Source organism: Felis catus, chromosome B1, assembly GCF_018350175.1.
Source record: "Felis catus isolate Fca126 chromosome B1, F.catus_Fca126_mat1.0, whole genome shotgun sequence".
Taxonomy (NCBI): domain Eukaryota; kingdom Metazoa; phylum Chordata; class Mammalia; order Carnivora; family Felidae; genus Felis; species Felis catus.
Genome location: NC_058371.1, coordinates 170,207,334 through 171,360,766, shown reverse-complemented (window position 1 = coordinate 171,360,766; position 1,153,433 = coordinate 170,207,334). Strand labels below are relative to the sequence as shown.

At 41.8% G+C, this 1,153,433-nt stretch overlaps 6 protein-coding genes across 42 annotated transcripts; 3 read left to right on the top strand and 3 right to left on the bottom strand.

Moving 5' to 3' along the window:
- Window positions 1–2,291: 2,291 nt before the first annotated feature.
- RBM47 (RNA binding motif protein 47) lies at window positions 2,292–164,483 on the bottom strand. 7 transcript variants are annotated; one of them, XM_045056445.1, is made up of 8 exons: window positions 164,326–164,483; window positions 164,020–164,178; window positions 163,511–163,643; window positions 40,009–40,134; window positions 14,146–15,302; window positions 13,072–13,278; window positions 10,000–10,196; window positions 2,292–5,048 (listed from the first exon to the last, which is right to left on the bottom strand). In XM_045056445.1, the coding sequence occupies exons 5-8, from the start codon at window positions 15,269–15,271 to the stop codon at window positions 4,809–4,811; spliced, it is 1,770 nt and encodes a 589-aa protein (XP_044912380.1). In that variant the 5' UTR covers window positions 15,272–15,302; window positions 40,009–40,134; window positions 163,511–163,643; window positions 164,020–164,178; window positions 164,326–164,483; the 3' UTR covers window positions 2,292–4,808. The 7 variants fall into 7 exon arrangements, with proteins under 7 accessions (XP_044912380.1, XP_019685164.1, XP_044912381.1 ...); XM_019829605.2 differs by lacking the exon at window positions 163,511–163,643; XM_045056446.1 differs by lacking the exons at window positions 40,009–40,134; window positions 163,511–163,643.
- A 70,816-nt stretch (window positions 164,484–235,299) lies between these two features.
- On the bottom strand, window positions 235,300–261,190 carry LOC102899373. The gene is made up of 5 exons (XM_045056754.1): window positions 261,176–261,190; window positions 260,260–260,908; window positions 258,739–258,826; window positions 243,990–244,072; window positions 235,300–235,546 (listed from the first exon to the last, which is right to left on the bottom strand). Exons 1-3 carry the CDS (start codon window positions 261,188–261,190, stop codon window positions 258,813–258,815), a joined length of 678 nt encoding a protein of 225 aa, XP_044912689.1. The 3' UTR covers window positions 235,300–235,546; window positions 243,990–244,072; window positions 258,739–258,812.
- Window positions 260,528–319,418, top strand: NSUN7 (NOP2/Sun RNA methyltransferase family member 7). 5 transcript variants are annotated; one of them, XR_006597129.1, is made up of 13 exons: window positions 260,528–260,666; window positions 261,148–261,552; window positions 271,463–271,521; window positions 272,128–272,258; window positions 284,051–284,203; window positions 285,194–285,377; window positions 286,925–287,135; window positions 292,955–293,098; window positions 298,508–298,609; window positions 303,823–303,940; window positions 311,246–311,369; window positions 312,205–314,652; window positions 315,033–319,418. XR_006597129.1 is itself a non-coding variant. In XM_006931157.4 (12 exons), exons 2-12 carry the CDS (start codon window positions 261,240–261,242, stop codon window positions 312,841–312,843), a joined length of 2,178 nt encoding a protein of 725 aa, XP_006931219.2. In that variant the 5' UTR covers window positions 260,556–260,694; window positions 261,148–261,239; the 3' UTR covers window positions 312,844–313,815. The 5 variants fall into 5 exon arrangements, 4 of the variants coding, with proteins under 4 accessions (XP_044912377.1, XP_006931219.2, XP_003985468.2 ...); XM_006931157.4 differs by lacking the exon at window positions 315,033–319,418 and having other exon boundaries at window positions 260,556–260,694; window positions 312,205–313,815; XM_003985419.5 differs by lacking the exons at window positions 260,528–260,666; window positions 315,033–319,418 and adding an exon at window positions 260,726–260,864 and having other exon boundaries at window positions 312,205–313,815.
- APBB2 (amyloid beta precursor protein binding family B member 2) lies at window positions 315,517–703,803 on the bottom strand. Of its 14 annotated transcripts, none has more exons than XM_045056437.1 (19): window positions 703,671–703,803; window positions 626,320–626,475; window positions 588,391–588,496; window positions 584,634–584,718; window positions 558,503–558,618; window positions 511,071–511,886; window positions 444,839–445,047; window positions 435,248–435,310; window positions 434,769–434,854; window positions 434,614–434,674; window positions 394,222–394,368; window positions 390,677–390,804; window positions 343,699–343,704; window positions 332,934–333,048; window positions 330,285–330,372; window positions 329,121–329,204; window positions 327,003–327,118; window positions 325,145–325,324; window positions 318,100–319,384 (listed from the first exon to the last, which is right to left on the bottom strand). In XM_045056437.1, exons 5-19 carry the CDS (start codon window positions 558,546–558,548, stop codon window positions 319,217–319,219), a joined length of 2,313 nt encoding a protein of 770 aa, XP_044912372.1. In that variant the 5' UTR covers window positions 558,549–558,618; window positions 584,634–584,718; window positions 588,391–588,496; window positions 626,320–626,475; window positions 703,671–703,803; the 3' UTR covers window positions 318,100–319,216. The 14 variants fall into 14 exon arrangements, with proteins under 14 accessions (XP_023108945.1, XP_023108951.1, XP_044912372.1 ...); XM_045056439.1 differs by lacking the exon at window positions 584,634–584,718 and adding an exon at window positions 522,688–522,756; XM_023253177.2 differs by lacking the exon at window positions 584,634–584,718 and having other exon boundaries at window positions 315,517–319,384; window positions 329,121–329,201.
- A 37,220-nt stretch (window positions 703,804–741,023) lies between these two features.
- UCHL1 (ubiquitin C-terminal hydrolase L1) lies at window positions 741,024–754,911 on the top strand. Its single transcript, XM_011281913.3, has 9 exons — window positions 741,024–741,171; window positions 741,289–741,300; window positions 741,776–741,904; window positions 744,662–744,812; window positions 746,902–746,987; window positions 747,066–747,113; window positions 747,989–748,055; window positions 749,204–749,262; window positions 754,473–754,911. Exons 1-9 carry the CDS (start codon window positions 741,139–741,141, stop codon window positions 754,557–754,559), a joined length of 672 nt encoding a protein of 223 aa, XP_011280215.1. The 5' UTR covers window positions 741,024–741,138; the 3' UTR covers window positions 754,560–754,911.
- Window positions 754,912–819,178: 64,267 nt separating this feature from the next.
- Window positions 819,179–1,151,038, top strand: LIMCH1 (LIM and calponin homology domains 1). 14 transcript variants are annotated; one of them, XM_023253162.2, is made up of 34 exons: window positions 819,179–819,367; window positions 946,880–946,950; window positions 970,485–970,554; window positions 1,042,004–1,042,110; window positions 1,047,659–1,047,689; window positions 1,049,922–1,050,032; window positions 1,057,244–1,057,439; window positions 1,063,548–1,063,800; window positions 1,064,888–1,065,154; window positions 1,073,225–1,073,527; window positions 1,076,020–1,076,262; window positions 1,077,038–1,077,367; window positions 1,078,734–1,078,849; window positions 1,078,959–1,079,070; window positions 1,079,513–1,079,773; window positions 1,085,008–1,085,043; window positions 1,090,120–1,090,246; window positions 1,091,667–1,091,824; window positions 1,092,035–1,092,443; window positions 1,096,309–1,096,524; window positions 1,111,643–1,111,733; window positions 1,113,392–1,113,555; window positions 1,117,837–1,117,942; window positions 1,122,908–1,122,948; window positions 1,127,416–1,127,496; window positions 1,130,664–1,130,756; window positions 1,131,623–1,131,727; window positions 1,133,096–1,133,226; window positions 1,134,998–1,135,119; window positions 1,135,390–1,135,513; window positions 1,137,850–1,137,927; window positions 1,139,772–1,139,880; window positions 1,142,328–1,142,430; window positions 1,148,119–1,151,038. In XM_023253162.2, exons 1-34 carry the CDS (start codon window positions 819,272–819,274, stop codon window positions 1,148,142–1,148,144), a joined length of 4,887 nt encoding a protein of 1,628 aa, XP_023108930.2. In that variant the 5' UTR covers window positions 819,179–819,271; the 3' UTR covers window positions 1,148,145–1,151,038. The 14 variants fall into 14 exon arrangements, with proteins under 14 accessions (XP_023108930.2, XP_023108933.2, XP_023108936.2 ...); XM_023253163.2 differs by lacking the exons at window positions 819,179–819,367; window positions 946,880–946,950; window positions 970,485–970,554; ... (1 more) ...; window positions 1,047,659–1,047,689; window positions 1,049,922–1,050,032 and adding exons at window positions 1,056,470–1,056,862; window positions 1,122,083–1,122,157 and having other exon boundaries at window positions 1,127,413–1,127,496; XM_023253165.2 differs by lacking the exons at window positions 1,064,888–1,065,154; window positions 1,073,225–1,073,527; window positions 1,076,020–1,076,262; ... (2 more) ...; window positions 1,078,959–1,079,070; window positions 1,079,513–1,079,773 and having other exon boundaries at window positions 819,182–819,367; window positions 1,127,413–1,127,496.
- The last annotated feature ends 2,395 nt before the right edge of the window (window positions 1,151,039–1,153,433 follow it).

The following is a 1,153,433-nucleotide window of genomic DNA, read 5'->3' as shown; positions in this document are numbered from 1 at the left end:
GACCTTGGGTGGTCAGAGATGGGGAATGTGTGAAGAAAGTGGTAGGGTAGGCATAAAGTGAATACATCTGTATCATCCTACCTAGTAGTTTTTTTTAAAGGCTGAAGATGGGGGCGCCTGGGTGGTGCAGTTGGTTAAGCGTCCGACTTCAGCCAGGTCACGATCTCGTGGTCCGTGAGTTCGAGCCCCGCGTCGGGCTCTGGGTTGATGGCTCAGAGCCTGGAGCCTGTTTCCGATTCTGTGTCTCCCTTTCTCTCTGCCCCTCCCCCGTTCATGCTCTGTCTCTCTCTGTCCCAAAAATAAATAAACGTTGAAAAAAAAAAATAAATAAATAAATAAAATAAAGGCTGAAGATGTATGTTTTTTTTAAGGGTCACGAGGTCAAAATGTCATTTCATCAAAACAGCCATGCCAAAATGTCACATTTCGTGTTTTAACTCTGAGAGAAGCCGAGTGCCCAGAAGGCTTTATAACAAAGATACTATCACATAATAACGGAGGTAATATACTATACATTTCTGTTAAATAGTCAAGCACCCTAATATCCTTAAGACAGAGTTCGGTAAGCCAGTAAGGTCAGTTATAGCTAACGAAACACACCCAGCACAGTGTGTGCCAGTAACAGCATCCAATGAACATTGGACTGTCATGGGGTTTTCCTTCACTAGAAAAGAAAAACCAGAACTTTGTTTTCTATTCTTTCAACTAAATAATACCTATGTATGTTGTCATGACAGATGTTTTTTTAGAATAAAAAATGGCACCTACCTAGTGAAGAATCGGAAGGGTATAGGCGACTTCCCGTGACAGTTCTTTAGCCTTCTCTATCATCTCTGGGACAGCCTTGCAGATAGAATTCCTTAAACCTCCCAGCGTGCATATTTCTAGCAGCTCCACTTAGAGACACTAGGTCTTCCAGGCTGAGAATAGGCATTTTCAGCCACTCTGCTTTCTCGTCCCCATCCGAGGAAAGAGGTCGCATAGGGAAACATACTAGAACCCAACCAAAAACTGCACTTGTAGAAAAGCTTTTCTTTTCTTATTCTAGGCTCTGAAGGTCGTCGCTGGATGACTGTTTTTACCCATTTCCAGGGTCAGTGTGCTATTAGAAAAAACCTGAGACTTGGGATCTGACCAAAGATTTCAGTCCAGGTTTTTACCAGCCCACGTGAGCTTGGCCAGTCACCTTGCCTGACCTGCCTACTTCACTGAGCTATTGTGAGGTTGACCCGAGATTATGAGAGCCAAAGAGCCTAACGAGTCATGTAATCATAGCATTTTCCCTACCCAACATGTTGTTTATCTGCTCAAACTGTGTTCTCCCACCAGAATGTAAGCTCTACTTGTGCAAGATTTTGTGGGTTTGTTCATGCTTGTAGCACCTACAACAGACCCTGGCACCTAGTGGCGGTATAATACCTATTTTGTACAATTGTTCTTTTTCTAATGAGATCAAACTCTGTGATTCTGCAGTTTGAAGGACATCTGTACTCTTCTCTTAGAAAAGGAATCAGCAGATCCTTGAAAATATTGCCTAATGATCTGTCATCTTGGTAAGTCTCCTGGCCCCTCTTGCGTCTAAAAAAGGCCTTTATCTTTTTAAGAGAAAGCAAGAAGTTACTGTTTCAAGAAAGGTGGGAAGTGACGCCACAACCCAGACTGCTCAAGACGAAGACGGTAAAATTCTTGATCAATGGCAAAGCCACGTGGGGAAAATTTTAAAAGTATTTCCATTGGCAGCCCATCACTTTCCCTTGAATCATTTGATTGGCTCTGCTGATGGATATTGTCTGAAGTTAGTGATGCTCTCCAGAGAAAAGGGAAGGAAGTGTTCTGCTAACCTTGCTGTGCGCTGTGAAAATGAGGAACACAAGACTTTGGTTTCCAGTGCAGTGACGGACATTCAGGTCATCCAGCGCTTTCACAAGACCACCGGAGAAACCCAACGTTGCCTCCATTTAGAGGTCTGAGTGTAAAGCTCTTGGGATCATAAACTTCAGTACTGACAGCAGTGACAGGCGTTGCCAAATCCTATTCCAGTCTAGATGTTGAGCAGAATTTGGGTGCTTAACCTTCAATCACCTAAGCCCAAGTTTGAAAATATTGATAATTCACCATTTTTACTATGTAACCCATCTTTGATGGTAATTCCAAGGCAAAGACAGGACAGTAACTTGCCTCCAGCTCAAAATACTAAACCAATTGCTTCCTTCTACACTGTAAAGCTCTTTCTAATTTTGTTAGGAAAAAATCAGTATAAAGAAAACACAATTTAAAATAAGGCCTGGAAATTGCTTTAAAGAAAGCTTTATTTACTACATACATCCTAAGAATGTATTGTATATGGAGCAAGATCTAAATAAATTTAAAAGCTTTTCAAATACAAAGCAACTAAAGATAACACCTAAATTGCTAGCATGTTTGAAACAGAGAACACTAAAGCTTTTTTTTTAAACATTTATATAGTTTGTTCTTAACCCTAAAAAAAAAAAAAAAGTTCACATTTCAAGTTATAAACTTACCTCAGTAGTGTATCTGAAATGGTTTTGAAACAGAAACAGACAGACCAGATAGGAGGCTCACCAACATTTGTTTTTAAGGTAGTTTGGTAGTTGCAATGTTAAGATATCAATTTTTTTTCTTTTCTTATTACTTTTTTTTTTTTCAAATAATTTACAGGCATATGTAAAATACAGTAAGACCGCTGGGCCAGAGTCTCATCCAGTGAACCTCTGTGACAGTTCTTCATTGGAAGGACAGTACTTCTTTCACACAAAGTCAAGGGATGAGGATCTGATCCAAATTGCATTTTGTTGGATTACTCATTCCAACAGATTTGAGTTTGGATGCAGCTTGCTGGGTACATCATCAGGAACATTGCACAATTATTTATGTCATTCAAGAATGGTGGGAAATAAATGTTAGAAATGTTTAAAGGCCTTTGCAGGCACTCAATAATTTTACAGAATAGTTAAATAAATATTGCTTATATATAAAAAAATTCATCCCACCCTAAAATGCGGGGGGAAAGAGGCATTTGGGAATGTCTTAATTTAAAACTGAAAACAAAACTACAATAGTTGCTAAAGGCATGATCTTATTATTAATCCATAAATACGAATTCAGCCATCAGCAAAAATTGAGTGGAAAGATTTTACAGATCTCTAATGTGACATAAAAACACAACTGTGAACTTGCTACCTATTGCACACCTCAATTCCTTGATGGAGCCTTTAAAAAAAGTTCCAAGTTGATGTATTTCCTAAAGCAGATGACAATCTTAACATTTTACTGTATTTTACATTCACTCTGATAAACACAAGCCTTGAAACAGGCACAACACTGCAACAATACATTTACTTCCTAATAAAACAACAATTTTTAATAACATTGAAATAAAATGGTTTCATTTTGCATTAAACTATACACCATGAACTTCTGCAACATGAAACAACTAAAAGCCAGCATTAGGAGATTATTTACAAACTATCTTTTAACCCCTCCAGGTCTCTCCTCCTCCTCCTGGGTGTGTAGGTCCCCATTCAGTACACCTGCCATGTGCGCAGCTCCGCAGCTCCGGAGGAAAGCCCTGCTCAATAAACATATTTCCAACACCCTTGCCGCCCAAGACGTTTCGCACTGAAACATGATAAAAGCAACTAGAAGCATTAACTTTCTGTGACTAGAGTCTTTGGGGGCCTTGTCTACAATGACATTCACTGTCTCTACAAACTCATACTTCAAAAAATGAATAAAATAAAAGCATTAGAAAAAGAATTAAGGTTTTATAGAAGACAATTAAATAGCTATGCAAAGATGTCTTATGGAAACTATGAAAACCTTGTGCTTATGCATACTCTGCTATTGAAAATACCTTCCCAACCAAAACAGAACAAAAAAACCCACAACAAAACACCCCCCACCCCCGACAAAAACCCAGGAAGAAGTATAAAAGCCATCAATGTTCTATCAGAGTAATTCATTTTGCCCTAGACTTGCCAGACTCACAGGTGGGGCTGGGGAAAGGAGGAAGGAAGGAGTAGGGGTGTGGGGAGGGAAAGACAAATGGAGAATGAACAGGGTCCAGGGTGATGGTGGCAGGTGAGAGCTTTCCAGTGTTTGGACTCAGATATGTGACAAGTCTTTTCAACATGGGCTTAAGGAGAAATCGAGTGTTTTAATTCCTTTAAAAAAAAAAAAAAAAAAGAACTGTCATAGAGGACAGATGGTAACACCGTCAACCCTTAATGCCAGCTAAAATAGAGATTTTACTCACTTTAAAATTGCACTTTCCAGTATAACTTTTAAAATAACATTTTATGTAGTATTTTAAAGCACTATTGTTTGTATCTTTAAATATTGAATATATTTTTCAAAATAGTTCCCTAGCTGCTCAAGTGTGCTTTTCAATATATAGTTGATATATTATTGAAGGTACTACAAAATAGAAATCTCTGGAGTGCAGAAGTTAAGAAAATAACCTTCATACTGAAAATATATCCTTAAAAATACAAAAAACAAAAACCTCTATACAAATGTACTACAGCGTACAAATTTTTTAGAGATGGTATTAAGGCACGAACCATTGCAAGTCTCTTAGAAATGTATGAACACAGGCTGCTAAATTGCAAATAGTCTTAAAAAAAAACTAGTGAAAACTTCATCATGAATATAAAATATTTCAGTATGACATTTGATAACATTCTTCACTTTCATAGGTGTGCTAATCCTGCACGTTCTTTCTTCATAAATAGTAAAGTGTTCCTTCAGGGGTAGTTTGTGGTCTGTCTCCACTCTCCTCACCAGTGTCAGTATGTCTGGTAGACGTCGTGGATGGGCACCTGGATAGCAGCGGCAGGGAAGGCCTGAGGTATGTAGCCCGCATATCCTCCATAGACGGCGGCAGCGGCAGCCGCGTTCTTCTGTAGTGTGGCGATCGTGGCCGTGGCCGGAGCAGCAAACGGAACGTAACTGGCCCCGTAGATCCCAGCAGTGGGAATTCTCTGAACGTTTGGAGCCACTGTATACACTGGAGTTATCGGGCGGCCCTGAGGAGGAGAGACAGAAAGGATCCTCACTGACTGCGCGTAGGTGCCTGTTCCATTTAGTCACCCATTCCTTCCAAGGCTCCGTTCGTTCTTTCAGTTCCCGGGGGTCGGGGGTAGGAGGAGGTAAAAGCGAAGGTTTTCATTCTCAGGGTGGGGTTGGGGGAGGGGGGCAGAGGGGTAAAGCACATAACTGCTGTAAGGGAAGGTGGAAAGAGCCATAAGGTAAGCTGGAAATTCATCCTCCAGGCGCATCCAAATTCGACTGGTCAAAGTGACAGAACCGTAGAGCTAAAAGTTAAATAGTCTGGAATCTTCTACCTGCCATTCCTCTCAATCAGCATGAGCAGGCTAGCAAAGGGAGTTGAGTAATCTACCCTTTGCTCAGATGATCTCGTTGTAATTAAAAAGATTTTCCCTAAAGTATATACCAGCTGCTTCAACTCTAATTTAACTGAAGGAACAAGATGCTTCAAAAACAGAGAGGAAAACAGACTGTGACAATGTTATGGAACCAAGTATATAGATCTCCGAAGACCTATATAGATCTCTGTGACCTAAAAAAACAAAAAAACAAAAAAACCTGCAACCCTCTACAATTTTCAGCAAATGCTACTGATGGTTTCAACTTAAGATATGACACCACTATATATACAGTTGACCCTTGAACGACATGGGTTTGAACTGAGTGGGTCCACTTATATGTGGATTTTTTCCAATATATTCAGCACAGTACTGTAAATGCATTTTCTCGTCCCTATGATTTTCTTAATAATATTTTCTTTTCTTTAGCTTACTTTATTGTGAGAATACAGAACATAATACATGTAACATACACAATATGTGTTTTACTGACACATATGTTTATGTTATCAGTAAGCCTTCTGGTCAAGCAGTAGCCTGCTAGTAGTAGTGATTTTGCGGAATCAAAGGCCAATTATGGATTTGCAACTGCGTGGGGGGTTGGCAGACCCAACCTTTGTGTTGTTCAAGGGCCAACTGTATCCAAGTGATTGTGGAAGCTTAGAAAAGGAACTGAGGAATTTGGGAAGTTGGAGAAAGCATCCCAGAAGTAGAGACACTTGAGCTGGGTTCTGAATGATAAGGAGGAGTTTCCACAGGAAGAAGTGGGGAAAGGCAAGCTAACTAAAGCCGCCTCACTGCCAATGCCACCACTAGCTCTATAAAAGCCCCTGCTACCTGCTCCTCTCTACTTGGAAGTGTAACACACTATTTTCACAACAGACAGGGGTAGAGAGTGAAGACTGTGGTTCAGTATTTCCCAAAGCGTTTGCTATCAAGCAAGTTCTGAGAGATGCTTTATGGAAAAGGGGATTTGTGGCCAAATAAAACACACATTTAATGAAATATCTAGTGCCCCTTATGTTCCTGAGAACGCCCTGGAGTCAATGCTGCTATGGCCTGTATGTTTTAGTGCATCTTCAAAATAAACAATTCAGGAGAGATGAAATGGAAGATTCTATTTTAAAAATTCTCTCTTTCTGGATTTCCATAAGGGAATTAGTTATCTTTCCTTTACAAAATCTCCAAATGAGAGTCGCAAAATTATGTTCAAAGGAAATTCACCATCTGAGAGCCATTTTGTCAACTGTAACCAAAATGATAATTATACCAATGATAATAATAACTGAGAGACTACGGTATGCTAGGCACTATTCTAAGTACCTTATTTGTATGATGTTATGGAATCATCACAACCACCAATGAAGCTGGTACTGTGACAGAGAGGATGTGTTAAATGACTTGCACAAGGTGACAAAGCTTTTAAGCAATGGAATGTAGGACTCTGGAGCCAGCACTTTTAGCCCTGTATTATCTGGTCTCCTACAACATGTTAACAATGACTATCTCACTGGCATTGCTTCATAACCACAGACAGAAACTTCAGAATTGGGAAGCCTGTGGTTTGCAGCAAGACACAAGCAAGTTTTTACAAACGTATGGACGTTTATTTAGTGACAAAGGGACACAACTGCAGGGAGGGAGAAATCCAAGAGAGACATTTTCATGTACTACCGTCCAGTCCCCAACACCTGGGTGTGGCTGGGGTGAGCAGCGGATGTTGGGGATGGGGAAAGAGAAGAAAAGGCCCCATCAAGAGGAATGGTTATCCTGGTTCTACTTATCCCAAAGATTTCTGAAGACTGGGGACACTTTGAGAAATAAATTTGAAAAAGTGACTGTCTATGCCAGCAAACATTTTTTTAAATTACTTATAAAGGCTATAAGAAATTTAGGATATAAAATGGCTAAACAGGAACATCCCTAAGCACGTGCAAGACAGAGGAGTATGAATGAAAGTGTTCCACGGGAAGGTTCTGGAAGTAATGCTGGGAACTGATTTCTAGTGTGGCTCCACTCAGAAAGGTGTTCTATTCACCAATCAGTAGTGCTTAAAACGCTCCTTCCTCTGCTGCAACTTGGCAGAGAATACGGGCGAGGCAGAGAGCTGAACATTTTGAGAACCCAGGTCAATGAACTCAGAGGGAGGTCCCCGAGTACCTAGATCAGTGGGTGAGCACCAAGAAGCACACACACTCAAAGAAGTCATTCCTGCGGTTCACAAGTAAGTAGCTACAAGCAATTTGCACGATATGTTGAAGGAAGGAAAAAATCTGCCCTGGGATCAACGGGTAACAACTGTACACTGAACCAAGTCATAAGCAAAGACTTTGAACAAAGAGCCTGATGGCGACATTCAGTGCAGACCGATAAAAGACAGAAACAGCCTGTGATCTAGAGCGTGAGTCCAAGAACTGGAATTTGGGACACTACGCACCAAGGACAAAAGTTCACGAGTTTCTTAGTAACGAGAAATTAGAAATGACCAGAATTCCACTAAGTGTCGTTTGTAGGTTACTCTAGATATTTATAGTGAGTCCACAAAAAGTAGCTACATTTAGCTGCCATCTTACAGTATGAGTCATTTACAACCTATTCCTTTTCTTGGCTTTAGTTAGTCCAGACTAGACGACTACTTGATGATACATTGGTAAATGAATAAATTTCAGCTGGAGTGACCCTTTCTGAATAACACAGCCCAGAATGGTGCACAGAGAGGGCAAAAGCAAATATATAGCACCATAGTGCAGTGGCTCACAAGCATGGCTCTATTTCAGCATTGCTGAGGAGCCTATACAAAACACGGATTCTAGAACTCCAGCCCAGTTCTGCTCATTGGGTATCTTCCGGGGTTTGAGTCTAAGAAATCTGTTTTTTGTTTTTAAGTTTATTTATTTATTTGGAGCACGAGAGAGAGTTTGCACACACTCCCGAGCAAGGGAGGAGCAGGGAAAGAGGGAGAGAGAGAATCCCAAGCAGAGAATCTTGCACTCACAGCACTGAGCCTGATGCAGGGCTTACTCCCATGAACTATGAGATCACGACTTGAGCCAAAACCAAGAGTCGGATGCTTAACCGACTGAGTGACCCAGGTGCTCCTAAGAATAAGCTTTTTAAACATACTCCCTGGATAATTCTTATCCAGTTAGGTAAGAGACCCCAGGTCTGAGTATATGTGCTTGTGGAATGATAAGGTATTTGAGATTCACTGCCTCACAAAAAGTAGCTTTAACACGATGTTTTTGTTGTTATTGTTTTGGATGAATGACATTATCACCTATAGGGATTCCCTAAGTGCTATGCACTGAAGATAAAAAGAAATGTAAGATGTAGCTCGCGGTCTAGAGGAGCTTCATCAGTTGGGGAGACAGAACATACTGCCAGTCATATGCCAAGTTACAATGTGGGTAATGAGAGACACAGGAGACATGATTTCCAAGCCTAGGTGGTTGGGAAAGATTCTACAGAAGACTCGGGGCTGAAAAGACCACAGAGAAGAGAAGCTACGAGCAAAGGTGGGGAAGGAGGCTGAAACAGGAAGACAGGACAGGGAGGAGGAATGGGGAGAGCTGGATCAGGTTGGAGAAGAGGATTAAGGGTGGATTTTGCAAAGTTTTGTTTTTTATTATTATTTTTAAAAATATTTTAATTTATTTTTGAGAGAGAGAGACAGAGAATGAGTGGGAGGGGCAGAGACAGAGGGAGACAGAATCCAAAGCAGGCTCCAGGCTCTGAGCTGTCAGCACAGAGCCCGAATTGGGGCTTGAACTCATGAACTGCGAGATTGTGACCTGAGCTGAAGTCAGACACTTAACTGACTGAGCCACCCAGGTGCCCCTGTAAAATTATTATATATCTACACTTCTACAGATATATATTTTTTAAGTTTATTTATTTGAGACAGAGAGACAGAGACAGAGAGAATATCCCAAGCAGGCTCCACGCTGCCAGTGAGGAACCCAGTGCAGGGCTTGAACCCATGAACCAGATCATGACCTGAGCTAAAATCGAGAGTCGGACACTTAACCGACTGAGCCACCCAGGTGCCCCTCCACAGATATTTCTCTCTCCATGCACACACACTTACACACTTACACACCTGTGTGTGGATACACAGGTGTAAATATTCATACCCGGCAGAAGGGGGACTGGGGGCGGGGGGAAGGGCAGGGAGAGAGAACTTAAAAAATCATCACTGAACTGCAATTTGGCAAGTGAAAATGTGAGCGATCTCCCTGGACTTTGCAAGTCAGCCCCTTAACAGTAAGAACATGAATTAAAAATTATCCAGCATCGTAATATTGAATGCACAACATTATATGCACAATATTATGACACTGTGAAGAATTACACGTGTCATTTCTGCACCCTGCCTCCCATCTTTAATACAGTGATAATATTAGGGTAGTATAATTATTCTTTCAAACTTTTCCGTCCTGTCATGATTTACAGTAAACATTTTTTCTTCACCCAATCCCATACTTCATCGGAGAGCTTGGCACACGGCAAACTCTCCTGCTGAATCGTCAGTGAATCTGTGATTAACAGAGGCCTCACACACAAATGACAATGATCACAGCAAGGGCTCTACCTGGAAAGGTGGCGGCGTTGACACAGCAGGAATGACGGCGGCGGCGGCGGCAGCAGCTGCGGCGCTGGCTGGGTCTGGCTGCACCGCGATGGGGCTGATCATGTGCTCCATTGTGTGGATTTTGCCATCTTCAATTATCTTAGGGGCTGGGGCGGCCTGAAATACGGAATACTGGGCCCCAATGGCAGGGATGGCCACTGTAAGAGAAAGGAAATGCACACGGCTTGAAAGTCCCGAGAAAGATGTGTCACTTCCTTGGTATTTTTCAAAACCAAGTTTAGTGGTCACGGGCCTCCCCTGCTAATTAATGTTGTCTTTCAGTATAGGTAACAAGGTGCTACCCAAGAGGAAGAAAGGGTTGCTGGCAGGCAAGCCCCCTGTTCATCTTGCAAAAGGATCCACGTGTGTACGGAGAGGTCTCCCAACAGATGCTCACGCAAGGGGAGTCCAGAGTTTGGTTCCACACCAACATTTTTCCTACCGTTTCTACAGAGAAATCTCATTTTGAATCTTACTCTTAATGTCCAGCAAAGGAAAGGGCCTTTTGACTGAGATAGCAGGTTCAAGGCGAGACGTGATCGCAGAGGCCTTCCAGCGTGGGAGAGTGAGCCTGTTGGTCCTCATCACTCACCTCGCTCATTACCAGACCCGCCACCCTTTCACTTGCACATTTTTAAAAAAATTTTTTTCTAAATTTATTGATTTTGAGAGAGAGAGAGAGAGAGAGAGAGAGAGAGAGAGAGAGAGAGAGAGAATGAGCAGGGGAGGAGGGCAGAGACAGCGAGCAAGAAAGGAATACCAAAGAGGCTCCTTACTGTCAGCGCAGAGCCCAATGTGGGGCTTGAATTTACAAACCATGATGTGAGATAGTGACCTGAACTGAAATCAAGAGTCAGACGCTTAACCGACTGAGCCACACAGGCACCCCTCATTTTCACATTTTAAGAAGCAGGCGCTGGAGAGAGTTTCCTTCTGAGAACTCAGAGGTCTGTGTACACTTCACTCTGTTATTTCAGATTTCAGCATTACTGATTCAAGGAAAAACACATAATAAAAAAAATGGCAAATTCCCTCATTCGCTAATGTCTGCTCATAGTAGTGAAGCAGTGAGTGACTGCTTTTATGATGAGCACTTCAAAGATGTGTTTCTGTGAGGAAAGTCCAAAGGACTCTATTTTAAGCAGGGGCTCAAACAGACAGCAGTTACTGAATGCCAACGTATGATAAAGAGAAGAAAGAAAAAATATTAGCCTTGGTTTTGGGGGAGTTAGTTTAAGCATGTGGTGTGTGTGTGTGTGTGTGTGTGTGTGTGTGTGTGTGTTGAAGGGTAAGCAAGAATATAAAATACATACACAAAGTATGCTTTCATTTATGTTTTTCCTACAACTGTAAGCATATTTATTCTAATGCAAACTGATCTGAAATAAGGTACAGAGACAAATGATTGCAGGCTAAACAACAGTGTGGCCTTTCAATATAATACATCTAAAACCTTAATGAAATCTTTCAATCATATGGTCTTGTGGCCACATACTCCACCATTGCCCTGATGCTTCTCCTAAAATATAAAGTTCTCATTTTCTGGATGAATCACAAAGAGAGCCCAGAAGATGGGGACCAGAGGTGATTGTGAGTTTAAACTACACTGGGGTTGTACTAAGTAATTCTGGATTGTTTAGGCTGTCCCGCTCACAGGAATTTCTACCTCAGGCTGCAGGACACGACTATACGCTTAAAATTGGTTTAAGAGTTCGTTTCTCCAGTTAAATCTTAAGCTGTAGCAACTTGCCAACAGGAGTCCAGTTTCCAACAAGTAGAAGTGACAACTATCGTATCCAGGCTCTGTTTTATGGCATTACAGAGAGCTTTGGGATCAGTTTTACATTGCTTATAGTGTCAATGGCATTTGTAAGGAAATCCAGACTAAGGAGTCATTTGACTGCGGAATCTGCAACATTTTTTTCCTAGGCAAAAAAATTATCCCTGGACTATTTCAAAAGGAAGCTCTGCTGGGAAAACGCGTTCTAAGCCCTATGTGGCAGTGCAAACCTATGCCCCAAACGCAGATTCGCTGACTCTCTTTTAGCTAGGGGGTGGAAGGTACAGTCCTCAACCAGAAGAAAATCAAGAGGAGCTGGGCTTCAAGGTGAGGATTCTCTCAAAGCGCTCTTCAGTCTACTCTCCACGAAGCCAGGAAGAGAGCTGGAGGAGGATGGCTCTGACTCTCCACGAATGAATTTTCCTTATGTGTGGATGTTTGTGTGGTGTGTGCTAATAGGGAGTTGGTGCTATGATGCGCTCACAATGGAATTCCTTAGAAGTGAGGATCAGAAAGATGTGACTCACGCCAGATGACCAATGGGCACTAATAACACTGGCAGAGTGGTTTGTAGGGCCTGGAGGTGAAAGCAAAGTTCAAGGTCTCTGGCTTGAATTACTTGAGTGTCCCTACCTGCAATCTATTGATCCAGCAAGAGGGGGAGATGAATGCTGGAAATGAGAATTCAGGAAATTAGCAGCTGCAAAAACTTTCACCACTGCCTTGTTCCCAGGTATTCTGGTTGGTTATAAAACCATGACAAGGGACAAGTTGTGTTTTTTGCTCCCAAAGGGGGATTTCCTACCCTTCCCACCAACTCTCAGAACCGGCAATAAGCTGTATCCTCTGGCTTTCTGACAGCTAGTGGAGCAATAGGCCTGAGTAAGAAAAAGACGGTTTGAGCTGGTAAAAGATACAGAAGAATCTCCTAATCTTCCATTTTCTTCCTCTGTCCCTCCCCACCACTCCAACTCTGCCTACTGGGTCACAGACTGAGAATAAGCCTAGCGACTAAATGGCACCCACTTGAAAAACCCACTACTGTAAAGTTTGATTTGAACATGGTCAGAGCTAGACCATCCCCTTAAGTCCCACATTAAGAAGGCTCAGGAGGCCACACTCTTGCCTAATCTCTGGCTGCCTATGAGAAAAGGAACCCTTGTGCAATGAAAGAGCCCAAGGAAAGCCTGGAGTCACTTCAAAGAGAGGGTGGGGGTTTAGGTTGATGCATTCTATCTCTGGTTCATACTGACCTGTACCAGGTTTAATGGCAACTGGATTGACGGCAGAGATTTCCAAATTCGGTACAAGTTCATATCCTTTTTCTTGCTGCTTTCCTTTCCCTTCATGATATCGGCTATATATACCACGGCCAGCCGAATATCCCCCGAGGTAGGAACCCCTGGGCCCTGGGGCTCTGTTGCCAGCCGCACCTCGACCCCGGCCTCTTACGCTGCCTGCTTATAATAACAACACAAAAAAATGATGAGCAACCAACAGTGACCGCACAGGAAGCAGATCTCAACTCAAGGTTCTTGGCCATTTAGTTGTTTGCCGTAAGTTGCAGGTGGTTACACCTTTGCTCTTCAATGAGCTGGTAAGATGCTTCAAACATGCTACTCCATCCTAGATTTGCATCCAAAGTATGCCTGCTCAACACAAGAGATGAACTTGCTGATGAGTTCCTAGGATTTCAAGTGCAACTTAATACAGGAAAACATTCACAGAATAGAAAGAAGTCAGATCTGGAAGGGGATCTGCTAGTTCACCTTCCTCATTTTATGCGTGAGAAAACTGGCCTAGGGAGGTGAAAGGGACTGATTAAAGTCACAGAGCCAGTTAATCTGATGACAGCAGGACCCAGAACCTAGGTATTGGTTTCCCAGTATAATGCTTGGTTGGTTTCATTACATGCTAGCCAATAATTTAAACGTCACCACCACCACAACATTGTCCTTCGTGTGCCAACATCCTAGAGATCTAATTTCACAAGGAGCTTTTAAACTAGGGACAGGTGGACTAGCCCCAAATTGGGGAGACCCTGGAAAGGTAGTATGCAAGAAGTGCCTCTATGCCCCTGTGATTTCACCGCTCGCCCCCATACACATGAACGACCCACATTTCCCAAAATGCTGTGGAAGTGAACACTCTAAGTGCCAGCAAAAAAACAAAAACAAAAACACCCAGAAGTGACACCCAAAAGAGGGTGGGTCGGTGGGGGGAGGAGCCTGTCTACCAGCCCAGCAAACTACAGCCACAACACCCCTGACTCTGTCCAGGGCCACACGGCTGTTGGGGGCCTCCCCAGAAGTACAGCCCCCACTAACCTTTCACAAAGTAGTCTCTGTTGGGCCCGATGAGCGCGTTGTAGGGGTAGCCGTAGTAGGCCAGCGTGTAGGGGTCGCAAGAGTACACGTAGCTGGGCTGCTGCACCGCCGCCTCGGCCGCGCCGCCGCCCTTGGCCGCCTTCTGGTAGCGGGAGTACTGCTCCTTGTCCACGGGCTTGGCCAGCGTCACCTCGAGGCACGAGCCCTCCAGCTCAGTGCCGTTGAGGTTGTTCATGGCATGCACGGCGTCCTCCCGGCTGACGAAGTGCACGAAGGCGTAGTCGCGGATCTTCTTGACGCGCTCCACGCAGCCCGGGTTGAACTGGCCGAAGCTCTTCTTGATGGTGTCCTCCGTGGTCTCGATCATGAGGTTGCGCACGTAGAGGATCTTCACGGTCTCCATCACATCCTCGTCCACGTCGATCTCAGGCTCGGCCCAGTCCACGGCGATCTGGTGGCCCCACAGCTGGATGCGGCCGGGCATGAGCTTGCGGCGCGCCATGGCGGCCGCGCGGTGGCTCTCGTACTCGACGAAGGCGAAGCCGCGGTTCTTCATCTTGTCGGCCGCGCTGGCGTAGACGATCACGTCCAGCACGCCCTCGGTGACCTTGGCGATCTCCTCCAGGATCTCCTCGCGCTTCTTCATCTTGGGGATGCCACCGATGAAGAGGCGGCAGTTGTCCACGCTGCAGCACACGCCGAGCAGGCGGCCCGGGCGGATCTCGTAGTTGTTGAGCTCGCGCACGGCGCGCTTGGCCTCGTTCTTGTGGCAGTACATGACGAAAGCGTAGCCGCGGTTCTTGCCGTCGAAGTCCATCATGAGGCGCAGCTCGTAGATGCGGCCCACCGCTTCGAACACGGGCACCAGCTCGTCCTCGTACACGTCTCGCGGGATCTTGCCCACGAAGACCTCGCAGCCGCGCTGCGGGTGCGGGCCCTCCCAGCCGGGCGGCGGGCCGCCGTACTTGCGCTGCCCGTTCTCCTGCACCATGCTGTAGCCCGTGCGCTCCATCAGCGCCAGCAGCGCCGCCTCGTTGGGCGCGCCGGCCACGCCCTCGGGCACCTTGGCCGAGGACGCGGCGGCGGAGTCGCTGCTCATGGCTGCGGTGGAATCCTCTGCGGTCATAATGTCAAAGGCATCCACGGCTGGAGGAGACCTGCGGGAGGCAGAAGGGAGGGTGAGTGTGGAGTCTGCACCGCGTTGAGCCAAAACTTGCCTACTTCATTCCTGTAAGACACACAAGACCCACGCTTCACTAGCAGGTGGTTAGATGGGGAATAAATACAGCAGCTCTAAGAAGCTAAATTAGTCAGGTTGTTTTGCAGGAAAAACCAGAAGTGACTCGGGGGAAAAAAAAATCAGAATGAGCAAGTACTTCCGCTTAATCAGTACCCCAACAGCTTTGAAGCACAGAGAACCTGTTGTAATTGTTAGTGAAAACCTCATCTTCTTGCAGCAAATGGCAACATCTTTTGCTCAATTCCTGCGCTGTCGACTCAGATTGATTTCCTCTTAGTTATAGCATTTTAACCCATTTATCTGGTAGACAAAGCCTCTTTGCTTTCTTTTTTTAAGACAGTCTTTTCCATTTAGAAGTAGAGCAGTGTACTTACATTGTTAAGGAAAACTTTGAGGAGGTATTATAAGAGACAGGTACAGAGCTGTGTATCTGAAGCTTTTTACAAGAAAGAAATGGAACATTCACATTGCCGAGGACTTGTCCTAGGTACTGTGGTAAGAGCTGGTAAGTCTGAATTTTACGGTGTCATTTAGGCAAAAGTCTTGGTAGGAACCATTAAAGGATTTGGAATCAGTCCACAAAGAGCTAGATTACGTTCAAACTGGGCAGGGTTGGGGGGGGGCGGTGATCTGTGAAGCAGCTACTACCTGGTAAGCCACACTGCACTTTTTGGAAAACGGTTACATGCATTATCTTATTTGACCTTCCTAATCTCCTTACATGGAAAATGATATTACTCCTAATTTGTCTATGGGGAAATAGGCTCAGAGAGGTTGAGTAAATTGCCCATTTCACACAGCAAGTGTCAGCTCCCAGAAGGACTTGATTCCAAGTCGCTTGGTTCCAGATTCCATGTTCTGTCTTCAGAAGCAGTGCTGTGCAATAGAACTTTCTGTGAGGATGGAAAAGCTGTTCCCTAGCCACTTTGGCTACTGAGCACTTAAAATGGGGCTAGTGTAACTGTTGAACTGAGTTTTAAATTTTATTTCATTTTAATTAAAATTAAATAGCCACATATGATAGTGCAAATCTAAACCATGCCACCTTTACCTATACAGCACAGGGCTCTGTGGAGATGATTTTAAATTATACAATAGGATTATCATTAGGAGCTTTGTACTGTGCTTTTGTAAAGAACGGTTCTGCTCGGCCTTTTAAAAAATGAAGTTTATTTCATTTTTTGGGCTATAAAAGTATTCGGGTAAATTTTGTGGAAAATTAAGAAAAGGAGGAAAAGAAATCATTCCTATTATTCCTACCCAATGATAGCCACAATTGAACTTTCCCATCTTTTTTTTTTTAATACTTTTATTTTCGGGGGGGGGGGTGGAACTTGGCTTCCAACAAATTTACATACCGCTGCTTTGCTTCATAAGCATTCCTCCCACATTTTTTTTTTAAGTTTATTTATTTTGAGAGAGAGAGAGAGAGAGCACGAGCAGGGGAGGGGCAGAGAGAGAGAGAGGGAGGGAGAGAGGGAGAAAGAAAGCCAAGCAGGCTTTGTGCTGTCAGTGCAGAGCCCGACTCAGGGCTTGAACTCATGAACCATGAGACTATGACCTGAGCCAAAATCAAGAGTCAGATGCTTAACCAACTGAGCCACCTAGGCGCCCCTCCTCCACATGTTTAACACTCTTTGCAAAAACACAATTTTTAATAGCTGCGTAAGGTTTCATCATTCAACTGGAATCAGGAGCATTAGTTTAAAAAATTTACCAATAGGAATTGTATACAAGAATATTAAGGGAAATTTCAAGAGTAATTAAGGTAAGTTTGATCTTCTAAAGAAAAAAAAATCAAAAGAAATTATAGGGACACAACAGAAATATGAGGTTTTTATTTGCTGGCCAGCTAAAGCATTTCTTCATTGGCTCATTTGCCATAACATCAAGGGGCAGTACAGTATAGTGGGTGAGTGAGTGGCCACGGGAGACAGACTGGGTGACTGTGTGTAAATCCCAGCTCTAACACTTTCTAGTTGTATGAACTGGAGCGAGGATACTTAGCTGCTCCATGCCTCAGTTTCTCTTTTTATAAAATGGGAATAATGAGGTTAGTACTAAGTTTAGAGGAATACGTGAGTTAATACAGGCAAAGCACTTTGAATTGTGCCTAGAACACTGTAAACGTTCAAGAAATGTCCATTGTTATTGTTGTCTTTAATCCAAACTTCTGGGTAAAACTTCAGACCAATTCTTTCCATTTTAGGGTAATTTTGACACTTTCTCAGTTCTTTAAAAACATGTTTCATATGGCTTCTATTCTTATTTTTTTATTTCTTTTGCCCTTTAATTGCTTAAGACTGGTTTGACAATATATCCACTTATCATGAAGTCTTTTTTGTTATCAACTTGAAAATGATACATTCGTTCCTGTAGTTTCACACTGAAACAGAAATTTCAATATCAGATTTGAACATGAAGCTCTTCCCTTCCTTCCAAAAGGAACATAAGGATATATTCTTAAGGAAACTATTTGTACAAATACATATGTATTTATAATTTGTGGCCTTTGAAAAGGAAACCCCAGGACATCTATAACACGTAAGTGGCAATTTAAATCTTACATGTTGTACTACATAAAATATTAACTAAAATCCAAAGGAAGAGACCTCATCGCTCTGCTGAGATATGCAGAGTTGACTTAGTGTTTTCCTAATTGTACTCTGAAATTATGATTTTACACCAAGAAAAGTCTTGTAGTGGTCAGGCTATGGGAGTCATTTCCAGGTGCAACTCCATTAATTTTATCAAAATTTTTGTTTGCTTTCAGTCTGAAATCTGCTGGTGTCAGTAATATAATTACTTCTTTTTTTAAAAAAACCACTTCTTTTAAAAGTTATAGCTTATTTCTTACATCTGCGAGCCAAGGAAAGTCTTTTTTCATAAGCTTTGATCATCTGGAAGAACTGAATTATGTTACTGGCCCTCTTTCCCTTCTTTCTTTGGCCACTAGGAAGTTCAGGATTAAGTCTGTCACTTCAATTTTAGTAATTGTCTAAGATACTAGACAAGTCTAGTCTAGTATCAAGTTTATCTAATTTTGGCTATAGTTTCATTTTTTTTAGTCTTCGATATTCTCAATGTCATGAATTTAGCTATTTATATTATTCATCTTCTTGTTTACACGTTTCTGGAAGGCATCTCACATAATTTTGGAGCTAGGAAAGGAATAAATGCATCTACACACACACACACACACACACACACACACACACATATACTGGAAGCCATCTCACATAATTTTGGAGGCAGGAAAGGAATAAATGCATCTATACGCACATCTAATTTGCACCAGACATTGATTAATGTAGTACCTAATAAATAAACTGTCTTTTACACTAACTACAAACATTGACATAAAAACAAATGAGAACCACAGTGAGATACTACTTCATGCTTACTAGCATGGCTATTATAAAAATAAAACAAAACACAAAATAAGCATTAGCAAGAATGTGAAGAAATTGGAACACTTCAGTATTGCTAGTAGGAATGTAAAATGGTGCAGCTACTGGGGAAACAGCATGGTACTTCCTCAGAAGCTTAAACATAGAATTGTCATATGACCCACCAATTCCACTACTGGTTACATACTCAAAAAACCTGAAAACAAGGACTCAAACAGCTCTTTGTACACCAGTGATCACGACAGTATTATTCACACAGTAGCCAAAAAGTGGAAACAACTCAGATGTCCATTGATGCATGAAAGGACAAACAAAATGTGATATGTATACTGAGTGGAATACTATTCATCCTTAAAAAGGAAGGAAATTCTAACACGTGTTACAACTTGGACGCACCAGGAAGACATTAGGTGAAGTAAAAGAACCCAGATACAAAAGGACAAATAGTGTATGATTACACTTACATGAAGTACCTAGAATAGGCAAATTCATAGAGATAGAAGAATCATGGTTGCTGGGAGATGGGGACAGGGAAAATGGAGCGTTAGTGTTTAGGGAATTTCAGTTAGGGATGATGCGAGAGTTCTGGAGATGGATGAATGTGATGGTTACACAACAGTATGAATGTACTTACTGCCGCTGACCTGTATACTTAAAAATAGTTAAAATGGCTAATTTTGTTGTGTATATTTTACCACAATTAAAAAAAAAAACCTGGAAAGTAAGAAAGCTCAGAGATACAAAAAGGACAAAAATAAGATCCATAAAATTGGGATTTCACACTAGAGGACATTTAAAAAAATGGTACAATGAGGTTTAACACATTCAAGAAAATCTTACCGTTTATAAACTCCATTCTCCTTATCTTCATGTCTGATATACTAGAGAGTTAAATAAATTATATGGTGTGTTGCTCAATGAATTTTCAAGACCAAAGGCTTAGAGATACAAAAGAGATATAGGATTTATTTAATGCCTTTAAAAAGGGCACCATATAGCTAATAATATGACCTTTCTGTCAGTAATGTAACAGAGTACCTAACTTATTACAATTAGACAAACTTTATTTTTTTTTAATTTAAAAAAAGTTTTTTTTTAACATTTATTTATTATTGAAAGACAGAGAGAGTCAGAGAGTGAGCAGGGGAGGGGCAGAGGGAGAGGGAGACACAGAATTTGAAGCAGGCTCCAGGCTCTGAGCTGTCAGCACAGAGCCGGACACGGGGCTCGAACTCACAAACCGTGAGATCATGACCTGAGCCGAAGTTGGACGCTTAACCGACTGAGCCACCCAGGTGCCCCACAATTAGACAAACTTCAGACCGAACTATTTCAAACTATGGCCACGGGCCAAATACAGCCTGCCATTTGTTTTTGTAAATAAAAGTTTTATCAGAACACAACCATTACCCTTAAAAAAAAATTATCTATGGTTGCTTTTGTGGTACAATGGCAGAATCAAATAGTTCAGAGATATATGGCCTGCAAAGCCTAAGATATTTACTGTCTGGCTTGGTACAGAAAAAGTTTGCCGGCCTCTGCTCTAGGAGATGTGCAGAGAACATCAATGTGACAAAGTGGCATAGATTGCTATTACTAAGTATAGTCACTTTTTCCTCAGTTTCCAATGCTGCACAATGACTTAATTTCAGGACCAGTTTTTAAGTTCTAACATTTTATTTTATTTTTTTTTTAAGTTTATTTATTTATTTTGGGAGAGACAGCACAGGTGGGGGAGGGACAGAAAGAGAGAGGGTGAGAGAGAATCCCAAGCAGGCTCCATGCTGCCAGCACAGAGCCCGATGCGGGGCTTGAACTCACAAAACCGCGAGATCATAACCTGAGCCGAAACCAGAGTCAGACGCTTAACTGCCTGAGCCACCCATGTGCCCCAAGTTCTAACATATTTTAAAGACAGTCTTCTTCACCTATCTTTCCCCCCTTCAGTCTAAGTTCTTTGCCATTTAAGTGCATGGTCAAATGTATGAGACCGAAGAAGAGATATCTGGTGAAGGTAGTTGGTTCAGCCTCTAACACTTAAATATGTGCACAATAATAACTTAAGAGACACCAACACAGAAGGGTTTGTGTTCATTTATTCATTCTACAAATATTTTTTGAGCACCTACTATGTGCCAGATATGGTGGACCTCATTCTCATGGAGCCTACCTCATAGTTAATGGAATTAGAGAATTGTCCTTCAAATCCTAAAAAGTTGAGAACGAAGGCATTTTGCATTCGTGCTCAGTGACCAGAGACTGCCTCAAAAGAGCTGTACCTTAATATTAACAACTTGTTCCTATTAAGGCTATACTTCCCCAAGTTAAAAGCTCGGCCACATCATTATTATGCTTTTAAAAATTAGTTTAGAATACTCTCTTTAGAAGGGTGGGAGTATATATATGCGTGTGTGTGTTTGGGATAGGGGTGTCTGAGTAGTGAGAAACACTATCTTCTGAATGACAAGATTCTTCTTGTAGTAGAGGTGTGGGCACAATAAGTAATAATACACTTCATAAGTTGAACCTTGTCTGTGAGTATAAAACAATAACAAAATATTGGAATAAATGGCACCCAATTATCCATTTAATAGAAGATAGGTTTAAAATAGATTGGATAGGGGTGCCTGAGTCGCTCAGCCGGGTAAGCGTCCGACTTTGGCTCAGGTCACCATCTTGTGGTTCGTGAATTCGAGCCCTTCGTTGGGCTCTGTGCTGAAAGCTCAGAGCCTGGAGCCTGCTTTGGATTCTGTGTCTCCCTCTCTCTCTGCCCTTCCCCTGTTCGTGCTCTCTCTCTGTCTCTCAAAAAATGAATAAACATTAAAAAATTTAAAAGAATAATAAAATAGATTGAATAGTCTTGATTTACTGAATAAATGCAGTCTCTGGAGTCAGAGACCTAGGGCCAAAACTTGGCTCCTCTGCTTACTAGTTGTGAACCCTGGGAAAGACCACTTAACCTCCTAAAGCCTCAATATTCTCATCTTTAAAATGGTGACAATAAGAGCTAATATTTATTGAATGCCCATTATGTACCAGGCAGTGTGCTAAACTCTATGTATGTATTAACTCACTCCAGTCCTCACAAAGTCTGTATGGGATATTATTAGGATCTCCACCTTACCGATAAGGAAACTGAGGCACAGAGAGATTAAGTAGATTCTCAGTTCGTGAGCATCAGAGCTGGTATTTGAACCCTGATAGTCTGGCTTAGAGTCTGTACCACAGCTGCCTGTAAGTGATCCTTATTGCAGGGCTGTGGTGAGGAGTGCATGAAATCCACACAAAGCTCCTAGTGCAGAACCTAGCACTAAGTGCTCAAAAAATGTTAGAAGAAATTTGAATGTTAAAAAAAAAAAAAGATATTTGAACTTGAGGGGAGAATCTTGCTCCTAGGTAGGATTCATTTGTTTACAGGGAAACAAGAGGTTATCCCAGCCAACCTCAAACCAGTCAGTATGAGAAGCCTAGCCTGTGAGTTCTGGCGTGGACTGGTGTACCGGGGTCTCCCAGATTCCATTCTTAGCAGGTAAGTTGTCTGGCAGTGTGATTCTGCATTGGCGATATGGCTCGGGCATCCAAGTGTAAGCCTGTTTTTCACCTAAACTTTGGCTATAGCAGTTTGCAGAGGCTTCTCCAGAAGGAACCTGAAGAGACTTGCTGCACTGGATGCAAAAGGTCCAGTCATCCTCGTGGATGCCAGGTCCCCGGAGGCAGAACCCCCCCCCCCAACACCACACCATCCTTGCACACACTAAAGATAGCTTCACCAAAGACTGCTAGCTTACTAATGTGGCAATATTTTTGAAATGTATTCACAGTTTGGCATATAAAACAGAGCAAAACATACTTTCAAATCCTGCTATTATTCTGAAGTATTAGCTGCAATTTTTGTTGCCTGTGTTTTAGGTCAAGTTTGAGCTTGTCAGGGTAAAATAAAATTTCAGGGCTAACTCAGACTACAGCAGACTTAAATCAGGATTTAAAATCTCTTCTTAGGAGTGGTTCAGAGTATCTTTCAGTAGGATTTTAACTTTGAACTGGGACATTTTAGAGGGCACGGAATACCACTGTACTGGGAAAAATTTCCAAAGTTTGCCAACCAGGCTTTACCTAGGATTAAAAACAGCATGAATATAATCTAGAATTATCCAGACTACCAGTTAACTTTGGTTCACAGCTGTAGGGATGCATGTGTGCATGTGTGTTTGTGTGCATGCATGTCAGGTACTTGAGATTAATGTGCAGTGTGGAATTCACAGGAGAGTTTTATTTGCAGATGAAAGGACACATTGCAATTTGAAGATAATATACAGGGGTAAGTAGTATCTTCCAGCACCAGCAGGAACTTAAGTCAGTGGAAGGTTTTAGAATGTATTTATCCAAGAGGTAATTCTATCTCTGTGGTAAGATTTCTGTTTTGATGTCCCTTATTTATACCAGAAAAATTTTTGTCTTTACTAATTGTCACTTCTTAGGTATGGCCTGGCACACAGGTATAATAAACGGTACAATATAGTAAAATATATACCAAACTAGAAGACTCTGGAGGAGGGAAGACTTTGGAGTCAAAGAAATAGAAGTTCAAATCATGAATGTGTCACTGTCACAGGAGGCAATTACCTCCGTTCCATGTCATGTCCATAGATTTCAGATGGTTCTAGCACCCGTTTCAGAGGACCGGTTCCAGGATTAAGTGACATTTAATGCCACAAATCAAGGGGGAAAAAACATCAAAGGCCAGCTTCTGCAAAAAGTTTCCAAGATTTGGCCTCACGCTGAGTGGTTATCTTACTGCCCCTGGCCAGGTTACCACCACCCATTAGAGTAAACAGCAGAGAATACTCCCACCACCAGGCAGGCCTCTGGCACTGGGACATTTCTGTTACCTCAGAGCTTGGAAAGTGGTAAAGGAACTCTACACAAAATGGAGGCAGAATACTTGGAATTTACCTGGAGGCCCAAACAGTAAGCTGAAGATTGAAGCTTGACTCTTTTTTTTTTTTCCTATCTCCCCCAGCAACCTCATGCTATTTGAAGGCATGGCTCTTGCAACACATAAAATCCTTCCAGGACTCTCTTTAGGTGAAATCCCAAAAGGATAAAGAGGCAGTGGCATAGTGATATTTTGGGCCATACCTCTGTCAGCTCCTGGCTAATCTGAGACGATGTTAACTCACAAAGGGTCTTAAACTGTGTTGATGCTTGTACAGATTTTGTTATGGCAAAGCACATCATTCAATGAATGATTGTGTCTGATAAACAGATACAAAGCCAAGAGACTCACTGTTCCCAGGCATTTCTATCAACACATGGCTGAAAATGAGGCATTTTGCTGTGGGTTCCCAGGGAAGCTGTCTGTACACCATGAGAGGGGTAAAGCCACCCGCCCAGTTGGGGTGGGGGTGGGTGAGTTTTCTATGGATGTTTGGCAACACACAATCCCTGTTAAGAATCTGTTATCTGGTTTCCTTTAAATAAGCGTTATATATACTTACATTTTTTTCTAAACAGGTTGATGGGGCAATGCTGAAAAAAAAAATGAATCCCACAAATTTGGCACACATCTGCCTCCTGGATTAATGTTTTCCCAAACTGTAAACAAGCGGTAGAAGGGACTTCTGGTTTCACCCATGATCTTGGCTCCTTTGATCCAAACCTTTGAGGGATCTGGCAAGGGACAGAAAGAGCTACCAGAAGATACAGAGAGAAGGAAGAAGGCAGTAATGGCTTGTATCATGTAATAGTAGCTTGAATTTATATAGTGTTTTGCAATTTATAAACTTCTTTAACATACATAATCTAATTTCATAAAATCCCAGACTCTGAGCTGCAGAGGGACCTTTGGTATCATTTAATCCAAAATTTCTCAACCTTGTTCCCTATTGACCTTTTGGATGTGATAATTCTTTGTCACGTGGCGCTGTCCTGTGTGCTGTACGATGATGTCATAGTTCCCCTGACCTCTACCGACTCGATGACCACCCCCTCCATGTGTATGACCCAAAATGTCTCCTGGATGCAGAACTGCTCCCTGTTGAGAATTACTGATGGAGTCTGACTATCCAGAGCTATAACCAGATTATATGCTTGCCCGTGGCAGGTATTAATTAAATAGTAAGGGAAGTTGCTATTTTTTTCAACATTTATTTTTGGCAGAAGAGAAAGAGAACGAGCAGGGGAGGGACAGAGAGAGAGAGAGAGAGAGACACACACACAGAATCTGAAGCAGGCTCCAGGCTCTGAGCTGGCAGCACAGAGCCCGAAGCAGGGCTCGAACCCACAAACTGTGAGATCATGACCTGAGCCGGAGTCAGTTGCTTAACTGACTGAGCCATCAGGTGCCCCAAAGAAGTTGTTATTTTATACCCGCCACTCCCGGCATGGGCTTGCCGTCTTCATCTGGCTCTTACTGTCACAGCTGTCAAGACTGAGAGATGGGCATCACCCTTCAAAAGTCCGGTGTATCTCTGATACCAAACTACTCATTTTAATATGTTTGAAATTCTGTCAATTTAATTTTTCAAACCAGACGATGACTACCATACAGCCCTCTTAGACGGATTCTGTTGTCAAACTGATTCATCATCACAGGCAGACCAACGGGTCTGGGTCACAGAAACACTACCTTTGAAATCAACCGGAGGCTCTGCCAAGCTCTAGAAGTGCCTCATTTAAATTCAGACCTCTCTACCACATGGGCACGTGCAAACTGCTGACATTCTGATTTTTAAGACGAGGGCCTTTCTGAAATGTCACTGCTGGTTTCCTTCATAATGTAGAAAGCTTAAGATTCAGAGTTTTGTACACACTGTATGTTAGCCAATTTGACAATAAATTATATTAAAAAATAAAAATAAAAGGCAAATTTTCATAAAAAAATAAGATTCAGAGTTTTGGTGTTTTGTTTTGTTTTTTTTATTAAGACATAAACAATCACTAAAAATGTTCTTCTGGAACACAGTCAATTCATTGGTACTACAATCAACATCTGTACCCCTTAGGCAAAAGGCAATGATCTGATGGAAGAGATGATGAAGCAATATTTACGTATGCATTCATTCATTCATTCATTCACTCATCCATCCAAACTATGATTGGATGCTCGTATGCCAGGCTGTGCTAGGTCTTGGGGATATAGTGGTCACTACTGCATAGCCATTGCAATTCCTAGCCTACCAAGGATAGACGAAGGAGGAAAGAGTCACTAACTATAATGGGTGGACAAGGATTGAAAATCTGCCTTTATCTGGTTTAATTATATTTAGAGACAGTGGGAAATTCTGCAAGAGGGAAGCTCTCCTTATCCTCCTACACTTAGAACTGATATATTATGTATCGCCTTATTGCAAATATAATACATATGCAATGATATTGTAATTGAATAAATTCACTAAAATCATAAAAATCAAAGTCCATTTTATTGAGCATCTCTGTGACACAGACACTCTACTGACTGCCATCATTTTGCACAGTGAGATGATTTCAGAGAAGGACACTGCTCTACAGCATGTGTAGTATTTCTGGACAAATGGCTGTAGAGTGAATTTCACTTACATGCTAAGAAGACAGCACTTAAAGAGAAAAATGCCTTAAATGTAGTCTTCTCTAGAGGGAAAGAGATGGACTAGAAATAATATCTCAGAGTTTCGCTAATGTTTAAAAACTTTTTTTTTTTTAAAGATCTTTGAAACAGGCACAAGGGGGAAAATCCTCAGTAATAGGTTGAACCTAAAGTTACAAATTATTTAAAAAATTTTTAATGTTTATTTATTTTTGAGAGAGAGACAGAGACAGAGCATGAGTGGTGAGGGGGCAGAGAGCAAGGGAGACACAGAATCTAAAGCAGGCTCCAGGCTCTGAGCTGTCAACACAGAGCCTGACACGGAGCTCGAACCCACAAATTGTGAGATCATGACCTGAGCCAAAGTCAGATGCTTAGCCGACTGAGCCACCCAGGCGCCCCTTAAAAACTCTTGAGTTAATGACAGCTTCAATTTTTTTGCATTTATTACGCGTATAATACACCTTAAGGAAGGTATTTGAATTTTCGTGACATTCCTATGAATTGAAATTCAAAATGTGGGCTGTAGAGCAGGTCTAGAGATCTAGAGAGAGGTCTACAGCAGGGAGGATCAGCAAAGTACAGCCCATGAGCCAAATTCAATCCTGTGGCTGTTCTTACCAAGTTTTGTTGGAACAAAGCCATGCCCATCTGTTAACATATTGTCTGTGGCTGCTTTCATGCAAAGTTGAGTTGCTGCCGTAGAGATAGTATGTATGGCCTGCAAAACCTAAAATATGTATTGTCTGCCTCTTTATAGCAAAAGTCCCCTGCTCTAGGGTCAGATTTCCTGGGTTTGACCCCCGGCTCTATACTTGTGTAGCTGTTATGATGGTGAGACATTTAAATGTTAGCTCTTACTGCCCCCTTTTAAAGATCAGGCACTTGATGGGCGCCTGGGTGGCTCAATCGGTTAAGCGTCCGACTTGGGCTCAAGTCATGATCTCAAGGTTTGTGACTTCTGAGTCCCATGTCGAGCTCTGCGCTGACAGCTCAGAGCCTGGAGCCTGCTTGGGATTCTGTGTCTCCCCCCCTCTCTGCCCCTCCCCTGCTCGCGCTCTCTCTCTCAAAAAATAGACATAAAATTTGTTTGAACTTAAAAAATAAATTTAAATTACTTAAAATAATTTTAATTAAAATTTTAAATTATTAATTTTAAATAAATAAATAAATAAATAAATAAATAAATAAATAAATAAATATCAGGTGCCAGAGGCTCAGATCATGTACCTCACCTAAGATCACTCAGAATTGAAGGGCACGTGGGTGGCTCAGTCAGTTAAGTGTTCAACTGTTGGTTTCAGGTCAGGTCATGATCTCATGGTTTCATGAGATCGAGCCCCACATCGGGCTGTATTCTGGCAGTGTGGAGCATGCTTGGAATTCTGTCTCTCTCTCTGCCCCTCTCCCCTGCTTGTTCTCTCCCTCTAAATGAATAAATACACATTAAAAATTGAAAAAGAGGGGCGCCTGGATGGCTCAGTTGTTTAAATATCTGATTTCGGCTCACGGTTTGTGAGTTCGAGCCCTGCGTCAGCCTCTGTGCTGACAGCTGGAGGCCTGGAGCCTGCTTTGGATTCTGTGTCTCCTCCTCTCTCTGCCCCTCCCCAACTTGTGCTCTGTCTCTCTATGTCTCTTAAAACATAAATAAATGTAAAAAAAAAAAAAAATTAAATAAAAAATAAAAAACATCACTTAGAACTGAAACTTAGCTGATGACAAACCCAAACTCTTTCTACCATTTTCTCTGCCTTTGCTTTCTCCTTAGTGATAGCAGGGTTAGCTATAGCCAGTGTTAACAGAGTAAACCCATGGCCAGTGCAAAATGGACATTGGTTAAAGGAGGCCCACGCACAGGCCCTTTCCACTGTATGCCTCAGCACACCTCACCACCCTGCCCGCCCCTTTCCTGAGCTCTAGTCCTGCAGTCTGTTCCATACCCTATTTCTGGCCCTTTGCGAAGTAGTTAACATGTTCAAATTGTATTTCTAGAATTAAGAATGTATTGAATTAGGGGGCTGGGGTGGCTCAGTCGGTTGAGCATCCGACTCTTTGATTTTGGCTCACATCGTGATCCCAGGGTCGTGGGATCGAGCCCCGTGTCAGGCTCCACGCTCAGCATGGGATTCCCTCTTTCTCTCTCTCTCCTCCCAACCCCCGCCCCTCTCCAAGCTCACTAAAAAAAAAAAAAAAAGTTAGAAAAGTTAGAAAAGAATATGGGCTGTGATGAGACTGTAGGGATGATGGTTACACTCCAGGCTCTGGAGCCAGACTGCCCGACTTCATATCTGGGCTCCACTTAGTTTTCCTGAGCCTCAGTCTCACCACCTAATAAATGGGGATAATATACCTCACGATGACGTGAGGATTAAAGAGATAAAACATACAAAGCACTTAGATACTTAGCTGGGCACCTAGGTGGCTCAGTCAGCTAAGCATCCATCCGACTCCTGATTTTGGCTCAGGTCATGATCTCACAGTTTGTGAGTTCAAGCCCCGCATTGGGCCCTGCACTGACAGTGCAGAGCCTGCATGGGATTCTCTGTCTCCCTCTCTCTCTGCCCCTCTCTTGTTCATGTTCTCTCAAAAACAAATTAAAAAAAAAAAAAAGATACTTAGCTCAGGTAAATGCTCAAATTTCATCATCATCACCATCATTGTTTTGGTTGAGCAAAACAGTACATGTTTTTCAAGGATGTTCTCTTTGTAGAGGACTATATAGCCATAGTTTATTTATTTTTTTTTTGTATTTATTTATTTATTTGGGAGAGAGAGCAGAGGAAGGGCAGAGAGAGAATCCCAAACAGGTTTTTGTGTTCTCAGCAAAGAGTCTGATGGCGGGGCTGGACCCCATGAACTGTGAGATCATGACCTGAGCCGAAATCAAGAGTTGGACACTTAGCTGACTGAGCCACTCAGGCGCCCCTACATAGCCACGGTTGAGAACCACACATTTTCTGCTCTACAATGTAATTTTTAAAGTTAAAGAATTTGAGGGACTTTATTCCTAAATTTTTGTGGACAAACTGGAAGGGAACCTATATATAGATATTGCCTTCTGTATTTATATGCAAAAGTGCTTTAAGACACTACACGTGAAATATGTGGTTACAATGATGCATTTTTAAAGCTAATGATAATGCAAAAGTAAATATTACGTTCTTTCTGATAGTTGTCCAGTTGTGTAAATATTAGATTCTTTTGATTACCAATGAGTATACCTATACTAACGCTTGTACTTACTCACTGAATGTAGTAGGCCCTATTAAGTATTGTTTGTTAGCTATGGGATATTAAAATTACGAACACAAGTTTAAGAAAGTAATCCAGGCACAATATTCTCAGAAAAACTTTATGTGCCAGTATTTGAATATATGAGCTGGTAATTTAAGGGATGATCATTTTCATTATAAAAATATTGTTTAATTCACAAAAGGATTAATAATAGAGTTCCTATAGAAAGGAAGTCCCTTATGTTATTTAGTATATGATTGAAGTTACTGAAAAATGATCTCTCTTTATATATCCTTTCTGTATCTATATATACCCACAACACTGTGCTAAAGGATCAGTCCCATTTTCTTGATGGAGAGACTGAGAACAAGGGTGATCATGTGCTTAACCTCAAAATCACAATAGGATAGTGGTAAATTTGGGATTATATATATTATATCTATTTTAAAAAAATATATAAAATTTTTAAAAAATTTAAAAAATATATATCTATCTTATCTTAAGCTTTATCTTTGGGATAGCCATCTCTAGTTTATCTTCTATTCAATAGTAGTCTGTTTACTTTTAATTTTTTTTAATGTTTTATTTTTCTTTAACTTTTTTTAAATTTTTTTTTTAACGTTTATTTATTTTTGAGACAGGGAGAGACAGAGCATGAACGGGGGAGGGTCAGAGAGAGGGAGACACAGAATCTGAAACAGGCTCCAGGCTCTGAGCTGTCAGCACAGAGCCCGACGTGGGGCTCGAACTCACGGAGCGCGAGATCATGACCTGAGCCGAAGTCGGCCACTTAACTGACCGAGCCACCCAGGCGCCCCTTATTTTTATTTTTGAGAGAGAGTGAGTGGGGGAGCGGCAGAGAGAGAGAGAGAGAGAGAGTGGGAGACACAGAATCCTAAGCAGGCTACAGCTCTGAGCTGTCAGCACAGAGCCCAATGTGGGACTCGAACCCATGGACTGTGAGATCACGACCTGAGCTGAAGCCAGACACTTAACCAACTAAGCCACCCAGGCGCCAACAGTCGTCTGTTTATATTTAAAACTAAAGCAAACCCTGACAGTCCAAATACAGTAGAGTTCCATATATATATATGGATATATATATATATTTAAGGCTGATTTATATATATAAAATATATATATATGGCTTTTAAAACATTCTAAAACTTGTGTGTAAAGGATATTTTTCATCTGTTTGGTTTCTTGAATTTCTCTCAAAACAGATTTAGAAAGTGAACTTTCCGAAATATAAACTTATGCAGTTTTTATAATGATATGTAAATGTTATTCTTTCCCCCGAACTGCAAACTGTATTGGTGGTTGCAAGTTGGAGTTACAGAGTAATAGTATGGTCTGTTATTGCTAGGTCCTATTATACAAGAGGACAGGTTCTGCAGGATATGTTCTTTTATTACCCCTGGTGGTCTGCCAAATGGTGGTATATACAGGAACATCATAGGTCTCTTTGTAAGGAAAGTGACACATGGCCTGTCCTGAAACAAAGGCTGTGAGACAGAGTGACATAGTCAAACATTAGCTTCAATTTTAGGTGTGACCTTCTGATTTATTTGGTTAACATTAGTCATTTCGGTTGTGACTACAAAACAGTATCTGCTCCCGTGGAAAAAAAATAGATCCTGTTTAATATTGATGTCCTTGCATTTCACTGACCCGTATTTTAAGGCATTAGTTACAGTGAACGAGCACCTGGCCAGGAATGCTCTCAACACTGAATAAGCCAGGGGTTACTATCTTCTCAAAGTTTAAATTGAATGCGGGGTATTTTTGAAGTTAAAAATATTGTCAGGGGCGCCTGTGTGGCTCAGTCGGTTAAGTGTCCGACTGCAGCTCAGGTCACAATCTCGCAGTTTGTGAGTTTGAGCCCCGTGTCAGGCTCTGTGCTGACAGCTGGGAGCCTGGAGTCTGCTTCAGATTCTGTGTCTCCCTCTCTCTCTGCTCCTCCCCGACTCGCGCGCTCTCTCTCTCTGTCAAAACTAAAGATTAAAAAAATATATATATTGTCAAATACCACAACGTTTCTTGACAATATGACTATAATAGGGTCTTTGTGAGAAAAAATATAAAAAGAAGTAAACTTTCTACTGGGAGACAAAGAAAATAGGCATTACAATGGGTCTTTAAAATATTTTTTTCTTTTTATTCATTAAATGTTTAATGTTATTCCCCCTTTACTCAGCTTTCTAGCTTCATTTTCCCTCTGGTGGTGTTTGAAATTATTATTATTTTTTAAAGTTTATTTATTTATTCTGAAAGAGAGAGAGAGACTGAGGTAGGGGCAGAGAGAGAGGGAGAGAGAGAATCCCAAGCAGGTTCCACGCTATCAGTGTAGAGCCCAATGTAAAGGCATGAATGAATGAAAGAACCAATGAATGAGCACTGCCTTTTATGAGAAACATGGTAAGACAAAGCTACAAAGAGAATTTTATTATATATAATCACCAGCAAATTGCTCTGGACATTTTTTCCATCTATATTTAACTTTTGTGATTTACCTACACCCAGAACTGTGTACAAACAGCCATACCAAGTATTGTGCAGTGGTCTATGTGACCAAAAGGAGCCCACTGAAGAATGGATAAGCCAACCTTGGCACATACAGGGGCTGGCATTTAAAAAAATAAATTTAAGTTTATTTATTTTGGGAGAGAGAGAGCCAGAGAGTGAGCACAAGGAGGGGAGAGAAGGAGAGGCAGAATCCCAAGCAGGCTCTGTGCCTTCAGTGCCGAGCCCAGTGTGGGGCTTGAACTCACAAACCGTGAGATCATGACCCGAGCCAAGCTCAAAGGTCGGACGCTTAACCAAATGAGTCACCCAGTTCCCCCGGGGCTGGCACTTCTAATACACAGCTTAGACAACAGTAGTGTCAAGGAGAAAAGCTACACCGACCACTGATTGACTACACCGGATGTAAATATTAACCTCCTTAGAAACTTCTTGGTCAGGCAGCTATAGACCTTAAGTGACTCTTTTTTTTTTTTTCTACATTAGTCGATATGCTTAGCTTCTACTACGTTGTTTCGGGGACTTGGTAGGGATTTTACACCACAAGGAAATAGGCACAAGACCACGCCTGGCCACGAAAGCAGTTTCCAAACGCTCCTTTATGTGCAGGTTTGCAGGTTTGAGAAGCTGGTTATTAAAGTGCTTGAGCTCATGAAGACTGGTTGAGGATACGGTCCTTTTCTCCCTGGTATTCCTCTGCTCCTGGGCAGTTCTCTGCCATACAGTAGTGGGTCTTGATGAATTGGAAAACAGATCACAAGTTCCCAAACGTCATATGTGAAATCCAAGTTTCTTGGCTCAATAATGTCACTCATTTATCTGCCTTTCTAATTTCCATGAGAGTGTGCCACACAGGGACACCTCTCACTGCAGAGGGGAAAAGGTGGGGAAGCAGCACGGGGGCCTCTAGTTTTAGTGGGGGAAGAAAAATGGCTACTGCCTGCTATTGTTCCTCCTTGGTCATACTTCCTTCACCTTTAAAATCATTTTTTCTCTCATTCTCAAATTCTCATTTAATGTCCCTGGTTTTCAACTATAATCACCTCGGTTAATAAATACCCCAGAGAAACATACAGGGATAGAGCAATGCTACTGTGTGATTAGCTGTCTGCTTTAATCCTTGTTTAAGTTAAACACACACACAGACACACATACACAAACACACACACACACACACCACTTTTTAATGAGTATTCACCATTTGAACAAAATATAGTAATATATGGTTTAAAACTAGGGAAGGGAAGAGAGTTTGTCAATTAGAAATTATTTAAATGCTAAAGTTATAATTTCTGAGGTAGAATTTGTAGATGTTTGAAAAGATAAAACGCTTCTCTATTCTGAGGAAAGATATTTATTAAGAGAAGGAAGAAAAGAAAGAGGGACAGGAAGGAGAACCAGTTTTCCCAGTCTCTATAATTTAACTAGGCAGTTAAGTTAGTTGGATATTTACATAAAAGTTCCATAGAAGCAGAACCAGATTAGTTAAAGAAACTCCTAAAATACAGACTTAAATTTTAAAAATAGAAATGAACAGAATATATCCAGAGTGTTACTGAACCTAGAGCATTTAGAATAAAACGTTCAAGTGTGAGGAAGCTTATGATTTTCCAGGTATATTAAACTCCTAGGATCCTTTTTGTAGACATAATTGCTACTCATGTTTCACATATTCCATAATTTCATTGTGTGCGCTTGGAAGTAATATATCAATTGAAAAACGAACACACTGGTAAAAACGCCCCTGATTTGAGCTGGTCATGTATTCCCAGTCTCAGGAGAAATACTGGATATTCTTTGAGTTAATAAAGTGTGAAATGACTTTAATGCTTCAAGGGAAAAACAGTATACCAGTCTTGCAAACTGTTTTAGAAAGCATGGCTTCTCTTATTCTACCCTACATCAGAAAATTCAATTAGTTTATTTCCTTTTTCTCCAAATCCCCTTTCACAGCAAAGAGAAAATGAGGTCCTACAGCAGCAAACTGTTCATCCCTCATAAATCAGTCTCCATGAAAACCAAGAGAGGGTGGTCCTGAAGCCAGATCCTTAGTAGATTTAACCTGAATTCATTTGTGATCTGGACACCCAACTATGTTCTAGTGCTAAGAATCTAACTGATGTGGAGAAACCTGCAACCATGAGTTCCATCAGTGTGGCACTCCTGTCTCCAAGCCCGTCAGAGAGCAGTGAGTCCAGCGCAGACTTTTGGTCCCGGTGATACTAGGTGAGGCAGCTTACACAGCCTAGCACTTTCTTCTTACTTCTCAAGAGTCTGCACGTGAAGGCTAGGCAGACCTTCACATTTTCTATTGTAAGCGCACCCAGGTTCCATCCACTAAAAAAGAGAACTAGGATAATGGTTTGGAACCAGAGTTTGCCCATGTAACTGTGCCTAGTTTTGTTTCTCTAAAGCGTCATGGAGAGAAATCTATTTTCGTACAAAAATAAATATTTACTGTAGCTCACAGTTCACAGCCACATTCAGTGTGGAGTGTCCCCTCTCTTTCCCTCTGCTGTCACACACACACACACACACACACACACACACACACACACACACACACCCCTATACATATACCTACATCCTTTTTGTCTTAGCCTAAAACTCTATCTAGCTCTGCTGTTCTTTTGTTGGGGATTTCATCAAGCATGTTTGTATCAACATGCTTGCTGATCCTAGCCACCATCTCACAGTTGTATCCTAGTTACGAGAGCTGAACCAGCTGAGCTATTAGTTCCCTAATTGCTTCAGCTTTCTCTCACCTGTCTGTTGGGAAACCACCTAAGCCTACACTAGGAAGAAAAATAAGTGAGGGTAAGTATCAGGTGTGAATATGTGTGTCGTTTGCTTAATGGGCTGACACACATCTTTACTGAGACTTGATGGGACTGAAAGTTACCTCCTTCAAAGAACCCTGGCCTTTCCCATATGCGATATACAAAAATTGATTCAAAATGGATCAAAGACCTAAATATTAGAGCCCAAACTATAAAACTCTTGGAAGAAAACTATATATAATATAGTTTTATATTTCTATAAAATAATAGAAAATCATGACATTAATTTGGCATTAATTTCTTGGATGTGACACGAAAAGCACAGGCAACAAAAGAAAAAATAGACAAATTAGACTACATCAAAATGGAAAACTTTTATGAATTAGCAGAGTGGAAAGGCAACCGATGGAATGGGGGAAAACAATCCCTTAAAATATTAAGGAATCAATACCCAGAGGACATAAAAAACTCCTACAAAGCAACAACAAAACCAACCAATTTTAAAATGGGCAAAGGGCTGAATAGGCATTTCTCCAAAGATGATACAAAAATAGCCAATAAGCATATAAAAAGATGCTCCCACATCAGTAATCATTAGGGAAATGCAAATCAAAACCACAAGATACACCACTTCATGCCCACTAAGATAGCTATTATAAAAAAAAAAAGCACCCAGAAAATAAATGTTTGCAAGAATGTGGAGAAATTGGAACCCTTGCACATTGCTGATGGGAATGTAAAATTATACAGCTGCTGTGGAAAGCAGTATGGTGGTTTCTCAGAAGCTTAAACATAGGATTAGCATATGACCCACCAATTCCACTACTGGGCATATACCCAAAAGAATTGAAAGAAGGGGTTCAAACAGAGAAAGGTACACCCATGATTAAGACAGTATTATTCACAAAGCTCAAAGGTGAAGATAACCCAAATGTTCACTGATGTATGAATGGGTAAACAAAATGTGGCATATACAGACAACAGAATATTATGAGCCATAAAAAGGAAGGAAATTCTGACACATCCAAAACATGGATGAACCATAATGACGTTATGCTAAGTGAAATAAGCCAGACCCAAAAGGACAAATATTATATAATGCTACTTACATGAGTTACCTAGAATAGTTAAATCCATAGAGACAGAAAGTAGAAAAGAACTGGTGGGGAGGGAGGAATGGGCGTTATTGTTTAAGGGGTACAAAGTTTCAGTTTGGAAAGATGAGAAAGTTCTGAAGATGGAGGACAGTGATATTTGTACAATAATGTGAATGTATTTGATGTCTCTGAAATGCACACCGAAAAATGGTTGTTATGCATATCTTACCACCATAAAAAAAAAAACAGAGAAGGAAAAAAAAAGGAGGAAGGAATGCAGATTTTTAAGAGAAAATGGGAAAATGATTAGAAAAATGTTCTAGGTTACACAGCTTTTTCTTCATGTTTACAATTCAAAATGCAAAGATAGATATATATATATACACACACACACACACATATATATATATATATATATAAATAAACTGATGATACTTTTAACTATGTGAAATTTAGTCAAAAAGTGTCTTTGTTCCAAGGTTAAGATTAGAGCTAGCCTGGGGCGCCTGGGTGGCTGTCGGTTAAGCATCCGACTTCGGCTCAGATCATGATCTCACGGTTTGAGTTTGAACCCCGCATCGGACTTTGTGCTGACTGCTCGGAGCCTGGAGCCTACTTCGGATTCTGTATCTTCCCCTCTCTCTCTGCCCCTCCCCTGCTTGTACTCTTTCTCTCTCTCTCAAAAATAAACATTAATAATAATAATAATAATAATAATAATAAAGATTAGAGGTAGCCTGAGGTACTATTATAATCTTTTCATGCTTTTAGATTTTGGAGTTTTGTTCCAACGTATATATATGTAAAAATAATTTTTTTTAGGTGCAAAACAAACCAGTATTTCAAAGTGGCACAAAATCTGAATAGAGTGGAACCCAACAAATATTTGTGAAGCGTCTGCTCTATATTGATATGCAAGGGACAGTCCACCTCAGAAAGCAAGATCGACTGGCCAGTGGCAGACTTCTTTGCCAAGCTTTGGCTCAGTCTCCTGAAATTGCTCAGTATCGGTGTCACACAATTTTAACATTTCCGGTAATGGTGAAAGATAGCCAAATATTCATGATGAGCTTAGTTACTCCGGAAACCTTTTTGGTGTGTTCCAAAGTTTGAAAAATCCAATAAAAATCCCTGAACAGCGCAAGTATAGACTTTTCCTGGCCAGGGGGTGGGGGGGTGGCAATTGGTGCCAGTGCGAGGATGAAGATTGGACAGAACTAATCAGTAGAATCTATCACTTTAAAATTCTAGTCATGATTCTGGAAAGCTCTCTGTGAGGTTCACTGACCATTCCTTTGCTTTTGGGGGGGGGGTCCTCAGCTTTTGGTATTTTATTCATTACTCACGAATTATAGATGTGAGAGCTGAAAGAAAATGTAGAGGCCATGTTGAAGGAGTTTCTCGTTATTTTACTTTCTTACATTAAAAAATGATTAACTTGAAAAATTTTTCCCTAGTATTTAAAATGCAGGGAAAGTTTTCTCTCCTAAAGAACAGATGTGCTTTCACTGTTAGATAATGGAAGTTATGCAACACATCGTGTTGTTCACAGTCAGATTTAGACTATCTACATACTGATCTTCAAAAAACCACCTCAGATGCTCGTTAGATAGATACAGAGAAGTTGAGCCCCTCACTTCAAAGAAGAAGAAAGAGGGGTGCCTGCGTGGCTCCGTTGGTTAGGCATCCACTTCAGCTCAGGTCATGATCTCACAGTTCATGGGGCTGAGCCCCGCGTCGGGCTCTGTGCTGTCAGCTTGGAGCCTGGAGCCTGCTTCAGATTCTGTCTCCCTCTCTCTCTCTGCCCCTCTCCAGCTCACGCTCTCTCTTTCTCAAAAATAAATAAACAATAAAAAAATTTTTTTTTAAATAAATAAGTAAAGAAAGAAAGGAAGAAAGAAAGAAAGACAAAGAAAGAAAGAAAGGGAAAGAAAGAAAGAAGAAACAGGCCTTGAGAAGTTAAGTGACCTGTCCATGGTTAAGTATTTTTGAGTTTGTTGTTTGTCTGGACTCATTGACTGAATTAGGCTTCATGTAGACAATGAAAAGATTTTCTTTCGTTCTCCTGAAGCACATAGTACAGAAATGAACAAAAGTGGTGACAAGACATACCAAGTGAGTGGATGTAAGCCTCAGAAATGCTATTCCCCCATCAACAGACCCAAGAGATTGAGGCTGGAGCACAGGGTCAGCTGGATAACATTATCTTCTACTTTAGACCTGATATTGGTTAGGACTTGGGGGGGGGGAGTGGAGGCTGGGAGGAGGGAAGAGGCTTTTATTTCCTGAGCTTCTATAGAAATAATTATGATTTTAAACCTTCTTAAAGTAACAGAGCTCAATCTTTACCCGTGTGCATGAAATGAACATTGTCATAATAATGGGTGAGGAGAGAGGGGAGGGCAAGTTAATTTGAGTCATTTCTGAAAGACAGTTTGACAATATCAAGAGCTTTGCAGTGTTCATTAAAAATAGTTCATTTTCATTAGCCCATGCTTCCATTTATAGAAATTTACCTCAAGAAAATAATCAGACACACAAATGAAATGTATAGGTAAGTATGTTCACTACAGTGGTATTTATTATGTAATGAACATAATAGCACCTATTTATACATGAATGCAGCAAACATAATGTACAATGGTATAGAAATGGCTAAATAAATTATGGCATAGTTGTAGGATAAAATATTTATCTCATGTTCTCAACTATGTGAACCTTGTTAAATAATATTTAGAAAATATCTGAGGGGCGCCTGGGTGGCGTAGTCGGTTAAGTGTCCGACTTCAGCCAGGTCACGATCTCGCGGTCTGTGAGTTCGAGCCCCGCGTCAGGCTCTGGGCTGATGGCTCAGAGCCTGGAGCCTGTTTCCGATTCTGTGTCTCCCTCTCTCTCTGCCCCTCCCCTGTTCATGCTCTGTCTCTCTCTGTCCCAAAAATAAATAAACGTTGAAAAAAAAAATTAAAAAAAAAAAAAGAAAATATCTGAAATATCTAAAAGAAACAAAAAAAGAATAAATATAATGTTAATTGTGGTTATCAGTGGATTCTGAGATTATAAGCAATTTCATAGGTTTCCTTTAATGAATATGCTTTTCTAAAAATATCATAATTTTAAAAAAAGTTAGCTCTCCAAGTCCCTGAATTCTGTAGACTAAGTCCAGAACCCAGCCTAGAGGACATGAAAACAAAGGATTTTGGCAGGGGCGGGGAGAAGGGTGTGGCGGGAGAGGGAGGGTGAGGGCTTGGAGGCTGTTGCTGGGTACATTGGTGTCACCAGCGGCTCCTCCCTGACATACAAGGATTGGAGCTTTGTGAGGGTTGTGGCTGTGGCTTCGGAGGGCCGTCTGTCCAAGGTTTAGCCTCTTTCATGCTCCCTGTCCCTGCTATAGCATACATAGGACTGTCACCCACATAATACTAATACCTTCTATCTGTAGAGAATTATGTCCTTGTCAGAGTGCATTTACATGGGTTGTAATTCACCACATTGCCAAGATTTGGAGAGTCTGACATGACAGTTATTTTTACCTTCTACGAAGGTAAAAAAAACAGCAATTAGAGACAGCGGGAGGATTGTCCAAGAACACACAAGTGTCTTTTCTAGCTTGTGCAAAGGACCCTTCCTTGTGTCCAACACTTTTGGAAGACAACTCTGATAAGATACCCTTCATCTCTTTTTTTGGGTGGTATAAGAGGCAATTTATAAGCAATACATAATTATTCCTTGTCTTTTAATGCCAAAGATGCTCACACATACAGATAGCAGTAGTAATTTTTCCTCCTTAGGTCACAAAGATGTAAACTAAACAAAGAAATAAGGACTTATATTGTGGGTTTAAAATGACTTACCATGTTATATAAACCACCAAGGTTGTTATATAAACCACCAAAGTTGTTATAACAAACACACACCGGGTACATATTGTCTAAGCAGCAGATACCTTGGTTGATAGGAATGAAAATTTAAGGTTTTATTTAAGTGAAGAAGAAAAGGACATTGGGAATGTACTCACCAAAACCCCACTAATTTGGTTTGTCTGGTCCTTTTATAGGATGTAGAACAAGAATATACAGGGAAATTCAGGCAGCTTGCTTGGGATTTTTCAGTTCAATTTTTGGCATGCCCTTTGAAGCAAATCCTAAGGGGTAAAAAAAAAAAAAATTTGCTACAAATGTCTTCTATTTAAATATCATTTTCATAAGTGGGTTAAAAATGTGAGGCCATTTTCTTTTTTTTATTTTTTCTTTTTAAAAAAAATGTTTATTTATTTTAGAGAGAGAGTGAGAGAAAGAGCACAGCAGAGGAGGGGCAGACAAAGAGAGGGAGACACAAGATCCAAAGCAGGCTCCAGGCTCTGAGCTGTCTGCATAGAACCCAATGTGGGGCTTGAACTCACGAACTGTGACATCATGTCCTGAGCCGAAGTTGGATGCTTAACCGACTGAGCCACCCAGGTGCCCCATGGGCCATTTTCTGAAAGAAAGAAAAGAAAAGAAAAGAAAAGAAAAGAAAAGAAAAGAAAAGAAAAGAAAAGAAAAGAAAAGAAAAGAAAAGAAAAGAAAAGAAAGAGAAAAGAAAAGAAAAGAAAAGAAGAAAGAAAGAACGAACGAACTACCATTACTCTGTCGTGTTCCCTACAAACCAAGAAACATAACCATTTATTCTTCCTCCTATTCTTGAAGAAACGGGGACCAGTAATAAGAATGGGTCATTACCCTCCTTCCTGCTGAATCCAGGCAGTGTCTCAAAAACCACTGAAACAAGAACTCTAGCCATTCACTACCAACTGATTAGAGTTGCTATGAAGGCAACTTGCTATTCTGCCCTAAGGGCGTAGTACAGGATTTGGGGTCCTAGGATAATCTTTAAAGTCATAATACAGAAAACATTCAAATTAAAGAGAGTTAAGTTCAAGATAAGGATATTTCAGATGAGACATCAAAATATATACTGAGCACAAAACTTTGACCTTACTTCACATCTAAAAATAGAAAGTTTGCTCCCCTGAAGAAAATTAAGGGAGTTGGATTACCAGTAGTTTGCTTTGTGTTTTCGTTTTTGTTTTAAGATGTAGCACCCTTTCTTCCACCAAAAATTTACCTGGATGCAAAAACAGAATTGATAAAACAGGAAGCTGGCTGAAGTGGAAATAATGGATGGTATAGGGAGAGATCCCCATCCATTCTGCTCTGTTGCCCACTAGGGCTGGGTGGGGACCCCATAGGACCTGTAGGACTACAGAGGGCACAGTTTGGAACCCGCCAACTAAATGGCCCCTAAAGTCAGTTACAGTTCCAAATTATTCTGCCTTGACTATATTGCATATTGTAAAGACTGGCAAAAAGCTTTTTGTGAGATCCATAACCTTATGGGAATACAAGTAATAAAACTAAGCCATGAGCTAGTTTTCATCCTTATTATCAATGATCTATGAAAGAAAAGAAAAGAAAAGAAAGGCCACACCCTCAAGTGAATCATAGAGTAATAGCTGTTAAAATATTTAGTTGTCAAAGCATATAATCCTTACCCAAATCTGTGAGGACAATTTTCTAGATGCTGTATCCTGGATAATACCTAATGATCAACATCACAGTATTGGATAAATAAGAATAAATGTGCAATTACAAAGTGTGTCCTGAAATTAATTCTACCGTGTTGCAGCAACAGAATAAATTCAGTCTCCTGAACTGTTCATGTCTTAGCTAAGTGATTCCGGACAAATTTATTCAACTTTTTTGAGCCTCAGTTTCCTTATTCATAAAGTGGAGATTTTATGGAGAACAAGAGATTGTATGAGAACAGAGGAAGGACTGCATGGAAAATACAGAATATAAAGTACCATTCCTAGCGCATATTATTTATGCAGAATTGTGAGTTTTCAGTCTATTACAGCAAAATTTCCTCCTTTAAAAAATAATGTCATGTTAACGGACATGTACACTCTGTGAATTGAAATCAAATTAACATATAAATGAAATTGTAGGCTTTATATAGTTTGTGTTATATATTAATGAGTAAAAGAAAAGAAGGATTTTTAATGTGCCTGTCAAGGCTATTCAAATAACAGAAAATGTCTCCAAAAGAAAATACTTAGGCTCAATTGTTTCTTTCCAGAAAAATCTGATTTTCCAGACTGACTCCAAACACAACCCATTTCATAAAAATTTTAATATTGGTTTACAAAACTCTTCAAGCAAAACCCACATGTCACTTTTGTTTTGTGGCTTCACGTTCCTCCTGACACAATACTGACTACCTTAGGGCATCCAGTTTGAAAAGTCCACCTCTGGTACAATTCCTGGATTGTATTTATTTATTTATTTATTGTTTGTTTGTTTGTTTATTTACTTTATTCATTAAATTTTTTTTTAATGTTTACTTAGTTTTGAGAGAGAGAGAGAGGGAGTGAGAATATGAGCGGGGCTCATATTCGAGCAGGGCTCGAATTCATGAACTGTGAGATCATGACCTGAGCAGAAGTCGGACACTTAACCGACTGAACCACCCAGGCACCCTATATTTTTTTAAATGCTTATTTTTTTTTTAATTTTTTTTTCAACGTTTTTATTTATTTTTGGGACAGAGAGAGACAGAGCATGAACGGGGGAGGGGTAGAGAGAGAGGGAGACACAGAATCGGAAACAGGCTCCAGGCTCCGAGCCATCAGCCCAGAGCCTGACACGGGGCTCGAACTCCCGGACCGCGAGATCGTGACCTGGCTGAAGTCGGACGCTTAACCGACTACGCCACCCAGGCGCCCCTAAATGCTTATTTTTGAGAGAGAGAAAGAGAGAGCGAGCGAGCACACGAGCAGGAGAGGTGCAGAGAGACAGGCAGAAGATAAGAAGCAGGCTCCATGCTGACAGTGGAGAGCCAGATGTGGGGCTCAAACTCATGAACTGTGAGATCATGATCTGAGCCGAAGTCAGACACTTAACCGAATGAGCCACCCAGACGTCCCCAGTTGCCGGATTTTAGTGTGGAGGCAACTATCTTACTGAAGGTCACATAATTACGTATATTAATAAGATTTGCGAGGCAGTTCCTAGAGAAAAGAAATGGTTTCCAGACATTAACTGGGTTAATTCACTTCAACCTCCTCACCCACTCCTCATTCTATGAAACAGCTATGGATACTGCTTTCTATATCATGGAGTTTTTGTGAAGACCTAATGGGGAAATCTTCCTAGATTCCGCAAAGGAAAGCTATTCTGAGCAGAACGCTTGTTTTGTTTTCATCTGGGTGGGGGTGGGGAGGCCTGTGAATCTTAGAGCTGCTGCTTCCTCTTCGACAATGGCGGGACTGAGGGCAAATGTTTGCTGGATTTATGATGCCTGTGGCACCATCTCTGTTCACACTGATTTTTACCCTTTCTTCTTTATCTTGTCATACCGTGGGCAGTTTTGAAAGCTTTTCCAAACCCACTTTCAGAATTATGAATACATAAAAGTAATAAATGTATTTTTCCCCCAAAAGACACCCCAGTCTAATATCAAGTGCCTTGTCACGTTCTGCTTCTCAACCCCATTAGAAACCTAGATTAAACAAAATTTCTCATCCTTTCTGAAGATAAACCAGTTGCCTATACTCAGGGGTGTCAGTACATGGGCTTAAAACTACCAGGAGACCACGAGGGCAAGAGTGAGGTAAGAGTTCAGATAACAGAATCCTCACTCTGACACTAGCAGGGTTTGACCACGGGCACGCCACTTAACTTTCTGGGCCTCAACATCCTCACCCGTGTACTGAAGCGGACACAAACACCTCACGTGAGAGTTGCTATAAGGTAAAATAAGACACTTCATGTGAAAGCATCTTGTAAACGGTCAACCGTCATCTCCTGCCTGGACATTATCCTTCCAACTGACTGTTTTATACACTCTGGACCACTGCAATCAACCTAGCTCTCACAGCAAGCAAAGTGATATTAAAAAAAAAAAAAAAAGAAAGGGGTGCCTGGGTGGCTCAGTCGGTTAAGCGGCCGACTTCGGCTCAGGTCATGATCTCGCCGTCCGCAAGTTCGAGCCCCGCGTCGGGCTCTGTGCTGACAGCTCAGAGCCTGGAGCCTGTTTCAGATTCTGTGTCTCCCTCTCTCTGACCCTCCCCCGTTCATGCTCTGTCTCTCTCTGTCTCAAAAATAAATAAACGTTAAAAAAAAAAAGAAAAAGAAAAAGGAAAGAAAGACAAAAAACCACAGGGGCACCTGGCTGGCTCAGGTGGAAGAGCAGGTGACTCGTGATCTCAGGGTCATGAGTTCAAGCCCCATGTTCGGTGTAGAGATTACTTAAATAAAAAAAATAAACCTCAACAAAACAAAACAAAACATAATTTGAGCATGTCTTGTCACCCTCCTGCTTGAACCTCTACCCTTTCTTAGAATATGCCCATAGAATAAAGTCAATATCCTTAGGAAGGCCTATAACGAAGACTTTGGCTCCTCTTCCAACCTCATCTTGGGTCGTTTTCCTCCTTATACGTGCTGTTCCTGATGCTTCAATCCCTCTTCACCAGTCCCCCTACCCAGCCAGCTTGTTCTCATCCTTAACTTTCACTCCTCAGAAGCCATCTTTAGATCCCAAGATATATTTCCACAACATCACACAATCTCTCACTGTAGTCCTCATAATACTAAATCATAGGAGGCTGCCATTTTGAAGGACACAAACAATAGAACCTTGGCAAATTTATATGCTTTTACCTTAAAACGATGGGTATAATAATGGCCTTCCCTGTCAGTTGTAAACTTTGTCAGGGCAGAATCCACCACTATAATCCCAGTGCCTCACAACTGATCTTGGCACACAGTAGGTGTTTAACTGTGTAATTAGTGTGTGAGATGTTGTTACTACCTTTTTAATGCCAAGCACATAATTTGTATCTTGTCATTGGTAGTAAAAACCATGCTTTTATTCAAATGCTACTTCTATGTTCTATAGGAATAAAATGAAGAAATGGAATGAAAAAAATTATTTTTTAAGATTGTCATTTCAGGCACACACGGATTCTAATATGTACAATATGCATCATGAGGGATAGAATTTAGCCCACTGGTGTGATGTCATTTATGGATTTGTGTTTTTTTCACTCAAATGTTTCTCACCAAAGGGCAGAATGAAAACAATTCTCAAAGGAAAGCAGATGATTTGGATTTATTTCTTTTTACAGCTTTTGCCACGTGATAGCAAACAGCTAGGGAGAAAAGGATAGCATCTAAAAGAGAGCTAGACTTGAAACTGAGGAATTTTAAAATACACTTCCCCACGATATTCAAAAGAAATGCATCCTACAATCTTCCCAGATCAACTTATCTAACTATATCATAGCTTACGTCTCTCATGAGATGAACAGAGCAAAGATCAACCTGAACCAAAGTTGGATGACGCATGGGGTAGGCGAGGCTTATTCACGAGCTATGCTACTTAACAATATTAATAATGTTAATAACAGTTAACATTCATTAAGTGCTTATTATGCACCAGGTACTGTGCTAAGCATTTTGTGTACACTGTCTTCTTTAATTACTACTGCAAGCCCATGAAACAAATTCTCTGGTTACAGTCATGTTGGAGATGAGGGAACTAAGACACAGGGAGACTGCCCATCGGTGAAGGTCCCTTAGCTGTAAGTGCTAAATCTGGAATTCAAACCCAAGAGGTCTGAGATCAGAATCTGCACTCTTAATTATTCTGCTCCATGGAAGAATCCAATTCCAACCGCATCCTAGTCTGGGAGAGTAGACAATTAACATTTGTGCTGTAACAAAAATGACATTATATGTATTTATATTGCAGCTTCAGAGTCATTTATGAGTCAAAACTGTGAAGGGAAAACCGTGATTTGTCAAAGCCAACTGTCTAAGAATTTTTTCAAGAGTTCCAATATTCCAATATTCAACTTTAAACAGTAAAAGATATATTCAACCTGGGTTAGAAATAAGGATAGAAGTGTAGAGTTTTTGGATGAAGAGGAGAGAATGCCAGATACTCATAAAGATCATGGGCTCAAAACACCTGGTTATCCAATGTGCTCCCTAGATTCTTGAAAGGCTGTTATGCTTTTTGAAAAGCATAACACGTTGGAAAGTTTTTGAGAAACCAGAGACTCCAGGAAAGGAATCAACAGCCTGCAATTTCACTTTCTCAGTGGACAATCTCTAATCTGACAGTTCTTTCTTGCTAACATTTAAAAAAATTATCTACCTCTTTTAGTAGCAAAGAAAATGAACACACTAACATTCACACCATGGAAATATGATTTTTAAAATAAATACAAATTACTAACTCTTTATGTATGATTCATGGGTGGTGGTTATTGAGATTTCACTCCCCATCCCCCTCCGTCTTTGTGCATTGACATTTGACCCTTTTTTATAATATGCACCTTGCACCAGTGAAACTTAAGGCACCAGCTAGTTACTCATTAAACTTGGGTGCCAAGGGCTGACTTGTACAAATTACGCTGTTAACTGCCCAGTCTGGCCTGTGTGTAGAAGTGGAAAAAAGCAATCATCATAGCTGTGAATTTCTGTCATATCGGCAGAATTGAACTACAAATTGCAGCAATTCGTGCCTGACCTCTGATCTGTGAAGTAAGTCTAAACCTTTGAACCTCAGCTTGGAACTGAGAAACAGCATTTACTTGTACTGGAGAAGATGGCTAGCAAGTATTCTCTGCTGTGAATAGTTAACTCTGTGACTGTGGGTTGACCCACATCCCATCGACCTCCCCTACAGAGTCAACCGGCGTAAGGGACTCGGAGGGAGATCTTGAGAGTAGACTTCTTATCCAATGGCATTTTGAACAAATCTAATAAAAGTAGAAAGTTTCAGGATGCAAATTTTGTGAATAAATACATAAAAAGAAAAAGGGAGGAATCTGAGATCACTTAAATTATCGGGCATTTATACTATGTACACTAAAAAAAAATTCTCTTTACAAAGGTTTTAATATTTAAAACTTTTTACCAAACAGTGCTATCTCTTGTATGTTAAATTTGAAAACAAATATATTATCAAATTTCTATATAAAATACAAACCCGTATTAAACTATCTCTGGGAAAAAGCAATCATGAGAAATCAGTTATACTTTTCTTTGAACCCAAACTTTGCTTCTGACACTAAACATTAGATGAAGAGGAATGAGTAAGTATAATAATGTACGTTTCTAATACATTTTGTCATAACACGATTCATCACATTTTATTCATTAAGAGGAAGGTTTTTCTTTTGAGAATTAGCTTCAAATGCTGTTCAAGTTGCTCCATTGCCAGGTAGAAAGCAGCAAATAAAGACTGTATTTCTCTAGTTTCTTTGAGTTCCTATTAGAACAAATCTCATATAGCACATAAAATATAACCAAACTCTTCTTTATAACGAAAGTGAAACTTATTTGTAGTTTTTAAAGCACACAACATCCACTTAACTAAGTCCATTTCACAACCGATACTATTGGTTTCAACAATGGTGCTGCAAGAGAAGTCTTCTTATACCAGACCTTTTTCCAAAGAGGAAACATCACTATTGCTGACTTTATGTAGCAATTATCATAATGCTAATCCCACCTATTTTTCTTATTTTTCATTATCACATACCTTAAAATCACAAATCTCTTCTCTAAAGACTTACTAAAATGACTCTGGAAAACAAAGGTGGACACTATTGATAAATTCCTGCTATTTGATCCCATAGTTTAACTAGCAGCAATCTAGGAAAATATCACTTTGTGAAGACCTTAGCTTTTTCAAGTGTGCAAAGTGAAGATCTACTGGAAGAACCGATTTTTAAAAATGTTTATAACTTAAGAATTTTGGGTTTGCTGCTGGTAAGGCAAACTGTGCACTATTTGAAACTACTACCAAGTTCTAATTTTTTTTTTTTTTTTTTTTTTTGCCTTCGATTAAAAAAAGGGAACATTTGTTTATTTGACCTGATCTAAATTACTGGAACCAAACACAACCATCTCATCCTCTCTTCCAATTAAAACAAATAAGGTGTCCCCTACCTTTCCAGTCTTGAAATCTGGATGCGACAGGCTAATAGTAACAAAAGCTTTGCTTAAGCAACCCCTGCTCCTGATCCGGGGAACTGCGTAACTCTGTTTTACATGGCACACGTCTCCTCATTGGTCAATGAGCTTTGGCCACTTAAATGCCTTGGGAGTCATTTGCTAAGGGCACCTGGAATGAGCTTTGAGTGGGTGGTACAGAAAGAAGGGAGGTGTAAAAATGGCCAGCTACAGAATGCTCAACAGCAGTCTGAAAACTTAATGAAAAACCCGCTGTCACAAATGGATTCGGGGAAGGCCCAAGAAGACAAAAGCTCCGGCATTTCAGAGAAAAGAAATTTAACTGAAACCTTTACTTACACGCCACTACTGACTGAAAGTAAACACGTGATCTTTGAAATCCACCTTCCTGGAATAAGAGAGGTGCCAGCTATTTGGTACTGCTTGATGCAGACGGGGGAAAAACAGTGATTGCTACTTCGTCCAGGTTGTTGTGGGATTTAATGAATGGATACTTGTAAGTGCTTAGATACAGGCAAAAGTTACACATGAATTAAACTCTCATTTGATTTTACTTCCAGTTGGGAGCTGGAAATGGATTTACTGGTAAGAAGCGGAGAAAAAATAGAAAGGGCCATAGAAAAAGAAGGGAGTGGTAAAACATGATTCATGGTAATGAAGACAGTTCGTACATAACAACGGGTCAGGGACCTAAAGCACCTAGGCAGAGTAAATACACTCCTTTTCAAGCAGGTCAGAGACGAACCTCATTGAAAGTCTCTCTGGAGGTTGAGTTTGTTAGTCCTGGTGGTTGGGAGAGATCAGGGGAGCAGGGAGCAGAAGGAGGACTGTGGGGAGGGTCCTGAAAGCAAGGTAACATCTGGGACCCAAGGTCTTTCGAACAAGGATTAAAATCAGCTCCACAGCATATAAACAGAGAAATGAATCTATAATTTCAAAACTGTGGTCTCCAGTTTTCCTTTAGTGGTCATGTTAACCTTACTGAATTCTATAAAACCTTAGCAATTTGACGTCACCAAGGTGGGAAGTAAAAAGACCAGACTGACAGGAAAGTTTGAAAATCTGTTTATCTACCTCTTTAAAAAAATAGAAACAGCATTATTACTCCTAAATAAAATAATCTAAAACTATCAATAGAGACTAGAAAATATCAGCAGGTTAGTAAAGAGCCAAAATCCAGAACAAGTCTTAGATCATAAAACTAAGTTGACAGGTTCTGAAATGGAGGAAAACTGAGGCAATGTCTCAACAACACTAAGGCAGTGTTTCCAAAAAACTACTGATTTTGGACTAATTCCTCTTGACTACAAGTAAGACCCAGGAAATGTGCCTTTCATATGAGTATTTTACTCAAGCATTTTGATAAATTCTGGGTGTGTGGTACACTTTTGGTTTGGAGGTTTGGGGTGTGTGTGTGTGTGTGCACGCGCGCGTGCGCACGCGTGTGTGTGCACATGCCTGTGTGTGCGCATGTGCGTGTATGCATTCTTACACCAAACATTATCAAGAACACAAAGACTTAGGAAACAATCCATCTCAAAGCGATACACTTATAAAGTAAGGCGGTAAGGACAGGGCAGCTGTTCACTGAATACCTGAATGTAATAATTACAATTACAGCCTGCCTTAAACAAAAAAATAAGCAAATTTTTCTTGCTTTTACTTTGAAAAAAGTTAATTTTAAAAAATTAGTCAAACATGCACACAGATATTTATGGTCTTTGTAAAAACAATGCACACTAGTTATAACACATTCAAACAATATAGGAAAGTACACAGAAAAAGTAAAAGTCACCAATTCTTCTACCGCCATTGACACTGACTGCTACTAGCATAGTTCTCCATGTAGGCAAATGTATAAAACTGTAAGTCAATGCCATCATGGTAGACACATTGTGCTACATTCACTGTGTTAACTTCTGATGTATCTGGCTTGCAACAAGCTTAAGTCATCCCTGGAGGAGTGATCTTTGTCTCAACCAAGTACCTTTGTTTTCAGAGTAGAGTGACAGCAGGCATATCTGAGGTCCAACACTGTAGAGAATAGAAGAAAAATACACATGCAAAATAGAAGCTTGAGACAAGGCAAGTTCTAAGGTAATTTGGAAAAAGGAACAAGAAACGAGACTCAGGTCTGAGAGAACAAGAACTAGAGCACAGGTGAAGACATGATATGAAACTAGGAACTATTATGTGGGGCTGTTTTAAATATGGGTAGTACCTATTACAGTCATCTTTACTTGTTACTAGCGCTTTAATTTATCTAGCTTTAACTTATCTAAAGCTGATACAAAGATCAAATGAATGCATATCGGTTTTGTATATCACAGTATATAGTTTTCCAGAAGTAGATTTTTACACTATTTAGAATTTTGAAATCTTTGCTGAAATTGTTCATTATATTAATGCATGGCTGAATCATAAAAAGAAATTGTCCACACACAGATGCATGCATTAAAGAACTAGCTTCCATCTTATAAGGTGTCAACCATTGGCATGGAAGCCATATAACTGCATTGGTGGTGTCAGCCATAACGACTGGCCATGAAGCTAATTAACCAGCGTTGAAAAGTAAGCACAGAGAGACAAGGGCATGCATGTACATATATGAGAGTCCTTCTAAAGAATGCATGTGACACACAGAACTCACTATAAGAAAGGCAGTATTACAGGAAGGACTGATTCCTTCAAGATGGCTCTTAGTCCCCCCCCCCCCCCCCCCCCCACACACACACACAACATCTACAAGGACTTGGCCTCAGTTATGCATTGTTAAAATCCCTTTACCTGCCCTATCCTACCACCACTGTAGACCAAAAAATCTTCCTCTATTTTTTTTAGAGTGGTTCCTACAAACGTGTATGATAAAAAGCACCATAGGGGCACCTTGGTGGCTCAGTTGGTTGAGCATCTGACTTCGGCTCAAGTCAAGATCTCATGGCTGGTGGGTTTGAGCCCTGGGCTCTGTGCTGACAGCTCTGAGCCTGGAGCCTGCTTCAAATTCTGTGTCTCCCTCTCTCTCTGCCCCTTCCCCGCTTGTGTGTGCTTGCTCACTCTCTCTCTCTCTCTCTCTCTCTCAAAAATAAATAAACAAAAAGAAAAATTTTTTAAGCCCCATAGTATTCCCTTTTGGTTAATTTGGCAAACAGTCTGTTATGGTATCAACAGGAAGAATTAAATAATAGACAATGCCATATTTGGAATAAAGAGTTTAACTTATCTAGACATTAGAAAAAGCTTTAAATTTAAAATGGTGTCCTCTCAGTACAATTGCTTTAAAGAGTAAAATTATAATAGTAACTAACATGTGTATATTTCTTTCACTCTACCAATATTTGTCAAGTACCTTCTAAGTGTCAGACACTGTTCTAGGTACTAAGGTATTGGCAGTTAACAAAACAGACAAAAATCCTTGCCCTCATGAGCCCTCTAGTCCTATGGGGGAAAAACATTTAACGAATAAATCAGTAAAATATATAGTACGTTAGATTGTTAAAGAGCTAAGGAGAAAAAGCAGGAGGGGAGGAGAATAGGAGTGTGTGCGTGTGTGTGTGTGTGTGCGCGCGCGTGTGTATGGGGGGTGTGTCCTGCATGGTTTCTGACTTACAAGTAAAATTTACTATTTATTACTTCTTATAAAATTTAAGCATGTTACTCTATTATATTTCTAGTGGGATACGCTTTAATCTAAGCATATATCTAAACTCATTTAAATTGTATGTCAAGTACTTCCTGTTCACATGGTAGTGACTATTTAATGTGGACACAGGAAAGGCAGCAGACATCTTAAATGTAGTAGCTAGGTGCCAGTACACGGTACTGTGGAAAGAAATCCAAGAGGGAATATAATGCTTTTGGAGGATTGTTTTGAAGTAAAACTAACTTTGCGCTACTTTCTCAGCTTAGTGGGGACTTCCAAGAGTTTAAATTGGCCAGGCTGGGCTGCTCGGAGATCTCCACACACCCTCACTCTGGCTCATTCCTACCCCCTTCACCCCCAGATTGCAGATGTGCACGACTGAGTCCCTAACCCTCAGAAATGTTCACTGTGACAGGAACAGTACTCAGAGAGAAGACGACAGAGGTAGGAGTGGATCAGGACTGCTCCCTTCTCTTCAGAGTCTAGGGTCCTGCATTGATTGAGTTCATTCAAGAGCCTGTGACGTCATACATCATTATGCCTGCCGTAGAGCCTCTAACTTCTCAGACAACTTGAATGACAGAATTATCCAATAAATTAAATCAAACAGCCCCACCTCATATCCAGCCAACTCCTTCCCTCCCAAGCTTTACTCAAGCAGAGGACATTTCTTTTATTACTTTTATTTTAAATTTGTCACAAAAGCACAGCCACTCTAGTGTTCTCTACTTCCCTGAATGGGCAGTGAACAGCCCACAGACTTCAAGCACCTGTGTTTATTACAGGCAAGAGGACATCTGGTGAGGCAGCCAATGAAGAGGTACAGCAAGGTATGTTGCATTTCCTGTCCAACTTTCACTCAAATTCATCACCTCCATCTGTAATAAAATAACCGTAGCTAACTCCTCTCTATAGCCCTTGCCATATACCAGGCACTGTTGTATGTGTTTCACGTGTACTAACATATATGGTCCTCATAAATACATTTTGAGGTTACAGATTAGTATTATCTACATTTTACAGATGAGGACACTAAGGCACAAGAACAAAGAAACTTGCCCAAGACAAACAGGTTGGCAACGGTGGAATGAGGATTTGAACCCAGACATTCTGACTTGCAGAGACTGAAATTTTCCACTTCTGGATAAACAGATAGTATTCCTTCCTCCCCTCGCTTTCTTCTTTCTTTCTTCCTACTCATCTGCCTCTCTACCTACCTATACATCCTTCACCTTGCCACTCTTACTCTGTCAGGGACAGGCATTTCTGTACTAACAGGAAAAGCTTTGGAATTTTAGAGATGCTATCTTTGAAGCCAGGCAGAGAAACCTTTAATACTTGGTGAGTGAAACCGAAACTTACAAAAAAGCCACAGAACCTCATTTAAATCTAAAGAAAATTCTCTTTGCATTTTCTGCCTCTGTCCTAGGCAGCATTCTTCATTAATTCATAAAACCTGTTAGATTTTATAGTGATCCCATTCTGCCCCCTCTCTGTGGTTTCTCATAAGCCAAGAAATTACCTGTCTTTACCCTATATTTCCTGTGGTCATTTTAACAGACTTTTTATTTTCAAAAGAGGAAGTTGAGAATGAATAGTGAATGCAGGTGGAAAAAAGATACCTGTTACAAAGTCATAAATAATGTGTAAAATCCAAGCCCTGTGTTTATCTTTTGCTAGGGAAAAGCCATATTAAGAGAAAAGCTGTATTAGGTTATAATGTAAAAAGTAGATTCCTCCCACCGCCCTTTTAGCATGTGCAGTCAGGTTAACAAGAACTCAGGAAGCACATGGTTTTGCCAAGTATTATGTGAGTTTTGCTCTTTAATAATTACATGCAGTTTTAATAATATCCTCATAATTACTGCAGAAATCCCCTACCACTCTGGATTTACGGAGTACTATGCTTTTCCATTTCAATAGGTGTTTCCGGAGCACCTTCAATAAAACTTCAGGATGTACTCAAGTACTGCTGGGGGAGAGGAGGGATTGCAGTCAAAGACCTGGACCCTAATGTGGTCTCTATTAAGTAGTAGCTAATGATCTTTTTTGGAGCGACAATTAAATGTCAAACAATTAGAACATATACAATGTAAGGCGAAACAAGGCACCATGTGCTGTTAGGCACTAAGAGCCATGTTGTAAGGTAGAGAGTCATTGTCAAGTTGATCAGAGTCCGTGGGGACGGCTTCCTGCGAGAGATGCCAGTCGCCTATAGTCTGATTTAGTCATATTAGGTTAGAAACATAGGCAATCACAAACCCCACAACTTTAAAATAGGGGGTGCCCGGCTGGCTTAGTTGGAAAAGCATGTGACACTTGATCTCCAGGTCGTGAGTTCAAGCCCCATGTTGGATGTCGAGATTACTAAAAATAATAATAATTAATTTTTAAAAACCTTTAAAATATGCACTTCTCTCCATCTCTTTACTTTGTGATTAAAAACAAAACAAAACAAAACAAAACCTCTTTCCTGAAGAATTTTTTTTATTTTAAGAATTGGGCACTATCATTATTGGTATTAACCTCAAACACAATATATTTTATAAGTATGATACCTTAATCGACCAGCAGGTTGAACTGATCAGGGGCTTGAAGAGCTGGAAAGATACTACATGCTGTCTTTAGAAGACTTATTCTTAAGACCTTTGGGTTCAGTTCGTATTTAAGCTTAATTATCTGTTCAACATATTCTTCTACACTTTCTAAAAGGAACTCTTACTTTTTGAGAGCATAAAAGTAAATATCCTAAAGAAATTTAAAATAATTATAGAAATAACAGAAACCATACAAAATAAAAATCTAACGTTAAAACTCTGGCTGTTGTGGATCTATAAACACTGGTTAAGTCATTAATTAGAAACATGGGGACGTCTTTAAAATATCAACTATAAGACTGACTAGTTTAGATAGGATGCTAAAATTAGCAAGGAGTGTATGTTCTAGAAAAAGAACATAAAATAGTACTGAAGCAAATAGTTTAGACATAATGAGCCTCATTTTCTATGATCAAATGGTTAACCTTGCAAGAACACTCAATTTTGAATTGGTTATATGAGTCACTGAATCATTCAACAAAGGGTTTCTGATCACCTATCTGGCTTTATTCTAGACCCTGGTGATAGACTGGTGATCAAGACAGACAACGTCTTTATTGGGGAATCATAATAAACTAGCAAACACACACACACACCTGAACCCTGATCTGATGTGGTCTCTATTAACTAAGAGCTAATAATCTTTTGTGTGTATGTGTGTGTGTGTGTGTGTGTGTGTGTGTGTGTGTGTGTGTGTGTGGTGTGTGTTTGGGGGAGAGGCCATAGATACATGCAATGAGGAAGAACAAAGCAGGGGAACGAAGCGGGGCTGTTGCTTAGGGTGGTAGGGGAAGTCCTTTCTCTCTTGAGCAGAGACCTGATGAAGTAAGGGAAAAATGGTTTGAAGGCCCAGAAAAAAAGCATTCCAGAAGAAAGAAGGAAAGGCTATAGCAGGCTAACAGGCTTGGGGTATCTGAAGAATACCAAGAGAGGGGCAATGCAGCTGACAAAGGGTGAGCAAAGCAGGTTAAGTGTCAGGTAAGGGCCTTTTAAACAAGGATTGTGGGTTCTATTGGGCTTAATAGAGGATTCTAAGCAGAGAAGTCACATGATATGATTTTCTTTTCCTTAAGATCACTCTGCTGTGGAGAAGAGATCACAGGCGAGCAAAGGAGGAAGCAGAGTGACAGGCTGGAGACTGTTCCAGTCCTCCAGGGATGGGATGATGGTGGCTTACACTAGACTGAGTGGTAATCCTGGTTAGAAGAGAGATGGACCTTGAGTTGTATCTGAAAGGCAGAGTTGACAGAACTGGCTAATGGATGATCTGTATGATGACAGTGTCCAGGATGACTAACACTTTTAGCTTGAGCAATTGAGAAAGGGGTGGCACCACGATGCCATGTCAGTAATATGGGGTAAAACCTTTTTTTTATGGCATGGCATTCAGTCGTAAACAGTAAAAATACAAATATATAGTGTGAGTGCTGTTAATCATCAAGCAGCATATTAGAATATTATTTTTAAAAATCTAGGTTTTAGCCAACCAACGCCCTCAGTCCTTAACTTCACTGCTAAATATATTGGGCATGGCCTTTACAGTCCTGTTTCTAGTTTTTTTCTGGCACTTTTATGGTTCTTTAAATCAAAATAATGTATGCACTATGGAAAACTGATCTCAGGACCAAGAAACAAAAAAAATACACAAAATGGTCTCAGTGACCTCCATGATTAAAAGCAATAAACCACAAATTTAAGAAGCATACTGGTTAGGGTGGGTGGTGAGAGGGAGTATACAAAAGGTCCATACTCTAGAAACTCTGCCAAACTTCAGAGAAACAAAGAATTGCATAAACAAGCACCTGCCTAGAAAACTCTTGGAAGCTCCCAAGGCCTCTTGGATGGTGGAGTTGGGGGACTAAAGAGTGGAGACACCCTCATTCTCCAGTTCCAAGACCTCTTTCCCCTGTGCCCACTGTCTCGCCTTCAACTCCACTTGAGCTGAAGTTGACTCTCTCTGACAATTCCATACTCTTTCCATCTTGGGTATCATGATCCTGTTGTTACTTAGTTCCACTCTTGACTACCATCTGCTTTTGTAGATTTTACATGATTGACCTCCCTTCTGTCCAACAGCACTGACTGCAACCTATGATCTTGCCCTTCTACATCCCCTCCTCACAATTACATCACTTAGCCCTTGCTTTCCATTCTTCTGTTTATAAAAACAAAACAAAACAAAACAAAAAACCCATCCTACTGGGGTGTCTGGATGTCTCAGTCAGTGGAGTGTCCAACTCTTGATTTTGGCTCAGGTCATGATTCCAGGGTCACGGGATTGAGCTCCACATCAGGCTCTGTGATGAGCACAGAGCCTGTGTAAGATTCTCTCTCTCTCTCTCTTCCTCTGCCCCTCTCCCCTGCTCATACATGTGCTTTCTCTCCCTCTCTCAAAATAAACAAACAAATAAATAACATCATATATCAGTTCAGATACCCTGTTTAGCTAATGTGAAGTATGCCAATTAACTTGTATGTCATATATGCAAGGTATATATATTTTCATGTCTCACTTCTAGGAATTACAAATGACTCTAAAACCCAACAAAATGTTCAGGCTCATTGGTAAGCAAATAAATTTAAATTAAAGAAAAAAATATGTAAACCATATCACTTTTAGCCAATGAAATCAGCAGATCTTTTTAGTGAGTAAGAGCTAAAATGTCATTCTTCAGTAAAACAAGTATAAATTGATCAAAACTTTTCCTTAAAGGGTTACCTGGGTGGCTCAGTCAGTTGGGTGTCTGACTTCAGCTCAGGTCATGATCTCATGGCTTATGAGTTCGAGCCCCATGTTGGACTCTGTGTTGACAGCTCAGAGCCTGAAGCCTGCTTCAGATTCTGTGTCCCTCTCTCACTCTGCCCCTCCCTCGCTCATGCTCTCTGTCTCTCTCTCTCTCAAGAATAAATAAAAACATTAAAACAAAGTTAAAAAAAATAGTTTATAATCTATATTAAAAGCCTTGAAAATGTACATTCTCTTCACGTAGCAATCTGTCATTAGGAATTTATCCTAAAGAAGTAAAAATGAAGTTTACACACAAAGATGTTTATCTCAGAATTCTTTATAATATATTTAGAAACTACCGAAATACTTGACCTTGAAGAAATGATTAAATAAAAATTATATTGTATTGTAGTTGTAACTAAAAATTATATTACTTGTACATCACTAAAAATATATTTATAAAGAATTTTACTGTCACAAATAAAGTTTTATGACATGTGAGATTACAAAAATAGATAGTGTGGAAATTATGAAAATAGACGGTATGGAAAATCATACATACAGCATGATCTCGACTGATACTATGGAAATAAAAGTTAGACACATGTAACAAAACACTGGTGATGGTTTGTCTCTGGGTAGTAAGAGTACTGAATAGAGGTTATTTTAAATTTCATTTTGAGATACTTCTGTATGTTAACATTATACACACATAGATTTATGTTATATATCTTTAACACATATAACTGATCATCAGGAAAATTTAAATGATTTTATCAAATAAATATCTTTGCTTCTAGCCCATTCTCCCCTTTTCAGTCCATCATTAAGTTCTGCCCATTTTTTTCCTTTCCTTTCTCACTGCTTTCATTCAGCACTAACCATGCATGACCTCCCACCTCCACCCCTTGGCTTCCCTCCCTGATAATCATGTTCCCTGCTAACCATCCTGAGAGCGGGAGTAAAAACGGTCTACCTTAAGTGGTTGGGATCATGTTACCCCTAATGAAGGGAATTTGATGTGATCCTTGGTCATCCATAACACTCCAAGCTTTTGATCATGAACTGCAAATCTTTGGTTAACTTCTGACTACAACCCACTGCATAATTTCCCTTTGTTCTGCTCAACCTCAACATAAACACACCCACATGCAAAATTCCCAAGACTACCATTTTACTTTCTGTAACATACCGTTGTTTTCTTTCCTAACTGTTCTCTAGAATCGTCTAGAAAGGCTTCTTATCCAAGTATCTACTTTTCTCCAAACGAGTTTACTACCACATTGTTTCAGCATCCCTTTTTTTAGTAGACATTGTGCAACTGTGTTTGTCATTTGCAATCAGACTTGCAAAATGCAAAGAAATTCCTGATTTAGCATAATATTGCCTAAATAGCAAATGCTTCTAGTGTACATAAACCATAATTCTACTTTTGAAAATGAACACTTATACACAAAACTTAAGACCATCTCTTATGAAAAATGAGATACACTAGTAGTCAGGTTGTTTGTTTATATCATCTACTTGCACAATAAGATGGTAGCTCCTTATAAAGTATATCTAAGGCATTTAAACAAAGAATTCACAGCTCAATCTCTTTAGCTGTTTGGTGAACAACTATGGAGACAGGAAGAATAAAAGTCATATGAATGGTTGTCGTCTCTGAGTAGCAAGAATATGCATGTGGTGCTGCCTCCGTCCTCCTACCATATTTATTTCACATGAGTCCCTGACACCTCAGTGCTTTGACAAACACCTCGTTTCTCCAGCTCTGTTTTACAGACAGGGAAACCAAAGAAATGGCCATGGAGTGGCTTAACACAACATGTTTTTAGAAATGCCAACACTGGGGCGCCTGGGTGGCGCAGTCAGTTAAGCGTCCGACTTCAACCAGGTCACGATCTCACGGTCCGTGAGTTCGAGCCCCGCGTCAGGCTCTGGGCTGATGGCTCGGAGCCTGGAGCCTGTTTCCGATTCTGTGTCTCCCTCTCTCTCTGCCCCTCCCCCATTCATGCTCTGTCTCTCTCTGTCCCCCAAAAAAATAAAAAACGTTGAAAAAAAAATTAAAAAAAATGTTAAAAAAAAAAAAAAGAAAGAAATGCCAACACTGAGGGGTGCCTGGGTGGCTCAGTCGGTTAAGCGTCCGACTTCGGCTCAGGTCACCATCTCAAAGTTTGTGGGTTCAAGCGCCGCATCAGGCTCTGTGCTGACAGCTCAGAGCCTGGAGCCTGCTTCAGATTCTGTGTCTCCCTCTCTCTCTCTCTGTCCCTCCCCTGCTCACACTCTGTCTCCCTCTCTCAAAAATAAATAAATATTTTTAAAAAAAATTTTTAAAGAAACACCAACACTGAAATGATCCTCAATTCTAAGTGAAACCATGATAAGAACTACATGAGAATCACTTTGACCTTAAGTCTTAATATAAATGATAGTGTCAGCCATGACTCCTGATAGTTACTCGAATGGACAAACTTTTTAATTGAGAAAACACATTACTGTGAAAAACTACTCTTGTGAAGAGAAAGTAGACAAATCCCTCAAACATATAAACACACGATTAACAGTAACATCTTATTAAATATCGTACGAGTGGTTGTCAATGCATTTATTGGAAGTAAAATTATAAAACAATAATAATGATTAAAAAAATAGAATACCATTAATGGCACTCCAGTTCTCTTTCATAAATGAACAAGGAAAAATTATGATGTAAGAAATCTCCATACCAGACTCCTTATATGCACATACATATGTACCAGCAGAAAAATCAGTTAATAATTGAAATTAGGTTGGCGAATTAAACAACTAAACATAATAGCTCAGGAGGAAACTGATAATTTATCTAAATTTCAAACTGAACTAAAAATTGGTCCCAGTCATTACTTTTCCTTCTACCAATAACTGAATATTAAATGGAATTTAGAAATATTTATTAAAATGAAATCAAAGACAGACTACAAATGGGGTGGATTACAATATATATAATGAAGCATTGATTTCCTTAATATGCAGGAGCCCTTACAAATCCCAATATAACCCAATAAATATTAGCAAATTTATGAACCAGTAGCTCACAGGAAAAAAAAATTCTATGGCCAATAAACATAAAAATATGTTTAACTTTATTCAAACTGAACTTTGTTCAATTAAATAGATGGAAATCTAAACAACAAATAGGGATTCGGGTCCATTTTGGATCCCAGAAATGCCAGTATTTCTTTAAGCACTCACTGGAGCGGAAGGGTCCTAAGATTTCAAGAGCCACCAAAAATTATTCTGTGTTTTCTCCCCAAAAGGGAAATATACCATGAGCAACCTTAGGATGGTCAAGACTCATCTGTTAGCTCTTTTACACCATAGTAGGCCTTTTATAAAGGACTGGCAGATGGAACTGAATAATACAAAAAAGAAAACAGAATAAATCAGTGTCTCAAGAACTGAGATGTGCCTGTGGTCTCTACCATCTGATGATGTGAGTGATTTCACCTCTATATCATCTATTTCCTTCCTATCAAAATTCCAGTGTCTAAATTTGATATATAATAAATACACTCACACACACACACACACACACACACACACACACACAGACCTTTACACGTGCCTCAGAGTGTGCATCTTGCCTTGATGACTGGCACTCTAAAAATTATTTAATGTCTACATCTTTTTTACTACTTAGTGGTGCTCTTGATAAAAAAAAAAAGATTAATAGGAAAAGAGAGAGAGACAGGGAAAGGGAGAGAGAGGGAGGGAGAATAATTAGGTAACTGAGTACTGGTTGTACTGATTCTACTAATTAGATCTTTGGAAAAATTCCTTTAGAATATTTTATTTCTTCTTCTTCTAGGTGAAGTGGAAATTATTTCTCCACAATAATGTCAGAGATGCTGTGAGGGGAAATATAGACAGCATGAATGAAAATGTTCTGCATTTTCAGGGAAATATATATTATTGAAATATTGCTTGCCTATTATTTTAAATATTAAATATTAACATTTATATTTAAATGGTAATGACCCAAAACTATTATCTACTATACTTAATAAAACATTTGCATTAAAATGTTTTACTTTTCTTAAAGGTTTTAGGATAATCTTTGCTAATACCATTCACAAATAGCTAGAGGTTAGCTATATTTTCATTTTCAAGGATGCTAACTGAAAGTTTCATAATGAGGATTGCTCCATACCTTTCTTCTTGTAAAACCAGTAGCCACTCTTTAACTGAAGAATTAGAATAACAATGTATTTTTTTTTTTTACCCCTGAGAAATGTTTGTTACTCACATAAACAGCAGCCACACTATGTGCCTTGGAGCTGTAAACTTGAACATGCTATCCCCATGGAGCCTCAGATAACAGGACTTAATATTAGCTCTTCTGTGGAATTCAGAGAAAGGCATTTCTATCCCCACCTCCAGAGGAGAACTTGAGGTACTATTAAACTTAAATTATAACTTTTTAGTAATACCATTTTCATAATTTATGGTACTCCCATCCTGAGCTTGTTTCAAATTTATTCAGAAAAATACATTTTCTGCCTTCGTTTTTATATCATCACTATGATATGGATGGATGGATGATCAAATAAGTAAGGTATGCCATCTTTCTGAGAAAGAAAGTTCTCTTGTTTGGAAGTCACATCTAGGGCTGCCACACCTCAGTAGGAAATGTGTCTCACTCAGCACCTGGTAGCAAACGCAAGTGAGGCTCATCCCAGGAGCACATGCAGGTGAGGTCATGGATGATTGGCAAAGACGTACAAACTAATGGAAACACGACTCCAAGCTCTGTAGCTACTTTACATGGCGCTGGCCCAGAATAGGCCCATCTGACCCAAAGACAACAATAACAAAGTGAGACCAGCCAACCTTTACTGAGCATCGGCCACGTACCAACTCTGAGCTAAGTACTTCTTCACATGTAGCTCATCTCATCCTCTCAACAACACTAAGCAGTAATAACTATCGTTATGCTTATTTTACGCATGTGGAACCTGAAGCTTACAGAACTGAAATAAGTTCCCCCAAATCTCACAGCCACTAACTGGGAGAGACAGAATTCATAACCAGGCAGCTAGACTCCAGAGCTCGTGTTTTGACCCCAGAACTACGATGCCAAACAGACCCCACCAGCGGAAAGGTCAGTGCTTCGTCAATCGTGCTGTGTACTTGCCTCATGGATTCAGCTGCCTTGTCACTCTGTCCCCAGAGGGGAAGTCTGAGCACACTGGCTCAGCTTCAGCATTGGTCACTCACACTTACAAACTAACTGTCTAGTGGGTTGAAGAATGAAGACAATAGCTAGAATGAAGTAAACAGGAGTGCCTGGATGGTTCAGATGGTTAAGCGTCAAGACTCTTGATTTCGGTTCAGGTCATGATCTCACTGTTCATAGAACTGAGCCCCGAGTCAGGCTCTGTGCTATCAGTGGGGAGCCTACTTGGGATTCTTTCTCTCCCTCCCTCTCTCTCTCTGCCCCACCCCCATGCACGCTCCTCTCTCTCTCTCTCTCTCAAAATAAACAAACTTAAAAAAAAAAAAGAAAGAAAGAAAGAATGCAGCAAACAACCTAACCTCCCAGTTTAAAAAAGAGCTAATGAAACCTGAAACAGCCTAAGGGAAGAATGGAGTTCAATAAGAGTAAAGAGTCAAATGGAAGTAAAAGAAATGGAGAACAGAAAACAATAAAGAAAATGAATGAAACCAAAAGTTGGTTCTTTGAAAAGATCAGCAACATTGACAAACCTGTAGTTAGAATGGCCAAGAAAATTAAAAAAAGACTCAACTTAGCAAACTCAGAAATAAAAGAGGGGACATCACTACAGGCACACCTCGGAGATACCATGGGCTCAGTTCATGACCACCACAACAAAGCAAATGTCACAATAAAGCAAGTCAAATGTATTTTTGTGTTCCTAGTGCATATAAAAATTGTGTTTACACTGTACTGTAGCCTATTAAGTGTGCAATAGCATTATGTCTAAAAAAACAATGTATGGGGCGCCTGGGCGGCTCAGTCGGTTGAGCGACCGACTTCGGCTCAGGTCATGATCTCACGGTCTGTGAGTTCGAGCCCCACGTCGGGCTCTGTGCTGCCGGCTCGGAGCCTGGAGCCTGCTTCGGATTCTGTGTCTCCCTCTCTCTCTGCCCCTCCCCCACTCATGCTCTGTCTCGCTCTGCCTCAGAAATAAATAAACGTTAAAAAAATTTTTTTTAATAAAAATAAAAAAAATTAAAAAAATAATTTATGTACCTTAATTAAGAAATACTTTCTTGCTAAAACATGCTAACCGTGATCTGAGTTATCATCGAGCCAAATCTTTTTGCGGGAGGAGGGTCTTGCCTCAATGCTGATGCCCACTGACTGAGCAGGGTGGTGGTTGCTGAAGGCTGGGGTGGCTCTGGCAATTTCTTAAAGTAAGACAACAATGAAGTTTGACAGATCGACTGCCTCCTCCTTTCTCAAGAACACCCAGAGGCCATTGTAGTATTATTTATTGGCCTAATTTCAATATAGTGTCTCAGGAAAAAGGGAGGCCCAAGGAGAGGGAGAGAGATGGGGGAATGGCCAGCCAGTGAAGCGGTCAGAATGTACACAGAATTTATTGATAAAGTTTGCCATCTTATATGGGTGTGCTTCATAATGCCCCCAAACAATTATAATAGTGATACCAATGACCACCAATAACAGATCACCATAACAAATATAATGAGAAAGTTTGAAATATTGTGAGAATTACCAAAATGTGACACAAAGAGCGTGAAGTGAGCAAATGGCTGTTGGAAAAACGGTGTTGACAAAACTCCTACAACTCAATAAAAAGACAAACAACCCAGTTAAAAAACAGGCAAAGGATCTGAACTAAACATTTCTTCAAAGAAGGTATACAAATGGCCAAAAAAAAAAAAAAATCACATGAAAAACATTCAACATAATTAGCCATCAGGAAATGCAAATTAAAACCACAAGGCTATACCACTTCACACCCACTAGAAAGGCTATAATAAAAAAAAAAAAGGTAACAAGGGTTGACATGCATATGAAAAAATTGGAACCCTCATATACTGCTGGTGGGACAGTAAAATGGTGCAGCCACTTTAGAAAACCGTCTGGCAGTTCCTCAGGTTGAACACAGACTTACCATACGACCCAGCAATTCTACTCCTAACTATATGCCCGAGAGAAATGAATACTTAGGACCACACAAAAATTTGCACATTAATAATCGTAGCAGTATTATAATAGCCCAAAAGTAGAGACAACACAGATATCATCAACTGATGAATAAATAAACAGATAAATAAAATGTGGCATATTCAGGGCACCTGGGTGGTTTAGTCAATTAAGCATCCAACTCTTGGTTTCGACTCAGGTCATGATCTCATGGTTCAGGAGCTTGAGTCCCATGTCAGGCTCCATGCTGACAATGTGGAGCCTGCTTGGGATTCTCTCTCTCTCTCTCTCTCTCTCTCTCTCTCTCTCTCTCTCTCTCAATCTCAATAAATACATAAATACATAAACATTTTTAAATACTATTAAAAATGTACTCAGCACTACTTTAGTGCTGAATACTGTTCTGTAGTATGAATATACTACATATATTCATGTGGTATATTCATACTACAGAACAATATTCAGCACTGAAAAGGAATGAAGTATTAATACTTTCTATAACATGGATGAATCTTGAAAACATTAAGTAGGTGAAAGAAGTCAGTCACAAAAGACCACATTTTGTATTGATTCCATTTATATGAAATGTTCATAATGGGCAAATCTATGAAGACAGAAAGTAGATTAGTGGTTGTATAGGGCTGGCAATGGGGGGTGGCAGGTGGGAAAGAAATGGAAGTGACTGGTAATGGGTACAGAGGATTTTTTTAGGGAGGTGATGAAAATGTTCTGTAACTGATTATAATGATGGTTATACAACTCTGTGAACATACTAAAAACTCAGTGGTGTGTATACTTTAAATAGGTGAATTGTACTATGTGAATTATATCCCAAATAAGCTATTATATCTATCTCTATCTCTATCTCTATAGTGTGTGTGTGTGTGTGTGTGTGTGTGTGTGTGTGTGTGTGTGTATCCAGTATGTCAGAGTGGAAGTCAGCAAAGGCTGACACTCACCATGCCCACTTCATAAGGATAGATTTCAAAGGCTTACCCCAGATTTCTCCCATTCCAACCATCATGCCTAAGTGGCAAAAGCTGGGTATGCAGCTGTGATAGCTGTGATGTTCATGTCACATGTTACCCCTAATTTCATTTCAGACTAGACTGTATAGGTAAAATCTCACCACAGAGAAACATTACAGAGAAGGTCAGGGCAATATTTTATGTCCTGGTGGATGGCTTAGTACTCCAGCTTCTTATTCACAGTGAATCGCTTTCCAAGAAAATGCTCTCTGGTCCCCACTCAATCGGCACTCCCCCTGTGACGAAAGTCCCCGATGGTATCTGTGTGTACACACGCATGTGCATACATGCTTTGCTGGAGATGGGAGTCTGTGGGCCAGAGCACTGCTAAACTGAGCAATGTGTAAGTAACCTCCCTTCCCAGCCCCAGCAAATGATGATTTTCCTTCCCCCTGTATCTTCCTCCTGAATCGTCTTTATTCCAGTCAACTTTGCTTTCCAACATCTCAGAATGGTTTAGCAGAAAGAAAACAAGCTTTAGAATCTGGTAGGCAAGAGCGCAAAAACTAACCTTATTCCTTTCCACTTAGTAACCCTGGGCAAGCCTCAGATGTCAAGTTTGTAAAATGCATATCACACAGTATCCAAACCGTTAAAAAATATTTCTAGAGTTTCCACTACGTGTTGGGTACTAAGAATACACACCTGAGTAAGACACAGACTCTTAGGTAAAAAAATTCATGGTCTAGTAGGAGACATAGAAATATACACAAACAATTATTACAATACAGTGTGATAAATGCCATGATAGATAGTATCATAAAGGAGGGAGGGATTGATTCTCTTAACAGTGGAAAAGAAGGAAGAAGGCTTCACGGCGTGGCTGTGAGACTTTGCTAAGACAATGTGTCCACAGAACCCTTGGCACGTAGCAAATGCTCAGAGAGTGTGAAGTTCTTGCCCCACCAAGGGCCCTAGGAATTTAGAAGAAGAAAAAAATAAGTTTGGGCAAGGGAGGTAAGAACCTGGAAAGGACTGTTCGCTGCTCTGGTCAGAGTTATTATTAAGAGCTAATTCAACTAAAGAAAACTGGGCATCACTTTTTTATTTCTTCCTGCCCATAAATATACTAACTAGAAAGATATAAATGCAGATGTCCTGGGTTTAATATTGTGTATTTTAACCTATAATTCTAACTTTGCCAAATTAGAATGTCAAGTAAAATGGCCCCCCCCGAAAATTCTTAACTCTTTCTTCAGCCAATACATATGCATTTACTGACCACCCCCCTCCCCATTATGTGGCACCAGGCAACAGAGACATAAAATTACTTATGACAAGCTTAGAAATGACTAGGGCAGATAAAACAAGACTTTAATAATTGTAACACAGGGCAGAACAACGTGTTGTTTTTATTCCCTCACAATAATTGATCAGGAGGTTTACTTGCTCTTGAAACAAAGCAGGGAGTTAATATTGATAATAATGGTTCCTTCCTGATCAGACCTGTACCTCTATTCTAATTTTGAGAAATAGATATTTGGAAATGGGCTTCCCCTTGGTGATAAAAAAGATATGATAAAGTTTCTCAGTAGACACAAGTCAAGTACTCAATGTTCTCAGAGCAAAATCTTGCTGAAATGATAAAACCTCCACCGGTTATCAAGAGGCTTAGCTGTGCAGATAAACAACCTTGAGAGTCAGTAAATCTACGGTAGTACAAGGCACGTGGTGGGTGTAACTCAACTTTGGAGTCTGTGGCCTACGATGTGGGGATTCCTAAACCAGAGATCAACGCAGCACCTGCACTAAGGATATAGCAGATCCCTACTTTCTCCTGCCCATCCACCTTCCCGTGTTCCCTGGTAAAGACCCCTCCCCCTTCCATAAATCAGAGATAGGTCCATGCAGGTAAATCACGTCCATCTGGGGATGAGAAAGCTGTGGGGTTTTCCTTAGGAATGAAAGTTGTAAGAACAACGTAAGCCTGAAGTTGCCAAAATAAAACCGACGCAGAGGACAACAGGCTGGGAGATAGGAAGAGAAAAACAATCCTGATGACCTGTTTTGACTCCTTTGATCCAGCCAATGTGTCACCCTTTGGAATTCCCAGTTACGTAAATATATATGTATACATGTAACTTCATGTATAGAATTAAATTTGATAGATTTGTTTGTTGATTGATTCCTTAAGCTACTTGGGATTGGAATTCTGACACTTACAACCAAAAGAGTCCTAATTAGAAAGGGTCTCACTGCACTGCTCTTCCTCAGTGTATATTATTATGGGGGTGGGGTAACCAAGAAGGTCACAGAGTAATCACACCTGACCCATCCCCTCTTTCCATTCCTTTTTCCAGTTCAGCAAACTTACTCTCCAGGTGCCAGAGAAAGCCACCATTTTCCCTCCTTAATTCCTTCAGTAAAATTTTACTCTATGCCTCTTCACCCTTATTGAAAGGGCATTTCATCATTTTTGGTATAATGGAAGAATGGTGTGAATCTAACGTATCTTTGAAGAGAAGTGCTAGAATTCAAACAGAAAATCAACAAAGAACATTCCGATGAAAGAGGGCTCCTCCTAGAAGTTTCTTATGTTTAACTTCTGAAAAGTGGTCAGATCTCTCTCTCTGTGTAGTAGAATCTTACAAAAAATTCTCTCATTCATGGAGAGAGCCTTTTTGCAATGATTACAACCGAATGCCATGAAGTGCAGCCCCCAATAAAAGGCCTGTCTATCCTATATCTGTGTCTGCTGTCCTGAGCAGTGTTAACTAGGATTGCTCAAAGAATTCAGAAACAATTGATCATCCTCATTTTTCTCTTTCCTTTTATTTTATCTGCCTTCTCCTACTTCCCTCTTAGAAAAAGAGTGTAGATTAAGAATAAAGAACAAAACCTACCGGGAGGCAACTTTTACAGGAAGCCATGGAAAATCCGTTAAGAGAATTTTTGACCAGGGCTGACCCAGATCAGTGCCTGTGTGGGCTAAGCAGTGGCTCACCCATAAATCTGTTTATGTACAGTGCAAAGCAGGGCTACCAGCAGGAAGGATGGATTCCAAACCATCATTCAGTCTAAACTATTATATACCAACCCTGCTTGTGGAACTAAAACAAATTAAAAACAAAGAAACAACAACAACAACAACAAACCCGCCATCACAACAACTAGAATTTTTGTAGGGTCCTGGGCCTTGGTAGTTTTTAAAGCTCCTCCAGGTAATTCTAGTATGTAGCCAAGGTCAAAATCCATTAATTTATACAGACATCCAGACAAAATCTTTCTCCAACCATTGCAATGTTCTGGGTTGTTTTGGCTGTAACCAAAATGGCTACCAACAAAGCCTAGGGTATTCTCATTCTTTCTCTTCCACAGATGATTAAGTTATCAGTTACGAAGGCTTTACAGAGTATCAGCCTGAACTAAGCACCTTACATACATCATCTCTAAGCTTTACAACCACCCTGGACAATGGTCCTCAGTAAATACTTGTTGAATGAATATATAAATAAGCAAGGACGATGGCAGTGCAAAACTCAGGGGGAAAGGCTACCTCACCTGGACTCATCTCTGTTCCAGATAGTTGCCCTTTCTCCAGCACCCCCATCTCTGAGGTTCCCACAATCTCACTGATGGATAGGACCCTCTACACACATCTTGACCCCATGGCAATCTAATCTGGTTTTTCTATAGCTCCAAGAGTTAAAAAATAATTATTTTTAAACTGAGTCTAACCCAGGACATGTTTTTGTTTAGTTCTAAAGAAAATGCCCATTTGTCAGGAGGGTGTATTGAGGTAAGTTAAGATTCAACAATTTTTTTAGTGCTCCTATACTAAAACTAATCTGAGGGTAAAGGCAAACTCCAGCATTTACTAAATGATGTGGCTTTGTTCAAGGCCCTGAGGGCTCAGTGCCTCAGTTTCCCCATTTGTAAAAGGTGTTAATGATCCCTAGCCAGTAGAGCCTTTGTAAGATTGTAAGCACCTGGTACAATGACTGATGCATAGTAAGTACCCAAATAGTATGACTTGAGAAGCCATCGTAGACCAAAGAGTGTTGTTGAAGAAGTGCTGTCTTTAATGGCTGCCACAGCTCACCAAACACTGTGTGGTTGGCAGTGTGGGCCAGTGGGAAGAACTGGGAACAGTGGAGGTAGAAAATCTGGATGTCAGCTCCTTCACTAACCAGGTGTATGATCTTGGCTTCTCTATTTCAGCTTTCTCACGTACAAAACGGGCATATTTTACAACTCAAAAATTTTCTATAAAAGGTAAACAAAATTCAGAAAGTATTTTAAGAAGTATACAAATGGGGGCACCTGAGTGGCTCAGGTGGTTAAGCATCCGATTTTTGATTTCAGCTCAGCTCATGATCTCACGGTTCATAAGATGGAGTCCTATGTTGGGCTCTGCACAGACAGTGTGGAACCTGCGAGGGATTCTCTTTCTCCCTCTCTGCTCCTCCCCCCACCCAAATAAATAATAAATATTTTAAAAACACAAATGTTTAAACAAGAAAAAAAAGGAAGTATACAAATCTAAGATATTCTTCCTGTGCTTGTTCATAAATTTAAAAAGAATCAAATCTTTGATGACTGTTCTCAAGCATCCCATAAGAAAGGGGCTGTCATTACCTGTGCAAATAATAAAGCAAAAAATCTTCGCATGTACTGGCTGCTGTTTCTAAAAGTGACTTAGAATTTCGACTGAGACACTATCCAGATGTTTCCTTGTCTTCCATTGGGCAAGGGTGCCTTGCTGAAATGACCTGACTGCACCAAAGAGCCCAGAATATTAATGCAAATTTAAAAACATAACCCCTTTCATCCACCACCATAAAGAAATTTAAAGGTCATATGCCTCCTTTTGTTATTCTAAGGGAAGGACATTCTGAGCAAGTCTCCAGTAACTTTTGAAGTTAGAATGGAATATTTGTGAATGCACATATTTGTAGGCTGGGAAGTTGAGGTAGGTAGTAGTGAGAAGGAAATTTAGAAACTTATTCATCTCTAAGATATTCAGTTGAGTCGGACTTTGACACCCATGGGATCAGCACCCAGAGCTCTGTGTGAGTTAGAATTTGAAGCTCTTCTAACCCCATTGTGAAAGACACGACCTTTGTCTCCCAGGAAATTTCACAGCAAGTCTGACTTGAAACTTACACCTACCTTTCTTATTGAATATTTCTTTACCCATAAATATTAAAACCTGATCTTAAAAAAGAACTCTCAAAACTTGCTATATATAGATGTTAGAATACCATGTGCATCTGAAAATAAAAACTATTCATAAGCAAAACTAATCATTCATAAGCAAAGGTTCAGTGAATGAAAACTACACAAGGGAGCCCGTTTTCATAATGAAACCAACTTCGAGGGGAAAGAGAGAAAATGGCCTCAGTGAAGTCAGGTCAACGGCCAGCTTTCCTGCACTGCTGCATGAAAGTGAAGTCTTCGGGGCGCCTGGGTGGCTCAGTCGGCTGAGCGTCCGACTTCGGCTCAGGTCATGATCTCGCGGTCCATGGGTTTGAGTCCCGCATCGGGCTCTGTGCTGACAGCTCAGAGCCTGGAGCCTGTTTCAGATTCTGTGCCTCCCTCTCTCTCTGCCTCTCCCCTGCTCATGCTCTCACTCTCTCTCTGTCTCAAAAATAAAAAATAAACGTCAAAAAAAAAAAAAAAAAAAGAAAGTGAAGTCTTCGATAAAAAAAAAAGAAAGTGAAGTGGCTTCTGGCATGGTCTTTGCCGGGACCAGCTTGCCCCTGGTGTAATCAACAGCTTGCGTGTTTAGGTCGGACCAACTGTAAAGTCATGAAACTTTTCTCAAGCTCAGTTTCCTCATCTGTAAAAAAGTGGCAGTCGCCTCCCAGGGGGATGGAGTCAGTTAAGTAAACACCTACACAGAGCACTTAGTAAATATACTCCCAGAAACAGACTTTTCTCTCTCCACCCCTCCGGGTGATAACACTTCCAACCACACCCTTTCTGAGATCACTTAACTTTAAAGCACTGGCACACACAGGGAATGATTTTCAGCCCATATAGCCATGTTTTTCAATCCCCCAAACATATTAAATGGTGGCTTATTCTTACAAAGGAACACTAGGCAGCAATGAAGGAATAAACTCCAGCTACATGACACAATGTGGACAAATGCCACAGACACAATATTGAATGAAAGATGCCAGATACAAAAAAGCACGTATGGTTTCATTTTTATGTTCAAGAACAGCCAAAGCTACTTATTCTACAAATACTGCTTCCATGATAGGAGAAATCAAAATAATGGTCATCTTGAGCCACGGGGTGACAGAGAGGAGAAGCACAGAGGAGCCTTCTGGGACACTGAAAATGTTCTGTACCTTGATCTGAGTGGTTGTTACACAGGTGTGTACGTATGTAAAAATTCATCAAGCTGTACACTTCAGAGTTGTGCACTTTATTGCCTTTGTTACACCTCAATAATGTTTAAAATAATATTTTAAATATTTTAAAATTATTTTAATTATTAAATATTATTATTAAATTATTTTAATTAAAATAATGTTTAAAATAGTATTTTTAAAAGATTTTATTTTTTAAGTAATCTCTACAGCCAACATGGGGCTCACACCCACAATCCCAAGATCAAGAGTTTGCACACTCCACCAACTGAGCCAGCCAAGGTGCCCTTAAAATAATATTTTTTTCAAAGCATTTATTGGACTTAGTCTTATTACATGGAAGTTTCTCTCTTGTGCATTCTTCCAGGCTCTTTTTACATTTACATATATATGTACATGATAAATGTGTTCATTGGTACCTCATAATTGTAGAAATAAAGAATTACTCATATATGAAATTTTCCAAATAATTGAATGTATCCACTTAAGTAAGCAAAGGTTACTTAAGTAAGGAAACCATTACTTTCTTCAATGAAAATCTTTATGAAATGATTTACAGTCTTCACTATCATTTTAAACAGACAATATTGAGTACATTCCTCTTGATGAACCAAGGTTATCCTTAGAAACTTATATCGTCAAGCTGGGCTGAGACTGAGCTATAACTTCAGGAGCTATTGCTTCTATACTGATGATGGTAGCTTTTGTCCCTTCTCTGTTATCTGTGGCTGCTGCTTTCTGTCACCTGCCTGTCTCTGAGGATCCCGGTCCTTCTCATTTGCTTTCTTCCATGCATTTATTTGTAGGGTTGGTGCCTATCTTTTGCATGCCTAGTATGTACTAAGCACTGGAGATAATTGTAGCAAAGAAGACACTCATTATCCATGACCTAAGGGGATCCAGATTTTAGCAGAGGAGTCAAGTATAAAATAAGTGTGGGGCGCCTGGGTGGCTCAGTCGATTAAGCGTCTGACTTCAGCTCAGGTCATGATCTCACAGTTTGTGGGTTCAAGCCCTGAGTAGGACTCTGTGCTGATAGCTTGGAGCCTAGAGTCTGCTTTGGATTCTGTGTCTCCCTCTCTCTCTGCCCCTCCCCTGCTTACACTCTTTCTCTCTCTCAAAATAAATTTTAAAAAATAATTTAAAAAAAACAGTGTGAAACAAATGTGATGACTATCATAAAGGGGAAAGCATAGGACCTAATTCAGGAGGTCACTTCAAAGAAGTGCCATTTAAGCAATGAGAAATGAAAACCAAGCCCAGAGTGAGACCTTAGTATTTGCTGAATGAGAATGAATGCATGAGTGATCATTAGCCAACAGAGTTCTGAATTATCGAAAGATGCCTAAATCAAGAGTCAACAGGCATTCAGTGAGGCCCTGATGAACTTAAATGACATTAATTTTGGTGGCGATGAGGACTATATTCTGCTTTAAGACACTGAGTTACTTGACAAATGAAGAATTTTTACTCATTGTTCGGCTAACTATATGTATTCAGTTTTCATTTCATGCTACCAACACAAAACCAGCCCCAAATTGCCCAAATCTTTATGATGATTCCTCTATCTTGCCTGCATAGTTCTGACCCCTAGCTCCTATGAATGTGACTTTCCTGGTATAGTTACCCAAAATTATCTGCAGAGGTAGCTGTCACCCACCCACGCTTCTGTGTGACAACTCTGTCCAAGCAAGCCAAAGCAGCCCCAACTTCTCGGGCAGTACTGAACGTTGCAAACTGCCACCTAATTTGGGGCCTATTATTGTCCCTGAAGCGTTCACCTTCATGACATATACAAATCAAGAACTTGCATTCTAAGGAAAAAGGGAACAGATGACAACAACCTTTGTGGAGAGACTATCCAATTATCTGCCTTTTAAAGCAAACCTGATATAGAAACATTATTATCATATCACATAGCAGCAAAGTTTAAAATGACAGAGCTAGGAGTCAATGTATTCAGGACTTAATCTGACCTACGAGTTGGCCCATCAACAAACTATCATGTAAGGAAGAGCAAGAGGTACAAACATAGCCTTTGGTGATCATAGCTTCTTACAATTCCGTGTAGATCTTTGGGACTCAATATCTGAAAAAGCTCAACAAAGGAGCTACACTGAATAAGATTTTCCCAATGACATAAAGGGAAACAAGGAATGACAAGCATCTGGAAAGGGTGTATTTTTAGACTTCTTCCCAGAGTCTTTCTGTTCATCTGTTAAGATTTCACACATAAAACTTCATCCCTCTAGTTCAGCTACAGTAGAATTAACCCATGAGCTCCTCCACTGGTTAAACTCTAGTTTGGATTTATGTGGCATCATACATGGTCAAAAGTTTCACAGACTATTCATCATCTAAGTGCAACCAAGGGACAGACCAGTAAAGAGCAAGCATTCTTCCCTCTCTTTCGAAATCTTCAGAGTGGTAAGAAAAAGTTAATCCGCTTGTCAAAAGTCACATAAACTTTCAGTAGTCAGCGTAGTGAAACTGCTGGCTGTTAAACCTGATTTTCTGACACACATATACAAATACCCAAATCTGCTATCCTTCAGGTGTGTCTTTTGACCTCCACGGCTGTTACTTTCAGTCCTATTTGCCTAAATACACAAAGCCACAGTGAAGTCTTCCCCATGAAGGAGGTTTCCTCTAATTTTGAAACAATCGTTTCTTCCAGCCATTTTGCAATGGACTGGGAACCTGTCAGGAGAAACACTCTTGGCTCCTTACTATCAGTGTCACGAGGCAAATCATGTTTTTCCAAAATCAATGGCCTCTTAACTTCAGTACTGTCTTTATACGTTCGTCTCCCACTAGAAGGGCAAACAGGCCAAAGATCCCGTGGTTATTATAGTGAATACATTACACTGCGATTCCTTTCCCTGAGAACTCGAGCATTACAGAAATCTTCTGAAGCTATTCTTTTCCTACATTTTTCCTATTTATTGTTTGGGTTTTAGCCACTATTAACATGTCCCCAGGTGTCTGCAATTGTTATTAAATTTGATCAAATGTAAACATTTGGCTAAGGCTCTAGTTTTATCATATATACTCGTATTTTTTTTACCAAAAAAAAAAAATTGATCAAATGTAAATATTTGGTTAAGGCTCTAGTTTTATCATATATACTCATATTTTTTTTTACCAAAAAAAAAGCTAGAATATAAATACTTAGTGTTTCCAAGAAGTATTCAGTCATTAGTTCTCCAAAATTAATGTATGAACTGCATATAGTCATTCCTAGAATGTTCTAAAAACACAGATTTGAGGATAAGAAGCAGTCTTTCAAGCTGACCTTTAATTTGCTATCTTGTCCAAACTTAACAGAAAAGGTGAGGAGGAAAGAAAGCTTCAAAGTATTTTCATGAAACCAGAACCACCATTTAACAAAAGCTTTTAATGGCATGAGTCACGGGGCACACCGAAGTGCAAATCACAAGGTTACACGTCGCCTCCTAGAAACACCACACCTGGTTCCAAATTCTTTACTAAAGCAAATGCTCACTAACATCTCGTTCAGATCACTGGAAAACCTCAAGCACAGGAAGATTTTACCTCACTCTCCATGACACTGAAGTCCCTCTAGTAAAACCGAAAACACCATTTGACCGAAAGTGAAGATTACAATTATCCGGGGCCTCCGAGGTACAGTTTGCGAAGCAATTATTTTTGCCCCTTCCTCCCCTCCCCGTTCCCGCCCGTTCAGCCGAAGGCAAACCAAATTGTATGTAATCTGAAAATTTAGATATTTATAAATAACAAAGTATGGAACAAGTACCTGCCAAACACCTGGAGCTCTCTTTCCTCGGCTTGCTCTCTCCTCCCACACTCTGGCAACGGAATGCCCTTCAAAACCATGGCTCAGTGCTTTTGGTAAATGTTTTACGAGACACTAAACAGCCCTGTGTCCCACCCTCAGAGCAAACACCATTGAGAGAACACAATATAATGGTTGCAAAGATATCGTGTGATGTACAATAATGCAAATGAATAGGCAGGCTCTATTTCTACACTTCCCCTTAAGGGGGAAAAAAAAAATTCCAAACCTGTGAGGGGTGGGGGTAGGCCGGCAGGAAGGGCTTGCAGAAATACACCTTGACACTAGAAGCATTACAAGTTGTGTGCGCGTGTACGTGTGTGTGTTAAAACGGCATTACGATACTGCGCTCATTGTTCTCATCTCCGAGCAAGTCTTGGCTTGCTAACCTGAAAAAGCGTCCAAGGCAAGAGCTAATAAAGGGTAGAGTTCACCAGTGAGTCTGTAGACACAGTAGCAACTGTACATTTACCACCTCTTTCTATTTATTAGAGAAAATACAACTCAAAAAAGCCTCTCTAACCCTTCTTGCACAGTCAACAAAATGTACTCCCCGTTTTCCATATCCCTCAAGTAACTCACAGTTAAAAGCCAACCTCTGCTCTGAACCAGAAGTTTTGCATTCCATTCAAGTTAACAATTACAACTGGAGGATAACAGAAACTTGCTGGCACTGAATTATTAGCATACCCAGAATGTCAGGTGCCTCTTGGTACCACCAGGGTTAACACGATAAAGAGAAGGTGCTCAGGGATCAGCTGCCTGGTTTTACAGAAACCACGTACGGAGATGGCTGGAGTCTGGAGCCCATGTGGGCAACACACATCTACCTGCTCTTGGAGCTCTGAGTGGGACATCTGAGAAACGAGAAAGTAGAATTATTTAGCCAGTGTCAAGCCTACTCGCTAAAAGGAACCCAAGGCCGTCTAGAGGAGAAGATAAAGAATCGACTTTCGCTCTGAAATCACACACACAGCCAGGTTAGGCAAATAAGAAAACCCATTCTCTTGTCCCCACCCCCTACCCCAGTCTCCAGGGATACTCAAAATTCTGTATTTCATATCTTTAGGATGTCTAGTGGAGTAGAAAGAAAATCAAACATAGGACTGAGATCATGGCTTTTCCACACACTAGCTGTGTGACCTTGAGCAAATCATTTAACCTCTCTGAGCCTATAAAATAAAAATGTCTCATCTATAAAATAAAATGTCTAGAACCAGGAAAGATAACCCAAAGAACTGAGAGCTCTCCCAATCTCAGAGCCTAGAAAATGGCACATTTTCAAAACTTAAGATTTCCAAATCTTAAGGGTTGTTGCAAATTGTTTTGTCCCCTTACGTTACAGTTATAGGCCCCATTTTATTTTCCATTTCCTCCTATTATAGATGCCTCAGGTTAGTGCTGTGACTAAAGACAAGTGACTTCACTTCTCTTTTGTCTTTTGTATCGCAGGGTGGGTGTCTGCCTCCCAAGGGGCACCGTGAGGGGCCTCCCAGCCAGCGGCCTGAGTCCTTCTGATTTTACATTTCTCCTCTTCATGAACCCACCCGCCCTTGAACACAACCTCACTTTCCCTTTCCTTCTCTCCTTTCTCATTTTTCTTTTTCCCTTCCTTTCCTCCTTCCCTTTCTGCCTGGCCTCCCTGAGAGAGAGATGATGGAAATGTGGCGGAGAGTAATTATCCTCCTCATCCCATTTCTTCCATTATTTCATGTGTCATATCAAACCCTCTGGGGAGGGAGGGAAGTCGGATGTTAGTCTATCATCCAGATTCTACTGGCGGGAGCCCGAGACGCAGAGATTCAGCTGGTCTCAGGGCAATTGCAGACGGCGTCCTGCACCTCGGCTTTCCTGACAGGCCAGGGTTGCCTCAGCTGCCACTCCAGCGTGGGCCAACGCCCGGGCCTAAAATGTGCCTCAGTGCCCCAATGTCCCCACCTGTTCTAGTCAATTCTACCTGCCAATTGTGGCATATTCTCCCCTGGGATCGCTCATCTCCTCATCTCCTTCCTTCTTCTGTCTTGGCTGGTCTTCCTCTTATTCTGTTTTTAGGATCTATCTCACTCAACCCCTATAACTCACTTTTGACGACCGCTATCCCTGTGTGCCTTTTTTTTTAAATGTTTATTTACTTTTTGAGAGAGAGAAAGAGAGAGAATGAAAGAGAGAGCGCACAAGGGGGTGGGGAGGGGCAGAGAGAGAGGGAGACACAGAACCCGAAGCAGGCTCCAGGCTCTGAGCTGTCAGCACAGAGCCTGACGCAGGGCTTGAACTTGAACAAGATCATGACCTGAACCACTCAGGTGCCCCATTGTGTGCCTTTCTTTAGGCAAACCCAACAGGAGCAAATCTCCACCAAATGACAAACCTGTATGTTTGGGGGAAAATTATCCAGTTCCTAGGAGGCTTTCTTTATCAGTGCCCCTCTTGGGTCACGTATCCCATGTCACCCGGCACCCCACTCTGTGTGTGTACGTCAACTGCTTTCTAGACCACCAGAGTACCCACTTCTGCACCCATGCATGGAGTCCAGGGCTTAGGACTAAGGAACATACTGGAATTTTGATGAAAAAAATGTGAGGACATAGTATCTGAATCTAAAGCAGTGCCCTGATGGAGTAAACTTCAGGTATAAGCAAAGGCCTGAGTTTGGGGTTTTGATGTAGCTGCTTTGCACTTTTATATATATATATATATATATATATATATATATATAATATATTATTATATATGTGTGTGTGTGCATATATATATATATAAAATATATTATTATATATGTGTGTGTGCATATATATATATAAAATATATTATTATATATATGTGTGTGTGTGTGCATATATATATATATATAAAATATATTATTATATATATGTGTGTGTGTGCATATATATATATATATATATATATATATATTCAAATAAGGATAAGAAAAGTGGGTTATAAAGACAAGGTAGCAAATAAGCTAACCATCAAATTGTGCCATGAAACAAGCATCATTTGCTAAATGTCTGCAATTACCCAGTACTTGATCCGTGTTACCTCATTTAATGTCATCGCACAGGAAGAGACAGACTCGGAGAGACTGCCCATGGGCAGGCAACTGATAAGGACAGAAGTGAAAATCAGAGGTCTCCATCCTTGCCCTTTGCCTGAGCTGTCCTCATGTGACACAAGCACACTGCAGCCTGCTCACTCCAGGGACGTGCCTGTTGCCCCAATCAAGAGCCACCTGCGGGTGTTTTCTGCCGCTCTGTGCTCTGCTCAGAACCTGCTTGACCCTGTTTTTCTACTCTACGCGCCTTTTCCTTGTCCTCTCCACCCTCCTCCGGCCACCTTTGCTTCTCATCCCAAAGACGATCTGTCCTGTTCACTTGGAAATCTATTGGCAAACTCGAATATAGGGGCCCTCGTTTGACCGCAAAACCAAATAGACAGTATGGATTGCCCCACTTAAGGAAGCCGTTTATAGTCATGTCTTCTGTGGCTGCAAATTTGATATTTGATTTTAAACACGGCAGGCTGTGTTAAAATTCCCTGTTCTATATAGATAGCACTTGGTGTGTGTGCTATTATATTCAAATACTATATTTCATGGTGCTCAGAGACTAAAACTCTGTGTCCCTGAGAAAGAACCATGCCTTCTGTACAAAATAAATGTTTATAATAAGATTTCCCCATTTCCAGCCATACACTTTTTTTTTATTTAAAAAAAATTTTTTTTATGTTTTTATTTATTTTTGAAACAGAGGGAGACAGAGCATGAGCAGGGGAGAGGCAGAGACAGAGGAAGACACAGAATCCAAAGCAGGTTCCAGGCTCTGAGCTGTCAGCACAGAGCCCGACGTGGGGCTCAAACTCACAGACCATGAGATCATGACCTGAGCCGAGGTCGGACGCTTAACCGACTGAGCCACCCAGGTGCCCCTCCAGCCATACACTTCTAAGTTGAGTTTTTGCTCTATTTTTTTACGTCATTGTGCAGGTATACCCCTGAAGTTTTGTGTTTTTTTTTTAATAAAAAAAATAATAAAGTTTATTTATTTATTTTTGAAAGAGAGAGATACAGTGAGGAAGGGGCAGAGAGAGAGGGAGACAGAAAATCCCAAGCAGGCTCCGCAGCTGTCAGTGCAAAGCCCAACGTGGGGCTCGAACTCATGAACAGTGAAATCATGACCTAAGCCAAAACCAAGAGTTGGACACTTAACCGACTGAGCCACCAGGCACCCCACCCCTGAAATTTTTAACTGCAAAGTTCCAATAGGGCGGAATAATCTAACTCTGGCAAGTGCTACTCTCTTGCCCTGGGCTGCTTGCAAAGCATCTGTCAGTTCTAGAGGCTCCCTTCCAGCTTGGATATATATCCTTGAGTCTAGCATATATTTGTTCTGCAGGATGGTTCCAGATTCTGGAAGGGATTTTGGGTTCCCTTGGATACTAGGTTATAGGAGAGGAGGAATCAGCAGAAGGTGGAGATTTTATTTGGAGCTGCTAAGTCGCTCAGACGTTGCCAAAGACCTGGCACTCCCCTGAATCACTCAAGCCTCTTCAGTTCTCTAGAAGGGGACTTCAAAGACCCTTGCAAGTGTGGCCTCAGCCAACTGCTCACCCCCCACTCCAGCTTAAACTCAGACACCCAAGGAAGGTGTCACAACGGCCCTGGGTGTTTTCCCAAGTTGCCCAAGGAAGGAGAGGTTGGAACAGGTGAGGAGAACACATGAGGAGTCTTCTCTGTCCAACACTGTCTTTCACTAGGACACCAACCACTAGACCAGCAGTTCTCAAATTGAGGTCTCTGAACACCCCGAAGAACCCTAAGGCTCTTGCAGAAGTCTGTAAGGCCATAACTATTTTCATAATAATTTTAATATTTGTGCCTCTTTCACTGAGTTAACATTTGCACTAACGGTGTAAAAGCAAAGGCGGGTAAGGCAGCACAAAATCAGGCAGAGGCAACAAAGTGTACTAGTAATCACATTTTTTACCGCTGGGCACTCAAAAGTTTGTTTTTAAGGCCCACTATCCTCAAGAATGTACCTGATGATGCAGGAAAAGATTAATTTCACTATATCTTGGCTCTCGAGTGTACATCTTTGTAATTTTCTGTGTGAGGAGATGGGAAATACGCACATGGCTCTCTTGCTGCATACCAATTATGATGACAGTCTCAAGGAAAATCACTCTTGTGGGGTACAGAGTGAGTGATAGCTGTTTTTGTTGTATAGAACACCATTTTCACCCGAACGAATGACCAATAGATAAAACCATGGTTGTTCCCACTTGTATATTTGGCACACTTTTTCTGGAAAATGAATGAAGTGTGCTTGTCACGTCAAAGAACATAACCGATAGTGTTTGTTTCCAACTTCAAGCTTTTGAACCAAAAGTTCAAATTTTGGAGAAGTGCACTTGCTGCTATGCACTTGACTGCTTACCAATAATGAAAGGTTTCTCTGATGAGATTATTTGTTATATTAACAAATGTGATTTTTTTAATGCCATATAATGAAAGGTGTCCATATTTAGAAGATCTTCACCACTCAGTACACCAGTATTTTCCAAATGACCAATTCATAATATTACAGAATCATGCATGGGTAAAAGAGCCATTCAAAGTACAAGATAACCCAGTGGGTTTTAATGTTATAGAGTATGAAAAGTTCATTCATTGATACTGTTTTTGATTCCATACTGCAACTAACTTTTTTTTTAACTTTTTTTTTTTAACGTGTATTTATTTTTGAGACAGAGAGAGACAGAGCATGAACGGGGGAGGGTCAGAGAGAGGGAGACACAGAATCGGAAACAGGCTCCAGGCTCCGAGCTGTCAGCACAGAGCCCGACGCGGGGCTCGAACCCACGGACTGCGAGATCATGACCTGAACCGAAGTCAGCCGCTCAACCGACTGAGCCACCCAGGCGCCCCTGCAACTAACTTTTAAGAAACCATCTGTTTTAAGAAATCTTTTTTTTTTTTTTTAGGTTTATTTATTTATTTTGAGAGAGAGAGTGCAAGCTGGGAAGAGGCAGAGAGAAAGGGAGAGAGAGAATCCCAAGCAGGCTCCTCACTGTCAGCGCAGAGCCTGATTCGGGGCTCGAACACACGAACCGTGAGATCACAACCTGAACTGAAACTAAGAAGTCAGACACTGAGCCACCCAGGTGCCCGTAAGAAACCATCTCTTAAGAGTTTGTATTTAGTATCAAAGAAGAATGTTTATGATGATCTGAAAAAAGCTACAAAAATACTCTTCCTTTTTCTAGCTACATATCTTTGTGAGGCTGAATTTTCTTTATATAATTTTATAAAAATAACATATATCAACAGAATGAGGGCAGAATATAGCTCATTTCTATCCAGATGGCCAACCAACACATGAAAAAATGTCCAACATCACTCATCATCAGGGAAATACAAATCAAAACCACAAGGAGACACCACCTCACCCTGTCAGAATGGCTAACATTAACAACTCAGGCAACAATAGATGTTGGCGAGGATGCAGAGAAAGAGGATCTCTTTTGCACCGCTGGTGTGAATGTAAACTGGTGCACCCACTCTGGAAAACAGTATGGAGGTTCCTCAAAAAACTAAAAATAGAACTACGCTACAACCCAGCAATTGTACTACTAGGCATTTATCCACGGGATACAGGTGTGCTGTTTCAAAGGGGCACATGCACCCCCATGTTTATAGCAGCCCTATTGACAATAGCCCAAGTATGGAAAGAGCCCAAATGTCCATCTATGGATGAATAGATAAAGAAGATGTGGTATATATATACAATGGAGTATTACTTGGCAATCAAAAAGAATGAAATCTTGCATTTGCAACTATGTGGATGGAACTAGAGGGAATTATGCTAAGTGAAATTAGAGAAAGACAAATATCATATGATTTCACTCATATATGAGGACTTTAAGAGACAAAGAGATGAACATAAGGGAAGAGAAACAAAAATAATATAAAAACAGGGAGGGGGACAAAACAGAAGAGACTCATAAATATGGAGAACAAACAGGGTTACTGAAGGGGGTGAGGGAGGGGGGATGGGCTAAATGGTAAGAGGCACTAAGGAATCTACTCTTGAAATCATTGTTGCACTATCTGCTAACTAATTTGGATGTAAATTAAAAAAAATTAAATTAAAAAAATAAAGAAAACCATAATATTTTGGGAGACAAAAAAAAAAAAAAAAGAATATAGCTCATTTCTGTCAAGCCAGTCATGAAAGATGTCTGCAAAAGTACACACAATGTACTTTTCTCACCATTTACTTGTTTTTGGAAATAACAGTTTTTTCCCATAAAAGTGTTATTGGTGTTTTTAACATAAGAGTTGACTATTGTTATCTTCGAAGGAATTAAATACATATTTTTAATTTCTCAGTTTGAATTTCTAGTGTGGTCAACAGGAACAGGTACAACCCACAAAAGAAGAGCACTTGGGGTTCCCCAATAATTTTTAAGAATGCAAAGGTAGGTCCGCCAGATTTAGCAAACAAAAAATGCAGGGTGCCCACTTAAGTTTGAGTTTCAGGTAAGTAACAGATGGTAATTTCGTAAAAGTATCCGTGAAATATTTGGGACATACTTATACTTTAAAAATCATTTATTGCTTACCTGGTGTTTATTTGAAGTTAATTGAGCATTTTAAAGTGTTCTTTGCCTGTTAAGACATACTGAGCCCCAGAAGTTTGAGCAACACTGCACCAGACCATGCCCCTCACATCTGTGCTAAAACATTAATACCAATATCAGGCACCCACTGTATACACGATCCAGTGGTAATCTCTTGACATACACTGTCTCTTCTGTTTCCCCCAAATCTTATGTGGCATGTACTCTTACAATCCCTGGTTTACAGTGAGGAAACAGAAACCCAAAAAAGTCCAGTGAAGCTAATTACTGGTGGAAGGTAAGACTGGAACCCACCCACTCAGCTTGTAACTATTGGGCTCACAGTGAACTCTGAATGAGAGATTCCCAAAGATGATGGTTTTTCTACATATTTGCAATTTTATTTCTGATACTTCTCTCTCTCTCCCTTACACACACACACACACACACACACAGCTGTGTGTTCTATCACAGCAATGGTGAAACCCAAGGCTGCAAGTCAGGAGTTCTATCCAGAATTGGCCATCAGCACTTTGACACAGAGCCAACTTTCCTAATGGTTGCTCCCCTTGGGCATGACAGCAGCATTGTCGGAGCTGGGAATTCTAGAATGGGGCAACAGCGCATAGGCACTGCTCATCACTCCATAATTGGAAGCCACTGGGAGATTGGTGCAGAGCTAGAATCATCCTTGAGAATAAATTGGGAATTTCTCCAAATGAATCTGTATTAACTGAAGCAAATGCAACCATTGTTGTAAGTAAGCCAAGGTCCTGTTTTCTGTACGATCATGACCCAGGCCACTGGATATATTTAATGAGCTCAGGCTCTACAGTAAACAAACTGGAAAGTAAATTTTCTTATGATCCAGCATGGGGGCAAGAGTATGCGCTAACTGTGCCACAGGATCTGTAAACACAAAATTGAATTTGCCTGCGGCCAACTAGGGGCCTTCCCCTAATCACCAATAGCTATGAAGTAATGGAGAAAGTGGTAAACATAAGAGAGGGAGAGAAATACCAGTCTTTCATATGGGGGAAATTTCTTTAACAAAGGGAAGGTTTACGTTTCAGATCTTTTTTGTTTTGCAAATTTTGTTTTGTAAATTTGGATTTTTATTAGATGTGAAGCCCACTGGATTATTCTAGGGGCCGCTGTGTAGACAGAAGCCAAGGGTGACAGAGCTCTGAAAATAAGCCTAGAGGAGAGAATGGGACAGGGGAGGAGAAAAATTGGGTAGATCAGAAATGAAAAAACGCCCCCAATGCAATGTTAGATAATTAAGAAGAGGCGCATTTTAGAAACCAAGACTTAGTGAAAGCCTAGAGAACAGGCCTAGGTGGAAAGGTTTTGGGAAACCAAAGGCCCCAACATCTGGCCGTGGGGTATCCAAAGGAAAGAGGTCACTAAAGGTCATTATTTTACTTTTAAAGCTGTCCACTCTGCAGTTCGCCTCAGGCCCACCTGCCAAGGCTGCTGTCTGAATTCAGACACTGGCCCAACCCTGCCCAAAGCCCTGCTGGCAAGATCTGCCTCCCCAGTTCAGTCCCTTTATCTGCTCACTCCATCTAGATCTCCAGCGCTGAAAGGAGCCGGGGAGGAGAGGCAAGCCTGGGCTCTCTCCTAGATAAGCTTAGGAGGTAGATTCTCGAAGCTTTCCCCTTTAAGGTGTCTTCAGAATTCATTCTTGTGAATGCTGACGGTCAAGGAGGACACAGCCAGAAACCATGACTCATCAAACTTCCAAACTCAGGACTGGAAGACTGCCTCTGAAGACTGGCTTTCCACCTTCAGGACAGTGTCCTGCCTGCTTCAGACACAAAAGAGGACAGAGCTGAGGGGCCTGCCTACTCTCCAGCAGCCTGGCTGCCTTTCCTCCTCTTCGGGGTTCTCTAAAGCACAGAGAACATGGAAGTTTTTTTCCCATTTTGTTTGAGACACAGGCTTTGAAAAGTGGTTGGATCTGTGTGTGAAGGTCACTGGTCGTGAGTGTGGCCAGATAGTAAATATTTTAGGCTCTGCAGGTCATACAGTTTTCTTTTATTATGTTTGTTTCTCTCTCTTTCACCCTTAAAATGTAAAAACCATTCTTAGTTACATACAAAACATAAAATCGGACGGTGGACTGGGCCACAGTTTGCTGGTTCCTCACTTAGAGCAATGGCAAAGGGCAGGCGGGGTCAACTGGTGACTTCTGCACACAGTTTGGTCGAGTACAGTGTCAAATGTTATGTCAAAATGTAGATGTCTGTCTGACATCTTGCTGACAAAGGCTATCTTATTCTCCGTCGCACTTGCCCATGTCTGACATTCTCTACTTGTGGGGTCATCTTGTCTTTGCTGTAATTCTCTTCAAAGAATTCAGCTGTAGATCTGGCAGGGAATTAAACCCTGAAATGCTAGTCTTCTGTATTTGCAAAATGAGATAAGCAAGTTTTAAAATAAGCTAGAATATTTTAAAAGTTTTCATTCTCAGTGTGTGTGTGTGTGTGTGTGTGTGTGTGTACATATATACATATGTATTATAAAATTGCAAGCCTGGAACAATCCTCCGGGATAGCCTAGTCTTTAACTGTTTATACTTGAGGAAACTATGACCTACTTCCATTAAATGAGATATTCCAAGTCACATACTAATTGGCAGAAGAACTGGGGACAGAAACTTTCCTGATTTCCAAATTAGTTCTCTTTTCACTACTCTACTCAGCACATTGCCAAATCAGTACTAAAAATTCAAGTCAACCAATACTTACAATGTATTTCCAATGTGCCCAGCACTAGCTACGTGCTCTAGAAAAACAAAAGAAGTAGATGAGAGGATTCCTGCCCATAAAAGGCTTTCGATATCATTGAGAAAACAAAGCACACACATGAAACAAATAATATTCTGTCTTACACTGTTATATAACTATATGGGTAAAACATTTGCTGCTCAGTATGATAGCCAGTAGTCACATGTGGCTATTGAGCACCTGAAATGTAGGTAATAGGACTAAGAAACTGAACTTTTAACTGTACTTAATTTTAATTAACCTAAAATTTAAACAGCCACGTGTGGCTAGGGGCCACTCAACTGGACATCACAGGTCTAAAAGAAAGGTTCTAGGTCTGGATGGAAAACCTGTAACATACATCCTGTCACTTTTCCCTCTTGTGTCTAGGACAAGAACCATGACTGATCACAGAGCTCTTTCCCTCTGAGTACAGATGGCCCCCCACATTCTATCTGCAACATATCTTCAACTGCCTGCACCTGGTAATGTATAATAAAACCTATTTGTCACTCCTGATACAGATAGGGTGACAAAGGTGAGCTGGAGGAGGAAGTACTTGGGCTGAGTCTAGAAAGATAGCACTGGGACACGTAAAGAGGAAAGGACACAGAGTGTGAGCTCCACAGAGAACAGCAAGACTAGAGGAACTGGACAGAGCTCTCCTGGTTCTAGGACAGGGAGGCTGCAGAAAGGACTGTGTTGGGTGTGGTGGGAGATAAGGGGACAGGGGACAGGGAGAGGGTGGGGCTAGACGAGGAGACCTTTGGATTCCAGGAGTTTGGACTTTCTCAAGAATAACAGGAGCACCTGATGGTTTAAGCAGGATAATAATGACTGGAGAAAAACATGTTTTAGGAAGGCAAATCTGACAGCAAGCCAGAGAATAGGTTGCATACTGGATATATGCATTCAGAGACTAGTGAGAAGGCTATCCCTCTAATGGTTTTGGTTTAGGAAATACTTGGTTTTGATCCTTCCATGGCCATTGCAAGAATTGTTGCATAACTAGTTATGCAGTATCTGGTTATGACTAGTACTAGGAAGGTGGTAGTGTGAGTGAAGAGGAAAGGCTACAGAAGAAAGGTTTTCTTTTTAATTTTGTTTTAATGTTTATTTTTGAGAGACAGAGAGAGAGAGAGAGAGAGAGAGAGAGAGAGAGAGAGAGAAGGCAGAAGAAAGAGGGAGACACAAAATCCAAAGCAGACTCCACAGAGCTGTAAGCACAGAGCCTGATGCGGGGCTCAAAGTCAGGGACCACGAGATCATGACCCGAGCCAAAGCTGGGAACCCAACCAATTGAGCCACCCAGATGCCCCTACAGAAGAAAGTTTTAAGTGAGGCAGCATGATGCCGAGGACAGACCATTAGCATCAAGGGACCTGAGTTCTAGGCCTGGCTATTTCAATGGGCCTCCTCTCTCTCAAACCCTAGACTGGATTTCCTCACTTTAGAATCAAGGTACTGGTCAAATCAACCTCTTAGTCCATTCTTATTCGTATCTCATTAAGGGTCAGATGAGATTTTTGAGAACCTTGCCCAGACATAAAATGGAACTAAAATATATATATGTTTGTTTGTGCGTATTTTAAGTGGCTATCACATATAGATGGTGGGAGTTGTCCTAAGACAAAAATGTTCCTTTGCTCTTTCAACTGTACCAACAGCAGGCAGCCTGCTGCAATCTATAAGATTTTAGGTGTAACGTTATTAAACATATATTCTGAGCAGTGTTGCAGGGAGGATGTACAGGTGTGGTTCACAGGACACGTAGGGGTGGTACAGACAGGGGATCAATTCGCAGGTAGGACTGCCCCAAGCAGCGACATCTGTCTTGCAAGGAACCAAAGGATTTTAAGGCCCCATCCATCATCACAGACCACAGGAAAAGTGAAAACAAAAACAGCTGCTAGAGAGCACAAATGGTTTTCTCTGGAAAAAGTAATATACCACCACTTGCCAGGTTAAGAAGCAAAGCCTAAACCAGAGCCTGACCACACAGGACATACATGAGAATCAACTGCAAATTTTTCCAAAAAAGTACTGGTGGCTGGGCTCTTCCTCAGAGCAACTGAATCAGAGTCTTGGTGAATGGGACCCGTGCACTGGTGTCTGGGTTTTGTTTTGTTTTTCTGAGTTCTCAAAACGACTGAAATGAAGGACATGCAGATGTCTCAGAGCAAAAAAAAAAAAAAAAAAAAAAAAAAAAAACAGTTCAAGGGGCACACAGGAACAGCCTGGAATCCAGATCTGACCGACTGTGCTCTTAACCCTGGTGAAGAATTACAGCCAGTTCCTTAATGAGGGGGGACATGGAGGCCATCAGAGTGGCCATAATTTGCATAGTAAACTCTACACAGTTTCTGTTTCAGAGTACACAATCTGTCATTCTGAATACATCCCTTTGTCATTTTCACTTCAGCACGTGTCAGAGAAGTCCCGGGGACTCTGGCTGCTCAATGACCTCTAGCCAACGAGATGCCTTTTTCCGCCGATCCCTCAGCCCTCCGATGAACTGCTAGACCACCTGGGTGTGTGTGCGAGCTCTGCCGTATGCTTAACCGTGTGATCCTGTGCAAGTTGCATATTCTCCCTCAAACCTCAGTTTGCCAAATAGGAATCCCGACACGTTCTTGATGGTATTTTTGTAAATTAAATGAGGCCATACAAGCAACAGACAATGTAAGTAGAAGACTTCTTTCGTGTGTGGAGCACACGTAAGCACTCGATAAATGTTAATTGTCATTATTTTCATCATCACCTCTAGGGTTCTTTCTAACTACAATGTCTTTCTTATGATCTTAAGAATCACTTGGGGGCGCCTGGGTGGCTCAGTCAGTTAAGCGTCCAACTTCGGCTCAGGTCATGATCTCGTGGTTCGCGAGGGCTTAGTTCAAGCCCTGGTTCGGGCTCTGTGCTGACAGCTCAGAGCCTGGAGCCTGCTTCAGATTCTGTGTCTTCCTCTCTCTGCCCATCCCCCACTTATGCTCTGTCTCTCTCTGTCTCAAAAATGAATATTTAAAAAAAAAATTTTTTAAAGAATCACTTGGTAACTGCACAAATGGAAATGAACAAAGATCAGTAGGTACCGACATACCTAGTTTTAAAGACTCGGTCTGTGTTAAGCCCCCTTTCATGCCAGCCTGACTTTGCTTGAGATGTCCCTTGTATTTTGCTGATCTTGATCTTAGTTTCAAAGAACCTCATTTATTTGGCAGACACAGAAATTTTGCCAGTCTCTTTTTTTTTAACTTTTTTTTTTTAAGTTTATTTTATTTTCAGAGAAGAGTATAGGCAGAGAGAGAGGGAAAGAGGGAGAATCCCAAGCAGGCTCCACACCATCAGAACAGAGCCCTGACACGGGGCTCACACCCACAAACCGTGAGATCATGGATCAGAGCTGAAATCGAGAGTCAGATGCTTAACCAACTGAGCCACACAGGCGCCCCGAAATTTTGCCGTTTCTGACGCAAGCAATGTAGTTGTTCCATTACTGTTATTTTTTTGGTACCACAGACACCCACGAGCGCAGCTGAAGTGAACGTCAGATCTTCTATAGGAAGATCTCCCTTCTATAGGAGGATCCCCCCGCCCTTGCTGTAGGAACTGTTGACACACCTGGGTAAAACCTGTTTGAGTCAGTGTGCAGCCTCTCACGAGCCTCCAACTCCACAGACCTGTGATGCGTGTCTAATGACTGGTTTGAAGACCTTGTTCTTGGAAACTCAGCGCTGACATTTGAGTGTCACCCATAAAATTTGCCTAAGGGTTCGATGCTGTCGTTAGCCACAGATGCCAGCCTCACAACCTTGGAGTATTCATTCTCTCTGCTTTCCAGAGCACCAAATACCCTCCTACAAAGCGTAATTGCCACCATTGATCTGTTATTCTGCCAAAAGACACACACATCTGGTTGAAGTCCACAGCTTTCTTTTTCCTTGTCGATGGTGGGAACGAACCTCTTCCCTTTAGGAAGACAGTCCTCCTTTTGTAGGCAGATGCCCGCTTGTCTGCTGTATGTTATTGGTTGAGTCACAGCCCACATCCCCTTTCTATCTTTTCGGTTTTGAAAACAGGTCACTTTGTTTTGCAAACAGCAAGTTTTCTAGGAGCAGGTTGCTAAAGGAGCACTGGCTCTATGAAACCTTGGCCTGTATGAATGAAATCATTTGAAAAGGGCAAATCTTCCAGTTTGGGATTAACCACAAACTCCCTGTGGAAACCAGTTTTCCCTTTGAAAACCAGTTTTTCCAAACATATGTTCATTTGGGTCCAGAAAACAGAACTAACTCGGTATCATTTTGCTTACAGGAATGCCTTGTTATGAAGTCCCTCACTGACTGTATCCACAACAGACTAAGCATGAGTTGGGCCCAATTAACTCTGACACCAAGTCTCAGAAAGGTCTTTAGCTTATAAGATCACAGTAACTACATACTGATCATTATAAACTATAGGACTTCAGGGCTACTTTTGCCTAAGTTCTCAACACCAGTGGGCCTCATACCTGAACTAGCACTAACGCTGAACTGGGTCAGATCAAACAAAAGGAAAAGAAAGTAAGAGGTCCAGACAAGAAGGTGGTGAGTTTACTCTGGTAAATCTGGATATAGGTGAGAAAAGAGAATCACTAAATTTCTACTGCATTTTCAAAAATACCATTAAATATTTGAGTTATGATGTTGCTTGTTCTAATTCACTCTTGTTTTATTGTTAATATTTCTTCTTCACTAAATGTTTACACTTTCATTTTTTTTTCTTCAGGAAGCTCTACACCCAAATGGGGCTTGAACTCATGACCATGAGACCGAGAGTTGCATGCTCTACTGAGCGAGCCAGCCAGCGCCCCTAAACTTTCATTCTTAAACTCTTCTGGAGCAAGGATCATGTCTGATCATGTTTTGTATCCCTCATGAACCTGCCCCGGTATCTTTCTTATGGGTGTCCTTTGTGGGTTTATTAATCAGAAGCAAATTAAATTACAGGTCTTTCCTCCCGCCCCCCCCCCCAACCCCGTGTAGTAGTAAGTCATATGGCACAAAGCAAATAGTAAGAAGCAATATCTTATAGGAAAACATCCCTTCTATTTTCAGTTGAGGAAGCAGAAAAGTTGTGTGTTAAGGATTGCCTTGAGCTGCACAGGGTCATTGTGTGACAGGTCCCTATCAGTAGCTGACTAGATAAAAGAGAATCTCTTTCAACTCACTTGTGGGACCTTTGTGTATATATGTTCTTCAGCAAGTTTCCTTCCTATGGATCACATGAGTTGTGCAACAGTTAGAAGCTTACCTACATTCTATTTGAGTTATAGCCTGTCTTTTGGGGGCTGGGGGGGGTGGAGATAGGAAGATCATTTTCCAAAAGGTACACCTTCTGGTCATTTTCAGGGACTTTGGAACAGTAGTTTCTAGGAAATCTGTAATCTAAAAGAGAGGTATCATTCAGAAACATGAACAACATGTTACTACAGAAAACACTGCCTGATGCTGCCTACCTCTTCCTCCTTTTGAAAAGCAACTTGCAATTTTCAAGTTGTAGGTTAAACAACACCCACTTTTCTTGAGAGAGAGAAAGAGAGAGGGAAAGTGCATGAGGGAGGGGCAGAGGAAAAGAAGAGAGAGAGAAGCTTAAGCAGGCTCCAACGCCCAGAGAGCCCACTCAGGGCTCCATCTCATGACCTGAGCCAAAATCAAGAGTCACATGTTTAACTGACTGAGCCACCCAGTCGCCCCAAACACTTCTTAATTTATTAACTTACTTGGAAGGGGAATCTAGGCCAAGATGTTCAGGAAAGGATCAGCACTCAAAATGTCTAACTACTCTTTTTAAGTTTCCATCAGGAGGGGTGCCTGGGTGGCTCAGTCGGTTAAGCATCCAACTTTGGCTCAAGTCATGATCTCACGGTTTGTGAATTCGAGCCCTGCATCGGGCCCACTGCTGTCAGCGTGGAGCCTACTTCGGATCCTCTGTCCACCCTCCCTCCCCGCCTTTTCTCTCAAACATAAATAAACATTTTTTAAAATTTAAAAAATAATAACATTTCCATCAGGAACTCCATAATTTTTTCCTCTTTGCCTTTCCTGGGGATCTCTGTCGCCTAACTTCTGGTGCCTGTATCTTGAGGGGGAAGCACAAACTTCCTGTGGCTTGAGAAAAATCAGGTAATGATCTAGACATTAACTTTTTAAGAGGTTTGGCCAAAGAGGTCAGCAAAAGTTCATACTGAAAGTCCAAATTTCTTCATATCAATCGTGGCCAGTGGTTCTCTTTCCTTCTGTATGGAGAAAAGAGGCCCATTTTATCTCAGACAGAGGTAAAAAACAAACAAACAAAAAAAATCTCCAAAAAAGATTATAAGCCTATTAAAAAGATCTGTCTAGCTCTAGTCACCCCCTATGCTAAGCGGACCTCTTAAAAATGACTACCTCGGGGCACCCAGGTGGCTCAGTCAGTTAAGCGGCCAACTTCAGCTCAGGTCATGATCTCGTGGTTCACGAGTTCAAGCCCCGCATCGGGCTCTGTGCTGATGGCTCGGAGCCTGGAGCCTACTTCAGATTCTGTGTCTCCCTCTCTGTCCCTCCCTCGCTCAGGCTCTGTCTCTCTCTGTCTCAAAAGTAAATAAACATTAAAAAAAAAAAATTAAAAAAAAAAATGACTACCTCAAATTCACCCTGATTAAGAAATGGGAGGGGCGCCTGGGTGGCGCAGTCGGTTAAGCGTCCGACTTCAGCCAGGTCACGATCTCGCGGTCCGTGAGTTCGAGCCCCGCATCGGGCTCTGGGCTGATGGCTCAGAGCCTGGAGCCTGTTTCCGATTCTGTGTCTCCCTCTCTCTCTGCCCCTCCCCCATTCATGCTCTGTCTCTCTCTGTCCCAAAAATAAAAATAAACGTTGAAGAAGAAATGGGACAAATTTGATATGGCCAATTCAGTGGAATTAGGGTTCTGTGTGTGTACATATGTGTGTGTGTGTACATATACATGTATGAGTTCCTGAATCTGCCATTTAGTTACTGGTCAAAGTACCTCAGCTCAGCAGTACTCTTGATAGAAAATGTCAACATGGAGCACTATGATTTGAAACCTGAGGATCTCATAATGGTCCAAAAGTGGAAGTAGGGTCAAGTAGCTGGCTTCTGTCTGCTCTATTTAAACTCTCTATCTCTCTCTCTTTTTTTTTTTTTTAATCTGGCCTTTGGGTGGGGGGAATCACACAGAATGCCAATGATCACCCTTCCTGACACCATCAAGGAAGCAGAGAAAAAGAGAAGAAGACACATTCGTTGAGAAAAACAAACTCTTACTAAAAGCGGATCACCTTCCTGTGGGAAGGTGGTGAGGGAAATTAAGAACATAGATTTGGAGAGAATTCAAAGGACTGGCAAGAAAACAGGACTTGGGATCCAGCTCTAGGAAATAATGCTGATAGAGAAGGAAGGATTTATGTCTGAACCACAAAAACAAAAAACCTGATCAGTTTGAAAGCAATCTCTAAGGGGTTTTAAAGATCCTTCCAGAAATTGAACTAAGTCCTTATTTTACAACAGACACCTAGTCATCTGAAACCACTCTCCCTCTACCTCTTGCCCCATCAGGTCATGCTTACTCCTTGAACCTGACACTCCCCTGTGTTGAGACCCTCACAAACATCGTTCCTCATTTGGTATAGTCGCTATCACCTGCCCCCAAGCTTCCTCCGCCAAACAAACCATTCTTTCTTCTTTGGGACTCAGTTACAACACCACTTAGATCCCAAGAAACCTTCCCTGATGGCCACACCTCCTACTGACAAGTTAGGTCCTCCCTGAACTTAACAGTCCTTCAACTCACTCACTCCTCTTTTTTCATTTAATGTTTTACTACGAGACCAGCTTCCTGGGAGCAGAAAGCTCATCTTTCTGTCTTAATCTCCTAATTACCCAATACCTAGCACAGAGCATGGCACATAGTAGGTGCCCAGAAAATGTTTGTTAACCAATTTACCTGTATCCTCCTGATTTCAGGATTAGTGTACTATCACTCATGGGGCCCAATAAGGTGGAGGTTCTACAAATCTTAAAGTCCATATAAGCCACATCCATGTGCTTGAGGAATCCTGCTCATTCTGTGACACCGACTCTATTTTCCCACGCATTTAACATGAATGTGAGTTTGGATTCATTCACAGATAAATGGATGCTGACAAATCATTCTGGGGCCCAGCAAGAAGTATTAGTTGCAAATCTTAGGATGTTGGATTGCTGGAGGAGACCCTGAGTGTCTAATTTAGGGACTGGCTGACTGGGGGGCTGTTCCATGAGCTCACTTGGGCTGTCCTGAGGGCCAACACCACTGCATATGAAGTCCCAGGGCTACTAATCTCAAAACAGTTAGCTTTTCTTTCAGGGTTAGAATCATAATCTTTCTCTTTGGGAAATACAAAGTTATCTTTTTATTTTTTTTAATTTTTTTAATGTCTATTTATTTTTGAGAGAGAGAGGGAGACAGAGTGTCAGTAGGGGAGGGGCAGAGAGAGAGGGAGACACAGAATCAGAAGCAGGCTCCAGGCTCTGAGCTGTCAGCACAGAGCCTGACGTGGGGCTCGAACCCGCAAACCGCAAGATGACGTATGACCTGAGCCAATATACTCAACCGACTGAGTCACCCAGGTGCCCCAAGAGATACAAAGTTCTTACTGATTTGCTCATTAACAGAAAAATATTCATTCCCTACCCTAAAAAACAAAAACAAAAACAAAACCAAAACCAAAAAAATGTGTATTCGATGAAAAATAGGAGGTAGAGAACACTTAATGTTGGCCAATTTGGGGATTATTCAGAGTAATGCTGTATTTCACTGAATCTAAGTCTCCATAAGATGCATCCCAATTTCAGACATGTTAAATTGTGAAGGAAAAATGCATTCTAGAGTGGATGAAATGCAGTCAAAACTACAGGAAAAAATGGGTATTAAAAGAGTTTCTCGACAAAGTCATTCAAATGTAGCTTCTGCCATTCTTTGCAATTGTGGGAGCCCTCTGGGATATTCGTGCTTGTACACATACAGAGCACTCTGACCTAGTTAAACTAAGCAAACCTCCAGAGGTGAAAACAGTATGTGCTGGTTTTAAAAATAATAATAAGGGACTAGCATTTGAATGTCACTATGCAATGTTCGCCTACTTTATCCCCACCCCTGGATTATGTTCATTTGAGCCAGGGTGAAAATGAAACCAGCCCGACTTACCAAACCTCTTCAGTGAGCCCCAGGAAGGGCTGATCTCCTTTGGGTGACCTGATGCAAGGTGTCCCCCAAATGCCTGTTACCTGAACTGTGAAATGGAAAGGGTAACACTCTTGCCCCAGAGATGGCTAATGAGGAGCATGCAACTAGTGGCCGCCAAGTGCAATGGAGGAAGAGCGGGTAAGAAGAAATACTGTGTTTTTTGTTTTTAATTTTTTTTTAACATTTATTTATTTTTGAGACAGAGAGAGAGAGCATGAACAGGGGAGGGTCAGAGAAAGAGGGAGACACAGAATCTGAAACAGGCTCCAGGCTCTGAGCTGTCAGCACAGAGCCCGACGCGGGGCTCGAACCCACGGACCGCGAGATCATGACCTGAGCCGAAGTAGGACGCTTAACCGACTGAGCCACCCAGGCGCCCCAGAAATACTGTGTTTTATTATCATCACATGACCTTTGTGTGTGCATGGTACAAGGAAAGCCACATAACTGGACCATACAGGAAATTTCCACTCACCCAAATACACAGAGAAAATAGGACATGTACTTTTGCCAATTTTGTAAGGCTATTCGGGTTCACATCAGCTAAAAAGACATTCAAGGAAGAAAATTGGACTCTGATGAGAAGGGGGAAATGCCCAGAGAGGGGGTGTAACAGGGAAGGGAAGCTCAAAGGTTTGCCCATGTGCTCAAATCTCAGATCCACTGCCTACCGGCTGGGTGGCCCTAAGCATTTTACTCAACCTCTCTGAGCTTTCCTTTGTTCATCTGATACGGGCCTAACATTACTCACCTATTAAGGACGTTGGGACAATAAATAAGACAATAGCTATGAAGCCCTTAGGGCCCCATATGAAAGAAAACACTCCGTGAAAGACAGCTATGATTACTAGCATTTGCAAGTTACTTTCTGCAGAGGCACACTAACTTGTGCTCTTTTAGGGTAAATCACCAAACACTCAAAAAATTTTAAAGCATAGTGAGCTGTTAGTATTTTAAAAGTTCGACTTCATCTTTAAGTAAATACATTCGATCACCTAAGCTCTGTACGGCAGGTTTTATTATGCTACCACTCCACCAAGAATGAATAAAACCCAACAGGTCTCACTCCTGTCCCCTCCAAGAAAGACCACGAGTCCACAGACGAGTGCTGTGAAACAAAATACTGAGTTCTGCTAACTCCTGCCATGCAACTCAGTAATCATTTGTTCCAAAGTTCTTCCCGACAAAATGGCCTAATTAACTAAGGTTGAGCTTTTGATTAACATACAGTGTTTGACAGAACTTTGACCCACAGAAACTTGGCGTTCGACTTGCTTCTCTGAGTGCAACCTGTGTCACGAGCGCTGGTTTCAAGGGTAATAAAGGGCCTGGCTGTTTGCTCACAGCAAACGGAGGCGGTGCTGTGACATTATACGGCTTTTACCTCTACTGTCCGTTGAACCCGCAGCAAAGACAAAGTTTGCAGCCTGGATGTCAGTTTGTGGAGTGAACAGAATGAAAGAACAGATATTTCCAAACTGAAAAGCACCTAAATTCTACTTGTTGTTTTCACTGAATATCAGTTGTTTAAGAAACATGAATACGGTCCCAAGGTCAAAGTGATCATAGTGGAGATCTGAGCAGGTGTGTGATACGTCCGTCCAGATTCTGCCTCGGTGAGCAAACTGTTCTCTGATGGTTCCTGCCTTTGCCTTTATCGACTTGTTATAAAACATGCCTCAGACACCAGGCAAAGACCACGGTACTTGACAGTTTGTGTTTCCATCTGCCTGTTATGACATGAATGGTGTCCCCCCACCCAAATTCATTTGAAGTCCTGACCCCCAGCCTTTCAGAATGTGACTGTATTTGGAGACAGGGCCCTTAAAGAGGTAATTAAGGTTAAGCGAGTTCATATGGGTAGACCCTAATGTCGTATGACGGGTGTCCTCATAAGAGCAGATTAGGATACATTCACATAGACCAAGGGGTGGCCATGTGAGGACACGGCAAGAAGGCAGCTGTCTACAGGCCAAGAAGAGAGACCTCAGAAGAAATCAAACATGTTGGCACCTTGATCTTGGACTTCCAGCCTCCACAATTCTAGAACTGTGAGAAAATAAATTTCTGTTGCTTGAGCCACCCAGTCCGTGGCGTTTTGTTATAACAGCCCTAGCAAACTAATCCACTGCTCCCCTTTCCACGCCCCTCAACCTTATGTCCCGGGACCAGGCAGGTAACAAATAAGGGAAGTAGACTACGAGCAAGAAATAGGTGTAGGGTGGACAGTAAACAGGGACCGCATGCTCTGTCTACAGGTATCAAAAATACTATGAGGCCACACAAAATAGGTCCATGGCTTGATTATGCTGGTGACCCTTCAGTTTGCAATCCCTGGGCTAACCCACTGCCATCTGACCTTTAAAAACACCCACTCTTCATGCCTGCAGTGAATTATTAGTTGAGCACCCACTACAGGTCAAGCTCTAGGCCAGACACCAGGCGTAGCAGCAGTGAATAAAATAGGTGTCTTCTCTGCCTGTACAGTACAGGGTGGTCTGGATGGGGAGTCTAGGTACTGAGCTAGGCTAGAAATGCACAGAGGTCAGGGGAGATCATTATCAAATAATGGGACACTGGCTATAATACGCAAGGGGCAAGGTAAGTGGAGAAGAAGACGATCCCAACTCTGTCAAGGTTAATTGAGGAAGGTGGCAGCCAAGTTCTGAAGGATGAATAACAGTTTGCCTGGCAGACAGGGATGATTGACGAGGAGAGGGCATTTTCCAGACAGAAGGAACAGCCAGTCCCTGGGTGTGGGGACATGAGAGAGCACAGCATCTTGGAAGAATGACAACTAGTTGGACTGAGGATGGGCCACGGAGAGCAGGAGGGCATACAGCTGAACAAGGCAAGGAACCAGGAGTTCACATTTTAGTGCACAGTGAACCACTGGAGAATTTTAATCAGGAATGTGACATTACCAGAACTGCATGTTAGAAAAGATCGCTCTGACCACAATGCCGAAGAGGCTCAAGGCAGGGTGACCCATCAAGGCAGGAACCAAGAAACAGACATAGGGATGCTTGGTGGTGAAGGTCAGGGATGCAAAATTGGAATCAACACAGTGTTCAATCGTGGCCATGGGTGACACTGTCCAGGGACATTATGTACATAAAGAAAAGCGCTGTTTTTTTTTTTTTTCCTCAAGCCAGGCACTGCTTTGATCAATGAGAACATGCATTTCATAAGACGTTTTGAATTTCATTTATCTTACAATTCACATCAGGAAATTAACTCCACTGTTTTTTTTTTTTTAATCCATCAAAGCCACACGTGGACTGTCCCTCAGTTTCCCATCTGTAAATATGGGTAATAATGGCACTTCCGTTATTGGGAGGTTTCCTTGAGCTCATTAATACAAGTAAGTATTTAAGTGCAGTTAAGTGTTAGCTATTATGAAAGCATAAATAAACTTTAGAGAACAAATGGATAATTAATGCCTGTGCAATTAATGACAGTCCTCCCTCTCAGTGAATATTAGCCACATTAAAACAACAACCACAACCGCAGAGTAAAAACTTATATAATTACCTTGGAAAGGAACTGCTTCTGGGACGCCTGGATGGTTCAGTTGATGGAGCGTCTGACTCTTGATTTCGGCTCAGGTCATGACCCAGGGTTGTGGGACTGAGCCCCGTGTTGGGCTTTGCCCTGAACATGGAACCTGCTAAAGATTCTCTCTCTCTCTCTTCCTCTCTCTCCCCTGCTCACACAAAAGAGAGAGAGAAAGACAGAAAGGAACTGCTTCTGATTCCCTTGGTCTCTCCAGAACTCTCACCTTAGAAAAGCCCTACTATTTGTACATGACCATTACTTTATTAACAAAATGATTTGTCTCAGGTAAAAATTTTTCAAACATTAAAGATTCAAGGGGATGTGAGGCCTGCAAAAGGAGACTGCAAAGTGGCACAAGAGAACTTTCTAGAGAGATTGGACATTTCTTTTCTTTTTCTTTTTTTTTTTTTTAGTTTATTTATTTTGAGAGAGAAGAGCACAGCAGGGGCGTGGCAGACAGAGAGAGAGAGAGAGAGAGAGAGAGAGAGGGAGAGAGAGAATCCCAAGCAGGCTCTGCACTGTCGGTGTGGAGCCTTATGTAGGGCTTGAACTCATGAACAGTGAGATCATGACCTAAGCCAAATCCAAGAGTGGGCGCTTAACCCACTGAACCACCCAGGTGCTCCTTAAATGTTTATTTTTGAGAGAGAGAGAGAAAGAGAGAGAGAGAGAGCAAGCGCACAAGCAGGGCAGGGGGGTGGGGGGAGAGAGGGAGAGGGAGTGGGAGAGGGAGGGAGGGAGGGGGAGAGAGAGAGAGACAGAGAGAGAGCAAGAGAGAGCGCGCACAAGCAGGGCAGGGGGGTGGGGGGGGAGAGGGGGGGAGAGAGAGAGAGAGAGAGAGAGAGAGAGAGAGAGAGAGAGAGAATCGGAAGCAGGCTCCAGGCTTTGCACTGTCAATGCAACCAACTGTGAGATCATGACTGGAGCTGAAGTCAGACGATTAACCCACTGAGCCACCCAGGTGCCCCGAGAAATGGAACTTCTTTATCTTAATTGGGACAGTGGTTCCAGGGATGTATATGTTCCACATATAACTAAAAATGTGTGAATTTTATTAAATGGAAATTATATTTCAGTAAAGACAGAGGACTGGAAGACCGGGAAAAGGGGCATTTGAGGGGAAAGAGATACTTATTCCGAAGAGGAGAAAACAGATTTGTGTGAAAGAACTTGCCTTAAATCTTTTAATTTCCAAAAACATTGTCCCTTTGAATAGATAAAGTTGGCTAGTAGTATAAAAAAGTTTCCCTATGCCAGAAACATTTTGAAAAATTCAGAAGTCTTCGCCCTTGTTATCCTAAGTCTACAGAGCAGCACTTTCTACCCCTAGATTCACTGCACAAGCTGCCCTCTTGTGGCTCTGATATGTATTTCCGGAGCACAAAGTGGACAGTTCTGAAGTATTCAGGTAGCAATCCCAGCCTGCCCACAGATATTTCTCAAGGGGGCTGAGGGTGCGTGTGTAGGCGGCTTCCACCACAAGCTTGTGTCACAGCCACGCTTTAAATAACTAAGAAAAGAGGGTTACCACAAAATGCATATATGGTTTGAGGCTGGCAAGTTCAAAAGATGGTTTATTGCCATTTAAATTGTTGCTTCATTTTAACATACTCTATCTAGTACTCGCTTTCACTTTTGCAACATGCAATCAGTGTACCAGAAGCAAGCATGTGTCTCAGACGTGATGGGTGTCAAGAAAACAGAACTGAAAATCTCAATTCCACCATCTTTGTGCAATGTTCCAAGGTATCTTTGCACAAAGAAAACCACCACCACCGCGGCCACCCCCAAGCAACCCGACCCAAACACTGGCTTTTATTAACAGTGGCATGTCGGGAATCTAGACGTCTTATGAAATGGTAAGCATTTGTTCAAAAGAAAGGAGGGAGAGAAGAAAGAAGTGGACAAGAAGGGAAGAAAGAAGAAAGCAAGGGAGGACTGAATAGCATACCTTTTCAAAAGTTGCACTAAAAAAGATAAAAGGGAGCACAAGCATTAACTCAAAAATGGCAACATTTTCCCTTTAGAAAGCAATCCATCTTCAAAGAAGACATTTTGTAAAAGGAATACAGAGAAAAAAGGTAAGGATATAGATGTTCTATTTCAATATCTACTTAAAAATCCATCTAGCCCACATACAGTAATATCAGGCTGGACTAAATTAACTTAAGGGTTTTACTAATTCCTGATAAATGACTGTTGAATCCATATTCCAGCAGAGTGATATTTCTTTTTAAATCATATATGTCACTTCCCTTCTCAAAACCTTCCAATGGCTTCTCCTTACATTTGGAATAAAATCCAAAGTCCTTCCCAGGACTTCTCTCCCCCAAGAAGTCTGCATGGCCCTCTCTACTTCCCTTCTGCCTTTCTCCCACTCCCTCACACCCCCTGGGGCACACCACCAGCCTCCTGGCTGTTCCTCCAACTTGCAACTCTTTCTCACCTCCCTGCCTCAGCACTCAGGGTCGCCCACACCTGGAATTTCCTTTCCCAGCCTTCCCTGTCTGGCTTTCTCTCTGACTGGATTCAGATATCTGCTCGAATATCACCTCTTCCTAGAAGTCTTCCCTGACCACTCTTAGAAAACAACCCTCCAATCACCAACCCTGCTCGCTCGCTCGCTCTCTCCTTTTTCCTATCTTTATTTCTTCTTCTTTGCACTTAAAATTATCTGAAATTACATTATGTATTCATTTCTATAATCATTTTTTATTATCTCTCTGCCTTAATGAAATATAAGCTCCATGAAAGAAAGGCTTTCCCTCCTAAAACAGAGTCTGGTAAACTTGTCAACACTCATTATTTGAGAAGTGAAATATCCCTGCTTGCGGAGATAATAAACCCCAACGAAACATGTTCCAACACTCTGTCACTTCAACAAATCCTTCTTAAGGTCTCCCTGAATGAAGCCTCTCTTATTGCAACAGAAGTCCATATCCTTCCCTTGAATCCCAGAGTGATGGGCAGTGGTTGACCAAGAAACCAGTTCAATAATTCTTTAGGACCACAGACTTTTGAAGGTAAAATGGAGCCTTAAAAAAAAACAAAAAACAAAAAACTTATAACCTACTCTAGCTTTTTTGTTTTGAAGGTAAGGAGACAGGGTCAGAGGGGTTGGCTGGCTTCTCCAGGCTCACACAGAGAGCGTGAACATCAGCAAACACCAGATCACTTAAAGGATGCACAGGGCGTGCCTTATCCGTTTCCATCATCTCAGGACCCAGCACGGTGCCAGACCCGTGGAATGAGCCCAGCAGAAGTGTCCCTGAGTAACGACTGCCCTTAATCCTGCCATCAGGGCTCATTCAACAGAACTATACTTCCGCTCATGGTGTCTCAACTATAATTTCCTGTCTGAGAATCATTTCCAGTTACTTGTGTCATATGTCACAATTTCCTATCCTCTCTCGTTTTAAAATGCAGTTTGAGGGGCACCTGGCTGGCTCACTTGGTGGAGCATGCAACTCTTGATCTCGGGGTTGTGAGTTTGAGCCCCACGTTGGGTGCAGAGATTACTTAAAAATAAAATCTATAATAAATAAATAAATAAGATGCCATGTGACAACATACCAAGCACAACAGTGTGTCTGGGGATGGTTTGATTCTAACAGAATTCAAATAGCCCAGCATGGAAAATACCTAAGAAAAAATGGGCTATGCAAGGCAATCATGGGGGGGAAAAAAAAAAGACAGAAAGCAGGCAGTGTATCTGGCCACAGGTGCCCTGACGGTAGTATAAAGCAAGGGCCCTCTCTGGTTCCCATTTGTTTTCCTGTAGCACCTACCAGTGTGCCTGTCATACAGTCAAGGCCCATTTGTTGGGAGGGAAAAGAGAAGAAAATGACACTGTAGACTGAGTTCATTCTCGGTCTACAATGGCTCTGTAATAACAAATGAATTTACTTTATAAAACATCTCACACTTGCATGGTGCCTTTTGTTCTCAGCACTTCACCTCTGTCTTCTCACTGAGTCCTCCAGAGGCAGACACCTCACCTGGAAGGAAGATACTACAACTCTGAAAACCGAGTACTTTTCAGAAGTCATTTAGCAACCAAACCTAGGCTCCCCAGACCCTAACGAGGCTCTGCAGACTTCCTTTCTTCCAATGTGTCCGAGTATCCACACGCTTTGCTGAAGAAATAGTGATGTGTTTGATCACACGATGTTGCCCCCGACCAGACCCAGCTGGCAGAATTAAGCAATGTAGAGTACGTGCAACACGTTACCTTTCTAAAATCTGAAATACTCTTGATGCCAAAACCACATCTAACCCAGTGCGTTTCAGGCAAGGATGGTTCAGACTTACACTAATGACGAGAAGTGAGCTGTCCACAGCCACACAGGTAGGCAGTGGCAAAGTCGGATTCCAACCCAGGCAGTCCCTGGCTTGCGGCCACCATATCATCCTGTCTCTAATCTGTGATGTCAGCGTGAGCTGAAAAGTAATTATTACCTCAACTATTTCCTGATATGGCTCCAGGAAACAGGTTTCGGCGAGGCAAATGGCCAAAGTGAGCTGGTGACGTCACCCATGAAGTCTGACTTGGACTAGCAAAGACCCCATCTAATGAGGGCTCGGGGACAGACAGTAACCGGAGCACAATGGACATCTTAGGAAGCCATGGCCACATTCAGGAAGAGAGCACTGAAAACTTCTGTCCATCAAAACTTTCACCTCTTTGGGAATGCAAGCTAATGCAGCCACTCTGGAAAACAGTATGGAGGTTCCTCAAAAAAGTAAAAATAGAGCTACCCTACGACCCAGCAATTGCACTACTAGGCATTTATCCACGGGATACAGATGTGCTATTTCGAAGGGACACATGCACCCCCATGTTTATAGCAGCACTATCAACAACAGCTAACGTATGGAAAGAGCCCAAATGTCCATCGATGGATGAATGGATAAAGAAGATGTGGTGTGTGTATATATATATATATATATATATATATATATATATATATATATACACACACACACACACACATATACGTATATATACATATATACATATATATGTATATATATGTCTATACACACACACACACACACACACACACACACACACACACACAATGGAGTATTACTCGGCAATCAAAAAGAATGAAATCTTGCCATTTGCAACGACGTGGATGGAACTGGAGGGTATGATGCTACGTGAAATTAGTCAGAGAAAGACAAAAATCATATGACTTCACTCACATGAGGACTTCAAGAGACAAAACAGATGAACATAAGGGAAGGGAAACAGGAATAATATAAAAACAGAGAGGGGTACAAAAAAAGAGACTCTTAAATATGGAGAACAAACTAAGGGTTACAGGAGGGGTTGTGGGAGGGAGGATGGGCTAAATGGGTAAGGGGCACTAAGGAATCCACTCCTGAAATCATGGTTGCACTATCTGCTAACCGATTTGGATGTAAATTTTTTAAAAAATAAAAAATTAAATTAAAAAACAAATTTCACCTCTCTAAAAGCCTCCCCAAGAGCTTCTGAGAAATGCTGAGGTAGACCTGGAGTGATTTTCCCACATTCTTTTATAAAATTATCCTGTGAAGTGGGATGGGAGAGCTGTGGGTGGGGTGTGAGCAGGACAGTGTGTAAGTAGACAGGGTGTGTGTGTTTGTGCAGGCATGGACACATACGCTCATTGCAAACTGACTTTATCCTGAAGTCCGCAACATGAAACAAGTATAAATTGTGTTTTGGCTTTTATTCCTCCCTGCAAAACTCATTATTTATGGAAATAAAAGATGCTACTTAATTTGGGCCAGCGGTATTCTTACTTCAACGAGTACTTGAGGTAAACTCCAGTCTTCAGAGCTCAGTTCAAATACTACTTCTTCAGGGGAGCTTTCCCCAACACGCCCAACTGGATTATTCTCCCCACCACCCAATTCACTTACTTGGTGTAAGCTTTCCCTTGTAGCCCTCATCGTGATCCGTACATAAATACTGGTGGGTTTATGTGTTCACCGTCTGGCTGTCCCCCACCAGACTGTGATCTCCATAAGGGCAGGACCCTTGCCTGTGTGCTCACTTACGTATCCCTAGCATGCAGCACGGCACCTGACACATCCCTGCAGCTCAATAAATATTTGCTGAATGAATGAATGAGTCTTGAATTTCACAACAGAAAACTAGGAATTGGCCAGCACCTCCCCAGCAGACATACGCAAGGCCTTCTCTCACCTGTGCATTGTGAATGCCTTATTGCCTGGGCAAATCTATTTGGCAATTCATCATACTCTGCCCTGTGACATGTTCTCTCTCTGGGTTTGAGCTGTTACCTCTCTTTTTTATTCTTATTGAACTTTTAAACTGTTTAAAAGGTTACACTGAAGCTCCAAAGTGCAGGAGAGAGTCAAGTAAGACTATCTAAAGCGAACATTGGAGACTTTATCTAACAAAACTTTTTCTTAATGTTTTTATTTTTGAGACAGAGAAAGAGAGTGAGAGAGAGAGAGCAAACAGGGGAGGGACAGAGAGAGCAGGAGAGAGAGAATCCCAAGCAGGTTCCATGCTGTCAGCACAGAGCCCGATGCAGGGTTTGAACCCACGAACTGTGAGATCATGACCTGATCTCTCAGTGAAATCGAGTCGGACATTTAACCGACCGAGCCACCCAGGTGCCCCTAAAAAAACTTTTTTAATGAGTCAAGAGTGCCCAGGAAGAAAGACTGAGTTGTTTAAATATAAAATACAGATTCTAACTTTGCTCATGCGAGTGACCGACACAAGGGCAGAGAAAATCTTAGCTCAGCAAAGTTCTTTTTAGTTTCGTGAAATATCCCCTCTGCCATCCTTCAGGTCCCACCCAAATTGGGAAGGCTCTTGGTGGCGCAAAAGTTGGATTTTTGTTGTTTTGCTAAGTCAGCCCTTCATTGCTGGGTAGAAAGAACACTTGTTCCTGATTTCTCAATTCCTCATTCCTGCTAGCAGCACAAATGAAATAGATAACTCAGTGTTCCTTCAGCTGACCCTTGAACGATGTGGGGGTTAGAGGTGCTGACCCCCTACACAGTCAAAAATCCACGTATAACTTTTAACTCCTGAAACTCACGGATACCATAAACAGTCAATTAGCACATATTTTGTATGTTATATACGTTATAGACTGTACTCTTACAATAAAGAAGGCTAGAGAGAAGAAGATGTTAAGATGATCGTAAGGAAAAGAAGAGATATTTACAGTTCTGCACTGTGTTATGGTAAAACTTAATGTACAAGCGGGTCCCTGCAGTTCAAACCTGTGTTGTTCCAGAGTCAACTAACTGTCTTTTAAGCATATTTTTTACTTTTAATGTTTACTTTTTTCTGGTCAAATTTATGATAGATGTTAGGTGGATTAGCAAGTGGGTCTGTGAATCATTCACCCATAGCCAGGCACTCACTTTCAGGCAGTAAGTACCTTGTTCTCATTTCCTACCCCCGACTCTCCTAGAAGCACACCAGTTAAGAACCAGACCAGTCAGCTGAAACGATGCTGTCAAAACATAGCCAACCACTCAGAATTTTCAGAGTTGCCAGCAATTTCCTACCATGGCCAGGGTCACTGACAGTGAAAAGTTTCACCAACATCCCCTGCAGAATCTGAATCGCCTCCATGAAAAGTGCAGAATTCCCCCCCTTTAAAATGTGTCAAGCGGTAAGGTCAGACTTGAAAATGAAAGGGCATGGAAATTCTGCACTGTGGCGGTCTCCACATTCCCAGGGCACAGGTGTTCCAGCAGAGGCATGAGATTTTGCATGGCCCAGCACTTTCTTCCCACCCTCGGGTGACCCACAGAGCTCAAAGCGTTCTTGCTGGGTTGAATTTTTAAATCGGATAGGAGCTTACAATTCCTCGAGTAGAACGACATGCGCCCTGCCTCTTCCTGCTCCCAGTGCAGCCTGGGGGTGGCCCCATCGCCTCCCCCCACCCCCAGCCACGCATCTCAAGTCTGAATACATTCTGTGCATTGTATTGATCTATGTCCTCTCTGCTGACCACCATAACAAATCAAAAGTTGACACAGTTCCCCTTTCTCTCATTATTTGCCATATTTTTAACACCTAGCGCTGGACGCTGCATTAAAAGAGACCATGTGTCTGGTTTTAACCCTCTCAACAACCAAGCGAGGTAGGAACTGTGAGGCCTAATTTCAGTGAAGGAAACTGAGGCTCATAGAGAGTATTTTGTTTAAAAAAGGCTTCCCAGGGGTAGGGTGAGCCTTAAAGCTTGGTCATTCTGGCATTATTTCATTGTCTTAAAATGAGAGATCCGCTAGGAGATCAGAAATCTCTGTCTTGCACCCATTCATTCATCCATCTAGTCAGTAACACTTATTAGAGGTCCACAGTGCATGACCTACTCAATAACTTGAAACCTGTTTCTTCCACTCTACCACACAGCAAATTTTACATTTTAACATCTCTCAAATAGCCAGTGTGTACATTTACTCCCTTTAAAACTATTATTAGGGTGCCTGGGTGGCGCAGTCGGTTAAGTGTCCAACTCTTGACCTCGACTCAGGTCATGATCTCACAGTCTGTAAGTTCAAGCCCCACATTAGGCTCTGTGCTGACAGCGTGAGGCCTACTTGGGATTCTGTCTCTCCTTCTCTCTGCCCTTCCCCAGCTTGTGCCCTCTCTCTCTCTCAAAATAAATAAATTTAAAAAAAAATTTTTAAGCTATTATTAAATCAATTTCATGTTTTACAATCTGTACAATCAGATTACAATGCAGGGAGCAAGCCCCCTGAGAGACAATCTTCAAAATCTACCAGGTTTAAAGACATGCAAAGTCTTTAAAGACATGGTCTGCCTGGCTCCACAGCTGTAAGATTAACATAATTAAAGAAAAATTGTGGCGATCAGAGGGAGGAGTGGTCCTCCTTTGGAAGCCCAGAAAAAGCTGGACAGGTAAAAGTTGACAGGGCTTACTGGCACACAGATCAGGAGAGGAACTTCTAAAGTCACTGGACTTTAGAAGGTCCCCAGTCCCAATGATAACATCAGCCAACTGTGAAACAGACTGAGGTTGCACCACATCAAGGAGGTGGGTGCCATTAAATTTTAGATCCCTCTCCTCCAGCTCTAATTCCATGCTCTTCTGACATGATCTGCCTCTCCTTGTACACCTCAGGTTGAGAGAGAACATGTTCATTTCCCAAAAGTAACTTTATTTTCATTACACTGGGAGAACTTCTCATCCCCATGGTAGCGCCCTCTCCTGAAAGGTGGGGGACCTGCCACAGTGTTTCTCAAGCTTGCCCGTCACAGGAAGAACTTGTCCAAATCAGATTCCTGGGGTTGCTTTGGACTTCCCGCATCTGCCCCACCAAAGGAAGGGTCTGGAAGTCGCTCATTTTTAACCACTGTTCGAGGAATTCTACTCACTGGGCAAGTTTGTTGACCACAGTTCTTTGGCAATTTATTTAGCCTATTGTGAGCATGGGCCCAATAAGAGGCAATATATTCAATGCAATGTGATATACTGGGGATTCAGAGTTTAAAAAAATGTCTCGAGAAATAATAGTACAACAGCTTTTATTATAACCAATGTCCCTTTTTCTTCATTCCTTTGCCCCAAATCCTACCCGGTATAGTCCCAGAAGCTTACATCCCGTCCCAATGAAACCCCACATGACATAATACTCAGATCAGCTAATGTCAGGTAGCCCAAGCTAATGGTAATGTTCTGAATGCTACCATGACTCTTAGACCATGGCTTTAAGCAAATGAACTCTCAATATTTTCAACAGCCGGGATGGCCCTTTCCAGGCCAGAGCGTACAGAAGTTTTCATGTGCACAATACGGTGTTCCGTACAATATGATGATTAACATATACACAGACATATAAATCACCCACAAAACACCTCCTTTCTACTTATGACTACTCCCTAGAAACTAACACTGGTTTCACTGATATGTTTTTTCCATATGGAATAGTATTGGCTCAACATACAGGACTGCTCAGAAGTGATATTATTTATAGACAAGACAACATCAATGAAGAATTCACTGCAAGGGGTGTGAGTCATATTTGGTGGGTGTGAATGTCCAAATGCCATATTCCAAAGAAGGTGAAGTTCAATGTTAAGGCAGCATAAGCAGGTAGTTTAAAATTATCCAGTGAATGGGTCCATGTGTTATATTAGACTGGCATTCTTTAGCCCTTTCTAAAATCAAAAGTACATTTTAATGTGACTGCTGACCTCTGAGCTGTTCACCACTCAGTGAGGCTGACTCCAAATAAATCCATTTGCTTCATAAACATTTAAGCATTCACAAGCATTTAAAGCTTCATAAGCTTTTAAACAACGACTGCTCTGATGATCTGTGGTACTTTCCTCTTCTTTGGCTTTTTTTTTCTTTTCATGACTGACTGGCTATAACAGCTATAAAATTCTGCCTCAACTTTGTGGCTTGCTGTAATTATTCTGCAGGATCTCCAGAGGCCAAATTCTTAGAATTATGCCATCTTAAACCAGTGAAATACCTCCGATATCTACTAGTCGATCTAGATAGGAAAACTGAGATTTAGGCAGGCGACTTGCCCAAAGTCACATGGCCAGTCAATGCTCCGCTGGGCACAGAACTGAGGCCTCACCCACTGCATGTATGATGGGACTCAGAGAAGATGGTGTCCAGCAGGCAGAACCCCAGGTGGACTTGCCCACGTGCTAACCTTCCACATGGTCCACTCTTTGGACTTGCTTAATCCCGAAAGGTAATAAACACGCCTCCCAGTGTGGCTTTGTTAACCAAGGCTACTTGGGTTTTTTACCTTTCCTTCTTGAAAACATTTATTAAGTTTTTATTTTAATTCCGGTATAGTTAGCACACGGTGTTATATTAGTTTCAGGTGTACAACACGGTGCTTCAACAATTCCATACACCGCCTACTGCTCATCACAAGTGCCCTCCTTAATCCCCATCATCTATTTCACCCATCCCACCACACCTCCCCTCTGGTAACCATCAGAATGGTCTCTATAGTTAAGAGTCTGTTTCTTGGTTTGCCTCTCTCTCTCTTTTTTCTTTTGTCCATTTGTTTTGTGTCTTAAATTCCACATATGAGTGAAATCACATGGTATTGGTCTTTCTCTGACGGACATGCATTGCATAACATTATCCTCTCTAGCCCGCCCCGAGGCTACTTCTTGAAGTTAAAACAAAAGAGGGATGGCATTGCAGGGGCACGTCCCCTACGCACATCCTCCAGGAGGGCACATTCACAATTGGAACTACCTGACATATTTGGACGCTATAAAAAATACAAGGTATGGAGGTCGCTCCCTTCTACGGACCACAGCAAGGCAGTTACAAGTGACCATCTGACCGAGCTCGAGCCAATGGATGGAGAGGAAATGATGCACACCATGGTGCCCGGCCCTCAAATCTACCACACCCTCTCTTCTAGGCTCCTTCCCCATCTGGCTGACTGGGCAGTGCCCAGGCAACTCTGGACATCACATGTTGGAAAACACAAAGCCACTCTCAGTCTGAATCTTCAACTGAGTTCATGGCGGTGAGCCACCCTGGCAACCTGCACACATACCACGACTGCAAGAAATGTATTTCTATTGAGTGAGCCACCGACGTTCGGGGTCTATATGCTACTGCTATTTAGACTATCCTAACGAGTATACAGGGAACCTCTGAAGATTGGAAACAGTGTGGCTTTAAAGGAGGAGAAATAAACAGCACAGGTAATACGTCTATGAGTTTACCATCAACCTCAAAACAACAGGAAGGAATCAACAGCACCTGGGGAAGAGTAAAGTATACCATACTTAGTTTCCTTCTAGAATGCAAGAAAAATCTCTCTCTTGCTTTTTAGAAAAGTTTGCTCATAAGTTGCTTTTTGAAACACAGAATGCCCGTTCCAAAGAAAGAATGTTAGGAATGATGTTCAAAAGCCCTACTAAAAAACCTTTTTTGCCCAAGTGCAACGGAAAGTATTCTAAAAGTAGCACCCGGCTTGTGGGCCTCTGAGGTCTGAGGATCCTCAGCAGGCAGAGGACGCTTGGGAAGGGGCAGAAGAGCTTCTAAGCAAGGGCCCCAGGGGCCGAATGCTTAGAAGAAGGACCCCGGCACGGGTGGCTTGGGTAGGTCGGGCACTGGGAGTGAGACTGGGCAGGGGCTGGAAACCCTTCCTCTAGAAACCTCAGTCTTCCATTTGTCCACAGAGGCAACATTCCTCATTCTGTACTTTGTCAAAGGGGGCAATGGATTGAGCTAAGCCTCCACAGTGTTTCTGATGTGATACCAAATGGCAGTTTCATTAATGAGCTGTGAAGTTATTTTCTCATTCATCCTGAGCGGCCTCTGTGATGGTAAGCAGTGCTCAGCATGATACTTGATCTACACGGTAGTGTGGTTCAGAGCAGGAGTACCTCAAGGGCACTGACACACATCTATCAGCCAGCTTGGTGCTGGAGCAGGCCCCTCGATGCCCCTGCTAGAGTAGGAATTAACCTTTTACTTGCTGGCTTATGGGCAGGTCCAGAGGGGCCGGGGGGGAGTCGCACAACAGGCTTGGAAAAGTAGCCATCCAAGAAGAGGCGCAGAGAGGGGCTCCTGGGTGGCTCTGTCGGTTAAGCGTCCGACTTCAGCTCAGGTCATGATCTCACGGTTTGAGCTCTTTGAAAGGTTAAGTATCTAGCCCAAGTTCACAAAGCTAGAGGATGCCCGGTCAAGACTTCAGGCCAGTTCAGTGACACATCACATCCTGCTGTCTTAAGCACTGTGCTCTATTGTCTCAGACTCCAAGACTGTAAGAGCATAGCAAGCATGCTTGTTGGGTAACACATAAAATTGCGAATAGCACAGCAAAGACATCTGAAGAAAGGATTGCAATCCAGTGTCTGACAAAATCAAAGAAATGCAGGCTAGCCTAACAGAATTAAGATAAAGTCAGAGATTTGGGTTGTCTAACATGACTCAGTATGGGGCAAGATGAGAGAGGTACGAAAAGAAAAGCTAATGCTAGAGAATCAAGAGGCCACAAGTCTAATATCGTAATATCAATTATAAAGTTATCATGCTTTATACATAAGGCAATCTAAAATGATTCTTTATATATTAAACCATACCTTAACACTGACTTCTGTTCCAATCTCAAAGAATAGTTCTAAAGTCCCCAAATGAATAAAATACCCAAAAATACCAACACCATTTTTTTAAGTGCTATCTCTACCTTATTCTCGGATGAGAATATGTAGCATTATAAGATGTCATTCTGAACCAATGCATAAATTTAACATGTTCCCCTTTAATGAGATAATAATGGAGTGTTTAAGGAGGGAAGGCTTGGAACTTAGTTGACAGGTTGATCCTAAGGTTCATAATCAGGAAAATTCTGACAGAAGGACAAATAGTACTATCAGATAGTGGAACACAGTATAAAGCCTTAATAAATAAAATAAATAAACAGTGTGATCAAGGAGGAACATAACTAATATGCTACACCTCAAACTATTTCTACAACTACGGTTTCAAATATAAGATCCAGCATCCAATCAAAAAGAAACAGGTGCATCAAGACAACATGAGTGAGAACCCGCAGAAAATACCGGAAACAAAACTAAACTCACACAGACTCCAGCTATGGAAGTTATCAGAACATCAACTATGCCTGTTTTACAAAATGCAGTTATCCTCAAAGGATTAATGCTTGAGACTGACAACTGCCTTCGTAGCATCCACAATGGAAGCCAGAAAACAGCAGAATGTCAGTGCACTGGAAAACAAACCAAAACTATAAACTGAGAATGCTATTTTCATTGAAAACACCTTTCAAAAATGAGTAATGACATGTTCAGTCAAATAAAGTCTGTTGCAAGTAGACGGCCACTAAAGGATGCCAAAACGAAAAGCCAGAGAATGCAGGTTAGAATGAAGAGCAAGAAAAACGGCAAATTTAAATAAACACTGTTTATATCAAACAATCATAATGTCTTCGGGGTTTCAATATTAAAAAAATATTTAAGAAATTTTAAATGCTATAAAGAGTAGCATAAAGTCAGAGAGGGGGTAATGGACTTACAGGCAGTCTAGTCATAAATAGGGTAAATGCAGGGTGCCTGGGTGGCTCAGTTGGTCAAGTGTCCAACTTCGGCCCAGGTCAGGATCTCATGGTTTGTGAGTTCGAGCCCCACATCTGCTGTCAGCACAGAGCCTGCTTCGGATCCTCTGTCCCCCTCCCTCTCTGCCCCACCTCCTCTGCTCTCTCTCTCTCTCTCAAAAATAAGCAGACATTTAAAATAAATAAATAGATAAAAACAGAATTGTAAATCAATAGAGGGATAAATGGAATGATAAAATAGAGACCTCTATGGAAAAATCAAATACTGGCACATAAGTAGTCAGAGTAATAGAATGGAACAGGTAATCCAGAAATATATCCAAGAACACATGGAAAATTAGGAGACAGTGGAAGAGGAATATCATGGCAGTAGAGCCAGGGAATATCCAGGGACATCTTGGTATTCATTTAGAAAAAACAAAGTTGAATATCCACCTCCTATCTCATACCAGGAAAATGTCAAATGGATCAAATATATAAATGTGAAACATTAAACCACAAAAGTTCTATGAGAAAACATGGGAAGATTCTTTCATAACCTTGAAATGAGAAAGATCTTTCTACTATGACTCATAAACCAAAGGCCATAAGAAAAGATTGATATATTCAACTACACACAAAAAATCTTTAAGCCACAAGCAAAATCAAAAGCTAAAGGAAAATATCCAAAATTTACATCACAAGGGGCTCATTTTGGTAATATATAAAGTGCTTATACAAATCAATCAAAAAATGATCAACATAGGTGCCTGGGTGGCTCAGGTCACCATCTCATGGTTCGTGAAATTGAGCCCTGCATGAGGCTCTTGCAAAATAAATAAATAAACAGTTTTTTAAAGTGCTCAATACAGCAATAGAAAAATGGGCATAGGAAATGATCAGTTGACAAAGTACAAATAATCTTTACTTTCAGAAAATATGCAAATTGAAAATACAATGAAATATTTCTCACTATCAGACTGGCAAAAATCCAAAAGTCTGAGACCAACATACTAACGTAATGTATTGGAAGGCTGTGGGGAAACTGGTACTTTCATACATTTCCAATACGAGTATATCTTGGTACAACCCCTATGGAGGACACTTATTCATATTATATTATATATCTGTTAATTACTGTATTATACATCCATTTATCTATTATAATTACTATTGTATACGCTCATTTATCTAGCAATTCTACTTTAGAGAATTTATCCTACAGATATATTTTATCCTTATGCAATGACATGTGTACATGATAATTTATTTCAGCACCATTTTTAATAGCAAAAAACTGGAAAACAACCAAATGTCCATCAACAGGGGACTAGTTAAATAAATTATGGTAAATCCATACAATGGAATACTATGTGGCTATTTCTTTTTTTTAATGTCAATGTGGAAGTCCTGGATGTACTGAGATGGAGAGATCTCCAAAATGTATTGCTAAGTGAAGAAAAACAAGTTGAAAACAATTCTCCTAATAGTCTACTTTTTGTGGGAAAAGGGAGAGGGGAATAGAAGCTATAAATATACTTACTTGCATAGAATAAAGAAATTCCTGAAGACACTAAGAAGGGCTGATATCCATACCTAGTTTATTTGGATAAAACAATTTAATAGTGAAAAAGTTCTGTCTTCATCATTATACATTCTGTGTCAGTTTAATTCTCCTACGAAACTCCTTGTTCATTCATTTAAAAGTACAATATATTAAAATTCACCACAAAATTGTGGAAGTGTTTTCTATCCCTAGTGAGAACTGAACAGGAGAAAAGTTAATGTGATACGCATGTATTACAAGCATTTTTTAAAGATGTGTAATTCCAAAAACATTATCTGCATTATCTCTGGGTTGTGGCTTTACACATGATTTTTATTCTCTCCTTTTGTGTTTTTCTCCTCTAGTGGCCTGTGTTATTTTTATAAGAGATTAAATTTTGTTCTAATAAAACACACATCATGAAGACGAAATTGTCTTCAATGGGGAAGAAAAGGAAGAAACTTTGAATTTGAGGGTAAGCAAAAACTGGAACAGTTTACTAATAAAGATAACTGAAATTTCCATTTCTGTAAAACTTCATAAATAGTATTAGACATCTTTGGTTTAATGTTTTATTTATTTTTGAGAGAGAGAGAGAGAGAGAGAGTGCGAGCAGGGGAAAGGCAGAGAGAGAGGAAACACAGAATCTGAAGCAGGCTCCAGGCTCTGAGCTGTCGGCACAGAGCCTGAGGCAGGGCTCAAACCCACAGACCACGAGATCATGACCTGAGCTGAAGTGGGACGCTTAACCGACTGAGCCATCCCGGCACCCCAAGACATCTTGGGTTTAAATATTCATTTTTTATTTTATTTATTTATTTATTTTTTTCAACGTTTATTTATTTTTGGGACAGAGAGAGACAGAGCATGAACGGGGGAGGGCAGAGAGAGAGGGAGACACAGAATCGGAAACAGGCTCCAGGCTCTGAGCCATCAGCCCAGAGCCTGACGCGGGGCTCGAACTCACAGACTGAGAGATCGTGACCTGGCTGAAGTCGGACGCTTAACCGACTGCGCCACCCAGGCGCCCCTAAATATTCATTTTTTAAAGGCCAAAAGGTGGATCAGATGATCTTTTGCCACAGACGTGTTATAGCAACTGGAGAACAGTGTTTGGAATATTTGTTCACTTAAGTAGTTAGAAAGAAAGGACCTGACTGGACAGGTGGAAAGTCTAGGCTGTGCAAACGGTCTTTAGTTTTGTAGCCTCTCTGTGGGTGTTCTGGGTCATTAGACTTAAAATTTAAATTTTTTTTCTCATTTTATTTATCTTAGAGAGAGAGAGAGAGAGAGCGCATGCACGCATGTGCATGTGTGAGTAGGGGAGGGTCGGGGCAGGGGTGGGGGGGAAGGGAGTAGGGGGAGAGAATCTCAAGCAGGCTCCACGCTGAATGCAGAGCCAGACGAGGGGCTTGATCCCATGACCCTGGGATCATGACCTGAGCTGAAATCCCAAGTCGGACACTCAACCGACCGAGTTACCCAGGCGCCCCAGGACTTTCAAGATTTTAAATTTTCTCCAAGACGGTAAGGAGCTCCTTTTAAAAATTTTTACACAGATTATACTTTCATTATTTCAGAAGCCACCTGAGCAAAGCTGGCACCATGAAAGGAAACAAGTTTTCCAGTAAGAAGATCAAATTTAATTATGGTTTTGCTAAGAAGACTTTTATTTGCTTGATGCCAGTGAACCTCAGAGGATACCGTTCCGAGACAAATGAAGAAGCTGAGGCAAGGAAGAATTTCCGATTCTAAAAAATCTTAACAAAATGACTTCTTCCAGACTATTAGACCAACTTGTGTTCTATAGGTATGTTTTAGAATTCCAGAAGTCATCACATGATCGTGACCGATAGGAGCAAGAAGAGTGAGGCAGCTTTCAAAATATTAGGAGGGGCAGGAGCACCTGGGTGGCTCAGTCAATTGTCTGACTTCGGCTCAGGTGGTATCTGGCAGTTCATGAGTTCGAGCTCCACAGAGGGCTCTGTGCTGACAGCTCAGAGCCTGGATTCTGCTTCAGATTCTGTCTCTCTCTCTCTCCCCCTCCCCCACTCACACTCTGTCTCTGTCTCTCTCAAAAATAAAAATAAACGGGCAAAACTGGGGGGAAAGAACAAAAAATGAAAAGACAGTTTACAAAGATAATCAGGTGGTCCCTTTCCTAATACACGGGAGCTATTATGAACCTTGGAGCAAAATGATTCTCGGCTGGCGCCACTGTGCCCCCCACCCCCACGCCAGAGGTTATCTGACGAAGCCTGAAGACATCTTTGGTGGCATCTAGTGGGTAGAGGCCAGGGACGCTGCTAAACATCCTACAACGCACAGGACAACATCCCACAATAATCCAAAATATCAATTGTGCCAAGGGTTGAGAAACCCTAACCTGGGGGCAGGCTACTGGCCTCACACAACCGCTCAACAAACGATATCATTCACAAAGGGAATATTATTACCATAGCTACCTATAAGGAAGTATCAGCTGAGTGGCTATCTACAAAGAAATCTCACCCAATTACCCGGCTTTGAAATTTGAGTTATAGCTTTGTCCTTAATCCCCCTTGGGCCACTTTGATCCAGGCCTACTGTGCACCAAGGGTGACCAACCCCTGCGGGTTTGCCCGGGACTGTCCTGGTTTTAGCACTCAGAAGACAAGTGAAGCTACCCTGTTGGCCAAGGGCACAGTGCCTTTTTGGCCATTTGGAATTTTTCTCTTTTGAGGAGAAAAAGCTGGTTTCTTCATGGTTTTCTCTGCGCCTTTTCTCACACATAACAAGCTTCCATGGCCTGGATCCAGGAAGAAAAGAAAGGGTGTGACCTCTCCGATGCTCTGTGTGCCTGGCGGCTGCCTCTTGGCAAACAAGCCCCAGTGGGAAGGAGAGAGCTTCTCAGAGTCTGTGGTTGTCAATAGTTCATCTCATTTTACCCCCACCCAGGTCAGTGGTCCAGGCTCTCCTCTGAATAGGAGTCTTAGGGAAACACCCTTATCCTGGAGGCCCACAGAGCTTGCTAAGAGGCAGGGTATGCAATCAGCACTGGTGGGGCCACCTTTCCTCAACTCCTCCTGGGGTGAACAGCAGGCAATGGAATGAATTCCTTTCTCCTTATCTTTCCTAGAGCATGCTCTCATCAGCCTCTTACTTACAAATGTGAAACATTTTAACTACTGTCCTCTGATGTCCTCTCTGATCAACGGACATAATATATACAAAGGCTTTTCACAAGGCTTTTGTATTTTGTAAAATACAAAATAAATGTAACATATCAACGTCACAATGAGAAATCATTTGTGTTTGAGGTTAGCAATTGCTGGTTGTGTCCCTTTCTTGCTAAACCTTTATAATTATCATGTGGCAGGCACTGCTATAAGCACTGTGTGTGTTATCTTACATAACATTCATAATCCGACGAAGTACCATTATGATGATGCCCATTTTACAGATGAAGAAACTGAGGTTGGATGATATTAAATGACTTTCCCAGGACCACAGAGCTGGTGGCACTGAGAGATCAGATTCAGACAGGCTGGCTCCAAAGTTCATGCTGGATGCTACCTGTCACTCAAGCCATTCCAGGAAACAGAAGGGAGTTGCTCAAATAAAGGGCTTTCCCCCTCCCACAACGAATCGTTAACTTTCAGCCCGCTCCAAGCATTTGATGGCCCGAAGGTCACATGCTGGTGTAGAAACCCTAAGTGAGTCACTCATGAACACATGACTGTGTTCTTAGTTCCTTCTGGGTTCGCTTCCTGAAATAGCCTTCCTCGAGTGCTGAGCCAACAAATGGATTGGGACCAGTTTCAGTTCTGGGAAAAAAGGCTAAATGCCATCTAGCCAATCACCGCGACCAAACTCCAGCTCTCTGCGTGCTAGTGACCTCCATCTCACACTGGCCACAGGGACTTCCTCAAACCGGGAAACGCCTACTCACAAGGGTCCTTGGCCAACAGCAGGTTTGCACATTAACCACCTTTGCCATCAGCTTCAGAAAGACCACAAAGTTAAGAGTTACATGAAGACAGTTCTGGAAACAGCTCAGGTGTCAGTCCAAACAAACGCAGACGGTATAATAGGCACCTGGTCAGCTTCCATGAAAAAATAAAGATGTTCCTCTCGACCATTTATTCTCTCTTTCTGCGTCCCAATTTTTTAAAAAAAAATCCTGTGTTCCCTTCCCTGGTCCTCTCTATGGTGTTTCACGCTTTAAAAAAAAGATGTATGGGATAACCTGATAGTTACAAAGAGACAGGAATGCAGCCAAACAAGAAACCAAAAGCCCCAGATCTCTGCCTTATCACAGACACCTTCAAACTTGGGGACGGGAGGTGGGGGGGACAGTTTTCTCCTACTTCAGCACAAATCTTATCATCAGAGGTAGGGCCACTGTGTTATTACCTGGTAAAGAAACCAACACACACACACACTAATTCTCTCCCTGATCAATAAATGACAGCTGTTCAACAAATGATCTCCCTGATACCATTTTCTACTTTTATTCATTTTCAGTTTCCTCAGCTTTTTCTTTCTATACCCTTACCTCGTGTCAGAGCTTACTTACATTTCATCGTTCTTACATCTGAGAGCTTACCTTTGTTGGCCTTTTCTAGAATTTTCTCTTTCACCTTAACTTCTCGAGTTATCACGTTATTTAGACTATATCAAGAGAACAAGAGACTGACTTCTCTGTGCTTCAGTTCCTCCATCCGGAAACAGCGCTAGAACAGTACGCACTGTGAGGATTGATGAAGGTAACGTTCATAAAGTACTTGGCACAATGCCTGGTACACAGTGGGCCCTCAAAACACAATCGCCGCAATCAATGAACAAAAACCCTCGATTAAACAAAATCTACTCGTTCAGATTGTCTACGTAGGTAAAGTTCTGTTTAAAACATAGAGGTAATTACAAAAACTAAGCTCTGACTTCAGGAAGAACTCAGGAATTCACTGGGCCACTCTGAGGAGGCCTTTCAGATCAGAGTACTTCACCACACATGTGTGTAGAGCCACATTAACAGGAAGCTCTGGGGAAAACCTCTGAAGCAATTTTCCCTGGGGATCCTTCTTTGCTGCCATATTCTCCAATGGTCTTGGAGTTAACTGTATTGGGAAAGTGGATGTTAGGGCAATTATTGACGAGCAGAAATACGGAGCATTTTCTCCCATACTGACCATTACAGAAAATCTTATGCAAATTCAATGTTTTCTTTTTTTTGAAACCAGAAATACTTTCAGAGCACTAGCAAATTCTAATTCTAATTCAAACTCTAAGACACCAAATATCACAGGCCTCTCTCTACTATGAAATCTTTCTCCAACTAAATTTAGTTAGTGAAATCAAATAATTCCACCTTAAGGATATTTTCGAAATGTGTTTACTTCCACTTAAAAAAAAAATCTTGTCACAGCAACTTCCCACTCCGGAGGCAAGGGAAACAAAAGGAAAAATGAACTATTAGGACCTCATCAAGATAAAAAGCTTCTGCACATCAAAAGAAACAATCAGCAAAACTAAAAGGCAACCAATGGAATGGGAGAAGATATTTGCAAGTGACATATCAGATAAAGGGTTAGTACCCAAAATCTATAAAGAATTTATCAAACTCAACACCCAAAAAACAAATAACCCAGTAAAGAAATGGGCAAAAGACATGAATAGACACTTCTCCAAAGAAGACATGCAGATGGCCAACAGACACATGAAAAAATGCTCAACATCACTCATCATCAGGGAAATACAAATCAAAACCACAATGAGATATCATCTCACATCAGTCAGAATGGCTAAAAGTAACTCAGGCAACAACAGATGTTGGCGAGGACGTGGAGAAGGGATCTCTTTTGCACTGTGGGTGGGAATGCAAACTGGTGCAACTACTCTGGAAAACAGTATGCAGTTTCCTCAAAAAACTAAAAACAGGGGCGCCTGGGTGGCTCAGTCGGTTAAGCGTCCGACTTCGGCTCAGGTCATGATTTCGCGGTTCGTTAGTTCAAGCCCCGCGTCGGGCTCTGTGCTGGTGGCTCAGAGCCTGGAGCCTGTTTCGGATTCTGTGTCTCCTTCTCTCTCTGACCCTCCCTCGTTCATGCTCTGTCTCTCTCTGTCTCAAAAATAAAGGTTAAAAAAATTAAAAAAAAAAAAAAAACTAAACTAAAAACAGAACTACCCTACGACCCAGCAATTGCACTACTAGGCATGTATCCACGGGATACAGGTGTGCTGTTTCAAAGGGGCACATGCACTCCCATGTTTATAGCAGCACTATTGACAACAGACAAAGTATGGAAAGAGCCCAAATGTACATCGACGGATGAGTGGATAAAGAAGACGTAGTATATATATACAATGGAGTATTACTCGGCAATCAAAAAGAATGAAATCTTGTCACTTGCAACTACGTGGATGGAACTAGATGGTATTATGATAAGTAAAATTAGTCAGAGAAACACAAATATTGTATGACTTCACTCATATGTGGTATTTAAGATACAAAACAGATGAACATGAGGCTTGAAGGAAAGCAAAAATAATATAAAAACAGGGAAGGGGACAAAACATGAGACTTAATTAAATACAGAAAACAAACTGAGATTTGCTGGAGGGGTTGTGGGTGGGGGATGGGCTAAATGGCCAAGGGGCATTAAGGAAGACACTTGTTGGGATGAGCATTGGGTGTTATACATAGGGGATGAATCACTGGAATCTATTCCTGAAATCATTATTGTGCTATATACTAACTAACTTAGATGTAAATTAAAAAAATAAATAAATTTAATTTAAAAAAATACATAAAATAAAATAAAATAAAATAAAATAAAATAAAATAAAATAAAATAAAATAAAATAAAATAAATCTTAGGATCCAGGTCACTTATCTGTGTGCCTGAATCCTTTCCTCTTCCTCATTTTCCTTCTTCAATTGTCTAATACAATCTCTTAGTTATTAAAGATAGTTAAACAGTGTAACATTTGAAATAGTTCCTCATCTGAAAGAGTTCCTCAGAACACTGCAGATTAACCTTTTGGATACCAAATGAGGAACCTCAGGCACATGGTGGGGGCCCTATGACCACAAGCAGAGTGACAGTTGATCTCCAGTTGGATGGAGAAGGGTCTTGAAATCATGGCAGCCAACATCCCCCAGTGAGTCACCAACTGGGGACTGCATTCACTGGCATTCCCTGATGGTGTCAGCTGCCATCGCTTGCCTTTTCCACATATTTCTCTCATCTTTCTCTGTAGTGGCTTACTTCCCATGGCACAGCCTAGCAGAATGACTCATGACTACCCTCAGTCCTATCCTCCCAGTTGACCAGCTCCACAGTCCCATGCTTACTTATTCCACTTCAAATGACAACCCCAACAGCCCAACTCTGAGGCTGTCTATCCATGCATGCAGCAAGAACCTGGCCCTTAGCTTCTTGATCTGACCTTTCTTGCTGATGACTTTAAGTCCATCTCAAATACAAAACTGCATTAATTATACCAACCCCATGAGACTGTTGATGTCATGTCAAATAGCCCAGTGCCTGATACACAGTAGGAGCTCAAAAGGGGCAGCAGCTATTATTTTTTGTTATATTTTGAGACTCGTGATCTACATTATAAGCTCTCAACAAATGGCAAAGGACAGATTATGTTAGAACTTCACTTTGCCTTTTTAATGCAAATTAAGTAACTTTTTTTTTTAATTTTGCTTCCAAAATATATTCCTTGGCAGGACAACATAGCATCACCATTGCTTTAGTCATATTATCAGCCCAGAACAGAGTAAGCTGAGATAAAGAAAGTGCTCTGGAAGATTCACCAATTGTCCCTTTCCCTACTTTTTCTGCCTGAGAAAGCAAATGTAGTCTTAGGACTGTGGCCATAAATGATGCACTAAAACAGGCAAACCAACACACAAAAGTGATCACATAGCATTGATGCCCACCAGGCACTGGGGTACTATGAAAATGCTACTATGGATGATTCAGTTTTTGCTTGTCATTCCTAAGATTTACCCAAAATATTCTGGTTTCAGAATGTACTCACTTAGCAAGTTTTCATATATCATTCAATTACACTCAAAGTTCACACATTGAGAATTAATCCCTTATCACATCACCCTAGGTTCTTAAAAGGAGTTGTAAGCATGTTCTCTGTTTTCCAATACTTTTCTCTCACTGGCATCATTGGAAGTGTATAAAATAATTAAGGAGAAGAACGAAACAGTGTTTGATTAAGTGACAAAGTAAATGGCAGGAACATATGATTTTTTGTTTTTGCCCCTCCACATGTACTTGGCACCCTTTTCCAACACCATTTTGTGTCCCCAGAGGCTGATCCATGTGGACCAGAGCCCCTTACCCTCTGCTACCCCACTGAATTAAGCCAATGGAGGCATAGGCAGAAGACGAGAGCCTGGGAATAGAGCAAGGTATTCATTCTCTCCCTTCTGGGTGACGAAAGGGTGGCTACAGCTCTTTACCACGGCTCCTGACAGGGCCTCCTTCATTTAACTATTTTCCTTGGGTTCTTGGCAGTACTTTACAATCTCTTGTTGGTTTCCCTAAGCCCTGATAATCCCTTTATTAATTTCTCCTCAATTATCCCGTTGAGTGTACATCTGTTTCCTACTGGGAATCTGACTGGGGTCGCTGTCTCCCCTTCCTCCCACAAAAGACGAAATCACTCTAGAAACTGGAGTGTGTTTCAAAACAACTTATTGGAAATGGCGGCCCCCCCAGGGGGCAATGGGGTGAAGGTGGAACACCTTAATTTAGGGATGTTCTGCCAAGATTTCAAGCTCTTGGAATGAATACCTAATAAGCACCTGCTATGTGGAAGCACAGTGCTAGGTGTTGGGAACAGCGGAAACCAAGAGCTTACATACTATCAGAAAGAGACGACTACATCTAAGTAATCAAATATTATCACTTCAGGCAGCGGAAGTGGTGTGAAGTCAAGAGAGCAGGGCAATGGATGGAGATGAACAGGGAGGAGTCTGAGAAGGTGAGTCTGAGATATCAGCACTGAGAGTTGAATGAAGAAAAGGAGGGGGACTAGTGGAGATCTGAGGAAAGAACATTCTAGGCACAAACAAGTGCGAATGTCCCGCAAAAGGAACAATTGCATTTGTTTTGTTTGTAAGTCCAGGAACAGGAGTCTGTAGCTGGAGTCTGGTGATGGAGGCGGGGAGCTGAGGCAGCCAAAATGGGGGAAGTGGTCAGGGATCCCACAGCAAAGGGCTCACGGGCCATGGTAGGGAGTTTGGGTTTTATTCTAAATACAAGAAGATGCCACTAGAGAGTGTTGAGCTTTGCAGAGGGATATTTGGGGAGATGAAGAATTAGAAAGCATCACATAGAGGTGGTTTGGTTCTGTCCTGGAGGAAGACTTCTCCCTAGTTGGTACAATCTGCTTGTGAGAGGATAAGGATGGGGTCAGCGAGATTAAGTTGTCCCCTGTCAGAAGAGAGCCCACAACCCTGACAGCAAGTTTTTAAGTTTATTTATTCATTTTGAGAGGAGAGAGAGAGAGAGAGCACGTGAGCAGGGGAGGGACAGAGAGAGGGGGGAGAGAGAATCCCAAACAGGCTCCCCACTGCCAGCACAGAGCCCGAACATGGCTCGAACTCACGAACCGTGAGATCATGACCTGAACCGAAACCAAGAGCTGGATGCTTAACCGACTGAGCCACCCGGGAGGTTCCCGAAAGAAAGTGCTTTAAAAGATAACCCTGAAGGCATGCCGAGTGTGTGTGCGGGTGGGGAGGGTTGCTGGTGGCATCAGTGGTAACGGTCTGGTCTCGCAAGAAGGAAAAGCACAAGAGGAAGCAGCAGCAGCTGCACCGGAGCCCTGGGCCCAGCCTCCCTCCCCAGCCCTGCTTTGCAGAGCAACTGCCCTCACTATACCCCACACGGACCTCATTCTTTATCCCCCAGGCCTGCTTCCCTCCCCCTGTGCCCACCTTAGCAAGTGGGTCGCCATCCCCCAAGCCACCGTGCAGGAATTCCAGCTGGCATCAGATTGCTATTCCCTCCCTGCCTTCTCCACCCAGTCAGTCACCAAAGCTTCTGAGCCCGCTCCCCACTCCCAGACATGGTCTTTTTTTTTTTTTTTTTTTTAGAGAAACTGATTAGTCAATATTTAAAAAAACAATTTTTTTTAACATTTATTTATTTTTGAGACAGAGAGAGACAGAGCATGAATGGGGGAGGGGCAGAGAGAGGGAGACACAGAATCGGAAGCAGGCTCCAGGCTCTGAGCTGTCAGCACAGAGCCCGACGCAGGGCTCGAACTCACGGACCGCGAGATCATGACCTGAGCCAAAGTCGGACCCTTAACCAACTGAGCCACCCAGCCGCCCCTAGTTAATATTTTTAAACTGAGAGACAGTTGACATAGAACATTCTATTAGTTTAAGGTGTACAGCACAGTGATTTGATATTTGCATATATTACGAAACGATCACCACCGTAAGTCTGGGTAACTTCCGCCACCACCGCAGCGTTACCCTGACTTTGCAGATCTGGACCCTCCTCTCCACCCGAAAGTCAACCTCTTGGCACTGGGTCTTCACTCGGACTCTCAGAGTAGCTTCCTGACAGGATTCCACCCCTGACTCCAGTCCCGCTTGCTGAGGTGATCTTTCCAAAACTGGGATCGCGGTTGTGTCATACTTAACACCAACTAGTTAGCAAAGCACAGCAAGTCCCCAGGGACCAGGTCTCCGCGCCTTCTCCAGGCTGATGTCTCAACCTCATCCTTCTGTGCGGTGACCCGACTATTCCTTCTAAGCTACTGACATCTCCAGAACGTACTGTTCTGACTGCAGGCTGTTTCGTGTGTCTATCCCAGGCCCTCTGCCTGATTCTCCTCCAACCTGAGGCCCTACTCTGCTCACTTACCGACAAATCGTATGTCACTTCAGTCTTTCCTAATCATCACCCTGGTAGCACCCATCTCATTACTGCCCCTGTGCACACAAGAAGCCTCTCTGTCGACTTCTATCAAGGTGCCTGTGACATCTGTTATCCTGATTTATAAACTCTCTCCCTGACTATTTAGTAAGTGCCTTGAAGGCAGGAGCCTTTGTATCCCCAGCACCTACCAGAGAACTTGGCACACAGGAAGTGCTCAATACATACTCTTTAATAAAACCTTAGTAGAGATGCGCAGTGTGCCAAGTACCGAATACACAAAGAGAAGAGAAGCTTCAGGATCAAAGGCTGATAGGGGGCAAAGAACAAAAAAGGAGAAAAGAACAAAGTAAGGTCAAGAATGAGCACAAGGGGGGGCGCCTGGGTGGCGCAGTCGGTTAAGCGCCCGACTTCAGCCAGGTCACGATCTCGCGGTCCGTGAGTTCGAGCCCCGCGTCGGGCTCTGGGCTGATGGCTCAGAGCCTGGAGCCTGTTTCTGATTCTGGGTCTCCCTCTCTCTCTGCCCCTCCCCCGTTCATGCTCTGTCTCTCTCTGTCGCAAAAATAAATAAACGTTGAAAAAAAAAAATTAAAAAAAAAAAAAAAAAAGAATGAGCACAAGGAAAGCAGGTAGAGCAAGTAATTTTCACAAAACACTGCTTGCAAGTGAACAGCAGGTGTGACACAGCCTTCCAGGCCCCAACAGCAAGATGGCAGGTAGGGTTCTTTGAGGACAATGGTGGCTACTTTATAAAGACAATAGTAACAACAACAACAACCATAACAGAACTTCATAATCAACAAGACTTAATCAAAAACTGAACACATCTCGGGGCGCCTGGGTGGCGCAGTCGGTTAAGCGTCCGACTTCAGCCAGGTCACGATCTCGTGGTCCGTGAGTTCGAGCCCCGCGTCGGGCTCTGGGCTGACGGCTCAGAGCCTGGAGCCTGTTTCCGATTCTGTGTCTCCCTCTCTCTCTGCCCCTCCCCCGTTCATGCTGTCTCTCTCTGTCCCAAAAATAAATGTTGGAAAAAAAAAAAAAAAAAAACTGAACACATCTCATGTGTCCGGCACTTTGCATGTGTTATATCTTTTAATCCTCATAACAATGCTCTCATGTAGGGGCCATTATTGTCTCATTTTAGAGATAAGGAAACCAAGGTTTAGCATTAAAATACTAGTCCAAGGTCACACAATTAGAAAATGCAGATCTAGAATTCAAGCCCAGGTCCGCCTGGAGCTTTCAACCACAATTACTATGCTGCTCATAGCATATTATTTAAATGCTTTATAGAGTTATCTGTAACTAGATTGATTAAACCATACTGTTGAGTGGCTCTCTTAACCAGTTGAGTTGTTTAAAATTTCAAAGTTTAGATTATGAGATTTCCCCCATAGCGAGTGCATGGAATTAAACATGTGATGGGGTTTTGCAGTCAAAAAGTACCAAAGACCACCTGGGTTTGACAAGCTTAAAAAAAAAAAAATACTAAATATATTTTGTGATTTGCTATGGCATAGAATTTGTTGTTCATGTTTTTAACCGAGCTCATTGTGATGTTCTCACAAAGTAAACTGGTAAGAGCCCTGTGGACCATGACATGGAACCTTTTGTTCCAATGCAACAGACCAATGCTGATCTGTATTAATATCTGCAAGACACTTATGTTTTAAATTTTATGGTAGCCACATTTAAGTTTTTAATGTTTATTTATTTTTGAGAGAGAGAGAGACAGAGCATGACCAGGGGAGGGGCAGAGACAGGGAGAAACAGATTCCAGAAGCAGGCTCCAGGCTCTGAACTGTCTGCATAGAGCCTGATATGGGGCTCGAACCCACGAGCTGTGAAATCATGACCTGAGCTGAAGTCGGATACTCAACCGACTGAGCCACCCAGGTGCCCCGATGGTAACCACATTTAAAAAGTGCAAAACCAGGCAACATCAATTTTAATATATTTTCTTCAACCCAACATATCCAAAACATTATCATTTCAACATATAATCAACATAAACAATTATTAAGGGGCACCTGGCTGACTCAGTCGGTGGAACATGTGGCTCTTGATCTCGGGGTCGTGAGTTCAAGCCCCATGTTGGGTATAGAGATCACTAAAAAAAAAAAAAACTTTAAAATATGTATGCATAAGTATTAATTACTAAATGATATATTTCACATTCACTTTTTCACAAAGTCTTCAAAATTTGGGTATTTTATGCTTATAGCACATCCCGCTTTGAATGCGAAATTTTCATGAGAAATAATCCCTACTAACCTAAAATTTACAGTTGAGAAAGTAGATCTACACACCGAAGCTGCTCCAAACATATTTACAAGCTTCCCAATAAAATCGCATTTAACAAAAAAATACTTTACATTGCTTCCGTTTTTAGTTTGAATGAAAATAAAAAATTCAGCTCAGTCACCCTAGCCCCTTTTCGGTAGCCACCAGGAGCTGTGTGTTGGACAGCACAGTTATCGATCATGGGGCTGGTTGGAGGTTTTTTTCCCCATGCTCAAAATGGAAAGGTCAGAAAGCTGAAAGGAGGGCTATCATGTGAAGTGACTATTCCCTACTTACACGGTGAATACCTTACCATTCACTACTTCTGTTCATGTCGTGCAACCTGTGGTTGAAAAATAAGGCAGACAAAATAACTGCGAGGCACATTATTAATTCATTACTTTGCTTTTCTAACAGGTCGTACTTGGGGTCATTAAATGAATACCTAGCCCATGTGACTGGACTACTTAAAGATTTTATCCCAACAAATCCTTGTTTGCAAAATCAAGAAAACTAAGAGGATTAGGTGTTTCCATGTCAGCTAAACTAGGAAAACAGAGTTGCTGCTGTTTATTTTAAAACTTTAATGTGCACAGACAAAAAAATAAAAAATAAAAAATTGTATGGAATGAAATTCATGTGCCAAATAAAAATGAAAGGGGGAAAACAAGATCAAGTTCCTTTGAGCCTAATTCTTACGTATCCTTCTCATTTCAGAGCCTCAGAGCAAGTCTGCAATCATCAGGAATTGTGACTTTTATTGCAGAAGTAAAGAAGCAATTAAATGACCCCATATATATACCTAATTGTTTCATTAGGCTCTAATAAACTGATCTTTAAAGGTCTTGGGTAAAGGAAAAGTGCATACATTACACAACTGCCTATTATTTCCTTGCCTCATCCTGGCATTCTTGGTTAACCGGAATAACCGCATCGGTGGGGCTTCTGGGGCAAAATCCATCTTAGCATTCATACTTCCCAATGAAATCCAAGCAAATCCAGGCATCTCCAGAAGACAGAGGTATCTCACCACATGACCAAGCGCAGTTTCTTAACTATGCTCCTACTGTAACTAATGAGATCGTGACCCATCAAGGTCACCCATCAAGCACTAGGCAAAAAAAAAACGTAGCTCTTTAGGGCAGACACAGAGGCTATTTTTATTCACTGCTGATCCCCAGCACCAACTATAATGGCTGGCAAATAGGAGGCACTCTAGAAATATTTGCTGAATGAGTGAATGAATGAATACATTCTGGGGAACAAAAGTGGAGGCATTCTTTGGTAGTCTGGAAGGTTGGTAAGCAGGATGGCATCCTTTATCCCTTCCCACGCGACCCACATCTCTGGCCTCTGGCCTCTTCACCCCCACGCCAAGCTCCTTCCCTAAAGTATACTTGATGTGTCAAATCCACTCAGTTCAACAAGGGTTCACTAAATGCCCAGCACTGTGCTAAATGCCACGAGACAGAAAGCTGTAAGAAAGAGAAGAGAAGGTATACGTCTTAGAGACTACACATGTTAGGGAAGTGCCATAAATGGCCGACCCCCACCTCCCACTCCTCTGCAGAATGTGCTGAATGTGAAGATAGCCATGTTGTAATCAGGCAGGTTGTCCTGTCGAGGTTTGGGGTAAAGAACCTTGCTGTGTAGTGGGGATGGTGGTCATCTTCCCTAAAGAATGTGACTATTCCTAATGTTACACACCCTGAAACATAAGAGGCTTCTCAAACCAGAAAAGAATCTGGAAGATGAGACTTTGATCACCAGGAACAGAACCTGCTATCTGAGGTTGTCTGTTGGGTGCAGAGTCAGGCTTTTGGAGGGTGCTCCTGGATAACTGGACTAATGGCAACCCCTATTTCATGGAAATGAGAGGGAAGGAGGCTGGGCGTAGAGGTCCAGCCATCAGCAACAGTGAAAAAGTCTTATCTCATTAACCAGAATACCTAGTTGCATGTAACTTTCTGCATTTATTCCTCAGGCATCCTATATCCAGCTTACACTCAAGTTTTAAAGTCAGAATGATGCTCCTGAGAAAAGCCGGGTGGAGGTAATGTCACTGATGAGCCAAGAAGGTGGTCCTTGGAAATAAAAGTCACAGCTAGGAGGCCCAGGCATTCCTCTTCACTGGTGACTCCCTCCATTGCCATCTTGGAAGATCTGTGTTCCCTCTTAAGGGTGCTTTGTGGGTTTCCTTATAGAAGACAGTGCATACACCCTCACTGCAGGTAAATACAAGATGATGGGGAGGGGAGCAGGTTTCAGAATGGCTGTGCATTAGGCAACGAATGAATATTTCAGATAAAGGCGTGACCTTGGCCATGTCACAAGGCTTCCTTGGGCTTCAGTGTCCTCATCCACAAAATGAGGGGTCTGGACTGAATATAACCAAAGGGAATTTCCTACTCTGACCTGAGCTCCCATCCTAAATACTAAAACGTGTGATATACACCAAGCACTTGAAGAGCTGAGAAGGGAGGCTTCTACCTGCACTGGGGAGGTTGGAAAGGGCTTTGTGGAGGGGGCAGGGCTTGAACTGGGACTGAGGATAAAGAGGATGCAGGCATCAGGACAGACAAGCAGTGGGAAAGGGGCAAAGGGAAGAGCAGAATGAATGGGAATACTCATGGCAAGTGGGGAAATCCTCACTGCTGAGTTAGGAAGAGGGTACTAAGGGGTTAGGGGCTGAGATGGAGGGGCCACAGGCAGTGCTCAAGGTGAGGGTGGGGTGGGGGTGACAAAATGGAAGAGACCAGGGGTCCTGACTTCCCTCACCTTTCTCCATGGTTCCAAACATTCACCCGCCAATAAACATGTATCAAGACCATATGCCAGGGGGTGCCTGAGTGGCTCAGTCAGTTGTTAAGCTTCCAACTCAGGATTTCAGCTCAGGTCATGATCTCACAATACGTGAGTTTGAGCCCCGTGTTGGGCTCTGTGCTGACAGCTCGGAGCCTGGAGCCCGCTTTGGATTCTGTGTCTCTCTCTCTTTCTGCCCCTCCCTTGCTTGCTCTCTGTTTCTCTCTTTCTCTCAAAAGTAGATAAACATTAAAAAAAAATAAAAGCAGCACTAAAACATAAAAAACCCAATGATTTTGTTCCTGAAATTCACCGGCTGGAACGAGAGCCTAGAAGCAGCTTTGTGACAACTGCCAGACTTTGATCAAAAAGGCAAAATTATTTTTGCTCCAACTATGTCTATTTTCTCGGCTGTTGGTCAGAGACAGCTGCCTGGGTTGGTCTTGGAATGCAGTGATGAGCTGCTTACAAGTATAAATTATTGTGCTACAATTACAACTCCAAAGAAAGATCCTGCATTCACTGGCCCAAGGGAGAAGATTGCATCATTAATTTACAAACAAAGAGTGAGCAGGGCAGAAACCAGGGCTTCCAGGTGACAAGGAGAAGCAAGAATGTAGTGCTATGATCTCTCAATACCTCTCTCTCTCTCTCTCTCTCTCTCTCTCTCTCTCTCTCTCTCATTGGCAATGAGAGACATCATCATACTCCAACAACCACCACATGCAACAGCAGTTGAGTCGGAATTCTGGCTGACATGTTTGGTGTTATGTTCCCTTCCAATCCCTTCTACGTGTGCCATCAAAAATTCTGGTATTTGGGGCGCCTGGGTGGCGCAGTCGGTTAAGCGTCCGACTTCAGCCAGGTCACGATCTCGCGGTCCGTGAGTTCGAGCCCCGCGTCGGGCTCTGGGCTGATGGCTCAGAGCCTGGAGCCTGTTTCCGATTCTGTGTCTCCCTCTCTCTCTGCCCCTCCCCAGTTCATGCTCTGTCTCTCTCTGTCCCAAAAATAAATAAACGTTGAAAAAAAAAAAATTCTGGTATTTGAGGGATGCCTGGGTGGCTCAGTTGGCTAAGTGTCCAATTCTTGATTTCAGTTCAGGTAATGATCTCACAGTTCATGAGATCGAGCCCACGTCAGGCTCTGCAATAACAACATGGAACCTGCTTGAGATTCTCTCTCTCTCTCTCTCTCTCTCTCTCTCCTTCTCTCACAAGCAGGTGCAGGCAAGCGTGTGCTCTATCTCTTTCTCAAAATAAATAAATAAACTTAAAAAATTTTTTTCTGATATTTGATTTGTGGTTGCTTAGGTCTGAGGGGAAGGGGGATAGAGGGGATAGCGGGGTAATAACCAAAGCGTTTCTTTTTTTGAGATGATGAACATGTTCTAAATTGACTGTGATAAAGTCACTATTTAATGTTAAATGACAGTTTTATTTAAATGTTCCAAAATTGTGACAATGGTTCTATGTATCCTGGATATACTAAAATCCGCTGAACTGCACACTTCAAATGGGTGAATTATACGGAACCATGAATTATATCTCAATAAAACAGGTTTTTAAAATTCTGTTATTTAGGAAGATGATGAACACTTGGTAAAATGGAGGACATGATTCTAAATACCTACAGGGTCAAGAAAGACAGTGGAGGGAGCAGCCACTTTTATTTTCTTTTCAAATGAATTGCATTTTTTGATAGAGACATGAGCCCATCTTTTTACATTCTTCCAACCCTGTTATTAGAGAAAAACAGCAACTCAAATGTCCTGACCTTTGGCCTCACTAAGGGCCGGGCCTGTGACAAACTAGAGACGACTTTCCCAAGTACAAGGGCACAAGGGGGTAGCCCACATCCAACTCCAGCTGGCAGTGGCCAGGTGGATAGAGTTCAGGTACTGACAAAGCTTTGTTTTGCTTTTGTTTTTCTAACAAGACAGACATTCAGGAGGTGCCTAACTGGCTCAGTCGGTGGAGCAGGCAATGCTTGATCTTGGGATTGTGAGTTTGGGCCCCACAATGGATGTAGAAATTGCTTAAAAAGAAAAAAAATCTAGGGGCACTCGGGTGGCTCAGTCGGTTAGGCATCTGATTTCAGCTTGGGTCACGATCTCGCAGTTCGTGAGTTAAAGCCCCATATCGAGTTCTGTGCCGACAGCTCAGAGCCTGGAGCCTGCTTTGGATTCTGTGTCTCCCTCTCTCTCTGCCCCTCCTCTGCTCGTGCTCTGCCTCTCTCAAAAATAAGTAACATTTAAAAAAAAATTTTTTTTTAAGAAAAAAATCTAAGAAAAAAAGAAATCTTCAGGTGTGTGTGTGAGAGAGAAAGAGAAAGAGAAAGAGGAAGGGAGAGGGAGGTGGGGGAGGGGTGGGAATCTTCTAAATGTAGTGTGGACAACTGATTCAAGGTTTCAATACAGAACAGGATAACAGTGCATGTGAAATCAAACACATCTTCGAGGCCGCATTTTGCCTGAGACCTGCCCATTTGCAACCTCTCATCTGGGGTCACTAAGCAGTCCTAGTAGAGGTCCCTCTTTTCTGGACAAGGGCCCTGGTTTCCAGACTAAAGATACACTGCCTCAGCTGGTGATTACCACTGAGCTTAGCTGTGATTACCTTAAAAAGCATCACCCCAGGGGCGTCTCATGGCTCAGTCAATTGAGTGTCCATCCAGCTTTGGCTCGGGTCATGATCTCATGGTTGGTGAGTTCAAGCCCTGCATCAGGCTCGCTGCTGTCAGTGCAGTGCCCGCTTCAGATCCTCTGTCCCCCTCTCTCTCTGCTTCTCTCTCTCTCTCTCTCTCAAAAAATAAACAAACATTAAAAAAAGAAAAAAAAAAAGCAATAATCCAAAGGGTAGAAACAACCCAAATGTCCATCAACAGATGAATGGACAAACAAAACGTGGTATAGCCATATAATGGAATATTATTCAGTCTTAAAAGGGAATGAAGGGCTCATACATGTTACAACATGGATAGACTTCAAATACACTGTGCTACCTGAAAAAAACCAGACACAAAAGGCCACTGTATATTCCACTGATAGGAAATATCCAGAATAGGTTAAATCCAGAGAGGCAGAAGGCAGATTAGTGGTTTGCAGAGACAAGAGGAGGAGGGAATGGGAGTGATTTCTTAAATGGATATGGGGTCTCTTTAGGGTGACGAAAATGTTTTGGAACTAGATAGAAGTAATGGTTGCATAACATTGCGAATGTACCAAATGCCACTGAATTGTGTCCTTTAAAAAGGTTAATTTTATGTTATATGAAAGTCACCTCAATTATAAAAAAAAAAAAAAAAGCAACAGCATCTGGGTAAGAAAATCAAGGAGTGGCAGATGTGGGAGGAAATTTCACAATTACCTCGGCAGGTGATGGGTTCTACCTGTGACACCACAAGGGCTCCCCAATGGAGAGACACTGGAGGGAGCTCTCTAGGTAGGAGACACATCCCATGTGAAGACATATGGCGGAAGGAGCACACAGTGTTCAGGGACTGGCAAGAATTTAGTGTTTAGTAAATGTGTGTGGAAACTGAATCTAAGTTTATATACATATATATTTTGAGGAGGAGGGGGATGCCTAGGAGAGATTCATTATGGTAATCCCAGGGAGAATCACTTCCAAAAATATGTTTCAACTCAGGAAAAGTGCCTGTTAATAAAAAGTCGTGCTATACTTGTTCTTAATAGTGCCTCCTCACCTCCATCATTTCCCACTCAGATTTCAAATGCAGAATCTTTGACCTTTGCTTTAAAAGTCCAGGGGCGCCTGGGTGGCTCAGTGGGTTGAGTGTCCAACTCTTAATTTCAGTTCAGACCATGGTCTCATGGTTCAGTTCATGGGATAGAGCCCCGTGTCAGCACCAAGCTTGCTTGGGATTCTCTCTCTCCCTCTCTCTCTGCCCCTCCCCTGCTCTCTCACTCTTTTTCTCTCTCAAAACAAATAAATATTTAAAAAATAAAAGTCCAATTCCCCCCCACACACACACACAAATACTTAATCTTCTTTTCTCCCTTTTCTTGACTCTCCCTCGGACTTAGATTTCAGGTGCAGGGACTCTGCAAAATATAGCATCAGTGTGGAATATGGGGAAGGCATGATTTCAATAACCAGTTTATTTTCCTCATCCATGATCTGTATCACTCAGTTTTAAGTAACCCCTTGGTAATGCACAGCTGGAATGTGTCCTTCAAGGTGGTTTTCTGATTGTTCATTGGTATTTGTGAGGTAATTTTTACAACTTTGTGAATTAATATTCTCTTACAGAACTTGGTACAAAAAAGAATAATCTCAATCAAATCACTTCACTTCCATGAGACCGGCTATTATTACAAAAAAAAAAAAATTAACAGGAAATAACAAGTGCTGGTGAGGATGTGGTGAAACTGGAACACGCACCTTTGGTGGGAATGTAAAATGGTGCCGTTGCTGGGGAAAACAATATGGCAGTTCCTCCAAAACTTCAATACACAGTATATAACCCAGCAATTCCAGTCCCAGGGATATACCCCCCCAAAAAAACTGAAAGCAGGGGTTCAATAGACATTTGCACACCAACATTCCTAGCAGCATTATTCACAATAGCCAAAAGGGTCATCAGGCCAAGTGTTCGTCGCCGATAAGTAGATAACCCAAACGTGGCCTATACAGGCAATGGAATATCACTCAGTCTTAAAAAGGAAGGAAATCCAGACACGTGCTACATGAATGAACCTTGAGGACATTATACTAAATGAAACAAGCCAGTCACAAAAACGACAAATAGCCTGCAATTCCATTTTTCTGAGGTACCCACGCGAGTCAAATTCACAGAGACAGAAAGTAAGACGGTGGTTGCCAGGCACTGAAGAAAGGAGAACGGGATGTTACGGTTTAATGAGTTTCAGTTTGGGGAAAAAACGAAAAAGTTCCAGAGACAGTAAAAGTGGTAAAGTTCACATTGTGAGTATTTTGCCACAATAAAAAAATTTTTTCAAACCATCTTTCTTTTCAGGTGGTGGTTAAAATGCAGATGCCCAGGTTCACACCCAGAGTGACTCTGGTACACGACTCGGGCTGCACACACTCGAGAGTCCTTGCCCCTTCACGTCAACATTGAAATGGCATTCTGAACTTCGGTTTGGTTCACTAACCTCGCTACCCAATTTAACTTCAATTAAAACAATGTGGGACACACTTTATTAGAAAAGCATTAAATAATTTTTTCATTCATGACCCATCTTCATGAACGGGAACCTTAAATAATATCTGACTAAAGCAAAGAGGCCCACGGAAGGCCACTTTGAGATGTACCTGAAACTCTGCTAAGTGTGCATTCCTACTGATCCAAAGGAATAGTTTAGAAAATCATTTTGCCTCTCCTCCCCTCCTCCACCCACTTCAAATATGAAAATTTCCACTCTGGCCTCTTTTCTCAGCAGACCGTGGAAGAGTCAGGAACACAAGAGACAGCATATTCTGCTATAGTCAGAGATATTTCTCCTGATTTGAGAGCGATAACGGAGAGATGAGGGCCATTGTGCAACGCTTCTCAGATTGGTTCTTTCAGAGATGTTTTATAAAACAACATGTTCCAGTGTCTTTCACATTTTTTGTACTGAGATAGCAAATATGCATGGAGTGACATTGGACCGAGATAGGAAAAGTCAAGGCCTTGTAGGACGGCAGTCTTCTTAGAGCTGAGACCGAGCTCGGACTCAAAAACTACCATTACACGGGCACACGTACAGGAGTATACCAGTTGTCACTACTGCCAACTCCTCTCCTTGGCATTCAAGGCCTTGCCTAGCCAGACCTTAATATTCACATCCATTCTCACCCCTCCTTCTCCCTCCCTTCATATGTGGGCAAACTGAACTAGTTCCCGTTCTCTATTTGTCACCTGATTATCTCTGCCTCAGTGCTTTTGTTCATGTTGTCCCTGTGGCCTAGAATATTCTTCCTCTAAACTCCATTGATCCAAATCCTTCTGTCCCTGCCACCTCCTTCAAGAAGCCCGTCAGACTGTCCCCAGAGGGAAACCACCTCTCCTGCCTTCCCATTCTAATCCCTTTTCTGTACTCTCTTATACAGCCTTTGTGATACTCTGGTTTGATTTTTTACCCTGTAGTATTTATCATTTTCTATCATTCATTTTTAATCCACTAACTCTCTTAAAAGCACCTGGAGACTGAAGTATCCTTACTCTTTGTATTTTACCCGTATTGACAGTCACCACAGATCACCATCCTCCTGTCCTTTGCAAAGAGAACTCCAAGGTCTCTCAACCAACAGACAGACTGCCTGACTTCAAAGCCTGTGAAACTCAGCACTGCACTATTGAGCACTATTCAGCTACTTCTAGAGAAAATCATCAGTTGGGACAATTATCTGCATAATTCTGGCTTGGGAAAGGGGAAGATCCACTATTAAAGAAACAGGGAAGAGGTATCGTTACTACCATTTTTCTTTCTACAAAAGAAGTGGAAACATCCTCATCAACTCTTCACATAGTTTATGTTTAAACGATCATTTGTGCAGTCACTCTTTGCTGACTTTCACCTATCTATCTGCAGCCAGTGTAGACGTGATCTCCTGGTGTGTGGTAAGCAGAATTCTAAGAGTCAGAAGACAAGGGAAGTGCAGGGGAACACAATGTGCCAAATCAGAGACACAGGCAAAGCGCATTGCTAAACTGAGAACTTCCAGGAGTGGGGGGAGGTAACTATCCTTGAAGCTGTTCTTTCTGTCACAGGACACATGGAATTTGCTGGTTTTGTAGGCATGAGAGTGGGAAAAGTGAGAGCGAGGGGAAAAGCTTAAAGCAAAGGAATAAGATATAATCATTCAGTGGGCTGGGAGGGGAAAGGTCAATCATTGCTGGTCTCCTGAGACAAGAGAAAAAAAAAATGTTCTAGGTTATTAAAAAAAATTTTTTTTAAGCCTTTTGTCCATTTTAGTCTGCTCCTGGCCAAGGCACATATACCTACATATCAATCTTTCCCCAGTCAGATTATTTACTCTGTGTTTGTGAATATAGCATCAGCAAACATTTTTTTAGGGTCAGCAAACATTTTTTTTGTAAAGGGCCAAATAGTAAATATTTTAGGCATTGTAGGCCATACAGTTTCAGTTCCAACTACTCAAATCTGCTACTTGGCCCAAAAGCAGCCATGGAGGATACATCTTTATGCTGAATGCCAATAAAACTATTTATGGACACCAAAATGTGAATTTTATATAATTCTCAAGTGTCACAAAAGATTGTTCTTCTTTTGACTTTTTTTCCCCAAATATTAAGAATGTCAGGGCACCTGGGTGGCTCAGTAGGTTAAGTGCCCGACTTGGGCTCAGGTCACGATCTCACGGTTGGTGAGTTCGAGCCCCTGCATCGGGCTAACGGCTGTCGGCGCTGAGACCACTTTGGATCCTCTGCCTCCCTCTCTCTCAAAACCAAATTAAAAACATTAAAAAAAAAAAAAAGAATGTAAAAGTCTAAGTATTATTTATGTGTATATACGATATACAGTAAAGGCAAGATAGTCATGCCAAGAAATGGTAATCCTGCATTTAGGGTAGAGGCCACTGCTGTGAAGAGAGGAAGAGGATGGGGTGAAGTTCACATGGGGGCTTCACGTATCTCTCTAATGTGGTCTTCCTTATGTTGGGTTGTGGACACAGGGGTATTTGGTATATCATTCCTTGTAACTTTCAGTAGGTCTGAAATGCTTCAATAAAACAAAGTAGACTCATCAAAAGTGTGTCCAAACTCATTTCTATTCCTGCAGTAACGATTACCTCAGTAAAAAAAGAAATTAACATTTGTCCACGAAAAGCCTATTATTTCAGTTTTTGAATCTTCATACAAGATTTTCCTTAGGATCTCAAGCAATAAAGAACAAGGCACCAGGAGACAAAAATTCCCATCTTTTATCCAAAGCATATTGATTTTCTTTCTGCATAAAGCATTTTCTGTGTTCTGTAACAGCACCTTTTGATCAAGTTAGCATACCAGCTGGTAGCACACTCTACAAACGGCATATTTTTTAGGCAGAGAGCTATGCTAGGTCCCCAGTTGCTTTCTGGAAATTCTTTAGTGTATTATTGCATAGCAGAGTAGTGTGACAAGGATCAAAAGATTAGAAACAATTTCAATTAATTCCTTCTGCTAATATAGGTAGAGGAACAACCATTTAATTTTGCCTCAATTTCCAACAGAGAACAAAGTATGCATGTCATTGACCAAAATTACGGAACTTTGAAATGCTGTTTCCGAGAATCAAAACATCACACAAATGCTCTGCAGAAATGAAAGACAGGAAATGATGTAATAGGATAAGAGTATAAATCGAGCCAGTTATGAAAACTCTTTAGATTGAGGATTTCTACATTCTTTTTCTACCCAATCTCTAGCAGCCTTCTGTCCTCTACTCACATATATTTAAACTGCAAATGAATTCTTTCAGAAAGTCCTTTGTCTGCCAGCCTGAAGGAGGGTCTGTCCTTGTAGTACTGGAATATTAATGGGCTCACCATCTTTAAGTTCAGCAAATAATTAGTACTGATAAAGACTATGCCATATAACTAAAATAATTATTAGAAAAAGAAGTGCTTAAAGTTCAAATGCCCCAAAATAGGGAAAATAGTAATTTCAGCAGGGGAACCTTCAAACCCAAACAGGCAGTACCACCTCCAACCCAGGAAAATGGGGATTGAATGCAGCTGATCCTCAGTATGGCAGATTAAAAATGGCTGCAAAACCTTTGACAACAGTCCTCCCATTGACAGGTGGAGTTTTCGTCCCTCCACTTGAACTTAGGTGGGCCCTGTGCTTGCTTTGACCTGAAAGTGAGACTTGTTCCAACTTCCAAACCCAGGCCTGAAAAGACTGGCAGCTTTGATGTCCTTTCTTGGAACATTCACCCTTGGAGTGCTTAGCTGACACGTAAGAAATCCAGCTAACTTGCAGGAGAGACTTGATGGAGAGGCTTGAGCCTGTCCCTGCCAAGGTGCCAGACCTGAGGGAAGCCATCTTGGATTCTAGGACCACACTAGGTACAAGCTGAATACCACCAACAGATCCCTGTTGATGCAGACACAGCAGAAGAATCTTCCAGCTGAGCCCTGCCCAAGTCATGCCCAATCATGAGAGATGACAGGTACTGGCTGGTGGTTATTTGACTTACTAAGATATGGGGGAGTTGGTTGTACACCAAGAGATAATTGGAGCCCTTTCATCATTCCAGAACTAGTGTAACCCCTCACGCCTTTAATTTCTGGAGGTATGGCTTTCTGGAAAGGAGGGATCTTAAATGGTTATTACTCTTGAGAGCAAAACTAGGGCCCATAGATGAAAGTTAACAGAAAGAAGACTCCACCTAAGTATAAGAAAGAACTCCCCAGTAGGGTTTTCCATTCCCAGCCTGCAGTGTCTCCCGGAAATAAGGATGCACTGATCACTGAAGGAATTCAAGGCAAAGAATGGAAGCAGTGAAGTAACACAGCAACAAAACCCTCCAAGTTTGGAATCAGGAAGACCTGCATCTGGACCTGTTTTGCTGTAATTACCTGTGTGTTTTAGGGCAAATTGCTTAACCTCCCTCAGTCTATTTGCTCATCTGTCAAACAGGGATATTAATAACAGCAACCTCAGAGAACCGTAATGGGTGCCTGGCGCATGGAAAGTTCTTGGTGCACACATTTATCAGATCACGATTATCACTAACGCTGCAGAAGCATTTCTGCATTGGATGGAATGTTGAACCAGAAAGCCCCTGTGGTCCTGTCCAACTGAAAACAAGCTAGAGGATTCCATGACCACTCTCGGAAAGTTTGTGTTTGCTGAAAGCTAAATGAAAGCAGCCAAAAACATTTTCAGTTACAACTCAATCAAGTCACCGGCATGCTCTTTTTGTTACCTTGAGGTCGTTTAATTTGTACTTAAGACCCCTAATTATTTAAGCAGAAAAGCAGCAAAAGAACAATGGATTGAACTCACATGTCAAAAAAGCTTTGCCTGCTTGTTTGTTGGCTTGACATAATTAATTACAAAGCTTCCATTGTGGATTTATCATGTAGATCGTTCACCACTCTCCCCTCATTTAGCATTCCTGGAGACTCAAAGTCCAAGTACAACTGCCAACCACAGGTGGCCCAAAGTCATGAACGGGACCCAGAGGAAATCGTTTCTGTTCAGTCACTTACCAACTCTGTGACTTAGGACAAATTACGAAATCTCTCTGGACCTCAGTTTTCCCCATCCGGAGAATGGAGATGATAATGAACCCTCATAAAGATGTTCTAAAGATGGAAAGGAATAATGACTCTACAGTATTCAAATGTTGTAAAACAAAACGCAATTGTTAATAGTTATTACTCTCCCAGTCACAACATGCCAATAATAAATCCTAAGGCAACTGAGCCAAATGAAAACTGAGAGAAGCCGCTCAGGATCCTAGATTTGCCACTAGTTTCTCTGCTTATTTTTCATAACTGCTGTTTATTTCTTTTTGGAAGAAGGCTTTTTATTTAAAAAAATTTTGGGGGCGCCTGGGTGGCTCAGTTGGTTAAGCGGCCGACTTCGGCTCAGGTCATGATCTCACGGTCCGTGAGTTCGAGCCCCGCGTCGGGCTCTGTGCTGACAGCTCAGAGCCTGGAGCCTGTTTCAGATTCTGTGTCTCCCTCTCTCTCTGACCCTCCCCCGTTCATGCTCTGTCTCTCTCTGTCTCAAAAAATAAATTTTTTTTTAATTTTTTTTTTGCTAATTGCTTTTATTTTCTTTCCATTTCTTAAAATATAGACTCTTGGTTGAAAAACAACACACTCCAAGGAAACGTACAGGTTAAGAGTACTTCTCAATGAACTTTCACACACCGAACACATACGTGTCACCAACACACCAGAAGTGCCCCTCGTGGCCCCTTCTGGTCATCATCCATCCCAGGCTGTACGGCCATCCTGACTTCTAACACCACAGATTAGTTTGTCTGTTCTTGAGCTTTATGTAAAAGGGGATCTTACAGTATACATTTTTGGGGGGTCTGGCGTCTTTCACCATTGTGTTTGTGAGCTTTCAGCATGTTCGTGCACGCAGTAACAGGTGTTCTTTCTCATTACATATAGTATCCCATTGAATGAATAGACCACAGTTTTTAAATTCATTCTGCTATGGATGGATATCTGGGTTGCTTCCAGTTTGGAAATATTTCTAATATGCTAAGGACATTGTTAAACTTATCTTTTGGTGCGCATACATACACTTTTCTGTTGGGAATATATCTGGGAGTAGAATCACTGGTTCATGAGGTATATATATTTTCAGATTTAGTGGATCCCTTTTTCGGCACCAAGTATTTTATATTTTATTTTAATTTATATTTCTCTCCCTGCTTCCAGGATCTCACCCCTTCGTTTGACTTCCACACACAACCAAACCCACTTAGCTTTGTTAAGAAGAGTACTGATCACACGGTTTGTTTCAAAACATTCTATGATTTAGGAATGCTGTAGTTCATGATACTATCACATTCAAGGTCTTTACTCCTTGGCCCTCACCAATCATTTATTCATTCAACAAGTAACATTCCCAACCTTGAGGCACTTACAATCTGGTAGGGACATACTAAACAAGTAATAGCAAATATTATACAAGACATCTCAGAGCCAAGTTCTGCAGGAACCCAGAGGACCTGAAAAGATTTAGAGAGGGGAATTATTTGAGCTAGTCCTAAGAAAGGAAGATGGAAGAAGACAGAGGAGAGCAAGGGAGACAAAGGAAGAATGTATTATAATGAAAAAGCATGATGAGTCCAGGGAGGAGGGAAGCATGGTTGATGTGACAGCCACATGGGGCATCAGTGCTAGATACGGGTCTGGAATGTTGGCTGAAACTGAGTTTTGAAGGCCCAGTACAGCCTTTGAACCTTATCCTACAAGCCCCGATTTCTCAATCAATATGAAACACCTGCTGGTGTGCATGTTGCTTTAGGTGCTAATGAGTTAAGGCATTTCATTTTATCTTTTTAATTAAAAAAATTGTTTTAACATTTATTTATTTGAGATAGAGAGAGAGAGAGAGGCAGAGAGGCAGAAAGAGAGAATCCCAAGCAGGCTCCGTGCTGTCAGCAAAGGGCAACTCGAACTCATGAACTGTGAGATCATGACCTGAGCCAAAATCAGGAGTTAGCTGACCGAGCCACCCAGGCACTCCAAGGCATTTCATTTTAGCGGTGTGGTTTACTTAAACGCACATTAGAAAAGTACCGGGTTTTCTTTTAAGGTAGTGAGATAATGTTCCACTTTAAGTAAATGCATTGAAGCAAAACAAAAGTGAGCTGGTTTAAAGAAGAACATTATTTAAACAATGATATAGGTGAAATATAGGCATGGGAAGAATTGCAAAGGTGGTAGGAAATGGTTGGTATTGGGAAACTAATATAGAAAGACGGAGAACAAGGAGCAGTTTTCAAATAGAAGAATGACACATCCGATGAGTCTCTCGCGAGGACACGGCTGGTGGAGGACACCCGGTCTGGCTCCATCTATCACTCTCTCCTGCACCCGCTTGCCCTTTAATCCCACCTGGACAGTTCCACAGACTGGGCTTGCTTTGCCCCGCCACCGTGCGCCTTTGTAGCATAGCTAGGTGGTGGTTGGGCAACGAACTCTGGAGCCAGAATGCCTGGATTTGGACCCCGGCTCGCCACTTACTGGCCGGTAATCTGGGTACACTGTTGTGCATCGTCGTTCCATATGCCAGCTCACCGGGTTACAACCCAGACAACTCAAAAAGTCCGTATTTGTAAAGGGTTCCAAACGTGCCTGTCAGCAAGTCCTGTGCTACATACGTACGTGTTCATGAAAATAATGGGTCTTATCCACCCTAAAATCCACGCTCCCTCGTGTGCCTTGCAAAACCTTTCTGTTCATTCAAAATTCAGTTGAAACCAAATGGCCATCAACTGATGAATATATAAAGAAAATGTGGTATGTCCACACAGTGAAATAGTTCCGGCCATAAACAGGAATGCAGAGCAGATACATGTTACGACACGGACGGACCTCGAAAACATATATGCTAAGTGAAACGAGCCGGATACAAAGGCCACATATTGTCTGATTCTGTTGATAAGAAATGTGCGGAATAACCAGACCCATGGAGACAGAAAGTCGGTTAGTGGTTGCCAGGAGCTAGGGGAGAGGGAAACGGGGAGTGACTGCTTATCTGCCATAGGATTTCTTTTTGGGGTAATGAAAATATTCTGGAATTAGATAGTGGTAATGGTTACACAACTTTGCAAATACACTAAAAACCACTGAATTACACTTCAAAATGGTGAAATTTATGGTACGTGAATTCTCTCCGAAACAAACAAACAATCCAGCTAGAAGACCATCTCTCCTCTCTGATTGCCCTCTTCCTCTGGGCTCCCCTGTTCAGATCACATGCCTTGTTATATAGCACAGTACTTTAGCGTAAGACAGTTATCCCCAGTGGGGTGTGAACAGGAGGAAAGGAAAAATGCCCTGCTCGCCTACAATGCCCCAGAATTTAGCAGAATGACCCAAACCCAGTAGTTGCTCCAGTAAACGCTCATCGATATAGTAAGCAGAACATTCATTACCACCTGAGGGAAGAGCAGGTTTGAAGAGTAATTAATTTCCTTAAGGGTGTAGGCTCTGAAGTTCCAACCCAGTAGCAAAAGGTCTCATGCCCCTGCACAGGGGCCCAACCCTGCCAAGTATTAAAGAGTTTGTACAAAATAGCATAAAAAGCCCTTTCTTTCGCCATCGAGATTGAAACAAGCTTAGACTTGGATTTCTTTCTCTCTCCTGTCAACTAGGCTTGTTTGTGCTGGGCAAACATGCAAATCCTGAATTTAGAGATTGTTGGAGCACTAAGAGTCTCTGCTCTGATAATCGCTGACCTGCCAAAGCCACTGTTAGCGAAACAGGTACAATCGAACCCTGGCATGGAAGCAACACTCTGGGCGCGCACATGTTATGCAGTAACTAGAAGTAGCAGAAATCCCACAACCGTGGCACTATCGAATGAAGGTGAGTGTCTTATCCGTACGTTCCTCAGAGTCAGCCTGCTAATCCCGCTGTCATCGCTGATTTGGAAAAACAAGATGACACGAAACGTGTGAGCTATCTGCAGTGTTTGGATATACTTCTATCCTTTTTATATCCACATTGTTTGGGGAGGCGGGTGTGAAACAGAAAGACACGAGAGAATGAGAACTTCAATTTACAATGCCTGGATTAAACTGTGGGTCCCACGTGAGCTCAGCAGTCCTCTCACGGAGCCTCGGTGCCCACCTCTGTAAGATGGGGACCACGGATAGCGCAGGGCTGGTGTGTAGATTACGTGAGCTAAAGTGAGGGACGGTCGTAGACAGAATTGCAGGGTGGTGTAGGACAACTACGTGAAAAAAAAAAAAAAAAAAAAAAGGCTCAAACACATTACAAAAGACCCTAAAGGAAAAGAGCACAAAATTTAAGTAGGAACTCTGGCGATTTTTCTTCCATTTTAGTTTCCTTTTTTTTTTTTTTTTTTAACTTTCTATGAAGTAAAGTACACGCTTTGCCCATGAGACAAAGTCCTTGTGATCTGTTTTCTTCCCACATCTTCGCCTCATGTCTTGCCAGGCTCAGGGATTCCCCCCTAAATGGCAACTACCTACCTGTTTCCATATCTCTGAGCCTCTATCAAGCCTCATTCAAGAATCACCTCTAATTCGGGAGCTGAACTTCCGGGTTTCAAACTCTGGCTCCGTCCTTACTAAGCTATGTAACCCGAGGCAAGTTACTTAACCTCTCTGTACTTCAGAAAGGTTCTGGTCTGTGGAATGAGGATAATAATTGTATGTACCTCATAGTGGCTTTATGCGGATTAAATGAGTTAATCTTTGTAAAGTGCTTAGAATAGGACTAGGCACTTAAGACATGTTATGTAAATGTTAGATATATTAAGGGTCTTATTTTTATGAGGACCCTAAAATCTCCCTTTTGCCTTGCTACTCCCCTTCAGGTTAAACTGATGCTATTGATTCCAGTAGCATCTAGAATATTTCATTTTTAACGTGTCTGTCTGTCTGTACCAGACCACAAACTCCTTTAAAGCAGATCTATTCTTATTCCTAGAAGATAAACGTAGGCACAAAATAAAGAGTTTTCAGCGAATCAATGAACAAATAAACAAACACCTCTATTCTAGAAAGAACAAAAGAACTTTTTTGTTTGTTGGTTTACATGTCTCACCTTGTCTGTGAGCTCCTGAAGAACCCAGACTATTTCTGGGGCGCCTGGGTGGCTCAGTCAGTTAAGCCTTCGACTTCAGCTTAGGTCATGATCTCACGGTCCATGGGTTCAAGCCCCACGTCGGGCTCTGTGCTGACAGCTCAGAGCCCGGAGCCTGCTTCGGATTCTGTGTCTCCCTCTTTCTCTCTGCCCCTCCCCTGTTCACGCTCTGTCTCTCTCTCTCTCTCTCTCAAATAAATAAACATTAAAAAATAAACAAATAAAAGAACCGAGAGTATTTCTAATCCATTTTGCATCTCCAGTGCCTGGTACAGAACCTACATGCACCCCATGAATAAATGGCTAGAGCTATTACTACCAAACAGGCCAACAAAACACATTGCATTTTCAAGAATAGTTTTGCAAGCCAAGTCAAAAGCATTATTCAAGACTTGAGAAAAACCATATGGCATCTTAGATTAATTTGTCCAACACAAAGATAATCGTGTGTGTGTGTGTGTGTGTGTGTGTGTGTGTGTGTGTGTATATATATATATAACAATCATGAGAGGAGCATCTAAAATAATCAAACTTTGGATATTAGTTCTCCATATAAGATGTATACCTTTTCAGAACAGAAAGATGAAGACTGAGATAAAAGAGAACTCAAATGTCAAAAGCATGAAGGGACAAGAGAGCCAGGGCTCAATTAAATTAGCTACAACTAGAAGCCTAAAAGTTAGCTTTACACAAGGGTAGTAAATGGTAGAACCAGTTGTCCCTAAAGATAGAAGGCAGGAGAATGGAGATAAGCTCCCCAGAATCTGAATGAATTCACTCATTCATCATGTAATTCACTCAACGGATCAGTAACGTGTGTGTGTGTGTGTGTGTATAGAGATAATGGTGTGTGTGTGTGTGTATGTGTGTGTGTGTGTGTGTGTGTAGAGATAATGGTATCTAGGGTCCTGAACCTAACTGACATTCAAACTGTAACTAGAAATTCCAGGAATTACCTTACATGACCTGACCTGGCATAATACAAAGGGTATTCCATGATTGTAAATAATTTCTTATAATAACTACATAAACCATAAACTAAGCTTCCCTCAGCTAAGAACAACTGCAAACCTAAATGCAGTTATCTTTCTTCCCCAAATCTCCAGGACATCAAATAGTAACACAAATGTTTCTTCAAAGGAAAATGTCAGCCTAGTACATGGAGTTCATTTCTAACCGTCCTTTAATGTTTGCTGTCTTTCTAAATGTGCCTGTATACCAGCATGTATTTATTTAACATAGATCTTCTCTCAGTTTAAAGCAATGTATAAGGATTTTTCATTTTAAATGAATTTAAAATACAGACTTGATAAAACATAGGATTTAATCTAAAGCTTTCAACTGAAGGCACCTTTCAGTCTGAAAAGATTCTAACAAACTTTCTCAAAACCCAGCTCTGTTTAGAAATTTATAAATGCCAAGACGCCTCTTAAAAAAAAAAAAAGAAAGAAAGAAAAGAAAGCATGACAAAATTTTGTGAGTGTTTTGGTGATGAGTAGGTACTAAGGAAAAATTCTCAGAACCTGAGAAGGGGGTGCAGTGACTGACATTAAGCACTGAACCTGTGGCAAAGAGAAAAATAAACTGTTAATTGGGGATTTTTTCAAACTTAATTGGGGTGCTGGCAAACACTTGCATCCTAAGAACGAAGTTCAGCTCTGGGGCACCTGGGTGGCTCAGTTGGTTGGGTGTCTGACTCTTGATGTTGGCGCAGGCTGTGATCTAGTGGTTGTGAGATCGAGCCCCGAGTTGGGCTCCTTGCTGAACCTGGAGCCTACTTGGGATTCTCTCTTTCCCTCTCTCTCTGCCCCTCCCCACTTGGGCTCGCTCTCTCTTTCTCTTTCTCTTTCTCTCTCAAAATAAATAAACTTAAGATTAAAAAATGTTTTTAAAGAACTGAGTTCAGTTCAACTTTGTCCTGACCTTGTCGCCCAAACTCCTTCTCTGACCCTGAATCTTCAGCAAAGAGATGGGTGTTAAAAACTAAAGGAAGAAACACTATTTGCTCAAGTTGTATAGGACTGCAGAGGTTGTGGAGAGCAAAGACTAGTCTACAATAGGGTTTCTCAACCTGGGCACCACTGACATTTGGGGACAGATAATTCTTTGTTGTGAGAGGCTGTCCAGTGCACTGCAGGTTGTTTAGCCCCATCCCTGGCCTCTGCCCATAGATGCCAATAGCACCCCATCCCTCCCAGACTGTGGCAACCCAATAATATCTCCAGACACTGCCAAAAGTCCCCTGGGAGGACAATCCTCCCCAGAAGAGAAGCACTGGTCTAGGATCACCCTATATGCCCACAATATTATCTATCCCAAATGGGATAGCAATCAAGAATCAAGTCTGTAAGAACTTTGCAAGATATGGACAAGCCATCCAACCTAGAAAACCTAGTTTTCTTCCTATGATTCAATGCCAAAGTAACTGCCCTTGTAATTCATCCCCCTTCCCCCCATTTACTCCTATCACCCTGATCTTCCCTTTAGATATCCTAGGAGAAACCTCTTACATATTTGAACTGTGAAAGTAAAAGGACTTAGAGAAATTTGGGGTGTGCAAAGCATGTCTAGTCCCAAATCCTCCCTCCTTTCTATCCAGTTTTTTAAAAATTTTATTTAATTTCAACCCTCTGTTCTCCATATTTAAGAATCTCTTATGTTTTTGTCCCCCTCCCTGTTTTTATATTATTTTTGCTTCCCTTCCTTTATGTTCATCTGTTTTGTATCTTAAGGTCCTCATATGAGTGAAGTCATATGATATTTGTCTTTCTCTGACTAATTTCGCTTAGCATAATACCCTCTAGTTCCATCCACGTAGTTGCAAATGGCAAGATTTCATTCTTTTGATTGCTGAGTAATACTCCATTGTGTATATGTGTGTATATATATATATATATATATATATATACACATACATATATATATACACACATACATATATATACACATACATATATATACACATACATTATATATATATATCACATTTTCTTTATCCATTCATCCATCGATGGACATCTGGGCTCTTTCCATACTTTGGCTACTGTTGATAGTGCTGCTATAAACATGGGGGAGGACACCCGTATCCCTTGGATAAATACCTAGTAGTGCAATTGCTGGGTTGTAGGGTAGTTCTATTTTTAATTTTTTGAGGAAACTCCACACTGTTTTCCAGAGTGGCCGCACCAGCTTGCATTGCCACCAACAATGCAAAAGAGAGGCTCTTTCTCTGCATCCTCGCCAACATCTGTTGTTGCCTGAGTTGTTAATGTTATCTATCCAGTCTTAAAGGCAAGGAAATGGAAAGCCAGTAAGGTGAAGTGCCATATCCAAGGTCACTTATCTGCTAAGTCAGTGGCAGATCTTGATAAAAAGACTGGGTCCTAGTGCAGGGATTTTCCCAAACCTGACCTCGTTTAGGAAGCTTTACAAGAATCTGGATCCTGACTGCTACTTACCAAGCAAGTTGCTTGACCCATCAGTGCCTCATTTTCACCTTTGCCAAATGAAGATAATAATAATAGTAGGATCTACTTCTCAGGGGTAGTTCCGTTAATCAAATGAGGTCATGCCTGGCATACGGTAAGTGCTCATTCAATGTCAGCCGTTATTAGCCACTATTACTTTCTGTTTTTAACTTTCAATTCCAAATAGTTCAGCAATTACTCAAACACAAGCCTCCCTCTTACTCTTTTGTTTTAATTTTTTTTTTTAATGTTTTTATTTATTTTTGAGACAGAGAGACAGAGCATGAGCAGGGGAGGGGCAGAGAGAGAGGGAGACACAGAATCTGAAGCAGTCTCCAGGCTCTGAGCTGTCAGCACACAGCCTGACGCCGGGCTCGAACTCACAGACTGTAAGATCATGACCTGAGCCGAAGTCGGACGCTCAACCGACTGAGCCACCCAGGCACCTCCTCCCTCTTACTCTTTGTGATTATTGAGGGTACACATTATAGCAGCTCCTCACCAGGGTAACTTTCTTATCAAAAACACAATTTATCAACATTTATTTATTTTTTGGGGACAGAGAGAGACAGAGCATGAACGGGGGAGGGGCAGAGAGAGAGGGAGACACAGAATCGGAGACAGGCTCCAGGCTCTGAGCCATCAGCCCAGAGCCCGACGCGGGGCTCGAACTCACGGACCGCGAGATCGTGACCTGGCTGAAGTCGGACGCTTAACCGACTGCGCCACCCAGGCGCCCCCAAAAACACAATTTAAATGAATGTGAAACCTTCAGGCACTACATATCCTTTTGGTAAGTGACCCATCTTATGCACAAATCCAAACCACACCACTTGGCCCAATTAAGCAATAATAAATTTGATTACGCCTCAGGGGCTCCACGGCTGTTGACACACCAGAATGCAAGGCTGCAGCCGTTGACAGTTTCTACGCCATGATTACAAAACACTGTCCATTGTAACCTCTTCTCCCACCTCCACCCACCACCCCTAATAGTTGATGACTTTTTAAAACATTACTTTTTTAAAACAGTTTTTTAAAACATGTTTTTTTTAAAACATTACTTTTAGACTGAAGTCTTCCAGTATTTTTAAATAGCATTCTATTCCTACAAATTTAAAAATATACAGTCTTTTTTTTTTTTTTTCTTTCTAGAGAAACCACTGGTGGGGGAGGAGGGCTTGCAGCGGTAGAACTAAAACAGATAAAGCGTCCATTCCTCTAAGCTCCAAAAGCTGTATGCCTTATTTGTAATCATACTCCTAGTGCTCGCTCTACAAATTCAAAACTCAGGTTTGCTAGATACAAATCAGCCTTTCACAATATACGTTCAAGTGTGTCTGGGGTAACTGGGTGGCTCAGTAGGTTAAGTGTCCAACTCTTGGTTTCAGCTCAGGTCATGACCTCACATTTCACAGGATCAAGGCCCATGTCAGGCTCCGCATGGACAGCCTGGAGCCTGCTTGGGATTCTCTCTCCGCGCCCCACACCCCCCCCCCGCCCCTCCTCCGCTCACTTTCTCCCTCCCTCTCTGTCTCTCAAAATAAAGAAATAAACTTTAAAAATGAATAAATAAAGTGTGTCTGTATTGGCTTCCAGTTTCCACTCACATAATAAGCAGAAGTACAGAGGACCCTTTGGAAAGTTAGGTAGAGAAAAACAAGAAATAATATTTGCATGTTCTAAATGGATCCATTAAAAAATTGTTTTTAATGTTTTTATTTTATTTTTGAGAGAGACAGAGAGACAAAGAGACAGAGACAGAGCATGAGCAGGGGAGGGGCAAAGAGAACAGGAGACACAGAACCTGAAGCAGGCTCCAGGCTCTGAGCTATCAGCACAGAGCCCAATGTGGGGCTCAAACCTACGAACCGTGAGATTGTGACCTGAGCTGAAGTTGGACCCTTAACCAACTGAGCCACCCAGGCGCGCCACCCCCTTTTTTTTAAACGTTTTTATTTCATTTTTGAGAGAGAGAGAGAGAGGATCCATTTTTTTAATGGATCCATTTTTATGTGTTGACATTTAGAGCACGAATTTGCATGCCCCTAAATGGTTGTAACTCACAAGGAAATCTAGTTACATCCTGTAATATTTTTATCTTCTATAATATGGGATGAGCTCTTTGTTCATGCACGATTTACACTTAGCTTTCAATATTAAATGTTATTAAATATAGACTAGTACATAATGCACATTAAATATCTTTTCTATATAGGGGCGCCTGGGTAGCGCAGTCGGTTAAGCGTCCGACTTCAGCCAGGTCACGATCTCGCGGTCCGTGAGTTCAAGCCCCGCGTCAGGCTCTGGGCTGATGGCTCGGAGCCTGGAGCCTGTTTCCGATTCTGTGTCTCCCTCTCTCTCTGCCCCTCCCCCGTTCATGCTCTGTCTCTCTCTGTCCCAAAAATAAGTAAACGTTGAAGAAAAAATTTTTTTTAAATAAATATCTTTTCTATATTAGGTATGTCATATTCAATTATATCGGCATTTATATTTATTATATATTAACATATAATGTTAAATATATAAAGCAAATGTCAAACGTATATTCAATATTGAAATATTAAATACATATAGGATTAATTTGAATTAGAAGATTTTTGATAGCTGAAACTATACTTAAGAATTTTTAATGTTTTTTAAAGATTTTTTTTAAGTAATCTCTATACTCAACATGGGGCTCAAACTCACAACCCAAGATTTGTTGGCCCTACCAACACAGCCAGCCAGGCACCCCTAGATTTTTTAATGTTAATCCATCCCTCCACCAGTTTTCCATACACAATAGATACTCAGTGTTAGAATATTATTCTGTCATTTGTAATATATAAATACAGGTCATACACCTAACCTGTATCTGCAAATCTGGCCATAGTGAGAAGGAGAGAACTAGTAAAATGCAAAACAGTTGCCTAGAAGAGGTGCCTCCTGCTTTGCTGGCGGCATCCTATACAAAGGGAAACTTTCAACATCTCCCTGGGCGGGTTTAACAGGCGTCTCAGTAAACATGCCCAAACCAGAATGCTTGATTCTCTCTGCCCCCCTCAAACCTGCTCTCCCTCAGTCTCCTCATCGACCTGGGAATTCACGCCAGAATCCTCATTCCTTCCCTCACCCCTACATCCAGGCCATCACCAAATACTGCTATTTCCGCCAGTTGGTGAACTCCTGCCACTGCCGAACACAGACTTCGAAAGGGCAGGAACAGGCACAGAGGAATCGCAGGCAGTCAACCCGCTTCCCTCCACCTCCAGGGCCAACCTTTCTTGCCTCCCTTCAATCCAGTCTTCTCCCAGCTGCCAGTTATCTTTTAACTAGCAAATTCTTTCACGGCTTCCTACTGGGCTCAAGAGTAACAAAGCGCAAACTCTTTTCCCATGGTCTTGAAGGGCCTACATACTCCAGGTCTCAGTAACCCCCAAACTACTTCATGATCCCCTGCCCTTCACTGCACCACTGCAGCAACATCGGCCTTCTTTATGACCCCCGACATGCCAAGCTTTCTGAAGCAACCTTAGGACTTTCATAAACGCTACTCCACCCAGCAAGGATCTTCCTGTCCGTCAGACGCCTTCCAGCATCCACCTCCCCGGAGGAGCCTTCTTTTGAACCACCCGGCTAGGAGAATCCCACCTATCATCTTTATAGTTCCTGGTAATTCCTTCAGAGTACTGAATCCCATCTCCATGCCCAAAGAAAGCCCTAAGAGGGCAGAGGACTATTATTCTCCACAGCATACCAGATACCCCGTGTCTGGCACATAGCAGCTACTCAATAAATAATAGCTGAGTCTGTGTCTACATAAGAAAAATTGGTCTTTCCATGGGGGAAGGGAAGGGGAAAAAATAGTTTACAGAGACGGAGGGAGGCAAACGATTAAGAGACTCTTAAATACAGAGAACAAACTGAGGGTTGATGGGGGGGTGGGGAGCAGGGGAGAGGAGAAAATGGGTGATGGGCATTGAGGAGGGAGGGCACTTGTTGGGATGAGCACTGGGGGTTGTATGTAAGTGATGAATCACGGGAATCTACCCCAAAACCAAGAGCACACTGTATACACTGTATGTTAGCCAAATTGACAATAAATTATATTAAAGAAAGAAAGAAAAGAAAAGAAAAGAAAAGAAAAGAAAAGAGAAGAAAAATTGCCTGGTTTAAACCAGTTTAATTCATATTCATCTTTTTTTCAAGTGTACCTACTTACTAGGTCTATATTTTGATAAATTTTTCTAACTCATAAATAATGACCAGCAGCTCTGTCTGCGTAGGCCATTGTTAAGAGAAGTCTAATGTAACATTTATGTGCTGTTCATTTTTAATGTCCCATTCAGTACATATAGTAAATAAAAAATGACTTTCAGAAAGTACTATAATTATTAGCTGTTTATTAGGTGTATTTAGTTTTTTGCAATCGCTCAACAAATTGCCCAGTCACTATCAATTGTGATGAGTGCTTCCAAATCAACTTGGAAGTTAAAAAAATCCAAATAATTCTAACTCAGCCACAAGCCAGGATCAACACCAGTCAAAAGCAACTAAATCCAGGATCTTCACATACCTTCAGCAGAATTTATATACTATTGTTTTGTTTTGTTTCTTTAATGCAAAGAACCTTGCTGGAGGGTGTACTCACCTTCAAGGGCCAGTTCTAATGTTTCCAAGCCTAGTAGCCACAGGATTCTATCAGCCATGGGATAAGCTCTTTCCGGTCCAAGTATAGCTCTAAAAAAGGCATGAGGACACACAGAGGGAGCAGTACCACCAAGGACCAAGAAATGCAGTTTTGCCAAACCAAGGTCACCGTGCAAAAGGAGACAGTGAAGCTGGGGCCAGCAAACAAGTACAACAGGTCAGAGAGTTGTTGTGCCACTCAGTAAAAGGCAAGACGGAGGTTTTGTGCAAAGGTTCTGGGGAAATATCAAAGACGCAAACAATGACACTACCACTCTTGTTGCAGGCCATGTCAAGGCAAAGTACCTCTGCAAGCTCTGCAACCAAGAAAAATCTAGATTGAATCCTGTAGCGGCAATTGGCATTTGGCAAAATTTCAAAGGTCAAAAGAGACAGTTAAAAAACAACAAACTTGACAGTTACTTTCAGAACAATCATTCATTATAATTAAATGACAATAGAAAAAGCAATAAACAGCATAGCAACATGAGTTAGACAAGTGTAATTATCTGTAGGGCATGCAATTCACAAGACTGGTTCAAAACAGGGCTGTAAGAATTAGATGGAAATCACAAAAAGATTGCCAAAGACGAGGCTTTGATTTGGAAACGGTGAAATGATTGCGCCATCCCCACACTCAGCCTTGCCTTGCTCTTTACTTAGTCATCAGCCTCCATCAAATGCTCCTGGTGACACAGAAAAGAATGAAACCAGAGAAAATATGGCAGCTTCACAGGGGAAATCTGGGAGAAAATTCATGTTTATTCAGAAAGATGTATTCAGGGTTGTATCTTGAGTAGAACTCTAACTCAAGTTATACTACACTTGCTGTCATACTTGTGCTGTGTAGAAGCCTGTGTGTTTTATTCACTCATTCAACAAATATTTACTGAGCACCTACTCTGTGGCAGACTCCACTCTAAGGTACTTGGGATACATCAATGAATGAAACAGACACTGTAGTGGGGAAGAGACAATGAACTAAAAAGTACCAAATAAAAAAATAGAGCAGGGTACGGAGATAGAGAGTGCCAACAGGAAGGAGGAAGTGCTTTTTTAGATAAAAGGAGGAAGAACAAAGAGCTGAAGAAGGTGAAAAAGTGAGTCATGCAGATATTTGGGAAAAATGGTTCAGGGAGAGGGAGCAGCCAGTGCAAAGGCCCTGAGGCATGAAACTGTGACTAAAACAGAGTAAGGAAGAGTGATAGGAGATGAAATTACAGAGGTAAAGAGGTATAGTGCCTCACTGGCTTTTAAGTGAGATGGACAGGGACATCTCAGCAGGAGACTGACATGATCTGACTTCTATTTTAAAATAATCCTTCTAGGCAATGTGTCAAGAACAGTGTATGGGTGAGGGCAAAGGTGAAAACAAGGAGAACAGATTCTGCAGTTCCAATGACTAGTTCACTGACTAGTTCTAGTCAGTGGAAAAAGGTTCAATCGAGGGATGCCTGGGTGGCTCAGTTGGTTAAGCGTCCAACTTCAGCTCAGGTCGATTTCATGGTTCATAGGTTCAAGGCCTGCGTCTGACAGCTCAGAGCCTGGCGCTTGGTTTGAATTCTGTGTCTACCTCTCTCTCTCTGCCCCTCCTCCACTCGCTCACGCGCGTGCTCTCTCTCTCAAAAATAAACAGAAAGAAAGAAAGAGAGAGAGAGAGGGAGGGAGGGAGGGAGGGAGGGAGGGAGGGAGGGAGGAAGGAAGGAAGGAAGGAAGGAAGGAAGGAAGGAAGGAAGGAAGGAAGAAAGAAAGAAAAGGGCAAGACCCATGACAAATTACTAGGGGAATGACCCCTGGGTTCCACTCTGGGAAGGGTGCTGGGAAAATATTCCAAGATCCCTGCCTTCCCAGGCTTGGTGTCCGCACTGAGAGTGCTGTCTACGCAGGCAGAGCAAATGCAAATGTAAGGCACAAATCCCAGGGCTCATTAGTACCATCTGAGCTGGTAGTTTCTGTTTACTCACTGGCAAATCTACATATAACTTGAAGGAGATCCCGGAACCCACAATGGAGGGCAAAGAGCAAAGGAGGTCCCTGAGCCAAACTATTGTTTGCACCAAGTGGGAAGAGTTTACTTGTTACTGGATTCCCTTTGCTCTGCAAATAGGATTTTCACTAGAGGCAATCTCTCAACACTTGGGGATCATCTGTCCTCCTTCCTCACCACTTTTCCTTAGCCAAGAGTATAGCACCAGCCCACTGACAAAACCATACCTTTGTGGTTCACAGATGTGTGTTCACCTGACATTATTTCCTCTCTCGGATCTCTTTGTTCACTTTCTCTAATTTGGGGAAAATGTGCTTTTTCCTAACGATGATTAATAAATTCCTCCTAATTTTAAGAAAATGCATTTTTTCCCCTTTTTCAGAGTTACCTAGTAACAAGTCTGAGCTTTTTAAAGGCTGTTAATTAAAGAGCAAGAGGGAAAAAAGAGGTGTAAACTTTAAACAATGCACTGTAAAACTTCACCCCCTGCCTACCCCTGGCCTCTCCCATCCTGCCATGCTTTCAGAGGCTGGGCTGTGAGGGGCACTTGGGTGGCTCAGTCGCTTCAGTGTCACTTTTGATCTCAGCTCAGGTCATGATCTCAGGGTTTGTGGGTTCGAGCCCCGTGAGGGGCTCTGCGCTAACAACATGAAGCCTGCCTGGGATTCTCTCTCTCTCTCTCTCTCTCAAAATAAATTTAAAAACTTAAAAAAAAAAAAAAAGGAGGCTGGGCTGTGGATGGGGCTTCTGTTCTTGCTCAGTCCTGCCTGAGTTCACTACAGCTCCACTATATTTCCTCTATGTAACAATTTTTGGTAAATTTGTGGGGGAAAAAAAAGTTACTCAAATAAATGTGTATAATACAGGGGTGTCTTGCTAGCTCAGTTGGTAGACCATGCAGCTCTTGATCTCAGGGTCGTGAGTTCAAGCCCCACACTGGGCCTAGAGTTTACCTTAAAAAAAATGCATAATACATACCCATGGAATGCAGAAATGTCATTATTTTAGATGGTAATATATTTGGGCAAAGAAATTCTTATTTATTGGGCTCTCAACTATAAACTAGAGACATTGAGGGATACAGACATTATTCAGACACAAATCCTATCTCCAAGGAACTTAATTTGGGTTTGGTAGAGAAAATAGTGAACGCACAAAAGTAAGAAATGATATAAAATGCCTTGTAAGGCAGATAAGCCATTATGGCAGTTCTAAGAAAGTCCCAGAGTATATATTATGATTATAATGAATTAATACTAACCAACAAAAGTTGCAACAGGAATTATTTAAGTTCGATGTACTTAAGGGTTTTTTTTTTACATAGAATATTCCTATTTTGCATTAGCCATCTCTAAGAACCTATATTGAGTTTTCAGCAGGGCACTCGGCAGTCTCTCACCAACAGATATAACAGTATTATCCCTTTTGTTCCCAATCAACATCTTATAGCTTACCAAAAGAGAGAGGGGAAAAAAAAAGTGTACCTTGGTGATTCTAAGTAACATTTTCTCCATACAACTAAGACACAAAAACCAAAAGAAACTTAGCCAAAAAGTGCCTATCTACAATGGCAATGGTCACTTGATCAAAGCCAAACAGTGAGGTTAGGAAGAGAATCCTGGATCCAACCAGCAAGAGGTCATGAAAGAAAACTCTTACATGGAGTAGGGTCATGAGATAAGAAGTCAAACACAAATGCACCCAAACATGACACATGTACATATCACTTTGACTACGGGCCATAGTATATTGACCATGCGCCCGGCGCTGTTCTAACCTCTGCTCATACAGTAATTAATTTATTTAATCCTTTATTAATTTATTTAATCCTTATAACAACCCTGTAGAGTAATCCTATAACAACAACAGTTGGGGATGTTGAATCATGGACAGTTTTGTTTTGTGTTTTTTGTGGTTTTTTTAGGTAACCTGCCTAACGTCCCCCGGTTCATAAGTGGCACAGCCAGGATTTGAACCAAGGCAGTCCACGCTTTTAGCCACTCTGCCAAGAAGGTTGAATTAGGCACAGTAGTCATTCCTTTCCCCCAAGCTGTCATTTTCACTCTGGCTAACCACCTTTTCTTTCTCTCCACGTGTGACCAAAATCTTGCTGACTACCCTGAGAACAAACTAGTCCACCCACAGAGGCGAGCTCCGCTCTGCACCAGCATGCTGCAGCTTTGCCCTTCTATAATCTAACTAAACTCCTGCGCACTAAATTCCCGCGCACTACATGCTCGCCTGGGAAGTCTAAAACAGTGAGATCATCTGCATGGAGAAACAGATCAGAGATATCAGCTGATAAACACACACACACACACACGCACGCACGCACACCAGGCCACTGAATTTTCTGTTAATAATAAGTTGCAGTGCCCCATTGAGTTTTCTGTGCCACCAAATCCTCCCAGTTCCAGTTACACAAAGGCAACTTTGTCTTGGGAAGGCTACTGAGAAGATGGGCCTAATCTTGGCAAGGGCTATGAGGACCATGTTATTATTTTTAAAAATAAATGACAACAAATATTAGTTAAGCTGTCTTTTCAGAACTCGTGGTGCTGTTATCGCCATTGACATGGATCCCTACTTTTAGAAACATGAATATTTGACTTGATCTTGAAAGGCCCAAATATACATTTTCAGAATGGCAATCAACTGATCTAAGAGAAGTAGCACCTGGGAAAAAAAAAAAATCTCCTTTGTTTTATTACTTTTTTTTTTTTTTCTTTTGGCATGATGTGAAATGCGTCACAAAAATGATTGAGCCAGGTCTCAGTGCTCTGAAAGGTAAATATTTTTATTATAATTCTCACAGGTTGGCATTTCCTTGGTCAGGTAGCGGCATCCTGTTCCTGTTTCAGTGCACAATGCACCACATTCATTGTTCCCCACCCACTGCCCATTGGCACATGGAGTTAACTCTTGCTCACCCACCTGTGGATTATCCATAGCTTCTGGGATCAAATTGTCTTTCTCCCCGCATGGTGGAAACTCAAGGAATATGAGCAAAATTGACTATTAGCCAAAGCAAAGCACAATCCGGAGGCTAAAAAATCGGAAACTCCTCTTTCACTCAACGTATACCCACCGAGCACCTCCCATGATCTGGGCACTGGGCCACCATGTTCCTAAGAACCACAAAACTACAGTATCCCCAAAGACAAATATCATGATTTGAGGAGACTGGGAGCTTATTTTCTTGATTAATGTGAATGGCTGTGACTTATAAATAAAATATATATATATATTGCACTACCAGGAATCTGCTGAGGCCAAAGGATTGACATTTTCCCCAAATCACAAAGGGTTTTCAGGGTTACACTAGCACTTTGCCTTCTCCTGACGTCATCTTTCTTAAATGGCCTTCAGAAAGGTAGAGATTGTACTTTTGATTTCTAAAACGACTCCACTCTTAAACATGACAGAGTTTACCAAGAGAGCAACTATAGACTACAGCCAATCATTTCTGGAAGAGTGAGTGTCAGTTTACCTAATGTTTTGTATTTTACAAACATATAAACTGTACACGTATGTCTAAACATACCTACAAATCATTTTACATAAATTAAGTTCCTCTGATGACAACAACGGGATATTCACAACAACAAAACAGAATGCTCATATTATACACATAAGTTCCATCAACTGAACTGTGATTTTTTTTTTTTTTCAGGAGGCTAAAAAATCAGGAGTCTTAAACCACCACAGAAAGTAGAGGAAGAGTGGAACACAGTTGAGAGTCTTCCTTTTGTAATCAGTTGACTTATGGTCCTACCCAGGGATGATATCTTGAACCCTTTCAAACTAGGCATCTATTGCAGTGTGCAAGGAACATTTGAATTACAAAAGGGGGTGGGGATGAGCCTCAAATCCCTACAGTTGCCAGTTCCCCTGCAATAGTTTGAGGGCATTGATAAATCTCCATGTGAGCTTTCTGGTGAGTTCTACGTTACTAACAGTATTGGAACTCACCTGTTTCTTGGCCATTTCCTCCACCAGACATCTTTCTCCTTCTACTGGAAAATTCCTCCCTCACCTTTTCCAGGGCAAAATATACAGAGTTTCTGAAAAGAAGGGGCACACTGACTTCAAGGGGAGAACATCTTGTCCCTCCCCTCTTCCCCATGCAGATGCTGACAGAATGGAGGGAGAGGCAACTACGAGAGAAGCAGAAACCATCAGAAATCAAGTGCAGACCACTTGAGGAGAGTTTTACTGACAAGATGATTCAGACCACACACAAAAAGTGGCAGGGTGCCATTTCCCCCTAAATCCTTCTAACCTGAGATGTTTCCCACAACCTGAGGATCCAGCTGAACAATTACTTATTGCCATTTCCACGACAGTTCTCTTCTGGAGGATCTAAAGGCCTCCCACCCCATAACCCAAGTCATTCCTGAGTTGCCCTTCTTGAAAATCCTTTTTCAGTTGTTCTTTGAAGCCATTACTCTGAGCGGGTGGTTGTTTGGACTAACACATACCTCTTACAACACTAAACCAGAAAATCGACACCATCATAAGACACAGAAACTGTGCCTAAGAGGTGAAATACATGTCTTCATCAGGCCAGTGGTTGAAACGTCCCAATATAACTTTTAACTTGGAATTATTCTGACAACCACTTTTTTTATTATTTATTTATGTATTGTTACTTTAGAGAGAGAAAGAGAGTGCATGGGGGAGGGGGACAAAGGGAGGGAGAGAGAATCCCAAGCAGGCTCCATGCTCAGTGCCGACATGGGGCTCAATCCCATGACCCTGGGATCATGACCTGAGCCAAAATCAAGTGTCAGACACTTAACCTACTGAGGCATCCAGGAGCCCCTGACAACCACTTTTTTTTTTAATTTTTTTAATGTTTATTTATTTTTGAGAGATAGAGCATGAGCAGGGGAGGGGCAGAGAGAGAGGGAAACACGGAATCCCAAGGAGGGTCCAGGCTCTCAGCTGTCAGCACAGAGCCTGACGCAGGGCTGGAACCCACAGACTGTGAGATCATGACAGGAGCTGAAGTCGGACGCTTAACCGACTGAGCCACCCAGGTGCCCCTCCTAACAACCATTTTTTAAGCTGCATTCATGTCTTCATCGTAACTTTAATGTTTAGCACACAAATTCTAGATTCAGGCAAAATATATCCTTTTCCTAAATCTAATGAATCCCAGACTTAAGCCCTCTTCAGAGTGAGTTTTTTCCTAGAATTATGCATCCTCTGGGAAAACCTGATCACAATTTCACTTGAACCCCAGTCCAGTTATAAGATCTCTGTCCTCCTACCAGCACCCCTACATCTATTCCTCTGCCTATTCCTAAACAATCAGAAGGCACTAGAAATGCAGAGGTGGAATCCTGTCTGAAACAAGCAAATACTTTCCTATAGCAGCCAAAACTCAATCATTTGCGACATGATTTACTTTTAATCTTCAGATCAAGAGTAGGATTTGGAAAGCAAAGGTATTTTGTAAAAAAAATAATAATAATGATTTCTTCTACTTTAACCTTCTAATCTTTGTTTAGATTACCTAGAGCAAGTTCCATTACTAATAACCCAAAGAGAACAGTCTAATCTAAATGTTCTTATCATGTGAGGTGAAAAAAATGTGAGTAGTCTTAAACATTAGTTAGAGCAAGTATCTAGGACATGTGTCCAGAAGCACAGTTTTGTTGCTTTCTATCTTGACTCTATCTTCAGTGTCACCAACTGTTTTGGGTGGAATCCTTTCAAAATTTAACCTAGAGCAGCAAGCGCAGGTGGGAATCAAAAACAAATATGTTGACTATTAAAACTATAGAGATTGGAATATAATGACGGTGCCAGGTTTTCAATCCTACAAGCTTCAGAAAACTCAGTAACCAAGAGGAAGCCAAAATATCCTCAAAATTTGATTATTTTCAGCATACGTTCAAAAAGACCCTCGAACAGATGAATTTAAGAGTAGCCTCGTCAGGTCAAGAAGTATGACAGTTAGGCTAGCTACGCTTTGTTTTTGTCAGGTTATTTCTTCATTTAACAAATACTGAACATTAATAATGAAGCTAGACTTTTGTGAAATTTCTGATTCCTCCTTCTCTCGGTACGCAGTTATTAAGACAGAGGCCAACGGTATGCGTATCAGAACAGGGTGAATGAAGGATAAGGTAGGCAAGAAAGGATACAAAAACCCCCATTTCTTTCTTTTCCTCCTCCTGTTTCCCTTTCAGACTGAGTTGGTTTTGGTTCCCTCTAAGATTTCAGATCATCAGTCTGACAAAGATTATTGTTTAAATTAATGGCAACACAAATTCCTACAAAGTGCTATCTCACTGCCTTGTCTAGAGATTGTGTTTTACGCCACTGACAACCTTTCACCTTTCAGAATCGGCACCTGCAGTTCTCAAACACTCTTGATCTAAGTGCAGTTGTGCTTAAAACTGCGGCAACTTCTTCATGTTTGTGTGGCCAACCCTTTGCTTTCTCTCCCCTGAAAAATGTGTGTGACTCCAGCATTAAAACTTTTAAAGAACTTTGAAAGAAACATTTCTAATCTGCATTCCTGCTAAAGACAACGGAGTGAGTCATTCGGATGCCACCAGAAAGAAATTGCTTGATTTTTCCGTACAAACCAGTATGGCCTGTAAGTACCTTGAAGACACTATCTTTCTATCATTTTGATAAGCCTCAGGAAAGAAGCCACATCCTCAAATGCCTTGGGACAGTACCCAAGAGTGGATGGACTCTTAACTAATTAAAAAATGAATCATTTATTTGCAAAATTCCACGTCATTTATTCTAACTGATTTCCTAAATATCCGGTGACTGGTGATTTGTCAGCTGTCATAATTCATCAGCCCTACACTTTTACGCAGAATGAATTTGTAACTTTAAACAACTAAGCCTCCACTCAGTGCTACCTTTGGAGGTAAACTACTGCAGGAAGGCATTCCCCCCCATCCCCGCCCCCCAACCTTAACACTTCAATGAGATAGATGCCTGTCATGAATATTTCCTCAATCGCAAGTTAAGAATCAGATTCTAAAAGTCACCTGTGCCACTGGATGGCCCAATAGTGTGTTTTCAAGGATGAAAAAAAAAAAAAAAACGTTTCTTGTATGAAAAAGGCTTCATCAAAGGTTCCATCAGAGGAAACATGATGGGGCTGTATAGGATTTTCTGCTTTTCCTGAAGCTGGCACTTTTAAAATCTTTTTATAAACCATTTCTTTCCCACTACATATACCAGGGTTGAAGGGAGAGTGGTACAATGAGAGAGATCAGGGCTGAAGAGAGAAGAAAAAGGGGAAAAAAAAATTCAAAATTGGGACCCAAATGTAAGATTAAGGGAAGGTAGTCTAGAAGGATTGCCAAAAAACCACCTTACCTTTGTTATGTATTTGGAGTCGCCCACTTCAGAAATTAACACCATTCACAGCCCGGTAGCAATTTACACAGCTAGGAAGTAACCTACAACATCTTCTCGGCCTCCCTCTTTTTAATGTAAAACCAAAATAAGGAGTGTCCAGCTACTCCCCACTGCGCCGCTTAAAGCAACAGATCGTTTTAGGCTCAACTCCCAGACTCTGGGAATTCCAGTTTGTCAGAATTTCTTAACCTTGGAAACCTGCGGAGAGAAACTCTCAACGAGGACAACTCCCTAAGCCCCGGCTTCTCACTGTCCCAAACTGCACATTCCAAAGTGGGAAGCAGGAGCGATAACCAGAAGGCAGCTCTCGGGGGCTAAATTCCTGGCGGGAGCGAGAGAACTTGAAAGCGCGGCGATTCCACTGGCCGAGCGGCGCCGGGTCCGCACCCGGGGGAGACGAGTGGCCCCGAGAGCCCGGCTGCGTCCGGCGCTGCGCACGGGGAGCGCTCCGTGTCTGCTCTCCGAGCTCTTCCCTGTTCCCTCCTCCCTCCTCCCGCAGCCCTCCCCCAGCCGAGGCCATTCGCCTCACAGTAGCAAGGTTGTCTCTCGTCTACTCCCTTCCCTTAAACTCACCAAACCAGATTTTTACTCCCGACACCGGCAACTTCCCGTAAATCTGCACTGAAATTTTATCCTGCTCGCTGAGCCACCGCTGGCTAAAGGCCAGTGCAACATTCCTGTTGTTTTAGGAGCGCAGATACCTTTGCTGAAGGTTAAAAAAAAAAAAAACAACAAAAAAAAAACTGCCTGGATGGGAGAGATTTGGGGACTCCACCAGACAGATTTCTCCCCGCGCTCAAAAAGTCACATCCAAGTCAGACACCCAGAAACGGCCCCACAAGTGGCACCTGCTCCACCTGAGGACATGTGTCCTCAGACGTCTGGCCCCCTTCGGGTTGTTCAGAGAAATCAAGCAGAACCATGTTTGAGGAATAAGGAACCTGCTGCTGAATCACGAGCCGAACAGTACCACCCCACCCCCGTTCTTCCCCCTGGTACAAAAAGTCGTTTAACCAGGTAGGATCACAGCGAGCCCCGCGGCGGGCCTAAAGGAAGGGGGGGACCTCCCAGAGTGTCCTTACCTGAGGCACAGCACCGCTTGGACGCGCGCAGGAAGGAACGTCACGCGGACGAAACCCTGACCTTTGCCGGGGCCTTCGCAGCAGGGCCTGGGGCCTGGGCGCTGCTCGTTCAGAAGTGGCTCATTTTAATGCGCTCTGACCTAAAGTTACAGCTGGTTTCTAGAAAGGGAACAAAAAACACTGCATTTAAAAACAGCAGCCAAGCCCTCCCTTAACCTTGCCTGATCTCTGGGGAGTTGGCTCTAACCCCCACCCCATCCCCATCCCAAAGAAACCCGCAATCTGTGCCCCACCCCTTCGCATTACCTGTTTATACAAGAGTTAAGGAGCCTCACGCATTTCAATAGAGCGCTAAGCCTGTTTGTAGGCGCGTAACCGGCCAACAGGAATCGAATTCTGTGACTAAACAAACTAGAAGAGGAAGCAGGCACCACCAGGAACCTAAAACGGAGTTGTGATTTCGGGTTGCAGTGTCACCAACTGAGAAAAAAAAAAAAAAAAAAAAAAAAAGGACTGTTTGTCATTGGGCTATTTTAGTGAAGACTAGTCCAAAAAAAGGGGGGGTTTTTGCTGGTTAAATGAGTTAATACATAGAAGAGCTTAGAACGGTGCCTGGCACATATTTAGCAGCTATTAGCAGTAGTACTGGTAGTAGTTTTTGTACTATGGATTTTTTCAAGGGCATGATCAGAGTTAGAAGTTGGCTCTAGACGCAGCCCTGCTATTCGCTAGCTGTAGGGCCATGAGCAGGGTTTTTTTAAACTTCTCCCAGCTTCTGGAAGATTCCAGTGACGAGATTTTTGCTCACAGTTTACATTGTAGACAGTCTTGCATACACTGGAAAGTAAAGTTCCTGTAAAGGAGTGTCCAACTGATTTTCATCTCACTTAAAAGTTGCAAGATTGACAAAACACATGGAGATACACTGGCCTGTGCATTCTGTGAAGTTCACTAGTAGAAAACTCAGGACCAGCAATCAACCCTAGATGTGTGCTTCATTCTAATTTGAATTTAGGCCCTTGATTTGCTGTCTGACCCTGGGAAAGTTACTTACCCTATTCAATTAGAAGCTGCTGCTGGCCAAATAATAGTCTTTGCTATTTGAAAAACAGTGTGAAATAGGGGGAAATAATTTTTAAACTCCTCATAAATATTAAAAGGGGATTACTGGAGGCTAAAAAATGTGATCAGTGCCAACAGGACACCCTTTTTCCTCCACTTAGCTTCACCTTGAAAGAAAGAAATCACAATCCCTTTTACATTCATGAGGCCCTTTGTACTTTACCAAACACTTTCACCCACTTCATCTTATCTGATCTTACAAATCAATCCTGTGAGCTACTTTAGCCCCATTTTGCAGATGAGGACACTCAGGTCAATTAGTTCCAGGTTTCACTGCCTAGTGAGGCGGGGACTCGTTCCCAGTTCTAGTTAAATCTAAAAGCAGCATTTGCCGCCTTTAGGAAAAATGATTCCAAAACCCAGCAAAGAATTCTGAAACATTTTAGATCCCTTTGGGATTTTTATCTTCCCTATGGGGTAAGATTTAACTCCGATCAATTAAACATTTTCTGGGTCATAGGGGAGCCTGTGTGGCTCAGTTGGTTAAGCGTCTGACTTCGGCTCAGGTCATGATCTCAGTTTGTGGTTCAAGCCCTGCATCGGGCTCTGTGCTGACAGCTCAGAGCCTGGAGCCTGCTTCGGATTCTGTGTCTCCCCCGTCGCTGTCGGCCCTTGTCCCGCTTTCTCTCTCTTCTTTCTCTCTCTCTCAAAAATAAATAAACATTAACAAATTTTTTTAACATTTTCTGGGTTTAGGTTTATTCCCTGTCAATACAGGTGAGAATGAACTATCAACAGCAGGCAGTGAGACTACTCCAGGGTTCTCTTACTGTATCTAAGGGTTGATGCGGCCAGGCATGAACAAGGGCTCCAAAACCTTAAGATAATATAAAAACTCCAGCTCTACATTAGCCTGGATTTTTTCTTTTCTTTTCCAGAAGTATCTGGAATGTGGTCTCAAGAACCTTTCACTCTTAGGGATGCTTTGAGTTAAAGGATTCAAGAGAGGATATTCTCAGGCTTACTGATTTTTCCACCTGAAAACAGGGTTTTCCATAGGAAACACTGGGCCAAAGCCTGGGGATTAAGACCAGGAAGAATACCAGTGAGTATGCAAGTGTAGAGATCACGGGCTCCAGGTGAACTGGGGCTGGGGTCAAAGAAGATGGCTCTTGAGGAGGCACAAGTCCCTGGAAGCAAGTCCTTATGGAGTTCTGAGTCCATTACTTTCTCTAAAATGTAGCCAGGCACTTCTGCTTCTTTCTCAGTTTTGCCCAGTGCCACCCATTAAGCGGTTATAATATTTGTTCCTAACTCCTTTGCACTGTCCTCCCCAGGAATATGTGAAAATAAACTAACTTTTTAAGCAGCAGGCCATAACAAAAGAAATAGCAACTTTCTCATCATTTCTTCTTTGTGGCTGAGCCTTGATGCCTGTTATTCTTATTCTTATTCTTATTCTTATTCTTATTCTTATTCTTATTATTTTAATTCTCAGGAAAATCCCATGATCTTAAGGCATTTTAAGTTTGCAGACCCCTGTGCTTTGCTTTCTGCTTCCTTCTTTGCCTTCTGCCTATAAGGCAGTGTGCTAGAGTGAGCACAACAGCATAGAGTTGGGTATCCCACAGATGTGAGTTCGAATCCCAGTTTTATCTCAGCTATGTGATGCTAGGCAAATTGCTTAACTGCTCTGAGCTTCACAGTATCTTCATTTATAAAATAACAGCACCTACCTCTCCAGATTTCTTTGAGAGTTAAATGAGAAATGAAATCTCAGCACAATTCCTGGCACATGGAGGGTACTCAAAAAATGGCATTTCCTTTTGTACCCCCAAAAAACTACTTCACAGCTCACAAGAATCTTCCTTCCCATATTTAAATCTTAGATCAAATAACACTATTCAAGACATCCTCGTCAACAGACGCAAACTGAAGGTGTAATAACAGCCACTCAATCCCATTGCCCCTCCAGTGATGCATTACCATCTTTGTCACAACCGCGTGAGATTAGTATGAGTAAAGTACAAATCATTTGTATTGCCCTATTGCTCAGATTAGGAAACTGGGGGTCTTTTTTTTCTTTTTTTAATGTTTATTTTTGAGAGAGAGAGAGAGAGAGACAGAGACAGAGACCGGGCAGGGGAAGGGCAGACACACACACACACACACACACACACACACACACACACACACAGAATCTGAAGCAGGCTCCAGGCTCTGAACTTTCAGCACAGAGCCTCACGTGGGGCTCGAACTCACCAACTACAAGATCATGACCTCAGCCGAAATCAGATGCCCAACCGACTGAGCCACCCAGGCGCCCCAGGAAACTGAGGTTCTTAAGAGTTGTTTCAAGCTCCTAGCAAGTAGCAGAGTTAGGATTTTTACTGCTTTTTACTATTCCCTACCACTAGAATGCTGATTAAATTATTCTTATACCCAGTTAGGGAGCAGAATCAAGAAGTTCCAGAAGACGGTTTTAGCTCACAGTTATGGGGAGAGGGCCAGGAGATTCTGACCAGAGGTCCTGGACACTTCCCATTTTGGAGGCATGGAAACCCATAATGAATCCCATCAAAGATCTGTGCCCTATGAAAGTGAAATATGCTGACCCTACAGACTCCAATTCTGTGAGACACCGAAGGGCAGCAACATGAACAGGTTGGACTTGAAGTCTGTGAGATCAAAGTTTGTGTCCTGGCAGTTATGTGCTCCTGGGCAAGTTACTTGTGTCCCTAAGCCTCAGGTTGCTGCTGATGGCAATACCTAACTATAGGGCCATCGTGAGGATTACATGAGATCATACACATAAAAGCACAGGGCTGAACAACACTCTTCAGTTTCCAATATGTGTTTCTTTTGTTTTATGTTTATTTATTCATTTTGAGAGAGAGGGCAAGCGAGTGGGAGAGAGAGAGAGAGAGAATCCCTAGCAGGCTCCCTAGCAGGCTGTGAGCCACAAAGCCCGAGGCGGGGCTCAATCTCACAAACTGTGAGATCACGACCTGAGTCAAAATCAAGAGTCAGTCGGACACTTAACCAACTGAGCTATCCAGGCGCCCCTCAATATGTGTTTCTTAAAGACTGAAGACTGTACTAACACAGTACAGGTGAGGCCTAAATAATGCATGGAATAAATAAATGCAAAGAGCTTAGAATAAGCATGTAGTGATTGCTGTTTAAGTCTTTGCTGTTATTGCTATTATTATTATTATTTCTTCACAAAGCAATTCCTTGGGACCATTGTGAGGTCGTAGTAAGGAATTGACTTTTTGGGAGAGAGAATCTTCTGTTATCTCTTTCTTGTAAGCGCTGACCTTCTAGGTACCCTCTTACAGTATGAAAAAGGGTAATATCTTCTCAATGGTTTTACTTTCTGTTTCCTTCATTTCCCCTAATTTTACCTGAAACAGAAAAATTATTGCCGGATGGGATAAAGTCACCAACCTGAATCCAAACTTTCTATGGGCTGCTGATAGTTTACCCAACAGAAATTATTCAGAAAATAAACCCTCTTTTGATCCAGAACATGCAACTCGACCCGGAGAGATCTCTCATGCCTGCGGTTTCCTTACCCTCTCCTTGCCTCGTGTGGTGGCCACTGGCTACCTCATAGACGACTGTTGAGTCTTTTCTTTGATTTTTATATCAAATCCACACTGGATCCTGGGCACTCTTCAATGCAAATGATTTGGCCTAGCCACTAAGTGTAGAGCACAGTCGTCAGCTTGCAGGTCAAAGGATGAGAGAGGGCCACTGAGAACTCGGTCAGAAGAGCATCTGGCTTCGTGGTTTCCATGCCACACTACGGGAGGGCCCCTAACTGAATTTTAAAAATGTACTGAGTTCACAAAAAAGGGAATTAAGTATAGCAGGGGTTCACTCCACACATTAATCTTGGAAGCCAAATCCTTCATTTTGAGAAAGACCTTCAATACAAGGAGCCCCTTGACCTTCGTCCTTCCTGCACAAATAGCTCTGCCAGAGCGGGGCCGCCTGCTTAGACGGAAGGTTTTCCCCACCCCCACCTGCCCGCTGTGATGGAAGGAACACTGATGTAAATTATAGGCCCTTAAAGGCCCACTCGAGACCAAGACATGATTTTGTTATGGCAACAGATGCTGTTAATTCCTTTATATCCCTTTAAGACGTATTCCCCACCAGAGACCTTTAGACTTCTTTTTATTTTATCATGGGAAACAGCCTCCCACAAGAAGCTCAGTCATTCAGCAATAACTTAGCAGAAAAGATTGTCAACATAAAATTACTAACAGTTAGTAAGTGCTTACAAGCGTATTTGCCAGCACTTTCCATGTATTAACTATTTAATCCTCACAAGAACTCCATGACATAAAGACGGTTGTTAGGCCCACTTCGTAGATGAAAGATGAAGAGACCAACCCACAAAGCAGGTATGAGATCCTGCTGAAATCCCACCACAAGACAGCGGCAGAGCCCGTGACTCTCACCATTACATTCTATGGCCTTGCAAAAGATTCTATATATGTCTATGATGATCATATTCTATATGCGTGCATTCTGGTAGTGGTAGTCCCAGCCTAAAGACAGTGCCTGGCACAAGGTAGGCACTCCAGAAGCGTTTCTTGAATGAATGGGTAAATGTGAATATACATTTGAAGGTTATCATCAATATTTAGAAGTCGATGTATGTCAAAAGAGGTAGGGTTTACCTCATCTAGAATCTGAGATTTAAGGTCATATTAGAGAGTGGATGCAAGGAAGTTTTCAAAAACATGATTAGGGACGCCTGGCTGCCTTAGTTGGTAGAGCGTGCAATTCTTGATGTCAGGATTGTGAGTTCAAGCCCCACATTGGGCATGGAGCCTACTTAAAAAAATAAATGTGTATATATATATATATGTAGTTATATATGCACTATATATAACTGTAATTATATATATACACATATATATACATATATATATAAAGTTTTAATTTGACATATACTGTAGGGGATGAGTATTTTATGGGACAGAATTAATTGCAGGTGTGGCTAAATTTACTGACCGTAAAAGCCACATAAAAATAAAATGAATATTCTTCCCTCTGTTTCTATTGTTTCTCTGCTTGGAATACCCCTATATATCCATCCATTCATCCACCCATCACCAGTATAAGCATGTAATTAAGAACACAGTCTGGGAGTGTGCCTGGGTGGTTCAGTCAGGTAAGCATCTGACTTGAACTCAGGTCATGATCTCATGGCTTCTTGAGGTCGAGCCCCGTGTCAGGCAAAATTAAAAAAAAAAAAGAACACAGTCTGAGGGTGCCTGTGTGGCTCAATCAATTAAGTGTCCGACTCTTGATTTTGGCTCAGGTTATGATCTCACAGTTTGTGAGATCAAGTCCCACATCAGGCTCTGTGCTGACAGTGTGGAGACTGCTGGGGATTCTCTTTCTCCCTCTTTCTCTGACCCTCCTCTGCTCTTGTGCTAAATAAATAAATAAATAAATAAATAAATAAATAAAAGAACACGGTCTGGAACCTGATGCCTGAGTCTGAATCCTGTTTCTGCCACTTACTTTGTGACTGTGGGCAAACAACTTGACTGTTCAGAGGCTTAATACCCCTCATCAGTGCTCACCTCATTAGAAGTGTTTGGAAGATTCCATATGTTACTGCAAATGGGGTGCTGGAAACAGCCCCATATCAGTATTCTGTTACAATTATTCATCCAACCATCCATCCATTGTTTTATCTAACAAATATTTATCAAGTATCTACTATGTGTCAGGTTCTGTGTGTCCAGCTAAATATAGAATAATAAATGAGATATGGTCCTTATCTTCAAGGAACTAATATTTCATAGCAACAGGTAAGGCCACCAGCTGATGGCCTTACCATGTGTGAGCCCAGGGAGTTAGTGGCAGTCTCACTTAGACTTGTTCAATGAGTATTTACTGAGCATCTACCAAGAGTCATGCACCTGAGACACATAGATGAATAAAAACATGGTCCACTCCCTTGCACTGGAAAGAGAGATATGTATATAACTATATGAAATACAAAGGGAAGAGGGCAATACAGGTGTATGCAAAATACCAGGAAGAACCCATTATTTCTGTGTGTGGAGGAGGAGAGTAAGGGCAACTTCCTAGACATGTTAACATTTGAATTAAAAATAAGAAAATGAAGGGGAACTTCATGAACAACGGTAAGACGGGGGAGGGGTGGTGAAAACATTTAGCATCTGGTGTGACGGAAGCCTGGAGGTGCAGTGAGGTGGCAGGAGTTACAGCTGGCAAGGAGGGTTGGGGCCAGATGGCTAAGAGACTTGAAAGGAAAGGAGGGGCACCTGGCTGGCTCAGTCAGTGGAGCATGGGACTCTTGATCTCAAGGTTGTGAGCTCAAGTCCCATTTGAATGCAAAGATTACTTAAAAAAGCAAATCTTTAAAAAAAAAAAAGAGAGAGAGAGAGAGACTCAACAGGAAAATGGCCTTTATTATGAGTGACAAGATTTTGAGCAGGAAATGGACATGATCACCATGTCCACAGAGGATGGATTGAAGGGGGGACAACTTGAAAACAGAGAGACTAGTAATGAGAAAATTGCAATAGTTCAGGTAGGAGACAACAAGGTCCGTAGGGCAATGGTTGTTCAAGAGATATTGGATGTGGTGTATACGGTGGATTATCTCATTTCACTCTCTTTCCAGTATATGCCTTCCTGTACTGAGAGGCTAGGAAACTAAAGTTGTATTTCCCAGACTCCTTTGCAGTTAAAGTTCCAAATGGAATGTGAGGTCTGACAAACAGATCCCTTTCTGCAAGATTTGAAAGGTGAAAGTGAGGAAGAGGCCAATTCATAGCAAGCACAGTCATAAACATGTGAAGTGTTCTTATGGCAACATCCCAGGGTGCTGTTCTAGCTTTGTAGCTAGAGCACACAGCACAGGGTACAGGCACTATTTTTGCTGGTGTGGAACTAGCAGACATAGCATGGCTCTGTTGCAAACATGGCAGTGGTAGCTTTCTGATCCCACATTGCAACAAAATTGGTGTGTCCCTGAACTCAACAGTGCCAGTGGTGGTCTTCTGATTCCCCACCTTCCTGATTGTGGCACATGCAGTAGCTTCCCTGGCAGGTCAGTTCTGCAGTGTTCCTGTGGAAGTCCTACCTCAAGGTCCAGCTGAGTGCCTACTCTTCCAACAATTGTGTAAGCACTTAATTGCATATATTAAATCCCTTTCTGCTTAAAACAGCCAGAGTGTTTTGACTGCCGTTGACCCTGCTGATACGTTGAGTAAATAGAACTGAAAGAATCTGATGACCTATTAAATGTGGTGAGGAAGAAGGGAGTGGATGGCAGTGAGAGGGAGACAGGAAGCAACAACTTCCAAGGTTTCTAGCTTCATGTTGCCATCAATCAAAATAGGGATTTGTGGGGAGAGTCGGAGATCTGCAGGTAGGAGAGTGGGCCATCTCACAAATTGACTAGAACAGATGCTCCACAGAATCCAGCTACAGGGCAGACAGTTGAAACCAGGTCATTACTGACTGCATTAATAGGGGAGTGGAAGGAGATTTAATTTCAGAACCTAAGTGGATGTTTACTACAATGCATCACTAACCCACACCTTCAAGTTCAATTCTTTTTTTTTTTTTCAAGTTCAATTCTTGAATGAAGAGTCATATAAAATACCAATGGTGGAGTTAGTGAAATTCATACACGTACCTGTCTGTCCCTAGCAGCATTTTCTCTCTTATGGTTTACTATTCAGAAAGCTCTCTTCTTGGCAATATCTCCTTTTTTAACTTTGGTAAGACAAGTAAACTTTTTCTTTCTAGAATGGTAAGTACCGATATAGTCTACCAATATCTTTCTTTCGGGGCCTAATTGACACAGTTTTGCTCAGATGAAATCACATTCTAACCTCAACCCATTACTTTGGCAATGACAACCAGCCCATGAGATAGTGACCCATATTATTCCTCCATTCATATTAAGTATTTCATTGTGGTTTTTTTTACAACAAATCTGGACAAGTAGTAAGATTTTTTTTAGCAGCTGATTCCATTTTTATTTATTTATTTATTTATTTATTTATTTATTTATTTTTATTATAGGTTTTTTTTTTTTAAGTTTATTTATTTTGAGAGAGAGAGAGAATGTGAGCAGGGGAGGGGCAGAGAAAGAAGGAGAGAGAGAATCCCAAGTAGGTTCCGTGCTGTCAGTGCAGAGCCTGATGCAGGACTCAAACTCACGAACCATGAAATCATGACCTGAGCCGAAATGGAGAGTCAGTGTCTTATCCATCTGAGCCACCCAGGCGCCCCTGATTCCATTCTCTTTAGCACAGTGGCCATGTTTCCAAGATTGTAGGTAGTAGAAATGTAAATGGACCTCAGCTCAGCTCCTTTGAACTCTTTGGAAAAATAACAGCATGACACTGCAAATTTGAGGTGGGAACATATGTGTTCTGTTTTTACAATAAAATTCAGGGATTTACACAATTGTCATTAATGCGAGCCTAAGTGAATATGTTTCTTAATGGACACAAGGTTTGGAAAGTAGAAACTTGAGCAATTTGTTATAAATATTAGCACCCACTTTTTTTTAATCAAAAAAAGACCCCTGGTAAGACTTCGAGATGCATTTGAACATGTCTTTATTTTAACATTTGTGACATTTAGTTATGGTTAATTAAATGCAAATATTTCTGTTCTTATTAGATTGGGAGTCCCCTCCTTGGGATGTAGAAACTATCTTGTTGAGCTGTGTTTTCCAGCTCTGAGTAGAGGTCCTCACAGTAGGCACTCAAGGAATACTTGATGAGGGATTGAAGGAAGTTTCCAAACTGGGAATCAAGGGACAATGTTTTAGTACTGGCTCTGCTTCAGTTTCCTCAGCTATGAAATGAGTTTTCAGGTCATAGGTTCTATTACTTGTTCGAAGGGCTTATTACCCATAAAATATTTTTGGGATCCTTAGTGGAAAAAGATACAGAATTTTCTTTCCTAAAATGTTTGAAGTACAGCCCTTTAATGAATGTATTTTGGTCATACAGCAAGGGGATGGACTGAATGTGACCTCTAGAGGTTCTTTGTGAATTCTGTGATGGTGGGATCCTATTAATTCTCCTCTACCTTAGGGGCGCCTGGGTGGTGCAGTCGGTTAAGCGTCCGACTTCAGCCAGGTCACGATCTCGCGGTCCGTGAGTTCGAGCCCCGCGTCGGGCTCTGGGCTGATGGCTCAGAGCCTGGAGCCTGTTTCCGATTCTGTGTCTCCCTCTCTCTCTGCCCCTCGCCTGTTCATGCTCTGTCTCTCTCTGTCCCAAAAATAAATAAATGTTGAAAAAAAAATTAAAAAAAAAAAATTCTCCTCTACCTTAAGATCTGGGTCAGAATCACTGGGTGCAGAGTGCCATTCCCGAAATGATTTTGGCTACTGAATTCTTTCTGTTTTCCTCTTGTTTACCATTAGGATACTTCCCTTTTCCGTGGGGATTTTCTGAAAAGGTCACACAGCCACTTCAGAAAACTATCCTCCTGTTGAATGACAATGATAGCCTCTTTCTCTGGTTGGCAACCAGAAGCCACTGCTGTCAGATGTAGGCAGAAAGCAGGGCCTACACCACTTAGTTGGCCAAAGTCAGAGGGAAAGTCCAGCCTCCTGTGATGATACTGGGACTGTGGCAAAATGTCTTCCGTGGAAGTGACAATTAGACAAAGTTCCACCAAGGCCTTGATGGAGCAGCAAAGATTAGAAGGAAGCATCTTCTGTGACCAGCTCTGGGTTTATAGGGAAGGAGTTCCAAAATACTCCAGAACACCACGTTAGCACCGCCTTTCTGGTCTACTTCCTGAATGCATGCAAGAGATAATCTGGCGCCTTTGGGACCCAAGACAGTCCTGCTACTAGCACAGTGAATGGCTCTGGTAGAGCTATGAATATAAAGCAACCTGGTCGTCCATCAATCAAATACTTTGAGTCTTTGCCATATAGACCTGCACTCGCTGTTGGGCTCAAGATAGTAATGAAATCACAACCCACAGGCCGAGGGTCTGGTTGTGTAAGCATAGACGTATACTGCTAGTCATTACAATAGCATAAGGACCCTGCTTTGCCTGGGAACACAGAAAAGGGAACAATTTATTCACATCCCTGTAAGTGCTGCAGACTCATCCGCCTATGTGCTGGCAGGGCTGTGTCTGTGTGACTCTGTCTTCTCATACCCAACCTGTCCTGCTGACAGGGCACGTGGCTCATCTGTCAGAGCTTCTGCTGCCCAGATCCCTCAGTGACTCCCATCCCCTATTAAAGAAAGATCCAGGGGCGTCTGGGTGGCTCAGTCGGTTAAGCGTCTAACTTGGACTCAGGTCATGATCTCATGGTTCGTGAGTTCGAGCCCCCCATCGGGCTCCGTGTTGTCAGTTCAGAGCCTGGAGCCCGCTTCAGAGTCTGTGTCTCCCTCTCTTTCTGCCTCTCCCATGCTCATGTTCTTTGTCTCTCAAAAATAAATAAACATTTAAAATATTAAAAAAAAGAAAAAGATCCACCCCCCCCCAGCAAGGTATGCAATTTGACTCCCACTTTCCTTTTCAGTTTTATCTCTTCACTGAATGGTCTATAACACATGATGCTCTTTCCATATGCCTTTGGTCTCCTATGGCAGACGCTATGGGGACCTCACCCACATCAGGCCATATTTACCTGTCGATAAAAAGTTGCTGCAAATACCAGCATCTCTCATTCTGTAGCTTTTCCTCGATTGTGGGAACACCCTAGACAGGGCAAGCAGGACCTGTTCCTGGAAACCGTTCCCTCCATCTGTTTCTTTGCCTTCCTTTTTTTTTTTTTAAGTTTCTTTATATATTTTTGAGAAAGAGAGTGTGTGTGTGAGTGGGGGGAGGGGCAGAGAGAGAGGGAGATAGAAAATCCCAAGCAGGCTCCAAGTTCTGAGCACAGAGCCCAACGTGGGGCTGAAACTCATGAACTGTGAGATCATGACCTGAGCTGAAATCAAGAGTCAGACGCTTAACCGACTGAGCCACCCAGTCGCCCCTCAGCTTCTTTGCCTTCTGTTGTGATAACTCTGCTTTACACTACGCTGAATTCCAGAGCTGCCTAAAAGGGATTGAGCTCTAGCTCTCCACAATGGCAACTGTCCTGATAACACACCTCCCTTCTATCCCTTGTTGCATTCCCCATTCCCCTATTGCTGTTTCCTGGAATCATCTCCCAGATTAGCTATTGTATTCAAGTCCTTGTCTGCAGGCCTACCTCTGAAAGGATGGATACCAAACAGTGTCTTCAGTCTCTCCCCGTCTCGGCCCTTAAGCCACACGTCTGCAGTTGGTTGAGCTCCTCGCTCTTCAAGGTTCTGCTGGACAGTCACCTTCTCTGTGGTGCCATTTCCTTCCACCACTTTCCACCACCTACAGGGTGAGGGCCTCCTTCCCCTGAGATCCTTGGTCCTTTACACAGACGTCTCTTATGATTTGCATCATGCGGCCTTGTAATTCTGTGTAGGCATATTTGACTTTGCTCACCAGGAACCACACTTCCTTCTTAGTCAACTCAGGCCCTAGCAGAGTGATTTATCCAGAGAAGATGCCCAACAAATATCTGATGAATGAATACATGACCCATGTGCTGTGGGCTCCTGGCTATAATCCTTGTGTACACAGCAAGAAGTTGGAAGCCATGTTCCTGACCCAGCACTCCTGGGTAAAGGGGAATAATTGCCTTGAGAAGAGGTTAGGAAACCTTTCCTTAACCCTCCCAGGTACTTACTCTGGTTATGATCTTATTGCAAAGAAGGGGCTCCCTGTCCATGCTGGGCAAGTCTCCAGGCAGACTTGCCCAGGGCATTAGGAACCTATGGAGCAAATTCCAAGGGTGTGAAAAACCAGTGACTGAGGGGCCTGAAGGCTGGTGCGATGGCCACATAAAAATTGCTGCAGATAAGCCCGGGGCAACTCAAAGATGCCATCAGTCCCTAAGAAAGCTGCTATCTTTGTAGTTTTTATCACAGGGTAAAAGCCAGCCCCGCAGTAAGCTGGGGGCTCCCAAAAGGAGATATAATCCCAGAGAGGAATCCCAAACTGTTGGATGAGCAGATAGCCGGTCTTTGGGGAAGGCTGGTTTCAGCTGATTTTTTATGCTTGGCCAGCAGTGTTATTTTAAAATCTCACTGCCAGGGAAGACCTGACCCCTCCGAAGAACCAGGCCTAGCAGGGATAGAAGGCGCAGGCTGATCCCCCATGATGTTAGACTTCAAACAAACAAACAGAAACACAAATTCCAGAGCCACGAGAAGGAAAGTTGGTCTTCCCTGCTGAGCAGAAATGGAAATGAACTAAGCATCCCGAAGTGTAAGAAATGGGAGTTGGCACAGGAAAATGAATCCATCCACCATGTTGTATGTGGAAATCAGGAAAGAACCAAGGAGGCTTTGAAGAGGAGGAGAAGGGGGCAATAATGAGCAAAGGGCTGTAGAGGACTCAGTAAGCAAGGAAGGAAGGGGTGTCAGCAGTGCTTAAGGGTTGTCATGTGCCAGGCAGGTAGCACATACTTATTTTTCACATCAGAGACATTTGACCTGTTATTATATTATGATGATGATTATTACAAACTTGAGCTCCATAGCTTTGAGCTATTACTGTTGCCAGTCTGCAGATGGACAAACAGAAGCTCAGAGAAGTTAAGTGACTTGCTCAAGGTCTCACAAACGGTAAGGAATGAAATCTAGGTTTAAACACCAAGAAGTGTTTAAAATAATTCCTACCCAGGGGCCCCCCAGTGGCTCAGTGGATTAAGCATCCGACTTCAGCTCAGGTCATGATCTCCCCGTTCTTGGGTTCGAGCCCTGTGTTGGGGTCCATGCTAATGGCTCAGAGCCTGGAGCCTGCTTCGGATTCTGTGTCTCCCTCTCTATCTGCCCCTCCCCCACTTGTGCTCTGTCTCTCTCTCCCTCTGTGTCTCTCAAAAATGAATAAATGTTTAAAAAATAATGAAAAATAATAATTTCTATCCAGTTCAAAACCCTGATGACCATTGCTGTTTGGTTTAGGTCATTGTGGTCAAAATTGTCAGGAACCATAACTCAAAGTTGTGTGCACATATCGTTTTTGCCTCGTTCGTGAATGTGTAAATTCACTGCCTCTGGGTGCATTGCGAGGTAGGCATTATGACTGTGGGAGAAAGAAGGGAGAGGATATTTTAGAGGATCGAGTTTAAAGAGGCCTAACTTCTGGAAACCCTCCAAATTTGGGTTTAGCAGTGTGCTTGGCTTAAAAAGAAAGGAAGGAAGGAAGGAAGGAAGAAGGAAGGGAAAGAGGGAGGGAGAGAGGGAGGGAGGGTGGGAGGGAAAGGAGGAGGGAAGGAGAGTGGGAGGGAGGGAGGGAAGGAGGCAGGCTACAAGTATAGGATTAATTTTCACGCTTCCTAACATTGGTCAGGACCATAGGGAGACAGAAACACCACAGGATTGGCAAGTGCTGTCCTACTTTCAATTCAGCCCCAAGCAGGAAGGCTTAGGTTTGTCACGAGAAAGCCTCTTGTTACACCCTAAGACCAGAACAAAACCTTTGGGAGGAGACTCTCATCTTGACAGCATGATTTCCAAAGAAACCTAGTTAGTCTTATGACTGTGATGTCTCAAGTGTCACAATTGTGTAACCTGTTGATTTTTAAAATGATCCTGGAGTCTATCATATGGGATTATGCAAATAACGTACATTAGTTGAGTAAAAGGTTAGAGGAGAGAGAACTCTCCTTGAAGAGCAAAATGAAGAAAGAAGAAAGGCGCCTGGGTAGCTCAGTCGGTTAAGCTTCCGACTTCAGCTCAGGTCGTGATCTCGCGGTTTGTGAGTTCGAGTCCCGCATGGGGCTCTGCGCTGGCAGTTCAGAGCCTGGAGCCTGCTTCAGAGTCTGTGTCTCCCTCTCTTTCTGCCCCTCCCCACTCGTACTCTGTCTCTGTCTCTGTCTCTCTCTGTCTCTCTCTGTCTCTCTCTCTCTCTGAAAAATAAATAAATGTAAAAAAAAAAAAAAAAGAAGAAAAGAAGAAGAAGGAAGAAACCTGGATTGGAATCCCGGACATGTGGGTTCTAGTTGTGGCTCCTTCACCAGTTTGAAATTCCTGCAGTGACTTTTCCTGGGTACTTGCCTCTCGGCATTCACGGAGGAGCTGTACTAAATGACACGGTAGAGAACTTCCAGCTCCAAAGATCTAAGGGAACATTCAGAGGCTTCAAAGAGGTAGGCCATTGAATGTAATTGGGAGCTGTTTGTGTAGAAGATGATGAGTCAGAAACCAACCCAAGGACTGTTTCTATTTGTTCTTCATTTCCAATTCCTTATTTGGGTTCTATGAAATGAAAGAGAAAGAGTGGCGGGGGCGGGGAACTATCAAATGGTAGTCAGAAAAAAAAGGGAAAAAACAAAACAAGGAAAAACCCAACAAATATCTTTCCAACAAGTTGAATAACTAAGCTATAGGCACTTTTAGCATAAGAGGAGAGTTTTGAGTGGCAATGTCACACTGTGGAGAGCACACAGATGGGTTTTGAATCTAGAAGACCTACGATTAAAACAGAGCTTTATCTTCCTGAGCCTCAATTTCCTTGTGCAGAAAAAAAGGACTACTTTAAACAACAGTAGGAACAGCTACCACTTATCGGGTACTTTAGGTGCCAGGCACTGAGCTGGGCTCTTTGTATTATGTCGCCGAATCCACCAACTTTATACCATATAAATTGGGTATGGCTCTCCCTGATTTATATATAGATACAGAGATGGAGTCTAATGAAATCTAAGAGCAGAGCCGGGATTCAAACCCAATTTGGTAAAACTCCGAAGCTTATTCTCTTATCTACCCTCCCAAACCTTCCCAAAGGATAATAATACAGACAAAATAAGGTAGTAGTTTAAATACACTTTGGGACCCCTGGGTGGCTCAGTCAGTTGAGCCTCTGACTTTGGCTCAGGTCTTGATCTTGTGGTTCCTATGTTCAAGCCCCACATCGGACTCACTGCTGTCAGCCTGTTGGCTCAGAGCCCGCTTCGGATTCTCTGTGCCCCTCTCTCTACCCCTTCCCCACTTGCTCTCTCTCCAAAATAAATCAATATAAAAAAAAAAAAATAAATAAACTTTGCAAATGACAATATACACATTCCTCTATAACATTCATTGTCAATACAATAATAATGGTAATAAGGCAATAGTAAAAACAGCAGTAATGGTGAGTTTTTACATGTTCCCAAAGTAAGTATACAAATAGAAATCTGTATAATCTTATTTGACTGTCTAGTCGAAAAGGGTCTAAATGATGACTCCAGGCTAATCAGACCCTGGGAGCCTCCCTTGTCAGTCTTCATTATTGAATGTGTAAGTTTCTGGGTTCAGAAACTGAGCAGAATGTTGATATCTGAGAAACAGTGCAGAGGACATCTAGAACGCAGCGAAACCTCTTTGTGCGACACAGTTTTATCACTGAAAGTGCCATCTGGCCAAGCATTCCAGAAAGTAACCACAGATTACCAGCTGGTAAATTTTACCTTTTAAAAAAAACAAGCAAAAGACTCAATACTCTACCAGGGCAGTAATTCTGGATCGTAGTCAGAATATAATAGGTGGCGAACCGTCCCTATGAGTCATCAAGGCCAACAAAGAATCCCTCGGGCCTTTTAAAAAGGGACCAAGGTAGCTTGAAATTTAACCTTAGTGTGGAGGGACAGCGCAGAGCTCCTTTAAAAGAGGATGTGGGAAACCAGATGACTCAAGCAGGTGGCACAGTTGACCCGGGAGTCTTGGTCCCACTGAGCTATCAATGCCTGTCTGAGAAACTCTTTTCCCCATCTATTAACTACTTCTTCAGCTCCCTGAGAGAGTGCTGGCACTATGCAAAACTTTTAGAGACAGATATAGAATGCTAAACATGCGAGGGACCTTAGAACTCATCTGGTAAAATGTTCTCATTTCACAGGTGAGGAAACAAAAGCCCAGAGAGGTAAAGTCTGAAGGCTTGGAAGCTGCTCAGCCCCACACGCAGTACACGAATTTCCTACCTTCCTTACAATGCTTTCCTGGTGGAAAATGCTGACTCACCCCACCCTTCACCCTTCAGTGCTCCCACACTGACTTTTGACCCATACACACTTGTACGTCACTCACATACGCACTAAGGTCTTTGGGAGGATAATAATGCCAGAGAATTATTCTTAGGAGTCAGTCGATTCTAAGCCCTTTAAATGTATGAATTCGTGAGTCCTTATAATAACGCCGGGAGGTAGGTACTATTAGTATCTCTATTTCATAGAGACACAGAGAGGTTAAATTATTTGCCCAAGGTCACACACACTGCTAGTCAGTGGTAAAGCTGGGATTTAAACCCAGGCCAGCTAGCTCTAACGTCCACGTTTTCATCTCATACAAAGATGTACAGAAATGGTTACTGGTTGCTTCTAGAGAGGAGAAATGGCGGGCAATGGGGTCTAGAGTGGGAAGACTTTCTTTGTCCTGCAAACTCTCACAGACTGTTTACATTTTTGTCATATGCATATGTTACTTGTTCAATAAACAAAGAAACAAAAAAGTAAAAACTATGGTGGATGTCTTTTTTAAATACTTCTAAAATGGATAACGGTGCAAGTTATACAGCATTATGGATGTACTTAATATCATTGAAGTGTACGTCTAAAAATGGTTAAAATGCTAAACTTCATAATATGTATATTTTAATACCAACAATTCTAAAAGCCTTTTTTTTTTTGGCAGTGACAGGAAATATGGAGGCAGTGTTTTCCAAGACTTCAAGCAGCATATTTGGGTCTGGAGCCTAAATCTCTCAATGTTGAAATTCAATAAACATGCATTGTGCACATATTGTACGGAAGGCTCTGTGCAAGGTACGGCGGGTATGTAAAAACGATAAAGCCATAAGACTTCAAGAAGTCTTTAAGTCTCAAGAACAAATGGAAGGCAGCTCGTGTGATGCAAACACCAAGTCAAAAGGAAGAAGCTGCTTTTTGGTGAACGATGATGCCAATGGTGCCACGGGGGCACTTCTGTATCATTTTTGTGCGGTTCAGATGACACGCCCTGTAGTGTATCTCACACAGCAGCTGGCAGACGGTGAGAGTTTAGTCAGCACCAGCTATTATTATTACTATTATGTGGCTCTTCTGAGACCTACCTTCCTCCTTTGTAAAATCAGATGCTTGGATTAGATAACCTATGGACACTGTAACCAAGAACGGAGGTGATCTTCTCTCTCTCTTTTGTCACTGAGTAAAGGGAGGCAAGGTGGGCTAGAATGACTGTTCTCCCCGAATGAGAAATAGCAGCCCCTGGATGAGAGTGGGCGAGTGACAGATCTATTAGAGCTCCTCTGCGCCCCACAGCGGCCCTGCCGCAGGGCTCAAAGTGGTGCTGGGGCCACTTTGCCCTGGCTCTCACAAAGGGTAAGCCAGTTGCTAAATACAGCCATTATTACAATTAAATGATACAAACTTAAATGAAATAAACTACATTTAAAATGAAATAACAAGTACTTGGGTGACTCAGTCGGTTGAGCATCCGACTTAGGCTCAGGTCATGATCTCATGCTTCGTGGGTTTGAGCCCCGCATCAGGCTCGCTGCTGTCAGCACAGAGCCTGCTTCGGATCCTCTATTTCCTTCTCTCTCTGCCCCTCCCCCACTCTTGCACACACGTGCTCTCTCGCGCTCTCTCGTGCGCTCTCTCTCTCTCAAAAATAAGCATTTCTTAAAAAAACTTTCAAAATAAATAAAATGAAGTAAATTCTCAAAATTTACTACTTCCTAATTATTTCATTACATTTTACTATCATCTCTTTTTAAGGCTATTTACATCAATTGCACTTGGATGGTGGAAAGAATACACAGTGGGGCGCTATACACATCTCTTCCCAACTCCTCATTCACTGATGTCAGATTAGTAGCTTGAAATCGCCAAGGTAGAAGTATTTACATTATAGAAATCGGCAAACACTACAAATCAGCCTTCAACGTGCCCCAAAACTGGATTTTAAACATTCACCCCGCCAACGCCGGCTCAAACGAGCATGTGCCGTCCAGGTCTCCTGGAAGGACCCTCCCATCGCTCTCAAACAGAAGAGTGCATAACTACCTTCTCATTACATGGAGCGCAGGGGCCCGTGAAGATACAGGCTATTAGACATGGCCCTCTTCTCTGTTTCCTTAAAGAAAAGAAAATAAGCAATTCTGAGTGCTTGGCACACCGCCTCGTGTTCGATTCTTCATCCCGTTGGCAAGAGCTAATTACAGTGAGGGGGCTGTGCAAAGCCACAGCTCTGGGTGTTCCCAGTGAAATAATGGCTTAGTCACCTCTGAGAGTATGAAGGCTCTGTACTTCTCCTCAGCGCAGGGAACACAAATCCCAATCTGGTGGCACGTGACTTTGTCTTTTTCTAAATGAATCAGACTTTATGAACAGAAATTTAGCTTTCTTCCACCCTCTCTGGCCCAACCATGCTAATTAGCATGTTTTCTGTTGTTCTAGTTGCATGGATCCACCAATTGTTTTAGGAACCTGTTGGCTTGCATGCTCAGTTCTGATAATATCAGAGAGAGATGGAATTCTTGCTTGGCACACTCATTCATTGTGCAGCATAAATTCGACTATGTTTTTGTGTAGACAAAATGAAACCCACGGCTAAAATGGAGAACTGAGCCCTGGGTTTGGGTAGAGAATTCTTTCTCTTCAGGTTTCTGGAGCAAAGCTAGATGAGCCAGAGACTGCTAGACTGCCTGAGACCTCGGTGCCCTCTCTGCCGACCCAGGACACTGGGTTTGAGCTGTCGTGATTGGACATGGTTTAGGGCCTAAGGGGTCCAGGCCTCAAGCCCCTGAACACTGACAGACATTGGTGCTCCTCAAATCACAGGTAATTCAAAATTAAACTTCCAATAGCACAAAATCTACACGGAGGGCAGTGTGGAATCTTGGGTAAGTACACGGACTCTAGAGCTAGGAAGCTTGGGTTTGAATTCTGGCTTTCCCATCTATTAGATTTGTAACCTTGGGCAAGTCGCTTAAAATCTGTCTCAATCTCATCATCTGTAGTCTAGGGACAAGTAACACTACCTAATGTCCTAGGGTTGGTATGAGGATTAAACATATTAAAATTTGCAACATGCTTACAGAACCTGATACATAGTAAGTGCCATATAAGTACTGGCTATTATCTGGATGCTGACATGTTTTCTAATTGTTCTGGGATTGAAAATTTGTGCATAGGTTAATTGAAGCTGAAATATGATTTATTCTTTTTCCTATTTATTTATTCTCTGGTACCCTCAACACAGGACCAGCCTCTGAGAGACCAGGCAGGTGTCTTGCAATGGAGGTCCAGAAGCCAAATATCAAACTATCCCTATACAGCTTGGAGCTAGAATTCTAAGTACATTCCACTGGTTAAGAGTCTGGGTTTTAAAGTCAGACACAGTTCTTTTGTTTGTCTAACTTTTCATTTTTAAAGAATTGAAGACTTAAAGAAAGGTAGCAAAACTGGTGGTACAGAGAGTTCATGGCTACCCTTCACCCAGCTTCCCATGACGTCATCTTTGACGTCTATAGTACAATTGTTAAAGCCAGAAAGTTAACATAGATACAAGTCTATGAACTAAACTGTAAACCTTATTTGAATTTCATTAGTTTCCCAGTAAACACAGGACCCAACATGGGCTCTTACATCAATTGCACTCAGTTGCTGTCTCTTTGGTTTCCTCCAACCCGCAATGGTTGGAGGAACAATTGCTCAGCTTTTGCTTTCTTTCTTTTTTTTTTTTTTTTTAATGTTTATTTATTTATTTTGAGAAAGAGAGAGAGTGTGCATGCGTGACAGAAAGGGAGAGAGAAAGAGAGACAGAGAGAGGATGCTAGGCAGGGGCAGAGAGAAAGGGAGAGAGAGAGAGTCCTGAGCAGGCTCTGCAAGGAGAGTACAGATGTGAGGCTTGATCTCACCAACCATGAGATCATGATCTGAGCCGAAATCAAGAGTCAGATGCTTAAATAACTGAGCCACCCAGGTGTCCCAGCATTTGCATTTCTTTCATGACCTTGATACTATTGATGAATACCAGCTAATTATTTCATAGAATGTCTCACAGTTGAGTTTGTCTGATGTTTACTCATGATTAGAGTAACATTTGCTCTTTTGGCAGGAGAATCACAGAAGTGATGTGTCCCTGGTGCATCACTTCAGGGGAAGGAGGATGCTGATATACCTTTTTAGTGATTATATTAACCTTGATTACATGGTTAAGTTTTCTCTATTGCAAAGTTATATGCCTATTTTTCAGAACAGAAGATAACTGTTAGTAACCTCAAAATAAAGGAAGATTTTTCTGACCTGCCAGAATCTATAATAGTGCTTTGCATTTGCATCTTTATCTATGAAAGATTTTATACATGTTACCCAACATCTCTATGCACTTGATTATTTGAAGTGAGAGAGACAGAACTACTTTAAATACCGTTTTGAGTAGCAGCTCATATGAAAAATTATTTTGGTTACTTCTCTGCAATGCTCATTCAAATAGAGTCTAAAACCTTTATCAGGAGTAGTAGACCAATGGAACAATGTTGTAAACTTAAGATAACATGCATAAAAAATTTATATTGTGATGAACATATGAGACAAGAAAAAAGATCGATAAGGCCCATGCTTTAGGTATGTGCCACATATATGCATTAAATGGTAATTCTTTGGGTGGAAAAAAAATTAAGCCAGTGAAAAAGTTTGAGAATCTATAAGGAAGAAGAGTTATCCTATAAATGCAAAAGGTTCAGAGCTTAATATTTTGGGTATATGAGGCAATATCATAGCTCCCCCCACTTAATACATAATCTAAGCCCATGCCATCTCCACATATGGCCTAGTTCATTTTCAGAATTTAAGAACTGAATTCTGCAGACCACACAATCCTGACTTGGCATCATTGCATTAAGACGACTTTTTTTCTAATGTTTATCGTTGAGAGAGAGAGACAGAGTGCAAGTGGGGAGGGGCAGAGAGAGAGGGAGGGAGACAGAGATTCTGACGCAGGCTCCAGGCTCGGAGCTGTCAGCATAGAGCCTGACACGGGGCTCAAACCCACGAACTGCAAGATCATGACTTGAGCCAAAGTCAGATGCTCAGCCGTCTGAGCCACCCAGGCACCACAAGACTACTCTTAAGGATGGTTGTGTTTTCTTTTGTTTTGTTTGCTACCGACATATTGTAAGTAACTCAAGCTAAAGAAACACATACTTAATATTGGAGTAAATAGTGGAAGAACCCACGTTTGGCACTTTAAACTATTCCTCTCTAGTGAAGACTTAAGGAGAAAAAGAAAAGAAACGTGGGATGATAGTAGCTGACACTTGGGTACTTGCCATCAATGCGAGGCAGTGTTCACAGTACTTTGCGTATGTTAATTAATCTCATTTTCATGAGAATCTTAGGACGTAGTTACTATTATCACCACCCCCATTTTACAAATGGGGAAACCGGCACAGAGAGATTAAATGACTTGACCAACATCACACAGCTGGTAAGGGTAGAGCTGGGAGCTGAACCAGGTTGTGTGACTCCAGAGAACCAAAGTTCTTGATGGCTACGATACATTGAGCCTCTATAGGCTAATAACCCTTGCAATTCATACATTTTTCTTCCTCTTAAATACATTATGAATCTAGGATATATATTTTAAGTATACTATATATAAAAAAATTTTTTAATATACCGCAAATCTAATAATATGTGTTTTTCTGCCTCTTAAACATACCACGAATCGGTATCTCTGGCACTGGCTTTTTTTTCCTTTTTTCCAACATCCTTATATCTTTACACAGTCTAACCCACACACATTAGTACTAGGTCTTATGTCCAGCCCTGGATTGTTTGCTAATTGACTCACGGGTTGGGAAGTTGTAGGGAGACGAGGATCAAGTCTTAGACGTATAGCCTATTCCTCGCAGAGCCCTAAGACAGAATTAATCTTAAGAATCCATATTTGGGGCACCTGGCCTGGATGACTCAGTCAGTTAAGCGTCCAACTCTTGGTTTCAGCTCAGGTCATAATCTCGCAGTTCATGAATTTGAGCCCCACATCGGGATTCGTGCTGACAGAGCCTGCTTGGGATTCTAAATAAACTTCAGAATTTTTAAAAAAATAGTTGAGGCACCCTGATGGCTCAGTTGCTTAGGCATCTGGCTCTTGATTTCTGCTCAGGTCATAATCTCACTGTTTGTGAGTTTTAGCCCTGTGTAGGACTCTGCACTGACAGTGTGGTGCCTGCTTGGGATTCTCTCTCCCTCTCCCTCTCTCTCTCTCTCTCCCTCTGCCCCTCTCCCATGCATGCTCTCTCTATAAAATAAAAATTTTAAAAAATATATATTTATTTATTAAAAAAAGAGTTAATAGCCATTTGCAACTACATGGATGGAACTAGATGGTATCATGCTAAGTGAAATTAGTCAGTTAGAGAAACACAAATATCATATGACTTCACTCATATGAGGACTTTAAGAGACAAAACAGATGAACATAAGGGAAAGGAAGCAAAAATAATATAAAAACAGGGAGGGGGACAAAACAGAAGAGACTCTTAAATATGGAGAACAAACAGAGGGTTACTGGAGGGAGTTGTGGGGGGGGGGGGAATGGGCTAAATGGGTAAGGGGCATTAAGGAGTCTACTCCTGAAATCATTTTGCATTGTATGCTAACTAACCCGGATGTAAATTAAAAAAATAAATTAAAGAAAAAAGAAAAAAAAAGTGTTCATAGTTATGACTGCTTCATTTGTATCTGACAATATTCTAAGTATTTCATACTCATTATTTCATTCATTTCTTAGAGCAGCCTCTGAGGCACCCACTCTCATCCTCCTCATTTCACAGCTGAGGAAACTGGTGCTGACCAACCAGCTAGTAGGAGGCAAAGGCAGGGTTTCCACCAAAGTCTGTCCAATCCCAACACTGTTGGCTCAACTGCTAGACTAGACTCTATGCCTGCTGGTGCTAAACATGTAGCAGATAGTAAATTCTTGTTGACTGGTCAGTTGGTTGGTAGCTCATTCATTTATTCTCCTATTCTTAGGGGAAGGGAAGATGGGGCAAGAGACAGTGAATTAGTGGAAATGGCTGGGAAAATAACCAAGCTGAGGGCTAGGGACCAAGTAGAGACTGATGCTGGGGAGTGGGAGGGAGAGACAGAAAGCACACATCGGAGTGAACCAAGGCAGTGACAGCCTTGCTGCTGTTGTGCCTGGACGTCACACCAGCACTGCGCAGGAGCCATGCTGCGACACCCATCCGATGTGACTTGAGACTAGAGACTGCCCCAACCCCCAACAACCTGACGTTTGGTTAAGCCTTGGTGCGGAAGTAAGTCTTGCTCACTCATCAATGAGGTGGTAGGGTATGTTCAAGGCCCCAGGGATACCTAAGTGAACAAAATGGATAAAAATGCCTGCCTTCGTGAACCTTACATTTTAACGAAGGGAATAGAAACAATAAATATCATAAACAAGGAAATTATATAATAGCTTTAAGGTGGCAAGTGCTGTGGTTTCAAAAAAGAGAGTAGATGTAAGTGAGACCATGAGGTTTGGGGGCTGGAGGGTGAGGGGTCAGAATAGGTCTCACCTACAGGGTGGCATTTGAGCAAATATTTAAAGGAGATGGGGTTAAAAGAAAGATAGTAATAAGAATGGTAAGAACCAAAAAAAAAAAAAAAAAAAAGAAGAAGAAGAAGAATGGTAAGAACCATATTCCTGGGTTACAGAAATTAAGAATGAATGTTTTGCAATAAAATTACTACTGAGAGGTTCAGTTTTTTTTTTTTGAGGTTATTATTTTTTTTTTTACTTTTTTTAATGTTTATTTTTATTTTTAAGAGAGAGAGAGAGTACAAGCAAGCAGGGAGGGGCAGAGAGAGAGGGAGACACAGAATCTGAAGCAGGCTCCGGGCTCTGAGCTGTCAGCACAGAGCTGGATGTGGGGCTTGAACTCATGAACAGTGAGATCATGACCTGAGCCGAAGTCGGATGCTTAACTGACTGAGCCATCCAGGTGCCCCGAGGTTGAGTATTTTTATAGAGGAAACGTTACTTGTAGCTTGTCCATTCTTTCCTGAGAGGTCTGACAGATAACAAAACATCTATAACTCAAATTTCATCTCAGTTGCTTAAAAATCTGATGTCCAGGGGTGCCTGCGTGGTTCAACTGGTTGAGTGATCTGGCTCTTGGTTTTGGCTGAAGTCATGGTCTTGCGGTTCACGGGATCCAGCCTTGTGTTGGGCTCTGTGTTGACAGTGTAGAGCCTACTTGGGATTCTCTCTCTTTCCCTCTCTCTCCCTCTCCCTCTGCTTCTCCCCAGAAACTAAACTAAAATAAAATTTAAAAATAATTTAAAGTCTGATTTTCATCCCTAAGTGGTGGTGGCATACTTTGGACTCTCAGTTTTGTTTGTTCTTACACACACTTTTCATGAGCGTGATTAAGTAGTTTGTTCTCATGACCACATAATTGTAATCCACAAGATGATAATGGGAATCACCACAGGCTAGCAAAGACTGCCTTTCTGTTCATGAGTCAACTGAAATATAAAATCAGTAAATACCTTTTCAATAATAGCTGAAGACTTGTTTTAATTTTTTTTCAGGTAGGATCTATGAACTCACCACCCAAACTCATGAGTCACATGCTCTACCCGCCGAGCCAGACAGGCATACCAACTTGTTTTTAATATCAGTACATAAAGAAGCACTGCTAAAACAGCTTCTTAGAGAAGGAATATATAAAAGTGAGTATGTTGCTCAATTCCTATTCTTTTTTTTTTTTTTAATATTTATTTATTTTGGGGAAAGCACAACCAGGGGAGGGGCAGAGAGAGGGAGACAGAGGATCTGAAGCGGGCTCCGTGCTGACGGGCTGGCAATAGCGAGCTCAACGTGGGGCTTAAACCCACAAACCACAAGTTCATGACCTGAGCCAAAGTCTGACTCTCAACTGATGGAGCCAACCAGGTGCTGCCTCAGTTCCTATGCTGATATAGTAACTGCTTAAGTTCCTACCATGTGTCCATATCATGTGCTATTTTATATGTATGATGTCACTTAATTTATTCACTCATTCAATAGATATTAGTGAACATTCACTTGTGCCAGGAATCATTCCAGACTCTGGGAATGTAGCAGGGGACAAGACAGACAAAATTGTTGACCTTATGGAAATGAATATATAATATAATATATTTCAGGTGGAAATAAGTACTATAAAGAGAAATCGAACCAGGCTAAAGGGGAGAGTGTATTTGGGTAGGGGACACTGCCAATTCATTATAGAGTGATCAGAGATGGTCTCTCCAATAGGATGACAGTTGGTTTTCTGGGCAAAATTGTTTCCAGACAGAGGATACAGCATAAAGTCAGAACATGTTTAATATTTGACTTGATAAATATTGTTTCACAGGAAACTGAAGGCTTGAGGATATTATTTAATGTATGTGGTCATGTCACACTAGTAATAAGTGGGGAAACCAAAACATGGCTCCAGGTCTGTTGACCTCAAAAATCCATGCCTTAGTCTTCCAAAATACCATTTGATATACTCATCCTAACCAAAAGAGTTACTCTTTGAAAGATTGGCAGAGCATTGGACTACCAGGAATTAATTGGTGCTGCTGTTAGTTCTATAATTTACTTTAGCCTTAGGCAAATTACAGACACTTGTGCTTCTGCAGAGCCTGTAAAATGGGGTTCAGGTAATTAACAACTCAGAACAACTGTTATGAGAACTAATTAGCTACTGCTTACAAAATGCTTTGGACATATAACAATCGGAGTGTCTTCACTCTGGCGTCACATTTTCCTCCCAACTGACCTCTACATACCCCAACTTCCACACCCGGTCTTTTTAGATCTCCCTCTGTTGGCAAAACTAGTCACCTGGTTACTACAACCAGAAGTCTGGGAGTCACCTCTAATTCCTTTTCCTTTACCACCTACAAGCCCAAGTCTGGTTGGTTCTACCTTCAGAGTGTGTCTTCTACCCACCCACATCTCTCCAGCCTCAATGCTGCCCGTCTACTTCGACCCACCATGCCCCCTCTCATGGAGGATTTCGATAACTGGCTAATTGACCTCCTCCTTTTCCATCTTGTTCCTCTCCAGCGCATTCACCACACAAAAGCCAAGAGTGACTTCTGAAAACAGAAATCAAGACATATCATTTCCCAATTCAAAAATTTTTAGGTTTTCCTTTCGGTGACTGCTTACTGCAGACAGGGTAAAGTATAACCCCCTACTGTGGCCAAGGTGACCAACTTATCCTCTCTTGCCTAAGACTTTCCTGATTTAAGCACTGAAAGTCCACATCCCAGGAAACTCCTCAGCTCTGGGCAAACAGGTACAATCGGTTACCCTAACTATGGCGTATATGGTCTCATGTCACGTTAAGGGCGTCTGCCTCACGGCCTCATCTCAAGCCACTGTCCCCACAAACACTACACCCTTTGCACAATGTCCTTTGTCAGGTTATAGAACATCATATCCCCTCCCATTCTCAGGCCTTGATGGCTGTGCTTGCCTTTCCCTTGGCCTAGATGTGACTGCATTTTTCTCATCCTTTAAGGCCCAGCTTAAATACTCCAGAAAGGTCTTCCCTGATCCAAGTTAACTCAATAGTTCCTAACTGCTACTCTCTTAGAGCATTCTTCTACCTCCTTCCTAGCATTCATCATGAGTCTTGATTCATTTTCCATTTATCTATTTATGTTTCTTACCATTAGAATGTAAGAGGGCAAGGACCTTGTCTGCAATGCTCCTGTGGTCTCCCGGAGCACGTAGTTCATGGCAAGCGCTCAGAAAATATTTGCTGAACCAAAATTTCTCGAGCCTCCCCCCTACCAAACAACAGGTGGACCAAGGCCCTGTAGGGACAGAGATTAAGATCTTGCAAACACCAGAACATCTGGTTGACCCAGCTCTTTCCCAGCCCCCACCGCTGCCAGTGACTGAGAGGTGACCTTAAAAGGACCTCAAAGAAATTTTGGTTTCGTGGAGGCCTAGAGAGGTTAAAGGACTTGCCCTAAGTTACACACTCAGTTTACATTTAATATTGGCAGGGTTAAAACTGGTATTTCCTGGGCGTCTGGGTGGCTCAGTTGGTTAAGTATCTGACTTCAGCTCAGGTCATGATCTCATAGTTCGTAAGTTTGAGTTCCCCATCGGGTGAGCGCAGACAACTCTGTTTCTAGTTTTATTCATCCATCCATCCATCCATCCATTCATTCAAAGATTTTATTTTTAGGTAATCTCTATACCTAACGTAGGACTGACATCAAGAGTCACATGCTGTACTGACTGAGCCAGCCTGGTGCCCCTTTGTCTCTAGGTTTTTATTCTGGTCTTTGTACAACCATACAATCAAATATTTTTTCCACACTGAACAGGTTAGCAAATGCTATAAAAAAAAGAGAAAAAAAATTGGATGCAGGGAAACTTCAGGAGTGACAAATTATTTAAACAAATGCACTGCTTTTGTTCCTGATTCATTAATTCATCCTACAAATATTTGAGCCCCCGCTACGTGCCATGAGTTGTTCTGGACACTGGGAATGCAACAAATAAAACAAAGTCTCTCTGCCCTCCTAGAGCGTATATTCTAGTGTGAAAGACAGATGATAGCAAAGAAAAATAAAGCAGGGGAAGGAACAAGTGACAAGCTGGGGGACATAGCTGCCTCATATAAGATGATCAGGTAAAGACACTCTAGTAAGATGCCATTCGAGCAGTGATCTGAGTGAATTAAGGGCAGTCACTAGAGGAAGAATGTTTTAGGCCAGGGGGAACAGAAGTGCAATGGCCCTGAGGCAGTGCGGGGTGTGGCACATTCAAGAGAATGCCCTGGGGCCTTGTGGTTGGAGTGGCGTAAACTGGAAAGAGGAAGGAAAGGTCACACAGGGAGCTGGGCCCAGATCCTGATGGTAACTGCTCTTCAAAAGTCCTCCTTTTTAAACGGACTTGCCTTTATAAAGCTAATATTTACAAAGCCAGGCCTTGGAGAGAGGGGTTTTATTGAAAGCGTTTGTGTATGTGTGTTTCAATATGTTAACAAGCGCCACAGGATTTGCTTTTTCTCCCCCTAACTGCTTCTTGCTTGTGAGAATGTTAATCTGTCTAAATCCATTCAGCTTCGGTTGTTTGGAAATCAGTCACCTAGTGCTTGTGGCTGAAACAGGAGACCCACCAATACATCTCAAGCAAGCAGGTAGTAGGGGCCACTCCCTTGGGTCCAGATTATTGCAGAAACCCAAGAGATTGTTCAAAGTTTCGTGTTGGTTTCTAAAAATAAGTAAGGATCTGACTCATCCTTTCCTCAGTCAGAGAGAGCTTTATTCCTTTTCCCCTGCGGCTCCTGGTTGGTTAACTCATTCCTTAGCAGCCCTTCTGGGTAGGTTGTCAGAGGTGGTTCTGCAGTGAGGGGAAAAAAGCGAATTGGCCCTCAAGTCAGGCCCAAGTTATCACATCCTGCCCTCGCCGCATACGTAAGGTAGTTTTAACCAATTTACTTAAAACTTCTTTAAGCTTCGGTTTCCTCCTGTAAAAGGGGGGCATTAATGTATTAGTTTTTCTGATGTATTAGGTTTTCCTACTGCTGTGTAACAAGTTAGCACACCTCTAGAGGATTGGGACAACACCCATTTATTCCCTCACAATTGTGCAGGTCAGAAGTCCCAGATGGTGTGACTGGGTCAGAGACTCACAGGCCGAAATCAGGTATTTCGACTGTGTTCTCACCCAGAGGTCAGGTTCCTCTTCTAAGTGCATTCCTGTTCTTGGCTCAGTTCCTTGCTGTTAGTTGTAAGGCTTGCGTCCCTGTTTCCTTGCTGGTTGTCAGCCCGGGGTCCCTCTCAGCTCTTTCAGACTGCCACATTCCTTTTCCCGTGGCCCTTCTGTCTTCAAACTAGGACTTTACACATCAAGCCCTTCTCACACCCCTTGGAGTGTCTGGGACTTCTATTCTTAGCCGTTTAAGGGTTATCTGCTTTTCAGAGCTCATGTTTTTTGACCAGGCTCGGTCAGATAATCTCCATTTCTTAAGGTCAACTGTGCCATAGAACCTAGTATAATCACCGGAGTAGAATCGCATCGTATCGACAGGTGCCAGGGATTAAGGTGAGGCACCTTTGGGGGCCATCTTAAAATTTTTGCCTACGACAAATGCCTTCCTCAGAAAACTTCCTTGAGAATTAGAGATAATGTATATGTGTAAAATACTAGACGATCTAGCCACTGTTAAGGAGCCCGTTGGAGGAAGGAAGAGATAAGTTTCTGAGCTACTGAGTGAACCAAGTATAAGACAAGACTCTAAATTGTCTATGGTAAATATTTATTATCTTTCTCATACTTATAAATGTTAAAATAGTATTTTGAACATAATGACTGATCTCTGTTTTAACTGGAGCATTGATTTGATGACTTGATTTGGAAGTTCTATTTGACCTAATTTAACGGGACAAAGATTTGAGTTCCTCACTACATCTCTCTGCCTTATCAACTCATTTTGGCAAAGCTGCCCATTCCTCTTCCTTCACGTGTAATTTGGTGAAGTTCATCACCATAGGACTTTAAGCTCAGGTTTTATAGTATAGACACCAGCTGAATGCTGGGAATTGGCTCAAGTCCTGTCACCTTAAAATGGGGGAAGGAATGGGCTCTGCACATTACACCCACTATGGGGCGGGGCTCTGAATTAATTCAGATATGACTATTTTTGTTGACTATATTAAAGATGATCAAGGCCACATTTTTCACATTTATGACATCACTTCGTTTTCACACCATGATATCATGATACACAAGAGCATCTTTATAGAGCCACACTGCTAGGGTTCAAATCCCATCTCTAGACACTTGCTTTCTGTGTGGCCTTAATCTCTCTATGCTTGGTTTCTGCATCTATTTCATAGGGTTGTTGTGAGGATTGAATTAAATGTTTGTAAAGTGCTCACAACAGGACCTGGTACAGAGAAGCACTATATTAAGTGTTTGGTAAGCAAAGAAAATTTCCCCATCTCCTCTTTCATCAGAGCTGCTAAGAAGTAGCAAAAGTGAGCCACTTAAGGCTCCTTTCTTCTTCCCTGGCTGAACCAACTCTCTCATAAGACAGTGGCATGGATTTTTCAAATTGTGTTTTTTTTTTAATTTACTGAATTAGCAATCCTACAAAACTTAAAAGGGTACAAAAAAATAAAAGATAAAAAGTGTTTTCCTCTCACGTTAGGCATCCAAATACTGAGCTCCCAGAAGCAATCCCTGATACTAGTCTCTTATATATCTTCTTGGATAGTCTATACAAAACTATAGTGTAAATACTTATATAATAATATGTCATATAAATATTTTTCACAGATATGTTTTTCACATAGATGATAATATTGTATTCTGTTCAGCACCTTGCTTTTCTTCCCTCAGCAATGTCTCTTGGAGAGCCTTCCATGTTAGCCCATAGAGAGCTGTCTCATTCTTTTTGATGGCTGTAGAGCATTCCACTGGGTGGAGGCACCACGTTTATTTAACCGGTTCTCTGTTGATGAACATTTAGTTTTCAAACTTTCCTATTACAAATAATACTGTGATTAATACCTTCATACACATGTCATTATACATGTCTATGAGGCTATCTGCAGGATGCTTTTCTTTAAAAAAAATTTTTTTAATGCTATATTTATTTTTGAGAGAGAGAGAGAGAGAGAGAGAGAAACTGAGCGCAAGCAGGGGAGGGGCAGAGAGAGAGACACACACAGAATCCGAAGCAGGCTCCAGGCTCTGAGCTGTCAGCACAGAGCCCGACGTGGGGCTTGAACTCATGAACCAGGAGATCACGACCTGAGCTGAAGTTGGTTGCTTAACTGACTGAGCCACCCAGGTGCCCCTGCAGGATACTTTTCTAGAAGTGGGATTGCTTGGCTAAAAAGTATGTGCCAAAAAAAAAAAAAAAAAAAAAGTAGGTGCAGTGTTGACACCTATTGCCAAGTTGTCTTCCGTGGAAGTTGTACATATTTACATTCCTTCCAACAGTATATGAGTGCCTGTTTTCCCACTCTTTCCCCAGAAGAGTACGTCATTCTAAACTTTTTATCTTTGTCAGATAAACAAAGAGAGAGATAACAAACATTCTCTTTGTTTACTTTAAGCTTGGCTTTGACACTCTGGTATCAATATGGTCATTCACATTTACTAACAACTGTAGCAGCAGACATAATTAGGGATGTTATTCTTAGTCATGGTAGTGAAGAGAGATGGACTTCTGGAAACCAGGATTCTTTAAGGCAAAGGCTAAATCTGGCTTCTGTCCCATTCTCTGTGGTAACAAGGTTAGCAGTCAATGCAAGGACTTTGTGAGGACATTCAGCTAAGAATGAAAAGATCTTCCATATTCAAACAATATACTTGCTGTTCTGGTTGCTTAATGTGGGTCCCCTGAGGTTCACATGATATTGGGACATGTAAATGGTAGAGCGCTTGCTATTTTCGATCATGGACTTTGGGCTCTCTCCTTCCAGAGATGGCTCTCAACAGATATGACAGAGCTCTTTGTGGTCAGAAGCCAGAGCAATGACAACACCAAATTGCTTGAGCATTGCCTATCAACAGTGTGCAGTCGACCAGGAAAATGCTGGGGTCAGTGAGTAACTATCTGTATTCAACAATATGGTACCTGGGGGACTGTTTCCTGCTGAGAAACAGCCTGTGTCTGTGTCCAGGAGGGGCCAGGGGCTGCCAATATATTTAGCTAGTGAAAGAGGTTTTCTTCCTTGGACTAAAACTTAAAGCCACTCAATCTGGTAATATTACACTCTATGATATTACTCATGTGATAATGAATAATAACAGCATATAATACTGCAAAAGTGGTTTTATATACAAGAATATGAACAATTTTGTTTATTTGGGCACACAATTAGAGGGGAGGGAAACAGCAAGCCTAAATGAAATGTAACCTTTTTTTTTTTTAAATAATACGGTTTGAATTAAAGAGCTTACATATTAGAATTACGTACAGCGATAATTTAGATCTTTTTGTACCTCAGCCTTGTCTGATAAGGACTTATTGATTTTTGGAAAATTTGTCTTTGAGCTTAGAGTTCGTATATTTGTTTTGAATCTTGGTCCAAGTTGGTTGGAAGTTTACTAGAACTCTGTCTGAAAGTTTTTTTTCTTTCTTTTCCTTTATTTTCCAGGAAAAATGTACTCATGTTAATAAGGAGATTCTATTAAAGAAAAGGTTGGGAACCACTGATCTAGAGCTTTCTGATAATATAATGGGCCTCTTTGTGAAGTCATGGCAATGAAATCTAAAGGATTGAGGGGCATGTATTTGAGGCAGAAAGTCACTGGTACCTGCTCAAAGTCTAGTGATCTAACCAGAGCAACTTTATTGGCTCAGGGAAAGCGTGGGGCGGATATTCTCGCAGACGCATTTATAAAACTGACCTCTCAATCTGACCCTACCGTCCAGGGTAAGCTTTGAGTGGAGGATTCAGATAAGCTGTTGCGGGGGTTGTTCAATCTACTTAAAAGGGTCTATGCACCAGCAGAGCACTTCCTAAGAGGGTTTACAGGTTCTGGGAGCTTATTCTGCCCACGCTTCCTTCTGATCGTGGTTACAGTGTGTGGTGGTAAAGTAGCCACTACTTTGAAAGCAGGCAGACTTTACCATCCCATAGAAAAGGACCACGGGATAGGTTGGCTATGTCCCTTTTGCTACTAACAAAGGTGGATACTTGGAAGAGAGAGCAGACATCCTTGTAGAGTAAGAATTGAGAGTGACTAGTGGTTGGATGGGAAGGTTTCAATTTTATCATTTCTCTTGAGGTTGTGGTTTTAAATGATTATAATTATTACGAATTGGGATCTATCAATTTAAAAGGCCTGCCCTGGATTCCTTCAAAAAAGTAGTCTAGAGGAGGGACCCCAATGGTTGTCATGCAACATGCGGTACATTTTAACCAACGCATCTGTTGAATCAACATAAAAATCTCACATCTTGGGGCGTCTGGGGGGGGCTCAGTCAGCTGAGCATCCAACTCCCGATTTCGGCTCAGGTCACGATTACACGGTTCACGGGATTGAGTCCTGCATTGGGCTCTGTGCTCATAGTGCGGAACCTGCTTGGGAGTCTCTCTCTCTCTCTCTCTCTCTCTCTCTCTCTCTGCCCCTCCCCTGCTCGTGTGCTCTCTCTCCCCTCTGTCAAAATAAATAAATATCTTTTTAAAAACTTACATCCTGCTTTAAGATTATTTTAAGTTTTATGACAAATTATGCATTATCATAAAAGTTTGTAAAGTCAACAATATTTTTGGAAGATGGTATTAACGGCCACATACCGCCCTCCTCATCCCTACCCCTACCCCTACACTGCCCTCTGCTCGACCCACACGAATCAGAGAAAAAATACACTCTGAATTCAGGAACATTACTAAGCAATCATAGAAACCATGCTGTATAGCTGTTAACCCTCAGTCTCACCAAACTGCTGACTCCTTATGTTGGCATGCTCTTAAGGCATAATGTTTTTCAAGTGTATTTTGAAGATGGATTTCCTTTATCTCTGGTCTTTTGTGCAAACAAAATTTCAACTCAGCCTAGTTCTCTGTCACAGAGGACTCCTAAATCCCAAACTAATCCAGTGGTTCCAGATTTTGGTGTTTCAGACATTCTCTGAAACAATTGGGGAATTCTTTGTTGTTGGAAAAAACTGCTATTTTCAAATACTACTACTCAAAATGAAGGCGGCCTTTTAACTCTTTCTAAAATTGAAAAAGTTGTTCAGGTTTTAACTTGAAAACGCAAAAATACTCAGCTGGAGAAATGGACGTCTAGACCAGACAAATATTTGATCTGTTTCTCAAGCTACCACAGAAGCAACTGCTAGAACAGTACCCATCACGGGGAGAGAACACTTCCAATCTCTGAAATCCTAACTTAATATCCGCAGACACTTCCGCAGAGACCATCATTTCTACTTTTGCTCATTTTTTATCTGAAATAATGTAGTAATCATATCCCCTGGTCTACTACCTGAAACAAGTTTAGAGAATGAAAGACCAGGGGCATGTGGGTGGCTCAGTCAGTTGAGCAACCGACTCTTGATTTCACCTTAGTCGTGATCCCAGGGTTGTGGGATCAAGCCCTGCATTGGGCTCTGGGCTGAGTGAGGAGTCTGCTTGGGATTCTCTCTCTGCTTCTGCTCCTCTCCCCCACTCACACTCTCTTTCTCTAAATAATAATAATAATAATAATAATAATAATTTTTAAAAAGAAAAAGAAAAAAGAATGGAAGACTGACAACTACTATATCAATCTGGACTGATCAACATTGGGAACACCTTGCTAATTAAGATTTAATTTTGTTATGTGATCTGATATGGCTTCTCTCTAAAGTACATTGCTAACAATAAACAATTCATATGTTCAGGGTTTGAGACACCATCCAAGAAAGAACTCACCTCAGGAACTATGTTCCTTTTGTTGTTCCTTTGTATATATTCAGTTTGTTTCTTCATAAAAATAAAAATGGACATTTCTGTTCATTGATCATGAAATGTTTAATGTACCAGTCCCTCTTTGCTGTGTGGCTAGACAGATTCTGCTAAAGGTATTATGCACTTGAAAGAGGTGCACAAGCCACCACAACTGAAAAACAGCCTATACTCCAGCCTTATTTTCAGCTGGGAGCATGTTTTCTTATAGACACAGAATACTGAACACTGGACAGGTCCCCTTGATAATGCCACAGACTATTTAAACCTAAAATGTCAGTGCGATTAGCACCTCACATGTTTGTCTTCCAAATAATGTTGACATGGCTGTGCTATTGCTCAAACTCTTTCTTTTGTGGAATTTTCAATTTCCTTTTTGGAAATCATCAACTATGGCTGAAGCCATTTTTGTCTTGGTGTATGAGAAGAGAGAATATTTTGGGAGATGTCCTTTTCCTTTCCCAGAACTAGGTTTCTGTTCTTCTCTTTCCTCCCCTCTGCTAAGTGCAGTCACCCTGCCTCGCAGATCTGAGGGCTAGCTCACGTGGGTGGTGCCACAGTTCTTTCTCAGAGTTTTAAAGTTGAGTCACGACTTTCCTTAACTGGGAGCTACACTTATCTTTTCATTAGCCATGTTTTCTTTTTTCTGAAGACTTAACCTGCACAGAGAATTTGGTGTGTGAATACCTTCTCCAAGTTACTCTGGGTCCCTGTACTCTACTCCACATGACGTACACAGGTCAGTTTATACCCAGATTTCAAGGTTCCTTTTCATGTTAATTATTGCATGCCCTTTTCCCCTCAGTCTCTGCTCCATCTGATCTTTATAAAGCTTTGAAAATATATTTCTTAGGATTTTAGAGTTCTCTTATTCAGACACCTTGCTATGGGATATGTCCACCTTGTAGAACCATGTTAGTTTGATAGCAGCGGGCAACATAAGGGTTCTGGAATTTATTTTGGTCCACAGACATCAAATCACGGACTTACAAAGGGAGAGCTCTGTTGGAAATATCTCAGTCTCTACCTTTCGCAATGGTTATGGACTTTACGGTAGAGGTAGAAGTAAAAGGTTCTGAAAACTCAACAGGAAAAGGCTACTGTTTGGGGCACTTGGGTGGCTCAGTTGGTTAAGCGTCTGACTTTGGCTCAGGTCATGATCTCATGGTTCAAGGGTTTGAGCCCCATGTCAGGTTCTGCAGTGACATTGTGAGCCTGCTTCAGATTCTCTGTATCCCTCTTTCTGCCCCTGCCCTGCTCTCTCTCGCTCACACACACACACACTCTCTCTCTCTCAAAAATAAATAAATAAACATTTAAAAAAAAAAAAGAAAGAAAGAAAAAGGCTACCATTCTCAGCAGGAGAGACAAAGAGCTTTCAGGAAAGCCGCGATTAAAAGAATAGTGCAAATATGCCATAGAAAGGGCAGCATTCCTTCCAGAAAAGTCACTGCAGATATTCAAGGCTATGAATGCCACAATCTGTAAAAGAAAGTACATCCAGAAAATACAAATAAGAGCTATATTCCTGAGATGTTTTATCCACTGATGATTCATTTTTTTTTGTTACATAAAAAATATTGTTGGGGTATCTGGCTGGCTTCGTGGGTAGAATATCCAACTCTTGATCTCAGGGTTGTGAATTCAAGCCCCATGTTGGGCCTACTTAAAATATATAGATATAGTCATATAAAGTATCTCAGGTAGTCAAAATGTCAAAAAAAATAAGCATTTTATGCAACAGTTATTAACTCTACTTATTATATTAGGCTACCACTTATGTGGCAATCACATTACTGAATTTGGGGATCAGTAGTGAAATCTTCATAATAAAAAGTATTGAATCGCAAATTAGTTTGCACTACTTTTATTTTAGAAACATTTTCTCTATTAAAAAAAAATTTTTTTATGTTTATTTATTTTTGAGAGAGAGGGAGACAGAGTGTGAGCAGGCGAGGGGCATAGAAGAGGGAGACACAGAATCCGAAGCAGGCTCCAGGCTCTGAGCTGTTAGCACAGAGCCCGACGCGGGGATCGAACCCATGAACCATGAGATCATGACCTGAGCTGAAGTCGGACACTTAACCGACTGAGCCACCCAGGTGCCCCTAAAAAAATTTTTTTAATCTTTATTTATTTTTGAGAAAGAGAGAGAGAGACAGAGTGTCAGCGGGGGAGGAACAAAGAGAGAGAGAGACACAGAATCCAAAGCAGGCTTCAGGCTCCAAGCTGTCAGCACAGATCCCAATACGGGGATCGAACCCACTCACTTTGAGATCATGACCTGAGCCGAAGTCGGACGCTTAACCGACTGAGCCACCCAGGCGTCCCACATTTTCTCTATTTAGATTCTGCCATATCTAAGAAGAAAAATTGGAAACTTTGCCCACCTTGGTATGTCCCAATGAATGAATTGTATTGGAAACAATTTCAATAAATATAATAAACATTCATCTATTCATTCTTTCAATAAAGAGGCATTAGGTACACACTTGGCTCATGCCAGACACAGTGCTAGTCACTGGGGCTACAACGATGAAGTGGACACAGTCTTTCCCATTGAGCGCCACAATCTAATGAAAATGGAGAAGCAAGGGGCACCTGGGGGCCTCAGCTGGTAAAGCATCTGACGCTTGATTTCGGCTCAGGTCATGATCTCATGGTTTGTGGGATTAATCCCCGAGTTGCACTCTGCACTGACAGTGCAAAGCCTGCTTGGCATTCTCTTTCTCTCTCTCTCTGCCTGCCCTCACATGCACACATAGTCTCGCTCTCAAAGTAGATAAACATTTTTTAAAAATTTAAATTAAAAAAGAAAATAGACAAGCAAATAATTATTGCACAATAGAGAACTGTAACTAATTCTTTCTGAGAGTATCAGGGTAGATTATTTTTGAGCTGTCTTAAATGATAAGCAGTTTGCCTGATGGGCAAGAGAAGGAAGGGTACTCCAGACAGAAAGAACAGTATTCGCAGTGATATGAATGTGAGAAAGAGAATAACAAGAACAGGCAACAATAGTTGCTTAATGTAGCTGGATCCCAAAGTGTCTTTGGGAGATTAGTGGGAGATGAGACTGAAGAGGCAGGCAGGGTCCAGGCCATGGAAGGTCCTGAGCCCTGCTAGGGAATTTAGGCTTTATCAAAGTCAGGAGACAGTGAAGGATTTTAAATAAGGGAGTGGAATGATCAGATTCGCACTTTAGGAAGATGGCTTTGGTGGCCATGCAGTTGGAGTAAACAGGGCAGGGTGGGAGACCAGGGGTCAAGACGTTACTCCAAGGGTTCGAGCAAGAATGGTGATCACTAACATATACTGGGTGTAACCACGTGTCAGGCACTTGAAATATGTTGTCTAATTTAATCCTCACAACGATCCTATAAAGGTAACGTATTAGTCAGGACGGGTTAGATTACGCTGCGATGAGAAACAGCCTCCAAATAATTAAACAAAATAAACCAACCAAAATACTTTGCTCATGCCATATGTCCCATGTAGGTTGGCCAGGGGGCAATGCTCCTCATAGTCACATAGAAACCCAGGATAATGGAGGTTTCATTTCAATATATACCTCAGAGCAGTGAGAAGAGATCTTCACAACTGTGAGAAGTGAATGTGACTCATTGTCTCTGGGCTCTGAAAGCTTCTGCCCAAGTGTTACACAGCGACAGCCAACTTCAGGGAGGCAAGGAAGCGCCATCCTTGAGCGCCATGTGCTCAAAAGGAGAACCAGGAATATTTAGACACTAGCACCAGTGACTACAATATCCTAGTTCTGAGTACAGAGTAAAATTGCACATATCTGACCTTCTTTTAATGTGACCGTGTGACCTAGTGCAGCCAATGAAATGGTGGAAGCTTCCAGAACTAGGGGTCTTTCAGAACTAAGAACTAGAATATAATTTGTCAGATTCTTGCTTTTCCTCTGCCATGGCAACTGGCAATATTCCCGATAGTGGCTGCTCCGTTAGTCTGGGTTCCAGGGCAAGAAAAACAGATAGCAGAGCCCCTATTGACTTCCAGTGGGCATACAGTGTGAGTTGCAGTTGTTGGTGACTGAGATTTGCAGGATGTTTATAACTGTAGCATTCTTTTTTTTTTTTTAGTTTATTTATTCTGAGAGAGAAAGAGAGAGAGCAGGTGCACAAGTGGGGAAGGGGCAGAGAGAGAGGGAGAAAATCCCAAGTAGGCTCTGTGTTGTCAGTGCAAAGCCTGACTCGGAGTTCAATCCCACAAATTGTGAGATCATGACCTGAGCCGAAATCAAGTCAGATGCTTAACCGACTGAGCTACCCAGATGCCCTGTAACTAGCATCCTTAAAAGTTTTCACAGAGATAGATTTATTATTATTATTATTATTATCATTATTATTCCTGTGTTACAGATCAAGAAAATGACACTCAGAAAAGTCAAAGGATGTGTCCAAAGTTGCACCTCACAGGTGATATAAAGCCAACATTCAAACCCGGGCAATCCGACTTCTGAAACTGAGCTTCAAACTATAGCTAGCAAGAACCTGATTTAGAGCAATGAAAGTGGGGATTAACAGGTGGGACTAGTGTAGTGACGTTTTTTTTTTTTTTTTAATTTTTAATCTTTATTCATTTTTGAGAGAGAAACAGAGTGTGAGCAGGGAAGGAGCAAAGACAGAGGGAGACAGAGAATCCAAAGCAGGCTCCAGGCCCCGAGCCATCGGCGCAGAGCCTGATGCGGGGCCCAAACCCACAAACCGTGAGATCATGACCTGAGCTGAAGTTGGATGCTCAACCCACTGAGCCACCCAGGCGCCCCTGTAGTGACGTTTTAAAAGCAGCGTCAAGATTGGCTGGATGATTATGTAAGGATGGGAAAGAAAAAGAGGTATCTAGAATGATTCCCAGTTTTCTGACTTGGAAAAGCAAATGGATGGTGACCAGTAATTCAAACGGAGAATAGAGATTGATGAACAAATTGAGGAGTGGGAGGGTATTAAATTTGGAATTACACTCCTTCAGCACTTTGAAGCTATGGTGCCATTGTCTTCTGTTCTCTTTGGTTTGTGACAGGAAGTTGGTCATCTCCACATAGTTATTGCCTTATATGTTATGCGTCCTTTTTCTCTGGCTGCTTTCATTTTTATTCTTTTATATTCTGGAGATCTGACAATGATGGACCTACGTATGTTTTTCTTTATATTTATATTGCCTGAGGCTCAATTTTTGGATTTGCTATCTTGACATTTTCATCAACTTTGGGATATTTTTGGCCATCATTTCTTTTTTTCAATGTTTTTTTTTTTTGTTTGTTTGTTTTATTTATTTATTTTTGGGACACAAGAGACAGAGCATGAACGGGGGAGGGGCAGAGAGAGAGGGAGACACAGAATCGGAAACAGGCTCCAGGCTCCGAGCCATCAGCCCAGAGCCCGACGCGGGGCTCGAACTCACGGACTGCGAGATCGTGACCTGGCTGAAGTCGGACGCTTAACTGACTGCGCCACCCAGGCGCCCCGTGGCCATCATTTCTTTAATTATTTTTCTGTCCCATCCTCACTGTCTTCTCCTTTGGGCCACCAATTACATAAATGTCTGATACTGTCCCACAGGTCTCTGATGATCTATTCATTTTCTTCAACTTTTTTTTCTGTTCTTCACATTGGATAATTTTTCTATCAATTGATCTTTCAGTTTACTGATTCTTCTGTCATCTTCGTTCTCCTTTCAAAACCTTTATTTATTTTATTTTTTATTTTTTGTATTTAAAAAATTTTTTTTAACATTTATTTATCTTTGAGAGAGATAGAGACAGTGCAAGTTGGGAAGGGGCAGGGAGAGAGAAGACACAAAATCTGAAGCAGGCTCCAGGCTCCAAGCTGTCAGCACAGAGCCCGATGCAGGGCTTGAACTCACAAACCACGATATCATGACCTGAGCCGAAGTCAGACGCTTAACCAACAGAACCCCCAGGCCCCCCATTTATTTATTTTTAATGTTTATTTATTTATTTATTTATTTATTTATTTATTTATTTATTTATTTTTGAGAAAGAGAGAGCACGTGCATGCAGCAGGGGAGGGGCAGGAGAGGGGGAGGATCCCAAGCAGGTTTTGTGCTGTCAGCACAGAGCCTGACATGGGGCTCAAACCCACCAACTGTGAGATCATGACCTGAACCAAAATCAAGAGTCAGATGCTCAACTGACTGACCCACCTAGGCATCCCTCCTGTTAAAAACTTTAGTAAATTTTGTAATTTTATTTTATTTTGAAAAGTTCTAGAATTTGCATTTGCTTATTATTATTTTTTTAAGTAGGTTCCACACCCAGTATGGAGCCCAACATGGGGCTTGAACTCACCACCTTGAGATCAAGACCTGAGCAGAGATCCAGAGTCAGATGTTTAACCAACTGAGCCATCCAGACACCTCTCATTTGTTTATTGTTTTAAAAAATGTTTATGTATTTTGAGAGAGAGAGAAAGTGAGAGTGGAGGAGGGGCGGAAAAGAGGGAGAGAGAGAATCCCAAGTAGGCTCAGCATGGAGCCTGATGCAAGGCTGGGTCCCAGGACCATGAGATGGTGACTTGAGCAGAAATCAAGAGTCGGGTGCTTAACCAACGGAGCCACCCAGGCACCCCTCATTGGCTTATTTTTTATAGTTTCTATTTCTCTGCTGAGATCCCCTATCCCCTATTTATTTACTCATTAAGATCACATTTTCCTTTATTTTGAACATATTTGCCTTTAATTCTTTGAACATTTCTATAATAGCTGCTTAATGTCTTTGTTTACTAAATCCAATATCTGAGTAATTTTAGGGTCAATTTCTATTTTCTATTTTTCTTATTTTTTGGGGTGTATAATAATTTTTTAATGGTAATACTGGAAGAAACAGGTGATAAATTGTAGAAATTTTAGACTCTGGATTCTGTTATCTTCCTTTGAAAAGTTTTAATTTTTGTTCTAGTAGGTAATTCAATTATTGACTGGCCACTTTGAACTTGTGTAGGTTTTTCTTTTTTTCTCCCCCCTCCCCCCACTTTGTTAGCGTAGATATTCAGAAAGTCCAAGATATCTTCCCAAGCTCCTCTAATTTAATGTGTTCAATCTTCAATCTGTTTCCCCTGTGGCTCTTGTGAAGGCTCAGTTTCAGGCATTGTCAGGGCAGGTCTAGTGCAGGTCTTCCTCTAGGGCAGTGATTCTTGAACTTTAGCATGTATCAGAATCATCTAAAGAGCTTGTTAAAACACAAATTTCTAGGCTTCTTCCCCTGAGTTTCTGATCCAGTAGATCAGAGGTGGGACCCAGAATGTGCATTTCCAACAGACTATCTAACAAACTTCTAGGTGCTGCTGTTGCTGCTGGTCAGGGGACAGCAATCTGAGAACTATTGCTCTAGAATATGGTCCTTATTTTTAAAATGTGTATTTTCTGGTATCTTAGCTGGATGCCTAAGGTGTTATTAAAAAAGTATTAATCTGGCTTTCCAGTTGGGCTAAGCCCAAACTCTGATGACCCCTATTAACTGCTCAAACTCTAATATCCCTGCTCAGCCTTCAACCTCACAGAAGCTGGAATCTGGTAATCCTAGGATTGTCTCACCCGACACATGTGCAAACAGCTGTTAGCCAAGTACTCACAGAAGATCCCCCTGCCAAGATTTATGGAGCCCTCCCTCTACAAAGCTCCCTCCTGTCCAGTGTTCTACCTTACAGATTCCAGCTGTGCAGCTGCCCCAAACTCTGATCTCTGCCTGCTCAACTCAGATAGTCCTCTACCTCACTGCTTCCTGGTTGGGAAATTGCCCTCAGATAAAGAGCCAGAGTGATTCTGGGCCTCGTGTCTTGAGTTTCTCTTCACTTAGGGACCACAGAGTTGTGCTGCCTGGAACAGTTGACTCATATATTTTGTCCAGTTTAGTATTTTTTAAACAACACTGGGTGGCTAACCTGGTACCAGTTTCTACTCCATCATAGACAGGGGTGGGAGTCCTGGTTTTAGATCTTTGGAATTTAAGGGTGTTGGACTATCCAGAGAGAGATATCAACAACAAAAAGTTACCCTAGAGATAAGGTTTTGCAAGGTATCCGCGTGTAGATAGTAACTGAGACCAAGGGCATGAATCACATAGGAGGTTATACAAAATCAGAAAAGTAGAGAGTCAGAGATAGAATCTTGGGGCACTGCCAATTTTTCATGGGTGAGTGGAAGAGGGTTGGAAAAGAGGCATAGAGGGAGTAGTACAAGAGGCAGAAGAAGTCAATGGAAGCCCTGGAAGTCAATGGAAAAGAGTTCTAAAAAAAAAAAAAATTAGGGGAGGGGGGCACCTGGGTGGCTCAGTTGGTTGAGCATCCGACTTTGGCTCAGGTCATGACCTCATGGTTCACGGGTTTGAGCCCCACATGGGGCTCTGTGCTGACAACTTGGAGACTGGAGCCTGCTTTGGATTCTGTGTCTCCCTCTCTCTCTGCTCCTCCCCCATCCATGCTCTGTTTCACTTTCTCTCAAAAATAAATAAATGTAAAAAAAAATTTTTTTAAGTATTTCAAATTCTTACTATTCTCCCCCATGTGCTAAGAGGTTTACCAAAAAAAAATGTTTTAAATATATTTCAAGCAACCCAGTAATACAGTACAATTATCAATCCCATTTTATAGATGAGGATGAGAACGAAGATGAAGAAACTGACCAGTGAAGTAACTTGCATAATGCCATCCAGCTGGTAAATGGCAGGGCAGGATTTGAATCCAGGACTTCTGTCTCCAATACTCAAAAACATCACAATGTTCTGCTTCATTCCAAAATAGGAGAGGATGACCAATGTTACCTACCGGGCTGCCCAGGAAGCTGGGGGTTGAAAAGTGCCTATCAGGTATGAGGGCCACTGGTGAGCTCAGCAGGTGTCTTCCCAGGCATCTGCTCAGAAGCCTTGCTCCTTAACTGCATTCAGGGAAGACAAGATCCATGCTCCAGCCTCCTAAGGGGGTGAAAAGTGTGAGGTGACTATAACTCACTAACTGTGCCCAAGCATAGATTTACATGCATTTGAACATATCATCAACTCAATTACCTATGCTCAGATTAGCCTCAGCAATTCTTTAAGCTCTCACAGCTGTCTTCAGGTGTTCAGGGGATTATTATGGGGAGATGTTGATCAGCTGTTCTCCAAGGCTCCTGTGGGCAGAACAAAAGAAAAGAGGCTTAGATGTCAGCAAGGGATTTAGATGTAAGTGAGAACTCTGTGAGGCAGGGAGGTCCTGTGTACCCAAGCAAGTGTTTCCAGCTTTTCTGTCTTATTTTGCCCTAAATATTCCCTCCCCACCAAATGAACTCTTTTTTTTTTTCTTTCCCACAAAAGAGACAAAAACAATAACAGCAAATTCTTACGTGGTTCTTACTTTACGGCAGGCACTGTCATTAAGGTTTTTACTCATGTTCACTCATCTGATGCAACATGTTGAGATAAATAGTATTGCTATCCCCATTTTACAGGTAAGAAAACTGAGATACAGGATGACTAACTTGCCAAAGATCACACAATCCATAAATGGCAGAGCCAACATTTGAAGCCTTATGCCAAAGCCCATCCTCTCAACCACTACCCCATCTGCGAATCTGTAGGTATCGCACTAGAAATGATAGCAATTTGGCATGGAGGCTGCCATAGATTGTTACAAAATGACCCTAAATGCTCCAAGCCTCCCTGAATCTATGCGTAGACGTAGTCTCCTTTCACGTTGAGTCTGTGCCATCCCAGGGACTTGCCTGACCAACAGCATGTGATGGAAACAACTTTCTGGGACTCCAAACCCGGGCCTGAAGAGGTCTGGAGCATCTGCTTTCTCTCTCACTTTACTGCTCTCTCTTTACTGCCTTGTAAAAAAGTACAGTCTGTCTTCCTGTAGAGAGGACACATGTAGAGAGAAGACTTGGAGGCTGAGGGGCCATGTGGAGAAGAACAGAGGCACCTCAGCTAAGAGCCAGCACCAAAGTGGTAAATGAAGCCATCCTGGATCCTTTAGTCCCAGCTGAACTATCCCAGGAGACACCACGTAGGGCAAAGATGGGCTGAACCTGTAGAGCCCGGCCTAAATCCTAACTCTAAAAGGGTGTGGTTTGGGGGCACCCCAGTGGCTCAATCGGTTGAGTGTCCGACTTCGGTTCAGGTCATGATCTCATGGTTTGTGAGTTCAAGCCCCGCATCAGGCTCTCTGCTGTCAGCACGGGGCCCACTTCAGATCCTCTGTCTCCCTCTCTCTCTGCCCCTCCCCTGTTCATGCTCTCTCTCTCAAAAATAAACAATTCAAAGTAAATAAATAAAGGACACTTTTTAAAAAAAAATTTTTTTTTCAACGTTTATTTATTTTTGGGACAGAGAGAGACAGAGCATGAGCGGGGGAGGGGCAGAGAGAGAGGGAGACACAGAATCGGAAACAGGCTCCAGGCTCTGAGCCATCAGCCCAGAGCCTGACGGGGGGCCTGAACTCACGGACTGCGAGATTGTGACCTGGCTGAAGTCGGACGCTTAACCGACTGCACCACCCAGGCGCCCCAGGACACTTTTTTTTTTTTAAAAAAGGTGTGGTTTTAAGTCACTGTTTCTTTTTTATTGTGGTGAAGTATATATAACATAAAATCTACCATTTTAACCATTTTAAGTGTATAATTCTGTGGTACGTAGTGAATTCGCACTGGCGTGCAACCATCAGCACCATCCACGCCCAGGACTTTTTCATCATATCAGACTGAAACTCTGTCCCCATGAAACACTATTCCTCCCTCCTTCCAGCCCCTGGTAACTGCTGTTCTACCTTCTGTCTCTAAGAATTTAAGTCAATAGGTTTTAAGGTAGCAACATATAACTTCAGGGAGATACGGACAGCTTTAATCATCTGCTTTTAGAATGTATTATTGTGTTTCTTAGTTTATTAAATATCAGAGTTGTAGAAGCATCAGGAACCCACCCAGAGCTTCGGTTTGTGTGTCATTTGTACATGTAATTCTAATGCGTCATGGCCTACAGTGTTATAGGTGAAATTATAATTATACCTAACATTTACTTTAAAGTTGAGAAGGCAGTTTCACACTTAATGTATCATTCACCTTTCACAACAGCCTTGTGAGGTAGAATTAGTTTTTTCCTTTTATGAATCAGGGGATTGAGGATCAAAGGGTTTAAGTGACTCGCCCAAGGTCACAGCATAGATAGAACAGGTTGGTGTGCAACCATTTTTTGATCGCTCCTGCTGGGTTAGGGAGATTGGCAGGGGGGATACACTCAAAAGACAATTAAACACCTTGAAAAAGGAGACAAAAGGTTGGTCCTCAAACAACATCTGCTCACTTGGGACACACCCATGGATATGCCCACAGGAGAATCCTTTGATCATGCTGACTACCAACCAAGATTACTCCCAATGAAATGTTTTATAGGGTGTGGCTGGGTCCCACATTAAGAAACAAATATGCTTGGCTGTATTTTGGGCAGGAATAACATGACGAGGCAAGCCAGGCACGTCCCCATTGAGTAAAGCCACAGAATCATGCCCATTCATAAAAAGCACATAAAAATCAATTCAGTGGGTCACAAACCATCTGTCTATATCTATATCTATAGCTATAGCTATAGCTATATCTATATCTATCTATTTAATGAATACAACATGATGCAATGAATTAGTAAGGGCAGGTGTTTTTCTGAGGAATTTATTTCAGGTGTATTTTATACACATACCTGCATCTTCATAGTCATATTATTTGGGACTTGGGCTACAATACGAAATGTACTTCTTACCATGGTGTGAATGCTTGAAGACCACTGCCCTATTCCACATCTTTCCTGGCCACAGCCTTCCTCAGAGTGCAGAAACAGAATGCAGTCTCCAGGGAAAGTATGGCTTGTCTACATGCACTGGCCTTGTGCAAGCAGTAGAAGAGAGACAGATGCTATTTTAGCACAAGGACAACACTCCAGAGGGTGGTTAGGAATGGCTACAATTGCTATATGTAAAATTTTGCCCATGTGCCCAAGGTGATTTTATGACACACAGATATGATGATTCTAAAAGCACTGGGTTAGTCAGGGAAACTGAGGTTTCATTCTTGGTTCTCCATAAAACACTTGTAACTCCTTGAGATTTTCTGGGCTTCATTCCCTCATCTCTAGCAAGGGGTGTGATCAGACTAAATTATCTTTAGGGAAAGTCTTCAACCAAGAGAAGAAATGCTGATAAGATTTAGGTCACTGCCTCCTCATTTCTCAAGGAGGGCCACTGGGATAGGGAATGCATAGGGAAAGTCAGACTAATACAAAATAATGAGTCCAATTTTTTTGTTTATATTTTTTCCAAGATTGATAAGGATAGACAGACACTATCTTTGAAAGGTAACTAACGTACGTTTCTGGTTTGAGACTGAAGACTTACCTTGAGTACCCCATCCAGACCCAGGTGTCTATGCTCATGAAACATATATCATTTTAGTTTCATGAATTAAACAATAAACTGTAATTGTCTAGGTCCAAGGTATAATGGTAAAGTCATAGCACCTCAATCACATATAAAATTTGTCCCTGTAAGCTGTGTATATAAGAAGATAGTTGGAATTCCTAAACAGTTAAAAGCACACGATCATGGTGATTGTTTACCATGAACTGAGGAAACATGAATTCTTTGGTGGCAAGATTCCAATCCTGGTGCCCATGCTAAGGGAGGGGGGCTGGGCCGGTGACCACTGGCAGTTCCAGGACGTTAAGAAAGTTTCCATGGCAGAAGAGAAAGAGCCTGGATATTGCCAACAGTCATTGTTTAAAAAGAAAGAAGATGGGGCACCTGAGTGGCTCAGTCAGTTCATCGTACAACTTCTGCTCAGGTCATGATTCCACGGTTCGTGAGTTCCAGCCCCGAGTTGGGCTCTGTGCTGACAGCTGGAGCCTGGAGCCTGCTTCAGATTCTGTGTCTCCTTCTCTCCCTGTCCCTCCCCCACTTGCTCTCTCTCTCTCTCTCTCTCTCTCTCTCTCAAAAACAAATCAACTTTGGGGCGCCTGGGTGGCTCAGTTGACTGAGCGTCTGTGGCTCAGGTCATGATCTCGCGGTCTGTGAGTTCAGGCCCCGCATCGGGCTCTGTGCTGACAGCTCAGAGCCTGGAGTCTGCTTTGGATTCTGCGTCCCCACTCTCTCTCCCAGTCCCCTGCTTGCGCGCTCTCTCTCTCTCTCTCTCTCTCTCTCAAAAATAAATAAATATTTAAAAAATAAATAAATAAAAATAAATCAACTTAAAAAAAAATAAAAAGAAAGAAGAGTTGTAGAGTGTCAGCAATAGTGGCTCTGCCTCTGTCAGTAGCAGCCAGGAGATAGGTGCAGAGAGTTCTGAAGAGCCCTTCTCGCCTTAGACGTGGCCCAAGAAATGTCCCAGAAGCCCGTGCTTCTTGACATGCTGGACTGAATTGAGAGTATTTCCAGGTATGCTCAACTGGGTCTGGGAATGACATGGGAACCTGCAGCTTTGTTTGCAACTTACGAGTAGAAATTGTTTTTCATCAAACAGAAAATATCCTTGTCTGTTTGAATTTCAAACAAAGTAATGTTATCTGGGGACTGATATAAGAAAATTCAGTCTCATTGGGGAAACTCCGCACCTTTGTACAATTTAGGGAGAGTATAAAGGAATTGTTTAAATTGCTTCATTTTCTCATGGTATAGAGAAGTTTGTGTGATTTAACGACTCATTTTTTGTTCATGGTAATTTTTCTTAGAACATATTCAAACAAGATGCCACTTAATACACTTGAATATTGCCTAACTGTCTGGAATGATAAAAAGCACAGATGGGCACAAATTGAAGAGGAAAGTAAGAAAAGATTTATTCAAGGGCAGTGAATTATATTATTAGGCCGGTGACTCCTTTCCTCCCCCCAGACTAACACCAAGCCCAGCTTATCTAAGTCAGCCAAAGGAAATTCTATCTTAGCCTTTACTATATATTCAGTACATTCTGGCTGACATTGTAGACCCTGTTAGAAATCTGGTTGGCTTCCAAGCACATGCAATACTAGAATGAAGAAATAGTATAGATAGCAATCTCATTTTTCTTTCTCTCTGAAACATTGACAATGATTCTTTGTAGAATGTCTCAGGACATTCGAGGAAGTTATCCACAAACATTTTGCAGAAATCTGTCAAGAGCTGATTATTGTCATTTATATTACGTGGATATTCCATTTCACGTGCTTCATGTGTTGCAAGATGAAAACATGCATGTTAGACAATGGGGTCTATAGGCTGCCAAACATAATGAACAACCAGGAGTCAAGGTGCAGGTTTGAAGTGTGATGTTTTCAGCTCCTGAGAGGACAGAATGACGACCTTAGGTGACACCACCTTAGGCAGAACCACCAGACACACCCGGATCCCTTCGGAAACAGAGCAAACATTAACTAGCAAAATAGGAGAAACCCAGGTAGTTGCTCAGAAACCCTTACAAATGTGCCAGTTTTTGCGGGATACGCCACATTAGCTTTCCATGCTATGCCAATAGGAATGTTACAGACACTTGAAATTCATAGATAAAATTCCAAACCCTTATTTCAACAATTTAGCACTGATCTGTCACCAAAGCACCATTGTAACCAAGGCCCACACCGTAGGCAGGATTCAGTGCTCTTCCCCATCCCCATCCTGCAGATGAACTACGGAATCATGAAGTGTGTGAATAAAGATGCCAAGGCTGGGGTCCACTCCCAAACTGGACGATAACCCTTTGGGAACTGACCACTGGAGTAGAGTAAGAAGGCCTCATCACGGCATCACACAGCACAGCAGATTTGCGTAATTCTCAGAATCAACCACCCAAGGCTGTTTCAGATTTTTTTCTTTGGCAAGTCTCAAGTCCTTTCACTGTATGGGAGAGACAGATATAGCTCATTTAATTCTACTTGCTATAGAGTTTTTTGGGGTTTTTTTTAGATTTTATTTATTTATTTATTTATTTATTTTGAGAGAGAGAGAGAGAGAGAGAGAGAGAGAGAGAGAGAGAGAGAGAACACACCCAGGCAGGGGAGGGACAGAGAGAAAGGGAGACAGAGAATCCCAAGCAGGCTCCATACTGTCAGCATGGAGCACAACAGGGGGCTCGAGTCCATGAACCACAAGATCATGACCTGAGCTGAAATCAAGAGTCGGACACTTAACAGACTGAGCCACCCAGGTGTCCCAAGATTCTGTTTGTAAGTAATCTCCACACCCAATGTAGGCTCAAACCTTCAACCTGGAGATCAAGAGTCATATGCTCTACCAACTAAGCCAGCCAGGTGCCCAGCTATAGAGTTTTCATTCGGGTTTTCACCTGTGCCTACCTACTCTTTCCTCCAGAAATAGTAGACCGGTCTTACCATGTCTCTTAACCTGCACAGAAGTCTTATGCTTGCAAACGACAAGCGAACACCAGGTTCAAGTCTCCCTCATACTCTTCAACAGATGATGACATTTTCTTTCATAACATTGAACTGTGTACATCAATCTTAATTAAGCTATTTGCTTGCTTGGGTTAAAAATATGTGAAGTACATTTAAAAGCATTTCTGGATGCACACGTTTAAAATAAGCATTATTTATATGCTTATACACACATACACACGTCTATACAAAACCAGAGCAAACAGTTTTTAAAAAGCAAATTTCTTTTGAGAGCCATAATTTAAACTAGTCACCACAACTGTGTGAATCCATCCTTCTTTGGCTAAGATAATTTAAATGACTAAAGGTAGTGAGTTTGTCATCCCATGAAAACACATCGATAATTGAGTATCTCTCTACAGACAATAGTGTGCTGATGGTTTCCATAGAAATGCAAAGTCCAAAAATGCATTGAAGTTCCTTTCCTCACCTCTGTTGAACTTTCCTTTCATTACTGGGTGAAGAGAGATCACTCTATCATTTTGTCAGGCATTTGAGAGATGCCGCCATTATGTTTCTGTTCATAACAATCTCTACGTGGGAAGAGTATTACATAGTCCGCGGAGTATGCACCTATTATTGTCTCCCGGTCCTCACAAGATCCTTGGGGTTGGGCAGAGCACAAATATTTATTTCTATTGACAGAAGGGAAGCTGAAGCCTGTGGAGTTTAAGTTACTTGCCTGAGGCTATGGGACTCGCCAAGTCACAACCTGGGATTCAAATCCAGACCTTCTGAGTCCTCATCCACACTCTTTTCTTTACTTTGTGCTAAAATAAATACATAAGTAAATAAATAAAAATTAAAAAAAAATACTGGTGCTTTTGAGACAGACTAAAAATCTTATTTGCTTGGTTCCTCCTTTAAAATCTAAAAACAAGAAAGAGCTCACCAGGTGAATTTGACACGTGACGCCTCTGTGTTACAACTAACGTAGGGACGCTTATCCAGAGGACTGGCAGTCTATGCATTGAACGGGCGGGATGAAGGATGTGGGGGACAATTTTATGGTGGCTGCCCTGTGCGCATGCTTGGAGGAGCTCCAAAGCTCTGCAGTGGGGCTGCAGCCACCAAATGCCGCCCCCACCCCACCCAATCTACCTCATGGCTCCCAGCCATCCTGTCGCCTCCCTCATCCTCGGCACAGCACGAGAGCAGGGGAGAAGGAGGTTGGCACTGGAAAGAGTTGGTACTGGGCAAAGGGTTGGCACAGTTCCTTGCAGATACTTGAGGTGGGGACAGAAACAGAAGATGGGAGAGATCGGCCACAATTCCTGAAACTTTCCTCAAGAGAAGGTGACAGGAAGCTTTTGCATAAAGTAGCAGAACATGGGGTGCCGCTCCTGGCTCCCCAAACTATAGTCAGTGAGTTAAGGAAGGAGTTGGAGAGACCTTCAAGTCCACGCCTCCCTCATTCATTCACCTGTTCATTCCACAAATAACCATTGAACACCTACAGTGCGGAGGATATAGTAGGCAACAAATCACAGTCCCTGCCCTCACAGAGCTCACGTTTTCGTGGGGAGAGAAACAGCAACCAAATAAATAAGCAGAGCATCAGCTGGTGATACATGCTGCGGAGAACAGGAAAACCAGCTAAGAGGAAGAGGGGCTCTCGTGGGGAACAGGAGATGCTATCTTATGTATGTTGGTCAGGGACTGATAATGACATTTAAACAGAGACTTGAAGAAAATGAGGGAAGAAGTCATGGGGATATCTGATGGAAAGAGAATTCCAGGCAGGGGAGACGGCGAGTGCAAAGGCTCTCCTACAGAGAATGGCTGGCATGTTTAAGGAACAGCTAGGATGCAAATGGGGTTGGAGTGGCATGAGGGTAGAAATTGGAGATGTGGTCAGAGAGATGGTGGGGCCCAGGCCATACGGGGTCTTGCAGGCCAGTGTTAAACGTGAGTGAGACCGGGACGCACGGGAGGGTTTTGAGCAGGGAAATGATAGGATCTGACTTTTTAAAGCATCCTTCTGGTTGTTCTGTTGGAACACATCTTAGGGCTATGCCATGGAACATGATGAAAATTTATTTCATTCTTAAAAGATCTTGTGTATTACTCAATTGCCTTCACGTTTCCAGATTGTTTTCTATGCTTCTCTCTAGACAGGTTTTCATCATTTATTTTATTTTCAATCATCGGATTCTTTATAATAGTCTGATCTTCTCATTATCCCTTTTCACCCCCCAACTTGAAACTTTCCGATGGCTTTCACTTGCACTCAGGGGAAAGTTCAAACTCCATCGGCTGGCACGAAAGGTCCGGTAAGATTGAGTACTCACCCACCTCTCTCCTCATGTGCTCTGCTCTGTCTTCCTCTTCCTCTGCAGTGGTCCTCTTTCAGTTCCTTCTAGTTCAAGGCCTTCCCCCAGATTTGTTCTTCTTCTTAATATGTTCTCCCTATCTCTGCGTAGTTCATCGTCACGTATCCTGTGCTCCAGAAATTTGTTGGATTAGTTCGTTCACCGATCAAATGTGGCACTAAAAAAAATGAAGTCACCTCTGAAGCCACTGTTTGGAGTTACTTCTGTTTTGGAAGTAAGCCCAGGATTCACTATTACAGAAATTTGATTCACTATTATTTTATCAAGTTTTATTTATTTAAGTAATCTCAACCCCTCCAATGTGGGGCTTGAACTCACAACCCTGAGATCAAGAGTTGCCTGTCCCCCCCCCCACCTGACTGAGCCAGCAGGGTGCCCCATTCAGTATTATTTAAGATTATATGAATATACTTGGGAGTAAATATATGGATATTAATAAATTACATGCTCACATTTTGGAATACCTTTCCTAGATGTTATCATTCTAATTCACCTTTCTACATCATTGCAGCACAGTAAATTACATGAAACATCTTGTTAAATAAAGACTTTTCATAAATTGTAGTGTGGCTCTTGATTTATTATGGATTTCCCCATTTGGGTATCTTATTAACAATCTGAGAGGCTCATCTTTCTATGTTACCAGAACTATTTTATTTTGCCTAATTCCTTGTTGATGCCTTTTTAAATTCTGCAGTTGTGCTGTTTAATATGTTACCCTACCGATACATGTGGCTTTAAATTTAAAAATTCTAAGGGGCACCTGGCTGGTAGAACATGTGACTTTTCATCTCAGGGTCATGAGTTGGAGCCCCATGCTGGGTGCAGAGATTACTTACAAATAAAATCTTGGGGCACCTGGGTGGCTCAGTCGGTTAGGCATTTGACTCTTAATTTCGGCTCAGGTCATAATCTCATGGTTCATGGAATTGAGCCCCGAGTTGGGCTCTGTGCTGGCAGTGTGGAGCCTGCTTGGGATTCTCTCTCTCTCCCTCTTTCTCTGTCCTTCCCCCTCCCCTGTGAACCCATACTCTCTCTCTCTTTCTGTCTCAAAAAAGGTATGTGTTAGGGGCACCTGAGTGGCTCAACTGGTTAAGCATCCAACTTCAGCTCAGGTCATGATCTCATGGTTCATGAGTTCAAGCCCAGTGTTGGGCTCTGTGCTAACAGCTCAGAGCCTGGAGCCTGCTTCGGATTCTGTGCTTCCTTCTCTCTCTGCCCCTACCCCACTTGTACGTGCTCTCTCTTTCTCTCAAAAATAAATAAACATTTAAAAATTTTTTAAGTATATTTAAGAATATATCTCTATATATTCTTATTTATTCTTCATAGGATTAAATCATGAGCCAGCTCAGGGAGGCTATTTTATAATATAACTGTAATAAACCAGAAATTTGATGCCCCTTGACTCAGGTTTCCACACTCGACTCTTGGATCAACAGGCAAAATGTAAATGAGTCCCAACCCCATTAGATCATGGAGACCTCTGGTGCAAATAAAAGACGATTCATGTCAGTGTGGATCTTTTCAGAGTCTAGAGTCTAGAGGGCTTACAAGTTCAGGTACCATGGGGCATGAACCTGAGAACTAGACAGCCAGGGGATGTTCAAAACGGGAACCAAACAATCTATGGGCATAGTGTTCTTTATGGAAAAACAGTAATTTACCCTTTATCATCTACATTATACAACTTATAATATGTCCCCCAGAGATAGTCTGCTTTAGAGAATTACATACACAAACATGCTATAGTGAGCACACAGACAAACAGAGATAGGAACAAGATGGGAGATTCTTTGCAAGTATAGAAAGCAGAAAACAAAGACCTTTAAAATGTATTTTGAATAGTACTTAATAGACCATGTAATTTAGCCTAAGGCTTGGTGGCTGAGAGTAACCAACAGTTTTAAGTGATGGAAAAACTGCAAAGTGAAAGGCAATTTCAAATAACTTAATGTAAGAAATCCTTTACATGGTCAAAAAACAGTGAGCAATTTATTTTTTCAATAGGAAATCAGTTTTTCTTCACTCCCACTAATAATTAGTAAACAACTACTTAAAGAATATTGGGTTGAAGCAAAGTCACCAAATTGGTGTCTTGGCTTAGCCCTTGAGCTAAAATATGTTTATTGCCATTTTACAGACGGGAAAACTAAGGCTCAAAGAAGTTAAGTGCTGTATTTCCTGGGTAATAAGTGGTGGAACCAAAATTGAAACCTGAGTCCCATCAGCTCAAGAATTCTACACTGACTCCCTTCCACGTAGAATTGACTATGACTCATTTTTCTTTGATTTTTGTGGTTAAATTCTGAATGAAACCAGAATGATAGAACATCATTTTTAAGAACCAAAATAATTGAAGGAGCATCCAGGACATTTTCTATGCAAGATCATCTTAGTTTTTAATTCAGAATATTCTCTTATCTTACCAAATTTACTTTAAAGATTATGCTTCAATCCATGGGAAATATCTGGAATTATGTTTATTTATTTAAAAGTCTAGGGGTGCATGGGTGGCTCAGTTGGTTAAGCGTCCGGCTTCTGCTCCGGTCATGATCTCATGGTTTGTGAGTTGGAGCCCCACGTCGGGCTCTGTGCTGACAGCTCAGAGCCTGCAGCCTGCTTCGGATTGTGTGTCTCCCTCTCTTTCTGCCCCTCCTCTGCTCTCTCTCTCTCTCTCTTTCTCAAAAATAAACATTTTTAAAAAGTCTACATGTATTTTCACTTCATATAGTTTAATGAAGTTCTTTATCCATTAAACAACTGAAAGCAGGGGTCAGCAAACTTTTTCTGTAAAAGGCTAGTTAGTATTTTAGGCTTTGAGGGCCATATGGTCTCTGTCACAACTACTGAAGTCTGCTATTGCAGCATGAAGGCAGCTCTAGAACATACATAAACAAATTAGTCTGGCTATGTTCCAATAAAATCTTGTTTGTGGACTCTGAAATGTAAATTTTATACATAATTTTTTATGCCATGAAGTATTCTTCTTTTGGTTTTCTTCAACTACGTGTAAATATAAAAACTACTGTCAGCTCATGGGCTATATAAAAATGCATGGTAGGCTGGATTTGGCTTATGGTTCATGGTTTGCCAACCCTTCATCCAGAACATGCATCGACACCTGTAGAAACGGAGAAACTCGTTTAAGAATATAGAAGAACTAGGGACTATGCTATATCTTTTTTTTTATCTTTACTCAGCTTAATGGACTGTATCTTATCATAAGGAAATAAAAATAATGAAAGCCACTAGAGAGTAATTTAATTGTATGTGAGGAAGGGGCATTTTAAGATCATTAGCCAGAGGTACTCTGAAATATTCTTTTTTTTTTTTTTTAATTTTTTTTCCAACGTTTTTTTTTATTTATTTTTGGGACAGAGAGAGACAGAGCATGAATGGGGGAGGGGCAGAGAGAGAGGGAGACACAGAGTCGGAAGCAGGCTCCAGGCTTCGAGCCATCAGCCCAGAGCCCGACGCGGGGCTCAAACTCACGGACCGCGAGATCGTGACCTGGCTGAAGTCGGACGCTTAACCGACTGCGCCACCCAGGTGCCCCTGAAATATTCTTAATAAAAGCAAAGTCAGAATGTTTGCCATTATTACTCCACATGCCTTATCTATAATGGCAAAAACACAATGCACTCCTTCTATTAGTAATGTTTCCTTCCCTGTGCCAAAAAATGGTATACTCTTATTAAATGTTGCACTAAGTATTACACTAAAGAACAAGGGGGCAGGAAGAGAAATGGGCTAAAAATTTTAATTATAGTATTTGTTCTCCCAATCTGGAATTAGTAAACTTAAAGGACACATCTGGGGGCACCTAGGTGGCTTCATTGGTTAAGCCTCCAACTCTTGATTTCAGCTCAGGTCATGATCTCAAGAACTGTGAGGTCCAGGCTCGTTGGCTCCTTGCTGTTTGTGAGATCCAGCTCCCACTGTCAGTGCAGACCCTGCTTGAGATTCTCTCTCTCCCTCTCTCTCTCTCTCCGCCCCTCTGCTGCTTGTGCATGTGCTCTCTTTTCTCTCTCTCAAAATAAATAAATAAACGTTAAGAAAATAAAGGAGGGGCGCCTGGGTGGCACAGTCGGTTAAGCGTCCGACTTCAGCCAGGTCACGATCTCGCGGTCCGTGGGTTCGAGCCCCGCGTCGGGCTCTGGGCTGATGGCTCAGAGCCGGGAGCCTGTTTCCGATTCTGTGTCTCCCTCTCTCTCTGCCCCTCCCCTGTTCATGCTCTGTCTCTCTCTGTCCCAAAAATAAATAAACGTTGAAAAAAAAAAAAGAAAAGAAAGGAAACATCTGCTTTAATCTTCTCCATTAATGGATAATTTATGTATAATCTCTATATAATTAACATATCATTACTTTGAAGATTTGCTTATCGGGCTCTTCTTTTACATCATTCAATATTTATTGAGGGTTTACTATGTACCAGACACTATTCTAAGCTCTGAGTATATTGTAGTGTATACAAATTCTCTTATATCTTCTTTCAGAGGAATGTACAATATAAGGTTCTCCACATTGACAAAAGTTAGCTATAGTCCCCTAGCATCATGCTTTTTATATGACAATCGACAAAATGAAAAAAAAAAGAACTGGTAAGTCACCTTATTAGTTCATTCTTTATTATAACGTGCTTTGAAACGTAAGGAATCAGTTTCTTTGCTCATCCATAAGGAGCAACTCCTCATTGTTAGTTTTATCACGAGATTGTAATAATTTAATCACATCTTCAGGTTCCACTTCTCATTCTAGTTCTTTTGCTTTTTCCACCGCATCTGCGGTCACTTCCTCCCCTGAAGTCTTAAAATTTTTTTTTCAACGTTTATTTATTTTTGGGACAGAGAGAGACAGAGCATGAACGGGGGAGGGGCAGAGAGAGAGGGAGACACAGAATCGGAAACAGGCTCCAGGCTCTGAGCCATCAGCACAGAGCCTGACGCGGGGCTCAAACTCACGGACCGCGAGATCGTGACCTGGCTGAAGTCGGACGCTTAACCGACTGCGCCACCCAGGCGCCCCATCCCCTGAAGTCTTAAATCCCTCAAAGTCATCCATGAGGGTTGGAGTCAACTTCTTCCAAACTCCTGTTCATGATGGTACTTTGACTCCTCCCGTGAATCGCGAATGTTCTTTAAGGCACCTAGAATGGTGAATCCTTTCCAGAAGGTTTTGAAATTCACTTTGCCCAGATCCATCAGAGGACTATCTATGGCAGCTATAGCCTTACAAAATATATTTTGAATAACAAGACTTGAAAGCCAAAACGACTCTTTGATCCATGGGCTGCAGAATGCTTGTTGTGTTAGCAAGCATGAAAACAACATTAATCTTGTACATCTCCCTCAGAGCTCTCGGCTGACCGGGTACACTGTCAGTGAGCAGTCATATTTTGAAAAGAATCTTTTTTTCTGAGCAGTTAGCCTCAACGGTGGGCTTAAAATATTCAGTAAACCGTGCTATAAGCGGATGTTCTGTCATCTAGACTTTGTTGTTCCATTTATAGGGCACAGAGTAGATGCAGCATACTTCTTAAGGGCCCTCGGATTTTCAGAATGGTAAGTGAGCACTGGCTTCCGCTTCCAATCACCAGCTGTATTAGCCCCTAATGAGAGAGTCAGCCTGCCCTTTGAAGCTTTGAAGCCAAGCATTGACTTCTCCTCTCTAGCCATGAAAGTCCTAGATGGCATCTTCTTCCAATAGAAGGCTGTTCGGTCCACATTGAAAATCTATTGTTTGGTGCAGCCACCTTCATTCCTTACCTGAGCTAGATCCCCTGGATAACTTGCTGGAGCTTCTTCCTCAGCACCTGCTGCCTCACCTTACCTTTTTCTCTATGGCTTCTTTCTGTAAATCTCACGAACAAAACTGTGCTAGCTTCAGATTTGCTTCTGCGGCTTCCTCACCTCTCTCAGCCTTCACAGACTTGAGGAGAGTTAGAGCCTTGCTCTGGTTTAGGGGAAGGTTGTGGCTACTTTGATCTTCTATCCAGACCACTAATATTTGCTCCGTAGTAGCAATGAGACTATTTCACTTTCTTCTCATTCACATGTTCACTGGAGTAGTATTTTCCTTCAAGAACTTTTCCTCTGCATTCACAACTTGACTAACTGTTGGCACAAGAGGTCTGACTTTTGGCCTGTCTCAGCTTTCAACAAGCCTTCCTAAACTGAATCATATTTCTAGCTTTTGATTTAAAGTGAGAGACGTGCAGCTCTTCCTTTCACTTGCACACTTAGAGGCCATTGTTGGGTTATTCATTGGCCCAATTTCAATACTGTCGTGTCTCAGGAGCTAGGGAAGCCCCAGGAGAGGGCGAGAGACCAGGGAGTGGCCAGGTGGCAGACCAGTCAGAACACACACAACCTCTATGGATTAAGTTCACTGTCTTACACAGGTGCTGTTCATGGTGCCCCCAAACAATTACAATAGCAATAGCAAAGGTGGCTGATCACAGATCACCGTAATGATTACACTAAGAGTGAAAAAGTTCGAAATGTGACGCAGAGACACAAAGTGAACAAATGATGTTGACCAAATGGTGCCGCTAGACTTGCTCGCTGCAGGGGGCCACAAACCTTCAACTTGGAAACACACACGTCTGTGAAGTACAATAAAGCAGAGGGCAATAAGATGAGGTATCTCTGTAGTAGAAATTTAAAAGACATTTTGCGACAATATGTCTGCTCAACTTTTTACTACACTCAAAGAACTTCACATCAACTTTGTCTTTCCCCCACCTCTTTTATTTCTCCCCCCAATTTCTATGTCAAATAGGACGAGAAAATCTGAGAATGGCAAAAGACAGGGTCGTGTACAGGAACATAACCAGGTGAAACAGAGGAAGTATCAAGGTTAAAACCTGGGGCTTCTATTTTTAAGAATCCTCCTTTACCCATCACAAATTTTTTTTTTAATTTTTTTTCAACGTTTATTTATTTTTGGGACAGAGACAGAGCATGAACGGGGGAGGGGCAGAGAGAGAGGGAGACACAGAATCGGAAACAGGCTCCAGGCTCTGAGCCATCAGCCCAGAGCCCAACGCGGGGCTCGAACTCACAGACCGCGAGATCGTGACCTGGCTGAAGTCGGACGCTTAACCGACTGCGCCACCCAGGCGCCCCTACCCATCACAAATTTAAAGAAACCATTAATCGGAAAGGTAGCTCCAGCTGTAGAGCAAACCCTGTTAGTCACACATAATATTTGTTTAAAGTGAGCGAAAAGAAGGGAACACTTTTTTTTCCTCTTCACTCTCACAATACAAACATAAAAAACTAGAAATACCAGATGGACCTGGAGGTAATTAATGCACAGTAAGCTGAACGTTTTTACCGGCAATGTCACTTTATTTGTGCAAGAAGCGGCTATAATTAAAATATAATGATTTAAGTAGGCCACTGGGTTAGACGGTAGACTTCTCCTTGAATAAGTTATCATTTTGTCTTTCCACTTTTTTGGTTCCCATCTCCTGGTCTCGCTGACATGACGTTGTTCATAAAACTCATGTCTTTATCAGTGTGTGTTTTTTTTTTAATTAAAAAAAATTTTTTTAATGTTATTTATTTTTGAGAGAGAGAGAGAGAGAGAGAGAGAAGAGACAGAGCATGAGTAGGGGAGGGGCAGAGAGAGAGGGAGACAGAATCCGAAGCAGGCTCCAGGCTCTGAGCTGTCAGCACAGAGCGCCATGCGGGGCTCGAACTCAAGGATTGTGAGATCATGACCTGGGCTGAAGTCAGACGCTTAACCGACTGTGCCACCCAGGCGCCCCTATCAGTATGTTTTTTCCACTTCTGATTTATGGTTTGGGTGGCCACTATTTTTATACTTTTGCCAAAACATTTAGTGGCCACTGAAGGGATAAATGCAGAGTGGCCTTTGGGGAGTCGGGGGCCCAGTCAGCATGTCCTAACTTGTCCAACAACACCAAGACTTACTCAAAAGTGAAAATCCGAAATTGAGATGATCCAGGGCTGGCCAAGGGCCACCCTTGTAGTTCGAATCTAGTTTAGGCAGACCTGGAGCTAACCAGGACCTGGCATGCTAATGGATACTGAAACTGGCATAGTTCCAGCCAAACACAGGAAGCAAAGAGATGGGGAATGTTCAATGACCATATATGGTCAGCCCCCTTCTCAGAACACATTTCAAGTCCCACTTCACCTAAGCCTACACTTGCTGGCTTCTTAATTTTTTTTTTTTTTTTTTTTTTTTTTGCACCACCAATGTCTTTACTTGTTCAAGAGTGATGTCTTTTTTTGTTTGTTTACTTTTTTAAAGTTTATTTATTTTGAGAGAGACAGAGTGGGGGAAGAATAGAGAGCAAGAGGGAGACAGAGAATCCCAAGCAGGCTCCATGCTGCCAGTGCAGAGCCCAATGCGGGGCTGGGACCCACGAAACCGTGAGATGATGACCTGAGCTGAAAGCAAGAGTTGGACGCTTAACCGACTGAGCCACTTAATGACTACATACATTTGAAGTAGCTTAAACAATATTTGCAAGATGTGCAGCAGTCATAGTGGGGTATGAAAAACTCTGATTTCTTTCAATGAAAAGGTCACAGGTACTAATACTAGCATAATGTACTACCCACATTCATTATTGAAGGAAATGCTGCCTTTTGTGTAGAGGTTAGTGAAAACAAAACTTTAATTTTTTCATCCAAAATCACGTTGAATGCAACCAATAGACCTCAGGCTAACAATCCCTGAAAAGTTTGAAAACAAACAAAAATCCAACTAACAGAGTTGAAACCCCAGCTGCTGCCTAATAAAACAATTTCCAGGTGACGGGGATGCTCCCTCTCCTCCAGCCATTTTATTTGCAAATCTCAGTCCTCGTTGCCGGGTGAAATATTATTCTTGTGCATTGTGTCTTCCAGTGATCCGTTGCTGTGGGTTCCAGGTGTGTGTTTCTGAGCATTAGAAGGCACACTCAGAGTAGATCCCTTTCTGAAAGAGACATGTCACACAAAGACAATTATTCAGATAACTTACTTCAAAGTCTCCAGAAAATTTTAGGAAAAATAGGATGCTTCTCTTACAGATTAACCCCTTCAATTATCCTGCATTCGGCTCCTTTAACTGAGGGGAAAACATCTCGGTTAAAAGCTCTTTGTACCCCAGTCAAATACTCTTTTGATGAACTTATAATTAGAGGTCAACAGATGAGGTTCTAGAAAAGCCTAGCTTTGAGGTGATTAAGATTAGGCAAAAAGGAAAAGTCCTGAGGATTACGATCTGGAGTCATCTTCAATATTCGTTTAAAAACAATTTTTAAATGCTTATTTATTTTTGAGAGAGAGATAGAGAGGGTGTGGGAGAGGGGCAGAGAGAGGGGGAGACAGAGAATCCCAAGCAGGTTCTGCACTATCAGTGCAGAGCTCAATGTGGGGCTAGAACTCATGAACTGTGAGATCATGACCTGAGCCAAAGTCAAGAGTCTGATGCTTAACCGACTGAGCCACCCATGCACCCTGTTGTTCGTTTTTAAAAATTTATCCTATTAGGAGAAATGAAACAAAGTGTGGTCAAGAAAACTGTTATTATTGCCAGAAATAATAGCAGCATTAAGAACAACAACATCAATTAAGTCACTACCTTCATACAATGAAAATACCACCACAAATGTTAGTGAGAGGGACTTTTAAGTTTTAAACTTAGGCAGTCATTTCTTCTTTTTTTTTTTTTTTGCATCAAAGTAAGTTCAAAAATCTCAATTAATGGATAAGGAAACATAATTTCATACATATTCCTGGTTTAAAAAGAGACACTACAATATACTAGTCAAAAGAAATAGTGATGTAAAAACATAATGTCTAAATACTTTTATAAATGATCGATACCGTTAGTGCTGCTAGCTGAATGACCTTTATATTTATATGAGTACATAATGCTGCAAAGAATGTGTAAATGATTTTAATAGTTTTCAAGGACACACTGCTTAGGTAGACAAGGAGAGTATTGTGCTTTATTCTAAAGCAAAGCACAAATCCGGAAAGTTAGCTCGTACCCAAAAAAATGCTTTCACGATAATTATCACACGTGCAAAGAAAGCTTTATTTTTTTAAGGTACTGATGTAAACTGGGGCCTTGTTCTTTGAAAATAATATTTTGCCTAACTTGAAAAGTTGAAGAAACTATTAAAAGTTGTACTTGATACAAACCTTGACATTTAGACTGGGGCAATCTGAATTCTAGGTATAACTGTCCAGAATCATAAGCAAACAAGTTACCAGATAGCCACAAGGTTCCTGACAAACCAAACCATTGAGAAACTGCTTATTTCATAAGTAATTTTCTAGTTAAGGGTAAAACTGTTGATTTCATTTAAATTTGCAGCAAAATATAAACTTTAAAAATTGTATTTTGCCTTTTAGTATTACTCTGTGTACTTGCTTGTCTTCAATTAATTGGAAAACCAATGAATTTCCCTGAAAAAAGTAACAGAACTAAAATTTGGCCTGAAAGCCACAACTCATAAACAAAAATTATATTAGTTCAATAGATGCAACACAATTCTATTAAAAATCCCATCTGGTTTCTTGGTAGAAATTGATGTTTATCCTAAAATTCACATGTAAACTCAGGGTACCAACAACAGCTAAAACAATCTTGAAAGAACAATAAATAAAATTGGAGGACTCACATTTCTCAATTTCAAAACTGACTACCAAGCAACAGTATTGAAGATAGTGTGGTACTGGCATAAGATATATGTGTAGATCATTGGCATGGAATGAAAGAATCCAGAAATAAACTCCCATTTCTATGTTCAATTGCGTTTTGATAAGGTTATCTAGACCAGAAAGGACAGTGTTTTTATTTTTTTTTCCAGATTCATAATATATTGTACAAATTGAGTATCACATTATGAGTTGTCACTAGCTTCTCCAGGCATGGGAATTTAACAGGTGAGGCACAGTTTAAGATCCATTTCTGTTGCTTTCACAGCTGGTGTTTTTTTGACCTTAACTTGAAGTATAAGAGTTGAAATATTTTTTGATACCAGTGAAATGGAGTTGGGCATCAGTTTCTGGACCTGCCATGATTTCAAACTTGCAAAAGGCAACAATTCCACTGGTTGTGTAGAAAGGACAGTGTTTTTAAACAAATAGTACTGGGACAACTGGGTGTCCACATTCAAAAGAATGAAACTGGACTCCTACCTCAAAACATATGTAATAATCAACACAAATGGATCAAAGTCCTAAATGTAAGAGCGTAAACTACAAAACTCATAGAAGAAAAAAGAGTAGTAAATATGTGTGACCTTGGATTAGGTAAATTTCTTAGGTATGACACCAAAAGCACAAGCAACAAAAGAAAAAAGAGATAGACTTCATCAAAAATCTAAATATGCATCGTCAAAAGCAAAACATTTAGTGATGCAAAGGACACTACCAAGGGAGTGAAAACACAACATATAGAATAGAAGAAAATATTTTCAAATCATTTATCTGATAAGGGACTTGTATCTGGAATATATAAAGAACTCAATAACAAGAAAAAAATTTTAAATGGGTACAGGATCTGGACATTCTCCAAATGGATGTTTTTCCAAAGAAGATACACAGATGGCTAATGGCCGCATGAAAAGGTGCTCAACATCACTCACTAATCATCAGGGAAATGCAAATTAAAATCCCAGTGAGATACCACTTTACACCCACTAGAATGGCTAGACTAAAAATAAACAAAAACAAACAAAACCAGAAAATAAGAAGTGTTGATGAGGATGTAGAGAAATTGGAACCATACACTGCTGGTGGGAATGTAGGATTGGTGCAGCCACCGTGGAAAACAGTCTGGCAGCTCCTGAAAAAGTTAAACGTATAGTTACCATTTGAACCTTCAATTCACTCACTTTTAGGTATACACTCCAGAGAAATGAAAATGTATGTCCACACAAAAACATATATGAATGTTCATGGCAGCATTTTTCATAATAACTTAAAAACAGAAACACCCCAACTATCCACAGACTGATGAATGGACAAAGTGTGATTTATCCATACAAGGCAATATTATTTGTCCAGAAAAAGGAATAAAATACTGATGATATATGCTACAGCATGGATGAACCCTGAAGACATCATGCTAGGTGAAAGAAGATAGTCACAAGAGATCACATATCATGGGATTCCATTTATGCGAAATGTCCATAATAGGCAAATCTAAGAGACATAAAGTAGATTTGTGGTTGCTTAAAGCTAGAGGAGATGTGGGGGTAATAGGTAAAAAACAAATAGTGTTTTTTAGAGGGAAGTGATGAAAATATTCCAAAGTTGATTATGGTAAAGATTGCACAACTTTGTGAATAAACTAAAAGCCGTGAATTGTATCCTTTAAATGGGTAAATTGTATGGTAGGTGAATTATATGCCAATAAAACCAATACAAAAAAACATTATTCAAATGACCCATTATCTTTTTTTTTTTTTTAATTTTTTTTTTTCAACGTTTATTTATTTTTGGGACAGAGAGAGACAGAGCATGAACGGGGGAGGGGCAGAGAGAGAGGGAGACACAGAATCGGAAACAGGCTCCAGGCTCCGAGCCATCAGCCCAGAGCCCGACGCGGGGCTCGAACTCACGGACCGCGAGATCGTGACCTGGCTGAAGTCGGACGCTTAACCGACTGCGCCACCCAGGCGCCCCGCAAATGACCCATTATCTTGATAGCAGACAGATTGTTAGGTTCCTATGAAAAAGATGCAAGGCGCATTCATCCATTTATTCATTCATCCACAGGCATGGAATAGGAAATAGGAGGATGAGCAGGTTTGTGGCTAAAATCACTCTGGGACATGCTGAGTTTGAAAAGCCAGTAGAATACAATCCAGCAAGAGAAGCCCAGCAGGAAATCAGAGATATAAATCATTATGTCAGGGGAGAAACTTATGTTGAAGTTATAGATTGGGGGTCATTTGCATATGCTTATAATAGTTAAAATTATGAATATGTAGAAAATGTGTGAGGCAGGAATTTTTTTGGGAATTGTAAAATATATGGAACATAAAATTTACCGTCTTAACTATTTTTAATTGTACAGTTCAGTGGTGTTAAGTAAATCCACACTGTTGTGCAACCAATCTCCAGATCTTTATCATCTTGCGACACTGAATCTCTGTACCCATTAAACCACTACTCCCTATTTCCCCTTCGCCTCAGTTCTTGGAAACCACCATTCTACTTTCTGTTTCTATGAATCTGACTAATGTAGATACGCATATTAGCATTTGTCTTTTTATTATCTATCTATCTATCTATCATCTACTACCTATTTGCTTATTTTTATATTTAATTTTAAGTAGGCTTCACACCCAGTGCAGAGCCCAACGCGGGGCTTGAACTCATGACCCTGAGACCAAGAACTGAGCTGAGATCAAGAGTCAGATGCTCAACTGACTAAGCAACCCAGGCGCCCCATCATATGAGCATTTGTCTTTTTGTGACTGATAGCATTTCACCTGGCAGACTGTCTTCAGGGCTTATCCATACTGCAGCGTGTCTCAGAGTTTCCTGCCTTAAGCTAAATGATATTGCATTGTATACATACACCACATTTTATTTATCCATTCATCCATTGAGGGACTCTTGGGCTGCTTCCCCTCTTGGCTATCGTGAATAACAAATATCCCTTTTCAATCCTTTTGGTATATATCCTGAAGTGGAATTGCTGGATCATATGGTCATTCCATTTTTAATTTTTTTTTATTTTAACGTAGTTTTTTTTTAATTTTTTTTTAAATTTGCATCCAAGTTAGTTAGCATATAGTGCAACAATGATTTCAGGAGTAGACTCCTTAGTGCCCCTTCCCCATTTGGCCCATCCCCCCTCCCACAACCCCTCCCGTAACCTTCAGTTTGTTCTCCATATCTATGAGTCTCTTCTGTTTTGTCCCCCTCCCTGTTTTTATATTATTTTTGTTTCCTTTCCCTTATGTTCATTTGTTTTGTCTCTTAAAGTCCACATATGAGTGAAGTCATATGATTTTTGCCTTTCTCTGACTAATTTCACTTAGCATAATACCCTCCACTTCCATCATGTAGTTGCAAATGGCAAGATTTCATTCTTTTTGATTGCTGAGTAATAGTCCATTGTGTATATATATACCACATTTTCTTTATCCATTCATCCATCGAGGAACATTTGGGTTCTTTCCATACTTTGGCTATTGTGGATAGTGTTGCTATAAACATGGGGTGCATGTCTCCCTTCGAAACAGCACACCTCTATCCCTTGGATAAATGCCTAGTAGTGCAATTTCTGGGTCGTAGGGTAGTTCTATTTTTAGTTTTTTGAGGAACCTCCATACTGTTTTCCAGAGTGGCTGCACCAGCTTGCATTCCCATAAAATAAAAAAAAATTTTAAATGCAAATTAAAACCATAATGAAATATCACCTCACATTTATTAGGGTGGTTACTATGAAAAAAAAAACAAGCATAAAATAACAAGTGTGGGCAAGGATATGGCAAAGTTAGAACCTTGTGCTCTGTTGGTGGAAATGTAAAATGGTATAGTTGCCATGGAAAGTAGCATGCCGGTTTCTTTAAAGGACCCGAAGTGGGCTCTGTGCCGACAGGGTGACAGCAACAAACCTGATGTGGGGCTTGAACTCACGAACTGCAAGATCACGACATGAGCCAAAGTTGGCTGTTCAATCACCTGAGCCATCCAGGCACCTGTTGTTGAGGGATTCTTAATTTAGGGTACGTGGACCACACCTAGTGTGAATGGGTGGGCTTTCAACAGTCATGAAGGCCCTCGTCCTGAAATTCTATGTGTGGGTGGGTTGTTTTTCCTCAGAGATTCTCTAGCTCTGACCACATTTGTTTCCCACAGAGAAAGTAGCCTCTTTTCTGCCGGATTGTGTAAATAATGCATCTAGGGAAAAAACCCCTAAAGAATAAAAGAATGATTCCAAGTCTTTTGTTTGCTTATCAGTTTATTTATATCTTCTGTCATGCAAAGACCATCACAGTTACATAGTCAACTGTATCTGTCTTTCCTTTTAGAGTTTCAGAGTTTTTCAGCCTTGGTTAGAAAAGGATATCCCCTCAGCCTTTAGACAGAGCATAGAGGAACCTAGATTTCTTTGTGTGATATCTTTATTCAGTTACATTTTTACATTTAAGTTTTTAATCTTTCTTGAATTTATTTTATATTAGTGTAAAATGGGGGGCCTTTAAATTTTCTTTCCTGGGTAAATGACAGCTATTTTAATCTCTCTGTCTGCCAAAACTTATAAGGTGATGTAAATAATATTGGTGCTGGTAGCTATCCTATTTTTTAGGGAAATGATTTTTTTTTTGATTTGCCACTGCATATTTGCTTGCTCAGTTTTGCTAATCTTAAGGATATTTAAATAGTTTCCTTCTATTCTTATTTTTCTAAGAGATTTTAGCAGGAATGGCTGCTGTATTCCATCAAATAAGTTTTTAGCATTTATTGAAATGCCTATATTTTTCTCTTTTATTGATGCATTTGATTATGTAACAGATTATATAATAATGAACCATTCTTGTATTTCTGAAATAAATCCTGTTTGGTCATAATATATTATCCTTTTGTTACATGGGTTTTGTTTGCTAATATTTTATTTTGAATTTTTGCGCTTTTATTCATAAGTGAGATTGTTCTATACTTTCCTTTATGTTGTTATATTTTCCAGGTTTTGGTATTAAAGTTTGCTGTTTTATACAATGAATTAGAAGAATATCATCTGGCATGGTAAATAACCTTGTAATTATCTCTTCTTTGAAAGTCAGATAAACTTAACCGGGAAGCTATCCGTATAGTTTCGGTGGCTTTGGTTTTGTTTTTGACAGAAGATGTTTTTCATCACCTGTTCAATTTCTTTTCTAGTGATTGATCTGTTCACATTTTCTATTTCTTTTGGGGGTCAATTTTACTTGCTTTTTTTTTAATGAGGAAATTAGTCATTTCCTCTAAATTTTCAAATTGCTGACATAGAATTGCAAGAAGTAATTTTCACCTATCCCTTTAGTCTCTCCTATATGTGGGGATATGACTTACTTCTCACTCCTCATTTTGCCTCTTCTGTGTCTTGCAGTATGTGTGAGGAGGGTGAGGTTTTGATTTCACTGGTCTTTTCAAAGAACTAGATTTTAGATTTAAAAGACTTAGTTCCTTTAAGGTAATGTTTTAATAATGGTTAAGTCTGATAAACTTTCATTATTTTCACTTTTATATATAAATTTTAAATTTTGTAAATTTATTTACATAATTTTATATCCTTACATGATGTTCTTCACCTTGTTTGGTGCTTTCAACTTAATTTCATTTGTCTAGTATTTTTTTTTTAATGTTTATTTATTTTTGAGACAGAGAGAGACAGAGTGCAAGTGGGGGAGGGGCAGAGAGAGAGGGAGACACGGAATCTGAAACAGGCTCCAGGCTCCGAGCTGTCAGCACAGAGCCCGCTGCGGGGCTCGAACCCACGACCGGTGAGATCGTGACCTGAGCCGAAGTTGGACGCTCAACTGACTGAGTCACCCAGGCGCTCCTCATTTGTCTAGTATTAATATCACCAACTCTACTTTATCTTTGTATATCCCTTCTTTTTTTTTTTTAATGTTTATTTATTTCTGAGACAGAGAGAGACAGAGCATGAGTGGGGGAGGGGCAGAGAGAGAGGGGGACACAGAATCTGAAGCAGGCTCCAGGCTCTGAGCTGTCAGCACAGAGCCTGATGCGGGGCTCAAACTCCCAGACCACAAGATCATGACCTGAGCCGAAGCCAGATGCTCAACCGACTGAGCCACCCAGGCGCCCCTGTATATCCCTTCTTTGATACTCTGTGTAGGCATGTTTCTAGTAATTATCATACAGCTGACTTTTGCTTTTTTAACCAAATCTGGCAGTTTCTCATTTAAAATTTTTTTTAATGTTTATTTTTGAGAGAGAGAGAGAAACAGACAGACAGAGCATGAGTGGGGGGAGGGGCAGAGAGAGAGGGACACACAGACTCCAAAGCAGGCTCCAGAATCTGAGCTGTCAGCACAGAACCGGACTTGGGACTTGAACCCAGGAACCGTGAGATCATGACCTGAGCTGAGATCAAGAGTCAGTCGCTTAACCACTTAACCGACTGAACCACCCAAGTGCCCCAGTTTCTGCTTTTTAATGGATACATTCAGGTCATCACATCCAATGTTCTTATCTTATTCTTTATTCATTAATTTAATTTAGATTTTGATTCCCTCTGTTTCTTTTTCTCTATTTTTGCTCATTTCAACAACTTAATATACGTTTCCTTTTCTCCTTTGTTAATTTGGAGTGTCTCCTGTATTTTTTTCCTATTCCATTAATGGTTACTTCCCTTTTCCTCCCCTCTGTATCAGAATATGTCTTTAGTATTATTTGTAAATAAGCCACCCCCCGAGATGCAGTATATTCCCCACCATGATGTTCTAATCTAGCCTTCCCTCCCCCACCCCACCTCCACCTCCCCTAGCTAAGATCTTTAGAACATTCTTAGTCACTTTCTTCCACTGTTCTCCCCGTCCCTCTGAGTATCTGGTACTCCTCCTCCTCCTTCACAGGCTTCACTAGCTAGAAGACCTTTCGCCTTCTGGCCTCATTTTTAAAAATCTTCTATATAAAGCAACTAATGAGGTCATCCTTACCTATTTCATGGAATGGTTGGAGGCTAAACTGGGAAATCTGTGAAAGCACTTTGTAGACTGTGAAATGGTGTACAAACACCAGGGAGAGAGGATTTGTAAAGAGGAACTGGCCTGTCTTGATTTCAACGGGCAACTGTAGACAAGGTGGGATTATAGTCTTCATGCTTCTGTGGCTTCCGTGCCATGAAGAAACGGTGCTCCAGCTCTCTTTTTGGGCACAAATTCTCCACTACTGGAGATTGACTTCTCTCAGCTAAGGCATTTTATTAAAGGGCACATGCATTTAATGGATGCGTCTTAAAGGATGATATCCTAAGCTATCAGAATCTATTAACATCTGAGAAAGCAGACTACTTTGCGGGAAAGGAACTCTGAGCAGAAGGGTTCTGATAGGATGGGCCAGTTTTGAAGCCTGGAAACTGCCTGCAAATGGCTCCAAAGAAGGTATCTGCAAGGAGGAACTCCAGACAGAAGACTCAGGGATCAGGCAGTACCTAAAAGAAGAGAAGGTAGGAGATGAAGTGGCACATTTTGACTTTTTGGCAGGGTTGTCTCCTACCTGCACTGAGAAGTTTGTGGTGTTACATCGACTCATGCCTGGACAGACACTCTATCAGCACTGACATACAGGAATATGAGAGCCACGTGTATAATAGTAAAACGTTCTAGTAGCCATACTTTTAAAAGTAAACACAAATGTGGTATTAATCTTAATAATGTATTTTATTTAACCTAATGTATTTATAGTATTTTTATTTCCACATGCCATCAATATGAAATTATTACTGAGATATTTTACATCCTGTTTTCCTACTAGGTCTTCCAAATCCAACGTGTATTTTATACTTTATACGTATCTTAATTTGGACTGGCCACAGTTCAAGTGCTCAATAGCCGCACGTGGCCGGTGGCTGTCTGATTGGACAGGAATGCTCTGTGGTGACATTGGTAGATTCAGCACAGTCCCGGCCTTGGTGGAAGTCACCAGTCAGATATAGCATTCTTTTTTAATGACTCCTGGTGTGGTCTCCCAGTTCTTGTTACCAGAGCCTGACAGATGAGTCCTCAATTAGGGCTGGCATCCTAACAGATGGTAAACCCCAGGAGAAGGTCAGTTTTATGAGGGTAGGGCTTTGTTCTATTTTACTCACTGCTATATCCCAACACCTCCAGTAGTACCTGGAACATAATCGGCATTCAATATACATTTATTCAATGGATTATATTAGTTTGTCTTCCTAGTTGTAAAGCTAGCATATACATCTCATTTCTAAAATTGTTTTTTAATGTTTATGTATTTTTGAGAGAGAGAGACAGAGTGTGAGCAGGGGAGGGGCAGAAAAGGAGGCACCCAGAATCTGAAGCAGGTTCCAGGCTCTGAGCTGTTGGCACAGTGCCCAATGTGGGGCTCGAACTTACAAGCCATGAGATCACAACCTGAGCTGAAGCCGAACGCTTAACCAACTGAGTCACCCAGGTGTCCCAACACAGCTCATTTCTAATAATTATGTGTGTGAATAACTTTATTTATTTTTTAAAAAAAATTTTTTTTCCAACGTTTTTTTATTTATTTTTGGGACAGAGAGAGACAGAGCATGAACGGGGGAGGGGCAGAGAGAGAGGGAGACACAGAATCGGAAACAGGCTCCAGGCTCCGAGCCATCAGCCCAGAGCCTGACGCGGGGCTCGAACTCACGGAGCGCGAGATCGTGACCTGGCTGAAGTCGGACGCTTAACCGACTGCGCCACCCAGGCGCCCCAAACTTTATTTATTTTTAAGAAACTTATCAAACTGTATACTTTATTATTTTATTTATTTCTTTTTTAAAGTAAGTTCTACCCTCAGTGTGGGGCTCGAACTCATGACCCCTAAGATCAAGAGTCGCATGCTCTACTGACTGACCCAGCCAGGAGCCTCTGTCTGAGAATAATTTTAAATTAAGCCCAAACATCATAGAGAGAATATTTTTACAACTTATGAACTAAAAGAAAATCCTAAATCAGTTTTAAAATTAAAAAGAGCCAATCACTCCATTTGTCACACTCTTAGTGTTACTACTGAATATGCATTTTAACCTTTAAAGATTTTCTAGTGGGCATTACACTATAACAAAAAGAGGAAATCAACCCATGATCGTATTTATTATAATGCCTATAACCCCATTTTTTGCTAAATATGTTATTATAGTATTATATAATAAATCTAAGTATTTTGCAAAGTTGTATAATTGCTGCCTGTTCCATAATTCCCTGAAGAAGGACAGATCTGATGAGTGGGTGTATTCATAACAATTGGTCACAACATTTCAGAGTGAAGTCATTGCCTTTTGGAGTTGTTTTTTTTTTTTTTTTTTAAGGCCCTAATAGAACTTTAATAATTAAGATCATTTTCATAATTATTATAATAACTATTCTTTGTTGAATGCTTATTATAAGAATGATGTGAAGGGTTTCATGTACATTATTTCACTAAAACCTTAAAATAATGCTAATAGTCACTTGCTTAAAGTGATCCAGCTAATACATGATATAGTCAGGATAAAACCCTGGTCTGCCTGGCTCCTGAGTCTGGAATCTTGTCCATTCCATTAGTCCACCCTCCCCAGTTTTGTAGCGAGAATACTTAAGCCCTGACAAAATTCTGTGATTTATCCCAGATTATATGGCTCAGAAGTGGCAAAGTCAGAATTAAAATCCACATCTCCTGTTCTCAGGGCCAGATCCTCTCCTCTATACAACACAGTCTGTCCATAAGCAAAGCTTGAGGCATGTAATTTATTCAAAACATATCTTTTAAATCATTGAAATAAAAATTTGATCTTCACTTGGAGAAAAACAGTGATTACTGATTTTTAATCTATTTTGCCATTAACAGCAAAGTAATATGTTTAACAGCTACGGTGGGGATTGGGAAAGCAGGATCAGGGCACTAAGTAGGGCACATAATCTTTGATTTTGGTCCCAAACTAAACGAATAAAATGAACCATTATCTGTGAAAGTGGTCAGTGATTAAATGTTACTAGCAGACAAACTCCACAGAAGGCCACAGAAAACCTTGGTGGAAGCTAAGAAGCATGAAATATGATTGAAAAGGGAGAAAGCTCTCCTGGGTTCACAGACTGGAAACAATCTCTCCAGATTCCTCTCGAGGGCTCTTCCCACACCTTCTACCTACATCTTTGAATCTCCACCACCTGGATGGCTAGGGGCCAGTTAGGGGCCAGCTGGGGGAATGTCCCAGCCCTGGGTGTTTTCAGGGCTGACCTGAGAACGGTCAGCTCTGGAAAGCAGCAGGTGCCTTGTCAATCTCTATAAACCCCAGGAGAACTTAGAACAATGGCCTTCTCAGTCCTGGCAGTCCTGGCGGCTCTCCTCAAGGCCACCTCCCTTCCATTTAAGTCTCTTTTTATTGAAGCCAGTTGAATGCTGTCTTATCCGCATTAAGGGGGCTAGGGCTGCTCCCGGCTACAATTAGATTTTTATGCCACCTGGGCATAGAAGCTCACTTCATTTCCAATGTCCCACCATTCCGGTAGAGTTTTTACTTTGAAGTTCACAATTAATTTGGGGCCAGCAAACTATTAGATGAAAGGGAAACTACACTGATACATAACAGTAAAATACTAGCTGGGTTACAGGGAAAGGCCAGTGCAAAAGACACGGGGACTAATCAGCTGTGGGAGGTATGTCCCCAAGCGTCTCAGCTCAAACAACTGAAATTGTTCCTATAACTCCCCTTGCTGGCCAAAACGAAGAGTGACACAAGAAAAAAAAAAATCTGCACACTTCCTGCTCTCCCTGATACCTCCCCTCTCTCTCACTGCATATCTGAATACCTCAAGGTTAGAAAAAAAAAATGGTAAGAAAAAAATCTAGCGTGAAGGGACTAAAATCGATAGCTTTATTTGCCATGTTTTTGATGGATCAGCTATTCAAGCAGGAAATGCACTTTCCCGCTCTGATGAAGAAGAAAGTATCCTCCCCAGTATGACAGTGTTCGTGGCATTCACCTTCACTCACCTCATAAGCAAGAACAGAAGTTACGTAGGCAAGGTTTACATCCATAGCACCAGGGAGTCTAGCTATTTCAAAGCCATGACATCCAGCTCATCTCACACATACTGTGTGAAAATGAATTGTATTTGCTGAATCTGGCACTAATTGTGATGAATTGCAAACACAAGAGTACCATCAATTCAATTATCTTACTGAAACGACATTTTTAATTCAGAAAGAAAATTCCTGCAGCATATACGTGTTAAGAAATGAAATACTGGCACTGTACTCAATTTACTTAATCTTAGGGAAAGGTGACATGGGGAAGACAGTCCACCGACTACACAGATTTCTGACAGTTCTATTGTTTAGAGGCTTTGGAAGGTATAAGCAGGTTTCAGCTATAAAAGCTCATTGTCCTTTGAAATTAAAGTGATAGTTCCTGTGCCCTAAAGTCTTTTCTTATAACAGCAGATTTGTCTTCTTGCTGTTCCGCCATCAGTAACAATCCCATCTCTAGGTGAGCTTCTAATGATATCCATAAACAAATTCTGTATAATCCAGAAAGAGTCTTCTTCTTGGTGGGAAACTACTCCAGAAATTACGTGTATTTGAAGGCCATTTTGAGATTTTACATTAACTCTCTGAAGTTACCCCTCTGTTATTTAGTACTTCTTTTTTCACGTTTATTTTTGAGAGACAGCGCAAATTGGGGAGGGGCAGAGAGAGAGAGAGACACAATCCAAAGCAGACGCCAGGCTCTGAGCTGTCAGCACAGAGCCCGATGTGGGACTCGAACCCATGAACCTGGAGATCATGACCTGAGCCGAAGTTGGACGCTTCATCAACTGAGCCACCCTGGCACACTGTGTTATTTAGTACTTCTATGTTCTAATAATTTGCAAAATGATGTTTTAATGGCAATTATATTTGCTATTGATGAACTACAGTTCATCAATGATATTCATTGGTGATGGTTCATCAGTTAGCTAATGCTAAGCAAAAGATTTTCAAATATCAGATCATTCCCACTAAAATGTTAAAAAACTGTCTGTTCCTGCTTCACCTCATTTATGCCGTGTGTTTAACAATGATGCTAAATTCTTCTGATGACACTGGGCATCGAATCTTTAACATAGGATGTCTAAAACAAGGACAACAATATAGTCTTTGATGGTCGGACCAAACTGGAGCATTGAATAAGACTGAGGGGCTTGGATCTCGATGATGCATTCCAAAAGTGGCATTGCCAAATAGGAGAGCTTACTTGCAAAAATGAGACCAGGACAATAAGGGCACTCGGAGCACATAATACCAGGAAAACATGACTCCTTCACCTTGTCCTTACCCACCACCTTCTCCTATCTTCACCTCTTTCCCTTTACAGTTTGAGGTGCCGTGGCCCATTACTGCAGCTACTTTCTTGCAAACAGCTTCATTATCCTTGCTCCATTTACTTCTTCCATCACAACTGCCAGGCAAGAGAATGGCTCTGAATCAAACCACCTCTCTACTTCTCTGCTGAGATCCCCAGGCTACTGAGCTCATGGGAGAAATCATACAACTGCATGCATCACATTGATTCTACCATAGACCAGTAGTCTCCAACCTCAGCACAGCCTGGTAATCATTCAGCATTTCCCTAAGTGGTTCTTTCTGCCATGCTCCACAGAATTCAACCTCTTTTCATTTTCCCTGAACCTCTGACACCGGCATTCAATCTTCCCTTCTACCCAAAAGACAGAACAGTGCTATTGGGTTAGGTACTCCTTCACTTTTATACCCTGGCCAGTGGTATACTAGTAAATGACCAATAACTGACTCTTTGAGGGTTTGGGGTGTGAGGAAGTTCTGATTTATAGTGTTTATCAGTTTCCATGGTGTAAATATTCCCACAGTGGCTGAATTCAAGCTTTTGATGTATACTAGCCAGCTCTCAAAATTTCTGAAAATTTAACTATTGGCTGCCATGAGCTAGTAGAAGCTGGGTCCTGCACACACTGCATGATGCCCAGAAATTTAAATAGGTACAGAACATCTCCTTCTTCACCCTCTGTTATAGGAGATGTCTCTCCTATTCTCCAATCTAAAGTGAAAGACTCCCTCCTGCCTTCTATAAGTATCTTTTTCTATCTATTAAAATCCTTCTCTTGGGGCTCCTGGGTGGCTCAGTTGGTTGAGCTCCAACTTCAGATCAGGTCATGATCTCATGGTTCATGGGTTCAAGCCCTGCATCGGGTTCTGTGCTGACAGCTCGAAGCCTGCAGCCTGCTTCAGATTCTGTGTCTCCCTCTCTCTCCGCCCCTCCCCGCTCATGCTCTGTCTCTCTCTGTCAAAAATAAATAAACATTAAAAAATTTTTTTAATCCCTCTCTTGTGCATTTTCAACTTCCCCCTCTTTATTGGCTAATTTCTTTTTTATCTTTTTGTCATTCAATTACCTAACTCTCTCCCATGCTTTTCATTTAAGGAAACTTCATTTGATTCCACATTTCTGTCCAGCGATGTTGCAGACCCACTTCTCCAAAGAATTGTTTCCATTGTCTTCTCTTCAGATCACTCATCTACTTACTGGAATCTGGGTTTCCACTGAAATCTCGAAGTTCCTTGTTACTAGATTCAATAGAGAATTCTCCGTCCTTCTTCTACTGACTTCTCTTTCAGCATCTGACACATTTGACCACTTCTTCCTCTCCTTGGCTTCTGGGACACAATGGTTCTCTGATTCTACTCCTTCCTCTTGGCTTCGGTCTCCTATGCAGGCTCCTCACTTTTGTCCTTTTCTTACTTGTTGGTGCTCCTAATTATTTTATTCTGAGATCCCTTCTCTTCTCATTCTACTTGCCCAGGACTTCATCTCCTCCCAGGCCTTCAATTACCATCCCTAAATTAATGATGACTCACTGATCCATGGCTCCAGGACATTCCTTCTCTTGAACTTTAGACATGTACTACCCACTGCCTGCTAGACATATTCTTTTGGATATCTCCAGAGGCACCTCAAGTTTTACATTTCTAACACGGAAATCTCCCCAGATCTCCTCCCCTTCTGTGCTCTCAGCTCAGTGAATGACTATAAGTTGCCCATGCCAGAATAATCCTTGAATCCCTCTAATATCTCATAGCCAGCAATCACAAAGTCCTGATGATTCCACTTCCAAAGTATCTCTTCCATCTCTCTACCTCTTATCATCCACAGGGCTACCAGCCTGGTTCAGTCACATTATCTCTCCAAACTAGTCTCCTTGCCTCCAGGCTTGCCTCATCCTAATCATTCTCCATTCTGCAGTGATCTCTTAAAAACAAATCTGATCGTGTCACTTGCTTCCCTAATCACTTCTGTTGCTTCTCCACTGTTTCTAGGACAGAGACCAAACTCTAATATGACCTATGAGTCTCTGTGTGGTCTGACCCCCGTTTCCAAGCCTCTCCTTGCCTCCTACCTTGTTCCCATTGATCTAAATATTTTTCAGTTCCTAAACATGTTATGAGCTGTTTCATCTCTGGGCCTCTGAATATATGGTTTACTTTGCTGGGAATACCATAATTTACTTCCTGCTGCTTCCCATCCCTCTACCTCTGACTCTTACTCATTGTTAGAAGTTGTTCCCTACATAAGTGCCACTGACCCAGTTCTCTTCACTTTTGCAACCATTGCATTTAACCGTTGCATTTAACCATTGCATTTAACACAATGATTGTTTTGTTGCCTTGTCTCCTTCATAGGTAAATAATCTCCATGAGGACAGGAACTATGTCTATGCTCTTCACCACTGTATTCCCACTGATTTTAATCAAGAAACCGCATGTCCTTAACATCACTCCACATCTCCCCCACCCCCAGCCCCTGGCAACCACTAATCTACTTTCTGTCTCTCAGGAATTCACCCCCCTAGGTAAGTTTGTGGTAAGAAATATTTAGCCTGGACCTATATAAGAATATTAAGTTAGTGATTCATGGCAAATTCATGGCACCCTCTTGTGCCTTATTTTCCTTAACTTTGAAAGGATGCCTACTTATTCAAGAACAAGGTCCATAAGATGGTGTGCAGTGTTTAATAAACCACCTATATATCACTTGATTTCCTGTGCAATTTTGTATTGCTCCATTTCCTATCTCTTGTTTTGGTTAATTCATAGAATTTTCAATTTCATGAGTGTTGGCTTCTGTTGCTAGAAGCAAAGCTTCTCATTATGCTTTGAAGAATCTCCCATTCTGCCAAGCTGGCTCCTTGGGTCCCTGCCTTCTGCTTAATTCCTCCTTGTGCTCTAAAATAGGAGTTTCATCCATTCTGATCTCAAGAAATTTGGATCCGTGCAAGTTAACATTTTGAAACTTGTCTTACATACAAAGTTGTATTGCTCTCATTCAAAACCTATCTTTTGGGGTGCTTGGGTGGTTCAGTCGGTTGAGCATCTGACTCTAGATTTCAGCTCAGGTCATGATCTCACTGTTCCTGGGATCCAGTCCTGCACCTGCTTGGGATTCTCTCTCTCCCTTTCTCTCCATCCTTCCTCTCATTTGCTTGTGAGTGCACACGAGTTCTCTCTCTCTCTCTCTCTCTCTCTCTCTCAAAATAAGTAAACATTTTTTAAAACCTATCTTTTAATTAAGACATTTTTAGGTTTTTAGTTTTTGTTTTCAGAAACAGGTAATTAAAAATCATAAAAAATAATAGATATTATTTTAAGGGAGAGATACATCTACCATCTCCAAGAACTTCATGGCTGCTTTATGAATTGTAAATGGAGAGAAAGGCTAATGAATCCAACTATTTCTCAAAGATCATATTTAACATTAATTGAGACTATGAGGTACCAGGGCCAATGCTAAAATTTTTTTTTTGCATTACTTCATTTAAACTCAGGTCAATCCAACAAAGTAGGAATATTGCTACTGTCCTTTTACAGGTAAAGGAAACAGAGATTAAATGACTCACCCAACGTCAGACAGCTAGTAACTAAAGATGAGGACCTTGGTGGTTCTCTGAGCTATAGAATCCAAAATCCAATATTGTTCTTCCTGGGAGAAAAAATTAATTGTAAAGTTAAATGGTAGTTTAATCTTATCCTGAAAAATAGCATTAACTTCTGATTTTAAATGTTTACAGCATTGAATTTGAATATATTCTTGATAATAGGAAAATGTAGATATCTATGTATGTTTTGTTTTGTTTTTATTTGAGAGAGAGAAAGCACAGCAAGGGAGAGGGGCAGAGGGAGAGAGAGAATCTTAAGCCGGCTCCGCTCTCAGCCCAGAGCCTGACACGGGTTTCATCCCACGACTCTGGGATCACAGTCTGAGTTGAAATCAAGAGTGGGATGCTCAACCGACTGAGCCACCTAGGTGCCCCTAAATATGTCTGTATGCTTAAACATGGGCTGTTTGAGAAACGCTTGTGCTTCCTAACCACCAATTTCATTGCTTCTCCATTTGGAGCGTTCACACGATATCACAGGATAGGACTGAACCCGGGAGGCAGAACAGTGAAAAAGACCAGCTCTTAAGATGACTAAAATCCCTCTTATTTCCTTCCCATACATAACACTAGATGCATATAGCTAAATTGTGTCTTATTTTCCTTTTTGTAATAATTTCAATGATCACAATTTGAATGCTTGGCCCATAGTCGGCACTCACTATCTACTGAATGAATTGATTTGCCCTTTTTTGGAACTCTATGGCATTTACTTCCTAAAGTCAGGACCTGCAAAAAGAGAAGCTTAACACTGAAGAATACTAAGAGACATTCAGCATTGTAATTTTAGGAGTTTGTACACTCCACTCAGTCTTAAATATATGCCACATTTGCTCTCTAACTGCTTTAGCTATGTTAGTCTTGTTTCCTTAACCACATTTTAAGCAAGGACTGTTATTCAATTCTTATCTGAGCCTCGTGGAGCCTAGCACAGTGCTGGCCTTAGATAGTCTATCAAAATGCACATCACATTCTCTTACAAATAGTAATGGCTTAACAAATATCCGTTAATATGGTTATGAAAATTATTTTCAAGGGACGCCTGGGTGGCTCAGCTGGTTGAGTGTGTGACTGTTGGTTTTGGCTCAGGTCATGATCTCACAGCTCTGTGGGTTTGAGCCCCATGTCCGGCTCTGCCCTGGCAGTGTGGAGCCTGCTTGGGATTCTCTCCCCCCCCCACTTGTGCTGTTGCTCTCTCTCTCTCTCTCTCAAAATAAATAAACTTAAAAAATTTATTTTCAAGTTGACAAATTTTGTTGGAACCAACAGCCTCTTTCCTTCTAATTTTCATAAATTGCAACTTCATTTTTTCCCCCAGGTTAACATAAGTGTAGCAAACAAATTATAATTTTGTAATTTATAAATTTTATAATTTATAAAATTTTAAGCCAAGTAAATATACAAAGTGTAATAGCATTATAAAGAATTTCTCTGCTGTCATCTATATGTTTATAAACCAGGCAAAATTAATTTGATTGCATGGTCTAAATGGGTTTGATCTTAGCCATATACTAGCATTTTTTTTCCATACAACTTTTGATTGAAATATAATTCAAATGCTTAAAATTCAACTTTTTAAAAGTATACAACTCAGTGGTTTTAGTTATTCACAAAGTTGTCAACCCATCACCACTATCTAATTCTAGAACATTTTCATCACCCCAGAAAGAAATCCCATATCCATTAGCTGTCATTCCTCCTTCCCCCCAACCCTTGGCAACCACTAATCTACTTTTTTTCTCTGTGGATTTGCCTATTTTGGACATTTTGTTTAAATGGAATTATACAATATGTGGCCTTTCTTTTTTTTTTTTTTTTAAGTTTTATTCATTTAAGTAATCTCTATACCCAAAATGCGGCTCAAACTCATGACCCCGAGATTACGAGTCACATGTTCTTCTGACTGAGTTAGCCATGCTCCCCCTATCGTGTCTGATTTCTTTTACTGGACTGATGCGTTTAAGGTTCATTATGTTGTATTATGTATCAGTTCTCCATTCTTTTTTGTGATCAAATAATATTCCATTGTACAGATAAACTACATTTGGCTTACCTAGTCATCAGCTGATGGACATTTGGGTTGTTTCCACCTTTTTAGTGTTGCTATGGACATTCATATACAAGTTTTTGTTTGAACACCTTTTTTTTCAGTTCTCTTGGGGTATATATACCTACAAAAGGAATTGCTGAGTAAAATGGTAATATTATGTTTAAGTTTTTGAGGAACTACTAATCCGTTTTCCAAAGCAACTGCACCATTTTACATTCCCACCAGCAGTGTTTAAGGATTCCAATTTCTCTATGTCCTCCCTAACACTTATTATTTTCTTTCTTTTTCTTTTTTCTTCTAATCACCCTAGTAGTGTGAAGTACTTTCTCATTATGGTTTTGATTTGCATTTCCCCATTGACTACTGATGTTGAGCATCTTTTCATGTGCTCTTTGGCCATTTGTATATTTTCTTTGGAGAAATGTCTGCAGATCCTTTGTCTATTTTTTAATTGGGTTATTTGTCTTTATTTTTGAGTTGTAAGAATTCTTTATAAATTCTGTATACAAGTCTCATATGAGACATATAATTGTAAATATTTTATGCTGTTCTATGGGTTGTCTTCATTTTCTTGATAGTGACCTTTTACAACACTAAAGTATTTACTCTTGACGTTGTATATTTAAATTTTTGGTGAACTCCAATTTATCTAATTTTTTGCTATCTATTTTAGTTGCTTATGCTTTTGGTGTCATACCTAAGAAATCATTACCAAATACAAGGCCACAAATGCTTACTCCTGTGTTTTCTTCTAAAAGTTTCATTGTTTTAGCTCTTACATTTAGGTTTTGATTCATTTTGTGTTAATTTTTTTTTTAAGAATTGCATTTTATTGAAATTTTTTAAATTTATTTTTGAGAGAGAGAGAGAGAGCAAGAGAAAGAGACAGCACATGAGTAGGGGAGTAGCAAAGACAGAGGGAGTCACAGAATCCGAAGCAGGCTCAGGCTCTGAGATGTCAGCACAGAGCCCCACACAGAGCTCAAACCCATGAACCATGGGATCATGACCTGAGCCAACATCGGACACTTGACCAACTGAGCCACCCAGGTGCCCCTGGGTTAATTTTTGTATGTGGAACATGCATTAACATGTGTGATCATATGCACTATCTATTGAAGTTCGTACAGAAGTAGTTCAAAGGATTACAGTATAAGTAGTGGGAAGTGACAGTTTTCAAGTAATCAGAACTCACAGCAAATATATTTAATCTTTAAAAAAATTAATCTGAAATTTTCCTGTCTTGAGGGTAATAAGTGAAAATATAATAACAAAACTTCCTTTGTATATTACATTAAACTCAGTAGCTTTTTCGTAGCATTTGCTTAATCTTTATCAACAGATATTCCTTCTGTAATATTTCTGGCAGGTAAGAGAAATTTTGATACATTCATCATACAATATCTTCTATTTTCAGAAACATAGCTAAATTTAAGTTGTTCTGTTCAAATGAAGTAGAAAGAAAGAATGAGCAAGATTAGAACTACTTCCCTATTCAGAAGCAGAGTAATGTCAGGTATCTATTCATCAGACCTCCTGAATACCTTTCCTGAACAGACATTTCAATTTGAAAGAATTTTAACAACAGTCTCAACTGCATGCCCAGAGAAATGGAACAGACAGCAGGAGTTTTCAAGAAAAGAACAAAGAGACAAAAATCAAGCAGGTTTGCCAACAGTAGGTCCCTTTGTTTGAAACAACACGAGGACTTTGTAGCAATTCCATCTTAGAAGTTTTCTATAAACCAGAGTTTGAAATTCATCTTGGGGATGAGGGCACTGTTAAATTACTGGGGTCAAATGTATCACAGTTACGTTAACATTGCTTATTTTCCAGAATCATAATTTATAGTAATTCTCCATTAAATTCAGGTTTCTGAGGAAACAAAATTGAAACGATTTTACAAAGTACATTCTCCTAAAGGAGAGATTGATTGCCTGATTGATTCATTGGTTGATTACTGCCCCCAAGGAGAGTTTGTTTTGAAAAATTAATTAAAAACTAGAGTTAGAGAGGTTTTCCCTAGAGATTGAAATGGAAGTTATTTTTAGTTTTTTAATAAAATTAGGAAGATCGGGTGTGGGACATTGGTGGCTCCTGAAATTTAATTCACTTCATGTTGTCAAATGCCCTTTCAGTAATTGTACCTTTCATCCTCAAAAGAAAATCTCTTTCAGCAACTACAGGTGAGAACGTTTTGATATGGCACATATGCAAAATCATATGTGGCGCTGAGATTGTTCTTTGGGGACAGTGGTGCCCAATCTTTTCTCACTCTCATTCTAGTTGAAATTTAAAATGCTTTGTTATCAGAAGGTTTTTCCATTTAAGATTGGCAGCAATTTGACAAGACTATAGACGCAAGCGTGCCTTTGCTGGGGAACAATCGCTGTGCGTTTTCTTGCATCGTGACAGTTGGTGAGTGTGCCTTTCCTTGGATTCTCTGAAATGATTTTCGGTGACACTGGCTTGTTTTTGACCTGAAGACGTACTATGGTCTTGCTTTTCAAACTGGGGTTCCAATGTAAGCTTTGTGACGGCAGAAACTGCCTTGTCACTGCTATGGCCCCAATGTCTAGAATACTGTCTGGCATGGTGCTCGAGAAATAGTTATTGAATAAAAGAGAAGAGGAAGAAGGAGGAGGGAGGGAAAGAGACTCAGAGACAAAGAAGGGAGGAAGAAGAGAAAAGAGGAAAGAAAAAAAGAAGCAGAAGTAAAAGAACTGGTAGCGGAAGGGGAAGGAATTGATAGCACATCACAAGGAATATGTGGGTGTGAGGTGGGGAGGAGGGAGGCAAAGCTAGAGGAAAAACATAGGGAAGATCAATTTTACCCAAGGAAGTGAGATGGGGAAGAGAAGGTTACATCAAAATAAATAAAGAGGCACCTGGGTGGCTCAGTCGGTTAAGCATCAGACTCTTGGTTTCTGCTCGGGTCATGATCCCGCGGTTCGTGAGTTCAAGCCCCACGTCAGGCTCTGTGCGACAGCATGGGGACTGCTTGGAGTCCTCGCTCTCCCCCTCTCTCTGCCCTTCTCTTGCTCGCTCACATGTGCGCTCTCTCTCTAAAAATAAGCAAAATAAACTTAAAAAGAATCTAAAATAAATACAGATATGTGGAGGAAGATGCAAAATTTGCATTAGGCAATAAATCGTATTCCCTGCTTCCACAGACTCACAGAATCTCAAGTTGGGAAGGCATCGAAGAAGCCATTTTGTCACATCAGCCATATCTGATCCCTCAATCCAAGATTGGTGAACTTTTTCTGAAGAAAGTAAGATATTTTAGGTTTTGAAGGGCATAGTCTCTATCACAACTGCTCCATTATGCCGTTGTAGCATGAAAAGACCATACACATACACAGTATGTTAGAAAAAAAAAATGTGTACAGCTTTGTGTCAACAAAAAACAGGTGGCGGGACAGATTTGGCCTGTGGGCTATATAGTTTGTTGACCATACCTGCATATTTTCTACAATATTCTGATAATGCTTATCATCTCTGTCTGCATCTACAGTGACAGGGAACACACTTCTTTTCAAGGAAAACTGTTCCATTTTTGTATGACTGTGGTTATAGAAAGGCATTCTTTATATTGAGTAAAAATATGCTTTTGGTGTTATTATGGACCGAATGTTTGTGTCTTCCTAAAATTTGTACATTGAAATTTAATCTCCAGTGTGATGGTATTTGGAGGAAAGACCTTTGGGAGATAAGGAGGTCATGAGAATAGGGTCCTCATGAATGGAATTAGTGCCTGTGTAAGAGGACAGAGGGCCAGCTTACTTTTACACAACAAGAAATCAGTAGTCTGCAACCCAGATGACAGCTTTCACCAGAACCTAACCATGCTGGCACTGTGATCTGGGATTTCCAGTCTCCAGACTGTGAGAAAGAAATTTCTAAGCCACCCAGTCCGTGGTACTTTGTTACAGTAACCTGAACTAAGCCAAGTACTATCTTCGTGTTTACTTGTTTGTCATTGTTGTTTAAGATACTCTAACCTAATGATTTAGTACACGATACCTTTTTTTTTTTAAGATAGCTTCTGCTTCTAGTTAACATGGAGTAACAAGAATGTGATTTACTCACCCGTCTGAAACAACTAAAAACACTGAACAAAATGTAGGAAACAAGATTCAAGGAAACAAGGATTCAAGATACTGACAGTAGGCAACAAAGGACAGGGATCTCTGCCGGATAGGAAACAAATGAGGGAAGACTATAGCTGCCTCCAGCTTATTGCCTAGAGTGAATTTCCAGGACTCAGCTAACTGGGAGCCGGAGGGGAGCCCAGCCATCTCTCTGAGTTGAGGAGATGGGGGTGCAAGTTTGAGGGAGCCAAGGCCAGTAGCACTCGCAAAGCACAGGATCAGAGAGCGTGGCCCAGAGGGACAACTCTGGAGATGAGCAGAGGGGCCCCTTTAGTATTCGGCTGAGTGCTGCTCAGTGAATGTGTTGTGAGGAAATTACCCAAGGTCAGGGAAAGAACCACCTAAAGAGATTACAGGGAAGAGTAAACAGTTCTTGGAGCTCGTCAAAGGCCAGAAATAGTTCCTGTTCCTAACAGCCAGATTGGAAAACCTCAGAATTCACAGATACGGTGTAGAATACTAAGATGAGTCTTGCCTCAGTAATGGGGGGAAATTATTCCCAGGCCAAATGCTGCTCTGGTCATGGATAAATGAACTTCAAAGTTAGATCTGAAAGGATCTAAGTGTTTCCAATATGTTTTTCTCTATTCATAACTACCTATGATAAATTTTAATTTATAAATCAGGCACAGTAAGAGATTAACAATAACTAAAAATTCAGTAGAACAATTATAAAATATACCGTAATAAAGGTTATTTGAACGTGGTCTCTTTCAAAACATCTTATTGTACTGTACTCACCTTTCTTACGATAATGTGAGATGATAAAATGCCTACGTGATGAGATGTAGTGAGGTGAATGACACAGACCCTGTGACATAGTAGTAGGCTATTATTGACCTTCTGACAGTATGTCAGAGTGTCATCTGCTTCTGGACCTTCGTTGACCAAAGGTAATTAGAACTGCAGAAAGGGTGGGGCTCTTGGGTGGCTCAGTTGGTTAAGTGTCCAACTCTTGATTTCAGCTCAGGTCATGCTCTCAAGGTTTGTAGGTTCGAGCCACACATCAGGCTCTGTGCTCTCTCTCCCTCTCTCTCTCTTTCTCTGCCCTTCCCTCACTCACACACTCTCTCTCTCTTTCAAAAATAAATAAACAAACGGGGGAAAAAAAACAAACCCTGCAGAAAGTGAAACAATGGAAAAGGGGAGACTTCTGTAAATAAATGGTGAGACTACCCAGCCATAGATCATCCTTGCATTCTGAGAGCACTCAATCCAGAGTGAACCCTGCTTCCTGGGACTCTACCACAAATCACAAACTACAGCCCCAATCCTATCACAGGTCTTTTTATACCCTGTTCCCCATGGTGTGCATTCCCCCTCACTGCAATGAGTGATAAACACAACCTCTTCAACTGTTAATGTGTTCTTGGTGGCTTTGACTAGAAGGCATTGCTATTTCAAATATATCATTTAATGTAATCTTCATAACAAGAGCATAAGCCTGAGTTTACAGAGGATCCTAAGGTGCCTGGAGGTTAATTTAATTAGAATTACAAGCATAAAGAGACAAATCAGGGATTTTAACACAGGCTTTTTGTATGTTCCTATGTTGAATGACTGAAGATGGGGAGCAAGATAAAGAAGAAAATAGGGGCACCTCGGTGGCTCAGTCGGTTAAGTGTGCAACTTCAGCTCAGGTAATGATTTTGCGGTTTATGGGTTTGTGCCCTGCATTGGGCTCTTGCTGACAGCTCAGAGCCTGGAGCCTGCTTCAGATTCTGTCTCTCTCTCTCTGCCCCTCCCCTGCTCACACATTGTCTCTCTCTTTCTCACAATTAAACATTAAACAACAACAAATTTTTTTAAGAAAAAATAAAGATATGGGGCGCCTGGGTGGTGCAGTCGGTTAAGCGTCCGACTTCAGCCAGGTCACAATCTCGCAGTCCGGGAGTTCGAGCCCCGCGTCAGGCTCTGGGCTGATGGCTCAGAGCCTGGAGCCTGTTTCCGATTCTGTGTCTCCCTCTCTCTCTGCCCCTCCCCCGTTCATGCTCTGTCTCTCTCTGTCCCAAAAATAAATAAACGTTGAAAAAAAAATTAAAAAAAAAAGAAAAAAGAAAGATATTCAAAAAGAGACAAAAGATTTTTTTTCTCCTGTTCTTTAACAGTCACTTTCATGGAGCAACATCTCCATCTTGTGATATGTTATAATGCAAGTTTGTAACTAATCGGATTTTACAACTATAGTCAATCATTCGATGCAACCAAGATTTAAAAGAATTATTTTGCTATTTGCACTATAGGCAAAATAAAATCAAGCCATTCAATTAAAAACCACAACTAATGAGAAAAGAAATTTTTTATTGTTATCTATGGTACTTTTTTTCCCCTGAGAGATTACCCTATTGTATGCTTTCACTTTAAAATAATGTCCTTGGGTTGCCTGGGTGGCTCAGTCAGTTAAGCAGGTGACTCTTGATTTCAGCTCAGGTCATGATTTCATGTGGGATCGAGCCCTGTGTTGGGCTCCACAATGAATGTGGAGCCTGCTTGGGATTCTCTCTCCTTCTCTCTATCTCTCTCTCTCTGTCCCTGCTCTGTCCCCTCTCTCTCTCTCAAACTAAATAAATAAACAATTTTTTAAATGTTAAATTTTGGGATGCCTGGGTGGCTCAGTTGGTTAAGCATCTGACTTCGGCTCAGGTCATGATCTCACAGCTTGTGGGTTCAAGCACCATGTCAGGCTCGGTGCTGACAGCTCAGAGCCTGAAGCCTGCTTCGAATTCTCCCACTCTCTGCCCCTCCCCTGGTTGCGCTCTGTGTTGTGTCTCTCTCTCTCTTGAAAATTAACATTAAAAAAAAATTTTTTTGTAAAAAAAAAATAAAATGTTAAATGTCAAAAATAACATATACAGATATATCCCTTTACTTTTTAAAAGATAAGTCGTATCAGGGTGCTTAGGTGGCTGTCAGTTAAGCATCTGACTCTTGATTTCAACTCTGGTCATGACTCACAGTCATGGGATGGAGTCCCATTGTTGGCTCCTGGATGAATGTGGAGCCTGCTTTGGATTCTCTCTCTGCCCCTGCCCCCTTCAAAATAAATAAATAAACATAAAAAAAAAAAGTAGTATCTGCAACTAAGGTACTACAGAAGATAAGATGAATTCTTCTGTTTTTCATTCATCAGTTGTAACTGACCTAGATTGCTTAAATATGAGACTGCAGCAGCAGGAAAGAAATAAAGTAGGAAGAACTCATTTAAAAATGATTAGGAGCCAGATAGAAGATAGAAGGGTGGAAGAAAAACACTTCATGCTGGAGCATGTGAATATAGTAACAAATATATTCCTAAAAAATCGTACTGTCTGAATTTTAAGAAAATGTTTTCTAAGTTGCTTGAAAGAGTATAACTGAAAGTTTAAGACAAAGTAGCATTGGCATATGGAGCAAGTATTGTACAGACATACTTACACTAAAAAAATTATTTGTTGATTTTCTAAAATTCAAATTTAACTGAACAGCCCGTATATATAATCTGGCAACCCTAACTGTACATCCATTAAAAAAATAAGAAAAAAAGCATAGACAACTCATCAGTTTACCAGCAGATGGCTCTCTGAATCTAGTTTAGAATAAGATAGTATACTTAAACCTAGTGATGAGTCCTTATTGTCTCAGAGTTTTTGTTGTTTTGAGTGTTTCATTGGTCTGGTGTGATTGGGTCTGGTGTGGTGGGGGAGTGGGAAATTTTTATTTAGTTATATAAAAACATAAAATATCTTTTTTCACCATTTCATATGACTCTTCATGATCCTTAACTTTAGAATATGAAAAGGAAATAATAATTTAATTTGCAATATTTTTTCTTTTATATTTGTGCAAGCATTTATTTTTTATTTAAAATTTTTTTAAGTAGGCTCCACACCCAGGGTAGAGCTCAACACAGGGCTCAAACTCACAACCTAATCTACCTGAGCTGAAATCAAGAGTCTGACATTTAACCAACTGAGCCACCCAGGTGCCCCTATTTGCTCAAGCATTTAAATGCTAAGGCAACATGTATAATTTCAGTGAAAAGTGACTCTGACATTTCACAAAGTAATTCTGTGCCTATTGTTTTATGTATTTTGAGCTTTGGGTCAGGGATCGCCATAAAACCATACCTTTACCTCTTTCATGCATTCTGATTTGCTAGGATATTCAAACATTGAGGCATGAGCGTTGTTTTAATTTAAAACACACATCCAGAGCTCCCAATGAAATCACTGATTCAGCAGAATTTTGACTTGCCACAATTTTACTAAGCTTTTGCCAATGCCAAAATGTCTTGATATGTTCAAGTCTATGACTTACTTTCTAAGAAAAAGTATTCTAGAAATAATTATTGTCTTCAAATCTATTTTGTCTGATAATGGCAGTCATTCAAGCCTGTCTTTTGGTTCTCTTTTGCATGGCTTTGATTTTTTTATCTTTTCACTTTCAACCTATTTGTATCTTTGAATCTAAAATATGTCTCTTGTAGCCAGGATATAGTTAGATTTTTAAATCCATTCTACTAACCTCTGCTTTTTAATTGAGTATTTAATCCATTTACATTTAATGCAATTACAGATTAGGTAGGATTTATATTCATCATTTTTCTATTTTTTTTCTGTATGTCTTATGTCTTTGTCCTTTTATTCCTCCATTTCTGCCTTCTTTTGCAAAAAAAAAACCTTTCAAATAGATATTAAAAATTTTTTTTAATGTTTATTTGTCTTAGATTGAGAGAGAGAGAGAGAGAGAGGGAGAGATGGAGCACAAGCAGGGGAGAGACAGAGAGAGAGGGAAACACAGAATCCAAAGCAGGGTCCAGGCTCTGAGCTGTCCACACAGAGCCCGATGTGGGGCTCCAACTCACAAACTGCAAGATCATGACCTGAGCCAAAGATGGACTCTTAACTGACTGAGCCACCCAGGTGCCCCTTGAATAGACATTTTAAATAGACATGGGTAAATAAATATTAAAATAGATATTTAAATATCTTTCCCCTATTGACTTTCTCAGTCTCTTCAAATCCTTCTCCACTTACTTTTTTCTTAGTAAATAAATCATAGACTTCAACATATCAAGAAACAAATACAAAAAAAAACAAAGAGACTTGCTTGGATAATGCAACTAATGACAACATTAGGACTAAAAAACAGGTCTTCTGATTCTATCTAGTTTCAAAGTTCCCACTACCACTGTGCCATGTAAGTAGACTGAGTTCATCTGTGACAAGATCCCTCTAATGTCTTTTTTGCCAGTTTTGAATTTCTTATAGTTTCTCCCTCTTGTTTCAGAGGAAGCATTGTTTCTCTAACTCTTTTTTTTTCATGTGTATTTATTTTTTTAAATAATTTATTAATTTTTTAGTTTACATCCAAGTTAGTTAGCATAGTGCAACAATGACTTCAGGAGTAGATTCCTTGATGCCCCTTACCCATTTAGCTCATCCCCCCTCCCACACCCCCTCCAGCAATCCTGTTTTCCATATTTAAGAATCCCTTATGTTTTGTACCCCTCTCTGCTTTTATATGATTTTTGCTTCCCTTCCCTTATGTTCATCTGTTTTGTATCTTAAAGTCTTCATATGAGTAAAGTCATATGATATTTGTCTCTGATTGACTTATTTCGCTTAGCATAATACCCTCTAGTTCCATCCACGTAGTTGCAAATGGCAAGATTTCATTCTTTTTGATTGCTGAGTAATACTTCATTATATATATATATATATATATATATATATATATGTGTGTGTGTGTGTGTGTGTGTGTGTGTGTGTGTGTATACCACATCTTCTTTATCCATTCATCTATTGATGGACATTTGGGCTCTTTCCATACTTTGGTTATTGTTAATAGTGCTGCTATAAACATTGGGGTGCATGTGCCCCTTCGAAACTGCACACCTGTATCCCTTGGAAAAATACCTAGTAGTGCAATTGCTGGGTCATAGGGTAGTTTTATTTTTAATTTTCTGAGGAACCTCCATACTATGTTCCAGAGTGGCTGCACCAGTTTGCATTCCCAACTATCTAACTCTTGAATTCAAATCTCTTAACACAGTGTTTCCACAAGTGCAGAGGCAGCACCATTAAAGGTATGGAAGATGGGGCACCTGGGTGGCTCAGTCGGTTGAGTGTCTGACTCTTGGTTTCGGCTCAGGTCGTGATCTCGTAGTTAGTGAGTTAGAGCCCCACGTCAGGCTCTGCACTAACAACGCAGAGCCTGTTTGGCATTCTCTCTCTCCCCCTCTTTCTCTGTACCTCCAGCTCTCTCTCTGTCTCTCAAAATAAATAAATAAACTTTAAAAACTAAATAAAAATGTATGGAAGAGGATTTGAAGTGATATGCTGAATTAGTATTGAATAACAAATACACACTGAGAAAGCTGCTTTATCCAAGGCTCTTTTGATCCTTCTGATGAGGAGAAAGTCTCATTTTTGTATTGGTGTTTAACACCTCTCTACCATTGCCCATTTTCCTTTTTAACTGAGGGAAGTCAACCTTTTTTTTTTAATTTTCTTTTATGTTTTTATTTTATTTTTGAGAGAGAGACACAGTGTGAGCCGTGGAGAGGCAGAGAGAGAGGCAGACAGAATCTGAAGCAGGCTCCAGGCTCCAGGCTCCAAGCTGTCAGCACAGAACCCTACACAGGGCTCAAACTCACTGTGAGATCATGACCTGAGCTGAACTCAGGAGCCCAACCAACTGAGCCACCCAGGTGCTCTGAGAGCAGTCAACCTTAAGCCTTGAGCCTTGATACCCAGCTTCTAACTAAAATTTAATAGTATTATTTTATTTTTGTTGTGATGATTTTCATTTATGGCAATGATACTGATTTTCCATTTATAATTTTCTATTGATGTAAAACTGTGATCCTGATTTAAAAGAAAATATTCAGTAGGGGCGCCTGGGTGGCTCAGTTGGTTGAGTGTCTGACTCTTGATTTCGGCTCAGGTCATGATCCCACAGTCATGGGATCGAGCTCTGCATCGGGCTCCGCACTGAGCATAGAGCCTGCTTAAGATTCTCTCTCTCTCCCTCTGCTCCTCTCCCCTTCTTATGCGTTCTCTCTCTCTAAAAAAAATAATAAAATAAAATAAAATATTGAGTAAATTGTATAAATGGTAGTATATGGATATGGAAAAATAATCCACTAAGGTGGTGCTTGAATGACCAGCTCTGGGAAAATACTGTGTTGGTGCAATCTATTATAACAGTTGTCTATCATAACCTTCCTTTCTCCTGGGCCACAAAAGACAGTCAAGGGCTGGGATGATAAGCCTCCTGAACCTCCATTCCCCATTGCATTCCAGGTAACTCAAACTCTTCCTTAGTGCTATGTCATATTTGGCTTCTAAATTTCAGAATGTTGTTTCTAATGGTTCTGTCTCTGAACTGCTAGGGTCTGGACTTTTATTCCTCTCCACTTGCCTCACCCTTCAGGACTCTGCTCTATCCTAGTTGTCTGCTGCTTCCAAATTAAGGAAGACTTTTTTCCCTCCTCTGCGAGTGGTTATGGCTCTTTTGGTTAATCTTTGATGGGCTTGTGCAATCATATTTTGATTTTTCCAAAGGCATCTTTACACTATCATCTTACCACTTCCTTTTCAAGTTGTTTGGGACAAATTTCCACAAGGAGCGGGGAAGAGGACACTTGAGTAATGCTACCCTCTATGATATGCAAAGTATTCCTTCACACCAAGCCTCACCCAGCATCAGAGGATGATGTTCACCCACATCAGAGTGAGTTTCCTGCCTTCTTGGCATCTACCATTCTCTTCTTCTCTGGGATGGGATATTTCAGTACCTGACCATCAGTCTCCAGATGTAGCTTACCCAGGGGGTCTTGGGGATCCTCAGACAAATAGGGCTCCTGATGCCTGCCCTAATGCCCCAAAGTTCCCAGTTGGATATGGCTTAGGTCCACAATGGAACACTAGGTAACTTTATAAAAGAATAATGAAAAGCATTGTTGCAAAAAAAAAAAAAAAAAAAAAGTCAACCATTATTTCTAAGTGGCAATAATTATAAATTGAGTTCTGATGTTTAAAAACACAATTTCATTTCTGTAGCAAGCTTCAGTGGAAATGAGCACAGTTTATATGTCCATATTAACTTGAAGCAAGTGAGAAAATGTATTTTGAATACCTACTTGGCTAATATGCACTGGCTGCTAGCTACCAGCTACTAGCAAGGAATGTTAATTTACAAATATTTCAAATACTCTACCCCCTGGGGAAAGAAAATCAGTCCTTTAAGTTCTTTTAGTAGAAAGCTCCAGGTAACTAACTTTTAATTTTCTACACCATCTCTGATTTGATGTTCTGATCATATTACAGAGAGCAACTTAAACAAAGACCACATTTTTTACTGCCTTGTTTTCACAGCAGTTGATCCACACACCTATCTCTATGGTGACTTTTGTACTGTCCTCTCTGAGATTTAAGTCCACAATGAGACCATTAACCAGATGTGAGAGGTAAGAAGGATTATACACATGATTAGAGTAAATAGTAACCATGAATTCACTCACCCACAACTGTTGGCTTAAGCTTTACTTTGGGGATGGAGACTCTCATTAAATCTTGTTTTCAGTACAGCGAACTGTCACTTACACTGACCTATCATGGAAAAATAAGAAGTTCCTGAAATTATATTTTAAAAGACAATAATATTTCAAAGTTTATAGCTAGCTATCGTCTCACATTTTCAGCAAATTTTACTGTGTACTGTGTGATGCATGGTAAAATGTATCATGACCCCTAAGGCATCTTCGTATTTGTAATCTTCTGTGCATGTGAAAGACAGTGATATTTTGCTAGTATCTGGGCATAAAATGATATTACATATAATAAAAATAAAAAGAGATAATAAAACTATTTAAGAGTGTGAGTTTTATGGGCTATGTGGTAGCGAGATGACAGAAGGAGGGGGAATACAGTATGTTCACAAATATTTATAATAAAAATTGAAGGGTGCTCAAGTATATCTATTCATTAATTTCTTGAGGGTTAAGGTCCCTGATCATTTCCACACATTCATTTTTACTTCCAGGGCCAAACATAATGCCAGATACATGGTAATGACTTAATATATATTTGTTACTTGACATTCTGGGAATAATGGAAATGAGACGACTAGCGGATGAAGGGGTCAGAGATAGAGGCTTATAGCAAAGACTGCTAATTGTTCCCCAGTATCCATTCTTCTTCCATAGCAATGGTTCCCTTGATTTCTAGTTGGACACAAATGCAAACCCCCTTTGCTGCTAGGTATACCATGTGACTAAGTTCTGGCCAATGGAATGTGAGCAAAAGTGATGTGTGTACTTTTCAGGTTATGTCCTTGAAAGGAATGGGCACGCCCTCCCTTTCCTCTTAGTTCCCCGAACCACTGCTATGGTATGCCAGGGTGGTAAGCCACACTGGACTAAGTTGAGAAGAGCAAAGCCCTTCCATGGAGCCTAAAATAGGAGTGTGGGCCCTGACAACTTTGTGGAGGACAGCCGCTGTGCCAACAGGACTTTATGTGAGAAATAAACTGGTTCCGTTGAGGCCAATGGTTAGTTTGGGTCTCTATCACAGTGGTTAAATTTATATCCTAATACAATCAGGATTTATAGAGGCAATGCTTGCACTGAGTTTCAAAGATTGAGTAGGAGCTCACCAGGTGGACTCAAAAATTAAAGTAGCCATATTAAAACCCTCTGGGGAGGCTTATATTTGTTCCCAGTTCCATGCTAGAATTTGGAGGGTGGGGCAAATTTGATCGTTTGTAGGTCCACTTCAGCAAAGTCTTTCTTTGCAAGCAACTCCTGGAAAGGAGGGATGCGGTTTTAAGTTGGCAAATACCTTTACCCAACTTGCCCTGGAAGAGTCCGTCTAATGTGATATCCATTGTTCTAAAAAGTATGAAAATAAAGGAGGCTCGTCTTTTCCCCCCTTTTCTTCAGTAGCTCTACACTCATCTGTTTTAACATTTCCTGCACCTCTGCCCAACGCGCCAAGGCGGGTGCTGTCAGCGACACAGAATTCTTGCTTTCAAGAAGACCGACCTGGAAGTGTCGGGAAAGAGGGGGCCACTTGTGGTTTTGGGGAAGTCGAGGACCCCCGGGACGAAGCGATCCAACTGCGCAAGGGGTCTGGGACTGGCGTCGCGGAACTCTGGAGGAAGAGCAACTGGCCGGGTGAGAGGCGGACCCGGCCAAGTCCCGCGGGAACGGCCCTCGGCTGCGTCAGGCCACGCTCCCGGTTGCCACGGAGACGGGGGGTCGCGGCCGGCCGGCCGGCCGACCGCGAGAGGTGGGAGAGGCCGACCCTTGCCCGGCCTGAGCCGTGGGTCCACCCGCGCCGCGCTCCACCCAGCTCCGCCGCGGCGTCCGCGAAGGGCCACTGAGCGTGACCTGGGGAGGCCAGAAGGCGCGCTCTGCTTTCGGGAACTGGAGCGAAGCGAGCGCCGGAGGTCGGGGCCCCCCCACACCCCGAACACGGTTGGTGGGAGAGGCTGCATTTAAGCCAGAACTGCCTTCCCGGGCCGCCGCCGGCGCCCCGCCGTCCCGGGCTCCCGAGGGCTCTGTTCAGACACCGGCCTTCGGTGCCCCAAGTGCAACGGCTGCCGCGTCTCCGTCCCCGAAGCCCCGGGAAACATCCGCCCTCCTGGGTAGGGGGCGCCCGTGGGGCCGCAGACGCGGCTCGTGGGGAGCGCTACCCCCAAAGGGGCCTAGGGAAAAGTCGCTTGGGAGAGGATTCCCGAAACACCTTCCCACCTCCCCTCTCTCTGAGTGTTGGGGACGTTTGGTTAGGTCTTGTACGGGCCCCAAGCATGGGACGCTCGGATCCGCCAGTAGATGCCACCTCTTAGTCTTTCAGGCCGCAACGAAATGGGCCACCAAGTGGGTCCCGCAGGAATAGTGATTTACCGAGATAACCTTTTATTTTCACAGAGACGATACTTAAGGTACAGGGAAAAACCATTTCCTGGCACATCTGAGTTGTAATTCGATCTTGAGTTACCGACGACAGTCAGGGGGCAAACATGCTTCGTGCCACGAGTGAACTGGAGTTTTCGAACGAAAAAAATACGGAGGAGATCTCCCAGCTCGCTTCCCTGGTGCTGTCAGGTGACACATCAACCGGCGAAAAAAACTCAACTGGTTTACCCGAAAAGACGGGCTATCCGGACTCCGTTTACATTATGGCAGCAAACATTTTTCAGGGTATTCGATTCGAAAAGTCGCCAGAGAAAGTCTTAATAAAGTATGGGAATGAACCCCTGCGGTCCTTGCCGGAGTCTGAGGATGAATCCTTTCAGCGTTCGTCCTATGAGCTGGCTTTCAGTGCTCTGAAGTGTGAGTAGTACCAGTCTCAACGATCGTCACTAAAATAAAATAATGAGAGAATTTGTGGAGCGCAGTCCCCTTCCCGCCCTCTGGTGCACACCAGGTTTTGTTTTCACATATTTGTGTAACTTTGGTCAGATGCATGTCAAGGAATTTGGAGAGTTCCAGTAAAACAAGCTCTTTCAGGCCAGAACTGTTTTTCACTGCAGATTCCCTGTGCCTAGGAGGGTGCCCGTCCTTAGATGGATGTAATGCACAGTCATTAAATTGAACAAGGAAACAATTCCATTAACAGGAAGAATAAGAGTCCACTGAAGGATCCAAGTACAGTTACCCCCCACCACCACCTTGGGTTATTTCTTGGCATTTTCTATGTTTACCTCTTGTATATTAGTGTATGAACTTTCACAATTATAAAAACCAGTAAGAGAGGAACAGAGATGGAGTAAGAAGCCAAGGTACAATATATTAAAAATGAATATCAAACTCAAATCAACCCGGATTAAGATGATCCCATTCATAGCCAATAGCCTAAATTTTGAGAGCTTATACATTTAGTCCTCCAAACTTCTGTAGAATTCCCTGTTCTAATTTGCCTCCAGGGTTTGAGATGCAGTGTTTCAGATTCGCTCAGTGGTGGTTAACTATCCACTTCTGTGTGTGGAGCTGACTCTAGGACAGAACCAAATACTGTTACTGTGAAAGCAAACAGTGGCAGGATCTGGAGATCTTTGTTTTTGTACTAGCAATAAGCTTTAAAATAAGTTTAGAATCTTCTGTTTCAGACACCACATTATCAATTGCTCGCCTGTCCCCTTTAAACTATAATGTTTATACTGGTTTGTAAAATGAGTGAATGTAGTTCCAAAAAGAAGTTCCAGAAATATTTGGAGTATTAACAGCATGGCTGAAATGATAAGCATATGGCTTCCTAAAGAGACACCTTGAAAGGGCAACACTAATTTGCATGCATTTCCTTAGTATTAGTACTTACTGGGCCTTCCACATTCTTGCACATAGGCACTTACCAGTTGTTTAGTTGAACTAAAATGCCCCGTTCATTACTTAGACATGAATATATATTTTTGGTAGTCTGCAGATACAAGGCAGCTCAACTCTGAAGCCAGAAATTTGTCAACATAGAGAAAAATTTGATGTCAAAAGGCATCTCTTTAATTTCCATTTCTTTGTTTTCTCCTGCTTGTGGATTTTTTTCTTTTTAAATGTTTTAACCATTTTTTCTTTTCCAGTGTAATCTTTCACATTATTTCATCCATTCCTTCTATCTGCTTTGAAAAAATGTAGTTTTAGAGACCAAAATGTTGCACTTTAGATAATGAGCCAAATGAACATTTTTACATTTTCTCCTTGTAACAATGAAAGGCAGACTGGGCATCTATGTTAATTAGTTGGTATTTAATGTTAATGCCAAAATTCTATTATAGACAATTTGTTTTCCTAATGGAATATTGCGTCTTAGATTTAGGAATCAATACTAAAAACCTGAAATTATTTTGTATACAATTAATGCATTGACTAGATGGTCACGCTATAGTGATATGTATACTTGATTCTCTTTTTCTTCCTCTCAGTCTTTATTTCTGTTTTATGAAAGGGCTTTGTGACTATTTTATGTTTTTTAATGACCCAGAAAAATCCCATTAAGATAAAGTATTGTCATAGACCTTTACAAACCTGCCTTTGCTCGAAATGTTTGTTTTTTTAAATTCTAATTCTAATGTAAGCTGGCTTTGGTTGTTTACTTGGTACAAATATTTTTTTTTCTTAAAATAATAATATATTGCTTAAATTATTATCTGAATAATTTCTGAATGTTCAAATAAAATCAAACCAGAATTTCTAAATGTATTAGATTTCCAAGATAATTAAGAGCCTGATAGTTTGCTTTAAGACAGTGGGGGCTCTGTGCATTTCCCTGGTAGCTTCTGTATAATCAGTGTTCTACCAGTACTTTCACATGATATTTTATAAACTCATATTTGGCTTGGACCTTATAGGTTCAGAAAAGAAAACTCAGGATTTCTTCCCTGCAGTTTTTTTATAGGAGCAGTAAAGCTAAAAATGTTAATGTATAAACTAAAGAGAGCTTGGGTAATGATCCCTTTTATTGGTGAAGTTGTGAATAGGTGGTGTGTGTGTGTGTGTGTGTGTGTGTGTGTGTGTGTGCGCGCGCGCGCGCGTGTGTAGAAGTATAAGGAGAAGGAAAAATGACAGAAAATTCCTTCATTATATAAATGTTAAGTATACTCCTTTGGCTGTGTTTTCAGTATTTCGGTTTTATTGTTTACTCTTTTGTTGATGTCCTTTGTGTATAAGCTCTTTCAAAGGAGAGAATGTATTTATATGTGATTAACCTTTTGAAGGTTTAAAGGGCTCAGTATGTTTTTTTGAGGTGAAGACAACCACGATTCCTGCTTTACTAAATAGCCCCAAAGTCAATTTTCTGTTAAAGAAGGTAATGAAGAGTAGCTGATTCCTTTTAAGTTTTATTTTTATCAAAGAAATAGAGTACTAGCAGCTAATTTGTTTTTTCAAAGAATCTCTGGATGTTTCAAGAATTCTAAATATTGGGGCGCCTGGGTGGCGCAGTCGGTTAAGCGTCCGACTTCAGCCAGGTCACGATCTCGCGGTCCGTGAGTTCGAGCCCCGCGTCAGGCTCTGGGCTGATGGCTTGGAGCCTGGAGCCTGTTTCCGATTCTGTGTCTCCTTCTCTCTCTGCCGCTCCCCCGTTCATGCTCTGTCTCTCTCTGTCCCAAAAATAAATAAACGTTGAAAAAAAAATTTTAAAAAAAAAGAATTCTAAATATTAAAAAAAAAAAGAAAAGAAACTCTGGAAAATGATTTCTTAAGAAATAAACTAATGAACCACAAATAAAGAAAACTTGAAGAAAAAGATGTCCCTGAAATTGTTGGTATTATTCCTGGCTTAATTTGTTCTCCAACCTAAGTATATATAGTAGTTGGTGAACTATCAGTCTCAGGAACTAACTGTGGCATTAGCCTGGCCATTTCAGAATCTTCTAACCTGTTAGTGAAAAACCTAGTAAATGCTTAACGTATGGTTTTATTATGACTTTGGTAATTAGTAATTGTAGGTGGGGTACGCAAGACCACCATCAGGGTCGGTGATTCACTGGAAGGACTTACAGAACTTATCACATCCGTTATGCTCATAGTTATAGTTTATTATAGTGAAAGGTTACTTAAAGTCAACACCAGAAAAAAGTGCATTGGACAGAGTCCAGGAGAGACCTGGTGCAAGTTTTCTACCGTTCTTTCCCAGCAGAGTCTGTGGACAATGCTTAATTCTCTTAGCAATGGTAGGACAACAGGAATGAAGTATTGTAGTATGTGAACGTAGTACTGAAGTATAGGAAAGCTCACCTAAGCCTTGCTGTCCAGGGTTTTTATTGGTGTCAGTCATGTAGACAAAGAGAGACCTTGTGGCTGACCTTACTCGGTCTCTAGCTCTTCCAGAGGTCAAGCTGACACCATGTTGCCCACCAACACCTGGTGTAAACACAGACACTGTCATCAGGCAAGCTATTCCAAAGGTTTATAGAAGTTATCTCCCCAGAGTGCCAAACCTTTCTTTGGAGTGTTCAGGGTTTGGCCATCCAGGCCTGCTTAGTTGATTTTTTTAAAGTTTATTTATTTATTCTGAGAGAGAGAGGGAGAGAGAATGAGCATGACTAGGGAAGGGGCAGAGAGGGAGGGAGAGCGAATCCCAAGCAGGCTCCGTGCTGACAGCTCAGAGCCTGATGAGGGCTAGATCTCATGAGATCCTGACCTAAGCTGAAATCAAGCTTAAGCAACTGAGCCACCCAGGTGCCCCGTGCTGAGTTAATTCTTGATTGTATAGTGATTCATTAGAAAAATAATCTAGATCAATAACCTCTTAAGCTCTGGTTGTCATGTAAGAGGTAAATGCAATTTTCTTGAATGAAAATAATAATAATACTTTATATTTACATAGCTCTTTGTAATTGACAAAACAAAGTATCATTTGCTACACCAGTTCTTTGAGACACAAGATTCTCATTTTGCAAATGGAAAAAATTGAGGGAAACTCAAGAAGAGATTAAATGATATACTAAGGAACCAAGCAGGAAGAAGGTTAAAAAGAGGAAGTATTTTATCTGATTGGAAAGGGTGGTAGAACAAGATACCCCATCCCTAATCCTAGTTTTTTATGGTTCCATGTTGTTGTTGTTTTCTTTTCAATTTTTATTTAAATTCTAACTAGTTAACATATATGGTACAGTTGGTTTCAGGTATAGAATTTAGTGATTCATCACTTACGTATAACACCTAGTGCTCATCACAAGTGCCCACCTTAATACCCATAACCCATTTAGCCCATCCCTTTACCCACCTTCCCTCCAGCAACCCTCAATTTGTTCTCTATAGTTAAGAATCTGTTTTATGGTTTGCTTCTCTCTCCTTTTTTTTGTTTTCTATGTTCATCTGTTTTGTTTCTTAAATTTCACATATGAGTGGAATCATGTGGTGTTTGTCTTTCTCTGACTGACTTATATTTTGCTTAGCATAATACCCTGTAGCTCCATTCATGTCATTGCAAATGGCAAGATTTAATTCTTTTTTATGGCTGAATAATATTCCATTGCATATACATATATACGCATGTATATGCATATATGCATCTATTTGCATATACAAATATATATATATATATATGTATGTATACACACACACACAAATATATATATATATATATATATATATATATCACTTCTTCTTTATCCATTCATCAGTCAATGGACATTTGGATTCTTTCCATAGTTTGGCTATTTTGATAATGCTGCTATAAACATGAGGGTACATGTACCCCTTAAAATCTGTATTCTCGTATTCTTTGGGTAAATACCTAGTAGTACAATTGCTGGATCCTAGGGTAGCTGTATTTTTAACTTTCTAAGGAACCTCCATACTGTTCTCCAGAATAGCTGCACCAGTTTGCATTAGCACCAGCAGTGCAGGAGGGTTCCCCTTTGTCCACATCCTTGCCAACATCTGTTGTTTCCTGTGTTGTTAATTTTAGCCATTTTGACAGGTGTGAGGTGGTATCTCATCATGGCTTTGATTTGTAATTCCCTGATGTTGAGTGATGTCAAACATCTTTTCGTGTGTCTGGTAGCCATCTGGATGTCTTCCTTGGAAAAAATGTCTATTCATATCTTCTGCCCATTTCTTAACTGGAGTATTTATTTTTGAGGTGTTGAGCTTGATAAATTCTTTATAGATTTTGGGTACTAATCCTTTATCAGATATGTCATTTGTCAATATCTTCTCCCATTCCATAGGCTGCCTTTTAGTTTTGTTGATTGTTTCCTTTGCTGTGCAGAAGCTTTTTTATCTTGATGAAGTACCAAAGTTTGTTTTTGCTTTTGTTTCCCTTGCTTCCAGCGATATATCTAATAAGAAGCTACTAAGGCTGAGGTCAATGAGGTTATTGCCTGTATTCTCTAGGATTTTGATGGTTTCATGTCTCACATTTAGGTGTTTCATCCATTTTGAATTTATTTTTGTGTATGGTAGAGAAAGTGGCCTGGTTTCTCTTGCATGTTGCTGTCCAGTTTTCCCAATGCCATTTACTGAAGAGATTTTTTTTCCATTGGCTATTCTTTCCTGCTTTGTCAAAGATTAGTTGACCATATAGTTGTGAGTCCATTTCTGGGTTTTCTATTCTGTTCCATTGATCTATGTACCTGTTTCTGTGCCAGTACCATACTGTTTTAATGACTACTGTCTTATGACTTTGTCATATAGCTTGAAGTCTAGAATTGTTCTGCCTCCAGCTTTGCTTTGCTTTTGCAGATTGCTTTGCTATTCAGGGTCTTTTGGGGTTCCCAACAAATTTTAGGATTTTTTTGTTCTAGCTCTGTGACAACTGCTGGTGCTATTTTGATAGGGATTGCATTAAATGTGTAGATTGCTTTGGGTAGTTATAGGCTTTTTAACAATATTTGTTCTTCCAATCCATGGGCATGGAATGTTTTTCCATTTCTTTGTGTCATTTTCAATTTCTTTCATAAATATTCTATATAGTGTACAAAGTACAGATCTTTTACCTCTTTGGTTAGGTTTATTCCTAGGTATCTTATGGTTTCTGATGCAATTATGGATGGGATCAATTCATTGATTTCTCTTTCTGCTACTTCATTATTGGCGTATAGAAATGCAACAGATTTCTGTACATTGATTTTATATCCTGCAACTTTGCTGAATTCACGTATAAGTTCTAGCAATATTTTGGTGGAGTCTTTTGGGTTTTCTACATAGAATATCATGTCATCTCCAAATAGTGAAAGTTTGACTACTTCCTTGCCAGTTTGGATGCCTTTTATTTCTTTTTGTTCTCTGATTGCTGAGGGTAGGACTTCTAGTACTATGTTAAATAACAACGGTGAGGGTGGACATCCCTGTCTTGTTCCTGACCATAGAGGGAAAGCTCTCAGTTTTTCCCCATTGAGGTTGATATTAGCTGTGAGTCTTCCATATATATTTTATTTTCATTACGTAATGATTATGTATTTGGTGATGCCAGCTTCCTTTCCCTGGCATTTACTTCTCTGAAATATTCTTCCAAAATGTTAGTGGCTAGTCTTACTAGTTTTGCCAAAAAAAGATTTAAATAATTTTATTGTTTCCCTCATTCTACACACACATAAACAGCATCTATCTATATTGTATAATTATAGGAGGGCCTTGATAGTCTTTTATTTTTTTTTATTTTTAGAGAGACAGAGCATGAGCAGGGGAGAGGCAGAGAGAGAGAGAGAGAGAGAGAGAGAGAGAGAGAGAGAGAGAACAGGCCCCAGGCTTCAAGCTGTCAGCACAGAGTCCAACGCGGGGCTCAAACTCCCAAACCGTGAGATCATGACCTGAGCCGAAATCAAGAGTCTGACACTTAACTGACTGAGCCACCCAGGGGCCCCAAGGCCTTGGCATGCTTGAAGTGAAGATTCTAGAGGCCCCTCACATGAAGGAAACTCTATGAAAACATAATAAAAATAGAGAGGAAGAACCTAGAGGAGAATCAAAAGAAGGGACATCTTACACCTTTCTTCCAGAATGGGAGGAATGACAAGATGGGCTCTGTGGATTTTGGGGGTCTAATAAATAGCACTCCTCCTTTACACTTGAATTTGGTCCCACTGAGAGAGGAAAAGATATATATGTTTGGGGACATAGTTTTAGATCTCTAGCCAAGTGGCTTGCAAATCCTTTACTATTGAGTTAGAGACTTCTCATCTAATCTATGACACAGCTGAAGAAGTGTAGACCTTTCTATTGCACTTCCTGCTGACACATGGCAGAAAATCTTTCCCTAGGGAAGGCCCTTCCTTATTGAAAACAAGAATGGAGGTTAAGAGTTCTCTTCAACAGACTAAAGAGAATAGGCTTTAATTAGTGGGGGACAAGGAATAGTTCAAGTTAGTGTGCTGAACTAGATAGGATAGGCAAGGTTTACAGTCTTCAAGTAAATCCTGGTAACTCAAATTAGGCATTAACAATGTGTTTTGTATAGCCGTTCTGGTTTGTTAGAAGAGGAAGATGAAGAAAGGCAGGCTAATGTTTTGGTAATGAGCATGCACTTTGGTGCCAAACTGTCTGGGTTTGAATCCCTGATTTGCTACTTGCTGTGTGACTGTGACATCCTACTTACCCATTCTTTGTCTCATTTCTTAATCTATAAAACAGGGATAATGATGACACCTAATTCATAGGGTTGTTATGAGAGTTAATTGAATACCAAATGGAGCACTTAGAGCAAGGTGTAGCACATAGAAAGCACTATCTAAAATATACAGTTACCACTAATGTTGATATTACTATACGAGAATGTTACGTAAATTGTCGATATACAAAAGTAATGCATTCTGCGTCATATCAAAGGCAGCCCAACGATGTTATCAGTTTTGACAAGACCCCCCAAAGGATAAATGCAATGTTGGCAAAATCATCATTATTTTTTACATTCTGCCTCTCCTATTTCTTAGGAGCTAAGCGTCTCCATTGCTCAAAATTCTATAGCCTGTTGAGGTCTGTAGTCTCAGAACTCCTTTATTCTTACGATGACCAGATTTTCTGTGACAAAAATTTGGACCCATGCTGAGAATCCCTGAAGTGGTTAGGAACTGGTTTGCTAGTACTTTAGGGTGCAAATGAAACCTTATTTTCCTTATAAGTGAAATGGGGATATTGCTTTGTATAATACAGCCATAATTGGTGGCTCAAATATGGATTAGGACTCTCAAAGGATTTCCTATGAAAATTGGAGTCTATGCTCCCATTAGTCACTTCTTTTTTAGTTTTCCCATCCCCCAAATAAAAACTGAAATTCAAAAGTGTAGTGTGCCTATATAGTAGGTTTTCCACGAATGTTGAATGAATTGAAGCTAGCTAGCCTAGCTTTCTGCTCAACTGATTAAAACATTTATGGGGCACCTGGGTGGCTCAGTCGGATGAGCGTTGAACTTTGGTTCAGGTCATGAACTCACGGTTTGTGAGTTTGAGCCCCGCGTTGGGCTCTATGCTGACAGCTTGGAGCCTGGGGCCTGCTTTGGATTCTGTGTCTCCCTCTCTGCCCCTCCCCTACTCACGCTCTGCCTCTCTCTCTCTCAAAAGTAAATAAACATTAAAAATTTAGAGAAAAATTGTTACATGGTCCATATATAGTTTTAAGTAGTCGTAACAAAAGGAACACTCATGCACACTGTGGAGGTTTTTCAATATGTCTACTTGTTTCCCTTTAGTACCTTTGCGGTTATCTCTCGGCCTGAATGTCTCTTCTCCCAGATCTTTCCATGGCTAACTCTTTATCATTTGGGTCTTAGATTAAATGTCATCAGTGTCTTCCCTAGTGAGTCCTACCAAATATTTCAGTAAGAAATAAGACCGATCTAACACAAACTCTTTGAAAGAGGAAGAGGGAACACTTCCCACCTGCTTTACAAGGCCAACATAACCTTGGTACCGACATTGACAAGGACATTATAAGAAAAGAAATGATAGACCAATATCCCTCATAAACATAAACATAGAATAAAACTAAATAAAATTTTAGCAAATTGAATCCAGCAACATATAAAAAGGATGCAATATTTAAAATAGATCCTCTTAAATGTTTCTCAAAAGACGTAAATTAAAGGTTGGAATTCCTTTATTACTACTTTAGGTATTCAGATAATGCTCCTTTGACTAGGATATCACGTGAAGCCTGGGTCCTAAGGGTCCTGGATTCATTTTTTTTTTTTTTAACGTTTTTATTTATTTTTGAGACAGAGAGAGACAGAGCATGAACAGGGGAGGGGCAGAGAGAGAGAGGGAGACACAGAATCTGAAACAGGCTCCAGGCTCTGAGCTGTCAGCACAGAGCCCGACGCGGGGCTCGAACTCACGGACCGTAAGATCATGACCTGAGCCGAAGTCAGACACTTAACCGACCAAGCCACCCAGGCGCCCCAGAGTCCTGGATTCATAAATACGACAAATATCATGTCATTATAATTTGGGTCTTTGTCAAGAATTGAGATATATTTTAATTATGAAAGTAAAAGTAGTTGGTGACACTGTATAAAGTGTATTTTTTAATGTTTATTTATTTTGAGAGAGAGAGCGCCTGCGTGCATGTGCATGCACGTGAGGGAGGGAGGGGTGGAGAGAGAGGAAGAGAGAGAATCCCAAGCAGGCTCTGTGCTGTCAGATGTGGAGCTTGATCTCACAAACTGTGAGATCATGACCTGAACCAAAATCAAGAGTCAGATGCTTCACCGACCAAGCCACCCAGGTGCCCCTAAAGTGTATTTTGATTCCAAAGTTTTCATTTTCAGTTTTGGTATTCTCAGTAACAGACATTTTCCTTGTCTTGCAGTTCAAGATATTTTGGAAGCTATATTAATAGACAGCTGTATCTTCCCAAGTACCACAATAGTAAGTAAACAACTTTTATATAATTAGCTGTCTCATGATTGTTATTTAGAAAGTATTAAAAAGCCTTTAGATTTAAATCCAACTAGTTTGCTTATTGCTGAAACCTTCAGAACACATCCTGAACTCTCTCCTACTTCTTTTTTTTTTTTTTTAATTTTTTAACGTTTATTTATTTTTGAGACAGAGAGAGACAGAGCATGAACGGGGGAGGGGCAGAGAGAGAGGGAGACATAGAATCGGAAACAGGCTCCAGGCTCTGAGCCATCAGCCCAGAGCCTGACGCGGGGCTCGAACTCAAGGACCGCGAGATCGTGACCTGAGCTGAAGTCGGACGCTTAACCGACTGAGCCACCCAGGCGCCCCACTCTCTCCTACTTCTAATACTGATCGTAGTCCTTTCATTGTGATGAACATACCAAATATTGTCTCTTTAAAATGGTTTATTTTTTTATTTTTATTTTTTCTATTTGCAAGTTCTCTACCAATACAAACAGGCTATGTAAAAATAGTCATATTTCTGTTCTCTCATGAAAACATAGTGGAATGGAAAATATTACTATAGATGTTGTTTGTATACTTTTCTTTATGTGTGTTTCCCCCTGGTAGCCAGATCATTTGAGCAGTCTTATTATTGTGATGCTGTATGATTTTCAAGATAGAAAATTTCAAGCTCGTTTCCTTTCTGATAATGAAGAACCCATAGCAGAAGTTCAAGAAGTAGAGAACCTTCTTAACAGGTAATTGTAAAAGTGCAAAGGATGTTTTCTATGAAATAATTATTAGCATTTTCATTGGTATACGGTATAACGTGTAGATAAGTTTCAGAAATTTATGGAGAAAATATATAAAAGTTCACGTGTCTTGAGTTCCTTTACAAACAGCCTTGAACAGGTTAAACATTCTGTTTAAAATCAAGTTGTTTTTGAAAGCTTGAACTGTAAGATCCAACTTGTAAGTATTTGGAAAATCATGAAAAATTCCTAGTAATGTTTTAGCACATACATAAATTAAACTTCATTTGAAACACCTATTATTTATTTACTTACCTTTGTTTACAGCTCTTTAAAAAAAATCTAACGTGTATCAAATGAGAAAATTCCACTACTTGGGCAAATTAAAAAAAAAAAAGCTTCAACATAGTTAAGAAAAACAAACATGTTTTAAATTTAAATTTGTTTTCTTTTTAGCCTAAATATTGGCAGAAACCTACCATGGGGATAATAATAGTACCTACCTAAAAAGGTCATCCGGAAAATTAATTAAACAAATGCATGCAAAATGCTTAGCTTAGAGCCACACACATGGTAGATGGTCAATAAATGTTAAGTGCTACTGTGGTTAGGGCTTTTGTTATCGTGTTGTTGAACCTTAATGGAAAGCAGAATATAGCAAAAACAACAATCTTGTAGGAAGATTTTTACCTAGTAAATAATCTGAAACAGTTATCAGTAGGATATCTGATTTTATATTGTTATGGGAAATCCAAGCAGTTTCATTTAAATTATTGAAGGCTGAGACCAGAGGATTAAGAACGGTGTAATAATAATAGCTTACATTTACTGAGCACTTAATATGTGTCAATCACTGTTGTAAGGAGCTCTTGTTAATAACAACATACGAGGAGGATACTGTTAGCAACCTGTATTTTGACACATGGAAAAACCGAGGCATAGACAGGTTACAGGAACCTACCTATTGCTATAGATCGGAGAAGGGAGTAGCCAGATTCAAATTCAGGAAGGTGGATTCCAGAGTCCAAGTGTTAACCATTTATATGCTACTACTCCTTCCACTTAGGATAGTGAGGTTTGGTTGATGTACTCTGGAAGATAAAAGATAAGACACAGTCATATCTCATGTCAGATGTAGCCATAAGAAATTTTAAGACGGCAAACAGCAAGAGCATTCTGTGTTAGATAAGTAAGATCTCACCCCTGTTTACTCTGTGGGGTTTTGGGTAACCACCTCACTGCCCATCCCACTAGTGGGTAACCTGCCTCCAACCACAGGTGTCCAAGATGGGTACAAGTACATCAGAGAAAAATTGGTGGGGCAATATGCCATGGGACAGGCTCAAAGTTTCAGGTTTGCTGAGCTTCTCTCAGTTTCTGTTTGACTTAGCAGGACTCGGGAGACATTGATGGAAGCCCCATCTTAGTCTCGGTGAACCTAATGAGAGCTGAGTTTAGCCTGGGTCAGCCAGGAAAGCCATAGGGCTCCAACCAAGTAAGAAAGACCAGACTATGCTTTCAGCAGCTGCAGACTTTTAGCTGAATGCTAGCAAGACAGGTATGAATAGGACAAAGACTGTGGCTCAGGAGGCCAGGGGAACCAGAAGATCCTACTGTCTAAGGATTCCTGATTCCCCAGACTTTTCCCTTTCCCCATCATACCATGCTACCTCCTGCCTTGACACATACCGGTTACATTCTTGTCAGTGCAATAGTGTTTCCCCTTACACAAACCAATAAAGGCTTATATAATGCAAATCTTACTCACAAATTGATCGGTTTACCAAATTAACCAATTCATAGTATATTTAATTCATAATATGCTATAGGAGAAATGCATGTATAGTGATTGAATTGCAGAGAATAGTAGAACAGTATATATGTATAAAGATACCACCAGAGTGTTTTAATCAAGAGTCTCAGCTTTCAAGTAACAGAAGCCATCTTCAGTTAGTTTGAGCAAAAATGATAAAGATACTGGGATGTATCATATAAGTCAAAGACTCAGAAAGAGAATGAAATCAGGAATTGGAAAGATTAGGACTTTCTTTATCTCTGCTTTTTAATCTTTTTATTATTGTTACTTTTTAATTTACATCCAAGTTAGTTAGCATATAGTGCAACAATGATTTCAGAGTAGATTCCTTGATGTCCCTTACCCCTTTAGCCCATCCCCCCTTCCACAACCCCTCCAGTAACCCTCTGTTTGTTCTCCATATTTAAGAGTCTCTTATGTTTTGTCCCCCTCCCTGTTTTTATATTATTTTTGTCTTCCTTCCTTTATGTTCATCTGTTTTGTTTCTTAAATTCCACATGAGTGAAGTCACATGATATTTGTCTTTCTCTAATTTCGCTTAGCATGATACCCTCTAGTTCCATCCAGGTAGTTGCAAATGGAAAGATTTCATTCTTTTTGATTGCCGAGTAATACTCCATTGTGTATATGTGTGTGTGTGTGTGTGTGTGTGTGTGTGTATTGTATATATATATATATATATATATATATATATATACAATATATATATACCACGTCTTCTTTATCCATTCATTCATCGATGGACATTTGGACTCTGTCCATACTTTGGCTATTGTTGATAGTGATGCTATAAACATGGGGGTGCATGTGTCCCTTTGAAACAGCATACTTGTATCCCTTGGATAAATACCTAATAGTGCAATTGCTGGGTCGTAGGGTAGTTCTGTTTTTAGTTTTTTGAGGAACCTCCATACTGTTTTCCAGAGTGGCTGCACCAGTTTGTATTTCCACCAGCAGTGCAAAAGAGTTCCTCTTTCTCCGCATCCTCGCCAACATTTGTCCTTGCCTGAGTTGTTAATGTTAGCCATTCTGACAGGGTGAGGTGGTGTCTCCTTGTGGTTTTGATTTATATTTCCCTGATGATGAGTGATGTTGAGCATTTTTTCATGTGTCGGTTGGCCATCTGGATGTCTTCATTGGAGAAGTGTCTATTCATGTCTTTTGCTTATTTCTTCACTAGATTATTTGTTTTTTGGGTGTGGAGTTTGATAAGTTCTTTATAGATTTTGGATACTAACCCTTTATCTGATACGTTATTTGCAAATATCTTCTCCCATTCTGTCGGTTGCCTTTTAGTTTTCCTTCTCTGTGCAGAAGTTTTTTATCTTGATGAGGTTCCAATAGTTCATTTTTGCTTTTGTTTCCTTTGCCTCTGGAGACATGTTGAGTAAGAAGTTGCTGCGGCCAAGGTCAAAGAGGTTTTTGCCTGCTTTCTCCTTGAGGATTTTGATGGTTTCCTGTCTTACCTTTAGGTCTTTCATCCATTTTGAGTTTATTTTTGTGTATGGTGTAAGAAAGTGGTCCAGGTTCATTTTTCTGCGTGTTGCTGTCCAGTTTTCCCAGCACCACTTGCTGAAGAGACTGTCTTTATTCCATTGGATATTCTTTCCTGCTTTGTCAAAGACTGGTTGGCCATACATTTGTGGGTCCATTTCTGGGTTTCTATTCTGTTCCGTTGATCTGAGTGTCTGTTTTTGTGCCAGTAGCAGACTGTCTTGATGAGTACAGTTTTGTAATACAGCTTGAAGTCCTTTTAATCTTTTTATCTCTGCTTCTCTCTTTGTATCTGCTTCATTCTCTTTTTCTCTTCCTATCTGCCTCTGTGCTTCTCTAGTCTACATGGAAAAAGCCCTACTCTTGCACCCCAGTTCCTGAGCTTACATGTTACAGCTGTCTTGTAGTATCTTCATGTAGACTAACTTATTTTATCATCTCCATACACCAATTCTAAATTCTAGCTCCCCCAGGAATTTGATTGGCTCCGTGTGGTTCAGGTGCCTTCCTTTGGGCCAATCCCCTGTAGCCAATAGAGTGGGATTCTGAACTCAGATAGGACATTGATCTGTAGCTCAACCTCTGTAGATCTTCTGGGGTTTAGGGCTGGGTGCTGTTTTCCCCAGGGAAGTAGAATCATTGTCAGCTTAAAATGTACCTTACTAAGTTTCTACTGAGGGGATAAAAACTAATTTTAGGAGTTGAGAGAGGAAGTAATTATTTAGCAAGAAACTGAATAAGAATGATTTCTTTCTTATGAAAAGTCTGCTTGATCTTTGTTGTTATTGTCTCTACCAGAGATCCTTGTGTTTTATATTCTACGTACCAACTTGTATCTTTTCCTTCATTTATTCATGGCTTTGGAGATATAATCCAAGATGACACGTATTATCATTTTTGACATATGCAAAGTCCTTATGAACTCCTTCCTTGTATAAAATCAATTATGTTTTTAATACTATGTGCACGGGTTAAATAAAAAGATACCACAACCTCTTCCTTTCTTACTTCCCATGCCCTCACACTAGCCCAAAAGTCTTCCTGCCAAATAATTTGTTGGACTTTTGTGAGGCAGAATTGGAGAATGAGCAGTGAAAGACTAGAGAGGCAGCAGCAGGGGAAAGAGTTAGTAGTCTATCCTCCCAAACCACCCAAAACTACTCATCCTGAAATCTTCCACATTACATTCAGGTGCCAACATCTGCCTAGACACATCCTTGATTCTTCTTTCCTCCCCATCCCTGTGCCCATACCATAGCTAATGCTGTAACTCCATTTGGAAAACATGCTTCATGATCTACTTCTTTCCTTTTCCACGACTACATTGCAATTTTCCAAGCCACCAGCTTACTACACTAGCTTCATCGTTGATTTCCCTGCCTATAACTCATTCCTTCCCACAATCTGTTCTCCATGGCAGGTAGAGTGATATTTTTTAAATATAAATTATTTGGTCATGAGAGAGTATCTTGGGTTAGACTTACTGTAAACAACTAGAAAACTGGACAAAATATATGAGGCAAAGATTTGGGGCATTAGACAAGAAGCAGCACAGAAACTTGATCCCTGAGAAAATGAGACCAAATGAGGTAAGCATTAGAACAGTCCTGGCTTTATGCCTCAAGGTACTTTCCAACTGAAGTACAGGAAGGGGGATCCCAAGAGGAAAACGGTAGTCTCACTAGGAAAACAGAGATCAGAATTTTGGAAGGTTGGATGATCATTTGTCTTTCCTTCTTTATTCTATTAAAGTGGTAAGGTAATTTATACTGAATGATTTATGAATGTTAAAACCAATCAGGCACTTAGGGGATAAATTACATTTGCTCAGATATATCCCTTTTCTTGTCTTCCCCAATTCTTTCATTCCCAGTTTCTCATTTGCCAAAATACTCCCTGAATACTTGTTCATGGGCTTGTTTAAAAAAAAATTTTTTTTAAGTTTTTTAAAATTTATTTAAGCAATCTCTACACCCCCTGTGGGACCCGAATTCACAACCCTGAGATCAAGAGTTGCATGCTCTTCTGACTGAGCCAGCCAGGCACCCCTGTTTACGGGTTTTTATATCTCATATTCTTTCCACACCTTCTTTGGAAATTCTTAGGCTATTTCACTTAATTAGTGAATATTCTGAAACAGTTGTCAGTATGATGTCTGATTTTATATTCATAGGGGAAATTCAGGCAATTGACTGAATTATTTTTGGCATTAAGACAATATTCAATTAATATTTAAAGGGAAACAGATAAACACAATACACAAAAATAAATTTGGAATGGATTAAAGACTTGAATGTAAGAACAGAAACCATAAAACTCCTAGAATAAAACATAGGCGGTAAGCTCTTTGGCTTATCAGCAATATTTGTTTGGACCAGTCTCCTCAGGCAAGGGTAACAAAAACTAAAACAAATAAACAAAAGCCAAAGTAAATAAAAGCTTTTGCACAGAGAAAGAAATCATCAATAAAAAGGCAAGCTACTAAATGGGAGAAGATATTTGCAAATCACACATCCAATAAGAGGTTAATGTCAAAAATATATAAAGAACTTACACAACTTAATATAAAAAAAATACAACTGATTTTAAAAAAGTGGAAAGAGCTTGAACAGACATTTTTCTGAAAGAAGGCAAACAGATGGCCAACAGGCACATGAAAAGATGTTCAACAGCCTACTCATCAGAGAAATGTAATTCAAAACCATCATGAGATGCCTGACACCTGTCAGATTGGGAATTATCAAAAAGACAAAAAATAACAAGTGTTGGCAAGGATGCGGAGAAAAGGGAATCCTTATATGCTCTTGGTGGGAATGTAAATTAGTGCAGCCACTATGTAAAACACTGTGAAGGGTCCTCAAAAAATAAAAATAGAACTACTATATGATCCAGCAATTCCAATTCTGGATCTTTACCCAAAGAAAATGAAAACACCAATTCAAAGAGACGTGCTCCCTTGTATTCATGGCAGCATTATTTACAGTAGCCAAGATATGGAAGCAATAGATGAATGAAGGTGTAAGATATATATATCTTACACACACATATATATAGATGAATGAAGGTGTAAGATATATATATCTTACACACACACATATATAATGTGAGCTCAGCCATATATATGATATATATATATATATATATATATATATATATATATATATATATAAACTCAGCCATAAAAAAGAATGAAGTCTTGGGGCATCTGGGTGGCTCAGTTGAACCACCCAGTTGAATCAAGTCCAACTTGATTTTGGCTCAGGTCATGATCCTAGGGTCATGGGATAGAGCCCCACGTAGGGCTCCACACTGAGCATGGAGCCTGCCTAAGATTCTCTTTGTCTCCCTCTGCCCCTCTCCCCTGCTTGTGTGCACTCTCTTTCTCAAATAAGTTAAAAAAAAGAATGAAGTATTGCCATTTGCAACTACATAAATGGACCTAGAGGGTATTACGCTGAGTGAAATAAATCAAAGACAAATACCATATGATTTCACTTATATGTGGAATCTAAAATTTAAAACAAGTGAACACACAAATAAAAAACAAAAATAGACTTATAGATACAGAAAACAAAATATCAGTTACCAGAGGAGGGATTGGGGTGAGCAAAATGGGTGAAGGGGATTAAGAAATATAAACTTCCAGTTATAAAATAAATAAGTCACGGGGATATAATATATAGCATAGGGAATATAGTCAATAATATTCTAATAACTTTGGTGACAGATAACTAGACTTAACAAGGGGATCATTTCATAATGTCAAATGATATATACCTGAAACTAATAGGATATTGTATGTCAAGTATACATCAATTAAAAAAGAATAAGTAAATAAATTGAAGGAAAATGGTGTATTAGGATTCTGTTCTGCCAACCGATAGTACCCCAACTCAAACAAGATTTGGCAAAAGAAAGAATTTATAATAAGGTATTTCATGAAGGATTGAACATTGAAATGGCAGAAAGGGCAGTGATGTGGCTATGCTTCTACTCAGTCCTGTGATTTAAATATCATCAGGATCCTCTTTGACTGTAGTCACTGCTCTGTGTGCTTTGGCTTCATTCTTTTCTCTTTCTTTGTTCCTGGATTGGGAAACTTGGCTGCTGACAACTCAGGAGCTTTACATCTTACAGCACCAAACACTAGAAAGACTGGCTTGATACTCTCTTGCTACATCCAAAAATTGCTTGACCCTGCCTTGAGTCAAATGCCCACCCTCTGCCAATCAGCTGTGGCCAAGGAGACTGAGTCACTTAGGGACACTTTCCAAGAAAATTGTATGACTAGAAGGAGGAAAGGAACATTTTCAGGAGAGGGGGATTTCTATTCCCAGAAGGAAAGCAGCAGCCCTTGGAGTGCAAATCAGTAGGTTTCTACTATAAAAGGAAACATTGATATGCTAAATGTGTCTGCTAAGGACAAGAACTTCCCATTAACTAGGTATAATCATAGCCCCACCATGATCAGCTGCTAGTCAGAATAACATTCCCTGACTTAGGAAAAGCAACACAAAAACATATAGGAAATATGCCTTTTCTCACCTGTGTGGTTGTGACAGAGACATGATATTCCTAAAATATAGGCTCTTCATTGTTATTTTATCCTTAGCAAATTGCATTTGTCCACTACATCATGAATCATCACTGACTTATTCAAAATAACCCACATGGTTTCTTATGAAAAATAAGAGAATAAAACCTATTATAAGCAAGTGATTTGGATATTTTCTTTTGTATTTATGTATTATCTAAATATATTAGAACATATTTCTGTTTACCTTCTATCCATTTTTTCTCTTAATTATGTTTTTCCAGTGGTCTCTAGGAATAAATATGAAAATGGTATACCCCCCTTTTTTTTCTGAAAAATACTGCAACTCCTTTATTATATTTAGAAATCCAATAAACCTCTAATTACATAAAATAATTAATGGAAGCATTGGGAATAATTCTTTTTGCCATTATTATTAGATTTAAAGTTTTTTGGGACATACTGTATTAGGTATAATTTGATATTGTATATGTTTATTTCATTTGAGACCTAGGATACTGTTATCTTCCTTTAGAGGCAGCATATACTTTTGCTACTGGAAGGCTGCAACTAGACCTGGGGCACTAACAAACCCAGGTGACTTAGTATTCTGGGGTTGAAATGATTGGAAGCTGGGCTTCATTCCTCGTGAAGGCCAGTTATTCCTTTTTACTTTATTCCTGGGGTTGTCTTTTGGTGACCCAGTTCAAAGCCTGAGGACATTATCAAAGCCCCCCTCCCATAAAGTTGGCATGCCTCAGATTTCCATTTTTGTTCCCTATGGCCAATGAGTTGTCTTTAGCTCTGCATGTCTCTCAACTTCTCAGGCACGTATTTCAGAATTGGCAGATACTTTTTCATATATGATGCTTCTTCTACTTGGAACACTGGACAGCTTGTTTCACATACCCCCTCATCCCTTATTCCTGGCTAACTCCTACTTCTACCCTTATGGCTTAGCCTAAATGTGATTCCTGGGAAACTTTCCTTGACTCCCCTTGAGTCACCATAGTATCCTGCCTTCCTTTGTCATAAATACTTATGACATTGAAAATTAGTTGCTTTGTCTCCCCTTACCAGACTCTACATTTTGTGATATCAGGAACAGTGTCTTCCTTGCTTATCCCTATGTTTCTGGGACATAAAACAGTACCTGGAATATAGTAAGGAAGAAAATATTTGTTCATGAATTAATTGATATTTCTCTATTCTTAAATGGCCTTCCATTTCCTACAGAAAACATTCCCACTTCCCATGCATGGGTATATAAGATTTTTGGTGATTTGAGGCCTGGATCTCTCACCACCCCATATTCTACAAGTATGCTTTGCCGTTTAACATCTCTGTATCTTTATTGTACTCTGCCTTCTGTGTGTCTTTTCTCCTTTTGTGGTCTGGAAAACTCTTGTTCCTCCTTTAATAGTTCAAGTTTCTCCTTCTCTTAGAAGTCACTCTGGGCTGATTTTTGTTCTTTTTCTGATACATTCAATTTGTTCTTTATCTGTGTATCTTACAACATTCATCACGTTGTGCTCTAATCGTTTATACGTCTATTATACCACCAAATTATAAGTTACATAAGGGTGGAAGCCCAGGTTTGATCACACTTCTTAGTTAACAATATTAAAAGAATAGGCATATTAATTATCACTTCTTGAATAGCTTGACTTGGAAGTACATTTTCAAAAGTATCTTGGCTACAATTCTGTAAGTTAGATATTAGTTCCTAATTCCTAGTGCTTAGAAAAGCTAAATAACCTATCTAATGTCATGTAGCTAGTAATTGGTGGAACCAGAATTTGAATCCAGGTAGTCTGATTGCAGAGTCCAAACCATACTGTCTGGAGAGACAGAGGGAGAGAATGGCAGAGGGAGAGGAAGAAGGGATGTGGTGTGCTATTAAGAGGGGCAAAAATAGTTCCATGTGTGGCCAGATTTGTGGATGGGAGTGGTTGGAATGTGGAAACTGAGGACTGAAGAGTTGGCTCAGGTTAAATTATTAATATCCTAGTGTATCATGATAAAGAGTTTAGATTCCGTCCTGTAGCTAATGAGTTCATTTTGGATGTAAGCTTAGAAATTACATGACTACAATTTAACATACAGAAAGACAGCTTTGGCTGTTTCCTGGCAAACAGAGGTAATTAGGCAACCCTCTGTGATAACGTTCAAATTATAGCAGGAGGTGGACTTCTGGATCCAGAATGTTGAGAATGGTTTTTGCTTCCATTTTCATCATTGCAGTCCACCTACACCTGTGGAAGAAGTTTTTTAGTAACCACAGGATGTTTCATTTATAAATATAATACATGTCTGGTTATCTTAATAGCATTTGGATTTGGTCTTTATCCTCAATCTGATATTGTGTATTTATACAAAAATCTTTATAACTGTATATATACTTTAAATTATTTTTGTGTGATTAAATTATATTAAAATTCACAGTCTGAGCTCCATCAGTTCAGTTTCTGACTCTTGGTTTCTGCTCAGGTCATGATCTCAGGGTCATAAGATTGGGCCCTGCATCAGTCTCTGCACTGGACATGGAGCCTTCTTAAGATTTTCTCTCTCTCTCTCCCTCCCTCCCTCCCTCTACCCCTCCCCTGCTTGTGTGCACACACACTCTCTCTCAAAAATAAACAAATAAACAAATATAAAAAAAATAGGGGCACCTGGGTGGCTCAGTTGGTTAAGCATCCACCTCTTGATTCTTGCTTGAGTCATGATCTCATGGTACATGAGATTGAGCCCTGTGTCTGGCTCTGCCCTGGTGGTGTGGAGCCTGCTTGGGATTCTTTCTCTCCCTCTCTCTCAGCCCCTCCCCTGTGCTCACCTATACACGCTCTCTCTCTCTCTCTCTCTCTCAAAATAAATAAATAAACATTAAAAAAACATAAAAATGGGTGCCTGGGTGGCTCAGACAGTTAAGTGTCTGACTTTGGCTCAGGTCATGATCTCACATTTTGTGAGTTTGAGCTGAGTTTGAGCCCCATATTGGGCTCTCTGCTGTCAGTGCAGAGCCTGCTTTGGATCCTCTCAGGGCACTTGGGTGGCTCACTGGGTTAAGTGGCAGACTCTTAATTTCTTCTCAGATTCACGAGTTCAAGCCCCACATCGGGCTCTGCTCTGTTTTTTGTTCTGGGATCATCGGAACTGGGAAGGACATGATACAGATTCATGACAGTTCCTTAATCTTATTAAGAATACACTGTTGGCGGGGCACCTGGGTGGCGCAGTCGGTTAAGCGTTGGACTTCAGCCAGGTCACGATCTCACGGTCCGTGAGTTCGAGCCCCGCGTCAGGCTCGGGCTGATGGCTCGGAGCCTGGAGCCTGTTTCTAATTCTGTGTCTCCCTCTCTCTCTGCCCCTCCCCCGCTCATGCTCTGTCTCTCTCTGTCCCAAAAATAAATAAAAACGTTGAAAAAAAATTAAAAAAAAAAAAAAGAATACACTGTTGGCAACTATGACAATAACTAGCTATAATGAGTATCTGCCATGTGCCAGGCACTGTGCTGAGTATTTTACACACATGGTTGGTAATCACCACATTAAGGTAATGTGACCACGTTCTGCAGATGAGAAAACAGGCTGAGAAAAGAGATTCATTAATAAACCTGAGGTCACACAGCTAGTAAGTGACAGAAACTGAATTTAACTTCAAATTTGTCTGACTAAATTCCACACCTCTTTCACTGTATAAAATTTCTTTCAATCAACAATTGAGATAAATATCTGAGGAGATTCATATCTGTACAGAAGCAGCAAAAACTGAAAAAAGGCAGCAGGATTATCGGATTTCTAATTTTAAATATTATTTTATACTATGAAAATTTAAAGTAGAATTACAGAAATAGTTGTTAGAATTCTAAGTCTAATTTGTGAATTTTTCTAGTGGAAAATTGATAGTCTTGTCTTCAATGCAGTAGTCACCAAAAATGGATTTTCTGTCTCTAGTTTTAAGATAAAATTGGCTGCAGCATTGGCAAGATGTCGAATCAAACACGATGCCCTTTCAATTTACCACATTCTTCCAGAAACAGTTAGGAACCAGGAACTAAGGGCCTCCACTTTGCCACTTTATGCTTGGATAAATACTTGTAAAATCAGGTAAGAGTTTTAATCAAATCCTTTATTTTTATTTCAAGTTGCTAGCCTTTCTAAATAATGTGATAAGAAATACTACCTTTCTCCTCGGTGGACATGTCTAGGGGAGTGACTGGGAAATCATGATTTAGTTCAGGATCTTATCAACAAATTCCCTGAAAACTGGTACAGTGTCTCTGAAAAACAGTATGGAGGTTCCCCAAAAAGTTAAAAATAGAACTACTCTATGATCCAGCAATTACATTACTAGGTATTTACCCAAAGGATACAAAAATTGGATTTGAAGGGGTACATACACCCCGATGTTTATAGCAGCATTATCAATAATAGCCAAACTATGGACAGAGCCTAAATGCCCATCAATTGATGAATGGATACAGATACAATGGAATATAACTTAGCCATCAAAAAGAATGAGATCTTGCCATTTGCAATGACATGAATAGAGCTAGAGGGTATTGTGCTAAGCAAAATGTCAGTCAGAGAAAGACAAATACCATACAATTCACTCATATGGGGAATTTAAACAAACAAAAAGATGAACGCATGGGAAGTGGGGAGAAAAAAAGAGGGAAACAAACCATAAGAGGCTCTTAATGATAGAGAACAAACAGAGTTGATCGAGGGAGGTGCATGGGGGATGGGCTAGATGGGTGATGGGTATTAAGGAGGGCACTTGTTATGATGAGCACTGGGTGTTATATGTAAATTATGAATCACTGAATTCTACTCCTGAAACCAATATTGCACTGTATGTTAACTAACTAGAATTTAAATAAAAATTAAAAAAAATCCACCAAATTCCTAAATGGTAATTACATAAATATGTTAACTTTTCTGTCTTTAATTATCTTTTAACTTATTGTTGGCTAAAATTATAAGTTCCATTAAATGCAATAAATGCAGTGATACTTTTTTTGGGGGGGGAAGATGGTAATGTTAAGTGCATTTTTAATATATTTTTAATTACAACCTAATATTGCATATTTACAGCCCTGAAGAAGTTTATTATAGTTTGAAGAAAAGAGGCTATAATAAAGTCAAATCTGTATTGCATATTGATGATAAAGTCTTTGCTGTGGACCAACATTGCTATGATGTCTTAATTTTTCCATCTCATCTTAAAAATAATCTTCTAAATATAGATCTTTTCAAAGATTATAAACTTATATTTCAGGTAAACATTTACTTTCATTGTGATTCTCAATAATCCTACTTATTCAAAGAATCTCTCTACTTAAAAATAAAACCTAACACGGGGCACCTGGGTGGCTCAGTGGGTTAAGTGTTGAACTCTTGATTTCGGCTCAGGTCATGATCTCATGGTTTGTAAGATCAAGCACTATTGGGTTCTGCTTACAGAGCCTGCTTGGAAATATCTCTCTCCCTCTCTTTTTGCCCCTCCCCCACTCTCTTTCTCTTTCTCTCTCAAAATAAACAAACAAAAAAAACACTTAAAAAAACCCTAACAAACTGATTATATTTTTATAGATGATCAAAAAGGTTAATAAAGCCTAATTTTCAACCTTGAATAAAATTAATACCCCTACAATCAGTGTTCCTATTGTACTCTAGCATCTTTGTCCCATGTAAAGTTATGAAGAACATGTTCTCCTTCTCAGACTCTATAGATGGGGATAATTGTATTGCTGGCAGCTGAAAGGCTGTAGTTTTCTCTTCCAAGGGAGGATTAAAAAAATGCAATGAGGGGTACCTGGTGGCTCAGTCAGTTAAGTGTCCAACTCTTGGTTTTGGCTCAGATCATGATCTCACAGTTTTCTGAGGTCAAGCCCCTCATTGGGCTCTGTGGTGGCAGCTTGGAGCCTGCTTGGGATAATCTCCCTTTCCCTCTCTCTGCCCCACCTCCCAATTGCACTATCTCTGATTCTCTCTCAAAATAAATAAATAAACTAAAAAAAAAAAAGTGCAATGATACCTTTTCTACCTTCCATTTCTGGGGAAGATGCTAGTACCATCCTGAATCTGAAAATGCAATATGTAATACCTTCCCATTATTTCCTTAATATGGCCTTAGAGCCTTGATTTGTAAGAGGTATATGATAACTATCAATGTGGGGAGAGAATATGAGGAATAATGTGGTTTCAACAGAATGAAAAACAATTAGATTCAATAGAATAAAAAAATCCTCAGATTCCAATTCTTGCCTCAGATTTACCTTGTTCTTCTAAGTTTTATCCCTTGACAGCATCCATACTCTTGGGTAGAATGTCTTGGCCTTTATTCAGTAGTGATACCCTGCTGAGCACTGAGATCAACTACGAAAACTCATCTGTCTAGCCCCCTTTTATGAGCTTGTCAACCATCTTGTAATATCTGTTAACTAGCAGCAATTTAAATGATAGTGTAATGGGGAAGAAAGAATGGAAGTAGCTGATGAGTTTTCATCAAGGGGTAAGAATGGGAGCTGTAGTAGGATATCACTAATCTATTAATTACATTTTGGGGATTTTGGCATTGTCTTAGTACTATATAAAAGTTAAATGATAACAAGGCTAAACAAAGTTCAGGTCTTTGTTTTAAATCTGTTTATATCAGTTATTTTTGTTAACTTTGTATTCTAACATATATTAAGGTGTTTTAAACTCAAAAGGATTAGGTATCTCAACACTCCTACCAAGTACTTATTTTACCTAAGCAAAAAGAAATCAGTTCATGCCTCTTGTCAAACCCTTTGAAGTTCTAATCATATCATTATCTTGTAGGACAAATCTCGAAGTCTCGCTGTCCATTCTGTAAAGGCTTTATTAAATATGGATGATGATATCTTAATGGTCAGTACAGGTTCATGGTACACAGTTGCCCATATGTCAATATTAACAAATAATAATACCTCAAAAATATTTGTGTGTGGAGTAAAATCTCAAGCTAAGGATCCTGACCTGAAGAACCTTTTTACAAAAATGGGATGTAAAAGTATGTATAAATATTTATTTGTTTGGTAATTCATGTTATATGAAATTTAGAAATGTCAAAAATATTTGAATTTGTTACCTTTTGTAACATAAAAACTCTTTATATACTATACTCTTAAAATCTTCACTAATTCATATTATACCAGGCTCTTCTCATTGTTTAATATTGGTTAAACAACTATAGTTGAAATGAATGAATATATTGGCACTTTGGTACGTTGCTTGGCATTAGCTACTGTATAATTTGAAGTTCAAACAATAGTTAAAGTAGGTGGTACAAATTATCATCCTTTAATATATAAGAGCACAAAGAAGTGCTTGACAGTGTTAATATCTAGGATTAGAAGCTAAGTCCCTTAGGCTTCTTATTTGCAAAATCTTTTTCATTGGATCATGCTGTGACCAAAGATAACATTTTATTATAGGTTCAGTGAGGCTGAAAAACTAAGCAAAACTTTTGACAGATTCACATCAGATTAAGGTGATCTGGGACTGTTAGTGCCAGATGTAGCTGCCTACCAGAAGCAAAAGTTAATTTCCTCTGGAAGAAAATAACATCATCCTAGGTCTCATATTATCTCCTAATTGTTTTCAAATACAATGTCTGGCACTCATTAAAAAACAAACAAACAGGGGCGCCTGGGTGGCGCAGTCGGTTAAGCGTCTGACTTCAGCCAGGTCACGATCTCGCGGTCCGTGAGTTCGAGCCCCGCGTCAGGCTCTGGGCTGATGGCTCAGAGCCTGGAGCCTGTTTCTGATTCTGTGTCTCCCTCTCTCTCTGCCCCTCCCCCGTTCATGCTCTGTCTCTCTCTGTCCCAAAAATAAATAAACGTTGAAAAAAAAAATTAAAAAAAAAACAACAAACAAACAAAAAAGACAAACAGGAAGAAAAGATATGACTGATATAAAGAGAAAAATACTACAATAGGAGCAAACCCACAAATGGTCCAGATACTAGAGATATCAGATGTGGACTTTAAAATAACTATGATACATATGCTAAAGAGACTAAATGGCAAGTTTCAGAATTTCAGTAGACAACTGGAAACCGTAATTTTTTTAAGTCAAAAGAAAATTCTAGAACTAGAAAATACAACATGTGAAATTAAGAAGTAAGTAGATTTAACAGTAGATTAGGCAGAGCTAAAGAAAGAATAAGCTAACTGACAAACCACAAAAATATCCAGACTGAAGCAAGGGGAAATAAAGGGTTAATAATATGGAAAAGATCATAAAACACACATGGGACCCAGTGATTCAGTGATCTTCCATATGCTGTGATGGGAACACAAAGAGGAGAAAATGAATTAAGAGATGATATTTGAAATTAAGGCTGGGAGTTTTTCTTTTTCTTTTTTTTTAATTAAAAAAAATGTTTATTTATTTTTGAGAGAGAGAGGCAGAGTGCAAGCTCTGTGAGCACAGAGCCTGATGCACAGCTCAAACTCGGGAACCATGAGGTCATGACCTGAGCTGAAGTCGACACTTAACCACCTGAATCACCCAGTGCCCCAAGGCTGGGAATTTTTCAAAATAGATGAAATGAAGCCACAGATTCAAGAAGCCCTATGAACTCCAGTAAGAATAAATATATAGAAAACATATTAGGTACATTGTGGCATAACTGCTGAAAACCAAAGACAAAGCAGTCCAGGTGGTAATATATATTACCTTTAATGGAAAAGCAATAAAACTAAAAACTTAACTTTTTAACAGAAATAACTGAAACCAGAAAACTATTAATGTATTCATAGTGCAGAAAGAAGCTACCAGTTAGATTTCTAAAGTCAGCAGAAAGTCAGTGGTATGTGTTATATCTGGGGCAGTCAATACACAAATAATTAAATAATGTTTAATAGCTAAGAAGGGGAAGAAAATGGAATATGGAGTTGAAATACCAATTAACATAAAAAAGGTAAGACAAAAAAAGGTAAGACAAATAGAAAACAGATTAAACTTTAAAAATATATGTATTTTTATACATATATATTTATAAGAGAATATATATGTATAAATATATTTTTGTTTATAAGAGAAACCCTTTACATAGAAGGATATAAAAAAAACTTAGAAGGACAGAAAAAGATATACATTACATATACCAACAAAAGAGCTATTGACAAAGTAGATTTAAATAAGAAACATTACTAGAAATATAATTATAACATGTTCATCAGGAAAATGAAAGAGTATGAAAGTAGTATGTGCTTAATAACATAATCTCAAAATGCATAAAGCAAAATTATCTAGAACCAGCAGAAAACATACTCTGTATATAGAAAATCCTTAAAAAAATTGTATGAAAAAAATATTAGAACTAATCAATGAATTGAAAGACACAAATATAAAAAATCAATTATTTCTATACACTCGTAATAGATAATCAAAAAGTGAAAGTAAGAAAACAGTCTTATTTATAAAAACATCAAAAACATCAAACTTCCTAATCAATGTTGTATTGTGAGTCATAGGCAATACGGTAAAAAAAGAAAGGAAGAAATAAAAGATATAAAAATTGGAAAGGAAGAAATAAAACTGTTTTTTATTAATAGGTTACATAGTTATATATGTGGAAAATCCAAAATAATCTACAACTAAACTATAGATTTCACAAATGATTTTTGTAAGGTTGATAGATACAAAGTCAGCATACAAATTCAATTTCTACCTACCAAAAATGAAAATTTGAAAATGAAGCAGGTGTCTTTTATAATAGTACCAAAAACCATAACACATTTAGGAGTACATCTAATAAAAGATGTGTAAGACCTCCTCGTAAAACTATAGACCATTACTGAAAGACCAAAGACCTAACCAAATCTAAGAATAAATCACGTTCATGAACTGAAAAATTCAATGTTATAAAGATAACCTTTCTCTCCAAGTTGATCTTCATGGATTCAGTTCAATCCACATGACACTGTAGATTACTGAGATTTTTTTTTTTCAGTAAATGGGGGTAGAAAAAATGAAACTGACCTGTACTTCACGCCATCAACACAAATCTAGAGTCTCCTAGAATTTATTATAGGAGAAACACTTAATGACTGGGATTGGCAGATTTCTTAAACAGGACACATAAAGCACTAATCATAAAAGAAAAGATTTATAAATTGGACTGTAGTAAACTTTTGAAAAATTTTAAATTTCTGTGCATTAAGATTAAGAGAGTGCAAAGGCAAACTGTAGAGAGGGAACATATAAACTAGTGAAGAGTTTTTATCCACAGTGTATAAAGAATTCTTACAAATTAACAATGAATAGACAACCTAACTGGAAAATGTGCAAGAGACATGACCAGGCATTTCACAAAAGAGGATATCCAAATGCCAAAAAAAAAAAAAAAAAAAAAAAAAGTGAAAGTCATCAATCCCATACTAATCAGGGAAATGCAATTAAAATCACAACTTACCGCCACATGTCCACAGAATGATTAAAATGAAAAATATTGGCAGTACCATGTACTGGCAAGGTAAAGAGCATTGGGAAGGCTCAAACACAGCTGGTGGGACTGTAAACTTGTGCAATCACTCTAGAAAGCTAGCATTAATCATTAAATTGAATATGTACATACCAATGACCCAACATTTCATTTCCAGTTACCCTCTGAATTTTTACCTAGTTACCAAGAAAGAATAGGAACCTCTAAGTAACCAAGCAGTGGAGGAAGGAAGTTTCTTCTTTTAGAAGTATTCTAGCTAATATGAAAAAGGTATGACAGAATTAAAATAGGTCACAGAATTAAAATCGGACTATTTTGCAACCTCTTTGCTGGTGCCAGAAAGATAACTTAGTGGATAAATAATGACATCACTTGTGAAGTAGTTTTGCTCCCCTCTCCACTCTCTCCACAACCCCCCCCACCACCAAAAAAAAGGAAAGAAAAAGAAAAAAAAAGCCAGAATCTAATTAAGCTTCTAAAGATACAACTAGTAAGTTATAAGAAGCACAGAACACGGGAACATGTTAGAGTACACTCTAGGGAAGCAATTAGCAAAATCCAGACTGTAGAAAAGCTGTCCGTAGTACAAATAACCATGTTTCATTAGGGAATAAGTTGTAAGAAAAAATGGAAAGGGAACCTATCAATAAGAAGAAATTTAAAATAAGGCTTATCAACTAATTGCAATGTATGTACTTTATTAAAATCCTGATTCAAACAAATTGTAAAAAACTTTTGTCATGTGTGAGACTATGGGGAAATTTGAGCCATGATTGGATTCCATTATTTTTTAATGATGATAAGGAATTCTTATTTTTTTAAATTTGTGTGGTTATATTTTTAAAGGAGTTCTTTTAGAGCTATGTGGTGAAATATTTATAGATTTAAAATAATATGGGTTGGGATGGAAGTGGGTACAGATGTAGATGAAACAGGATTGGGCATGAATGGTTCACTGTTGAATCCCCATGATGGGTACCTGAGAATTTATTATGTTTTTATGTGTGTTTTTGTATGTTTGAACTTTTCCAATCGAAAGTTTAAAATAGAAAGAAAAAAAAAGGCCCACTGATTAAAAAAAAAACAAACAAACAGTTTCAAAACAGACAGAATAGGAAGATGAACAGGGTGATCAGACAAGAGAAAGGGGGTGGGGGAACAATTTTAGTGATGACTCCTCAGCAGGTGAGGGGACTGGGAGTCATTGCAGAAGTGGAGGGGTGGCTTGAAGGTAGGGGCACAGATTATTATACTCAGTGAGGACAGACTTCCTTCCAACTAAACTAAAGTCCTTAAGGAACATTAGACTGCCTCATAAATGCTACTGATACCCATTTTTTTCTCTGAGGAAGATGGAATATAAAAGGAGATTACAATGGGAAAGGGAAATAGCCAACACTGAGCATTTACAATGTGCTAGGCACCATACTAAACTGCTTTATTTCAGTCTTCACCACAATTAGATGAGGCAGGCATTGTTATCCCATTTTATGAGTGAGAAAATGGGGGCTCAGAGAGATTAAGTCACGCAGCTAGTAAATACCGAAGTTGGGAGTCATATTTGGGTGTCTCTGCCCCCAAAGCCCATTTCCCTCCACTATGTCATAGTATTTTAAAAGAATCTGAAGTTCAGGGCACCTAGGTGGCTCAGTCGGTTAAGCATCTGATTTTGGCTCAGGTCATGATCTCATGGTTTGAGCTCTGTTTTGGGTGAGCTCAAGCCCTGCTTCGGGCGTATATGAGCCCTGCTTTGGGTAAGCCACGCTTCTCTATCGCTCTCTTTCCCTCTCTCTCTCCCTCTCTTTCTCTGCCCCTGATGGGATTCTCTCTCTCTGCCCCCCCCCGCCCCTCGCTCACTTGTGCCCTCTCTCTCTCTCTCTCTCAAAAAAAAAAAAAAAGTAATCTGAAGTTCAGAATGAAAAATTATATTTTATGTAGGAGATATTTAAATTTCAAAATTGTTCTCTCAAGTGAAGGAGAAAGAATTCATGTGTTAACTCTGATAAGTTATCAGAGAAGAATAGCTCTCTTTTCTGACTATATGAGATGACTTTTTGTGAGGCTGAGGATTTAAAAATGAAAAATGATAGGGGCGTCTGGGTGGCTCGCTCATTTGAGTGTTTGACTTCAGCTTCGGCTCAGGTCATGATCTCATGGTTGGTGAGTCTGAGCCCTGCATCTGGCTCTCTGCTGTTGGCACCAAGCCCGCTTCGGATCCTCTGTCCCCCCGTCTTTCTGCCCCTTTCCTGCTTGCTCTGTCTTTCAAAATAAATAAACAGTAAAAAAAATGAACAATGATAAATAGATCTAATTACATACTGTATTAAGATTTTTAATGAATATTTTTGCACTAATTGTTCTGTTTTTTTCCCTCCAAGATATTGAAATACTTCATGAGGCATTTCTGAACATTGAATCAAAGGATCATAGATTGCAGAAAGTTAAAGTGATTCTGCTGCTTCCTCGCTGCTCAGGACTGGGTGTTAGTAATCCAGTGGAGTTTATATTAAATGAGCATGAAGGTACTTTAAAAATTTTTCATTTATAAATTATTGAAATTTGTTGATAAATGTCAAAAATAAAATTATTTAAAATCACTAAAATGACATATCAAATATATCTTATTAATGAATAGCTACCATGTATAGAGCAATGTGTAAAGTACTTTACATTCATTGTTTCATTGAATACTTATGGCAATCCTTTGTGATATGGGCAAGGGGGAATATTAAAATTACTTATTTATTTATTAATATTTATTTATTTTTGAAAGAGCACAAGCGGGGGAGGGGGAAAGAGTGGGGAGAGGGTCTGAAGCAGGCTCTGTACTGACAGGCTGACCGTAGTAGTGAGCCCTATGTGGGGCTCCGACTCACAAAGTGTGAGATCATGACCTGAGCCAAAGTCAGACGCTCAGCTGACTGAGCCACCCAGGTGCCCTAAAAATATTTAATAATAGGGGGCGCCTGGGTGGCGCAGTCGGTTAAGCGTCCGACTTCAGCCAGGTCACAATCTCGCGGTCCGTGAGTTCGAGCCTTGCGTCGGGCTCTGGGCTGATGGCTCGGAGCCTGGAGCCTGTTTCCGATTCTGTGTCTCCCTCTCTCTCTGCCCCTCCCCCGTTCATGCTCTGTCTCTCTCTGTCCCAAAAATAAATTAAAAAAAAAATTAATAATAGCAATGATGTAGGTAATCAGAACACATGTTGGCCGGTATGCTCTTCTGGTATATACCAGTGCTCAAGATATAGGCATTAAAATTTATCAGCATTTTATAGATGAAAATACTGAGACTCAGAAAGATTAATTCATTTTTATAAGGTCACACAAGCTCTAGTTAGTAGCAGAGCTAGAATTCAAATTTAGATCAGCCAAACTCTACAGACTGTGCTCTAAAATGATCCTAATTAAATTATAATCACACTATTTCAAACTCAAGACTTCTATAATCCCTAGTATGTATGTTTTCTGATATTAATACTTCAGATTAAGTATTAATTCTAGAAATACTTTACTTCTTTAAGAAATTATAAAATATTAACATTACCATTTATTGAGCACTCATATATAAGGCACTGAGCTAAGCACTTTGCTTTATTTCACCAAATCCTCACAAGAACTCAATGAGTTAGTTACAGTAGTGTCCCCTTATCTGTGGGGATTTGTTGCAAGACCCCCAGTGGATGCCTGAAACCATAGATATCACTGAACCCTATGTATACTACGTTTTTCCCTGTACATATGCCCCTATGATAAAGTTCAGTTTATAAATCAGGCACAGTAAGATATTAATAACAACAATAATAAAATAGAGCAGTCATAACAATATTCTGAAATGAAAGTTATGTGAATGTGGTTTCTTTTTCAAAATATCGTACTGTACTGTACTTACCCTTCTTGTGATGATGTAAGATGACAAAATGCCTACCTCCATGATGAGATAAAGCCAAGTGAGTGACGTAGGCACTATGATGTAGCCTTAAGTTCCTAGTGATCTTCTGCTGATTCGGCAGAAAAAGGATTATCTGCTTCCAGGACTGTGGTTGACCTCCAGTAACTGAAACTGCAGAAAGCAAAACCACGGATACTGTACTCTTACTTCTACATTTTACAAGTTCAGAATCTGAGGCCCAGAGGTGTAGAAGTGTCCCAGGGCCATGTGACTAGCGTCAGAGCCCAGATTCAAACACAGCAGCTCTGACTCTGAGGCTGGCACTCTGAGCCACTTTTTAAACCACAGTGTATGGCCGTGCATTGACTGAAATGCATTCATACTGTAATCTGTTCCTACTGAAAGCCCTAGTTGAATGAGGTTAACTAGAATATTAGATAAGGAAGACATTTCACCAACATTCAGCAGATAGTGAATACTTGCTTTCTGTTTCTAGCAAGGTCAGGATCAAAAGTGAGAAAAAAAATGGAGGGAAAGAAATTCATATTTATTGTGCACAAGTATGTCCCAGTCACTATTCTAGGTGGCACCCATCACTATCACTTAATATTCACAATAACTTTTTGGGGATAGTGTTCTTTTGTTATCTCTGTTTCACAGTGGGGGAGGGGAACAAGACTCTGAGAAATCTCACAAGTTGCTTAAGGTCACGTTAGTAAATAGAGAAGCTGGGATTCAAATTCAGATTAGTTAGCACATTCCACGATACCGGACAGTCTGGAACTGGGTTTACACTGCACCCCGTGGAATTTTTGACTTGCTATGGAAAATGTCCTCGCAGTGAGAGTAAAACAGAATAACCAAGTCAAGTGGAGAATAGTGAGCTGAGAAACTTTCTATGTTAACTGGGAAATAATCAAATAAGAAGAATTAGTAGACATAGGAAAAGAGGGGAGGAGATAGCTGCAGCTATAATAGACATAGCAGTGAAGAGAGTTAGAGCTCCCAACTGAGAAACTCTGGCCTTATTCTGGGTCATTTTGAAGTGGGAATGCAGAAAAAAATAAACCATAGGTAAAAATGAACTCGGGGTTGGGAAAGGAGCTCAAAGGGAACCACAAGAGATGAAAAGGGAGAGAGTAAAAAGTTTCCTGGGGGCGCCTGGGTGGCTCAGTCGGGTAAGCATCCAACTCTTGATTTTGGGTCAGGTCATGATCTCACAGTTCATGGGATGGAGCCCGCATCGGGCTCTGTGCTGACAGTGTGGAGCCTGCTTGGGATTCTCTCTCTCCCTCTCTCTCTGGCCCTTCCCTGCTCTCACATGCACTCTTTCTCTCAAATAAACTTAAAAAAAAATTTTTTTTTTTAAAAGTTTCCTAGGGGGGCGCCTGGATGGCGCAGTCGATTAAGCGTCTGACTTCAGCCAGGTCACAATCTCGCGGTCCGTGAGTTCGAGCCCCGCGTCAGGCTCTGGGCTGATGGCTCGGAGCCTGGAGCCTGTTTCCGATTCTGTGTCTCCCTCTCTCTCTGCCCCTCCCCCGTTCATGCTCTGTCTCTCTCTGTCCCAAAAACTAAATAAAAACGTTGAAAAAAAAATTAAAAAAAAAAAAGTTTCCTAGGTATTAGCAATGTTCTGAAAGCTTTGCTAAGAGGCAAGAGGATAAGCCAAGAAGTCATCTTTGGCAAACCTGGAAAAAGGAGGGTTTCCTCTGAGGAAGTAATAGCCAGAGCAAATAAGAAGCTGTTGACCTAGTGCCAAGGGTAGAAATATGACTAATAAGTTTAGTGGGGATGAATTGAAAAGACTTGGATACTAGGTGGAAGGGAAAAGTCATGAATTAGTTTGAAAAACATTTTAACATTGAAAAATGTGAGAAACATTGAAGAATACATGAAATTGTTCCTTGCTAATAACTGGGAATTATTTTAAAATGGGATGAAGCAATAGCACTGCTAGGAATTTACCCAAAGAATACAGGAGGGCTGATTCGTAGGGGCACATGTGCCCCAAGTTTATAGCAGCACTTTCAACAATAGCCAAAGTTTGGGGGCACCTGGGTGGCTCAGTCGGGTAAGCGTCTGACTTTGGCTCAGGTCATGATCTCTAGGTTTGTGAGTTTGAGCCCCACATCGGGTTCTGTGCTGCCAGCTCGGAGCCTGGAGCCTGCTTTGGATTCTGTGTCTTCCTCTCTCTCCGCCCCTCCCCTGCTCACACTCTGTCTGTCTCTGTCTCTCAAAAATAAACATTAAAAAAAATTTTTGAAAATAGCCAAATTATGGAAAGAGCCCAGATATCCATTAACTGATGAATAGATAAAGAAGATGTGGCATATATATACAATAGAATACTACTTGGTGAAGAAAAAGAATGAAACCTTGCCATTTGCAACAACTTGGATGGAACTGGAGGGTATTATGCTACGTGAAACAAGCCAGTCAGAAAAAGACAGATATCATATGTTTTTTCATAACAAATGTGGAATTTGAGAAACTTAACAGAAGACCATGGGAGAAGGGAATGAAAAATAAGTTACAGAGAGGGAGGCAAACCATAAGAGACTCTTAAATATAGAAAACAAACTGAGGGTTGATGAGGGGGTTTGGGGGGCCGGGGAAAATGGGAGATGGGCATTGAGGAGGGTGCTTGTTGGGATGAGCACTGGGTATTGTGAGATGAATGTGATAACCACTATGCTACAGAAACATGGATGTTGTATGTAAGTGATGAATCACAGGAATCTACTCCTGAAGCCAAGACTACACTGTATACACTGTATGTTAGCTAATGTGACAATAAATTATTAAAAAATACATACAATAAAATGGGGTGAAAGAGGTAAATTGATGTGGTTTTATAGTATAATAATGTAGAAATAGTCCTTTTAAAAGTGGTGAAGAGAGAGAGAAAAATGTGAAGTGTAAAAATAAATTGGGAAGAAATGGAGTTTAATTAACCTTTACTGATATTACTAGAATGGGGAACAGCGAAATATATGGCATAAATAATTGGCTCTCCTACTCCAGGGACTTACCGAGAGGCAGAATAAAGAGAAGTTAGAAGTTTGGACTCTGGTCAGATTTCTGAGCTAAAATATGGCTCTTCACCTAGTAGCTATATGACCTCAGATAAGTGGTTTAATGTATGTTTGAACGGTTTTCTTAATGTTAAAAGGGATAATAATGTTTCAGGGGGTTGACAAATAAAATACTGTATACAAAGTAGTATTCAATACATCCTAGTTAATATTATCAAGAAGTATGTTTTGAAAATTTTTTAAGTTCCTTTAAGAGCTTCTTGATCTGTTTCTTAATCTATGTAGACTAGATTTACTTCTCTGAATTCTTTCCTTCCAAAATTTCTTTCGGTAAGTTAATGTTTTTAACTGTATCCTTTTGTGTTCTTTCCTACTCAGCTCTGATTATAGCTCATCAGTTTCTGCCTTGGAAATAAATCTTTTTTCTTTTCCTCTATTAGGCTCCACACTTACAGCATTCTCGCTTCTGTGCCTAAATGACAGAACCTAATCTAAGTTAGCTTGTAGGATGACTATCTCAGAAGAACTTAAAGAAGAAAGAAAAACAATACTAAAACCAAACTAAACAAAATTACCCTTATTTCGTTTTTTAATTTTGACTCAGCGTTTTTATAATACTCTTTATTTAGTTTTAATAAATATTATTATTTATTAAATATTAATATCAAATATTTATTAATATATTGATATTATTAATAGGGAAAATGGTTGGGGCGCCTGGGTGGCTCAGTTGGTTAACCATCTAACTTCGGCTTAGGTCATGATCTCCCTGTTCATGAGTTCAGGCCCCATGTCCAGCTCTGTGCTGACAGCTCAGAGCCTGGAACCTGCTTCAGATTCTGTGGTTCCCTCTCTCTTTTCCCTTCCCCTTACACTCTGTCTCTCTCAAAAATAAATGAACATTTAAAGAAAATAGGGGAAATGATTGAAAAATTAAACAATGTGATTATAGCAATACATGAAAAACACCTAATAGTGATATATTTAAAAGTATTTCTTTGCTTTTAGATACAGGTTTACTTAAAGATTTCTCTCAAGGAGGTACATCAGAAGATAAACTTCACATTCTTGTTCAACAGCAATATGAACAGCTAACACATGCAATGAAATGTAAGTTTATTATCAGTTCAATCTTAAAATACATTGTTAATCTTAGAAACATTAATACTTCATTTATCTATTATAATCAGGCAATGAAGTGTGAGCCATAAGTGAATTTTCCAGAACACTCAGCCTTAGCACCTTCCAATATCAAAGTATTTATTTTTACCAATTCAACCTGGCTTTTATTATTTTTTTAAATGTTTTTATTTATTTTTGAGACAGAGAGAGACAGAGCATGAGCAGGGGTGGGGCAGAGAGAGAGGAAGACACAGAATCCGAAGCAGGCTCCAGGCTCCGAGCTGTCAGCACAGAGCCTGACATGGGGCTCAAACTCACAGACTGTGAGATTATGACCTGAGCCGAAGTCAGATGCTCAACCGACTGAGCCACCCAGGCGCCCCTCAACCTGTCTTTTAAAAATAGATGTTGTACTATCATTTGTAGCATAGGTTAGCAAGAACAGTTGCTTAATGCTGGAGTAAAATAATTATGTATATCCATGATGGAACAGTTTTATTTTCTCTGTTTCTTTTCTTTGGCTTCTTATTTGATGTAATTTTTCTGTTGTCATTGTGCCTGGCCATATTCTACAATCCAAATTTTAATCAAACTCTTAAGTCTCTTAGTGCTAAATAGAGATTAATAGAGAAATACAATTATAAATAAAGCCTGAGTAAGTTGAAGTCTGAGTAAATGAGGTCTTTAGGTATTTATTTTATTGTTTCAATCACTCCATTTAGATTTGAGTACCATTTAGATTTTGAGGAGCATTGCCCTCAAATGGATATGGATATGGAAAATGGAGAAGTCTCTGAGAAATTACATAAACTATTATTAATTCAGTGCATGTTTATCAAGTGCCTACTCTGGGTCAGGCATTATGTTGGATGTTAGGGATATGAGTGTGAATAAATCCTGATCTCCAAAGGCTCAAAGATAAGTATACAGGTATAGATAATTCAGTACATGAAGATATAACATTATGAGGTAGAAATAAGGCAAATGGTAAGCACAGAGCAGGTCTGCTTTTTTAGTTGATGCTCTAATAAACATTAATTTAAATATGATAATATGTAGGGGCGCCTGGGTGGCTCAGTTGGTTGGGTGGCCAACTTCAGCTCACGTCACGATCTTGTGGTCCGTGAGTTCGAGCCCCATGTCAGGCTCTGTGATAATATGATAATACGAATATGTATATATATATAATATGTGAAATAAGTTAGTTGGAAGATTAGAAAGTTGGTAAATAATTTTTTGAATTTTTTGATGCTTTCTCTGACTACTTTGTTTAAAATTACGGTATTATCACCTACAACTATCCTCCATCCCTGCTTTTTCTCTACACTGTTTATCAACCCCTAAAGATACTATATGATTTTCCTATGTATCTGTGTCTTATCATATCAATAAAACATGGTGAAGAATCTCCCCAAGGGCAGAGATTTTTGTCTATGTATCTTAGATGCTAGAATAGTGCTTAGCTTATAGTAGGTGCTTGATATGGGTGAATAAACGAGTGAGTTGCAGGTAGTAGTATTATCTCACAGATGAAAAATCTGAGAGTTTTAAGTAATTTTCCCAGCATCATATAGCAGTAAGTAACATAATTGGGATTCACATCTAAGTCTGTTTCTACAGTCCTTTTAACTAGTTATGTGATATGACTTGTGGGAGAATGGCTGAAGTATCAAGCTCATGGTAATCTGCACTATTATTTGTTTGTGTTTGTAACTAGGTCAGTCACGTTGATTGTATTTTCAATTTCCAAACAGATCAATGAAACCAGGAACTGGTTCTTTGAAAAAAATTAATAAAATTGATACACCCCTAACCAAACTTATCAAGAAAAAAAGAGAAAGCACCCAAATAAACAAAATCACAAGTAAGACAGGAGAAGTAACAACCAACACCACAGAAATAATAAGAGAATATTATGAAAACTATATGCCAACAAATTGGACAATCTGGAAGAAATCAATAAATTCCTAGAAACATATAAACTACCAAAACTGACACAGGAAGAAATAGAAAACTTGAATAGACCAATAACCAGCAAAGAAATTGAATCAATAATCAAAAATCCCCCAATAAACAAAGTCCATGGCCAGCTGGCTCCATAGGAGGAATTCTACCAAACATTTAAAAAAGAGTTAATATATATTCTTCTCAAACTGCTCAAAAAAATAGAAATTGAAGGAAAACTTCCAAACCTTTTGTATGAGGCCAGCATTACCCTGATTCCAAAACCAGATAAAGGCTCCACTAAAAAAGAGAACTACAGGGCTACCCAAGTGGCTTAGTCAGTTAAGTGTCCAACTTCGGCTCAAGTCATGATCCTACAGTTCGTGGGTTTGGGCCCCTCATCAGGTTCTGTGCTGACAGTTCAGAGCCTGGAGACTGCTTTGGATTCTGTGTCTCCCTTTCTCTATGCCCCTCCTGTGCTTGTGCTCTGTCTCTCTCAAAAATAAATAAATGTTAAAAAAATAAAGAGAACTACAGGCCAATATCCCTGATGAATATGGATACCTACCTAAATTGTCAACAAAATGCTAGTGAATCGAATTCAACACTACATTAAAAGAATCATTCACCACGGTGAAGAGGGATTTACTCCTGGGCTGCAAGGGTGGTTTAACATTGGCAAATCAATCAACATGATATACTACATTAATAAAAGAAAGGATAAGAACCATATGATCCTCTCAATAGATGCAGAAAAAGCATTTGACAAAATACAACATTATTCATGATAAAAGCCTTCAATAACTAGATTTAGAGGGAACATACCTCAACAGAATAAAGGCCACATATATAAAACCCATAACTAATATCATCCTTAATGGGGAAAGACAGAGCTTTTCCTCTATGGTCAGGAACAAGACAAGGATGTCTACTCTCACCACTGCTATTTAACATAGTACTAGAAGTCCTAGCCTTAGCAATCAGACAACAAAAAGAAGTAAAAAGGCCATGTAAATCAGCAAGAAAGAAGTCAAACTTGCACTATTTGCAGATGACATGATAGTCTATGTAGAAGACCCAAAAGACTCACCAAAAAATTACTAGAAGTGATACATGAATTCACTAAAGTTTCAGGATACAAAACAAATGTACAGAATTCTGTTCCATTTCTAAACACCAATAATGAACAGCAGAAAGAGAAATTAAGGAAATGATTAAGGAATTGCACCAAAAGCCATAAGATACCTGGGAATAAACCTAACCAAAGATGTAAAATATATATACTCTGAAAACTATAAAACACTGATGAAAGAAATTGAAGATGACACAAATAAATGGAAAAACAATCCATGCTCATGGATTGGAAGAACAAATATTGTTAAAATGTCTATGATACCCAAAGCAAGCTACACATTTAATGCAATCCTTATCAAAATACCACCAGAAGTTTTCACAGAGCTAGAAGAATCCTAAAATTTACTTGGAACCACAAAAGACCCCGAATAGCCAAAGCAATCTTGAAAAAGCAAAGCAAAGCTGGAGACAGCAAAAATTCTGGACTTCAAGCTATATTATATTCAAGCTGTAGTAATCAAAACAGTATGGTACTGGCACAAAAATAGACACATAGATCAATAGAATAGAATAGAAACCCAGAAGTTGACCATGATAGGTCAACTAAACTTCAACAAAGCAGGAAAGAATGGGAAAAAGCCAATGGGAACAAGACAGTCTCTTCAACAAATGGTGTTGAGAAAACTAGACAGCAACATGCAAAAGAATGAAACTGGGCCACTTTCTTACACCACACATAAAAATAAATTGAAAATGGATGAAAGATGTAAATGTGAGACAGGAAACCATCAAAATCCTATTGGAGAACACAGGCAGTAACCTCTTTGACTTCAGACATAGCAACTTCTTATTAGATAGGTCGCCTGAGGCAAGGGACACAAACACAAAAATAAACTATTGGTACTTCATCAAGATAAAAAAGCTTCTGCACAGCAAAGGAAACCATCAACAAAACTAAAAGACAGCTTTCAGTATGGGAGAAGATATTTGCAAATGACATATCTAATAAAGGGTTAGTATCCAAAATCTATAAAGAACTTATCAAAATCAACACCCAAAAACCAAAGAAGAAATGGGTAAAAAAGGACACGAACAGACAGTTTTCCAAAGAAGATATCCAGATGGCTAACAGACACATGAAAAGATGCTCAACATCCCCACTATCAAGGAAATACAAATATGTCTAAATACTAAATCATTTAGTCAGAATGGCTAAAATGAACAACACAGGAAACAACAGGTGTTGGTGAGGATGTGGAGAAAGGGGAACCCTCTTGCACTGTTGGTAGAAATGCAAAGTGGTGCAGCCACTGTGGAAAACAGTATGGAGTTTCCTTGAAAAGTTAAAAATAGAACTACCCTATGATCCAGCCACTACACTATTTACCCAAAAGATACAAAAATACTGATTTGAAGGGATACGTGCACCCTGATGTTTATAGCAGCATTACCAACTATAGCTAAACTATGGAAAGAGCCCAAATGTCCATTGACTGATGAATGGATAAAGAAGATGTGGCATCTATATCTATATCTATATCTGTATCATCTATATCTATACATACACACACAATGGCATATTACTCAGCCATAAAAAATGAAGTCTTGCCATTTGCAATGATGTGGATGGAGCTAGAGAGTATAATGCTAAGTGAAATAAGTCAGTCAAAGAAAGACAAATACCATATGATTTCACTCGTGGAATTTAAGAAGCAAAACAAATGAATGGGGGGGGGGTGGGAAGAGAGAGACAAACCATAAAACAGATTCTTCACTATAGAGAACAAACTGATGGTTACTGGAGGGGAGGTGGGCAGGGGAATAGGATAAATGGGTGAGGGGGATTAAGGAATGCACTTGTGGTGAGCACTGAGTATTATATGTAAGTGATGAATCACTAAATTCTTCACCTGAAACTATTACACTGGAATTTATATAAAAACTTGAGAGAAAAAGAAAAAAAATTTCTATTTCCATACAATCCAGTTAGATTTACTTTATTTATTGGCCACAGACTACGTTACTAATACATGTTTTGAAGAGGGGAATAATGCAAGCATCTATGGAAATCATTCCCATCAAAACCATGTGGTATTAGTAGCAAATAGATGTTTGGAAACATAGGTCTGTTTAGGATTGTTAATGGGGCCATTATTATTAATTACCACCTTCTTTGCATATAGTTACTAAAGCTCAAGCAGTTGTTTATTGCACGTGTTCAGTTTATCCAGAAGAAAATGAAGGTGTTGTTAAGAAAGCACTGGAATTTCAAGACCATGGGATTAAAGTACAACCTTATAGGTAAGAAAGGAAAGGATTGCTCTGAACTCAAATATTCTGAGCATGAATGATTATAAGTTATTTAAAGACGTTCCACATCCTTCTTGTTATACTTTAACATGACCAAACAACCTAATTTCTTACAACTATAACAGATTCTGTAGTCTTTATGATGGATTGGCATGAGCATTCTTTTGTACTACTAAAAATTCTTTTTGTTGTTATCGTTGGTAAAGCTAAATGCATTTTGGCTTTGAGTTGATTGATTTCTGGATAATTGGGCCTGAACTTTATATCCCGAGTTATACATTTATGCCTCAGTGCAGTACAAGAAAAGTAAGTAAAATAAACTTAGAAAGGAGACAGAGGGGCATCTGGGTGCCTCAGTTGGTTAAGTGTCTGTCTCTTGATACTGGTTCAGGTCATGATCTTGTGGTCATGGACTCATGGTCATGAGATCGAGACCTGCATAATCTGTACTGAGCATGAAGTCTGCCTGGGATTCTCTCTCTCTCCCCCTCTCTCTGTTTCTCTTTCGCTTGCACACACACACACTCTCTGTCAAAATAAGTTTAACAACTTCAAAAAAAAGAGGAAAAGCAAAACTATTTAATTGGATATTTATTACCTGAAAACACATTTCTAAGCTGCTTGTAGCCTTTGTCCCTCACAAGGACTGAGGTAAAAATAGCCTAACAATTCAGGTAGCTTCTGGGTAAAATGCTGCAATAAAATAGAGGTAGAGAGGATAAGCAATAATATTCCATCTAAACTGTGGACATCAAAATAAGGAATAGATCTAAAAATATATGACACCTTGGGGCACCTGGGTGGCTCAGTTGTTTAAGCGTCCAACTCTTGGTTTTGGCTCAGGTCATGATGTCATGGTTGGTGACATTGAGACCCATATTGGGTTCTGTGGAGCCTGCTTGGGATTCTCTCTCTCTCTCTCTCTCTCTCTCTCTCTCTCTCCCTCTCCCTCTCTTTCTGCCCCTTCCCTATCTCTCTCTCTCTCTCCCTCAAAATAAATAAATAAACAAACTTAAAAAAATAAAAGGGGGCACCTGGGTGGCTCAGTCGGTTGACTTTGGCTCAGGTCATGATTTCACAGTTCGTGAGTTCGAGCCCTGCATCGGGCTCTGTGCTGACAGCTCAGAGCCTGGAGCCTGCTTTGGATTCTGTGTCTCCCTCTCTCTGCCCATCCCCCACTCACACTCTGTCTCTCTCAAAAAATAAACATTAAAAAAAAAAAATGTCCGGTACTATGTTGAATAAAAGTGGTGAGAGTGACATTCTTGTCCTCTTTCTGACCTTAGGGTTAAGGCTCTCAGTTCCCCGTTGAGGATGACATTAGCTATGGGTTTTTCATATATGGCCTTTATTATGTTGAGGTGTTTTCCCTTTAAATCTTTGTTGAGGGTTTTTATCATGCATGGATATTGTACTTTGTCAAATGCTTTTTCTGCATCTGTTGAAATGATCTTATGGTTCTTATCCTTTTTCTTATTGATGTAATGTATTATGTTGATTATTTGCAAATAGTGAACCACCCTGGCAACCAAGGAATAAATCCCACTTCATTGCGGTGAATGATATTTTAAATGTATTGCTGGATTCAGTTTGCTAGTATTTTGTTGAGAATTTTTGCATCTATGTTCCTTAGAGATTAGCTCCTTTAAGTTTGTTATTAACTGTTTTATGTATTTGGGTGCTTTCACGTTGGGTGCATAATGTTTACAATTGTTGTATCTTCTTGTTGGATTGCCCCCTCTATTATTATATGGTGTCCTTCTTTGCCTCTTGTTATAGTCTTTGTTTTAAAGTCAATTTTGTCTGATAAAAGTATTGCTACTCTGGCTTTCTTTTTTTAATTAATTTATTTTGAGAGACAGAGACAGAGACAGAAACAGAGTGAGCGGGAGACAGAGAATCCCAGGCAGGCTTTTTGCTGCCAGCTCAGATTCTGATGTGGGGCTCAAACCCACAAACCATGAGATCGTGACCTGTGCCGAAACCAAGAGTCTAATGCTTAACTGCTTAACCAACTGAGCCACCCAGGTGCCCTGCCCCTCTGGCTTTCTTTTGACATCTGTTTGCACCATAAATGTTTTTCTATCCCCTCACTTTCAATCTGTAGGTGTCTTTAGGTCTGAAATGGGTCTCTTGTAGGCAGCATATAGATGGGTCTGGTTTTTTATCCATTCTATCACCCTATGTCTTGTGATTGGAACGTTTTTTACATTCAAAGTAATTATTGATACATATGTCTTTACTGCCATTGTATTACTTGTTTTGTGGTTGTTTCTGAAGATTTTTTTGTTCTTGTCATTCTCTCTTTCATGGATTGCTGGTTTTCTTTAGTGATAATTTGGATTTCTATCTCTTTATTCTTTGCCTATTACTGGTTTTTGATACTGTTAGGTTTGTGTATAACATCTTCTGCATGTAGCAGTCTACAGTAGGTTGATGGTTGTTTCAGTTTGAACCCTTTCTTTACTCCTGTCTTCCCCATGTTTGAGGTTTATGGCATCATACTTTACATCCTATTTTGTGAGTTCCTTCACTGATTTTTTAAAGAAGTATTCATTTTTGCTGCTTGGTGTTCCCTACCTTCATACTGTCATTATTGGCCTTTCCTTTCCATTCCAAGAGTCCTCTTTAATATTTCTTGCAGGACTGGTTTAATTGTCACAAACTCCTTTAGTTTTTGTTTGGGAAACTCTATCTCTCCGTTGGTTCTGAATTGCAGCCTTGCTGGATAGAGTATTCTTGGCTGCAGGTTTTTCCCATTCAGCACTCTGAATATATCATGCCATTCCTTTCTGGCTTGGCAAGTTTCTGCAGAAAAAGCCATTAATAGCCTTACAGGGTTTCCTTTGTATGAAATTGTCTTGTCTTGCTGCTTTTAATATTGTTTTATCACTGTATTTTACCATTTTAATTACAGTGTGTTGGTGGAGTGCCTGGCTGGCTCAGTCAGTAGAGCATGCAACTCTTGATCTTGGGGTTGTAAGTTTGAGCCCTAGGTTGGGTGTAGAGCCTACTTAAAACAATATTAATGATAAACAACAGTATGCCTTGGTGTGATCCAGTGAGTATCCTTATGATCATTGCTTTAAATTCTCCATCAGGCTTGTTACTCTGTTTCACTTATATCTCCAGCTGTCACCTTCTCTTGTTCTTTCATTTGGGACAGATTCCTCTGTCTTCTCATTTTGTCTAAGTCTCTGTGTCTATTTCTCTGTGTTAGGAAAGTTAGCTACGTCTCCTGTTCTTGAGGGTAATAGCTTTATGAAGAAGAGGTCCTATAATGCCCTGCAGTGTAGGGTCCCCTTTTCCCCAGGGCCTGGCACTTCTGGGAGTGTCTCCAATGTGTTGTGTGTGCTCTGCTGTTGTATCCTGACTGCTTTATCCATCAGGCCAGTTATCTGCAGAGACTCTCCGTGCCTGTTGGGGGCAGTGTTTGGTTCCTGGCCTGAATACGGTGCATTTTAGTTAGGTGTGCTCTGATCTGCTTGGGAAATGAGACATATCTCCACTGTCACCAGAATTGAGGCCTCACCAAAACACCTGGGTCAGGAGATGCGGTGTCAGTAGGGGTTTGGGCCAGTCTTCTAGAGGAGGGGGCCTACCACACTGAGACGGAGGCGAGCATGACTGGAAAGGGCAGTTCTTCCAGATGGCAAGGGGGCAGGGCTTGGTTTAAGCAAGTCAGGTAGCAAGTGTCCGGTGTTGGTGCCGTACTGGTCCCTGCAGGTGGCCCTGTGCTTATGTTGAGGGGCTGCGGAGGGAAACGACACTGGCCAATGTCTTTGTTCCTGGAGGGGTCTCTCCATTGAATGCTGCCTCTCCGGGACAGGCTCCAAGATGAGCAAATAACCTCCTCGCTCTGTGGCCCAGGCGCTCTTCAGATTGCTGGTTTTGCCTGCTTTCTCTCCAAGAGCAGCCCCAGTGTCCTCCAAGCTCTCCTTTAAAACTCCTCTAAAACTCCAGGCTCTAAGCCTTGCTGGTTAAAAGAACTCACAAAATTTAGGCCCTTTCACTTTCCAAGTCCACTGCTATGGGGATTTGTCTCTCCTGTACATTTCCGTGGGCTAGTTTGTCCCTCACCCTTCTCTGAGATTACAGCTCCCAACCCACTGCAGCACCATGATCCATTTCTCTCCCAAGCCAAATCTCCGCACTTCCTACTTTGTAGCCTCTTCTCTGCCTTTGGTTGTGGAGTTTGTTCTGCCAGTTTTCAGATTGATTTCTGGAGTATTTAGGATGATTTGATAGGCATCTAATTGTATTCGTGGGACAAGGCAAGCCTAGGGGCCTCCTATTCCACTACCATCTTCCAAGAACCCCTATAGACCTGTATTTAAAGGGCTCATGTGATTAGGTCAGGTCCATCCTGATACCATGCATAGCTTAAGGTTAAGAGACCTTAATTACATCTGCAAAATTCCTTTTGCCATGTGTCTTATTTTCCTAGGCTCCCACAACAAACTATCCCAAACTTGGTGACTTATAGCAAGAGAAATTTATTCTCTCACGGTTCTGGAGACCAGAAGTCCGAATGAATGTCAGGTGTTGGCAGGGTTGGTTGGCTTCTGGGGCCTCTGAGGAAGAATCTGTTTTATGCCTCTCCCAGCTTCTGGTGTTCACTAGCAATCTTTAGTGCCCTTGGCCTGTAGCTGTGTCACTCTAACCTCTGTCTCTGTCTTCACATGGCCCTCTTCCCCTGTGTGTCTCTGTATCCTCTCTCCTTATAGGGACACCAATATTGGACTTAGGGTCTACTCTACTCCAGTATTACCTCCTCTTAAATATCTGCAAAGACGCTATTTCCAAATAAGGGCACCTTCTGGGTTTTGGGTGGACATGAATTTTGGGGAGGACACAATTCAGCCCCCAACAGTCCACTCTGCCCCCCCCCAATTGATGTCTGTCTCATGTGTGAAATACATTCAACTCACCCCAATATCCTCAAGTCCTCACCCATTCCAGGATCAATTCTAAATCCACAATCTCACCTAAATATCATCAACTGCATAAATCCCAAATGTCATCATCTAAGTCAGGTATCCACGAGACTGGATATGAACTTCCTTTATTATTCAGAGAAATGGCCTGTAACTTGGGAGTTTAGAAATAAATTTGTTATGTAGGGGTAATTGTAAGGTAACTTAACCAATCTTAATTAGGATTATTACCATTAGCAAAGACAGCATATATAGCTAAAATATATCATATTTATTAAACACTAACTGAATACTTACTGTGTACCAGACACTCTTCTAGGTGCAAAGAATATATTAATAAATTAAAATTGACAAAATCCCAACCTTCATATTTACATTTTGGAACTAAGTATGTCCAACTTGTTAAGAAATCATTTTTCGTAAGAATTTTTTTACCTTATGTGAACAAATTGTTTTTGATGATTTCTATTTATGTAGAGCACATAAATAGGCCTCAGAAATTCGGTTTGTTGGTTACAAGGTTGGTGAGAGGAGGGACTAGCTCTCTTGCCTTTAGTACCTGCACAGCTATTATGCTTCAGCTGAGTTCAGCATAAACACTTATTAAGCACCACCTTCTGTGCCACTTTTGGCATGTCATTTGAGGTCATGTGTCTGCCTGCATCCTAAGTGACCTCTGCATCCCTTTACTCACCTTATGTCCCAGCCACATGGAAATACTTGCTGCACCCTGAACATTTTTATGATACTTGTGTTTTTGTGTCCTTCTTTCTGCCTAGAAATACCTTCTTTACCTTATGGGAAACTTATCCTTCAAGACACAGTACCAGTGGTTCTTCCTCTGTGGAGTCTCCACGTGTGCTATCCTATGGCCAGAGTTAATTGGGCCTTATTCTGTATTACTACCTCATTTTGTCTCTCCTTGGCTCAGCATTCTTATTGGGTCTTCTTTATATTATTACAAACTGATTAGGGGGCGCCTGGGTGGCTCAGTCAGTTGGGCGTCTGACTTCGGCTCAGGTCATGTTCTCACGGTTCGTGGTTTGAGCCCCACGTCCAGCTCTGTGCTGACAGCTCGGAGCCTGGAGCCTGCTTCGGATTCCGTGTCTCCCTCTCTCTCTGCCCCTCCCCCATTCACGCTCTGTCTCTCTCTCTCTCAAAAATAAACATTAAAAAAAATTTAATAAACTGATTAGTTTCTCCAACCAAATTGTAAACTATTGAGAATTAATTGATCTTTATATGCCTTGCACATAGTAGGCAAATAGTGAATGAATGAATATAAATTTAAAATGATTTTAATTTTTTTTTTCAACGTTTATTTATTTTTGGGAGAGAGACAGAGCATGAACGGGGGAGGGGCAGAGAGAGAGGGAGACACAGAATCGGAAACAGGCTCCAGGCTCTGAGCCATCAGCCCAGAGCCCGACGTGGGGCTCGAACTCACGGACCGCGAGATCGTGACCTGGCTGAAGTTGGACGCTTAACCGACTGCGCCACCCAGGCGCCCCTAAAATGATTTTAAATCACTAAGTTCTGTACCTGAAACTAACATTACATTGTATGTTAACTGACTGGAATTTAAATAAAAACTTGAAAAAAATGGTTTTAAAAACTTTCAGAATATATCAAATTATTAATGAGTTCCTGATATTTTAACTTATATGGGAAAATATTTATTGCCTTGATTAAATATATTTTAATTGTAAAAGCATGGGAATATAAGAATTATTTATTATTTATTACTATTGAATGAGAAATTAAATAGTAAATATAAAAACCAAAATGTTACCTTACACATAATAGTGATTAGAGACCTTACACCAAGTCTTCTGTTATATGCTTTCTTGAGCACTACATAACTCATCCGTTAATACTCAAAAAGTAGTTGAGAAGAATAATGTAGTGAAAATGACGGGCCATGTTTTTATATTGTAATTGTGCAAAAAGTAACCAGAGGAAGGAAGTCATACTTTTTGTATTTTGACATGTGAAAGTAAAGGATTCTTTTCTGTTCCACCTTTGTGATTACTCTATGTATTTACCGGTTTTGATAGAAGTCTTTTTGTTAACATACTATTGAGTTGGAAAAGAGTTTTTAATTTGTGGAAAGGCTGGTATTCTTGGCATAGTTGTTTAGAGATGGAAGCCTTGGCAAGCATGATAAATTCTGAACATGAAATATTAGAGCTTTTAATTTATAATAATATTATGATGCTTCAGCATTTCAGGCTTATTGGGAACTTTTGTTTAAATGATTAGAAAACGTAACAGAAGAAAAATTGTTGCAATCTAGTGTCTCTCTCGATTGGCAAATGAGCCATTCTAACTATTTCCTGTTTGCTCCTATCTCCTGCAGGCTTAGTCCTCCTGTCCTTCCCCTGTGCTCCTTAAAGGAAATACATTTGTCTACTGATAAGTTTTTCAGAATGGAACCATCTGAAATTACCAATGGTTGTTTTCTTTCTGTTCTAACAAGGGAGGTAAGGGGGAAAATCCCAATCCATGTCATACTTTGTTAAGAATTAAGAAACAACAAAGCCTCATAAAGAGGAACCTAGGAATTTTGTGAACATTTTGTAATGGTGTGTTTATTTCATAAGTAGCTAAAAGACAGGAGAAAGAATTATTACTGTGTGACACAAAAATCCCTATTTTTTTTAAGTTTATGTTTTTAGTAAGCTCTACACCCAACGTGGAGCTCGAACGCACAACCCCGAGATCAAGAGTTGCACATTCTTCCGGCTGAGCTAGCCAGTGCCCCCCAGTCCCTTTTTCTGTCTTTCTATTCCCCCTGAGGTTTCCTCCCTTGCCTGCTCTCCACCCTCACTTCTCCAAGCACTTTGCCACATCTGGTTCATCTTAGCTCACATGGAAAAAATAAGTTCTGTAATTTTTTTTTTCTGTCAGATTTACAAATGGGGAAGTTTTGGGGCACCAGGGGACTCGGTTAAGCGTCTGCCTTCAGCTCAGATCATGATCTCATGGTTCATGAATTTGAGTCCCACATCGGGCTGTCTGCTGTCTGCAGAGCCTGCTTCAGATCCTGTCCCCCTCTCTCTTGCCCCTCCTCTGTTCTCTCTCTCTCAAAAATAAAAACTTAAAACAACAGCAACAAAAAAACAAAACAAATGGGGAAGTGTAAGTCTAAAAAAAAGTCATTGACTGAGGTTTATGGGCTATATTAGGGACTCAAGCCTAAAAACCATTTCTTTTATAGTAATAGATACACTTTTATTTTTACTGAAACACTGAGAAAATTTGTAATATACACAATAGTTAACTCCTACATTTAGTAACTGCTTCTTTTGATTGTAGCGGGACCCATCTGAGGCAGTGTCTGTGAAAGATGTTTTGGCCCGTGCTGCAGCAAAGGGTCTACTGGATGGAATTGAGTTGGGTAAAGCTTCAAAACGGGAGAAGAAGAAGAAGAAATCAAAAATACCATTGTCAAAAGCCCCCACCAATGATAGTAATGACATCCAAATGAAAATTGCTGAATTCCTGAATCGAGAAAGTAATGCAAATGCTGATCGGTCAGAGACATTAGCAACAAAAACATCTCTTCCACAGAAAAATACAACTACAGCTGGTTCTTCCTCGCATGTCAGAAAACCCAACAAGCCCACCAGCAATCCTTTAGTGCCTACATTTATGAAGAACACAGCTCAACCCAGACCGTATGAACGGCAGACAAACTTCGTAAGATCTCGCCCAGAAGACAGAGTGATGGCACTGAAACCTGTAGAGATTGTTTTGCCTCCAGTAATGTTGCCATTTTCAGGTTCCCAAGGGATCAAATCTCAGATACCAACTCAACATTTTTACTATCGTTGGGTTGGACCCAACACTGTCCTGCCCAACTACTTTCCCTCACCATCAACATCCAGAAGAGGGGAAAAGCCTAGAGAAAACTTACCTTCCTCCCTACTCAGGCATCCTCAACCATGGCTTTGACCATCTTGTGTTTTTTACAGGGGTCAAGAGCAGTTCATGTTTTTTCAAAGTCTGGTATTTCTCTGAGGTTAGCCATCCCTATACAAGATACTCATTCTTTTGGCCACTTAGTATCTTCTAAAGGTGCTATGAACTTCAAGAGAATTAAGACAAGTGAGAAATAACAATGTAGGCACTTCAACAAAAGCAGAATTCCTACATTTCAACAGCTCGGTGCTGATCTGTTCTAGAATGTCCAGCTTAGACTCAGGATCAGCTGTTAGAACTTGTATCCCTCTTGTTAACTTTCAGTCTGGAGTCAAGACACCAGTTTTAAGAGAAAGCTGCAACAATTTTTCCAGACGGGAAACACTGTCTGCCTTATAACAGACCTGAGGTGGTTTACTAGAGTGTAGATACGGAAAAGATGCTGGCCTCTCACACTGACTTTATGTTGCTTTTTCAGTATCCACCTGCGGTTTGACATTTTCAATCGCTGTGGAGGTTGATTTTTTTCTTAAATATCAAAATATTCTTTAAACGGGGGGGGGGGTGTCATGAGTTTTTGTGATGTGATTGAGATTGAGTAGGAAGAACAGGAGGTTCCGAAGTTCCAGGTGTGCATAGTTCAGAAGTACGTTAACAGAGCAAAAACGGTTTCTCATCGAAAGAGCTTCTGGGATCCTGAGCAGACTGAACACAAGCAGCTATCCCTTCTGCCAAATATGGTTGTAAAAAAGTGTACACAAATTTCCATCCAAATAGCAATAATTCTGAGGAAGAGGCAAAACTGTTGACTGCAAGTGACACCTGTTATTGAAGAAATCCATAAAAATGTCTGATTCTGTTCAAAGATCAGGTGAAATGCTAAAATCTACAAGTCATTTCAAATGGTATACGGTAATCAAACTGGTAAATCATCTCTGATGCACAACTAAAATATATTGTAGCACTATGTTAATTATATTAAAAGTCAATTCATCTTGAATGTATCATCCATTGCCTACCAAGAATTGGTATGATTATCATTTTGGGGTCTATTGATTTTTTTTTTTTTTCATCATGGAAACAGAAATTGTTTGACATTTAATCAAGTAAGTTACAACTATGAAACCTATTGTTTAAAAACATGTTCATAGACACAACGTTTGAATATAAAGTTCTATTTTCAGAATCTAGTCGTGTTGAACAGTGTTATGTAAATTCCTAAATGTTCAATTCAGGTGGCATGATTTCAGTAGAGTATTATCTTCCTCAAGATGAATTTTTAGGTCTATTTCAGCCTAATACCCTATCCTTTATTTTCTCACTTGAAGTGAGGCTAAACAAAATGGCGAATTTCATTTTATTGGTAATGAATCTTTATTTTAGCTAAAAATTTACATAGAATGTGTCAACGAAGAAAGGGAACAAGCCTTCGTATACTTGGAAATTTCAATCGTCAAAGATTTCTCAGTTACGACTCTCAGCAGGTCCAGAAGTGTTTTCAATGCTCAGCTTATTTTACTGACTGCAAAAGTAAAAAACGATAGGTTTCTTTGTTCCGGATATGGCGTCTCTCCTCTTGCTCCGGCTTGGAACACTCTGTGCCCCGAGGGCACTAGTGCAGCTGCAGCGAACTTTGTTGGGTGAAGAGCTGGAGTGTTTTCCAGGGAATCGCTCATTCCCCCTGTGCTCTGCCCCTGCCCCAAGCTGCAAAGGATGCCACGGTCCATGAGTAGCAGGTCTCAGACCCTGATTTTCTGTGATGTTCTGAAAAGGAAACTCTCACTGTGAAGGAATAGTTCAGGCTGTTTCCTGAGAAGCTTGTGATTCGTGTCGCATCACAAGGTAAGCCACTTATTTTCAGTATCTTACCTAACACGCTTGTCACTGTTCTCTTCAGAAATATATGGAGATTCTGAATGGTTCGTTACGCCTGTAGTTTTCTTCTTTGAGAGTCTTCCGAGAAGGGCGTGATCAATTATTTAAGTACTTTTGTGGAGTAAAAAGGGAAAAATGCTTTGGATAAAAAGACAACGTGAGGGATTGAGTGAAGGAGAATATTGATTACACGGACATTTTCCTTTCTTGAGCTTCTTACAGGGAAGTGCTGCAAAAATCTAAAATAGATTTGCTGGTATTTAGATTCTCCAATAGCATATGTTATCTGAAATTACTTACCACTAGTATAACACCTGAAACCGAAATGAAATTTCGTTCCTTCACAGTAACTGCCTCTAACAGAGTAAAAGAGAAACCATGGGGCGGAAACGCAAGAGGAACCAGAAAAATGGGTACATACTCTACATTCTGCTTCTCTTCCACGTCTGACGGTTGAACTAGGCCAGATTCAACTGGTTTTTCTGGCTACCTTTGCTTTTGGATTTAGTGCCTGTGCAACTTTATTCTTCGTTCTTTGACGTCACACTCTTAAAGGATACGAAAGATAGACTTTCTTAACACTAGACTGCTTACCCAGGCCTTGCGTTGGTGACTCAGGATGCCAGCGGTCCTTCCTGGTCACCAGATAAGAGCAGGGTGATGAATTAATTACTCAGAATTTAAAGTTACTTTCTAGTTCTTAACCAGGTGGAAACCTGCAATAGCAAAGCAGAATAATTTGAAAACAAAATGACTAGCGTGGCGACACTGAACTTGTTATTTCCATTCCTGGATCTATAGGACTGAGATGTCAGATAAATGAGCCAGACGTTTTATGCAGCTAAGTTTATTCTCACAACATATTACATTTAAATGTGTCAAAGTGGTCAACAGCAAACGGGGCCGAAAGCAAAACCAAACGTTCTTTCAGGATAAACAAGCCGCTTTGGGTGGCAGGGAGTGCTCTCACTGATCGGGTGTGAGTGGAATCTTTTCTCTGAAGCTGAAATAAATTGAACTTCATTTTACTGGCTGTATAACACACACGTCATCTGGGTATCAGGTTAAGGAAGCCTGGCAAACTAGAGAGCTAATGGTTTTACTGGCTACATTGTGCTCGTCTCAGAGAGATGTTTTTCATGTTTGTGAAACCTTGAATCTGTGTTGCAATGCTTAATGAAATGCGTGTGTCATACGAGAAAAGGAGGAAAGATTTAGGGCTTTCGAGTAGGTGACCTTGTGTGGAATCACCTTACCAATCTCTACTCCGTCCTGAGATCGGAGTGGCTCTTTGACAAAGTAGCGGTGCCAACAGTTTCTCACCAGGAACGAATTTTAGCGGAGATGGGTCTAATGTCCCCTCATGCAGTCAGACAGACACGAACGAACAACAGTGGTCCTAATTAGCTACGGGTGGTCTTCTATCCAGGTGAACAGAGGGCTTGTGGGCACGGGTCTGTCGCCTAGAGGAGATGACAGGTGTTGGGAAGGACATAAACACACAGCCCCAAGCGGTGCTTTAGGTTTGCCACAGGCGTGTTGGCTCTTCCCCTTGAGGCTGCCAAGAGGCGCATATATGAGGTGGCCGGTCTGCGTCTATCTAGCTGCTTTTAAAAAATAAAAGGAACTTTAAGCATGTTGCCATTTCTTCTACATAGTCCAATAAAAATGTGTCTACAAATCATTACAAAACCACCTTTTCGGCAACGTATAGTTCACTGAGATTACTTAGGCCTGGATACCTTGTGAGATACTATCCAGTAAAGAGAATACATTAACACGATAATGCAGTATATTTCAGTAAAAATAGAATAAATAAAATAAAAATATCTTAAGCTGTATTTAACAGGTTAATTAAAAAAATGATAAGACATACAAGGCATAGTGAACATGGCTGCCTGTTTACCGAGTCACAGATACAAAGAATGCATAGATAACTGAATGTCACCACAATATCAGGTAAAACACCGGCATCCGCACACAGGAAAATACACACATACTTTCATACATACTTTTTGGCCATGGCAGAAAGTGTCTGAACGTACTGTTTAACATAATCAATTTTACAAAATTAATTGCATTTAGTATGCAAAGCTATTTTCAAAACAAAATATCTGCAGTAAAGTTTTCAATATGTAAAGGCTATCGTTCGTCTTAATGCATCCTATAATTGCATATATAAATCAGTTTGCTACTTAAAGCTAGCTCAGTATTCTTGATCCTGAAAACAAACAAATGTATGCCTTAGAAAATGAACGGTGGGTTCGGGTAGAGATTTCCAATATAAAAGTGGATGACCTGTTCAGAATTTTTATCACACTAAAACCTTTCATTGTGGAGCTCGAGATGAAACATCATCATGATTGAATTTTGAACAGCTTTTCAAAGGGCACAGTAAGGACTTTCTTAATGCAATAATTTCTTATGATGGCACTGGTTACTTCAGATAGAATAGCATATAGGCTGGTGAGAAGTAGAATTCATTTCTAGAGTGGCATCATTTTGGTCATAACACCAGGGTGCTAGCAAACAGTTCCAGAGTTCTGAGGGAATAGCAGAAGGCCACCTGCTCCATCGTGTTCTCTGGTGGCTAAGTACCATGAGTTAGGAATGTGTCTATCACAAGTAACATCATCTCTGGAAAACCTTGTAAGTTGAACAGGCCGCACAGCGTGTAGAATCCTGTCCTCTACAACACACTTGAGGCACACTGCAGGAAAACAGTCCTGGACTGAGAGAGGGCGATGGTTTTATGATTAGTATCACTGCGTGAGTAATTGGGACGTATTTCCCGCCTTCTACAGGGAATTCTAAGATTTCCTGACAATAACTAGATATGCCCAGAGTAATTTTGGAAAGACTCTTCCTCACCGATGTAAAAGCAGTGTAACTTATAACAGAGTTGGGAAGCGTGGGCTCTTGTCCCGGCTCTCTCACAAACTTTCGAGAGATCTTAGGCAAGGTGACTGAGCCTCTTGGTACTTTATATTTTTATTTCTCAAATGTGTTTAGTACCTTTCCCTACCTTGTAAGGCTCAAATGTGGTAAGAATGTGGAAACCATTGACAAGTACACAGCAGTGGGTACATAAAGTGCTCCTTTTGAAACCGGATGTTCTTAACGCATTAATTTTGACATAAAGAAGCAAATAAGACTAATATTTAGATTGGTCTCCTTAGCAACTTCCTTTTAAAACAACAATGTCAACAAGAGTCTAAATCTGAGTATCTTTGTAAGTACGTGAGAAACGTGAAGCAGGAAACTGCTATTTTGGGGAAACTTGTTAAGCAGTCCGTTGTTGCTATGTTTATTTTGCTCTGATACGAAATTTTTAAATCTTGAAAAAATGGAAAAGATATAAATTTAAAAATATATCTAGTAAAGTCCAACAAATCCCAATATTAAATACACAAATTCAAAAGGTTCAAATTTAATGTAATTTGTTGCCATGGACAATACATGATGGACAGACAGCTTTCTGGGCAAAAAGCATTAGGGTGAGACTGAGCTAGATACAGAATCCTAGTGGGTTTCACTAGGAGGCGGACCAACAAAATAATGTGGTGGTGGAGATCCAAAATATAAATGACATTTCCTCAACTCCAAATTGCATATTGGCTAATTAACAAACTAAGGATAAAAGGCGTACGAGGAAGGTTTCATTTTAATGTTTATGTAGAGAATGGCCAGAGTGAACTATAATTCTCTAGCTGCACTGTACAATATAAGGCAGAAGTTTGAAACATGTCCTACCCGAAATGCATTAGGATTTTCTTAAATCTTTCTTGTTTTTAATCATCAGTTTGAAAACCGTCTAGAAAGAAAGGCTCTTTTTTGTTCAATTTTAATCTCTCAAATTTGGTTTGTTTTTCAATTCTCAAGTTTCACTTTTTCCCCAACATCCCACAAAACAGCTGCAGACATGAAATGGTGTCCATGTGTCAAAGGGCTTGTCAAGGAAAGCTGCCGGTTGGTTTCTGTACTGATGCCAACAGCCAATTCTGTCAACCCAAAGGTTCAATTTCATGAAAGACTGCAACTAAAACCCATCATCCTAGTTTTACAGCAGTTCAATGGTATCTGGTACGCAGTGGCTACTCCAGTGTTGGCAACAGGGCCAAGTGCTGCAGGACTTAAACATTGCTTGTGACAGATCCAGTCAAGAAGACAGTGAAACTAACTCAGGCGTCATTCACTCCAAGGACTCAGCGTTAGTTCACTAGGAGGGGTGTGGCCACATTCTTCTCCGTGTGTGTGAAGTTAATGTTCACGATATTTACAATAAGAAAAAGACCTTCCACTGCTCATGATGTATCTTACTGATAGCAAAAAAAATTAGTCATGCTTCTTTTCATATCACATGATGGTGGCAAGACGAGAGAACATGCTTGTCTAACACTGTTTGGTTAAGGATAAATTCTCTGAAGACAAAGCATCAGCAACTGAATGGAAGGCCAGATATCAGTTCATCTTCTTTAGTGTAGCTATTCAATCTTCAGGTAACTATTACAGAATCCTGTAGCATATGCAGCTATGGCGTTTCTGTGACAGGGCGTTTCTGTTTCAAAGTGTCAATGAGGGATAAGACCCCTCGTTTTACATTGGTTGTGACTCTTCTGGTCACTGAGTCTGCTGGCGGAGGAGGTGGTCGAACTTTCTGTGAAGGCGGCCTGGCTACCAAGCACTTCTGGTATCGTAACTGAAATAAAACAAAAATGTTTTATGGTCGTTAATGATGTATCATCCTTTCTTGTTTAATTTATGATTTGATGACTTAATGCATCACCAATACATTTACTTGCAAAACTTAACGACCTAGCTCCTACGCATTAATCCAAGAGTTTTTCTTTTTTTCCCCTTTTTAAAAAGTATTTATTTTGAGAGAATGTGTGCGTGAGAGCGCAGGAGGGGCAGAGAGGGAGAGAGAGAATCCCAAGCGGACTTGCGCTGCCAGTGCAGAGCCCAACGCAGAGCTCCATCTCATGAACCATGAGATCGTGACCTGAGCTGAAATCAAGGGTCGGACACTTAACCAACAGCCACCCAGGGGCCCTAAGTTTATTCTGTTTCCTTAATGTGGGTATCTTAAGGGTTCTTATGATCATTAGGCTCAGCAAAAGTGTTGTGGCTTTTGCCAATCTTTTCTTCCACCCATCTCCACCCTCTACTTGTTCTCTTTATGGATTGGCTGCAATTAATATGCCAAACAGTCGAAGAGCTAATGAAAAGGAAGAGGATTGGGAGAGACAGTATTAGGGTTTCGTCGGAGACACGTACATCTTTGTACATGAGGTAAGTGCTCATGGCTACCTGGGAGACAACATGGGAGAAAGGGCACAGTTTGAATGTAGGTTCTACCATTTATGGGAACCGTGTGACCCAAGCAAGTTAATCTCTGAGCCTTAGTTTCTTCAATGTAAAATGGCAGAAGACTGGGATCTTTACAGAGGGTGTTATGACTAGGGAAATACTTGCTGCATTCTGAAAATAGGCCTACCAATGCAGGAGGCGTTCACAAATGTTTGTTCCCCTTCCTGTTTCCTGCTTTAATAAAAAAGAATGATGTATAAAGAGTTTAGGATACATTTTATCCGCGAGTCTAAATCCTAATGGATTTAAAAATTTTAAGTAATCTCTACACCCCATGTGGGGCTCGAACTCACAACCCCAAGATCGAGAGTCACATGCTCCAACGACTGAGCCAGCCAGGCGCCCCTAAATCCGAATAGATTTTAAAGTATCCATTAGCACTGTTGGCACCGTAGATAGTTTCTCTCCTTCCGAGATGTAACACGATCCACCTAGTTTTCTATTAATGAAAAGTAATTCTTCAAAATTAGATAAGGTTAAAATTTACAAAGTATGTTTTTTCCTAATCTAAGCACTTTAAAATGATTCCATGGCTGATTTTTAAAAAGCTACTTAAATATTAATAGGTTCTTTGGTACAGTGTGAAACAGGTTGACGTTTCCCCATGGGAAGCATAAACTATCCACAGCAGAACTCCGAGTCACAAAGCCCAAAGGCCACAGAACTAGCCCCTTCAACCCCATCATACGAGAAACGATTTACCAAATCTCCTCTGCGTAAGGCATCTTGCCAGGTCTGCAACGCAACCCAAACCGCACACTTCCAAAGCACAGATTTATAAACGGGCAGGTGTGCAACACGGTACACTGGACCGGAAATCTCTAACGTTAGGCAAGTCCAGTGTGAATCAAAATCGCACCTGATGGGTTTCATTAAGGCTTCCTCTCTCATTCCAAATTTCACCAAAACATCTTCAGCTGGGCCTATGCCACTCAGCTGCAAAATATGCCTAAAAGTTAGGTGGATTCAAAAGAATGTGTTTACAATACAGATCTTTCAGGTGATAGAAATTCACGTGTAGAGATTTCGGATGGAGAATCATGCAGATTTAATTCAAGAGCAAAGCCATGGAGTTAGAAATGCTGGACTCTGAGCGTAAAGAAGAGGCCGATGTCATCAGCATGACTCATGCTGGATTGGCTGAGCCACTTGAGCTGGCTGCCCTGTTATAATTAAAATTATAAGCACATGAATAAAAATTGTTCCTAAGACAGAAAATAAGTCTGGGAGTCAGACAACAAACTGTAACCAGTGATAAAGCTAATTATTTAATTGTCACCAGCATTTAAAATGTACAATTACGGCTGACAGCCATTCATTTTATGACTAAAACCATCTGTTATGATCCCTTTTCAATTTCAGGAAATAACTAAATAGTCATCCTCCATTTTTGCTTGACTGAATGCTTTCATTTTCTATTGTCTCCTTCATCCCATCTCGGGCTCTTGTGCTGGGTCAGAGATTTGTCGTCGTGACTCCTCCACCAGCTCTGCCCCCACCACCCCCACCCTGCCCCTTCACATGCAGGCAGATCTGAATTAGCATCTGGCTCCGCAGGACTTGAGGGGAAAATGCACCTCTGACAAAGGACTGTGGGAAGAAGGATGCCAGATCATGAGCACACAGCACTAGCTCTTACCCTCCCTCTTCCCTCCGTCCCTCTCCATTCAAAGGTGCCTTTTAAGGGAAAAGTCAGCAGACTCCCTCTCCTCGTGACTCATCATTGCCAACTACAGCCCACCTCATCCTTTCCCTTCATTCTTAACCTTAGTGATGTACTGTATGTAGAAAAACAGAGAACTCTCCCAACCTCCATGCCACCTGTCACTCTTGGATTCTTAGCATCTGACTAGTCTCAAAGTCACTGCGACCCAATCAGGAGGCTAAACCCCAACCCTAGGTTCTTTATCTACCACCAAGACCTCGCCCCAACTCTTTATATGACCCTCATTTCAATCCACCTTCACCAGCTCATTTCCCTCAGCCGAAAAAATGTGCAAATCTCCCCCCGCCCCGCCCATCAAAAAACAAGCAGCAAACCCCACTTACTGTTGCGCTACCCCTTTCCTGTCAGACTTTGGTCTATTTTAAGGCCTCCACTTCTTTTTCCTCCAGGTCACTTTTCAGTCTAGTGTGGTCTTATACTTCTAGTTAGAGCATCTTTTACACTGCAACAGAATTTTGGCTTATGTGTCTCCTCATATACTTAAGCTCTGTAATGTAAGGCTCATCTCTCAGCCCTACTGGAACTTCCCAGAGTCCAGCCCACAAATGGTGGGTTGAATTAAATGAAGAACAGGTGCTTCAAGTTCACCATTCCTCATCCCCAGCCAGGCAATTCTCTACAACATCCCAAGTCATCTACTCCTGCTTGTTCTCCTGGTTTAGACCCTCTGACACCCTCAAGTGACCAGTAAAATGGCTTCTTGGCTGATCTCTCCACCTCAACCTTATCCTCTCAACCCATCCTCTACCTTTGGTGGGTTTTGTTTTTGTTTTGAGTTTGCTTTTAAAACCTAATACCAATTCATCTCTCTTGCTTAATAATCTTTGCTGAAGATAAATAAACACGTTGCCATGATATCACAGGCTTTTTATCATACAGACCTGACCTCCTTTACTTGACTCCAGCAACCGAACCTGCTGTTGCTACGAATCACCATCCACCTCAGGTTTTGGTGCCTACATTCATACTGTTCCCTCAAATTTTCTAGAACTTTTTCAGCATCCAGCACAATAGGTGCTCAAAGGATATTTGCAGAATGAATGATGTGGTGTTTTTGTTTGATATCATATACATGGTGCAAAGAGAACTGGCTGTGTCACCTCAAAAACTCGGGGTTGCGGGGCGCCTACTTGGCTCAGTCGGTTGAGCGGCCGACTTCGGCTCAGGTCATGATCTCCCAGTTGGTGTGTTCGAGCCCCGACTGTCTGTGCTGACAGCTCAGAGCCTGGAGCCTACTTTGGATTCTTTGTCTCCCTCTCTCTGTGCCCTTCCCTGCTTGCACTCTTTCTCTCAAAAATAAATAAACATTAAAAAACAAACAAAAAAACCCCCCAAAACTTGGGGTTGAACACAGGCTTTGTCTTGTCAACTCTGTGCCCTGAGGCCCGCTCTTTCTTCTGAGGCTCTGTTCTGTCATAAAGAAAACAGAACAACTACCTTACAAATGGCTGTTTTAAGGATTAAGTTCACAGATATAAATTAAATAAAATATGTAAGAACGGTGGGCTTAAACCAAATATCTGAAATAAAAATCATTCAATACACTGCAATTTTTTTAAGTACCAAGTTCGTTCTAAATAGCACCAATTCATACATGACCAACATTTCCTGATCACCTATTGAAATTAATTAGAGATCAAGAATTAAGAATTTGTGGTTTTTGGCACAAAAACAGACACATAGACCAATGGAATAGAATAGAAACCCCAGAACTAGACCCACAAACGTATGGCCAACTCATCTTTGACAAAGCAGGAAAGAACATCCAATGGAAAAAAGACAGCCTCTTTAACAAATGGTGCTGGGAGAACTGGACAGCAACACGCAGAAGGTTGAAACTAGACCACTTTCTCACACTATTCACAAAAATAAACTCAAAATGGATAAAGGACCTGAATGTGAGACAGGAAACCATCAAAACCCTAGAGGAGAAAGCAGGAAAAGACCTCTCTGACCTCAGCCGTAGCAATCTCTTACTCGACACATCCCCAAAGGCAAGGGAATTAAAAGCAAAAGTGAATTACTGGGACCTTATGAAGATAAAAAGCTTCTGCACAGCAAAGAAAACAACCAACAAAACTAAAAGGCAACCAACGGAATGGGAAAAGATATTCGCAAATGACATATCGGACAAAGGGCTAGTATCCAAAATTTATAAAGAGCTCACCGAACTCCACACCCGAAAAACAAATAACCCAGTGAAGAAATGGGCAGAAAACATGAATAGACACTTCTCTAAAGAAGACATCCGGATGGCCAACAGGCACATGAAAAGATGTTCAGCGTCGCTCCTTATCAGGGAAATACAAATCAAAACCACACTCAGGTATCACCTCACGCCAGTCAGAGTGGCCAAAATGAACAAATCAGGAGACTATAGATGCTGGAGAGGATGTGGAGAAACGGGAACCCTCTTGCACTGTTGGTGGGAATGCAAATTGGTGCAGCCGCTCTGGAAAGCAGTGTGGAGGTTCCTCAGAAAATTAAAAATAGACCTACCCTATGACCCAGCAATAGCACTGCTAGGAATTTATCCAAGGGATACAGGAGTACTGATGCATAGGGCCACTTGTACCCCAATGTTCATAGCAGCACTCTCAACAATAGCCAAATTATGGAAAGAGCCTAAATGTCCATCAACTGATGAATGGATAAAGAAATTGTGGTTTATATACACAATGGAATATTACGTGGCAATGAGAAAAAATGAAATATGGCCTTTTGTAGCAACGTGGATGGAACTGGAGAGTGTGATGCTAAGTGAAATAAGCCATACAGAGAAAGACAGATACCATATGGTTTCACTCTTATGTGGATCCTGAGAAACTTAACAGGAACCCATGGGGGAGGGGAAGGAAAAAAAAAAAAGAGGTTAGAGTGGGAGAGAGCCAAAGCATAAGAGACTCTTAAAAACTGAGAACAAGCTGAGGGTTGATGGGGGGTGGGAGGGAGGAGAGGGTGGGTGATGGGTATTGAGGAGGGCACCTTTTGGGATGAGCACTGGGTGTTGTATGGAAACCAATTTGTCAATAAATTTCATATATATAAAAAAAATATCCTAAAGGCAATAAAAAAAAAAAAAGAATTTGTGGTTTTGAAGATCACTGCTTTCAGTGATACTGGAAATCTCCACAGAACGTCGCTCCGCCCAGTCCCGCTTCTTGTAGGCGTCCTGGCCTCTTGAGATGGTAAACCGCTCATCGTGACTGTGTCCACAGGAATGAGGGTGTTGTACAGCAAAACATCACTTTAGAGATTAGACATATTTTCCCTTATATTAGTAACTCTGTGCTAATTTACCGCATACGAGACAAGAGCAGTGGTGCGGGAGGTCCAACAGCTCCCTGGCGTGTGACTACTCACCATGCAGGCGGCCTGTACCGCCTCAGACACGTTACCCGCATTAGGCTCGCACCAGAAAACGTGGCACTCGAAACGCTGGTTCCCGGTGTCCATGATGAAGGCAAATGTATGAACATCCTTCCCGACGCCCATGAAGGACAGGAATCGCACGCGGCACTCCACTAAGATTTCCTCTTCATTCTGCAAGACACATTGGTCAGCGCCCACTCTCTCTGTGAAGCCAGGCAAGAGTTATAAAATAAACATATTCATTTCTTAGATCATAGAATCAAGACTGGAGTGGCCGTGTAGAGACACTGGTGTTAAAAATACATAGCTTGACTGGATTTAGAAAGGACTGTTTTCCTAGAAAGGCGAGTTTCTAAATACGTCCGCAGCAGCCATCATTGCTATGTGGGCGTCTCACTGACATTTAATCCTGCTCTGAGCTACACTCTCAGTGGCAGGCGTGTTCTGTTGCTGTCGGTCCTCTAGGCTCCAAGCCTGCGTGTTCACTGTGGGTAGGAACCCTGCCATGTATACTATACTTCTTTGGTTTTGCCCATACAGGGCACCCAGTGGCTCAAAACCCATTTGCCCAAGTGAACTCGCTGGAAACCTCAGAGCAACCAAGAGAAAAGGAGCCATGGGATGGCTTTCCATCCAGTTCTCCTTCCCATGCTAAATACCACGTGGAATCATATTTCTATCTAAAACTGTGTACAAAAGCTGCCAAATCACTTTGTTCCCCACAAACCGGTCCCCATATGGTATCCATATGATGCAGTGTAAAGAAATGTTCGGAATTCATTCTTACGAACACCACATCCTTTGCAACAACCATATGTAGTTTGTGAATTAGTAAACACATCCAGAATGTTGACTTCTGGATCATTAACATCTTGACTTACTAAATATTCACTCAGGTGCTATGGAATTCCTTAACAGGCAAATGAAACTAGACTGAGACGCCATGAAGTTTTCTTGGGAGAGACGATGTTTAGGTTGAGATCCCGGTAAATGTTGGGTAGGCAAAGACGTGGAGCACAGAAGTGCTTGTAGATGCTGAGGCAGAAAAGGGTAGGACATGTTTCAAGACTTAAGGAAATCCAGCCTGGCAGGCTGGAGAGGCAGGCAGGGTCAGTGAGCATCTGACTCCTAACTCCTTTTGAGAAGGTGAATTGGGCTTGAAGGTGACCTCCTAGTGGACAGAATCAGGAGCAGGCCAACAACCTGCGGTCTTTCCGTGGCAGGTGCTTCACAGTGGTGGAACCGAAAAGTGGTAAAGAGTCTGGAGCAGACTGCCTGGATCAAGTCCTGAGCTTGCCACTTCTAGCTGTTGTGACCACGGGCAGTTATTTAACCTCGCCGTGCCTCAGTTTCATCAACCATAAAATTGGGATGATTTGGTTCGAGGCTAACGCTGGCCTCTCTGGATGACCACCGGCCTCTGCTACTATTGACAGAACAAACCAAAGACCCTCCACGACAGAAGCATCTCCTGTGCCCCAGCTCCAGACAAATAGCCCAGGTAATCCTGAAGCCTGGAGAGCAGCCAAAAAACCACTCCCCGTAATGAGTTACTGCTAGCGTCATAGTTACCTCTGTCAAATGATTTTAATCTCTTGGGCCCATGAGGAAGAAAGAATGGGGAACACCAGGACAGGAGCTTCTTGGTTCAGAGGAGAGCAAAGTTATGCAGAGATCCAGACACAAAGGACAAAAAATTGTTTTATAAATGCAGGCTATTTTAATTACAAGTAAGCATAACTCCCTGGAGGTGAAGCCTTGGCTATGTGTCTAAGTTTCATGGAAGATTACTGTATCCAGAGTTTCACTGTAACCCAGACAGACCAACTGCATCTACGATCCTTCTTACCTTTTCACTGATGACAGTCACAGTAGCATCGGCCACATTCATGTTCACTGACGGCCAATCCTCCTTGTTAGATGAGGTCATAAGACTTTCTATGGCATTGTTCAGGGTATCCATTCCTGTGGATGGAACAGATAATTGGAAAAGGTCCTAAAGCCACTTATCACTCTCCAATGTGGGCCCAAATCACCCAGTAACAGCTACACCCAAAGTGATCTTTTTTTTTTTTTAATTTTTTTTTTTAACATGTATTTATTTTTGGGACAGAGAGAGACAGAGCATGAACGGGGGAGGGGCAGAGAGAGAAGGAGACACAGAATCGGAAACAGGCTCCAGGCTCCGAGCCATCAGCCCAGAGCCTGACGCGGGGCTCGAACTCACGGACCGCGAGATCGTGACCTGAGCTGAAGTCGGACGCTTAACCGACTGCGCCACCCAGGCACCCCCTTTTTTTTTTTTTTTTTTAAGAGTTCCAGGAGACATTCTATTTGAGCATTTCATTGCTTGGGGGGGAAAAAAGCCAGCTTTTTCAATAGAAAGGAGGGTCATGAGAGCCTCCAGAGATGTGCAGTGTGTGATATCCTGTCTAACTGGACCATGGTACTACTTCCTCTCCAAAGATTCCCCAGCCCCAAGTATATAAATAACACTGAAGCAAATGCTACCTTTTCCTAAGCAAGGAGGCTGGGAAAAAGGAACTGAACAGAAGCCAGCAACGGCCAGAATACTCCGATCTTCCTCCACCTTACTCTGCTACTTGAACAAGGCCAAGCTGGGAAGGCCCTGTACGTGAATAGAATGCACTATACCAGGGGGCCCTTTTGCTGAGTGTTCCCACACCCGTTTTTTTGTGGCAGTGTGAGGGGGTAGGTCAGATAACAACTTTATTGAGATATAATTCATCTATAATTCAAAGTGTACAATGCACTACTTTTTAGTAAATTCACAGAGGTGTGTAATCATCACCACAATGAATTTTAGAACATGTTCATTTCCTCAAAAAGGAACCCTGTACATTTTTGGGGTCACCATCCATTTCTTTCCAGCCCCCTAGTTCTAGGCAATTACTTACTTAATTTAATTTCTATCCCAAGAGATTTGTCTCTTCTGGACATTTCATATACATGGAATCACACAGTATGTGTGATTTGTAACTGGCTTCTTTCATTTAGCATATGGTCTTCGTGGTTCATCCACGTTGTAGCATTTATCAGTACTTCATTCCTTTTTTTTAGTTTTTAGTACTTCATTCCTTTTTTTTTTAATTTATTTTTTAGTACTTCATTCCTTTTTTATTTATTTATTTATTTTTTTAGTACTTCATTCCTTTTTACTGCCAAATAAAATTCCACTGTATGGTAGCATCACATCTCATGAATCCATTTGTTAGTTGAGGGACATTTGTTTCTACTTTGTGACTATTACGAATGCTGCTACTGTGAATGTGTGTGTGGACAGATGTTTTCATTTCACTTGGGTATGTGCCCAGGAGCAGAACTGCTGAGTCAAATGGTAACTCTGTGAACTCTGGAGGAAGTGCCAGACTGTTTTCCCAAGTGGCTGTACCACCTTACTTAAGCAGTGCATGAGGGTTCAGGTTTCTCCACAGCCTTTTCCGCCCAGGAAAAGGGCACATCTCCCCGCCTCCTTTCAGCTCGGTATGGCTAAGCAACGAAGTTCTGCCCCCGGGGTGGGAGCTGACTGCCATGTGTGCTGCTCTTGGATCACACCTTGAAAGGAAAAAGCATGAGGGCTCCCTCAGCCCTTTCTCCCCGCCCAGGGGCCAACGAGGACTGAAGCAGAGATGGCCCCAGGGATGGAAGGCCCACTTGAGAAGGGCAGAGCCCTGGCTCATGCATCTCTGGCCTGCTGGGTGCACCAGAACTATGTGTCTGCCTTGTTGAAGTCCTTGTATTCTGGGGACCACAGGACGAGCAGCTTATTAGCCCCCCCTCTTTTGCTCTTTTGATTGGGACTGTTCATGTGCTGTGGCTGGTGACAGTGCAAGGGCCTAATTCAAGCCTAGGGCAGAACAGTAGATCGCACCCGTTGGGGAGGGTGGACACCTCCTCCGAGCTCCCCAACACTTGCACAGTGAAAGGACATAAATGTTTCACATACCGACGGGTTTGTCTACGGGTAACATGCCCAAGTACTGCACGTGGAACTTCTGGACCAGCTCAGTCTTTGGTGTTGGAAAATCTACTACAGGGAACAAAAGCAACAGATCTTTGTCAGTGGTTCCAACGTACACATAAAACACAGCCACCACCTGTGCCACAACAGCCTGTCTCTAGAGGGAGAAGCGGCGCACCTGCTCTGGGAGAACAGCGGGTCTTCCGCCTCACACAGGGGCTCTGTCAATCAAAACCCCATTCAACTTTCGTTTCTCAGCAGGGAGGCAGGAACAGTTAGTTCTTGGTGTCTTAAAGCTGCTACTGTCCTTTTCATGCTAAATAACAGTTGTTGATGTCCTATTTGTTAGGTGGTTGATGCCCAGAGAGAATTTACTCACAAGGGGCACAGAGACAGGAAAAATAACTAAACAGAATCCCCCCAAATATCAATATATATATTTTTATTTTATTGAGGTATAATTGACACACAACATTATGTTAGTTTCAGATGTCTAACACAGTAACTTGATACTTGTATACATTGCAAAACCGTAAGTCTACTTAACATTCATCATCACAGTTACAAAAAAAATTTTTTTCACATCAACCCATGTATTTTTAACCTAGCTGGTTCTTATTCCAGGCTGTACAGGAGCTATAAAATCACTAAACACAATATTCTTTTTTTTAAAAAAAAAATTTTTTTTTTAACGTTTATTTATTTTTGAGACAGAGAGAGACAGAGCATGAACGGGGGAGGGGCAGAGAGAGAGAGAGAGAGGGAGACACAGAATCCAAAACAGGCTCCAGGCTCTGAGCGGTCAGCACAGAGCCCGACGCGGGGCTCGAACTCACGGACCGCGAGATCATGACCTGAGCCAAAGTCGGACGCTCAGCCGACTGAGCCACCCAGGCACCCCAAGACAATATTCTTTAATCTTGTCCTTTTTTGTAGCAATGAAACTCATCCTGGCCTTTTGTGCCTAACCCTATTGACACAAAATGAACTCTGAGCACAGGAGGCTCCCTGGGGCTGGTTCAGTGTGCGTTTGTTGGGTTGAGCATGGTTTTTAAGCAGACTAGAAACGGCCGGGAGCCCTGTGAGACCTTCTGGCTCTTGACTAGGATGGACAGCACCATCGTGAAGCCAGCAGATGCACTGACCTACCTTGCAAGGGAACGTCGAGATTCACATTGGTTCTTTCCTGTAAGGAACTGCAGGCCAGGGCTTTGGCATTCTTCCGTTCGGCCATAATCTGAAGGGGGGAAAACACACTGTGGTTTGTGGTTACCGACGCCCTGCCTGCAGCTATTCCAGCCAGCAAAGGGTCTGAGTGGACTTCGCTTCCAAGCTAAGCTGGCTTTACATACAGTCTACTGCCTGACTTCCCACCCCCGTACTGCACACATGGAGAACTGTGCTCATTCTCCCCAGGGGTAACCGGTGAACGACTAGCCCTCAGAGCCCCCGGATTGTTTGGAACTCATTCCTCCACTCACCTGGCTCCCACCTCTAGTGAAACAACCCAAACAAATATCCTCTGCTGGCCCACTGAGGTCAGTGAGACACGCACAGTAACGGACTTTTCCCACTGCTTCTGAATGCTGGCTGTTAGGTACCCTCTTCCGGGCCCTGGGGATAGCGAATGAGTTCAAATCCCACCTTCGCTACTTACTAGTTGTGTGATCTTGGGCGAGTCACCTGGCCTCTTGTGTCCCATTTCCCCTTTGCACGTTTATGTCCCCAGTGATAAGGTTATGTCAGTTTTGTCAGTGCTCAGCAATATTAGCTGCTACCGATCGGGGTTGTTATTCCTAAACTGTTCAACCACACTGGTTCTCTTCTGCTGGGGGCACTGACATCTCCTTTACTGAAAAGTCATCACTTCTCACTTCTGTTTACACAGTGCTGGTGTGGCTTAGGAGCCCAAACTTCGATGACCCAAAAGGTGACTCACACCTTCATTCCCAGCCCAAGCTTTCTGAAAATTCCAGACAGAACGAAAGTCACTTCTTCCCCAGAGCTCCACTCCACCCTTGTCTCGGCCTGCGCCTGGGACAGCAGGCAAGGAGGCGGCTGAGTTTAACAACATCAAATTTTTACTGAGCACGTCCTCTGTGCCAGGCCGTGTTCTGGGGGCCTTACGCTCCCCAAGGACAAAGATTTTTCTTTTCTGTTTTAGTCTCTGCTGTGTTCTTAGAACAGTCCCTGGCACGTAAATAGTGTTCAGCGGTGCCTGTTGCAGAAATGGAGGAAGAAAATGGCACCTGGGGAGTGTGCTGTAATGCTGTAACAGGTGCAGCCGGGCCCAGGCTTGTTGATGCACCAGTGTGAATCTGGGCTGGGATAAACAGTGGTGTCAGGACCAGCACCCATCCTGTAAGTCCTGGTCACCTGCATCAGAGCAGCCGACTGGTCCCAGCTCCTACCCCTCCCTGAGGAAATGTGGCTGGCACCTGCTTTGTCCTCGCTGCCCAGCAGTGGCTACAGCCTGGGCGTGGCTAGCTCAGAGGAGCTGTAATGAGGCTGGGTCTTGACATCCGCCTCAAACCAGAAAGGTGACGTCCAGCAGAGGTGACGGTGAGGTCTGGTGTTTAGATTCAGTAAGTAAGTTTGGGGAGTAGAAAGGCCTGCCTGAAGGGCATCTGTGACAGTGTCCTGGGGACCTAGCTAATCACTATCTGAACACAAGACGGCAGGTGATATGGTTGCTAAAAATATCAATCACCCCAGTATTGCATCTTTGGAGGTCAAGGGACAGAGTGGCCCATGGTCTTTTCTCTACTGGCTCACCCTTAGAACACTGTGTTCATTCAGGGGGAACCAACTACAGTTTGCTCAGAAGTGGGTGAGGGGCCTGGTAACCACGTGACCCAAAAGAGATGGGGGTGGGGTTTCTGGAGACAGGAGAGAGACAGGACAGATACTTGTCCAGCACTTCTAAATGTACAGGTACAGTTCACAGCTTCAAATGTTTTAAGTAATAAAGGGCTGCCCAGCAAACAGACAAGATGGAGGCATCTTTCCCTGTTGCTACAGATTTCACATCTCAAGTAAATACGCGGAAGTTCTAGAGAAGAGGACTTCAGGTCTACACAAGAAAGAACTCTGTAACAGTCAGCGCTGCTCATTTTAATAGAACAGCCTCCTGAAAAGTAGAGTAGCCTCCTCCTGTGGATGGAGGTCAAAGGAGGCACCAGGCAGAGGATGGGGATGTTTCTAGCAGGACTGCTCTGCTGGAGGGAAGGCAGGCTAGTCCCGAGATGCCCGACTGTCTGTCCTCATTCTGAGGCTCTGTGACTCTGGTTACGGAAGCAGGACCTCCCCAGTGTGAGACACTGACCACAGCCCTGCCTCACAGCCGGTCAGTTTCCATGAGCAGCTATGTGTCCTCCTGGAGTCAGTGTGGGTTCACGGCAACTCCCAGCTGCCTGCATTTGCACAGACACCCTCCCTTCTCCCTGTGTTTACTCTCAGATCAGGGGGCCCTGTCTCTGGAAAATCTGCCCTGGCTCCTTTCCCCCTTTTCCCAGTAGGCTCTCTACCACCTGGCCCATCACTGTTCTGCCCACCTACCATCCTCCAAACTGTGGGGGGGTCAAAGGCTCTGCTCATTTTGTGGGTGGAGAGCCATTGAGAGCACCACCTGAAATGCAGGAGTACTTTTCCTGGGCTAAATACATGGTCTGCTCGCTTCTCCCTGAATGCAATGCACAGGTCGGCAAGCCCCCTGCCCCTGCCCTTTCACGGCCCCTTCCCTGCTCAGGCAGTGAGAAAAAAGAGGGGGACTGACCACAGTGTCCTGACCTGCCTTACCTTGGAACAGATTTCGTGGAGACTTGTGGCGATGGCTTTTGCTGGTGTGTCACATCGAAATACATGACATTTCAAAATTCGCGTATCTTTGTCTCTTGCTACGTAAGCAAAATCTCTGTGCAAACAAAATTTATCAGTATGTTAGAAAAGGAAACTTTACCAACACACCCTCTAGTGACGAATGTTAGCTGAGCAAGAAGCCGGTATGTCAGTGGTAAACAGAGTATGCGAGGGCTAAAAACAAAACATAAACTTCAATAGCTACCCCAAAATGGAGGAGCAGTTTCATGGATTTAAGAATTCATTTCTGGGGCGCTTGGGGGGCTCAGTCGGTTAAGCATCCGACTTCGGCTCAGGTCATGATCTCGCCATTTGTTGAGTTCGGGCCCCATGTCAGGCTCTGTGCTGACAGAGCCTGGAGCCTGCTTCGGATTCTGTGTTTCCCTCTCTCTTAAAAATAAACATTAAAAAAAAAAAAAAGTTTTTTAAAGAATTCATTTCTGAGTAAAAGAACTACAGTGTTTCCCAAAGTTAGTGTGCTGAACTCCTGGAAACTCTTACAGCCCTTAATGAAAAACCGAATTCTTGATGAACTTTCTCTCTAGTGTAACAACAAATACCATGATTATAAAAGAGAAAAGGGGCTTGAGAAGAGCATGAATGTGCATGAGCACTATTATGACAAACGCAGTGGTACGGCAGAGGCAGAACAATAGGGGCTGATGGGTAAACACGTGCACGGAGAATGCGTCGGACCCACAGCTGCAGGAGAAAGCGGACGGGCAGTCACGGGCTGGGCTGTGACACAAGGAGACACCGCAGACTGAAATCCCGTCAAAGGCGTTTGATTCTGTTAAGCGCGGCTCCCACTCCAGAGCTCGGGGTGACGGCGGCAGCATGGCACTCTATATCGTCAGCCCAGCCACCTCGGTGGGCGTGCAGCTGGTGCTGCGTGTTAGCATCTGTTCTGCTGATGAAAAGGATATCGACTGTGGCAAGACCTGGCTTCAAAAGAACCGGGCCGAACAACCAACCGTACAACTAAATTTCTTACTGTTCGTACTGGAGGACAGTGGTTTAAAGATCGAAGTGTTTAAGAACAATACACGCCCAGATTTACCCCATCTGGATCACAACACGTTCTTTGTGTTTGTTGCTTAAGCCAGGATACTGTCTGTAAATGTAACCACACATGGATTTATTTTTAATGGTTCCTCTTAATAAAAGAACTGGCGGTCTTTTCACAGACCATGACGGCCGCTTTCTTCTAGATATGCTTGGCTTCTTTGGGAAGGCACAGGGATCTACCCACTGGAGGCCACGGCCATCGTGCAGATGTGGCAGAAAAGCCTCCTCTGCATCGCACGCCATGTGCAGTGGGGGCTCTGGAACCCCGACCCCAGGTCAGGGCACTTCAGCCTCAGCCTGTCCACACCTGGCTTCAACACCTGCTCCCCCCAACCTTCTCCTTCCTCATGTTCTGTCTCAGCTGGTGTCCCCCATGCTAGAACCAGGAGGCCTTCCGGACTCCCCCTCACCCTCTGTACCCAACCCCTGTGTTTGTTTGGCCAGTTTTACCTCCCGAAAAATGTCCTGAACCCATCGCCCCTTGCCAGCCCTACGACCTCTCGGGCATTCTCAGCAGGTCTCTGCTCCCTGCCTTTGTGCACACGGTCTCCATGCCCTTGTCACCACGTGGGACCCGGAGATGAGCAGATCGCCCTTCCCAGTGCTGCGGTCACAACTTATGCACGTGGCTCTTAGCACCGGGTACCATCGGTGTCTGTGTAGGAGCGTGTATTCCCCACAAGTCATTAAAGCTCTGTGAAGACGATCTGTGCCTTATTCATCCCCAATAGCCAGTTGAGGCCTGGCCATATAGGTACCGAGTGTTCCTTTCTCTTTCCGGCATGGGGCCTGCAGCACGCATCCTGATCTCCTGAAGGGTGAGCCGGCCCTCAGTCAGAGGCGTCAGGCTACACGGCAGTGGGCTGAGGGGTGGGTCTGGGTGAGGCGCTGGGCCCAGACTGAGCGATGAGCACAGTCTTAAATTTTTTTTTTTTAACGTTTATTTATTTTTGAGACAGAGAGAGACAGAGCATGAACGGCGGAGGGTCAGAGAGAAAGAGGGAGACACAGAATCTGAAACAGGCTCCAGGCTCTCAGCTGTCAGCACAGAGCCTGACGTGGGGCTTAAGCTCACGAACCTCGAGATTATGACCTGAGCCGAAGTCAGACGCTCAACCAACTGAGCCACCCAGGCGCCCCGAGCACAGTCTTATTCTACACTGTGTTCCTGATGCCTTTCCATTCTGGTCTCAACCACCATCAAGACAACACGGTACAGTAAAACCTTGGTTTGCGAGCATGATTCGTTCTGGAAACATGCTTATGATCCAAAGCACTTGTCTATCAAAGTGAATTTCAAGAACCATTGGCTCAGTTGGGATCATGTGACATTCCGCGTCATGTACTACTTGTATGGCAAGACATCGCTCCTTTATCAAGTTAAAATTTATGAACAATGTTTGCTTGTCTTGTGGAACGGTTGCAGAGCAGGTTACTCGCAATCCAAGGTTTTATACTGTATTTAAAAAAGAAATGAGAGAGGGCCTCACTTTTGGGGACCATGCTCAAGGGAAGCCCTGTTTCTAGCTCCCAGCTCTCTGGCTTCTTTTCTTTCCTAAATGGACCCTAAAGGAATATACGTGGTGTCTTACCATGCACAACTGTTTCCCTTCAAAATTCCATGTTCAGGGGCACCTGGGTGGCTCAGTTGGTTAAGCGAACAGACTCCTGGTTTCAGCTCAGGTCATGATCTCATGGTTCGTGAGTTCGAGCCTCATGTTGGGCTCTGTGCTGACAGCCCAGGGCCTGCCCAAGATTCTCTGTCTCCCTCTCTCTCTGCCCCTCCCCCTGCATGCACGCTAAGTAAATAAATAAAGTTAAATAAATAAAGTTACGTTCAGCTGCGGTCAAATCTGTTTGGTTCTGTGGTCACCAACAACTCTGTGTGGATTTCTACAGTTCCAAAATTTGTCGCACCTACTCTCCCAGCATCCTTAATCCAGACAAGGAGCTCTTCTCTCTGCTCTGGAAACGCAGGTCTCCACTCATGGCATCTCTTCTCACTTGGCGACCGCTGGTGTCCCTGCACTGTCAGGGGGGCACTGCTCCCTCTACTGCACGGCCCATCCAGCTCAAGAGCCTGCTGGGTGCCAGGACCTTGCTGGTGTCTAAGTGCTTATTATAGCATATAAATTCTATAGCACAAAGGACAGGAGCTTGCCACACACTACCTTTTGTAGTTCTTGCACAGATCTCATGTGTCTGTTGTCTCTCAGAGATAGTAAGGCAATGTCAGAGAGCAGCGTATCGGGATTCAGGCAACCCCGATTCCAGTCTCATTCCTGAATCCACTGAGCTATACAACCTCGGGCATGGAGTCTAGCCTCATCTCTAAGTGAGAGAGTTGGGAAAAAAAAAAAAAAAGGTTTCCCAGGTTCCTGTCTGGCTCTGATATTCTATGGCATAGCTTCCAAGGTCCACCCTGCTCTTCAGGACTGCTGGCCGGCCGGCAAGGGCTGCAAGTGCAAGGTTACCACCAAGGAGGATGAAACAAGCCATTATCAATAAGCAATGGATCATCCTATCAAACTTCAGCTCCACGCCCTCTGTTCTTTAATATGCAACCCCTCAGGAGTAATTTTTTAAAAAAATTATTATTATTAATCTTCATTTTCTTCTGGCTTCAGGGAAAGTGATTAATGCCTAAGGCAACCATCTGGAACCCACATCTTCCCAGGAGAGGCTCAGCCGCCAAAGGCTTTGTTTGGGGGATTCTGACAATTTTTTCTTTTTTCTTTTTTTTTTTTACAGCTTTGTCTTTTCTTGTTCCCTCTCAGGTACCAGGCTGATAGATCAGGAAGGTAGGAATCTGTCAGTTTGTGATGGTGAGTGAATCCCATAACTAACCCCTCCAGGTTTTCTATCTGCTTCCAAGTAAAAAAACCAGCATTCTCTCCTCACTGTGGAGGTCAAGTGATCTGTGTGTCTCGAGTCACCCTAAATAGCCGCAAGCTATACACGGAGGTCTGTCAGAAGCAGGTAAGTCCTCTCTTTCAGACCTGGGGCACACACAAGGTGAACAGCTTCCCTTGTGTGCAACGAAGTGCGTGGCTCATCTAATTTCATTATTATGTAGAATGAAACCCAAACGTTGCTTAACTGGTGGTTTCAAAAGCTTGGCTTTCCATAGAGCACTTGGGTGGCCCAGTCGGTTAAATGTCCGACTTCGGCTCAGGTCATGATCTCACGGTTCATGGGTTTGAGCCCTGTGTCAGGCTCTGTGCTGACAGCTCAGAGCCTAGAGACTGGAGCCTGCTTGGGATTTTGTGTCTCTGTTTCTCTCTGTCCCTCCCCTACTTGTGTTCTGTCTGTCTCTCAAAAATAAACAAACATTAAAAGAATTTAAAAAAAAAAAAAAAGCTTGGCTTTCCAACATCTGATTTCTGAAAAGGCTGTTGTAATAGAACAATGACCCTTCTAGGATGCTCACCCTTAATCTCCAGAATCTGTGAATATGTCACCTCACATGGCCAAATTGTGATTAAATTAAAGATCTTGAGATGGGGCTGTTATCCTGAATTATCTGGTTGGGCCCAACACAATTACAAGGGAAAGGAGGAGGAATTTTGCTTATAAGTGAAAGAACAGAAGAAGGGGCCACCAGCCAAGGAAAGCAGGCAGCCTCTAAAGCTGGAAAGACTTCCTCTTGGAGTCTTTAACCACATGGACACCATGATTACAAGTGCGACACTCATTTTAGATTTCTGATCTCCAGAACTGTAGGGGGATAAATTCGTGTTGCTTTAAGCTACCGTTTGTGGTAATTTGTTAAAGCAGCAATTGGACTAATACGGCTGCCAGTTGGCTTTATGTTCTACCTAAACTATGACATGATTAAAGACTTCTGTTTTTAAAAAATATTCAATTCCCTCCACAAATAGCTTCTGAGGCACTATTATGTGTCAGAGATGCAAACACAGACAAGGTTCAGCCTCGGAAGCCCACTGTCTAATGATACGGACATCCAGTGAGATTTGAGCTGCATCTTTAAGTATAGTAAGAACCTCACCAGGGTAAGAAGGGTAGTGGACGGTTCACAGAAGATTCAATGTGAGCACAAGCAAAAGCATGGAAGTAAGAAAGTCCACAGAGTGGTGTGGTAAGGGGCCAAGGGTGACTGCAGGGAGGCTGTATGTGTGGCCAATCAGCAGTCTGGCCTTCTGAGCCTTGCAGTATGGCATGTGACCCCACATGACAGGAGTTTTGAAAACTTTCTTTGGGTGGAACAAAGTGGGTCAAGGGAGCACCCCCCTATGTCAACATAGTAGCAGAGGATGAGCCTGATGCGGGCTAAGTTAGCATCTGTGAGAACAGGGTGGAGGAGACAGATGGAAGGGAGGTGTTGGAAGGACGGCTGACACTGATGGGTGTGATGAGAGGAGAACCCAGAGTAACTCTAGGGTCCTTGCTGGACCAACTAAGTGCCCTCACATCGAGGTGGGGGGAGGGGAGGGATTTGGTGAAGGAAGCTCATGAGCTCCATGTTGGGCAGGAAGTGTGAGGTGTTTGAGGGTCTCCAGGTGGCCAGGGCCACCAAGCAGGTGGATGCTTAGTCCCTGAGCTCAGGCCTGTGGTCTGGACTAAAAACATGGACCTGTGGGCAGCAGTAGTCAGGAGAGCAGAAGAGAGTGTAGAGAATGAGAAAAGACAAAACGAAGCCTGGACCGAAAGAGAAAGGCATTAAAAGGCCCGGTTGAGGCAGGAGGGCCCAATGAAAGGGTGGAGAAAGTGTTGGGGAGGGGGCAAGCCCAGGACAAGCTGGTCCCAAAGGCATCCAAAAAAGAGGGTTTCAGGAGAAGTCTCCAGGGCTGCAGAGGCTGTGCAGCAGGAGACAGGCTATTCGGTCTTAGCAACCAACAAGAAGGGAGGGAGGTCTGTGGTGACCTTGGTGTCCTGGGCCTTTTCCCTGGAGAAGGGAGTGGGTCCCAGCTTTAGGAGACTGAGGAGTGTGGGACCTCCTGAGTACAAAAGAACATAGTACATCTGCCTATTTTTTTCTCCCTTAAACTTCTCATCCTGGAACCTCTCAAACAGGCACAGAAGTAGAAGAGATAGTCCATGAACTCCCCATGTCCCATCATCCAGTTTCAACAATGATCAAGACATCGTCCAACTTGGCCTTTCAGAGAGACATTTTCCAATCAGTGTTAGGGTTCTAAGAGACCTTATGCTCACATGTAAGAGCACTCCGACCTTTTCTAGAGATCTTCCTGTGTTCTGAGGGGAACAAGAAACCTCCACAGCTATAGTGTTCCTGACAGACTGCAAGCCTACACTGTTGTGATGGGCCTAGGGCCGCGTGGGAATTTGGGAGAAAAAGCACCAGGTGCCACCGGGGGTCACACAGCCAGGCAGGGCCCAAGGTGGCTCTGACACTGCATGAGGGGGAGGGTCAGCCCGCTGCTGGGGCATCTTAGGAACCTTTGCCTACAGAGCCCTCAATGGCTTTCCTGCCACCTCCCACCTTCCCCCCTTCTTTCCTCAGAGCCGCCAGTAGCCCTTGGGCTATATAGCTACCTGGCTTCCATGGCTCAGATGGGCTTCTATGCCTCCCCCAGGGACCGGGTACCCTGGTGGTCATGCACCCCCCCCCAGGGCTTTGGCGCGCTCATTTAAAACCACAAAGATGGTCCAAATGATCTCTGAGGTCCAGTCAGAACACAGCTCCTACTTTTTCCAACAGAGTCTTCCAGATGTCTGAGACATTCTGTCTGACACTCAGCAGCAAGAACCAGTTTTGTCCTTTGCTCCAGCTTGCTCCATTTACAGTGCTGGATGAGGAGCCATTTGCTAAAAGAGGCGCTGTTCCAGTCCCCTGCTCCCCACACATTTATTTTGTGCAGTCATGGGAATCACAGTGTTTCCTTTAAAAACCAGGAAGTGATGCCCCCCGCCCCCGCCACCCAGTATGGTAGAGCAAGTCTTGTGTTAAAAGCCCAGCGTGACAGTGTCATGATGTAGTGATGTCTTACTGGTTTTTTAATAAGTCCCTTTTGTATAAAACAAAAGCAAGAAAGCCCCCAGGAAGTGGAAGGCTTATAGTCGTAGCTATCTGTGCCCCTTCCTTAAACTTGAACAGAAGTGAGCACCTTTCATCTTTTGTTTACGGAGCCCTTGTGTTTCCAACTCTCTACTCCTTTTGCTGTTCTCGTTGGTAATTATTCCCCCAGAGGACCAGCCTCCAGTTCTGCCAGGGAAAAATGTCAGCGCTAAGAATCTTACATGACAGCCTCAAATTTCTTAATGGCAAGGAAAAAGGACAAAAGAATGCTTTTATTGTTCTCAGTTGAACAGCATTTTAATCACCCTGTAGGGGCTTAATCCATCTTTATGGAATGAATGAAGACATGATTCTTTATTCAAATGGGTTCTATTAAAAAAGAGCCAAGACAGAAGTATTCACCCTTTTCCTCCCTCTCTCCCCCACAACCCTCTTACATAAATGGAATTTGCTTCTGTGCTTCTCTCTCCTCAAAAGGAACTTACAAGGCACCTTCCGACCTCTTAGAGGTTAGCCAGGCTAACATAAAAACCCCCGTCTACAGATGCCCAGAGAGGTGGTACCTAGGATATTTCAGTGATATGAAATCTTATTTGCTTATTGAATCAGCCTGTTCCACTGCAGGAATGCTCCTGGTGAGCCAACATACATATTTTTTCCTAAATAACGACCTGAAATTTGCCTCCCTGCAACTCTGGCCTGTGGGACCGAACTTTGCCTTCTTTTCTTTTTTTTTTTTTTTAATTTTTTAACATTTATTTTTTTTTATTTTTTTTTAAAGTTTTTTTTTTTTCAACGTTTTTTATTTATTTTTGGAACACAGAGAGACAGAGCATGAACGGGGGAGGGGCAGAGAGAGAGGGAGACACAGAATCGGAAACAGGCTCCAGGCTCCAAGCCATCAGCCCAGAGCCTGGCGCGGGGCTCGAACTCACGGACCGCGAGATCGTGACCTGGCTGAAGTCGGACGCTTAACCGACTGCGCCACCCAGGCGCCCCAACGTTTATTTATTTTTGAGACAGAGAGAGACAGAGCATGAACGGGGGAGGGTCAGAGAGAGGGAGACACAGAATCTGAAACAGGCTCCAGGCTCTGAGCTGTCAGCACAGAGCCCAACGCGGGGCTCAAACTCAAGGACGTGAGATCATGATCTGAGCCGAAGTCGGCCCCTTAACCGACTGAGCCACCCAGGCGCCCCCCGAACTTTGCCTTCTGAAGCAGCCCCACACGAGCCGACCCTGTCAGCTGCAGTACAGCCCAGGCTTGTCTGGGAGTGACTTTCTCCCCTCTTTTCTAGGAGATTCCCTTCCATTCAGACTCTCACCAAATCTCCGCTGCTAGCAGTCCTTACCCAGTCTCCACAAAAAGATAACGCCTTCCATGTAATCTGTGTTTGCTCAGGTCAAAAACATGCTTGATGCTGGGAATTTGTGAAGGCTGGCATTCAATTAATGGGAGTTGTCATTATAAATGAGGAAAAAGAAGTCAAAGAAAAAGCCTCCTTTGAAATCCTGTCTCCTTATCCAAGAGTGATATTTTCATAATTATTTGCATTCATATGAATTATATTAAGACTTGCTGAAATATATAAAGACGCTTTCCTCCCTGCTTATCTTTCTGTAGAATCTTATAAGCCAGAGTTGCTTTAACTGCACAGGACAGGACCCACATGCAAATAAAGACAAATAGCAACAAAGAGATTTGATGCAAACATTACATGTCTAAGCCCTTTATGACCAAGGGCTTTATCCCCACTTTGTGTTACCTGCACAGGGCCCGGAGGGAGGAGGAGTCTTGTTTTCAAGACTGTTTGCACTTCTTTGCCTCAATGTACTTACTTTCTGACTGGACTTTGAAAATCTCATTTTGGGGGTGGGAGGAAGGGAGAGGAAGAAAGGGGATGAGAAAGCCATCCTCCTAGACGGCCAATCGGAATGTTACCCACACACGATTTTTTGTTTTTTTAATTTTACCCACTGGCACATCAGCAGGCATCACTAATTTCACAGAGCTCTCGCTCTAGCTTTGTAAACTCAACTTTCTTTCTCCTTCGCAAGCTTAAGCAGATGCTAAGTACAAATACGCTAGGTTCCTGGGATGCCCGTTCAGAGGGCATTCCAGTAACTCATCACCTGGGTAAACACACATTCTCCGCAGGGAATCCTTCACTAGGCACTTCCGTGAGACATATAAGCTGTGTCAACAGATTTGAAATTCTACCATCTGCAAATAATCAAGGTGGCTTTGGTGGACCAGAATTGGTATTCGTATTCAGAGCTTCCAGAGAGGAGACCTGAATAAATACAGAGGGGGCAGGAGCTAGTGAACATCTTGAGAATATCCTCACCATTGGTTCAGACAGGCCCTCTCATTACTTCAGATGAGGGAGCTCCCATGCCTCGTCCTCTGGAAGCTTCCACCACCTCCAGAAGTTACAGCCTCCTCAAAGATAATTAAAGATTCAGTCAAGTTTGCAGATTCTTGTAACCATACCCTCGGGAAGACTGATTCTGGAAGTGTTGCCCACTCAGTCGATGCTGTCTCCCTTCCCCTCCTCACCACTGAGCACTGACGGCTCGGCCCCAACCAGGCGGGAGCTCTCCTGAAATCGACTCCAATGCAAAGAGGCGACTGCCTACATCTCTTCACTTTGCCAAGCAGTAACCACAACCATTCTTTCAAAAAGAGAAATTTCAGAGGCACCTGGGTAGCTCTGTCGGTTAAGCGTCAGACTTCGACTCAAGTCATGATCTTGTGGTGCGTGAGTTCGAGCCCCATGTCGGCTTGCGGCCCGGAGCCTGCTTTGGATTCAGTGTCTCCCTCTCTCTCTCTGCCCCTCCCCTGCTCACACTCTGTCTCTGTCTCTCCCTCTCTTTCTCCAAAAAAATAAACATTAAAAAAAAATTTTTTTTTAAAAGAGAAATTTGAAAACTTTCTTCTTCCATCAAAAACGGAGCTTTAATGAAGTGCTAAAGTGTGGAGCTTAAAGTCCCCAGTCAGCCAAATGGGCAGGTTGACACTGAGCGCTGGAAACACACACACACCTGAGGTACAAACACCTGCTTTTCGCTTCAGAGTTATACCCTTTCCAGAGTCTGTTCATCTAGATGTGGGAAAGGAGAAGAATCCATATACTTTGACTAATAATCGAGATTGAAATGGAGTCAGTCCTTCTGGCCACCAGCCTGGAGTCAAACCTTCCCAATGAAACTCCAGACAATACGTAATTTAAGCCCTAATATTAATTCTTCAAGAAGCATGACAAGGCTGATACGACATGGGACCCAGCGTTAGTATTTCTCCTCACGTTTACTCCCCAGCATGCGGCTCCGACCCCTCCCAGCCATAACTGAAGTGACCACGTTCCCGTTACACCTTCATCACTTTTGCCCATCGACTTCCCCAAACAGGGCCAAATGCAACAGAGGGTCGGGGGCCCAGATGCAACTCCATACTCTGTTCTGCATGAGGACACATAAGAATGATGACGATAGAAGGTTAAACAGAACACAGTTCTGCTTTTCAAAGACAACGACGTCTGTGGGGGTGGCAATATGGCATGAAGAAAGCAAGTGAGCTGTGCCAAGCACTTAAAAGACACCACGAAGAGGGAGAAGTGAAAATCGGTTGGTTACCTCTCTCTGAATCCGGGAAGGCATGAGGGAACAGAGCAGAAACAACACGTTAGCATTCACACGGCATCCAGAAAATAAAACAGTCCCGTTAACGGCAACTCCAAGCGCTGACATCCCATCCCTTTTCCCAACTTTGCTGCAACAAATAGCCCTTCGGTGCTTATTTTAGCCGAGCTCTGTCGCACAGAAGTGTGTATTTCGAGCCATGTTACGATGAAGCCAAGAGATGCCAGCTGAGTTTAGAGGCAACATATCAACCGGGGGAGGTAATCAAGCTTAAAATATCACAGTCAAATACAAGAAACTGTTTGCGGTAAACACTGGCAAAGCACTTATCTTCATTTTCCAGCCCCACCTGCTCCCAATAAACAATGTACAGAAACAATGATGTGGATACAGCCTTACCTGTTTTACTAACTTCTGACATTCTGTTAATTGAACTACATTATAGTCTAGGTACGTGCACTCAAATGCATCATGAGAAGGCAACAGAGCGGGAGTGAGCAGAGACAGCAGAAGGTCAAGGGCAGAGGTGGGATGTGGGAGGGCCGGCAGGGGGAGGAATCATGTGTCAGGGAAGAGAGGACTGGAAGCGGAGAAGGGATGAGAACAACTTCGGGTTTGGGGCCGAATGCTCAGCTGCCCTGCGCTGCCAGGGTGACCCTAAAGAAGTCACTTAACTTCTTGACCTGGAGAGCCCACCATCCCCTTGGTCTTGTCACAGCCAATCTGAAAGGGCCTGAGGACCACAGACTTTCTAGATGGGTCACATGCATGCAGGTAAACACAGAGCAAGTGGACTGAAGAGGCAGGGGGCACCAGATAACCAGAAGGAAGGGGAGAAACTCAACCTTCGCAGAAACCTGCTGTTTCAGGTGCCCCGCGGCCAGGGTCACGGAGCGGCCAGCAGGACCCTGCAGACACGAGAGCTCAAATCATGGTGTGAAACAGCAAGTACGCAGGGTGGTGAACCACAGTCACGAAGCCGAAAGACAGACCTCTGCATCCTGACACAGAACCATGACCGTGACATATTATCTATCAAGTGGGAAATCAAACAAGCAAGCCGTCCAGACTGCAGATACACGGTCTCATACAAAAAACAAGAAAGTTGGAGTGTGTTTTTTAATATCCACATAGTAACATATCTGGAACATCATAACATGCAAATCGTCAACTGTTATCTGGAGGGAGGGCGTTACGGAGGATTTTCTTTAATACATTTGTTTCAATATTCTCCAATAAGCACATGTGACTTTTGTACTACAGATGTGTAAGTATCTACTTCACTATTTCAGGGACCCCACTGCGGTCAGTGCACCCCAAAGCACGGGTGACAGTACTGTAACATAGGCGACTGCCACACAGTGACACCCCAACAGCTACCCTTTCTTGAGTTCTGGCTCTGTGTTGCCCAAACAGCAACCCAATGAGGTAAGTTTTACCGTTCTCACTGATAAAAAGGTAAACAAGTTTAGAGAGGTTGAAGAACTTGACGAAGGTCACACGGCGAGTACACGATGAAGTTAGGGTTTGGTGTGGGTCGGCAGGACTCTCTGATCCTAGGCTTCTCACACTGCACCCATGACGGGCACCCCTTCCTCATTCACGGTCCTGTAGAACCACCTCACGGTTTGTCTCCCGTATGGCTCAGAGGGTTACCACGCACAGATGTTCAAGACAGGAGCAAAGGTTTTGGCAAAGAACCTGGGGCTTTACATGCACAGGGGAACCTCCTTCCTTTTCCTTGGCCTGTGAACTTTTGTTGGGGGAGAAGGTGGCTGAAAATTCACAAGAGAGGCCCTTTAGGCTGAGTACGTAGACAGAGCTGTGTTCAGACCCCTCCGGTAGCTGTGTTCCCCTGGGTACGTTACTCACCGTCTCTTTTTCCCGGGCTCCCTCTATGTGCCAGGCACACTGTGTTAGGTGGTGCCCCCCCTTCGAAACTGCTTCCTCATCAGTGCAAAGGGGAGAAGGACACGTGGCTCAGGGTAATCATGAGAATTAAATGAAATGAGACGGTGTGAGTATAAGAGTACCCGGCGTGTAACAAAGTACAATAAACTGCTTCCTTCCAGTTATCTTCACTGAGTCATCTGACGGTTTCATGTCTCAGCTGGGTCATGCTGGGCAGCACTGGAAGTGAAATGTCTCCCATTGGAAGGGAAATCACTGGGGACCCTCTCCTCAGATTGGCTGGGCACTGTTTACCACAGGTTGAGGGGAAGTCACCTGTTGCTCGTGTCCCTCTGTCAAGGTTAGTCTATGGACGTAATTATAGCTCATCACCAAAGGATCCGAAGACCTGGGTTCTAGTCCCACATTGAGCACTAGGTAAGTCTCTTAACCTCTCTGAGTCTCGGTTTCTCATTTCAGATGAGATGGTTTCGTGCTCAGATTTTTTTTTTTTTCTAATCAGAAAAGGGTCTGTTAGAAAGCTTGGACTCTTAAAAACAAAAAAAGAATGAGCCACTAGCATTTCCCTGGCTAGCTTTCGATTTACACCAAATGCTTTTAATTTTTTACTCTTAATAAAAAGCCTATGCCTACTGTATGGCAAAAGCTTTGCCTGATAATGTTCAATCTAGAGACTTTAGAATACACTCTGTTTCTTTTGGGTATAATTACCATGGAAGCCTTGGGTATTAGATTAGATCAGACCCATTATTAGCGATTCACTTAAGGAAACAGCATCTATATGTAGCCACTGAGTTTTTTTTCCCCTGAAGGAGGAACTTGGAAAAATGATACTGCAAACTCTTACCAAGGTCCATTCTTTTGGGGTCAATAGACACTGCTTGATTTGAGTATGGAAGTAAAAGCCTGCCACAAATAGGGACCTGAGAGCGATCTTTGAAATGTCTTTCAAAAAATGCAGAAGAGGGGCGCCTGGGTGGCGCAGTCGGTTAAGCGTCCGACTTCAGCCAGGTCACGATCTCGCGGTCTGTGAGTTTGAGCCCCGCGTCAGGCTCTGGGCTGATGGCTCGGAGCCTGGAGCCTGTTTCCGATGCTGTGTCTCCCTCTCTCTCTGCCCCTCCCCCGTTCATGCTCTGTCTCTCTCTGTCCCAAAAGTAAATAAAAACGTTGAAAAAAAATTAAAAAAAAAAATGCAGAAGAGTCAAAGCGGCAGCTGCTTCACTGATTTAACACCTTATAAATTTGCCGAGAAGGAAACATCAGCCCAAAGCTGGGCTCCTGCACGAGGAGCATCCTTCCAGGAGGCTAAGTGTAGACTCAGGCACAAGCTGACTCCCTTCTCACTGTACGAGATGCAGTGCGAAGAATTCAACTCCGGGATTAATTCCACACCAGCCACGCACCCAAGGCCGCCTGATCAGTATGCTCTCAGCAGCTACTTCTTGGGAAAATGAACGTGGGAGTAATTGGCAATGTTTTCATTAAAATAAGCCTGAAATAACAGAACTACTTGGCATGTGTAACTGGGCATCCAAATGAAGAGGAAATTCCTCAAAATAAACAGCACACCAGAATGACAATTCCTATTCCAGCTTTTGGAGGAGGACGCGCCTATCCCCCAGCACAGCGGCCTACTTCATACGTGACACACACCCTCTACTTTTCACAAACTGAGCACGTAAAGCAAAGACCTGCCAGCGTGCTTCTCGCTCCATTTTTACAGAAGTCTGTTTCATGCTACTATCTGACGCCGGTCTTTCATCACTGGGGGGTCCTTGGGTGCCTTTCGAGCACCAGCGCAGACCAGCACTGGCCACAGGACGATGAAGCAAAAACTGTGAAACTTTATGAAAACTTTCCTATCAACTCCTGAACCTGGCTGTCTTATTTTTTCTCCCAGCTTCAAGGTTTTTTGTTTTTGTTCTTCTTCCCTCCCTGACATTTACTGGCTGTTTGCCCTTGGTCAAGGCCCTTAGGCTCTTTGTTCTTCAGTTTATTCATCTGTAAAATGGGACTAATAGTGGCACTAACCCCCTAAGAGTGCTGTGAGGGTTATACTCCTTAATCCGCGTAAGGCTCACGGTGTGAGAACATCCAGTGTGGACTCGACATGCATACTAACCAGTGTACTAACCAGGAGGTCTGTGGAGAGGGTCTCCTAACCTGATTTGGATCTTGGAACCTTTTGGAATCTGATGAAAAAATTCCAGAAAGAAATGTGCATGGACCCACAATTTTACACACAACCTCAGGAGGATGGGGGAGAAGGTTCAATAACCCTTGAAACTCATTTACAGACCCCTTCAAATCCACATCCTGCAGGTAAAAGAGCTCTGAACCGAATTCTGGATTTATGCAAATTTACCATCTGGTGTCTGGAATTTCAGGGAATTCAGCTCCGGGAAGGGCTCTGTCCTTCCCAGGACCAAATGGTGCCAGAAGCACCTGTCTTTGTCGAGTGTGCCTTCGTCTGCCAGCTAGTTTGCTCCCCCCCCCCCCCCCCCCAGCACCGTGTAGGCTGTTAGCCTGCAGAACTTGCAGAAGCAGGGAGTCAGAGTTCCAACAGGACTAAGTGTGAAGAAGAGGATCTAAAGTGGTGTAAGGTTATTGAAATTCAAGGCACATTCTTCTAAACAAAGGACTTTCTCATGCCACTGGAGAGAAGATACAATAGTTACCAGCCAGCTTACTAATGAGGGAAAGAGGGATATTTGAGAGCAACAGGAAATGAGTTTTTGGTGGCTTTTTCGTTTTTTTTTTTTTTTTAAGTCCCTGTTTGAAGACAGCAAGAATTCACAAGGTCTGCTTTCATTTGGGCTGTGCTACAGTAAAACAACAACAAAACAACCTTGCTTCTCTGAGTATCTGTGAAGACAGAACACACGTACACATACAACTTATACTTACTTCTCAAGTGAGAAATAACTCATGCCATGTTACGGTTTCAAGGCTTAAAGTTTAGGGCAAAATCAAAGGGAAGAATTATGTAAATTATACCCAAACTGTGAAACCATGGTCTGGCTTCCTTCCTGAAAGCAGAGGGAGAGAAACAAAAAATACTCAGAAGGCTCCTCTCTGGCTTTGACACAGTAGAGGGAAGAAGACCAGTCTATACTAGGGAAGTGGTTTCCATGTGAGAAGTGTCACAAGGACATAAAGTACCAGGAAGATATAGACAAGACTCCCAGTTAACACCATGGTGAGTCTGTGGGTGGATTCTCTTCCATCGCACGCACCCAGCCGTGGGCAGGGTCTCGTTCGGGTAAGGCGCATTCCTAAATCTGTTTCTAAATTTCCAAGAGGATTTAGGGCTATCACTACACACAGCCAATCCTCCTTGCTTTGCGCACACAGAGTGCTAGCATAGCTAACACAAAGAGCCAAGACATTTGATCATTTGATTTTTGGAAACTTCCATCTAGATACAAGTACTCTTGATATTCTGTAAACTCAGCGATACCTCAACAAAAACAGACATCAACACTACGATGGCTGACTAATAACGAAATCACAACAGCAGCTCCCATTTTATTGAATGTGCTGCCCACCCAGGCTCTGTGCTTGGCACACGTTATCGCCAGGCTACACGGTTAACTCTGTGTGGGAGAACCAAGATTCCAGGACTTTCACTTTCAAACCCCCATCACTAAAGAGTGGTACATCTACAAATGGAACCCGAGGGTCTGCCTGCCAGGTCTCTCCTCCTTTGTTGTGTGGTTCTAGGGCACCAGGCACCCGAGCCTTCCTCCCTTCCAGCTAAGGGGCTCTCCTCAGGACCCCAGCCCTCGATGAAGACAGGTGGTCTCAGCTCTCCGCTCCTATCTCTATTCTGTTGGATTTTTGGTTACACCACTGCTGGACCTGGTGACAAAAAGTAAGTGTGCTCTATTTGGTTTAAATGATGTTCCCAGGCAAAGGCTGAGGGTTTCATCCTTTGCACAGCAGCCGATTATCCTGTTGCTGCCCTGCTTATGATCCCCTCCCAAACCCCCTGCCTCACCCACAACCCGCTGGGCTCCAGCCACACTCTGATCCTTCTGTTCTCTCATACACATGCCTTGACCTTCTGCCCTGGATGACTTATGCCCACAGGTCTCCCACGGGAAGGCTCCTCCTTATTGTCACCACTTCCAAAAAATCCTTCCAGGCCACCCAGTCATTGCCAACACCTGCAGCCATCTAACACTACCCTGCTTGGTCATTGTTCCTCCTTCCACCCCACAAAAAAGTAAAATCTGTGTGAGCAGGAACTTTCCTATTGTGTTCACTCACCACCGTGTAAGTGTTCACTCACCATTGCCTGGCACATTGTGCCACGTAATCAGTAAATGATTCTGAATGAATGAATAGAATGAATAACTAAACAGGGTGAACAAAGAACCCCCCGCCTCCTAACTCCTGATCATGTCCGTAAGAACCTAAGGCAATGATCCTGTGAATAACAGAGTTGGCTGAATTTCTTTTTCCCCTGTTCTGATCATCACAGATGGTACTTTAAAAATGACTTTAGTTCATATTCCGTTTTCATGTCATCTGAAACCACAATGTTAATGAAACATATATCTCATAGGAATGAGCATGGAGGAAAGTTGTGGAAAGATTATCAATCTCTTGTGACTCTATTTGAAAGTGAAACAAATCTATACTTTGATCATCGCCAGCAGAAACCACAATAATGCTTCCAGAGCCCCTAACTAGATTCCTCCTTCAGAACGTTTGTCTAAATGAAAAATGGCTTCTCTGCTCCTGAAGAAATCAATATATAAATTTCCATTGTATATTGATTTCTATCAAGACTTATCAGCTCCTCGGATAATTTTCTTTATATCTGTACTCTAAAAGAAATAAACCTTTGCTTATCACTTAGGGAAAAGACTCCAGACAACACATTTCCATATACACTAAGGCAGAGGACACATGAGGAGCTGGACCACAAAGCATCACAGAACATTCCCGACGACGAGGCTATCTTGGCAGGAGTTAACTTTTTGACACAATTTGAAAGAATACCCATCTTTCCCATTCAATAAGGTTACTTTCTATATGCGGCTAGTCTCCTTGTTCCAGACTCTTTTTTCTTCTCTGTCGAATATAAGAAATCTTTAAAACCCAAAAACCACAATCTCATCACCGTAGCATTCTATTTTCACTGTCTGAGTTTACCTTTATTGTCCATATTTGTTCATATTTGACAAATGCAATAACCGTACCACCTTGAAGAAGCTGAAGTGTGGGCTTGGGATGTTTGAATAATGGTTTGTCACAGAAGCACCCCAAACAGCCTGACCTTCTCCAGGAATTCTGTTTGGAGGCTGGTTTTCAGAATACCTCAAAGCTGGCCAAAAGCGACTGAACTTTCTAACTTCTGAAGGACAAGGTCCCTATTTCAGCTGTCACTGTGGGTTCCACTCTGGTCCTTTAAATCAGGGGTGGAAAACTATGGCCCCAGGATCAGAGACCATCCGCCTCCTGTCTGTTCTTATAAAGAGTCAGTGGAACACAGCCACACCCACTCATTTCCCCTTGTCTACAGCTGTTCTTGCGCTATGATAACAGAACTCGAGTGGCTGAGTTTACCCACAGAGCCCCAAATATTCAGTATCAGGCCTTTTCCAGAAAAAGCGTCCAACCCTGCTTAGATGACAACCTGATCCAGGGGTTGTAACATACAACGTAGCCCACACTGAGATTAGGACCAGCTAAATGATTTGTGAAGCCCAGTGCAAAATGAAAATGGGAGGCTCCTCGTGAAGAGATTAAGAAGTGCAAGATGGTTAGAGCAGAGCATTAACCTGAGCACGCACTAAACCTGCCCAGCAGCCTGAGATGCTGCAGTAATCCCAGTTGCGGGTGACCAAACTCCAAGGCCAGCTAGAAACTATTCTACCCACATGCGGAAATAAGAGTGTTTCCAATCTGTAGCTTCTTCAGAACCAAAAACACTTTTGCTCAACTGAAATCTTACATGTACATCCAACATGCGAATCAGAGTCAATATGGGGCTCTGCCTCAACCATTTCATTTCAAAAAGGTCACGTGCAGGCTATGAATGGTTTTTTTTTTTTTTTTGGGGGGGGGGCAGTGGTAGGGGGATGGAAATCACACCAGATCTCTTGCAAACAGCATTTTCATGTAACCTGCCAAACAGATGCATGCTTTGACGTGACAGAATCAGGCCAAATCAGCCCCGACTGTCAGCGGCTCTCTCTGCAGCTGCTTTCCATCATAATTATTTCAACTGTCATAATTTATTCATCCTCAGACAAGCTTACGTGTTCCAGGGTAACTAGGCCGGGCATCCAGGTCAGAAGGGCTGGCAGCCCCAGTCATTTCTGCCCCTCCACAAGCCTAAAATTCTGACTGTAGAGGGAATATTTTCCACATCAGTTATTTTTTTGCAAAACCAAACCAAAGTTGATTTCAAAACCAAAGTTAACTGACAAAGACACCATAAGCTTTCAAGTTGATAAATCTGAAGGGGGGGGGAAGGTGCAAAATAATCCCATCAGAAACCAAATACTTCATTTCTATATTTTACAGGTAACAAGGAGATGGCTTTTCTAGCCTCACAGAATGCTCAGTTATTTTCCCACAAAGTTACTCCTTCTGATTCAAGATACATATGGAACAACTTTCGTTTGGGACAAAATATCCAGGTGTCTGGACTCTGAAGAATGTCCCATGTGAAGTAAAGAACTTCAAGTGCAATTATCAATGGTTTCTTACAAAACTGGAGCAAAGGTAGAGTTAATTCCGTATGAATTAAAGCTTAAACCTGTCTTTTTTTCTTACTTTGATCCTTTTTCTTTCTTTCTTTCTTTCTTTCTTTCTTTCTTTCTTTCTTTCTTTCTTTCGAGAGTGCGTGCGCATGTCGTGCATGTGAGGGACAGAGAGAGAAGGGCAGAGAGAGGGAATCAAACTCAAACCTTCAATCACAGCCAAAAAGCCTCATAAAATCGTGTCCCCACAAACCTCTTCCACCCCAGCACATACCACTGGCCTCCTTGCTTCTGGCTCCAACCATGCTGGCCTCCTCTCTGATTCTGGAACATGCTGAGCACTTCTCTTCCTCCAAGCTTCCTACTTGCTCCCCACATGCCTGGCTTCTACTCAGCCTTCACATTCAGCTCAAATATCACCTCCTAGGATGGACTGCTTCTTGGTGGTTCTTTTCCCCACTGAACTACTCAGCTGCATTCTCTGTGTCCCTGACCATCTTCCTGGAACTTATAATCTATATTATCTTGCTTCCTAAATTGTTCTTCTGGCTTATCCTCCTGCTTCTTTGGATCTTGTCTGTCTCATTCCATCATGTACCTCACAAGATGCCTGTCACACAGAGGTTCTATATCTGCTGAACAGCAGGCCAATGTATGGATTATAAATATCAAGTACATGTGATGGCCAAAGTTAAACCCTCAAAATAGAAAATGAAGTCTTTTCATCTATACTAATTCATCTGCCCATTCAACATTTCAATTACTTGTGAAGAACATCCTATGCCAGGACCAGAGGAAACCAAAGGTCTAAGAATTTCTCAAAAATATTATATTCTGTGTTTAAAATAGGTGCTTAGAAAAGAACGAGTTACACTACTATTTAATTTATTTTCATGTAACCCGAGGGGTTTGTGGAAAACTCTGGAAACCCAGATGAGTAAGAAGTTACAGGTCATCAATATACTCCAACAAAACAAAACAAAACAAAACAAAAACCATGAAAAGTATAGAGAGAGTAAGGAGGGGTTTTCAAACCGTGTTCTAGGTCCTTAAATCTAGGAGTCATCTCTTCACACTTGGGAGACTGTGGACAGATGGAAAGCTATGCTCAGTCAGTGGTATAGAATGAAGTTCATTTCCCTGAGGGGGTTGTTAAAGATGAAAGCTGTTGAGGTGAGACCAGGAGATTGCATGACTGATAGACAGTTTTTGAAACACACTGGAAGGACCACATCCAAATTAACAACACCCCTGTTCAAACTCTTTCAGAACTCAGCTTCTGGCCCTCCTTGCAGTCCCAGAAGACCGACTCCAGTGCACGATGACCCACGGTCTGATTAATACCTACACCCCTGGCACGGAGGTGACCTTGGCCCTACTTGTGAACACCTACAGCCCTGGGCTCAGCTGGCCTCCAAGGCAACAGCCAGCAGCAACATCCTCTTGACTCACCTCAGGGTCATCCATACTACTTCTTAGGTGTGCTCCAGTTCAAAGGATCTAAAATGGATCCTGTGACAATATTATGTGAGCTCTAAGAAAGCAAGGAGGTACTTGGGCAGTTCCCATTTTAATCACTAGGGCCGAGGCCCAGCATATACCAGGTGTTCAGTCAATACTTATTAAATAAATAATCCCCATTGCTCAAAAGCTAGGACCCACTAGAATGATAGAGGAACTCAATGCAGCAGGTGTCAGAGAGGTAGGGTTCCTGACCCACCCAGCACACAGCCTGTGCCTTCATGCTGAGCCTCACTTACTGCTGAGCCAAGAACGATGGCACCTTCTTCGACAATAAGGGCTGATGCTTTGTGGAGAGTCTTCCCCCATCAGGCTTCTTATTTACACTTCATTTTGGACAACACAGCCACCAACAACTTTTACAAAATTATGGACAAGGGGCCCCTGCGTGGCTCAGTTAAGCATCTGACTCTTGATTTCAGCTCAGGTCATGATCTCACGGTTTGTGAGACTGAGCCCCACATCGGGCTCTGCACTGACAGTGTGGAGCCTGCTTGGGATTCTCTCTCTCCCTCTCTCTCTGCCGTCCCCTGTTCACTATCTCTCAAAAATAAATAAAGAAACATTAAAAAAAAAAACCCAAATTACGGACAAAATTTTCAAATAGGGATTTAAAGCTGCTTTCTTCATAATATGTTATGCTTCTAAGTCCCTGGGAAAGGCATCAGGACACCAAATAACTCCTATCACAAAGCAGTACCAACTAAAAGGCAGTGGCAAAGATCTGAACTTTAGGGAGAAAACTTGCAAACTGCTTTTGTGTCAGAGTGAGGATGGAGAAGAAACTGCCCAATGGTCTAAGGAACCCGAAAAACACAATACAAGGAAAGCGGGCATAACCCACCACTCAGGATTCAAGTCAAGCCAGGCTGCAGCTGCAGTTATAAAAAGAAAAAAAAAAAAAAAAGACTAATGGGATCGTCTGCTCCTCCGCCTTCTCCCACCCAAGGCAGTAATGAAGATTCACAACCACACATTAATTAGGGAATCAATAGATGTGCCTGGTTACAATACTGGTACAGGGAAACAGATAATGGAGAGAGAGAAGGCACAGATTCCCTGAGAATGCGATCAAATCTGTATGCACTATTTACATCATGTTTTTCTTTATATAAAAAACAAAAAACAAAAAACTCCTTTTTCAATGCCAAGAGCAAGGAGGTGATTTTCTACATTTTGGGAATTTGAAACATTTTGTCACATGGAAGTCACACAGATAGATATTCTAAACCATATAACTAAAATTGTTTGTAAATGCAGTCTTTTTACACCAAAGAATATTGCTTTTAATCCCAAAATTGGATTATCAAGATTCTCCTAATAGACAAGAAGACATACATGTGGATTCACCAGAGGGCATGTGAAATGAATACACTCATTTACTCAATCCTAACACTGGCCACAAGAGAAATGCCCAGAGCAGAGCCTCCAAACGGCTACTGCTGCGCTCGTCAATTGGGATCAAAAGCTTCCCGCATCCCACCCCACGCCTCCAATTCACACATTCTTCACCCTTCTCTCCAGCGAGGCAGAAAGGCTCCCCCTTAGCCCTCCAGCTGCCCACGACCAGGCACTTCGCTAAGCGCCGACTCTGGCGAAGGGAGGGTGCAGCCTTTGTCCCGCGAGTCCCCTGGGCCCGCCTCGCTGTCCCCGCGAGCCAGCTCGGGATCGGACCCCGCTCGTTACCTCTGCACGCACCTGCAGACAAAGGCCCGCCGCCCCTTCCCCACGTTTCTCACCTTGGCCTCCCGCGCGGCCCCGGCGCTGGGACGAGGACAGCGGTGACCACCCCAGCCAGCCGGCCGTGGCCGCTCGAACCAGCAGCGGCGCGCTCCTTCCGTCTTAAGTTGAAGCCAGTGCCTTCCGCGCCTCCCAGCGTCCGCGCCTCCCAGCGCCGGGCCTGCCCGCGCTCCCCGCCCGCCGCCGCCCGCCGCGGCCGCCCATTGGCTGCTGGGGAGGAGCCGCCCCTCCCCCCCACCCCCCCGCCAGGTGTGCCCAGCAGGTGTCCCCCGTAGGGGCTTCCAGCTGCCGGACACCAGGCCCGAGGCAAGCAAGTTGGTGGGGGGGGGGGGGGGGCGTGCGGATAGGTAAATACCTTCATCCCCAACGGGCCCACCCGTTCTAGGACGAACATTTCCCATTTTGGACACTCGGGACTTGGCAAGTTCATTCTGATCTCGCTGAACCGCTTTACAAAGTTGACGTCCTGGGCTTGGCTTTCTGGTTCCTAACAGACCCTGCCTGAACCCTGCCGCGGGGAGTCGGGGCGTAGGGGAGCAGGAGGCAGGAGTGGGAGGGGAGGGAGCACCGCAAGCCACAGCCAGAAAGCCTTTTCAATGTCAAGACAAAGCAGGTCCAAACTGTAGCTTGATAAATGAGGCAGCGAGTGCTGAACTGAGCTTAAAGGTATTTTTCAGATTCCCTGGCAATTTACAGGAAACACTTAACAGCAAGTCATTCACCCCTACACACCTCTCCAATCCCGGCATCTCTTATGGCACTTTTTGTTTACTGCTCCAAGATGACACTGGCATCCCAACGCTACCATCTCTAGTTGAGAATCCGCTCCCCCATACACAGAAGCAGGAAAGTGTCCAGTTGGCTAAGTGACAGCATTTTAAATGAATGCTGGCCAGTCATTGACTAAAACAGAGTTTGAAAGGGAAATCCAAGATCTCTTATTGTCTATATTCCGTGTGTACTCAAAGTACTTCTTCTAATTGATTCTGGGCAAGATGTTTGATTGGACAATTTAACCAAATGAAATAGGCAGGGGACATCAGCCATGTTTTCTGTTATATTCAAAGTACCATACACTTTTTTTTTTTTTTTAAAACAGGGAAAGGAATATAATCCACAAAACACACACAAGAAAATCAAGGGAGTGTGTAACTAGGAGTCTTGTCTGGGTTTAGTAAAACACACCACAGGTATACTGGTAATTCTTTTAGTGTTCGCGTTTTATTTTATTTATTTATTTTTTAATTTTTTTTTTTCAACGTTTATTCATTTTTGGGACAGAGAGAGACACAGCATGAACGGGGGAGGGGCAGAGAGAGAGGGAGACACAGAATCGGAAACAGGCTCCAGGCTCTGAGCCATCAGCCCAGAGCCCCGACGTGGGGCTCGAACTCACGGACCACGAGATCGTGACCTGAGCTGAAGTCGGACGCTTAACCGACTGTGCCACCCAGGCGCCCCTAGTGTTCGTGTTTTAAAAGCAGATTAAACATCTACTCATTTGTTCAACATTTATTAAGCTCTTCCTAAATGCTGGGCTCTGTGCTGACAATTCTATTGTAGGCTTTTCTGGTTATCAGCTGTTTTTCAAGGAGGACATGTTTTAACACATGGCATATCTGAATCTATGACCAATAATTCCTCAGCTATTTAGAAATGCTGTTTACAATGAGCTGCTCTGGCAACCACAACTGTGTGGAACACAGCCTCCACTGGAAGTGGGGGTGAGTCTTGGGCTTGGGGTTCAGCAGTCAGAACAGTCATCACCAAATCTGGAGATACGAGCTGATTTCACAGAATCCCACCTGTCACCCCTTCGAGGCTGCCCTTCTTTCCTTACGCATAATTCTAGGGAGTTTGGTTACTTGCCTATAGGAGGGTGGAAACAACAAATGAGAAGCAAAAGAGCTGCCAGATGCCCGAAGGTAGCAACACAGTATGACAGCTGAGCGTCCCCTGGCAGAGAAGTCGTGATTGACAAGTCCTGCCAACTCTACTGGCCACTGTCCTCTCAAACTCATTACCCTCCCTCCAACCCCATTGCCTCCACCCTATTTCCAGCCACCACCATCTCTCATCTAGATGGTTAGAACAGTCTTCCAACGGTCTCCCTGGTTCCACTCTCACCCCCGACGGGCTACTCTCACAGCTGCCACACGTGTGTCCCTTTAAACAAACAAACAAATCACAAACCTGAGCATCCATGCTCAGACTGTACAACCCTCCAATGGCTTCCCATTGACTGGAGAGATACAGTCCATAATCATTTCAAGGGTCACTGAGGCCTCCTGCGATCTGGTCCTTATTCTCCCTACAACCGATGTTGCAATCACATTCCCTCCTTCTTCTCTCTGCTCCAGCCTCATGCTCCAGTTTCTGGAACATTCCCAGCTACTTCCCACCTCAGAGGCTTTGCACCATCTGTTCCCTCCTCTGGAACGCTCTTCACTGCACCGCTCATCTGGCTAATCCCTTTCGTCCTTCATATCTCAGTCCACTTCCTTGGGAAAATCTTCCTAAGTGGCAGTTCGTACCCCTACCCTCTCCATTCCCCAGCGTCCCAGATATTTTCTTTACAGTCCTCTTCTCCCTCACTTTATGGTGAGTCTTATACACTTACTGTAGTGTCTGGTTTTGTTTCTGTGTAGTAAAGAATTCAACCTTGACCCAACAGAGGTCTGGCCTTGTCCCTCAGCTTCTGGAGGTAAGCTCTTAGACCATGGCATGTCATGCCTATTACTAGTGTTTCTGTCTGCCTGCAGGTCTTGGGTCACACTAGGTAGTCTAACAATGTGGTCTGAGGCAGGGGCTTTGGGTTATTCGGCATCAATTCCACTTCTGGAGGGGCTAGAGTCTGAGGTCAACCTCATGGGTCATCAACCATGCCTATGTGATGGAGCCTCAATAAAAATTCTGGACACCAAGGCTCAGATGAACTTCCCTGGTCAGCAATACTTTGTGCATACTATCACACACTGATGCTGGAAAAGCTATACTGTCCATGACCCCACAGAGAGAGGACAACCGAGGCTCTCTGGAAATTTCCTGAACTCTGCCCTATGCAACCCTTTCTTTGGCTGATTTAAAAAAAAAATTTTTTTTTTAATGTTTATTTTTGAGAGAGAGAGAAAGAGGGAGACAGAGCACAAGCAGGGAAGGGGCAGAGAAAGAGAGGGAAACAGAATCTGAAGCAGCTCCAGGGTTTGAGCTGTCAGCACAGAGCCCGACACGGGGCTCGAACCCACAAACCGTGAGATCGTGACCTGAGCCGAAGTTGGACGCTTAACCGACTGAGCCACCCAGGCGCCCCTTTCCTTGGCTGATTTTAATCTGTATCTTTTAGGTGTAACAAACCACAACTGTGAGTGTAATAGTTTGTAAGTCTTTCTAGTTAGTGAACCTAAGACTGGTCTTGTGGACTGTTCACCATTGTATTTTCAGCATCAAGCACATTTCCTGATACACAGTTAGTACTTAATACAGTTCATAATGATCAAATTTAATCAATTAATTTTTTCCTATAGGTACTTTTTTTTGTTTTAAAGTTTACTATTTATTTTGAGAGAGAGAGAAGTCGGGGAGGGGGGGCACAGAGATGCAGAGAGAGAATCCCAAGCAGGCTCCGCACTGTCAGTGCAGAGCCTGATGTGGGGCTCGATCTCACAAACCATGCAATCATGACCTGAGCCCAAATCAAGAGTGGGACGCTTAACCGACCGAGCCACTCAGGCGTCCCTTCTAAAATGAGCATGTAATGAACATGTAATGCCTTTACAATTTAAAGAATAAATTTTCATTTTGTCAACTCTTACTCCTGAGTCAAGGTCCAGATCAAAAGTCAGGTCTTCCATGAAGCCTTTTCCTACTCCCCAGGGCTCATCATTCTTGCCTTTGTGTTTCTGTGGCCCATGGCTCTGCTTTCCTAGCAGTCAGTGGTACTGAAACATTTGTTTCTGTGAAGGACTTGTGTTAGATCAATTCTGAATCCCTAGTGCCGGGCGTGGTGCTTACACAGAGCAGGTACACAAAAGGTATTTACAGAATGAAGGGAATTTTTAAAAAAGGGTTTAGTTTATAAAAAGATAGGTTCAGCCATCTACGAAATTCTGATACGTTTTGCAGTTCATTCCCTGAAAAGTAAGGTAGCTGTTACTGCAGTAACTGAGTGTTATCATGGCGTACAACTCCATTATTTGCTTTTTTAAAAATAAAAGTGTTCCTCGAAATTATTATCCACTTTAAAAACCTGACATGCTTTAAATAAAAGTATGGAAGCAGATCGCCAAGCCTTTAAAAGTCATCTGACTCCCTAATTAGAATGAAATATTACAGTTTATTTACATAATACATTTTAAAAATATAAAAAAAAAACAACTACTAATCTTTCTCTCCTCCATACTAACCTAATTGAAAATTCAACCAGCACACTAATAATCTATGATGTCCCCAAGTAGCATAGAAAAATCAATTTTATTTCCTTCAGACCTGCATTTAAACTGGATAATAACTGCTATAATGTGCAACGGCCATAATCCAATTTCAATTTGTTTGATTAGATGAGTATAAACATTAAACAAGAAAGTCACAGGATTGTCATAACAATGTTCACACTGTTAACTCATTATAGAACAAAGCATTTTCATTTGCTACTAGAAAATATGCTGCTAGAAAATATGTAAATATGAATTCAAACAATCCTTGAGTACTGCCCACAAAGATCTTTACATTGTCTCACCCAAGATAAAAGCAGCTTTGAACTTGGAGGCCACTAGCAACTCTCCCTGAATTTAGTATAAGGAAAACTCCAAATGATTCCTTAAATATTTGAAGTCGTATTTAAACATTCCTTGGGTGGTTCAGTCGGTTACGCGTCCGACTCTTGATTTCAGCTCAAACCATGATCTCGAGATGGGCTCTGTGCTGACAGTGCAGAGCCTGCTTAGGATTCTTTGTCTCCCTCTCTCTCTCTGCACCTCCCCTGGTCACTCGCGCTTGCTCTCTCTCTCTCTCTCTCTCTCTCTCTCTCTCTCTCTCTCAAAAATAAATAAATAAACATTCCTCTGTTACCACATTGCATAATTACAAAGGATATCAAAGCAGCACCCAGGTCAGTGGTTCTCGAATTATACCGTGCATACTAATCATTAAAATGAAGATGTCAGGGCTCACCCCAAGAGTATGATTCAGTAGGTCTGGGGTGACCCATGCTCTTCTCATATACGTACCTGAAGGACTCAGAGGCAGGTGGCCCGTGGACTACATGCACTGAGAAACTGTTTCCAGAGAAGGGGACTGGAATTGTGTGGAGGAAGGAAGTCAAACAACACAGATAAAGACAATGGACAATGTGATGTTGTGGCTTTTTCTGTGTCCCCCAACTAGACTCTGAGCTCCTGGAAACTCAACCACGCCTTATTTGGTTTTGGTATCTTTGGTGCCCATCTCAGCAGAGAACACTTACTAAATTAATTTCACTGTAGCAAAGTGGCACGCACCCACACTCACACTTGCACTGACATCAGGAAAATGCACCAACAGTACACTTCCGGGGGTCACACACAATCCCAACAAGGTTATCAATCAAGCAGGTGGGATGTTTGTGCAGGACCTCGACCTCGATCAGTGCCTTTCAGGCTGCCATGTGCAAATGCATCCTCTGGGGATTTGTTAAAATGCCAACACTGATTCAGCAGGTTTGGGGTGGGACCTGTATTTCTTAAAAGCTCCCAGGTGAGAGGCACCTGGGTGGCTCAGTCGGCTAAGCGTCTGACTTTGGCTCAGGTCATGATCTCACTGTTCATGGGTTCGAGCCCCACATCCGGCTCTGTGCTGACAGCTCAGAGCCTAGAGCCCACTTTGGATTCTGTGTCTCCCTCTCTCTCTGCTCCTTCTCCTGCTTGCACTCTGTTTCTCTCTCTTGCAAAAATAAACAAACATTAAAAAATTTCTTTTTAAAAGTTCCCAGGTGATGCTGATGCTCTAGTCCAGAGACTCTATTGTGAGTGGCGAGACACCAGACGCAAATGAGCCCAACAATGGCCACAAGGATAAATAAACAGCAAAAAGGAATGTAAACTCAGATCCACAATGAACTCAAACAATAAAAGCCAGGGAGTTGTGCACCAAGAGTAATCTTTCCCAACTTATTTTAAAGGACTGTGTACCTGACGGTTGCCCTCAGAGGAATCCATAACGTGAATTTTTGAAAGAAAACCTCCTCCACCCACAAAACACCAGACACAGCAGAAGTTTTCCTTGCACTCACATACGGATGCGACGTTTATTCTAAAAATCCTCCAGGTTTGACCACAGCATCTTGTAATGAAGATTTTGAAAAAAACAAAACAAGACAAAAACCCTATTCTCCTGTCCAATGACCTGAATTCTTCATGCTCTGCCCCATAACATGCAAGGGCTATTTATAATAGATGTGTACAACAAAAATCTTTGTAAGTGGAAGACATTTCCAAGCCCTAATCAGGGAGCATAGCTCGTTTTCTGAATGCAATATTCAGCAGACAGAACCTCCCACTAGACCAAAGACAGTGGGCATTTCCCTGGCATTCACTGTACTATAGAGAAATTGACTTATCCTTCCTCCCCCCACTTCACCCAATAGTTCTCTTGTTCCCATCTGCTAGGGGGTGGGAGGTGAACATCGATTGTTACCCTTTATGATTCAGAATCCTGTGAGAATCAGCTCAGCACTCAATTCTCAAAGTGCATCTGGCTCCATCATCTCCCTATGCAACCCCTTGGAAGGCAGAACTGCAGGGAGGTACAGGGGCCCTGAATGCATGAGGATGAAGAGGGCCAGGCTGTCTCCAGGTCTACTCAGGAATGAAAATGAGGGTCAAGGGAAATGGCTGCTGTCTGGCAATTTCCACAATTAAAATTAGAGAAAAATCACGTTTGTGTTTCTGTATTAGAAACTCAAGCTCAGGGGCACCTGCGTGGCTCAGATGGTTAAGTCTCCTACTCCTGATTTCGACTCAAGTCATGATCTCACCATCGAGCTCTGACGTGATTGAGTTTCAACGAGAAGGAGCCCCAGATGGGGCTCCGCGCTGACTGTAGCCTGCTTAAGATTCACTCTCTCCCTCTGCCCATTCCCCACTTGCACACATGTACTCTCTCTTTCAAAATAAAAGAAAGAGAAAAAAGAAAAGAGAAACTAAAGCCTAAACTCATATTAAACCTACGGTTGGGAAAGTGGAGGCAGGGGCAATCAACTCTGGTTTACCACTGGTCTGGTTTCTGTCCCTATAGTTTTGCCTTTGCTCAAATGTCATCCATGGAACCAAACTATATGTAGCTCCGGAATTTTGCTTCTCTTACTTAGCGTAATTGTTGAGCGTGTATCGGCGCTTCGTTCCTTTTTACTGCTGAGAAATTTCATTGCATGGATGTACCATGGTGTGTTTATCCATCTACCAGTGGTGGATATTTACGTTGTTTCCAGTTTGGGGCAATTATAAATAAAACCAATAATAAGAAAATCCACCCCATTTTTTAAAGGCACAAAAACATTTAAACAGATACCTCACCAAAGAAGATACATGGTTTTCGTAAGCACAGGAAAGATGCTCAACGTCCTTATTCATTAGGGAAATGCAGGTTCAGAGCACAACGGGTTACCACGTCACACATTTTAGAGTGCTGACATAACAGCGACAAAACCCCACGGAAACCGGGCAACACAAAGTGCTGCCGAGGACGCTGAGCACACGGGGCTCATCCACTGTCGCCGGGAAAGCAAAGGGGGAGTTACTTCACAGAGTGCGTTGGCAGTTTCTCCAGAAGCTAAACACCCCATTCCCACACAACCCAGCAGTCCCACTCCTGGGTGTTTACCCGGAAGAAGTGGAAACTTATGTTCACCCAAAAACCTACACGTGAATGCTTACAGAAACGTTATTCATGGCTCACGATTAACTTCCCCTTTTTTAAAAGTTTATTTATTTTGAGAGAGAGAGAAAGTAGGGGAGAGGCTGAGAGAGAGGGAGAGAGCCAGAATCCCAAGCAGGCTCTGTGCTGTCAGTGAGGAGCTGGATATGGGGCTTGACCTCAAGAATCGTGAGATCATGACCTGAGCCAAAAACGAGTCAGATGCTTAACCAACTGAGCCACCCAGACGACCCTTGTCTTCCCTTTTGAGATGAATAGGCAAACTGTCCTTTTGGTGGGTCCCCTGACTAAAACTTACTTCAGCTTTGCAATGTTCACAGACCCAATGATCACAGATCATACCAGTGATCTTTAAAAAGTAATTAGGAGGGGCGCCTGGGTGGCTCAGTTGGTTAAGCGTCCGACTTCGGCTCAGGTCACGATCTCGCGGTCCGTGAGTTCGAGCCCCGTGTCGGGCTCTGTGCTGACAGCTCAGAGCCTGGAGCCTGTTTCAGATTCTGTGTCTCCCTCTCTCTGACCCTCCCCCGTTCATGCTCTCTCTCTGTCTCAAAAATAAATAAACGTTTAAAAAATTAAAAAAAAAAAAGTAACTAGGAGAGGGGCGCCCGTGTGGCTCAGTTGGTTAAGCATGTGACTCGGCTCAGGTCATGATCTCACGGTTCGGGAGTTCCAGTCCTGCATCCCGGTGAGCTCGTGTCATGTTTCCGGTGAGCCTCTCTGTCTCTCCCTCCCTCTCTGCCCCTCGCTCACTTGTACGCTTTCTCTCTCTCTCTCAAAAAAAAAAAAAAAAAAAAAAAAAAAAGATTATAAAATAGAGCCACTTAATTTCTTGGTGGTCACAAAACTCCATTCTTAGAGTTTGCGGTTGAGGCTGAATCCCATAGGTAAGTTTAATTTTTAATTTTCTTAAGTGTTTATTTATTTTTGAGAGAGAGAGAAAGCACAAAAGTGGGGCAGGGGCAGAGAAAGGGGAACAGAGGATCCAAAGCGGGCTCACTGCTAAGAGCAGTGAGATCGTGAACTACAAGACCATGACCTGAGCTGAAGTTGGACGCTTAACTAACTGTACTTAACCTTGAACCACTCCTTTTCCACACTTTGCCTTCCCTCTTCTATTTATGTGCCCTCATCCCCCAAAGAGATGTCAGCCATGTCAGGAACTATGGAAAGTAAAGCAGATGAAATTTGCCAGCTTTTAGATCCTTTGGTGCTGGAGTTTACATTAAAACATTATTTATAACTGCTAGTATCTGTCCTATCTTCATGTTCAGCAGGAAGTTCCTAATTGTGAAGGACAATGGTATTTCAGAGGAATTTTGATATATTATCCAGCATAGCAACGCTTGTTTTCATAAATAAAGCTTTACTGGAACACAGCCACAGTGATTCATTTCTGTCTTGTCTATGGCTGCTTTTATCTAACGGTGGCAGAGTTGAGTAGTCAAGACAGAGACAGAATGACCCACAAACCCTAAAATATTTACAGTCTTTCCTTTTATAGAAAAATTTGCTGACCCTTGATCTAGCAGAATGGCCTTTTGGTCATTCAATTAATATGAACCATTAGTGTACTATTTGTGTAGACTTGTATAACTACTAATTTGCATAGCATTTTATGTCTTCACGTAAGAACAGTTTTGTATCTTCAAACATCAACAAATGTCTGTTCATATCTATCATTTCCTTATCCCATGAGCTGTAATAAGTTGGCAATTACTACCATTTCCTTTTCACAGGTAAAGGGGTTCAGAGAGTGAGTTTGTAAGAGGTGAGACCAGAACTTGAGCGCAACTCATTCTCCAAATCAGCTCTTGTCACAAAATAAATAAATAAATAGATAGATAAATAAAAAAATAAAATACGTAGAAAATAAACAAAACACACAGCACACACAGCAAGCTGATCATTTAGTGAGCCAGCTAAGATCAGCTTGGAGTTTCATCTGCCTTAATGCCCCACTGAGCTCATTCAATTAAATTCAGTGCCACACAAAGTTCACACGTGAGGCTCAAGTCCTGAGATGATGTCTTTCTTTTATCCTAATTTCTGGCACGTACAGACTGCTGAAAGGCTTCTCTTTCTTACAAACTGTATCCCTTTCATACACATGAGTTGACTATACGAGTTAATGATCAGACAGTTGATTCGGGTTTCAGGGAAGCTAGAGATCAGATCATTTCTGGGGCTCTTTATGAAAAGGAATACAAAAGTACCTTCCTTTTGCAAATTTTACAAAAACCAGGTGCACTCACTGCTAAACCTTAAAAGGGGCCCTAATTTTTTTAAATTTCTTTTAACGTTTATTTATTTTTGAGAGAGTGAGACAGAGCACCAGTGGGGGAGGGGCAGAGAGAGAGGGAGACACAGAATCGGAAGCAGGCTCCAGGCTCTGAGCTGTCAGCACAGAGCCCGACGCGGGGCTCAAACCCACAAACAGCGAGATGACCTGAGCTGAAGTCGGACACTTAATCGAATGAGCCACTCGGGCAAAGGGGCTCTAAATTTGAAGCTTCATGATCATACTAGTAAATCCTCTGTGAATTATCTTCCCCGCTCAACGAAAGGAAGCTCATATATTCCAGACAGAGCTCTTAGTAAGAAGCGGCCCTTTCTGACTAAACAGACTCATTACTCAATTCTGCCATCCCCACTGATTCCTCATAAAGTTGCAAGACTGAAAGCATTCATGCTTAATCTCAGCAAACTCTACAGTCTTCAGTCTAGAGCAGGGGTGTTCAAAGGGTGGCCCGCAGATAAAATTCGCCTCACTTGGGGATTTGGTAGGAATGCAAGTTCTCAGGCTCTACCCCAGACATCCTGAATCACAAACTGTGAGGACGGGACTCAGCCATCGTGCTTTTTGAACACCGACAGCGGATTCTGACGCGGCTCAAGGTGGAGCATCTCCGGTCCTCTAGATTGTAGATGCCACACTCTCTGCTCATGTAGAAAACATTTTGAGAAAAAGAGGGGGGGAAAACGACATCATTTAAGCAAGTTTTATAACTTGTCTTTAGGAACACAACAATCCAATGGCCAATTTCAACGGTAAGCAATCCCATTTTTAGGAGTTTCGGAAAACATGACGTGCAAGATGTGTGAGGATTAACCAGAAGGAGAGGAGCAAATGCTTACAGCTCAAAGTCTGCTTGGACGATTTCTGAGTGCACCGATGTCAATTAAATGAATTCATGACTTATTGAGTGAGTGAAAATGTATATTTAAACACTCCTGATACAGTCAGACTGAATCAGTATTCTGAACTCTGAATCATCTTAGAAGCTGAAGGAACTTCTCACAAAGAACCTAAATTACTTACTTCAGATAAAATTCCTTATTTTCAAAGACTGGGGGCTGGACCAAATCAATCCTTTTAACCATCAAAGGACCATTTTATTATTTTTAGCCACCAAGGATGTCTTATTTTAAAATGCATTTCTCATACAAATAATAAACGACTTTGATTTGCACCCACACTGCCTTTCTCTGTCAGTCAAAGGTATACTTAGCCACTACTCACAACTTCTGGTCAGCATGAGCTAACCAGCGTTGCCCTTCTGAGTTGATATATTTTAATTCCCACTAGAAGCAAAGACCTGTAATGTTTTGGTTGGCTTGCGGAGCTTTGTATTATACAAATGCAAAATTTTCCCTTTCGCCTTTCCTCATCTATAAAAGGCAAATAACACCTGTCTTCTAAGGCCTGTTCTAAGGATTAAAATAAAACAAACAAAACCCCCCAGATATAATGTAATTAGCATTGCATCTGGCACAAATATGGCCACTGCTATTCCCATGATGATCAAGCTGTTTGACATCTTGAAATGAGCTCTACAGTGGATACTTGTTCGCTTATCCGTGTTGGCCCCCCTTTCTGGGAAATACCACACCACCCAAACCCATGTGGAACAGCAGGTTCCTTGTTGACATCTTGCGTGAAATGAACCTGGCCAGTTAATTTAGACTAAGGTGGGTGACTGGTCTATGCCGGGTGAGAGTCTCTCCCCTCAGGAATTTGGAATTGAGAGACTACATTCTAAGACTGGCTAGAAAAGAAATCGTTATTTTTTACCGTATGAAGCCAAGAAGAGTACATCCTGACATTACTTCAGACTCTGGGTTCCAAAGGACAACCAAATTGTCCTTTGTTTAAGATCACTCGAATTGTTTTCTGTTGCTTGTAATCAATGGTCTTTAACTAACACCCACACCCCCAGTGTGGTAGAACCACATGAGGTGAGGTCAGTCCCGACCTGATAGTTTGTGACTGCAAAGTAGTCAATGGCAGTTAGGATGGCTGTGTCCTCAGCACATGTCCAGGTAGACATATCTTCCAATAGGTGGGAATCCAGAAAGGGAGTGAGTCCCTTGGCAAAACACTGAAAACTCAGACGAATTAGAGTTGAACATATCAGCCCATCCAAACCCTTGGGAGAAGGAGAGATTTAATGAAAAAGGTTTTATGCTGGGGTCTGTTACATGCCAACTGTGGGATTCTGGTTGATTCGCTTTACCTCCTGAGTTTCAGTTTCCCATGAGACCACAACAGCAGCACCAACGGCCATCACAATAATAATGGTGGTAGATGGGTGCCCAGTCCTTATCAGTCAGGGCACAACCAGGAAAACAAAACTGCTATAAACAGTGCAAACAGGGAGTTTCACAAAATTGGTGATTTGAGTAATGGAAGAGTTGAAAAGCCAACAGGTGACAGGTGGCTGGAGCCACGAAGTGACAACAGCCAGGAGGCCCAGAGAGGGGAGAGGAACCCTTGCTGGTTTTCACTCCTTCAGCGCCTCCCAGTGGCCAAATCCAGGCACAGCCTGGAAATACAGCCTGGTGGGGGGTGGGGCAGGGGGTCAGAGGCCAGCAGGGGAGGGCTAGGATGGAACAGGGGTTCAACCAGACAACTGCACTCACTATGGATGTGCCAGACGCCGTCCTCAGCTCTCAGCGAGAGCAACCCACTCACTCCTGGGAGGTAAGCAATGTTAGTTCCTGATGAGGAAACTGAGGTACAGAGAGGGTGATGTAACTTGCCCAAGAACACATACATAGTAAGTGGCAGACAGGGCTGCGGTTCAAATCTGGAGAACCCATTTGATTTCTTCCAGAGGTGTGGCAAACAAAAACAAAAGGCCCCATTGTCGTAAGTGCTGTGTGTCTGTTGTTAGTGCAAATGCTTTAAACACTTAATATTCAAACACTACATTTAGGCTGTTTATCCACAAACTAAACGTCCTGGGTGTTCTTGCTCGTTCTGAACACTGCATACGGCTCTGTGCCGGGAGCCGCTACAAATTCAGCCCTTCTGATTCACAGTCAGGTCCTCAAAACAAGTTCTCCCTTTGCAGCCATGGTCAGTTTTCCAGGCGAACAATTCTCTCCTTTCTTTTTCCCCTCATTTAGGTATTTATCAGTAAACTACTAAATTTCGGAGATGATGGTAGGTATGGAGAATAGCCACCATTCGAGCCTCTTCCTCCAAGTTTTTACTTTTCCTGTATATAGGTTACTGGTTGTTTTTTTGTTTTTCTTTTTATTTTTTTTTTAATCTGAATATAGTTGACACCCAGTGTTACATTACTTTCAGGTGTACAGGATAGTGATTCAAAAAGTTTATGCATTTTGTTATGCTCACCACATGTGCCATCTGTCCCCACAAAGTGCTGGTACAGTACCACTGACTATATTCCCTGTGCCCTACCTTTTATCCCCGTGACTTACTCATTCCACAATGGAAAGCGGGCCTCTCACACTCTCCTTCAACCCTCCCCGCGTCCTCTGGCAGCCATTAGTTTGTCCTCCATATTTATAGGTTTGATTCTGCTGCAAAGTTAGTTACACGAGGACTCGGGCCAATCTGTGCCCGCCTGCCCCACGTCCGTGGCAGGTGTTGACCAGCGGATGACAGACTCCTCAGCAAGCCGGTTGTGGTCTCCCGGCCCTTCTCACACTAGCAGTTCAGGTCTCTAACGTCATTAGGTCAAAGATGGCGTGGGGTGCCTGGGTGGCTCAGTCGGTTAAGCGTCTGACTCTTGGTTTTGGCTCAGGTTACGATCTCACGGTTCGTTGAGTTTGAGCTCCACATCAGGCTCTGCACTGACAGTGCAAAGCGTGCTTGGGATTCTCTCTCCCTCACTCTCTCAGAAATAAATAAACTTAAAAAAAAAAAAAAAAGATGGTGAGTAACCTCTATTTACTATTCTGGTAATAGGATAAACATTTCCTAAAAATAAGGCAAATGTCTGAAGGGACTGCCTTATAAACAAAATAGGGCAGAATTTTAGATTGTAGACAAGGAACGTATATGAAACCACAAAGGCTTTTGAGGGAAAAAAAATGGCTTTGATATTTCTTGGCTTACACCACTGTATTAGTTTCCTTGCCAGTTATACAACTGCTTATTTTTCTTCATAGGCTTAATGCTGTGAAGGCTTATTGCCTGTGGTATTTATCACTAAATACTTAGTAAAGGCTAAAACTTACTGGAACTCACGTGCATTGGCACGTCGGCTTCCGGATACTACTTTAGAAATGGAGGAATATGAGGTCACTCCACTATGCACCTGTGTGTCTCTTAAAACGAACAAAGTACAAATGAATATGCACCACACCACCTTCAAGCTTAAATGGCAGGGAGAGAAAACATTCTAGTGTCTAAAAACGTAGACACCAAAGCATGTTATACATCATTTCGGAGGAAGACATAGTTCTCTGGCAATAAACTGCTCACCCATGAAATGAAATAACCCTTCTAGGAAAGGATGATTAATTATTTAATAAACATCGTGTATTTTTAACTTCACTGTGAAAAATAAATGGGAGGAAGTGCTCTACGAATCTCAACGGGCAGCACTCTCGGCCTCCAGCCCACTTCGCCCCACATTGTAGGTGCACAGGAGGCGGGGCTCGAGTGAGGGACAGCGGGGGTGGGGGTGGCGGTTCTCTGCCAGGTGCCCATGGCAGGCCTGCTCTCCTGGACTATCTCACCCGAGCTGCATGTAGGTTCTAAAGCCCCCATCTCTACACAGGAGGACACCAAGGCTCAGAGTGAGTAACTTGCCCAGCGTCACAAAGCCAAGAAGAGGCCGATCCAGGATCTGCTGGGGCGTGCTGAACTCAAAAGGTCTTTCCAAGATATCATCATCTGGACCACCCAGAGGAGGGGAGAGCTGAGGAAGGAGAATGGAGGAGCAGAGCAGGGGAGAAGAGAGCTCCGGTAGCAGAGTCGACCTACCTGACTGTGGTAGGTTGAGAAATGGTCCCCAGAGTATCAGGTCCTAATCCCTGGAACCTGTAAATACTACCTTACAGGGGAAAAAAGATCTTTGCAGATACGATTAAGCTGGAGATTTTGAGGTGGGGATAGTCTGGGTGGGCTCTAAATCCAACAGCAAATGTCCCTATGAGGGAGAGGCAGAGAGATCACACACACAGAAGAGGATGTTATGTGAAGAGGATGCAGGGACTAGGGGAATGGCCACAGCCAAAGAACGGCCAGGAGCAACCAGAAACTGGAAGATGCTGGGAGCGGATTCTTCCCAGGGTCTCCGGAGGGAGTACGGTCTTGCTAACACCTTGATTTTGCCCACTGAAACGAATGTTAGACTTGCGACCTCCAGGCTGTGAGAGAATTCATTTCTGTTGCAAGCCAGCAAGTTTGTGGCAATATGTCATGACAGCCACAGGAAACGAATACACTGCCCCGCTGGGTACAAGCTGAGAGTTGCCGCTGTGCGTGCCTCAGCCTGGCTGGCACCCAAATACCAAGAGATATACCCCATCCTCGTCAGGGGCTTTCAACTCTTTTTCTAAAGCTTCCTTCCCCCGTCCCGTGTGATCCTCAACACGAGAAACAGCTGGTATGTCTGCATTAATGGCTAAAAGGAGTAGGAAAAAGCACTGGTCCAGAGTTTAGGATTCACGGTTTCAGACACAGCTCAATCGCTTTTTTGGGGGTGCAACACTAAGCAAGTCATGTGAAAGTTCTACGTCTCATTTTCCTGATCTGTAAAAGCCATCGTGATATGTCCTTCAGTCTCTGAAAAGATTCAAGGAGGTAGTGTACACAGACCCTCAGTAAACTATAAAGCGTTGTATTAAAACATGGAAAGAGTCCTGATCACTCCCCCTTCATTCTCTTCTTCATACAATCAAAAGCATTCTTAAGCATCTCGTATAACGAGAGTATCATGTTGAGTCACACACAAGGAAGTGTAAGGCACCAGAGCTGGCCGGATTTATCATCTTCCTGGGGAGACATACACACCCACAACATTAAGTAACAGCACAAGGTTGAAAAGATTCGGTGCCAATAATATCTACGTGACTACAGAGATAAAAGAGATTGTGGAGCACTGTAGTGGTGTGAATACCTGGTCCTCTTCTTAGGGCAGGAGTGTATTTCCCCACCCCCTGAAGTCAGGCTCGGTCACGTAACTTGCTTTGGTCAATGAAATGTGAGCAAGACGTTGTTTCCAGGCAGACCTTTTAAGAGTCAGTGCATCTTTTTTTTCTTGAGACCATGGCTGGCAATAGTCTAGTCTAGTTAGTGTCTGTATCATCAGCCTCAGACACAGCATGAGGGCAACAACTATAAAAAGCAGCGCCTCCAGTCAATCTGCCATGGACAGTTAGCAGAATGAGAGTTGTTTAAGCCACTGAGCCCTTTGGTTGCAGCATAAACTAGACAGTGCTGACTGATACAAAGGGTGACAGAAAGGCTAACAATACAGACGGAACCCAGGCTAAGCCACAGGGCCAGCAATGTCATATAATACTTGACAGGTATATTATAAAGTGACTCATGGGTCTCAAGGACTCATATAATTACTTACTATTCTACTTAATACAACCTTATGAGGATAGCGACCATGAAGCTTATTCATAACTACATCCTTGGCACCAACCACAGTGGCTGGTGCATAGTGGGGATATAATAAATGGGTGTCTAATAAATCCCCAGAGAGGTAGATGGGACCACATAACAGAGGAAGGAGGGAGGAAAGAAACCCCACAGATTGACACTTCAAGGTAGGAATGAGGATGATGTGGCCTTGGGCATGAAGAAGGCCAACACAGATCACCTAAAAATATACAGGTACAATTATGCTTAAGTTAGCACTGTAAAGCTTAAAAAAAAAGATGGTGTGCCTTCTGGATGATGACAGCCATTTCCATTCTCCTCCTGTCCTGATTAATACACTTCCTTGGTATCATCTGTTTTAATATCATGGTTTCAACGCCTAAAAGAATGATTAACAACATTATCATTAAAAGCCATCGAAGATTCAAAGACTTAAGATATATACCATTTTTTTAAAAAAAGAATCATTCTAATTTCTACAGCACAGACGTACTAAAACCTGATCTTTTAAAAAAAAATTTTCCCTCCTTTTTATTTTCAACCCTTGACTTAGTGAATTTAATGAACAGGATTAGGTTATATCTTCCTTAATAAATATCCTCCATAGCTTCTCTTATGTGAGTAAAAAAGACAAAGCAACTCTTTAGCTAGGAGCTATATGGAGATAAACCAAGACATTTCCTTTAGGCAAGAAAGGGGCACAATCACTGCTAGGCCCCCGAATGTGTGGGGAAAATATATTAAGAAATTCTACACCATCCATTAGATGCAATACTTTTAGTAATCGCTGCTTGTCTTTGTAACGGGATCCCTGGTGGTAATCAAACGGAGTCTGGCAAGCAAGTACCGTGAGGGCTGAGGTGGTTTCCGTGATACTATGATTCTCTAATTCATGAAGAAAGCCACAGATGTCATTTGGAGTGGTCAATAAATATTAATTAACTGTAGACATACATTTTTAACTTTGTCATTCTTTAAGCTGTTCTGGGATTTTACAGAGGGAAAAATACCCTCAAAATACTCCTGTTACAGAATGCATACCATTTGCCAATTACTGAAAACTTGGGAAACCAGGGGAAAATATCTGTATTTTAAACACCCTCTTGGTTAATGGGGCATTACGACTGGACTCTGTGATTATTAAAATTTACATCCCATGTGCTTCTGTTAAGTGGTTTACAAATAAAAGGCAAGCATTCTATCAGGTTCTTAAGTTAGAAAAATGAAATTTAAAACCAAATGGAAGAAGTAATTCTGTAAATCAATTAAGTTAAATGTTAATTTGAACCACATTCAACCATTTCTCATCCAAAAAAACCCAGCAGTCATATGGCTCAGTCTATTACTGAGGTTAGGAATTTAATTTAACTTAAACTGAGAATAAACTGAGGGTTGATGGGAGGTGGGAGGGAGGGGAAAATGGGTGATGGGCATTGAGGAGGGCACCTGTTGGGATGAGCACTGGGTGTTGTATGGAAACCAATTTGACAATAAATTTCATATTAAAAAAAAGAATTTAATTTAACTTGAAACTTTCTGGCAAAAAAGGAAACATGACAAATGATGCAATTTTCACCATTAACCAAATTCTTTTTATTTTTTTAAGTTTATTTATTTATTTTGAGAGAGAGAGAGGTGGAGAGAGAGAGAGAGAGAGAGAGAGAGAGAGAGAGAGGGAGGGAGAGAATCCCAAGCAGACTTTGCTCTGTCAGCGCAGAGCCTGATGTGAGGCTTGAACTCATGAACTGGTAGTTCATGACTCAAGCTGCAGTCAAGAGTTAGATGCTTAACTGGCTGAGCCAACGAGGTGCCCCCATTAACCAAATTCTTTAGGAGACACCATATTCACTGACTGCAAAGAAAGCTACACTCATAAGAATATAAATTTTCAGGGCACCTGGGTGGCTCAGTCAGTTAAGTGTCTGACTCTTGGTTTTGGCTTATGTCATCATCTCATGGTTTGTGGGTTTGAGCCCTGCTTCAGGCTCTGTGTTGACAACATGGAGCCTGCTCAGGATTCTTTCTCTCTCCCTCTCCCTAGCATGCATGCTCTCTCTCTCTCTCAAAATAAATAAATACACTTCACAAAAATATATATATAACTTTCCAGTGAGGTCATGGGAGGTGGCATGCTAAGCAAATACAGCTTTGTTATAACTGATATAGAGTTATCATTTAGAATCCCTACATCGGGGTACTTCAGTGTTTTCTAACCTGGTGAGCCCCAAACATGTTGATCCTCCGCCAAGTTCACTGATATAAAGCAAATAATGTGTTTTATGCTCACAAAGTATTAAGTTCAAGATAGCCTTCAACAGCTAAGCTGTGTATTCAGGCCTCTCTCTGAGAGGAGGACATTGCATATAGTATTTCTCAAAATGATTTGTCCATGGGATCTTTTAAAAATTAAACAGCAGTTATTAAGCTGGTAGAGTATTGTTCAGTTCAAATATTTTTTTGGAAAAGTTAACCAAGATCAGTGTTATTCCAATTATGATCAGCTAGTGGTCACAAACAGCATTTAAAATTTTTTTTTCAACATTTATTTATTTTTGGGACAGAGAGAGACAGAGCATGAACGGGGGAGGGGCAGAGAGAGAGGGAGACACAGAATCGGAAACAGGCTCCAGGCTCTGAGCCATCAGCCCAGAGCCCGACGCGGGGCTCGAACTCACGGACCGCGAGATCGTGACCTGGCTGAAGTCGGACGCTTAACCGACTGCGCCACCCAGGCGCCCCACAAACAGCATTTTAAAAGTTAAATAAACAGGGGAACCTGGGTGGCGCAGTCGGTTAAGTGTCCGAGTTTGGCTCAGGTCATGATCTCACGGTTTGTGGGTTCAAAGCCCACATCAGGCTCTGTGCTGAACGCCTGCTCAGAGCCTGGAGCCTGCTTCAGATTCTGTGTCTCCTTCTCTCTCTGCCCTTCCCATGCTCATGCTCTGTCTCACTCTGTCTCTCAAAACTAAATAAATGTAAAAAAAAAAAAAAATTAAACAAAAAAAGTTAAATAAATAGAGGTAGCAAAGGAAAAAATCCAAGAACAGAACACATAGGGAAGATAAATGTTGTCGTGTTGAAGCTTTGGTTAGTTAAATGTGAAGACTTTAAGAAGACAGGGGGGGAATTAGGTCATGCCACAAATTATATTTCTTATGGGTTACAGCAAATACTTTAAAAATCAATGTGCAGAAAAATTGGTGACTAAAAAATGTAGGGGTTCACAAAATAATTTTAAATAATTATTCACATAACAATTATTTACTTAGTTAATCTAACAACTGTCCTTACAAAATTTATTTTCCTGTGGGTAAATACACATGTAATCAGCAAGTTAAATAAAGCTTCCTTCAGAGGTGCTGGGGTGTAAGTCTCCATAGGTTCTGATTGTGAACCCAGAAGAGAGAATGGCTGCTTCAACAGAAGGAAACATAAAGGTTTCATGAAGAGGCTTTCTTTCTTTCTTTCTTTCAATGTTTTCATTTCAATTTTTTGAGAGACAGAGCGTGAGCGGGGGAGGGGCAGAGAGAGAGAGGGAGACACAGAATCCAAAGCAGGCTCCAGGCTCTGAGCTGTCAGTACAGAGCTGGATGCGGGGCTTGAACTGTTGAGTTGTGAGATCATGACCTGAGCCCAAATTGGACGCTTAACCAACTAAGCCACCCAGGTGCCCTTTTGTGATTCTTGAAAGCTCCTGTGCTTTCTGATGGCTTAATCAGCTGTTCCGCAGATTCTCAACATTTCGTATATTCCTTTGAACTGGCTTTGGCGTCCTGTGGGTTCCCTCAATCCTGAGCTAAATAAATCTTTGACCTGTTACTCACTATATATTTTTAAAATTATATTCAAAATAGCCTTAAGGTATAACTGACATACAATAAACTGCATATATTTGAAATAAATAATTTGATAAATTCTGACACAGATATACACTTGTGAAACTATCACCATAATCAAGATAGTGAATATATCTAGAACTCCCTAAGATTCTTCTTGCCTCTTTATAATCCCTGCTTTCTACCCTCTCCAGGTAACTGCCGACCTGCTGTCTGTCACTATAGATGAGCTGACCTTGCATTTTATAGAATTTTATATAAATGAAATCATACAACATATACTGTGTGTGTGTGTGTGTGTGTGTGTGTGTGTGTGTGTGTGTCGGCGGGGGCTGGGGGGGTCTGGCTTCTTTCACTCAGCACAATCGTTTTGAGATTCAACCATGTAGTTATGCATACAGTAGTTGATTCTTTTTTACTGCTGAGTGGATACTCGTTGTATGGATATACCACAATTTATCTTTTCACCTGCTGCTAGATATTTGAATTGTTTCCAGCTTCAGTTACTATGTACTGCACATGAGAGCCTTTTTTTTAACTTTCTGAAAATTATACTTGGGATCTAAGTACTAAGGAGATAGAATCATTAGGGCTTCACTACTCCCTGCAGGTGGGGAAGGTAAGAGGACCCCACGTTGTTTATTCGTGCAGCTGATGGCAGAGTCATAACCACAGTGGACTCGCAGGAGTTGAGTGAATGAATGCACGCATGGAAACAAGTGAATGAATGCATGAAGCTACAAAACAGGAGTATGAATAACTTTGAAAATGGGGTCAGGGGTGAGGCTGACATTCTCAGTTCTGACCACAGATTTGTTTTGGCATTTCAGCAGCAGCTGTGATTAAACCGACAGCAAGGGTGACCCAGCCCTAGGTTAGCTAACTAGGGGCCACCACACTACCTATGACCTTGTGGTACGTATGCAATTAGGAGAGAAGCTTCTTTCAAAGGGATGTGAAATGGACTGCTGAATTTTTCGAGTTCAGACACCTGTTTATGGATTTTGGAGCGACTTGTGCCCTCTTATTCTTATCTCTATTCCCATTCCAGTTATGTCTAAAGGAGGACAGGGCAGGAGGGCTGCTGAGGGGCCAGAGCCAGAGGGGAGGGGATACTTTTGATCTGAACTAAATACCTATTTCACAGGTTTGGTAATCAAAGAGGGCTTAATGCTTCTTAAAAAGTGGTATCCCTACCTCTGCTGGTGCTCTACGTAAAATTCCTGCAAGACGTATCCCACTGTCATTCCCTACTTAGTTCACCTCCTGGGCCAGACCTGGTTTCAGTGCCCACATAGAAATGTTTGGTTCTACTGAGCTTAAGATGGAGACTTAAATTTTTCTGGCTTTGTCTCCAGCAAATCTGCAGGTAGGGGTTCTCCCACAGGGGAGTGGCAGCAAAGGATTACGAGATCAAGAGGTGGGAGTCATGAATGATTTTCCAGTATCAAGGGGGCTCTCAACTCCAGCATGACCTGCTCCCTCCCGGGCTGCACAGCTCAGGGTACCGAGCAAGGGCCCAGGAGCTCTGCTGAAGAACGATCTCCAAGAGGCCAGAGAGCTCTGTGCAGAAACAACGAGCCCTTGCCAGTGTAGCTGGAGCCATTCAGACTTGGTAACACGGGGTGGTGACTAGGCCTAGAGACGCAACCAGAGGCAGGAGGCACCAGGCCCGGAGAAGTAATCTCCCGCACGGAGAAAGGCAGCCCAGGTCCAGCTGCTTTCTACTCATGGTTGCCTTCCTCCCCGTCCCTCGACTGGTCCGTTTGCCTGGTCCGTAAGCCCTGTCCTCGGCTCTCCCCACCAACCCCACTTTCCTTAGAGCCTATAATTGTGCACCCCTCCCCCAACCTACCCACCCCGGGGACTTTCATTTCTTTCCCTTTGACATGTTTTCAATGTAAAATATCAGACCAAACGACAAAATTTTCTAGGTTTTATTATTTTTCTTATTCCCTCTCTCTGCCACCCGGCTTCTCCAGATACGTGCATGGTGCAAGATCCAGTCTGTCACCCATTCTGTGTTCTTTTATTTATAGTCGAAACGATTATTCCTGCGTTTAGAGAGATTGAGCCTTTCTGTTCTGAACCAACTATGTGGCTCACTTATTTATATCCGGCCTAACGTCTGATTTAGTATTTCCACGCTCTGGCCGCCATGTCCTTCCCAGCCTGATTCTGCCCCGTGGACGTTTTTACCCTGAGAAACTGGGTCCTCGCTTCAGGGCCTGGAGTTTTTATCCCGTTTTTGATTCCCTTTTCTCTTCTCTTTTCTAAAGAGCAGGTCCTCGGGGTACTCTGGGAACCAGCCTAGAGGGAAAGAATTTCCAGCTGAAGGTCTAATAAAAAAGACACGGGACAGGTGCCTGCACGCAGGCTGTGGCCTGTAAGAGGGAGAGCAGGGTGACTAAAGGGAGAGGCTGGTGAGCAGGAGGAGAGCAGCACCTGGGCCCCAGGGAGAAGCTGGTACAGCTCATGCTGGCTGGTGTATATGACGGCGGTAAGAAGTATCTGAACCCAAGAGACTGGACTGAAAACTCGTTACAGGACAATTTTCACCCATTCTCACTTTTCTCTACTAACAAATAACTCTACCAAATGCAAGTTATTTCCAGGATTTAGTTCACAGCCTTGATGTTAAAACACCAAGTCTGGCTTAAAACAAGAGCTAGAAGAACATAAAGTCACTGGAGGGAGTGTCTAAACATCAACGGTAGCCTTTGAGGAAGTATCAGCTCATCAGTCAAGACTCACAGGGAACCAACAAGGGACAAATTTTAGATATTTAAAAACAAAGCGATGACAATTTCCCATGTGATTAAATTTCTCCTGAATTTCGTAGAATAGGTTACAGTTGACCCAGGGCTGTCTTTTAAGGAAATATTACTATCTTAATAAAAACAGTACTACTGGGGACAATGCATGACATGTCTATGAAGCCCTGCCATCCTGACAATGATCTGCACTGCAGGTGGACAGTCGGGGACACCAAGAGCCCCCGACATCAGTGCACAGGAAGACCCATGTTTAAATGGCAAGTGGTGGGATTCCTACTCCAGTCCTGCTTCTCTTGACCTACTGTCGCTCTCGAACACTTGACTGTACTGCACGAGGTGAGAACTCTTGAGTCCCACCTGACGTTCTCTAATTCTTCTCAGCAACTGACTGTGCTACTGTGATATTGTAATAGGAAGATGACGACCAAAAATTCAGTCCCAGTTCCTGCTACAAAACTCCTAAAACCCTTGTGACTTCCTGAATGACAGGAGCAGCTTTTGTTCTAATACTTGGACTCAGTCCCTGGTTCCTGACATGAGAACTTTTAAAACCTTCCTAATCTCCATGGTGCATGGCTTTCTATGCTACTGTTATGGGCTGCCTTTTCCCTCCCCGCAGATACCTTCAGGATGGGGGCTGGTCACCAGAAAGACTAAGGTATGATTAAAGGGCGGAACTTTCAGCCCCACTCCCAACTCCAGGGAGAGGAGAGGACTGGAGATTGAGTTAATCACCAATGGCTAGTGATTTCATCTATGATACCTACATAATGGAGTTTCCATAAAAAACCCGAAACAACAGGGTTTAGGCAGCACCTGGGTTGGTTAACGCATCCAGATGCCAGGAGGGTCATGTGTCCCAAACTCCACAGGGACAGAAGGTCAAAGTCCTGTGTTCACCACCCTTCTGGACCTTACTCTATATACCTCTTCATCTGGCTGTTCATTTACAGCTTTCATAACAGACTGGTAATAGTACATGAAGTGTTTCCCTGAGTTCTGTGAGCCATTCTAGCAAATTATCAAACCTGAGGAGGGGTTGTGGGGACCTCTGAATTGTAGACCGGTCAGGAATATGAGAGAGTAACACCCGGGCCCTGGATTTGTGACTGGCGTCTGAAGTCGGGGCAGTCTGGAGAGCCTAAGGGCTCAGCCCTTAACCTGGGGCGGGGTGGGGGGGGAGGTCTGTACTAACTCCAGGTAGTTAGTGTCAGAGTCGAATTAAATTGTAGGACACCCAGAATTAGTATCTGCAGTGAACTTGAGAACTGCTTGGTGTGAAAAACCCACACAATTGGTGCCAGAAGTGTTCTGTGACTAGTAATAGATCATAGGAGCCACGTTATGTTCTCAATCATTGGATCTGCCATGAAGTCAAAAATCTCTGATGATTACATCTGAGTAAAAGGGTTCAAAATGATAATCTGTGCATGAAAAGCAGTGGCTACCCATTCATCTGCAATGATAGTAGGCTTTTACAAATTCATCAACCACCTAATCCTTATGGAGCATATGCAACATGCTAGTAACCAAGCTAGGCTCTGGGTTACAACAGTTACAATCTTTTCTGCTCTCTAAAGCACTACTCTGGGGCGCCTGGGTGGTTCAGTCGGCTAAGCATCCGACTCTTGGTTTCAGCTCAGGTCATGATCGCATGGTTTATGGGTTTCTAGCCCTGCATCAGGCTCTATGTTGACAGTGCAGAGCCTGCTTGGGATTCTCTCTCTCTCCCTCTCCCCCTATCCTTCTTCCACTTGTGCTCTCTTTCTCTGAAATAAATACACTTAAAAAAAAACAACAACTTTGTTTAAAAAAAAAAAAAAGACACTAATCCATGTTTAAGTGGGTTGTTAGGCTATTTCTCCACTAAAATTACTCTTCCTTCTGTTCTCGGAATGGTCCAAGTATTCCAAAAAGATCGTGGTGCTTTGAGGACTGACACAGAGAATTTCTGAAGCCAAGCATGATGGATCACCTTTACGCTGCGACCAGAAAGGCCCATTCCTCATCTGGCTTGGGACTCAGGGCAAGTGTGAGATGAAAGTTGTTTAGGGACCATCACCAGAATTTTCTGCTCTCTCTTGACACGACAACCTCAAGCCCTCGCTCTGCTGGCTGGTGTCGAAACACGCTTATGAGAAATGCTGGATTATGCACCGAACCAGTTAGAAAAACGGATGACACGTTCCTGAGAAGAAACCGTTGTTTTCACACAGTCATCAACAGGGACGGCACCACCATGAACGATCTGCTTGGAAATGCCCTCGCGCACTCCTTGAGGGGCTTGTTCCTTGGACCATCATTTACAATGTCTTTTCTTAAAGGTGATTCGAAGCTGCAAGTATTAGCAAGCGTCCCAGCATGATTAATAGAAGGCAAGGAAGCCACTTGTAAAGAGATAAAATATAACTACAGTGTAAGCCAGCAAGATGGTCAAGTAAATCCTGATGCCTCCGCTTATCATGGGGCTGTATGAAAAAGAAATTAACTCTAGAGGTCAAGACAATACTGTGGCGCAGGCAGAGAATTATCGCTCTCCCTGAAGACTTTTCTCCCTGAGGCAAGACAGCACACACCCTAGATTAAACTTTCATCAGCACATCTGGAAATTCCATCAATCTTTCATTACGGTCTGGCTCAGAGAACCCTCTGCCTAGATGTCCCGTTAGGAAGCTCTCCATCCTCTATGTGGAGACCCTCCAACTACGCCTAGGGAAGGAGACAACGACAAAGGGGAAATAGAGGTAACTTCTGAAGTAACTCAAAAAAAAACCAAGGGGCCCACTATTTCTGAATCCCTGTCACCTAAAACAGAACCGCCCTTTGTCACTGGCAACTGCCACCAATGTAGAAGGGAAGTTTCCTTGGCACGAGCTGCACCCACCGCGTGATGCAGCTGAACAGAATGAACACTCGCGCTCACTCGCTTGCTCACAAAAGCTTCTCGAATGCCCTCCCCGCAGAAGTGCCCTCTGTACCGTGTGGAAGTGGCTGCCTCCTTTGGCCAGTTGCTAACTCGAGGGTCCACAAGGGAGGGTGTAGCCTGGAGACAGAAACCATCCCAGATATCTGAGCAAAGAAAATATCATACAAAGAACTGTATGCAGGTAATAAAAAGGCAAAAAAGGAAACAGAAAGAGGTTACCGTGGAGGCAACATTGCAAAGGGGGATGGAGGGGTGGTGACCTGTAGGGTTGAAGGAACAAAGCACAGAGGTTGGAATTATTAAAAGCTAGAGGCCTGGAGGGGCCCCACGGAGGAGAACACTGAGGAAGTGTTCCCTGGCTGTGCTGGCATCTCCAGGCTTGAAGGAGGGGCCCCGAGGCCCAGGGGCCCAGACCTTTAAAGAGGCACGGCAGCCAGCTGTGCTGGGGGCTCTGAAGAAGGGGCATGATGAAGCTCGTTCCGCATTTCTGCGAATGTTGGGAACACCTCGAAGTGGAGTTTGAACTGATGCAATGGGGTGAAGCAGCTTTTCTAGGGTGATGCTCACAGGAAGCGAAGGAAGGAGCAAGTCTCTTCCTCCTCCAGCCTTGCAGTCTTCTAGTCAGAGCCTAACAGGCAGCAAACCAGACAAGCACAGACGAATTCTGCAGAATCTCGGCCTCAGAAAGCTGAGCCACCTGCAAAGGGTGGGTTTGGAGCTGAGACACAGCAGCTTAATACCTGGCTCAGGAAGCAACAGGTCACGGGCTCGGGAAGCTGAGGTGACTGGTCTCCAGACCACGCCAGAATGCCGGTTGTGTCACCTCTTCTTTTTCAATAGTAGTTTCACTTGGCAAGTGTTGACCCAGCTCCATTTCCCAGAGTCCCTTGCAGCTGTGTGTGGCCAACAGGATGTGAACAGAATGTGAATATACGTGAGGTGTGCAAGTTCCAGGTCGTCTTGCAACTTAGAAGACAGTCAGTCCCTTGTCCTGGTCAGACTGGAGGGATGGCACGGCCACCACCTAGAAGGAGCATGAACCCGCATGGCACCGAGCCGCACTGAGATGGTACTGCATGTTGCAGACTGCTACAGATAACGTGTCCCTAGTGTTTCAGACAATGGACCTTAGAACACTTGATGCAGCAGCCCAAAACATACCCTAGTGAATACAAAAAGGGTTAGCTCTAGGACAGCAGCAGAGCTGGGCAATGCTTGCAGGTACCCTGAGGAATGCCGGTAGAACGGAGGTATGGGTAGGAGAGGAGAGACAGTCAAAAAGGACTTTGCCTTTCTTACAACGACCTCCTACAGCAGCCACAAAGATCCTAATTCTGCCCTGCAAGCATTACTATTCTAATGCTCTTTCTCTAAAGGGGAGGAGGGCATCCTAGGTCCCTTACGGCTGGGTCTCGATTCCTCTTTTTCTTTAAGCAACCCTCTAAAGATGTAAAAAATCATTCCTAGCTCAAAGCCCTACAAAAAGAGGTCTCAAGGCCCTACTTTGTCAACTTCCGCTTTCATTCTGCAACTGTGGTCTTATCTCTTCAATTAAGAAGCCAGATCTTTAAGGACAGGGACCAGGCCATAGACTTCAAGGGTCTCCCTCCCGATCCCCGCTTATTTTAGACCATCTGTCATCTCTTGTCAGGATGAACAGAGGAGCCTCCTATTCAGACAGATGAAAATCTCAGGAGTCTGGTCTCTGTGCTGTTGGAACCTGAAGGATCATCTAAGGTAAGTCACACCCTCTGTCCTGAGCCTCCTAATCTCTAAAAGAAGTTGGGAGATATTGTTACTAAACTACTTTTTCAATTTAAAAGGCTCTGAGTCAAAGTTTTATGTATTTTAATAATTAATCCCAGTATTTCTCAGGACCTTTCCTGTCCCCACCCCCAAATTAAGCAGTGTTTTTAAAAGAAATTAAAACAAGACAACAGTGGCAGGAAAACAAGAAGAAGAACTATGTGTAACAAGAGCCTTTTAAAACAACTTAAACCAGGCAGGGTCTTGCTGGCTAAAACCAGATGGGACCATCCTAAGAGATGAGAATATGAAAAAATATATATATTTGGTATACTTGAGACTCACTATATTCTTTAGATAAAAGTTTCCTGAGATCTTGACCAGATAAAACAATTATGTCAAGGTTAAATTCACTTGGAAATTTATGAATTATCTATTATTAGAAATTATTCATCAACTGCAACTTCTTACTCAACACGGCTCCAGAGGCAAGGGAAACAAAAGCAAAAATGAACTATTGGGATCTCATCAAAATAAAAAGCTTCTGCACAACGAAGGAAACAATCAGCAAAACTAAAAGGCAACCGACAGAATGGGAGAAGATATTTGCAAATGACATATCAGATAAAGGATTAGTATAAAAAATCTACAAAGAACTCACCAAACTCAACACCCAAAAAACAAATAATCCAATAAAGAAATGGGCAAAAGACATGAATAGACACTTCTCCAAAAAGGACATCCAGATGGCCAACCAACACATGAAAAAATGCTCAACATCACTCATCATCAGGGAAATACAAATCAAAACCACGAGATACCACCTTACACCTGTCAGAATGGCTAACATTAACAACAACAGGTGTTGGCGAGGATGTGGAGAGAGAGGATCTCTTTTGCATTGTGGGTGGGAATGCAAGCTGGTGCAGCCACTCTGGAAAACAGTATGGAGGTTCCTCAAAAACTTAAAAATATAACTAACCTATGACCCAGCAATTGCACTACTAGGTATTTATCCAAGGGATACAGGTATGCTGTTTCAAAGGGACACATGCACCCCCATGTTTATAGCAGCACTATCAATGATAGCCAAAGTATGGAAAGAGCCCACATGTCCATCGATGGATGAATGGATAAAGAAGATGTGGTATATATATACAATGGAGTATTACTCAGCAATCAAAAAGAATGAAATCTTGCCATTTGCAACTACGTGGATGGAGCTGGAGGGTATTATGCTAAACAAAGTAAGTCAGCCAGAGAAAGACAAATATCATATGACTTCACTCATATGAGGACTTTAAGATACAAAACAGATGAACATAAGGGAAGGGAAGCAAAAATAATACAAAAACAGGGAGGGGGACAAAACAGAAGAGACTCTTAAATATGGAAAACAAACAGAGGGTTACTGGAGGCGTTGTGGGAAGGGGGATGGGCTAAATGGGTAAATGGCATTAAGGAATCTACTCCTGAAATCATTATCGCACTATATGCTAATTTGGATGTAAATTAAAAAAAGAAAAAAAGAAAAAAAATAAATTATTCTTCAAAACTAGGAAAGAGATGTATAAAGCATCTTCTAGAAAGAGAGGTTTCATAATACAAACTCTAAGCATAAATAATATCACAGGATCAACATTTAACCTGAGAAAATACTTAAAAATTTTTTTTCAATGTTTATTTATTTTTGAGAGAGAGAAAGACAGAGTATGAGTGGGGGAGGACAGAGAGAGAGGAAGACAGAGAATCTGAAGCAGGCTCCAGGCTCTAAGCTCTCAGCACAGAGCCCGATGTGGGGCTTGAACTCACAAACCGTGATATCATGACCTGAGCTGAAGCTGGACACCTAACCAACTGAGCCACCCAGGCGCCCCATCCAAGAAAGTACTTTATAAAAAACATTTGTGGGGGCGCCTGGGTGGCGCAGTCGGTTAAGCGTCCGACTTCAGCCAGGTCACGATCTCGCGGTCCGTGAGTTCGAGCCCCGCGTCGGGCTCTGGGCTGATGGCTCAGAGCCTGGAGCCTGTTTCCGATTCTGTGTCTCCCTCTCTCTCTGCCCCTCCCCCGCTCATGCTCTGTCTCTCTCTGTCCCAAAAATAAATAAATGTTGGAGAAAAAAAAAAAAAAAAACATTTGTGCCCAATGGCTGTGGTCATTGCTATAAATTATGAAGGGATTTTATCTTCATTCTAGCAGGCCTGACAGAATCCCCATTTATGAATAGCTACTTGTTAAAACGAATTCCAATTTTTCTTAAAAACAAAGGCAGCAATCTAGTGTTGGCACTAATTTAAATGAATGAGTTGACTGACCAGAGGAGCATTTTCCAAAGTGTGTTCCATGTGACTGCATTTCCATGAAGAAAATTGTCCCAGTGAACATCAGCACAGGAAAACCTCCAGGAGGGTCCAGAGTAAAGGGGCTCTTTGCACTTTGTTTAACCCTGTTTCCTAACACACTCTAAAATCTTGTTTTTCCCTCTCTGGGACAGCATATGAACATCTTACCTCATTAGTTCCCCATAGACATGGCTACGGACGTCACTCCCAAACCCTCTGACTATCCCATCTACACAGTTCCCCTTCTCATGGGAAACAGACGGGATCGGCAGATACTACTGCATATTGGCAACATACACAGGGGCCTGTGTGTCGGATCCTTCCCAGAAGACGGATCCATATCTGCCACCACGGATATGGTGTTAAAGGCCCCCATGTTCAGAAACTATGTTTGCTTGCTTTGGATACCTGTATGACGGAAGAGGGAGAAAGCTGTTTCCCAGGGTCTGAATGAGTAAGAGAGCTGTGGCCAGCAATCAGCATGGGCGCCTGAAAAACAGGCTCCTGAAATCCTCCCACCCATCCTTGAATGACAGCTGGCAGGCTCACAGAGGCAAGAGAGGTGGCTCTCCAGTGGTCTGCCTCAGTCCCTGGGGGCAAGGTGCCAGCTCCAAAGCCCAGGGCCATTTGTACCTGTGAGGATGCCCTCCTTCCCACAGCAGGAGGCAGGAGGGCAGGTGAATTCGGATACTCCCCAGTACTGCCTCGCATTGGAAATACAAGGCTTATGAAACTCCTTTCGCCAGTCTGGAGGTCTGAGAGCCTTGATCTTTATCTTGCTGGGATCAAAAGGAACCAAAGTACAGGGGCGCCTGGATGGCTCGGTCAGTTAGGCACCCGGCTCTTGGTTTTGGCTCAGGTCATGATCTCGAGGTTTCATGAATTCAAGCCCCGTGTCAGAGAGCATGGAACCTGCTTGGGATTCTCTCTCTCTCCTCTCTCTCTCTCTCTCTGCCCCTCCCCTACTCATGCTGTCTCTGTCTCACTCAAAATAAACTTAAAAAAAAAAAAAAAAGAAGAAGCCAAAGTATAGACTAGCCAAGAGAGAGGAGGTAGCTCTCTCTTTGTTGGGCAGCAATGCAGAAGTGCTCTACAAAACACCACAATAAAGGCAGGCACAGCCCTCGAGAATAAGGCAAAAAGTTCAGCCCAGTCCAGCGATGACCCACACCCCACAGAGAGCCACCATCCGGTGTGACTGCAGCTTCTTCCATCACCCATGGTAAGAGGGTTCTCCAAATCAACCTTGGGGATCAGTGGGGGGTGTCACGGACAGATCACCTCCCCACCCAAAGTAAACTTACTCCCTAAGAAACTTCTCCAGAGGAAATCAAAAGCCTTGAGATAGTGCTAAACCCAAAATAACTTTAAATAAATTCTGAAATTCCATGGCTCAGTGAGGCACTCTGAATTTCAAGAAAGATTTTGTGCCCTTCGAGCCTCTGGAATGCATACTTTTCTTTTTCATTCGAACCTCAAGAGATCCCCTAGGAGCCCTTGCAAACGAATACACTGCCCTGGTTTGATTTTCTGTGTGTACCTGATCCCACTAACTGACAAGCAGATTATTACAGGGTTAGAGGGGAAGAAAGAGAATGGAATCGCAGGAGCTCGGGCTTGCAAAGCAGACGGCAGAGGGTCAGGTTTGTGGTAAGTTGTCCATAAATGTTAGGGACTGTCACTGGCATTACCATGGTTATCTTATTACTCACCAGAGAACACAGAGCCCAAGTTCCAAGGACTGTGCCTCTTCAGTTATAAGTCAAATCAACAAGTCTTTGCTGGGCACCTAGAGTGCTGAGCTGGGCATGTAAAGGGCTGCATTCACCATATCGTCTCTTCCTCACATTTCATTAAACATATCTTTTTAGAATTCAGAGACACGGGGGGGGGGGGGGGGGGGGGAGGAGAAGAAATCCCTTAAGAGATTCCATTTTCTCAGTAAGGAAAGTTACAAAGGAATGCAAAACGGGCTCATTTTTGCAAGCAAAATGAAACGCTTTTATGTTTTATTCATGCAAAATGAAAACCCCTTTCCTTTGCAGCATTACAAATTGAATTTGCTCGTGTAAATTGCTGTAAAAAAAAAAAAAGCAAGAAAGAATTAAAAGCAAAAGAAAGTTAAAAAAAAAAAAAAGCAGGAATACAAAGGCCCTTTCTTCTAGGGAATGAAAGCTCAAGGGACCAATGGGGAGAAATAGAACCTTTCACTGGCAAACATACTTTTTTATTTACTGCTTCCAAAAGCAATCCGACTCAAGGGGCCCCAACCCAGTGCAGAAGCTTGAAGTCCTGACAGCCAGTGTGGAACTTGAGGGAATTTCTAAATGACACTTATCTGTTAACACTGAGTAAGAATAAGAAGCGGTTTCAAAAACATGGTTAACCGAGCCCACCTTTCAAAAAACATAACCAAGGCAATGTAACCGAATTCATGCTGCTATCATTGGGGGGCTGCGGGTGGGGGGGGGCTCTTCTTGCCTTGGAAGTTGGAGGATAACTGAACTCATCGTGTCTGGAACAGCCCCTCATCCCCCTGTATCCAATGATAAGCTGTCCTTGAAACCTGAGGTCTGACTCCTCCCATATTCACCCTGTCTTTGAAAGGAAGCTGTGTAATTAGATGTATCTGCTGGTCTCTGTTCCCTTCACGAATTAAGAGCTAACCTTCATTAACCATTTACCACGTCTCCATCACTGTGCCAGTTAACAATACGGACACAACTGTATATATACACAATATATACAAATGCTTTGTGGCCCCTATTATGATCGCCATTTCACAGATGAGAGAAACTGGGATTCAGAGCTTGAATAATTTTGTCAACTGGATTTTTGAGTATTTTTTTTCTCCCTGAACATGTGGCGTTTGGCCTCAACTTCAAAAACTGGGTAGGCTGAAACCGTCATCAATGAAAATCTGCTTATGGTCTAATCTTAAGAAAGGTTAACAATCCCATCTAGTTGTACATGCATATAATGATCTTCACCGAGGCTCCTGCCTTTAAAACAACCTTGGGGGACAGGAACCAGGCAAGAATCGAGCATCCTACACCCTTCCATTAAGGCTAATGTTTTCAAAGATGAGCAAACCTCATCAGGTATTTTCCTTGTAAAATTAATCAATTCATATCAACTCATCCCTGTGGTGCTATAGCTCTGGCATGGTTAAGTGAATGACAGACAGGTGTATACGCACAAATTATCCACTCATTCCCCCCAGTGCACCTGGCCCAGCTGTCACCGTTCATCACTCCGCAAAAGCTCAAAGACACAACTCGGGGTGCCTGGGTGGTTCAGTCAGTTAAGTGTCCGACTTCAGCTCAGGTCATGATCTCGGGGTTGGTGGGTTCGAGCCCTGCCTCGGGCTTTGTGCTGACAGCTCAGAGCCTGGAGCCTGCTTCCGATTCTGTGTCTCCCTTGCCCTCAGCTCCTCCCCCACTCACACTCTGTCTCTCTCTCCCTCAAGAATAAATAAACATTAAAAAAAAATCCAAAAGCTCAAAGACACAACTGTGCTCTTAGGAAACTTTATCCAATCAGCAAGCACAAGACATTCCCGCTTTCTCTTGCAGACCGTTTATTCTTATGTCTGGTTATAGCAAAAATGCTTGTTCTTACACTGATGAGTGCATAACCATTTTTCTTTCTGCTTGGAACCTGAAACTGAATCAAAAGACTACCAAATCTACCCGGATAAACCAAGGCAGAGCCCCCAAGAGAGGACCACATGACCCAATAAACCAGAATGCCCAGGAATGGAACCAGAATGCCCAGGAATGGAGCCATAAGCCCAGAAGAGCATCTTTCTGTCATCTGGGCTTTTCACTTGCTTTTGTCCATTTTCAACAAAGAAACAACTAATCATCGTATGCCTGATCCCTAAATGCTAGGAGATCCTCGGATACTTTGAGAGTTGCCAAAGTTTAGCTATAATTTAAGAGCTGAATGCATTTCATGTAGCCCAGTTACTTAACAACGGTATCCAAGTATGAGGTCTGTGGTAACTGCCACTTTATTATTTAGAATATGTATTTGGATTTCCTTATTTCCAGCCATCCTAGAGAACAGACGATTCACAACACATCTAAGAAGTACTTGCTGTAAATAACAAACGTTCAGCAAAATTTCAGAAAAACACTGAATGGAATTTTGAGGTGACCAGACATATCAAATGTTAAAAAAGTTCGGGCAGCCCCAAACCCCAGAAGTTCCTGATCGGCATGATTTAATGATCTAAAACTCGTGGTACAACCTCTCCCTTCACGCAAGCCCTCTAAGAAGGAAACACCAACAGGAGGGCTTCTGAAATGGCTAAGACTAACCCAGACTGCAGAGAAGAGGGGGAAAAAAGGGCAGGGGTCCAGAGAGCCTGGGTGAGTCAGCAACTCAGATGAGGAGGACGTGCAGGAAGAGAAAGATGCAGAACTCGAAGACAGGATCCAGAGTTGACAAAAGGTGTGAGGGGCAGAAACCAGGAAGGGAAGTGGTTTGGAGGGTTTATGAGGCAGGGACAGAGATGTGCTTTTACTCTTTCACGTTTCTAAGGACAGTCTATTGACACCTTTCATGTTCAGTGAGGGACAACAACAGCGAGGCCACACTTTGGTGTGAAGGAAGGACTGGAGCGGGGGCGGGGGGGCGGGGAGAGGGGAGGCACCAGCACGGGGTACTCACCGGCCGTTGTCGCGGCCCACGCCCCACACACGGATGCTCGCGATGGGCTGGGAATGGAGCACGGTGCGGTCCATGGGGTCCACCAGGCTGAGTGTGTCATTCTCCAGGATCAGGTACATGTCTTTTCCCTGGGGTCCCAAAAGAAAACACGCTCTTTTTCTCGGGAAGCTATGGGTCATGATACCTGCAGCCATCTAGGGACATCATTTCAAGGGGCAGAAGAAACCACCCTTCAGGTCTGTTATTTGTTTTCCTAAGAGCAACATCCTCTCCTGACTAAGCATAAGTCTGGGGCACCGGGGTGGCTCAGTCAGTGAAGTGTCTGGCTCTTGATTTCAGCTCAGGTCATGATCTCACAGTTCGTGAGATCAAGCCCCATGTCAGGCTCTGTGTTGGCAGGACGGAGCCGGCTTCGGATTCTCCGTCTTCCTTTCTCTCTGTCCCTCTTCCACTCATGCACGCTCTCTCTCTCTCTCTCTCTCTCTCAAAAATAAAGAAACTTAAAAAAATATGCATGAATCTTTCAGATTCCCCCCACACCCAGCTTCTCTCTCCCTTTCCAAGTCCTCTCAAATGTATCCTTAGCCTGACTTCTACCCAGCTCTTGTTTTTCATTATTTACAATTCTGAATCTTGACTCGGGGAAAAAAGGCTAATGGAGGGGTTCCCTGGAGAATCTGGTCTTTCGCTAACTCCACGCCTGTCACTCTCATCACCTGTCTCTGTCCATCCCTTCCTCTCTGGTCAGACCCTAGCAGGCATGTCCCCGACGGCCTTCCCACAACCATTACCACCCCATCCCTTGGTACATACAGTACTTTGCATCTATGTGATCTGGTTGACAAACAGCAGGTGCATCTGTGGCATCTCTTGGTACCACAACAGCTAGTGTTTATAGGACTTTATCGCATTGCAGATATTAGGCCATGTGCTTCGGGCACATTGGTTCATGATCTTTCCGACTTGCCCTGAGAGCTTGGTGTGCTATTATCTCCAAATCACGGACAGGGAAATCAAGGCTTCAAGGTTAGGCAACATGCTCCAGGTCTGACCCAGAAACTGTGAGGCCTTTAGCGACACGGTGCTGCTGTAATGCCACCAGGAGAGGCCGAGGTTTCTCATTGCTTGCATGGCTCTTTAGGGCTTGGCCTCCTGTCTCCTCACATATGTTGGCTCTTTGGGGCCAAGAGCACTGGACTATTCAATTTTATTCCCCCTGCAATTCCTCAGGCACCATTTGAGAAATTACTAAACATTTGCTGCACACTAAAAGACGGTGTCCTTTCCCCCACCCTTAGCTGAGGGCAGCCCTCTGGTGGTTTTCAGGAGATGCAAGATGGCTGTGCCTCGGAGAGCTGGGAACGGAGGGGGGCAGGTCCCAGGTGGTGCCAACCAGGTGATGCACACTGGGATTACTGAGAGCTGTCTGGGCATGTCTGGTGCCTTCTCCTTCCTCTCCGTCCTTCCCCCAGGAATGAGGCACTGACTGTAGCCTAAGAGATCTTCAGCCAGACCTGCTAGTGAGTGGCCCCCAGTACAACTCCCACCTGGTAACGCCCACCCCACTTCTGTCCAGCTGCTGCATGGCAAACACCTTGCAGATACTAACACACTCTGAAAGCCTCTGTTTTAACGCTTTATGGGATGTGAGCCATGGTCCCCCTCACTGAGCAGGGTGATGCATTTCCTTTGAGCTAACTCAGCTTAGAAACCCCAACCGGCCCTCCCAAAGGTCCCAGAGGCTGTCTTTGTTGGTTAGTTCTACTGGCCATCTTTACACTGTTGGTCAGAACCGATGCCAACTTCCAGCTGGTCGTCTAAAGTGAGAATGGCTGGCTGAGTACGGAGTGTCCCTGAATGAAAATACAGCGTGGCTTCTGCTGGGTCATTCAGCACACTCGTAGCTTCCCATGCACATCCTATCGATTTTCTCATTAACACACAGCAGCTCTGGGCTGCCCAGTATAAAGTCTTGCTAATTGGTTTTTGTTACCCCAACAGCGATGTGTATGCAGCCGTCATCTAAAGATGAGACACTCATCCAGCACTCATGACTATATTTTCAGCCAGTCACTCAAACATGTAAGGAGTTGTGCTGTATGTGTGAGGCATGGCAAAAAGGCAGAGCTCATAACCCTAAGCGTTGAGCTATACTTCATATACTATGAACTAGAAACACTGCCTGAAGAGTTTATTATTCAGAAGAGGAAAGAACTGAGAAAAACAGGAATGGCATAGCAGGGTTAAGTAGCAGATTTCTGGCCTGGCTGCTCCCTCACCCTATATCCCCATCCAAACTTCTCTCTCTCTCTCTCTCCTGTAGGAATCCTGCCAAGTGGAGATTGCTTTAGAATTTTACTAAGCTCTTCTAAGTATCTAATGCTAAGTATGGTGGTATTCATCAGTCACTCACACATTAGTATAAATTACTTTCTTCTAAATCCTACCTGAGATTTGTTCTTTTGGTGGAATAGCATTTTTAACTGAAGGAGATGGCAGGTAGATAATTTGGTGGGAAAGACATGTCTGGGTATTTGGGTGGGAGGTGGGAAGTAATGCAGTTAAAGTATGGGAAAGCCAAATACCAAACAAATGTCCTTTTCTTGGACAGGAGAAAATTTTTCCCTCTTTTCCCCATGCTCGAGATCTGAAAGTCTGGACGGCAATGCAGCCCAGCCCCATTCTAAGGTACAGAGACTCCTCCACGGGAAGCCTTGGGAGCCCCACTCTCATTATGACACAGCTCCTAGGGTAACATGACGGGGGCTCCAAACAGCCCATCAAAGATGTCAGGGCTCTGGTGACCCTGGGCATGGTTTAAGGGTCATGGATTCATGCAGCGAGCACTGTTTCCAGGTGCTCCTAACATACCTGCTCCCCAGATCTCCAAGCATGGTAGGAATATGGATTTTCCCGTTTGATATGATTTTTATACAAATTTGGTATTTTTACCTATTACGTTCCTTTCTGAAATGATGTCAATTAACATTTCAAAAACAGAATTACCTTATTCAAAGTGAGAAAAGAATATATAGGCATCCATTCTAAAAGCTCAGGTATAATACTGATTTTCAGATTATAAATAAAGCAGAACGTGTTATAAAAGGATAATTTGTCAACTTTTAGAGTGCAGGGACATCAAACACTGCTGCGTGCATGTGTAGGGGTCACAGTACCCTTCGAGAACATACTTTCAGAGAGCTCTTCTCTCCTTCTTACATAAGGGTGCATCCGATATTGCATGCAAGTTTTGGGGTTTCGGGGCCCTAGCACCCATTCATACATCTCTGGAGCTCAGAGATACCAGGTCGGACCCTGTCATGTAGACACAGAGAACTGTTCTCTGCCAGGGCCCAGTCCTCGCTGGGATCTTGGCTGGGCTAACAGATAAATCAAAGGGTACACCATGCTCACACTACCTGCCTTTCTGGGAAAATGCACCTGATAAACATCCTCAGTATCACATCCCGCGGAGCTCTGGCGTCTCACAAAGCACAGCAGAGCATAAGCAAGCCTGCCGTTAATTATTCCCACGTTTTACTCACCTCTCCCCAGATGCCGACCGTATCCCGGATGTCATTTTTGCAGTAAGAAAGCTGCCTGATGCAGTTGTTGACGGCAACGCTGCTTTTACCAGGGGCGAGGTCCTCCTCTGCCATTTCCACCCATCCCAGGGAACGCACAGCAAAACACTGGAAGACAAAGCAGAGGGCATGAAAGTACACCCTGATCATGGCCCCTCTCCTCCAGTGTGCCCAAATCCCCTGCAAGGTAGCCCTAATGCATCTTCAGTTACGATAGCATGTCTGGTCATCAAATTCAGCAAACAAATCCTCCATTGTTGGAAAATTACACTGTGACTGTTTTTCACTGTTAAAAACATGTAGTGATAAACAACTTCTTGCCTACTTTTCTGTGTGTGTTCAGATTTTTGTCTCAGAGTGTAGATTACTAGAAGTAGAATTACAGGGCTAATGAGTACAAAGATTTTTAAGCTCCTTTACCTATGATAAGGTATTACATTTTTTTTTTTAACGTTTATTTATTTTTGAGACAGGGAGAGACAGAGCATGAACGGGGGAGGGGTAGACAGAGAGGAAGACACAGAATCCGAAACAGGCTCCAGGCTCTGAGCCATCAGCACAGAGCCCGACGCAGGGCTCGAACTCACAGACCGCGAGATCGTGACCGAGCTGAAGTCGGACGCTTAACCGACTGAGCCACCCAGGCGCCCCTAAATTTTTTTTTTACATTTATTTATTTTTGATAGACAGAGAGAGACAGAGCACAAGTAGGGGAGGAGCAGAGATAGAAGGAGACACAGAATCCAAAGCAGGCTCCAGGCTCCGAGCTGTCAGCACAGAGCCCAACGTGGGGCTCGAACTCACAAACCACAAGATCATGACCTGAGCTGCAGTTGGACACTTAACCGACTGAGCCGCCCGGGTGCCCCGGCATTTTTTTTTTTTAAATAGTAAGAAATGCAACACCCATGAAATTTACTACTTGTTAAACGCCTAGAACAAGATAATGGGAGAGAGAAAGAATTCAATACATATTAGGTACTTGTTTCTAATAATGATAAAGCAAAATGTGTTTTCTAGTACCCAGAAATGAAGGAAAATAGGGGGAAAATGTGCTTTTGTGATAATAGGTCTCGGGTCCTATAGCATCTGTAATTAGCACCAAATCCTGAAAGCCCACACAATGGACAAGTTCATAAGATACTTTACAGCACAAATTCTTTTAATGGTTTTATCCTTTAGAGATATTTTATTTGAGATCACACTCCTTGTCTTCCTTTTAGAAATTCGTTTCTTCAACTGTTTCAAAATATACAAAGTATTATATGCACATTGCAGCAAATGAGAAAATTCAAAGATGTATAGAAAAGAAATTCATGGGACATGTGAGGGGTAATTTGGCTACAGATCTGCTTGCTGTCAATCGCCAGGGATGCTAGGTGGCTGAAAAGGGGGGGGGGGGCTCCCAAGCTGCACAGCACTTGAAGAAGAGCCTTCCCAGCCCACTCGGGGCAAAGGAGGGGCCCCGTCTCTGCGGGAGCCAACAGGCTGGCTCTCAAAGAGCATCTTGTAAAGTTCCCAGAGTGTACTTCATAATCAGACTGAAGAAGAGGCAGTTAACTAGGTATGAGCAGTGAACAGGACAGCCCAACTGTTGAAAAAGACAGAAAATGCCCATCCCACCTCCAGAATGCAAACAGCCAGGGACCCCGGGGAACGGGGAATGTACCTCCATTCTTTCCACGACCGCTGCCCTAAAGTAACCTCTAGCTTCCTTAGAATACATTTACACTGAGGTTTTGAACCTCCCCCCAACTCACAGGGCTTGGCTGCCAGGGCAGTTCCAACAAGGACCACCGAGGGCAGAAGAACTCCCCCTCCCCGCTGGTGGGAGGAGTCCCTTGGAGGGTTGGAGGAGGGCTCTTGGGAGGGCCCAGCTCTGACCCATAACCCGTGCTAGTATGAAAACCAGATAACCAACCTCCCCGTGCAGTTGCCATCTCCGGACCTGCCTGCTGTCCCAGCTGAGTGTACTTTTGCTTTGATCACTCTTGAATGCTTGCTTGCTTACGTGTGGTTCTGAATTCCTCCTTGGCCAGACTCAAGAACCAAGGCCCGGGAACACGACGACTTACTGCTGACGAAATGAAGAAATGCTACGAACTGTCCCAAAGTGACCACATTCAGTCCAGTTCCACCTCCCCTGTCTCACCCCTACGCCCTGACAGGACACCTCCTTCCCCGAGTTGCTCACCACGTTCTCTCAGGGGGCCAAAAACCCCACCAAAGTACCCATCTATTTAAGCAAATGGCACACAGGTCCTTCAGCCTAGTGGGGACACAGTGAGGTATCTGCATTAGCACAGGGAACAGAACAGCAGCCCTGAGCTGACAGTGGATAGGATGCCTTCTACAAATACACCAACAAGACAAGGTGTCCCTGTGACAGCTGCAAAAGCTACTCCCAGAGGGAAGTTTCTGGGAGACGCCCTGACACTTCATCCAGTGCAGCGAAACCACTCACAGGGGAGGCGGATGCCCACGGGCACGAGGGCGGCCGTGACCATCAGCAGGGTGGCCTCTGTCAGTGGCGGGCCCGGCGCATCTGCAGCTCTGCTTCCTCAGCCCAGAGACGAAAGTGTGTTTCTCCTGGCGGGCAAGTCACACCCGCCCACACCATGGCACACAACTTCCCCAGCTCACAACCTCCGGGGGGCAGGGTGGGGGGCTGTGCCCCTCAGTGTCCCTTTCTGCTTCCCGCACGTTAGTGTAACTCACTAACCTCCTCCTTGTTGGTTCCAGCGTGGCCCCACATCGGTAAAAACACAGTGCCACAATGATGGGGTTTTGGGGTGGCGGTGGGGTTGGGAGCTGACGGCCAAGAAAGAATTCCTGAGACGTCTTTTGATGTAAAGACAGTGATTTTATTAAAGCGCAGGGACAGGACCCGTGGGCAGGAAGAGCCGCACTGTAAGTGTGTGTGTGTGTGTGGGGGGGGGGGGGGGGTGATCGTTGTATGGACTGGGGAAGGGGGAGATAAAGTTGAGAGAGTTCCTGAAGGAACTGTCTGTCACCTGCTGTCCACGGATTACTGGAGGCCTAGCTATTGTCAAGCTAAGGTTGTTTTCCCCTCCAGCAAAGCATTAACGTTAAGACAGGAGGGAGTTCCCGGAGAAATGTTATACTCTGCCTGCCTCAAGGCGCGGCAGGTTATAAGGAAACTGAAGTTTACCTGCCATTTCCTTCTGCCTTTGATCCCCCATCACTATGGAGGGAAGGGTGATGTTGGGGCTCCAGGAAACTGAGTCTACGGGGGGGGGGGGTTTCGGGAGATTAGGCTATTGATAAGATTGCCTTTTTCCCGTAATTTACTAAGATATTTGTAAACTGATGGAGACTCTATCAGTTTAACCATTTGTTTTCCGTCCTGTCCTTCGTCCTAGAGCAGCAGGAGGGCCTGAGGAATGCCACACATAGCTCACCTGGGGGCGGGGGAGGGTGCTATTAGCCTGTACTTTGCCCTCAGCTTGCCCCACACTCCCTCCTCAACAACCCACCCAGCCTGCTTTCTGATCTTGTCACATCCCACCTTGTGATGAAAAACTTTGCTTTTCCACCTTCACCAAATAAGCGTGTGGCGGTTTCCCCATAAGCCAACAAGCAGTTCTCAGACACCAGCTGGGTGTCCTACGATTCAACTGCATTCCGACGCCACCTGCAGACAGTCCCACAAGAGTGTCTCTCCTCCCCCCACTCACCCCACTGCATCCTCCTCCCCCCCCCCCACCACTTCAGATGCCAGTCACAAGCCCAGGTTATAGACTGCAGGTTCCAACAACTCACTCCTTGGATTCAGTTCATTTATTAGAACAGCTCACAGAACTCAGAAACATTTTACTTACTAGCTTCCACGCCCGCCCAGGTACCCTGTTCTCTCCAATCTCCATGTGTTCACCATTCTTTTGGGTTTGTATGGAGACTTTATAACTTAGGCAAGATTGATTAATTCAGCAGTCACAGGTGCACTGGTGATGGAACTCAATCTCCAACCCCTTCCCTCTCCCCAGGGTCTGGGGGTGGGACTGAAAGTTCAACCCTCTACATACCAGGTTGGCTCCGCTGGTCACCAGCCCCAGCCCTGGGTGCTTTCCAACAGCTAAATCATTAGCATAACAAAAGTGATTAGCATCCCAATCACTCTCAGCACTTCAGGGAATTCCAAGGGTTTGGGGAGCTGTGAGCGAGGACCAAAGGTAAGCACCAAACACAGGAGAAATATATCTCAACATCCAAATATATTTTTTTCTTATAAATCACACTGTCACACATCTCTAGTGCTCTCCTCCTGTGTCAAAAAAGAATTGGAAACTCTCTTGATTTGGAGAACATTTATATCACCCCAACCTACTTTAACGCAGAAAATAAACACAGCACAATTGTATCATCTGACACAACAAACCAGACATTGTCCAAATGCCAAAGGTATTATTAATTCATTTACTCCTCACGTCAACCCTTTGAAATCAATACTACGTTAACTGTACCCATTTTCTAGGTGAGGAAAGAGAAGGAAGCATCAGGCTAATAAGTGGTGAACTCAGGGTTCAAACCCAGGCAGTCGGTCTTCTGGGCTTCCACTCTTAACCACTCTCTATCTGTCTGAGATTTTGCTGGAGGAACAGTGTCAGAGAGGGCAACAGAACAGCCAGCAACATCAGCACAACTGTGAGTATATATGGCCCAGAGCAGGGACAGCCTGGATTAAAATCTCCGCTCTGATTTACTGGTACCGTGATCTTGCCAAGTGATTCACACGATCTCAATTTTTTCCTCATTTATTAAAATGGAAAGAACACGCTGAACATTTGTTGAATGGAAAGAGCAAATGAATAGAGTGCTACAATAAATCTTAACTGGAGTTATCAAAGGGGGAAAGAAATGAAAGGGCAGATTTGAAGTCAGGGTGACCACATGTTCCGACCGTCCCCACGATAGTTCTGGTTTATGTTTGCTGTTCTAGCAAAATCACTGAGTGGCTCCTTTTACTCTCAAAAGGGTCCCAGTTTGGATAATAAATTATTATAGTCACTCTAGTCAAATTCCAGTGATTCTGCCTCTGACGTGAAAACTGAGGTTTGAAGGGGATACTGTGATACGCCCAAGTGGAAACAGCGTTTGAGATTGACAGAAGCTGCCATCAACAGACCATCTGGTGATCCTGGCAGAGGTGAACGGCAAAATGCCAGTATGACCATATGAATGGTCATATGCCCTTTAAACTAGAAGCCAGGAACACATTTTGCCTGCTACAAAATCCTACAGCCCGTAAATACTCAAAGGAATTTATTAACAATAAGTACGGAATACTGGCTGCTTTTTGTCCTTTGAGTTCAAGATTTCAATCTAAACAAGCTCACTGAAACTCAAGGGTATTTTTCTTGGCTAAGAAATGCACATGGTGCATGAAGTGCATTGTTTGTCACACCGATAAAAAGAAAACAAGACCCCTTACTATATTATTACAACGAATTTAAGTAATTTTCCTTGTGCAATCTTGCTGCTGTTGTAATTCAGTTTCTGATCTATAAAGCTTCACCACGGGTCCCCGTGGCCTAAGTAAGAGGAAACAGGTGTAAGGGGAATAGCTGAGAACCACCAGGGAGCGAGCTCGACTTCCTACCGAAGAACCAAGTGACAAAGAACAGCCTGTGCTGTTTGGTGCTGCCCCCGTGTGGCGAGGAAGGTTTACAACCACCACCACTTTTCCTTAAGCTCAGAAATAATGATACTTCGTGTAATCAGCTCTGGGAATAAACATTTGTTTCAGAGTACGAAAAGAACCCAAAATATTCAATTAAAAAAAACCCAAATATTCAATCAAAAAAACCCAAATATTTAACCTTTTTCAAAATTTAAAGAAAAAAAAAACCAATGTTTGCTCTTTGATGTTCCTTTTTCTTCTCCTTTTTCTTTCTTTTTTTTTCTTTCTTTCTTTCTTTCTTTCTTTCTTTCTTTCTTTCTTTCTTTCTTTCTCTTTCTTTCTTTCTTTCTTTCTTTCTTTCTTTCTTTCTTTCTTTCCTTTCTTTTCTTTCTTTCTTTCTTTCTTTCTTTCTTTCTTTCTTTCTTTCTTTCTTTCTTTCTTTCTTTCTTTCCTTTCTTGTTAAAATTTTAAAGTAATCTCTACACCCAACATGGGGCTTGAACTCACAACCCCAAGATCAAGAATTGTACACTCCACTGACCAAGCCTGTCAGGCACCCCGATGTTCATTTTTCGGTAGCTCTTTACCAAAAGGGCACAAATGAGTAATGGTTCAGGGAAAGGACAGTGTCATCGTATGAATCTGGATTTAAGTCACAACTTTGGGGAAGTCACTTCAGATCTCTGAGTCTCAGTTTCTTCATCTGCAAGGTGGGAATAATAACAGTACCTATACTTTATAGCATTGTTGTTGGGACTATATGAGACAATGCAGATAAAGTGTTTAACATAGCGCCTGGAATACAGCATACTTGGAATACAGCATAGCGCCTGGAATACTTGATGAACGTTTGTTATATTATTGACAGATTTTAACTTTCCTATGTGTGGGTTTTAAAGATCTCTCTAGTTTCACAGACTGCAGCAGAGGCTAGCACGTGGAGATGCGCTGTGGGCTGTGGTACATGCAAGCCCAGCACCCACAGGCCTTCGTTGAAACACAGAAAACTGGCCCCTGGCCCCAGTTTCTGATTCAGTAGGTCCTAGTAGGGAGTCTGCAAGAGAATCTACATTTCTTTCTTTTTTTTAATTTTTAAAATAAAAAATTTTTTAAAGATTTTTGAGTGTGTGTGAGAGAGAGCGTGCGCACATGCGCGTGCATGAGCGGGGGAGGGGCAGAGAGAGAGGGAGACACAGAATCCCAAGCGGGCTCCAGGCTGAGCTGTCAGCACAGAGCCCTATGTGGAGCTCGAAGTCAAGAACCGTGGGATCATGATCTGAGCTGAAGTCAGATGCTTATCCGACTATGCCACCCAGGCCCCCCCCCCCGCCGCCTTTTAAAAAATTTATTTATTATTTATTTTGAGGGGGGGAGAGAGAGAGAGTGTGGGAGGGGCAGAGAGACAGGGAGAGAGAGAATCCCAAGTGGGCTCCACATAGTGCAGAGCCCGATGCGGGGCTCGAACTCATGAAGCATGAGATCATGACCTGAGCCGAAGCTGGACGCTTAACCGACTGAGCCACCCAGGAGCCCCGAGAATCTGCGTTTCTAACAAACCCCCAGGTGATGTTGAGGTTGCAGGTCTGGGGGCCGCGCTGTGAGAACCATCGGTATAGACAGGACGGCTCCTTTCCTCACCCAAGGTCACGCTGGCCCTAAGCTGGTCCTGAAAGTAAAGCGTGGGTGGAGAGCCCAAGACTGCCACTTACTATTCATGACCTTGAGCACGTCAGTGAAAATCTCCGTGCCTCAGCTTCTTCACGTGATACTCAAATTCCCTGTCTCCCAACAGTCTGTCACATGTGCGGATTAACGGGGCAGAGTTTGCCGCTGCTCCTGTTGCTGTTGTCAGTCATCACTGGCATTAGGGGAACGAGAGTCATGGCTGAATTCGAAGGGACACAGCTCTTGGCCCGAGGCTTCCTTCTCTCCCACCCGGTCTCTCCTCCCCGGACGGGAATCAAACTGTCACATCTCGGTTGGAAACACACATTCTGTTTCAATTTCATTGTCTCTGAGTACTGCATTAATAGAGACACACGCCTGGGGGAAACCTCTCCCAGGGAACACGTGTCGAGGGAAAAAATACAGTAAAAAGCCTTGGTTTCTATGGTCAGACAGTCCTGGGTTTGAATTCCTACATTCCTGTCAATGGGTGCTCAACCTCCGTGAATCTAAGTTTTCGCAGATTAAAAATGGTTACAATATAGGCTCACAGAGCGTCCAGGAGATCCAAGGAAAGGAAAGTGGCTGGCGCATTGTGGGCCCTCGGAAATGTTCACTTTCTTCTCTCTCCAGATCAAGGAGGCCCTCTCGTTTCACTCTTTGTTCTCTGGGAGGTGGTCTGTGTTTTCGTCCCGAGCTTTAATGAGGACAAGCAAGATGAGAACACGATAGCAGAGGACCGGGGGGGTGGGGGGGGTGGGGGTGCTGTGCCAGGACCAAGATGAGACAAAGGTGGGGGGCGGGGGGGGGAGACGAGGGAACCAGAGCTGCTGGAGGGTCCAGCCTTGCCTCCCCCCAGGAGAGCCGGCCTCTCTGAATGGCACCGAGGAACACGGTGCTCCAATGAGCCAACGTCCACAAAGCAGCACCTTCATTGCCCAGATCAAGTTCAGTGCCCTATGACTACTGAGCGGCAATGACAAAGAGGAGGATGATACCAGAATCAACAGCCAAACTACACTCGAATTTAAAAAGTTCACGGAGAAAAGGCTACAGTTGGGTCTAGCACTACACATGTAATCTTAGTTAACACTCATTTATAGGACTGACTTTCCATTGAAGCCTGATCACCCTGCAGCACAATAACAACGGTGTATTCAAGTCAATCAACATTTACTGAGTGCCTGTTAGTTTCTGGAGACACAGAGAAATGAGTCAGACACAGCTCTGCTCTCAAGAAGCCTGCAAAGGAGCAGACACGAAGTGAAATGTGAAATAAAGGGACACAGACGTACACATGCGTGTTGATTGCTCAAAGACAGGGAGTTTGGGACTGATTCCTGAGCGATGTGGTACTGAGCTGAGCCTTGTAGGATGGATGGATTCATTCAGTTAACAAACATTTACTGACACTTTAAGCCAGGTCCCGGAGACACATCGACGAACCAAACAGACCAAAAGGCTCTGCTCTGAGTAGTATTTTAAAAAGTTGGAAGGGTGTATTCATTTGGCCATGGCCCCAAAGGTGACACAGCTCTGCTGAGTGAGCAAGATGAGTAAAGGTACATGGTATGCAAGGGAGGGGCACGAGCATGGTGGTTTAGGGCCCAGGATTTCAAGTCACTGATCTGGGAACAAATCCCAAGTTGGGTGATCTGAGCCAAGTTACTTAATCTTGGTGAGCCTCAGTTTCCTCCTCTGTTGCAGTGAGGACAATGGTATGGGCCTCCTGGGGGTACTGGCATGATTAAATGGAATGGTCTGTGCTCAGTATCTTCACAAGATCTGGCCCAAAGGGGATGGGTGAGAAACGGGGGCCGCTCTTTTCTCAAGATCTTCGGTCTTTGTCAAACGTGTCAGGATTGGGGAATGCCACCAACAGCCAGCCATTCGGTCCTGTTTTGTTTTTCCAACTAACGATCAAGTGGGACTACACCTCAGTGGCTGGAGGTGGAGAGAGACACAGGGCCTGGGGAGGAGCAGAGGAGGAGGGCCTGGGGAGGAGCAGAGGAGGCTCTATATTCTTCAGAAGGGCAGGCTCTATCTCCTCAGCCTATCTCAGGGGGTTTAACCAAGAGTCTACCGCCCTGGGGATGGGGTCCGTGGATGGGCTTCTAAACCTCCTGAAAATATATTCCAAATTATTTGTGTGTTTCCTTATTATGGAAAAGTGTCCAAAGCTTTCACCAACTTTCCAAAGGCTGTGAGAATATGAAGTGTTTCAAAGGAATTCCAAGGGAGTTAGATACCAGAGTACTCAGTCATCATGACGTCAATTAAGACACATGTATCGGGGGGTGCCTGGGTGGCGCAGTCGGTTAAGCGTCCGACTTCAGCCAGGTCACGATCTCGCGCTCCGTGAGTTCGAGCCCCGCGTCAGGCTCTGGGCTGATGGCTCAGAGCCTGGAGCCTGTTTCTGATTCTGTGTCTCCCTCTCTCTCTGCCCCTCCCCCGTTCATGCTCTGTCTCTCTCTGTCCCAAAAATAAATAAAAAAACGTTGAAAAAAAATAAAATTAAAAAAAAAAAGACACATGTATCGGGATACAAAAAGCTTACCGGTTGGCATCAGAGTTCTTCTCTGACAAGTGGAGGAGGAGGAGGAGAATGGTTCAATGGCTCCACATACGAAATGATCGGGAATTCAGGGGAGAACAGAAGTGTGAATGAAAGGCAAGTGGGTATATAACCTCTAGGGAGGCACAGTCTCTGAGCGGGTGGCTTGTAAAGAGGAGGGAAGTTCTGAAACCCGCACCTGTTTTTGAACGCAGTGTAAGCCCCTGGATTATCCTTGGTGCTCCAGCAAAAGTGAGCTACAAAGCGATGGCTGATGTCCAGGGAGAATGAAAAGACAAGGGTGTATGCTCCCCTGGGGAGATGCAGGAGAGAAGCAGCAACAAGCAAAGGCCTCAGGGTGGAGCCGGGGAAGTCAACACAAGCCCCAGGGCATGGGCAGAACTTTGCGAAGGACCCCTGGACTTCCTCAGGACAAGAGACTGGCCTTCTCCCCTGGAGCCTGGAGCAGGGTGATTCTGGCTGGTGCCGAGTTTCGCAGAGCTCTTCTGCAGAGCCCTTTTAGGTCTGTGTTCTTGGGGCCATGTGTTCCTGCTGCACAAGACTGTGAAGAAGAACTTTTTTTTTTTTTTTTTAAGAAAAAGAGAGAGAGAAGCAGGGCTCAGCTGGGGCTCACGTTTTTACCTGAAGCGGGGCTCGTGCTCACCAACTGTAAGATCATGACTTGAAGTCAGATGCTTATAGACTGAGTCACCCAGATGCTCTGAACATCTCTCTTTGTTTTTAATGTTTATTTATTTAATTTGAGAGAGAGACAGAAAGCATGAGTGGGGCACGTAGGAGAGAGGGAGAGGGAGAGAGAGAGAAAGAGAGGATCCCAAGCAGGCTCTGTGCTGACAGACCCACGTGGGGCTCGATCTCATGAACAGTGAGATCATGACCTGAGCCGAGATCAAGAGTTGACACTTAACGGACTGAGCCACCCGGATGCCTCCAAAGAATGTTTTTTAATAATCATACAGCCCATATATGAAGTGAGAGTATCTTTTTCAAAATTTTTTTCCATCTTGGAGGCCAGAATAACACAGCCACTTAGGGTACCTTCATGACGTTTGACATCCTCTGTTCCAGATTTCCCTAAGAGTTAAGAACAGCTCTCCACCCCTGCCACTGCCTAGTTACTGTGTGCAGTGGAGACGGCCCGAGCCTGACTTCTCTCTCCGGGCCAGTCTTCCGAACGTCCAGACTTCACTGAGAACTAGGTGGCCAGGAAGCAAAGGGCTGTGATGGTCAGTGATGTTCACAGAGACTGTTCAAAAAAAAAGCACAGGCTTTTCATGACTCAAAACATCTTCCTTGGATGTTGCCTCCGTAACAGGGAGGTCTTCAGTTAATTGGTGTTTGTGGTCACTACATGGCGGAATATGCATCACTGTCATTAGGGACACCGTTTTTAATATCATGAAGCTTTATTTTCTATCGCCTTTCTTTGAAACACTGAAATGCTTTCCAAGTCCAGCCCCCCGGTGGGCTCTGACTGGAGAGGTGGCTGGGGACTCCAGAGTGGAGCCTGACCCACTTCTCCATCCGGCTGAAGGAAGGAGTCAGCCTGATTAATTATTCAGCATGACCCCGGCAGGCAGCGAGGACCCAGAGTGCATTTCTACACGGACCCCAATGAGCGCCTCTGCTGTTCCAGCTGTTTCTCCCTGACTGTGGAAAACATGGCGAGCATTCGGGTACAAAACACGACGCCTGGCCCTTGGGGCCCTGGGACCACTAGGGCCATTTACTTTTAATTTCCACCCCCCCCCCCCACCGCAACCTACCTTTCAGAACAAGACAACGCTGCTGTGTTGTGTACAAAAATATACCCTTTGTTAACATCCGACAGGGCCTTCTACAAAGGGGACAGTCATAATAATAACAGACACCACTCATAACAACAGATCTCACCCCCGTAGCGCTCTCCATGTGCCGGTCACCAAGGATGGATCTGTGGGGGAACCACTATCCACAACAGTCGTCTCCGTGCCTGTCTGCTTGCTCACTACCGACTGCTGGGTTCACAGAGCGTGGTTCCCAGCCTGGGGCTACCTCTGCCACCAGCAAGTAAGAGGCTCTGTCCCTAGTAAATGTTCTGGAAACATGCAAGGTCAGGGGGCAGGAATAATACTGACTGCATTCTCTGTGTTTGGGAAATGCCTCAGAGCAGGTGCAATTATAGGGAATCAAAGCTAAGTTATTTCACACAAATTAGGGGAAGGATGTGACGCAGTGAAGGAGAACTTTCAATTCTCCCGCGTGCACAATGTGCAGCCACACAGCTTCCCCAGATCTAAGCGTTTAGTGATTTTATTTATTTACTTATTTATGTATTTATGAGAGACAGCGAGTAAGCAAGGGGAGCAGGGGAGGGGAGGGGGAGAGAGAGAGGGAGACAGAATCCCAAGCAGGCTCTGCACTGTTTGCGTGGAGCCCGATGTGGGGCTTGTACCCACGAACCCAGAGATCATGACCTGAGCTGAAATCAAGGATGCTTTAACTAACTGAGCCACCCAGGTGTCCCGTGGCGATTTTAAATCCTTAAACGAACAGGGGCACCTGGGTGGCTCAGTTGGTTAAGCAACCAATTTCGGCTCAGGTCATGATCTCACGGTTTGTGAGTTCGAGCCCCGCATTAGTCTCTCTGCTGTCCAGAGATCTACTCTTCCCTTCTCTCTCTGTCCCTCCCCACCCTTCTCTCTCTCAAATATAAATAAATATTTAAAAAGCACATTCAATCTTTAAGTGAATATATAAGGATTCTTTCCAAGCACATGTGTCTTTATTTCTCCCCCTCTGTGCCATTCCCAAGTCAGTTCCTGGCTGCAGGGACTCTTCCTAAACTGTTCCCTCTGCTATATAAAACATGTTTGCTGACTTGTAACCACGCAACATTGAGAAAAGCAGTCGCTTTGGGATTTATAGAAACTGAGGTTTGAACCGCTGCTATACTGAAAAGAATGCACAAGGTAGTCACGCGGGAGCAGGCAGAGATGAGATTTTACGTGTTCTTTAAATATTTAACTGTTGCTGAGGTTTCCTCCCTTCCCTACTCCTATTCAGAGGAAACAACCCCCCCCCCCCCACCTCCCCAGTGCCCCGTCCTCCTCACTGAGAGATCTCTCCTGTTAGGATGATAGTCCACCTGAGCAGAACAGCAGTCTGGGCTCCTTCCTGTCCCCTCGAATGGCCAGACAGGCTGGGGAGATGAGTCTGAGGCTATGCTGGAGAGTGGGACAGTGTCACCGCACTGGGTTTGGCTTTTAAGTTAAGACACACGTTTGCGCAGCACTGAAATCATGACACGCGTGTGTTCTGCTTTTCGTTTATGACACAAGATGTGTATTTTCGTGCAGCAAGGAAACCCTAACAGCAATATGTCATAAGCATTATTTCTGAGTATTTATTATCACCTTAAAAGCAATATTCTCACTAGTGCTTAGGTGAGGGGAATTCAGAATCGGAATGAAGAGGGAGGGAATTTCCACTTTCTGAGCTCCTATGTTAGAGGAGCTTTATTAGCTACCCAATTTACTTTAGGCTAATTCTTACAACCAAGTGAAAGAGGTACATTCCCCCACAACCCCCTCCATGTTTGGAAACAGGAAACACGCTTGCAAAGGGACTCCGGCAGGTTCAAGCCTTCATAAAATATTTTTAAAAATGTGACTTGGGGTACTGTCGTAGTCATACTAAACCCTAACGTTTGTGAATGTGGTGTGAGGAGGAGGCTGGAGGGAGGAAGACCAAGGTGGGAGATGCAGTGTCACACACACACACATTAATTAGGGGTGTGTGTGTGAGTGTGTGTGTGTGTGTGTGTATGTATGTGTACATTACATACGGAGTAGATAAACTCATTTCCCCTGTGTTTCTCCTTTGCTACTGACAGACCACTTTGCTCTGACAGTTTTTTGTCACCAAATATGTGGGTTTTCTTTTTTTTTTTCTCACGCTAAGCAGTTCTCCGTAACACCCCTGGGTGCCCTATAATTTAACCCCATCCTGACACTGTGCACCTGGAGACAGCATCAGAGCCCACAGGTTAAGCGCTCCGTCCCACAAGACTGCCCTACCTTACATGCCAATGGTGGGTCCAGGTTGTCACCTGGTGCTTCTGACCAACTGGCTGCGAATCGAAGGTTCCCACAGCCCCCTCTCTGGGTTTGATTAATTCACTAGAGTGGCTCACAGAACTCAGGAGACCACTTTCCTTCCTCGATTACTGGCTCGCCATAAAGGTGTAGGGCTCAGGAACGGCTAGAGGGAACAGCTGCATGGCGCGAGGTGTGGGGAAGGCAGCCGCTTCCAGGCCCTCTCTGACCACACTCCCTGCCCTCCACACGCTCACCAACCAGAAAGCTAAAGCCCGTGCTTTGGGGACCTTGATGGAAGCTTCATCACGTAGGCACAATCTATCGTTAACTCCACTGCTATTACTCTCCCCTCTCTGGAGAATGGGGAGGTAAGGCTGAAAATTCCAAGCTTTTAATCATGGCTTAGTCTTTCTGAGACCAGCTCCCCTTCCAGGAGCCCAACAAGCGTCACTTGTTTAGACCAAAAGACACTGCTGTCACCCAGGAAATTCCAATGGGGTTAGGAACTCTATTTCAAGAAATCAGGATCAAGGACCAAACAGTAGAACAAAAGATGCTCCTAGCGCCCTTATCATGTAGGAGATCATGTTGGTGCTCTGTGCCAGGCACCAGAGGGAGATGATGTATACTTTCTCTTACATATTTAATGAATTTACTCCATAGGACAACATATGAGAAACACGTTATTATTTCTGTTTTACAGATGCGGAAACCGAGGCACAGGGTGGTCATTATGGACTGAACTGTGTCCCCTTTTGAATTCATATGTTGAAGCCCTAACCCCCAATGTGGCTATATTTGGAGACAGGGCTCCAAAGAGGTAATTAAGGCTAAAGGAGATCATCAGAGTGGGTCTAATACGACTGATGTCCTTATAAGGGGAAGAGACACCAGGGATGTGTACATGTAGAGAAAAGGCCATCTGAAGACGCAGCAGGAAGATGCCATCTCAAGCCAAAGAGAGAGGCCATGGGAGAGACCAAACCTACCAACACCCTGATGTTAGACTTCCAGCTTACAGAACAGTGAAAAAAATGTCTGTTGTTTAAACCACCCAATCTGTGGTATTTTGTTACGGCAGCCCGAGTCAGCTCAACTTAAGGTAACCAGCTTGGGGGCGGATAAACTTAAGGTGCATAAACTTAAGGTAACCAGCTAGCACGTGGTGGAACTGCCATTCAAACCCAGCTTTGTGGACTGACAGACCACTGGAACCATGCTATGCTGCCTCCTAGGGGCAACGGTAACACTGGTTTTCCTCAAGAAGGGAGAGCGACGCAGGTATACCTCTCTCTACACCGAAGGAACCCAGAGAGAACCTACCACCCTTACCCAACACACAGTGCGCACGTCTTAAGCACACAACAGCTAGACCACACTGACAGCAGAGGTCAGGGAGACCTGCCCCCCCCCCATTCTAAAGAGGCCCCAGAGAATTCAAGGCCAGAAGTACACTGAGGAGAAGGAAATACCCCCTCCCCCCCCCATAGGGAAGGAGTGCTTCAAAGTTCTCAGAGTACTTACTGCTTCAAGCTGGCCCTGAGACTTCTCAGAGGCATCACAGAGCCTCCACCACAGGCACTAACCTAGCCCTGAGGTGGTCCTGGTGCCCTTGCACAGATTGTCCACTGGAGGGCGCCATCACCCTTCCTTCAGTCCTTCCTGCCCTCCCACCCTGCCCGCCACCTTCCCCACCCAACTCCAGTAACAGATCACTGGAGGTAAGGAGTCTCCATGGAGGCAAAGGAAATACAACTGCAATCAACTGTCTGATGCCTGTGCTAAACCCTCCGGGCCACAGCACCGCTGCAGTGTGGGAAGGCCTAGGGTTGTTAGGCTCAGGCACAACCTGTAGGAGAGGCCACAGGGCAGCCTAGTGCCGGGCTGAGGCCTCTGCCAGAGTCCAGCTCTTTCTCCCTCATGAAAGGCTCATGTGCAGTTAAAGAAAGGCCAGTGTTCCATGGCAATCAAAAAGCATTTATGATGCTGGTCCACTGTGATTCTTTTTTTTTTTTTAATTTTTTTTTTCAACGTTTATTTATTTTTGGGACAGAGAGAGACAGAGCATGAATGGGGGAGGGGCAGAGAGAGAGGGAGACACAGAATCAGAAACAGGCTCCAGGCTCTGAGCCATCAGCCCTGAGCCTGACGCGGGGCTCCAACTCACCGGACCGTGAGATTGTGACCTGGCTGAAGTCGGACGCTTAACCGACTGCGCCACCCAGGCACCCCAACACCGTGATTCTTAATCTGCAGAGTAGGGGTGAACTGAAACCACATTATGAGCAATTTATATGCATTTAAAAATAAAACCCAGAACATCGATTTGTTCATTTACAGAGAGAAATGTAAGTCTGACGGGATGCTCCAGTTGGCTAACAAGGGGATTCATTCTCTGGAGGAAATCTAGCCCGGTTTTTAATCACCAGCCCCCTGCTAACTGATGAGAAAAGATGCGAGCAGAGGAGCTGGCTTCAACATCTCAACGGCCAGGATCTTCAGAGATTCACGGCTGGTGCCACAGACAGATCTCCGGGGTTGTGACTTCCTATGTAAATAGTTCAAGTTCACCCTATTAGTCATTTCCTGCCCAGGAACTAGGCTGGCAGTATGAGGCCTATTTTTATCAATGAAAAAGTTGAGCAGAGGTGGGTTCAAACAAGAAACTTAGCCCAATGTTTCCAGAATGTCAGAGAACAAGTGATGTGTATGTGTATATTTAAACATCAACCTCCAGGTAGGTCACCTTGGACATCTTCTCATATAATCACCATTGTCTTTCTAGCAATGACCATTTATCAAGTGCTTACTCTGTGCTATTTTATACATGAAATTAAGAGTCTAGACTTGTGGACAAGCATGAAAAAGAGTGTACAGGTCACTTTCTAAATGCTGCATCCTGTACAACATATAGCACGACATGTGCTCACAGACCTGTAAGAAAGAAGCCACTTTTCTTGTTTTACAGGTGAGAAACTGAGATTTGGAGAGCTTTGTTGAATTGCTCAAGGTCATATATTAAATAAGCACCTGCTAGAATCTGATCTAAGGCTCAGTCCTCGAGGTGGATTATTCTCTTGATTTTATAGAAGAGGAACCAGCTCAGTGAAGTTTAGCAAAGTGATGTAGCTGAGGACCAATGGATCCTAAGCTTGGTCACTATTCTTTGTTCTACGTTAACTGTTCTATAAGCAGGAATGTTCCTTGACGCCAGGCCTGTTCTGTGGGCCTCTGGACACCCACCACCCAGAAGAGGGCCCAGCACACAATGATGTGCTCAATAGATATTTGTTAAGTGAAGGCGCTCAAGCTGGAGACCAACTGAGGTAACATGGCAAGAGTAGACCAGATCTGATTGGGAATCCCGGACCACTGCTCTCTGGCTGGGGCTTTGGCAAGTTAATTGTCCAGTTTTTGCGTCCTTGGAGGGATAACCCCACCCATACAGGTGGCGGTGAGGGTTCAAGGGGATGTGTGCTGAGCCCTGGCAGAGACACTGACACAGCCATTTTTATTAGAGCAAAATGTATATAGCTGGGACTCTGAAGCCAGAGCACCCAGGTTTGAATCCTGGCTCCACACTTAATTCCTGAGTGATGCAGGGCAATGTACTGACCTGCCCTGTGGCTCAGCTTTATTTATTTCTTTTTGAAAATTTATTTATTTATTTTGAGAGAGAGAGAGACAGCACAAGCTGGGGAGGGGCAGAGAGAGAGGGAGGGAGAGAATCCCAAGCAGGCTCTGCACGGTCAGTGCAGAGCCTGACGCGGGGCTCGAACTCACAAATCATGAGATCATGACCTGAGCCGAAGTCGGACACTTAATCAACTGAGCCACCTAGGTGCCCCTGTGACTCAGCTTTCTAATCTGTAAAATGGAGACAGCGGTGGTACTTATGTCCTAAGGAACACTGGGAGCAATAAAATGGTAACATACATCTAATGTGCTTAGAACAGTACGTGGTAAGCTTTCATCATGTTAGTTATCATTATGATTAGCTCTAAATTATCAACAAATCCTGATCTAAGCCATGCCTAGTGATATAGAAGTCATACAAAAACATGCAGTTAGCATATTTTTGCGAAAATACTTGCTCCCAGCAACGTACCATGTACATTGGTACTATGGCTCCACTCCAAGAATAAAGGGCTAGCTCTTCCAGGAGACTAATCCCTGCCCAGTGCCCCAACCAATCTCGTTTATTAGGAGCTCCATCGTCACTAGCAGGAAGGGCCTGGACTCAGGTTTGCAGACTGGAGCCAAGATTCAAGGGTCCTGGAACACGTGGACTGAGGAACAACCTGAATGCTTCCTGTGTTTACAGCCCTTCGATCTGGGCTCCAACCGGTTCCTGATCGACACACTGGGCACCCAGCTAGACCCAGCGTCCTGTCCTAGAGCTGAGCCCCTTCTCAAAGGCCTGTATTAATTTTCCCTCCAGGTGCTGGTGGGATCTAAACAACTCATTGTCATGATGTCCCCTTGTCCAAACCCTGATTCTGAGCTCAAGACCACTTGAGATGCTTATATGACAAGGACCCACTCATTAAACGGGACCCTCTGGATGTGGGGCAGGCCTGCTGAGCCTTGGACCATTCCTGCACATATTCAACAAGCAACAACGGACAAGTGTAGAACTCAATGTTTTGTTTAACTGTTCAAAAATTCAAAAGCTTCTACAAAAGACTTTTATATATGATGTGAAATGCTCACTCTCATGAAGCGTGGAAGACTGGGGACAAGAGGGATTTCTTAAACCTGACAGCTGGACCTGTCCAGCTAGGGCCCCTGTCAACTCCCCCCAGCCAAATATCCAATCATGACCCACCTAGATGGCTCTAACCTGCTGCAGCCCAAGGCCTAGGACAGCTCAGAGTGACCACAAAGCACCTCCAAGAATCGTGATCTGACAATAACCACAGAAACTTCTCCCGGTGGGACTGTGAACATGTTACACAAAAGGGAACTTGTGCTGGAGACATTCGAATGCCAACAGAAGCGGAGTTTGTGGCAGTAAACACCAGATTCACAGCCCACGTGCCCAGAGCTTGAGTAAGAGCCCGTGCAAGTCCAGGCCAAGGAGCTAGGCTGGCAGGATCCCACTTCATTCCTGCTGATAAGCAGCAGATGTCTGCACTACTGGGAACCCACTCTTACTCACTGAAAGCGTGAATGGTATTTTAATTTTCCCCTACAGGAGTCTTGGAAAAGACTGGGAGGCAAGTTCTATGGTCCACATGGCTGATTTACACTATAGATTATATTTCTGCTGCTGCAAAGTTGAGAAATGTTATTTGCAGAGTAAGCACAGAGCAAAACCATAATGAATACCCAAGTTCTGCACATAAAGTAGGCCACTTGATTTTGCTAGGGAAAGCAAGATGGCCATATGAGCTCTAGAGGAGATGCTGATCCAAAGAAAGGAGCAGAGAGAGCCTGAAGTCAGGAGACAGGCTGTTCCCTCCGGCTGGGGGCCTGGGGAAGCTGGGGCTAGTTAGAGCTGGGACACTGGGGAGATGGGGAAGTTACATACACAATCTCAACTAATAACAAGTCTGCGTGCAATATGGCAAATGCAATACTCAAATAACCAAAGCATCATTCTTAACAACAGTTAGCCAAAAGCATGCTCTCTAGGCACTATCAGAGGCAATTCAGAACGGATTTGACCTTCTACTCTAAAATGTGCCCAGTGGACGACTCCACGAAGAATGGTCTGGAATAAAGAAAGCCCTTCCTTGCAATAGTTCAGGTACAAATACAGTCCATCCTCACTATTTGTAGATTCCCTATTTGCAAATTCATCTACTCGTTGAATTGTATCTGGAACCCCCCAATCGGTTCTCGTCACGCTTTTGTGGTCACTTGTGGACATGTAAAACAGTGGCAGAACACTGGGGTTACTCGATGTGCACATTTCCCAGCTGAAGTTGAAGAAGGTGATGCTCTGCCTTCTTGTTTTAGCTCTCACGCTGAAAACAAGTGTCCTTTTGATGGTTACACAGTGCCTCGTGTTTTGCATTTTTGGGCTTTCTGTTGGCGATTTTGCTCTTTAACATGGCCCTGAAGCAAAGTGCTAAAGTGCTATCCAGGGTTCCTAAGCGCAAGAAGGCTGCGAGGTGCCTTACGGAGAAAACAGGTGTTAAGTTGAGATAAGCTCCGTTCAGGCACGAGTTACGGTGCTGTTGGCGTGAGTTCAGTGTTAGTGAGTCAACATGATGTATTAAATCAGGTGTCTTTAAACAGAAACACACGTAAAACAAGGTTGTGTACTGACAGGAGTGGACAGGAGTGACCAGAGACTCCCAGGAACCTAGCTCTGCATTTCCCTTAGGAGCAAAGCTTCAGTATTTGCTAATTTCGTGTTGGCACCTTCGAGAACCACCACAAATAATGGGCATCCACTGTATCTGCCCTTCATCCCAGAGCGAGGATGGAGGTGCCCGGGGTAGTGAAAAGGGCTTCATTACTCTTAAGCTTTCCGAATCTTGTGTAGGATGTAGGCGGGATTAACAACCATGAAACCCATGGGTTATTGTCCTGGTGCTGCTGGTAGCTGTGACCTTCAGGATGTCCCCTGATCATCTAGGCTTCCCTTTCCTCATTGAACAAATAAGAGAGGAGAAGGGGGTGCCAAGGAGGGAGAAGAGTTTGGGCTGAAAGATCCCTCAGGACATTTCCAACTGTGAAATACCTCTCAAACATCTCATCCCACTCCTGTCCCCGTGGCTCGCTCACGTGGCCCCAGCCGCACTGGCCTCCAGGCCGATCCCTCCTCTGCCAGGCAAATGCTCACCTCCGGCCTCCCCCTTTATCCACCCGGTGCCCTCCCTCACATTGCACTTGATGTCTCCCTTCTCGGGAGGCCTTCCCTGATTATGCAAAACTGCAATCCTCCCTCCCCTACCCCCCGCCCCCAGCATGATCTAGTTCTCTCTTCCCTACTCGATTTTTCTCTATAGCAAGTATTTTCACCTAATGTGCTTCTATTCCACTTCTGTGTTTTGCGGTTTACCTCCCTCCTCACACAGGAAGGTAAGTTACATGAAGGCAGGAAGTTTGGTCGACAATATCCCTCACCCCCAAGCATGGAGCCTGACTGCGGTTAAGAGTTCATTAAATAAGTGCATATATATAAAGTCAGCTTTGGGCAGCACCTGATGCCTGGTAAAAGTTAGCTATAATTGTCCTCATCACTGGCACTGACTGCAGTTTTGTCGTTGGTTTGTAAGAAAGGGTTCACGACACTACTCACCAAGAAATGACAAGTCTGCACTTCTTACAAAGTGAGATGAACGAACTCATTGGGCTCATACAGTACAAACCTACAAAGACCTTAATTGTAAGCACTGCTGTGATCAACCCCAAAGAGAGCATTTACCATGTTTCAGTTCTCGAGGCTGACTCCTAGAAGTCTGCCAAGTACTCACAGAGGGGAAGCATTTAACCACGGCACAGAGAGCCAGAACACAAGGGCTCTGGGGACCCTGGAAGCCAACCACCTCATTTCGCAGATGAGTAAACCCATGTCCCGAGGGCATCACCCACTAACAAGAACGAGCGTCTGCCTCGCAGGGAGTGGAGCAGCCGCGAAAGGTCTGTCTTCAAGAGGTTCCTGCAGTAACCACCGCTTACTGAAACAGTGCCTGACCAACTGGCACCGAGGTAAACGCAAAGATGAGTATGAATGGGTGCTCTTCCAAAACATTTATGGCAACTCAAGAAGAAGGATTTTAAGTAGTTGTTTTAAGGAATTTGCTTTAAATGAGATATACTGCATTCTTAGGGCAGGAATGATGTACACAGAGCTGAGATATTAAAAAGGAGGGCATTCACAGCAAGAGACTAGAATGAAGGCTAAAAATGTAATCCTAGAGATGACAAGGTATCTGAGGAATGGGTACATCTTAGACTCTCTGACCAAAGAGGTCCCTTGTGGCTTCTTACAAGCAGGCACAACGCAAGTGCTGCCATTAGCAAGCCTGTTTCAGAAATAAACGCCACGTGGGGAGCCTGGGTTGGCTCAGTAGGTTGAAGCATCTGACATCAGCTCGGGTCACGATCTTGTAGTTCCTGAGTTCAAGCCCCACATCGGGCTATCTGCTGTCGGTGTAGAGCCTGCTTTGGATCCTCTGCCCCCCCTCCCCCTCCCCCCCCCCACGGCCCCGCCTCTGCTCGCACTCTCTTCTCAAAAATAAACATTCAAAAATAAAGATGTATCTTAAAAAAAAAAAACAAAAAACAAATGCCACACTACCAAGGTAATGACTTCCCACTTTGTTCTTCACATGGAGATTGGCAGCTCTCAGCCTGTATTAGCTGAGCTGTGCCTTCCCAATGCAAGATGCGTTTCTATTCGAATGAACCATCTTTGGCCCATGTCGACTTATATAGTTGGTTTCTGTTCCAATATACCGGTGTCTCAAGTAAAATCATGTCTTAACTGGCCTGTGTGGGGACGCAAGGAAAGATGGATAGGAGGAGCCGTAAGAATGCTCAGGGGTTCCAGAAACTGAAAACTGTTCTAAGAGCAAGCATGACTGTGACCAACTTTGGTGATCACACTAAATAACCAAGGAGGGCAGGGACCCAGAGAGTGTTGCAAGGCAACGTCTTCCCAAAAGTCCAGGAGGAGATGTGACTCCACAGTTTGGATCCTGTCCCCAAGCCTTGAGACGGTAATGAGGCACAAGAGACTAAGTAGTCCACGAGGTAAGCCTTGACAGAGATGGGGTGCAGAGAGGGGAGGCCCTGAGAGAGAAAAACGTGGTGGGAAGGGTCAGAGGAAAGGAACAAGAACTTAGCATTCTGACTTTCGCAGTACCCTTGACAGGACAGGGCTCCCAGACCGGGACCAAGCCAGCTAGGGGACACCTGGGCTTCTGACCCCAGAATGTAGCTGGGGTGGGTCTAGTGATTTGGGCCCAGATGGCTGGTTCAAGTTCAAGGAGAAGCCTCATTCCCAAACTCCTCTCTTCTTTTCCTAAACTCCTGTGGTAGAAAGTCAATAGTTCATCTCGAAATGCTCTATTTGAATTAATTCCAGCTCCCCAGTTAGCCTCTAAGCCTTGTTTTCAGACCTGAACTCAAAGCTTTTCTTGTCCTCTTTGCTTGATCGATGAGGCCCATCAAAAGAAGGTGACTTGCCCATGGAAGACCAGCCTGTGAGAGGCAGGTATGGGTGAGCAGGAGAGAGGGCAGTCTCCTGATTCTCAACACAGTACCCCTTCCACTGTCCCCTGCAGGTTCCCCTAAGAGCCATCTGAGGTCAGAGAACCAGAATTTTTTTTTTTTTTTTATATCCTACAATGCCTAGGTCAGTTTCAAGCACATCATTCAGCACTTATATCTGTTTAATTTTTTCTTCTGAGAAAATGCAGTGCATCCAGAAAAAAATCAGCAAAACTAATCAAAGTGTCCTGAGCCTTGTGAATTCTAAAGAACAGCAGAGGGAGTCCAGATTAATTTTCACAGATTAATCTTGAAGTATGTGAATGAGTGTGGGGAAAATGCCAACTAAAAACTGTCCTTCCACACAGCATATCGAGCAAGAGGTAGGGGCTTTGGAATTGTAAGGATAATTTGGACAGCAGTAATACTGAACTTCTTCAGGAATAAGATACTAAAATAAGGAACCATCTACCAAAAGGGCTGCCCCGTCTCTGGGGCAAAGCTTTAAAAACAGCACGATGAGTTACTATTCCATGAGAATGCATCAGAGCATTGACCACCCCATCATTCAAAGGCTTTGGGAAGAGCCTTTACAGCATGAAGGAGGGAATGGGAGTTCACACCTGAGTACACACAGGAGGAAACAAAGTATTTGTTTTTAAGTCTTCAGAATATCTTCATATGTGAACAATGTGAGATGCCCGGGGCGGGCCGGGCTAATTATCTTGATTTTACACAGCTTACTCTAGCGGGAAAGAAGACCAGCCTTAACTGGCACATCATCACCCCTGCTAACGTATAGGGACTCAGCTCATCTCTGCAGACTTCCCAGCTTTCGTAGAGAGAGGTCCTCAAAGAACTCCAGAGGAATGGGAAGGTGTTTCGCATTTAATGGAACACCAAAATATGCTATGGGCCACTGGGAAACTTTCCAGCTTCCTGTGTCATTTTTTTCCGTGTGTGTCAACTTTTTAAGAAGTTAAAAAAAAAAAAGATTTTGGGGAAGATGTTTTATAGGTGCTACATTATTTATCTCTGTGACGGTAGGAGTGCTTTAATGCCACTCAAGGCAGCTGGCCAGATTCCGCTGCAGTCCTCCACTTGGCCTCCTCGTAAGGCCCGCAGCCCCTGTGAGGGGGTGGGACAGCCGAGGGAAAGGAGCAAGCAAACCACCCACAGTTCCCTGCAACAGGGGGGCAACTTTGAAGTCAATTAGTACTTACATAGAGCTCGGAGTAAGGATTTTTTTTTTTTTTTTTTAAGCTAGCATAAAGCCCCTGTTGTTTAAAGCTCAAAGCTTTTCAACCAGGACTCTGGAGGCTAAGCCCAGACTGGGCTTTACCCAGGGGCACCAGGAAAGGAACACTTTTGCGGCTGGACTCAGGTGCTTTGTTCCCATTCTGGCGAAACCACCGAAAAATTCTGAACCGATGAACGCTTGCTTTACCAAAAATGTGCTCTACCATAAAGGAAAAGGGAAGAGTAACTTGCTCTATGTAAAGTGAAAAGTCACAACACACACAGAATGCAACCAATCAAAAAACTGCTTCAAGGCTTGTTTTGTCTATAAAATGAGGCACGAGACAACCCTATGGCTTTTATACATGTCATCACGGTCTCCTTCCTGGAAATTAGATTTAAACTCCTCACATAACTTACATAAGCCGGTCCTATCTGCATTTCCATTAGCAACCACTGTGTTACCAGACGGTTTCCATTTTACCTCTTTTCTAGGGCCTGGGAAACAAATTTACGCTGCTTGTGAGAAGCTATGACACACTGTAAAAACTCCAGTTCCAATGATTCCCAAGCTCAGGGTTTAGAGGGACAGGGTGGTTGCTTCAGACTGAGCATGCCTGGGACTGGCCTCTAGCTGACTTCATCCACCTAGCAGCCACAACTGGTAACTCACCATGACTGACAGGACTGCTGGGGGCCACTACATCAGAATTTTTTAAAGAAACTACTGGAAGACCAATTATCATACTTCATGTTTAGCTAGAGCTGCAGAGTTACCCAAGCACTGCCGTAACATCTTTGGTCCCCACAGTAACACCGTGAGGTTCCCAGAAAAGGCATGAGCATCATCCTCTTCTACAGATGAGAAAAGCGAAGCCCAGAGAGGTTAAGTGACTTATTCAAAGTTGCACAGCTCACCAGCAACAGAGCTGGAGCTAGAGCCCAGGTATTTCAGCTCCTGCTTGGTAATCTTTCCCCTTGGAGCGTGGCCCTGCATTAGGGACAAAGATGCTGGCTGGCTTTTCCTCTTTTGTCATTCACGGGGAGCCAACTGCCTTGGATCACCACGAATAAGCAAGCAGACAAACAAAAACAAAAAAACGTGCACAAAAACCCCCGTATTTTATATTTCCTCTCAGTCTCTGACACAGTTGCACATCTTCAGGGAAACTTGAGCTGGTGGTTCAGAATCCTCAATGATGACACAGGAGATCAGTGCAACAAACCAGTCACACTTGCATGGCCGTGGCAAGTTCCATGTTACGGGACAGGGAAGAGAGTCCGGAGCGTGGGCTCAGGAGCCAGGCTGCCTGGGTGCAAACCTCAGCACTGCCATCTGCCGGCTGTGGAACTGTGGGCACGTCACCTACAATTCTGTCCCTCAGCTTCGACTAAAAATAGGAGAAACCCAAGCACATACCTCCCGGGGCTTGTGAGAACAGAACAGGGGTGGCACCATGTGGGCGCTTGTTACCGCCATTTACAGAGGTGCTTGATGAGCCTGAAAACTCTTGATGAGCTCAGAAAACTGAGCTTGCCAGTAACGGCCCGAAAACCACCTTGGTGTATCCGTGCCTTGTACATACCAAGTGATCTATGGACATTAGCTATCATCATTTTATTATCAGAAAGAACGCGGGCTTTAGAGTCTGCCTTACTCGGGTTCAAATTTTAGCTTGTCTACGTAATAGATTTGCGATTTTAGGAAAGTGACTTAGATTCTGTAAATCTCAATTTCCTCCTCTGTAAAATGGACACATATCACCTTCCTTGCAGGGTTGTTCCAAGAATCAGAAGACCCACAGCACATAACACCCCCCATAGGTGCCCAGCACACGGATGGAATGAGTAATGGGAGTTTCCTTCTCCACCCACCCTCTACTGTTCCCAAATGATGACAGTTTACCCAGGACGTCCATTCATGCTGTTGTTTCTAGATCTCAACTAAAATATGGCAGCAATGTATCAGAATATCTGAAGTCAGAAAGATGAACTTCACATGGCATGTTATGTTACTTACTGAGCGACACTGGCCTATAGCATTAGAGCAGAGGGAAAAAACTGAGCAGTGTCTATAAAAAAGCTCTAGGTCACGACAGATCTCATCTGAACTCACAGCTCTAAAGGCTGTGGCTCTCATGGGAAGGACTTTTTGAGAAATCATATATTCTTGGCTCTAGGTTCCATGTGTCATTTACATGGCCCAACTTCCCAGCTTTGCCAGTGATGGGAGTTATTGTTACTCGGATTGACTATCGGTAATGTGCCTGAAGCAGAAAAGGGGGCTCCAGGCAGGGACCTGTCTACCTCTTTCTAGGCAGCAAGCCCACTTAAGAGAATGGGAGACTATAATGGAATCCAAAGGGACATATCTCTACTCTGTGCCAACAGAAGGTGAACTAAAGCATCATCTGACTGGAGATCTGGGTTAAGAATATGTTGGTTCAATAGTTAACCATAATCTTAATGAAGTGATTTTTAGTCTAAGGGTCTCAAAGTCAACTGAAATTATCTTTTAAGCTAATTATTTTATTTTTATTAAAAAAATTTTTTTTTCAGTTTATTTGAGAGAGACAGAGACAGTGCAAGTGGGGGAGGGGGAAAGAGAGAATCCCAAGCAGACTCCACACTGCTAGCACACAGCCCAATGTGAGGCTTGAACCCACGAAACTCTGAGATCATGGCCTGAGCCAAAACCAAGAATCAGATGCTTACCTCACTGAGCCACTCAGGTGCCTCTTAAGCTAATTATTTTTAAAGATATAATGGACACAATGACATTGGTTTGATATATTTATATAATATGAAGACTATCATAACATTAGCTAATACCTGTTTCACATCACATAATTATCTGTGTGTACATGTGTGTGTGTGTGTGTGTGTGTGTGTGTGTGTGTGGTGAGGACAATTACAATCTAGTCTCTTAGCAACTCTGAAGTTTATAGTACAGTACTGTTGACTGTGATCACCATTTTGTGCATTAGATCCCCAGAACTTTTATCTCAGAGCTGGAAGTTTGTACCCTTTGACCAACATCTCCCCATTTCCCCCACACCTGAGCCCCTGGTAACCACACTGTTTCCACGAGTTTGGCTTATTTATTTATTTAGCTTGGCTTTTTTAGATTCCACATATAAGTAATATCATACAGTATGTGTCTTTCTCTGTGTGACTTATCTTACTTAGCATCATACCCTCAAAGTCCATTCATGTTGTCCCAAATGGCAGGATTTCCTTCTTTCTCGTAGTTGTATATAGACATATACACATAATATACACACATATAGGTATATGTATAAATATACTACATATTCTTTATTCATTCATCCACTGACAGACACTTGTTAATTAAAATTATTCATGTGTTGGGGTTCCTGGGTGGCTCAGTTGGTTAAGTGTCTAACTCCTGATTTCGGCTCAGGTCATGATCTCACAGTTTGTGAGTTTGAGCCCTGCATTGGGTCGTGCACGGACACTGCAGTGCCTGCTTGGGATTCTCTCTCTTTCCCTTTCTCTCTGTCCCTCCCTTGCTCACATGTGTGCATGCACTCTCTCTCCCTCTCTCAAAATAAATAAACAAACTTAAAAAAAATTATTCATGTGATATTCCTTAGTGGACTCATCTCAAACATTGCCTTCAACATGAAGCAACTGAAATTCCATGCACAGTTGTAAGTTCTCTCTTCTAGCCACATTATGACTGTCATTCTTAAAGGAGATTACCGTTTTCTCTGCTGTATTGTTTTCTTTTGCTCCCCTCCCCAGGCTGATGGGCCTCATACCTGCTGCACAGAACAGCTGCTGAATAAATATATGCCAAATGAATGGGTGGACGAATCCACGGCAGACAACTGTTGAGAGCGGTCACTCTCAGCCTCAGACACTGAAAATAAGGAAGCATGACTATGAAAATGATTTCCTTATAAGCAGCAGAGCCAGGAGTGGAGGAAGAACTCAGGCTCAGATCTTTATGGCTTCACCTTAACCAGGAGTCTTGGGAACGAGTGGAAGGTGTGGCTCAGCTACAACGACTCAGCATCTGAATCATTCTGACGGTCACCTAGGAGGAGCCATCATTCCTCTGTGAATTTTATTAACTGCCAATAAATAAGAAATGTTTGCATTAGTACCTCAGTACTGGTACTGGTATTATTTCTCAGCCGAGAGCTCCAAGAGAACAAGGTCTGGTATCTTTTGGCAATTTTCCAGGTAGCCCCAACAGGCCAGCATCAGGGCCCCCAGGTGGCCCTTTCTGGAGGACCCAGGCCGGCTGGATGAATGCATCGCTGCTGCTTCTGCCCGAGGCTGCTCAGTTCTGTGATTACCGTGGCCGATTCTCTGCCAGGATCCCACAGGGCCAGGTTCACGCACCTGCTGCCCCAGCATTCCCAGGATGCTCATGGCTGTCGCTGCTGCTGCTGGCGGCTATCTGTCGCCTCACCTGTTTCCTGCTGGCTTCCTTCAGGGGAAGAGGAAGTCTGCCTTTCCTTAATTAGCCTTTCCAGGCATCTGCCAACATAGGGCACAGCTGCCAACGACGAATAACAATACACCTCGTTTCAACAGTGCCTTCAAAACTTGGGGGCTCCCACGGCCGCCAATTCCTCGACCGCTCACTCTGACAAGCGCTGTGACCAGAAGTTAATAAGGGAAAGGGAGCCGTGGTTCTGCCAGAAACACAGCATTATGTTTGGCCATGTTGGCAAATAAAGGTAGAAAAACAGTTGTAGAAACACAAAAGCCGTCCTCTGGGCTGGGAGACGAAATGAGCATCCCAGGCCAAGGGCTCAGTGTCCGAGAATGAGTGTCAGCTCTGCTCAATGCAAAACCATGCTGAACTAGGGCCAGGAAGACTGGTTTTGAATCCTGCTCTTCCCCGACGAGGCATGCGCTCTTGGGCAGATCACTCTGCCTCTCTATGCTCCTCCCGTTCCTCTTAAGACTTGAATGAGATAGTCTGTATTTTCTCTTTGTGAATGTCAACCTAAAAGCCACATGCGAGAGGATGAATCTCATTCTGCCAAGACTTGATATGTTCATCATTGGCTCTGTGCCCTGGTTTCTTGATTCAACTGTGTTGATAATGTCCTTCACTAAAGGCATTTTTGTTGAGCGACTGAAATGTGGGAATGACATTTACCGCAGCTTGTGCGTCCCAAAGATAGCCGCAACAAAGACTCCCGTCCTACGTACTCTGGCAATGTGACCTTGCCACCCTCCCTCGAGAGGCAGAGTCCATGCCTCCACCTTGGTTGGGCTGGGACTGCTCTGATCAACAGAATATGGTAGTGACGTGGTGCCACTTTCAGGAATAGCCTTGTCTCACCTGGTGGCTTTAGCTTCCTGCTTCTTAGAAGCCAGACATCACACCACAGACCCAGAGACCACCACTGTGAGAAACCCAAGCCACACGAAGAGGCCCTGAGAGATGAGCTGTTGGGTGAGGAGAGAGAGAAGCCAAGGAACACCGAGCCACCAGGCATGTGAGTAAAAAGCCATCTTGGAAGTGGACCCTTGGGCGCCAGCTGCCTCCATGTGGATCGGAGAGGAACTGCAGTACTGAACCCTCCCCAAATTCCACAAAACCGTGAGCAAAATAAGTGGCTGTTTTAAGCTACCAAGTTTTGGCATGGTTACATAAGTATATAGGAACAGATAGCAGAAATAATGCTACCTGTAGCAATGGACAAATACGACTGAATTTCATATTAACAGATCCATTCCTAAAAGCATTTGCTGAAATTGAACACAAATTTATACAAAAAATTATTTTCAAACCTTTTGCATTTACGTTTACTGAATGGGGAAGAATCACTAAATCCTGTTGCAATGCAAGCACCCTTAGGCTTAGCATCATCTCCTTCTGGGAAAACACATGAGACCCCTCTTACTGTTGGCCCGGGTAGATGCCCCTGGCATGGCCGCTATTCATCAAATCAGCACTTAGAACAACGCATCGAATTTGTCTATTTGTTGTCTGCCCCTTGAAGGAGGACAGAGGATATCTATTCCTCTTTGTAACAGAAAGAGTAATCATGGCTAATGCATAGGGAATGCTTATTACGTTCCAGAGACGTTTCCAAGCACTTGACATATATGTTATGTTTATAGCATATCAACTCACTTAATGTTTACCCCACTTAATGTGAAGTAGGTACTATTATCCTCACTCTACAAAAGAGGAAACGGGGGTACAGAGAGGCTAAGTAACTTGTCCAAGGTTACCCAGCTAGGAAATAGCAGAGTCTGGCTTTAAACCCACTCGGTCTGGGTCCAAAATCCCTGAATGCTCTTTACCATTTATAACACAGCTTCTCCTTTAGCGCTGTGCACTCAGTAAATGTTTGATGTTTAAATTAAGAAATCCACAACAGAAATCAAACCCAACATTTTCATACAGATGAGGATTTGAAAGAAAAACCTGTGCCACATGAATAAGTCAATTATAAGAACTACACACAGACATAAAATCCCACACTAATGCTAAATAATGATAATGAATTTGCTACACAGACCAGAAATAAGTCTGAATGAGTGGATACTCCCTGCCCCTTCCTGTTTATCTGTTTGTGCTAATCTAGTCAGTAGCCCCTAATATAATTACTTCATGAAGATCTACGCTAATCGGAACCAAGGGAGGGCACGGACAAATAAAGCTCACAGAGGCGTCTTAGAATTTCATGTCCGTTCATCATTCACTTCAGAAAGTTCCTCCAGCAAACCCATCCTTGGACTGATTTCCATCATCTCTTTCTCCTTTCTCCCCTTCTGGGGGCAGGTCATGACAGAAGAGTAAGCAGACAAGCAGAGCTTACGCAGAATCCAGCACCTGGTTCAAAAAATCCCCAGGCAGCTGAGCACAGGTGGCAAATGGGCCATAACAGAAGGCGCAAATGTAGAAAGGCTGCGTCTACTTCTCTGCAGACGATGCATGAAAACGGGGCCTCAGTTTCAAACTTCTCAGCGTTACTACTTGAAGTGCTGCGGGTAGGCCACCACCAGCAGCAGCACTGCTGGAGAGCCTAACAGAGAGGCGGTCCCTTGCCTCGCCCCAGAACAGCTGAATCTGAATTGGCCAACCCGCGCAGGGGGGTCTGAATACACTACAAAAGACTGGACCACGTGAGTCTGGATGACGGTGAGAAGGAAGGGGGAGTCTGTCCTCGAGCAATGACCTCACAGTTCCCTCACCCGTACCCACCTCTGACATCTCTGGCACCTCCACCCAAAACACTCAGACAGCCTAAGGTTGACCCCAAAGCTTAGGGAGCCAATAACTGGGAGTGGGTAAGCATGATACTTTCTTGGCCTTTAGAGTCAAATGTGTCTGAGTTCAAGTCCTACTTCCACGAGTGAAAGTGCAGAGCACGGGCTGAGCGTGCGTCTGGAAAGGGGGAGCCAACAGCCCATCTCCAGCCCTGGAGAGCACTAGAGAGCAAATTACTCTCTTCCCTCCTCCACATTAGAGGACAGATCAGACTGAACTATTTCATCTCCAGATGCCAGAGGTCAGGACTGCTACATTTCATCTGGAATCTTAAAATTTTTCAGAACCGGAGTGACTTCTGAGATGATGGCACGTTGATTTTTAACAGATGAGGAGGCTGAAAGCTAGAGAATTAAATGCCTGCAACAATATAATCTTCCTTACCCAGTTCCTTTATTATGGATTTCAAAGAAGTGTGTTCTAAAGGCAATTCTTTAAAAAAAAAAAAAGGTTTTTTTTAATGTTTATTTGTTTTTGAGAGAGAAAGACGGAGTGTGAGTGGGGGAGGGGCAGAGAGAGAGGGAGACAAAGAATCCGAAGCAGGCTCCAGGCTCTGAGCGGCACAGAGCCTGATGCAGGGCTCGAACTCGCAAACTGACAGATCATGACCTGAGCTGAAGTTGGACACAACCAACTGAGCCACCTAGGCACGCCTAAAGGCAATTCTTAAAACCTCTCTTTCCAAATATCCTGGAATTGATTTGTTACACACAAAGATGGGGTGGTCCAAAGCCCAGGAGACTTACCTTTGTGTACTATCTCCACTACTAATTGTTTGAACATAGGAAACTTATTTACTCAAATGTTCTGGGACTCACTTTTTTGTTCACCTGTAAAGAAGGCCCTTCAGATTATCTCCAGTGTCACACTTTTAACTAAAAGCAATTTAATGATTCGAAATGAAATATAGCCTTTGCTGATTTCTTTTAAGATGTAATTTTCAATACTTTCCACAAGGTGGCGGAACATCTCCTTTACAGAAGTCCAAGCAGAGGGACACAAAGGGTGAGAAAGAACTCTAAGTAGCACCCTTTTTTAAAGCATTAAGTTTTCTACAATTTAACTATAAATTTTTATTTTAGTGTCGGTCATTACAGTCAGTCTTTTGGCCAACAGTGTGCTACATGCCGTCAAAAAAGGACAGTTTTATGGGGCTAAATTTGGATTTTACGGTATTAAAGTACGATGAGCAAGAGGTCAGACAGCAAATTATGAGAATTTAGAAATGCAAGCTACCGGGCTGCCCAAATACGGCAAGGAGTTGCCTTCTGAAAAAATGAAGCACAAGAGGCAATTATCTCCAAAAGGTTTGTGTAACAGGGATTTTAAACCCTTTTTCACATGGAAAAGTAACACAAAATAGACAGAGAGAAAAAATAGAGAAAAATATTTAAGATTACAATAATGAATAAAGTTTTGAATTTAAAATGCATAGAACTAAACACAATATGGTACCCCGAAATGAGGTCTTGAAAGAGAAAAAGGACATTAGAAGAAAAAACTGGTAATATCAGAACAAATGTGTTCAGTTAATCATTTTGTGCCCATGTTAATTTCTCAGTTTTGACAAATGTACTATGGTTATTCCACCAGGGTAAGCTGGGGGAAGAGGATTTGGGAACTCTATTATATCGGCAACTTTTCTGTATATTTAAAATTATTTCAAAATAAAGTTTTTATCTAAACAAGCAAAGAGGAAAAAACAGGCAAGGATGGACAGGAACAGAGAGTTTCATAAAGCAATGCTCTTTCTCTATAATTTAAGAAGGGGAAATTTTAGAGGACAGAGTAACTCACATGCATAAAACGAGGGTAAATAAATTAAAATGGCAAAGGCTAGAGGAAAGCAGGCAGTGAACGAAGAGGTATATTCTAGGACATTACTGGTGGAATTACGTGCTGTTGTAGCTTTTCTGAAAAGCAATTTTGCAGTAGGTGACAGAGCCATAAACTGACAGCCTTTGACCTGGTGATACCAGTTTCAGCAAGCTACACCAAAGCAATAATTTAAAAGAAAAAAAAAAAAGTCTCAGGTACCTGGCTGGCTCAGTCAGTACAGCGTGACTCTTGATTTTGGGGTCGTGAGTTTGAGCCCCATGCTGGGTGTAGGGATTACTTAAAAATAAAATCTTGAAAATAAATAAAGAAAAAAAAAGTCACCTATTTTTATTAAGTTGTAGCTCTCTGCTTTGCAGGGCTAGAAGGTGCTCCTATGCCCACTGGGTGTCCAGACAGATTATGGTACTATTAATTAAATGGAATATTATATTAATCGAGTTAAGAAATGGGAAATCTGAGAATTATGGAAAGGAATATATGAAATAATTTTTAAATTAAAAAAAGTTTTTAAGTTTATTTATTTTGAGAGAGACAGACACAGCATGAGCAGTGAAGGGACAGAGAGGGAGAGAGAGAGAGAATCCCAAGCAGCCTCCGCGTTGCCAGCACAGAGCCAGATGCGGGGCTCAAACTCACAAAACAGTGAGATTGTGACCTGAGCCAAAACCAAGAGTCAGATACTCAACTGACTGAGCCACCCAGGCGCCCCATGAAATAATTTTTAAAGAGCTCTTGACACTACTAGATTGGGTCCTGGAGCAAAAAAAAAAGGACATTAGTGGAAAAAAAAAAAAAAGAAAAATTATGAATAAGGTCTATAGTTTAGTTAATAATATGGTATCAATATTAATTTATTAGTTTGAATTGTATGATGATTATGGAGACATTATTAAGGAAAGCTAGGTGAAGGGTATATAAGAACTCAATCTTTGTGACTCTTCAATAAATCTAGAATTATTTTAAAATAAAAAGTTAAATAAAGAGCTCAGGGGTCATCTGGATGGCTCAGTCAGTTAAGGGTACGACTCTTTTGGCTCAGGTCATGATCTCATGGTTCATGAGTTCAAGCCCCAAACTGAGCTCTGTGCTGACAGCACGGAGCCTGCATGGGATGTTCTCTCTCTCTCTGCCCCTCCCCTGTTCATGCTCTCTCGCTCTCAAAATAAATAAATAAACTTAAAAAAAAAAAAAAAAGAGCTTGGAATTCCATACACACATATACACTGCTATCAACTACCAAAAAAATTACTGTATAAAAAATTAAGCAGTCTCGAAAAACATTTTCAGAGTTTTAAAAATACTTTGCTCTTTGGGGCGCCTGGGTGGCTCAGTCGGTTGAGCATCCGACTTCAGCTCAGGTCACGATCTCGTGGTCCGCGAGTTCGAGCCCCGCGTCGGGCTCTGGGCCGATGGCTCAGAGCCTGGAGCCTGCTTCCAATTCTGTCTCCCTCTCTCTCTGCCCCTCCCCCGTTCATGCTCTGTCTCTCTCTGTCTCAAAAATAAATAAATGTTAAAAAAAAATTTTTTTAAATAAAAAAATAAATAAATAAAAATACTTTGCTCTTTGGGGAGGGTGGGAGGGAGGTGAAGCATGTCTAGGGGATGCATATGTGCGTGGTGGGGGGGCGTCATTTTATGTTGCCACTGCTATTTATAGAGGTTTCACCCAACAAATGATTATCAAGGTGGCCAGACTGAGAATAGCTAGAGAGGGTTTGTATGTACCTAGATCCTAACAGCCTAAAATGATATTTATTTTTTTAGCATGTAAGTTTCATTTAGGAAGGCAGACATCGTCTGTAATAACTTTTTAGTAATCAGTTCTCAAGGGCTATATTTACAATTCCATGGCACATTCAATTAATTTTTTTCCCCCCTAAAGAAAGGATACTTTCTGCTTACCTGGGGGGGGCACTCAGTTTCCTGGTCTTTGGCAGACTGAAGGAACATGAAGGGTTATCTGAAGAAGGAACTTACTTCCACAAAAGATCCTAAACATCTGGAAAATGTGGGTCTGGCCACTTCTGCTTCTTAGCTGGCCCAGGTGGCATTAATCAGGCAGGTGGCAGACAGAGGGTATGTGTGTGTGTTGTCGGGGCACTCCTCCAAAGTGACTTCACTGAAGTCAGTGCTCAACTCAGTGACTTTTTCAAAATTTGTAAAAAAATAATTTCACTTAGGGCCGCTGGATTTTAAAACAGTTGTAATTGTGATACTACTTGGCAACGGGAAAGAATGAAATCCTGCCATTTGCAACAATGTGGATGGAACCAGAGGGTATTAAGCTAAATGAAATAAGTCAGTCAGAGAAAGACAGGTATCATAGGTTTTCACTCATAACAGAAGACCATGGGGAAAGGGAAGGGAAAAAATAGCTTCAAACAGAGAGGGAGGCAAACCCCAAGTGTCTCTGAAATACAGAGAACAAACTGAGGGTTGATGGGGGGGGGGGCGGGGAGAGGGGAAAACGGGTGATGGGCATTGAGGAGGGCACTTGTTGGGATGAGCACTGGGTGTTGTATGTAAGCGATGAATCACGGGAATCTACCCCCAAAACCAAGAGCACACTGTATACACTGTATGTCAGCCAACTTGACAATAAATTGTGTGTGTGTGTGTGTATACATATATACATACATATATATATATATATACACATATACATATATATACATACATATATATATACATATACATATATATACATACATATATATATATGTGTGTATATATATATATATATATATGTATATATATATATAAAGTTGTAATTCTGAAAGAACAGCTTGGCCTTCTCTGCAGGGCTTCCCTCACTCACTTCCCTTAGGGGGTGGTGACCATGCATCCAGAAGAGAAGCACAGCCAGACTCCTCAATTTCCTCTAAGGGAGGTCAGTCCTGCCATCTGCATGGTGAATGAAAGTGTGCGGATCTGCCAATCACCAGCAACGCAGCCTATCTCCACTCCTGATCTAGGTCCAACCTTGACCATAAGCCTAGTTGAAAGTTTGCTATTAAGGGATGGTCTGAAAACCCTGCAGCCTATCCCTTCCACTTCTAGAGTACAGTTCATCACTGCCTCAAGTCAGACCAGCAAGCTGCAAGCTGGTCCACACTGTTATAATCTTCCGTCCCCACTGTTATAATCTTCTTATAATTACTGTTATAATCAAGTAAATCTTTCAATTTACTTGAAATGAGTTTTGCTTGGGTGTTTATCCTTTGCTTCCAGTGACTAATGCTGTGAAATACCAACTGACAAAATCCAAATTTCTACGTATCCACATAGAGTTGGAATATTGTTGAGGACACATCATTTGGTGGTTGCCCCTAAATACAGCTCCAAGAGAGAATGTTTTTTTTTAATTGAGGTATAATTGATATACAGCATTATAAGTTTCTTTTTTTTTTTTTTTTAATTTTTTTTTCAACGTTTATTTATTTTTGGGACAGAGAGAGACAGAGCATGAACGGGGGAGGGGCAGAGAGAGAGGGAGACACAGAATCGGAAACAGGCTCCAGGCTCTGAGCCATCAGCCCAGAGCCTGACGCAGGGCTCGAACTCACGGAGCGCGAGATCGTGACCTGGATGAAGTCGGATGCTTAACCGACTGCGCCACCCAGGCACCCCCAGCATTATAAGTTTCAAGTGTACAACAGAATGATTCAACATTTGTGTATGTTGCAAAATGATCACCACAATAAGTCTAGTTAACATCCATCACCATATATACAAAAGTTTTTTTTCTTGTGATAAGGACTTTTAAGATCTATTCTCTTACCAACTTTCAAATATGCAATGTATAAGGAATTGTCTCTATACGAAGTCTAGTGAGTGTGGGCTCTGTAGCTAAATGGCCTGGATTCAGATCTTGACTCTATTTACTTTCTAGCTCTTTAACTTTCTATGCCTCAGCTTCCTCATCTGCAATCTAGAGATAATGATACTTAGCCCACTGAATTTTTCTGTGGATGAGAATCAACAGATACAAAGTCTTTAGGACAATGCCTGGCAAAAAGTTAACACTCAATATTCATTTTTATAGTTACTTTATAAAGAAGCCCTAGAAAATCCATTACATACCGCAATGAACTGAGAGGCTTTTGCCTCATGCATAGTGTGATTCATATATTGTAGGGTTATAAAACCCTTTGCCCTCCCAATGTCCTCTAAGTCCTCAACAATGACAGTGGCTTTCTACAGCACAAGGACCTTCAGAATCTAGGGAGGGTGAGGTTAGTCAGAAGCACGTATAGTTTGTGAACATCTTTTTAGGATTCTGAGTTGTCCTTCCAGGGATTTGTGCCATTCACCCTAAGAATCCTTGATGTAAATGATCACCTAGAGGCACAAAAATAAACCTGCAGGTCAATCTCCATTACTGTGCAGAGTTCCATGATCTGAAAAGTCATGTTTCTTTCTTTGCCCTAATCTTTTCCGACTCTTGTCTGTTGTCCCAATACACACAGATCTATTAATTATTCTTTTATATTTTCTGTGGTTTAAAAAAGAAAGCTTTTGTTCTCATAAGTCTTCTAAGATCTTATATAGAACAAAGTAGGGTATAAAATAAATAATACAGGAGGCACAGTGGCTCAGTCAGTTAAATGTCTCATTCCTGATTTCAGCTCAGGTCATGATCACATGGTTTGTGAGTTCGAGCCCCACATCGGGCTCTGTGCTGTCAGTGCAGAGCCTGCTTGGGATTCTCTCTCTCCCCCTCTCTGTTCTTCCCCCACTTATGCTCTGTCTCTCGGTCTCTGTCTCTGTCTCTCTCTCAAAATACATAAATAAACTTAAAATACATTAAAATAAATACAACACACGTACTTCTCTGTTTCAAACTCAGGCGAGTTATGACAAAACTAAGCCTCCTTACTAACATGAACAAATTCACAACAGGCGTTGGAAGTGACATGGGCACTAGCAAGGTGGCAGACAAAGAATGCAGTGAACAGTACCCCTGAGAGGTAAAACGGGAAAGCACAACTTGGGTAATATTGCAACCTGGCCTCCTGTTCCTGGTACCAATCCCATCTTCCTCCGGGGCATCCCCCTTCCCGCCCGCTCTATTTCCCAGGCCATCACTCCCCAGCCCTTCAGGGCAGAGGGAGATGGGGCTGCCCACTGCCCCTCCTGTCCAGCCTTTGCTGATAAGCCTTGTAAAACACCTGGTAGCAAAGCAAATTATTCCCAGCCCGTCTTCCTGTTTCACTGCATCCGCTCCCTGCCACAGAATTTATCTTTAAAAGGCCAGTATGTCAGCAGCAGCCCAAGGACTTGTTCAGAATGCCACTTGCTCTAAGAATGGCCTTCATCCTAGGAGACCGTGCTTAGCATGAAGCTGAGCAGACCAGGATCGACGGAGGCTTCCGCTGCGAGCCCTGACTCGCGCAGCATTGATGGCGATATGGCAGCAAAGGAGTCAACGTTTTCAAACTGCGTGGTGTCTCCCATGTAACGACTACTAAGGGAACTTATTTGCTGTTTTATTCATAGACACAGATCTGCTTTGGGACTCAGAAAAAATATCCAGGACCAGCTTGCAAATGGAAATGAAATATGAAGAATGAAAATGCAGAGCCCCTGTTCAAAAGGCAGGAAGAAAATGCTGTAAAAAGTACCGAAACAAAACTGTTTCCTTTCTTGTGCATTCTCTCTCTTCGCTCATTATGGTGTTTTTTACTTGGTATCTGAAGTCATGCTCCCTTGGGCAAAGGGATACGTGCAGGGTTAAGTGTAGGCGCTCGCAGGTGCCCCAGGGCCCTGCACGCCCCCACAAACCATCACCTTCTGGGCTTCCCCCATCCCACCAGCTGCTGGGCCGATGCTCCATGCCCTGCCCAGGAACAGGGAATCCCCTCTTCCCATGACCGTGACCCACAGCAGACAGGTGACCCCCAAGGGTATGGTGACATCCGTGCCAAGCACACTAGTGCTTAGACTGTGGACGGGCAGGGCCTCACCCCCACGGACACACCTCTGTGCTGTCAGCCTGCACTGGGCAGGCCACTCTCTCACCCCTTTTCGAGATGCCACAGAGACATGTGTCCCCAAGGCGAACCCTCCCCATGTTCACAGGCCCCTACTGGAATGGAAGGCACCAGTAACTGTTGGACAGAAGCAGGTATGAGGATGTTTGGCAAGGCCCGAGGTGCCAAGGAGAGGGGGAACAGGCAGGTGAGAACCTCTCAGGGAGGTAGGGAGGTGGCAGGACTATGCATAAACCAAAGCTCCAACTTCCTGGGGCATGCTCCACGACCCTGTTGGACCTTCACTTACAAAAACACAAAGTCAAAGATAAAATGATTAAGAATTTCAAGATGGTGACCACACAGCATTAAACCCCAGGCATGGGACCTCGTGCAATTGCACTGGCCATACGCCCATGGTGGCCTTGCTGGTGCCCCACCAAAGGTCCAGAAGCAAAAGTTTACTCTCGTTTTCCACCATAAATCAGGCCTGTGTTTACGAAAATGACAGCAAAGGTGTGAGGCTGTCCTGGGAGAGGCGGGCACGAGGAGTCCTGTCCCACCTGTCAGCCTCCCGTTGTTCTGCAAGGCAGAGCCTGCTTTGTCTCTAAAGGCTCCTGAAGCCCACCCGTCCGAACAATAATTTCAACCTACTACATTGTGCAAAGAGCCGATGCAGTGAGATGCAGGCAGAGTCTCGACGATCATGGAGACCCTCCCAAGCCTAACTTCTCCTGGGGATTTATTTTAAGTGTTGGAGATTTGGAAAGAGAGAGGATTGAGGAATAATTACATCGTAGGTGGCTCTGGGTTGATCGTTTATAAAAACCGAGCCATTTCCAAAGTCGTTACTTTGCTGCAAGAATATAACCTGGCTGCTGAAAAGCGGGTTTCGTACGAACCTTGGCTTCTGGGTCACTATTGATACTGCAGGAATCATCGTCATCAGCATGGGGGGCATTTCTAGAGAGAAAAACAGAAAACTGGACTTAGAATTCTACTGCAAACTCCAGCTGCACGAAGCCACGCATGGCGGCAGGTCCTGCCGATGTCCTACCTGAGTTTCAAAGATGCATAGCGGAGTGTCGCTCCTTCAAACTCTTTTAAACTGGGGTCCGGGTTAACTGTAGCTGCATGCAAATCCTAGAGGAAAATAGACCCCTGTTAATGGAGAAACGGGGAAGGCCCGTGACGTGGCCTCAAATATCAAAGGGGAGAAGAGTCCTCCCGGCATGAGGCAGAGAGTGTATGTGAGCTTAGGCAGGAGAGGGCATGCAAGGACCGCTGGGTGCTGGCTCGGTGCAAGCCCCGGTTCGTACAAGACAACGGGGAGCCGGGGGCAACCGGCTTGCCGTCATTCACAACGGGACACATTAAATAAAGGCAACATGTGTGTGAGCTGGACATCCCTAGCAAGAAGCCCCATCACTGCGTCCCTGCAGAATGGATGATATTCATGAAGAAGAAAAAGATACAGCCACAGCCATGCAAAAAGGACGAAATATTAAATGATCTAGAATCTGACAATATACTTGCCTTCCAAATGTCACTATTAATCTTTCCCCCATTCAGAACAGCAAAATCACTCCATGGCTGTTTCTAGACATATAATTATTCACATAGGAAAAAGCACATTGATTTAAAAAAAAAAAAAAAAAGGAAAGAAGAAAAGAAAAAAAAAAAACACAAGACACCGTTGTTAGCATTGATATTCACAGGATGGGTTAGGGAACAAATTCACTCTACCAGCAGCTTGTTAGCTGGCTCTAGGTCTAGATTATCACCTGCAGCCTAGAGCAAGGAGGACAGAGACGCAGTGTGCATTACTTACCACGGCAAACGACTGAACACTATTAGCAATCAGTGGTCTTCCACACGTGGCCTTAAAACCACACAATATGCTGTCAAATACTAAATGCCTAGTGCACCTAATTCCACAGAAAACCTTGTCTCTTCCGGTAACCCAACAGAACTGTCTTCTTGAGGTGGGGGTGGAATTAGGGACGGTGCCTGTCGATGTGCACATCTGAAAACTGGGGAATGTCCAGGGCCAAGGGCATGAAAAGCTGGGGCTCAAATTATTTTCACATAAAAGAAAAAAGGAGGACAATGAGAGGGAAAAGAGGGATATAAGAAAACACAGCCCGACGGCCACATCTGCCGAGATTTAACCTGACAAAAAATAGCTCTACACAACCTAATGTAAACTCTTCAAATTCATCAAAAGCTCTGCTTCTTTGCCATACAAGCTTCTTCATGAATTAGTATTTGATCACGAAAGGATTCTGTAAACATAATCGCAGAGCAAAGCACCAAGCCTTGCCTTGTTGGGAGAACGCTTGCGATAGATTTTTGACTCTAAACACCCCTTTCCATTCACCTCAGGCGACAGGCAATGTTGTTTGTGGTCTTTTTCTTTTCTTCTATCTTGAGTGAATATTCAAATATTTTTCATCTAACGTTTGGGGAAATAAACGAAGCACACAAAACCCAGGGACAGCCTTGTGTATCTGTTCCACTGATGTGTCAGGCCCATAACCTCTCTTCTTGGATGATCAATCGACCATGGAGACTTTCCACCCAAGTCCCTTCAACTAAGGTTCTTTGAAAATGAGAAGGGAATAGCGATCCCTAATTTCTGCTCATGACATTAGTCTGATTTTGACACCCACTCAAAGCCAAAGCAGCTAAGTTCAAACGAGCCAGGTGTTGAAAGAGGTGTTCAGTCAACTCCATGGGACTCAACGAGAGCAGAGGCACTGCAAATACAAATTTGTCATCACTATTGCACAGCTGCTATCACTGTCACTCTCCTTTTTGGACTAAGCATCTGAACTGCAGGTTTTCCAAATAAAGTAGGACTTAGATCACTATATTTACTTTTTAAACAATCATCTGTCTTTCGTTGAGCAAAAGAGCAGGAATGCTGCCTCACCCTTTGCCTCTGTCCTTCCTCTATCCCCAAAAGCAGCATCCAGTTTTCACTGCTGAGAAAATTAATAACACAGCTGAGGTGACCTGTGAACCCCCTGAAATCAGGGTGGGGTTTTGTGTATGTGTGTTTCCTAGGGGAGAAGATCCTCAGTTTTTCTCATTATCTGCAGAGGGACCAGTAACCAAGAAAGGTTTTGAATCACCATTGCAGGGGTACTCATGATAAGGATGTGAAATACCAAGAATTCTGAGCTAGAATTTCTTTTTTTTTTTTTTAAAGGAAAACAAGACTATTTGATCCCAAATCATCATCACTGTTTACATGTGAGCAATATTTGTTTTTCACTTCAGTTGAATGTTGAAAAAGGATATCAGATGGTGAATTAGTAAGACTCCAGGTAATTATGTTCTTGTAGGAAAAAAAAAAAAAGAGTGGGTGTCTGATAAAAGGAATCCGAAATCAAATTATCCTCAACAGACACTGTGTGGGACTAGAAATAAAGAGTATTTTTGCAAAACAAGTATTCAGAAGAGTCTTTGGCATTTAATTAAAATAGTTCTCTGTATGTGCGTATGGGTTTAAGAATTTTTTTAAATGTATTTACCCTTTGGATGTTGGGTCCCTATAACATAAAGGTTGATTATAATTCTAAGACTGTATGAATCCAGCTCTTATGCTACGGAGACATGAGTCAGCTGGCAAATTTCCAAAAATCACCTTTTGCAGATTTAAGTAAACAAAGGTCGTACACAGCAATTTTTCAAAAGCTAAAATAACATGGGTACCATTAAAGAAACCCTTTAGTACAGAACTCAATAAGGACTAACATGTTATGACTAGGACAAGAGACGCTTTTCCCTCCTATATTAAAAAACTCTCATTTTTAGAAATTCTCTTCCCTGTATAAGTGACCGTAATTCTCCTTTTTTAAAATCAAGGGCAACAAAAGATAAAAACCATCTGTCTTGAATTTTAAGAACTACATATTCTATTCATCTAATTTTTAAAAAATGTTTGTTTATTTTTGAGAGAGACAGAGTATGAGTGGGGGAGGGGCAGAGGCAGAGGGAGGCACAGAATCCCAAGCAGGCTCCAGGCTCTGAGCTGTCAGCACAGAGCCTGACATGGGGCTCGCACCGACCTGAGCCGAAGTTGGATGCTTAACCGACTGAGCCACCCAGGGGCCCCTCATCTAATTTTTTAAAGAGAGAATACACCACTTTAGCTAATTATTTTTTTAAAGAAAACAACCCAAAGAACTTGTTTGGTTCTACAGAAGGTCTGCAGCCATCCCGGTCTGCAGTCTGCATGGTGGGAGGGAGAGGTGAAAGAAAGGATGAGACAAAGAGAAAAACAGTGAGAGAGGGAAAGGCAGGTGGGCAGTTTGCCTTAGGAAGGACAAGACTGACAGGGCAAAGGCCAGTGAAGGAAGAACAGAGATCATTTTCCATGAGCAATGTCCCCCCAGCTAATAATCTTGCAGGTGATGCAGCTAAATCTTGGCACAGTGGTGGTCTGGTGCCAGTTACAGGTGTTTCTCCGGGTGCTTCTCTCGACCTTGACCAGGTGAAGCACCCCTTATCCTGATCAAAGTGACCATGCTGAATTCTGGGAGAGCTGTGGAGCCTCTCAGCTCCTCAGAGGCAGTGTGTCCCTGATGACTGACCCAGCCCCTGGAGCATGGTGCTTATCATGACCCTCCATGACCTTTCAGCATGGTGCCGTTCACGGCCACACAGCAGAATCTGTGTGAGGATGGACCCACGAAGGGAATCCAATTGTATACCTTGACTACTGAGAGTTTTCTTCTTCCTGATTTCTCTTCTGAGATCTTAGAAAGCAAGTCCACAAGTCAAACAGGAAGGCTGCCCTGCTCCTCTGCTGGAAGCAAGCTTACATCATGTTCTTGAGGATGTTCGAGGGGGAAGAGAAAGCCTCTAAGAAGTGGTATCAAAATATAAGCTGGAGAGCAAACACGGAAGGTGAACCTGCCGAGAACCAGGCAGAGAGCAAAGCAAAAGAACGAACATTCCGTAGTGACTTTGACGGAAGGTAGAATCATCACCTCCACGGGCACTTCAGAAGTTCTGCAGCAAAGCCCGCATTCAAACCCTGCCTCTGCTCTCATCCGCTGTGTGACTTCAGCTCCTTGTGTATGAAATAGGGCTAAGAGGACCTCACCATCAGAGTGTGGGCAAACTGAGATTAAGAACACTAGCAATTAGCACAGGGACTGGCTGCCCGAAGGTGCCCAAGGTGACAGTTTCCGTATCTTCTACTCTTTTCCATGGAGGAAAAAAAATAAGGCCATTTGTAAGAATAAAAAGTTTGGGGACCTATGGACGACAAAGTGTTAATGAATTATGCTTCTTCATCCTCTTTTGCCACGACTCGAGCCTCTGTATGTGTGGCCTTGATGATAAAAGACAGAGCACCTTAATCTTGGAACACGAAGGAACAGTCCAGGCGATGTTAATGAGCACTAAATTCATATATATGTGCATATTTTAAACTTCTTTTTAAAATGCTTTCTGTGTTTTGTTGGATGTGACACTGTATCAGAAGAATAGAGTGACAGTTTATCACACAAACATAACCCAGAGAAGTAAAAAAAAAAAAAAAAAAAAAGAGAGAGAGAGAGAGAGAGAGTCAAACTAGCAAACAGACTGACAAATGCTTGAGGAACTAAATTAGTGTCTGTGAGCTAGGGGAGCGTCAGGAGCCCGGGGACACTAGTACTGGCTTTGCTACGACAGTAAGTCAACTAAGAGCTCCCTCAGCTATGAAACTGGTTTATTCCTTCATTCAGACAACATTTAATGAATATCACCCTGTACGAACCCTATGCCAGGTGCTGAGGACACAAAATGAGGGGGACAGGCCTTGACCCCCCCCGCCCCAAGGAGGGAGACTGACATGCCACCAGTTAATAATACTACAAAAAGACCCTATGGAATAAAGGGCTTTCAAAAAAAGTTCAGGGATGAGCGCAGTAATTCCCAGGAGAAGTAGGGTGAGTCCAGAGAGGAGGTAACATATAAACCAAGACAGGGAGACGAGCTTCACCAGAGTGCCAGCTCTTGTACTTACTCGGCACAAAATCACCTGGAAAGCTTATGATAAAGGCAGATTTCCAGGTCCCACCCCTAGAGGGTCTAGCTCAGTGGCCTGGGGTAGCACCAAGGAATCAAAATGTCCTACAAGCCTCAGAGGTCACCTTGGCCACAATCCTTGACCCACAGGCTCACAGGCTCAGAAATACTGCCATGGGAGTGCCTGGTTAGCTCAGTCGGTTAGGTGTCCAACTTCAACTCAGGTCATGATCTCATGGTTCGTGAGTTCGAGCTCTGCATCGGGGTTTGTGCTGGACAGCTCGCAGCCCGCTTTGGATTCTGTGTCTCCCTCTCTCTCTGCCTCTCCCCAACTCTCTCTTAAAAATAAATAAGACATTAAAAACAAACAAAAAAAAGCATTGACGAGGCCCTTCTTGAGGATTCTTGCCAGTCACGATTACTTGATCTGGTCAAGAAGTTCAGTAAAAAGATGCCAGAATAGCTCCTTTGTGTTTTCATCTTATTTCTAAGTGTATAAGAAATTCCACAGTTCTAATGTAATATGCGGATTTTCCCCTCCCAGGGGGTGAGCTGCTCAGGGCCCTGACAAACACCACGAGCGATGCAGCAAGAACAGAGCGAATTGTGATCAAGAAAAGATCACAGTTCTGAGAAACAATTCCACCTTCCCTTGCTTCAGACCCACTTTCTCCTCCATCCTGTTTAAGGAACCAGGAAACACCTTCAGTTGAAAACACTGAAAGGCGAGACTTGCCTACAGGCCAACAGTTATTCATACAAATATTTTGTGTGGCTCCCTCTTCTCTCTAAAATTCAACATCCAAGGAATTTGGAACACATCAGTGGACTGAAGGGAGACTACTGTGGGCCAAATTTCAATAGCAAATGCTTCCTGAGCTGTTTACAAACTTCAGAAAATACTGCTGGCATGCGCAGAGGAAATATTATCCACTGTGCTTGACACTTCCCTGGTGAACTTTGGAATGTGAAATGTAAAATTTGCAAACTGTAAGGAAGCCTTCAGTCCTAAACTTTTGTGAAGCAGAGTCAACAGATTTGGCACCAACTTGGAGTTTTTTGTTGTTTTTTTTTTTTAAATGAGCTCAGGGAAAAGCTGAATAAAATATGCATTTCTAACACGACATATTACAAGTTTCTTCTCATCCTTAACATTTTGCTTTCTCTTGTGGTTCCAAATTAGTTGAAATAGATTCTATTTAGGGATCAAAGAAACGGTGTCAGAGAAGTAATCATTTCTCTTCCACCGTCATTAGCACCTGAGACATTTTCTAGCAGGCTCTGCTCGTGACGTGGCCCTCCCTTGGGCTGAGATTTGAGATTTGCCAAGTCTCCTGTAAACGGTACAGTGAAGCCTGGGGTAGGTTGGGGGTCAGCGGATCTTCATTTGAGCCTGGCTCCACCCCCGTTTGGTGTGTGGCCTCGGGCAAGCTTCACCTCGCTTAGTGTTGTCAAATGTAAAAAGTCAGTGACAACTACAGTACCAGCTGCAGAGGGTTTTACGAGGAGGAGTCGTGAGATAAGCCATGAGCTCGGCACCATGAACACTCCATTACCCTTAGTGCCTCTGGTTTAACATCAGTGTCAGCGCCTGCACGTCCCGGCTATATGGCAGGCTGGGTTTGTCCCCAACTCCCCCTCCTCCTCTCTCTACCTGTTCATACCTTTGCTTCTGTGATTTTAATTTACTGCCTTTTAAATGTGCTCAGTTCTTTTGCTTAACGGCCTTACGCACAGGAGGGAAATGTGTATGAAGTCAACAACTGAAAGGCTGATCTGAAGAAAATCTATTCCACTGATCTATTCAAGTGCTGGAGGGGCGTGGCTCTCTTCTCAAACTTAAAATGACACATCTGTTAACAAACTGCCTTGGGGGGATAAGGGTCGACACAATGGCATGGTTAACAGCAGAAGAGAGGAATGAGACCAACAGCAAGGTGGAAATTGACACACTACTGGGGGCAGAGCATAATATCTAAAGTCAGAGAGCTAGGCACATGCCCATCCTACCCCAGCTGCATGGCTACTGAGCTCACTGAACTTCGGTTAACTCTTTTATTTATTTATTTATTTTGAGAGAGAGAGAGAGAGAGAGACAAAGTGAGAGACAGAGATAGAGAGAGAGGCAAACAGAGAGGGAGAAAGAGAATCACAAGCAGGCTCCATACTGTTGGTACAGAGCCTGATTCCGATGTGGAGCTCGAACTCCAGAACTGTGAGATCATGACCTGAGCCGAAATTGAGAGTCAGAGGTTTGACAAACTGAGCCACCTAGGTGCCCTCAGTTAACTCTTTTCTTCTTCTTCTTCTTTTTTTTTTTTTAATTTTTTAACGTTTATTTATTTTTGAGAGAGAGAGAGAGAGAAAGAGACAGAGCATGAGCAGGGGAGGGGTACGGAGAGGGGGAGACATTGAATCCGAAGCAGGCTCCAGGCTCTGAGCTGTCAGCACAGAACCTGACACAGGGCTCAATCCCACAAACTGTGAGATCATGACCTGAGCCAAAGTCAGATGCTTAACCGACCGAGACACCCAGGCGCCCAAACTCTTTTCTTAAATAAGGAATATATTAGCAGTCTTCTCCATCTTGAGGGGAACAAATGAAATGACACTTATGAAAATACACTGAAAACCACAATAAATCATGAATAGCAGCAGGGAGGCTGAGTGCTGTGGATACATTGGGGAAACATTAAACTCTAGGAGAGGAAGCAGGAAGCAGGAGCCATGGGACACAATCTGAGCCTGGGAAGGGGCCCTGAGCAATAGCTAGGATGGGAATGGGAAGCAGGTGTAGACAGAGGAAGAACAGGCATATGTGGGTATCAGAAGGAGGCCCAGGGATTAGAGGTGGACTCTGCTACCTGGTAATCTTCCCGAGGGTTCGCTGCCTATCTGTGATGCATGCTTCCCAAGATTTTCTGTAGAAAACGTGGAAACAAAATTCTGCCATATTAGTTGAAGAAATAAAAAATTCAAGTCACAGAAACTTGGGATGTCCTCCTTTGACTTTACCACACCCACACCTTGGTCTCAGGAGGCAGGCTTCAAGAGCTTCATCTCTTGCACGGAGGGAGGACAAGAGGTTCACTGGACAAAAGGGACATGTCAAAGTGAGGCCAATCTAACCTCTGGGACAATGAGAAAGCGCAGTAGGCTGAGATCCTAAAGCCAAGGAGGTTGAGCGAGAACAACTATGGCCTAGGATTCAGGAGCATTCAGGATCTCTGAGTTCTAGATCCAATGGCGCCACTAGTCATGGACCTCTCTGCGCTTCAGCTTCCCTGTTTGTAATGTGTGGATACTGGGATCAGCTGATTCTTTCCCACCCTGACACTCCCTCCCCCCTCGCCATAGGGCACTCCCATGTGGTGAAGATGGTTAAAGGGTTGTAATAGGGGAATGAAGACCTGGAATGGAGAAAGAGATTCTAACAAAGATGCAAAGAGAAAAGAGGTACAGGAAAGAAAGAGAGAGGATGTCTACTCTTAGTGAGCAGAGGCTGTGTCCTGGCTGGCTCCGCTTCTGGGAGGCCACTTGATGGTCCAGGGACAAATGCCAAGACGCAATTAGACTGAGACAGGAGAAGGACTCCACTTCATGCTAAGCTCTTTGAGGCTCATCTTTATCCCCCAGCAAACCTAACACAAGATGAGTAAATGAATGGAATTTGCTCAGTGAATAGGAACATTACGCCTCAATAAAGTCATCCAGTGATTAGCAACAAAATCCTATGTGGTTCAGTAATACTGAAGCATGTGCCTATCAGTGTCAAGTTCCAACAAACCAAGGCCCTCGGCTATCACCGTGAGTAGAGCTCACCCCAACCCATCGCTTGAAAGATGGAGAGGGGTGCCTGGCTGGCTCAGTCCGTTAAGCTAAAGCATTTGTCTGACTCTTGGTTTTGGCTCAGGTCATGATCTCATGGTCCATGATATCAAGCCCTGCACCGGGCTCTGTGCTGACAGCACGGAGCCTGCTTGGGATTCTTTCTCTCCCCCGCTCTCTCTCAAAATAAAAAAATAAACTTTAAAAAAAAAAAAAAAAGGAAGAAAAATGGAGAATATGGGGCCTAGGCAGGGTAAGTGAGGTGCTGAAGCCCTGTAAGAGCAGGCATGTGATTGGAATGTAGATCTCACTGCCTCCCAGAGAAGACGAAATAAAGAACCACAGATGTAAGAAACAAGACACTGTCTACTTTCATGACAAGAAGGGTGATAATAGTTGCAAATATGGAGAGGAGCCTTGCAGGTGAGAGATGCAGGTTAGATGCCCTCTGTGTCCTCAAAGTAAAGGAAAATGGGTTGTTGAAAAAACAGAAGACTGTGGTCAGGCAGGCAGAAATGCCTGCGTGTTAGGGATCCAACTACTTTGCTGAAAAAAGCCATTACTTAGTAGTGACCTTTTCCAACTGCAATTCTCTTGAATACTCAGTTATCAGGATTCACAAAGGTTAGCTGCAAGAACCTTTGTGTTAATAAATACCACGTGGAATTTTTTCAAGCCGCAATTCTTTGTTTAAACATCATATTTCTTCCTCATGGAGAGCAGAAATTTATGCTGCTATTTATGTCTAAAATAACATCACTTCTGCTAAATAAACAGATCCTTTAAAAAAAATAGAAATCAAGCATTTGAAGGCTCTCAAGGGTTATTCCTGCAGACATCCCCTCCATGCAACCAAAAGGACCCAAGGCTAATAAGATATGCAGTAATTATAACACGTCTGGCCAAGAGACGTCCTTCTGTGTGTAAATATTTTATGGGGCAGCGCCATGCAATGGCACCTACGGAGTAAAGTATTGCCTCAGTGAGCCTCAGGGAATCTTAACCACTTCTCATTAATCAGCCTCTCTTAACTTTCTGTACCTAGAATGCTGTTTCAAGAAACCAAAAGCCACTAAAAAATGAAAACATCCCTGAAAGATGGTATTGACGCTATTTACACTAAGAGGAAGCATTTCTGCGGTTTCAAATGCAGCATGCATGATAATCAAAAACCTTACCTTGATGACCTGTTGGGGCAGAAGCAACAAGTCTAAAGAGAAATCACAAGTAACATCCACTCTACTAAGCTGTTAAAAAGATACTCCATTTTACCTCGTGCTCTGGGGTAGGAGATGGCGTTACAGAACTAAGTGACCCTTTTCTAGAACCATGGAGATCTGCGGGGGTGGAGACAGGGCGCTCCCACTGAGTGGTCCCTGTTGGTATGTGCCAATAATAGGTCCCAGCGACGTCAATGATTCTCTTCCAGCCAGGCGGCAAATCCGGATCGGTCTGAAAGGAGTGATCACTCCATATATCTGCTGGGAAATGAAAATAAGAGGGTTTTATTAAAAGCGAAACAAGGGGCGCCTGGGTGGCGCAGTCGGTTGAGCGTCCGACTTCAGCCAGGTCACGATCTCGCGGTCCGGGAGTTCGAGCCCCGCGTCGGGCTCTGGGCTGATGGCTCGGAGCCTGGAGCCTGTTTCCGATTCTGTGTCTCCCTCTCTCTCTGCCCCTCCCCCGTTCATGCTCTGTCTCTCTCTGTCCCAAAAATAAATAAAAAACGTTGAAAAAAAAAATTAAAAAAAAAAAAAAAAGCGAAACAATTACAGTGTTCCAACTTCACCCCTAAGAGTTTGGAGAATCCCACAGGCAGATGCGTCCACAGCACTAATGAGAACTAAAGACATCCTATGGACACAGAGTATGGTAAAGGGGACGATAATGGAAAGAAACAAGAGAAGAACTGGAAAAGAAGACGGACACTTGAGAATACAGACATCAAGGACCCGTCATCAAGTCATCTTACAGCTTCAAGACTCCTGTGAACAACTTAAAAGCTCCATTAGCCGAAATCAACGACCCAAGCAAAATTCGCAAGGTTACAGGCAAAATCTACTGACTCCTTTATAAATCAGGAAGATTTACTGGTTGGCATCTTATACCATTTTCAGCAATGGGTGGAACTCTTCTTTTCTTTAATCACTTTCCATAAATGAGTACTGTATTTATAGCTTTGCTTTTCCAGCTCCTCCCATTTGACTGTCCACATCTACAAAGTAGCAGTGTCTTTTCTAACACTCTACAATTCGAAATTGCGCACAGAAGATTCCTAAGGAAGGCAGACTAGAAAATCCCTGGAATTCAAGAAGGGACCAGACCGACTATAAAAACAGGTCATGAAGGAGGGTGAGTGTGAAATATGACAGAGAATGGTGGGGACTGTGGCGAAATGGAAAGCATGTGCGAAGTCCAAAGGCATTCAAATAAAAAAAAATAATAATGTGTTATATTATGTATGTGTATAGCAGGGGGAGTATGTGTATAGCAGGGGGAGTAAAATACACATGTTGGGCAATTTCAGCGATCCCTGGCCTGTATCAATATTTTACCAGTTTACTGGATAATTATTTGCTTTTTTAAAATCTCATTTTGGCCTTCTTTGAGTTGAATATGAAATGAGTGGGCAAGAAAAGAGGAGAGAGAAGGAAGCAGAGTAGGAAATCCATAAAGAAGGAGTCACCGTGGAGAAATCACAGGTAGCTGTATCAACATATGTACATATATAGGTAGTGAAACTTCAGAAACTTGTGCTTTAAATCTGAGGATCGCTTTTTTTCTAAGGATGAGACCTATGGGGCCACTCGTCAGAGGAGAAGCACGTGGGCTTTGCTCTGTGCAAATGCCATTGCATCACGTGGGCAGGCGTCACTGACTGTTACAGCGACAACAAGAAAAAAAGGAACCAAACAAAGAGGTTGATTAAGACTATGGGCACAGATGCGCATTCATGCGGTGGTTTGGCATCCCAGCATTCACTTTTCTCATTTAAATCTGCCAGGGGCAAAACTGCCACTTGTCTCAAATTATGATGGACATTCCCCCTCCCCCTACAGGAAATTAAGCATGATTACATAATTTCAACTTAACTAAAATTTTCAGAAACAACTTGAAACAAACATGTATACACTCCTTTGTCCTGTTTCCTTTTCAGTGGTGCATAGGGGTTGTTTTTAGCATCTCAAGTGGGACAGGAAAAATAAAATACACAGGTCTCTGGATTAAGTTGGGAGAAAAACCTTGTCCCATTCTAGTGGTTTACAGAACCAAGCTTTGCGGCTTGAAACTCTTGAAAGGGCATAAAAGAGGCTGCTAGTTACCATTTCTGTGGTTTTTGAGGTCTGAGGGTCTGAGTTTACACATTTATCCTTGTTGTCTCTACGGTTGGGACATAAGCACATAGGCAGGATACCACCTTCAGAATATGGAATCATGTTGGACCAAGGACAGAAAGCAACATCAGTGGCCTTTGGGTTTGGCTGTCTATCCAGAACCTTGAAGGCAGCAGAAGGGCTCTGGGCTGCCTAGCGCTCTTCTGTCTGCAAACAGACCTACCTGCCTATATTTGGTTTATATTCTGAGGCTCTGCTGAGATTTTGTTGGAATTAAAACAAAAAGGAGATTTCTTCTGGTGCTAAAAATTGATGATGATATGATTATGATAGAGGAAGTGAGGTCGGCACATTGACAGTATTATTAACAGTTCCAGAAACATGTATAGAATCCCTTCCACATCATCCCACACTGGGTTTTAAGGGATGTAAGCCCTTAAATGAGGGCAAAGAGACATCACATCTGTCTTGTTCATCATCATATTCCCAACACCTAGAATGGCAGGTGTTCAATAACAGTGAGTTGGATGGATAGACGGTGGATGGATGGAAGGAACGAAGGAAGGAAGAATTAAGAAGGAGGGAAAAATAAATGACTGAATGAAGTCTTTGAATGGTGGGAATTGGAACTTAGCAAAAGAAGAATTCTGAAGAAATCAGTTCTGTGCAGTTTCACAAAACAGAGCAATTTCACAACCCCCAAGAATAGCAATGTCTACTTTCCTTGATGATGTATCTGAATGTTCTTATGGATAAAAGGAAACATAATATGACAAATTGGAAAGAGTCCTGGGCTGGTGGCCAAGAGACTCTAAGTTGAGATTTTGATTCTTTTTTTTTTTTTTTATTGATAGGTACCACAGGGAACACTAAGAAATATTCTGAGGCACCTCGGCCTCATTACATTTCCTTTTGTTTAATCTTGTTAGCCCCCAATTTCCTTTGTTTTCCTACATAAAATTAGGTACACACTTAAATAAGTACTTTGGACCTTATTCAACAGGTCAGTGGTTTTCAACTTTTATCAAAGTGGGAGGAAGACAGTGGTGTAGGCAGGTGGAATCCCAGACCCCTCCAGGCCCTACTGACCACACCAGCCCCATTTTTATCAGTTTCCACTACTGGTCTTACATGTATGATTTTCCTTGAAAACAGAGATCAGGATTTTGTTTGTTTGTTGGTTTTTGCTTAAAATAAAGTTTGACACCACAGCTAAAGCAAAAGTACAGTGGGGCCAAGACATCTAACCCCCAAGAAGCTGCTTCTGTCAACAGATTATTCAAAATATTGCAAAGCAGCTTAAAATAGTTGAGTACCATGGTGCACGTGGCATGAAGGAGGGCACGCAGACTAAATCAATATAGGAAAAATCTATAAACACCAGGTGATTAGAGGAGAGAGTTCCAACCCCTTCTGATTCTCAGAAAATTACTTTGTGTAGCTTTGTTGGAGACAAAGGAGCTGATGTTGCAGAAAGGAAGTGGTTGCTGATAGTTTCAATGCCCTCCTGATTCTCAGCAGTTTTCTCACACTGAGTTGTCTGTCATGAGCCCCTTTTTGGCAGATCTGCTTAGAGTTCTGAAGTCTTGGTATTCTTAGTTTTCAGCGGGAACACACTGAAAGACATCCATACTGGAGAACTCTTTTCTTTTGGGGTGAGTCACTGTGGAACAATAACCTTAGGAAGATCCATTCAGCACTGGCCAGCATAAAGCAAACCACAGGATTCCATCCCAGTTACCCAACGTCAGGATTGGAACTCAGACCAACTGTTGGTAGGGAGTGGGGTGACTTAAGGAAAGATTTATAGGAGAGTTAAAATGGAGAAATCTATAGAAAGCTGGAAGAGTATTTTTTTAATGTTTATGTTTATTTTTGAGAAAAAGAGAGAGAGAGAGAGAGAAAGAGAGACAGTGAGTGGGGGAGGGGCAGAGAGAGACGGAGACACAGAATCCAAAGCAGGCTCCAGGCTCCGAGCTGTCAGCACAGAGCCCGACGCGGGACTTGAACTCACGGACCGTGAGATCACGACCTGAGCCGAAGTCGGACGCTTAACCGACTGAGCCACCCAGGCGCCCCTAGAAGAGTATTTTTTAAATGTTTATGTTTATTTTTGAGAAAGAGAGAGAGAGAGAGAGAGAGAGAGAGAGAGAGAGAGAGAATGAGTGGGGGAGGGGCAGAGAGAGACGGAGACACAGAATCTGAAGCAGGCTCCAGGCTCCGAGCTGTCAGCACACAGCCTGATGCAGGGCTTGAACTCACAAACGGTGAGACCATGACCTGAGCCGAAGTCAGATGCTTAACCGACTGAGTCACCCAGGTGCCCAGCCTGAAGAGTGTTTTTAAATATTCCAGTAAAACTAGAAATCAGGGGAGTCAGCAAAGACTCTAAATACGGCAGAACGCAGCCTGGCATGCAACCAAGTGTGAACTCTGTACGGGGCCTTTGTATTTTGGCTCAACTGCTCATTATCTGAACGACCTCCGCCAAGTTACTCAATCTCTTTGGGCTTCAGATGCTTATCTGTAAAATAGGGATCAAAACAGAGTCTACTCTGCATCACTGGGCATTGTATAAAACACTCAGAATAAAGGCTGGCACAGTACAGGCATATTGACCACATAAATGTTCACTGTTATTGCTATTATTATACATCATAGGTCTCCAAAGCCAACAATATAATAATATACTAAGTTCACCAAACCCACCGTAAAAAAAAATATTTTCCTATGTCCAAAGGAAAATTCCCCCTATAGAATTTATGGGGCTATGTGATCATCATGGTTCAAAGAATAAAGATAAAAGAAGATAATCTTACGGTGACCCTTTCTCTAGAGAGAAGGTCCACCGGACTCCCTTAGCAGGGCTGGACTTTGAGGACCTGGGCAGGTCAGAGGAGACCAGACTCTACCCACCATGCCTTGCTGAGCTTCTGGCCTGGCTGGCCGGGGTTCTCCTTCGGCCATACCTCCTCTTTCTTCAAATGTCTGTCTCTCAATTAATGTGGAAGGAAAAATGTAAATATTTCATAATTTTAAAAACAAAGATTCATGTCCCCTGTGGTCTACTTTAAAGCAGATTTACTAAATTTTTCCTAGGTTTCTCTCAAACGCGAACCACCCCCAAATGAATAAAGTTGCCTTGTTTTGCAGGATTCCTGAATTTTTTCTCCCACGGTGGGTCTAGGCCCTTCATTACCAAAAAAAAAAAAAAAAAAGTTCTCTACCCATAAAGTAAAGCACATCTTCACATTACCACATTTAATGCTCACATCGATCCCAGCTCGAGGGCAAGGGAGGGACTATTAGCACGCCAGGACAAGAATCCAGGCCTTTCAAGGTTTAAACCCAACTGACATTAGTGCTGCCATGAGGTTCTGAAAGCTAGGAACAATACTGCTGTTAAGAGAACAAGTGACAAGGGGCCCAACACGCACTGAAGGCTGAAGTACCCAGATCCTTTCTTACTTCTTTACTGCAGGAGCTCGTGGAGTCTCCACAGCTCCCCTATGAAGAACACACTATTGTAATCCCCTTTCTAAGGCTCAGGGAGGACAGCTGCTTGGTTTAAAGCCAAGGGGGTAAACTATGTCCCTATGTCTGGATGGAGTTACGTTTTCAGCCACCACCTGAGAGAAACCAGTATGGACAGCCTGGGGGAACGGAGAAGCTGTCAACAGTGGTGAAAACAAACGAAAAGAAGGCAATGGCTGCAAGTCTGGTGCTAGGAGACCAGCCAGCTGACCTGACCAAGGTCAAACAGCTAATAAGTTGAGCACAAAGATCTGCCCCAAGGGGCTGGCCCTCAGCCCGCCTGGAGCCACCCTCGTCTGGGTACATCAACTGGAGGACACTTCCAGTGTAGGCGTTACATAGGATCCTCCTTTTTGTGCCTAATTCTGCTTTCAGTAATCCGGACAGCCACTCCAGCTGGCCCCCTCCCCATCAGAAGCCTCAGGATCAAATTCCAACCTCAGGCCCACTGCAGAGACTAAGATTCCACCTATTTTCCCTCTTCCCCTCCATACAGGATCTTGCGCCTAAGAGGCTTTCAGATCACCACTGCATCTCGCTGAAGGCACTGTCGCAAGCTAACAGGACAGTTCAGCAGTAAGAGCTGAAAGCCACGGGTGTCCTTTCAAAGTGGCTCTGTGGCCCTTCGTTGTTTGTGGTTTTGTTCTGGAAGCAGAGCCTGGAAGTCAGGGTATAAGATGGCAAGGCTGAGAGCCCCCAGAAAGTCCCTCTTTGTGCCGAGAGCCTCCTGGGGCCAAGAGCAATACTTGGCGTGGGAACAAGGAGCCCATCTGTGAGCAGCAAAGACCGGCGGCCCCTTCCAGCCACCTCAGGCGCCAGTGCCTGTGCTGTGGGCCTGGCTCCACTTTGGCTTCTTCTTCGCAGGGACCCGCTCCCCACACCCTTTCCCCGTAGAGATGTAGGTGAGGTAAGCCCAACTCTAATCATCCTCTCCCCGGGGCTCACTTGCAGGAGCCCAAGGGTCAAATGAAAACAAATTCGCATCCAGCAGCAGCTGGAAATTTCCTCTGCTGCTCCAGAGGCCACAGGAAGGAGGAATGGATGAGCTGAGATTCTAAATTTGGCAAGGTCTGCGGTGCAGAGCACAAAAGCTTCCCTCAGTTCCTCAGAATGGCACTCACTCCCTTCCTCCACCTTTGTGTACCCAGTGCCTTTGATGTGCAAGGCATGGGGTGAGGGGGGCAGCAGGAAAGAGTAGAAGGAGTAATTCATTCAACAAATATTTCCGGTCTACTCTGTGCCAGGCATTGTTTTAGGGCTGGGGATGCATGGGGTCATCAGATAGATCTGGTCCTGCACTGGTGACGTGGGGCAGTGGTTCTCAAGCATCAGAGTCACCTGGAGAACCTGCTAGAAGCAACAACTGGGTATCACCCCAGAGTTTCTGGCTCAGCAGGTCTGGGGTAGGGCCTAAGAATCTGCATTTCCAGCAATTCCCAGGTGATGCTGACTCCACGGTGCTGGTTTGGGACCACGCTTTTAAGAACCATTGGCCTAAGAAAACAGAAAAGGTAGTAATTCTTCCCCATCCAACTCCATCTGGCACCTGGTTCCACAAAATAAGAAATGTGAATGGATGTTCATCCATCCATCCATCCATCCATCCATCCATCCACCCACTTATTCACTCACTCTTTCGTATTGAGGGGTTCCAATAAACGTCAAGTACTATTTTTCTAGAAGGTGGGAATATGGTAATGAATAAAAGAAGCAAATTGGGTCATGTGATCAACCATGTCTGGGAACGGGGTGGGCTATTTGGACAGGACAGTCTGGGAAGGTCTCAGAGGAGCAATATATCCCTAAACCAGAAAGGGCCAGACTTGCGAAGAGACAAGAGAACAGCATTCCCAGCAAAGGGAATGTAACTTGTCGTTGTAACAGAAAAGTCGCTCCAGGCAGGGCTAAGTGGTCTAGGATAAGATCAAGGCCACCAGGACTAGGCTTTCTCCCTCTATGCAAAGGAACTCTTGAAGGTCTTTTGCGACCTGTGTTTTTAAAATCAAGAGTATTCCGCACAATGCTTCCATTCTTCGACAAGGAAAAACTCTTTCTTCCAAAGTCTTAGCTGCAGCTGCTAACTTATCTCTTGAACAATATTATTCCTGAAGGAGCAGATGCTTTAATACGAACTACACGTTTCCCTCGCTATCCAGAAGTAGATGAAACCTTTCAAAGGCCAAAATGGCAATAAAGCTAAGAAAAGAAGCAAATACCATTAATTTATATGGAAAAAATTTTGAGGGGTCCCAGACCCAAAAAATAACCTCTCTTAGGCTTTTCTGATCCCCCAGGACACATCTTGCTAACAAATGCACAAAATAAATCAAGATAAAGCACAGATGCTCACAGACACAGCTCAATGCTGTGGCGAATGGGTGCTGAGTTGCTGAGCGTAGGTCCCTGGGAGGGAGCTTGGTGGGGCCGCCCTCACTGCTGGGGGTGCACGCCACCCCTGTAACATCTCACTGCAAAACAAACGCTGAATACGGTTTTTACCCTTTTAAGTAAAAGCAAAAGTCCTCTTGGATTTCTTTTGGTTCGTGCAAACAGGTACTAATGCAGGTGTTTTGAAAAAGCAAAGTGGCATAACAAACTTTTGAGAAGATTTGAATTGAACTGTATCTAAATTTAACTCTGAAATTCTTTTTGATCACCTGGTGGTCTGCTTCCTTTGCCTTTCTTCTTGTCTCTCTCTCTCTCCCCTTACTTAGTCCCTTTATTTTCTTCTGGACCCAGAACTTCCTTGTCAGAATAGAGCAAGCAAGACTCTCGATCCCCTCCAGCTTCATCACCAACTTCTGGAGACAACAGCAAGGAACCAGGGCTCTGGGACTACATCACTTATTATAGATTTGCTGGGAGTCCAAGCAGTATACGGAGGCCGCTTAGAATCTGGTGTCAAACTGTCCTCGGCTGAAGGAACTGGCAAAAACAATGACCATGAATACCAGGGAGTAAGCCCCGAAATGTCCCAAATCTGTGAGCTTTCAGAATTCTGACCCACCAGCCTGCCAGACAGTGAGGAGGAAAGCTCACCAAAAAGTTTTAGGGCCTCTTCTATTTCTTGATACTTATTTGCAAAGGCATGACAGGGACCCTGAAATGTCTTTCCCAGACTTAGGAAAATTACACGTTGAACTCAACTGCACTTTCCTGCGGTGCCTTTCTTTTAAGAGTTGCAATAACATTCTTAACAGTTTTGGGAGCACTAGTTTCCTAATACTTTCTCTCATGTTTTTCTTCTAAAATCATAATATTAAAATTTTGGAGTGTCCTTGAAATAGGAAGCTATTTGTAGCTGAGGATTTTTCTGTTAAAGATTCTTGAGTAAATATTCCAAGAACTCACTATTTAAACAGTCCTTAAATTGGGGCATTATAACATTACATACTTTGTATATTTTTATCAAGTATTTTGGCATAAGATCAACACAAAATTTCTTAATTTAAACTCACTGGAGACATAGTCTTTGCTGGGCTTAGTCTACTAGAATTGTTTCGGGGCCAGGTTACTATCACAGACAGGAGAACTGGAGTTAGCTGGCAGTTTTGAATCTCTGCTCCAGTGCTGGCCGTGTCACCTGTGACAAATGGCTTAACTTACTTACTTATTTTCTTTCTTTTCTTTCTTTCTTTCTTTCTTTCTTTCTTTCTTTCTTTCTTTCTTTCTTTCCTTTCTCTTTCTTTCCCTCTTTCTTTCTCTCTCTCCCTTCCTTCCTTCCTTCCTTCCTTCCTTCCTTCCTTCCTTCCTTCCTTCCTACCTTCCTTCCTTTCAAATGGTACAACTACTTTAAGTTTAGTTGTTTTGGGTTTTTTTTTTTTTTTTGAATTTATTTTGAGAGAGAGAGAGAGCATAAGCAGGGTAGGGGCAGAGACAGAAAGAGGAGAGAGAGAATCCCAAGCAGGCTCTCCGAGCTGTTAGCACAGAGCCCGGCATGGGGCTCGAACCCATGAACCGTGAGATCACGACCTGAGCTGAAGGCAGATGCTTAACCGACTGAGCAACGCAAGCAACCCCAAATGGCTTAATTTCTAATGGCCTGTCCGCTCACTGTACAAAAGAGCCGGTCCCACCCCATGGTACAAAGCACCTGGCACAAAGTTGGGCACGTAGTAATCACTCAGTAAATGTTTGTAACTAGCTATGAATCGCTTCACTCAAATGTGGCTTTGGGGGGAAATATCCTGTAATACATGACATTTTTTGAAATGGCATCAGCCACAGCTCATTTCATTTAAAAAGATTTCGGAGAGTTTGCAGCCACCAAACGGGTTTTTACTAAAAAGACAGTTTTTTATTTAGATCAAGAAAACGAGATAATATTGGCCACCCACGTATCAACTCAGAAACATGAAAACACACTGGTTTGAGTAAGTGGCACCTCTTTAATTAGCATGTGGCTCTTTTATGTCATGAAGCTTAGCCATTAAAGAAGCAGAAATGAAGTCAGAATAGTCTTGTTAAGTGTGCTTTATGAAGACATCCTTCTTTTGAGTCTGTTTCTATTCTCCCTCATGTCCCCATGAAAGAATGTGTATAGGAACTGTTGGCAGAAGGTAAAAGGACACTATGCTTCTCTGTTCACAGACTGTTACCCAAAATCAAACATAATACCCGAACCAGGGACCCTGCAAAGGCAAACTTAAAAACTAAAAGGCAGAAGATGTAAGTAGCTACAAATTTTCTGGAGGAAAAATTGGTATTTGTAAATATCCACCCATCTGTACAAACCTACATATACATATAGGTGAGGTTAATCATATGACTGGTTAAAGACTATTTTAAATACCATCAGAAGGTCTCATTCTAAACACCCAAACATACAATAAAACATGTACTTTCTTTTAAGTTATGAAACGAGATGTTAAAATCTTAGGATGATATGAAATATAACCTAAGAACACTATTTCCTTTTAAAGTGTGCACTAAGTACGAAGTAGTACAATTTACAAACACTTCTGAGAAACCACAGGCTCAGTGGCTACCCCCTCCAAAAAAAAGCCCTTATACATAAACTACTAGGTATTTACCCACAGGGTACAAAAACACAGATTTTAAGGGATACATGCACCCCGACGCGTACAGCAGCATTATCAACAACAGCCAAACTATATGGAGAGAGCCCAAGTGTCCATCAACTGATGAATGGACAAAGAAAAGGTGGTATATATATACACAATGGAATATTGCTCAGCCATCAAAAAAAAAAAAAAAGAAATCTTGCCATTTGCAATGACATGGATGGAGCTAGAGGGTACTATGCAAGGCAAAATAAGTCAGAGAAAGACAAATACCCAAATGATCATTCATGTGTAATTTAGGAAACAAAACAGATGACCATATGGGAAGGCGGGGGGCGGGGGGAGAGGGAAGCAAACCAGAAGAGACTCTTTACTATGGAGAATGAAATGAGGAGGGGTAGTGAGTGGGGGAGATGGGTCAGATGGGTGATGGGCATTAAGGAGGGCACTTGTTACGATGAGCACTGGGTGTTGTATGTATATGATGAATCACTATATTCTAAAACAATATTACACTATATGTTAACTAGAATTTAAATGAAAATTGAGAAGAAAACAAAAACTTAAACCTTGAGTGGAGACTCGTATTTTACTTTGAAAAAGTTACAGGCCATTTCAGTAACCTCAATTTTATTTTTCTAAGAATAGCTAGGAAAAACCTGTATTGCATTGAAACAACAAATCTCCAAAATTCAAAAGCCTAATCACAATAATGAATGGAGAATGACTGCAGGTGGGCGTGCTCTTGAAATCAACAATTTTTTGGACAATCTTTTTAATTTTTTAAAGTTCATTTTTTTATTTAGTCATCTCTATACCCAACATGGGGCTTGAACCCACAACCCTGAGAGCAAGAGTCAAATACTCTTCCAGCTGAGTCTGCCAGGTGCCCCAATTTTTTGATAATTTTAAAAAGTAAAGATCGTATTTATATCAAATTGCTAGGCAGGTTTATTACTTTTTTCTCCAGTTGTCTGAGTAAACCACTCACCTCCTCAACGACAGCAGTACGTCTTATTCCATACCAGATGGGATTATTACGTTTGGCAAAAAGATTAACAAATCAGACCTAATACCCTTTGCTTTGTCTACTCCTAAACACAGTGTTCTAGAAAGATCTATGATTATATGGAAATGAAGCAAAGGGTAACTGCACAACATTATTCAGAGAATATGTCCAACTGCCATAGCCTCAGTCGACCTAAGCACACAACTTTCTTATTTATTATTTCACAGTGAGCAGTGGGGAAGAGAAGACAAAATACCACCGCAGGCATGAATCTTTCTTTGGCTTCCAAACAATGAGACAAGATAGAATTACTACTGGCACCACACTCTTTCAAGGTAGACGGGTTTGAAAGTATATTAAATAGAGCCAATATTTTCCCTTTTATTTTGGCAGGGTCTTCAATGTACTTTCTCTTTGAGCTGTGGTCCTCCTCAGGCTGATACACAGTAGCAACGATGACAAGGTAGAAGCTATTCCAGAGGTTGCCTTGACTAACTTCAAGGTCATTATTTTTCTAAATGATGGCATACCAGGACTTGACTTCTCAGCTGTGTTAAATATTAGAACAAAAGATGGTATTGAGAATCTAGGAAATAGGCACAGTATTCTACGACAAATTACAATTTGGTCTTTTATCAGTGTATTAAAAGAGTAAGGTGAATGTATGCCATCTTTTCCAAAATACTATGCGTCGGAGCACACAGAACTATATTCCCATAGATTAAAATGTATATATTGTGTTTCCGATACACAAACTAGAACATGTATTTCTATAGCACTACAGGACTTTCAAAGTGCTGTAACTAATCCAATCTCATCTGATACCACAAAATCTTGCGATGCAGGTAAAAGAGATCTTACTCCCATTTCATAGGTGAGGAAAAAGATTTCAACCAGGTGAACTAACTTGATGAGGCTGGGGAACTGCTTATCGTTGATTATGGAGACATCTTTGTGTATTTTTGTCTGGAAGCCATTCTATTTGTTAAGTGCACTTTTAAAGTTTTAAGTGCCCTTAAAAATATCAGCATAACTGAACTAATCTGTCCATCTGCCAAGGTGGTTAGTGGACAAACTTTAGTATTTGATGTAAAATAGGACTTCTAGACTATGGATGGGGGGAGGAGTTCAGAGAAAAATATTTTCCTGAGATTACCTTTTAAAAACACAATTAAAAAGATCAAGGTAAAAGCTATTTTTTATTACTTCTCTGAGATATTTAGTCTCCATCCAAATCAAAAGAGAATTTGAAGCAGCTTATGTAAAAGATATAAACATATTTCAACATGAGAGGATACAGCCATGGAGTTGAGAAGAAATTTCGTTTTTTATTCCAAAAATTTACAAAGTTTTAGTTATCTAATAGAAGTAGTTTATCAAAAAAGAAACTTTTCCTAAGCATCAAATCTTAGCATGCTGGAAACAGCACTAGAAGTAGAAAGGCAGTAAACTGATAATGGAGGTGTTACCTTGCATCTAGGTGGTCTTATTTTGTCAATCTTGTTCTATTTTTTTTTTTTTAACGTTTATTTATCTTTGAGACAGAGAGAGACAGAGCATGAACAGGGGAGGGGCAGAGGGAGAGGGAGACACAGAATCCGAAACAGGCTCCAGGCTCTGAGCCGTCAGCCCAGAGCCCGACGCGGGGCTCAAACTCACGGACCGCGAGATCATGACCTGAGCGGAAGTCGGCCGCCCAACTGACCAAGCCACCCAGGCGCCCCTTGTCAATCTTGTTCTAAATTGTAATTGTGTTGCACAATAGGTAATTAAATGTAAACTTTTTTTTTTTTTTTAAATAATAAAGTTAACTGGGCAAACCATTCTGTACTATTCCTCTTGTCTATGAGAAGCGTGGTGCTGGGGTCTCATTAGTAAGATACCTGTAGGAGACACTGAAAGTTGTTCATCAATATCCAGTGTCTTCTTCCAAAGCGGTAAATACTTTTTACTGGAAACATGCCCACCCAGAACACAGAATACATTTCCCAGCCTTCCCTGCAGCTAGATGTGAGCAGGCAGATCAGATTCTAATCACTGGGACGTAAGTACAAGAACTGTATGCTAGTTTCCAAGAACCGTTCTTATAGAATAGCTGGCAGGCATATGTTTTCTTGCTGTCTGGAAGAGATATGCTGCCTTGGACCACGAGGACGCAGGCTATAACCTAGTGATAGTGAAGAAGTACAGCCAAGGAATTTGGGTTCCTGGGGTCTTTGGGGGAACAGAGCCACCATATCAGTGAATTGCTACTTCCAGGCTTCTGTGTGGAAGAGAAATCAATTTCTATTGTAGTAAGCCACTATTATCGTAAAGTTTTGTATTATGAGCAGTTGAAATTGATCCTAACTCATCTATCTGATGGCACAAAACAGAATTCCAGATCTAGCACCTAGGAAAAGAAACAGGTTCTAATGGATTGGCTTTGTAATCTCATATTCAAACCTAAACCTATAAGCATCTACACTATGGAGTTAAGAAACCCAGGCTCCTGACTCCCGAACTCTTTCTAAAACAGCACACATTGCTGGGATGTCACTTCATTGGTTGCCACCCATTCACTTCCTACCACCCACCAAGCCAAACACCTTAACCTCGTCTCCTACTCCCGTCAAAAATACCGAATGAGGAAACTGTGTTGGGTCTAGTTTTTCACAAACCTCAAGAAGTACCTACCAGGATGCAACTACCCACAAGCAGCATCTTAGTCGCCAGTTGTTTGATTCAAGGCTTCGAATTCTGTGATCTATACTGCGCTCCACTCCCACCCCCTCTGAATCTAGGTCAGGAGAGAAAAGCAAAGATTCTCCAGTGGAAAACAAAATGGCAAAACCAGTCAGCTGCTCCGCACCTGTGCGATAACTTGGGTCTTCTTTTCCAGTAATGAAAGAGTGATGATGTGCAGAGCTCTGAGTTTTTGAAAGATGCTGAGGCTACTGGCAGAAAAGAGGCAGGGGTATTTGTGGATCCCATCTGCCAGGGATGCACGTGGAGAAACTGTCATTTCCTTATGCTTCTCAAAATAGGATCTAGCCTAAGACAATATTAGGTAATTGAGCCCAAATTCCAGGAAAGGACAAGTAAATGGAATAATTATTCTCAAAAACCTCAAACAATAAATGAGCGCTCAAAGTTTTGAAAGACTGCCTTTCTGTAAAGATCAGGATATGGAACTGTTTGGTGTTTAAGCTGTGGGCCCCCAAGCACAAAATGTTCAGAAAAAGTGTCACAGAGATGCTATTAATCACAAATTAAACAGATCTAAGTTCCTGAAAGCAAAGGTCAAGCTTGTTTCTCTTTTTTATTTGAATCAACCAAGGTACCGCAAATATGTCTCACACATACTAAGTGTGCAGTCGAAGTTTTCTGGAGGTTAGTGAATGCAGTTGGGAGTGGCTCCCTTTTCTCATTTCATTCTCTGAAACTAAGAAGCTACCTAGATAATATCTACATGAATGACAACTACAGAAAAGAGGAGGACAAAGAAGAGGAAGGAGAAGGGAAGGAAGGAAGGAAAGAAGGGTGGCAGGGAGGGAGGGAGAAGGGAGTAAGGACAGGTACCACTAAGCATCCTGCCTGCTGAGTGTGAGTTGAGTTCTACTTTGCTATGACATGTAGAGTAACTGTTGGCTAGTTTTATTCAGCCTCGAATGCACCAGGTAACCCACTGGGCCTCCAATTCCAGCCAATAGGCTAAAATTATTTTCCCACTAGAAAAAATGCTCTTAAAGCATTATCAGTTCTCGTCTGCAGGTTGTCTGGGAAGGATTCCAAATTTATACGCAACAGAAATAGGATTTTTTCTTTTCGTCTCGAATTCTAAGCTCTCACTTGTGAAAACTGATTCATACAAAGTTTTTGTTCTGGGTTAGCTCCATTTCTTTCTTTCTAAATCTGTAAAGGATGGCCTACCTGGTCTTAAATTTTGGTATGTTCTAAGCATCTTGTGCCTCAGCTTTCCCCATTACCTTCTCTCTCTGAAAGAAATCACTAGAACCTAAAAGCTGTTGAGAGCACACAAAAAATGCGTAGATCTCAGAAGTGGGTTCAGAGGAACATTCTTTGGAAGCAGATGAATCCAACGTGGTGCCACAGTTTTCCTTGTTGCATGCAGAATAGGCAGCGTCCTTGGGGACAAGTGAGTATGTCGAGATCTTCGCCCTAGATAGCTGTTTGTGCTTCCTTCCTTCCTTATAGAGACAAACCGTGTCTGTCTTCCTTGTTGCAGATATGCCTGGATGAATGAACTGAGAGCACTGACCCCTCCTTTCAGAAAACATTACAAGTGGGAAGTACCTAACCATGGAGTCAGGAGTGGAAAAAAGTTGAGTGAAAGAAAATGCTGGGCTTCTTTGTTTTGTTTTTTGAAATTCCTCTTGGAGAAACAAACTATAAATTACTTTTAAAAGCAAGGGCACATTGTCAGTGTGAATTTTTGATGGGGTTTTTCTTTCAGATTAATAACTTTTTTTCTTCCACTTTCTGCTTCAGTAACAAATTCATTTACAATATATCTTATGCTCTGCTGATAGAGCAAGACTTGCAAATAAAGATTACACTTGTACTTGGCCCAGATTTCAACTGGTCACCCTAGGAAAGCTTGACCTTTTTCATATACTGAGTCTGTTTGAGAAACGTATGTATGGGAATTGAATTGGTTAGCAACCCCCGAAAACAATAAGCCGTAACTTGATTCACTTTACTGGTCAAAAGGATCTGATTCAACCAACAACTGCAATCCTGTATTTTTCACCGAACAAAATTATATGAAAGTATCTCCATCAATAAAAATAAGAAAAAAAAAAACACCTTGTTTTTCCAACACAAGTAGATAGCATATACCCTATGAATCAGCAATACTGGATGTATATCCCACATAACCTCTCACGCAGTTCCATCCGAAGAGGTGTGTGTGTGTGGTGGGGGAGGTGGGGGGAGGTATTCCCTGTGGGATCAATTGTGGTGCTGGGGGCATGGAGACACTCTAGGAGCCCATCATTCTGTGAGGGGAATGGGAAATGTGTTGGATCCACACCATGGACCACCATGCAGCAGTTTGAAACTAGGCATTAGCTGCACATACAGTCTTATGGATATATTTTTTAAACACAGCACATGATAAAAATATCCTTTAAATAAAGAACACACACACAGTAACAATAGTCTCCATCACAAGTATACTTTTGAACTAAAAGTTACCCATTAAACACATTAGATGATGGGTGGAGAATGGGAGGGAGGCAGGGGAATGACAAGGAGTAAATAAGGAAGCAGGTAAAACAAGAGAACTATTTTTGCGTGTACGAGTGATGAAAATACATGACGAAACAGTGCATATGATTAACTCAACTATCTGCAACTGAGGTTCAAAACAAACTTACTTATTTTACATTTACGTCTTTTCCTAAACAATAAAAGTACTAATGAAAACTCATCACAGATATAGACATTGCTTAGGCGGTCTAAAAGGACTCAGGGCTTTAAAAAGCCCTGACTAAGTTGTGTCCACTATGGAAGGCACTGGCCCCACGGGCACCCGAAACACAGCTGGTCTGAACTGAGATGGGCTGCCAGTGCAAAACACACACTGGGTGTGAACATTTGCATACAACCAGAAGAACAGAACATATTAATAATTTGTATATGGGTTATATGTTAAAATGGGTTAGATATATTGGGTTAAATAAAATCCATGACTAAAAGTAATTTCACCTGTTTCTTTTTTTAATGTGGCTATTAGAATATTTAATATCACATATGCGGCTCACATTGTATTTCTAACAGACACACTGGTCTAGAAACTTCCAGTGAGCCAGGGGCTCAAGAGGAATCCCTTCTGTACAAATTCCTTTGGCACCTCAAATTGGGAGGTCCTGAAATACATAAACGTGGCCTCCTGACTGGGAGGATATAAAAGCGGTTCAGGATTAAATACTAAAATTCTAGATAAGGAATTGCCAACAGTTTGAAACACCTACCACCGTCCCTTGCTCTCATCTTAAAACTTTCCTAGGAATAATGCTGCTCTTCAGAAATTCAAGTCTACTCCCTGAAATTTGACTAGAGGAAAAGAAGATTTCTATTATAGCTCGTTCTGAAGCTATGACTTACGATATAATTGGAAAAATCTGATCCAGTTTATCAATACAGATACACAAATGTATGATTTAAGCATCCACTACTGGCAGGTTCTTTTAAAGTCAAAATGGCCTTGGCACTAACAATTTAGAGATTGTGTATTCACAGTAATTACTCCTCTCTTGTTTGTTCTCTCTCTGTCACATGTAGACTATTTTTCCTACACTCTTTTGTATGGACCAACTGCACCTATTAAACATCTCTAGGCTCTTTTATGACAAGACCCTTGGATTTTCATTTGTCTGCCCCAGTCCTGAGTAGAATGTTTGGCATTTATGCACGGTCAATGACTATCCATCAAATTAACTGGAAGTGAGCATCTCTAGAGGAGTAGATTGAGATGTCTGGGGAGGACTCAAGTCAGGTAAGTTACTCTTTTGCGATTGCTTAGGAAAATTACTAGAAGTACCAAATACTCAACAATGTTTTCACACTTCATCAACGTCAGCATCCACAGTAATGTATTATTGAGGTACTTGTTAACATGTGCTGGACACTGTTGTAAACATTTTATGTGTCAATTCCTTTACTCCTTACAAGAACCCTTTAAGATTGGTCTTATCTTTCTCCCATTTTATGGATGATGCACAGTGAGGAGAAGTAAATGACTCCTGGTCCCAGAACTAGTGACGGTGGAATTGAGATTCGAGGCAGGCAGTTCCACCCCAGAACCCATGCTCCCAAGTACATGTTAGTCAACATACAAAATTACCCATTTCAGGATTGGGTCCAGACCAGTGCAACGTTCTTATATTCGTGCCCTACTTTTCAACCTCCATATTGCTGCTTCATTTTAAGCTCTCAAGAGCCTCACCTGGATTTGAAAATGGTCCATAATCAGTGGCTGTGACTGGACTGCTCCCTCTAATCATACCACAGCTAGTAATTTCCCAGAGAATACCCATTTCAACCACTCCCTGCTCCTCTTCCGGTACAAAATAAGCAGGCTTCATGGCAGTGCATTCGACCCCCTCCTTCAATGGTTTCTGCCCGCTTGCCATCCTACTCCCTTATGCCCCTTCTAAGCCAGGCCAACTGCAGACTTACTGGTCTCCCAACGCACCACACATTTCAGCCTCCCTGTGCCTTTGCTTATGCTGTTCCCCTGGACTGGAACCTCCTTCATTACTGCCCTCAAACTAAAGCTTCAAAGGTTGCTTCCTCCATGAAATTTTTCCTAATCACCCATTTTAGAAAATTAACCTGTTTCTCCCTGTACTACCTCCTTTTAGATACAAATTATTTAGGGCAACTCTTTCCTTAGTATTATTAGTTTCCAATATGAGGCATCCACCTCCCTCAGCTCCTAAAGATAAGTCAAGGATTGTTGTGTATGTGTTGGGAGCCATAATGGATGCCATTGAGAGACAAAGGTGAATAGGGCCCCCTATACAACCACGTTCATAAGTTCAGAATTTCTTATACGGGCAACAAAATACTATCAAAAGTTTTGAGCAGGGGCTGTATGTGTTTTGAGAATATCATTACTGACAAGACAGAAGACAGATGACACGGAACTGCATTAGTGTAAAAATTATGTATCATAACACATGTTCGAAAATTACAAGTTCGTAATAGAAGTGAAAATATCAAGCCAAAATAACACATAATTACAAATTCTACATCACTATTTAATTTTGCTATCAATATAAATCAGTAATTAAAAACCCAGCCACCGGCCATTTAAAAGACTCCATCCTCCCAGCGTGTAACTGTTGTCATGACAACGTGACTTCAGGCTCTATCTCTGTACACAAGCTTCTGTTTAAGGAGAGAGGATGAGGATCAATCAGGTTAAATCAAGAATACAGGGACCAGTTCTAGAATGTAAGAAAACACCCTTCCGCCCAAGGTTACCCAATATAATCTCTTTAAATCCCTGTAAGTATTAGAAGCAGGCTGAGCTTTTTTAATCAATAAAATTGTGCTTTAGCTTCTATGTTCTGCACATTTAACATGCACATTTAACATGTACTGAAGTTCTACACTCTAGCCCTATAATTAGTGAGGGAATTCTTCAAAACATATTCTGCCCTTTCACTTACTGACATCCCAAATCTTCCTAAGTCAGAAACTGCCCATCCTTCTTCTGATCTCATCCCTTCTGCAGGATGTACACTCATTGGGGACTGATTCTCCGCTTCCAAGGAGATGGGAAGGGGGAGTAAGGTGGAGGTTCATTACCTCTTCCACCCTTCCAAATTACATAAATGGTGAACATCTTACATGACTATGCAACCTAATTTGAAAATTCTGTGGGAACATGTAATTATTTGTGAATAAGAGCCACAAATGGATGAAAACTTAGTTAAACGTTTATAAACGAAACCATTTTCTTTTTTTCCGTGCCTCGGACTTTCGATTAACACTGCCACCTATCCCCACTCTTTTTTTGTGTCAAAGGCATTTAGGCTCACTGCATTTGGGTTTATGTTTATGTGTTTATTTGGAGACTGAAGACAGAGCATCCTGCAGCCACCCACCTTATTTCAGTACTGGTCAGGTCAGTAGGACCAGCATGCCCCAACACTATGGACTAGAGTGGTTCACACCAGGGCACTTCCTATGGGATATTTGGAAACGTATGGGAGTGTTTGGGGTTCTCACAATGGCTAGGGAGCATCACAGGTGGTTAGGAACCAGGGATGCGAAATGTCCTGCAATATGTAAGGCAGTCTAGTGAGAGGAACAAAGCATCCTGATTTTCCTGGGACTTTCCTGATTTTAGCACTCCTGGTCCGAGGCAAACTGTCACCTTAAGTCCAGCACGAATGAAGGACTGTCCCTGCCAACGCTGAAGAGTTTCTTCCTCTCATGGACAGGAAAAATACATTTGCCCCTCTGTCTTCTAAAAATTCTCTGTGGTTCCATAACTCTTCACTCTCTTCTGACTATGCCATTTATTTACAGTTATTATCTCAGAAGGGAGAGCAATTTCCTTCATACATACTTTTAACTTAGATGTTCCCAGACACGGGTGAACACTCAAGCCAGCTTTTGTGAAAATAATTCCTACAAGGCTATGAAATGTCTTCTTATTGCTCAACATGTACGTACTGACTGAGAAACTCCAGCGAAATCTAACAATGAGGAGCTATTAACAGAATTCTTCCTTGAGAGACTCAAACTCTAGGAAGAAGGAAACATTTTAAATCTAAAATTCAAACTGCATTTTGAGAAACAGACCAGTGGCTTTTTGAACCTGCTCTCTTTTTCTTTGGTTTCCTACATGAATTTTTTTTTTTTTACAAGTAATTTACTCAATTACTCTCAAGCTAAGAAGACATTTTATATGACTGACAAGAATAAAAACTAGATTCTCTACTTACTCATTCAAACAGAGGACACAATAATTAGGGTGAAACTCTCTAAGGATCACTTCATACATCTTTATGCAGAAATAGCAGAAACTCTCTGGGAAAATGGTTAAGTCAGCTGCTTTTCATTCTCTTTAAGTCTCCCCATCCTGAGGCTATTAGACAACAGAGTTGCTCAAGGATTCTGCGACATTTTTCCTAGAAATACTTTCCCAATATAGTCATCAAGGAGCTCTGGTTTCTGTTTAGTAATAGTACTTTGGAGGCCCAAAGGAGCAGCTAATACCCCTAACTGAATACGGAAAATGTTTTAAGAGCAAGGAAAGAAAGTCTATCATGTAACTGCTCCTTTTGACATCTTTTGGTTCTTAACCTGACAGCAGGTGGCAGATGGTTTACTTTATAAATTAGGTAAAGCATTCTCCCAAATTCTTGGTCTTGATTTAAAGACCAAGGTTCTTGATTCTTGATTTAAATCATTGATGTAGTGGGGCGCCTGGGTGGCGCAGTCGGTTAGGCGTCCGACTTCAGCCAGGTCACGATCTCGCGGTCCGTGAGTTCGAGCCCCGCGTCGGGCTCTGGGCTGATGGCTCAGAGCCTGGAGCCTGTTTCCGATTCTGTGTCTCTCTCTCTCTGCCCCTCGCCCGTTCATGTTCTGTCTCTCTCTGTCCCAAAAATAAATAAACGTTGAAAAAAAAAATTAAAAAAAAATAAATAAAAATAAATCATTGATGTAGATGTGAAAAGGCTAGAGCGCATAATAAATCCAGTCGTATTCCCATTGAGGCTCTCATTGAACTTTAGGGCATATTCTTATGGACCAATCGGTTTAGAATAACAACGACTCGAGAAAACAAAAAGACAATATTTGGTTTCAATGAACAAAAGTACTCTCAACATAAAACTCCCCAAAATTAAAGCTAGAGTTATAAAGTAGATAAATTGTAGACTACTTTGTTCTAACATGCTTGTTTTATGAAGAATTCACTCAAATACTTCTTTCAAGTACTTCTTTATAGAGACTTTGTCCAATTTCAAATATTTTTAAGCCACTCACTAATTTTCAGAAACTCCTAAATAGTAAAATGAAAGATTCTAGAATAAGCCACTGTGGCACTTAAATTATTTTCAGCTGAAGGTATTTGAGTTCCTGAAATCCCTCACCTGCCTAAAAGCAGAACTTCCCAAAAGAACTCCATCGTCCATTAACAGATGACTGGATAAAGAAGATGTGGTGTGTATATATATATATATATATATATATATATATATATATATATATATACACATATACATACACACACACACACACATACACAAGGGAGTACTACTCAGCAATCAAAAAGAATGAAATCTTGCCATTTGCAACAATGTAGATGGAACTAGAGTGTATTATGCTAAGTGAAATAAGTCAGTGAGAGAAAGACAAATATCATATGATTTCACTCATGTGGAATTTAAGAAACACAACAGATGAACATAAAGGAAGGGAAGGAAAAATAAGATAAAAATAGGGAGACAAATCATAATAGACTCTTAAATAGAGAGAACAAACTGAGGCTTGCTGGAGGGGAGGTAGGTGGGGGGATGGGCTGAAGGGGTGAGGGGCATTAAGGAGGGCACATTTCGGGATGAGCACTGGGTGTCATACGTAAGTCATGAACCACTGGGTTCTACTCCTGAAACCAGTGGTACACTGTATGCTAATTAACTTGAATTTAAATAAATTAAAAACAAATAAATAAATAAATAAGAACTTCATTGTCATAAATTTCCTCTCCCTAGGAACAACTCTAATCTCTTCTGGGAGATGAGAAGTTAATATCCAAACAGAATCAAACTATCATATCTCCTCCCTATTCTCCTAAGAGACCACTTAGCCTTCCAAAACAATCATTTGCTTTTTCATAGTGACCTTCCCCCCACAACTTTCCAAAAAGTCATGTGTTCTTCCAGAAGTGCCCTCTGCCCCTCCCATCTCTTATTAAGAGTGTATATAAACCTCAAATTCTAACAGCCTCCTTGAGTCACATTTCTTTGTGAACTCTCATGCATAAGTATGTAATTAAATCTGGGGTTTTTTTTCCCTCTTGCTAATCTGTCTTAGGTCAGTTTAATTTGCAGGCCCCAATTACTGAACCTTAAAGAATAGAAGAAAACTTTCTCCTCTCTGGCAAATCAACACACTCTGTCATCCATTCATTCCTTTATCAATTCATTCAGTGAACATCTGCCAGGAGCCAGGCCTTGGGCTAGGTGTTGCGACCTGGCAATAAACTGAGACCCCCTCACCGACCTCATGAAGTCTGCAGTCCACACGGAAGGAGTGGAATCTTGTTAGTAATGGACAATTACAGTGAGCAATCTGCAGAAGTAGAGTCCTATGGGAGTTTTAACCCCTGTTCACATAGTTGGTGTCTACTAGACTAAGTTCTAAAACAGAACTCTGAGTTCTAGGAGTTAAGTTCTGTCAGAGGAAGGACAGTCTGTTTTACTTGATGCTTATCCCTAGGGCTGTCTGGTATCCGGCACTATAGTGTTTAAGAAGAAACTGTTTAATGAATTCCACTGTCCTAAATCTGGGACTCCAGCATAAACCATTCTGGGTAGCCCATGTTGGCAATCATGGTATTTGTTGAGAACCAGTGGTAACGAACAAAACTATCTTAGACATTAGATTCTTTCCTTCTGATTGAGAACAGACACCTTTGAATGACATATACTCCTTATTCCAAATGTGTGGGATATTCTCCAGTTTCCCTTCTCGATCTACTCTCCATCTTTTCCACCCTGCCCTAGACACCGAGAGAGGCTAAATAAACCCTTGGCAGGTTTGGCCAATGAGAGGCTCAGCAAGTGATAGTAGCATGGGAGAAGAGAGAGGTTGAGTACAAATTCCCCAGCCCCCTCTCTGCAAGAGCAGAGGCGCTGTAGCTGGGCCTACAGCCAGGCTACTTCTTTCCTATCCTCTCAGTTGCAAATGTAGCTCTGCCTGGGTCCCAGGAACCTTCCCTCTTCTTGGCCTTTTCGGCCTGGATATGCCAATGGGAACCTGCTCCTGTCAACCCCAGAAGGCTTCCCCATCCCCTGGAAGGTTCTTAATCTTACCCAAGCCTCTGTAAACAGTGCCTTCTTTAAACTCTCTCCAGTTACCCCACTGGACTGGAATAATCAACTACTTTCCCCTAGAACCCTGATTCATACAGAAATGTACTACAGTTGTACTTCTTTCTTTGGGCTACCATAAGAAAGTACCACAAACCGGATGGTTTGTAACAACCAAATTCAAGATGTTGGCAGGCCCAACCTCTCTCCAGAGCTGCTAGGAGAGGGTCCTCTGCCTCTTCCAGCTGCTGGAGGCCCCGGGGAATTCCTTGGTTTGTAGCGGTGTAACTGCCCCCACCTTCACATGACATTCTTGCTTTGGTCTGTGTCCACCTTTCCCTCTTCTTCTAATGTCACCAGTCATAATGGATTAAGGGCCCACCCTACTCCAGTATGACCTCATCTTAACTTGACCACATCTGCAGTGAGCCTATTCCCAAATAAGATCACGTGCACAGGTGCCAGGGGTCAGGACCTCAACATATCTTTCTGGGGGACACAATTCAACCCATAACAATAATTAATATATTTAGAGATACCATCTATCTGCAGAATTCTTTGAGGGAAGGGAGAAATCTTCACCAATGTGCACCCATAGGAGCTAGTCTAAGGCCAAGCACACTGAAGGCGCTCAGACACACCCAGTAAGTCAGTAAATCACTAAATGAATGTTATGTACAGTTATTAAAAAAAGATTTGGGGTTTTACTATAGTTAAAAATATATTAATAAAGACTAAAAGAAGACAGGCTATCTACATCACTTCTCTGTGGCGGAATTGTAAGCAGGGATGTTGAACTTACAGTTTGCCTATACGTCTAGTTTTGGGCATATCTAATTCTAACATCTCCATGAAGATTTGTCTAGAGAAGTAATCCTCTTTAATCTAACACAATCAGAGAACATCTACTGAACAGCACACTGCTTTAGATTGAACTCTGAGATAAATTCTGAGGATACAGATATGAATGAGATATGGTCACTGCCTTTAAAGAACTCACGTTCCAGGGGAGCCAAAACCTTATATACAAATGCTGAGCTCCTGTGTCCCTTGCTCCCTTCTGTTTTATCAAAGCTCCCAAAGCATAATGTTACTTCTTTTTGGTGACCCAAGGCCATTACTCCAAATATCAACCACCACAGTGAGAGACACTTAAACTCCTTACACCCACCACTGCTAAGTGGCAGTTAGCCAGTCCTTTGGGCACTTGCATAAGGTCTGGGTCTGCTGCCCCCCTAACTCTTCCCAATGCTAAGCTGTCCCCTTGCTACTACTGGAAGGCTTGGCTCTATCAACTTCTTTTTTCTCCTGATCCAGATTCTCCTTCCACCTAGCCCCCTTCTAACCCTTATCTGCTAAATGTCAACCCTTATTTGCTATGCAGCTATGTTAGCAACACGTCTGAAGTGGAGTAAACCGGCTTTGAGCAAGAGCCTGGAGGCCCTTCAATAACCAAAGTGAAAGTGGGCTGTACAGGGACAATGAGGCATCTATCTGGGGCTCCTCAAAAGGCTTTTGCCCTTTGTTTCAACTTCTCATCACTGATCGACTTCTGCCTTGCACCAGGGTAGTTTTCTACGTTGACAAGTAATCACATCTAATGTCTAACTGTATGTTTAAACCCTTAACTGACTCCTGCAGTAGAAGTTCAGCTCCTTGAGGCTGTAAATGCAATGGATGTGTATCACAGCGGATCTTCAGCATCTTGTACAACTGATGTCTTGTACCAAATCTTGTACACACTGTTAATAAACATATTCATCTTCTAACATTTAAGGCTCCTTACTACTTCTGGAACTGTACACTTTATCTCATATAATCTTACTGTTGGCCTAGAAAGCAGGACGTTATGCCATAAGGTCTTCTGCATGCTGCAAACAAGCAGCTTTCAGGTAGGGGCGCCTGGGCAGCTCAGTTGGTTAAGCATCTGACTGTTGATCTTGGCTCAAGCCATCATCTCACAGTTCATGATATTAAGCCCAGCATCGGGCTCTCCGCTGAGAGCGCAGAGCCTGCTTAGGATTCTCTCTCTCCCTCCTTCTCTTTCTGCCCCTCCCCAGCTTGCAGTCTCTTTCTCTTTCTCCCTCTCTCTCTCTCTCTCACAATAAATAAACTTTACTGGAAAAAAAAAATAGCTTTCAGGGGATGTGAAAGCAGTAAATAAGAAAAGAAATTTCTCCTACATAAACCTCATTCTTTACAAAACTGAGAGACACATTCTTTACTTATCTCTGATCTCTCAACCCCGAACCTGGATTGGCTCTAATTCTAGGGAACCTCACGAATACTCGCATTCTCACTTAATCCAAACCAGTCCATTTACACTCAAAGGTGTGTGAAAAATGGGACTTTTCTCCTTCCTTCTGACCAAAATTATTAGAAAAACTATCAGCAGTAATAAGGTTTATACAAACTCAAAAAATATTGATGATGTTTAAGGCTATTTCTGTTTCACAAAAGTTATTACCTCTCTCTATAAAATTCAATGCCACAGAGTCAACAGTTTTCTAGAAAATTTTACTAAAATTAGACTTTAATTCCAAGTTAGTTTTTAGACTCAGGAAAACCCAACAATGTTAAATATAAATCCATAGGTAGCAAGTCAGGAGTAATCTCAGAATGGTGCTTATTATAATTTTATGTGAAATGTAGAACTTAACAACTAAATAGTAACATTAATGGCACCCACTCAGTGAGAATTAGCAGAGATGCTAACTCTTGATCTGACACCAGGTGGCACACATTTTGCTTTCACATTAAAATTAGCTCAAGTATTCCTCTAAATCCTGTGATTTGGATTCTAGACACATTTGGGGATCTTATTATTTACCATAGGAATTCCCAACTACTAAAAAACAGGAAAGTGTCTACGTATGATCGAGTAGTTCCACTACTCACTCCCCAGTTGTGACCACAGATCCTGTGCCCACTAACTCAGCTATCGAACCTACTACGTGAGGTCATCCTGTTACACAGTTGGTCACAGACAGACACAATCCTGAGGATCAGGAGCTTCCACTCTAGGGGTGGAGGGGAGTATTCATCAAATACTTATTCAAAGAACGAAAGAAGCGAAGTGGTTATTTGTGCTACAAAGGAGGACTGTCAGCTTCCTCTGCATGCCTCACAGAGGGAACTGGGGGCCAGAAGGCTTGAGATAGGAAATAGCCCAAATATCTCAAAATGCAAAGCACCTTGGCAAATGCTGAAGGGCAGTGGCTCTCAACATGCAAGCACGAGGGCATCTTTTAGTGTACTCTTATTAAGTACTGACCGAGAAAAAGACCTAACTTCTAACACAGTAAGTGCGCTTTTAGAGAAACTTGTGTTTTATTCATCTCAAAAGAATCCAAATGTATCTGAGAAAGAGTCACATACATAGAAGCACTGGGCACACATACAGATACACAGCCTCTGAAATACCTCCTTTTTCCCAGAGGTCTGAGGCCCACAGACTAGGGATTTCTACAGTATGTGACAGATATAAAGAAGACCGCCGGGAACACACTGGACATGCTGTCCCTGACCTCAAGGAGCTTATGTTGTCACGGAGATTTAACAAATCTCCAAACAAACGTACAAATGAATTTCATACAGGATAGAGGGTAAAACACAAACCTCATGCTCCAGGGCCCAGGGGGGTGATAACAGCAATGAGGCAGACAGTAAGAGGCTTCACGGCAGAAGCAGTGGCAGAATGGCTCGGCCATTCTCCTGTGAATGTCAGATGTCCCTGTTTGTGCTCGTAACTAAGCGCTCATATAGAAGAAGATGCAAGCGATGTGACTCAGAGAAAGCCTATGGCTGCGAATGTTTTCTCCATCTTCCACAAACATGCCTTGTCAACTGCCAGTGACTTGTGCCCAGATCCAAGCCTACAAGCTTCACCCCAAATCAGGCAGCACTAAAGCTGGGCTGAGTCACACATTATTCTAGCCATACATGCTAAGGACACTCTGCTCCCGCTTGACACATCCACTGTCTCCACGCTGGGACAGTAACTGGCTTCTTACCTGGTAGCAGTCACTCTTCAAGCTAAGGGCGGGTCTATCTACCTGTGACGTCATTTGCTGGTGGGAGGTCTGGGGCAGAAGCTTTAGTACAAACCTCTACAGAAAAACCTTGTCTTGCCAATGGTTAAGGTTCCACTCCAAAAGAAATGGAAAAACCATTCAATCACATTTCTACTTAAATAGATATATTAAAAAAAAACAAACAAACAAACCTACCAGTACCACTGAATATAGGGAAAAAAGTACGGAAAATCACTTCATGAATGTCAGTTCAACTGTCAATCACAAAAAGGGGTTCTTTAGTGAAGCAGCCAGATCGCAAAAACCTTCTCTGGGTCCCCTCCTCACCCTGAGATCTACAATTCCTTGACGGTATGAGTCGTCAGGAAAATTACAAAGATTATACAAATACAAATAAACAGCCAAAAGCTCATTTTATTAAGATTCCATTTCATTTGGTAACTAGTTCACAAACACATTGTAAGAAAAATGTTCTAATTCAGGACAATAATGGGAAACAAAGAAAGCGGCTCATTGAAGTCACTGAGCTCCAGGTTAATAGGGGTTCTTGGAGCTCATCTTGAAAGAAAACTAAGAGACACATAGGAAAAGAAGCGATGGAAAGGGCCACTAACTCCCAGCCGGGCCCCAGGACCCTGGGGAAGCCTTTCCCACTGAGACTGTTTTCTCTTCTGCACAAGGAGTAAGGTAACTGGATGGGCTCTGGGGTTTTCTAGCACTCTGTGATTTCAAATTCTGGAAGGAAAGGCTAGATATTTTAGTCTGCTTAATAACACTTCTCAAAAAAAGTAGCAGGTTAGAATCTGTATCATTAGAGATCCCTAGATTTAATAGTAATATTTTCATATAGTTTCTAACAAATTGACAGTTAAGATGTGGTGCCCAACAAACAATAAACAATCTTTGGAAAGGTGGTAGGCAGAGTTCTTAGATGGTCCTGGGGTGGCTTAGTGGTTAAGCATCCTAAGCAGCCTTGATTCCGGCTCAGGTCATGATCTCACTGTTTGTGCGATTGAGCCCCACACTGGGGGCTCTTCTGCCCTGACAGTGCTGAGCCTGCTTGGGATTCTCTCTCTCCCTCTGCCCCTCCTCCGTTCATGCACTCTCTTTCTCTGTTTCTCTCAAAAAATAAAAACAAATAAACTTAAAAAAAAAAAAAAAAAGAATTCGTAGATGGTCCCAAGATTCCTGCCTCCTGATGTACACACCCCAAACAGTTCCTCCTGTGTGTATAGGCAAGACCGAGGAATAAGATGGGCTATCACTGTGTCACACTGTAAGGTGAAGCGATTTTGTAGATTTCATTAAGGTCCCTAATCAGTTAACTCTGGGTCAACTACAAGGGAGTTTCTCCTGGATGGGCCTGACCTCATCAGGTGAGCCCTTAAAGGCTATAAGTAGCAGCAGATGCTGGTCTTGAAGAAGTAAGCTGCCACATGTAAAAGGAGGGGACACAGGGCAAGGGCCCATGGACGGTCCCTAGAGCTGACAATGGTCCGGGCCAAAAGCTAGCAAGAAAATGAGGATGTGGGTCAGACAGTACAAGGAAATAAACTCTGACAGTAACCAGTGGGCTTCGGAGAGGGGGCGGGATCTCAGCCCCAGCTGACACTTTGCCTTCTGCCCCTGAGGCTCTCAGCAGAGGACCAAGCTAACCCATACTCAGAATCCAGGTCCACAGTAACTATGGATGTTGTTTTCAACCACTGCACTTGTGACAATTTGTTACTCAGCGAGAGAAAACTAATATAGGACACCAAGATTTTTTGGAACAACAGTAGGGGGCTCTTTCCCCTTTCACCACCAGCTAGACCTTTCTCCACCTTCTCTAGTCCACAATGCCATGGACATCGCTCTGCCTCCTGGGGACTTTTTCCTTCTGCATTCGTTATGGATTCATTTACTCTTCTACAGCCCAGGCCTAAGAGAGCAGCAGCTGTGCCACTGTGGGCCTGAGGTAAATGACAGAATGTCCACATATGATCCATGAAGGGAAATAGCACAGCCAACGAGTAGCCAATAAAAGTATGACCATTGAGCTCAAATACATGTAATATCTCAGAGGGAAAAATCCGAGACAGTATCAAAGACAGTAGAAATTATAGCCCTTAAGTTAGCTCCCTTGCCCGTTTTGTGTCATCTAGTAGACTGTGTTTATGGTCCTACAGCTTTATAGCTGCATATGGGCACAAAATAAAATTTACATTGTGTAGCTTTGGGGACAAGGACAAAAAAGGCAGTAAGAAGTATCCAAAACTTGGGGCGCCTGGGTGGCTCAGTCGGTTAAGCGGCCGACTTCAGCTCAGGTCACGATCTCGCGGTCCGTGAGTTCGAGCCCCGCGTCGGGCTCTGGGCTGATGGCTCAGAGCCTGGAGCCTGCTTCCGATTCTGTGTCTTCCTCTCTCTCTGCCCCTCCCCCGTTCATGCTCTGTCTCTCTCTGTCTCAAAAATAAATAAAACGTGAAAGAAAGAAAGAAAGAAGAAAGAAAGAAAGAAAGAAAGAAAGAAAGAAAGAAAAGAAAGAAAGAAAGAAAGAAAGAAAGAAAGAAAGAAAGAAAGAAAGAAAGAAAGAAAGAAAGAAAGAAAGAAAGAAAGAAAGAAAGAAAGAATCCAAAACTTGCTGTTTCTCAAACTCGGACTTTTTCTCAAGGCTATTTGCTCCCAATCTCTTCTCCTGACTAGGAGAGGTCTCAGATCTGATTCCCCAGGAGGATGAGGGGACTCCCTGAGTCGAATTCACTTAGGGAAGCTTGCTGACAATGGAGATTCCTGGGCTTCAGCTAAGACCCTACCCAACCAGAATCCCTGGGCCTCAGCTATGATCCTCCCCAAGCAGAACCTCTATGGGGAGGGGGCAAGGGAATGGGCACTTGTTAACACTAAGTTTGCACAGTAAATTTGCAAACCAAGAACGTAACTTGGCCAACAACATCTTCTTACAGATGAGGAATGTGAGCTCACACAATCTGCTTATAGAGACACGGCCAGCAAGAAGAGAGCTAGAACTGGAATCCAGCATGTGTAACACACTGACACCGACCAGGAAGCTGGAAATGAATCAGTGTTTGTTTTCCACACTAATATTCTCCCCCATTAGTATACATAATTAAGCATTGAAGATAAAATGACTCTGTAGTGACAGAAATATGTAAACACATTAGGGAAAAAAATTCCATTTTACCAAAGTCTGTGATTAGTTAGCATCTTACGGTTAGGGCAAAATTTGATGGTACACTAAGTTATCACTGGGATGGCTTGTGAGGAAGGTCCCTCGTTGATCGTCCCTTTCCAACCACCCGCCAGCTGCAAATGATGAGTGTCCATCTGGCTGCAGGTGTGGTCCCTGCTCCCTGCAGACAAGGAGGCCACCATGAATGTGCATGGGCCAGCCCCACTCTGCCTTAAAATAAGCCCTCAATTTCACTCAATTTCCAACAAACCCCTATTGTTGTAGGCTAAAGCACGTCCCTTCATATAATGAAATAGTAACCCCCCCAGTTCCTTAGGGAACTGTACTTGGAGACAGGGCCTTTAGGGAGGTGACTAAGGTTACAGGAGGCCTTTGCAGGGAGGTCCTAATCCAACAGGGCTGGAGTCCTGCTGAGGAGGGACACAGGTGTGCCTGCACTGGGGAAACACCATGTGAGGAGGAAACAAGTGGGTGGCTACCTGCAAGCCAAGAAGAGAGGCCCTAGAAGAAACCAAGCCTGCTGGCATCTTGATCTTGGACTTCCAGCCTCCAGAACTATGAGAAAATAAATTCCTGCTGTTTCAGCCGCCCAGTCTGAGGTATTTTGTTCTGACACCCCTAGCAAACTAATACACCTATCTATAGTAGTAATTCTCACAAAATATAAAACCCCTTGTGTGACAGCCAGTTAATACTACATTAGAAAAAATTTTTTTTAATGTTTGTTCTTGAAAGAGACAGAGACAGGGGGGCCTGGGTGGCGCAGTCGGTTAAGCGTCCGACTTCAGCCAGGTCACGATCTCGCGGTCCGGGAGTTCGAGCCCCGCGTCGGGCTCTGGGCTGATGGCTCGGAGCCTGGAGCCTGTTTCCGATTCTGTGTCTCCCTCTCTCTCTGCCCCTCCCCCGTTCATGCTCTGTCTCTCTCTGTCCCCAAAATAAATAAACGTTGAAAAAAAAAATTAAAAAAAAAAAAAAGAGACAGAGACAGAGCACGAGCTGGGGAGGGGCAGAGAGAGAGGGAGACACAGAATCTGAAGCAGGCTCCAGGCTCTGAGCTGGCAGCACAGAGCCCGACGCGGGGCTCAAACTCACAGACCATAAAATTATGACTTGAGCCAAAGTCGGACGTTCAACTGACTCAGCCACCCAGGCACCCCAATAAATCACATTTTTGAGATTGCATTCTAGCCACCCTTCTCTTCAGACAAGGTTGATTATAAGCAAACCTCCCCTCCTGTTTTCAAGATTAGAAAATATTCATTTTTTCAATGAATTAAAAACATATCTTCCCTGCAAGTATTCAAATGTGAGTGAATTTCTCCGGTCATGAAGTAACCAAGAATCAACAAAAACAATGCATATAGGTCACTTCTGCTCATCCCTTATAAAATAAATCTTAATTTAATTTAATTTTTTAAGTTTATTTGAGGTGGGGGGGGTTGGCACAAGCAGGGGAAGGGCAAAGAAAGAAAGAGAATTCCAAGCAGGCTCTGTGCTTGTCAGTGCACAGCCTGACCCGGGGCTTGAACCCACGAACCGTGAGATCATGACCTGAGCAGAAATCAAGAGTCAGACACTTAACCGACTGGGCCACCTGGGCATCCTAATAAATCTTCATTTTAAACAATTAAACCTAAATATACACAGGAGATCAATTCAGCGGAGAAAAAAGTAAAAGTACTCTCCCTCTGCCCCAGCACAAACTTCAGGAACCTTGTGAAAAAAACACAAAGACTGGAGCAAAACCATGTGGGTAGGTTTCCTTCCTGCTTGGACCCCACCAGGACGCCGACCATCAGGGATGTCCTCCTCCTCTTTCCCAGACATGAAACATCAAAGTTCCCGAAGTCCTTCCACTTATTCAAATGCAGCAAATATAAAAGTGACAAACTGTCCCCCTTTTGGAACCAACAGGTAACAGATCCCTGACATGTACCTGGGCTTTATCCTCTCTAGGGAACCGGAGTTGCCCCTTGCCATGCCTTTCTAGAGGGACTCCCCACAAAGGCCGGGGAAGACAGGATAGAAGCAGACAAGGGAGACACGTTACCAACATTCGGCGGTGCAAAAATGGTAACAGTGATTCATACTTACTGAGCACTCACCATGAGCCAGGGGCGGTTCTAAGCACTTTCTGTAAATTACTCATTTAATTCTCAACCCTCCCCGTTTTCACAGCCCAGGAAAATGAGGAACAGAGAGGTTAAGTGGCTTGCCTAAGGTCACACAGTTAATAATGGGTGGTGCTGGCATTCAACCCCAGGCAGCCTGTGTTTTGAGGCCTGTGCTTTTAGCCATGACACTATTTGCTCTTTCCTAAGAACTGATATTAAAGCAAAGATGATTTAAAAAGCATTCTTTCCGTAATCTACCCACCCATCCAGGTCTTGGAAAGTACAGTTTCTGGGAAAAAGAATGAAACACACTATTAATTTAAATGTAAGATACTGGGAACTAGCAAACATTTCGCAGTCTCTTTCCTATCATTCTAGGAGGTAGGTAAATATTGCTTCTCTCAGTCATGGACAGGAGATAAAGCTGACTTAGTACAATGTCACAACAAGTCCAAATCCTTAACTCCAGGATCTTGTTTACTCTGATTTTTTGATCCGTGAATCAGGAAGCCTCGTGGGAGAAGGAAAAAAAAGAGTATGTTCTTATCTGCAACACTATTGGTGAGTTCACTGGTTAATTAAATGGTCCAAAGAATGTCCTGGATCAGCAACATCTGGCTAAAATGCTAGAGGTGGACTATTCCACAGGTTCATAAGTTGATCTTGACCCTGGGAGGCAAAAGAAGGCAGCAGTGCATAACTACCAGTGCAAGGGATCGCTGGGTAAGGTTGAAAAATCGATGGCTCGTCAGTCTGTATAAACCTCAGACACAAGCAGCCTTTCTCAGTACTACTAGGACAGGAGTCCCGCATGAAGCCCATCAGGGGCCAACCTCATAGGAAGCTGGCCCATCTCAAGATCTTCAACACCTGTGTTGTCTTATAAAAGTGCGCGTAGGGGCACCCGGGTGGCTCAGTCAGCTGAGCGTCCGACTTCGACTCAGGTCAGGATCTCACCGTCGGTGAGTTCGAGCCCCGCGTCGGGCTCTGTGCTGACAGCTCAGAGCCTGGAGCCCGCTTCAGATTCTGTCTCCCTCTCTCTCTGCTCCTCCTCTGCTTGTGCTCTGTCTCTGAATAACAAATAAACGTTAAAAAAAAAAATTAAAAAAAAAAAAAAAAAGAAATCTGAAATTCAGTGTGTTGCTTATTTTATTTATTTATTTGTTGGGTAAAGAATAGTTTGCCATAAAGATGTTGACATAATGCAGTATTCATATTATGGGGAGTACATGAAATAATACAATTCACCTTACTAGATTTTTTATGGTCAGCAATGGCCTTTTTAAAAAATGTTTATTTCTTTTTTTGGGGGGGGGAGGTAGTGGAGGGGCAGAGAGAGAGGGAGACAGAGGATCCAAAGCAGACTGCTCACTATCAGCACAGAACCCGATTCGGGGCTCGAACGCATGAACCGTTGAGACCATGACCTGAGCCAAAGTCGGACACTTAACCAACTGAGCTACCCAGGTGCCCCTACTAGATTTTTTTTTTTTTAAGTAGGCTTCATGCCCAGCATGGAGCCCAACACGTGGCTTGAACTCACGACCCTGAGATAAAGACCTGAACTGAGACCAAGAGTCAAATGCTCAACCAACTGAGCCATCCACAACCCCTACTAGATTTTTTTTTTAACTATACTCTCTTGATGAATATTGTATTTAATATTCTTGCCGGGACCTTTACACAAGGAAACAGACATTCCTGAGCCCACTGTTCATCGCGGCTTTGGTTATAACAGTACACTCTCTGGGCAGAGGTATCTGTCAAAAATTCCTTATCTTGATAACTACTCTAGAAAAATACTTGGACATACATGAGATGTCTATGAATGTTCACAGAAGCTAGTTTGTTATAAGGAAAAGAAGAAACAACCTAAAGGCCCAGCAGCAAGGAACAGTAAAAGAAATACAGTATACTTATGTTCTAGATTATTATGCAGCAGAACCCAGGAGGTTTTGAACTAATCCCAGCTCCACCACACATTCGACAGATGCCCCTTCCGAGGTTTACTGCTACAAACAAGGCTGTGACGAACAGTGGTTCATGGATGGCTGTTTCCCTGCTTAAGGGTCTGGCTCTCTGACCTTACCGAAACTCTGTAACCTCTCAGGGACTCCACTTCCTGATACTGTAAAATGCAGAGAGTAACAGTAGTCCTTAGAAGAGGCTCATGTGAGGTTTATAAGCAAAGTGCTAACACGGCCTGGCAAGAAGTAAGGGCCATAGAAATGTTAGCGATTAGTAGTATTATCCCCAAAACATGCCTCGTGTGTGTATAGAAGAAACTACACATAGCTTATTCCATTTACCAATAAAACCTTGGATTGTGAGTAACTTGTCCGATGAGTGTTCCACAAGATGAGCAAGCATTTCTCATCAATTTTACCTTGATAAATGAGCGATGTCTTGCAATACGAGTAGTACATGATGCCAAAAGCCACATGATCACAACTGAGCCAAAGGTTCTTGAAATTCACTTTGATATATGAGTGCTTTGGATTACAAGCATGTTTCCGGAACACATTATGCTCACAAACCAAGGTGGTACTCGTATGTAAAATAAAACCAACAAACTACAGCCACATCCTTCCTCCCTGCCACTCAAGGTTCTTCTCTCTGAGGAAGAGACAAGGTGAAGCAGGTAATGGGAATGGGAGGGAATTCTGACTAGTGAGCCTATTCCTCAGAACTGTCTGAATCTTTTCAAACCTGAATCATCTACACTGGCTTTCTCCAAGTTCTTCCCTCCTACTCACTCCTACTGCGACATCAAACGGCATTCTACTCACATCACATCTCCATAATTACTCTCTTCTAGTCACTAATAACCTCTTGACGGTAAACTCAAGATACATTTTTCAATTCTCATTTTACTTCACCTCTGAATGTCTTTCAACACCACTGACAACACTCTTCCTCAAATGGCTTCCACGAAACCCCCCTCTCCCGGCTATTCTGTGACCTCTCTCACCAGTCCTCAATGTCCTCGACCATTTCCTGCCCTCACTCTGGGCCTTCTGTGTTGAAGGCTGATTCCTGGGCCCTTTCTCTACCCACCTGATTCAACTTCTAGGCAACCTCATCAGTGCCCAAGCTCCGGCTACAACCTCTAGGAATGTGCCTCTCACACTTACACCCACTCCAGATCATTCCTCTGAGTCCCCGACAACATCAACTGCCCACCTGGCATCACCACTGGGATACTTTAAACTCACCATGTGAAGGTCTGGCTTCCTGCTCCCATCATTCCCATCTCAACCATCCGGGGATGGGCCACATACTTAGGGCTCCTCCTGACAAATCCCTCTTTCTCATACCCCTAAATCTAACCCTACAATAGTTACTGTTATCTGTCTTGCATCCGTCTTCTTCCCTTCCCCCATCTCTACTATTGCCTTCTTCAGGCTAATCCAATCTCTCATCTGCAATTGCCTCCTATCCAGCCTGTGGCTTTTACTCATCTCCCTCTCAGAGCTTCTTAGCCCACGGTCCATGGACTCCCAAAGATTCTTGTGGCTAGAATTCAGACGGCCCATGACCTTGGGGGTGGGGGGATAGGACACCTTTACTTGCATTAATCTCAAGCTGAAATTCAGCATTTCACTCAATCATGAATGTTAGCAACAAACCATACTAGTATTAGGAGAACACTAATACTTCAAATACTACTGTGATGTTGCCACTAAGAGAAATCAGGTATTTTCACTTCACATGACAGGTGTCAGATATATTGTTCACTGTCATCCCTCCTTTGAAATTACAGCAGTTATTAGACTCCCCACTAAATCTTATTGTTTAATGTGTTAAGAAAGAAGAACACATACCACTACATCACATATGTGAGTTTAATATTCTGGCTACTGCATTTCAATATAATTGGTTTCCTTTGTTATCCTATGTGTTTTATTTTACAGATTCAAAAACATTACTCTTAGAAGGTGTCCCCTAGGCTTCATCAGACAGCCAAAGAGGTCAATGGCACATTAAAGGTCAAGAATTTCCACTAGCTAATTTTTCTTGCCACAGTCACAGCTATTTTCTCAAAACACAAATCAGATGTCACCCTCACAAGGCTTCTCACTGTCTGGCTATTTAAGACCACAGTACTTAACAATCTGGTCCTTGCCCACCTCTCTAGCTTCACCTGGTACCACACGACCCCTTGTTCTTAAAGTAGTACCTACACTGACCATCTCTCAGCAATCCAAGCTTCCCAACCCTCCACCCCGACCTCAGGACTTTGTTCATGCTCTTCTCTGCCCACTCATCCCTACCTCTACCTGTTGACAGAGCTAACCCTTCTCCAATCTTCACACCTTCTTGTAAACATCATCTCCTCAGGGAGGTCCTCCCAGGACCCCAAGGCCATCCCTTACCTTGGCTTTACACTCAGAACTTCTAGAACTTTCTCCCCATAGCACTTTTCACGATTGATAATCAACTCTCTTCTGTGGATCTATCAGCTCCTTGAGGCAGGAACCATAAGTGCTTTAGATCTATTCTACTGCTGACTCATGCTAGAAAATTGGCACACATTTGTCAAATTAATGAGTTGAAGGAAAAAGAAAATAATCTAAATGTCTGACAATGGAACTAACTAAATAAATTGCAGTATTATACACCTAAGTTACTGGACAACCATTGAAAATTGTGTATTAAAAAAAATTTTTTAAAGAAAAAAGGGGGGGGGGGATGCCTGGGTGGCTCAGTCAGTTGAGCATCTGGCTTTGGCTCAGGTCATGGTCTCACGGTTTGTGAGTTCGAGCCCCGCATTGGGCTCTGTGCTGACAGCTCGGAGCCTGGAGCCTGTTTCAGATTCTGTGTCTCCCTCTGTCTCTGCTCCTCCCCTGCTTGTGCTCTGTCTTCTCTCTCTCTCAAAGATAAATAAACGTTAAAAAAAAAATAACAAAATAAAAATATTGTGTAATACAAGTACATTTGCTGACTTGAAAATGTACTGATATATCTCATATTTAATGTCATACTAAGTAAAAAGGGTAAGTTAACCACGTACATGTTCAGCAATTTCCTTTTTAGTAAGAAGAAAAAAATAGATGTATATACATATGAAGGCACAGAGACAGTGCCATAGAACAAAGCCTGAAAGGATATTCATAAAATATGTAACAGTTCTTATCTCTGGGCAGCAGCGCAGGAGAAGATTTAGAATTGTCTATTTATGTCTACCTCTGCTGCCCAGCCTTGTCTTCAATGAACATGCCTTGATTTGTGCAGTTAACAAATTAGTAAAATTTTCAAACTATCTGCTTAAGTTAATAATTTTCGAAAAGTAATTGAACAACCCGAGGTAAGCCATGTTTAACAGAGTTAACCCAGGTCTATTCCAGCAGGATTAATCCTAGAAGATAGAGGCTACATGAGAAACTATAGAACCAAGAATACACCTGACAGTGAGCACGACGTCAATTGTAAGGTAATGGTGAGTACTGATTTCATTACCTGGTAAAATCCCCTTTAGTTACACTGAACTTCAGGTTCAATGCATTGACTTATCCACAAGCCACAATACAGGAGAAGATAAAAATCATGGCAATTTTAGTCACTATTAAGGGCAGATTTCTTATGAGAGATGCTGAAATTAAAGTAGTATTTTTTCATTCTGTTACAGTTTAACCACATTAAATCTCTAAGTATGAACACAATAAAAAGATAATGCTCCGAAATTAATTAATTTGAGTTAGAGTGAAGCTGGTGGAAAAGATGAACACCGGTAGTTTCTGGCAAGTTGAGCAAAGTAACACTTCTGATAGAAGTCGAACTGTGTGAGCAGAGCACCCCTGGTAACAATTGCAAGTCTTCACATCCCGTTTATACTCCATCAGAGTAAAACGTGACTTTGCCCTGCGCTCAAGCATTTGGCTGGGATGAACTCACTTGCTGAGTCATGATATCTTGAGTATGACGTTTCTACTTGAATAACTTAGTAGGTTGTCCCAGAGAAGAAATCAGTGACACACGAAGGAGAAAACAGAAGTCTTGTAACGGACTCTAGTTCTCTTTGAAAGCTTTCAAGCTCCACAGATCACAATTTCCAAACTTTACTTGGACCATGGGATAGCCAAGGGACAGCCAAGAACTTGAATTTGAGACGACTCTTTTCGAGCTACTAGATCAATTCAAAATTGCTCATTTCTTCCTTTTACGATCCCCCCCTCCCCCTCCACCTGCCAGCCTAACAAAATAATAAAGTAAAAAATAGACTCCCAAAGAAATCCAGAAGCAAGCTATCACCGGCGAAATTAACTGGGGGTAATAAGAGATGACTTATAATCTCTCGCTGTGACAGTGCAGTCTGCTACCAGCTTCTTCTAGGTTCTTGAGCTACATTTCTCAACAGTTTTCTATCCTTCTTCACATGCCTCCAAATCAACCCCCTATTTGAAGCAAGGCAAATGGTTTTGTGCGTAAACAAGAATTCAGTTAATTAGCCTAGGTAGTATAGACTCTGTGCAGAACGAAACCATCTCTCCCATGCACATCTGCCTGGCCATCACGTTCCTGAGGCTCCACACGAAAACAGCATCGATCCTTCCTTGTCCAGATGAACTGAGAACAAAGCCGCTGGGAAAGATGCATCCACCACCGAACTGCCTCCAGTGTAAAAGATACTGATGCAAGGGGCGCCTGGGTGGTTGTCGGTTAAGTGCTCGACTTCGGCTCAGGTGGTGATCTTGTGGTTTGTGAGTTCGAGCCCCGCATCAGGCTCTGTGCTGACGGGCTCGGAGCCTGGAGCCTGCTTCAGATTCTGGGTCTCCCTCTCTCTCTTCCCCTCCCCTGCTCATGCTCGGTGTCTCTCTGTCTCTCAATAATAAATAAAAACATTTAAAAATTTTTAATAAAAATAAATAAATAAAAGATACTGATGCGAGATCTGACTTATTCCAATCAGGAGACAGAGATCAAGACACAGCACCTTTGGGCCATGAATCTACTGTATTAATCCACCGCCCATGACTGATAGCAACCAACCACCTAAACAGCAAAAACCTCTCACACACATCCCTCTCCCGTCCCGCCCCGCCCCACTCTTTCAAGCACAAAAGAAACCATACAAAAAGATCTTTGCTGTAAGCTGTTTAGACATACAGGGAGGGGGGAAAAGGGCAAATAATGGAAAATTAAAACACAAATTTAGGAGACACAAATTCTTCCCCAGGTTCTTAACCTTCAGCACACCACAGGAGCACAGCAGGAATGGCAGAAATTGATTTTGTGAAAGGCTATTAAAGAGAGTGCTGTTCTCATCAGAAAGTCCCTCCCCTTTTTAACCATGATCAATAATTTAAAGCAATGCCAAAAATCACATCGGTCAAAATGACCAAGAAAACTTTTGTGTTTTTTGCACAGGACAGGAGTAAAATTAAATCCACGTCGGCTAAGACATTATCACTCTTAAGAGATTAGGTAAAAACTAACAGCTTTTCCACAGTTTGCCAGTATACACTTGAGAAGAAAAACTCAATGTTAAACAACATGATACCAAGCGTATGTATCAAAAGAATAATAAGCTTATCCTTTTTATTACTCAGATATTTGTTTGCTGTCAAAGTTTAAAAGATAATTTAGAACCTGACAGGCATAAAACATACTTCAGAACTTGATGATATAATGGTAAAAAGTTGTTTTCTTCCTCAGCTCGGCAAACTTCCTAATCTAAAGTTACAAAACAATCAGCAGGAAGCTTTGATGGTTTGATTATAAATTATACTGAACCAATTCTCTGTTTTAATGTGCCTTGTTCTCTTTAGGTAATGATCTGTACCCTAAGGGCTAAGAAGGTCTATTTAATATTTCATAGGACTTTTTTTTTTTTTTTAGATTTGACATTTCAACCCAATGACTAATTCTTTGAAATGTATTTAAAATTAGATAGTCATCTTTTCTCAAAATGAAGGATTGAACAGAGTCTCTGTGTGTATAATTTATAAGAAGGGCATGAAAATCCCCATGATGTTTCTGGTTGGTGATCACAAAACAGAAAAAGTTGAAGAATCACCATGTCTGTGATCGCCCTGTTTCTGGAACTCTTTATCAAGAATGATTCTGTGAGCCATCAAACATTTCTCCAAGAACCTAGTGGATTCATCCCAGGCATGTGCTGAATGACCATCTCTCTAGGATGTAACACAAGGGAATTAGAAAGGAATTAGAGTATACAGGATCTAAGGTCCCTTCAAATTCCATGGTCCTGTGGTCCTTCCACCGCATTAAAATGAGATTTTACATTCAAACATTAGCATTTGTCAGACAAAATCAATCTTTTCAAACCTGTTTCCAAGTCTGAAAAACGTGAGTAATTACATCCAGGGACATTCTGTGAATTGAATGAGATAATGGATGTGAACAGATTGTTCATATAGTGGGCAAGAAACAAATGGTCATCATGACTAAGTGACGGTGCCCCAAAGGTGACTCAAAGCCAATCGTGACACAAGAATTTCAAAGCCATATTACCCTAGTCACACAATCCCAACACCCGCACAATCAGACTCGCCCCAGGATGTCTTGTTCACATTGCACTTGTGCCGAAAGCCCTTATTTCAAAACACACTATACTCGAATCCACATGATTAAAATTTCATTCTTATCAACAACCACTCTTTTGTTTTAAAATGCCAGGGGCTAGGACATGGTACATATACAAATAATATTAATGTAACAGACACGAAATACATGAAGGAGTTTTCTTCTGCCGTCCAAAGTCTTTTTCTCGAGTTTTCGTTGTTCATGTAGTGAGAAACATGCGGATTCTTCGGTGGAGTAGAGAAAACAGAGAAGGCTGAAAAACGCGGCCTACTTTTCCACCTCATTTACTGACACACAACATTAACAGTCAGGTGATCATTATTACTTGTTTGGACTCTCAAAAGAGGCAGCTATCCCATGATGCCTTGCCTCTTCCTGTACTTTTCAGGGGTCTGAGCAGAAGGAAAGCCAAGTTCAGCTCAGACAGGAGGCTTTCTCCCTTCAACCATTCACTGATGCACAGCAGAATGGACATGAAAAAAATGTTTTCCCGGGGTGGATGCTTCTCTGCAGAAAGGGTTCATTTCCTGGAAGCAAAACCAAAATCTTTTTGCATCTAGAATCCACGCTTCCAAAGACTATGCCCTTTCTTTCATCGCTTAGCTCTTACATACACAATGTGCTCGGATGAGCTCAGTGGAAATCAATAAAACACAAGAGTTTTTAATTTCCCTTGAGGAGACTAGAAAGTACATTTTTTTCCAAAGCCATCCTAAATGTGTCAGTTTTTCAAACTAGCTATACATTTACTTGGTTTGTTAATTTGCTTGTTTGCTTCTTTATTGTCTAATTTCTGTAATAAACAATTTATAGGGACTTACAGAAGTACAAGCATCACACCAACAGTTATAAAACCTCCTACTGCATTCTGGTCTCTGTTTAACTGAGCTTTAAAGTGAGAACTTTATCTGAAGGGGGCTCCAGGGCTGGTGTCACAGACACCACATTCACAGATTAAATATCAGCAACTAGACTTTCAAATACAATGGCAACAAAGATAACAATCATTGGGTATTCATGAAGAGCAAATCCTGGCCTCAAAGAGATCTTCAGTGGACTGTTGAAGGGGGAAAAAAAGAAGAAATGAAAGAACACATACAAAAGGCTAAAACCATGTCATCAAAGAAGAGGTCCAAAAGATGGACCTGACATCCTTATTACTGCTCCGGAAACAGATTCTTTCCCATTAATTTTTCCATTTTCACATACTGGAATTTCATTCACCTTTTCAGGAATTAAGAGAGAGAGAGAGGAAGAGGGAGAGGGAGAGGGAGAGGGAGAGGGAGAGGGAGAGGGAGAGGGAGAGGGAGAGGGAGAGGGAGAGGGAGAGGGAGAGGGAGAGGGAGAGGGAGAGGGAGAGGGAGAGGGAGAGGGAGAGGGAGAGGGAGAGGGAGAGGGAGAGAGAGAGGGAGGGAGAGAGAGAGGGAGGAAGGAAGGAGAGAGAAAGAAAGGAAGAAAAAGAAGGAGGTAGAGAGGAAGGAAGGAAGGAAGGAAGGAAGGAAGGAAGGAAGGAAGGAAGGAAGGAAGGAAGGGAGGGAGGGAGGGAGGGAGGGAGAGAGGAAAGAGAGGAGAGGAGAGGGGAGGAAGAAAAAAAGGACATGGACTCTGAAATGAGACAGACCTTGGGTGACTCCTGATCCTTTGGGCTGCTTAGTCATGTAACTTGAGCCATGATCCTTATAGCTCGGAGTCTCAGCAAACTTATCTCTTTAAAAAAAGAAAGAAAGAAAATGCAGCATCTACCTTGTAGGACCGTGGTAAAGACTAAATTCCCTCATGCTTATACAGAGCCTAACACACAGCAGGCATTCAATAAAGGATGACAATTATCATTCCCACGAAGTAAGTATTGTCAGTGATGTTTTGCAAATGAAGAGAGTGAACGGGGGTGGGGGGAACAGAGAGAGAGAGAGAGAGAGAGAGAGAGAGAGAGAGAGAGAGAGAGAGAGAGAATCTTAAACAGGCTCCATGTTCAGCATGGAGCCCAACGCAGGGCTCGATCTCATGACTGTGAAATCATGATCTGTGCTGAAATCAAGAGCCAGAGGCTTTACTGGCTGAGCCACCCAGGTGCCCCAAGAGAGTGAATTTCTGAAAGGGTAATCAGTGGTTCTCGATCTTGGCTGCACAAAGGAACGATCTGAAGAGCTTTAAAAAACGATACCAGAGCGATAAATAAGTACTATTCTTACACAGACCAGTCAAATCAGAGTCTATGGTGGGAATACTGCAATGAATATAATTTTTTAAAGCTCTCCAAAAGATTATAACAAACAGCCAGAGTGAGAACCACAGCGTTGAATTCTTAGTCAAGGACAATGCTGCTTTTTTTCTTATGACCAATCATATGCTCATGTGCCATAGTTCTTGGGCCCACCTGCTACACCAGTAGTCCCAAAAGTAGGAGTAGTAACGTGGAAGCCACCCAAGTGTCCATCAGCAGATATACGGATCGGCAAAACGTGACATATACACACAGTGGGATATTATTCAGACTTAAAGAGGAAGGAAATTCCGACGCATGCCATCTGAAACCTGACATTATGCTAAGTGAAAAAAGCCGGTCACAAAAAGACATATGATTCCACTTATAGCAGGTACCCAGAGTAGTCAAAATCAGAGACAAAAGGTAGAATGGTGGTTGCCAGGGGCGGGGGTGGGGGCAGAGGTGGGAAAGGGAGAGTGGGGAGTTACTGTTTAATGGGTTTAGAGTTTCAGTTTGGCAGCATGAAAAGAGTTTTAAGAATGGGTGGTAGTGACAGTCACTCAACAATATGCATGCACTTAATATAACTGAACAGCACACTCGAAAATGGCTAAGATGGTAAGTTTTGCGTTATGTGTGTTTTACCACAATTAAAAAAAAATGGGAGTAGTACAATATGGTCCACTGGGATATGAAGAAAGCATATTTCCTACTTCTATTTTTACTGTTAGTTTATCCATTTATTTCTCCTTTTGTATGTTGCATCTATGCACAGAATATATTAGTGTGTTGCAAATGTGGATGATTTATAAGGAAATACACACAGGATCTGGGTGTATCCTCGAATACCAGAAGGAACAAGGAAGAGTTCACGAAATGCCAGATTCCCTAGGCAGAGATGTGGCTCCTAAGACCAGCCTTAGAAGGTGGACCCGAGAGAAAAGTTTATGGCCTGGGCCAGGGGAGGGTGAGCGGGAGAAGGAGGACTTACAACACACAGGCAACTTTCCCAACGAAAGACATTCATTTGGCAGAGCAGGCTGGATCCATAAAATCAACTTTAATGCAAGTTCTATCTCGCTGGCTGTAAAATAAGACCAATGTTAACACCAAATCAGAGGAACCACCAATCGCTGGATTTTTTAGCAGACGAGACAAAATGAAAGTAGAGAAAGAAAGAGTATGGATTCCTGCCACGTGCCAGGAATATACTTTACATACATACATACATACATACACACTTTGCACATATCTCAGCACGTGTACTTTCATATATTATTAGCTCTTTCAATCATCACAGAAATTTTATGAGGAAGGTGACCGAAGCCCATTTTATACATGAAGAAACTGAGACTTAGAGCTACTTAGTAACTTGCCAAGGGCACAGAGCAATGGAGCATATCTGGGATTTGAAACCTAGGTATACCTGACTCTACTCTTTTTCCACTGTGTCACTGGAATGCCATGCATCTAAGAAATACAATTTTGTCACCATGATCCAGTAAATACACATGTATTTATCTGGTTTCATAAAATAATACTTAACCTAAAATTGTTTCATAAAATACTTTTTCATGTAAAACTGTTTCATAAAATAATGTTTAACCTAAAATTGACAGGCTATGCCTAGTTTCTTGCTCAACATCATGGCGACGCTCCAGCTGTATCAGGTGTCCAACCTGAGAAAAAGTGTGCTTTCCTACAAAAGAGCCAAAAGCAAGGCAAAATTTCAAGGCTGATCATTTCTCATGAAAGCACTTGTGCCATAACCACTTTTTATCCAAAAGAAAGAAAAGAACTCTGCAAATGGCTCAGCATTTCATTAGCCTACCACTGCAAAGCTTTCAGACTTCCAGAAGGCTCTTGACAGAAATATGGCAAGCTCCCGGGGTGGGGGGTGGGGACGGGGGGGGGGAGGGACGCTTTGCCATCATGCAGCAAGTTCGTGGTGGGTCCAAGTGCACCCATATGGGCAAAGTAATACAGATTAAACAGTGATTTATTTCCTCCCAAACTATATCCATCGTTTTAAAACTGTGTTTCACCATGCTACTCCAAACTGTGTATGGCACCTTCTCTTCCACTTCTGCCAAGAAAAGCAAAGACTCTGGGATTCAGCTCCCGAAGGTTTAAATTGGGTTTATATGTTCCGTGGGGGCAGGTGGAGGCAAAGAGAAGCAAGAGAACCCTGAAAACAGTGAGGGGTGGGTGGGAGGTTTAGTCCACTTGACTACACAGACTTCTGGTCATTTCAGACTGGGTTTCGGTTTTTAAATTTCTCCTTTTGCTCCCCAGTATTGATAAAAAAAAGAGTCCCCTGAAGAATGCCATGCATTTTGAAGCCTTCACACCCCTCCTGATGTAATCTATCCTACCCTTGACTAAGAATATAACGTACAAAATGCTTTAGATGAAATTATGGTAAATACTAAGTGATTCTGTTTATATTTTAAAAACATATGCAAGGAACACAGCAAAAAATACAGATGGAGTTCTAACTAGAACAACTTCCACCTGCTTCTTGGTCCTGAGCTGGAAGTGAGGTGATATTGTTTGCTTTTGGCAAAAGAGCAGAAGAGGCAAAAAGTACACACAGGTTCCACTTTTTAACCCTGTCTTCCCAACTTGACACGGTTTCCAATTTACAGTTTTGAAAATCGTCCTTCCCTGATTCAGCTTATCCCCCAGTTTTCTAGGTTTCTTTCACAATCTGCAGAACACCGAAGGTGTCTGAGCATACTATTCATTTTACCTTCACAGAAGGCGAGCTGAGCCATCTTTTTTTTTATAATTTTTTTTTTAAAGCTTATTTATCCACTTTGAGAGAGAGAGGAGACAGCATGAGCAGGGAAGGAGCAGAGAGAGAGGGACAGAGAGAATCTCCAGCAGGCTCCACATCATTAGCACAGAGCCCGATTCAGGGCTTGAACCCACGAACCGTGAGATCGTGACCTGAGCCGAAATCAGGAGCTGGACGCTTAACTGACTGAACCCCCCAGGTGCCCCAAGCTGAGGCATCTCTTAAGAATCATCTGTGAGAATGTTCAGAATGGTCTGGAACTACAAGAAGAGTTCTTAATTGCTATAGGCTCCAGAAATTAAAGCGCTAGACGTCTTTTCTCTGGCTCGTGACCCTAAAATGGGATCTGTGGCATAAGCTTTGATGCCGCGTAAAGATTAAATGTTTAAAATCCCCGCTCTGACAGTACTAAATGTGTAATTGGGCCAAACCACTTAACATCCTGCGTTTCCCCTCTGTAGAATGGGGTTAATGGTAGTACCTGCCTCATGGGGCGGTTGTGAGGATTAAATGAAGGAAAACGTGTGGAACACGCAATACGGCGGGGCGTGCAGTAAGGGCGCCGCAGAAATTTGATTTTACAAATATTTCCACGTAGGAAATTAACTCTCCCACTAAAGGAAGGGCACAGAAAAAGTAAAAGAGGGACTACGATTGTGTACACCAAATACCGTCAGATAAGCAGAATAGACTAGAACGTGTAGATAAGGACACAATAGAGCAGAGACCATGCAAATGGAAGGCTATCCTGCTTTCCCTCCATCCCTGTAGAGTTTGGGTTGTTGGTCAGATCAGCCTTAACTGAAAGGGTGGAGAAGAGAGGGTGGATCCCAAGGGCACTGCCGTCCCCTCCCCTGGTCTGGAAACCAGGAGGTTGGCTCTGCTCCGGATACTTGGACTTGCCAGCCTCATGAACAGGCTGACTTGCAGGGAGTCCCTGTGTCTCCACATCGCCATCCCACACCTCCTCCGACACATTTTCCAAGTCTCAGTTTATTCTCTTCCTCGCTACACATTTATGAGGCATCCAAGAGTACTGCCCGGGAGACATCCAAAATGTTGTTTAATTTACAGCAGAAAATGACTCAATGGCTGTTAAAGTGAACTACCAGTCGGATGAGGTTATTAGTTTTCATTCTCAAAAAGTTGTGAGCATTAACTGCAGAATGTCTTGGCAAAAGATGCTCTTCTCTTTAGAAGCTTTAGCCTTAATTGACAGTTTTTACTCCACTATTTTTAATATGAGTTTCTGGGGTGTGTGTGTGTGTAGAGAGAGAGACAGACAGGTGGAGTAAGAATGGGTTCTGATTTAAGAGCTCTGCACTGTCACTGGTAGGATCTTTAGAACTCTTCTTGCCCCTGCTAAAACCAAAACAAGGCAATGTGTTTTGTTCTATTTTTTATAGAAAAGGAATGTTTTACCCATTTTCATCAGGATTATGAATCCTGTTACATGTGGCCCAGATCAATATGGACTTTAGCAAGGACACAGCACTTTACACGTTGCTGAAAGCCCCGACTAAAGGAGACCCTATGTCACAACTGGAGCCGCTTCTCAAACTGGTGTGTAAAGGAACCCTCTCAAGAGCTAGTTAACATGCAGGCCCATGAGACTCACCCACTGGGTCTGACTCTGTAAGTCTCAGAGGAGGCCCAGGCATCTGCATCGTAAGGCATGTCTAGGAGATTCTGATGCAGGTAGACTGTGGGCCAGACCTAAGGAAAACAGCAACTTAATAGCTGCAATGAGATTTCTTCCAAGACTTCAAAACGAAGGCACTTAAGACTGTTCTTGGAGTTATACAACAATTGGATCGGCCAATGGATGAAAGCCAAGAAACAGGGTAAGAAGGAGGTACGATGGCTCCCAAACATAGCATGACTATCATTCTGTGATATAGTAAGAAATATATATTTGGTCTCATTCTGGTTCCTGAAGAGCTCCTAACACGCTTATATTTCCCTGAGTGATGTAGGTCAGAGAGCATCTTTTGTTATTCATAATAAACCCCCATCTACCACAGCTGAGTTTATAATAATCAGATGATTTTAGATGGGACTCTAGATAACTTCAGCATGAGGGCCGGTTGCCAGAGAAGGACACCGGAGGGTTGAAACTCTCAGTCTCATCCTTCAGGGAGGGGAGAGGGGCTGTAAACTGAGTTACAGCCAATGGTCACTAATGGTGAGATACGTGACAGATTGGTGAGCCAATCACCAATGGCCGGTGATTTCATCAATCATGCCCATGGATTGGAACTGCCATAAAAACCCTAAACAAAAGGGTCTGGAGAGTTTCTGGGTTGGTGAATAAATCCATGGGTCAACTACATGGGGATAGAAACTCCTGCACTCAGGACTCTTTCAGGTCTTACCCTACATACCTCTTCATCTGGCTGTCCATTTGTATCCTTTATAATTTATAATAAGCCAGTAAATGTAAAGTGTTCCCCCGAGTTCTATGAATCATGATAGTGAACTATCATTTGGAGGAGAGGGTACTGAAAACTGATTTGTAGTCAAGTTGGACAGAACTGTGGGTAACCTGTTGACCCACTACTTGTGATTGGCATCTGAAGTAGGGGGCCGTCTTATGGGACAGAGCCCTTAACCTCTGGGGTATGTGCTAACTCTGGGTAGTTAGGATCAGGACTGATGTCCAGCTGGTGTCTGCAGAGAACTGGAGAACTGTTTGGTGTGTAAACCCATACATTTAGTGTCAGAAGTGTTCTGAATAGGTAAACAACAGATCAGGGTGGTAGCAATGACTGATCTTTAACTCAGCAGAAAATATTACTGTACCGCAACAAAGAGTGTGCCAATCGGAAAACTAGGTAGCTTAGAAAAAGCAGATCACAGATTCAAATTCCAAAGAAGAGGTACTCTTGGCCAATGCACCCCTCAAGGATTCTAGGTCCCTGATAGCATCATCCCCAGGGGAAGTACAGGATGCATCAGGCTGTTTAAACATTTGATTTCCCTAACCTCCGCTTTGGTAGAACCATGTTCCCCAAGCAACCTTCTGCATATGCCTGGGTTTCCTGTCTCTCTAGAAGGAGGGAATGCCTAGTCATGAAAGTTAGGATAAATCAGGCCATGTGATAATGACTTCTGGTTGAGAAATAATACGCTAGCACTGAGACTGTGCACTGGCTGTGTCATGTCAACAAATCCGTTACCTGGGAGAGTGATCATTCTCATCACAAGTTAATCAACTGATACTTTGTCTATAGTATTTTAGTCTCGTGAACTTGATTAATGAGCTCATCCCTAAGAAGCAGGATCTGCTTTTAAAGTCTGGTTTGCAGTCTGGCAGGTAGGTCCTAGGCCCAGGTCATGCGTGCCCCAGGTAAAGTCTGTTGGGTGTCTTATTTGGCAGAGGTAAGTGAAAAGCCCATGTCCATGTCAGCTTGTGAGTAGAAGAGTACGCGTGTCTTTCTAAATGTGGCCCTTTCTCTTTACTACAGATAAATAAACTTTAGAGAAATGGAATGCACGTGTCAGATTTAAAACGTGACGAAAGAGCAGACTGGTTCCAACCATCGTAACTGTGTCACTGGTGTTTTTAGGCAACCCTCTAATACCACCCAACCGGGTTAGGCCACCCATGTCCCCACTCCATCCTGACCCCATCACCCATCTAAAGTGACATATGGTTAGAACCACAACACATCAAAAGCTCATATAAAAGTCCCAGACACTATAGAAGAATTTGGTGTTGGAGGAGAGCCACACTTTTGCTTCAGGACATCACCCCCTGGCTCTTTGCACGTTATCTCAAACTCACACATCCAAAATCAAAAACATCCTCCTCCTTCAAAACCTAGTTCCTGCTCCTAACTTCATTATTTCTGAAAACCCGCATTTTCTTAAGTCTTCAAACTGAAACGCTCACATCTTTGATTCTACTCTCTCCCTTACCACGCGTATCCAACCAAATGCCAAATCCTAGACATGCCTTTCCTCCACTTATATTTTTAGAGCTACCAGTCTCCTCTGATCTTCATCATCTCAAACGGATTTTGCTGGCAGATTCTCAAAACTGCCTGCCTCCTTTGCCCCTGCAACCTATGTTAGGCACCAATGTCAGGGAGACTTTCTTCAAACTCCACCTTACAAATGAGACTCCTTTCTCATAACCACCGAACCATTCTTCACCAACAAAAGTACGTTCACAACTGAGCATTAGCATTCTCCAATCTGGTCTTCATCGATCTATCTGACCTCTCCCATAATTACCCTTCATAGACTCCTCTCCAACCAAATTGCTGGAAGCACTGATCCCCACACTGAGAGCAAATTCCTAGAGAGTTTCAGGGGGGTGGGGCTCTGAGGTCGAAATTACTTTCCTAATTCTGGGGCACCTGGGTGGCTCAGTCGGTTAAGGTTAAGTGTCCGACTTCAGCTCAGGTCATGATCTCACGGTCTATGGGTTTGAGCCCCTCGTCGGGCTCTGTGCTGACAGCTCAGAGCCTGGAGCCTGCTTTGGATTCTGTGTCTCCCTCTCTTTCTGCCCCTCCCCCACTTATGCTCTGTCTCTCTATCTCAGAAATAAACATTGAAAAATTTAAATAAATAAATACAATACAATACAATACAATACAATACAATACAATACAATATTCCACGTGCAGGGTGCCTGGGTGGCAAAATTCAGCTCAGGTCATGATCTCACAGCTCATGAGTTCGAGCCCCACGTCGGGCTCTGTGCTGACAGCTCAGAGCCTGGAGCCTGCTTCGGATTCTGTGTCTACCTCTCTCTCTGCCCTCTCACGCCCTGTCTCTGTCTCTCAAAAGTAAATAAACATTAAAGAAAGAAAGAAAGAAAGAAAGAAAGAAAGAAAGAAAGAAAGAAAGAAAGAAAGAAAGAAAGAAAGAAAGAAAGAAAGAAAGAAAGAAATCACTTTCATAATTCTAAGATGTTATTTATAGCCTTTTCCACTGTGTTGACATTTAACTGATAGGGCACAAAAAATAATGGCTAAAACTGCTGTCTTTTCAGCATGAAGCAAGAAAATGGTACTGTTTGGCACAAATTGTACTAGTAATTACTGTAACTATACTATACTGTATACAGTATATATATATACTATACCGTATATAGTATAGTATATATATACTATACTGTATATAGTATAGTATATATATACTATACTGTACTATACTATCCCACTGAAGACGATGCTAATTTCACCTAAGAATTCCTTGTTGAAGCAGTAAAAATTATTAATTTCATTAAGCCTCAATCCTTGAGTGTATCTTTTCAATGTAAGTGTGCATAAGGCACTTCTTCTGTAGATGGAGGCATGACCGCTGTTTGAAGGAAAAAGCATGTGGAATATACTTTCTTCTCGAAAGAACGACTGACACACAAACCGTGGTTATTCAAATTTGGGTATCAGGCAGACATTTTCTCAGAAATGAATGAGGTGAGCCTGTCACTTCAAGGAAAACAACTGACAGTTTTGTGCCAATGATAAAATGTGAGCTTTCAAGCAAAAATTAGAATTTTGGAAAACTTGTATCTGCCACTGAAAGCTTGACAGCTTCCCAATAATTACTGACTTCTCTGATGAGATAGGGAGTGAGATTAACGAACATAATGTTTTCCTACCGTATAATGAAATGTGTCAACATTTGCAAGATCTACACAACTCATTGAACCAGTATTTTCCAAATCACTAATCCGTGATGTTACAAAATTATGTGTGGGAAAAATATCCATTCAAAATGCATGACATAACAATGGATTTTAATGTAACAGTACAAAAAAGTTTACTATTGTGGTTTCAGATTCCACAGTGTAATCAACCTTTAAGAAACTACCGATTATCGGGGCGCCTGGGTGGCGCAGTCGGTTAGGCGTCCGACTTCAGCCAGGTCACGATCTCGCGGTCCGGGAGTTCGAGCCCCGCGTTGGGCTCTGGGCTGATGGCTCAGAGCCTGGAGCCTGTTTCCGATTCTGTGTCTCCCTCTCTCTCTGCCCCTCCCCCGTTCATGCTCTGTCTCTCTCTGTCTCAAAAATAAATAAAACGTTGAAAAAAAAATTAAAAAAAAAAAAAGAAACTACCGATCATCGAGTTTGGGTATAACATCAAAAAAGAATACCTGCGATTGCCTGAAAAAGCTATTTTTTAATAGCTATTTTTTAATTTTTAATATTTTTTAACATTACTCTCTTTTCCAGCTACATATGTGTATGAGACTGGCAGGATTTTCTTCATCTACTTCAGCCAAAACAATTTATGGAGACACAGGAAAGGTAGAAGCAGATAAGAGAATCCAGCTGCCTTCAATTAAGCCATACAGAAGATTTTCAAATAAAGAAAACAATATCACTCTTCTCACTAAATTGCTGTTGGCTTTGAAAAAACTGGTTGGTTTCACAAAACGTATTCTATTTTGTTAATAATGACTTTGCTATTCGTTTTTAAATGAATAACTTTTAAAACATAATCTCCATTAAAATCTTTAATACAATAAGTATTGAGAGATATAATCTACATGAGAAAAAAGATCTTTGGGGCTCTCAATAATTTCTCGAAATGTAAAAGGGGTCTTTGAGACCAAAAAAATTTGAGGACACTGCCTTAGAGTAATCTCTTCTGTTTTCTTCCAGGTTCTTTTTTTTTTTTTTTTTTTTTTTTTTTTACTGTGTCCACCACTTGTCCACCACTTCTTTTCCTCCCTGAACCCCATTTATCTTTCACTTCTGTCCTTTTCTCTCCATGCAGAAACGCCTTATCTGGAACTTCACGACCCTTATCTGTTCTGTTCTCCATACTTGGCAAAACTCTACCTGGTATCCCCTTCCTTCTGCAGCCTGGAGTCCAGTGTTACCTCTCAAACTGTGGTCAAGCACTAGCAATATCACTTGAAAGAGCTCGTTACAAATGTAGAATATCCACAATTAAAAATTTTCTTTAAAACATGCAGAATCTCAGGCGCCAGCCCAGACCTACTGAATTAGAATCTGCATTTCAACAAGATCCCCAGGAGATCTTCCTACATACTCACATTTGAAAAGCCGAGGATTTAAAAAAACAAAAAACAAAAAACAAAAGCAAAGCAAAGCAGAGGATTTATGCATCACCCTAATTATTGTGAATTTCCTGGAAGTAAATCATCACCTTAAATTTGTTATACTGCTAGTAAGGAGTGCACTTGTTGTGATGAGCACCAGGTGCTGGATGGAAGTGTTGAATCATTGTGTTATATACTTGGAATTAATATTATACTATACGTTAACTAACCAGGATTTAAATAAAAATTTGAAAAAATACAATTTACTTTTTATAACAGTCATTCACTGAAACACGCACACCTGTTGTACGAACTCAGGGAATTAACAGAACAACAAAAGTAAAATAGACTATATCCTGAAGAAGCTTCCCACCTCACAGCAAAGATAAGATAATGATGATGATAGCTAACATTTCAAAACACGCTTTCTGTGGGCCTGGCTTGTGCCAAGGGCTTTATGTAACAATCTAATGAGATAGGTTCTACTATTATTATTCCCACTTTAGGGATAAGAAAGCTGCGGCTCAGAGGTTAAGTAAGTGATTAAGTGGGATGAGCTAGGATATATTCCTCTAACACCCAGGAAGTGATGAATGCCAGGATATGGATGAAGAGATTTAAAAGAATCTTGAGGAAGCAGGCTATGAGTTCTCTGAGGGAAAGATTATGTCTCAGTCTGGGATTCACCCAGAGCAATAGCTCAGTTCCTTGCACGTCTAGGAACTCAGTAGGCATTCACTGGACTGAAAGTATGTTAAGTGGAGTAAGGGAACCTATCAACCTGACTAAGGGTATCCTAAAAATCAACCACCTAGATTTTACAAATCCAATAATCCTTAACTCCGTTGAAGATATAATAGACCTGAGGTGAAAATGCTTCTCTCTGATATATTATATATGGAGTCCCTTCTCTGACTCAGGGCTGTTGCTCTGTAACACACAGAAGAAAAGTCATCAGGGGACAGAGGGATAAGACATGAACTAAAAAGGTGACAGCCACCTGGAAATCCTGAAAGAAGCTGATGCTTGTTCTGGGTAAAGAAATGAAGGGCAGGAGGTCATGGAATGTCTCCCTTGTCCACGGTGAGCAAGGGATCAAAGGAAATGTTGGTCAGAGGTCTCCCCAAAGGACACACACTTGGAACAAATACAGAAGAGCAAAGTAAGAACTGGAGAGTCTGTCCATGTCTGAGAAGTGCTCCCGGAGACTTCCATCATCAGGTCTCTTCCCATGTCCAGCCCCTGAACTTCCCTTGCTACACCTCCCATCAGTCCCTACCCAACGATTTGGAGTTGGGGTCATCTCCACTCTCTCACTTTCTGACAACTCCACGTGGAGCTATGACCACATTTTCTTTAGAACATTCCAAGAAAAGGTTCTGTGGTTCTATTAATACTACTCTACATGCCTATTAGGGATTAAATATGCTTTCATGAGCCAGCCATCTTGTAGACCTTATATAACCTTCACCATACACTATCATTTGTATGAGAAAAAGTGTCTTGGCAACAAACAAGCCATTTACAGGATGGAGATCCACCCTTATCATATTTCAGATGTACCAATTCAGTTCAACGTGAAGACTTCTTCAAATAACACTGAGGGAGAACAATCAACTAACAATGTCCCTAACGATACTAAGCAAGAATGCTTTCCACGATTAAATTCAATCATATTCAAGAGAAAATCTATGGAAAGTTAAACAAAAAGAAAACATGAAAGCTCAAACAACAAATATCACCTCCCCTCTTAGGTACCAAGAGAAATGCTTCGGAGTGGGGGGTCACCCCGTTCTCTTGCTTTCTGACCATTCCGTGTGGACTGCTGACCACATACGATTTTCTAATAGTCAAGTGACTTGACTTTTCCAGTGCAGTGTTTGAATATGAAGATCTTATTTCACTGTTTTGCATCTAAGGGTTTTAATAATAGGGAAATACAGTATATAAATTATAAGGGTAATCATTAACTACCTTCACATTTACGAGAGCAAACTGCGTACATTAACTGGGTCAGACGTGAGGCACAAAATTTATGAACCACCCACATCCTAGCTTTTGAAAAGCTAATGTTTCCCCTCCTCTAACCAGATTAACAGATGGAGAACACTGAGAAGTCATCTAAAGACGTCTTTGGAAATTTCAAGCATGTTTTGCTTAACAGTTCATGTCACACTTTGTAATTCTAGCAGAAGGCATGGTACTGACACCAGAATGACTATGATCCCAGGACGTTGCTTCTATGGCACCAGCATGCAGCCTTACCTGGCAAGACCAACATTCCGCTAGTTAATTCTACCTTAATAGTTTCATGTGTATGTGGCAGCTGAGTCCACTGACACATACAGCCGGGGTCCCCAAGTCCAGTGCCTCAAGCTAGGAAGGACAGGACCCATCTCAACGGCTGCCACTGAGTGTTGCCTCTTGGGCATTTGAGCCCCGTGTTGTGAGATTCCTGCATTTATAAGAAAAATGAGAAACCCATGTTTTTAAGTAATGAAAGCTCCCAATTTCTAGGCACTGCCTTCTAATTCAAAGTTTTCTAAAACATTGTTTACAGGACAAAACCTGTCTGAGGGTTGTCTGTACATTCTCCAGCACTGCCCATCTGTGACCTCTGAAGATTTCATGGCATCCTATTACCTTTGCATTGTCTTAAAGTCGTATCTTTTTCTATTATATTCTGCATAGCTCCCACGAAGATCCTGTGTGTTTGGTGAGCAATGTCTCTCAAACACAGGTAAGAAAAACATGGCTATTACCAATATCCCTGTCTGTTCTTAGGCTTTGATCCAAAGGAATAATTCCATCTCCATATGCCACATTCCCTGAACTGTCCTACCCTCAGAGCTCAGCCACATTGCTAAATTTGAAGCTGAACTATGTCTTTGTCGTGTTTTCCTGTCCTTTCCACACTTATTCCCTGTCTCAGTTGGTTTTATGATTTCAGATTCCCCAGGGTCAGTTCCACACATAGGTTTCCTTATCTCTACAGTAAAGAATTTGGATGAAGGAACCCCAAACCATCTTGAGGTCCCCCTGGCAGCATAGTTTGATCCCACTTATCAGTTCTCACAATACCTGCAAACGTAGGATCTCCTTCTTGAAAAATCTGAACATGATAATTCCTGCAAATATCCTCACATCTCCTCTGTGCTGCATGTATTAAAAAATTACCTGTGAAGATATCTGTACTGGTGTTGAGTAGTTCCCCCCTCCTCCTCCGCCCCAATCCATACCCTCTGAGAACCTCAGCATGTGACCTTATTTGAAAATAACCTTTGCAGATATAATCAGCCTAAGGTAAGGTCATACTGGATTAGGGAGGGCCCTAAACCCAATGACTGGTGTCCTAAGAAGGCGGCCATGGGAAGACGTAGGCACAGACTGCAGTACCACAGCTATAAGCCAAAGAATTCCAAGCTCTGCCAGGAACCGTGGGAAGCTTGGGAGAGGCAAGAAAGGACCTTCAGAAGGAGCCCTCAAAAGCAGCCTGACCTGCTGACACTTTGATTCTGGACTTTTAAAACCATGAGAATAAATTTCTGTTGTTTTAAGCCACCAAGTATGTGGCAATTTGTTAATTTGTTACCCCAGCCCTAAGAAACTAATAAAACATCTAAACATCTTTTCTTTTTTGCTTGTAAATTTAGGCTGCCTAGGATCTGGGCAGGGCCTGATCTGGGATAGGCTGTATCTCCTTACGCTTGCTGAGGTACTGACATGTACAAGATGAAACAAAGAACAAACAGACACATGTAAAAGGCACTCTTCATATGGTGAGGGCTGCGACCATGGGGATGAGAAACTGTATGGGAGCTATTTGCACTCACAGACTGGTTCTAACTTATTTCGAGGTCTCAGGCACCTATCACAGAACACAGAAGAGGTTGCTAAAAACTGTGGGGCACCTGGGTGGCTGAGTCGGTTGAGCATCTGACTTCAGCTCAGGTCACGATCTCACTGTTCTCGAGTTTGAGCCTCATTGGGCTCTCTGCTGTCAGTGTGGAGCCTGCTTTAGATCCTCTATCCACCCCCCCTCCTACCGCACCCCTCCCAGGCCTCTCAAAAATAAATAAATATTTTCAAAAAATGATCGGTATATGTACGTATACGTGAAGTAACAAAATAAAGAAAAAATGGATGAACTAATGAACAAAACCATGATGAGCAAATTCACAAGCCCTTAAGCTGTTGTTAACTTACATAGATAATACCGCTCAGTGAAAATCAAGGTAAGGTTACAGATCTATTTCAGTTCCCCATGGATGTGGGTAAGTTCAGCTTACTGACTATGGATGTTTCTGCAACATCTTGGCTTTTAAAATCATAAGCCTCTCTATGACATATAATGTAAGGTTCTTCTGTGAGGATAATGAGTCTGAGCAGACAGTTCATGATGAAATTTGGCCAGAAATTTTCAAGCCGCCAGTAATATTTTTATCTCTATGGTTCCACTGAATCACAATCTTAGTGGCTGCATACCCTCCATCAAGGGCACTAGGGCATCACCTGGCACCTCTGGGAGCACCTTCCACAGGACAGCTAGAGGACTCCACCCCTTCTCTTCCTAAGCAGCCACTCTGTTCACACTACACTCTCCCCAGAAGCTAAATAACTTGCCGAACTAGAAAAAAAAATTTTTATTTTCAAAATGCTAATACAGCAAAGCAGAGTGGGGAAAGGGGCGCCTGGGTGGCTCAGTGGGTTAAGCATCTGACTCTCAATTTCAGCTCAGGTCATCATCTCAGGGTCATAAGATCAAGCCCTAGGTCAGGTTACATGCAGGTATGGACCATGCTTGAGAGTCTCTCTTCCCCTCTCTCTGCCCCTCCCCTACTCTCTTGCACATAGACACATACACGCTCTCTCTAAAAAAAAAAAACAAAAAAAGTGTGGAAAAATCACAAGTTAAACTTCTTTAGCAATTAATTAAAAAGAAAAGAAAAGAAAAAATAAATAAAAAGAGAGACTCTTTACTTTTTAACACTTCTAGGGTCAATGCCCTGCTCAGATCTCCATCTGATGTCCCTTCAGTCCCCAGCACAGGTAAATTTAAGTACCTGAACTTCCACATCCCTATCAACTGGAGAGGGAGCCAGTTGATAGGGCATCCCTATCAACTGAAGTTTCCTCCTCCTCCTGACAGGTAGAACACCCTCCCTCTATCCCACAGCACCCTGGCCTCTCACAGTCCTTCCTGGTCCTTTGGAATGTATCTACTGTCTTGTGCTCAGTGCGACGGTTAGGCTTTTGCTACCACTCATTTCACTGTATTTATCTTTTTGTTTCCTGAAGTATAATACTTAAAAATTTTGTTTAATGTTTAGTTTTTGAGAAAGAGAGAGACAGAGACAGAGCATGAGTGGGGGGGGGGGTGGTGGCGGGCAGAGAAAGAGGGAGACACAGAATCCAAAACAGGCTCCAGGCTCTGAGTTGTCAGCACAGAGCCCTACGCAGGGCTCAAACTCACGAATCTCGAGATCAGGACCTGGGCTGAAGTCGGGCACTTAACCAACTGAGCCACCTAGGCAACCCCCTGAAGTATAACACTTTATCATGAAAGAGCAACCAAAAACTATCTTGCATATTCAAGTGAATACTTTTTTTTTTTTTGTCTACTTTCCAAAAATACTTGAGCAAAATCACTTTCTTCCCTAAGTTCATGGGATGAAATAAAAAAAAAAAATTTCTATATCTTACCCCAAGGTACAAAGTCTAATTTGGAAATCACACCATTTACCCCAGAACACAGTGTGTCCGAGCTATTCTGGAAACATCTCACATCTGTCTTCCTGAATTCCTCCTGTCACATCATGGAACTCTCAACTGAGAAGACAAGACAGGGAAGCCTAGTGAATCACCCAAGGATATTTAAGAGATTAAAAGTAATCCAGCAGGGCAAATCAGCTGAAAGCTAGGCCTCTCCTATATCCTGGAATTATATTTTCAAGGGATGGGAGCTTTTGAAAAGCAATTTAAAAATCATTTATAGTTGAAATTACCAGAAAACAAGTGACACAGAATGAATATCTAAAAGCAGTTTCTGGGGCGCCTGGGTGGCTTGGTCGGTTAAGCGGCCGACTTCGGCTCAGGTCATGATCTCACGGTCCGTGAGTTCGAGCCCCGTGTCGGGCTCTGTGTTGACAGCTCAGAGCCTGGAGCCTGTTTCAGATTCTGTGTCTCCCTCTCTCTGACCCTCCCCGTTCATGCTCTGTCTCTCTCTGTCTCAAAAATAAATAAACGTTAAAAAAAAAAAATTTAAAAGAAGTTTCTGAAAGCATTCATAGTATAAACTTATCCAAAGTTCTATCACTCTTATGCTAAGGCCAGAGATAAGTGCTGCCAATTATGGTGACATAATTCAGTTTGTGCCTCGGCTTTCCCCCTCGCCCACTAACCAGCTTGCAACAGAGGTCCACTTTGCTGGCCTCTCACTGGAAACCAATCAACGTGTGACATCAAAGGATTCAAACTCTCCAGCGACACGGATCAATTTGTAGCACCAGGCCAAGTGGAACAGCAAGTGAAATCGAAGTGGCCTCTTTCCTTGGCACTGGCCTTTCTGACTCGCAGACCCATGGACTCAGATATGAGCAATGTTTGTGGTAGACTGAGTGACTGGCCCCAGTACGCCATCCCTCCCTGGAGCTTAGAATATAAATAAGAATCAGCCTATCCGGGTACTCTTCACAATGATGGTTTACAAGCTGTGCTTACTTTTTCTGTTTCTGTAGATGTGCTCATTGATAAAACAAACCTCAGAGAGCATACATGTTTATCATCCAGCTCCAGCTATCCACGCAGCAAACAGATAACATTCGTGCAGCCTTTTACTATGTGTTACGTTCTCTTTGAAGAGGTTCACATCTGGCTCCTGCTTTCACAGGACTCTATGTCTAAACGGAAAGTTTCAAGTAAGGTTACAAACTCTTCAGGGAAACATGATAAAAGAAATCTGAAAACATGTCTCCGGTGTACGGAGAAAGGGCTTTCAATAAGTCAGAGGGACTTGAAAGGTTTCACACAGGAGACAACATTTGAACTAAATCTCTGTCGTTTGTAAGAATGGAAAGACCCTCTAAAATATAATTTTCCATTTCCCAGATTCTCAAGATGACTACTCCACACATATCCAGTTTAAGAAGATTAAATCTCATATATTCAGGCTCTGGAGGTCACATACCTACGTCCCAAGACTGTGGTTGGTACAGTGGAAAAACACTGGATGCTGTGTCTGAAGACGTTGATTCAAGTCCCGTCATAGCCGCCTGAGTATGAAAAAGTGCCACGAACAAGGTTCTATGGGCACATGGTAGGCCCAGAGGACTTCCCTGTGCCTTTCCTAATAACTGGTTTTTCAGCCTCACCTATTACGAGGCAACATCATCAATTAAGTTATAAAATATGTACCTAACATCAAAATCAGACATTGATTACGCTGTAACACCAAATGATTTACTGAATAAATCAGGGCCATTTCGGGATATGAGGATGGTGTCTGGCTTTATTCAGTTAATCATTACTGATTTACTAAGTTCACCTGCTATATTTCGGGCACTGACAATACAAATGCAAAGATGAAGACAAACCAATCCCCGCCCTTAGGGTGCAGAAAGTTCTAAGCAAAATCAGAGTCCAAAACATAGGTAATTCATAATTAAGGAAGAAGCAAATTTTTATGTTCCATTGCTAAAGTGGTAATGGTAATCGCTAATAATAATAAACACTAATATTTATTAAACCCTTGCAGTATGCCAGACATTGTTCTAAGAGTCATTTGAAAATGCTATTACTTAATGCTCATGGTTGGTGTAAGCCTGACCCTGCTATCACCCCCACTTTACACATGAAAGTCTATGTGAACTGCCTGTCTGTAACCAAGCTGGGATGAAATTTTCAGTGAGGAGTTAATGAAGCATTAGGCCCAAGGTCCCACCATCTAGAGTTTGTTTTCTCCGTGTATATCCTGCCTTTGCACACATTAGTAACAAACCATCTTTTGGCATGGCTATTCCACAAGATCCACCTAGGTTCATACTCTGTATCTTCAATTTTATTAAGCCCGAATTAGACCTAAGTTAAATGTTGGTATCAAGTTACTGAAACCTGTACCAAACTGGATCAAAATGTCATATATTTCAAAACTGTTCATGAAACAAACATAAAACACCAGGTAACTACACACAATATGACCAGCCTGTATTTATCTGAGTCATCCTACTTACCTTACCGGGGACCATGGACGGAAATGTATTTCTGGCAAAATGCTAATGGATTACAAATTCTCACCTTCAAGTATCAAAATGATGCAACCCTTTCTTTTAGAATGGGAGTCAAGGCATGCTTTTGAACTTTTGTAAACTCCTATGAAACTCAGTAATATCGCAGATGCTTTTCTTTTTCCTAATAGGCTCTTGTTTTCTCAGAGGACAGACTCCACAGGAGGAATAAAGGAGCAACATATTGTATACATGATAGATCGAGTAAAAAAAAAAAAAAAAAGTTACTAAAATGCCGGAGGGAGCAATTCAGAAAGAAAGAGAAACAGAAAGTAGTCAATTTCTGGGTTAGGCAGTGCATTTTACTTTATAAATAGGAGTCTAACTTGGAAAAGGATGCCCCTAAGAGGTAGAAACGAGTCTGTTCTCTTTTTCTAGGCTCCCCAAAGCACAGTCTACAATCCAAAGATACTTGTGTCATGATTTAGTCACAAAACACACACCACTGTGATGAGTATTTACTTAACACACAGCAGATGAGCAAATACATATACCTGGCAACTAGTATCTTCCAAAATATTTGCTCTTATTTCTTCTTTCAATAGTATTTGTGTTTGTTACATACAAAAACATGTATATATTATACGAAACATATATAAGGAACACTGAATTTACCATTGTAAGTGAAACAGACAATGTTTAATTTAAAACTGATTGTGATCACGGTAAACACTATGTTTCACTGGACAGATGGAATCATAAGAAATACAAATTCTGAAAAATAGCTTATTTTATTTTACTCACTAATTTATGTAGTGCTCACTACCTGAAACTCAGATCATGAAGTAAAGAGGTTTCTTTTCAGTAGAAGTTCACAACTGGCTATGAGGAAATTCCAAAAGTATCCCCGCAAACTATTGATACTAATGCTTGGAGACAATGCACCATGCTGAACTCCGTGCAGAAACCCCAAAGGGACCATATGTTGAACCACGGCACGCTTTTGGTTCCAGCATGTTTTTAAAAAACTCAATCTCGCTGCTTTAGAGTCGCAACACATTCTTTTGAGCATATTTGATTCAAAATGTCTATCCTTAGCCGCTCATAAGGGGCATCACCATATTATCAATCTTCCTTTAACATTTGAAGGTCTTGGGAAGCCTGGTGGCTCAGTGGTTGAGCAACCAACTCTTGATTTCGGCTCAGGTCATGATCCCAGGGTTGTGGAATCGAGCCTCAAGACGGGCTCTAGGCTGGGCACGAAGCCTGTTTTTAAGATTCTCTCCCTCTCCCTCTGCCCCTCTCTTGCTCACACATGTGCACACGTGCGCACGCTCACTCGCTCTCGAAAAAAAATTTTTTTGAAGGCCTTCAAAACTGACCTTAAGAGAGAAAAATGAATGTATCCCCTCACTGTGTCAGAAAGCTCTAACCAAGTTTACACTATGTGCCAAGCACTGCAATGGGCTCTACACAGAAACACAACAGAAAGTAATGCCAGGACCTGAGCAGATGAGTGGCGAGCAGGGGACCCCAGAAAGGTTTCCTGGAGAGAGTCAGCGCAGATGGAACAGAGTGCGCGTGTTCAGCTTGGATTTCATGAGCTCCACAGGCCCTCGCTGACACCAGCACTCAGCAGAGTGGACAGAAATTATTTCTGTGGACAGAAATAATCCAAATACTCAGCAGTGAGGGAATCATTAAATAAACCACTGGAGCTTGAATATGGTGGAATAGCATGCCCGACACTTTAAAAATCTGAGGTAGAAAAATGGTATGTCCTCACATGCACGACTCTACAAAACATATAACTAAGAGGAAAAAGCAAACCATTCATAAAACTGCCTAATGTAAGTAATTTTTCTCTGGTTTTAACTTTTTATTATGAGAATTTTAAAGACACAAAATTAGAACAGAATAATAAACCCTTATGTACCAATCTTTAACATTTATCAGCTTATGGTCAATTCTGTTTTCCCTACCTTCTTTTTATCCCTACCTCAATTATTTTGGAGAAAATCCCATACACAATATTATTTATATTAGTTTATATTATATCATAGCATACTATTGTATGTTAGGATATATCTTTTAAAGATCTCTAAAAATATCATTATCATAAAATATGGGTAAATTTTAAAATTTATTATAAATGTGGGTATATGCCTAAAGTGCTTTCTGAAAGGAAATACTTAAAACAAAAAGATGGTGGCCATCGCTGGAGAAAGGGTCTAGAGTGAGGAACCGTGGAGACTTTACTGTTCATTTAATACCATTAACACTTAACATTTGCCTACAACAGAAAGTGCCGTGCCTGGAAGAGCAGCAGGAAAGGCCGCCGAGGCGGGAGGAAGTCCATGAGGCCTTATTGGCGCCACTGAAAACAGGAAGTGGAGTTTGGATGGGAGATACTCAAGGAGTCCTTTATGTAGATTCAAACACTAGCAGGTGACAGTGTCTATCAGCGATAGGATATGAATCCTCTCAATGGGTAAAAAGTAATAGCTGTGAACTCAGTAACATTACCAGACATAATTATGCTTCCAGTAATGTGCAGGTCCAGACATTCAGGAGACGAAATGGACTCATCTCAACCTCCCTACTGCCATATCCAGCTATAGCAGGCTCATGAAATCCATCATTTAAAGCACTGCAATTTTAAAGGGCACTTCAAAAACACTTTTTTTTAAAACAAGTTAATGTCTTCACTGTCTCCTTCTCTTTTCCTTATCTACAGTTCTTGTAATTTCTGTGCCTTATAGGTTGCAAAAATGTTATTTCCTTCCGTGGTGGCACTATCTGTTATATTTACAGCACGTTAAGGTAATCTTGGAACCCACTAGGATAGTTGCCGGGCTGCAGGGTTATGTTAGAGAAAGAAGCCTTTGTGAGTGCTTATTTATATTGAATTTAGCTCCAACAAAGTGCTCCACGTGTTGTTGTTGTTTTTAATGTTTTATTTATTTTTGAGAGAGAGTGTGCGAGCAGGGCAGGGGCAGAGAGAGAGAGGGAACAGAGGATCCGTGCTGACAGCAGAGAGCCTGATGTGGGGCTTGAACTCATGAACCATGAGTTCACGGCCTAAGCCAAAGTCAGGTGCTTAATCAACTGAGAGCCTCCAGATGCTCCACATGTTTTAATCTTAAAATCAGTGTAATGGGGAAGCTATGAGAAGATGATGGAAAGTAGCTGGCTTTTAGAACCCTGTTCATTTCTGTCCCAATTGTGACTCTCTGACAAACCCTAAGATGTTACAGATACAGACAAAAGTCAAGAGAGACTGGTCTCAATTAGACTAGCTCAAATCCTGAACTTCTGAATATCTAAAAACAACAACAACAAACACCACCACCTTCTTACTTTAAAACATCACATGAACAAGGCTAATAAAATGTTTCCCAGTAAAGGTCAAAGGGAAATGTCTATAATGAATAGGCTTTTAAATTTTTTAAACTTCTAACTTTTCATTAGTTCGAGCTTAAATAAGTTCCAAGAACTTTAAAATAGTTGGTTTTTATAATCAGGTTATACGCTGTCCCCTGTAACTGCATTTCTTTTATTATTTTGCTTAACAAAACCCAGCATTTCTAGACAGCACATAGAAATAGTTCATCTACGCACAGGCGGTATGATTTCTAAACAGATGATGTTTTACTATGCTTAACACCAAGGACCCATTTCTTTTACAAAAATGCTTACCAGGTCAAACAACTTACGTAAGAACTGAAATGAAACCATTGAGAACTCTAGCAATATTTTGCACACCAACTGCCTAATTTTACCCCAAGAGGCTGATGTTCTTTTCCGCCCGCAAATGACTTTTCTCGGTCTGACTAGAGATTAATTCCATCAACAACTGAAAACACCAAAAGAAAGTGTCACCACAGCCTGCACCCTTCCCGGCGGTACCTGTTTCATCCGGGGAACTGGGTGAGGCGCTGTCTTGGGACAGTGTCGTCCAGCTGGACTCCTCATCGCTCGGTGCCAGGTTCTGGATCCGGTGCAGGGCGCAGTCGGTTTTGGCCCCCGTTTTGGGATGATCCTTCTTGGTCTCTGGGCTGGATGACACGGTGGCCACTTGACCGTCTTCGGGGCTGAACTGGGCTTTGTTTGGCTTCTGTGGGAGTGCTTCGCCATTCCCGATGACGGTGGAGGCCTGGTCCTGGCCCGGCTGGGGCTTCTCTTCCACACCCCCGTGCTCGTTGCCTAAGTTCTGCTCGAATTCTCTGGTGGAGGTTTCCAGGTCTGCATAGTAATTTAGGAAGCTCTTGGTTCTCCTGGGTTGGGAGGGTAAAATTTCACAGCCTGAGGAATCACGTGGGTGGGGCTCTTTGCCCTCTAACTTCTCAGAAGTTATGTTGATGACTGCAGTGGGGCTGACGTTTTTGTTGGGGTCCTGCTGCCCTTGTTCTGCAGCCTTCCGGAGCTGGTTCTCGCCATTTTTCACCAGCTTGATGTTGGCAGAGCCGTTTCCCAGCAGAGGCTGTGCAGCCGGGTCGGAGAGGCCCATTGCCACCTGGATGTTAGTTAGTGCATATTTTTTCCTGCATTTGGGGGGTGTGCTGTTCTTGGTTTCCGTGTGTTTTATTTCAGCATTCAACAGTTCATTGTGGGAGGAACGGAGATTAAGGGTATTTGGTGGTGTGGCTGGACTGTTCCGATTCGTGATGTCTGTGGTTCCGCTGCTGGCCATAAACACTGCCAAAGTGTCTACACCTGAGTCAGCTGGAAAAAAAGAAAACTAGTCATTAGCTGCCTGGCAGGATTAAACTGCTTAGCATACAGAGTGAGCAGACATTTTTATATAAAAAATTGAAAGAATTAATGCTTCCATTGCATACCTCCTTATAGAATTGACTCATTTTCCTCTTTATTTTCACTGTTCACTCATACATTAAATAGGAACAAATAAAAGCCTTAATGTAGACACACGAAATCCAATTTATAGAAAAGCTGAGAGGTCAGATGGTCCAAATTTTACTTAGAATCTCCCTCTTGAATTCATATAAAAGCATTTTCTGCCGGTGACTGGTCTTCATTTCTCGCAACCTTAAAAATCACGCCCTTCTAAACATTTACACCGCATTTCTATTCTGCAGTTCCTTTGGGCAACAACAACAAAAAAAGTTGCTGAAAAGTCCTCTGGGGCTCCAGCTTTCTTAGTTAACCTGAAAGGTTACCGTTCAATGATGTACCCATACATCTAAGGTAATTTTTCTCAACCATGTTTAGAAATTGTGTTCTGGATGCCTGGAAAAATCAAATCTCCGTTGTAGTTTGCTAATATCTTTGTGAATATTTTTGACCTGGGCTTAGTGTTTGTACTAAACAGAAATCTTGGAGAAATGGCCCAGCTGCTGGAGAATGTACACACACATAAAACTATTACTAATAAGGTAGCATTGAACCCTTGGCTACTGATGCATTAGCGCTCCCAAAGGAGTCTGAATATATTCCACTGAATTAAAACACAGACTCAGCTGTTTGCAGTCACCATGTGCCCTTGCAGGACTCCTAGGAAACTACCTGACAGTTACATTTATCTCAAATATTGTTCATACCATCTGTGATTTATTCCATGTGTCTCTTGCTAGGAAGAAAGAAAGGTTTCTCAGACTGGAAGGGAATAAAATTCATCATCAAGAATTCCTAAGGTTTCACGTTTCTCAGTCTATGAAGAATGACTCCCTTCTTATCTGATCCTTTGTCCTCCACAGAGACCTCAGTGACTTTACACCAGCAGATGAACCAAAGCAACAGCTCTGGTTCATGGGGTTACAGAAAGGAGTTTTTGTTTTTTATAGATTCTTAGTGATGTTTTATTGCTTATATGCTAGAAACACAGAGGCCAGCCGAGAAGGGAAAAGTGGAAACACAGAAGAGGAACAGACGAAAAAGACAGAATCAGGGGCCAAGAGGAAGGACCACAGCGGATGTGAGAGTCAGCCTTGGCCAAGACAAGGGATACTTCTTCACATGAGAAGGAAGGAAAGGGAGTAAGGATGGGGACAGGCCCATATACTATTGCAGTGACATAAAACCGAGGAAAAGCAAAACTGACAGCCTCAATTTTCTCTGTGAAAGTAAGGTCTTCCCCTGAGGGGAAGCAGGGTAGGGGACATAAGGAGAGGAACAGAGTCCAGAAAAGTCATGCGGGAGAAACACAGAGTTGGTGACTTTCTAAAAGAAATTTGAGGTTTGATGGCATAAGAACAGACACACAGATCAATGGAACAGACCAGAGAGCCCAGAAATAAACCCATACATCTATGGTCAATTAACTTATGACAAAGGAGCCAAGAATAAGCAATTGGGAAAGGACAGTCTCTTCAATACAATGGTGTTGGGAAAACTGGACGGCCACATGCAAAAGAATGAACCTGGACCATGACCTTATCCCATACACAAACATTAACTCAAACTGGATTAAAGACTTGAACCTAAAACCATAAAAGTCCTAGAAGAAAACAGGCAGTAAGCTCCTTGACACGGGTCTTGGCAATGGTTTTTTGGATTTGACACCACAAGTGAAACAACAAAAACAAAAATAAACAAGTGGGACTACATCAACCCCCAAATCTTCTGCACCAACAAAGGAAACCATCAACAAAATGAAAAGGCAACCTAGAGAATGGGAGGGAAAAACAAAGAAACAGTCACAGAGGGGGATGTGATCAAGGTGGCAGGAGTGGGGAAGTGAGCAGATGAGGAATGCTCTCTGGGTGTGGCCCAGAGAGGGCAGGGAATAGAGTTGGGAAGAGGGTGGAGAGTTGGGAAGAGGGTGGAGAGCTGGGAGGAAAAGGCGAAGGAATCAGAGATCTCCAAAAGGTCAGGGAACAGGAGTCACAGGAACAAGGAAATGTTCTCAACCCCAGCCGCACGCAACCCTTGGGGAGCTTTTAAAACATACAGAAGGCTAGGGGCACTTGGGTGGCTCAGTTGGTTGAGCATCTGACTCTGGAGTTCTTCTCAGGTCATGATCTCACAGTTCATGGGATCGAGCTCTGCATGAGGCTCTGCACTGACAGCGTAGAGCCTGCTCGGGATTCTTTCTCCCTCTCTCCCTGCCCCTCCCCCAGTCTTGTGCTCACGTGTATGTGCAACTCTCACCTCTCTCTCACACAATAAATAAACAAACAAACAAACTTTGTTAAAAAAAGACTAAGCCCACCCCTAAAGACACCCTCAAAGGCCGTGATTCAATCAGTCTGGGAATGGGCACAGTGGGGATAATAAAATGTTCTCTGGGTGACTCCAATGTACGGCCAAGGCTTAGAACCACTGGAACAAGGAAGTGAGAGGCTTGGAAGAAAAAGATGACATATATCCAAGTTAATGATTTCAGAGGCACTTGGAACACTATGGTCACGCCCGCCACATTCCTTGTCCTTGCACACATTCTCAGCATCCTTCCCTCCTGTCTGGAAAAACTCTACTTTACCTTTAAGATTCAAGGTAGCTATCACCTATTTGTGAAGCATCTTCTTGCTCCTCCAGGCAGATTCAAGGGCTCCTTCTCCTACACTCCCAAACCCTCATCAACTTGTCTCTATATAGCATCATTCACCCTGCTTTAGACTTCCAGCAACCAGAACAGCAGTGTAGTACACAGTAGGTACTCATTAGAAGTTTATGGAATCATCGAATAAAATGAAAAAAAAAAAACCAACAAAAAAAACCCAAGTGTTTTGTTAACATCTCAAGAAATGTTTACATTAGAAGCCTATCTTTACTCAAGCTTTTATCCCATGTAACAGCTAAGCAGGATTTAAAATAAAATCTTTTAGGGGCACCTGGGCAGCTCCGTCACTTGAGTCCAACTCTTGATTTCAGCTCAGGTCATGATCTCACAGTTGGTGAGATCAAGCCCCGTGTCGGGCTCTGTGCTGACAGTGCAGAGCCTGCTTGGGATTCTGTCTCCCTCTCTCTGACCCTCCCCTGCTCACTCCCTATCTCGCTCTCAAAATAAATGAATGAATAAATGAATGAATGAATCTTAAAATAAAATATTTCAATATTCTATCCAGACCAACTTATTTTGCTCCTCAGTCTTGGCTCAAGAAAATTCGTGCTCAGTTCTGCTGTAACTCTCTAAAGAAAAGGCTATTTAGAGTCAAAAGTCTGTTTTGTGACCCAGAACAGACTGGTATACTTCTCTGCCAGACATGATTTCTCATCAGCTGTCATCCTACTAGCTCAAAGTTGTACGTGCTTTGGTCTGAACAGCATTCAGGCCCAGCTGAGGCTCTCGTGCACACGGCACAGCGCTCCGGTCACCACTGTGACCCCCGGTACCTATTTCCGGGCCTTCCTCTGTTTCCTCTCTTCCTCGTATTTACCACCTGCATCAGTAGTAACAATGAACAGAAGAGAATCACGTATGATGGGAAACAGCAACACGATAGTAATATAAATGTTAAAAGTTATGGAGAAAAACTAGCGCTTTGTGGATATAAACGTGAAAAGATGACTATGTTCCTCTTCTATCCTAGGACCACTCTCTCGCACCTACCTTTTGCTCCATCTGTTCTACATGTAGGACATTTTAGCCTGCTTTCCCCATACTAATACTATATTGAGACTCAAAAGTCAGTGCCATGCAAGGCACTTCCATTTATCTTTGCCTGATTTTACTATAGATTCGAGATCAAAAACTAATTTGTCCAGGGGCGCCTGGGTGGCGCAGTCGGTTGAGCGTCCGACTTCAGCCAGGTCACGATCTCGCGGTCTGTGAGTTTGAGCCCCGCGTCGGGCTCTGGGCTGATGGCTCAGAGCCTGGAGCCTGTTTCCTACTCTGTGTCTCCCTCTCTCTGCCCCTCGCCCGTTCATGCTCTGTCTCTCTCTGTCCCAAAAATAAATAAACGTTGAAAAAAAAAATTAAAAAAAAAAAAAAACTAATTTGTCCAATATTCCCTTTAATTTGGGGGGGGGGGGTGGTGTGTGGACGGAGTTAAATCCACCAACACATGGGCTAGGCCCTAAGTGAGGATTCAAGACATTGCTACTCCACATTTTCCAGACTGGAAACACTGAAACAGCCCTCCATGAGTTTCTTACCTACTGAATTCTGCCCATTTTCCTGGAAGTGTTTCTCCAGGAAATCGGGTTTCCCCTTCCCACCTCCTCCACACCTGCTTTCAGGCCCTCATCATCACTTATCAGTTCCTTCTAAATCTCTAAGCATAACGGCTCTGCAGTCTACTCTGACACATTTTGCCCTGTATCATTCTAAGAACAAACTGATCACATAGCCCTCCTGCTTAAAAACATCTACTGGCTCCCTACTGTTCAAATTCAGCTCACTCTACACAAGCCACCTCAAATTCTCCTATGCTGGTCTCAAATCTGCCCTTCCAGTCCCATCTCTTGCCACCGCACCTCCCCCTGTTTTCTACACCACAGCCACAATCTACCTTCCTGACAATGCCAACCCCTTCTCAAGTTCCCCCTCTGCACAGAGTCTGTTTCCTCTGCCCTGGAATGTTCTTTGTCCTCCTCTCTCCTAGCCCCACCCTAGACCCCCGCCTGAAAGTTCCTTTATAAATCCTTCAAAACACGGCTCCTTTAGCCTTTCTCTGATTCCTGTGCACAATGATGGCTGCCCTCCCTCTGTGCTAGCGATGTAACAGGCTGTTCGTATCAGTACTTCTATTCTATACTGTAAATGTCAACTGAGATGTCTATCTCTCCTTTTAAACTGTAAGTTCCCTGAGGGTGGTGACTGTTTTGTTCATTTTTTAGGATAGTTTTATTGAGATATAACTTACATGTCACAAAGCTCACTTTTAATGTACAATTCAGGGGTGTTTAGCAAATTCACAGAGTTGTACATACATCACTACAATCTAATGGCAGAATTCTGTTATCAGCCCAAAAAGAAACCCTCCACTCAGCAGTCACCCTCTATTCCTTCACCCCCCCGTCCAGCCCCAGCCAACCACTAATCTACTTTCTGTCCTTAGAGCCTTGCCTCTTCTAGACAGTTCACATAAACAGAATCATATGACACGTGGTCTTTTGTGACTGGCTTTCCTCACTTAGTGTGTCGGGGTTCATCCATGTTGTAGTATGTATCACTGCTTTATTCCTTTTTATGGCCAAATCATAATCCATTGTATCAACAGACCACATTTCATTTGTCTATTTACCAGTTAACGAACATTTGGGTTGTTTCTACATTTTAGCTATTACAAATAATGCTGCTACAAACATTCATGTGCAAGCTTTTGTGTGAACATATGTTTTTAATTCTTCTGGGTGTACATTCAGGAGCAGAACGGCCAATTATATTTATATTATATTGCTGGTTATATAATGAAATACACTTGACCTTTGAGGATTTGTAGACTGCTGTCCAAAGTAGCTGCACCAGTTTACATTCCCATCAGCAGTGTATGAAGGTTCCAATTTCTCCACAACCTCCCCAACACTCATTTTTGTGTCTTTCTTAAGATGGCCATCCAAGTAGGTATGAAGTGGCACCTCACTGTCGTTTTGCTTTGCATCTCCCTTTCGTTTTTAAATTTTCCGAACCTCCAGTACCTTTCGCAAAACCTGGCATGTAAGAGTACTCAATAAATGTCTGATTCATTAACCCATTCACCCATTCGTTAACTAAATATCCATCGAGCATCTGCTATGTGCAAGTTGCTCTTCTCAAGGCCACGAACATTACAGTGCACGACATAAGCAAAATGAATGAGGACCGGATAAGCAAATGCCAGTAACCCTGAGACTCTTCAGTACAGAAGTGGTTCTGCTTCTCCTGGATTTCTGGTGGTTGGACGGGGCCCCAAGGCTTTGCCATCACTTCTACATCTACTCATCATGCTGTTATGAAGCTCCACGTCAATTCAGGAGGATCATTTCCTATTCTACAGCTGGGTGTAAGCTGAGTTCAGAGTGTGACAAGAGCTAATATTATTACTGCCATCGCTCTGCATCCACATGGAGAAACATCTGTTACAGACTGGCATGGATGTCTCCTTATCTGGTACCAGCCCCACAATTTTTCTTGGGGAATCAACCTTTCTACATGCTAATTCCTTCATTAAACAGAACTTCTGGTGTGCATGACCATGCAGTAGATACGGTTCTAACTGCTAAGGTTACAGCGGCGAGCAAACCCGACAAAATAAAAACACCTACTTTCATGCAGCTTAGGTCCTACGGGTTCAGCCCACGTGTTTCAGGCAGAGATAACGCTGCCCCACACTTCGTGGAGGGCACGGCCCAGGCCCAGCCAGTCAGAGTAGCAAATCCCCATGGCTATGGTGACTGGCTCAAGGAAAAGCATGCGACCCACACAAAGCTAATCCTAAGACTGTTGCCGGAATGATCAGAGGAGGGGTGCTCTTTTTCTTGAACTGGAAGATATAAGTCTAGAACTTCAAGGGGTCACCATGAAGAGGCAAACTGAGTTAGCATGAACTTAACAAATGAGCAAGCAGATCCGTAAGATGGAGAGAAAGGGGGAAGCTCTAACGACAGCGTTGGAATCCCTAAAACGAGACATACTTGAAACATGATGCCTCTAGACTTCTCGGGAATTAAAATCAATCGATTGGAGTGTGTGTGCTTAAACCACTTTAAACTGGCCTTCTCCTTTTAGGAATTCAAAAAAAAAAAAAAAAAAACCACCTTAGTTAATTAACAGAGTATTTTTTATGAGACCTAAAAAAAATTAGGTAAGCCAGCGTTACTCAAATTCCACGATTAACAAAGCTTTCCTGAACCCCAGAGTCACAAAGATCCCGCACGGAGATGTAACCCCATAACTTGGATGACGTCCTAATTCAAACTCATGCTGGAATCTGTACTTAAGCCTACCCGCTCTGCTTTCTCTTTTCTGAGACCTCTAAGCATCTGTCAAAGAAAAATTTTGTCAGTAATGACAGGAAACTCCTCTCCGTAACCTGCCGCTCTCCCTCGGCTCCCACGACACGCTTATAAAATTGGAAATTGACAAATGGGCCCCAGGAAACCCAATGTTGGCCCTGCTCTTCAGTGAAACTTCACAGCTTCTTCATCTTTCTGCTACACAATTTTATTTCCACTGAGGAGTTAACAGCAATACTTCTACCCTGAGGAATGTTGCCTTTTGAACTAGACTTCTAAGTAGTAAGGAAATGAAATAACTCAGATTTTTTTTTTCGTTTAGGAAGGAGAGGCAAAATAAAGCTGGTTTCCTGAAATTACTCATGAAAGTAAACTCCCAATGTGACAAAAATGATAAGAACCTCTCTATGAACAAAAGAGGTAAAGGTTATATGAGGAGGCAGCTTGGGTCATGGAGGCAGGGAGATCACAGGATTAGAACCTTGGAAGTTTCTAAAGCCAAAGGAGCAGCTTCCCACAGCTGATTCACAGGGCAGCTTCCCCGGGGTTCCTAGGATAAAAGGAAGATTTCAACAGCCAGGTCTTACCCACCTAAAAGTTTCCCATGCCCACTCAACTTAATTGCCTGAGGACTCACTTTGTTAAAAATCCCCAGTGGAACTGAGGAGACTCAAGAGAGATGTACCAGACACTTTTCTTCAAGAAACTCAGTCAGGGGTGCCTGGGTAGCTCAGTCGGTTGAGCAACTGACTTCAGCTCAGGTCATGATCTCATGGCTCGTGGGTTTGAGACCCACGTTGGGCTCTGTGCTGACAGCTCGGAGCCTGGTGCCTGCTTCGGATTCTGTGTCTCCCTCTGTCTCTGCCCCTCCCCAACTTGTGCTCTGTCTCTCTCTCTCTCTCTGTCTCTCTCTCTCTCTCAAAAATAAACATTAAAAAAAATTTTTTTTAAAAAGTCAGAATAGGCAATGAGAAGATAAAGTTATTAAACAGACTCACAATGGCTAAAGTAGGCAGAGAGACGTATGAGAAAAAGGTATTTGCACAGGAAAGAGGTTAAAGGAAGGTACTCTCCAAAACAATCACAGCTAAGCTGGGTCTTAAACAGTAGGTAGGAGTCCGGCAGTGGATCAAGGTGAGAAAGGCACTGCAGATGAGGGAAAACCTGGCATTCCAATATCACCACTGGCAAATGTGAAGATTAGTCATTTTGGAAACACAAATCAGAATGTGTGTATTCAAATAAGAATTATGACCTTCAAAATAGCCACACTGAGACAGTATATGCTTATCCCAAGGATATTTTTCCTTCTCAATTTCTAAGCCATTTTCTTTGTTTAGAAAAGCCTCAACGTCTTTGGGAGATTAATGTATTTTGTAAATATAGCTCTAGACTTTTATGACCAACTCCAATGAATGTGGTCAATGATCACGCTTAGGAATACTGGTTTAGGTGGGAAAAAGCAGGTGAGTGATAAAGTAATGACCCAGGAACTGAAAAGTCTCAAGTCAATTCCAACAGGGAGCATGATACAACGGCAGACTCCTTGACTATGCTGCCAGCTGAGACCTCCTGGGAAGGGATTCGTGAGTTGAATCTTGAAGGTTCAACAGGGATTCTTCCAGGCAGATAATGGCATATGTTCTGGGGTATATTTATTTTTTAAAAGGTTCCTTGTTGGGGCACCTGGGTGGCTCAGTCCATTAAGCATCCGACTTCGGCTCAGGTCACGATCTCACGGTTCGTGGAATCGAGCCTGTGTTGGGCTCTGCGCTGGCAGTGTGAAACCTGCTCGGATTCTCTCTCCCTTTCTCTCTCTCTGTACCCCTCCCCCTATTTGTGCACGCTCTCTCTCAAAATAAATAAACATTAAAAAAAAAAAAAAAAAAAAGATCCCCTCTAGTCATAGCTCCCGGGAGTCAGGAAATGGGATGGAAGGCTACCTTGTCCCAGTTACTGGTCCAGCTAATTGGTCCAAATTAGCTGCCATCTGAATTTTCAAGTAAAAAAAATGACTGGAATCTATACTCCACTGAAATAAGAACACTGCTTTCCTTGTAAAATGTGTCGCATCCTATACCATTGCATGATAGTAGTAGCTGTCATTAAAAAACCGTGCTGGGTAACAGGGTCATTATCTCTTAGATAACTACCGATGAACAAAAGCAATTTGAGTACCATTAGGAAGAATGAATACACTAGCATAATAAAATATAAGTGACAATTAGAAATTCCTAGAAGTTATTTGATTAATTTACTTCCATTTAGAAGAAAACACATCATTTTATATACTTCTTACAGTTTCCATACTGAGCCTATGTTGCAATGCATTCATTAAAAGATTTTAAATATTGAAGAAGCCCTAGGATCATTCTCAACAATTTAAACTGTATTTTTTTAAAAGGACACATCTATTTGCCATGATCTTCCAAAATTAATATGCCTATTCAAACATGTATTTACAAGAAAATCTACTCCCTGCCCCTAAATTATCACAGTGTGATTAGATGGCCTCTAAAAATTAGCCCTGAGTTCCTAATTTTCCTGTGTGAATTTAGGTTTTTGACTGTTTTGTATAAAAAGGATACTACCTGTCACTCATACACCTCTACTGAGCTTAGTGTTTATTCTATTATGTTTTATTTTAGTTCTCTGTTGAAACAGAACATGCAGTGTTATGTAAGAGAGAAAACAGCTCGGATGTACATTAGGAGTTTAACTACAGAACTGAGGGACTTTAATAGCTATTTGTCCATAATTTAAATCTACTTACTTAAAAACTCAGAATTTACAGAGTGGTTTGTATCCTAACAAATATGGATTCTGTCAGATTCATCTTTCACTTGCAATCCTATCCTATGTTTAATTCAAACTGTTATCGAGAGGCATCTGGGTGGCTCAGTCGGTTAAGCGTCTGCCTTCGGCTCAGGTCATGATCTCACAGTTTGTGGGTTTGAGCCCTGCGTTGGGCTCTGTGCTGACAGCTCAGAACCTGGAGCCTGCTTCAGATTTTGTGTCTCCCTCTCTCTGCCCTCCCCTGCTTGTGCTCTGTCTCTCTCTCTCTCTCTCAAAAATAAACAAACATTGAGAAAAAAAAAAAAGACAAAATGTTATCGGAATTGCTTCTTCCTTATTATACTACTGTGAGGCTAAGAATTAAATCCCACACCACACTGTGTGTGGACTAGCATCCGTCATGACACAAAGAAACGGATATACAATAAAATTATGGTGGTTTTCTTAAGGCCTGAATTTAATTAGCATAGATCAAGGAGAATACTGAATCGGGGAGCTCTATTCTAGACAAACCCAACAATGGCCAAGATGCTGTTTATGGAGACTCACCACCGACACTTCATTGTTCATACGTAACTGTTCACAGGCTATCGAGTACAATGCCAGATGGCAAAATTTGACATAGTTTTAGTTTCCTGTTATAATCAACTAAAATATTTTTACATTATGCTATTACTAGAGTCATGCAATTATTACACGAATACAGGTAGGTCTAATTGATTCTATCTTATTTTAAAGATCCACTTTTCCACTATGTGAGTGAACAATAAAAAGCAAACGTCATTTTAGCAAATCATGTTTAACATCAAAACAACCGTCTATCATAGATATTTGTTAAAATTTTAATATTCAACTGCTTCTCTGCATTGAAAAACGTGAAAGTGTGTCTGACCTGGAAGTACTTCTGACATGGATCACTGGACGCCAGCAGTGGAGCAGGAAATAGGTTATAATTTGAAATCTGAAAAGAGGGATCATTTGAGAAATTAAAACCCAAATAACAAAGCATAAAAGAAAAAAAAGCATAGCATTGAAAGTTCTTCCAAAAGCTGTCAAAAATGTTAATTTTTGGCAGATAATATCAAAATTTGTGTTTATTTATAGTTGATCACAACACATTTGACTGAAATTTGAATTTCTGCTTAACCACATTTTCTGTGAACATTTCTTGAGATTTTTTTTTCCGTGCCAGGCTAGAGTTATCATCTATCTATCTATCTATCTATCTATCTATCTATCTATCTATGTGTCTCAACTTTCCAATGCTTTTTCTCATTAAAAACACACAATTCAGAAGGCAGTAAGGAAAAAACTAGTACATTTCACCACATAAGACTCTAAACATTCTGTTTGGGAATAAAAAATGACTATAAACACAACAGAGACAAAAAAAAAAACTGAAAAAAAATAATACTATGACTAAAAGGGCTAATTTCGTTTATACAGAAAGATCACCTTGAAATTATTAAGAAAAACATAAACAAGCCTATAGGAAAATAAGCAAAGGACAGGACAAGTCCCCAGAGAAACACAAATATCCAATGAACACATAAATAACTAACCTCACTCAAAAGTAAAGAAAATGCACATTTAAATAACAAGGACTAATTGGTTTTCCTCTACTGGCCTACAAAGATTAACAAGCTTGATAACACATAACCTAAAACAACAACACTGGAAAAAGGAATTTTCAAAACTTGCCAATGGGATTAAAATCCGGCAAAACTTTTTGAAGGGCCATTTAGAAATATCTGAGCAAATTGAAAATGCATGGACCCCACTGTACAGCAACTGCATTTTTGAGAATTTATTTTACAGATAAACTTCCATGGACTCTTGTTCTAAAAGCAAAAGATCAGTAACTAACTGTTCTTCAGTGGACATCTGGTTCATTAAATTATGATACATCCGTACAACAGAGTACCGTGCCGCTATTAGGAAAAACTAAGTGGATCGACATGAACGGATATGAAAGGGTCTCAAGAAATATCACTATGAGATGAATAACATGTGCAGCAGGGCAAAATCGCATTTGAGTAAAAATCTGAAAAGCATATACATATATATATATGCAAGTAAATACATACATACATACACACATTACACACACACACACACACACACACACACACACACACACACAAGCATCTACACAGAAAATTTCTTAAAGGAATAAAAAAAGAACTAGACACAGTGGTAAACTGCCAGTTTACCAAATTAGATACATAATAAGGAAAACTGAAAACAGACCTTGCTTTCAATGAGCTGCTATCAGGAATATCACTTGGAATGATAATCTATTATATTAATTCAAATGAAGATACTGTAAGATTCCATTTATATACAGTACAAAAACAGGAAAAACTTATCTATGTCAGGACAGTGGTTTACCCTGGAGGGCAGCAAAAAGGGAGAAGCAGGAGGGCAGCCTCTGGGACGTTATGATACTAAGCGCTGTTTCTTGATCTGGATAATGGAAGCTCACCAAGCTCTACCCTCACGTGCAAAATTCTGTATGCTCATTATAGTTCTGTGAGATGTTTCGTGAAAAAGTCAAATGCTGGCGGTTTTCTAAAGCATTATTCAAATTGTACAACTTTATATTGTGAAGACTAAAGTCTATTCTAACCTTTCCAAACTAGTAACCTTTAATGGGCATTACCCCCAACTTTATGATTCAGATAATGACCTGACAACTTGGTCTACTGACCCACAATACATTTTTAATTATATTTCCACATATTGTGTGTAAGGCTCATTACTCTGGTATAATCAAAAGGGTGGGTTTATTTTAAATTGTCCTGAAACAGCAAAACATGCTGCCTTTATGTACCTTTGCTTTTGTCCTATGCCTTTCTCAACTCCTGAAAAGTATTTTACAATTTTCTTTTTTTTTTAAGTTTTTGTCTTCAGTGCACCTTAAGTTCTAAGTAGAGACAGATGTGAAGTGACAGCTATTTTAAGAAAATGAATATCAATAAACAGAGAGAAAGCTAAGAAGAGGCATACTTAGAGGAGTAAAAAGGCTTGAACAAACACTAAGAATCTGCATACTTTTCAGTGCATCTAATCTTTAAAATAAAAAAAAATATTCCTTCTTCCCAACTTGAAACAAACTCCAACTTCTATAAAGGTATGAACTGACATTCAGATAATCACTTCATATTTTAAATGGTCCTATGCTATTATTATCTGACCAACATTTATTCCATATGTGCATGGGTTATGCTAGGAACAGGGGATACTTCAGTGACAGAAACACCATTCCCCACTCTCATGGAACTTATAGACAGACCAGTCAGGAAGATGGACATTAATCACAAAATTATTCATATCGGTGTATAAGAAAAGAATATTAGACTGGAGAATCAGGATACAGTTACCTGAGAAAGTATAATTTAAGTTGCAATTTGAGGACTAAACAGGATTTAGCTGAGTAAACATTATACACCTACCACATGCAAGGCATTCCCTGGCCCCAGGAATACACAAACATGCAAAGTTTCCCTGGGCATTTATATCCTTGATGAATAAACCTAAACTAGTAACGGTTTCCAGTGACTTTGTGGAATGGGCTAATTCTGCATAAAGAATAACCTGAGAAATATAAAAGCACTCAAGTATGATTTTTTAATTTTTTTTAATTTTTATTTATTTTTGAGAGAAAGAGTGTGACTGGGGGAGGGGCAGAGAGAGAGAGACGAAGACATAGAATTCAAAGCAGGCTCCAGGCTCCATGCTGCCAGCACAAGAGCCTGACGTGGGGCTCGAACTCACAGACTGTGAGATCATGACTTGAGGCGAAGTCTGCTGCTTAACTGACTGAGCCACCCACGCACCCCAAGTATGGTTTTAAGAATAATCTGTAGCTGTGCTGTCCAACATGGTAGCCACTAGAAGCAACAGAAGTTAGTAACACTGGAAAAGTGACTAGTGCATCTAAGGGATGCCTAATTTTATTTAATTATAATTAATTTAAATCTAAACTTAGAAATTGACATTTGATTCTTCAAGGAAACTTCTTGGGTAGGTGAATCTACTTTTTCAACAATATATTTTATGAAATCTAATACAGATCGAGTATTTCTACTGAAATTCTGCATCCCGGTTGAGTACTAGAAATGTAAAACACACTGATTTTGAAGACTTGGCATGAAAAAAAGTAAAATATCTCACTAGTAATTTTAAAATATTGATTACATGTCGAAATGATATTTTGGATATACTGAATTAAATAAAACATATTGTTAAAATTAATTTTGCCCTTATTCATTACTTATTAAAATTTTTTAAACGTATGTTTATTTTTGAGAGAGAGAGAGAGAGAGAGAGAGAAAGGGAGAGAGAGAGCGAAAGGGAGATACAGAATCCGAACCAGGCTTCAGGCTCTGAGCTGTCAGCACAGAGCCCGACGAAGGGCTCAGAACCACAAACTGCGAGATCATGACCTGAGCAGAACTTGGATGCTTAACCGACTGAGCCACCCAGGCGCCCCTTGCCCTTTTTTTTTTTTTTTTTTTGGAATTGTGGTTACTAGAGAATTTCGAATTACATATATGGCTCACATTACTTTTCTGTTGGAGAAGCACTGATCTAGGGAATGCAGACAGAGTTTGAGACAATGCCCTAATCAAAATATTATTTACCTTTTCCATAAAAGCAAAGACAGGCAGAAATGTCACCTCAGCTGTAAAGCGAGGGAAGGTCTGCTAGCATTCAGAACAAGTGTCTCTGCTTCCACGAAATCACATACTGAGTTCAAAGACACCAGAGACCTGCGTAGGCCACTACAAGCTCCACGTTAAGAATACAGCTGTGATTTTATTTTTTTATTTAAGTTTATTTATTTGAGAGAGAGAGACTGAGCACAAGAGGGGGAGGGGCAGAGAAAGAGAGAGACAGAATCCCAAGCAGGTTCCTTCTGCACTGCCAGTGCAGGGCCCAATGCGGGGCTTGAACTCGTGAACCGTGAGATCACAACCTGAGCCAAGATCAAGAGTCAGATGCCCAACCGACTGAGCCATCCAGGCACCCCAATACAGCTGAGGTCTTAAAACAAAGCATAAAACTATGTAAGTGAAACAATCTAGTAACCAGAGTTTCCCTTCCAGCAGCGTTTTCACGTGTCCCATTAATGAAAATCCATAACACTATTATGCTTTGTGATAATGCCACGAAAGCCCAAAAAATGTCCAAAAGGACCACAGAAGAACGTCCCGAAGCAGAAATCATGGAAGCACTATTAAACAAATGAATAAGTATATAAGTTAAATACCCACTTATATTTGGTTCAGTATGAGATTATATGCTTTTTTCCCACGGGATATAAATAAATTCAAATTTTTATATATACCTCACCTTTTCCTATCATAACAATCCAAACCTCAACGTCTTCATTTTTGTCAACAGAATATGCCCCTGACCAAGAATGCCATCCCTCACACTAATCGTGCCCTTAATGTGTTCCACTTGTGTTACTGATTATCCTTTTTATTTGTGATACTGTGTTTGTAATTTAGAATAAAAACTTTTCCCCCTTATTTTTATTGTATATTTTATCTTTTCTTAATTACACACTGTACCTATCAGGTTTCAAGTCGGGAAGAGATGGTACAATCAAATTGAATAATCTGAAGTGGGTTTAATTTAGGTACTATTCAAAAAAGGTCGGCAGGGTAGGAAAACCATAAGGGGTAATGCAGACTCCAGAAGCAGCAAGAGCAAGTTACCATCCTTGGTCTGAGGGATGAGAAAACTGTGGGCAGAGAGGGCACTGCCCAACACAACTACCATCTGCAATGGGGGAGTCCCAGCCAGCTTTCAGCAACCCTGAATAAAACTGGGATCTTTTCCTGCTCTCACTGCCTGATCTTTTTAACTATAAGGTTGAGAAACTATTCCCAAGTAAGCTAAAGTTATGTGTAATACTTCTTTTTCCAAGAAAAAAATGAAAACTTCCTTGTGTTCATCCATTTAGATACAGGCTAAGTATTGCATCCTTGATAAAATTTTCTTTGAACTACCTAATTGGTTTTTTTAATGCTTACTTATTTGGTGGGGGGCAGAGAGAGAGGGGGAGAATCCCAACCCAACCTCTAGAATAAAGTTCTTTTAACCCTTGACAATCTAATACCCAATTGATTCTAGAACCTCTCATTTACTTAAATCCTGCATTGCCTTCAGAGAGTTACTTTCCTGAAAACTCTAACCCAGTGTAATCTGATCAGAAACAATCCCTTGCTATAACAAGTTATTTTGTAAGGTCCCTTTACTATCTTGAAGTGGAATTCATAGATAAGTAGACTATATATACACATGAATTCCAGAAAAGGAGAAATAAAAGGAGAGATACAATTCAATAAGCAAATCTCAGGCCCAACTACACTAGCAGTCATGATCTATGGGTAGATTGCTGTGAGTGCAACAACTATAAATACAAACTGAGCCAGGCATGTGCTGTGTTGTCAACCCAGAAATCATGTTCTGCACTGCTGTCAATAACAGCAATTTCAAAACGCTGAACAACTCTAAGAAAATTCCAAAAAAATGTTAAATACAAGTCATCTTACAATTAGAAGGGGTTTCCACTTCTAGAATATATAGTGTATATTAAAGCCATAAAAAATACTTTAGAACTTCTAGGCTCTTGCAATTATAAACATGCTGTTTGCCTACCTGAGTATTTGGTACAGTGTTCATACGCTTTGTAGAGTGAAATATTCTTTGTTATACAGGGTGCCCTGGTCTCCACCCAGAAATGCAAGTAGGGGGCCTCCTTCCACAGTCCCTAAGGGGCGCTGTGCTGTAGACACTTCCAGCCTCCCCAGCTGTGAAAGTTAGAACGTCAGCCCAGAGTTATCTCTCCACTTCCTAACTCTGACACTGAGGTCCTATATGATCTTGAACCAGTACTTCAGGTCTGAAGCACATCTTATTCAACTGCAAATCGTGGTTACCATCCATGTGACAGTTACTACGAGGATCAAATGAGATACAGCAGGTTGCCTGCCTGCTTTGCTTAGTGCCTGGCAGATATTATTTTTTCTTACACATATGACCTCTTTTCTCAACAAGGCTGTAAGCTTTCTGAAAGAAAGGGAGGTGTCCTAGGGATCTTTTCACACCCATTGTAAGTGTTCGGCAAACTTTGGTGGCCCACATCTTCTTTCTTCCCTCCCTGCCCTGTCCTGCCCTCTGTGAAAATGTTCATAAATAATAAACGGAGTCCAAGAATGGAGCGAAGAACTACAATTATAATGGGAACTTTCTTTCTGCCATTACTGAAGTCATTACTGTAGCCTGCCAAGCATACGAAGGGCTGTCAAAAAACTGTCGCTTAACCCTCCCGAAAATATACAAGGTTGGATTCGTTGATAAATACTTTTAAAGTAGACATTGCACTCTAGGATGGGACCTATCTCTAAATTCATACTGATTCAATCATCCTTTAAGGTTTCAAATGTTTTTCCCTAAAGAACTTTAATCTCTACTTTCAGATCTATAATTTGGAACAGCTGCATCAGATGACTCCACAGTCGAACTCTGAAAAATCCTTTAAATTGCCTACTGCATACAATACACACAGTTTCCATTAAACAACTAAAGTGTGTAAAGTTTTATGATGCATACATAATGAAGAGTATTTAGTAAGTATATGCATATGCAAAATTTTATTTTTAGTATTTTGTATTTCCACAGAGAAGTACAGGTGTGGCATACCATATTTCACTCAATGAAAATAACTTGATTTTTTAAAAAAAGTTTTGAGATCTGATTACTAGTAACAATTTCTTGCCATCCACATACCTAGGAGCTATATTATCTACTGTTAAGAATCACTGTTCTGGAAAAGCCTAAATTCTCCACTTACATAATTTAAAATAGAAAAAAAGTTCTCAGCAATAAAGATGCCGGGACTAATCCTATCACTAATGTCCATATCTTACACAAAAACCCGTAAGGACACTGATTTGTGGTTCTAGCTCTTTATCTTACTTGATTCGGTGTTCTCAGTGCCAGATTTTAAAACCAATTCCAAGAACACTATCAAAAAATACGCGCAAAGAAAACTGTTTCCTGGAATGTATCCCAGGGGGGAAAATACCAAAATTGGAAAAGAAATACTTTTAAAACAGAATAAAGGTAGACTTTTCCATTTATGAATTACCTTTATAACTCTTAACGATAATTTTTTTAAATGAAGCAAAAGCTTTATGATTCCTCCAAAAATATATTTGACCCCCATTTTTCACACTTCAAAGGCATGACACCTGCAGTTTAGAAATAACAGCAATATTTAATGCTTCTAAGAAGTACCAATTTAAAATATGCTGCTGGATGGCTTTGGAGGGTGGACTGCATCAATGGCCTCAATTAACACCTCTCTGTATCCTTGCCCTCTGCCCTCTAACTTTGTAGCCCCTTCCCACTGACTATGGCCTAGCTGTGTGGCTTGCTCTGGTCATTAGGAGGTTGGCAAATAGAATGATACAGAAGCTTGAAAAGCATGGCCCACTTCCAGCCCCTTGAAAAACAGTTAAGATCTGTGCTACTGCCATGAGAACACATCCAGGTTGGCCTCTCGGAAGGATGCTGGAGTCTTAGGTAAGATAGATGAATCCTCTTGGCCGAGGCCATCTTAGACCGGCCTAAGCCAGCTGCCCATCAAACACGTGGAAGAGTGTTGCCAAGGGCTGCATGCTGGGCCTGCAGCTAACTGCAGGACCGTGAGAGAGCCCAGCAGATACCGTGAGCATCCCTCGGCCATCCTGTAGATACCAACGGCTATTGCTGAAGCTACTGAATTTTGCGGTGGTTCATCATGCAACATTACTGTGGTAATAGATAAATGATACATGAATTATACCCACAACAGTCAAAATGAGATAACAGAAGAGCCGTTGGGATTAAACCTCAATCAATCCCGGGGAGGTATGCTGCTGTGTGAGGATCCCACTGTGGGGAACCAAGTTCTTCCCTGCCCTCCCTGGGTTACACAGGAATGTCTTGATCAATACAGGCTTCATCTTCGGTCTCTCCCATTGTTCATAAACAACACACAACCATGTACACTCAGCATGTCAGAGTACCCTGTGATGGCAAAATTTAGGGATGTGTCATAAGGTCATACTGGAAGCATTATTTCTACTAGGAACAAAATCAGAAACAAAAAAATCAACAGGAAACTGAATTACATCTCTACAGTGGAGTATTATGCATTATTTAAAAGTGAGGAGGGGCGCCTGGGTGGCTCAGTCGGTTGGGCGTACGACTTCGGCTCAGGTCATGATCTTGCACTCCGTGAGTTCGAGCCCCGCATCAGGCTCTGTGCTGACAGCTCAGAGCCTGGAGCCTGTTTCAGATTCTGTGTCTCCCTCTCTCTCTGACCCTCCCCTGTTCATGCTCTGTCTCTCTGTCTCAAAAATAAATAAACGTAAAAAAATAAAAATAAAAATAAAAAAATAAAAGTGAGGATGTTCTATATATAGTTATCTAGAAAGATCTCTATTAAGTATTATTGAACAAAAAAACTAGCTATAAAACAGTGTGATGAGTATACTGGCATTACATACACAGTACTTTTAACTTTTCCGTATGTTTGAAAATTGTCATAATGAAAAGTTAAAATAAAGGTAGCAGGCATAGTGTCATTCTTTCATAAATTTTTTAAAAAATCTTTTTGTGGTAAAATAAAACACACATTTAGAAAATTACACAAAACAAATAGTTTATTAGTTATTGTAAAGAAAACACTCTTACAACTACCACCCAGATCAAAAAAAGGACTTTTCTAGCCACCCCAGAAGGCCCTCCATGAACTTCTTCCATTCTTCCAAAAGTAAACAAACCTATCTTGACCTTATAGTAATTATTTCCTTGCTTTGCTTTATGATTTCATTACCCCACTGTATGACCTTGGTCAATATAGTCAATTCTTTCCCATTTTTAAAAATTTCATAGGTCTTTTAAGTTACATGTAATGTATGTCCCCCTCCATCTTTTTCTTTACTTTACAATTTATTCATTAAAAAACCCAGATCTGAGTAAGTCATGGCATGAAAGGTACAGCATAGGAAATACAGTCAATGGTACTGTTATAGCTCTGTATGGTGACAGATGGCAGCTAGACTTATGGTGAGCATACTATAATAGAGAGACCTGTCAAACTGCTATGTTGTACACCCGAAACTAATATAACGCTGCATGTCACCTCTACTTCAATTTTAAAAATTAAAAAAAAAAAAATCAGGGCCAGATGAGCTATGGAGTTTCCACAGTATGGATTCTGCTGACTGCATACTCACGATACAAGTGAACACGTTGCACTGTCCTCTGAATTTCCTGCAAGTTGGCAGCTGGATTCAGAGGCTTGAAAAAATTGAGATTCAATCCATTTGGTGGGATGCTCTTTCATCAGGAAGCACATAATATCTGGTTTTCACCAGTTTCTAATGTTTGCAGTCATTGTCACTCACCGTTTGGATCCATTAAATAAACAGAGATTGTAAAAATGGTAATATTTTAATTCTCTCATTTCATTTTCATTTGTTGAGTGGAAAAATTTTAGGAGATTCTTCCCATCATCTACTACATGGTTATCCAGTAGTCAGTTCACATAAGAAAGGCAGGATAAATACTTGACTCTTTTCTGACTACTTTCAAGGTAACAAATTGGTGTTCCATTAACCTCAGATGGTAACCAATCATTTTTTTTTCATATCATGAGAGGTCGTGGATTTAAACATATTCACAACCCTCATTTCTGAACCTCAAATCGTCCCAGTTTTTACCACTAAGATCATCTTTAGGTTGGCTCCTGAGTCCTTCTGACGTGGCCCCAATCTTTGATAGCTTCCTTGCTACTGCCTAGGGATATTACAGGCTCATCTTCTCTTTCCCTGGTTACTTTTGGTGTTGAAAGCTCACTCTTCAGGATATTTCTTAGGAAGAGCTCATGGGAACAATATTTCCTCCCATGACTTCTTGCATGTTAATAATAGTTGGTGTTCTTTATACTTGAAGGTCAATTTTCCTAGACTTAAAAAATAAAGTCTCACATCTTTTCTTTGAGTGCCGTAAATATGTTATTCCATTCTTCTTGTGGCATAAAGTGTTTCTGTCAGAAAGTCTGAGAACAACCTAATTCGGTTGTTTTTCTCTTTTTGTCTACATACCCAAAGGACCTTTTCTCTTGTTTTGGTTTTTTTTCAGGCAGTATGTTTACTAGATTATCTTGACATGGGTTGTTCTAGGTTGATATTCTAAAATACATGGTTTACTCTTTTTTTTTTTTTAAGTTTACTTATTTTGAGAGAGAGAGAGAGAGAGAGAGCGAGCGAGCAGGGGAGATACAGAGAAGCAGAGAGAGAATCCCAAGCAGGATCCACACTATCAGCACAGAGCCCAATGCAGGGCTTGAACTCACTAACCATGAGATTATGACCTGAGCCGAAACCAAGAGTTGGACACTTAACCAACTAAGCCACCCAGGCACCCCGTTTCTGAATTTTTCTAATTCAGATGTTTGCTGTTCTTTCTTGCCTTATATAATTTTGAAAATAATCCTTTTACTCTCTTTTGAAATAGTATACTTTAATTTTTTAAAGCATGTCTTTTTTGGCATGCTTTCATTGTCCATAAGAATATTATTCTGTTCCTCCTTTTTTTTAATAGTGTGTTTGTATGGGATGTAATCTTGCTAGTGTTCTGTACTTCTATAAAATTTTATAAAAGTACAGAACACTAGCAAGATTACATACCATAAACTCACTATGAAAAGAGAAAGAATAAGGAACAGAGTGATATCCTTACAACGAAACCATGCCAAAAAGACAGCTTTTAAAAATTCAAATATAATATACTATTTCAAAAGAGGGTAAAAGATTATTTTCAAATTATATAAGACATAAAAGAACTGCACACATCTGAATTAGAAACGTGTGTGTGTGTGTATGTGTATGTATATAATTTACATAGTCTCTCTTTTATTACCTTTCCCTCCCCTATTTGCAAAGCTCTATGAAGGCAGGGACTACCTCTGTTTCACTCATCAGTATATTCCTAATGTCTGGCAGATGGCAGATGTTCAATAAATAGTCCATGAAGGAATGTATAGAATAGTTCACTAAAATGTTAACAGCAGTAATCTCTGGGTGGCAGGATTTAGAAAAATGTCTTCCAAACCTTTGTGTGTGTTGCTGATTTGGGTAAATTCTTTTATAATGAGTGAAGCATTTTCATATTCAGAGCAAAGAGTTATTTATTGTCAATGTGAAAGAGGGAAAGTTTGTACATGAAACTCTCTGTGTACATACTATACATTGAAAGGAGGGAAGGAAAGAAGGAAGGAAGGAAAGAAGGGAGGAAAAAAGGGAGGAAAGGAGGAGTAACCCCATCTCCCCATCCCTCCCACCCCCTCACTGCATATGACTTCTATTCATAAAGGAAGCCTCTGGCGTCAGAGGTGATAAGGCTTAGTTTTACTAAGAAAGACTAGGTTTAGAGTTGGTGAAAAGGAAGACAGCAACCACCCATCTGCCTTCCATGCTATATTTGACAAGATTTTACTCTGCAGCTCAGAAAACATGTTAATAGGACTTCTTGTGGTGGAGAGGAAGGGATTAAAAAAGCAAAGAACCTTGTTGTGATAGTTTGGCACGATATCGAAAATGGCACACAGTGCCTGCAATTCATGGAACAAAGATAACATCTTTTCATAAAATCTGCACTCCAAGACATCCCAGATATACAACCAAGAAATGCCGATGGCAGTGACGCAAAAGCACCAAACAGAACAATCCCAAACAAGAACGAGATGAAGCCTTAATTTGCTTAACTGGGCCTTCATATATCTATTAGAGAAAACATAAGAGATGAACTGCCTCATAAAACAGATGGTCTTCTCCAGCTCCCCCTTTTAAAAAAAAAAAAAAAAAGATAATTAAAGGAAACGAAAGAGTAAGGATCTTGTTAAATTGGCTAAGGAAAATGATTTCATTTGAAGTAGAACGCGTGAGTTTTTGGAGAAAGGATTTCAAGTTTTCCCTCGGAGCTAACACAGGTCATTTGGCAAAGCCTACCTGAGAAGGGGAAGGCCCTCCTAGGGCAAAAGCCTCCTAGACAGCAGGGAACACCCTGGCAGGCCCTATTAAGAAGCAAAGAGAAAGGCTGAGGGGTAACATGGCCTTGTTGAAAGAGCATTGGATAGGGAGTCAGGACATATGAAATCTGACTTCTTGATTCGTGAGTCCAAGGAACCTACTTCACTCAGTCACCTTTTAATTTTTCTTAGAGAAACCCATTATTCATTCCCCTGTCCTATCTTGGTAGTAAGAATAAATGAGATAACGAGAAAAATCTGTGTAACAAAGACTGCAAGTGCAAAATTGTTTATACTGGAATTTTGTTTCATTGCTAGATATAAAGTCCACTGAGCAGTACTGTTGTACGTTAAAAATCGGAGGGAAGGGAAATGAGGGTCCAGGTACTCGGAACCCAACAGAAGATGACTATGTCCACGTCTGTTCTTTAAGCTCTAAGACACTGTCTTGAGGAGGAGAAGAAGATAAAAGCACACCCTGGGGCTCCAGGGTGGCTCAGTCAGATAAACACCTAACTCCCGATCTCGGCTCAGGTCATGATCTCACAGGTCCGTGGGTTTGAGCTCCACACTGGGCTTTGCACTGGCAGAGCAGAGCCTGCTTGGGATTCTCTCTCTCCCTCACTCTCTGCCCCTCCCCTGCTTGTGCACTCTCTCTCTTTCTGTCTCTCTCTCTCAAAATAAATAGTTTTTTTTTTTTTAGTATACCTCAAAACAACTCAAAATTCTATGCCAGATTCTTTTTTTTTAATGTTTACTTATTTAGAGAGAGAGAGCACATGCATGCAAGCGGGAGAGGGACAGAGAGAGAGGGAGAGAGAGAATCCCAGGCACGTTCTGCGCTGTCAGCACAGAGCCTGACAGAGGGCTCAAACCCACGAACCGTGAGATCAAGACCTGAGCCAAAAATCAAGAGTCGGACACTCAACTGAGCCACCCAGGTGCCCCCCCTCCATGCCAGATTCTTTTTTTTTTTTAATTTTTTTTTTAACGTTTATTTATTTTTGAGACAGAGAGAGACAGAGCATGAACGGGGGAGGGTCTGAGAGATGGAGACACAGAATCCGAAACAGGCTCCAGGCTCTGAGCTGTCAGCACAGAGCCCGACGCAGGGCTTGAACTCACGGATCGTGAGATCATGACCTGAGCTGAAGTTGGCCGCTTAACTGACTGAGCCACCCAGGCACCCCCTCCATGCCAGATTCTTAACTGAGACAATGATAGGAGCCAGGAGTCTTTTATGATCTTGGCTGGGATTCATCCAAGAAAGGGCATTGCCCCCAAATGTCACCACAAATGACATAATGCCTACTGAGCCTGAGTTTTTAACCAAAGCCTAGCAGATAATATTAAGCCCTGGGTAATAGCAACTATTGTTGAAGGCTTCTTCTGGGCTAAATAAACATAAACAGTGTGCTCAGTGTCTCTCAGGTCTGACAAGCCCTAAGAGAGACACCATTTTTCTCATTTTACACAGACACGGACCTAAGGCAAGGCTGAGAAACCTGCAAAACATCAGATGGCTCAGAAGCAGCAGGGCCCAGGCTCTAAATCTGGTCTGCTGATTCTAGAATCCTTAGGTTTGTATTCTACTCCACTGCCTCTCCCAGGAAGTAGAAAGAGGGATGGGACTGGTAAAGCAGAGACTCGAAAGATCCCATCTGCGGAGATTATCAATCCCTCATCCACTGGTTCCTGAAGGTGAGAGTCAAAAGCAAGCAATTAGGAAATGGCTTCTCTTCACCAACATCACAAAAGCACCACTGAACTTCCTTTTTGACCTCCCTCCTAATTACCTCTGGACCTCTTCTGTTCTCCCTGCATTCTTGAAATCCTTTCTCCTCTCTCCTTTGGACTTTGCCTGATGCTTCTCGTATCACTTCCCCAATTCGTCTTCATGAAAATCAAATCCACTCTATGTTTCCAAAAATTACCATTAAATCTCCTTTCAACACATAATGCATAGGAATCAATCCTGATTTCACTATAGTGGCATAGAGACATTTGGCAATTGTCTTAATGAAAACAATTTCATTTGTTGTTTACCAGGCATTGTCTTAAGACTTCATACATATTAACCGTTTCAATCCTTAGAACCACAGTGTGAGTAGGGAGCTATCATTATCTCCATTTTATAGATGAAGTAACAGACAGCGAGATACTAAGTAAGTGCCTGAGGTCACACATGTAGCAGGTGGTGAAGTACTTTGTTTACAACCTCTCTGAACTTCAGTTCTCTCATCTTGAAAATAAAAATATTCACTTCACGTTGTTACCAGGCAGAAATGGAATAAACATACATAAAGCAGGTTACGACAATAACTTAGATTCCCCCTTCTTCCTCTAGCATTTCCGGGATCATCCTAAGGTACAGTCCGGAAACTTTCAATTAGATGAGAACACCGGGAGATAGGAGGAGTGCTCAGTTTCTTTCGGACGTGTGGTCACATGTGTGAGTCACACATGGTTGTGAAGTAAGTACTACGATCCCCGTGTTACAGATGAGGGATTCCAGAACTTGAGGGCATGGACACTCTGCTAGTGACTTGAACCAGAATTCGAACCCACATGTGTATATTGTCTCTCCATCGTTTTATAAGGGGCTCGAGGGGACAGCCCAGCCTTCTGGCTCCCCATCTTCATCACAAAGCCACACCCAGGAGAATAGGGTTGCATAAATTCCACACGCGGCCAGTGCTGATGCGACTGCTTTACCTTTCCCGGAGAAATCAAGATGGCAAACCATACTCAAAGATAAAAATAGGTGCAGTCACATTTAATGATCTGGCACAATTTCCACCTCCTCTGATAGGAAGAAAAAGGAGGGAGGGAAGGCAAAGAGATGATGAAAGGAAGGAGAGAGGGAAAGAAGAAAATGACCCAGGCTGCGGATGATAATGAAACAAAAACCCAAAGTGGCATCTCTGTGTTGGTCTCTCGTCCACTTTCGGACTTTTTTCCACAAGAGTGTCAGCTACTGATCTTGGAACAACCTGCTGTTCCTTCTCAGCCCTTCGGCCAGGGGGCTTACACTTACAGAAGCCTCAGAGAAGACCAGGAACGGGCCGACCAGGAACACTCTTTCCAGAAAGGCAGCCAGAGGGAAGAAGCTGGCCCCGCCCTGCCCCGCAAGGCCGCCACCAGGAACAGGGCGTTCCTCTGAACACAGGATGTCCACTCACACACGCACACCACGGTCCTCCTCTATCTCTAGCCACCGTCGGCTCTCCTCGGCTCTCCTGGTCAGTGAGGAAAGCGGAAGCAAGAAACACTGCCAGGGAAGCCGAAACAAAGGAGGCCCCGAGTGCAGGCCACACCCACCACCGTGCCTGCCCTCACACCCACCGTTCTTAAACTGGAAAGAGGACAAGCCACCTTAGAATTGTCTTAAGATGGCCTTCAAAACAACTGTTTAGACCTCCTCTGGGCCCTGCATCACAATGACAGATGAGCTCGAGAGGGTCCATAAACTCAGAAATATGTTAGGACACACTGACGTGGATCTTTTTTCCAGATGGTTTTCTCAAGTTAAGAACCACTGCACTACTTGCTCACAGTGAGAAAACAGGGCTGGGGGAAAAAAAATCGTCACCCCCCCCCCCCATGAAGTCTCTTCCTCAAGCCCCCTGGTTCAGTGAGGCAGACCTCCAAGCAAGATCTCAGCCATGCTGTCCCACCCTGGCCCCCATATGCACTTGGGGTCTGGCACCAGAGATCCATGCTTAGGAGCTACAGGCATCTGAATTCTCATCCCTTCACTGCCATTATCAGCAGGGCCAGGGTTCTACGAACTCTCTGGGAGGCCTGTAGTCCACCTCCTGATTGCCGGTCTGCCCTCACTGCAGCCCCCTGCACACTTCTACAGATTCGTCTTCCCAAGAGAATCTGCCACCATACCTACGGCTCCAGGCCATTAAAAGTGGGACCCTAGGGGCAAACCACTTGGGTCTGAATTCTGTCTCCATCACCTCCTATGGGTGTCTTTGGGTAAGTCACTTACCCTCTATGCCTCAGTTTCCTCAACTGTAAAATGGAGATGAGAGTACCTACATCAAAGGCTTGCTGCAGGGACCAGGTGTGTGCATGAAACACTCAGAATGGTGGTGGTATAGTCAGTGCTATGGAAGTATTAGCTATCAGCAGCATCAGCATGACTATTTTAAGAGTTCTCCAATGGCTACCAAGTGAAATCCCCATTCCATCCATAGGCTCTCAAGACCCTCCATGTACTAGCTCCAACTTGCCTCTAATCTCTGCAGACATAAGCCCTTCCTCTACCACCTGACCCCCAAAGGGGCACCAGACTGGGCTCCCCACCCTTTTACTGAACCTACTGATGTCCCATCAGTGTCTATCGAACCTTCACCATATCTGAAGGATGAGCCCAAACACTGATCACACCCAAGACACTGTCATCAAGAATTCCAGTGGACATGGGGCGCCTGGGTGGCTCAGTCGGCTAAGCATCTGACTCTCGACTTCGGCTCAGGTCATGATCTCACAGTTCGTGATACTGAGCCCCACATCGGGCTCTGTGCTCACAGCACAGAGCCTGCTTGGGATTCTGTCCCCCTCTCTATCTGCTCCTCCCCCACTTGCTCTCGATCTCTCTCGAAAAAAATAAATTAAAAAAAATTCCAGTGGACAGTACTGAAGGTGTTAATGCATCTAGCAGGTTTTGTGGTCCTGCCCCTACCTGCCCAAGAGCCATCTTTCTGGTTTACCACAAAGAAATAACCTTTGTCCTCTCGGGGACTTCGTTTCCTAGCTGCAAAATGAGGCAGTCAGAATCAATGGCTTCCGAAGACTCATTCTGAAGGCCCTTGGGGTTACACGATGTTTCCTTGTTCCTTTGGAATAATCTTTCATCAACGAAGCAGAAGATGTATAGGTTAACCACATACATTTTAATTTTTTGAAATGAATGACTGAAATTGTTTTAGGTCTTAGGTTCCAAGCTTATGAAAAAAAACTGTATTTTTACTAGATGCTGTCTAAAACTTCTCTTTATAATTGGAGGATGCTATGACTTATAATCCTTTTTTCCTAAGAGCTTAGAAGACCATTTTTACTTTATACCTTAAATTATCTCATGATGCCTACCACAGTACCACTTCAACCTTCCACGTGGAAAACGATGTGCTGAGTTTTTACACTAAGTCCAAGCCAGTAAAAAAGAAAACCCCAATTAATTCCCCTACCCCTATTTCCAGCAATGCAAACTTCCAGGATAAATGGGTTTCCATAAAAGTACAGAACTAGCCCCCAGATTTCTTGAAATCCCCAGGGTGGAACTTAGCCATAAAAAGTTTGAAAAGAAGTAGAAAATTTAATAATAGCATTACCCTGAAATCCAATAAAGCCTGTTGGAGCTTCACATTTTTAAGAAATCAGACTATTTATGCTATTACCCCTAGTACTGCTATAGTTTCCTACAAAGCCATAAATATACACAATGTAGTTCACCAGAACACTGACTAAGACTATCATAAAAAAGGCCATAAGGAAGATACCAGCCATGAAGCATGGTTCCATGGTACTTGCTACAGCAGGTTCGTGCAGGCTAAGTTCATTTATTTTGAAAATTACATTTCTAAGTCCACAACTCATCGCTTTCAACTGTGAACAACTTTTAATACAAGTTAGAATGTCCTTTTCAGAGGCAGTTTTCACACAAGCTAAAGGTCATACTGAATATCACAGAACAGTTACAAGGCAATCACGGCATACGGAAAAAGCTTGTAACATCTGTAACTTCTACGATCATTGCATTCAGCTTTAAGTATCAGAAAACCTAACTAACGGTGAATTCAATAAATAGGAAGTAGTTGGGAAACTCAGGGTTACTGGTGTCAGTTCAACAGGAACAATGTCAGAGCAGATAGCTCGGTGATGCTTTTGGCTTTTCCTTCGTGCTTGTTACCTCATGGTGACATGAGGGCTGCTATGCATTCAGACACCTTATCGATATTCAAGGCTGAACACGGGGGAGAGCCAAGTAAGGGCACTGACAGGCTCACGTGTCTGGTTTTATCAGGATAATAAATGCTTTCCTGGAAACCCCACTCCCATCCCACAGGACTTATTCTCAGGTCTCACCAGCCAGAACCAGGTCTCATGTAGCTGGTGTGAACCAGTTACAAAGAACTCTGGGAAATCGGGGGTCAGGACCCACACATTGGCTTGGACCATCACAACTAGTGTCTGAGACTGACCACCATGCACTCTGAACTAAATGCAGAGTCTGTAAGCAAAATTGGAGCAGGATATAGGCACTGGGTGGGCAATTATTTGTCTCCATTTTGAGTCTCCATCTTGAGGATAAGAAAGTCATCCAATAAATAGAAAAGACAGTTACACAGTTATTTCCTAAATGTTTTTTGCTCTCCATCTCAAAAGCATCTGTTACATATAAAGTAATGTTTTACAAATTCCAATACCTATAAAAACAAACAAAAACTGGTTAATCTTTAGGTTCGTAAGTTCTGGTTTTTCTCTCTACATATAAACAGATGAAAATTGACAGTCGGATGGCCAAAAGGTGAGTGCTGTGAATACTCATCAGCACCTCAATGAATTCTACAGAGTTCTACCTGAGGTTTCACCTTTCGCTAGGCAGAAAGGCCATTTTAGCTGAGATACAAACGTTAAGGATAGGGTTAAAGCATCCTACATGTATTTTCCCCACTCTGTTTTCCCTCTTCTCTCATCCACTTCCCGAGCCTGCCTGACCAAACAAGCGCATCTCTCTACCACCCTGGATCTCCAGTGGGATCATGACACCACCCCCCGCCCCAACATAACATTCAGTGCCTTCCCACTGCTCTTGGGAGATTATCAAAACCCCTTACGAAGACTCTCAAGTCTGTTCACCCTAGCCTCCTTCTCCAATCCCATCTGTCACCATGCCCTACCATGCCCGTTATGCTCTGGACATCCTGGGCTCCTTTCCATTCCTTGAACTGTCTCCATTCTCACTGACCACAATGAGATTTCCTCAGTTCTTCACACAGCTGGCTTCTCCCATGCTTCAAATCACAGATCAAACACCACTTCTTCAGGGACATCTCCTTATGTCACCCGATGTCCCGTGGGCCCTGTCCAGTAACTTTGTCATGCTACTGACTTCTCTACAGCACGGACCAGAATCCGTAATTATCTTCTCCGTTGGGTGGCTTTCCTCTTGTCTGCCTCCGTCACTAGAATGAATGGAAGTTCCAGGGAAGCGGCCACCTTACCTACCTTATTCACTGCTCTCTTCCCAGAGCCCAGCACACAGGAAGGCTCTAGGCTGTTCATTCTGCCATCCTGCTTCTGGGGCCATCTTGATGCAGCGGATCTCCAACTTCCCCATAGGTCACTAGCTCCCTGAGGTAGCCACCAAACAGACACTGCGTCCCCAGGACCTTCCCCCTGCAGTCCCGACCCGGGAATCTCCTCTCCTGCCAGCAGCATCTCTTGCTTGCAACCCCTTCCTCCTCCTCTCACAGCTACTGAAGCAGGCAGCACAGTGGTCAGGAGCACAGACCCTGGAGCCAGACAGCCTGGACTCAAATGCCAACCACACTGCTTACGGAGTAGCCTTAAAGAAGATACTTATCTCCTCTGTGCCTCAGTGTCCTCATCTGTAACTGAGTGATAGCAGCAGCACCTTTATCACAGACGGATGCCGGGAGGACTAAAAGAACATATGTGAAGTTCTTACGACAGTGTCTGGCTAGATTAATAATATAAATAGCTCATTATCATGAACATGTTCTTTGTCTTCACGGGGCTGTATCCTTCCCTTGCAGTCCCGTTTCAACAGGTCCCTCCATGATACCCCACTTCACATCTGTTCCCAGACCTCGGTCCTATTGGAGGAGGAAGCTCTCAAAATCTGGGGTCTGGGTGGTCCTTGAACTTCACTGATCACACATATCCTTACTGGCCTCCCCCTCCTCTAAGCTGCTACACCACGTGATTTGATTTTGCTAACTGTCACCTTTGGTCATGTCTACAGATGAAAACATGAACTCTCTGAGGACAGTATGTAACTCTTCTCCATCCTTGGGGAGACAGCACAGCATTAAGTATAGTAGGTGCCATATCAATCCGTATCTATTAATTGGCTCGGATCCGCCCTCCAGCCTTAACTCCACCCTCTTCCTCAATCAGAAAAAAAGGGGAAGCTTTTTTTAAGCCTTGCTTAAACTGGACCCTTCAGTGGAATGAACACTGAATTCAATAACAAAAGGCTTCTAGCTCCTGACATTGGAAAACAACAGGAAATCCTCTTTACCCTTAAGCAAGCCCCAGTCACAAGAATAGAATGGTAGCAGGTATGCATGATTTAGCTACATCACGTTGGATCTACTGGTATCAAGTTCCAAATAAGCAATATGCAACATAAGCCATTTGGGGAATCTCAGACCCTGGGAGATGGGGATCAACACTTCCCATGATTGGACACTCCTAAGAATGAATTCTAAGGAGAAAACAAATGTAATTCCACAGATGTAAGTATTTTCCATAAAAGTGAAAGGGAGAAAATGACTTAAAAGTCTAGCTATAGGGGCTCCTGGGTGGCTCAGTTAGTTAAGCGTCCAACTTCGGGTCCACTCATGATCTTATGGTTTGTGAGTTTGAGCCCCACATCGGGCTCTATGCTGACAGCTCAGAGCCTGGAGCCTGCTACAGATTCTGTGTCTGCCTCTCTCTCTCTCTCTCTCTGCCTCCCACACTCACACCCCGTCTGTCTCTCTCTCAAAAATAAATACACATCAAAAAAATTTTTTTAAAGTCTAGATATACCTTTAACAAAACATTCTCTACAGACAATATGCAATAGTGCGTGCTTGCTATTTTCTATTTCTCTCCACACATACACGTAAACAGACAGGCATGCATACACACACACACACACACACACACACACACACACACACACACACTCACACACTCATTAAAGGAAAGTCTGGAGAGTACAGAGGCTAACAACAAACTGACCTATCTCATGACTCTGAAAGATGCCAAGTCATTCCTTTCAGAATTCTATGGGTTTCATTTTGCAAGGATTTTTGTGACCTTCTTTCAGGTCAGCAGAGTTCACTTCCCCAGAGAATAATTTCAGGTTTGCATAAATGAGCAAAGTGTCCAGCAGACCTGGAAAAATAACTCTATCTGCTTTGTTTTCAAAACTGCCCCGTAAAGTCACATATTTCTCTTCTTTCATTTCCAGAGGTGGCTCCCAGAAGATGGTCTTAAGCTCCTAAAGTTTAGATGGAAGATTTCCTCTCAATTACTCCTTTCGCAGGAAGTTCTGTGTCCACCTCCCTGAGGACAACACATTCTTCTCGTCTCTCTCTGAGTCAAAATCTACCCACATATACAGAAGACTAATCCATCCCACCATCTGAATTTTCTTCTTATGAAATTTGGGGGAAAGGCTGTTCAGAAGCCCCTAGAGTTGTTGTCCCAAAAATGCTGGGTATGAGATTTGCAGGTACTCACCACACTATGCAAACAGGTTCCTTGTTCCTGGAACAAGAAAGTTAGTCTGTAGAAAATAAAAAGGGAAGTCCCACTTAGTTCCCTCAAGGACTGTTCTGCCATGTTTTCTAGGCAGACACCAAACAGGCTTCTTTCCAGGGTGGCCACTCCTACACTGGTGAAGACTTGACCCAGGGCCTCTTGGTTCTGCTCTCTCTTGTTACTGCAGGGAGATGCTAGACCCAGAGCAACCACGTGAAGAGGAGAGTTTTTCACTGCCAGAACGAAATAAATTTTGATGCAATGTTTCATTTTTTTTGAGCATCTTTTCATTTATTTATTTTTAAATGCATATCCAAGTTAGTTAGCATCTAGCGCAACAATGATTTCAGGAGTAGATTCCTTAAGCCCCTTACCCATTTAGCCCATCCCCCCTCCCACAACCCTCCATCAACCCTCTGCTTGCTCTCTATATTTTAGAGTCTCTTACGTTTTGTCCCCCTCCCTGTTTTCATATTATTTTTGCTTCCCTTCCCCTATGTTCATCTGTTTTGTATCTTAAATTCCTCATATGAGTGAAGTCATATGATACTTGTCTTTCTCTGACTAATTTTGCTTGGCATAATACCTTCTAGTTCCATCCATGTGGTTGCAAACGGCAAGATTTCATTCTTTTTGATTGCCAAGTGATACTCCATTGTGTGTGTGTGTGTGTACACACACACACACACACACCACATCTTCTTTATCCATTGATGGACATTTAGGTTCTTTCCATACTTCAGTTATTATCGGTAATGCTGCTAAAAACACTGGGGTGCATATGCCCCTTCAAAACAGCGCACCTGTATCCCTTGGATAAATACCAAGTAGTGCAACTGCTGGGTTGTAGGGTAGTTCTATTTTTTATTTTTTGAGGAACCTCCATACTGCTTTCCAGAGTGGCTGCACCAGTTTGCATTCGACTGATGCAATATTTCAAATGTCCACCTCAGAAGCAGACTACAGAGGGAATTTTAAGACAAAAAAAAGCAAAAATTTGCAAAGAAGGGATTTTAATTTAGACTACTGAACTTTAATTTCTCTCTCCTGAGAGATAAATATAGAGCTGTCACCTTTCTTTATTACCATTAACATCAAGATGTAACCTTTACTTACTAGACACGAAGACAAGCTCTATTTTATGAGTATCTAAAAATACAGGCAATAGATAGGACTCTGATAAGCAAGTGCACAGCTTTGGTTCACATGCCATATAAAAATCTAGAATCTGGCTTACTGATTCTGAGACATGCACAGAAAGCGGTGTTCTACGAGTGGTCAGGAGTCCATGGATGAGACCATATTTCACGACACTACAAAACTGGGGTTACTCAGGTGCAAGGCACCTCTGCAGAACACCCGTACACTGAATTAATATTTACTTAACGTTCATTTATATTTAAGGTTCTCTGGAAATCAGAGATTGTAATCTGGTGATTGAAAGGTCTTAAAAATCCTACAGTCAGGTTGTGCCAAAGTTCCTAGTCCATATGGTAGGCCAAGATGACAAAAGAGGATTCTGCCTGTTTCAAATATATGGAAAACCTGAATAACATATACTTAACACCTTATCTTACAAAGAAAAACGTCAAAATCACGAGAAGTAAATCCCTGGGCCAGAACTGAAGATGGAACTCAGTCAGTAGAGAACATTAACGCTTGAACACTTGGAAGGCTATCAGAGCACAGTATGGTCTCAATGTCTAAGATTCTGATAATCTACAAAGAAAGGGGCACACAGACCACAGGACCCATGAACCTGGCCAGACAAAGCTGAGCTACCTGCTCTATGCTGGCAGTCACAAAGGGCTGCCCCTCAGTAAAACAAAGTCTAGAAAATATTCATTTCCCACCCCTTAAGCTTTGCAAGGAAGCTTTTGTTTGGGGGAAGGAAGGAAGGAAGGGAGGGAGGGAGGGAGGGAGATACGGAGGGAGGGAGGGAGGGAGGGAGGGAGGGAGGGAGGGAGGGAGGGAGGAAGGAAGGAAGGAAGGAAGGAAGGAAGGAAGGAAGGAAGGAAATACGCAAAAAAAAAAAAATTTACTTTTCTTAATGTTTGAGAGAGAGAGTGTGCATGTGCACACATGAGTGGGGGCAGGAGAGAGAGAGAGAGAGAGAGAGAGAGAGAGAGAGAGAGAGAGAGAATATCCCAAGCAGGCTCCATGCTCTCAGTGCACAGCCTGATGCGGGGCTCGATCTCACGAACCCTGAGATCATGACCTCAGCCTGTAATCAAGAGTTGGACACTCAACTGATTGAGCTACCCAGGCACCCCAATAAACAAAATTTTTAAGGCCTCACCAATATCAAGTCAAAATCCCAAGACTACTCTTATAGGGAGGTATGGTATCCAAACACATAACATTCATGTAGCCTCAGGTTCCCTGTCCCAAAAAATAATACAAAGACTGGCCCAGAAGCAGTGATACCCATGAAGCACGAACTGAAGCAAATGAAAAAAATGCCCTGGGTCTCCACGTTCCTATTCACATTGGACTCCCATGGCAAATGACCCCCCATCTGACTGGCCCTCACAAAGTTTAAGACTAAACAAGAAAAAGAGAGATGGCCAACGCAAATGGCAGAATCTGCGTCCAAGAGCTAAAAATAGTAGAAAGTCTGAAAGAGGCTTTGTATTGAAACAACTGCAGAATACAAAAACAGGATAGCATGAAAGGACAGCAGGTGAATTTGAAAAAATCTACTAGAGGGGCGCCTGGGTGGCGCAGTCGGTTAAGCGTCCGACTTCAGCCAGGTCACGATCTCGCCGTCCATGAGTTCGAGCCCCGCATCAGGCTCTGGGCTGATGGCTCAGAGCCTGGAGCCTGTTTCCGATTCTGTGTCTCCCTCTCTCTCTGCCCCTCCCCCATTCATGCTCTGTCTCTCTCTGTCCCAAAAATAAATAAACGTTGAAAAAAAAATTTAAAAAAAAAAGAAAAGAAAAGAAAAAATCTAGAAATTGCAAGACTGAAGGAAGGAAGGAAACGAGATATACACACACACACACACGCACACACAGACACACACACTACGTATTATGTATATAGTGTACACGCACAAAAACACACATGCATACAAACAAGTTCAAGTTCCATACACTGAAAACAATTCTGTTAGGGGCATCTGGGTGGCTCAGCAGGTTAAGCTTCCGACTCTTGGTTTCAGCTCAGGTCATGACCCCACAGTTCATGAGATTGAGCCCCACAGCGGGCTGTGTGCTGACAGTGTGGACAGCCTGCTTGAGATTCTGTCTCCCTCTCTCTCTGCCCCTCCCACAATCATGCGCATACACACACATGCTCTGTCTCTCAAAATAAATAAACTTAAAAAAAGAGAACAATTCTGTTTATAACCACATCAAACAAGAATAAAATACTTAAAAATACATTTACTAAAGTAGAAATCTTGTACACTGAAAACTATAAAACATCACTGAAAGAAATTAAGGGAGGCCTAAATAAATGAAAGCTATCCACGTACATGTATTTGGAAGGCAATACTATGAAGACAGCAATATATCTCAAAATGATCTAAAAATTAAATGCAGTCCCTATTAAAGAAGTCATCTGGCTTCTTTGCAGAAATTATAAAACTTATCTCAATAAGGGAAAGAACAGTCCTTTGATAAACAGTCCTGGGACAACTAGATATGCACATACAGCAGAATGAACTGAACCACTGCTTGAGAACACATTAACTCAGATGAATCAAACACCCAAATGTAAGCACTAAAATTGTAAGTTATTAGGAAAAAAATAGGACCAAATATTCAATACTTTGGATTAGGCAATATTTATCAGATATGACATCAAAAATATAAACAACAAAAAACATAAACTTAACTACATCAAAATTTAAAACTTTTTGCTTTGAAGGACAATATCAAGCAAGTAAAAATACAAGTATTTTTCTCCTATTTCTGAATAGGAGAAAATTTTTATAGTAACCAGAATATATAAAGAAGAAAAGGATAAATAACCAAATTTAAAAATTAACAAAGGAGGGGCACCTGGGTCACTCAGTCGGTTAAGCGACCAACTCTTGATTTGGGCTCAGGTCACAATCTCGCACATTACTATGAGTTTGAGCCCTGTGTTGGGCTCTGCATGCTGACAGTGTGGAGCCTGATTGGGATTCTCTCTCTTTCCTTCTTTCTCTGCCTCTCCCCCGCTCGCTCACTCACTCTCTCTCTCTCAAAACACATAAACTTAAAAAAAATGTTTTTAAATGAACAAAGGATTTGAAAAGATGTTCAACATCATCAAATCATTAGGAAAATGCAAATCAAACCCAGAATAACATACTACTTCACAACCACTAGGACAGCTATAATCAAAAAGACAATAAAAAAGGGGCGCCTGGGTGGCACAGTCGGTTAAGCGTCTGACTTCAGCCAGGTCACGATCTCGCGGTCCGTGAGTTCGAGCCCCGCGTCGGGCTCTGGGCTGATGGCTCAGAGCCTGGAGCCTGTTTCCGATTCTGTGTCTCCCTCTCTCTCTGCCCCTCCCCCATTCATGCTCTGTCTCTCTCTGTCCCCAAAATAAATAAACGTTGAAAAAAAATTTAAAAAAAAAAAAAAAAAAGACAATAAAAAGTAATGTAAGGATGCCCAAAAAAGGGAACCCTCTCACATTACTGGTGGGATTGTAAAAGGGCCCACCTACTTTATGAAACTAAAAATTTCTCAAAAGGTTAAAATAAAGTTACCATATGACCCAGCAATTCTGCTCTCATGTATATACCCAAGGGAAACGGAAACATTTGTCCACTCAAAAACTTGTACGTGAATGTTCATGGCAACATTATTTAGAATACCAAAAAGTATTCTAAATACTTCTAAGGAACAACCCAAATGTCCATAAAGGGATGAATAGAAAAACCAAATACGGGGCACCTGGGTGGCTCAGTCAGTTGAGCATCATCTGACTTTGGCTCAGGTCATGATCTCGTGGTTCATGAGCTCAAGCCCCAGCTGTGCTCAGCCTGTCAGCATAGAGCCTGCTTCAGATCCTCGGTCCCCCGCTCTCCTCCCCTGCTTGTGCTCTCTCTTTTTTAGAAAACAAAGAAAAACCAATGTGGTATATCTGTACGACGGAATATTATTCGACAACAAAAAAGAATGAAGTGCTGGGAAGTACTGCAACATGGATGAAACTTGAAAACATTATGCTGGAGCCACAGTAGCTCCGTGGTTTCTGAGGGGGAAGGGTGGGCAATTGTGGTGGTAACTCCTGATAGGCTCAGGATTTCCTTTCAGAGTGGTGAAAATGTCCTGGAATTAGACAGTGGTGATGGTCACGCGTCTTTGTGAATATACTAAATGCTACCGAATTTTATAATTTAAAGGGGTGAGTTCTGTAGAGTGTGAATTATATCTCGGTTAAGGGGAAAAACTCAGTGGGCCAATTCAGTGAGATCAGACACAGCCAAAGAATGAATTCGTGAACTGGAAGGTAGTTTGGGTGGAAGCTGTAGAGAGTCAGCTAACAAGCAGGGTTTACGCCAACAGGATTTGGAGATTTGCCAGCAGAACAGTGTCTTGGGTTTGGCATGTCTCTATATCCTTCCTTGTACTAAACCTTGCCTCTTACTCCTGTCAGGTGACAGCAGTCCGACTTTGACAAGAGTACCTGGCACAGCAATTCAGAGATGAGTTGCTTGAGAGGAAACTAAGAATTCTCCAAGTGGATGCAGTATCTTCCCACACAAACACACGTGTGTGTGTTAAGTTCATACAAGAGCAAATAGTTGGTAGTAAATAGAAAAGGGAAAAAGCACAACATGGCAAGACAGAAGGAAGGTGTAGCAACCTGAATAATGTTGTCCCCTCCCCTTCAAAGATACTTACATCCTGATCCCCAGAGGCTGTGAAGTGACCTGATGTGGGCAAAATGGATTCTGCAGATGTGATGGGACTAAGTCTCCAAAGGAGGAGAGATTCTGGATGTTTTGGGGGGCACTAAATGTAATTATAATTGTCTTTATAGGAGAAAGCAGAGTCAGATTTAACTACAGAAGGGGAGAAGGTGATGCAAGCCGAGACTAGAGCGATCCACTTTGAAGACGGAGACAGGGGCCCCAAGACAAGAACACAGGAACTCCCAGAAGCTGAAAAAGTCAAAGCTACAGGTTCTCCCCGAGAGAGAGGCTCCAAGTGGAATCGGCCCGGCTGACACCTGGGCAGCCCAGTAAGACCCCTTTCAGACGTCAGGTCTCCAAAATGGTAAGAGAATAAAACTGTTGTTTTAAGCCACTACGCAGTACTTTATTACAGCAGCAACAGAAAACATACAGGAGGTAGGAGGGAGAACAGGAAGATTTGGTAATTCAGCCTTGACAGAGATAAAAGAAACTGACCCTAAAAACATACAAGGGCATTTAGAGCTGTTTCCCATCTTGCAAAGGAGGAAACTAAGGAGATATGGGTGAGAAGGATAATGAGTCAGGTGGGTGCAAAACAGTGTGGGCTGTCACGTATAGAAAGAAGCTGCCCGAATACAACCAAAGCTAGAGAACCGAGTGTGTTACAAAACAGGATTCGGAAAAATTTGTAATGTGCAAGGAATTTCCACCCTCCATCAATGCTAAGTAAGTTTTCAAGATAGTACTTATTTGTTCATTCATTCAATGTATATTTATTGAGCACTTACTATATGTCCGGCCCTGTACTTAATCACATTCATAATGGTTACTCAAAACTTTTCCTATCAGAAGCACACTAGGAAGTGGATGTTATCACACTGTCTCAGCTAACTAGATAAACCAAAACATTATCTTGTAAAAGCATTTTTATTTTTATCACTGCTATTATGTAGTAAAGTGGATTACCTTTACTTATTTGAATGTGATCACTCTCCTTTAAAAGCTCTTTGTCTTGGCCTATTTGCAGACATTTTAAGCAGTTAAAATCCAAGTTTAAATAATACCTCACTACCCATTCATTTTCTGAGTTCTAGGTTTGGAATTCATTTGCTCTGATTTTGACTTGGTTCTCCCTACGGCCAAACTTCACTCACTGTTCTTTCTCAAAAATAAATATAATTGAATATTTCAACTAGAGATTGCCTAAATATCATCCAGTCCAACTCTTCAATTTACAGATGTCATAAATAAGACTCAGTTGGTTATTTTTTCTTAATTTTTTTAAAAATTATTTATTTTCAAAGAGAGACAGCATGAGCAGGGGAGGGGCAGAGAGAGAGAGAGAGAGAGAGAGAGAGAGAGAGAGAGAGAGAGAATCCCAAGCAGACGCACACTGTCAACACAGAGAAGTGGGGCTTGAATCCATGAACCATGAGAACATGATCTGAGATGAAATCAAGAGTCTGATGCTCAATGCATTGCACTGAGCCACCCAGATGCTCCAAGACTCGGTTGGTTCTAATAACTTGTCCATGCCTTTAGCTCTACTTGGCAGGCCCAGGTCTGGACTCAGGCCTCCTGTCTCCCTGTCCAGGGCTCCGCAGCAATCACAGGCTGTTTGCTCTCCAACACAGAGTTCTAAGTGCAGGGACTCTCCTATTTTAATTAAACTCCTCAGGCTACTGCCATATGAAAACCCTGGCAACTTGTCTTTTTAAAGAACTAGACATTTATGGGGCGCCTGGGTGGCGCAGTCGGTTAGGCGTCCGACTTCAGCCAGGTCGCGATCTCGCGGTCCGTGAGTTCGAGCCCCGCGTCGGGCTCTGGGCTGATGGCTCAGAGCCTGGAGCCTGTTTCCAATTCTGTGTCTCCCTCTCTCTCTGACCCTCCCCGGTTCATGCTTTGTCTCTCTCTGTCCCAAAAATAAATAAACATTGAAAAAAAAAAATTTAAAAAAAAAAAAAAAAAAAAAGAACTAGACATTTAACTTAAAACCAATAGAGGGGCACCTGGGTGGCTCAGTCGGTTAAGCATCCGACTTCGGCTGAGGTCATGATCTCACTGTTCCCAAGTTTGAGCCCCAACATCGGGCTCTGTGCTGACAGCTCAGACCCTGGAGCCTGTTTCAGATTCTGTATCTCCCTCTCTGTCTCTGCCCCTCTCCTGCTCATGCTCTGTCTCTCTCTCTCTCTCAAAAATAAACATTAAAAAAATTAAAAAAAAGATAACACAATACAAACCACACAGTGAAAACAAGTTACATTATCTGCACAAAAAGAAGTTGAGTTTTTTTACATTTGCATCACACATATTTCATGCAGCTCATTTTCGGCTACTGAACAGATAAAAAAAAGTTAAACCTCAATATGAGGGGAAAAAAAAGAAAATGCAAACTATAACAATAAGGACAGCATTTTTAACCTATCATATCAGAAAGTGTTTTTTATCCTTGCGTTTCCAGAATAGGAAGAAATGTTCAGTCTTCACACAAGGGCGATGGAATGGAAATAGATACAACTTCTCCAGAGGGCAGTTCGGGTGTGCATAGCAATGTCTTTATAATGTCCAAACAATCTTTTAACTCAGCAGTTTCACCTATGGCCATTTCTTAAGGAGAAAAATAGAGTTACGAGTGATGATTAATCCAGAAGGACATCAAGAGATTAGAAATACCCTAAATGCTCAGCAGTGGGTGATTGGTAATCACGATATACCCGTGCAATGTAATAATGTGTTAGATTGTTAAAAATCACATACTAAAAGAAGATTTAATGTCAGAAATTTGCATGATGAATTAGTGACAAAAAGCACATCGTAACATAAGACATGCTGTATGATCACAATAATGTTTAATCTAAAGGTACCAATGCACCAAGACCATAAAAACACATCCAAAATGTTAAGGATGGGTTTTTTTCTTTGTGCTTTTCGGTATTTATACATTTTCTAAGATAAATGGATCTTTTTTCCTCCCATCGGACAGAGGAAGAATTTAATCAGCGTTATTTTTAAAATCTTGTTCCTTTAGGGGCACCTGAGCGACTGACTTTGGCTCAGGTCATGATCTGTTTGTGAGTTCGAGCCCTGTGTTGGGCTCTGTACTGACAGCTCAGAGCCTGGAGCCTGCTTTGGATTCTGTGTCTCCCTCCCTCTCTGTCCCTCCCCCACTCATGTTCTGTCTCTCGCTGTCTCAGAAATAAACATTAAAAAAATAATAATAAAAAAATAAAATCTTGTTCCTTTTACATTTCCCAATTCCAATATCCCCTCACTGTTCAGGGAATCTTATTACTAAAACTATGAGACTCCCCAAGGACTCCTCAGCTGTGATCACCAGCATCTGGACAATCCTGCAGGACTTCCTCCTACACCAGGAAAACCGATTAAAACCAGAGCAGAAAGCCCCTCTCTCGGGTGACTGCATCATTTCCTGCCTGTCCTGGGCACTGAAACCCACTTGACTATTAATGATCTTGAGCACTGCTCTCAGACTTCTGGACTCCACGCAAATTCTGAAAGTTTCCTCACACCCCAGCTGAGTTCAGAAACTCTGCTCCTTCCCACTCCCCCACCACCAATTCCGTCCAAGGACGCTTTCCACTAGCATGTGATCTCTTAGGCCAGTGCTTTCCAAACTGGGAGCTGAGACCCATTAATGGATATTGAAAATCAATGTAACCGGTCCTAACCAGCCCTTTTTTAACCATGGTAAAAGTTGTTCTTTAACGTCAAGCAGCCTCCCTGCATTCAACTGTTTTTGCTTCCTCCCTCTGGAATACCACACAGATAGTCTACCGCTGGCCACAGCTGGTTTTAAGCTGCCAGGAAAGTAACGTACTAGTCTAGAAAGATATTTATGACACTTTGTTGAGTAAACACCATGGACGACATTATCCCATTTCTGTAAATAATCAGAAAATAAATATATCGAGAGAGAATATTTGACTTACAGAAGGGTATTCAACAAAGGCATAAAATGGTTAATCTCTTGGTATGTGGAGGTGTAAGAGCTTATTTTCTCTTTATTTTTAATTTTTTCTATATTAAACATGTATTACTTGTATGATTTAAAAGTGTTATTACCATTATGGTATTTATTACTATTACTCTTTCTACACAAAGTGCTCTCTTAAGGCCTCTGTGTCATTTGTGGCTCCCGAGTTTAAAAGAGGTAAGAGACTGAGACAGATAAGAGACAGAGACAGATGTCGGCATTCTTTGATGCTGAATCTTGTAGGTCTTTAAGACCTGTATTTACCAAAAGCCCTGGTGTGGAGAACTTGTGAGTGGATACCACCTAAATAAATGATCACCAGGTCACTAGACAACCTCAGCGTAGGAGAGAATACAGATGAGGACAAGGTCAGGCGGGGTGGGGTGGAGGGGATAAAACCCAGGCTCAAACTGCAATTCTGCTCTGACAAGTTACTTTTCTGTTTCAAGCGTCAGTTTTCTTATCTGTGAAGTGGGGACAACACAATGAATCTTTACAAACCAATGCCTTTCATGGCACCTGGGTGGCTCAGTCGGTTAAGCATCCAACTCTTGATTTTGGCTGAGGTCATGATCTCAGGGTTCATGAGATTGAGCCTCATGTCAGGCTCTGCGCTGATAGCATGGAGACTGCTTGGATTTCTCTCTCTCCCTCTCTCTCTCTCTCTCTGCTCCTCCCCTGCTCTCTCTCTCTCAAAATAAATAAACTTAAAAAACAAAACAAAACGAAGCCTTTCATTAATGACACCAAGGAAGTCAAGAAGGGAAGGCCAAAAGAAACGGTTGTGTGTGCCTGTCACTGTTTAAACGTTTTAAACAGAAATTTCTTAAGTGCAGAAAAGGAGGAAACAGCTACCCTCAGAGAGGGAAAGGAAGGTGGAAACAGAGCCAGGGGTAGGTGAGCAGCACGTGTTGAAGCAAGGGACTGCCCTGGAGGCAAGCTCGGCCCAGAGCTCTCGAAAATGCTCACGGGGGGCTTCCTGCAGACAATTATCAGATCGCATCCCAAACCCAAAGTGATGCTACAATTATCTAAGGATCTACCATAGATAAAGCGCTGTCCTCACAGGCAGAGAAGAGAGGGAAGTGAAAAAAGAGTTCAGTGTCAAAGTTCAGACCAAGTATATAAAGATTCCAAAATATAAAGAGCCATTTGGGACATAAGCTTCAGGAGGGAGATTTAAGAGCTACCTGGGCACGTGCTACTACTATCTGGGAAACCAGGGAAGCTTCCTGGGAATGAGGGCAATTCTGCTACACCCTAAAGCCACAGCAGAGTTGCAGCAGGTGGTCAAAAGATGGATCTGAATTCCAGAGAGGGAACGGCACAGGGACCCAAAGGCACCAGTATGTCTCGGTGGGAGGAGCCCACTGAGGCTAATGTAAGATATCTGCTGAGGAGGAATACTACCAACAAAAACTATTATTAACCATGAGTCAGGGGTACTAAAATAAGGGGCAGCGAAAGAAAATGTGGAGGACTCAAATGTCAGGGTGACCTTCTAGACGAGTGGGGATGCACGAAACATTCTGCACAGGGATGCCATTAGGTGAATTTGGCCGGATGTATGAGTCCAATTTGCAGGGAGAGGGACTGCAGGCCAGAGGTCAGGAGACTATGGCCACAGTCCAGATCCTGACAGCTACAGTTGGCGCGGCTGAAGGCACGCAGGAGAATGGCTAGGTGCGAACACACAAAAAAACAAGGATGCAATCTTATTAGCCAGTCCCAGGATAGTTTTCAAACTCTAGTCTCAACGCAAGCACTAATATCTGCATGAAAAGAGTGGGGAGATCACCTCTAGCTATTGACTTCTTATTCTGGTGTTCAAGGGATGCCATGCCCCATTCCACCAAAGAACAGCATCCTATCCTGAAAGAAGACAGTGCTGAAAGGGAAAATGATGATCCTAAGACAGAAACATCGAAAATCTAAAACTCCAATTTGCCATATGAGCCTCAAAAATTGTTCAGAGCACAGCACTGTATACTATCAACCCTGGACTGATGGTTCTGACCACACTTAAGGACAAAATTATAAACTCCACAGAGAATTTCTTTTCCCTTGAAATATTTTCTCTCCTCCGGGGAACATTGTGGCCCTGTTCAGACCTAGTACCGGTCCAGAAACCCCAGGTCATCTTAATTTTCTTGCCTCAGGTGACAGGAGACACAGCAGCTGAGGGTAATGTTTCCTACCACTAAGAGTGGCCACTAAAGAACGTCAGCTGGAGGTTTCAACAAGCAAATCTTATTTCGTAATCAGGAGAAGGGAGATACAAGGGGGGAGAAAGGGGGAGAACGGAAAGCACACCACATAAAATAAATGATGGTTTTTTTAATATACGGAACTAAGGGTGCAACAACACTATTAAGAAGGAGACGAAAGGCACGAAAGGGTGAGAACTACATTCTAGTTCCAAGGAATCATCTGTGTGCCCACCACAAAATGCAGCCACTCATCTTCGTTCCCACCCGGAAAAAAGCACCATGCACAGCAGAGGCCTCTGGGAAAGGCTAGCACATCCCTGGCACCCAGGAAGGGTAAAGCAAGGACATTTTTCTCCTAGAGAGTTCTTCCTAAGTCAAGTGAAGAAGAAATGCTTCCTTCAACTACTCAACAGCCCAGTCTGCTGTGAAGCTCAAAGCCCCCTTGGAAAGCTCCAAAGATGTATGGTGAATCACTCACGAAGACAGTGAACGATGAGCTGGTCCACATACATAATTTTCTAAGTAAATTTACTTCTTCCACCCTGAGAACCCTGACAACGTTCAAACTTTTAACCATTTTGAAAGATGAATTTCTTCAAAGTATATTAGATTGAACCACATAAAATTAGCATTTTTGTAGGACAAACTGGTCAAAAAATAACAAATTCATATGTTTCAATCATAGTACATGGCTTCCAACTTCTTTCACAGCAGGAATAGGCAAATTTTTTCTCAACAGGACAGATCGCAGATAGTTTAGGCTCTGAGGGCCAAGAGGCAAAGTAGATTATGTAGGTGCTTACATACCCATTTAAAAATATAAAAACAATTGTCAGGTCCTACAAAAACAGGTGGAGGCTGTATTTGGCCCATGGGCTAGTTTGCTGACCTCTATCTTACAGTGTATAAGGGTAAATTTTTTCTGATGCTCACTATGAAAACTGCTAATTTTAGGGTAACATGATAATGCTGTTGGAGGATACTAAAGTATGCATGTAAAAGCTGTTTATCCCCCCGCTGTGGGCTGTTATCGCTGGTGGTTGGTCTGAATCTCTGCTCTGTTGTCAGCTCTCCCTTCCTCCACTGCTTCTAACAACCCAGCTTATATTTTAGAAGCAATGGTCTGGGGGAGGGTTTGAGGGCAGTTCTAACTTTCCTATGAAGAAAAACATGGAGGTGTACAAGGAAATGGGACTTGATATGAATAAACATTGAAAAGAATACGGGAGCAAAGGCACTCTGGGAAATTACCCCAAGCACATCCCTGATTTGAAGCCAAAATTCCAGAGGTCCAAAGGAAGCAACAAAAGCAAATAAATATGTAAACAGCTGGCCCAAACTTTACTAAAAGTCTAAATGGGGCAAAAAATAAGTTTAAGACAAACTCTCCTTTATAGAAATAGGAGAGATTATTAAAGGGGCAATAATAATTTTTCTCCTAAATTAATCTGAGATAGAGACAAACAGGAAAAGGCCACAACAGTAGCCATTCCTGAAAGACTATAATTGGAAAAACAAGTTTTGTGAGACACAAAGTCATCGCTGAGGGAATCAGGAGTTTCCTCCTTTGGAGAATGCTAACAAATAAAGAGTCAGGGGCTCTCTCCTTAACATGTATTCAACAACGCCATGCCCAGAGGACTTCTCTTCTGGGTCCAGGAATTTTTTTACTTAAAAGAATTGTAAAAATCAGTGGGAAATGATTTTAATTTATGGCACTCCTACTGTTTCAAATGTTATATATTGTGATGAAAAGGAAAACTTAAAAAAAAAAAAACCCTATCTATGAGCGGATGCATTGAAACAGAAGAGGGAGACTGCTGATACATACTTCTGGCTTTCTATGGCCACTGGATTAGAAAAAGCCTAATTTAAATAACATTTCCCATCATTCAATATTAAAAACGTACCCTAGAGCAACGCATCCTCCTGCATTTCTAAACACTCTCATTTAAATGTTACAAACCTTTACTGCAATAGTCTACAATGAAACTTAAAGGAAAAAAGAAGAGGGACCAATCCCATACGTACATGAGCTGCCTGGGTGACAGTGAGCCTCCGGGTACCGTCTGCCCATAGCGACCAGTCAGCACATTAGCAGGGGCCTCGGCAGTTTCCAAGTACTCAGGAAAGACTGAGATGGTTAGCTGTCGTGAGGGATAGGGGTGGGGGTGGGGGTGAGACAAAAAAAAAAAAAAAAAAAAAGTAGAAACAAAACAGATTTAGGATAATGACTGCATTTTTTTTCATTAAAATGCTAATGATGACCACAAATTTCCAGCTAACCACATTTATGAATTATTCATAGTCACATGCGAGATGAAGTCCCCCTGTCACTGCAGGCACGCACAGAGCCTACTGATGGTTAGCATGTGGCCCCTGTAATAAGTGTGACAGAAGTGCAGGTCACTGCAAGTCTATCCATCAGGGCTGGCCCTCCCTGGCCCTCTTCAGAAGACCAGGCAATCCCACCCACATTTTGTTGGTGTTCCCCTCAACGCTTCCTTAAAGTCAAGGAACAACGCTAGCCTGGTTCTTTGTTGTGACATCTGAACTAATATCCTGTAAAAACTCTAAAAGCTTGAGAGAAAAAAAGAAATCTGCTGCACTGGGTAGAGAAGACATCAGACTGATTTTTTAAGAAAACTTTCCATTGAAGTATTACATAAATATAGAAAGAGTACACATACCATTAAGTAAACAGCTCAATGAATTTTCCTAAACTGAACACACCAGATCAAAACCTAGAACATTATCAGCACCCCAGAAGCCCCCTTCATGTCCCCTCCTGAAGTCAACTGAATGCAAAGATTACTTCTGCTCGTTTTTGTAGACATCACATTGATTTGCTGTCATTATTAATTTCTCATTTAAAAAACATACACTGAACACTCCTATATGCCAGGCACTGAAATCCACAACCCTCTGATATTAGAAGAATATTAGAATTAGAGGAATAAAGACAAACCTAGTTACAGCAAGGTTGTACGTAAGAGCATTGGGATGTTGGAAGCAATAGATGAAATGACAATAATGCTGTAGATAAAACAGCTGGGAAGGCTCTTTACTGAGAATGGGTTGACATGTAAATTGTTTGACAACCTCGATCTTGAAAATCTTGGTTTCTTACTCATGCTACCCTCCAAAATTGAAACAGCCCAACCCTGTTTTAAGGTAAATAAACACATACACCAGTGCATATCAGGACGGATAGGGGCATCTGTGAGGCGAGCACATCGATAGTAGAACTTAGCAGTATGAAAAAGCATCTTGTAAGTAAAACATCCAGAAGAACGATCTGCTTAAAATGACCTTTGGCTTGGGGTGCCAACATTGCCAAAGGTTTACATAAGCTTCATTCAGTGAAACCAGTACCCACCATCTCACAAGGCTTCAGAAGAGGCTTCAATTCAAAGACCCCTCCAAGCATGACCAGATGAATAAAAATGAAGAGTCAGACATTTGAAAATAAAGACAAGGAAAGGGAGTACAGTTGGCCATGGCTCCTGCCTCTGAGATTGCCCAGCGTAATGCTTCTTCAGACAGCAGCAACGCCATCCCCCTCAGGCTCCTGTCCACTTTCCACCTCAGGTTCTGGCAAATTCAGAAGTGCGGGAAGTGACTTAGTTCTTGGAAAGCACTCCAATAAATACACAACAGCAAGGTTCATTAGAAAGTCTAATGCAACGGAAAACACCTTAAAAAGTAGATTTTATGTTCTGTAGGCAGATTTTGTGATCTCAAAAGCTGTGAGGCTTCCAGAGCTGGCCTATTCTGTTACCATGAACATCTCCAGGCCATCTTTGGAAGATGGCTGAATTTCAGAATTCTAGATAAACATGTCACTGTCATTAAGTCAGCCAGGATGGACATGGTTCCAAAGAGATCAGAAACCTACCTGGGCCATTCCTCTTTGCATCCCCAGGGCATAGGATTCATAGCAAGCAGTCAACAAGTATGGAATAAATCGACAAGCCAGTACATAAGTCAAGAGCTCTCACAACTAAGAGGTAAAGAGGCTAATTAAATGGTGAGAACAGGAATAGTCTATTCCTTCTTTTCTCAACCTAATTGACTCAAAGCCAAGCTGCAAATCAGACTCAACTGCATTTACTCTCCTCCTCACAGAAAAAAATCTTTATGAACTCATAAATGCATATAGTGTGGTAAGAGGATTCAGAAAAAATGAAATTATGAAAAACAGGATGCCTCATAAATGGGAAAATGGCTAGGTGCGAACATTTTGAGCATGCAAAGGAATAGAAATTGCCCACTTTACATCTGTCTGCCTTCTTTGTTACCCTTCTGTGTGAAGGACAGGACGTCATTACTCTAACAGCATGGTGCCTCTCCTCCCAGATGCTCATTCACACAGCAACCTCCTCAGGTTCAACCCACTGGGGCAACAGATAGTAATGAGATAATCAAGTCTGGCTTCCTTGAAAATCCAGAAAATTCACTCACTACAGGTCTATGTTTTTGTCCCTAATATATATTTATATTATTCATCATTTCGCGTCTTTTACAACACATAAGCTCTGTGGTATCACTGATCCTACTGAACACATTTTACACATTATACGCCAGCACACTGCGGTACTGTCTGGAAATAACTTTAATGATTAAATTTCCCAAAGCCAGGAAGCGTGGGTTGTTGCTGCTTTTTGTTTTGTTTTGTTTGTTTGTTGTTGTTGTTGTTTTTTAGTAGGTATTGTGGGACATTTTTCTGACTGTAAAAAAATAACTCAGTCCTAAAAACATCAAATCTGTTTCTGCCCATCTGATCAGCCAATACCCCAAGAAGGAAACAAATCTTTGAGACTACCATTCTTTTTCCTATTTTTAAGAATACTAAGAAACCAAGAGGAACAATGCACTATTCACTCGAATGCAGGCCATTGAGGGGAGGAGAGGGATATTTATGCCAGTCCACAAAATGTTTAGTGTGAAACTTTTTAATTACTATATTTATGGGACTATCCATAATATATTCACTAACACAAATGCTCTACAGGGCCATTTATCCTCAACAAATACATTAATGTTTCCCTCCTCTTCTACAAACCCTTATTATGCTGATGTGAGGCAAAAATGCCAAGAATTCTCCCCAAAATAAACATTTCATGTCAACAACCACTTGCTCCACTATCTCCCTTTTTAACTATTTTATGATATTGTAGCATCTCTACTTAAGTATTTGCTGCTATTGACCTAAAAGACAAATCTGTAAACAAAATGTTAAAAAAAAGACTTTGTTTAATGAACCATTTTTTGATAAGAAAGCTGGTGCAAGCTACTAAAAAAAATTGGTTATGCTCCTCAAAAATATTCTATAACTCATTATAATTCTCTGCCTCACTATGCTGTTATAATACTATATAATTTCTGCTTTTTAGAAACCGCAAGGAGGACGAAGATCTTGAGAATGATCAAGATTTTCATAACAGTTGAAGGACTGACTACCCATCTAAATAATAAAATGGGTTTAGCTTCAACCATACTGGATTAAATTTTTTTTCTAAAATGTAATGCCTTCTTGGAACATACAGAATATAATTAATCTTTGGTGACATGGGATCATCAATATGACTACCAATTATCTTGCTCCGTTGGAACATGAAAACACTGAACTAAAGGAGCTGGCTCAGGGGATACTGGGCAGAGGCTGAGTTTCTACGGCCATGACCAGAGCTGGCAGGATTGGAGTTCCTCCCAAAGCCAACAGGACACTGAGAATCAAAACTAAGATTGCTGAGGTTCAAACAGCAAGGAAAGTACAGGTATAAAAACACCCTGGAGAGCTAAAGGTGAAATCCAAGTTACAGATCCAGGTCTAGAACCAAGCAGAGTCAGGATCCTAGAGGAAGAAACAATCAATGGAATAGAGGGACAGGGTGCAATACTGGTTTTGTGCGCACTGCTGGTAAATGGAACACACCTGCCTATGAAGGCCAGTGGCGAGACAAGCTTCGGACGCACAGAGGGCTGTCTGCTCTTCTACTCAAAGGCCGCTGACTGCTCTGCTCCAGGAGACACTTTGTCTGCCTTTCATAGTTTGATTATCTCCTCGCCCTCGCCCCAACCCTCAAGAGTCAAGTCTCATTGCGGTCAGAGTAGGAACCTTTCCCTTTCTCAAGTCAGCTATGATTTTGGAAACCAAATAAAATTTAGAAGAGAATGAAACTTAAAATACCAAACTCCAGATAAGGTGTGAAGGGCACAGTGCACAGACTCTGAACCCATACTTGGGCAGCTGAGATGTCTTCTTTGTTTATTCCTTGATTCTTACAGAATGCAAATAGTAGGACTTGTTTGAAGTCAGTTAGTAAAAACACAGCCAGGCCTAAAACATGCCCTGGGGTGACATTTGTAAGTTGACTACTGTTATTTAACAAGGACTTCTTCTAGAGAGATCCAATAAGCCATGTATCTAGAAACACAATGGAATTAATTGGTCTGCCGTGAAGCATCTGTGGGGATGTGGAAATAAACTCAAGGGTTGGATGAATGAGGGTTTTGCCACTGGAGAATTAAGTGGTTGGGGGCAAGTCGATTACCCTCTATGCCTCATCAGTAAAATGGGTTAATGATACCTACCTTGTAAAGGTGTGAATAAGAACAAAATGTACAGCTCAGATGATATCAACAAATGTAAATTAAACCTTAATTAAGTGGAAGCACCGCACAGAAGCCCCTATGACACACAGATCTTTATTTAGAGCTGAGAAAGTCATCTGCCTTGTGGTTTCCACCCAATTCTTGCCAACTCATATGATAAGATTCCTTCCCCAAATTATTTTCAGCAGAACTTTTGGTTTATAAAATGTTTTTAACTTAACTGCTTAAATAAGAAGTATAAGTACTACTGCATTTTCAGATTTAAAAAAAAAGCTAGAACGTAACCCCTCCCCCCCCCATTATGGTATTCTCAATGTGTTTCTTTCTGAACGTTTTCTTATCCGAGTTAGTTCTTTTCTCTTTTTCCCATTTTTTCCTTTTTTGAGTCTTTTTGATCTTTCTTCTCTAAGTCAAGGCTTGCAGAAATAGTAATTAACATCTTTATGTTATTCGGAAGTTTGTAAAGCACTTTCAAATACATTACTTTATTTCCCTTAAATTACTTCTACTTGCTTCTCTTTAGTTTCCCTTGCCCCACTTTCTAAAACACAGGCAGAACTTTCTAAAATCAGCAAAGTAGCAATTTTTACCTTTCCAACTGCCAACACATTAATACACAATACTTTGTACAATTGTCTAAAGTATACAGTATACCTAAATCCCAACACATCCAATTCTTCTTGTGAGCAATTTTTTTTTCTCTGCAGTGATGATCTTTTGAAGTTAATATACAGCAAGAATTATGTAAATGTACTAACATCTTAAAATAAGACAGATGAATGAATCTCTTTAGGAATCATCAAAAATAATAAATGAAAAATAAAAGGTGAAAAATGCAGAAAGATAAAGTTCTTGTTTCAGCGTTCAGTAAAATCTCCATTATCTATCTTATCAGAGCTATTTTTCTCCAAGCTCTGCATTAAATAATCTGATTCTTAAATCTGTGAAAACCACAGGGGATGTGCCCATCTCATTAAAAAAGATGATCTTTTGAGTTATGATAATGAGAAAGAGCATCTATTTTTGGTTTTAAGGACAGAAGTATTTCCTGCTTGTTGCTCAGAGGCAGTGACACTTCTAGTAAGCTTTAGCACAAAACAGATGCCTAGCACTCTACCTATCGTGATGAAAACAAGAACCTTCGAACAGAATGTTTCCTCTCTGAACTTCTATATGCTCTCAGTCTTGATTTATCAACAAAGAACATGGAGCGCTTGAAACAGGAAAATATTAATTCTATCATGTGAAGGTAAACATTATTTTGTTTTTCGAAAAAAAAGATGTTCTAAACTCTAGATTAGGAATAAGATCAGATTCCCTGATAGTCATTCAAATCCTGCAGGACACAAAACCTTTAAAATTTGAATTAGCTTCCTCTTTGCTTTACGGTGATTGACTAGGCCCATAATAATTTTACAATCTTTGCTATACCTTAATAATATGTTAAACATTGTAAAAGAAAAAAATCACCTGCTACTGTTAAAATGGAAGTACTATTTAAAGACAAAGTTGAAAGAGAGATTATATACGGTCCAGATTCTGCTATGGTGTTTCTATGTCCAATAATGTAAGCTCTGGCACATTATAAATGCTCCCACATTTCATAAGAGGGAGTGATTTTCTCCTAGAAATGGAGAAGATGTCATGGTCTAATGTTGTTCTGTACAATCTACAGAGATAACTCATAAAAACGCAGTGTCCTGCACAATACAAGTGGGACCACATAGAAAAGAATGTTTTTCCACCTTGGACACAACTCAAATCAAACTAGTACAAAATCCAAGAAAGACTGAACCAAGTGAGATTAAGGTTATGGAAAAGCATAGAAAATGGAAGTTATTTCTTTACAATGTTGAAAGTGTATATGGGGCACCTGGGTGGCTCAGTCGGTTGAGCTTTGGCTCAGGTCATGATCTTGCAGTTCGTGAGTTCGAGCCCCACATTGGGTTCTGTGCTGACAGCTCAGAGGCTGGAGCCTGCTTCAGATTCTGTGTCCTCCTCTCTCTCCGCCCCACAGAGCTTGTGCTCTGTCTTTCTCTGTCTTTCAAAAATGAATAAACATTTAAAAAAAAGAAAGAAATTGTATGTTATTTTTGTGACTGGGTTTGAGGTCACACTTAGAATTTATACTTTAGAGATAACTGAGCCTTTTTCCCATTATCTACTCAAATCAAGAAAGGGTGACAACTAGCTCATTTTGACAATGAGTACATAACAGGAAAAAGGCTCCATTTTTGGATGAAACTGAAAAGTATAATAAATGAAATCCATCTTGGAATAACCAAATAAACTTTTCTTTAATGGACCAGACAACATGAATCCAAATTGAAAGGCCAGATATCAAAAGTTCACTAACAGGGATTTTCAGTTGTATGTGGTAGATTACAATCATGTGCTTAACTCTATTCCCTCTAAAATGCCACTAAATGACACTTAGCAAGAGGCAGAGATATACATATAACAAGAAAGAGAATGGAAGAGAAGAAACTTAATGGAAAAAAATTCTGGAAAATAGAAATCAGATGGGCCAATGATGAGTAAATTTGCAATGCAAGGACAGACAAAACTTAAATGTCTACAGACAGAACCGTCATGAAGAAGTAAGCCAATATGGGTTACTTAGGAACCTTAGGAAAGTGCAAATTCAGGCACAGTTTCATCAAAAGTCCAGGCTGGATGGAGAGGGCAGTGTGGAGATGCCACTGAAAACCAGAGTACTGCTTGCAAGATGTTTTAAGGAGCAAACTTCCAGATCCTTCCTCCACCATGAAGCCTGTCAACTATCTCTCCCTCCATCTCAGGTTTGCTCCTTGCAAAAGTTAAACCCAAGAAGGTCTGGACTCAGGACACTAGGAACAATGACCTAGTAGAGACATCACACTGAAAGAGAGGACTGAGTGAAAGTGGACACTCTGAATGGAGAGATCCACAGCCCCTTCCCTTGCTGGGTTTCTACAGCACCGGCCACATAGGAAATTAGAAGACTTTTCTAGAGAAACTAACCAGCCCGAGTAAAGAGATCTACTGTCACTAAAACTACAGACAAAGGGGGCTTCTGAAAAGAAAAAGCCATCCAATAGTAAGACCACCAGTTGACGAGAGAGAGAGCTTGTCAACTTGTTCATGCAGAGAACTTCCAATCAGTTTTCAGTGTCTCCACGTATATCAAATGGACAGCAATCACCAGACATGTGATGAAGAGTCTAACATGACAAATAGAAACTTTAAAAGGAAACAGAGTCAACGCTAGAAGCTTTGGAAACTTCATATATACATTATTAATTCCGATGGGTAAAAGATATTGCATCCATAAAGCAAAAAAGAAGAGGATGCTATAAAAATAGAAATATTGAGTGAATAGGAAAGAATTCTTAAAAATTCATATTATGATCATAGATATAAAAAAATCCATGGAATGGTTAGAAAATAATAAAGGTAAATGCACCCTGGAGTAGAAGAAAAAATAAAAAACAGAGGTCAAAAAAAATTTTTTAATAAACTGAAGGAAAAATACAAAAGTTCCAGCATTTGACAAGTAAGGGTTCCAAAAAAGAAAGAATACAAAAAACAATGGGAAGAAAATTATCTTCCACCACCCCCTACAAAATCTTCACAATAAATGAAAAAAGTTACAAAAACAAGGCACGTTATGATGGATTCTCAGAATCTTAGGAGACTAAAAGGAAAGACTCTAAAGGCTTCCTCCCTCCGCTCAAAAAAGTCACGTGTAAAATAACCAGAAACAGAAAAGCTTCCAACAATTCAATAATAAAATTGGAAGCAGACAAAATGGAATGAGGCCTCCAAAACTCTCAGGGAAAATAATTTCCAACTTTAAATTCTATACCAATCATGTATGAGGAGAGACTAAATGATATTTTCACACTTGCCAGATCTCAAAAAAAAAAAAAATACATCATACACACTCTTTCTCAAGAAGCAACTGGGCAATGTGCCTCCGCAAAAGAGAGACAAAAGCAAGGGAGATGCCACCCATCCAGGTCAATTGAGAATTCCCAACATGATAGTAAAAGAAAATTCCAGGTCCACAGCTGTGCATAAGGTCTCAAGAGTAAAGTCCAGAATGGAGCACGCAAGCAGAAGGTTCTGGAGAAAAATGTCATACACACATATGTGCACATGTAAGAACTGAGAGACAAAAGCTGTTGTGTCTGACCTTATTTGAGAATTTGGGGATGAATAAGTGAATCAAAAAAAGGAACTTAAGTATGCTGCACATAACAGAATATAAAGTCATAGTACACTGCATAGCTTAGCTGTGAAAAATACTTATAGTGAAAGTAAGCTGAGATACAACTATCTTAGAGAGTGAAGGAGAATAAAACAAAGCTAACTCCTAAAAACAAAGCAAAACAGAAAACCCCAGAGCTAACTCCTTAACTTCCTTCATAGGAATTCAATGTTTAATGTGCAAAATTGAAAAAAAAAAAAAAAAGAAATATCAATATGAATGTATTAATTAACTATATGGAAGTAAATATAAGAAAAAGAGCTGGGGGCCCCTGGGTGGCTCAGTCGGCTAAGCATCTGACTTCGGCTCAGGTCGTGATCTCGCAGTTTGTGGGTTCGAGCATCAGGCTCTGTACGACAGCTCGGAGCCTGGAGCCTGCTTCAGATTCCGTGTCTCCCTCTCTCTCTGCCCCTCCCCTGCTCGCACTCTGTCTCTCTCTCTCTCAAAAATAAACGTTACTAAAAAAAAATTTTTTTTAAAAAAAGAAAAAGAGCGGGGCGCCTGGGTGGCTCAGTCGGTTAAGCAGCCGACTTCGGCTCAGATCATGATCTCGCGGTCCGTGAGTTCGAGCCCCGTGTCGGGCTCTGTGCTGACAGCTCAGAGCCTGGTGCCTGTTTCACATTCTGTGTCTCCCTCTCTCTCTGACCCTCCCCCGTTCATGCTGTGTCTCTCTCTGTCTCAAAAATAAATAAACGTTAAAAAAAAAAAAATTAAAAAAAAAAAGAAAAACAAAAAGAGCTAACTGAATGGAAAGTAATTGCCTCTCAGAAGTGGAAAATGACAATGTAAATAAGCAGGCAGGAATTTATAAGCCATGTGTATATATATTATATGTATATATTATATATATATTATATATATATAATTGTAAATAAAAAATAAATTTTAAAAACGGCAGAAATTGATCAATAAATATATAAACCAGCCAACCACATAAGACAAACTGATAATGTGAGATTTCATTCTATATATAAATTAGGAAACAGATAAATCTAAATCTGTTCCTCCTAGTTAATCAAACTGTTAAAATTTAATTTAATGCATTTTATCTTCAAGTAGCAAGAAATGCACAGGGAGGTCGAATATGCCTAAATCCTTAAGTCACGTCTCTCGCTTTGGTTAGCACATAATGAAAGGGTCCCTGGACACCAGGGCACAGCCATCTTTGTTTTCATCAAGTTCATTAACTGCAGCTGCAAATGGACATCTGTGTTCACCATTCCCCTTCTACCTGAGTCCCTACTGTGGCTTCTTACAGTGAAGGTTTATCCTTATTGAAGGGTCAAGGACAAAGAATATCCAGTATCTGGACCTCCTTCCTTTGTTTGTGGAATTCATCATCATGTGAGTATTGATGAGAGCCACACCTTTCAACATAAAGGCAAAAATGGCGGGGGGGAGGGGGGTGACACTCGCCTTCCCAGCACCCCTGCAGCTAAGGCATGAGCACATGACTTAGCCTTAGCCAACCCTGGATCTAAAGCTGGAGACACAAAGGCAGGAGCAGAGAGAAATTACCATGGGTAAGGGCAACAGCAACAATATCCAGTGCCAGAGGTAGCAAAGGCTGAGGTGACACCGTTGGAAGCAAGTGTCTGGTCCCACTGTGGTGGTCAGGGTGAACCAGCATTGTCCTGTGCTCAGCAACAGGGTCCATTTACCCTGCATAGAACTGATCATATCATATGACCTTGACTATGAATCTGGCTGTATAGTCTCTATTCATTCCTGCCTTTTTTTTTATTTTTTTTTATTTTTTTTTTCAAAGTTTATTTATTTTTTTGGGGGGGGGGGGACAGAGAGAGACAGAGCATGAACGGGGGAGGGGCAGAGAGAGAGGGACACACAGAATCGGAAACAGGCTCCAGGCTCTGAGCCATCAACCCAGAGCCTGATGCGGGGCTCAAACTCACGTACCACGAGATCATGACCTGGCTGAAGTCAGACGCTCAACCGACTGCGCCACCCAGGCGCCCCCATTCCTGCCTTTTTACCAACTTCCAGCAGTTTCAGAAACTACCCAATTATCTTCTCAAAATATTCTTTCGCTGCTTAAATCATTCACCCAGTCTCCATTGCTTCTAAGAACCCTGCCTGATATACTTTCCCAGGATACATAGGAAGACATAGTTAGCTTTCTACTGAAGTTAAGAATAAAATGTTTATGCTGCATATGATACTGACGCAGAACCAAGGGTATTTTTCCACAGGGAAACATGGTGGGGGAGGGGAGGGGATCTTAAGTATAAATACAACTAAGCTGCTGGAATGTTACAGGTTAAAGAAGTTTCAATGGGCTCATCAATTCTTTGAATTGTTTTCTCTCATTAGAAAACACACTCCTAGTTCAAAACCACTAACTGACTTTATAATCAGTTTGTGAATTGGGAGTTGCCACTATTTACATCTGGCAAAAGACACGATTCTTATTGTGAGTGGGCAGAAGAGCAGTGGGTGAGGAAGAACAATTTTGTCTTTCTGCTTAAAACAAAGTTTTCTGAGAGATGAAGTCGTCTGAGAGGCAGTGGTCAAGCACTGCACGTGAATATGGAAATGCAAAGCAAGCCAGCCAAAGGTTTATAGTCCACTGCAGAAACATCAATATTGCCAAGAAGCTACATTCATCAGTTCAGCGTACTGCAGCATGTTTAGTCCCAAGTCGGAGAGAGCTGAACCCGAGGCCATTTATCTGCATATGTCTCAGGCTAACCACACAAATTCTGCAGACGAAGCTAGAAGTTAAGATAGATAGCTTAGAACTAACTGTTGATGTGATCAAAAGGGCTTCATACAAAGAGTCCAATGCAGTCATGACGTTACTAGAAATGGGGGTGCAAAGAAAGAAAGCTTCTCTCTGTGGTAGCCATTGTGTCTGGAAACTGAGGAAGTCTTTCATGACAAAGTAGAGCTACAGTTAGAGTCATGACACAGTACAACTACGGTTTTTGTTAGTTGTGCAGAACAAGATTATACACACCCTGTAAAGAAGGCTGATAAAATAAATGCAGAGCCTGAGGTGTGCATGTAATTTCCCTGCCTGTGGTGTTATTTCATAAAGACCTGCCAAGGGATCAATTCCTCAGTCACAGAAGTCAGGCTATAAATCACCCTGGAAGAAATTAATTGTATTTCAGTTGGTGATGTGAATGCCACCTCAAATTCTATCACCTGCCGAAACATCTTTACCGTATATTCGTCTGTGCAGTCAGTTCCCATGAAATATCTAATGGCCTCTAAAACAAGAGTTTCATTCCACAGTTGTCCAAGTGAATTATACTGAGCTCACACAGTGTTTTGAAAAGCTGAGATAAATTCATCTCAGTTAATCCCGGATTCAGTCCCCCCACCTTGTTTCATTTGGGGATCGCAATGGACAGTGACTCCACACAGCAATATGTGTGTGTTAGCAAAGTAAATACATAATCTAATTAACACAGTGCAGTAAACAACAAGGGATAGTTCTGCTATTTAGGTTTCAGAAATGAAAAGAGAGAAGAAATCAGTCCCAAGATTTCCCAATAAATCAGTCTCAAAAGCTGTTTCCAAGACTACCTTTTTGAGAAATTTAAAAGTAAGGGCCAGTTTTTTATGCACAAGTGCAAAGGAGGCAAATTCATAGCTAGCTAATGAAACTCAAAATGGTGGAGCCATAAACGGCTATTTGCAAAACAGAGTCATTGTATCCAAAGCCTGACTTAATATTTAGGTATATAGAAGGATCTCTTTGTTTTTCCCCCCCCTCTGCAATGACTTCAGAGATCATCCAGAAATTTACGAAGAGGGGTTTTATTTTGTTTTGTGTAGGTTCTAGTTCCATCCATTATATGTTTATATTTTTACTCTAAGATTCTCCATTGGATTATATAATCTCACAAATATTTTCTTAACCTGAATTTGTTTTTACTAAACAAATATGGCAAGATGTAATTAAAATAGCACTGACTTCACCAATATCACAGAATGTAAACTGACAGCTAATGAAGTTCTATGGAAAGTATAAAATGGTGGAAGAAAGTAACTGAAAGCACGTCAGATGAGCCACCAATCCTTCAACACTTACTACAAACACAGCAGTCTGTAATAGGTGTGGAACAGAAGTGAGGCATGTGACACAGTCACTGGCCACCGGGAGTTAGCATATTCATGCAACAGGACACATGGAACTATGAACAAACACTGGATCAGAGACCTCCGGGAAAGATTTAGACTTTAAGGAAAAGAAGTTGGATAAGCCAGATAGGGCCATATTCTGTCAGATTATTAAGTCTATTATACACTTTATTTTTAAAAATTTTATGCGACATGAATATGTCCACACCTCTTATGTCATAAAGAATACTAATCAACAATGCTGTCAAAACCAATTTCATGCAACTAAGGTAATTTACCACATCTTGCCAACATCGCTCATCATACTGCAGTATTTATTTTTGACCAGTCTGAGTCTCCCACTAGACTATGAGATATTACAGGTCAGAGAGGTGTCCTACTGGACTTTTAATGCTTAGTCTTGGCAACTACTGAATACATGATAATCCATTACATTGTTGATGCTGAATCAATGAATGAATGAATGAATGAATGAATGGTGTTATAAGAGTAGCTGTTTATTTGGTAATTTATCTGAATACAAAGATTGGTTCTTCTTTTTTTAAAAAATTTTTATAAACGTTTATTTTTGAGAGAAAGAGCATGGGCAGGAGAGAGGGAGAGAAAGAGGGAGACACAGAATCCAAAGCAAGCTCCAGGCTCTGAGCTGTCAGCACAGAGCCCGATGCAGGGCTCGAACCCACAAACTGTGAGATCATGACCTGAGCTGAAGTCAGACTGATTCTTGACCACAAAATAGTTCAGGAGGCTTCTACAAAGTTACATTTCATTAAGAAAATGGTGAAAAATTAAAAATCAAAAAGTATGTTAGAGGTATTCATTGAAGCATTATTCATTATAGGAAAAATAACATTCTGAATTTTCAGTAAGTAGGTAAAGTGCTGTTCTATGATGGTCAACCACTCAATAGATTATGGAGCTATTAAAAATGACAAATATGAAGGCCTACAACAGAGGAAAATTAAAATCCAACACAAATAAAAAACGTTTTAATGGTGGAAAGCTGAAAGATTTTCCTTTAGGATCACAAGGATGCCCACTTTTGCCACTTCTGTTCAACATAGTATTCTCAGTCCTAACCAGAGCAATTAGGCAAGAAAAAGAAATAAAAAGCATCCATTGTAAAGAAATCAATAAAAATATCTCCACTTGCAGATGACATGAAAACCCATCACAGATGCAGAATAGCCTAAAGATTCTACAAAAAAAACAGTTCAAACGAATAAATGAATTCAGCAAAGTCGCAAGGTATAAAATCAACACACAAACATCATTTGTGTTTCTATACACTAACAGTGGGCAATCCAAAATGGAAATTAAGACAATTCTATTTATAATAGCATCAAAAGGAATAAAGTATTTAGAAATAAACTTAACCAAGGCAAAAGATGTAAACACTGAGAACTACAAAATGTAGTCTGAAAGAAATTAGAGTCAAATAAATAGGACATCCTGTGTTCATAGATAAGATTTAAAACTGTCAAGATATCACTACTACCCAAAGTAATACAGATTCAATGCAATCCTTATCAAAACTCCAATGACACTTTTGCAGAAATAGAAAAATCTGTACATATTGTCTCTTGTAATAAACTTAAAGGGTGAATCACTACAAGTTACCAAGAAACACTTAAAATTAAACTATGAAGTAATATTTTGAACATCACACATTGGAAGCTACTATTCAGATCCAGAGAGGATCCAACACTTAAAATAGAATGGCATCGGGGCACCTGGTGGCTCAGTCAGTTAAGCATCCGACTTTGGTTCAGGTCATGATCTCGTGGTTTGTGAGTTCAAGCCCTGCATCGGGCTCTGTGCTGACAGCTCAGAGCCTGGAGCCTGCTTCAGATTCTGTGTCTCCGCCTCTCTCTGCTCCTCCCCTGCTCACGCTCTGTCTCTCTCTGTCTCTCAATACTAAAGAAACATTAAAAAAAAATTGTATTAAAATAGAGTGGCATCGGGTTACTAGAGGGAAGGTGGGAGGAATGGGATAAATAGGTGATGGCTATTAAGGAGGGCACTTCTTGTGATGAGCACTGGGTGTTGTATGTAAGTGATGAATCACTAAATTCTACACTTGAAACTAATATTACACTGTATGTTAAATAACTGGAATTTAAATAAAAATTTTGAAAACAATAAAGTACTTGTTTTAAAATGAAAAAAAAAATAAAACAAAACAGAGTGGCATCATCACCAATATTCAGGCTGACAATGGACCAAATTCATGACTTTTCACATGAGGCAATCACAGAGGAGACTTGGTACGTCGTCCTATCAGAAAAGAAGTCTGTCATTGCACTTGAAAAACATACCAACAGGATAGTATAATATCAAGTGATGGGAGGAACAGCCTTCTCTAGCAACAGATGCCTGGGTCTCCACAAAACAGCCACAGTCACAAACCAGAGCGGTGTTAAAAATGGTAACCACTATCATCAGATACTGACAGGCTGAATCCGTTCAAATATTTGCACTGTGTACTTTTAGGAGTTATTATAGATTAACAGAATTTCAGGTTGACAGTTAAAAATCACAGTACATATGAAAACCATTTTATGGATAAGAAAATGAGTACCCAAGGAAGAGCTCCCTATATGTACCTCAAAGTCATATAACTAGCAGGTGGCAAAACCAAGACTAGAACCCAGATTGCTAGGGTTTCTCCATCATCCCTAATGAAATTCCTGAAGAACCACCTTAGTCTGTTGGCAGAAAAGGTTTCTATGCAAAACAATTGTTTCCCAGTTTTATTGAGACAGTATTGACATATGACATTGTCCTAGTCCAAGGTATACAACATAATGGTTTGATATATGTATGTATCAAAAAATGGTCACCACAGTAAGTTACAAATCCAGCCACCACACAGTCACAAATTTTTTCCTTGTGGTGAGAACTTTTAAGATCTATTCTCTTACCAACTTTCAAACAGACAACAAGTATTGTTAAGTATAGTCACCAAACTGTACATTACACCCCTAGAACTTACTTATCTTGTAATTGAAAGTTGGTACCTTTTGATTACCTTCACCCATTTCCCCCACCTCCCTAACCTACGGCAACCTCAGGCAACCACCGTACCTCTGTTTCTATAAGTTTGGAGGTGTTTTTCTGGATTCCATATATAAGTAATATCATATGGTATTTGTCTTTCTCTCCCTGACTTACTTGGCCATCAAGGTCCACTGCTGTAAATGGCAGAATTTCCTTCTTTTCTTATGGCTGGGTAATATTCCATCGTATACACACCATGGTTTCTTTATCCATTCAGTCACTAATGGACACTTAGGCTGCTTCTATGTCTTGGCTATTGTAAATAATACAATCAATGAACATGGGGGTGCAGGTATCTCTTCTAGATAGTGATTTCATTTCTTTCAAATACATACCCACAAATGGAGCTGCTTAATAGTTCTATTTTTAATAGTAGTTCTATTTTTAATTTTTAAAGGAACCTCTATACTGTTTTCCATAGTGACTACACCACTATTAATTACATTGTAAATTAATGTACATTAATTTACATTCCCACCAACAGTGCACAAGGACCCCTTTTCTCCACACATCCCTACCAACACTCGTTATCTCTGGTCTTTTTAACAATGTCAATGTCTCACATTCTAAAACATGTGAGGTAATCACAAAACAATTTCTTGATGACTCTTAACTACATCAGTATATGTAAACCACCTCACCCCAACTCCAGGAAAGGAACCTCCTAGGATTATATGGAAGCTTCCAAATGATACTGGACTTTTTGATAGCTGGATGTCACCAGCCCATCCCTAGGGAAGGGGGTTAGGTCTGCCCTATGCAAGGGAGACTTCCCAACATCAATTATCCTGGGAAAAGGCAGAGCCTGAGATAAGAAATGGGAATGAGCACGCAAAGACTTGACCGAAGGAAAACGGAAACCCTCCCTCTTCTAAGGCCTCAATCTCTTTGATGCCCGGACGCTACATTCAGATGTGCTGACAGTCCTTTCTGGGAATGAGAAGTGGTGGTCTCTACAGACAGATAGCCTCGTAGAAGGCCTGGTGAGGCTGTATTTAGGCCTGCCATATCTGGTAGCCAATTTCATGGGACTCTCTGGGTTTTGTTAAAAGTCGTAAATTCAGGGGTGCCTGGGTGGCTCAGTCGGTTAAGCATCTGACTTTGGCTCAGGTCACGATCTCACCGTTCGTGAGTTGGAGCCCCACGTCAGGCACTGTGCTGACAGCTCAGAGCCTGGAGCCTGCTTCGGATTCTGCGTCTCCCTCTCTCTCTGCCCCTCCCCTACTCGCACTCTGTGTGTGTGTGTGTGCACACGTGTGTGTGTCTCTCTCAAAAATAGACATTAAAAAAAAGTCATAAATTCAACTTTTGTCTGCTGTAGGTAGGTAATTAAAGGCACGTTTCCAGACTAGGGGTGGAGCGGAAAACAGGAAGGCAGAGCTAGCACAGTGCTGGCAGGAATGATCAGCAAGGCCCTCAAAGAACACAGGAAGCTTTAAGACAGGAATCCGAGGCATGAACGCTAGGCTCACCAGTCAAATGAATATGATATCCTTTCTTGATCAGGGGAGCTCAGAAGAGGGGGCATTAATTTGTAACTAGGAGACACAATGCGTTTCCTTGCAAATCATCACAGATTAAACACGGGTTTCTCAGTACCAACCACACATACTAATAATTCAATGGCTGAGCACTCTAATGACCATCCAGAATGTTTACAGTCAGCATCCATTCTGACTGTATTTTAATCCTCCACCAAACTCTCATACCACAATCATCGTCAAGAACTACCTGAGTACCTCAAGCTTTTACATGTATCTGTATGGCAATATGTTAGTCTGTTTCTTCAGAGCCAAGTATATGAACTATAAAACCAATTTAATCCTATTTATCAAGAGAAAAACCTCAAAATACATTCTATTAAAGCCTTGGGAGTCCCTACGTAAATGTCTCATTTGATTAAAATATTACCACCATTTTCAACAAAAGACACAATTTAACAGTAAATTTAAGGGGAAAAATATGAATTTTACTATTTTCCCTCCAGCCATTTCTTTCAACCTCTGACAAATCCTCTGTTCTAAGAAATGATTTCTTTTACTTTCTACTTAGAGAACAAATGAAAATGCATCTGAATGAAATTACCACTGCTGTGGAAACAGTGAGATGCTACATCAAAACTAGCGATGATGACAAGATTTTCTCGAATGAGGCCAGATTCCCTAAACACGACCCATCGTCGTAATAACCTTTAAATGCCCTTTCTCATATGGCTACACCAGCCATTAGTTGGAATGAAAGTTCATTTTGTCAAAATCAGGTTATTTTGCTCAACATCTGATTCTCTTCAGTTACCACTCATCAGTCTTTCTACTTATTATAAGAGATCAGACACTAATCTAACGTGTAATTTTACTGGCACTACATCTACATTAGTTGAATTCATCAAAGTAGTCTGAAGGCTATAAGATTTCCTTTTTTAATTTTTTTTTTAACGTTTATTTATTTTTGAGACAGAGAGAGACAGAGCATGAACAGGGAGGGGCAGAGAGAGAGAGGGAGACACAGAATCCGAAACAGGCTCCAGGCTCTGAGCGGTCAGCACAGAGCCCGACGCAGGGCTCAAACTCATGGACCGTGAGATCATGACCTGAGCTGAAGTCGGACGCTTAACTGACCAAGCCACCCAGGCGCCCCAAGATTTCCTTTTTTAAGAGAGAATTTTTTTTTAAAGTTTATTTATTTATTTTGGGAGTGAGAGTGCATGTAAGCAGAGGAGAGGCAGAGAGAGGGAGGGAGAGAGTGAATCCCAAGCAGGCTCTGCACTGTCAGCACAGAGCCCAAGGTGGGACTTGAACTCATTAACCACAAGATCATGACCGAGATCAAGAGTCAGACACTCAAGTGAGTGAGCCACCCAGGCACCCCAAGGCTGTAAGATTTCTGTTTAAAGGGGCGCCTGGGTGGCGCAGTCAGTTAAGCGTCCGACTTCAGCCAGGTCACGATCTCGCGGTCCGTGAGTTCGAGCCCCGCGTCGGGCTCTGGGCTGATGGCTCAGAGCCTGGAGCCTGTTTCCGATTCTGTGTCTCCCTCTCTCTCTGCCCCTCCCCCGTTCATGCTCTGTCTCTCTCTGTCCCAAAAATAAATAAACATTGAAAAAAAAAAATTAAAAAAAAAAAAAAAAAAGATTTCTGTTTAAAGACACAGAATGTCACCAAAGTCCCAGCTGGGTGGCCGTTTAATTTCCCATCCAAACCAGGACACATGACAGTGAAGGGGGCATTATCGAAACAACAACAGGAAACAGGCAGATTCACGACAGTCCCAGCAAACGGACACATATGGCCACCCAACTTGCTAAAGAACCAAACACCATACTTAAAAACCTAAAGTCTTAAAAACTGAAATCAAGACCATGGCAGGAAAGGGGCATAGAGGGCTTATGTGAAAAGAAGGTCAGAGCACCAAGTAAGATCAAGAGAAGTCTTTCTCAAGCACCCAAACCCAATGGCATTTCCAGATTCCCTAAGCATAGTTCCTCCCACCTTGATTAAAACAGTCTGTATATGTGGCTTAAGTCCGTCACATGCCATGTGCTCTCCTTGCTTATTTCTTGGTTTATTTTAGTGCCATCACACTCCTCCTTGATATTACCTTAACTTATGCCCCTTCCTCGGAGACTCCTATCCCCTCTTCTCCCCATTTTATTTTCCATCCCTGAGCCAATCAACCAGAGTTACTGGGTATTTGCTACATATGAGGTATTGTGCTAAGGACCTCCTACATGAAATGAATTCAAAGCTGAATTAGATACAGTCCTTGCCAGGTAACTGTCCAAATTTTTGTTTGCAACACTTTGTTTAAAACTCAATACAGTTTCACCCCAACCTCTGTTTCTGCATATCCTAAGCAGCTCAAGCGGGGAGTAGAATTCCAAAGTAGTCTAGCAAAGCCACCTCCCTGTTCATTTGTAGATAATTTAGTATATGCACTGATGTAAAAGAATAACAAACTATTTTCGTTAGGTGTCAAAATGTCTACATCTTAAAAAATTTACAAAAGCTCCCTCACCCAAGACACACTTGCATCCCTATTTCCGCCATAAAACTGGTGATGGACTCATGATGTCTTGCCTGCCAGTGACTTTCCAGCAACTTGTAGAGTTTCCGGCACAAAACAGGCACTCGATAAATATCTATGGAGTAAATGAAGGAATGCAGGGCTCATGGTTAACTACTTTTTTCCTGATTCCAACTCCTTACCATTTTTGCTCCATTGATTATCTCCTCTGAAATGGCAGCCCCATTAGAGTAACAGCTTTGAGATCAACCCAAATCCCCAGATCAGATTCCCAGCCACTGAATAGCAATGTAACCCTGAGCAAGGTTTCTAATCATTCTCTATGCTTTATTTTTCTTATGTCTAAAATAATACTAATCATTCTAGATACCTTATTTTTCTTATCTATTAAATAGAGATAGCACCATCCAGTTTGCAAGTTCTTTGTGGAATCTGTGAGATTTGAAAAATGAGTTACATAAAGGGTCCAGCCAGAACCCAAGAAATGCGTATTGAATGAAAGCATACATTGCCATTCCATTCTGTGGCTCCAGATCAAAATGTAACCATCAAAATCTAATTTGCTGAAGCTGAGCTTCATTCAAACAACAGATACGCATCAAGAGCTATAACACACAACTGAAGTCTGTCTGCTGTTGAACATCAAAGGAGGAGTTTAACATCTGCTTTTAAATGCAGGAAAACAACAATTAGTTCACAAGAAAAAGGGAAAGGTATATGATCCAACTTTATTTTCCCTACCAAAGTATCCAAGTATTAAGGGCTTACCAGCATATGGCAGGCTGAAGCTCTATTGCAGGAGTCATACACTGGGGGAAGGTAACCCAGGAAATGGTTTTTTTTTTTTTTTTTTTTTTTTTTTTTTAATAATTTTTTTTTAACATTTATTTATTTTTGAGACAGAGAGACAGAGCATGAACGGGGGAGGGGCAGAGAGAGAGGGAGACACAGAATCGGAAGCAGGCTCCAGGCTCTGGGCCATCAGCCCAGAGCCCGACGCGGGGCTCGAACTCCCAGACCGCGAGATCGTGACCTGGCTGAAGTCAGACGCTTAACCGACTGCGCCACCCAGGCGCCCCGGAAATGGTTTTTAAATTCAGCATTTATTGATAACTCTTGCTTCTCCTCGTCAAGAATGTCCAGGCAAAGTGTGCCCTTACTTTTTTTTTTTTTTAATTTACTTATTTATTTTGAGTGTGAGAGAGAGAGCTCTGAAGGGGCAAAGAGAAAGGGAAAGAGAGAGACATTCCCCAGCAGGCTCCATACCATCAGCACAGAGCCCAACGTGGGGCTTGAACTCATGAACCGTGAGATCATGACCTGAGCTGAAATCAAGAGTCGGTCACTTAACTGACTGAGCCATCCAGGCAACCCTACTCTTTTTTTTTTTTTTTAATGTTTATTTATTTGGGGGGGGGGGAGAACGAGCAGGGGAGGGACAGAGAGAAAGTGAGACACAGAATCCGAAGCAGGCTCCAGGCTGAGCTGTCAGAACACAGCCCGGCATGGGGCTCGAACTCATGAGCCGTGAGATCATGACCTGAGCCAAAGTTGGACGCTTAACCAACTGAGCCACCAGGCGCCCCTGCCCTTATTTTAAAGTGCAAAACAAAGCAGTCAAAAACCACAAGAACAAGATTGGATCTGAAGGGTATTTTTATCCAACTTGCTTGCTTTTCCAGTGATCTCAAATATAAAACCTCAAAGGAGAATAACATCACGAGTCTTTGTGCAACTTCGCATTTATGGAAGAAAAACAACTCTGTGACAGACAGGCACACGCTTGTTTTTGCTGCACGGCAATGTTTTGAGACCCGTTCTGCTGCTATTTCACTTCCCCTCAGGCTCAACAGTGGCCCCTGGGAAGAAGAAGGTCCCTTGTGCTCTATTTCCAGCACACCTGAACTTCTAGCCTACTGAGGCCATGAGAGCTATCTACAGACCTTTCCTCCGTCTTTTCCAGTAACGGTGGCGGAATCGAGCTATGAAACTTCCCTGGGGTTTGGTTTCCTTTTTCCCAGCTCACTTATGCTACTCTCCTGGAAGATGAAAGAAACTCCAGAGTTTTTCAAAGTCCCGAGGCAATGCTGATCTCAAATAACATTTTTTTTTTTAAAAAAAGCCATCATTTCCTACTCTCCTAGGGCTTACAGAGCATGAAGCAAAGCCTAAAATCCCTCCTTAGAGTTCACAAAAGCAAATGTAGTAGTTACAAGAACGTGAACTCTGGTTTAAAAACAGCAAAGGGTCATCCTGGGCTACACATGGGCTGTAACACTGAAATGTCAAATTCCAGCCCATAAGCTCACAATTTTGGCCTTTAAAGGGTATCTGAGCAAAAGTGGCTCTCATACAAATGTACATTTTTTTCCCCGCTAAATTCCCAATGAACCAGGCACATGAACCAATTACCACAGCCTTGTTTCTTAGCCATCTTCATTTATAGACACTTGCTCGCCAAGAACCATGGAGTTCAGAAACCAAGAAAACAGGATGCGAACATAGAGAGGTAGTCTGACTCCGGGGCCTCTGCTCATCTGCTCTGAACTAGAAAAACACTTCTATTTGTTGTCTAAATCTGAGTCAGTCCAGGACCAAACAAGAGTGACTATCAGCACAAGGGTTTCATGAGTTTTTGCAAACTGAGGTCCCTACCTGCATGAATGACAGTGTAACATTTTTATGGACTCATAAATATCATTTAAGACATTTGAGTGGTTATACCTGCCCCGGCAGTGAAGCAGCAGGCACAGATTTAAGCTTCCAAAACGGACTCGCCGTAAGTACATTTTGGTCTTGGCCTCAGTGTTTGATGGCAAGTCACAAATTATTTCTCAGAGAAAAATGGCAATTAGGAATTGCCTGAAACTTTAGCAATCAATCTAGACGTCAAATTAAAATCCAATGACTCCTCTGTACATTCTACTTAACCATAACTGCAACTGAAGCTTTACATATACAATAAAACAATTATTGAATCTTAGGAGACGGAAAAACCGTAAGAGGCTATTCATCTTATCAACATATATTTTATTAAGCAAAGAGTTATGAAAGACAAAGACAAAAAGTGAATGAGACTGGATCCCAGTCCTCAGAATCTTCCCATCTAGTAAATTAAACACAAGAGTATGTAAATAACTACGACCCAATTCAAAAGGATAAAATCAGAATATGTTATCAGAGGGACTCAGGCAGGGTATTAAGGGAGTTCAACATACAGAAAAGATCACCTCTAAGCACAGCACAGTCATTAAGAGCATAAACGTGAGACTCACAGAGACCCGGGTTTGAGTCTTATCTATACCACTCTCTAGCTGTGTGGAATTAGACAAGTTATTTAACCTCCCTGAGCCTCAGTTTCAAAATCTTTAAATAATAGGATAATAGCATCTCCCTCTTTGAAGTGATATGGCGGGGGGGGGTGGGGAATGGGGGGGCTTGGGTAGCTCAGTTGGTTAAGTGTCCAACTCTTGATTTCAGCTTAGGTCATGAGCTCACCATTTGTGGGTTCGAGCTCCACATCTGGCTCTGGGCTTATAGTGTAGAGCCTGCTTGGGATTCTCTCTGTCTCCCTCTCTCTGCCCCTCCCCTGCTTGCTCTCTAAATAAATAAATAAATCTTTTAAGAAATCTTAAAAAAAAAAAAAGAATTGTTAAAGGATTAAGGAAAATAAAACCTAAGAAACCCTTACTACATGTCCCACCACACCCTCGGGGTTAACTGCTAGCAATGGGTTCCAGTCTCTGACCCACTATTTCTCCATCTTCTGTGTCTGGTTCTTTCTCTTACCAATGTCCCTTACCTGGTCGGTCCAAAGCCCTGCCAGGTCCTATTATCAACTCTCCTTTAAAAATGAGGGGATAGGGGTACCTGGGTGGCTCAGTCGGTTGAGCGTCTTGACTTCAGCAAGGTCATGATCTCACAGCTCATGGGTTCGAGCCCCACGCTGGGCTCTGTGCTGACAGCTTGGAGCCTGGAGCCTGCTTCCGATTCTGTGCTTCTCTCTCTCTGCCCCTAACCCACTCACATTCTGTCTCTGTCTCTGTCTCTTTCAAAAATAAATAAACATTAAAAAAAATTTTAATAAATAAATAAAGATGAGGGGATAGACCTTGAGAATGGGGAATGTGCCCAATGTCATACAGTTAGTAAAAAGACCACCATGTCTACCTCCAGACTCCTAGGCTTTAGGGTACATGGTTATTTCTTTGCCTAATCTCTCCTATTATTTGATAAGCAATTAAAAAGTAGAGCACTTTATTATGCAAATTTTAAAAGGTGCCTTCTCTAAGCAGTCCCAGACCCAAGAGCACACAGTTGAGTAAGTAACGTGGCGGATGATTATCAGTCCCCACCACCCACCGCACACACGTTGCTCTTATGCAGTAAACAATCTGCACGACCTCACATGGCAACCCTGGGTCTCCAGTCTTCTCTTTTTCGGTGTATGCCTCGCTGCCACCCAAGTGATCTTTTGTAAAAGTCCCATCTACTTATGAAATTTCTTCTACTTTAAAATGTTTATGAGAAGACCCTGGGGGAAGGGAAGGGGAAAAAAATAGTTACAAGCAGAGAGGGAGGGAGGCAAACCATAAGAGACTCTTAAATACAGAGAACAAGAGCACATATTACACGCTGTATGTTAGCCCATTTGACAATAAATTGTATTTTAAAAATAAATAAATAAAATTTTTATGGCTATATATTGCTTAGAAACCCCAAGTCTCCAGCGTGGTACCCATGTGGCCCTCCTCTGGTACCAAGTCTCTTCAATTTCACAGCCAACTGTGCCCTCCACCACATCCCACACCCCAGCCGCGGTGGCGTCCTTGCTGCTCTCTGAACACGCCATGAGCTTCCATTCGTCTGCACTTTGGCACGTGCTTTTCCTACAACTAGCTCCAACGACTCCTCCCCTTCCTCCCTATCTTCTAACTCAGCCGGCAAGACTTATTCCACTGCCAGCTCTTGCACGCAATAAAGACATTTCCCGATTGTTCCTCTCTCAGTGCACCCAAGGCATTTGTGAGTGTACATTCTCCACCAGTTCGTGGGAGTCAGGAGGATACTACACGGGCTTTGAATTGGATGGGCCAGAGTTAGAATCCTACCTCAAACATTTTCTAGCTGAGTGAAATGTGGACAAGTTACTTCCCCCACCCCGCCCCGCCCTGCCCACCTGAATTTCAATAATTCCTACCCCAAGAATTACTGTGAAAATCAAATGCCTTAATGTTATGTCTTCCACACTGGTTCAGACAGTAGAGCCACTCTCAGGGCAGAATGCATAAAATCTCAATACACTTAATTGTATCATGTGGGCTAAGATCTTCTTTAGTAGGAAAAATTAAGACCACATTATATGTCTACAGGTTTTCAAATATAAAAAAAAGTATATGTTTTTAAAATCATTGCTCAAAGTTTATCAACTAAATGCTTCTTATTTGTTTACCCTTTTTTTCCCAATTTGTTTATTTAACCTAACAAGTAGTAGCAGATACTAAAAGTTCAAGAAAATATAATAGGAGAAAAAAACTTAAAGATTAGAAGTTTCTATTTACAGACTTATTTTGGAGGGAATGGGTCAATAAATATCATTACTGAATTTTAGTAATCAAACACCTCATCTAAGTTCCACCCCACTGCTTGTCACATGGTACAGGCTGAATAAATGTTTATTTGAATCTGAATTCGAAACGCAGATTACATTCCTTGAAAGCAAGGGTATAACTCATTCATCTCTGAATAATGAGCTCCTAGTACAGTGGCTGGCACATAGTAGTTGCTCAAGAAATGTTGATTTAATATATGAACTTACAACTGAGAAAGCATGCAAAGGTCTATGAAACATTGTGTCTCCAATTATTTTGGATTGCAATTTACCCCAATAAATCCTAGTCTACAGTCTATGAAATGCTCCTTTTGTACCCATCGCCACCTCATCTGAGATATTTAGAGTTTCTCGGGAGGGAGAAATACGTAGGTAGAAACCTTCCTTAGGCACAGAAATATTGATGAAGACAGCAGAGTGGGAGGAATATGTCACCTGCACTCTTGTCATATAACAAAGGAACCAAAGACACAACACGTTATACACGGTACCTGTCAGACAGTGACACTTCCAGTTTTGAGCACGTATTTACTCCCATGAGCCTCCTATCCAGAACGTGTCTGGTTACAGTAAACGCTGCAGAGATTACAGAAGGTGAATCCTAGTCTTTCTGTTTGCAGATGAAAAACCTACACTATCATATTTCACATATTTATACTCCTTTGTAACTGAAAGCCAGGATGGCCTCCAATCAAACAAAAAGCTAAGATCCCATTGTTGTACTTTCGCTAAAAAGGACATTGTAGATAAATATTTATTAGCATGGGAATTCATTACTTGTTGGTAGGTGGAAAAGACAGGACACCAAACAATTTGAAGAACAGAATCCTCTTTCAGTACTGGCATAAAAATAAACATAATGTGCGTCAAATAGAACAGTAAACTAGAAGCTTTTTTTTTTTACTTCTTTCAAAATAACCCATGGCTAATTTTTCAAAAACCGCATCCATACTTTATAAACATGATAGACTCAAGTCAACAGAAATCTACCTGAAATAACTAAATCAAATGCTTTTCTAAATTTTTTTTTTCAACGTTTATTTATTTTTGGGACAGAGAGAGACAGAGCATGAACGGGCGAGGGGCAGAGAGAGAGGGAGACACAGAATCGGAAACAGGCTCCAGGCTCTGAGCCATCAGCCCAGAGCCCGACGCGGGGCTCGAACTCACAGACCGCGAGATCGTGACCTGGCTGAAGTCGGACGCTTAACTGACTGCGCCACCCAGGCGCCCCAAATCAAATGCTTTTCTAATCACAAATGCAAGAAAGAAAAAATAAAAGTAGAGGCCACAGAGATGCTGAAAAGAAGTGTGGAGGTTAATCCAGGTTCTAGATTTTGCCCCAAAACTGTGCTTGCCTTCCCCCCCCCCCCCCCCCGCTGATACATTTAAGTACACCTTACAGTTTTCAAAGTACCGTCAGAAACATTCTCCTATGCCTTTTGTCACTGTCAGAAAAGACTGCCTTCCTTCTCCCTTGCTCTGCCTCTCCCTTAACCTTGACCTCCATGTGAGTAGTTCTTCAGGCCTGGATTTACGTGCAGCATACTTATGCATTATAACCTTCTTCTTTTCTTTTTTCTTTTCTTTTCTTTTTTTTAACCTAAAGGTCAATTATGAATGGCCTTCTGTGCATCGAAATATTCACCTATGACATCAGTTTAATAAGCAGGGATCTTTTTGCCATGGTCCCTCTGGTAACACGGGCTATCTTTAGCGTATTGGTGTGAATCAGAAGTCCTACAGATGCCGTGCCTCTACAAAATGGAAATACACCTTTTACAGCAATGGCACAAAGGGAATATTGTGGTATAATAGAAGGAAAATACCTCACCAGAGACTATGTTAAATTCTAAAGAGATGATAAATTATTTGAAAGGTGGTTTAAGTAGCTTACTTTCTGGGGGTAAATTATATTTCCAATCTAAACATCAAATACCTGGATCCTGAAGCCCAGAGAACTAATCTTTTGCCCTTTTCATTTCACTTCTGTGGACAGGCTGGTGACTTCCAACATAATCCTCTTTCAAATACCTTCCAAGATGGAATAATAAGTATACCACATAGGATTTCCTTGATGTTAAGGTTAATATGTGAATATTAAATTCAACCGAAATGAAGCCCATGAGAAAATGCATGTGCCTGACACAGCTGGTGCTCAGTAAAGGTTAGCAATTGCTATTATTATTATTAGCTAGTAATAATATACACTTCTATGAAGAATAAACCCCCCCAAGGGGAGCCTGGGTGGCTCAGTCAATTGAGTGTCCAACTTTGGCTCAGGTCATGGTCTTGCAGCGTGTGAGTTGGAGCCCCACATTGGGCTCTGTGCGGACAGCTCAGAGCCCGGAGCCTACTTCCTATTCTGTGTCTCCCTCTCTCTCTGCCCCTCCCTCGTTTGCATTCTCTCGAAAAATAAACATAAAACAAACTTTTTTTAAAGAATAATTCCCCCAAAACATGAATATTTACCCACACGTTATCCAAAAACTTAGAAATAGACAAAAGGCATTATCGGATGTGTTTTCAGGGCTAGTGCAGTATAGCAGCAGGTGTGTTCAAGGATTAACTCATTCACTAGGACTCTGTACCTTTGTTGGACTTCCTATTTACTATTGGTTCAGATATTTTACAATTTTGGAAAGGCAGATGTTAATTTACTGAAAGCTGATAACAACACAGATGATTCTTGTCTATTACCAATACAATACAAATGATCTCTGTTCCATAGAAAAGAAAACCCCAAAGGTTAGTTAATATCCCTGTAAAACATTAGCCAATTGTGCATCTAACCCAGTCATCTTATTCTAAGATTCTTTTTAAAAGCCTTCACAATGGGTCATATAAGCCTCTGTTGCTCAAATGCTCCTTAAATTGGCTTTATCATTTCACTGGCTCCCCTTTTAATTAATAAAATGAATACTTAAACATTTTTTTTCAAATAAATAAAGTGCAATCATTTTTTTAAGTGCCACGGACAATAGTATTTCACTACAGCCAATATTTCACTGTAACATTAAAAAATGTTTTTGGAGAAAATTCTCAAAGTCCTTCCTTTCAGTGAATTTATACTGACAGCTCTTGCAAGTTACATGCATGGTGCGTGTGTGCTGTGCATGTGCGTAATAGTTTTTCAGTACAAATACCTTATTTAACCCCAAAAGGGCTTCATAATTAATTACCCTTACCTTATAATTATTATATAATAATACACAGTTTAATTACAAGTAAATTTATAATGCATATGATATAACAATAATTAATACTTCTATGGAACTTCTAAAGAAGAGGTCTTTTCTGCCTTTTTTTAAGACACATTTTAACTAGCTCATGTGTACTGTCAGAAATGCAGAGGAGCCATAAGACACAAGGCGTACAAAGTTTAGGACACTACCTAGTACTTAAATGGACAAATGGTTCCTATTGTTGATATGGCTTCTGGAACATGCCGGAAAAAGGATGTGTGTGTGTGTGTGTGTGTGTGTGTGTGTGTGTGTGTGTGTGTGTGTGTACATGCATGTGCTTTGTTTTGCTTACAATCTTATGGGCCATTCATACTTCCACACAAATTCTACAATAAAGCAGATTGACTTTATTATCTTCAAGGCCCATTTTACTTGTTCAAAAAGATCAGGGAATAAAACAGAACTTTAGAGCCCCAAGCAATTTTGTCTAAAAGAGAGCAAAACCATTCACACAGTGTCTCAATTAGAATATCTTAGAGTACCTCCAGAAAGCTAGAAAACAATAAAACTGATAGGCACGTCAATTCTACCGAGACCAAGTCTTGAACAAGTGATTACGCATTTTGTTTTCCTTTCTAGACAAGAAAAGAACCAAATGGATTTCATTCTTATTCTAAAAGTTCTGAACCAAAGAGCCTATCTAAAAGTCTAAAACACTTGAAGCTCAGAAAACAGGACTCACTTTTCTGGCACACAGTATTCTAAAGCTTTACCTTTAAAGTTTAATTTGTCTACTGCACATCTGATAAAAGGTTTATTGCAACCTTGAGGACTCAGTTTATGAACCCCAAAAGATTTGGCAAAATGCAGAAAGTCATCCTAATCTCTTGGAAGTTTTTTTTCCAAAGGTCTCTTGAGTCCCTTTCCATGTTTCAAATCTGCAAGAGCATATAAAACTTACAAAGCCAAGAAAGAACGTTGAAAAGCCACAGACCCACAGTTAACTTCCTGAGAGGCATGTAACAAGAATTTTTTTAAAACAGCAAGTTAGAAAATTACTTACTTTTTTCCCAGGTCTTTGGTACAAAGCTCAAAAGGCAAGTTCCCTTTTCCCACAAAGTCTTGTTAATTCATAGCAATCACACAATGAGGTCAAGCAGCCCAAATATCTAAAAATTGCGCAGAGACAAAAAGTTAAAATTCAAAGTCAGATTAGAAATTAAGAATCAAGATACGTATTGCTATTCAGAGTCTCTCTGCATAATTACAATACAGATTTCACTGGAATATCTAAATGATAAGCTGTGTTAGCTACTTTTCTTTCAGAACAATACTAACAAGGCCTAAATCAAGATGGTATTTTGATCTGTCATCCTATTAAGGACACTAAAGGAGGATCCAGCAAGTATTCTTGGCAATCATTCATGGTAAAAATGTCCTTCTCGGGGAGTCATAAAAAAATAACTGAGGGAGGATCTGGGCTTCTAATTATACTGTGACTTGGGAGGGAAGGTCTTCCGAAATCACACTTGCCCTGCTCCACCTTCCAAAGATGAGCTCATCTCACAAGCACAGAAGTGGCTGTGAATAAAAAAGAACAGCAACAACCTAAAGAAAATCGTCAACAACTTGTAAACATCTTTCTCATGGAATCATTTAAGCACACTTCGCTTTTGCAGGTGGGAATGAGACAGTGAGTTGTGTGAACTTTTTTCTCATCAAACAGAAAATCCAAAAATTCTGCATGGTCATATCCTCATTTGAAAGATAAGTTACTGCCCAACAATCTCACAAGTGAATACGTTGGTAATAACTCATAAGATTCAAACGTCTGGGTAGGTAAAACAGATGTCGCGGGGAAACCATAACTGAAAGTCAGCACCCCTCTCTCCAGGTTCTCCCATTCTAGGCCTTATGCTAGATGTAATTCTAAGCACAATAAACTCATTTAAAAGCCACGAGAGATTGAGAAATAGGTCAATTAGACGGAGCAAGGAAGCACTGCTACAGTAGGCAGTCATAACTGAAAAGCAGACAGAATCCCACAAACATCAATAGGCATCTTTTATTATTATTATTACTACCATTGTTACTGCCAACACTTATACAGTGTTCACTCGTATGCCAGATTCTTCTCGTAAGCGTTTTACATGTATTAACTCTATTAGTGATAGAGACGAGAGGAATATCCTCTAGACATCACTGTGTCACTACTCAGTACACTCAGTTCTGCTATAACGTTTGTGTTTATTCCAAGATGGCTATGTTAGGGAACAATTTGAGCATAACTCGAATGTCACATTTGTTTATGCATGATTTCACTGCAGGAAACCCTAGGTAATAGCGTAAGATTGCATCCATGCAGAACACAGTTGCAAAAAGATACACAGAATGCACAAAGCCCATGCCTCTAACATCAACGAGCGATCCCAGTTTCCACCCGTGTGTTACGAGCCACAGCCATCCACACATGTTGCCCCAACTTCCCTTCCAATTTGAGGTAACCCTCCTTCCACCATTTCAAGTAACTCACAACCTGCAACCGTGCCAAGGCCTCAGTCTGCAAGAAAACATCAGGATTTTGTCAAGGTAAAGTGTCATAATTGACTATACTATTTATCTATTTCTTAGCCACCTAACATGTGTAAAGTTGTGCTATAATTCTTATTCAGTTCCTATCTTATTTTTTTAATGTGTCACTGATAAAGGTTTTTGAGTGTTGTGTCCCTGACCCGATTTTTCCCAGAAGTGCAGTGTGTTTTACTGTAGGCTTTTGCATAACATGGTGGTTTTAAGAAACACCTGTATCTTGTTTTAGCAGAACTCAGGATACCATAACTGATGTTTATAAAGATGCTTGTGATTTGAACCAGAGGGGGTAAACGGTGATTTTCATATTTTTTTCATTATGTTAAAAAGGACAGCAATATATGTAATACAATTTTAGAAAGATTCTCATTTATAATGTTTATAATTTTCAAGTGTAGACACTTAGTTTAAGGTAAATGAAAACTCTATGAGAAGTTCCCTAATGGTGTTAGATAAATAAGGTGCTACCACACCATTTAGGACAGATCAAGATGATAGAGTTATGAAGATAGATCCTTGCAGGCAAGAGGGCTTACCTGTAATTACCGGGAAATGACAAACTGAACTGAATTAGTTTTCATTCCTTGAAACCAATAAATTGAAAAAAGACTCTGAATTTATCCTTAAAAAAGTCCAAGATATACAAAAAATGTATGTGTATGTACAAGTAAGTTTTTCTATGACAAGTAATATTATTTTAAGGAACTGTAAAAATATAAATACCCAACAAAGGGTAAACAGTTTTTTTTTCTAAATCTGTAAAACATTTAATAAAATGGGAAAATGTTTTTAAGCAATCAATGTTCATTGGAAATGCAGACTATAAAACAATATGTTCAATACAGCCCCAATTTTGTCTAAAAGTATCTAAAAGCTAGAAAAAAAGAAGGGAAAAAAGTCAACATTTGTATAGCTGCTAATTAAAGATAATAATATTAGGACAGAATACTTTTTAGTTTCTTTGCATTTTCTTGTGGTACTCAAATTTTTCACAATAACCACATCTACTTTTACAGTTACAAATAACAAGATACTATATAAAAACAGAACGAAGGGGGCACCTGGGTGGCTCAACTGGTTAAGTATCCGACTCTTGAGGTCATGGTCTTACGATTCCTGAGTTCCATCCCTGCATTGGGCTTTGCTCGGACAGTGCAGAGCTTGCTTAGGATTCTCTCTCTCTCTCTGCCCTCCCCCCGCAACCCACCCTCCGTACATGTGCATACTCTCTCTTCCTAAATAAACTTAAAAATTTTTTCTTAAAAAAAAAAGTTAAAAAAAAATAGAACTAAGGCATTTGATGGGAAAAACCTCTTTTTATTACAACTGTAAGTTCACATGTGAATCTAGCCAATAAGGCCAGCCCAAGAACACAGACACCAGAAGCTTCCTTCACAAGCATTAACAGATCCAGTCTCATGACTGTACCCTTGAAAGTATTTTCTATCTCACAATTCAAGGCACACACAGTCCCAACAGGGACGTTCAAAGTATATAAATCTATTACAGAGGCTAAAATATAATTTGCTTTTACTGGCTAAAACTGTTATGGATTAGTAAAATCCAGATGAAAGGAGATTTTTAATTATGTAATTGTATACAAGCTATCTTAATGTCTGAAAGAAATTTCATTCTGAATGAAGAAATTGTGTTCTGGATAAAGCTCCTTTCAAACAAGATCAAGATTAAAGAAATACAAGGGGCAATGGATTTGGGCGTAGGAATAAATGCTCCACTTGGGGGAGTTTTAAATAGAAAGTAAGAAGAGAGAGAGATTAATCTTCATGACTTCCAAAAGGACTCAGCTATATTAAAATCTTCCCAATAAATGAAACTTGACTATATTAAAATCTTCCCAATGAAACTTGACTTTGAAAACTGTCCATTTGCCAAAAATGGTGGGGCGCCTGGGTGGCTCAGTCGGTTAAGTGTCCGACTTCAGCTCAGGTCATGATCTCACGGTCTGTGAGTTCGAGCCCTGTGTTGGGCTCTGTGCTGACAGCTCAGAGCCTGGAGCCTGCTTCAGATTCTGTGTCTTCCTCACTCTCTGCCCCTCCCCTGCTCACACTCTGTCTCTACCAAAAAATGAATAAACATTCAAAAAAAAAAAAAAAAGGTGACTCCTTAGTCCTGAGTGCACTGAGTTTGATCTCATACACTGACATCACAAAACAACTGAATGGTGAGGGTACTCAGGGGTCAGAGGACAATTTGGTACAATCTGGCCACAACACACCTGAGTTTACTCACCTATGCCAGGCTAGCAGCACATTTAAATAATGTGTTCCTTTTCATTTTCAGTTTAACCTTCCTGGTGTACTGTCCACCCAGTCACTATTTAGAGCAATTGCTTTAATAGGATGCTCCATTGTCAAGAACGTACGGAGAATGAAAAGTCAGTGGTTGTAGATGTGTGGGTGTGGTTCTGTTTCATAAAATAACAAAGCACCCGTCGTATTCAGTGTACCCTTTTGAATAATAACCATATTCCTGCTGGACAAAGTATACATGTAGTAGTCTTTGTATTTTTGTTTTGTTTTTTCACTTCCAAACACGCAGACTTTGATGAAAACCAAACAAAAACAAAACCCTTATGTTTCAAATTTGCTTTTGTATTTTTAAGCATTTTCATAGGTTCCCTATCAAACGGAAACAAATGCTACTGGCTTCATGTTTTGTTTTTAAGAATAGAAAAGGCAAAAGAACATTTTCATTTTGCTATTATGTATAAAAAGAGATCACAGAGGACTATGAGTTCCAAAAAATCAGTCAATTCAAGATACCCCTCAGAGGCTCTATCACTTTATCAAATGCATGCTGATTACTTTGAAAAGTACCAGAAATTCTTGGCTTCTGAGTTCTCACAAGTCGCCGCCTAAAATGCTGCACATATGCACCTTCAACAATTTGCAACCACGTATTATTTTTTGCAGCCGAATATTATAATCAGCAGGTCAGGTATTATATTCAGTTGTGAGGATTCAAAATGAAAAGGATAAATTTTCATTTTTAAAGGACGTGCTGAAATACATCCATCCACACATACCACACACTGACCCTGAAAATATAGAGCACTTAGGAACTCTCAGGATGGAAACTCTATTTGTTAAATCGCTCTAAGAATGAGCACATGTATAGCTCAGGGGAACACACTCCCTTGGCATTATCGGATATTAAAAAAGGGCAACCAATTTTCAGAGTCTACCTGGAAAACAAGCAGGGATTATATCCTGGGGCTCTCTAGTCACTCCCTGGGCAGAATTCCAATGTAATTTAAATTGGTCTTTGGCACATTCTCACTTCCTTGTTTGCCTCACTGTGTCACCTCTGGTCCAAAGCCCAAAGACCTTCACTTTCGATGGCCTCCTCCTCTCAACTGGTTCTTTCCTTCCAACTTGTTAACAACCCGTGGCTCCATGGGAATATTTTAGCAGAAGCTGGAGGATGGGAGAGCTTAAACAAATGATTGTTGACGTTTAACTCTGTCTAGAAAATATCCATTTTTAAAGAAAGCGTGAGCACCCAAATCTTCACCTCTAAATACCTTAGTCCATTCCAGAAACAGCTGGGACCAGCCCTGGGGCAAGGAAAGTACAAAATTGCCTAAAACATCTTACTATGCAAGAAACCAAGGAGATGCTCAAATATTAACACAGGCCTGACAAAAGGACACAGGAGCTGTCTCAAAGGGCCAAATGTGGCACAGTTTGAACAACAACGACAACAAAAAAGAATGATATGGATGAGTTAGAACACACTGAATAAAAAAAGGAACCATAAATTCATAGAAATTCATGAAATAAGGGATAGCAGGAAGCTCTTCTTTACAAAGAATGCCAGCTAATAAAACACCAAAGAAACAGCAGAAACAGAAAATCCCACTTTGCAACTACCCAGGCAGTAATTGATTCAGTCAAGGATCATTAATGGATGCTAAAACCATTAGGGCAAGGGTTTTGTGGGTCAGGATACTCACAGCCTCTGAGTATCAACCCACAGATTACTTATCATTTAAGTATGGGAAAAGGTGTCCTTATAATAGAGAATTCTGGCAGACCACTTTACCCAAGTGATGGCTGGCATAATCAATTATAGGACAACTGAATGTCATTGTTTGTCAAATGATAATCACTACGTCATATTTCTGTCAAAATGCTTAATCTGTATCTAGTCACACAGTAACAATCAAATCCAGATTGTGGTACGTTCCAAAAGACAACTGTCTTGAAATCTTCCAAGATACCAGTGCCATGAAGGGTAAAAACAAACAAAAACAGGGTGACTGCTCTAGATGAAAAGAAACTAAAGATATAAAATTCAATGAATGATTGTTGATGAATCTTGGATGAGGAAAGGAATAGTTATAAATGACATTATTTATTGAAATAACTGGGGAAAGTTAAATAATAAGTACTCATATATTATCTATGTATCAGATAATATTTCTTGGTGATAATGGTATAATGGGTTATGTGGAAGACTATTCTTATGCTTGGTAGGTACCTATTAAAGTATTTAGAACTAAAAGATCATGATCTCTACAACTAACTCAAATGGTTCAGCAAAACTTATTTATTTACTTATTTATTTATTGCTCAGCAAAAATTACTTAAAGTGTGTGTGTGCGTGTGTGTGTGTGCGTGCATGTATAGACAGACAGACACAAAGACAGAGATAAAGCAAATTTGGCAAAATGTTAGCATTTTATATGGCAGGCATAAAAACCAGGAACCATGATCACTTGTAGGCTATCTGTATTCTGTACAACGAGAGATCATAAAGGAGTTCATGGCTGAAAGGAAAATGACACAGAGGAATACAGTCCACTGGTGTTACAGCATTTAGTCTTTCAAAAAAACGTTTTCCAATTCATTTCTCTTCTGTAGCAATTAACTAATGGTCATTAGTTGGGAGCAAGAAGATTGAAAAAGAAAAAAGAAACTCAAGGAAGAGGATGACAAAGGGTAAAAATTAGCCACAGAGAAGTTCAGTTCTCCTCCACTCATTTTGAAGAAGACGAAAGTCTCAAGGTTTAAAAATTGTGCCTTGTTTCCTATCCTGGTGAGAAACCCTCTGTGGGCGTGGCCATTTCCACTGAGCCAGAAAGAGTCCTTCTACAAGCTTACTGACCAAACACCCTAAGCAGGGAAGGCCGAGCACCTGATGTCATCCCAGCCCTGGTCAAGCCCAGAACACGGTGTGTCTGAGCAACAGTCCAGGGAAGCAAACATGCATTCCAGAACCATAGCTCTCAGCAGCTGCCTCCAGTTTAATGGGTTTGAAACAGAATTCTCCCCACCAAACTTGATCCCTTGTTTCTATGACCCCTTTTCTCAGTCGAGCCAGTCTCCAAATTGCAGCTTCGTCTTTCACTTTGGTTCCCATGGCCCATCCTTCAAACCCACTCTTCCTCGTTCACACCCTCAAGGCCACGTTGGCCACAGTCTCATATTTCAGGCAGAAACGGCCTCTTTCCTCTGTTCTTCCTCAATATTTCTATCTCCTGCACTCACTTGGCGCTTTTTTAATTGCTTTGTCATACAGTGTCAATTCTACACGCACTGTAGGTAAGTGCTCTGTTATGTTATCTCATTTAAAAATCACTGTAAGTCTGTGGAATAATTTATATTATTTTATCCCAACTTTACAGAAGAAATGGGTGTTCAGTTGAGACCATGTGTCCAAGGTCACAGAATTGTAACACTGACATTCAGAGGTCTTCTAGCTCTACCCTAATACCTAGGTGCTTCCTATTGTTAGTTACAGCTTTAAACACTGTCCCCACGGCCTTAAATCACGCGTGGGATCCTTGAAGGAAGAGAGCATTTCTGTGCTCTCTCTAGAGTCTAGCAATACTCATAACTCATGTTCACTGATTTACATTTCAAGACTCAGATCAGAAAGCATTTTTCTTTGTGACTTCTATTCCTGCAAAACCAACCACTCAATCCTCCGTGCTCTCTATATGCTCCTACTGTGGCAATGCACACCTTAACTTTCCGTGACGGCTGAGGGTACACATGGTACACAGTAGGCACTTAATGTTCATGGAACGAAATGTTTATGCAGGAGGCAGTTGGGTTTCTCAACAGGGTTGCTATGCCTTGCTAAAAAAAAAAAAAAAATGACCTCGTTTTTATCTTTATCACATACTGAGGAGGAAAATTATTTTAGGAAAGCATGACAAAGGGGAAATGAAGATGAACGGAGAGCACAGGTCTTGGCTCTTTGTGCCATATCCACTCAGCTTGCTGCCCTGGATATACTATGTTCTAGAGCTTCTAAATTTTAACGTATATGTAACATTATTTCAAAACAAATTATGATTCAGTATGTCTGGGGTAGAGCCCAAGATTCCACATTTCTAACAAGCTCCCAAGCGATGTTGATGCTGCTGAAATCCACGGGCCACACTTCTGAGTAGCAAAAGGTTCTAGACAGTGGTAATGAAAGTCTGCCCACTTAGAGAGATGTAACAGATTGAAATAGCGAGACGTAAGATTCAGAGTGTTAATGCTAGTTATCTCTGGGCTTCTCCTTTCCACTTTTCTATAATTTCTACGAATTTTATCATGATTCTTGCTGATGGAAATAAAATTTTCAATACTATATACACAATTGCACTTAAAAACTGTACATTTGGACATTTCTCTGCACGGCTACATCTTCATTTCAGCAACAAATATGCTTAAAAGGACTAGACTTGGGAGCCAACAGGTTGGTGAATTTAGCAATTCCCTATCTACTCGTTTTAACACGTAGATTAACATAACACCGCAATTATCCTTAACAGTCACCACCACAGGCATTGTTTTTCTCAGGTTCCTTTCCCTTAAAAGAAAGAGAAAGAATCCATTCAGTTGGAAGACAATAAAAGGCAAGCCAAATTAAGGACAGAAGGAAAAACAAGCAGGCACTACATACTGAATCCCTTCCAAGTGGGTCAATGGAACTGCATCAAAGTCCAAACGGAGGGGGAAATGAGGTTCTCCCAGGAGAGGCAGGGTGGACTGGCTTCCACTACAAGGCTAAACGCAATCAATTAAAGCAGCACTCACCATCCATGCACCTGCAAGTGAGGTGGAAAGAAATGAGGCCCAGAGGAGCCCCACTTCCAAAGTGTAACAGGGAGACGTCATTAGGAAAAAAGCAATCAGAGGGGGCCCGTTGGCAGGAAAACTTTCCCCAATACCCACTTCCTTCTCCTTCACAGGAGTTCCAGTGGTTGCCAGGTTGCACAGTGAGAGTCGTAGAAGCTGTAGCCCTGGCAGGTGGGCGTTTTCACACCCACCCCGATACCTGCAGCAATTCTAGACACCTGTTCAGCCACTAGTGTCTATGACTCGGAGTGGCCGAAGACCAAGGAGGAGGCCAAGCGCCCCATGGCAGAACCAGGCATCCCTGGTTAAAGTAGCACACTTCTGAGGCTCTGCATCCTCTACTTTCCAAATCTCTTCCAGCTTCCACGTAAGAGTTTCCCACCACAAGCGTCAGGTATTCGTAGCACAATCCCACTCACAGTCCTAAACAACTTTTGCCTTCAAGAAATATTGTGAAACTCACTGTGAAATTATCCACAGGGACTGGAACTGAGTGTCCCAAAGGCTTATCTATACAACGGAACCAAAAATCACTTCTGCGTGTCTACACAGAACCATTTTAAGGATGTCATTTCACATCTGTGAAGTTTCGACATTGGGCTCAACCAAAAACAACACATCACTGTAGCTCTACTGAATTCTGTGAGTCTAGTGCTGGTCTACTCAAGGCAAGGAGGTATATGCTGAGTTATTTAAAAATGTGACCACTTGAGATTTTAAAACTAACATCAAAGTCATCATCTTGATGGGGGGGGGCAGAATCTGAATCTATCTGGACTTACATTTGTTTATGGATAGTCAGTATTGTTTTTATTTTGAACTACACTGGTGATAGATGGGGTAGGTGTAGGGAAAAGCACCATAATCTCAATGCTCCAAAGCCTAAACGTCTTAATGTCTTAGTTGGAATTTTAGATTTAAAGACACTTAAGAAGCATGATAATCAAAAGAAAAATAATGCAAAACATGGTCTTTTAATTGGAATCTGGTTTAAAAAAAATTTTTTTCATGCTAAAAGACTTGGGGGACAAATTTGGGAAATCTGACTATGGACTGACATTAAATGATATTTGGGGACAAATGTTAATTTTATTGGGTGTCACAATGGTATTGTGTTCACATAAAGCAGCTTCCTTATTTCTTGGAGATGCATGCTAAAGCATTTTGGGGAAAATGTCATGATGTCTGTAATTTATTTTTAAATGGCTCAGCAAAAGATAATATAAGAAAATTTCTACAGATGAAGTACACATGGAAGAATGTCAATAATTACTGAATTAAAAAAAATTTTTTTAATGTTTATTTATTTTTGAGAGACAGAGAATGAGTGGGAAGGGGCAGAGAGAGAGGGAGACACAGAATCCAAAGCAGGATCCAGACTCTGAGCTGTCAGCACAGAGCTCGATGTGGGGCTTGAACCCATGAACCGTGATAGCATGACCTGAGCCGAAGTCAGACACTTAACCGACTGAGCCACCCAGGCACCCCATAATTACTGAATTTAGATGGAGGTTCTATGAATGTTAACAGTAGTATTCATTCTACTTTTTTTCTATATTTGAAAACTTTTATGACTTGAAATGTATATCAGTCAGAAATATTTATGATCTTGGGGCATCTGGCTGGCTTAGCTGGAGGAGTGTGTGACTCTTGATCTCGGGGTCATGAGTTCGAACACCACGCTGGGTGCAGAGATTACTTAAATAAATAATACTTAAAAAAGAAAGAAAAACAAAAATATTTATGACGTTACAGTTCTATCTCCCTTGTCCTATTATTGTCTTACTACCGTAGACGACGGTCTATCTAAAACAGTAAATAATTTTCTTTCCTCTAGAAGATATTTTCTCATACCTTCCCACTCTCTGTACCTTTGTGTATTATATTGTCTCAACCTGGCGTTTTCTGTCTCTGGTCATGGTGCCACTGGTTAGAGGAGACCTAATCTCAAATGCTGCCTTCTCTAACTTTCCTAACCACCACCCACCGCCTCACCAACACACACAACTCTATGCATCTCCTTTTCTTTCTTTCTTTCTTTCTTTCTTTTTTTTAAGTTTATTTATTTTGAGGGAGAGAAAGAGAACAGGGGAGGGGCAGCGAGAGAGTGAGAGAATCCCAAGTAGGCTCTGCTCTGCACTGACAATGAGCACGAACGCACCAACCCTGAGATCATGACCTGAGCCAAGATCGAGAGTCAGACGCTTAACTGACTGAGCCACCCAGGCGCCCCTCTGCATCTCCCTTTTCTGACTCCTTATCCCACTCACCGCGATCCATCCTGCACAGTAAAACTTAAAGCCAACATTTACCGACAGCTGCCCATGTGTGAGGCCCTGCTCTACACACTCTCCTGCGTTCTTCCATTTACTCGTTTTATTCCTACCCCAGGTAGGCAGCACCTGCTCTTACCCTCTTCTCCCAGGTGAGGAAACAGACTCTGCGAGGCTGGGTGACTTCCCCAAGTCACAAGGTTAGTCAATGGCAGTGCCAGGCTTCATTGGAGCATAGCCCCACCTGCTTCCAAACTCTCAAGCGCTAAAGTGCGCGTCATTTGCACACAGCAGCCGGATCCTTCCCTCCTACGCTCTAACGGCATAAGGGTGGGCAGGGCACCTTACATGTTTAGTCACTCCACAGACATACATGTGGAAAAGCCACTATTACCAGAAACAGCTACTCTGTGTGAGGGGATAAGGCAGTGAGTAAAAAGGGACAGTTCTTGACCCAGGTAAAATCTGTGAGAATCTGAACAAACTATGCACTTCAATTTCATCACTATTGGTGGATTAATTGTAACAAATATACTATATTAATGTAAGATATTAATAATGGGGGAATGGGGGGAGAGAGTAGAGAACTGTGTACTATCTTCTCAATTTTTCTATAAAACTAAAAATGTTCTAAAAGAAATAAAGTCTATTTTTAGGGCGCCTGGGTGGTTCGGTCAGCTGTGCGTCTGACTTGGGCTCAGGTCATGGTCTCACAGTTCGTGAGTTCGAACCCCGTGTCAGGCTCTGTGCTGACAGTCAGCTCAGAGCCTGGAGCCTCCAGATTCTGCACCTCCCTCTCTCTCTGCCCCTCCCCTACTTGCATTCGGCCTCTCTAAAATAAATAAACATTAAAAATAAAATAAAATAAAAGTCTATTTTTAAAAGGAAAAAAGACTGTGACTGTGAGGTTGATTTTCTTGACTGGCTCTTAAACTACCTCTTACACAAATTCCAAAGAGTGGTCCAGTCATCATTAGCAAAGGGAGTGGCGCTGAAAAACACACATGGGCCCTCTTTGGGGAGTGAATTAGAACTAGGATCTCTGACTAAATGTGTAGTGTACGCTTTTTAAACCTAATCTCATACATTCATGTCCCTCCCCTCATACAACCCTAACATATTTCAGGTTCCAAGTTCTCCGGCTTCATACATGACATTTTAATCATTTCCAGAAAGGACTTTACCACATCTCCTACTTCTCTAAGTCAATTCAAGTTCTTAAAGTCTCAGAAAGACTCTAAAAGTTGTTGTTGTTTTTTTAAGTGTGGGTATTTATTTTCTTAAAAAGTCAGAGTCCTAACTCCCAAGTTCTATATTGCCATCTCAAATTTAGAACCTTAGGCATCAGCGCCTTAACATACTCAACCAAACCACGCCTGGTTCTTCCCTAACAACGGAAACTCAGCCTTTCTCTGTCCAAGGACCTCTCCCCACTGTAACGATGACTCTCTTCACCGCATTTATGAGATTTTCTAGACTCCCACATATAAAGACCTTCCTATGCAGAGCTAGCGTAATAAGTCACCATGAGTAACCATAACTCTGTTAGATCACGCTCCTGGAAAACTACAGTAGACCATCACAGACATGTAAATGTTTAACAGACACCATTTGATAATATTAACCATAACAGTAAGTAACAGCATTAACAGTATTTTACTTTTTGCAGTGCATTTTGTAATTCAGTCTCCTAAAAGTACTGTCATATGGGTGGTAAAGAGATCACCATTTCATAGATGAGGACAATCGAAGCTTATAATTGAAGTCAGAACTCATTCAAATCCACCACTGCTGATTTGTTCCACTCGGGATCCTTCAAGGCCTGGCTCAGGGCCAGCTGTGTTTTTGCTCTCTCCAGCCAGAGAGACAGGAGCTCTCCTACCTTGTAATTTTCCACAGTACTCCCCTCATCTCTGGAGGCAGTCTCTCTTTCTCTGCAGGCCATGCATCTGTTCATGCATCCAATCTCCCAGCAGAATTATATAAACCGACTCAGGACTAGGGCACTGCCTCACTCATGCTCTACCACCCCCAAATGTTAACACAATGCCTCACACAGTGGGTGCTCCCCAAATCCAATGGCCCATGACCAAACATGAATGAGTCTCTGCTGCAAAGCTTACCCATGGGCAAAAAGCCATGAAACAAAAACATACTCTGTTCTGGTTCTTGACAACCAATGGGAAGTTCAAGATGATTTCTTTCCTTGGCCGTAAAGCAAAATAAATTATATTTATGTTTTACAACATGGCTGATAACCATAAACAGAAAACAGAGTTTTGTTTTCCCCACAAGTCCTCAACTGGGCTTCCAATTCAGGACCTAGAATATTTATTCAGGAACGTGCCACAGGTCTCAGTTGTCATCCAGATTTCAGAAAAGGGGAAGAGGAAAAGTCATTTCACCATCTATATAGCTTGAGTTCCTATTACAGGAAATAACACCTACAATTGGCTTGTGCGTATCTGTCTTCCGATAGACTCGTTGGCCATATTGGCCATTTTGTTATTAGAATCTTTGATTCTCAGAACCTAAATCAAATGAGAAGGCAAATATTTTTATAAGATCAAATTGTTAAAAAAAATTCTTCTCTGCCCCCTGGCATGAAATAAAAAGCCCCTGACTTCGCACAGAGAGTGACTAATTCAGAGTTAACTGTTCCTGCCTGAAAGGAAACCCAAGGCTTTCCACTGCACCAGGACATCACAGAAGTTGCTGAAAGAAGCAGTTTACTGAATGGTACTTCTGTGTCTTCAAAGTTTTAATATGTCCAACGGTAGAAAACTAAAACCATCTGGATCAAAGAGGCTAAAATTCAATGCTTGCTTTGTTTGTTTTCAACCAGAATAACCAAAATTGAATATAGCTCACAAGGGTTTTGAGTTTCTGCCTCAGTATTTTTCCTTCTGTGTCCAACTATAAAAGAGACTTTTAAAGAATAAAATGTTTAATACTACCATCAGTAACACATGTGCTTTGAATTTTTATCAGGACTGAAAGAATTATGCAAACCCTTCCCAGATCCAATGGCATATACTGTAGACCCAAACACCACAGAAATAGTTAGAAGTGTCCTCAAACTTCAGTTAATGAATTGCTTCTCTGCCCTCCTCAGAAAAGTGATCACAGAATACCAGAGGGGGCTTAGGAATGTGTATGTGTGTGTGTACACATCTGCATGCTCATCTGTGGTGTGTCTGGGTGGGGTTAGGGTCGGGGAGGGCAAGTGGGAGAGAGCTGGAACTCATGAAAAGCGTCTTGGGTGTCTCCTAAAACCTAAGATTCCACTCCTTCCTTTGTTTTCCACTCCTTTTTTTGCTCCAGGATGTCGACCCATTTAACAACACCTTCCCTTACCCTCTGGCTCCTGGTTGGGTTTGCCCAATGGAGAGGTACCCACAGAAGAGCAGAAGGAAGAATGATTCCCTCCCTGCAGGGTCGCTTCAGGTCACAGGTGCTGTCGGGTGGCCCACTACACAGAGCTCTCTGTCACCCTATAATTGCCCCCCCTTCTCCTGCTCAGGCCCCGAGTGGGAGGAGTTTGGCTATTATCCCCAGGGCACTATACTATCTCCTATGTATTCCCCTATACCTGCCCAAGCACATCTGAATGTGCCACCTGTTTCCCACTGGGACCTAGACTGGTATGGAGGCCTAAAACCTTTGAATACTCACCTAACAAGACAGCGGCCTGTAATTACCACTGCTCTCCTCCTGCTTTTATGACAGCTTTACATAAATTATGTCAAAGAGTCATCACTCTACAATATTTCAGGACCTTTTAAAGCTAATTGTTTGGCTGCTGTTTTGGTACTGACATGGTTTTTGTTTTTAAATCCCCAAATTGTATCATGAGCAATAAACTACACAGTAGAGGAGATATACTTGAAGCTTAAGTGATTCCTTTTTTCAGCCCTATTGAGGTATAGCTGACACATAAAATTGTAAGATATTTGAAGTGTACATCGTGGGGATTTGGTATACGTATTCATAGTGAAAGGATTCCCCGCATCTAGTTAATCACCACATTTCATCACCTGACATTTATTTATTTGACCATAGATCCTCATACCTTATTCATCTTATAGCTGAAAGTTTGTACCCTTTTACCAATCTCTCCCTATCTTCCTCACCCCCTACTCCCAGCAACCACTTTTCCACTCGCTGTTCCTGAGTTTCACTTTTTAAAAAAGACAGATTCTATATAGGGCACAAAAGCAAAAATGAACTATTGGGACCTCATCAAAAGAAAAAGCTTCTGCACAGCAAAGGAAACAATCACCAAACTAAAAGGCAACCAACAGGAATGGGAGAAGATATTCGCAAACGACGTATCAGATAAAGGGTTAGTATCCAAAATCTATAAAGAACTTCTCAAACTCAACACTCAAAAAACAAATAATCCAGTGAAGAAATGGGCAAAAGACATGAATAGACACTTCTCCAAGGAAGACATCCAGATGGCCAACCAACACATGAAAAAATGCTCAACTTCACTCATCATCAGGGAAATACAAATCAAAACCACAATGAGATACCACCTTACACCTGTCCGAATGGCTAACATCAACAACTCAGGCAACAACAGATGTTGGCGAGGATGTGGAGAAAGAGGATCTCTTTTGCATTGTTGGTGGCAAGGCAAGGTGGTGCAGCCACTCTGGAAAACAGTATGGAGGTTCCTCAAAAAACTAAAAACAGAACTACCCTACGACCCAGCAATTGCACTACTAGGCATTTATCCACGACATATAGGTGTGCTGTTTCGAAGGGACACATGCACCCCCATGTTTATAGCAGCACTATCAATAGCCAAAGTATGGAAAGAGCCCAAATGTGCATCGATGGATGAACGGATAAAGAAGATGTGGTACATATATACAATGGAGTATTACTTGGCAATCAAAAAGAATGAAATCTTGCCATTTGCAACTATGTGGATGGAACTAGAGGGTATTCTGCTAAGTGAAATTAGTCAGAGAAAGACGAATATCATATGACTTTACTCATATGAGGACTTTAAGAGACAAAACAGATGAACATAAGGGAAGGGAAACAAAAATAATATAACAACAGGGAGGGGGACAAAACAGAAGAGACTCTTAAATATGGAGAACAGAGGGTTACCAGAGGAGTTGTGGGAGGGGGGATGGGCTAGATGGGTACGGAGCATTAAGGAATCTACTCCTGAAATCATTGTTGCACTATATGCTAACTAATCTGGATGTAAATTTAAAAAAATAAAATTTAAATAAACAAACAGATTCTATATAAGTGATACTACGTAGTATATGTGCTTCTCTGTTGGACTTATTTCACTAAGCATCATGCCCTCAAGGTCTATCCATGTTGCAAATGACAGGATTTCCTTCTTTCTCATGGCTGAATAATATCCCATTGCATATAGAGAGACCACCTCTTCTTCATCCATTCATCCATCAACACTTAGGTTGTTCCCATTTCTTGATTACCATGTATAATGCCACAATCAATACTGCAGTGCACGTATCTCTTCAAGATCTTTCCTTTAGATATATACCCAAGAGGTGAGGTTACTGGATCATATGGTGGCATTTCTATTTTTAATTTTTTGAGGAATCTCCATAGTGTGGTCCCTAGGGGCTGCATCAATTTACGTTCCCACAAACAGTGCATAAGGGCTCTCTTTTCTCCACTCCCTGGCCAGCATTTATTATCTTTGTCTTTTTGATAACAGGTGTGATATCTCATTGTGGTTTCGATTTGCATTTCCCTGATGATGAGTGATGTTGAGTATCTTTTCATGTACCTATTGGCCATCTGTATGTCCTCTTTGGGAAAACATCTATCCAGTTCCTCTGTCCATTTTTCAGTTGGATTGTTTGGTTTGAGGGCTATTGATTTCGAGAAGTTCTTTATATACTTTGGACATTAACCCGTATCAGATACATGATTTGAAAATATTTTCTCCCTTTCAGTAGGTTGCCTCTTCATTTTGTTGATGGTTCTCCTTTGCTGGGCAGAAGCTTTTTAGTTTGATGCGGTCCCACTTGTTTAAGTGATCCTTTCAAAAACATAAGTCAGATCAAGTTAGGTCTCTGCTCAAAACCCTGTCATCTCTCTTAGAATTGAGTATTTTCAGTCCTCATTCTGCCCTGCAGCACCCTTCGTACCCTACCCCTCCCTCCAACCCCGTTTTTTTTGTTTGTTTGTTTTTTTGCTTCACTCTTCCTTTGTTCACTCTGCTCCAGCCCTAAGGGCAGCTTTGCTGTTTCTTGAACATGCCAAGTCTGCTCCCAGCTGAGGGCCTTTGCCCTTGCAGTTCCCTCCACCTAGAATGCCACCTCCTGGGTCTTCATGTCACCACATGTCACTGATTCCTGCTCACCTATAACTGCCCCACAGGGCTTTGCCCATCACCATCTCTAGAGCAGCCCTCTCTTGCCTCCAGCTCTCTCTCTCTCTCTCTTTGATTCATCTTCCTTGTGCTTATTACCCAGATCTAATACATATTATTTGCTCATGGTCCATCTCCTCCTATGAGAAAGCATGGTCCCAGAAAGGGGGACCCTGTCTGTTAGGATTACTGCTCCTGCTGCCTGCCTCGAACAGGGGGTGACACACAGTCAGCACTCAGTGTATACATGTTGACTAAATGAGTGATTTGGCCAGGAAAAGAAAATTTTTAACTGCCAGTCTGCTTTCTTACTGACTGCAGTAAGATGTCCAGTGGCCACCTTTCAAAGATACTACAGAAGGGATTCTGAATAAATGAAAAGATGAGTTTATGGAATAACCTGCCATCCTATGTGAGGTTTTCCACCCTGCACAGCAAAATCTACTGAGTACACAGTAGACAATAAAAAATACGAATAAATTGAAACGACTGTTTAAACCAGGGCAACAAAGATTTTCTATAAAGGACCACACAGTAAATAACTTACACTTTGCAGGCCACAGAATCTCTGTCACAATCACTCAGCTCTGCTGTCACAGCATGCTAGCAGCTGGACACTGTACATAAATGAATAAGCACAGCTGTGTTCTAATAACACTTTAATCATGGACAATGAAAGAGGAATTTTGTATAATTTTCAGGTATCACAAAATATTATTCTTAATTTCTTTTTCATTTAAACATGTGAAAACTATTCTAGGCTCATGAGCCATGTCAAAGCAGGCAGGAGGCCAGATCTGGCCCCCGAGCTGTATGTAGTTTGCTGATCCCTCATTTAAAACATTCTTGAGGGAGGCTTTCTTCTACCGATAAAAAACATTCTGAACCATGAATCTGTCGGATATTCTACAATTAATTAAGCATAGAACAACCACATTTGTTAAAGATAAACAGTTGGGTGAATAAACATTACTAATTCACTCTTCTAGGACTGTTCTTCTACCCAGATTTTAGTCATCTTTAGGCACAAGCTATGTTAGCCTTTTTTTCCTCAACTAAGAGTTTTCATATTCCATCCTAGTACAGAAATCTCATCTGGCTTCTTCTTTTATAGTAAGGGGAACTGTAACAAAACCTTAGGATAGAAAGAAGAGGGTGGTTTCCTGGGCTTTGGGGCAAGGCAGAGTCTATGTAATGTTTTATGACAAAGTGCATAATGTGTTGCGTACACTCTGCTTTCAAATACTTTCAAACACACCCTGTTGTGTGGGCCCTGGAATGAGAACTATTTGGATTGCAGGTGTTGCTACAATTTAGGGTCATCTGTCCTCACGAGCCACAAATTTGCTGAAAAGGCCAGGCCAGAAGATGGCATGACTAAAACATGTTATTTCAACACCTGAAACTAATAACACTGTATGTTAACTAACTGGAATTAAAATAAAAACTTAAACACACACACACACACACACACACACACACACACACACACACACACACACCATAGTCAATTAAAAGTTTTTAAAGAGAGGCACCTGGGTGGCTCAGTTGGCAAAGCATCCAACTTTGGCTCAGATCATGATCTCACAGCTCATGGGTTCGAGCCCTGCATTGGCTCTGTGCTAACAGCTCAGAGCCTGGAGCCTGCTTTGGATTCTGTGTCTTCCTCTTTCTCTGCCCCTCCCCCACTCGTGCTCTGTCTTCTTCAAAAATAAACAAACATTTTTTTTTAAGTTTTTAAAGAGATTAAAAAAATAATAAAAAGATTAAAAACAGGGGCACCTGGGTGGCTCAGTCAGTTAAACGACAGACTCGTGATTTCAGCTCAAGTCATAATCTCATGGTTGGTGAGTTCGAGCCCTGCATCTGGCTCCACACTGACAGAGAAGAGTCTGTTTGAGATTCCAAGATCATGACCTGCACCAAAATCAAGAGTCCGACGCTCAATCGACTGAGCCACCCAGGCGTCCCTGACGCAGAGGATTTTAAATTTCACTCAATTATCTCAACAGTCTCATCTCTTATGTAATAGCAACATATGACAATACGGAATTTGAAGAAGCACTCTTCACTCTATCACTTAGAAGAGTCAACCAAACACAGGAAGGCGGTGTAGTTTTAACATCAAACATGTCTATCTGACCCTAGATACACAGTAGAGAACAGGTACACTTCACTTCAAATCTCCAGGTATTTTAAATATCCTGATGTTGGGTGTCCCAGAAACCTGATCAAGACAGAATTCAAAAGGAAAGTTCTCAACATTTAACACCCCTCATCTTCTCCAAGCCTAGGAGACGTGGCACAAAACCAAAACTCATTATCACCTAATTAATTACAGACCCCACCTGCCCTGTTTGAAAACACATCTACTGAAACGCGACGCGAAAAATCGTAAGGTTCTTTGAAAGACCTCTTGTGCTCTGCTTCTTGAAGCATTTGTTTTCCAACTCATACTGTAAGTAACACAGCCCACAGATTTACTGTGAAAACCAGGGATTAAATTAAGCTTCAGTTAAATTCCAAGCTGCCAGGGACAGTCTCCCGAGAAAGCAGACGTGGCTTGAAACCCCGGCATCTCACGTACGTGGTCCAATTCGCACCAAAGACAGCCGTCCACAGAGCCGCCCCGTCTCCGTGGGAGTTGCCTCCATTCCGCTGAGCTGGGGACTCTCCACATAAATGAAAGCTGATACATCGAACCACAGAAAGTTGTAAGAGCAGCGCCTCCGCTTCATCTCACACTCTTAATTCTGTTTCGGAGGGAAATGAGAATGCTGACAGGGCAGGCAGCTCCAAACAAAAATGGGCAGAAATGAATGGATACGCCAAGGAATCGCCACTGTCCTTGCCCGGCAACCCGGCAGGCGTTCAGATAGACATTCTTTTGGGAATACCCAGGGCACCGCCAAATCGCCCTCTTCCACACACCCGGGGAGCCGGGGATGCTGACGCCAGGTGATAGGAGAAGTCGCCTGGAACAGCCTTGGCGTCGCTCATGCTGCTTTGCTAGCGCTGCCCTAATGAACTACCACACACCGTGTGGCTTAAAGGTGGAGATTTCGAAGTCTGAGACAGTGTCAATATCAAGGTTTGGCAGAGTTGGTTTCTTTTTCTGAGGCCGCTCTCCTTGGCTTACGGATGGTGCCTTCTTGCTGTGTCTTCACCTGGTCTTCCCACTGTATATATGAATCCAAATTTCCTCATCTTATAAGGACAGTCATAGGGGTTAAGGTCCACCTAAATGACCTCATCTGAACTTGACTGCCTCTTTAAAGGTCCTATTGCCAAAACACAGTCACATTCTAAGGCACTGAGGGTTAGGACTCCCACATAAGAATTTTCAGGGGACACAATTCAGCCCTTTACCCTGCCGGAACCACTGCCATGGCCAAGCTCCATGTCCATTTATTCTTACCAGTGCCAGAGGCTAGACTTAATAAACAGGTAATTCTCACTTCTTTTGGAAATTAACTACCTTGCGGGTGCCTGGGTGGCTCAGCTGGTTAAGCATCTGACTTCAGCTCAGGTTGTGATCTCACAGCTTGTGGGTTCAAGCTCCACATCAGGCTCTGTGCTGGCAGCGTGGAGCCTGCTTGGGATTCTCTCTATCTCCCTCTCTCTCTGCCCCTCCCCTGATATCTCTCTCTCTCTCTCAAAATAAATAAACTTAAAAAAAAAAAAAAAGGAAAATTACCTTTTTTTTTTTTAATTTTTTTTTTCAACGTTTATTTATTTTTGGGACAGAGAGAGAGAGAGCATGAACGGGGGAGGGGCAGAGAGAGAGGGAGACACAGAATCGGAAACAGGCTCCAGGCTCTGAGCCATCAGCCCAGAGCCTGACGCGGGGCTCGAACTCACGGACCGCGAGATCGTGACCTGGCTGAAGTCGGTCGCTTAACCGACTGCACCACCCAGGCGCCCCATTACCTTCCTTTTTTAATGAAAGACTATTACATTCAACAATGTCCCAACACCATTCTGATCTTGATTATCAAAAAAAAAGCAACCTATCACTTTTAATGCCTTTATGAAAACTTCATTACATACCATATCCAATAGTCAAGTCTTTGGGGGCAGGGGGGTATATACAAAAGATTTCTAAGCACCAGCTGCTAGTCCACATTTTCTAAGCAATTTGCACTGCAACAAAGATCCAAACGTGGAAAAATCAGGACTTTCACTTGACATTCGTCATAAAGGCAAGTGTAAAAAAATACATTTTCACTCATTTCATGTGTGCCTTTTCACGTAGGCATTCATGTCTTTGCACGAAGGATTACCTATTGCTGTGTTAATCTGTATTGCCTGCTACTGATATCAAAATGGGTTTAAAGAAATAACTCTGACATCAAGACTTCTATTCAAACCAGGTGCATGGCCAAGAATATCATCAGCAACGTGTAATAAAGTCCTGTATCTAAATGATCACCAAAGCCTTTTTAAAAAGAAATACCCAAAACAGTATCATTTATATGATTTCAATCTCAATTTAAGCGTTCTAACAATTTATGACCTCAGACCCACCTTGGTCCTTCATGTTTGCCTACGTTACTCATTAATTCCATAAACATTACCGAGATTGTCATGCCATAGCAGGCAACATGCTGGAGGTGGAGGCAGATGTTAAATAAAATCCCTGCCCTCATGGTACTGACATTCTGATAAGATACATACATCACTTCCTCTACTGTCCTACAAACACATTTTCCCTCCCAACTTTCCAAACTGGGGTACTAGTATCTCCAGCACCCCCTGCTTACCAAAGACAAAACTTATGAGCTATTTTATATCTTCCATTCTCCTTCACATCCCTCCTGGGATCTCTGATGGCTATTTCTAACCCTGTCTCCTCCACCTGCCTCTCCACCATTATCACCATGTACTCACAAGCCCCAGCTCCCTTTATCAAGCACCCACTCCCCACGTGGCACTACTCTAGATGATGGCAATGGATCAGTGACCACAAATTTAAAAAAAAATCCCTGCTGGGGTGCCTGGGTGGCTCAGTCAGTTAAGCGTCCAACTTCAGCTCAGGTCATGATCTCATGGTTCATGAGTTTGAGCCCTGCATCCGGCTCTGTGCTGACAGCTCAGAGCCTGGAGCCTGCTTCAGATTCTGTCTCTCTCTCTCTCTCTCTTTCTCTCGCTCTCTCTGCCCCTCCCTCACTTGTACTCTGTCTCTCTCAAAAATAAACAAACGTTAGGGGCGCCTGGGTGGCGCAGTCGGTTAAGCGTCCGACTTCAGCCAGGTCACGATCTCGCGGTCCGTGAGTTCAAGCCCCGCATCGGGCTCTGGGCTGACGGCTCAGAGCCTGGAGCCTGTTTCCGATTCTGTGTCTCCCTCTCTCTCTGCCCCTCCCCCGTTCATGCTCTGTCTCTCTCTGTCCCAAAAATAAATAAACGTTGAAAAAAAAAATTTTTTTTTTAAAAATAAAAATAAGAAAATAAACAAACGTTAAAAAAATTAAAAATATAAAAACTTAATAAAACCCTGCCTTTTGGAATTTATATTTATGAATTTATATTTGCATAAATTCCTCTTGAAATTTACATTATAGAAAGGAGAGGGAGATAATTACTTAAAACATAAGTAAAGTCTTCAGTGTGTCAAAAAGGGGTAAGTCCTATAGGATAAAAATAAAGAAGGATAAGAGGGATTTGTGAAGATGGCAGGAGAGTTTGTAATTGTCAATGCATCAATCAGAGTGGTAGAACAGGTTTCACTGATACAGTAACATTTGAGCAAAGATCTAAACCAGAGAGGAAGTTAGCCATGCGAATATCTGGGGAAGAGCACAAGGGAAGAAGACACAGCAGGTGTAAAGGCCCTGAGGCAGAAATATGCCCGGTCTGTTCAAAGGCTAGAATGGCTGGAGTAGAGTTAGCTGGGGGAGGATATGAGCAGATGAGGTCAGAGAGGAAAGGAAGGGGTATCATATGGACCCTTCCAAGTAATTAGAAGGACTTCATTTTTTTACTGTGAAGACAGAAATATAGCAAGTTTTGGGCAGAAGAGTACCACGGTGTGACATGAGGGTTAACAGGATCACTCTATTGAGAACACAGCACAGCGAAGCAAGGACAGAATGAAGGAAAGCAGCTGGGAGGTCCCTGGAATAATCCAGACAAGACAGAATGGTGGCTTGGATCAAGGTGGCAACAATGGGTATGTTCTGAAGGCCAACTCAATAAGGTTTTCTGATGGATTGGACCTGGACACAGGTCTACATTTCTTCCTTTTCATTGATAATAACTAAGCCCCAGCCCAGACCCTTCTCCTCATTCCTAGATGGCTGGGAAACTGGAAGTTGCTCCTCCCGTCCTCAGTGCTCGCATCTCTCTTCATTCTACAAACCGCAGCAGGACTCCTGTTCAGAACACTCTCCCATCATAGCATCACTTGCTCCCCGTGAGTCTCTTTCCAGAGCACAGACCTGCTCCAAATCCCTCCACCAAGCCCATCTCCTTGCCTGCCTATACCTGCCCGAGACCTCATACACCCTCCATCACTCCTTCTGGGGTCTCCATCCACCCTTCCTTCCCCTCTCCAACTGCCCTAAATCTTATGACCCGGGCCCTTGAAGGTCCACTGGAGATGCCACCTCCTTTAAGACGTCTTCCCAAGATGGTCCAGCTCATACTGATTCCTACTCCCTCAGGGTTCCTGTGGCCTTTACCACCTGTACCAACTGTTCCACATCAAACTGGCCCAGCTGGACTAGAAAGCAAGAGCCCTAAAAAGCAAGAGCCACGCCATCCACTTCTCAGCCCCATGCCAACTAATGTATAGAAAGCAATTTATAATAGGGGCTGAAAAGAAGGTCATAGCAAAGAATGAAAGAATATGTTTTAATTACTATAAATGCAATTTCAACACTGAAAAACTGGGAGCAGTCACATTAAAACTCAAATCTCTGCTTTCTCTTGAAATACTGGAAGGTCAGGCAACACTGGACTCTCATTCTTGAACAGCTAAGTAGCAATTGTCCCCTTTTTTCCCCCCGCTTTATACCCCAGTTCACTTGCTTACTCTTCTCTCAAGTCCTGGTAGGTATTTGAGCTTGTAATCCCTATATTTAGGCACTGGTTACCTTGAGTTTTAAAACTATCAGGTTCTTATGGGAACTAAGTATTTATTGAAGGTAATATTGGGTTTTCTCTTTCATGATATCCAGTGTCAATGGTATTGATTCAGACTTCTCTAATTTGTAAACATAATCAATTACACACATACATAAACAAATATATACAGATATATGTATTTCGGAAATGGTCCCTTGAATCTCCCTAATAGATTATAACTCTTACACTATGGGTGAAGTACCTTGAAACATGGGGATTATATTTCTTGACATGACTCAGCTCAAGAGGGTCAGATATCAGTACATAAACTATACAGAAAGAAAGGAAGACAAGATAAAAATAAATATTATTGATTTTGATGAGCTATTCATCAAACCATTTTAGGAAAAAAGCAGTTGCTAAAATTCTTTTGAACCTAGAAAAAAATATATGGCTTTGTTGATTTTCTAAAATAAAACATCAGGTGTTAGAGATTGAAATATGTATAGATAAGGGGTAATACATGGGCTTATTCTCCAGACCACCAGTGCCTACATTCTAAAAAGAAAAAAAGAAAATTGTCATTTCCTAATTATTATTAAATTTCAACAAACTGAGATCACAGGAGGTAAAGTTTTCAGACAAGCCTATCAAGAGTTGAAGACTTAAGCAGTAATTGTTATTGGAAGAGTTTAGGGGAGTCGTCTCCTTTGACCTATCACCCATGTCTAGGGCTTTTAATTAAGAGAAAAGCAAATCTGGAAACAAAAATCCAAAGATATTTAAAAGGCACACTGGCTTTATCTGTGCATCAGTCATTACTGCTAGTCTAAGCAAGCAGGCCTTTCTTAGCAAACAGCTTTCCTGATTAGCAATCAGATTGTGGAGACTTTCATGACCACCTCCAGCCTTGTGGTCTGAAAAGCAAATACAGTTCAGTCCAAAGCCCATATTTAAAGCAAACAAACTGAGCATAAAGGTACACTTTCAGACACACTCCAGCAAGATGGGATTCTTTGTCCTTCAAATCACATTTGGTAAATATCTTTTTCCTTCTTCTTGCTCAACCCAGTGTTTTAACTAATAAGCTTTCAAGGGAATGTTTGCTGGCTTAGCACATACTTTACCATCCTTCCCACAAAGACCACCCCCTTCCTCTGCATGCAAAGAGGACAAGAAAGTCTGGCAAGTGAATATTAGAGAAAAATTTAATGTTTTTAAAAACATTTAGTAGGGTTTTATAAACCGCATTAAAACACAATGTCGAAAAATGGTCCATGATCATACTGCCCAGTTAGCTCCCGATTCTTTTTTAAAAGGAAAGAAAATGAATAAATGAGCATGGTTTGAAACTCAAATAATACAGAAAAGAAAAAGAAAATTTTTCCAGTGTATTACCTTTCACATCTTTTTAGAGAAAAAGTATGCATACCAGCATATATATCTTTTTAAGAAGATTTATACAAAAGACAATGGTATTTATATGATTCTACAAAACATTTTTTCATTTTCTATAGATACATGAACATACGTGTGTGTGTATGTATTATATATTACATTACATATATAATTTCAAATCAGCACACACACACACAGAGCTAATTCACTCTTTACAAACATGCTGTAATGCAACTTGTACAAATATCCTGGCACGGTTTTAAGTGAGCCTATTTATGAAACTGCTGGTGGTTTTACATTTTGAAATATATTGCCAAATTGCTCTTCACTGGTGTCTATTTTAGAGGATAATTTAATCTCAAGCAGTAGTCCCTTTTCTGTATGTGTTATGGACATCGAAACTAACCTGCTTTGTCTCCAGCTGTATCACAGATCAGACAGACACCCCATTGCAGACCTAGCCAAGCTCTCCCAGATGACTCAAACTACGTGAACCAAACCAGAAACATCTTACAGCAAAGGCGGAGGTTGGCAATCACAGCTTTGTAAAGGGTTCTGTGTGGCTGACTGTTTACTTCTTTCTACATTCTTTGTCTAAGACACAACCTCAGGAAAAGAAAGGGGCTGAGGGTGGGGATTAACATCTCATAAGTACCTGTCTTAGTCCTTTTGGGCTTCTGTAACAAAATATGACAGACCGATGGCTTGCAAATAATAGAAATTTATTTCCCACAGTTCTGGAGGCTGGGAAGTCCCAGAACAAAGTGTCAGCATCGTCACCTTCTAGTGACAGCCTTCTTCCTGCTTCATAGCTGGCCTTCTCACTGTGTCTTCACATGATCAAAAGAGCTAGGCATCCCTCGGGAATCTCTTCTGTTAAACACTTAATGACTTAAGTACCTCCCAATCTCTCCATCTGTTCATACCATCATCTTTGGGAGTTAGGATTGCGACATGTGCATTTTGGAGGGACACATTTCATTTAGACCATAGCAGTACTTAACCATGAATACTAGCAGTTGAAAATACTAAGAAAGCAGTAGATAGACCAGAGCCTCAAACCATCTAGAGTTGAACAACTTGGTCCCTCATCATGGTCAAATTCTAGGGAGCTCCCATGATAGCACAAAGAAGCTGGAAGTCCTCAAACAATGAGTGCAGAATGGGGATGCAGGATAGTTAGGAATGTCCAAGGCTTACCTTATTTCTTCCTTTTCTAAGTAGCTGCCTGGGAGTATCTGATTCTCCTCACAATCAGATACCTCTGGGTAATTCACAAAGAGTTGACAAAGTGTGTGGGTGGGCCACACCCCTTGGCTATAAAACCTAGGACTTCCCAAACATGCCCTGCATTTTTACTTCTGCCTCCAAGAGTCTGATTAAATATTTTCCTCAGATAAAAAGGCTTGCAAACGCCTATCTACTGACAACTTCCTACCGCCTCACTCGTCAAAAACAACAAAATGCTACTTTTCCAAATTCATCTACATCTATATTAACCACTCTCTCCTTGGAAATTCTAAAGCATTCTATTCATCTAGTTCATCTTTTATTATCTCACTAATTATAAAAATTATGAAAGATGCATAAAGAAAGAGACATAATAAAGAAAGTTTTCCATAGGTTAATCACTTTCTAGGCAGTGCTTTCATTTATACACGTAGACAATGGAGTTTGAGAAAAACAATTCATATTCAAATTTAAATTAGAACACGTGAGACTTGGATAAAATCATTTGATCTTATGGACTGTAAGCTTCTTTATCTATAAAATAGAGTAATACTGCATCTCTCTCATCGGAATGTTGTGAGGATCAAATGAAATCTCCCACCCCACCCAACAAAAGCTGAGAAAGTGCTTAAGTACTTAGCATACTGGACACGCTCAATAAAATGTTAGCTCTCCCAGAAGGGCTTCTATTCTGGCTGTCTTTCCCCCAGGATATTTCATTTTATTCCCTCCAGCAACTGCCAAAGTAACCTTCCATACAGGATACTTTTAACAAGTTTACTTGGAATTTAACTGAATTGTTCTGAACTAAGTAAAATTAATTCGGCATCTCTCATTACTCATAGATTAATGCTCAAGAGCAGCAGTCATTTTTAACCCAATTTTAGAGCCACTGAGGACCCAATGTCATGGTTGGAACTCTTGACTTTTTATTTCTGAGAGGAGTCTGTGGTAAAAATCACTAGTTAGCCTCTTACTTTCCTAGGCACTCTTACACTTTAACCAGACGCCAGAAATGAACCACAGCATTAACAAACTATCTGCAAACTTAAGTCTTCAAAAGAACCACCCTTATGAAACCAAGCACAGAATAGTTACCAAGATTCTAAAATTTGTCCTCAAAGGGCCTCAGCTGCATGATGATTGCAGGAAAAATCATTTTCTTTAATTCGTAAAAAGGGTACACTAGCAAATTACACAGAACAATTTCCTAATGTAAGCTAGACTGATGTTGATATTCATTTTTTAAATAAATTACTGGCTTGGATACTGTCTATGTGAGAACATCCAGTAGACTATTTTTGTTTATGAATGAAGTGGCAAATCAATTCTTATTTGAGCAGATAATAATCAATTTGGAAATTTCAGAAGTTATGAACAGAATTATCATGTCATGAATACAGATCTTATTCGGACAGTATAATCAAATTAAATGTTTTATTCGTTACAGGTCAATAGAGGACTGAGAAACTACTGTTTGTTCTTATATTAGTAATTACATTAAAATAAATAACAACTGACTACATGTCATTCAAATATGGTATCTCTGAAGGCTTTCAAAGGAAGCCTAATAATTCACAGATTATTTAACACAAAAACTATAAAGAAAAAAATAAAAAGATGTAATATGTCAAACTCTATTAACATATTTATCATAAACATCCCCATTACAGATTTACACAAAAACATGGTTTCTCCTAATGAAAGCAAGTTCTGTTCATTCTCGTACTGGTTCACTGAGTAGGACTAGTGTTGGTTCACTGAACGTGACAAAATTGATCTGATTTTGCTTCATCTGCAACCAAATGATTATAAATAGGCTGGAGCCTTCACAGATGTAATGATACCACAACTCAAACTGTGGTGTATCAATCATTCTGAACCCCAAACATCAGTCAGCACAAGGCTCTCTATAAAAGAAAGGGCAGTTAAGAAGTTACTATCACCCAGCCACATTTTGCTTCAGCTCCCTAAGAAAAACAAGACCAAAACCGTATTTCCCTAGAACATCTTACATACTACAATCCTCACAGGGTCAATTCATCATTCTGCAAATAGGTCGTAAAGATTTTTTAAAGGCACCAAAGAGAAAGAAAAGATTTAAAGGAATAGCAAGCAGGACAAAAAGAACCAGGATGCCCACTTCCCAGGCCCTGTAGTTTTATAAGCAAAGGTTACCTGTGGTTTTTTTCTTTTAAATGAATAACAGAAATAATAATTTCACACTGCTCTACGGATGCACTTTTACGCAGTGACATTCTCGGCCAAACGACTGCCATGGAAAGCACAGGGGGAGGTAGGAAACATGTCAATTACCATCAACTTGGTCTACCCAGGTTGAAATAAGAAGATTGCAAAGAAAGAGCAGGAAGCAGAGAAGCCACCCTGAACTGAGCCTTCCATAAACCGGGAAGCATGGCTTGACTTACTAATGGAACTGGAAAAAACTTACTCTAAATCTAATTTTGATTTTGATACCCGATTAACGTGGCAGAAGTCAGCTTTTAGCTCTATGTCAGAAAAAGGAAATGTCTCTGAATTTCGCCAACACCAAAATCTTATATTTTTTCACATTACAAATAAGTCATTCCCCAAACAAAATTGTAACTTTATGAGAAAACAAAATAAAATGATCAACTAGAATCCAAATACCATAAAAAAAAAACCCTGACTTTTTTTTCCCTTCTCAATCATACGCATTCACAATTTTTATAGGGTTGTAATTAAGGAAGAGACATAAATTTTCAGTCTTCATATTTCCAATACAATTATTTTAATGTCTTGCATGCTTGCTTTTTGAGAACTATACTAACACAAAGATAGAAATAGCACAGGTAAATATTAAAATACAGATGGCATTTTAATTATACTATGAAAAATGTCCAATTTTTATGAAACATATAAAATCATACTATATTCCCAAAACCCAAAACATTTTTTTTTTAATGTTTGTTTATTTTTGAGAAAGAGACAGAGAGACAGAGTACAATCGGGGAGGGGCAGAAAGAGAGAGAGGGAGGGAGACGCAGAATTCAAAGCAGACTCTAGGCTCTGAGCTGTCAGCGCAGAGCCTGATGCGGGGCTCAAACTCAGGAACCGTGAGATCACGACCTGGACTGAAGTCAGATGCTTAACCAACTAAGCCACCCAGGCTCCCCTCAAAACCCAAAACACTGTAATTCATAGATTTTCTTTTAGTAAAATAGTTTTGCGAATTTTATCATTGTATGTAAAAAAGACCCAATTCATAGAATCATTAATGGAAATTCTTGAAATTCTTGAGATAATATACCAAACTTGTAAATACTTCAGTCAAGAGTTATTGGAAGTAATGGAAAATTTTAATCTGTTTTATTCTAATGGATAAGGAGCACTAGAATGCTTACCATCTTTATGAAAAACAAAGCATTTTTTTATTTAAAGTAATGCATATCATATAGTTATCTAGAAAATCCATCTAAGTTGGTTTGCATTCTCTTCTACTATTTCAGATCTCCACATTTATCCCAAAGAGAAATAACCAGAGACTAGTACTTTTAACAGAGTAACTTAAACAGGAATAGAGAGGAAAAGTAGCAAAGATACGACAGCAAAAATAAATAGAGATACATTGAGACTTAACCCTACTTCTTGACCAAATGTTTTTCACAGAAAAACTGCATTGCAAAAACCCAAGTATTATATGGTACTAGCATAAAGACAGGCATAAATAATCAAAGAAACAGAATTAAGAGCTCTGAGATAAACTCTTACATTTATGGTCAACTGATTTTCTACAAAGATGCTAAGGTAAATCAACAGGGAAAGGATAGTCTTTTCAGCAAATAGTGTTGGAAAAATTGGACATCCATGGGGGGAAGTGGAGGGAGAATTAACATATACCTGAACGTCAGACCACACACAAAACTTAACCCCAAAGGGACCAAAAACCTAAGTGTAAGGACTAAAATAACAAAAGTTCTAGAGAAAAACATAGGAAAAAAATCTTAATGACCTTTAGTTATTCAGGGAATATTTAGGAACATCAAAATCATGAGCTTTAGAAGAAAAACTGATAGACTGAACTTCCTTACAACTAAAAACTTTTTTTTTTTTTAACGTTTATTTATTTTTGAGACAGAGAGAGACAGAGCATGAACGGGGGAGGATCAGAGAGAGGGAGACACAGAATCTGAAACAGGTTCCAGGCTCTGAGCTGTCAGCCCAGAGCCCGACGCGGGGCTCGAACTCACGGACCGCGAGATCATGACCTGAGCCGAAGTCGGCCGCTTAACCGACTGAGCCACCCAGGCGCCCCACAACTAAAAACTTTTAAAACTCAATACCCAAAGAACAAATAATCCAATTTAAGAATGAGCAAAAGGGGCACCTGGGTGGCTCAGTCAGTTGAGCGGCCGACTTCAGCTCAGGTCATGATCTCGCGGTCCGTGGGTTCGAGCCCTGCGTCGGGCTCTGTGCTGACAGCCCAGAGCCTGGAGCCTGTTTCGGATTCTGTGTCTCCCTCTCTCTGACCCTCCCCATTCTCATGCTCTGTCTCTCTCTGTCTCAAAAATAAATAAACGTTAAAAAAAAAAATTGAAAACAAAAAAAGAATGAGCAAAAGACACAGACATTTTTCCAAAGAAGACACACAGGGGGCCAACAGACACATGAAAAGATGCTCAACGTCACTGATCATCAGGGCAATACAAATCAAAACTACAATGAGATATCACCTCACATCAGTCAGAATAGCTAAAATCAACAACACAAGAAACAACAGGTGCTGGTGAGGATGTGGAGAAAGGGGAACCCTCTTGCACCTGGTAGGAATGCAAACTGGCACAGCCACTCTGGGAAATAGTATGGAGGTTCCTCAAAAAGTTAAAAACAGAACCACCCTATGATGCAGCAATTGCACTGCTAAGAATACAAAAATATGAATTCAAAGGAATACATGCACCCCAATTTTATAGTAACATGATCTACAATAGTCAAATTATGGAAAGAGCCCCAGTGTCCATCAACTGATGAATGAATAAGGAAGATGTGATATATATATGTGTGTGTGTGTATATACATATATATACATATATATATGTACACATATATATATACATATATATATATCTATATATACATATATGTATATAAAGAGAGAGAGAGACAACAGAATATTCCTCAGCCATGAAAAGGAACGAAATCTTGCCATTTGCAATGACATGGATGGAGCTAGAGAGTATTATGCTAAGTGAAATAAGTCAGAGAAAGACAAATACCATATGAGCTCACTCATATGGGAATTCAAGACACAAAATAAATGAGCAAAGGGGAAAAAAGGAAAAAGAGGCAAACCAGGAAATAGACTCTTAACAGTAAAGAACAAAAATTGATGGTTACTAGAGGGGAGGTGGGTGGAGGAATGGGTTAAACAGGTGATAGGGATTAAGGAGGGCACTTGTGATGAGCAGCAGGTGTTGTATGGACGTGCTGAATTACTATATTGTACACCTGAAACTAATATCACACTGTATGTTAACAGGAATTTGAATAAAAACTTAAAAAAAAAAAAAAGAAACTTAAAAAAAACAGGGAAAAAAAAACTTGAGCTTCAAAGACGGCATTAAGAAAATGAAAAGACAAGCCAGAGACTGGGAGAAAATATGTGCAAGTTATATATCCGATAACGGACTTACAGACAAATAATTCAATATGAAAATATGCAAAGAATCTGAAGAGGCATTTCCCTAAAGAAGATACAGGAGTGGCTAAGAAGCTCACTGACTGCATAACTAGCTCAATAATAAGGAGATAAATTTCATAATTATCATCTTTTGTTCTTTTCAAAAGCTACATAATAGGATGATTTCATTAGAAACTCCAAAGCATGTTTTTTTTCTCATATCACAGTCGTTTTCAAATCACTGTAGAAAATAATGGTAATAACATCCAGATTGGACAAGAAATGAAACTACAATAAAACCTTGGATTGTGAGTAACTTGTTCTGCGAGTGTTCCACAAGACAAGCAAACATTTCTAATAAATTTTAACTTGACAAACGAGCGATGTCTTCCAATACAAGTACTACATGACGCCGAACATCACATGATCACAACTGAGCCAATGGTCTCTCTCTCTCTCTCTCTCTCTCTCTCTCTCTCCCTCTCTCTCTGTGGCATTGTGGATGAGTATCTCCCATGTTTGGTTGCTCAATCTCAGGCCCTGGTGTTTGGCAGAAATCAGGGACTTTTCAGAACATTGGAAGATGCCCACACTGGCACTAGTGTATTTTTTGTCACTTCAAAGCACCTAGGGACACTCCTTTGCTTTTCCATACAGAGAGTAAGCTTAGGAATGCTTTGCTTCATTCTGGGTCAGGCTGCCTGCAGATATAGACCCTTTTCTCTGCTGCCTTATTGCCGGTTACATTAAGTACAGTATATGACAAGAGTTTATTAATGCTGTTCTGTAGTCAACATATGTGCGAGCGTATACAATGGCTCCCATTCAGGAAAAGGTTGAAAAGAGAGGCAGTAAGAAGAAGATGACTGCGGCGAAAGCCAAGAAACAAATCATCAAGAAGCATGAATGAGGTATGCAAGTGGCTGAAATTGCAAGATTTTATAAGAAGTCGACGTCTGCATCTCATCTGCAGAGGGGGAGAAAAAGGCAGAGGAATCCCTTACTTACTAATGAGATGAGCGAGATGTGTAACATGTGGGAAACAGTGCAAAATTTTGTAGAAATGCACCACCTGCATAAGGCTGTAGCAATGCAAGCAATGACAATGCAATGTCACACTGTCCTCAAAAGAAGCAAAAGCAAGTGTCATTGGATACGTTCCTTGTTAAAGTTGCACAAAAAGAAAAGATTCCATTGAGCCAATAAATAGCAGTGATTCCATTAGTTCCATTAGTGATAGTAAAAGTTGTCTTACACAATAACCCTCCTCTCTCGTCTCCCTCACACCAGCCACAGAGGTTTTCAAAAGTAAGTGCAGGTCAATTTGTTTATTTTTCTTTATATATTGTATTTTATTTATTATTTTGTATGATATTACAATATTGTGATCATTTTTATATGAATATTTTTGGATTGTGGAACGAATCATCTGAGTTTCTATTATTTCTTATGGGGAAATTCACTTTGATATATAAGTGCTTTGGATTACAAGCATGTTTCCAGAACGAATTATGCTTCCAAACCAAGGTTTTACTGTACTTAGATATAAACTTAATAAAATATGTACAAGATCCATATAAGGAAAACTACAAAACTAATGAAAGAAATCAAAGAACTTCTAAATAAATGGAGTTATTCCACATACATGGAAAGAAAGACTCAATATTGTCAAGACATCTGTTCTTCTCAACTTGACCTACAGATTCAACACAATCTCAGTCAAAATCCTGGCAAGTTATTTGGTGGATACTGATAAAGTGATTCTAAAATTTACAAGGAAAGGCAAAAAGCCCAGAATAGCCAATACAATATTGAGGGAGAATAAAGTCGGAGGACTAACACCACCCAACTTGAAGATTTACTAAAAGCTACAGTAATCAAGACAGTGTGATACTGGTGAAGGCACAGGTGAATAGATCAATGGAACAGAAGAGCAAGCCCAGATACAGACCCATACAAGTAGTTAACTGATCTTTGACAAAGGAACCAATGCCATTCAATGAAGAAAGGATAGTTTTTCAACAAATGGTGCTGGGATAACTGTAATTTCACATACAAAATATGAATCCAGACAAAGACCTTGACAGCTTTCACAAAAATTAACTCAAAATATCTGTAGATCATTTACCTAAATGTAAAACATAAAATTATAAAACTCTAGAAGACATAATAGAAATATAAAACTCTAGGAAATCTGGATGACCTTGGTTGGACAGTGACTTTATTTTTTTTTTTTTAATTTCTTAACATTTATTCATTTCTGAGAGACAGAGTGCGAGTGAGGGAGGCAGAGAGAGAGAAAGAGAGAGAGGGAGACACAGAATATGGAGTAGCCTCCAGGCTGCTGTCAACACAGAGCCCAACATGGGGCTTTAACCCAAGGACTGCAAGATCATGACCTGAGCTGAAGTCAGACGCTTAACCAACTGAGCCACCCAGGCACCCTGGCAGTGACTTTTAGATACAACAGCAACAATCCATGAAAGAATTAATAACTGATATTCTGGACTTCATTAAAATTAAAAACTTCTGCTATGAGAGAGACACTATTAAGAGAATGAAAAAACCAAGCCACAGAACTGGAAGAAAATATCCACAAAAGACTTACCTGATAAAGGACTGGTATCCAAAACATACAAAGAACTCTTAGAACTCAACAGTAAGAAAATCCTAACAGGCACCTCACCAAAGAAGATATACAGATGGCAAACAAAGATATGTCAAGAGGCTCAAAATCATGTGTTATTAGGAAACTGCAAATAAAAATAATAATGAAATGCCACAAAGGCACCTGGGTAGCTCAGTTGGTTAAGCGTCCTACTCTTGATTTCAGCTCAGGTCATGAGCTCACAGTTCATGAGTTCAAGCCCCACATAAGGCTCTGTGCTGACAGTGTGGAGCCTGCTTGGGATTCTGTCTCCCTCTCTCTCTGCCCCTCTCCCGCTTGTTCTTGTTCTCTCTCTCTCTCTCTCAAAATAAAGAAATAAACATTATTTTAAAAAATAAGGCTTGATGGACATAAGTATATCAAATTGGTCTTTATAAGAACCCAGAATTCAGGGGTGCCTGGGTGGCTCAGTCAGTTAAGCATCCAACTTCGGTTCAGGTCATGATCTCACAGTCCCTGGGTTCAAGCCCCATGTCGGGCTCTGTGCTGACAGCTCAGAGCCTGGAGCCTGTTTCAGATTCTGTGTCTCCCCTCTCTCTCTGCCCCTCCCCTGCTCACACTCTGTGTTTCTCTCTCTCTCAAAAATAAATAAATGTAACAAAAAAAATTTTTTTAAATAAAGTCTGTTAATTTAAAAAAGCAATGTCTGTCACAAAAAATAAAATAATAATAAAGTCTAGCATGAAGAAGAAGAAATGATCTTTAAAATTCATGACATGCTTAGAGAATTCTGCTTAAACCGAAAGCCAACTGAGGTTTAGGTGAGAAGAGCAGCTGTTACCCTGTGGTGTTAAAATAAACTCTGGACAACTTTCTGGGAACCTCATCTGGCTGCTCCCAAAACAATTGTGTTTACTGTAAACACCAGGATTCTACTACTAGGGAAGCTCCGAAATTATCTTCCTTATCTGCTATTCATTTTAACTATAGGCTCTGAAATGCCTCCCTTTCTTTGAGACTCAAAAAGCAAGTAATTGAATTAAAAGTATTTTTTCCTAATGTTCCTGAAGACTAAATTCTACTTCTCCTTTGTTAAATAACAGCTCTCTGCCAGTCTCTCCAACACCCAGCAGAATTCATAATTGCATCTCTACTCCCACAGAACTTCGTTTTGTGTGTGTGTGTGTGGTTTTTTTTGTTTTTGTTTTTTTTTTTGTTTTACCTCTAGTGATACATTTTTCACATCGTGTGTCAGCTAACCGAATACCAATCTGGCCCATCCCCTACACTGTGAGCCCCTAAAGACAGGGAGTGCCAATCATTTCACACTAACACCTCACACCTAGAAGGCATTCCCAATCAGGACCTTTTTGGATCTAAGTGATGGACATCTAATTCAAACTATCTAACTTGCCAGGAAAGCAAAACCAGAGTTACTGCCTTTAGATGGTGCTGTATCTGAGTTTTGTATACGGTGTGGGGTGTGTGTGTGTGATCTCTTGTATCTCCCTGCTCTGATCTCTGTGTTAACTTTATTCTCCGAAAGGCTTTCCCTAAGTGGTGGCAAAGAGGGAAACTAACAGCTCCAGCTTAAAAAAAAAACACACAAAAAGGAAAAACCTCTTTGCAACAGGGTCAGTGAAAACAGTGGTGTCCTCCATAAACCGATCCTTGTGACCCTGACTAGCCAAGCTTATGTCACAAACCCATAACGGAGGCAGCGAGGTCACCTCCTTTGACGATGATACAGGCTGAAAACAAAGCAAGGGTGACTGACTGCCCAGGGAAAACTTAGGCGATTTATTGAAAGAAAGGAAGAGAAAAGGGATGCTGAGTGGGTGAAGTCAACAGACTCTCACTACTTTGCAGGGTCTCAAGACTGCTGACTCACTCCTGCCTGGTGAGTATTTATTCACTGTTTATTATGTATAATGCTGAGTTACTGCCTGAACACCCAATAGAAATGCTTGTTTGTAGTGCCTCTCCTTGTACAGGACACGTACTCAAAATGAACTGTCCCCACCTACTGCTCCACATGAGGTGGTTTTGTTTCATTCTCCTGGTCCACGGTGAGGCTATTTTGCATTTGTCTACATTCCTATTATTTTCAGGACGTTTCTTTTCTTCTGTCCTATGTGAGGGTCTTCATGCCAAATGTACACCCTGCCAAAAATGAACATGTTGCTAGCTTTTGTCCATGGGGAGATAAAAGTAAAATCTTGCCAAGCAAACCAGGGCCAGCAGCACCCCAACAGAAACGGCAGGTTTCCACGATGCCCGCTTCCCAGTGTGAGAACACAAATGAGGGCAAGTCTGAAAACACCAGTGCAAGCCCATGCTTTCTCGAGGACACGGTTTCTCTCCAAAATAAAACCAAGATCGCTGTGGTTGTTCTGCACGGCCTCTGGCTGTGGCTTCTTACATGTGTGCGCTGAGGATGTTCCCTGAGAGAGGAGAGGACGACCAGCAAGACGATGGGACAGAGGAGGCAGAGAGGAAGACAATGATACGCTGTACATGTAAATACGTCAGGATCAGATCTATCTTCCATTTGTACAATGCTAGGAGTCTCTCGAATAACTGGGAATGACTATTTGGGGCAGTTTCAGAAACACTTTATGGCATAAACAAAATGGCTTTTCCCTAGCTGACCCGATCCATTTCATCCAGGCTCTCTTATCTTATACTAACCTGATTTTGCTTAAGTTACTGTCTGTCTCCGGCTTTCACAGGAGCTTTCTTTTATGGATTTTCCATCCAGCAAATGTTTCTGTTCCACGGCTGGGCAGATCCGACCACAGCATGCTTGGCTACAGACCACAGCAGCTCACCCACAGCAGCTCCGACCTGGAGGGGGAAAGCCAGAAGCCATTGGAGGGATTCATATTCACAAACACACACACACACACACTCTCTCTCTCTCTCTCTCTCTCTCAAGAGTTTATGTTTGGCAGGATAACCCCAAATGTTTTCCAATTGTTTAAAATCATTAAGGAACAGAGACAACAGCTTATGAGGTGTCCTAAAGACAAGTGTGGGCTATCCTAAAGGAGGACTAAGGTATTTAACCATTATTGAGAAGGTTCGGCCAAACGATTATACTCTGTTTGTGGAAAATTCAAAAGCCAGATGTTTTAATTAACCACAGAAAACACAAGCTACAACTAAAATTTCATGAACACAGTGATCTGCCCTGTGGAAAACCACAGGAATGTTCTGGCAAGGCTCAGTCTGAATTCTTGGGACACAGAGGGCTAGAATCATTCCCCTTAGGAACTCGAACAGAAAATTAACTTGCTCAATATGTTTTAAAAAGTAAAATGAAACCCAGATTTAATCTCAATCAAATAGAAAAACATTTCGGGACTTCAAAGGGCACCACACCAAAAGACACATTAGAGGAAGGTCATAAAGAATCCCAGTGTGGTTCAGGATTTAAAATGCATTTTCAATGCAAAGTGAATGCTGTAACAGAAAATTTTATAGGCTAAATAATCCAAACGGGAAACTAATCATCTTTCATTTCCTAATAGAGAAAAATGATATATGAAACCAATATTCAACGAGTTATAAATATTATCAAATGTATAATATATTCGGGCAAAAGGAATCTCTTAACTCTCCTCCTTCATGCCAAACCTGTGGCCTGGCCCACGCTAGCTACCATGCTTCAGCTTGAGGAATCAAGGCATCCAGAAACACAGTGCTAAAATAACTTCTGCTCACTGGTATTGCAAGTTAACAATTCTGGCACGGAAAACTAAAATGAGGGAAACTTACAAAAGCAATTAGTGAACAACTAAGAACTAATAAATTAAGAAGTCCTCATTTGTTAATTATAGTATTAGCTATGACAACATCTATAAATGCTAAACATTGAAAGCCTGTTCGAGAGGGAACAGGACAAGTGTTATTTTCAGATACTGGGTCTACAATTCTATTTCTGTAAGTCAAAACAGACCCTGTCACAAGTGTGCCACGCATAATATTACATTAATCTGTACCTTCATTTGAAAACTCAGTCCCAAAAATCATCTCAAAAGGAATACAGGAAAGTTATATATATATATATATGTATGGTATGATCCCAATTTTATTCTACAAACTGAGTATGTATATTTTAAAGACACCAAAGTATGAAAAAAGAGCTATTTCTGGGTCATGGAATTAGAAGCCATTTGTCTTTCCTTGGTGTTTTCCAAATTTTCTACAACTTATATGGATTACTTGTAGAATTAGAATACTTTTAAAGAAGATTTTTATTAAACAGTATGAGAATACAAATCAGGAATTGGATGTCTATCCTACATCAGCCCGATCTGTGGGTTTCCTCTTATCTCATCAATAAGAGCTAATAAATTAAGAAGTCTTCATTTATCTGAACTCAACAATTCTTAATTTAGAAGTTCCAAACCCAAATGTCCAATAACACTGTCAGAACTGATTAACACTACTTTTCTAGAAATAAAAAGTTTGTGTTTGTTTTCTGCAAACTTACCACAAGGAGACAAGAAGACCATAGTTATTTCCCTCCTTTAGTTAATTCATCCAATCATCTCTGTCACTGTCATGTCATCTAATTTTTGCTTAATTAAAAAGAGTGCCTCCAGGTGTTACATACAGTCTCACAGGAGCTCGGCCCTAGTGAGCACTTGACACCCTCCATTTTTGACACTCTTAGCATCCCAGAACACACAAAACACAGTGGTGGAATCTTAACACTGGAGGAGTTGGTAATCCATCATTCCAAGAACCCCCAAACTCCCTGAGATTACAAATGAAGACAGTGAGATGCCCAGAGAGTTCAAATATCTTTACTAAGGCCACACAGCAGGGATGAGAGGATCAGGGATCAAAGTCCAGATCACCTGTCTCCACTCTGACCCAGCACTCTTTCCACCACTACAACGTCTCAGCACACACTCCTCCAAATGCAAGTTTGTATGAAACACACACACATGTTAAATTCATACCAGCAAAGCCAGGAGAATAAGACAGACATTTGTTCCACCAAAAATGAAATGCATGCAGGAAAAAAAAAAAAAAAAGACTCAACTGCAGGCTAAAAAAGACGTGGTGGCTCTGCCCAGAACACGTTCAAGCAGAGGAACAATGGCTGCAGTGTGCTCGGGCGGCAGGTGTCCAGAACAGAAACTGCCTATCACACCGAAAGCTTTCTGGTCCTAGCATTTGCCCTGTTGACAACAGCACATACCCAGCAATCAAAGCAGGACAAAGGGTTTTCAACAAGCTAAAACTACACTTGCAATGAGCCACCTGCAAGAGAGAAGAAAGATGCATGCTCACCCCAGTAGCTGCAAACAAGTGATTTATGGCATCAGGTCCTGGCCTCTTCCTGCCAAAATGACCCAACTCTTAGGGGAGAGGCATTAGTGGTTTCAAAAATTAACAACAGTCCGCGAGAACTAACGTAAAATAAAATGAAATAATCCTAATACTTCCTATCTTATGTCTGATACAACCTCAGAGAGCGAGCAAGATTTTTCTCTTTGCTTCTAAGTTATTTATTTGAAATACTGCTCACCTCCACTTCTTTCTTAGCATCCACCTACAGTGTCCCCGCCACACCAATCAGAAACCCAAGATTTGCACAAAATGTGAATAGCCTGAAAAGCAAGGGGAGAGAAGAGGACAGATGGCAATGACAAACTCAGAAACGCTCCCTGAAAAGCCTTTATTGAGCTCACTGTTCGTCAGCCTGTCCTACTGTGCAGCAGGACAACAAAGCCATGGGCTGTGAAGCTGCTAATAAAAAAAAAAAAAAAAAAAAAAAAAAAGCCGCATCGAGGGATGATGTGATCTCGCTTTGTAAGAGCCAGCACAAACACAATAGCTTGTCCCGCCTCATTTGAGAAGCCAGGCACCGACTAAAAAAGAAAATGCATTTTTTTCCACCCAAAACTGCTCCTCAAGTCCCTGCCATATATTTTCATGGCTGGATCCTGGAGGAAACACAACATTGGCCGTTTATTTATTCCCCCTTGATGCCTCTGTTCTAATACTAAAGGTCAATGTCCACAGCGGGCAAAGGGAACTGGATTCTTGTTGCCATTTCACAATGAAATCAAAGCTCTGTGGTATTGTTCAAGTAACTCTTTAAAGTTATTTGTAAGGCGATGATGGTAAGTTCAAATTTACCCGGCTGGGAGAACAAACTCTGACCTACTGATCAAACTGGATGAAATCTTGCTGGAGCCATCAAGTTATCTTTCTTAATAGAGATGAAACAGAAATTAGATCAGACTCACAGATTTTAAAAGGCTTTCTTGGAACCCTGGCTGGGTGTTGTGTGGTCTTTACTTCAGTGATGCCTTTGGCGAAACGTGCACCCAGATGCTTGCCACCAGTTGAGAATCTTAGATGTTTGGCCGGCATTTTATTTTTCTTACTCTAATATCACAGGGAAGGGTTCTCCTTCTCGAGCCTGAGTCCAGAAATACCAGCCAAGCCAATTCAACACTTCAGAAAGTTCTAGATCAAAATGACCAGGAAGACCAGGCTAAAATACACTGGAGAACATGCCTTTCACCACTTTGGAAATCTGATTTTCAAAAACATATTTACAGTATTGATAAATTTACATCTTAAAATGTTTGGAAGGAAAAAGTATAGTCTTAAAATTGTTTTATTTTTTATTTGTTTCAAAAAGGATGTATCATAGGTACCCATCACAGGCAACTTAAAAGGATCTATTTATGAATCACCCAAACTGGCATCCAACAAAGACTCTAGCTGATGAGGAAGACATGACACAATTTGGAAAAGGTTTCATTTCATATGGTAACTTCCCATCTCTGGCTCTCAAGTAGAGGTTTCAACCGGAGGGGGCAGGGAGGGGGAATTTATGTTCACTAATGTTTTTTGTTTGTTTGCTTTTAAATAATAGACTGATTTATTAAAACTCATCATTCAGTTTAAATTAAACTGTTCCTGTTCTGGGTGGCAACTTAAAACCAAAAACAAAGTAAAGTTTATCTCACCCATGCTAAACTCATTTTATTCCTAATTTTAGTGCTTTTCTTAAAAAAAATTAACTATATTTTATTTATTTTTTTTAGAATATCAGTTATTTCTTTTTTTATTTTTTAAATATGACTTATTGTCAAGTTAGCTAACATACAGTATATACAATGTGCTCTTGGCTTTGGGAGTAGATTCCCATGATTCATCGCTTACATACAACACCCAGAGCTTACTAATATTTTAAAGGCTGTTATGGAAAGAACAAGGGATGAAGACACAGGCAGATTTAGAGCCTGCAGTCCTACAATGACCTGAGGCTTTCTGGGATAACTAATGTATGCTCTTTAACCTTTGTTACATCATTTGTAAAACTGGTGTGATACCATCAGCCAACTTCATGGGACTGCCAACCGATAAAACCAAATATGAACACATTATGGAAACTTTAGCTCTATATGTTCATTCAACAAATATTTACTAAGAAACTGCAATGCTGCCAGATAAGGCACTGAGGACACAACCATGAACAGACCCAGTCCCTTCCTGCAAGGACTTAGGTTGAGGAATGCAGTGTGATTTGCGTGAGGCACAGGGAGCTATGGGAACACGCAGGCAGCCTCCAATCCAGATACCAGACCAATATCAGGTATTGTTACCTTTAAGAGTCCTTGAGGAAGTTTCTCAGTGAAAAGTGGTAGACGTGGCTTTTAGTTTGGTTGTCTAATTGTCAGCTCATTCATTTATATATTCTTCTCCAACACTACATGCCAGGCACTATTCTAAGTGCCGGGGACCATAATTTCTGCCCTGATAAAGCTGACGTTTTAGTCATTTCTCATCCATATGAAATGCATGATATATGAACTAGACAGAGTAAGCAGCAAGGCTGCAATACGGTGATTCTTCTAACCAAACTACCTACACACAAAAGTTAAAAGGAATATTCTAACTGATCCAATTAGAATAAATTTTACTTCTTTTTTAAAAATGTTTTAAGTTTATTTTGAGAGAGAGAGTATGCATATAAGCAGGGGAGGGACAGAGAGGGAGTGGGGGGGGGAGGGGGAGAGAGAGAGAGAGAGAGAGAGAGAGAGAGAGAGAGAGAGAGAGAAAATCTCAAGCAGGTTCCACACTGTCTGCGCAGAGCCCAAAGCGGGGCTCAATCCACCAAACTGTGAGATTAGGACCTGAGTCGAAATCAAGAGGCGGACGTTTAACTGACTGAGCCACCCAGGGGCCCCTAAAAATTTTATTTCTTAATCTCCAGACCACATTTTACAATATACCAGATAACTACTGCGAGCATATGAACCACACTCTTAGGTTTGTGGGACTACAATTTGTGTGTTGGCATGGAGTAGAGCACTCTCTCCACACTGGCCCCCTGCCCCCTACCAAGGAAAAAGAACACATGCTGGAATCCAGCCAATAACAACCCCAGTGTTAACAAGGGGAATATCAGTTATTTTAGAAGCATTTCCTGGAGCACTCATATTTTAAAGAATTAAAAAAAAAGCTGAATTGTTTATTTTAGAAACTAAACTGAAGTTCCATTTTAACATGCCAAATGTCTGCCTTAGAAAAGTTTCTTTTTTAAATCTGTTTTATTACAAAAATAAATAAAAAGGGCCTGAGAACTAGGCTGTCCAGGACACTGTCAACACAACTGTCTAAAAATTCAGCATGGGATGGAGGAGAAGGGGGTGAGAAAAGAGGAAGAAAGACAAAAGAAGGTATGGAGTAAAGAGCCACACAGTGACCAGGATTAATAACCTGAAAGCTCACATACTCAGCAAACACTAAGAGCCAATGTTCAAAACACTGTAGAGCAAGGAAAAAAGTATCCGAGGAAAAGTGACCAAAATGATACTCAACTCCACAGAAGACTTCCTAACCCTGGAGTTCCTACAAAAAAAATACAAAGTCCAAAGCCCAGTTCCTACAACACACATACCAGGTCTGGGGTAGGGTCCGGGAAGTCTTCGTTTTTTAACTATCTCGCCATGATGCTTTGATGCACAGCCATGATTGGGAACCACTGGGTTTTACTAGATTTTCTTACAGAAGAAAGTATCGAAATATTTTTTTCATGATAATGGGAAACTTTTTGCTAAGTGCTTTCCATTAATCCTCACGTCCATCCTGAAGTAAGAACTATTATTACGCCTATTTTTAAATGGGCAATTTGAGTCATAAAGAAGTCCAGTCACTTGACGGATGTTACCTAGCTTTTAAATCAAAGACCTGGGGTTTTTTTACCCAAGTCTTATCTGCCCCATATTTTCTTAGCACCTGGTTAACTGGAGCAAGCTAAGTCTCTTTTCCACTCTGTAGTCTAAGGATGTCTGTCATATGATTACCTAATTTGCAATACAACACAGGTATTAGTTTTGCACACAGAACTTAAATCTCAAAATTTAGTAATAAATTCTGTATTAAGATTATGTTCTGAAAATCATGTATAAAGTAGTCTATTTAGAGCATTGGGAGGCATCTGGTCAGGTCTGCAGTTATTTTAGTTACCTTCCGATCCGACCAAAGGTTAGTAAAAGGTGTGCTTCTGATCTTAGAGAATGGATGCTCCTTCATCAACACGAGACCTTTACCTAGAAAGAAGCTGGACGCAGCGAAGTCCGGCTCATTAGGAATTACTGCCAAGGGCTTCACACGTTTTCACAATTTCAGGCTTTTGTTAGTGTTACTCCATCCGCCCAGACTGCCCCGCCATACCACTCAGACGTGCCAAGTGTTTGTTCTTTGAAGCCCCGCCCAGATACTACCTCCTTCATGAAGTCTTCTCAGATGCCCTGGCAGAAATAATTATTGATGCCTTTGTAATTTCCAATGCTTCCCTTATCACATAGAGCAGGCTGACACTTACCTCAGGAATGCATAGGCCTTATCCTGGCAGAGTCGACACAACATCTCACCTCCTCACCCTTTAGTCTCAGGTTGCCCAAAGTCTTCCTGGTTGTTCCCCACCTCTGAAGTCTCTTTCTCAGGCTCCTTCGTAGGCTCCTTTCTACATGACCACTAGAATACCCATCGTGTTCATCAAGGCTTCATCCTGACTCTCCTCATACTTCATATAAATCTTTTGGTGACTTCAACCACATTCCCAGGCCCGACTACAGGGTATCCTGATAACTCCCACACACCCATGCAGTACATCACCCATTCACTCACCAGACATTCACTGAGACCTACTCTATGTGCCAAATACGCACCATGCTTTGTCTCCAGGCCAGATCTATATCCATCTATGTCCAACCTACTTGGATCACAACTCCTGGATGTCCATGCCATTAATGCTCTAACCCCTAATGGCATCCATCCCAAGAGGCACATTTCTTCACATTTTCACACAGGTGACATTGAGATGTGTCTTATAAAAATGGCAGCTTAAAAAATTTTTGGCAACAGCGGTGCCTGGCGGCTTAGTCAGCAGAGCACGCAACTCTTGATCTCAGGGCTGTAAGTTTGAGCCCCAAGCTGGATACAGAGATTACTTAAAAATAAAATCTTAGGGGCACCTGGGTGACTCAGTCAGTTAAGCACCCGATTTTGGCTCAGGTCATGATCTCACGGTTCGAGCTCCATGCTGGGCTCTGTGTTGACAGCTCAGAGCTTGGAATCTGCTTCAGATTCTATCTCTCTCTCTTTCTCTCTGCTCACACACACACTCTCTCTCTCTCTCAGAAATAAAATAAATATTAAAAACTTTTTAAAAAATAAGATAGAATCTTTAAAAAAATCGGCAATGTGTTTCCTAAAATTTTTTACATGTACTATATAATGGTGACTCTTAAAACAATGGCATCTTAAAACGAATTGTAGAAATTATCTTAATGTATTTCCCTTCCATTGTTCTACAACAGTGCTGTTCACCAGAACTTTCTTCAATGACGGAAATGTTCCATATCTGTGTTATTCAATACAGTAGCCACTAACCACATGTGCCTTGAAATGTGGCTAGTATGACTGAAGAAAATGTTTAATTTTTAAATTAAAAATATTTAAATTAGGGGCGCCTGAGTGGCTCAGATGGTAGAGCATCCAACTCTTGATTTCATGGTCATAAGTTCAAGCCCCACGCTGGGTGTGGAGCCTACTTAAAAGATAAATTTTAAATTAAAAAACTTTTAATTTTATTTAATTTTAATGAGATTTACCTATATGTTTATCAATTTCTTTACCACTCCTTTTTGCATCTCAGCCCTTCCTCCTAGAATCACGTTCTTCTTCCTGAAGTATATCCATTAAGAAGTATCTTAATAAAAGTCTGTCGTGGCAAGTTTTAGATTTTTGGAAAGCAGGGATACCTGAGTAGCTCAGTCGGTTAAGTGTCCAACTTTGGCTCAGGTCATGATCTCACGGTTGGTGAATTCAAGCCCCACGTCGGGCTCGGAGCCTGGATCCTGCTTCAGATTCTGTGTCTCCCTCTCTCTGCCCCTCCCTCCCTCCCTCCCTCCTCCTCTCCCCCCCCCCCAATCTCTCTCTCAAAAATAAAATAAAACATTAAAAACAATTTCGATTTTTGGAAAGCACATTTTGCCTTTTTCCTGAATGACAGTTCTGCTGGTATACAATCAAACAGTATTTCCTTTTAGTATTTTGTAGATATTTTTCCATTCCCCATTATTGCTGTTGAGAGGTCAGCTGTCAGCTCATTATTCCCTTCATGAACAATTACCCTTTTCTTCTGGTATGTTCTTAAGACCATCTTTATTTTGGTGTACTGAAGTGTTCCTATATGTAGACATGGATTTCTTTTTATTAGTTTATGTTGTGCTCCCCTCATCTGTCCATAAATTACTTGAATTTAAGGAACACTGGTCATTTATGTCCTTCATAAACTCTAAAAATTATATACTAGCTCTTCAAATATAATGTCCCTCCATTTGTTATTATCTTTCTGGGGCTCTGAACAGATCTCACTATAGTCTTTCTACCTTTCAACTACACTTTCATGTTTTTCTTCTCATTTCTGTGTTACATTCCGATTCTTTCAAATCTTCTTTTCTAGTTCATTAATTACCCCTTCAGCTATTTCTAATTAGTGAATTATTTTAACAGTTACAACTTTTTCTTTAGGTGCTGTTTTTGTTTGTATTTTTCAAAGTCAGCCTAGTCAATTTTTTTTTCAGCAACAACAAAAACACCTAGATTTATGTTGCCCTTGTACCCACTCTTCACCCCCACACCCATTTTATTGAGATATAATTGACACATAACACCGTATCTGTTTAAGGTGCTTAAGATCTACCATTTGTATATGTTGCAAAATAATTACTACAATGAGTTTAATTAACATCAGTTACCTCACATAGTTATCAATTTTTTTTCTTCTGATGAGAACTTTTAAGACCTACTCTCTTAGTAACTTTCAAATATAAAATACAGTATTGTTAACTGTAGTCACTATGCTGCATATTATATCCCTGAACTTATAACTAAAAGTTTGTACCTGGACCACTTTCACCATTTCCCCCACTCCTCTCCTCAAGCAACCACCAACCTGTTCTCTGTTTCTAGGAGTTTGGGGTTTTTTTTAATTCCACATATAAGTGAGATCATACAGCATTTGTCTTTCTCTTACTTTTTCCCTTAACATAAAGCCCTCAAGGCCCATCCAAGTTGTCACAAATGGCAAGCTTTCCTTCTTTTTATGGCTACATAATATGCCTGGTCAATTTTTATCTCGCGCTCCCTGTACTGATTTGTGAGTAACTGTTTTATTTCTTAAGGCGTTTCAAACATAGTTATTTTACATTCTGCATCAGATCATTTTCATACCTGAAGTGCTCAGGATTCTAAATTTATTGTTTTTTGTTTCTGGTGACTCTCACTCTTGGTGGTTTGTTTTCCAGAAGAATTAGAGATCTTTTTTTCTGAATTCATATTTGGTTGATCTTAGGAGAACCATAAGGTCCAAAGAAGGGAATGCCTTCCTCCAGAAAGGACCTGCATTTGCTTCCCCCCAAAGCCAACGGGCGCTACCTACCTGGGCCACCTTGGGTTTTTTTATAGGTCCTAGCAAAAGGCAGGCTCGTCCACCTTGCCACTGACCCAAGGCTCAGTCTCCAAACACAGTGGGGATATCATCATTTGCCCCTGTGGCAATCTATCTTTTGTGTTTGTTTATATACAAAGCTCTCAGCTTTGGTTTAATTTACCCTTAGATGGTTGATCTAATTGAGGTAGGAGATTTTGGAGATGTTTTAGCTCCTGTGATCCCAGAAGTACATTAAAATATGTTTTATCCAGATTACAGTGGGGAAGCATGTCAGAGTATCCAATCCACTATACTGCTGGAAACCTAAGTCCCCTACTAATCATCTTCCCTCCAAACCTACTTTTCCTCCTTTGTTCTACATTTTGCTCAATGGCACCATTCAAACTCATCCAAATCAGAAACCCAATATAGCAGGTACCAATGGCCCCTCTCCTCCCTCCACCTATCCCATGTGCAACAAGGTACCAAATCCCACCTTCTTGCTTGATCAAAAGTGAGTTTGCTTTCATGTTTTTGATTGGCATGGCATCCGGTAGTATAATTTTAATCATCAAGGACAAGTAAGAAAAATAAATAGAACTAAATTAAACAACCAAATCATGCATTCCTGCCAAAAGAAGGTGCTTTTGAAGTTTTGAATACAGGGAGGTGGAAGGAGAACTGAGTTACACACAGATCTCAAAAGAACTAAAACTTTGGTGTTAGAACCATAATCACGTTTCCAAAGAGAGGTTTAATTTTAATCAAACAACATTACCTGTCATGACAAATTAATGTTAATTTGAAGTTTATTGGTTTTGTGGCTTTGTTGAATTTACTCTATAAATGTGTCATTGTTTAATAGTTATATAAGAGCTGAAGCATAAGGAGTTTATACCTAGTTTTAAGTTTGAGCATATTTAAGCTACTTCATAATAAAAATACTCATGTTAGTACTGGGGATTTGTGAGAAATTTTTTCCTTTAAATAAAGAGGCCCATAAGTTATTGAGATTTAAGGAACACTGGTCTTTAACACTGGTCTTTATATACTTTGCTATACTTTTTTATATACTTTATATACTTTGATATCCATCCTTCTCTCCATAACTCAACAGGCAGAAATGGAATACAACAGCACAAGCAAGAAATCATTTACTAAACTCCAATTTCTCCTCAATTCTCCAGTTGTTTGAATTAGCTTAGGACGGATGAATCTCTTAAAGCAGGATGCTTTGTTTCTTTCCTCGAATAGTGGCAGTTTCTAATATGTAAGACGTATGCTCTCCCCAGATCCTACCATCACCCACTTCTACCAAAATCTATAAAATGGCACAAACGTACCTGGCAACAGTACAGCAAATGAAACGTGTCAAACAAAGGGCAGTCCTTGCCTTAAGGAAGTCCATTTCCTGGTTGGGCTTCAGTAACCGGGAATCTGGGTAAGTACTGCACTGTTGTTCTGAATGAGTACAAGAAACTCCCAATCATTTCTTTTTAACTTCAGTATTCTTATTCTTTATGGACTGATGGACTGTATTTCCTTCGGCCATCATGTATTTCATTTTAAAAGTCCCTCCTACCGATACAAAACTTTCCCTCTCCAGCATACTGGCCTATCTGTCAACATCTTCTATGTCTCTTTCCACAAGGTCCGACTCAATCAGAACCAGAAGGGAAGTCACCACATACCCATGCCATCTGCTACTGGACAGAATGTTGAAAGGGCTTACCTAGAGTCACACAGCTGATGGGCACAGATCAGAACCTGTTTCTATCCAGTTTTGCCACCAACCACAACTCTGTGACTCCTCTGACTCATTTTAAAACATTATAGTAGCTTGGGATGCCTGAGTGGCTCAGTCAGTTGAGCGTCCGACTTCAGCGCAGGTCATGATCTCACAGGTGACAAATTCGAGCCCCCGATCAGGCTCTGTGCTGACAGCTCAGAGCCTGGAGCCCGCTTCAGATTCTGTGTCTCTCTCTGTCTCTCCCCCTCCCCCCGTTCATGCTCTCTGTCTCAAAAATAAAAATAAACATTAAAAAAATAAATAAATAAAATATTAGTCGCTTGAACTAGGACTTCAAATTAATGAAACTTCCTTCATTTTTAAAAAGTCAAAGAATTGGGTAGTTTGCTAATAATAATTTGAGGATACCCACAGTGGATGAAAGAACAACTTGAGTTTCAGTAAAAATCTAAAGAAAAGTTTCTCAAATTCTAAAACCTAATTCCAGCATTCTTTTTGGAAGTGTTTTTTTATCGTTTTCATTTTTGTTTTTTAATCAGAGTACATTAACTCAGGGGGAAAATGAGATTACCTCTTTATTCAAAGAGAAAAAGAGAACATTCTACCGCTAGCATAAAAATAACATGGATGTAACTCTTAATTCAGCAGTTCTCACATTCAGATCTGGGGTGGGACACAAGAATATGCATTTTATTTTCATTGGATTATAGCTGACACACAATTTTACATTTAGTTTCATGTGTACAGCACAGTGATTCCACAACACTATTACAATATCCCTACGCTGTACCTTTTATCCCTGTGACTTATTCATTCCATAACTGGAAGCCTGTATCTCCCACCCCCCCTCACCCATTTAGCCCATTCCCTTCATTCCCCTTCCCTCTGGCAACCTTCAATTTGTTCTTTGTATTTATGGGTCTGTTTCTGCTGTTTGTTTTGATTTTTAGATTCCACATAGAAGTGAAATCATATGGTATTTGTCTTTCTCTGACTTATTACACTTGGCAGAATACCTTCTAGGTCCATCCCTGTTGTCGCAGAAATATACATTTTTAACAAGCACAAGTGATTATAATGCTGATGGTCTGAAGGCCACTTGATAGGAAGCACGGATCTATACAATTTCTTTAAATTAAGTTAATTTTGGTATTTCTTCCTAATCAAGAACGTAAGGCCAAGAAAAGGAGGAGGAGAAAGGAGAGGAATAACAGAGAACCCAAATGAAAAAAAAAAGACAGATATGATGTTACCCTTCAAGTACATGGAAAAATGGCTTTCATGGAATGACAGTCCTAAACTCCGACCTAAATTATTCTGAGAGCTGCTGCAAAGAATTTTTAAAACCAACTCAGAGCTGAAATGGCACTAGCACCCAAGGAACAGGTGAAATCAAAGACTAGTACAGAGTTTGGCAGATTTCAAGCCCTCAAGAAATATTTGTTTAATTAAGAAGCAACCCTGACTCTAGCTGGAAATCTATTTAACCGCAGAAGTGAAATCATAATTAATATGATCACATCTCATTTTCCCTCTGTGTCTGTTTCCTCGGGGCATCTATAATGTCTGAATTGAAAATGGAACAGTAAGTATTATAATAACAACATTTGTTGGAAAGCTCATCCTAATTTTTGTGGTTCATGAATTGATGGATATGCCTTTATTAATTCTTTTCAGACTTTTTCAAAGAAATCTGAACTTTTAAAATTACATACATCATCCACCTTAAACCAAAGGATCCTGGCAAGCAAAACCTTCTACTGGAAAGGACAGTAGGGAAAAAAAGAAAAGGGGAGGAATAGGAGGTACAACTAATTTAAGGGAAAGAAATCAAGAGTAAATAAGTCAGGAATTAAATGTAGCCAGAAATACAAATTGCTACTTCAAGGTCCAGATATTATATCATGTTTAATAGGGTGGGAGGGCGAAGGACCCCAACAGACTTATTTAGAAGATGATCAGAGTTCCTGAGTATCCTGGGGGAGGGATCTCCCCATTGCTCTACAAATCTACCACCAGTCCAGCTCACTCACTCACTCATTCATTCATTCATTCATTCATTCATTTCTTTTACTTCCTTCATTTCAGGACAGCAGTTAGCAGTGTTTATTTTATTCCTTACATCCAAAAGAAGATCTTCATGTTAAATCAGGAAAGAAGGCTTTTATTTACAAATTAATGCTGCTGCAAAGCTGAGCACACAAGTTTTCTTTCACAGAAGAGTGAAGTATTATAGGAAGTAATACTCAGGGCTTTGGAGTCTGAGAGAAATGTGCTCAAATCCTGACTGCATCACTTATCTGTGTGACCGTAAGACTCATAATTTAACTTTCTAAGTTGGTTTCTTGCTCCATAAAATGGGAACCAAGACATCCACCAGGATAAGGGACAAAGTGTCCTAAATGACCTAGCACAGTGCCCAGCACATAGCAAGTGGCCGTTCTAATTGTTATTTCACACCGGCTGCATTTGCCTGAGCGCCCCACAATGTTCCGTCTGGGCAGGTCAGTCTAAAGCAAGTATATCCCCCAGTCTATTTTACAGCCTGTTCCAGGCTGCAAAGAGCTCCCACATGAAGCCCTCCTCAAACGACTATTTAGCACCAGGCCTTTGGGAACTGTGTTCTGTTCTCTCCCGAATACAGATGAAATGAAAGTCATTCTCAGGCTCTCTCAAAGAGACATTCACCTTCAAAGAGCAACGAGTCTATCATTTTCGCTACAGTGAAGAAAGCCAAAGAAGTGACTCCCAAATTACCACCCTTAGAGCGAACCAATCCCACACACCTCGGTAATAAGTGGGAGAGTGGAAGGAGTAAATAGGAGAGGCGGGCTTGTAAATGTGCTCTACCCCTCCCCCTTACCACCTGCTTGCACACACATCCGCTCTGATGTAGGAGTCCTCTTCACATCTGGACCCAGCCAGGATACACCAAGAAACAATATAAAGTCAGCGGAGAAGAGGCTACCAGTTCTTACCAAATTTCCACAACCCTTGGGTAATAGCGGCATGTTCCAAAGCCCTCTTCCAAGGCAGTCCTATCTGCGATTAAGACAGATGGATAACATGAGGGACAAGGGCACTGACTCCTAAGCCAGGCTGCGTGGGTTCAATACCTGGCTTCATCCCAGGTATTGTGTGTGACTTTGGATATGTCATGCCGAAGGGACACGTGATAGCACCTAACTCGCAGGGCTGCGGCAAGAACTGCACGGGTTAATACATGTAAAGTGCCTGGGTTAGCTATTATCGTCACTACGAAAGCATTACACCCAATTAACAAGGCCAAGTGTACAAGAGGACATGCTCCTCTCAGAAAAGAACTACTGGATCCTCAGAAAGAGACACCCAACTGGAGTTCTTTAAGTTGAATCATATTTTAGACACACTAGAAAGTCACTCTGGTTTGTCTAAAGCAGCGGCTCTAAGCCAGGGTAGCATCAGAAGAACCTGGAAAGCTTTTCCCAAAGGTACATGTCTGGGCAGTAGGTCTGGTCTGGAGCCCAGAATTGTATTCTGACAAAGCAATGTCACTCGAAGGCCCACCTGGAGGTGAGAAACACTGGTGGAAAGCAAGTCCCAACCCTACAAGACCAGCCTTTCTTGGCAGGGTGGGGGTAGTTAGGGATGTTTCAAGAGTACCACTGCCCACAAAAATGTCTCTAAAACCTGTTGGCTGCTGCCTGAAATTCCTTTAGCAGGAGGATCCTGATATGGGAAACAAAGGCAAAAGAAGAAATTAAATTTCCTTACTACTTACAGTCCAGTGGTAAGTCCTTGAGACAGGCAGAGTGACCCCCTGGGAGCTCAGCTGCCTCGATGCGGACACTTTGCTAAGGGACAAAAGGCAATCTTAGCTTAACATTACCCCCCCCCCCCCAGGATCCTGGGAGTCTACTTTCACACATAGAAATTCCTTTGGGAACTTCCATTATCTCTACCCCCCAAGATACAGGTTTGTAATCATCCTCCAAGCACATGGCCTCACTGATATACATCTCGAGGGTCTTATGACTGAAGTTTTACTAGACAGTACTTTATGATCTTTTCCTAACAATAGTTAGCCCCCTCAAGGTCCTCGAAACCTTGCTGCCAAAATTCCTTAGAGATGTATGCTATGCTATCCCTAACCCCCTCCCAACCTGAAGGTATACAATCGGTCACCCGTCACAACCCCAGCGCAGCTCTTTCTGCCCATGGGTCCTGTCCTGTGCTTTCATGAAGCTACTTTTTTGCACCAAAGACGTCTGAAGAATTCTTTCTTGGCCGTTCACTCCGCATCCCAACATTTCCACTTCAGTTCCCATTCCACAAATCAGAAATATATTCTAAACTAGAAAAGGAACTCGCATTGGCTAAGCATCTATATAGCATGTCAGGCCCTTTACGTGTATGTCCTATTCTTCAAAATCGCCTCACGGCAGTTACTGTACCAAGGAGGAACCGGAGGAGCAGACGGCTTCTGGAGCAGGGCCAACACCCCACCCCAGGTGTGTCTGCCCACTGCACGACACCACCTCCGGGCCTATCACCTGCGCTCAGGAAGCCTGGACACAGTTCTAAGTCAAGGACAAACCCACCCCCGGTCTTTTTGGGTTGTAATGAACCGGGAATAAGTTAAATTTAAAGACGCAGGAAGGAGTCCTCCACTCACCCTTCGCCTCCTCTTCCAAGGAAAGATTTTAGGGCAAATCTCAAACACCGAGCCTTAATGCCATATTTGTACAACTGAAATGTGTTAGCTTTTAAGTCTTTCTTTTTTCTTCACAGGCAAAAGGAAAGAAATAGATGAAAACGAAAGAAGAAAAATGAAAGAAAACAGAAATAGATAAAAAATGGGGGTAATTGTCCAATATACCTCAAAAAAGTTACTATGAATCCCAAATAAGATCACAATATCCACAGTTACATGAGCCAGAACTTACTGAACTTAATGCCAAGAACACATCATCTTCCAACAAATACTAGGGATTCCCATTTTTCAGATGAGAAAAAGGAAGTAGAAAAAGGTTAAAAAAAACTTGTCTGAAAACTTGGTTTGTGAATGGAAATTAAAACCAGGGACAAAATCTAGGCTTTCCAACTCTTATGCCTAGTACATTATTTTGTCTATAAAATCACTACATAATAATCTGTCAAGTGTTATAAAAATATTACCTTCCCCCTTATTAGGAAAATCTCATGAGTCACAAAGTGCCTCAAAGCTGAAGAAAAAGCAAAGGGATGCAGATAATCTATAAACTGGGATCTCATCCTTGGAAAAATAAGAGAACTTCATAAACCTATTTTCAGCTTAATGAATAGAAAATAAATAGAAGCATCAAAAGAAAATGAAGGCAATCAAGAAATAACATTAAGGAGAAAAACAATAGGCTTAAGGAGAAACAATGCTACTTACTGGGAAACATCAAGGATGAGAAACAGGGAAGTGAGTCAGACAACTGTAAGACAAAGACCCAAGACCCAAGACAAGCTGGCTGTAAGGAAGGGAGGGTGGTCACAGGTGCTGCCGGCCTGGACCAGGAAGAGGGTTGAGGTCACCAAGCCACAGAAAGGAAATGACGGAGCCCCGCTGCCTAAGCGATTAGTCAGAATGTGAGGAACACCACGCTTCCTCCCATTTCCCCTCCCTACAAATGCTAGAGCATTACCAGACATTCCTTCTTAACAGAGGGGATAAGTTTTTTAATACCAGATACAGGAGACAGAATTTTTCTCTCCACACTACATCCTACTAAGCAATCAGGATGCCAAAGGAGACTTTAGGAAGCTGAACACAGCCACAGAAATAACCAGCAGTCAGGAGATGGGATTCCAGATGTGACCCCACCAATGCCCTGGCTATGCCACCACAGGCAAATGCCACAGCAACCAGACCATCAGCATCAGCATCAGCATCCAAGTGAAGGGCTGACAGGACGATCTCTCGGAGGCAAATTCTGGTCCCTAACTCCCTTCTCAGATTACCTTGGTGCTGCTCTCACCAATGGTAAGGACTATGGTGAGCTCTCCAATGTGCTTCTAACCCAAAGAGAGGGAGGGGAGGAGGAAGAAACTGAAGATGACAACGGTGCTTAAAGGCTCAACTAGCTTTTAAAAACTGTAAACAAGTTTTTAAACAAGACTAATGGACCTGAAAAAAATGATATCATTTATTGAGCCATTACTATTACATGTATTTTACATGTATTAGCTATTAGCTATTTACATGTATTAGCTATTTACATGTATTAGCTATACATGTATTTTACATGTATTAGTATAATACATGTATATTACATGTATTAGCTGATTTAAACATCACCACAGCCCTCTAAGGAAGGTCGGTGACACAGCTTGTAGTTAAACTGAGATTTGAACCCGGCCTCCAGAGCCTATCTCCTAACCACTAGACACACAGAAATAACTCAGGGATAAGACGACCCAGCTAATTATATGACACCTCTGTTCTATGGCTGAAATCCTATCAACTCAAATTGACAGCCTGCATTACAGACTGCTTCCAGTTTCCCTGGGGAAAAGGAGGTGACCAGTCTGGAACTAGAATCTGACAAACAGCTTGAAGGAAACCAAGCCCTTCATGAACATGGCTCCTTGATTCTAGAATCTTTCTCCTTGAGAGCACACCTCAACCCTCTTTCAAAAGTGCAGCATCACGGGGCGCCTGGGTGGCCAGTCGGTTAAGCGTCCGACTTCAGCCAGGTCACGATCTCGCGGTCCGTGAGTTCGAGCCCCGCGTCGGGCTCTGGGCTGATGGCTCAGAGCCTGGAGCCTGTTTCCGATTCTGTGTCTCCCTCTCTCTCTGCCCCTCCCCCGTTCATGCTCTGTCTCTCTCTGTCCCAAAAATAAATAAATAAACGTTGAAAAAAAAAATTAAAAAAAAAAAATCTTTAAAAAAAAAAAAAGTGCAGCATCGCAGGTAACCATTGACAAGGAGGATCCCATCCAGTGAACTCATTTACTCGAGTAATGTTCTGTGGAACCCAGAAATGTTAAAGGGGTAACTCCAGGTCATTCAGGTCATTAGAGGGCCAGGGCTAGAATCTGAGCTGCCCAGGAGCGCCTGGGTGGCTCAGTCGGTTAAGCGGCCGACTTCAGCTCAGGTCACGATCTCAGGGTCCGTGAGTTCGAGCCCCGTGTCAGGCTCTGGGCTGATGGCTCAGAGCCTGAAGCCTGCTTCTGATTCTGTGTCTCCTTCTCTCTCTGCCCCTCCCCCGTTCATGCTCTGTCTCTCTCTGTCTCAAAAATAAATAAAATGTTAAAAAAAAAAATTTAAAAAAAAAAGAATCTGAGCCGCCCAGACCCCAGTTTCACTGGTTCAAATACTTTAAAACCAAAACCTATGTCTTAGCCCTTATTTTATTCTGTATCTTTTATGAGAGAAACTTTCAAACACATAAAAATATAGAAAGTATCAACTATATTTCAATTAAAAAAGAAAATAGGGGCACCTGAGTGGCTGTCTGTTGCTTATTCAACTCTTGATTTCCGCTCAGGTCATGATCTCGAGATTCCTAAGTTCGAGCCCTGCATCAGGCTCTGCACTCATGGTGTGGAGCCTGCTTGGGATTCTCTTTCCCTCTCTCTGCCCCTCTCTCTGTCTCCCCCTGCCCCCACCAAAATAAATAAATAAATAAACTTAAAAATTAAAAAATAAAAAACTTAAAGTATCTACTATACATCAATAAATTTTTTTCAACTTAAAAGTAGAAAGAATTGGGGTGCCTGGGTGGCTCAGGTGAAGCATCCAACTTCGACTCAGGTCATGATCTCACAGTTCATGGGTTCGAGCCGTGTTAGGGTCTGTGCTAACAGCTCAGAGCCTGGAGCTTACTTAGGATTCTGTGTCTCCCTCTTTCTCTGCCTCTCCTCCATTTGCACTCTGTCTCTCTCTGTCTCTCAAAAATGAATAAACATTAAAAACAAAAACTTTTTTTTTTAAAGAATGAATGAATCCCCACACAGCCATCTGCCAGCTTCAACAATTACCAATCAGAGCCAATCTTGTTTTCTCTCCATGCCCATTCCCTCGATCACCAGCCCCCAACACCAGGTTGTTTGGAGGTAAATCCCAGACATCACAGCCTTTCATCTGCAGATATTTCAGTATGTATCTCTTAAAAATAAGGACACTTTACAGCATAAACACACTAGTTTTATCACACCTATCGAAATTAATCATAATTTCTTAACATCAGTTATCCAATCAGTGCTCAAATTTCCCCAATTGTCTTGTGTTCTTTATAGTTTGCTTGAATCAAAATCCTTATAAAGTCTACACATTGCAACTGAGTTGATAAATTTCTTAGGTCTTCTACTCATCTCTGTCTCTCTGTCTTCCAATAATCTATTCACTGAAGAAACCAGGTCAATTGTCCTATAGGGTTTCCTATAGTCTGGATTTTTTTTTTAATTTTTTTAATGTTTATTTTTGAGAGATGGGGGGGGTGGGGAGGGGAGACACACAGAATCCAGAGCAAGTTCCAGGCTCTGAGCTGTCAGCACAGAGCCCGGGCAGGGCTCAAACTCACAAGCCCTGAGGTCATGACCTGAGTTGAAGTAGGATGTTCAACCAACTGAGCCACCCAGGCATCCCTCCCATAGTCTGGATTTTGCAGAGTTTTCTTTTGATCTCCCACAATGCTCTGCCCTGTACCTTACATAAAGGAAGTATGCAGAATTCACCCATGTGCATATTCTCCTTCTCTCCCCCTCTCTTTTCCTCCCTCCTACTTCTGTTTTAAAAGAATAAATTTCATTTAATTATTGGTTCAATTCTTTTTTTAAAAAGCTTATTTATTTATTTTGAGGGAGAGAAAGCTTGTGTGCAGGGGAGGGGCAGAGAGAGACAGGGAGAGAGAGAATCCCAAGCACATCGGGCCAGCACTGTCAGCACAAAGCCCTACTTGGTGCTTGATCTCACAAACCATGAGATCATGACCCAAGCCTAAATCAAGAGTCAAATGCTAAACCAACTGAGTCACCAGGTCACCCTTTGTTGATTCAATTCAACAAGTATCCATGGAATGTCAATAAGGGCAAGGCTGTTGGGATACCAAGGGGAATAAGACAGGTTCCTTATCTCTGGGAAGACACACAATCCAATGAGAGTGATAAACACCAGATGAGAACTAGCTGGAAAGGATCTAGAAGAATTTCAAGGATGAGGCGGGACCTAAACCAGACAGTGCAAAACCTGGTTTGGGCCCATAGGAAGCAAAGGGCAATAGGACACAGAGGTAGCTTGGGCAATGTTAGCAAGGTGGGAATGTCTCTGGCATAGTCTAAATTGACAGCAATGCTGGTGGGTAAAATATCTTATGGGAAAAAAGTTTGATAATAAAAGATCTGAAATATATACTGGGGATCTGAGAATCATCGAGCATGTTTGAATAGTGGACTAGCACTGGATCTGTATTATAGAACATTGGCAATACCATTGAGAATGTATTAGAGGTGGGGAATCTACTTTGGATTTCAATAATCCAGTTATTGGGGGCCCTGAACTGAGCCAATGGGAATGACCAAAAAGAAAAGGAAGTAACATGATCTGTCAATTGAATACCTGGGGCCAGAAGGCACGAAGAGTAGAAATGCTGATCTGCAGCTTTGAGAGAAAGGAAACAATTTTCTTGAAGAAAAAACACTATTTCTACAGTAGCTCAAGTAACATACTTCCACAGCTGTATATGAAAATCCACATCAAATACAAAACATTCTCTAATGTTTCAGCAACAAGGCTTGTAGGAGGGAGAAAATTCATTGTAAAGAAAAGGTAATTCCTAGAAGGCTTTACGTTTATCCAGGGATAAAATGTAAGCAAGTGTCTAAGTTACAAATGCAATCTCTGAATTCACAACCCATTTTGAATGCACACACAAATTATAATCAGTAGTATGGAATTACTGACTTTTAACACAGTAACATAGGGCACAAGAGAAGTCTCCTTTGATTTAGAGAAGATCTCAAGACACATAATTTCCTTTTATCTAATTAAGAGGACATAACAGTTTCTGTTTGTACCAGACAGCACAAACCCAATTAAGTTTTTAATAGATAAATCCCTTGGAAAAAAAAAAAAAAAAAAAAAGACCTGCTTACACAGTGCCTAAAAAAGTGGCACAATATCACCGCTCCTTGAATGTAACCTTTAAATAACTAAAACATCTATTTTATCTTCTGGATTTCAAATCCTGTATCACACTAGATTTAACAGAAGCACAAAGAGTAAATTCTAGATGTTATCAGAACCAGCAGGAAGTTATAACTTACAATTTGATTCTTTTCACTTAATGATATTCCTAAGTGATCCCTAAAAATATGGTTATTTTTTAAAGGACAGCTTACATCGGGGTGTTTAAGTACATATAAGGGTTAACATACTGTCCACCCTCTGGAAATAATTCTGGGTTTTCATTTTCAAGTCTTATTTTACAAAGGATTTTAAGTGGGTAAATTTTCCCTTTAGCCCCATCTGCAGAAAGTTTCACCATCTTAAAGTTTAAATTAAAAAATGGGGTGATGGGGCGCCTGGGTGGCGCAGTCGGTTAAGCGTCCGACTTCAGCCAGGTCACGATCTCGCCGTCCATGAGTTCGAGCCCCGCGTCAGGCTCTGGGCTGATGGCTCAGAGCCTGGAGCCTGTTTCCGATTCTGTGTCTCCCTCTCTCTCTGCCCCTCCCCCATTCATGCTCTGTCTCCCTCTGTCCCAAAAATAAATAAACGTTGAAAAAAAAATTTTTTTTAATAAAAAATAAAAAATGGGGTGGGGGGGTGGCACACCTAGGTGACTCAGTTGGTTAAGCATCCAACTCGATTTCAGCTCAGGTCATGACCTCTCTGTGAGTCTGAGCCCCACGTGGGACTCTTCCCTGACAGCACAGAGCCTGGAGCCTGCTTGGGATTCTGTCTCGTCTCCCTCTCTCTCTCTCTGCCCCTCTCCTGCTTGTTCTCTCTCTCTCTCTTTCCCCGATCTCTCTCTCTCTCTCTCTCTCTCTCTCTCTCTCTCTCTCTCACACACACACACACACACACACACACACACATACACACAAATATTTTTTACAAATAAAACGTTTTAAAGACAGCTTTACCAACAGAGACATAAATCATTTCTGTTAAACCATTAAATCTCTAACACTTCCCTCACAAAAATACCAATTGTTTTGTATTTCACTGGACTAGTTGAGAAGTCTACAACACACCGATGCAGAGAGTGCGGTTTGAGATTTCAAATCCAAAGATCTCTAGGTGTGCAACTTTAGCTGCTTAATAAGTCTCTTATCCATTTCCTCACTGCACACTAGGGTCATATTAGTACCTACTCCTCTCTCAGGGAATGCTGTTAGGACCACGTCTCATTCTCAATCCTCCAAAGGAGCTGGATGTCCTACAATTCAATTCGATTTGACATGAACAACCCAGAAGGGAGCATCAGACTCCACAGGCATAAGTGCTCAGTCCTACAAGACTGCACTCACTTCAGATGCCAGGCACAAGGGCCAGGTCCCCAGGTTACCTTCCTGTCAGACTTGGCTACAAATATGGGGATTCCCACAACTTCTACCGCTCAGCCTCAGTGGAGTGGCTCACAGAACTCAGGAAAACACTTTATTTATGTCTCATGATTTATCATAAAGGATACAATTCAGGAACAGCCAAATGGAGGAGCTGCATAGGGCAAGGAAGGGGGGGAGGTGGACACAGAGCTTCTGTGCCCTCTCCGGACAAGTCACCTGCCCAGCATCTTGATGTGTTCACCAATCCGGACGCTCTCTAGATGCATTCTAGGGGGTTTTATGCAGCACGATGGATTAAATCATTGGCCGTTGGTGACTGAACTCAGTCTCCAGTTCCGCACCTACAGTTCTGCCCCGTCTCTCAGGGCTTGGTCATTCTGGTGACCAACCCCCAGCCTGAAAGTATTTAGCAGAACTCACATCCTCTATCCAGGAGTCATTTCGTAAACATACAAAAGACACTCATGACTCAGGAGATTCCAAGGGTTTTTAGGGAGCTCCACGCCAGGAACCCAAGACAAAGGCCAAATATCTATTTTTTATTGTGTTATAGATTAAATGTAAAGTGTAAAGCTCAGGCTCCAGGCTCTGAGCTGTGAGCACAGAGCCCGACGTGGGGCTCAAACCCACAAACTATGAGATCACGACCTGAGCCGAAGTCAGATGTTTAACCAACAGAGCCACCCAAGCGCCCCATATTGATGTTTTTATTAACATAAAACAGCAGTCAGTACTGCAGTGCCCCCCACCCCAGCATTGTATGGCAGACATATGGTCTAAGTGAGACTGCCCCCCCATCCCCATGTCCCTACATTCTTCTAACATCTAGTGGTTCAAGAACGGACAAATAATATAAACAAGGAACCAATGGCATTCCCCTGATCACAGTGAAGGGCTTTGGGTTGGTCCAACCAGTGTGAGCCTCAACCCTTTTGAACAATAGTTGAGAAAATTCTTCCCCTAGATGTGAATAAAGATGTGAACACCTCATTCTGGAAGCTACTGGCAGCCATTTTGCCATCCCGAAGCAAACCACACTGAAAAATAAGCTGGCAGAAGAGGCCAGCAGCAAATCAGAGCTTCTCAATAGCCTATAACAGCCTATAAAAAGGTCAGGACAGAAACTGAAAATAAGCAGGTTTAGAAACATTGACAGCAATTTGACAATAAATGTATACCTGTTGAACTTAATAATTAAAATCTGGGCCTTATATTTATTTTTTTTAATTTCATTTTTTCTGTAATTCATTTGTATTGTATTCTATAAAAAGTATGGGTCTGTATTGGTTTAAAAATATTTTTTTTAAGTTCCTTTTTTTTCCAATAGCTTGAGAAGCACTGGCCTTATGGTCTGAGAAGTTGACCACGGCCCTGATCAAACCATACCTAAACCTGATGTTTAAGCTCTACTTTCTAGTAAGATGAGCCAATAGATACCCTTTGTTGCTTAGGCCTGTTTGGGTTGAATTTTCTATCATTTACATTAAAACTATTCTACCTGATACAGGAAGCCATCAGTCCAAAGTCAAGTGGGGAAAAGAACAAAGATGGAAGGTACAGTGCAAAGGTACTGAGGATTCCAATTATCACACAACTCTGCATGAAGCTGAGGAAGAAAATATCCATTTAGAGATATACAATCAGATAAAGGCTTATCACAGCCCTGCAATTAAAAGGACACCTTGATGGATTTCCTTCCTTTAAACAATGAACCCATGCAAACATTTCATTGTTTCATGCATTTCAGACACTGCCAATTTTGAGCCAAATGAATTATCTTCAAGCAAATGTCACACACAGTGGGTAGTGATTTCATTCTCCTATACTGTTGTCAAAGCTTTGCATACTGAAGCTTCCAAAAAGAACTGGAAAAATGACAATTTAGAGGTGGGAAAGAAACATGAGTTATTTCAAAGTAGCAGCCTGTGATAGGGTGGGATCTTTCTTTTAAAGTGCCTCTATCTAACATTTTCCAAACTGCAATCATTCCAACTGCTGGCTTTCCCTGTATTTATGCTGAAATTCAGCTGATTTATTTTTATAGTATTTTACCAGGATGAAAAGCCAAAATGAATGGGCGGGGGGGGGGGGGGGGGATGGGGGATATTACTGTAGGTTTTATTTTTTTTTAAGTTAGTTAAAAACCATAAATTGGAAGAATTAGCAAAGAATAAAGAATGAACTTTAAGAAAAATGTTGACTAGGGGTGCCTGGGTAGCTCAGTCGGTTAAGCATCTGACTCTTGATCTCACCTGAGGGCATGATCACACGGTTTGGGAGTTCGAGCCCCAAATCCAGCTTTGGGCTGACAGTGTGGAACCTGCTTGGGATTCTCTCTCTCTTCTGCTCGTACACGCATGTGCTAGCTCTCTCTCTCCCTCAAAATAAATGAATAAACTTAAAAAAAAAAAAAAAGAAAGAAAAATGTTGACTATATTATTATGGTTTTGTTATGCTAAAACAATCCTAAAACAAGGTAAGGTTACTCTAAGCTAAAAGTCTATGTATAATAGGTGAGGTGAGTAGGCAATGATGTAGGGGGCATGGGATCCCACTCTCAGTTCAAGGCCAGGGAACTCCCAAATCCCTTAACAAGATGGTACAGTCTTTTAAGGGATGGGTGAAGCAATTAGGAAGGGTAAAACCACAGCCCCGCCAAAGTTTCCATAACTGTGAGGTCCAGGGATATCTTCTGCAGGAGTCTGAGATTTAGAAACTTTCTATTTCTTTTTCTATTTTTATAATGAATATTTAATTAATCTACAATAATATAAGCATATCCTAGGCCATCCAGATGCCAACCTTTGTACAGCCAAGTAATTTCATTCCTACATTTGCATTTAGAAGCATGCTGGCACCGAGATCACTTAAAATGAGAGCATTTAATTCCAGTGTTTCTCAACCTGTGGTGCCCCAGACATGGTCTGAAAGGTCAGCATTATCTCAAGTTTAAGAGACTCGAGCCTAGTTGGGGAGCTTGGGTGGTTCAGTCAGTTAAGCGTCTGACTCTTGGTTTCTGGCTCAGGTCTCGATCTCACAGCTGGTGAGGTGGAGCCCTACATTGGGCTCTGTACTGATGGTGCGGAGTCTGTTTAGGATTCTCTCTTTCCTTCTCTCTCTGCCCCTCCCCCACTCATTCCCTCCCTCTCTCTCTCTCTCTCTCAAAATAAATAAAATTTAATGAAAAAAAAGACTTTAAAATTTTTTTTAAAAAAAGAAAGAAACCTGAGCCTAGTTAACTGCATCATCTCCATTTGCAAGGAAGAACGAGCAAATTGCATCATGATTAAAAACAGATAAGAATGCCCTGAGAAGCACACAACATAACATCACTTCCATAATACTCAGAACAAAAATGCATAACCTTTATTCAGTCATGAATAAACAACCTCCCCAAATGGAGGGGCATTTTACAGAGTAACTGGCCAGTACTCTTCAGGAGTGTCAAATTTATTAACAATAGGTAAGACTGTTCCATGTTCAGAAGTATGAAAACTAATGAAAGGAAACCTCATTTAAAATGGAGTCGGGGGGGGGGGGCGCCTGAGTGGCTCAGTTGGTTAAGCGTCTGACTTCAGCTCAGGTCATGATCTCACAGTTTGAGTTCGAGGCCCCCATCGGGCTCTGTGCTGACAGCTCAGAGCCTGGAGCCTGCTTCTGATTCTGTGTCTCCCTCTCTCTCTGCCCCTTCCCCACTTGCACTCACTCTCTCTCTCAAAAATAAACGTTAAAAAAAAAATGGAATGGGAAGACAGGACAGAGGAGCTCTCTCAGCCCCCACATTGGTTGTCAATTGTAGACTCAATAGGAAGAGACATACCTTGCAAGTCAATACTACTTTAGCTTCTACTTTACTAATCCAGCAGAAGGAAGAAAGATTCTTTCCCACTGGCAACAACCCAGCCAATGAGAAGCCACTATATTTCCAGCTCCCAATTTGCTCCAATGGACTTTTTGTTTATAACACCCCTTCCCAACTCCCCCCAACCTTCCTCTATAAAAGAACATTTCTTTCCTTTGTTCTCTGGACTTGCCTCTCATTTTGCCATGGCTTACTTGTCCCAGACTGCAATTCTCTGCTGTTCCCAAATAAACCCATTTTTTTGCTGGTAAAATAACTTATTAAGGTTAACAGGTTAAGGCACTATGACAACTAAACACAACATATTATCCTGGATTGAATCCTAGACCAGAAAAAGAACATTAATGGGACATTAAATAGCAAAATCTGAACAAGGTCTCCAGATGATGGTATTAAATCGATCTTTGTTTCCTGGTTTTGGTCACTATACAGTGATTATGTAAGATACTAACATTTAGAAAACTTGGGAGAAGAATGTTAAAGGAATTCTTGGTACTATTTTTGCCACTTTCTTGAAAGTCTGAAATTATTTCAAAATAAAAAATTATAAATAATAAAAAATTTTAAATAGACAAGAAAATGTATAGACCAATAAAAAGGAAACCCCAACAGCAAGAACTTATACAATGTCTATTGATGTCAGTGGACTAGACATTGGTGGGTGTACTGAGAAAAGAACTGACTTCCCAGATCATCAAAGTTGAGAGCCAGACCCAGGACTGTGGTGGTAAAGAGCTATTTGCCCCATAGAACTTGCCCAAAGACAATTCTGCAAGCCTGTGACGCCCACAGATTGTTAATTGTTCCACAGGTTCTTGCAAAGCTAACAGGTGGCTCCAACGAAAGGAATGTACTCTAGGTAAGTCACCTTGGAAGGGGAAGGTGTCAACAGCAAACCCTGAAACCTGCTAAATAAACAGGACTGTGGAGGACAAAACAGCCAAGGGGCAAGAGTCAACCTCAAACACAACTCAGCAAAGGTCTGGCAGATGGAGTGGCCTGGTTATAAGACTCCGTGAGAACCTATGTCCACAGTGACCCAGAATGATCCTTACAAAACATGTATCTATCCATGCCTTTCCCCAACCTAAAACTCTTAATTAGTTTCCCATTGCATTTAAAATAAAGACCAAGGGGCACCTGGGTGGCTCAGTCGGTTGAGCGTCCGACTCTGGCTCAGGTCATGATCTCACGGTTCCTGAGTTCTAGCCCCTTGTCGGGCTCTGTGTTGACAGCCCGGAGCCTGTTTCAGATTCCGTGTCTCCCTCTCTGTCTCTGCCTCTCCCCCGCCCATGCTCTGTCTCTCTCCCTCAAAAATAAATAAACATTAAAAAAAATTTTAATAAATAAAATAAAATGAAATAAAGATCAAAATCTTCGTTGTGGCCTGGTGTCCTACCCCTGCCCGCTGCTCCAGCCTCTCATTAGCATCCCTCCCTCTTATACACTTCAGTCCCTGAGTCAGCCTTGATCATCACTTCAAAGGCTTTGTGCAAACTACATTCTTTGTCTGGAATGTCTTCCCATCTCCCCTCCCCACCTACACACACACTTCAGCTTAGCAAACTTACACGCGTCAATATTTATTCAGGTTCCAGCTTAAATATCACGCATTCAGGAACACCTTCCCTGACCAACTAGATGAGCACCCTGTTTTATATTCTCATAGCGCCCTATGAATTTTTCTTCATAGAACCTACCACCATTTCTAATTATGTATTTGTAAGGCTCCTGGTCCCCCCCATTAGATTGGATGCATCCACGAACACAGGAACTAAGGCTGGCCTGCAAGCTCAATACAACCCAAAGCCTGGCATAACACTTTGCACTTCAGACACTGAGGTGGATGATCCTGTTCAAGTCCTCAGCTTATTTGAAGGATTAAGTGAAATAAAATATGTCAAACTAAGCACTCAGGAAATGATAGCTATTAAAGTCACATCAAAACGACATCATTCTAAATATGCTTGAAATTAACCACTGTTGTTTCTTTCACCTGATTGGACGGGGGAGGGACGAAGTCTAGCAAAAGATGCCAGATTGTCATTTTCTCAATAATACTTTTTGACTGGCACATCAGCTTATTTTAGGATACTGAAAAATTTCAAATTGCAAGGTATAACAGCAAGAAAGTAAATGCTTCTAAAATTAACACACTAATTTTTTTTTTTTTTTTTTTTTTTTTTTTACTCTGAGATAAATCTATACTCATCAGTATATTTTCACTTCTCCCTGCAGCCTTCACTGTCAACTTCTCATTCAAAACCCTGGTTATTACCACTCCAAGGACAACTGCTTGAACACCAAAGACTCTACTAATAAACTTTCATGAAAATGAGTTTCAACTATAGCTAAAATTTCATTTGCTTTAAAAACCTGAAAAATGTGCTTCTATCCCAACAATGGGCTAATAAAAACAGGATAAATCACAGCTATCCCAATAAGTCCTTGTTCACAGGGGGATTTAAAATCTTTTAAAATTGTAATTTACTTAAAATATAAAAATGAAGGATTAAAACAGCCACATTGATCACTTTTCCAAGTTACGTTTCACTATAACAGAAACTAAATCCTGTTGGGCCCAGGCAGTATACTCAGTAGAAGGAAACAGGGACCAAATACTGAGATTTCTCAAGGGATAATAGGCAGATTTCTACTGACCAGAGAAGAAATTTAAGAGTGTGTCATTTTAGAATAGAACTACACTTTAAAGAACTATGTTCCAGAAAATGTCTCCACTGAAAGGGCTACATTCCAGATATACGTGTTATATAAAGCAATACCCAGCAGATACATGCAAAGCCCAGTGGATAATTCAAAGGTAGATGTGTAGGGGAGGAAGGACTTTCCTTCTACCCTCCTAGATTAGATAGCTGAGTCTATCAAATAAATAGGGCAGATTTACGGGGGGGGGAGGGGGGGGAGTATAAAAATTTATTAATTTTTAATATTAGATGCAGGGGGGCAACACAGGGGGGTAAATGATACCCAAAAAGCACTGAGACTTGAAAGCTTATATGCCATCTTAATACAGGAAAGGGAGTGGGGCATGTAGGCCTCTCAGGGGAGAGTCAATGGTTTTTTACGAAAGACAAACCAGCCCTTAGGAGAACAGATGGAAGATATAATAGTTTGTTATAACGTCTGTCTGGGTATGGTGTGTGATAAAGGTCCATTTTTCCTAGTTGATGAAACTCCCAGGGAAGGAATTTATGACAACGGGGTTCCTTTTTGGAGAATCTGTTTTTAGGCAGATAAAGAGAATTCAGAGAAAGCCTCTCATTGCATTTGTTTTTCAAGGGGCTTTGGTTTAAAATAATCAATATAGGGGCGCCTGGGTGGCTCAGTCGGTTGAACGTCCGACTTCAGCTCAGTCACGATCTCACGGTTTGTGAGTTCGAGCCCCGCGTCAGGCTCTGGGCTAACGGCTCAGAGCCTGGAGCCTGCTTCCGATTCTGTGTCTCCCTCTCTCTCTGCCCCTCCCCCATTCATGCTCTCTGTCTCAAAAATAAACATTAAAAAATTTAAAAAAAATAAAATAAAATAATCAATATAATATAATCAATTACGTCATTATAATCAATATAATAAAGCAACATAGTTGGGGGAGCATCTCCCGAACCCCTTCAGATGAAAGCATGATCCTTACCATTACAATCATGGGATAAACAGACGCATAATACATTCAAATATGTTCACACATACATCTGATAGCTTGAATCTCATGAAAGCTATGAACCTTCTCCCCAGGGGCCAAAAATGCTTATGCAAAAGAGGATCTCTCTACTGATCTCTGTTTAACCACCTTGCCAAATTAACCTAGACATCACACGCCCTCTGTAGAGAATAATGATTGATGTTTGAGCACACAACTAGTAGGGGGCGCTATCTGAACACAGGGCTTCTCAAAGTGTGGTCGAGAGGGCCAGTGTGCAAGCTGTTGGTTACCAGCTGTTCAGGAAATGGAGAGTGAGTATTTAGAAACAGGTGTGGCCATTAGGCACAGTTGCAACATCCGAATACATGAATAGGGAACTTGTCTCATTGACCAGGTCTGGTGGTGTTGACCTTGCAAGGTTAGTTGGTACCACCTGCCTACTAATTAAGCACAGGAAAACCACATGACCACAGGTAATAGTTTAGGGTTACCTTGTCCATTTTTTTTTTGATACGTACAAGTACTAAAATCCAGAGATCATTTCTTTCTGCCAAAAGATCATTCAAACATGACCATAAATTTAAAGGATAAATTGTCTAAATTGGCTACTGAGGTGGGATTGAGGGTAAATTTTGATACAGCAGCAATACTAGCTTCATTTTGGAGAAAAGTGAAAAATGAAGATCCTGAGCTTACTGAAACTGCTTTATGATGTCTTTTTTCTTTCTCATCAACATCTCTTTGTAAGACCAGTTCCTTCACCATGAGTGTTATTAAAACAAAACCATAAACAATTTAGGTATACATTATACATTAGCTCTGAGATAAGCTATCACCACCAACCCATAAAAATAAAAACCTTAAATATTGCCATAGCCAAATCTTTCTAGATATGTCTCCTGAAGCAAGGGAAAAGAAAAGCAAAAAATAAACTATTGGGACTATAGCAAAATACAAAGGTTCTGCACAGCAAAGGAAACAATCAACAAAGCTAAAAGGCAACCTACTGAATGGGAGAAGATATTTGCAAATGACACATCCAATAAAGGGTTAGTATCCAAAATATATAAAGAACTAATACAATTCAATACCCAAAAAACAAATAATCCAATTTAAAAATGGGTATAAGACATGAACAGACATTTCTCAGAAAATACATACAGGTGGCCAACAGACACATGAAAAGATGTTCAACATCATACATCATCAGGAAAATGCAAATCAAAACCACAATGAGATACCACCTCACACCTGTTAGAATGGCTGAAATCAAAAACACAAGAAATGAAAAGTATTGGTAAGGCAGTGGAGAGAAAGGATTATTCGTGCACTGTTGGTGGGAAACTGGTGCAGCCACTGTGGAAAACAGTACGGTATTTTTTAACTTTTTCCTCAAAAAGTTAATAATGGAACTGCCCTATTATCCAGCAATTGCACTACTGGGCATTTACCCAAAGAATACAAAAGCACTAATTCAAAGGAACACATGCACCCCTATATTTATAGCAGCATTATTTACAAAAGCCAAATTATGAAAGCAGCCCAATAGATGTACATCAATAGATGAATGGAGAAGATGTGATACACACACACACACACACACACACACACACACACACACACTCCAATATTATTCAACCATAAAAAAGTATGAAATCTTGCCATTTGTAACACATGGATAGAGCTAAAGAGTACAATGCTCAGCAAAATAAGTCAGTCAGATAAAGAAATACTATGCTTTCACTCATATGTGGAATTAAAGGAACAAAACAAAGGAGCAAAGGAAAAAAAAAAAAGGAGAGAGATAAAGAAAGACAAAATCAAGAAAGAGACTCAACTATAGAGAACTGATGGGTTACCAGAGGGGAGGTGGGACGGGGAATGGATGAAATAGATGAAGGGGATTAAGAGTACACTTACCATGACGGGCACTGAATAACATATAGAATTACTGAACTACTGGATTTTACACTTGAAACATCTACAACACTGTATGTTAACTAAACTGGAATTAAAGTCAAAAAATTAAAAAACCTCAAATATTGATACACATAGGTTTTTCAAAGTACACACAGAGGTATTTAATATGGGGAATCACCATTTCACTTGTAACTTGTTGAGTTATAACTAGAGTAACAAATTAACAAGAGTAATAGAGATTCTTGTGGTGCCCAAGTGGCTCAGTTGGTTTAGCATCCAACTCTTGCTTTCAGCTCAGATCATGATCTCAGGGTTGTTGAGACTGAGCCCCACATCAGGCTCTGTGCTGAGCATGGAGCCTGCTTAAGATTCTCTCCCTCTCTCTCTGCCCCTCCTCTGCTCGTGCATGCATGCACGTGCTCTCTCTGAAAAAAACAACTAATAGTGATTCTTTATGTGAATTGCCCATATACACACTTCTGAAGAACATGCAAATTTGTAATTTTTTTCCCTACACTAAGTTGTTCTGATTATATTTACTGACATGTAATTTTATTTCTGTTGTTTCTAAGATATAAAAAAAATTAAGGCTTGTGTTTTGTTATGTCTTTCTTACTTTTTTTTCATTTTATAAAAGTACAGGTCCACAGTAAAATAAAAAATACTACATCTTCATACACAATAGTTGGGAAGCAGTGAGTGATCTACTCCTATCAATCATGCTATAGCCTTCCCTAGAGTCAGATATGTTAATTCCTAACCTATTTATGCCAATAGTTCTTATAATTTAACTACATATAAACACACAGTAAATTTTATGTAAACAGAATATATGAGTTCAGAAAAATTAATGTTTCTATGAAAATGAAGTTGAATATCTGAATAATGTGGAATAATTCAACAAAAATGACATTAAAACCGCCATTATTTAGGTGTGATGCAAAGGAATAGAGGCAAATCACAAAAACCTGGAAGGATTTTGCACTCAGCTAGTTCACAAGTATCTTAAAGTTCTTGCAACAACTTAAAGCAACCCAAACTAAAAACCAAGTAGACTATGCATCACGGGTACAGTTCTATGTGCAAACAAAACCATGAAAACCACTTATTGGGCTTCCATCAGAAATTAGTAAATGGCTGGGGCACCTGCATGGCTCAGTCAGCTAAGCATCCGACTTCAGCTCAGGTCATGATCTCACAGTCCATGGGTTCGAGCCCTGCATCAGGCTCTGTGCTGACAGCTCAGAGCCTGGAGCCTGCTTTGGATTCTGTGATTCCCTCTCTCTCTACCCCTCCCCTGCTCATGCTCTGTCTCTCTCTCTCAAGAAAAATAAATAAATGTTAAAAAAAATTAGACATTAGTAAATGGCTGTATATTTATGTGTCTGAGTTTAAAATTAAATGCTTAAGATAGGAATTTAACATTTTTTTTTACATTTCTCCACTTTGGCTGACTAGCTGCTCGTCATGATAATCCCAGATAAGACAGCTTACACTGTAAACACAAAATTCTGTGCAGAATATTCAAGAGATTCTGGCTCTATTACTGAAACACAACTGGTAGGTGATAACACCAATTACAAAAAAGCATAAGGAATCCAAAAAGAGATTCCAACCAAATAAAGAAAATGAAACAATTGTGAAACTGTAAAGCATATGTCTCTTATTTAGCAAGATTATATCTTCACCCAATTCCAGTAGAACATGTACTTTTTAGCAGTTAACAGTATTAACCAAATTAAAGCAGAGCCCTCAGGAGACATACAGGGTTATGTTAGGCAGAAAGAGTCACTTTTTCCCTGGCAGAGACCAAAAGTCAAGAAACAAAGCAGAATCAAAAGCAATATATAAAAACTCTTTTAGGAGATACCACAAAACATTTTCTCTTACTATGACTGCAAAAAAATGTCAGTGATTCTGAGCCATACACCAAACTAATCCAAAGCCATGGGTTTAGTTTAATTCTGAATTCAGACTTTTTACAGCTTATCCACATTGACCCATAGCTCAGGATTAAAGTTTTAATTTAGTGTTAGGAAAAATAAAACAAATGAAAAGTAGAATAGTATGACAAGGGAAATTAACACAGGAGAGCTCATTTAATAAAGCATTCTAGGTTGACCATGATTAAAATTATAGGAAATTCTAAAAGATTGTATTAATACTCAAATTTAAATCATTTGAATACAAATTCATTCTGAACTAACAGCCAGAGTGTGTCCTAACCTGATTTCATAGCATTGGGACTTAGCAGAATTAATACAAAATTTCACTATCAGTTATATTATACAAATAAAATAGAATGTAAACAACATGCAACAACAACAACAAAAAGGCATGAAAACATGTATAAGGGAGGAAAAATAATTTTCCCTCTACCTTTCTAAGTTCTTAGTTGAGACCCCTGTAATAAAAGACAAATTAACAAGACAAAAACAGAAGTTTATTAACATGTAAGCTCATTTAACATGAAAGTTACCTGGGGGAAAATGAGTAACTCAAAGAGGTGGATTAGAATTCAGGCTTAAATGCCATCTTAACAGAGAAAGGGGAAAGAGGGGGAAGCTTCTCAAGGGAGAGTAAAAGATTTTTACAAAAGATGAGTGGGCCCTGAGAACAGACAGGAGGCTTGACAGGTGTGACAAAGTCTGTCTGGGTGTGGTGTCACTTCCTGTCTCCTTTCCTGTGATAAGCCAGTCTCCCCTGGTTGATGAAACTCTAGAGAGGAGATCTATGACAACTAAGTTCCCATCTGCCTAAAAATAAGTAAGAGGAGTTCAGAGAAAGCCTCTCCTAGCATTTGCTGTTTTTCCAGTGCCTACAGCTCAAAGTAATCAACATACCAAAGGAGCATATTTTGGAGTGACACATCCTGAGTCCTACAGTCATACACTAGAGTGGTATATTCTACTATCCTTCATATGCAAAGTTGTGAGGGAACCCTGGGCTGATGTTCCAGGTCCTGCTCTCCAGTCTGTCTCTCTCTGTAATTACAATGGCTCTTTGGAAGTGACTCACCTTAATTTTGGGGTCCCTGTCTTAAACTCAGAGAATCAGCTTTGTACACATCACAGGTGCTATCCATGCTATGATTCTGCTGCCCTAGAACTAAACATCCACCTGACACCAAACTGGGCTTTTACAGGCAATGTAAGATGGGAGACAAACATAAGATCTACCACAGTGAGCAGATCTGGACACTCCCTGATGTGACTCATAGTTATTCTGGTTATGAAACAAAGGAAAAAATGGGGAGACATGTAGTCCACAAAGCCATGTCAGAGACTATTAAACTTTTCTAATTCTTCCTGGCAAAATACATAAAACCACAAAATAACTTTATTTTTATTTTTTAACATTTTTTTAAGCTTATTTTTTTTGAGAGAGGCAGGGCACAAGCGGGGGAGGGGCAGAGAGAGAGGGAGTCACAGAATCCAAAGCAGGGTCCAGGCTCCAAGCTGTCAGCACAGAGCCCAACACAGGGCTCGAACCCACACACTGCGAGATCATGACCTGAGCTGAAGTCGGACACTTAACCAACTGAGCCACCCAGGTGCCCCCAAACCACAAAATAACTTTTTAAAAATGTTTGCCTTAAAATAGGTTTTCTTCCTAATTTTATAATTAACAAAAATTTACTTTTAAAAAACAGGAAGGAAATGGGGCGCCTGGGTGGCTCAGTCAGTTAAGCGGCAGGTCATGATCTCACGTTTCGTGGGTTCAAGTCTCACATCAGGCTCTGTGCTGACGGCTCAGAGCCTGGGGCCTACTTCGGATTCTGTGTCTCCCTCTCTCTCTGCCCCTCCCCCACTCATGCCGTGTGTCTCTCTCTGTCTCTCAAAAATAAATAAAGATTAAAAAAAAAAAGATCTGTGCAAACTATATATGTTTAAACAAAATAAAAAATAAAAATAAATGAAAATTAAAAAACAGGAAGGAAATACATTGAGAGGAAGGGATTCACAGTGGTTAAGGATTGCTTTACCGGCACTTTTATCTTCTCTCACTGAACATTAATTCTTTTTTAAGTGAAAAGATGATAATGAGTGATTAAGAACACACACTTGAAACTAGATGGCCTGGGTCCAAGTTCCACTTGCCAGCTGTACAGCCCTGGGCAAGTTTTAGTTTCCTCATCTGTAAAATGAGGACAATATGGATGGATAACATGGTCTTGGCACCGCACATGGTTGTTGAGTGTTAACAGGGAATAACATATATAAAGCACTAAGCACCGTGTCTCTGGCACACAGGAGCACCCATAGAAGCATCTGCTAATACTTCCTGTTAACTTCGTATCTAATTAAAAACAGAAGTTCACTGGAGCGCCTGGGTGGCGCAGTCGGTTAAGCGTCCGACTTCAGCCAGGTCACGATCTCGCGGTCCGTGAGTTCGAGCCCCGCGTCAGGCTCTGGGCTGATGGCTCGGAGCCTGGAGCCTGTTTCCGATTCTGTGTCTCCCTCTGTCTCTGCCCCTCCCCCGTTCATGCTCTGTCTCTCTCTGTCCCCCCAAAAATAAATAAACGTTGAAAAAAAATTAAAAAAAAAAAAACATAAGTTCACTAATATACCAAATGAAAACCACGTAAACATCAAGACCCTAGAAAACCCTGAATAAAAATATCAACATGAAACATTTAAAACACTAAAACAATTCCAAGAATATATATATGACTTAGGACAGACAGGATAACAGTAGCTTCATTTAACTGCTCTCCTAGACCCCAATCCTTCATCAGGCTAGTTTACATGTAGCCATGAAGATTCAGCTTCCCAGAGCAATGCTGGGTTTAGGTCACTCCCTGCACGAACGCTTAAGGACTCCACACAGTACAGGATAAACTCAAACCCCAGAGCCAGGCTCTCCCTCTGGCCCAGGCTAGAATGAGCTTCTAGCACACTGTATTTCACAGTACTTGCAACAGTCGGTAATTACACACCTGAGTGATTGTTTGCTTAATACCTTCCTTACTCACTAGAAAGTCCAGGAGGGAAGGCCTATGTTTTTTTACCCACCACTGTCTATCACAGGGCATGGCCTATTGCAGGTGCTCAGTAAATGTCTGATGGATAAATCACGCATCAAGGATCCATCCAACCCCATCTAATATGAATGACCCTTCACAGAACGCAAAACGCTTTCATATGAATCTTCTCATCTATGTCTCAGACTAAGGCTTTGGGAAAGGCATGGCAGATGAGAGAAAACCAAAGCCCAGAAGTTCAGGGTCACCCAAGGTCACATTCTTAGCAAGTGGCAAAGAAGCAAAGTGTGTTAATTCTCAGTCTGGAGTTTTTTCCAGACCATTCAGCTGCCTGAGTTAACTCCAATACAACACACTCAGGCCTTGGCCTTGCCTTACACCTTCGAGCCTTTGCAATTTTTACTCTTCCTTTCTACCCACCTAAAAATACCTCCTCTTTTCCCACTTTCCATCCATTAAGCAAATATTTATTAAAGACTGTGATTAATAGACAAACCCTCCTTCCTTCAGGGCCCACAACTGTATCACACGTGCACCACTTTTATTGCATAGTCATCCATTTACTCACTAAACAAAAAGTTGTTCATTGTGGAGACATTTATTCAATACAATAGCGAGCACCTGCTGAGTGCCATACTGTGTAAGGTTCTGAAGAGAAGTGTATAGGATCACACAATAACTGATGAGGATACTGTTATCCTAATGCTCTGAAAAACTACTGAAGTTTCTGGAAGAGAGTAACAACGTAAGTCAACCTGCTCTAAAAAGCACTACAATTGCTGCCATTCACACAGGCTGAGCTGTCTCAGGTACCTTAAGAGAGAAGTAAAGCAAACACTAATACCTATTATGTAAAATAAAGCGTATCAGTTAAAAAATATACATATTTTTTAATTTACCTACTATCAGTGAAAAAAATAGATTAATACAATGACATCCTCAAGCGAAGTATTCCCCAGGTCTACTCCACCACATGGTTTTTATCCATCAGGTCTGTTAAAGAGTTAACAGCCCTTCTCAAACCTGTCAGCTCAAAAGTACACACAATTAAAATGGAAACAACAGATTCAAGGATCCTATTTCTCTGAATTACTAGCACAGAACCACAACTCTAAATACAACAGCAATAAACCTGCAATAATCCTTGTGAAATATAGTATCAATTAAATATTGGTGCAAGAAATGTAATGTAGAATTACTGCTGTATTAACACTCCCTGAAGATAAATCACCGAAGACTTTAAACAAGTGAAAATCAATTCTATGAATATTTAACACAGCTGGCTTTATTTAAAATTCCCCATAGCAGACATATACTGGCATGAAGAAGGGCTACACAGGGTTAATAAGGCTAGATTATATATGAATTCAGAAGAAATGACAACTGCTGCCCAGGACTCTTCCTTATCTGGGAAATGACAGTATTTTACAGCCTCAGGGGGAAAGCATACAAAATAGTATTCAATAGTATGTTAACTCATTACCAGGTTTAATAGAAACAATACCCAACTAATGCTCCTCTTTCTTTCCTACCTAAATTTCAACCCTGAATTTAAGAGGCCAATCTCAGGTAAGAAGGAAGCTGCAACAAAATAACGCACAGAATGGACAGAAATCTGAGAAATCATTTGTCTCTGTGGGCAAAGGTTGTGTCCATGAAGAACTTCCATCAAGATAAAGCAGCACGTCTGTCTCCCACTGCACCACCTCCTACAAGGACACACGGCAAACACTGTGGTCCCATGGGGCTTGAATAAGGAAACCTGCAGGGTGGGGGGCTTGTGCTTGCTTGCTTGAAGGTCTTTAAAAGTAGCATCAAGGGCGTGCCCAGGGCTCAGCTGGTTAAGAATCCAATTCTTCATTTCGGCTCAGGTTGTAATCTCACGGTTCATGAGTTCAAGTCTTGCATCAGGCTCTGGGCTGACAGTGTGAATCCTGCTTGGGATATTTTCTCTCTCTCTCTCTCTCTCTCTCTCTCTCTCTCCCTCTCTCTGCCTCTCCCCCACTGTCTCTCTCTCTCTCTCTCTCTCTCTCTCAAAATAAATAAATAAACCTAAAAAAAGTTAAAAAATACAAAAGTAAAAGTAGCATTAAATTTGCCCAGATGTTTTCTTATATCTTCCAACATAAATGGGTCTCTCCATTCCCCCTTAAAGCTCTCCCGATCACTCTGCCTTTCCCACACCTTGATCATCTAGGAGGGAGGGATTTTTATAAAGCTGCAGGAAAGCCAGGACCAGCCTCAAGGAACCTCATCAGGAGGTTTAATTCTACTTCCTTTTTTTTTTTTTTTAACCTACCTAAACTTGGTGGAAGACAATAAACCCTTGAAAGAAAAAGTCTCTTTCATCTCACAGAAATAATCACATTTGGTCAGATGAATTCTCTGAGGTGTCCTCCTCAAAGCAGGAAGAGCATCAATAATCGAATTCATTCTATCATTTATGCTAAAAAAAAAAAATTTCAGACCTAATATGGCCTTGTAAAAACTAAGTTCAAGAACTCCTTTGATTCTGAAATTATACGTGTCTCCCCAAAAGTTTAAACTCACACCTTGACCCACATTCAATTCCAGGCATTTCTAAATGCACTGAGCACCCGGGGGGCTACGGGAGGATCCAACTCAAAGCCCTCGTGTTTCACTCCACTCTTTGGGTTGCCCTTTTGGGTTGGGTCTTCTGCTCCCTTACCTTGGCAGACTGGGAAATGAGAGGAGATGAAACTCAAGTCTGCTAATTATACTTCGCTCTTAACTCTTGATTTTAAGATATGGGAAGGAGGAAATTGAAATGCGGCTAAGACTGTTTTTGGATGTAAATTATCCTGAGAGCTAATTATGTATAATTTCTTCATTTTCTTTATTCAAGCAAGTGAATCCTGGATACATTTCCTTTTCGGTCAAATATTTCTTCCCTTAGGACTTCATGACTAATCCTTTATAACCCTAATACTCCCTTACTCACACCTGAAGAACTTAGTATTGCTATACTATTCTGGTAGGAGGAAAGGAGATAAAACTTGTCTTAGAGGGGCTAACATTATATACTTTGGCATGAAGTTATCATTAGTGGGCAGAGTTAAATAACTCTGCAAAAGAACAAGGGAAGGAATCAGAGAAGAACCTGACCTTCATTCTAAACCAGTCAAAGAAAACCCAAGTTTTTCCATCTCAGGACACCTGGGTAGCTCAGTCAGTTGAGCGTCCAACTCCTGACTTTGGCTCAGGCCATGACCTCAGAGTCGTGGGACTGAGCCCCACATCAGGCTCCACAGTGAGCATAGAGCCTGCTTGGGATTCTCTCTCCCTCCCTCCCTCTGCCCCTCTCTCCAGCTCATGTTCCCTCTCTCTGTCCCTCTCTCTCTAAAAAGTACAAAAATACAGAAGTTTTTTCCATCTCTAGGATCCTAGTTACTCTGTATCTCTGGGGTGAACAGGAATCCTCAGCAAGCTAGTCAAAGAGCTTATCATAAAATCAATAGATGTCTGTATTTATAGTCTCTACTCTTTCCTCCCATTGAGTTCACTCCAACCAGGCCATCCCTATCATTCTATCAAAACTATTCTTGTCAAGATCACCAATGACCACCATGCTGCCCAAGTCAATGGTCAATCCAATCCTCAACCTACTGGACAATTACATGATCTTGAAACACATTCATTAGAGACACTCCCCCTACCGTGGGTTCTCTTCCTACCCACGGACTCTCTCTTTTCAGGTGGTCTTTGCTGGTCCCTTCTCATCTTTGAACTCCAGATTCCAGAATCTCTCATTATATCCAAATGCCTACTCAGTATCTCTACATGAATATCTCACAAGCATCACAATTTAAGTCCTAAATAAAACCCCTAATGTTACCCTCAAACTGGCTCCTCCCAACACCTTGCCCATCTCAGTAAACAGTACGTCCATGCTTCCAGCTGCTCCTTGCCTCTGCTCACACGCTCTCCCTCTCACTCCACAAGAAATCCTACAGGAAATCAGCCTTGTACTTAGAACCTGACCACTCACTACCACCATCTCTGGCTCCCTGGCCCAACTATCATCATCTCCTGCTGCTTCCTCACTCCATTCTACTCTCCACAAAACAGACTGAACTTCTTTAAAACATAAATCAGATTATACTATTAATCTGTTCAAAACCTTCTAATGCTTTCCCACCTGTTTGGATTGAATTGTATCCCCCAAGAATTCATATATTAAAGTCCTAACCCCCGGGACTTCAGAATGTTATTTTATTTGGAAATAAGATCATAGCAAATGTAATTAGTTAAAACGAAGTCATTAGAGTGGGCTCTAATCCAATATGACCAGTGTCCTCAAAAAATAAAAGGGGGGGGGCGGGGAGTTTTGGACACTGAGACACACACATAGGGAGAACACCATATTAAGATGAAGTCTGAGGGACGCCTGGGTGGCTCAGTGGGTTAAGTGTCCGACTTTGGCGCAGGTCACGATCTTGCAGTTTGTGAGTTCGAGCCCTGCATCGGGCTCCAGAAAGCAGCCTGGAGCCTGCTTTGGATTCTGTTTCTCTCTCTCTCTCTCTCTCTCTCTCTCTCTCTCTCTCTCTCTCTCTGCCCCTCCCCCACTAGCACTCTGTCTCTTTCCCTCTATCTCAAAAATAAACAAACAAACAGACATTAAAAAAAATTTAAAAAGATGAAGTCTGAGATCTACAAGCCAAGGTATGTCAAATATCGCTAACAAACCTCCAAACACTATGAGAGAGGGTAGAACAGATTCTCTCTCACAGGCACCACAAAGAACTAACCCTACCGATACCTTGAACAGGGACTTCTACCATCAGAACTGTGAAACGATACATTTCTATTGGTGAAGCCATCAAGTCTGTGGTAATCTAGGATGGCAGCCCTACAACCTAATATACCACCTCACGGAAACTACACGGTGACCTCCGTGCGATGACCAAAAGGCTTCGCACGACTGTACCGCGGTCTACACACTGGCCTCCTTGCTGCTCCCCTGACACACCAGGCACACTCCTCTGCAGGGCTTTTGCTCTGGCTCTTCCCCAGACAGCTCTGCCCCAACACCCTCCATTCCTGAGGCTCTCTGCTCAAGTACCTCCACGAGGCCTTCTCCTCCCTTTCCAGCCCCCTCATCCGGCTTTAGTTTTGCCATCACGTGTCGCCACCAGATACTTTAAATACTTGTGGTAGGCTGGGAGATGCACCGCCAAGACTCACTGAGCATCTGCAAGCTGACAGCCTCCAGGGCCCCGCTGGTCAGGGTCAGCACGAGCTGCAGCCTCGGGTGCCCTACATGACACCCTTCCCAGGGCAACCCATACCTGGTAACATACCTGGTAAAGGAGGGAGGTCACCTCTCCGTGAGGGACACTCTGACAGGTAATCCTCACTCCAGAGTTCCCTGGCGGGTTGGTAGAGGCATCATCAAATCTGCAGCAGACTTCAACTTCTCCCTCTGTCCAATCCTGCTTCTGCCCAATTTTGTTCACAGCGTCAATCCCAAATGAACATCTTGTTTCCCCAAACTGTATCTCAGCATCTGCTCCTGAAGAACCCAACCCTGAGACACGTACCTACCTTCCCCAACTAGAATGTAATCTCACTGAGGTCAGGGACTTTGTTTTGATGTGGTCTCAAAGTCTAAGATAGTATCTGGAACAAAATAAACGATTGAATGGAAATAATGGAAAGAAGGAGAGAAGGGAAGGAAGGAGGGAGGGAAAGGCATTGACTATGTGGATAGGGGACTACCTCTGGATAAGACAAAAGCCTCTTAATATGGTCATTACCTGTCACAAAGCAAAAGGAATACACACTATTACAATGAAACTCTGCATGAGGTTTTAAAGCACACTTTGCTATTTGATTTTACAGAAACATAAAAAAAATGTGTATAAAGTTCCTAAGATTCACTTATTATTGGGGCACCCGGGTGGCTCAGTTGGTTGAGTGTTCACTTCTTGACTTTGACTCAGGTCATGATCTTCCAGTTCATGAGATCAAGCCCCACATCAGGCTGACAAGGTGAAGCCTACTTGGGATTCTCTCTCTCTCTCTGCCCCTCCCTCCCTCCTCCCCACCCCCCAAAATAAATACACAAACTTAAAAAAAATTTTTTTTAAAAAAGATTCATTTACTATCTTGATATTCTTAACTCTTTCCCTCCTCCTAGGATTTAAAATTTTGTAACCTTGGGGCTCCTGGATGGCTCAGTCAGTTAGGTGTCCAACTTCGGCTCAGGTCATGATCTCACGGTTGGTGAATTCGAGCCCCACGTTGGGCTCTGTGCTGACAGCTCAGAGCCTAGAGCCTGCTTCGGATCTGTGACTTCCTCTCCCTCCGCCCCTCCGCCCCGCACGCATGCGCGCTCTCTCTCTCAAAAATAAACATTAAAAATTTTTTTTAATTAAAAAACTAAATAAAATTTTGCAACCTCAAGTTCTACTCTCAAGAGGGTTTCAGGACCCTAACCTTTAAGGTAGGGAAGATACTGTATAATGCATAATTAGTGTTCAATAGCTTTGTGATAGCTTATATGTTAATTAACTCCCACTAAAACTCTGCCCTGCATTTTACCATAATAAATAATTTATTACAGCTTTTCTCTTTATTGACTGTGTCTCATTTCAAGCCTTCCTCAAAAGATCACTTTTTCTTTTTCAGAGAATTGTCTTTCGCTTTAAGACTAATTGCATTCAGCTCTGGCAAATGATTTAAAATATATTTTCCATGCTCTATAGCTGGCTGCTCACTCAGACCCAAATTAAGCTGATTTCTGCCTGGTCACAAACCTCATGCCAATTCAGTAAAGAATATGCGAGGTCTGCCCATAAAGTAATAAAGCTGCAGGGGAGGGGTGTTTGTGCTTGGTTTATAGAACCGCTTTCAAATTTTGACATATAATTGCATGATGAGATTCTAAGGGAAAAAATGTAAAGCTCTGTTTAACACCAAAACAATAAAATGCCCTCCCCCCCCCCCCCCCCACCCCAGCAGAGCTGCTATTACTTCACTGGTGTGAACCACTCTAAGACAGATGGATTCAGAACACTGTGTGTTTACAGCGCAGGACTGTCTTACATAGATGGACCTGAAATATTGTATAACCATAAATATGAGTAACACAGTCTTCCCAGTCAGACCTATCTAATTTCATCAGCCCTCTGAAATTACATCTTTCACTAAAGTAGCCTTGGGGCACAAAATGCAATAAGAGAACATTAATTAAAATACATAAAACCATCCAGGAGTAACAAGGAGTACACCACACTTTTTTAAAGGGTAGAAATGGAACTAAAAATAGTAATCACGATTTTGCAAGCTTAAAAAGCCGGGTCTTTCAAAGTGCCTGAAGCTACAATCCTCCCAGACTTTCTCCCAGGAAGGATAATAATTAGTATGTTATTCATTCGTCTGGTATGCACCTAATTTTGTAGGGTTGCGTGTGCCTGCTCACTCCCACTGTGAGCTTCGGTCGCTACCTGTTTGCCATTAAGCAAGACCCAAGAAGTTCTAAAGTGAACGTACCATCCCTTACCACTATGCCAACTACTGTACCACACACAAAAATGACGATTCTGTGCGCTCCCAACGAGACACTCACTATGATCACTGCTCAAGTCCAGCCCTCCACTTTGTTTGGACAAATTACTGCTGACCGTAAATAAAGGGCCAGCACACTATTATTAAAATAACCACAACTGCCTTGGTACTGACATGATCCCACTGGGTCTTCATAGCAACCCTATCGGGTGGTATTATTTCCAATTATTCAGATGAGAAAACTAAGGCTCAAAGTAATTGAGAAACGTACTTAAGGCTATCCAACTAGGATGTAATAAAGCCATCACTGGAACCCTGGCCTGGTGGGACTCCAAATCCCATACACTTGACTACACCATATGTTCCTTTGGATATTATTGCAACTATAAACAAACATTTTAGGCGCACAGAAACAAAGCACCTAATATTATCACTAAAATTCATGACTTCTGCATATGCATAAGAATCATCACTATGAGAATACTGTTTTATATCACACCTTTTCATTTAAGATTATTTCAAGTGTTGCTGCCCAAATAACCACAGCCCAGAAATGAAGTCAGGTCAGAGATGAGCTTTGGGTAGATTTTTTTTTCCTGATGATGTGAGGATATGACACAAAACAAGATCTCAGGTAACAGAGGACAATGGTCCTTTGCTTTCCATATTATTAAAAGATAAAACCTATCTAAATGGTGGAATTTCAGGTGATTTTCTTAAATTTATTTTTTGTACTCTTATATATTGTATTTTCTACTAAAACTGTTACCATTTTTATAACATGACAAAAGACAATAAGCGTATTTTGATTTAAGAAATATAACAACACACATTGGTGCCAATGGGCTACTTTTTTTTTCCATTTGCAGCTATTTTATCTTTATTTTTTAATAATGGTCTATTTTATATAAAACATGTGACTCTTAAAGTTATATCCTGTCTACAGAACCCATATACAGAAAGGATAAAACTGAATTTAATGACCACGTGCTATAAGGTCAGAAAGCTTGACTATATGCACCAAACCACGAATGGTTACTTACTATCCATTACCCAGGGCGAGTCTCCTAAAAGATCCCAATTGCAAAAAGAGGATACTGTAATAGTATCTATTCAATATGGTTGTTGTAAGAGTTAAATGAGAAACACACACATGTATGTACACACGTATACATTCATAAAGTGTAAAGTGCCATCAAGATTTAAATAATCCAACCTGAAATATCCTTAAACAGATAATAATCTCATTGATTTCTGTGACATGAGTTATCTGTCACAGATATATGCTATCTGTGATAGCAGATATCACAGATATCTGTGATAGCAGATATATGCTAAAAGCTATCTCTTTTAGCTTCTTTTTATATGCCACATCTTTTTTTTTTAATATATGAAATTTAGTGTCAAATTGGTTTCCATACAACACCCAGTGCTCATCCCAAAAGATGCCCTCTTCAATACCCATCACCTACCCTCCCTCCCTCTCACCCTCCATCAACCCTCAGTTTGTTCTCAGTTTTCAAGAGTCTCTTATGCTTTGGCTCTCTCCCACTCTAACCTCTTTGCTTTTTTTTTTTTTTTCCCCTTCCCCTCCCCCATGGGTTTCTGTTAAGTTTCTCAGGATCCACATAAGAGTGAAAGCATATGGTATCTGTCTTTCTCTGTATGGCTTATTTCACTTAGCATCACACTCTCCAGTTCCATCCACATTGCTACAAAGGGCCATATTTAATTCTTTCTCATTGCCCTGTAGTATTCCATTGTGTATATAAACCACAATTTCTTTATCCATTCATCAGTTGATGGACATTTAGCCTCTTTCCACAATTTGGCTATTGTTGAGAGTGCTGCTATAAACATTGGGGTACAAGTGCCCCTATGCACCAGCACTCCTGTATCCCTTGGGTAAATTCCTAGCAGTGCTACTGCTGGGTCATAGGGTAGGTCTATTTTCAATTTTTTGAGGAACCTCCACACTGTTTTCCAGAGTGTTATATGCCACATCTTATTGCAGAGGCAAAGGCCAAAACTTTCTCTTTCTCTCTTTTCTCTGTGTGTGTGTGTCTGAGTTTCCCAAATGATATCCCCAGTAGGTTGAAAATTCATTAGTCTTTAACTCTTTCCAATATATATTTATGCAAAAGAGTTTAGACTTCACATTAGTCAATTTTATATTTTATTTTTTTAATTTTTTTAACATATATTTATTTTTGAGAGACAGAAACAGAGTGTGAGCGGGGGAGGGGCAGAGAGAGAAGGAGACACAGAATCTGAAGCAGGCTCTAAGTTGTCAGCACAGAGCCCAGTGCGAGGCTCGAACCCACAAACTGAGATCATGACTGGAGCCAAAGTCAGACGCTTAACCGACTGAGCCACCCAGGCGCCCCCTACAGCCAATTTTCAATTAGATTCCCATTCAATTCACATTAAACTGCCTATGAATTGCGATGAGCGCTTTTAGTTATGTATCTTTATATTCTAGGGTAACATTTGGAAATTGACTTACAGAAAAGAAAATCTAGAGACAGAACAACCAATTAGCAACTTTACCATCTTCGAGGTGAAAAAAAAGTGAAAACATTTGGGAAGTGGAAAGATAGAACACATTCCAGGCACATTTTGGAAGACTGGCCTTTCCTGGTTGATGGCCTACTTGGATGAGGCAAAAGAAAACCACCTCAAAGCGGCAGATAGCTTCCAGCTTTGGTGTCTATATGGGTGGTAGTCCTGTTAACTATGGTAGGGAACACGGGAAGTCTTTTTTTGGTTGGGAGAGGGCAGGGGGGACACAGAAGTCTGAGTGGGGTTAAAAAGCGGGCTGGCATCATACACAGCTGTTGGGAATGTAAACCTGAACAATCCTTTTGAAAGACTTCATTAAAGCTACACAACATACACATGCCCTACAACCCAGCAATCCCACACCTCCAAACATACCTAAACAGAAATGCATGGTAAATGTTCACCAAAAGGCATATACCAAAATGTTCACACCATTATTCTCAATAGGCAAAAACTGGGAAACCAAATGTCTGCCAACAATAATGTGGATGAGCTGAAGAAGTATGTTCCTATAATTGAATACCGCACACAATGGACAAGAATGAACTACTGTTACAAGAACATGAATGGTTGAGCGGAAAAAAAAAGCCAACGTAAAAGAGCACATATTGTATTACTCCATTTACATGAAAATGGAGTTTACAGGGAAAAACTCATCTAGTGTCAAAGGTACTGTCTGGAAGAGGACAGGAGGAAAGCTGTAGGAGGGATGGAAATGTTCTCTATCTTGATCTGGGTGATAGCTACACAGGCGCTTACACGTGGAAAAACTCAATCCCACACACACTGTTATTTTTTTTTTCCACTAAAAAGTTGATTTAATTCCCTAATATCATCATCCTCGAGAAAATAAAAATGCTCCACAGCTTCCCACACTGCTTAGTCTGATTTCACTGCCGTATATTCACTTCCTAAAACTTACCATATCAAAAGAATTCCTTACCCAGGCTTAAAGTTCTGTCTGTGATCATCTATTTCATCACAAGTGAGAAATAAGTATCAGTCATGGAAAAAAAGGGATACATGTCCTCCACTATATAATTAGGTTTGGCTCCCACGTGTGTTTTGGTGCCCAATGTTTTGTTGTATAGATCATGCATCAGAGACAACCTCATCCTAGTCTTATGTATACCTGGCCAAAAAATATGGTTTGATTCCTGGAATTTGGTAAACTTTACTTCCTAAGTAAGATAACGCAGTAAAGCAGTTGAGGCAATAGAAAGCAAGACTCTTTTCTAAGAAGATCTGAGAAGAAAAAGGCCAATGAAAGCTAATCCCCTACTTCTGATTAAGGAGCTTTGGAGAAATGGACCAGTAAGGAACTGGTGTTCTCTTTCTGATGGACAAGAGCAGCAAAAGGCTGAGGGAAGGGGAACTCAGGCCAGGTACGAGATAGCTATGGCTGGCCCACCATTTCCCATATGGATGATGCTTTGAGACCCAACTGGATCAATTTAACTCTCCTCAGGGAGGAGTGTAGTAGAGACCCAGTGGAATCAGGTCATGCTCCAACATTGCCCTGACAGCAGCCCTGGTCACCCCAGGAAGGAGAATGCTGATACTGTGAGATACACCACTCACGGGACCAGGGACTGGGAGATGGAAAAATTGCACCACATACGTTTCCTCCTTTGTCCACATGAGCCAATAAACAGTTTCTTCTCCCCTTTATTAATGCCTGTGTGCTCAACATGATCGGACCATGGGTATGAACAATCAGCAACAACCTATCTGATTCCTAACTTGGGATCCACCAACAATGGTCAATTGCTATTAAACTCCTTTTAAAGTTTATTCTATGCATTCATTTATTTTTATTTTTCCCCCAACCATCCGTAGAACACTCAAGCGTAAAAGAAGATGGCTTTTACCAATGCAAGTCACTTATGGAGTGGGGTGGTCATTCCGGGAGTCACAGGTGGGAATACCATTTGATTATGCTTCTGGTGTGCTGGGTGGTCCTGACTCAGTCATGTCCTCCAGGGCAGTGGCCAAGGGATCACAGTAAATATTTGACCAATGCTAAACATTTGCAGGACTCATTATTTGTCAGCAATAAAAAACTATTTGAAGTCATTTTTCTTACTGGTTCATTTGCCAACCACTTCATTTTACCACTGTGATTAAGGATCGGTTTTCACAAACCATAGCCGATGACCTCTAACCAAATGATGTGGAGGGTTTTTTTTTAATATATACATAATTTTTTTTTAAGTTTATTCTACCTATTTTGAGAGAGACAGAGCACGGGAGAGGCAAAGAGAGAGAGAGAGAGAGAGAGAGAGAAAGAGAGAATCCCAAACAGGTTCCATCTGCCAGCGCAGAGCTTGAGGAGGGGCTTTAACTCACAAACGATGAGATCATGATCTGAGCCGAATCAAGATATGGACACTTAACTAACTGAGCCATCCAGGCGCCCCACCAAATGAAGTTTTTACCCACAGATACTCACCAACTGATGTTAGGATGGATCCTCTGAAGTATTAGCTCTCCTGAGGCAGGGAAATGGCACAGGTAGTAGTTAGGATAGATTATTAGTAGCTCTTTTCCAGAAGACCTCTGGCAGTGAACTTGGCAATGAACCCGTTCACAGAGAAACTTAAAGGCTTACAGGCTAAGACATCGGATTTAAATTAAAAAAAAAGAAAAAAAGGTAGAACACCAGTCTCAGGTCAGCTACTTTTTGCATTAAGATTCTTTCATCTCAATATTCCTTTCTAGATAACTGGAATATATTTACTTAAATAATATACCTCCAAACTTTTTTCATCCAGCAATTAGTTTAACAACAAAACAGGAAAAAGATGAGATGAGAAGGAATTTATGTCATTGGTACCTAGCACATGATTAGCACTCTTAAGCACTTTACTTAGATAAGTTACCTCCCACCACCCTCGCAAACTTTTAAGGTGGAAATTTTCCAGTCTATGGATGAAGAAAATGGAGGCGTGACTTGTCCGTGATCACAGTTAGCGACAGAGCTAGGATTCGAAGCAAGGACTGAAAAACACCAAAGCCTCAAACCTTCCCCTATACCATGATCCTCACACTGGCATTCCTGAGCTCTCAAACGGAAACACTGGACTCCCCAGGGTTACTTTTTAAAAACATCTTTTAATGTTTATTTTATTTTTGGGAGAGAACGTGAGTGGGGGAGGGAGGACAGAGAGGGGGACATGGGATCCAAAGTGGGCTCACGCTGTCAGCCCAATGTGGGGCTCAAACTCACAAACCATGAGATCGTGACTTGAGCTGAAGTCAGAGGCTCAACCAACTGAGCCACCCAGGGGCCCCACGGCTACTTTCATCAGCAAATTTAACACGTTCTTGTGGAGGCTGCCGTTTTGTGCATCATTACTTCTGCAGCTCTCCCAGGACCCAGCTGGGTACAGGACCACTGTGGTGGCTGTTCCAGCAGCTGTCTGAGAAATATAGCACAGCCTTGGGCAGAGTGAAAGAGCCTGAGTAGGGAAAGAGAGAGAACACAGGCATGCGTGCACGCAAGCAAGAAGATATATGTGTGTATAAAAATAAAAATAGTAGAATAAGAATAGAACTGCAATAATAAGGAAGTAAAGATAAATTCTAAGACATCCAGAACAGTGATCACATTTCTTTAATATGGATAGTAAGCATATGTGGAATTTAAGAAACAAAACAAAGGGAAAAAAAAGAGATGCAAATCAGGAAACAGACTCTTCACTATAGAGAACAAACCAGTGGTTACCAGAGGGGAGGTGGGTGAGGGGATGGGTGAAATAGGTGATGAGGACTAAGGAGGGCACTTGTTGTGATGAGCACTGGGTATTCCACGGAAGTGTTGAATCACTATATTGTACACTTGAAACCAATATATTACTATATGTTAACTATCCTGGAATTAAAAACATTATCTAAAAAATATAGATAGTAGGTACATCAGGATTTAATACATTAGTCTCTACTCATTGGATATTTGCATATTTGAAATATTTTGTTAAGACAAAAATTTACAGATATAGATACAGATATCAATAAAGATACATATATACTCTCTCTCACACAAAACCAGGTTACCCAGACGACTATTAACAATGTTATCTCCAAGGAGTAGGGAGAGAGATTGGGGCATTTATACTTAATACAATTCTGTATATCTAGAGAAATAAATAAAACCTAAAGAACACCCACACGTTTTCAATAATCACTACAGTTTTACACAGAGATGTGACTTATTCCCAGATATGACCCAGCTGACCATATCTGTCCACTGAAACACATCTTCACTTGGCCTTTCTAGGACCTCACACTCCTACTTTAGCAGCCACTCCTTCTCAGTCTCTTTGGTCTGTTCTTCCTCATCTCTTCAACCCTAGCTTGTCAAACAGAGGCTAAGCTCTTACAAATCAGTCCCTCCCTGGATGCTCTTTATTCTCCCAAACCTACAGCTCCAGCACAGACATCCCCCCTAAGCTCCAGACTTCTAGATCCAACTGCCAGGTTCATAGGTCCAATTGGATTTCTATCAAACGCCTCAAAATACCGTATTTGAAGCTCAACTCCTGATCTGTCCTGCCTTTGTCCATTTGGGCTCTTATAACAGAATACCACAGAGTAGGTGGCTTAAAAACAACAGAAATCTATTTCTCACAGTTCTGGACGCTGGGAAGTCCAAGATCAGGACACTGGTGGATTTGGTGTCTGGTGAGTATCCTCTTCCAGGTTGTAGACTGTGTCTTGTATGTTTACATGGTAGAGAGCAGAGAGCACTATCAGGCTCTCTTGTGACCCCTGTAAGGGCACTAATCCCATTTGTGAGGGCTCCACCCTCATGACCTCATCTAACCCTAATTACCTCCCAAAGGGCCCATTTCCTAATACCTTCCAGACAGGGGTTCAACACCTGAATTTGTGGGGGACACAAACATTCAGTCCACGACACTGTCCCACCAGAAGCTGACTTCTGCATCTCAATTCAGAGCAGCCTCACACTTCCAGCTGCTCAGACTAACACCCGCAGGATCCTCCTTGATTCCTCCCTTCCTACCGCACCCCAATTCAACCCATTGATAAATCCCATCAGCTCCACTTTGTATTACTTTTTTTTGTATATTTTTTTTTAACATTTATTTATTTTTGAGAGAGAGACAGAGCATGAGCAGGGGAGGGGCAGAGAGAGAGGGAGACACAGAATCCGTAGCAGGCCCCAGGCTCTGAGCTGCCAGTACAGAGCCCAATGTGGGCCCGAACCCCCAAACCATGAGATCATGACCTGAGCTGATGTCAGCTGCTTAACTGAATGATCCACCCAGGTGCCCCCATCAGCTCCACTTTGAAAACATATTCAGAATCCAGTAACTCACCATTTCCACTGCCTCCACCCCCCCCCCCCCCCACACACACACACACACTTCAATCATCTCAAACCACATTAAACCAGTCTTCGGACTGATCTTCTGGAGTCCACCCAGCACCCTTAAAGTCGATTCTCACCACAGCCACTGGACAACCCTCGTAAAACATCAGTCAGATCATCACCCTTGGCTGGGAAGCCTCCAGCCACTTCACATCTTTCCTGGCATGAAAGTCAAGGCTCTTCCGATGGCCTAACCAGCCCTGCAGGATATTTCATTACCTTCACCCCCACCTTTTTTTGTTGTTGTTTATTTATTTATTTTTGAGAGAGAGAGAGAGAGAGAACGACACGGAGAGGGGCAGAGAGAGAGGGAAAGAGAATCCCAAGCAGGCTCGAAGCTGCCGGTGTGGAGCCCAACATGGGGCTCAATCCCACAAACCATGAGATCATGACCTGAGCGGAGATCAAGAGTCAGACGTTTCATCAACTGGGCCACCCAGGCACCGCTTCATCCCCACCGTTGTATCTGAGCCCATCTACTTCTCCCTCATTCATGTCACTCCAGCCCCGCTATCCTCCAGCTCCTTCTGGAAAGCTTCTTCCCACAACATGCACAGCAGAGGCCATCCCTCTGCCTCCTTCAAGCCCCGAGTCGAACACCACCTCTCCTGTCAAGACTTTTCTGTCCATCCCCAACATCGTTTAAAACCACAGGCCCTCTTCCTGGGGGCACCTGAGTGGCTCAGTCAGTTAAGCGTCTGACTTCGGCTCAGGTCATGATCTTGCGGTTCCTGAGTTCAAATCCCACATGGAGCTCTGTGCTGACAGCTCAGAGCCTAGAGCCTGGAGCCTGCTTCGGATTCCTTGTCTCCCTCTCTCTCTGTTCCTCTCCTGCTCATGCGCGCGCGCTCTCTCTCTCTCTCTCTCTCTCTCTCTCTCTCAAAAATAAATATTTTTTTAAAGGCATTCTTTTAAAAATTAATTTTATTAATGTTATTTTATTTTTATTTATCAAATTAAATTAATGTTATTAAATTAATAAAATAAGTAAAATCACATCCCTTCCCCCTAAGCCCCCTCTTCTCCAGCCCTAGCCTGCTCTGCTTTTCTCCACGGCACTTACACCTTATAACCTCGATTATTTTATTTAGTTACCGTCTAAAATGCTGACAATGGTGCAAGTCCCAGGAAAGCTCAGTTCTGCCTGCTGTGTGCATGCTGTAACCCGAGCATCTAGCTGGTGCTCAATAAGTACATGTTGGATGAACAGATATAAACTTTGCCCACTTATTATCACCAACACTTTAATTTAATGTAAAATAATTCTATTACTGCTATTATGTTGTTTATGTCCTGAATTTTCCAGAACAATTTCTAATTAAGCATCTCCCCAAAAACCTCACTCATCAGCCTGCCCCTTGCCCAACACTGGCCTTAGCTGCCCCTGTAGTTGAGATTTTTTTTTTTTTTTTGCAAGTGAGAGGGGGCTTAAGAGGCTCCACTTCAAGTATTAACAATTATTATCTCCAAATGTTAAAATTTCTCGTGTCGTTTTACTTTTAAGTTTCTTTTTGCCTAAGTCTTGTCATAACGGGCACATCTTACTTTCATAATCAAAGAAAAACCACAATCGGAAATGACATCCCCCTTCAAAAGATAAAAATAAGAGTGGGACCATGGCTGAAATCATGCATTTGCAACATCACAGCCCTGAGAAGGACAGCCAAAGAAATCCAAGGCCGTATGTGCCCTCTCACCTCCGAACACACGCCAACCTGGGTGGCGCCACCAGGAGACTGCATTCCAGGGGTGGCTTGTTTAAACTTACAGTGGTTCAGAACACAGACTGCCGTCACCAGGTAATCTGGAGACAATTCACAACAAACCAAAGCCATCTTTAAATTGATCACTTAGAGATACAGGTGGTTCGCCAGATTTAAAAACAAAACTATGTTGGCTCAACATGCTGGTTTATTTTTTTTATTTTGCCTAATCAGCAATCTGCACATAGCTCTGTGCCAATGTCTAGCCTATCTTAATCATTTTTTCCTCTATTTAAACCAAGTACACTGTATTTTCTTTACCTCCTAATCCCAACGTTCAAATGGTAAAAGTTTTTCAAGAAAGTACACGGACCTGAGGGTGCAGCATTTATACAAGGCCCACAGGAACCTGTGGATTAGAATGAGAGTATTAAGTGAGCCTACCTTGTCTTTCAATAGCAAATACAAGAGTAGTAACATTAATTAGAGCCAATACTTCTTGAGCATGCACTTTGGCCAAGCACTGATCTGAGCACTTCAAATTAATATATTCATCTAATCCCCTCAAAGCCTGTTATCACTACTTAAAAGATGAAAATACAGAGGCACAGAGAGGTCAAGAAAATAGCTTAAGGTTACATGGCAGTAAGCGTCAAAGTCTGAATCCTGGCTTTAGGACATATCTACACCCTTACACCGCTGTGAATGACCACTGGGTGTCTCCTGTACCTATCATGGCATTAAGATCTCAGACTTTTGGATGTACTACTCTCACTTCCCCTAATATTCTTTCCTTCCTTTGCTGCCTGGCAAATTCCTATTCAACCTCTAAAACCCATCTTTGGGAAACCTTCCCTGGTCCTCCAAGAAGAATTAATCATGCTCCTTCTACTTTCTACCACCATTTTTTGTTCATATGCCTTTTCACTAACATGTAAATAAATAAATCTCCCTCACCTTGACCATGAATCTATGTGGAAAGGAGCTACATCTAATCCATACTTGAATTCTCCACGCTTATTATAAATATCACAAAAATTCATTTATAGATTTAGGATCTTTCGGGATTCATTTCATAATACAAAGACATTTATGAAGTGCTTACTATTCTAGGTACTTTATGCATTTTAACTCATTTAATCCTCACCACTATAACCCTATTGAAAAAGATTCTTATTATGTCCCCATTTTGCAGATGTGGAAGCAGAGAAAGTTAAAAATTCTGTTACCACCTAAGGTGAGAGCTAGTAAGAACCTGAACTTGACCCCAGGCAGTCTGGCTGCATGCTCACTGCCTGTCCAGTACACAGGTTCTGCACCAGACTCTCTGAGGTCTAAGGAAAGGTTCTTGCTCATTAAGATGCCACATGGAATCCACTTTCCTTTCTTCTTCACATTAATAGAGGGAATGATCACCTGAAGGATCTGTGAGGGCAGAGATCCTGTCTGCTTGGTTCACTTACTGTCTAGCATAGGGCCTGTTATTAAAAAGGAAACTCAGGGGATATTTGCTGAATGATAAAAAGTCAATTATAGCTCTAAAATGACTATTTTCTTTACATATAATACCATTGTTCAAAATATCATACATACATTACCTTCAAAACAACTACATGAGGAAGATACTCTTTTTAGCCTTATTTTATAGATGAGGAAACCAAGGCACCATGAGGTTCAGTAACTTGCCTAAGATCAATCACAACATTAGAATGTGAAGCCAGGATTCAAACTCTGGAGGTCTGACTTGTCCTGCAGCTTCCTGTGGCTGCTGTAACAATCACAACCTGGGAGGCGGAAACAACAGGAATTTATTGTCTCAACAGTTCTAGAGGCTGGAGTTCTGATATCATGGTAGCAGGCCCTAGCTCCCTCCAAGAAGCCGCTGGGAGAGGGTCCCTCCTTGCCTCTTCCAGCAGCTGGAGGCCCCGGGCATTGGTTGGTTTGTGGCAGTGTAACTCCAGTCTGCCCCCACCTCCACATGACATTCTCATTTGGTCGGCATCCAAATTTCCCTCTTCTCATAAGGTCACCAGTCATAATGGATTAAGGACCCACCCTACTCTAGTATGACCTCATCTTAACATGACGACATCTTCAAAGTCCCTTTTCCATGTAAGGTCACATTCACAGGTACCAGGGGTTAGTTAAGCCTTCAATTTATCTTTGGGGCGGGGGAGGGGGAGAATGACACAGTTCAACCCCTAACAGATATGACCTGTATAGTACTGACTCCAAAGATGCAGAGAAATGACTCTGTTTCTCTAACCAGTTTTCCTCTTCACTGATGCAAGATTTGCTCCTTCTCAAATCACCCTTCTGAATAAGGAGTGGTTAAAAGTTTGAGATCCAAGGGTTTCTTTACATACGAGGTAAACAGGACGCAACCAAAATGTAAACACGTTTTAAGTACAAGAGAAATTTTCTTTATCGTGAGAAAGCAAGTATTTCTCTCAAATGGAAGCCAGTTAATACACAGAAAAACTTCAAGTACTTATAATCTGCTTGGCTTCCCACTCTTTTACCTCCATTTTTTCCATTTAAACCAACATCTCTGAGTTTTGACTGATGAACAAGAATTAAACCATCTTCTATAACAGTGACCTATTTGATAGTTGATATTTTCTTTTTAAAACTCTTAATAGAAGTGCTCCCTTCTTTTGAAAGCTAATGATTCCCTGGGGTCTACAACCAACAGTTTAAGATTACATGTAACCTTCAAATTGCCTTCAAATTTTGATTAATAAAAATTAGCCTAATAAAAATTTGGAAAATGTAAACGAAGTACACAATTCTTCAAGGAAATGGGTGTTTCAAATTTCTCCTGCTAAGAGCCTCCCTATTCTTCCAGAGTCTGGTGTCAAACCTGTGCATTCACTCTATCATCAACTGTATTTTATTCATCTATTAATCATGAGAAATATGTTCACCACACATGGACAGCCTGATTTTCTCTGTGTGTGAGGGAAGCAACCAGCAACTTCCAAAACAAGTTAATTCAGCATTTGGCTCTTTAAATAAACTTGGGGGAAATCTCTGGCATGAATAACTGTTAACCAACCCACTGCTCAGGAGTTAGTCTTTGAAATGGTTTTCTTAGAAGGCATCATTGATATGGGGTGTCTGGGTGGCTCAGTCAGTTGGACGGCCTACTCCGGCTCAGGTCATAATCTCACGGCTCAAAGGCTTGTGAGTTCAAGCCCCACGTCGGACTCTGCACTGACAGCTCAGAGCCTGGAGCCTGCTTTTGATTCTGTCTGTCTGTCTCTCTCTCTCTCTGCCCCTCCCCTGCTCATGCGCTCTCTCAAAAATAAATACACATCGGGGCGCCTGGATGGCGCAGTCGGTTAAGCATCCGACTTCAGCCAGGTCACGATCTCGCGGTCCGTGAGTTTGGGTCCCGCGTCAGGCTCTGGGCTGATGGCTCGGAGCCTGGAGCCTGTTTCCGATTCTGTGTCTCCCTCTCTCTCTGCCCCTCCCCCGTTCATGCTCTGTCTCTCTCTGTCCCAAAAATAAATAAACGTTGAAAAAAAAAATTTTTTTTTAATAAATACACATTAAAAAAAAAATTAAAGAAGGCATCGCTGATATCTAAATGCATACATTTTGCGAGCTGAGATCACGTGTAGTGCCACATAAGCTGCCTTAACTTGTTTTAAATATTAAAATATAGCATTTCAGTCGGGATATAATGTAGGTCAAAGCTACTCAAAGCAAACTGTAGAGAAAATGATATTTCCTAAAATCAAATTCTTGACCTGAAATTCTGTGTCTTGCATTCCATGAATTATCCAGAGTCAAACAGAAGTGAAAGTACTAACAGGTTACCCCAAAGGACAGTTCAATTATTTTGGAAGATACAAACGACCTATTTTTTTTTTTAAATAAAGTAACAGCCTTCCTTAGAAAAAGATCATTATTAACATGGAATAATTTAGCAAGTCAAATTCTATTTCACTAGTACACCACATTAAAATGCAATTTTCAGGCTAATATATTTACAGAACATTCCAAGACTGCCAGTTGCACACCCCTGGTGGCTGCAGCTTATCCTCCGTAATTATTCTCAGGACAGGATGCTTAATGATTACAGAAATAACTGGCTTTTTCCTAAAGAAAAACAGTGAAACTTCAATTACATCTTTTAAAAGTACATATTAATCCTACAGAGTATCTAGAAATTTTCTTTGTTTAAAGAAGAAATTGGAAAAAAATGCAAAGCAGCTACAATCACAACCAAATACACTTTGTGCTGCTAACATGAGCCTTCCCACACTTAGATACTCTTTACGCTCCCAGGGAATTCCAGATTTTGCAACCTAGTAACTCTTGTACCTGGGGGAAATATTAATTTAAGGGTGTGCAGTGTGTGTGTGCTCACACATGCACACATACATGCCGCATTCACATGTACCGAGTGCCTCCCCAGTGCCAAGTTCTGTCCTCATAATCGACATTCAGCTCAATCCGAGCACCTGCTCCAGCTGTATGTATGTCCCTGGGCACTGGTAAGCCTCAGCTTCCCCACCTATATTGAGGGTAATTATAGCAACTACCTCACAGAGGCATGGGACCAAATGATGCCCTCCATGTAACACATGCCACAGTGACCATTGTTTCACAGTAAGTGCTCAATAAACATTAGCCCTTATAATTTCTAATGGATCCTCCCATAGGTGAGGGAAAGGAGGTAACTTATTTAGGGGCACTGCACTGAGACTGACCCAGGATCAAATGCGAATCCACAGGTATTCCAAGACTATCCAACTGTAATAAGGGGTACAAAACCCTCCGAGGGACTATCATTCACACTTTCTGAAGATAAAAACCAGGAGATGAGGTAACAATAAAAACTCTCAGAGCGTTGAACACAAAGCATGAAAAATCTGCTACCAATTATAAATATCTTTCCATTTGCCTTTTCTAAAAGATCTTTTCAAATATTTTAATTCTGAAAAATATCTAAGTTTTGATCAAGAACCATCTTCTACAGCCCAATAACAAATGTGGGGTTATTCTAGAATGCTTCGTCAACCTACCGACCATTTCAACAACAGGAAATCAAGAAAGCAGCATGTGTTTTCACGTTATCACAATAAATCCTCCCAACCCGGTATGAATCGTTCCAGATATTTTACAGACGGGAGAAGCTGTGGCTCAGGCAGGGTACCCACTTATATCCACCTGCCCAGGGCAGGGCCCAAACTGAAACTCAGTCCTGTCCAGACCGACAGCCGACTCTCTCTTGAGAATAACACGAACAAGACGAAAGAAAAGTTAGGCCACGCAGTCACTTGGCTTTGAGGAAACACTCAACGAGATAAATGGGAAAAGTGCCACAGTTTGGGAAGACATTCAAATGAAGATTAATTTTTACCAAACTGTTTCATTTCCTAGAAGTCAGTAACAGGCATGGCCAAAACTATGTCCCACAGAGAGCCTACCCAATTCACAATTTCAGGGTTCATCTCTCATAAAAGAAAGCTTTTTAAAAGACAAGAGCTTGGGATCATGTTCAGGTCAAGCAGCCCTTAAACATCCGCCCCCCAGATGCTGGGGTCTGTGCCCTCTGCACCCCTCAACGTTTCAGCCCCAGTGGCAGGCTACACCAAGATCAGAGCATGCCCAGAGCAGCTTCAGTCGGTGAGGACACAGGAAGGAAACGGGAACAGCTCTCTGTTTTTTGGGTTTTTTTAGCTTAAACTTTTTTTTCCCTTTGATTGTGGTAAAATACACATAACAAAATTTACCGTTACGACCGTGTTTAGGTGTACAGATCCGTGGCATTAAGTACAATCACAGTGTTGTACATCCATTACCAACACCTGTCTTTGTAACTTTTTTCATCTTCCTCAAATCATACATACTCTAGATCCATTAAACACTAACTCTCCGTTACCTCCTCCTTACCCCAGCCCCTGGCGACCACCTTTCTATTTTCTGTCTCTATGAATTACACTATTCTGGGACCCATAAATACCTTCATTCAATAACTGTCCCTTTGTGATTGGCTTATTTCACTAAGCATACTGCCAGTTCTTTTTTGTTCCCAGTTAGCCTCCTTGAAGAAACGCTCTGAAATGCACATCCTCTAGAGGACACAAAAATGAACATGTGAGGACATGTTTTTCCCCCTTTTACTGCGTGCCAAAAGGACATAAAAACACTAATGACGGTCAGGGAGGAAGAAGAATGAGAAAGCCAACAAAATCATCCACGATCCCACGACGCAAGCACTCCGTTTTCATTTCTACTCATTCTCTCGTAATCTTTTGCTTTATGCAAATGAAATTTGTATAATTACATCACATTGAGTATCCTTTAACCTAACCATCAATCAAAATAATAGATCTTCAAATTTTTCAAAAATTTACTTTCAAGGTCAACGGCCAAGGAAAAATAAATGTGCTTTCATCAACACTCGTATCTTCCAAGCTCCCCTATGGTAGAAATAAGTTAAGATTGCCTGAAGTTTCACTCTGATAAAAGGAAATTGTCCTTGGCAAGACAGAACCATACTGTATAATAGTTGCTGCTGCAGGAAGAGGGCAACACCTTGGCAAAGTTCATACAAAAAACGTTTACATTTTAAGCAAAAATGTATACAAACTCCGGATATGGCCATCCATCCCACTATTATCGCTCTCAGTGGAAAACGACGCAATGGCATCTAATGAAAATCCTGTTTTCTTCCTAGGAAATAAAAATAATAAGACCGCAAATCAACATTCTCCCCAGCTTTTTCATATTGATTTTCTTGCAATTCACATGTTCTCAGAACTAAGGGGGGAAAAGATAAAATTCAACAAAACTCCATGCCTTATTTTTGTTTCTTGTTTCAACTTGTGGCTTGCAAAATATATACATGTAATATATAGAACAGCAGGATCTAGTACCAGTAAAGGAAAATGATTTAAGATGAAATAAAACTCAAGTCAGCAGGAGCTGACTTTGACCGGGAGACAATTATACCTAAGTTGAGGGAATGCAAGACTTCCTTTACTCATTTTAGTAGAAATAACCTCAAGACCTAGAAAAAAAGACATTTTTAGAAAACGACACCGACCCAACTGCTAGGTCTCATGCATAAGAGCAGTGAGTGTTACTTCTGTTCCACTACTTCTCACACTTCCTGCTCAAGTCACTGGAATGTATATCATTTGAATGCAGGAGTTTGGGGATACTAGATAATTGAAGACACGGCAATCCTGTGCACAGTAATGGTATCCAATATATCCACCACTCATACTGAAGTTTCTGTTTCATTTAAGGAGAGCACAACCCATGCAAACACAGTGCCCCAACACAGAGGACCCAAAAGCACTAATCATTCCAAATTCCTAGAACTAGAAGGAAACCCCAGGTATTCCCTCTAGTGCCCCACCACTAGTTCCCTCGCTGGGTGGGCCATTTCCAGGACTATTCCATCTGTATCTGCAGCTTCTTTAACCCTTTTCTCAGTCAGGCCCCACACTGCCTCTTTCTGGAAATTGCCCCAAGCACAAAAAATCAGCAGCACAGGATGGGAGCCTCCCCGCAACCCTGGCAAATGAGCCAAATGCTCTTTTACTCTGAATTATTCTACAAAAAGACTCATCTTGGACTCTCCCTCAAATGAAAGTTTTCAGTGAGCTTATCCCACCTTGAACCTTTCCGGGCTTGCTGTGCCAAACTAGAACCATAAAGGTCAACAACAAAACTTCAAAAAGACAGACCCTGTCCATCTGCTCTGACTTCAGGAAGGGCCCAAACCAAACATACCTCAACTGAAAGGAAATCTAAATGCCAGTATTTTTTAAGCTGGTATTAAGATTCCAAAACATCAGTAAAGGTTCAGTACACAGCGTCTGACCCAAGCTTAATGTTCTCATACCTAAGGCTCACCCTTAGCAACTCCCAGCAGATCACTCCTCTCCCCCTACTTCTACTCAGGGTCAGCTGACACCCAAAGCGATGTTTACATACCCAAAAGAAGACAGAATGAATAACTCAACCACAAACCATTCTCCATTAAAGTAACAGAGGCTAAAGCGTGTGCAGAAACCGCTTGCATGGACATGACATTACAGCCAACCCCTCCCCGAATGCAGCAAACGAACAATGACCTCTCAGGCTCTAAACGCCACTTACCTTTGGACCCAAATCAGTGGACTGATCCACTGGGCACAAGGCATTTGGAAAACCAATGTGAGAAATCCCACTCCCACCTTCTCTTCCACAATCAAAGTCACCAAAGGGGAAGTGGAACGTGAAGAGCAGAGAGAAGCCTGCCTCACGTGAAATATTCTTTTAGGTGTGCACGAAGCAGCAGCTTTAGAGCTGACTGTCCAAGGTGTGCAACAGATACATCAGTTCAGAAGATGCTGCGCAAAGTAGGCCCGTGGGCAAACGCGGGACTAAATGTAGTTAACCTCCTGAATATGTTAATGGAAAGAGAAGGTGCATGCAGTTTTCTGAACTCAAAGGCAGAAACCTTTATTCCCAACATATTTCCCATAACTCAGGTTTCACTGAACACCCTTTGGGAAGTACTGCTTTCGGAGCTGTGGAAGCAAGGCTTGAGCCTGGATCTGAATTAGCAAGCACAATAATAAGGTGACGGGTGGAGGGGGGGAGCGCCTGGGTCGCTCAGTTGGTTACGCGTCTGGCTTCGGCTTAGGTCATGATCTCACGGATCGTGGGTTCCAGCCCTGCATCGGGCTCTGTGCTGACAGCTGAGGGCCTGGAGCCTGCTTCGGATTCTGTGTCTCCCTCCCTCTCTGCCCCTCCCCTGCTCACACTGTCTCTCTCTCTCAAAAATAAATAAACATTAATAAAAAAAATAATAAGGTGACGTCAATCCAGTCTTCAAGACTACAGGGGCATCAGGGATCCTCAAAGACAGGTTTTAAAGTGAGGCCCTCTGCACCATTCTCGTGGCCTTAAACTGCTCCCTTCCATGTCATGATCTCGACATGGCCATCACTTCCTGTCAATCAGGACACAGCTTAATAAGTCACTTCCTACCAGTTGATCTAAAGGAGCCCTCTAGGCACTGTGCATCACATCACCCAACTCTATTTTCCCTGTCACCTCCCACTGAGAAAGCAGGAGTGTTTTACTCATTGCCATAGCCCTAGGGCCTATTGGCACATAGTAGATAGATGCTCAATAAACATCTACGGAATGAGTAAGCACATGAAGTATTCTAGCTATCCCTCCCTCTGGCTTAAAGAAAGGATCGCTTAAACATCTGGTTACATTTAATGTCAGTTCACTGAGATTTATTATTTCAAATAAAAAGACCACAGTTATGCTATGGTTGCTAAATTAAATGACATCTGCATATCTTTTGGACACATATTTTCATACCAAGCCACTATTTAAAAACCTATGTATTTTTGAGTAATTCCAGAAACACTAATATGCTTAGTATTAGTCCCTCCCCTAGACCTTTCTAGAATTTGGACACAAAACCACACAGCTAACTGGCTCTTATGTTAACCAAACGCATGCTGATCTCATTAACAGCATGTTATAAGCCTATACCTTCACAACTGTGGGGGAAACTGTCGGAAAAACTAGCTGCTAAAATACGTTCTGGGGCATATTTATTAAAGCCTCCAATGATAAAGTTATTTTTCATTCATATATTCATTCTTTGACAAATGTTTAATGAGCACCCAGGATTTCTAAGCACTGGGAGCACAAAGATGAAGAAGTAACAGTGTTGTCCCTCAAGGAGCTTACAGACTAAAGAGAAGTCAGGAAAGTAAATAGTTGCAAAGCAGTATGACAACAAAGGCTTGATGTAAGAGAGATTGTCAGGCGCTCACAGTGGAAGCAAAAAGAGCCAGTCACCCTGTCCTTGGTGACCATGTACCTAGGGTCTCCCAAGCATGGTCCCCAGACCCGCAGCATCAACATCACCCAGGATATTGTTAGAAGTACAAACTTTGATGGGGCCACCCCACAGTCCTGGGAGTCAGAAACTCTGGGGGTAAGGGGAGAATGTGTGTTTTAGCCAGCCCTCCGGTCATTCTGACACACACTGAGGTGGATGATGATTAAGCTACTTCTGAAGGAGAAACAAAAGTCAAGCAAGTAAAGAATACACCGACAGTAAGAATGGTTGCAGGCAATGGGAACAGAGGATAAAAGCCCCAAAGCCAAGAGGGCATGTCGTGAGAACGGTGTGGCTCAAGCTCCGAGCATGAGATGGAGAGCAAAGCAGATCATGAAGGGTACCAGGTGCGATGCCAAGAAGCTGGCACATCATCTTGAGGGCAATGAGGAGCCCCTGGAGGGCTGGGATGGGCATGCCCGGACCTGCAGAGGATTTCAGGAGATCACTTTGCAGGCAGTGCAGAGAATGAACAGAGAGACCACAGAGAAGGCAACTCAACGAGAGGCCACAGTGGTGGGAAGGAAGGGAGGCACACCATCAGCAACAACATAGCTCCAAGCAGGAGTCTGGAGTCAGGGGCACCTTACAGATGTGGAGGTGCCAGGCATGCTGCCTACCCTTTCCTCTGGAAGGAAGCCGTGCCTGACACACCCCCTACACCCAACCAGGGCAGGTGCGAGTCTCGGAAGCACGGAGTACCTCCCACCTCCCCTCCTGGTAGCACATGTCACATTTTATCACAGTAGTCAGTCTCTCCCGCCAGACACAGAGTTTAGGCAGGCAGACACAGTGGCCATCCTGGTCAGTTTCCACCCTGGTCCGTTTCCACAGGCAGCATTTGGAACAGCGCCCAGCGCTTTGGAAGCCAAACTGAATGAATGGAGCTGGACAGGCCAGGAGGCCACTGAGAGGCCACTGCTCTCATTCAGGGGAGAGATAACTGTGTCATGGGGATGGAATTAGAAAGCTTATGACAACTTGCCTGTTGGTTGTACGGACTGCCCTGAGGGACCTTAGAGACAGTTTTTTTCTGGTGGACATTGAGGTTTGGCCTCACTCTTTCTCCAATCTAGGCTCCAGACAGGTATGCGGGGTGCCTCCAGAAAGCCCCAGGGTCCACATTGGCCAAGTCATCATGTCCATCAGTACCAAGCTGCAGAACAAGGAGCATGTGATTGAGGCCCTACGTAGGGCCAAGTTCAAGTTCCCTGGGCGCCAGAAGATCCACATTTCCAAGAAGTGGGGCTTTACTAAGTTTAATGCGGACGAATTTGAAGACATGGTGTGGCTAAAAAGCAGCTCATTCCAGATCGCTGTGGAGTCAAATACATCCCTAATCGTGGCCCCTTGGACAAATGGCGGGCTCTGCACTCATGTGAACCTCAGCACTGCCCTTCCCCGTTCATGCCCACCAATAAATCCTGCTTCCTGTCAAAAGAAAGAAAGAGGGGCGCCTGGGTGGCGCAGTCGGTTAAGCGTCCGACTTCAGCCAGGTCACGATCTCGCGGTCCGTGAGTTCGAGCCCCGCATCGGGCTCTGGGCTGATGGCTCGGAGCCTGGAGCCTGCTTCCGATTCTGTGTCTCCCTCTCTCTCTGCGCCTCCCCCATTCATGCTCTGTCTCTCTCTGTCCCAAAAATAAATAAACGTTGAAAAAAAAATAAAAAAAAATTAAAAAGAAAGAAAGAAAGAAAGAAAGAAAGAAAGAAAGAAAGAAAGAAAGAAAAAAGAAAGCTCATGACAACTTAACTTCTTACTTTTCTCAAGTCTGTTGATACCATTCAAAACACAGAATGGCAATCTTTACAGGTCAATTATGTTAACAAAATTTGACAGTAAATCTGATCCGCTGAGTGGCAGCCACAAGCCCATCTTCCTGTGGAAAGCCAGCAAGGACCATGACTTGAGCACTTTTGCAAGTGAAAGGAAGACACAGTTGTAGGCCACAGAGACACTGCCACCTAAGATAACAAGTTTGCTCTTTTGTTTTCAGAACAACTCCAAAACCTTCAAGTAGAGGACCAAGACGTTTTAAATCCCACGGACACATTCTGCATCTTTGCTTTGATTTTTAGAAATGATTTCAAGCAGGCAGATAATGTTGTGGCCCAATTACAGGGTATGTTGGAAGTAGTAGGCACCTAACCTGGGGGTGGAGCTGGTGGGTGGAGAGAGGAAAGAGTTAGTTACTAAGCAGGCACTACCACCTGCCTCTCACTCTTGCGTGGAACTTCATAGAGAAGGGAGCTGTGACAATCAGGAAGTAAGGCGGTCTCCCCTGACCTGCTTCCTGCTTTCTCACCATTCCCAAAATAGAAAGAGCTAAGAAAAAAATCATAAATATATTTCTCAGCCCTCCAGGGAAAGGTTCATTAAGGACATAAATCTGGGTCCCTGGGAAAAAAAGGATGAAAGACAAAGCTATCAAAAGTCCTAGAATCAAGAGGTGGAAACAGTGGAAAATAAAACCCATGGACAAAAAGGAACCAGAGAAACAAAAACAATGGCCAATTCTTACACCAAAGCATACAGAGAGATGGTGCCACAAACTCAGCTGCCCTGGATTCTCTAAACTCAAGCTCTCTGGAGTCAAAAGTTAAAGTTTTGGCTGAAAATAAAAAATAATTATAACTGTTAAGATCTTACTTCATGCCAAGTATTGTTCATTATTATATTCAAATATTAACTCATGAAAACCTCCTAACGACTATATCATATAGGCACCATTACTATTCCTACTTATGGATGATGAAACTAAAGCCCTGTACATTCTGTTCTCCACCTGCAATTCTGTAATTCTATTGTCCCCAGTCATGTGGCTATTAAATTGCAGAGCAAGACTGGAAGCCTAAGAATCTGGCTATTAACCACCTGCCACCACCTTTCCCTAAGGCTGTCTTGTGCATGCACGCACTGTATGATATTTACAAACATCCTTGGCCTCTACCCACTAGATGCCAGTAGTACTCCTTCCACAGTCATGACAATCAAAAATGTCTCCAAGGGCGCCTGGGTGGCTCAGTCATTAAGCATCTGACCTCGGCTTAGGTCATGATTTCACAGTTCAGGAGTTCAAGTCCCACATTGGGTGAGCTCAAGCCCCACTTCACGTGAGCACAAGCCCCACTCTGGGTGAGCCCCACTCTTCTCTCTCTCTTTCTCTCTGATCCTCATGAGATTCTTCTCCATCTCTCTCTCTTCTCTCTCCCCCTCTCTGCCCCTCACTCACTTGTACCCTCTCTCTCTCTCAAAAAGAAAGAAAGAAAGAAAGAAAGAAAGAAAGAAAGAAAGAAAGAAAGAAAGAAAGAAAGAAAGAAAGAAAGACACATATTCCCTGGAGGGTAAAATTGCCCTCCCCCACTCCTCTTTGAGAACCACTGCTATAGAGATTTGAAAGGCCAAATCTCTGGGTTCCCATTGGAAGGAGTGGCAAATCCCAGGTATTGGATAGAAGAAACAGGCTGTAACAGTTCTATGGAGGGAAGGAAAATGGAAAAGGAGTCAGCTGAAAAGGGTTTCTGTAGTGGGGATTTTACACTAGGAGTCCCTCGCCATGGCTCCTCACTCCCACCGAGTGAGGACAGCCTTCCTTCTCTCCACTCCCTCAGACTTCACACACATGCCTCTCCTGTCGCACCTTACACTCAGTGCTCTGGTACATTCCTCTGTCTTCCTGAACTTCTCACAGTGCCTGGCACAACATACGTGCTCAATAAACATCTGCTGAACAAAGGCATGAACAAATAAATGAAGCTAAGGTTTCTTGTTGTCTGTCTCCACTAGTGGTCTGGAAAATGTATAAATAAATAAAGCCTGGTTATAAGAGAAGATAAGAAATTCTGGTCAGATAGAAGAATCTGAGGTTGAATCAGTGTTTCTCAAAGTATCTATAATGCCTGTGAGTCCAGACCATGCCTCAGTTATTAGGTTCAGAAATTTGGTATTAGTTCACTCAGGAAAAAAATCAACTCAAGGAACCTAACTCATGCTAAAGAAATTCTAATTTATTCACTTCCACTGACAAGTAGTACTACCCAGCAAACAGGCAGACTCTCTTGCCCAGGATTAAAGTCCACTTAGGAAATCCAATGAAAATCAGAAGGGAGCATGCCGGATGCTCCCAAAGAGAGGCACCATCAACAGGCGTGCTGAATTTCTCTCTCCAGACCCACCACTCCAGCAGCCAGAAGTCTCAAGCCAGCCACAAGTAGCTGGAGAAACCTGGAAACCCCCACCTCACCTTCTCCCAGTCATCAGAAACCTCTGCCATCCTAGCATTGCCCCATGATCGGCACGGGACAACCAATCAGATTCCAGGGTGTATGTTTTCACAGTAGAAACATTCTAGACTGCAATGTGTCCAGAGAGGCTATAGAGCAACCCCTAGTTTCAGACACATTCAGAAATTATATTTGGATTTTCTGCTACTCAATTTGTGGGCACATGAAAGAAACGCATATTGGAACCGTAATATGAAAGAACTAATTCCACCATTAAATATGTGGATTTAGGTTAATGTCCATTGTGAAAATGGATGAAAGGTGAAATTTTCACCTCTTCCCCAAATGGTGAATTTAGGAAGGTTCCTCACTCAGAAGAGATAAGAAGGAGGTACCCTAAAAGACTAAGTGAGATGTTTCCTGTAAAACACGAGGCACGTAGTTGACCCTTAATTAATAAATGTTATTTCTTCATCCTGTCAGTGCCTCAGCAATCCTCTGATGGACTCCTCTATACTCACTACAGTTACAGGGTTAGCATTACTGTTTACTGTGCAGGCTTTAGTGAAAAGGACCTCTAAAGTTTCTTTATCTCTAAAATGGGGACAGCACTACGGCATTTTGTAAGAATTAAATAGGTTAACGGAGATAAAGCTCTTGGCACAAAGAGCTCCAACAATAGATTGCCATGATGACCACCAAGACCCAGATATCATTAAGCACAGATTTTAAAGTATTATTTGAAAATACACCATTTTCTTAACCTACTATTTAAAACAGAAATAAGCTGGGTTTGCAATTCCCTGAGCAAACTATTCTTAAGCTTCCTACTTGCTCTGGAAGACGTGATACTCAAAGATCCAAACCAAGCTGGCTGTTAGACCACTTGTATTTCTATGGCTTTGACTCTAGCAGCATTTCCCAGAAGCACCAACGCCAAATTGCTAAAGCATGCTGCCTTGGCAGAAAGGGGCCTGCATGCAAAGAAACCAACACGAAGAGCTGTCATTTTGAGGCCTTGCCTGCTGAAATTCACATTTCAGTTGTCCTTTCTGCTCTCTCAGACCCTCATCTTTCTTCTTGGCACTTCCTTTGACATTCTTGGGCTATAATTCAAAAGTATCTGCTGGTTCCCAGAGCACTTTCAAAATTAGCTTCTTCCAAGCTCCTAAGACCCTGGTCTCTACCAGTGACCCTACATTCCTAGAAGGCCCAGGGGCCCCATCAGCCCACCCATAAGCTCCAGTTTGGCCTGGCCTACACTTCTCACTCTATCCCAAAGGCAGGGCTCTGACATCTCAGGCCTGGCTTCCCAGACTTGTCAATTTCATGGACCATTAAGCTGCCAAATAAAAATATTCCCACCAATTCATTAAAAAAAAAAAAAAAATCTAACCCCCAAATCAGAAGGGTATAGTCTCAGAGAAAAAAAGGACACATCTTTATGGGGCATCTGGGTGGTTCAGTTGATTAAGCATCCGACTCTTGATTTCAGCTCAGGTCATTGATCTTATGATTTGTGAGATCAAGCCTCCACATCGGGCTTTGCACTGACAGCATAGAGTCTGCTTGGAATTCTCTCTCTCTCCCTAGCTCTCTGCCCCTTCCCAGCACACGCACGTGTGCTCTCTCTCTCTCTCTCAAAATAAATAAACATGAAAAAAGAAAGAAAAGAGAAAAAAGATAGGGCACCTGGGTGGCTCAGATAGGGCAACCGACCTCAGCTCAGGTCATGATCTCGCAGTTTGTGAGTTCAAGCCCTGGGTCGGGCTCTGTGCTGACAGCTCAGAGCCTGGAGCCTACTTCAGATTCTATGTGTCCCCCTCTCTCTACCCCTCCCCTGCTCACACTCTGTGTCTCTCTGTCTCTCAGTCTCTCAATAATAAACGTTAAAAAAATTAAAAAAAGAAAAAAGGGCACATCTTGTAATTTAGACACACTTACAAAACATTCACTTCAGCATCATCATTATTTTGATAAGGCCAGCAAACACATCCCCAACAGACAATGGCCTGCAGGCCTAACACCATGCTTTGCACTTTTAAATTGTGTGGAAACTAAAATCTGATTTATAGGGCAGCAATTCTGAAAACGCTACATCCTACAGCACCGTAATGCCACGCTTTCCTTCTCCCAAAACAGCTTTGCCCTTCACTCTCTGGAGCTCTCTGCAGGTTCTCTCCAACCTCCTCCTCCTAAGCACACTTCTCCTAGCTCCGTTACAAAACTGCATTCTTTTTAGCCTATTTTAAAAGAAAAACACAAACGAAACCACTTTTCCTCCCACCCTGAGCATTCCTAAAGCATACTTTCCAGTAGAGTTACCCTTCTAAAACCTCAATTACCTAGCAGACAAAAGTTTGCAGGATTTCCATGAGAGGCAAAGAATAGAACTTATAACCACTGTCAAATCATAGATACCTTAATCCATAATTCCATACTACTCATTTTTTTCCAAGTTCTCATCCCATCTTTGTCCATATAAATCTGTACATTTTATGTATCAATACATTATACATTTAGACCTTTTTCCTGATGATAAAACTAATGTCTGTCCTAGCATTTGGTCAATGCTTAGAAGACCAGGTAGGATTCAAACATAATGGAAATAAGATTATGCAGAAAGGAAATGTCTCCTGTGAGTCTACACCTAAAGGCCTCTAACACTTTTTTTTTTTAAGATTTATTTTTAGAGAGAGAGCTCATGAGTGGGGGAAAGGGGCAGAGGCGGAGGGAGAGGGAACGAGGTGGGAGGGGGGAATGAATCCCACGCAGGCTCCACACTCAGCACAGAGCCCAACACAGGGCTCGATCGCACAACCCCGGGATCGTGACCTGAGCTAAAATCAAGAGACTGACAGTCAACCGACTGAGCCACACAGGTGCCCCAAGGCCTCTAATACTCTGAAATTGATCCAGACTTCTTACTTCTGGCCGAGTTGTAGTGACCTGACTTTCTAACCTCTATGCCTTTCCTCCCTTAGGGCTCTCATGTTTGAGTTACTGCTTCACTCCCACCAGAGGCCCAGTAACCCTGCAGCCTGGTTAACATCAGAAGCATTAGATTTACTGCCTGTTTATCATCAATTATTAAAACGTGGGTAACAACTCTGGCGTCTCCTCACCTGCCTCGCTTGAAGGTTAATGACACGGAGTTTTGTGAATGTCATGAAAGCAAAGCGCACTACAACCAAATGCATCAGTTTCCTTTGTTCTCTGCCCCATCATCATAGCTTGCCAAAAGAAAAAGAAAGAAAAGGAAAAAAGTTCACGATCTTGCCAAAGCTGAGTAGATGTCTCTCAACAGCCACCACTCCTGCTACTGCAGAAGCAGGCCCTGGACACCTGCCCAATACAGGGATGGTGCTAACATGAAATGATAATGATAATTTTATTCCAGAGAGCAAGGGCTACATTTCTAATCGAGGGCTGAAGACAGAGGATGGGGACATGGAAAGGGCCTGCCAAAACTTCCTAGGAGGAGGCCCGGCACCCCAGACATATGATACTCTCCTCTGCGGCCTCTGTAGAGGCTTCTCTCTCAGTTTATCTGATGCCCAAGAGCAGAGTTTCCCCTCAGAAGATGCTATAAAACAGTTTCAAGTATCTAATGTGCTTTATCCAAATCTAATCATTACCTTACCCCTACCTAGACTTGGCAGGGCCACAGAGTTAATTTTATGACAACGATTCTTTGACAAAAACTAAAGGGGAGTTAAGGATTTGGCCAAAAAAAGGAAGGGCATTCCACAGGGTGCCTGAGTGGCTCAGTCAGTTGAGCGTCCGACTTCGGCTCAGGTTATGATCTCATGGTTCATGAGTTCCAGCCCCACGTCCAGGTCTGTGCTGGCAGCTCAGAGCCTGGAACCTGCTTCAGATTCTGTGTCTCCCTCTCTCTCTCTGTCCCTCCCCCACTTGCACTCTGTCTCTTTCTCAAAAATAAATAAAGTTAAAAAAAAAAAAAAAGGGAGGGAAAGGCATTCCTCAAAGGCCAGGTCAGGATAGGCCAGACCTAGTGAAACACAAAATCAGCTTCATCTAATGCTCTAAATTAAGTCCAAATCACACCCCCCCGCCCCCACCCCCACCCCCTCAAATGGTTGCATCAAAGACTCCTGAAATGGGACAAAAGAACCCAATAGGAGGTGCACTCTACTGCAACTCCCTCATTTTACAGATGGAAAAACTGAGGCCCAGACAAGGAAACAGACTTTCCCAAGATCGCACAGTAAATGAAAGTAGCAGAAGAGCCTGACTCAGAAGGCAAGTCTTGGGAGTCACTGGTTCGTAGTCTTTCCACCAAATCCCACCAGACTCTTTTATTATGGAGAATCTGTCACTCTGTGTCTGACAAACCATTTCAACTGAGACATGCCATCAACTGGCAGAATACTAATAACACTAATAACACATTCGAAATAAAATGGGTAATCTGGGTTTATCTCCCTTACAGTTAGGTTTATGTGTTGGTAGCACAACACTGTTGAAAATAAACGAACATAAAACAGTTTTTAAATCCAGAGAGATTATTTAAAACATTCAAATCATTTTGAAAACATGCTGTTCCAATCAAATCTAATTCCAAATAACAAATCAAAAATGTTTCACAACAGAATGCTTCTTTAATAATGAAACCGTCAGAAATATTCTCATATAAGATAAAACTTTAAAGTTCTATTGCTGTGCAATCAAACTATTGTCCACCTCCTCAGAGGGGCTTTCTTGGGAAGCTAACATTCATGTGAAAGACACTGAGACATAAGATAACATACGTAAGAAGCTTCATATCAGACTTGGCACAGAGCAAACATTCAACAAATGCTAGTTTCCTTAACGTGGGGCAGGAAAATAAGAATTGCCCACATAACTAGTTAATACCTTCTTACAATACTTTCCTAAAAGCCCTACAGCCTTGAAAAACTTAAGGTGTTACAACATCAGAGTCCTGCCTATTTTAAAAGTGTAACTAAGGGCACCTAAGTGGTTCAGTCGGTTAAGCGCCCAACTTTCGATTTCGGCTCAGGTCATGATCTCGTAGTTCAGTTCGTTGGGTTCAAGCCCCATGTCGGCTCCAAGCTCACAGCACAGAGCCTGCTTGGGATTATCTCTCCCTCTTTCTCTGCCCCTCTCTTGCCCACACACCCCACCCCCTCTCAAAATAAATAAATAAACTTTTTTAAAAAGTGTAACTAAAAAAGATATAGAGAACAATCCATTTTTCTTAAAAGGCAAATTTAGATACTGTGAAATCAGAGTACTCAGCATAACCCTGTACGAATATTTTTTTTTTAAGTTTATTTATTTATTTTGAGAGAGAGAGAGAGCAGGGAGGGGCAGAGAGACAGGGAGACAGGGAATCCCAAGCCGGCTCCACACGGGCAGTGCAGAGCTGGACACAAGGCTTGAACCCACAAACTGAAATCATGATCTGAGCCGAAACCAAGAATCTGATGGCTTAACTGACTGAGCCACCCAGGCGCCCCAACCCTGTACTAATACTAGGGCAAGGCTTTCAGTATTAATTCCTGCTGTAACAAGAAGGAGAGAAAGAAAGAAAGAAAGAAAGAAAGAAAGAAAGAAAGAAAGAAAGAAAGAAAGAAAGAGAGAGAGAGAGAGAAAGAAAGAGAAAGAAAGAAAGAAAGAAAGAAAGAAAGAAAGAAAGAAAGAAAGAAAGAAAGAAAGAAAGAGAATTCAATGTTTGCTGTTTTTCTGGTGGCAGGAAAAAGATCGTTGAAAGTTGAAATGTGACATTAAAAAAGTAAAAAGAGTAACAGTTTTTTTTTCAACGTTTATTTATTTTTGGGACAGAGAGAGACAGAGCATGAACGGGGGAGGGGCAGAGAGAGAGAGAGAGAGAGACACAGAATCGGAAGCCGGCTCCAGGCTCTGAGCCATCAGCCCAGAGCCCAACGCGGGGCTCGACGCGGGGCTCGAACTCGCGGACCGCGAGATCGTGACCTGGCTGAAGTCGGACGCTTAACCGACTGCGCCACCCAGGCGCCCCAAAGAGTAACAGTTTTAAAATACGTTATCTTTGTACATGTGGATTCTTGCAAGATGTAGTAATTTTTTAAATAATGTTGTAGTCTCTTACTCATATTAGTCCATTTAAGTGTAAAACGCCAGTCTTTTAGACTTCAGCTCATCAAGCTTTTCCACTACCACTGCATAAAAGTTTCACAAAGTGCTGAATGGTGCTGGCTCCTTGCAGGTGAATTACCTAGTTCAAAATATCCTTTTGAAAAGAGAATAAAGTGTAAGGAACTCCTTCCCTGGAAAAGGATCTCAACTTTAGACCCCTTTCTCCAAAGCTCTGAGCAAATACCCAGGGGCATCCCTGGATTATGAAGACCTCAAGGGATTCTGGGGGTCATGCAGTACAATGATGACAGAAGAAAAGCAACAGAAATCTTGCCTGTGTGTCTCCCTTGGTATCCTGACTCCTGGCCCACTATACTCTACTGCCACCTGTGTTCTCTCAGCATCTCCCCCAGCACGAGGTTCCTCATCCATCTGAGAAATGCCATCCCTTCAAATCAGTGCATTTCTAGGATTCTGCAAATTACGATACACAGCTGTTGAACAATTATTGTTTTCAAGCTACAAATAGAAAATGCAACAAAGCTGCTACCTAAATTCACAAAGAAATCCCCCTTCAAGGATTATGTTCCTGAAAGGCCAGCTACACAAACTTGGATATCCTTAATTATCATGGCCTTTTGAGGACAAGATTTGAAATAGAAGTCCATGACAAGGAAAAAAAAATCAAAGACTTAAGAGACCCAAATCCAGAACAACAGATCAGGAAGCCACTGTTTTGTTTGTTTAAATCAGTTAAATATTAAACAAATGACAAACCAATGCCAATTTCCCAAAGTTTCCTCATTTCTTGGAACTGAAACACCACTGTTGGCATCATTTTATGATAATCCTTTAGGTATTTCACCTAAGTCATCAGGCGCAATGTAAAGACAGTGACTGAAGGACTTGTTAAAACTATGCCCCCTCCAGAACCCAGTCTCATGGGAGCTTCTGACCCTGACCTTATTAGTCTCTTCTCAATCTTGGCCCTCCCATCCACTCAATCCATCCAAAAACGTTTATGACAGTTGTGGCTCTAAACTGCGCAGAACTTGACTACAAAACGGCCACAACTCTAAATCTGATTTCTCCAATTTATTCTGGTTTAATTCAAGTTCCACTCTCCCTCGGCCCTTCGCCCCTACCCCCTCAGTTCTAGATCTCTTCACCGCGGTCTAGACCATCCAGGATTGTTTCTATGGGACTCGGCACCCCTCGCTCCGTCCAGCGCTGTTTTCATCGAACAAATGTCATTTCCAACGTTCAACCCTCCATTCCTCCCGCCGGGCAGTAGAGGGGCATTCAGGACCCGGTGGCCAGCTTCCCCGATTAGGTCCCCTTCGCCCAGCCATTTTCTACTTAAAACGCTCTCTGCCGCCGAGAAGGAAATGAACTTTTCCCCCTTTGATCTCCCAGCAGCTAGCGTCTGAACCCCCAAGAAGCCAGCGCCGTCTCCAACTCCCCGGCAGGAGCGCGCTGCCGCCCCAGGAGGGAGAGCCCAACCGCACAGCAGAGGCCGGTACCAGGGCAAGGGGGTGTGCGCTCTTCTCCGCCGGCGCCCGCCCTCACTTTTCCCCTCCGCAGCCCCCCACCCGGGCGCACCCCCTCCAACCCTGTCTTCCCCCGCCCCAGGCCCCACCAAGCCCGGGCTGCCGAGGGAACCAGGGCGCCGGGAAGCGGGAGGGATGGAAGTCAAGGAGTGAGCCCGCAGTCGCGGTGCCACCCGGCCGGCCCTGCGGCGCGAGCGCAGGGTGCACCGGACTCCGCAACGAGTTCCCCCTGCAGATGCGGCGGCAGCTGCTGCAGCTGTGGCTGCCGCGAGGCGGGCGGCAGTGGCCGCGCAGCCCCAGGGGCCGGCAGGAGAGGAGCAGCAGCCGGGCTGCGCGCAGCCACTCGTCGCACGCCGCTGCCGCTGCCGCTGCCGCTGCCCGGGTCTCTCGCCAGCACTCCCGGGCCGCCCTGGGGTCCAGGGCAAAAGCAAGGAAGAAAACGACGCTCACCAGCGATGCGCGCCGCGCTCGCTCCGGCACCGGCGCCCGGCCGCTCTGCTCCAATCTCGCCTTCCCCGGAGCGCCCGGATCAGCTGCGGGTGCAGCGCACGAGCTTCCTACTTGAGACCAGGACGGGCTCCGGCGACTGAGCATGCCCAGTGCCGCTCCGCGAGTCCCGCGCAGGCAGCGGCGCCGGCGAGATTCCACTTCTCCAGGCTTTGGCGGCGGCTGCGCGAGGAGAGACTGGAGGGACCCGGCCAGGCGGGGGCCGAACCGGAGAAAGGCGGGGCCGGGGGCGGGGGCCGGGGAGGAGGGGGCGGGCCGCGCTCCTCGTGCGACCCCTGCAGGCAGAGGCTGTGGGGCCTCTGGGACCCACGGTTCCCCTATTACCTGGGAAGATGGCAGGGAGGCAGTGGGGGCCTGGGTTCCGTGAGCCAAGGGCTGGGAGTCGCGATGCAGCCCAGTATCCCCTCCATGTGGCCTGGCGTCTGTCTGCACCAGCAGGCAGTTGGGTAACCTCATCCCTGGCTAGTCTTTTCCCCCACATGTCTGCAATCCCTTATAATGGGAAGATGTACCCAGATGACAGCTGCCCACACCCACCCAGCTGCAACTTGTAGGCGAGAACTTCTGCCTCCTTATGCAGAATCCCAGGCATATGCCACACACACCATTGCCTGAGGTGAAAATCACAGCAAGATCACCTCAGGAGAGAAACAAACCTGCAGGAGGGGAAAAGCATAATTTCCTTTTCGTCCCCAGGAATATTATTTATAATAGGTCCCACTTCCAGAGTCTCTGAATAGGTAGGCCTATGGTGGGGCCCAAGCACCTGTATATCTAACAAGTTCCCAGGTGATGCTGGTGCTGCCGGTCAGAGGACTACACTTTGAGAACCACTACTGTACCTATACACACAGCCTTATCTGTGATCTGTGTCAGGAAGATTATGCCGGAAGTAAACAAACGGTAACTATGAAGTTATAGTGCCGCCTCACTCATCCTCATCCCCAAACTTCCGGAATGCACTACTTCCTTGAATAACAAACTCACACCTAGCTGGTCCTTACTCTTCACGTGAGGATAGTGTGTGGTTGGGGTGGGCAGTACTTTATTGCTTCGACTATCATAATTTATTGAGGATCCTTAAGATCTATAGTAAGCCTGGGAGCACCAATGAATAAAAAAAAAAAAAAAAAAAAAAAAAAAAAAAAAACCAGATCCCTGCCTTCATAGAGCTTACAGTCCAAAGAGGTGAGCAGACATCCACCCAATCATCACTCAAAAATGTCATAAAAAACATCGGGAGTGCTAGGAGGGAAATCTACTAGGTGTGTATGAAAGAGTGTATGATGGGACCATGACTCCGACTCATGGTGGGGTTGCAAGGAATCAGTGGTGGAGGGAAGCTGCCCTTGCGGAAGACCGGTTTCTGGTGTTTGCATCCCCCACAACCTCTCACCAACAATTTTCCCCAGACCCATCTGAAGGCCAACAATCATGTCGCTCCTTACTGCAACAGAAAACAATACTGCCACTGAGAAATCCCTATAAATCCATGAAAGTGCTCACCCGCACCCCAAGATCCGCCTATCAAGTTGGTGGACCATGGACAGCCGGGGGCCACAATTTAACCCAATTTGAGAAAATGCAGACTGAACTGGAACGCCTTCTAGTTCTAGCCTACGTCCTTCAGGTCCAGAGAGGCGAGGCAATCAGCCAGCCCAAGACCATCCTGCCCTTCAGTAGCAGGACCGGCCTCCACCCTTCCAGGCAGATCCTCCTTCCGCCGCACTCTATTCCCTAGCACCCCCACAGCCCCCCGCGGCTCTCCGGGAGTCCCACCCCGCCGTCCCCTCTCCCGGGGGTCCCGGGGCGACCAATGGCGCCCGCCCCTCCCGGTTCGGTCTTCTCCAGACCGGGAGGAAAACCCGCGGTGGAGTGCTCGGCGGCGGGGCGGGGCGACGCGCGCAGGCGCATTGGCCGCCAGGTTGGGCCGAGGAGGCGCCCAGCTCCACACCTGATGCAATCAGCCTTCCGGAAACGGGCCCGGCCGCCGTGCTCACCCAGGAAACGCTTCAGCGCCGTCCCCTGGCCGCTGCGCCCCCCGCCCGGGTTCCGATCCTCGCAGCCCGACTGCGCCCGGAAGGAAGGGCGACGTTCGGAGTCCCACGGAGGACCTGCAGGAGTCGGGAAGTCACCGCCTGAGGAAGCAAAATTTCTGGCTGCCCTGATAGTGACGTGGAAACGGCCACCGAACGTTCCGTGGCTGTAGGAGGAAATTCCCTTGATTATGTATTTAGAGAGAAGACCAGCGGAGGCGGGAAGGCTTTTAACCCGCTTTGCTGGGATCCTTCCTTGTCTGCCTCCCGACACACATCTTCCTCCCTCACTGAAAGGAACGTTTATAGTAATAGTTTTGAGGCTGTGTGGAGAGGACCCCCTGATACCCTCTCCGACTTGCTGAATATGTAACAGCGCGTTACCTCTGCTACATAAAGCCTTCCACCGCGCACTCGTTTTATAAATAATTGGTGCCTCTGTACCTCATCATTTTAGTTTACAAAGAAAATCACTTCTCGTTTCGCCACCTCGTGCAATTTTGATATCTATTGTGAGCAGGTTTTTTCCTTCATGCTGACTCACCCATGAATTGTTTGCTAAGGAAATGAAATAGTCCAAGAACATTTCGAGAGCATGTTTGTAAAAGCATGGAAGTCAACATTACCTCTAGAAGTCCTTTAAGGCCGAAGAGAAAAAGAAAAGGAAAGGTCAAGGAGTTTTAGTTGGAAGGACACTTAGATCATTCTAGAATGAGCCTAGATCCACTCAGATTTTGCAGAAGATGTTTACCCCTCTATGGCCCAAAGAGGTAAATGACTTGCTTACTTAGGCAAAACTGCACTTGAACACAGATTTCTTAACACCTTAATCTAATTAAAAATATGTATTTGTGGGGGTGCCTGGGTGGCTCAGTCGGTTAAGCGGCAGACTTGAGCTCAGGTCATCAGCTGGTGGGTTCCAGCCCCACGTCGGCCTCTGTGCTGACAGCTCAGAGCCTGGAGCCTGCTTGGGATTGTGTCTCACTCCCTCTCTGCCCCTCCCCAGTCGTGTTCTCTTTCTCAAAAATAATAAACATTAAATATATATATATATATATATATATATACACATACATTTGTGTTTTGCACAAACACTATTAAGAGTGCAAGACTATCTTACAATACTGGGGTTTTTTAATATAAAGATTACCGAGTACAAAATCAGCAACAAAAGGGATCCTATTACTTGTTCATACTTAATGAAGTTATTAGTCTTTAAATAGTTCTTGATCTATCTGAACACTGTACAACATAGCCAGCCATTTCTGACATAACCAGAGACTAGGCTTCAAATATTTCCAGTTTAAGTGGTATGAAATTCTTCAGAGCTTCAAGACATGACGAAATTTTTTGAGTCAAAATTTAGAGCCTCTAGTATTTTTGCTCGATATTGACTGGTGTATGAACTGTTAGAGAGGTTAAACCAAGGGAATTTTAATGATCACAGTAAAATATCAGGGCTATGATTTTTAACGATCACAAATAAAATATTAGGGTTATGATTTGGGACTGTACTGATTTAAAATACTTTTAACAAAATGGAAATCAAAGTGGAATACAAAAGTAACTGCAAAACTCGTGCCTACAATTAAAACTTTCCAAAACCGTATTTTTTATCTTGACTAATGTGTATTCCTTTTTAGAATGGTCAGACATTTGGGGCGCCTGGGTGGCTTAGTTGGTTTGGGTGGCCGACTATAGCTCAGGTCATGATCTCGCAGTCTGTGAGTTCCAGCCCCATGTCAGGCTCTGTCCTGAGCGCTCAGAGCCTGGAGCCTGCTTCCAATTCTGTGTCTCCATCTCTCTCTCTGCCCCTTCCCTGCTTGCTCTCAGTCTGTCTGTCTGTCTGTCTGTCTCTCTCGCTCTCGCTCTCAAAAATAATAAAGAATAAAAAATTAAAAAAAAAAAAGAATGGTCAGACATTTAGACATCTGAGAGAATACCTTTCCTTGCGCAGGGGCGCCTGGGTGGCTCAGTTGGTTGATCCTCCAACTTCAGCTCAGGTCATGACCTTGAGGTCTGTGTGCTCTAGCCCCACAGGAGGCTTGCTGCTGTTCAGCCTGTCAGTGCAGAACCTGCTTGGGATCCTCTGTCCCCCTCCCTCTCTGCCTCTCTCCTGCTGGGCTCTCTCTCTCTCAAAAATAAATTAAAAACAGTTTTAAAAAACAAAGAATACCTTTACTTGTCCAAAAATAGTCAAGTAAATGTCAAAATAGAAAGGTACAAAGTACAAACTCATCACAACAAGGCACTAGTTACAGAATAGCAAACCTGTACTGAGTGCTTAGCTTGTGCCAAATACTGGCTAAGTGTCTTAGTTATTTGACTTAATCCTCACCACTACCTATGAATAAAGTACTATTGTCCCTATCTTACAGGTAGTGGAAGAGAAGTTTGAGAACATGAAGTAACTAACTCAAGGCACAACACATTCAGTGGCTGAAATGAGATTTGAACCCAGGCATTTGCCTGGAGCTTAAGCTCTTAAATAACACTCCACACAGAAAACTGTAAATACAGAGGAAATGATTTTGATTTTGTCTCATATAAGAAGGCAAATAGAGTACTGCACTTACTCCCCTTCCAAATGTAAGACTCGCTAAAATTACTGTGTTGTCTACACATTTATAATTAATGAATTATAGTCCCCAAATTTAGGACCAGTCTAACCAGATTGAGGCAGATGATGAACTACCTAGTGAGTTTTCAGGAGTACCAGAAAGGCCTGTCCTTTAATGGAGTCCCCATGTCTGGTTGACTCCTCTCGTCCTAACTATCCAATACAGTAGTCACTAGCCACATACTTTTATTTAATTTTAAATTAATTAACATTGGAATTGAAATTTCAGTTCCTTGGTCATATCAGCCACATTTCAAGTGTTCCATAGCTACACAGGCTCATGGCTACAGTATTAGATGATTCAAGTATAAAACATTTCTATCACTGCAGAAAATTTTATTGGACAGTGAACTCTAGTTCTTTATCCCAATACAGTAAGACTTTAATCTTTCTTCATTCTTTACCAGTCCTCCTCTGAGAGGATCATGTTTCTAGCTCTCCCTTTCCCATGAGTTTCAGTCCTATTTTTCCAAATTAAAATTACCATCAGAGTGTAGAATACATCATGGAAAGAAAGATACAGGCTTTGGAGTAAGACTTTATTTCACATGTCAGCTCTTTCACTTACCATCTGTGTGACCTTGGACAAATTATTTAACCTCAGTGAGCCTCCATCTTCTTATCTGTAAGATGGGCATTTTGACCTTTTCATCATCGGTTTGTTTAATTAAAATGAAGACAACATATGTAACGTTTCTAGTAGGCCTCATGTAGATTTCCCTCTTTCCATTCCTATTTCAAGAAGTGACATCACCAATTAATTACTCAGATTTCCAAACCAGAACTCTCAGTCATCTTCATTTCTTCCTTCCTCCTCAACAGCCAGCGTTAAATTACTCAGCAAGGCCTCTTGCTGCCCTCTCAGGGATGCCTCCCAAGTCTGGGCCCTCCTCTCTGCCCCCATTCCTGCTCTCCTCATTGGTTTTTTTTTTTTTTTTTTTTTTTTTTTTTTTTTAATTTTTTTTCAACGTTTTTTATTTTATTTTTGGGACAGAGAGAGACAGAGCATGAACGGGGGAGGGGCAGAGAGAGAGGGAGACACAGAATCGGAAACAGGCTCCAGGCTCCGAGCCATCAGCCCAGAGCCCGACGCGGGGCTCGAACTCACGGACCGCGAGATCGTGACCTGGCTGAAGTCGGACGCTTAACCGACTGCGCCACCCAGGCGCCCCCTCATTGGTTTTTCCTGTGCTATTTCAGTATCCTGCTAACTGACCTTGGTGACACCCATCACTCCCTACCCAAGCCCCTCCTCCATGCTGCTGCCAGAGCGATCCTTCTAAAAAGAGATGCTGATGACGTCACTCCCCTCCTTTAAAGCCACTGATGACTTCCAGTTGCTTAAGGATAAAAACTTAACTATTGAATCTAAGTGATGTGGTTTGGAGTGTTGAGCTTCAGAGCTGAGGGCCAAGAAAGAATTCTTGAGCCATCTTCAGTGCAAAAAGGTGGTTTTATTAAAGCACAGGGACAGAACTCGTGGGCAGAAAGAGCCACACTGGAGTTGTGACAGGTGACTGATTATATACCTTCAGGTTGGGAGGGGATCAGGGATAGCGTAAGTCTCTAAGAAATTTTGGAAGCAAGGATTCCAAGACTTTGAGGGGGCTGGCTGCTGTTAGAAAAAGATCATTTATTACTGTTTAGTAAAACTCAGTCATGAGACCTTTCAGATGTGTATCAGGGAACCATATGCTTGGAGTATGGTTGCCAACATATATTTTCAGGGGGTAGAGATAGAGGAAGTTTCCAAAGGAATTTTTATGTGTTAAAGTAGACTTATGGAGGGGAGGAGGGTCGGGCTGAGATTGCCGTTGCCCTTAGTAAAACGTCATCATTGAGGCAGAATCGAGTTCCTTGAGAACTGTCACTCTGCCTGTCTCCAGGACTTGTCAGTGGGCTGTCAGCAGAAAGGGAATTTAATGTTTTCTCTTGCCTTTGTTTCCCACATCATATGGACTCATGTGGCCAAACTCCCATTCCATTTCAATCCTACATTTAGACTCCTCTACTACAAACCTCCCTTTTATTCACCCCTCCCTCAGCCCATAACTCTGTCTCTACCACCCTCCCCCACACCACTACACCACTACACTACACCATCAACCAGTGCTCCAAGAGGCATTTCTAGAACACATAATGGCCTTTCAAGTCTTTGCCCTTGCACACAAACTTCTCAGGCTGAACTGAACCCTTTGCATCTTCTTTACCTGGCAGATACTACTTACTCTTTAAGGTCCAGTTCAGATATTCCCTACTCTGTAAAAAGCTTTGTCAACGTTCCCAGGGAAAGACGATGACCAGCTCATCCGTGACGTCATAGATTTAAGAGTGTACATTCTATATTCAGGTTACCCAGGTTACATCCTGCTTATACCACATCCCACTGGTAGTTTTGGGAAAGTGACTTACCCTCTCCTAACCTCAGTTTTCTTGTCTGAAAATGTTGATAGTCATATTAAGTACAATTTAGTGTTGTTGAAAGTATATAATAAGATAATGTACATAAAGCTCATAACAATGTGCCCAGCTCATAGGTCAGCATTAAATATACATTACCTCAAATTATTACTATTACTCTCCATTTTATCCTTTTGTTTCTACATGGGTATTTTTTAATACATATTTTACCCTCAAAAAATTTTATATTTCACATTTGCATTGGTTTTATATTAAAAAAACGTGCTTTACTACAGAAGTACTTGGTATCATGGAACAAAGTTTAGGAAACACTAACAACAAACCAAAAAGACTAAATTTTCTATTGTTTGAGATACGTCTTGGTTGCAAACAAGAGGAACTCTAGTTAACTTTTCCAGAAATAAAAGTAGAGAAGGCATCGTCAGCCCACTGCATCAACACAAAGATGGAGAACTGTTTCAGAAAAAGGTCAGGATCTACGGAAGACTGGCAGCAAATCACACAGACCAGACCACGGCACGGTATGTCACCAATGGCACCCCTCCCCCCAACACTGGCCACTCACTGTGGCCACCGTTCCTGAACTTTTGCAATTTGGCAACACGTTCTCCCTATTCAAGCTCACAGCCCACAACTTAGCAGCCAGAAGGCAGAGAGAGGAAATATTTGCCTCCCTTCAGATTCTCTGCTGGAAGTGGGGGCCGGCCCTAAGACAACCCAAACTCATACAATGGAGGACTCACCGAAAATAGAAACAGTGTCTCCCCACCCTCCCTTACCCACGTCATGATGCTTTACCCGGACTTTATCACTCACTGGCAAGCATCATGTAGTTCTACGCTTTCAAGCCTTTGTTTATGCTGTTCCCTTTGCCTGAAATATACTCTGCTTCACAGACTGACCTACTCACACCTACTTTCGTCACCTTGTCCACTTTTCAAAATCATACTCATTCTACAAAGGCCAGGACTCTTCCTTAATCTAGTACACAGGTTAATGGTCACTTCTCACTTCTAGAGCACGTCATATGTTTTTGTAGCACCTCATACCTACAGTTAGATATTGAATCATTCTCTGTTACTATACCGTGAACCCCTATTTCCAGCTTTATCACAGAGAAGACACTTGGTAAAGATCTGTTTAACAAATGAAAGGAAAAAGGAAAATTAGTTTTTATTAAGGCACTTTGCTAAGCACCTTTCAGTATTAACTCAATTTATTCTCATTTTGTAACACATTCTTTCCTCCAATAGGCTGTATCACCATTTTATAACAGGAAACTGAGGCACGGAGGAGTTAAGTTTCTTTCCCAAGGTCATAAAGCTATTAAAATAGGCAGAATTTGAGCAGAGAGGAGAAAGCTGATTAAATCTACCTGTAAATTTTCACTAAATATTAAAAATATACTTAGTAAATTTTGTAAACACTTATTCCACTGTTCTTGGACAACGATAATAGATGGGCTCTATACAGGAATTCACAGAAATTTAATTTATGAGCACAAAAGTACACAATAAAATTCATCACATTCTTTGTCTCTACCCTTCCCCCAGGTGACCAAGAATTGTTATTGCAGACACTGGCATTTTATTGAACTGGTTCTGCCTACAAAGAATTTATGTTCTTATGCCCAGGGCAATCTCCTTCCCTGGCTATATGATATCTTCTCAGCCCTCCAGAAAATGCTTGTTTTGCTTATCTTCAGAGAGTAGAAATTTGAGTCCAGAGTACCAGTGTGCATGGTGTCTCACAATTAATTGTCCACACAGATAAGGGCAAGAATTTAAGTCTTATAAATGGAGGAAAACCATCACCTTCATATTCAGAGGGTACAACATCAATAATACCACCCAACCTGGAAAAATACTCAATTTTAAATTTATATAAACATAATTAAATAGAGAGGAGGAAATCTGAAATGAAGAATACTAAAAGACAGAAGAGGTTATAGTGGAACCAGAAATCATTCACAAGAGAAAAATGCTTCACTCACACCTAGAGGTAGACAAGAAATATATTGCTAATTTGCAAAGGAATTGATATTCTCCTTGATTAAGCAAACAATTTATAATCTCCTTTCTCTACTCGTTCTTGCCAAGTATCTTTTACTTGTAAGCACTTCATTACAAGGTCTGCAAAAAAAAGAAGAAAGAAAGAAAGAAAGAAAGAAAGAAAGAAAGAAAGAAAGAAAGAAAGAAAAGAAAAGAAAAGAAGAAGGGAGGGTAGGAGGGAGGAAAAGAGAGAGAGAAGAAAGAGAGGCAAACAGGGAAAATGTAGAGAAAGACCTAAAGATCTCTTTAAGAGATTATTATTACATCTGTCGTTAGGTTAAATGATGCCTAGCTCCTTATAAATATCTGAGAGTATAAAAAGTGAATTTGGGAGTGAAGGGGCATTAGTATAGGAAAAAGAAATGTAATTAAAAGTAATAGCACCAAATTAATACCTAACATGGAGATTAGATATTCGGGAAAAAAAAGATTGCTGGTAGGGTCAATTAGATAAAAGAAAGACTTCAAAGGCATACAGCAAGTGCTCTATCCCTTGAGACATTTAAAATTAACCTGGACAAAGAACTAGAATATATTTTGTAAAAAGCAATCCTTTCTGACAAGCTGGTAGATTAGTTGTAATTGATTTTTCCACTTCTAATTTCTTTAAATCTCTGAAATGCTATTCTTAGAAGACAAATGAGTTTTCCTTGAGAATGAATTTTCTGTCTTTATTTTAATGAAATGAGATATGATTTCTCATGAAAATAGTTTCCAAGCCAAAGACTTTGCAAGTAATCATTCAAACTGTTATTTAGAATATACAAGTTAACAATCAAAGTTACATCATTAGTAAACATGATAAATTACAATGAATTCTCTTCCGCTGTGCACTGGCAATTGTCTTGGAATAAAATTCCCAAAAAGTGAAGAAATACGATGCAATTCAAAAACAGGAAAAATGTAACAGGCAAATATTTTACCAGTTTTTACCTTTTTCTTCCAGGTTCATATCCTGTCTAGAAAGTTATCACCAAAAAAAAAAAAAAAAAAGTTCTCTTGAAATTATGCCAAATTTTATATTATTGAATCAGATAACAGTTTGAGGCGATAAGGGATAATATCATCATATACATAATACTAGACACTTTGCTGTAAGATGGAAACAATTGTTGCCCAAATGGTGCCCCTTCTCCCAACTGGCTTACTTGTCTTAGTAACTAGAGAACAGGAGGGGATTCCCTCACATCAGAACTGCCTGAAGCCCAATCCCTATATGGCAAGCAGTCACGATCTGACTCATTCACCGGGACAGTGACTGAAGTTCTTGTCTTTGGGTCCTGAGCTCCTCAGTGGTAACATTCATTTAACAAACATATTTGAGTACCTACTACGTACTGGGCAATACTTTGGTGATAGCGCTGTTTGATCTGCCATTCCCACATAATTGAACTATCAGAGTATTTTTTTTTTAATTTTTTAATGTTTATTTATTTTTGAGACAGAGAGAGACAGAGCATGAATGGGGGAGGGGCAGAGAGAGAGGGAGACACAGAATCGGAAGCAGGCTCCAGGCTCTGAACTGTCAGCACAGAGCCTGACGCGGGGCTCGAACTCACAGACCGTGAGATCATGCCCTGAGCTGAAGTCAGACGTTTAACCTACTGAGCCACCCAGGCGCCCCGAACTATCAGAGTATTATAAAAGACACAAGCCATTATCAGGTTCATCTTTGAGCCACTGTCTCATGGGTTGAATTGTGTGCCCTCCCCAGAAAGAAAAGTTGAAGTCCTAATCCAGTAGTTCAGAATGTGACCTTATTTGGAAATAGGGTCATTACAAATGCAATTAGTTAAGGTGAGGTCATATTGGATGTAGGTGGGCCCCTAAACTATTATGGCTGATGTCCTCCTAAGAAGACAGCCATGTAGAAACACAGAGACATGGGGAGAATGCCACATGCAGACAGAGGCAAAGACAGAAGAGATGCATCTGTGAGCCAAAACCCCCCAAAACTGCTGTCTGTCAGCAGAAGTTAGGAGAGAGACATAGAACAGATTCTCCCTTAGGGTCCTTAGGAGGAAGCAACCCTGCTGATACCTTGAATTTGGATTTTCAGCCTCCAGAACTTTGAGGGAATAAATTTCAGTTGTTTATACCAGTTTGTAGTCTTGGGACTACAGCCGTGGAAAACCAGCCGTGGGAAACCAATACACCCATTCACCCCATTTACAGATGGGTAAGTATTACACCAGAAAAAAAATTATTACCATAAACTAATATTTCTTATCTTAAGTTTTATTTATTTGTTTTGAGAGATGCCCCTCCCCCTTTCTGTGCATGAGCATGGGAGAGGCAGGGGGTGGGGGGTAGAGAGAATCCCAGGCAGGCTCCATGCTGTCAGCACAGAGCCCAACCCAGGTCTTGATCTCAGGAACAGTGAGATCGTGACCTGAGCCAAAGGCTAGAGTGGGATACTTAACCGCCTGAGCTACCCAGAGGCCCCTCCATAAACTAGTATTTCTAAACTTCAGAGATGGCCAAAGCTATCAAAGTCTGAAAAGTTCTTGCGAAATGTCATTGTCCTTTTCTGTAGTGATATATTGACAACACACTAAACAAAAAACCTCCCTAGATTCAGAGTTAATTTTATCTCAGTAAACAAAATGATGTGTTGTTGATAAAAGGGGAGTGAATGCTGAGTAGGCAGAAACAGCTGATGTCCACTACATGAACCAATCAAATGTCCTCTAAACGTAAGATGAAATAATTATATTTGAAAAGGTTTTTAAAAAATTTTTTTAATGTTTATTTCTTGAGAGAGACAGAGTGTGAGTGTGGGAGGGGCAGAAAGAGAGGGAGACACAGAATCTGAAGCAGGCTCTAGGCTCCGAGCTGTCAGCACAGAGCCTGACGCGGGGCTCGAACTCACGGACTGCGAGATCATGACTGGAGCTGAAGTCGGACACTTAACCGACTGAGCCACTCAGGCACCCCTGAAATAATTATATTTGTTAAACTTGTAGAAAACAGCCTCTGTAACCTCTAGCTACTAAACGTCTCACTAGTTAGTTACAGTCATCTACAGATCTGTCCAGTTCTTTTAGACTGGAGAAAACACAGACGGAAGTTAGGGGAAATTAATTCAAAAAGCAAAAAGAAAGAACAAAATTAAAGTGGGTAAATTCTTTTAACCCAGCTTCGGACATCAAAGCAGGAACTCCATGATGAGTACAGATGCTTCCATTCCCCAGTCCTCAGAGTATGGAGGGGGAAACTCTTTCCTAAAAGTCTGCCCCGAACGTGCTTGCTTGTGTCAGGCTGGTCCTCCTTCCCCCTCTTCCCTTTTGACATTTACTCTCCATCCTCTCTGCAGAAGGAAGGCACATCTCTGCAAACTACTTCTAACTCTGGTGCATTGCCTTGAGTGCAAAACCAAGCAGAAGTACAATTCAACATCCTGCCAGTGGTGCTGAGTTAGCTAAAGACTATGGAGACTGGATTGTCTTACAAGTCCACTGATCCCAACTCTTCGCAATTAACAAAATTGGAGGGGGAAGGAATGGAGTTGTCAGCTAATGGATGACCGGATCTAAATTAGAGTTTGTATTTTTTTCATGTAACTTAGATGGAGTGCAAAAAAATGTAGTGACGTTGCTACAACAAAATTCTTTCTGTTCCCATCTATTTTTTTTATGTGAACAAAGTTTCTCAGAGGTCTATCTATAACACTGAAAAGCAGGAATGGAATTGATGTTAAGCTCTGTGTCAATAGTAGGGCAAGGGTGTTTACTATTAACATTACTACTATTATAAACCTTCTAGCAGTAGTAGTCCTTTATTCATCCACAAATGCATCAATTCATTTTTTAAATGCAGCCGTATTCAAAAAAATTTTTGCTTTTCATGTTTAATAATTACCTATAAAATTTGTAACACATTTATGATATTTTGATTAATAATACACTTATAATAATGGTAAGTCAGACTAGAAGATACTTTCAAACATTTAAAGACTTAGGCCACAAGAAATAAGAATAAAATTGAATTTCCATATTGCAGGCAATTATCCTGGAATGATAAATAGAAGAGTTTTAGGCATAAAGATACATTACATTAGGATGAAATTTTCTGGGAGAAATGGAAATGAAATAGGAGATAAAGAGCAAAAAGGAACAATGTAAAATGTTAATGAACAGCTGGCTTAAGTATTTTAAAAATACATGATAGTGAGTATCAAATTGTTATGGCATTTAATTCCATTGGATACATTTAAAAGAGTAAAACTTAGAGCGCCTGGGTGGCTCAGTTGGTTGAGTGTCTGACTTTGGCTCAGGTCACGATCTCGCGGTTCATGAGCTAAACCCCGCGCCGCGATCTGTGCAGGCAGCTCAGATCCTGGAGCCTGCTTCAGATTCTGTGTCTCCCTCTCCCTCTGCCCCTCTGTGACTTGTGCTCTGTCTTCTCTCTCTCTCTCGAAATAAATAAACATTGAAAAAAATTTCTTTTTGGGGCTCCTGGGTGACTCAGTCGGTTGGGCGACCGACTTCGGCTCAGGTCATGATCTCGCAGTCCGTGAGTTCGAGCCCCTCATCGGGCTCTGTGCTGACAGCTCAGAGCCTGGAGCCTGTTTCGGATTCCGTGTCTCCCTCTCTCTCTGACCCTCCCCCTTTCATGCTCTGTCTCTCTCTGTCTCAAAAATAAATAAACGTAAAAAAATTTTTTTTTAATTTCTTTTTAAACAAAAGAGTGAAACTTTGTTGGTGTGTATAATGCACCAGAAATTATATTCTTTGCACTTATTTAAGCTCATGATAAAAAATTTTATGTCAAAAAAATGTATGAGGGAAGTACATTGTTTACGGTCCATGGTAGCCAAAAATGTTCGAAGGACACTGATCTAAAGGAGAGACAAGATGGATATTTTAAAAAGAAAGTGACATAAGGTACTGTGTGAGTCCAAAGGGAGTCCACAGAGAAGCAGATACAAATGCTTTGGAGGTGATCATACCTGTAGTGGTTTGGGGGAAGGTACAGAAGAAGGTAAGGTACCGGGGGCACCTGGGTGGCTCAGTTGGGTGCGCGACCCACTTCAGCTCAGGTCATGATCTCTTAGTTTGTGAGTTCGAGCCCCATGTCGGGCTCTGTGCTGACAGCTCAGAGCCCAGAGCCTGCTATGGATTCTGTGTCTCCCTCCCTCTCCGCCCCTCCCCACTTGCGCTCTGTCTCTCTCTGTCTCAAAATAAATAAACATTAAAAAAAGAAAAAAGGAGGTAAGGTACTAGGGTAAAGGCAGGCTGGCTGCCAAAATTGGGTCAGAGTCTCAGCCTTTAGTCTCAGAGACTTGTTTTGGTCAGGGTAGTTCGTATTCGCCGCACTCAGAGCTTACTTTTTAATTTACAGTAAGAACTGCAACTATCGCATCCTGTATGATGTGATAGAAGCCAAATTGCAACCAGAAGATCACTTGCTAGATCCAATGGAATCAGAATAAGGGTGAGAGTGATGTGAGGCCAAGAGCACAATGGTCTGAGGTTCCGGCAGCCTGCTGCACCTGTAAGATGGTGGCATTGGAGGACTCCCTTTTAGAGGTCAGGCTGTCCTCCTGTGCAGGACTGGAAAGGATCCTGCCAGCTTCTGGCTCTTGGGGCTTCCTTGTCAATGCCAGACCATGGCTTCTCAGAGCCATTATCTCAGGATCATTATGATCATAATCAAATTCCAATCTTGTCTCCTTCATTCGACCTGCCGGTGGCCTAACCTGAAGTTTTGGACAAACCCATTCTTCCATCACACATTTACAGACAGTATCTTGGCCTTCTTCCAACATAAGATGAGTTACATCCATGATATGTGAATTCTTTTTCTTGTTTAATTTTCAGGTAAAATTTTTATCTCCAAATTTTTGTGGGAATAGGGATATGGGGACCTCATTCCCATGTATCATCTTTTATTTAAAAAGTGTAATAAATGCAACTAAAAATTTGCATCGGAGAAGAAGAAAATTTAGCATATTAATTATTCAAAATAAGGACTAGTTAGGATAGCTCAGCCCTGTACATAGCCAATTTGAAGACAGCCAACTAGGCGGGAAGCTTACTGAATTCAAGGCACATTTACTGAGCTCCAACTAATGCACCGAAGCATGCCAAGATCAGAAGGTAGAAAGAGAAGTAGGGCAGACTCTGCTATCGAGATTTTACCTGGAAGCAGGTAATTCTCATACAACATGATAAATGTATCATCAAAGAATAAAAGAGGGTTTAGGAGCACAATAGAGAGGAATGAGGGATGGGCTTCACAGAAGAGATATTTTATTTCTATCTTAAAGGAAGAGCAGAAACTTACCAAGAGGAGACAGGAAACAGTCATGCAATGTTGAGAGTATGATCAATACCCGGAGACCTGGGAAGGCATTCATTGCACCTTTAGAGAGTGTTCCTGGAACTTAGGGCTTGGTAGAGTAGGGTGCATAAGGAGGTTTGGACTTTACCAATCTGCATGGAAAGGGTATGAGTATGATTTCACATGGATTGAACCTGTGGGCAACAGAGAAATAGCAACCATCCTAGACATCTTGGATAGACAACGGGGCCGGAGGTAGGATATAAAACACAAAAATTTGGGAACCTACCGCCCTAATGAAATTTCTAGGAGTCCAGAGGCATGGGCTATGTTAAGACATCCTTCCCAAGGGTAAGGACAAGTTGCCACGTATGATCCCCTTATCGCTGAGGAAAAGTAGAACACCTTGTGTTGTTAGGGTGCTTGGAGGGCAATATGCATATTTAGGACTGCTGCTTTGATTCATTTATCCAACAACACAAAGGATTTCCCATTTCAAGTGCAGTACAGAGAAAGAGATGACTCTACAATGGGTCCAGGCTGCCATGAAAGCTGTGTGGCCGTCTGGTCTGTCTGGTCCAGAAGATCGCATGGTGACCTAGGTGTCTTTGACTGATAGGGCTGCTGTATGGAGCCTTTGAGCGGCTCCCCAGTTCAGAGAGTTAAGATTTTAGGCAAAACTATGCTCCTCTCTGATTATAACTATCCTCCTTTTTGAGACAGAGCTTCTAGCTTGCTAGTGGGCCCTAGCAAAGACTAAACTATTCAAACTAAAGGGTCCATAATGCTCTGAGTATTGACTGATCCATCAAGCCATAGAGCTGGATGTGCACAGCAGCACTCCGTTATTAATTGGAAGTGGGATGTCTAGATAAGACCTCTAACAGATCCTGAAGGAATAAGTTGTGTGAGCAAGTAACTCAGATCCCCATGACTTCTATGCTTGCTATAGTGCCTTCTGTCTCTCTCAGTCCACGCTTATAACCTATGAGAATAGAAGAAGGAAGTCATAAATATGAATGATCATCAAATGATCATTTGCAGAGACAAGGACTATAGTAGTTATGAACATTTCTTTCTTACTTTGATAGGAATATATTTGTGTATATATTTTCTTTTTCTCTGCCCCATTCCCCTACTATCTAACATTCTGTATGAATAGCAGTCAACCTTAAATTTTAGAATTTATGTTACAGAATATCAAAAAGGGGCTTCACTCAGCTAGAAAAAAGAATTTATGTAAATAACTAATGTGATACAGTGGAATTTTGCACTATTAGATACATGATGTTATTAAGAAGTATGCTTTTGCCCTTGTCTTTATTTGAAAATTAAATATGTTTAGGGGTGCTGGGTAGCTCAGTCAGTTGAGTGTCTGACTTTGGCTCAGGTCATGATCTTGTGGTTTGTGGGTTAGATCGAGCCCCTCATCAGACTCTGCATTGACAGCTCAGAGCCTGGAGCCTACTTCACATTTTGTGTGTGTGTCTCTCTCTGCTCCTCCCCAGCTTGTTCTCTCTCTCTCTCTCTCTCAAAAATAAATAAACAAACATTTTTTAAAAAAGAAAATTAAATATGTTTAGAAAGGCAGCAAACTCACAGAGTTTGGCTGCAGACTCACAGAGGCTGTAACTACACAGAAGAAACAGATTCCCATAGATCTCTCCATAAACTCCCCCTTCATGGTCTAATTTAGTGGCTGGGTGTCCTTGGCTTCTCAGATTTCCTGGCAAGCTCTGTCTTCCAATTCAGGAGAATTGGATAGTGACTATCACCATTCTGGACTTTCATGTCCCCAGCTGGTCCCACAGCTACATATGATCTAATTCCTATAATAAATCCCCTGTCCTACAACACTCACAGAGGTTCTGCTTCCTTGACTGAACTCTGACAGATACAAGGATATTTGAGCCAGGACCTGAGAAAGGTAAGGAAGTGGTCATAAGGCCACCTCAGGAAGAGTATTCTAGGCAAAGGGAACAGCAAGTGCAAAGGCCCTGAGGCATGAACATGACTGAGGAAGTAGTGTGGCTGAGTGGAGTCACTTGGGAGGAGAGTAGGAGGAGATGAGATACAGAGGTAAGGGGAGAGAGACAAGGTCATGTATGGCTTCACAGAATATACAGGAGCTTGAGCTTTTTCTCTACTTGAGATAGAAAGCCATGGGAGAGTTATAAGTAGAATGACATGATCTGACATTTTAAATGAACTCACTCTTGCTGCTATGTTAGGAATAGACTGTAGGAGGCAGATAACGGCAGAAGCAGGAAGATGAACTAAAAGGCCGATGCAATAATCCAGATGAGAAATGCTACTGACTCAAACCCAGCTATTAGCACTGAGTGACGTGGTGACGAGTTGTTGGAATCTGGATATATTTTGAATGTGGAGATTTTAGGATTTAATGTCAAGTGGAATGTTGGGTGTGAGAGAAAAAAAGGAGTCAAAGATGAGTCTAAGCTCCTTGATTTTTTTTTTTTTTTTGCAAAACAAATTTTTTTTTAATTTTTTGAGTTTTTTTAAATTGAAGTATAATTAACATACAGTGCTATATTGATTTCAGGTGTGAAATATAATGATTCAACATTTCTATACATTGCTCAGCGCTCATCACAGTAAATGCACTTTTTTAAATTTATTTTTTCCTTGAGGGGCGCCTGGGTGGCGCAGTCGGTTAAGCGTCCGACTTCAGCCAGGTCACGATCTCACGGTCCGTGAGTTCGAGCCCCGCGTCGGGCTCTGGGCTGATGGCTCAGAGCCTGGAGCCTGTTTCTGATTCTGTGTCTCCCTCTCTCTGCCCCTCCCCCGTTCATGCTCTGTCTCTCTCTGTCCCAAAAATAAATAAACGTTGAAAAAAAAATTTAAATTTATTTTTTCCTTGAGAATAGGAAGACAAGATGGATCAACATGTTCCCTTTTGTCTGAGCTTCTGCTCCCAGTAGCCCAAATATATCTTAGTATTTATTTATTTTTTAAACATATTTTATTTTTATTTTTTAATTTTATTTATTTATTTACATCCAAGTTAGTTAGGAGTACAATAATGATTTCAGGAGTAGATTCCAGTGATTCATCCCCTACATATAACACCCATTTCTCATCCCAAGTGTCTTGCTTTAATACCCCTTTCCCATCTAGCCCATTCCCCCAACCACAACCCCTCCAGCAACCCTCTGTTGTTCTCTGTATTTAAGAGTCTCTTATGTTTTGTCCCCCTCCTTGTTTTTATATTATTTTTGCTTTCCTTCCCTTATGTTCAACTGTTTGGTGTCTTAAATTCCACGTATGAGTGAAGCCATATGATATTTATCTTTGGCTGACTAATTTCAGTTAGCATAATCCCCTCCAGTTCCATCCACGTAGTTGCAAATGGCAAGATTTCATTCTTTTTGATTGCCGAGTAATACTCCATTGTGTGTGTGTGTGTGTGTGTGTGTGTGTGTGTGTGTGTGTGTATACCACATCTTCTTTATCCATTCATCCATCGATGGACATTTGGGCTCTTTCCATACTTTGGCTATTGTCGATAGCGCTGCTATAAATATTGGGGTGCATGTGCCCCTTTGAAATAGCATACCTGTATCCCTTGGATAAATACCTAGTAGTGCAATTGCTGGGTTGGAGGGTAGTTCTATTTTTAACTACTTGAGGAACCTCCATACTGTTTTCCAGAGTGGCTGCACCAGTTTGCATTCCCACCAGCAATGCAAAAGAGATCCTCTTTTTCTGCATCCTCACCAGCATCTGTTGTTGCCCGAGTTGTTAATGTTAGTCATTCTGACAGGTGTGAGGTGGTACCTCCTTGTGGTTTTGATTTGTATTTTCCTGATGATGAGTGATGTTTAGCATTTTTTCATGTGTCGGTTGGCCATCTGGATGTCTTCTTTGGAGAAGTGTCTATTCATGTCTCTTGCCCATTTCTTCACTGAATTATTTGTTTTTTGGGTGTTGAGTTTGATAAGTTATTTATAGATTTTAGATACCAACCCTTTATTTGATATGTCATTTGCACATATCTTCTCCCATTCCATCAGTTGCCTTTTAGTTTTGCTGACTGTCATAAGGTTCTTCAACTGAGTGATGAAGAACAAGATTGCCATTTAGTGAAACTGAAGGGTAGGGGTACAACACATTTTGAAAGTAATATTGGAAGTTCGGATATAGTCACTTAAGTTCACAATGTTTATTAAATATACAGCAGAATATGTCAACTGAGCAATTGTATAAACGAGTCTGGCATTCAGGGGAGAGATCTGAGATGGAGATACAAATTTTGGGATCATTTGTTTACAGATGGGTAAGATCATTAAGAGAATGAATGGAGTTAGAAAAAAGAAGAGTTCAGGACTGAGCTCTGGGGCAGTTGGAAATGTTAGAGAGATGAGCAGTGGCCAGAGGACTAAGGAAAATCAGGAGCTGACCCAGGTGCCCCAATTCTGTGTTGCTCTGTCTTTCTTGCAGGCAGAAAATATGTCTAATTGATCACGAATTCCTGCCATCCAGTATGTAATCAGTCATTTACCTGGTACTCAGTAGCAGTGAGGGCCCTGCTAGATGACTAGATAACTCACTTCATGGAAAGATAGCTCCCAGAATGGGGGAAAGTAATTGTAAATCATATACCTGATAACAGACTTGTATTTACAATATAAAAAGAACTCTTGCAACTCAATAATAAAAAGACAATAGCTCAATTTTTAAAATGGGTAAAGGATCCAAATAGATATAACTTCACAGAAAATTTATAAATGGCCAGCCAAATCACACCTGAAAGTTGATTAACATCATTGGCCATCAGGGATGGCCACAATTAGATACCCACTAAGATGGTTAGGATCTAAAACCACAATTAGATACCCACTAAGATGGTTAGGATCAAAAGGAGAAAAACAAGTGTTGGCAAGGATGTGGAGAAATTGGAACCCTCATACACTGCTGGTAGGAACATAGAATAATGCAGCCACTTTGGAAAACAATCTGGCAGTTCATCCAAAAGTTACACATGGACTTACCTTTTAATCCAGCAGTTCTACTCCTACGTATATAGCCAGGAGTTGCAATTATAATAATCAGCAAGGTCAGGTTGGCAATAAAGAGGCAGCCTGACTTGCAGAGGTTTATTGAGATAATAGAACTCAACGTCCCTAGGGGCAAAATAGGTGGGCGATTGATAAGGATACCACTTACAAGTAAAAGACATCAAGGATGGAAGATGACGAGGCTAAGAGAAGGTACCCCATTGAGAAGTTATAATTCATTGCCTGGTTCAGGACAAGATTCAGTTTTTAGATCCAGACTCAATGACTGAATCTCTAGGAATAAGGGTCCTGCAACACCATGGTATGCATGGTAGTGATTCCATGGGCTGCTCTCAAACTCGTAGCTTTGCCATATCTACCTGTCGGGAGTGGTATCTTTGTTAGAGCGGATGAATATGGCCTCAGGTACATGGTATGCCGTCACTGATATGCATTTTTCTATTCCAATTCAAAAAGAAGGGGAGAAACAGTTTGTAGTCCCAAGGAATTGACAACAACATACATTTATGGTCTTGCCCCAGGGCTATGCTTCCTTTCTCACATTCCATCATAATGGAGTGTTAAGAGCTCTGCACTTTCTAGACATCCTATAGAACATCACATTGATCCCTTGCAGTGACAGCATTGGGTGGGTTAGGCCAGATGACCATGAAGTAGCTAGCACTTTGAAGGTCTTGGTGAACCCTTGATACGGCACCATTCCGCAAGGAGACCAAACAGCCATGCAGTGGCATGTTGACTATATCGAACCTCTTCCATCCTGAGAATGCCCACAGTTTATCTTGATAGAAACAGACATGTATCACTGGTATGGATCTCCCTTTCCTGTCTCCAGGGCTTCATCCAGCATCACTATCTGAGGGCTTCCAGATGGTTTGATTCCTCCTGGAAGGGGAGCACAAGTAAAACTAGAAGACCCACTGTATAGCAAAGAAGATGTGGAATGTGCTCAAGATTGAGGGATCCACTGATTGGGTCTCCACACACACCACCTGGAAGCTGTTAGCCATCAACGCTGGGGCAGACAGGCCACCAAGACAGCACAGCCAACAGTTGACTGACTCTGGGATACAGAAGCTGCTGCCTTATCTTAAAGGGAGGACAATTCTGCAAGGTGGTTCATGCTCCAGAAATGTTCCCCTGTGGGTCAGGTCAAGGTCAGACTTTACCTGAGACCAGATCCCTGCTTGGCTCTTTTTCCTCCTTCATAAGGCCTTTCCTGGATAATTTTACCATCAACAAATCATGGTGCATTGAATTCCTCTCTCTGGCTCTGCTTCTTTAAAACCTGACCTAAGACAACCAGCCACAAGGAAATGCCCATGAGAGAGGAGGCAGCATCCAGAAAAGTGAAAACCACACTAGTTACAGGACCTTGGAGCGGACAAATCACTGGTTGAGACTAAGGATCTGCTTTCACTCATTCTTTTTGACTAAACAGATCCTAAGGGCTGCGAGCCAGTCTGTTTCTCAAACTGAGTTTTTCACACCCTGGGAACACGCAACCACATTCCAGGAGTTATTAGAAATTGTAGGATAAACCCACATCCTCCTAGAGTGACAAGTGTGCTAGAAAACATGGGGGAAATATTTTATATTAGAACAGATGCACATCTATTATGACATAATGTACAAAATGGGCAAAACAATTTTTTTTAAAAATGAAATACCTGATCTCAAAAGGCACATCTCTCCTGATGCAGGCAACTGTGGGCCTCCAGAGTTCAAGGTTCTTCTGATATAAGCGGTACTTAAGTAAAGTTTCATGAGCACTGGCAGGCAGTTAGTGGTGGCTACTTTGAACAAGAGCAGAAAATAGGCTTTGTCCTGTAAACCAAGGCAAGAAAAGGAGAGAAAGTAAACTTCCATGAAACCAATTTATGTTTTTAGTCCTTCCCCTTGTAATAACCCTCATGTCCGAGGGCTCTCTGTTTGCTAAGCACTTGACACATGGACTCAACCCTCCAGCACCCTGTGAGCAGCCTCATTTTACACACGGGAAAAGGTCAGAGAGATGAAGCAACTTTGCCAAGGTAATTGGAAAATATGTGGGTATCCTCACTCCGGCTCACTCTGTATCTTCTCCACTCTTTGTGCTCATAGAATGTAGGACATATAAAAATAGAGAGATCCAGGAACGGTATCTCTAGAATAAATGCCACTGAAGTCAAAAGAGTTGAAATCTGGCCCGAATTAGAACATTCCATTTCCCACCTTTTACCCTGATGTTCATTTTATACTTTTGTTCTCTTGATTTCATGTTTTTCAACTGGATATTTTCAACTGAAAACATTGACTTCTTTCCTTGACCATGCTATATTTATTTCTCTGTCATCACCCTTATAAATTGTGCCCTGGGGATAACCTCTTAGGCCTGGCTTGCTACGTAAAAATGAATAGAAGGTAAGTTTGAAGTTATCAGAAATCAGAACAGTCAGGTTTCACAAGCATAGAAGTCATGAAGAATTTCTTTATAAAGGTTACATTTTATTTCTTTATTAAAAATTCGCCAGTTTCCATGTATACAGTTGGTCTGTCTCTTAAAAAAAAAAAAGACTTACATGCTATTTCAGGGTTTCATAAATACAAACTCAAATCTATAATCCGGAATTTTTTAGGAGAAAGGATGGAGGTTAACTTATCCCTCCCTTATCAGTAGCATCATTTAAAGAATTGTTTAGCACTATCTCCCTACTCTGCTGAGTCGCTGGGCGTAAGTCCAAGAATATGAGGCAGGTACAGCCAGGCTCTGAAGATGATTTCTATTCCTTTTCAGCTTGTTATTTTATAATTCAGTCTCACAGGTCAATTAATGCTCATATTGACATACTGTCCCCAGAGTATTCCAGCTTGCATTTGTGATATGGGGGCTGCTGTCACAGTTCCTTGTATTTCCTTAAAAACTTTGCCCCAGTGGATATAGAGCATTATTTTTCATAGGTTAGCTAGCCAAGATCTTCGGAAATTTTGTTGAAACTTATGGTTTCTGGCATTTAAGTTCACACTCCTAGAATACAATAGTTGTACACAATTAAAATCATTTTTAAACAGGTGATTCAAAACACTATAAAGGTATTTTCCCCACCTTTCTGACAAGTATTGAAAAATTTTAATACTTTTTTCAAAGTATCATCTTACTGCTCATTATATAAACTGTTTTATATCTTTATAAACCTGTTTTTCAATTAGTAAACAACTCCTAAGGCACTAATTAAACTTTGCAGATACGAAAAAAGGTGTTCAAGGTTAAATTTATGTGATCTCTTAGCTATAAAGGCATTTCATAAGCCTAACAAATGTATGAATTGAAAACCAAGCTATAGCAATGTGGCGGTTTTGGAAATCACAAACCAAGCATTTTGTTCCAATGTCATGTGTTATTCTGGTAGTCTAGGCCATCTAGAGTATAAAGCAGTGGTAACAAAAATGACAATGCGGATAAATTGCAACTGAATCTTTAAAAGGGAAAGCTGAAAGGGGAAAGTGGGAAGGAAGGAAGGAAGACAGAAAGGATGGAAGTAAGGAAGGAGGGAAGGAGGCTAACTGTGGTTCTCTTTAACCACAGTTCAGGTGTTGTTCTAAGGAGCACAATAACCCAATGGAAATCACAAGGCAGTTTCAAGGAAAGACACAATAGAGGTAGGTATCTCTATTGGGACAAGTTGAAAGAAACTGTGTTGAAGGAAGCTTTGTCAAAACGTACCACGTTGGATCTTCTGTCCAAGGCCACCATCAAGGTCGAGTTCATGGCTGGGACTTCTGAAAATGCAGATTTAGTGAAATCTAAAAGTCATCACAATGCTCTTTGCAATAGTGACGTAACTAACAGAGAGACATGTGGCATAATAGGTTTCTGTCCTACTTCGGCCACTTACCAGTATGACAGTTAATTGAACCATTTGAGGCTTTACTTTCAACACATTGAGGTGACAGACAGAAATGGATTGGAAGTCCAGGGCCGTCTCTTATTACATAACTTCTATGAATCTATTTCTTCAACCATAGATGTGAATAAGACATAAAAGGTTGTTTGGGAGAAGCCAGACGAAGACTACATAATATATGATTCCATCTACATGAAACTCTAGAAAATGCAAACTAATCCTTAGTGGCAAAAAATAGATCAGTGTTTGCTGGGGGAGCCAAGCAGCAGGGAGAGGCAGGAGGAAAGAATTATAAAGGGGTGCAAGGAAAGTTTTTAGGTGGTGGATGTGCCCATATCTTCATCTGGGGATGATTTCACAGATATACACATGTCAAAATTTACCAAATTACAAGTTAGATATTTTAAACATTTATTGCGTGTCAATCATACCTAAATAAAGCTGTGTTTTTAAAAGGGTCAGAGAATTAAATGAGATAGTATATTGTGAACCAATTTGCATACATTGGTAACAATGTGCATTGCAAACAATGGTACAAGAGGGCCTCCAGAAATGAGATCCCTTTCCTACTTATGTCACAGAACTATTTAAAGTGGTACGGTACGGGGGCGCCTGTGTAGCTCAGTTCGTTGAGCATCTGACTCTTGATTTCAGCTCAGGTCATGATTTCAAGGTTCGTGAGATCGAGCCCCACATCAGACTCCATGCTGAGTGCAGAGCCTGCTTAAGATTCTCTCTCTCTCTCTCTCTCTCTCTCGGGGTGCCTGGGTGGCTCAGTCAGTGAAGTGTCCAACTTCGGCTCAGATCATGATCTCATGGTTCGCGGGTTCAAGCCCCACATCAGACTCTGTGCTGACAGCTCAGAGCCTGGAGCCCGCTTCGGATTCTGTCTTCCTCTCTCTCTGTCGCTCCCCTGTTTGTATGCTCTCTCTCTCTCTCTTTCTCTCTCAAAAAGAAACATTAAAAAAAAATTTTTTTAAAGATTCCCTCTCTTTGCCCCTCTCCCCTGCTTGCATGCTCTCTCTGTCTCTAAAACACAAAAATAATTACAAAAAAAAAAATAAATAAAATGGTACTGTACTCCACAAACATCTGTCAATATTAGAAACACTGAAATCTTTCCAGCAGTTTTATAGCTGGATAAATATTTTCAAAGAAAAATATGGGACAATATAAAAATATCTCTGTGGATTTTTCAGGATATTGGTTCTGTGACTTTCTTTCAAATCTTTATTAGAAGCATATTTCACATTGTTGGAAGCATATTGTACATAGGACTTGCATGCCACCTTTCCACTCCATATTTTAATCATAAAATGTCTGCGTGTTAATGACTGCCTTATAATTTTCTCAGTGGTAAGAATTTGGGATATGTTTTGAAGATAGAGCTACCAGGATTTATGACAAACTTTGGGGTGGAAAGAAGGGGACCCAGGGATGATGCTGAGGTTTTTGGCTTGAGCAATTCAAAGTTCAATGAGGTGGACTTTGGACGGGAAAGAGTATGGAAAAGGCAGGCTTGGAGAGGGGATGAGGAAGTCAGTCTGTCTGGGACAAGTTAGGTGCTAAATATCAAAACGGACATGTGAAGAAGGCACTGGACAGGAGATCAGAGGGGACGTCTGGCTGGAGATATAAATTTGGGAGTCTCTAGCATAAAGATGGGATTTAAGGCCCTGGGCTGCATGAGGGCTTCAAGGGCATGAGTGCAGAGAACAGAAGAGGTTCAAGCACTGAGTCATGCGGACCGTCTATGTCTAGAGATGACAAGGGTGACAGAAAAGGAATGTCAGGGAGGAGGGAGGAAATCCCAGAAGACTGTCTATCCTGGATGCCAAGAGACAAAAGTGTTTATGGGACAGAATGCTGCTGGTCATCCTAGTAAGAGGAGGACAAAAGAGTCCTCTTGAAGTAAAACGTGGCTATACCAGGGAGCTTTTGGTGGAGTGCTGTGAGCAAAACTATTATTGGAGTGGATTCAAAAGGTTATAGTAAACAGAAATTTCTCCAAAAAAGATATATAAATGGCTAGTAAGCAAATGAAAGGAAGCTCAATATTATTAGCCAGCAGGGAAAGACACATCAAGATGACCATGAGATACCATCTCACACCTACGAGGATGGTTACAATCAAAGGAAAATAACAAGTGTTGATGAGGATCTGGGGAAATGCTTTCACACAGGGGTACATTTTTAAAGGCCCTTACACTGCCTTTTCCGCTGACATCAGCCAGCATTCCCTCCTTTACCTTCTCAGGAATCGTATCTATAGGGACGGAATCCAAGGACATCCTTGGATGCCTGGTAAGCATCTAAGGCTGAGTATTTCTTCATTGAAAGGGTTTTAATTACTTTAAGTTACTTTACTTTCACAAGGCAGGATTTCTATTTTTTCCAGGTATTTAAATTTTTTCTCAGAGTTTTCAAATTGATTCACTAAAATTGTTCATAGTATTTTCTCACAGTCTTTTGAATCTGTAACGTGCACAATTGTTTTCCCAATGTACATGCTTAATGTTGTGTAGTAATCTCTTTCCTCCCATAAATCTTGCCAAGTGACGGCCTAGTTTATTAATCTTTTTAATTTTTTTGTCTCCCTCCCTTATTAATCTTTTTTAAAAACCAACTTTTGTTGATTGTCTCTATTGCGTTTTACTATATCATCTATTTCTGCTCATTATTATCTACTTTTTTCTACTTGCCTTGGGTTTATTTTGTTGTTCTTTTTCTACCTTAAGTTGGATCCTGAGCTCACTAATTTTCCATGTTTCTTCTTTACTCATAGAAGCATTCAATGTTATGAATTTCCATCAAATATTACATTAATTGCATGTCATAAATGTTGATATTTCAACTTTTATTATTGTTCAGTTATAAATAGTTTCAAATTTCAATGATGAGTTTTACTTTGAGCAATGACTTATCAAAAAAAGTGTGCATTTTAATATCCAAAGTTAATTTTATAGGTCTCATTTGTCATTTTATTGTTGGTATTTGAAATGATTGCATTGCAGTTAGAAACCAGAGTCTGCATAATACTGATTCTATGAAATTTGTTGAGTCATGCTTTATGGCTAGGCATTTAATCAACGCTTGTAATATTCCATGAATGCTTGAATGCACATTTTAAAACGGTCGTGTACAGAGTTTTATATATGTCCATTAGATTGAGATTGTTAGTTGTAGTGTTCCAAAAGAATTTGTTTAAACTTTTATATGTCAGGAGCTCAGCCAGCTGAGATGGGAGAGAGAGAGAGAAGCTAGGTTTCAGAGTAGCTGATTAAAACAATGTGCCAAAAATGAAAGGGCTAAGCCTTTATTCACTTAATGCTACGGTACAAACAAGAGGTTACACTGGAGAAAGTGCAGACTTCTCCTGTTGCATTTTCCCCCATGGAACAGTACACTGGTCAAGGTCAGGTAGATCAGTGCAGATGCGGGGGTCATCTCACTATTGAGGGAACCCTGGAACAAAAGAGTCTAATAGTGTTATGAAGTCTGCGGTCAGGGTAAGGACATGGAGGAAGGGCCAGGAGTGAAAAATTCTGAGTCAGCCTAGGTAGGAGTTCCCTCAGGGTTTTCCCTCCTCTGCTCCCCATAAGGAGGCCTCAGAAGGGGAACCTGGAAGACCTCTGCCCCGGGCTCAGAAAAAGAGACCTAGACATAAAGATTCTGGGGCTAGGAATGCACATACAGTGTGTGAAAGAGCGTGACTGGACAGAGGGGCTTGAGTCTTTGAAGCTCTCCTCCAAGGCGGCACTGCGTCGATGTCTGGTGTGGGATGGGCAACCTCCCCCAGGAGGCCTGCCAGATAAAGCCTTTGGGATTGCCTATGGTCAGGCGTGAAAAATCACACATACGTTTTCTTTATTTCTTTATCATTTATTACAGTGTGGTTTTATCTTTATTAAAACCAAAATATTATCAAAATATTTTCTAATTTCTCTTTTGATTTCTTCTTTGACCCATGGGATATCTAGAAGTCACACATACATTTTAACCAGGAGCCATACTCCTCACCATACTGTCAGCTTGATTATAAATAATTGAGAAAGCTTGGTTCATAGTGATAGTGGCTATTTTCCCTTGTAATCCCATTTGAAGGGATTTTGTGTTTATTTTACCCATTTGAAGACTTTTTTGAAGCATACAATTTTAGACTCATTATATCTTATTAGTGAACTAAATAATCATATGGATGACTCTCTTGAATAATACATTTGCTTAACAATCTGTTATGCTGTTATTAATATAATTATACTAGGTTTCTTTGGTTAATGTTTTTCCTGTAAAACTTTTTCTTTTCCTTTTCCTTTCGGTCTTGTCGTATCCTTATACTTTAGGCCTGTCTCTCAAAAATAGCACGTATCTAGATTTTAAAAATCTAACTTGATAAGACATCTAAGTTTAGTCCATTTATATTTAGTATGATTTTTTATTTGGACTTTTTTCTATATTATCTCGTTAATCCTATTTGTCCTGGATTTTCTGTTTTGTTTTGTTTTTTTTTTCTCTTATCCTGCCTTTTTGGGGATTTGATTATATGTATTTTTCCTTATTCTATTTCTACCTAATTATTTGGATATATATATATTTTTTTCTTTGTTAATTTACCTTGAGATGTTATCATGACTATTTCACTTAAAAAGGTCTAAAGTTAATTTCTTAACTCTGCCAGGATAATAAAAGGTCCTCTCAATACTTTTACTCTCATTGTACTTTCCTCTATCACACATACTATTATGCAGAACAGTATTTCACTGTTATTCTTTATATTTTTTATTTTTTAATATTTTACTTTTTTTAAGTTTATTATTATTATTATTTTTTTTTGAGAGAGAGAGAGGACAGCAAGAGAGAGAATCCCAAGCAGGCTCTGCACCATCAGTGCAGAGCCTTATGCGGGGCTCAAACTCACAAACCACGAGATTGTGACTTGAGCTGAAATCAAGAGTCGGACACTTAATGGACTGAGTCACCCAGGCGCCCCAGATTCTTTTGCTCTTAGAGAGAGACAGCAGGAGCAGAGAAGAGTGGCAGAGGGAGGGAGGGGGGAGGGAGAGAAAGAGAGAGAGAGAGAGAGAAGGAAAGAGAGAGAGAGAGAGAGAGAGAGAGAGAGAGAATCTTAAGCAGGCTCCACATTCAGGGTAGAGCCTGATCCCCATGACCCTGGGATCGTGACCTGAGCCTAAATCAATAGTCAGACACTCAACCAACTGAGCCACCCAGATGCCTCATTGCTATTCTTTTTATTAAAACTATACCCTGGGTATTATTATTATGCACAAATACTATTTATTTGGATTTACATACATGCCTCCCCCGAATATTATTTTAATCCTTTTTCACAGACCATCTACTGGATCATTTTTTTCTTTGTTTAATTACATCGTTTAGAAGTTTCTTTTACATATTGTTGAGGTAGCTTGTTTGTCTGTTTTTTTTTTATTCTTTTGAAAAAATAATTTTGCCAAATATGAAATTCAAGGCTGATGGTTATTTTCTGTCAACATTTTGAAGGTGTATTATCCCACTGTCTTTTGGCTTCCCCGGTTGCTATTGAGGAAACTGGTGTCATTTTCATTTATTCTTTCTTTATGGCTGATTCTAAAATCCTTCTTTGTTTGTGGTGTTCTGCAGTTTCATTGCCTATATTTTTTCAAAGATTTTTAAATGTTTCTTTATTTTTGAGAGAGAGAGAGACAGAGTTCAAGTGGGGGAGGGGCAGAGAGAGAGGGAGACACAGAATCTGAAGCAGGTTCCAGGCTCTGAGCTGTCAGCACAGAGCCTGATGTGGGGCACAAACTCAGACCATGAAATCATGACCTGAGCCAAAACCAAGAGTTGGATGCTTAACCAGGCACCCCTGGCACCCCTCATTGCCTATATTTAAGCATGGATTTATTTCTCTTTTTCCTTTTAGGGAAAAATGTGTTTCTTCAATTTGTCCTTTTTGAGATACAACACGATTTCTTTTTTTCCTTCTTGACATACAATGTGCTTCCCACTCTCCTTAAGTGATGGGAGTCCCCTTACTGAGATAGGCAGAAGGCTCAGTTTTGGTCAGTTTTCACAAGAGCAATTTTCAAGGAGCAGGGGCTGCTGGGGACAGTTTCATAGCTGAGAAAAAGAAACAAACAGCATATCTGCTTCTGGCATTATGGCTGACCTGGCGCTCTGAGGGGCTCTTCCACGGAAGGTCTACTAACACACTACATAGGACCCTTTTTGAAATACTGCTGGTCTCCCAAGAGGCAATGACGATCTCCAAGGACAGTCCATCCTTTCTCCTCCTCCCCCATCATCTTCCCAAAACGAAAATAGATTTGAGCTGGGGTCCCAAGAAAGCAGGATGGGGCTGGGGTTAGAACAGTTGGCAGCCAGTAAAGAAGGAGGAAGAGAATAAATTCTGGTTAGGAATCCAGCAGAGTTTGCTACACAAATGTCCAAATCCTGGGAGGAAAAGGGGGAGAAATGAAACTGTAAATTTCTTAGGGTGGTGGATTTATGGGTTGAGGAGTTTGAATTTTTTTTTTCCAGTTTGACTTATTCAGTTGTTCTTTTTTTTTTTTTTTAATTGTTTCATATTCTTAGGCCATTGTAGCTAAATGTCCAGGTAAGACCAAGACACCAGACATCTATATATTGATTTGTTCACTCTAAGGATTCTGAAAAAAAAAAAAAAAAATGCTTGGTTAGGTTAAGACTCAGCAGTGTTCTCAAGAAAACATTTCTTCCTGGCATATTTATAGATTTAAATTTTTTCTGCTTATCATATTCCTCATATACTAATCTCCTGGTAAAAGGAAATACATAACAAATGTCTCTGAAGGACACTTCAGAAGCTGATTTTAACTAATAAATCTTGTTTATTATAGCCTAGTGACATTAAAAAGGCCTAATGGCTAAAAAAAAAAAAAAAAAAAAAAAAAGCCTAATGGCTAAAATTAAGGAATTAGAGATGAATGGAGACCTAACCCAGGCTGTTATATGATTCGATCTATGTGTCTTTTATTTTCCTGCCCAGGTCCTTTATTTTTTTTTTTTTAATTTTTTTTCAACGTTTTTTATTTATTTTTGGGACAGAGAGAGACAGAGCATGAACGGGGGAGGGGCAGAGAGAGAGGGAGACACAGAATCGGAAACAGGCTCCAGGCTCTGAGCCATCAGCCCAGAGCCTGATGCGGGGCTCGAACTCACAGACCGCGAGATCATGATGCCCAGGTCCTTTAGTATGCTGGACTAAGAGGAATCTTAGAGTTCATGCAATCCTCATTTCACTGTTGAGGAAACTGAGTGCATGCTGCTAGCTATCTTGAACACAAATCAAAAGTGATGAGTTTGATAAAAATAATATTTCCCTGTTTCTAAGATGCACACGTTTGTCATGTTCAAACATTTTAAAAAGGAGCAATCCCTTACAATTGATAAATACGTTTGGTACCCTGGGTCCCCCCTCCCATTCTCCCTGAAAAGCAGCTTTTTTTTTTTAAGTTTATTTATTTATTTTGAGAGAGAGAGAGAGAACAAGTTGGAGGGAGGGAAGCTGAGAGAGCGGAACAGAGGATCAGAAGCGGGCTCTGTGCTGACAGCAGAGAGCCCGATGTAGGGCTCGAACTCATGAACTGGGAGATCATGACCTGAGCCAAAACCAAGAGTTGGACACTTAATCGACTGAGCCACTCAGGAGCCCCTGAAAGGCAGCTTTAAATTGATGATTTATCTGTAAAAGCTAGGAAACATGGTTTATGTCTTACGCCTGTCATCTGCTACCCACCCCCAACCCAGGTAGCCTAGTATAGCATCTGGTACCTAGTACATACTCAAAGAACATTTGTTGAACAAATATATGAGTATATATAAGGTATAAGTCAATGAGAACCTATATTCTCCTCCTTCACAATTATCTTTCTTTCTTCAGATATACTTGTGACTACCCAGTAAATGAACTGCTTTTAGGAAATAGGAAGAAAATGGACTTCGCCATGGGAACTAAGTAGGGCACTTTATTTGCATTACACACCATCTTTCTTTCTGTTATTTTTAACTTTAAAATCTCTGGATGTCAGAACCTTACTTCTGGGGACATATTATTGACAGAGGAATTGTCTAGTAACTTGAAAAATGTTGAGGAAGTACTCTGTCAATTATTAATGTCATGCTAGTTATAAATTCAAACTAGACTCTTAGGCCTCAAAGTGAGCAATGCTTATCAGAAGATTGAGAGGCCTGTTCCGGCCCTGCACATTGCAGAAATCATTTCAGTCCTTTCTTCTCAGTGGCTGAACTTCATACTTATTTCTAGTGGTAATTACTAAGGTCCATAGGGCTGGGCTGTAGATGGAAGCAGGCAGAAGAGTTGAACATGCACAAGTTTTGAAAGCAAATGAAATTGGGTTGAACCCCAGACTCAGACACTCAGCAGCTATGTGAACTTTAACAAGTTAAACAGCTTTTCTGGAGCCTCAGTTTACTTATCTGCAAAATCAGTGTAGACATGTGGATATCCAAAAATTGGTATTGAGGAGTAAAGGAGGATAACAAATACAATGTCCTTTGTATGACAACAACAAAAAAGCCAGTATTCTTGCCTTTCTTATCTCCCTCCTTGGGTAACTTCTGTAGAAATACCCACTCCGCAAAATATTTGGGGAGTATTGCTTCAGTGCTTGAGTATCCTGCCTTCATAAACACACTGCACACTCTACCCCATCAACCAATAAAGCTCTTTTGTCATCAAGCAGAGTTTTTCTATCACCGTGATTTGTGAATGACTCCTATAGTTTTTGCAATATCCTTATAGACGAATGATACTATTTGCTTAGTATAGGTTAGATTTGCCCAAAGGTTTAATACGGGTAAAATCACAAACTTGCTATTCTAATTATATACATATACAAGAACATATAGCTTTTCTGATGAGTATTAAAATAAATAACTATTCCATTTTTGTGAGTCACCTAAACATGCAGTATGCCAGTATAGGAGTCCAAAACCACTCTAGGTATTTTAAGTAGAAAGGGATTTAATACAGGGAATTTGGTGCTTGCATAGCCACTGTGAAGTGCTGGTGGAATAAACCTGGGGCTGAGCCTTCAGGATTGACTCCCATAACACTGTAAATCTGATCTGCCAAGGACATTCGAGTTTCTGTTTTATTAAGTCATCAGAATTATCAGAAGGTAGATTTAAAGTTTTTTAAATGTTTATTATTTATTTTTGAGCGGGGAGGGGCAGAAAGAGAGGGAGACACAGAATCTGAAGCAGGCTCCAGGCTCTGAGCTGTCAGCCCAGAAACCGATGCACCTCATCGTAAGATCATGACATGAGCTGAAGTCGGACGCTTAACCAATTGAGCCACCCAGGTGCCCCTCAGAAGGTAGATTTTAAAGGTTCATCCCAAACTTTCATTATTGTTAGAAAAAGAACACTTGTGATAAAAAGAAATCCTGCTGCTGGTGCATCAGAAATGGCATGTTTATTTATGAAGGACAACTTATTCATTCATTGATTTGTTTCTCCACCTATAGCAGGTCTATTCTGTTTGTCTTGTGTGTTAACTGATTTTTTTTAAATGTTTTTCTGTCACTGAAAAAATGTGTTCCTGCCTTTGTGTATTCATTTATTTTAGTGTTTATTTATTTTTGAGAGAGAGAGAGAGAGAGACAGAGCAGGAGTGGGGGGAGGGGCAGAGAGAAAGGGAGACACAATCTCAAGCAGGCTCCAGGCTCCTAGCTATCAGCACAGATGCTGAGCTCGAACCCATGAACTGCAAGATCATGACCTGAGCCGAAATCAGACACCCAATCGACTGAGCCACCCAGGCGCCTCATGTGTATTCATTTTTAAGTGAGTATAATCCAAATGTTGACTTTTCACTTGATATTTTCCCATATTATTACATACTTTTGTAACCATAGATTCTGGTAGATTAAAAAAAGAAAAGATGGATATAAACTGTACTATGCTAATTGGCATGAGAAGCTTCACACATATCCCTACTAAGTTTTTAACAGCTTTATTGAGATACGTTCACCATTTAAAGTTTTTTGGTATATACATGGGGGGGAAAATCATCACCAATATCTCTATTAAATTTCATCGTTGTATTTTGAACTCATTTTTCTAAATCTCATAATTCTGGCTTTTAGATTGTTTATTCTTTTTTTAAAAATGTTTATTTTTGAGAGAGAGAGAGAGCAGAGTGTGAGCAGAGGAGGGGCAGAGAGAGGGAGACACAGAATCTGAAGCAGGCTCCAGACTCTGAGCTGTCAGCACAGAGCCCGACACGGGGCGCGAACCCACAAACCGCGAGATCATGACCTGAGCTGAAGTCACTCAACCGACGGAGCCACGCAGGTGCCCCAAGATTGTTTATTCTTGCACGCATGCATGCGCTCTACCTCTGCTCTAATAAAACCGCCCAAGCAAGGGTTAAAACCATTGCCAGGTGGCTGCAGGTTGAAATTACTCCATTCAGCAGCACTTTTAAGTTTTTAAAGGTAGAATAAGCAAGTAAGCTATAAAACCGCCTCTACTCTGATATCAATTGATGCCAACCCAGGCAACACGAAGAAGACAATGGGAAATGATTTGCCTGTTCTGCTAGCCAGTGACTCCAAAAGAAAAGGCGAGGTGCTGGCTGGCATAACTTGTTCTAAATGCAGCCATTCTATTTTTTCTAAGACTCCCAGAATTTTGCTAATGACTGATATCAAATCTCCCAGGCTGCAGTTTCAGCAATATACCCCTCCCCCGCCTGTTTTAAAGATCAGGATAAGATTTGTTTTTGTCCAGTCTCTGGCATCTCATTGTAAGCAGGGAGATGTTCTGTTCATTGCTCTGATGGTTCCTGGCGCATAGTAGGCCCTTCATATACATATTTGTTGTGTGAATGAATGAATGCCTTTCACAGAGATTCTAGTGTTTTCATGACCATTGTTACTATTTATTGTGGTAATAACTGTCACCTGCTAACTTCTACCTGTCCATCAGCCCTTATCTTGAATGTCACTTCCTTCAGGAAGCCTTCCGGAGCCTCTCCACTAGGTAAGGTGTTCCTGAGCTCCCTCTTCCACATGACTCTTATTACTGATCAAAGCTCCATGGGGGAAGTTTCTGTGTTTATTTGCTGTGTTCACCTTTGCATCCCCAATTCTAAGCTCAATGCCCATCACAGAGTAGGTACTTAATCAGTATTTGTCGAATAGTTAAAGTAAATTGGAATGTCATTCATCTCTAAAGGCAAAAACTCATTCAACACGGCCAGGTGTTCTTGTACCCCTATTCATCTGTCTTGACTCTCAAGTTGTCTTTTTTTTAATGTTTTATTTATTTTTTGACAGCGTGAGAGAGAGAGAGAGAGAGCGCGCACGCAAGTGGGGGAGGGGCAGAGAGAGAGGGACAGAGGATCCAAAGCAGGGTCTGTGCTGACAGCAGAGAGCCCGATGTGGGGCTCGAACTCATGAATGGTGAGATCATGACCTGAGCAGAAGTCAGATGCTCAACCAACTGAGTCACCCAGGTGCCCTGTAAGTATCTTTAAAAAAAAAAAAAAAAAGTGCTGAGGCATGGTTTACATGTCATAAAATTCACCCATTAGAGTCTTCTTACTCATGTTTCTCTCTCATTTTCTGTGTGAAGGTCATTTTTCTGATGGTAAAAAATGGGAGAAGATAGAAGTGGGTTATAGTGTTAACTTGGATAGAGAATGGGCTCCTAGAGCCCAATTTACCAGGATTTACTTCTGTTTTATTTCTCTTTGTGATTGTAAGCTAGTTAACTTCTCTAAGCCACAAATTCTAACCTGTAAAATTGTACTAGGAAGAGTTTGTTTCATTGGATGCTTCAAGGATTGAGTGAGATAACATCCAAAAGATCTGTCAACTGATCCACTGTAGGGATAGTAACAAAAAAAATGTAGATGACTTCTCTTCTCTCTGTAACTGTTAACTTGGACCCCCTAAACAGGTCTATTCTTTCACCATTATCGTTATTTTGTTATGAGTATATTTAAAAACAAAACAAAAGAAAACAACCTTCTTGCTTCCTTAGCGTCTCTGCAAGCCCCACTTCATTCCGAGGTTTAGCTTTACCGACACTATTCCCTCTTTTGTCCCTCTTTTTATTCATTCTCCCGCATATGCTTTTTCTCTCCATCTTCTGAATACGCTGGTAGGAAAAACAAGCCCCACCTGAGATCATTAGAGAACAGCGGTTCCTTTAGTTGCCATTCTCTTTCTCCTTCACTCTAAATCTTCCACCGTGAACACAGAATTTTATTTTTCAAAGCCTCCCATTCTTTTAAAAATACGTTTCCTTTTACACTCTCTTGTCTCGAAATCACACCTGTCTTTTCCCTGGATCCGTTTCTTAAAGTCTCTGACCGCCTGCCTTCTGTGCTACATCACGGTCACATCCCCCAGGTTTCTACAGCTTCTCGGCGACCCACCAATTCTTCCCCGGGAGTCACATTACATCAGCATTACTAATACAATATCGTTTACATTCCAGACTGTTTTATTCTAGGCAATCAATTAAAAACGAAGCTCGGTACTGGCTTGATTTAACATGGAGGATGAATTGTCTAAGGTCAAATGCAAACTGCTGCAAGATGTGGGAGACCTATATTTATATTCATACTAAATATATACCTGTTGAATTTGGGCTTTTTCTCAACGCTTCAGAAACCCTGAGCTCTCGGGTAACTGGGATGGTAAGAAGGATAGGTTTCCAGAAACTTCGCAAAAAAAAAAGACTCCATCTAAAGCACTGCTCCATACGCTCAAGGAAAACCCACCAACAAAAACCATCTCCACAACCACCAGATTATCTCACCAGCAAGTGAGACTGCAAGGTTTGGGGGCCCGGCTGTACCACTCCGCGCGGCGCACGGGGGGGTTCGTACCCATTTGGTAGCTACTGACCGTTTCCCCGTCTCTTGGTTTTGCCCCTGCTCCCCCTGCGCAGGCACCTAAAGTGCGTCAGGCCGGCGCTTTATAGCGGCAGCCTGGGCGGCTCCGCTTGCTGTTTTTTCTCTTCTTCTGGGCAGTGGCTCCTCCTGCGGTTCGCGAAGATGCAGCTCAAACCGATGGAGATTAACCCCGAGGTGAGCGTCAGGTGCATCGTTGCCCCGGGAGCTCAGGGCTGAGGGTCCGCCCTGGCCAGGTAGCTGCATCGATGACTGGCCTTGTTTTTGTATTTTTTCTTTGCATTTGCCTTTCAGATGCTGAACAAAGTGAGTGGCGTCTCGCGCCGCCTCTGTCCCCATCCCCCGGAGGCGCCCACCGGCCCCGGCTGTCTCGCAGGGACCCAGCGGCATCCTGCGCGCTCCACAGGCGGCCGGGCTGGGGCGCAGTCCGGGCGCCCTCCCTCCGCCCCTGCATCGGGGTCGGGCGGTGACTCTGCGGAACCTTCAGCGGTGGGAGGGAGGAGGGGGCTGCCCCCAGATGTGAGCGCTGGCCCGGCCCCCGAGGGCGTGGCGCGGGCCGCGCCGACTCGTGTGCCCGGGCTTCGCGGGAGCCACGTGTGGGCCGCGCTTTGTGCTGTGTCATTGCGCCCGCTGGGGTGAGGGGTGGGGGGCGGGGCGGGCCGCTACTCCTCCCCGGCTCGGGTCGGGGCGCGGAGGCTGCTGGGGGGCGACCCCGGAGCCCGGCGGGTGCCCGCGACTCGAGGGTCTCCGCTTGCCTGGCCGCCCTGTTTCCTCTCTGCAGGTGCTGTCCCGGCTGGGGGTCGCCGGCCAGTGGCGCTTCGCGGACGTGCTGGGGCTGGAGGAGGAGGCTCTGGGCTCGGTGCCCGCTCCCGCCTGCGCGCTGCTGCTGCTGTTTCCCCTCACGGCCCAGGTAGGGCGTGGGGCCCGGGGTGCTCGGGCCTTGGACCGTGTGCGCTGCTCCCAAACCCGAGTGAGGCGTTGAGGACAGTGTAGACACCCGGCTTCCCTCCCCTCCCGGCCTGCGCGTCCACACCTGAAAAACTGCCCTCTTTCTGCGGGGGATGGGGTGAGAAGCCCTCTGTGTCATGCTATCTACTCACTGGCTGTTAACAATTTATTGGCTCCTCGCTCGTCCATCCAGCACTGCCTGGAATTTCAAAGAGAAACAGCATCTCTGTTCTATTATCTCAGTTATCCAGAGAAAGCACTCATCCCACTCTACTCATAAGTAAGCTTGAACCTGCGCTTTTCAGAGCCTTCCACTCCAAAGAATGGCTGGTTGTTTTCCTTTAAGGGCTGTGGCCTGTCAGTTTATTGTTTGGTTCTCAGACTCCCACCTTACAGTAAAACAGGGGGGCGGGCTTGCCTGCCTAGACCACAGGAAAACAAAATAGGTTGTTTAATGCTCCATCCCCACTCTTGGGTCTCCACTGGACTCCTGTTTCTTCCCATCCCTCCACTCCCTACAACATGCACACTTGGTTTTTAACCTCCCCAATGTGCTTTTAAAAAAGACCTTACTCATTTGCATGTGGTTCCTGTGTGGGGACCTCCTTCCACCTCTCTTATCCTCTTTCCTCTCTGACCTTGTAGCTAAATGAAATAGGTGGGCATTAGAGCAGTCTTGGAAACACCTTTTCATTTCCCTTTAGATGGTCTTCCTCCTACAAGTGTGCATGGATGTATGTACCTCAAAGACTGAGCATCAGATATAAGAAGGTAGCTGGGATAATTGTTGTCTTGGCGATGTATGAAATCCCACTAATTGGCATGGCATTGTCTATCTCCTATTGCTGTCACTTGACCCCTGACTGGGGAGTGATGAAATCTGCATTAACAAAACGTGGGATATTAGCATTTGGGGCATCATTCCAAACACAGTAAGCGGCACTGAAGCACCGCGCTAAGGCTGGGTATTCTAGAAGCATCCTCGGCATAAATTATTAAGCTCTGTGGGAAGTTCCAGGCGTTCCTCCTAGTAAATGGGCTTTGTGTTGTGAGTTAAAAACCCTTATTAAAGCTATTAGGTTAATCCCACTGACATGTTTTTTATTGTTAGGTAAAACGGAGCCGCTAAATAATTGCAAGGCAAATTAGCTTCCCTGTTGATCGAATCAGACACCATCTCCTCTCTCCTTTGAGCTTCTCTCGAGCTCTCTTATTAGAGGAACCATGATGACTCGGAGATTTTGAGCAGCACTCACGGGCAAGGCCTCTGGGAGGCAGTGGTGCTTCGTGTTTGTCTTTCAAAAGCCCACTGCTTGCTTTTTGCTGATCAAGCTGCTCTTGGTAGAGAACCGGTCTGGTTTGAACAAGCGCGATACTTCATACAACTTCACCTCCAGCTGGGCAGTCAGATTTATTGAGCCACCTGTTCTGTGACACGAAACACCGACTAGGCTAAACACTGAGACAAATTCAAAGAAAAGCTGAAATTTATATGTTGACTTCCAAACAAGCTGATGTTAATTTAGAAAGCATCCACTTTTGTCTAAGAGGTGATGAAATCCTAACTGGATCACCTCTGAAACATTAAATTTTAAGTGGTAATGAAAAATTTGCAGAAGTATTTCCATGCAAGAGCTCAAACAACTAAAGAATGGTGCTATCCGATTAAAAAAAAAAAAAGTTAACCTAGAAAAGTGAAAACCCTTAAGTCCATGATTAACACATTTCAAAGATGCGGTAGATCTTTGATGCTAGAACTTCCTGTTGGTTGGAGCTTGAATTGGTCTGGTGGAACAAGCCCTCTTATTCTTATGGTGTCACAGACAAGGCTTAAACTTCAGTTATGTGTACAGTAATGAAAGGCAACTGGAATTGGAAATCTTCTGGTATCGTGTCTAAATTACACTGGTTATGGGAAATTAGTGTTTCTATAACATTGGCACCTTGCTTTTAACTGAGAAGTCCTACCTTTAAGGTCTAAAATTCATTAGCAAAAGGTCCAGACAAGCCCACTAAATTACTGTACAAAGAGCAAATGGATTCTTGGAGGGACATTATCTCTACTCTTATTCATTTATTGATTTCTTAGGACTGCCCCCCCCCATTGTTAATCTGTCCTCAAACTGTAGTTTGCAAATGTGACACAAACAAGTGTCCTATCTTGCTCTTGTAGGACGAGACGATTTTGTGAAATCACAGCCCAGAACCCTAGACCAGTTGTCTTTTCTTCCAAAAGAATGAGGGAATAGTTAATTTTTTTAAATTGCTCCTTTCAGCAGTTAAGTCTTGCCTTTGTGTTTGTTTTTGAATTATACTTGCACACAATAGAGGTAGAACTTCAAAGAATACTAAGATAGTTGGTGGTGGTGTTTAAGGAAGAAAATAATGAACTTGTGTGTTTTTCTTCAGGACACCATCCATTTCAAGCTAAAAGGTTGTAGTGGTGTCTAGACAGATCCTTGGGCAACATCCAAGGCCATTACTGCACTGCAGCATGAGGGTGGAGTCTCCGAGCCTCTCAGAACCCCACGGGCTGGCTGACGTGGGTGTGGGAGGCAGACAGGCCATTCTCTGGTCACTGGCCAACACCTAGGACCAAGGCTCCTGGTCCCACATCCCACTTGTGTTTCCATTTAGGTGGTAGAACTCGCTGTGCTGCCATCTGTTAGTTCTTTGCATTTTCATTTTGAGATACAAAAATGTTTTTTTATGTTCACAGCATGAGAACTTCAGGAAAAAACAGATTGAAGAACTGAAGGGACAAGAAGTCAGTCCCAAGGTGTACTTCATGAAGCAGACCATCGGGAACTCCTGTGGTACCATCGGACTGATACATGCAGTGGCCAATAACCAGGACAAACTGGAGTTTGGTAAGTGGGTGTGGAGGGTAGTCCTCCTCTAGTTGACCTCTAGTTCACAATAACTTGTCATTCCAAAACCCCCAGGGGTCTACTCTGCAAAGTCTTTGCCTTCAATTTTTTTTGAAACCTCCTTCTCCAGATATAATCAGTAGGCGAATTAACATTGATTCTCTTTTGAGGGAAGGAAACTCATTTTCCAAGAAGCATGGTCTAGCTTCTTCCACCTGGAGGGGAAGAGGGAGTGATACGCAGTTTTGTACTGCCTCTCTGCCTCTGCTCTTCCATTTGCAGACAGCCAGTCGTCCTGATTCCCCTGTGCCCCTGTGCAGGTCTCAACAATTCGGAAGAATTAGAGATGATGTTCAGCCATAAAATAGTAACACCAAGGACCTGTCTTTAATGGTTCTGGGTCTCCTAAGCAACAGGAGAACCAAAAGCCTAGAACGGCTGGACAAAGATGTTGCGAACATTCCTTCAGGGAAGCATAGCAGCAGCTCAAAACCTTGAAAGATCCAGCTGTGAACAAAGTCATGTTGGGGGGTGTTAGCTCCCCTCCAGTGAATGCCATGGAGGATATAGAAGAAAGCAGTCTCCGCCCTGACGTTTGTCTGAAGCACAATTAATAGCACTAAGCTATGTTAAGATACATGGTGTAACGTATGATATAGGCCAAGGGTCAATAACCTTTCTTAAAAGGTAAGAATAGGTCTTTTAGGTTTTGAGGGCCATTTGGTCTCTGTAGTTCAAAAGCAGCCATAGACCAGATGTAAGCCAATGGGTGTGGCTGTTTTCAATAATACAAAAATAGGTACAGTAGTTTGCCAGCTCCTGATCTAGACAATGGATGGGAATGGCTAAGAATTGCATAATTTCAGCTAATAAAGTCCACGGTGTGGCCTGTAGCAGGTCAAATACTTTTTTAAACAAGGTAAGTGTGGCCAAGACGATTGCTAGTGTACTTTTGAAATTAAAACAACAACAACAAAACTCGTTTGGCTGTAATAATTCAAATCTTCTAGAACCTACTTTTTTGAATGTTGACTTGCCATATTAAAGAGTATTGTAGCTTGATCCTTTATTTCTTCTGCAGTAAGTCTCCCTTTAGAGTACTGTGTTCAGAGGTCAGAGGGATACTGTAACTCTTTGTAACCATGGTCATGATAGAGCCAAAGATGTAATCTGAGTCCTAGCCCTCCCCATAAAGTTAAGAAGATTCCTATCACTTCCAGATTTTAAACCGTCTTCACTTAACGAATATGTTTTTGCTTAGAGCTGAAAGTTCGAATGCAGTCTTTTGAAAAATAACTCGCTCTTACTCTAGCTGTGTATTCAGTGTCTCCTAGACTTACCCGTATTGAGCAATGACAAAACGCTTATTCCACACCGTCAGCCGGTCACTTGTCTCTGGGCCAGGCTATAAGGCTCTTTCCATTTCTTAAGATCCCTAAGTCAGGGCGCCTGGGTGGCTCAGTCGGTTGAGCATCCGACTCTTGATTTCGGCTCAGGTCTTGATCTCAGGGTTTGAATTCAAGCTTCTACTTAAAAAATTGTTTAAAAAAGATCCTTAGGTTAATGTCCACCCGGATAACCATACTACAGAGATTGCATTTTCTACCCTGAAGTAAAACATCTTGGTTTGAGAATTGTTAACTAGACTAGAATGTATTTGCACCATGTAGGATTGTGTACTGTCAGGTGCTGTAGGTAACAGTAACACACAGTAACACACAAGACCCACAGTTCCTGCCTTTATGGGATGACAAATCTCACAAATACATGTCACAAATGCACAACCACTGTAAAGAAGGCGGTATGGGATTGGAGAGGTGAGTGTGGTGGGAGGGAAAAGAGGTTGAGAGGGCAGGGAGGAGATGCAAGAGGGCTTGGCACACCGGGGGAATGGAGAGTTCTGTGACTTGAATGTGGTAGAAGGGGGGTGGTTGCAAGAGCGGCTGAGGGGGAAAGGAAGGCTCTTCCACCTCCGAGACCACAGTAAAGACTTAAGTCACTGAGCATGGCTGGCTGTGCACCCATTTGCGTTATTTTATTTATACTAATAGACTCTTCTCCCCCCCCCCCCCCCCCCCCCCCCCCAAAGAGGATGGGTCAGTCCTGAAACAGTTTCTTTCTGAAACGGAGAAGCTGTCCCCGGAAGACAGAGCAAAATGCTTTGAGAAGAATGAGGTAGGAAGATGGCTTCTAGAGCATCAGTTTTCAATTCCTACAGAGGTTTTTGTGCTAATTATTCTCTCTTTCCTGCAGGCCATTCAGGCAGCCCATGATGCCGTGGCCCAGGAAGGCCAATGCCGGGTAAATGCATGCAGATACAAATCAGAGCCAGGCTGCCCAGGTGCTGTCTGTGTTTCCCCTGATACGAACAAGAACCTCTTACCTGAACACGGCAAATGTTTCCAGCCACGGCCAGCTAGGCCCATTAACACCAGAAAATTCTACCAGAATAATACTTTGACTACACCTGTTCATAAAACGGCTCCCCACAAACCTAATTGGCAATAAAATAGTCTTGAATAAATTCAAACTGATGGTCTTTTGTTTAGATCCAAATGATTCTACAAGAGTAACACCCCTCCTGGAAATTGAGCATTTCACATACTTCTCACAGACTGTTGGCCTAGAGTAAGATTACCAGCTAGGATTGATGGTTTCTAGAAGGCTTAAATATACCATTAATCTGAATAGAGTCCTCCTGTCAACTGTTAATTAGATTTACGTTGGTTATCCGTGCCTTTATGACTATAGTTGACCCTGCCACTTTCTAGTCTTGACCTTGGGTGAGATGCGTATCCTCCCTAAGCCTGAATTTCTTTCTTAGTGAAAAGCAGAGTTCTGATAGTTACGCTATATCTACCATAATAGATGAAGGTATTAAAAGAGTCTTCTAATATTGTCTATTATATAGGAAATACATGTTAGCTATACTGATTTAAAATGGTACATAAGCGAATCAGTTCAAGCGCATACTTAGTGACAATTTTATTTTTTAACAAATTAAGCTCTGCTTTTAAAATCCTTGCAGAATATGTGTATTAAATCAACATGTTACACATTTTGAACTGACACGATATTAGGTCAATTATATCTCAGTAAAGCTGAAGAAAAAAAAGTTTTAATGCAATGTATATTACAATAAAAACTCATTTTCAAAATATTTCTTGACTCTTCAGGTAGATGACAAAGTGAATTTTCATTTTATTCTGTTTAACAACGTGGATGGCCACCTCTATGAACTTGGTAAGTTTGTCCATTTTGGGAACCCAGTATGGTTTCATGCATTCTTTTATTTAAAAAAATTTTTTTTAATGTTTGTTTATTTTTGAGAGACAGAGACAGAGCATGAGTTGGAGAGGGGTAGAGAGAGAGGGAGACACAGAATCCGAAACAGCCAGGCTCTGAGCTGTCAGCACAGACCCTGATGCAGGGCTCGAACCCATGACTATGAGATCATGACCTGAGTGGAAGTCAAACGTTTAACTGACTGAGCCACCCAGGCGCCCCATAGTTTCATGCATTCTTTCAGATGAGATTCCTCTTAACAGTATTGGTGTGTGACTTTGTGGCACTTAATGTATGTTTGTGGAGTGTATCTTCAGGAAGCTAGGACAGCAAGGTATTCTCATGGGGGCACTTAATCCTTTATCATACCCAGACCCTTCCCTTGACCAGTCAGTCAGTGACCTGCAGAAGGAATGACTTTGGTCACACACCAGTAAGGAGATCAGTGCCAGTTCAGGGCATTCATGTCAGACTTCCTCTTCCCTCCTTCCACTACAGCATTACTGGCTTACGAGTGCTAGCAGCAACCTGACAAGGAATACTTTTGGAAAAAGATAAATGCACGTGATCTTGCTTGTATAGAAAGAATTTGGATGTGTCGGGGGATAATTTCCCTTAGCTTGTATACGGCAATAAGAAAGCTTATCCATCTTGTAAAAGTCCTCCCTTCTGTATTAATGGAGGAAGACTGGTAGCCATGTTGCCTCAAGTCAGGAACTACCTTTGAGCAAATAAAAGCAAAGCTAACGTGGGGTCAGTTGGCATCATTGAGGGGCAGTGAAATCCAAAGCATTCCTTCTTGTCTCTGCTCCTCCTTGTACTTCGGAGGCTGCATCTGGCTTTTGCTTTGGGGTCCTGCCCGGCAGATGGGGCACAAGCCTTTCTGTTAGGATGGTTACGTTTCGCTTGTGTGGACCTGTTGCTTGTGGATTAGAATTGCCCGGGATGGGCATCTAGGAGCATTTGAACCTTATTTGCTTCTGACCAGCCTTCCTTTGTGGAGTGGCAGTGGTATTTGGGAGATCTAAAACTTCCCTTTAGGCTGGGTGAACACAGTAGCCAGCAAATGTGCAGAGAAATTGACATGCCTGGCTTCTTCATTGTAGATGGACGAATGCCTTTTCCGGTGAACCATGGCACCAGCTCAGAGGACTCATTGCTGCAGGTAATCTTCGGAACCCGCCTCCGACTGGGTCCACGTTTCTTTAGCCATATTATCTATAGTGCTAATACCTTGTCAGTGCGGCCAGCACCAATCACCTGGGGTAATAGCAGTCTTTAGGTTTTAAGGATTATTCCTGTCTACCTTATCTTATAAGATACGGTTTTAAAAAGGATCCTTCAGAACAGCCCCCACTAATCTGTCTCGTGTGCTGACTTTAGCCTATGGTTAGAATTAGTCTGAAAGCTGTTGCTTAACTTCCTCTCGGGATTAAGGTGACCATTGTTCTCTTGTCAAATTACATCATAGCTAACGACTCAAAGAACAGCAGCCTGAGCCTTTCCTAAACCCTCTCAAACTGATGGATTTGGGTCAGTCTTATAGGTAGTGCACTATGGATTCTGGTTAGGCCGTCAGCTTCAGTTTTTTCTTCTCCCTTGGTCCACTGTTACAGCACAAGAGAAGCAGATTCAAAATCTGCCTCGATAAGAACTTAAGATGCAGGATCACTATCCTACTCTAAGTGACTATAGAAACCTCTTAATTCTGGACAATAGGCTACTGTAGGCCCCTTCACCCTAAAAACAAGTTTCTAGAATCAATTTACTGTTATAAAGGAAAGCTGTTTCATGGTGATACAATAAAAAGTGCAGTTAAGGTAAAAGTACTTCTTTGTACTAATAACTAATCTTTTTTGAATGCTTGCTATGTGCAGATGAAGGGCTGGTAAACTTCCTGTAAAGAGCCAGGTAGAAAATGTTTTCGGCTTCGTGTGGCATTTGGCTCTGTTACAAGTACAGAAATACTTCAGGGATATTGTGGGCTCTGTTCCAGACCATTGCAATAAAGGGAATATTGCAATGAAGCGAGTCCAATGAAATTCTGAGTTTCCCAGTGTATGTAAAAGTTATGTTATAGTGTAAGTATACTGTGGTTTATTAAGTGTACAATAACGTTATGTCTCAAACAGTGCACGTACTTTAATTAAAAATACTTTATTTCTTGGAGTGCCTGGGTGGCTCAGTGGGTTAAGCGTCCGACCTCGGCTCAGGTCATGATCTTGCAGTTTGAGTTCAAGCCCCTTATCGGGCTCTGTGCTGACAGCTCAGAGCCTGGATTCTGCTTCGGCTTCTGTGTCTCCCTCTCTGCCCCTCCCCTACTCACACTCTGTCTCTCTCTCTCTCTCTCTCTCTCTCTCTCAAAAATAAACAAACATTAAAAAAATAAAAAGAAAATACTTTATTTCTAAAAAATGCCTACCATCATCTGAGCTTTCTGTGAGTGGTAGGTAATGTTTTTGCTAACGGAGGTCTTGCCTCGTTCTTGATGGCTGCTGACTGATCAGGATGCCGGTTGCTGAAGGTTGGGGTAGGTGAGGTGATTTCTTAAAATAAGACGGCAAGGAAGTTGGCCACATCCACTGACACTTCTTTTTACAAACAATTTCTCTGTAGCCTGCGATGCTTTTGATAGAACTGTACCCACAGTGGAGCCTGTTTTAAAATTGGGAGTCCGTCTTCTCAAACCCTGCCGCTGCTTTGCTGCCTTGGTCCATGTGATGTCCTAAGTCCTTTGGTTGTTTCAACAGTCTTCACAACATCTTCACCAGGAGTAGATCTCATCCTAAGAAATGTGCTCATCCGTCGTCTGTTAAAGTTCGATCATGGGGTTGGAGCAACTCAGGCCCATCCTCAGGCTCCACTTCCCATTCTTGTTCTCTTGCTGTTTTCACTGCATCTGCAGTTACTTGCTCCACTGCGTCTTGACCCCCCTCAAAATCACCCACGAGGGTTGGAATCCACTTCCTTCAGACTCTTGTTCGTGTTGATATTTGATCTCTTCCCAGGAATCGGGAATGTTCTTAATGACATCTAGAATGGTGACTCCTTTCCAGGAGGTTTTCAATTTATTACCCAGATCTATCAGAGGAATCCATATCTATGGCAGCTTATAAGCCTCACAAAATGTATTTCTTAAATAACGAGACTTGTAAGTTGAAATGACTCCTTAATTCGTGGGGCCACAGGATGGATGTTTTGCTAGCGGGTATGAAAACCACATTAATGTCATTGCACATCTCCATCAGAGCTTTTGGGTGACCAGGTGCATCGTCAGTGAGCAGTCCTATTTTGAAAGAAATCTTTTTTTCCGAGCAGCAGGTCTAACGGTGGGCTTAAAATATTTAGTAAGCCATGTTGTGAACAGATGCACTGTCATCCAGGCTTTGTTCCATTTATAGAGCACAGAGTAGATACAACATACTTGTTAAGGGCCCTCGGATTTTCAGAATGGTAAGTGAGCACTGGCTTTCGCTTCCAGTCACCGGTTGCATTAGTCCCAAACAAGAGAACCTGTCCTTTGAAGCTCTGAAGCCAACTATGGACTTCTCCTCTCACTGTGAACATTCGAACTGGTACCTTGTTCTGGTAGAAGGCTGTGTCCTCTATGTCGGAAATCTGTTGCTCGGTGTAGCCACCTTCGTTAGTGATCCTAGCTGACCTTCTGCAGGTACTGCCTCAGCACGGGCTGCTTCACCGCACACTTTGATGCTACAGAGGCGCCTTCTTCATTACACTAACTGAGTCAGTGTCTGCCAGCTTCAGACTTTCCTTCTGTAGCCTCCTCACCTCCCTCAGCCCCCGTAGAATTGAACAGAGTGAGGGTCTTGCTCTTCGTTGGGCTTTGGCTTAAGGGAATGTTCTCGCTGGTTTGATCTTCTATCCAGACCCCACAGACTTCCTCCATACCAGGAATAAGGCTGTTCTGCTCTCTTCCCATCCGTGTGTTTGCTGGAGTAGCACTTTTAATTTCCTTCAAGAACCTTTCCTTTGCATTCACGGCAGGGCTGAGTATTTGGCACAATAGGTGTAGCTTTCAGTCTGTCTCAGCGATCGACGTGCTTTCCTCAGTAAGCCTAATCATTTCTAGCTTTTGATTTCAGGTGAGAGACGTGGGACTCTTCCTTTCACTTGAACACTTACAGGTGACTGTAGGGTTATTAACTGGCCTAATTTCAACATTGTCTCGGAATAGGAAGGCCTGAGGGGAGAGAGACACAGGGGCACAGCTGGCCACCGGAGCTGTGAGAACACACACGACATTTATACTAAGGTCTCTGGTCTCGTATGGGCGTGGTTTATAGCACCCTAAAACAATCCTAATAGTGACCGTCAGATCTCACTAAGCACAGGTCATCTTAACAAATACAAGAAAAAAGTTTGAAATGTTGCAGGAGTCACCACAATGGGGCACAGAAGCACAAAGCAAACGAGTGCTGTTGAAAAATGGCGCCGATAACTTGCTTGATGCAGGATTGCCATAGACTTTCACTATAAAAATGCAGTGTCTGAGACGTGCGGTAAAGTGAAGGGCAATAAAATGAGGGTGCTCGTATCCAGTTCTGTTACAGCTGTCCATTGAGGGACATGGTGTCCAAGTGAATGTGTGGCCATATTCTTTTAAAACTTAATTCATAAAAACAGGCAGTTGGCTGCAGTTTGCCGACCCGTGTGCTAGATGCTCTTCTAAGTGACTTACAGCTTTTAGGGATGCTTTTAACGAGGCTCTGAGGCATTGTATTCACGTTTTACAGATGAGGAAAATGAAGTTAAGTGATGCACGGGGTCGTCAGTGACTTGAATGACAAAACCATGGTTCAAATCTGGACAGTCTTAGCCACTGTTCAATACTACCTTTCTGTGTAAAAGACCGGACTTTGGAACATCCTAAACCTCATGACCTGCAGGTGTTAGTGGGCCAGATTATGCCACAGTAGGTGGGGTCACTGCCTCGAGTTTGCTGTTACACACCTGAGATCAGTTAGAGACAAGTCTGGATTTACGAGGGGTATATGGGGACAGTACGGAATGAGACCTAGATATAGAAAAGCAGGATTGAAGGATATTTGCAGAGTCGAATTTGCTTATGGGAGAGCATAAGAACAGAGGCGGAACTTCTGCTTATGACCCATTTGGGGGTCCTCTTGAACACTGCTGGTGCGGTAAGTGTGCCCCACATAGGAAACTTAAAACTGTTACTTTGAGTAGAATTTATGAGGTGTGGGGAAGATAAAACTTTGTTTTAAAACAACAACTATTTAGAATCTCATTTAAAATTAAATGGAATATAAACCAGCATCATGGTGAAAATTCTTATCCTAAGTAAGGCTGCTGGTATATGTGGTTACAGTTGTTTTAGATTATCTAAACTGTAAATTACTGCTAATCTGGTAAGAAAGTACATAAACTGAATCCAAGAATTCTGAACATGAAAGGATTGAGGTCACTGATTGTGGGGATGGCTCTTCCCTTCATAGACACATCTTTAATGTTAATCATCATTGTGGGCCCTATAGGAAAGTCAGTTTGGGGAAGGAACATCTGGAATATCAGTATATTAAAAATTCTGACAGTGAAATATGTAGATGTCAATCTATAGAATCCACTCTAGTTTTTACAAGTGGTTCTAAAGCAGGAGCAAAACTCTGGGTGTGGTTGATGCCTTTTAAGGGCCAAACTCACGGAGTTGATTGGTTTTAGACCTTGGGAGCTGACTGTTGTATCCTCTTAAAGGTCATATTCAATATGGTTTGTGGAGCTGTCTTTCCACTGGACTTTTTACAGACTAAACAGTGATTTACTATGCCAAGGCTGTTAAAGTCTAGAATTTGGTAAATAACATTGGTATCAATTTTCTATTACCAATCTTTGTAATCTAGGCCTTAGAACTAGTCACACATGTCATTCCACCATCAATAAGAATTCATCATCTGCACCTGGAAAACCAGGCTGTTTTGTGAAATGTTCACTTGAAATGTGTGTCTCCTAGGAATTTCTGAGTTAGGGGAACTTTTCTCTTACGCCCCCTTATCCCTTATGGGAGAGAGGATCCTTTTTTTTTTTTTTTTTTATCTTGTTTTGCTTTGAGGAGAAGAGCACTAATAGTGTTGTTTTCTTGTCAAAACCAGGCACAAGGCGGGAAAAGCACAGAGTATTTGGTGGAAGTAAAAAAAAAAAAAAAGTCAGAGCTTCCGAAGTCAAGTCTGTGTGTTGTGGGTTCCTGTCTGCCCATCACCTGATTTTTGTCTTAAATCAGCCCTGGTTCTGAAGTTTAAGGGGAGGTTTGAAGTTGATCAGGGTGACCTGTTCCTTTCCCTTTGAAACTTCATTTCGAGCTGCTGCTGCTTTGGATATTAATGACCTTTCTCCTTGCAGGATGCCGCGAAGGTCTGCAGAGAATTCACTGAGCGTGAGCAAGGGGAGGTCCGCTTTTCTGCTGTGGCACTCTGCAAGGCAGCCTGATGCCCTAGGGGAGGGACACAGCTTCCCCCCACCCACCTTCCCTTCAGCGTGAAACCTGTCCCCACAGTGCAGTCTAAAATGCTTCAGTACTTGTGGAACACAGCTGTTCTCCTTTGGTTCTGCAGATACGCTCTTACCCTCCACCACACCCAGGCACTAGCAGAGCTCAGCTGTCGATCGAGCAAAGTTTGATAGAAGCTTCAGATGGCGAAGCATTTTCCCCCAGTGTATGTATTGTACCTCAATAGCTAATGCTTTAAATGACTACTTTTGGTTTGTGTCTGTAAGTTCAGGCCTTGGATGTGGTTTAATTGTTTGTCCTTAAAAGAAATAAAACTTTTCTGCTGATTAAGGGATGAGCCTAAACTGGTTTTCATTTCCTCCTTTACCTTACCCTCCAGTACGTTTTCCTAGTGTTACACGTGTATGGCCTTCCATATAAGCAACTCCTACAGCCCATAGGAAAATGATGATGAAAATAGTATTGGTCCAGTGGGTCTCCAGACTTTTTCCTATATATTTATTTGTTTATTTTCAAGCTTTTATTTTTTTAAGCTTATCTTGAGAGAGAGAGCAGCATGGGCTGGGGAGAGGCAGAAAGAGGAGGAAAGAGAATTCCAAGCAGCCTCTGTGCCATCAGCACAGAGCCCAGTGTGGGGCTCTATCTCATGAACTGTGAGATCATGACCTGAGCTGAAATCAAGAGTCAGACATTTAACTGACTGAGCCACCCGGTTGCCCCTCAAGGCTTTAAGTAATCTCTACGCCCAGTGTGGGTCTCAGATTTCACTCTGAGATCAAGACTTGCATGTTGTACAAACCGAACCAGCCAGGTGCCCCTTTCTGTATATCTCTATTACTGTATGTACCTGTAGACTTAAAAGATTTTTAAACTTTATTTGTTTAGAACAATTTTAGGTTTATAGAAAATTGAGAGGCTATTACAGAGTTGCCATATATTCCTCATCCATTTCTCCTATTAACCTCTTCTGTCAGTAGGAAACATTTGTTACAGCTAGTGAACCAACAATTGAAATTACTGTCAACTAATGTCCATAGTTTGTTTATTCAGATTCTTCCAGGTTTTGACCTAATGCCCTTTTTCTGTTCCAGGATCCCATCTAGGACACAATGTTACTTTCAGTGGTCATGTCTCATTAAGCTTCTCTTGGCTTTGACAAGTTCTCAGACCTTGGTTTTGAGGACTTAACAGTTTTGAGGAGCACTGGACAAGTATTTTACATGATGCCCCTCTACTGTGTCCAATGTTTTTCTCAGACTAGGGTTTTGTATTTGGGGGGAGAAAGACCACAGGGATCAAGTTGTCATTTTCATCATCTCATATAAAGGTTACATACACAGTATCAACAGGATTTATCACTTGATACTGACCTTGACGCCTGGCTGAGGTGGGATTTGTCAAGTTTTCTCCACTGTAAAGTTACTTCCCACCCTCCTCCCCTTCATACTATACTTTCTGGAAGGAAGTCTATGCACAGCCCACACTTTTGGAGTGGGGAGTTTAATTTTGTTCTCCCTGAGGATGAAGTATAAATTATTTGGGATCTTCTTCCAAGGGAGATTTATCTCTTCTCCCCTATTTATTCAATCATCAGTATGAACTCACAGATATTTTATACTCTGGGTTATAATCCCATAGTAGGTTTTGTTCAAATTGTTCTAGCGTTGGCCATTGACCTACCTTATAAATGTAGGGGCTTTTTGTTAAGCAAGTCCTTGTTTTCCACAAATTGGGGTTTTGAGCAAATGTCTGCCATTTGTTAAGGCTTACTATTTTATAGATAAGGATACGCAAAAATGTGATGTGTAAGCTTGCATTAAAGAGTAAATGACATTCTCAACAATCGATGCTTGGATATAATTGATTCTCACTAATTAAAGGAATTAAGGACAATGGGGAAGAAACTCAATGCTCTTAACTGTGATCTTCATAGAAAAGCTTTGTAGCCAGGAGTCCAGATAATTTGGGCCTCTGTTACTTTAAATTTTTCAGCTCTGATTGTTCTATGGTAGTAACACATCTGATTCCAACTTCCAAGTGAAAGATATTTTGGTTCTCAGGGGGAAGATGGTCACTACTATTGACATCCTTTTAGTGTAAAAAATAAAATATACAGTGATTGAGAGAATTCTAATTGCTTAAGGTTGAAGCCAGAGGGATGTGGTTTGAATTTTACCTTATTGTGTGACTTCTATACAATTACTTCAAAGAAGGACTTAAGGGAAAGGAAGCAAATCAAGGCTTCTTCCTACTTATGTGAGCTGGAAAAAAAATCACTTGGCCTCTGAAATACAAATTATGTCACAAAATGTAACTATAAGCCTTTATACTTCGTGTACGAGAAACCTATTTATTAAAATAATTCCAAACTAACATGCCTTACCATGCCACACCATGAAAGGTTATGCAATAGCTAATATATGTGGGTAGTCCCACCCCTAGAGGTGCAGAGAAATTTCAGTTTTACAGGCACAGAGGTTAGGTTACATGCCCAAAGCCTCACAGCTATTCACTAGGGAAACTGGGCTTAGACTGTGGACGACTACCCAAAGGTAGCTAGCATAGGTTGGGAGTCAGTAGAATAGGCATTAAGGTTTATCAAACCTGTCTTTGACCTCCACTTCTGCCTCTCAGTAACTTTGGGCACAGGAATTACTCCCCCACCCCCGCCCCCAATCTTCATTGTTTAATATTACACTGGACACAAGAGTGAAGATGTTGGGAAAGTGCTCTAGAAGGTTACATCCAGTAGCAACATCTTCCCCACTGCTCTCCCTGAGGCTCCAGCCATGTACAGCCCCAAGGGGTACCACTGACTTTGTATTCCACGCGAAGGCAGTATGCACCTGTTTCCCTATTAAGCCCTCTAAACTGACATCTTGGACTTGTCAAGGATCTGTGTCCAGTTGGCTTCTTCCTTTAAAATGTTATCAGTCTTTGACCTTGAAGATGACTAGTGCTTTCAACAGGCAAAGCCACCTGATGTTAAGCATCTCCCTTTTTAAACTAACACTCAAAATGTCCAACTGAGGACATCTTTAGGTTACACATCTATTGAGTATAATCCTTGGTCTGTCTGAAAGACCCAAAAACATGGGAAAATATTCATGCATGAAATGAGTGAGATAGTTTTATCAACGTGGATACATATGTGCTTAGAGAAGACCATAACAGCTAAGTTTTTGGCTATATTCTGAATTAAATTTTGTCATCATAAGAGATTGGTATTATCCCCATTTTGCAAATAGAAAACTAAAGCGCCGCAAAGCTTAAGCAACCTGTTGAAGGTTATTTGGTAGTAAATATTACCGAGATTCAAACCAAAGCAGACTAGCTCTAAGAGCCCACAATATTGATTGTCGCCAGGCATAGATAGACCCAACTTAAACAAAATGAAGTTTAAGCTTCAGGGTCTTATACTTCAATCACCCCTTCCAACATCCTGGCTGTGCGACTTTGTGATATTTGCAATTTCTCAACGTGGATCTGTCCCTGTCTCTAGATCATGGGTTATTTTAACTTTATGTTCTCTTTTTCCAAGCTTTATAAAATTGCCATATTATTCATGATAAAAAAGTGTGAGTTTTTTTTCCCTAGGACTTAGAAATCTGCAGTGAGCTCCTGCTGGTTACTCTCAAGTTTCTTTAATTTATGGTTAAAGTCAGAGGAACTTACTAACTTTGTCTTCTGTCTTCTACAGCCTCCATTATAAGGTTATTTTAGTTAATTAATTAGTTAAGTTTTAAATAAGCTCTATGCCCAACGTGGGGCTCGAACTCGTGACACCGAGATCGAGAGTTGCATGTTCTACCGAATGAGCCAGCCAGGCGCTCCCATTATGAGGCTATTTTAGAACTTTAAATAATCATCGTTATGCTCTCCTAAACCTTAATTTATTTGGAACGTGTTCAATTTCCTACACAGCCTGTCATGCTAAATAATGGCTTGACATGCTAATTTGGCAGTTGCTTTCTTTGTCCCTTGAATGATGGGATCTTAACTCGTTGGTATAATAGCATTAAGTTGTTCACCTGTTTGACTTTTTGACTTGGCATTAGCTGAGGAACAAGGTGTGGTTTGGCTTAACCATTCAGAGTGTGCTACTGTGAATTGTCGATAGTCAGTCTTGTCTGGTGCAATCCTGTAGAATGGGAATGATAGGACCTGTCCCACAGGATTTATCTTAGTTTATCAAGCTAAGTTAAGCCACATGGAGCTTAGTACATGGAGAAGATGCCTTGAGTAATTGTAGTAATGTAACATAAACTGTTAATACAGGGTTGAGGAGTGTGTGTGTATGTGAATCTTTATGAAAAAGGACAAAGAGAAGTCTCAGCAGAATAAACAGTATAGATGATGTTTTCTCCTAATACAAAATCTCTGGATTTGGACAATTTAAATAATTTGATGATTGCCTTTCACTGCTTGTGTTTGCAATCAATATTCTTAAACCGATTCAAAATCAAATTTTATACTGATGTGTTTCCTAATTCTTAGGAATCAGACGTTTTCCGTAGTGTTAATCGTTCTCTAAAAAGCAGGCTTAAAAATAATCTTGACCTGGGGGGCCTGGGTGGCTCAGTCGTTAAGCTTCCGACTTTAGGTCATGATCTCGCGGTTTATGAGTTTGAGCCCGGCATCGGGCCCTGTGCTGACAGTTTGGAGCGGGCTTCAGATTCTGCGTCACCCTTTCTCTCTGCCCCTCTCCCACTCATTCTCTCTCTCTCTCTCTCTCTCTCTCTCTCTCCCTCTCTCTCTGTGTCTGTCTCAGAAATAAGCATTTCAAAAAATCTTCACTTTAGTATGATACATTTACCACAGTGAATGGACCAATATTGATAAATTATTAACTAAAGTCATAGCTTATTCATATTTGTTTTCACCTAATGCCCTTTTTGTGTTCCAGAATCCCATCGAGGATACTGCAAATCATGTAGTTGTCATGTATCCCTTAGGCTCTTTTTGGCCGTGATTTTTTAAAAATAAAATCAATTACACGAAAGCAGGGGCTGCTTTGGCTTTGGCTCCTGGCAATGCCGCTTGTCAGTGGGACAGCATAGCTTTGTGCTTGAGAGCTGCAGCCTGTGCGGTCAGTTGCATTACCAGCCGGGTGCCTCCAAAGCTTGATTTCCTCATCTGTAAAGTGGGTTCAGTACTTCCTCATAGGTTTGTTGTGAGAATCACATGAAAATACTTCTGAGGTTCTTGGGCATGTGCCTGGAATACAGTAGATACTATTGTTTTTATTTTTGTCATCAGCTATTTCCCTTCTATCCTTCTCTCTTTGTTTTCCAAGCTAAATCCTAAGGTAGTATGTGTCCTTTTCTTTTTTTAAAGATATTTTTTTTTCAACGTTTATTTCTTTTTGGGACAGAGAGAGAGCATGAACGGGGGAGGGGCAGAGAGAGAGGGAGACACAGAATCGGAAACAGGCTCCAGGCTCCGAGCCGTCAGCCCAGAGCCCGACGCGGGGCTCGAACTCACGGACCGCGAGATCGTGACCTGGCTGAAGTCGGGCGCTTAACCGACTGCGCCACCCAGGCGCCCCTGTGTCCTTTTCTGCTCATTGCCGAGCCAGACCTCATTTTCTGGGGTAAGACGCTATTTCCAAAACAATTCTTCCTAAAAGTTATCTTAAACGTGGTTCCTTGACCACTGGTGCCTGTTCTTTGCAGTGAGAGGGTACTTTTCGTTTTGCATCAAGACATGAACGGTACCAGTGTATTTACCCTCTTGTAGGGAAGGGATTTTTAAGGGACTCACGATTTAACTATCTTTTCTAAGGACAGAAGAGGTGTTTTGCAAATGGAGATTCATTGGTTTGTTTGCTTTGGTTGACATTAAGGTATCTCTAGGCATTAGAGGAAACGACCTTTAAAGGTTCAGTATTTGGATATTTACGGCCAAATTGAGAGGCTAAATAAATTCTCTATTCCACATCCAAGCCCGTTGAGTAAAAAGACAAAATCTTTATTCGAAACTATACTTCTTGTTTCCAGTAGGTGGCAGCATAAGAAAACTTATGGCAATTTTGTAGCTAAGCAAGTGAACAAAATTGAGTCAGGAAGAAAAACCAATCGCTATCGGGGTCTTTGGCCCTTCTGAGCAAATGAAGTGTGATAGTGTTTGGGCTTCATTTTGGCCCAGTGTTTTGGACTGGACTAACCAGTCTTGATATAGATTGGCCAAAGCCAGCCTTCTGAATTGCTTGTTAGGTTATTCATAATTTACCCAGGTTCTATTTATTTTTTCTGATAAAAATAAATAGAAATAAGCAGTAAGAAGTTCAAATCACAAGTTCACTAAATAAATATTTCGCCTGCCAATGCTGAGTTAGATATTATCCCAAGTACAATCGATGTGAGATAACCAATTCTACAATCAGTTCTGCCTGTAGTAAAACCTTGCTTCCAAATCCATCTTAATATTAGAAAATACTGGAATTAATTGTATCATATTAAATTGTAAGATCTTTAGGGAAGCATTGTCCTTAACACTTCAGTTAAAAAATGTCAATTTTGGGGCGCCTGGGTGGTGCAGTCGGTTAAGCGTCCGACTTCAGCCAGGTCACGATCTCGTGGTCCGTGAGTTCGAGCCCCGCGTCGGGCTCTGGGCTGATGGCTCGGAGCCTGGAGCCTGTTTCCGATTCTGTGTCTCCCTCTCTCTCTGCCCCTCCCCCGTTCATGCTCTGTCTCTCTCTGTCCCAAAAAGAAATAAACGTTGAAAAAAAAAAATTAAAAAAAAAAAGTCAATTTTATTTTCAAGTAATTTCATACTCATTTCATACTTGTCTCATTTGACCCTTCCATTATAAGTACTGGGTCTGGTCCCAACATTGACATTAGCTAGTTGGGCGACATTAACTAACTCCCTTTTTTGTTTGTTTGTTTTAGTTTCTTCCTTAAAAAAGAACAGAATTAGAAGTCCTGCGAGTTTATATATCAGACGCTCCACTACTCGTTCTCTGGCCAGTCCCAGCTTCAGCAAGTCCACACTGTAAACCTTTGGCCCTTTCTTATAACCACTGTGTTGTGATGCCTCCTTTGCTATCCTGAGACTTTAGAGTTGATATAACCTACCCACACGTGTGATTTTAAAAAGTCAACTTAAAGAAAGAAAACATGGTGAAAGGTTCAGCTTTGGGAATACACTCAATGACTGTTGCAGCAAGGATAGTTGTAGGTGACGGACGGTAGGTACACTGTGGTGAGCAGAGTATAATGTATTGACTTGTGGAATCACTATGTTGCACACTTGAAACTGATGTAACGTTGTGTGTCAGCTAGACTGTAATAAAAAATGAAAAAAGAAAAGGAATACATGTTCAACCGGTAAACGCTTAGGTAATGCTATATTATTAGAAGACAGGAAGTAGGGTGAGGCCTGTATTTAACATGAAAACGCCGAGGCAGGGACAGCCACGACTTCAGTCGGAGGCAGGAATGGCACGTTGACAGTTCAGATTCCACGAGCAGCTTTGGTATTGGTCATGTGAATTTTCCAAGATGGCGAATAATTTTGGGAAAGTCCCCAACAGAATAACCACGTTATTTCTCTGGAAATAATTTATTCACGAAGTGCATTTATGGACGCGTGAGTGCAAAAACTGAGCAAAAAATAGAAGTTCAGAAAGCTACACAGCTTTTTCACTGACATGAATGCCTGGAGAGACATCCGAGACTGTGTGGTACCTTGTGCAATTCCTCATTGTGTGAGCTGTCATCCGGCAAGCTGGCCCTGGACACTAAGTGCCAGTGGAACCTACCTTCCATCACTACAACCCCAAAACAATTGCCCAGCAATTTCCAGAACATCCATTAGGGCTTGGTACCGCTGTACCCTGAAGATCACTTACCTACACTGGAGAATCCTTCCTAAGTAATTCGCTGCGGGCAGAATTCTACAATGGCCCTCAAGACTCCCAGCCCCCAGTGTACAAAGACTTTCTCCCAGGTATTCAATCAAACACTAATCTAGATGTTGCTCTGGAAGGATTTTGCAACTGTAATTAAGGTTCCAAATAAATTGGCATTAAGATAGATTATCCCTGTTGGGCCTGACCTAGTCCTTAAAAAGGATTTGGTTCCTCCTGGCAAAGGAGTGTGGTTAGCATTTAGGAGCCGAGAGTGAGTCCAAGCTGACAGTCAGCAAGGAAATGAAAATCTAAGTTCTACAACGGTAAGGAACTGAATGCGAGCAACAGCCAGGAGGAGCTTGGAAGCAGAGCTTTGCCTTAGAGCCTCCAAAAAGAAACACAGCACACCCAACATCTTAACTTGAGCTTTGCGAGACGACCGGTCCTGCCATACTGGACTTCTGGCCTACAGAACTCTGTGCTAAGAAATGGGTGTGGATTTAAGCCTCTAAGCTTGTGGTCCTTTATTACACAGCAACAGAAATCTCCCACGTAATTGAACAAGGCAAGGCAGCATGGTCACTGAGTCACTGGATTGCCCTGTCTGTCCACTATAAACCACCCATCCACAGTCCCCACCACTGACCCCATGGCTGCACTGGGAAGAAATCACACTGATTCTTCTCAGTTCCTTGCCCTCCCCCCATCTCTGAGTATAAGGGTGTGAACAATGTGCTGAAATGACAGGAAATGACAACCCTTCCTTATTCTACATCCTCCCTGGGGATGTTTAAGGTCACTCTGTTCCTTGGTCCAGCCCACAGCCTGAGTTTGCCTTACTAACACGTTCGTAACTCTGCTTATGGTTTTCATCACAAGGCACCAGGTTGGTGAAATATAAACAGGAAAAATGATGTGTAACCGTAATCACTTATTGAAATCTGACCTACGCATTTTACTCATTGCTATAGAAGTTCACATAAATCCAATCTGCGTGAATATAATTTAAAAAAATAACGTTCTTAAAATGCACGGTACTGAACATTTACATTTCTTCTGCTATACTGTTTCTCAACATCTCAAGCATTTCTCAAACTTTTAAAATTACAGCATGCATTTTACATTTTCTTCCTAATCTTTCCCTCTGATTACATTTCTTCTCCATCTTGTTAATAGCTTTTAGAGTGTGATCTACATACCATGAAATCCATCCATTGTAAGTATGCATTTCAATTATTTTAGTAAATAGAGTTGTAAGCCCATCCCCATAAATCCAGTTTTAGAACATTTCCATCAACCCTAAGAATTTCTCGTGTCTGTCTACAGTTAATCCCTGCTCCCACTCTCAGCCTGAGATAACCACTGATCTGATTTCTACCTCTATAAATTTGACTTTTCTAGATATTTCATATAAATGGAGTTCTACAAATGTAGTCTTTTGCACCTGGCTTCTTTCACTTAGCGTAAGTTCATTCACATTGTAGCCTGTACTAATAATTCTATCTTTTAAATTGCGGAATAGTATCCCATTGTATGAAAACACCTCATCTCACTTATCCATTTCTCAGTTGATGGACATCTGGGGTTTTTTCCCATTTTGGGGATATTATGAAGAATGCTTCTTTGAATATTTATATACATGTGCTTGTATAGGTGGGTTTTCATTTATCTTGGGTAGACTCTTAGGAGTGGAGTTGCTGGGGCACATAATAAATTTAAGTTTATAAACTGCCCCCAAACAGAGAGTAACATTCCTTCTCAATAAGTACATACTATTCAAAAAGTGTGATAAGAAATCAATTTTGAAATCTGTATAAAAAGTCTTATACATATACACCATCTAATTAAATAAGTCCAATTCTTAGAAGTAATCGAAGATCTATGTGAAGATTTCTGTACTAAGCTTTGTTCTTGACAATATTATAATAGCGAAAAAAGGGAAAAATACAATTGACCGCAGCAAGGGGAATGGCTGGCTACATAACCACAAAATAGACAAAAACCTGGGCCCTTGGGCAGGGGAGAGGGGAAGGGTACGAGACAGACAGTAAACGATAAACATGTAAGGAAAGTGTCTGGTACAACAGAAAGTGAAGAGGGCTATGGAAAAAAGAAAAAAATAAGACAGCAGAGCAAGACAGGAAGGCGGGGCAGGGGCATTGGCAGTGTTGATGGGGCAACCAGGATAGATCTCACTGAGAAAATGATGTGTTATCAAACAGATGATCTGGGGAAGAGGGTGCCAGGAAGCCAGTGGGGTAGGAGCGAGAGAGACCGTTGGTGGGGGCAGGTCATATGGGACCTGGAGGGCCATCGTAAGGACTTTGGCTGTATTCTGTGTGACAGCATTGATGAGAAGCCATTGCAGAATTTTAAGCAAAATGGTTTGATCTTAAAAAACAAGACAAAAAAAAATCCCTGTAACTGCTGGGTGGAAAATAGACTGTAGGGGGCGCCTGGTTGGCTCAGTCGGTTAAGCAAGTCCAGCTTCTGCTCAGGTCATGATCTCGCTGTTAGTGAGTTCGAGCCCGGTGTCAGGCTCTGTGCTCACAGCTCAGAGCCTGGAGCCTGCTTCGGATTCTGTGTCTCTCTCTCTCTCTCTCTGCCCCACCTCTACTCGTGTTCTCTCTCTCTCTGTCTCTCTCAAAGAATAAATAAGCATTTAAAAAATTAAAAAAAAGAAAGAGAGAAAATAGACTATAGGGAAATGAGAGAGGAGCAGAGAGAAAAAGTAGGAGGTTCATAACGACCAGATTTAAATGATGTTAAAACTGGTAACTTCACAGTACTGGACTTGTCCACCTTCTCTTTCAATATCTGCTTCTTTTTCCTTTTCTTCTTTCACACACACACACACACACACACACACACTCCAATATGCACACCATCACATGTGAGTGGTGATGTAGTTGGGGTTGTGGTGGGGATTCTCCCCTTCTGGTTCTTTCTCATCTCCAGCAAAACCATGTGTGAACATGGTGCTTGTTCTGGAGGCACAGAAATAGGAGAGCACAATATGTCCCAGAGAGAGAGGGAGAGAAAGAGACACAAACAGACCATGGTGGGGGGGGGGGGGGAGGGTGGAGACAAGCAAAAGCCATAACGATGCCAAGACCCAGCTGGTCATATGGTCTCTGGCACAGCCCCAGGGGTTTGGGAGGGGAGGAGCGAGATCCCTCACTCTGTGAGGATGGGGAACCAAGGGCGCAGGTGAAGCACCTCGGGTGGTCGGGGGCTGAGCTAAGCCTGGAGGAAAAGGAGGTTGTCAGGCAAACACGGCTGGTGGGAAAGTGTGCCAGGCAGAGTGAAGTCCAAGGCACAAGGGAAAGCGTGCCTTTCTGGTTCAAAAACTGCAGACAACTGAGGGTGAGGTTGACATAAGGGAGGGTAAGGGTTCTGGGGCGGGGGGTGGGCGGATGAGAGGTGCTGGGAATACAGGCAGGGACCAGATTATGAGGGTTTGAGAGCCCCAGCTCAGGAATTTGGACGCTATCTTTCAGGCAGAGGGGAATTGTCGTGGGTGGGGTTTAAGCAGAGGAATGGGCTCAAAATGATTTTCCGTGTAACTTCTGTGATTTTAACAGAAGTGGCAGCCCCTCCCCTTTACCATGGGGGGGGGCGGGACTTGGAATCAAGATTATTTAATGGGAGCTGGCACCATTGCCCGTTACAGCAAGCATTTACAGCTGGGTGGTTCCTCTAGTGATGCAAGCCAGGCTCGGCCGGGCAGGAAAGAGGTAAATCTCCTTCATGCAATAACAGCAGAGGCTATCTTGTTCCCGAACAGGCAGGGCTAGCAATCTTCTACCATTTGTCTGCCAGACCCCCCGCTAGAAAATGGCGAGGACAGGGCCTTATATGTACAGTGGCATTCCCAGCCCCAGGGCTTGTGCCTGGAGCTTGGTGGACATTCAAGAAATGTGTGGGGTTTTTTTTGTTTTTTTTTTAATTTAAAGCGGGTAGAAAGGGCCAAAGCCAGATTAATGGGAGAAACATCCTTTCCTCTAGATGAGAGTGCATCACATTGACTATGTCATTGTGATGTGCGCTCACTGCTCAGGTGCCCATGGGAAATCGTCTATACCTCTCTCTGGTGGGAAGACTGAATACAGTATCTGCATCCTCCCTGGTGGGACTTGAAGCGCCCCAAGCCCGAAGCCCAAGCTGAAACTGAGGCTAAGACCCTCAGAATCCTCAGCCTATAGTAGGTGCTCAGCAAATATTTCTTTGCTGACTGAGCAGAGGAGAGTCCTAATGAACATCTCGTTGAATCTAAAGCATTGCTCGGGTTTGCAAAGTGCAGGTAGAGACCAAGAGACTGGAACTCCTTTTCCTCAGCGGAGGGATTGAATTTTCTCACGGAGGTCACCAGGCTGAGGGATTTGAGATGTGGCTCAGGAAGTATAAAGCGGGTTTGGGAAAGGAGAGAGTATTCCTGGAGACCTGTCCTGGAGGAAGAGGCAGTACAAGGAGAGGTCAGAGTCAGAATTCCAACACTGTCCTCTCCCATCAGACTGGCATTCTGGGTCCACTACCCTGGCTCTTCCTTGAAGGTCTTTGGATGCACAGAGCGAAAGCTGGTGTTGGTGTAACTGAGTCCATTCAGGAGGGTAGCCTGGGGAGAGGATGGGCCTCATTCTCTGCCACTGTCCTGAGGAGCGTCTGCAGAGAAGGGAATGGGAGGGACAGGTGACTGTCTTGTAACTGGTCTTCACACGTGAGCCATGTGTGACAGTGGCCTCCTCAGGCTCGAGAGTCTCTAAAGCTGAATTCCCTGATGGCCCCCATGGGTTCCCCAAGAGCGAATGTCAAGACCTCCTTGTAAAATGTGCTCTGTTACTATTTTGAATGTGCAGCGAGAGGTAGTGTAAGTCGCTAAGAACTTCGGGTCCGGAAGACCTGGATTTGAATCTTGGTTCTGTTACTAACTATACACATTTCCTTGGGCAAGCAGCTTAAATGTCTCCCGATCATCATTAAGCCAGGGAGAGAATAGCTACCCAGTAGGGCTGTCATAAGGACTGAAGGAGAGAGAATGCTTGTAATGCACTTAAAAAAATCGGAATGAATATACTTTATTGTTTAAGCCTTTTTTATTCTAATAAATGACACATACAGCAAGACCTTATAGACAGTCATTCAACTTTAAAACTGTTATTTTTTTTAATGTTTGTTTATTTTTGAGAGAGAGAGAGAAAGTACAAGCAAGGGAGGGACAGAGAGAGAGGGAGACACAGAACCCAAAGCAGGCTCCAGGCTCTGAGCTGTCAGCCCAGAGCCCGATGTGAAGCTCGAACCCACAAACTGTGAGATCACGACCTGAGCTGAAGTCAGAGGCTTAGTCGACTGAGCCACCCAGGCGCCCGGATGATCATTCAACTTAATGAATTATTTTAAGGCAAACACACTTGGAGCCACCACCCAGATGAAGAAACCACTTTGCCTGCCGGTCGAGTCCTCTGGGTGCCTGGTCTCAGTCACATCTCCCTGCCTCCCCACAAATGTAACCTTTGTCCTGACTTAAGATGGTCACTTTCTTGCTTGTCGTCATTCAACAGTGCAAACCTACATGCTGTGATTTTTCTCTTCTTTTTTTTTTTTTTTTTTTTCCAACGTTTATTTATTTTTGGGACAGAGAGAGACAGAGCATGAACGGGGGAGGGGCAGAGAGAGAGGGAGACACAGAATCGGAAACAGGCTCCAGGCTCCGAGCCATCAGCCCAGAGCCCGATGCGGGGCTCGAACTCACGTACCGCGAGATCGTGACCTGGCTGAAGTCGGACGCTTAACCGACTGCGCCACCCAGGCGCCCCAAGTGATTTTCTCTTCTTAACAAAATCTGTCTCTTAAATCCCTTTTCATCTACAGAGCTTTTTTTCAACCTGCTTTTTAAAAAAACACTTTATTTTTTAGGGGCATCTGGATGGCTCAGTTGGTTAATCGTCGACTTCAGCTCAGGTCATGATCTCGCAGTTCATGAATTCAGGCCCCGCATCAGATTCTGTGCTGGCAGCTCCAAGCCTGGACCCTGCTTCAGATTCTGTCTCCCTCTCTTTCTTCCCCTCCCTCACTCACATTCGGTCTCTCTCTCTCTCTCAAAAATAAGTAAATAAACATTAAAAAAATATTTAAAAAATAAAAAGTACTTTATTTTTTAGAGGAGTTTTAGGTTCATAGTAAAATTGAGAGGGCAACTACAGAGATTCCCATTTCCCCCTGCTTCCGCTTATGCGTAGCCTCCTCCATTGCCAACACCTCCCACGAGAGTGGTGCATTTTTTGCAACTGATGAACCTCAGTGTCACCTCGTCACCACCTGAAGACCAGTTTACGTGAGTGTTTCCCCAGTGTTGAACACTCTATGGGTTTGGACAAATGTAGAATGACCCGTATCCATCATTATAGTATCATGAGAGCAGTTTCATTGCCCTAAAACTCCTCTGTGCTCCACCTACTCCCCCCATCCCCTGCCCCTGTGATACACTTTTTAATACAATGCCTTCAACTGTCTACCGGCATATTCCGAGAATGAATTCTAACAGAGATGGCTAATCAAGGTCTCAAACATATCAAGTCCTAAAGAGTGCAGCCATATTGGCCTTTTAATTTTTCTCCTGTTCCTAAAATCTTCTGAGATCATCTTTGCCTCGTGTCCTTTGTACATGAGGTTGCCTCTATCTGAAATACTCTTCCTCCATATCTTTGAAAGACAGGCTCCATCCCATCATTTAGGGTGCAACTCACTTATCACCCTGGCAGTGGTATCACCCTCACTGTGAGTTAACTCACACCTCTTGCTCACTGATACTGTTTTGGAAGTTGCCTGTTTTCCCCTCACTAAAATCATCTTGAGGCCAGGGACTCTGCCTGTCTTTCCTGCACTTACCCCAATGCCTAGGATAGTGCTTGCAAGATTGTAGGACTCAGCAAACATTTGTTTAGTTCAGGATTTCCTTTCGTACGTTTCTGTGACGTAGTCAATCGCTTTTCTTTTATTCAGCTCTGTACTCTACTACCTTCTAGTCATTTCAGAATTCGTGGAAACCAAAACTCCTAATCAGTTTTCCTGGAGGATCTCACATCACAGCTTCTAAGGAATCAGCAAACTTTAAAGAATTCCTGGCCAGAAGTTGGAAGATTTGTGGCAGATCTTTATGGGTCTCCATTTCATCACCTTACTGTGAAGCGTGGATAAAACGATGTGTCCTTTCTAGCTCACTTACCTCCCAAGACTGAAACCTGGAGCCCCTCCCTCATCTCCATGCGCACTCTTTGATTATTTTCCCCCCAAATGTATTCAGAATTTGTCTTCTCTGCTCCATCTTCACTGACATTGCCTCAGGTCAAACTCAGCACTTCTTACTCGATTATGAAGAAAACATTGAAAAAATATTAAATTGTGGTAAAACACATACAACATAAAATTTACCATCTTAACCATTTTGAAGCGTGCATCTCAGTGGCATTAAGTACATGTACACTGGGTACGGTCATCACCATCCATCTCCGGAACTCTTCATCTTGCAAAACTGAGATTCTGTACCCATTAAATAATATCTTCCCATTTACTCTTCCCCCGGCCCCTGGAGCCATTCTTTCTGTTTCTATGGATTTGAATTCTAGGTGCCTTATACAAGTGGAATCCTACAGTATTTGTCTTTTTGTGACTGACGTATTTTACCCATATTTTACCCAGCGTAATGTCCTCGAGGTTTATCTGTGTTGTGGCACATGGCAGCATTCCCTTCCTTTTTAAGGTTCAGTAACATTCCATTGTATGCATATACCACATTTTCTTTGTCTGTTCATTCACTGATGGGTACTTGAATTGCTTTCATGTTTTGATTATTGTAAATAATGCTGCTAGGCACATGAGGGTACAAATATCTCTTTGAGACCCTGCTCTCAATTTTTTTGTGCATATACCCTGAAGTAGAATTTCTTTTTTTTTTTTTTTTAATTTTTTTTTCAACGTTTATTTATTTTTGGGACAGAGAGAGACAGAGCATGAACGGGGGAGGGGCAGTGAGAGAGGGAAACACAGAATCGGAAACAGGCTCCAGGCTTGAGCCATCAGCCCAGAGCCTGACGCGGGGCTCGAACTCATGGACTGCGAGATCGTGACCTGGCTGAAGTCGGACGCTTAACCGACTGCGCCACCCAGGCGCCCCTGAAGTAGAATTTCTGTAGCATATGGTACTTTTACTTTTAGTTCATTTGAGGAACTGCCATATCGTTTTCTACATAGTTGCATTTCACATTCCTGCCAGCAATGCCCAAGGGTTCCAGTTTCTCCCCATTCTCAAATAACCTTGTTATTTTCTGTTTTGTTGGTTGGTTGGTTGGTTTTGATATTAGCCATCCTAGTGGGTATGAGATGGTATCTCATTGTGGTTTTGATCTGCATTTCCTAAATGGTTAGTGATGTCGAACATCTTTTATGCGCTTACTGGTCATTTGCGCATCTGGTTTGGAGAAATGTCTACTCAAGTCCTTTGCCCCTTTTTAAAATCAGGTTGTTTGTTTTTGTTGTTGAGTTGTAGGAAGTCTTTATACAGTGTGGATATTAATTAGCCCTTCATCAAAGGGTTAATTTGGGCCTTTACAGAAAAAGTTTATGGGCTCTTGTTTGGATGCCTCTCTTTATGTATTCCCACTCTCAATCCTGCTGTGATAGAATATGTCACAGTATTGGCCATCTTGTCATATATTTGTCTTCCTTCTTGATTCCCACCATCAGAGTAGGGCCCATGGTAACACAATGCTTAGTACACAATTGGTTCTCCATCTATGTTTATTGAATTATGTAAAATGTTGCTTCCTACAGTATCATTATGAGGTCACTCTAAATAAACTCATTCAACTAAATGAGAACTTTTGGGAGCATAACTATGACTAGGGCAATGGAAGAGGTACAAAAGCTATAGGAAACTTGGTCACCATTCCTTAGAAGGACATGAGAATTTAAGGGTTCTTGATGGGGCACAAGGCTCAAACTAAGCAGCACCTCAAAAAGAGAATGGCAAAGAGCAAAGTGGTGGTGTACATAGGGAGTGTGGAGTAGCAGCATGAGAAACCGGGTAGGATTCATTACTGCACTTGACTGCAAATGGTAATCACCTGGAATGCTATAAAGAGTACTGATGCCTGGGTCCCACCCCTGGGATTCTCATTTATTTGGTTGGGGTAGGGAGTAGTCATCTGGATGTTTTAAAATCCCCAGATAAGTGATGGAAATATTCTAGAACTGGGTAGTAGTGATGATTGCACAACTCTGTGAATGTACTAAATGTCACTTATATGACACTTGTGTGTAAATTTATGTTTGTGTATTTTAACACACACACACACACACACACACATACACATACACACACACACACAGTTCCCAGATGCTTCTAATGAGAAGCCAAAGTTGAGAATCAATGAGCCTTTATTATTATTTCCCAGAATCAACTGGAGGTCTTTATTAAATCCACAGACTGCTGGATCTCTGAGCCAGAAATTCTGATTCTGTTGTTCTGGACGAGGGCAAAGGAATTTGCTTTCCAACTAGAGGTGATTCTTATCATGAGAGAAGGTTGGGAAACCCAGCCTAGTTTAGTGTTTCCCAAGCTTGCTGAGTCCTAAAAATCACTGGGGACTCTCTTAAACTTTCAGATTCTGGGGCCTCACCCCAGACCTATCAAATAAGGATTTCTAGAAGAGAGAGGGGGCTCAATGGGTTTGACAAGCTATCCACATTCTTTGAAGGAGGCAAACTTGAGAAACACCATCCAGTCCAGTCCTCAATGTTGGATCTTCCACAAAAACTCCAGTGAGCTTGAAAAGAGGCAAATTCCCTTCTTCTAGAGATTCTGTTTCTGGGGCAGGGCTTAAGTATCCACAGTTTTGGGGTTTTGTTTTGTTTTGTTTTTTAAGGCACCACCTCTGAGTTTGAGGAATAACATTATTGTAGCTATTCCTTTTTTTCTTTCTACTTCTCTGAACCCCCCTCCCCAGCTTTGTTGAGCTATAATTGACAGATAAAATTATATGATATTTAAAGCATACAATATAGTGATTTGATATACATACACATTAAGAAAGGAGACCCCCCATTAGGTTAATTAACACATCCATCACCTCACATATTTATTTTGTTTTATTGTGTGTGAAAACATTTAAGTTCTACTTTCTTAGCAAATTTCAGTTATACAACACAGTGTTATCAAATACAGTCACCATATTATACATTAGATCCGTAGACCTTATTCATCTCATAACTGGAAATTTGTACCATGTTTACTAACCTTTCCCTATTTTCCCCACGTAACAGCCCCTGGCAACCACTTTTCTTTTATTTATTTTTAAAATATAATTTATTGTCAAGTTAGCTAACATACAGTGTATACAGTGTGCTCTTGACTTCAGAAGTAGATTCCCGTGATTCATCACTTATATACAACACCCAGTACTCATCCCAACAAGTGCCTTCCTCAATGCCCATCGCCCATTTCCTCCTTCCCCCGTCCTCCTATCAACCCTGTTTGTTCTCTGCATTTATTTATTTATTTTTAAATTAATTTATTTTTTGATATAATTTATTGTCAAATTGGCTAACATACAGTGTGTATAGTGTGCTCTTGGTTTTGTGGGTAGATTCCCGTGATTTGTTGCTCACATACAACACCCAGTGCTCATCCCAACAAGTGCCCTCCTCAATGCCCATCGCCCATTTTCCCCTCTCCCCCACCCCTGCCAACCCTCAGTTTGTTTTCTGTATTTAAGAGTCTCTTATGATTTGCCTCCCTCTCTGTTTGTAACTATTTTTTTTCGCTTCCCTTCCTCCTCCATGGTCTTCTCTTAAGTTTCTCAAATTCCACATATGAGTGAAAAAATATGATATCTGTCTTTCTCTAACTGACTTATTTCATTTAGCATGATATCCTCCAGTTCCATCCATGTTGTTGCAAATGGCCAGATTTCATTTTTTTCATTGCCGAGTAGTATTCCATTATATATATATCCATATATATATGGATATATGGATATGGAGATATATGGATATGTATATGGATATATGGATACAGATATATATATGGATAAAGAAGATATTATATATATATATATATACACACACACCATATACCATATGAAATTATAAAAAAGAGCCCAAATGTTCATTGACTGATGAATGGATAAAGAATATATATATACCATATCTTCTTTATCCATTCATCAGTCAATGAACATTTGGGCTCTTTCCATAATTTCACTATTGTTGAAAGCACTGCTATGAACACTGGGGTACATGTGCCCCTATGAATCAACACTCCTGCAAACTTTGGATAAATTCCTAGTAGTGCTATTGCTAGATTGTAGGGTAATTCTATTTTCAATTTTTTGAGCAACCTCCACACTGCTTTCCAGAGTGGCTGCACCCATTTGCGTTCCCACCAACAGTGCAAGAGGGTTCCCCTTTTTCCACATCCTCGCCAACATCTGTTGTTTCCTGAGTTGTTAATTTTAGCCACTCTGACGAGTGTGAAGCGGTATCTCAATGTGCTTTCGATTTGTATTTCCCTGATGAGGAGTGATGTGGAGCATCTTTTCATGTGTCTGTTTGCCATCTGGATGTCTTTTTTGGAAAAGTGTCTATTCATGTCTTCTTCCCATTTCTTCACTGGATTATTTGTTTTTCAGGTGTTGAGTTTGGTAAATTCTTTATAGATTTTGGATACTAACCCTTTATCCAATATGTCCTTTGCAAATATCTTCTTCCATTCTGTTGGTTGCCTTTTAGTTTTGTTGCTTCCTTTGCTGTGCAGAAGCTTTTTATCTTTATGAGGTAACAATAATTCATTTTTGCTTTTATTTCCCTTGCCTTTGGAGACGTGCTGAGTAAGAAGTTGCTGCGGCTGAGGTCAAAGAGGTTGTTGCCTGTTTTCTCCTCTAGGAATTTGATGGTTTCCTGTCTCACGTTTAGATCTTTCATCCATTTTGAGTTTATTTTTTGTGTATGGTGTAAGAAAGTGGTCCAGTTTCAGTCTTCTGCATATTGCTGTCCGGTTCTCCCATCACCGTTTGCTAAAGAGACTGTCTTTTTTCCACTGGATATACTTTTCTGCTTTGTCAAAGATTTCTTGGCCGCACATTTGTGGGTCCAATTCTGGGCTCTCTATTCTGTTTTTGTGGCAACCACTTTTCTACTGTGTTTCTGTGAGTTTGACTTTTTGTTTTATTCCATATATAAGTGATGCCATGTGGTATTTGTCTGGCTTATTTCACTTAGCATAACACCCTCCAGTTCTAACCATGTTGCCCTAATTGACAGGATTGCTTTAAAAAATTTTTTTAAACATTTATTTATTTTTAAGAGAGAGAGAGAGAGTGTGAGCAGGAGACTGACAGAAAGAGAGGGAGACACAACATCTGAAGCAGGCTTCAGGCTCTGAGCTGTCAGCACAGAGCCTGACCCAGGGCTTGAACCCAAGAGCCATGAGACCATGATGCTTAGCCGACTGAGCCTCCCAGGTGTCCCTGGTTTCCTTCTTTTTTAAGGCTGAATAATATTCCATTGTATATAAATATATACCACATTTTCTTTATGCATTCATCTGTGGAGGCTCACTTAGGTTGTTTCCATACCAAGGTTAGAGTGAATAGTGCTGCCATAAACATGGGAGTACAGATAACTCTTTTGAGATACTGATTTTATTTATTTATTTATTTGTTTGTTTATTTATTTATTTATTTATTTCTACTCAGAAGTGGAATTGCTAGATCATAGCGTTATTCTATTTTTAATTTAAGAAACCTCCATACTGCTTTCCCAGCAATAGCGCTGGGAATGTTCCCCTTTTCTCCACGTCCTTACCAGCACCTGTTACCGCTTGTCCTTTTAATAATAGACATCCTAACAGGTGTAAGCTGATATCTCATTGTGGTGTTGATTTGCGTTGTTTTGATGATTAGTGATGTTGAGCACCTTCCCATGCCCTTGGTCATTTGTACGTATGTCTTCTTTGGGAAAATGTTCTTTGGCTATTTCTTAAGTTTTTCCTGCTATTTAGTTGTATCTTTTGCCCATTTATTTTTGAGAGAGGGAGAGAGAGAAGGAGCACGAGCTGGGGGAGGGGCAGAGAGAGAGGGAGACACAGGATCTGAAGCAGGCTCCAGGCTCTGAGCTGTCAGCACAGAGCCGGATACAAGGCTGGAACTCACAAACTGTGAGGTCGTGACCTGAGCTGAAGTCAGAGCCACCCAGGTGCCCCTCTTTTGCCCATTTTTAAATTGGGCTATTTGTTTTGTTGCTATTGGATGTTGTAGCCATTTGTTATGAAAACTAATTGTCCCCGCACTCCCTGGTTACACACGGAGTCACTGAGCATGCTCAGTGGTACATTGGCACTATACCCACAAGCTGAGAGTTCCAAGGTGAGAGACCTGGACCTGCCTGCTCAAGGGGCTGAGAAGTCACAGAAGCAGCAGAGGGATTAAGATGTACCCAAAGTAAAGAAATAGAATCCCCCATAACAACTTCGTGTTGTGTGGGGGGAAGTAGAGACCCTGGGTGACATCTCCAAGGGGCATGGTTGGCAGAATGTTCGAGGCTGGGTCCTGGGAAATTGTTCTGTGGATTATGTCCATCCTCCGGCCTGGCCCCCTCCTAATTAAGAAGTTAGATAGCTCAGTGATTAGTGCTGACCAGGATATGGTTCTACCTGGGGTAGAAAATCCACAAGACGAGGATTCTTTTTTAGTGTCTTTAAAAAAAATATTTACTTATTTATGCAATCTCTACACCTAATGTGGGGCTCAAACTCAAGACCTTGAGATCAAGAATCGCATGTTTCTCTGACTGAGCCAGCGAGGCGTTCCTCTAGTATCTTTTTAGGCTTGACAAGAATAACACGAGTTTGATAATCAAGTAGAATAAATCAAAAGTCATTTATTGCAGTAATCTTTTTTTTTAAATGTTCATTTATTTATTTTGAAAGAGAGAGAGAGCACACACAGGGGAGGGGCACAGAGAGAGAAGGGAGAGAACCCCAAACAGTCTCTGAGTCGCCAGTGTAGAGCCCAAAGAGGGGCTCAAACCCATAAACTGTGAGATTAGGACCTGAGCTGAAATCAAGAGTCAGATGCCTAATTGAGCCACCCAGGCACTCCACTAATCTTTTTTTTAAAAAAGTAAGCTCTATGCCCAATGTAGGGCTTGAACTCACGACTCTGAGATCAAGAATCACATGCTCTACCAACTGAGCCAGCCAGGTCCCCATATTTCAGTAATCTTTATATCTGCAGAAGGAAATCTCCTATTTCACTTTGTCCAAGTTACGAGTTTTAACTAATTTTCTATAGCCATCATAAACATTTTCTTTCTGCCTTGCCACCATCCAAATACTCTTTTCTTAGGTTGAGAGCATAGGGGGAAATAGACACAGGCATGGCCTATTGTCCACAGCACCTCGAACAGTTGTTTGTTAGAGCAAATGCATTATCAATCCAGAGGGAAGTCCAGCCAAAGCCATGACCTATAAGGATGGTGCTTATGCAGCTTTGTCTGTTCTGGCCCCCGGAATCTTGACAGTCATGGTCAAGTAGAGTTCAGTGCTTATTCCAGATGTGAAGGAGAAAAATTATGATTTATACTCCCTCTAATTTTTTTTAGCATTTATTTATTTTTGAGAGAGAGAGAGAGAGAGAGAAAGTGAGCTGGGGAGGGACAGAAAGAGAGGAAGACACAGAATCCAAAGTAGGTTCCAGGCTCCGAGCTGTCCAGCCCAGAACCTGACATGGGGCTCAAACTCATGAGCTGCAAGATCATGACCTGAGCTGATGTTGGTCGCTTAACCAACTGAGCCATCCAGCCGCCCCTATTTTTCTTCTAAATTACTTATTTACATGTCTGTCCCCTGGCTGGCTGAAGAGCTTGAGAAGGGGAGCCTGCTGACTTTATTTATTGTTGTATATCCAGCAATTATTTCAGGGTCTGGTACAGAATGGAGAGTTGTAATTGTTGGTAAAATTAATGAATGAGATAGACTCTATCTCTTTGGAAATAACAAAATGATGGTAAGTCTAAATTTATAAGAGGAATATAAACCGTTGCATAGATCCGTCCACTTTGATACGTATATACCTGTACTCTGCTGGTAAAGTCCCAGTGGTCAAACATTCCCGAAAGAAACACTTTCTACCTGGACTTCTGTTGTTACTAACATCTGCTTCGCATGGCTTAATGCACCTTTTAATTTTTGTTCTACTCTTCAGTGCGCTTTGGAGAAAATGTCCACACCTTTGCTGTGTGCTTTAGGTTGTTAGTTGCCATTTTTTCCTCCACATTTTCAGTGGCCAACTTGAATGTATTCATCGCTTGATTTCTCATCAAATCAACACATTTGGAACTCCTCTCCTTGCTGGATTTTCCACCTTCAACAATAATAGGGCAAGAAGGAGGAGCACGTCGGAAAGTAAACATTAAATTTCTGTCTAAGAACACAACAGAAATGTTCACCCGAGTGATTGCCACGTACAAAGGAAACCCGCCGCAGAAATCCCGCTGCAAACGTTAGTGTCCATTAGAATCAGCCTCGGTGACCTAGATCGGCAGAGGCGAACCATTGTGTTACTACATTCCCCTAACCAAGCCGCTGAGTCAGCATGTTGGGGAAAAAAAAAAACCCACTCATTTTCAAAATAAACTTGAACTTGGATAACTGGCATCTCATCAGCTTGTTTAACGGCAGCACAATAGTGTTTGCTACAGTTTAACTTTCTTTCTGAAGAATCTATGTCCCTGGATTCTCATCTAAGTGAAAACTGACGTTATTGCACTTAAAATGCCAGACATTCAGAACCAACAGAGAGTAAAAAGAATGGGCAGATTTTCATATGTGTCCAAAAGACAATGGATAGCATTGACTGTCAATTTGCTTGGGACTCTGTCTCGCATGCTGGGCTGGCATCTCTAATCCCCACTCCTGTGGGATCTGTGACCTTCCTCACCCATATGGCCACTGTGGGAGACGCTATTTTCTTATGTGACCCCACCCTGTCATCCTCGATGGCTGAGTCTTTTCCTCGAATTTATTGTAATGTGAAGACAGCAGGAGCGCAGTGACAGATCATAGTGCCGAAATGGAGCGAGAGGCTGAGAAGAGTGACCAAAAAGGGAGCTCTGGTCGGGTTTAGGAGCGTGGTTCTGGTCATCCCTTGGGTTCAGCAACATCCCTGCTGGGTTTAGTCGTTCTGCTCTTTTTGGGTTCTACAAACCAATAAATTCTGCTTTTTGCCCAGCTGCTCCGAGAAGTGTTTCTATCATCTGAAACCAAACAAACACAGTATTAAGAGCAGTCAGGGGTCACCTCCAGGCAAAGACCTTTTTAGGGAACTTACTTCAATGATTTGTATTTCCAGACCCTGTTTGGTGCTAGATACAGTATTATTTGAGTCGCCTTCTTCATTTGAATTTGCTGGAGGAGATAAAATGGAAGAACTAATCTCCATAAAGATTTGTGGCTTTTTTTCCCCTTAGTATAAAAAGATGTTATTATGGATGTATGATAGAATGCCTTTTTTTTTTTTTTAATTTTTTTTTTCCCAATGTTCATTTATTTTTGGGAGAGAGACAGAGCATGAACGGGGGAGGGGCAGAGAGAGAGGGAGACACAGAATCGGAAACAGGCTCCAGGCTCTGAGCCATCAGCCCAGAGCCTGACGCGGGGCTCGAACTCACGGACCGCGAGATCGTGACCTGGCTGAAGTCGGACGCTTAACCGACTGCGCCACCCAGGCGCCCCTAGAATGCCTTTTGAATAACTTTTTCAATAATGATGATTAACGTTAGTGTGATTCAATAGAAAAGCACACATTGGACACCCACTACATGGTGGCACTGAGCACACAGAGACAAGAGGCCAGTTCCTTCTCTACAAGAAGCTTATGGTCTAGGGCCTGGTGCTTAAAGTGGTTTTTTGGCTGGCCACCTCAGCGTCACTGGGAACCTTGTTAGAAATGCAAATGAGGGGCACTCGGGTGGCTCAGTCCATTAAGCTTTCAACTTCAGCTCAGGTCATGATCTCTTGGGTTCGTGGGTTGGAGCCCTACACGGGGCTCTGTGCTGACAGCTCGGAGCCTGGAGCCTGCTTCAGATTCTGTGTCTCCCTCTCCTTCTGTGCCCCTTCCCCGGTCGTGCTCTGTCTCTCTCTCAAAAATAAATAAACATTAAAAACAATAAAAAAAGAAATTCTGGATGTGGCCCCAGTAATCTGTTTTAGGAAGCCCCCCGCCCCGGTGATTCTGATGTGGTTAAAGTTTGAGAACAACTGGTCCAGGAATTTATTATATATACCTGCTTACCCCATCTTCCGTTTCACTAATGGCACAGTTTGTGACTCACCTGAACTATAACACAAACCTGTGTCTTCCCTTTCCCCCCATTTTAATGACTGAAAATGGAAGTCATTTTGAGCTTTCTGAACAATTAAACCAAGTTTAAAAATCCTGGGAAAATCTCTCGGCTCTTTGCCCCAGGGTCAACAAGAAAGGAAGGTGTATGCTCCAGGCCTGTCTGAAGTGGCTCCAGTTTATCTCAGCAGATAAGACAGCATATGGAAATGACTGGAAAGGGTTGGTCCCTGCAGGCCTGGACTCCATCTTGGCACTGTCTCACTCAAACCCAATCTACGAGCAGGGAGTCTGTGCCAGGGCATCCGTGGGAAGGTGTCCGAGAAAAGCCACCGATATCAGCCCTCAAACCGCATTCGGAGCCCCATTCTTCCTCTATTAAAATTTACCACTTGGTTTGAAAAGAGAGAGAGAGGGAGAGAGAGAGGGAAGAATAAACTGAGAGCTAATTAAAGTCAAAATGTTCGGAGAATGTAGGAATTCTTCCACCCTGAGCAGTTCTGATTGGCATTGTTTTTCTGAAGACTGTCTTCTGGCTACTTTCTCTCAAAGGACTTTCTTTCTTTTTCTTTTTTTAAATTTATTTATTTATTTTTGAGAGAGAGTGAGCAGGGGAGGGGAGAGAGTGGGGGGGGGAACAGAGGATCTGAAGTGGGCTTTCTGCAGAGAGCCCAATGTGGGACTCAAACTCACCAACCGAGAGATCATGACCTGTCTGAAGTCAAAGGCTTAACCGAAGCATTTCGGTTAAGCATTCAGCTTAACTGAAGTCAAATGCAGGTGCCCCTCTCACAGAACTTTCTAATTTGCTCTTTTCTGTCCTTTTGCTTTCTCATGTAACTTCCTATTTCCCATCACTCAATTCAATTAAATATTCAGTCAGTACTTATCACGTGCCAGGCTCCAAACCTAGCACAATGGGATGAATAATATTTAGGGCTTGCTCTCAAGAAGCATGTAGTCTGCAACACTCCAGTCAACCGCCATTTGATGGCTGAACTACGTGCCAGGCATTGAGTGAGGTTCTGGGGGTTCAACAACGAATACAAGATGGCCCCTGCACCACAGGAGTTTGTTGTCTGTAGGAGACTGGCCTAAGTGATACATCATAAGGACTGTAATGGAGGCGAGAAGGTGCACAGAGACAGGAGTGATTGACTTTGCCAAAAGGGGTTGGGGAATGCTGGAAAGAGAATCTGCCCTTGGAGTTGGGTTGGTCGTGTGAAGAGTGGTGGACAGGGGATGGCATGTGACAAGCTGGTGTGTCCGGAGATAGAGGAGAAGCTCGTGGTGGCTAGAGTTCAGGTTTCATGGTTGAAGATTAGGTTGAAAAAGTAAGCTGGGGCTCAATTGTGAAGGATTGCGTGTGCCCCAGGGCAGAAGAAGGGGTTGAGACCTGATTCCGTATGAGTGGAAGTCCATCAGGGTTTACTTAGGGACGAGATATGTCCAGGTCCAGGCTTTGGAAAGAACTGGGAAGGAGTGTGGAGGATGGATTTTTGGGTATAATGGCAAGTAGTGAGTGTTTTAGTTATCAATCACCATGTACAAATGACCCCAAACTTAATGACTTAAAACAATGATGAAATATTATTTATTGTAATTTTGTGAATTACTTGGGTGGCTCTTCTACTGGTCTCGCCTGGGCTCACTCATGTGGCAGCCTTCAGGTGCTGGGGCAGCAGAGGGCTGGCCAGGACTCTTTCCACATGGTCTCTGTGCTTGCTCATCGCTCAGTGTCTAGGCCATGTTTTCTTACATCGTGGCGAGAGTATTCCAAGAAGGCAAAGGCTGACGCTTCGAGTCTTCTGAAGGCCTCCCATGGAGGTGGCACAGTGTCATTTCTGCTGGAGTTTACTGCTCAAAGCCACGCGGGAGAAGGAGGAGGCACAAAGATGAGAAGCACGGTTAAGTGGGAGGCCACAGAACTAGGGGGTTACTTTCAGTGTCGGTGCAATAGACAATGAGGGGCTGAGCTACATTAGCGGTGTGTCAGTGTGGAGAAGCAGACGTTTAGGAAATCTAAGAATTAGCCGTACGATGGGACGTCGTATTAAAGCTCAGGTGAAGTTACAGGCTGAGCTCGAGCGAGTAACAGGCTGCAGGCGGAGTGCGTGCACCTGGTACTCTGTCCCTCGTCGTCTTTATCTGCCAATCCCCCACCCGGTGCTGCTGTTATCAGCCTTGGCTGATAACAACTCACAGCTTTCCCTTTTTCTGGAAAATTGCCCTCGGCTGGAGAGGAGCTGCCTGCCCGGGGAGGTGATGTACCCCACCCCAGTGATTGGCACAGCAGTACAAAAGGCCAGCCCCCTGCCTCCGGGTGGGATGTCCTGTGGGCTCAGTCTTCGGGAGGAATGGCATCTTGTTTAGCGGCTCCACTGTCCTGTCTCTCCCTGAGAACCTTCCTCCACTCTGCTTCTAGGGACCCCAACCTAAGAATGGAGGAGGGAAAATACTCAAATAGGTGCTGGGATTTCTGATGGCTTTGCCCCTCTCTGCTTTCTTGGTTACACCCTTTCGCCATCTATTTTCAGTTCATCTTTCTCCGTCTGCTTTCTGTCTTCTCTCCTATAACTTAGTTTCTCTTCTTCTTACGGATTCTTCTGCATGACTGCGCAGATTTATTTAAGACTGTTTAAATTATTCTTTCTGTGAAGCTGAATAGATCTATCTGCAAATGATATGGCCTTGGGGCACCTGGGTGGCTTAGTCAGTTGAGCGTCCGACTTCGGCTCAGGTCATGATCTCGGGGTTCGTGAGTTTGAGCCCTGCATCAAACTCAGATCCTCTGTCCCTCTCTCTCTCTGCACCTCCCCTGCTTGTTCTCTCTCAAAAATAAATAAACCTAAAAAAAAAAAAAAGATATGGCCTTTACAGAAGTGAAGCCAACAAGCTAGCGTTAGATAAAAAAAAATAATAATGACCTTAATCTTATAAAGTAATAGTTGTTTTATGGACAAAGAACATGGTCTCTGGGTCTGAAGACCTGGCACAGTAGCCACCTGGTGTTTTTGTTCTTCAGCATCTATTCATCCTCTGGCATATAGCCCGATGCCTCCCCTGCGGACCCTCTCCCCCACCCTGAGCCATGTTCTTCAGGAGGGGCTGCATTTCTGACTCAGAGGAGAGTATGTAACCTAGATATCGGGCAATCGGAACATATTACCCCGGAGTTCACAGATACGGACCTCAAGTTAGGCCAGTTAGGGGCGATCAGATGCAATTTGTGACTCTTCCTTCAGTTCTCAGAGAAGGAGTTCCTGCTTTTCTCCTTGTGGTTGTGAATCAGGAAATATGGGGCTCCAGGAGCTACTGGCCGCCATTGTTCGTGGGTGAGGGGAGACTGTAAGCCGGAGGGAGTCAACACAGAGGAAACAGAACTAGCAAGTAGACAAGCTGGTCCTGATTTAATCGTGGGAGCTTCTGTGTCTCGCTGTGCTTGTTATTCTTGGATTCTACAGCTACGCGAACCGCTAAAGGCTTTTTTTTTTTTTTTGGTTTGGTTTCACTTAAGCTGGTTTGATTTGGGTCCTGACACTTGCAACCACAAAAGACCCAACTAAAACACGTGGAATTTTTTTTTTGAGACACTTGGTCTATTATACCCACGCGCCCACTTTCTGTTTGTCAAACACATGCAGTGGATAGGAAGAGCTGATATGGACATTTAAGCAGGGCTGCAGCTTCTTAATTAGAAAGATCATAAATAAAAAAAGGAGACAAGTGTTGGCTGAAATGAAGGGAGATTGGCTGCTAGGGGAGGAAAACATGGATACTTATCCCAATTCTGCCACAAATCGCCCTAGGACTCCTGGTCCGGCATCTGTTTTTGTCACATGGCTACTCAGTCCTGAAGCGCCTCCCTGCTTCCACTCCATCACTCTCTTATTCCTATTGGGTCTTTGGATCTTCTTCTTCCCTCCTTGCCTTTATCTCTATTCAGGGGACGGAACTACAAAATTGAGGGATCCCTACAGATGATTAGAGCCCTTTGCAAATATAAAACCCCTGGCTTCCGTGTCCCTGGCCCTGTTTCAGCGACGTCACCTCAGGGTGGTTCCCGGACCTTCCCAGAACACAGCCACGCACACAGATGGCCTCACCAGTAATTTTCGAATGCTTCCATAAGTGACCATCAGCTCACATATGCTAATGCCTTCAATTCTCGGAGGAACCTCGCAGGGTAGGTATTCCTGTATCCATCTTATAGGTGAGAACATTTGAGTTCAGAGTAATCCTCAGATTAAAAAAAAAAAAAAAGCTAAAAGCTTGTAGGTGAGAGTCAGGACTGAAAGAGCTCTGACTCCATGTGCCACGCTCTTTCTGTTCTGTCCGCTCCCTTGCAGGAGAATGCGAGGCTTTCTGCAATTGTGCTGGGGAGACAGGTACTTTTGCACACCCTCCCCCGACCCTGAAACCTCTTTGAAGGCTCTCTGGGGTTAAATCTGCATATTCATTCACTTAGTCATTCAGGAAAAATTAGAGCCTATCAGGTGCCAAGCCAGTTCCAAATGCTGAGAATACAGCAAGGAACAAGAGAGAAAACGTTCCTGGTCTTCAGAGAACATTACATCCCAGTGGGCAGGACACATAATAAACATGCAAACAGATGATGTATGTCATAGCAGGTGATCAGAAGTCCTATGAAGAAATAACGAAGCTGGATAAGCGTGTTAGAGAGCGAGGAGGTGCTATCTGAGATGGAGTGGTCGAGGAAGACACCTTCGAGGAAGGACTTTTGAACAGAGACCCAAATGGAGTGACGAAATGAGGTATGCAGTTTTCTGGCACAGCAGTGTTTTCTGCAGAAATTTTTTCACCCCCATGGAGTATCATCAGCTGTAACTTCTCTGCCCTACCATCCCTCCATTAGCCAACTCCCTGGATGTGGGGAAAGCCCTGTAGAAGACAGCAGAAACTGCGCCTGTCCGGGAAGTGACCAGAAATGAAGCCACTTCTAACAAGCAGATGCCGACAGGAACTCACCTAAAAAATGCTGGCTGCCTAAAAGCTATGTGGTAACCTGAATTGGATCCTGGAATAAAGAAAGAATGTTAGTAGGATAACTGATAGGAATCTAAATAAAGTCTATAGTTTAAGTTAAAAATAGTTACCAATGGGGGCACCTGGGTGGCTCAGTTGGTTAAATGGCCGACTTCAGCTCAGGTCATGATCTCACAGTTCGTGAGTTCGAGCCCCGTGTCAGGCTCTGTGCTGATAGCTTGGAGCCTTGAGCCTGTTTCAGATTCTGTGTCTCCCTCTCTCTCTGTTCCTCCCCCGCTCGCACTCTGTCTCTCTCTCAAAAATAAATAAAGATTAAAAAAAATAAAAAAAAGTTACCAATGTTAATTTTCTTAATTTTGGTAAATATATCATGATGTTAACATTAGGCAAAAGTGAGTGATGGATATGTGGGGCTCTGTACTATCTTTATAACTCTTTTGTAAATATAAAATTATTTTTAAACATTTTATTTTAATTAATTAATTTTTAAAATTTTTATTTATTTATTTTGAGGGAGAGCATGCATGCATGAGCAGAGGAGGAGCAGAGAGAAAAGGAGAGAGAGAATCCCAAGCAGGCTCCATGCTGTCAGTGTGGAGCCTGATGGGGGCTCGATATTATGAACCTTGAGATCATGATCTGAGCTGAAATCAAGACTCAACACTTAACCAACTGATCCACCCAGGCACCCGCTATAAAATTATTTTTAATAAAAAGTAAAACAAAAACAAAAACAAAAAAATACGGAAAACTACAAAATATTACTGAAACACATTAAACAAGACCACAATAAGTGGAGAAATATGCCATGTTCATGAAGTGATGGACTTCATATTGTCAGTTTTTCCCAGAAGGATCTCTAGATTTGATGTAATTCCCCTTAGCATTGCAGTAGGTTTTGTGTATATATGGAAATTGATGATTCTAACTTATAGGGATGTGCAAAGGACCAAGACAGCCAAGGTAATCTTGAAGAACCTACAAGGTATCAAGATAATTACTATAATTAAGACAATGATGATGCAAGGGTAGACAAAGAAATGAACAGAATAGGCAATCCAGAAACAGACCATATATAATAACTAGATTTATGACAAAGGATCAAGAAATTGCAAGGAAAGGAATGGTTTTTAGTAAACAGCACTGAGTCAATTGGATATCCACTTAGGAAAAAGTGAATTATGACCTCTGTCTCAAACGATACACAAAATCAATTCCATATGTATTGTAGGAAAACAAAATAAAGCTTCTGAAAGGAAACAAAAGGGATATTTTCATGACCTTGGTGTAGGCAATTATTTCTCAAGACACAAAAAACACAAACAACAAAGAAAATAAGTAATAAATTGGACTGCCTAAAACTAAGAACTTTCTTTATTAAGAGATCTCTTTAAGGAGAATAATAACAATGGGAGAGAAGATATTTGCATCTCATATATCTGACAAAGGACTGGTATCCAGAATATGTAACTAACTTCTACAAATCAAGAAGCCAATTAAATACTTCCCAAGCACAAAGCAATATGGATGAATCTCACCAACATGGTGAGTTCAAAAAGCCAGACACAAAAGGACATATACTCTATGAACCCATTTATGTATAGTTCAGAAGCCAGCAAAACTATTCTACGACCATGCTGGTTGCCTTTAGGAAGAAAGTGGTTGTGTAATTGGTAAAGGGCATAAGGAATCCTGGCACTATTTTATTTCCTGGTCTAGGTGCTGTATAAAATGATGTATTCTTTTAGGGTTTGTACGCTTTTCCATATATATGTTATATTTCAATAAAAGTTTATTCGAATGCTATATGACTTAGTGGATGAGGGAAGTCTAGGTTAGCATCTTTGGGAATAATTTTTGGATGAGCTTGTAAACTGGTTATTATATTGTTTTTTTACTGCTGCAGAGCAATTATTCCAAAACGTAGCAGCTGGAAACAACAAATATTATCTCACACAGTTTCTGAGGGTCAGGAATCTGGGAGTGGATTAGATGGGTAGTTCAGGCTCTGAATTTCTCATGAGGTTGCAGTCGTCTGGAACCTTCATGTGCTGGAGGATCCCCTTCCTGGCCCCTTCACCTTGTTGGCAGGACTCAGCTCCTTGCCAGCTGTTGCCCGGTCCTCAGTCCCTCGTTATATGGCCCTTTCCATAGGCTGCCTGAGTGTCCTATCAAAATGACAGCTAGCTTCCCCTGGGATGAGAGAGCTGAGGGAGAAGAGATTCTAAGATGAGGGAAACAGTGGGTTTTTTTTAATAACCTAATGGTGGAAACGCCATTCCATCACAGCTGCTGCATGCTGTTGGCCATCCAGACCAATCCTAGTATAGTGAGAGGAGACTACCCAAGAGGAATACCAGGAGGTAGGCACTGGGAGCCATCTTGTTGGCTGGCTTCCCCAACCCATCTTCCTCACCATCCCCTACTAGAATGTTTGTAGAATTTCTAAGATTCCCAAACTTCCTTTTGTGTGTGTATGTGTGTGTGTGTGTTACAGTTTCATCAATATACACAAAGATTTCCAGCTGCTTGTAAACTGGTGACTCTGTTGGAAGAACTTGCTGGTAGGATTGAGGAGAAACTTGGGAAGAGGGACAGATTCTCCCATTGCTGTCTCATAGGACATCTGTTCTATGAAGATGGCTGTTCAGGCCTGTGATTACAGAAATTCTGGCGGGCTTCCCATTCCTATTACCTCAACCTAACTTCTTCCTTTGATCTCTGATGCCTGAAATACCACCAGTTGAAACCAGTACCATTAGCAAAAGCTTTTTTTTTTTTTTCTGGTCACTTGCAGGCACATTAATCAGAACACTACAGCAGTGATTTTCCACTGCTAGCTGCTCATTGGAATCTCTTGGGTAGCCATTAAAAGTACCAATTTCCGAGTCCACTTAGATCCACTGGTTCAGACCCTTCAGAGTTGGGCTCCGAGAATCCATATTTTGAGAAAAGCTCCAAATAGGTTCCGAGAGAGTTGGCCAAACATCTCACAACTGATTCTGCAGCGGTATTTGGAAACCCCTGATATATACCATTAATGTGCGTGGATTACAGAACCTTTCTGGAGAGTGAGTTTCAATGAGGGTAAACCATTTGTTCACAAAGAGCCCATTTTCCTTTCCACCTCCATCTGCTCAATGTGTTGAGTGAGACAATGCTTCCCGGCCCCTTTGAATGCCCTCTTGTTCCTCTGCTGCACTTTGGTTCCCATCACATCAGCCTTGAGGTGGAGTGGCCTGTCAGCACCGTGGGCTTCTGCCTCGCACTGCAGAATCCACTTTCTCTTCTCTGCTGCAGACTCTGTGTGAACCCATGCCAGGAGGGGTCTGGGGACTTATGGATAAGAGAACACATGGCCATCTCTTGACACAGACAGGAGATGTTTCCTCTTTGGCAATAAAAGGACGCAATGCCTTCCAGAGTTGCCACTTAACATGAGTGAGATTACGGTTTGTGGACTGGATGGATCTAGAGACTCTTTTCTCACCTATGGGAAAATATACGAATAGTGTGAAAATCCTTCAAAGTGAATTTTAAAAATAAATATTGTTGGGGTGCCTGGGTGGCCTCATCTCAGGTCATGGTCTCACTGTTTGTGAGTTTGAGCCCTATATCAGGCTCACTGCTGTTAGCACAGAGCCTGCTTCCTGTACCCTGTCCCCCTCTATATCTGCCCCCCCACCTCACGTGCTTTATCTCTCTTTCAAAAATAAACATTAAAAAAATAAAAATAAGTGTTTGTTTTTTCATTCATTTCCTCGACAAATATTAAAAAAAATTTTTTTAACGTTTATTCATTTTTTGAGAGACAGAGAGAGGCAGAGCGTGAGTGGGGGAGGGGCAGAGAGAGGGAGACACAGAATCCGAAGCAGGCTCCAGGCTCTGAGCTGTCAGCACAGAGCCCGACACCGGGCTTGAACTCACAAACGGTGAAATCGTGACCTGAGCTGAAGACGGACGCTTGACCGACTGAGCCACCCAGGTGCCCTCCCTTGACGAATACTGATCGAACATTTCTGACCTCTCTTCTGCTCTGCTTACCCCGTCCCAGCCACACTGACCCTATTGCTATTCCCTGAACGAAACTCGCACTTTCCTGCCTTCAAGGATCTGCTCTAGCTGCCCCTTCAGCCTGGAACACGTCACCCAAATACCTGTTGGACTAATTACCTTTCCTCCTCCAAGTCTTTGTTCAAATCCTACCGTCTCATTGAAGTTTAACGTGGCCGCCCTATTTAACACTGAAACCAGCTCCCCTTCCTAACCTGGCTCTACCTTTTGTTTTTCTTCCATGATGCTTTTCAACTTTTGACATGCCGTATACTTTATTAGGTTGGGCATTTATTTTTTGAGTGCTTGCTCCTGAATCTAAGTTTAATCAGGACAGAAATCTTTTTTTTTTAAGTTTATTTATTTATTTTGAGAAAGACAGCATGAGTGGGAGAGGGGCAGAGAGAGAGAGGGAGAGAGAGAATCCTAAGCAGGCTCCACACTGTCAGCCCGGTGTGGGGCTCAAACTCATGAAACTGTGAGATAATGACGTGAGATGAAACCAAGAGTCATATGCTTAACTGACTTAGCCACAGGCACCCCCTTTTTTATTTTTAATTTTAATTTTTTTAGAGATAGAGAGTGTGTGAGTGGGGGAGAGGGGCAGAGAGAGAGAGAGAGAGAGAGAGAGAGAATCTTAAGCATGCTCCACACTCAGTTCAGAACCTGACTTAGGGCTCGATCCCAGGACCCTGGGACCATGATCTGAGCGGAAATCAAGAGTCAGATGCTTAACTGACTGAGCCACCCAGGCGTCCCAGAGCAGGGATCTTTTTTTGTTGTTCACCATGCATCCCAAGTACCTAACACAGTGACTGTCACATAAGAGACATTTGTTAATACAAGCATACCTCAGAGATACTGTGGTTTTGGTTCCAGACCACTGCAATAAAGCATATACCACAATAAATGAGTCAAATAAAGTTTTGGTTTCCTAGTGCATATAAAAGTCATGTTTATACTATGTTGTAGTCTACTAAGTGTGCAGCAGCATTGTGGCTAAAAAAAGCCAATGTACATAACTTAATTAAAAGATACCTTATTACCAAATAATGCTAACCATTATTTGAGCTTTCAATGAGTTGCAATCGCTGATCTGGAGTTCACCATAACAAATATAATAATAATAGTTATATATTGCAAGAGTTACCAAAATGGGACACAGAGACACAAAGTGAACAAATATTGGAAAAATGGCACTGATTGATTCAAGGCGGGTTAACCACAAACCTTCAATTCATTAAAAAAAAAACAAAACCCATAGTATTGGGATGCCTTGGTGGCTCAGTCAGTTAAGCGTCTGACTCTTGACTTTGGCTCAGGGTGTGATCTTGAGATTTGTGAGTGCGAGCCCCGTGTCGGGCTCTGCGCTGACCCTGCAGAGCCTGCTTGGGATTCTCTCTCTTCCTTTCTCTCTGCCCCTTCCCCACTTTCTCTCTCTCTCCTCTTAAAAATAAATAAATAAACTTAAAAAAAATTTTTTTTAAAAAACCCTCAGGGTCTGTGAAGTGCAATAAAGTGAAGTACGATAAAATGAGGTTTGCCCGCATTGGTTGAGTCGATAAATTGGGGCTGGAATAGTGGCAAACAATGCAAATATGATCATTGTTGTCACAGAGCTTATGATTTGTTGGAGGAGATCATTCACACAGAAATAATTACAAAGATGTGTATTCAGTGATTACGGTGATTGCTAGGATGGAAATATACTCTTCTATAAGAGGGTATGTGAGGAATCAGCTTGTCAGGGTGTTAGGGATGCTTTGCTGGGAGAGCAACATTTAACTTGAGGCTGGAAGGTTAGATGGAGTGACCCAGCTAAAGGAAGGAGGGGAGGCAGAAGAAATCCTCTTCCACATTTTGAATAGTTTACAGTAGCCCAGCTACTTATAACCATTGAGTGAGCCTACAACCGCATCTGGAGGTGCCTCTCTTTCCTCTCAAAGTATCTATTCAAATTAACTTTCTAAAAACCTGTCGACCATTTACCCCCATTTCTAGTGAATATCAGCATCTGAAAATCAACTTCAGAAAACTTCTCCTGCTACAGGGATATTCTTTGATGATATTCTTTATCTTCTGGACTCCTTAATCAGATGCAAACACAGTAAATAAATCAGCTTTCAAACCTCATGGATCTGTCCAGTCAATAAATAAAATTTAAATACCCTTGGCAATGACTCAAGAGTTTTAGAGATGTTGTCTCAGAAACAAAACCAAATAAAAGTGCTTCACACTGAGATGAAAGCCTTAGTTGATGAGATGAGTAATTCTCCAGGTATTCTTCTAAGAATTTGAAATAAAGTACTTTGCAAAAGGCAAGTAAAGCAAATGTCTGTGGGGATTTGAAGGTCAAAGTAATAATAGCTAATCACCTGCTAGAGATCACCTGACTGCATTAGGCAGTTTTTTTCTTTTCGTTTCTTACAAGGACAAACACATTTGTAAGAAAACACACAGGTATGGAGTAATGAGCATACTGTGAAAGAGATTAGAAAAGCTCACAAACACTAACAGAACTTAAACATTCACTTGTTGGCCAGGACGTGAAGAAAAAGAACCCTAGTGCACTGTTGGTGGGAATGTAAATTCCTGCAGCCACTGTGGAAAACAGTATGGAGGTTCCTCAGTATTAAAGATAGAACTACCTTACGACCCAGCAATTATTCTAGGAATTTATCCGAGGGAAATGAAAACACTAACTTAAAAAGATACCTGCCCCCTTATGCCCTTATGTTCGTTGCAGCAGTATTTATAATAGTCAAGACATGGAAACAGCTGTCATGTTCACTGATGAATGAAAGGATGAAGATGTGGTGCACACACATACACGCATGCACGTGCACACCCATGCACACACACACGCTCAAACATTACTCAGCCATAAAAAAAAAAAAAAAAAGAAAGAAAATTCTGTCACTTGCAACAACACGGATGGACCCTGAGCGCATTATGTTAAGTGAGATAAGGCAGACAGAGAAAGATAAATACTATTTGGCCTGACTTACATGTGGAATCAAAGAACAAGACAAAAACCAAAATAACAAAACTCGAAACTTGTAGACACAGAGAAGAGATTGGTATCTGCTGGAAGCGATGGGTGGGGAGGTGGGCAAAATGTGTGAAGGTGGTAAAAAGATGTAAACTTCTAGTTATAAAATAAATAAGCAATAGGGATATAATGTGCAGCATGGTGAGTATAGTTAACAATATTGTGTTGTATTTTTGGAAGTTGCTAAGAGAGTACATTTTAAAAGTTTTCACCGAAAGAAAAAAAAGTAACTGTGTTGAAAGACGTTACCTAGACTTATTGTGGTGATCATTTCTCTCTCTCTCTCTCTCTCTCTCTCTCTCTCTCTCTCTCTCTCAGTATATATAATTATGTTGTACACCTGGAACTAGCATAATGCTATAGGTCAATGGTATCCCAGTAAAAAATTAAAAATTAAAAACAAATTCCCTTGTTAACTCACGTCTGGGAACCCAGTCGTGGAACTGGAAGCAAGAGGAAAAACAATATCATTTTTTAAGCCCCATGTTCCCAATTTTAGAGATACCCCTGAGGTTAAGCCACACGTAGTACGTGAAAACCGACTGAATGCTTGTAGGAGGAACATGAGGGCTCCTTCATCAGAGGACTATGGTTCCATTAATAAGGTCTTTGGGGGCTGAGTGTGCTTTTTGCTTTGTTTCTGTTTTATTTTGTTTTTGCCAAGTTGTGGAGAGGAATGGTAAACGTTCATTGAAGTGTCGTGGTGGTCGTGATTACTTCAAAGGAATCAGGGACTTTATCTCAGTATTTCCCTCTGGATCCATCAGGAAAGGCTAAGCTATGCTGCTGTAACAAACAAGCCTACAGTCTCAGTGACTTAAAATGATAGAGGTTTGTTTTTCACATGACTCTATGTGTCCATTTTGGGTTGGGCAGGAGGGATTGACTCGTCACAACTAGGAACTCTTACTGATGGAGCAGCTAACATCTCTAACGCTGTGGGTCACCACACCAGAGGAGAAAGATCTCTGGAAGCTCTCCCACTGTCAATTAGTCATAATTAGTCATTATTATGTCATAATTAGTCATAATTAGTCATAATTCGCTGCCCAGAACTAGTTACATGGCCCCACCCAACCCCCAGAGGAATAGGAAGTACAATCTTTCTATATCCCTGGAAAGGAGGAAAATAAGAAATATTTGGCAAAGAGCTTTAATAACTGGCATGCCAATCCCCAGCCTGGCAACTTATCACCTGGGTATACTACTCTGAAAGAGATGGGAGTGCTTTTTTCAAGGGTCAAAAGGAGGCTAGAAATTGCTGCCCTGGTCTTAAAGAGAATGACAGAATATGTCTCTGCCAAGTCATGGAGGGAGCAACTGAAAGGAAATTGAGAATCCACATCTGGTTATATGTCTATTACTTTTATTCTTGATGAAGACTTGTGTTGTTCTCATCCATCCTTTTCTTTAATACATTTACTACACTGATTTTAGAAAATTGTATCTGTCAGGCTAAACTTATTTTTGCTGTGGTTACAAGCAATCCCCCAATCTCAGGTACTGACTGTAACAAAAATGTACTTCTTATTCATGCTACAAGTCCACTGTAGGTAGATTCTGCTCAGTTTAGTCACTCAGAGACCTAGGGTCTCTGAGGCTCATCAGTACACATTTCCATAATCACCCTGCAGTTGTGAAGGGATATGGTGATTCTCAAAAATGCTCTTCAAGGTTCTTTTTAGAAATGACATATATCGTTTGTGCTCAAAATTCATCAGACAGAGCAAGTCATATAGCCATATCTAATTTCAAGAAAACAGTGAAGTGCATTCCTATCACGTGCCCAGAAAAGGGGAACAAACAGGAAAATTTGGAAAGCAACCCCAAAGACTACCCTCCAAGGGAAGCATGGAATACAGAGAAGACATGCCTTGGGTAGAATCACCACATTAATTTTTAGGCAGGCCCAGGAGTGAGGACTGACACATGGAGTTGAGGAGTTGAGGAAGAACTTGAGTTTTCCAAGGCATTTTAAGGTTTGAAACCATTTTCCTACTCCTGTTTTTTTGTCTTTACAAGAATGCAATGAGACAGACCATGCACGAGTTATCCCCATTTTATTTTTTAAAAAATGTTTATTTATTTTGAGGGAGAGTTTGAGAGTTTAGAGTTTGAGAGCATGGGAGGGGCAGAGAGAGAGAGAATCCCAAGCAAGTTCCAGGCTCAGTGAGGAGCCCGACTCAAGGCTCGATCCCATGATCGACCATGAGATCATGACTTGAGCTGAAATCGAGAGTCAGATGCTTAACGGACTGAGCCACCCAGGTGCCCTGAGTTATCCCCATTTTAAAGAAAAGATGCCCAGAGAAATGGCAAGTTTTCCTAGATTCCTCACGGCCCCTAGTGACAAAGTCAGGACAGCCACCAGAGCTCTGATCCAGAACCATTTCCCATCTGTACTTGCCAGCCACCAGCCTGGGTGCTTTCTTGGGCATTACTAGTGACTCCTGGACCCTACCTAACCTGTGTGCCAAGGTAAGGAGCCACGTAGGAGATTGGAATGGGTAATAAAAATGCAATAATTCTGGCAGTTGGTTTGATGCTTTAAGTAAAGATATGCTTAGTTCATCAAAAGTAATATTCAACATTACTTTTAGAATAGATTAAATCATATAAATAATACGTGGTCATTATAAAAATGTTTAAAAATACAAGAATATTCAGAAGGAAATAAAAATCACTCCCCGCCGATATTCTGCTTTTTAAAAATTTCTTGTTCAAATGAAAATTTTAGCACATGTAATAATGTGATATGTGATAAGAAAATATATATTTGGTTTTCATCTCTCTTTCTGGCACAGAGCTAAAACATTTGGGATTTCCTAAATGATGAAAGTAATAAAAGTCTTGATGTTCACAACAAACTCCTTTCAACACCCCTGAGGTTACATCAATGAGGTTACTTTTGGAAAGCACCTAAAGATGCGAGTTGGTTGCCACGTGATTATAGGGGGTTGGAATTCTCAGTCCCACCTCTTTGAATGCAGGGGAGGTGGGCATGGCTGGAGGTTGAATCAGCAGCCAATGGCCAATGATTTAACTAACCATGTCTATGTAATGGCGCCTCTATAAAACCTTAAAGGACAGAGCTTTGGGATCGGCAAGCATGTGGAACTTCTGGGAGAGTGGCATGCTGGGAAAGAGCATGGAAGTCCTGCCCCCATTCTCCATCTCTTGCCCTATGTATCTCTTCCATTTGGCAATATCTCAGTTATAATCTAGTAAGTAAAATGTTTCTCTGAGTTCTATGAGCTACTCTAGCAAAGTACTTGAATTGGAGGCGGGTGTCGTGGGGACTTCTGATTTACAGCTGGTTGGTCAGAAGCATAGGTGACTACTTGGACTTGTAATTGGCCTCTGAAGTGGAGGGCAGTCTTCTGGTATTGAGCCATTAATCTGTGGGATCTGGTGCTATCTCAGGGTAGATAGTGTCAGAGTTGAGTTGAATTGTAGGACACCTAGCTGGTGTCAGCAAATTGCTTGGTGGTGGGAACATCCACCAGTGGCCCCTGCTACCCCTGCTCCCTGGCCCATGTTAAAGAGGAAAACAGAAATGGCCCTCAAATGGAGTCACTTGTGCTAAGCCCCATGTCAGCAAACCAAGACTTAATACATAACCTAAGTGTAGTTTCAGCCTCTCCCAGGAATGTGACCTTCAACTAGTCGATCTGGAATCACCTGGTCAGCACTAGTAAAGTAATCTGCCCAGTAGACCCCTGCCTTCTCCCAAAGGAGGGTGACTTTACGTGAAACAACCCATGCTTTGCAAGAATGTCTTTCTGGACCCACTTCCTTCTGTTTATAAAAGTCTTCCCATTTTCACAGATCCTTTGAGCTCCTTTCTATCTGCTAAGATGGGAGGTGCCTGATTCATGAATCATTAAATAAAGCCAATTAGAGCTTCAAATTTACTCAGTTGAATTTTGTGTTTTTTTTTTAACACCCCTCCCCCATACATATATCAAGAATTGGGTATCAGAATCATTAGCATGTACAAATTAATGAAAAATCCAAGTGTACATGTCATGCAGCTTGAGAAAAAAATAATCATTATAATTGCAATTGAAGCTCCTCTATAGTTTCCTAATCCCCTCCCTCCCTCTGCAGAGATAACCAGTATCTAGAATATGGTGTTTATACAGTTCCCTACATGTCTAATATCTAGTACATACAAACACATTCATAAACATATATAGCATTATTGTGCATGCTTTCAAATTTTATTTATTTAATTTTATTGAAAAAAATTTTTTTAAGGTTTTATTTATTTTTGAGACAGAGAGAGACAGAGCATGAACAGGGGAGGGGCAGAGAGAGAGGGAGACACAGAATCCGAAACAGGCTCCAGGCTCTGAGCTGTCAGCACAGAGCCCGACGCGGGGCTCGAACTCACAGACCGTGAGATCATGACCTGAGCCGAAGTCGGATGCTTAACCGACCAAGCCACCCAGGCGCCCCTCGAATTTTATTTAAATGACATTGTACTATACTCATCCTTGGCAACTTGTATTATTTTTCTGTGAATATTATGTTTTTAAGAGTTATTCATGTTGACCCAAATAGTCCTAGTTCATTCATTTAACTGAATAGGACAGCACAAACTTTAATTGGCACATGACTTACCAGGATCTTGTTAAAATACAGATTCTGGTTGAGTAGGTCTTGGAGCTCTCGGGTGGAGTCAACAAGATTGGTCGGGAATCTCATTTTGGGGAACAAGGCTGTAATACACTTCAAGTACACATGGAACAATTAACCTGTCTTGTCCCTTGTTGATGGACTTTTTACTTGTTTTCCTTTTTGCCTTTACAGACACTCTTACAGTGAGCACCCTTTGCATATCTCATGGCACACCTGTGCAAGAATTCTGTAGGTTATACACCCAGAAAGGCAATTGCTGGGTCATATGGTCTAAAAACGTTCAATTTTATGTATGTATGTATGTGTATATGTATACATGTATTATTGACATACAATGTTATATCAGTGTCAGGTGTATAACATAGTGATTCGACATCTATATATGTTATAAAATGCTCACCCATGATAACTGTTGTTACCATCTGTCACCAAAGTTATCACAATATTATTGACTATATTCCCTATGATGTACTTTTCATTTCTGTGACTTATTTGTTTTATAGCTGGAAGTTTGTACCTCTTAGTCCCCTTCACCTATTTCACCCATCCCTCCACCACCCTCCCCTTTGGCAACCACCAGTTCGTTCTTTGTAGTTATGTGTCTATTTCTGCTTGTTTTGTTTTTTTAGATCCTACATAAAAGTGAAATCATATGGTATTCGTTTTTCTGTCTGATTTATTTCACTTAACATAATAGTCTCTAGGTCCATCCATGTTGTGGCAAATGACAAGGTTCCATTCATTTTTAAGGCTGCTTAATAGCCCGTCACACGTATATATCACATATCCTTTATCCATTCATCTCTCAGTGAACACTTAGTTGCTTCCCTATCTTGGCTATTGTGAATAATGCTGCAATAAACATAGGGGTGCACATATCTCTTTGAATTGGTGTTTTTGCTTTTGTTTTGTTTTGTTTGGATAAAAACCCCAAAGTGGAATTGCTGGATTGTATGGTAGTTCTATTTTTAATTTTTTGAGGAACCTCCAGATTGAATTCCACAGTGGCTGCACCAATTTACGTTCCTACCAGCGGTGCATGAGGGTTCACTTTTCTCTACATCCTGTTCGATTTCATTAAATGTTGCTAACTTGCTCTCCAAAGTTGCTGTTTTCACTGATTACTCCACCAGCAAGCAGTTCGGAAGCGTTCTTTTTGTTCCGGATGCTTGCTCCACATATTATTGTCACCAGTGGGGTTCTTTTTTCATATACTTATTGGACATTTGACTTCTTCAGTCTTTTTTTCTTTTCTTTAAAAATATTTTTTTTTTTTAACGTTTATTCACTTTTGAGAGAGAGAAATAGAGCGAAGCAGGGGAGGGGCAGAGAGAGAGGGAGACACAGAATCTGAAGTAGGTTCCAGGCTCCGAGCTGTCAGCACAGAGCCCAGTTCAGGGCTCCAACCCAAGAACCATGAGATTATGACCTGCGCCGACGATAAACGCCCAACCAACCGAGCCACCCAACAGCTCTGTTTAGTCTTTTTTTCCAATCTTGCCTGGGAGGTACAATTTCAGTACGTTAAGTCAAAAGTACAATTTTTTTCTTTTTGCCAAAGCACAACTGAATTTCAATTATAAGCTTGTATTTTGCCAGACTGGTAGAAAATTAATCTTAATCAGTTTGGGATTCTCTTACCACGTCTTTTCCATGAGATTAAATCTAAGTCCCAGGAGGTTTATGCAGTTACAGGGTGTTAGGGGGAAGTCCCTAGGTCCTTCCTCTCTATCTTACATTGTCACTGAGATGCCCCTCATTCCTGCCAAGGTGGTTCTTCTGTATCAGTTTTGAGAGTAGTGGAAACATGTGCTCTTTTTACCACACTGAGCAAGGAAATGGCTACAAGATTCTCGAAAGACTTGGGGCATATGTTTTCCAGCAATTTCCTCGCTCTGCTTTGTGGAGTCTAGTCACCAAGGAAAGCATGCTGCCCACCTAACAACCACCTCCTGGGACCCAGTAACTATGGTCTCATCTCTTCTGTCCCATCTCCTGTCTTCTTCCCAGCCCTGGAGGAAACTTTTCTTGTACTGAGGATGGGGTGGAGTGGAATGCATGAGGGAAGTCCTCCCTCTAATCCTGTTTGTCTCATCTGCCAGTCTTCATTGTTCCCCCGAGGGTGTAGGCTTTTGGAAACGAAAGTCAGGAACACCCCTTCGTTTCTTCTTTCAGCCAGTCACATCCTTTCCTTGCGGCAAGGGGAGAAGAGAGGCCTAGCTACTCGAATGGAGGGTCCAAGGAAAGAAGGGGAGATTATGGCAATGAGATATGTTGCCGCCAATTTGGAAAACAGTCTGGCAGTTTTTCAAAGGGTAAACACAGTCACCATATGGGCCAACCATTCTACTCCAGTGCAGGTGCCCATGAGAACTGAAAATATATGTCCACAAAAAAAATCAAATGTTCGTAGCAGCACTATTCACTAGCCCAAAGTGAAAATAACCCAAGTGTCCATCAACTGATGAATGGATAAATCAAATGCAATGGAATCTTATTTGGCAATAAAAATGAATGGCTTGCTGCTGCATGTTACGAAATAGGTAAACACTGAAAGCGTTATACGAAGTGAAAGAAGCCTGACACACACACAAAAACACACATTGTGTGATTCTATTTGTAAGAACATCCGGAATAGGCAAATCTATAAGACATAAAGTAAATTAGTGGTGACCTAGGTCTGAGGGGAAGGGCTTGGGGAGAAATGGGAGTGACTGCTAGTGGGCTTGGGGTTTCTTTCCAGGGTGATGAATGTTCTAAAATTAGTTGCGGTATTGGTTGGACAATTCTGTGGATATACTAAAAACCATTGAATTGTATACTTTAAGAGAGTGATTGCATGGTATGTGATTTATCACCCGATAAAGCTGCTTAAAAAAGTGAGCCAATTAACAAAATACTGTTACTCCCCACCAAACCACTTTTCAACTACATGGACATCATATACATTACAGATATTTTAACAGTTGGGAGCAGATCCTATATACAGGTTATCTCACTTTCCTTCCTAAATGAGTATTAGGCTCCTCCTTTGAGCAAAGTACCATGGTGGATACTGGGGAAATACAACGATGGATAAGGCATGTCCCTTCCTTTGAGAATCTTACAGTATCATTGTTTCCATCTGCTTGACTTCTAGCTGCCAAGGACGTGTTATCGATCATTTTTTTCACCTGCCCAAATTAACATCCCAAACTTTAGTGAGTTGAGAGCAGCGGTTAAAATAATCAAGAGGACAGAAGGATTCAGTAAGAAGTCATACTAAAAAGCGTTCAACTTTGTAGTCAGTAAAGACGCGTGGAGAAGGGCAAAGTTGGCTTGAACTGAAATGTACGCTCGAAATCTAGGAACCCTCACCTAAACTTTTGAACCTCTAAAGAGGTTGCACCTTGTGTTTATTAAGCCAGACTCCGAGGGTGAGATACAGGCATAGTTGGTTTGAAATGTGTCTCTTGATTCCATGTGCAGGTTGGAAACTCCTGGTTAAATACTTGAACTAAGTAGTTTGTTTTGAATAAGGGACAATGTTACTTTATTAAGGGGAGGAGCAGTTAACCTAAGGGATGCATTTCCTATCAACGAGTGTGTGTCTGGAAGGTTGGGCCATACTCAGTGTGACTTGTCTGGGTGTCTGGATAAATATAGAAGATGGCTCCCAACATCCTGGTTGTGATCAAAAGCCATCAGAGGGACATAGGAGTTTACAAACCAAGAAATAGAACCTTGGGGTAGACTGCAGAAGAGGTAGTCATCAACTCATTAAACTGGAGAGCCAAGAAAAAAAGAAATGCACTGAAGGATGTCCAAAAAGTGATTGAAGAGGAGGAAGTAAGAGAAGAGGGAAGTTTAGGAGTTATCTCCTTGAATGCTGAATGATGACTGTATAAACTGAGTCTGTTTGGCTGGGTTCAAGGTAGAAATGTCATATGACTGTGTTAGTCTTATGAGGACTTATAAGCTGTAATTAAGGGCAACTGGAGATATCTGGGGTCCACTGATACCTTGGGGGCTTTACATCATGAAAGGCAATTATACTATTCCTGGGGGGTGGGAGGGAGGGGAAGGTGGGTGATGGGTATTGAGGAGGGCACCTTTTGGGATGAGCACTGGGTGTTGTATGGAAACCAATTTGACAATAAACTTCATATATTGAAAAAAAAATTTATTAGTCTCCACTCTTAAAAACAAAATATTGGGTTGAATGGATTCCTCATCACTCTGACTCAGTGGTTCCCAGTGTTCTAATGTCTTACATTTCTTTTTTCTTTTTTTTTTTTTTTTAAGGATTGATTTGTTCAGAATGAGAATTGTGACTGGAAGTCTTTGTCCACCATACGATCCAAACAGGGACAAAGGTTTCTGTGTTTGCTCAAGGCTCTATGTTGAACAGGATGCACTTTAAACATCATGCTTTTTTTTCCCCCTCCAAAGCATTATCCCATTAGTAGCAATGGAATTAAACACAGAATGTCAAACTCCATATGATTGTGGTCTTGGCATTGGAGTTATGGTCTTGGCACTAGGAGCCATTTCCTGGTACAGGAACCTAGAGGAACTGCTTTCCTGTTATGTTTCAACTATCCAACTTGACTATCTTCTCTCCCAGAGTATCCATAGAAGCAGGCTAGCTCAGTTGTGGGGAAACCCCGCCCAGACTTTTAGGACTGATAGGCAGAATTTCCCATGGCAGCATGGCTGTCTGCAAAGCAAGGGCAGACGATGCATTGGAAGGGTCCGACTGAAGGTCAAATCTGTGCTGTGGAGGACACTAGCATTCAGTCAGGCAACCCGAAGGGTCTTCGGTTTAGGATCAAGCCAGATTGTCTCAGCATCTCTGAAATCCCTAAACTGAAGAGGTGAAGAGGTCTTAAGGTTGGGCGGGGGGGTGGGGGAGGTTGGTCTTTCATTTCCTTCTTTGATTACATTTCCAAGTACGTTTTTACTTAAGTTCTAATTGCTTACAGGATTTAGCCCTGGAACTTTAAAAAAGTCAGAATATTTGAGATTTGAAAACCTTTGTGCTAGGAAAGATAAGGAATCCTAAGGAGTCTGTTAATGCTGCCACAAAAAGCAACTGTAGTTTTGGCAAAATAAAATGGATTTTTGGCTGGTTTTATTGTGATTTGGATAGAATGAATTGATTATTGATATTAAAGTTGGAGAAATGGGTGAGATTTTGATAAAAGGGATAATGGACTTGTGTTCTCTGTTCTAATATCTTTTTATTTGGCTACTGGTCAAATATTTGAATTGGTAAAACAAACTTGTTAAAGACTGGAATTGTCTCAATTTTGCTTTTACTTTGATATGTTGACACTGGTTGATTAAAGACATTACACATTCAGTTTATTTTCTTGAAGTTTGTTATAGAAGCAACCAAAGTTCTGCAGATTTGTAAATAAATTATATCTCACTGTACCTAACCTGGGTTACATTCTTGGGTGAATCACATCAACATTGGCAGAACGTTTAAATAAACATTCTAGAGAAGGTTAAACAGAGGTTAAACAGTTTATGTTCTCCTTCATACCAAGTTCCTTAGGCATTTGAATTCAACTTTAAAGTTGCTATTTTGCTCAAAAAAAATTTCAAAAACAGAATTTTCATGTTCAGTCTTAGTAAAAATTATTAGTATTCCTTAATATGAAAGCCAATTAATCTTTCACTAATCACTCACTTAATCTAAACAGATCCATTAAAAAATCAGTGTCCCCCAATGTCACAATATTAAAAATGTTTGCTACAGAGATTTTCTCACTATAACATTAACAAGAGTTTCAGCTTTTAACAAAGTTTATGGGTGGAGGGGGCATTGGGGTAAAAGGGATACAAATAAATGCATTAGAATGTTGGAATTCCTTTGTGTTTCTAGCAAGGCCCGAAACCCCTAACTTCTTTCTCTACTAGACTATCCTTTTGAATACAGAGGTTGACACAAGACCCAAGTTGGACCCTGTCCTCTTGGCCTCAGGGATTGATCCAAGATAGACATGTGATCCAAGCTGGACCGGTTTTTGTCCTTCGTTGGAACTTTTCAGCCTGGAGTTGGAAGTAAATAGTTCTTTTTCATTCCTGAACAGGGAACTATTGGGATGTGAGTCCATCACCACAGGCCACCATATTCCATATCACTCCTTGCATGGAGAACGAACTTGCGGAGTATCAGAGAAAGAACAGCAGGCAAGTGAAAGCAAAGAGAAACAGAGATGGATAGAGTAAGAGGAAATTGCAAAAAATAGAAGACACTAGAACTACTCAAGTACAAATGGTTTCTTGGTAGCAGTGTTAGGAATGGCAGAAAACAGCTGTGTTTATTATTTGGATGCTATTGAAGATGCTCATCCGTGAAGTCACTCAATGCATGCTTTGTAAAGGAATACACTCCTCACTCTTCCTGTTTCCTTGTGCAGAGAGATCCTCAATGTCACACCCTTGGCCTCCCTTGCCCATTCCTACTCCGCCCTATGGCAAGAGAAATGCCTGGTTTAATTGGTAGTATGGAAGAAGGAATTGGGCATGCTCAGCTATTCTCCCTCTTTCCTCGCTGTAGAGCTTTGCCTGCCACCAAAGTGGTGTTCTGTCCTAGTTTTGTGATATGCATCCCTGAAGTGCTTGGAGGGGAGAGACAGTAAGACGAATTCATGGACAGATAGTACAGATAGATGCATACTTTTTTAAAAACTTTTTTGATGCTTATTTATTTTTGAGAGAGACAGAGACAGAATGCGAGTGGGTTTGGGGCAGAGAGAGAGGGAGACAGAGAATCCGAAGCAAGGTCCAGGCTTTGAGCTGTCAGCACAGAGCCCGATGTGGGGCTCAAACTCAAGAGCTGTGAGATCATGACCTGAGCTGAAGTCGGACACTCAACTGATTGAGCCACCCAGGCGCCCCCAGATAGATGCATATTTATAGAATAAAACGAGAATAGTAAAATGTTGTACAGAATTTAGGTAGTGGTATAGGGGTGCTAAATATAAAATTCTTTCAATTCTGCTTCATGTTTGAAGTTTTCCATAATAAAATGTTGGGGGGGGGGGGGAAACAGTCTGCATTATGATGGTCTAGCTTGATACAGGCATTTAATATAAGCTGGGAAGCAGACAGAGATTATATTCCTTGAAAAGAGCCTGGTATCAGGTATTGAGTTTTGCAGATCACATAGGTCTTGCAACCAAATGTAAGTCTAGCTGTACAGCTTCAAAAAGTGGCCAAACAGGTCATACTACTGATTGCCTAGAAGAAGCAATTCTTCCTCACCGGTGAAAGCTTTTGCTCTATTCACTGGCTGGAATTTTGAAACGCAACTCTCCTTACCAGAAAGCAAAGTAATGGAAACTAGATATTTCAATAGCTGATGGGATGTGGAGGGGTAGGTTAGGGGAAAGACATTTTGTAACTTAATTGAGATAATGCTTGTAAAATGCTTACTACGTTACCCGAATATGTTCTCCATCAATGTTAGCTGTGATTATAATTAGCTTCTTATTTAAAAAGAAAATCATATATTAGGTGTAACTTGTAGTAGGTTGAATTGTGTCCTCCAAAAAGATGTGCAAATCCTAACCCCTGGTGCCCCAAATGTGACTTTATCTGGAAATAGGTTCTTTGCAGATGTAACCTGATGATAGCAGGCTGGATTTAGGTGGGTCCTAAATCCAATGACAGGTGTCCATAGAAGACAAAGAAGAGAAAGACACAGGAACGAAAGGCACTTGAAGTTGGAGACAGAGATTGGGTTATGCTGCCACAAGCCAAGGAACCCCAGGAGCCCCTGGAAAGGAACCCACACGGAAGGATTCTCCCCTAAACCATCAGAGGGAGTGTGGCCCTTCTGACACCTGACACCTTCTGGCTTCCAGAATTGTGAAAGAATAAATTTCTGTTGCTTTGTCTCCACATCTGTGGTGATTTGTTACAGCAGCCCTAGGAAACCAACACAAATGCTAAACCGAGAAAAAGGATGCGGTTTGTTACAACTGAATAGTATAGATCGGGATGGGAGTGTTTGGGGGAAATGTATTAGGATCACCTGGAGGAGGTGTCAAGTCTCAAGTACGGCACTTCTTTTCCAGGGAGGAAGGTACCAAACTGGGGGCAGGTTCTGCTTTAAAAATCACTACCTTGTTGTTGGGAATACATGGGGCCCTCAACCGGGCTGGATCTGAATCAAAGCAGGAGAACCACAGTATAGATAATAATTGTAGTATATCGGATGGCGAGCAGATGATTCTCACCTGGAAGGCATGCCAATCTATATTTGGTTGCCTAGACAACATAGGCAAAAGGAAATAAATGATCTATACTTAAGCCATTTACAGGAGATTTAAAATGTTAAGATATTGGCTGTCGTATTAATTCTCAAGGCTCTCAGTGCCTGCTGAGAGAAATAGCTCAGTCATTTTTACAGTTATGTTGTTAACTGGAATGCTGGGGAAAAAATGTCTCTGTGATGTATAAGGCATGACAAATATTTTTGAGCTTATGATGTGAACCTTAAGTGCCTATCCATTTCTCACCTATGTTCAAGTATGGTCATGGTACGTTTCAGCCATGTCAATGAACTTTTTTCTTTTAAGTAAAATTAAGAAAATAGTAACACTAGCAATCCCCGCCCATTGTAAAATAGAGCATACAGAGAAGTTTAAATTATTAATAATCGTATCAAATATTGTTACTGTTAGTTATTGGTGTTCCTTACAAAATGTTTCTATGCAAGTATATGGTTACAAGAATTTGATCATAATATACACACCATTTAGAAACTTATTTTTCTCCTCTTTCACTATATATTACAAGCATTGAATATGTTAGTAAGCATAGAACATCCTCAGTGATTTTTAATGGCTATATATTGGTCCATTTAAATGTTTTTAAATGTTGATTTTTGACAGAGAGAGACAGAGACAGAGCATGAGTGGGGGAGGGGCAGAGAGAGGGAGACACAGAATCTGAAGCAGGTTCCAGGCTCTGAACAGTCAACACGGAGCCCGACACAGGGCTCCAACCCATGAACCACGAGATCATGACCTGAGCTGAAGTCGGAAGCTTAACTGAATGAGCCACCCAGTCGCCCCTATATTGTTTCATTTTAATAATTTATTATAATTTACCCCTGTTGAATATTTTGCTATAATTATTCACTATTGTAAGTGACACTGAAATGAACGTTCTTTATATATACTAACTTGCATGTCCAAAGATTTCCTTAAAATTGGTGCCAAAATGTCAAGATCGTTTATGTTGGTTTCTTCTCCCACCAATGGTATTTGTGAATGCCTGTTCCCCTACATTCTTAGTAATGTATCATTACCAGCCTATTTCATGTTTATCAATCTGTTAGGCAAAATAAATGGAATTTTGTTATAATTTGTGTATCTCTGATTGTTAATGATTTCTAAAAGATATGACACTCTTTCCACAATGCAGGAGTGAAAAAGCCACTATTTCTTTATTTTTCTGTACTTGGCCTCTTTTCTCAGCCTTCCAGTCCTCATTCCACTGGAAGGCTGGAAACAACCTCAGTCCCATTCACTCTTCTCAGGGATTGTAGCCAAATTCCAGGGCACTGAGGTTGAAGGCATTGGGTGTGTGTGTTTTGGGGGAATCCAACTGACTGGCAATGCCATTTTTTCCACACTAGTGTCTACTGGAATGAGATGGCCATCTATCCTTTTGATTCTGGATCACCTATCTGTCCCTGCAGGCTAAGGGACAACAAGATGTCAAGATGTCCAGAGGAGCTTTCATTGCTGACAGCTCACTTTGCCATTTCTGAGGCTCCCTTTGGGTACAGGTAGCATTGTGCTGCTCTGTGACAGGCCGGCACTCCGGAGAGATCCTGAGGCTGTCAGAGGCTCCATCTGCCTGGGAGGGCCACCACGTCCCTAGGGCAGTAAGTGTGGAACACCCAGCTGTTGAAATGCAGGGAAGGAAGGGCAAAGGAAGAAAGCAATTCCCCAGTGAAAAATACCTGCTACTGTTTCAGAGTATTATCTTATGCTAGGATCGGCCAATTGCACTAATCCTTTTGTGAGACGCCTGTTCTTGTTCTTTGTTTATGCCCACTGTTTTTAACTTTCTCAAAGGACCATACTCTCGTGTACTTGCAAATGTCTTTGTGCACACTTTTTCTTCCGGTTAACTCCTTCTTCGATTCTACGTATAATCATAGTTCTAGTTCCCTCCAAATTAACATTTATCATGCTGTAGGTAACTGCGTATTTATTCGTTTGTGGGCAGTGTCGACAATAAAACCTGCTAAAACAATTATTCTTCTCATTGAAATACTGTATTTCTTGAAGGAAAGGACTGTGTTATAGGCTTCTTTTTTTCCAAACGTGTCCTAAAACAGATTTAGAAGTACAGAAATAGTTTAAGCCTTGGGGCGCCTGGGTGGCTCAGTCGGTTGAGCATCTGACCTTGGCTCAGGTCATGATCTCGTGGTCTGCGAGTTCGAGCCCTGTGACGGGCTCTGTGCTGACAGCTTGGAGCCTGGAGCCTGCTTCGGATGCTGCCCCTCCCCGCTCATGCTCTGTCTCTCCCTCTGTCAAAAATAAGTAAACATTAAAAAAAAAAAAAGAAATAGTTTAAGCTTTTGTTGAATATACTTCACTAAGATGAAGATTAATGAGCAGGAGTGGTTTAATGTGCAACCTCTAGAATCAGAAAGAATCGAGCAAAGCTGGAATTTGTTATTTACTAACCGTATGACTTTGGGCAAGTTATTGAACAACCTCAGTGTTCTCATCTACAAAATGGGAAGGATTATAGTGACTTGATACGGAATTATTTTAAAGCACAGTGCCTGCCACTTAGTAAGCAAACAACAAATACAGGTGATTATTGTTAATAAATATTCTTAGGTGGAGAACAGAAAGGCTGACATGCTTACAGTCTTCTGCTTTGCTGATACTTGGTGGGCAGCACTGCGAATTACTGACATCAAGTAATTTATGCCAGAGAATTAGTGCTAGAGAGGCAAAAGAAGTGGTTAATATAACTGATGATTAGTGACTATGACTGATTCTTTTGCTGCTTTCTGTCGGGCTGGTAAAAACAATGTCTTCGGTGAGCTAGAACGTGATTGAGTTTATGTATGACTTTTTAGGAAGTGAGCGTTACACGAATTTAAGGCAGAATTGTCAATGCAAATGCTGTAGAGGCCAAGCAGCGACTACTAATGAATGAAGCAGGCTAAAGTGAAAGGATCAAGAGTGACAGGGGTTGCGGCAAATGGGAGCTCCACGCCCCTCCCAGGGGACAGCTGCTGAGCCCTGGCTTTGACAGTAATGCAGAACCAGCCACATCTTCCAAGTTTTCGAGAGAAGTTGGAAATCTAGAGTTTTGGTTTTTTTTGTTTTTGTTTTTCCTCCCCATGAAGTTTCTGAATTTCTAGAAGCTGGTAAGTAATTCAAGCATTGTTTTGAAACACTCTGCAGGCCAAAAAACCATGTCTGCAGGCCAGAACTGATTCACGGGTCACCAGTTTGTGACCTTTGATTTGAGATATCATTAGCATTTTCAAGAAGCACATAGAACTGCGGCAATTTTAGAGTTTAAAGGGCTGATAAAACATTACACGAACTTTGTCCAGTGTAATGTGAACTATTTTTAATAGCCCATCTAGTTAATTTGCATTATACATAGGTTAATTAAAAAAAAATGCACACAGTATTTTTTAACTCTTTTCATCCTTCAGCTAATTCTGCATTTGGGTTCAGCTGACTCTGTTTTCCATCTTGACCCCTGTGGAGATAGCCCAGGGAGTTCCTAAGTAAACTTCATTCTCCTAACAGGCCTCTGCATGATATCAGCTGGAGAAAGCCCTGTAGCTCAACAGGCAGATGGCAGTAAGAAATTAACTTGAACTTCAGCAAGGCCAAGGTTTCCATGGGAACAGAGGAAGCAGCCATACTGCCTGGCATTTGAACTGAATAGGAAACAGGCTCCCTATCAGCATAGTTTTAGAAATGACTGTACTATTCTACCATTCTCCCAGTGTATATTTAGTTTTCCCTCCTAGCGTGCTTTAACTTTAGCTAATAACCAGATAATAAATGATACTCAGGGACATGCTTAAATGGGTTAAAGTGTCTATGAGTATCAGACACAAGAAAGAAAGTGTAAGCATCTAATTGCTGAAATCTGAAAATCATTAATAAGCTTTAGTTGTCTCCAGCACAAAAACTGTGTTCTTTACTAAGCGAGCCCATGCCATGCAGAAATCATTGCTTTAATCTTATTTTACTTTAAGGAATTCAAAACTCAAACAAATGTATTTTTTCTGTCCGTGTGGGTTTTTTTTAAGGAATAAAATATATCATTAATATGTATTTTGTCTGAACTTCCAGGCACTCAACATGTGAGGAATAACTAACTCTGGAAAGTACTATGCTTTTCTGAATTAATGACTGAAGAGGGTTCATTTCACTTGTGTCTTTCACCCAGAGGTGGATTAACCTGGAAACTAAGGGAATTTAAGCTTCGTGTCACCTCAGTTATGTTAGCCTCTTCCAAGGCCCTGGAGTGAGCCTCCAGAATATTCACGTTGCCATATATTTCTATAAACTTTTTGTAACATTTGTAAAAGATATTTTCATTTGCAGTGGTTAAGACTGCTGTCTGTTTCCACTCAAACTTGCCCTCCATCGTAATTTCCCTCCCGTTGATGGATGATGAGATGGCTACAGGGATTTTTGAGGTGTGGGTAAGGGGAATAGAGTTGGGGATACATTAATTATGGATTCAGTGGGATATATGTGGGTCACAGTTTTGTGTATGGGTGTGTTACTGCCAGTTGTCCTGGAGTAAGAATAACTTCTAGTAATATTCTTACTGCCCACTATGTCAATCTACAATGTGTCAGCTCCAGGATACAAGGGGCCAGCTCAGAGGCTGGATTGAGGCAGGAGTATGGCTCCTGGCGTCCTGGGATGTGGGTGTGGGAGAGAAACAAAATTAAGTAGAGCCAGGATCTAGCCTGTGGAAAATTCTTTCCATCATCAGACAGGTAAAGTTATAAATGGAGGATTTGGCTTTCGATATGTTCTAGACAAATTGGAAGTTCTAGCCTATGGGAAATAGTCTTGATAATGCAATGCATACAATTATAAACACACTGTATTCTTATGGGAATTGTGTGATACGGAATTTATCAGAATTTCTATGATTAAATTTCCATCTGAAGTTCATGAAACACTGATGACAAAGGTAACATAAAAATCAATACGTGAGGGGTGCCTGGGTGGCTCAGTCGGTTAGGCGGCCAACTTCGGCTCAGGTCACGATCTCACAGTCCATGAGTTCGAGCCCCATGTCTGGCTCTGTGCTGACAGCTCAGAGCCTGGAGCCTGTTTCAGATTCTGTGTCTCCCTCTCTCTGACCCTCCCCCGTTCATGCTCTGTCTCTCTCTGTCTCAAATAAACGTTAAACAATTTTTTTTAAATAAAAAAAATTAATACATGATTACCACAGTAACACCGATGACAAAATGGTTAATGAGACCAGTTGATTCAAAGAGCATTTAAGATGGGTCATTACTACAGTGACTGTAACTTACAGGAAACTTGAAAGGCTTAAAATCTCATAACTTGTATAAAAAAATTAGATAGAAGTTTTCCCAAATTTGATAATAATCTTGAAAATTTACATCATGTTGTCAAAAATGAACTGTTGCAGCTGAAAGAAACTTTCTGAACAATAACAAAAGTCTAGAATTTATTAATGCCACGCGTGCCATTGTTAGTGATAAAATACTCCTCTTCTACAAAATCATTTACTGGTCTAAGTCCTAAACAATTAGTGCTGTTACTGTTGAGTTTTTACAACCTAATATACGTACAGGGCTTAAATTAGTTCATCTTGTATTATTGTTCTTTAATCAGCATTATATACTACATGGGAGTTACGTATTTTTTGGGGGGGAGGGAGTTATGTCTGAAAAACTTCCAGTTATACAGTTAACCTCAGACACACACTGATGCGGTCACGTGTTTTGTTTTGTTTTTGTTTTTGTTTTTGTTTTTGAGAGTAAGCTCATAATGGCTCCGAATTATTCCGATTTACCGTAAACACAGGTGTCTCTAATGCCAGTGATAATATGTACTCTGCATGTAAACCAGCAGCTTCTAAATAAACAATGATAGCATGACAATTGTAAATATGAAGAAATAGAACTTGAGTTATTTTAATGCTGTTATTCTTCATGAAAATCAACCTCTGAACTTCGCGAGTTTCTTTTTTGGAATCAATTTTTCATGTGTTTTCTCCCCCCATTTTATAGTAATATAACTAAATACAGTAATGCGAGTAAAATATTAATCTATTACTTTTGTCCTTTCTGTCCTTTCTGTAATGTATGTTGTGATTTTTATTATTTTATTTATTCCTCTTATGAGTATATAAAGTCTAATAAAGGAAAAGTTCGGTGAAAAAAACCAAACCAAATGTCAATTTACATGCAAGATATAAGACTGCACCTCTCTCTGTCTCTTCTCTCTACAGAAAATGATTATACTAAATATCATATGAGGAAGTAATCAAAGAGGATAACCCCCTAAAAGGTAGGAAAAAGCCTTACAGAGATGTGTCAGGCAGTCAATTAACAAAAATAATTTTATTTTTCTGGATTTTGTAATGGTTATGGTATTTGATAGCCTCTTAAAATTTGTAATTTGTTTTATTTCTTTTAGCATTCTAAATAAATATTCATGTTCAAAGCCAATTTCGTATTTGTAATTTGTAAAAGGTCCAGGATGAGTAAAACCCAGATCTACCCTATTCTTATTCCCCCATAACGGCAAAGTCAGTTTTTTTAGAGAAGAATTTATAGAGAGTAAAATGCACAAACCTTAAATGTATAGATTAAATTTTTACCTATTTACATAACTGTATAACCACCATCCATGAAGATGTAAAACATTTCCGTCACCTCAAAAAAATGAAAATTTCTAATATTCTCAGGTTTGAAGAGTTTCTGTATCCATGAGAATATTTTGCCAAGAAAAAGCAATACTCAACACAAACAAACTCTTAGTAATAAAATTAGAGTTATTAAAATTAAGAAATTTAACAGAGAGACTAGAAATGAAGGTTGAGGAAAGTTGAGGAAGGTTGAGGTTGCCCAGAACATCAAGTGGAAAGACAAAGAGATGGAGAAAAGAAGAGAAAAGATGAGGCACAGGGGACCATCAAGAGAAACAGCCCCAAAAAATAGGAGTCCCAGAAGAAGAAAATGGAAGGGAAAAAACTTTGAAAGAAATAAACATTTTCAGACTTGAAGAATGATATGACTTTTAAGGAATCTCTTACTACCCAGAAGATCCATAGTTCAGAAGTGTTATATAGTATAGTTTTTACTTGCATTTCTCTTACAAAATCTTCTTAAAATTTTGTGAAACAAATATAGTTGAAAAATTAAAACCATTAAAAATGAATATGTTAGACGTGTAATTGATCTTCACTATAGTCTGGCTCAAACTATTTGTTGGACATTTGGCCATTGTCATTCATTCATTCACTCACTCATCCATCCATCCATCCATGCATGCATGCATCTATTCAGCACTTACTTGGTGCCAAGCCATGGCAGTTCAGTGTCAAAGGAAAGGACTGATTCCTACTATACATCTAACCACAGTATAGTATTATACGTGCTGTTGTAGAGGCACAAAGAAGCAGCCATCCAAGTATTTATCATTGTAATTAAACAATGTATCTTTTAAATAAGTGTAATACATTTTTCTGGACTCATGCTGTTTGAATCTAATGATTCATATGTTTCATAAATTCTAAAAAATTCTAGCCATTCTTTTTTGAAATATCACCTCTCCTCATTGTCTCCATTCTCTTCTTCTATAATTCCTAGTAATTGTTTTGTGAGAAATTTGTATTTTCTTAACCATTCTTTAGTATTTTTTTCTGATTTTCCTATGCTTTGTTCCAATGATAAGTCCAATGATCTATCTTCCAGTTCATGAATCTTGTCTTCACTTGTGTCTAACCTATACTCTAACCCATCCTTTGCATTTTAAATGTATCACTACAATTTTCTAGTTGTTCTTTTCACACCTGTTCATATCTGTGTGTCCTTTTTACTGTATCTTGTTATTTTCTTCTGTTTGGATTCATTATTCTACGTCTGTAATCACTTAAAAATTTATTTTATAACATTTACTGATAGCTCTATTAAATGAATTCTGGGAAACTTAATTAGGTTCTTTGTTGTGTCTCTTAAAATTTTGTTTAGATTACATTATTTTTGCATGCATTTTGTATTTTTAAAAAAATTTTAAATGTTTTTATTTTATTTTTGAGAGAGAGAGAGAGAGAGACAGAGTGTGAGTGGGGGAGGGACACAGAGAGAGGGAGACACAGGATCTGAAGCAGGCTCCAGGCTCTGAGCTGTTGGCACAGAGCCTGATGCAGGGCTCGAACTCATGGACTGTGTGAGATCGTGACCTGAGCTGAATTTGGATCCTTAACCAGCTGAGCCATCCAGGAGCCCCCGTATATTGTACTTTTAAACTGAAAACTCATCTTTATCAGGGTTTGTCTGTGAGAGTCCCATGAGGATTGGATGGAAGTCATGTCTTCCAAAGGAATTTTACATTTGTTTCTTCTAGGTGTCCAAGAGGTCCTAGACTAAATTCCCAGTTAGGGTCTTGGCTTGAGGGCCCTTGGATCATGTATATGTTGTCCATAAAGAGGATTAGGCTTTTGTTTACACATTCTCCAGGGAGGCTCACCCACATCCCCCAACCCAAAGTCAAGACAAAACAGCTTCCTTATTGTCTCCTTCTCTGGTGATGGAATATGTTCTAGTGCAGTCTCTCTCTGTGGAAGCTGTGTGGGTGTGTGTGTGCACATATGTGTGTGTGTGGGGGGGGGGCATTGCTGCTCAGTTGCATTCTCCACATGGCACAGGCCCCAGGCCTCAACTTCTATTACTTCAGTCCTAGCCCTAGGTTTCCTAGTCTAGCGGCTACTATGCACTATGGCTCTCCATGGGACAGTCAAGCGTCAGATCATGAAGCTACTGCCCTGGTTTTATCTTTCCTTTCCATTTTGCCTCCTGGGGAACCTCTGTTAGTTTCTTTTGAGCTCAGCTCTTCATGGAAAGAATATTATTTTGTGTGGCATTAATAGGAATTTTGTAGCGGAGAAGTTATTTAGTCTGTCATAGTGTGGGAAATTGAAATTGCTATTTATGTTCTTTTCATTTTTTATATTAAAACTTTTTTTTAAGTTTATTTATTCTTGAGGGGGGGTGGTAACATGAGCAAGGGAAGGGCACAGAGAGGGAGAGACACAGAATTCCAAGCAGGTGCTGCACTGTCAGCACAGAGCTGATCTTAGGGCTTGAACTCACGAGCTGTGAGATCATGACCTGAGCCAAGACCAAGAGTCAGATGCTTAACCGACTGAGCCACCTAGGTGCCCCTATTCATGTTATTTTTAAATGGTTTTAAATGTCAAAGCAATGATGAATTGAGAATATTTTTCAAAACCCTCCTTAAATATTCTCACACGTATTTCCCTGTGTTGAGAATCACTACATTATGGGAACAGAGAAGGAGAGGTGACTAATTTTGACTTGGCTGTTAAGGAAGTCACCAGAAAGGTGGTGTTCAAGTCAGACTTTGGAGAATGAGCAATTTGCACACTTATTTACCATCAACCATAAATCTTCAAGCTGTTTTGCACAGTGAAACTTAGAGTTAGTCTTTGTCCAATTGATTTACTTCATCTTATATATTAATAGATATACATATTTTAATATACGACATCATCAAAGTTATTATTAACCATTGATTTCTAAGTGTCAGGCAAGGAAGCAGATGCCTTATCAATAAAACTGAAAACCTAGGAAGACTAAACAAGATTTTCACTCATGTGACATTAATGAGTGACAGGGCTGGATTCAAACATGAGTGTGGCAACTGTAAAACACACGCTTCAGGGAGCTTAGCTGGCCAATGGCCCCAGCTGCTGTGCTCTGAGGTCCATTGCCACGTTTGCGCTGAGCCCCACTTTCCCCTGCTCTCAGGCTGTTACTAAATATGGCAGGGATACTAAGGCAGGCTTTTCTGGGGCAGACATGGGACTCCTCTGGCAGCAGACTGGCTCCCTGACCTCCTTGCTGAACCTTCCTCCGAGTGAAAGGCAGCCTAAGATGACTATCTACCCGACCTTCCTTCCCTCTCTTGGCTTGAGGTCAGGCTTACATTGTACTCTGCTTCCTCAGCATTTTCTCTCGAAGTCATTTCTCTAAAAAAATCCTTACGCCTTTAACTCCATCTTGGTTCTGCTTCTCAGAAGACCCTGACTATCACACTCAATTTGTGTGACCTCAAAACCCATAGGTTTTTATAAAAACTAAGTAAAAACACTAAAGATCGAAACATAAGAGTGACAACTGCAAAGTCGTTAGAAGAAACATAGGCACAAATCTTCGTGACTCTCGATTAGGCAACGCTTTCTTAGATATGACTCCGAAAGCACAAACAACAAAAGAAAAAAAAATAGGTAGCTTCGACTTCATTAAAATTAAAAATGTTTCTGCTTCGAAGAACAGGATCAAGAAAGTGAAAAGTCAACACATGGAATGGAAGAAAACATTTGCAAATTATATATCTGATAAGGGACTCCTCTCTAGAATATATAAAGAACTCTCATAACTCAATGATAAAAAGAGAAATGAGTCAATTAAAAAATGAACAAAGATATGAATAGACACTTCTCCCAAGAAGATGAACATGAAAAGATGCTCAATTAAAGGAGCATCAGGGAAAATTAGTCATCAGGGAAATGCAAATTAAAGCCACAATAAGATGCCACTTCACATCCACTAAGATAACTATAATCAAAAAAATCAGAAAATAGTAAGTGTTAACAAGGAGGTGGGGATGCTGGTGGGAACGTCAAAATGGTACAGCCATCTGGAAAAACAGCCTGGTTGTTTAACAAAAGGTTAAACATAGAATTGTCATATGACCCAGCGATTCCACTTGGCATATATCCAAGAGAAATGAAAACATAGGTCCACACAAAAACTTTTACGTGAATGTTTATTGCAGCATTATTCACAATAACTAAAAAGTGAAAATAACCCAATGTCTATCAACAGAAGATTGGGTATACAAAATGTGATATACTCCTACAATGGCATATTATTTGCCTGTAAAAAGGAACGAAGTACTGATACATGTTGCTACATGGATGAACCTTGAAAACATTATGCTAAGTGAGAGAAGCAGTACACAAAGGGCCACATATTACGTGATTCAGTTTATACAAAATGCCAAAATAGGCAAATTTATAAGGACAGAAAGTAGATTAGTGTTTGTCAGGGCCATGGGAAATTTGGGAGATGACAGCTGAAGAGTATGGGTGTCTTTTTGGAGAGATCAAAATGTTCCAAAATTAATTGTGATTGTTGCACGACTCAGTGAATGTACTAAAAAACACTGAAATGTACACTTTAAATGGGTGGATTGTATGGTAGGTGAATGATATCTCAGTAAGTCTATCACTAAAAAATTCATGTTCTTTGAATACACTATACTATCCTTCATTTGGCATTTATCATAGAGTACCTTGTCTTATGGTTATTTTTTCCAACCAAAATGTTGCTTCATACCTTCCAAATAGTGACGATCGTTGAATTGTGGAGTTTCTTCTGGATTTGGTTTCTTCATTATAGTTTTCAAATTCTCTCCAATGGGTGTACATTACTTTTATACTTGAAAATTACATTACAGAGAAATGCAAATGTTGTTTCATTAACAAAATTATTAGCTCCTAAAGAAAAAGGTCTGTGTCCCTTGTGGATTCTTCTGAATCTGTTACACATAGTAGGTGTTTAACAATAATTTGTAGATATTCTTGATAATGGCACTAGGTTTGAACTCTATTGTGGTTGTAAGTCCTTGGGTCTTTGCTAATCTACATGAATTTCTTACTGGTAACAGAGTCCTGGAAAAGTAGGTGCTATTGTGTGATTATAAACCTTGAAAGACAAAGTATTTTCACTTAAAGAAAAAAACCCATGTTTTAGTTTGAGTGTCAGTTTCAGTAGCAGATTTTTACAGATATGATAGATTTCATCTTAATGAAAGCATTTTCAAACAGACTCAGATATGTCATCTGGGGCAGTGGTTTCCCCTCCTCCTAGTGACACTCCTGTTAGCGTGTTCGAGTCAGTTTGTGAATTATTTACTTTCTCGTGGTTCTTTGTGGAGACAAGGTCATCCTCTGACAATATTTTATTAGCCCCTTTCCTCAGCTTGTCTTCTCTACTCATCTTTGTAACATCACCCTTCCCTCCTTTTTTGGAAGGCGGGAGGGGAGGGATGGTCAGCTGGCTTATACCGAGCACTGACTATCTGCCAGCCCCAACTTTGGTCCTTTCGCATTCAGAAATCCCGTTTGCTCCTCACAATGATTCTGCGGAAATGTTGCCATTTCAGCCTCATTGGAGATGAGGAAACTGAGGCACACATTGTAAGAGGCAGGGTCTGGACCGGGGCTGGCAAGGCAGGGCGGTGTGTGGGTAAAGGCAGACCTGGCACCAGGCTGTCTGGGCTTGAATCAGGGCTTCAGTGCTCACCAGCTGTGGGGACTCTCCCCCCTTCTTTCTCCTAGTTCCTTACAGGGTTGATAATAGTCTATCTTACATGGTTAGAATAGGGAATGAGTTAGTCAATTATTTGTCATGCACTTAGAACAGTGCCTGGCACAATGTGAGTGCCATATAAGTGTTTTAAAAGTAAATAAACTGAAAGCTGTCTGACTCTAAAGCCGGTAATGGTGGAATTTCAGGCCTGCTTTTTGTTCCATTCCCCTATTAAAGCAGCAGAATTGGGCAAAAACTAAACTTGGACTCTGAACAGGGAACAGAGACTTAGCTGCTGAGACGTTCATGGATTTCCTGCCCTGACCAACCCCTCTTGCCATCAGCCGTTCTAAAATGTGAATCCATTTGCTTAAAGTTAGCTAAGACTGTTGAGTTCTTATGTCCCAGCCCTGGGCTCACCTGTGGATGCCCATGCAGTAAACCCCACCATGGCCTGACCTCACCTCCCCCTTCCCCACCCCAAGTGTGGCCTGGCCTGCGTCTCCCATGTTGTCACTCCCACTTGGTCCCTTCCCCAGCACACTCCAGTCATGCTGGCCTTCTGTGGGCTCCTTGACCCCCACCAGGCTCATTCCTATCTCAAAGCCTGTGTGTGCGTCTGGAAACGTTTCCCCAGATTGCTGCGTGGTTAACATCTCTCCCATTCACGTCCCCTCATCACCTCATCTCGTCAGAAAAACCTTCCAGGATCATCCGTTGGGCTCTCAAGCAAAACAGAAGGCATGCTTCAGGAGACTGGCTGAGGGAGTTTATTAGGACACCATTAGGAGGAATTGGGCAGGGTGGGGAAACCACAATAAGATGGGGAGGCCTCTACCACCACCTGGCCTGGGGAAATAGGATGGCACAAGAGGAGGCAGGGAACTTTCCAGAACCCAAGGACGGGCCCCAGACGGAGCTGTGGTCCTCAGGGGACTGGTGCAGCCCATCTGCTTCTGCGATAAGGGGCAGCTTAAACACTCCTCCTCCCTCTCCTCCACCGCCCCCCCCCCTCGCCCCACCTCCTGCCTCCCTCCCATTCACGGAACCTGGACACCCAGATGGGATCAGCCTCTCAGATGGAGGACGCAGAGGTAATCAGAAGTTAGCCAACGCTCTCTCTTCCCAGGTCGGCGTTTATCTTCTCTTTTACCTTCTTAACATACATGACTCTCCACAATTATTTTGTTTTACACGTTCATTGTCCCTCCCCCCATTCCCTCTAGAATGTAGTTATCTTAGAGGGCATGGATTTCGGAGTTTTTAATTTTTCTTTCTTTTTTCATCTCTGGGTCCCCAGCGCCAACCTCAGTGTCTGATATATAGCAGGCGCACAGTAAATATGGGTTGAATGAATCCAAAGACTGGGTCACAAATAGCTCTCTTGAAGAGAAAAGGCTTATAAGGGTCGTTTTTCCTTTTTCGTACAAAAGGATCGGGTGAGTGAACACTCCGGAGCGCCAGGACCGAGGCCGCACCTCTTGCCCCCACTTCCGCGGCCGGGAAGGACGGCAGGTGCGGCCAGGCCACTGCCCGAGCGTCCTCCTGCCCCGCTGCGGCCGCGCCGGCTCGCCCGGGGACGTGTGCGTCACGGTGGGCACGCGTCTCCCAGGTGCCGCCAGACCCGCCCGTCCGTAGCGGGCCCGGCGCGGGGACGTGCGAGGCGGCTGGCCGAGTCCCTCTCCAGGCCCCGTTGCGGGCAGGGAGGGAGACACCCAGTGCTCCCTCGTGGTTATTTTTAGTCGGTAGCTGACACCCTCCCCCCGGAGGGGGGGCGAGCCGCCCGAGAAGGTGGGGAGAGAGGGAGCTCCCGGCGCCTCCGCGCTCGCTCCCGCCGGGGACTCAGGGCGCGGCGGAGCCCGGGCGGCGCAGGGAACAGCTGCCGCGGCGTCCTCCGGCAGCGCGCCGCTCTCCTCCGGGACCTGCGCCGGGCGGGGGCGGGGCGGGCAGGGGAGGGGAGAGCGAGCGGGCGGGCGGGAAGGGGCGGGGAGCGCGCTCCTGCGGCGGCAGCGGTGGCGGCGGCCGTCCTCATCCCAGCGGCCCAGCGCTCGAGTGCACGCGGGGCTTCGCAAATGGCTTGTCCCGCCCTGGGTCTGGAAGCTCTTCAGCCTCTGCAGCCGGAGCCGCCCCCCGAGCCCGCTTTCTCCGAGGCGCAGAAGTGGATCGAGGTAGGTGCTCGGGACTGGCGGGAGGCCTTGCAGGGGCGTCCGAAGCCACCTACCCGCACACACGGACGACAGGTCCAGTCTCGCCTCCCCCCCCCCCCCCCACTTTCTTTTGCCAGCTGCTCCGGGTCACCCGCCCGGGGCCTCGGGCGAGCTGCGATGCCTGGCACGGGTCTCGGGCGAGGGTGGGCGCGAATAAGGGACGCTGCAGTCTAGCTGCGCGCGTGGATAGCAGGAATCGGGCTCCTGCGCCTCCATCCCTCCTGCCTGCCAGCCGCGCAAATCTCAGCTCCCGCCGCTTCTACACGGGGCCAAGGGAAGCGCTGTGCCCGCAGAGGCGCCGCAAAGGCGCAGGAAGCGCGAGACCCAGAGTGCTGCGGGAGCCGCATTTCAGGGCGTCCTGCTCACCGTCCTACCTTCTGCCTCTCGACGCCCCCCGCCCCCCCCCCCCCAGCTACTCCCGAGCGGAGTTGGCAGTGTCTCCACGGAAGCGCGTACCCACCGGAGCTTCTGGCTGTATTCCTGGCAGTGGGTCAGGTGTGAGCCTGGCATAGCGCACAGGGCCGGCAGCCTGCAAGACCCACCTGCGAGCGCGCCATCCGCATAGACGCTGCCTAGCCATTGGCAGCTCCCACTCCATGCCAGAGGCGGTGGGGCGGGCTCCCAGGGGCCGGGTACCCGGCCCCGCTGCATATTTCACTTCTTAAATGACTCGGTGGCAGGCCAGGGAAATCACTGGAGCTCTCGGCTCAGTCCGGGAAGCGCTCGCCGGGTGATCCTGATTCTCGATGTCTATCTGTAGATGCAGTTTGGTGGCCCTGCGCTCTCGAAATGACGTGTCTGCCGGGGATCAGGACGCTTGGAGGGCGCGAGGGGGGAAAGGTGACCCCCTGTGATCCGTGCACTGAGCCTCTGTTTCGCTGGACCACCTTTCTGAAGGCTTAGCGGAAGGCAAATTTGACCCTTTTTCTCAGTGACAGGCAGCCCTCCTTGCCGATAGTTCAAAGGAGGAAAGGTACCGCTAAGTCATTGGCCCAGCAATGGTGAAGCCTGTTTCCACCCAGCTTGTCACTCAGTGACATCCCCTGTGGCACAACAGTTCTCAAGATGCTGCTGGGGTAACAGCGCTACATGGTACAGATTTGAACCTGCTGAGCTGCCTGCAGAAACCACCCTCACTTAAGGCTGCCCTAATGCTCCAGCAAGGGACCTCCACCTCACTGGGTTAACCCGCCGCCCGCAGGATTGTTAGGCAGAGTTTAGAAACATCTATTTAAAAATAGGGCTAAAGAAACAGAAGAATAAACTCGAGGCTTTTTTGATAAAAACCCCAATCGTATCTCTCTTAATGTGTCGGCTCATGATCAGATGAGAAGACGACTCGGGCTTTTAATTTTTGGTATGTGGCTGGAAAGGCTTGGGGCGCGATGGTGCTGTCTGTGCTGCCCCCAGGGCACACAGGAGACACATCCCTGTTCGCTGGCTTATTGAGAGTTGGAGAACTATATTTTTCATGTTCTTGAACTTTAAAATTCTCAGGCGAGATTTTGGATGTGGAGAGTAGGTAAGGGGAGGGTATCAGGGCAGGGCAATCTTGCAATTCTTGAAGGCAAGTGGTTTATCTTCAATATCCTTAATCTAACATTGATATAGCCTACTTAAAAAAAATGTGTTGTAGTATAAATTACATTCAGGAAAGTGCAAAAATCTTTTTTTTATTAATTTTTTTTTTACATTTTTTATTTATTTTTGAGAGACAGAGCACAAGTGGGGGAGGGGCAGAGAGAGAAGGAGACACAGAATCCGAAGCAGGCTCCAGGTTCCGAGCTGTCAGCACAGAACCTGATGCAGGGCTCGAACTCACGAACTGTGAGATCATGACCTGAGCCGAAGTCGGACGCCTAACGGACTGAGCCACTCAGGAGCCCCAGGAAAGTGCACAAATCTTAAGTGCACATCTCCACGAATGTTGTCACGTGTATATATACACAATTATAGTCCCCACCTAGGTGGAGATCTAAACCGTCTCCTTCAGCCCAGAGGACCACGGTCTGTTTTTAAGTGGTGGTGTACATTAGGCTACATATTTATTATGCAGGGCAGGATATCAGCTTTTGTCTTGGTTCCACTGGTTTTAAAAAAAGAAGGGCTTCCTTAGGAAAGCAGAGCCCCATTAGGCCCTGTAGACGGTCTGGCATTATTCGTCCTACCTTACCAGTATGCCAGTTTGAGCCTGCGAAAACCGAGGGGCGCGCGTGCCTTTAGGACCAGGCGCTCCGCTCTGCGCGTGCATTATTGAAGCGGCCTATCTCCTTTCAATTGCGGAGTTCGGTTTCTGGGAAAGGAGAGCTTCCCCTCCCAGGCTGTATAAAAAGGTATTTGCTCCAGGGAGAGATAGTGACCTCCCCCTTTCCTTCGCGGAGGTTCCTCTTGAAATGTAAATGCCCCGTCTACAAACCCGGGGAACCCGGGAGCAGTAACAGATGGTTTTGCACGCAGTTGCCCGGTGAACAAAGATTCCTCGGCTAATATAGCAATAATGTAGCACTCGGAGCGAGCTGAATTCCTGGATGGATCGTTATCTCGAGACAATTGCATCTCCTTTAGGGGCCCCATTGTCTTCAGCGACATCCTCATTGGTAGGGCTTTGTTTTTCACTTTTGTTCCGTCGGTGATTAAATTTCCCACAGGCGCCCCTCCCCCCCTTGAGTAGTCAGGAATTTCACCCTTTCAGAAAAATGTTCCCTTGGGTGCAGCAGGTTAATAAACAAACTTTGCAGCTTGTCTCTCCTCCTCAGTCCTTGGTCTTCCTTGAGTCATGGGTTGGCGAGAAAAGGTTCATTCTTAATAAAGGCTTGAGGAACAAGCTCCATGAGATCACTTGTTAGTGAGGAATTTCTCAGCCTTCAGCCGGGGCTGTTGGAGGGCCGGGTTACTGGCAGGAAACGGTGGCCTGGGAACTGATGCTGCCACCTCAGCCCACCCCCAGTTTCTGCCTTAGCTGGCAAAGGTGAAAACCCTGATGGGGGGTCACAGACCATGTGGGAACAGCTCCGTAAGGCGGTGCCTCTTTTTATAGCTGCATGTGTTCATGTGGGTTTAGGGCACCCCTGAAGGAAACAGCAAACTTCCAGTATTAAGTGTGGCTACCAGCAGGCAGGAGCCTAACTTCCTTCCAGATTCCTTTTGTAGAAGGCCTTCCTAAACAAAGGGGCAGCCAGGACAGCACTGGGATTAAGAGGTCAGACTTCGGAGCTGGGGAGTCTGGGTTTGAATCCTGGGTCTCTTGCCCTCTAGCTGTGTGACCTTGGGCCGCGTTTCCTCTCCTTTTGGTTCTAAACATTTTCTTTGAAAGCTAGCTCTGTTTGTTAAAATATATTGTGGAAAGCATCTGGAAAACAGGGGCACTAATAATAGCTTGCCTATCTGTAGTGTGAGTGTGTGAGAATTAGATTAAGTTAATAGTTTTTAAATGCTTAGAATGGTACCCACTATTGTGCCGAGTGCCGAGTAACTAGTGGTTGGCATTATCTCCTTTACTCCTGCTAGAACCACGACCATCATCACTACTAACATGATTAACACTCCTATTACTGCTATTATTGTCGTCTGCCTACAGCTGTTTTGAAAGAAAATCTTCAGGACCCTGAGTTTCTTCCCGTAAAAAGTGTAATTCAATCACCTACCGATCTCATGCCATTATTTACCTTGTTAGCTCTGAACGCCTGGCCTAGAACTTAAGTAGATGCTCTGCTAACTTACATTCAAAGAGATTTAGGGATCAGAGCAAAACCAGTAATGTGTACTCATAAAATGATCCTGGTAGTCCATTAATGCTTAGAAAATCATTCCTCAATACTGTGTTGAAAATTTAAGTTTAATGCAGAATCTTTGTTACTAACCACTAGGCAGAGTGCTCAATGCCTCTCCTCTGACAGACGACCCAGTAGTTAGGTTATTAGACAAATAGTGGCTGTCTGAATATTCATCTCAAACATCGCAGTGTTTTGTTCACTAAAGTTGTACCTGCGCCTGCTGGGGAGAAGGAGAAATCCCCCCCTCTGTTTCCCTTCCTTCCTTTCTTTCCTTTTTTCTTTTTTCCCCTGATGATATTTACTGACTTACAGGAGTTTGTTAGCAGGTAGATGATTCTAATTTTTTTTTTTTTTAGTAATCAAGACCCCCCCCCCCACCCCCCACCCTTTGCCTCTCTGCCCACAACAATATTTATCTGTTCTAATCTGTAGTTCTTCTCTGCAGTGCCAAACACTTTCTGGAGAAACAGATGTCCCTTCAACTTGGTTTCAGTTATGATTTGGAATAGGTTGCCAGGTCTTTGAGGAGGGGTTGGAAATTTCAACCCAACTCAGCCTTGCTTGCTTCTCAACTCGAGAGGTCTCTGGACCCCTTTAACTTTAATCATAGCATGCCTCTGGGGCTTGGTGCTGAATATAATCTTATTTGTGACCTAATCCGTATTTCACAGGAGTGGGAACTAGTGCTGGGAGGGATCAGTTCCTCATTTTGGGTCATTTCCCCTGTCCATATAGAACTGTTTTCTTATTCAACTGGGACCTGATTTTGAAGATTAAAAGCACCGAGGATCCCTTAGCTCTCCAAGACTGAAAGATGTTGTATTGTTTGGCAGTGGGGAAAATTTATGAGTAGTCTTTGAGAGAATCTAGCATTTAGCGGCCAGTAATATATGACATTTGCAATGTAATGACAGGTGAACATGTGCCATAAGTTATATAGTCGTTCAAATTCTCCACCTCTTAGGGACCCCAGGAGTCTTACGACTTTTTACCACAGCGAAGATGTAACTTTGCACATGCTTCTCCAGCATTGCCTGGAGACCTGAGGAAGAGGAAGAAAACCTTTGCTGGCTCGGTGGAGAAAGGAGTAGGGGTCTGAATGGATATGTAAATTAGAGCAGGCAGCGTCTTTCTCACAAGGACATTTAAATAATCTGGCCTGTTTGTATGCAAGGGCTGCTGTGACACAAGGTTGTCATGTGGTAGGAGCACAGAGAGGTCCCACAGATTTGGGGAAAGGGGAAGTGGAATAGGAGGTTGAGTGGGTACTTCTTGCCCCAGCATCTCCCCGGAAACCGAGTTTGCATCAAGGGAGCTCCAAATGCAAGCCTGAGCTCTGGTCACCAGGAAGGGGTAGGGTGGGACGTGTGTTCCCAGCGACTGGAGCCCTTGGCCCCCTGCTCTCCGCTGATGCATGACAATGGAGCCGTGATGCAGACATCTGGCTGTGATTCTCTGGGTGGCAGTCCGTGCTAGGTGGGACCAGGCAGCTCCTGGAAATCAGCCTGCCAGCTTCTCTTTTTGCTTTGAATCATTCTGAAATTTAAGAGTGTTATAGTTAGGAGTACCATGGTAGTGATGATGATGGTAATGAAACTGAGGCTCATGATGAAAAAAAGCTGATACTTACTGAGTACTTACTGTGTGCTGGGTGCTGGGTTAAAAAGTCTGTGTCTGCATAAATCCCTTAGAAGTAAGTACTATTATCATCCCCATTTACAGATGAGAAAATTGAGGCTCTAAGAGATTTGGTATCTTGTCCAAAGTTAAAAGTAAGTGGCATAACTAGGACTTAGGCACCGTTTCTCAACTTTTATGAATATCTGTATCTTTAGATACCACAAATCTGTAGTTGAGGAAATTGGGGCTTCCAGGAATCAGGGAACATGTCCAGAGTCACCTAGTCAGTAAGAAGTTGTTAGAGTCAGGATTCAAACCCAGGCTGTCTGACTCTGCAACCCTTGTTGTCTGATCCTTATGTTGCTTCCCACATCAGGACCGGGTTTAACAACTCCTGTAAGGATTAAGCATCCTGTTCCTCTGACTGCAGAAATCTCCCATTCCCCCACCGCATTTCCCTGTAGGTGTGGACAGGATGTGGATTTCTGAAGCTGTGGGTCCCTAGACAACTCCCATGGCTGGTCTTTTTCAGCTGCAGGACCTAGGGGCTCTCCTCACTTGGACACACCACGTGTGGGGGTGTAACATTGGTGGGGAGCAGGAGACCAAGGAGGTGCGCTATGGAGGCCCTCAGGTGAGAAGTATCAGGCTCCTCACCTTTGCCTGCTGCCTTCAGACCTCACGTTGCTAACGTAGGCATTGGAGTTGTTTGTGGTTCAGGATTGCTAGAATCTGGTTTCTGTCTCCTGTTGTCACTGCCACAGCCCACAGTCACTCCGCTGAACTTTAATAGGGCCAAGTGGCCAATAGGTAGGTGAGAAGGTTTTAATTTTTTTTAAAGCTTGCTGATTCATTATCATATGCTTGTTTAAAGAAGGCAGGTACCAGAATATTATGTTGACGATCTTCAGGACCACGGCTCTCTCATTACAGTTTTCTCCCCAGTGCCTGTTGCACAGTGGGACTGAATAAATGCATAGTCTGTGTGTGCTTTCAACATTATCTAATGGAGAAGGTGCACTATTCCATACTTTACATTCCCCAGAGAGTTTGAGCCAAGACCCGTGTGGCCTGTTTCATTTTCCAAAGATGGGTGCGAAGCGATGTCTTTTCCCGGTGCTGATGTGTTTAAGCGCTGTTGGCGCATCCGTCTGAGGCCTTTCCCACAGCTCCTTCACCTTCACCTGAGAGTGCTCCCATCTGGCTAGGATCGCACCTGGGAACAGCTTCGTCGTTGGGTTCAGCCAGGAAGCAAGTCCTTCCGAGAGAGGAGCTTGTCAGCCTCCCCTGGAGGTATCCCTGTCCCATCCCGAAGAACCAGAGGGTCTGAACAAAGCAGCTCTGTGACTTCTGGGAATCTTGGCAGGTAGGCAGCATCCCTGTCACCTCCCTTGCAGTCTAACCTGAATCGTTCTGGCCTTCGTTTTCACGGGTGAGGACTGAATCGGTTAACGCTGGTTGATCTTTGACGAAACTACTCTCACTGGAGCTAGGTTTTCTTTTTAAGGCCAGTTTGCTCTTCTGTGGTTCAGAAAAATGTGCAGAACAATTTTATCATATTTCCCCTCATTTGTTCCTAAGGATGTGTGTGTGTTTACAATTGAAGCCAAAGAAAGGTCTCAGATATGGTCTTTTTGGGGTGGAGGGTTGGGTGGGTAAAAGGACAATTTCAGTGAAGTCAGATGAGGAAAGGAAAGGATAATAGAACTTTGTTTTTAAGTGATTGGGAAATATAAAAATAGCCTAAACTAGAGGGTTACTAGATGATACAGGGGAAAAAAAAATAGTTCTTAAAAAATGACAAAATATTGGAAGGACTTCTGCCTGGACATGTGGAGATGTTATATCTCTCTCTGCAAGGAAAAATGATGTCATGGAGTTCAGTGCTGCTGTGGTAGAATTCCATGTTTGCAATGTTGAAAACAACACTCCCCGAGAGATGTCCTTGTGCAGCTAACCCTGACGGGATGGCCCTTGTATCTCAGGGAATTATCTCTGGCGTAAGGGAAAAAATGAGGTGACATAGTCATAGAACATGGACTTAAGGAATATCTTGGTGGGTACCTTTTCTCACTAAACTCATACTATCAGCAAAACTGCATCTTATATTTAGCGTGGGACCCTAAGAACAAAATATTGGTTAGGCTGAGGAAGCTCCATGTTTCCACGGCTCTGCATTCTGCGTGTGCTAGTAACCGTGGGGTAGCTAGTGCAAGATGCAGCTTGGACACCTGGTCAACCATAGAATTCAGAGCCATACCCCACCCATCTATCCCTAAATAGCCCATTAGGAGGCTATGTAAGAATAGACCTGCACTTGTTCTTTTTTTTTTTTTTTTTTTTTTAAGTAAATGTCAAGGGCAAGGGCTTGTGGCATTTTTATTTCCATGACCCAACACTGTTATAAAAAATCCTCAGCCTTATTTTCCTTAACAAGGGATTGAAGTTTTATTTATTATGCTGAGTACACAGCTCTCTCTTCCTTCCCTAAGAAACATTTAAAAAAGAGTGATATTCAAACAATTACCTTATTCTAATAGGAAACTGAACGAAGGCTAGGATAGGCTCAGCCAGATGGTTTCAAATATGAAAATAATCAAATAATTATTTGGGACACTTGGCTCTCATTCGTAAGTTCACTTCAGTGTCAACACTAAAGATAAGCATTAATGGAAATAAATATCAGTGTGTTAAAGCGTTTTAAATGAATTAAAAAATTTGTTTCCTAGAAAGTGGTTACTAAGCTCCAACAATGTGCCAGGCATAGTGCTAACAACCAGGGTCAGGTGGTGAACAACATACCTCGATTTCCCATCTACGTGAAATACACAAGGTAGTATGTTTATGAGTTGAGCTTGAACAATAAATACACAATTGCAAATTGGGGTAAGTACTATGAAGACAAAAAATGGGGGCTTAAGAGAAAAGTATTTGAGGTAGACAAGGACTCAGTGAAAGTAATTAAGCTAAGACCGTTGAAGGGTGCTGAACGGGGGAATTAGTTGGATACTGATTTATTGAAACAAGAGCTTGCATGCTTTTATTGTGATTATGCTTTGAGTAAAGGTAGAATAGAAATGCTGTTAAAGTTCTCCAGATGTATTGAAGGTGCGTGTATGTGGAGGGGAGGGGGCAGGAAAGGGGGCTGAGTAAGAGTTCTTGAATGTTCTTGCAGGCCACTCAGAGTAGGGTTTGCATGATGATCACTGCACCTCTTAGACCCAGGCACTGAAAAATCAAGAACTCTTGTAAGAGAAGCGACAGAGAGGATCTTGGGATTTCTTTTTTCAGCCTGGACTCTGGAATTAAAATTCTTCTAGAAAGTCTTATAAAATTCTTCTATAGAAGCCGTACCTCACTCTGTGATAAGAAGAGGCTTGCAAGAAACCTGCCTGCCTTTTAGTGAGTAAGCAGAATGATTTTGTATGAGAATTTCGGTGATGACCTACACATGTCCTTTAACTGAGGAACTTGCCCCAGACTCCTCTAAAAGAAGGAACTTTCTAAACTAATAAAGTTATGTGCCATTTGGGAACCCCAGAAATTGTAAACTTCTGGAGGTCTGTGACTTTGGTTTCTTTAAACCCTTGAAACCACCATCTCTAGACCCCCTTCCTCATGGTTCAATGTGGCTGCTAGAGACTCATCATCACATCATCTCTCCAGAAAGTAGGATGGAAAAATGGAAAATGAAGACTACATCCTTCCCTGATAAGATGCCTTTTAGACAATTCTTCCTGATACTTCTGCTTTTATTTTATTGCCCAGACTTTCAGTACCATGGCCACTCCTGGTAACAGGGAAGGCTGCAGTGTCCTCAGGTCATACTCTGGGTTCTGTTACTCAGAAGAAAGGGGAAAATGGCTCTTGAGGTAGGGGGACCCTGGGATGTCTTTTCTTCACTTCTGCAGGGACAGATCCTTTCCAGACAGAGCTTCAATATGTCTGCCTCTGAAAAAGACTCCCTGATTCCTCTAAGCCCATTAATCCTTCCTTCTCTGTGCAAATCTGGCATTTAGTATTCTGTTAGAAACGTTGTCATGTAACATTGTAACAAATGTATGGTTGCCTGGGATCTGCCTCCTTTGATAAACCCCAGAGCTCTTGTGGACAAGGACTGGGTTTTCGTCCCTGTCCCCACTCCTCCTCAGTCTGCTCCCCACTGGAGCCCCGTGGCCACATTACCCACGGCCTGAAAAGTTTCTCAGGGAGCCTGTGCCCGGCTACAATTGCCTGATTGGCACTTGGACTCAGCCGTGGCAGAGAAAATAGACTCTGTTGCTGCCCTGACAGGAAGCAAAGCTTTTTTTTTTTTTAAGGCTGATTAAAAAAAGCAGTTTACCCAGTGGTTGCCTGGAGACAGTCAGTGATTGGACACTTGGAAAGTGATTTCACTGTTGGCTCTTAAGCAGGTGATATCAGTTGAAGGAATGACTTAGGAGGCCAACTTTCTCCTCAGGTTGGATTGGACCGATGTGGGGCTCACAGTTCCTGTCTGCAGGGATGGAGAGCAAACATCTCTGTTCTTTAAATAAACATGCCCCCGGCATTCTGGCCTGGGACTCTCATCTCTTCCTCTCCCACCTCAGAGCAATCAGTCAGCGTCCTCTCTCTTACCTATTGTGGGGGTCCAGATAAGTCCCACCTCTTAGCATGAAAGAAAGATCAGAGTACTTCTACTTACAGGATATTTTTTTTTAAAAGAAGGCACTGAGGAATTTTTATTACAGTGGTGGCCTGTATGAGTTCTTATTAGATAGGTATTTTTAAAAGGAGAATATCCCATAAAAACTAATGACCAGTAGCTGGCAGTAAAAAATGACCATGGCTATGACCATCAATTGTCATGACCCAATGGAAACCCCGAGAAATAGCATCCTCTCTGCCTTTCCTGCAGAAAATGTACAAAGGACCTTTTGGAGCTGAATGTTGTCATCGGCCAACAGATGTGGTTGCCGCCTGTTTCCACAGAGACCTTGCAAGGTGTCATAAATAGGAGGGGTGGGTGACAAGTGGAGCCTGATTCATCATGTTGCAAAAGTTGACAGAATGTGATAACATCAAGTGATAAAGTGGCGAGTTCAGTGCCAAGGAAAATAGTAACAGTTAACATATTTCCAGACCACTATGTGCCCGTGCCTAGTCTAGGCCCTTGTTTGAGTTAATGGGATTATCCTATATGTATAGTATATCTATACTATATATATAGTATATCTATATTGCATAATTATAATTGTATAAGTTATATTGTATAAATATAATTGTATATATATCTATAGTATATATATATAGTGCATACAGCACACCTAGCATTGTGCCTGGTACATAAGTGCTTCTCAGGTAAGCACCATTTTATGCCCATTTTACAGACAAGAAAACTGGACTACAGTTACCTGATTTGCCTGGTATCATACAACTAAGTGTCAGGGTTGGAGTTTGTACCCAGGCAGTCCCATTCCAGAGCTTGAGCTTGGGCGAGTGACCGCTGTGCTCCAGAAGAAAAAGCAAAACTTCTAAAAGTCATGATCCCAACTAACTCTCTAACCCAAGCGGGTGACCTGCCCTCCCACTCTCCCTCCTTTCCCCTAAACAGCTGTTTATTGAACATCTTCTTTGTGCGTGGTGCTATTAGTTGCTAGGAAACAGTTTTGTCTGTGCTAGTAATTTGCAGTGGTCTTACTGCCTTTTTTCAGTGTTCTGGTTACAAAATTGAATGGGATTTGAGCCTTCTGCCTGAACTCTCCATTTCCCATAAGCCCTGTTATTTTTTAGTGTGTGATTTTGCAAAACACGAGGTTGGCTGTTTGTCTTACTTTGGGACATTATTCATTCACTTTCAGGGATGTGTGTATTGTTTTGCAATAGAAAGACTTGGATCTTAACGTTTTATACAGACTTACTTTCTTTTCACTCACAAGCTCTTGCGTACAGCTGTAATCTGGGAATCTGGGATCTTGGGTCATAAGGAGACTTTTTTTTAGGAACTTCACATTTCCTATCCACTGTCACAAGACCTTGGACACTCAGCAGTATGTGAGACACCCGTGGTTGCTGCCCTTGTGCGATTATATTCCACCGTGAACACAGAATTCTAAGCCCAGAATTCCACGTGTCATACATGTTCAGAAAGGGAAGAGCAGGTCGTGTGGATCGTGGAGAGGCTGGGACCACCTTGGGCCTTAGGCGGGCCTCTGAGGAAGGGCTGTTTAGGCTGAGACCCAAAGGATGAGCAGGAACTGGCCAGGCAAAAAGGAACAGGATGTGTGGAAGGGACAAAGGAGCCCATCGAGGTGCAGTACATAGTGGAAGGACCGCTCGGCCCTCAGGCAGAAGGTGTCTTCAGTGCTGCCTGGCCTGAGCCTGGGGCCATGGATGGCTCTCTCTGGAAGGTCAGATCTTCTTCAAACTCCCGCAAATTACCATAGTCCATGACAAAAGTTTTTGAAGGCTTGTAACCTGGCTGGCCCTGTTCTAAGCATTTTACTTCCCACCCATCCTGCGAGCTAAGTTCAAACTCTTTTTAATTCCCACTTTATAGAGAAACAAGTAACGTCACACAGTCATTAGGTTGTGGAGCTGACCTTCAGACCCAGGCAGCCTGGCTGGTAACCACTGTGCCATGGGGTGTGATACAGGCTCTTCACCAAGAGCATCCTTGAGGGATAGTGGCGAGGGGAGCGTAGTGAGGAATGTGGGGTGGGGTTGGGGAATGCCTAAGGATGCAGGAGGCCAGTGTTGGCCTTAGACATGCTTTCGGTATTTTTGAAGAAATCTCCCCAAATGAATCTCATCACCCACTACACTGCTTGATAGTTGGTGCCACCTAGAAAGGAGAAAGAGCTTATCCAAAGGAGGTTCCAGGCATGTCCCCAACTCCACATTCTAATGCACATGGGGACTCTGGGCCCCTAGTGGCCTGATGGACCCTGTTGTTCTGATATGGTAGGTACTGTTGTGATATGGTGGATCCCCACTTCAGAAAAGGCTGACTCAGCAGCAAAATGTTATCAGTAAGGACAAGGATTCCCTCAGCCTTTCACTGAGCTGTGCATTATGGGGCTTTATGCTCAGGATTTACACAGTGCATCCACACCTGTCCTACACTATCCTGGGAAGTCTAGGCTTTTCCTGTTGAGGGCTGGCTGGGCAAGACCAAATCCAGTCTTCATATTCTCGTTACGCCCTCTGGGCAAAGGAAGGAGACCCATCCCTCTTCTGTGACCACCAGGGGAATACATGAGTTGGTTAGCTTAAGCTAAACAGGGTCCCCCCTGGTCCATCTCTAACAAAGATTCTGGCTACTACCCAATAGCAAAGCGCCGAATTCCCTAAGGTCAAGTCTGGGGAAGTAGATACCAACATTTTAATTAAAATGTGATAGTATATAGGAATGCATACACGGGGGTGGAAAGACTATAGGGAAAAGCAAGGACATTTTTTTTTTAAATAAAAACTCAGAAAAGTGGCTAGTTCTTGGAAGTGAGCATGAGGTTTGAGACTTTAAAGAAGGCTTTAAGAGATTGTTTTATTCCTGTTTTTATAAGACTAGACAAGGGTCAGTTTTAAAGATGTCATTGAGGGGCGCCTGGGTGGCTCAGGCGATTAAGTGTCCGACTTCAGCTCAGGTCATGATCTCGCGGTTTCTGAGTTCGAGCCCCGTGTTGGCCTCTGTGCTGACAGCTCAGAGCCCGGAGCCTGCTTCAGATTCTGTGTCTCCCTCTCTCTCCCTGCTCATGCTCTGTCTCTCAATAATAAATAAACATAAAAAAAAAAAAGAATAGCAATTCAGGAATTTAGTGTTGCAGTAAAGTTGATTTAAAAAAAAATAAAGATGTCATTGAATGGCAGGTGCTCAACCCAGCATCTCACTGGTTTTCCTAGCATCGGGCTCTGCGCTGGCAGCTCAGAGCTGGAGTCTGCTTCGGATTCTGTGTCTCCCTCTCTTTCCCATTCACTCTCTCAAAAATGAATAAACATTTAAAAAATGAAAAAATAAAAAATAATATAACCCATACAACTCAATAGCAAAAACCCCAAACAATCCAATTAAAAAATAGGCAGAGGAACTGAATAGAGATTTTTCTTTTTTTTTTCAATATATGAAGTTTATTGTCAAATTGGTTTCCATACAACACCCAGTGCTCATCCCAAAAGGTGCCCTCCTCAATACCCATCACCCACCCTCCCCTCCCTCCCACCCCCCATCAACCCTCAGTTTGTTCTCAGTTTTCAAGAGTCTCTTATGCTTTGGCTGTCTTCCACTCTAACCTCTTTCTTTTTTTTTTTTCCTTCTCCTCCCCCATGGGTTTCTGTTAAGTTTCTCAGGATCCACATAAGAGTGAAACCATATGGTATCTGTCTTTCTCTGTATGGATAAAAAAATTGTGGTTTATATACACAATGGAGTACTACGTGGCAATGAGAAAGAATGAAATATGGCCCTTTGTAGCCACATGGATGGAACTGGAGAGTGTTATGCTAAGTGAATAGAGATTTTTCCAGAGAGGACATGCAAATGGCCAACAGGTACAGGAAAAGGTGCTCAACATCACTAATCATGAGGGAAATGCAAATCAAAATCACAATGAGATATCACCCCACACCAGTTAGAATGCTTATCATCAAAAAGACAAGAGATAACAAACGTTGGTGTGAGGGTAGAGGAAAGAGAGCCCTTGTGCACTGTTGGTGGGAACGTAAATTGGTGCAGTCACTGTGGAAAACAGTATAGAGGTTTCTGAAAAATTAAAGATAGAATTACCATATGGCCCAGCAATTCTACTTCTGGGTATATATCCAAAGGAAATGAAAACAATGAGAAAAAGTATTTGCACACCCATGTTTATTAAAGCATTATTCACTATAGCCAAGATAGGGAAACAATCCAAGTGCCCATCAATGGATAAATGGATAAAGATGTGATGTTTGTGTATGCATACACGCATGCATGCACACACACGTGCACGCACACGCACGCGCACACACACACAGAAATATTATGCAGCCATGAGAAAGAAGGAAATCCTGTCATTGGTGACAACATGGATGGAACTTGAGGACATTATGCTAAGTGAAATACGCCAGACAGAGAAAGACAAATACTGCATGGTATTGCTTACATGTGGAATCTTAAAAAAGAAAACAATTTTAAACTCATAGAAACAGAGAGTAGAAAAGTGTCTGCCAGGGGTTGGGGATGGAGGAAATGGGGAGAGGTTGGTAAAAGGATATAAACTTGAAGCTGTAAGTAAAATAAAGTTGAAGATCTAAAGTATAACATAGTGACCATGGTTGATAACATGTGTTGTATCACTGAAATTTGCTAAGAGTAGAATTTAAATGTTCATATATATATATATATATATATATATATATATATTCTCATATGTATGTTATCATATGTATATTTGTATTTATATAATGTATAAAAATAAATAGGTGAGAGATGAGAGAAATTCTTTCACAATGCATACATATATCAAATTATCACAGTGTGTGCTTTAAATGTCTTACAGTTTCATCAATTATATCTCAGTAAAGCTGAAGATAAAAGAATATAGAAAGATCCATCCTGGGTACTCCTGTTTTCCTTTCTTCCCAGTGTATCTGGACCTTTCCACTGAGTTATAAAACAGCTTTTAAAAAATATTCAAAATGAAAGTATTCGATACCAGCATCTGATTTGTTTTCCCCATTTAATTCCATGTTCCTCAGGTAACAATGTATTTTTTAAAGCCTGAAGCCTAGAAATAGCAAAACCACACAGTTGCTATTTGCTGGATACTCTGGCTGGAGAGTGTTGGGCTCCGGGCCTGTGCACTCCCCAGGCATGCGGGGCCCTTCTAAAAGTGGAGAGGCGGCTGTTGCCCACTGATCCCCTGGTTGAGTGACCCAGATTGGCACAGCGCAGCTGGGTCCTATGCAGAGCCAGCACGGAAAGGAGGAGGGTAAAAATAAAAACAGGTTGGACAGCTTAGATGGGGTCAGGATACTTGAAAGCTTACTGGTTACTTTGCTAGTCCTTGATCCGATTTTCACTTCACTGTAATATTGTTTAGAAGGATGGTTTTCTAGTTTCTTAGATTTGGTAAAATAGTTTCATACAGCATAGCAAAATAAAGTCTGGGTTACTTTTCGTATACATAGAAGATATGTTTTTGGGGGCACCTGGCTGGCTCAGTCGGAAGAGTGTGCCACTCTTCATCTTTGGGTTGTGAGTTCAAACCCCATATGGGGTACAGAGATTACTAAAATACATACATACATACATACATACATACATACCTACATACATACATACATACGTACATACATACATAAATGCATACTTAAAAAGAAAATGTTTTTTTGTGTTTAGAACCTTTCCCCCTTGATACGAGCCTCTTATTTATCTCATTATTCAAGATACAAGAATTCAATAAACTTTGTTTCCAAAGGTATCTCTTTTATGGAGTTACTCTTTGAAATAAGATCTCTCTCTCTCTCTCTCGCTCTCTCTCTCGCTCTCGCTCTCGCTCTCGCTCTCTCTCGCTCTGTTTTGGTTAATACAATGAAATGAGCCTGTCATTATAGAGTGTTTTTTAAAAATATAGTTTTCTTTGTAACAACAACAAAAAATGAGTAACAGTGTTTAAATACGGTGTCGATTATCCAACCAGAATAATTTTTCAATCCTGCCATTCTTTGGGATTTTGACATTTGTGTTTTTAAAGTGTGAATTTGCTCGTTTTTAAAGCTCTTGTCCCTATTATTAGAAATATTGAGATTTTAGGAGCACCTGGGTGGCTCAGTGGGTGACGTGTCCAACTTCAGCTCAGGTCATGATCTACAGTTCATGGGTTTGAGCCCCACATTGGGCTCTGTGCTGACAGCTCAGAGCCTGGAGCCTGCTTCAGATTCTGTGTCTCCCCCCTCTCTGCCCCTCACCCACTCACACTCTGTCTCTGTCTCTCTCTCTCTTAAAAATAAATAAATATTAAAAAACAAGAAATACTGAGATTTTATTTTTGGCATTTGACCAAGAGATTTTTTCTTTTAGTACTAAAGCAGATTCCATATCATGTTTTCCTCAGTTACTGATAGCTTTGAACTATGTGAGATTTTTTTTCTTCCATCCTGTATGCTTTGCGGCTTTTAATGTAAACCTCTCTCTGTGATCTGTAGATCAAAATTAAATCTCCAAATGGCCTCTTGCAATAGAGTTATAAAGAATATTAAATATTTATGTTTAAAATATATGGGAAATATGTGTATAAGTTATTTAAAAATGACCTTAAAATACCTAATAGAGAAACATTTCTGAAAAAGATTCTTTTTCTGCAATGTTTATATCATCCTGCTAGGTTGGAGTAAGAGTTCTTCTAAGAATTTCCTTACATTTTTCACTCATTCAGTTATTCATTTACAAAAACCTAAGGGACTGCTAATGGCTCTGAGTGTCTTTCTGGGGTGATGGAAGCATTCTAGAATTAGGTAGTGGTCATGATTGCCCATTCATTTATATTATAGTATATGCCCATTCATTTATAGTATAGTGAAAGTACTAAAAGATTCTGATATATACACTTTAGAAGGGTGAGTTTTATGGTATATGAAATATATCTCAACAATGTCAAGGGTTCTTAATGTCCTAAGCACTGTTCCCAGCCTTCAAGACATGTAAACAAATACATGAAATTAAGACTTCTGTGTATGTATTAGTCAACTCCTGGTACAGTACTGTGGTGTAACAAACCACGTGCAAAGCTCAGTGGCAGATAGTGATGCTTCTTTTTTCTTGCTCACGGATCCAAGGGACGGCTGGAGTGGTTCTGCTTCAACCTCTGGGTTGGCCGCATGCAGCTCAGGGCTGTGGGCTGGGTACAGGTCCGCTTCTCGTGTCTCTGTGTTCTCCTTGGATCAGAAGCAAGCGAGGGGATGTCGTCTTCGTGGCAAATGAATGACAGGCGCGCGACAGCACAGTCAAATCATAAATGGCTTTAAAATCTCCACTTGCTTCACATCTACTCATGTTGTACTATCAAAGCAAGAAACGTGGCCAGGTCCGGAGTCCTGGGATAACGAAAGACAGTCTAACTTACAGTGGGAGGGGAGTGGAGGGACTATATGGTGAATAACACTTCAGTCCATCACAGAGTATTAGGAAACAAGTTTGTGTATGTTTTCTCGGAGCCACAATGGAAGAAGTGAACATTTCTTCCTTGGCAGGGATGGGCATCTTTGAGGAGATGGGTGTTGGGTTGCGGCATGAAAAATAAGCAAATATTGATACTTGGATGAGAAAGGTAAGAGTGAGGAATGGTGAGAACAAGGGCTGGAGAAGAGCCTTCTAGATTGTGAGAGTGGCTTAAGCAGAGGCATGGAGGTTTGTGGGAGCAGGGTACATTTAGATTAGCTGCATTGCTGGAGTAGAGCATTTGCTACGAGAAAAGACTCCGGGTGATGTCAATGAAGGCCCTGCGCATCATGCTTTAGGATTTGGTGCCGGAACTAAAAGGGCTGGGCTCCAGAACCAGACGGCCTGAGTTAGAAACTTGACTGTGCCATTTACGAGCTCTTTGACCCATGGGGAACTTCCTTGGCTTCTGTGGAGACTTAGTTCATCTTCTATGTAATGGTAAAGGTATTCTCAGTGTCTGAGTCAGGAATTGTGGTTAGCGTTAGAAAATTAATACATGTAAGGCCCCAATAAAGGCGTTTGACACACGGTCAAATGTTCAATAGGTGTTAACTGCTATTCATGTTTTAATATTGAATTTGGATTTTATCCGTAAGGCATAGGGAATAACTGAAACGTAGGGAATTATATAATTATAGTATTTTTCAGGATGATGACCTTGGCGGCAACATAGGGAGTGATTATAGAGGCCAGTGCTAAAGCAGAGGGGCTAGAGTTGTTGCAGGAATATAGACAAGAGGTGATGATGGTAACAACAGTGGGAGCGAATGTGAAGGATGGAAAATTGATGGAATTCAGTGGCCGAATGGATGTGGGAGGAAAGTGGAAAAATGGAGACATCGAGGGCAGCTCCTGAATATATAGCTTGGTGACCGGGGTGCAGTGATTTCCCAAGGTGGGGAAGCCTGGAAGAGGGGTGGTGTGAGGAGAGAGGATGAGTTCCGGCTTGCGTGTGTGCTTTGAGGACCCCGTGAGATATTCAAGAAGCAGGTCTGTGGTTGTGGGAGTTAGGAGGACAGTGTGAACTGCTTTGTTATCACAGTGGTTGCAGTGGCTCAAGGCTTGTGGGAGGCATGAAAACAGAGAGGGACTGTAGATTACTACTTCGTGGTGCCTGCCAGCGGAGAAGGGAGAGCAGCAAGGACCGAGAAGAGAGGAGTGTGGCCACGGTCAGATTTTTTTGGTTCTGCGTTTAAGGACGGGAGAGACTGGGACATATCAGAAAGCTTTCAGAGAAGAGAAGGGGAGCTACAGCTTATCTGAGAGAGAGAAGAAAGGATTGGTAAAACAAGGTTCCTGAGATACACAGGGAGGGTATTGAGAGTATATAGAAACATAAGAAGGGACATTTCTAGCTATTTGTCAAGAAAACTTAACGTTTTGTGATGATGCATTATCTTGGCTCTATAACAAATTAGCCCAAAGCACAGAAGCTTAAACCAACACATATTCATTATTTCATTGTTTTTCTGAGTCAGACATTAGGGAAAGATTGAACGGATAGTTCTGTGTCAGGGTCTTTTTTGAGGTTGCAAACAGGAGGTTGGCTGGGGCTGCAATCAACCTGACAGCTTGACTGGGGCTGGGAGGGCCTGTTGTAAGATGCTCACTCACGTAAGCAGGAGCTTCCGGTCTTTGCTGGCTGTTGGCAGGAGGTCTTAGTACCTTACTATCTAGGCCTCTCCGTGGTGCTGCTTGTGTGTCCTAATAACATACAGCTGACTTCCCCCTCCCCTCCTGAGTGAGTGACTCAAAAGAGCAAGGAGGAGGGCACAACTCTTACTGTGAATTAGCCTTAGACTTACAGGCTTCCATATCTGCCACAGTCTATTCCCTAGAAATGAGTCACTAAGTATAGTCTACACTCAAGAGGAGGGGAATTAGGCTCCACTTTCAAAGGGAGGAGCCTTAAAGAAGTGGTGGACATATTTGAAGCCACCACAAGTGGCTATAGAATCAGCACGTCCTTTTAACTAAGTGTTCATGTGTCATGTTTGATATATAAAGGATTCATTATTAGATATTCTAATCTGTAATCGTTAGTCCTAATCTAGTCTATTTGGATAAATGGTAAGTTTGGGATGTTCTCTCTAGATATGTCTTCCAAAATGAACCTAGTCTTTTAAATTATAAGGTTATAAACAACACCAAACAATAGAGTAATAGAAGAGCTTCCAGACCTGAATCTTACCCTGATGCAGGTAATCACTGGTCCTATGGACCATTTACACCCAAATCCACATTGCCCCCAATTTTGCTTAATTCTGAGGCCTTTCATTCAATAAAGTCTTAGAGGAATTTGGGATATTCTCAAATTTTATTTTTTAAAAATAAGCCTTCAGTAATGATTCCCATGGCCCTGCTAGCAGATATCTCTAGCTCAGCAGTTCCCGGCTCGGGTTGCACATTACGGTCACTTGGGAGCTTTCGATTTAAAATGATCTGGATCAGGGCCTGGGCATTGTTAGTTCGTAACGGTTTCCCCCAAGTGATTCCAGTGTGCAGTCGGGGTGGAGAACCCAGCAGATGACAAAACAAGGGAGTAAGTTGCACAGGGCAATATTGGCAGATGTAAGATTCAAAACTTATTTTAATGATTATTTCCATGGGGGGTGTGTGAGGGATGTGCATCCAGGGAATATTATATTTTCTGTCAACAACATCATTCCTGGCTCATGTGATGGAATAAATAGTCAGCCTGTCATGGCAGACGCTAAAGAACAGTCTGAAATTCCAAATATCTGAGCAATTTGACAACAGTTTCTTTAGGAGAATCTTCCTGTTTTCTGCATTGAGTCACAGATGTCCCAGGGCATGTGCTTATATCCTTGTCACTGTCCCTTTTATGAATGCATTCATGTATTCAGTAAACACTTCTTGAACAGCTATCGTGTGTCAGGACTGTGCAGGCAGAATAAGACATAGATGTTTCCTTCGAGTGAGCAATTCTCCATCCCAGTGCAGGAGACCAGCAGGCAAAAAGGAGGCAAAGGCGCTGAAATTTTAAGAGCTGTTATCAAAACAGCACAGCGCCTACTGGTCAGAACAGCGCAGTTATGGTGTACCAGCCATCGGCAACTGGTTTCGTGCATACCAGCTGTCTATCACCCCTGAGTGTAGGTAGCACAACATATGATATTTTAAATATGAAAAGTGTCAACAAGAGAGAGCACAGAGAAAGGGGAACGTATATAATTCCAAATTCGTGTTGCCCTTGTAAAGGGAACAGAATTCATATGGTTGACTGCACCAATGCTTCATTCTGTCCTGTCTGTGTATCCTTTGGCAAGTGACTGTAGTTCTTACTAGAGAGGTGGAGTCTGTCTCCCTACCACTTGGATCTGGGCAGGCTTTGTGACTTGCTTTGGCCAACAGAATGTGGCAGAAGTGATGATGTACCATTTCTACGCTTAGACTGTAAATGCCTTGCAAAATTCTGCTTGTTCTTGCTTCTCTGCCATCACTATGACAAGACGGCCAAGATAGCCTGCTGAAGGAGAAGAGACGGTGGACAGAGCCAAGTTGCCTCAGTTGATGGAGGCCATCCTGGATCAGCTGACGGCCAGCCAACACCGACAGCAGGGTTTCTCAGCTGTGTCCCTATGGACATTTGGAGCTGGAGAATTCTTTGTTGTGGAGGAATGTCCGTTTTAGGACATTTAGCTTCATCCCTGGACTCTAACCACCAGATGCCAGTAGCACTCATCCGCCTCTAGTTGTGACAACCAAAACGGTCTTCAGATATCCCCTGGGGGACAAAACTGCCCGTGATTGAGAACCACCGCCCTAGACTTAGGAGTGTGTCCATCCAAGATCAGCAGAACTACCTAACTGCTGACCTCAGATGCATGAGCAATAATTACTTATTGTTTGCCATTGAAATTGGTGGTTGTTTGCTATGTAGCATTATTGTGGAATAGGTAGCTGATACAATGAGTTGTGTGAGTACACGGAAGCATGAAAAAGGGAGGTGGAACTGGACAGTAATGAGTAGTCCCGTATGATAGTAGCACAGAGTGGGTTGCTAGGTAGAGTGGGGGGTCAGTGTAATAGACAAGGTTGAAAGGTGGGTTGGGAGCTGTATCCATGGAGACTTAAGGTGCCTTGGGAAGAATTGTGGACATGATTATTTGTGCACAGAGGGGAGCCATCAGAAGTTTTATTTATGTGTTTATTATTTATCTGCAGCAGAGGGAACAGAGTTATCAGTCTATACTTTAGGCAGCAGTGGTGAAGGGCGATTGGAGGCTGGGGTGAGGGTTTTGCAGTAGTTCAGCTGATTGGTGCAGAAGGCCTGAATTAGGAGGATGACTGTGAGTTTAAAAAGGCAAGGATGGTTGGGGCGCCTGGGTGGTTCAGTCAGTTAAGCGTCTGACTTCAGCTCAGGTCATGATCTCACAGTTTGTGAGTTCAAGCCCCACATCAGGCTCATTGCTGTCAGCACAGACCCTGCTTTGGATCCTCTCTCCCCCCCTTCCCCTCCCCTGCTCACACATGCTCGCTTTCTCTCTTCCAAATGTAAATAAACATTTAAAAGAATAAACAAACAAAAAAAGGAGAGGATGGCTGCCAGACACATTTGGGTGTAAGACTGATACAACTTGGTAACCCATACATTGCTGCCTTTGCAGATTTGGTTCCCTTGTGTGAAATGCCCTTTTTCTCCAGCGATCCTCTACTCAATCTTTAATACTCAGCTGAACACTCAGGGAGGTCTTTTGGTGAGGTCTTCTATGCCCCATCGTGGTAGAGCTCATAGGGCTCTTACCTCTGTTTTGTTTTGTTTTGTTTTCTTCCTCATAGGACTATTGAATTTTCTGTCTTATCATTCAATCAGTCGTAAGTCTGTCTCTTCCACATTATTGACTGCTAATTCCCTTATTAAGCATCTACTCTGTGTTTGGCTTGGTGCTTGGTGCTTGGGTATAACTGAATTAGAGAGGTATATGCTTTCTTGAAGCTTATGGCCTAGTGGAGTATCACACAGATAAACAGGCAATCACAGTAGATGCTCTAATGAGAGAGATATAGAAGGATATAGGGGGATATAGGAGGGGCACTTAATCTGGAACAGAGGGTTCCAGTGAAGTCTTCTTGGAAGAATGAAATGGAAAAGAGGTAGTGGTGTGGGAGGTATTAAAGCCAGGGAACTGGGGGTTTTATGACTGGATTGAAGGAAAACGCACACATTTGAGAAACATACAGTTGAGCATAGCTTGACCATGAAGGGCCTTGTAAGATATGATCAAAGCTGTGTTGGGAAAAATCACTCCGATTCATTTTCAATCTTGGCTGCACATCAGAACCGCTGTATGGAACTTGTAATAGTACAGATTCCTGGGTTCCACTCCAAACCTGTTGAATCACCATGACCAGAGCATGTGGCCTGTATATGTAGATATAGGTACATGTCCATGTACATATATGTGTATATGTATATATTTAAAACCCCATGGTGATTCTGGTGTGTGGCCAGGGTTAAGAACCCTAGGCCTGCACTGGAGATGAAGGAGCAGAGGGAAGGGGCAAGATCAGAGTCAGGGAAAGGAGTAATCTAGGTGGCTGATGATGGTGGCTCCAGCTAGAGTCGTTCAAGTGGGATTGGAGAAAACATACATGCATTAAGAGATTGAGAAGTTAGAATCCGCGGACTGTCAGGTTGATTGCTTGTAGGGAGATAGAGGATGTGGTTCATGGATGACACCCAGAATGACCACAGAGTGGTAGGTAGTGCTCTTTACTGATCTAGGAAATGTCAGAGGAGGAGCAGGTTTTGTGAGGAGGGTAAGGCTTTTAGTTTTAGCTGAGTTCGAGACACTCAGTGGAAGCTTCACCTAGAATTGTTTGCTAGGTAATTTCAAGAGTCTGGAATTCAGAAGAAGTATCTAGCTTGAAGAACTGTAGATCATCACTGTATACCTGACACTTGAGGCCATGATAACGGGTGAGATTGACCAGGGAGTATGCAAAAAGTAAGAAGAGAATGTGAAGAACCACATCATTTAAAGGATGAGTAGAAGAGGAATGTACTGAGAAGCTAGGATAAGGACGTCAGAAATGCTGGTGGACAGCTAAGAGGGTGGAGTCCCAGAAGCCACTGAGAGACACGTTTTCAAGAAGGAAGGGGTGAGCACATTTGTCAGATGCTGCAAAGAAAGCAAATAATGAACTGAAAGTGGCCAATGGACATGACTCCTGAAGGCTGAAGTGTGGCATGATGGGGGAGAAACTTGGTTGCAGGGGGCTGAGCGGTGAGTGGGAGATGAAAAAATGAGGGCAGTCAAAGGCCCTTCGCATTGGGTTCTGCCATCTTGGTCATCATAGAGTTCCTTAGCACCTGAGTTGTAAGTAAGTGGAAGCATTGGTAACGGGAGAGGAAGGGGTTAAAGATGGCGCAAAATTTTAGCCTGGGAGCTCCTGGGTGGCTCAGTTGGTTGAGCGTCTGACTTCTGGCTCAGGTCATGATCTCACAGTTTATGAGGTCAAGCCCTGTGTCCAGCTCTGTGCTGACAGCTCAGAGCGTGGATCCTGCTTCGGATTCTGTGTCTCTCTCTCACTCTCTCTCTCTGTCTCAAAAATAAATAAACATTAAAAAAAACCACAAAAAATTTAGCCTGATGTTTGAGCCCTTGGTAATGGCCTTTGCTGAGATTTGCAGCAAAGCAGGAAGAACAGCCTGAATTTGATTTTGTGTCTTAGGTGTGCAAAAGAAAAGAGTGCATGTGGGCTTTTGTGCTTGTTGAGTTTGATACTCCTCTTCTGATTGTTCTATAAGTAGAATATTGCCTTCAAAGCCCATTCTAAATACAACCAGGGATTACTTGCAGTTGCCAAAACTAGCCTGATAAGCTTGGGACTATGACAGAGCTTGCATGAAAACACAGTAATAAATCTAGGAATTTAAGAAAAAAGGGAATGAAACAATTCATTTCTGGGCATAAATGAAGTAGAGCTGATGGAAGAGAAACAGTCTTCTTTGGATGACCAACTTGGACTGCCTCTGTTATATCTTCAAACTGTGTATTTGGTTTTTCAGTGTATTTAACTTCCGTCCTTTGGAAATTGGGAAAATTCAGTTGTACTCTGGACCAATGGTAATTGTGATCTGGCTCTGTTACTCTCGGGCAAGCTTTGTTTCCTTAATGAATGCACTTCCTCATCTGTTAGTGATACGCAGGCGAGTGAAGATTTCTTATCTGCATATATGGATTGAACATCTGTTTCTATTCCACTGTGTTTTAGTTTAGACTTCTCTACTAAGAAATTAATGCAAATAAGTAAGCCCTCTCTTGTGTAAAGCCATTTGGGACTGTGAGTATTTATTATCTGAACACCTTATATGGATTAAATTGATAAATCAGAGATTTTTTTTCCTGATATTTTGAGTGATGCAGAAATCATTGTCATGGGTTTTCCCCAAATGTCTGCTGCAACAAATTTTTTGAAAATGTAATTTTGTGGACGATAGCTACCAAGTTTACCCTCTGGGATAATTCAGATTTCTCAGAGTGCTATAAGATATCTTATTCTGCATATAAAAAATGTTCCAGAATGAGCAAAAAACAAAAAAAATCACCATGGAAACTTGAGAGAATGCTCATTTGTTTTTCTGAAAGTAAAATTCTAAAACTGGGAAATGAAGTAAAAGAGCAGTGGAGAACGTGTAGCTGACTTCCAGGAAGCGAGCTCAAGAAAGAATGGATTTGGTGCCCTGTGTAGGTCAGTGTCATTTAGTATCTCATTTCCCTTTTCTCATGAAGAAAAGCTATGAAAAGGTCCATCAAATAGCCTGCTGAATTTTTGTTTGCAATGCAGCCTTTTAGAAGTCACCTGCAAGTATCAAGGCCAAGGATGAACAAAGAGCTGTGGGGATTGGTGAGAGAAGTTCCTCAAGATGCTAGAATTACCCAACCTGTCTGCTTGTCAGAATCATTTGAGAAATTAAGAAAGAGCCCTGGGCCTAAAGCCCAGCCTTAGCGTCCTTGCTTTCAGTGTTCTTCCAGGTGGTTGTCCTGGCCAGCTGTGTGGGTCACCACTGTTCTGTGGCTCTAGATCGTGAACTACTGTAAATACAAGAATGTGCATAGTCAATAGGTGTCGATTTCACCTCTCCTTCCGGTCTGTGTTAAATAGACGTCCAATCCGACCCTCAGAGCCCCATGGTTTGCTTTGCAGCCTTTCTTCTCATACTTAAACCCGGACTTGGTATTTCTTTGCATTCACCGTGGGGAGCTAACTCACCTCACAAGCATCAGCGCTATGGATTTTTTTTTTTTTATTTTACTTTAAAGACAGAAAAGTAGCATTAATCACAGAGCAAACAACATTCTCTTTCCCCCTAAATTCTGGGTGTCCTCTTTCTGTGACCCTCTGCCAACTTGCTGATGTATGCCTCTTACGCCACTGCTTTCCAAAGCTTAGGTGACCCCGTGTATTACTGCTGCTTCTCAGAGAGAAGTGACTCCTCAGGCTGGGCAGCCTCCGACTCCCTAGAATTCTGGGGTGTACAGTTTTGTTCATTTTGTTGACTGGTTGTTGTTTGTCCCTTTTGTTTGAGTATGTATCCTGCTTAGTTCAGCTCAGGTCATCAAATAGCTCCGGAGGGAGTGTGATGTGTAGAAGATCTGCTGTGTCATAGTGTGTGATGTTCCTGTGCCCCTGGATTATCAGAGGTACCCATGCTTTGCAGTCTAACTAGGGTTGCCAGATTTAGCAAATAAAAATACAAGGTGCCCTGTTAGGTTTGAGTTTGAAATGAGTAACAGAAATTTTAGGTTTAATATTTTCTTTCATCTGAAGTTCAAATCTAACTTTGCCTCCTGTGTTTTATCAGGCAACCCTAAACTTTCCATCAGACCTGGCTTCACTCTTGGCTTCTCCACTTGACGAGTTAGAAATTCAGCAGGTTATTTAACATCTCTGAACCCTGGTTTCTTTATTGGAAAATTAGGGTAAATATCACCTGTAAGTGTGGGCTCCCCTCCTTCTCAGTGGACTTCAAGCTCACAGCAGACAGTGGTTAGCTTTATGTGCTGAGCTTAGAACTTCTTATATTTATTGTCTGGAATTTAATCAAATGGCTACACATTGCTCTGTGGGTGGCTTGGATTGGGTCTTTATTCTGGGCAACCATATGCCTAAACTACAAATTGAGGATTCTATTATATGGGAAGAACTTGGGGACAATTAACAGTCTTGCCCACACATTTTGTTTTCTTTCTACAGTACTGTTAAATAAATGCTATTGATCAAACACAATTAATAGAACAAAGGGTATTACCCAGTTGCAACAATCAAGAAATTGTTTGGGTCATTGCCAAGGATGCAGAATGGGAGATTATTCTTGGATTCAATTCACTTGCTGTTTTGTTCTGCCATGTTGGGGAAATATTTTAATCCTTAAGTGTTCTACTTTTTCTACCTCTGTGGTCATACTCTGCCTACTCCCTCTGCCCCCATTCACATTGATTGGGTCCACAGAAATAATCATAATATATGGCTGCTTATTGATCCCACTTTTGGGACACGTCACCTTCATTTTATAGACCTCATCTTGTCTTGGTGACCAAGTGAAAGTGGAGGTGCATTTTTTTTATTAAAAAAATTTTTTTATATTTATTCATTTTTGAGAGACAGAGAGAGACAAGCACAAGTGGGGGAGGGGCAGAGAGAGAGGGACACACAGAATCTGAAGCAGGCTCCAGGCTCTGAGCTGTCAGCACAGAGTCCATCGTGGGGCTTGAACTCACAAAGTGTGGGATCATGACCTGAGCTGAAGTCGGATGCTTAACTGACCGAGCCACCCAGGTGCCCCTGTGGTGGTGCATTTTTGCAAGAATTAGGTTCTAAAGTCAGCACAGGAAGCAAACATCATATGTAGTTGGAAAGCACTCCTGAGTGTGGGCTGACATGGTGACTTACTCTGAGTAAATAGAACATGGAAAGGGAAAGATAGTATCTTCTTGGTGCAGGAACCTGGTAGCACTGGCTTTACCAACTATTCAAGGTTAACGTCACTAATGATAATGATAGTTGGCATTATATGCCCTTTGATACGATGCAACGAGAAGGGTGCTTCAAATCTGTGTTATTCTTCAAAATCCATATCCCAGACTAATAATGTGAAAGCATCAGACAAGCCCAAAGGAGGGACATTCTATAAACTATCTGACCAAGTGCTTTTCAAAAGTGTCAAGATCACAAAAAGCCAAGGAAGACTGAGAAGCTGTCACTGAAGGAGGAGAGTAAACAGTCAAGATGACTAAATAGAATAAGGACATTACTGGGGGGAAGAAACTGTGGCTTAGTTAACAATATTGTACTAATGCTCATTTCTTAGTTTTGATAAATATAAGTGGTTAGATACAATGTTAACATTAGAGAAAGCTGGGTGAAAGGCATACGAGAATTTTCTTTGCAATTCTTATTAAATCTAAAGTTACTCTTTTAATGTTTTTTGAAAAAAGTACTCCTGAAATTCTCTTGAGAATGTCCCATGTTATGAATGAGAACTATGGGCCTCCTTCAAAGAAGATTAGCATGTCTGTTTTTCTTCCAGTATTAGAGCAGATTATTGTTTTATCAGTAGATATTTACACATGGATTTTTCTGGTACTGGGTATACAACAGCGAACACAACAGTAAAAGAAATTCTCTGCCTTTCAAGAGCTTGTATTCTTGTAGAGGAAGATAACAAACAAGATAAAAGGGCAAAACGTACATATAGCATGTTGAATAGTTTTAAGCGCTGTGGAGAAATATAAGGCAGTGAAGGAAGAAATAAAGTGTTGGAGCATTGATAAAGTTTCGTTTGAAGGCTCAAAGAAGACTTTACTGAGAAGATGACTTTAGTGTAAAGACATGAAGAAAGTGAGGAAATGAGTCATATAGACCATATAGATATTTCGAGGAAAAGCCTCCCAGACAGAGGAAATAGCATGTGCAATGGTCCCGAGGCATCACTTGCTTGATATATTTGAAGAACAACAAGGGATGCTGTTTACTTGTTTGAGCCTCAGATTAAGTGGCTAGTTTTCATTTGGGGCCATACTGTAGGCAAAACATGTTATCTTTACCTCCTGGAATCACACTCAGCTTGCTGGGATGCTTATACTGTGAGAGGCCCGTGGGAGCTCAGCCTGATGGGAGGGGCCGTGTTCCATCTCATCCAGTGCCTTAGGCTTCTCTGCTGAAATGGAGGGCTGAAATCGTCACACTATTCAAAACATTATTTTTCTCTCTTTTACTTTTTTGGTCAACCACATATGGTTTATATTGAATTTGTCTTTTTCTTTTTTAAATTTTTGCTTAAATTCTAGGTAGTTAACGTACAGTGCAATATTGGTTTCAGGAGTAGAATTCAGTGATTCATCACTTACATACAACATCCAGTGCTCATCACGACAAGTGCCCTCCTTAATCCCCATCACGCATCTAGCCCATCCCCACCCACTTCCCTCCATCAGGCATCAGTTTGTTCTGTATCGTTGAGTCTCTTACGGTTTGTTTCCCTCTGTTTCTCTTTTTTCCCCTTGCCCATATGTTTATCCGTTTTGTTTCTTAAATTCCACACATGAGTGAAATCACATGGCATTCGTCTTTCTCTGACTGATTAATCTCACTTAGCATAATACACTCTAGCTCCATCTATGTCATTGAAATGAAAGACTTCATTCTTTTTGGTGGCTGAGTAATACCCCAGTGTGTGTGTGTGTGTGTGTGTGTGTGTGTGTGTGTGTGTGCGCGCGCGCGCACCACATCTTTTTTTTTTTATTTAAAAAAAAAATTTTTTTTTTTTAACATTTATTTATTTTCTGGGACAGAGAGAGACAGAGCATGAACGGGGGAGGGGCAGAGAGAGAGGGAGACACAGAATCGGAAACAGGCTCCAGGCTCCGAGCCATCAGCCCAGAGCCTGACGCGGGGCTCGAACTCACGGACCGCAAGATCGTGACCTGGCTGAAGTCGGACGCTTAACCGACTGCGCCACCCAGGCGCCCCATCGTGCCACATCTTTTTTATCCATTCATCAGTCAATGGACCTTAGGGCTCTTTCCATCGCTTGGCTCTTGTTTACGTTGAATTTGTTAAAGGTGAGTTGGATGTGACTACATAGTACATCCATAATGGACATATTGAGTATAGCTGGAAAAGGATGACTTTTTCCTTGATGGCCATCAGTCTTCTCTGACTTCCTGCATTTTGTGCCCACTTTCCTCCCTGAGAGAAGTGGCCAGGAGGAGTGCGCTCTGTCTTTCTTCCCTTTGGTAGAGGATGAGAATGTGGCAGCTGCTGCAGGTAGCAAATTACGACGATTTTGGTCTGCTGTCCATGAACGTCACTCTCACCGGCAATAAGGTGTGTGTTGGGAGAGTCTGTGGGATGGCTGCACTTGGTTTTGGCAGGCCCTCTGATAAAAGGATTCCTTTATTATAGGGTCATAAAAGACAGCCTCTTTAAACATACCTGGTGAGAAGGACTGGACTGGTTATACGGCTGTGGTTCGAGTACCTCACATGCAGCTAGTCCCGTGCTGGAGGCAGAATGGTGGGAAACTCCACAGGAACTAAAACAGTGAAAGTTTCTCTCGCAGACCAGAGAATCATAGTTTCATTTGGAGCTTTAATACCTTATAACGAATACCGTGGTCTTAAAACTGTTTAACAAAAGAAAACATGCTTTTATCTTGACCTCTTCAGCCTATAAAAATGGATCCCTTTCTTTTTTTTTTTTTAAAAAAATTTTTTTTTCCAACGTTTATTTATTTTTGGGACAGAGAGAGGCAGAGCATGAACGGGGGAGGGGCAGAGAGAGAGGGAGACACAGAATCGGAAACAGACTCCAGGCTCTGAGCCATCAGCCCAGAGCCTGACACGGGGCTCGAACTCATGGACCGCGAGATCGTGACCTGGTTGAAGTCGGACGCTTAACCGACTGCGCCACCCAGGCGCCCCTGGATCCCTTTCTTAAGCATCTAGATGCGTATGCCTGAATATAAACGGTAAAATGGGAAGGACCTGAAGATACTTGTACAAAAAGAAATAAAGTTTCCTTTTACTCGGAATGCATTTTTATCAGCTGGCTCAGACTTTGTCATTTTTAGGAGACTGAATTATCAGTCTATTCAGCCTATTTCAACTGCATTATCTCAGGTGCTATTTTTACTGTGTCATTAGGAAAAATAACAATGGTTTCGGAATAACATAAAATGTCCTTGAGTCTGAAATTTATAGGCTTAAGTAGAAACTTAATATGTGAGGGCAGCTTTTTATCCTTGTTTTGGGGATGGAATTCTTTGTCTGTCTACAATTTTAAAGTAACAGCATAAGGAATTTTCCCTCCAGTACCGAAGCATACTCTGCCAAAATTCGTTCTGTTTTATGTATTATTGACAGTTTGCGTTTGAGCCCTACCAGCATCGTCGGGAGAGGATTGTTGTGTCCCTTGTTGTGATATGTTAAGGAACGAACACTTCCAATAGAACCCAAGTTGTGGCATGTTGATAGAATCAGAAGTTGGATTCTTAGGTTACATCTAAACCTCCCAATGAAAAGGACTTTTTATTATACTATGAAACAAGAATGAAATATTCGTTTTCTTGGAGCCTGTTAAATTCTTAAATTTCATATAGGAGGTACAGAAGAAAGACCTATTGTGGGCTAAACCTAATCTGAAAATCTCTATCATACTTCTCTGCAAGCTGGAAAAGCTATGCAGTCGTACCCTCGGTCTTGGTATTTAAAACCTTTGGATTTCCTGAGATTGGTGGCGGAAGGGAGTATAGAAGTGAAAATGCCGGGGAAATTACTGCTTTTCCTGATCTGGGATTGTAGGGGCTTCTGTGACCTTTAATTCAAGACTCTTTATTATGAGTCACCTTCGTGTTCCCCTGGAAATCACATGTGTCAGGGAGTACCTAAGTAGCTGTCTCTTGGTTCTGTAATTGGGAAGTATTTAGGGCAGGGCAGCTGATTCAGAGCAGCTTTTGTGGCTGCAGGAATCTGAGTTCTTGGAGACCTTGCGGCAGGTCGTGACATTTCCACGTTATGCTCAGAGCAAGGGCGCTGCCTGGATCCAGGTCAGAGCAGAAACTGTGGACTCTGCATGAGTTCTGAGGATCTGTGCAGACCGGATCATTAAACCTAACAGAACAGCCTTGCTTCCCTCTCTGGACAAAAGGAGAAGATATACTGCTGGGTGTCAGAGAGAACGAATTGCAAATGCACTTAAGGAGACTATTAACGCACTGTCAGCCTAAGACGGGAAGTACCAAGAATTTGTTCTTTACGGGTCTAGCACCTTTGTCATCCTAAATTAGTGTCTCATAAAAACAGGGAGCTGAAGAGAAAAAGTTTGCCTATGTTGGGTGGTTGTTGGGCATCACATGTTAATTTTAGCAAAATAATTTCATTGGACTCCTTTTATGGGCTTACCCTGGAAAAAATAATTTGGTATTCTAATTTATATTTTTTAAATGGATTTCCTTTATCAGCTGGTATTATACTCAGTGGTGGTATAATTATTTTCACATTTGACTTCAGGAAAGAAAGAAAAATACACTGCTCTCTTAAAGTACTTCTTAGTGGCTGGGTCTTGATTTCCTTCTCTTAAGCTTGGGTGTGCTTTTATGAAAGTCTTTCCTGCTATGGTTTCCTGGTCTCTCCATTCTTCCACTTAGCAAATATGTATTTTTAAAAAATTTTTTTTTCAACGTTTATTTATTTTTGGGACAGAGAGAGACAGAGCATGAACGGGGGAGGGGCAGAGAGAGAGGGAGACACAGAATCGGAAACAGGCTCCAGGCTCCGAGCCATCAGCCCAGAGCCTGACGCGGGGCTCGAACTCACGGACCGCGAGATCGTGACCTGGCTGAAGTCGGACGCTTAACCGAGTGCGCCACCCAGGTGCCCCACAAATATGTATTGAGCACCTATTATGTGCCAGAAACTTTTCTAGCTCCTGGGGATCCCTGTCTTCAGGGAACTTATATTCTAGAGGGTAAAGACAAAAAAAAAAAAAAAAGAGCTATATATATATGTCAGGTAGTGATGAGTGCTATGGAGAAAAAGAAAGCAGGGCAGTTGAGATGGGGCATATTTGGGATGGGAATATGCTGTGTATTTAAGGTGGTCTCACTGAGAAGGTGACATCTGAGCAGAGACCCAAAAGGAACCAGAGGGAAAACCATTGTAGCACCCAGCAAATGAGCCAGAGTGGGGGAGTGGGTGGAGAGAGAGGAGGAAGCAGTGATAGGAGAGGTCACGGGACCAGACGTGTAGGCTCTCATAGGTCAAGGGAAAGATTTTGGATCCTGGATCCAGTGCGATTGCTGCGCACTTTCTGCCCAGCCTCTTTCCTCTTCCAGCACCAGCCCCAGACATGGTAAAGTTCTACCATCCAGACATGGTAAAGTTTAAAACCAAACCAACAAAAACAACCCAAAGAACAAAGTGCTAAGTGCAAATAAGTGAAATCTGGGTGTCTATTTCTATTAAAACACTCTTCTTTATGTGTGTCATTTGCTGGGGAAAGCAACATTTGCTCCTGACCTATTTAAATATGCTGAGCTCAGTGCCCTTCCCGGTCCAACAGAATGTACTGAACCCTCTGTGGGGATAGAAGCTTGATATACTGTTTGTTTCGGGGTTGTATTGTGTAGTTTTGTGATTGTGTGTCTGGCTTTGAAGTTCACCTGCCTCAGGACATTTTTAGAAAGCAAGCTCTGGGAAAACAGGTATGTGTTTGGTATGATGGTTATTGTGGTTGACTCCTTGACATCCAGTCTACCCCACCCCACGCTGGTCACTGTGGTTGGCTCCCTATATCCAGTCTTTTCTACTAAGCCAGTCATGGCTTTCCTTTGCTCCTTGCCTTGCCAGGGGTTGGTTACGGAATGGACGTGGCCAAAGTTGGGGCAACTTCTAGGAAGTGTTGGCTTCTAAGAAAGACACAAAGAGAAGATTGCCTTTTTGCCTCTGGTCATTGCTGTGTCTGTATGTGATGCCTGGGACAGCTGCGGCCACCTTGCTACCACCTGACAATGAAGTCAGTACTCTCTGAGCTATGGAATCATCCAGCTCTGGAGCCCACCCACTTTGGGCTTTTTGTATCCTTATTGAGGTAAATTATATCCTTATGGCTTGAGGCAGGTTTGTTTGTTTATTGTTCCATTTACAGCTGGAAGCGTCCGAATGGATCAGGATTTGTTCTCTTCTGGCAGCTCTTTTCAGAATACATTATGTGGATTTACACTTAGTATATTCCAGGGACGCTTGGCTGCCTGGACTCTCAAGTTACTGAAGTAATTTAGAAAATTAAAATGGAAACATGGTTGCATTAAATAGCCTTTGGATAATATCTGGAGTTTCGCATATGTGAATATAGATTTTTGCATATATGATGACTTTGTGTGTTTAAAGAGCGGATAGGGCTCTTTAGACAATAGTAATTTATTCTGACGATCATTACTCTGCTCTTGAAGTTAAATTCTTTAAACATCGGAACTGGCAATGCTAGAAACGTGAAGGCAAATGTTAAGGTACAAACCTATGCCCATATGCCAGATGCTTTGGGAGCTATTCTCACATAAACCCAGAGACCTTAAGAACTTAAAAGGTACCATCCAACAGCTTTGGATTCATGCCTTTATCCCGCTTATTTACTGAGAGTATCCCTAAGCACAAGTGAAAATGGTCAATTGAGACACCAGGATGCAAGGGTTTTAAGGTGGGCAGAACGGAAGCCTCGTCGATTTCTGTACTTTTCTGTCACCTAAGTTTAGGGGATTAGGAACATTACTGCTTTATTTATCTTGAAGCAATATTGTTGGTGTTTTGTCCTAACTTACACATCTCTCTTAGTAGTCCTGAAGGCTTGGGAAGGATCCTTGCTGCTCCAGTGAGGAGTGAGCAGGTAAAATGAAAAGTTTGGCCGAGACCCTGGGAAAATGCTAACAGTGAGCGTCTTTTCTCTATCGGAATTGAAATCTGAGAGGTTCCGAGGTTCTGCACAAGGTAGCTTTGTGCATATTCCTGTGATTGCTGAGTCTGGAGTGAGCTACGTGACAGGCTTCTGCTAATCGATTCCAAAAGATTGGAATTCTCTTTCTTTTTTAAAACCTTATAGGAGAAGGTGAACAAAAAACCATGAAATAAGTATTCTCTGCCCAAGCGTCCCCATCCCAAGCAGAGCATGGCCGTGGGATACTGACAGACTTAAAAATACTTCTCTCTCTCGCCTCCTTCACCCCTGAATGCAACCACCCCAGATGCCTTGCAGGAAGGCAATTCCTTGTTTATTTTGGCAAAATGTAGGAACTCCTGTGTTTTGGTGTCCGCAAACATAAAAGGCGAAATCTATGAAAAGATTTCAGCTAATTAACATTTACAGGGTACCTGCCGTGCCACCATGTGATGTGTTAAGTTCTGCTGAGATAAATTAAAAATTTGCCTTTGTCTCCTTGCCCGCTTAGAGGGGAAAGCAGGAGGCGTCATTATAAAGAGGTCAATTTTCATGTGAGGCTTAGTATAAATCAGTCTCATTACTTTGTCTTATTGTTTATGCTAACAAACATGATGTTTTATACAAAACAGACTCCTTTACTTATTTGCTTGTATACTAAGACTGCTCAATGGGATACGTAAGAGGAAAACCGCCCCCATAAGATATAGAGAGGGGGCGCCTGGGTGACTCAGTCGGTTCAGCATCCGACTTCGGCTTAGGTCACGATCTCACAGTTCTTGAGTTCGAGTCCCGTGTCGGGCTCTGTGCTGACAGCCCAAAGCCTTGGAGCCTGCTTCGAGTCCTGTGTCTTTCTCTGTGTCCCTCCCCTGCTCGTGCTCTATCTCTAAAAAATAAACAAACATTGGGGCGCCTGGGTGGCGCAGTCGGTTAAGCGTCCGACTTCAGCCAGGTCACGATCTCACGGTTCGTGAGCCCCGCATCAGGCTCTGGGCTGATGGCTCGGAGCCTGGAGCCTGTTTCCGATTCTGTGTCTCCCTCTCTCTCTGCCCCTCCCCCGTTCATGCTCTGTCTCTCTCTGTCCCAAAAATAAATAAACGTTGAAAAAAAAATTAAAAAAAAAATTAAAAAAGGGATATAGAGAGGCTGAAGAGGATGGGGAGAAGGGAGGGAATGTAGAAGGAGAAGAAATGACATGATTCACAGGAAATCAGCCGAGGAGATGAAACAAGTGGAGGTATGTTAGTTCAAATAAAAGAGAGCAGTTGTTGGTTGAGAGAAGGAAGACGCCGTAATACAAGATTTTGCACGTTGCTGGTCAAATACGTAGATTCTAGACACACCTTTCAACAGTACTGGCTGATGGTTCATGGATGCTTGTCACATGGGCACCCACACTGGGAAGAAGCAAGGCTCTGTGTGCATTATCCAGCTCATCTTACTCTTAACTGTCCTGGGAGGTGAGTACGATTTTCATTTCCATTAAAAAAATTTTTTTAATGTTTATTTATTTGAGAGAGAGAGAGAGAGAGAGAGAGAGAGAGAGAGAGAGAGAGAGGCAGAGAGGGAGACAGAATCTGAAGCAGGCTCCAGGCTCTGAGCTGTCAGCACAGAGCCCGACACGGGGCTCGAACTCAAGAACTGGAAGGGTGACCTGAGCCGAAGTCTGACGCTTAACTGACTGAACCCCCCAGGCGCCCCTCAACCCCTGTATTTCAACTCTCCAAAAAGGGTAAAATGCATATTCTGCCCAGTCAATTTGTTTTCCAGCTTGTTGTTCATGATAACTGTCAGGGCAGATCTCTATTTTAAATTGGACCCTGTCACGAGAAATGCTTGAAGAATTATGTGTACTTGGTAGCTCATACTGAATGCCAAGCTGGGATGCAGTAAATTTTCCTATCTCGTATCCCTTGTAAATTTCCTCTACATGTGGAGTAAGAAGAGTAGAGCTCTAGTATAGAGCTCACCAATAGTAACTAAAATTATTCCTGTGCTATAATTCTGCCAAGGGCTCTAGAATATAGTTCAAACATTATTTGGTGTTTTCTAGATGATCTTAAAATAGTTATCAATATAAAGCAAATTTAGTGGGGCGCCTGGGTGGCTCAGTCGGTTAAGCGGCCGACTTCGGCTCAGGTCATGATCTCTCGGTCCTTGAGTTCGAGCCCCGCGTCGGGCTCTGTGCTGACAGCTCAGAGCCTGGAGCCTGTTTCAGATTCTGTGTCTCCCTCTCTCTCTGACCCTCCCCCGTTCATGCTCTGTCTCTCTCTGTCTCAAAAATAAAGATTAAAAAAAAATTAAAAAAAAAAAAGCAAATTTAGAGGTACAGAAAATTGAGCCTACAATGTCAATTCTTGGACATATTTTGGTGAGAATGTGAGAGATTAGCCACAAATCACACTTTGCAATTTAAAATTTGGAACAGAAATTTCAAAGCTAAATACGTTCAAGCGTTCTTTGAGCTGACTTTTTTTTTGTTGTTTTATTAAAAAATAAAAGACCTATCCAAATGCTGAAAATGAAATGAGTAGGGAGTTGGTAAGGGTGAAATATTTCATGCTGATGGTTTTATGTAGTTATCATGACCTGTTTTCCAAGTCCAAAAAACAAATAAGCTTAGTGAATCAAATCTAGGATAGTAGACTAGATGCTGTAAAAATGCTTCCACTATCTATCAGACATTTTATGACTAAATTTTCTCTCGGGGTAAGGTTGGTAGATGGAATTTCCTACTTGATTTATCACATGAAATTTAAGATGTAAAGGACTGTGTTTCTGTTTTAAAGACCCACTACTTTTTGGTAGTAACCCTGTAATTCCCACCTAGCTCCTGCAATGATCCTATATATTTTCCAATCGGTACATTTGAGTTGACTTATTTGTATGTTGAATTCCCATGGCAAGGTTTATTAATCTCATTAATTCCATGGCCTTGTCAACTGCTGGGAAGAAAAGTTGGAATTATGATGGCTTCTGTTGGATGAAAAGATGGAATGCTGCACTCCCTCCTTCCCTTTTCTCTTTCTCTTTTTCTGTCCAAATAGTTTGCTTTAAGGCAATATCATAAAAACATTGATTTGGGGTATTTAAGATTTAATGTGTTGGGCAAATGAGGAGTGTTTGATATGGGTATAGGAACAGGGGAAATGGGAATGATTTTATGTGCTTAATAGCGTGTGCCTGAACCAAGATAAGCTATATTATCCTTCAGTAACAAGCAATCCCAAGATCTCACTGGTTGGTACAACGGAAGTTTTTTTTCTCACTCATGCTATATATCTGATATGGGCTGGTGCCCAGACTGGCAGAAGCTTCCTCCACAATATCTCCTAAATGACCACCCTTACGATGGGAAGGGAAAGTAACTTTTTTCTGGGAAGTGAGTCACTGACCAAAGTAAGTCTTACAGGATGCCCAGCTGTAGAGGGGGCAGATAAGATCCATCTGGCCGTGTGTGAACAGAAAAGACAGAAACCCATGATAGCTAACAGTACTCCCTGCCTTTCCTTGACAAAGGGCAAGATCAGTACAGGTTAAGGTGGGTATAGGGCCAGGCACTTGAATCCTGTGCTGCCCCTCTGAGAGTGTCTTCTTTTTAAAAATCTGAGAACAGAATTCAATAAACCAATATCGCTTGCGGAAGCAATGGCGGCATAAGTGGTCCCAGGGCATGTTTGTCTATTCATTCTTTTCTTCGTTCTTTTGTTCCTTTATCCCTTCAATAAATATTTTTTGAGCTATCATATGTCAAGGACATAACGTAAGCCCTGACTTATTTATTTTCTTCATTTTTATTTGACGTGTATACTCTTTGGTGTTTGTTTCTTTAACACATTTTTACTGCCTTACCAATTTCTTGTATGTGTGTTTATTTTGAATCTGTTATTTTTTAACCTCCTTTGGGATATGAACATGATCTGTTTTCTTTACCATACTATCCTTAAAAAATTTTTTTTAATGTTTATTTTTGACACACACACACACATACACACACACACACACGCACACACACACAGAGTGCAAGTGGGGGAGGGGCGAGAGAGAGGGAGACACAGAATCTGAAGCAGGCTCCAGGCTCTGAGCTGTCAGCACAGAGCCTGATGCGGGGCTCAAACCTATAGACCGTGAGACCGTGACCTGAGCCGAAGTCAGACGCTCAACCACCTGAGACACCCAGGCACTGCTTTACCATACTATCCTAACGTTTTCTTACTAAAGATTTGATAACCAAGGAGTAAGCATAGTGTAATGGTTGTATTTTTTCCTCAGTAGTTCCATAAAGCAATTTCAATTAAAACAAAACAATCCCAATTCATTAACATTTCAATTAACATCTTAAAATTTTATCTAGGACGCATAATTTTTCCCTTGCTGTCTTACCTATAGAGTCAAATGACAGACATGTCATACAGGTCACTCAAAACACTTCGGAATAATAAGAAACATTATTGTAGAGGAGTGGTCTCAATTAGACAGTGAAACATGGCAGAGTCCTTGAGTGCAGCTAAAAAAATTTTTTTTTCCCCCAGTAATCACTGTCCCCTTGGTTCCTCTTTTCTTTGCTTTCCACATTTCTGTTGCACGGCCTGCCTTAATGCGATTCTATAATTTTGTCTCTCTCAAAACTGGTTGAGCACAGGAAGTGTCTTACTTGTCTCTGTAGCCTACCACCCCTTGTAAACCTCACATGGTACCTCGTCCATAGTAACAGGTGGATAAAAACTTGTTAGTTGGATGTGGTTTTCATCATCCACAGTGGGTGAAGTTTTCATGTGATGCAATGTGAAAAACGAACTCACAGTCATTTCACACAGAAAGCAGTTGCAGAACTAAATCTGGGGTAAGGTGGGACAAAAGAGACTGCACGGAAGGTTCTCTGTATGGAATGTTCTAGCCTGCTTAGATTGTCTTGATGTGTTTCAAGGGAGCCATGTTTTTCACTTTGCCTCTACAAAATTAATGTTTCTGAAATTAAAACAACAACAACAACAACAGCAACAAAACCCCCTTTATTCTGATATAATAAAGTGTCTATCAATCACTTGAACTTTCTTTTCAGTAACTTCAGTATCTTCCTTTCAGGAGAGTGTTTGAAGTAAACTCTTCTGGGACCAAATCCAGTGTTTCTGCCTTGGAGAAACATAATTAATTGACATTTTAAAAGCTACTCTGACTGTAGGCAGAGAATATCACTTGATTTATAGTTTATGAAAAGTCGACATGCAGAATTTGGTTGGGTTTTATGGCAGTTCTTTTAGTTGATTAGTTTCATTTTTATTTGGTAAATTATTTACAGCAGCTGTGTGATGCCATCAGAAACTTGACTTTTACTTTACTGTACTTGGAAGGCTGAAGCACAAGAAAATATTTCACAGTGAATGGGAAGGCTACACTTGTGTTCACAAAGAGAAGGTAACTGTGGATGACGCTGTCATTTATTAATTTCCCTCTTACTGTAGTGTAGAAGCCAAGGGTTTGGACATTGTTGAAAAAAATTATTGAAATGTCAAGGAGTTTGTTTTGTGACTGGGATTCTCTGAAGACTTGTTCTAAAAGAATCCAACAGTGGATTACAGTGTCACATTCTAAAGAGACTGGCAAGATTTTTGGCAAGACTGACATTAAAATTTTTAAAAAATTGCAACAAGATACTGGATAATCGTACCTTCCTTTGGTGTGTGTGGTAACAATTTTATTCCTCTGAGCCGAAGGCAGGGTATATATTCACTATAAAAGATCACAACAAGGCCATGAGAATCTTCCATGAGAAGATTCTTCCAGAGTTACCATGCTTCAGGAAATATGGTTGAGAGTTTGTGACATTTGTTCACAAGCCACAGGCATTCTTGGCAGTCTCTGTGCTTCCAGGCATAGGTGACTACCACTGCTGAGTGTTCCAAAATGTTCCTAGCGTCTCATGTATCAGTTCAAGTTGCTGTGCCTTGTGGCTTTAGGATCCTTTAGTGGAGCCCAGCACCGTTTTCATGATAATGGGCTTCTAATGAAGAGGCTTTGTGTTGGTCCTTGTGTTGGTTCTGGGGATTTGGGTAAAAGAAAGAAACCCCCTCCTTTGTGAGTCCAGATTCCCCACTGGGTGCTTCCTGTTGTCTTCATCCTCCACAGGAGGTCCTGGGGGGAGCAGTCAGTGTCCCTAGGTGGGTGGTGTCAGTGTTGCCATTTGGCCCGGGAAGGTGCCAGGTTAAGAAAAACAAAAACAAGACAAAACCAAACAGCCTAGGTCTAGACTTGAATATTTGAGTATTTGAAAACCATTAAGCCAACTGCTGCTACTTTTTCGGGTTCTTAAACTCTAGGCTGTTAGTGTTCTGAATACTTCACTTTGTCATTCAGCAGGTTCACTAAGTGCATACTGCTGGGCTTAGTTTATGAATGTCATTAAAAAAAAGTTCCTGGTGGGGCGCCTGCCTGGGTAGCTCAGTTGGTGGGGCTTCAGATTCTTGATTTCAGTTCAGTCATGCTCTCATGGTTGTGGGATCGAGCCCCACGTTGGGCTCTGTGCTTTTTTTTTTTTTTTCAACGTTTTTTATTTATTTTTGGGACAGAGAGAGAGCATGAACATTTATTTTTGGGACAGAGAGAGACAGAGCATGAACGGGGGAGGGGCAGAGAGAGAGGGAGACACAGAATCGGAAACAGGCTCCAGGCTCTGAGCCATCAGCCCAGAGCCTGATGCGGGGCTCGAACTCACGGACCGCGAGATCGTGACCTGGCTGAAGTCGGACGCTTAACCGACTGCGCCACCCAGGCGCCCCTCTGTGCTTTTTAAAAAATGTTTATTTTTGAGGGAGAGAGAGAGAGAGAGAGAGAGCCAGCACGAGGAGGGGAGGGGCAGAGAGAGAGGGAGCCACAGAATCTGAAGCAGGCTCCAGGCTCTGAGCTGTCAGCACAGAACCCGACGCAGGCTTGAACTCATGATTCACGAGATCATGACCTGAGCCAAAGTTGGCCGCTTAACCTGAACTACCTAGGCACCCCCCCCACCCCCAATAAATAAACTTTTATAAAAAAAGTTCCTGGAAACAATATAAGTAGGAAGTATTTTAAGGTCATTGGCCTGGCCTCATTTCATACTTCCTCTTGCTCTGTGTCTTGTCCATAGCTGGTGCTCAAAATATCCGGTTAAATGGATGAGGAACGAGTGGTAGGCAGATTTACTAATAGAAGGGAATGAAACAAGCAAGGAACAAGTGGGCAGGGGTAGGGAGACCTGCCTGGGGGTGCTTTAATGAGTCAAAAATAAATAAATAAAATGCTCTCTAGGTTGGTGAGGTCAGTGAAGTTCGCACAGAGATGGCTGGGTTGGAGCACAGGAAAAAGAAAGATTTTCCTGAAGCTATCACTCTGAAATGTTCTTTGGAACACAGCAAAGCTTGTGGAAAGGATAGGGTTTAGAATTAGCAGAATTGGGCTCACACTTATTGGCTGTGACCTTGAGCTGACTACATAGTCTTTGGGCTCTTGGTACAAGTTGAATAATTAGGATAAGGTTATACACTGCTCAATATCTTCTTGAGAATTAATAATACACATAAAAGTGGCTAACAGCAATGTGTATACATGTGTTTATGCATGTGTGTGTGTATAAAATTTCATTTTATGATTTATTGTGTGCAGCTTGGTGCTACTTTCCAAGTATTAACTTATTTATGCGACATGTTAGGTTGGTATTATTATTATTTTTTTTTCTCAGATGAGGACACTTAGGCATTGGACAGTAACAACGTGCCCATAGTTGTCCAGCTAGTGAGTGGTGGGGCTGGACTGTGAACCTGGGCTATCTAAGATGAGCCAGTCTTCTAGATGCTTACAACCAGAACAAGACCTTTGAGTTCCTCCTGTGCCCACCGGGGCTGGTTAGCCTGTCCAGTGAAAATAACGTAAGTTGTCACTGTGTTAGCTTTCATTGTGGTCATGTTGCCATGAACCCTCCACCCCCTTTAAAAAATACTTCAGAGAAATTTTGAGGTTAAAGACTTAGTATTTACTGGTTATATTATAGTAATAATATAGCGGTAGGGTCCCAGAAAAATGAAGGACACTATCACAATACTTAATGTGCTGGCCTTGATCTAATGCATCTTTATTTTCCTAGTGACAGCATGTAAGCAGAATTATATCGGCTATTATTTGTTAAGCATCCATGATGTTCTTAAGCACCTATAATATTTTAAATTCACTTCCAAGTCTCATCGTACACAGGGATTAGGTTTTAAACCTAAAAGTCAAGTCTATACAGTGGAAAAGTGTATGCAGTAAAAATTATCCCTAAAATACCTTAATTTCGACCCTTTCTCAATTCAGTTAGAATGTTAACTCCAAGGACTTGGTTGCTTTCATTCACTTCTATAGCCCAGGGATTAGAAGAGTGATCAGTACATATTTGTTGAGTATATTAATAGTTGACTTGCACTAAGGAGCCAGTTTCTTGAAGACATGACACCTTTTAATGCTGGCATCCCGTGTTGTGCGGTAAAAGGCTCATCTTAAGAATTCCCCATGGAAACTTCCTTTGTGGAATCCATATGGTTGAATTTCTGCAACCTAATACAAATATAACATGACTTCATGGTGTATGTTTCCGTGATTACAACATGCTGCACAACATCCATTATTATCCCATTTTGGAAATGAGGAAATTGAGACTCAATAGAGTCAAGAAACACAGCCAGAGCCTCCCTGCTGCTGGTCCTCAAAACGCAGTCTCACATGAAAAATGTTGGCTTTTCCAGTCTTTCTCCTGCAGCTGAGGATATAGCGTCTGTTTGCCCTGGACAAAAGTAGGGAGTGGGTGAGAACCAAGTAGTGTTGTTTCTTGTCTGATTCTGTGGAATCAAAAAGCAACAGGCGTTGCTTCCACCTGGATTGATATCTTCATTTTGTTTAGCCCCTTTTGAAGCATCTGTGATGCTTTGAACTTTTGAGAGTTCACTTGGACTATAATGAAGGTAAGCTTTCAAGATGGGGCAATTATTGGCCCCAACAACTATTGCCATAGAGTCTTCTAGCACTTAAATTAGTCCTGATGTTTCTGATAAGTTTCAAGATGATCAGCAGTTTGGTCTTGGAATCACGGCTTATCACCTTAGCTGCAGGGACCAATGGCCTTGAATAATTTGTCCGCATCAGTATCTTGATTAAAAGTATTTGTGGGGCGCCTGGGTGGCGCAGTCGGTTAAGCGTCCGACTTCAGCCAGGTCATGATCTTGCGGTCCGTGAGTTCGAGCCCCGCGTCAGGCTCTGGGCTGATGGCTCAGAGCCTGGAGCCTGTTTCCGATTCTGTGTCTCCCTCTCTCTCTGCCCCTCCCCCGTTCATGCTCTGTCTCTCTCTGTCCCAAAAATAAATAAACGTTGAAAAAAAAAATTAAAAAAAAAAAGTATTTGTGAAATTCACCACCCCTGACTTTGTCAGCCCATGCATTGTGTGTAGATCAGTGTGGAGGGAGTGTGCTTGCTTCATTTTGAGGACTCTTTCTTACATAAGCTTACATAAAGACTTTCTCACTTGACTTGAAATTCTTTGGTGTGACTTCTTATTCCTGAGTTGATGCCAGGACTTGGCTTATTTCTCATGCCAAATTTAAAAAAATATATTATTTGTAAGGAATTACATTTGACTCATTATTACTAATGAACACCTGAAGTCAGTGGCTTGAATTTTAAGTTGCTTCATTAGGACATATTCAGCAAACAATTCTTGGACCCCCTCTGGGCCTGGAGTATCAAGGGGATTATTGCAGCTAGTAGACTATTTCCATTATGATATTTCAAATTTGAATGATAGCCTTTGAGGGGAGTCAGAAAATGTATCTAGTGATAACCAGTAATAGCTTAATATTGGGTAAATATTGACTGATTTGATTAATCTTTAAAAAATTTGGATATCCTTACTATAATTAAAAATCTGTCATTTATACCTAAGTGGAGAAGAGTGATGATTTGATAGTTGTAAGCTGGTGGAGTCTTTATTCAGAAATTGTATTGAAATTAACGTATGGGTGGTTCCTATAAATGACGTCATGATACAGTAACACTGTATTAATCTTTTAGAAGTCAATTCTTGGCTCTTTTATCCAAATAATGTTGCCAGATATTACAGCTGCAGTGTAACTTGAAACAATGTGAAAATTGCCCTGTTTACTCATTCCAAGCAAAAAGGCTAATGCTAAGTTAGTTTCCATGCTAAAAGTTGATGGAATTGGTAATAGCCAGCTGTATTAACTCTTCTCTGGTCCTTTTAATGAAAGTCTTTCCTCCAGTGCAATCCTTTTGATTTAAATTCTTTAAAACCAAAAGAGAAAAAAAAAATCCTAAAAAAGTTACTTTTTTTTTTTTTTAAATCTTCCTCAGAATAGCTGAGAAAGAGTATTGTGTTAGGAATTCCTGAAAATGAATTCATAAAGGGCTTTATATCTCATGCTACCAGAATCCTTTTATGTAAACTGGGGGAAAAAAAACAAACCCGTCTGATTCTGAATGAAAGCACAGGGAAAAGAAAAAAAATGTTAGGGCTGATTTTAGTGGAGTAGCCTCAGAGGATGAATGTACTTACACTGTGATGCCTTTCTAAAACAAAGGTGATTCTGGGCCCAACTGATACCTGTGTGCTTTCCTAGGAATCTGTTTAGGATTCCTAGGGTGTATGGATTGATCGCATCTTACACAGTTTTCTTCTGTCTTGTCCATGAACTCAGCTTCACGGTCTTCAGTGTAGCTTCTTTTGGTTCAGTGAAGATCTGCACTCCTCTCCACATGCTTGTTCTCTTCCATCAGGGCCTGTGTTGCTGGTGCTGTAGGAAAGAATGATTTCTTCCTGTTCGCGTACTATCGCTTTTTACTTTTTTATCCGCGGTCCTTCTTTGCTTTGCTCCAAAGAATCTGCCCTCAAACTACTTTACATTTCTACCCGATGTGATAGCTCTGCTTGGGCGCTTTTTAATAAAATGCGGTGAAAAATAGAACATGTATTCCCTGCAAACAGTCCCCCTCCCCCATATTGTCCATCACTGCCAGCAGTCCCTCCCTTATCCTTGGGATTCAGAGACAAGTGTTTGGGCCCTAGATGTTTTGGGGTTGTTATGTGCTTCTGTTCCCACCGCATAATTGGTTCACTAGCTGTCTTCTGGCATTCGTCAGCTCATCCTTGAATTCGTGAAATACTCTGATTTTTCTCCATGCTTGTTGCAAAACTCAAAAGAATTACTATCACCTTTTTGTTGGATCACGGACGCTTTTTATTTGAACCGCTATTGATTTGCCTCTGCCCTGTAGGAATCTGCTTATGGCCAAGGGACCTTCACATGCCCTTTGATTGTTTGGTGAAGCCTATGGACCTCTCTCAGAATAATTTTTAAACATATCAAATAATGTACCTAGTGCTACAAAGGAAGCCAGTTATGTTGGAATAAGTTATGAAAATGTTAAGTTTACATATGGCTACACATATGTGCTTTTTGAAAAAGCTAATTAAATGACGAGATTCAGTGGTGGATCAAAACCCTACCATAATTTTAAAGTAATGGCAGTGGTAAAAGATGTGTTTGATGCCTAAAATTGTAATGTTACAAGCAAAACAATCTTTGCTCAGAGATTCTCTCTTGGTGACAAAAATCACAGATTCTGCCAACGGTTCTGTGGATTCTACTGTGGTCTCTTAATTAAAGGAAATGGTAAGTGAAAATGTAATTTTTCTTCTTCCAAACTCACGGATACCTCCAGCATGATCAGTAGACTCCTACCTGTCTATGTGCAATGCTCACTTAACCTTTGGCTTTAGCTGACTTTCCTGCACCACAGCCCTTATCTGCTTGGGACAAGACACCACCTCTTCTTTCCATCCTACCTTTCCGGTCTTTTCCATGTCCTGATTCTGCCCTGACCCTGAAAGCAGATAAACTGACCCATTCTGCAGTCTTGCCCTTTGTGTTTGTACATGTTTATAGAGCCCAAGAAATTATTCGCCATCATCAGATTTTTTCTCTAATGTTAGATTGCATTTAAGACTCTCTGTCTTCTCAAACTCAATGTTTGGTAATAGCTTAAATGTCTAAAGCATTTTTACAGTGTGTATTTTCACCTCAATGTCTCATTTGATCTTAAGAGGGAAGAAAGGTTATTATTATTATTATTATTATTATTATTATTCCTTTCATCTGTCCTTCCATCCATCCAATATTTATTGGATCAACTATCTACCAGGTATCTCTACATCAGATCTAGGCACTTGGGACATGGTGGAGAAATGCTGTGTGACTGTACAGGATGGAGACCTAGTCTAACATCAAGGATGGGAGATGGCCAGAGGCCAAAAAGTTTAAATTAAGATCTGTAAGATCTGGTGGAAAGAGTTGGGGAGTGTGCGGGGGGAGTGGTCAGGAAATTGAGGGAATGTTTCAGAGAGAACAATTAGCAGACAATTTTCTATAGATGAGAAAGGAAACTGTTCCTGAAAGTTAAATAACTTGTCAAAGCCACACATCAGGAATCCGGGATTCCTCATCTCTTTTCTTTGTGCCGTCCCTGGGTTAGAAACGACATTATCCTCTGTAGTACATAGCTACATGTGGAATTAACCATTCTGATGTATCTGTTTCTTTCCTTTTCAAGTTGGATGTTTATTGAGAAAACGTGTGTGTGTGTGCGTGCGCGTGCGTGTGTATTTAAAATCCAGTGAAAATTAAAATTCTATGAACTCAGTTGGCACCAGGGAAGATTTAGCATTTCATAATAACGATAATGATGATGATATGAAATGGTAATAGTTAACGTTTATAGAGCCTTTCCTGTGTACCAAGCACTCTTTTATATACTTTGCACATATTCACTCATTTATTAATCCTCAAAACACTCCTGTGAGATAGACAGTAATATTGAATTATATAGGGGTAGAGTGGCCTGAGCTTACAAATATATCCAAAACCTAGGCTAGGATTTGAACCCAGGTAGTCTGGCTCCAGAGCCTATTTTCTTAAATTACTAAGTTTTGTACTTGGGATAATAGAGAGATAAGACCTTGCACAAAACCCTGTGCTATATATAACCTGTTTTGTTTTGTTTTGTTTTGTTTTGTTTTGTTTTGTCTTTTTGACTGCCTGGTACTCTGATCATGGCCAAGTTGTCTTCAGGGCTCATCAGTCAAAAGTTACTATGTTGCTGTTTTGCATTTTCTCAGTGCCTTTCCTTGCAGGTTTAAAGAGACCTTCAAACCTCACCTTTTCATTGCCTGGGTGACACTTGTACCATCCCTTCTTGTGTCCTACACCTGCCCACGGACTTAGCTCCTAGAGAACGAAAACATAGTCGTGACACAGGTTGAAAACGCCTGTTTAAAACCGATTGCAGAGAGTGTAAATTTTTAAAAGGCAACTCCATTAGCAGAGGTTATTAGCTATATCCAATTTAAATTAAGTACCTTTAAAAAAAAAAATGTTTTCTCCCTCTCCTTAGAGCCTGTGACCCACAGCTCCCGTCCTCACACTCGCACCCTGGAGTTGATGCAGCCGAGCCATGATTTATTAGGTACAGATTGAAGGTTTCATATGGAGTTGGGTTTTCCTCTTGCTTCATGCAGCCACATATTTTCGAATGTGTCTAAGAAGGGGTCCAGTTGAAAATGAGAGGATGTTAATACATGAAATTATGTCCTGGAGATGCCTGACAGCTGTTGTTCTAGGTGCTGAATTGCATGTCTCAACTCATATGTTTCCTTTGCTTTTCACGTTGGAAGACTTAAAAGAATTTTTTTTAATGTTTATTTATTTTTCAGAGATAGAGAGTGACAGAGAACGAGCAGGGGAGGGGCGGAGAGAGAGGGAGGCACAGAATCCGAAGCAGGCTCCAGGCTCTGAGCTGTCAGCACAGAGCCCGATGCGGGCTTGAACTCATGAACCGCGAGATCATGACCTGAGCCGAAGTTGGCCGCTTAACCGAATGAACTACCTAGGCGCCCCCCAAAATAAAGAAACTTTTATAAAAGAGTTCCTGGAGACAATATAAGTAGGAAGTTCGAGCCCAGTGTGGGGCTTGAACCCATAAACCGTGAGATCATGACCTGAGGAGAAGCTGAATGCCTAACCGACTGAGCCACCCAGGTGCCCCAAGGTTTGAAGACTTTTAGATAATTCCATCATCTATAGAGGTTACTCAAGGATACTAAGTGACTTTAGGTTTTATAGTCATAGGGGGAAATAGAGGTAAAATGGGAAACTCTCAAATATTAATATTTAGGGCAGTATTTAAAAAAAGAGCGGTAATTGGGTCAGCTTATATATGTATGCATGCATATGAGAAAGACAAATGCACTGGAAAAGGAAGACTTTTTTTGCATTACATTTGAATACTGTCACATATTAGAATAGTGCTTCACAGTTGGAAAAATGAGCCTTTGAGAGGTTAAATGAGTTGACCAAGGGGCCACGGGGTAGTTAAGACAGAGCCAGCGTTGAAATACATCCTCTGCCTTCATATATGCTTCACGTTTGCCTTCTCTCTAAACAGATTGTAAAAAATTCACCATGTCAAGAGAAAAAAATGGAAAGAGCTGTTTGTCTTGGGGGCCAATGTGCTTTACCTGACTCTGATTCACAAAAATGGGTTAGTAACAGCTCTGGGGTTTCCAGCTTTGTAACCCGTGTAAGTTTCAGGGCCTAGACCACAAGTGTGGAGATCCTCACACCTAACCTGAAAGATTTCGGGGGGATGAACTTCCCTGCTACCTCTGAGGTTAACTGAAATTATGTATATGAAAGTATCTGGTACCTGATAAATGTGAAATTTCTTTCTCCTTCCTTTACATACTGGTTTATAAATTGTTTACATTTTTCCTGATGACATTATTTGTGTTCTGCTTAGTCCTCTTCGTCTTATAACACCTTATAAAGAACCATTTTATGAAATGCAGCATGTATACTTAAAAAGTTAAAAAAAAAAAAAAAGGCAGAACTTTGGATGTTGTGAGGTAACTTCCAGGAGGTTATTATCTGGCCAAATGGTTTGAAGTCTTGTGAAGCCAAGAAGATTCCATTTGCAATTTAACTTTTAGGAAAACAGTAGGATGTAGCCTAAACAATTAGAGAAATGAAGAGATGTTAGTAACTATACCATTTATACTCATGGCTGTGAGTTTTGTTGTGGGGTGGTAAATGACCAGATCAGTTCCACATAATGGAAGGCTGACCTCAAATACGAGCAGGATAAATGGGCTAAAAGAAAAAAAAAAAAAGACTAGCAAACATTGCTGTGGTTTCTACGAAGGAAGTGTCTGGGGAGGAGACTGATCACTGAGGATGGTTAGGCCAGGGATAACTGGTGCAGGGTTTTGGTGTAGACCCTGAGCGTAAGAGGTGGTGGGGCCATGCCTCCCTCCTTCCTGGTAGAATGGGAAATAGCATTAGAGGGTAATAAATATATTCAGTTTATACTTCAGTTCTGTATATTTATATGAGAAGAGATTAGATTACAGATTTATTATAACTCATTCCCCAAACTATCTGGGAATGAGTAAATACCCAAATAATCCTCTATTATTCATATTAACAGGATGGGGGAGGCAGGAAGAGGGTGTGTATGTGGACAATATAGAACAATGAATAATATAAAAACCATTGATGGCTGACAGACTCCCACAGAATCTTCTCCCCGGTCTCCTGCCTGACCTTCTTGGCTGGACAACACTGGACACAGCTGAATCCTTCATGAGAGGAAGGGGAAGTGGAGGAAGAGACAACTCACCTACTACTGACAGCAGATGATCTTAAATTTTAAGAAAACATTACCCCACCCTTCCCCCTTAAAACCTGTTTTCCTCTCAACTTCCCACACTCAGTGAAATACACTTATATGCTTCTAATGCCTGACTTGATCCTCACTGTAATGATTAGAGTCAGATGTTTAGACACACTAGGCTAATGGGCTTTGACTTGGCCACAGTTGAGACCATAAATCCATATGACAGGTACTGGGCGGCTGCCATGTTTGTTATGAATGTAAATTATGTCGGACCTGGAGCCTGATGTAAAATGATGCATTATGTTGCTGTGTCAGCTAATCATCACAGAAGCCTTTGTTTGATGTTGGTTCTGATTGTCTAATTTCAGGAGTATGAAATGCAGTAAAGGGTGCCAATTTCAAATCCAGATGTCAGCCAGCCATGATGATAAAGTTTTAGACATTCATGCTTTGAAGGAACTTAAATCTTACAAAGGGTTCTCAATATATAAAGAACAGAACTGTTCAGTGCTTTCGAAGAGCGCTGTGCACATACTGCACTCACAATATTAAAAGAATGTGTTATAGATAAAAAGGAAAGTGATCGGGAACATGAGATTTGGTTTAGGTCTTGATCCTCCCGTTTAGTAGTAAATGTCCCTCAACCTTATTTCCCCCATATGTACAATGGGGAGAGCACGATACCTATTTCATGGGGATGTTGTGATGATTAATTGAGATGATGCTTACAAAGGCGTTAGCCAAGCATATTGTGAGTGCTCAGGAAACGCTAGCCGCAATTAATAATAATGATAGAAATAAATAATAAAATTACCACTTGTAGCATCTTGTAGTACCTTCCCGAAAATGCGGGAGGGTTAATGTTGTTGATGCGATGTTGGAGAACATATTTATTCTGTCTTTGAGCACTCTTTAGAGTCATATGGAGAGTGCCAGTAGCGTGTCCTGAAGGGAGATGACTTTATACTGATTTCTTTTTTAAACATCCAGTTAAGGTGAAATGTTCTTTAAGCTTTTCATCTCCTCTCTTTTCTCCTCGAAGAGAAATTTGGTGGCAATAACGTGGGTATGAAATCTTTGCTGGCCTAAATGATTTCAATTCTTTTTTAGAAAGTGTTTTAATGTAGGGGCGCCTGGGTGGCTCGGTCGGTTGAGCGTCCAGCTTCGGCTCAGGTTACGATCTTGCGGTCTGTGAGTTCGGGCCCCACGTCGGGCTCTGTGCTGACAGCTCAGAGCCTGGAGCCTGCCTCGGATTCTGTGTCTTCCTCTCTCTCTGCCCCTCCCCCACTTGTGTTCTGTCTCTCAAAAATAATAAATAAATGTAAAACAATTTTAAAACGTGTTTTAACTTAATTTAATTAATTATTTTTTTTTTTAGAGAGAGAGCACGCACATGTGTGAGCAAGCCAGGAGGGGGGTGAGCAGAGAGAGAGAGAGAGAGAGAGAGAGAGAGAGGGAGGGAATCCCACGTAGGCTCCACACTCAATGCTGAGCCTGACTTGGGGCTCAATCCCACAACCCTGGGATCATGACCTGACACTTAACTGACCGAGCCACCCAGGTGCCCCCTAAATTCTTTGAGTTAATGAAATAACGTGCTGCAGGGAAGAAAAAGCAGGATTAGAAGCAGGGGTCTGAAACCCACCCTTGCTTAGACATCTGTTTTCAGCTTTGGAGGACAGCTCTTAGAAGCTCTTTGATGCTTCTCTGCTTCAGGTATGCATTGCTTCCTTTGTCTACATGCCTGGTGGTGCTATTTGTGTACATGACCGCAATTATGCCTGGAATACCATACGGTTACTAAAAAGAAAAGCAGCTACCTGTCCACCAGACTGGGAGTTGTTTGAGAGGATTTTATGTACCTTTATAGTCTCAGTGCCCAGCATAGAGCCTGGCGCTGAATATTGACTTCATAAAGCTTTGTTGCGTGATTACACGGCCCGGATCAGGACACGACTGCAGTCTTCCTTGTTGGATGATCCTGTTTTTATTTTTATTTTTTTTAATTTTTTTTTTCAACGTTTATTTATTTTTGGGACAGAGAGAGACAGAGCATGAACGAGGGAGGGGCAGAGAGAGAGGGAGACACAGAATCGGAAACAGGCTCCAGGCTCTGAGCCATCAGCCCAGAGCCCGACGCGGGGCTCGAACTCCCGGACCGCGAGATCGTGACCTGGCTGAAGTCGGACGCTTAACCGACTGCGCCACCCAGGCGCCCCAGATGATCCTGTTTTTAAACCCTTCATCTCTTTGTCTCTCCATTGAGCATTACACCTAGCTTTGTCTCCTACAGAGCGTTGATGTGAGCTCAAATGAACACGTGTGAATATTTTTTGGAAATTTCAAAATGTTGGGCAACAGAAGGTAATAAAAAAGAAGTCACGGTACTGAAATGTAAGCTGTAATCTTTATTGTGGTGTCATCTGGAATAGAATTGGAAACAACTGAAACTTGTACCACGAGGGCGTTTGCTGAGTAGCTGGTGCCATGTACATGGCATATAATACCGGGCAGCTGATAATAAGGTTAGTGAAGTTTTTATTATGTCCCAGGTCCTATTCTAAGCACTGAACAACGATCTCATTGAATCCTTATAACGTCCCTATCAAATCTGGATGCTATTATCCTCAATTTCCAGGTGAAGTAGGACGACATGGCTAGCACAGGAAGAGGTACTGAGTATTTTGGGCTTGGAAAAAAACCAGGTTGAAGCCAGGATGTAGAATGCCATCTGCATTTATTGAGCAGGGAAGAAACAAGCCTGCTAGGTCATCCACCAAGGAACCAACAGAGGTTGTCTCTAGGGACTGAATTTGTGGAGATGCTGTTACTCTCTGTAGGGTGCTGTTCTATTTGGTTTGATTTTTTTTTTTACAGTGAGCCTGTATTATTTTATAGTTAATAAAATGAAGCAACAAATGATAGTTGTAAACAAAAGAGACTTTTGCTTTCTTATTCAAAACAAGAGATACCCAAGATCTCTTCTTGTTTTTTTTCCTCTCACCCTGCTCACCATTTTCCTGTTTCCCAGATCGCAGCAATTCCCTTGACTTTCATTTGCAATGTTTGCGCAGCGAGTGAAGTTTTAGCTTGTGCATAATATAGTGTGATATCTCTGTGACTATTAAAAAGACAACAGCTTGGGGCACCTGGGTGGCTCAGTCGGTTAAGCGGCCGACTTCGGCTCAGGTCATGATCTCACGGTCCGTGAGTTCAAGCCCCGCGTCGGACTCTGTGCTGACAGCTCAGAGCCTGGAGCCTGCTTCGGATTCTGTGTCTCCTTGTCTCTGACCCTCCCCTGTTCATGCTGTGTCTCTCCCTATCTCAAAAATAAATAAAACATTAAAAAAAAAAAAAAGACGACAGCTTGCTGGCTGGCACATGCCTCTTTCCCTTAGGGAACTAACTCTTCAACTTTCAAAAACTGAATAAGCCAAAGGCGGGAGCGCCTGGGGGGCCTATTCCGTTAAGCCTCCGGCTCTTGACCTCATCTCAGGTCATGATCTCACGGTTCGTGGGTTCGAGCCCCACATCAGACTTTGCACTAATGGAATTCTCTCTCTCTATGCCCCGCTCGTGTATACTCTCTCTCTCTCTCAGAATAAATAAACTTAAAAATTAATAAACCAAATGACTGTATCCTAGATTATATGGAAGTTGTAAAGCTTAATTAAACCTGCCTTCTTTGTTCAGCAGTGTGAGAAGGGACTTCACCTGGCTGAGCAGTTGACAGCTGGCCGGGGAGGCCTTGGCCACCCGTGCGCACATGTCCGTAGACCGTACGGGTCCTAACGGCGTCCAGGTCCGCTTTAGGAGTCCACCACCAGGTAACCGTGTGCCAGCGACGTCTCCAGGCTCCCAGGAGCTGCCCGGAGGCAGTGAGGCCGTGGGTCCTGCCATCCGCTTGGCGGCCTCCCCGCGGTACCTGCACCTTGCTGCCCTTGGGATGCCAGCTCTCGTTGCTTCAGAAACTTTTGTCACCGCAGAACTTTCTCACACTCGCTGGCCCAGATGTTTGCTGAATTCCAGGGCTAGAGTGTGTGGTCAGGCAGCCAAATTCCAATTTTAGAATGCCGCTGCTTGTGACTGTGAAACTCTGTTAACTCAGGCTTTTAAAGGGCTGACAGGGTGAGTGTGTGTGTGTGTGTGTGTGTGTGTGTGTGTGTGTCTGTTGTGTGGTGTGTATGTATGTGTTGTGTGTGTATGGTGTGTGTTGTGTGTTGGGGAAGGGAACAGCAGTGAAGAACAGTCAACAAGCAACTTCCAACCCGAGAACAAGCATCTATTTTGAGAGGTTTTGAATGTTAGCAGTGATAAAACAAAGGTATCTGAAAGGTTGAATGTCCCTGGAATTTAAAGTCTTCCACATTTCACAAAGGATTATACTAACACTTTTTTTTAGAGGGCTAGAACACTTCTTTTACCTCTGAATTTTTAGTTATTTCACAACTTTCTTCAGTGAATGTGCCTCAGAATTTGACATCATTTCTAAGTTACAAAGTTCTTTCTAATGCTCAAAATAAGCCTTTCTCCTTATGGAGGAAATTATGGAGGCATCTGTGTTCCCTCCCTCTCTCTCCCTCCTTCCTTCTTTCCTTTCTTCCTTCCTTCCTTTTTTCCTCTCATACTTAAGTGCCTATTCTTTTTTTTTTATTTAAATTATTTTTTTTAATTTTTATTTTTGAGACAGAGAGAGACAGAGCATGAACAGGGGAGGGGCAGAAAGAGAGGGAGACACAGAATCTGAAACAGGCTTCAGGCTCCGAGCTGTCAGCACAGAGCCCAACGCGGGGCTCGAACTCACGGACCGTGAGATCATGACCTGAGCCGAAGTCGGACGCTTAACTGACCAAGCCACCCAGGCGCCCCTTAAGTGCCTATTCTTTACCAGGTATTGTTACTGGCATTGAGTTCGTTGTTACTCTCAGAAATTGTCATTCCACGGGAGATAGACAATAAATAAATTAATAATTTCAGATAATTTTAAGTGCTATGGTTAAAACTAAACAAAGATAATGTCATAGGGGGTCTGAGAAGTGGAGAGGGAGGGGACTTGCTGCTTTCAGTTGGGTGGGTGACCTTTCCACTGAGACTTGAATGATGAGAAATTATGGGGGACTCTGTTGGCCAGACTCAGGAGCTTCAGCTGTCCTGTGTGTAAAGGTGGGTCAGGATGATGATACCTACCTCACATGTTGGTTGGGATTAACTGACATAGCATGCAAGAATGCCCAACATAGTGCTTTGGCACACGATAGCCTTGAATTCTAATAATAGTAGGGCTTTAAAAAATATTTCTCCCCACCACAGTTCTGCATGTCTGTTAGTAGAAGTAGTCATCATATCATCTATGTAAAAATCTGTTGGCCGTAGAGGCCAGAATAAAAGATCTACCGGAGCCATGGTTTGGATTTAGCGTGTAGGACCAAACAAGATGATTCCAGAATCTAGCCTGGCCTCTTGAGATTACTGGAGGGGCTGATTGTGTTCCATAATATGCCAACTTTATTTCAAGAGTTGGCTAGAACACAGTTATTTGATAGATGAGCTGGACCTAAGACTTCAGAATATGAACCACGCCTTAGGTTTGCTTAATTCAATTCCTCCTCCCCAAGGAGGTGAGTTTCTGGAAGCCCCGAAGGCAGGGCCAACATGCTAGCCTCAGGAGGCTCCTGAGATATGCTCAGACCTTGGCAGGGTCTTCCACCGAAATTCCCCAACTCCGCAGTGCAGAGCGTGGAAGAGATGGCTTTGGCTTTGGGAAGATTTGACAGCAGGTGTTACCTTGTGGCTGCCAAGTGCTAGATGATAGAGATTCCTCATTGCAAGAATGCCGGAGAAAGCACATTTTACTGTACATGGGCCAATTGGAATTTATTCTTACCAGCCATAATTGCTGTAGACTTTATTTCAGAACTGGATTCAAGGCTTCCTGAAGTAACACCATAATAACTAATGTTCACATTTACGTAGTAAATACACCTTGACCTGGATCTTTGGACCTTACAGTAACCTTGATGGTTCTTAGCATTTGCTCAGGAATGGTGTCCCCAAGCAATGTGACAGAGTATCAGTGAGGGCTGTCGGTGCTGTGATGCTAGACTTCTGTGAGTTGAACCCAGGTCCTACCACGAGCTGTGAGATCCTGGTTGACTTCTTTAATCACTCTGTGACTTGGTTACTCATGGCAAAGTGAGGCTCATGGTACTCACCTCGAGAGTGCTGTGCGGATTAAGTTCCTATGCGTAAGCCCTTAGAATAGTGGCTGGGCAAGAACCAAGACTTTACATGGGGAGAGATGGAGACTCCAGGGGTCACGTGGCTGGCTTGCCTTAGCAGATTTGCAGAGCGGGGACCCAACACGAATCTCTTGATTCTGAGTCTGGTGATCTTTCTACTTTTTCTTGTGTTGAACAAGTTGTTGTTTGGATGTTAAAACATGAATTCAGAAAGGAGTGTATGAAGATATTTGAGATCATAGTAATAAAATATTATTATTTTTATTATTAGTAGTAGTAGTGCTGTTAACCCTGCTTTACATATGGGGAAACTGAGGTTCATAGTAGTATTTTTTTAAGGTAAGCTTTGTGCCCAGCATGGGGCTCGAACTCATGACCCTGAGATCAAGAGTTGCATGCTCCACTTACTGAGCCAGCCAGGCACCCCCCATAGTAATTATTTTGAAATGACTTCTGATGTTACTTTTGTTGATATTTTTAAAATGCCATTCGTCTTTTCATACCTGCTTCCTAATTTTATAATGAACACGGAAAGCATATGACTGAAGACGATATTTCCAATATAACAATCAAATGAACTTTCCTTGAGGGCAAGACTGTAAAAAGGATGGAATTTAAAAAAAAAACGAGCAGAAACGAGGGTGCCTGGCTGGCTCAGTCGGTGGAGCGTGCGACTCTTGTTTTCAAGGTTGTAAGTGTGAGCCCCCCGTTGGGTGTAGAGATTACTCAAAAAAATGAAGTCTTTAAAAAAATGAACAAAAAGGTGTAAATCATAATGCTCATTTTCCCTTCTCAAGTGAGGCTATAGTCGTCTCACTGAGGCTGTCACTCCTCCAATACTCTCTTTCTCTTTGGAAATTGCCTGAACAATCAGGATTACCTTATTTTAACTAAAAACGTTAAGGTTCATACTAATTAAAAAAAATATTTAAATGTAGGGGCGCCTGGGCGGCTCAGTCAGTTGAGCGTCCGACTCTTGATTTTGGCTCAGGTCAGGATCCCAGGGTGGTGGGATTGAGCCCCAGATGGGGCTCTGTGCTGAGCATGGACCCTGCTTGAGCTTCTCTGTCTCTCTGTCTCTGTCTCTCTCTTTCTCTCTCTTCCTCCCCCTCTTGCCACCTCCCCCTCCTTGTGCTCTCCCTCTCAAACTGAAAAGACAAGCAAAACAAAACAAAAACTAAAGGCATGGCAAGATTATGATTTTCCTATGTGGTTCCAGCTGAGAAGAGGATTTCAAATGCCAGTCTCCGCACCCACAGCAGCCTCAATGCAAAAGTGAATACCCTGAAAGAGACTACACTGAAGGCTAGTATTCAAAGAGCGCTTGATAAATATGGCCAGAAACCCTCTGTGTGACAGGAAGAAGTAAAAAAGAGCGCATTTAGGAACAGGCTTGAAGTCATAACTTTTCTTTCCAAGGGTAATCGCCTAAGGGAAAGTCTCTGGCTCTGACTACAGACATCAACAAATGGAAACATTTGAATTTCATGAAGCCAGGGAGAGAGATTTGGGCGGGACACACACCAACGTGCTCAGGAGGCGGCTAAAGCAGATTTTGCAAATGAGTAAAAAAATGATTTGCATTAAATACAAGGCTGTTGTCTTGGGGTAAGAAGAAATCCTGCAGGGCTCCGCGGAGAGCACCAGCTATTGATTTGAGAGTGGAGGCGGAAGGCGTGGGGTGAAGCTTTGGTGGTGGTCTGTTGGAGAGGCAGAGGAGGGCAAGTTATGGGCTTCTAGAGAATTTCCTGAAGGCAAGAGGAAGTAGTTAGCCACGTGGGGCGGCGGGGGGGGGGGAATAACCTGGAAGTGCCCCCAGACCAACTTGATGTAATTACCCAGTTGTCTTCATGCACACCATGGACACACACGTAGACAGGAGCTGTCTGCTTGGAGCTATAGATTGGAGGATGGTAAACTCAGGCACTTCCCTGGTTTATTAAAATCTATGCAGAATCACAGATGTTCCTCATCCATTCAGGACTGAAAGCTATCAATCCGCCTGAGGCAGGTCACCGGACCTACTGAATGTCTCTGAATGTGACACCGGTACTTTCTTCTAAAACTTTTAGATCAGACCTACAAACGCCAGACGTTTATTTTACAGCGGATTTAATCTAGGATTTCCAGTCGTAGCTGCGGCTCTGGTTGTTAACTTCCGCCACAACTTACTTCACTCGTATTTTAAATCGAGTCCGAGGCAGCAATTTTTGCAGACGTCAGATATGTGAATGCGTGATTGCATTTAGGAAATTTCAGCATTCGGAGATGATTTTAATTTGGTTTGAGATGAGAATAAGTTGCTGCTCATAAGTTGTTGAGATGAGAATAAGGCTGACATCATCATGAAGAATACAAGCCAGGAAGCTGTTCCACAAACATCCAAATTGAAAAGACCCTTCCAGGTACCTGTTCTACTGGGGAAACAGAATTCTTGCATCCAGGGAAAGAAACAAGAGCATCATTCTTTCTCCACAGCCTTAGCTGGGAACAGGAAAGGAAAAGAATCACTCTATGATCTTGAATAAATACTCCATGTCTCTAAGTGTGTTTCCTCATATCAGAAGTTAGATTAATAATGGTATCTATATTATTGAACTTTTGCAAGAATTAAGTAAAACATATAGCACCTGGCATATTAAGTGTACAGGTGAGGTAAAAAAAAAAAAGTGTTATTTGAAGTGTTGTTCTCACAGTCCAGTGAGGTAACCTCTTTTATGTTGAGGAGGTGACAAATCAGAGTTCAAGTCCTATCCTCATGGCCACATATTTACATAATGGTGGGGCTGGGACTCAGACTGAATTCTTTCTGACTGCAGAAGTGCATATTCTTCCCATTACACTTAACTTTTTCTGATTGTTAACCTAGGCTGTATAACTGAGTAAATAATAAATTCATCAGTTCATTAATTCCGTCAGCTTTTATTGGATTTCATCCTCTGGGTCCACTGTGTGTTAGCTGAGTAGGCCTCCCTTAGTAGGCTTCCCTGAGTAGGCGTACTAAGTTATTTCACCTTGCCATACCTCAGTTTCCTCATCTGTAAAGTGGGAGCAATACTGGCATCTATTTGTGGGGTTGTATGAGCCTTACGTGAGTTAGAACACACAAAGTGTTTACCAGGATGCCTGACACATACATAGTATGTGCTCAAGAAGTGCTGGTTATTATCAATTTTATTCTTCACAGTTTTGTCATTATTGGTTCAAGTTGGCTCGTGGGTTCTGTCTTTAGTATCAGCTTCCAGTACTCCATTTGATTGCTGCTTTGGTGGAGATGAGGGTTCTGGTACTACCCCTCCAGCTCTCAGATACCAGAATTGCAAAGTGAGTGTTTGTTAAGAGCAGGCCAGCATATTCACTTATGTAATATAGGATATGTGTCCTGTATTAACTTTATAATATCTAGACAAGTCTGAAGTATAAAACGTATCCAGACTCAAGAGTTTCAAATAAGGCTCTGTCTAGAACTGTACATGGTAATATTACTTTCAGCAGTTGAAAAGAATATTTGAACCAGGGCTCAGTATATACTTTTTGGCACAATTGTTAAAATTAAGTATAAAATAAAAACAATACTTGAGCAAGGAGTAATCAAGTTTCCTGAGACCTGTATCTCACTTTTACTTAAAATTCTTTAATTCATTTAACCAGCATTTTTTAAAGGCCCCGTATGGTGCCAGACACTGTGTTAGGCAAACAGGTCCAAAGTCCCTGCCTTTTCAAAGCTTACAGACTGTGTGTGTGTGTGTGTGTGTGTGTGTGTGTGTGTGTGTGTGTGTGTAAGTTTTATAAACTGATGCAGTATATCTCAGTTGGTTGCTGTGATCATCTCAAGCTGGGAGAGTTGAAGGCTGAGAATTGAGAAATTAAATTTTAAGGTGAAGTCAAGGCCCGGGCTTTGGGGAAAAGGAAGGGTTTAGGGGAGAGAAGGTGCAGGTGGCTTGGGGGAAAACTGCAGGGTAGCATAGTGGTGTCTCGGGTTGGCGGGACCAGTCAGTGGATTGCTCTTTCCCCAAGAGTGATGTTCTGAGCCTTAAATAATTGCAGGAAGGTTCTGCCGATAGTGCTGTTGTGTGTGTCTGTCTCTGTCCCTGCCTCTTTTCCCCTCCCCCTTTCTCTTTCTCCCTCTCCCATCTCTCTCCCTCCTTCCCCCACTTCTCCTTCTTTCCTTCCTTTCATGACCTGTGAACATAGAACTCTGTTGATAACTTAAGCAGCTATGGTGATTCTTATTACTGATCATGTTTTATGGTTAAGACAAAAATAGAGCCGAGGCCTTCTGGAAATAAACACATTGATATCTCGCACTGTTTCAGGCGCATAGTGCTTTACAAACGTTGCCTGAATGAAAGAACGCAGGTGAATGTGAAAAACTGTTTCAGAGGGGCACCTGGGTGGCTCAGTTGGTTTAGTGTCTGACTCCTGATTTCAGCTCAAGTCATGATCTCACGGTTTGTGGGCTTGAACCCCGCTTTGGGCTCTGCGCGGACCGCACGGAGCCTGCTTAGGATTCCCTCTCTCTCTGCCCCTCCCCTGCCCGCACACACACACTCTCTCAAAACAAAGTGAACTTAGAAAAAAACGGTTTCAGAGATTCTTATTGGCAACTTCAAATAATCTCACGAGGTTCAGATCCGTGAACACTTATCTGCAACTTTGCAGGCTAAGTATGTTTCATATTTCAGGATTTTCCAGTTTTAAGAGGTTATATTCAGGGCACATAACATGTATTATGTAACATCTCTAGGTCGCAGCACCTTACATTCAAACGCATTAATTTTTTTTTAAATGAAACTTAAGAATGTTCACGTTGAATACAGCTTCGAGTAAATTCAGGTCAGGTTTTGTCACAAACTGAGTTTTTACCAAACTTACATACTTTGTGTTTTTGGAGCTCTTGGGATTTGGGGATTGTGGGCATCAGGAATTGCGGGTCACGGTAGCACTTTGCAACTACTTCTGCTTATGTTGCTGCTGGCCATTGCCTTTAAAAGTTGGATTCCTCTGGGTCAGACAGAGTGGCCATTGATACCATTTGTCTTCTGTTTCCTGCAGGAAATCTGTATTTCTTTCATGTTCCACGGTCAAAGAGAAAACCAGGGGAACATTCATCTTTGGTCTTCCCTCTGGGTGTCTGTGTTAGATCCTGATTAGCCCTGACTCTTAATTGTAAAAGTATTCCCTCTCGGCCACCAAGTTTCCCAGTCCCTCTCCTGGTCCCTTTCTTTCTTTATTAGTGCTCAAAGAATGTGACGCCATTCACCGCTTTGAACAACCTAGGTCTGGCCGTGGATATAAATGGATTCTTAAATCCAGAAGAGCGTATCTGTTTTTCTTCTGAATATTTAAGAAGATTCTGAACTTGAAACAGACTGTAAAGAATAATCTCCTTGTTTAAATACAGAGAGAATGACTTCTAGTGGCTTCAAGTCGGTAAAGGGTTGTGATCCCATGAACAGTTCTGGCCTCATCTGTTTCTTGGTCCTCGTCCTAGGGACACCAGCTTCCACCCTCACTTTTCAATGCATTCAGGGGAATCTTTCCTGCCACCCCATCTCTATTTCTGTTGTCCACTGCCTCTGTTTCGTGCTGTTTTTTAACCAATTATGTGGATTTTTAGTTATTTTTCCACACAGATCGGGTGTCTGTGGGCTTTGGCTTGGGCGATCAGTTGCCAATCCCTAAGAAACAACTTACGTTGCCTCTTCCTCACTCTTCGCATCACAGACTTCTCTGGGATTCTGCTCACATATGCAGACACTTAGCCTTCCGGTTTCATGGCTGTTTTAGAGAACTGGGGTTTCTGGGCAGCTGAAAGCTGGATGTCTGACGTGCTGCAATTTTTGGGAACATTTATATGCATGTGAACAGTTTTGATCTGAAACTGAGGCTAGCTATGAAATCTGAGAGAGTGAAAAGATTCCTATAAAATTCCAGGTGATTCTTAGTTCTTTTCATGTATGTATATAAGAAGTGTTTTTCTACATTCTTCTTTCTAATAGTGAAAGATTTATTCTGTGTAGATGTTTCATAGGAGACTTTAGTGAAATTTATGAGTCATAACTGTATCCTGGCAATTTTACTTTAGAAATATTATATGCTTAGAGTAATTCAGATAACTGAATCTCTTGAAGGTTGTCTACATGTTGCTGCCTTTCATGTTTGAGGAGAGATTTGGAAAAGATTATTCTCTGGGTGTAAAGAATCCAATAGGTACTACAGTTGTTTCCACACGGCCTTGTCATTTCCTACCAGGGACTCTCCCCTTTAGCGTTAGGGCTGGCACGGAAACAGTATTGCTTAAATAAGCCACCCCATTCCCGAGTGCAGTTTGACAGGTTTTTGTAAACAAACTTCTTCAGCCTTGTTGAAATTCATGGACAGATCTAAGCTGTCACATTCACAATTCACAATTATTGAGCCATTGTTGACTTCTCTTTCATGTGAAATAATCATTACAGGTAAGATACTAGGTAAAAAGTACATTCATGTATTCTTGGTATGTAAAAGCACACCTGCTTGGTGTGTTTTCATTGAAATTCTAGTGAACTTGCGAGCCCCCTGAGGCCACAGATGGAGACGTGGGGTGTTAGTTTATACACCCACCGCCTTGCACAACCACTGGGCAGAGAGAGAGGCATCCGGTTCACATTAGGTCAGTCAACGAACGAATTATCTTTGGTACTTCCTGATTCCATCTGATATCAGGGAAAGTGGCCAGACCTAAGTTATTTTACATTTGAACATTTCTTGGGAAGTTTGGAGGGGGAGATGTTTTGAGACTAATGGCTTGAGATCATTTGAATTTGGGGGGAATTTCCATTGCTCTTACCGCCCTACCCTCTTTCCACCATGAACGGTCTAGGGTCTTCCTGGATGCACTTTTCATTTCTTCGGACTCAAAGGAAAGCCGTTTCATGTACATTCGAAGAACTACATAAAGTTTGTCTTCCAAGTAAAGCCTCCTTTGCCAAGCTCGCAAATGATGGATTTTGTTTTCCTTCTTCTTGAGGGTCACGAGAGTGGGCAGTTTTGTATTTATCAGTCTGCATGGCCATTTCCTCTTTCCTACCCTACTGTCCTCTCCATGTCTTATGCAAGAAATCACTTGGTCCAGTGTAGTGAGCGACCTCCTCTGTGTCAAACAATTCTGGAAGCCTTTGTGTGTGCTCATTTCCTTAAATAAATGGAAGGTGAAATATTTGAAAGCAGGGCAGCTCTGGGCTGTTCCAAAACATCAGTGTTGATTGTTTGTTTTTCTGGATTTTAACAAAGGAGCTTTAGCCAGAAGACCTTTGCACTCCTGCTCATACAGCCCCCAAATTACAAAAATACATAACAAAAATAAAACAGAAGCCAGACTTAAGGTTATCTTACCAAAACAGGACTTCTTCCTTCTTTAGATTGTACAAACAAATGAGTTCCCCAGTTAAGTTTCAATCAATCATCCCTGATGAATTCAGTGCAGGTTTAGCTTTGTCGTTAACTCATACCACATTGTCTAGTCCTCGGGGCTTAGTTTGGTTTCCTCACCTTGTTTACCCAACAAATGGTGAGTCCATTTGGAAAAAAAAATAATGGTTTACCGGTTTCTTTTCCTCTCCATGTGTTCAGCAATCAGACCGAAAAGGCTCCAAAATGTGTTCTGGGGAATAATAAGCAGTTTTCCTTGGGTGGTCTTAACAGCCCAATGGCTAGATTACTCTGAAATTGAGATTTTCAAAGGTGACCTCTTGAGGAGGCAAGGAGATTGTTGACTTTCTAGTCTTTGGGAGAGAAGGGGATGCAACAATGGAGAGAGACAGCAGTGGGCAGTGGCAAAGAACAGAACTCTGAGGCCAGTCTACTTGGTTTCCTGGCTCTGCCTCTTATTAGCAGTGGACCTTGAACAAGTCACATAATTGCTTTGTGCCTCATCTGCTCATCTGTATAATGGGGATAATAATAGTACCACCCCATGTCATAGTGATTAAATAAGTTAATATTTCTTTCTTTCTTTTTTTAAGATTTATTTAAAGTAATCTCTACACCTAGCATGGGGCTTGAACTCACAACCCTGTGATCAAGAGTCACATGCTGTACTGACTGAGCCAGCCAGGCACCTCTAAATAAGTTAATATTTCTAAGGCACTTAGAACAGTGGCCGATAAATGTTTGTTATATAAATTAAAAAGAACTGACGATGGAAAAATGCCAGGAAAGATTAGTGTCAAGATCCCCAAGGAGGGGGTCGATTTAAAATGAGAAGAGATAATTAGCAGGGAGAAAAGTGGAAGAGAAAGCAAGTAGGTTGGCAGTTAGAAGGTAGACAATACGGTGGCTGTTTGGAGATCTTAAGTGGCTTTTAACTATTCCGATGTGTGACCTTTAAGCAAGTCATTTAACTTCCCATCTATAAAAGGTGACAATCCACTGGCTAGATGGTCTTTTATGTTTATTACAACTCTGGAAGTCCATGGACCTGGTTTCTGTTTTTAGTGAAATGCTTGCAGCGGCAGCTAGATTGTGGTTTCAGGTAGGATCGAGGAGAGATTATAGAGTCCACACCTGGTATCTGTCATTATCTGAACATGAATGGAAAAAAGAGGACAAGGCTGAGGACATGAGTTGAGTTGCTTCATGACAACAGTTGTTCAATGTTGCCTTACGACTTTCATGGGTTTCTTACATGTGTTCTTCTTTTCCCCTCTCAAACATTTGGTTCCATTTCCCATTTCTTTTTTTTTTTTTTTTGATCCTTTCCCTTTCTAAGTTGCATGTGAAAGGGCCTTATTGTTTGAAATCTCTCTGCTTGGGAAGGAAGAAAGTGGCATGCATAAGATGCTAACAGTAACATAAATAGCAGGTGCAAATACTCCAGATGAGTTCCAACAAAGGGAGAGTGCGTTCGTGGCTGTGCTGAATTCTTCCTGCCTAATTTGATAGCATATTTTTGATATTCTGGTCCATCTGTGCACCATTTTCTTATGTGTATGGTTTGTGTGTGGGGGGGTGTGCACGCGCGTGCATGGGGGGGTGCATGTATTGCTTTATTGTTTTCATTTTTCCCTTGGCCTCTTTAAGTATTCTTGTTCTATGAAGCAGCATTTGCTTTTTGCTTCTAGTACTCTGACCCCTTGGTTACTTGAATATAAATTTACTGTGTTCAGTCATTGAGTGAAGGGTACTTATTTCTGAGGTACAAACCTGTTATTCTGGCATAAGGTATGTGAACAGACTGTTCTCTACAGATTTTAGTGTCTTCGAGAGGTGATGCTGATAATAGTGGCATTTGGTAGCATGATATTCTATTTAAACAGATATTCAACTTGGTTGTATTAATATTTTTATCAGGCTACTTTCTGCACACTATCCTCAGGTTTGAACCTGGAAAGAATTATGAAGAACTGTGAGTTCATAAGGATTCTACCTATTGTCTTCAAGTTTTCCTTTCTTGAGTTTTCTTTGTTAAAAAGTTTCATTCAGAGTTTTGTTTTTTTTTAATCAGTCAGACTGTGCTGGGTTATGCTGCAGTAACAAACAACACTCATTGCTTAAGACAACAACGTTTTCATTATTGTTTACATTACAATCTAGTGAGGGCTGGCTTTGGGCCCCATGTAGACCTCATTCATGAATGCATGGTGATGGAGTCTTCCCCATCTGGAATGTTGTCAGTTACCATGGTGAAGGGAAGGAAGCATGGCGAATCATGCGTGATTTAAGGGATTTGTCTTAGAAGTCATATTACTTCCACTCGCATTTCGTTGGCCAGTCAGTAAAAGGCTGGTCAAGGCAAATCAATGGCCATGCCTAACTCCAAGTGGGCAGGAAAGCATAATCTTATCATGTTCATGGAGGGAGGATAATCAGAAATATTTGGTGAGTAGCACTAAATGCTTACTGCAGACTTTACATATAACAGATACTATAATGGTTGCTAGGAGCACAAAAATGAATGGAGCGTACCCTAGTCCGAGAGAAATTAAATTTGGGGGAAACAGCTTTATGTAGGAATTTCAAAAATATAATGATGAAGTAAAGATGATTTAAAAATGATCTCTGTATTTAAAAAGATTGGGAATGTCTTCTTTATCATTCCATTTCCCTAGTTTTTATAATTATTTTCCAAAAGTTACAAATAGCTACCAAATAATCTTCAGAATGTAAATCTGTTTGAGAAAAATTGGCTTTACTTAATTTTACACAAGTTTTGGGTCCTCTTTATGAAACGCACACTTTTTGTGTTTTTGCCATGCTTTAGCAGTCTAAAAATTGAATATGCCTAAGGAGAATAACTTCTTTATTACATGTTGGCTGAAAACTCAGCCAAAATTCCATTGAAAGCCAATTGGTTTTCTTTCTTTCTTTTTTTTTCCCCCCCTCTCTGTGTCCTTCAGTGCTGAAACTGGAAATAAACCAGCATTATGGGTTCATAACTGAGCATGTAGCGTTTCTGCACAATACACAAGGAAATTTGTCATTTAAAATATCAGACATCTGTCTGAAGTTGGTGCTGACCTTCTAAACTGCAACTGAATGTCCAGATTGTTACTTCTCATCCTCCTCAAAAGCTTTTTCAGTGCTGGGTTCGCAGCCCCATGCTTCGTGTCTGCTTCCTAGTGGGTTATGGGTTGTTTCCTAGAGTCTAGACATGAAATGAAAAATGATTGTGTAATTCATTTCCTGTTCGTCTCTGCAAAATTCAGAGCAAGGTCGCAAAGCTTTAAGACACACCACCTTCTCATACTTGGTAGGAGGAGCAGACATTCTGGCTCTGTCTACACACGTTGAAATCTCGGCCAGCCCCTTGCTACCTGTAGAACCTTGGGCAAGTCGCATAATCTCCTTATGTGTCAGTTTCCTTCTCAATAAATGAGGACCAGAAGAACTGTTTCAAAGGGTTGAGTATATAGTTTATAGAAAATGCCAACGATATCTGACATGTAACAAGCACCAAATAAATATTCCCTACTGGCACAGTGCTTACTGGTTTTCAAAGGATTTCATTGCATTTTTATCTCATGGGAATAAATCAAGGACATGGAAGGCATATAGCTAAATTGGTTTTCCATTTACTTGCAAAAAAAAAAAAGACTTTGAATTCTCTTGGAGTCAGAGTCACAGTTGACTTAGCAAAGATCTTATTTAATTATGACGTGTGTCTCTTCTCCTCTGTTCACATTTTTCCTCACTTACCATCTTTTTAGATTCTATATAGACTGAGTCCCACTAACTACCTTCCTTAATTTATAAATCGTTTCTCATGCTCTTTTGACTTTTGAGTGATTACTTTAGTGAGCAATGATCACGGACTAAAGGGGGATAGTGCCAATACTATCAGAAAGCAAACGCTTCTGTATTTTTATTTAAAAAAATTTTTAAATGTTTATTTTTAAAAGAGAGAGAGAAACACACACACACACACATACACACATACACATGCACACACACACACACACACACACACACACAAAGCATGAGCTGGGGAGGGGCAGAGAGAGGGAGACACAGAATTCAAATCAGGCTCCAAGCGGTCAGCACAGACCTGGACGTGGGGCTGGAACTCATGAACCATGAGATCATGACCTGAGCCGAAGTCGGACACTTAACCAACTGAGTCATCCAGGCGCCCTGTATTTTTAATAATAGGGGCTAACATTATTTGAATCTGTACCTAGCTCATAATTAAAGACTATTTTTTCATATGAAATCATAACTAAAACTCTGTCAACCCTGTTGAGGTAGCTCTGAGGACTATTTGTACATTACAGATGAAGAAATTCAGGCTGGGAAGTTAAGTAGTTGGCCCTAGGCAACACACTTAGTAAATGCTGACAAGCAGTATTCTTAGAATTTGAATCCAAGACATTTTGACTCCCAAAGAGCTTGTTTTCCCCCACTAAGCTCTACGGTCCAGGCAAATTTGAGTTCAAAATAGGGAGGTTGTATTCCTGGCTGATGAATGCTGTGTGAGCACTGTTTAAATAGATTAATCATGGCAACTAAAAATAACAGGGTGTTTTGTTGCCTTTTTGTACATTCTACACTTGCTTGTCCGGATGACTGTAAAATACAAGCGTGGTCTGTTCTTGATTCCTGACGAAGTTTTGAGGCTTAAAAGCCTGTTGTTTGTGTAACTCTCCATATGTACTTTCAGATTTTGTGTACCTCTGGCCTTCCTAGGCATCCATGATGGAAGGGTGAGTAAGAAGAAGAAAGATGGAAAATAGACCCTGCCTTCCTGTCTGAATTGCTCCCTCTTTTTTTTTTTTTTTTTTTTTTTAATTTTACTCCTGACCACTTTCTAAACAAATTGGCCTGGTAAAGTAAATCTAGGGCTCCTCTGTCCTTGTTTGGAATAGTATCATTTGAACATGGCTTCACTGTCAATTTTCCATTTAAAAACATTTCCTAAGGTAAATGTTATGGACCAGGTGACAGCCAATGGATCAGGATTTTTTCTTTGAATTCTAATGCTTACTTGTCTGGACAGCATTTTAGATGGTAGTGATCTTTCATGACTTAAAACCTGATTGCTAAAACGTAGGGCAGTTTGGAGATCTTAAAAGGCCCAGATTCTTACATGTTTATTTATTTATGCATTTTTTAAGCAGGCAGTGGAAGCTGGTGCATGATTTTCTAATCTAGTTTCACGGTCCTTTTGATCAACCACAAATAAAACTGAACAAGACAGCATCTCTCAAAGGGTTAATGCCCTGGAATTTCACACTTCACAATTGGCATTATGTCCTCTGCATTCTTGAGGAATTTTCTCACTGATGTCAAAAGACTTTGGTTTGTTATGCAAGCCAGTGGTCCAGTGACTTTGCATATTACATTCTCTTAAAAGGGAGGGAAATCCTTGCATGCTAATTGGGGAAGAAAAAAAGTAGCGTAAGTGGTTCTTTGCCTACAGAATTAAATGAGTGAGTGTATTTAGTGAGAAAAAGCACAACAAAACTCTTGCAAATAAGTGGGCATTCTGTTGAAATGTCTGCTTACCACATTTTTGTCATTTTCTGTATATCTTACTATTGTGTCACCATGATCACATTTTTAAGGAAACACTTCAATATATTTATATAGTTTGTTTTCTGGGTTTTGTTTTTGCTTTTGCTTTTGTTTTTTTTTTTTTTACTGACTGCTTTAGTTACCTATTACTGGGTAAGAAACCACTCCAAACTCAGTGGCTTACAATAACACCAATTTATTATTTCTCAACATTCTCAGAGTTGACCAGCTCAGCTGGGCAGTTCTGTTTCATGTAGGGTCAGCAGGTAACCGTATTCAGCTGGTGTCAAGGCTGGGCAGGAAGGTCCAAAAAGTCTTCTCCCACCTGTGTGGTACCTCAGTGCTTCTCTTCATGATCTCACCACGTGGCTAGTTTGGGCTCTCGTATGGTGTGGTGGTCTCGGTTTTGTTGTATTTCCTCAGCTAGCTGGCTTCCAAGAGAGAGAAGACAGAAGCTGCCGGTGCTCTTAAGACTAGGCATGCAAGTCCCAGAACACTACTTGGACCATATCTTATCGATCAGAGAAGTTATGGAGTCAAGCCCAGCTTCCAGGGCGGGGAGTTGTGGGAATAGATCGCACCTCTTAATGGATGGAATAGGCATGTGCCTAAAAGGAGGGAAGGAATTGATGACCAAAATTAGACAGATAGAGAGTAGTACCGAGGGCAGAGGGCCTTGTGGCTGATGGAAATGCCAGAGGCGGAGGTAAGTTTTGTCCCACTTCCTTTCTAGGGTTCTGGGCAGAGACTGCTACATGGGCTAACTTCATGCCAAGTTGCAAGAAGTGCCCAGCAACATAAGGGGACAAAATGATGAGGTCAGGAGGGGACTCAGAAGATAGCTGATTAAGAGGAAGTGGGTTTAGGTCAGGAACTGGATGGAATGTGAGACCCTGTGCTGGCTGTGGCACCCTATGTGGCATCCCAAGGCCCTGACCACCAGCTTGGATGTCAGCAACAGATGCCCATGGAATATCCAGGGTTGAAGATCTAGCCAGTCCTTAGGCCAGGTAGCAGCCCAGACTAGCCCAGACTAGCCATTAGCAGCACAGGGCAGCCAGGGTCCAGGAGACACCATTTGATTTGCATTTTCCATCTCCCACATCATCATGACAAAGGGAGACACACACCCTCTCCTCAGGCATCTGGTTACTCTCTTGGAGATAGGCCGGAGGAGGGTGAGAAATCTGAGCAACTCATCATGATGCCCAAAGAGACTGAGCCTAAAATAACCGTGTAACTTATTGCTTTGGACTAAATATTCACCAACTTGTCTACAGTTAGGTCTTTTTCTTTCTGGTAGTCTGAATAATCCCCTCCCCCGGATGTGTTCATGCTCTACTCTTCAGAACCTCTGAATATGTTATCTTCTATGGTAAAGGAGACTTTGTAGATGTGATTACGTTAAGGATCTTGAATTAGGGAGATTTTCCTAGATTATCTGAGTAGGCCCAAGGTAATCACAAGGTTTCCTTATAAGAAGGACACAGGACATCAGAGGCAGTAAAAAGAGATATGATGATATAACCGGGTGTTGGAGTTATACATGTTGAAGACAGAGGAAGGAACCATGAGCTAAGGAATGCAGGTGGTCTCTAAAGGCTACAAAAGCCAAGGAGAGCTCCCAGGAAGCCTGGAAAAGGAATAGAGTGCTACCAACACCTTGATATCAGACTTCGGAAACTGTTAGAAGAATAACATTTGTGTTGTTGTAAACCACTAAACTTAATGTGGTAATTTGTTACAGCAGCAATAGGAAAGGAATCCACCCCTACCACCTCCTGCCAAAGTCCCTTAGAAACATTGAAACTGAAATTTCTTTGTTCATGTGAGTGCAGAATAAAGCACTCCCCATTCATTCTCCTAGTAAGATATCAGTTCTGTCTATTTGATAACTAAGAACATTAGGGGCAGGGAGTGAATTCAGGAACTTCGTCCAGATGGAATGGTTGGTTAGTGATTGAGCCAGGATTGGAACTCGGTTCTAGAGCCATAGATGAAGCTGTCTGGGAACGCCATGCAAGACCATGGTCTTGTACCAAAGCATGCCAAGTACAATGTATCAGGTAGAAATCTATATGAGTCAGCTTTCAGGATCTCAAAAATCTTATCTTAAAAGTCCTGTGTTATAGAGCATACTGACTGACATGATGCTTCTAGAAGTCCTATGAAAAAGAGTACCGCTACGGGACTAAATGACCCACTCATCCTTAAGAAATAACAAGTACTCCAATACTGACTCTACTTTTAATGCTACAGGCAGTCTTCAATTCACTTACAGTGTTTTACGAAGTTCAATTCAAATTTCTCTTGGTGGGGAAGTTCATAGAGCTACCCAAAAACATCTCTTTACATTTTGGTTTTCTATTAAAAAATAATAATAAAACTACATTCTGACTTCTAAATTAGAATACCAGGCATCTTCCTTCCATCTTTGGAGGTGACGTTGATGGCGGTGGTTTGAGCCTCTTGTTTCCTCACCTGGATCTTGGTATCTAGACACCAGAATTGTTCACTCTGTACTTCCCCATCTGGATGTGGGCACACCTCCAGGTCACTTCTCCTTCAGCTTTTCTGATTTAAGGAAGGTGGGCAGTGGGGCGCCTGAGTGGCTCAGTCAGTTAAGCATCTGCCTCTTGCCCTTAGCTCAGGTCTTGATCTCAGGGTCGTGAGTTCGAGCCCTGTGTTGGGCTCTGTGTTGGGCTCCTCACTGGGTTCCACACTGGGCGTGAAGCCTACTTAAATAAAATGAAAAAAAAAGTAAGAAAGGTGGGCCGTTGTCTGCAGTGGTGGATTGGGATTGCAGGCTTACTCAGGGCCAGCTCATGAGCCTGGGTCACTCAGAAATCATATCCATATGTTGGGGACAGCTTGCATTGAGAGTAATCTTTGTGACCCAGTTAATACCCAGAGAGATTTTTTCCTAACGTCATTGTGCTATTTGCAGCACCAGTTCCAACAAAACAGCTTTTGCATGTTGTCGTTAGGACTGTAGAGGCAGCATGGAAAGTAATAGAATAATAGCGCCAGAGCAGTCTATGGGAGACATGCTATCGAAACTGGAAATGGAATGCAGGCATTTGAAAATTTCTGTGCATGAGCTTTGGTCACCCCCCAAGCAACTATAATATGTGTTTTACTGCTTTGCTTACAGAGGATGGGGAAACTCAGATTTGGTCAGTGTGCAGGTCTATATTGGAAATGTGGTAAAAAAAAAAAAATCCACCAAGGATATGGATTCTAAAGGGGAAAATTAGGATAGAGATCCCTGGTTTCTGGCTGGTCTTCCACACTTCCTATCTGAAAGGTGAATTCTTTGGGGCGCCTGGGTGGCTCAGTCGGTTAAGCGTCCGACTTCAGCTCAGGTCACGATCTCACGGTCCGTGAGTTCGAACCCCACATTGGGCTCTGGGCTGATGGCTCAGAGCCTGGAGCCTGCTTCCGGTTCTGTGTCTCCCTCTCTCTCTCAGCCCCTCCCCCGTTCATGCTCTCTCTCTGTCTCAAAAATAAATAAACATTAAAAAAAAATTAAAAAAAAAGGTGAATTCTTTAATGTGAACAATGAAAGCCGTCTCAGAGGCCCCCAGGTAACATGTCAAACACTGTCATGGTGTTCCCATCCCTTTAGTTATGCTCTTTGTTATTTCTGAACCTGAGCCTGACACCAAAATCTTCTCTTAAGGAGGATTTCCAGAAGGGTTACTGAAGCTGTGTGCATGCTTTAGAATACAAGTAAATCCATTTCTCATTAAAAGAAAAAAAAAACCCAAAACAAAAGAACCCCACAAAAACTTAGTTTGTGCCCATGAAAAATATCTTTGCACGTCTAGACGGTGGTGCTGATCAGTTGCCTTTCGTAAGGAGGGGATACAGAAAAACTATTCTTCTCTGCAGAAACCTTGTAAGGTCCCACGTGACCCAAGTGACCTCTCACTCAGCTAGTGTAACAGGAGCCAGAGGTGTGCAAGGAGCCTGAGCTTGATGACTGACGTGGTAAATCGGTGCTGGCATTATGGAGCTTTCCTGGTTTGGGCTGGTAGCCTCTTGAGGACTGTTGTGGATTGTCCTGCAGGTTGAGGGTGAAGAAACTTGTAGAACCAGTGTGAGTAGCATCAGTCACATATTGCAAGGTTGCCACCTGGACAGCATTTATAACGGACAGAAAGGAAACTCCCTAATGTCATTAACTTAAATAAGGTGAAGGCAGAATTAAAACATAATTTTACAGGCAAAACTTGCATAGACGGATCCAAAGGGAATGTTTATTTCCTATCTGCTCTTGCCAGATATTGTGCTCGGGGTATTGCAGATGGCCTTTACAATAACGAGAAAAGGTTTCGGTTTTTGTTTTGCGTTTCCAGAGTGGCCGGAATGCTTTATGCATGCTAGTGAGAAGTGATCTGTGTGTTTCCCTCCATTTTCCACATAAGTGGAATTTTTCTCTGTCTTGTTCTCCTAGACATCATCTTCCATGTTTATGACTGTAAGTCATTAAAGCTGTCCCGGAAAGCTGTTTTTAGGTCTTCAGCTGTTGTTGGATGGAGTTGAGAAATTTTTGCTTTCACAATGGCCCAAAGCGAATTGTCACATGTGGTGAAGTCTAAACCCCACAATGACCACAGGATTATCATATCCACATCCAGTCCATTGTGTGTGGGATTTATTGCCAAGACACTTTCTACCTGGGGTATGAGAAGGTGCTGGGGCATTCACTATGCTATTGCGGGTTAGCTGTTGCCCAAAATAGCTATCGGTTTGTTCACACAGCTGTGGAGCAAACCACATTCAAAGCATTTTCAAGTGTGTTGAACGCACGCTTCAATTGTTGCCCAGTTCGTGAGATGGAGAGGCAGCAGTGCGTTTAGCAGAGACATAGCCTCCTGCACACAGATCTGCTCAGAGAAGAAGACAGAGGTTCAGAGTGGCTCAGTAACTTGCTCAGGTCCCACGATCAGGTGAGTGGTAGAGTGAGTGGACTCATTCCTAGGTCTGTCTCCAAAAGTCTATGCTTTTTAAATTTTTTTTTTAACGTTTATTTATTTTTGAGACAGAGAGAGACAGAGCATGAACGGGGGAGGGGCAGAGAGAGAGGGAGACACAGAATCGGAAGCAGCCTCCAGGCTCTGAGCCATCAGCCCAGAGCCCGACACGGGGCTTGAACTCATGGACCGCGAGATTGTGACCTGAGCTGAAGTCGGACGCCCAACCAACTGAGCCACCCAGGCGCCCCAAGTCTATGCTTTTTATTACAGGGCTTTTCAGACCTTTATGGCAAAGGACTAATTTTTTTTTTGTTTGTTTCTGGGTGTTTTTTAAATTTTAATCCATTGTAATACTGTACCTGTGTATTATACATTGTAATACTGAATGTACACAGTCAGCACACAATCTGTATCCTGTGCGACTCACCTAGGTGGTGAGCCCACACCTAAACATTTACACCTGCTCGGCAAGATGAGTCCACTGATCATGTGCTTGGATGTAGGGCAAGGTCACATTGCCGTGACGATTTCTAAGTGCTTCTTCTCAATTCCTGTAATTTATGACATCATGGACAGGTAATGATCGATTCACAGATCACACTCTGAGTGGTGCTACGTTAGTGTAAGGGTGAGGGGAGCATATGCCATGCGAAAGCCCAACTCTGACTGAAGAGAAGCTTTGGGGATAAAGCTGAACATGTGGACGATCGACCGGTCAGCTGGCAGATGGTATGGTTTCCTTATTCTCTCAAAGACAAGCCTGATCCCGGTGGCCGTGCTCTCATTCGGTTATATGCAGGGAGGGCATTGCTCTCAAGTCAGATAGGAACACACTGCAGCTTCCTGTGCAGGGGAAACACCAAGTGATTTCTAACGCCTGCAACAGAATTTGCATGTGGTGGGGTTGGGAGGAGAGATTTCAAAAGGGAAGGGCAACAAAACACTCATCTTTACAGTAGTTTCCCCTAAAGTCCTTATTAATTCACTTGGCAATCTGTTCGGCTCCTGTTCTGAGCCTCTCCTGTTGTACACCAGGCACTTTAGTAGATGTTACGTGATTAAAGAAGTGTTTCTGTATCTTGTAGCTTATTGCTGCTGGAGGAAGGGAAGAAGTAAAAGACACTTAAAAAATATCATTAAATAGACATTAGTATTAATTTTGTTATTAGTTGTTATTACTCTATAAGTAACAATTATAAGAAAATGTTTAAAGCTTGAGTATATCCTTTATAGGCGATTAAGCATGGTTTTTTGTAGTAATTGTATTTTTCAAGGGAATTAACCAGGAAACTGGCATCTGATTAGAACAATGCTTCTGCGGGAAAATCACATCTTGCTGAAATATTTTTGACTTTAACACTTTCCTCAGGAACAAAACCTGTCAGACAGAAGTGAGAAAACTGCCCATACGTAGCAGGATAATTTGTTATGTGAGCCAGTACGGGCTAAATTGTGCAATATGGTACCACTTGGGTTTCTTTGGCCCAAGATGTCGTAAACAATCTTCTAGAATTTTAGAGTCTACAAAATAAAGGAAAAATACCACTGTCTGTCTTTAGTAATATGGGCAGACCTAATTCTATGGTGACTGAGTATAAAAAAAATTAATGACATTCTCAAAAGCCTTTAACAATAAGGCCGAGTACGAAGTGGAAGAATAATAAACGTTGTCTTCAAGTCTTTGACTCTAATTGTTCACGAATTCTTTTCCTGCCTGTTAGATTTCACTTTCTGTTTCGTGGTTTGGGTGCCTGCTTCACTTGGTAGTGATGTATAGGTGTTACCAACTTCAATTCCTTTTCCTACCACTTCTTTGTCTGGGAAGGTCAAAGATGACCTGGGTTGCTAGGGATTCTCTTTTAAACTGATCTCTTGATTGAAATTAGTTTACAGGGAGAAAATATGGCTGCACTTCTAAGTTATTATAGAAATCAGTAAAAGATGAAATTTGCCTTTGTTTTAATGAAAAATGAAAATTAAGCAGCTTCTTTGTAAATAAAATCTATTCATAATATCTTAAGTAAAGATCTAGTTACTAAAAAAAATACTTGTGTGTGTTTTAGTTTCCTTGGCTCAATCCTCTCTCTCTCTCTCTCTCTCTCTCTCTTTAAAGTTTATTTATTTATTTTGAGAGAAACAGAGAAAGTATGAGCAGAGAAGGGGCAGAGAGAGGGAGAATCCCAAGCAGGCTCTGTGCTGTCAGCAAAGAGCCTGACATGGGGCTCAAACCCATGAAACTGTGAGATCATGACCTGAGCCGAAGTCAAGAGTCAGATGCTTAACTGACTGAGCCACCCAGGCGCCCCATCAATCCTCTCTCTTGCTCTCTCTGTTTTTATGTTTCTATGGAGAAAGATTTAAAAACTTAAGGTGTGCTGTCTCTCAAATCTCTGATTTTTTTTTTCCACTTTGGCAAAGGCATTATTGTGCCTTGGTTTTAATATGAGGGAAAATGAAGATGGGGGTGGAATTTGTATTAAATATTTGGAATTTTTCTTCTTCTCCACCCCCAACATCTAAATATGCATGGGATTTGGAAAACACATTAGAAACAAGGTCTCTCACAGATACTCAAAAATGCATTTCTAAGTGGTGACAAGTTCCGATTTCTGAATAGTGCTATTTCATTTAGGAACTTTGGTTGCTAAATTGTATGTGACAGTCTCTATTTTTCTTTCTCCTTGGGTTTTATTTTGACTTCCTAAAGAACGAAAGACTTCTTATAAAAAAATTAATACCAAGTATTCATTTTGCTAATACAAACTCATTTGCTAGAATAAACCAATAATAGTATAAGCTAAAATATATTAATTTTACATATATATGTATATATTGTGGGACATTTGGTAAGGAAATATAAGGTAGTTAGAATCTGGAATAGTTTTGCTTCTTTGTCTTTCTCTGTCCCTAAACTCTTGGGTTAGTGGGAGCATGGAGACCATACATGAAACAAAAGATAGGATTTCTTCTCTAGGCATGAATTCTAAAATAGAAAAAAACAGGCCACCAAAAAAGCATTTTGCAAAAGGCGCAAGTTTGGCCATTTAGGGTTAGTGTTTATTTTTTCTCACTATTATGTACATGCTTAGCATATTTCCTGGCACATACACAGCCCTCAGGATATATTTGTGCAGTGAATGAGTGAAGGAAGAAATTGGGTATGTAACCAATCAACTAATTGACTGATTGCAGTGATAGTTTAGAACTTGAGTTGTGTGGGTCACCATTGCAGAGTGAAATCACCTTATTTTTCAAATAAACTTTCTCTGTATTCGTTTTCTCTGTACTCCGTGTTGATGAGGGAAGAGACTACCACCCAGAAGTCTAAATATAGCTTCTCACACAAGTGCTCATGTTACAGTGATGCAAATGGAAAATAATAACAGACTGAGTTTTAATCACGTAAGTGGCACATGTCTCCTTGTCCTCCTCACTCAGTTTTATCACAGATACTTACATTGCTAGGCATCAGGAGTTTTTACCAAGATAGACAATAATTGTTGGAAAACTACAGTTTTTCATTTGAAGAAAGGGCTTGCTAAGTAAATGGAGGGGAAAAATGCGAACGTCTTGTGTTTGGTGATTATTTTGTGTAGCCATTTGTTTAGCAATTCGGGAAGTGACTTAAATTTTGCCTGCCAGTGTTTGATGCTAGATTCTTATCAAAGGAAGGGTCATATCGTTTTTCATGTGTGTTTAGTTAGAGATTTGTGTTAATGGAAACATAAGCTAGCAAGCAACAGTCTCACTTCTAGGGAGCGAGTTCCCCCATGAAAGCTTTGTAGTGTAAAGAGAAAAAAGTCATATTGGATGTCTTTTCTTTCTGGTTCGGAGAGTGCATCAGACACAGCCAACAGAGTGAGTTCAGACCACCTGTGAGACTCCAGATTGCTCTTCCTGGATCTATGTTGAATTTAAAAAAAAACAACATTTGATTATAGTATTTAAAGCAAATCAAGGAATATTCAGACAAATCAGTGGATAAACACATTTAATAGTATGGACTGTGCTCTTATTGCAAGTGGATTATTATCCAGTGAAGCCATTCTTCTTTCATGTTGTAAAGCTTTCCAGATTTCAGGAAGCCAAGGCAGCTGTATTTTTCAAAACCTTCATATGTCATCCAAAAGCACCATTTCCTAGGAGAAATGCAGATCTGTGAATATACAGTATTTGTAAGCAATGGCTAACCTCTTTTCTGAGAACATCAGAAGTACACCTGGTGAAGGAAAGGCCTCATGCCAGATAAAATGGAATGTTCTCAATTAACCAAGGGAGCAGTTTGGATAAGAGAGATCCACATTGCTGGGGCTGCTGGGCCTCTCATTCCAGCATGCGAAGGATGTGAGGAGATTTGCCTGGCCCCCAAGGATTGAGAACCACTAACATGAACAACTCAGCAACTCCCTACGTTGTTACTTGCTTTGTCTTGAAGGATGTGCCCACATGAAACTCACTGACTCAAGGAAACGCAAGCTGCTTAGACCTAACTCAAACTGTGATTGATAGAAAAGGCTGTCAGAGAAAACTGTAATCAGAGACAGTGCAGATGTTTCTATCTGATTGCAATTGTCAGTGGGTCTGAAGGGAGTTGAAATGTGTACAGATGACTCAGAGACTGAAGACCTCTTCCAGTTTGTAGGAGTCCGAATAGTTCCAAAAACTTAGACACTCATTTAGTTTAAGTTCTAGCAGATTTTCTTTGTACAAAATTTTATTTTTGGTACTCCTAAACAGCCACGTGGCGATTCTTCAGTCATATATACATATACACACATATATTGTTCAGGACATAGTGTCTATGGAGAGGTGGTAAGGATGACATACAGTTATAGAGTTTTAGGAAAAATCAATAGTAATGCATTAGCTTGACCTTAAAGGTAAGTCACTGGTCCTGGGAATATTTGGTTGGTGCTGGGCCAGCTCCAACTTGTGTTTGTGGTGACTTCATTGCCCAACACAGTGGCATCTTTGCCTGGCAAACTCTACCTCTCATTAAGGGGGTCAACATATCACAGCAGCCCTTCCCTCCCCAAATAACCCTGGGAAAAGAGGAGCTAACACAACCATTAGCCCTTGCCAAGTACAACAACATGAGATTTCATCTGCCCTAAGGAGGGGCATCTCTAGAAACCTGAGTGCCCCTGAGCTGGCCATCAGAGCAATGGGATTTTTAGTCTTGCTCAACATTGGGGATTTGAGTATCTCTTTGGATAATCTTCCCTTCCCTAGTGGTTAGGCATATGGTTTTCATAAAAGAAATCTTCTGTGGACTATATTTTGCTCAAGTCTGCCCATCCAGTCTCTGATGTGATAACCAGACCACCAGACTGAGGTTAAAGTGCTGGATGATTTATTGGTGATGTTGCCAACTTCTTTTGGCTCAGATTGTCTTGCTCAGTAACCACTATGTGCTTTTGTAGGTACAGATTAAAGGGCTCTTCACCATTTCCCTGGTCTTTATTACCTTGTAGGAAGCATATTTGGATCTCAGGCCTCTGACTGATGATGAGTTGATTGACCATGAAAGGTGGACTCGTCCCATCCTGAGTTTGCCAGGACTAGTTTAGGTTGAAAATGATGGCTGTCTTCTGAAATGAGAGCCCCTGTAAGGTAACCATAAAGCCAGAAGGATTGAAGACACTTGTGGAATTTTTGTCCTTAAACTTTTTGGCAATAAAAATGATAATGGGAGCACTCTTAGTATTTTCAAGAAAAATAGTAAAAGTGAATTGGTATAATTAGTTCCTCCAAATAGGTATTCCAAGAAAACATGAAAGTTTGTGAAGGTTTCCTTATCTGTGTGTCTGCTGACTTGTATCTTTCCACAGTACTTTTCAAATGGAGCTTATTTAGCCTAAAAATGGAAGTTAATTTTGTTTTGTTTTGTTTTTGTGGTGTTTTTTTTTTTTTAACGTTTATTTATTTTTGAGACAGAGAGAGACAGAGCATGAACGGGGGAGGGTCAGAGAGAGGGAGACACAGAATCTGAAACAGACTCCAGGCTCTGAGCTGTCAGCACAGAGCCCGACGCGGGGCTCGAACTCACGGACCGCGAGATCATGACTTGAGCTGAAGTTGGCCGCTTAACCGACTGACTGAGCCACCCAGGCGCCCCAAAATGGAAGTGAATTTTGCAGCAATGGCCTGGAATTAGAGTTTCTGTGCATTCTGGAGATAGGGGTAGCTACTGACCTTTATATCTTGCTTTACGGACTGTTGCTCTTGGCGGTGCCTTTCTCTTCCAGGACGCATTCCCAGAATGGGTCAGCGAAACAAACCCAGTCTTTGGAGGACTTTGGCTATTTGTGGCTGAGATAAATATATATCAACTTAGAGTGGGTTTTATTTCCCTCTATGAATGAATTCCTAGAGAATTACAATTGTGGAAAGAATGAAAAGTTCAGATATAACAGAATGACGTTTCCCTACAGGATTATGGTTTGAAGCCTCAGTACATTGAGTAATTGTCCTAAAATCGGTCTTTCTTGTCAAGGGGCTTGAGGGTTTTTGCCAGTCCATTTTCCAAGCAGAGGATGAGGGGAACACGTTGCAACTTCAGGTACAATTGGAACATAGTAGAGAAAATGTCTCCATCCTGTCAGACGTTGCTTGTTTGAAGCACAGATGCAACATAAAAGATCGGGATATGGTGGAAGTGGGGGTGGGGGTATAGCAGGGTATCGAGGAGTTAGGCTGGCATTTCCTATTCATTCCTGTTGCACGTTTGAAATGTCCAAAGCTTTTAAGGCTCTGTACAAGTGTACATTAAAATAGATGAAAGACTAGATCCCTAATCGATACGGAAGGGGAAGATTATCCCGAGAGATTCACAAATGTGGATAATTAATGGAACCATAACTTTTAGAAGTCAGTATACAGAGAACAGCATGGGAATAACTGGAATGAAGTGAGTTTTGAATGCTGATTGCTTTACTTTCATACTAGCTAATGAGTTAATGTGCCACACATCCTCTAACCTTTCTGGAATGGTGAACAAATGGAGAGATGTGCTGAGTAAGTACTGGAAGACAACATGAGCCCTTAGGCAATTAGCTGGAATTTAAAGGAATAAACCATGCGTTTATGATTAAACTAGTGAAAGCCTGTGTATAAACCCGATTGGTAACACTTCATATAATGACAAGTGATAAAACCCTTATGCTTTTCTTGATCTTTCAAAGTTTCTTCAAAATGAAAGGTGGCTTCAGAAGTTGAATTAGCAAGAGAGGAAAAGGAAGAATGATTGTAGGGTGTGTGTGTGTGTGTGTTTCTCTGTTAAAATATTAAAGATTCTTTTTTTTAATTAAAAAAATGTACGTTTTATTTATTTTTGAGAGAGAGAGAGCTCGCACGGGCGGGGGAGGGGCAGAGAGAGGGGACAGAGGATCCAAAGCAGGCTCTGCGCTGACGACAGCAGCGAGCCCCTTGCTGGGCTCGAACTCAAGAACCGCAAGATCATGATCTGAGCCAAAGTCAGACACTCAACCGACTGAGCCACCCAGGCTCAACACTTTGAGCCTCAAAGTATTAAAGGTTCTAATGTGAATCTGTGTAATGGAAACATCAGAGACAAATGAGAAGGTTAATTTATTGCATTTCAAGAGAAGCAAGTGTTGTGAGAGGTTATAGGGCCTTTGGTTAAGTTGGGCCAAGTACTGATTTCTGTTGCTTTCACAGGGTCACCACTCGTGTCTATGTCTGGAAATAAGATGATTCGTAGGCAGCAAAATGCTGTTTTTATTATATTGCAGTGATGTCAATCCAAGTAGATGACTATGAATCATGGAATCTTCAAGGAAAACCAAATATTCTTTTTTAATAAAGTAATGGAGTTGGGATTTGCACATCTGCTCTTAAAAATCTGCTTTTTATAATATGGAACATATGTTAATCGCTACATCTTTTATTAAGTGGAGGGAAAATTTTTGTCGAGGGCATTAATACTAGATCCTGAAAATGTGGAAAAATGGAGGAGACCATACTAAGACAGATGCCTGTTTGTCTCACCTCTGGCCCATAAAGCAGTGGCTTGCCCACTGCTGGGTGTGACCGTGGCAAAGATAAAAACATCAAGTAAAGCATTGTGAGTAGCATTTAAAAACAATGAAATGGAGTAGACAATATCGTGTACACTGAGCATAGTAAAAGGTAAGTACTGTTCTGTGAACTTTGTATCAGTGATGTGTGTGTGTGTGTGTGTGTGTGTGTGTGTGTGTGTGTGTGTGCAATCATGATGTGAAATGTATTTTTCCTGCCTTCCAGAGCTTCAACGTCAGAGGCTGCTTTAGGCTTGGCTAGACCAAAAAGTCCCACCACAGACGAAGGCCATGTCTGATTTAGCGAGCTGTTTCCCCTACAAGCCCCTGTCTGTGCCCCCACCCCAATTTGATGCCCTCAGTTTAGTGTGGACTGCCCAGTTGGGTTAGGGCTCAGCTGAGTTCTCAGCCTCTTTTTCTGTCCTCCAGCACTCCACCCTCCTTTTCACAAACGCCAGCCAGCTTTCCTAGATGCTGAGGGTATTTTTCATGATGCCAAAGCTATGTCCTAGCTGTTCCCCGGGCCTGGGATTCTCTCCCTCCCTTCGTCCTTCTGGTGGATTCTTTCTAATCCATAAAGAACATGTGGGTTTACGTCCTCCACTAATTTTCCTAAATCTCCTGAGCACAGGAGGCACAAATGCTCTGCCTCTGTCTTCCCTTCACATCCCAGAGCTGTTTACCTATCTCCTATGTCACTTAGCAGGTTTGTGGGTATCCCGCTAAACTTCAGGGATTACATTTGTAGATTGTTTACCTTTTTTTTTTTTTTTTTTTTTTTTTTACTGTTCTAAACAGTGTTATGAAGAACAACTTCTGTACATGAATCTCTTCACTTGCCTTCTTAGGATAGTTTGCTAGAATGTTGATGTCATTTTTTTGTCATAATGAAAAAAAATGTTTTCAGAAAAATAGGTTGGGATCAGATTGTGGAATTACTTGGATATCAGATTGAAGTGATTCTAAGCCTTAAGACTTGTTTATTGGGATATTGCTTGTGTCAGTTTGCTAGGGCAGCTATAACAAAGTACCATAAAATCGAGTGGCTTAAACAATGAAAATTTGTTGTTTCACAGCTCTGGAGGCAAGAAGTCCAAAATGTGGGTGTTGGCCCGGCTGGTTCCTTTTGAGGGTTTTGAGGGAAAGATCTGTCCCAGGCCCCCTTCTATGCTGTGTTCATGGCAATTCTCCTGTATGTGTGCCTGCATCCAAATTTTCCCCTTTTATAAGGACACCGGTTATGTCGGATTAGGGGCCCACTCTGCTCCAGTATGACCTCAGCTTAAGTAATTACATCTATAATGACTTTATTTCCAAATAAAGTCTCTGGGGGTTAGGATGTCAACATATGAATTTTTGGTGAGGGACATAATTCAACTCTTAATATCAATTGGTACAAAATTAAATTTATATTTTATTTAGGGAGATTTCATGTATTTATAATATAGACTTTTTCTTTTTTTACAATTTTTTAATGTTTATTTTTGAGAGAGAGAGAGAGAGACAGAGAGACAGAGACAGAGTGCCAGTGGGGAAGGGGCAGAGAGAGAGGGAGACATAGAATCTGAAGCAGGCTTCAGGCTCTGAGCTGTCAGCACAGATCCTGACTTGGGGTGAACCCATGAACCATGAGATCATGACCTGAGCCGAAGTCAGATGTTTAACTGACTGAGCCACCCAGGTGCCCCATTATTGAATTTTTCCTATCAGGGACAAGATCTACTGTTGGTTGGCCCTTGAACAACACCGTTTGAACTGTGGGTCCACTTGTATATGAATTTTGTTCGATATAGTGCAGTACTGTAAATGTATTTTCTCTTCCTTATGATTTTCTTAACAATGGCTTTCTTTTCTCCAGCTTACTTTACTGTAAGAATACAGTGTATAAGACATATAACATACAAAATACATGTTAATCAACTGTTTCTGTTCTCAGTAAGGCTTCTGGTCAACAGTAGGCTGCTAGTAGTTAAGTTTTGGGGGAGTCAAAAGCTATACACCCGATTTTCAACTCTACAGGGATTGATGCCCCTACTGTATTGTTCAGGGGTCAACTGTATCTCTCTGTGTAAGACCTGTTTATCACTGTCAATTAAATTTATAGATTTATTGGATTTGGGGCACTTAGAAAATTGCAGTATTTGAAAAATAACAGAAGAATAGGACTGTGGGGTAAACTGTGTTAGGAATGTATGAGAATGGGGGGGTACCTTGCATATAGTTGGCGTTCCATAAATATCTGTAGAATGCATTTGCTGAATAACTAGAGAGACAGTAGAAGAGTAAGGCGGAAAATTTAACTTTGGAATATAAAAATTGTAGGGGATGTTGCTGGATATCTGGGGTTACTGACATATTTGAGTTAGTCTAAAATTGTCCTTTATCAGCAGACTGAGTTTTTAATTTGATATTTCACTATGTGTGTTTAGCTTATCATAGAAGCATAGGATCTGAAATACTATTATGAGAAGTTTGCCTAAAATAAATCATTACTAAGGTCTCCTTTTATTTTCAGAAATACAGGTAATTGAAAGTTATTTATATTACACAGAAAAAAATAAGAAACACCCTTATTTATGATACCCTTATTTATAAACACCCTTAATTATAATAATTACCCTAAAAGGGTAATTCTTTTAAAACATTTGTTTTTATGGTCAAAAGAAAATTCAAGTCTGCCTTCTGCTATATACCCTTGCATTTCCAGCTCCGGGGACTTTTTCTGCCTCCCGAGTCCTCTTCTTCCTGGTGGAGTGCTGGTTCAGGAATATGTGAGGATTGGCCTATTGTGTCAACACTCAGCATTTCATATTTCATCTCAAGTCCTATAGATGAAAGGAGAAATATTGTAAGTTTTGAAAGCATGGGGATTTTTTTCCGTTTCACAGATCCACAGTTCTGGTTTCAGATGGTGGCTTTGATGTTTGCGACTTTACTCCAGTGCTTAGTTTAAACTACCTTCAGGGTGGCACCGCACATTCATTCAGTCATTGCGTTGTTTCCTTTTTCTATCTTCTTCTTTTTATTCTGCACGAAAATTGATCTCCTGAGCTAAGCTCCTACCTGCCCCATCCTTTTACCTTTTGGGAAGGCTCTGTCGGTTTCAGGCTTCTTTCTTATGAGAGTCTGCGGATTACCACCTTGCTTCCTCAGAAGCCCCACGACAGGCTTTCTGGATGAACTCTTTTCTTCTTAGAATCAAACAATCCAGCCCCAGCTGGGATTTTCTCTAGGCTCAAGCGCTGGTCCAGGGTCTGACAGCCACCCCCTCCACTTCTTCTTCCCCATACAGAAAGAAAAAAGGCAGGACATGTTTCTGCTGCTAGGGCAACCACTGCCTGCTACTTATTAGCTCATTTTGAAGTGATTTCTTAGTTGTGAAGGTTAATTTGCATAACAGTATCAACCTGTGGACTAAATGCTGCTAACCCTTCCCAGTCCTCATTAGAAGGTTTTGCCTCACTTCCTTTTGGAACCCTTTGTTATAGCTCCTACAGTGCAAGGATTTCTCCGCTGCGGATATGTGGAGTGTGTCGCCCATGGTAGCATTGTCTTGAGACCTACAAGTCCCTCTGTGTGAGAGGTCCATCAGCTTGTTATGCGCTGTCAGTGTGAAAATACCTTTTGGCAGACTTGTAATTGGCTGCAAATCCAAAGTAGGGTGGTATTTTCAAAATTGCAGACTTGAGAACACACGATATAGATCACTTTGGGCCTCTGTGAACGCAAAAATTCTTTACAACTCATACCAATAGGCTACTTTAATTCCTACCATTAGAATGGATGAAGATGTCCAGAGGATCGTGGGAAAACACAAAATTGTGTGCAGGCAATGAAGAGGAGCACGCAGATGGCTTCTAATGACACGGTTCGGAATTTGAGGTCCCTTCTTTTGGATGGTCATTGAGGCAAAAAATCCTAAAGTCTTTAGCGTCACATGATTCCTGAATCCCGTTTATGACTTCTGGACCAAGACGATTTCTCTGTTCCACCATAACTACCTTCAGGGTCTGGAAAGGGTCTGCTGTTTAGGAGTCTTTGGCCATCTCCTACTTAGTTAGCTCTTTCTTCTTGAAACTGCCTTTCTAAGATCTGTCATTGTGTCAGCTTATTATAGGGTTTTCCAACTGTTTAAATTCCCTAGACAGTAGGGAAACATTTGCATTTGTTGTGTGGCTAGAAGAGACAGTGGAAAGAAATGATGTGTCCAAGCAAAGCCATGAGAGACAAGCATCCAAGTAATGCTCACATGAAATGTTAATTCATCAACTCACTCAACAGATTTTGAGAACTAATGACTTGTGAGGCATAGCGCTAGATGATGAGGACTTGGAGACCGGAGTTGTGCTGGCTTCAGGAGCGTCCAGTTTATCTGGAGAAGGAAGTATATATAATATATATATGAAGCCTACTCTATCCCTGTTCCCAATTCCATTCTCTTTCCCCATTTAGAAGCAATCACCAATCTGATTTTGGTTTTATCATTCCCATGCATGTTCTTATATTTTTACTAAATATGTGTGTCTCCGTAAATTGTGTGTAATATTGTTTTGCATGTATATAGAAATAGCAGCACACTGATCCTATCATCTTGTAACTTTGAGATTTATGCTACTGAGTCTTACTGCATGAAAAAAACCACATTGCGTATTCATACCACTTGTTAATAAACTCTTAAGGTGTTTCAACTTTTCACGGTGGCAAATCCTGATTGCCAGGGTTTGGACAATTCTGCACATGCCCTTGTACAAGAGTTTCTCTGGGTCTGTTTGTGTAATTGTTGAATTGTGTGATCCGTGTGTCTTCAGCCTTTTTAGATTTTGGTCAGAGTTAGTTGCTCCTCAAAGTGATGATGCCAACTTAATCTCCCCCCAGTGCTGTATTTGAATTTCAGTTCCATGCACGCTCACTCACACTGGGTTTTGTTGTCTTTTTGATTCTTGCCTCTATGATGTTCTCACGGCTTTCTGAGCTTTTGTCTTCTCATCACACTTGTTTAATCTCCTTGTCAAACTATAGACTCTAAGAGGCAGGGACAGTGCCGGCTTATTCATCGTTTCACCCCCAGGAGTTACCCAAATCCAACTCCTCCATCCTTCCTCTGTACTGCAAGGCCAATTTTGGATGCCCTATCTTCCCACAGAGCCTGCCTTGCTCACTCAAAATCAGACGGCTCTTGCTTATTCAGGGACAAACAAGAAACACTTTGTTTGTACATTTTATGTTCACCATAGTCTACCACGTCTTATATCTAAAAAAATACTTTTTGTTGACCCCATAGATTAGTTCTTAAGGGTAAGCAAGTCTTACTTATCTTTGCAGCACCCACAGTATCTGTGCCCTGTATGTTTTAGGTGCTTGGTAAGTAAATATTTATGCAAACATTTCAGTGCCTGGTATGTTCTAGACAATCATTCACACCCTTCTTATTTCATAATATTCAGTGGGGTTGCCAACAAAAGATAGGCACTTATTGTAGGCTCATGCTCTGGAAGGACTTCAGAAATGAGAGGACTTTCCACCTCACATCTGCCCCATGCTGGCATTCATCTGTCAGTAGGACAAGGAGAAAATGGTATCTCTTTGCTTTGATTTATTTTCAATATTAGTTAAGATGGACATCTTATAAATATTAGCTAGCGTAAATATAATATATATATATCATGTATATATTATATATACAATATATATAATCTTTTTTTCCTTTAGTAAGATTTCTGTTTATGTTCTTTGTTCTTTTCTCTTTTAGGGTGTTTGTCTTATTGCTTGTATGACCTTTTAAGAATTTAAGAATTTATAAAATTTAAGAATTTTAATACTCTTCACATTAAGAATTTTATGTTGCCTATTTATGTATTATGTAAAGCTTGTTTCTTAGAATGAATTGCCTGCCTGAGTGCCTCCACTCATACTGTTTCTCTGGAAAGAACATTCTTTCTCTTCTACCCTTCTCTTCCTCCTCCACCCTCCTCTCCGTGTCCCGCCTCCTGTAACACTCTTAACCTGGTCAACTCGGACTCACTCTTCATAGCTAAGTTTCAATACTGCCGCTTAGGATAGGCCTCCAGTCCCGTGCTCTCACCTCATGTATATCAACCCCTCCCCTTATTCTCTTCCATAACCACCTTCATGCTCCCTCATGCAACCCCCCCCCAACCATTTGCAATTATATGCATGTTTAATGTTTTTACCCACCACTACAGTGAAACCCCTTCAGGGGCTGGGATTGAATCTGTTTGGTAAATAAGGGAATGAATAAATTAAACGGCTAAGTGATTCTCTTTGATCACTGTTTTATGACATTAAACTAAAATTTAATTTCTATTTCATCAGGTGGTAAAGAAGTTGTTTAAAGACTTCCACTTGCAGTCTGAAAAAAAAAACTTATATGTTTGCTAAATGACAATTAATGAAAATGGGAGTTTTGTCAGATGGGTGGATGAGTGAGAGAGAGAATTCGCATTTGGGAGCCAGACAGCTGCATATTTGGGAGTAGGTGTGGTCAGCTGTGCACCCTGTTTCAAGGATGCTACACCCCTCCCGGTTTGTTTGCCCGTGTCAGCTCTGGGAGAAGTCTGTAATATTCAAACAGCCTTTTGAGAGTGTCTTAAGGCGGTGGGTCTAGTGGCAGTGCACATTTTACAGCTATTTCTAAAAGATAAAGCAGAGGCATGGGCTATGCAAGGCACGTCAACATTCACAGCAGGCTGTTTTCTAGAGAGCACTTGTGAATCTGATCTGATTATCAGGCTATTTTCACACATGGTAGGTGTTTTTTAAGGGCAATCCCTTGCTCAGTGGTGAGAAAATGAGAAATCGAAATCCTGACCTCTTCTGATTCTGCATCAAATGCTTTGATAGCACAGAAAACGTATTTTTTAGGGTCTTAGAGCTGTGTGTGTATGCGCAGAAGCGTGTGTGTACGTGCGTGTGTGATCAAATTTAATGCAAATTTGCTGCTTTGACTGGTTAGTTGGGATTATTGACACGGATACTCTAGATACAGCCATAAAATGTAGTGTGTTTCTTTGCGGGTTTGACTGTTATAAATATTTATGTGTAGTTTCTTTTCTAGAATACGGTTTTGCCAGATTAGAAGGAAAACAATAACTGCCTATTCTGAAAGATGAAGAAACGAGAGGCTGCTATTAATTATAGTGTTTGAAAGTATGGCTTTAGATAAAAGGATGAGTTGTTGTTTAATGTATCAGACAATATTGTGAGCAAATTTTGGTTGACCACAGCAGGGTGTGTTCCCCTTGACCCTTAAGGAGAGGGGTGAGCCAGAAGTGATGAGGTTGGAACCAATCCACAGGGCAGAGAGGGTGGGGCTGGATTGTGAGGAGGGGAGAGAGACACTGCCTGGGTTGAACCTTATAAATGAGCGTGGGTATTTGGGGAAGACATTGCTTTAGTCCAGCTGTGCAAGGTCAGCTGCACATGATCTTTAGTTGTTTCTTCCAATCAGCCTCTAACGATGCGGCTTAAACTCAGCTCCTTTAGGGTGGCTGGCATCCTCAATGGAGTCTTCTCTTAGATCAGTTTCATCCATTGCCCAAAGTGATTTAAAACACACACACACACACACACACACACACACACACACACACACACAGCCATATTGCAAACATGCTGATGACGACCTCTGCATCTGCTTGCTTTGACTCAGCACACAGATAGATTTAATGCTGAGTTTGAGGAATTATCCAAGCCCTAAATTGTTACTGCTGTGGCTAGTCTATAATGTCAATAGTTTTGTTCATCATTTTGGCTATATTAGCCTGTTGCTGAGGCTAGACTGGCTTCAGATAAGATATCCGATAGTAGCCCCTTCTGACTTGATCCTAAACACATAGAAATGCCTGGTTTTTTTAGAATGACTAGTATAATTCTTTAACTAGTTAGTGAGTTTATATCTTAACATTCCTTTATTTCTAATTTTATTTAGCTCCTGTGTCTGAGATACTTACTTTTTTTTTTTTTTGTCTGCATGGCAAAAAAAAAAAAAAAGTATCAGGGAAACAGCTAGATCGATATCTTTTATTACAATAGTGGTTTTGTCAGTGGTTTGGCCTATTGATGTTTATAAAACTTACGACTTAGTAGCAACATGAGCTTCGTCAGCCATTATTTTGAGACATGGTTAGGTTTATATTTCTCACACAGCTTATTAACTTTGGTTTTAGGGTTCACATCGTATCATTTTATCAATAGAGAAAATTAATGATCAACAGGATTCTGTATTCCTGTAATTTTCATAAATCTGTACCACTCTTTGATACAGTTTCTTATTTCTCTTATTTTCGTTTTTTTTTTTTTGGTGATGTTTCCTTGCTCAAAAAAGGGACCACAGATTTCCTGGGTGCAGCAAGTAATATGCCTTGTCTTAAACAACTAATTAGACAATCTATAATAATTCATTATTTTAATAATTTTCATAATAATTCTAATAATTTTAGCTAAGCTCAGCTTTATTATCAGACTGGTCTAGATTTAAAACAATACTGTTTGGCCTGGATCATCTTCTTTGACCAGTGTTGCAATTTTGAGGGATATATGCTAAGGCACAAGCAGGTAGATACTGGCTTTATCAGTTAGCTATTGCTGTGTAACAAACTGTCTGCTATAGTTATTATGCCTGCTTAACAAATTGCCCCCAAACTATGTTGCTGGAAACGATGATAGAATTTATTTCACTCACAAACCTGCAATTTGGTTAGAACTCTGCAGGGATAACTTGTCTCTGCTCTACTCAGTGTCTGTCAGCCAGGTCAGCTCAAAGCTGGAGGCTGAGATTCTCGGCAGCTCACCAGCTCCCACATCTCATGGTTGATGCTGGAGGTCGGCTGAGCCCTTAGCTGGGACCAGTGCCTTCGCACCTACATGTGGTCTCTCACATGGCCTGGGCTTCCTGGCAATTATGGGGGCTGGGTTACAAGGGCAAGGACAGTATTCTGTGTAGGAAGGGGAGGCCACCTAGCACTCTGTCACTGGCCCTGAGACCATCAGGGCCAGAGCACACAAAAGGAAAGTACCACTTGGAAACTGGGCATAGCAAACATACAAATCCAGAATTCACACATTGATTAGATACAGAGAAAATACATGTGCATTCTCTACAATAGGCGTGACAGAACGAATCTCTTGGATTTGTTGGACATACAAGCTCTCAATGTAGACAAACTGTGAAATATTTTAACATCTTAACTGTCAATTTTATCTTGCTTTCACAGTTGTATTGATATATTCTGCTTATAATAAATTTGATTATCTTGTATTATAGGTAGATGATTTATTTTCTGGAGGCCAGGACGAGACCTGAGAGATATTATGGATCTGAGATTTTTACTTCCATGGCTAAGAGACTTTATGTGCATTTTAACCAAGTGCATCATACTGATTTGAGAGGCGATGCCATATTAATAAGAACTCACATTTATTGAGCTTTTAGTATGTTCCAGGCACTGTTATGAGCATTTTATATAAATAGCTCCTGCATCCTCTCAATAGTATTATGAGGCAAGTAGTTTTATTATCTTCATTTTATAGGTGAAAAAACAGTGGCCCATGTAGTTAAACATAGGCGGTTAGACGTTTTTGGTGATAGAATCCATGTCCCTAACTGTGGTGAAGGTAGAGACTTTGGACAAACCTTAGGCCTTTGACTTCCATGTCTCCTGAGAAACCACACGATGCTGCATGTATGAAGAGTGATATAAATGAACTCAACAAATAGATGTGAATCGTCAAAGAGGGATTTGCAAAAGTCACTCTTAGATACTGATAGATTTTAAACATTTCTTAAAACACCACCTTTTTTCTCAAGGGCTTTACTATTTGGTAAAGATATCACAATAAGAACATAACTGGAGTAGAAGCCAGACAATGGAAAACTGAAGGAGAAAGTAAGGACATGGGGAGAAAGATGAGAGGACTGGGCTTTGGAAACAGTAGGCAATTAATAAATATTTACTGTGCTGAAACTAAATGGAATTTTGAGTAGGTCTTGGGAGGTCTCTGAGTGATAGAACTGGGTGGGAAGACACAGATCGTGCATGTGAGGGAAACAGTGGAGAGAAAGCTGGGATGCTGGTAAGACGAAAGGAGGAGTCAGGACTGGAAAGGTGAGTTATAGTTCTTTACGGAGAGTCTCTTGTGAAGATTAGGCTGAGGATGGGGAACTTTTTCCTGAGACCATGGGGCGTACTCGATGGTGTCAGACAATGTGTTGGAGTGGGAGGAGCTGGCAAGAACTTCTGAGGCATGCAGAAAGTCTCTTTGTTGCTGTTTAAGCTGCCTAAGTGAACCCTCCAGACCTCATTATCTTCAGTTATAAAATGGGCATAAAAACACTGGCCTCATAGGTTTTATAAGGAACAATGAGCTATGATATGGAAAATTCCCAATGTATTTATTTATTAAAATGTTTGTTTATTTTGAGAGGAAGCACAGGCATACACATGTGTGAGTGGGGGAGGGGCAGAGAGAGGGAGAGAGAGAATCCCAAGCAGTCTCCTCGCTGTCAGTGCAGAACCTGATGTGGGGCTGGAAACCACAAACCAAAAGATCATGACCTGAGCCGAAATCAAGAGTGGGTTGCTTAACTGACTGAGCCATCCAGGCACCCCCTAAAATCCCCAGCATAATGCATGACATGCAAGCACCGCCTAAATGGTGATTCCTGATGTACTTCCATATCATACATTATTTAGATGACAAAGATGATTATGGCTGGCTTCATGGTGGCCATTGTCAGGATGAATTAGAGTAGAGTTAAAGAAGAAACTCCAGTTAGTCTTCAGTAAGAAAAATAAAAACCATAGTAGGTGTTTCAATGGAGAGCATTTAATGGAGGGAATTGGTTATATAGATGGTTTAAGGGGTATGAAGCAAAATGGGACCGTGAAGCAACCCAGAGATTAGCAATGGCAGAAAGCTGCCACTACTCCTAGGGCTAAGGGACATAGGGAGAAAATAGTGTTACCTGAGCTCAGAAATGGTGCTGCTTGATGGGAATTGGACCGCAGTGAAGGCTGCCATTGCTAGATTGGGATCTAGCAATGTAGAGGGAGGGGCTGGCCGCTGCTAGAGATGCTACCTGAGGCACAGCGAGGGAGGGGACAGCTCCCTGGCTTTTCTACTCCTTCTGCCCTAGTCTTTCTCAAAGCCTCTCACTGACTTCACTTACTTGGAAGATAGTTGTCAAGAGAGCCCGGGGATTGGAAGTGCCCTGTGATATAAAGCAGAGAGTGGGTGTTGGCAGGAGGGAATAGTTCTGAGAGCAAACAAAAGACTGGCACAGATGGAATTATAACTGGCTGTATCTGTGCTGTCCAGTGTGGTAGCTGCTAACCACACATGGCTATTTAAATTAAGTTTGAAATTCAATTTCTCAGTCGCTAGTGCGACTGCACCAGCGACTGCATTTCCAGTGCTTAAGAGTCACATGAACGTGCCCATCATTGCAGAAAGTTCTGTTGGCAGTGAGGAGGTAAAATGAACAGACATTATAAAATTATGGTGGCAATAAAGACAAGACAGAAGCTTGTCTTTGTGACAAATGCACTGATAGCGCTTTTAGAAGCCATGGGGAAGCCGCTTTGGGAGGGGAGAGACTAAGCTTATTTTGGGCCATGATGGGTTTGAGGATCCACTCAAGCTGTATGTGTGAAGGTGTTTAGGCAGCTGCGTGTTTGGATCTGGTTAGAGATTGGGCTAGAAATACAAATTTGAAAGTTCTCCTGGAAGTGATTTTTGAACTTTTAGGAAGAGAGCCACCCACTAAGGATTTGTGACTGTTGAGTATACAGGGACAAGTAGACCATGTCGTTCAAGCTTTGGCAAGTCAAGAGATGATGACTCCATCTGAAATTGTCAATCATGTGGCCCAGGCTGCATGGGAAGGTCATCAAAAGCAAAACAGAAGAGACAGATTTAGGAGAATAGGGCAATTGGAGATCTTGATGGAAATGGAAACGTCAATTGAGTAAGTGGGAGGTAATGTCAAGAATAAAAGGGAGAGAAGTTTCCTGTTAGGAAACTTGAGTTTGTTCAGGAGATGCTTGTACAGTGTTGGGTGCAGACGAGGCTTGAGGTGAGGCAGACATGGGGTGGAGGGGCAAAAAGGAGATTCAAAGGAATTAGTCCCTTTAGAAGTTGAAATTGCTGTGGATTCATGCATTAAATAAATATCTGTGAACATTTGCTGTGTGCCCAGCACTATGATAGGCACTGGGCATAACCTATTAAAGATAGAGCCCTGTCACTTCCAGGAAGTCATAGGCTAAACTAGAGCAAGGATCTCCATGGGGTGGGGGAGGTTGTTAAAAATGTGGTGCTGGCCCCACATCCAGAGAGTCTGAAAGATTTGATGGTTGGAGGACAGAGGAAATGGGTGGGCTAAGACACTAGAACTGAGAGAGCAGAGGTGATTCTAGTTCTGAGTGGGGGCGGAGGGGGGGACCATTGCACACTAATGCCAAGGCTACAAAGACAGTTAAGAAAGAGGAAGGAGAGAGACGGGCAGGTTCTAGACCCGTGTTAAGGCAGGAAGGATGCTGAAGAGGTAGGTTTTTGTTTTGTTTTGGTTTTGGAGGAGTTTGGAGAACAAGCCAGTTCTAAAATTTTGTGAACAATTTTTCTACCTATACCTTTGTGCTAATATTTAATAAAATCACATGTTTCAACTTACAGGGCAGACTTAAGGCGACTTGACCTTGGCATTCCAAAAATGAGATGGTTATTACTTCAGACTGGTGGTGAGGTTATAGCTGTCACTAGCAAGCTCTGGTCTACCTCTCGCAGTGGCCGCCAGTGCGAATGGCCCTGGAGCCTGGCTTTGTCAGGCCACCTCCCAACTTACGTTTCAGCTTGGTTCACTCTTTGGGAAGAGCCATCTGCTTTGGTCACAAGTGCCCCTGCCCATCATTTGTATGCCATGATGAGTGGCTGGGAAGGATGTCCCTTCACCTTTTCCTTTTCTAGATAAGCCTGTTATTTCAGTTTGTGTAGTCAACTGAGGCTCAGAACCAAAGTGACAGGCTTAGTGGCAAGGAAACGCCTGTGCACATGAACTTCACGCTGTCCTCACTTCCCCTGGGAGCAGGTGTGTAGCTGGTGCTAGGAAATTGCTGGGTTTTGCTTTTTTGTTTTTTGTTCTCAAACACGTCATTTATTTTATTTTATTTTATTTTATTTTATTTTATTTTATTTTATTTTATTTTATTATTTTACGTTTGGGTTTTTTATGTTTTGGGGAGAAAGAACATGTGCACAAGCAGGGGAGGGGCAGAGAGAGGGAGACAGGATTTGAAGCAGGCTCTGCACTGGCAGCAGAGAGCATGATGTGGGGCTCGAACTCACAAACTATGAGATCATGACCTGAGCTGAAGTCAGATGTCTAACCGACTGAATCACCCAGGCGCCCCCAAACACATCATTTCTTTTGTTCCTGGTTTCTTTCTGTTTGTTTAATTGTCAAGATACAGCAATCTGGTTTGTTTATGGTTTTGTTAACTAGTAATAGTGAACACTTATGTTCTGGTTACCGTGTGCCAGGACCTCTTCCAAACATTGGCACTTCCTAAGCACCTACAGATTCACCGAATCTTCTCAAAAACATTAGCACTATTGTTATCGATAATTTACAAAGGAGGAAACTGAGGCAGAGCGTGTTTAAGTATAACCTGCCCACAGCTGGGAAGTGGATAAACAGGGTTTCAGACCCTGGCAGCCTGGCTCCAGAATCCTTGCTGTTGGCCTTGTTTCTCTCATTTGAGGCCTAGATTTTTGGGGGTTTTTTTGTTTTTTTTTTTTTAACGTTTTATTTATTTTTGAGACAGGGAGAGACAGAGCATGAACAGGGTAGGGTCAGAGACAGGGAGACACAGAATCTGAAGCAGGCTCCAGGCTCTGAGCTGTCAGCACAGAGCCCAACACGGGGCTTGAACTCACGGACCGCGAGATCATGACCTGAGCCGAAGTCGGCTGCTTAACCAACTGAGCCACCCAGGCGCCCCTCGAGGCCTAGATTTAATGCTAGATAGTTTATTTTGCACTTACTTCTTTGCTTTAAATGATCAAGGAGATTTTTGCCTCACTCAATAGATGGTTGTATAGTGAGTTACACAATTTTTCTGTCGTTTGCTTGAAAAAACAACAAGATGAAAAACATGAAAGAAAATTACATATGTTGGGGCGCCTGGGTGGCTCAGTTGGTTAAGCGTCCAACTTCGGCTCAGGTCATGGTCTCACGGTTTGTGGGGTCAAGACCTGCATCGGGCTCCGTGCTGACAGCTCGGAGCCTGCTTTGGATTCTGTGTCTCCCTCCCTCTCTGCCCCTCCCCCACTCATGCTGTCTCTCTCTCTCTCATAAATAAGTAAACTTAAAAAAAAATTACATGTGTTTTTTTTGAGAAGCTGAGGGTCGGTGTACCATTTCACTGTATTGTACTGTAGGTACCATTTCACTGTATTGGTACCTAATGCCTGCCTTAGATCACACGTATAGTCTTAGCTTACTGCTACACTCCCTTAGGATGTCTATGACACGCTTAGCTCAAAAATAATAGAAAAGGCCTTCCTGGGGGGCACCTGGGGGGCTCAGTCGGTTAAGCATCCGACTTCGGCTCAGGTCATGATCTCACGGTCCGTGAATTTGAGCCCCGTGTCAGGCTCTATGCTGTCAGTTCAGAGCCTGGAGCCTGCTTCGGATTCTGTGTGTGTCTCTCTCTATCCCTCCCCCCTTCACGCTCTGTCTCTCTCTGTCTCTCAAAAAATGAATAAACGTGAAAAAAATTGTAAAAGAAAAAAGAAAAGGCCATACTGGGGTTGCTTCTAGGGCTGGTGCTTGATTTCTGTTAGGTTTGTGAAAGCTTGGCAGTTTCTTAAGGGCTGGGAGGCCCTCAACATAATCTGGATTTTTTTTTTTTTTTGATGACTTACAATTGTGAAAGCCATCAGCAAAACATTAGCCCAAATGGCATTTCCCCTTCACATCCTGTCCCTTTACTTTGCATGGAAATGATTACCTTAGTTTCAAAACATAAAGGAGAAAAGTCCTCAGACCTAAGTTAAGATCCTAATGAAATGAACATGTGTGGACCATGGCCCTTCATCGGGGCTGAGACCATGATTGATTGTTCTGCAGGACTGTCTAAATCAGTAGCATGTTTTTGGACAGCTTGCAGAAGACCAGCCTCTTTAGCATTTTGGCCAGCGTTACTGAGGGGTCTGCTGCTTCATGTCTGTGCAGTTCTTTGTATGATAAATAATTATAAAGGGAACTGTCAACTTGAGCATCTGGCTGATGGAAAGACTGACTTGAAAGCATGCTGAACTTTGGGTGTATACAGCCCCAACATCTGGTGTGGGGACTTGATGGGTTTGGGGGGGGGGCAGTATGCTTGGCATCTGTGTATTTAGGTCCTAGAATGTTCCTTTCAAGTTGTTCGTTCCGGTCCCAGTTGACTTGTATTCTCTAGGAAATAAAAAGACAACTGCAAAAAGGATTAATTAGATTCCATTTCTCTGGAAAAACAAAATCTTTATTGGTAACTTACGGTTTAAGATGAGAGTTTTCATTGGTAATATAACTTCTGATGGGTTTGACTTCTGCCTTGAGTAGTACAATCCAGGAGATGGCTCAAGAAGAAAAAAAAAGTTCAAACATCATAAAGGTAAAAAGATAGAAGAAGAGAGAAAAAGAATCCCACAGGAATCGTGAGAGCATTTGGCATAGAGAAGCAGAAGTAATTCGAACACAAGCTGAAAAAAAACAAAAAACGCTTTGAATCACATAGAAAAGCATAAGTAAATCATCAGTTTGTGCTGGATGCATCCTGAAATTTTGAACTTTTGTACATTACATAAACTCAAAAGAGCACAAGTTTTATACCAGTGACCCAAAACCACAAAGTAATTTACTTTTATTAGCATTGGAGTAAATACCAGTGTTTTCTGGCTTGTGGCTTGGATATGAAACATAAAAGAGGAAAAGTCTGTTTGGATTTTTTCCCCCAAAAAACTAATACAGCTGGCAAAAGGCAACATTTTGCCTTACTTGTAATTGCCCGGAAATTTAAAATAGACCTTTTACTTTTTTGGAGTTTATATTGAAATTCCATCTTGACATGAAGTCAGTGAACATAGGTTTAATAGCACACATTGGTCTCTCATGCGTACTTTGTATTACGTGAAAGACCAGAGCAATTTTGAGCACCAACATGGCATGATTCTTAATTCTCTTGGGACGGGGCTGCTTGGAGAGGATCCAGGATCTTGAACATTGAATCAAATATTGAACCAACCGAATATTGTCTTCTGTGCTACTGCAATCATGTCCTTCCTGGAAGGTCTCAGAGGGACTTTACACAGAGAATCTGTTGAGAAAATTCATGCTTTTTTTTTTTTTTTAAATTATCAAGCTCTTTTGCAACACCTCCAAGGCCCCCTGAAGAGCTTGGGTGGGGTGACCAAAGTGTCACCTGTTTAAGATCTAGACACAGTTGAGTTCCTAGAGGTCATTTTTTCTCTTTAGGATAAACCTGCATTTATGTTATCAGTGATAGCCTAGAACAGAGATTATGTTTTCTGTGTTTAGAGCTCAGAACAGGAGAAAACAAGAGAGTCTTCACGGTTTTATCTTTGCCAGTCAATCTGTGACAAATGTCTAGAATCCAGGGCATTTTGAGTTGGTAGAAGTCTGCTATCACTGGTTAATTGTGGCATGGTTTCTGGTTAGGAGTCTACAACAAAAGCATGCCAGTGTTGTTCTGCATCTACTCTTGTTTCCCTTCTCCTAGTCCTTTTTCTTCACCATGGGATCTTCCTCAAACATTCGTCTGACCTGTTACCCTTTGGCCTGACTCAGCTTCATTCCATGGCTTCCCACCGTTCCCGGGCTCAGGCGACGTATCTTCAAGTGCTTTGCGAGACTGTGCTGGTCTTCTTTTCCACCCACCTCTCTCTCCAGGTGTTGGACTCCGCTCACCTTGCTCCCTGAGCTCCTGATGGAGTATCCTTCTTTGCATGCCTCACACTTGCCATGTTCCCTCCCTGCACGGGGCTGTGCACATGCTATTTCCTCTTTCTGGAAGGCTTTTCCATCTCTCTTTCCTTCCTGACCTTCTACTCATTCTTCTAATCTCAGCTCTGGAGCCATTTTCTTGAGTAGATCAAATCTCCTCATAGTATGCTCACCTACAGCCGTATGTTTTTCCTTTGTGGAACTGACAGCTGTTGTAACTTTACATGTCTGTAACTTAAGGACCGCTTCTCCCCTCTGCATGGCTCATCACCATTCTCATCGTAAGTACACACAAATAGTCATTGAATCAGTGAATATTCTGCAGGGTATAGCTATTCCTGGATCACAGTGACCAGAAGCATACCCAGTCTGCTTGCAGAATTAAAACTTTGCAATCGTGGCGCCTCTCATCTCTTTGTTTCCTGGGATCCCGGTCCACTATTTGATGCATATTCGGAACCTCAAGCTTTCAAACTTTTCTTTTGGACATTCCTAGCAGCCCAGAGTTGAATTGAGCAGGCTGCTCCAAAATTAAAGGAGGGACTTCCTCCTTTACATTCCGCACAGCTTTCTCCTGCCTGTTTCTATGTTTTCATTCTCGGCCGAGTCCCCAAACTTTGCCACTCGTGTGCTGCCATTTGTTTCTCCCTGTTTGGATCTCTAAAATCTGTGAGCCGGTCTCCTGGGATGGTTCCCACCTGCCGCCACATTTGTTCCCATCTGAGATGTCAGCTCAACGGGTTGAAAACTGGTGGTGCCTTTGGTAGTGATTCCCAAGTCCCTGCTGCCAGCATGCCCGTGAGGTCCAAAATGTCCTCGGCCAAATGATCCTGCTCAAGGCTCGGCTTCCCTCAACTTTTGGACCCCAGGCCTTGGGTTAGAATTACCTCCTACCAACATGCCTTTCTACTACCTCTTCTGCAGCCCAGATTACAATTCCTGTTCTTCCAGTGCTTCATTTCCATTGTTTTTGTTTTCAAATCCAAAACTAGTGTTTTATATTGGCCCTACTCCTCTCTGCATTTGAAATTCTCCTGCCAAAGCCCAAGTAATAGTTTTCTATCTACTTAGAAAATCTGAAGCCTTCTTTCCCTCTAGAGCAGAGGTCAGCACATCGTGGCCCACCGCCTGGTTTTAGAAATAAAGTCTTATTGGAACCACACCCATTCATTTAGGCTTGTTTATGGTGGTTTTCACACTACAAAGGCAGAGTTGAGTAGTTGTGACAGAGACAGTATAGGTTGAAAAGCCTAATTATCTGTCTGAAAACCTTTGCATACCCCTGCTCTAGGTCAGTAGTTTTCCACCCTCTCTGTGCATTAGAATTACCTGGAAAGGCTTTGAAAGGAATGTCAGTGGTCAAGCCCTGCCCCAGAATGATTAAGTTAGAGTCTCTGGCTGGAGCTGCATTTCCAGGTGATTGTAAATGTGCAATCAAAATGAGAAGTGCTGCTAAGAGTTTCCCCTTTCTTCCTTCTTGATTATTCACTGAGCTCTGCCTCCTGGGCCTCCCAAATTTATGACCATTATCAAGCCTTAGAAACCACTCAGTTGCTTAGCCTCAGCTAAGAGGGAGAGTATGAATAGAGTGAACCCCGTGCTGCACATCATCTCGAAAGCCACCAAGCTGCTCGCTGAAGGTCACTGCAAATTCCCAAGGAGATACAGTTCAGTTTTCTTTTCCTGTGAGTCTCCCACATAGATAACTTCCTAGTTTGTCCGTATACTTTTCCGTGGAATTTTGGACTTTTTTTGGCTGTTCCTTATAGAGTTCCTGTGTTATGTTTCAGGTTGTTCAGTACATTTTTTTTCACACTGTGCCTTTTTGTACTAGGAAATTCCTTGTTATTATTTTGTGGTAAAATACGGATAACGCAAAATTTACCATTAACCATCTTAAGTAGACAGTTTAGTGGCATTAAGTGAATTCAGATGGTGCAACCATCAGTCATCGATCTCCAGAAACTCTTTTCATCTTGCAAGACTGAGACTTTGTACTCATTACACAATAACTCCTGATTACCCTGTCCGCACCCCCCCCCCCTTGGTAATCACCATCTACTTGCTGTCTCTGTGAATTTGACCGCTCTAGGCACCTCACATCAGTGGGATCATACGGTATTTGTCTTTTTGTGACTGGCTTATTTCACGCAGCATAATGTCCTCAGGGCTCATTGGTGTTAGGACACGTGACAGGATTTCCTTCCCTTTTAATCCTGAATAATATTCCATTGTATGTATATATCATGTTTTGTTTATCCATTCATCTGTCAACTGGTATTTGGGTTGTGTGTTGTCTAAATGGGGTGTTTAACTGGTTGGGGGCCCCCAGGTGTGGGGCGATGATCAAGTGGAAGCCGGTGGTATGGGAGGTGAAAGAATTCACCCGAGGCAGGAACAAAGGAGATAGAAGTTTATTGAATACATTGCAAGGGAGCGGCAGGCAGGACAGCAGGGGAGAGGCCATCTGCCATGAGGCAGTGAGTGGGTGAGGACTGTTTTTAAAGGGGGAAGATGAGGAGGTATGGTGACATATGGAATTTCCCCTTTTTTGGTAACTGCACCTAGTTTTAAGTAGCCCACTGGTCAGTTAGGGCCTATGGATAGTTTGAGGTGAGTCACGTGATCGGCCTGTCTGTATTCAGCCAGGGGTCCCTGTAACCCTTTCTACCTTCCATCGTTCAAGCCCGTTTGCCTAAAAGCAGCCTCTATGCGTTGCTCCTGCCTCTTGGCTATTGTGAATAATGCTGCTATGCACGTGAGTCTACAAGTATCTCTTCAAGTCTATTACATTCCTTTTTAACTTGATATCTCTGATCCTGTCTACGAGGAATTTGAACCTGGCGTATGGTCCTTATTATTCTCACATTGGACATGATGTTCTGGAAAAGTCAATGGTCACTAGGCATTGTATATCTTGCAGCTTTACCAGAAAACAGAATACCAACGTCATGCTTATAGGTAGCACTGAGCCCAGAGGCCACGTAATATTCAGCGTGTCCCTCACCGTGCGGTCAGAAGCACTGGCGTGTGCTGGGCACCATTCATACAGTATCACAAATCATACTCCAGAGATGGGGCTTGCCTGTTGATTTTAAATATTTGATAATCTTCATGTTTTCCTTTCGCTTTTCACATGGTAAACGCGCCAGCTCTTTGGGAGTCTGGTAGTTAACATGGCACGTTTACAAGCCAAACTGCATATTGACTTCTCCTTTTATAGGTCCACGGTCATTGGGGCACCATTACAAAACCTAAACCGCTTTGAGAAGTACAAGTTTTCCTTTTAATTTTAGGTTTTTAAAATGTGGGGTTTTTTTCTTCTTCCTTTCTTCTCCCCTCCGCTGCTTCCCTCCCTCCCTTTTCCTCTCCCCTCCTGGGCCCTCCCCTCCCCTGTCTCTCCCCTTCCTTCCTCCCTTCCTTCCTTCCTTCCTTCCTTCCTTCCTTCCTTCCTTCCTTCCTTCCTACCATAATTCATTTAGTGGCAAAACTCTGACCTGTCTGAAATGACTTCATGGTATTCATTATCTTCATTTACTATTTACTCTATTTCATGTGAACATTTAAACTTTTTACCACAAAAAATATTGTGTTTGATTACAGGGTACTTGGCTAGACTTCTTGGAGGTGTTACATAGGGGCCAGTACATACATTCAATTACCATTCTAAAATCTAATACATTGGGGGCAAGACTTCTAGCCCTGCATTATCAAGTCTCTGTTTTTCTCTCATTCAGATAAGATCAAGGTTGGTGATGACATTCTAACTCCCCTTTGGAGTCCTGTTTACTTTTACACACCCTTTTCTGTTATTTGGCCACCACAGCATGTGGGTAGCTGCTCAGACTTCTAACTCTGGGCCTTTGTCTGTTGGGAATGTGGGTGAAGCTCATTTGTGGAGAGATTCTTATTTTTAAGAAGTTACAAAGCTGTCATACTACCCTTGAAAACCCAGGCAAGGTGTGTATCTTAGTGATTTTCAAACCCTTCTCCCAAGAGACTCTGTAGAGGATTTGTCGTAATGGCTCCACTTAAATATCATCAACTGGACAGCTTTCCCCATAATTATGAAGCTGTCACAGGGTTCATCCTATGAATCAGTTGAGCTATACAGACCATCGTACCTCCTAGGAGGTGGAAAGTCGGTAAGCTGCACCTCTTGGTAATCGGACATTGGTATGTTTAAACCACCACAACCACTGAAAGGGAGCCAACTACATTTGAGTGACTGACACTCTTCCACCTTTGCTGAGCTTGCTTCCTTTTTTTGCGGAAAATGGGATCCTTAATATTACTCCAGAATATGTGAGTGTGGTCACAACTCAAAACTCAGACCATGCTGGTTTGTTTTCTGTCTCCTTGAATTCAGTAATAGATTCCCCAAGTCTGTTTGAAGTATTGTTTCTCTGGCACGTCCCGCTTGTCAGTGACTCCCATGTACTTGTCAAAATGAGAGGTGAAGGTGATTCTGAATGTGGGCTGTGGGCCATGCTTGCAGTCCTAGGCGTTTTCATAGTGTCTCAAGTGTGGCTGGCTACACACAGCCCACAAAACCTCTCCTTTTAGAGTTAATACCCCTTTTCAGGATAATATCTTTGCTGGTTTTGAACAACTTGTAAGAGTTCCTCTGGCTTTGCGTTTCTTCTGGCTTCAGGTTTAGAGTTTCTCAGAGAAGTAAGGCTCATCTTGAAGCACAAGTCCCAGGGTTGTGTGCTTTTGGATAACAGCTGCAAAGCTGCACAGGTTCTTGAAGGAGAGCCAAAGTAGGTGGTAAGGGAGGAATGGACCATCAGATGGCAGCTTGAATGTATTCACCACCCACGTATCAGTTCACTCTCCACCTTTTTCTTTCCTAAACCTCCAGTGCCATTCTTTTCCCCTTACCCTCAATGGATGCCTTCTAAAAAGCAATCTGAAAAGATCTGCTCATCTTCCTACCATCAAACTTGTCATCTACCTTGCTCTGTACTCATTTACTCTGGTTTCCTTCTGTTCCAATGAATGATCTCTCCCTGCACATCTGAAGCCAGACCTTCCCCTTGTGATCTGCGTCCCTCCACAGGTTCAAAAATTGGCTCTCTGCTCCCTCAATTGTCATCTCTCTCTTTTCTACATCACTGACTTCTTTTTGCCACTGAGTCCTTCCTTTAGCACGTGCCCTTTCTAAAGTGCACGCCCATCTCCGCCTGCTTCTCGAGATCTGCGCACTTGAAGACTTGACTGTGCTTTCCTTGCATTATCTACTCCAGAGGATGCACATACTCACCATTCCAAAGAAATTACTCATGTCAAGGTTACCTGTGCCCTTCACTGCCCAAATCCAACAGATATTTCCCGGTTTTCATCTTACACCACCTCTCAGCATGGTTTGACCGTTAACGACTCCTTCCTTCTTCAAACATTTTTTCTCCCTTGGCTTCTAGACCATCCTTATCTTATAACTGCCCTCCTAACTCCTTAGCTATGCCTTCTGGTTCTCCTTTTCTGGACTCTCCTCTTTTTCCTGACTTTTAACTGTTGGCTGGTCTCAGGGTTCAGTCCTTGGACCTCTTCTCTTGCACATGGCATGGATGATTTTATCTTGTGGCCCACATCTAATCATGTATCTCTAGCTCTGTTCTTGCCTTTGAGCTCCACTATGTCTAATTCTTTCCCCAGTGTCTCCACTTGGATATCACACAGTCATCTCAACCTTAATAGGACTGAAATACTGTTCATGATTTTTCTTTCCAAAGCTGCTCCTATCCAAACCTTCTCTATCTTAAGAACTTGTACTACCATGCATTCTGTTGCTCTAGGTCAAAATATATAGATATTCTCTACTCTTCTCCTTTGCTGGTATCGTGGCTATCCATCAACAAACCTTTTAGCTTCTGTCTCCAAAATAAGCCTGGGATCTGACCACTTCTTACCCCCCCCCCCCCTCAGCTACTAGTCCAAGTTACCATTTTTCTCAACTGGCCTACACAACTGTGTCTTCACCGTCTTCCTGTCCCCAGTCTTGCCCATCTGTTTCTCCATGTCAACTCTCCATACAATGGCCAGAGTGGCTTTTTTAAAATGTTAATCAAATTGTATCACTTCCCTGCTCAAAACTCTCTTTTCAGTGGCTTTGAATAGCACTGAGAGTAAGTTACAATGTTATTATTGTCTATAAGGCTATTAGCTACCTCTCTGCTCTCATCTTGTTGCCCTGCCTCCCTTAACTGGCTACGTTTCAGCCATACTTGCTTCCTTCTCCGCCAGAAATTCCACGCTCACACTGACCTGTGGGCCTTGAACTTGCATTTCTCTGCCTGGTGTGCTTTTCCCACGGCAATGAGCCTTCCTCACTACCTCCTTCATCCATGTCTCTGATTATGTGTCACTGCTTTGGAGAAGCCTTTTAAATCTAAAATATCTCAAGTAGCCATCCATTCTTTGCCACTTTTTATCCCCTTGTTTTACTCTATTTTTCTTCGTAGCTCTTATCACTACCTTATACTGTATGTTATATTGTTTATTATCTTTCTTGTCTACTAGACGGTGCTATGAATTCAGAGACCACATTTCCAGGGTCTAGAAGAATACCAGTTACAGAACGTGTACTCTGTAAATAATTGTCGAATAAATTAATCTACTCAGGAACACAGGGGCAAAACATAGAAGTATTAATGACAGTAGGTAAGTTACATGAACAGTTTTCATGTGCTCTCATATGCATAACCTCATTTAATCCTTACCTAAGATCAGTGCTATCATTTTCCCTATCTTACAGGTGAAGAAAGAGCCACAGTACAGATGTACCTTCCCCAAATCACAGAGAATTAGTGGTGAAGTCAGGATTTAAGCCCATATCTTCTGATTATAAATCCTGTCTACTTCATGTGTAAGAGGCAGTAAATGCTTTAGGAGTTGGAGAGAAATGTGGTTTACAAAGAGACACCAGGTACTAGTGGGTGCTTTGTAGAGATCTTAGAATATGTGATCTGGAGATTCGAACATGGGATTGGATACAAGTAAATAAAGAGTAAAGGTATTCTGGATATCGTAAATGGGGTAAAGAGCCATGGATATGTGTGGTGAATTTACACAAGGAATAGATTCGTTCAGCAGATTTCTTGATCAGCAGTCCAAGGAGTTAGGGCTGGAGCTTCAGGCAGTAGGCAACATTTGGAAATATTCGAATCAAGAATGCCATATGCAGTCAGGTATTTTGAAGATACTCCAGCTTGGCCAGCAGTGCAAAGAGAAAGGAGTGGAGGGGATCAGAGGGGGAACAAGTGGAACAGTGGCCTGAGTTGGAAGGACTTGCTCTGAAAGAAGGAGAGGCAGTTCTCAAAGGTAGAAAAAAAGGTGCTAATGTTAGGGAAGATTCTGGTAGCTCCCAAGGTTTTGGAGAGTGATCTTTTTTGTGTCTGAGGATGCCAATCTTTTCAAAGCAAGGCATTCTTTTGAGAATATAGGTAGAAGACTAATCGAGTCTGGGGGTAGCGGTTTTGAGCTCTTAAAGAGAGTTGGGACACGTGGGTGGCTCTTGATTTTGTCTCAGGTCATGATCTCACGGTTTGTGAGTTCGAGCCCAGTGTTGGGCTGTGCACTGACAGCACTGAGCCTGCTTGGGATTCTCTGTCTCCCTCTCTCTCTGCTCCTCTCCCACTCATCCTCCCCCCACCCCCACCCCCACCCCCACCCCCACCCCCACCCCCACCAAATAAATAAATAAACTTAAAAAAGAGAGAAATCTTGAAAAGAGTCATCATGTGAAAAATAACAAATTATAGAACAGCAACAGTTAGATCTTAATTCATAGTGAGAAACATGTTTTGAGCTCCTATCATGTTAGATCTAACTTCCTAATACGAAAGTACTTTTGTATTTTTTGTTTTGCTTTTTAGACTGTGCTTATCACATTGTGGTGAAGTTAAACTACTATGCATCGTGACTTGAGGCAAGGTGGAGCTTTATTTTAGAAGCTGACTCACTTTGAACTGGTTTTTAATAAATGTTCTAGGATGGTGGAAAGATCTGGGTGGAACAGTGCTTAATATTTCAAAGTGAGCACTTGAAAATCTATTTCTGCTTCTCAGTAACAGGATCTCTGAAGTTCCAGAATTATTTTCGACCGGTTCACTGGTTCTTGGAGGCCCTGCTATCCCAGGTCTGTGGAACTGGAGAGGATTTTGACGTGATTGCTTTTGCACCTGGCATTTGATGGAAATTGTTTGGGGAATTACTTAGTCATATATCTCCGAAATATCTGGTGTTTATCCTCTTAGAGATTGGGTTTAATGGCCAAAAGGCTTGATTTGACCCTATGTATGGCTCAGAGCTACTTAATTATTAAAATTCCTGACTGCTGAGTTCCTCGATTAAATTGCAAATTTAAATCAAACATGTGTGTTTCGTGTCTCTAATTTGAGGCAGTCTGTGATCTGTTTTTATGACTTTCTGATCCCAGCCCTGTGCTTGTGTTCTTGGACCTTCCTTTCTGCATATATCCCCCCTTTCTTCCTGCCCATCTGAGCTCATCCCTCTTTTCAGAAGACCTCTTTACCATCCCATTCTCACTCGCTTTGTTTCACTTCTCTGAACATTTATATGCAAGCGCACTTGTAATTTTTCTTTCCTTAACTTTGCCCCAACCTGGATGCCATATACAGTTTTTTTTAAAAAAATTCCTTTATGGTTTAAAATACTCTGCACAGAGAAAGCAAGTCTGTGGGCACAGCAGGTTCCATTAGTCCAGTTTTTTTTTTTTTTTTTAAGAGAAGCAATAAAGACCCTTTGTTGTTGTTTAAGTATCAGCGTTTCTGATTTTTTAATTTTGGTGGCTTTTTCAAATTTTTAAAAACCAGGTGACCAGGTGATACAAGATGACGAAGGCCAAACAACATGTGTGAGGCCCTGTTTAGTCCCCCAGGCCAAGAGTTAGCCAGCTCTGCAGAAAGCCAGACTTTCTTATGGTTCCACTCACCAGAGACTTTTCTCAAAAAGAGGTCTTGGGTAGACGGATTGGGAAGTGCTATGTTATTCCCCACTGGAGAATGTCTGTGCACATTAGTCTGTTACTAATGTTTGAGCTCTGAGAAGCTCAAAGTTGAAAAAAAAGCGGGTTTTTTTTTATTTTTGTTTTTTTTTAAACACAGCGTTCCTCAAACTTACTTGACCATGGAGCCTTTTTTCCACATCACATCCCTTAACATCCTGTGGAATTAGGATACTGTGGGACACCGGGAAATGCTTCTGTTAAGTATTTCCTCTCTTGGGTAGGCCAAAGAGTAAATGTGAAGGCCAATCCCCATGAAATAATAATTTAATGCCCCTAAAGACATGATGTGAAGATCAAGTATTGTCTTGGCATTTTAACTCCACCCTGTGCCATAAAATGACAACTCAATACATTTTGGTGAGTAGGTCTTTGAAGGGCCGTCCAGTACCAAGAGTGGGGAGAGGACACGTGTGGGCTCTTTGCTGTGTATTCTTTGAGATGTTGGGTCTGCTCCCTTGTCTTTCATCAGGTTTGTCGTTGTGTGCAGTGGCATATACGGGTCCCATCACCGCCAACGTGTTGCATAATGGATGAGGCTAAAGAGACTGAGGCAGCAGGTGTTCTAGCAATTAAAAGAAGAAGAAGAAGAAGAAGAAGAAGAAGAAAGAACAGAGCTGTTGATTGTTGGAAATAGCATTCGTCCTCCCTCCTTCCTTCTACAGACAGCAGCTCTCTGTGTCCATCAGGGGCGAAATAGCACTGCTCGTTCTGATTGCCTCCCTAGCAGTGTGGGCAAAGCTTTTGTGTGATAGTTTCTGTTCTTAAGTTGGAGGTGGGATGTGTGTTTGTCCTCTGTAAGGGTGTTACACCCTGGTAAATATCCACAAATTTATTTAGTTAAAAATTTTGTCTGGGGCGCCTGGGTGGCGCAGTCGGTTAAGCGTCCGACTTCAGCCAGGTCACGATCTCGTGGTCCGTGAGTTCGAGCCCCGCGTCGGGCTCTGGGCTGATGGCTCGGAGCCTGGAGCCTGTTTCCGATTCTGTGTCTCCCTCTCTCTCTGCCCCTCCCCCGTTCATGCTCTGTCTCTCTCTGTCCCAAAAAGAAATAAACGTTGAAAAAAAAATTAAAAAAAAAATTTTGTCGCTATATGCTAGAACGGATCTGGGAACAGCTACTAGCTTTGCTTATAATTCTTGGCTCTCCTAATAAAGGAAGAGCCGTGGTCTTCAAATTTAGGACTAGAGAGCATGCAAACTTTCGAGGACCTGAGCTGTATCCCATATCTCAGAAACATTTACTTCAGGAGAACAAAAGTAAAGTTTTTATATGTGATTTCAAATGTTTGCAAAAGGCCTATTCTTTGGATTGTTGCTACTGCTCCAATTTTCGGGAATTTAGTAGAGACCTTTTGCTTTGCTTTCTATTGCTTCCCTAGTAGCCAGTAAATTGGAAGCAGCTATCTGAGGAGATAATAGGCTTGTATTGTCATAATAGTTGCGTGTTCTGTAAGATGTTGACTATTTACACAGAGGAGTACATGCAAGTTTAGAAGCATTTACATTTTTGTGTGGTCGTATGCTTTGTTTTCAATTATTATTTGATAAATTCTCCAATATCATGGATATTTAGAAATTGTAATACATTTGAAATATTGTATTTAACTCTTAGCCTCATCGTGTCTATGTAATATGGATTGCAATTTTGCAGTGGTATTTCAGAGCCAGCTTCTATGGCTCAGGAGAGAAGACTGTGTGTATCTCCTCCTCTCTGTGTTCAGTGACATCAGGTTGAGTTTGAACTTGACAGCGGTTGGCATTTTTACACCACGGGGACTGGCAAATGCCACACATCAGGGCTTCCCCCTCTACCCCCATGAACCGATGGTTAAGCATTTAGCAGGACAGTATTGGTTCTAGGCCATCTCTGAGGACATCTCGATTATAAAAGGTTTTTAAAATATAATCAAGGACCTCTTAGAACATAGCACAAGTTCTAATAATAACAGAGTTACCCTTTAAACCTCTTCTCGTTTCTTCCTCTCCCCACTGTTTTAGTTCATGTTTTCCAAGATGACGTGTGGGCAGAAGTTCTCATTGTTGCTTTTGTTTCATTTTTGGTTAAACATGGCTCTCGCCTGTTGAGTTTACAAAGAATAGTCTTCTGTGTTTTTTTCTTGAATTTGCCTGTAGTAGTCCTGTGTTACCCTATTTTCTTTGTAACACCCTGAAGACAGGACTCCTTCCTTGTTGACGGGCACATTATTTGTGCAGGAAGAGGTAAGGAGAGCTAAATACACAGCCTGAGCAACGTTTGCTTCCCTGGATGCCAAGATGGCAGCTGCTTCCTCAGTCTGGGGCTGCCATTACACTGAGGTGTCATGAGGCCCCATGATGAATGACATTTTAGTGGGCTGGGATTACCACCTGCTGTCTTCATCACAAATCAGCCAAAAGAACAGATTTCCTGCCATAATACATTATTTGTAAGTTTAAAGAACCAGAGGAAGGTAGGGAAATATTTTGTTGTAGAAATGCCTAATGGTCTTAAATGAGGCATCTTGTCTTCCTTCCTTCTCATCCCCTCCGTTCTCCATTAATGGATATTTATTTTTCATTCCATAGGGAGTCAAATTGTGTACAGGGTTATTTCAGTTTGGATTCTTTGGATATTTGTGATGATTCTTTACATACAGAGATAAAAATGCAGTGACATCACAGGTTGTTATTTTTTTATCCCCATGGTGGTGAGTGAATTGATAGCAAATGCACAGTTTGACATTCTTCTGAATTTGGGGGCTTATTTTCTTATGCCATAGTTTAAGGAAAAGAAGGTGGCACAGGCAGTGAGAAGTCAGATCTTTAGGAATAGTTTACAACTGAACTGATAATAGGGGAAAATCACAGGGATACAGATGTATTTAGGAAGCATAGCATGCTGTGTAAGAACATGGGTCAGGAGCCAGACCACCCAGCTTAGAGTCTGGACTCTGCCACCTACCAGCCATATGAAATTGGACAAATTACTTACTGGTCTTTACTTCAGTTTCTTCACCTGGGTAACGAGGATAATAATAGCACTTATATCTGAGAGCCCCTTGAGCAATTTTATATAAACTCAGAAACACATCTGAGGGTAGAATGTATGAGTTTGGGTACAGACAGTGGCTTTTTTGTGTATTTGGAAAACGTGACTTTCCCTTCAGAAGAGTTGGTGTGGTTTGATAAAGAGAGCCCAGGCTGGTTCTTACCTTCAACTTGTCTCCTCGGCTGGGCATCCTTGTCCAGGGCACAACCTGTGTAACCAGCCATGGGGAGATGAGGAGTACACGAGTCAGTTAGGGTTCAGGAAAAGATGCTGTTAAATTTCAAGGTGAGAGGGTAGGGCGGAAGAGGGTTCAGAAAGCCTATAGATTTGTGCAGGGCTGTCTTGGAGTTAGAGAAGTGAAGTGATTTGCTAGAAGCTGTTGGTTATTGGCAGACCTGTGACTAGAACCCTGTTGTCTTGACTTTTGGCCTCCTACCAACGCTGAGTAGGTGTCACTAGACAACTGTGTGATTCAAACAAAAGTGCCATTGATATAAGATGGGAGTGAGGGGCACTGTGGCCATTCCCAACACCAAGTGCCTGCCTAGAGCCGTTCACATGGCAAATTTGCAGAAGATGATGTATCTTTTATTTTTCAAAGCTAAACAGTACTTTGGCTCCTTTGTCTGATATCCAAATATTTTTTTAAAAATATACTGTGCAGAGAGCATGTGTAGATCCCAGCCACCATTTTAACAGTGAACTTGAGGAATATTGTTACATGGAGGTATGCTTCATTTAAGTGAAAAACCTTTGGAAAGTGGCACTTTCCCACTCCAAAATTCTCTAAGTAAAACCAAATGGAAAATGGCTTTAGTTACTAAACAGAGAAAAAAGAAATGAGGTTGAGTCATGATGGAGGTTGGCCTACGTATTCCCTTTTAAAATCTTTTAAATTGTAGGGGCGCCTGGGTGGCTCAGTCAGTTAAGTGTCCGTTTCAGCTCAGGTCATGATCTCATGGTTTCGTGAGTTTGAGCCCCACTTTGGGCTCTGTGCTGACGGTGCAGAGCCTGCTTGGGATTCTCTCTCTCTCTCTCTCTCTCTCTCTCTGCCCCTCCCCTGCTCACACTATCTCTGTCTCTCTCAAACAAATAAACAAAAAAATTAAAATATTTTAAATTGTAAAATGTAGCATAATTATAGAAAACCACATGACACAAACACAGAGCTCAGTTAATTATTGAAGATGAACAGTCTTGCAATCCCTGTGTCAAGAAGTAGATCCAAATCAAGGAGTAGAATTTTGCCATCTTGGAAGCCCTTCCTGGGCTCTCCCCAGTGAGATGGCTCTTGACATTTATCTTGGTCACTTTCTTACTTTTCTTCATAGTTGTGTTGCCCAAGCCATACAAACTTCTCAAAGGATAGGCTATTTGTGTGGTCATCCTATCTGCATAATGAGCATTTCATCATTTTGTAAAGTATAATCAACACACAATGGGATCTTAGTTTCAAGTGTGCAACGTATTGATTGGACGTTTCTATACATTACTCACGACAGGCATGCTCGTCATAAGTGTGGTCACCATTTGTCACAATACAACATTATTACAGTATTATTCATTATATTCCTTATGCCGTGCTTTTCGCCTCTGTGACTTATTTATTTTATAACCACAAGTTTGTATCTCTTAATCCCTTTTATTTATTTCACCCATTTCCCCTACTCTGCTCCCCAACTGGATACCATCAGTTGTTGTCTGTATTTAAGAGTCTGGGTTTTTCTTTTCTGTTTGTTTGTGGTTCATTTGTTTGGTTGTTTATATTTCACGTGTAAGTGAAATCATATGGTATTTGTCTTTCTGTCTGACTTCTTTCACTTAGCATAATGCCCTCTAGGTCCATCCACGTTGTCTCAAATGGCAAGATCTCATTCTTTTTCACCATGTTTTATTTTCATTTAGTAATCTAATAACTTGTTTGGATGAATTTTAGTAGTTTTCTAACTTAACTTAGATGCCTTTTGAAATGCCAAGTACTGGTGAAGTACAGCAGTTTTGTGGTTACTTTGGATTCTTAGCTAAAAAGTATTCATTTATTAGAATATCAAATGGTGAAATCGATCAGTTCTTCACACAGCTCTACAACTGTCACAGGACTGTGTGTACTTGGCAGGGCCTCTGGTTCTAGTTCTCCTCCCCAAATCAGGAAGCCAAGGGGCTTGACCTCTCTTTCCTTCCCATCCTCAGTGCTCACGTCATTGATTTGACGGCTGGCAAGCGCCATTTCTGTGTAGTGAGCCGGTGAAGGAGTGGGTTAAATATAAATGAAATGACCAATAGTGAACTGGTAAGTGACTGTCATCAGTGTAGAGATAAGAGAAAGTGCTCCAGGGAAATGAATGAGTGAATGAATGAATGAATGGAGGAAGCACTGGTCAGGTTGTTGACCTGAGTACTCTGTGGGCACTGCTTAATGACTTTCAGTCCTAGTCCCAGACAACATTTTGTTACGAATATTTTTGAAACATTTGAAAGAAGGAAAAGAAGGAAGGAAGGAAGGAAGGAAGGAAGGAAGGAAGGAAGGAAGGAAGGAAGGAGGAGGGAGGGAAGAAGATAGATAAGTTCAAAGAAACCCATGTAACTACACCTAGTTTCAATGATTGCAAACATATTCTGTATTACCTCTTATACACACATACACACATACTTTCACACATACCCCAACTATTTTTTCAACCATTTCAAAATGAATTGCAGGCATCAACGCTCTTTCCCTCTAAATACTTTAGTGTGTGTCTCCAAAGTGTGATCACATTCTCCTCCATAACCAGGCCACTGTCAGTCTTAATAAAGTGGAGTAATGCCCTAGTATTATCAGGTCACCGGTATGTATTCAGATTTCCTTGGTTGTACCCAAAATGTCTTCTATAAAGTTTCTTTTAAACTAGGATTCCCTTTGGGTCACCTGGGTGGCTCAGTTGGTTGGGCGTCTGACTTCCGCTCAGGTCATGATCTCGCCATCTGTGTGTTGGAGCCCCACGTCAGGCTCTGTGCTGACATCTCAGAGCCTGGAGCTTGCTTCGGATTCTGCGACTCCCTCTCTTTCTGCCCCTCCCCTGCTTGTGCATGCTCTCTCTCTCTCTCTCTTTGTCTCTCTCTCTCTCTGTCTCTCAAAAATGAATGAACATTAAAAATAATAAACTAGGATTTCCTTAAAGAGCAAATAATGCAGTTGGTTGTACCTTAAGTCTCTTATTTTGTAATAGCAACCCTCCCCTTTCTTCATGATATTGGCTTTTGAAGGTCAATTTTCTTATAAAATTATCATATTCTGGATTTGCACAATTGTTTTCTCATGGTGTCATTTAATCCAAACCATGTGTATAGGAAGTTAGCACATTGACTTCCCTGTGTGATTTTGTACCCAGCACCTACAAACCCAGATCCATCTACCAATGAATGGCTGGTCTGCCCCAGCGATACTCACTTTCTCCTGAGTACTGTTTCTTTTTTTTCAACGTTTATTTATTTTTGGGACAGAGAGACAGAGCATGAACGGGGGAGGGGCAGAGAGAGAGGGAGACACAGAATCGGAAACAGGCTCCAGGCTCCGGGCCATCAGCCCAGAGCCTGACGCGGGGCTCGAACTCACGGACCGCGAGATCGTGACCTGGCTGAAGTCGGACGCTTAACCGACTGCGCCACAGCGGCGCCCCCTGAGTACTGTTTCTGAACAAAAACTGCAACCACTTGATTTAGACACTTAAATTGTGGGTTTCTTTCCTCCTTAGATATGAAGCTTGGAGAAAAAAAGTAATAGAACTTCTGATCAGCATTAAATATCCTACTAGATGTTTTTCACTTATGATTTGTAACAGGCTCCTGCAACTGTCTTTTAAAGACAAGAGAGCTGGGGCGCCTGGCTGGCTCAGTCGGTTGAGTGTCCGACTTCGGCTCAGGTCATGATCTCACAGTCTGTGAGTTGGAGCCCCGCATCGGGCTCTGTGCTGATGGCTCAGAGCCTGGAGCCCGCTTCAGATTCTCTGTCTCCCTCTCTCTCTGCCCCTCCCCTGCTCATGCTCTGTCTCTCTCTCTGTCTCAAAAATAAATTTAAAAAAATTAAGAAAAAAATTAAAAAAAAAAAGAAAAAAGAAAAAAAAAGATGAGAGCAGGTCTGAGAAATTAAGCCATTTGTCCAGTGTCACGTAACTCCTGAGTGTCAGACCTGAAATTTGGACCCAGCTTCGCCTAATTCAGAGGTTTTGTACTTCACTGTGCTGAGCACTAGATGACAGTTACATACACTGATTTACCAAAATTAGCCTAGAACTGAAGTATTTATTTAAGGAACTAAACATGATAGCCAGGTAAAAATAACACCATGGGTGAAGCATGCCTCTGCCCTTTGAAATGGAGACAACACACATAGCCCAGAAGCCCTCCACTAGCCATTTTCTCTCTGGACTCTTCTTCCTCTTTGCTCTCAAATCAGTCACTAACACTTTCTGTTGTGTTAAAGCTCACTTTGAGTGTTGTTTTCCTTTGCAGCTTCTGTTCTGTGTCTTTGTAAGGCAAGAACAACTTGAGGATGTGCAAACACAGTTACTGCTAAACCCACTCACATGTTCCCGGACTGACCCATTTTCTGTGTCTAAAGCATACAATGGCTAGATCAGAGGATTTAATGCTCCCAGGGTGCTTTTGAGCATTGCCTGTATTCTTAATTATGTATTTTTTTTAGTGGAGTCTGTCAATCTGTGGCTATAAACAGCGCCTTCTGGTTTTCTGATGACATGATGAAAATATAAATGGATTCTGCAGATTGCATTTTATTATCCTCAGTATTAAGCACTCAGATCTAGTGCTGGAGAGGATCATGGTCTGATAATGTTGATTAAATAATCTCAGGCCTGGACTTCTGTGCTGTTTCTTTGCCAACTCAAACCGAATGGATATAAGAAGCTATCGTTATTAAAGAGAGTATGGCAGTGTAAGTGTCACAAGAAGTGCCTTCAGAAGGCAGTGTGATGAGGCAGTGAAACCCTGGCCTGGGTGAAGGAAGGCCTGATTCTAGTCTCATCCTTGCTGATAGCTAGCTGTATGATCTTGAGCAAGTCACTCAATTTGCAGGATGTTACTTTTCTTAAACATAAAATGAAGGGGTTGTGTATATGACTTGGACTTATTCTGGGTAATGAGAAGGGACACAGGATGGATCTATAGAAAGATTCCTGGGTGCTGCATGGGAGGCGGTTTGCAGAAGGGCCACAGTGGGAGCAGAGAGACCACGGCAGTGGCTGCCATTGTTATCTTGAGGAGACGCAGTGGAGGCTTGGGCTGGTGTGGTGGTGTAGAGACGAGGGGAGAGAGCAGGCATAAAGTACATTTAGAGGGAGAAGCATTGCCCTTCTTGATGGTTTAAATGCATCTCTGTGTTCTTAGGGATGGGAGATGGTGGTGCCTTCCCTTGATATGGAAGAGACCAGGAGTAGAACAGGTTGGACCAGGGGACACACATCACAACTTTTCTTTTGATCTTGTTCGTTAGGTACCCAAGTGGAGAAGTCAAGTAAGAAATTGGATGATTTCATTTTGACTTCAAGGGGGAAGGGTCAGTACCACCTAGGAAAGTGTGTGAGTTAGGATATGCAAGATATTTAAAGGGGGGATATTTAAACTCATAACAATTTATGAGTTATTGTGTGTGACGTATTTAAAGGCATGGGGCTACCCAGGGAAGGGAATGTGTGGCTAGAGAGAGAGAAAAAGGCAGCATGAAGAAAGGAGAAAAAGAACCATGTTGTACAGGTAGGAGATGAATGAGGTACATGTATGTAAGGCCACAGTGAAGGGGTATTTACTGAAATGCTTACTTTCTACTGAGGTAGAAAGAAAAGCAGGAGTGTCTGGTTGTGGAAAAGCCTAGAACATGCAAGTGATCCAAACAGGGGTGAGTGGTCGACTGTCATGGTGCTGGGGCCTTGATGCACATCAGCAGAGCAAATGTCTCAGTGGATCAGACAGTATGGTAATACTAGAATTTAAGAGGAGAACCAGCAAACCATGGCATCAATTAAGATCAGGGAGGAAAGACCTGTAAAGAGTATTGGAAAAAGAGAAGTCAATAATGCGATCTAATTCTAGTATTGTTGCCAATACTAACAATGAGATTGACCAAACTCTTGCTGTGGGTCAGGTACTGTGGGAAGGGTTTGACATACACTAATTCACTTACTCTTCCTGAAAACCTTTGGAGTAGGTATAAGTATCATTTCATAAGTAGGAGAGCTGAGGATTAAAAGAAGTTCATTAATCTACTTATGATTTAGCTTGTGCTTGTGGAGCTCAGGGTCAGACTCGTGAGTCTCAACTCAACCCTCTAAGAATTTTCGGTGAATTAAACGCGGACAGCTTGTAGGCACCTGAGCTATGATGATAAGGGCAATGGGTACTGGATACTCGTACAGGGAGTTCGGACTGTGAAAAACAGGATAGTTGATGGGGCTAGATTGAATTAGCGTTCTTAGGAGAAGAGGGAACTCATTCAACCAGCAGGGAGGTAAAGAATGCTGTGGACCAAGGGGTAAGGTAAGCACCTGGGGAAGGGGAGGGATGGCATCCAGAGCCTTGATAGAGGAAAGAGAAGGTAGATTTCTTCCTTTTGAGGAAAGGATGAAAAGGTAGGTGTAGGTACTGTATATAAAGGGATGTGTGGGAGGCTGGAAGCAGTGGTCCTAAAGGAGGTCTGGCCAGATGGTTTCCATCGCACTGTGATTCCAAAAGCAAAGCCATTCTATATTAAATGGGGGTGGTAGAATCTGCAAGGAAGTAATTGAGAGCAACAAGCAAAATGTCATTTTGGGACTGTCTCTTTGGGAATGGAGAATTAGTGGGAAATGGGGAGAATGACTGCCAAAGAACCGCACCCTTGCCTTCATCTTCTTTTGTTTCAGGGGTATCTCTTTTGTTTCAGGATCGAGTACAACCCATAATGGTAACACGTAGATCCTTTACTGTCTGGGCCATGCTCACTCTGGCACGTCATGTTCTACCACCCCGCCCCTCCCCACCTGCCTCCCTCCTGTGGTCAGCCCTTAGAACTTTTCCTCTTTGCTCAGAGAAACCCATACAAGTCTTTGTGTCTGCCTGGAGTGTCCCACTTCATCTTCGTACTTTGGAGAATCCCTCTTATCCTTCAGGACCAACTCAAATGTCAGCTCCTCAAAGGTTTTCCTTGACTGTCTTAGGCAGAGAGAGTTCATTCCTTTGCTCAGACACTGCACAGAATTGTGCTTAGGAACATGAACTCTGCAGTCACACTACCAGGGTTCGATCCTGGCTCTCCTATTTAGTAGATTTGTGTCCTTGGGCAACTTACTTAACCTCTCTGTGTCTAGGTTTCCTTGACTTTAAAATTATAATAGTCCTAGGATCCACCTTACTGGGTTGTTATGAGGATTACATAACATAATATTTGGCGAGCATCTAGAACAGAGAGGGATGTGATACGGTAGTTAGTATGTGAAGGTGAACTGTTACCCTTCAACTATTCCTTTAGTTGTGCAATTTGTGTTAATTGCTTCCTCTCTGGTCTTGCAGAGCTGTGTCCATATTTCTCTTCCAACACCTACTATACTGTTTGATCTTTCCCCTTGGATTGTGGACTCTTACTGGGTAGGGTAGAGAGCTTGTTATTTTGGTTTCACACACACACCTATTACTTTGCCTGGGATGAAATAGGTATTCAGTAGATGATTGATTGGTTGGCTGCTAATTCTGGTTCAGAGGAATATGACTTATGATTGTTTATGAAGAGTTCCCATAGAAACTTGGTTTGATTTTTCTAGCAACCCCACAAAGGAGACGGAAATAGCAGTGGATTTGTTTCTCAGTAAATGTGAAAAATAAGAGCAGTTCTGTACTGTTTTATTTTGCAATTTAAGTGTGAAAATATGCAGAAATGTCCTTTTTTATTAAATAAGTCAAATATGATCAGAAGACAAGGGAGCATAATAAGCCACTGATAATCTTCTTTGGTGAATTTTAAAGAGGTATTATTTTTCATTTACTGTTTATAGTAGGAAATCACTACCTTCTGAAAGCATACCTTTTTTATTATTATTTCAACAAATATTTATTGAGTACCTACTGTGAGCCAAGTACTTTTCTAGACACAGAGTATGCAAAAGTGAAGAGAACAAAGAAAATTTCCCATTCTCACCTGACTGGGTGGAGCTGGACAATAAACAAAATAATAATGTAATATCAAATGTACCTGTTTTTGTACAGCAATTTAGAGAAAATATCCATGGTTTTCAAAAGTTAAGTCAACCTATATTAAATTCTGTATTTTCTTCAATTGCTTGAATCCAGGGACCATTATTTGTCAGCCAATAGAATCTCCTCTTAAGATCATTATAATAGGGTTTCCAACATTTATTTAAAATCTTCTTCATTGGGGCACCTAGGTGGCTCAGTTGGTTGAGCATCAGACTTCAGCTTAGGTCATGATCTCATGGTCTGTGAGTTCAAGCCCCGCATTGACTTGCTGTTCTCAGCGCAGAGCCCACTTTGGATCTGTCCCCTGTCTCTCTGCCTCTCCCCTGCTCGTGCTCTCTCTTTCTCAAAAATAAATAAAAAACATTAAAGAATATTAAAATCCTCTTCAGGCTTACAGTTTATTGTTGGACTTCAGTTTACCCACCAGATTGCATTAAAAAAAACCCTGAAGATTATGAAAACATTTCTGAAATACAGTTTGTATAATGGTAATGATCAGGCTGAGAGACTGATTCTTGGCAATCTTTGGCTATTCATGGAAATTAATAACAGTGGTAACAAAGTAATTAGCAAAGTGTAGCATTTTGATATATAACGTGTTACATTATAAACACATCATAAAAATATCACCATAAAGTTCTGTGGATTTTTATTAGACTTTTTTTAAATCCTCCATATTTCAGTTATTTGAATGGTTTAGAGTAGTGCCATTGACATGAACAGACTCAGAAACATAATTACCTTTTAGATCAATGAGAGGGAAATCAAATACAGATGAGCTTACTTAATAATTACGTGCATATAGTGAAGGAAATAATCAGCAAAACTAAAAGGCAACCGACAGAATGGGAGAAGATATTTGCAAATGACATATCAGATAAAGGGTTAGAATCCAAAAATCTATAAATAACTTCTCAAACTCAACACCCAAAAAACAAATAATCCAGTGAAGAAACGGGCAAAAGACATGAATAGACACTTCTCCAAAAAACACATCCAGATGGCCAACTGACACATGAAAAAATGCTCAGCGTCACTCATCATCAGGGAAATACAAATCAAAACCACAATGAGATACCACCTGACACCTGTCAGAATGGCTCACATTAACAACTCAGGCAACAACACATGTTGGCAAGGATGTGGAGAAAGAGGATCTCTTTTGCATTGTTGGTGGCAATGCAAGCTGGTGCGGCCACTCTGGAAAACAGTATGGAGGTTCCTCAAAAAATTAAAAATGTAACTACCCTATGACCCAGCAATTTCACTACTATGCATTTATCCACGACATACAGGTGTGCTGTTTCGAAGGGACACATGCACCCTCATGTTTATAGCAGCACTATAAACAATAGCCAAAGTATGGAAAGAGCCCAAATGTCCATCGATGGATGAGTGGATAAAGAAGACGTGGTATATATATACAATGGAGTATTACTCGGCAATCAAAAAGAATGAAATCTTGCCATTTGCAACTATGTGGATGGAACTGGAGAGTATGATGCTAAGTGAAATTAGTCAGAGAAAGACAAAAATCACATGACTTCACTCAGATGAGGACCTTAAGAGACAAAACAGATGCACATAAGGGAAGGGAAATAAAAATAATATAAAAACAGGAAGGGGGACAAAACAGAAGAGACTCATAAATATGGAGAACAAACAGAGGGTACTGGAAGGGTTGTGGGAGGGGGGATGGGCTAAGTGGGTAAGGGGCACTAAGGAATCTACTCCTGAAATCATTGTTGCATTATATGCTAACTAATTTGGATGTAAATTTTAAAAAATAAAATTCAAAAAAGAACTAAATATAATTGGAAAAAATTAAATTAAATTAAAAACATAATTACGTGCATAAAATAGTGTGATGACACATTGTGATGTCCTCTTGCTTCTGCTTTTGGTTAATTGCTAAGATAGATGAAAGTGCTCCTTTTCCTTTAAAACAATCAGTGTTCCGGTAAGTTATCCATTCATTGAGTATTTTAATCTGACACTTATAGCATGTCCCTCCATTGCTGTAAGTAGCAAATCTTTTGCTTAGTAATGAAAGCGAATTAACCCTGAACCATAAAGCAGGAAAGAAATCTGTTATTTCTTGAATGAAAGAAAGAAATTTCTAGAATTTCTTTCTTTCTGTTATTTCTAGAAAGAAATCTGTGCTTTCCTGAAACGCACACAGGACGTAGACGCGGATATAACTGCCACCATAAGTGCTTCTGAGGATCTCTTTGAATGGGGAGATGTTCATTATGGCCACCCTTGACGTCATGGTGGTGTCTAGGGTTTGGCCCATGTGCTCCTATCAGTTTTTTTTTGTTGTTGTTGTTGCTTGTTTGCTTGTTTTTCTGGTGAATACCTTCAGGGAACTGAAGGAACTTTGGCTTTTACTATGAGTGAGATGAGGAGGTATTGAGGGGTTTTAAGTGGAGTAGTGACATGATCCAACTTTATGGGATTCCTCTGGCTGCTCTATTGAGAATAGATGGAAGGGAGGCAAGGTAGAAGCACTGAAGCCAGGTAAGGGACTTATCCAGGTATAAGATGATGGTGGCTTGGAGTAGGTAGTAGCATGGAAGTAGTGAGAAGTGGTTGGATTCGCGATAAGTTTTGAAGGGAAAATCAACAGAATTTGTTGGTGGGTGTGATTGGTATGAAAGGTAAGGGTCAAGCATTGCTAAGCTGAACAACTGCAAGGATGAAGCTGCAAAATTGATCAGATGGGTGAGGATCAGCAGCGAGGGGAGAGCAGGATTTAGGGGAAATGATAAAGTGCTCTTGACATTTCAAGTTGCTCTTCCACTGGGATGCTCCTGAACCTGGATTCTCTCACCACCCACTCCATGTCCCAGGTTCCCATTTCAGGTTCTCTTTAAGAACTTTACTAGATCTTCCCATCTTGCTCTGTGTCCTTGGAAAATCATAAGGAGCTCATGGCTTGGCCAGCACCTTGTCTGAGAGGTTATTGAGAGTCCTTAGTCAGTTGGAATCCAGGTGGGAAGGTTAGTGAAGAGTTTGGGTGGTTATTGTTCCCTTACCTTGCTCACAGATTGTTGGTAATGGTGGTTGAATCTTGGCAGCCATATTGTTTTTTATAGCAATGGCTTATGCTGTCATTAAGGGAATAGTAATTAGTCTTTAGAGTTAAAATAAATGTGTGGCATTGTAAACCCATGATAAAGATGTTGCTGAGAGGCGTTGTTGAGACAGTTCATTCAAAATCCTGATTCCAGTTGAAGGTCCTCCTTTTCTGATTCTGAACTGTTGGCTTACTTTTGTATACTAGTTCAGGGCTTTGTAAATTTTACTTTACATGTGAATCATGGGGATCTTTTTTGGATGCGGTTCTGATTAAGTAGGTCTTATAGGAATGGGAGGACTGATAGTCTGTATTTCTAATGTTAATTCCAGGTAAGATGCTGCTGCTACTAGTCTAAGAACCTAACTCTTCAGTGGCATGGCCCTTGTTGAATTTCTGGGGTCTATTCCGCTGATGACCCTCCCAACAAAGATCTAGACACCTCTATACTAAATAACGTGGCCCTGGAAGAAAGGGAGACATTAAAGTCAGTGGAGAGCAGTGAGAAGGTTATGCTGGGACCTGTAGATGCAGGAGGAAGGAAGGAAGCAAAAGAATAGAGGCAGAAATGATCACCTTCCTCCAAATGCATGGCGTTTGTTCCCATCTCCAGAATTGGCAGTCTAGGAAATTGAATTTAATCAGACTACATCTTGGAGGATGTGGATTAGCAGGCTGACTTGGGACTGTTAAACATATCTACTTGCAATATTTCACTGACTACATGTCATATACAATATAATTTTAAATAGCACATGGGCACTTTAGGTGGTCTATGGACCACCAATATTTTCTTATAATCTTAATGGTCCTGTTACTATCTATTTATGGTATGAATTTAGATATCTGCTCTCCTCTGCAGTCTGTGAGCCTTCTGCATGCAGTGACCATGTCTCATTTGTATTTCTGTCTCTAGGCCCTGCCCGTCATTATGGCTCAATAAATGGAAAGGGGCTGGGTTATCTTGGCCAGAGATTCTGTAATAGATGTAGGTAAATTCTCTTGGGTTTCATTGTTAGTTAGCACCATTTGTGCTAGAACATAATAATTTTAACAAAAATGTAAAGACCTGGGGGAAAATGTTTTCAAAATTTTCTAATGACTTCTTGGTGAATAGGGGTCAGTTTTAGAGATATTAGTGGTGTTTTGAGAATATAAATTAGGATTCAAGAAGAAAATGCTAAAATGTTTAAAGTCTGTGTTTAAAATCCTAGCTTTGTAAAGGACCTCTTTCCTATTTATTTATTTACAAACTGTAAATACAAAATACTTGTTATACATTTCCTCACCATCCCTTAAATAAGAATGAGAAGATATTAACAAAGGACTTCCTTCTTCCTTCTTTCCTTCCTTCCTTTCTCCCTCCCTCACTTCCTTCCTTCCTTCCTTCCTTCCTTCCTTCCTTCCTTCCTTCCTTCCTTCCTTCCTTCCTTCCTTCTTTCCTCTTTCCTTCAGGCATACATTTTATTGACTTGTGATTTGCCTTTCTAGTGGGATTGGCAATGAGGATGTTTTATAATACAATTTGAACTATGGTTTACAAGGAAGAGTTGGGATCACTTAGTTTCCTTAGACTGCTCTTTAAAAAACAAACAACGGGGGCACCTGGGTGGCTCAGTGGGTTAAGTATCTGACTTCAGCTCAGGTCATGATCTGTAGTTTGTGGGTTCAAGCCCCGCCCTGGACTCTGTGCTGACAGCTCGGAGCCTGGAGCCTGCTTTGGATTCTGTGTCTCCCTGTCTCTTTGCCCCTCCCCTGCTTGAGCTCTGTCTCTCTCTGTTTCTCTCTTAAAAATAAGTAAACATTAAAAAAATAAAAAACAGACATCAAACAAACAATATTGTTTGGATTTTCTGATGATTAGTCGTGTGTATTAATTGTACAACATTTTAGGAAAATAGAGAAAATTTAAAGAAGAAAATAAAAATCACACCTGCTTTCCACCATGAAGAGGTAACATGTTGGCATATTTTGTGTGTGTGTGTGTGTGTGTGTGTGTGTGTGTGTGTGTGTGTGTATCTGTCTATTTTGTAATAATATTCTTGTCTGGTTTTGGAATCAGGTAATGCTGGTCTCATAGAATGAATTGAGAAGTATGCTTTCCTCTTCAGTTGCTTGGAATAGCTTGTGTAGAATTGCATTTTTTTTTCTTATATAGTTGTTGTAATTTACCAGGTAAACCTTCTGAGCCTGACATTTTCTTTTGGGGAAGTTACCTATTTCTTTGTTGAATGAACTTGGTTGATTGTGTCAAGAAATTTCTCTAGTTCATCTAAGTTGGTGAATGTATTAGTATAAATTTATTTGTAATGTTCCCTCTTAATTTTTTTAATTAAAAAATTGTTTTTAAATTTATTTATTTTTGAGAGACAGAGAGAGACAGAGCTCAAGTGGGGGAGGGGAAGAGAGAGAAGGAGACACAGAATTCGAAACAGGCTCCAGGCTCCAAGCTGTCAGCACAGAGCCCAGTGCGGGCCTCAAACCCACAAACTGTGAGATCATGACCTGAGGCGAAGTCGGACGCCCAACCGACTAAGCCACCCAGGCACCCCCGTTATTCTTTTAATGTCTATAAAATATGTAATGATATCATCTGTGTCATTCCTGTTGTTGGTAAGTTGTGTCTTTCTTTTTTGGCTAAAAACCAAAGGTTGTCGATTTTATTAGCCAAAGATGTATCAATCTGGCTAAAGTTTTCTCAATTTTATTGGTCTCAAGTAAGTAACTTTTCATTTCATTGATTTTTTTTTCTGTATTGCTTTTTGGTTTTCTGTTTGATTGATTTCAACTGATACAGTTTTTTTCCTTTTTTTTCCTACCTAATTTGGGCTTAATTTGCTTAAGGTAGAAGCAGAATTTGTTGATTTGAGATTTTTTTTTTCTGATATAGGTGTTTTGTGCTATACATTTCCCCAAAATACTGCTTTAGTGTCTTTGTCACATTCTTCCACTACAAAATATATTCTAATTTCTTTTTATTTCTTCTTTGATCAATAGGTTTAACATTGTGTCACTTAATTTAAAATTATTTGGGGATTTTTTTTCCTAAGATATTTCTGTTACTAATTTCAAATTTAATTCCACTGTGGCCAGATGACATGCTCTTTTATGAATTGAATTCTTTTAAGTTTGTGGAGACTTGTTTACAGACCCAGAAATTGGTCTATCTCAATACATGTTCACTGTGAACTTAGGAAAAAAAATATGTATTCTGCTACTGTAGGGTGAAGTATTGTTGAAATGTCAATTAAGTCAATTTGGTTGACAGTGTTGTTCAAGTCTTCTATATCCTTATTGATTTTTTGTCTACTTATCAGTTATGAAAGAGAGATAAATACTTCTGGCTCTAGTTGTGAATTTGTCTATTTCTCTTCACAGATTTTTTTTGGTTTATGTATTTTGAAGTTTTTATTAAATGTAAAAATGTTTAGGATTTTTATGTCTTCCTGATGAGCTAAACCTTGTGTCATTATGAAATGACTTTCTCTGTCCTTGGTATTATTATTTTTTCTAAAATTTTCTTTGATATTAATATCCAGCTTTTTAAAATTAGCATTAGCATGTTATTATCTTTTTCTATTCTTCTATCTTTAATCTACTTCTCTCTTTATCTTTAAAGTGCATTTCTCCTAGGCACCACATAGTTCGGTGTTACTTTTTATTTCCAATATGACAATGTCTGTCTTTTAATCGGGGATATTTAGTCCGTTTATATTTAATGTACTTATTGATATGGTTAGGTTTAAGTTTATTGTGTTGCTATTTACTTTTTATTCCATATGTTCTGTATTCTCTTTTCCTCTTTTTCTGTCTTTTTTCATTGTTAAGAGTATTATGATTCCGTTTTATTTCCTTTTTAAGCTTATTAACTGTAACTTTTTATTTTGCTGTTTTAAAGGTTGCTTTAGGGTTTTTAGTATACATTTTTACCTGGCATATTCTAGATAGTCAATATATACTTACTGAATGAACAAATGATTGCCCTAGGTGCCTAGGGCAAAGGGCTGCTGAGAGCCAGAGGTATCAAGAATGGTCATCAGTCCTGTGTTGTTAGTCATTCCTTTCCAGCTTTTATTTTCCTCTTTCACACCAAGTTAGTATGGATATTGGCTTTAATATTCCTGTCTTGATGTTTGTCTCTTGAGGATAGGTGTCTGTATCTTCCCCACTACTCCCCCCCCCCCAATAATATTTTAACAAACAGATGTTTTATCCTTAGGTGGTGCTTTCTGCAGGCTTTTTTGAAAGTGTGTGGATTGAGGCTGTGGCCTTGACTTATCATGGCCAAACCCTAAAAGTAACACCCTTATCAGGAAGAACAGACAATTTAAGGAATTGGGTAGGAAAAAGCTTCAAAATAATGGTCTACATTTAGGATTAGCTGATCTCAGCAAACTACACATAGAAAAGAAATTCAGACCTAACAGATTTTCTCCATTCTTGGAATGCCACCAGTTATTTCAAGCCTCTTAAATATTAAAAAAAAAATCATTGAAATTCTTGATTAAAAAAGAAAAATTTATGCTCTCTCTCTCTCCCTCTCTCTTTTTTTTTTCCAGCAAGTAACCGGCAGAAGTTTTGGTGATAAAGATTTTCGGACAGGGTTAGAAAATGGAATCCTTCTCTGCGAGTAAGTATAGCCTATTGTTCAATTGGTTTTGCTCAAGAAGAATCATCAATACTGTTCAGTTCATCTGTAAAGCTTCGTATTTTGTTTTGCATTTTATTCATAGTTTGATTCTGAGATTTTAAAAAATCACTGGGCTAGGCAGTAAACCTAAGTAGGTGAGGAAGTTTTAGTGTACGGTAGGGGGGGAAGTGATGGGGACTGTGGCATTTGTAATCAGGTAAAGAAGATGTATCTGGTAGCTGCTACTCAGCTCCAACCAATATCTGTAATGTAGGAATCTGGGCCCAGGTAATTGGAAGGATGTGGACCCATTTGTAGTGAAAGTAGCAGCTTTTCTCCCCTGTATCCCCCAAGCAAAAGCAATTTGTGCCATGTGAAGCAATGCATCTAATTACTTACAACTTCTTAAAACATGGCAGTTAATGTTCCTCACTGGGCTTGCTCCCCTGACGCATTTTGAATATATTATGCTACTGGCAAATTTCAAATGTGAACAATAACTGCCATGTTTAACTTTTATGGTTTGAACCTGGGTTTTGTCATAAAGCGCGGCTGTGGGGATGGTTTCAAGAGCTTTCTGTGAAGTGGTTCTAGACACAAAATAAACTAGAGACTTAACACTTGGAGATGGATGAACATACACTTTAAGGTCTCAAAACTTGAACTTAATAGGCTCTATAATTCAGTTACTGATTTTTGTTCCATTGAGGTGAAAAGTACACACAGGAAAAGCACAGCTCCAGATATACAACCTGATGGATTTTGAGAACTGTGTACATGCATGTAGCCTAAACCCTGATGAAGATATAGGACAGCAAATTCCCTCTTGTCCCCTCCCAATCCATCTCAACCACCTCTAGAAAAACACTGTTCTAATTTCTATCACCATAGCATTTATTTGCCTTATATCTTGCACTTTGTGGATGTGAAATTACATAGAATGCACCTTTATTTTGGCGACTTCCAGAATATTGTTTGGGACCTACCAATGTAGTTGAAAGACTTCCGGTTTTGGAGCCTGAGAGCTAGAAATGCAAGTCTTACTGTACCCCTTAGATCATTTAACCTTCTTGAGTCTCAATCTTTTCTTGTAATGAAAAGTTACAACTCTTGCTTACTTGATAAACTTTGTATGAATTTCAATGAGATAATGTGGGTGAGGTGCTTTGAAAAATTACATTTGCTATACCAATGTTGATTATAGGCAGCACTTTTTAACACAGTTCATGCCAGCATTTTTTTCCTGCTCCCCACTGTCCTTTTTTCCTCAAAGAGAAATTAACATGCCCTGATTGCTGTTTCCATTCCTTCCTTCCTGTGGAGCCTCTTCTCTCTTCTCATACTTTACTTCCCTCATTGCCTCTTTTCCCTTTATTAAATCTAAATCTGAGCTCATCTCTTACATAAACCATACTTGGTTTAGCATCTCCCCAGAGATAAACCCAGGCAGACTCCAAACACTTCCCTTGTGTTCTAACACCTGCTTCTCCAATGATTCTGGGCTTAGCCCTCTCCTGATGTTACAGACTAGCCACAATCTGATCTAATTTATGTGCATCATGCTGTCTTAATTCTGTTGAAGTGGGTCTTTGGTACCAATTTTTGTTTAGTTAACATTTGCTTCAAAAACTCTTGTAGGCGTCCATCTCTCCACTATATTCCCGTGAATAAATCTGTGAAGGAGTAGCATTGCTTGCCAGACCTTAGACTGAGAAGGCTCATCTGAAGCTGAAGCTCTGGGTCTGGAGACATTTGCACACATAGAACTTGCTTCTTACCTAGATAAAGATGTTGAGTCAGAGGATGGATTCTGTCATGTGAGCAGTGGCACTATCCATTGGCCTTTCACAAACACATTACTGAATGTTAGAGTTGTTTAGGGGTGGAGGGATGGGGCTTGGGCCTAGGAAATATTATGGTTAGCCAAGATAGAGGCACAGATTATATAGCCAGGGGCCTCTTTAAGTTATAAAGGGTTTGGACTGCTGACAGCCAAGAATGACGCTGAGTGAACTGGCCAACACAGAGGCTTGGACAAGTGTTACTGAACGGCCAAAATAAGTGAGTTATTGTCTAAATCTTCTACACATGGAAGATTAGACCCACTGGTGTATTTGAAGGAGTCTGAGGACCAGGGTCAAGTCTTGGCTTCCTTGTGGGACTCCAGCTGGCAGCTCCCCCAGAGTTTGCTAAGGTAAAATGAACTGCATCAAAAGAGCCAGTAGCATGAGTCTCAGTCAGAGGCTTTGAGGGAAAGCTGGGTCAGCAGCTGGAGAAACCAGACACAAACAGATTTCTAAGTCCAGGACCCACAGAGCAATGAGAAACAAAAGCATGGCCCAAAAGCTGAATGCACTGAAGGTTGGGAGCAATGGAGGAAGATTTTCCCCTCGTCTTTGGTCGGGGCGGGGGCACGGCTAAGTTTTATCCAAGCTGGAGCATACTGGGCTACTGTAGACTGAGATCAGCAGGTTTGTTTTCTGGGACTTGTATCCAGAGACCCATCTGGCAAGAAGAGGGACTCGCACTGTTCCAGGGGTGGGGCTGGTTGATGGCAAGGACCAAAAGGCAGGAAACTCCGTTTGGAGGGTCTCAGGAAAGTGTGGGTTCCCAGAGAGTGGATCCATACAGGTTTTAAGCACCTGTGTTTGGAGAGTAGAGAAGAATGTGTAAGGCCGTGCCACTCTGTAGAAGCAGAGGGAGTTTCGTGGACGCCGGTGATTCAGGAGTTCTAACTCCAAACCTCCACTCATGTAGCAACGCTTAACAACGTAAGAAGAAATCCCTATAATTTCAGATTTAGAAAACTAGCAATTCAGCTCTTCTGAGACAGGCTTTCATAACATACAGCCCTCTTTTTAAAAATTGTTGGGTTTTTCAACTTTATATTATTCAAAACAGAAGCCCAGTTGGTGTCTTGTAATAGTGTAATGACCCCAGTTGAAAAATACATGAACGGCATCAGTGAATGATTCCTTTTGTTCAGCAAACTCTCGTCTTTTTGTCTGAGTTAGATCAGCTCTAAATGGTGGTTGCAACTGGAGAGACATGCTCTTTGTTCACTAAACATTTCCTGAGTTGTTTATGAGTCTGGAAAAAAATTCATAGTTCTCATCAAACAGAGGTCACCCTTCTGTGCCTGGGGCCTGATTTCCCTTCTTACCAAACTTTCATGTGGCCTGTAAGAACTATTATCATACCCATTTTACAGAGGAACGAAGAGCGGCACAGAGGATTCAATAACTTGGCTGAGGTTATACAGATAAGAAAGCTTTACGTTCAGAAGTCTGATTCCTTAGCTTTTTTGCTCTGAACGACTGTCCTGTGCCTACAGTTGGGATTTCAGTGGGAGAGAGAAGCAGGAGGTTTGGTTGGAGGTTAGTGATGGTGGCATGGAATTGGTACCAGAAAACACTGAGCAAGCAGAGGAGGGCGGTGCAGAGGATAACCACTGGGTCTCAGCAGGACGGAGTGTGAAGGAGGACTGCATGGGGTTGGTGGTCTTGGGATGTAAGTATCAAGGGCCTGGTGGTCCTTCTTAAGAAGGCAAGTCCCATGAGAGTGAAAGCATGAGAGAGCGAAGAGGCTAAGGAGGCTCTAGTCTGCAGAAGATGTAGGGATTTCAGCTTTCTTACGTACAGCCGTCAAACCAGATGGAGACAAAGGCAAGGGTGCTGATGTTTACTAAGGACTACAGAGACAAGAGAGAAAAGACTGGCGCCTACAGGCAGCATATAAGGTGGAAATGGAGTAGCGTCAGAGTCACCCTGGGAGCTTTTTTTGACTTTGCCTGTCAAGTGCAGTACCCGTGGCTTTGCATAGGCTGCCCCCATATTCAGTAATACTTCGGCATAAATGTATAACTCACGATAATAGCAAGTACAAACCGGACTCTGCGTGTGCCAAGTAGAATTCTAGTAGATGTGTTTTTGCTCTAATCATTTCTCTCTTTCTCTGTTGATTTTGCCAACTGTGTGTACTTGAAGTTTGGAGGTTAAACGATCAAATGTGAGTCCTCTGCGGAGCAGTAAATAAAATGGGGTCAAAATGTGGCAAATATGTGACTTCGGGGTTTAAAAGGAAGGCTGCAAATAACTATTCCCTAAGGAAGTCCCTCCCAGTACAGTGTTGCTGATGACTGCCATCTACTTCCCTGTCCCTGGATCAGACTGTTTTGAGATAATTCCAGAAAGGAAAGTTTCTGACTTGGTTTCCTGGCTATGACTTTATTATTTAGATAGAACTCTATGGAATTCTATCTATATCAGGGGTTGGCAAATTATGGCCTTTGGCCTGTTTTTGTACTGGTTTTCTCACTAAGAATGGTGTTTATATTTTAAGAGGGTTGTAAGTAAAACAAGACAAGAGTCGGTATATGGCTCATAGAGCCTAGAATGTTTACTATCTGGTCCTTTACAGAAAGTTTGCCAGCCCATAAGGACTATGGGATAAATTTTGGATGTAATTGTTTACCCACATAAAGTTACGTGAGTTTGGGCAGTGCAAAAATGCTGTTCAGGTAAATGAAATAACTTTTTAGAAAAGATTTTCTCAGGACTTTTTTTTTTTTTAAGCTTATTTTGAGAGAGACAGAGACAGCACGAGTAGGGGAGGGGAAGAGAGAGGCGGGGAGATAGAGAATCCCAAGTGCACTCTGCACTGATAAGATGTGGGGCTCAAACCTATGAAACTGAGATCTTGACCTGAGCCTAAACCAAGAACCAGATGCTTAACAGACTGAGCCACCCAGGCGTGCCCCGTTCAGGACCTTTTAGAAGTCCTTCTTCCACCCAACTTTTTATTTTGAAAAATTTCAAACTCATAGAAAAGTTATAAGAATAATATAAGGATTATGCATATAGCCTGCAACTGGATGCAAATGTTCAGGAAAAAAGAGGCATATGCAGAAAGAGATCAAGTAAGTATGGCAAGATGATAATATAGTTCGCCCTTGAACAACATAGTTTGAATTGTGTGGGTCCACTTACGTGAGGATTTTTTTGATAAATACAGTGCAGTACTATAAATGTATTTTCTTTTCTTTATGCTTTTCTTAATAACATTTTCTTTTCCCTAGCTTATTTATTTATTGTAAGAATGCAGTATATAATACATGTAACATACAAAATATATGTTAATTGATTGTTTATATTATCAGTAAGGCTTCTGGGCAACATTAGGCTAATAGTAGTTAAGTTTTGGGGAAGCCAAAAGTTATACATCAATTTTCAACTGTGTAGGGGGTAGGTGCCCCTAACCCCCATGTTGTTCAGGGGAACTGAGGTAGCATCTAGTTACAGGGTGTATGCTCTCCTACCTTCTCTGTTTGATTTCTCATCCTCCCTCACCCCTTTCACTTTCTTTTTTGTTACCATCCAAAGATACACATTTAACAAAAGCCAGTTCCTGTGCTTTTATGAGATGGTATAGTGGAAAGTGAATGGATTGGGGAACACTTAGGTTGAATCCTATGCAACTATAGTAATAGACCAAAAACAGTCAGAAACTGTGGTTTCCTATGGTTCAACCGAGTTAACAGCTCACATCCTCGGTTTGTCTCCTATGTGTCCTCAAGCAAGTTACCTAACCTCTTAGAACCCCAGTTTCCTTAGCTATAAAAACCAATGTAATTGTACCTAATTAATAGAGTTCTTCTGAGGATTAAATGAATTGATGATATGGATAAATCTCTTTGTTTAGTGCGTGGAACATAGCAGACACTTAAATATTAACTTGTCTCCCTTCATCTATGGAATGAGGAAATCACTACCTCATAAGGTCCCTGAGAGATTCCAGGAAGAGAATACTGTAAAACACTCAGCAGTGTTTGGTGCTCGCTTGGCACTCTGGACCACTAGCTGTTCTCATTATTATTGTTGGAAACAGGCCCGAAGTCAATTATGAATATAACATTGTCAATGCAACTCTATGTCAAGGGGCACCCATCAGCTCTTTCTCTAGGACAGCCAACAAGCTACAGGATGAACGAACTGGGATTTTCCTTTCCAGCTTCTCTTGCCTAGCCTGTGATCGAAAACTGGGCAAGAAAGTTTGAGTCCCTTACAAACTTGATCATCTGTGAATAATGAGCTTTGGCTGGCAGAAGCTTGAGGCCTAGAGTGATTGTTTTGAAAACAGTAACCTTGACCTCTGTGGTGATGTCATTTCCTCTCACTCTCTCCAGCCTGGTTTCTTTCTCTGGGAAGCTGTTCCAGAATCCTCCAGGCAGAGTGAGTAGGTTCCCATCTGGCTTCTGAGGACCTGTACCACCTCAGGGCTGGCATGTATCACAGTGTTTCTACCTCTTTGTCCCACACCTACTTCCTGTACCAGAGTGAAAGCTTCCTGAAGACCCCTTCTGTTTATCTTTGTATTTCCTTCACTGGACACTGGTCTGGCACATAACATGTCTATTACAGGCACCTGTTGAATAAATTGAGTCCAGTAGTAAGATTGCTATCTAGATTACCTAATCATCAGTGACCTTAACTTTCTCCTAGTCTTAGTTGTCATTGTCAGTATCGTCCTCTGTCTCTGTCCCCACCCCTCCGGTCCCCTGCCCTCTTCTTTTTCTCCTTTTTCCTTTTTTCCTCTTTCCTCCTCTGCCTCCCCTCCCCTCCCTTCCTTTCACACACACACACACACACACACACACACACACACACACACACACACTTTTACATAAAGAATAGGGCCATCCCTGAAGTCTAGAGACCAAAGCACAGAAGTATCTACTTTTAGTATAAGAGTTTCCACTACATCCCCATCTTCTTTGGAGTTATAGAGGTCAAATTATGGGTTTTGCTCTACAGACGTGTTTTCATGGAATGCAAAGTCTGAATATGTCAGTTTGCAAATAATAAGTGACCAACAGAGAATGTCTTGGTGTATTTTTGTCTCAGTTCTTATGTTGGTGAAATAATTGTCTGAAGATAAGAAATCTGTTGGCAAACACTTGTCTATATTACCACTGATGAATGAGCTGCTTGTTCTAAGAAGGAAGGCTTGTCCTGGATCCTTGTCCTGATTTCAGCGTGAGATGTGGTGTGCCACAGATGTGTACTAGCCTTCTAGGACAGGTTAGAAGTTGATGGTGTGACTTTGCATGGAGACGCTTTGTCATATGGAGGATTTGTTAGATGTTGACCATGTTCTGCACAGCCCCAAAGGAGGAACTGAGAGACATGAAAAGGGAAAGGAAGGCGTGATTCCTGATCTTCAAGAGTTTTATAATGTTTGGGGGGCTCGAACACACTCACAAAATAGTTAAGTAACAGTGTAAACCAATATGTGAGTAAATGCAAGTGACCAAGATTTAATAAGACGTTAGACAAAGGAAGATTGTTATAGTTTGGGAGATAGTTATTGGAGAGATGCTACATCAAGTGAATTTTACTTAATGAGAATAGTCTGAGGGAAAGAGAAAGGCATCCTACGCAGAGACAAGGGCAGAAGGCAAGGTTTGGGGTCAGAAAGGAGGATGCTGTGTTTAATATACATAGAAGAGATCTGCCTGACAGCAAGGAGGGTTTCTTTTTCTTCATTCAAGTAACATTTTGAAAAGCCCACTTACAAGTGTGGTAAGTTACTAGAAAGTCTAGTATACTCTACAATTAAATCATGTAACAGGGGTGCCCTGATCAGATCTGGAATCTAAATCCTGACTCCACAAGGGGCATAAACCCCACTTCTCTTGTAGAAGAGACATGAAGGTAGAGATCTGAATGAAGAGTGAGATTAGCCAGGAAATAAGGAGGGGAGATGGAAGTAGGGAAGAAGCATGTTATAGACTGAAAGAGTAACATGTCTTAGGTGTATTAGAGGAATTACAAGGGACTCATTGGACCAAAATATAGGAAACAGAGGATGATGGTGTGAGATGAGGGTAGATGGAGAGGAGGAAGAGGCAGGGGCAAGATTGCTCAGGGCCTTGGAAGCCATGGAAGGACTTTGGGTTTGACTTCCAGAACAATGGAAATAAGAAGAACGCTGAAGAAATCACAGGACTTAGTAAGGTAAAGGATACAGATAAATGAAAGAAATGACTACAAAATAACTAGTGTTTCAGTTATTAATGGCAAGCAGAGTAGGGCCCCTGATGCACACTGAAGAGGATCCTTTATTTGTTGGGAGAGGTCATGATTTCAGTTTGGGCAAGGTGAGTTTTGGATATAGAAGGCCCACCTAGGGGACAGTCCGGTGGACTGTTGGGGACAGGGGCCTGGAGCTTAGAGATGAAGCGATGCCTTTCACTTTCTCAAATATGATTTGCCAGCCATTGTTGGACATCAGGGCCAAGCTGTGATTTGTGACAGTCTCTCTGCAGAAAAGATCACATCAAGAAAGAATAGCAGAACAAGGTCTCCGTTTGAGGAAGCTTCACCACCGGATCAGGGACAAGAGAAAGAGAAGCTCACAAAGGGGGATCAGAGAGATGAGAGGAAACCCAGGAAAGTATGTCTTGGAAACCAAGGAGACTAAGAAGACTTTTAAGAGGCTGGTGGTCACCTGTATTACATGGCCCCAGCAGAGGTCAGCTTGCACAAGACCTAAGAAAAGGTCTGCCTTACTGGTAGAGGGAGGCACTGGAGACCTTTGTCAATTAATAGCTGTCTCTGAGAACTGCCAGACCAGTGATCATGATTCCACATTGGTTGTAAGTCTGGCTCATTCTGTTACATCATTTCAGTAGGCTCTTGGTAGAGTCCTTATCTAATGTAAACTACATATGCAATATTTTCCTCAGCTATTAACAAAGAAAAGAGGTTCATCTGACCTAATGTCTTCTTTGTAGAGCGACTATATAATATAGTTTGTCATTCAATTGAGATGGTTTTGAGAGTAAAAGGGGGTGTCGACTGGCCAAGACACTAGAACGACAAATGAAATCTGAGCCTGTCCTCAGCAAACGGGGTTGTGTGTGGTCGGCCCGGTTGTTGGCGACTCCAGACTGATGCCTTCTAATCACCACTGCTTTGATCAGTATCTGCAAACCCAACCCTTGTTTAATCCTCACAGCAGCCCTGGCAGGTGAACAATCTGGGTGAGCTCTTCCCGCCTCCCTTCGTAATGATGAGATGGAGACCCGGGACGGTAGAGCGCAGTGTGTCTTCGCACGCTTTGTCTGGAGCTCTTTCGCTAACCCAGATGCTCACTCAAATCTCAGCAAGCTTGGGTCCTTTTGCCTTTACTGATTTTGGCCTTAGCAGGCTGGTAAGAATTTGATAGGCCTTCTGTGTAGGGTTCTCCTTTGTCTTTCGACCATATCACAGTTGGCTTCGCTGACTTGGCCAGTCTCCCACTCTTTGGCACCAAGACTCATTAAGCTTTTAAGTTCAAGTGAGGACATTTCAACCCACTCTTTTTTTTTTTTTTAAGTTCTCCAGTGAAAAGCTGCTTTTTGTTTGAAGATTGGCCTGGCTTAGGTGGGGACTTAAGCAAGAACTGAGTATCCCAACAGCCCTCTGTTAGGAAAGATGAAAACAGATGAAAACCATAGCAGGAGAATCTGTAGGATTCATAATGAGCATAATGGACTCCCAGTGTTGTCTTTTTCCTTCTTTCGTTCTCATGAAATAGACAGCCCTTGGTTCCTACTCAAAAGAGGGACTCTTAGCGCCGTGTGTGTGGGGGGGGGGGGGCGGTGGTTACTGTCCCCATTCAAACTGTGCCTTGGCATCAATTACAGGAGTCTGCTGGATGGGGGAGGGGGGAACGTGTGTGCATTTGAAACATTCTCAAGCTTATCCATCTTCGCGAATATTTTGTCCGTTAAAATTATATAATCCTGGTCGCAACTTCTTTTTTCTTAATACACAGCTTTACATGACCTAGACTCAGTAGGGAAATTATACACTTGTCTTTATGCTGCCAGAAAACGTGTTTGAAACTTAATTGGTACAGTTATCATTCAGGAACCATTCCTCTCAAAACGTGGTGATTTCTTTCACCCTGCCAATCTGTGCCTTAAAAAAAGTATTAAACTTCTGCTCACTTAAATCACGTGCTTAATCTCCTTACTCCTGAACAAATTTATTCCACATTTGTTGGAATGATCAATTGACTAAAACAACATATAGCAACAGGTTTAAGTATGGGCTGCTTGTGTGGTAGAGGGGAAACTGGCCCATCTCATTGCCTGCCTTTGGAGTTACATGCTGGATTAGGCTTTGCTTGTATTTGAGAGGATTTAGTAGCTCCCTAATTGTATTTCCATAATAATCCATTTTTTGATTGTCTCTACTGGGCTGTCAGGCTGGGTGGGCTGACTTCCCACAATGAAGTGTGCAAAATTCCTGCCTCAAGCGTGCCATTCCAAATGTTTCCTTTGGTAACCCACAGAAGAGGACCCTTTTAAATAGCCCACCAAGGACCCGGTTTTTAAATGATCTTTTTTTAAAAGTTAACTATGCAGAAATAGACTTCCCTCTTTATATGAAGGAAAAGAAGAAAGAGTGAATGACATGACAAATAGAAAGTTAGAACTTTATGGCTGAGCGATTAGCTCTGGTGCTTGCCTTTCCTTATACCACTGTAGACTCTGCCATGAGGCCAACATTCCCAGACACGACCTCATCATGCCCGGTACCCTTCCCCCCAAATAGGACATAATTCAAGTTCCTTTGCCTGGAACCCGGTGTCCCTCACTGGGTGCAGTGTTTCTATTCTATCTTCACCATCCCTTTGCACTGGCTACAGAAAATTATTGTATTAATGATTTTCTTTGTGCTTCCCCATCTCTGTGCCTTTGCTGCATTTTGTTCCAGCCACCTGGGGTGTTCACTTCCTGTCCATTTCCATCTCCCTAAGTCCTAAACCCACATGTTGGGTGTCTTTTCCTCCGCTAAGATATCCCCTCACCGCAGCCTACATTCAGTGCTTCCTTCCTCCTCTTAGCAACCATGGTGGGAACAACCATACATCCTGGGGTGGAGACAACTGTGATTTCAAGTGCTCTGTCTCTTGTTTCTGGTCTGAAAAGTGTTTTGGCTATGCCTAGAGCAAGTAACTTGTCTTACACAGGGCACTACTCATGAGGTTGTATGTTTTAACTTTCTAGTTATGAATTCTTGATACAGGGACAGTGACTCACCTATCTTTCTATGCTGAATGATGCTTGCTTGTGTAGGAATGTAAAAAGCATTTTGAAGGAAGAATGGGAAAAAGGAAGATTACTCCAAAATTCACATTTTCAAATTATTAACATGTTTACAACTAACCAATGTGTATTAAAAACATGCTATATTAGCTGAAAATGCATTGTAGACCTAAATGTAAGGGCTGAAACTAGAAAGTTTTTAGAATAAAACATAGGAGTATATCTTTGTGACCTTGGATTAGGCAATGGTTTCCTGCATATAACATCAAAAGTACAAATGACAAAAGAAAAAGTGGATAAATTGAACTATATCAAAATTAAAAGCTTTTGTCCTGCAAACGATACCATTTCCCAGCTCACAGAATGGGAGAAAGTAAGATGATATTTGCAAATCGCATATCTGAGAAGGGACTTGTATCTAGAATATATAAAGAACTCATAACTCAATAATAAAAGAATAAACAATCTAATAAAAATGGGCAAAGATGTCTGAATAGATTCTTCTCCAAAAAGGATATAAAAATGGCCAATAAGCACATGAAAAGATGCTCAACATCATTAATTTTTTGAGAAATGCATACCAAAACTATAAGATACCACCTCACAGCCACTGGAATGGCAAAATTAAAAAGGAAGGCAATGAGTGTGGTGTGGATGTGGAGGAATTGGAACCTTCATATACTGCTGGTGGTAATGTAAAATGGTGCTGCCATTGGGGCGCCTGGGTGGCTCAGTCGGTTAAGCGGCCGACTTTGGCTCAGGTCATGATCTCGCGGTCCATGAGTTCGAGCCCCGCGTCGGGCTCTGTGCTGACAGCTCAGAGCCTGGAGCCTGTTTCGGATTCTGTGTCTCCCTCTCTCTGACCCTCCCCCATTCATGCTCTGTCTCTCTCTGTCTCAAAAATAAATAAACGTTAAAAAAAATATTAAAAAAAAATAAAATAAAATGGTACTGCCACTTTGGTAAATGATTTGATACTTCCTCAAAAGTTTACACATTAAGTTATCAGATGACCCTGCAATAATACTTCTAGATACAGATCCAAGAGAAATGAAAACATATGTCCAAACAAAAACTTGTATACAACTGTTTGTGACATTATTCATAATAGCCACATGTTGAAAACAACCCAAATGCCCATCAACTGATGAATGGATTACAATATTATTTGGCCATAAAAAGGAATTAACTACCAATGCATGTTATAATATGGATGAACCAACATCATTATGCTAAATGAAAGAAACCAGTCACAAAAGACCACGTCTTATATAATCCTATTTATAGGAAATGCCTGGAAAAGGCAAATCTATAGAGACAGACAGTAGATTAGTGGTTGCCTAGGACTGGGAGTTGTGTGTGGGTGGGGTGGGAGTTAAAGCCAATGGGGAAGGGGTTTCTTTCGGGGGAAGGATAGTTAAAATTAGTTTGCAGAGATGGTTGTGTGATCCTGTCAGTGTACCAAAAAAATTAGATTCCACACATTCAATGGGTGAGTTATGTCTCAAGCTGTTAAAACACACACATACAAAATGCACACCCGTACACTCACTCACAATGGAATTTAAAATTTTTGCTTCACGGTCTCTCAAATGCTATCTAGAAGACTCATTCCAAATGTCATTTAGTGCATTTCTAGAGGTACTAATATCATATTGTAATGTGCTGTTAATATTCTAGAACTTTATTGAAGAGCATGTACTGTAGATTGAATATACTAATATTCTACTTCCAATAAGATTTAAAGAAAGTTTCAAAATGAATACTAAAATGAGACATCATAACATTAGACATAGAAAGGCCATGGGATGGGGAAATGAGGAAACTTTGTTGCTTAAATACTGTAGTTTTTCTTCCCTTAAAGGTCTTTTTCTACCACAGACGAAAAGGCTTTACTTCTAGTCTGATTCCTCCCCTGCCAGAGCCTCTGACCTCCAGAACGCATTCTCTGTTCCTCTGAATAAGACTGCATTTTGTATTTCTACTGCACCCACAGTAATGTGGCCTGCCCAAGGGGAAGTGACCATGGTGTTTCCTCCCCGGTACCCTTCCCATTGTGTGTCCTGTGGGACATCAAAAAGAAGAACCTAGAGAATTTACTGCTTCCTTTGGGGCCAACCAGCTCCCAACAGTCCTTTAAAGAGGAACAGGGTGACTCCACTCATTTTCATCCCGTCCCACAGACCCAACAGGAACTTACTAAAATAATTGTAATTGGTGGGAATGAACCAGAAGCCTGTCAGATGATCCTTGTATGGTGTGATTTCTTGAACCCAACTCTAGTCTTGGTGCTGAGAAACTGGTTAGGATGTGATGAAGAATAACAACCAAAGTTGCCAAATTGTTCGTGGCTCTGAAGTTCATTGCAGTTTCAAAACTGATGCTTTGGATTTCCCAATACTTTGCAATTGTTGCTCATTTTAATATCACTTTACTCAGCAAACAAACATTGAGGCCTTACCAAGAGCTAGCCCTTCCAGTAGAGACGGGGTTGCAGAGAGAACTAACCCTTTGCCTGATGGGGACGTTGGACAATTTCTGTGATGTGTGATAAGTAAGGAAGCCAAAGAGTATTGGAATCTAGAGGTGAAGATATAATCTGTACCTCGGAAATGGGTGAAGAAAAGGTAACATGTAAGCTGGGTTTTGAAGGATGAGTATGAGTTTGCCAGGCCACAGAGGGGTCAAGGGAGGCCTGTGGTAATGGCAAGTCAGAAGGAATAGCAATAACTTGAAATGCTCAGCAACACGAAGGTGCTTTGAGTGCTCAGGGAAGAAACTGTGACCAGAGCCTAGGACAAATTCAAGATGGGGCAGGCTGGAGATGAATGGTGGGTATCAGGTCAGTTTTCAGAAGACCTTGAATAACATGTTGGGGAGTTACAATAGCATGTGGCAAGCAATAGGCAGCCAACATGGTTTCTGTATAAAGGAGTGATGGGATTATGTTTGTTTTCTAGGAAATGACATCTGGTGATGGTGGAGACACTTGATTACTTTCTGCTGTGCACCAAACACAAATATTTGAATAAAATGCTTTGCCTCCCAAGGAGAAGCAGAGATGTTTCCTACACTTGTCTTACTATGTCCATGCTTAGTTTACAACTCCTGTATGTATACTGTGTTTCCAAAACTCTCTTCCAAGTCACCATTTAGAACCTGGAAGTTTCCCTATAGAACTAATGTTCTTCACAGTGTTATGTAACTCCTATCACATCTGAAATAATGACAGTCCCATTGTAGACCCCAATTTCTGAGGGCATCTGAGCATAGCTCAGCACCTGGTGTGGGGTAAGCATTTGATAACAGTATGTGGAATGGATAGTAAATCAATTCAGAATTCTAACTAGCCTTATAGGGGCTGACCTCCCCTTCCTAGGATAGCAAAGCATCTCTTCAGCTCTTGGCTTTCCTCCATCACTCTCAGGATGGCAAGAGAGGTAGGGAGACAGGAGCAAGAGTTAAAGGATTAGCCAGAACTTGGCAGGAAAGCAGGGCCACCCGCAGCTGTGGGCACAGCTGCAATGTAGCCGAATTGGTCTTTGGAGCTTTTTACTGCCTTTCCTTTGTCGGCATCCTTCCTTCCTTCCTCCCTATCCCCAGCTTTGGCGACCACGCCCAGAGACATAGTCTCTCCAAAAGGACTGACATTATCTCATTCCTTCCCTTCTGTTTTTTCATCTCTTCCAACTCTCAGCCTCCCTCTAGCTACAGGCAGGATGCTTGGGAGGAGAGGTGAACAATGATGGATATATCAGATTTCCATCTTCGGGGAGAGCTGGGGTCAAAACCTGCATGGAGATGGTAATATCCACCGCCATTTGTCAAGTGTACACTACACGCAAGGCTGGTGCCAAGTGTATTACATGCACTATTTCACATTCTCATGCCATGACTAATAGGTATTATTGTCCCCATTTTACAGAGGAGGAAACTGAGGCTCAAGGATACTGAATACTTAAATAACTTGCCTAGTGAGTTGCAGAGTTGGGATTTGAACCCATGTCTTTTTGTCTCTGGAGGCTACTCTTACTCTTGGAATTTTGAGTGCCAATCCTGTAACTCTTGGTTTTGAGCCCTTCTTCCTGAAGTGTGGAGAGCAAGGGCTGGCTGTGTATCCTGCTCAAGTCGGGCTACAGAAGCTTTCAGAGATAAATCACAGCACTTGCGTGTTCCCTGTTTTCTTTCCACCCTCCTGACAGTAAACCTAGCAATACCAGGTTTTAGTTATGCAAAAGAAATACTAATTACTATCATTTATCCATAATTACTACATAGCACAATTGTGATCACACGTATCATTGCCTGTGTCAGGGTAACTCTAGTTTCCATTTTATTTGGTTATACTGAATTCTGTTCATATATTGCCAGGTTTCACAGTTCATTGATCACACATGCCATCTCAAACTTGTGCCTTATAAAATCAAGAAGGATCTTGAGTGGGAGGCATGGTGGGGAAGGCAGTTTGGTGGGGGGAGCTTGATTACCAGGTGAAGGCATTTGGAGGGTGTCCTGTGGGCACTTGGGAGCCCAGAAGTCACTGGGGGAGGGAAGCAGCATGGCCAAAGCCAAGATTTAGAAGGGGTCATTTTGGATGTGGTGAGCAGTTTGATTCAGATGGTAGATACTAGTAGCTGGAGATTATTTCCTGAAGTGCAGAAAGTGAAGCATCAAAGGAAAGTCGTCTTCTCGGACCGCGAGATCGTGACCTGGCTGAAGTCGGACGCTTAACCGACTGCGCCACCCAGCCGCCCCCATCTTCTCAGATTTAGAAACGTGAGTTTGTACTCCTAATACCCCTTACAAGCTCTGACCTTAGACGTGTGCCTGATGGCAGTTTCCTTATCTAGATTGATTTATTGATTTTTTCAGCCTCTTCTAGTCCAAAACTCCCGTAATTGCCTGACAGCAGGAATGGCCATAAAAAGGTTGGACTGTGGGAGAGACTGATAATGAATCAAAAGGAATCCAGGATGCTCAGATAATTGCTAGAGTTTCTCTTCCACGCTTATAGATTATTTCGTTAGTGTTAGTTTTTTAGTATTGAGGACGGAGCGATACGTAAGAAGAGTTTTCCTCTAGCAAATGCGGGAAAATAAAAATGGGTCCACTTGTCGGGGCGCCTGGGTGGCGCAGTCGGTTGAGCATCCGACTTCAGCCAGGTCACGATCTCAGGGTCCGTGAGTTTGAGCCCCGCGTCGGGCTCTGGGCTGATGGCTCAGAACCTGGAGCCTGTTTCCGATTCTGTGTCTCCCTCTCTCTCTGCCCCTCCCCCGTTCATGCTCTGTCTCTCTCTGTCCCAAAAATAAATAAATAAAAAAAAAAAACGTTGAAAAAAAAAAATGGGTCCACTTGTTTACAGTGTGTCAGTTGCTAGTTCATCCCCTTCTAGCTGCCCTCCCAGTGAGCCCCAGAGGAAAGGATGTGCCAGGCGTTCAATTCCGCATTTTAGGACGGGATTTTCTTGGGTATAGTTTGGCAAAGTAGGGCCCCTTTTTACAGGAGAAAGACCTGTCTGTGATAGGTAGGGTAATGCTGTGATCTCAGTGGTTTAAAACCATGGAAATTACTTCTTACTCTTGTGTAGCCCACTTCTGGCGACAGGGAAGAGTGGAGATGACTTTGCTTCCGGCAGTGGTTCAGGGATCCCAGCTGATAGAGACTCCATCCTCAACACCTGACTTCTTTCTCAGGTCTTCCTGGGTGTCAACATCTAACCCGTAAATGGGAGGAGAGGGAGAATGGAGCAGTACTTGGGAGGCGTTTTCGGGGCAGGCCTACGTGTGATATTTACTACTCTGCCTACACCCCATTGGCCAGAACTCTGTTATATGGCTACAGAAAATTGCAGAAGAGGGTGGAAAATGTAGCCAAGGTGGGAAATATGTGCTCAGGAGGAAAAGGAGACAAGTGGTGGGTTTTCTCTGCCACAGGAGGTGTGTTAGAATACCAGCATTGCTGAGCTGAACAATTCACAGAGTTGGTCCCAACTTCTTGGAATTGTAAGACAAAAACCTTCTAAAGCCCTCCTGATCTCTTCTTTGAGTACGTTCAATGCAGGTGGCTTAAATCGACCTATATTTCACACATTCTGGATGATGCATAGCACCCCTCAAACGTTTGGTAGATATTAATGATGGCAATTTACATTCCATCACTGTTTTGTTCATATAAAACTCTTGTTTGGTTCAAGTTTCACTTTTCCCTACAGTTTAGTCCATTTTTTTTTTAAACCTCAGAAGGTTTATTAACATTTATCCTTCTGCCGAGGCAACTCTAAAAAGAAGTCTTTAAAAATGACATCTGTAACAGGTTTATAGTCAAGGTTAAATTGATCTCATGCTTAGGTTCAAAAACAGTTGCCATGTTAGATTAAATGAAAGTGCATACACCTTCATTCAGGATGCATGGTCAAACTCAGAAAGTGATCAAGGAAACCACGTAGAAAAACACTATTGAGCCAAATTAAAAGAGACACAAAGTAGGTAATTTTGTGATCATAGCTGCCTGTTGCAGCTGTACAAACCAAGCTAATGAGGTGGTGATGTAATCTCTTGTTGCAAAGAATAAAGTGATTTCCCATGAGATTAAGCATGACCTTCCCAACCCTGTGCTCAAGGTCTAGATAGCTTCTCTGCTCTCCCCCAAACTCTAGGATCATTATTAGATGTGAATTTATGAATTGAATGATTTGTAGGGTAAGCTGAATTCTGCAATTTTTAAAAAAATCTTGCCTTTAGTGTTTATGTTATAGTTCAGTAACAAACTTCTCCTTGGTATAATTCCTAATGTCTGGATGGTCTTGTAATGTATCCTTTGTAGCTATATTCTCAGTGTTACGTCCCTTGCAGAGCTTTTATACTGGCTGCTGGAAGAATCAGAATGAACCAGAGTGAAGTAGAGATTTGAGGTTTTTTCTTTTTAATCACAGATAAGAACAAATTTCTTCAGTTTGTATTTTATAACCATTAAACAATGATTGAGGGTTGCCACAGCTGGATATTAAGTGTTACAAAGAGTTAATAAATTCAGCCTGTGTTCTAATCAGAACATCAGCATAATTCCTAGGTGTTTCAACAATTGTTTCTTTAAGGAATCTAATCTTTAATCTTTTAAGAACTATATTCCATAGAATTTGTGCAGAGCATGTCTTTAATTCATCTTCCCAAAAACTCAAGATGGCCATGCATTAGGTTGTGTGACAATGAACCACATATGTGCATAGTTCTGGTCTTCCTGTGGGTTTTAAATCTACTAGTGAGCATGCCCCATGAGGAAACAACCTGGGGTCTCTCCTGCCTTCCTTTATATCCCTGTGCCGAGCTTCAGGCCAGAACATCATGCATGCTCCATAAATATTTGTTGAGTACGTGAAGGAACATATGAAATATCCTTCCTTGAAATAGGTCACAGTGTGTTTCAGATTTAGAATGTGAGTTCAGTAGATGGCATTTAATTTCCATTGTATAAGAAACACATGTATTTTTGCTTACCTTTAATGTCATTAACTTTTTCATAATTGAGGATTATCCAAGATCATGACTTGCCTTCCTGTTTCTAGTCATTTCTGACCACACATATATTAGGCAAGCTATACACATTTGTTGAGTTGATTCATTTATGTAAGATTTTTGTCCAAATGTGGCCAGAAAAAGAAAATAAGTAAAACTTATCTTAGTCTTTGGCAGCTGGCTGAAGGAAAAATTGAAACTAAGATGACCTGAACTTACTTAGCAGAAAGAGGTATGCTCAGTATACTAAATGAGTGTGAATATGCAAATTTCCACTTACCAAATGCTAGCAACACGCACTGTCCCACTGGCTCCTCACTACAATCCTGGATGGAAAGTGAGGTTTTCAAAATCCCCGTTTTGGGAATCCCAATAAGGGAAAACTGAGATTCTGATCAAGTGACTTCCCAAAGGCACATAGCTAATGAGTGTTCAATTTAGCTTTTAAAACCTAGACTACTTACTCCAAAGTCACTACACCTTCCTATTCATTGTCAAAGGTTCATTCTCTCATTCTCTCTCTCCTTCTCTTTGTGTGTGTGTGTGTTGAGTTGTACTTTGATGGTACATACTGAAGCCGGACTTTCTAAAGCACTAAGTTTCAGTATAAAATGATTGGCCTAAAACATAAAGGCTGTCCTGTCCCTAAGACATGAAGGTTTTCACATCTGTCTGGAGCTCAGTCTTTTCTTCTATAAAAATGGTGGAATGGGGGCGCCTGGGTGGCTCAGTCGGTTGAGCGTCCGACTTCAGCTCAGGTCATGATCTCATGGTCTGTGGGTTCGAGCCCCGTGTCGCGCTCTGTGCTGACAGCTCAGAGCCTGGAGCCTGTTTCAGATTCTGTGTGTCTCCCTCTTTCTCTGACCCTCCCTGTTCATGCTCTCTCTCTGTCTCAAAAATAAATAAATGTTAAAAAAAATTTAAAAAAAAATGGTGGAATGAATACATGACCTGTCTCTATAGGATAGGATAGTTGGAGCTGGTACATCTCAGAAGGTTCATGAATATGAAATATCATCATCTCTTTAAAGTATGTCATCAATAAGTATTTATTGAAAATATTTATATTTTAGTTTACATAGGAAGGCAGTAGTGGTTTTCAATAAAATTGCAAGTGAATATCCTTGACTCTTATTCATAGCTTTATTTTGAAACGTGCAAGAAACGTCCTCGGTTTAATGCAAAATACACGATAAGCAGGTGTTGGGCATTCCTGCAATGTAAATTCAGTGTAATCTTCTATTGTTGTGTACTGTAAACTGTGTACAGAGCAGGTGCAATGTTTGTATTAGAAAATATACCTGCCTTGATCTTTTAAGAATACTTTGGCATTTTATTTTTTAATTTGTGGCTAAACATTTTGACAGATGTCATAGTTTATTTGCTGCTCTTTTAATTAAGGTCTAGAATCATAGTTGGTTTTTTTTGACATCATGTGACAGGAAAGATTTCTGCCTTATAATTCTACAAAGGAAAAATATAATGAAGTACTTAAGACTTTGAAAAATCTAAACCTGGATAAAAGAGGGGTTGGTGAGCATTGTTATTAAAATTATTAATACAAAGGTGCCTCTTTAAAGGAAGAGTTTTAATTTATAAATTCTTTGTTAGGGTGTTTGTTGTTCTTTCTGCTTTGGCTAATCAGTGGCAAAGCTTGGGGATCTTGTAGCAATGGTATTTCTATTTCATTAGAAAAATCTAAAAGCATTAGAGAAGATGCTTGATCTAAAATGCTATGAATTGAATTAGTATAAAATAAATGCTTACACACAAATGTAGAGAAACATTTATAGAGAGTTTATTATGCACCAGGCTCTGTGCTAGCTCCTTACATTTTGTCACATTTATGCTTCAGTGATGCCAGTGCAATTGGTATTATTGTATTTCTGTGTTATAGTCAAGGAAACTGCAGTCATTGGACTTGGCCCTAAGTAATACTCCTAGTGAATGGCCGAGCTGGGCTTTGGATTCGCCAGTTGGACTCTGGAGCCAGTGCTCTCACCCCTGTCAGCTCCATATCTGTCTGCAGTCAACAGCTATTAAAAAAGGACACAGGTCCACGTATATAGATAAGGCATACTCTCAAAGGTGCATTGTTCAGCCTCCAAGTAATATTGGTAAGTGGCAAAGCAGGGTGTAGGACAGTGGGTATGATTTGCTACATCCGTCCTTTTAAGATATATATATATATATATATATATATATATCTTTTTACATTTTCTTTGCAAGGTCTTTAAGGTTACCTTCCGGGAATAGTCTGGGGCCCTGTGAGACTGGGGTCACAGTGAGACTTATGTTCTATTGTATATCCTTTTGGATTATCAATAATGTGCACAGAAAACTTTTTTTTTTTAATTTTTTTTTAACGTTTATTTATTTTTGAGACAGAGAGAGACAGAGCATGAACGGGGGAGGGGCAGAGAGAGAGGGAGACACAGAATCGGAAACAGGCTCCAGGCTCTGAGCCATCAGCCCAGAGCCCGACACGGGGCTCAAACTCGCGGACGGCGAGATCGTGACCTGAGCTGAAGTCGGACGCTTAACCGACTGAGCCACCCAGGCGCCCCAAGAAAACATTTTAAAATCCAGCTTAAAATGGCACTGTTAAGAACTAGTGAGAAAAGTAACACATCTTAAGAGTTTCATATATTTAAAAACTTTGCTTTGGATACATCATATCTATCTGCTTATTTTATTTTATTTTATTTTATTAAAAAAAAATTTTTTTTTCCAACGTTTATTTATTTTTGGGACAGAGAGAGACAGAGCATGAACGGGGGAGGGGCAGAGAGAGAGGGAGACACAGAATCGGAAACAGGCTCCAGGCTCTGAGCCATCAGCCCAGAGCCTGACGCGGGGCTCGAACTCCCGGACCACGAGATCGTGACCTGAGCTGAAGTCGGACGCTTAACCGACTGCGCCACCCAGGCACCCCTCTATCTGCTTATTTTAAACCATAAGATATGGGACATTAACACTGCCCAAGAGAGCATGCTGATCCAGGAAACTTGGGTGCTGGGCCTGATTATACCTCTAATCAGCTCCGGAGAAGTTACTCATTCATCATCATCATCAGGCTTCAGTTTTCTAAGCGGTAAAATGAGGAGAGAACACATTGTCTTCTGACATGAAAAACCAATAATTCCAAAATAAGTTATAAAGAAGCGCTTTTTAAAAAAGATTAGACTCACGGTTAAAACTAAGTGGGGTCATGAAAAGAGTGCCGTCTTGACTCTCGGCAGGCGAACAGGCACGCGTCTGCTCTGAGTGGTGCCTGTTGGTGGCAGTGCGTTGGAATTGCAGGGAAAGTTACCAAGAACAGGCAACTGATCCTTGGAGCAAACCACTATCCTGTCTGTCATAAGCACCGGGGCAATATTTCTCAGTTCATTAATACGCAGTGTGTCAGAGTCAAACATAGGCTGTGTTTAAGACTAATTCACTATACTGTTTCAACGAATCTTTTGTTGCTGATTTGTAGAGATCTATCAAGCATAGGTTCTTCAGAATTTTCTATAATTTCGGATTCCATGAATTGTAACAGAAGTTGGCAGACTTATTCTGTAAAGAGCCAAATAGGAAAAATTGTCTGCTTTGTGGGCCATATGTTCTCTGTCATAGTAACTCAACTGTGCTGTCACAAAAGCAGCAGTAGATAGTACATAAATGAAGGGGTATGGCTGTGCTCCAGTAAAACTTTTTTTTATTTAAAAATTTTTAAAATTAAGTTTATTTATTTTAAGAGAGAGAGAGAGTGAGCAGGGGAGGGGCAGAGAGAGAGGAAGAGAGAATTTCAAGCAGGCTCTGCACTGACAGCGCGGAGCCCGACGTGGGACTAGAACTCATGAACCGTGAGACTATGACCTGAGTCAAAACCAAGAGTCGGATGCTTAACCAACCCAGGCACCCCTACAACTTTGTTTACAAAACAGGCACTGGGCCATGTTCGGCCCATGGGTTGTAGTATGCGGAACCCGGAGTTGTAATAAACCCCTGGCCTAAGTTTCTCTTTGCACTGCATCCTGAGATAAGTTACCCGATGGCCTCTCCCCTAATTCCCGACTGTGGGAATAAATGCGTGCATTCTACATCTCCTTACCTTCAACTATTCCTTCCTGAATAACCTGGTTTGTAAATTCGACGCTCCACCACATCACCCCGGTGCCAACCCTATTTTCGTTTTACAGGTTGCCTTCCTTATTTCTTTTCACTCTGAACTATTTCCTGAGGACAAGTAGTTATAGTGGTTTCTTTTGCATTCCTTTGCTTATATTACCATTTTTACGTGATTTCAACCTTTACCCCCCGCCCCCCAAATGTTTTGTTCACATATCTTCTGTACCTAGGGAATTGTGGTGAGCCTTATTTAGAATCTTTAAGACATGATCGGTTAACCTCTGGCTAAACATATTCTTCCCTTTCTTAAGTGAAGATCACCCACATTTAATAAGCCACTCTCGAGGAGCAGAAGGGTCTGGAGGTAGAATTAGTCTTGGCAAATTATTGCAAAGACAGATGTTGGTCCCTGAACTTAATGCATTCCTGGAGAGACCCCTGCCTTGGCCAGGAAATTTGGGAACAGGCCTTGCCTATAGTAACAGTTGGCTTCAGTCCTAGACAGTTCCCTCCCACCCCCATTCCAGTTCGAATCCTTGTCCCTTCCCTTGATACAGCTCCCCGTCTCCATCCCTTCTTCTCTCCCAACATTTCTAAGTTCTAAAACTTCGCCCACTCTGGACAAACTTGACGTAGGCAAAGCTTTTCACTTGTACGCATGAAGGCTCATAGATTACTGAGATTTACTACATGCTTTAAATTCACTATTTTTCCTATTCAGCAATTTGGCTATAGCCCCGGATAAAGGTGATTTGTGTGATCCATCTTGCTTTAATGTCTCACTTGACATTCTGCCTTTTTCGTGACAGGTTGCTGAATGCTATAAAGCCAGGACTTGTTAAAAAGATCAATAGATTGCCTACCCCCATTGCGGGATTGGTGAGTATCCAGAATTGAGATTTATTTTCCAATATTCCTTTGCTCTAACCTAAGGGTCATGACAGTGCCATTTATTACAGTGCTCCCCTGCAATATATATTCCACTTGAATGAGAATGCATTGAATCCATTAAACTGAGAGGTCACTTAAAAATGGAAGATCGCAGTTCCGCTTAAATGGCATCTTAGCCTTTGTTTGTATTTTTCCCATGAGTGATAAGGACCTTCATTCTTAAAGAGGTAAATTTGTTTTGAGGTGAGAGTATGATAATTAGGTTGACCCCAGGGGAAGAATGTGATTGTAACGATTTCAGTTTTTCACGGCATTCCCCTGGAAGGAAGGGGAGTGGGGGTAAGGAAAGAGAAGTTCATGATTAACGAACAGCACTTCCATCATAAACTGCTGTTTTCAACCTTAAAATCTACTTGGGTTTAAATACCACATTTGTAGACCAACTCTTCTAAAGACATAATGGACACTAAAGTGATCCTTACGTCATCTGGAGAATTGTTGAAGCAAAGCTCTTGCCCTTCTGAACCTGTCCGTTTAAACAGACAAAATTCACATGTTCACACGTGGCTAGAGGCAGGTTTTTATGCATTGATATGTTTCCTAACTCTTGGCAACTAATCTTAATTCTCTAGTTGATGTTGCCTTTGATGTAAAAAGGGGGGAAAGGTGGACGATCAAGAAGACAAACACACCTTAGTTCTGGAAGGAACATGCACACATACACATGTGCACAAAAAGCTGAGGATATGTGTGGCCTGGTAAGGACTCACTGTGTCCATTGTGACCTCCTTCTCTGCATGTGGTTTTTGCAAAAAGCAATTAGAAAAAAAAATGTCAAGAATTTAGGCAGCCTCCTACATAGACCTTATTGGTTGTTGTTAAAAAATTTCTCAGCCATATCAGGATGACTAATTGAAATTAGATGTATCCATCTTCCCCCAATCATGCTCTGTCTCTCTGTGTCTCTCAAAAATGAATGAACATTAAAAAAAAAAAAGAAAGAAATTAGATGTATCCCCTCCCCCCCGCAAAAAAACTGTGTTTGAGAACATGTGAGGGTCATGGTAATAAGGTACCTGATTTCAGCAAGTTAACGAAGTTGATTTTTTTTATCATAATAATTGCTATTTCTGTGGATGCATTTTATTTCCCATACTGGTTAGTAGTAAGCTGGTGACTAGTCACTAAAAACCCCTCTAATTTTGTTTATCAGAATCATGTAGCCAAGTAAGTTAATAAATGGATAGATAGACAGATTTGGAAGGGATGGATTTGAATAATTTTATAAAATAAGTAATCCATATATCTGTATTATATATGTAGTAATGTGTACATATATTATTTTAAAACTTTTTATTAAGTCCATTTCTTCCAGATGTTAAGGTCATAGTCTTAATGATGCTGACAAATATCTGTGTGGCCCCAAGCCTGTGGCATCTCCTGACCTTGGAACTCTGGGATTTCATGTTATCGGAACAAAATGTGTAGCCCGAAGTCAAGGGAGGTCCCAGTACAATCCATGTCAACAGAAGCAGGTAGCCCAGGGTCCAGAAAGCTAAGGAGAAGGGGTTTTGAAACCTTAATTCAAATGTGAATCATAAATCATTTTAGTAAAATTAAGGGTTTAGGACATGTGCATTGATCTTTATATCATTTCTTATCATAGATCAAATGTTGTTCTTTACATGATGCCTCTACTTGGAGCAGGCAGGAGTTCGAGTCACGAAAACAAGGGGCTCTGGTTGCTTTGCTTCCATTTATGTCCTTGACTTTTATTTCTCCTCTTTCCTTTTTCATTTGAGTGTCCTTTTTACTTTATCCTTTCCATCATTTTTTCTCTCTCTTGCCCTTTTCCAAATAATACTTCCTCACTTGCCTTCATTATTCATCACTTACATCGTCTTTACCATTTTATTATTGTGATACGGTCATTTATAATAAGAAATAAATATTTGGTCTTTGTCCGCTTGGGGCACAGAACTCCTAAAACCCTTGGAACTTCCAAAGCAACAAGAACAGCAGCGGGGAGGATCTTTGTAGTGATGTTTGGTCTTTTGTCATTGGTTCCTGAAATAGCTCCAGTTCCTGAGGTTTGAAGGAGTATCTTGTTATTCATAACAAGCCCTCCCGGCCCCCACTTCAACCACACCTTAATTTATGTAAATAGGTGACTTTTGGAGAGCCCTAAGGGGTGTGGGGGGAGCTGGTTCCCAGGGGAACCAACCAGGTGATTAGAGGGCTGGAACTTTCAGCCCCAACCCCCAAACTTCAGGGAAGGGAGAGGGGCTGGTGATTGAGTTCAATCGCCAGTGGCCAATGAAGCCTCCATAAAAACCCAAAAAGGACAGAGGTTTGGAGAGCTTACAGGCTGGTGAGCCCATGGAGATTCGGGGAGAGTGGTGGTCCCAGAAAGCATGGAAGCTTTCGGCCCTTTCCCACATGTCTTGCCCTATGTACTTTTTCATGGGGCTGTTCATTTGTATCATTTAGAATATCTTTATAATAAACTGGTAACTGTGTGCACATATTTCTCTGAGTTCTATGAGCCACTCTAGCAAATTAATCAAGCCCAAGAAGGGGGTCATGGGAACCTCAGATTTACAGCCTGTTGGTCAGAAGCACAGGTAACAACCTGGCTTTGCGATTGGCATCTGAAGTTGGGAGAGGGGCAAGTCTTATGCGACTGAGCCCTTAACCTGTGGGATCTGACACTCTTTCCAAGCAAATAGTGTCAAAATTGAGTGAATTGCTTGATGGTATTGAAAAAACACACAACAGAGTTATCCTTAGTTCAAAAAAGTACTTGTATAAGTATAGTTAATTGCTACCCATTCATTAATGATTCCTGAAACTACAAGTCTGGTCAAACCCTTTTTCTCTCCTCCGATTACCTTCAAAACAACATTGCCAAAAACTAGGGCGGTAGTGGGGGTCCTGGCAAGAAACAAAACTGCCACCCTTCTCCCCTCCATCCCCCCATTCTGTTAATGTCCTTCTAGGTTCTCTCTTCAAACCTATGGTCTGCTGCCTTTCCGTACCCATGTTCTTGTCTGTCTCCCTGACTTCAGCTCTTCATAACAGTGACCCAAATCATCACTGCTCACCACTTTTTTTTCTCCTGAACTCTAAACCTCTTGTTCTGTTTACGGGACAGCTCCATCCCAATGTCCTATCAGCACCACAACTTAACGTATTCAAATTAGACTTAATTCAAATTAGACTTAAATGACCACTCCCACTCACCAATTTCCCAATGTCAGTAAAGGCATCATAGACATGCACAGGCCCGGTTCAGCTCTCAAGAGAATTTGGCAACTTTCTCCAATCTGTCCGCTTGTCTGAGTCTCCTCGGCCACCAGACAAGGCCTAGAGCAGGCCTCATCTCTTGCCTGGATTATTACAGTCAACCCATAGTTCCTCAAATATTATTCACTCTCATGCGCGATGCCTTTGCTCATGATACTTCTTATGAATATAATGCTTTCCCCCTGGATTCTTGACACAATCCCATTTATTTATCAAGACCCACTTCCTTGGTGAAGCCTTTAATGTTTATGGTGCATACAGTCTTATTATAGAATACAGTTAGCATTTCTTGGTTTAGGAAAAATGACTTAATATATTAGAGAGATCAAAGATAGCTCTGTTGAAATACGCTTTGGGGAGTAAGATTTTGAATAACTGTTGTTAACAATTTGAAATAGAAGGTATGTAAATGGTTTAGCATTCATGCTAAGATATTGTAGCTTTAAACAGTTGATTGGCCATAATACGTATAATGGGTACAAATGATGTAAGGTGTCCTAGTGATACACTAAGAAGTCACAGCATCACATCGATAGAGTGTCTGCCAAATCCAACTCTGAGGGTACAATCAGACAAATCCAATTTGAGGAGACATACTGTGAAAACACCTCCCAAAGCCTGGAAAAATGGTTACAGATGAAAGGTGACTTCGGAGAAATGCCAAAGGACATGTGATCCTTGGTTGAGAAGGAGCAACTATGATAGACGTTATTGGGACAATTGGGGCAATTTGAGTGTAGATTGAATATTGGATAACAGTATTCTCTCCGTATTGAACTTCCTGCATGTGACAAGTATATTGTCAAAGACAGTTGTATAATTAGGGGAATGAATTCTCTTGATGGCAGGAGGCGTATCTAGAGATGAAGTGTCACAATGTGTACATTAATCCTCCAAGTGTTCCGCAAAAAGAAGTCAGTGTATGCAGTATATAATTTTATCTATACATACATTGGACAGAGAGAGACAAAACAAAGAAGGGAAATGTGGCAAAATGTTGGATCTAGAGAAAGGGTATAGAGTTTTCATGGTACTACTGTTCGTGCAGCTTTTTGGTAGGCTTGAAAATTTGCAATATAGAGTTGGAGATTAAAAAACATTAATTCTCGGGGCGCCTGGGTGGTGCAGTCAGTTAAGCGTCCGACTTCAGCCAGGTCACGATCTCGCGGTCCATGAGTTCGAGCCCCGCGTCGGGCTCTGGGCTGATGGCTCGGAGCCTGGAGCCTGCTTCCGATTCTGTGTCTCCCTCTCTCTCTGCCCCTCCCCCGTTCATGCTCTGTCTCTCTCTGTCCCCAAAATAAATAAAAAACGTTGAAAAAAAAATTTAAAAAACAAACAAACAAACAAAAAAACATTAATTCTCTTATCTTTTCTTGAGGGACTGGGTGGGGTCTTGAATAAGCAGTAGATTTGAAGATGGCAGAGGCCACCTTGGGTTAGCAGAGATGCAGTCCTTTATGTGGGCATATTCTTCACGTGACATTTTCTTCCTCTTTTATTGGTGACAGGAAAAAGCAGACAGAGCCCCTCAGATGCACCTACAGACTTCTAGGCTGGTTTTGAACTTTGTCAGGGGTTGACAGCTCACTGACCATCTAGTAATCAAGAAGTCCTCAGTAGCGGGGGCTATGGAGATCTAGGAAGCGTGGCAAGAGGGCTTTTCATGCCTGGAACCCATGCCTGTGTGTCTTAATGGCCTGGTGTTGAGAAGAATCCATTAAGATGGCCCAGCTGCTTGACTTGAAGATAAATAGAAAAGTGTGTTTTCACATAGCAATCGCAAATTATAAACACGTGTAGATTTACAAAGCATGAATAGGTGTATTTTAGCCCCTGAGTTGAGCTGTGGTTACAAAGAATTCAGGGGTGAAGGTGTTAAAACAAAGTAGTTGAAAATGATTTCCTGGCAAGAATGCAAAGACCCTGGATCCAGGTCTGGGTTTCTTCTGTAACGATTGCTGACACATGAAGCCGCGTGGTGACTGCCTGCAGATGTGTGCATTCTTTTCTAGGTGTTAGTGATACTGTTAGCTCTTGCCAGAGAGAAAGACCTCAAATTTAGGTCTTGGCATACCAAAGACTTGAAAAAACGCTGCCCTGTAATCTGCCAGTTGGTCAGGATTGCACAATCGAGCCACATCCTGAAACTCAATTTAATGGTCATTAGAGATTGTGCTAAATTGTTTCATCCCAGAAACAGACTTTGTGCAAGAGACACAAATGTACGAAATCCTTGCTAACAATAGGAATTTAGGGATCAAGCTTTTTCTTGCCCAGATTTTAATTGTTACAGCCATTGTGTATGTGGGGGTGTGTGTGTGCACGTGTGAAGTATAATTGGAAAGAGATGATACTTGGGGATTCTGCCCCCGGGTGCTGAACCTTTCTAGAGCTGTCATGAAATATTTGCTTGATCTTGCATGTGAATCCATGAGGATGAAAGTGATCTGAGAAAAAGAGAATTTTACAGCTGGAAGGGCATCTTAGAGATAATTGTTTTACAGATGAAGACATGTGGGTCTATAAAGGGGAGCTATTTGCCCAAGATCACACAGAGTAAACGCTGAGATGGATCCAGAGCCCAGGCCACCCCCCTCCCTGGTTGTGTTACTCATAAATGCTCCCAGAAAGAGGAGAAAGCAAAGACTTGCTTTTTGATAAAGTTCATCTCTCTTTTTCCTTCTTTCCTTTTGCCTGCTACCTTCCAAATATCTTCCCAAGCTCTATAAAAGGCTTTACTTCATGGAACGTCCCTTTGCCTGATGAATGCTGGAAATTCGACTTTAGCTGGAGTTCAGTAGACTATAGCAGAAATGAAACTGGCCGAATTGTCCTACCACTTAGTTACCCTAGCCCACTCAAAAACTTATTCTTTAGAAAGAGGATGTATTTTTCTTTAATCAAAAGGTAACGTTTCAAATATACTTAGAGCGGAGCTTCCTGAAATGGATACAAATGTAAATTTCCACAAACTTTGTGTACTTTAGGAAGCTTTCTGGGGGTTTCTGCTTTATTTTATGAAACTGATACCAGAACGGTTGATATTTCATTTTTCGAGGGAGGTCAGAGCAGGGGAAAAGATGAAAAGGCAGTCGAGATTTCCACATTATGAGAAGACTGAAAATATTATTCAGGACAAAAGGCAAATGCACGGAGCTGTTGAAAACTGAGTAGCAGTTGTGAAAGCCCTTACACAAACTTAATAATTTTAGGAAGATGACAACACCATAAATTTGAGTCCCAGGTGTTTGGGGTGTCTGTCTGCCAAGGACTGGTTTCCTGCAAATTCTACCTGGAGGTTAGCTCTTGTGTGCCTCAGCTCATCCCCAGCAGTGTCTGATATTTTAGGTGTATATTCCACAACTGCCTTTGGAATTTCTCAAGCATTTCCCTTCTCTTCAGCAATCTGTCTTATAGGTGTCCTCAGGAGAAGCTGGTCCAAGTTGTGTTCTCTGCCTCTGTTTCTCCTCCAGTTAAAGTTAACCTTTTAGGCCAGGAGGGAGGCAGAACAGGCACAGAGGGAGGCCAGAGGTGTAAGTGACCAGAATGATCACCGTCATACATTAACTACCTAGCATGTGTCAGGTATGGTGCTAGATCATCCTTAATCTTTACGATTGCCCTGCACTGTAGTTATTGCTGTATCTTTATACGTGTCAGGAAACAAAAGTGCAAAGAAGTAAGTTACCAGCTTTCTGAAAAATAAGAGGCAGAATTGAAATTTGGATCCCAGTTTGCCCAACTCCAGAGACGGTGCCCTTTCTACCGTGTTGCACTATCTCCTTTAGGCCTTGCGCTGTGTCATTGAACCTCCGCACTCCCGAGCATCCGCTTTTGGAGGTGACAGCCTCTGAGGAGACAGCATGTGTTTTTGGAAGACAACTTCTCATGCCTCTCGCTTAAGATTTATTAACTTTACCAAATTGAGACAGTGTCCTATTTTCAATGTAGTATTTCTGCTCTTCTATGAAATCACTCTCCATGTGGCCACACCTCAAGCACCGTAGTCAAAGAAGCACCGGTTCAACAAATGATAAAATAATAGGAGAACATTAGAAATCTTTACTGAATCTTTCCAAAGAATGTCATAGAGTGATTTCATTTATAACATGCAGCAAAACTTTCTAAAACACTCTATTTTTCTCTCTTTACACACACACACACACACACACACACACACACACACACACACACCATGCTTGCCAACTCACTTCAAATCTCTCTCCATCTCCAACTACCTAAAATCTTCCAAACTCACACTGTACGAGGTCTTGTCTGTCTTGCTTCTAATCCCTTTCTCTGTCACGAATAACCCTCAGCCTTTTCTAGTGCAAAGCGAGCACTACACTCAGCTCCTTCCAACTCCCCCTTCACACATGGTTCTGATTCTGGGTAACAAAAACTCGGTAAGAAGCAGACAGAGAATTCTCCTTCATGGCCAGGGGAGGAGGAGGGACTTGGAATACTCCCACTCAGGGTATTTTTCCTGCCTCACTCTGCTCTTTGTGGTAGTTGCACGGTATGATGAGGGGCCTCTGGAGGGGGTCTCGCTCTTCTTTAGGGGACAGGTAAAAGCTAGTGAGTGAGTGATGTTCTGTGTGAAGGAGGTGTTTTTGCTGAGAAGGAATGAATAGACCGTGTGAAGAAGCTCAGCCCAAATTGAATTTAATGACACGCTTTCCGTTATCCTCATCCTTGGCACGGTGAGAGAAACCTGGGTTGTTCCCATACCACGCACAGAAGGAGCGCTCAATTTGCTGCTTTTGAGTTCGGTACCAAAGTAGGGACAGTGGTTAGCGTTTTAGTAGGTTTGGACGTAACAGAACCCAGACTGTAGGAAAAACAACAACAAAACGCACGAGGTCTTAGGTACTCAATCCTGCATTCAGTTGAATGGTAGAGTATGAACCTAGAGGGTGCTTGGTTTATTTGATGCCCCTCCCCCAAGTCAGTATGGCTCGTGCACTGCTCCTTGTAACAGCATCCACAGGTAGCTTCTAAAAGTACAGATTGTCTCCCGTCTCTTATCCTCTCAAATAACTTTGTATGGCTGCCCACTGCATTTGGAATATAATCCAAATACCTCAGAAAGACATTGTGGCTTTCTCTGAGCTAAGGTGACATTCGAGGTTTATTCTAGGTTTATTTCCCACTGAATATATGACTCTTACGAACCAGAACGACAGTTCATTGGTGACCTAAATCAAAAGTGTTGGCCACATAGGGAATACAACATGGAAATGTGACCGTTGGTGAGAACCATTCTCCAGTGAGTTGGACAGAGTGAAAGGTAACTTTGATCACTACTAATGTGATTGGATCCAACCAATAAGTTAGTCTCCTTGCACATCTTTTTTGAGTACTTGGGAAGATTCAATAGAGTTTTTTGTCCTTCCCATTCATCCTGTGTTTATTGTCTACCTTCTGATTTTCTTATTTGGTGAGTGTATTAGTTATCCATTACTGTGTAACAAATGACCCCAACACTTAGAGGCTTAAAGCAACTTTTACTACCTCATACTTCCTGTGGCCAAGACTCTGGGCATGGCTTAGCTGGGGCCCTGGTTCAGGGTCTCTCAGGAGGCTGCAATCAAGGAATTGGCCGGTGTCATGTCAAGACTTGATTGGGGAAGGATCTACTTCTAAGCTCATTCATGTGGATACTGGCAGGATTCAGTTCCTTGCAGGATGTTGGCCAAAGCCATCCTCAGTTCCTTTCCATGTAGGCCTGTTCACATAAAATAGCTCACAATGTGGCAGCTTGCTTCCTTAGAGTAAGCAAGCAAGAAGAACCAGAGAGAGAGAGAGAGAGAGAGAGAGAGAGAGAGAGAGAGAGACCAAACAAGATGGAAGTCACAGTCCTTTATAACATAATCTCAGAAGTGACATTTTATCACTTCTGCCATATTCTATTAATTAAGAAGTCACTAAACCAAGTCACTAATCCAGCCCACACTCAAGAGGAGAATACATAGGACCTGTATACAGGAGGAAGGGTCACTGGGAACTATTCAGAAGCTGCCTGCCACATTGAATGAAATAGTATGTTTATTGAGAAATCAGGGCATAGATTTCTTCTTTTCCTGAAAATGCATCTCTTATAGTTACAGGACTTTAAAGATAACACAGTTTTCTTTGGCCCACCTCTCTTGCCTGGCATCTAAGATCTGTCTTCCAGTTTTCTTCTGCACACATACACCAAAGAGAGATGGTATTTTCTCTTTTGCTTTCCAAGTAAAAATCTACTTGTGACTCAAGACATAATTCCTGCCTCTCAGGAGATCACCTTCTAGGAGACAAATACACAAATAAGGTCTAATAAAGGTAGGCTGTGAAATGTTAATGAAATAGAATATTCAAGGAAGAACAAGGAAGAACATTCTATTTGAGATTAAGAACTTAGGAAGTTGTGGGATTTGAACTGGGCTTCCACAAATAGTGAGGAGCACTGGAGTTGGGGGAAGCACATTCTAGCCTCTGAGGACGGAATGAGAAAGGTTCTGAGCCACAAGAGCCTGGGTCTTGTCTGAGAGGGGCTAGTATTTTTGCCTATGGCTGCAGCTGGAGCCTCAGGATCCCTGAGAGAAATCAATGCTGTGGAAAATGGACAAGGAATTGCAAGCTGAGACCAAAAATGCCACCTGGAGGTGTTTGGACAAGTTTTGTATGTGGTAAGAGCCACTGGAAACAAAGGAATCTTGTGTTCCAGACAACTCTGGTGGCTATGTGGAAAGCAGATTGTGTAAAGAGACCAGCAGCAAAAATCAATCAGGAGACAAGTAGTCCAAATAAGAGATGATGAGGACCTAAATCTTGGTAGAAACGGTGGGAGTGGAGGTGAGGGGACAGGACTTCTGTTTCTGTGTTTTTCCTTGAATAGAATATGCCATCAATTATAAGACATACGATTTTTTAAAGTATGACTAATTGAAAAAACTGCCAATTAAATTATGGCACAGCACTTAGACACCAGCAATGGAAAGATGCGTCTTTATTTCAGAGGTTAAAAAAATGTACTTTGTAGAATTGATGAAATATGATAAATAATCTTAGGAAGATGACATCTACATTTTGGACTTGAACAACTTGGAGGAGAATGATGCCATTAACAGGAATCATGGGAGCAAGGGATGAAAGGTGGGTTCCAAGAGAAAAGATGAATTCTCTTTTGGACATATTGAGTTGGCTATATCTAAGAGATATTCATTCATGTGCAGATGTCTGGCAGACAACTAGAAATGTTGGTTTGGAACTCAAGGAAAAAGTTAGAAAAAATTGGATGAGGTTAATGAATGGATTATTTTGAAGTTAAATCCTTATGCTTACATATATATGAAGACAAATTATTTCTTTTTCGGAAGCCACAAGCTTTGAAGCTTTTCCATCCCAAATAATAGTCTTATCTTTGGAGTGTGTGAGCTACATTGGCAGAGAGAGTGGGGAGGAAGGAGAGGTGTTGAAATTAGTTTGAGACCACGGGAGGAGCCCTTAATAATCGTACTTAGATACGAAAATTATGACAGATCGTGACTTAGAAAGATCTTCGTATAGTTGACCGTTCATTGAAGTATAATATCCCACCAATCCCATACCCTCTAGCCTCTTTTATATTCTGTGATCCTTCCCTCTTAATACTAGGTAGGCAGGTTAGTTTGCTAGGGCTCCTGTGACAAAGTACCACCGCCTGGGGGACTCAAATAACAGAAATTAACTTTCTCACAGTTCTGGAGGCTGGAAATCTAAGATGTAAGGGTTGGTTCCTTCTGAGGCCTCTCCCCTCAGCTTGCAGACAGCCATCTTCGTGTGGTCTCCTTTCTGTGTGTGTGTGTGTGTGTGTGTGTGTGTGTGTGTGTGTGTGTGTGTGTGTCGGTGCCCTAATCTCTTCTCATAAGGACACCAATTATATTGGATTAGGGCCCACTCTGATGACTGAATTTAGTTCAATTACCTCTTTAAATACCCTTTCTCCAAATACAGTCACATTTCGGAGTTACTGGGGCTTCTGACTTCAACATATAAATGGGGAACGGGAGTACACAATCTAGCCCCTAACAGTGAGTAAGCCAGCTGAGCACTTAAATTCTTATTTGAGGGGCGCCTGGGTGGCTCAGTCGGTTAAGTGGCCGACTTCGGCCCAGGTCATGATCTCGCGGTCTGTGAGTTTGAGCCCCCCGTCAGGCTCTGTGCTGACAGCTCAGAGCCTGGAGCCTGTTTCAGATTCTGTGTCTCCCTCTCTCTGACCCTCCCCCGTTCATGCTTTGTCTCTCTCTGTCTCAAAAATAAATAAACGCTAAAAAAAAAAAAAATTCTTATTTGCATATGTCATGAATGCCTAGACTTGCTAGCTAAAATCCTCTTTACGCGCCACAAATTATTTTTCCAAGCTTGTTTCCATAATTATTTTGTGTCTCTGCCGAGGTGGAAGGTTATATATAGCAGTGCTATAAAACTTTTTTTTTCTAGTCCCCACCCCCCCTTCCTGTCCCTGGGGAAAAAAAAAATCCAAAACAAAAAAACCCATTCTTTGAAGAAAGAAACCACTTGTTCTCCCTTATCTTTCATTGGACAGCATTTAGTAGTTTGTGACATTACATCAGTTCCTCACTTTTATCCCCCTCAGGAACAGACCTTCAGTTAGGAACTGTGAGGAAAAAATATATAATAGCAGGAAATACATATTTCAGTCTAAGTTTTATTTCTTTTATATATATATATATATATATATATATATATATATATATATATATGTATGTATGTATATATAGGCATAGTTTACCTCAAGAAGAAATTACTGTAAAGTTTTAGCTTACGCTCCAAACGTGGAGTTGTAGGGATTCTGCTGTTTGACAACAGGAAGAAATTTCACCTAATATCTGCAAGCATTGTATGAAAGGCTGAGACCACGCTAGGTTGAACCAGGACTTCTCTTAAAATATGCCATAATCTGAGATTGTTTTTGTAGGAAGTTTGTCTTGGCAAGACTTTCAAAAGAACTTGCTAGACACCTCTCTTGTAATTAGCTGGCTTCCTGCTGGAATCTTAAGCCTCCCATCACCTCAGTGGGTGCAAAAATTAGCCTCCTTCTCTGTCATTCTCTTGCCAATATAAAATGTTATATTTCTGAGTCAATTAGTTGGTATTTAATTTATCATTTGTTAGGAATTGTTGCTATTTAATCTTATTCAGTTTAAAGTTTTGATTTGATTAAATAATTTTCCCCGTTTATTAAAAAAACAAGATGACTGGGCTGCCTGGGTGGCTCAGTCGGCTTAGCGTCCCACTTTGGCTCAGGTCATGATCTCGGGGTTCAGGAGTTCAAGCCCCGCATCGGGCTCTGTGCTGACAGCTCAGGGCCTGGAGCCTGCTTCGGATTCTGTGCCTCTGTCTCTCTTTGCCCCTCCCCACTCACGCTTGCGTGCTCTCTCTCTTAAAAATAAGTAAAAATGTTAAAAAGCAAAAAAAACAAAAAACAACCAAGATGCCTGACATGATGTTATGACAATGGCACTTCACCCCAGCCATCTTCCTCCATGAAACCCATTACTCTAGTCTAGCCATGAGAGAAATATAAGACAAACCCAAAATGAAGTACAGAATACCTGACCAGTGCTCCTCTTAACTGTCAAGGCCCTCAAAAACTAGGAAAGTCTGAGAAACAAGAAAGTCCAGAGGAAGTGAAGGAGATAGGATAACTAAAAATAATGTGGTGTCCTGGATGGGATCTCGGAAAAGAAAAAGCACATTAGGGGAAAAGCTAATGAAATCCAAACAAAACATAGAGTCTGGTTAAGAGTAGTATACCCATGTTCGTTCATTAGCCGTGTCGAACATGCAGCGTAGCAGTTATCAGGTGCAGGGGGTGGGTTATGCTGGAACTCTCTGTACTCTCTCTGCAATTTTCTGTGAATCTGAAAACTGTACTGCAATAAAAAGTTTACTTAAAAAATAGAAGGAAGATAAAGATAGAATAGAGCATAATGCACGGAAACTATAAAATAGACAAAGAAACACGGAAGTTATTAATAAATGTTGACGTCAGTCTGCCATGTGATGTATCAATAAATGGCAGGTGGATACCAGTGAGTCTGTTGGCATAGGAATCGGATGAACTTTTACAAATGATGAATTAGTTGCAAACACTGCGTGTTATGGCATTCGAAGATTCCAAACAGTCAATCCACACACGAGCTTTCTGTTCACGTATTTCAGGATCCCCGTTTTTAGAATCTGCACAAAGAAATATTTCATGTCCTTTAGGGAGGTTTAATAAAAAAACAACAGGTGGGAAATGGGTTTTGCAGTAGCACGAACAGTCATAACCGTAAATACTACTACCTCAGAATTATACCAGCAGCGGGTCGTAAACACATTAATCACGCAACAGTGCAGAAATTCCATTCTCAGATGTCATCTCAATTTCAGGCACAAAGATTAAATGCCTACATTTAAATTCAAACCACTGAGTAGATACGAGGATTCTTTTACTTTCGTGGGGATTCATGGAGTGACTTCACCAGTTTCCTCATCTATAAAATGGGGTTGATAAATCTCATCTCACTATTGTGGGATTAAATGAGATGATATATGTAAAATGCCTACTGTGGTGGACGGCACAGAGTAGGTTTTCAACAAACGGTATCTGCGCTTATTACTTACTATGCTCGTGATTGTGACGATGGCTTTAGCATTTTAGAACCAGAAGCTGTTGAGAGAGATATTTTTGAAACACCGTTGTTTTACAAATGAAGAAACAGACTCAGAAGTGACTTGCCTGGGGTCATGCAGCTTCTTTGTTCCCGCATCAGGACTTGAACTCTTGTCCCTCAGGTCCTGTTGGGTGCCTGTTCCAGATCCACATCGACTGATAGTATCTGGTGCCTACTGTGCACCAGCAGCAACGGTCGCAGAGTTGTCCTGCAGAACTGCATGTGGGCATCTCTACCTCTTGGGGATTGCGTACCCCTTCCTCAGAGAGAGCAGAATTCTCCGCCTCCCTCCCCAATAGGTGTGGCAATCACGCTCCCTTCCAGTAAGTTCCCCGTTCCCTGCATCAGCACTTTAGGCTGCTGCAGCCTGCTCCTGGGCAGAGCTGGGTTTGCTGTGTTGAGGACGGTTTGGGGAAAGGGAGTGTAAAGGAATGTAGCAGCTGCTGTGTGGGGACTGACTGTTGGAGCACCAAGGAGGGATGCCTGCCCGTCTTCCCGGGTGGGCACGCTGGAGTTTAATGCAGAATATGAGGACTTGGGGGGGTAAGTAAAATCCACCAAGTGTACATGTTTATGGGTGTCCATGAGAGAAGGAAGGAAGCTACTTCAATTTTAACACTTGTTTAGAAAAAAGTTCCTTTTTATGCCCTTTTTATGTGGCGAAAATACTGCCACAATTTCCTAGAGAGTTCACCTTGTCTCCTGATATTTCTACTACCTGTTGCTTTTAATTCTTCTTCATTCTCTAAGGAAAGCTTTGTTGGTTGGTTTGTTTTTCTCTTGGGGTATGCCGTGGCACTTAGTTTCATCAAAAGAAAGAAGAGTTGCAAGGATTTTGTGAATTAAAAGCAATTCTGTTGCATCTGAAAGCTTTATTCCGGCAGCCTGGGCCTCAACAGCGTGTGGCGTCATGGGGGAAACATGGCGGCATACGTCTGAGGTGCGCTTTCACCTGAGCCCCGTCTCACGTTCTGTTCCTGTCTCCACTGACCCCTTGCTTTCTAAAAATTTCCATTTCTGAAGAGGAAGAGGGAAAGAAGGAGAAAATCGGGGAGAGAGTCTGAAGGGACGCTGAGTCTGGGTTCAAGGGCTGCTTCTCCCAACCTAGCCCTCCTAGAACCTTGTCCTTCAAAGTCAGTATTTATCGCAGGCTGGGGAAGGCACGGAGGTTATTTCTGGGCAATTCTCTACTAAAATCCTGTCAGACCTGTCTGAATGCTAACGGCTTCATGGCACTGGTTATCTAGAGGAAGGAAATTTTCCTGAGTCAAATTTATGAGGCCGGGTTGAAAACCAAGCTGAAACAGAGCCTAGCGAATCCCCATGGCAAAATGATTCATCGTCGTAGAGTCGGAAAATCTATTTTTATCACCTTTATTCAGCCAGCTCCTCATTTTTATTCCCTCACTGAACGGCTGCTATTTCCTTCATGGTGCTGAATAAACCAAACGTCTCGGGAGTCTGAAATTTCCCTTCGGGTTGTTCCCAGCCTGGCTGATTCAGCAGCCCCTGGGAGAAGGGGACTGTTCTGCACCGCATGGGTGGGTCCTGCGCCATGTGAAGGTCAGACCGAACAGAGGCTGCACGCGTCAGCAGCCAGCCTTTTATTCAGAGATTCTGCCTGGGGTACCTGCCACTCTGCCTCCTGCCTTTTGTGTTCGGTGTGTACGGGGTCCCCCTTCTAGCCTAGACGACCTTTCCAAGGGTGGGAAGAAGGCGCAAGAATACACGGCTCTCTGTCGGGCTTGCCTTTTTGGCTATTAAGCAGAGCACGGAAAGGTTGCCAACACACCTCTTCAATCAGTAGAGCAGAAAGGGACTTCCAGACACCATTTTATTCATTTCTTTATTTCCCTTCGATGTCTGTGCCATTCGAGGCTGCTGCAGATTGCCAATGGCTCTTGCTAGAATTCCATATCATGCTGACAGGAGTCATGACTTTTCTATAAGGAATTTTAGAAGATTGAGACAAGGAAAAAGAATGGTTCTTACTGAATTTCCTACTCTAACAGATTCTGCATGCTTACTGTTTGAGAGATATGATAAGTGGCAATGAGGCTAGCAACGAGAATGTTGACTCTGACATAGAAACAGCGTTCATGGCTGTTGGGGGTATTTTCAGCATCCAGTATATAGTAAGCACTCAATAAATGTTTTATTGGACGGATGGCCAGGATATAATTCTTCACAGCCGTCGGCTAGTTTTCTTAACAGCTGTATTTCAGGAGGCATTGTAGTGTGGTGATGAAGAGCTGGTGGTGATTCTGGAATCAGATGGCCTAAACTCAAATCCTGGATTTGTAATTTAGCTGTGTGCTCATTGGCAGGTTACTGAGTCATTTGAGGCCTCTGTTTCCTTATCTGTAAAATGGGAATAATATAGTAACTGCCTTATATGGTTTTCATGAAGATTAAATAAGTTAATACAGGTGAAGAGCCTAGATTTTTTTCCCCCTGTGTTGTGGTTCCAGATACGAAGAAGAAGAAAAGTAGGAGGAAAAGGGGGAGGGCGGGGGGAGGAAGAGGATTGGTTATTGGGATGAATTTGGGAACTTTTGAGATTTTGACCCTGTCTTTTGAGTTTAGTAATTCCCTTAAACCATGATTTCAGTGATTTATAAACCCGCCTTTGTTTAGTACAGAGAATAACTTGAGAATAGAAGAATAAAGTGGAATTTAAGGGAGAAAAAAAGATTACTTGTAATCTCTCAACAAATAGTTATTGAGCTCCTACTCGATGCCAGGTACTAAACTAAACATTGGGTATTCAGTGTTGAAACAAACACAGTCACAGATGCTGCGGTCTAGACTCTATTGGGCACTAAGAATTCATTGGCTCCGTGCATACAGGTCTATTAAAAAGGTATGTTGGCCTAAAAGAATGATGCTTTCAAGCTTAGCTCCCAACAACGAGTGAGGGGTAAGGAAGTGGGGAGACGTGTGTGTGTGTGGAGTGGTGTACAAAGCCCGATTCTCCAGTGAATGGTAGGTAGGCATGGGTGCTGGACTGACCTATGAAACTGGTGGGAAATCCAAAGCAATGGTATGGATAATCAAGCCGTGGAACATAAAGGAACACAGGTTAGTAGTGAAAGAATGAGAGAAATAAAGCGGTTGTTATAATGATAGGAGGTAAGAGCCGCTAGGCCCTCAGAGTCTCCAAGCTCAATTTTGAGAGTATAGATTGGAGAAGGCTGGATTTCTTCAAGGTCCCCTCTCTGTTCAGCTCCTGGCTACTGCCATGGCAGGTGGGCTTCTGTTTCGTCCTTTTCAGAGCCTGGAGCTTCCCATCTCTTGGAAATTCAAGGTTACATGTGAGCTACTTATCTCCATCTGGTTTTGGCAGTCTGCAGAACATTCTGATCTTTTAATCTGGAGAATCTTTTTTTTTTTTTCTTACTTTGGAGAACTTCAATAGTGATCCGTACCAGCCCTTTGAAACCATCCCCACAACTTTGCCAGGTCTGTGTTCGAATGACGGTTGTATCCTTAGATGTCTTACAGCCCAGAAGTGGTAGGTCACTGGTGCGATTTGTGGAATGGAATAATTAACAATTTCTCATTCTACTTTCATCCTGGCAGCTGAATCAATTCCTGGGGTCTCTGTTTTCCGTAAACAGTCATTTCTTCCACAGCAGCTGTCTGTGGAGCTTATGAAATGACTGAGACATGTTTTGCATGGCTGTATTCAGTTCATTCTGTTTGATTCCCTTGTAAGCTTTGGCAGTGATTTCCACACCGTTTTTGTGGGTGGTGCTGGAGAATGAGTTTGGTAAATAGCCCCCTGGCTGTCGTTGGCCGGGTCCCTATATATACCATAAAGGGTACAACTTGGATGCTCACTGAGGTTCCCCTGCCCTTCCCAGAGCTGACCCCAGGACTGACATCTGCAAACCTGACCTCGTCCACATTGTAATCTGAGCAGCAGCCAGGAGTTGGCCTGTGTTTGCTGCCTTCTTCTCGGCTGCTCTGTGCTGGAGTGCAGTTCCAACTGCATCAAGTTTCCTTTCCTCTCACTGCACATCCTAGGATTTTCATCCTAGCCCTGAGTCTGCTGGAGTCTTTTTTGATAGACTCTCATTTCATCCTCCTCTGTTTGAATTTTCATGGCCAGAGTAACTAACCAACCTTATAAGTTCCCAATTTGTTGATTTTATCCAGACTATTGCTGCTGTATTTTGCTTTTAGGACTATGGAGAAGCCTAGGAAATTCTCAGATATGTATAGATATAGATATAGATGTAGATATAGATATAGATATAGATATGGATATATATCCACATTTATATGATATGTATCCACATTTATATGGGAGAGATGTATGTGTATATATATATATATTCATGGATATATATATACATATATATATACACACACGCATGTGTATTCTATGGATAATGATATGTGTGTGTGTGTGTGTGTGTGTGTGTGTGTGTGCATAGTTTGTTTTCTGAGAAGGTACTATGTACTCTCAAACTATTCAAACAAGGTAATTGAGGACTAAAACTTTAAATAAATTAAATTAGCAGTAAAAATCAGTAAGAAGAAAAGAAATACCTAAGAGAAAAAATTGACTTAGGTGGACTTGTAAAACAGAAAGGAGGTGGGGAGGAATGAGAAAACTGATTGGCTGGCAGCTGAGCACCATTTTTTTTTTCTTCCTGGCTTTTTTTTTTTTGTTTGCCTTTAAATAGCCCATGCTACCTATTTCCAGAAGTTGACCTATTTTCCCCGTTTCTCTCTTGTTCCATTACTGTAAAACAAATATTTGTAAGGTTTTTTTTGTCACATAGATACTTCAGTTTTGTCCAAAAATCCCTCCATAACTTACATTTTATGATACTATGAGCGGACCTGACCACAGCATTTTCTTATGTCAGTGGACAGTCTTACATCAGTGCAAGTATTAACAGTAAGAGAGAAAAACGTACTCTAGTGTGCTTATATGGACGAACTCTAGTACAGTGAAAACTAACAAATTATAAGTATAATTTGGACTAACAAATTATGAAGTATTCCTCGTACTACTGCTAAAGAATTCTTCTGTTTTGATGTAAACAAAGCTGACTACCAAATATAATGGTCAAGGGATCAGTTGACTTTCAAGAAGTAATCAACAGTCCTATCTTTGGAACCATCAGCATGTTTTTTGGTAAATGACATATTGGTTTGATGAGAGCTAAAATTTGTGACTTGTGAGGGAGAAAGTAACCCACGGGACTGTGTCTAAGAGATACAAGTGTTAATTCTGCTGGTGGGTCCAGCACTTCCTTCCCTACTGAGGAGTATTAGTCCCTAAGACAACTGGTGTCCGTTAAGCGCAGAATGTCTAACTTGGCCTACAGTATTTAGTTTTTACTATAAATATATATATAGTATATCTTTAGGTATTTTAATAGAAATACTTTAACCTACATTTAAAGATTTAAATGTAAAAACATTAAACACATGAAATAGTGTTTTAGGTATTAGGTATGGTATGGTTTTAGGGACATCTTTGAGCTATGGCATAGACAGTGTTTCGCCCCTGCAAGAACCTGAATTTTAAACAGTTGGATTTTTCATGAAATTTACTCAAATAAAACAACAGACCAGGTTTAATATATGCCAGTTAACCTTTAGGTCCATTCTGTCCCCAATTGAAACTTTCTTCTTTTTCTTTGAGCACAGGGATCAAGGCTGGTGTACTATCCAGTAGACTGACCATTCTGTCTGCATTATGAGCATGACTAGTTGGATAGCAGATGAAGGAATGTTGTCACCATCTCAATTTTGCTGTCCACATCTGAGCTCTCCCTGCAGGCTTCTGAACCCCAGAGGAGTGCTATGCTCTGGGGTCCTGATGTCTTGGCCAGGTTTCTGATTAAAAAACAAAGGCATTCTGTGTCATACTTTTTATAGAGAGCATATGGTGTGTATTTATTTTGTGATAGGCTTTTATCACTTGGTAGAAAGATGTTACTGTATCTGAAGTGAATGATCATTCTCCCCATCACTTCACAGATCCTAGTTGTTTCTTCACACGGGTGACAGATTTAGGGGGCATGTCAACAAGACTGCCTTGGAAATATTTCCTCTCCAGACATTTACTTCTATCTTTTTATCTGAAATTCAGTCTTTTTGCCCATGGACATGCTTTCCTGAAGCAAATAACATGGTGAACTCTTGGTCTTGTGTTTCTAACACCACCCCCCCCCCCCCCGCCACCACCACCTCAACTCCAACCCATGATTATGCTGGATGCTTTCTGTGTTATGCTTTGGCTTGTAATGGGCCAGCTGAAAGATAAACTGCTATTAAATAAATCTATGACCCTTTTGAAAACAAATAGAGCTGTTGAAAGAGTTTAAGAACATAGGGACTCCTTGAAAGATTGTCGACATTCTTGAACCCTTTGACTAAAAACGAATTGTGTGTGTGTGTGTGTGTGTGTGTGTGTGTGTGTGTGTACTGAAATTTATAAAAAAGAACCTCAGTAGCAAGATTTTTGAAGCCTTTTGTGTTCTTAACCTTGCAATGTTTTTCTTGGCAGGACTTGAAGAAAACTTAGCTGTCATCTATTTTCTGCTCCTGTTGAGGGGAGCAGCTGGGCTATGAGACTCTGGGGTGGCAGGGAGAAGCCTGCAGAGGAGAGAGAGGCCCAGGTGACACTGGGGGCCAAATGCTTACCTACTTACTCCATTGCCTTCACCCTGCTCCCCAAGGCTGAATCTTTCTTTTCTCTTTTCTCATGTGTCTCCACTGGTGTGGGGTGGGAGCGCTGGATTTTACCCTGGACCACACACATCCCCTATTGCCGCCAGGCTCCTCTCTGGACACTAGATGAGTCTACTGCCATTAGGGTGGTTACGCTTCCTTAGGGGTCTCATTTGTCTGTGCTGGGGCTGCTGGTTATGATCGTGCAAGCTTTGCTGTTACGGGGTTAGCTCTCTGTGGGACTTCCCAAATTGCCTGAGTTACCTCTTGGGTATTTGATCTAAACTCTGGCTACCAGGTAACAAAGACGCAGTGATTTGAATTGGTCTCTCTCCCCTCTTCTCTCTTGTTTGTATCCTGAAAACAACTGCTCTGAACTGGACAACACCTCCCGGGACGTTAATGTCATAGGACAGGATACTTCACTTCTTTGTGTAACCTCAGAGTTACTGCCAACATAGGGGGGAAACAGATTTTATTCATCATCCTGAGTTGCAGTGTGATGTAAGTTGGAATGCTAAGAGCAACTTAGAGGTATTTTTAGAAAAATGAAATATTTTGATGCATATCTCTCACCTGAAATTTTTCCCAGATTGGCTATTTGTACCCTCTTAGCAATCCCACAAAGGGGTATTGTATTTGAGTCGGAAGAGAAAAATATTTTTATTTCCTGCCCTTGACGTTTAGTAGAATTGATAAAAAGCATCAAGGCTCTTTGAGTTCTGTATTTCTCCCCCCACCCCCCCCACACACCCACCCACAAGACATTATGTAAGAAAGAACTTGAGTAGTTTTTTCCTGTTTGTCAGTATGAGGGGAGAGTTACTGTGGAAAGCGGTAGGCAAGTAATAAGCAGGAATGGAAAACAAAGAGCTTTGCTAAGAAAATCATAGCAAGAGTGATTGGACAGCTACCATGTCATCTGGCTCTAAACTTAACATTGCCCTTGACTGATGGCTTTGACCTTCCCTCTGCAGGTTAGTTCAAAGGTTTGACTCACATATATTCCTGAAAAGAAACTGATACAACTTGAGCTGTAGGGCGTTGGAGCTACATTGTGTTTTATTAAGTGGTTATTTAATCAGTAAATGAGTGAGTGATAATCCCTTATGGTTGATCAGAAAATATTCATGAAAAAAGCCATGAGTTTGGCTTTTCAAAAAGTTAAATAAACACAGAGTTCATGTACTTAAGCAGTTGGAAGACAGAATGATGCATTTAGTCAAGAGTATCCATTTCATTTCATTTCATACTCATTTGGCATTTTCATTTTGTGAGCCATGGTTTAGATGGCCCAAATCTTCTGCTGGGTACATTTGCCAGCATAAAGTATTAGCAAAGGACTGAATACTTTACAAAAAATAAATTATTCCTGCTTGGCCTACCGATTCATCCATTCACCAAGATTTTCCAGGGTTTGCAAATAGATTTATAAGCAGACATCTTGTGACATATTGTTGTCAGTGCACAGGAGACAGCCTTCTATGGAGAGTAGAAAGAAGCCCTTGCCTTTTTCTATTTTTTTTTGAATAAAAAAAATTCCCAGGAGACATTGTCTGCATTGTTCCATTACACTTGTCTGTCCGTGGAATGAAATCAATGTGTTGATTGTTTTTATTTCTGACCTTTCTCCAATGTTTGCTCCCTTTTAACACTCATTTGATTTCTTTACTCCTAGGTCTTTTGGGCATTTTCAGTGCACTCTTTCCTTGCCTGATTTAATGTTCCGCCAGCATGGCATTCTAGGCAATGAACGGATCGCTTCCCCTGTGATAAATGATGGCACTGAAATACTAGTGAGCTTTAGTGCAGTCGCAGCAAAACTTGCTCTCCTGGGTCAGCTCCATTTTTCCTCGACTCAATTCCATGTTCTGTTAGCCGCAGAAATGCCAAGGGTGTCCCTCCCCGCCTCCCCCTGGGAATTTCTTAAGGTCTTCACTGTATTTCTACCTACCTGTCATCGTGGGTTTTTAATACTGAGAGAGACAGAGATTTGCAAATGAACATTTTCTTTGCACTCTTTCCTATTATCACTATTTTTTTTTTATTTTATTGAGGTAAAGTTGACATGTAATATTGTGTTAGTTTCAGGTGTGGAACATACCGATTCGTTATTTGCATATATTACGAATGATCACCACAAGTCTAGTTACCATCTGTCACTATACATAGTTACAGAATCTCTTTTCCTGTGATGGTCACTTGTAAGACCTATACTCTTAGCAACTTTCAAATATGCAATACAGTATTATTAACGATAGTCACCATGCCCAGATTTATCTTCTGGTTTAACCACTTCCAGGCTAGGTGACTTTGGGTCATTTATTTAACCTTATTCTAAACTTCAGCTTTCTCATCTGTAAAATGAGGAACAACTGTAGTAGCAACCTCATAAGACTGTTGTAAGGGCTAAATGAGCTAATGCGAGTAGAACTAGGATGTTTACCTGGTACATAATACAGGAAAATGTAGTGATGCTATTAGTGTTGATACAAGTGGTAGTCACTCACATCCTTCCTGAAACCTCTATTTTCTCATCTGTAGAATGGCATAGTAATAGTACCTAACTCACTGATTTTTGAGGAATAAAGATATATGGACCAGCTTAGTGTGCTGACGTCTTATATGCTCTTAGTGAATGGTGGTAAAGACTTTTACAATGATGTAGATTCATGATGCTTCTCCTGTTTATTTCTATTATTTGTTTAAGGCTTACACTTTAAGCCACAAACCAATCCATGAGGACCTGAAACCAAACTAACCAAATCACTTTGAGTAAGGCACTGGCACTTTCTGTTCCTATTACTCATTGTAAAATGACAGCGTTGAACTAAGTGCTCTGAATAGTCTCTTCCTCTGAAGTATTTTAGCAATGATCATTCCATCAGTCAACTCAATTTTGAAAATACCTCCTAATGAGAAACTCATACAAAAGAACTTCTTTGCCTCCACCACCAAAGACCTTAGTAAAGTAGTCTCCATCTCTTAGTAAATTTTCTTACTTAAAAAATCAGGCTGTTTTGTTTATATTAATTGGCCCTATACAAAAGTGTAACTGATCAGTTTGTAATTTTCCAAAGCCATTCTTATGTCTCATTGTTACATTTTTAATCTGTAAACCCTTGGCCAGTTTTACTGAAAATTAAATCCTGATGCCTTTGTGATATATCCCTATGGAGGAACAGTATTTAGTTTTGTCTCTTTGCCAATAGCTGCTCTCACTTTGTTCTACCCCCCAAATCCCCATCCTCTTTTTGGAGAATAGATATGAAAACTGGTTTGCATTCCAATCTCATCATCCCTGAGGTAGGAAGACCAAGTATGCAATTTGGTCTCAGACCAAGAACATCAAACTGGAAGCCTAAAGACCTGGGTTACAATCCAGGCTCTGCCCCCAGAGCTGTGAGGCTATGGATAGTATACTTACTGTTGCCTGAGAGAGAGAGAGAGAGAGAGAGAGAGAGAGAGAGAGAGAGAGAGAGAAAGTGAGTTTGAGAACCATAAGCAGTCTCCACGCTCAGCATGGAGCCTGATGCAGGGTTCAGTCCCACAACCCTGGGATCATGACCTGAGACAAATCAAGAGTCAGATGCTCGGGGCGCCTGGGTGGTGGCTTGGTCAGTTAAGCGTCCGACTTCGGCTCAGGTCATGATCTCATGGTCCATGAGTTCGAGCCCCACGTCGGGCTCTGTGCTGACCGCTCAGAGCCTGCAGCCTGTTTCGGATTCTGTGTCTCCCTCTCTCTCTGCCCCTCCCCTGTTCATGCTCTGTCTCTCTCTGTCTCAAAAATAAATAAACGTGAAAAAAAAATTAAAAAAAAAAAAAGAGTCAGATGCTCAACCGAATGAGCCACCCAGGCACTCCACCTATCCCTTCCCATTTTATCTCACACTATTTTGTTTTTTTGTGGCTTATTTTTATTTTATTGTAATCGAGGTATATTGGATATACAATATTATATTAGTTTCGGGTGTACAATATAATGATTTGTAATTTGTATATATTATGAATGATCCTCACAATAAGTCTAGTTAACATCTATCACCATACATAGTTATAGAATTTTTTTTCTTGTGATGAGATCTTTTAAGATGTACTCTCATAGCAACTTTCAAATATGCAATGTAGTATTAATAACTAGAGTCTCCATGCTGTATATTACATCCCAGGAATTATTATTTTATAACTGGAAGTTTATATCTTTTGACTCCCTTTACCCATTTTGTTCACTCCCACCTCTGGCAACCACCAATTTGTTCTCTGTATCTATGAGCTTGTTTTTTTGTTGTTGTATTTTGCTTTTTAAATTTTACATATAAGTGAGATCATATGGTATTTGTCTCTCTCTGGATATTCTCACCATAATGCCCTCGGGTCAATCCATGTTATCACAAATGGCAAAATCTTGTTCTTTTTCATGGTTGAATAATATTCCAGTAGGTAGGTAGGTAGGTAGATCGATGGATAGACAGATAGATCTCATAATTCCTTTATCCATTCATCTATCAGTGGACACTTAGGTTGTTTCCACATTTTGGATATTATAAATAATGATGCAGTGAACATGGGTGTGCATATATCTTTTCAAGTTAGGGTTTTTGTTTTCTTCAGATAAACACCCAGAAGTGAAATTGCTGGATCATCTGGTAGTTCTATTTTTAATATTTTGAGGAACCTCCGTACTGTTTTCCACCATGACTGCACCAATTTACATTCTCCCAACAGTGCACAAGGTTCCTTCCTCTCTACATCTTTGCCAGCACTTGTGATTTCTTGTCTTTCTGATAATGGCCCTTCTAACCAGTGTGAGGTGAGAGCTCACTATGGTTTTGATTTGCATTTCCCTGATGGTCAGTAATGTTGAGCATCTTTTGTATGCTGTCAATCTTTACTGCTTATTTGGTACCTATAAATGTTGGATGTTATTCTGAGTTAACATTAATTGAGTGCTCATTGTATGCTAAGCACTTTACATCTATTATTTACTCCCCACAGTAACCCAACAAGGTAGATGCAACTAGTATCCTTTATTTATTTATTTGTTTGTTTGTTTGTTTATCTATCTATCTATCTATCTATCTATGCTTATTTATGTTTGAGAGAGACAGAATGTGAGCCGGGGAGGGGCAGAGAGAGGGAGACACAGAACTCGAAGCAGGCTCCAGGCTCTGAGCTGTCAGCACACAGCCTGACACCGGGCTCGAACTCAAGAACCGTGAGATCATGACCTGAGCTGAAGTCAGATGCTTAACCGACTGAGCCACCCAGGCACCCCTAGTATCCTCCTTTTATAGATGGGAAAACCAAGCTGAAGGGATGTTAGGTGTATGCTCAAGGGGAATAAGGGAGCACGCGAATGTGTAATGGAGCTGGAATTTGAATCCAGAAGTGTGATGCCATACCCTTGTCCTTAGTCATTTTATTATACATCATTCCTAAGCACTTCCCTTTAACTTCCTACAATAACACTAGGAAGGATGTAATGGTACCCTCAATTTGTAGATGAAGAAACTAAGCACAGGGAGGTAAAACATTTGGCCATAGTAACCCACCTGGTGTGGGACAGAACTGGGGTTCAAACCCAAGCCTGGCTCTTACCCAGCACATACTGTGGCTTCAGTGAATTTCTCACTGTTCTCATAGCTACCTTTGGGATTACTGGAAAGCTAAATGATGGTACATTTTGTTTTTGTATTTTATTTTTTTAAGCCTATAAGAGGCTTTTAAGTGATGAGATTTTTTAAAACATGTATCAGATTTATTCAGAGAACCAGGTATAAATCACTTTGTAAGCAACATATTAATCTATTTGCAAATAGATTCTTTTTACTTGGTAAGATATTACAGCTTAATCTAGTTCCTGTCTAGTTTGTCTTAGATTCCAAATAATGCTATTTGAATGAATAAAACTTCATCATGAACCCAAATTGCAAGAGATGACAGGCTTCACTCCCAACATCTTTAATGCGGCTCTAATTAGTTAACCTGAATTCTTTACTCTGCTGTTCAAAATTTATTTCCTGTTTACAGGAAGGTGAGACCCAAAATTCGATATAGAATCTAATTGGTTAATTTTTATTGTATGCCTGACATACAGTAGGTGCTCAATTAATGCCTGTTGGCTGAATCAATGAGGAAAAATAATTTGATACCCTTACTTCATTTTATTCTCCCAGGCGTTAAAAAAAATTAGTTTTCGACTTTTTTTCCTAATGTTTATTATTTATTTTTGAGAGAAAGAGAGAGCACCAGTAGGGGTGGGGCAGAGAGAGAGGCAGACACAGAAACCCAAGCAGGCTCCAGGCTCTGAGCTGTCAGCACAGAGCCTGATGCAGGGCTCGCACCCACAAACTGTGAGATCATGACCTGAGCCAAAGTCAGACGATAAAACGACTGAGCCACCCAGGCGCCCCAAGTCTTCTACTTTCTAAATGATATGGAGTAAATGAGTCAAGGCCAACCCATCTCACCATCTCTGGGTGCATCAAGTTGGAATCAATCACACACCACTTGGCCTGAAATTTTAACTTAGAGTTGACAGAAAGTGGGCAGGAGTTGATAGTTTGCTTTTTATTGTTTGTGTAAATATTAAGCGTCATGGCAACAAAAAACTAACAGCCAGATGAAGAACAGAAACATATGGAGAAATGGAAGGCAATCTTCTAAAAGGATATTTGAAAGAAATGCTTCATTTGGCCTGTCTTGATATGAGTGTATTGCTCACATTGTTTATTCTGTTTCTGAAGAAAAATCAAGATATCATTGAGGGAAAAAGTAAAAGCTTTGAGCATGGAAAATCTCAGTATAACCAAAGGATAAATAGCTTATTTAATTTCTATAAAGTTGAGGCACAAACTTGACTCTGAATTTTCTGGCAGCCACAACAAAAAGGAAAGCATGATTGGGGCGCCTGGGTGGCGCAGTCGGTTAAGCGTCCGACTTCAGCCAGGTCACGATCTCGTGCTCTGGGAGTTCGAGCCCCGCGTCAGGCTCTGGGCTGATGGCTCGGAGCCTGGAGCCTGTTTCCGATTCTGTGTCTCCCTCTCTCTCTGCCCCTCCCCCGTTCATGCTCTGTCTCTCTCTGTCCCAAAAATAAATAAACGTTGAAAAAAAAAATTTAAAAAAAGGAAAGCATGATTAATTATAAAGGTTTTTCACTTCCATGAGACACAGTCCTATTAATTGATTTTTAGGGACAAGGCTATTCTTAATATCTAGTTTTAAAACAAATTGCTTTGTAAGTATTTCTGTGGGAGACCAACTCTTTGATTCTGAAAACTCAGAGTGTTTCTTCTACCTTTCTACCTCCATGGTAGGAAATTGACACCATTCATGAGAAGTGAATTTAAAATCCTTGTCAGTGTAGTTGTGCAATTAGATAAAAAATACACTGGCCTGTCATGGGAAATAGGTATCTTTTATCCCTTTAGCACTGTCTACAGGGTTTATAAGTTTAGTTGGACTTTCATAATCATGGGTATTTATAACAGCCTTTCGTTATATTGCCAAGTTCATTAGAGACCATTCAAAACAGTGCTCGACCCTCGAAATTTTCTAAGGGAGTTGCTTGGGACAGAGTAAGCCTAGTAAGTTTTGCTTTTCCTTATGCAACTGTAGCATAAAACTCAAGGTTGCTCTTATCAGATCAAAATGGTCACTACTGAGAATCTCCCAGGGGCAGTCTACTTTGCTAGCATTGGGAAGTAGGAGGATCCAAATATGAGATGAAATTAGAGTGTTCATGTAGAGAAGGCGTCAGCAAACTATGACCCACAGGCCAGCACCAGCCCACTGCCTTTTTGCATGGCCTGTAAGCTAAGAATGGCTTTTAAATGGCTGGGAAAAAAATTGAAGAAGAATATTTTGCAACGCATGAAAATAAAGTGAAGTTTTAATTTTAGTGTCTGTAAATGAAGTTGTATCTGACTATAGCCATGCTCATTCATTTATGTATTGCCTATGGCTACATACGGCCACAAAGCCTAAAATATGTACCATGATGAAAAGCTTTGCTAACTCCTGGTAGAGTGGAGAGAGTACTTTCTGTGCATTCATGGGCTGTGCAAAGGGTCTGTAAAAACAAGAGCTATTTTCTGTAAGGGACAGGGACCTCTCTAAGCCTCAGGGGCCTCTATTCATTTGGCTCATCTCTTAAAACCTCATGTACTGATCTTTAAAACATGTCATCTGCGGGGCGCCTGGGTGGCTCAGTCGGTTAAGCGTCCGACTTCAGCCCGGGTCACGATCTCGCGGTCCGTAAGTTCGAGCCCCGCATCGGGCTCTGGGCTGATGGCTCAGAGCCTGGAGCCTGCTTCTGAGTCTGTGTCTCCCTCTCTCTCTGCCCCTCCCCCGTTCATGCTCTGTCTCTCTCTGTCTCAAAAATAAATAAACATTAAAAAAAAATTTTAAAACATGTCATCTGCCAAGCCTGCATCAGGATCCATCTGAGGAGAATGTTCCAGAAGGCTGGAATGATGAACCCAAGGCCCATTATATCTATAAATACCATCACCTTGCCTTTGAAGCCTTTCCTTACCAGCTCATGTTCTCCTGGAACCAGTGCCTTTTCCCTGTTCCTGCTTCTTGTTGTCCTAGGCGGCTTCTCACTAATCTGTAAAAATTACAAACATGACTATTTTAGAGTTTTGTGCCACGAAATATTCAGTATGCTTCTACCTTCCCTCGACACTCAGCCTGTTATTTATTACTCCTGTTCCTTTTCTCAGGAACTTGGAAAATAGCTTTTATAAATATTTTTCTAAATATTCTCTAAATATTTGGTTAGATCTGTGTGGCTTCTAGACCCGATTTCAACAATTTGCCCTCTTGGATTCAGGGACTGGGGGCCAGCCTTGCCATCTCCCATTCATTTGGGGTTGAATAAATATCTATTGACTACCTACTATGTGCCAGATCTTGTGCTACTGTCTGAATGTGTAAGGATGAAACAACAAAACAGATAAGCTTCCTGACCTAAGTGACTGGAGTCAAGCTCTCTAATGTTAAGCCAGGTCCGGCCAGGTCCGGCAGCCCTGGCTTGCAAACTTGTAATGGGGTGCTCAGCTTTGCTGGTTTCTAGGCTCAGATTCAGTAAAGCCTATTTGTTTGATGGATGGCTTCAATCCTTATAAACCTTCAGTTTTCTTTCTTTCTTTCTTTCTTTCTTTCTTTCTTTCTTTCTTTCTTTCTTTCTTTCTTTCTTTCTTTCTTTCTTTCTTTCGAAAGAGATAGAGAGCAAGCAGGGGAGGAACAGAGAGAAAGGAGACAGAATCCCAAGCAGGATCCACACTGTCCATGCAGAGACTGATGTGGGGCTTGAATTCACAAACTGTGAGATCATGACCTGAGCTGAAATCAAGAGTCGGACGTTTAACCGACTGAGCCACCACCCAGGTGCCTCAAGCTTCAGTTTTCTAAAAGCCAAAGTCGTCTTCTTAAGAGCCACTAAGGATGAATTAACTCTTCCATTGTCATCTCCTAAAGAAAGAGAACTATTTTGCTTTCTCTTATATATAATAGGCCATCCACTATTTCTCTATCAGTCATCTGTGTTACAGTTAAGCTATAGAAAAAATCACAAAACCTCATGAGTGTAAAACAAGTGTTTTTTTTTAACTTTTTTCTTTCTTTTCTTTTCTTTTTTTCTTTTTTTTTTTTTTTGACAGAGAGAGAGAGAGAGAGAGAGAGAGTGTGTGCACATGCACAAGCAAGAGAGAGGTGCAGAGGGAGAGAGAAAGAGAAAGAAAAAGAAAGAATCTTAAGCAGGCTCCACACTCAGGGTGGAACCCAACACGGGGCTTGATCCCATGACCCTGGGATCATGACCTGAGCCCAAATCAGGAGTCAGATGCTCAACTGAGCCACTCAGGTGCCCTGAACAAGTGTTTCTTGCTCACATATCTGGGTTGGGTAGCTTGGTGTCTGCTGGGCTGGCCGGGCCCTCTCATATGTCAGGGGGGTGACTTGGCTGACAGCCAGGGTGATAGGGCCGATCCAGTGCTGTCCCACTTGTCTGTCTTGCTTCAGTTGGCTCATGCCTCGTCATATTCTCATGCTACCCAACTCCTTCCACTATTACCTCTGAGACTTAGTTCCTGAACTCTTAGGTTCAGCTGGTTAACTCTCTTCCAGGTGTGGTTTGACCAGCTCAAAATGCAAAGGAACCTTTTTTTTTTCTTACTCCCAGGACACATGGCTCTGTTAATTGTTAATTTGGGCTCAGATGGCATTAGCTTATTTAGCCAATGAATTGCACAGTTGGCCCTCATCTCATGTCAGGCTTGGGAAAAACAAAACCTCTCAGATCTCTTTCCATGATTACTGCTGCCAAGTCTCATTCATCCCGTTGACCAAAATCTTTATCTACTCCTTGAACTGTGTCAGCTGAGTTTTGTAAAGAGTCTTTGAAATATGTATTGAAGAAACTGAGTTCATTCATTCAGTACCTACTTACCCTGTGCTTATTAGGTGCTGGGCACTATGCGAGGAACAAGATACTGACATTGTCCTTGCTTTTGTGGAATCTGTGCTATAACTGCAGCCTGGAAGGGTGGATGCTAAAGATTCAGCAGTCAGGAGTAAAAGGCATGATTAACTTTATAGCATTTTTTTTTTTTTTTTTTTGCTATGGCAGCCTCTCCATTCTTTTGAGAACTCCTGTAGTTGATTAACATTCCAGTCATTGCCATTTGATTGATAATTTGGTGAGATGTTGACACATCTGCTTGAACAAGGCATGAATAAGTTAGCGGATGTGGAAACTGTTCACAAATTTCAAAAGGCAGCTTTCTGTTCAACATTATGAACTTGATCGACACCACGCTCACGGTGATGTTGATTTAGCAAGAGTTTCCTACTGTTTTCATGGAAAGTTCAAACATCTTTCCCTTGATGGGCATAATGTGTGAAGGATTTCAGGCGAGGAAGCACGTTGTGAATACGTAAGCCTATCTCAGAAAAGCTTTCTGTCCCTCACCCTGCTTGGTATGCCTGTGCCAGGGCCCGTTACATGCCTTCCATTGGTTCTGGGCACCCAGTTAACGATGCCATTGGTCTTGCCCTGACCCTAACGCTGATGTGTGAGCACTGTGAGCAAGCAGTACCTCCTTCAACTGACCCGACATTCAAATACAAAGCAAACCTAGGCGAAGTTCTTCTTTCTTTCACGTAATAAATATCAAGAATTCACTAAATGCTGCAAGTGTATCTGTAGGAAAACCAGACAAAATTCCTACCCTTGTGAGGCTTATATTCTAATAGGATGACAGATACTATTACCACTACCATCACTAATAATAATGATAACAACTAATACATAAGAAAATTATAGAGTATGTTAGGTGATCATAAAATGTTGGGAGGAACAGCTGTTGGTTGTCCTGTTAAATAGAGTGATTGACTGGTCAGTGTAGTCCTCCTTGAGAAGATAATATTCGATCAAGCATCTTAAAATAGTAAGAAGAGAACCATGTAGCTAATGGGAAAATATCATAACATCCAGAGATAACAACTAGTATCTAAATCGCCGATTCTACGTTTTTGTAGTTAACTCTGTCAGCCAGCCAATAATATTGCTACTGAGCAGCTGTAACTGACCAGACATTGGACATTTTGCATATGTTGTTTGGAATCTGCCTAGGAGGTAGGCTGTATTATCAATCCCCATTTACAGTTGAGGAAACTGAGACTCAGATGAATTTACAGGTCTCTTATTAGAAGCATCCGTGGAGATGGGATTTGAATCCATCTGATTTTGAACTCAAACTCCTGAAGCCTGAGTATTTTTCCTTTTGCCATGTGGTTTCTCTCATGTATATAACGTTGGTGGGAACAGACTGGGGAATTACCCTTTGAATCAAGAGATTTGGGGAGTGTCCTTGGAACTAAAAGATCAGGTTTCTGAAAGAGACAAAATTACATCGCTCACGCATTCTGCAAATTCTGCCTCAGGAGCCGCTTTTTTCCTGGGAAACCTCCCCAAATAAGGCAAAGTATTTGATTTGATCATCCAGCTAAGTTAGAGCTCTTTGTATAACCTATCTACATCTATGTTTTGAACCCTATAAAAACAGTTATATATGGGCGTCCCATGTACTATTTAGTGTACTTATAGCACATTAAAAAAAAATACAGCCCCACTGTCTCATACATAGAATTTACGAGATCTGGGAGAGATGATTTGGAAAGCCCAGGTCTCTTTAAAAAGATATCCACGTTTCTCAAGATCCACATAAGAGTGAAAACATATGGTATCTGTCTTTCTCTGTATGACTTATTTCGCTTAGCATAACACTCTCCAGTTCTATCCACGTTGCTACAAAAGGCCATATTTCATTCTTTCTCATTGCCAAATAGTATTCCATTATATATTTTAACCACAATTTCTTTATCCATTCATCAGTTGATGGACATTTAGGCTCTTTCCATAATTTGGCTCTTGTTGAAAGTGCTGCTATAAACATTGGGGTACAAGTGCCCCTATGCATCAGTACTCCTGTATCCCTTGGGTAAATTCCTAGCAGTGCTATTGCTGGGTCATAGGGTAGGTCTATTTTGAACTTTTTGAGGAGGCTCCACACTGTTTTCCAGAGTGGCTGTACCAGTTTGCATTCAAATGTTTTTACTTTATGTGGATCCTGAGAAACTTAACAGAAGACCATGGGGGAGGGGAAGGGGAAAAAAAAAGTTAGGGAGGGAGCCAAACCATAAGAGACTCTTAAAAACTGAGAATAAACTGAGGTTTGATGGGGGGGGAGGGAGGGGAAAGTGGATGATGGGCATTGAGGAGGGCACCTGTTTGGATGAGCATTGGGTGTTGTATGGAAACCAATTTGACAATAAATTTCATATTAAAAAAAAGATATCCACATTTGATACTTTTTCTTTCAATAAATGGCCCTAATGTAAGCAAAGGCATTAAATATATGTATTTTAAAATTACAGCTGCTGTATATGTGTATATGGATATATGTAGGTGTGTGTGTGTGTGTGTGTGTGTGTGTGTGTGTGTGTGTGTGTGTGTAGATAGTGGTCAGAATTCTTAATAAGGTGGGACCTGAAGGGCAGAACCAATACAGATTCAGTCACCAAAGTGCTGAAACATCACTAGTAATTCAAGGTGATGAGGAAAACTTGCTTTAGAATTCTCTCCAGGTGCTACATGCTTGAAGGGATCCTTTGATAAGTCCCATTGGGTGCAGGCGGAGCAGTGAAGGCATCTCCAAGGGAAGTTCTAAGCCATATCCTAGTGCAGGTTGAGTCAATCAATGTGGGGCTTTGTTGTGGACATAAGCACTGACTAGGGATACAGAAGAGCTAAAGCTGGCATCTACACATACTCTTTTTCCAGCCTTCCCCGTGCTGACCTCAACCTTTCCTGAAAATTGACATTCAACAGACAGGTTTTAAGGGTTGCTGATTCTTAGCCTGATTGGGGTGCCCGCACTTGCCAGCCTGGTGGCTTGAGTTTCTCAGAGACTCCTGACGGTGCCTGGTTGTCAGATTTATTCAAGTGTAGCTGCGATATTCATGTCTGACCAAATAAAAGCCACCCATAAACAGTATTTGCTTTGGGGACACTCTTTGACACTGTGTGACAACTCGCAGACTAGTTCACTCTTCTCTAAAAGTCATTAAGAAATAGGGGTGCCTGGGTGGCGCAGTCGGTTAAGCGTCCGACTTCAGCCAGGTCACGATCTCGTGGTCTGTGAGTTCGAGCCCCGCGTCAGGCTCTGGGCTGATGGCTCAGAGCCTGGAGCCTGCTTCTGATTCTGTGTCTCCCTCTCTCTCTGCCCCTCCCCCGTTCATGCTCTCTCTCTCTCTCTGTCCCAAAAATAAATTTAAAAAGTTGAAAAAAAAATTTTTATAAAAGAAATAGATACCAACATTAAAAAAATAAAAGAACTTCAAAATTTGTTTCTCAGAGTCATAAATAGAAGAATGAGACAGCATCATCCTGCCTTAGACCTGTGGAAATACCCTATAGGGAGGGAAAGGGAGGATTCAGAGAAGTAAGAGTTGAGCCATCATCTAAATAGATGGCTTGAAACAGCTTAGGCAGTGGTTTCTGGTTATGCTCCTTCTCAGTTCAAATTCTTTTATTGGTTCCATTCCCCAGCAGGATACAATCCATATTTTCCCCCAGTCTTTTCCCAGCCTCATTTTCTGCTCCTTCCTTCCTACTTGCCCCACCACCCAAGGCTGTTACCTGTTATGTCCCTTCCCTCTTCAGAGAAGAAGCAAACTGGAAAGTCATCTTTGGACACCCAACTCACACCACATCTCTGAAGCTTCCTGTGGGCACTTCTGAATGTTTTCCCATACTCCAGTACAGTTCTATATGATAGTGTCAATCAGATTGTATTTAGGAAGGATGAGTTTGTGTTTCTCCTTAAGACAGTAAATTCTGTGGGATATGGGGACCATTTGCTATCAATCCCTTCAGCGTGTGGCATAATTCTTGCTCGTGAGTGATTGAATTAATGCTATAAATTGTGTAAAGAGGAAGTTTCCTGCATATCATCTCAATGCAAGCAGGGCTTCCTTCTTTATTAAAATCCTTGAATTTTGTGGGGCACCTGGGTGGCTCAGTTGCTTAAGTGTCCAACTCTTGATTTTGGCTCAAGTCATGATCTCCTGGTTTGTGAGATCAAACCCAGAGTCAGGCTCTGCATTGGACATAGAGCCTGTTTGGGATTCTCCCCTCTCTCTCTGCCCCTCTCTCTGCTGACATGTTCTCTCTCTCTCTCTCTCTCTCTCTCTCTCTCTCTCTCTCTCTCTCAAAATAAATAAATAAACTTAAAATCCTTACATTTTGAATTTCAACATTCATTTCAACAAACATGGCTTTACCATATAAAAATATGATACATTTTTTATTTAATAATGAAGAAATTTTGTCAAACACATGTAGATTTTGAGTTGATTTGTTTACTTTGTATTACCCCAAAAGTCCTCATCTTTGTAATGAAAGAAAAGTAAATCTTTTGTCCAGTTTGGGAGGTTAGCTTTGCAGGGCGGGGTAGGGTTATGACAGTATGTGCCAGAAGGTAGGGTTTCTAAATTTTGTCTTTTAAACCTAGTCTTGTAAGAATAGTAGATTTTTAAATAAAATTCTCATGCTATTGTTGCCCCTAAAATATGATAAAAAATAACTTAAAAGTCCAGCTTCAACTTGTCTTCTAGAAACACCCTCAACTTTCTTCCTCTGTATCCCAGATGTTTTTTGGAGCCTGTGTCTTGTCCCCCTTCCCCCAATCCTGTCTTGGTCCAACTTTCTTCTAGAATCTTCGTGAACCAGGCTCCACTATTGTAGCTCATCTCTTTCACATTTTCCATCTCTCACTTCACCACCAACTCCTTCCCTACAGTCTACAAACCTCAGCCTCTTCTTACCCGTAACACGCCCTTTCCTGAACCTGAACCTTTCCAACTTCTATCTCTCCACCTTCTTCTTCAGGGACAGATTTGTTGCAAAAACATTCTCCATTTACATCATCCATTTTCTCGGCATGTTTTCACATTTTAATCCTTTACTGGCTTCCATCGTTGCATTAAACCTACTCTCTGAGTCACTGGAGGTCACCAACTACCTTCCATGTGATTGATCCCATTGGTTAACTCCTCCTTGAAATTACCCTTCCTCTTGATGTCACAACCCTACAGCCTCTAGTTTCCCCCTTATTTCCTGTATTTGTTCCCTACAACGGGGGGCATCTCTTTAGTTGGTCCTTTTTGCACCTCTCTGTACTTCCTTCTTCTTGACAATTCTGCATACCCCCTTCATTTCAACCACTGTCTTCATGCTGAGGGCTCCAGGTCCATATGTCAAGGACTCCCAAGTATACTCCCAAGTATTTATTGACAGCCCCAACCTTCTCCACGGGTTTGCTTCCTTATTTCCTGTGTTCCTGACAATTCCTTAATTTCATTCTGTTGAAAATAGGATTGATCTCACAACTTGTTCCTACATCAGCATGCCTTATTTCCCTTAATAACCTATTTCCCTTCATGGCAACACCATCCTTTTGGCCATCATGCTTGAAGCATCCCTAACACTCACCCCTACATCTCATCTTCCTCAAGTCCTGTAAATTCTACTCAAGTTCTCTCTCACACGTCCATCTCCTCCTTTCTCTTCCCACCGGCCTTTGTCAAAGCTCCTGTCACACAGTGGGGATTATGTTACTACCCTGCCCATTAAGTAAAACAGTGAAAGACTTCAGATTCCGTTACAAAGGCTTTCAAGACCACGTGGGTCTGACTATAATTTACTTTATATAATTACAAGGGCATGGTGGAAGGCAACACCCTGTTAGTGATAAAAGTCCAGGCTTCTGAGGCATACAGATACTAACAAAAACCTTGGTCCTGCTCACTCTCAAATCTAGTTTCTTCTTTCTGAGCTTCATCCTCTTATACTCCCCTCTCTACAGTCTGTCCTGGGTTTGGGTACAAAACTATTCTGACTCTTTTCCACTGCAGGGTATTTCAGGTCTGTGAGAAGACCCAAGGGGAGAGTCGAATCCGTAGAGGTTGCCAGGCTTTTCCTGACCCTGTATTGCTTAATCCAGCCAACCTAAATGTGAAAGGAAAAGAAACAATACTGCTCTAACACATATTTAAATCCTTTGTAAAGAATTCTCCCTTCCCATCTCTCTCCCTCTGGTTTAGAAATGCCATACTTAAATTTAGTTTTGCTTCCTTGGCTATATATATATATATTTTTTTTTTCCAGCACTGTGTGGATTTTTCTGTAGGTGTTAGAAAATCTAGATTCCAATTAACTTTGCCACTGATTGCTTTGTAAATCTTGGTGAGTCAGGGCTTGTTCGTAAATGGTGATGAAAAATTTAAAGTTCTTTGAGCATGGCAGTGCATGAGTGGAATACAGATAAACTAATTAGAATGTATAGTCGCTGCACTCGTATGTGTGGTTTCGAGAAGAAGGCTGTAAATAAATATGGAGCTTTCAATCAAGTCTTGTTTATGGTTTTCAAGGGGAATTTGTGTGCTTTACCCTGTATGAAAAACTGGTCTATAAAATTCTCTCAATCTCTCTTAATCTTAAATTCATATCCTCGGGCATTAAAATATGGAACAAGCATCATGAAAAAAAAAAAAAGAAACGGATATTCTTCAAAAATTCCACTGACGTTGAATAACTAAACTGCTACTAGGAATTTGATAAACAAGGGACGAAAGGCAAAGCAGGATGCAAAAAGTCCCCAACAATTCTATTCTTTATGCCTCTTAATTATACAGTGAAGAAATAGGAGGATGTCACAAGAACACGCACTTCAATAAACATTTGCTTGAAAATGGTATTTAAGAATCCTCAGAAATCTCCCCAAAGGCCCCTAAAACTCCTTCTGTCTGGAGAGAACTCTGATGATAAAACGTTTTCTGCACGTCTCACCCTTCTTTTATAGGCAGTGCCATTATTGCTTGTGGGCTTGGGGTTTCTTTGCTTTTGCTTCTGTGGGGAGCCTCTGAGCAGCATTGAAAAGTAGCCAGAGTGGCTGTTTCCAGGTGCTGCTGGCACCGGGGCTGGGCCTGGGGTGCAAAAGAGTCAGAATTCAGCCTCCCCTTTGCATGGTGGGTAGTCAGCCACTTCCTCACTTTTCAGCCAGAACTTTCCACAAACTCTTTGCTTCCTTTAAAGTATTTTTTTAAATCTTACCACAGGTTGAGCGATGGGGGTGGACTGGGGAAGTTTGCTCCTTTCAATGTCTTAAGGGCGAATCATGCTTTCTACGTTGTTATTTTTAGCTTTCCTTTGTCCCCGCTAGCATTCAAAGAAGTCATAGAAAATGTCAGTTAGCGAAGTTTCTATCTAAAAGTGAAAGGAAAAGGGGAAATGTTTAATAAGTATGGTTGTAGGATAACTGTTGGGGTGAAATGTTTAAATAAAAGGAAGTATTTTCTGACCTACCACGAATGGTAGCATGGGTCCAGTTATCTTGTCCTGAAAGAAACTAACTTAGACTTTAAATAAATTGTGCAGTCAGATAGCAAAATCTGTCGCTAAATTTAAGATTGTTACCCCTAGTATTGGACTACTACATATTCCACTGTGACCATGATCGTTGGTGTAGAAACATTTAAAACGGGAAACTTTAGGTTTTTTGTGGGTCTAAGGGTTTGACAGAATTGCCTTCATATTATGTAAATATTTGAATATCTGTACCAGGGAGAAAACATTGCTCTTTCTGGGCCATTGTGTGGGAGGGTGGTTCTTGCTTTCCCTTTTACCAGAACTGATAGACATTTGATAGAAAAATCTTCAGAATGCCATGGGCAGTAACATTACACTGGCAGTATATTATGAAAGGACATAATTCCCTAATTATAGCATTCCTAACTAGATGAAGTTGAACAGCACAATTTCTTTCTTTTTTTTTTTTTTTTTTTTTTTAATGTTTTTATTTAGTTTTGAGAGAGAGGAGTGTGAGCGGAGTAGGACAGAGGATCTGAAGCAGGCTCTGAGCTGACAGCATTGAACTCACAAACCGTGGTATCATGACCTGAGCTGAAGTCAGACGCTCAACCATCTAAGCCACCCAGGTGTCCCGAACAGCACCATTTCTAATGGAGAGAGATCTTTTTTCCTCTCCAGATGGAACACTGGAAAGGAGGGTCTTGTAAACTTCAGTGTTTTTAAGTTGGGAAGTTTTATCTTCCACCTTTAGTAGTGGAAAGTTTATAGCATGAACTATGGACTATCTAGACCTTAGTTCGAATCTCCATGCCATCACTTGTGACAGTGAGTCATACACCTCACAACACTCAGTGTCTTTGATCTGTGAAACGTAGTGGTAATACGTTCAAGGGACTGTTGTATGGATAAAAGATGATATACATAAAGTGGCCAGCACCGTGTGGGTCTACAGTAAGCTCTCAATCTCCTGATGTCCATGCTCTATGTGTGTTATTCCCTCCCGGGATATATCTGAACATGGATAATCAAAGCCCCACAAAGAGCTTGCGAGGTGAACGTGGTAACCACTACACTGCAGAAACGTGGTGCCCACAAAGAGTTTGTAAAGAAAAGGGAGTATCCACCAAATTCAGGTCACCAGCCCAGATACTTGCAGACAGACTTTACTATTTTTCCTGTACAAACAGGTAGAATTCAATTACTCATAGTGACAGATACCAAAAGGAGAGCAAATTTCTTGTCTCCATTGTTCTACGTCAATATAGTTTACTGAGAAATTCTGGGGAAATTTTCAGAAACCCGGTGAGTCAATGGTTTGAAAAGCAGCTTTGCTTTGGAGAATAGCACCTCCCTCCTGCCATCCTGCAGAAGTGCACCACTTTGCTTGTGAATGCATCGCACAGTGGCGTTCCAACTTCCCTCCTTATAAACCACCCGGCTTCAAGTCAAGTGTAATACATAGCAGCTCTCCTCATACTAACCAGGTATCATCAGATTTTATTATCTAAGTCCTAAGATGTCTATATGAGAGATGGAAACAGAAGAATGATGTTTTGCCTACTTCTGCATTCTCGTACCAGCAATCAGAAACTTTGCCATCCAGGGCCTCCTGTCCGTTCCCTGTAGGTCAGGAGTGCTGGAGTCCTTAGCAGTCCTCTTCATTCTGTCCTAGAGCAGGGGGACCTTTACACCATATTACACTGTGTTCTACACACGAGAAAATGGTGAAGCACAGTGGCTGAGTGGCTTACCCCAGGCCTTCCAACTAGCAAATAATAGAACAGTAGTAACATTATACTGGGTGCTCACTGTAGGCCAAAAGCTCTCCTTAAGTATTTTATATGTTATTTCAATTACTTCTCATAAGGATCCTAAGAGGTATCACGAATACTATTATCCCCATTGAACAGATAAGGAAAGGGGTGCAGAGAGATATCGGGTAACTTCCCCAAGATGGTAGACCTGGGATTAGAATTCAGGTGGCGGACTCCAGAGGCTTCTCTCACCCATCTGCTCATCCAACAGAACTGGGAATAGAACTCAGATGGAGGCTGTTTCCAGCTTTCTGTAGAGAGGATTCCTGGTTCTCACATAAGCCCTATTGCTCAAGGTCATTATGATGAAAAATAAGGGCCTGCTTTGGTGCAATTCAGGAACATTTATTCAGAAAAGATTTATTGAGTACATACTATGGTTAAGGTCTGTGCTAGGTTCTGTGGGGGGGGGGGAGGAAGGAGGAGGGATACAGAGAGAGAGATGATCCCTGCTTTGTCCTCAAAGAAAATATGTTCTATTTCTGAAACTTCACAATGACTCCAAGAGTGTTAGCATGACTAATATCAGTTTTCACTATAAGCCCTGTTGAGTCTTTAGGAAATCTGAATTACTTGAAGGGTTAATAGTTCCTGTTAAATAAGATACTACTATATGAATAAAGAATGTCCCCAGATTAGACCCTGGATAAAGTGGTGGAAATGACTTGACAGTTCTGTGTTGGCAGTGTCCAAGAGCTTGAGTGGGTTTGCAGTGATTTTCGAGTTGCTGCCATCCTGTTCCGGGATCAGCCATCGGAGCCATGGTTTCCTTAGTTTATGTATAATGGCTCCATTGCTTTTCATCATGGGTTGACATCCTTGGAAAGAAGGTTAGAAGTAACTTAACTCCCGGGAGGGGGGGGATTTAGCTACTTCGGTAATTTTTGTTTTCCAACATGGTATTCGTCTAGTGTCTGTTTTCATTGATCCAAACAGATGCCTGTAGTTTTCAGAATTTCTCATCTCATGGTTTCTCATCACATAGTTTTTATATACCTTTCACTAAGAAGAATTCCATCCTGTTCGACACAGTTCAGGTATCTGTTATCATTAGTACGCTTGAAGTGGTAAATAGTTAAATCTCCAAATCCCAGGTAAGTAACGTTGGGAAAGGGAGAGGCAGGCATGTTGGCTCTCGTTCCCGGAACTGGGTTATGATGTGTGTGATGGGAACTTAGGAATCAGAGTGTCTTTCTGGCTCTGCCTGTGCTGTCCTGACTCTGGACCAGAGTGGGGGACTCATTCCCACTTGTGCTCCTGCAGTCTCACAACAACTATGAGCAGCTAACATCTTGGGATATGTACTGTGTACCAGGCATGGCACTGAGTTCTCGGGAGTTTCTTAAAAATTCTTGGGGATTTCTTAATCCCCGTTGCTTATCATATAGATATTCTTATTCCTGTTTGGCAGTTAAGGAAACTTGCCTCAAGTCACAGAAGTAGTAAGGCAGAGCCGGTGTTCAAACCAATGTCAGTCTCATTCCATCCCCTAACGGTTAACTGCTAAAGTGGAGATCCCTGGTGGAGTGGACACCAAAGGCCATGCCACATGGATGGAAGCAATTGTGAGGCTTTGAGTGGGAAAGAGAAGACAGGAGACACGAGGAAGTAGCACAGTATTGAAGGAGAGTTGTGTGGAGGACAGTCTGAGTGTGATGTAGCCAGTTTCATGGAAACAGAGTTAGAACCAATGAGGAGAAATCATTGGGAACACCATGTTGGCATGAGACAAAGGGTTTTCTGTCACATTCAGAGTTATCCAAAAATGGATTGAAGTGCCTCAGAAATTGATCACTGCCTCATCACTGAAGCCCTTCAAGCTCAGGCTGGATAGCTCCACGGTAAGGACTCAACCACTGCCAGTCTTACAATTCTTTGATTCTAACCAGTAATGCTCTCATAAGTGCCCCAGAGTGCCCATCAGAATAGTTGCAAAGTTGTCCACATACTCTGACTTCTCTGTTATTGAACCTGTTCTTCCTTTCACCAAGTTTGGGGAACTCCCAAGGGCTCTGTCAGATGGTCCATCACAGCACAAGGCAAGACTGATGGATATGCAGAGGGTGGAAGAGAGAATGCTCACGCTAAGGGTAGGGTGTGCCAGGATTTGGACCCTGCCTTAGCCATTCGTTGTGTGTGCATGATGAAGATGCTAAGCCTGTCTGTGCACAGGTTTCCTCATACATTATGCTGTAAAAAGGCTAATGTTAAAATAGAGATCTTTTCGGGATTAATAAGTTAATACATTTAAAGCCCTCAGAACAGTGCCTGGCATGTTTTGGGTGCTCAGTGTTAGTGTTAGCTTTATAAAAGTGATGTGCTTTTGACTTGCTCTCAGCCAACTAAGTGAGACATTTATTCAATAATAATCATGACAAGCTGAATAGCAGCAGCAACCGTAGTGATAAGTTATAGTGATAAGCCAGAATTAAATTCCAGAGTCCATACTTTTGACTACCTGCTTGGTGCTGGGTGCTGAGTTAAGTGCTTTACCTAAATCATCTCATTTATTTCTCAGGAAAACCTGGTACATATGTTTCATCACATTTTACAGGTGAAAAACGTGGGCATTAGAGGGATTATGTAGCTCACCCAGTGTCACCAGTAAGTAGGAAAGCATGATTAGAACCCAGGTCTTTCTATGTTTATCTTTGGACAGATATCTAGCTCTGTGCAGTAATAATACATTGCCCTTTTTTAAAACTCCATAATTAAGTGGCCTCAGAAATGATTACAAGTTTGTTTCACTTTATAGGTAATGTCCTTAAGATTTGCAGCTCCGACATTTACTTAACATAGGCATTGAGAATAAATGGTCATCAAGATCCGGTATTTACAACTAAAAGTGATCACAAAATTACAGACTCACCACAAAGAAAGCTTCCCTATCACTGTACGATAAATCATGTGACCTGAAAATAATTTTTGTAGGAAAGAGTGTTAAGACTACTCAGCCTTGGGTCCTGCTCATGCACTATTTGAAACACCGGAATGACAGGACAAGAATTAAACAGTCCCTTGCAAAGGGGTGTCATGGAATTTGACCCATACGAACACTGAGTTTGTGTATTCAAAACAGTGGTGACATAATGTTCTACTTATTTTTGGACCTAAATATCTTCAAATGCCAATGTTAGAAAAATACTCAAAAATGGATTATTTCCTCTGGCTTTTCTTCAGAAAGACTGAGTAAGAAAAATATGATGTTGCTAAAATGAGCCCAAATGTTGATGAAATGTCTATGGACATTCTAGCATCTAGTCAAATGTAAATTGTCTTCTTTGTCATAAAATAGAGCTAGACTACATTCTAGGTGTTGGCATTTCCTATGAATAGTAAAGAACTGTTGAAAGACAATGCTTGACTCTGAAATTGGTTGCAAGAATAAACATTTAAAAGTATTTCCCCAGGGGCGCCTGGGTGGCGCAGTCGGTTAAGCGTCCGACTTCAGCCAGGTCACGATCTCGCGGTCCGTGAGTTCGAGCCCCGCGTCAGGCTCTGGGCTGACAGCCCAGAGCCTGGAGCCTGTTTCGGATTCTGTGTCTCCCTCTCTCTCTGCCCCTCCCCCGTTCATGCTCTGTCTCTCTCTGTCCCAAAAATAAATAAACGTTAAAAAAAATATTAAAAAAAAAAAAGTATTTCCCCAAATTCTAGGTCTTTGAGACATGTTTGCTTTCTACTCAGGTTATCCTGCCTGTCTTGGCTCTTTGGCAATCTCACTAAATTTTTCTCCTTTTTTTTTTTTTGGTCTATTTGTGTCTGTGTTGCCACTTCTTCATCCCGTTGACCTTCTAGATATTGGTGTAATGAAAATACACACTGAATGTAACAGCGAAATGTTCTAAGTAATTAAGAAAACAATGCTGTGCTTCTTAACATTGTACTAAAATAGGAATTCTCCACCAGGGAAAATAGAAAAGAATCGACTAGGTAAATATCTGAACCCTAACCAGCATAGATATTGTTTAATAATTGGTTTTGTTTTGCATTATAATAATGCCCTATCACCTGTTACCCCACTTGAGTGATGTAGAAGTTAGTCAAAGGTCAGAATGCTCACTTTCTTACTGATAGGAACTAGGTTGAAGACCATGACTTTGGCCTGGCAAGTGTGCTTGCTACTGTTTCAGCCCCGACTAAGCTGGACTTAGCCAGCCAGCCCCACAGAGAACCCACAAAACGGGCCTCCCCTGAAGGAGGTGGGCTTGTAAGACTTATAGTGGGGAGGAGGAGAGAAAGCAACCTTCTGGCCCAGAGGCTTGGCTGAAAATGCTGTCCCTTCTCCTTTTCTTGGTACTCAGATAGCTCATGAGCAGGATGACAGAAAAGTGCCCAGGAGCATTATTCTCATGGAGCCCCCTCTACCTGGAAATAGGAAGCAAAGGAATAAAAGGGTCTGCCTGCCCTCAATGAGAAATTATAAAATAAGATGCAGCTGAAATCTAGGACTTTTTCAAAACCTGAACACATTAACTATAGTACGCGGTGCTTACCAAGTAGAATAATTAAGATATCATACATATGCGGATTACTGGAGATGGGTTGTCAAGGTAGTAAAGCCCAGAGCCATATTCAGTACTGGGGAGAGTTTCAGAGATCATGGTACATACATAATAAGGACTCCAACAATGCCACTAAAAGCAATTCTCAATTCTGGCTGTGCATCAAATTCACCATTGAAGAAGAACCTGTTGATTTCCCCATCATCAGGAAAGCGTTTATGCATAAAAGTCCCCACACCATTTCATCTACTTTGCATTTCTCTTGCTATTACGACTGAATCTTTGTTCAGTGAGGAAAGGAGAAGCCAAGCAGCCATCGTAGCTTCATGGCTGAGAGGACAGCTGAGGGTCGCACAGCATTAGCCACAGGTTTGCAGGCTGGTGTTGTGGCATCAGGTCCCCGTGTGTGATATTAGGCATGGGTGTCATGGATGTGTCTCAGTAACATACTGCAGTACCCTTGACAACATACTCTGAGACCCCCAGAAAATAGGAGATACGCTGCATCCTCTTGAACACTGGAAAATGGTAAGCCTGCCTGGCACTTACAATCCTATAGCCATTCTATGATTTAACCAAGATTCTTAAGCAAAGCTCTTACCTGAGGCATTCTGTTTATAACTCTAGGAAATCTTTGTCTCCCATGGGGTTTAAATAAATGATCAGAACATGTGGCCTCACCTCTGCTTAATCACTATAGAGAGTCCATGGTTTCAACAGGAGCTGTTGAATCTGAAGTTTAAGCCTCGCTTTTGTTCCATTCAGCCCTCTTTTTCGTAGGTGATATGGTTTGCATTTATGTTGTAGTGGGGCAGCTATAAACCCATATTTGTTTTTGTTCGCATGCTTACACTTAGGCAGACATTCTGTAGACAGGACGAATCATGATTGTGGACCTTAGCACCAAGGAAGGTAGGAAATTGTCCTTCAGCACCATCTGTAACAGTGACCATTCTCGGGACATTTCGTAGCATAAAAGATGTCCTGCAGGAAGTCTTGAAGGATTCAAGAATTATAATTGTTCCAGCAAAGGTAAATACCACAGGGATGAATGGTATGGCCCAAGAAAAGACCAAGAAGAGAAATCAGCCATGGGGAATGAGTGGGGGAAACCATCAGTTCCAGAACAGGGAGAAAAAGGGACTCAGGAAGAAGACTGAGAAAAGGGGACAGAGAAATACTGGAAAGTGGAGTATGATTGCATCAACAGGAGGGAGAATGTCTCAAGGAAGAAAAAGTTAATGACTCTGTCCGACACAGGCAGTGAATCAGCCCATTGTAAGAACTGAAAAGTCTCCCTTGGACTGGCATGATTGTTGACCTTAAGAACACTTACGCCAGATGGTGGGAATTGAAGTCAAGTTGTCAGGGGCTCAAAAAGGAGGAGAGAAATAAAGACTGTTACTGGCGACAATGCTTACAGGCATGAAAGCTGCGAGGGAAGCAGAGAGAATGGGTGTTAACCTGAGGGAGACCCACAGTCCATGGAGGATTTTTCTATAGGGCAGGGGCTGTTTTATCTTGTTTATAGGACAAGGACAATACTGGTGAGGAAAAGAAAAAAAAAGAGAGAGGAGAGAGGGTAAACTAGATGGAGTGATGTCTTAGAAGATAGGAAGGGGTGACCTTGATGAGGAAGGAGGTTTGTTGCACAGACACACAAGGCGAGACGTGGGAGCTTGGATTTGTTGCTGAGGGGAACGGGAAAGTGCTCTCGGCGAGGACTCAACTGGGTTTAGAAGTCACAAATTTATAGTGGAGCCAACGTGTTCCACGGAGTGATCGAGGGGTTTGAAGTTTGTTATGAAGTTCAAGAACCAGTGCATTTTGAGGATGAGAGAGAGAGCTGGATGGATGATGTGTTGGACCATGGAACAGGGCACTGGATTTTCCAAGATATCACTAAAGGTAACGAAAAGAGTTACAGTGGGTCTCCAGAGTGGAGCCTGGCCTAGCAGGAAGGTAATACAGATGGCTCCTGTGTGGCTTGGTGTCAGGAACGCTGAAACACCATTGTCACCGCAAAAAGTCACCCCTACCCCAAGTAGGTATTCATGGGAGCCTAAAATTCCTATCTCGGGTGCTATATACTTCCTTGCTTTCATAGTAAACTAGTAACAGAACTGACACTGGTAATATTTTCAGATGTAATGACTTCTAGCTAAGCCCGAATGAAAGATGAAAGGGACAGTTCTCAGAAATGTCCATTGGTTGGTTTGTTGGTAGGGGTAGGAGCAGCTGGAGAGAGTGAGTGTGAGCTGTGATGACAAAAGAAAGAGAGAAACTTCAGCTGCCGAGCTGAATTCACCTCGGTCAAACTTTCCCAAGCAGCTCCATCGGCAAATGTAACATAATTAGCGTCATCTCAGATTCATAAAAAGTGATCTTGCAAATGCCCCCACTCAAATGATTATAAATAATATAGAGATACTTAACAGTTTGTGGGTTTAGAATCAGAGAGAAGCAAATATCTGACAATTAGCCATGTACTGGATTTAGGTAGATTACCATTCGAATTGGTGTTCTACTCCCTTTCAATGCCTAAGAATGCATAGTCCATAACTGATACAGTCCTGGTTTTTTACTTAGAGAAAGAAAAGAGAAGACGTCTTAATGGAGGAAAATTAAAAGTAGAATTTGAGTGAGAAGGGATTTGGCAGGGAAGTAGATACAAAGGGTCCATGAGAGAAGACATTCTGGCAAAAGAAAACAAGGCTCTTAGCAAATTTTAAATGAGTAGTTAAGGAAAATAATGTGAAACGGATTATTTTATAATCAAGGACAAGAGAACACAGAAAGGAAGAATACAAGATCAGACTGAAATGAACTGGAATTAGAGTTTGTGACAGTGGATTACCAGAATATTGCTACACGGATTTTGGGTTTTGATTTCAGTATCTTAATAGTTAGACAGGACTTTGGCTTAAAAGCGGGGAAGGACCTAGTTAAGTGAGTCTCTGGTTGGTTAAGGACTTTCTAGTTATGAGGCATCAGGAGATGGAAGGAAGAGACAGATGACAGCATTCACATAGGAGGAGGCAGGCACTTCACAGGGGCTATTGCCATTCAGTGACGTCATGGAAATTCTTAGTTGAAGAGGTTTTTATTCCTTGAGACCAAGATATGGTTGTCTGCAGTAATGGAATAATTTAGACATCAGAGGTTATATAGATAAAGGAAATCTCTAACTTCAGTCACTCTGGACTTTCAAGTCTTCTCCAAACAAATGTATGGCAATCACTCTGTCCTACTGAAAAAGCTGGCTTTGAGTTTTACTATCTCATTCCCTCTTCCTACACTGGTGATAATACCTATAAGCGATGAATTGGTCAGACTGCAGAAAGCAAAAGAGAAATAGTGCTGCCTGTTTGACTTGGCTGTAACTGGAGACAGCTCATAGCTGAGAATGTCAATAGTATCAACAACCTATGTAAAGATTCTTTTTTAAGGAGCGCCTGGGTGGCTCAGTCAGTTAAATGTACAATTCTTGATTTCAGCTCAGGTCATGATCTAACGGTTTGTGAGACCGAGACCTGTGTGGGGGTCTGTGCTGACAGTGCGGACCCTGCTTAGGATTCTTTCTCTCCCTCTCTCTCTCTGCCCCTCCCCAGCTTGTGCGGTCTCTCCCAGAAATAAGCAAATAAACATTTTTTTAAGCCTTTAAAAAATACTATTTGTTATCTTTTTCTGGATTTAACTGTAATGTATAATCATAACATCTACATTTTATGTATAAACAGAAAAATAAAAAAATACTTGAAAGGAAATAAAATTATGCGTCCACTCAGATCTTTAGCATTCTGGATCAGTCTTCCAGTTTTTTCTCTGTATGTATCTATGTATACAGATGACAGGGTTGATGTTACACTGCATATCAGTTTTCTGTCTTTCATTTTCCCTTGTCCTTGCTGATGAGGATTTGTCTGTGTCGTTTTTGAAAACACCATTTTGATGGCTGTATAATTTTTCCCCACATGGACGTACAATATTATTATTTAAGTGTACCCTTTTTGTTAGGCATTTGAGTTATTTCCACTGTTAAGTTATTATAAACAAACTTGTGATGAAAAATAGTGTACATAAATCTTTTCTTTTTTCTCTGACCCTTTTTTAGAACAAATTCCAACTGTCCAAAGAACAAAGGAAACCCACATCTTTAAAGTTTTTGAGACCTATCGCCAAGTCCCTTCAAGAAAGTTGTAATACACACTTTGCATATGTGAAGCGCTATGAATGCGTAAGGCAGGATACTTGATTTTACAGGCTAATGGCTATTCGGTCATGAGCTTTGAGACCTATTTGAAAAATGTTGAGTCCTGAACCTTTGCTATACGCTCCCATATATAATATAATTAAGAAGACAAATCTTTCTTATATGCCATTGGTGAGGCAATTTGTGCCAAATTGAACAAACAGACCTCTTTTTTTTATAAAGCAACCCCAGGAGGCAGGAAGTACCAGGGGTTTGATTAAACTAGCTTTATTCCAGCCAGATCTTAAGTACAGTACAGGTGGGACCTGGCAAGGATCATTGAGTGGAAGTTTTAAAAAGGCACAATGTGTTCAGGGTGTGTGGGAGGACCGGCCCGGATTTCCCTGTTATCCATCAGAGTCTGTCTTCATATCGCAGGTTCTAGCCCCATCGCTGGGGGACTGGCACAGGCCCCAAACCTATCTGCTTAACCATCACTGCTGCCATTGTTTTAATTTGTTGAGTTTAAACTCTCAAGACTTCAAGTGTGGCTTGAGTCCTCTATGATGCTCTTTGTTTGGAACTTTATGGGAAAACATTTTTGAGACTGTAAAGGAGTGGAACAGGCAGGACATCGAGGATTGGGTTAGAACACCAGCTCTACCATTTGCTGGCTCTATGACCGAGGGGAAATCATTCCACCGCTCTGAGCCTTCGATTTAATTTTCTTGTCCACGCATGAGGAGCAACTCAGCCCGCCTTGCAGGGCTGTTGTGAGAACAAAATAATAATGTCTTTTAAATACTTAACACAATTTTACTTCTAAGATTTTTATACTACAGATGCACTCCCACTTGTATGAAATCTCTCTCATTCTCTCTCTCTCTTTTCCTCTCTCTCTCACACATACACACACACACACACACAATTTATCATAGCATAGTATGAAGTAGAAGATTGGAAACAGCCTAAATTTCCATCCACGTAAGACTAATGTAATCATTCCATGACTGGTAGCTGTTGTTACTGCTTTAAGTGTGAGGATACTGACAAAATTAGCATTTCTTTAACATCTTGGTTTTTTTTTTTAATGTTTATTTATTTATTTGGAGACAGAGCATGAACAAGTGAGGTAGGGGCAGAGAGAGAGAGAATCCCAAGCAGCCCCTGCGCTGTCAGCAAAGAGCCCGATGCCCGGTTGGATCTCACAGACGGTGAGGTCATGACCTGAGCTGAAATCAAGAGTCGGTGCCTTAACCGACTGAGCCATCCAAGTGCCCCCAACATCTTGATTTTTAAAGGAATCACAATTGAGAAAGCACAGTGTTGCCTGTTAACTCTGTATTATGTCATCAGGTGCCGTTTTAATAGGTAAATGTCTGTCTCACCCCAAATTCAATCATTCAGGAAATATTTATTATGTGCCAGCATTGTGCTATGGATTCACATGCTCATTACAAGTTCAAAAATTAAAAATTGTACTCATTTTGGTGTGTAGTCGTTGGAAATAATTTTCAAATGGTGTTTCATCGTGTGGATATGAAATTCTTACAAAAGCATCCATAGAGATCCTCCCTCATCCCTCATACATTTGAGACCACTCTGTAGTTGGTTTTGTAACTTCTTGGCGTACAGATTTATGTGGTAGATATTAAAGCTCATATTGGGAATGTCTTGTGAATAGTAGGAAGAGGTTTAAGGTTAAGGCCTGAGATTTATTAAAACATATTTTGGCAGGTGTGGATTTCATTTAATAAGTGAAAGAATCTGTGGCTTGTCTGCCAGAGCTTCTCTATACACGAAGCAAGAATGAGTCCATCCTGGAGGCAGCGTGTATCTGCCCCTTGCGGTGTTGAGATGGCCCAGTTTTAGCGGACACTCGAGCCCGTTGGCCCTCACCAGAGATTTCCCTGCCACTTTTGGGTTTCAGGTCCAGCAGCTGTAACAGATACTGCGGGCACTACAATAGCTGCCCGGAAGTCTTAGAGCTGCCTTTTCAGAACCGTTTGTTCTCTGAAAAGAAAAAAAGACAGGCTTCTGTCAGCCGTTTCTTGTCACTTACTGACTTCAAATGAAAACTAACTTGGGGCGTCTGGGTAGCTCAGTCAGTTAAGCGTCTGACTTCGGTTCAGATCATGATCTCACGGTTTGTGGGTTCGAACCCTCGAACCCTCTAACTGCCTAATCTGTTCATTGGCACCGTCTTGTGGGGTTTGTTTGTTCCTGAAACTTCTATATGGTCTAAGTATGCTCAATGTTAATTACTCCCAATCTTGTGTTTCTATATGTGTTTATGATTAAGAATGCTTCAAACTTGCAGGGCCCCTGGGTGGCTCAGTCGGTTAAACATCTGGCTTTGGCTCAGCTCATGATCTCACAGCTCATGAATTCAAGCCCCGCACTGGGGTCTGTGCTGACAGCTCAGAGCCTGGAGAGCCTGCTTCAGATTCTGTCTCCTCTTCTTCTGCCCCTCCCTGGCTCATGCTCTGTCTCTCTCTCTCTCTCAAAAATAAATAAATATTAAAAATTAAAAAAAAGAAAGAACGCTTTTAACTTGCTAAATCTACATTTTCACATTATTTAATTTTACAAGTTTATTTAATTAATAAATTATTATTAAATATTAACTTATATTAAATATATACATATTAGTTTATATCAAATAAATTATAGTTAATTGTTTCATCTTGCTATAAAGCAGTACTTCAGAAAAAATGAAAATAATTCTTTTTAAAATGTTTATTTATTTTGAGAAAGAGAGAGACAGAGCATGAGCCAGGGAGGGGCAGAGTGTGTGTGAATGGGGGAGAGAGGGAGAAAGATTGGGAGAGAGAGAGAGGGAGAGAGAATCTTAAGTAGGCTTCATGCTTAGCGTGATGCCTGATGCAGGGATCAATCCCATGATCCTGGGGTCATGACGTGAACTGAAATCAAGAGTTGAATACTCAACCAATTGAGCCACCCGGGCACCCTAAAATAATTACCTTTTTGGATGACAATCTGGAAATGTCTATCAAATAAAAATAATGCAGCTATCCTTTGACTAAGCAATTTCACTGCTAAGGATTCTGTCCTACAGATGTACTCCCACTTGTGTGAAATTTACATGTCAGGTTTTTATAGCAGCACTTTTTGCTCTAGCAAGTAATTACAAAAAACCTAAGTTCCATCAAAAAGGGAACTGGTTAATAAGTTGTGCTCACTTATGGATAGGATGACCATATGTCTAGGTTTGTCTGAGACAGCCCTGCTTATGCACAGCCTGGCTTATGTGTGCTGTTTCACTATAATTAGTAGTAGCATCCCTTTCAAAAGTGTCTCGATTTGGGCAATAAATTATTTTTACCCTAATTTTGGCCCACTCATACCATAGAATACCAGATAGTCATAAAAAATGATGGCATTCTTTATCTGTTGATTAATATCATTTTTAAAAAACAAGGTGTACCTACATTGGTTTTTTTTTTTTTAAAGGTGGGAGAGGAGGTTGAATATATGTAAATAGACTTGTATACTATTTTTCCAGATCCTTCTGGAAAAATATACGAGAAACTGGAAATATCCATTGCCTTGGGAGTGGGAATCTAGAAGACTGCAAGACAGAAGCATTTTGTATATTTTTTTAAACATGTGAATAAGCCACCTCTTCAAACATTCGAAAGAATTTTAGAAAGAGGAAAAATTATTTATCTACTTACTAAAAATCACTTAAAATTATACTAATGCTAATAATGCTTATTCTGAGTATTGAACTCTAAGTTAGTTTTTATAATCATCTTTTAAAGTATCTGTATACTTCGTACTTCGGGATCAAACTGCCCAGATTCCTCAAATCATTTTAGTGCCTAACATAAGCATATACCAAGAGGAGCATATACCACAATAGTTTCCAATAGAAGTACAGTTCTATTTAAACAATCCCCTGTCATTGAACATTTATGTTTTCAATTTTTCATTTGCAACAACATTGCAATGGACCCTCATTTACAAAAAATCGTTGTGAATGATTCATGTTTATGTCTTTAGAACATAGGGGAAATTGCCAAAGCAGAAATTGCCAAAGCCAAAGAATCTAAAATCCTAAGGCTTTTGGCACTTTTTTTTTTCTTCCTGAGTTTTTATTTAAATTCCAGTTAGTTAACATACAGTGTGATATTAGTTTCAGGTGTAGAATTTAGTGATTCGTCACTTCCATACAACACCTGGTACTCATCACAACAAGTTGGCACTTATTTCTAAATCACCCCTGAAAGGTAGTATAGAAGCGATTTACACTCTTGGTAGCTGAATAGCGGACCTACCAACTTTTTCATACTTTCCCCAACACTGGACCTTCTTGTTTGTACTCATCTTGGCCAATCTGGTAGCAAAACTATTCTTATGCTGTTGTCTTAATTTGCATTGAAATTTTTTCAGTAGGTTGAAATTTCCCCCACGTATTTATTGGTCATTTATATTTCTTATGAAGGAAAGCTAGCAAAAGAAATATAAAGAAATTTTAGTGGGATAAATGCCTTAAAAGAACGTTCTGGGGGGCACCTGGGCGGCTCAGTCGGTTAAGGGTCCAACTTGGGCTCAGATCATGATCTCACGGTTGGTGAGTGCGAGCCCCACATCGGGCTCTGTGCTGAATGCTCGGAGCCTGGAGCCTGCTTCGGATTCTGTGTCTCCCTCTCTCCTGCCCCTTCCTCTGCTTGCACTCTCTCTCTCTCTCTCTCTCAAAAATAAATAAGCATTAAAAAAAAATGTGGGAGGATGGGATTATGTTTTTTTTTCCTTTTTGCTTGTCCATGTACTCAGATTAAAAGCTTTTACCAATATCAAATATAAAATGATTATGTAAATCTACAGGCCAGCTGCCGTGTTATACCGGACTCTCCCTCTCAGTGTCAGGGCTGTTCGCCACGTCCTACTGCCTGTCCTAAAAGAGTCTTACCCCCTCGCAGAAACGGGCCAGCCAATTATATCACCACTTCTGATTCTTACATGATGGTATTAACACAGAAAGAAGAGGTCTTAAAAGTTAATTGTAGTTTGTTGAATGATTTTGACTAACAATAGAATGCTGTACCCTTAAACATGGGGGGGGGGATCATCTGCATTAGGATGGTTTTACCTTAATCTGCTTTTCAAATGGTGCTGAGTCAGATGTCTCGACATAGTCACCGTCCATCTGGCGTACAGACGGTCATCATTAATCCAGCAGCTATCTGCATCATGTGTATATGTCCAAACATCAAACAAATCAAACTCTTTTGATGTCCTTCTCAATCAGTCTTTAGTTTCAAAAATACTCGCTACAGTGCTGAGTATAACAGCAAAATTGCTTTAAGTCTCCTTCTCCATGCCCACCCCCCCCGCCACTCTCCTGCTTCCGCACATTCATACAGTGTTTTAAGGGAATTAAAAACACTTAACTGCTTCAAAGCCACTTGGTCGGGGATGACCGCCTTTTTCTAGAATCCTCTGGGGTGTGTGGAACATACAAGGGTGTGTGTAACGTCCATGCAGTGGTATGTCCGTTTCTCCACACCATGTGGTCCCAGGCACCTGACAAGACACAGTCCCCATTTGGAGGGTTTTCTTCGCCTACCAGGGCTGCGGAGAGCTGCTTCTTAAAGGCAGTATTTTGATGACTAACTGGAACTTTCAGGAAGGCTCTGTAGACAGAGTACGCCAGGTTATTTAATTTTCTCACTAATAATATTGTGATTCCAGCAAGCGTGATTTACATTGTATAGATCAGGTAACTGAGACCCAGGCCTACAAAGGGAAGAGACCGGAGTTTTAAATTCCAAATCTCATGCTTTTTCTCATCATATCATAGTAGATATCCTGGAGGACAATTGCTGTGTGAACTGATTTCATGTCAACTTTGCAAAGATCATAGTCAGTCAATAAAAATAGCCAGGTAAATGCCCCCAGTCGTTTAATACTGTTGCCTTTCTCCTGAGTCATGCTCTTACCCACAAAAACACCTTCAAATACTCAAGGACAGGAGGGAGATTTAACAGGGTGCTCTCCCTGGTTGTGCTGTGATGAGAATAGAAAGAAGCAAGAAGCAATTTTTAAAAAACCTTATCCACTTGCAAATTCCAAAGCTCTCTTGTTGATAACCCTGGGAATCAAAAAGGAAATCAAAGAAGAATAAAGTTATTGGGGGAAGAAATCGGTAAAGAACATTTTGTTATGAGGACTTCTAAGTGTAGTGAAAGCTGTACTCAGAGGAAGTGTCTTATTCTTTGTTAAAGAACAAAGAAGAAACAGGGCAACTTATTACTTAGGAAATACACAAAATAAAAATTAGTAAGAGAAAAAAATGTTAGTAAGAGAGAATTAATAGATAAAAGTTTAAATTAAAGATATAGGTGCACCTGGCTGGCTTGGTCACAGAACAGGGGACTCTTGATCTCAGGGTTGTGATTTCCAACCCCATGTTGGGTGTAGAGATTTCTTAAAATCTTTTAAAACATGAATTAATTAATTAAAGGGATAGATATAATATACACCTGAAACTAATATAATACTGTATGTTAACTATGCTGGCATTAAAATTAAAAAAATAATAAAGGGATAGAATGATGGATAAATAAATCCCAAAGTTAGTCCTTTGGAAAGATCAATAAAATAGATTAAACTCCTTGCAAGCCCAATTAAGGATAAAACATGATAGCAAGAGAATGCAAACCGAAGATTTGGAAAAAAAAAAAAAAAGAAATGGCAAAGCAAAAGACAGAAGAAAAATTAAAATCATTTTGAGACTTGTATAAACAAATCTGTGGTAAGATTTGTGGCAAGAGGTTTGAAAACCAACAGAAAAGGATGATTTCTTAGCAAAATATACATGATCAAAATTGTCCCCCAAGAACAGTAGAAACCCTGAAGATGTTGAATTATAATAGAAGAGACTAGAAAGGTGAAAAGTTAACCATTGGCAAAGACTGGAGAACTGGATGGTGAGAGAGCTAACCTTTGAAGAACAGATAATAGCAATATTATTTAAACTATTCTAAGTGAACTAAGAAAAGCTTACTGAAGACATATACTAGCCATAGTGCTAATCCTAAAATCGTGGGTACACGTGTGAGCATGAATTCATGTGTGAGAGCTCATGATACAGTGGAAAAATAAGTCCTAGACTCTCACCAGGGAACACAGAGCTGGGTGTACATGTTACTACTGCTGTGTGGTTCAGGCAGTACCAGGGGAGCATGGCCCAGAGCCACTTGGCACACTTTCTAGAAGGCAACAGTAAGGCCATCTTTAGAGTATCTTCCTCAGAGACTTTGTGTGAACTAACGTTGATTAACCCATCTAAACATTATTTATAACCTATCAACATTTCTGGTTTGTGAATTATCTTGAGACTAATGAGGTTTATGTCTTTCTATGCTATGTATATAAATTTCTATGCCAAGAAGCAGTAAAGTGACACGGTGAAGAGTAGAGGATCTGGGATCAGACTGCCTGGGGTTTGATCAGCTGTGTCCCCTTGAGGAAACTACACTACCTCTCTGTACCTCGCTGTCTCATCTGGAGGATAGGGATAACCAGAATATCTACCATATAGGGTTGTCGTGGGGATTTAGTATGTAAGTACACATAAATTGCTTAGAATATTGTCTGGCACAAAGTGAGCGCTCAAGAAGCAGAGGAGAAGGAGGAGGAGGAGAGTATTTATTATTATCACCATCATCTTTATCATTATTTTCGAGAGATGCAGAGAAAGACTGTAGGCTCTGAGACAGACTGGAACGCCTCTTAGCCTTGTCACAGATGCACGGTGTAACCTTGGGAAGTTACCGAACTTACCTTTCCTTTCTTGTGGTAAAGTATATACAACAGAAAATTTGCCATTCAACTAGTTTTGCGTGTACAATTCGGTACCATTCAGGGCATTCACACTACTGTGCCACCATCACACGGCCATCCATCTTCAGAACTTTGTCATCATCCCAGACTGAAACTCTGTACCATTGAACAGCAAGTCAACTGAACTTGTTTTAAACGCCGTTTTTTCCCACGTCTGTTAAGGTAGGCCTAATTAGGGCTGCGTTGCTAAAATTAAGTGTGCTAGAAATTGTGAAGTCCCAAACATCTTAGTACTTTGCATCCTTTGGTTCTGGCCCCCCTGGATGCGACTTCAGAACTCTGAGCGTGTAGAACAGGGTCCTCTGCAGCCACATTGGTGGCCCTCTACATTCCTATGCTCATCCTCCCCCACCCAGCTCCGGTGACTTTTTTTGCTCAGATATCTTGTTTTGTGAACATGAACGGCATATGCAATGTGTTAACTCTTTTCCGATGCCAAGAATGTGCTAGGTGCTATTTGTGAGAGATAACTTGCCCATTAGATTTATTGTCTAAATTAGGCCAAACACTAACTTGGAAAGAGGAAGCCAGTATCCACGGAAAATTTATTGTTTTGAATATACTTTTTTTTAATGTTTCTTGAAGATGAAATGTGGTTTCCACTTGTGCGTGATTACAAAGTCGAGAATCTAGAGTTATTTGAAGATAATCTTTTCTCCACACCTTTTTTGAATTACATAGAAAAAAAATTGGAATAGTTAAGGGGGCCCTGACTTGGGTTAAGAACCTGATAAACTTGAAAGAATAAAAAGAGTGGCAGTGATGTTTTCACCAGATTTCTCTTTTTTGCTTCAAATTCCTACTCTGCATGCCTCTTCTTCCTTTTCGCATATGTTTTAATATCAGCAGAACATCTTAAGTGAACTTTTCTCCAGCCAAAAATTTTAAATACTAAAATTACTTCAGGCCATGGTATATGTTGACGAGTGCAAAGGTTGATTTTGGTGTTTTACTTTGTGGTATTTCCTTTCTTGCTGGCTTTTTCGCCTTCTCAGTAGAGAGGTTGTGACCTCTAAATATGATAGGGGTAATGGTATTTGGACCTATCAATATGGCTCCTGCTTTGCACTCTCATTTGCCCTCTAAAAGCCTGTTTCTTTTTCTAATGTCCTCCACATGTCTGCCCTAGACCATGAGGTACTTTGTTCTTGGGGTCATTCTGACTAGTAAATTGTTGGCTTCACTGGGAGCCCTATAAAGGCAGATGTAAAATGTATCCTTATTGTGAGGCTTGAGGGAGGCAGAGATGAACCAGATCCTGGCTGTTTGACTCCTTGTTAGCCTGGTATGCCTTGGAGGTTGGCATTGTCAGCATGGGAACTGATCTGAGGGTCTAAGCAAAGGTTGACGGTTTTAGATTAGGGGCCACAACCTAGGTGTGGTGACTATTTCACTCTCATTTGCGTGCGATGTGGAAGTATAAACCATGTTTCGGTCATTCTTTGGGAGTTCAGCATTTCTTTGTGTTTTGTGAGAAAGCAAAAGGTGTATATGGGGGCAAAAGGGTTCTGAAGTCCAGTACGTTTAGGAAATGCTGAGTTAAAATTAAGAGTTTAAAATGAGAAAAATAGAAGGAGTTTCTCAGAAGCGTTAGTCTAAGCCTTATGAACTCCAAGGAGGGGCAGCACTTTGCAAGTTTTATTTGATTCAGGACCCCCTAGGAGATGTGCACACTAGGACAGAAATTTACAACAATTGTGATGAAGAATAATTGTTGTTGGGGGGAGGGGTGTGTGCATTTTTTATTGTTAGGTAAAATACACATAACATGAAATTTACCATTTGAACCATTTTTAGGTATATAATTCAGTGGCTTTATGTATCCTGATAATCATCACTATCCATTTTTAGAACGTTTTCATCATCCCACACTGAAACCCTGTAGCCATTAAACAATAACTCTATTCATCTGAATCTCTAGCCCGTAGTAACCCCCATTATACATTCTGTCTCTGTGAATTTTCCTATTCTAGGTACCTCATACCAGTGGAATTGTGTAAAATTTATCCTTTTGTGTCTGGCTTACTTCACTTAGCATAATGAATTCGAGATTCAACCGTCTTGAAGCATGTGTCAGAATTTCCTTCTTTTTTAAGGCTGAATAATATTCCATTGTATGTATGTATCACATTTTGTTTATCCATTTGTCTGTTGATAGGCAGATGGGTTGGCTTTGTTTCCACCTTTCGGCTATTGCGAGTATGGACATTGATGTATAAGTATCTGTTAGAGTCCCTGCTTTCAATTCTTTTGGGTGTATATACCTAGAAGTGGAATTGCTGGATCATACTGTAATTCTGTGTTTAACTTTTTTAAGAACTGCCAAACTATTTTCCGCAGAAGCTACATTTTTACATTCCCACCAGCGGTGTACAAAGATTCCAGTTTCCCCACATCCTTGCTAATACTTGTTATTTTTCTTGTAGTTTTTTTTTAAATAGCCATTCTACTAGGTGTCAAATGGCATCTCATTGTGGTTTTGATTTGCATTTTGTTGTTTGTTTAACTTCTAGTCTAGTTTGGACTGATATGTGATCCTACTACCATTCACTACACAGTTCCCATGATATGCAGGTTGGATAATGTCCAAAATGGTGTCTACCTTGTTCAGGGAAATGTGTCTATTGATCATATGCTTGGATGTGCTTAGAATGCCAAATTGTTATTAAAGTTTTTAAAACCTCACTTCCGGTTCTGCCTTTGTCTCATCCTGGCCCAGCAGTCCAAACCTGCAGCAGTCCACAGACCACAGTTTGACTATCAGTGTCCTGAGAAAGGCTGAAGTCATATATTCCATGTCAACAACAGTTTGGCAGTATTGTTTAATGAGGTATGAGAGCTTGAACAGTTTTATTCTAACATAATATGAAGCTATTTTTCATTAAATCCCCAAATGCAAAGAGAGAATTATGCCGGAAAACAATCTGGCGATATAACAATAGCATTTATGCTGAGTTTTAGGGTTAGTCTGAGTAGTTTGGGGAGTAGTGTAGTCATTTTTTGGAGGCATAAAACCTTGGAATCTAGACAGTTTTTCTGATAGACTGGAATCCCGGTTGTCCTGAGATAGTACTGAGGTATTGACCCTTGAGTAGGCTTGAATGTCAAGTCCTGAAGAGGAGAAGCATCTGCCATGTGGACAGTCATGAGTCTGGAATCCAGAACAAGAGAGAAAATCAAGGTGCTAGACCTTTGGGATTGGGCACTCTATTTTCCTACATGTCCTGAAAGAAGAAGAGCTCAGCTCCAACCACTGTATTGACCAGGAATTGTGCCTGAAAGCTCTTCCAACGGAGTTAGTTCGTTAATTATGCTTGTTTCATTCTGTGGTTAGCCACCTTTGGCACCAGGCCTGTTAAGTTTGGGAAACTGAGCCTGCATTACAGTGGAACATATAGGCCCTTTCAAAAGAACATCTTTAAATACATCTGTATTCTACTCCGTACTAACTTTGAGGAGAAGGTCCATATCTGGTCCACCCTTGTGAAGGTAGCTAGTGTTCTTATCTTTGTCTGACCTGGGTTAGGGAATCACATTCTCCTTTTGGAAATTCTTCTGCCCCCGTACCCTTACCCCACCATTGATTAAAATGACTCATGGTCTCTTTTACCCATCCCGTTAGTCACTGTGGGAGGGGACCTCACCAATAAGGGTCTTTTCCTTTCCCTGGGATTTTTTCGAACTGCACGGGAAAAAAAGAATCAGTCCTCTTAGGGGGTGACAACCTTCGTATATGAAACTTGGTAACTAGGGATCCATGTGGAGGAAACCTGTCTGCAATGAAAGCAAATAAGTCAACCTGCAGAATGAGCAGACAAGAAATGGAGCAATTGCAGGTTCCAAATACATGAGGTCCCAGCTTCCAGTTTCAAAGGGTCAGGTGCATCCCCACTCCCCTGAGGCTGGGGTGTACTGGGCTCTGTAATCCAATATATGTCTGTTTCCATCCAGAGTTCTCTCACTTGCAAATAAGAGTCCCAACTCTTACCATGACCCCTTTCTGCCCAAAGCACCTAGCACAGTACGTTGCCTTTCATTTAATGAATATGCAGTAAATATATTTGAATAAATTCAGAAGAAATAAACTAAAAGTAATGTAGCATACCACTGACTGTTTGATCATCACTCTAACGTAGACTTACATTTTGCACCCATGGCTGAAAAAATGTTATCAGATTGTTTTCAAATGCCTTAAAATATCCTACTTTATATTCCTTTTTAAAAAAAAAAAAGCTTTCATATGCAGAACTGGGATCACCCAGAGTGAAGGGATTTAACTCTTGGGGGCTAATGACATCTATCTGTGATGGAGAAGATGAAGGCATGGCAGAGAGATTTTAGAAGGCAGAGGAGGCATGTAAAAACCTCAGCAAGGACCAGGAGAGGGGCTGATCAAAGACACGTAGAAGGATTACCAAGTAAATCCAGTGGGGCTCAGTGAGGTGGAAGCTTATAAATTTATAGCAGCCCCAGACCCAATAACAGCATCATTATTTCCAGTAGCACCAGGGGCAGGCCATTAGGGATTTAGGGCGATCGGTAAATAATACTCCTCTCTTCCCCTCTCAGCTGAGGCATAAACACAGGAGGCAAATAGAGACCAAAATATCAGATTTACTTCTCATGAAACAAATAGGAGAACATGGGTTCAGAGCTGTAGCCAAGTGGGTTTGCTAATCCTCACTCCTGAATTAATTTTATCCACCCATTCCTGGCACAGCTGGACAACCACAGCCCTCCCCCACAGAGAGAAGCCTCTTACCACATGGCAGAGACAGACAGGACACATATGTCTTACAGACGGGCTGTCTTCCACAGAGGGGAAGTCCAAACTGGCTGAACTGAGCATGCCCTGTTCTTTCTCCCACACCAACCTGGCAGCAGAAGAGTGAGGGGCCGGAAGTGTTGTCCCCCCATGTAGAAACATGGGGAGTGGGCATACCTGATCCCTCTTCGAATAGAGGCAAGAGATGGCTGTGTGGGTTGGCCACCAGGCTCATTTCCAAGGCTAACTGTTCCACCTGCGCTATTTCCTTTTCCTAGTCTTTGCCCCTTAACAGAAAGACAGAGAGGTAGGGGTGCTGAAGACACAAGAAGAGGAGCAGTAGAAGAGTCTCACTGGTCTGGACTGGATCGTGAAGGAAACCAGGCAGCAAGGGGAGAGGGAAATGGACTGAGAGAAAAGGGGCATCATGGGTTGGAAGAGCAAACACTATGGGAGAGAAGGAATGAGGAGCCCGGAGGGAGAGGGGCTAAACCCACAGTAGGATGTTGGAGTTTAAAACTCCACAGGCCACGTATGGGTGACGATTATGACCCTGAAATAGGGCGTGTAAGTAAAAACTTTTGGAATCAAAGCAGTTAAAGAACTGGAAGGCCAGATTATCGAACAGGCTGCCCGTGGAGAATTTAAAGTCAACTAAAATGTTGATTGTATTGAGTGGTGAGCTTGGCGTCAGCGTCCCCCATGATTGTGACAGAAATAATGAGTAGGATGGAAGGTCATTATGGTGGAGAACCGATGGCTCAAACCTCAAATGAATGAGCATTGCTCATGAGGATGATAGCATCAGTGGTCTGGGAGGGGCAGGGAAGCTCTAGGATGAGCAGGGCGCCACGTTTCTCCTGCCATGCAACTTGCCTAAAAGAACCAGTCCGCCAACCTTCCTTGGACCCACCATCCCTCACCTCAGAATCTCTTCTCTGCCAGACTTCCCAAAGGCGTCTCTGTGTGTTTTCTCCAATGTTTTTGGTTCTGCACTGACTTCCTAACTTTGGCAGTCTGGTTTCTACCCTATCATTGCAGGGAAATTCTCCCAAAAGTCAGTGATGTCCTTCTAATCAGAAAATCCAGGGGCGCCTGGGTGGCTCAGTCAGTTAAGCCGACTCATGATCTCGCGGTTCATGAGTTCGAGCCCCGCGTCGGGCTCTGTGCTGACAGCTCAGAGCCTGGGGCCTGTTTCGGATTCTGTGTCTCCCTCTCTCTGACCCTCCCCCATTCATGCTGTGTCTCTCTATGTCTCAAAAATAAATAAACGTTAAAAAAAAATTTTTTAATAGAAAATCCATTCGTTGACGACTTAACACTTTACATTCTAATAGAAATAAGTATCATAATAGAAAACACTCATCGTGCCAAACATTGTCCTCTTCTAAGCACTTTATGTATATTTTCTTACTTAACTCCTCACAGCAGCCCTATGATATTATGAGTATCTCCATTTTGATGGTCATTCCTTCCTTCCATGCATATTTATTGGATGTTGACTTACTATACACCAGAGATTGTTTTAGGTAATAGCTAGGTAAGAAAAAGAACAGTGCAGAGGCACTGGCAGGGTTGGCTGAAGACCAGCAAGGAGTTGGGCCTGGCTGCAGGGAGAGGGAGGGCGGCAGAGACGGGGTCAGAGAGGTAGTGGGCAGCAGCTTCTGGAGGGCTTTGGAGGCCATTGTGAGGATTTACTCTTTTAGAGGAGGAAACGGAGGCAGGGACCAGGGAAGCAACTTGCCTGTGGCTATTCAGCCAGTAAGTGGCAGTGTGGGTACCCTAGATGCAACATGGTAGCATTTGGCTCTGGAAAACACGGGGCTCCCTGAACAGTGCTCTCATTTGGCTTCCCTGGCAGTCTTGCCTGGTTCTCCTGTTCTCATTTGCCTCTCTTCAGGCATAATGAGCTCCTTCTCCTCGGACGGTTCTTTAAATGTTGGCATTCTGGATGGTCCTGTTTTAGTGTCTCCTGTCCTGTCTGAACTCTCCTGGGCAATATCATGCTCCCTGTCCTGCCATGGGCACGTCCTGGTGATTTCCAAACCTGCAGAATTCCACCAGAATTCACCCCTTAGCTCCAGACCCAAATAGAAGCTCCCAAAGAGCTGTGGTTCTTTGAATACAGAATGTTCCAGACTTAATTTATCATTTCCAGTTCTCGCAAATCTCCCCCTCCTCTGTTCCTGAAGATGGTCTCAGTGGTTAAAAACCTCAGCACCGCCTCAAACACCCTCCTTCTCATTTTCTACTTCCACATCTACTCAACTGACCAGCCAACGGGGGTGCTCACAACCGCCCCCTCTTTTCTGTTCTTGTTGCTTCTGTGTGGGTTCAGGCTTTCCTCATCTCTCCCTGAGCTCTTGTAATAATCTCTTAAGTGGACCCTGTCTTCCAGCCAGTGGATCCCTCTGCTGCCACCAGACCTTGTCTCTGTAAATAAAGGTCAGATCCGCAGACTCCTTCCATCCTCCTCAGCTGCCCTTGTGTCCTCACCACCCAGAGAACAGTCCAGATCCTTCCCAGGGCTCTCACATGCTCCCCCAGCTGCCCTCTCCTGGCTTTCTTCCCCTCCCCAGCTTTTCCTTCTCTCCCTGCCACCTGCCATGCTTCTGCTCATCTCCCATCCATAAATTGTCTTCTGCTCCTTCTAGCAGCCACCGAGCTGCCACCTTCTGGGTCAAGCTTCCCCAGAACTGCCGCCCCCCGCTCCTCCCCCACCCCCACCCCCCGGCATAACAAGCCACCTCCCGGTGGAAGGCCTGCTATCCTCATTAAGCACTCCCGGCAAATATAAATGCGTTGAAAGTCTGGCCAGTGTTGATTGTTCTGGGCACCTGCCAGTTGCTGGAGCTTGGCGGGAACCCATACAGGCTGGGAGAGCAACCGTGAGCACACGGCAGGTCCAGGAAATCCCCGAATTCTATTAATTGTGGGGTAAGTTCCTGGAGATGTTTTGGTAACGTATTCCTTAAATTCTGAAATCTGTAATTGCTTTTCTGCTAAAGGGAGTTTGTTTGCTTCACACGTAGAAAACCTAACAAAAGTCATGTTTCTTTAAAAAAATTTTTTTTGATGTTTATTGAGTTTTGAGAGAGAAAGAAGAAAGGGCAGAGTGTGAGCTAGGACGGGCGGAGAGAGAGGGATACACAGAATCTGAGGCAGGCTCCAGCTTCCAGGCTCCAAGCAGTCAGCACAGAGCCAGACGCGGGCTTGAACCCATGAACTGTGAGATCATGACCTGAGCTGAAGTCGGACGCTTAACTGACTGAGCCACCCAGGTGCCCCCTGTTTCTTTCTTTTTTTTTTTTAAATCAAACCTTGTAATATAATACAGAAAAGTAATATTGATATTAGTTATTGATTCTCCAAAAGGATCTGATCCTCTCTGATATACTTGCAAATCTTTTTGAGATATCCTAATCCTTATTAAGATTTTTAAGGCAAATATTTATTATAGAAAATGTATTAAGATAAGAAATTCAGCAGATGTCATCACAGTTTACATTTTATTATTTCCACTCAGTCTTTTCATTTGTTGAAACAGAAAATTATATGGATGCTGGGTGTATATGGCATCTTGAATACCTGGCAGTGTAGGCATCTAGGTTCACTTGAAACACGAATGAGCTTCCTTTCATTTTCTGTGAACTCCAAACCCACCATCATGTTGACCTTTCCCTGTTGGCTGTAAAGGAAAGAAAGCCAAGGAGATCGGACAAAGAAGGCAGCCTCTTACCACCTGTTTGGTTTCCCTAGAGAACCATTAAATGCTGGTTCCTTCCCCCGAGCTGGAAAGCTGCAGGCTGTTCTGCAGAGGATCAAGGAACAGAGAAGTCCCTGTCCAGTTGGAAATGACAGCTGGAGAAGGGGAAAGGTAGCGGCAGGCTCCTACCTGCCTTCTGAAGATACGAGGGGAAGAAAGGATCAGGCCGTGGTGTGATCAGAGGTTTGCGCTCAATTGCTCGTCCACCCTTCTCCCCTCGTCCCTCCCGTGGTACTGCGTTGGGCTGATGAAGCTTTTTCTATGGCCTCCGGAATCCTGGAAGCCAAGAAGGCTGCGTGCTTGGCTTTTCTCAACGCATGCACTTTCCCGCTGAAATGTTGTTCTGCTCAGCAGTTAGGTTCGTAATATGGTTAATATGGTTATTATGGTTAATACTCCCTCCACCTACATTTTGGATTAAGTGGGCATGTTTGGTTCTGGGAACCACCATGCAGAGGTTGTTTCTGTGAGATAATTACAAATGACATGTCAGCAGCTGTCTTACAAATGGACTTTTGGTACATAGCTTGTGAGTAACTTTGAGGTAGCCTGTAGAAAAGTGACAAGTTGGCAGTTAATAATAGTAACTAAACAATAATAGCAACTACCTTTTTAAACTTTCTTTATCTTTTTCCTTTCTCTCTTTCTTTCTTTCTTTCTTTCTTTCTTTCTTTCTTTCTTTCTTTCTCTCTTTCTTTCTCTCTCTCTCCCTTCCTTCCTTCCTTCCTTCCTTCCTTCCTTCCTTCCTTCCTTCCTTCCTTCCTTCCTTCCTTCCTCTCACCATGTCCCATGTCACTGGCAAGGGCTGTAGTGTATATTTATAGTGTATATACACTGTGTCTGTTTTTCATGGACGGATAAACCATTCCTCATTTCACTTTCCATAGGCCTTTCTTGACCTGAGTTGACAAGAATATAATAATAACTTCCATCTAATGAATGCCCAGAAGGTGCCAGACATTGGCTGTGTTCTTAATATATATCCTCTATAATTCTGGTGTTTCTGTAAGGTTGATGGCACCCCCCCACCCCTCCCACCTTACAGATTCAGAATCTGAGGATCAGTAAGATTCGGAAACGATGCCCAAGGCCGAAAGCTAATAAATGGATGGGACTGGAATTCTAACTGGAGACCTTTGGACTCCAAAGCTGTTTTACAGTGTCCCTTGATATATTTGTTCTTCTCTCACTTCCACTGTCTGATTGGAAGGCAGACCTCTGTTTAGGGATGTCTTGAACAAATCCAGCCATTTAATGTATCATGGAAATTAATCCAGAAGATAAGAGACTTTTGTTGTAAGTCCTTATGAATTTACCTACTAGAATGTCAGCTGCATGAAGATAAGGAATTTTATTGGTTTTTGTTGTTGTTGTTGTTGTTGTTGTTATTCTCATAAGTCCCTAGAATGCAGCACTTAATTTATTTTAAATATTGAGTGAGTACCTACTATAGGCCAGGGATACTGCTACACTCTGGAGGTAGAGACCACCCTGGGTTTTCCTTCATTTTGCCTTTGAAGCAAGAAAAGCAGGTAGGTAGCAAAGTACAAGGACTTTTTCAGAGAAGAGCCCTAGGGAGGGCGGAAAGCTCAGGCCTTCTTAACCCTAGAGCCCTGGGGAGGGTTTTCACGCATGGGGCAGGTCCACAAATGAATGAAATGGGAACCCACTGCACCAAGAACAAGGAGGAGCTAATGCATGGTAGTTACAAAAACAGCGGTCTAAATACACACATTAATATTAGTCTAACACAAAATGGACTCTTTTTAGGAACTTTACATTAAGTGCCTGTGTTGAATTGAGACTCGGGTTACAGTACTTTCCAGTTAGCCAGAGATGGTAACTTTCCATCAGTGGCACTTGATCACTTACCTCAGTGACTTTGCAATAGTTGACTCTGAGGCAACCATTATTTTCTCCTTGAATTTTATGAAATTGGTCTTGCCAGCCAAGCCATGTAGCTGAATACGCTTCTATAAATTTAAAACCCTCTTCTCCCAACTTTTCTTGGAAAAGTTCCAAAGGTACAGAGAGGTTGAAAGAATGGCCTAGTGAATGTCTACGCAGCATTCACCTGGCATAGGCCCTGTGGACCATACAGCCTGTGGGCCAAATCCATCCCAGTGCCTGCTTTCGTAAATAAAATGTATAGGACTTGGGGCGCCTGGGTGGCGCAGTCGGTTAAGCGTCCGACTTCAGCCAGGTCACGATCTCGCGGTCCGTGAGTTTGAGCCCCGTGTCGGGCTCTGGGCTGATGGCTCAGAGCCTGGAGCCTGTTTCCGATTCTATGTCTCCCTCTCTCTCTGCCCCTCCCCCGTTCATGCTCTGTCTCTCTCTGTCCCCAAAATAAATAAACGTTGAAAAAAAAAATTAAAAAAAAATAAAATAAAATAAATAAAATGTATAGGACTAGAGACATTCCCATTCATTTATGTATTGTCTGGGTGCAATGACAGAACTGAGTCATTTTGTCAGAGACCATTATGGGCCCAGAAAGCCATATTTACCACATAGCCTTTTGCAGAAAAAAAGTTTGCCAATCCCTAATTTAGATTCACCAATTGTTAATATTTTGCCATATTTGCTTTATCTCTTTCTTCATGACGGGCAAATATTTTCTCTCTCTCTCTCTCTCTCTCTCTCTCTCTCTCTCTCTCTCTCTCATATGCACACACCTTTTTTGACCATTTGAAATTATGTCATAGACGTTATCATAAATCATCCCTAAACAATTCATACGTTTGCTTAAAAATAAAGACATCCTCTTATATGACATCATCATCCTGCCTAAGAAAATTAACATTTATTCAATAAATGTCCTCCAACATACAGTCCATATTTAAATTAGATGTTTATAGCCTTATTTACTTTTCTGTTTTGCATCTAGAATCCAATCAGAGGTCATAAATTACATTTGGTCATCGTGTCTCTTCAGTGTCCAATTTTTTGTTTTTTAGCGACTGACATGTTTGAAGAGTCACTCAAAAACTTTTTTTGAAGGCTTACTAAGTTTTAATGGGTTTGTAATACTACAATAGGAGGAGGTAATATAATGGTCACTGCCGTAAATCAGTGTCTTTTACTTCTTCTCCTGTGGGACCGAGACTCTGTTGTATAGTTTGGCTGCTGGAGGTACAACACCAAGATGGGAGTTTTTCTTGGAATTGTACATGTGGAAACATCTCAGTGTGAAGAGCAAGGCAGATGGGAATTTGCAGAATGCATTTTATGTAATTAAAGGCACAGTCCTTTTTACCCACTCTGGCTGCTGCCCCTGTGAGCTCTTGGCTGCGGAGCTTTTTCTCGGGGCTTTTCTCCTGACCGGGGTCTGGCTCCCCTCCAGTCTCATTAGGTTGCAGCAAGGAGATGAGAGGAGGCCGGCAGTCATTGAAATCTGCCAGCCCCTGTCATTCAGCCCAGCTGGCAACGCAGTCTGTGTGATGAATATAGCATGGCGTTCGAGGGCACATCTGGGGATGCCTAAGGGAAGAGCACCTCCTTGCCTTTCTTAAGGACCTGAAGTGCCACAGTCGTGTGCCTCTTGTGGGACTCCGTGGTGGTCAAAGGTTGGTCCTTTTATTGTGGTCCCAAATGATTCCTAGAGAATACCCGGACCCATCCTTTGTTTTCCTCTGGGTGAGAAGTCCTCAGAGCTCACAGACCAACCGAAAAGGTAGTTGAGGTAACTGAAGGAGAGACTATCGGGGGTGTGGCTAGCTTTGGACTATGACCAGCTTTTGTCACTCTGTAAGAGGTGTGTGAATGATGCAGGTCTTGCGCGGGATGGCCCGTCGTGACTGCTGAAGAAAACCCAGGACACGGCAAAGACACAAAACATTCTGGGAGGGGTCACCTCCATGGAAGCGAAGTGAGACTGTAGTATCTTCTCATTGGTCTCCCTGCCTCCTGTCTTACCGCTCTGAAGTCCTTCCTTCACACTCTCTACTTCCCCCTAGGCCTACCCCCAACAGTCTATTTCTGCTGCAGATCTGAGCACCATTTCTCAGATGACAGCCCCTCTGTGATTTCTGTGGTCTGCTTTCTATGGCCTTCAAGGCCCTCTGTGATCAGCCCCTAGTTCCACAGCATCATCTTCCTTTGGTGCCGGCCTCAGATTTGATGCTCGTGTCCATCTTATATGTCATGTTGTTTTTGTACCTCCGTCCTTTGCTGGCTGTGTGAACTTGGGCAAAGTGCTTAATTGTTCTGTGCCTCAGATTGCTCATCTGTAAATGAGGATGACAGTAATACCTGCTATCAGCGCCTACAAAATACCTACTAAGGTAAAATACCTACTAAGGTTGTACAGGGGTTAAATGAGTTAGTACATATAAAGCTCTTGGGAGGATGCTTTCAATATAAGCTATATAAAAGTTAGCAATTTATTGCTATTGCTCTTGTCGTTTTGAGCCTGGGTGTATTAATTGTTTGGTTGCTGCATAAAAAATTACTATAAACTTAGAGTCTTAAATCAATACCCATTTATTATCTTAGTTTCTGTAGATCAGAAGTATGGACATAGCATGATTGAGTCCTTTGCTAAGAGTCTCGTGGGGCTGAAATCAAGGTGTTGGTTGGGGCCGAGGTCCTATCTCTGCTACCAAGGCTCCTCCAAGCTTATGTGCTTGTTGACAGAATTCATCTCCTTGCAGCTACAGAACTCATGGCCACCAGGAATTCTGTTCACTTTCTTGAAATCCTCCCCTGATTATGTCAGGCCCAATCAGATAATCTTCCTTTCAATGAACTCAGAGCCGGCTGGTTAGTGAGGTAATCACAGAGTGATATCCATCACATTCACGGGGCCCTAGCACTCCAGGGGAGGCGATTGTTACAGGGTGTGTACACAAGGGGGCAGCATTCTTGGGGGTCATCTTAGAATCTGGCCTACAGACTGGGTAATTGGGAAACACAATGCTCTTTGGTTTACTTTGTTGAACAGCACTTGCGTGAATATAATTCCGTGACCACCGTCATTTCAGATTTTTGTAGTAACTTTCTTAGAGTATTCAGATGGATTCACACTGGTCGGGCCCCTTTATTATTCCTCTCCTGTAGGTCTCTCTAGCAGAAGTCTTCTAGGAAGAGGACAGTGAGGACCTTGTAACCAACAAACCTGCTGCTAATGCCCTGCAGTTCCAGAAGGGTGACCCACAGTTGTAGTCCCTTTCAGAGCCATCTGTTTATTCTTGACTCTCAACAGGTGAAGGGCAGGATCGTCAATGGTCAATGGTGCCTCTTACTCTGCCAGTTCAAAGAGAAAATGTTCACGTTGGAAAGGGTCTTTTGCATTATTTGCAAAAGCTTTCAATGCCCCTCTTTTTTCTCTTCCCAATTAAGTCTAGACTGTTTTCCCATTTATTTTTGTTAATGTTTTATTTATTTTTGAGAGAGAGAGAGAGAGAGAGAGAGCACACAAGCAGGGGAGGGACAAAGAGAGAGGGAGACACAGAATCTGAAGCAGGGTCCAGGATCCAAGCTGTCAGCTCAGAGCCCAACATGGGGCTCAAACCCATGAACTGTGAGATCCCGACCTGAACTGAAGTCGGACTCTTAACTGACGGAGCCGCCAGGTGCCCTAAAAGATGCTATATTCTGCTTTTCAATGATATTTTACTTGCAGTTGTACACAGATGTATTAAGGTAAAGGAAAAAAATGAATTTGGCATGCTGTGGGTTTAGAAATTTGAAAGTGTCTGTTTACCTTGGCATATCCTAACCAAATATGATTTTATTTTCCAGCAAGCCATAATTTAGGTCTGACTCTTGCTGTCTTAATGACTGACATCCCTTTGGTAATTTGGACTATTAAAGTGGAAGGGCTGGATCATAAAAATAATATAAAATAATATAGACTTGGATTTCTTTTCTTCCCTCCAGGACAATATCATCTTATTCTTGAGAGGCTGTAAAGAGCTCGGCCTTAGAGAATCTCAACTTTTTGATCCTAGTGACCTACAGGATACATCCAACAGAGTAACAGTCAAGTAAGTAACACAAGATTTATGTTTAAGGGACTGGTCAGAATGGCTAATTAACAACTCAGGAAACAACAGATGTTGGTGAGGATCTGGAGAAAAGGGATCTCTATTGCACTGTTGGTGGGAATGCAAACTGATGAAGCCACTCTGGAAAACAGTGTGGAGGTGCCTCAAAAAATTAAAAATAGAACTGCCCTACGAGCCAGCAATTGCACGACTAGGAACTTATCCAAAGGATACAGAAATGCTGATTCAAAGGGGCACATGCACCCCAATGTTTATAGCAGCACTATCGGCAATAGCCAAAGTATGGAAAGAGCCCAAATGTCCATCAACTGATAAATGAATTAAGAAGATGTGGTGTGTATATACACACACACACAAACACACACAATGGAACACTACTTGATGATGAAAATGACTGAAATCTTGCCATTTACAGCAATGTGGATAGAACTGGAGGGTATGTATTATGCTAAGCGAAATAAGTCAAAGAAAGACACCTATCATATGATTTCAGTCATATGTGGAATTTGAAAAACTTAACAGATGAACATAGGAGAAGGGAAAGAAAAATAAGATAAAAACAGAGGGAGGCAAAGCATAAGAGACTCTTAAATACAAGAACAAACTGAGGGTTGGTAGAGGGGGAGCTTGGGGAACTGGATTATATAGGTGACAGGCATTAAGGAGGGCACATTCCGGGATGAGCACTGGGTGCCATATGTAAGAGATGAATCAGTGGGTTCCACTCCTGAAGCCAAGACTACACTGTATGTTAACTAACTTGAAAATTAAAAAAAAAAAAAAAAAAGATTTATGTTTAAGGAAAACCTATTTATGGTTTGACTTGTAACTTTGTAATGATGTTGTAAGGTCTAGGAAGCAGAGTATTGCACGTGTCTCATAAAATAAAAACGTGAAGGTAAATATCAAGCTTTCCAAACAAGACATATTGGCCTTCCCCCTGTGTACGGCTTTCATTCTGATCAAATGTAATGTTTTTAAAGCAAAAATCACACATGGAGAGTTAGAATGTTAAAAAGAACGAGAAAAATGTTAGGTGAGACTTACTGGAGGGAGAAGCAAGAGAGAAATATGCACAGAATCTGTGTTAGACAAAAAGCCTTTATTGGCTCTCGTTGGGCATTTGAATAGGCTCTTGGAAGACTACAAACTTGGTAAACAGATCCGAGCACTGTTTGTTATGCAAAGAGGGCAATAGATTCTGGAGAAATCGCTTCCTCATTTACATTTGTAACTGTTTTCTCATATGTCAGTGATCAGGTTCTTTGAAGATGGATTATTGGCTATTTGACTGCTGTTGACTGTGTCTACTCACTGAGCCATGTTTGTGGCCAAAGAATTTTTGGGATAGAATGGCTCAATAAAAGAAAAGGCAGTGTGCTTCTCTGGAAAGGAATGGCTGGTGACCAGGGTAATGAGAAGAAAGATCGTCATGAGATGGTAGAGATAACTTTCCTGTAGCTTAGAAGTCCTTCACACTCTACACATGACATACAAAACATTTCCCACTTTGGTCAACAACATTTGGCATGAATATGCCCTAATAATAAGCTTGATTACATAGATAGGGTCTGTGGACTGCATACACTTCTTTTGATTACTTTTGGGCCATTTATCATGGAGGAACAGAAAAGGGAGAGAAGCCAAAACTCAGGGCTCTTAATTGTATACTCGTTGCCAGTATTGATTGGGGGGAAAAAAAAGGAAGCTACTGAATGAAATCAAGTTAGTTCACATTGGATTTTATGATTCGTGACTGGGAACTGATTACATAAAATCATTTCAGTCTTGTCAAGGTACCTTTCTTTAATATTTCTCATGGAAAAAAATTACTTAAGGGCACAAACAGAATACCAATTATGGTATTTGAATATGGAAACCACCATAAACCTCATTTTAGACATCACATGCTCCATATACTAATCCAGCCTCTATAAATTATTCATTTTAGGAGATGGGTTCTGCCTCATCTGACATGCGTAGTTTGACCTAGGTGGCAAGTGGCCAGAAGCAGTAGTAACTATATGACATCATAACAATTAGTGATATGCATATCGCTTGGAGGGTGAAGGAAAGTTTGCTTTGACGGTGTTGGCAACTGCATTTTTTTTTTTTTGAAGCTATTCTAAATCAATGTGTCACTAAACCAGGAGAATTTTGAGACAGTTTGATTTTAGAGATTCAGAGTTTATATCACCTCTACTGCCTATCTACAAAAACCTAGGTATCAGGAAGCCAGGAGTCTGGCCCCTAGACCTGCTACTCCCTGGGTCTATAATCCTAGGCAAGTTCTCTTGCTTCAGTAGGGCTCTGTGTCTTTATCTATAAGATGGAATTGGACAGAATGTTCTCACAGGTATGATTCTAGCTAAAGCTTGCTCAGTGTTCAGCTCGCTCAGATCTGGGAAGATGGTCCAACCAACTTGTGAGGAAAAAGACACAGAAAACAACCTGAAGAGGAAAAGTCACTTAGACTAATGAATGACATACAGTCAGTCCCTTCTCAGTTACTGTATCATCTTCCCCTTCTCCTGTCTTTTTTTTTTCCTTCTGTCATTTTTCTTTATCTTTCCAGCTGCTTCTGTTCTCCATCTCCTTTTCTTCCCTGTGCTTCCCCTCTCTTCTTTATCTTGTCTTTCCATCTCTCTCCCCTTTTGTATGCTTTTTCCTCATTTTCTTCCCTTTTTGGTTCTTCCTTCACTTGAGAATTATTATTTTCTTTAGGCAAGGCTTTCCTATCACCTTCCGTAACTTTATCATTTTTCGTTCATTCATTCAGTAACTATTTACTGAGCGGCTACTATGTGTCAGATACTTTCCAGTCATTAGACAACTGGAATGAACAAGATAGCCAACACTTCCTGTTCACAGGTAATTTACACACAGTGTCAGGAGATAAGAAATACACAAGTAAATCAAAAAGATAATCACAGGGAGTGAGTGATAAGTGCTGATAAGGAAGTAAAAGATGATGTGAAAGATAGTGACCATCACAACATATACATGTATCAAATCATCATGTTGTGTTTTTTAAACTTACACAGTGCCATATGTCAATCTCAGTAAAACTGGAAAAAAAAGATAGTGACCAGTCCAGAGGTGGCCAAACATAGCCCCTCTAAAGAAGTCGCATTTCAGCTGAAGGTTGTGGGCTGAGACATGAATGGGAAGCAAGAACCAGCCATGTGAAGACCTACAGAGCATTCAAGGCAGAGGAAGTTCAAGTAGAAAGCCTGGAGAGGAGCAACAGACTTGCTCTTTAAAAAGGATAAGCAAAGTATCTGGTGTGGTAGAAGGGTAATGAGCAAAAATGAGTGTGGTAGGTGGGCAGCCCACAAACCTGGCAGGATGCTGAACCTAGAATCATTATGGAGAAAAGTGTTTCCTTCACTGTATGAGTTTCTAGAAGAACATAAGGAACTTTGTATTAAAATTATACCATAAATTCATTTACAGTACTTAGAAACTCATTTCTAGTTTTAATGAAGGGTGGGGCATAGAATGAGCTATCTGCTTCACAGCTTTTCTGTAAATGATGCTGGTTTCATCTGGCACCAGACAGGGAACATTTGTAACATATGTAGATTCTTATCGCTATGGTAGATTAAAATACAAGTGCTGCGTCTTTCTGCTTTACCCTCTGAGGGTTGAGCAGAACATTAGTAGAGATGGAAAACACCCCTTGACGCCACTAATTAATAGGGTAAGCCATACAGTACAGGGGCAGATCCCACAGAGCAAATGTGGATACTTTCCTGAAATGTTTTTTTTTTTTTTTAATATAATTTATTGTCAAGTTGGCTAACATACAGTGTATACAGTGCGCTCTTGGTTTGGAGGGGTAGATTCCCATGACGTGTTTTTTTGTGTGTTTTTTTTTTTAAATGCTCTTTAGTTTAGCTTTTATTGGAGGTAATTTTTCTTACTTTTCTTTCTTTTTTTTTTTTTTGAGAGGTAACTTGAGTAGACTAAAAAGAAAAAAAGAAAGAAAGAAAAAAAAGAGGGACAAGCTGCAAATGATTACTGCATGTGTAATTTAGTGAACTCTACCTGTAATGGATGCCAGACAACCTTGATGGGGAACGAAAGCCTAATCCAGAAAGGCATGCCGCAAGTTTATTCCAGGGAATTGAAGCAATTGCATAAAAATGAGGAAAGGCTATGGCTTGCTCCTGAGCATGTCTCTGAAAATTTTGGAAGCGTTTTCACACAATTGGTTGTTAGGTAGAAATCATTCAGCAAATATTTTGTGAGCTCCTACTATGGGCCAAGCAGGATTTTTTAGAACTGGGTCACAATGATAGTCAATGAAGTTTCATTATCAATACAGAATACATTTTTTGCTCCCCATTCTTAACTTATCTTTCATTACAATTTCAAATCTTGCATAGATTTTTTTTTGTTTTCATCATTTTGTTTTGTTTTTGTAAGTTAAAAAATCCCAGCAAACATCTAAGCAGGTAATGCCATAATTTTTTTTCTACTAAAAAGGGGAAACTTGAAAACTTTCTCTTAAATCCGAATGAGACCAACGTTTCCTTCAATCCAAGCCCTTGTTGATGGGTTTATCTCCTTAGCATATACTATCTTGTTTTCTATTCCCTGAAATATCCACTGACTTAAAATTGGACACCTATTTATTAATATGTTCTTTGGGTCAGAATAAGCAGCAATGAAGTAATTGGTGTCTAAGTGCTTGAAGGAATTCTTGACTGGTGTTTGCAATACAATTATATTCGCCCTTCCCCTGCTCTCCACCCCAACTGAAGTTACTGTGGGAAAAAGAAATGCAGTCCTTCGTTTTTCCTAGCATTTACTTGTTGACATGTTAAAGAAACCTCGGAATAATTTTGTAGAAATTTTTATATTCCACTGTATGAGTATTTTGAAAGTATCAACAACTAGCTTTTTTTGTTTATAGTTCGAGAATAAGTACTTATGTATTTTTTAGAATGCACATGTGTATATTCGAACATAACACACATATTTTCCTGCTTATGGCTAATTCCCAACACTAATTTCTATCTGTAACAGACAAGAACAAATATTTGAGTAACATTGCCTCTTCTGCATATATTTTCAGGTCTGTTTAATTAAGTAAGGTTCTAGAGCCTTTAGACTTTTAGTACTACTTGTACAAAGATTTTGGAAGGGTAGTAAGATTTTGATTTCACAGTGGTCTATAATCAAGGCACAAATTTTACCTTAACAGCTGAGCTTTGAGAGTACAAATATAAACAGTCCTAGTTTTTAGATGGAATCCTTCATTTTCCAGATGTTAAAAGGCATTCATCTTTTCATGGTGCACTTTGGAAGGCTGATTTCGTCTCGTCCTTTTGCATCTTGCTTCCTAAATGATTTTATTTAGTACCTGAAATCACTCATCATAGACCTTAGAAAAAATGATATATTCTGCTGATTTCATGATATGTGTCTGCTTCAAGTACATCTTAGAGGTGTTTAAGGGAAGATCACAGGGAAGCAACTGCTATTCTGACTGTATTTTCTTTTCCTTTTCCTTAATTAGGAGCCTTGATTACAGTAGGAAGCTGAAAAATGTAAGTGTTTTCACTTCACTTTCAAAACATCTTTCCTTCTAATTTTTATGGTTCAGGTGTAAAATTTAGCTCATAAGTTCATTGCCTTCTGTATGCCTTGCTAGGAAGAGTCCTTAGAACACAAAGATAGGTGTCTCTGATAGAATAATCAATCACTGTGATAGAAACAAAAATTATAGATGGGGGAGTTTTCTGTAATTAATAAGGACTCATTCCAGAAGTAAATAAATGAAAGCTCGCACTCTGCAATTGTTTCTTAAATACAAGATGATCTGTCTCAGCATTAATCTCAGTTCCTTTCTGTTTGTAGGCACAGATGGGATTATTAAATAAAGCAGCTGAGCACACTTTTTTTTAGGGAAAAGATCAGCATGATATAAATAGTGTTGACTGTCATGGGTCTGTACTTTTTCTGTTTTTTTTTAATTAATCTTTTGGGTTTTTATTAATACTTCCCCAAATCAACTTTTTGGAGTTGGATCTTATTTTCAAAGAGCAAGTACATTAGTGCTTTTTTTTTTTTAATGGGAGAGGGTTAGAAGGGGTAAAGGGGAAGAGAGAGACAGAGAGAGAGAGAGAGAGAGAGAGAGAGAGAGAGAGAGAGAGAGAGAGAGAATCTCAAGCAGGCTCCACACTCAGCACAGAACCCAAAACAGAGCTCAATCCTACAACCCTGGGATCACGACCTGAGCAGAAATCAAGAGTCAGACACTAAACCGACTGAACCACCCAGGTCTCCCAGTGCTCGTTTATTTTAACTTTAAATTAGGAATCTAAGAAATGACCTTGTGTATATAAAATTTAAAAGTGGCTATGACCCCTCCTTTTTTTTTTTTTTTTTTTTTAATTTCCAGGGTGCTATTATATTTGGTTGACATTTTCATTCTTGTCTTCTTTTTCCTCCTGTAAAACTAGGGCTATATGCCATTTTTTCTCATGCATTTAAACAAATCGGAAAACCCATAATCTAAAACACAACACCGTTCTATCTTTCTCCTGTCACACCTTTCAAAATAGCCTCATACTCTTAGCCCACATTAGTTAGTTTATGGTCCTAGTTAATGTCCTGACATTTGGAATTGTCTGTTCTCTGGAAATTTATTTGTAAGCAATCAGTTTAACAAGACTTTCTGGAAGTTTTGAAGGATTCCTGAGGTGCAATTTTCCCACAGAGGTGGAAAACCGAATCGCATCGTAGCATCAATACCCACAACCATATTTTGGGCCTGTTGCCATCTGGAACCATGTACACATATCACATTGTCCAAAGCATTTCCTGGTCTAGCAAGTGGAGGGAGGAGGTACCATAAGTACTTCCCAGCCTGATTGAAGCAATAAGACCACATGTGAAAGTAAAATAATAGCTTTTCCGTAAGCTTCAGATCCCAATAATTCAGTTTTAAGGAGCTCCTCTTCAGCCTTCTGGGTTTTCTGGAAAAATTGATGCAAAGAGCATTTGCCTTTGTGGACAGTTTCTTTGGAAAAACAGAAAAAAAAAATTAACTGGGGACTGCAGCTTCAGACTCTTGAAACTTCTTGGGCATTTGTAAGCATGCAAGGTTATTTAACTGGCAGTAATCTTGTCCAGGCTACAAATTCCCGTCTCAGATTAATAGGAATCTAACTATACCCCAAAGCTGGATATCTGAAAATCGTACTCTCTATTGGATTGCTTTCTTCTGATTTCAGTTAGATGGGTTGTGTTGCACTTGTGTTGGGAACCACTAACTAACCTGGCTCACTCCTCTGAGGTTTTGCAGTTGATCTTAGCAGAACCTCTCTGCCCACAAATAGAAATCGTGAGCCTCTAAAAAGACCTTCTCTCAAAAGGGATTGACAACCCGTTTCCTGCTTATCTGGGTAAAGGCTCCGGAGTTATAGAAAACTTCTACTTCCTAATTTTGAAACCTTTATTACATAAAAATAATTCTGGAGGATTTGTTTCTCCTTCTTGCCATCTTAGAGATCATTTTGTTACAACCAACCTTTTCCTAAAACTGGAGCTTTATTTTAACTACCGAATCATGTTTGTGTTGACTGATGGAGCGTTGGGTTCTTATTAAAATGATTTTACATTTAATGGCTACCTCATGGATGGTGGTTTTTATGCATCGGTGTTGCACGTTCTCTCCTTCCTGCTTTCCTGTTAGTGGAGCATTACGGATCCCTTAGCTTAAAAAGTAATTCTCGAGGGAAAATTCTCCTGCCCTTGGGCATGGTTTTGTTTCACAGGTATTAGTTACCATTTACTGGCTGGGAAAAGCAGCAAACAGCTCTGCATCCTATAGCGGAACCACACTGAACCTGAAGGAGTTCGAAGGCTTGCTGGCTCAGATGAGAAAGGTAACTTGACTTTTCTTCTTTATCCCAAGAGGTTAAGATAAGAAGGGAAATCAACACATTTGCTCCTTTTTAAGATGATGGTTTGGTGTGGTGAAATTGCACCGCGATGTCTTGCACTCAAGGGAAGGACCGGTTGTCTTACCAATGAGTTCTCTGCCTTGTGTATCCCATGCCTACTTGAACTTTTTGTAGCCTTCAGAGAATGGAAGGTATGAGCTCTCCCCAACTTTAATTCCCAAAGAGCAAATTCAGTCTGTGAGTATGTGGCTTTGCATGCCAGAGAGCTCAGTGCTTGTTTTCTTGGGGGAGTAACGCCTGAGTTAAACAATACAGTATTATACGAAAATGAAGACTTGCTCTGCATTTGTCCTAAAGGTCATTTTGCTTACCCGTCAGGGCGTTGGTGTGGGTGAGAGGTAAGTCTGCCAAGTTCTTGCTGGGTGGGCATCCACTGGGCTCTGACAAATTAGAAACATTCTCTCCTGAGATGTGCATTTTATGGCCATTGTATTCGGATGACCTGGAAACTTGGAAAACATTTTTTACACTATTCAAAGCTTTATTTATTTATTTGATTATGGGAAAGACTGATCTAATGTAGGAATTTGTCAAAGAAACAGTGGGATGTTTTATGTGTGCCCGCCTGTATGTTCCTTTTAAGGTTCAGCGATGTATGTGAACTCATCCAAAGTTCTAGGATATAGTATTACCTGTGAGCAGCCCCACCCAACCAGCCTAGCGACGTGGTGAGGCTCACTTGAGGCTCACTTGTATCATCCGTGGGTTTTGGATAAGGTCCGTATTGTAGCACAAATAGTTAAGGCCTTGCCCTTCCTCATTTCTCAAACATGCAAACTAAATGCACTAATGAGACCCCCTGAGAGACATTCGCACTTTGACAAACTTGCCCCCCCCCCCCCGCCTGTCCCCACCAAGACAGAGAGTGAGCAAGTGGCAAAGGGGCAGAGGGAGAGAGAGAAAGAATCTTACTGGTAGATGGGTCATCTTTCTTTTAGATTTTTAGAGAGAGAGCACAAGTGGGGGGGTGGGACAGAAGGAGAGAAAGAGAGAGGAAGAGAGAGAGAATCTTAAGCAAGCTCCACACTCAGCATGGAACCTGAGGTGGGGCTCGATCCCACAACTCTGGGATCATGGCCTGAGCCAAAATCAAGAGTCAGACGCTCAACTGACTGAGCCACCCAGGTGCCCCGCGTCGTCTTTTTACAACTGTTTAAAAGCCCTGCCTCACAGTTCCTCTCTTTGCTGGATTCTCTTGGAATCTGATTTATTTTTGTTATGGACATTTCTTACTAGCTCAGCTCCTCTATAATCTTCAAGTCTCTTGGGGCGCCTGGGTGGCTCAGTTGGTTAAGCGTCCAACTTCAGTTCAGGTCATGATCTCACAGCTTGTGGACTCGACCCGCATGTCAGGCTCTGTGCCGAAGCTCAGAGCCTGAGCCTGCTCCGGATTCTGCGTCTCCCTCTCTCTCTGCCCCCCCACCCCCATTCATGCTCTGTCTGTCTCTCTCTCTCTCTCTCAAAAATAAATAAACATTAAAAAAAAATTATGATCTTCAACTCTCCTAGCTTTCCCTTCTATTGAGACCATTCTCTATGTCAGCTGCCTTGAGATGACCTGTTGTTGTTAATAGCTGTTCCCTTTTTTTTTTTTATTTTTTAATTTTTTTTTTCAACGTTTATTTACTTTTGGGACAGAGAGAGACAGAGCATGAACGGGGGAGGGGCAGAGAGAGAGGGAGACACAGAATCGGAAACAGGCTCCAGGCTCGGAGCCATCAGCCCAGAGCCTGACGCGGGGCTCGAACTCCCGGAGCACAAGATCGTGACCTGGCTGAAGTCGGACGCTTAACCGACTGCGCCACCCAGGCGCCCCAATAGCTGTTCCCTTTTTAAAAAAAAATGTTTTTTACTTATTTTGAGAGAGAGAGAGAGAGAGAGAGTACGTGCACATGCATGCATGGGGGAGGGGTTGAGATGAGGGAGAAAGAGAATCCCAAGCGAGCTCCACGCTGTCAGCTCAGATCCCAACATGGGGCTCAATCCCACGAACAATGAGATCATGACCTGAGCCTAAATTAAGAGCTGGACGCTTCATCAGCCGAGCCACCAGGCGCCCCCAGCTGTTCCCTTTTTTTAATGAATGTAGACAACATCACAGGACACGAGGGAATACTTGGTATCCCTGGACAAGGCATGACTTAACTAAAATGGCCCGCTGTAGTATTCCCATACCTCTAGGTAGAGAGTAATTGACCTGAACTTCACACCTGGAGGTGCTGGAGATATCTGTTTCTCTGGAATATATTTTATTTCATTTTATCTATTAAAACTGGCCTTATCTGAGAAATCAGAAAACCCTAACAGTGACTTAAATAAGATAGAATTTTATTTCAGAGTCACAAAAAAGAGGTCTGAATGTGAGCAGTGGGCAGGTGATCATCACATCGGGCACCCAGGGTCCTTCTTTTTACTCCAACATCCTCAACCCTTGGGTTCTCACCTTCTGGTCCAACATGACTGGACAAGCTGTAGCCATCTTATCCACATTGGGGTCCAGAGAAAGGAGGGATGAGGGGAAGAAGGGCCTATGCTTTCCCTTTAAACACACTTCTGCGAAGTCATACACGCACCTCTGTCCCATTGACCTAAACTCAGTCACACATCCATGCCTCACTGCAAAGAAAGACTTGAGAGAGGTAGACTGTACCGCAGCTAAAAACTGTGGATATTTTCAATGGAGAAGAAACGGAGAACAGATATTGAAGGGACAGCCAGGAACACTTCTGCATGGATGCAGGCTGAAATAAATTTGGAATTAAAAGGTTTTCTTTCACAAAGGAGACTAGCCAGAAATTTTTTAGATTCATTTTCCTAGGGTGAGAAATGTGTATAAAAATTATCAACTTGTAAAGTGACACATGTAGAGCCCTTAGCGTAAGCTTCTGGCACATAGTGGGTAGTCATAGTAGATTGCTGTTGCTATATACTGAGAAAAGATCTCTGAAAGCATAGTGACGGTGGCCTGTCAGTGAGCCTGGATATGTCAGGGGGGGGTCTCCCAAAAGAGGGGACTCTGAAGTGGAGCAAAGGAGAAATATTGCAAGAACGTTGAGACTGAAGGAAGAACCACGGGGACTAAGGTGGCCTTAGAATCGTGGGGACGGGAGCTGGAAGGCAAACATTCTAGGTTCTTCCTCTCTACGGCTCTCTCTCTCCTTGAGATTTCCTCACATCGGGGAACATGGCCAACAACGTCCACAGGGTTACCTACTTCTAGCTCCTTGTCCAGAAAGCAAGGGAATTCTTCCTCCTTGGCCCAGCTGCACAATTGCTAGGGCTTTACCCTGGCCCAGTGTGGGTCCTATTCCTGAACCAGGCTCTGTGACCGGGCCAACGGGTGCCGTGACTGACCTAAGCACCACTGCTTCAGGAGGTGAGGGATGTCAAGTAGAGCAAGGGATGAAGAGCGGGGAATGTGATAGGCAGGAACAGACCTCTGCCAACATCAACTTCTCTTCCCTTACCCTGCCTTATTTCTTCATGATACTACCGCCCAACTTTGTATTCATTTATCTGTTTATCTTTGGTCTCTTCCAGTAGACCATAAGGCCTGCGAGGACAGGATATTTATTGGCTTTGCAGAACGTTGTGTCCCCAGCATTAGGACTGTATCTGGCCCGTGGAAGATGTCCATCAATATCTGAGATGTAAATAGCTTCCCCGACCAGAGTGTGGTGGGTGCAGATGGGTCATCAGGTTGGAAAAGTAGAACCCTGAAACACTCCGGTATGGGAGTTAGCCACTTTATAAATCACAGAGAAGAAGAAAATGTTGAGTGGTAACACAGAGGCATCTGGAGTTTCTCGGATACTGTAAGTCACCCGGCAACCTTAGCTGGTTCTCATTATCTCTGACAAAGGAGGATAAGAAGAGGACAGATGAGTGAAACAATCCAAAAATACCAGAGATGTTGGTAGTTCACACTGCATTCGTTAGCTCACGTCTACTAGAACAACTAGCAATTAGTGCACTGGACAGATTTGAGTCTTCTCTCCCGTCCCTAAAGTGCTCTCTGTAGAAGACAAAATGCTGCTGGGCTCCTGGACAAAAACCATCGATGACATAACTAGACCCCACAAAAAAAGGAACTTAGACCGCGCTAGCCTTTGTGTTGGCTGATAGCTTTTGCTGTCCCCCAGAAGCTTAACTTTGCATGACTTGATGGACTCCAATAAAATTGTTCACCCAGCTAATGTCCACATCTTTACTTCTGGCAGAAGAACCAGCTTCTTGCTTCACCCTGAGGTTCCAAGGGACCAGGTTGGCCAAGGATGACCACGGGTGGCTTGTTTTTCACTTTACAAACTGGCCAAGCCTTTTAGCTTCCAGCTCTTGCTTGATCCGCGGTTTCATTCTTGGCTTTCTACGCAGTCATGAACAGAATGGCTTCTCTGTTTTTCTTTCCCATAACAAGCTGTGAGAAAGCAGCTGAAGCTCCAAGAGACATGTTGACTTTCTCTTTCTTTCTGTTCTCTTGTGGTTTGTAGGGTAGGGGGAAGAAGACATTTGGGCCTTTGGGGGAGCATTTCTGATTATTATTATTTTCTTGAAAATCCAGTTTGTAATGCTATGCCAAGCGGCTCGTAAAACTGTGTCCTTTCTAGATGTGACCAGTGGCCTAGCTCCAAGTGTGTGCCCTCCCTGATGAAAATTGCATCCAAGGCATCTAGTTATGGGGTATAAATGGAGAAGAAGAGTATCAGTGCATGTACAGATTGTGTCCTTAACTACATTCATAAGTTCTGTATGATTTGCATGTTGACATGCACATGCCCAAATGAATGCATGGTAGTAATTATAACCATAGCTAACACTCTTTGAGCACTTAGGCGTCAGGCATTTTTCGATTGCCCAGCAATCCTGTGAGATAGATGTTATTACTAGCTCCATTTAATAGATGAGGAAACTGAGACCAGGTAAGGTGAGATAACTTGCTTAAGGTCACACAAATGACAAGAGGTAGACCCGGGATTTAAACCCAGGCAGTCGAGATTCCAAGACCATGCCCCTACCTACCTCTGTTTTGCAGTGTTTATAGTTTGGTGATTTAGGCATAAATGGCATTTAGCAAAAGAGCATCATCCAGGTTAGCATCGTTCACAGAGTAAGAACCTAGTGAAGGTCCAGTGGTTGAAGAGATGATGCCGGTAATAGCAACTATAATAACACCCAAGTTGATGGAACGTTGTCAGGTTTTACTACTTGGGATTTGGAGACGGAATCTTGTGTTGGAATCACAGTTTTCCTGCTTACTATGTGACCTCAGTTAAGTTACGTAACCTTTCTGATTCTTACTTTTCTCTTCTATAAAATGAGGACGAGACTAACCACATCACTGTAGGGTTGTGAGGATTAAATACATGTACAAAAAAGCATCACGCATGGCCATAGACACAGTAAGGATTCAGTAAAAGCGACCTTCATTTTTTCAGACATTTGGCCCAATCTCAGTGAACAAATAACCCAAGATTATTATTTGCATTTCCCAAGACATTAAATACAAAACCATATCCAGTTTAGATCTATGCTTTTCAATTAGTTACGAGTTCTTTCTTTTGCAGCTAGTCGGGCCTGGCTTTTGTTCAAGTCCCCGTTAACTTTTGACCTACAAATAAACTACCTTAATTTCCATAACTGGAATTTCTGCCTTCCTCTGGAGGGTCAAATGGGCCACCCTCACCCAGGCCACTGGACAACCTATTCTTGGGGGGCAGTAATCAGGTCCTAGGTGTGGAGACTGCAGAGTGCTCCTGTCGGTCCTGCCCTCCTCTCTCCCACTCCTCCCTTCCCTCCAGGCAAAACCCGTGTGTGCCTTGTGAATTACAGCCTCCCTGTCCCCTCAGCACGCCTCCCGCGGGGGAGTGTGTCAGAGGGGCTGGATAGAACTGACAAAAGCAGCTGGCAAAGGCACTTCCTACAAAGGCATTGGCTCCAGTGGGCATATTAGTCAGCTCAGACAGTTTCCAAAATCGCTAACATGGAGAGAATATTTGTTTATTTTTCCTTTCTGTTGGGAATGTGGAAGGGACCTTCCTGATCATCCCAGGACATCCACAGTGTGACATTCCAGTCCTTGCGGACGAGAACATGCCCCTCTGCCAGCATCATCCACAGCCCTCATTTTAAGCGACAGTCTGGAGGAGATTAAATTGAGGTTTATCTTTGAGTGACCGGAGTTATTTTTGTTTTCGTCAGCCTGGACTATTGTAATTAATGCGAAGACAGTGGCGGGAACAAGGCTTTTATTATAATACAAGGGTGAGGATGGCTTTGACTGACCTTTCTTCTGCTGGGGTTTCAGTGTTTTAGTATGTGCTGCTTGCGCTGGAAAGAATTTATAATCACAGGCTGTCAAAGACGGCCATTGTTCTCACTGCTCTGAACATGTGGGTCAGCCACAAGTGCTTTCAGCTCCCCCAGCGCCAGGAGCTGGCCGAGAGCGAAAGCATGCCTGGATTCTTCTGAGGCATCAGGAAAAGCATTTTGCATATTTTTCATTGCTTTTTTTTTTTTTTTTTTTTAAACTTTCTGCCTCAGAAAGACAGCTCCCTTTCAGAGCAGGAATTTCCCTTCAAGGTAGCAGGAGATGGAAGCATGCCGCTCCAGGACTTTACGGAACTGATTCTGCTGCAAAAAACAAATGCCGTGTGCATTTGCCAGATAGCGTAAACAGGAGCAGTTGCGTGGCTACGCCGGGGGCTCGGTCCCAGACCGGGCATGCGGTTATGGATTCCGAAAGACGGGTCAAGGTTAAGGTTTTCGTTTTTTATTTTTGCTTTTGTCTGTCACTGTATCCTTGTGAATCCGAACGTAATGATCTTTTACTCTTAATTCCTTTGATTTTTTTTTTTTTTTTTTTTTGAAACGTGGTGGGGTAGGAGCTACTTGGATTTTTGTTTTTATTTATTTATATTTTGAAAGGCGCACGATTTTCTGATCGGGACAGTGGCAGCAGGGAAGGTCCCGGAACGAAATGTTGGCTTGTAGATGATAATCCGTGCCATGGTTTTTCCATGCTGACACTACATGCGGGATCTTTGGAAGATCACTGGAGACGGATTTTCCTGGCATTGTAGGCGCTCCCTCTGTTGCTGAAGTGTCTATAATCCTTTCGTTTTATTTTTGGACAGGAGACGGATGACATTGAGAGTCCTAAACGTAGTATCCGAGACAGTGGCTACATAGACTGCTGGGATTCTGAGCGCAGCGACTCCCTCTCCCCCCCTCGCCACGGCAGAGATGATTCCTTCGACAGCCTAGATTCCTTTGGCTCCCGCTCCCGGCAGACACCTTCACCAGATGTAGTCCTCAGGGGAAGCAGCGATGGTAGGTCGCAGCCTTCATACACTGCCCATCTTTAAACTAAACATTAACAAGAGCCGCCTTGTCCCCGGTGGAGGGGAGGCGGGCTCCGTATCCACCTTGCTGGAACCTGGTAACTCTAAACGGGGAGAAGAAAACGTGTTTTCGTGTCGGTTTTCGTGGTCCTTAGAATTTGGGTTGGCTTTGCCAGCAGTCTGAACGTTGCCTCAGTGAGCATATCTTCTAGCGGAAAATACGTTACATCATGCCTCCCCTTGGTCTCTGTGAATCAAGACGCTGTGCAGGACATTAGCTCATAAAGTGTGCCGAAGGTTTATGTGCTCTGGGTATGAGGCAGGGAAATGTTTGCGCACCACACTGTATACGTGAAAATGAATCAACTTCCAGCAAACTGGAAATGCGCTATACACACATAGGAAAGTTCTGAAGCTCAGGAAACTTTAATTGGCGGGGTTTTGGCAATCTGTTCCATGCCTGTGATACCTGACCGTTGGCTGGAACCACGCGGGTGGCCCTTAATGTACACAACCCAGACTGCCTGCTTGCTCTGAGTCTGGGTTTGATTTAAATCCCATGGATTTTGTATCACCTGCAAAGAATGATCATTTCTCTTTGGAGAAATGTGTGGTCATGCAACCTGATGTGAATTTAATGCCTATTTTCCAGAAGCTGTTTACGTTCTTTATCTTGCACCTTTGTACTTTTAGGAAGGGAAGATGGCTTACTTCTGCATGTATAAACTTGCAGAAAGACGCTAAGGCTGGTGGGGAATTTTTTATTTGTTTCTGAGTTTTTTAATGTGTTGCTTGATTGTTGCTAATGTTTCTAGAGACTTAAGGCTTCTCTCTGAGATAAAAATTCTCTTTTATGGCTAAATGACCCCTTTCAACTATAACATTCTATCTAAAGTACTTGAGTGTTTAAGGTGCCTAGGTCCTGAGTTAACTGCTCGACAGCTAGTATCTCATTTAGTCCTCAGTGCAGATTATGAGAAACATAGTCTCTCACTTAGCCCTCCCACAAGCCTGAGAGACATTTCTTATTTGTATTTTACAGATGAACCTTAGAGAGGTTAAGTAATTGCCCTTGCGTTGTTAAATGACAAATGTCAGTGTTATTAAGTGGTGTAACAATGTTTGCCTTAAGAAACGTGAGTCCGAAACTTACACTCTTAAACTGAATTTGCGCACACTTCTGTTTACCTAATAAATTTTTTAAATTCTAGAATGACTGAACTAATGTTTTTGTGTAGTACTTAAGCTTTCCAACAAATAGATGGACCAAGGGGCCACATAGTCTTTGACTCCAAAAGAATCCCATGGTGCATTGTGAGCTGCTTGGGAAACATTTCTAAAATTGTATACAACATCTTAAGTACCACACCCACAGTATTAGAAGTTACAGTACCAAGTGCAGGACTGAATTGAGGTTTCGGCCCCACCAAAAGGTGGGGATTTACTTTCACAAAACCTATCGAAACCAAACTATCTCATATTATTTTGATTGTTTTTTTTTTAATTATTATTTTATTCATCTTGGTGTTCTGGAAGTGGCAACACAGATCCTTTATTCTGTCACCAGCTTCGAGGGGTTCAGAGTTTATAACGAGCCACATCTTGAAGAGATTTGAGATGGTAATTACTAATATTGCACTAATATGTGCTTGGGCACAATTTAGCTTGCAACAATTAAGATTGATAAGCTGAGGTCTTTTTTTTTTTTAATTTTTTTTTTCAACGTTTATTTATTTTTGGGACAGAGAGAGACAGAGCATGAATGGGGGAGGGGCAGAGAGAGAGGGGGACACAGAATCGGAAACAGGCTCCAGGCTCTGAGCTATCAGCCCAGAGCCTGACGCGGGGCTCGAACTCACGGACCGCGAGATCGTGACCTGGCTGAAGTCGGACGCTTAACCGACTGCGCCACCCAGGCGCCCCAGGTCTTTTTTTTTTTTAATTTTTTTTTAACATTTATTTATTTTTGACAGAAAGAGATAGAGCGTGAACAGGGGAGGGGCAGAGAGAGAGGGAGACACGAAATTGGAAACAGGCTCCAGGCTCCAAGCTGTCAGGACAGAGCCCGATGTGGGCCTGAACCCATAAGCAGTGAGATCATGACCTGAGCCGAAGTCGGTGTTCAACTGATTGAGCCACCCAGATGCCCCTAAGCTAGGGTCTTTTTATAAATATTTTGTCCATGTAAAGAAAAATATGAAATTGATCTTCACAAAACACCATCCATGAAAGAGCACCTAATATACAGATTTCACCAACTAGCCCGACGCCTTCAGGCTTATGTTCTTATAAACTGATCAAGACCTAGTGAGGTTTTTAAAAAACAAATAAAAAAAAAAAAACATTTTTATCTGCCTTAGAAAATGTAGTATAATTTTATTCAAATAGGTGTTGTCTTTATTAGATTTTATGGTATTTTTTTATGTGTATTTATTTTTGAGAGAGAGAGACAGAGTGTGGGCAGAGGAGGGGCAGAGAGAGAGGGTGACACGGAATCCGAACCAGGCTCTAGGCTCCGAGCTGTTAGCACAGAGCCCGACACAGGGCTGGAACCCACAAACTGTGAGGTCATGGCCTGAGCCAAAGTTAGGCACTTAGCTGACTGAGCCACTCAGGCACCCCGATTTTATGGTATTTTTTAAACGACACTTACCAAGAAGATTGCTAGTCCTAATAAACACCTTTGGATTTAGAAAAACATTTTTAAGTCTTGGAATTTTATTTCCTAAGCACTCACAATCAATTAGGGAAAGTCTTAGCATAAAATTCTCTGGCTCTATATTGGGGCAATATTTTATTGTTATTGAGGCCCACTGCCCCATTCAGTGGGGACAGTCAGGAGCCACTAACAGATGCCATGATTCCATGGGTTGCTCATAAGAGCTACCTGGTCGGGAAGCTGTGGTCTCCGGGGTCCATTCAGCCAATCTGTCTTGCCAAATAGGTGCCAGTTCCTCCCTTACCTCCACTAGCATTCCTCCTGAAGCCATAGAATGGACTTCGCTGAAGAGGAAATACAACAATTCACGTGCTTTTAAAATTAAGGGCATAGTTTATAAATATGATGTATTTTGTTAAATGAATACTCTTTTATAGAAAAGATGAGTTGAGGGCGCCTGGGTGGCTCAGCCAGTTAAGTAAGTGTCCCACTCTTGATCTCAGCTCGGGTCATGATCTCACAGTTTTGTGAGTTTGAGCCCCACATCAGGCTCTGTGCTGACAGTGCAGAGCCTGCTTGGGATTTTCTCTCTCTCCCTCTCTCTCTGCCCCTCCCCCCACCTCTCTCCCTCTGAAAATAAATTTTAATAAAGAGAAAGAAAGAAAAGATGAGTCGACAGAGAGAAACAAGGAATGAGAGAAATTAGACGAAGACAAGAAAGGCATGGGTTGGGGGTGTACATGGCAAAGATAAGGGAAAAAAGAAAGACCCCCTAGTTCCTGGAAGGGAGACAAATGTAGCCCCATGGAAAGGAAGGACCAGACTTTGATAAAGTCATGTCATTGTCATCATGTGCTGTGTGCCATTTCCTAACTTTGGGAATAAATAGAGGAGCCACCCTAGTATATTTCTACATTTTCAGGATGAATTCAGAATCTTTTGAAGTCCTGGCCTTACATTAACTGAGCGTATACCTTACTAGGTGCTTTGTGCCATCTCATTTAATCCTCACAGCCACTGTGAGAGCTGTGTTATCATCTCCATGTTCCCAATGAGGACACTGAGGGACAGAGCGTTTACGTTTTGCAGAGAAATTAGACCCTTGTCCAGAAAACTACACTTCTTTCAACTGGGTCGCTCGCTCTGCCTCAGGGCATCTGCACATTAACTTTCCTTGAACTGTCTGTTGAAGACATTTATTGGAGGGTAATTGTGGGAAGGAAGAGGGTGATCTGTATATGTGTTAAGCAACCGATTTGAGGGTTTCACTAAGATTGTTACATATAATACATTTTTATAGATAGTGGGCACAAATAAGGTTTGTAGATTATAGGATTTTAGAATTGAGAAAACTGAGACAGCTCCAATTTATTACTAAGCCTTCATCGTTGATCTAAGAATCATTTTCTTTCATTTATTTATTCAACAAGGTACAGTGCTACCTCTAGTCAGGATGCTTTAAGCAAAGGACATTTCTCCAAGAGACGTGGCTCACAGAGGGAGGGACTTTGGGCTGGAATCTAGCGAATGGAAATTGGGAGTCCTGAGCTCTTACTTACCAGCCACAGGAAAGGGGCTCTGTCTGCCTTTCTGAGCCTCTGTTTCCACCTCTATAAAATGGGGATAATGTCAAAGCAGGAAACAAGTCCAAGAGTTTGGCAAGGCAAGGTAGTGTTAGTGTTTGTTCATAAAGCATTTCACAGGGGCCTCTAAATGTTACTGAGACAGACAGATATACTTGATGGAAGACTTGGGTGGGAAGGTGCTGTTATGAATCAAAAACCAGCAAGTACCGAAATGGTCAAAACTCCCTTCAGAAGGGAGGCTGAAAAACCAAGTTACATGCATAATTCATAAACTGCATATTTCATCTGCAACAATGAACAACTTGTTTATGGTCAATGCTTTTAACTTTTAAAGTCTTTTAAAAGCCATGAAATCATTTAATCTCCAGGGCAAATCATTTCATTCCTATTTTTACAGAGAAGGACAGGCAAGTGTTAGAACCAGCCTAGGAGCCCGCAGCTCATTAGTGACAGATCCGAACTCTTAGGACAGAAAGAGCGGCCAACACTCATCAAGCACTGACTCTGTACCAAATACTCTACCAACAGTTTACAAGTACCTGATCCGCACCCCACCCCCCCCCAAAGCCCTCTGAAGTAGGCGGCATTATTATCCTCACTTTGCAGATTGGGGAAACGGAGGCTTCAAGAGGTGATGTCATAACGGCAGAGTCTCAGAGCTAGGGAGTGGCAGAGCTGAAAACAAAGTGGGTCTGGCCAATGACCCTGCATCCTGCCACATCTCTTGACTCAGTTGAAGGCTCTTCACAAATGTAAAAAAAGTAAATGTTATTTGCTCTCAGCAGAGCTGAATAACCTATTCACGATGCTGTCCTTGATTAAGAGTTCCCAAAGAACTTTCACACGGCAGCTACCTGTAAGGGTAGTGTTTGTTTCAACGACAGCACCACTCTGTCAGGTCTTACCCATCTAGTGAGACTGAGACTCAGGAACACAAGGATACGATAAAATTATTGGGCTCTTGCCCCCAGAAAACCGATTAGGCAACATTGAATTCTTTTGTGTTGTCGGAAACAGTCTTTAACCCAAACCAGTTTGTTTATTCATCAGGTCTTCTGAGGATGCCCACTTGGGTGCAAAGACGCTGTGATAAGTGCTGTGAATGATGTAAAGCCCTTGTTCTCGAAATAGCAGGTCAAAAGTGTAACATGCCCAAAGAAAAGACTAGATTGGGCCATGGGCTTCACAGGAAGAAAAGACTGCCGCCAGCTATGGGTACCAGAAAGGGCTCTGCTCTAGAGGAATATGCATTTATTATAACTCAGACCACTTCCTGGAAGGCAGACCTTGGTGTCATCTCAATCTGCCACTTTTCTGAATTCCTATTGTTCGTGTATGTCTTTGCTCTTTGATTATCACTAATACCCTCCAGGTGTTTCATAGATTGGCTAAAGGTACCTCAAAGACAAAATGTCGTTTTATGACATTTCCTTTATAAACAGAGTCCTTTATAATTCTTATTTGTGTGACTGTCTCCCACGGTGCAAGACGTGCAACAACAGGTGCTCGGTAAAAACTCCATTGGTTAATTTATGGCTTTTCTTTTGAGAAAAGACATTTTGCAGAATCCTAGCAGGCTCTAGTTCCGCTGCAAATGTGTTGTGAATCATGATTCTCAGATACCATTAGGTTTATCTCTATTTTTCCAGTTTGATCTCCCCCCTTTGAGTTCAGAGCTTTTCCCAGAATAGGCTAATTTAGACAGATACTTTAGATTTGTTAAGTGAATAACTGAAGGATGGAGTCCCCAGAACCCAGCGATCTAACCGCATCCCTAATACTCCACGCTTACCGCTGGGAACTTTTCTGCGAGCCCAGCACGCCTTCTCAGCGCCTGTCTTCTCTTCCGCAGGGAGAGGAAGTGACTCTGAATCCGACTTGCCGCATCGGAAGCTGCCGGATGTGAAGAAGGATGACATGTCTGCGAGGCGGACTTCCCACGGTGAGCCGAAATCAGCAGTGCCTTTTAACCAGTACCTCCCGAACAAAAGCAATCAGACGGCCTACGTCCCCGCTCCTCTGCGAAAGAAGAAGGCAGAGCGAGAGGAATACCGGAAGAGCTGGAGTACCGCCACCTCGCCCCTGGGTGGGGACAGGCCCTTCAGGTAAGGCCCGAGCCACGCCGCTCCCGTCCTGGCTTGAGCCCTAGCAGTGAGGGAACCACAGCTCCCACGCACAAACGAGCTCAAATGACCCTTTCAGAGCTCTGATGTAAGACTACAAAGGGAGGCGGGCAGGACAGACCTTTCTTTGGAGAGAGATTGCCATGATCGAGTATAAGCTTCGTGAAGGCACCTGGGCCAGTGCCTGGCACACAGTAGGTATTCGACAAATCCTTGTCCAAAGAGCAGATTTTTGAAACCAGTTCTGTTGACAGACGTTGAGTGTGAGTCTGTCATCCATGCCCTTCCGTGGAGACTGCCCGACTCCCACTCTTGTTAAATTAGGTGCAGAAAGCCTGGTCTTCGTGCAAAAAAAGGCTTTTTCTTAAATCTAGATACATGGTTGTCTGGATACAAGCTCAAGTAGGTAAGGAATGCGTGGAACGTGTTTCAGAATCACATGTAGAAACTCAACAAACGGGCGGTACATTGAACCACTCACCTCTTCTGAGAAGTAGCGGTGATTTCCCCTACACTCTGCTTATGTTTTTCTCTTTGTTCAGCAAGTATTTATTGAGCATCTAATATATGCCAGGTGCTGCCTTTCAGGCACTGGGGACTCAGTAATCAATAAAATAGAGTCCCTGCCTTCAAGAACCTTATAGTCCAATACAAGAAACCTAGAGTCTAGTCTACTCCTTGGAGGAAGACCATCCCGATCATTGCATGCTTATTTCTCATAATCCACCTGCATTTTCCACAATTTCCACTGAGTAAACATTTTATTAAAAGTTTTAATTATTGGATAAAACGTGAATTTTCTCTTTCCGGCAGAAAGGGTGTTTTTTTTTTGCCTTTCAATACCAGTATTGAAATAACTCTTAATAATGTTAAGATTATGACGCATTGGACTTATTAACAAATGAATGGTGGCAGTTCACTTTCTTCACATCACCAGGACCATGTTGCATGCCGTGACTTTTTTTTTCTTTTTAATGAAAAGTAATGTCAGAATGACCAGGAGAGGACATATGGTCTGCTCCCCAGCCCAGGCTGTTAGTTTGGTAAACCATATTGTCCAACTCACTAGCTATCCTGAGACAATAGAGGAAGAGGGAAGTGAAGTGGGGTCTCCCTGTGAAGAGGACCCAGTCGGCCAAATGGATCCTAGTGGGAAGCCTTCTGATGGTGGTTTAGAGTTACCCACTGGCGGTGGCAAGGAGCAGCCTCCCCACGAGGGGTCTGTGATGACACCAGCTCCCAAGTCGGAAGACAAAGATGCTGTTGAAATGCAAAAGCGCAGGAGGCTAGAGCAAGCTGGAATCAAGGTCATGCCGGCAGCACAGCGCTTTGCCAGGTTAGCTGTGCAGGCCGAAGCCTGGCCTGGCTGGCTCTGTGCATGCCTGGGGTTTGGAATCTGTCTGGCTTGGAGTTTCCGTCTTGTTTCCCACTTCCCGCTTTTCCCTTCGCAGCTCTCTTCCCTACGGGAGCAAATAGAAATAGCTGCTAGTCTTCACCTCAGGGCATGCCTCTGCCAAGAACTTGGTTGTTTTCAACAGAGGAGAGGAATGAGCTTCTTGCTGCTTGATGAGACCTTGTCCTAGTCTCGTGGTCAGTCACTTGTGGGGGCAGGATTTACCCAGCAATAACATCTTCTTGTTCAGTTGTTTGCGGCTTGTTAATTTTCACGCTACTCCTAAATGGCTCTTATCTAACTTTACACATCACTGGAAAATGGTTCCTTTGAAATGGGGAGCCATCTCTTTAGAAAGAGTAGTTGGCTTACAAAAATCTACTTCACTTGCTTTGTCCCAAGGGAGTAGTAAGATTGTGCTTATTTGACTCCCTTTCTGAAGCCTGTTGATTTCAAAAACAAAGAATGGAGTAATTCCTTCTCTTAATCGTAACAAAGGCACCAGTATACAGCCCTGATGACTTCATATTACATGTGTGATGGAAACCTTCAGCAGCCGAAGTCACAGAAAACGATAGTTCTACAGTTTTACGTAGTGTTTTGAGAAGCTGGTTAATTTTTCTCATATAGTAACCACAAAGTTCCTAACAAATTACAATGAGACCAAAATCTAGTTGACAAATTAAAATTCATAACAATGTGACAATTGAAATTCCTTTGCCACTTGCTGTTCCATTTAATCAGGAGAGGTAGGTGACATACCCATTTTCAAGAAGAGTAAACTGAGGATCAGTGATAGTAAGTGACTTGCTGGTCTGAGAGCCAGTTACCGTTGACCTGGTGGCCAGACTCAGGTGTTCTGACTACATACAGTGCCACATCTGCCTCTCATACATTTAACAGAACATTTGCCATGTCTCTGTACAATTCTAATTGTAGTTAGTGCCACATGGTCTCGTTCTCAAACTGAAAGTTCCAGCATTGACTTACACAAATTTAATCCTAAGAGTAGCTTTGTATTGATAAAAAACCAAGGATATACGTCTTCCCTGTCTGTGGTATCCCACAGATAAGTATATCTGTCCTAAACATATATGGGCTTCTCGAAAACTCTACCATAAAATTGTGTTTGCATTGCAAGGAGCTCTCTGGGTTTCTGAAATCAGGAAAAGTAATGTCGTAGAATCTTAAAAATCAAAATCAAATCCAGATATCCTATACATTTTGGAACAAAGACCTTGTCAGATACATATTTTTTCAACATTTGAGCATCTATTTATATCAGAGAACAAACTAGACATTGAGAATACAAAAATGAAGAGTATCCCCTTACCATGTATCATTTTCTGACTTCCTGCTTCTGTCTTCAAACCTAGGGCCCAGTGGGAGTAGGAGTATAGGTAAGAGTATGAATTTACAAAAAAAAAAAAAATCTTGATATCCTTGACATACATTCCTTCATTTTTATCACACCTGTGATGTCTTTAAGCTAAAATTTACCAAAGATGCCATGATCTTTATTTTATTCTATTTTATTATCATTGTCAAAAATTACTACTCTGCCTGGTTAAAACAAATCTCACTTTTAAAAATGGATTTTTCTATAATTACCAATCTAGTTGAATGTTATGTATATTGGCTACTTGGGTTTCTTCCTCCATAAATTGTCTCCTATCCTTTGCCATTTTTTTTTCATTTAAAAGAATTTCATGTTATTGTGGTAAGAAGACTTAGCATGAGATCTCCCCTCTGAACAAATCTAACTGTACAATATAGTTTTGTTAACTATAGGCACAATGTTATACACTAGTATCTTTAGAATTTATTCATCCTGCCTAACTGAAACTTTATGCCCATTGATTAGCAACTCCCCATTTCCCCCTCCCCCAGCCCCTGGCAACCACCATTTGACTCTTTGATACTATGTATTTGACTCTTAGATATTTCATATAAGTGGAATCGTGCAATATTTTTCCTTCTGTGACTAGCTTATTTCACTTAGCCTAATGTCCTCAGGGTTCATCCATATTCTCATATATTGCAGAATTCTCTCCTTTTTAAAGGCCGAATGATATTCCATTAAATGTAAATAGCACATGTTTTTATCCATTCATCCATCAGTGGACATTTACATTGTTTCCACATCTTGACTATTGTGAATAGTGGGGCAATGAACATGGGAGTGCTGCTATCTCTTCAGGATCCTGAGTTCAATTCTTTTGGATAAATAGCCAAAAGTGGGGCCACTGGATCTTGTAGTGGTTCTGTTTTTTATTTATTTATTTATTTATTTATTTATTTATTTATTTATTTAGAGAAAGAACATGCATGCAAGTGGGGGAGGGGCAGAGAGAGAGAGGAAGAGAGAGAATCCCAACCAGGCTCTGCACTGTCAGCATGGAGCCCGACTCAGGGCTTAAACTCACAAATCATGAGATAATTACCTGAGCCAAAATCAAGAGTCAGACACTTACCCAACTGAGCCACCCAGGCGCCCCAAGGTAGTTGTATTTTTAATTTTTCAAGGAACCTCTATATCATTTTTAGAGTATCCAAAAGAGCCACAGGAGATGAGTGGGGAGCTACATTGAGCTAACTCAGGACACCCAGGAATCATGGTGATGTAGAGAAAAGAAGAGATTGGGCCACTTCCGTAACTGCGAGGTTTATTTTGTAATGAAATACTGACATCTTTTATGACGGTTCCCATTCTGTGCACAAACCTAGAATCATGGTTAGTTTACAAATGTAAGTCTGATGGATGAATATTACACTTATGTGCTAATTTTTGCTGCCAACCACGTTTCCTGTTATCTGGCTTAATTTTTTACATATTTTGTCCAAGTTAGCTCTGTTAAGCAAAAATTCACAGGTCCATTAATATGGCCACACCTCGGATCCTCTGACTTAACACCTAAAAGTGGGTTCCGGAAAATTATGCATATTCCCAGAGAATGTCCCCAACAACAGTGCGACACAGCTACTCCAGACACCCAGAATTCATTTGTCGGCAGACTGTTCAGCTGCTAGCTGTCTCATAAACGTTTTATACATACCATGGCACTAGCCTGGCCTGTCTGTGTCTCTGTCACTTACTTATTGCAGCCTTCACTTATTGCAGAGTTGAGAGCCATTATAAGTTTATCCACATTTGGAATCCTGCTTTTAATGTGGCAGAAAGTAGCTTAACTGGAATGAAGCACGTATCACGAAGATGAAAAGGCTTCTTGGCATCTGGAAAATAAGAATATAAAATATGTAAATATGCCGATGTCTCTTAAAACATTTAACCTCCATCTCCTGTCTTTGCCATCAGATGGATTCTGGCCACCACATCTTTGAACCCAGCAAGAGGCCCAATATATGCCCTGTGGCCCCTTTTGTAGCCTGGAAAGTCTGCATTTGTAGAGATGGGTAATAATATAAAGTCATAGGTGAGGGACGGAGGCACACAGACAAAGAACAAGGCTTTAATTTTGTAGACTGTTTTCTTGTTTTTTTTCCCCCCCCCCAAGTCTTGTCAAACGCCTCCTTGTATTATTTCTAATACAGTATATAAGAAGGAGCAAAAGTGCATGTTATTCCATTTTCACATGAGTTTAGAAGCCTAGAAATCCCAAGCTTCCTGTCAAAACATATATTAGGAGGTATCTTAGCATCGAGGGATAGAGTAGGACTTCTTAATAAATGTGTGGAGTTTAATATTTCTTAGAGTCACCATTGAAGTAAAAAGTATATAGACTATTTTTTCTTCTGTTTTAGTTTATGATTAAGTGAGCTTAATTACCCCCCAAATCTGAGACTCTGCCAAAAATAGCCAAGATTTCTGTTTTTAAGAGGATAAAATAGGAACCAAGATTCACTTCCCCTGAATTAAAATGCCATGGAGATTTGAGTTCTCTTACTTGGTGTTTCCCATTGGAGAAGTAAACTTCTTTTATTTTTTTGAACTGAATTATAGGTTTCACGTGATTGTGCTTCTTTTCTAATTGTTTTCATATGTTTCAGCACTCAGTCTTTTCTGCTGGTCTGTGGATCTTCTCGACCACATAGTAATTAATTACAGAGGGGGGGAAAAAGGCCTCCAAGGAACAATAGACATTTTCAAAAACTTTAGAGGAAGGGTGGGTGCAGCTGAGTGCCAGACACGTAGTCCTCTACACCCTGCCCCCCAGACACCTGTGTCACTGATTGTTGCTGAACCGATCCTTGGGGATCGGGGACCAGATACACACAGAGCTCGCGTGAGCCTCCATGACTCTGGATGCGGTAGCACTGTTTGGGCACCGGCTGAGCGGGGAGGTTTCTGGTGTTGCCCCTGGCATTCTCAGGAGACCTAACAGGCACTTCTGGAGAGCCCAGTTTCTTTCAATAGGAGACAAACTGGCTGCCAGTCTGAGCTGGTTGCTTGAGTGTTACCAAGTGAAAAGGGGTGAAAGAGAATGCCAGTTCTTCCTTATTTGAAATCATTATCTCGTTCACTTTGAAATATAGAACTTCGAGAAAACAGCCTTTTCATTCCCCTCACCTGCTTCGTTCGAGCCCATATTCTCTCCTACAGAGACAGCCTTCCTTGTTCCAGAGGAGGCTGGACAGGGTTGCCAGGTTGGAGGCGGGGCTTGGCATTCCTTGTGTCGCACTGCACTGTATTCCTTCTCAGCGAAGCGGTGAGCTGTGCCCACAGAGTAGCCCTTCTTCCCAAAGTGACTCATCTATGAATGACTTGGAAAAAATAAAAACGTCAGATCTCCCCCATGAATATCGAGCCAGATAGCCCGAGTCTGCCCCTTAAATTTGCTCTATTTATCTAAATTCAGATGACTGGGGCTGGAAGCCTCAGTATTCTCCTCTGCAAAGTAGGCATGGTAAGTCCTGTCTTACAGGTCTGTCATGTGTATCTGGAATAGACTAGCTGCTCAGAGAGTTATAATTATTGAGAACTGAAGGAGAACATACTGAACCTTTCCAGTAGACTGCCCTTCAGGTCCTTCAAGGGAAAAAGAAAAGCACGTTATAAAAGGTTATTTAAAAATTTTAGTGACTAGACACCTATGAACACAATCCTACGTATCTGCCTTATACATATTATTTATTACCACATGACCAGCCTCACTAGTCCAGATTTTGTGTCATTATTTTTTTTCCTCTTTCTCTGAGTCTTCCTTGAAACTCTGAATTTACAGGATTCAAGCACGTAGCAGAAAATCATTCATTATGACCGTTTTTTTTCAAGTGGGCAGGGAGTGGCTTTCAGTGGCCAATGATACAGAAAGCTTTCTTCACCCTCTTTTTTTTTTTTTTTAAGTCCACACATCTAAATTGAGATCATTTGAAACAAGTCTTGCCACACTGGGCATTTAGCCTAAAAAGAAACACCCCAGGGAGTTTGAGGCCTGGCTTGGGCTCATGTGATGCTGAGAACACCAGATTCTCCCTGCTCAATTGGCATCACAAATTGGCATGGTCATTTGCATAAATGCGTATGTTTTATTCTATAGAATTCTGCCTGAGTTGGGGGAGATTGTAACCCATGGCCACCGCTGCTCAAAAACTGAATAGAGTGCTGCTTTTGGACTTAAGAGGTTCAACTAGGGGCCTGCTCCCCTCTAACTTGGAGTCAGATCAGCTGAAATGAGATAATGAATGTGAAAGTGCTTTGTAAACTGTAAAGTGCTGTGCAAGCATTGTAAGGTATGATTAGTTAGCATTCTGCTACCAGTAATCCCGGAAGAACATAGGGGTCTATGACCAGCAGTGCAAATCACAACTCCAGTCTAAGCACAGCACACAGGATCCCTTGATTTGGTAACCAAAATACTGCTCTTTCTCCTACTTCATAGTCATGGTAGTGCCTTTTTTTTTTTTTTTTTTTTTATATGATGTTCCGCTTTCAGTACTGTTCATGGCCTGGTCCTTTGTGAAACACATGGTACAGTGGTTACAAACAGAACCTCAGAGCCAGACTGCCTGAGTTTAAATTTTAATTTCACCACTGGCACGTTGACGTTGGGCAAATTTCTTAACCTGAAACCTAGTTTCCGCTCTCTTAAAATGAGTGATGCTAATAACACCACGGTTGCAGGGTTAGTATTGGGTTTAAATGAATTAACACTTAGAAGGAATTCTAGCCCATATTGGGTGCTCAATAATTGTTAGCCACTGTCTTTATCATCACCGTTGTGCTATTTATTTATTTATTTGAGAGGTGGGGAGGGGCAGAGGGGGAGAGAGAGACCATTTTAAGCAGGTTCCAGCTCAGTGCAGAGCCTGACATGGGGCTCAATCCCATGACCTTGGGATCATGACCTAAGCCAAACTCAAGAGCTAGATGCTCAACCAACTGAGCCACCCAAGCATCCGTGTTCTTTTTAAATAGTGCATTTTTGGAGAGATTAATTCAATGGCCTATGATTTCCATTGGCTATTCTTTATGGCCATAGTCAACCAACATCAGTTGGTTCTTGCCAGATACATTGGCTAAGGAGGCAGGAAAGCACCATTCAGGGTTGGCCAGGCAGAACACTGAGGGGTTAGGTGTGCACCTCAAAGGCAGGATTTCATATTTTAAGAAATAAATTTATTCAGGGAGCAAAGCACCACCAAATTCTTCCAAATTCTGTGTTTTAAATTTTTATTGAGAACAATGTCAGCAGTGAGAAGAAGGAATCTTCTGGACGTGATTGGTGATTAGTGATTTGATTTTCCAAACGTCAGATGGAGTGAGGGCCTACTGTAGTCTTAAGATGATGCCCCTGCAGGAGCAGTATGGGGCCGAGCAGCTAACATGGGCTACCAGATCGACCAGGGAACACAATTTCATTGTTCACTCTACACCTAGTTAGGCTAGTTCAATTCCTTCTTCATTTCTGAGATGAGTTGTCCTTTGAGGATGAAGAATTTACTTTTAATCCTCTCTTAGAAATTGGATACAAAGTAGGTGAGCTTTCTTTAGATATCAAGATATTTTATGAAATGGGAAGAAGAAAATAAATGACAAAAAATGTTTTAACGTTTTATTATTACTTACAATAATAATTACTTAGAAGCAAGGCTGATCTTCTGAGTAGGGGGAGAGGAGTTTGTGTGAATACCAGATGGACACATTTGACCCTACTCCTATCCCACACGCCTCCAACAAAAACTAAAACTAAAACTAAACTAAACTAAGTGAAAAGTCCTGATATTCCACCATTAAATTGCATTCAGGGGTTTAAAACTTGGGGCCTTCAACATCTCTTTGAAAATGGAAATGGTGCAAAGTAGTCATTTTTTAGCCATTTTGGCAAAATGTTTTACGACAATTTACTTGACATTTAGCACACGATGAAGAAAAGCTGAGAGGTGGACAGTCACTGGGGTAGAAGATAGAAGACAGAGCTGCTCACGGGAGGGTTCAGGGCAAAACAAGCACTTACGCCTTGGGTCTATCCTGTGAATGGCCATAAACTATTCCAGATGTTTCAGGTTAGCTCAGCTCTGCAGAAAGACCTTCCTCACACTTTGCAATCTGGCACATATACTAGGTTTGCTGTTCCCCCAGCTGCATACATTAGCTTTCCCCCAGTTCAGTTTCTTGGTGCCTCAAATTTTTGCCCTATCACTCAAAAACAAATTGAGTACCTGTTGGGTGTGTTGCTCATGTGCGAAAGGAAAACAAAACAAAACAAAACAAAACAGCTGAAAGCTTTCATTCTTCCCGGTTTTATGAAAAGAGTTTGGAGGGTCACGCTCAGAGCCATTTAGGGTCCTGCATTGCTGATGCTGATGGGGCCCTGTCAATTACATGAATTTTTAGTCTTGCTAGTAGCTGGCTAAATTCAAGGTTTTAAAACCCACCCTAACTATGCTACAACTCTGGACTAAAATAGTAAACAGATGTCACCTACACTAATGATGTTGAGAAGACCTTTCACTAACAACACAGCTGTGTGTCTGGAGATGGGGATTTAAAAAAAAAAAAAAAACCATTCGGTCTGATCACGTGTAGAGTTCTATTTAATTTTGCTCTGGCAGCCACAAGCAATTAAGTAATGAGAAAGAAGCCGTTCACGACATTATCCTTCGCAAAGAAAACCCTTTCCTGACCCACGAATGTGGCAAAGATCCGCAGTCAGAAGATGAAGTTGTGTGTCGACGGCCTGATCTTGAGAAAGACGATTTTGCTGCAAGGAGAGTGAGGATGAACCAGACAAAGCCACCGGTGCCATTGAACCAGCTCCTCTATGGGCCTTACCGAAAAAAAGAGGCAGAGAAGTCAGATAGCAGCAAACAACTCTCAAAGGGAATTTCAGAAAAGAAAAGTCTAGAATATAAAAGGTGTGCACTGTGTGTGTGTGTGTGTGTGTGTGTGTGTGTATGTGTGTGTGTGTGAGAGAAAGGGGGGGGGGAGAGAGAGAGAGAAGGGAGTGGGGAGAGAGAGAGAGAGACAGAGCATAATTAAGTGAAGGTGACTTGTGCCATAGCCCCCCATTCCTTTCTTTCCTGCCTCAATGACAAGGAATTGGTAATGGTTGATTTTGAAGTGGAACTCCAAAGATCCAATCTCCCTAAAAGCAGTGGCAGAAAGTAGAATGGCCATGTCCAAACTAGAGCTGAATTTACCAAATAAACTTTGAGTTCCAGTGGACACATCACCACATATGATTGGTGTTATTGGCACAAGCAGACATGTGCCATTGGCTCTCAGTGACAGCCACCTCTCACGGCTGCTCCAGTCCATTAACAGGAAGCTGAAAACACTGTTATTCCTTGTCTGTAGGCTCTTCTCTCTGATTAGCTCCTTTTAGATATTGAAAGGGGGAAAATGAGACTTGCTCTTTCTGCGTCCCAGTGAGATCACTTAGGCATTTAATAATGGAGATTTCTTATTACAAAAAAAAAAAAAAACCTTCTCAAATGTAATATACTTCCATTTGTTCTATTATGGAAATTGTTTTTAAGTGAGTTTTCTTCTCCCAACTTTTTCCCCATCCTCTTAATTCGGGAAAGGAAAATTGGAGCGAAATGGGTTTTGGCTGGTGATTTTCATCCTTGGAGGGATGTGATTTTATTTAAGGTGTCACCTTGCTAAATTTCATCCCACAGAGTTGATCATTCTTATATTTTTTCCTTATATCAAAATCAGAGATTTGCATCGTCAAATTGCCATCCCTTGGCCTATCGTTTAAGAGGTTTGTAAATTCTGTTGAACGAAGAATATAAACATCTTAACTGTGTTTTACACGATTCAAATGGTTCTTAGGACAGAGTCACTGAGCTCAGTGGAGTTGTTAGCGTTGTCGTTGTTACTGTTGCCGCTGCTGTTGTTCTGGGAGGTACCAGATACAAAGTGCATGGAAGATCCTCAGATGTAGAACAGGGTTTAGAGCACAGAGGCCCTGGCATGGTTTTTTTTTTGGACACATTATAGCTTCAGGAGTCTCTGGCTCTGTGCCGTTCCTGTTGGCATGCCTTGTAACAAACCATTCTAGGAGGGCCTTGTGGGAGGGATCAGTTGCTGCACATGAAAAAAGGACTTCTAGACAACGGGCTGGCACCAAGGCACATTGATGGTGATCAGCAACTTGAGTTAGGAAAAGGAATAGCTTTTGTATCTCCCTTTTTTCCTTTCTCCTGCATGCAATTTTAATTCCTGGTATTTCCAGCCTCATTTGTCTGTTGTCACCTGACTCTGTGTTTGGGGACACAGCTCTGAGTCTGGGATGGCCCATGACCTCTTGTGAGAGCATCAAAGAACGGATGAAAGAAGATAAGGCCCCTCGTGGCTCTCGGCTCTGCCCTTCCTTCATTCCCTTTCCCAAACTAAAAGTAAACATCCTACTGGCAGAGGCTTTGCAAATACACCGTGTCATCCAGGTAACAAGAGAATACCTCACAGTTTTCTCGCTTGGATGATATATTTCTTAAAAAAAATAAATAGTCCTATTTATGTAGGTTTTTGTGATTTTCTATCTCAAGAGGCATATTTAATTGGAAATTGATCTTTAATGCCATAGAATGTTAATGCACGGGGATGTCTCAGCTTCTTCGATGTAGATTACAGCATTGTCGGCATTAGCCACCTGACATCCACTTCTTAGGAGAACAATTGAAAATATCAGTGTTAACATCAATAAAGATGACTTATTAACACAAGAGACAAATGGGTATTGGCTCTGTAGGTCCAGATAAATGGGATACACTGTTTATTCTTCAGGTTTACATCACCCAAATCCAACCGGTGCTATCGGGGACCAGAGGCTGAGTTTGAACATAAAAACTTTCTGTTCTGAATTGACTTCAATGTACTTTCTGGCAGTTGTGTGTTTACGGTTGAGATGTTTAACATGTGAATGACGTTCCAGCTATCTCCGAACTAATCCTAGCATTTGGATCATGCAGAGCTCGTTACTAACATTTTAGTGGTGCTGTAAAAGACATTCCAAAAGGGCTCAGGGATTCAATCAGAAAACTTGAATTCATTATAGTAACTTGAATAGTGTGGGAATTGGGCATCATTACTCTCAAACCGAAATCTCATTACCATTCTTAATAGTCTTTCAGCAAGCCCTGGCTTCTCTTCCTAAACTAAACTTGAGACTGTCATCGGGTGGAAAAACTTCATCTCCTTAGAGTGTCAGGAGGGCAGCCTAGGCAAAGGGAATCAAGACTCCAATTGATTCCATATTTTTTGAGAAAGGGAAAGTTGCTTCCATCATTTCCTTCTGTCCTTAGCCTCTGAAGTTCCTTGCTTGACATTGCTCTTTGTCTGCTCCCCTTCCTTGAACCTGATTTTTCCAATGATATGGGGGTCCGGATAAAATTGACAGAAACCAGGGCCCGATAGAAGAAGCGAAGTCAGTGGTGACCTGTGTTACTCGGACTCAGGAGAGCGAACCTGCAGAAGAAGGAGTGAGGAAGGTGCCAGATCTTTACAAGGATGACCTGGCTCAGCGGAGAATTCAGGGCCACCTTGCCCCTCACCGAGAGGCTCCAAGATTTGTCACAGTCTCCAATATAACAGAGGCTGACTTGGAGACGTGGGAGAGACTGAAAGTGTCAGGAAAGACAAGGTGTGTCATTTTTTCCCCTGGTTTTCCCCTGGCAGTAGTATTATTGAACTTTGAAGGAATCAAATGCTTATCCTTCTATCATTTTATATTCTCAGGGCTAGAAAAACAAAAGCTCTCAAAACACAGTATATTCTGCGTGAGTTGAAAGTTATTAATACTAAAATTTACGAGCCACTGGATGGAAAACATCCTCTTTAATCGAACCAGCTACTGTGAATGGTTATATGGATAGGCTTGTTTACTGTGAGCAATTTAGACTTGAGTTTTAGCTAATTTTAGTTATTTCATCGTACCTAAGATTTTCTTTTAAAAAAAATTTTAAAAATATTTTATTTATTTTTGAGAGAGAGGGAGACAGAGCACGAGCGGGGAGGGGCAGAGAGAGAGGGAGACACAGAATCTGAAGCAGGCTCCAGGCTCTGAGCTGTCAGCACAGAGCCTGACATGGGGCTTAAACTCACGAACTGCGAGACCATGACCTGAGCCGAAGTCAGATGCTTAACCGACTGAGCCACCCAGGCGCCCCCATCGTACCTCTGATTTTCTCATGCCATCATTTATGATGTTGGAAGTGATATTTTGAAAGCCATAGAAGCTTCAAGCACTATTACCTAGGCAAGACAATGATCATTTCTTCATTTGATTGATTAATGGAAAATCAATTCTGCTGTAGCCATAGAAGTGTTTTTCATAAATCTAGTATTTAAGAAAGAGAGCTCTTACTCATTTCTACTTGCCTTAGAAATCTTTGGAACTCATTTCTGGTTCTGACTAGGGATGGAGATGTTGAGCACATCTGTGCCCCTGAGCCTTCACCAGAAATTAAAGCAGAAACTGCCATTCGTGATGACTTTGCCAGCCGCAGAGCAAGGGCCTATGAGAAAGCTTCCAGCCCCAGGCAAAAGTTTGTGCACTTTGGACCCGTGACAGAGATAGATCAGCAGAAGTGGAAGCGACTCAGCATCGGCAAGGCTGGGCCTAGGGAGGAGGTAGAAGAAGTCATGGGTCACGGCAGCAAGATTGAAATGAACTCTGTCACCCCAGCCTCAGCGGCCACGTCCGGTTTACAAAAAGACCGACCGCTTAATCCGCAAAATGACGGCAGGTATTTCTCGCCATACATGTGCAAGATCTGCATGGGAATCGCTGCTGCTTTTAAAGAGCCTGCTGAAGCACATTAAAGAAGCCTCCGGAGATCACGTAGTTTTAACAGGCTCTTTTGCTGGTTGGCAGAGAAGTAACGTTAGCGGGTCGCCCTAGGGAGGCGCATGTATGTGAACGTTAATGGCAGGCGTCCATTTTGATTCTGTTGTCACCAGAATCACTGCCTGGGAATGCCAGTAATCTTGGCGAATGACCCTTTTTCCCTGGGCTGCATTAAGCACTATTTTATTAGTTGGAAATATTGAATGAACTAGATGGAATGTTTTAATGATATCCCTAGTGTTTCTTCTAAAGATCTATGGATAAAAATCAAGTTTATCTAAAACCTCCCTGTTTCTTATCCCATGGAAAGAGGAAAAAATAGTTATTAATATCGTTAAGTCCAAATCTGGACAAAGAAGGAGACAAAAAGAAAGTAAAGGTCTCTTCCCTCCGCTACTTAAAAAAAAAAAAAAAACTATAATAAATCGTGAATGGAAAAAGACTTCTCTCTTGGGGTTCCTATGAGTGAAGAATTTCCTTGGCTGAATCACCATCCACATTTGTGAGGGATCACCTGGGTAAAGCCCTCATAGGCCCACCACCAGTTCTCATCCTCACTGGAGGCCTTCCAGCTTTGAATTACCAAGCCCTCTTTTGGGGGTTCAAGTTCAGGGGGCTGGTCTCCCTTCCAGGAAGCAGGTATAGCGGGTTTTTAGGAATTTGGATTCTCTTGGGAACCTCCATTCCACCTGCATGGTGGGAACAAAGTAAGGCTATCCGTGGCAGCAGGAAATGCTCAAGATACCTTCCTCATGTCTTGGCCTTGCAATCCAAAGGAAGCAGTGAATGGTCCATGACATACAGAGGGGTATCTTTGGTCCAGTAGTGTAGCCAACACCATGGAGGATGGCAGACTATCCTAGATATACATAACCTATATATCCTAGATATATATATCCTAGATATATCCTAGATATACATAACCCTAGTAGACCAGAAATACGTAGTTGGTGTTTCAGAGGCTGATAGGGACCTGGGGTGGAGGAGGTGGGGATGAGACATTAGTAAGAAATGCATTGTTGAGTCCTTGACTACTGAGGAACCCATCTTCCAGGGTCATGCCAGCCTTTTTTTGACCTGTCCCAGGCCCTCGCTGGGGTTCACATTCCATTATCTCCATCTGAGTATGTCATCCTTACTAACCAGCTTCCGGAATAAGAGCAATGAACTCTCTTAATCTCTCAGTCTCAACAACTTTCATTGTGTCCTTTCTTAATTCTTTTTCCTCTTCTCTCTTGCCGCCACTGTTACTTGATTATCAACAGAATAGTGGATTCTGGTGTAGATGACCATTGCAAAAGGGTCTCGCGGCTGGCTCCTGTGCTGGAGACCCAGGAGGAGCATGCCTGCAGTTTGGGCGAGTGCCCAAGAACAGAGGAAGGTGAGGAGGACTTTCTCTCCCTTCCCAGGAGGTGAAGGATGACAGGTGGGGGTCAAGGCCTCTGGTGTGAATTCTTCCCTAGCAGTAAAGCCGTCCTCTCTGGCTTTAGTTACATGCAAACAGCTGCCGCAGGATGGCAAAGAGGAGAAAGAAGGAGCCACTCAAAGGGATTCTGAGACGCTGCCAAGGGCTGAAAGATCAGAGGAGAGCGGCCAGCCACTGTGAGCGCTTGCCTGCATTCCAGGGTGTGCTGCCTCTGCTGTGTGTGGCTGTTGTGTTCTCAGAAAACAGCTTAGAGCCACAGTATGCACTTGATGACTGATGTGGCGTGGAGTTAAGTCTCTTAAAAGAATGCACCCATCCCAGGGTCAGAGTCCTGCTTTCAGTGCCCTCTCCGGGTAGAGACTTGAGCCTTTGCATGTGGTTGGGTGCTGGCCAAATTTCATTCTCAGGAATCATGAAAATCGGAAAGGGAAACCCATTCCTGTGTAAGTACCAGTTGCATGATGGAGGTCCACGGTATTAATACTCAGTTGCTATGTGTGCTGCTGCCTCCATGGACATTGGCTTCTTCTGTTTTGGGTTAATGCCAGTGAGGAATGCTACTGAAAACATCTTTAGCAATAAGTGGCCTTTGACTGGCTGGCCTGAATGTTGCCCTAGTTCTTGTCCCCCAGCCGCTGAATGCAAGGCTTCAGGGACAGAAGAGAGCTCGGAGAAGATGACAGCTCCTGCCTGGAGTGGCAGGGGACTGAAAGGCCAAGGAAAGTTGTATGATTCACAAAAAGATGACATGATGGTCAGGAGAACCGGGACATCTCTTAGACGCACTGGATCCAACGCAAACCAGTTCCTCCCAGTTCCATTTGCAAAGCAACAGGATGTGGAGGAATCTGCCAAAAGTCCGCCAATGAAAGATAAGAGGTCAGAAGACTATCCTGAGCCTTTGTGATTTGTTTCTCTAGTCTGAGCCTTCATGGATGCTTTGAGTATGTTATTAACACATTATGGTACTTACCCACTATTGCTTGCAGAAATGGCCCAGGCTGCCAAGACTTTTTTTTTCTTCCTTTTTTTGCATATAAGCAGGTATGGAAAAAATATCCAGTTGCAAGTTTTCCTGTTCAGCATTTTTTCTGACTCTCATCTCGTGGGCAACCTAAATGGGTAACTCTTTTATTTCTTATTAGTGCATGTAGGAGCCCTCAGGTAAACGAATTGACCTTCTTTCTGACCTACTTCATTTCATTTTGATTCCTGGGGGGGTCTTCGGGTCCAAAGAAGATGTATACCACTTAGCAGTTTGTAATTTAATTTAATTTCAACATTAGCAAACACTCAGTGCTTTCTAGAGGTAAGATTTCTTCTATTCCATGCCATGACTTGATTTAAAAGGAAGAGTAAAGAAATAATCTGGGGTTTATTGTTAAAGGCCTATTTGTTGAAGCCTCTGTTGCTATTTAGTAAGAGTGATACCTTTTTGTTAAAAGTGTGGTCTGCCAGACCTGTGTAGGGTAAAGGAGTGAGGAGTGTTTTGCATAATTCTATGATCCACTATAGGGACGCCTGGATGGCTCCGTTAAGTGTCCGACTCGGTTTTGACTCAGGTCATGATCTCACGGTTTCATGAGTTCGAGCCCTGCATTGAGCTCTGTGCTGGCAGCATGGAGCTTGCTTGGGATTCTCTCTCTCTGCCCCTCCCCTACTTGCATTGTCTCTGTCTCTCTCAAGTAAACGTATAAACTTAAAAAAAAAAAAAAAAAGATCCACTATAAACAGGAAGTGATGGAGTTCTGCTTCACGAAGGACCTTGAAGGGAGCGCGGCAGAAGGTAGGATGGCGAGCAGGGAAAATCTCAAGTAACATCCACATTTTTAAGTTAATATCCTAGCTATCTTTGTAACCTGGATCTAACCTCTGCTTTACTTTCCTCTGAATCATACTAGTACTAGAGTAGAGCCTTCTTGAAACATTGGTTTCAGGAAGCAAGGGTAATATTCGTAATATTTGTGGCCCTGTCAAAGTGTGTCTGTTCCCTCCAGCTTGCCTTCTCCTGGCAATTCACAGGTAGGGTGACGTAGAAGGAAGCGAGTGCGTGGATCACACGCAGATCCCGGCTGGTCAAGGCCAGTCAGGGCTGGTTAGTGACAGAAGGACTGACTGGGCTGCCCGGTCCACCACACTCACTCACTTTCCAGACGCCCTGACACAGTGCAGCCGGGGATTATGGGCGCTGCTGTAAAGCCAGTTAGAGCGAAAGGGAGGAAGGATGCAAAGCCCGTGGCCGCCTACTAGACACTTTCCAGGTGTTTTCCCATTTATTTAGTCCTCACACAGCCTTTGGGAGGAAGAATTTTCATCTGTATCTTGCAGTTAGGAAACCGAGGTCCACATCCGCACAGCTGTAAGTACAGTTCCAACATTCAAACCCAGCTCTGCCTGAGCTGAGCAGAAGCCAGTGCCCCTCCTCCCCCCACCGCCCAGCGCATGGAGGAAGCTGTGGAAGCCTGATGAATTGCCTGTCACTTTTATCTGCCCCCCTATTTGTGATTCAGAGAAAGTCCTCTTTCTATTCAAACGAGAATGAATGGCTAGTTTGAGCAGAAGGAGATATGGTCAGATTAACTGTGTGACACAGTTGTGTGACTGAGTAAGCATTCGCTTTGGGAACTCATGTTTCTTTTCCACAAGTATTTACTGAGTAATCACTATGTGTAAAACACTGGTCTGGGTGCTAGGGGATAGTTTTAAATGGGCAGGAAACCCGTTCTTCCCTCGCACTTCAAATGAAGCATATGCCGGTTCACAATAAGGAAGTTTATAACTAGCCAATTATTGATCCTGAAATGCTTTGTTAGTGCTGAAAGTTAAATACATGCAATCAATAGATGCATAGAATATTCTCTTTATCTTTCTGAATATCCCTACCCTCACAATTAAAGTTTATTCGTTGCCTTTTTCTTTCTTTTTTTTTTTTTTTCTTTTTGGTGGGATGCTCATACCAACTGATTTGTCTGGCCAATTTTGTACCTATTGACTCACCTACTTTGCATTTAAAAAAAAGAAAACCTCTTTATTAGTGATTTTTTTAACTTACCTGTACTTTTCGGTTTCCCATAGGACAACTGAGAAAGCCATTTGCAGCCCAAGCTTAATTATCTTTTCCTTAACTGCAAAGGCAGTTCTGCTTAAATTGATGCCCTCTTAAAACTAATAAGTTAGTCTGAGAGGAAATTCCTTAAACCCATAAGTATAGAGTAAAGGGCTAAATGAACATTATCTTTAGGAACTGCACTATTCTTTTCAGTTTCCAGAGTATTCAATAAATAGTTGTCGAAGTCCTAGTCTGGTCACCATCAGGGAACCCAAAAAGAAAAATCCCTGCCCTCGTGGAGCTTACATTTTAGTGTAAATGTACATTTGTTGACAGAGATTTCCGTGAAATGCTGTTAAATATTTTGTGTAGAAGCAGTTTAAATTCAAATATATCCTACAAGTGGGGCGCCCAGGTGGCATCGTCGATTGAGTGTCCAACTCTTGATTTCGGCTCAGGTCATGATCCCAAGGTCATGGGATTGAGCCCCATGTTGGGTTCCATGCTCAGCATGGAGCCTGCTTGGGATTCTCTCCTTCTGCCCTTCTCCATTGTTCGTGTGCACCCTCTCTCTCTCTCTCAAAAAAAGAGAAAAATAAAAAATGGGACGCCTGGGTGGCTCAGTTGGTTAAGCATCCAACTTTAGCTCGAGTCACGATCTCATAGTTTGTGAGTTTGGGTCCCACATCATCAGGCTTTCTGCTCGTAATGTACAGCTGACTTGGGATCCTCAGTTCCTCTTTCTCTCTGCCCCTCCCCCCACACCTCCTCAAACCTAAGGATTTTTTTTTTAATTTTTTTTTAACGTTTTATTTATTTTTGAGACAGAGAGAGACAGAGCATGAACAGGGGAGGGTCAGAGAGAGGGAGACACAGAATCTGAAACAGGCTCCAGACTCTGAGCCATCAGCCCAGAGCCCAACGCGGGGCTCGAACTCACGGACCGCGAGATCATGACCTGAGCCGAAGTCGGCCACTGAACCGACTGAGCCACCCAGGCGCCCCTAAAGATATTTTTAAAAAAGAAAATATATCCTACATACAGCATACATATAGCTGAATCTCATCAACAAAATGTGTTAAAGAAGCCAAACTCAAAAGGATACATACTATATGGGTCCATTTATACAGCAGAAAACACTTGATACTAATCTCTGGGTATATATGGTTTGTGTAGATTCACCAAGGAATGTGTGTATGATAGGTGCACTTTCTGCAGCATATATTATACTTCAATAAAACATTAAGAGAAATCTTCAGATAGAAACGCAAAAACACATGCTAACTATTAATTGATTGTTTCTAAGTTAACTAGGCATAACTTCTCTGCTCTCTTCCATAGATAATTTAGAAAACACTGTATTTGCATAAGCCTGTTCCAACAGGCCTATTAATAAACTGGGAAGCATAGATCCAGTCTTCAGAATGAACACCGCTTAAGCACTCTCTCATTATGGAGGAATCCACTGGTCGTCTGTTTCAATGCAGTAGTATTTTTAGAAACTTGAGGGTATTAGGTTAAACTTTAGCTCCTTCTGAAACTATCCCCTGGAGAAACAGAAAATGAGTCTTACTACCAGAAGAGAAATATCCACAAACCTTTTGGCCATTTTAACAGAAACTTGGGGTTTTGCACTGGTTTTGTTGCCTTCACTGTAAATGAAAACAATTGTTAATGAATGCAGACTGTTCTAGAATGGTAAGAGCAGATAAGAGAGAAGGATGTGTGCGTGCACCCATGAATTCCAGGGTGTTTTCCCTAAGATTATAGGAAGAGATCTTTAGAAATTTTCCCCCATAAACTGTTATGAAACTGAACATGAGACTAGATAATTTTTGCTAAAAACCCCAAGATTTAATTTGCTGGAAACGGAAAGCAGGACATTGTTTTCTTTACCCAAATAATTCTTTGTCCACCATCAGAGTGCAGAAATGCTTTTGGGGCATAGGTAAGACCCTTCTCTTAAAATCTCCCTTTGCTGAGGAGATAGTCATTTGTGGAAGCCGCTTTTTTTTTTTTTCAACGTTTTTTTATTTATTTTTGGGACAGAGAGAGACAGAGCATGAACGGGGGAGGGGCAGAGAGAGAGGGAGACACAGAATCGGAAACAGGCTCCAGGCTCCGAGCCATCAGCCCAGAGCCCGACGCGGGGCTCGAACTCACGGACCACGAGATCGTGACCTGGCTGAAGTCGGACGCTTAACCGACTGCGCCACCCAGGCGCCCCTGGAAGCCGTTTTTTTAAAATGTGCTTTAAAATATGCCCTATAATGTCCTCATATCTTTTTTCTAATTTAACCTTTTTCCTTGCTTTAGCAAACACATTAAAATCGAAAGTGTCTATATTGTAGAAGGTACAACTGTGTAGACCTAAATAATCAGAAGAATATAGAAGATTTAAAAAAAAAAACACATTGGTTTTTCAAGTTATGGAATACTATCCAAGCCTGGTTTTGATTAAGGCTGCCAGTTTTCTAGGAATTGTGGTTTTTGTCAAATGCACGCGGAAGGCACTGATTGGGGTTCTGGTTGGAGTTCTGGTTTGCTTTCAGAAAAGTGCAGAAACACTCTTTGATGTCATTTGTGCAAATGCATTAACACATCAGGGAAAGGGTCAGTAAGCGTGTGCTTCTATGTTGGGTGTCCATTACAGCCGTTACTGCAGAACATAAAGGCATGAAGAGCTTAACTGTTTGTGAACAACCATAATACAGGTTTTGTTTTGTTTCTTTTTAAACCGCCTTCTCTAAACATTGTGGGTTGCACCTAAGCCTTTCTGTGTTTGTATTGAACAGCTTCTTTTTTGTGGGTAGCATGGGGATTATTTTCATTTCTCCTCTGTGTTTTAATGCACAGTTTGCGTTCTTTAGAAATGCCAAGACTTTTCTTTCCTTTTCTGTAGCTCATGAATATTGCTAATTGTATAATGACACTTCTCTTCCAGTGTGATCAGCAAAAAAGGTTTGGCGTGCCAATATTTCACCAGTAGTGTTTGTTTCCAGCTTGGTTACAGTGTTTACCTTCTGTCATGCCCATCCTCTAATTGTGTATTTGGTCTTGTAGATACGGTCCGAGAACTCCTGTGTCTGATGACGCAGAGTAAGTTGTCTTGTGTTTATAGGAATACATTAATTATTAGCTTAAACTGCATGCTTCCGGTACTCACTACTAATTGAAACGCCATTGATGCAACAGTGAACTGAACAGCTAACTGACTCATGCAGCCTCAGAAAAGCACTTGAACTTGGAATGCAGAACATATGTTCTGTGCAGGACAGATGAATGAAGGAGTAACAAGCATGATTCTAATATGCAGCTGCTGCTTAAACTTAACATTTGCTTTTCCTAGACGTGGCACGGTGAGGTTTTTCTTCTTACGGTTTGGATGTTGGTAGCCCTTCTGAACCACAGAATTATTCTGCGTTTTACATTTAATTCTTGATATGTTAGGACTTGGAGTTAACAATGGAGCAGTCATTCTTATAGCCATATTTTTCTGAACAAAGAAAACAAATCCTAAGCCACTAATTATAGATTCAGAAGCCCAAGTTCCTCCCAGGTTGGAGTAATATAAACTGTGGGGTGCTCCCGACCAGGACGTCGGGGTTATATTCCAGTTCTGTGGCATAGCAAGGGGTCAACATGTCAAACACGGCGTGGGCTTCCTCTCCCTGCCCCTTAGTGCCGGTCCTCTCAGAGATTCATTCCCCACCTCCGCCTCACGTCCAAATTTGAGAAGAAGCCAACACTCTCCTGCTTGTGACCGCATTTACTCCATTTCAAAAATGGATTTCCCATCTGCAGAGCATTCTGAAATAGATATCTAAGGCAAAAGTTTTCTTTGTAGAATGCTAGCTTTCTCAGATTTGAGTAATTTGTGTTTTAAGAATCACAACATCAGTGGCCTGCTGAGACTGATGTCTCCTCTGTGAGAGGCATTCTGTGCCCTCACGGGAGTCTGAGCCATCGGAGAAGCAAACGCTGGCCTAAGACATTTAAGTCTTGGCCTTAAAGCCTTAAATGGCCTTAAGTCTTGGCCTTTAAGTCACCAAGTGAGGAGGCTAAATAAGAATGTAAAACACAAAAACCATTGCCACCAACGATAATGAGATTGGGCCAAAAAACTACTGTTTTGAGTACCTGTTCCATGTCTGTGTTCAACACATCAGCTTGGTTTGTACTCCCAGCACTAAGCGGTCTGACTCCGGTGCCAGGATATGATCCCAACGTGCACTCTACGATTGCTCTGCGGCTGATGTGCAGAACAGTCATGTCTCAAAACCAAGTTCAGCCTGAGCCTGACTGATTGCACGGAGTTAAGTAGTCTATAAAATTGAGCCCTGGTTATTACTTTTAAAATCTGCAGTGGCAATATGTAGCATTCACTGAAAGGTGGATTACATCAGATTGATAGGTAGAACACTACTTTGATATGATTAGCAAAAACATTTTGAGGGAATGGATTTATTCTTCATCAATGCAAAGCCATCATGCACTTTACCTAAGACGGGTCTCTGGGAAATCCCAAAAGGTGGAAGAAAGGAAGGTACGTTAAAGAGCGTTTGAATCTTGCCCGTACCTGAATGTGAAACCTCACCGACAGGGAAAGTTAGCGATCTTTAAAAGGGGTGGAGGTGGGGACGCCCTTCTCCGCTCTAAATTTACAAAAAGCAGCCTCCTGGAGTAAGAAGCATAAAAACTTCTTTTCCAGAGGTCTTATCTAGGAGTATACAAAGTGCTGAATTTCCTTCTTGGAAGTAGACACAACTTAACATGAAACCATGCGGGGAGCCAAATGCAAAGTTTATATTGGGAGTTTCGTTTTTAAATAGAAATTAATATATGTTTAGTTTATTCCCCAACTATCTCCCTCCTTCAACATCTTTAAGGGCAATTATTGGCACAGGCTCTATTTATTCAGAATTGACACATTCTTAAAATACAGCCCAATCAAAAAAAGATGTGCCCTTTAAGGAAAATGCAGGTCAGGGGCAGACCTACCACACAGGCAAACAGAGATTTCTGCCTCCTGGCAAGCCAAGAATGTTTCCATAGATGTAGTTTCACCTTCTTGGCCTTTTCTTCATTTGCACACGCCTCCTCTCCCAAGGCTCTCCCCACCAACGGAGCGAGTGTACCGTGAGAGCCATAGACTATTTTATTCCTAATTCGCTCACCGTAGACCTGGCCCAGAAACCATTTTCCAGGCTCCCCTTGAGGTGATTTAATCCTGGTCCTCAAAAATGCCAACCTACCACCGGGAGAGACTTTGGGGCTCTGTAGCCAGGGACCCTTGTCCCAACAGCACAAGGCTGAGAAGCACTGCTCGAGTGCAAGTCACATTAATATGAATATTCTGGAACCTGGGCTCCTCCAGGATCCCCTACCCTGTCCCTAGACATACACTTCTTCATTTTGGAGGCGGAGTCCAACCTCTGAGCTAAGGAACATTTTCTGAATGGTGATTCAGCCCATTTTCTGTCTAGTATTATCAATTTTCAAGTTGCTTAGTTCCTTTTTTTTGAAATAGCATAGAGATATTGCTCAGAGTTCAGTTATTTTATTTTATTTTATTTTATTTTGGCCAGTTTGCTGGTATTTCTTTTTAAATAAATAAATAAATAAATAAATAAATAAATAAATAAATAAACAAACCCCTCTGGGGGGAAATAGTGCTTCCTGGTATATGAGAGGGCAACCAAGGGGTTCTCTTTTGATTTCACTAACCAGCTTTTGGCTGCATTGGGGCTGAGATAATTAGAACTTCATGGTGGGAGCATGGTGGGAGCAATTCTCAAGAGGCAATTCTCAAGGCCTTTTGCTCCCATTCTCTTCCAAGTGACATAACCAAATCCCAAATATTAGAGAAGACTGCCATTTTTTTCCTGAGGTTCTAGAAGAAGACCTGGCTCTATGGCTACCCAGTGTGGCCTAAACCCAAATTCTGCCCTTTAGAAATGGTAGACAGCGAAGTTGAAAAGGGGGCCTCCTTTCTAACCCACAGTCTGCCAACGACTTCGATTAAAAGAGAGCCCCACTTCGGGGCGCCTGGGTGGCACAGTCGGTTAAGTGTCTGACTTCAGCCAGGTCACGATCTCGCGGTCCGTGACTTCGAGCCCCGCGTCGGGCTCTGGGCTGATGGCTCAGAGCCTGGAGCCTGTTTCCGATTCTGTGTCTCCCTCTCTCTCTGCCCCTCCCCCGTTCATGCTCTGTCTCTCTCTGTCCCAAAAATAAATAAACGTTGAAAAAAAAAAAAAAAAGAGCCCCGCTTAGAGAGGTTTTTATCTTCCACAGTCTTCGTGAAGACTGTAAATTGCCTTTAAAGATGAACTGACTAAATTGGATCTATTTAAGGTTAAGGGTTTTTTGGTTTTGTTTTTGTTTTTTTTTTAACTGAGAGGAGAAATGGGATGATTTTCAGTCTCTTTCTACAAAGCCTCCTTAAGTGAATTTTCATCCCTGGAGTTTAAAAAAAGTGAGGTTAGACTTTTCAGCCTACCTCTGCAAATTCCTAAATCTTTCTTAAACAACACTGATAAGTAGTGTAAAATGGATGATAAATCACAGCCCCTTCCCCCTTTGAGGACTGCAGTTTAGCTTTTTGGGAGACATGGCTGCCATAGTCCGCACCACCCTCTGAGTATGTAGAGGCATCTTCACACGGTGGTTTGTCATATTTGTGCTAATAGATGGTGAAAGTCCTTCTATGCAGTCAGAGTATTAGAATACTTGTGGGGAAGACAGATCCCAAGTACAATCTTCAGTTTTAGCTCTCTTAGGTCAGATTTAAATTGTCCAACATCTAGAGAGAGGGAAGAGGCACCCAACAGATCCATGCAGATTCATTTTGAATGTGGGCAGCCATTGCCTTGAGGATACGTCTTCCCCTTCCAGAGAGCTGTCTGCCAAGGAACCCACTGGCAGCCAGTGTTGCCGATGCTGTTCATTGTCCGGCCGTGGGGATAACTATTTTGGACATCACTGATGATGTGTAGAATTAACTGGTGTCTAAGTGCATGGCTTTTCTTTTTCTTTGTGTTAAGCTGGCTTCGAAAATGGACTATCATAGTCTTCTGTCCTTAGAGTTGAACAGTGAACCTCCATTTCTTGATTTTGGACTGTTGTGACTCACTCGGCCCCAGAGCTCATTTCTTTGAGAGGAAAAAAAAAAAAAAAGGAAGGTTTTGCTTTGGGTTTTATTTCTGTTTTCACCTTGCTGCTTCAGCTTCTGCTGTAACAAAGGTCTATGTAAGCACCATAGAGAAGGCCCTATGGTCTTGTCCAACATTTAATAACCTCCTATAGGACATATCAATTATACGTACAGCCTAAGGGTTGAAAAAATTGCCTTCCCTATCCTTTTTCTTTTAAAAGAGTAAATTCAGTAGTATCCTGACAAAAATAAGGTAAAATGCTTGTGAGACTATTAGGATACAAAGTATATGCTGATTTATATATTTTATTCCTTAATCTTAGTACAAAATGCCTTATTTCCTTGATTCCGAGATGCTATCAAACTGCACTTCCAATTTACAGACATTTTTTTACAGGAAATAGAAATAAGTACACCAAATATATGAATCACTAATGTGTAGTTATCGGATGCATCCACAAGTCAGAAAATACAATATGAAAAGGTGGTGTCTTAGACTTGAGGCTGGATAATTTTTTTTGAAAATGGAGAAATTGCCTTAGGTAATGTAGAAAGCATGTAAGACAGCTCTTTACGCAAAGAAGCATTTATGGTAATGAAGTATTTGCTGCGTGGGATGGCACCCTCCTTCCTTCCCCACAAATTCTCCCTACGTTATACCTTGTAATTCTCTTCATTTTATTTTCTAGTACATTTCCAAATGAGAAGAGCCTAGAGCTCCCAATACCTTTTTCTAGCCCGTCCATAAACATATTTTGGCACCTACGGATAAAATGACATGACTTGCTGCAGCCACCACGGAAGGCAAAGATGGCCACGTTTTGGCTTTCGCGGCAAAAGAAGTGGGGTGCTAGCATGCCCGCTGCAGGCTGGGGGGTCGCAACTGGCCGCATCACGGGGCTGGCTTGAGCTGCTGCGGGGAAGGGGCGGTTTTCCAAGCGCGGTAGCGCCCCCGCGCGGCAGGACGCGCAGACACACCCCGGGCGCCGGTCCATTTTTGTCTCTCCTCTCTCCACGCTCAGGAGCACGAGTATGTTTGACATGCGGTGTGAGGAGGAGGCCGCGGTGCAGCCGCACAGCAGGGCCCGCCAGGAGCAGCTGCAGCTGATAAACAACCAGCTGCGAGAAGAGGACGACAAATGGCAAGATGTGAGTGTCGGCCAAGGCCACGGGCAGCGCGGAGGCTGCCCGAACCCGTGGGTCAGAGCTCCCTTGGAGCAGGAAATCAGGGGGGTGGGTAGACAGGCTTGAAAGCCATGCAGGGGGAGGGAGCCCGTAGAGGATTTCAAACCAGTGACGGGAAGTGTGGGATTAGTAAGAAAGTTAACGGCAACGTGAAAGGTGAAGGATACAGATGTGTATTCGACAGGTACTCTTGCTAGAAGGTTGGCCACAAAGGAGGGGGAGCAGGAGGGAGGCAACCGGCATGGGATGCAGAGTTGAGGATGCCCTGGCTTTTGTTTGAGATGATACATTGAAATCAACGATGATGATGGCAACAATAATCGCCAACATTGAAAGCCTGCGGGTTACAGGCACTGTTCTGCCTTGCATGTAGGAATTCTTCAGTTTCCTTAGTAACCCGATGAGGTAGCAACTGGTATCGTCCTCAGTTCCACACATATGTCCCAGAAGAGCTAAGTAACTCACCCAGAGTCACACAGCAGTGAGTGAGGTAGCCAAAATTAGAACCAGAGAAGGAAGTCTCTATGGCCTGATGAGGGCCTTGAGATTGTCTCTGTGCTGAGAGCAAAGAGCCAGGGCAGGGAAGAACGCGAAGATAGGGTTGACAAGAAGGACCGTGGATTCTTCCATGTAATCCTCACAGAGCACTCTGAGGTGGCTAATGCAAAATTGGTGGTCCAAAAGTTAACATTTCCAAAGTCTACGTAGTAATGATTATGACTACAATATATTGGGCACTTACTCTGTGTCTGGCACCTTATATGTACTATGTCATTTAACCCTCACAATAGGCTGGTAAGAGTAGGTGTAATTGGCATCCCTGTTTTAGAGATGAGGAAACAGAGGTACAGACAGGCTAAGAAACATGCCTGAGATTCCAAAGCATGGAAGAGATAGCGCTAGGATTACTTCCCACAGCTGCACTCCCATCCACCTGACTCCAGACTCCTAGAAATAATTATTTCTGCCTTTTCTTCCTTCCCAGAGGAAATTGTGTAGGTCTGTGGCTGATTCCTACTATCCTGTTGTCAGCAAGTCCATTCACAATGCACAGGTCATAAATCGGAAGAAATGAAATTTCTTGTGATACCCTGTGAAGCAATACTTTAAAATTTAGCAGCTGACGTGAAATACGATTGCATTTCACATTACTGTGCTTAAATGAATGCATTGCCCTGCTGTGGATATTGTAGCTCTATCTGAATATTTCCTGCCTTTGAGGCATTCCTGTTCCAACCAGACTTACATTGGATTGGGTGGCAATGCCCTAGCATAGTGCTGGGCCCATCGCGAGTGCTCACTAAACTCTAAAGAGTAGACATGGAGTTGTGTGTAAGCCTGGAGAAGTATGTCCTGTCTACCCCTGACCCCCCACCCCCACTAGGACCTGGCTCGTTGGAAGAGTCGTAGAAGAAGCGCTTCCCAGGACTTAATCAAGAAAGAGGAAGAAAGGAAGAAAATGGAGAAGTTACTGGCTGGAGAGGATGGAACAAGTGAACGAAGGAAAAGCATCAAAACCTACAGAGAAATTGTTCAAGAAAAGTGAGTTCTTTTGTTGTTTTTTTAAATGTGCAATATGCTCTAGATGTGCTTTTTCTAAAAATTGTTGGTATTCACAGAGGCTCTGACACCAGTATGCCACCCTCCCCGTGCTCCCCTTTCAGCTCGACCTTGGTTCCTACCAAGGTCTTCTTTGCCATTTTTGTGACCGTTGACTTTGTTCTTGCTGCCCTTCCCATGCTCCTCCTTTAGAGAGCGGAGAGAGAGGGAGTTGCATGAGGCCTACAAGAATGCACGGTCTCAGGAGGAAGCAGAGGGGATCCTTCAACAGTACATCGAAAGGTTCACCATCAGCGAGGCTGTTCTCGAACGCTTGGAGATGCCAAAAATTCTGGAAAGAAGCCATTCAACAGAGCCAAACTTAACCCCCTTCCTGAATGACCCCAACCCCATGAAATACCTGCGGCAACAGTCACTGCCTCCACCCAAGTTCACTGCCACTGTGGAAACCACCATCGCTCGCACCAGCGTTCTGGATACCAGCATGTCAGCAGGCAGTGGCTCTCCAAGCAAAACTGTCACTCCCAAAGCAGTGCCTATGCTGACACCCAAGCCTTACTCCCAGCCCAAAAACTCTCAAGAGGTTCTGAAGACCTTTAAGGTAGGATACGTTCCTTAAGAATAGAAGCAAAACCAAACCCCAGGTAAAGAAAGAAAGCATCTCGCCTCAAGAAGATAGAATTGTTTGTATCAGACAAAAGAGGAATGTATTAACATTTACAATTGTAAAGTTTATGCCTCAGGAAATTTGGTTTGCAAATAGTTAAAGGACAGATGTTCCCCCCAATTCCTACTGATAGACTCCAATGAGATTGATAATTGAGACATCTCCATGAGCAAGGCTTATTTTTGAATTTGATATAAGGGCATGGTCTCTCTATAGTAGTGGTAACAGACCCTTAGTTTAGTAAAACCCTGGGTATCCCAGGATACCCTGGGGCTATAGCAAAGTCCTCAGAACAAAATTTTAATTGCCTTTGGTTTAAATAGAAGCATAGGCAGCCACCTCTTCTTTTTAAGGAATTTGACATCCTAGCCAAAAAGATGCTACAACTGAAAAAAAAAAGAGTAATGCAAGGAGTACATAGGAACATGGGATGTACTTGATTCCCAGATGACACGGGTTTTTAAATTTTTAAGTGGAAAGAAACTAGGTTGTTTCCTACCAACATGAATATGTAAAATACTGTTACAGAACGAAGGATCGTTTGACAACCAGACATCTTTTCACTTCCTCAAATCTCAGTGTTTTCCCTCACATCATGAGGAAGCACTCATTCTTTGGCTTAAAGCTCTTTGGATTACAAAGAAAAATCAGTTCTCATGGTCCCTGCACGCCACATGGGTTCTTAATAGAAGACAGAGGTGGACTTCATCACCAGGAGACAAGGGCACATGACTGTGAAGAAAGTTTGCTCAGCTAAACTAATTGAGTAATGTGATGTCATGTATCTTCCTGTTGAATTTCAGAGGGAACCAAAGTATATACTTTCTGACTATTGCTTACATAACTCAGAATGGATCTTAAATATCTGTGCTTTAGCCTTTGACAGAACAAAAGGAAAGTACCCTGGATGTCTCATCTGGGTTGAATAGAGATGTGTGTCCCCCGAAGGGCTGGAGTTGTGTCTTTGTTGTTCACAGCTTCTTTCTAAGAGCCTGGCATAGGGACCTGGGAAATAGTAGGCACTCACCAAGTTCTTATTGAATAAATACATGAATGTTCCTTGAGAAAATGAGCCACTCATCAGGCAGGCTCACACATAGATAATCATGTCCCCATACATGCTCAATATCCCACCTGAGTACTACACCAGGTCTCCTTCACCTAGGGCTCGTGCCCCATGAACTATCTGTGATGTTTCATGAAGGAAGATTTGATATTGAGGTGGCCCAGAACAGGGGTAGATAATGCATTTATTTAACTTGGTATCCAAAGCATCCGATCAGATAATGTAGATGTCCATTTCCCTTTCTTTATATAAATAGTACAAGGTGATCATTTAAACAGAAGAATTTTGATAGATGACTTTATGGCAAGACTTTGGCCCTGAGGAATCCCTGTCTCTCACCATTGTGGCAAAACAGTGTCAAAGGTCTCAGGAAGAGCATTCATGGAGGAATGGGGAGAAGAACTTAAGTAGAGATCTTTTTAGAGCTGGGGTTCACTCTTGACCACCAATGAGCCCTTGACTCATCATGGGCATTTATGGCTATCGGCCCCATTCACAGCCCTACCACTCAGTGGGTGAACCCAGTTATGGTCAAAGGTAGTATATAAATGGAAAGTTGTTACCAGATAATGCCAGGGTAGAAGCTAAGGGGTACGTGTGTGTGTGTGTGTGTGTGCGCTCATGTGGGTAGGGCAGTGGGATGAGGGAGACAGAATACGGGCTTAGTTTCCTAGTACAACAGAATTAAGAGTAAAGGAAAATCAAGTGAAATAGTTTAAGCCAGTGTTTTTCAAAGTGAGAATTACTACCTGTTGCCAGGTTATGAAATCAATTTAGTGGCTTACTATTAGCATTTTTTTAAATTTTTCTTTACCATTTATTATTGAGAGACAGACATAGAACGTGAGCAGGGGAGTGGGTAGAGAGAGGGGAAGACACAGAACCTGAAGCAGGCTCCGGGTACTGGGCTGTCAGCACAGAGCCGATGCGGGGCTTGAACTCACAAACTGCGAGATCATGACCTGAGCTGAAGTCAGTCGCCTAACCAGCCGAGCCACCCAGGCACCCCTAGCATTTTTTAATAAAGTAAAATAGAATACAAAAAAAAAAATAGTGCATCACATAAAATAAAGGTAAAAAGTATTTTACAAAACCCCTATTTCAGCTATAGTTATGTGGGTGTGCTCAGTTGTGATTTAAGTTTCTTTCTTATGGATCACAGACAATAGATTCTTTAAGCCACAGGCTTAAGGTAAATAAACCCTAACTAATATCTGGGCTTCCATTATTCCTCTTGAAAGATTTTAGAAGGCCTAGTAATAATAATGGCTAATGTTTATATACATAAATTGTGCCAGATATTGTTGTAAACTCTGTACATATGTTAACCCATAAAATCCCCTCAACAGCACGATCAGGGAGATGCCATTATAAAAGTTTATAGATGAGGAATCTGAGCACAGAGGATAAGACACTTGTTGAGGATTATGTGGTTTTTAAGTGGTAGAGCCAGGATTGAGTCTTAGGCTGTCTGACTGCAGCTTCCTCTTATAACCACTGTGTATATTGCCCCAGACTTTAAGACGGAGGGGAAGGTTCTAGGTGCCTTTCAAGAAGCCAGACTAACCACCCTCTCTGCTCCTCCTTTCTTGCTTTTACCACCTTCCCTACACATGGGTACAAAACAAAAATATTTTAATGTGATGGCCTTTTGTTCTTGGAAAAATTGGGATTGTAAAATTAACTGGAAATGGGGATTCACTGTAATATAGCGTAGCATCAGGCCCCCTGCCCTTCGTGTTAGCTTCCAAAAATGTACCCATTGCCCCCTTACCACAGAATAACCTATGGAAGGTTCCTGAGCTGAGGTGGGTTCTACCTAATTTATATGATAGCCAGAAACAAAAATCTCAAAACTGTGGAATAGTAATCAGAACTTGAATGAAGTACACTGCAACCCAAATATGTGACATGTATTTATACTTAAGATTCTTTAATTTTCTATACTTTAAAATAAGAGCACAGACCAAGTGAACAGGAAATTTAACCCAAAGTGAAGTGGCCCGAGAAGACTGATGAATTTTAAAAGAGGTTCTGGGCACCTGGGTGGCTCAGTTGGTTCAGTGTCTGACTTCGGCTCAGGTCACGATCTCACGGTTCTTGAATTCAAGTCCCGCATTGGGCTCTGTGCTGACAGCTTCAGAGCCTGGAGCCTGCTTCAGATTCTGTGTCTCCCTCTCTCTCTGCCCCTCCAATGCCCATGCTCTGTCTCTCTCTGTCTCTCAATAATAAATAAACGTTAAAAAAAATTGTAAACTAGGGGCACCTGGATGGCTCAGTCAGTTAAGCGTCTGATTTCAGCTCGGGTCATGATCTCACAGTTTGTGAGTTCAAGCCCCGCGTCGGACTCTGTGCTGACAGCTCGGAGCCTGGAGCCTGCTTGGGATTCTGTGTCTCCCCCTCTCTTTGCCCCTCCCCTGCTCGTGCTCTGTCTCTGTCGCTCAGTAATAAATAAATGTTAAAAACAATTAAAAATAAATAAATAAATAAGTAAATAAATAAATAAATAAATAAATAACTTAAAAAAATAAAAATAAATAAAAGAGGTCCTTAAAGAGGTCATTTATGGGGGCCCTAATTTCCAGAGCCAATGGAAGCATTTGAGAGGCCTTACTTTTGGTTGGATCCTGATTATTAAGTGATAGTGTTTTACTGTGACTCTGAATGTGTTCTTTTGTTATAGTCTTTCATTGGGGAATAGCTTGTGTTTTTTGTTCACTGTGTTTTTTATAGGTAGATGGGAAAGTCAGTGTGAATGGAGAAACAGTTCATGGTGACAAGGAGAAGGAAAGAGAGAGTCCCACGGTGGTACTTGCCTCCTCATTAACCAAATCCCAGATGTTTGAAGGTGTGGCCAGAGTGGATGGGTCCCCAGTGGAATTCAAACAAGACAACAGTAGCATTGAGATCAACATAAAGAAGCCAAATTCTGTTCCCCAAGAACTGAGAGTAAGAGCAAACTTTTTTTTTTTTTTTCCTTTTTGGGATCATTCCACTGTGAAAGAATGTCTTTTTAAAAATAAGTATTGGTTTCAGGAGCAGAAGTCAGTGATTCATCACTTCCATACAACACCCAGTGCACATCGCAACAAGTGCCCCCTAAATCCCCATCACCCATTTAGCCCATCCCCCCGCCCACCTCCCCTTCAGCAAGCTTCAGTTTGTTTTCTGTGTTTAAGAGTCTCATGGTTTGCCTCCCTCTCTGTTTTTATCTTATTTTTCTTTCCCTTCCCCTTTGTTCATCTGTTGTGTTTCTTAAGTGCCACATATGAGTGACATCGTATGATATTTGTCTTTCACTGACTTATTTCGCTTAGCGTAATATACTCTAGTTCGATCCACATTGTTGCAAATGGCAAGATTTCATTCCTTTTGGTGAATATATATCACATCATCTTTATGCATTCATCAACTGATGGACATTTGGGCCCTTTCCATAGTTTGGCTGTTGTTGATAATGCTGCTATTGGGGTGCATTATATCCCTTCAAATCAGTATTTTTGTATCCTTTGGGTAAATACCTAGTAGTGCAATTGCCGGGTCGTAAGGTAGTTCTATTTTTAACTTTTTGAGGAACCTCCGTACTATTTGCCACAGTGGCTGTACCATTCACATTCCCGCCAACAGTGTGCAAATGTTCCCGTTTCTCTACATCCTTGCCAATTCTTATTTTTTGTCTTATTGGTAGTAGTCAGTCTGATAAGAGTGAGGTGATATTGTGGTTTTGATTCGAATTTCCCTAATGAGCGATGCTGAGCATCTTTTTATGTGCCTGTTGTCCATCTGTAAGTCTTCTTTGGAAAAATGTCTATTCAAGTCCTCTGAACATTTTTTAACCACTTTGGTTTTTTTGATATTAAGTCATGTAAATCCCTTGTATATTTCAGATATTAACCCCATATCAGATGTATGACTTACAAATAACTTCTCCCATTCAGTAGGTTGCCTTTTTGTTTTGTTGATGGTTTCCTTCTCTGTGCAAAAGCTTTTTAGTTCGATGTAATCCCATTTTTTTTTATTTTAGTTTTGTTTCCCTAGCCTAAGGATACTGGTCCAAACAAATACTGCTAAGACAAATGTCAAAGAACTTACTGTCCATAATTTCTTCTGAGCATATTATGCTTTTAGGTCTTACATTTAAGCCCTCAATCCATTTTGAATTTATTTTTGTGTATGGTGTAAGATAATGGTCCAATTTCATTCTGAGATTTGTCTTTTGAAGAATAAAGTGTTCTTTCTCAGAGGAGCTGAGAGGATTTAATTCTTCCCCACAGTGCTCAAATCCTATGAAAGAGTTTCAAATTGGAATAAACCAAAATAATTTCCTCACCAGGGAAATGTGTTTACTGGTCTCCAGGAGCAAAGTTTTGTGATCCAGGCAAATGCTGAGTCTGTCAACCTGGAATTTAATTTCACTTTTCATTTGTGTAAATGTTACCATCTCTGAAGAGTTTTTACCAATTATCATAAGATGAAATAGTGAGTTTTGCTACTAGCATGGAAACTTTACTGGTAGAGTCAAACATATGCCTGTAAGTTAGATGCTTCTAGAATTAATTAGGCATTACAGTGGTAGAATTGCTTTTCTAGGACAGTTAGTAATTCTGTTCTTATTTATCTTTGCCACACTTAATGAGAAGCAATTTTAAGTTCCTTTCGTAAATACCTTTCCATGACTCAATTTGACTATGCCATCAGGTCACAGGGCCTTTGCACATAGTGTGGAGCTCAGCTCTTTCTCATCGTACTTTGGAAAAGCAACAGTGTTGGCGCTATGCTCATCCCGTGACACTTACCACATAACGGAGGTACACAGGGCTTACCAAGGCCCGGCAGATTAATTATAAACACAAATCCTGAGCGCTCTGCTATCAGGAACGTGTCTACTTTCTACCTCTCACCATTTCTTCCCCCACCATTTTGTTATTTGAATTTGGGGGAAACCCTGCTCGTGGATGAATGGATTTTATTCCTGATAGAAGTTAAAGGATTAAGTGAAGAGATTAGATGGTGTGTAATGCCTGAACTCCCTAAACCAACTATTTAATCTCTCTTGTTCTAAGTTTTTAACGCTTTGGGAAAAAAAAAAAACTTTACTTATGACCTTAAGTAGAAGACTCCTAAAACAGAAGAAAACGGAAGTTGTTTGTTTTTAGAGCAGTAAAGCCTCCCTTTAAAAATATACTTATTCCTGGGACACCTGGATGGCTCAGTCGGTTAAGCGTCTGACTTCAGCTCAGGTCATGATCTCATGGTTTGTGGGTTCGAGCCCCACGTCGGGCTCTGTGCTGACAGCTCGGAACCTGGAGCCTGCTTCAGATTCTGTGTCTCCCTCTCTCTCTCTGCCCCTCCCCTGCTCATGCTCTGTCCCTCAACAATAAGAAAATGTTAAATAAATATATATATTTAAATTATATATACTTGATAAAGTACTATTATATATATTTGATAAAATTACTATTATCAAGAATAGGTATATATATATACATGCCATATATATACATATGTATGTGTGTGTGTATATATATATATATATATATATATATACACACCCATTCTTGGTAATAGTAATTTTTTTTTACTTTCACAATGAGCATATTAAAAAAATAGCTTGTTCTCTTTTAATGGCAGGTATTTTCCACTGTAATAGTAGTAAAACTCCCTAAAGGCAAAGAGAAAATGGATTGAAATATTTCACATTGATTGCATATCCCCAAAAGTATCTTGGTTTAAGAGAAGCAAAATTAGATGCTCTGAAAGAAATCATGTTATTTCAGAAATTTACACAGTGTAACAAGGAAAATTCCAAACACAAGGTGGCCGGGTGGTCTCTTCCCCTGAACCAGTCTGATCCTGGGCAGTCTCAGGATGCAGGCCCAAACTCATGGAAAAGCCTGGGAGTCTCTTCCTTTGTTGTCCAAGTATCTCTTACTTGGAAAAACTGCCTAGTTTTGGAGTAATTTCTAGTTCAATAAGTCCTAGTGGTTGTGAATAGGAAGCGGCATTTATTTACCCTGGCTCTGGTACCTCTGGCTCTTGAATAAACTATGGCAGCGGCTCTTACGTTATTTTCTGGGTAGATAACTACCTGTATATGTCTGTTAGAGTCTAAGCCAAGTTGTTAGCTATATGACACAAGATGTTGGCTCATTATTAAAACACTCTTCATGCTCTCTCACAACGTATGACACCAAAAGTTTTCCATTCTGAGTGTGTTGTCCGAAGAGTCATTTTAAAAGAATCTCCTCTCCAATAAACTTACTGCTTATTTTACTTCCTTCACCGTATTCCAAGAAAAGCATTTCTTGACTGTGTTAACAGCCAGTGTATTCCTGTTGAAGTGGTGGAATTCATTGGTCATGGCAAAATATGGCGGCCGGCTTAAAACAGGGCACTGCGCTTCACAGCCTCCCCAGGCTTGATACCAGCTTGGACTTGATTTGCTGTTTCTAATTCATTTGCCCCATTCTGTGGGGCTGTCAAAGGAATAGTGTTCCGTTTAAATGGTGTCTTTCTTCCAAAAACTGCATTCCCAACAGATACACTCTTTACAGAGGAGTTAGCCTCACCCACCACTAAAATGTCACGGCTCTCCAGGGCAAGCTGGAACCGTTCAAAGGGCATAGCGGCAGTGGGCAGGAGCGTTAATTCAGACCGTGGAGGCAGAGTCGCAGAGAAGGGTGATCGCAGGCCTCCGGCAGGGGGGATGGGGGTGGGGGGGACAGTGTGAGGTTGGAGCATCAGCATCTTGGGCCAGCATGACTGCTTTTGTACAATATTATAGCATCTCTTTGGCTCGTTTCTACCTCATCTTTCTCATTGAAAACTCTTGGGACCATGGCTCTCTCACTTTAGAAATAGATCCCAAATTAAGTGAGGCTTGCTATTATTTTTTTTTTTAATGCTCTGGCTGTGTCTGTCGATACCAGCAAACTCCAGATCATCCTCTGTTGAATCACCTTTAAGATAATGAGACTGTGACGGCAGTTACCTTGCCAATGGTTGCCTGTTAACCAAGAAGCATGATTTAAGGACTGCCCTCTGCCCCATTTTTGGGACAGGAAAAGAAACTCAGAAACGTGCCAGGAAGGCAGTTTTCATAAAGCAACCAGAAAAGTATATAAAATAATATTTGCTTAAGTGGTAGACAATAGGGTCGGCAGGCTAGAAGGGTATAAGATTGCAAAGAACAAGTAAGATCATTATTGTTTGCGCTTAGTGGGAAAGGTTTTGTGTGGGATGTGGATTTTGAATCTTGAACTCAAGTGCGGGATTTGCATTGGAATGGAGGAGGCTATTCCTCATGTTGGGAATAGCGGAAGCAAAAGCATGGACAGTGGGGAGGAACCCATGAGAAGATTCCAAGGTGGGGGGAGGTGGTCACAGGACTAAGAGGTGATGAGGGTGAGTAGGATGCTATATCCTCCAAACAGATGGATCCTGTCTCCTGTGACCTTACCTGATTATCCCTAAGATATTTCCCAGCAAAAACCTAACACTTTTTTTTTTTTGCATCTTAGTATATTGGCTTCTGTGATTAAATCATGTCATAGCACAAATGCAGACTCCTAGAATCCAGGATTGGAAAATAATTTGGAAGTTCTTCTTCTCTGATGATGAATTTATTCTGTTTAGTAACCTACAGAATGACGTTTATGTCTCCATCAAAGCTAGTCCAGTGTTTTCTTGATCCACTGTGAGTTGTATTTGTATTTAAATTTCTTCCTTCCTCAGTGGTACCAAAAATGACCATTTCCTAAAACACCTAGAATACTCCATGCAGTAGGTCAAAGATCTAACCCCGCCTGCGCCTCAGTTTATATTTAAAATAAGGGAAATAATAGTATATGCATTGGTGGTTATTGTGAGAATGTATGTATAAAGAGCATTTGGCATAATGTCAGGACGACTCACAGACAGAGGTGTCCTTAAGTTATTTTTAATATGGTCAAAGAACAAATGGGAGAAAATTACAATATATTTTTCAGAAGCCCCAAAAGGTTAAGTAGGTATAAAGTTTTTTCAGTTAGAGCAAGATCGTCAAAATTACCCTCCCTCTTGCACAGGTGTGCATTTCAAACAAATGACACGAATTCCTTGTCATCGTCCAACTCAGCTTGTCAGCCTTTCCAGCTATAATTCACTAAGAAACACGCAGATGTGAATAGCTTTTTCCAGAAGGTGATCGCCTTTGCAGATGCTCGTGTGATTCTTCCGCAGCCCTTTTTGCTCCTTCTATTATTCCCCCTTCCCCAATTCTGGCTTCCCTCTGCCACCTAGATCCTGCTGATCAGCTCCCACTTGCCTGCTCATCCCAGGTGGTGCCAGGCAGGCGCCCCCTGCTGGCCAGCACCTTCTTACCAGATTTGTGGCGGTTCTCCCTCATTGACCAAGAAGGGCCAAACTTCACCAGTAGGTATCCAGACTACTTCATCTGCTTTTCTCAAACTAAGTAGTAAGGTAGGTAGGTCTGTTTTTTCAGCCTTGAAAACATCAGCTTTAGGCCTTCCTCTTGAAAATTTAGTACTTTACTAACGTTTTCTGATCCAGGAAAACAGACAATCAGATCTTTCTTGAAACATTTCATTTTGCAGTGAGAGCAAGGGGAAGGCATTTGAGTAGGTGCTGTTTTCCTTACAACTGAGACCAACTGCAAATTCCTTTTAGATGTCAAATGTCATCAGAGTTTTTTCTTTAGAAACTGTTTTCCTCCATCTAGAAGTAATTGTAAGAGTGTTCAATTTAAGGCCCTTTTTAAATCATTAAAGACATTTAGGTACAGAAGCAGTGACAGGCTTCAAAAACGTATACATCAAAGATAATTTAAAAAAATCAAAGCTGGCCCATCTTACCTGTTGGTTTGAAAAGTTTAAGGCAAAAAGAAAAAGTTCAAGGAATGGAGAGTCTGATTCTTCACGTGGATCCTCTTTCAATCCACTGAAAATAGATACTTAGAGGTTTAAAAGTGAAAGGGGAAACACATGCACCACATCTGTGGCACCTGGCTCACGGTACCAAGACATAAATAGACGGATTTTCCAGGCCTCTGTCCAGAGAAGTTATCCGAGACTGAAGCCAGGAAATCACTCAGTCACAGAATAGAAGCTCAGGAAAGGACGTTGGGTATCACATCTTCCAACCCATGGAGGTTAAATGATCAGTCCAGCTTCTCATTCTTCCTCTGTCCTGGAAACAGGACCACCCAGGCTCTGGGTCTCAGCGCGGTTTTTGCTCTGGTGCTTCGCGTTTCCAGTTCCTTCTCTAGTGTCACTCTCTGGGCCAATCCACCAATCAGATCCTTGTGAGAATGAGCAGCCAGATGCTAGGTAGATTTTGTGGCTAGACCATGTTCCTCTTGGGCCAGGAATCGGCTACCTCCCACCTGCGGCCTCAAGGCCAAGTCTGGCCCCAGACCTAGTTTGGATGGATCAAGTTCTCAGTCCAGGAGAAGCCCATTCCTGGCTTAGACCCCAGCAACCTTTCTGTGCGTTCATTTATTCAGGCCCAGGGGTCCATTCTTATTTACTTGTTTTCATTCTTGAACAGTGTTCTGTTTGGAGAATTGAAGACCTCTCTGTGTTTAGCTGTAACTGAAGGAAAGTATGGGTCAGAAAGTGAATTTTCCAGCAAGGCAAGGTTTGTTTCAGGCAAATTTCTAAGTCTATCAGTAGTGGTTAAAACTGCCAATTTTGAACTCATTTCCTTTGAAATAGTGATGTGAGTACAAAAATAACAAACCTTCAAGATGCAGTATCCAGACACAAGTTAATTAAACTGTCTTTGGGGATTTCCCTTGATTATATACACAGTTGACCCGAACAACGTGTTTGCAGCTGTACCGGTCCATGTATATGTGGATTTTTTCTGATAAATATAGTATAGTGCTGTACATATTTTCCCTCCCATGTGATTTTCTTAGTAACATTTTCTTTTCTCTAGCTTACTTTATTTTAAGACTACAGTATAGGAACACCTGGGTGGCTCAGTCAGTTAAGTGTCTGACTTCGGCTCAAGTCATGATCTCACAGTTTGTGGGCTTGAGTCCCTCATTGGGCTCTGTATTGACAGCGCAGAGCCTGGAGCCTACTTGGGATTCTGTGTCTCCCCCTCTCTCTCTGCCCCTCCCCACTTACTCTGTCTTTCAAAAAAAGAAAATAAACTTTAAAAACAAGAATACGGTATATAATACATATAACATGCAAAATATGTATTAATCGACTGTTTATGTTATTGCTAAGGCTTCTGGTTATCAATAGGCTATTAGTAGTTAAGCTTTTAAAGAATCAAAAGTTACATGTGAATTTTTGATTGTGTGAAGGGGTCAGCACCCTTAACCCCACCTTTGTTCAAGAGCCAACTGTGGTCTCTACATATTGCAGAACACAGAAAGGTATAAAGAAAATAGAAACTACGTACTGCTTCCAGCCACTCATAAATGGATACTAAGATTCTTTTTTATTTTTTTAAATTTTTTTAGTTTATTTCTTAGAGGGGAGGGGAGAGGGAGAGAGAGAGAGAACTAGCAGGGAGGGTCAGAGAGAGAGAGAGAGGGAGAGAGAGAATCCCAAGCAGACGCCACATGACCAGCACAGAACCCGATGCGGGGCTCGAACTCACAAACCGCGAGATCATGATCTGAGCTGAAACCAAGAGTCGGATGCTTAACCGACTGAGCCACCCAGGCACCCCCTAAGATTCTTTTTCAAATGTGTCTCCTTCTCCTCTTTTTCTCAGTGCGTATAAAATATTTTTTAAGTGGGTTAATGTTATTTAAATTGTGTCACAGCTTGCTTTTTCTCTTAATTTATCCTGAATATTTTGCTAGTTAATCGCCTGATTTGGGTGACTAGCATGTCTTTAAAATAAGCTGGAGAGTATAAGTTCCATAAATAATGCACAGAATATTTGCTTACCTAACATGGATTACGTATCTGCTCTATGCCAGATACTGTGCTGTGAGCATCCCTGACCCCTCAGAACCGGGGCTGATGGAAAGCCCCAAGATGGGGTGGTGGCTGGGGGCTTTCTGGTCCCAAGCTGCCCTTGGGAGTAGAGACTTAGCTAAATTGCCTCCTCTCCTGAGAGATTCCGGAGAGTTTTCATCTTTTTTTTCAGGACAAATGGATGAGAAGTAGAATGGAAAGAATGAGGTAGAATGGATGAAAAAGAAAGGGAATGGAAAAGGCAGTTTGAACGATTTCAGCAATAAACTTGGGGACTCTCAAGGTTCTTAGATTGCTTTTTTTACATTTTTTTAAATGTTTATTTATTTTTGAGAGTGTGAGCGAGGGAGGAGCAGAGAGAGAGGGGAAAAAGAAGATCCGGAGTGGACTCTGACAGCAGAGAGCCTGATGCAGGGCTCAAACTCACGAACCGTGAGATCATGACCTGAGCTGAAGTCAGACGCTTAACCTACTGGGCCACCGAGACACCCCTCTTAGATTGCTTCTTAATGATCAAAACCTTTAAATACCTGGGGACAATGTGGAGGTGCCTGTGAGACCAAACCCAGAGAATGGAGCACTGGGGTTATCAGTACCGGGTAGGGTTCCCACCTCCCCGGCTTACTAGCAGTGTGACCCTGAGTAAGCCACAGCCTCCTGGCTTATACAGTTTCCACACCTGTATAAAGAGAATCATATCGATACATACCTTTATAAGCTTGCTCTGAGAATCAAATGAAATAATCCACATCAGATGCCCCAACAGTGCTGATACATGGTAAATGCCGCAAGTATTGTGACTACAAGATGTAACCTTTAAAGCATCATTTTAAGGGAAGAAAAATAGAGTCATCTGGGAACTCAGTATTTGAGTGTTTAGCCATATAGAAATGCTTTCAGAAGTGTGAGCATTCTTGGAAATGGAAGTTCTCCATTGGTCATGCATAAGTAAAATCTTCCTGGAATGTGATGTGCTAGGAAAATAATCCTTAGTGAAGGAGGGCTTGAGGATTTTGTCTCCTTTGCATTATAAATTATGTGCAAAGGACTTCATGAATTATTTCCTTGATTCCAAGTGGCACGCTTTCCACATTGGAACGTTTCTAAATCGGTATATATCTTACAATCGGTATATCATACTTAACAGACAGTATATTTTCTTTCTCAGTAGTACCTAAAATAATACAACTTAAAATTGCTGGCATCTGAGGTTTAATAAACCATGCCTGTTTCGTTGTTCATTTTTGGAGCAGGGAGGCTTTGGCCTGGTTTTTGTAGTTAATTATTTTTTTTAGTAATTGGAAACACTAGTGTTCTCAAAAGCATTATTCGTCAGTATTTAAATCTCCAAATTTGATTCCCAATCTCAGATAGCCTTCTATAATCTAATCAATTTGGAGGCAACCTAAAAATCAGTATTTCTGATGGCATTCTATATATTGACATCATAAAACAAAAGTACTATCACGTATTAATATTTCTATGTGTGTGGCGGGGAAAGCATGTTAAATTATAAAACCTAACTTACTCTTTTGTAATGCTAGGCTGGTTCATCTTCAAATGCTGCTATCATGTCAGTCATTCATATAACAATGTAAACACACACAACATATACATATACGTACATAATAAAAGAGACTTTGGTTTCCTTGACGATTTTCATTCATTAGGTCTCTTTAAAGGGATTCAACTCAGGCTTGTTAATGTAGTAAAAAGTTACAAAATCCATCGAATAATAAAAATACGACGCTTATTTCCTGCCTAGGGTTTTAAAAGTGTATTTTAATTTAATATTATGTTCTTTCAGAATTGACATGGTGATCCATCATTAGAAAATGCCCATGTAATTCTGAGGATTTCAAAATCACCCCATTCTCCAAAAGAAAAAACACATTTTGCCAGTAGACACTATTATAAAATCTCTTAGAAAGCTTGAAAGGCTTGTTGCCTGAAGTTGCTTTGTGTTTTTTTTATTTTATTTTATTTTATTTTTTAATTTTTTTAACGTTTTATTTATTTTTGAGAGAGACAAAGACAGAGTGCGAGTGGGGGAGGGGCAGAGAAAGAGGGAGACACAGAATCCGAAGCAGGCTCCAGGCTCTGAGCTGTCAGCACGGAACCCAGCGTGGGGCTCGAACTCACGAGCTGTGAGATCATGACCTGAGCCGAAGTCGGACGCTTAACCGACAGAGCCACCCAGGCGCCCCTGTGTTTTTTTAAACTTAGAAAATTTGCAAACAATTTTTTTACAGTGGTTTTTTCCAATTTTTTTTTTATTGTGGTAAAATACACATAGCATAAAATTTACTATCTTAACCATTTTCATATGTATACTTCAGTGGTATTAAGTACATTTGTAGTGTTGTGTAACCATCACTGCCATCCATCTTCAGAACTCTTTTTTTCCTCTTGCAAAACCAAAACTCTGTAGCCATTAAACAATGACGTCCCATGATACCCCTGCCATCAGACCCTGGCAACAACCATTCTCCTTTGTTTTCCCCTCCCCTCGCATCCCATACCCCAGCCTCTGGTAACTACCACTCTACTCTCTGTTACTACAAGTTTGGCTTTTTAAATTTTTATTTTTTAGATTCCACATATAACTGAGATCATGCATTATTTATCTACGTCTGGCTGATTTCACTTAGCATAATGTTCTCCAGGCCCATCCATGTTGCAAATGGCAAGATTTCCATCCTTCTTGTGGCTCAGTAATATTCCACTGTGTGTGTGTGTCCGTATGTGTGTATATAGGTAGCTAGAGATAGATATTTATTTGCATATATATACAAATTATATGCATACATATGATCAACTTGTATATAATATTAACATATCACATTTTATTTGTGTACTTCATTATACATATAATGTAACATATCACATTTTCTTTATCCATCTATCCATTGGCATTTAAGTTGTTTCCATATCTTGGCTATTATGAATAAAGCTGCAACGAACCTGTGAGTACAGATAACTCTTTGAGATACCGATTTCATTTTCCTTGGCTTTATAACCAGAAGTGAAATTGCTACATCATATGATGGTTCTATTTTTAATTTGGGGGGGAGTCTCCACACTATTTTCCACAATGGCTGTACCAACTTACATTCCCACCAACAGTGCACAATAATTCCCTTTTTTTCATATCCTCGACAACACTTGCTATGTTTTGACTTTTTAATTATAGCCATCCCTAACCGGTGTGAGGTAATATCTCATTGCGGTTTTGATTTGCCTGATGATTAGTAATGTTGAGCATCTTTTCATATACCTGTCGGCCATTTGTATACCTTCTCTGGATTGTCTGTTTGGGTCTTTTAACTATTTTTAATGGGATTATTTGCTTTTCTCTCCCCGCCCTCCCAACTATGGAGTTGTACGAATCCCTTATATATTTTGGACAATAATTCCTTACTGGATAAATGATTTGCAATTTTTTTTTTACCCAAGCTATAGATTACCCTTTCATTTTGTTAATTATCTCCTTTGTGGTAGAGAAATCTTTTAGTTTGTTGTAGTCCCATTTGTTTATTTTTGCTTTTGTTGCCTGTGCTTTTTGTGTCAAATCCAAAAAAATAATTACCAAGATCAACGCCCAGGAGCTTTCTCCCTGCTTTCTTCTAGGAGTTTTACAGTTTCAAATCTTACATTTAAGTCTTTCATCCAATTAGACATTGATTTTTGTGTATGGTGTAAGAATCAAATTTCACTCTTTTGCATGTAGAGACCCAGTTTTCCCAACCCCATTTATTGAAGAAACTATTCTTTACCCAGTTTGTGTTCTTAGTGCTGTGCCTTTGTCAAAAATTAGTTGACTGTAAAAGTGTGGGTTGGTTTCTGGGCTCTCTGCTCTAGTTCATTGATCTGTGTGCCTGTTTTGATGCCAGTACCATGGTTTTGATTACTGTAGCTTGCTAATATAGTTTGAAATCAGAAAGTATGATGCCTCCAGCTTTGCTCTTCTTGCTCAAGATGGCTTTAGCTATTTGGGATCTTCTGACATTCCATATGAATTTTAGGGTTTTTTTTTTTTTATTTTGTGAATAATGCCACTGGAATTTTGATAGGGATTCCGTTGAATGTGTAGATCGCTTTGAGTAATGTGGGCATTTTAACAATATTATTTCTTCCAATCCACAAACACAAGCTATCTTTCCACTTATTTCTGTCTTCTTCAATTCTTTCATCAGGGTTTTCTAGTTTTCCGTGTACAGATCTCTCACCTTGGTTAAATTTATTTCTAAGTATCTTCTCCTTTTCGATGCTATTGTAAATGAGATTGTTTTCTTCTTTTTTGGATAGCTGTGTATTGATTTTGTATCCTGCAACTTAACTGAATTCATTTATTAGTTCTAATAGTAGTAGTAGTGTGTGTGTGTGTGTGTGTGTGTGTGTGTGTGTGTAGTCTTTAGCTTTTTCTATATATAAGATCATGTCATCTCCAAACGGAAATAATTTTACTTCTTTCTTTCCTATTTGGATGCCTTTTATTTCTTTTTCTTGCCTATTGGCTCTGGTTAGGACTTCCAGGACTATGTCGAATAGAAGTGGGGAGAGTGGAAATCCTGTCTTGTTGCTGATCCTAGAGGAAAAGCTTTGAGCTTTTCACCATTAAGTACGATGTTAGTTGTGGGCTTGTCAAGTATGGCCTTTATTGTATTTGGGCACATTCTTCTGTAACTAATTTGTTGAGAGCTTTTATCATGAAAAGATGTTGAATTTTGTCAAATGCTTTTTCTGCATCTATTGAGATGATCACATGATTTTTATCCTTCATTTTATTAATGTGGTATATCACATTTTTGATTTGCATATATTGAACAGTTCTTGCATTTTTTCATAAAATTTCTTTGCTCTTAAAGAATTCAATAACAGTTTCCGCCACTATATTAACTTTAAGGGGCTTTCATTTTGGTTAGTTGAAAAGCAAATTTTGATTTATGAATAAAATATATATACTTAGACCAATAAATTCATAGCTTTCTGAGAACCTATGGGAATATTTTATAAAGCGTTTAATAATGACTTTTCTGAAGCCAATTTTAATATTTATCTTAAAACCTATTAAAATTTATTATTTTATACATATTTTTAAAATTCTTTAGCCCTTTACAATAAGATACTATTACTAAAAAACACAATAGTCTTTAATTTATTCAGTTTGGTTGTTGAGGTATACTCTAGCCAGTATTTAATTATCCTTTCATTCGTTTTTCTCAAGCAAGTACTATAATATCAGTCAGAGAATTTTGTAATCACTCTGGAATCAATTGACTCCCAAGTAAAGATAACATAAAATTGTAGTGATATTGTTTTCTGATTACAGAAGCAATACATAGTTATTGGAGAACATTTTAGAAAACAGAAAATACATTTATAAAGAAGAAAAAGTCATCCAAATTTAAGCACATTAAAAATAATCACTGTTAACATTTTAGTATATTTCCTTACTGTCTTTTTATGTATACTTTTATATATGTATTAGCAGGTATATTTGTGTATACATATAGCATATATAAAATCTTACATATGTAGATTATAAGCATCATACTGAATGTATGTTTTACATTTTTTGACTTAACATTAGATGACAAGTATTTCACATATCATTAACAATTGTTCAATACCCTTTTTTACGACCGCATAATACTTCCTTCTAAGGACATACTGTAATCCATTTACCCATTCCCCAGTTGTTGGACATTTAGGTTGTTGCAAATTTTTTTGACATCATAACTTTTATGAAGCATAAAACGAAGTGCTTCTGAAGGAGAGGAACACAGGCATAAAAGTGATTTACTAAAGTACTACTGAGAGAGGTGAACATCATGGTGATGTGCCAAGTGGATTAGACAGAAAGATCCAAATCAGAGACCCTTTAGTGGAAAGACAAAGGAGTCAAGGATAAACCCAGGCCCTAGCTTATAGAAACAGTAAGGAAGAGATGGATATGAAAAGTATTGTGTTAGAACCTTAGCAGGACTTGACAAATGATGGGCAGTTGTGAGATATGAATCAGAAAACACTTAAGAATTTTTTTGTGTGGGGGCACCTGGGTGACTCAGTTGGTTAAGTGTCCGACTTCGGCTCAGGTCATGATCTCATGGTCCGTGGGTTCAAGCCCCGTGTTGGGCTCTGTGCTGACAGCTCAGAGCCAGGAGACTGCTTTGGGTTCTATGTCTCCCTCTCTCTCTGCCCCTCCCCTGCTCACACCCTGTCTCTCTCTGTCTTTCAAAATTGAATAAATGTTAAAAAAAAAAGTTTTTAAGAGTTTTTTCATGTGATGCCATAAACAGAAATAGTCAGATTTAGAGGCAGAGCTTATTTTAAGGTAACTTTTAGCATGTCTAGTGTGAGCCATTTACCATGACATCAATGTGCTAGACTGAAGTTTGATGAACTCTCAGGGCTGGAGGTGAAATTACAATTTATATATGGATAGAGAATGTAAAAGTGAGTGCGTGAGAATAATTGATACATTTGAGAGTGATTCAGCACAGGTGATGGAAAATAGTTGAAATTTTTAGAAATGACCCATATTTTGATGAGATGAAAAGGAGTAAGAACCAGTCAGAGAAGAGGAGAGAGCATGAGAGAAATTGGTAATAGAGAGTTCTTGAAACCCCAGGAAGAAAAAGAACACGAGGAGTAAAATCCACAGTGCTAAGAGTTATAGGCATCTGTGCTGAAGACAAGCTATGGGAAGGTTAATTGTAACCTCAAAAATTTTTTTCCCACTGGTGATATGACCCTAAGCCAACTTTAAAGGCATGTGGGAGCAAGTAGGTAGTGACTATGATTTTGAAAACTCAGTGGTGATGGGAAAGGGAAAGTGGGATGTGCATCTGAGACAGTAAGAAAGGGAGGGGGTGCGGTGGGCACGTGTGACCTCATAATGCCCCTCTCCTCCTTCACAGTGTATCTCCTTCCAGCCAATCCAGCCTTTCACCGTAAAGCTGCCTAGGAAATTGAAAAGAATGAGTTCATACAGGCCATTTACCTCGTTGGCCTAAAAATTCCTCTTCAAAAAGAAAGAAAGAAATCTTTTGTCTTTTAGAACTACCAAAGGGATAATTTAGTCAAAGGGGGGAAAAAAAATCTTTTTTTTTTTTTTTCAGGAAACCACTGAAGAAACTGAACCCAACAGTCAAGAAGATGAGAATGATGGCAAAGAAACACAGAAAGGGAATGCAGAACTTGCCTCACCAGGTTTGTTTCCTAACAAACTAGTTTTAAAGGAAATCGTGATAACTGTTAAGATACGATGCAAATAGAGTCAAGAATTTCTCCCACTGATCTGTAGAGATGTAGGTAGAGTCAAGGCTCTACAATTGGGTGTGACTGTGCTGCCACCTAGAGACTTCCTGGGGAAATCCTGACCGTAGGATTTATCTGGCTACAGAAACAGGAGCCCATACATCTTTGCTACTGTGGTATTTCTTGGTTTTTTTGAAAGTGTATCTCCATCATCATAAAGATTATGTTTCCAAAAAACAATTATGCTAATAACTAGGGGTCATATTTTAATACCCATAATATCAATAGATAAGATATAAACCAAAAATACGTTATCAAAATAGATACTAAAATGATAAAGCTGGCAGTTTAATAAAGTAATTTTTTTGTTTTTGCAAACATAAAAACTGCCCACCCTCTTCTAATACCAAATTATTTTTAAATGGCATTTTATTTTATTTTATTTTATTTTAATTTATTTTATTTTATTTTATATTTTGTTTTATTTTATTTCATTTTATTTTATTTTATTTTATTTTATTTTATTTTATTTTAGAGACAGAGAGGGTGCATGCACAAGCTGAGAAGGAGCTGAGGGAGGGAGGGAGGGAGAGAGAAAGAGAGAGGGAATGGGAAAGAGAGAGAGAGAGAGAGAGAGAGAGAGAGAGAGAGAATCTTAAACAGGCTCCATGCTCAGCACAGAGCCCAATGCGGGGCTCAATCTCATGACCATGAAAAATCAAAAGTCAGACACTTGACTGACTGAGCCACCCAGGCACACCTAAAGTGGCATTTTAAAATAAATTAAATAGGGGCGCCTGGGTGGCTCAGTTGGTTAAGCGTCCGACTTCGGCTCAGGTCGTGATCTTGTGGCCCGTGAGTTCAAGCCCCGCGTCGGGCTCTGTGCTGACAGCTCAGAGCCTGGAGCCTGCTTCGGATTCTGTGTCTCCCTCTCTCTCTGCCACTGCCCTGCTCATGCTCTGTCTCTCTTTCTCTCTCAAAAACAAATAAACATTAAAAATTTTTTTCTTAATAAATTAAATACCATTATTACAAATTTTAGCATATGCTTTTTCCAAATAGATTGCACCTCCACATTTTGATATGCCCCTCACTCTAGAGCATACCTAATTCTTCCATATATATCGGAGAACACTTTATCTTCACTGCATTATATATACCACGCACTCATTAACACATTTCAATTATGAAAATGTAACGGTTAAAAGGGGCATTGAAATTCAAAAGAAAGAGTCAAGCTGCCACTCAGTCATTTGGAAAGGAAGTGTCTATAAGTATTCTCTCATCCAACCCACCTACCAAAATATTTTGTGTCAACATTTTGTCTCATGTCATGCTCTTCATATGGAAACTGACTCTTACTAAGAACTTAAGTTTTTCATGGTGGGCTTCTTTATGTGTCTTATGTTGCTTGATTTCTTCGTAATGTCTTGAAAGAGACTGGCCAATTCTGGCATCTCCGCCTCTTTATAACTCTCGTCACACTGTAATCCAACTTCTTACGGCCCAGGGCAGGATACGTGTTGGATGTGTTTCATGGCAGTGCAGGGGAAATGGTCCTTCATGGGATGTCCTTCTTTTTTATGTTTCTGAATGTAACTCCATTTCAGAGCCACAGCATTTTACAACAACGGTGACTCGGTCCAGCCCGACTGTGCCCTTTGTGGAGTTTTCCTCGAGCCCCCGACCGAAGGATGACGTGCCAGAAGAAAATGACCAGAAGAAGCTGGAAAATGAAATGAGTGGAAAGGTGGAGTTGGTGCTGTCACAGAAGGTGAAGTACACCGTGTCCAAATTAGTGTGGCTTCGTGTTGTAGCTGGCTTATGAAGGGAACTTATATCAGTGGCGCTTGTGCATAATGAGGATTTATTTTCTCTCCGAGTCTATTCCTATCTTTAATCCGTATTTACTTCTAAATGCAACTATACTACATGTTCTTTCTTTAAAAAAAAATGAAATGCGTATAGAAAGATACACAGATTAAGTCACTTGGGCTGCTATAGCAGCCAGAGGGCTGGGTGGCTTGTAAATAACAGACATTTACTTCTCACAGTTCTGGAGGCTAGAACTCCAAGATCAAGGTGTCTGGTGAGGACCCACTTCCCAGTTCACAGGTGACTTTCTTGCAGTGCCCTCATTTGTTGGGTAGTGCGAAGGAGCTCTTTTGAGTCTCTTTTTATAAGGGCACGAATCACCTACCAAAGACCACCTCTTAATACCACTATCTCAAGGGTTAGGATTTCAACATGTGAATTTTGGGAGGCCACAAGCATTCATTCTGTAGCTATGCATTTTTTAAAACTTATATGTATATTTATAGTATTGTACCTGTAAATACATGACAAATCTGTCAAATAATATATGTAAACATATAAAAAATAATATATAAATTAAAAAAATAGAAATAAAGCAAGAGAGGGCGCCTGGGTGGCTCAGTCGGTTAAGCGGCCGACTTCGGCTCAGGCCATGATCTCGCGGTCTGTGAGTTCGAGCCCCACATCGGGCTCTGTGCTGACAGCTCAGAGCCTGGAGCCTGTTTCAGATTCTGTGTCTCCCTCTCTCTGACCCTCCCCCATTCATGCTCTGTCTCTCTCCGTATCAAAAATAAATAAACGTTAAAAAAAATTTTTTTTAAAAAGAAAGCAAGAGACATAGCCACTGAAACCTACCTCTCCTAGTAGCAATTGATACATATTGGTTTGTATATATTCATTCAACATCTTTTAAATTTTATTTCAAATAATTTTTAATTATGCAGTTATATATTTAAAAGAAAAATGTAGGGGGCGCCTGGGTGGCGCAGTCGGTTAAGCGTCCGACTTCAGCCAGGTCACGATCTCGCGGTCCGGGAGTTCGAGCCCCGCGTCAGGCTCTGGGCTGATGGCTCAGAGCCTGGAGCCTGTTTCCGATTCTGTGTCTCCCTCTCTCTCTGCCCCTCCCCCGTTCATGCTCTGTCTCTCTCTGTTGCAAAAATAAATAAACGTTGAAAAAAAAATTAAAAAAAAAAAAAAAGAAAAATGTAATGGGCCTAAGCTTGCTTATCTGCAGCTTACTAAATATTCTCTCACATTTACCTGTTTTATAGCAATGATACTTCTGATGCCTCTGGACTTGCACAACAAGGAAACTAGAAAATTATTATTCTGATATAATGAGTTTTAATGTCTTGTTTTTATTAAATTTCTTCCTTGTTTAGAGTCTCATCTCATTCATACTAATTTGGTTTGTTTTCAGGCACAGTCTCAAAGTCTTCATCTTTATTCCAGTTGCTCTCAACCTCGGCTACCCTTTAGAATTCAAAAAATACCAAGCATGCTCCATATCAAATAAATCAGAATTGCTGAGGGAAGGTCCCAGGCATCTGTATTTTTAAAAGCTCCCCTGGTGATTCCAAGAGGGCCACCAACATAGACAACCATGGGCTTGCACACTGGCGTACTGTATGTGGTGACATTTCAGCTTTAAGAATTAACCCTAAATTTGGATTGGACATTTTTACCACTTCTAGTTCCAGTTCATTCGTCATTTACTCAGCCAGTATTGACTGTGCACCTACTCTAAGTCAGGCACTGTACTAAACACTGGGTTTCAGCAGCAAACAAGATACAGCCCCGGGCCTTATGGAGAGGACAGTGCTGTGTCCTAGGTAGAACGTCAAAAATGCCTATTGTCTTGATGCCTTTGGGGGATTTCAGACTCCAGTTATTCCTCATTTTTATACATGGAGGATTAAAGAATGGTCTAGAGGTCTGAAAGTAGGAACTAAGCCATAGGAAAACGTTGGGGGCAGGCAGGATTTCCCACCTTTGCAGATTTGCCTTATCCACATGACGCTTGTAGCCATTATTTCATTTTTATTCTTCCAAATGAACTTTTTTCCCACTTAAGTCTAAACCGGAAGGAAAACTGTCTCATCACTAAAAAATATTTTTTTATGAAACGAAGTAAACACAATAACTAAAAAGTATTAATCTGCATATCTCATCTGCCTAACCTCATCTGTGTGGTCCATCTTTAGACCACCAGGGTCATGTCTACCCTACTATGGAAAACACTGTTTCCAGGGGTTCTTAACTGTGTGTGTGTGTGTGTGTGTGTGTGTGTGTGTGTGTGTGTGTGTGTTTACGTGTGTTTACCAGACCCTTTGGCATCTGGTAAACAGTATTCTCAAGATCATATTCTTAAAAGGATAAAATACACAAGATTACTACATTTTCCTACGTACCAAGTGCTGTCAAGGAGATACACCCCTTAAATTCTGTTCTGTGGACTCCAGATTAAGAATCTCTACTAGTTGGTTAGCAGATGCAATAATGGTTTTGGATCCCAATGCTTTTCGTATGCCGTAAGAATCCCTCCCCTCTATTTTCCATCTGTGGAGTTAACACTTAGGAAAAAGGCGAAAGGTGATCACTGTAGTTGCAGCAGCTTTTGTCTTCTGACTTCTCTTGAGAGTGTTACCTTTATAAAATGAAGTGTTCATGCACATGGGCTGACCTTTTTACATAGTGGTGATTTGGGGCATTTCTGCTAGTAACATTCATTTACAACTGAGCATCACTGAAACACTTTTTTTGTCAGTCTCAACTATGGAGGAAATGGTATAAGGTTAAGATTTGGGGCTTGTCAACTTTAGTAAGTCTAAGCCTTAGCTTTTGCTGCGTATTTAACATTGAAGTTCATTGGGACATCTGGTTGACCTCTGTAATGCAGAATGAAGTGATTAACTATTTTCTTCAAGATTACATTAGGGCCAAATATATTATTCATAAAGAAAAATAAAATCCTATGAAGAAGAAATCATAGGCATGAAATCATCCTGAGAACCAAATCAGAGATCAGCTTATGATGAAACAAATGCTCTACAGCCTGACTTGCCCTGTTTGCTATCAAGTTAGTCTACTGGGAACACAGCCACTCGCCAGAGTGAACCTGAGCAAGTCCTGTAAACAGCCGAAAGGACACGAACTGATATAGCCATGCCCTTCCTTCTGATCTTTGCTTGGAGTCTACTGACTCTTGTTTTAGACATCAGTTTGGTAATCTGGTCTTTCAGCAGTTGATTGGAAGCAATAAGTCAGAAGGAAGGTGCTTCTTCCGCCCAAAGCCATTCAGATTGGGGAAAAACAAAATAAGATTAGGTAACAATAAGAAGAAAACAATCTATTTCTACAAAGCAAACAGAAGAATTCATAAAGCTTAAAATTTTGAAACTATTTGCCATAAGGACAAGTGGTCTAATCTGCCTCAACAATCCCCTAATGGCACCATTGCTAGGACACTAGTGGATGGTAGTTATTTAAAATGACACTTCTATGTCAACAAGCAAAATATATTGCCTTTAATGTGCTCTGCATAAGTTTGTGGGAGGGTGGTGCACTGTCTTGAGAATAATGTCCACTAGAAGGTGATATTATTTTAATACTCAGCACTTACATAGTAAGATTTATTTTATCTTATGTGGAGCATCTCACTTTCTGATGTTACAAAATCAGTATTATGTAGTACCAAGAAGAGGATATGTGGTTGATTGATCAGAAAATAGTACAGAATGGTGTATAATCCCAAAGATAGAATATTATCTTCTGGGTTTGGAGAAAAGTGATCATCATACTTCTATGCTCTAGTTTGATTTCTCTGAAAAAAAATGCCTCTATATATTTTTTAATGTTTATTTATTTATTTATTTATTTATTCATTCATTTATTTTTTTGAGAGAGAGGGAGAGAGAGGGACACACAGAATCCAAAGCAGGCTCCAGGCTCTGAGCTATCAGCACAGAGCCCAATGTGGGTCTCGAACTCACAGACCACGAGATCATGAACTGAGCGGAAGTTGGACGCTTAACCGACTGAGCCACCCAGGCACCCCAGGCCTCTATATTAATGTAGAAAACACAAAAGAGTTTGGGGGAAGGGGAAAAAATTTCCATTTAAAAGTTAAACATTTGGGTTTATTGACTGATGTAATAGCTATGGTTCTTAAATTGTATTTCACCTGTGCAATTTTTAATGGAAAATATTAGAATGTTTCTGTTTGTTGCCCGTGATCCAGGTGGGAAAGCCAAAATCGCCAGAGCCAGAAGCAACCCTGACGTATCCATTTCTGGACAAAATGCCTGAAACCAACCAATTACATTTGCCAAATCTCAGTTCTCAAGGTAAAATGAAAGAAATATTTTATTAGCTCTGCCTGTTCTCCTGGGCCCATCTGCAGTAAAATATTCTTTATTTTAAAGGAAGACTACCTCCTTTATGTTGACATCCCTTTAGCCATGGTGTTTGCAAGAAGCCGTGGTGGCTAAATTAAACAACTTCAGAATGGAAATCTGGGATCGCACTGTCTATGTGGCCCAGCCAGAAACCCAGCTACTGACACTGTTTTGTCAGCCCGGCGCTGCAGGCACAGTAGGACCTACACAAGTGTTTGATACCTTACAAGAATTTTATTGGCTCCAAAATGTTTTTTAAAATTACAAAATAAAAGATCAATAACTTCAATAAAAAGTTTATCATCTTAATGGTTACGTCAACTTCACTAACTGTTAATTATCTCATCTTTACAAAATACTCATTTCCTTTGACAATTTGACTCCTTTGGAAGAAAGTCAGATTTTCTTACTCCATAATAATTCCCGGGTGTGCATGACGATTACTGAGAAGTCATTCACAATCATAGATTAAACGTGTTCTGCAAACTCCCCAGGTAACTCACAGGCCATGTACAGGTTGTGAATTCACCCCTTTACTCTTTAAGAGTTCCACTTGAATCTCTTTATCCTTGTGAAAAACTCAGGTGCCCACAACCACCAGAAAGGAGCCTTAGGGGTGTGAACAGGATAAGGGAGTGTCCTGAGAATTCCCTGCCTGTTCTGCAAAAACAGATAGACTACTGGGCATTACTGGTGTGAGTTCTCTCTCCAGATGTGAAAACAGCTAGAATTTAGGAGGCAAGAGCGGTGAGGTTTCTTGTTTATCTTTTTTGAATGTCCTCTTCCCAGTACACTTTATAGATTTATCAGCTCAGGCAAAGAGAAGATGGTACAGGGTCATTGTGGCTGGGGATTTATTTTTACTTTTTTCTTTTCAAGGATGGGCAGCTATTTGGGGCCACAATTGGCAGAATCTCGGTTGGCTTCCTTTAGCCCTGGTTGATGGCTGGGTGATAAGGTGGGCTCTATTTGTATAACAGGAAGTACTTTGGAGGGAATTAATTAGTACATACACTGATGATCTCTGGTTCCTTAATGTGGAAAAAAGTTCAATACTGCCTTCCAAGCATTTGTTTTAAATTTGTCGGCCCTACTGTCCTGAGGGGAATTGACAAAAATAAAGTCTTCTAACTGGGCCAGCAATTGACCATATTTAGACAGGTTTTAATCCTGCCCTATTTCTGCCACTTTTTAATTGTGTGGAGAAGTAATAGAGAGAGGAAGTATATATTTTAAGCCATTCTAATTAGTTTTCTTGTCTCACATGTTTTTACATTCTGTTACCTGTTGTGCATTTCAACTTTGCGAAATGTGCTGTTAATTAAGGGACTTTACATCATGCTTTATCTAAGTTGAATGATAAAAAGTAAAATTTAGTAACACTAGAGAATTTCAAAAATTAGTCTTCAAGATAGAACTATATTCGATGTACACTTGTTCTGTACTCCTGTCCAGTTCACGGAAGCTGTAATGACAGCTGCAGGCTCTGGAGACAATGCTTGGGTTTGAATTCTTGCTCATCTAGTTCTTAGCTGTGTGATCTTCCCCACCAAGATCTCCTAATCTCTTATCATCACCTGTAAACTGTAAAATGGAAACAATAGTACCAACTTCATAAGAGTTTTGGAATAATTAAATGAGATAAACAAACAAAAAAAAAGTGTTTAGCTCAATACCTGCCCCAGAATAAGCGCTAATAATATAATCTGGTAGTTTCAGAATAGTAGGAATAGAAGTACAGAGCAAGATACCAGGCAATAATAAGCTATTCCTTTTTAAATTTATTTTTAAATGTAATGTAATGTACTTACATATATTTTTGAGAGAGAGAGAGAGAATGAATCCCAAGCAGGTTCTGCAGTCAGTGCAGAGCCCAACACAGGGTTCAGTCTTACAAACTGTGAGATCATGACCTGAGCTGAAGTCAGGAGTCAGATGCTTAACCGACTGAGCCACCCAGGTTCCCAGTAATAAGCTATTCTTAAATGCTTGTCTTAAAATACGAATGGATACTGTAAAGATATGGCTTTAAGCAGTAATTTTCAAATATGAGTATGTGCCAGGGTTCCCTACAGGATTGGTTAAAACACAGGTCCCTGGGTTCCATTCCTACAGTGTCTGAGTAGGCCTGGGCTGGGGCCAGAGTATTTGCATTTCTAACAAGTTCCCAAAGGTGATGTTGATGCTGGAGATCCAGGGACCACACTCTGAAAACCACTGACTTCAAGTATGTGTTTTAATTGCTGACCAAAGACATTGTCCAGAGATACAAAAATAACAGTAATACTTTGTTTACAGTGAATAAATTTCTATCTTCGAGAAGAAAAGGCCTCTAATAAATGTAACCTTAAAAGACAGAATTTGTCTTAAATTGGGAGGGGAGAGGGGGAAGTATAGGGCTTTGCCCAGATATAAAAAGTCAGAAGGAGTGGGAGATACAGGCTTCCAGGTATGGAATGAGTAAGTCACCGGATGGAAAGAAAGTACAGCTCAGAGAATACAGTCCATGGTATTGTGACAGCGTTGTGTGGTGACAGATGGTGGCTACACTTGTTCTATGTGTATGTGCTATAGCATACTGTATAGAGTTATCCATCACTGTGTTGTGCATGAAACTAATATCGTGCATCAGTTGTACTTCAATTTAAAGGAAAAAGTCAGTGGAACTATGTAAGTGACTAGTCTGTGGTCACACATCAAGTCCAAAGAAGCTATACATTTAGGATCAGGAATCTTGGAGCCATACCTAATACTCTCTCCCTTAGACAATGATATCTCCCCCATTTCTACAAACTCGTATGTTTATAGACTGATTTACAGGCTACTGAAGATCTGGTGGTGGGCCCTAATGATATTTCACAGATTCCCCCTAAGTGCACACACACACACACACACACACACACACACACACACACAGGGAGTCTGTTTTTCATTTCTTTTTCTTTTATTATTTAAAAAAAATTTTAATGTTTATATTTTTGAGAGAGCGAGCATGAGCAGGGGAGGCGCAAAGAGAGAGGAAGACAGATTCTGAAGCAGGCTCCAGGCTCTGAACTGTCAGCACAGAGCCCGACGTGGGGCTCAAACTCATGAACTGTGAGATCATGACCTGAGCCGAAGTCGGACACTTAACTGACTGAGCCATCCAGGTGCCCCATGAGTAGCCTTTAAATAATCTGAAAACATTCACAGAATACATTTGAAGGTGACAGTTTTCCTTTTCTCAACTATCTCCCAGCAGTTGAAAGATATATTGGTGTTTGGGGAAAATACGTGCACATTTTAAAACTGATGTCTTTGAACTGAGAATGATGTGAGAGTTGCACAGGGCCCAGTTTAAGGATGTAAATGCTGACCATGAGCTTGCGTCTATACAGACAGACATCTACACATCCTTTTGCTACACACATGCATAACTTTGGCCTCAGACTTCCATACATATGCTTTATAAAGGATAGAAAAGAATCATTGAACTCATCTCTGCTGTCTTTTATACTTTCCCAGTGTTCTCCAAAAGCAATTTAAACTGTGCATTTTGCTGGGGGCACCTGGGTGGCGCAGTCGGTTAAGCGTCCGACTTCAGCCAGGTCACGATCTCGCGGTCTGTGAGTTCGAGCCCCGCGTCGGGCTCTGGGCTGATGGCTCAGAGCCTGGAGCCTGTTTCCGATTCTGTGTCTCCCTCTCTCTCTGCCCCTCCCCTGTTCATGCTCTGTCTCTCTCTGTCCCAAAAATAAATAAACGTGGAAAAAAAAAATTTAAACTGTGCGTTTTGCTCTTGCAGAGCGTATCATCCTATCATTTGAGATTTAACTTTTAACAGTATCACCATTAAGTATGCGCCTATAAAATTTCACCTAACGCCAAGGAAGACCAACCGCGGCAGGAACTGTCCCATTTCTACTGGCTTTTGTCCATGTCTTCAGGTTTTGTATGAGTTTTATTGGGATATTTTGTACTTTAGAGTCCCTCCTTCTCAACTCTTGTATCGACTACAGCCAAACGTCCTTCAGTACTTGAGAGCGTGGTTCTATCCAATTCTCACCCCGTCCTCATGGTTTTCTGTTTGTTCTGTTCTGCCATCTGATCTAGAGTCGCCTGGCATTGCCAGTGTTCCGCTTAGAGTTCAGAACTCTTGGCGACGTTCCCAGTTTTTCTCCCAGTCAGGTAAAATGCATACTGGGTAGCTGTATCTCTTTTGTGCAAAAATCCATGTTGGGGGCAGCCGATACTGTCTGGTATTCTTCTTCATTTCTGATTTCAGAAAAAAAAAAGCGCTTGTTTCTGACACACAGTTAGCAAAGAGCTGGTTCTTTGGTAACGATACCAGTTATACTAAATTTGGAAGGAAATGCATAGAATTTTATTTTGATTTTGAAAATCTAAAGACATAATATTCAGCTCTTTCTTTAAAAAAAAAAAACAAAAAAAATAGGCATTCAGAATCATTTTTTCTGCTCTTCTCTTTTTTTTTTGTAAACAAAGGTTAGAAGTATTTGCCAGGAACCGGTAATGGTTCTCTTGTTAACTGTGTCCCTCTCTTTCCTTTCTGGATTGTGTCTGGCCTCTCCCTGTATGATAATTCTCCATGTCAGACAGTGAGGGAACCGGGCAAGCAAGCTGGAATGCAGGGGGCATTAAAAACCAGCACCTATAATTTTTGCTTCTTATAGTCTAGTCTCTGGTGCTAATTGATGTGATCAATCATATGACACTGGTCATAACTCCTTTTGGTGATGGGTACAAATTGCTTCAAGGGTCTGCTTTGTTATGATCTTCTAATGCTCTTGGCCTACCAAAAAAAAAATTGATCTAAGGCTGACATAGGAACCACCCTCCACTCAGAGGATCAGAGAGAAACACTGTTAGCAGCTGCTTAATCTTCTTTTTTTTTTCCTTTTCTTTCTTTCTGTACAGTGGATTCTCCAGGCAGTGAAAAGTCACCTGTAACGACACCTGTAAGTAGCTGTGTGATTTTAATTTATAAAGTATTTGATTTGCTTAAAAAGAATTCAATCAAAAATGGACTCTAAATGATTATAAAAGAATAATTAAAAGTCTTGTGTAATGCTCTGAGGTGCAGTGTGAGGAAAGACATTATATGGGTGGTTTATCCTTACACAGAGTTGTGATATGCCTGGAAACAAAATGGTAAGTGAGTTAGGAAAGTAAGATCTGATGAAGGTGACCATAGGAATTAGTATTAAAACATGCAGCTCCTATCAGCATTCAACATCATTATTTTAACCGAGGGTAATACTTCAGTACTTGAAATAGTGTACTGTCGACAGACAGGGCGCAGCTAAAACTCCCTGGGAGACCCACGCTGCCCCTGTTCACTCCTTTTCACAATGAGTATCTTGAATAATATTAACTGTATGTTTAGTTTTCAATATTTTCTTTCGATTACATCAAAAAAAGTAATTTGCTAAAAGTAAACATTAAGACACATGATGCTGTGGCAACCGCTTGCTGCTGAATTGTACGTGAACGCTCTCTGTAGACCTGACTTTTCTCTGAACTGCGTGTTCCCAGTGCTGGGCCTGGCACCTTGTTCAGCCTCTGAAACTCCACTGGCTTTGGAGACTTCCTCGATGGCACAATCAACGGTAGCATTTCCCCGGAGCCCCCGAGGTGTAGCCACATGATCACCGTTGCACCTCTGATTCCAGATTTACTAACATATGACCCTGCAGATGTTATATAACTTCTTTGGACCTTATATTCCTTGATTATGCAATGAGATCATAATCTCTCCTTTCAGGATGTTGTGAGCTGTAATCGAAATAATTACATGAAGCCTCTAACACAGTGCCTGATCCATGAACAAATCCTCCCAGTGGCTAATCCAAAAGGCCCACCATAGCCAATAGGAATTCTTTTTTTTTTTTAATGTTTGTTTATTTTTGAGAGAGAGTGTGTGCAAATGGAAGAGGGGCAGAGAGAAAGGGAAGCAGAGGATCCGAAGCAGGCTCTGTGTTGACAGCAGAGGCCAATGCGGGGCTCAAACTCATGAATCGTGAGGTCATGACCTGAGCTGAAGTCAGATGCTTAACTGACTGAGCCATCCAGGGACCCCACCAATACCAATTCTTATCTATAGGTACATTGTCTCACTCTGAGAAGTCCTAAGTGTCTGTGCAGAATGGGGAAGGGTCACACAGCCTAAGTATTTCCAGCCACATTCCAGAACTAGCAACCACTTGTGCAGGCTGAGTCTCCAGCCAATACTGGGAATCTTGAGTTTCTCAGGAAGCTGGGTATACTCCCGGTGCGTGGGAACCCCCAGAAGGATCCCAGAGGTGGCATCCTTGGCACATTAGGAGTATACGAAACACATTGATTTCCATCTTAATTTACATGGGAGCAACAGAGTCATATTGTTCTTGTACCCCTAGGCAGGGGTGGAGGGGAAGGGTGCCCTGAAGAGATACGTCCTTATTTCTGGTTTATGGAAACTAGAACAAGACAGAAACGAATTACTGACCTATATAAGTGAATTCTCTGAAAATACCCACCCAAATTTGACATTCTTTCAATGATAGCTCTTCATAGAACAGAAAAATAAGTGACATTTGAAAATAAGAGAAGCTTGAAGAGGAACTAAGCTTGGATTATGCTGACCTCAAAAGATCAGAACACTTGCAGTCAGACTTGGAGTGGCCTGGCTCAGCGTCTAGAAAGGGGAGAGAAGGAGATGCATTCCTTGGCCTGAGGTGATTCCATCCATCTATTCAACAAACATCTGTTGAAGGCCTAAAAGTGCACGGTCTTGGGATACTTAGGGGGATAAGGGGTCCTCTCTGCCTAGGAAACCCCAGGCCAAAGAAAGTACAGATTTGTAAACAGATAAATTATAGAACAAAGTGGGCTAAATGCTCTCCATTCTGACTTTCTCTAGCAGCGTTTAGATCTCTTTTATGATAGTTATCACACTGTCTTCTGGTGTCATTTATACATTGGTCACTCCTTCACAGCCACCCTCCCCACACACTCAGTTGTGAGCTCCACAAGGCTGGGACCCTTGGCCAGCTGGTATCCCCACCTGGCCCACACTGGTGCTCAGCAAATAGTCACCAAAGGAAGGAGCGGGATCACTTTGCTTTCCCTCTTGTTTATCACGCAAGTATCTTCCTCTTTATCTTTCTTCCTCTGAAGACACTATTTTTGTCTTCCTTTTTAACAAATATTCCCTATTTTCTTCTGTGCTCAATCTCCCTACCCCACACTGTTCCCTTCTGTCTGCTCACACTTATTCTTGCAATTACTGCCTGGTAAAATCTGAAAATTGAATAATTCCTTATTGTTGTTCTTTTTTCCACCACGATTGGACAGACTCTCCCCACTGGATTCCCTATGGCTTTGTTCACAGAACCACACCCTTTTCCTTAAAAGACAAAGAAGGGTCATTCCTTCGAGAGGTGTTCTGAACACTTAAATGGCTTCTTAGTTTTAGGAAAATGCCAAGTGGAGCCAACCTTTAACACTGTTAATTCCTAATTTATTATCTGGAATCCCATTTGGATGACATTTTATGATCATCCAAGGAAATTTGGGAAATTTTGAATTATATACAGTTAAATATCTTAAATAGCTTTTCTCCTGCCTAACCTGTCAGAGCCTTTAGTTTACTAATCGCAGTATGAATCCCAAGAGTGGTGTATAGGAAATACATTTCCCTACCTGATTTGCCCACCTTTCCTTGATTTTTTTGTGGGTATCATCCTAACCATTTGCCGGTACCATAGCAAGAGTACCGATGGAGGCTCACATTTCATGTGTCTACATACATTAAAGTTATAAATATTTATCTTGTTATAAATCAAGCAACACCCATGGCTGGCCTGCATTCTCAGCCCGGAGACACTTCCTTGGGCCAGCTCAGCCCTTGTCCACCTAAGTGGTAGCATGGATCTGTTGGGGGCAGGGCAGAGCCGAAGGTGAGCTGGCCCAGGTATCTTGGGCAGTAACTAGACCCATCTAAGCCTCGGGCAGAACTGACCCCGTCCAGCTTCCCAGGCGGCTCAGGTAGATAGAGTCTGTCTGCTGCCCACCACCCCCAGGTCCTCCCCCTCCTCTCAAACTCCGCCGGCCTCATCTTGCTTTTTTCTCTCTAGATTCCTAGACAGTTCTAGGTGCTTCCCCAAACCAGCCCATCAGAATAGAGGGAAGGGAAGAAGCACAGTTAGTGGGGAACGTGGTTTGCTTTGGCACCTCCCCCTGGGTGTTGGGAGAGGCCAAGTTTAAATGCCGCCGGTTTCCCAGAGGCCAGCTGTGATCTCTCTTCCCCTGTGGACCTGCTCCGTCTTGTATATTGTGTGACCCGGTTGCCCACTTTGGTTCTTGCATCCTTCTCCCATTATTCCCATTCATTCATTGCTGCCAAACTCACAAAACCCTTAAAAAAAAAAAAAAGTCTTTAAGTTTGTATGTTGGTTATTCGGCACCAGGGCAGGGACTCCCTCTTGCCTGAATCACAGGTGATGCTGGTGAGCATTGGTGAGTTAAATAACCCACTTTAGAGACAGCTGTGATGGAAAAGCAATAGCAGCATAAAAGATGAGTTTTGGGGGCTCCTGGGTGGCTCAGTCGGTGAGGTGTGCGACTTCGGCTCAGGTCATGATCTCACTGTTGGTGAGTTCGAGCCCTGCGTCGGGCTCTGTGCTGACAGCTCAGAGCCTGGAGCCTGCTTCAGATTCTGTGTCTCACTCTCTCTCTCTGCCCCTCCCCTGCTCGTGCTCTGTCTCTCTCTCTTAAAAATAAATAAACATTAAAAAAAAAAAAAAGATGAGTCCTATAGGGGACACCTCGGTGGTTCAGTCAGCTAAATGACCTTGATTCAGGTCATGATCTCACAGTTCATGAGTTTGAGCCACTTATGCTGACGGCTCAGAGCCTGGAGCCTGCTTCAGATTCTGTGTCTCCCTCTCCCTCTCTCTGCCCCTCCCCCACTTGACTCTGTCTCTCTCGAAAATAAATAAACATTAAAAAGAAAAAAAGATGAGTTGTATAGTATGGCAAACACCACTTCTCACAAAATACAGTTCTGCTGAAGTAAGCATTCCGATTTGCTTGGACCAGGATCGATACGCAGAATGAGTATCTCATGCTTAGAAGCGTGCATACATTTAAGAGATCACTTCTAAAAGAAATGAAGCCAAAGCCTTCCCATGCCAGGGGCTAGTTACTTCATGTTTTCATTAGCTGCAAAAAGGTTCACAGATCATACCAGCTTCCTGGAAGTAAACCAAAGAGGAATTAGGATTAAAAAGTGGTTTTCCGGCAGCAAAGAGGGTCTTTAAGACGTGTGGAGGCTTCAACTTCCGTATGTCGGAGTGCCAGTCTGTAAGCTAATTGCGTCCCTTGCCCTGTCCTGGCCTTGAGGACGTGGCTTAGTTCTGATCGTGGTTTTCTTTTCTAAGCAGTTTAAATTCTGGGCGTGGGACCCAGAAGAGGAACGTCGGAGACAGGAAAAATGGCAGCAGGAGCAGGAACGTTTGCTCCAGGTAGGACTGGGCTCACTGCTTTGTTATTTTCCATTAGATGATGCTCTCATCGTTACTGTTAAATAAGTTTTTAGCGCAGGAAAGCGTGGAATTGGATTCTTCTCAGAAGTTGGTGAGTCTGAGGCCATTCCCTTGGTACCAGTGCAACAGTGTCCTGTGTCTGATTCCTCCTGCCAGAGTTTACACTGATGAACCCAATGAAAAAGCATTTCACTTTAAAAAAAAAAAAGAAAATCCAAGGGGGCACCTGGCTGGTTCAGTCGGTAGAGCATGTGACTCTGGATCTTGGGGTTGTGAGTTTTAGCCCCACGATGGGCGTAGAGATTACTTAAAAATAAAATCTAAAAAGAAAAAACCCAAGTATTAGGGGCCAGCCCATCCATTCATCACCTCCTTAGTTGCCACTCAAATTCCAGTCCGAGTAGCAGTGGGGATGAATGATCAAAAACTATTTGGTAGCATACATGTGAAATAAAATGTGGCCTGGGTCTTGTTCCTTAAGTGGAAATGTTTGCTCCGTGTTTGAGTTAAGGCTGCTCATTTTTAATCCTAGAAAACTTTGGGGAGTAAATTGATCATGGTGCGGCTTGTTCCAAGCCAGTTTTGTAGAGTAATGAGGATTCCAAAAGTAACCTACTAATCTTAGAAACTAACCTGAGTACTTGCATGTGCCAAGAACTGGCATATTTGTTGGTGCTTGATACATCTAATTTAATCCTCATAAAACTCTTCAAAGTATGCCTTATAGTCCAACTATGCAACTGAAGAAACTAAGTTTCAAAGAAGTTAAGGTCAGACAGCTAACAGTTGTTGAGCCTGGTTTCAAATACAAGTCTGTATGAGTTTAAAACTCATGTTCTTTCTGCTGTATTCCAACTAGTGCTGATTTTACCAAAAGAGCATAAAGAAAAAGAATGTTAAACCTCATGAATTTTGATGACTTTAGGCTGGTGTGTTTTACTTCTTTTTCCTGATCTTTTTGCTTTGACTGCCACTCTTGGCTTAATTCCCAGGGGCTAGGAGCAGGGGTCAGTTTAGATAGTTAGTTAATTATAGTATAGCTTTAGGTCTGCCAGTTAAGTTTAACACTTTTCAAAATTGCACAGGGTTAAATCTTTAACCCAACGTGCACAGGGATAAATACCCACATATTAGTGAGAACCCAGATTGAGCAAAGTCCCAGAACTGTGGGGACTTTCAGGTCCACTGGGAGACCCCAGACCAGCCATGGGCATCTACTGTTCCCTTGGAACTCAGATGCCCATTGCCCAGCTAAGTGGTGAACAGCTAAGAGTCAGAAATCCCACAAAGAAGACAAGCAAGCGTGCTTCCCAGGGTGGCACTCTGTCACTTACAGTCTCCATGGAGGCCACCGTTACAGATGCAGACATACGTGTTATTCTTATCCCACCAAATTGTTACGCAGCGTGGCACTGCAGGGTTGTGAGCTTTGGGGCAAGGTGCCTATGCGAGCCTGCCGGTGTGGGCACGTGTGTGTTCACGCATGTGTCCACACATGTGTGCATGTGCTGGTGTGTGTACACGTGTGTGTTGGTATGTGCTGGTGTGTGTGTGTGTGTGTGTGTGTGTGGCATAGATGTATGGCATCTTTCACTCCCTCACTCAGTTCATCCTCCTGGTGAGGGGAGGATGTGATGTGAGCTCCTAGAACCAATAAGCCTAAGCTTTGCTTGTTTTTCAGTTTCTGTTAAGTGTTAGAGTCTGTTGCCTCTCTCTGAAAGGCCCCTAAAGTCCCTCTCAGAAACTTTGTAAGATTAGGTTTTGATAACAACATTTTTACCTAGAGTTAAAAGCTGGCCATGGGTTGGCCAACAATGGCTTTTCCAGAACATTAATAAGAACATCAAGGCTCCAGGCAATCCCAGTAGAGCCCTTTTGCTCCTAAGATAATGACATCACAGGTGATACCTGGAGGAAATCTCAGTGCCTTCTCCAGCAAGATAGAAGCAGACTTGTTTTAGCCTCAGAGAGAAGATTGACAGTAATTAGACTAAAATATTCGACTGTGTGTGGTACACTTCAGTGATGCCTTTGTCTCTGCCATGTCACAGGCACCATTCCCAAGACATCTGGGGTGTCAGCTCCCATTTTAGGCACTAATTTTAATCTCCATTTATTCATTTCTTCTAGTCAGCTGTCCAAGGGACTCCAGGCACATTTTTGAAGCCATCCTTATTCAGAGTGTTTTTTTTCCCCCAGAAGTGGTGACTGGTGTTGTATTGTTTCCGAAAACAGTAATGGCAGTTCTGATGCTGGAGCCTTCTAATGGGCTGTTTACAAGCTACTCTTAATTCAGAAGTTACTTAAACCTGGGAAGATTCCATTCCGGGAGAATGGCTACAAGCAAAGAGTAACTCAGCTACTCAGCTAATTATCATCTTGTCCACTTTGGACCTTTCTGCATTGTGTGTCTTGAAACCCACAAGGTTTTGTTGTTGTTGTTTGGTTGGTTTCTGGTTTGTCTTTTTTTTTTTTTTATTTTTTTTAACGTTTATTTATTTTTGACACAGAGAGAGACAGAGCATGAACGGGGGAGGGTCAGAGAGAGAGGGAGACACAGAATCGGAAGCAGGCTCCAGGCTCTGAGCGGTCAGCACGGAGCCCGACACGGGGCTCGAACTCACGGACCGCGAGATCATGACCCGAGCCGAAGTCGGCCGCTTAACCGACTGAGCCACCCAGGCGCCCCTCTGGTTTGTCTTTTATCAGACCCTCTCAGTGGCAACATATTTCTATTAGTGAAATGGCAACACTCCTCTCTGAAGGGCTCAGTAGAAACAAACCATCAGTTTAGTCTACCTCCCAGGACAAAAACCAAGTGAAGGAAGATCTTACAGTCTGGTAGTCCTTCTATCGTTTCTCTTTCCATAAGCAAATGTCCACTCATATATCTGAAAACAATTCTCTAACACACCAACAGCAGAAAACTGTTGTTCTCTGGTAGGATTTTTAGGCTCCTAACATGTTGGGAGTAGCACAAAATAGCATTCCCCTTTTGCTGTGTGAATGGATTAGACTCAGAATGTCGTAGCAAGATAGTCTCGTGATAAATTGTTCATGGTGGTTTAGAGGTGGGAGAGAAATGTCCCAGTGATGTACGTGTGCCACGGTCAGTTCAAGAACTATCTGTGGGAATTCTGTAACAGGAGAGATACCAGAAGGAACAGAACAAGCTGAAAGAAGAGTGGGAAAAGGCTCAGAAGGAGGTGGAAGAGGAGGAACGCAGATACTACGAGGAGGTAGGAAATTCCCAAGAAGGAATTTGACTTGTAGTTTTGATTCCTCAGATTCTATCAATGCATTTTTTTTGTCCGTGGTACCTGTACGCATGCGGCTGTGTCTGATTCTCCTTACCCACAGCCGACCCCTGTCTACTTCTCCAAAGAGTCATCTCCTATAGACTCTGAAAGACCACAATTCCCCCCAAATATAGTTTGTGGTAAAGGCATGTTGAGTCACGGTCAGGGGTGACAATATAATTTTATCTTTTCTCTATGCAGAGAGTCAGATTCTTGACTTACCTTAGAGAGATGACATGAAAGTATTTATTTGTGGGTTGCTTTGAGGAAAGCATGTTTGGGAGTAGTCAGTTCATTTGGGGAGGATGATTTTGGTAGTGAGGCTAAGTGGATCCTTCCCACTGCATTCACTGTATGGCACTAGAGAGATTCGGAGGGAGGAGAATTTGGTTTTGTCTCATTTCTTTAGATGAACAAACCAGACCACATTAGAGAATTAGAAGGGAGCTACATTTAACGTATATTATCTAAAATTTGTTTATGATTAATTTTCTGAATTTATCTTTAATAATTTTTCTGCATAATCTGATCCCTAAAATCATTTCCAATTAGGCTTCTTGAATCAGACTAAGCAATTCACAAAGACTTTGTTTTTCTAAACCAAATGCTAATTTCTAAATCGTTGCCCATAGAAAATGTTATCTGATTTACATGCTTTTGGGAAATAATCCCTTTTGTTTTTAGTGCCCTGCTTCTTTGCACATAATTCCAATATTCTTTTCCTAAAGTTCCTTAATGAAATTTTTCTCATGACAAATATGATTTTATATTTTCTCCCTTTCATTAATTCCTATTCTTCCTTTTAGGAGCGCAAAATAATTGAAGACACTGTGGTTCCATTTACCGTTTCTTCAAGTTCTGCAGACCAGCTGTCTACATCTTCCTCTGTGACTGAGGGCAGTGGGGCAGTGGTGAGATCATAGATTAAAAGCAATTTTTGAGGGATGCCTGGGTGGCTCAGGTGGTGGAGTGTCCGACTCTTAACTTTGGCTCAGTGATGATCTCACAGTCATGGGTGTGAATCAGGCTCTGCACTGAGCATGGAGCCTTCTTCAGATGCTCGTGCTCTCTCTCTCTCTCTCTCTCTCTCTCTCTCTCTCTCTCTCTCTCCCTCCCCTGCATTCTCTCTGTCTCTCTAATTAAAAATATAAAAATTAAAAATAAAATCGGGGTGCCTGGGTGGCTCAGCCAGTTAAGCGTCCAACTTCAGCTCAGGTCATGATCTCGCGGTTTGTGGGTTCGAGCCTCACTTCGGGCTCTGTGCTGACAGCTCGGAGCCTGGAGCCTGCTTCAGATTCTGTGTCTCCCTCTCTCTCTGCCCCTCCCCTGCTCATGCTCTGTCTCTCTCTCTGTCTCCCTCTGTCTCTCTCTCTCTCTCAAAAATAAATACTTTAAAAAAAATTTTTTAATAAAAAATAAAAATAAAATAAAATCAATTTGTGAAATGAATAAACCTAAATAGAAGTACTAAACAATAAGGCCAAGTTTCTTACTCGTTTAAATCCAAGACTGGCTATTTCCCTGGAATCATGTCAGCTACTATGTGGCCATGGTCAAACTCCAGAGACACTTCCTAGGGAGCAGTAAAATCATTCATTACTGGGGCCATGTCTTCTCCCACAGGCTGGCAACCAAAGTCTCTCTGCACTGGCTGGCAAGGTCCTGATTAGTGGAGCCCTGTGCTGGAATGTCCTTCTTACTCCCCATCATTCACTTCTTCAGTAGACATGTATTCCTCTCTGCCACACCGTACGTTCCTTTGCACCGCATGGTAGCAACAGGATACCAACAATATGCTCTCCCACCAGCTTCCATGAAAGTTGCTTCCAACTCACTCTTCAGATTCCACATGAAATTTATATGTGTCTTCAGGGGCTGGAGACAGCCTAGAAAGGCCGGTCTACCTCCATATCCTCCCAGTAAGATGGTGGAGATATGGAACTGAAGTCATACCAAGACTTGAATAGTCCGTAATCTGTGTAAAAAAAGAAAACATAATAACTCATGGGCACTAGAAAGCCAAGACTCCTCTGACTGTATTTTGAAAGATGGGTTTTCTAACCAGTTCTCTTTCATGATAACTATCGAGAGAGATCCAGATTACACACTTATTTCAAATCACTGGAAATCAGTTACCAATCAGTTAAATTAGACAATTGTTTTTTTTAATTGTAGGCAATGTGATTGAAAAAATGCTTCAAATATCCCATGGCCAGAGATGAGTGTTGCCCAGTGTGTTTAAAAACTATATTCAATATTATCCTTGTTTTCTCCATTAGAATAAAATGGACTTGGAAAACTGCCGAGAGGAGGAACAACAGATAAGACAGAAGAAACCAGTCCAAGGGGACAAAAATGATTTATTATTGCTCAAGACCAAGGAAGGTCATTCACTGGAGGAAAAGGGCAGGTATGAACTGTACCAGGCTATCCATCTAAATGTGCAAAGCCAGGCTCTGCCCATTCGCTCCCAGAAAGGGTACCCATTTCTAATGCAAATCATATTCAGCTTTGAAATTATCATTCCAGTAATACATTACATATTGCTTAAACACATTCTAATAGCTCTGAAGTCAGTCTGAGGAAGGGGAGATAGTGTAGATCGTCAAAGGAACATGCTGTCACTTCAAAGCTCCAAATCTAAATATCGTTCACCTGAAATGGTTAATGTGTCTGGAGAGAGGGAGGTTGAAATGAGGCCCTAGAGTCTTACCCACTGTGGTTTTACTGGACTTTGCCACTATCCTCTGAGGTGCAAGAAGCTACATTTATTCTGGGTGACAATATGAAGGATAACTAACACATTGGTTGTGGCTAATCACCCCACCTTGTGGGTTCCACTGTGTCCCATGGGAGATCAGAAAAGGACACGAAGAAACCCGTGGAGCATTCAGAGCTGGCTCAAACTGGAACAGAATCCAGTTGTAGCTATCGGCTGTAGTGAGTTTATTCCTAGAAGGAAGGAGCCCACAGAATCCCAGGAAGCTGGCAGTACCCTGCCACCAGCAAGTTTTTGTGAGACAGATGTTTGCTTCTGGGACTCTGAGATACCAGGAAGATATTAGCAAACATGCCAGCATGTGTGTGCATGCACAGGTACAAGCGTGCATATATACAGCATGTGTATCCACACACAGCATCCGCAGAGGGACCCAAAGGCATGAAAGGCTAAGCGTCAAAGATGGTCTAATTTGGAAGTGTGGCTGGGAGCTGAGCTCTTCTGGTGGGATTTGCTCTGAGAATTCTCCCATGTCCATCAGCTGGAAGACCGGTTGAATTGTGGACATAGGAGCTTCAGGCCCAGGTCCAGAGTCTGCAGAGTCTCTGGAATATCACGCCTGTTTCCAGTTAACGCTTTTCAAAGGAACTTCCAAGTTTCGTGCAACGAAAGCCACTACTCGGGAATATCTGAATGAAACCGCCAAGCGTTATACATGGATTCTCCAGACACTCCCTGTTATACATTATACATGGTTCTCCAGACACTCCCTGTCATCTCCTGAAACTTGTTTTTCCCAGAAACTTTCTTAAACCTCCTCCATCTCTCCTTCCTTTGCATACAGAATCTACTGCGAGGCCAGTGATTAGTATGGGCTGCCCAAATCCTATGCGGCCCAAGTGATTTCTACAATAAGTCCTCTCTCATGAAAATCTGGGAGATTCCAGTTAGCCCTGGCATCCCTTGATATTATTGGAGAAGAGCTTTATGGACAGGGAGGTGGGGAAGACATCAGAAATAATGGTTTCCAAGCTTATGAAACTGTGGGTCATGAAAATATGCAGCATTGTCCAGTGTTTTAAGTCTACTTTACATCTGGTTTAAAATGAAAAGAATAGGGGCACCTGGGTGGCTCAGTCAGTAAGTGTCCAACTTCAGCTCAGGTCACGATCTCGCAGTTTGTGAGTTCGAGCCCTGTGTCAGGCTCTGTGCTGACAGCTCAGAGCCTGGAGCCTGCTTCAGATGCTGTGTCTCCCTCTCTGTCTGCTCCTCCCCCACTCACACTCTGTCTCTCTCTCAAAAATAAGTAAACATTAAAAAAATGAAAAGAATAAATAAACATTTAGTTAGTCCCATTTCTGTTTTCATATTACAACTGGTACTTCCATGCCCTAAGGGATAGGATACGTTTACTTCAGTTGCTTTCATTTCTGTTCTGAAATGTACTGGTTTGTCTTAACAGCCTAACTCAAGGGGCCATGGCTCATTCTAAGAGTCCTGTATCAAAAGGAATCCATCAGGACCGTCAGCTGGATACAGAAACTGGAGCCCTACACTGTGGGATGAACCCACAGCTAGCTCAGGGTAAGAATGGGGGTTTAAACCCAATGATTAAATTATTGTAAGCCCCGTAACGTGGTTCAGACAGGTGTGACCTCTGCTGACTACAAGCTTCTCTCATAGCTTATGTTAAACAGCACAGTGAATAGATTCCCACCAGGGTGGGCCCAGAGTCTAGATGAACTCCCCGTAAGACCACAGCAGCCATTAGCACATTAAAGAAAGGTGACATACAAAGCACGAGGGTGACCTTATTGAACACTAACTAAGTTTATGTTCTTTACTTGGCCTCAGATCCATCTCAGAGTCAGCAGGTATCAAACCCACCAATGCACATTTTAGAAGATGTGAAGCCAAAAACCCTCCCTTTGGATAAAAGCATTAACCATCAGATCGAGTCTCCGAGTGAAAGGCGGAAGTGAGTAGCCAAATAAGACGCATGTGGAATTCCTTTTGTTTGTTCTTCTTTAACTAACAACGGGAAAAGTAGGATGAGATGGCAAGATGTCAGCAGCATTTTTGTGCTTCTTTCCATTGACTCTGAGTGACCAGATAACAAGTATTTATGGATGTTTGAGACAGTCTTCTTGGCAAGTAAATATTCACTCTGATTTTTATCAATCTGTCAGAGCAAAGTAATGTTTTTAACCCACAAATCTAAACACTGGGAAGAGTTTACAGGCCTGTTGTATTACGAATTTATTTAAGTGAGTGAAATTGTCTCATAGACTATCAACAAATGTTCTTTCAAGGAAAAATAAAACTTTTTCTCTCATTTACATGCTGTCCCATTAAGTAACTACCCCAGGTTATATTCTAAGTTTGCAAAAACTGTATTATTTTACAATAAGAATAGTTTCTATCATTTTTGAAGCATGTCAATGTATGAAAGTGTGCTGAAGCGTTTACATATCTCCCCTCTTTTTTATATGCATTTATTCACTGAACTCTTCCAATAACTTTACTGGGTTATGGTTTCCATTTTACAGACGAGAATCTTGAGGCTCATCCAAAGTATTTGACTGGTTAAGTGGTAAAGGAAGTCAAAATAAAGCCATAGTTCCACTATAAGATCATATTTGGACCAGAGGTTCTTGTAATCAGTTCTTAAAAACTAGATTCTACCTAGAACCAGAACACCTGGATTCAAACTTGAACTCTGCCACTTGCCTGCAGAGGACTTTGAGCAAGTTACTTCATCTTTCCCTGCCTCAGTTTCTTCATATGTAAAATCAAGATAATATTAGTACTTGCCTCAGGGGGTTTCATGCCTGGAAGATAGCAAATGTAGAGCTATGCAGTGCGGGTGGTGGTGGTGACTCGTTTGTAAGTTCACCTTTTTACCTTATTTTTCATGTTACACTTTTTTTCTCAATGACACATTTTCCCTTTTCTCTTACATCTAACCAGTTTTGTTTCCATATGTTCCAGCGACACGCAAAATCAATAGAAGGTCACATCACAGAGAAGTAATCATTATTGTTGCTGATTCCTGTGTGATTTTCAACCTTTTTTTAATTTTTTTAGCGTTTTTATTTATTATTGAGAGACAGAGAGACACAGAGCATGAGCAGGGAAGGAGTAGAGAGGGGAGGAGACATAGAATCCAAAGCAGTCTCCAGGCTCTGAGCTGTCAGCACAGAGCCCAACATGGGGCTCGAACCCACGAACTGTGAGATCATGACCTGAGCCGAAGTCAATCGCTTAACCAACTGAGCCACCCAGGCGCCCCGATTTTCAACCTTTTTTAAAGACAATGTACTTATACTTTAGGGTATTACATGCAAATCTGATACTCTGGAGAAGACACACTCTCCCTGAGGAGGGAGGTTTGAGTGGGCAGCGCTTCAGGGAGTTTTTCTGCAAACGGTTTGAAGACAGATGGACTCGTCTCGTTCACTTGTTCACTTCTGTGCTGGCGTTTCTCTTTTCTTCCTTCTTTTCTGTGTTCTGTCCCTTTCTTTACAAATGAAATTAACTTTTTAAAAAAATTTTTAGTGTTTATTTTGGAGAGAGAGAGACAGAGAGATACAGTGTGAGTGGGGAGAGGGGCAAAGAGAGAGGGAGACAGAATCTGAAGCAGGTTCCAGGCTCTGAGCTGTCAGCACAGAGCCTGACACAGGGCTCAAACTCACAGACCATGAGATCATGACCCGAGCAGAAGTGGGACACTTAACTGACTGAGCCACCCAGGTGCCCTTAACTTTTTAAAAACTATTTATTTATGTTTGAGAGAGAGTGTGTGTGGGAGTGGCAGAGAGAAAAGAGAGGGAGACACAAAATCCCAAGCAGGCTCCATGCTGTCAGCACAGACCCCAACGCTGGGCTCGAACTCACAAACTGCAAGATCCTGACCTGAATTACCACTAGGACACTCTGTTGTCTTTTATTTGGTTGTCAAGGGAGTTTTGTTTTGTTTTGTTTTAATCTAAAATGTTTTTTCTTGGGGCGCCTGGGTGGCGCAGTCGGTTAAGCGTCCGACTTCAGCCAGGTCACGATCTCGCGGTCCGTGAGTTCGAGCCCCGCGTCAGGCTCTGGGCTGATGGCTCAGAACCTGGAGGCTGTTTCCGATTCTGTGTCTCCCTCTCTCTCTGCCCCTCCCCCATTCATGCTCTGTCTCTCTCTGTCCCAAAAAATAAATAAACGTTGGAAAAAAAAATTTTTTTAAATAAATAAATAAATAAAATGTTTTTTTCTCGTGGGATGGGCTTCTCTTTATTTCTCATAATTTTTGGCTCCTTTACCATGTTACAGGAAAAGCCCTCGAGAGAATTTCCAGGCTGGGCACTTGTCCCCCTGTTCTCCCACCCCTCCTGGCCAATCACCAAACAGGTACAAGAGGTTGGAAAGCCTTTCTGAGGCTGCTTGGTTTTGCCTAGAGCCTGCTGAGCATGATTTCAACCAAATAAGTGCTTGCCAGATGATTTTAAGAGAGTTGTCCGTCTACCTCTCTTGCTACACACACACACACACACACACGGACAAGAGGAAAGGATACAGTCGCCATCCGCCTGCAGATTTTCTCAGCCCACGATAGAAAAGGCCAAGTGTATGATGTTGGCACAGATTTGGCCATAGGGCTTTAATTACATTGTGCAGACCTGCAATCTAATAATAAAATCCACTAGACAATTGCTGGGCTCCTCAGCCGGCGCCTCTCCCTCCGAGTTGGCCTGGTCCTTCTAGGCAAGGTCTGCTGATGGCTCTTACAGTGAACCGGGCGGGGGCTAGCTGCGAAACTTCATCCTTCTCTTTACCCCACTCAAGCTCTGTCATGATTGCTTCTGGACATTAATTGGGCCCCATGATATTCTTAAAAGCTGCCTGAGTTCCCATTCACGGGAGAGACGAATCGCTGAGTACTCAGATGTTTTCTTTGATTTGGAGATTTCATTTAACTACCGGATAAGAGGGAAATCCTAATAAATAGAGTTTGCTTGGAGCAACTCTTCCTCTTTTCTTTTGTCTTCCTTTCCGTTTCTTCAGTTCCTCTGTACCCTGTTGGCTTTGGAATGAAATGTCAGATTTTTAAATGTCTTGGGTAATTCCAAGAGCTTTCCAGACAGTAGGCATCGTTGCAATCTGATCTGAGTCGTGGGAAAGCTGCCTTAGAAGACAGCCCTCTAGTGCTGTCTGCAGGGTCCCATTCTAGTCCGGTGGTGGGCCCTGTGCTAGAGGCTGCAGGGGTAGCAGAGATGGGGGAGACTCAGCCCAGGCCCTCCGGCTGCTTACAGTGCACAGAGACAGCCAGTGCCCAGCTCATGGAGGCACAGAGTGTTTGCACTGGAAGAGGTGGTGGGTACATAAATCCAGTCCTCTCGCTTTAAAAATGAAAGGGAAACCCAAAGTGAGTTCTTTACACCAGATCATAGAACTTGGTGACAGAGCATAGCGTAGGTCTCATGTCTGCCTGGTACCTATTGGGACGTATCACAGTTGCTTCTTTTTAAACAGCCACAACAGTTTTTTTTCTTTTTCTTTTTTAATTTTTCAATGTTTATTTTTGAGAGAGACAGAGTGCAAACAGGCGAAGGGGAGAGAGAGAGGGAGGGAGACACAGAATCCAAAGCAGGCTCCAGGCTCTGAGCTGTGAGCACCGTCCCCGATGTGGGGCTCAAACCCACAAACTATGAGATCCTGACCTGAGCTGATGCCTCACCAACTGAGCCCCCCAGGAGCCCCCCAATCTTTTTTTCTTAATAAATTAAAAGAAATGCCCTAGTGGGCCAATGAGCCAATTATAGAACATTTTAAAGCAACACTGAAACCTTAGTGGAGCTAAATTTGATGATCTTTTCGGACTTAAGAAAACCTATGATAAATAACATTGAATCATTTCAAGGCATTTAATCATTGTGGTTGAATAGACACAACATAGACTTCTTAAAACAAATAACTGAAACACACGCACACACACACACACACACACACACACACACACACCCCAAATTCCATACCATCACGGAAGCCTATTGTATTTAGCAGTTGTTTGCGACTCATCTCTAATGCTTAATTCCTGCTCATTATCAGTTCAGTAATCGCCATTTCATTAATGACATAAACATTTTTAAAATCCGTGGTTTGTTTTTTTTTTTTTTACGTGAGGCTACATGTTTGTGTGTTTGACCAACTATTCTAAATGAACATTTTATTATTACGTATATTTTGAAACCTAGGTCTATCAGCGGGAAGAAGCTGTGCTCGTCCTGTGGGCTCCCTTTGGGTAAAGGAGCTGCAATGATCATTGAGACCCTCCAGCTCTATTTCCACATCCAGTGCTTTCGGGTATGTAAGCACCACTCTCCTCCCCAAGTGCAGCTCCGTGATGTCTTCTGGCATCGTTCTGGGCTGAGAAAGGACCTCCTGGAAACCCTGACAGCCTTTGCTTGGAAGGCCAGCCCCTCTAGGTTGTACAGAAGTGCTGTTCTTGGAGCCCATCCTTCAGGATGAAACCGTCCTCCAGCACATCCCTCTGGGATATCGGGCAAGAAGAGGCAAAACCAATTTGCGCAGTGTCTTTCCAAGACTGTTTTCGTTGCTAAAGAGCATATACTCCAGCAGGAAGCAGAGAAAGCCACCCTGGCAGGACAGTGATACCTCTGAATCTGTGAAGGTCATGTGGATTTATTTGCAATATAACATCTTCGCTGCTTCTGACACTCAAGTGACTTAACCTCAAAGGGTTTTTGCCTTGACTTCATGAAAGATGTTCTGTCAATTAAATGGTTAATAGCTAGTTGCAGAATTGTAGGTCTCTGAACGAATATGCCTGTGATGACAGATTGAATATTGCCCCCTCTGAGAAGCCGCCCTGCCCACCAGACTAAGTCAGCTGCCTGTGTTACAGGTCCTTAGAGAGCCTTTCATGGTCCTTGTCTCTCACCTTTTTAAATGTGTCATTATCATCTCCTCAAATAAACTGTCAGCTCCATAAGGGACCATGTCTGTCCAGCTCACCACGATTTCCTCTGAACCTGGCAGAGATGGTGTCAGTAGATAGTTTTCAATGAATGAGTTGATAAATACATTGAAAATGAGGAAGCCTACGTTCCAATCCCAGATCCCCCGCTAAAAGGAGGTGCGCTAACCACTTCTAGCTCATTTATTACAAAACTTACAAGTTGTTCTGTTTCAGCATTTCCTTTTTGTTTTTCACTCATGGACACAGTTCAAGTTAATATCTAATTTTGAAGCTAAACCCCCAAACTCTAAACAAGAGTCATTTCTTCCTCTTCATTAATCTAACACGCTTTCTTTTCCCCTCTTGAATTTTGTTCTGTTTCTTTGTTGATAGCTTTTTCAGCCATGAAGTAAACTTGCATGGGTTTAAAATAACTCCCACTTGGGGTGCCTGGGTGGCGCAGTCGGTTAAGCGTCCGACTTCAGCCAGGTCACGATCTCGCGGTCCGTGAGTTTGAGGCCCGCGTCGGGCTCTGGGCTGATGGCTCAGAGCCTGGAGCCTGTTTCTGATTCTGTGTTTCCCTCTCTGTCTGCCCCTCCCCCGTTCATGCTCTGTCTCTCTCTGTCCCAAAAATAAATAAACGTTGAAAAAAAAATAAAATAACTCCCACTTTACCTATTAGCTCAGAGAAAGTGAGTGAATTACTGATGTTATTTAATAATCTAGCAGTAATTACTGGAAAGTAAGACTTATCATAGGCAAAACACTACATGGGTGCTTAATTAGACTCAATTTATCAATATTCTCATTGTAAAACAAAGCTAGACAATGTATATCCTAAATTGTCTCAGAGTGTTTTGAGGCTCAAAGAATATACTTTTTAAAATTTCATGACAATGCCAAGGTAACATGTTCCAACACCAGTTTGTTCTCAGAGACCTTCTCTGAACTTGAAATAATCCAGATGGCAGAGAGTCTTTGCAGTTTCTCAACGGATTGGAGACTTGCCTTCTTAGCTGTCAAGGCCTTCATTCTCTCTAATTATTCACTTCCTGGAGCTGGTCTGACATTTAAGGCACATCACCTCTTAGATGTATCCCCCAACCCCTGCGAAGTCGGAGCCTCTCACGTCATTTGGATGAAGCCTTCCTCTGCCCCTGGTGACCTCGGAGCATGAGTCTGAGGCTGGCCCTCTACTTGGGAGCTGGGTCTTAACGCCCCCCCCCCGCCCCACACACACACCCCTGCAAGAGGCTGGCCTTTGAACCAGGCCCCATTGCCACTTTCTCTGCTCCAACCAGTGCGGTTTAGCCCCCAGTCTCCTCCTGCACTCGGGCTGACTTTGCTAAGAGGTGTTCTATTCCCAGCGGGTTTGTTACTCTGGGTGTTACTGCTTTTAGTGTGGAAATGTAAAGTGGAATCGCTGTTTCCTAGTAATCCTGATCCGGTAGAACAGGCCAACAATTCTGGAAAGCATTTAAAGATTATTCACAGACAAGTGTCAACTGATAATCCATTGGTCGTGGATTCATCTGTTTGAAGTGTCTGTTCTGTCTTGATTTGGGACCAACCTGACATCACCTACCAGCTTTCCAGCCCTGAACAAGTCAGGGAGCCTCTGAACCAGTGTCCTTCTCTGTAAAATACAAGGAGTTAGGATAAATTGCTAGAAGCGTGTTGTGGCTGTAAGTCAGCTCGTGGTGCAGCATCTAACACAACACATGTGGAGGTTGTACACGTGATTGTTGTGTATTTGTGGGAACCACAGCTAAGCATTATAAAGAAATGACTTCTCGTACACCTTATAAGTTCTGTTCTTTCTGCCCTACAGTGTGGAATTTGTAAAGGACAGCTTGGAGATGCAGTAAGCGGGACGGATGTTAGGATTCGAAATGGTCTTCTAAATTGTAATGATTGCTACATGCGATCCAGAAGTAAGTACTGGGGTGTGGGGAAGGATGCTTCAAAATGAGTGAGTGCGATCACATGCCTCTTACAGAACCACATGCCTCTTACAGAAGCCAGAATTCAACCTCCTCATTGATTGACATACCTACTCTGAGGGTAAGATTTATTAGCATCTAGGTGAAAGAAAAAATAATGAAATAATCTCTGTTTACCATTTGTTTCCTACTGGAAGTGACATTTACTGTGTGGGCCATATTCTTTTTATCCAGAAAAAATGTTCTTATCCATTAGTACACCAGCAGGTAAAAACTGTAGACTAAGTTTGAGACCTTGCTTGAGCTCACCATAGAGATTTGGGTGAGATAGAAGAAAGATAACAAGGTCTGTGAAACACTCCTCATTTGTAGAGGCATATCTTTAGAAGACCAGCACCATTTGGGATGGTTTAAATGTGAACAGTGGCTCTCCAGTGTTCATCAGATCAAGCACCAACTCCGCAATGTCTGCATTCCCTGCGCTCAGGAGTTTCATGACATGATCTGGTTTTGTTCCCAACTGAATTAAAAGCTCCTTTAGAGACAAAATGATGGGTTCTACTTCTCTGTGAATCCCCACCCCACCTTCCTCCAAAACACCTGAGGACACAAACAGAGCTTGACAAATCCGTGCTGCCCTGAAGCTCCTTTGAGCAGCCTGCCCTCTGGTCATGTCTGGGTCTAAAACCATAGAAGGTTCTTGTTGGTTTTGAGGGCACCAGGGGGTGCTGTTGCCCAGCTGCTGTTCAGAAAATGCTGCAAGTAGCCAGTGGCTGGCCTCTGAATCCTCTCTCCATCATAAGTCCTTCTGCCCACGGTCCTTCTGGTGGGCAACCTAGATAGCAGGAGACGTCTAGCAAATTCAGTCAGAAATTCTACCTTTAAGAAAAAAATGGGAGTGAAGAGATGGAGTTTGAAATGCAAGAATCTTTTATCATTTTTCAAAGTAAGTGAAGGGACATTTTTGGTCTTTTTTAACAGGTCTCTAAATCTGCAAGCCCAAAGATTTTAAGAGTACTATTGAAATTAAGTTGTTTTATTGCTATAGGTTTACTAAATTCAGAGAGGCATATTCCTATTTTAATAAAGGGAAATAAGAATTGGATCAAACCCAGGTGGTTTTGATCTGTGATAAACGTTTGACTTAAAATCAAAACAGTTCCAACTTTGAGCTTCTGCCCTCAAACTGAACTATTTATACCACATATTATATAGAGATATTAATTTTAAGCTTTTTAGAAATGTATATTTATTTTTGAGAGAGAGAGAGACAGAGAGAGAGACAGAGAGAGAGAGAAAGAGAGAGAGTGCAAGCAGGGGAGGGGCAGAGAGAGGGAGAGAGAGAGAATCCCAAGCAGGTTCCGTGCTGTCAGCACAGGGCCTGACATGGGGCTTGAACCCACAAACCATGAGAGCATGACCTGAGGTGAAATAAAAAGCCAGACGCTTAACTGACTAAGCCACCCAGGTGCCCCTAGAGAAAGTAATTTTATATATCATTTATATAATATATAATATTGATATAAGATACAATATTGATATAATGCATAATATTGAATTTAATTTTATATTATGTATTATTCATATATGATATATATAAATCTTGAAAAATCTTGAAAAAGAGCTAAAGTCCATAAAATGATCAACAACAAAAAAAAACAGTATACTGTGTATAATTTGTAAGTATACATACATATATAATATATAGTAATTAAATATATTTATTCAAACTGTATTTTTGTTTGTTTTGTTTTTATACATTAGAATGGAGAACTAAACGCTTTCCTCCCAGATTTCAAAGTGATTTTTCCAATCACCTTCCGTAAACTCCATACATTTTTCTCAACCTCTGTGAACCAGATGAATGTGAACCATAGAACCAGAAGAGGGCACTGTTAGGTTGAAGGACTGTTGAGCCAGATTTTAAACGTAGTGTAAATGTGCATTTCTTTCATAATTTAAAGTGCTTGAAGGATGTCAGCAGAGAACAAACCTGAACCCACCTCTGGGTGACAGTGACCTGTTTTCATCCAGATTTTTATTTTGATTGAGACATTGGGTGACTCATTGTCATTTCTTTTGGAAACTAGGTTTTTGGATCTTGGCCAGCAATTTTTTTCTTGCGTATCTATAAAAAAATTTAACTGCTTTTAATTCCAAATCTAAAGACAAGAACCATGGAGTTGGAATAGTCTATGATTTGTAATAGTCTGGTAAGATGAAAAATTAAAAAGTGATTGGAGGCAGACTAAAAGGATTTTTTTTGTTTATTTTATATTTGTAATTAATATTTTCCCAGGATTGTTTTTCTTTGGATACTAAGAAGAAAGCAAGAAGGCTCATCACTTCCCTGCCTAGATCACTTCTGTAGACATTCAAAAGAAAAAGTAAATAAAATTATGAATGGCATAAGGTTAGAAAACTGGGTTGTTTAAAAAGATACCAAATTAAAAGTGAAAGTCTCCAAAATTAACCACTGTGAGAGAGGGACAGAGTGTACGTTTATATATGTGTACCCACACACATACACACAGATGCGTATGTGTGCAATACGTCTACCTACACACGTATTGTTTTCACAAAGCTAATCGCATAGTCAAATGTTCTGTTCATTTTGTGGCTCTTGTTTTTAACTTAATGATATATTACGGCAGTTTTTTCATATAACGTATTCTTTCTCCACATTCTTTTCAAAGGCTTTTTAATTCCTGAATACCATCCCATTGTATGGATTTACCATAATTTAAAACTAATTCTCCATGAATGGGGGCTTTGGTTGTTTCCAGTTTTTAGATATTTTTGTAAAGGCTCCAGTGAACATCCGTGTATATACGTCTTCATGAACAGTTGAAAGCCTATCTGTAGGGTAGATTCTGAGCCATGGGACCGCCAACCATCATGTGCTTTTAAAATTTTCAGGCAACGTGGCCCATTATCTTCCAGAAAAGCGCACTTTCCCTGCAAAGTGTATGAGAGAGCCTCTTTCTCTCTCCATGCTGTGTCGCTTCTGGATATCATCAAACTTTTTCAATTTCCACTCTGTTATGTTAGAAAGAGAAAACCTCATTGCTTTGATCTGTATGTCTTGTAACTATAAGTGAATTTGAGCATCTCTTCCTGTGCTTATTGACCATTTATATTTCTTTTTTGCTATAAAAAATTTATCTTTCTTCTCTACCTTTTACCCATTGTTCTATTGACACTTGATCTGAACGACTTGATCTTTGTGTATTAAGGAAATTTTCAGGGCACCTGGGTGGCTTAGTCAGTTGAGCATCCAACTTCGGGCTCAGGTCATGTCTTCACGGTTCATGAGTTCAAGCCCCACGTAGAGTTCTGTGCTGACAGCTCAGAGGCTGGAACCTGCTTCGGATTCTGTGTCTCCCTCTCTCTCCGTTCCTCCCGGACTTGTGCTCTGTCTCTCTCTCTGTCTTCTCTCTCAAAAATAAACATTAAAAAATTTTTTTTAAAGAAATTTTTCCTTTATTTTATATTTGCTGCTTATTGTTGTCATTGGTCTTTCCACTTTGTGAACTTTTTTCATAGAAAAGATTTTCACTTAAGGTAATTAAACATATCGTTAGTTAGTTAGTTTTTGGATTCTGGGTTTTGCTTCCTATTTAGAAGAACTTTTTTTTTTTAATTTTTTTTTAACGTTTATTTATTTTTGAGACAGAGAGAGACAGAGCATGAACAGGGGAGGGGCAGAGAGAGAGGGAGACACAGAATCGGAAACAGGCTCCAGGCTCTGAGCTGTCAGCACAGAGCCTGATGCGGGGCTTGAACTCACGGACCGTGAGATCGTGACCTGAGCCGAAGTCCGACGCTTAACCAACCAAGCCACCCAGGCGCCCCCCTATTTAGAACAACTTTTACCACTCCAAGGGTTTAGCTGAGATTTCTCCTAGAATTGTTATTTTCTTTTTCACATATAAGTATACAATCATCAGAAATGTATCTTAGGATAAGAAATGAGATAGATATCCAGACTTATTTTATTCCCAATTAGAAGTCGTGCAAATATGATATAATAATCCCTTTCGTTCTCACCAATTTGAAATGCCAGCTTTCTCATAAACTGAGTTCCCATAAATATTTGGATCTATTTCTGGATGTTTTATTATGTCTTACTAACTTATTTTCTCATATTGTATAGTTTTAATTATTATAGCTTCATAATATGTTTTAATACTGAGTAATAATGGCCACTTTGTCTCCAATTATTCTTTCCAATTTTTCCTAACTCTTCTCTCATGTTTATTTTTCCGGATAAACAGTAATAGTGTTTTGGGCTAAACTTTACCAGCACATGACAGGGACAATGACCAGCATACCTGAGCATAGCACTTCTCTTTTGGTGTCAGAAGAAGAAAAATATAGCTTAAGAGTGAATAGTAGAGGAGGTAATAACTGGCTTGAGAAGTATAAATACACTTGAATTGGTTGAGTATATCCCAGATGCAATAAAAAGAGGCAGAATGGAAAGAAATGGCTAAAAACCATTTTTCTTTCTTTTTTATTTGATTTTGATCTGAGTTGCAAATAGGGGAGATGGGTAGATGTGAGAGGTGGTTTACATCATAGGCATTCTAAGTGAAACAAAATAATTTCATTGTGTGGAATAATAAAACCTGAATATATAATCCTATTTTCTTCAAGTAACTAGTCACATTTAAATGAAATTTTTCTCTTGGAGGGGAAAAACAGCATAACAGCATATTAAAATGCAATTCCTAAAAGCAATGTAAACAGTTTTTAAGTTCATATGTAAATGGGAATGGAAGTGCAAAACAAATTACCTGTCACAAATCAAGCCGTCACGTCACGTGGCCAACTTGTGCCATTTGTGCTTGGGTGTTGGATGACTGTGCCTCTGTGGCTGTTCCATCGTTTACTCTGGTGAAATGCATTTAAAACAAAATCCCCGGGGTCTTTTCCAGTGTCACGATCGCCTCATTACAACTGTGGCGCCTAAAATGAAGGAGAAACTTTGTGAAGGTTTCAGCAGGAAATATGGAACCCAAATCATCCTTCGCCAGATAAAATACAAGATGCGCATTAAATTTTTTCTGCCCTATTAAATTTGAATTTCAGATAAACAATGACCTTTTTTTTTTTTTTTTTTTTTTAGTACGTGTGTGTCCCAAATATTGCATGGTCAGGATTTAGCACAAATATCTCTCAACTATCACATGGGATACACTTACACTAAAACAATGTTTGTTGTTTACCTGAAATTCAAATTTTATGGGGCGTTCCGTATTTTTATTTACTAAATCTAGCAATCCTATTTATAAAAGTTCACATGTGGATCAGATGCTACAGATGTTGCAATGTTTTTATTCTTAGAGAAACCAAAACCTAAAGAAACAGAGAAGAGAGATTATTTTCTTGCTTATTTGCCCCAGAAGACAATGTAGAAAACTTGATGAAGATCATCTGATTTAGGATGTTAAGTTCTGGGATGGGACTCAAGAAGGGCATTTCTCACAAGCTCAGGTGATGTCAATACTGCTTTTCCTGGGGCCACACTTTGAGTAGCAGAGTGAGACCAGATTCCCCTCCTAGAGAGAAGAGATTTGGGCATAGGTCATTACTGATACTGGAAATGTCTAAATGTTCTGAGACAAGAAGCGTGGAGTCCTTTAACCAAATGTTGCTCTGTGTTCTTTGTCACAGGTGCTGGCCAGCCCACAACATTGTGACGTGGTTTTCAAGCTTCCAGATTACTCACCGTTTCTTGATGGAGCGCGTCCCCTGGCAACCGTTTAACAAAATCCCAAGTGCAGGGGCTGCTCGGCATTTATCTAATTTTTGAAAGGCTATTCCTAAAGATGGTATCTGTTCTTTTGTAGCACAGTGTTTGTGTTCTTCCGGTTTTGGTTTTGGTTTTGGTTTTGATTTTGTTTTGGTTTTGCATTTGCACAGAATATACAAAAGAATACTGAACTGTAATGATCCTGTAGTTCACAAAAAGATCTCAGCATGGGCCACCAGGCTTATGGTTTCAAATGTGTTCATTCTCTTCTCTGAGAATTAATGAGGTAAATGATACCATATACCTGTTTTATTTTAGTCTTTCTAGGAATCAAACACTTCATGTTTACAGAATGGAGCTGCAGAAAGTGCGAGGCATGCCAATTTTGAGATATGTGCTCTTCTGAGACAGAAGCATACGATTCATGCATTTCGGAAACTAAAAATCACATCATATAGCTCTGAGCTATAACTTGTTTTTAACGCAGAGACGCTAGTCTGATAATGTATACTGTAATCCTGAACCATTTGTTACTTACCTTTTGAGGTAGAAGTCATACCAATAAATTATTGCACCGTTAGTGTTAGATTTTGTGTGCTTTGGAAGTTACGTCATTAATATAGGCTGGTCTATATTAGGTAAAGAGAACCCTCCCAATATCGGCTAGACATACACTCTGGGACATTGCCCAAGGGTAGGAAGGAACCATAGGGAAATATCTCAGTCATCATTTCCAAAGTCATCACCAAAATCTGTGAGGAAGTTTAATCTTGAGAAGAGTGGTGGGCCAGTGATAGCCGTGAGAGCTTCGTTGCCGGCTTCTCTTCAGGCTGTAGATTGACTAAGAGACTCAATAGGGGGCATACGGAAGCTGTCATCGAGATCAGTCTGTCGTTAGGTGTGGCCACTGCGCACCCTTGCCTGCAAGTTCTCCTTGAGGGCCTGAAGCACAGGTGTCTAAAGAAAAGCATTAAGTCCCTCCTGGTAGGATCCGATGACATATGTTGTGATAAGCCACTGGCGTGTGATCAGCAAGAACCTACAGTTCACATCGTGCCCCACCCACTGCAGTGGACGACTGGTCTCTTCCATTCTCCTTTATCACCAACTCTCTTTACTATCGAGAATTCTGGACCTTGCTCCTGGAGACGTTTAGAGAGGAACTCTTGTGGAGAGCTGGTTGACTTTTTGCCCTGTGTGATGAGTTTCAGCTGGCCAAGAAAGGCATCAAGTTACTAAAAAGCATCACGTTTTAGATCTCCAGGCTGTTTTCTTTAAGACTGGGGAAAGGGGAACTATTTATTCTGCCTTAAAATGATGGCAAGTAAGTGAGGATGATATTTTGTGAATGTAGACTATGGATATACTCCTAATAGGTTAATGTAGTCATAAAAAGAGATCAAGTAGCTGTTTTTCTGTTGTGTAAGCAATAATTTTTTTCTGTGTCTTATTTGGTATGGCTAGCAATTATTTATTTACATGCTAGACTGTTCTCTGCATGCGGGTTCCATGTAAGTGCAGAAATTTCCTCAGCCACTGGAGGTATTTTGACCATTTTGTCATTTGGATGAGCTATTGTTAGATTGAAATTTATACATCATTTCATTAAAAAATTGTGCCTTATAAAATGCAAAGCTGTTGCACATAGTCAGTGATGAATTATGGATGCAGTACATTGCGGAGATGAAGTCACTTCCAAGTCACCAAGACTTCCCATGGAGGTGTTTGCTGTCTTACAGGAAAAAAGAAAAAGAAAAGAAAAAAAAAAAAAGAAAAATAGAAAAAAAATTAAAAAGTAAAAAGTTTTGAAAATGTACAGATTAAGTTCAATATTTTGATTAACCACCTGCATGTTTTATTAAATATTTTGATAATGTGGATGTTTACACTTTGCATGATATTAGCAGAGTACTTTACCACAAGTAATGCACAAAACATGTACAATATGATCATTCATAACCAATTTTTATAGAATACTTTTTACATGTGGAACTCATCCGTTATGTAAGGATTATATGAATATTGCACATTCTCTTCTGGTTTCACAAACCCATTTATACATATTTCTTAGTGAGACTCATTGTACATGTATTGAAGCCTGAATCGAGTCAAGAAAAATAAAGCCCCATTCTCCCAGCTGCGAAATGTGCTTTCCCATAATGAACAATAGTCACCAGCACAGAATAATCTCCAACATTTTCTAAATTCTAATTGCCAACTGTTTCTATTTATATTTGATTTAGATTTCATTTGGAGTCTGTTACATGGCAGCTTGGGCAGACTAGATCTTGTTTTTTCCAATGCAGCATAATGAGTATGATCTATTTCTTTTCAAATAATCTTTGAGATCCCAGGGAAAAAAAAATGCTCTGCTCTGTTGAGCTACCATGTAAATGTGTTCGTTTAAAAAACAGATGAGGCAAGTGAGTGATTTATTGTTCCTGAGGAAATAGATCTGATTTTTTCCCCCTCATACTCCAAAAGCTAGTCCTTTCTCTTCCTTAAGGAAAAATGGGTCACTCTTTGCTTTTCACTAGCAAATTTTCATGTCATTTCCCCATTCTTTCTATGTAGTGTTATTAATGCAATACGTAATATAGTTATCTATACACAATGTAAGACTTAACAGACTGAAACGATCCACCTCATGTGTGAGTCCGTCCAAAAGATGTTACTGTTCTGGGTGGACCAATGTTCTATATCAGTTATACTAACCTTCATTTAAAATATTTATTCTAAAATGCCTCTGAGAAATAGTAAAAAAAAAAAAAATTAAAAGTTGTCTAAAATGCAACAGCTTTTATAGTAAATGTACATTTATAAATAAAATACTCAAATCAACTTTGTATTCCATTAATTTGGAGGGGGGTTGAGGGCTCAGCTTTCATACTTGGGGAAGAGAGAATCAAGCCTTCCCCCCCCCCCACCCCGGGCTCTCTGGTAGCTTTAGGTCCAAGGTTATATGGTCAGATGATGGCAATGATACATATTTGCATATGCATCTTGATGCGTTTTTGAGGTCAACTATTGAAGGCAAGTCAAACTTAGCAGCTGGTTGTAGGAGTCACTAAGGAAGTGCCTTGCACTGAAGGATTCAGACTCCTTAAAATGAGACACACAATTACCAGGAGAGACCATGCAAATGCCAGTGGAGATTATCTGAAGCAACCAAATGATGGTCAATTTCCAGCACTGGCTAGAGAGAACCAAGCCAACGCCTTAAAGTGGCTAGATTCTGCCACTGTCCTCAGCACTTCTCCAATGTTCCCTCTCACTGTATACATATAGTCATTTTACTGAGGGCTTTTTTTCTCTGTTGTTGAACCAGGAAATATTCTGCTCAACAGTGGCTTCCAGCTGATGCTGTGAACTTTCCAAAGTACACGTGTATCTTGCCTGGCCCTCTGTTCCAGATTTGTAAGGACAGGAAAGTGTGCATACTTAACAGTAGCAAGTAAATTCTGTGAAAGTCCCGATTGCTCTAAAATGCAGCGTTCTAACTGCCACCACCAGTCGTATTCTGATTCTTTTTGCAAAGTTTGGTAGGCAGTTAGCAGTTGCTACTGTTTCCATAGATAAGTGAATCCTTTCCCTTTCATAAGAAACTTTCACTTGCTATCAGAGTGGTGTCATATATCCGTTATTTAAATGAGAGTCCATTCAGCTACAATGCATTTCAAAACAAAGACAAGATTGTTCTTACAACATGTGATCTCTAAAGAATGTCTTTATTAAAAGAATAACATTCTACCTCAGATATGCTGAACTAGCTTTCTTTCCATTGACTTTCTTCAAGATGTAAGGACTTCCTCTCAGGGTCCTGATCTAGACCCCAAAGGATCCCTCCCCAACCTTTGGCATTACCTAAGTCAGGGGCTACAAACTCAAGTGACCACAGGGACCAGTTATGCACCGTAAATCGGAACCAAAAGTGGATGTTACTGCGTGGTGTGGACTACAGCCAACTGACAAATGAACAGTTCTGTCTAAAGAAAGAGGCAGCTACTGGGATGCCAAGCAATTGTTTTCCTATGAAATCTCCAGCTTTTTCAATGTTGACAGTTCAAAACATTTTGCAACATATACCAACCACAAAACACATCTGCAGGTCTCAGTTTGTTCTCAGGCCACCGGTTTGCAACCAATGACATCTTCTCTTTGCTTATCTATCTGCTACTACTAATTTGCTCTCCTACGTGTCATTTCCTTTGACAAACATATCAAGAAATGCCTAAGCAACATATTTACTTGCAGAGTTTCTTGAGTCATTCCGAGAAGGAAACTAGTGAGTCATCAATCAGCTGGGTGTCTTGCTACAACTCATACCACTTTGGGGCAGCATTATTTGTGTGTTGTCACCAAAGATTGCTATTTTCTAAACACCCACGTGCAGTGTTTTGCCGAACCACGCCCTTCCCCTTAATAGTTTCCTCCTTTCTTCTGAGTGACTCAAAAGGACAGCAAAGTGTGTGTACATGACAAAGTAGAATTTTTTCCTAAACTACTTTTTTTTTTAAGTTTATGTATTTATTGGCGGGGAGGGGTGGGGGGAGGGCAGAGAGAGAAAGGGAGACAGAATCCCAAGCAGGCTCCATGCTGTCAGCACAGCCCTATGCGGGGCTCGATCTTGCAAACCATCAGATCATGACCTGAGCCGAAATCAAGAGATGGACGCTTAACCGACTGAGCCACCCAGGCGCCCCTTTCCTCAAGTTCTTAAGCATCATTTCGTCAAATGTAGTTTTGCCAGCATCGTTTTATCAAAAAGCATTTTTGGCGTGTGAGAATATACCCCTATTTTATAGATGAGAAATGGAGGTGTAAGAGGAACAAGTGACTTACTCTGGATGTGTGTAAGATTTTATATCATTGTGTATTTCACCAGCTGTCCCCAATCCGGGTGATTTAAGTTCACCTCCTACCCAACTGTGCCTGGCTCTTGTGTCTGGGATCTCACGTGAGACCAACTAGGAGGACTTCTGAGCACAGGTGGAATTTGGCAGAATTTAATCTACATTCAAACGGAGAGGAGAACATCCTTTTTATAGTAAATTTGCACTTACAAAGTTTTCAGATGGACCTGGAATTCCATTTTTATCCCCTAGGGTTTGATCTCTTTCTCTGAGAAGAGAGAATAAATCTGGCCCTTGTGACTTGACCTTGGGTATCTTGGTGTTTGCTGGAGTGGAGGCTAAAGAATCTCTCTTCAGCCATCCACACTCCTGGCCAAAGCCCC

Bases quoted from the DNA above. Each gene is read 5' to 3' on its own strand.
- RBM47 (XM_045056443.1), bottom strand. From the start codon at position 75,370: ATGGTTTTGAAGGGCATTCCGTTGCCAGAGTGTGGGAGGAGAGAGCAA. The intron at 10,197-13,071 runs GTCAGTATGAAC...TTTCTCTTACAG, and splicing joins TGCCATTAAACCTGGTACAG to TGGCCATCCCTGCCATTGGG. The intron at 5,049-9,999 runs GTAGAGCCCTTG...TCTCCTCCTCAG, and splicing joins CAACGCCGCCACCTTTCCAG to GGCCGCCCGATAACTCCAGT.
- NSUN7 (XM_006931157.4), top strand. From the start codon at position 261,240: ATGCTTCGTGCCACGAGTGAACTGGAGTTTTCGAACGAAAAAAATACG. The intron at 271,522-272,127 runs GTAAGTAAACAA...TCCCCCTGGTAG, and splicing joins TCTTCCCAAGTACCACAATA to CCAGATCATTTGAGCAGTCT. The intron at 285,378-286,924 runs GTAAACATTTAC...ATTATCTTGTAG, and splicing joins ATTATAAACTTATATTTCAG to GACAAATCTCGAAGTCTCGC.
- APBB2 (XM_045056437.1), bottom strand. From the start codon at position 558,548: ATGGGCAGACGGTACCCGGAGGCTCACTGTCACCCAGGCAGCTCAT. The intron at 445,048-511,070 runs GTACCGCCGGGA...TTCATTTCCCAG, and splicing joins CAGTTCCCCGGATGAAACAG to CAGATATATGGAGTGATCAC. The intron at 390,805-394,221 runs GTGAGTAAAACG...TTGGGACCCCAG, and splicing joins CGGTCGGCATCTGGGGAGAG to GGAAAAGACATGTACCTGAT.
- UCHL1 (XM_011281913.3), top strand. From the start codon at position 741,139: ATGCAGCTCAAACCGATGGAGATTAACCCCGAG. The intron at 746,988-747,065 runs GTAGGAAGATGG...TCTTTCCTGCAG, and splicing joins AATGCTTTGAGAAGAATGAG to GCCATTCAGGCAGCCCATGA. The intron at 748,056-749,203 runs GTAAGTTTGTCC...TCTTCATTGTAG, and splicing joins TGGCCACCTCTATGAACTTG to ATGGACGAATGCCTTTTCCG.
- LIMCH1 (XM_023253162.2), top strand. From the start codon at position 819,272: ATGGCTTGTCCCGCCCTGGGTCTGGAAGCTCTTCAGCCTCTGCAGCCG. The intron at 946,951-970,484 runs GTAAGTATAGCC...TTTTCGTGACAG, and splicing joins AATGGAATCCTTCTCTGCGA to GTTGCTGAATGCTATAAAGC. The intron at 1,073,528-1,076,019 runs GTGTGCACTGTG...TAAAATTGACAG, and splicing joins AAAAGTCTAGAATATAAAAG to AAACCAGGGCCCGATAGAAG.